Raw genomic sequence first — 1,153,433 nt, forward strand, 5'->3', positions numbered from 1 at the left:
TTTGTGGAGTCAGGTTAAAAATATACCCTTTGAGTTTCTCTGCTATACCTTTATGTTCATTTTTTTACCCGAATCATTTCACATCTATCCTATGAAGTAAGGGTTATTATTCATCCATTTCACAGATTGTTATCAGGCCAGAAATCAGTAATATTTAGTTCTGCCCCTGGAATGCTATTTTGGCCTTGAGTTTTTTCACAGTTGCTCCATTGAAGAGCTTGTGTGTATGTATCTTTGTGCACATGTGTGTGCCAACTGTACATATGTACATACATGCAGAAAGAGCCTCACTACTAACTTTCTAACTTCATAATTCTGAGACATGCCATATAATAGGTTATTGTGTGTGTGTGTGTGTGTGTGTGTGTGTGTGCATTTTAGAGACAGGGAGAGAGCATGTGTGTGCACATGAGTGGGCGGGGGGCGGGGGGCGGGGAGCAGAAGGGCAGAGGGAAAGGGAGAGAAGATCCTAAGCAGGCTCCATACTGAGTGCAGAGCCCAGTGTGGGGCTCAATCTCACAACCCTGAGATCATCACCTGAGCTGAATCAAGAGTCCACCACCACCCAGGCACCCCAAATAGAGCCACTTCTGATAGTAGTCTTATTCTATGGAGTGATTTCATCAGGACCACCTTAAATTTTTTCTGAATACTATTTGTTTTGGGGCCTCCATTCCATTGAAATATATTTTACTTTTATGTCTTTCTCAATGTTCTATTTGCAGAGAGCCCAATGTGATTCACACCAATTAGAAATAGATGCTAGGTGCCCTATACCATGACATCCAGTGACTAGTTTTCTAGCAAACTAAAATTATTGACAAAATCATATTAATTATAATAATATCTTCCATGTATTGATTATTAATGATATGCCAGCACCTGATAATGTCTCATGGAATCTTCATAACAACTCAGTGTCAGCAGGTGCTATTATTAATCCCTTTATACTTATGAAGAATTTGAGGCCAGAAGACAAAGTACCTTGTACAAGTTTACACAGCTAGTTATTCTGTAGACAGAATCAGGATTTGAACTCAGGTCTGTGTGTATCCCCAATTCCAGGTCCTCCTGGTAAGCAAAACAATCCTATGGTCTGGCTCCTTATAAATAAACTCTCTTGCCCACATTTAAGGCCTTTACACTGGATAATGGAGAAAGGCACCCAGGGAAAGTTTATATTTTAATTCTTTCAGTGATAAGCCACTTGAATTGTCCCTGCATGCCCTGTTGATAATTGCTTATTTTCAAATGACTTCAGATGTTTTTTGGGATAAGCTCTAGTTCAATGCCTCTCAAACGTTAGTATGCAAACAAATCACTGAACATCTTTTTTTTTTTTTTTTAAAGATTTTAGGATCCCTGGGTGGCGCAGCGGTTTGGCGCCTGCCTTTGGCCCGGGGCGCAATCCTGGAGACCTGGGATTGAATCCCACGTCAGGCTCCAGGTGCATGGAGCCTGCTTCTCCCTCTGCCTATGTCTCTGCCTCTCTCTCTCTCTCTGTGACTATCATAAATAAATAAAATTAAAAAAATAAAGATTTTATTTATTTATTCATGAGAGACACACAGAGAGAGGCAGAGACTAGGCAGAAGCAGGCTCCCTTAGGAAGCATCAAGTCAAGATGTGGGGGACTTGATCCCAGGACCCCAGGATCATGACCTGAGCCAAAGGCAGATGCTCAACCACTGAGCCACCCAGGCATCCCAAATCACTGGACATCTATCCAAAAAGTCAAGGGAAAACAAAAATCAGATTCCAATTCAGTAGGCCCAAGGAAGAGTTTAAGCTTCTGCACTTTTAAATAGCTCCCAGGGGATGGTGGTTTGGAGCCCACATACCTGGAGTAGCAAGACCCTAACCCACTCCATCCTAGCCTCTCTTTACTAACTTTGTGATATCCTCACTATAATATAGAAGTTCTTCATATCATCCTTCTGGGTTCTAAGAGACATGTTTGCATCAGCCTATTTTTTTTTAAAGGATGGAGTTTATTTTTATTTTTTTATTATAGTCACAGAGAGAGAGAGAGAGAGAGAGAGAGAGAGAGAGAGAGAGAGAGGCAGAGACATAGGCAGAGGGAGAAGCAGGCTCCATGCACCGGGAGCCCGATGTGGGATTTGATCCCGAGTCTCCAGGATCGCGCCCTGGGCCAAAGGCAGACGCCAAACCGCTGCGCCACCCGGGGATCCCTGCATCAGCCTATTTTCTCAGATCCTAAAAAAAAATCTAGGGTGGGATTAATTGAAACCAGGTATCAAAGCTAAAGAACGGAGACAGGAACTCCCCACCCCACCCAAAACCTTCCTTCTTCTCAGACTCTACTATAAAAACCATCTGCCTTGTCTTTTCTGCTGCTTTTGTTTTAATTTTTCAGGAAGTGTGTGTGTGTGTGTGTGTGTGTGTGTGTGTGTACACACACATGCATTTATGGGTGCTGGTTCTGAGAATGACTGTACAAGGCCAGAGCCATAGTTACTGGAATCCACCAGTTTCCATTCTCAAAACTAACAGAGTGCAGCAGAGTATCGGTTTTCTAGATACCTTGCTGTTGGTGGTGTGAGCCAGATAAGTGTGGGAAGCTAAATCTTTGTCATGTTTAATTCTTCCCTCCACCTGAATATACTAGCTGTGGGCATATGCCATGTTTTCTTAGCTGACAAGATAGATATGTGTGTGTGTGTGTGTGTGTGTGTGTGTGTGTGTGTGTGTGTGTACTGGGAGCAGGTGGAGGGTGAGAAGGCGAGTCACAAGGATATGGCAGTAAACATGGTAAATATAAACATGGCAAGAAAGTAGAGGGTTGTGATCTTGGCAAACTTGGTTTTAGTTTTCCCTTGACTCTTTGGAGAGATCTCCAGGGAGCTTTAGGGAATTTATTGAGTACTCGCAGGCAGTCTTGGGTTCTGGTTTTGATTCTGTCACTAGCTAGTTGTATGATTTTGGCAAGTCATTTTTACTCCCTGGCCCTCAGTTTTTTTGTAGGTGAAATGAAGGCATTGGGCCTTGCCCTCATCCCTGCTTGTTTCCCACCATCAGCTCGTTCTTGCAAAAAGCTAGACTAATTGCACTGGCTACCAGCATCTAACTGCTAACCCCACAATGGGTGGTGGAGAATCCAGCCTAGGAAACTTGCAAAATTCCCTGGACCCAGTGAACTGTGATTTTTTTTTGCTTTGTCCCACCAGCTTTTATTTCTTTTTGAAATCATCTGTTGTTGCTTGATTGAGCACAATACACACATTTGTGTATGAGACCACAGCTGAATCATTCACAACTCATTCTTTGCAATCAGGATGGGTCATTTGGTCTCACTGCTCAAAGGACTTGAGAGATCCATCAACAGAAGGAAAGCCATGGGAGTTTTAGAAAGAATGACATTATGAAATCTTAGCTACCAAGCTCTGGACTTAGTGGCCAGCCTCGGCTTCGCCCTGATCTAAAACAGATTACTGCAAATTTCTGCCTAGAATGAGGCATCATTTCTGCCTGTAGGATGCAAACTTTGTCATACTCCTCCCTGAGAATCTGGAAAATGACCTGGGCAGGTTACGTTGGTCACACCTTAAGGTTGCAGGGTGCTTTGGGGAGAAAGGTCCTGCCCCTTAGATTCACGACCAGCTAACAGAAGGCTTCTGAGCAGCTTAGTGTACTTGCTAAAAACAAGCATCTTTGGCAGGAATAAAGCAGGCAGAGATGTTTTGGTACCTCTTCTTCAGTGATGGAGCCACGGCAAAAGACAAATTAGAATATTTGGAAGTAGGCTGGAAGGAAATAGCATGACACATTTGAAATATCCACTCGATAATTAAGCACCTGAATGGCTCATAGATTGAAATTTAATATGCAAAGGAATGAAAAGAGGTGGCAAAAGTGAAATTGTACTCCATTGCTCCCAATTCTCTGGTTCTAAGGAAGTCTATTGTTGTTTACTCAGTATTTACAAGGCAAATCATAAGCAATTTTAGTGTGCTTCACATAAGAATCAATTTTTTGGACTAATTCCATTCTCAGTTGAGCAAAAGAAATCAAACACCTGGATGGTTTTCTTTCCATGTGTTTCAAAACATCTCTGGGTTCTCTCCTGTCCCTCTTTTCTTCCTCCCTACCATATCTTTAATTTTCTGGCCCACCCTTCTCTAAGTGTGTATGGTTCTGTATGTCATTCTGTTTGTGAATTCTAGAAAGAGTGGAATCATAGGACTGTTGCTTGTATAGTTGGCAGAGATGAGAGATATTTGGTACAGGTTTCTATGTTGGATCATATACTGAAGCCAGAGGAACCTGGGGACTGCATTGGCTCTGTAACTCTGTACTACCCACCTCCTGTCCCCTGAGTAATTGTGGATCAAGACCCATTGTGGAACCAGATACATCACCAAGAACAGAGCAGTGACCTATACCTTTCTTAGGCTTCATCCCTGTGGATACTTTCAGTTCTTCCCCAATATGAAACTGCCAGTTTTTCCCCACCTGTCTGCAACCTGGTCTTTGCTATTTATGGGAAAGTATAATTTAACCTATCTAAGAAGATATTTGCTTAAGGTCACCTAAAAAAAGTAACAGAATGGGTACCTTTTCAGATCCTACTTGAGTAATCCTCATTCTGTTCTGTCTCTAGGCAGTAAGCACTAGAACAAATTGCCTGATACAACATAAACAGTTTCATTTAATGCAGAATCTGTTTCTCTCATTTGCTGAGTTGGAAGGAGGTAATTCATTGTATTCTGGTAACATGGTAATAAATAGAAAGTTTAACACAAGAGTCTGGGTGCTTTAGAAGCACAAATTTAAAATTCCCCTTTCTGCTACAGCAGCACAAAGCCCAGATTGTATGGAGTTGATCTGGGTCCTTGAAAAAATACACACACGATATTAATATATATAATACATATTATATATATAATACATATTAATATATAATGACTTTAAGAAAGCGTCACTCACATACACAGTATGCATATATACATATATATGCACTTATACTATATACATATATAGTAAACTCTATGAGTGCAACATCTCCAAGGGATCAGAACAGATTTCAAGTGGCATTCAGTTTTTCCCTCAACCTTGCAAACAGCAAGAGCAGCAGCTCTTGCCCCTGTGGGTTTCCTTTATTCCAGGTTGAATATTTACTTTGAAACCAACTGGCTACTGTGTGAATGTATTTTCATGCCTTTTGAGTTACAATAAGCAGATGTTAAAGAGTGAGTGAAAGGTACTATTTGACATCATTTATATCTCAGCTTTGTAAGAGTCTATCGGAAAGGAGACAGTATATAAATCATCTGTAAAACACCAAAAACCAAAAAAGAGAAAGAAAGAAAGAAAGAAAGAAAGAAAGAAAGAAAGAAAGAAAGAAAGAAAGAAAGATCCCAGCCTGAGACTGACAAAAGACAATTATGAATGCTGATATACAAACTTGTCATATTTGCTAAATACTATGAAGATAAATACATGGCAATAGATAAGTGGGTCTGGGTACTATGTCATGTAGTAATTATTTCTCATTTGAAGTGAGGGCTGCCTCACACAATCTCTAAAGGGAGCATTATTGATTCGTCTGTGTCTCTCCTACTCATATAATAAACTCGGGTAAAGTTCAGAGATTCTGTCTTCCATGCTGGTTTCTAGGCTTCAGGCTTTTCATGAGGGAGTGATAACCTTGTTAGCTGCTTGGCCATCACATCATAGCATACCTGACTGTAGTCAGAAGCCCAGGTTGGCAATGGAAAAGAAGCTCTCCCCCTAGTCACATTTTTAGAGACCGTGGAGAAACACCAGGATCTGCAAATACAGCTCAGTATCCGTGTGTGTGTGTGTGTGGGGGGTGATGGTGGTAGGATAATGTCCAAGTCAGTATATGTATTTGGAGGGAGGGGGGTGTCTACTCTAGAGCAGAGATCTGACTGATGTACCCCCATTTGCATTTCCTAGGTCCTTTAAGGAAGCCAGGAAAATGAATCTGGTCATTTCTTAAGTTAAAAAGAAACAAAACATAAAGAAGGGTAAATGGATTCTCATGAGTTCACCCCAGCTCTTTGCATCTTAAAGTGGCTTTTGGCAAAAGAGCTAGTGTCCTTATTCCCATGCCCCTCTAGCTTCCAGGTGGATTTTGAGGAAGCCTAGGAGCAGCTTCCCCAGGGAGCCTGATACCTAACCAGGGATGGAGCAGATCACTGTCGGGGCTAGGGCAAAGCACTGGTGTAGAACATCCAGAAAGAAACGCTTCTTTTGGTTCTTGCCAAGAGCCACCTTGTCCTAACACCCCTAGAGCTTTTCGCCCATTGTATCTGTCTCCCTGTGTCCAAAAACAATCTGTTGCTGGCTTTGCTCTGCTCCCCACTACCCCAGTCCACAGCCTGCCAACCAGCGCCTCCCAGCCCTCAGCATCCCAGCACCCTCATTTAACCCGCACCTCGCCACCTCTTAAGGCAGCGCTCTAGTAGCGAAGCACAGGGCACAGGGCCGCCTGTCGACTTACCCTGGGGGGGCCAAGTGGTTTGTGAGGGTCTGCGTCGTCTGGTGTCCGGGAGCCCGGGCGCGCGATGCGGCCGCCTCGCCGCCTCGCCAGACTGGGTCTCCGGAGGCTTGCTAACAGCAGCTGCCTGGGACAGCTCCGGGCCTGGAGGCTGCCCGCGGTGGGCAGCGGAGCACAGGGAGAGGGGCGGGGTTTGGTGAGAGGCGCGTGGGCTGGCTCCTACCTTGGTTTCGCCCTCCGCTCCTCAGTTATCCCCAAACTTCCTGTGGCTGGCCGGCCCTCTTCACCTTTTGCCTCCGTCAGCGCCCCGAAACTCTTCGCTCCACCTGCCCCCTGCCTTATTCTCTCTCGCTTCTCGGGGCTGTCTGACCCGACCTGGGCCGCTTTAAATGCACGCACTCCCTTCCCGCAGCCAGCCACACAATAAGAGGCAGGGAAGAAACTGACACCGGGAAACTGACAAGGGTGGCCGACACGGGAGTGTGACCGGAGAGAGAGAAAGAGAGAAGAGACAGGGAGATAGAGACAGGGAGAGAGAGCCACACAGAGAGAACCGCATTTATACTCTTCCATGCACAAACGCACACTCAAGCTCCCCAGCTGTCAGGTAGCGGCTGGTGGGAGACCGGGCCACCCCTCCAAATCTTTCTAGACTAGAGGTTTCCGTCCCCTTCTGCTGCCGCTTCTGAAAATGCTATACAACGAAGGGGAGAGAAAAGCAAACAGGGGTGGGGAGGGCAAAATCGAGGAGGTACGCTCCCTTTCTCCTCCCCACCCCTAGCTCCAAAAATGTCCAACCCTGAGCTCTTCCTTTTCCCTTCTATCTGCTCCTGGCTTCCCTCTGCTCCCGTTCTTTCTCCCTCCCTTTGGATGTCTGCGAACCCGGCGCGGTTGAGGTGTGTGTGTGTGTGTGTGTGTGTGTGTGTGTGTGTGTTAGGGAGAAAGCCGTGGATGGTAGAGGAAAGCACCTCTCACCTCCCCCAGCCCGGGCCGAAGCCACACACACCCCCAGCTCTCGGCAGGGGCGGGCGGGGCGGGGCGGGGGGGGGGGAAGCGGAGAAGGGGGAGGGAAAGAGGGAGGACGGGGCAGCCTGCAGGGGCAGCAGCTACTGCCTTCTCTGCATCTCGGTGGCCGGGGCTGGAAGGAAGCTGAAGCCGCAACCCCAAGTCAGCCCCCGCTGCCCCGTCCCACCGCCTCATCTCTCCCCCCTCGGTACGGAATTTTCTGTTTCATTCGTTTGCTCTCCCCGGGCCTCCCCCTCCCTTGGGTGGTGGCAGAGACTGGGGGGCTGAGCGCCGGTGCGGGTAGAGGGGACCGGAGCGCCTTGGGGCGGTTGGCTTGCAGAGTCTCTTTTGCCCTTTGGCTTGAGTACCCCCTGCTTTGAGTACCCCCAGGCCAGGCTCGGTGCTGGCGGTGGTGGGGCTGTGCTGGCAGCCACCGGTCATCCCGGGGTAAGGGGAGTTGAGCCAATGAGAGCGGGCTAGTGGCCGGTGGACAGCTGAACAGCCAGACAGCTGGACAGCGGGACCCTGAGTTGCCAGGGGCTGACCTGGGGTCATCTGGGCTGGTTTTAATCCCTGACCGGTTTAGTGTAACCCGGCGCAGGCAGCCTGGGAACTGGCCGGATTCTCCCATTTGTGTTCTTTTCACCCGTAGGGTTGGTCTCCCAAGACCAGCCTAGATTGGAGGATGGTGGGGAGTGGGGACGGATAGTGGTATTGAGGATGAGGGAGTAAGTTGCTTCGTGGTGGCAGTGGTGTCTATGGCGGGGGGGGGGGGGGGGGGGGGGGAGGGGAGGGCGGGAAAGCAGTGTCACTCGACACTTGCGCAACTCATTGATCTTTGCGCCTTTGTGTCATGTGAGCGCCCCCCCCCCAAACTCTTGCGCCCAGAGCGCAGACCCTCTTGAACCTTCCTGGGATCAATTAAATGGATCCACCCCCACTGCAAGCCTGAGAGTACTACCTGAAACCTGCAGACACTTAGGTCCACTAGCTGGCCCAACCTCACAGCCCCAAAGCTTGGCTTTGTCGTTTATCTCCCTCACCACATCTCACCAGAAAGGGGAATACAAGGCTCTGGTTTTCTGAACGCTGGGCTGATAACTGAAGCCCTTTCCCTTACCCATTTTCAGAGATATCCGGGTCTCAGAGAATGCTGCCTTGTTCTTCCAGCTGTCACCTAAACACACACACTACGAACCTGAGTGGAGCTCTAGAAGGAGCCAGAACTTTCTGCCCTGTCTAAATGGCCAAGTGTTCCATTGTCTTGTCATTGAAGCTGGCATAGTTATGTTTAGTGGGAGCCCTAGCAACTCTCCTAGGCTACTCTGGGAAAATCCCTTAGGGCACCAAGCAAGGCAAGTTTTTCTGTTGTCCTCAGTACCCTTCACCCTGAGGTGGCCCACTATTCTGGAGAGTATTAAGCTTTCTGTGGGAACAAGGCATCTGAGAAAAGTATTGCCTTGGAGGATGAAGAGTTTGTGTTTGTGTGTGTGAGGGGGGAGAGGGGTGAGGATGGAGCCTCCCCCTCCATACTGTTGAAACACTTGAGGAAGTGTATCTAAACACTGGGCAATGATATAGATGGGAAATAAATCACTTGATTCTGGAACCTCTTTGCCTTTCTCCAATTCAAAGGCCAACAACCTCAAGTGTACAGCCTCCCAAACAAAAGAGGTCAATGTTGTCATCAAGCTGGTTCCTCTTTTGGCGTGAGGGGTGAATAGGATATGTGGCTCTGGACAAGACCTTGGGGCATCTCCCTTTCTCTGACCAAAGTGCGGTCTAGATGAGGCTTCCAGGCAAGCCTAGGATGCAACCAGGAGCAGTGCCCAGGAAGAGAAGAACCCTATTCTTGGGAGCCATCTCCTGCAAAGGCCTTATATACAGTGCAATTGCCTTTAACATATGGGGATTATGGGTGTTGTTGAATTTTGATGCTTTCCCATTGGTTTGTGGATAAGATCCCAAATTTTCTTACCTTACCCTGCTAACCTCTTCAGGAGATCAAGGATATACAAAATAAAATCCCTCCCAAAGTTAAAAGCACCATGCAAATATCAGGCACTACTATAGGAATTCTAGGACAAACCTACTGGAGGATCTCCTAATGCAGTGAAGAAACTGACTTGGACAGGAGCCTACACTTGCCTTGGTTGCTTGTCAGCCTTGAGGCTGGAGGGCCCATCTTCTCTGTGGATATGGAAATATTCCAGTTTTCTACTTGGTGGCTGAGAGTGTATGTCTGTTTGAACTCTCCTAGGGCAGTTAGCAACCAAAGGCTACAACTACAGAAGGGGTTCAAAGTCAGAAGTGATAGTGACTATTAGTAATTGAAGCCAGATCTACCTGGCTTCTCCGTGAGGTTAATTCACATGGCCTGGCTTATTTACACACCATCCAGATATGACTTCATAATGCAATTGAGACTTAAACATTCAGAGACACTCTCTTTCCTCTTCTAGCCGTGACTATAGTGGTAAGTGGGACATGTAGACCACAGTTTGGTGTAATATCACAGGCAAAGTGAGATTGATGTGAGAGACCCAGAGATTAAAAGCATTTTCTTTCCCCTGTTAAGCAAGGTTTCTCAATCTGGTCAGTACTGACCTTAAGGGCCATATGGTTCCTTATGGTGAGGGGCTATGCTGGCATTGTAGGATGTTTAGCAGCATCTCTAGCCTCTGTCCACTAGATGCCAGTAACACCCCCCACCTTGTGACAGCCCAAAATGCCTCCAGACCTTGTCACATGTCCCCTAGGGGGCAGAATTGGCCTCCCCATTGAGAACCACTGCCATTTAAAGTAGTGTCATATTTCAAAGACCTTAATTTTCCCCACACAGCATGTCCCGATCTTGTATGGAACAGAATCTCAGAAAGTATGAATATTTTGTGAGGAAACAGCATAAAAAGGAGTTCTTACAAATCGAGAAATTTTGACAAATGATTAAATTCATTGTTATAATCATTGCCACCTCCCCATCGCTATGGAACTTTTGTTGAGCACTCACTGTAAGTAGGGTGTCGATTATAGCAATGATCTGGAAAGGCACAATTCCAGCCTTCAATATACTAAGGAACTATTGACCTTTATGTCCTAAGGGAAAGGGTTACGGATTTTCATGGATCACCAGTTTCTGGATTGAATCTAACCTGGCTTTCTCCCCCTTTTATTTCTCTTTTGTTCTCAGTGACTTATTCTTTAAGGTTCTGCCTTAGGGAGATTGCTCTTTGTCTTGCTAATCACCATAGCTCTATGTGGAATTTTTTTGTGACTTCTCTCTAAGTGACACATACGCCACCATAACAATGTATCCAGCATTGAAATGACCACAGCATCACAAAAGCTTTAACAAATTGAACAGTTTGAAGGGCAGGTTTTTATTTACAAAGGAAAGTGCTTCTAGTCACCTTTGCATTAGAGAAATACTCGACAGTGGCAAAGACAAAGGAAAGGAATGCAATGCAAGAAGAAAAGGTGATTCTTAAAATTCTGTGGAGTGTTGATTGTGGGTTTTAACTCAGCCATCTCGCTTCCCCAGGGAGTCAAACAATGCTAATATGAGTTGCAGGATCCTGTTCAGGATATCAGCAAAGGAAAACGCAGGAGTTAGTGGAGAATATGTGTTCAAAATCGGCTGAGTGAGCCCCTGCCTTAGAAAATGAGTTTCCCATGAGCTAGACCTACATCACTGTCACTTGCTTTGAATAAGTAAGTCCTAGGCCAATACCGTGCATATATAGACAGCAACATGTCCCTCATGAAAACCTACACAGGGACTACCAATCAGCACATTTAAACTTTGTGTTTTCATGAGTTAAGATTCTCTGGCCAAGGCTAATAATTTATTTGAGTAAAAGCTTTGTCTGAATTGGAACCATGAATGGCTGTAAGTAATTGAAAACATGTTTCACATTTCAGAAGTGTGTTCAAATTCTCATATCACAACAGGATTCCTGTAATCAAGGCATAAGTCCTTAAATAGTGATTAATCTTAATAAAAGAAGTATAAACGCAACCATACTTCATGGATTAGCTAAGGACTTTGCTGTGCCTACCATTAATGGAAATGCAGATGCAGCTAGCCCTGGGCAAATTTATAAAATGGAATTACAGCATCACAGAACATTTAGAGAACATTGGGCCTTGCCTAAGTCTCCATGATAGTGACAGAGACAAGACCCCAAATAAAACCTTGCTGCTTTGTAGCTGACTCTCTGTGTGGCCTTAGGAAGGGCAGGTTTAGTCTCTATTCTGCCTGCCCCCATCCCCTTGGCTTATTTAAAATCTGCCCTCATGGAATGATATGATCTACCCTAATCAAAATACCAGCATATTCTCTCTCTCACAAATAGCTGTCTAAAGCCTTTCTTTTTTTCCCCAATTGTCCAAAAATAAAGCCTCTATCTACTTTTAGTAAGGAAAGTGAAAGCATGAGGGTACAGGTATTCCTTTTACATAAAGACTTTCTGAGGCCCCTGAAAATCACCCCAGTTGCAGGTCAGGCTTTGTAAATCTCTGGAGGCCAGGGTAGGACTGAGAAAGGTGGCTTCTCCCGCCTTTTCAAGAATAGGCAATTTTTTTTCCTGGAGGGTGTGCTACAAAAATGAAAATTTTAATTCGAGTATTTTTCTCTGGAGCATTGGTGGGTATGAAGGAGTATCTGGTGAGCTATGCTTTATTCTTTTTTTTTTTTATGCTTTATTCTTTATCAATGACACAGATCATTATGGACAGAGTAATGAGGGGCTAGCTATGGAAGGCTCTTGGAGAGTGGGTTATATTAGAGAATGTAAGCTTTGGAGTCAACAGACTTTGGTTTTAATTCCAGCTCCATGTTTTCTTAGTTGTAAAAAAAAAAAGAAAAAAGTTATTATTTTGATAAGTTTGGTGTTTTCTCATGAACATTTTTTGCTTTTAGTTCTTATGTTTAGGTCTTTGATTCATCTTGAGTTGATTTTTGCTCATGATGTGAGATAGGGATCCACTTTCATTTTTTTTTTTTTTTTTTTTTTTGCATCTGGCTATCTGGTCCCAGCATCACTTGCTGAAAAAACTATTCATTCCCCTGTAGATGGTCTTGACACCTTATCCAAAATCATTTTGCCCATAGATGATATATGGGTTTATTTCTGGACCTGCAATTCTTTTTTTTAAAGATTTATTTCTTTATTTGAGAGAGAAAGAGAGCAAACGCACATGTGCAGAAGTGGGGGAGGGTTAGAGGAAGAAGGAGAGAAAGGAGAATCCTCAGGCAGACTCCTCCCTGAACACAGAACCTGACTTGAGGCTCCATCCCAGGACTCTGAGATCATGACGTGAGCTGAAATCAAGAGTTGGCTGCTTAACCGACTGAGCCACCCAGCTGCTCCTGGACCCTTGATTCTACCCCAATTGGTCTAATTTGTCTATCCGTGTTCCAGTACCACACTCTTTTGATTGCTGTAGCTTCGTATTGAGTTTTAAAATAAGGAAATGTGATTCTTCTAACATTGTTCTTTTGTCTCAAGATTGATCTGCATAGCCAGGGTCTCCCAACTCCATATAAATTTGAGGATCAGCCTTTTCATTTCACCAAAAAAGGCCATTAAGATTTTAGTTGTGTTTACACTGAATCTGTAGATCACTTTGAAGAGGATTTCCATCTTTTTTTAAAAAAGACATTTAAAACAATTTATTTCTTCATGAGAGACACACACAGAGAGAGAGAGGCAGAGACATAGGCAGAGGGAGAAGCAGACTCCCCATGGGGAGCCCAACGTGGGACTCGATCCTGGGACCCTGGGATCACACCCTGAGCTAAAGGCAGATGCTCATCCACTGAGTCACCTAGGCATCCCAAGAGTATTTCCATCTTAACAATATTGTCTTCCAAACTATGACACACGGTGTCTTCCCACTTATTTAGGTTTTCTTTAATTTCTTTCAGGAATGTTGTATAGTTTTATAGTTTTCAGTATGCAAGCCTATACATTTTTGGTTAAGTTTATTCCTAAGTATTTTTGATGATATTGAAAAATTAAATTGTTTCCCTAATTTTCTTTATGGATTGTTTATTCCTAATGTATAGATACAAGTGATTTATGCATGTTCATCTTGTATAAGCTGAGACTTTGTCTAGTTTGTCCATTAGCTATAATAGTTGTTTTGTTTATTCTTCAGGATGTTTTCTCTAGAGATAGTTTTACTTCTTCCATCCCAATTTGGTTGCCTTTTATTTCTTTTTCTTGCCTAGTTTCCTTGGCTAAAACTTTTGGTCCAATGTAGAATGGAAGTGAAAAAAAATGAACATTTTTCACTTATTTCTGATTTTAGAGGGAAAGCTTTCAATTTTTTTGATAATTGAGTATAAACTTATCTGTAGGTATTTTGTAAATGCCCTTTATCAGGTAGACAAAATTGCGTTCTATTCCTAATTTTTTAGTGTTTTTATCATGAAAAGATGTTGAGTTTTGTCACATGCTCCTTTTTTCATTAAAAAGTGGAGATGATCATGTAGTTTTTCCTTCATTCTATTAATGTGGTATATTACATTGATTTTCTTGGACCAACCTTACATTCTTGGGCTAACTCCTACTTAGTTATGGTATATAATCCTTTTTTTATGCTGCTAGATTCAGTTTATAGTATATTATTGAGGACGTTTTGCTCTGTATTCATAAAGGATATTGGTCTGTAGCTTTGTCTTCTTGTAATGTCTTGGTCTGGCTTTGGTATCAGAATAATGCTGGCCTCATAGCATGATTTAGTAAGTATTCTCTCCTATCTTTTGGAAGAGTTTAACGATGAATAGTTTTAATTATTCTTTGAATATTGATAGAATTCACCAGTGAAGCCATTTGGTACTGAGCTTTTCTTTGGAACATTTTTGATTATAGGATGTTTTTTGATAACTGATTCAATAATTTTGCTTTTTAAAGATTTGTTCACAATTTATATTTATTCTTCTGTTTTGATAGTTTTAATTTCTAGAAATGTTTCCATTTTATTTTCAGTTCTCTAATTGCTTTGTATACAACTTTTTACTTTTTTCTTTTCTTATTCATTCTTTGTATACAACTACCCATTTTATTTTTGTAAGATTGATAGTAAAATGTCCCTTCTTTAATTTCTTATTTTGGTAATTTGAGTCTTCCCTTTATTCTTAATCAATCTATAATATTGTTAATTTTTGATGTTTTTAAAGAAATAATCTTTACTTTGTTGATTTCCTCTATTTTTTTTCTATTCTCTGGTTTATCTCTTCTCTAATTTTTATTATTTCCTTCCTTCTGCTAACTTTGGTTTTAATTTGTTCCTTTTATTTTAGTTGCTTAAAGTGTAAAGTTACATTGTTGATTAGAGTTCTTTTTTTAACATAGGTGTTTGCAATATAAATGTCCCTTGGAGCACTGCCTTCATTATATCACATAAGATTTGATGTGTTGGGAGCACCTGGGTGGCTCAGTCAGTTAAGTGTCTGCCTTCAGTTCAGGTCATGATCCCAGGGTCCTGGGATTGAGCCCTGCATCAGGCTCCCTGCTCAGTGGAGAGCCTGCTTGTCCCTCTCTCTCTCTGCCTTTCACCACTGTTCATGCTCTCTCTCCCTTTCTCTCTCCCTTTGCCCTCTCTCAAACAAACTCTTTTAAAAAAAGGATTTGGTGTGTTGTATTTTCATTTTTATTCTTACATTTTCTCTTGTGATTTCTTCTTTGATACTTTTGTTGTTTGAGAGTTTGCTGTTTAAATTCTATGTTTGTGAGATTTCCTGTTTTCCTTGTGTTATTGATTTCTATTTCTAGCTTCATTCTATTGTGGTTGGTAAATATACTTTATGTGATTTCAATATTTTAAAATTTACTGAGATCTATTTTGTAGGTTAAAAATTTATTGGGTAGAGTATTCTGCTTATATCTTTTGTATCTAGTTGGTTTATAGTATTATTCAATCTTCTATTTCCTTTTCATTTTTTTGTCCCATTGTTCTATCCATTATTGAAAGTGGAGTATTTAAGTCTCCAACTATTATTTTAAAACTATTTCTCCCTTAAATCTTGAATCATGCATTTTGGGTTTCTGTTGTTTGGTGTATATATGTTTATATCGTTAGATCTTCTTGATGAGTTGACCCTTTATCAGTATATAGTATTTTTCTTTGGCCCTTCTAATAATTTTTGACTTAAAGCCTATTTTGTCTGCTATTAGTATAGTCACCTCAGCTTTCTTTTGGTAGCCATTTGCATAGGATATCGTTTCATTCTTTCACTTTCCACCTATTTGTATTTTTGGCTCTAAAGTGAGTCTTTTAAAGACAGGATATACTTGGATTATATATATTTTTGGATTATATTTTTTTGTTAAATCCATTCTGCTAATTTCTGTCTTTTAATTAGAGACTTTAATCCATTCACATTTAAAGTAATTACTGATAAGGAAGAACTTACTATTGCCATGTTGCTATTCTTTTTCCATGTATCTCTTTTGTTTTCTAATTCCTCCATTTATAACTTATTTTGTGTTTGGTTTCCCCTTCTGCTTTGGGATTCTGTGTGGTAAAGGACCAGTATGGGAAAGCTAATGATCTATTCTTCATACATTTATGCAATAAGTATGAAATAGAAAACCTTCACTTCCCTCCATACTTACTTCCTCATCTTCTCTCATAGGCATTGCAAATCAGCTTCTCTGGTCTTTACCTATTACAGCCATACCTATCCACTTAAATATTCAACCATCGGTTTAAACTCAGTTGTTCTGAAATGGACTACTTTCTCCAGAAAACCTATTTTATTTGGTAAGTAAAATATAATCAGGAATTTTATTATTTCAGTCCTCCAGACATAAGTTTATCTTGGATTCTTCCCTCTCCCTTAGGCCTCCACATTCATAAAGTCATTAATATCTATTGGCAATTCCTTCTTGTCACTTGGATTTGAGGGAAAATTTCCAGACAAAGATAGTAGTATGTGAGGATTCCTGGGAAAAAAACATGATATGTTCTAGGAAGTGAAAGAAAGTAAAAGCAGCTGTTATATAGAGTCCAAGAAAAAAAGTGGCTGGAATAGTCATGGGCTGGATTATGCAATTATGTAACATCATGTGAGGATTTGCCATGCTAGAGACTTTAAAGTTTATTCTAAGAAAAATGAAAAGTCCATGAAGAAGGAGAGTTACATGACCAGCGATCCATGTTAAAAGGATCTCTCTGCTTAAAAAGAATGGGTTAGAGAAGAACACTAGAGGCAGGAGGATTAGCTAAGAGGGTGCTGAAATAATATAGGAAAGAAGTAATGGTGGCCTAGAATAAGGCAGTCACAGGTTGTAGAGAAGAGGACAGAATAATGAGATAGTTAAGAAATATAATCAATAAGACTTAGTGATGAATTGACTGTGGTGAATAAGGAAGAGGAATGTGACAAAGACAATTTCCAAGTTTCTGGCTTGAGCAAGTAGGTGAATAGTGATACCATTTTACTGAAATGGGGAAACTGACAGCTATGCATATTTGAGAGGAAGAATATGGGTTCAGGTAGGATAGGAAGAGATTATGATGCCTGTGAGACATCCAAGGAGAGATATTAGGTAATATAAAGAGTTGGTCTGGAGTTCCAAAGAGATAATCAAGGTTGGTGACAAGATTCGGAAGTTGTCAGCATATGGATAGTATCTAAAGTCATGTGATTCAATATACCTAGGGAGAGAGTATAAATAGAAGAGGGCAGAGGGCTAAACTGTGTAGTCCTCCAACGTTTACAGATTATGCAGTGAAGTAAAGGCCACAAAAGAGACTGATCATACTAGAGATATAGGAGAAAAATCAGAATAGTTTGATATTCCAACAACAGTTGAGGATGGTGGCCAAGGGACAAATATTTCAAGAGGGAATTCAAGAGAATTGGCAGAGAAAAGGAAATGAAAGGAGGGACTAGTCGGTGGGGCATATGGAGTCAAGTGAAGTTGGGTTTCTTTATTTTTAAGGTGGAAGAGCCTTTGAGATGTTTAAAACATGACAGAAGAAACCAATTAAACAGGAGGGAAGGAGAAAGGAGATAATATAGTGGAGTCCCCAAATGGTACAGAATTAGCCTTAGAGAGGAGAGGAACATCTTTTCTACTGTAACATAAATGAAGGAGAAAAGAACCAGTGTGCCTTAAGATAAGTTTGTAGTTTTCATAATACAAAGGTGGGGCAGTTTTCTTCTGCCTTTTTATATTTTCTGTGGATTACTAGGAAATGAGACCATTTACTGAGAAGGAGGGCTCAACGTTTAAGGGTTTGGAGGTTTAAGGAGAGTATAGAAAATAATTTTGAGAATGGGAGACCCAGTTAAATGAGTAAACTAGAACCACCACGCAGTATTGAGAGCAGTTTGGTGGTTCTTCTAACACTGCTCAGCAGACTGAGTGCAGATGCAGAAAAAGGAGATGGTTAACTTATCCAGGATTTTGCTAGGTGGGTGTGATAGTACAGTGGATCCAAAGAGCTGGAGGTGTGATGGATCATTGAATCCAAGCTCAATATAGAGAGAAGTGAGGCAAGTGGAGGCTATGGATAGGGTTAAAATAGAGGGCTCAATGAACAGGTGGCCCTAGTAAGGTTCGAGAACTTCATTGTCTTGAAAACAATAGAGTACACACAGCAGAAGAATAGAGAGATTTGTGGTAAGAGAATGAGGTCAGAAATTACTTTTAGAGAAGGATCAGGTTCTGGTCTGACAAAGTTGAGGGTGTGGCTCTGAAAGTAGATGGCTGAGGTACACTGAAGGAGGAGAAGATAATTGGAAATAGAACTGAAGGATCAGGGTGTCGGTAGGATCATCTATACAGCCATGGATGTCACTAAAGGTGATGGTAGGAGTTAGTGTTTAGATGAAGTTGAGAGCCTAAAATTGGGGTGCCTGGGTGGCTCAGTAAGTTAAGCATCTATCTTTGGGTCAGGTCATGATCTCAGGGTCCTGGGTTCAATCCTCACATTGGGCTCCCTGCTCAATAGAGTGCACACAGCAGAATAATAGAGAGATTTGGAGTGTGGAGCCTGCTTCTCCCTCTCCCTCTGCTATCATCCCCTCTTGTGCTGACTCTGTCTCAAATAAATAAATAAAATCCTTTAAAAAAGAGAGAGAACAAAATTTTCAGTGAATGGCAGAGGATGGGGGTGGTGGTGATAAAGTGACTGGGAAGTTGGTTTATAACAAGAATGTTAGAAGGCTATTTAGCTGAATGGTATGAGCTTTAAAGTAGCAGGGTTTATATGGAATCTGGAGCCAGACTGGCTGAGCTTAAATTCTGATCCTATCACAGAGAAGTGATGATTGTGAAGTTACTTAATCTCTGTGCCTCAGTTTTTTTATCTGTAAGGTGTGTATGATGATGTTACCGACCTCATAGGTTTGTTAAGAGATCAAATAAGGTAATTGCTGATGAATATTTAGAACATCATCTGGCCCATAGTTATATTCTTATGTAATATCCTTTATATAAGGTTGGGTACCCATCTCTGATTATTTTCAGATATAAGCTCTCAACCAACCATAGACATACCATTTGTTAGCTTGAGTTGTTTTATTCCTGTCACCTGCAACCCAAGCCTATGCTGAGTATATCAGCAGTGAGGTCCTCAGACTCAGCCAGGTCATCAGCAGAGAGGCCATGTTTTCTGAAGTTCACTTTGTTTAGCAAGAGTCTGATGGGGAATATATCAGATGTATCCTCAAAGTTGTTTTGGTAATGATGGTCATTAGACTTATAAGCAGAGTGACCTGAGAGGAGCTTCATCAGTGCCTTTGAAGCCACATTAAACAGTGTGGTGTAACCATTACAAATAAAATTTTCCTATTTGGTAACTACAAACCAACCAGCCATCCCCATAGTAGAAGAGCCTCACACTGCATAGAAAAACAGTATGCAGAATGGGGAGATAAGAGGGTAAAGCCATTCCCAGGAAGATCCTCTATTAGAGGCAGTTAATATCCTTATAAATCCATAGTAGTCTTAGAGGGTACAATTGGAGGATGTCATCATGATTTGACATTTTAATGTATGTACAGAGGAAGTATTTTTTCTCTAGTTCTGCCCATTCTACCCAGGTATGCCAATATTAGATGATTCTAATGGAATCACAAACTCAGGTGTGGAAGAGGCCTTAGAATCGAGGTATGCCTTAATGGTAAAGGTTATATAACAGACTCAGTGGGTTATGACTTCTTTAATAGTTAGAGGAGGGTAGGAACTCTAAATCCAAATAATACAGCCATCCTTTCCCCTAGTCTCATATACACTCATTCATTCATTTCAAATAATTATTAATTGGGATATATCAGTAAACAAAACAAAGATCCTTGGCCCTATGGAATTTCCAGGAGAGGAAAGAGAGAAGGGAATACGTAACAGTGTATTCAACCAAAAGAATCATGATTGTTTATTTTTAAAGCGTTAGTTACTTCATTTTCATCTACCAAGATGACACAGGAAAGAAAAAGTTTCTGCCAACAAAGTATGTTATCTGTTTTCTTCCATTTCCCCAATAAGTATCTGGTGCTGAAAATACACTTTTTATACCCCTCTAAATGTATTCTTTGGAAAAGGTCTGGTAAAATGACTATGAGTACTTCTGGCCCATCCTAGAGACATATTTTCACAGTAGCGAGTGTCTTAAGTCAGAGGTGGAAAGGTAGAATTTTAGGTATTAAGTCAGGGGTGGAATTGTAAAATTTTAGGCAGTAGTGAGCTGGGAAGGTGTAGGTGTTGTGAGGACCAGGAATCTTCTTCATTCTGGCCCTGGCTATGGGTTCCTTTTTTAAGTCAGACATTGTGCTAGATCCTAGATTTGAATAAGATAGTTCCTGGTTTCAAAAAGCTTTAGATCTGTGGAAGGGATATAATAGACACTGCAAAAGATAATCAGAACATGATTAGTACTATATCAGTGGTGTGGTCAACATGGTGGGATACATATGGAGGAGAAAGAATGACGAGTTACTAACTCTGTGGGAGTCTGGGAAAGCTTCACAGAGTAGGTGATATTTTAACTGGGGATTGAAAGGTTAATGAGAGTGTACTGAAGAAAGAATAGAGGCAAGATATTCTATGCAGAGAGAACAACATGTACAAAAATATGAAGCCATAAAAGCATAGGCTAAAAGTAAATTTTCTAGTCATGTGAGAACTCTACTATTGTTGGAGCATAGGAAGTGTGTGGGGAAGGTGTGGTAGGAGATGAAGTGGAAGAGGGAGTGTGTCAGATTGCCAAGGAATTTGTACATCATACTAAGGAGTCTGGCAGCGGAAAATCAACAGAGTTGTTTTCAAAGCAAGGTGGATATGTAATAAAATATTTTTGGTTTTATTTTTCAAAGAATGGGATTAGTAGCTTTATGGAGGATGAAGGAGAGACTAGAGGTGAATGGGGCCCTGGAACTGTTGCAATAGTCCAAGAAAGGGACAATGCACATCTAAATGAAAGCAATAGCTATGATAGAAAGCATGGAAATGCTATGAATACTAGTGACTAGAAAATTTTGAGTAAGATTGACAAGATTTGGTAACTAATTGGAAATACACAGGAAGGCCCAAAGAAGAGTGAAGGATCATGCTAAGGTTGGGTGTGTAGATATTAACCAGAATGAGGTATACTGAAGGAAACAGGCTTAAATGGGAATAAGATGAATTCAGTTTTGAGATAGTTGTGGAAGATTAAGCCAGGTAGTCAGAAATCTGGCTCTGGGTTTCAGAAAGAAAACCAAAAACAAAGCAAACTAAACAAAACATAGTATCTTAAAAAACAAGTATGAAATGTTCTAGAAAGATAAAGTATAGTGAAGATTGATAACAGAAAAAGGGAATTCAGCAATAAAGGGACCTTAGCAAGAGCAATTTCAGTGCAGTGGTGGGAACAGAAACAAGATTACATCAGTTTGAAGTTTATTTATTTATTTTTTAAATATTTTTTAATTTTTATTTATTTATGATAGTTACAGAGAGAGAGAGAGGCAGAGACACAGGCAGAGGGAGAAGCAGGCTCCATGCACCGGGAGCCCGATGTGGGATTCGATCCCGGGTCTCCAGGATCGCGCCCTGGGCCAAAGGCAGGCGCCAAACCGCTGCGCCACCCAGGGATCCCCAGTTTGAAGTTTAAATGGGAAAAGTTAGAAATGGATATTGTCAAAAAATAAAAAAATAAAATTAATATCAAATGAATTTAAAAAGCAAGGCATAAAGTATTAGTTGGGAAAAAAGAGCATTTTTTATTGACAAAAGCTAAAGTCTACATTAAACGTGAGTCATGAACTTCTATGCACCAATTAGTGTAGCATGACAGTTTATAAAACAAAGACTATTACAAGGAATAATTGACAAAATTGTGATCTTAGTGGAAGACACTAACCTACTTGTATTAATTAGAATTACTTTTGACTGCATGTAAGGAAAAACTTAAAATAGCAAGGGCTTAAGCTGGGTAAAGGCTTATTTCTCCCTCATGGAAAGAATTCTGGTTATAGATATTCCAGGGCCTTATGTCTTGCTGTTCTTCCATCATTCGTGTATTGCCTTATAGTCCAAAATGGTTGCTTGAACAGCTATCATTCCATGTAGGAGAAAGGAAGAAGAGGAGCTGCCCCTGTCACACATATATCACTTACATCACAGTAGACAGAAATGAGTCAGGTGGGAGCAGCAGGGGAGGCTGGGAAATGTGGCCTTTTATTTAGGTGACAATATGCTCAATGCAATGCAATGATGAAGAAATAAAAGAATGATTGTTGGGTTGACAAGTAGCAGCACCTGAATTATAAATGTCTTAGATCAAATAGAAAAAGGAGAACTAGCAAATTCAATAACATAATAAGTTTGACTTTATACCTATGTCTATATCTACAACTTTGTGTACCACACAGAACACATACTTTTACTCAATGTTCATGAAACTTCTACAATAATGTTTTCATATTAAAAAGACCACAGAAGAAACTTTAATATGTTACAAAAAGCAGAGCTGATTTAGGTCATAATCTCACATTCTCTAATCACAAGTCAATGTGCCTAATTATTAAAACCCACAAGAAATTAATAAACAAAATCAAAGCAGGCAGAACATTTAGGAAACTTCCTATAATAGGTTTTGGAGGGGTGCCCGGGTAGCTCAGTTGGTTAAGCATCTGCCTTCAGCTCAGATCATGATCCCAGGGTCCTGGGAACAAGCCCTACATCCGGCTCCTTGGTCAGTGGGGTGTCTGCTTCTCCCTCTGCCTCCCCCACCTAGCTTGTGCTTGTGCTCTCTCTCTTTCAAATAAAATCTTTAAAAATCTTTTTATTTGTATTTCCCTGATGGCAAGTGATGCAGAGCATTTTCTCATATGCATGTTGGCCATGTCGTGTGGGAAATATCAGAAAGGGAGACAGAACGTAAAGACTGCTAACTCTGGGAAACGAACTAGGGGTGGTAGAAGGGGAGGAGGGCGGGGGGTGGGAGTGAATGGGTGACGGGCACTGGGTGTTATTCTGTATGTTAGTAAATTGAACACCAATAAAAAAAAAATAAAAATCTTTTTAAAAATATAAATAAATAAATAAATAAACTAATTAATTAATTAATTAATTTGGGGTCAAAGATGAAAACTTCAGTTGCATATTATTAATATAATAATGATGAATACAACATATTAACAAATTAGAGAACACTCCCAATGCTTTATTCCAAGAAAAATTCACATATTTTTTTTTTGTCAAAGGGAGAAAAATAAATCACAAAGCTAGAAAAGGCAAAAGAAAATTAGGAAGGCATGTGTAATTATGAAAGAAGAAATGAGAAAATAGAAACCCAGAAAAACTGATAAGTGAGTATAAGAGTCAGACTGTGAAATGACATGTAAGTTGAAAAATCCCTGGGGAGGGATGCCTGGGTGGCTCAGCAGTTAAGTGTCTGCCTTCAGCCCAGGGCGTGATCCTGGAGTCCCGGGATCGAGTCCCACATCAGGTTCCCTGCATGGAGCCTGCTTCTCCCTCTGCCTGTGTCTCTGCCTCTCTCTCTCTCATTCTCTCTCTGTGTCTCATGAATAAGTAAATAAAATCTTAAAAAACAAAAACAACCTCCCGGCGAAAGTAATCAAGAATACAAGAGGAATAAGGAAAAAGGAAGCACAACATTAGAAATGTAATGTAGTGGTTGAATTCATGTTCATTTAGAATGTCAGAGTGTGACCTTACTGAAAATAGGGTCTTTGCCGATGTAATTAAAGTGAAGTCATACTGGATAAGCATAAGCCCTAAATCCAATGATTGGTGAGCACACCAAAAGCGGGGGCAGACAGAATGATACACACAGTGTTTGGTGGACAGACAGAAAAACAGAGACACAGGGAAAAAGGCCATGTGAAGATGGAGGCAGAGATTTGAGTTACACTGACACAAGCCAAGGAATGTCAGGAGCCCCCAGGAGCTGGAAGAAGCAAGGAAGGATTCTACCCCTAGAAACTTTGGAGAGAGAAGCACCGTATAGAAAATTGATTTCAGACTCTGGCTTCCAAAGCTTTGAGAGAATAAATTTCAGTTGTTTCAAGCCATCCAGTTTGTGGTACTCTGTAATGGCAGCCCCAGGAAATGAATATAATGTCTTGGCTTAAAAATTGAGGACTAAATATATTATAGGGACTATTCTAAGCGTTCTACACTTGTGCATATATTTATTAATTGCATCCATACAACACGTGGTGAAGATGTTGAAGCAGGTGCTGTTTTACAAATGAAAATATTGAGGGTATAAGTAATTTGCCCAAGTGAAAGTATTCAAACCTAGATAGATTGATTTCAGAGTCTGGGGTCTATATCATACACTTAACATCCTCTCAGACATAGTGTAGATATAGTAGAGAGAGAGAATGTCACACATTTAAAATCCTGAGGAAAATTACACAAATTGACCCAAGAAAGGTAGAAAGTAACTATGACAAATATTGTCAAATAATATAATACTTTTTTAAACCACAAACCAAACAAAATAAAAACAAACAAATAATACCACATAGAGTTTTATAGGTGAGTTCTTTCAAACATTGAAAAAAGTACTGGTGGGAGGCAATTTGACCATGTATTTTGAAAGGTTAAACACAAATTTATTTTTTATTGGTGTTCAATTTGCCAACATATAGAATAACACCCAGTGCTCATCCCATCAAGTGCCCCCCTCAGTGCCCGTCACCCAGTCACCCCCACCCCCCGCCCACTCCCTTTCTACCACCCCTAGTTCGTTTCCCAGAGTTAGGACATTTATTGACTTTAAATGAGCAGTTCTACTTTCAATAATTTATTCCAAGGAAATAATGCTATAAATCTACAATATTTAATATATATATACATCAATTATACTCATAATATTGTTTGTAATCTGGAAGCAACCTAAGTGTGAAATAGTAGGGGATCAACTGGGCAAATTATGGTTTATATTTAAAATAAAATATAACACAAACAATAATATAATAATATAGAACTCATAGTTATAGACCCAGAAATATGCTTTTTAATATTTCCCAGCTTTACTAAGGTATGATTGACAAATAAAAATTATATATATTTAGGTTGTGCAACATGAATTTTTAAGTTGTACAACGTGATGATTTTGATTTCATATATATTATTATAATTGAGTGAATTAACACATCCATCACTTCATATAGTTACCATTTTTTGTGTGGGAGGAAGAACATTTAAAATCTACTCTCAAGAAATTTTAAGTATACAATAAAATAATAATAATCACCATGGTATATATTAGACACCTAGAACTTATTCATCTTATAACTGAGAGTTTGTGTGCTTTGACCATTATCTCTCCCTCCCTCACCATCCCCCCACAACCTCTGGCAACCAGTGTTCTACTCTCTGGTTTTATGAGATTTACTTTTTTAGATTCTACATATAACTAAGATCATGCAGTATTTGTCTTTTTGTTTCTGGCTTATTTTACTTAGCATAATAGCTCCAAGTTCATTCAGGTTTTTGCAAATGGCAGGGCTTTCTTCTTTTTATGGCTGAGTAAAATTGCATTGTGTATATGCATGTCACATTTTCTTTATCCATTCATCCATTGACACTTAAGTGGTTTCCATATCTTAGCTATTGTGAATAATGCAACAATGAGCATGGGAGGGTGGCTTTATCTTTGAGATATTGACTTCATATCTTTTGGATACACATCCAGAAGTGAGATTGTTTTTAAATTTTAAAGGAACATCCATACTGTTTTCCATGACTGTACCAATTTACATTCCCACCAATGACAAAATCATTGTTAAGACCAATGTTAAGGAGCTTTTCCCTTATGTTTTCTTGTAGGAGTTTTATGGTTTTGGGTCTTAGAGTTCTGTCTTTAATCCATGTCAAGTTAGTCTTTGTGTATAGTGTAAGGTAAGAGTAAAATTTCATTCTTTTCTTTGTGGATATCCAGTTTTCCTAGCACCATTTATTAAAGAGACTGTCCTTTCCCCCACTATGTATTCTTATCAAAGATTAGCTGATCATATATATCTGGGTTTATTTCTGGGCTCTCTATTCTGTCCCATTGGTCTGTGTCTGTTTTTGTGTTAGTACAATACTGTTTTTATTACTATACCTTTGTAATATAACTTGAAACAAGGAAATGTGAAGATTCTTCCAGCTTTCTTCTTTCTCAAGATTGCATCGGCTATTTGGGATCTTTTGTGATTCCATACAAATTTTAGAGTTTTTTTTTTTTCTGTGAAAAAATGCCATTGAAATTTTGATGGGGATTGCATTGAATCTGGTTATAGCTTTAAGCAGTATGGACATTTTCACAGTATTAATTCTTCCAATCCAAGAACATGGGATAGCTTTCCTTTTATTTGTGTCTTCAATTTTTTTTCATTAATGTCTTATAACTTTTGGTGTATAGATCTTTTACTTCCTTGGTTAAATTTTTTCCTAAGTGTTTTTTTGATGCCATTGTAAATGGGATTGTTTTCTTATTTTTTTTGATAGTTCCTTGTTAGTATATGGAAATGTAATTACATTTTGTACACTAATTTTGTATCCTGGGTTATTACTGACTTTACTTATTAGTTTTAACAGTTTTTTTAATGGAATCCTTAGGTTTTTCTATATATGAGATTATGTCATTTGAAAATAGCCAAATAGAGACAATTTAACTGTTCTCTCTAATTTAGATGCCTTTTATTTCTATTTCTTGTCTACTTGTTCTAGCTAGGACTTCCAAAACTATGTTGAATAGGAGTGGTGAGCCTGAGCATTCTTGTCTTGTTCCTGATCTTAGATAATAAGCTTTCAGCTTTTCACCATTGAATATGATGTTAGCTGTGGGATTATCATGTATAGAATTATATTCTTCATTGTTTTATTTTGTTTTTATATCTTCGTTAAGTTTTTAATTTTAATTCCAGTGTTAACATACAGTGTTATATTAGTTTCAGGTATAGAATACAGTGATTCAGCAATTCTATACATTACTCAGTATTCATCATGATAGTATATGTGCTGCCAAAGTGAGCACAATACTCATCATGATAACTGTACACTTTAATCATCATCACCTATTTCACCCCTCACCCCTCCCCTTTGGTAACCATCAGTTTGCTCTCTATAGTTAAGAGTATGTTTCTTTATCTCTCTCTCTATTTCCCTTTGTTCGTTTGTTTTGTTTTTTAAACTTTACATTAGTGAGGTCATATGGTATTTGTCTTTCTCTGACTGTGGCTTATTTCACTTAACATTATTCTCTCTAGCTCCATCCATGTTTTTGCAAATGGCAAGATTTCATTATTTTTTTACAGCTGAGTAATATTCCATCGTGTATATATATCTTCCTTATCCATTCATCTACTGATGGACACTTGGGTTGCTTCCATAATTTGGTTATTGTAAATAAGGCTGCTATAAGCATAGGGATGTTTATATCATTTTAAAAAAAGATTTTATTTATTTATTTCAGAGAGAGAGAGAGAGAGAGCATGCATGAGTGGGCAGGAGGGTGAGAGAGAGAAGCAAACTCCCCACTGAGCAGGGAGCCTGACATGGGGCTCCATCCTAGGACCCTGGAACCATGACCTGAGCCGAAGGGAGTTGCTTAACTGACTGAGCCACCCAGCAACCTTGCATATATCTTTTTGAATTAGTGTTTTTGTATTCTTTGGTTAAATACCCAGTAGTATGATTACTGGACCATAGGGTAGTTCTATTTTTTATTTTTTGAGGATCCTTCATACTAATTTCCAGAGTGGCTGCATCAGTTTGCTTCCACCAAAAGTGCAAGTGTTCCTTTTTCTCCACATCCTCACTAACACTTGTTCTTTCTTATGATTTTGACAGGTGTGAGGTGATACCTCATTTTGTTTTGATTTGCATTTCCCTGATGATGAGTGATGCTGACCATCTTTTCATGTGTCTGTTGGCCATCTGGATGTCTTCCTTGGAGAAATGTCTATTCATGTCTTCTTCCCATTTTTAAACTGGATTATTTGGTTTTTGGGTGTTGAGTTCTATCAGTTCTTCGTATATTTTGGATACTAACTCTTTATCAGATATGTCAATTAAAAATATCTTCTCCTATTCAGTAGGTTGTCTTTCAGTTTTGTTGATTGCTTGCTTTGCTGTGCAGAAGTTTTTTTCACTTTGATGTAGTCTCAATACTTTATTTTGCTCTTTTCCTTTGTCTCAGGAGACATATCTAGAAAAATGTTGATATGAGTGATGTCAGAAATTATTACCTGTGCTGTCTTTTAGGATTTTTATGGTTTCAGATCTCATATTTAGGTCCTTAATTCATTTTGAGTTTATTTTTGTGTATGGTTTAAGAAAGTAGTCCATTTTCATTCTTGTGCATGTAGTTGACAAGTTTCCCAACACAATTTGTTGAAGAGACTGTCTTTTTTCCCACTGCATTTTCTTGCCTCTTTTGTAAAAGGTTAATTGACCATATAATTGTGAGTTTGTTTCTGGACTATACACCCTGTTCCATTGATATGTGTGTTTATTTTTGTGCCAGTACCATATCGTTTTGATTGCTACAATTTTGTAGTATAATGTGAAATCTGGAATTGTGATACCTTTAGCTTTGATTGTCCCCCCCCTCCAAGATTGTTTTGGCTATTCAGTGACTTTTGTGGTTCCATCCAACTTTTAGGATCATTTGTTCTTGTTCTGTAAAAAATTCTGTTGGTATTTTGATAGGGATTGCATTAAATCTATAGATAGTTTTGGGTAGTATGGAAATTGTAACAGTATTTTTTCTCCTAGTTCATGAGCATGGAATATCTTCCCAATCTTCCCATTTGTGTTGTCTTCAATTTCTTTCATCAGTGTTTTGTAGTTTTCAGACTAGAAGTCTTTTATCTCCTTGGTTAAGTTTATTCTGAGGTATTTTTATTTTTTGGTGCATTTGTAAATGGGATTGCTTTCTTAATTTTCTTTCTGTTGCTTCATTATTAGTGTATAGAAATGCAACAGATTTCTGTACATGGAAATATATTCTTGAAAGAAGCTGGTTCCTGAACACTATGGTAATAATTATCTATTGCTGCATAGCAAATTATACTAAAACTTAACAGCTTCAAACAACAAATATTTATTATATCATATAGTTTTTGAGGGTCAAGAATATAGGATTGGCCTACCTGAGTGGCTCTCATTCAGAGTCCCTCACATATTTGCTGACAAGTTGTTGGCTAGGGTTATGGTCATATCAAGGTTTGATTGAGTTAGAGAATCCACTTCCAAATTCACTCACATGGTTGTTGACCTCTCAGTTCCTCCACAGCTATTGGCCAGAGGCTTCTTTTCCTTATCGTATGGACAAAAAATAGCTGCCAGAGTGTTTCTATGACATGGCAGCTGGCTTCTCCTAGAGTGAGTGACAGAGCAAGAGACAGAGTGAGTGAAAGAGCAAGAGACAGAGACAAACAAAAAAAATCACACTCTTCTTTATCTTTATCTCAGAAATGTCATACTATTACTTCTGTCATCTGATATTTGACCTACAAACAAACCCTGTTGCAATGTGGGAGAGAACTATACAAGGGTGTGAATACCAGGAGGGAAATCACTGGGGACCATCTTGGAGGCTGGCTACCATAAAAAATATGCATATATTTTTATGTATGGAAATGGAGAGGAAAAGGATAGATATCAAGATATTAAGAATACCTATTTCTGGGTGGTGAGATTATGGGTATCTTTAAATATATATATATATTTTTTTCTGTTTTCCATTTTTTTAGTATACAGAATTATTGATGTTCAATGAAATTAGCAACCAATTGATCCATTTTATTAAAGAAAATAATGGGAGACAGGGCATACAGGAGAGACAAGGGACCATTGATGGAGTTCTGGCGAATATGGAAAGAAGTGCATTCTAATATAGAGATAGAGGCCATTGTCATAATTACAGGAGCAATAATGAAAGTGTAGATATGTGAAAGACCTGGCATTGAATGTGAAAATGTGTAAGTCTTGGAAAGGATGTGTTAGCTTTGGCCAAGACAGCCTTGAATTTATGTGGGGAGACATTGACCTCTGAAATATGAAAGGAGGAAAAAATTGTTGCTATTATTAGAACTATTAGAGTATTAAGGCAGGAGATCTGATGGATTTCACACTTAGTGGTACTTCCCCCCCCCTCCCCCAATAAAGTCAGCAAGACATTCTGTTGAATCTGATTATGATGGGGTAAAAGGCCTGGAGAAGTTTGTGCAAACTTAAAACATCAGTTGTTTGGAATGGGAAAGTTTGCCAAACAGAGAAAGGATTGTAGAGAAATCTTGAGAGCCCGGATGATAAAATCTGTGGTCTCTTATGCCAGCTTTAAGCTCAAAGAACTATGTTATTCAGTCTAATGTGTAATAATGTTCATATGTTGGTTATTTACAATACTTGCTACCTTTCATGTTAAAGGAAAACTGTTTATCTACTCACAACACTTCTGATACCAAATATATGGCTTTTTTTCCCTCACACCAACCAATTTTCCAACTCTGAACACTAAGTTGGTGTTTCCTATGACCCTTAAAATTCCAAGGGATTTAGGAGATCTGTGTTAGTTGCTCCTATCACCTCCATCATCCAGGAAATTATAAGAGTTAAGGAATTCTGTGTCAGGAACCATGGTGAAAGACCAAATATTAGAGATAACAGTGCTCCTGGCATGCTTGTCACTCAGGAAATTATGAGAGTTTTAGGAGCTCTGTTTCAGAAAGAGAGGGCATTGACCAAATATATATTTCTTATTATGTTGCAATTGTTATTGGTCAGCCTCTGATGTAGTTTATATCTCTTTAAAGATGATGATGTGTTAAGGCACCTGGGTGGGTCAGCGGTTGAGCGTCTGCCTTCAGCTCAGGTCATGATCCTGGGATCCTGGGATCGAGTCCCACATTGGGCTCCCTGCATGGAGCCTGCCTCTCCCCCTGCCTGTGTCTCTGCCTTCTCTCTCTGTGTGTGTCTCTCATGAATAAATAAATAAAATCTTTTTAAAAAATGACGAGTTAACATGTTTTCACAGCATTTCTCCTTACTGCTAATTAAGTCAGCTTTCTTGGATTATGTATATAGAAAGCCCATGATATAGTTAACTTCAGTTTTAGGGTTACTGTTATTAGACCCCATTTGGGGCCAAACCAAAAGCAAAATTTTGGATTTCTTTTCAAAATGGTCATGACATATTTTTAACTGGATGTTTTTTTTTGGTGTTGAGTTGTATAAGTCCTTTATACACTTTGGATATTAACACTTTATTAGATACATCGTTTGCAAATGTCTTCTTCCACTTAGTGCGTTGTCTTTCTGTTTTGTTGATGGTTTCCTTCACTAAAAAATCTTTTTGTTTTAGTATAAAAAATCTTTTTATTTTAGTATAGTATAGTACTAATAGTTTAATTTAGCTTTGATTTTCCTTGCCAAAGAAAACAAAAACACTAATTTAAAAAGATATGTGCACCTCTTATGTTTATTGCAGCATTATTTACTATAGCTTAGATATGGAAGCAACCTAAGTGTTCATCTGTAGATAAATGAATAGATCTCTCTCTCTCTCTCTCTCTTTCACACACACACACACACACACACACACACAAATATGGAATATTATTCAGCCATAAAAATGAAATCTTGCCATTTGCAACAACATAGATGTATCTAGAGGCAACAATGCTAAATGAAATAAATCAGTGAGAGAAAGACAAGTACCATATGATTTTACTCATATGTGAACTTTAAGAAAGAAAACAAATAAAGAAAGAAAAAAGAGACAAACAAAAAAAGACTCTTAAATACAGAGAACAAACTGGTGGTTGCCAGAAGGGAGGTAGATGGGGGATGGGTGAAATAGGCAAAGAGTGTTAAGAGTACACAAATTGTGATGAGCACTGAGTAATGTATAGAATTGTAGAATTACTATACTCTACACATGAAACTAATATAACATTATATGTTAATTATACTGGAATAAGAAAATACAAAATACAATTTTTAACGGCATGGCCATAAAAATAGAAGGTTATTTCATGTAGGTGCATGAATTATTTTTTTATTAGAAAAATCTTCATTACATAGGTCAAGAATTTGCACATGGGTATATAAAACCTAGGGTTTTTTAGAATTTGGAAACTCATTAATATATAAGATAAGCCTTCAAATGTACCAGTTTCTCTTTTTCTGAAAAAAACAAAAACCTGCCAAAAATACTATATTACTGGAGAACATGAAAAACACTGCACACCTGATCATAGGGGTTGAAAGTGTATTTGGTAGCAATACTTGTGGTTGAATATAGCATAATATATAACTTGTTGAATCTCTATTACACACTTGAAACTAATATAACATTGTCAACTATACTCAAATTTTTAAAATGCTTTCAGTAAATTGAAACATAGCTCTTTTCATCCTGCATACAGAAAATTTGATATACGCTAAAAATTTTATCTCTACATTCCAATCCCTCTGTAAAACCTATTGACTAATGCCCAGGAGCTACTAAATGCTTGCAGCTGATAAACTCCTCTCTGTTAAGTCAGAATAGTCTTACTGCCACCAACTGATTGTTATAAGAGACAAGATGGGGTTATATTTGTTTCCAAACCTGTTTAAACCAATTGAACTTGTTATTGTAATTCCATAATTTAATTTTAATATTATGACAATCAATGGAACATGACTACAAAAGTAAAATTGTTATTTCTGTGAAAACCAAGTTGAATGAACAATATTAGGAATAAAATAAGGGACTTATAGCAGATATTAATAAGAATATTGTAAAGCACTTCATGCTAATACTGTTAAAAATTAGATGAAATGGACTTCTAGAAAAATATAAACTATTGAAGGTGACTCAATAGTTAAACATATAATTACCAAACAACCCAGATATTCCAACCCTTAGTTATATACCCAAGATAATTAAACACTGATATTTAAACAAATATTGTACCTGGATGTTCATAGCAGCACTATTTACAATAGCCAAAAGATAGAAACAATCCAAATACTGAATAATGAATAAGTAGGTGAGCAAATTATGGTACATCCACACAATTGAATATTATTCACTCATAAAAATTAATACTGTACATTTTGAAACATGGATGAAGCTTGGAGACATGCTAAGTGAAAGATCCCAGACACCAAAGACAACTTATTATATGATTCTATTAATGTGAAATGTCCAGGATAAATAAATCCATTAATACTGAAAACAGATTAGTTGGGTTGACAGAAATATTTAAGAACTAGGTAAATATGGTGATAATATAATATTGTGAATGTACTGAATATCACTGAATTGTTCACTTCAAGATGATTACTCTTATGTGAATTTTACCTCAATTAAAAAGTAAAAAGAATGTCCCAAAATAATTTTCCAAGAATAATGAGTAGCCCACTATCAAAATTACTATGCATAAAATGTTTCAAGGCACCATGAATGAGCACCAGCAGAAACAACAACAACAAAAAAATCAGTAGTATCCCCAAAGGGCTTCAGATGTTGGATTTATGAGACACAAATTATTCCTTTAAATTGTTTATAAAATATGTCTTCTATGTTTTAAAAAACAAGAGATAAAATTAAAATATTTCTAGAGAACAAGAAAGTATAAAAATAAACCAGCAGATTTGAATTGTAATGAAATAGAGTTTCTAGAAATAAAAAGAACTACTGTAACTAAACTTTAAAATTCAGTGGATGAAAACTGACTGCAGAAGACATAGAAAATCTAAATTCTTTTACATCAATTTTTAAAATTGAATTTAAAATTAAAAACCTCTGCACAATGGAAACACCAATCCCAGATGGCTTGACTGGTAAATTCTACCAAATATTTAAGAAAAATATCAACTGTACACAAAATCATTTAGAAAATAAAGGAAGGGAAAACATTTCACGGCACATTTTATGAGGCCAGAATTTCCCCCATATGAAGATCAAAAAAATAAAAGACAAGGAAACTATAGGCCAATATCCTTCATGAACAAAAATCCCTAACAAAATATTAGCAAATAGAATCTAGCAATATACAAAAAGGATACTAACTCATGGTTTAATTTTATCCCTGTACTGAAAGGTTGATTTCCTATTTGAATATCAAGCAATATAGTTCACAACATTAATAGACCTTAGGAGGGAAATCATAGATTCTTCTCAAATAGACAGTGCAAAAGCATTTGACAAAATTCAATACTCAGAGAGTTCTGCTCGGAACCAAGATAGAATAATAGGAACTTGATTTGCCCTTCTGCCTAAAACAGCTAAAAAAAACCCTGGACAAATCATGTTAAACAATAATTTTCAAGACATTGGGTATTGTTGAAGAAAGGGTGATAGTACCTGAGAAACAGGAAAAAAATAAGGTGAGCCTTAGATTACTGTCTAAAGAGTGTATTCAGCCCATGGCACAGAGGAGGAAATCCAGGCAGAGCCCACTAAAATCTGTAATTAGAGGAGTCAAAGCTGAGAGTCTGGGGAGGCAAAAAGTACTTAGAGTTCACAAGGCAGAGTATGGTATCCTTTTTTTTTTAATTGAGAAGCTGACTCTCAAAGATGAGTATAATTAACAGATGAAAACAGAAAAACCATTATGATCACCATAATAGACACAGATAAAGCATTTGACAAAAACTCACAATTCATTTTTGATAAAAATTCATAGCAAACCAGGAATAGAAAGAAATCTTAACTTGATAAAGTGTGCCAGCCAGAAAACTACAGCTAACATTATGAGTAAAGGTGAAGACTATGTTTGTGTTCCGATATCATGAAACAATGGAAGGAAGTCATCTTTTACCACTTGTATTCAACAGTAGGCAGGCAATTCTGTCCATTGCTATAAGGCAAGAAAGAGAAATCTGAATAGGAAAGGAAGAACTAAAACTAAAACTGTCATGATTTTAAGACTTTATGATCTTCTATATAGAAAATCTGATGGAATCTACCAAAAATCTACTAAAACTAAGTGAATTTAGCAGAGATTCAGGATAGAAGATCAACATACAAAAATGAGATGATTTGGTATATTTTGGTGTTGAGTTGTATAGAAGTTCTTTATTTTTTTTAATATTAATCTCTTATCAGATATATTGTTTGCAAATACTTTCTCCTATTCAGTAGGCTGCCTTTTAAGTTTGTTGATGGTTTCCTTCTCTGTACAAAAACTTTTTATTTTGACATAGTCTCAATTATTTTTGTTTCCCTTTTGTTTCTTTTGCCTGAAGAAACATATCTAGAAAAATGTTGCTAAGGCTAATGTCTAAGAGATTATGGCCTATGTTTTCTTTAAGAGGTTTTGTGGTTTTGGGTCTCACATTTAAACCTATAATCCATTTTGAGTTTATTTTTGTGTATAGTGTAAGAAAGTAGTTCATTTTTATTCTTTTGCATGCAGCTGTCCAGTTTTCCCAGCACTGTTTATTGAAGAGACTGTCTTCTCCATTGTATATTCTTGCCTCTTTTGTCATAGATTAATTGACAGTATAAGTATGAGTTTGTTTCTGGCTCTCAGTCCTGTTGCATTTATCTATGTGTCTATTTTTGTGCCATTTCCACATTGTTTTAATTACTATGGTTGTGTAGTATATCTTTAAATCTGGGATTATGAAACCTCCAGCTTTGTTCTGCTTTCTCAAGAGTGCATTGGGGTCTTTTGTAATTCTACACAAATTTTAGAATTATTTGCTCTAGTTCTGTGAAAGATACTATTGGCTTTTTGATGGGGATTGTACTGGATCTGTTGATTAGTTTAGGTGATATGAACATTTTAACAGTATTAATTATTTCAATCCATGAGCATGATATATATTTCCATTTTTATGTCATCTTCAATTTCTTTCATCAATGTTCTACAGTTTTCAGAGTACAGGTCTGTCTTTCACTTCCTTGGTTAAGTTTATTCCTAGGTATTCTATTCTTTTTGGTGAAATTGTAAATGAGATTATTTTCTTAATTTCTCTTTCTGCAACTTCATTATTAGAGTATAAAAAACAGAGCAGATTTCTGTATATTAATTTTTTATTCTGCACTTTACTGAATTTATGTATTAGTTCTAGTAGTTTATTGCTAGAGCCTATAGAATTTTCAGTGTATAGTATCATGTCATTTACAACAGTGACAATTTTACTTCTTTCTTACCAATTTGAGGGCCTTTTATTTCTTTTTCTTTTCTTATTGCTGTGGCTAGTACTTCTAGTACGGTGTTGAATAAAAGTGGTGAGAGTGACCATCTTTGACTTGTTCCTGATCGTAGAAGAAGTTTTCAACTTTTCACCAATGAGTATGTTACTAGCTGTGTGTTTGCCATATATGCCCTTCATTATGTTGAGGTATGTTTCATCTAAACCCACTTTGTTGAGAGTTTTTATCATGAATAAATGTTACATTTTGTCAATTGGTTTGTATACATCTATTGAGATAATCATTGTTTTATCCTTTTGTTAATGTGATATATCACATTGATTCGTGGATACTGAAATATCCTCATATCCTTGGAATAAATCCCACTTGATTAGACTGCAATAGACATTTTTTTTATTGGAAAACACACAGATGGCCAACAGACTCATGAAAATATGTTCATCACTAATCATCAGGAAAATGCAAATCAAAACCACAATGATATATTATTACCTTACACCTTTTAGAAAGGCTAGAATCAAAAAGACAAGAAATAACAAGTGTTGGTGTGGAGAAAAAGTAATCCTCATGCACTGTTGGTGGGAATGTAAATTGGTTGCAACAACTGTGAGAACAATATAGAATATAGAATCCCTGAAAAAGTTAAAAGTAGAAATACCATGTGATCCAATAATTCCACTACTGAGTTTTTATCCAAAGAAAATAAAAACACTAACTTGAAAAGATGTACACCTCCATATGTTTATTGCAGCATTATTTACAGTAGCCAAGTTATGGAAACAACCTAAACATCCATGGATAGATAAATGGATGATATCTGAATATTAATCAGCCTAAAAAAAGATGAGATCTTGGATTTGCAAACAACGTGGATGGCCCTAGAGAGTATTATGCTAAGTGAAATAAGTCTGACAGAGAATGACAAAAACCTTATGATTGCACTTATATGTAGAATCTAAGAAATAAAACAATCAGAAACAGATACATAAATACAGAAAACTAACTGACAGTTGCCAGAGGAGAGGATGGCGGTGGATAGGCAAAAGGGGTGAAGGAGAGTGGGAAGTGCAGGCTTCCAATTATGAAATGAATTAGTCATAAGAATGAAAGTTATAGCATAGGAATATAGTCAATGATATTGTAATAGTGTTGCATGGTGACAGATGGTAGCTACACTTGTGGTAAACATAGCATATAGAATTGTTAAATCATTATGTTGTACACCTGAAACTATTGTAACATTGCATGTCAACTATACATCAATGAAACATTTGTTGTATTTTTATATATTAGCAAAAATTAAAAATTTCCATGGAAAAAATGCTATTAACAGTAGCTTCAGCATATGTTAAATACTTATGGATTAATCTGAGAAAAGATGTGTAAGACTGAGAAAAATCAGAGGAGACCTTAGTAAGTAGTGAGATATATTGTTTCCATGAATCAGAAGGAAGACTTGATATTATTAAAATGTTAATTATTCACAATTTATCTACAGATTAACTCAATCTCAATTAAAATGTTGGTATGCTTTTTTTAAAAAATTGACTAAAAAAGATGGTTCTCAAATTTACATGGAAATATAAAGAACCTAAATTAGCCAAAACAAATTCAAAAAAGAACAAATTTGGAGGACTTGACTAGCTGATTTTCAAGTCTTAATATAATGCTACGGTAATCATGACTATGATATTGGCATAAAGATAAACAATTAGATTGATTTTTGCCAGCATCCATGAAACTGTGGCAGGCCAACTTGTCAGCTTGCAAGTAGGATAAAATCTCAGACCCTTCACAGTTCTTGACACAAGAGCCTTCAAAGTTATTTGTGATAATATATTTCTTAAATTGGGTTGTGAGTACGTGGATCTTCATTTAATGTTTATTCTCTATATTTTACATACACATTATAAGTTATTTTTATATGATACATTTAATAATAAAAACAAAAGAATACTAAACTTATTTGGAAAAATTCAGTAAATCCATGTCACTAAAAATGGTGCTGTCAAGCCAAATGGGATTATGACCTCTATAAATAATTGAGAATAATATCACACAACATAGTACACTTGATCTTAGCCAAGAGGCTGAGAAGCGATGAGATCACACAACGTAGGATTCCTTACTCAGTATGCTTTACAAGTTTTGACTCCATGCAGAAAGAACCAAAACTAGAAATCATTGATGACACTTATGGGTGAATTTTATACAAGAAAAATTACAATATATTGGGAAAGGAATGTACATTTATGTTTTAAGTTAAAACATAAGTTAAAAAAATATATATCCTTCCTTTTTGTTTTCTGCTTTAAAGGAGTTTTTTAAAAAATTAGTCAACCCTCTCCTTGTCTCTGTGGCATTGGTATGTGGGCTTGCATCATATTTTAATTAATTAATGTAGCAAACGGGTTTTTAGGTAAATGTTGCTTGGATAATTGGCTTTTCATTTAAGTAAAAGCTCAAGAGCTTAGGGAGAACTTCAAATCTCCATGGCACCCAGGGGCTTATTTTCAGCTCTGAGTACAACAGGAAACCTGACATTGATTTTGGCTGAGATAGAGCCATTCAAGGAGACATGGTAAGTCTAGAAGTAATTGCATATTTATAGATGAGATTTCAGGTGAAGATGCAGGACTTCAATAATGAGACCTGATATCCTTGAAATTTGGATTTTATTTTCCCTTGACTATTCGTGTCTTGAGTCTTTCAAGTTGCTTCATGTTTCCCTCTTTCCTGACAGGTGAATATCAGGGAAGGCAGATATATGGTGAGAGAAGGAGAGAGATTAAAGAGAGGAAGGTAGAAAGATACTGGAAAAGAAAGAGGGGAAGCAAGGAAGATAGAAGAAAGGGGCCAATCAGGAAAATAAATAGATTTAGCAGAACAGAGAGAAATAAGTAGAAGGAATTAAAAAAAAAAAACAGGAGTAGAAAGACTGTGTCTATGGTGATAATAGTAAATTCTAATAAAAAAAATTCTACTATTTATTATGCCTTTTCTATTTACCAGGCTCTTTACCTAATCTCACTTAATGTGTATAACATTAAGAAGTAGTTCCTATAATTCCCATTTTATAAATTAGAAAACAGAGGCCCAAAGAAGTTAAGTAATTGTCCCAAAATGGTGGAGTCTGGATTTGAATCCAGATCTGTTTGTCTCTAAAGCTAATACTTTCCCCACTGTATCAGACTACCTCTGCATGACACTGAAACAATAGGTTGAAAGGCAAAAGTTTATACTAAATAGGTTACCTGGCATCATATAAACAGAACACACAGAAATAATCTAGCTTTTGTTTCTCTTAATTTTCTCCCCTCATGCTACCCATAAAGGAGATTAAACTGACAGGCAGGGAGAAATATAAAATCTCAGCTTCAGTTTTTACTATTGCTGGGGCTTATAGGTCAAGCAACTTACTTCCCTCTGATCTCACAAAGGGCTTAATACACAGTTCACTCATAAAAACTCAGTCCAAACTAGCATTTTCTAATCTTTTAGGGGGTATGAACTCCTTTAAGATTCTAAAGAAAACTAAATATATGCACATTTACATGCAAAATTTTGTGCAACAATTCAGGAGTTTCATAGGCCATCTCAAAGTTCTGAGATTTACATCTGAGATAGAGGTCTTAGTGTTTGGAACTGCAAAAAATGACCCTGAAATCTGAGATAGAGGATGAGCACCAAACCTAGCACCTTGGCTCTGACAGAACTTGGATGAGTCATTTTCAGATGCAAGGTTGGATGTCGTTATCTTCTCTTCAGTTTTCATGGATAGCCCTATGAAAAGCTTGATGTCTGAAGCTTAAGTTTAAATTCCTACCTAGACTCCTACCTGATAAGCACTAAGAAAGTTCCATTAGAGCATTGTATTATTTGTGCACTTCAGTGCCCACTTGTGGTCAAGCGAAAGTATTTTACCTTGAGTATTGGATGTTAGAGATGGCTATCATGTCCTGGAGGAGTACAGCTCACTTTGAATTTCAGAATAGGGTCTTCTCTTTAGACATTACTTACTTTCATATCACTTTTATTTTTCAAAACTCATATATTCCACTAAAATTTTGATGGGACCTTGTTGTGGTTCATAGTGAAATAATAGCATATAAGAAAGAATGCTGGACAGAGTCAAGACCTGCCACTAACTTGCTGTTATTGTTACTGAAGGTAGAGCACATTCCCTTTGTGTCCTCTGTATTTTCATTTGTAACATGAAGGGATTGTATTATTATCAGTACTTTTCAAACCTCTTTACATTTTTTTTAGTAGTGAAAACTTGTAACCAGTGGAAATCTTATATAAACAAACTGAAGTAGCGCTGTTGTGATTAAAAAGTGATCATAGTGATGGGAAAGAGTCAGAGTCAGATTCCCTTCCCCATTCTCATTCTTTCTCCATACCACCAACAAATCTATAAGCCAATTCCATATAGTTTGAAAATAGTTGATCTACAGAGCAACAGCATGTAATGGTCAAGAACATTGGAGTCAAGCATATACAGGTTCTGTTCCTAGCTTCATCACTTAATAGTTCTATGCTTTTCAGCAAACCACTTAATCCCTCTATGCCCCAATTTCCATATCTTACAAGTGAGGATGATAAATAGCTCTTATTCCATAAGGTGGTTGTGAAGACTTAGTGACTTAATGTATGTAAAGTGATTACCCAGTGCCTGGTATATGGTAAGTGCTCAATGAATGTTTGCTGTTATTAGTATTGATTTATATTATTTTAAACAAAGATTTGGCTCATGAAAAATTAGGTCATCTAGGTTTCCCATTGTGCTTTCTTGCTCAATAACTTCTTCCTTCTTATGCTATGCTATAGTTAGAGTAACTAGCATAGTAAGCAGGACCTCTCAATCTCTTTAACATTTTAACTACACTACAATAAGTACAATAAATGGATGTAGTAAATAGTCACATAGCACACTTTTTGAGATATACTTGTGATTTTCCATTTTTATCTTTTTAGTCATGGGGTGCTTTGTTTTTTTAAAATACAATATTACTCAGGGCACCTGGGTGGCTCAGTTGGTTAACCATCTGACTCTTGATCAGGTCAGGTCATGATCTCAGGGTTGTGAAATGGAGCCCCACATCAGGCTCCATGCTGAGTGTGGAGCCTACTTAAGATTCTCTCTCTTGGTCTCCCTCTATCCATCCTCCCCTCTCAAAAATAAAGAAAAATGGGGAAAAAAAGATTACTATGGAATTCAGTACGTAAAGCAGACAAGAGTAGAGCTACTCTAATTGAGTCAGAATGGAAAAGGAAGAATTACCTCCTATATCTTTTCCACCCCTGCAACACCAACCCCCTCATACATTCTGGAGAACAGAGAAATATTCCATTGCTCTATGGAGAAATGTTTGAAAACCACTGGACCACTAAGATCCTTCTATATCTTAGGTTCTATGAAACTAATTCATTAAGACAATTTAAGGTTTTCCATACTCCCATTATTTTAAGGAAAATACAGACCTAGAAAAGGATACTTTACCCTAGAGATCATTCTTAGATCCATTGGATGAGAAACTTAGCCTACGTGTCCTACTACTGTGATCCATTTGAGTCTATCTGCTCAGAACTCCCATAGTATGTTAAAAAACCAAAACAGCTTTATGGAGGTATAACTGGCATAAATAAACTGTATATATTTAAAGTGCATAATTTAATCTTTTCACATATGTCTACATCCATGAAACCATTATTACTATAAAGTTAGTGAACATACCCATTGTCTCCCAAAGTTTCATCAGGACCTTTTGGAATCTCCTCTCAGCCCCAGAAAACTCTTTTGGTCACAGTATAATAGTATATGTTTCTCAGATTTTTATATAAATGGAATCACAGTATATCCTTTTATTTGTCTAGCTTCTCTAACTCAATCATATTATTTTGAGATATATCTAAATGTTGCATATCAACAATTTGTTCCTTTGTATTTATGAGCAGTATTCCATTGTATGGATATACCACAGTTTGTTTAATCCATTCACATATGGATAGACAGTTGAGTCATTTCCAGTGTTTAGACCATTCACATTTAATATAATTATTAATATGGCTAGGTTTAATCCCCTCCTCTTGCTATTTAATTTTCATTTGTCATATGTGTTCTTTGTTCCCTTTCCTGTGTTTTTTTTTTGTTTTTTTTTCTTTATTTTGGCTCAATTGAAAATTTTTTTATCACATTTAATCTCATTTATAAATTAATCTCTTATTAACTTTAAGTCTTTGTTTTGTAATTTTATTAGTATTTGGGAAGGGAGTTATAATATACGTCTTAAATCACAATCTGTTTTCAAGTGTTATTATACAACTTACCATATAGTATAGGAGTCATACAACAGTATGCTTCCATTTCTCTCCTTTAAGCCTTAGTGCTACAGTTGTCATGCATTTGGCTTTTATTCATCCAACAGTTGGGTCTGCTGGTGATGAATTTTGTCAGTTTTGGTGTGTCTGAAAACATCTTTAATTCCCTTTCATTTTTATATTTTTTTATTGTAGTAAAATACACATAACATAAAATTTACCATTTTAACCATTTTAAATTATTCAGTTCAGTGGCATTGAGTACATTCACATTGTTGTACAATCATCACTACCATCCATATCCAGAACTTTTGCATCTTTCTCAACCAGAACCCTATACCCATCAAACACTAACTCTCCACTCCCCTGCTATTAGCCCCTGCCAACCACTTTTCTTTCTGTCTCTATGAATTTGACTACTTTAGGTACCTTATATAAATGAAATCACACAATATTTGTCTTTTGGTGAGTGGTTTATTTTACTTAGTATAAAGTCCTCAGTGTTCAGCCATGTTGTAGTATGTGTCAGAATTACCTTCCTTTTTAAGACTGAATAATATTCTACTTCATGTGTATATCACATTTTGTTTATCATCTGTTGATGAACATTTGTGTTCCCATCTTTTAACTATGGTAAATAATGTTGCTTTGAATATGGGTGTACAAATACTTGTTAAAGTTCTTGCTTTCACTTCTTTTGGGTATATACTCAAAAGTATGTGGGTATGTCTCCTTTATTTTTATTTATTTATTTTTGTCCCTTTTATTTTTAGAAGATACTTTATCTTGACAGCTTTTTTTCTTTTGGTATTTTGAAGATAATACTGCACTGTCTTCCTACTTACATTGTTTCCAATGAAAATAATCTGTTATTCCTTTCTTTGTTTCTCTACATTAGGTGTCTTTTTTCCTCTACTTTTAAGATTTTCTCTTTATCACTGGCTTCCCTGAAGTTTGATTATGATGTAAATTCGTGTGGTGGTCTTCTTCTTTCCTCCTCCTCTTCCTTTTCCTCTTCCTCTTCCTCTTCCTCTTCCTCTTCCTCTTCCTCTTCCTCTTCCTCTTCCTCTTCCTCTTCCTCTTCCTCTTCTTCTTCTTCTTCTTCTTCTTCTTCTTCTTCTTCTTCTTCTTCTTCTTCTCCTCCTCCTCCTCCTCCTCCTCCTCCTCCTCCTCCTTCTCCTTCTCCTTCTTTGGTTCGAGTTTTCTTGATCTTCTTGGATATGTGTTTTTATATTTTCATCAAATGTGGAAATTTATTGTCCATCATCTTCAAATATTTTTTCTTTCCTACTCTTCTTTCTCCCCTTTACTCTTTGTGTTTTGTTTCATATACTATCTTTGTGGATTTAGGTGTATTGACATTTTAAAATTCAATATCTAGTCTGTTATTAATTATATCTAGTAGCATTTTCCATCTCACACATTGTAGTTTTCATCTCTACAACTTTTATTTAGGTTCTTCTTATATCTTCCATATCTTTATTTAACTTTTTAATACAGTAGAATACAGTAGAATAAATTTTAAGTGTCCTTTTCTGCTTATAGTAATGTATACTCCAGTAGTGGGCCAGTCTTGGTGGGTTATTTTCACATTATGGGTCATTTTTTCCTGCCACTTTGCATGCACGGTAACCTTTTATTTGATGCCAGATATTGTGAGTCTTACTTTGTTGGGGTTGTATATATATTTTTTGTATTCCTATAAATATTCTTGCGTTTTGTTCTGGGACATAGTGATACCACTTGGAAAGAGAATGATAAGTTTAGTTCTTACTTTTAGGTTTATTAGGCAGAACTAGATTTATGTTCAGCCTGGAACTAGTTACTTCCTATTATTGAAGATAAACCCTTCTATCTGTCAAAGATCAAGACCTGAACAATCGCCTGGATTGGCCATACCCAAAGCAGCATCCTAAGGAGACTAAACAATGGCTTTGGTCTATGACAATGAATGAGTTGTCCTTGTTCTATTAAGTTCAACGAGACCTTGAGGTGAGAGAGTAAAAAGCTAGGTGGAGTTTGAAAGTCCTGTGATATGATTGTGTTTCTGTATGTGTATGTATGTAATTGGTACATGCACAGAATATATTGTTTTAAGCTGAATAGCAGACTACTTCATCTTCCATTTATGGCTTATGTTAGCATACATCAGGCATAGGCTGGAAATAGAGGGGAATGTTTCAGATGCCATTACCATCATTGAATATTTATGGATTATGACTAGAGATGTATGGTGTTAGGCTGGTGTAGTATAAGTCAGTCAGAAAGGTGACCTCTTCATTACTTTACATGCCAAGATAGGTATTCTAAGATACCCTAAAATTACTCTGAGATGAACTCAGGAAATTTATTCATAGAGTTTAAATAAGTAGGTCCCAAACAAGAATTAAATTGACAATAGAAAATAAGCTGCAGTGAGCTTCCACATGTCCACTTTATTTTTGGCATTATTGTTGTTAGTTTCTAATTCTGGCATGTGGATTCAGCACTCAAGAGGCCATTAAATCCTGTCAGTTATTTTGTTCCCAGTTAGCATATAGCCACCAGAATGATGTCAGTAAGTATCTTTATTTGCAAGGTCATATGACTAAATTTATAAGGAACATACACATTTCATCTACCATCTAGACCACTGACATTAAGATTCAATCAGAATTCTTTTTGATCAACCCATTGATAAAATTAAGTTCATATAGAGTACATTTCTTAAAGTTTGGTAAGAAGACCACCTACAATAGAATCACCTAAAAAGCTTACTGAAACTGTAAATTTATAGGTCTCATTCCAGACCTACTAAATCAGAATCTCTGGGGATGCCTGGGTGGCTCAGTCCGTTGAATGTCCAACTCTTGATTTTGGCTCAGGTCATGATCTCAGGCTCCAGGGATCAGCCCCGTGTAGGGCTCCCCACTCAACAGGGATTCTGCTTGTCTCCCTCTCTCTCTGCCTGCTCTCTCTCTCTCAAATAAAATAAATCTTTAAAAAATAAAATCAGAATATCTGGGTATGGGGCCCAGGAATCTATATTTTTAACAAGTTACCCACAGGTTTCTGTAGCACACTAATTTTTTAAAAGCACTGCTATAGGACTAATATTTTTTAAAAGGAAAAAGTCTTCTAAGTATGAACCAGTACCTTTGTTGTTAATTGTTAAATATTTCCAGATATCTTCTAAACTTGGATTTAATCTTATATTTACATTTTTGTTCAGTGCTCATTCGTAACTCACTAACATCTCTTCAAGTGAGAATTGCACAAAAACCGAGACCCAGCTTCAGTTCAGTTTGTAGTCAACGTACCTCTAGTTGTTCCTTGCATCTCTATTTACATCTATTACAGTTGGGGGGGGGAATATATTCACTTTAATTTGTTACTGCTGGTTAAAGCAGTGGTTCTTGCACTTAGGTGTGCATTATCACCTGGAGGGCTTGTTAAACCACAGATCACTGGGCCCTGTCCCCAGAGTTTCTGATTCAGTAGATCTGTGATGAGACCCCATGATTTGCATTTCTAACATATTCCTGAGTGATACTGTTGCTGCAGGTCTGGGGACCAACTTTGAGAACCAGAGTTAAAGAAACAGGCTGCCTTCTGAAGGTTTGGATTAGCTAAAAACTGGTTCTCAAATGGGACTACACCTTGGAATCACGTGAGAATCTTAAACAGTATACTAGTGCCTGGGACTTGCTCCAGATTAATTAAATCAGAATCACTGGGAGTGAATCCTGGGCGTGAGTGGCTTTTAATATTTAAACGTGATTCTAGCATGAATTCAGTGTTGCAACCTACTGTGCTATAAACTTCAGGCCAAATTCCCTTCTATTCCCTTCTTCTTTTTTCCCATGTAGCTGAACAATGACTAAAGATGTTGAAAAACCCTTGCACTTTTTACTTCATCCATTGGACAGCTTCCCTAATTGTATATTGTGCATTGTTGCTTTGGGACAATCTTGCTTTTTAATTCCAACTTTGACCTGTTTTCAAGGATCTTGATGCTGACTTGGAGTGACCCTGCACAGTGTGATCTTTTCCTCCTTCCCTGTGTCTATAGTTTTACAAGTCCATTTCTTTCTGAAGCAATAAGCTATTCATCATCAGAGCTATTATCCAGAAGGGTTCTGTGCAGGAGCTCTTCTCCTATACAATGTTTGCAACAGGTGATGTTTTTAATCTCTTTATTTATAGCATCCTCCATAATTGGAATGTGCCAAACAAGTGACAATAGTTGGAAGATCTTAATTATTGAACATTCATCATGTGCATAGTTAGGAATAGTACTTTTGATCATGATGGATCCTTTCTCATTAAAATCCTTTGTAGACTAGAGAAATCAGTTTTGCCACAAAAAGAATACTCTCTGAGAGCTATATTGATGCTTAATTCACCTGTCAGGATTAAGATGAGGTGGAAAGAAGTTTCTTCCCAAACTCCCTATGGTCTTACTTAGAATGTGGACTACATTTGGGAATGGGGCTTCACAGAGACAGGGAACATTGTGACCCAGTAAAATCAAGTCTCTATTGAGGTTTCTATTTTCATTCATGTGCTCAAAAAAATATTTGCTAAAGGTCTACTGTACCAGGCACTGTTCTAAGTGTTTGGGATAGAGCAATGGGGAAGATAAAGTTCCTTCCTCAAGGCAATGCCATTCCATTGGCCAGTGCGTGTGGGTGTGGGTGTCTGTGTAAGACGTCTAAAAATGTAAGCAAGTAAAAAAATATATATATACAGGTATAAAAAATTTCAAATGTGGTAAGTACTAGGAAGGAAAGAAGCAGGAGAGAAAGAGTGCATTGGGAGTGAGAGCAGGGCTATGCTGCTTTGCCTAAGGATGTCCAATGAGAAGTCAGTGCAGAAGCACATTATCTGGATAAGGATTTTATTTTTTTAATTAATTTATTTTTGTATATATATTTTTAATTTATTTTTTTATTGGAGTTCAATTTGCCAACATATAGCATAACGCCCAGTGCTCATCCCACCAAGTGCCCCCCTCAGTGCCATCACTCAGTCACCCCAACCCCCCGCCCACCTCCCCTACCACTACCCCTTATTCATTTCCCAGAGTTAGGTGTCTCTCATGTTTTGTCACCCTCACGGATATTTTCACTCATTTTCTCTCCTTTCCCTTTCACTAATTTTTATATTCCCCAAATGAATGAGACCATATAATGTTTGTCCTTCTCCGATTGACTTATTTCACTCAGCATAACACCCTCCAGGTCCATCCACATCGAAGCAAAAGGTGGGTATTTGTCGTTTCTAATGGCTGAGTAATATTCCATTGTATACATATACCACATCTTCTTTATCCATTCATCTTTCAATGGACACCGAGGCTCCTTCCACAGGTTGGCTATAGGGGACATTGCTGCTATAAACATTGGGGTGCAGATGTCCTGGAATTTCACTGCATCTGTATCTTTGGGGTAAATCCCAGCAGTGCAATTGCTGGGTCGTAGGGAAGATCTATTTTTAACTCTTTGAGGAACCTCCACAGAGTTTTCCAGAGTGGCTGCACCAGTTCACATTCCCACCAACAGTGCAAGAGGGTTCCCCTTTCTCCACATCCTCTCCAACATTTGTTGTTTCCCTCCTTGTTAATTTTCCCCATTCTCACTGGTGTGAGGTGGTATCTCATTGTGGTTTTGATTTGTATTTCCCTGATGGCAAGTGATGCGGAGCATTTTCTCATGTTCTTGTTGGCTATGTCTATGTCTTCCTCTGTGACATTTTTGTTCAGGTCTTTTGCCCATTTCATGATTGGATTGTTTGTTTCTTTGCTGTTAAGTTTAATAAGTTCTTTATAGATCTTGGATGCTAGCCCTTTATCTGATAGATCATTTGCAAATATCTTTTCCCATTCTGTAGGTTGTCTTTTAGTTTTGTGGACTATTTCTTTTGCTGTGCAAAAGCTTCTTATCTTGATGAGGTCCCAATAATTCAGTTTTGCTTTTGTTTTTTTTGCCTTCGTGGATATATCTTGCAAGAAGTTGCTGTGGCCAAGTTCAAAAAGGGTGTTGCCTGTGTTCTCCTCTAGGATTTTGATGGAATCTTGTCTCACATTTAGATCTTTCATCCATTTTGATTTTATCTTTGTGTATGGTGTAAGAGAATGGTCTAGTTTCATTCTTCTACATGTGGATCTCCAATTTCCCCAGCACCATTTATTGAAGAGACTGTCTTTTTTCCAGTGGATAGTCTTTCCTGCTTTTTCGAATATTAGTTGACCATAAAGTTGAGGGTCCACTTCTGGATTCTCCATTCTGTTCCATTGATCTATGTGTCTGTTTTTGTGCCAATACCACACTGTCTTGATGACCACAGCTTTGTAGTACAACCTGAAATCTGGCATTGTGATGCCCCCAGCTATGGTTTTCTTTTTTAATATTCTTCTGGCTATTCAGGGTCTTTTCTGATTCCACAGAAATCTAAGATGATTTGTTTCAACTCTCTGAAGAAAGTCCATGGTATTTTGATAGGGATTGCATTAAACGTGTAAATTGCCCTGGGTAACATTGACATTTTCACAATATTAATTCTTCCAATCCATGAGCGTGGAATATTTTTCCATCTCTTTGTGTCTTCCTCAATTTCTTTCAGAGGTTTTCTGTAGTTTTTAGGGTATATATCCTTTACCTCTTTGGTTAGGTTTATTCCTAGGTATCTTATGCTTTTGGGTTGTTAAAGTCTCCCAGTATTAGTGTAGAATTATCTACATATGTCTTTACTTTGGTTATTAATTGATTGATATACTTGGCAGCTCCCACATTAGGGGCATAAATATTCATAATTGTTAGGTCCTTTGTTGGATAGATCCTTGAAGTATGATACAGTGTCCCTCTTCATCTCTTACTACAGTCTTTGAGATAAACTTTAATTTATCTGATAGGATTGCTATCCCTGCTTTTTTTGAGGACCATTGGAGTGGTAAATGGTTCTTTACCTTTCATTTTCAGGCTGTAGGTGTCCTTAGGTCTGAAATGAGTCTCTTGTAGACAGCAAATAGATGGGTCTTGCTTTTTTGGGGGGAGGAGGTTTCGCTTTTTTATCCAGTCTGAAACCCTGCATCTTTTGATGGTATCACTAAGCCCATTCAGGTTCTGTTACTATTGAAAGATAGATTTAGTGTCATCATAATACCTATTCAGTCCCTGTTTTTGTTGGTTATTTCCATCGGCGTCCTCTTTCTTTTACAGAGTCCCCCTTAATATTTCTTGCAGAGCTGGTTTGGTGGTGTCATATTCTTTCAGTTTCTGCCTATCTTGGAAGCTCTTTATCTCTCCTTCTATTCTGAATGAGAGCCTTGCTGGATAATGTATTCTTGGCTGCATGTTCTTCTCATTTAGTACCGTGTATATATCATGCCAGCCCTTTCTGGCCTGCCAAGTCTCTGTGGAGAGGTCTGCTGTTAAAATAATATTTCTCCCCATATAAGTTAGGGACCTCTTGTCTCTTGCTGCTTTAAGGATTTTTCTCTTTAACTTTGGAATTTGCAAGTTTCACTATTAAATGTTGAGGTGTTGAACGGTTTTTATGGATTTTAAGGGGGGGAAACCTCTCTATCTCCTGGATCTGAGTGCCTGTTTCCCTCCCCAAATTAGGGAAGTTCTCAGCTATGATTTGTTCAAATAAAGTTTCTGGCCCTCTATCCCTTCAGCGCCCTCTGGAACCCCAATTAAATGTAGATTTTTCCTTTTGAGGCTGTCATTTATTTCCCTTAACCTTTCCTCATGGTCTTTCAATTGTTTTTCTCTTTTTTCCTCAGCTTCCTTCTTTGGTATCAACTTGTGTTCTTTTTTATTCTTTAAGATTTTAATTATTTATGGGGGATCCCTGGGTGGCGCAGCGGTTTGGCGCCTGCCTTTGGCCCAGGGCGCAATCCTGGAGACCCGGGATCGAATCCCACATCGGGCTCCCGGTGCATGGAGCCTGCTTCTCCCTCTGCCTGTGTCTCTGCCTCTCTCTCTCTCTCACTGTGTGCCTATCATAAAAAATAAAAAAAAAAAGATTTTAATTATTTATGAAAGACACAAAGAGAGAGAGGCAGAGATACAGACAAGGGAGAAGCAGGCTCCATGCAGAGAGCCTGATGTGGGATTCGATCCTGGGACTCCAGGATCATGCCCTGAGCCAAAGGCAGATGCTCAACCACTGAGCCACCCAGGCATCCCATCAACTTGTCTTCTATGTCACTCACTCTGTCTTCTACCTCCTTTTTTTTTTTTAAATATTTTATTTATTTATTCATAGAGATGCAGAGAGAGAGAGAGAGAGAGAGGCAGAGACACAGGCAGAGGGAGAAGCAGGCTCCATGCAGGGAGCCTGACGTGGGACTCGATCCCGGGACTCCAGGATCATGCCCTGGGCTGCAGGCAGCGCTAAACCGCTGCGCCACCGGGGCTGCCCCTGTCTTCTACCTCCTTAACCCTCGTTATTAGGGCCTGCAGTTTGGATTGCATCTCATTTAATTGTTTTTTAATTTCGGCTTGATTAGATCTTAATTCTGCAGTCATGAAGTCTCTTGAATCCTTTATGCTTTTTTTCCAGAGCCACCAGTAGCTTTATAATTGTGCTGCTAAATTGGCTGACATTGAATTGTAATCCAAATTCTGTAACTGTGGCAGAGAGTAATGTTTCTGATTTTTTCTTTTGTGGTAAGTTCTTTCTAGTCATTTTGCTCAGTGCAGAGTGGCTAAAAACAATTTGTACTTGTTAAAAGCACAAACTCCTCTCTGTAGCATTCCAGCTGTTTTCTCTTTAAATCTCAGGTCGAATTCATAAGCACATAAGTTTTCAGGATGATTTGAAAGTTATCTATGTAAGTTGGTGGGGACATGAGTTGGGGACCCTACTCCTCTGCCATCTTGCCCCCCCTCCCTGATAATGATTTTAAAATGATTACTCTGGCTGCTACAGAGTATGGTCTATAAGATGGCAAGAGTGAGTACATAGTGATTAGATTGGAGGTGACTTAGCCTAAGATTTTAGCAATGCAGGAATGAGAAATGGGTAAATAAGTGAATATCATGAATATCATGAATTTTATAGGCATAGCCAACAGGACTTGCTGATGGACTGGCTATGGAATGGGAGGAAAAGAGAAAAGGTGTCTGGATTTTTGGTTTGAACAACTGGGATGATGTTGGGGGTATTTACTAAAATGGGGAACAGCGGGAGGAAGAGCAAATTTAGGAGAAAAGAATTCTATTTTGGTCATGCTTACTTTGAGATGTCTATATTGAAATAGAGATTCTTGTTTGGTATCATGACTCTGGAATTCAGAGAGAGATGTCTGAGCTGGAGATAAACATTTTTGATTCTCCAACATATAGAGGGAATTTAAAGCCATGGGCCTGAATAAGATGCCCTAGGGAATGAGTGTAGAAGAGAGGAGAGACCTGAAGCCTGAGCCCTGAGGCTAATGGTCAGGGAAATGAGGAGGATATAGAGGAGATTAAGAAGGAACAACCAATGAGGTAGGAGGACAAACTCAGTGAGTGCCTTTCCCAGAAACCCAAATGTAAGAAGTAAATCCGGAAGAAGGGGTGATCAACTGTGTCAACTCATGCTGACCAATGCTGCTGAGAGGCATGTCCTGAGCCAATGTAATATACAGAATAGAATGCTGGTTTGCAAAGCTGGAAACTTGAGTTTTAAATAAGTAACTGGAACTAATTGCATCATCATCATCATCATCATCATCATCATCATCCTGGTAGTAATCAATTTTTCCCCATATCTCTTATGTTTCAGGCACTGGCCTAAGTGTTTGAATGCATTAGCTCAATGAATCCTCCAAAACACAATAAGAGGAATATGCTATTATAATTTCCATTTCACAGATGGGGGAACTGAAGCTCATAGAAGTAAAATCATACGCTCAATGTCACAGCATTGTCTGGGGCAAATTTCCTTTGAGCCTCAGTTTCCCATACCTGTAAAATTAGTGAGTGGATTGGTTTATTTTTCTCTTCAAATTTTTATTTAAATTCCAGTTATTTTACTAAACTTTTTTCAGCAATTAGACCTTCATCTAAAACAAAAGCAGGGGCAGTCTGGGTGGCTCAGTTGTTTAGGGCTGCCTTTGGCCCAGGGTGTGATCCTGGAGACCCGGGATCGAGTCCCACGACAGGCTCCCTGCATGGAGCCTGCTTCTCCCTCTGCCTGTGTCTCTCCCCCTCTCTCTCTGTCACTCATGAATAAATAAATATAATCTTTAAGAAAAAAAGCAGAAGCAGAAACTCAATATAAAAAAATCACAGAATTGCGCTATTATAAACTTTCATATAAGGTCGGTAGTCCCATATTCTGGGCTTCTACCCATTCCCCCACTCTCTGCCCTGTGTTTCCCAAACCACTCAACTGAATGGATTCTGTGTCCTTTGGCCTTTGAAAGCTAATTTAGGTTTTCATCTGCCCTCCTTGTGATCAAGGGCTAGTATTACAGTGTTATTGGTCAGTGTTAAGAAATTCTTCTCTGGCTCTGGGCCACATACCAGAGCCATCAGTATGTGTGGGGTGAAGTCAGGACTACTTGCACTTCAGTGAACTGGCCATAATGTAAGCTCCTCACTGTCCTCATTTAAAGTAAACATCTAGATGAATATGGCCCAACATCATAACTTGAAAAATATTGGGTGTTCAATAAATGGCTAATTTAAAAAGAATTATTTGAGTGGTTCTTTGACATTTCTTTTGGAAAATTTTCTCTACATCCTCTAGAAAAAGTCAAACTTTTTCCTCTGTATGTACTCCCTGGATCTTCTTTCTTTTTTTCTTTTTTATTTTTTTAAAGATTTTACTTATTTATTCATGAAAGACACAGAAAGAGAGAGGCAGAGACACAAGCAGAGAGTGAAGCAGGCTCCATGCAGGGAGCCTGATGTGAGACTCCATCCTGGGACTGCGAGATCATGCCTTGGGCCAAAGGCAGGCACTCAATCGCTGAGCCACCCAGGCATCCCTGGATCCTTTTTCTACCCCCACTATAGTCTTTGCCACACTAGGAAGTCATTTATCATCGGATTATGTCTGTCTCCTCTAGTAGATGGAATCACATTCACCCTGGCCCCTAGCACAGGGCCTGACCATGCTCATCCAACATACATTGAATGAATAACAGACTTTCCTTTTGGGGAGAGAGAGTGGCTATAAGAAGGGGAGGAAAAAAAAAAGAAGGGGAGGAATATCGTTTGCCAAACCTCAAGAAAGCCTAGTGCCTTCCACTCATTTGGTGTTCATTGGAACATTTTGTTTCTGGGAATTTTCTCTGTACCATCATATAGGCTTGGAATTCCTTAGTGCATATTAGCATATCATAAACAAGGAGTACATGTGTTTCACTTCTCCCAACTGCTATGTGACAGAGTGCAAAATTTTGGTTTTGGTCTTCCCGCTCCAGCTCTGCTAATGGAAATGAAATATAGTGAGGGACATACAGGCAAATACAGTCAACAGCCTGCAAGATTGACATTTATTGTGATGTGCTACAGGGCCGGGCCAGGGCAGCAAATAATTTGTGCAAAGGCATTCCATAGCTAAGAATGGAAAATACTCACTGCAGTTCCTAAGTAATGCCAAGTCTGAAGATTTTGACCTATTGTTCAGCATGAAAATCTTGATAAGAGTATACATCCTCCCTTCAACTACAGTAGTATGGTAAAGCAGAAAGAACAGAGTCTCGGTGTGCTACTGACCTGGGTTTGAAACCCAGGTCTGTATATTTCTAGTCATGTTATTTTCAGCAAGTCACCCAATTTCTCTTAGTTTTTATTCTATAAGGATAATGAAGTGCCTGTGTGGTTCGGTCAGTTACATGTTTAGCTCTTGGCTTCGGTTCAGGTCATGACCTTAGGGTCATGAGACTGAGCCCCTCATAGGGCTCCACACTCACTTCAGAGTCTGCTTGAGATTCCCTCCCTCTCCCTTTGCTCCTCCTCCCACTTTCTCTCATACATAAATAAATAAACAAAATCTTAAAAAAGTAAAAATAATTATGTGTACTTTGATAAGTTTGTGTGAGCAGTTCAGATGGTTATATAAAGGGTCTGGCACACAATAAATTCCCATGTTAGGATAGATTAGAAAATCAAAGTAGTTTTACCTGTGCCAGAAGTAGTCCTTGCATCTTACCCAATTAATGTGTCTTATCTGTTAAGCATCCCAGGTAAGGAGTGGGTGATGATGGCATCTCTGAGGACAGATAGGGAAGGCATTCTCCCTGCCCTTATGTATCTCAGTATATCGTTCATTTATCTGCAAATGAAGGCATATGTATTTTCATTGTTTAAGACATTCAGTCATTCTTTTTTCCTGAAAAGAAAACAGCGTCAGTGGTTTATCCCAGAGAATTAATCCTGTACACTTGTTCACTCAATTATTAATTCATTTAGCAGATATTTAATAAGTGCCTGCTATGAATGAGGCCCTTTTAGAGGTACTAGGGATACAAGACAGACAAAAATCCTCACTTTAGAGCTTACAATATTTTTTGAGGGAGACAGACAATATAAAGGTAAGTAAAATATGTCACTGTATGTTAGACAGTGATACTAAGTACCAGGGAGAAAAATAAAGCAGGAAAAGGTGATAGTATTGAAAGTATCCTGAATGAGAGTTTCAGTTTGAGATGGAGAAACCAGGGAAGGGATCACTTAGAAGATGACATTTAATTAAAGGGCTGAAGAAATGCAAATAATATGGAGAAGAGCATTCTATTCAGAGGGCACAGGACAAGTTCAAAGATCCTCAAGCAGGGGGAATGGCTAATACATATATAGAGTAGCAAAGGAGCCAGTATGGCAAGAGTTGAGTGAACAAGAACAGCAGTAAAAAAATGAAGCCAGAGAGGAACCCCTGGGTGGCTCAGTCAGTTGATTGTCCAACTTTTTGGTTTCAGCTCAGGTCATGATCTCAGGGTTGTAAGATTGAACCCCATGTTGGGCTCCACCCTCAGTGGAGGAATCTGCTTGGGATTCTCTCTCTCCCTCCCCCTCTTCCTTTCCCTCTGCTCATGCTCATGCATACTCTCTCTCTATCTCAAATAAAGAAAGAAAGAAAGTTAAAAGTGAGACCAGAGAGGTAACTGGGGAATGTGAGGGTAGATGGTGAGAACTTTGTAGGTAATAGTAAGTACTTTGCCTTTTACTCAGTATGAGATAGGGAGGTATGGAAAAATTAGAAGGATCTCTCTGGTTACTGTGTGAAGATTAGACTTTGGTGGGGGCAAAAAGGAAGGGCAGAACATCACTCTGAGAGGTTATTGCCAATTTTACCCACAATCATCATCCAAGAAGGTGGTAGAAAGTAAAAGGTTGTCTTGAGAGGCTGCTAGCCTGTCAGTCAGTCTGAAATAATCACCAGTTGAGGATGTAGCTGGGGATCATAAAGGATGGTAGCAATGTATCAAAGCACCAACTGATTTAACAATTTTGCTGCTATCTGTGTTTTCCTGGTAGTAGGTGTGTGTGGGGGGAAGCTTCTCACCAACCTCAAGACGTTGTCTCAGCTCAGCTGTCATGGTCACTGTGACAACAGCCTCATCCTGGGTCTCATTCTGACTTTGGAAAAAGGCCCAAACGTATGGTGAAATGCTAAACTGCAAATGCCTCTTCCCTTCTGTGTCTCTTTAGCATCAGTTTTTTCCCCCTCAGATTTAATCTCAGGCTTTTGCCATTCACTCATTACCAAGTTCTTTAGCAAAAACAACTGGGTGTTTGAGAGATCTAGGAGGTTTATGACATGCCATTTCTTCTTTGGATGAGGTTACAAGCTCTCCAAGGTGCAAGCATTTAGCATTGTTAGTTTTCTTAAATTACATTTACTTTGAATATCTAGAAATACTAGCGTGGGGCTATTTTTGTTTTGTGTCATACAAGAAGTGGTCCAGGTACTAATGGCAGGATTGGACATCCTGCCTATTGCAAATTGTACCCAGAGGCAGGGAACATATTTGGCAAATTCAGTAAATAGGTAAATTGGCTCCAAGAAGGATGAAAGAGTGCTATGTTCTCAGCTATCAGGTGGCCATAATGAGGGCAAAGCTAAGGTTATGTCTGTGCAGGCAGAATAATATGATTGTGGCAGAGCTAATCTGTTGATTTCCACTGCCTTAATGATCCACTGCGTGCCTTCCAGGGCAGTCCTGAGTACAAAAATGGCCGACACGAACCAAGCTGTTTCACAAACACGCTACCGGTGATACTAGGCTCATCATCTACCTCCTGTATTTCTAATACAACATTGCTAATATACGTAGCCCTTTTTAGATTATTTTCACACGTATCTTATTTCATCATTATGGGATGAGCAGGACAGGGATTATTATGTCTATTTTCAGATGAGGAAAGTGAGATCCAGAAGAAGGGAAAGGTATTGCTCATAAACGAAGAGTAGACCCATACCTTGAATCTAGTCTTCATTGCACTTTCCTAAACATGAATCATGGTGCCTATCACAGAATTATTAAATAGACTTTATCAAGTGCCTGTTTAGGTATGAAACAAAAAGTACATATACTTATTTTCTCTAAATCTTTGTTTTCTATATGCAAAGGATAAACATATGACAAATAGGAGCACAGGGATAAAACAAACATCAAATCTGGTGACATCACAGTTGTGTTTTAGTTATGGGCACTGTACAGTAGAAAGAGGGTGAACTTATACATACAATCTGAATGACAACTAGGGTGATGAACCATCCTGGTTTACCTGGGACTGGGAGGCTTGTTGGAAAACAGGACTTTCAGTGCTAAAACTAGGAAAGGCCTACGCACTCTAGACAACAAAGCTTCCCCATGCGGAAAATATGGAAATAGATAACATAGAAGGAGCACTGAACTTAGAGCTAAAAATCTAGATTAAAATCCTGACTTTAGGGTACCTGGGTAGCTCAGTCAGTTAAGTGACTGCCTTTCTCTCAGGTCATGGGTCCTGAAATAGAGCCCCCAGTCAGGCTCCCTGCTCAGCAGGGAGTCTGCATCTCCCTCTTTCTCTGACCCTCCCCTACCTCAAGTTGTCTCTTATGCTTTCTATCAAGCTCTCCCTCATGCTGGTTCTCTCATTAAAATCCTGATCTGTCATCCACCAGCCACATAACCTGAGGAATGTCTTTGCTCCTTCCTAGGTTATAGCTGATTCATGTGGAAAATGGTGATATCATTATACCCATCACACAGGATAGTAAGTATTAAATTAATTAATTCATATAGGTAAAAATGATCAATTATGGATAGCTATGCAAATGTAGTTTTATTTTATGGTGGCTCCAAAGAAAACAATAAGAACAAGTTTTATGCATGTTCTCATGCATCTACTCTATCTGTGAAAATAGTTTTGTGAAAATAGTTTCAATGAGCTTTGAATGATCTGAAGTCAAGACAGTCAGCAAAATTGTCTAATTTAAAACAAGTTTGTGACTGTACTACATGTCATCTTCTCTCATAGATCTGGAGAATGAAACAATAGCAATTGTAGGTGTTTCTTATGTTTTCTTTACCAAACCAATTCTGAGAAAGCATCCTTTTCCACTTCCTCCTATTTGACTATTTTTTGCAAAATGTGTAGCCAGACTCCACATAAAGAGCAATCATACCAGGTCAAAAGTGGGAATTAAAATATTCATGTTAATTAGAGGCTTACTTTCCTATATGTCCCTACTTCAACTTGAAATCTTTAAAAAATGGTTTTGAGGGAGTTATCCATTTTTTTAAAGCTGCATCCCCTTCATTGTCATTGGAACAGTGTAGCTAAGAAAAAAGAATATTTAACTTCCAGAAAGTTGTTTTTATCTGTTCATTTACTCATTCAACTCATATTTTTTTAAGAGTATCCAGGGCCCCATCCATCACTTGGGCACTAGTGATACAAGTGAACAAGGCAGACAAGGTCCCAGACTCCTCATCAGATTTCATTCTAATGAGAATCATATGCTAAACATTTTTTAAAAATAAAAATAAATAAATAAATGATAATTACACATGTTGAATAGTGCTATGAGATAAAAGGACAAGAAAATTTGACAAAGATTAATGGGAGTTTTATTTTAAATTGGAGTGTGTAGGAGAGGGTGGGGCAAGATGGCAGAGGAGGAGGGGACCTGGCCCCACCAACTTACTAGATAACTTTCAAGTAATCCTGAAGACCTATGAATTTGACCTGAGATTTAAAGAGAGAACAGCCAGAACACTACAGAGAGAAGGGTTTTTGCTACTAACAAGGTAGGGAGGTGGGAAAAAATACAATAAAAAAGAATCAAGAGGGGGAGGGGCACTACAAGGAGCCAGGCAAAAGCCAGGCACTGACAGCCTCCGGGACAGGAAAGCCCAGCCCTGGAGAAGCAGGAACTTAAAAATCCGCACCTGATTCTTCCTGGAGGGAAAAGGGCTCAGCAGGGAAACCGGGCAGAATCACAGGAGGGGCAGTGGAGCCTCCAGTCTCTCGGGGTCACTAATAGAGGAAGTGCGCCCCAGGGAGAGCACAACACACACTGCGGGCTGATCTTGGTAAAGGGCTGGAGCGCGCGCCCAGCGGGGCCTCGGGGAACAGCTCAGGCAGCCACTCCACGCGGAGGGGGCTGCGCCCTGCTGCCTTCAGGAGCTGCCACCCTGGGAGCTCGATTCCAGCAGCACAGGCCCCGGATCCCAGGACGCCGGGTGGACACAGCCCAGGAACCTGCGCTCCCCCCGGGACAGGTGGAGGCGGGTAGGGCACAGGACTGCGAGGACTCTCCTGCCACCGGGTGCCCCCGAGCTGTGCAGGTCAGAGCCCCACGCCCCCGGAGCATCCAGGCCAATGCAGACAGGGAGCTGTAGTAGTTACTGTGGGAGCTGACTCCAGGGCTGGAGAGGGGCCACTGCCAGTGTGGTTGTTTCTCCTTGTGTCACCCTGTGCCTGGGAGGGTGGGACCACCAGGGAACAGAGGCCTCATGGGGTAAACATCTTCCACCAAGCCCTGCACCCAGCAGAGGGCAGCTCCCCCAGGTGCACACATCTGAGAATCAACACAGCAGCCCCTCCCCCAGGAGACCAGCTGGAAGGACAGGGGAAGAGCAAGTTCTTGACCAAGCAGCGATGAAAATTTCCAGGGAAGTCGAGGGATTTACAGTATATAGAACCAGAGGGTACCCCTCCCTTCTCCCCCCTTTTTTTCCGGAACAACCTGTTTTAATATCAGATTAAAAATTTCCAATATTTTTTTCTTTTCCCACCTTAAGTACAATATTTTGCCACCTCTTCATTTTTAAGTTGCTTCCTTTTTGACTTTCATGTTTCTACAATTAAATGTCTTAGATACATTTACCACTTCTAGATTCCCTTCAACGTATTCAATTCAAATTTGGGAGATATACGAGATTTGTTTTTTGTTTTTTGTTTTCTCTGCCTCATTTTTTTCTACAGTGGTGGAAGTTCGTACCTTCTAAAACATGACCAGCATGCACCCAGAGCCAAGTGGTATACTGTGCTGGTTCATTGTGAGCTAATATTCTCTCTTCATTCCCATTCTGCTCCCTGTTTTATCTCATTTATATTTTGGTGGTCAGTGTTGGGGCTTTCTACAGGTATTTCTGGTTTATATAAATTTGGGACTGAGCATCTTCTAACATACAGAACTTAATACACTCAGAACCAAGAGGATCACGTTCCAGGACCCCTCAGGTAGACTACATTCTCCCTCCACTACAACTTCTTCACCACCATCATCTCCCAGTCCCCTCACTTTTTTCCCTCTTCCCTTTTTTTTTCTCTTTACATTTGCTTTTTCTCTTCTTTTTTTCTTCATCGTTAGGATTCTTGGCCTTTTATTTTTTACTACTCTGTTTTAAAATTTGTTTTTCACTTTAGTGGTCCTTGTGTTTTATTTTGTTCTGATCTTTGCTCCCATTTTCTGGTCTCTGACCTTGTCAGAATAATCTAGGGTGAAATTTACTTAGGTTGGGGTTGATATTCTTCACTCAGCCCACTCATACAGCCAGTCTGCACTGAGTAAAATGACTAGAAGGAAGAACTCACTACAAAAGAAAGAATCAGAAACAGTACTCTCTGCCACAGAGTTACAGAATAGGTATTTCAATTTGATATCAGAAAACCAATTCAGAAACACAATTACATAGCTACTGGTGGCTCTATAAAAAAGCATAAAGGATTTAAGAGACTTCATGACTGCAGAATTTAGATCAAATCAGGCCAAAATTAAAAAACAATTAAATGAGCTGCAATCCAAACTACAAGTCCTAAAGATGAGGGCCACAGAGGTGGAAGAAAGAGTGAGTGACATAGAAGACAAGTTGATGGCAAGGAAGGAAGCTGAGGAAAAAGAGAAAAACAATTAAAAGTCCATGAGGAAAGGTTAAGGGAAATAAATGATAACCTCAGAAAGAAGAATCTACATATAATTGAGGTTTCAGAGGGCACTTAAAAGGATAGAAGGCCAGAAAGCATATTTGAACAAATCAAAGCTGAGAGCTTCCCTAATTTGGGGAGGGAAACAGGCATTGAGATCCAGGAGATAGAGAATCCCCACAAAAAAAAATCCATAAAAACCATTCAACATCTTCACATTTAATAGTGAAACTTGCAAATTCCAAAGATAAAGAGAAAATCCTTAATGCAGCAAGAGACAAGAGATCCCTAACTTATACGGGGAGAAATATTAGATTAACAGCAGACCTCTCCACAGAGACCTGGCAGGCCAGAAAGGGCTGGCAGGATATATTCAGGGTCCTAAATGAGAAAAACATGCAGCCATGACTACTTTATCCAGCAAGGCACTCATTCAGAGTAGAAGAAGAGATAAAGAGATGCCAAGATAGGCAGGAACTGAAAGAATATGTGACCACCAAACCAGCTCTGCAAGAAGGGGGACCCTATAAAAGAAAGAGGAAGCCCAAAGAAATAAGCCACAAAAACAGGGACTGAATAGGTATTACAATGACACTAAATTCATATTTTTCAATAGTTACTCTGAACATAAATGGGCTAAATGATCCCATCAAGAGATGCAGGGTTTTGGACTAGATAAAAAAGTAAGACCCATCTATTTGCTGTTTACAAGTTACTCATTTTAGATCTTAGGAATCCTCCAGCCTGAAAATGAAAGGTTAGAGAACCACTTACCATTCCAATGGTCCTCAAAAGAAAGCTTGGGGTGGCAATCCTCATATCAGATAAATTAATGTTTATCTCACATACTGTAGTAAGTGATGAAGAGGAGCACAGTATCATACTTAAAGGATCTATCCAACAAGAAGACCTAACAATCATGAATATTTATGCCCCTTTTGTGAGAGCTGCCAAGTATATCAATTAATAGCCAAAGTAAGGACATACTTAGATAATAATACACTAATAGTAGGAGACTTCAACACGGAGCTTTCTGCAAATGACAGATCTTCTAAGCACAACATCGCCAAAGAAACAAGGTTCTTTAAATGATACATTGGACCAGATGGATTTCACAGATATTTACAGAACTTTCCATCTGAACGTAACTGAATACACATTCTTCTCAAATGCACATGGAACTTTCTTCAGAATAGACTACATACTGGGTCACAAATCAGGTCTCAACTGATACCAAAAGATTGGGATTGTCCCCTGCATGTTTTCAGACCACAATGCTTTGAAACTAGAACTCAATCGCAAGAAGAAATTTGGAAGAAACTCAAATACGTGGTGGTTAAAGAGCATCCTACTAATAGATGAAAGGGTCAACCAGGAAATTAAAGAAGAATTTAAAAGATTCATGGAAACTAATGAAAATGAAGATACAACCATTCAAAATCTTTGGGATATAGCAAAAGCAGTCCTAAGAGGGAAATACATTGCAATACAAGCCTCCCTCAAAAAACTGGAAAAAACTCAAATACATAAACTAACATTGCACCTAAAGGAACTGTAGAAAGAACAAGTAACACCTACACGAAGCAGAAGAAGAGAGATAATAAAGATTCGAGCAGAACTCAATGAAATGGAGACCAGGAGTATTGTAGAACACATCAACAAAACCAGTAGTTGGTTCTTTGAAAGAATTAATAAGATAGATAAACCATTAGCCAGCCTTATTAAAAAGAAAAAAGGCAACTCAATAAAATCATGAATGAAAGAGGAGAGATCACAACCAATATCAAGGAAATAAAAACAATTTAAAGATGTATTGTGAGCAGCTATACACGAATAATTTAGGCAATCTAGAAAAAATGGATGCATTTCTGGAAAACCAGAAATTAGCAAACTGGAACAGGAAGAAATAGAAAAACTGAATAGGTCAATATCCAGGGAGAAAATTGAAGCAGTCATCAAAAACCTCCCAAGACACAAAAGTCCAGGGCCAGATGGCTTCCCAGGGGAATTCTATCAAACCTTTAAAGGAGAAAAAAATACCTATTCTACTAAAGCTGTTCTGAATGATAGAAAGGGATGTATTACTTCCAAACTCATTCTATGAGGCCAGCATCACCTTAATTCCAAAACCAGACAAAGATCCCACCAAAAAGGAGAATTATAGGTCAATATCCCTGATGAACACAGATGCAAAATTTCTCAACAGGATACTAGCCAATAGGATCCAACAGTACATTAAGAAGATTATTCACCATGACAAAGTGGGATTTATCCCCAGGATGCAAAGTTGGTTTAACACTCGTATGCCGTCAATGTGATAGATTATATCAACAAGCGAAAATACAAGAACCGCGTGATCCTCTCAATAGATGCAGAGAAAGCATTTGACAAAATACATCATCCATCCCTGATCAAAACTCTTCAGAGTGTAGGCATAGAGAAAACATTCCTCAGCATCTTAAAAGCCATCTATGAAAAGCTCACAGCAAATATCATTCTCAATGGGGAAACACTGGGAGCCTTTCCTCTAAGATCAGGAACAAGACAGGGATGTCCACTCTCACCACTGCTATTCAACATAGTACTGGAAGTCCTAGCCTCAGCAATCAGACAACAAAAAGACATTAAAGGCATTCAAATTGGCAAAGAAGAGGTCAAACTCTCCCTCTTTGCAGATGATATGATACTGTACATAGAAAACCCAAAAGCCTCCACCCCAAGATTGCTAGAACTCATACAGCAATTCGGTAGTGTGGCAGAATAGAAAATAAATGACCAGAAATCAGCGGCATTTCTATACACTAACAATGAGACTGAAGAAAGAGACATTAAGGAGTCAATCGCATTTACAATGGCACCCAAAATTATAAGATACCTAGGAATAAATTAACCAAAGAGGTAAAGGATCTATACCCTAAAAACTACTGAACACTTCTGAAAGAAATTGAGGATTACAGAAAGAGATGGAAAATATTCCATGCTCATGGATTGGAAGAGTTAATATTGTGAAAATGTCTATGCTACCCAGGGCAATTTACATGTTCAATGCAATCCCTATCAAAACTCAATGGACTTTCTTCAGAGAGTTGGAACAAATCTGAAGATTTTTGTGGGATCAGAAAAGAGCTTGAATAGCCAGGGGAATATTGCAAAAGAAAGCCTGAGTTGGGGGCATCAGAATGCCAGTTTTCAAGTTGTACTACAAAGCTGTGATCATCAAGATAGTGTGATACTGGCAGAAAAACAGACACCTAGATCCATGGAACAGAATAGAGAACCCAGAAATGGGCCCTCAACAATATGGTCAACTAATCTTTGACAAAGCAGGAAGTAATATCCACTGGAAAAAGGACAGTCTCTTCAATAAATGGTGCTGGGAAAATTGGACAGCCACATGCAGAAGAATGAAACTAGACCATTCTCTTACACCATACACAGAGATAAATAAAATGCATGAAAAATCTAAATGTGAGATAAGAATCCATCAAAATCTTAGGCACAGGCAACACCGTTTTTGAACTTGGCCACAGCAACTTCTTGCAAGATATGTCTATGAAGGGAAGGGAAACAAAAGCAAAAGTGAATTATTGCGACTTAATTAAGATAAAAGTCTTTTGCACAGCCAAAGAAAGTGTCAACAAAACTAAAAGAGAATCTACAGAATGCGAGAAGATATTTGCAAATGACATATCAGATAAAAGGCTAGTGTCCAAGATCTATAAAGAACTTATTAAATTCAACAGCAAAGAAACAAACAATCCAATCATGAAATGGACAAAAGACGTGAACAGAAATTTCACCAAATTAGAGGCATTTTAGCTTTCACTTTGAATGAAATAGGTAGCCATTGTACTATTAGGGGCAACCAGTGACTTTCTAATTCATCTCTCACATCTCCCCAACTCCTAATTTATTATGCTACAGGTTCCTTGCTCTCCCCAACATAGCAGGTATGCTGCCAGTGTGGGGTTTTATACTTGCTGTTTCCTTTATCCAGAATGCTTTTCTTCCATATATGTACATGGCTCTCTCCTTCACTTTTTTCATGTCTCTGTTCAGATGTCACACTGTCAGTGGAACCCTCTCTGACTATCCTGTATAATGAATCTTTGCCTGAAACCACCTGAAACTCCTCACCTCTATTTCCCTTCTTTGATTTCTCTTTTGTTTGTATGACAACATGACATACTACATACTGACTTATTCTTTCTAATTTCTCTTCCCTTCCCACCCTACCCCCAATGGCAGGAACTTGTTTTACTTTATTTATTGAGTATGGTCCAGACATTCAATTTTTTTTTTGTTGTTGGAAGAATGGGTATACACTAGATGACCTGCTCAGTGATTTATATACATTCTCTCTCCCCTCTCTCTGAGTCATTGAGAAATGTTATTTCCTAATTCAAACACACATTGATATATGTTGTGATAACAAATTTTATTATCAAAGGTGATGTCGGGCAGCCCTGGTGGCTCAGTGGGTTTGGCGCCACCTTCAGTCCAGGGTGTGATCCCGGAGACCCGGGATGGAGTCCCACATCGGGCTCCCTGCATGGAGCCTGCTTCTCCCTCTGCCTGTGTCTCTGCATCTCTCTCTCTCTCTGTGTCTCTATGAATAAATAAATAAAATGTTTTTTAAAAAGGTGATGTCAAGTTTAATATTTAAGAACTGAAAATTAAAGATCATCTTTGACTCTGAGGGTCCAAAAAATCCCTTTGACCCTTTGCCTGTTTGTTTTTACCATAAAACTTCTGCAATGATGGTTATTTTAGTACTGTACATACATATGTTACCATATCAATTAAAAAGAAACTCAACATCCTAAACAAACAAACAAAAAAATTGCACCAAAGAAGACGTACACATGGCCAATAAGAACATGAGAAAATGCTCCACATCACTGGCCATCAGGGAAATACAAATCAAAACCACAATGAAATACCACCTCACACCAGTGAGAATGATGAAAATTAACAAGACAGGAAACAACAAATGTGGCGATGTGGAGAAACCCTCTTGCACTGTTGGTGGGAATGTGAACTGGTGCAGCCACTCTGGAAAACTGTGTGGAGGTTCCTCAAAGAGTTTAAAGTAGAGCTACCCTATGATCCAGCACATCATGCACTACTGGGGATTTACCCAAAGGATACAGATGTAGAGAAACGCTGGGACACCTGCACCCTAATGTTCATAGCAGCAAGGTCCACAATAGCCAAACTGTGGAAGGAGCCACCATGTCCTTCAACAGATGAATGGATAAAGAAGATGTGGTCTATACATACAATGGAATATTCACTCAGCCATTAGACATGACGAATGCCCACCATTTGCTTTGATGTAGATAGAACTGGAGGATATTATGCTGAGTAAAGTAAGTCAATCAGAGAAGAAGAACCATCATATGGTTTCACTCATATGGGGAGTATAAAAAATAGTGAAAGAGATTATAGGTGGAAGGAGAGAAAATGAGTGAGAAAAATCAGAGAGGGTGACAAAACATGAGAGACTCCTAACTCTGGGAAATGAACAAGGGGTAGAGGAAGGGGAAGTGAATTGGGGGATGGGGTGACTGGGTGATGGGCACTGAGGGGGGCACTTGATGGGATGAGCACTTGGTGTTATACTATATGTTGGCAGGTTGAACTCCAATAAAAATATATACAAAAAAATTGGTGTGTGTATCAATGAAGCTTATACTTCAAAGTATCATCTGACATTGGAATAGAAATGAAGTGCAGGATTAATACAGATACTTTTTCTTTTTCCCTAAATTGCCAATGAGAAACTCAGTTTTAGAGCTTTGATACTGAGCTTTGTGTTCATTGTTCATTCAACAAATATGATTATCTATTTTATGCTAGGCATTGCTTTAGGTGCTGGGAGAAAGTGTGGAAAACATGGTAGATAGCGTTCCTGCCTCTATGGAGCTTATAACCTAGTGGGACGAGAAGATAAATATATGTTAGACAGTGAAACATGCTAAAAAAGAAAAATAAAAGGAGGTGAATGAGAAGGAGAAACCTGGGGTGGGAGTTACTATTTGAAATAAGGTGGTTAGGAAAGGTCTTTCTGATCAGGTGATATTTGAGTAGAGACCTGAAGCAAGCATGGGAGCCAGCTATGTGGCTTTCTGGTAATAAATCCTTTCTAGATAGAGGGAATGACCAGTACACAAGATATGAGGCTAGAGTGTTCTTGTGCGTTCAAGGCATAGTGAGGATACCAATATGCCTAGAACAACATGAGAGAGGAAAAGAATATGGCATGAGATGAGGTCAGAAAAGTAGTAAGAGTAGCTGGGGCAGGGGAGGCCTTCAACTTTGTAGCCCATTGCAAGGAGTGTTTTTTTTTTTTTTTTCATTTGAAAGAAATGCTGGTGATCCTTGGGAAGAAAATGCTATCTCTAAAACTTGGCAGGACAATTCTACCATCTCAATGAAGTGAAGGATATGTGCACTGCCCAGGAAGCTAGAATGATGCTAGGCCAGCACTAATTAAGTTATCCATGTTTTAGAAGTTGTCAGGATATAGCTTGGTAGCTTTTCTTAGAAACAGAAATTTCAATTTGGTACATGAAAATGAATATAAAGACCATGAGATGGGAAGAATTCCAAGTGTGGACAGTATCTTGGTGTATTTGTAAAGGAATCTTGGGGCCAGGTTCTTAGAACAGATGATGTTCTTAAAATAGATTTATTAGCCAGGTAGTGTTTTTCAAGTCAGAGTTTGATGGTTGGTCACTTCTGGAAGGGGCAAATAAAATGGAGAAGGCAGGTAATCTTGACGAGCTTAAAGAACATGGCAGAAACCTAGGCAGTAGAGATGCTTTTTTGATTCTAACAGATTGCTCCTGACTGAAACAAATTGTCCCCCATCACCTACCCAAACATAGCCATTTTTCCTTTATCTCTCTATCCCCTGCTTTAATATGCTGAAATTTAAGAGGGAAGACATAGAAATGTTCAGTAGTGGCAGCACCCCCAACAGTGGTGTTTAACCGTTTTAGAGTAAAAGACTCCATTGAGAATCCGACAAAAAGGTATGAAATATTTTTTCAAGTTGTATAAACATATTACCATGCATTTTTGCCTATTTCCATAAGTTCGTGGACCCCCTTATGTCCATATGTGGATGCTTTAGAGGAAGCTGGAATGCAGGTTAAATAACTATACTAAGAAATCAACCAGTTCTTTTGCTTTAATAAAGACAAATGTGGTACATGGAAGACTATGAGAAGAAACAATTGAAAATCATTACTCTGATAGCATTAATTGAGGTTATTTTCCCACCTACCCATTTTCTCTGCACTCTGAAAAAGCACTCCTTGTCTTCTACTCTTCTTATTGCTGACCATCTGGTTTATACAAGGGATTCAGAGAGACATCAGGCAGGGACTTCTTAGGACCCCCCACACACACACTTTCTCACCCTCCCATGGGAAAGGGATCTGGCCACATTGTCTGAAACAAAGTCAAGAAAAAGAGGAGTACGCAGGATACATTAAGGAATCTAAATCTTTCATTTTTAATTCTTCCAAAAAGAAGGATGTTTTTTTCAACCAGGTTCAGGCATACAAGATGGCTCCTGGCTGGCTGTGAATGCTGATATCAGTGCATGGTCTCACAGAGATTTGTCCTATTGGGGATGTTTTTCTTTGTCGGGAAGCTTCCTTTTTTGTGCATGGTTTTTCAGCCTCTCTCAGCACATATTCAATGGAAAAAGCTCAGGGTTGAGCCAAATGCAATTATGAAGCACTCATAGATTTGGAGACTGAGAAATGGTAACTATTTGGAAGATACTTATTCTTCTTGTCTTTTCACCACTTTCTTCAGCCCCGCCTCACAACCTGGTATGGACTGACTGTTCAGTTTATCATGGCTCATTACCAAGGTTTGCCTTTATCACTTCGGCATTATGTAAAGAAATATCAGTAATGAAGCCATTTATGCTACTTCTCCAGCACTGAAGTTAGTGAGAAGTATGATGATTTCATGTCAATGCTGAATGTCTTTTCACTATTTCTTTTCATTAGCCACTGGGGAAGAAAGAAACAGATTTTGATGGTGTTCAGTGTGGTCTATATGTTCTCCTGGAAGCAAAATGAGTTTAATTTATTTCTACAATTTCACCTTTTGTCCGCCTCAGCAAGGCAGTTGTTCATTCTGCTTTAATCCATTCAAAGCAATGACTAATCAAACTATTTTGCAGCAATTCTGTTTTGAGCCCTGACCTCATAACTCCTCTGATCACAAAATTTCCATGTTAACATTCATTCAGGTTCACAAGTGGAATGCTAGAGGGAAACAGAAGGAGAGAGCAACTCTAGGTCAACACAGATTTTAATGTGCTTATTGAACATTTGACTAAATCCATTAAACAAAACACCATTTGGGAGGAGGTAGTTCTTTCTACAGATTTCTAGGCTTTTAAGGACCAATCAAACAAGGGGATATGGTTATAGTATCTTGCCCAAGGTACTTTCTTCTTTTTTAACAAGACTTATTTATTCATTTATGAGGGAGAGAGAGAGAGAGAGAGAGTAAGAGAGCATGTGTGGGGAGGGGGCAGAGGGAGAGAATCTCAAGGAGACTCCCTACAGAGTGCAGAGCCCAGTGTGGGGCTCAGTCTCATGACACTAAGATCATGACTTGAGCTGAAATCAAGAGTCGGTCACTTAACTGATTGAGCTACCCAGGTGCCCCCATTTTCTTCTTTAGGTGAATCAATGTGCTCACTTCGGCAGCACATATACTAAAAATAGGTGAATCAAGAGTGCTATTTTCGGACTTAGCCTAAGAGGAACAAACATAATCTAAATGGCCATAGTTGCCCCGAATAGCTTTGTAGGATATAGTACTATGGTCTAGAGGGCTATAAATGGGGTGGGGGTAGGAGTGGGTATTTTGATTTTTTTTTCTCAGTACTCTGTAATTTGGAAAATGGTGGGGAAAAAAATCACTTCATTCTTGGCTCCAAGTTTCAGTGGTTGATGCCTAACATTAATTTAGAATGTACTTCGAAAGGCATTTAGTAAACCCTTAATGGAAGTTTTTATCATTGGAAACTTGGAGAATAATTATTCTTCCCTAACCTGTGACTTCCATAAGAATGGAACCTGTGTCTGTTAATGTTCATTGTAGTATCTCTTGGGCCTAGTAACAGTGCCTGGTTCGTGGTAGCTTTCTATTACATATTTGTTGAGTAAATGAATGACTTACCACTCTGGTAGCAACTTGACCTTGTCTTCTCACTTGCCTAGCCACACAGGCCTTTAGGAAGAAAGCTATTACTCTGCAGATCAACCCAGCTATGTAGCATTCCTGTTAAAGAAGGTTGGAAGAAGTGGTCTCTGTCCCCTTCCATGTCTAGTAAAGTTTCTAAAGTTTTCTCCTCAACAGATTTATACTAATCTTATCTCCGCTAGAGAGTTAGACTAAAGAAAAATAAGACTTTGGGTCTTTATTGACTTTTTCTTCATAAAGTTCACAGTCCTTTCACACTGTTCAAGCAGATTTTTCTGTTACAGCAGTCTTTCTGGCTTTAAGTAAGGTGTCTTAGAAAGTTGGATGAACTTATTCATGTCCCTTGAGGACATTAAAGAGCCTATGCAAAAGCCTACTAAACATTTCCCCAGTCATCAAAAAGTGTTCAATAGCTTTCAAAGTACTTAATTTATAGTCAGGTAAAACAATTGTTTATATATCTGAAATCCAGACCATAGAAAGGTCAAATAAGCAGATTTCTTTGGCATTTTCTACCCACTGCTTTGATGAGAAAGAATAAGCAAATGACATAAGGAATTGATTTTTATTTTTTTTTAAATTTTTATTTATTTATGATAGTCACACAGAGAGAGAGAGGCAGAGACACAGGCAGAGGGAGAAGCAGGATCCATGCACCGGGAGCCCGACGTGGGACTCGATCCCGGGTCTCCAGGATCGCGCCCTGGGCCAAAGGCAGGCGCCAAACCGCTGCGCCACCCAGGGATCCCAAGGAATTGATTTTTAAAAACACAACATCCAAGGACTGGTTAGGACTTGGTACATATTCAACTCAAGTTTCTAAAACCAGTTATATCTCTAGTATTGGATAAGGAGTAACCATATTCTCCATGGGAACATTAAAGCTGTAAACAAGGTTCAATCATTGGAGAAAAAATGGTCATTCTCTGTAAAGTAGATTTTCTGTTTTTCATGTTATTATCTTGATTATCTGAAAAATGGCAATTTATGTAGGAAGTAAAAAGAGCTGATAACTTTTAGTTGCCCAGAGTGATCAATTAAGAAATAAGCCACTTTCCAATCAAACTGACGAAATGAAAGTTGATTATTAAGATATTTCTGTAATGGTTTTTTATAGTTTGATTTATTTAATAATCAAGGTTTTTTCCTCTGAAATAATTTGCCTGTAAGCTTTTTAATTATGGGTCCAAGATTCAAACAATCAGCCTTTCTGTAAGCTAATATAACAGAGAAATAAGTTTAATTTTCCATGTAAGTATTCATTTCTATAAAAATGTAATTCTAATGCTTGTTTTTGGCTATTTGAATATGAGATGACATAAATAGTCTTAAAGCATACATTTTATTATTTTATTTTATTTTATTTTAATTACTTTAAGTGTTTTATTTGAGTCTGGTTGACACACATTACATTAGTTTCAAGTGTACAATATAGTGATCGAACTTTTCTGTATGTTATGGTTGCCCCAAGTGTAGCTACCATATGTCACCAGATAGCACAGTTTAACATAAAAATATAGAAATAACTAGGCTCAAAACTTTCAAGATTTTTTTCTTTGACTTTCAAACAATTTGATTATAATGTGTTGTCAAAATTCCAGGTAAAGTAAAATAAAAATCACCAAATCAAGAGTATTTAGTAAGAATTTTTTGTGCATGTAAGAACAGTTCATAAACTGAGAGCTTTCAAATCAAAGACTGATATGAAGTTAGGGACATGATGTTAACAGAATGTCTTATAAAGGGAAAAATAAGGAAGTTGCTTAATGTTTATTATGATTGGTTATTACAATGGAGGGTTCCAGATTAAAAGCAATTACCTTATACCATTTTTAGGAAGATGACTTAAGTTTCTTTTATGATTATCAGGGGCATTTTCAAGAAGCAGCCCAAGATACGTTTTGTTTGTTTAGCATAACAAGCTAAATTAAATTTCACTTATATGACTTAAATGGTTTTGTTTGCTCAGGGAATTTTCAAGTCTGATCTCCATTTTGTGTTTTAACAGTATTTAGGTGTGAATTTTCTTGAGTTATTCTACCTAGAATTAGTTGAGTTTCTTGTAGATTAAGGTTTCTCATCAAATTAGCAAAGTTTCAGCCATTGTTTCTTCAAATAATTCCTTCTGCCCTCCTTTCTTCTAAAACTCCCATGAGGTGTATTTTAGTATTCTTAATGGTGTCTACAGGTCTCTTAGGCTGTGTTCATTTTTCTTTATTTTCTATTTCTGTTCTCATACTGGATAATTTCAGTTGACTTTTTTTTATAAGTTTACTGACTTTTTCTGCCTTCTCAGATTGATGGTGAGCCTCTCTCTTGAAAATCTCAATTATTATTGTACTTTGAAATTCCAGGTTTCCTATTTCGTTATTTTATAATTCCTATTCCTTTACTGATGTTCTGTATTTGACAAAGCATCATTCCCATACTTTCCTTTAGTTCTCTAGACACAGTTTTTAAAAAAAGATATTTTAAAAAGCTGATTTAAATATTTATCTAATAAATCCAACATCTGAGCTTTCTCAGGGATAATTTCTACTGAGTACTTCTTTTTCTATCTCTAAGCCAAAATTCTTTATTTCTTTGCATGTATGGTAAATTTTTGTTGAAAACTGGGAAATATCAGAAAGGGAGACAGAACATAAAGACTCCTAATTCTGGGAAACGAACTAGGGGTGGTGAAAGGGGAGGAGAGCAGGGGGTGGGGGTGAATGGGTGACGGGCATTGAGGGGGGCACTTGATGGGATGAGCACTGGGTGTTATTCTGTATGTTGGCAAATTGAACACCAATAAAAAATAAATTTATTATTTAAAAAAAGAAAACTGGATGTGTTCAATAAATAAATAAGAATAAATAAGAATCAAACATCAAACATCAAACTGGATGTGTTCAATAACGTAATGTGTCAAGGTAGGAAATTGGATTCCCACTCCCTCAGGGTTTATTGTTGACATTGGTTATTATTATTGGCATGCTGGTTTTGTTTATTTAGTGATTTTCCTGTACTAATTCTGTATAGTCTGTGTTGTTTGCATGCATGGTCACTGAAGTCTCTGATTAGTTATCTTAGTGGTCAGTTAATGATTGGATGGAGATTTCCTTAAATTATTTGAACCAAAATATCTTCTAATCATTGCAGAGGGTCTCTGTGTGATTGTTGGGGCATGTTGTTACCCCTCCAGCTTATAAGGTATATAAGGCAGAATTGCTATATGAGTTCTAGCAATCTTGGGGTGGAGGCTTTTGGGTTTTCTACGTACAGTATGCTATCATCTGCAAAGAGGGAGAGTTTGACTTCTTCTTTACCAATTTGAATGCCTTTAATGTCTTTTTGTTGTCTGATTGCTGAGGCTAGGACTTCCAGTACTATGTTGAATAGCAGTGGTGAGAGTGGACATCCCTGTCTTGTTCCTGATCTTATGGGAAAGGCTCCCAGTGTTTCCCCATTGAGAATTATATTTGCTGTGGGCTTTTCATAGATGGCTTTTAAGATGCCGAGGAATGTTCCCTCTATGCCTACACTCCAAAGAGTTTTGATCAGAAATGGATGCTGCATTTTGTCAAATGCTTTCTCTGCATCTATTGAGAGGATCATATGGTTCTTGTTTTTTCTCTTGATGATATGATCTATCACGTTGATTCCTTTCACGTTGAAGGCTGTTGAGCCAGCGTTGCATCTCGGGGATAAATCCCACTTGGTCATGGTGAATAATCTTCTTAATGTACTGTTGGATCCTATTGGCTAGTATCTTGTTGAGAATTTTTTGCATCTGTGTTCATCAGGGATATTGGTCTATAATTCTCCTTTTTGGTGGGGTCTTTGGTTTTGGAATTAAGGTGATGCTGGCCTCATAGAATGAGTTTGGAAGTATTCCATCCCTTTCTATCATTCAGAACAGCTTTAGTAGAAAAGGTATTGTTTCTTCTTTAAAGGTTTGATAGAATTCCCCTGGGAAGCCCTCTGGCCCTGGACTTTTGTGTCTTGGGAGGTTTTTGATGACTGCTTCAATTTTCTCCCTGGTTATCGGCCTGTTTAGGTTTTCTATTTCTTCTTGTTCCAGTTTTGGTAGTTTGTGGTTTTCCAGAAACGCGTCCTATACTTCTAGATTGCCTAATTTATTGGCATATATCTGCTCATGTTTTAAAAATCATTTGTATTTCCTTCGTATTGGTTGGAATCTCTCCTTTTTCATTTGTGATTTTATTAATTTGAGTCTTTTCGCTTTTGTTTTGACTAAGGCTGGCTAATGTTTTATCTATGTTATTAATTCTTTCAAAGAACCAACTCCTGTTTTTGTTGATCTGTTCTGCAATCCTTCTGGTCTCTATTTCATTGAGTTCTGCTCAAATCTTTATTAACTCTCATATTCTGCTGGGTGTAGGTTTTATTTGCTGTTTTTTCTCCAGTTCCTTTAGGTGTAAAGTTAGCTTGTGTATTTGATTTTTTTCCAGTTTTTTGAGGGAGGCTTGTATTGCGATGTATTTCCCTCTTAGGACTGCCTTTGCTGTATCCCAAAGATTTTGAATGGTTATATCTTCATTCTCATTAGTTTCCATGAATCTTTTTAATTCTATTCTCATTTCCTGGTTGACCCTTTCATCTTTTATCAGAATGCTCTTTAACCTCCACATGTTTGAGTTTCTTTCAAATTTCTTCTTGTGATTGAGTTCTAGTTTCAAAGCATTGTATGGTCTGAAAACATGCAGAGGACAATCCCAATCTGTTGGTATCATTGAAACCTGATTTGTGACCCAGTATGTGGTCTATTCTGGAGAAAGTTCCATGTGCACTTGAGAAGAATGTGTATTCAGTTGCGTTCAGAAGGAAAGTTCTGTAAATATCTGTGAAATCCATCTGGTCCAGTGTATCATTTAAAGCTCTTGTTTCTTTGGTGATGTTGTGCTTAGAAAATCTGTCATTTGCAGAAAGTGCCATGTTGAAGTCTCCTACTATTAGGGTATTATTATCTAAGTATGTCTATACTTTGGTTATTAATTGATTGATATACTTGGCAGCTCCCACATTAGGGGCATAAATATTCATGATTGTTAGGTCCTTTGTTGGATAGATCCTTGTAGTATGTTACAGTGTCCCTCTTCATCTCTTACTACAGTCTTTGAGATAAACTTTAATTTATGTGATACGAGGATTGCTACCCCTGCTTTCTTTTGAGGACCATTGGAATGGTAAATGGTTTTCCAACCTTTCATTTTCAGACTGGAAGTGTCCTTAAGTCTAAAATTGGTCTCTTGTAGACAGCAAATAGATGAGTCTTGCTTTTTTTTTATCCAGTCTGAAACCCTGCGTCTTTTGATGGGATCATTTAGCCCATTCACGTTCAGAGTTACTATTGAAAGATAAATTTAGTGTCATCATAGTATCTATTCAGTCCCTGTTTTTGTGGGTTATTTCTTTGGGCGTCCTCTTTCTTTTACAGAGTCCCCATTAATATTTCTTGCAGAGGTAGTTTGGTGGTGACATATCCTTTCAGTTTCTTTTTTTTAATAAGATATAATTTATTTATTCATGCGAGACACAGATATATGAGAGAGAGACAGAGACAGAGACACAGGCAGAGCGACAAGCAGGTTCCATGCAGGGAGCCCAACCTGGGACTCGATCCCAGGACTCCAGGATCACGCTCTGAGCCAAAGACAGGTGCTAAACCACTGAGCCAACCAGGTGTCCCTCCTTTCAGTTTCTGCCTATCTTGGAAGCTCTTTATCTCTCCTTCTACTCTGAATGAGTGCCTTGCTGGATAAAGTTTTCTTGGCTGCATGTTCTTCTCATTTAGGACCCTGAATATATCCTGCCAGCCCTTTTTGGCCTGCCAGGTCTCTGTGGGAGGTCTGCTGTTAAAATAATATTTCTCCCCATATAAGTTAGGGATCTCTTGTCTCTTTCTGCTTTAAGGATTTTCTCTTTATCTTTGGAATTTGCAAGTTTCACTATTAAATGTGAAGATGTTGAATGGTTTTTGTGGATTTTTTGTGGGGATTCTCTATCTCCTGGATCTGAATGCCTGTTTCCCTCCCCAAATTAGGGACGTTCTCAGCTATGATTTGCCAAATACACTTTCTGGACCTCTGTCCCTTTTGGCGCCCTCTGTAACCCCAATTAAATGTAGAGTGTTCCTTCTGAGGCTGTCAGTTATATCCCTTAACCTTTCCTCATGGTCATTTAATTGCTTTTCTCTCTTTTCCTCACCTTCCTTCCTTGACATCAACTTGTCTTCTGTGAGTCACTCTTTCTTCTACCTCATTAACCCTTGTCGTTAGGACCTCCAGTTTGGATTACATCTCATTTAATTGATTTTTAATTTCGGCCTGATTAGATCTATATTCTGCAGACATGAAGTCTCTTGAATCCTGTATACTTTTTTCCAGAGCCACCAGTAGCTTCATAATTGTGCTTCTGAATTGGCTTTCTGACATCAAATTGTAATCCAAATTCTGTAACTTTGTGGGAGAGAGTACTGTTTCCAATTCTTTCTTTCATGGGGATTTCTTCTTTCTAGTCATTTTTGTCAGTGCAGCGTGGCTAGAAACGAGTTGTACTGGAAAAAGGAAGAAAAAAGGAAAGAAAAATATGATGGAGGGGTATCCTCTGGTTTTATATATTGTAAATCCATCGACTTCCCCTGGAGCTTTCCAGCGCTGCTCAGTCAAGAACTTGCTCTATCCCTGTACTTCCAGCTGGTCTTCTGTGGGAGGGGCCTGCTCTGTTGATTTTCAGGTGTGCACACCTGGAGGAGCTGCCCCTCCCCCTTGCAGGTACACAGCTCAGTGGGAGCTGTTTACCCTGTGAGGCCTCTGTTCCCTGGCAGCCCCAATCCTCCCAGGCACAGGGTGACACAAGGAGGAACAGCAATAGGGCAGTGGCCAGGTCTCCAGCTCTGGAGTCAGCTCCCGCAGTAACTACTGCAGTCTCCCAGTCCACACTGGCCTCGATGCTCTGGGGCCGGGGGCGCTGATCTGCACAGATTGGGGGCGCCTGGCAGCAGGAGTGTCCTTGCTGTCCTATGCACTCCTTCACCTCGGCCTGTTTCGGGGGGAGAGCAGGATCCTGGGCTGTGTCCCCCAGGACCCTGGGCTCCCGGGCCACGCAGACCCTCCACGCGGAGCCGCTGCCTGAGCTTCTCCTGAGGCTCTGCTGGGCACGTGCTCCAGCGCTTTACCAGGCTCGCCCTTGGTGTGTGGCGCGCTCTCCCCCGGGGCACATCTCCTCTGTTAGTGACCCCGGGAGCCTGGGGCTCCACTGCCCCTCCTGGGATCCTTCCTGAGTTCCCTGTGACTGCCTTTCCCTCCGCGACGAATCTGGTGTGGATTTTTAAAAGTTCCTGCTTCTCCGGGATTGGGCTTTCCTGTCCTGGAGGCTTTTGCTGCCTGGACTTAGCCCAGCTCCTTGGTGGGAGAGGACCCTCCCCCACTTGATTCTTATTTATTTATTTATTTATTTATTTATTTATTTATTTATTGTCTTCTTACCTTGTTAGAAGTGCAAATTCTTCTCTCTGTAGTGTTCCTGCTGTTCTCTCTTTAAATCTCAGGCCGAATTCATAGGTTTTAAGGATGATTTGAAAGTTATCTAGGTAAGTTGGTCGGGAGAGGTGACTTCGGGACCCTACTCTTCTGCCATCTTGCCCTGCCCCTCTATATTGGCACTTTTTAAACTCCACTATGTACATCTCATTTTTTTTCCAGCACTGACTATATTTGAAAGAACTAACTACATTTGAGCAGCTACCATGCACAGCCATGGTGCATCAGAGAACCCCAGAATGGAGTACTAAAAATAAACACCCCTCCCCAAAATAGCACACAGTTGACATGTGCATACACATGCATCCTCTCAGTCTATCAGTGCACTGTAACTGTAAATTGAGCTTCAGGGTTTAGCAACAAAGCTCAGATGCTGAAAGTCAATCTTTTGCAAATAATAACCAGAATTTTCCAATTCCTCTTTCCTTCCAGAGAGAAGGGGCTACAAGATGGGAGTGGAGCTGAGAAGACCCAGGGCTACAGGGCCACCACACTGCCCAATTCTAGAGGCCCCAGTTCCACTAAATAATGTATCCAATGGCCTGTTGAGTTGTGAAGTGTTCAGCTATAAGCAGCAGCCCTAAGAGGAGTGGACAGCAGAGAGGGGAAGAGCGGAAGGAGAGGGAGAAAGAGAATCTCAAACAGATTCTGTGCTGATCACAGAGCTTGATCTCACAACTCTGAGATCATGATCTGAGGTGAAATCAAGTGTCAGATGCTTAACTGACTGAGCTACCCAGGGCTCCCAATTATTTTGAGTTTTTAAGCCACCTTCTTAGTTCCCCAAGTTTTATTGCTGTCTTACGCAGATACAATATTAAATTATTGACACATACCGTTTTCAAAACTCCAAGGCTGTTTTCAAAACAGCCAAAAGGCTGTTTACATTGAGCAGTGTCTGAGTTAGGTCAGATAAAGACAAGCTCAATGACATGAGGTTTAATGGAACTGCAAGACAGGCCAAATAATGACAATTCTGATAATAGTAGTTTGACAAAGCTATGAAACCATTTTTCCCTATCCAGTAGCTACTAGGTTGTTTGGTCTCACTGTGATTGTGGGCATGTTGGTATTCAACGTTACTATGGAGCCGTGGGGTGGAGGTTGTGAGCAGAGCATGTAAAATATGACAAGACTTACAACTCTTACCAGATTCAACCATTTTTCTTGAACAAACATTGATTGGATTGTTGCCTGTGGTTAATTTCCATAGTTCTGAAAAAGTTGATTTTGCCATTTATTTAGGCCAGTGTTCTCATTGCTTCTATGGAGAAGTAGCTTTTATGAAGGTTTTGCTCTGTATTCTCACTGCCATCATTTCCCTAGGGACCATAATTAGTAATCCTGTTATTAGTATTTGGTTAATATAGCTATAGTTTAAAGTTGAGACTTCACCAAATTCCATCTTTTGGCTTAGTCTGGATGGCTATGGGAGTTTTAGGCCATGCTTTCAGCAGTTCAGCACCACATTGTGCTTACAAAATTAAGTGGCTATTGGGTTGCTCATTAGATTTCAGTGCAAAAAAATTATTCTTTTTGTTTTCCTCCTTTACAGCCTATTCTGAAATAATTCCTCAGTGGTTTCAGCTACCTTGTTTGAGACTTTCTTTTCAATCTCTTTAATGTTTCCTGATGAGAGTAACAGCAATGTCCTCTTCTCTGATAAAAACTCTAGAAGGACATTTTTATTTCCTATATCACCTGTGACTTACAGGTCAAATTATTTAAAAGCTAAATTATTTAAAAGCTAAATTATTTAAAAGCTAAGTAACATAAATAAAAGCAAATGAAAAACACTTCAAGAGTCATTTGTTTAAAATGGCATGGTTAGTTCTGCTTGGAGAATTCTTCCTTTCCTAACACACAGCCATGATGGATAAAGTATAGACAGGAGATGTAGAAAACACAACTGTTCTCAAAATAAGGTAAAAGTCTCATGGATGAGAAACTACACAGAAATACAAGAAAAAAAACACCCCTGAAAGTAAGGTTAATATCACAGGTATATTTTATTCCTAGTCTAGGTGTAAGCAGAGGTAGATGGATGTTCAACTATTTTGGAAAAGAAGAACTAAAAGTGCTTAATAGGAGGATTAAGAATTAAAACTAGACTTGCTACTCAGAATTAGGAGCTGATATTAGTCTTTTATGCATTGAGGCTGAGGGTCAAACTTTTCTACATTGAAAGAAGGTTGAAAACAGGCTCCCTATTGCTTTCATTCATAGGCATTATGACTTGTGTAAAGCTATATACCCAGGGAGTGGGAAGAAGCAAACATATCCTAGTATCTAGAACTTAAGCTAAATCTCTGACTAGCACAACAATTATATCTATATCACCAATATCCTATCAAATAGAGGACCTAAGACACCTGGTCCTGAACTACAGAGGAGAGCAGGGGCGGTTGTCAGTAGAGGCAACTAAAAATGTACTAGATAGTATTGATGAAAAAGAAAGATTGATCTTGCTCAAGTTGAGCCTGAAAGTTAACATTCCAAAATTGAGAAAAAAAAATAAGTCTAAGGAAGGTAACCAATAAAATCAATAATCAGGAAATAAATTGAGTGCAGGTGGAAATAACATAATCAGAAGATGATATTGAAATATGCTAGTTTAAAATACTCAAATATATATAAAGACATTCATTAAAAAACTAAGCCAGACATAAATTTTTTTAAAGATTTTATTCATTTATTCATGAGTGACAGAGGAGAGAGAGAGAGGCAGGGACACAGGCAGAGGGAGAAGCAGGCTCCATGCAGGGAGCCTGACATGGGACTCAATCCCGGGTCTCCAGGATCAGGCCCTGGGCTAAAGGTGGCACTAAACTGCTGAGCCACCCAGGGATCCCCAAGCCAGGCATAAATTAAATAAAAAATACACATAATTAGAAATCTTGGAAATATAAAAATACAGAAATTTACATTTAAGATAAAGCTAAATAAATTCTAGACTGTAGGTATGTAGTAGAAGGCATATTTTCATTCAGAGTTCTGAAAAAAGTATCAATTTAGAGTACTAGGGGATCCCTGGGTGGCGCAGCGGTTTGGCGCCTGCCTTTGGCCCAGGGCGCGATCCTGGAGACCCAGGATCGAATCCCACATCAGGCTCCCGGTGCATGGAGCCTGCTTCTCCCTCTGCCTGTGTCTCTGCCTCTCTCTCTCTCTCTGTGACTATCATAAATAAAAAAAATTAAAAAAAAAAAAAATAAAAAACAATTTAGAGTACTATAGATAAATTACCATTCATAAGTGAGGGATAAATAAAGGCATTTTGAGATATAAGAAGACTAAAAGAGTTTATCACTTGTAAGACCTTTAAAAAGAACTACTTAATCAGAAACTATGCAAGTATGAGAGTAGAATGAAATATTTTAATAGTGGAGGAAAATAAACCTAGCAACCTATGATTCTGTATTCTGTGAAATTACCCTTAAAAGGTGTAAAAGAAACATGTTTTTCTGACAATTGAGAGGTTTTTGTAGCCAGTATATCTTCTTTGCAAGACATGTTAAAAGAAGTTCTTATGAGAGACTCCTAACTCTGGGAAATGAACAAGGGGTAGTGGAAGAGGAGGTGGGCGGGGGGATGGAGTGACTGGGTGACGGGCACTGAGGGGGGCACTTGACAGGATGAGCACTGGGTGTTATACTATATGCTGGCAAATTGAACTCCAACAAAAATATATACAAAAAAAGTTCTTTAGAGAAAAGAATAATAGGGATCCCTGGGTGGCGCAGCGGTTTGGCGCCTGCCTTTGGCCCGGGGCGCGATCCTGGAGATCCAGGATCGAGTCCCATGTCGGGCTCCCTGCGTGGAGCCTGCTTCTCCCTCTGCCTGTCTCTGCCTGTCTCTCTGTCTCTGTGACTATCATTAAAAAAAAAAAGAAAAAAAGAAAAGAAAGTCAGAAACTCAGATAGATATACATTAAAAATCTATAATATTAAAGAAGGAATAAATGAAGGTGAAAAATTTTTCTATTCTTAATTGATCTAACAAATTTATTCAAAAATAATAGCAACAAATTATTTCTTTATGCTTATGAATATATTTGGTGTATATGTATGTGTATACATGCTAATTTATGATTATATATAAATGAAATGATTGAATGCAATGATACAGGGAAGAAAGGAAGAAATTAGGATTATTTTGTTATTATAAAGTGTTCACACTACCAGTGAAGCAATACAGAATTATCTGAAAGTGACTTGCATTAGTTATAAATATATATTGCAAAAGCTATGTAGATACTAAAAATAAAATAAATATAACAGATATGTTAAGAGAGGTGATAGAATAGAATCATATAAAATGTTCAATTAAGATCACAAAAGACAGAGTAAAAGACAAAAATAAGAACAAAGGCAACAAATTGAAAACAATAATATAAATATGATAGATATAAATTGATCTATATCAATAATCATTTTGAATGCCAGTAGTCTAAATGCACCAATCAGAAGGCAGATTGTCAGAGTGGATTAAAAAAAAAACACCCAGCTATATGTTGTCTACAAAAAAAAAACACTTTAAATATAAAGACATATAGATTGAAAGTAAGTGGCTGACTTATTTCACTTGGCACAATACCTTCTAGTTCCATCTATGTTGTTGCAAATGGCAAAATTTCATTCTTTTTGATGGCTGAGTAATATTTCATTATATATACATAAATATATACCACATCTTCTTTATCCAGTCATCTTCTGATTGACATCTAGGCTCTTTCCATGTTTTGGCTATTGTAGACAACACTGCTATAAACATTGGGGTGCATGCGCCCCTTCAAATCAATATACTTGTATTCTTTCGATAAATACCTAGTAGTGCAATGGGTGGGTCATAGAATAGCTCTGTTTTTAACATTTTGAGGAACCTCCCTCCATACTGTTTTCCAGAAAGGCTGCACCAGTTTGCATTCCCACCAAGAGTGTAAGAGAGTTCCACTTTTTCCCCATCCTCACCAATATCTGTTGTTTCCTGAATTGTGCATTTTAGCCATTGTGACAGGTGTGAGGTGGGATCTCACTGTGGTTTTGATTTGTATTTCCTGAATGCCAAGTGATGTTGAACATTTTTTCATGTGTCTGTTGGCCATTTGTATGAACTAGAGGGTATTATACTAAGCGAAATAAGTCAGTCAGAGAAAGACAAATATCATATGATTTCATTCATATGTGGAATTTAAGAAACAAAACAGATGAACATAGAGGAATGGACAGAAAAACAAAATAAGACAGAAATAGAAAGGGAAACAAACCATAAGAGACACTGAACTCCATTAAACAAGCTGAGGGTTGCTAGAAGGGTGTTGGGATGGGGAGAAAGGATAACTGGGTGATGGGCATTAAGATGTACACCTGATGTAATGAGTACTGGGTGTTATATGCAACTGACGAATCACTAAACTCTACCCCTGAAACTAATAATACAGTATATGTTAACTAAATTGACTTTAAATGAATAATTTTAAAAATAAATAAATAAAATTTTTATAGTTTTATATCTTATGTTTTAAAAAAGTAAATGGAGAGAGATATACTACACTAATACTAAAGTGAGTAGTTATATTAATTTCAGCACAAACATCAAAGCAAGGAAAACTATTGGAGAAAAAGAGGGATATTACATAGTAATAAAGGGCTCAATTCTCCCAAAACACATAATAATCCTTAATATTATGTATCTAGTAACAGAATATCAAAGTATGGTAGTCAAAAACAGGACTGGATGGCAGGGCAAGATGGCAGTAGAGTAGGGGTCCTCAACTCACCTGGTCCCACCAAATTACCTAGATAACTTTCAAATCATCATGAATATCTATGAATTCGACCTGAGATTTAAAGAGAGAACAGCCAGAATGCTACAGAGAGAAGGGTTTTCACTTCTAGCAAGATATATTTTCCACTTCTGGATTCCAACATATTCAATTTTATTTTGGGAGATATACGAGATATGGTTTTTTGTTATCTCTGCCTCATATTGTTCTACAATGGCGGAGTTAATACCTTCTAAAACATGAACAGCATGCACCCAGAACCAAGTGGTATACTATGCTAGTTCATTCTGTGAGATTCTCTCATCATTCCCATTCTGCGCCCTCTTTTATCTCGTTTATGTTTTGGTGGTCAATGTTAGGGCTCTTTACAAGTATTGCTGGTTTATATAAATTTGGGACTGAGCATCTTCTAACATACAGAACTTAATATACTCAGAACCAAGAGAATCACCCTCTAGGACCCCTAAGGTAGATTACATTCTACCTCCGCTACAACTTTTTCACAACTACCATCTCCCAGTACTGCCCATTTTTTTCTTCAATTTTAACTTTTTTATTTTTTCTTTTCACTTTTGCTTTTTTCTCTACTTTTAACCTTTTTTCTTTTTTTCCTTTTTCTTTGGATTCTTGGACTTTTATTTTTTACTACTATGTTTTATTTTTTCTTTTTATATATATATAAATTTATTTTTTATTGGTGTTCAATTTGCCACCATATAGAATAACACCCAGTGCTCATCCCGTCAAGTGCCCCCCTCAGTGCCCGACACCCAGTCACTCCCAGCCCCCACACCTCCCTTTCCATGCCTCCTAGTTCATCTCCCAGAGTTAGGAGTCCCTCATGTTCTGTCTCCCTTTCTGATATTCCCACTCATTTTTTTTCTCCTTTCCCCTTTATTCCCTTTCACAATGTTTTATACTCCCCAAATGAATGAGACCATGTATGTTTGTCCTTCTCCGATTGACTTATTTCACTCAGCATAATAACCTCCAGTTCCATCCACAATGAAGCAAATGATGGGTATTTGTCGTTTCTAATGGGTGAGTAATATTCCATTGTATACATAAACCACATCTTCTTTATCCATTCATCTTTCGATGGACACTGAGGCTCCTTCCACAGGTTGGCTATTGTGGACATTGCTGCTATAAACATTGGGATACAGGTATCCCGGTGTTTCATTGTATCTTTGGGGTAAATCCCCAGCAGAGCAATAGCTGGGTCGTAGGGCAGATCTATTTTTAACTCTTTGAAGATCCTCCACATAGTTTTCCAGAGTGGCTGAACCAGTTCACATTCCCATCAACAGTGCAGGAGGGTTCCCCTTTCTCCACATCCTCTCCAACATTTATTGTTTCCTGCCTTGTTAATTTTCCCCATTCTCACTGGTGTGAGGTGGTATCTCATTGTGGTTTTGATTTGTATTTCCCTGATGGCCAGTGATGTGGAGCATTTTCTCATGTGCTTCTTGGCCATGTCTATGTCTTCCTCTGTGAGATTTCTCTTCATGTCTTTTGCCCATTTCATGATTGGATTGTTTGTTTCTTTGCTGTTGAGTTTAATAGGTTCTTTATAGATCTTGGGTACTAGCCCTTTATCTGATACGTCATTGGCAAATATCTTCTCCCATTCTGTAGGTTGTCTTTTAGTTTTGTTGATTGTATCTTTTGCTGTGCAAAAGCTTCTTATCTTGATGAAGTCCCAATAGTTCATTTTTGCTTTTGTTTCTCTTGCCTTCATGGATGTATCTTGCAAGAAGTTGCTGTGGCCAAGTTCAAAAAGGGTGTTTTCCTGTGTTCTCCTCTAGGATTTTGATGCAATCTTGTCTCACATTTAGATCTTTCATCCATTTTGAGTTTATCTTTGTGTATGGTACAAGAGAGTGGTCTAGTTTCATTCTTCTGCATGTGGATGTCCACTTTTCCCAGCACCATTTATTGAAGAGACTGTCTTTTTTCCAGTGGATAGTCTTTCCTGCTTTGTCAAATATTAGTTGACCATATTGTTGAGGGCCCATTTCTGGGTTCTCTCTTCTGTTCCATTGATCTATGTGTCTGTTTTTGTGCCAGTACCACACTGTCTTGATGACCACAGTGTTGTAGTACAACCTGAAATCTGGCATTGTGATGCCCCCAGCTATGGTTTTCTTTTTTAAAATTCCCCTGGCTATTTGGGGTCTTTTCTGATTCCACACAAATCTTAAAATAATTTGTCCCAACTCTCTGAAAAAAGTCCATGGTATTTTGATAGGGATTGCAATAAACGTGTAAATTGCCCTGGGTAACATTAACATTTTCACAATATTAATTCTTCCAATCCATGAGCATGGAATATTTTTCCATCTCTTTGTGTCTTCCTCAATTTCTTTCAGAAATGTTCTGTAGTTTTTAGGGTATAGATCCTTTACCTCTTTGCTTAGGTTTATTCCTAGGTATCTTATGCTTTTGGGTGCCATTGTAAATGGGATTGACTCTTTAATTTCTCTTTCTTCAGCCTCATTGTTAGTGTATAGGAATGCCACTGACTTCTGGCATTGATTTTGTATCCTGCCACACTGCCAAATTGCCGTATGAGTTCTAGAAATCTTGGGGTGGAGTCTTTTGGGTTTTCCATGTAGAGTATCATGTCATCTGCGAAGAGGGAGAGTTTGACTTCTTCTTTGACAATTTGAATGACTTTTATTTCTTTTTGTTGTCTGATTGCTGAGGCTAGGACTTGCAGTACTATGTTGAACAGCAGTGGTGAGAGTGGACATCCCTGTCTTGTTCTTGATCTTAGGGGAAGGCTCCCAGTGCTTCCCCATTGAGAATTATAATTACTGTGGGCTTTTCGTAGATGGCTTTTAAGATGTTGAGGAATGTTCCCTCTATCCCTACACTCTGAAGAGTTTTGATCAGGAATGGATGCTGTATTTTGTCAATTGCTTTCTCTGCATCTATTGAGAGAATCATATTGTTCTTGTTTTTTCTCTTGATGATGTGATGAAACACATTGATTGTTTTACGAGTGTTGAACCAGTGTTGCGTCCTGGGGATAAATCCTACTTGGTCATGGTGAATGATCTTCTTAACGTATTGTTATATCCTATTGGCTAGTATCTTACTGAGAATTTTTGCATCTGTGCTCATCAGGGATATTGGTCTATAATTCTCCTTTTTGGTTGGTTCTTTGTCTGGTTTTGCAACTAAGGTGATGCTGGCCTCATAGAATGAATTTGGAAGTACTCCATCTCTTTCTATCTTTCTGAACAGCTTTACTAGAATAGGTATGGTTTCTTCTTTAAACGTTTGATAGAATTCCCCAGGGAAGCCATCTGGCCCTGGACTTTTGTGTCTTGGGAGGTTTTTGATGACTGCTTCAATTTCCTCCCTGGTTATTGGCCTGTTCAGGTTTTCTATTTCTTCCTGTTCCAGTTTTGGTAGTTTGTGGCTTTCCAGGAATGAGTCCATTTCTTCTAGATTGCCTAATTTATTGGCATATAGCTGTTCATAATGTTTTTAAAATCGTTCGTATTTCCTTGGTGTTGGTAGTGATCTCTCCTTTCTCATTCATGGTTTTATTAATTTGAGTCTTCTCTCTCTTCTTTTTAATACGGCTGGCTAATGGTTTATCTATCTTATTAATTCTTTCAAAGAACCAACTCCTGGTTTTGTTGTTCTGTTCCACAGTTCTTCTGGTCTCTATTTCATTGAGTTCTGCTCGAATCTTTATTAACTATCTTCTTCTGCTGCTTGTAGGATCTATTTGCTGTTTTTTCTCTACCTCCTTTAGGTGTAAGGTTAGCTTTTGTATTTGTGTTTCTCCAGTTTTTGGATGGCTGCTTGTATTGCGATGTATTTCCCCCTCAGGACTGCTTAGGCTGCATCCCAATGATTTTGAATGGTTGTATCTTCATTCTCATTAGTTTGCATGAAACTTTTTAATTCTTCATTAATTTCCTTGTTGACCCTTTCATCTTTGAACAGGATGGTCCTTAACCTCCACGTGTTTGAAATCCTTCCAAACTTCTTCTTGTGATTTATTTCTAATTTCAAAGCATTATGGTCTGAGAATATGCAGGGGTCGATCCCAATCCTTTGGTATCGGTTAAGACCTGATTTGTGACTCAGTATGTGGTCTATTCTGGAGAAAGTTCCATGTGCACTTGAGAAGAATGTGTATTCAGTTGAGTTTGGATGTAAAGTTCTGTAGATATCTGTGACATCCATCTGGTCTAGAGTATCATTTAAAGGTCTAGCTTCTTTGGGGATGTTGTGCTTAGAATACTGATCAATTGTAGAAAGCGCTGTATTGAAGTCACCAAGTATAAATGTATTATTATCTAAGTATGTCTTAACTTTGGTTTTTAATTGATTTAAATATTTGGCAGCTCCCACATTCGGGGCATATATATTGAGGATTGTTAAGTCCTCTTGTTGGATAGATCCTTTAAGCATGATATAGTGTCCCTCTTCATCTCTTACTAACGTCTTCCGGATAAACTTTAGTTTATCTGATATAAGGATGGCTACCCCTGCTTTCTTTTGAGGACCATGTGAATGGTAAATGGTTCTCCAACCTTTTATTTTCAGGCTGTAGGTGTCCTTCTGTGTAAAGTGAGTCTCTTGTAGGCAGCAAATAGATGGGTCCTGCTTTTTTATCCAGTCTGAAACCCTGCGCCTTTTGATGGGGTCATTAAGCCCATTCACGTTCAGAGTTACTATTGAAAGATATGAGTTTAGTGTCATCATGATACCTATTCAGTCTCTGTTTTTGTGGATTGTTCCATTGGACTTCCTCTTAAAGAGGAATTTTAAGAAACCGGATTAAAATTTCTTGCAGAGCTGGTTTGGTGGTCACATATTCTTTCAGTGTCTGCCTATCTTGGAAGCTCTTTATCTCTCCTATTCTGAATGAGACCTTGCTGGATATAGTATTCTTGGCTGCATGTACTTCTCATTTAGGACCCTGAATATATCCTGCCAGCCCTTTCTGGCCTGCCAGGTCTCTGTGGAGAGGCCTGCTGTTAATCTAATATTTCTCTCCATAAAACTTAGTGATTTCTTTTCTCTTGCTGCTTTAAGGATCTTCTCTTTATCTTTGGAATTTGCAAGCTTCACTATTAAATATCGACTTGTTGAGTGGTTTTTATTGATTTTAGGGGGGATCTCTCTATTTACTGGATCTGAATGCCTGTTTCCCTTCCCAGATTAGGAAAGTTTTCAGCTATGATTTGTTCAAATACATATTCTGGACCTCTGTCCCTTTCAGCACCCTCGGGTACCCCAATTAAACAGATTTTTCTTCCTCAGGCTGTCATTTATTTCCCTTAATCTATCCTCATGATCTTTTCATTGTTTCTCTCTTTTTTTCTTCAGTTTCCCTCTTTGCCATCAACTTGTCTTCTATGTCACTCACTCATTCTTCTACCTTGTTAACCCTCGTCGTTAGGACCTCTAGTTTGGATTGCATCACATTTAATTGATTTTTAATTTCTGCCTCATTAGATCTAAATTCTGCAGTCATGAAGTCTCTTGAGTCCTTTATGATTTTTTCTAGAGCCACCAGTAGCTGTATAATAGTGCTTCTGAATTGGCTTTCTGACATTGAGTTGTAATCCAAATTTTGTAACTCTGTGGGAGAGAGGACTGTTTCTGATTCTTTCTTTTGAGGTAAGGTTTTCCTTCTAGTCATTTTGCTCAGTGCAGAGTGGCCAAAAACAAGTTGTATTGGGAAAAGGAGAAAAAGAGAGACGAGAAAGAAGAAAAGAAAAAGAAAAAGAAAAAAGAAAAAAAGAAGAAGGAAAAAAAAGAGAAGAGAAGAAAAAAGGTGGGGAAGCGAACAGAAATCAAAAAACCGAAAACAAAAAACAAGGGGGAGTATCCTCTGAATCTGTATACTGTAAATCCCACGACTTCCCCTGGAACTTTCCAGTGCTGCTTGGTCAATAATTTGCTTTTCCCCTGTAAGTCTAGCTGGTCTTCTGGGGGAGGGCCTGCTGTGCTGATTTTCAGGTGTTAGCACTTGGGGGAGCTGCTTAGCCCCACCCTGGTGCAGGGCTCAGTGAGAGTTGTTTAACCTGTTTATCCTGCAAGGCCACTGTGAGGCTCAGTGTGGGTTGTTTATACTGTGAGGCCCCAGGGGGAACAACAACACTAGCAGCTGGAGTCTGCTTCTGTAGTAACTACAGAGGTCTCAGTCCACAGGGGCCTGGATGCTCCAGGGGTGGGGGCCGCTGATCTGCTCAGCTCAGGGCCGATGGTAGGCTGGAGTGTCCTTGCTGTCCTGTGGCCCTCCCGGCCTCTGCCTGTCCCAGGGGGAGGCCGGATCCTGGGCTGTGTCCCCGGCTCCCTGTGCTCCCGGGCCTGCACTGTTGGAATCCTGCTCTTGGCCTTGCAGCCCCCTCCCCGTGGAGCTGCCACGTGAGCCGCCTCCGAGCTGCTCCCGGGTACAGCCGGGCACGTACTGCAGCCCTTTAGGGAGCTCGGCCGCAGGGTGTGGCGTGCTCTCCCCAGGGCACAGGTGCTCTGTTAGTGTCCCAGAGAGCCTGAGGGCATCCCCGCCCCTCCTGGGATCCTGCTTCAACACCCTGCGAGCGCCTTTCCACCTGGGAAGATTGGTGAAGCCCCTGCTTCTCCTGGACGGGCTTTCCTGGGGCTCTCCTGTCCTGGGGGCACTCCACATTGCCTTAGCCCGGCTCCTCGCGGGTCGCCTCCCCCTTGGATGCCTTTTGTTTCTTTATTTCTCCCCTCCCCCGGCAGAAGCGTGATAGAAGCGTGAATTCTTCTCACTGTAGTATTCCAGCTGTCCTCTCTTTAAATCTCAAGCCGAATTCGTACGTTTTCAGGATGATTTGAAGGTTATCTAGGTAATTTGGTGGGGACAGGTGACTTGAGGACCATTCTCTTCCACCATCTTGCTCTGCCTCCCTACTACTATGTTTTAAAATTTGTTTTTCACTTTAGTGGCTTTGTTTTATTTCGCTCTGATTTTCGTTTTTATTTTCTGGTCTTCGACCTCGTCAGAATAATCTAGGGTGAAATTTACTTAGATCGTGGTTGATATTCATCACTCAGGTAACCAATACAGCCACTCTGCACTGAGCAACATGACTAGAAGGAAGAACTCACTACAAAAGAAAGAATCAGAAACAGTACTCTCTGCCACAGAGTTACACAATCTGGATTACAATTCGATATCAGAAAGCCAATTCAGAAGCACAATTATAAAACTCCTGGTGGCTCTGGAAAAAAAACATAAAGGATTTAAGAGACTTCATGACTGCAGAATTTAGATCTAATCAGGCCTAAATTAAAAATCAATTAAATGATACACAATCCAAACTGGAGGTCCTAATGACGAGGGTTAATGAAGTGGAAGAAAGAGTGAGTGACATAGAATACAAGTTGATGGCAAGGAAGGAAGCTGAGGAAAGAGAAAAACAATTGAAAGACCATGCGAAAAGGTTAAGGAAATAAACAATTGCCTCAGAAGGAAGAATCTAGGTATAATTGAGGATCCAGAGGGTGCCGAGATGGCCGGCGCACCAGAAAGCATATTTGAACAAATCATAACTGAGAACTTCCCTAATTTGGGGGGGGAGGGGGAACAGGCATTCAGATCCAGGAGATAGAGAGGTTCTCTCCTTCAAATCAGTAAAAGCCATTCAACACCTTGACATTTAATAGTGAAAATTACAAATCAAAGATAAGGAGAAAATACTTAAAGCAGCAAGAGACAAGAGATCCCTAACTTATATGGGGAGAAATATGAGATTAACAGCAGACCTCTCCACAGACACCTGGCAGGCCAGAAAGGGCTGGCAGGATATATTCAGGGTCCTAAATGAGAAGAACATGCAGGCAAGAATACTTTATCCAGCAAGGCTCTCATTCAGAATAGAAGGAGAGATAAAAAACTTCCAAGATAGGCAGACACTGAAAGAATATGTCACCATTAAAACAACTCTGCAAGAAATATTAAGGGGGACTCTGTAAAAGAAGAGGACGCTCAAAGAAATAACCCACAAAAACAGAGACTGAATAGGTATTAAGATGACACTAAATTCATATCTTTCAATAGTTACTCTGAACATAAACAGGCTAAATGATCCCATCAAGAGATGCAGGGTTTTGGACTAGATAAAAAAGCAAGACCCACCTATTTGCTGTCTACAAGAGACTTATTTTAGATCTAAGGACACCTCCAGCCTGAAAATGAAAGGTTAGAGAACCACTTACCATTCCAATGGTCCTCAAAAGAAAGCTTGGGGTAGCAATCCTCATATCAGATAAATTAAAGTTTATCTCAAAGACTGTAGTAAATGATGAAGAGGAGCACTGTCTCATACTTAAAGGGTCTATCCAACAAGAAGACCTAACAATCATGAGTATTTATGCCCCTATTGTGGGAGCTGCCAAATATATCAATCAATTAATAGCCAAAGTATAGACATACTTAGATAATAATAAACTAATAGTAGGAGACTTCAACATGGAGCTTTATGCAAATGACAGATCTTCTAAACACAATATCACCAAAGAAACAAGGGCTTTAATTGACAAAGTGGACCAGATGGGTTTCACAGATATTTACAGAACTTTCCATCCGAACGCAACTGAATACACATTCTTCTCAAGTGCACTTTCTCCAGAATAGATCACATACTGGGTCACAAATCAGGTCTCAACTGATACCAAAAGATTGGGATTGTCTCCTGCATGTTTTCAGACCACAGTGCTTTGAAACTAGACACAATCAGAAGAAGAAATTTGGAAGTAACTCAAACATGTGTAGGTTAAAGATCATCCTACAAAAAGATGAATGGGTCAACCAGGAAATTAGAGAAAAATTAAAAAGATTCATAGAAACTAATGGTAATGAAGATACAACTGTTGAAAATCTTTGGGGGTTTTGAGCGGCTGAAGCAAGATGGGTCAAAGTCAGAGTGGTGGTCATGTCCCTGGAGGTGGCAAGAAGGATGACAAGGACAAGCAAAAGAAATATGAACCTCCCATACCAACCAGAGTGGGGACAAAGAAGAAAACAAAGGGACCAGATGCTGTGAGCAAGCTTCCACTGGTGACACCTCACACTCAATGCTGGTTATAATTATTGAAGTTAGAGAGAATTAAATACTATCTTCTCGGAGGAAGAATTAATTAGAAATAAGGAACAAATGAAGCCTTTAGAAGAAAAGCAAGAGGAGGAAAGATCTAAGGTGGATGATCTGAGGGGGACCCCAATGTCAGTAGGAGCCTTGGAAGAAATCATTGATGACAATCATGCCATCGTGTCTACATCTGTGGGTTCAGAACACTATGTCAGCATTCTTTCCTTTGTAGAGAAGGATCTGCTGGAACCAGGCTGCTCCGTCCTGCTCAACCACAAGGTGCATGCTGTCATAGAGGTACTCATGTATGACACGGATCCCTTGGTCTCAGTAATGAAGGTAGAAAAGGCCCCCCACGAAGCCTATGCTGATATCGGGATGTTGGACAACCAACTCCAGGAAACTAAGGAATCCGTGGAGCTTCCTCTCACTCATCCTGAACATTATGACCCCAAAGGAGGTCATTCTCTATGGTCCGCCCGTCACAGGTAAAACCTTATTAGCCAAAGCAGTAGCAAACCAAACCTCAGCCACTTTCTTGAGAGTGGTTGGCTCTGAACTTATTCAAAAGTACCTAGGCAACAGGCCCAAACTCGTTCGGGAATTGTTTCGAGTTGCAGAAGAACATGCACCATCCATCGTGTTTATTGATGAAATTGATGCCATTGGAACAAAAAGATACAACTCAAATTCTGGTGGGGAGAGGGAAATTCAATGAACAATGTTGGAACTGTTGAACCAGTTGGATGGATTTGATTCAAGGGGTGATGTGAAGGTCATCATGGCCACAAACCAGATAGAAACCTTGGATCTAGCACTTATCAGACCAGGCCGCATTGACAGGAAGATTGAGTTCCCCCTGCCTGATGAAAAGATTAAGAAGCGCATCTTTCAGATCCACACAAGCAGGATGGCACTGGCCGATGATCATGGCTAAGGATGACCTCTCTGGTGCTGACATCAAGGCCATCTGCACAGAGGCAGGTCTGATGGCCTTGAGAGAACGTCGGATGAAAGTAACAAATGAAGATTTCAAGAAATCTAAAGAAAATGTTCTTTATAAAAAAAACAAGAGGGCATCCCCGAGGGACTGTATCTCTAGCGGACCAGAGCTACCTTCAAGGAGATGGTTGGGCATGTCCTGACCCCTCCGAGGGAGGAGGTGGGGGATGCCCCCGGAGGAAACCATGTTCCAGTTGATCTTTCTTAGCAAAACCTCCCGTGTACCTTTTTGCGCCTGATGCGTAGGACACCCCCTAGCCTGCCTTTCTCTATGGGTCATGTGCAGTGGTCTGTCCCCAATAAAGCGGGCTCCCCCTCAAAAAAAAAAGAAAAAAGAAAAAAGAAAATCTTTAGGATACAGCAAAAGCCGTCCTGAGAGGGAAATACATCACAATACAAGCCTCCCTCAAAAAATTGGAAAAAAAACTCAAATACACAAGCTAACCTTGCACCTAAAGGAATTGGAGAAAGAAGAAGTAAAACCTACACCAAGCAGAAGAAGAGAGATAATAAAAATTCGAGCAGAACTCAATGAAATGGAGACTAGAAGAACTGTAGAACAGATCAAGAAAACCAGGAGTTGGTTCTTTGAAAGAATTAATAAGATAGATAAACCATTACCCAGCCTTAGTTAAAAGAAAAAAGGCAACTCAATAAAATCATGAATGAAAGAGGAGAGATCACAACCAATACCAAGGAAATACAAACGATTTTAAAAATGTATATGAGCAGCTATATGCCAATAAGTTAGGCAACCAGAAGAAATGGATGCATTTCTGGAAAACCAGAAATTAGCAAACTGGAACAGGAAGAAATAGAAAACTTGAACAGGCCAGTAACCAGGGAGGAAATTGAAGCAGTCATCAAAAACCTCCCAAGACACAAAAGTCCAGGGCCAGATGGCTTCCCAGGAGAATTCTATCAAAATTTAAAGAAGAAACAATTCCTATTCTACCAAAGCTATTCCGAAGGATAGAAAGGGATGGAATACTTCCAAACTCGTTTTTTGAGGCCAGCATCACCTTAATTCCAAGACCAGACAAAAACCCCACCAAAAAGGAGAATTATAGACCAATATCCCTGATGAACACAGATGCAAAAAATTCTCAACAAGATACTAGCCAATAGGATCCAACAATACATTAAGAAGATTATTCACCATGACCATGTGGGATTTATCCCCGGGTTGCAACGCTGGTTCAACACTCGTAAAACAACGTGATAGATCATATCAATCAGAGAAAAAACAAGAATCATATGATCCTCTCAATAGATGCAGAGAAAGCAATTGACAAAATACAGCATCCATTCTTGATCAAAACTCTTCAGAGGGTAGGGACAGAGGGAACATTCCCCAGCATCTTAAAAGCCATCTATGAAAAGCCCACAGCAAATATCATTCTCAATGAGGAAACACTGAGAGCCTTTGTCCTAAGATCAGGAGCACAACATGGATTCCACTCTCACCACTGCTATTCAACATAATAGTAGAAGTCCTAGCCTCAGCAATCAGACAACAAAAAGACATTAAAGGCATTCAAATTGGCAAAGAAGAAATCAAACTCTTCCTCTTCACAGATGACATGATACTATATATAGAAAACTCAAAATTCTCCACGCCATGATTGCTAGAACTCATAGCAATTCAGCAGTGTGGCAGGATACAAAATCAATGCCCAGAAGTCAGTGGCATTTCTATACACTAACAATGAGATTGAAGAATGAGAAATTAAGGAGTCAGTCCCATTTACAATGGCATCCAAAAGCATAAGATACCTAGGAATAAACCTAACCAAAGAGGTAAAGGATCTATACCCTAAACACTACAGAAAACTTCTGAAAGAAATTGAGTAAGACACAGAGATGGAAAAATATTCCATGCTCATGGATTGGAAGAGTTAATAATGTGAAAATGTCTATCCTACCCAGGGCAATTTACATGTTCAATGCAATCCCTATCAAAACTACATGGACTTTCTTCAGAGAGTTGGAACAAATAATCTCAATTGTTGTGTGGGATTTGAAAAGACCCCGAATAGCCAGGGGAATATTGAAAAAGAAAACCAGAGCCAGGGGCATCACAATGCCAGTTTTCAGGTTGTACTACAAAGCTGTGATCATCAAGACAGTGTGGTACTGGCACAAAAACAGACACCTAGATCCATGGAACTGAATAGCTAACCCGGAAATGGGCCCTCAACTCTATGCTCAACCAATCTTTGACAAAGCAGGAAAGAATATCCACTGGTTAAAGGACAGTCTCTTTAATAAATGGTACTCGGAATATTGGACAGCCATATGCACAAAGATGATGAAACTGGACCATTCTCTTATACCATATGGAAAGATAAGCTCAAAATAGACAAAAGATCTAACTGAGAGACAAGAATCTATCCACAGCCTAGAGGAGAACACAGGCAACACCCTTTTTGAACTTGGCCACAGCAACTTCTTGCAAGATACACCAATGATGGCAAGGGAAACAAAAGCAAAATTGAACTGTTGCAACTTAATCAAGATAAAAAAGCTTCTGCACAGCACAAGAAACAGTCAACAAAACTAAAAGACAACCTATACAATGGGAGAAGGTATTTGCAAATGACATATCACATAAAGGGCTAGTATCCAAGATCTATAAAGAACTTATTTAACTCAACAGCAAAGAAACAAACAGTCCAATCATGAAATGGGTGAAAGAGATGAAAAGAAATTTCACCAAAGAGGACATACACATGACCAACAAGCCCATTGGAAAATGCTCTGCATCACTGGCCATCAGGGAGATCAAAACCACAATGAGATACCACCTCACACCAGTGAGAATGGTGAAAATTAACAAGACAGGAAACAACAAATGTTGGAGAGGATGTGGAGAAAGGGGAACCCTCTTGCACTGTTGGTGGGAATGTGAACTGGTATAGCCACTCTGGGACACTGTGTGGAGGTTCTTCAAAGAGTTAAAAATAGATCTGCCCTACGACCCAGCAATTGCACCTCTGGGGATTTACCCCAAAGATACAGATGCAGTGAACCGCTGAGTCACCTGCACCCCAATGTTTATAGCAGCAATGTCCACAATAGCCAAATTGTGGATGGAGCCTCAGTGTCCATCAAAAGATGAATGGATAAAGAAGATGTGATATATGCATACAATGGAATATTCCTCAGCCATTTGAAACAATGAATACCCGCCATTTGCTTTGATGTGGATTGAACAGTGGGTATTATGCTGAGTGAAGTACATCAATTGAAGAAGGACAATCATTATATGGTTTCACTCATATGGAGAATAAAAAACTGGTGAAAGGGATGATACGGGAAAGGAGAGAAAATGAGTGGAAAAAATCATAGAGTGTGATAAAACATGAGAGACTCCTAACTCTCAGAAACAAACACGGGGTAGTGAAAGGGGAGGTGGGTGGAGGGATGGCGTGATTGGGTGATGGGCACTGAGGGCAGCACTTGATGGGATGAGCACTGTGTTTTATACTATATGTTGGCAAATCGAATTCCAGTAGAAAAAAATGTACAAAAAAGAAACTGTTAGGACTGCAAGAAGAAATAGATGAATACACTATTACAGTTGGAGACTTCAATATTACTCTACCGGAAATGGACAAAACCCTGCTAGCAGAAAATCATTAAGGATGTAGTTGAGCCCAACCACATGATCAATTAGTGGACATTTATAAATGTGTATAGATTACTTCATCCAACAGCAGCAGAATACACCTTCTGAAGCTCACATTGGAGCATTCAGCAAGGTAGAACACATTCTGGGCCATAAACACACCTGAACAAGTATAAAAGAATAAAAATTATTCAATGTTTTCAGACCACAATGGAATTAAATAAGAAATCAATAAAACAAGCCAATTGGAAAACCCCCAAATATGTGCAGATTAAGCAAAACACTTGTAATAATACATGGATCAAAGAAAAATCTCAAAGAAGTTAGGATATAATTTTAAATAAATGGAATTGAAAACACAACTTTTCAAAATTTGTGTGATGCAATGAAAGCAATTCCATCAAGGAAATTTATAGCATTGAATGCATATATTAGAAAAGAGGAAAGAGCTAAAATCAACAACTAAGCTTCCACCTTAAGAAACCAGAAAAAGAAAAGAAAATTAAATCTAAAGTAGGCAGAAGAAAAGAAATCATAATAACCTGCACAGAAATCAATGAAATTTAAAAAATATAGGAAGTCAATGAAACCTAAAACTGCTTATTTGAAAATATTGATATAATAAAAAAGCCTCGGCATTCTAAGGAAAAAAGAGAGGTGACAAAAATTATTGGTATCAAATGAGAGAGGAGACATCACTAGAGATCCCATGGACCACTAAAATGATAATAAATAAATACCATGAATGTTTTTGCTCATAACTTTTGATGACATAACATGGACGAATTCCTTGAAAAATATGGTCTTTCAAACCTCACACAGGAAGAAATAGACCATTTACATAGTTCTATATCTAAAATAGGAATTGAATAAAAAATTATCATCTTCTGAAACAGAAAGCACCAGGTCCAAATGGGCTCACTGGTAAAATTATACCAATTCTTTACACCCCATTCAGAAGAAGAAGCAGAGGGAATATTTCTTACCTCATTCTATGAGACCAGCATTATTCTAATGTCAATACAAGACAAATATATTACAATAAAAGAAAACTACAGACCAACACGTCTCATGAACATACATACAAATATCTTCAACAAAATATTAGCAAATTCAATCCAAGAATGTATAAAAAGAATTATATCCCACAACCAAGCGGGGTTTATCCAAGGTATACAAGTTTGATTCAACATTGAAAAATCAATGTAATTTATCACATCAATAGGCTAAAAAAGAAAAATTACATGATAATATCAACAGATACAGAAAATTGATTCTAAGGTTTATAATGAGAGATAAAAGAATGAGAATGAAGGACTCAATATTGAAGAAGGACAATTGAAGAACTGATACCACCTCACTTCAAGACTTATTATGGCACTTGAATCATCAAAGCAATGCATTATTGGAAAAAATAAACAAGTAAATTAATAGAACAAAATAGAGAACCCAGAAATAAGCCCACATAAATATACTCAACTGATCTTTCACAAAGGATTAACAGAAATAGAATGAAGCAAAGATTTTCTTTTCCAAAAATGGTACTGTAACAATTGGACATTGATATGCAAAAAAATGAATCTAGACATGGACCACATCCTCTTCACACAAAAAAAATAATAACTCAAAATTGATCACAGACCTAAATGTAAATTTCAAAACCATAAAATTCCTGGAAATAACATAGCTGAAAACCTGGATGATCTTGGGTTTGGTGATGCCTTTTTGTATACAACACCAATGCAAATTGAATCCAACAATGAGAAAATTCAGTTTGTCCAAAGGAACCACCTGAAGAACTATGAAATAACTAATTGATAAACCGGACCTCATTAAAACAAAAAATTTCTGCTCTGCAAAATACACTATCAAGAGAATAAAAAGACAAGGCATGGATTAGAATACAATATTTACAAAAGACATGTCTGAAAAAGGACTATTATCCAAAATACATAAAGAACTCTTAACGCTCAACAATTTAAAAAATAATGTACCCAAGATCTTAACAAAGACCTCATCAAAGAAGATATATAGATGGTAAAGATCATATGAAAAGATGTGACACATCATATATCATCAGGGAAATGAAAATTAAAACAATGGAATATAAGAAAAAAAACCCAATGGGATATCACCACATACACATTAGAATGGCAAAATTCAAGAATGCTGACAATACCAAATACTGCTGAGGATGTTGAACAACAGGAACTTTCATTCATTATTTGTGGGATTGCAAAATGGTACAGCCACTTTAGAAGATGTTTTGGTTGTTTCTTGCAAAACTATGCATGCTTTTAACATGATCCAGCCATCACACTCCGTATTTATCCAAATGATTGGAAACTTAACTGCACACATAAACCTGAACACAATTGTTTATAGAAGCTTTATTCATGATTGCTAGAACTTGGAAGCAACCACGACATCCTTTAGTAGGTGAGTGGATAAATAAACCATAGTACATCCATACAATGGAATATTATTTAGAACTAAAAATAGATGAGTTATCAAGATATGAAAGACATGGAAAATTCCTAATGCATATTACTATGTGAAAGAAGCCAATCTGAAAAAGTTATACTCCATATAATTCCATGTATATGACAATATGGAAAAGGCAAAACTATAAAGACAGTAAAAAGATCATTGGTTTTGCTAGGAGTTAGTGGGGAGGGAGAGATGAAGAAGAAAAACAGATTTTTAGGGCAGTGAAAATAGTCTGTGTGATACTATAGTCACAGGTATATCTCATTATACTTTTGTCCAAATCCATAGAATGAACAGCACCATAAATGAACCCTAATGTAAACTATGGACTTTGAGTGATAAGGATGTGTCTATGTAGGTTCATTAATTTTAACAAATGTCCCACATTGGAGAAGGATGTTGGTAATGAGGGAGGTTGCATGTGTGGGGTCAGAGGCCATATGGGAAGTCTGTGTACCTTCCTCTCAATTTTTCTGTGAACCAAAAACTGATCTAAAAAAAATAAAATCTTAGAATACAAAAAGAATTACTTTATTTGCATTTAAAAGAAATTTTAATTAAAGTGTAGTGGACATACAATATTACTTAAGATTTTTTTTTGTCAAATAGGAAGTCAACCCAGAAGGAAGGCATAGGGTACAAGCAGCAATGATGAAGACAAAACACTAAAATATGATGGTTATTTAATTAACTATAAACTATAAAATAACACTTGTGCATTTATAATAGAAGATCTAACTAAAACTCTAGAACCCAATCAGAGGAAATATGTGGATGTTCAGTATTGTTTGAAAGGAGGATGAAGATGCTGTATACAGAAGTCTCTAGTTCACGTTTGTTAAAAATGTAAAGATACTCACTAAAAAATATATGTTATAATTTCCAACCAACAGAGGGAAAATGAAATAAAGAAACTCAACAAAAAGTAGGAATCGACAAACAGAAAAGCCAAATTACAAAGTTTAATAAAATGAAAAATGTCAAAAGCAGGGAAAAAATCATTAATTGCAACCAATATAAATTAAACAAAACTTTCATAAGACAGGACCTATTGGACTAAATTAAAAATAACAAAAAGCCCCCGATGTTCATAGCAGCAATGTCAAAAATACCCAAACTGTTGAAGGAACCAAGATGTCCTTCAACAGATGAAAGTATAAAGAAGATGTGGTATATATACAATGAAATATTATCCAGGCATCAGAAAGGACGAATACCCACAGTTGACGAATACCCACATTTGCTTCGATGTAGATGGAACTGGAGGGTATTATGCTGAGTGAAATGAGTCAATCGGAGACGGAAAACCATCATATGGTTTCACTCATATGTGAAATATAAGAAATAGTGAAAGGGCTTATAAGGGAAAGGAGGAAAACAGAGTGGGGAAAAATTAGAGAGGAAGACAAACCATGAAAGACTCCTAGCTCTGGGAAACAAAGGATTGTTGAAGGAGGTGGGGTGACTGGGTGACAGGCACTAAGGAAGGCACTTGATGGGATGAGCACTGAGTGTTATATGTTGGCAAATTGACTTAAAAAAATTAAGAAGGAGTGCAAAACAAAATAAAAATAACAAAAAGCACCTATATACACATTATAAGAGACAAGCTTAAGAGAAATAAACAGAATGAAAATAAAGGAAAGAAGAATACAAATGAGGCAAATACTAGGCAGAAGCAAAGCTAGTATGGCAAAATTAGTATCATACAAAAATAGAACTTAAGCCAAATAACATTAACAGTGTTAAAAGAGGACACTGTCTAGTAATAAAAGGAACAATATATTGTACAGGTAAGCTATTATTACCAATAAGAGAGTTCAATAAGTGATCTAGATACAAGATAAATATTTTTAAAAAATCAAGGGAGGGGTGCCTGGGTGGCTCAGTTGGTTGAGTGTCTGACTCTTGATTCCATCTTAGGTCATTATCTCAGGGTCATGAGATGGAGCTCAACTCCCTCTTCCCCCTGGGGCCGTCATGGAGCCTTGAGATTCTCTCTCTCCTTCCCTCTGCCCTTCCCTGCTCCCTCTCTTAAAAAACAAAAACCAAAACAAAAAATCAAGGAATATTTATACGCTAGTAATTAAATTTAGAAAAATGTGATGGAAAGAAATACATTCACAAAAGTAACAGACACTGTAAGATTATAAAGCATTTAATTAAAGAATTAAAAGTAGTCCTGAAGAAAAAGACAAGGATATTGCATTTTAGTAACCAGAAGACTTGACCTCACAAAGGCTTAAACAGAAAAAGCAAAACTTTACAACTTTGGTGTAGTCAAATATATAACCTCAGAGCTGGGAAAGATTTCATAAACAACATACGAAGGACAAACCATAAAGGAAAGTATTGATGAATACGTTGAAGTCAAGTCTTCTGTGTATCAAGACACTTCCCAGAATGTATGATGTTTGCAGAGCATTTAGCTGACAAATGATCCAGAATATTTTAGGAACATATACACATATATAAGAAAAAGGCTATTAGATTAGAAAAACCTGATTAGAAAAATTAAAATTTAAAATGTATAAGTGCACAATTCACAGAAGAGAAAATCTGAATGGCTAAGAATCACCATTAAATTGTACCCCTGATACCAATATTACACTGTATCTTAATTAATTAATTTATTTATCTATTTTGAGAGAGAGAGAGAGAGAGAGAGGGAGGAGGGGGAAGACGCAGCGGGAGAGAGAGAATCTTAAGCTCCATGCCCAGCATGGAACCTGAAAGTGGGTGGGGGGTGGGCATGATTTCATGACCCTGAGATCATGACCTGAGCTGAAATCAAGAGTTAGTTACTTAACTGATTGAGCCATCCAGGCTTTTTATTATTATTATTATTATTTTTAACAAACTAGGATTTAAATAAAAACAAAACAAGACAAAAGAATCATGCCTATCTTCACTAGTTAGGAGGGAAATGCACATGAAAACAATCAGTCACCACTTTCTACCTATCACATTGGCAAACTTTTAAAAGTCTGATGATTCCAAATGTGAATGTGAAGAAAATGGAGTGCAAATTGGCACAGAATTTTTAATGAACTATTTGCCAGTGTCTAGTCAAACTGAAGATGTTTAGATCGTATGATCTTGCTGTTAGTGAGGGCATGCTTCCTCCTCATTTTGGATATCTCATTTCACACTGAGGGAGTCCCATTAGTGTTGCACTTTTGGCTTCTCTCTGCTCCTTCACTCACTCTTCTCCAGGGGGAGAATAAGTGATTAATTTTATTGGTGAGTTTGGAAGCCAGACTGAATTGGTGAAGTCCAGCCCTTTTCCTTCTTCCTCTTGGGAGGCTAGGATGAGGTCAAGCACCTGTCTTCCTGTACTTCTCTGGGATGTATGTTTTACTTTCCAGTGTTGCTTATGACTTGAAGGGGGGTAAATTTGGTTTTAAAAAGAGAAAATATACTTGGCTACAGATATAAACACATTCTTTAGTGTCAACTTTATTTCTTAATAATATCTTTCTTAATATTTTCCTTATTTTCAAAATGAAAAAAACCAAAAATCTTGTTATTGGTAACCTAAGTGAGGAAAGGAAATGCTACTGAATTGGAAGCTCCTCAAGACCTAACACCTGTCATTCTACTTCTATGTAGATGCACTAGGGAAACAATCACACCATGCCAGGAGGGCTGCTTAAACCTAGCATAGAAAGCCTCAACACTCATGCCCTCATCTACTGCTGCTGTCCCTGGTTTTTTCCAACAATTTCTCCTCTTCAGTTATTCTTTTTTGCCTGATTTGAAGCCTTTGCTCTGGGCCTCCCCTTAAATGCAGACTTTGCTCCCACCATTATGCTTCAGCACTGTTTGGTGCTGTAAAAACTGATCTTTGCCAGGCTCCCCTGCTAAGATCTTGCCTTTCGCCCATTCCTTCTGGATCCATGGCACCTCTTGACTGCCCTGAACTCGACCCTAGCTTCCCTGTGACCCCATGGCTCTTGTGACTTCTCTTGGTTTTACCACACTAGCCTAGGCCTACCTGCCATGATGCACTGCTTCTGAGGTGGCTGCCTTGAAAGGCAACTTGAATAGCATTTGGCCCTGGCATCCAATGCTGAAAGGAAACTGCCTGCCTTTGGTAAAACAAGAAGTCCTCATAATCTCAGCCTATACCAAAAATGCTTCTAAATGAGCTCATGTCTTTTTTAAAAAAAAACAAGCCATTTTAAAAAAAAGATTTTATTTATTTATGAGAGAGAGAGAGAGAAGGAGGGAGAGAGAGAGAGACACTCAGGCAGAGGGAGAAGCAGGCTCTATGTAGGGAGCCTGACATGGGACTTGTTCCTGGGTCTCTAGGATCAGGCCCTGGGCTCAAGGTGGTGCTAAACCACTGAGCCACCTGGGCTGCCAAAACAAGCCTTTTTTTTTTTAGACTCTTTTTTTTTAAGATTTTTTTTTTAATTTAGTTATGAGAGACACAATGAGGAGCAAGAGGCAGAGACACAGGCAGAGGGAGAAGCAGGCTCCATGTGGGGAGCCCGATGTGGGACTCGATCCCGGGTCTCCAGGATCACGCCTTGGGCTGCAGGCAGCACCAAACCGCTGAGCCACCGGGGCTGCCCAAAAACAAGCCATTTTTAAAGAAACATTTATTAGATACCTAATGTGATTTTTTAAAATAGTCCTTTAGAAATACAAGTAATATTTATTATGTAAAATGTAGAATACAGACAAGCAAAAAGAAGGTAATAAGGACTTGCAGTCTCACCACTGAGAAATGACTACTAACATGTTGGCATGTACCATTTTTGGTCTTCTCTTTTTCTTCACATACTATGAAAATCATTATGTATACCCCCACACACATATATGCACACACACATGCACATACATATGTACATCCACACACAGGTAGAATTTTTTTTAACCAAATATAACTAGATTCTATATGATGTTTTCCCACTTAATGATATATGATGGCCATCTTACCATGTCATTATATATTTCCTCTATGGCATTTTCAATGGCTGCATAGTATCTACTGTGGACAGACTAAGATATCATTTAACAACTCTTCAATTGTTGGACATATACATTGTTTGTATTTATTTTTATTGTTAGAAATAATAACGTAATTAATCTGTCTGTAGCTAAATTTTTTTGTCATTCTCAGATAATTTCCTGAGAGTCAATTCCTAGGAATGAAAACACTGGGTCAAAGAGTATGCATTTTGAAGGTCTTTGAAATGTATAGCCAGACAGACTTTCAAAACATTTGCACAATTGTAACACTAACCAGCATGCTTCACTCCTGTCACAAAGATTTGTCCATATTACAAATCTTTAACAATCTGTTAGAAAAAATATGGTACTTCATTCTTGCTTTAATTTACATTCTTTGATTACCATTGAAATTTTTACTTTACTAAAGGCTTATTGGTCACCTGTATTTCTTTTCTGTGTGTTGCCTTTTTGTGTCCTCTGCCCATTTTTCTATTGCTGTCTTTGTCTTTGTCACATTGATTTGTAGCGTCTTCTTTAAAAAAAAAAAGATTTTATTTATGAGAGACACAAAGAGAGAGGCAGAGACAAGAGACATAGGCAGGGGGAGAAGCAGGCTCCCCAGAGGGAGCCTGATGCAGGACTCTACCCCAGGACCCCAGGATCACAACCTGAGCCAAAGGCAGGTAGGTGCTCAACCACTGAGCCACCAGGCATCCCGATTTGTAGCATCTTCTAATGAGGTTTTTTTAAGGCAGAAATATGAAGTAGCTTCACTGTAGCCATCATAAGCAATTTTAGTTATAAGCAAGAGTAGAACCTTTTGCTCATTTATTATTTCAGCATCAGTGTGTAAGTCTCCATTGGAGCCAGATGCAGGATAGACATATTTGAGAGCCTGAAAGAAAGTCACAGAAAAGTTTAGTGGCTTACTGAGTACCACTCTGAACTTGTGTGGCTGATCTAAGATGTGACATCCATCTTCCCAAATATTGCCATGTTAAATTACTAATCTTATATTCTAATGAGATCCAAGGGGAAATTATGAAAATATCTCTCTTCATGCCAATGTACTTATATTCAAATAAATCCAGAAGCTCAGTTTTTTATAGGCTATTTAACAATGGACTAGACAAGGTAAGACAAACATTTTGTCACTTTCTTTACTTTGTCACTTTATTCCTTGTCGAACAAACCTCTGGGGGCTCTCCATTGTCCCCAGGCATGTTCAGTCCCCCAGCTTGTCATTCAAGACCTGTGGTAATCTGCTTCTGCATAGCTACCTGCCATTCTCTCCCCATTGCACCAAATATACTTCATCCAGATTAGTCTCATCAGTGATCCAGAGTGTGTCCCTCTTTGTGGGGCAATCCCTGTGACACTATTGTTCTCCACATCTGTAATACTCTTCTTCCTCCCCTTTCTTGTGACTATATAAATACATCCTGTCCTCTAGCATCCAGAGAGACACTTCCATGGAGCCTCAGTATCCCAGCTCATACAGATCCTTACCTTCTCACATATCTTAAAGTCTGACTACACACTCTGTTACTTTACTATAGTCTTTTGTGTGCTGTCCTATCTCTGAGTGTGGTTTCATCTTAAGGGTTGGGACAGAACCTGAATACATCTTGTCTGTTGGTATGAGATAACCTGAAGCAGAGACTTGTGAATTGGTAGGTGTTTGTCGGTATTTGTGGAGCCTACCATTTCAGTAAAATATGTATTAAGCACTTACTGTGTGCCTTTATTTCGCTAAGTACTGAAAAGTTTGTGCCTTTAAGAAGTCATAGTCCCCTGGGGGAGGTAGACCTAGGCTCTAAACCTGCCCGTCAAAGACTTAATAGTTTACTTTGGGAGTTTCATTCACTCCACAAGGCTTTATGTATCAGGCAATGTGCTTGGCCTGAGGGATATAGAGATGCATGGTATCAGCTCTACCATCCAAAAGCATATATGTGCTCGGCTCCTTATAGCACAATGTGATCAGTGCAATAGTAAAAACATGTGCAAAGTGCTATGGGAAAGTCACACCTAAGTGTGAGTCACACACTAAGGAAAAGTCACACCTAAGTGCTTATCAGACAGCAAGTACTATCTATGTAAATGATTTCAGCTTGAATAAGGGTGGGACATGAGGAATTTAAGGGAGAATTTTGAGGAAGGTGGACATTTAAACTGGATATGTTGGTTATAGAAGGTAGAGGGAAAGAGAAAGCATGACACTTCCGAACATCTTACAAGAGCTGGGGGTGGGTGTCTATGTTTGTCTTGTGTGTTTATTTATTTATTTATTTATTTATTTATTTATTTATTTATGTGTATATTTTGGAGTGGGAGAACTCTGAATGATAGGTAAGAAATGGATTACAAAGGGCTTTGAATACCATGCTAAGGAATATGAGGAAAGAGAGAAAGGTTTGCAATGTAAACTGTGTGGAATGAGAAAAGAAAAGATAAGCAGAAGTGAATAAAAAAGTTTCTTCTCTTTAAGAAATTTAAATGCAAGTGAAACTGCTTATTATAAGTGCTTGTGTGGTGTGTTTATGTAAAGCAGCTTGGTAAACTGAAAAGTCGTGCAGTAACAATGTCCTTGTTGTTGCCTCGGTGAAAAATAAATAGTACCTATCCCCAGCTGAAAAATTTCTCCCCAATTTTTAAATATGTCCATTCTTAACATGTTAGCAAGAAGTATTCATTCCTTTGTGAAAAAACACTCCCTTCCCTCCATCATCTTTTTTTCAAAATAGGAATAACAAACATATTAAGCCCCTTACTCTTCAATGTGGATGAAAATTTGAGTTCTGTTTTTTCTTGAGTGGTGGCAAAGAACAACATGAGGGGAGAAAGCCCTGGAGGACAGAGAATATAGAGATTTCCCTGCCATAGGAGTAAATATGGACAGGCAGCAGCTCAAAAACACAAACTGAGACAACAGCAACTAATTTGTTGAAGCACCTACTAGGTGCCAGGAAGTCTGCTAAGCATATATAATTGACCTTATATTTTAAAAACTACAAATACGCACCTGCACACAGTGCCAAGTGGGTATGAACATCATTCTCATTTTAAAGATGAAGAAACTTGGGCATGCAGAAAGGTTGTGTCACTTGCTCAGGGCAAGTGAGGGGCCTTGGCTACTAAGGGGGGCCGGTCCAGGGTTAGAATCCAGAACTCTCTGATTCCAAAGCTTGTGTTTTTAAAAACAACAGCAACATTATATTCCCCAAAGAATGTTCCCTGAAGGGGATGTCAAATTGAAATGGCACTCATTTATTCCAGAGACCTTCATCAGTAAGTACTTACTGAGCTTCTACTATATCCCCAAACATTGCTAGGACCTATAGAAGCTAATAGTCTAATGAAAGAGATTAGGCCAATCCACATGAAATAGTAGAAAGAATCTGGGGTAGGAATGTTTTACATATGGTTTGTGTGTCTCCGCTCTACTCTCTTATACCTATCACTAGATGCGGGTAGTCTATCACTTGATTTATTCCCATTAGGCCTGTACTCAGATTAAGAGTCCTTCTCAACATACATCTGCAATCAATCACAGCTAGTTAGAGTTGGTGTGCAAGATGAAACCTACTTTACTTTCCTTTTCTAGGAGGAGAGAGGGAAAAGTGTTCATGGGGGACTGGCACCGTAAGAAGTAAAAGAAAGTATGGAAAAGAAGAGACTACCTTTGGGGAGATTATTGTGAGTGGAGGCATGGAAATGAGGGCATCGGGTGTATTCAAGCACTGTAGAACTCCTCACAAGTTAGAATGGCAGGTACCTGTATGTACAGTGGTAAGACAACATGGTTGCGAAAATAGAGAGGAGCCATATTATGAAATCTATTGAAGATTATGCAACTATCAACAAAATTAAAAGGCAATCTACTGAATGGGAGAAAATATTTGCAAATCAAATATCCCATAAGGGGCTAATATCCACAGTATATAAAGAACTCATACAAATAAATAGCAAAAAAGAAAACCACAGAAATAGTCTGGTTAAAAAATATAGGATCTGAATACATATAGTTTCAAAGAAGACATACAGGTGTCCAACAGGCACTCAAGGTGCTCAACATCACTTATCATCAGGGAAATGCAAATCAAAACAATAATGAGTTATCACATCACACCTGTTAGAATGGCTATTATCAAAAAGACAAGAAATAACAAGTGCTGGGAAGGTCATAGAGAAAAGGGAATCTTCACACACTGTGGTAGGAAGGTAAATTGGTGTAGCTATTATGGAAAACCTATGGATGTTTCTCAAAAATGAAAAATAGAACCCCCATATGATCTTACAATTCTACTTATAAGTATTTATCTGAAGAAAATTAACTTGAAAGATATATACACCTCCATGATCATTGAAGCATTATTTATAATAGCTGAGCTATGGAAGCAACCTAAGTGCTCATTGATGGATGAATGGCTAAAGAAAGTATGGTGTGTATATTTAACAGAACATCATTTAGCCATAAAGAGGATGAAATCTTGTCATTTGCAACAACATGGGTGGACATTGAAAGCATCATGCTAAGTATAAACTTCTAGTTATAAAATTGATGTCATGGGGGTGTAATATACAGCCTGGAGATTATGGTTAAACACTGTATTGAATATTTGAAGATTGCTAAGAGAGTAAATCTTAAAAGTTCTCATTACAAGAAAAAATTGTGTAACTATGTATAGTGATGGATGTTAACTATATTTACTGTGGTGATCATTTTGCAATATGTACATGTATTGAATCATTTTGCTATATACCTGGGACAAATATAATGGTGTATATCAATTATGCCTCAGTAAAAAAGAGGGGAAAGAAAACTATACACAGACATTTAGACTTGGTATTTCTGGCAGTAAATGTGTTAGACTTTGACGACTTCAGCAGAGAAATAACATGCTGAAAAGGCGCTTTAAGGAATGTCAGGCTGGTATAATGAATTAAGGTTGAATTAGTCTGGAGTCAGAGAGCATTGGTTTGATAAATGTGGAAGGAAAAAGTGACATGATTTACTAACTGGAAAAGGATAAGGAAGAGTCATGTGTGAAAAGTGTGACCCTAGGCTCTGGTTTAAACCAGTTATCTTGGCATCATTTTCAATAGCTCCCCCTTTTGCTCTCAAGTGTCCTGATTTGGATGATAAATTTTATGTTCACCTTGGTTTTGATCCTAGAGGATTCAAAGAATGGAGTATCAATGACAAATATAGATACCTAATGGAAGGTGATTTTTGTGTGGTGGAGGAATGTTATAATGACTCGATATGTTGAACTGCAGGTAACAGTGAGATATGCCCAGTAGATTGTATCTAAGAATCAAATATTACCGTCCAGTCTCTGACTCTCTTTATGTAAGCCCCAACGGAAAGTAAAATTGACATTCTTGCTTTATTTGCCAAGCCTTATTCTTGCTTGGTCTCTTGACTCTTAACTGCAAATTCATGGTTTTCTCTTATGTCAATTTGATAATTTCCATGGAGAGACAGCAGCTTCTAAAGGGAAACCAAGCAGCCAAGCAGCGAATCTAAGACTCTTCTCTACTACATCCAATCACTTACTAGTTATGTAATTCATACCTACCATGAGCCCAACATCATGAGAGTCACTATTGGGGTAAACAAAATAAGCAGAAGACAAGCTTCTCACTTTCAATCATTTTAAATCTTGTTAATTGCTTTTAATGTAATCTTTCAATCAGTTTAATTGATCTTTACATTGTAGATTTAGAGACTAAATACAAATTGTGAATGCGACATTTCTGTTTTCACCTAAAGCTTGAAAATATGTGTATTAAAAACGTTATCTGTCCCTCTAAAGGTTATACTATCCCTCTAGTATCCCTGCACTTCTGATACTCTGACATTAGGTAGTTAGTATATATCTTGATTCATTGGCCTAGGGAATTTGAACAGTAGGCATGTGTTCTGTGAAGTCCAGTTATAGCTATTATTTGTTATAAATTTCCTTTACAATATCTGTGTCTATGTCTTATCTGTAGTTATAGATCTTAAAATAACTAAACATAGCACAGATGAATAGGTTAATTCTTCAGAGCAAACTTTGAAAGTACTAAACGTGGAGATACAATATGGTACCTTTTTAATTAATCCTTAACAATTATGAGTTATAGCTTAATCTACCCTGAATTTTGCCTCATATATCAGTGAGATTTAGAATCTATGCTGAATCCTATCTTCAAGTTAATTCACATGAAAGATTGTTGTAACTTCAGTGCTGGAATTTTATTACAGTGCAGTTTCAAAAACCAACTAGAGTATTTCTGCCTAAAGAATAATTACCCAGCTTGTTGTCAAATGCATGCATTGTACATTTCACCTTTAATTTCCCTCCTTTATATGGGACAAAGAAGGCAGAATGAGGGACAGCCTGGTTGATGTGGCTCAGAACACCATGAGGCCCTGTGCTTGCCAGGATTACTCTGCCAGGTTGCTGTTCTCTCTTTTCTTTCTTTTTTTTTTTTATTTTGAGGGAAAATCCATTTAAATGCCCCCCTTGCCTTTCTGATTAACACCTTTTCTTCCACATGCAAACTGTGACTTGCTAGGGTCATGCCTGTATACCCAGCAACTTTTATAACTAGCTTCAACAGTATAGATTTTTAGAAATAACTTGTATTTCTTCTAATTAAATATAATTACATTTGCTGTTTAGAAAAAACAGTTTGGGAAAGAAATTTTAGACAATTATATCACAGGTATATGATCTGCAGTTAACCAAATCAATCTGGTTTAACAATAATAATAACAAAACAGCAATAATATTACACTATGTTTTAATTAACTGGAATTCCAATAAAAACAACAACAATTAAAACTGTGTGAAAAAATGGTTTCAGTTTGAATCAATCCTAATTGAAGAAAGTCATCCTGGGGCAACAAACCACTGTCCAAGGAGGCAGGTTTTCTGCTTGTAACATCAAGGAAAATTCTGCTTTCCTTTTTTTTTTTTTTGCAATCTTCTCATTGGTGAGTTGGTTTGGGGGATGGATATTATACAGACAGTGCTTGCGTGATTGATTCTAAAACTGATAAAAAACTGTCAAACAGCCGTTTTCCAGTTGAGAAAACATTAGCCTGACAACATTTTCCCATTGATGAGAGGAGAAATGATTTGCCTGACATCATTAGTGATAGAATTTGGTTTAGAACCTCCTGCCCAAAGTACTTTCTACTACACTACTTCCTAGTGGGCCTGACCTGCCTTGGTTAAACTGAAATAGTTCTTTAGATAAAATTGTATAAGAGACAGGGCACCTGAGGAGTGCAGTTAATTGAGCCTCTGACGCTTGGTTTCTACTTGGGTTGTGATCTCAGGATTGTGAGATGGTGCCCCATGTTGAGCTCCATGCGCAGCATGGAGTCTGCTTGAGATTCTCTCCCTCTTCCTTGCCCCTACACCTCATGCTCTTTCTGTCTCTTAAACGTAGAAATAAATCTTAAAAATTTTTAGTGGGAGGGCAGCCCGTGTGGCTCAGCGGTTTAGCGCCGCCTTCAGCCCAGGGCATGATCCTGGAGACCCGGGATCGAGTCCCACGTCGGGCTCCCTGTGTGGAACCTGCTTCTCCCTCTGCCTGTGTCTCTGCCTCTCTCTCTCTCTCTCTCTCTCTCTCTCTCCGTCTCTCTTTCTCTCTCATAAATAAATAAAATATTTTTAAAAATTTAGGGAGAGGGTAAACCTCAGGGCAAAAAGTGACTTTAGCACTAAGCTACTTAGGAGACCTTTATTGTGGTTAATTGTCATTGATTTCATCTCAGTAATTCATGGATTCATTTCATGTCCTTTGCCATCTGAAGTAGACAAGCCTCCCCTGAATGTCATTTATTGAGGAATTTCTGCCGCCGATTTTGCTTCAATTTTGCTCAGTATTTTCTGCTTCAGGAGCCTAAGGAGACAGAGTTTCATCTTGAAAAGTCAGTAGAATTTATTACTATTATTGTCATACCAGGGAAAGGAGATGAATTTATTTAGCAGCGTCTGAAAATAGAATTGCCTCAACGTTGACACCCGCTGCTGATGCTAAATGATGAATACTAAGCACCTGGCACACACTTTACACTTCTCTTCATTTATCTGTTCTTTATATTCCAGTGCTTTAAGATGCATGGAGCACATTTGCACTGCATTCTACTCTTGGTCAGGAGCCAGGCAGTAGATGTCATTGATTATTTGTTGAGCATCCATAGCACATGGGGAACTGTACAAATCACAGCATGAAATTGTAGAAAGAACACAAGTGTGTAGAATTCAGCCAGAAATCCTGCATTTGAACATTGGCTCTGTCAAATTCCTGGCTTTGTGACCTTGGGCAAATCATTTAAGATTCCTGAGATTCACCATCCTTAACTCTGAAATGGGGGTAATAATAGTCCTGTATAGTCTTATACCTTAGAGAGTAGTTCTCTATACCTTAGAGGGTTGGCATGAGGATCCAGTGTGTTATTCCTTGGGCCAGAGTTTTGAAAATGTGTGTTTTTGCATGCTGCAGCAAGGGGTAGAGTGGGCATCATCTTCCTCACTTCACAAAGTACCTCCCAACATTCTATTGAGGAACTTTTGAGGCCTCCATTTCTTTTCCTTGAGGATAAAGCCTTTTACAGTACAACCAGAAACTGCTACCAGTGATGAGGACATTTGGAATGGAAAGTGTGTGCATGAACTCTGGAGTCAGACCCATTCAAATACTAACTGTGTGATGTTAGAAAAGACACATAAGCTCCCTGAGCCTCAATTTCTTCAACTGTAGATTGGAGATGAGTAATAGTACCGACATTTAAAGACTTCTTTTTTTTTTAAAGAGAGAGAGAAGTGGGGGGAAGAGCAGAGAGAGGAAGGGACAAGCAGACTCCATGCTGAACAGGGAGCTCAAGGTGGAGCTCAATCCCATGACTCTAAATTCAAGACCTGAGCTGAGATCAAGAGTCAGATGCTTAACTGACTAAGCCACCCAGGTACCTGAATAGTATCTACTTTAATAGGACTATTGGGAAGTTTAAATGAGATGAAGTATGAAAACTACCTAGTGGAGAGTAGGCTTTCACTAAATTGTTAGTTCCTTTTGAAAGCAGAGGGGTAGTGTGGATGTCTCTAATGCGCACCCACTCTTAAGTGTTATTCTATTAATTCAAGACTGTCAGGAATTGCATGAGCCTTTGGGAATGGGGCAACTAGTTTGCTCTGTCTGCAGTCATGGGAGATAGTTTGGTGAAGGATATAAAAGTAGCATGCATTCTTTTGAAACCTCAATCATCTCACTGGTAAAATTAGGCTAAGTTTTATAATTAAGGAAACTCATGTCTGGGGGTTGGAGGTGGAGTGATTTGTCCATGGGAAGCCAGTTAAGTGGTGCAGCTAGTATGAATCCAGGCAGTCTAACCCAAAGCCTGTGTGATTTCCATGGATTCCAAGTAGCCTCCTGAAACTAGAGTTTCATGATCCTTCATGAGGCAGCTGATGGGAAGAGGGGTGCGTGGAGACCCTCCCTGCAGGCATCCCAGCCACTGACCTCAAGTTATGCCCTCAACTTATGGTCCTTCCTGGAATAGTGGTTTCATCTTAGCTGCCCTTATCTCCATAACTATCCTGCTGAAGTTCTCAATGCCTGCTGGGCTTTTTGGCTGAGGAAAAAACACTCTTTTCTGGAAGAAAGTATTAGGTAAGTCTAATCTCTCTGCTCCAGTTAGTTGCTAAGATAATAGAATAATGGTATAGGTAAGTCCTGTTTTTCTCTATCTTCCCCTCATACTTGCCAGCCTTTGACTGCTCACAGGTGACCCAGCAGAGCATGGAGAGGACATGTCACTCTGGTAGTGCTGTTGACTATGCTGGTTGCCTAGAGAGGACTGAGTCTCACTATCTTTAGATTCAAAAATCTATATATAATCTGCTTCCAGCCTGCCCTTTCCTGTTGGAATAGTCCCCCTCAATCTGACTTTGGCCTGGTTCCTGGCTTCCTGTCTGTTTCCTTAAAACTGCCTATCAAAGGCTCACCTTCCTGACTCACCTCAGGGTGCCTTCCTCAATTTGCTCATTTCCTGACCATGACAATTTCGTTATAGAATACCTTCTACTGTAAGTCTCCTAAAAAGTGCAAGGCCCACCTGTTTTTCCTGCCTGATCTCCTGTTAGTCTTGTAAAACAACTTCAGTTACAGCCAGACTTCCCTACCTATTGCCAGGCCACATTTCTTCCTGTCTCTGGCATTTTTCAGGCTGTGTGTCTGTCCCTTATCATTATCCGCAACAGCAATGCCTTCTTCTCTCTGCCTCATTCTACTGTCCTCATTTTCAGGTACCTGACCAGATACTTCCACATATATGGTAACTATCCCCATACTGGGATCATAGAGATTGTTCCCATTTTCAAAGAATCAGAGCCTGCACACCATATTCTGTCATTCTAAGATGCACAATTGCTTTTAAAAAGTTTTTCAGAAAATAAAACATTATATGAAATATACATAGCAACTGTAAGACAGCCTTTATTTTCAGAATCATTAAAATTCCCAAAGAAATACACAGGTCTTAGTCTTGAGAAAATACAGTAGCTTGCACCATCTTATCCAACTCTTGTTTATAGATTGGCATGAACTCTCCTTTGTCTACTTGTCAGTGTGTCTTCTATCTGCAACTCAGTGGTCCATTCATTGAAGGAAAGGATTTTTTTCATGATTTTTCTTTTATAATCCTTGCCTCAGATCCCACCTCCACTACTCCCTCCACCCTGGCTCTGAGAGCAAAGCCAGGCACATAGGTGGGCCCCAGAAAGTCCTTGGGGAATTGGATTGATTGAATCTATTCAACTTGAATCATTTGTCTCCTGCTGGGCCAACCCCAGTAGGAAATCTCATTTCCTACTGACAAAGCACACTGACTTAAATCTGCTCTCTTTTATTTTTAATATGGTTGGCTCTAGTTTATTTGCTGTAGTTTTCATTACTTTGGCTTTGTACCCCTATCACATTCCTATTACTTTGGCTTTCTATTCCTTCTGCACAGTCAGGTAACCACCAAGGAAGGCCTTTTGGAAAACACCAAATGAGCTGTCACTGTAACAATTTCCTTTCTCTGTCTTTAGGTGCTCTTCCAGCCCCCAGATGGTTGAATCCTGCAGGTATATTATTGGAGACTTCCTAAGGTTTTTTTCCTGTCAAGGAGTGCAAGCATTATAGCACTCTGCCTTCCACTCCAATGCCATTAATGGAGAACATATTCATTAGACATGGAACATATGTTCATTAAAATCAATTCATATAGAAAATGCAGCACTCTTCAGGAGGAAGGAGATTAAGGAGATTTGCAACCTGAGGAATAATTGACTTGTTGAAACCTCCTCCATCCAAAGAATCAGGCCTTTCTTAAAAGCTCTAAAGAATAATTAATATAATGTTCTTGACAAAAGTGCTGATTAGTAAGAACTTACTGATCCATATTATTCAGCAATGTCTTTCAGGGATTCTACCCAATGAGAACACTCCAAGTGCTAGCACAGTCTTTGGGGCTACTAACAGGCAAGGTAGAGATGGGGTACAGTACATTATTTGGGTATTCAATTATTTCAGTTCTCTTTTTCATTTTCTATAAAATACCATATTCTTGAATGGCCTGAATTGGCAGGAGGAACAAAAGTAGTACATGTGCAGGAGACAGAACATTTTTTATGTGTATTGGCAAACTACCAATGGCGTAAGATTCAGTGAGCACAGATGAATGAGAAGGCAGGGAAGATGTAAGGGGTAAGTTTTCAGGACCTTCTGGAGATAATGTCCTGCTGAGGTTTTTTTTGGAGCTCCCAAGTGTAAGTGTGGGTAAAGATGATTGCAGGTTAGAAGAAGTGAGTAAGTAGGGATAAAGATGGACATTTAAAAAGAAAAATGGCCTGTATAAACTCAGAAGGAACACTTCTTAGGGGTTTCTCTTATTCTTTTTCTTTTTATTGGAGTAGAGTTGACATACATCAGTTTCAGATATACAATATAATAATTGCTATGCCTAACACAGGTGTAGCTACCATCTTTCACCATGCAACACTATTATGATACTATTGACTATATTCCCTATGCTGTGCCTTTTATTCCCATGACTCTTTTACTCAGATTAACTGCAGTGTGTGCTTGAAAGTGCTTTGTGTCCTAGAGAGGTGAAATAGTGCTGTATTTTACAAACAGAAACCTGGCAGTCAGGCTGTCTGGTTCTACCACTAATTAGCTGGATTACCTGAGTGAGGCTGTGCCTCAATTTCATTATCCTTACAATGGGATAGTAAAAGTACCTACCCCATGACGTGAAGATTTAAATGAGTTGATGTATGTGAAGTATGAACAGGGCTTGATACACAGTAATTGCTTCATAAGTAATGTTGATTATGTTTTTTATTTTATTTTTTGTTTTTTATTGAAGTTTGATTTGCCAACATATACTATAACACCCAGTGCTCATTCCATCAAGTGCCCTCCTCTGTGCCCATCACCCAGTTACCCCATCCCCCATGCCCACCTCCCCTTCTGCAACCGTTTGTTCATTTCCCAGAGTTAGGAGTCTCTTATGGTTTGTCTCCCTCTCTAATTTTTCCCACTCAGTTCTCCTCCTTTCCCTTATAATCTCTTTCACTATTTCTTATATTCCCCATATGAGTGAAACCATACGATGATTGTCCTTCTCCAATTGACTTACTTCACACAGCATAATACCCTCCAGTTCTAGCCACATCGAAGCAAATGGTGGATATTCATCCTTTCTGATGGCTGAGTAATATTTCATTGTATATATTTATCCATTTTGATTATTTTTAAATTATTTTTGATTATTTTATGATGATATTCTGAGTCCATTCCCCTTCTGCTGCAGTTGCTCATCTTCTGCTTCTGGCTTGACAGGCATTCCCTACTCTGTTCTCTTATTTGATTTCTTCTGTTTAAAGGTAGACACATGGAAAGCCTCTATCTTTGTGTACCTGATGGGAAATAATGAGATAAGACAATCTTCCTTAGAGCAAAAAATATACCACAGACCAAGAATTTGCAGGGGCAACAGATTAGATTTGTTTGAGCTAAATCCTGTGTGTACTTAGAGAGTCTCAGATCATTATGGTCAGCACCAAAAAGGGCGGATGCCCATCTGTGTGTTAAATATACATATAACAAGGTGGATCTTCCAGTGACATACTTGGGGACTCCGTTAGGTTTATTCAGTAAGTGTTCCACATCACCAGGAAAAGGAAAAAGTAGTTAAAGCAACATGGCAGTGAATAGTGGCAGAGAAAAGTGTTTTAATAGAATTCAGGTAAGTTTCTTCTTTCAGAATAAGGTTCCTCATTCTACCTACATTGCTTCATCTATTGTTTTTTCCTGACCTCTAGAGCACAAAAACTAAGCAGTCTGACTGAATTCAAGGACTTCCATTGTCTTTAATTTTTTGAAGAAACAATCTTGTATTTATATCACTGACGCTTTTCTTTCATAGAGGGCTTGTTTGTTTGCTTAAAGAAATGTGCAGGTTTTTTTAGTTCCTGCTATGTGACTGCTACTATTTCATTTGATCTTTCCAACGATATGTAGGGTACTGGTATTAATTATCCTTGTTTTATAGAAAAACTGAGTTTAAGTGAGGTTTGGATGTATCCAAGGTCATGCAGTATTTTATTTGTTGTGGTGGCATTTTCTAAAATAAAGATAGCTTTAGTGCTATTATATTATAGGAAAATGCATACTCAATTTTAAAATAAATGAGAAAATATGGAAAGACTTGAAGAAATTTTATTTTTTTTAAGATTTTATTTATTCATGAGAAACAGAGAGAGAGAGAGAGAGAGAAAGATAGGCAGAGACACAGGCAGAGGGAGAAGCAGGGTCCTGAAGGCAGCGCTTAACTTCTGAGCCACCTGGGCTGCCCCAGAAATTTTATTTTTTTTTAATTAAAAAAAAGATTTATTTATTTATTTATTTGAGACAGAGTGCACGTCTGCAACAGTGCACATGGAGGAAAGGACAGGGGGAGAGAATCTCAAGGAGACTCCCTGTTGAGCATGGTTCCCAATGCAGGGCTCCATCTTACGACCCTGAGATCATGACCTGAACTGAAATCATAGTCAGATGCTTAACTGACTGAGCCACCCACCCAGGCATCCTGACCTGAAGAAATTTTAAAACCACAATGACGGCACTGTTGACATTTTGGTATATAGCCTTCTAAGACTCCTCTGTGTGTGTGTGTGTGTGTGTGTGTGTGTGTGTGATATACACATATATTTCTTTATCACTTCAATTGTATTCTGGTAATCTCCAAGCTAGATCTCAGCCCATATTTGATCAGGGCTGACACAACTATTTTGGAAATGTTCACCTTTGTCAATAAGCCCATTTTTGCTTGTGCATCTCTCTTGCATACTGAGCAAAAGATTTATCAAGAGAGCTGAAATGGTTCTAAAAAGCCAGACATCAGTTCACCTTGAGTGCCATCACTACACCTTACTGTGGTCGACCCTGCTTGTCTTCCACACCATCTTCAAGGTCAGTGCTTTCCAAACACTTGAATTGCAACTATGGCATAAGTAGAAAATATTTCTATGGAATCCTAGTGTAAAAAGATGTGAGCTGTAGCACCCAGAGGCAATCAGCATTGGGACTTTGAGGCTGAGGGATCCATATCTCATCAACTATGTTTGCAAACCTATAGCTCGTTTGCAGCACGCTGAAGTGCTGGGGCAGACTAGGGAGCACTGCTAGTTAACGACATTGTCCCAGTCTCTCCTCATATAGCTCTCCCTGTTATATATCTTTCGACCTCTCCTGGTTCCAACTTCCACATGGCTTCTGGCAGATATTCTATCAGACAAAAATTGGCCTCCAGACTTAATTAGATTGCTTGTGACAAAATTTGGTTCCAAGAAAGAAGAGTGGGCGGGTAACAGGTGCTGCTAGAACATAAAGTGAGCCTGTGTAATTCCTGCTGCCCCTACAGAAACATCAGGAAGTTGGATCAGGTACTTTTCTAGAGTTTTTTAAAGTCTATTTTTCTGATGTTTCACGTTTAGCCACAAATGATGATAGAGGATTACAGAAGATTTGAAAGGCTGTCTAGTGTGGTCCAAGAGTGTAATGCTCTAATCATTCCTAGCTGAGTTCCAATGCCTCTCACTGGCTGTGTGACATTGGGAAAGTTACTTGGCCTCTCTGAGTCTCAGTTTTCTCATCTCTAAAATGAAGATAATAAAGGCAATTATGGTTACATGATGTCTGAGACATAGGGAAATGAGCAGCTTACTCTTGAGAGAGCTTGAGGAGAAAAAGGAGGCTTATGGCAGAGCCAGATTTCAGCTAAGCAAAGGAATGTTATGTTAAGTTGAGCATGTCAGAGAGTTTACTTACCTTGAAATGGTTTCAGAGAGCCCAACAGAAAAGGTTGGAAAGGTGATATAGAGAAAGATAGTACAGAGCAGTCCTAGGAGTGAGAGGGAATTGGGATTAAATGGAGGCATTTAGATATTTTGATGTTTTCTCTATTGTACTTTTATTACAGCTGGTTGGGTGCATGCGTTTTCTTCTTCACTAAAATCATAATGGTTTAATGCCTATTTGTAATCCCATAGGGCCCTATACTAAGTATTCAATGAAGGCTTGAATGATAAAAAAATATTATCTGATGGTAATCTAATATTTTCAAGTCATCCTGAAGATGCAATTCTGTCAAAAGAAAGCATGAAAATATTTAAACAGATTATACCTATGGGTTTCCTTTATTTCTGTTTTTTGATATTACCATACTCATGCAGAGATCTCTCAGAGCACAGGTCAGGAGTTACTTCCCCCTTCCAACAAGCATGCCTTTTCAGGCTTTCTGTGGTTCAGTGATCTACTCTTATTAGAGATTCCAGAACCAGGTCCTGAGGTAGAAGCCAGGCTCAACAGTCTGATTTTACCAGAGTCTCCAGGAAAGCTTCACTTTCTACTGGGTATACCACTGTCCAAGCACCAGACCTCTGACACAGGATGAACATTTTGACTGACAGTTGCACAGCTTCTACTTGTTAGAGACCATCCAGGCTCCTTATTTCTCTACCTATTGACTAAATCTCAATCACTTTTCCTATAAAGGGCCAGATAGTAAATATTTTAGGCTTTATGGGCCAAAGGGTCTCTGTTGCAACTCATCAGCTGTCTTTGTAGTGCAAAAGCAGCCATAGACCATATGTAAGAGAATGGAAATGGTTAAGTATTCCAATAAAACTTTATTTACAAGAACAGGCAGCAGGCAAGATTTGGCCTGTGGGACTGTAGTTTGCACACTCCTGGTCTAGAACGTTCTGTGTGTTTGTCACACTTTAGTAACTCCAACATGGCTACATGATAATGCAGATTTGTCATGCCTGATAGAGTCACAGGCAGGGAATTCATTCAGTGTGTCAGCCTGACCATAATGCTTTTTCATGCCTGAACATGCCCCTGTCATTGTGTTTATTATAAAGTCCTACTGAATTCTTGGTGATTTCTTCTCCTTGATGCATTTTCAGAAACTCTGATTAGTAACTTTGGAGGCTTTGGGAAAACGGCCATAAAATCCTTTTTTGTCCACCTAATGTCTACTTGACACCTGATGTTGTTATCTTTCTTTTCTCTCATGCTTTTACATTATCTGAAAGATGTCATTCCCCTTGCAATGTCCTTTTTGATTTTGCTGTTTAGCCAAACTCCTCTTGGCTGCACCACACAGTACAGACTAACCAGGATTTGTAATCAGAAAAAGAATCCCGAGTGAGCAGCTTTCCCTAATGAGATCAGCCATGGCTTGGCCTCCTGATTAGATCTCGTATTCTACCAAAAAGCTCTGTTAAATGCAATGTTAGATCCTAGACTGGACCCTGAAACAGTAAGAGGGAATTAGTGAAAAAACTAGTGAAATCAAATAATTTAGTTAATAGGAATGTGCTAATGTTAATTTCTTTCGACAAATGTACCATGGTTAAATAAGATGTTACCATTAGCGGAAACTGAGTAAAGGGTATGTGGGAACTCTCTGTACTACCTGTGCAACTTTTCTGTGAATGTAAAATTATTCCAAAATACAAAGTTTATTTAAAAAAAAAAACCTGCCTACTTAACTGATCTCCCAATATCACCCCTCCCACTTCATTGTTAGGTACCATGGCAATCTCATTTATGATAATATGTGCAAAGTACAAGCCCTCCTAGCCCAACCCGTTTCCACATTAATTTCCTGGGATGACAAAATATATACCAAGGATTCTTCTGAAGTAGATAGGTACACAATTCTCACTGTATTTCTCTCCTCTGACTACATATTTAGAAAATAGGTCCTTAACACATACTGGGAGCAAAGAGAGTGTGAAGAGTCTCTTGAATTGTTAGTAGAAAAAAGAGTCCTCTTGGGTTCTTGGCCTAGTGGGCATAAATTAAAAGAGTTAGTTGATAAATAAAAAAATGGTGGGTTAGATTGGCCCCTCCTTGAGGAACAGATTCCTAGTATTCAATATTTTCTAAGCATGGCCTACCAAATGGGCTGGTGGAAGAGGGGGCCAGTTAAACTGACTTGACAGGAGGTTAAAAGGGTCCCCAATTTCTGTTGCCCCCTAATTAATGTGGCCCCAGTTTTTCAATCCTTTTAGTCAGGCCTTGGGCTTTAAAGTATTCCTCTGTAAAATGCAAACATTGCCTAGGAGGGGGAATAAGTCAAGTAATGCTAACCAGAATCTGGTTAACTAGAACCTGAATGAAGAAGTATGATGACCTAGAGGGGGGCTGTGGTGGGTAGTTATGCTTGTGCTTCATGTGTTTAGATCAAAACCATTTTATATACTCACATATGCAGTAACATAGGAAATAGCTTTAAAGAAAAATGAATAAATGAATAGTTTTGTGGGATGACCATTTTATATGCAAAAAGTGTTTTGATTTAGCTATTTTCTTTCCTGGGTTATATATGGGTCCAGTTTATTAATCAGAATCTGGTTATCAGGTAGGGCAAGCAAAGGATTGATGCTCTAAGAATAGGAAGGTAAGGTTGATGCTATAGAGCTGAGACATAGAGATTAAGGCCTAAAAAGTCTGCCAAGTCAAAAAAGAATAGGCTGTTATCATTCATTTATTATATATATATTGGACACTATTCTAGGCACAGAGTGAACAAAACAAACAAAATTGTCTGTCTCCACAGTGCTTATCCAAATTGTAAATGGAAAAATATATATGTTAGGAGGCAGTAAGTGCTATGAAATAAAACAGCAGGACAAGGGAATGGATAGTGATGATAAGAGTTGGGGGTCCTGTCCCAGAACTAGATGAGCATGATTCAGAAGCTGAAAAATCCAATGTAGCAGCAAACCAGAATTTGTGAGCAAGGGATTCTAAAGACAATTATTAATGCTAGGGCAGAAGCATTTGCTCTGTACTTTGGTCTATCCTTTGCTGGATGTGGCAGACTTCTGTCTACAGGTACTGATCAGAATCCTGAAGGAGTCCAAAGAACAGAGGCAAATTTTGCTCTATATGGTCACTAAAATGTCTTGACATTTGTAGACATTCCTTTATATGCCCACTGTGGCTTGCATTTATGTTATCTTGCATGCCACACCCTTCTTCCCACTTTCCTGATAGCCTACAACCTGGAAAAAAGGGATAGGTTGAAGGAAAACCAGAAAGGGAGAAAATTCCAAAGAGAAGTGAAAAATCTTAAAATTGGCATTGAACTTTCAGCTCTGGAGGCTTAACATAAAAACATATTTCTTTAAAGCCAAAGAAATATGATAATATCTAGCATAGTACTTGACATAAAATCCATGCCTATTAGATATTTGAGTGAATGAGTGAACTGTACAAATGCCACAACAAAAGGAACAACTATAAGCCAAAAAAAAAAAGGAGATAAAAATGACTTCCTGTGATATCAGCTTATTTTTTCCAACATAAATTCCCCTTGGGGATTTTGCATCTTTTGAAATAGGGTCATTTACAAGCAGTTAATTAAACCTCTTTTCCCCCCCTTAAAAACCACTCCATTCTAATTAAATGAGGTCATTCATTTCTCTTACTTAAAGAACTAGTAGTTAGTGTACCTTATGGACTTGGAGGTCAAAGCAATGTGATCTCTTCCCGTCTGTATACCTTCAGGACCTTGGTCCTCATGGACCTAAGAATAATCTCTTTACCCCATGCTCCTTAAGATAAGAGGAAGACTCTGCTCCACACACCTAATGATTCAGTTATCTGATTCAGATGCTTCAGGATATGATGCTAAATCTGTAGCTGTTATCTTCCTTTCTTCAGTTAAGAGCTGGCTGCTTGAATTATAACCTTAGCTATGATACCTGAACTGCACACTTACTTAAAAACTCTTATCATTTTAAAATTTAATTAGAAGAATGTATTCAGTTCAATCTTCAGAACAATAAATATAATTGAACAGGACAAGTATTTTATTTTTCTTAACTCTCACTTATCAAGAAATACAAAGATGTGAATCCAGACTTTTCAAAATGGAATTTCTAATGCCCTCACTCCCACTCTCTCCCAAGAGAAGAGAGCAAATCAATTCTAGTTCATGTTTTTCTTCCTGACCAAGGCAGAAAGTATTCATCATTCTCTGGGCAGAAGGTCATGTGGTTACCTTGAATCATGCTTTGCATTCACATTCTGCTATTTGATAAAAGTTCCCCTGGAGACTTTTTGAATGAAGAGATCACCTCTCCAAAATGAATGTGTTCATATCTTTTATTATAACACAAGAACTCATTTGAGGTCTTGGTTAGAGAAATAGATTATAGGCTATAGCCAGTGACTGCACAACTGGTTTATGACCAGTTAAACTGGCCCACCCATCCCTTCTTTCTCTTTATGAGCTCCAGTAAAATTATCTAAATGTTAACAAGGGTATGAAAATAATCTCCAAGACGTCTCCAGATCATTACCCAAGTATTTTCTTAACTGAGCTGAAAGCCTGGACAGACTCTAATTTCATAGGCTATGGGTTATGGAATACTGGAACTAGAGTGAATCTTAGAGATCATGGAGTCCAACCATATAATCTTTGAAAGGGGAAACTGAGGCTCAGAGAAGGAAAGTCACTTGCACAGAGTTGCACAACTAATCAGTGATAAAGCCAAGATTATAAGGTGATTTTCTCGATTCCCAATCTAGTACACTTAGCACTATCCTCTCATCAATGTTCAGCACTGCAAACACCTTCTGCATGATTATGCACTTGCTATACTGGTCTCTTTGTTGTAGAGTATACAGCCATTATATCCCAACAGTGGTGTCAGGAGAGGGGAAATGCTCTTGATTTTTTCTTCACCTTTGACTCATTTTAATAAGGTTAGGCTTTTCCTCTTGCATCAGCTATTTTGTTAAAGACATATCTTTTTCTAAGCCTATAGATAGGATTGATAAGTAAACAGAGAGATAGATATATAATCTCATTCAAGCTTCTTTGTGATATGCTGTGCTGTTATAGAATTGTGTGCTTTTTCTCATCATACTTATTTACCTCTGCGTGCATAGTTTCAAACTGAGATTTAAGAGGCAGACCGTATTGTGGTTAATCACACACATACTCTTAAACAAAACTACTTGGGTTCAAAACTTGGCTCCCCCATTTATTATCTGCTTGACTCTGGACAAATGGCTTAATCTCTCTGTGCCTTAGTATCCACATATTTTAAAATGGGGATATAGTACCTATTTAAGTCTCAATTAAGTTCAATCAGAGAAGCAGAACTACTATATGTGATAGAGAAAAAAGATATTTTATTATAAGGATTAGACATTATGCTATTGTAGGAGCTAATTAAATACCTTCAGCAAGGTTCATTGCAGTATTTGATGTTGTTGTTCAGGGGAAGTGGGGGAGAGAGAGAAAACAGACTGGAACCTAAGAGGACAAACCGTATCCCACAAGGACAATCTGGAACCTATATCTATCTTTCACCACCTTCAGCTTTGATGATGTGGATAACCTCCCGGAAAAGCTGGTATCCTTCACCATGGAGCTGAACATGTATCTGGCCCAGAACTCAGAGAATCTAAAGGAGGACATCTAGAGGGAGCTAGAGGACCTGTAGGCAAGACTCCTGCTCCATGCCAGTGAGCTGAGTCCTTGGATTAGCAACCATGATCATGAACTGAAACCTGGCCCCATAAGGACCTTCAGTGTCACAGTCGTTGTTCCCTCACTTTCACCATTCAAAACTTGTGCAAATTTCTCTTTAGCCAACTGTAACTTGGAACCATACAGGGAAAGTAAATCTGAGAAGCATAGCTCCAGATTATAACTAATTTGGCATAATACAAAGCCACCACACTGTGCCTGGTATTTTATAAGCATTTACTAGACATTAGCTCTTGTATTTCCTAGTGTGGTTCTTTAATTAGTGATTTTCTCTTCTACTTGATTGCAATCAAGAGAGAGAAAATATGTATGTTTTTATGTACCTTTGTATCCCTCCACCTAGCACAGTAGCTGATATATGGTTGGAAACTCATGAAATATTTGTTGGAGTAGAAAGGCAGACAAGATATAAAGAAGACAGTTTGGAGAAATTGTAACTCTTGCAAAATAATCTGTCAGCAAGTATTATGGATGGTACAGGGGAATACAGACAGATACATAATATCTAGTCTCTGGCATAATTTGCAGCTGAGGAGTAGGAATTGGACATTGGGATGGCAGGCACATCAGTAGCACAAGGAAGTTTGGGCAGGGAAGGACTGGTAATAGCAGAACTGGTTCACCTATTAATGTAGTCTCCAACAGAAGTATTCACTTGTGCTGAGTGTTTTCCATTTGTTTTTTCTAGACTCAGTCCTTACCTTTCTGCATTCTAGTCTGTGCTCCAGGAGTCTGACCTTTATGGATATATAGACTAGGTAATTTTGCCTTTTCGGGTGGGTGAAGCCAGTGGAAGACAGCACCAGAAGACGGGAGAAGATGGAGGTCAAGATACTTATTCCCTCAGGTTCATGTTAGTTGTCAGTGGCTGAATCAAAGACCACAATTTGTTGAGGAAAGGGGTTCAATCTCCTAAAGTCTCAGCTATAGGCCTGTCTCTGTGTTCTGCTCCCCCTGACTTGTCCCTTTAGGCCTAAGGATGGTAAAGGCTCCTCTGGTATTGCTAGCTTTAGGGTGCTTCATCATCCTTTGTTGAATTCTCTTAATCTTTCCTACACCATTTAAATAGCCCCTTCATTAAACTCTCCTAAATTAACCACTTTAAGTATGACATGTTTCCTCCTATGACCCTGACTAAAATATCATCAGTCCAATCTACTACTCAAAGGAATGTACTGAGGTTTCTGAGGCATGAGAGCAAAAGGGTCTAGGTGACAGACAACACTCAAAGTCTGATATGGGTTGTCATCCTGGTTCTCAGTTATTAGTCTTATAATAAGAACTCTGACCATATCTGGAAATTCCATAACCCAGAACTCAACTTCCTGAGAAGGAACTTGTTAGATCTAGGCAGACAGACAAGATAGTCTTCATTTGCACCAAGAAACTGAGGCAGAAGTTCAATCATCTAGACTGAATCACCATGGGTTAAGGGACAGAAAGGCCACAGGGACATAAGTCCAGGGGTCACTCCAGGCTCACTGGACACCTTGCATGGGGAAGAATAACTAAGACCAAACCTATTAATTGGAAGAGATAAAGCTCCTAATACACTCCCAGCCATAGTTAAGATTTGTAAAGCTATTAAGCAGGCCTAGGATTGCAAGTAAATGGCTTCAAAGACTAATGACGTGGGAGAGGCTGCATGAGGCCAAATTGTGGAAGGCATTAAGTACCAAAAAAGGGAGTTTGGATCTGAAACCACAGAGCAGATAGGAGACATTGATGACTTTTTAACATTTAATGTCAATGACCTTTGATAAATCATTTGTTATGTAATGATTTAGAAATACCTTTACTGCCAGTGTGGAGAGAAATTGATGATGATGATGTTAGTAGTTACTATTTATTGAGCAACTACTAGGTGCCAGGTGCATGCCCCTCACTTTATGAACAATATCTTCTTTAATCTTTACAATATTACTGATATTGTCAATATTATTATTATCCTCATTTTACACGTGAAGTAACTGAGGCTCAATAAATGGTTAAACATTTTGCTCAAAGTGCTAGAATTAGATTTAAGCCTAAGATTGAATGGCTCCAAACCCTGTGCTTATAATCTCTATAATAGATCATCCCATTCCCATTCCATTGTCTTCTCTTCACCTCCAGTCTACCTATGGGCCTTTTCATCTTGAAGTTGGCATTGTCCCCTCAGCAATATTACAAAGGATACCAACTTACCAGTCTTATTTATGAGCACCAAGCACCACCTTTATTCTCAGGCAGATACTGGGCTCTTTGCCAAAGTAATGGCCCCGATATGTATCTTCTTTCAGTCTTCCTGCATTTGGACAGCAGATGATGAGAAAGGAGAGTCTGGAAACTTTAAAGCTGACTTTGGAGTTACCCTCTATAGTTGCCCTGAGGAGGTCTTAGAATGAGTCACCAACTTTCCAGACTGTGTTTATTGATCCTTGGAGAGAAAATGTTATCTATCCCTGGCATTGTATTTCTATGACCCTCAGCTTCCAGTGACCCCAAAGCTTTGGGAAGATACCTCATGCCCTTGAAATAGAAAAGAAATTCATCTTCAAAATAACTAAACCCTCATTAGCATAGGACGTTCAATTATTTTCCTCACACTTTTATATACACATTATTTTTAAGTAAATGTCTGGGTTAAAAAAGCCCTTAAGAATCTAATTCAACCTCTTTAGCTTACAAGTAGGAAAACTGAAATCCATTGAGTAGAAAGGACCTGTCTGTGGTCTCATACTAAGTAAATATTAGAGCCAAGACTAGAGCCCAGATTTTCTGGCCTCCTGGTCCATTGCCCTTTCCTGTTTCTTTTTATTATGTACTTATGGTTTATTTTTCACTACTAGTGTGTAAGCTCTTGAAGACAGTGACCTGTTATATATATTTTTTGTGTGCCTATAAAATTACTTTTTAAGATTTTTTTTATTTATTTGTCAGAAAGAGAGAGATAGAGAGCATAACCATGGGGAGTGGCAAGCAGAGGGAGAAGCAGGCTTCCCTCTGAGCAAGGAGCCCAATGTGGGACTTGATCCCAGGACCCTGAGCTGAAGGCAGATGCTTAACTGACTGGGCCACCCAGGCATCTTGCCTATGAATTTTTTTTTTTTTTTTTGCCTATGAAATTCTTAAAGGTGCTTGGAATACAGTGGGTTTCTGTGAATGTTTGTTGATTAAACTATTTTTTTTCCAGTTGACCATAGTTAGAGCAGAATAGATCTATTTCAGGTTTTCGGTATTGGCTTAGTTTGGAACCATCTTTCCCATTTTAATTTCATATTGGTCCAGTGGAAAAGCCAGTTGAATCTATTTTACTTAGTGCAAAGCCTATCAAAGAAGCCCAGCTCCCTAAGGGATTTTGTCTAATCCTAATTCTTAGAAAAACTCCTCAGGAAACAAAGTTTCTGACAAAGTCTGATTCCATTTCTTTCTTTGAGAACTAAGAGTTGGTGAAGTCTTATTGGGAACTCATTCTCATAGATTATATGCTATAGGAGCCTCGCCTGATTTTTCCCTTCATGTGAGAAATTTATGAATGTCATTAACTTTACAATTCAATTTCTCCGTCTTTTCTCCTTAAGATTCATAATTACGTATGATATCAGTTTGTTTTTCCTCTTCCTGGGCCTAGCAAGTTTGAGAGTGGTTTAGAAACACTTCCAGAGACATTGAAAATGAAATAGCTATATCTCATGGGATGACCTGATTTCCCCTTTTTTAATAATTTCCCTTTTTGAGGTCAACATTCTGCATGTGGTTAATGCTTAATATGGTAATTTATGGGTAATTTAGTGCTGTGGCTAGTGTCCATATATTGCCTTCAGGCCAGACTTCTAAGCTAGAGGTTCACAGCTCACCTTCTATCAATAGGGAAATCCCTTTCTCTATACTCTCTAAGAATACACCTGGAGCATGCTAAACAAAATACCATACCAGGGCATTGGGTAGGGGAGTGTCATGGAAGGTAGGGATGATGATGAACCAGTGGGTAAAAAAAGCAAAAATAATAGTAAAGTGTGGCCTTCATGCTGTACTGGTTGCCATTTCTTCCTTTTCCAAGTGCCTCATCTTGGCTTGTTCTCTTGAAAGACTGCATGTGTCCTTTACTTAATACTTCCTTCCCATCGAAATAATCTTGATCTCTGATATAGTCCCATTAGAAAGCATGTATATGTATATGCCATGGAAAGAGCAATAGACTTGTATTCAGCCTATCTAAATTCTTCATTAACTTTAAATACTGATAAATTATATGACTACTGGGAATCCATTTCTTGCCTTCCTCCTTACCATTCCTGACATCATCAGTGTCATAGAGAAAAGCCTAGACTAGTTTTGCTTGAAAAGAAATTTAGAAACATTGTCGATTTTATGCCTACTGTCACCATGGGATTAGATATTAAGGTATCTCAGGACTAAATCAAAGTGGAACTCTTTGGTTGCATTTTGTAATGCAAACTCCCCCCATGATATTTTTAGGATCTCCTTCCAATGCAACTCCCTTCTCTTGTTATCAGAGAACAATGACATAGGCATTTTTAAAGACCAATGGGAAGGGTAAACTCGCAAATGTGACCCTGACCCCCCAATTCAGACTTGTTACCTTCAGTGATCTCATCGAGTGATTTTTGAACAATGTTTGGCATCCTGTGTCATAGGCTCTCATTACACAGGAAAGTGTCAGATGAAATAAGATAAAAACAGAGAGGGAGGCAAACCATAAGAAACTCTTAACTCTAGGAAACAAACTGAGGGTGGGTGGGTGGGTGGTTGGAGGTAACAGGGTGATGGGCATTAAAGAAGGCACCTGATGTAATGAGCACTTGATGTTATACACAACTGATGAATCACTAAATTCTACCCCTGTAATGAATAATACATAGTATGTTAACCAAAATGAATTTAAATAAAAATATTTTTAAAAAGTGTAAGATAGGGTACTCCAAAGATTTTGGCACTAAGGATATTGTTTAGCTCTATGTGGGTTCTCCCAAATATTCAGCATAAATTGATAAGAAGAGGTCAAAGTGGCAGTAATCTTACAAATTAAATGGAGGAAGAAAAATAAGAAAGCAGTTTGTTAGTGGACAGTCACATCCATGGATATGAAAATACAGGGTGTTGGGAAATATCACAAAGGGAGACAGAACATAAAGACTCCTAACTCTGGGAAACGAACTAGGGGTGGTGGAAGGGGAGGAGGGCGGGGGGTGGGGGTGAATGGGTGACGGACACTGAGGGGGGCAACTTGACGGCACTGGGTGTTATTCTGTATGTTGGTAAATTGAACACCAATAAAAATGAATTTATTATATATAAAAAAGAAAACTATAAACATGCCCTTCAAGGAGAATAAATACTCATTAGGGTAGGTCAACTACAGATTGTAACACCTTAAACTTGGATATAACTTGGATATAACTTATACCCATTTGGCTAGCAAATAATAGTAATTATTTTTATGATAATAGTAATACACTGGATGATGACTATGAACCACACACTCTGCTAGAGGCATTATATCTATATTCTCATTTATTCTTAAAAACAACCCTATGAAGTAACTACTGTTACCATTACTCTTTTACACTTGAGGAAACAAGCTGGACACAGAAATTAAAATAAATTGGCAAAGATTATAAAGCCACTAAGTGAGTTAACATAATTTTTTCCTTTCTCTTTAAATTCACATAGGATTCACACAATAGAATTCACCATTTTAAAGTGTACGATTTGGTGCTTTTCAGTATACTGAAAATGTGCAACCATCACTATTATCTAATTCCAGACTATATTTATCATCCCCAAAAGAAATTCTGTACCTATTAAGCAGTCCCTCCCCTTTTTTCTCTGTCCCCCAGCCCTAACCAACCATAGTCTGCTTTCTATCTCAATGTATATATCTCTTCTGAATTTTTCATATAAGTGAAAGTGTGCAATATGTGGCTTTTTGTGTCTGGCTTCTTTCACTTAGCATGTTTTCAAGGTTTATCCATGTTGTGGCAAGTTGCAGTACTCCATTTACTTTTATGGCCAAATAATACTCCATCGTATTGATATACCACATTTTGTTTATTCATCATTTGATGGATATTTGAGTTGTTTTTATCTTTTGGCTATAGTGATCAGTCCTGTTATGAACGTTTGTATGAATGCATTTGTTTGAATACCTATATTTAATTATTTTCAGCACATACTTCAGAGTGGAGTTGTTGAGTCTTATGATAATTGTACGTTTAACTTTTTTAGAAACCACCAAATTGTTTTCCGTAGTGGTTGCAGCATTTTACATATGAGGGTTCCAACTTCTCCACATCCTCACCAAGACTTCTTATTTTCTGTTTATTATAGTGTACCTGGTGGCTGTTTAAGTAGAATCTCACTGTGGTTTGATTTGCATTTTCCTAATGATTTATGATGTTAAGCATTTTTTCATGTATGTGTTGTCCATATGTATATTTTATTAGAAGTGTCTATTCAAATCCCTTGTCCATTTTTTAAATTGGGTTTTCATTTTAATATTGAGTTGCAAGTATGCTTTATGTTCTGGAGACTAGTACTTAATATCTGATTTTTAACTTTCTTTATAGTGTTCTTTGAAGCACAAGCACTTTACATTTTTATGAAGTACAATTTATTTTTTCTTTGTGCTTTTGGTTTCATATCTAAGACATTGCAAATGCAAGGTCATGAAAATTTACACCAATGCTTCTTTCTACATATTTTATTGCTTTAGCTTTTATATTTAGGTTAAGTTAATTATGTAAATAGTGTGAGGTAGGAGTCAAACTTCATGTTTCTTTGCATGTAGATATCCAGTTCTCCCAGAAACATTTGTTGAAAAGACTTTCCATTCATTCCCAAATTTCTTAGCATCATTTACACTTAATGTAACTACTGATTTATGTCCGATATTTTGCTTTTGTTTGCTATGTGTTTTATGTCTTTTTTGTTCCTCACTTACTTCAGTACTGTCTTTTTTGGGGTTAAAGAGATATTTTCTGATGTACCAGTTTCATTCATTTGTTGTTTATATTGCTGAATACTTTTGTGTTATTTTGTTAGTGGTTGAACAGGGAATTTCCAATAACATCTTAATTGTAACAATTTATTTCAAATTAATACCTAATTGGGATGCCTAGGTGGCTCAGAGGTTGAGTGTCTGCCTTTGGCTCAGGGTGTGATCTCGGAATCTGAGATCGAGTCCTACATCTGGCTCCTTGCGATGAGACTGCTTCTCTCTCTGCCTATCTCTCTGCCTCTCTCTCTGTATCTCTCATAAATAAATAAAATAAAATCTTAAAAAAACAAAACAAATTAATACCTAATGAATTTCAATACTGTACAAGAATTTTGTATCTCTATAGCTCTGTTTTATACTCCATAAATGCTGTTATTGTCACAAATTATATCTTTAAGCACGGTGTGCTCATCAACATCAATTTATACTTATTGATTTATGTGCTTAATTGCCATCTGTATATCCTCTTCAGTGAAATGTCTCTTCACATCTTTTGTTCATGTTCTAATTGGCTTATTTATTTTTTACTATTGAGTTTGAAGATTTCTTTATATATTCTAGTTGCTAGTTTTTTGTCAGATATGTATATTTTAAATACTTCTCTCCATTTGCAGTTTTTTCATCCTCTTAACAACATCTTTTAAAAAATTCTAGTTAGTTAATATACAGTGCAATATTGGTTTCAGATAGTAGAATTCAGTGATTCATCACTTACATACAACACCCAGTGCTCATCATAACAAGTACCCTCCTTAATACCCATCACCCATCTAACCTATTTCCCCCCATCTCCCTCCATCAACCCTCAGTTTGTTCTCTATATTTAAGAGTCTCTAATGGTTTGTTTCCTTCTCTCTTTTCTCTCCCACCCCATATGTTCATCTGTTTTTTTTTCCCTTAAATTCCACATATGAGTGATACAATATAGTATTTGTCTTTCTTTGACTGACTTATTTTGCTTAGCATAATACATTCTAACTCCATTCATGTCATTACAAATGGCAAGATTTCATTCTTTTTGATGGCTGAGCCATAGTCCATTATATATATTATATATTATATATGATATATATATATATATATATATATATATATATATATATATATAATCCCATCTTCTTTATCCATTCATCAGTTGATGGACATTTGGGCTCTTTCCATAGTTTAGCTATTGTTGATAATGCTGCTATAAACATCAGGGTGCATGTACTCGCTTTGAATCAGTGTTTTTGTATTCTTTGGGTAAATACCTAGTAGTGCAATTTCTGGGTCATAGGGTAGTTCTATTTTCAACTTTTTGAGGTAACGTCATACATACAGTTTTCCAGAGTGGCTGCACCAGTTTGCATTCCCATAAATAGTGCGAGAAGGTTTCTCTTTCTTCTCATTCTTACCAGCACCTGTTGTGTTTTGTGTTCTTAATTTTATCCATTCTGACAGGAGTGAGGTGGTATCTCATCGTGCTCTTAACAGCATCTTTAACATAGTAGTTTTTAGTTTTTATGAATTCAAATTTCTTCCTTCCTTTCTTGGAGTTCCAATGTATTTTTTACTTTTAATTCCAGTATAGTTAATATACAGTTTTATATTAGTTTCAGGTGTATAATATAGTGATTCAACAAATCCATACATCACTGAGTGCTCATCACAACACTGTGCATTCTTTAATCCCTATCGCCTGTTTCACTCATCCTCCCACCCACCTCCCCTCTGATAACCATCAGTTTGTTCTCTATAGTCAAGCCTCTGTTTCTTGATTTTTCTGTATTTTTCCCTGTGATCATTCATTTTGTTTCATAAATGCCACCTATGAGTGAAATCATGTGGTACTTGTTCATCTCTGACTTATTTCTTTTTTTTTTAAATTTTTTATTGGTGTTCAATTTACTAACATACAGAATAACCCCCAGTGCCCGTCACCCATTCACTCCCACCCCCCGCCCTCCTCCCCTTCTACCACCCCTAGTTCGTTTCCCAGAGTTAGCAGTCTTTACGTTCTGTCTCCCTTTCTGATATTTCCCACACATTTCTTCTCCCTTCCCTTATATTCCCTTTCACTATTATTTATATTCCCCTAATGAATGAGAACATATAATGTTTGTCCTTCTCCGACTGACTTACTTCACTCAGCATAATGACTTATTTCATGTAGTATTATACTCTCTAACTCCATCCATGTTGTTGTAAATGGCAAGATTTCATTCTTTTTATGGCTAAATAATATATTGTTTATATATACTACATCTGCCTATCCATTCATCAATGATGGACACTTGGGCTGCTGTCATGGTTTGACTATTGTAAATAATGCTGCAATAAACATAGGGGTGCATGTATCCCTTAGAATTAGTGCTTTTGTATTTCTGGAAAATACCCAGTAGTGGAATTGCTAGATTATAAGGTAGTTCTATTTTTAACTTTTTGAGGAACTTCCATACTGTTTTCCAGTGGCTGTACCAGTTTGCATTCCCACCAACAGTGCATGACTCATTTTTTCACCACATCCTTGCCAACACTTATTGTTTCTTTTGTTATTGATTTTAGCCATTCTGACAGATGTGAAGTGATATCTCATTTCATTTTGATTTGCATTTCCCTGATGATGAGTGATGAACATCTTTTCATGTGTCTTCTGGAGGTCTTCTTTGGAGAAATGTCTGTTCATGTTTTCTGCCCATTTTTTAAAATTAGATTGTTTTTTGGGTGTTGAGTTGTATCAGTTCTTTATTTATACATTTTGGATACTAACCCTTTATCCAATGTGTCATTTGCAAATATCTTCTCCCATTTTGTAGGTTCCCCTTTAGTTTTGTTGATTGTTTCCTTCACTGTCCAGAAGCTTTTTATTTTGATGCAGTCCCAATAATTTATTTTTGCTTTTATTTCCCTTGACTCAGGAGACACATTTAGAAAAACGTTGCTATTGTTGATGTCAAAGAAGTTGCTGCTTGCATTCTCTTCTAGAATTTTTATGGTTTCAGGTCTCACATCAAGGTATTTAATACACTTTGAGTTGATTTTGTGTAGGGTGTAAGAAAGTGGTCCAATTTTATTCTTTTGCATATAGCTCTCCAGTTTTCCCAACACCATTTGTTGAAGAGACTGTTGGGACACCTGGGTGGCTCAGTGGTTGAGCATCTGCCTTTGGCTTAGGGCATGATCCCAGGATCCAGGATTGAGTCCCACGTTGGGGTCCTTGCAGAGAGCCTACTTCTCCTTCTGTCTATGTCTCTGCCTCTCTCTGTGTGTCTCTCATGAATAAATAAGAAACTTAAAAAAAAAAGGCAGATGGTCATTTTCCCATTAGATATTCTTTCCTGTTTTGATGAAGACTAATTGACTATATAACTATAGATTTATTTCTGGGTTTTCTATTCTATTGATCTATGTGTCTATGTTTGTGCCAGTACCATGCTATTTTGATTACTACAGCTTTGTTGTAAAAATTAAAGTCTGGAATCGTGATACCTCCAGATTTGCTTTTCTTTTTCAAGATTGCTTCGGCTATTTGGGGACTTTTGTGGTTCCACACAAATTTTGGGGTCATTTGTTTTAGTTCTGTGAAAAATGCTGTTGTTATTTTCATAGAGATTGAATTAAATATATAGATTGCTTTGGGTAGTATAGACATTTTAACATATTTGATCTTCTAATTCATGAACATGGAATGTCTTTCCATTTCTTTGTGTCATCTTCGATTTCTTTAATCAGTGTTTTCTAGTTTTCAGAGTGTAGGAATTTCATTTCTTTGGTTAGGTTTATTCCTAGGTGTAATTTAAATTGGATTTTTTTTTTCTTAATTTCTCTTTCTACTGCTTCATTATTAGGGTATAGAAGTACAACAGATTTTTTTTACCTTCATTTTATATCCTGCAACTTTATTGAATTCATTTATCAGTTCTAGCAATTTTTATGGCAGAGTCTTTCAGATATTTTACATTATAGTATCATGTCATCTGCAAATAGTGAATTTTACTTCTCTCTTAACCAATTTCAATGACTTTTATGACTTTTATTTCTTTTTGTTGTCTAATTGCTGTGGCTAGAATTTTTAGTACTATGTTAAATAAAAGTATAAGAATGGAGTCCTTGCCTTGTTCCTGAGCTTAGGGGGAAAGTTCTCAGATTTTTCCCTTTGAGTACCATGTTCACTGTGGGATTTTCATATATAGCCTTTATTATGTTGAAGTATGTTCCCTCTAAACAATTTGTTGAGGTTCCTGGGTGGCTCAGTTGGTTAAGCATCCAACTCTTGGTTTCAACTCAGGTCATGATTTCATGGGAGGTAAGATTGAGTACCTGTGTTGGGCTCTGTGCTCAGTGGGGAGTCTGCTTGAAGATTCTCTCCCTCTGCCCTTCCCTCCACTCACTCATATGCTCTGTCTCTCACTAAAACAAATAAATAAATCTTAAAAAATACTTTCTTGAGAGCTTTTATCATGAATGGATGTTGTACTTTGTCAAATGCTTTTTATGCATATATTAAAATGATCATATAGTTTTTATTCTTTCTTTTATTGATGTGATGTATCACATTGATTTGTGAATATTGAACCACCCTTGAATCCTGGGAACAAATTCCACTTGATTGTGCTGAATAATTTTTTTAATGTATTATTGGATTCATCTTGGCACTATTTTGCTGAGAATTTTTGCACCTATGTTCATTAGAAACATTGGCATGTAGTCCTCTTTTTTTGTGGTGTCTTTATCTGGATCAAGGTGATATTGGCCTTATAGAATGGATTTGGAACTTTTCCTTGCTCTCCTATTTTTTGGGACAGTTTAAGAAGAATAGGTGTTAACTCTTTTTTAAATGTTTCATAGAATTCTCCTGTGAAGCCGTCTGGGCCTGGACTTTTGTTTGTTGGGAATTATTGATTATTAATTCAGTCTCCTTGCTGGTAATTGGTCAGTTTAAATTTTCCTTTTTTTTTCTGCTTTAGTTTTGATAGGCTATATGTTTCTAGAAATTTATCCAGTTTTTTCTAAGTTGTCTAATGAGTTGGAATATAGTTTTTCATAATATGCTCTTATAATTGTTTGTATTTCTGTGGTGTTGGTTGTTATTTCTCCTCCCTCATTTGTAATTTTATTTATTTGAGTCATTGTCTTTTTTTACTTGATAAGTCTGGCTAGAGTTTTATCAATTTTATTTTTTTTTTCAAAGAATCAGTTCCTGGTTTCCTTGGTTTGATCTGTTCTATTGTTTTTTTTAGTATCTACATTGTTTATTTTTATTCTAATATTTATTATTTCCTTCCTTCTGCTGGTTTTAGGTTGCATTTCTTGTTCTTTTTCTAGCTCCTTTAGGTGTAAGGTTAGATGGTTTATTTGTGACTCTTCCTACTTCCTAAGGTAGGCCTGTATTGCAATAAACTATCCTCTTAGAACTGCTTTTGCTACATCCCAGAGGTTTTGAACTGTTGTGTTTTAATTTTCCTTTGTTTTCATGTACTTTTAATTTTTTTCTTTTATACCTGATTGACCCATTCATTGTGTAGTAGCATGTTTTTCAACATCCATGTATTTGTGATCTTTCCAGGTTTTTTTCTTGTGGTTGACTTCTCATTTCACAGCATTATGATCAGAAAAGATGCATAGTATGACTTCAATCTTCTGGAATTTGTTGAGACTTGTTTTAAGTCCTAATATGTAATCTGTTCCGGAGAATGTTCAAGTGCACTTGAAAAGAATGTGTATTTTTCTTTATTTTTATTTTTTAAATTGTTTTAACAACTCTTCACAAGGTAAATCAACATTTCAAAGACCGCTTAACTGTGACACATTTGGATAATTTAGTAATATATGCTCATTTAAATTAGCTCAAGGTATATAAACTGACATAAAAAAAGAAAAGAAAAAAAAAGAAAAGAATGTGTATTCTGCTGTTTTAGGATAGAATGTTCTGAATATATTTGTTAAATCCATCTGATTCAGTGTATCTTTCAAAGCCACTGTTTCCTTGTCGATTTTCTGTTTGGGTATCTGTCCATTGATGTGAGGGGAATGTTAATGTTCCTCTACTATTATTGTATTTTTAAATTTTATTTATTTATTTGAGAGAGATAGAGAGAAGGGAGAGAGAAATTACTTATTTTTTGATCATTTTTGAACCTTTTCTTTGATCCTTTCTCCTCTATCTTTCATTGTTTTTTGGTTTTCTTAATGATATACTTGAATTCCTTTCTCTTTATTTTTTACATATCTATTACTGTTCTTGATTTGTGGTTACCACTTGTTTTATATGTAATATCTTCTGCATATAACAGTCTATATTAAGCTGATGGTCACTTAATTTAGAACTCATTCTCTCCCCTCCATGGTTCAGAAATTTGGCATCATATTTTACATCATTTTCTTTTGTGCTTCTCTTGACTGATTTTTACTGGTATATTTAATTGTCTACTTTTGTCCTTTCTATTTAATTGTCCTTTTGTCCTTCTCTTGACTGATTTTTACTGGTATATTTAATTGTCTACTTTTGTCCTTTCTATTTCTTTCTTCCTCTTACTTTTAGTTTTTGTTTTCTGCTCACAGAGTCCCCCATAACATTTCTGGTAGAGCAGGTTTAGTTCTCATGAGTTCTTTTAACTTTTGTTTATCTGGAAACTATCTCCCCTTCTATACTGAATGATAGCTTTCCTTGATTGGGTATTCTTAACTGTAGCTTTTTCCCTTTCAGCATTTTGAATATAATATGCCACTCCCTTCTGGCCTGCAGTATTTTTTAAAGAAATATTTTATTTATTTATTCATGAGAGACACAGAGGGAGAGAGAGAGAGGCAGAGACATAGGCAGAGGGAGAAGTTGGCCTGCAGTGTTTTTGCTGAAAAATCAGCTGATAGCCTTTGGGGTTTCTTTTGTATGTAGCTGTCTTCTTTTCTCTCATAACCTTTAAAATTCTTCATCACTACTTTTTTTTGCCATTTTCATTACTATGTCTTGGTGTGTATATTCTTGGATTGAGTTTGTTGTGGTATATCTGTGCCTCCTGAATCTGGGTCTCTGTTTCCTTTTCTAGTTTCAGTAAGTTTTCAGCTATTATTTAGTCAAGTACATTTTCTGCCCCCTTTTTTCCATGTTCTCCTTCTGTGATCATTGTAACAAAAATGTTATTTTGCTTGATGGTGTCACTGAGTTCTCTAAGTCTATTCTCATTGTGCAGTATTTGTTTGTCTCTCATATGTTCAGGTTGATCGCTTTTCATGACTCTATGCTCCAGGTCACTGATATGTATATTCCCCTGCTTCCTGTCTGCTATTTATTCCATCTATTGTGTTTTTAATTTCATTTATTGAACTCTTCATCTCTGGTTTGTTATTTTCTATCTCTTCTCCAGGGTCACACTGATGTCCTCCACCCTTTTCTGAAGTCCAGTGAGTATCCTTATGATCATTATTTTTTTTTATCATTACTTTTAATTCTCTATCAGGCAGGGGCACTGGCTGGCTCAGCCAATGGAGCATGTGACCCTTGATGTTGGAGTTGTGGGTTCAAACCCCCCGTTGAATGTGGAGATTATTTAAAAATAGTAAATTTTTAAACTTTATATCAGGCATATTACTTATTTCTGTTTCACTTAGATCTCCTGCTATGATTTTGTTTTGTTCTTTCACTTGGGATATATTCTTCTGTCTTATTTTGTCTACCTCTCTGTCTCTGGTTCTCTGTGTTAGGAAAGTCAGCTACAGCTTCTGCTCTTGAAAGTAGTAACTTTATGGAGAAGAGGGCCTATAGTACTCTGCAGCATGCTGTTCCCTGTTCACCAGAACCTGGCATTTCAGGGCATCTCCTCTGTGTGTTGCTTGCATCCTGCTGTTTTGTCTGAGTCACTTGTTCTTTCAGTCTGGATGTCTGCACTATCTTCCTGTTGTGGGCTGTGCTTGTTCTCTGTGGGGTTAATAAGACCCAAACAGGCAAGTTCTAAGGTGGCATGACTGCAGGATGGCTCAGAGGTGGGGCAGTGGTGTAAAGAAAATTTGGGCTGAGCTGCTAGTTCTAGGACAGATGCCCTGAAGCATGGTGGCCGCTGGGGCCTGGGGCATGAAGGTGGTGGCAGCAGCCAGGGGCACAGTGCACAGTGGAAGTGGTGGTTGCAGGAAGTGCCCAGCATCTGTGTGTGTGTGGTGGCTGTGCGGGGTGCACACCCACAGCATTAACCAAATTTGCCCTGAGGCCAGGGCTGAGGCCAGCAGGGAGTGGGCAAGTCCTCAGAAGAACATGTGAGCAGGGTACACTACTAGCAGATTAGGTAGCAAGTGTCTGTGTAGTGCTGCCTCCCACAGGTGGCTTTGTTTATGTCAGGGGATGGAGGAGAAAAATGGCACCTGCCAGATACTTTGTTCCCAGAGAAGTCCCTCCAACAGGCTGTGAAATCAGTATAAACAGATCTCCCTCCTGTTCTGCAAGCTGTTGCTTCTATGTTGCCTCTCCATGAGTTACTGTTTCTTTAAGGGTGGTGACCCAGCTATCACTCACCTTCCAGGCCCAGGGATGAGTCAGCTTTTAAAGTCCCCAGCTCCAAGTCCTGCTAATTATACAATCTCAGGGAATTCAGCTCCTCTGGTTTTCAAAGCCAGACTTTATGGGTATTTGTCTTACCTGTGTGGGATCCCTGGTGCTTTTCCTTCCACATGCTCACTCCCTTCTGTGGGTCCCTCCTGACCATGGTTTCTGCCCTTCCTAACTTCTCAGGTGTGACCTCTCCACATTTAGTTGTGGAGTTTGTTCTGCCTTTCTTTGAGTAGCTCTCCAGTTTATTTACGAGGACATATTGCAAACATGGGACAGAGTGAGCTTAAAGTCTTCCTTCTTTGCCATCTTCTCAAGCTCCCCTGAGTACAAATATATTAATATTTCCTTTTATGGATCATGTCTTTGGTGTCAAGTCTAAGAAATTTTTGCCTACTCCTAGATCCTGAAGTTTTTACCTTTTTTTGGTTCATCATTTTAGATTTTATATTTAAGTTAGTGACACACTTTGAAATTTGGGGGGACTGTAATTTGTGTGTTTGAGGTTCATGTCAAGGTTTTGTTTTTTTTTCCCTCATAAATGTCAAAGTGCTCACCACCATTTGTTGAAAAAGCTGTCTTTCCTCCACTGAATTGATCTTGCACCTTTGAAAAAATAATTTTGTACATATTTGTGTTGATCTATTTTTAGTTTCTATATTTTGTTCTCTTAATCTATGTGTATCTCTTTATTAATAACCACACTATCTTGATTATTACAGCTATGTGGTAATTCTTGGAATCAAGTAGATTGATTTTTATTACTTGTCTCTGATTCTTAGAACTTTGCTCCTCTTTTTAAAAATTGCATTATTCTAGTTCTTTTGCTCTTCCATAAAATTTTAGAATAAACCTGTCCATATCTACAAAACATCTTGCTGACAGTTTAATAGGAGTTTGTCAGGAATTAAACCCATCTATCAATCTGGGAAGAACTGTCATCATTACCATACTGAATTATTGTTCTTCCAATCCATGAACACGGTATGTCTCTCCATTTATTTAGATATGATTTGACTTCCTTCATCAATTATGTAGTTTTCAGCATACAAGTCTTGTACATGTTCTGTTAAATTTAAGTAGTTCATATTTTGAATAAATTGTATTTTTAATTTTAATGTGTACATTTTCTTTTTTTAAATTTTTTATTGGTGTTCAATTTACTAACATACATTTTCATCACTAGTATATAGAAATACAGCTGTGTTTCTATGTTTATCTTATATCTTGCAATCTTGCTGAATTCATTCATTAGTCCTAGGCAAACCTTTATAAATTCTTTGGGGGGACTGCATAGACAGCCATGCCATCTGTAAACAGGGATAGTTGTATTTTTTTCCTTTGTGATCTGTGTGACTTTTATTTACTTTTCTTGCCTTATACTGGCTAAAACTTCCATCACTGTGTTGAATAAAATTGGTGAATGCATACATTCTTGGCTTGTTCACAGTCTCAGGAATAGAACATTCAATCTTAGAGCATTACTTATTATGTTAGCTTTAGGTATTTTGTAGATTCTCTTTATTAAGTTGAAAAAATTTCCTTCTATTCCTATTTTTCTGAGAGCTTTTATCATGAACTGTTGAATTTTGTAAAAGGCTTTTTTTTTGCATCAATTGATATAATTATCTGATTTCTCTTATTTAACCTGCAAATGTAGTGGATTTTACTGAATGCTTTTGAATATCAAACTGGTCTCGAATCCTTGGAATAAACCCCACTAGTTCATCATTTATAATTCATTTCATATAGTGCTGAATTCTAATTGTTAATATGTTGTGAAGGATTATTGTGTCTATGTTCATGAGGAATATTAATCTGAAATTTTCTTTCTTTGTACTTTCTTTGTCTGGTTTTGGTATCAGGATAATGCTAGCTTCATAAAATCAACTGAGGAGCACGCCCTCTTCTCTTTTCTGGAAGAGATTGTGTAGAATTGGTACTAATACTTTTAAGTGTCTGAGTAGAATTCTCTATGAAACCATCTGGGCTTATAGATAATTTTTGGGCCGTTTTAAAGTTACAACTTTAATTTCCTTAACAGTGATAGACCTGTTCATGTTATTTATTTTATATTGGATAAATTGTGGTAGATTTTTATTTTTATTTTATTTATTTATTTTATTTATTTATTTTTATTTATGATAGTCACAGAGAGAGAGAGAGGCAGAGACACAGGCAGAGGGAGAAGCAGGCTCCAGGCACCGGGATCCCGACGCGGGATTCGATCCCGGGTCTCCAGGATCGCGCCCTGGGCCAAAGGCAGGCGCCAAACCGCTGCGCCACCCAGGGATCCCTGTGGTAGATTTTTAAAGAAGATTTTACTTATTTATTCATGAGAGACACAGAGAGAGAGGCACAGACACAGGCAGAGGGAGAAATAGCCTCCTTGCAGAGAGCCTGATGTGGGACTTGATCCCCGGACTCCAAAACCATGCCCTGAGTGGAAGGCATATGCTCACCCACCGAGCCACTCAGGCATCCCTAAATTTTGTTTTTTGAAGAATTGGCTCATTTCATCCAAGTTCTCAAATTTTTGTGTGTAGAGGTTTTTTTTTCTTCAAATAGTATTCCTTTAATATCCTTGTGATATCTGCAGGATTTGGAGTGATAAGTATTCTATGAGTTTCCTTGTGGTAATTTCTGACTTTTCTCTCTTTCTCTTCCCCAGTCTTTCTAGAGGGTTTTTTTAAAAAAATATTTTATTTATTTATTTATTCCTGAGAGACACACACAGAGAGAGGCAGAGACACAGGCAGAGAGAGAAGCAGGCTCCATGCAGGGAACCCAATGTGGGACTCCATCCTGGGACTCCAGGATCACACCCTGGGCCAAAGGTAGGCGCCAAACTGCTGAGCCACCCAGGGTTCCCTCTAGAGGGTTGTCAATTTTATCGATCTCTTCAAAGAATTAACTCTTTGTTTCATTGATTTTTTCCTATTGTTTTTGTTTTCAATTTCATTGATTTTCCTTGTCTTTTGTTTTCTTCCTTATGTTTGATTTGGATTTATTTTGCTCTTTTATTGGGTTCTTGAGGGAGTGCTTAGATTATTGTTTTGAGACTTTCCTCTTTTCTAATGTATTCATTTATTGTTATAAATTTCCTGGTTAGCATAGCTTTATCTATATCTTACAAATTTTGATGTTATATTTTCCTTTTCATTCATTTCCACATATTTAAAAACTTTCCTTTAAGAGTTCTTCTTTCAATCATATGTTATTTAGAAATGCATTCTTCAGGGGCACCAGGGTGGTTCAATTGATTAGGTGTCCAATTCTTGATTTTAACTTAGGTCATGATCTTGGGGTCATGAGACTGAGCCCTATGTGGGGCTCTGTGCTGAGCATGGAGCCTGCTTAAGATTCTCTCTCCCTTTCCCTCTGCTCATCCCCTGCTCATGCATGTGCTTTCTCTCCCTCTCTTTCTCAAAAAAAAAAGAAAGAAAGAAAAGAAAAAAAAGAAAAAAATGTATTTTTTAGTTACCAAGATTTTTAGATATTTTCCTTTTGTCTTTCTATTATTGGTTTCTAGTTTGATTTCTTTGTGGCCAGAGAATGCATTATGTGTAATTTTATTTCTTTTAAATATTTGGAGTTTTTTTTTATGGCTCAGGATATAATCTATCTTGCTATGTGTATACAGGTACTTGAAAAGAATGTGTATTCTGCAGTTAGATGGAGTGGGGACAGTAATGGAGCCCTGTTAATGCTGGGGATGGGTGGAAGTCTAATTTCCCCACCTGGCCTCCACTGACAATGTGGAGGGGGAAGCTCATTCTGGTCATACAGTGATCAAAGTGTCAACTTCTAGGGCAGCCCAGGTGGCTCAGTGGTTTAGCGCTACCTTTAGCCCAGGGTGTGATCCTGGAGACCGAGGATTGAGTCCCACGTCAGGCTCCCTGCAGGGAGCCTGCTTCTCCCTCTGCCTGTGTCTCTGCCTCTCTCTCTCTCTCTCTCAAATAAATAAATAAATAAATAAATAAATAAATAAATAAAATCTTTAAAAAAAAAAAGAAAGTGTCAGCTTCTTGCTTAGCCTTATCTGGCACCACCCTAGCATGGAAGTTAGACTGCCTTGTTGCAACCTTGTGAGTGTAGAAGTCTAAGCTGTCATTCATTATTCCTGTACTGGTTAGGAGGAGGCCACAAGTTTTTCTGTGGTGAATGGTTGGAATACAGTAGTATTGCAGTATTGCACTGCAGTATTGTTCAAAAGTTTTCTCTCTTGTTGGGCTTCTTTCCTAATTCTCTGGCTAGAAAGAACAGACTTTTGTTGGCAAATTTTTGGGCTGCACCCATTGGCATTACCAGGTTATTGATTTCTTCTGCTACATGTCTGAAATATACGAGCAAAACAAAAACCCAGGGACATAGCTCCATGTTGTTTCCTGGTCCTGAGGTCTCTAGCTTCTGTGCTTTCTCCTCTTTACCCTTCAGAATCTTCTTATGTTTTCTTTTTATGTAATTTTCAGGATTTTAGTTGTACTTAGTGGGAGAAATAGGGAAAAGTATGTCGACCACATATTTCTGGAAGCAGAAGTCCCAAATTAGTTTCTGTAGATGTCACTTTTATGACTGGCTTCTCTTCACAGCCTCATAAATAGCTAACCCCTGACTTCTTTTCCATGGTACAGAGAAGTAAAAGAAGAAAAGTTCAGAGCAGAATGCCTCATCAGATTGTTGGATACTGAGCACATGGTGAGGGATTAGGATTCAGGAAAAAAAAATGTGACTGGGCAGAAAATGTAATACTAAAGAGATCTGGGGTTGTTATAGTCCAGAGGGAGTGCAGCATGCCCTGAAGAGATATGTGTATGAGTGAATAAATGGGACAGAAGGAAAGAAACTTGGATATACTATTTTTATATTCTTTTTTAAAAATATTTTATTTATTTATTCATGAGAGACAGAAAGAGAGAGAGAGAGAGAGAGAGAAAGAGAGAGAGAGGCAGAGACACAGGCAGAGGGAGAAGCAGGCTCCATGCAGAGAGCCCGGGTCTCCAGGATCAGGCCCTGGGAGGAAGGCAGCACTAAACCGCTGAGCCACCCGGGCTGCCCTTTATATTCTTTTAAAAAAATATTTATTTGAAGGGGGGAAGGCAGAAGAAGAGAGAGTCTCAAGCAGACTCTGTGTTGAGCATGTAGTCTGACACACAGGGCTTGATCTCATGACCCTGAGATCAGAACCTGAGCTGAAACCAAGAGTTGGATGCTTAACTGACTGTGCCACCCAGGTGCCCCTTTTTTTTATTCTTAAGAAGAAATGAATTGAAAATGAGTTTGGCATATGGTCAAGGAACAGAGATAGATTTGTTACTTTCTAACACATAATTTTCTTACTAACCTGTTTATCATCTTCCTCTTCCCACTAGTAAAGAAGCTTCATGAGGGCAGGGATTTTTTTTATAGTTTAATCCAAATATATAGTTAATTTTTAATTTATTTTTTAAATTTAAATTCAATTTGCCAACATATAGCATAACAGCCAGTGCTCATCTCATTATATGCCCTCCTTAAAGCCCATAACCCAGTTACCCTATCTCCCCACCCACTTTCCCTTCTGCAACCCTTTGATTGTTTCCCAGAGTTAGGAATCTCTCATGGTTTGTCTCCCTCTCTGATTTTTCCCACTCAGCTCCCCTCTTTTCCCTTATCATCCCTTTCATTATTTCTTATATTCCACATATGAGTGAAACCATATGATGATTGTACTTCTCCGATTGACTCATTTCATTCAGCATCATACCCTCCAGTTCTATCTATGTCAAAGCAAATGGTGGGTATTCGTCTTTTCTGATGGCTGAGTAATATTCCAGTGTGTGGGTATATAACACACAATGTTATATGTTTTTTTTTCTTCTTTTTTTTTAATTTATTTTTTATTGGTGTTCAATTTACTAACATACAGAATAACACCCAGTGCCCGTCACCCATTCACTCCCACCCCCCGCCCTCCTCCCCTTCTACCACCCCTAGTTCGTTTCCCAGAGTTAGCAGTCTTTACGTTCTGTCTCCCTTTCTGATATTTCCCACACATTTCTTCTCCCTTCCCTTATATTCCCTTTCACTATTATTTATATTCCCCAAATGAATGAGAACATATAATGTTTGTCCTTCTCCGACTGACTTACTTCACTCAGCATAATACCCTCCAGTTCCATCCACGTTGAAGCAAATGGTGGGTATTTGTCATTTCTAATAGCTGAGTAATATTCCATTGTATACATAAACCACATCTTCTTTATCCATTCATCTTAAGATGGACACCGAGGCTCCTTCCACAGTTTGGCTATCGTGGCCATTGCTGCTATAAACATCGGGGTGCAGGTGTCCCGGCGTTTCATTGCATTTGTATCTTTGGGGTAAATCCCCAACAGTGCAATTGCTGGGTCGTAGGGCAGGTATATTTTTAACTGTTTGAGGAACCTCCACACAGTTTTCCAGAGTGGCTGCACCAGTTCACATTCCCACCAACAGTGTAAGAGGGTTCCCTTTTCTCCGCATCCTCTCCAACATTTGTTGTTTCCTGCCTTGTTAATTTTCCCCATTCTCACTGGTGTGAGGTGGTATCTCATTGTAGTTTTGATTTGTATTTACCTGATGGCAAGTGATGCAGAACATTTTCTCATATGCATGTTGGCCATGTCTATGTCTTCCTCTGTGAGATTTCTGTTCATGTCTTTTGCCCATTTCATGATTGGATTGTTTGTTTCTTTGGTGTTGAGTTTAATAAGTTCTTTATAGATCTTGGAAACTAGCCCTTTATCTGATATGTCATTTGCAAATATCTTCTCCCATTCTGTAGGTTGTCTTTGAGTTTTGTTGACTGTATCCTTTGCTGTGCAAAAGCTTCTTATCTTGATGAAGTCCCAATAGTTCATTTTTGCTTTTGTTTCTTTTGTCTTCGTGGATGTATCTTGCAAGAAGTTACTATGGCCGAGTTCAAAAAGGGTGTTGCCTGTGTTCTTCTCTAGGATTTTGATGGAATCTTGTCTCACATTTAGATCTTTCATCCATTTTGAGTTTATCTTTGAGTATGGTGAAAGAGAGTGGTCTAGTTTCATTCTTCTGCATGTGGATGTCCAATTTTCCCAGCACCATTTATTGAAGAGACTGTCTTTCTTCCAATGGATAGTCTTTCCTCCTTTATCGAATATTAGTTGCCCATAAAGTTCAGGGTCCACTTCTGGATTCTCTATTCTGTTCCACTGATCTATGTGTCTGTTTTTGTGCCAGTACCACACTGTCTTGATGACCACAGCTTTGTAGTACAACCTGAAATCTGGCATTGTGATGCCCCCAGATATGGTTTTCTTTTTCAAAATTCCCCTGGCTATTCGGGGTCTTTTCTGATTCCACACAAATCTTAAAATAATTTGTTCTAACTCTCTGAAGAAAGTCCATGGTATTTTGATAGGGATTGCATTAAACGTGTATATTGCCCTGGGTAACATTGACATTTTCACAATATTAATTCTGCCAATCCATGAGCATGGAATATTTTTCCATCTCTTTGTGTCTTCCTCAATTTCTTTCAGAAGTGTTCTATAGTTTTGAGGGTATAGATCCTTTACATCTTTGGTGAGGTTTATTCCTAGGTATCTTATGCTTTTGGGTGCAATTGTAAATGGGATTGACTCCTTAATTTCTCTTTCTTCAGTCTCATTGTTAGTGTATAGAAATGCCACTGACTTCTGGGCATTGATTTTGTATCCTGCCACGCTACCGAATTGCTGTATGAGTTCTAGCAATCTTGGGGTGGAGACTTTTGGGTTTTCTATGTAGAGTATCATGTCATCGGCGAAGAGGGAGAGTTTGACTTCTTCTTTGCCAATTTGAATGCCTTTAATGTCTTTTTGTTGTCTGATTGCTGAGGCTAGGACTTCCAGTACTATGTTGAACAGCAGTGGTGAGAGTGGACATCCCTGTCTTGTTCCTGATCTTAGGGGAAAGGCTCCTAGTGCTTCCCCATTGAGAATGATATTTGCTGTGGGCTTTTCGTAGATGGCTTTTAAGATGTCGAGGAATGTTCCCTCTATTCCTACACTCTGAAGAGTTTTGATCAGGAATGGATGCTCTATTTTGTCAAATGCTTTCTCTGCATCCAATGAGAGGATCATATGGTTCTTGGTTTTTCTCTTGCTGATATGATGAATCACATTGATTGTTTTACGGGTGTTGAACCAGCCTTGTGTCCCAGGGATAAATCCTACTTGGTCATGGTGAATAATTTTCTTAATGTACTGTTGGATCCTATTGGCCAGTATCTTGTTGAGAATTTTTGCATCCATGTTCATCAGGGATATTAGTCTGTAATTCTCCTTTTTGGTGGGGTCTTTGTCTGGTTTTGGAATTAAGGTGATGCTGGCTTCATAGAACGAATTTGGAAGTACTCCATCTCTTTCTATCTTTCCAAACAGCTTTAGGAGAATAGGTATGATTTCTTCTTTAAACGTTTGATAAAATTCCCCTGGGAAGTCATCTGGCCCTGGACTCTTGTGTCTTGGGAGGTTTTTGATGACTGCTTCAATTTCCTCCCTGGTTATTGGCCTGCTCAGGTTTTCTATTTCTTCCTGTTCCAGTTTTGGTAGTTTGTGGCTTTCCAGGAATGCGTCCATTTCTTCTAGATTGCCTAATTTATTGGCGTATAGCTGTTCATAATATGTTTTTAAAATCGTTTGTATTTCCTTGGTGTTGGTAGTGATCTCTCCTTTCTCATTCATGATTTTATTAATTTGAGTCTTCTCTCTCTTCTTTTTAATAAGGCTGGCTAATGGTTTATCTATCTTATTAATTCTTTCAAAGAACCAACTCCTGGTTCTGTTGATCTGTTCCACAGTTCTTCTGGTCTCGATTTCGTTGAGTTCTGCTCGAATCTTTATTAACTCCCTTCTTCTCTTGGGTGTAGGATCTATTTGCTGTTTTTTCTCTAGCTCCTTTATGTGTAAGGTTAGCTTTTGTATTTGAGTTCTTTCCAGTTTTTGAATGGATGCTTGTATTGCGATGTATTTCCCCCTTAGGACTGCTTTTGCTGCATCCCAAAGATTTTGAACGGTTGTATCTTCATTCTCATTAGTTTCCATGAATCTTTTTAATTCTTCCTTAATTTCCTGGTTGACCCTTTTATCTTTTAGCAGGATGGTCCTTAACCTCCACGTGTTTGAGGTCCTTCCAAACTTCTTGTTGTGATTTAGTTCTAATTTCAAGGCATTATGGTCCGAGAATATGCAGGGGACAATCCCAATCTTTTGGTATCGGTTCAGACCCGATTTGTGTCCCAATATGTGGTCTATTCTGGAGAAAGTTCCATGTGCGCTTGAGAAGAATGTGTATTCAGTTGAGTTTGGATGTAAAGTTCTGTAGATATCTGTGAAATCCATCTGGTCCAGTGTATCATTTAAAGCTCTCGTTTCTTTGGAGATGTTGTGCTTAGAAGACCTATCGAGTATAGAAAGAGCTAGATTGAAGTCACCAAGTATAAGTGTATTATTATCTAAGTATTTCTTCACTTTGGTTAATAATTGATTTATATATTTGGCAGCTCCCACATTCGGAGCATATATATTGAGGATTGTTAAGTCCTCTTGTTGAATAGATCCTTTAAGTATGATATAGTGTCCCTCTTCATCTCTCACTACAGTCTTTGGGGTAAATTTTAGTTTATCTGATATAAGGATGGCTACCCCTGCTTTCTTTTGAGGACCATTCGAATGGTAAATGGTTCTCCAACCTTTTATTTTCAGGCTGTAGGTGTCCTTCTGTCTAAAATGAGTCTCTTGTAGACAGCAAATAGATGGGTCCTGCTTTTTTATCCAGTCTGAAACCCTGCGCCTTTTGATGGGGTCATTAAGCCCGTTCACATTCAGAGTTACTATTGAGAGATATGAGTTTAGTGTCATCATGATATCTATTCAGTCTTTGTTTTTGTGGACTGTTCCACTGAACTTCTTCTTAAAGGGGAATTTTAAGAGTCCCCCTTAAAATTTCTTGCAGAGCTGGTTTGGAGGTCACATATTCTTTTAGTTGCTGCCTGTCTTGGAAGCTCTTTATCTCTCCTTCCATTTTGAATGAGAGCCTTGCTGGATAAAGTATTCTTGGTTGCATGTTCTTTTCATTTAGGACCCTGAATATATCCTGCCAGCCCTTTCTGGCCTGCCAGGTCTCTGTGGAGAGGTCTGCTGTTACCCTAATACTCCTCCCCATAAAAGTCAAGGATTTCTTGTCTCTTGCTGCTTTAAGGATCTTCTCCTTATCTTTGGAATTTGCAAGCTTCACAATTAAATGTCGAGGTGTTGAACGGTTTTTATTGATTTTAGGGGGGGATCTCTCTATTTCCTGGATCTGAATGCCTGTTTCCCTTCCCAGATTAGGAAAGTTTTCAGCTAGAATTTGTTCAAATACATATTCTGGCCCTCTGTCCCTTTCGGCGCCCTCGGGAACCCCAATTAAACGTAGGTTTTTCTTCCTCAGGCTGTCGTTTATTTCCCTTAATCTATCTTCATGGTCTTTTAATTGTTTGTCTCTTTTTTCCTCACTTTCCCTCTTTGCTATCAACTTGTCTTCTATGTCACTCACTCGTTCTTCCACCTCGTTAACCCTCGTCGTTAGGACTTCTAGTTTGGATTGCATCTCATTCAATTGATTTTTAATTTCTGCCTGATTAGCTCTAAATTCTGCAGTCATGAAGTCTCTTGAGTCCTTTATACTTTTTTCTAGAGCCACCAGTAGCTGTATAATAGTGCTTCTGAATTGGCTTTCTGACATTGAATTGTAATCCAGATTTTGTAACTCTGTGGGAGAGAGGACTGTTTCTGATTCTTTCTTTTGAGGTGAGGTTTTCCTTCTAGTCATTTTGCTCAGTGCAGAGTGGCCAAAAGCAAGTTGTATTGGGAAAAAGAGAAAAAGAGAGGAGAGAAAGAAGGAAAGAAAAGAGAAAGAAAAAAAGGGGAAGAGAAAAAAAACGAAAGAAAAAAAAGAAGAAAAAGAGAAAGAAAGAAAGGAGAAAAAAAAGGGGGGTGGGGGAAGGAAACAAATCAAAAAGCAAAACAAAACAAAACAAACAAAAACAAAACAAAACAAAACAAAAAAAAAAAAAAAAAAAAAAAGAACCACAGGGTAGTATCTTCTGATTCTGTGTTCTTTAAGTCCCTTGGCTTCTCCTGGAAGTTGTCAGTCTAGCTGGTGTTCTGGGGGAGGGGCCTGTTGTGCTGATTTTCAGGTGTCAGCAGTTGGGGGAGCTGCTGTGTCCCTGCCTGGCGCAGGGCTCAGTGGGGGTTGTTTACCCCGTGAGGCCCCAGGAGCAACAGCCCCAGTGGCGGGGCCAGCTCTGGAAACCTGGATTCAGCTCCGGCAGGAACTCCGCCTGCAGGGCCTGGAGGCTCCGGGGCGGGGCCGCTGATCTGCTCAGCTCGGGGCAGGAGCGTCCTTGCTGTCCTGGGCCCTCCCGGCCTCTGCCTGTCCCGGAGGAGGCCGGATCCTGGGCTGTGTCCCGGCGCCCTGTGCTCCGGGGCCTGCGCTGTTGGATTCGCGCTCCCGGGCCGCGCAGCCCCCTCCGCGGAGCCGCCGCCCGAGCCCCCCGAGCTGCTCCTGGAACCGCGCAGGCCCCTCTGCACGGAGCCTCTTCCTCTGCCCGAGCCCGGCCGAGCTGCTCCCGGGGCCGCGCAGCCCTCTCCACGCAGCCCCCTCCGCGGAGCCGCCGCCCGAGCCCCCCGAGCTGCTCCGGGTCCCGCCGTGCGCGCTGCAGCCCTTAGGGAGCTCGGTGCATCTCCCGGGGCGCAGGTGTCTGTTACTGTCCCAGGGAGCCCGAGGGCATCCCCGCCCTCCTGGGGTCCTGCTCTAACTCCCTGCGAGCCCCTTTCCGCCCGGGAAGGTCGGTGCAGCTCCTGCTCCTCCGGGACGGGGCTCTCCTGTCCTGGGGACACTCGCCCCGGCCTCAGCCCGGCTCCTCGCGGGGCCCCTCCCCCTTGGAGGCCTTTGTTTCTTTATTTCTTTTTCCCCGTCTTCCTACCTTGATAGAAGCGCGAACTCTTCTCACTGTTGCATTCCAGCTGGTCTCTCTTTAAATCTCAGGCCGAATTCATAGATTTTCAGGATAATTTGAAGGTTTTCTAGGTAGTTTGGTGGAGACAGGTGATTTGGAGACCCTACTCTTCCGCCATCTTCCACAATGTTATATGTATAAAACATCTTTATCCATTCATCTGTTGAAGGACATCTTGGCTTCTTCCACAGTTTGGCTACTGTGGACATTGCTGCTATGAGCATTGGGGTGCAGGTGTCCTGTCATTTCACTACATCTGTATCTTTGGTGTAAATACGCAGTAGTGCAATTGCTGGGTCATAGGGTAGCTCTATTTTTAAGTTCTTGAGTAACCTCAACACTGTTTTCCAAAGTGGCTGCACCAGCTTGCATTCCCACCAACAGTGCAAGAGGGTTGCGGACAGGGATTTTCATCTGAATTGTTTCCTAATATATCCATAGAGCCTAGAATGATCTCTGGCATGTAGTAGGCTCCCAATAAATATTCACTGGATAAATGTATAAGTGAATGAATAACTTGGATATTGGGAGACCTAGATTCTGTTCCTGACTTTGCCACTAACTAGAGGTCTTAACCAGGCCATGTTTCTCTTCCTGGGTTCAGTTTCTGAAGTTATGAGAGTTAAAAATTACACTATAAGGTAATTTAGGTCCTTTTGTCCTCTCTTATTCTTATAGTTTTGTGACTATGTATACTTTTTCTATAACCTATATATGATATCCATTCATGCACTTATTCATTCACTTAGCCAGCCACTCATTTATCCATCCATCCATCCATCCATCCATCCATCCATCCATCCTTTCTTGTTTGCTTTTTTCTTGATCCTCTTTATCTATTTTAACGTTTCCTCCATCTACCTCTCTTCTGAAAACCACCAGTTTGTTTTCTGGATTTAGGAGTTTGATTTTTTTTTTGTTTGTCTCTTTTTTTCTTTGTTCATTTGTTTTGTTTCTTAAATTCCACATATGAGTGCAATTGTATGGTATTTGTCTTTGTCTGACTGACTTATTTCACTTAGCATTACACCCTCCAGATCCATTCATAGATCTATTCATGTTGTTGCAAACAGCAAGAGCTTATTTTTTATGGCTGAGTAATATTCCACCACATATATCACATCATCCTTTTTTTATCACATCATCTTTATCCATTCATCCATTCATCTATCAATGGACAATTGGGTTGCTTCCATATCTTCACTATTGTAAATAATGCTGCAATAATCATAGGGTGCATATATCTTTTTGAATTAGTATTTTGTTTTCATTGGATAAATACCCAGTAGTGGAATTATTGGATCACATAATAATTCTAATTTTAATTTTTCAGAACCTCCATAATGTTTTCCACAGTGGCTGCACCAGTTTGCATTCCCACCAACAGTGCATGGGAGGGTTCCTTTTCCTCCACATACTTGACAACAATTGTAATTTCTTATATTTTTGGTTTTAGCCATTCTGACATGTTTGAGGTGATATCTCATTGTGGTTTTGATTTGTATTTCCCTGATGATGAATGATGTTGAGCATCTTTTCACGTGTCTGTTGACCATCTGTATATCTTGTTTGGAAAAATGTATATTCAAGTGCTCTGCTCATTTTTTAATTGGATTATTTGTGGGTTTTTTGGTGTTTGGTTATATCAATTCTTTATATATGTCGGATATTACCCCTTTATTAGATATAGCCTTTGCAAATATCTTCTCCCATTCTGTAGGTTGCTTTTTAGTTTTGTTGATTATTTCCTTTGCTGTGTAGAAGCTTTTTTTTAAAAAGATTTTATTTATTTATTCATGAGAGACACAGAAAGAGGGGCAGAGGCATAGGCTCCCTCCCCTGCAGGGAGCCTGATGTGGGACTCAATCCAGAACTCCGGGATCATGCCCTGAGCCAAAGGCAGATGCTCAACCGCTGAGCCACCCAGATGTCCTTGTGTAGAAGCTTTTTTTTTTTTTTTTTGGTAGAAGCTTTTTATTTTAGTTTAGTCCTGATGGTTTCTTTTTGCTTTTGTTTCCTTTGCATGAGGAAATATATCTAGAAAAATGTTTCTATGGCTGATATCAAAGAAATTACTGTCTTTGTTTTCTTCTAGGAGGGCTCACACTTAGGTCTGTAATCAATTTTGAGTTTATTTTTATGTATAGTGTAACTAAGTGGTCCTTTTTTTCCTTCTTTTGCATGTAAGTATCAGTTTTCCTAGCACCATTTGTTGAAGAGACTGTCTTTTCTCCCATTGTATACTCTTACCTCCTTTTTAATAAATTAACTGACCATATAAATATGGGCTTATTTTTAGGCTCTTTTTTTCTGTGCCTTTGACCTATGTGTCTATTTTTGTGCCAGTACCATACTGTTTTGATTACTACAGCTTTGTAGTGTATCTTGAAATCTGGGATTGTGACACTTTCAAGCTTTGTTCTTTCTCAGGATTGTTTTTGCTATTTGAGGTCTTTTGTGATTCTATACAACTTTTATTATTATTTTTTCTAGTTCTGTGAAAAAAGTTGTTGGTATTTTGATAACAATTGGGTATTTTGATAAAGATTGGATTAAATCTGTAGATTTTTTGGGTAGTATGGGCATTTTCACAATACTGGTTCTTCCAAATCATGACCATGAACTATCTTACCATTTGTGTCATCTTCAATTTCTTTTATCATTGTTTTATAGTTGTCAGAGTACAGATATTTCACCTCCTTGGTTAAGTTTATTCCTATTTTTTTAGAGAGAGAGAGAGAGAGAGAGAGCATGAACTGGGGGGCGGACGGCAAAAGGATAGGGAAAGAGAGAATCTTAATCAGGCTGTATGCCCAGTGCAAAGCCCAATGTGGCGCTTGATCTCACGACCCCGAGATCATGACCTCAGCTGAAATTAAGAGTCTGAGCCACCCAGGTGCCCCTATTCCCAAGTATTTTATTATTTTTGGTACAATTATAAATGGGATTGTTTTTTAATTTCTCTTTCTGCTACTTCATTATTGGAACATAGAAATGCAACAATTTCCTGTATATTAATTTTATATCTTGTGATTTAACTTAATTTATCGGTTCTAGTAGTTTTTTTGGTGGAGTCTTTAGGATTTTCTGTATATAAGTAACATGTTATGTGCAAATAGTGAAAGTTTTGCTTCTTTCTTGCCAATTTGTATGCCTTTTATTTCTTTTAGTTGTCTAATTACTATGACTAGGACTTCCAATACTATGTTGAATAAAAGTGGTGAGAGTGGATATCCTTGTCTTTTTCCTTATCTTAGAGGAAAGGCTTTCAATTTTTTATCATTGACTATGATGTTAGCTGTGGGTTTTTCATATATGGCTTTTATTATGTTAAGGTGTATTCCCTCTAAGCCTACTGTGTTGAGAGGCTTTATCATGAATGGATGTCGTACTTTGTCAAACGATTTTTCTGTATCTATTGAGATGATCACATGGTTTTTATCCTTTCTCTTGTTAATGTGATATATCATGCTGATTGATTTGTAAATATCAAATCACCCCTCCATCCCTGGAATAAATCCTACTTGATCATGGTGAATGATTTTTTAAAAATGTATTGTTGGATTTGGTTTGATAATATTTTATTGAGAATTTTTGCATCTATTTTTACCAGAAATAATGGCCTGTATTTTTCTTCTCTTTTGTAGTGTCTTCATCTGGTTTTGGTATTAAGACAGCTCTGGCCTCATAAAATGATCTTGGAAACTTTCTTTTCTGCTTTTTGGGACAATTTGAGAAAAATAAGTATTAACTCTTCTTTAAATATTTGATAGAATTTACTTTTGAATCCAACATCTCTTGAATACTGACTGTGTGACAAGAACTTTAAGATATGGGGATCCCTGGGTGGCTCAGTGGTTTAGCGCCTGCCTTCGGCCCAGGGCATGATCCTGGAGTCCCGGGATCGAGTCCCATGTCAGGCTCCCCGCATGGAGCCTGCTTCTCCCTCCGCCTGTGTCTCTGCCTCTCTCTCTCTCTCATGAATAGATAGATAAGATCTTTAAAAGAAAAAAATAAAAGTATATTCCAAATGACAATATATGAATAATTTAGTTCCTCTCACATATTCCCCAGCATTTGATGTGGTCACTATTTTTGTTTTAGCCATTTTAATAGGTGTATAGTAATGTCATTGTGGTTTTAATTTGCATCTCTCTGATGGTTCATGATGTTGAACATCTTTTCACATCTTATTTGCTAGCTGTATATTCTCTTCAATGAAATTTATCTTCATGTCTTTTGCTTATTTTATACTTGGATTGTTTATATTTTTACTGATGACCTTTGAGAGTTCTTTATGCATTCTTATACTGGCACTTTCTTAGATATATGGGTTGCAAATATTTTCTCTTCATCTGTAACTTGTCTTTTCATTTTCTTAACATGGTTTTTCATTGAGCAAAGGTTTTAAATTTTGATGAAGTCCAATTTATCAAATTTTCCTCCTTATAGCCTAAATAATTTCTCCATTTTTCTTAAAAATTGCAGTTTTAATATTAAAGTCCATGATCTATTTTGAGATATTTTATATAAAATATGAGGCTTAGGTCAAGGTTCATTTTTTTATGCCCATGACTGTCCAAGTGCTGCAGCACCATTTGTTGAAAAGACTACCCTTTCTTCATTGAATTGCTTTTGTGTCTTTGTCAAAAATCAGTTGGGCATATTCGTGTGGGTCTATTTCTGTCTTCTATGTTCTATAAACATATCTATGTTCCATTGATCTATGTATCTATGTCTCCATTAATACAATACTGCCTTGATTAATTTAACTGTATAGTAATCCTTAATATCAGAATGATTTCTCCCACTTTATTCTTCTTTGTAAAGGTTGTTCTAGCTATTCTAGGGCCTGTATCTTTCCATATAAATTTTTTAAGAAGCTTGTCCAATTTCTAAAATAATCTTACTAGGATTTTGATACAAATTACTTAAACTTAAGTTAAATCAATTTGGGGAAATTATTTACTATGTTGATTCTTCCAATTCATGAATATGGTATATATTTCCATTTATTTAGGTCTTCTTTGATTTTTTTTTGTCAAAAATTTTTAAAATTTTAGTATGCAGATCCTGTATATATATTCTATATATATAAGTGTACACCTTAACTTTACTGGGGCAGTTTTAAATGCATTGTGTTTTTAATTTTTGTTTCCATGTGTTCATTGTCAGTATATAGAAATGTGGTAAATTTTTCTGTGTTGATCTTGTATGCTACAACCTTGTTGATATTTACTTTCATTCCTCTCAAAGTTCTAACAGCTTTCTGAGCCTGGTTTCCAAGATGGCTGCTAATTAGGAGGGAGAGTGATTGCCTCAGGCATATGTGCACATACAGCAGTACAATATGGAAAGTTGACATGAGGAGTGGAGGGACACGATTAGGTGGATATATAAACTCCAAATACACAGGGCTATGGAGCCTTCTGGCAAAAAAGCATATAGATTATGCTACCCTAAAATGTCCTTGTATAATTGAAATTCTTGATGACCTAAGAGGTCATTAAGAGGTCATTTATGACTTAAGAGGTCATAAAATGACGTTCTTAATAGACTTAAGTCAAGGAACAGATGTTGGAATTATATGAAGATATTTTACCTTAAAAATGGAGCACATATAATTTATGAACTATGTTTATACAAAATAAGGTTTGAATCAAGTTATTGATCCTGTATTGGAGGTAAATACAATTGGGTTGATCATCCTGAGCAGCTAATTTCTCAAATGTACAGTGTGCCTAGATTCATAGATGCATATGTGCATACACAGATGCACACATATGCATGAACACTTCCTAACTGCAAAGGGTTAATTGATCTGCATTAATTTTAATATGAGAGACTTAGATCAACTGTTATAGAGATATCTTTTATTTGTGAACTAGCCAGTTGAGTGCCCAGTGGTAATTATGATTCTATTTCACCAGTCTAGATCAGAAGCCTTATCTCTGCCATGTGTCAAAATATATATACTGGGGGGAAAAAACAAGTCAATGGGGAAAGTGCTGGCTAGACATGGACCAACAAAGTACGCAGTGCATTAGAAGAGGGTTTGTTGATTACATGTTGCAATACTCATATGGGGCTAGGGCTTTTAGGATATCTTTTTTAGATATAGATTGTGGTTTTAAATTACCTACACATCTTCCTGCTGAGACTACTTACATGCTGTTTGCACAGGGTTAATATGGGAAGTTCCCTGTGTATACTTTGACTCTCTATTTATTAAATATTGTTCTTCTCCTAGGCGTGGTAGAAGAAGTACACTTTTCTCTAGGTACATCTGTGGTCATTTTATTGCTTTTAGTCCCTTGTAAATCAAAGACTTGATCTGTTAAAATTTTCTGGGCCAGATCTCACTCCCAGCAACAGTTTTAAGCAACAGTGTTTATTTGTAAAGCTTTCTCTTTATAGCTTTCTCTCTATTCTTTCATGAAGGTCTCTACTGACTATAATTATTATTATACATCTAAAGTAGGTGGCCAGCCGAGTGATAGGATCTCAGAAAATGTGGGAAGACTATAATGACTTCCCCTTTCCCTCCAGTCTTCCAACTCATTGGCAAATCCTGAAATCTCACCATCACTCTGTCTTTACCTTATTTTACCTCTCAGAAACTTTTGACAGAAGTGACCACACCCTCCTTTCTGAAACACTATCCTCTCCAAACTTTCATGACACCATATTGTCCTGGTTTTCCTCCTACCTGGTAGAATGCTTTTTCTCTGCTATTTTGTTGGAAACCCTTTTCTCTGGTTCCTCAGGGCTTAATTGTATTCTTCATTCTCTATCTATACTCATTGTAGGTGATCTCATTTAGTTTTATTGCCTTTATATCATCTCTATGCTGACTAATCCCAAATTTATATCTTCCTAGTATTTTGGACACCTATATCCAATTGGTTTCTTGGTATCTTCTGGATGTCTAATAGGTATTGTGGACATAATATGCTCAAAACATAATTCATTTGATTCTGTTCCCTACTTCCTTCCTCTGAAGTGGTTAAATCTATATATGTTCATTACACAGTATTTTTTAATCTCCCTTTGTGGTACTGAATCATTCATCCAAATGCTTAACACTTTTAAAACACAAGGATCATCCTTGATTTCTCTTTCTCTCTCTCACAACACACATTTAATTCCTCAACAAGTGCTCTCAAATTTACCTCTAAAAGTATATCACACATATAACTACTTTTCTCAGTCTCCCCTTTAACCATTGTAGTTAGTCACCATCTTTGCTCAACAGAACTATTATAATAGTCTCCTTAATGTTTTCTCAATTTCTCGCTTGTTCTCCTTCACAACAAGCCCCAGGACTAATATTTTGCAAATGTTAATCAATTCATGCTTAAACTTATTTGGTGGCTGCATAAATTATTATTCTCTGACCTCAACTTGAGTCACTGCATATATTGCACTGGTTCACTGAGTGCCAGCTGAATGTTTTGTTTTTCTCTCCATATCACTTTATCCCAAATGTCACCTCCTGAGGATCTTCCCTGACTCTCATACTATCTAACATAGTTCCATTGTCTACCACTCTGGTCATGCCATCCCATAATCCTGTTTTATTTTCTTCTTTGTATGTATGACTATTTGAAAGTACTTGATTGTGATTTAGGATGAAAACATTGCTTCAAAAATGGATGTGATAAATTAATGGGTGGCAAATTTAACCACATATTTTTAAACAGGGACTATTCCTGACACTCCAATATCATTACTTGGAGACCCCATCCATATTAATGGTCAATCATGTTTGGATTAATTGCAGTAGTGGCTTATAAAATTAATATATATATTTTAAAAGTGGTGTCATTGTTTCCAAATGAAATCTTCTGTAGAACCCCAGTAAATCAAACAGAAATGGAATTGCTCTAGTAAAGCAGAAGATAGGTTGGGATCCTGTGCTTGTCCAGTTAGTCTTGTGGCTTGAAGCTTCTCTAGAGGCCCCTAAAGCCCATTGAATTCTGGGTATCTAAAACATGGCTTGAAACACTGAATTCGGTATTTAGTAGAATTGAATGCAGGGTCACAACACTGGGCCCTACTCCTCTAGCTTATGCTTATTCTAAACATATTTAGCAGGAGTAATAGAAATTAGAGACTTTATACAAATTGACCCCATTGAATTCCATGGCCTGAAAATATATTCCATATAGACAGCTATTAGACCAGGGCACTGTTCAGTTTGCTAAGAACAGGAACTCATGATACTGAAGTTAAAGATTAAATCAGAGCATCTATTGCCATGGCAGGGGAAATTACCCTTGAGATTAACTGATGGTACTATGATTCGAAACTATTGTTAGTTGAAATGGAGTTCAACTAAAAAGGTCACTGAATGATTGTGTACATTCAGAGTTACTATTGAGAGATACGAGTTTAGTGTCATCATGATATCTATTCAGTCCTTGTTTTTGTGGAATGTTCCACTGAACTTCTTCTTAAAGGGGAATTTTAAGAGTCCCCCTTAAAATTTCTTGCAGAGCTGGTTTAGAGAAGATGCTCATGTTCCTCATTTATAAATCAATGGTGCTGATACAAATTATGACTTCTGAAGTATTGGGAAATAGGACCTCTGTGGTGTTGGGAAATAGTGGGAGTGACCAGTTCAGGAGACATATTTGATCTGACAGTCCTTACCATCATTAGTCAAACCCAGATATCGTTCTGCTTGAAGAATCATGTCCTTATAATAGTAGTTCTGAGGCCAAGAGGTGTCTTGGCAATGGTTTATCTGTATTCTTTCTGTAATCGATAAAAAAAATAAGATCCTTGAGTTGTTCACTAAAATTGTTTCCAGGAGCTAGGATGATGTCCAGTAATAGTAAAGGTCACTTGGAGAGACTGAAAAAGTCAATATAGCTCTTATGTACCTATGGCCTCAATTAAGCCGCTATTCTAATCAAAGGAGAAAGTCAGTTTCATTATCTGGCTTGCTAGATAAGGAAACCTTTTAAGCTGCTTAAAAAACAGGCTAAATTATCAGAAAGCCTGAGGGTGTATGTAAAGACACAACCATAGATATTCTATTCTGTTTTTAGGCCAGAAATTCACCTGAGGAACATAGTTCAACTGCAGTCTTTGGGAGAAAGGGCTATTTTTGATCCTCTTAAGAACCTTCCAGGTATGATATGTAGCAAAGCCCCAATGTGATATCACAGGCTGAAGGACTATATTGTGGTCTATCTAGACTTTAAATCCTTTTATGAGTTCACAGTGAACTCTTCTTGGGTTCCTAGTGATGATAACATTGACTTTCAGGTTGATGCATCAATTGGCTCTCTATAAACAGGATTGGGTTAGAAGCAGGATCAACCTGTTTACCAAAATGCACCAGTGAAAGAAGGTTCTATGTAACTATCCTTTCCCCACCCACTCCTACCACCATACACAAATGCCCAGGAGGCAATGTAGTGTGGGCAGGCAGTACTGCTATCTCCAAGGTGTTCTGGAAAGCTTGGGAATAGAGCTCCTAGTGTCTCAGGAGAAGTAGATCACAAATTATCTTGAAGTTCCAGCCCTTTTAGATCTTTATTTCTGAAGCAAGTTTCTACTATCATATACTTAAGCCTTCTGATTTCATTCTCACCTCTTTTTTTATAACAGCTTTGTTGAGATATACCATAAAAGTTGCTCTTCTAAAACATATAAGTCAATAATTTTTAGTATATTCACAGAGTTGTGCAATCATCACCACTAATTCCAGAACATTTTCATTATCCTATACTTGTTAACAGTAACTCCTCCCTGCCCCCAGCTACTTCTCTCTTTATAGATTGCCTATTCTGGAAATTATCCTCTTGCTAACTATGTTCTTTTTCCAAAGGTGTTTTCTTATATATTAGGATAATTTTCAGTTTTATTTCAAAACTGGCTTAGAATATTTAGATTCTAAGTAAAAACAGCCCAACTATGATCATTTCATGCTTTGTATACATTTTTCTTGCCTAGTCCTCTTAAACTTTTACTCCTTGTCTTATCTGAGAGTCATTATAAGAGAGAAGTTAAGAGTATGATGTTTGGAGTCAGACAGATCTGCATTATAATTTCAGCTTTGTTACTTATGAGCTCTGTGATCATGGGGCAAGTTATTTACTTCTATGTACTTCTGCTTCCCCATGTGAAAAATGAGAATAGTAATAGTACCTAAGTTATAAGGTTATGTTGTGAAAATTGAATAAATGTGTACATGGTACAGTGGCTGACAAATATTAAGTGCTTATTTGATGGTAGATTTCATTATGACCAAGCTACAAAATATGATATAACAGATTATATGATAACATGCAGTCATGCCATGTTCAGTTCTGTATGACTTAGTTCAATAATAACAAGAACATTCTAGATATTGGCACACAGAGCTAATCTTTTCATTTCTTGTACATTACTACATTTCTCATTATATCTTATCCAAAATTCATGTTTATTACTTTCCTGAAGATCAGAAATCCCTGTATCTTTTCATCCCAGTTTCAAACAGAGCTGTCTAGAGCCAATGGGGACTCCACAAAGAGAGCAATACAAACCATTGACAGAGTCAGTCTATTTGCATTCATTTAAGTTTCAACCGAAATTTTCAGATGGGCTTCAGGGCATCACATCCAAGGAGGAAAAGGCTCTTGGAGCAGGTCTTAGATTTTTCAGCTTCTTTGTGAACTTTAGAATAAAAGTTTACATTTTAGCTTGGATTTCACCAAGTCCTAGAGAAAATCATGTTTTCCCTGAAGGAGAGCTATTTTTCCTTGAGAACTGTCTCTACTATGTCATGGGATATGCATTTATTCCTCACTGTTAAAATCCAGTAATAGGAATGGCAAAGACATAAGGGAGCTATTCCTTCAAAAACAGTTGGTTTATGTGTTCTAAACTCTCTGTAAAAAAAGAATAATAAGGCATTAGAGATGAGACTTCACCCCCTTCAGAAAATGACACCACATGGAATGCTGAATACATCTTTCTCTGCATGAGATGATATTAGCGGCCTAGAAATAGAACTTAGTAAAATGAAGCTCACAGTCATAAATAGACAACTGAAGGTTTGCAAGTGCATGAAGGGGATTTAATCAGGAAAATGTTCTTTTAATTTTAACTTTTTTATAGCAAAGCCACTGAGAAGCTTAGAAAGAGGACTAATTAAAACAGAGGGACAGAAGGTGAAATAGATGCTTCTTGTACTGAGGCCACTGGAATGCAGGAAAAGTCCATTGGCATATTTGCTTCCCAAGGAAATTGTGGATCTGCTTGAGTGAGCCACACCTCAGACCAGCTCCGCGTGGTAGGATACTTTATTAGAATGTGTATTCCAGTAAGAACAGTGCTGCCTAGAATTGGACCATGGGGGTGGCACACAGAGTAAGACTGTCTTAGGAATTCTTCCTGCTGCTGATTTGGCTGCTTTGACACAGCACATGGATCTGGGTTTGTTGTGAACCTTGCAGATGACTGAATCAGTGTTGGCCAAAATTTCATGCTTGCAGCCTATAACAATTCAGCAGTGTAATTCAGTGGTTAAGAGCATAGGCTCTGACATTAGATTGACCTGGGTTTTAGTTTCTTCCTTATTCTTTGCTTCCTTCCATCCCATAAGTATGTATTGAGTGCTAAGTAATATATCAGCATTGTGCTAGGCAGTGGAGATAAAATGTGGAATAATATTAGATATAGATCTCGTATTAGTATTAATTAAACTCCAGACAGTATTCAGATTTAACTAGTTTTCTTAAAAAGTATTATATACATAAGAAAAAAATCTTTCCCCATTCTTCCTCCCCGCAGTCCCTGGCAACCACCATTCTGCTTTTTGTATCTATGAATTTGATTAGTTACCCCATGTAAATGGAATAATAAAATAATTGTCCTTTTGTATATAGCTTATTTCACTTAGCTTAATGTTTCCAAGTTCATCCGTGTTGTAGCATGTGCTAGAATTTCTTTCCTTTTTAAGGTTAATTGATATTCCACTGTATGGGTATACCACATTTTGTTTAGCCATTCAGCTGTTAATGAACACTTGGGTTGTTCCTACTTTTTGGTTACTGTGGATAATGCTACAATGAACTTAGGTGAACAAATATCTGTTTGAATCCCTGCTTTAAATTCTTTTGGGTATATACCCAGAGGTGAAATTGCTGGGTCATATGGTAATTCTATGCTAAATTGTTGAGGAGCTACCATATTGTCCAAAGTAGCTGTGCTATTTCACACTCTTACCAGTGATACATAAGGGCTACTGAGTATATTTAAAGGCTTTCAGATTAGTTTTCAACATATGAAGATCAGGACATTTCACATCTGTCAATATTGTTTTCCTTTATGTCAAGGGCTGGGGAAAGGCAATCTTTCTTAGATTCCAGAATGAAGCTAGGAAGCAGCACCAAATCCAAGTATGTATTCTAGGGAGTCAATCTGGATTCAATTTGAAACACATACATTAACTGAGCTGCTTTGGAAAAAAAGAAAAAGAGTTCCCAGTCAGCTTTTGAAGACCTATCTGTCAGGGACATTTCAGAGAAGATTGGTAAAGCAAGTGGAAGTTTGAAATACAATTCTTCTTTGAACTTTATCCAAATAAAATATTCTACCATATTAGGCACTAATGCTGCAATTAAGCAAAAAGAGTGATTTCAGTGAATGTTTTAGAACATCACGACTTTATAATCGCCATATATCTAACTATAGGATAAATATGAATATATTTTGATGGTTGCCATAGCCTTAAAACCCCATAAATGAATTTATCCCTAAAGAAAGAATTTTTGGGGATTAGTGTCTGGGCACTGGAGGGATATTTTGTCTATTCTAGCCCATTACTTATTTTGTCTATAAGTTCTGGTTATAGGAACTTATATGAAACTTATCTGAAAATTCTGGATTAAATTTGGTGTCTCTCTTCTCCCTTTCCCCTACTTTCTTTGCCTCCCCATGAAGAGCTTTCCTATGATGTTGGATGGCTCCTATTTTTGATGGACTTGTGAAGATGGAAAGTATGATTGGCTTAGAGAGCCTTGGAATGGAATTGTCTCCTTGAGTATGTTTATTTTATTTTATTTCCTATTTATTTATTTTTTATTTTATTTATTTTGAACATATGAGTGAGGGGAGGGGCAGAGAGAGAGAGAGAGAATCTTAAGCAGGCTTCACACCCAGCACAGAGCCCGACACAGGGCTGGATCTCACAATACTGAGATCATGACCTGAGCTGAAACCAAGAGTCCAATGCTTAACCCACTGAGCCAAAGGAGTTTGGCTTTTTACCTTTTCTAATACAAAGATATAAGAAGTCCTCTTTAGTATCTGTAGGGTGAAAAATTGTCTCATTGCCCCCAAGAACAGTGGAGCAGCCCATCAACATCTATCCATAAGTTGAGGATATCTTTTTGCTTATTCCAAAGTCTTTGGCCTCTGTACACTTAATGAGAACTTTAATCCAGCAGTTTTTCACTAAATATTTGAAGAGTTAATGATTCATTGTTGACAATTCTGATTAGATATTCTACCTGTGATTTAAGCAGCTACCACTCTGTAGACATTAGTGCTGCTGGGTTATCAGCTATGGTATAACAATCTGAGTTCCTGGAAGTAACCATAGTCATGGTAGACTATAGTTGACAGTGTCTGAAATTTATGTTGCTTCTACCAGCATTTATATTTTAATTTATTTATCAACACATAAGCAAAGAAAACAAGTTTGCCTTTTAAAAATTATTTTTAGGAGTCCCAAAGACTACAAGATGATTTTGGCTTTAAGAAGTAGGCAGAATCAGTAATTATCAGGGAAATACAAATCAAAACCACAATGAGCTATCACCTCATACCTGTCAGAATGGCTATTATCAAAAAAGACAAGATATAAGTGTTGGTGAAGATGTGGAGAAAGGGGAACTGCTGTGCATTGTTGGTCAGAATATAAGTTGGTGTAGTCACTATGGAAAGCAGTATGGAGGTTTTTCAGAAAATTAAAAATAAAACTTCCATATGACCCAGCAATTTCTTTTCTGATATTTATCCAAAGAACATGAAAACACTACTTTGAAAGGGCATAAGCACCCATATGTTTATTACAGCATTATTTACAATGGCCAAAATGTGGGAGTAACCCAAGTGTCCATCGATAGATGAATGGATAAAGAATCTAATGGGATATTACCCAGCCACAAAAATAATGCAATCTTGCCATTTGCAACAGCATGAATGGACCTATGGAGTGTTATGCTAAGTGAAATAAGTCAGACAGAGAAAGACAAATACCATATGATTTCACTCATATGTGGGATCTAAAAACAAATGAACAAATAAAACAAAACAGAAACATAAATATAGAGAACAAACTGGTCATTGTCAGAGGGGAAAGAGGTGGAGGATGGGCAAAATAGGTGAAGGAGATTAAGAAGTACAAATTTCTAGTTACAAAATAACTAAGTCACAAGGGTGTATATTACAGCCTGGGGAATATAGTCAGTTATATTCTTATTACTTTGTATGATGACAGATGGGAACTAGACTTATTGTGATCATTTTATAATGTATATAAATGTCAAATGTACACCAGATACTCATATAATGTTGTATGTCAACTATACTTCAATAAAAATAAAGTAGAAGAGTAGCTCCTAATATCACATTAGACTGATCTGCTTTATGATAAATAAAACGACTCAGGGCTTTTAGGAAGATGCATTTCTGTGGAGGGTTCTAGATTAGTGGACTCCAGAATGGTGTGCTTGAAGAAATTATTAGAAATCTAGTGATATATTAACTTTCATTATATGAAAGGATGTACTTATATTTAATACTTAAATTAACATTTGTACCTTTATCCATTATCTATGTTAAAGGGACTCATGCCACCTAAAATTTATAAAATATCCTGAAGGAAGGGTAAGAATTCCACAACTAGAAACTCACTGATTTGCTTTCAGAACATTGCACTCCATTGCAGTTTAGATATGTTTAGCTCAGTGAATTTACGAATCATATTATCTGATTTTAAGCTAACATAAAATGGATATGTGGCTTCATAAATATTTTTTCAAAGCAACTGTGGATTCAAGATCATACTCATGACATAAGCACAAATGAACAACAAGAAAATGGCAGAGCTGGCACCTCTCCTATTTGTGGCATGAGCTTTTCATCAGCTATTGATTTATCAGGTAAAAAAAGTGGTGATCTAATTAGTTTGGAAAACCAGTTTTCCAACAGAACAAAACAAAACAAAATTATTGAGAAGACTATTTGGAAAAAAACACCTCTATTTATATTCATTATCATTAATGATCATATCTCATCCTAAGTATATATTTTGCCTAGAGATATTAGTGACTCATGATGGATTATGTACATCATTTATAGGCAAATAATTTTACATGTATTTGGACATATTTTCCAAAATATTTTGTAATGTGGTACATGATCTCTGCCCTTATGCTGTATATAGCTCAGTTAGACTATTGGTGACTTTGTTCTAAGGATTGCTTAGGATAGAAAAATCATTCTTCCTCTATACATTCTCCCTGTGTTTGTCAGCCTTTACTCTACTTCTCCCTTCTCTGTTTCCCCCGTCCCTTAGATTCAAATCATTCTAGTATTTTTATCTCTGCCTCCACCTAAACTGTCAAATCAGTAGTTTCCTCTCTATATACTCAGTTATATTTACTCATTTTTTTTTTTTAATTTTTTTATTTATGATAGTCACAGAGAGAGAGAGAGAGGCAGAGACACAGGCAGAGGGAGAAGCAGGCTCCATGCACCGGGAGCCGATGTGGGATTCGATCCCGGGTCTCCAGGATCGCGCCCTGGGCCAAAGGCAGGCGCTAAACCGCTGCGCCACCCAGGGATCCCTATATTTACTCATTAAAAACTTCTCACAGCAGCTTTATAGCTGACTCTTGACACTAATGTTTTTCCTTAAATGGACTCTGCCCCTTTTCCTAGAACATAATTGTACTTTTTTAAACCTATGAAACAGTGACTTCTTTTTTTAAACAGGTAGAAACGTGGAACATTTTTAATAAGTGAAATAATAAATAAATATAATTTCCATGACTGCAGTAATGCAAAAACATTTACATAATGCCTATATATAATATATATAATATATATAATAAAGTTATGAGAAAATGGGGGAAAATAAATTCCTTAATCCTAAAAGAGGTTTAGTGTATGGTGAAATAGTGACTTCCTAAACTAAGAATAAGGTCAAGTTTTTTTTTATAACCTAGATCAATTGTATTTGTTGAATTGAAAAATATTTGATTTTTGTGGGTTCATAATATTTTTAAAAGAAATCTAGTCAAGTTGAAGCAATGGCACAATTGAGGCAATGGTGACACCATTACCAATATAGCCAGAAGTCATTCAATTAATTGGATTAAAAAGAACTCCAAAGTGCTCTTTAAATAAAAGATATAATATACATATAATTATTTGGTTGTATACGAATCAGTACTTTTTCAGTTCTATGTAAGAAATGAAAAACCCTCAAAGTGGTTTTGAATGAAAAATTGACTCATGTAACCAAATAGTCTAGTGGAGATATTTGGCACCAGGCATGGCTAGATCAAGGTATTCTGGCCAGGTCATAAGGAATCTATTTCTACTTTTTGGTTCTGCTTTTTTGTATGTTGTTGGTCTCAGCCACATTTTCCTAAATGCTGAGAAAGATGGGCATTAACAGCTCTAGGCTTATATCCTATTAGCTTGGCAATTCTAGCAGGAAAATCCTCTTTTCTGGTAATTTTAGTTAATATCTTGATGTTTACTCTTACTGGCCAGGACTGGGTCACCTGCTCTTCTGTGAAGTCAGGGAGAGGGGCTCAGCCTCATCTAGATAACATGAGGGGTTGTTTTCCTAAGGAAAGTCAGGGTATTAGCAAAGGAAGGAGCAATGGACTATCAAAAATAAAGATTTAATTCTTTATTATGGCATCTCTTGGTCTGAATGGAACTCCTTTGGGGTTTCTAGTTTGCTTTCATTGTTCAAGATGGTTGGGATCCCTGGGTGGCGCAGTGGTTTGGCGCCTGCCTTTGGCCCAGGGTGAGATCCTGGAGACCCCGGATTGAGTCCCACATCGGGCTCCCGGTGCATGGAGCCTGCTTCTCCCTCTGCCTGTGTCTCTGCCTCTCTATCTCTCTCTATCATAAATAAATAAATAAATAAATAAATAAATAAATAAATAAATAAATTAAGATGGTTTTGTTTCCTGTGAGGTTCTGTTCTAGACAACAGAAACAATGAGTGTGAAACAATTAAAAGATCTTGAGCTCATCTTGTATTCCTTCTGTACTTCTCATTTGTTCACTCGTTATAAAATAAATATTTTAAAAAGAGCTCATTTCTCAGAATCGAGAGTGAGTTCTAAGATAGCACTATGAGAACTGTATAGTATCCTAAGAAGTCAAGATCTTAAGTGGTTTTCTTGAATATATAGAGGCTCACTAGACACACAAGGTCTGTAGTCATGACCAGGAAAAAAAATTGATGGGAAGACAATACTCTCCCTATGTTGCCTCCAGAAATTCCACTCTCTTCTCCCCCCATCCATTATAATGCATCTTCTTATTTCTATTCTATTCTATTATAGTGCATCTTCTTATTTCTAGGGACAGGAAATACATTCTAAAGCCTGGAAGATCAACTAGAACTGCAGACTTCTAGAATCAGAAATAGGCCCAGCTTTCACAGCCACAGCCAGAGAAGTGCTCTTTTTGTATTGTTTTTAACAGTAAAGAGCTTTCAGTCATTCATTAGGATCCAGTCAAAGAAATGCTGAATGGGGCTGATGCCATGTAATTGGCAAGAAGGTCCCTTGGCCCTGGCATACTGCTGACAACTGTCTTGTACTTTCTTTCTAGTCACCGGTGAAAGAAGTGGGGGTCGAGGGAGGGAAATCATTACCAGTGTTTTCACCCTCATTTAGTCCAGATTGAACATATTATAATACAAGTGTTAATGTATTATGAAAAGAGAACTATTGACAATTCTCAGCAGTGACCAAAGTGTGCATGGGATGCTGAACACTGCTCCTTTGGCTGACATTTTGCAAGCAGCCTGAACTGGGTACGGGATAGAAGAAGAAGGGTCAGGAGATGAGATTATCATCACAAGGATTTTTTTTTTTTGCCTGTTCAAGCTGTCACTTGTTAATTGTATTCAGCTCTCATCACTGTCGGTATAGAAGGGTGACTGGAATTATGAATATGAAAACTTTCAGCTTTTTAACTCATTTGTAACCAATGGCTAATTGACTAGCACAACTGGGCTTGCATTTTAAATAGCTTTTTGGCATCTTTCCACCACCTAATACAATACAGATAATTCCCTGACAACATGCCAGAGATAATGCAATTATCATTGAGTTTCCTTAGACATGTTTTATATTATCTACTTAAAAGAATCCTATTTCCTTGCTGTAATCTAATCTAACTTGGACCTGACTATCGTAAATGAGACAAATAGTTTAAAGACAAAGGATAAGCTGGGGATGGGGTAAGGTGCTTACTACCTTTGCCTCCCCTGTGAGACAACATCTTCTGGGTAATGTGGGTCAATAAAAGAGGACACAGCCCCCAGTTGTGCATCTTCCTGTCCCTAGGGACATCTGTGCTACCTTCAGGCTATCACCATGAATGTTTCCAGTTATTAGACTCATAGGAAGAGATCTTGAGGGGACATTTAGTTTATTTCCCTCTCTCTACGAGGAGCTATGTTGGGAATATTCCAGCAGACCTTTTGCAAGTTCATAACTCCACTTGAATGAGGACCTGCAGCCCCTCTCTGCCCTATCCAACAATCCACAGCAGTGTCTATTCCCCTATTCTTTCAGGAAGTTCTTCTTTATATCCAACTTAAGTTACTGATGGAGTATCTCACTGCTCATTTTTCCTTAATGGAGATTTATAATACTATCTTCCTCCTCATGTAGTGATGCATTAGAATTCCTGGAAATCACAATCAACTTCCCTGGTAAAACTGCTATTTCCTTCATGTTTCCCTTTTAGGCCTCAGTTTTGAATATCTGTTGATTAGCTATCTTCTTTCTTTGGCCCTCACCTGGTTCTCCACATGTTCTGAATTGGTAGAGCCCAGGATTGTTCCCTACTCTTACAGCCAGAATAGGTATAGCCTGGGACTGCTTGAGCAGTAAGGGATAGTCAGTCTGAGGGAGACTCATGCCAGAAGAGATATGGCCCATAGAGTGAATAGTGCAACTCTGTATTTTGGGTAACACCAAGTGAGTTTGGAGAATTGCATTATTTGTATTATGAATAATACAAATAATTATGAGCCTTCCATATTCTTTCAGAAAAAGAGTCCAGCCACCCATAGCAGAGATGTTTGCACTCCTCATTCACTCATATGTCACTTTAATGGCAGGCAAGCTCTCACATTGGTCACATAAAATGATCATAGTGGTTTCCATTCCCAGGCAGGTGAGAGCTTACTGGACGGGATCCATATTGCATTCCCCACCAATTTGATTTTCATTAAAGCAGTTGTCAGATTCTAATTCAGCCATGAACAGAATGTCTAGCCCATAACCCTCAGGAATGTTTTCTTTTCTAACTGGCCATTTATTTATGTAACAAACACATACAGGGCTTCTTATGTGCCAGGCACTCTTCTAAGTACTTTACAAATATTAATTCATGTAATCTTCATGACAGTCACAGGAGACAGTTACTTATAGCAGCCTTATTTTACAGATAAGGAATGTGTGGCACAGAGTTAATAAATAACTTGTCTGAAGTCATACCACAAATGAGTGGCAGGACAAATATTTAAAGCTAGGCAGTTTGATTTCAAAAGCCGCCTGCTTACCTAAGGTACTTCTCTGCCCTTTCGATTTTCTTCTCCATCCCACTCTCCAAACTCATCTCTTTTCCAAGACTAGACTTTGGTCTATCTTAAACTTATTTTTCTAGTAATCTTCTCTAGTACATTATGCATGTATATAGTGTATGATTTGGGCAGAGAGATGGCTGGGAGAATCGCTATGCCTAAATGGTAAGCTTTCTTTTACTTTGGGCATTTTGTTCTTGTGCTTTTTTTTTTGCCACCTTCATTATGAGGAGAGATTTATTTCCAACCCCTTTATCAATTGCTTTCCCAATGGTGAAAACAGAAAACCTGGTGAGAAACTTGAGTGATTTTTTTTTAATTTCTCAGATGTCTGTGATTGGCATGAGCTAAGAGCCCTGCATTTTGCTCTGCTTGCATTGCCTGCAGTGCCTGTGTACTTGAGATGAGACTAAATACCCTAGATCGCCTCCAACAGAATCATCATGGTTGGGGGTCAGGAAGCAATCTTATAAAATACAGATTCCTGGGCTCCACTCCTGACCCACTTAATCAGAATTTTAGGAAAGATCCAGAAATAGCACATATTAGCACACATATTAGCAGGCTCCCCTCCAGTGATTCTTATGCATAACAGAGTATGAGATCCATTGCCCCTTTATGAATCGCCAGTGAAGCTTTGTGAATGGCCAGTCTGCAGAATTATGTGGAGGTTTTAAAAGAACACAGATGCTCTGGCTCTACCTCAAGAGAGTTTGCGTGGTGGTATCCTGGTACCTTTTCTTTTGTAAAAAAAAAAAAAATAAAGGTCTGATTTGTAGTATTTGCCAATTTTTGTGGTGTACATATTTCCACCATGATTTATTTCCAGCTACATATGTGAGGTCCTTGAACTCCAAGTTGGGAAGCCATGTGCACAGTTGATTCCTGCAAGCCAGTACAAACTGGCACTTGCACGCTTGAAAGGGTGAATGTGAGAGGGTGTGAGTAGGAAGCTGGCAGTCACATAGGAAGGGAAAGGACATCGAATGCATCGAGTAGTGTATAGAGATGGGATTTAAAGCCAGCACTCGGGATCCCTGGGTGGCGCAGCGGTTTGGCGCCTGCCTTTGGCCCAGGGCGCGATCCCGGAGACCCGGGATCGAATCCCACATCGGGTTCCCGGTGCATGGAGCCTGCTTCTCCCTCTGCCTGTGTCTCTGCCTCTCTCTCTCTCTCTGTGTGTGACTATCATAAATAAATAAAAATTAAGAAAAAAAAAAATAAAGCCAGCACTCTCTCACTCCCAAATCCATGCCTTTAATCCCACTTCAGTCTGTGACTATGTGCATACTATGCAGCTAGTTTCAGGAAGATTGTTTCCCTTCAGCTCTCTCTGTGAAAATTCTGCCCATCCCTCAAGGCTCTCCTCAGCTGCAGCCTCCTCCTTGAAGCCTTCCCTGTATCATTTCCCTATTCCCATTGCTATGGGATGGATTACAGAGAGGCATCATTATTGGACCTCTAAGCAGGTCCACTCTGCTTAAAACAGGGTAGCATGGGGCAGAAAAAGCAATGGGGGCACATTGGTAAGAGATGGGTTTTGGAGCCAGACATACATGAACTCAAACCCCATGTCCAATATTGATCAGCTGTATAGAGAGGTAGTCTCCTTTCTAAGCCTCAGTTTCCATAGATATAAAATGGGAGTAAGAGTGACCCTGCAGGATCATTATAAAGATTAATAGGAACTTATGGGAAGTGCCAGGCACTTATAAATGCTGCTTATTATTCATACATTTGCCCTATGCCAGCAAATGTCACCCATGGCTCTGTATCTTGAATTATTTGATAGCAAAGGCAGCAACATCTATAAGTGTAGTTTTCCTTTATCAACCTTGAATACCTTTCCCTGTCCCATCCATCAAAAAGAACAGCATTCATGTTTGTCTTTGGTGACTCTCAGCAACGCCCTGAGCCTTGGTCAGGACTGCCCACCCATGTGGGAGCTATAGCCTTACTTGCCCTTCACCTTGCTAAGTTGCAAATGGCTCACTTGCCTGATAGCCACTTGCCCCTCCTGCCTCATGTTTTTTATGGCTTTCAGGGCTCTGAGTAAGTCAGGAGAGAGAAAGTTAGGATTGAGATGTACTGCATGTCCATACTAAAGTTCTAGTGTATAAAAATTTACTTTCCATGCACTGTGGTCTGTTTGAATGGTAACCAGGCTCAGTGGGCTGATGGAGTTATGAAGAGGTTGTCAAAGAAATAGCCAATACCAGTCCACCAACTCAGCCTTTGGCCTACAGGTAGGAAAGAGCCATATGTGTCTGGAGTTTGCAAGCCTAGGCCTGGATCCCCTAGGATGATGGCTGCCAGGCTGGTGTGCTGGAGATTATCCAAATCTACATAACTCTGTGATACCTAAAGACATTCTGGAATGCTCTTCTTTCAACTCAGGCATTATTGAAGGCTGCTTCCAATGTACAATCATTGTGAGTGGGGAGCCACTAGCTGCTATTGACACCTATGTAGAAATGAGTGCAGCATCTTTTGTCAGGTGTTCTATAATGCTTAGTGAGATTAAGGCAAGTGAGATTTAACACTGGGCCAGAATGGGCTGACTGGGTATCAGAACAGAGCAGCGGTCAATATTGCATTTGAATAGTAGTATGTGAGAAGGAGGAGAATACTGGGGTATTTTTTTAATACTGGGGTATTTTAAAAGTAAACTTGGCCATTCAAAAATGGGAATTTTATGACTCAATAGACTAACTTTCCAGACTTTGCTATCTTGCCTCAGGCTGATTCTGGATCCCAGATTCAGAGCAGCTCCCTGAATTGCCAAGCGGCAAGCGACTTCACTTGCTGTTGGTCTGCACTGAGAAGTGGTAGATAATGGTGTGACAATATTTAGACATACTTGTATGCACTTGCTGACAGCCCAGGGACTGGAGGGTTGCAGAGCTGTATTTCAACAGCCTTTTTCAATGCTCACTCTTGTGGATGCAGAGATCTTGGAGGGTATCACTGAGCCAGAAGTAAGGATTTGAACGACATTGAGGGAAATCAGTGCAGACTACATTTCTTGCAAGTGCCTTAGTTGAGGAGGGTGGTAGATGGTGAGGGCACAGGCCCAGAATCATGACAGACTTTGCTTTGACTTCTCCCCTACCATATCCACAAGTTCAAAAAAACTATTCTTTTTTTTTTTTTTAAGTTTCATTTACTTATTTGAGAGAGAGAGAATGGGCAATTGCAGGATGGGGGGCAGAAAGAGAGGGAGGGAATCGCAAGCAGGCTGCACACCCAGCATGGAGCATGACTCAGGGCTCGATCTCATGACCCTGAGATCATGACCTGAGCTGAAAATAAGAGTGGACACTCAACCGACTGAGCCACTCAGGTGCCTCAAACTATTCTTATTTTAATTGTAATACAGTGAAATCTGTGAGAGTTTTTTTTTCCCTCCATGTAATTCTAATTTTGTCTCAACAAGTTCTGATTAGTTGGGAATATCTCAGAAAAAAAAATTTAAATCAATTTCCTAAAACCAAGCAACTGCACCCAGTCTTCCCTCACTGACTCCCTGATAACGACAAAACGCCAGATACTCAAACCATCTGTGAGATGAGTGAAACTTGACATTTATACAAAAAAAAGGTGTCCCCTCTATAGGAAAAAAAGTACTCCCACAAGGATTGGACATTGTTAATCCTCATTCATCCTACTAATTATCTTGTCTACTCCAATCCAGTCTTTCAAAGGATGATGTTTTGCTTATTTTGTCCCTCCTGTTGCAGGTGTTAGGCTGTTCACTTCCACTCCATAAATATTTACTGAGCATGTGTCAGGCACCATGCCAGGCATTCAGGCTAAAAATATAATTATTATAGTTACATATGTATTGCTTATCATGTACCAGATACTTTAGATGTATTTTCCTTTAAATCCTCCCAACAGCTCTATACAGATAAGTACTATTATCATCCCCATTTTGCAGATGAACAAACTGACGCATAGATACATTCAGCAACTTACTAATGGCCACAAGTTGTAATAACACTTTGAATCTAGTTTTCTCTAGTTCAAGAGTCAATGCTTTTGTTCAATCATCTATATTACTGTGATAAAGACTTTGCCTTCTGATATGTGATACAAAAACCCTATTTGGTAAATATTATTATCATTCCCATTTTGTAGATGAGGAGACTAAGAGAAGTTATATGACTTGCCTGAGGTCATATGAGGAATAAGTGGTAGGGCTAGGATGTAAGCCCTGGGAGTCAGACTCCAGAGCACATGTGCCTAACTGCTATGTTCCCTTGCTTCAGTGAAATTGATCTTTGGTTATTACATGGGGACAAAGGGGCCTAAAAAGCATATTACTGACAATAAGACAGAGTAAACTAGAACTAGAAGCCCAGGTAGGTGAACTTGGAATAGGCAGGTATTATAATTCAGGTGAGCCAGTGGAATGTCAGAAAAGTTAAAAGGAATAGAAAGCAGGTAATTTCAATTCAACTACAGGAAATAAAGCCCCAAAATGTCAGCTAAGGCCAATAGTAGCATAGATGCACTCAGTAAAGGGATCATATCTGGTATCTTCATAGAAGTCAGAAGATGTGGGTCCTACTGTGAGCCTCACCATCTCCTCCCTGGTAATAGTAGGCAAGTTAGCTCTCTTTGAACCTGTTTTTCCATCAGTATGATCCAAATTATAGTCTGTGCTCTGTCTATCTGACAGAGGAATTGTGAGGGTAAAAGAAAATAATAGATCTCTTCAAAGTGGCTGTTGAAATGCTTTTATTTCTATTAAATTCATTTTTGGAGTCATTAGATCCATTTTCTATATGTTTTTGTATGGCATAGGTACCGAGTGTACCTGACTTGGTGATTAAGTGATCCAAATGGACTGAACACTTGTCTTTAGAAATATCTAGAAACAAGAGTCAACCATTTGCTACTGAAAGAGTAGCAGTAAAAAGAATGTTGTTGGACTTACTAAATTGTTCCATTGTCACTCTAGAACTTTGGTTTTACTTACTGGAAGATTTTTCTCAACAGTCAATGATCTATTGATTGTGATTTTGAAGTCAGAACTCTTACTGGCTATGTCACCTTGGGCAATTCACCTAATCTTTCTGAGCTGTAGTGTTGTTTTTCTCCTGTCCCACAGGGTTAATAATGTACCCCTCACAGACATGCAGTCATGATTAAGTGAGATACCATAGGTAAAGCTGCTAGCATAGTGCCCTGCAACAGAGGACGTATACAACAAGCACCAATTCCCTAGCCCCTATTGTTTTGGCATTATTAGGCAATATGATATGGATATTGATTTGCCTTAAAAACAAAACCAAAAACTTTCTGCCACAAATAGTAAATGGTAGACTTGTTAACCAGTACATTCTGTTCTGGTACTTCAGGGCTGGAGTGTCACCTTATATACTCTTATCCCTTTGTTCCTCCTGTTGGGCCATCAGCCTTCACAAGTGGGACATAACCATAGAAAAACCAGCAGCTATAAAAACCTAACCTGGATTCATGCAAAATAATTGAATTTCCTGGGGCCCTCCACTGCAGTGGCACCATCATTAACACCATTTATTCTGGGGACTGGGAACCCCCAGGGTTTTTAGTTTAAATATAGGAATGCTATCTCCATAGTTATGGTCAGCTCTGGGACTAGTGGTCAACTTGCAAAGGTTTGTGATTTCCACAGGCTGCCCTTGGGTCAAGGGCTGTGAACCATGAGTAATCTTTGTCTTTTTTTTTTTTTATGATAGTCACAGAGAGAGAGAGAGGCAGAGACACAGGCAGAGGGAGAAGCAGGCTCCATGCACCGGGAGCCTGACGTGGGATTCGATCCCGGGTCTCCAGGATCGCGCCCTGGGCCAAAGGCAGGTTTGGGCCAAAGGCACCAAAAGGTGCAGGTTTACACTGCACCACCCAGGGATCCCCATGAGTAATCTTTGAATCTCACCTGCCCACCTGTCCTCCCTCCTCCTTTTCCTCTGTCTTTGCCAGAGAAATTAGTGGCTGGAGAGAAGCCAGGTTGATGGGCTCCTTTTTGTACTCTAGAAAATCTGATTTTTAATCTCTACCTCAGGCAAATGGGATCAACATCACGCCCCCTAGTAAAATGCAAACCTGGATGGCTTAATTTATAACTCTCAAACAATGTCATTATGATCACATTATACTTAATGGAGCAAAAGAGAGGGGGAGTGCACCATAGAGCTTTATGATTTTGGTCTGGTGACTGCTTATATTCACCCTGGCTTTGAGGTTTGGCTAGTATATATCAAGTGGGAGGGTAGGCTTGGCTTTTTAGATATGTTCCGGGATTCTGCTCTTGGAGCTTATGATTCAGACTTGCCTGTTTTCAGGATTCAGGCACCTTGCCTTCTTTTTTTTAAGTTCAAGCTGTTTCTGGCAGCAAAACTAAGAAATATTATTAAGGCCTGTTCATAGAATTATTTGCCACAGATGATATCAAACTTAAATGAATAGACATTTCAGTTTGGCTTCTTTATGACCTACCACTTACTCTCCATAGCCAACTTATATCAGTGGCTTCAGTCAAGGATAAATGACAAATGCTACCCTAGACTAGAATATAGTCTCCTTAACAGCAATTGACATGAACACATCCCAAATCTGAGTTAAGCCTGAGACTGAAGCCTGCTCAATTTAGGAGAGTGGACTTCAACATGTATGTTTCAAGTTCTAGAATGGCTCTGCTAAGTTCCCAGAATGACTTAATGCTTTATAATAGCTATATTCCTTTAGTTTAGGCCCAAAGTAACCCCCCATAATTGCCTTCACTGCCAAGGCTATTGTTTGCCTTAGAAGTGTACAGTACATCTGATTGTGTCTTCTGTGAAGGCAGGGTTTAACAATATGGCTTGTCATGGAATTAAGTCCCAGAGCTCTAAAATATTTCTGCCCAAGTTATTGAGCAATATCATTTTGGTTATTGTGACATAAGCAAAAGCATAAATATTAGTTGTATCCAATAGAAACACCAAGCTAATTTAGAACTCTATAAGCACTAGCCAAGGTCTCACTGAGAAGTTGGACCTGGCACCATTCCAAGAAGGTCCACGGACTGGCTTTATCGATGCATCAAGGAAGAAGCCATTCCTGTGTAGGGATTCTGACTTGCTCCCACTCTGTCCTTTGCTGTTTAAATCTGGGAAATATTACAACAAGCATATAGGGAAATCTCAGCTTCCAAGAGTCTACACATGAGTAAGGCTGAGGAAATTATCCATTTTAGTGCTATTAATGTTTGTGGAAATAGCTTCTTACAAGTACTCATATAGCATCATGCATCCCAGGCTGCACCACATGTTTTTGGAAATGGAGAAAGTTATTGCTGTGGAGGTAGAATGGGAAAAAAGATGAAAGGGAAGAGAAAATTGAAATACTTTATACTGCAGTGTTGGCCTTCATGTGAGAGAAGGGAAATGAGTGCTTGAATGAACCTAGCAGTTCACCTATCTGGTTATTTTTGCTTACTTTTGACGGATTGGTTACGGGAACCCACTGTCACACAGCATTTTCTTCACTATGGTTTGCCACTTCCTGTGTGATCTAAATAAATGATGTCTCAATGAGTCTCAATTTCCCCATTTACAAAATGGGAATAATAGTATCTACCTCACAAGTTCATTGTGAGGATTAAATGTCCTTTCCTTCCCCTCTCCATGGGACAGTGCCTGCTCTTCACTCTCTAGGTACACCCTTAAATATATTATCCTGTCAGAGTAACCAAAAGCTAGAGAAATCCACAGTGTCCAGACTCAAACCAGGGTCAATATCAAGAATTAGTAGAAACACTGGAGACAAATTTTGGATCAGGAGTCGAGACTATGAGGTGGATAAAAGAACAAAGTAGAATAATGCCTCACCCTAGCCAAAGATGTCCACATCCTGATCTCTGGAATCTGTGAATATGTTACCTTACATGGCAAAAAAGGCCTTGCATGTGTGATTAAATTAAGGATTGGATTTTGAGATGGGAAGATTATCCTGGGTTATCTGAGTGGGGACAATGTAATTGCAGGGGTCCTAGTACGAGAGAGCCAGAAGGTTAAAGGCAGAAGGCAGTGTGACAACAGAAGCAAAAGTTGAAGTGATGCCATTGCTGGCTTTGAAGTTGGGAGTGATAATCCAAGAGAAATGAGAAGCCACTAAAAGCTGGGAAAAAAGCAAGGAAAAGGGGACACCTGGGTGGTTTGGTGGTTGATTATCTACCTTTGTTGAGGTCATGATCCTGGGGTCCTGAGATTGAGTCCTGCATCAGGCTCCCCTCTGCCTCTGCCTCTCTCTTTGTGTCTCTCATGAATAAATAAATAAAATATTTTTTTAAAAAAGCAAGAAAAAGGGCTTTTTCTTAGAACTTTCAGAAAAACACACACACACACACACACAAAGAGCTCTAGAATTAAAGGGTCTTTAGTAAATAATCCTAGATTTCAGACAAGTTGCCTCTTCTTTTGATCAGGACTAACATTATGTAGTGATAGGTCAGCTGCCAAGATGGTTTTATTTTAGTAGCATCTTCAAGGGCTGCCTTGCTCATAAGAATTCACATTAGAATCATGGAGGGAAGGCTTGTGTGGTTCATTGAGGAAGTGGGACAATTAGATATCAGCCTATGGGAGTACAGTGGTTTGCCACATAGCTGTTTCACTCATACAATTCACAGAGTGCACAGGGGCTAGAGTTTTGCCCTGAAAATTCCCTGAGGATCAGGATAGTGACCTACAGCTTGATCTCCTTTAAAGCTGAGTAGCCTCTGAAGAGCAAGTTCATAAGGGAAGAATTGCAGCCAGCAGTGAGGCAGATGGCTACTATTCTCTAGAGATTGGCTTCTATATTTCTCTACTTGAAGTACAACCTAAGGGAGGGAAACAGATTTTTTTCCTCCCTTCAAGCTTTTACAGCTCAATTATTATACCATATCAAACTCTAAGGGGAAATTAGTCTGAATGTTGCCATAATGGAGGTATATGCTTTGTATACATTTCTATTATAGCTTTCATATGATATATTTTATTACTAAACATTGCCAGTGTCTTATTCACGAGTATATGCTCAGCACTTAGCATGGAGAGGGGGCACTTACTACATTTTTTGTGTATGAATGAGGAGCAGTTTTTACTGAGAGTCAAATGATGCTGAGTGGGTCTCAGTGAGGTTGGTACATGAAGAAGGCTAAAAGCCATGATCTACTGAAGGAACATGACATCCTTTTCTAGAGTTAAAAAGGTGGCTCACTAGAGACTGCAAAATGCTCACTTCTTTTTTTAAAGATTTTATTTATTTATTTATTTATTTATTTATTTATTTATTTATTTATTTATGAGAGACACAGAGAGAGGCAGAGACATAGGCAGAGGGACAAGCAGCTCCTCACAGGGAGCCCGATGTGGGACTCGATCCCTGGACCTCGGGATCATGCCCTGAGCCAAAGGCAGATGCTCAACTGCTTGAGCACCCAGGCATCCTTGACCACTTCTTAAGAGATTATTTCACTAACATGGCTCCTACTACAAAGTGAATGTGTCCTTTGACTTCCAGTGAGACAAAGTACAGAAAAGTACAAAGAATAATAGTACCCATATCCCCTCTCCAGTACTATAATTAACTTTTGACATTTTGTCTTATTTCCTTCTACTCTGTTTTAGGCACTATGACACTAAAAGTAAGCTAAAGTCTCTTTTAACCACTACTCCAGTCTCATTATTCTCCACATTAGAGACAAGCAGTACAATAAATTTTAGATTCTTATGTATATTACCATAAACAGTGGATATTGTTCTTTGCATATATAATTTTTATTTATATAATTGGCATCATATTTTACTTATTATTCCATATATTACTTTTTTTACTCACCTTTGTTTTCTAAGATGTGCCCATGGTGATATATACAGATCTAGCCCATGCCTTATAATTGCTGTGGTAGTTCACCTTAAAACTACACCAGATGTTTTCCTCTCTGATTTCTTCCCATTCAATTTTCCCTCCCTTCCCCTATGATACCATGAGAGACTCTTAACTATAGGAAACAAACTAAGAAATTGCTGGTGGAGAGGTAGGTGGGTTAACAAGGTGATGAGATTTAAGGAGGGCACGTGATGTGATGGGCACTGGGTGTTGTATGCAACTGATGATTAACTGAACTCTACATTTGAAACTAATGATGTACTATATGTTGGCTAGTTGAATTTATATTTTAAGAACTTCACCAGATATAATTATTCTATTATCCTCTTAATGGACAACTAGGATATTTTCAGTCTTATTGCTATTACAAAGAGCACTGGAATGTCCTTTTTGCAGACAAGATGGAGCAGCCTCATCCTTTCATAGTCTCTCTCTTACCAATAACCATAGACTTAGAACATGAAACAAACAAGAAATCACCTAAAGGAGAAAAGAAGGCAGACTGTCTTAGAGACTTCAGGACTTAAGGAACAACACAAAAGTAATTTTGCTGGGTTCCCTTTTTACCTCCCATAAATCCCAGATAGCATACTGAAGTAGCCTCTAACCTGGAACCAACACACACAGCCAAAAAATATCAGGAAAAGCCTGTTACTCCTAGCCAAAGCACTGGGGAAAGAATGATCTAAGAAACTTTTTTTGGCAATACCTGTCCTACTCCAACTAGCCACCTACAAAAAAAAAAAAAAAAAAAAAAAAAAAAAACTATACCTCACCCCTCCCATAGTTTTAGTGGGCCAAAGAGAAGCTACTTTCCACCCCATCCTCCTGTCTTGCAGAAACAGATAGCTATGCTCCAATTCTCCCATTGGGAAACAGATCTTCTGCTATATCCCCACCTGGAAAACAGATGAAAAACTGAGTTCCTCATCCATGTAGCATCAATGGGCAGAGTAGGGAGCTGATCTACTCTCTCACCCTTTCACCCCATTACCTCTTGCTCTGTGGAATTAGGTGATATTCAGATTCCCTCTCTGGGGTGGTGTTGGGAGGGCTATATAGGAAGGAGCTGATTTTCCATCCCCATACTGGCAGAAGCAGTGGGGCCCAGTGGGGAGGTGAGATTCTACCCCTGCTAAATATCAACAAAGTAGGGTAAGGAACAGCAAGATTATGTTAGCAGGGCCTAGTAGAGAGACCAATGGGGAGTTGAGTTGCTATTCACACAACGAGACTGAATTATGGTATAAAGGGCTGGGCAAATGAGCATTCTGTTTTTCCCCTTGTTGATGTCAGGCTCAGAAGGGTAGCTGATCTTTCTTTTTTTTTTTTTTTTTTTTTTTTTTTTTTTTTTTTTTTTATTGGTGTTCAATTTACTAACATACAGAATAACACCCAGTGCCCGTCACCCATTCACTCCCACCCCCCGCCCTCCTCCCCTTCCACCACCCCTAGTTCGTTTCCCAGAGTTAGCAGTCTTTATGTTCTGTCTCCCTTTCTGATATTTCCCACACATTTCTTCCCCCTTCCCTTATATTCCCTTTCACTATTATTTATATTCCCCAAATGAATGAGAACATATAATGTTTGTCCTTCTCCGACTGACTTACTTCACTCAGCATAATACCCTCCAGTTCCATCCACGTTGAAGCAAATGGTGGGTATTTGTCATTTCTAATAGCTGAGTAATATTCCATTGTATACATAAACCACATCTTCTTTATCCATTCATCTTTCGTTGGACACCGAGGCTCCTTCCACAGTTTGGCTATCGTGGCCATTGCTGCTAGAAACATCGGGGTGCAGGTGTCCCAGCGTTTCATTGCATTTGTATCTTTGGGGTAAATCCCCAACAGTGCAATTGCTGGGTCGTAGGGCAGGTATATTTTTAACTGTTTGAGGAACCTCCACACAGTTTTCCACAGTGGCTGCACCAGTTCACATTCCCACCAACAGTGTAAGAGGGTTCCCTTTTCTCCACATCCTCTCCAACATTTGTTGTTTCCTGCCTTGTTAATTTTTCCCATTCTCACTGGTGTGAGGTGGTATCTCATTGTGGTTTTGATTTGTATTTCCCTGATGGCAAGTGATGCAGAGCATTTTCTCATGTGCATGTTGGCCATGTCTATGTCTTCTTCTGTGAGATTTCTGTTCATGTCTTTTGCCCATTTCATGATTGGATTGTTTGTTTCTTTGGTGTTGAGTTTAATAAGTTCTTTATAGATCTTGGAAACTAGCCCTTTATCTGATATGTCATTTGCAAATATCTTCTCCCATTCTGTAGGTTGTCTTTGAGTTTTGTTGACTGTATCCTTTGCTGTGCAAAAGCTTCTTATCTTGATGAAGTCCCAATAGTTCATTTTTGCTTTTGTTTCTTTTGCCTTCGTGGATGTATCTTGCAAGAAGTTACTATGGCCGAGTTCAAAAAGGGTGTTGCCTGTGTTCTTCTCTAGGATTTTGATGGAATCTTGTCTCACATTTAGATCTTTCATCCATTTTGAGTTTATCTTTGTGTATGGTGAAAGAGAGTGGTCTAGTTTCATTCTTCTGCATGTGGATGTCCAATTTTCCCAGCACCATTTATTGAAGAGACTGTCTTTCTTCCAATGGATAGTCTTTCCTCCTTTATCGAATATTAGTTGCCCATAAAGTTCAGGGTCCACTTCTGGATTCTCTATTCTGTTCCACTGATCTATGTGTCTGTTTTTGTGCCAGTACCACACTGTCTTGATGACCACAGCTTTGTAGTACAACCTGAAATCTGGCATTGTGATGCCCCCAGATATGGTTTTCTTTTTTAAAATTCCCCTGGCTATTCGGGGTCTTTTCTGATTCCACACAAATCTTAAAATAATTTGTTCTAACTCTCTGAAGAAAGTCCATGGTATTTTGATAGGGATTGCATTAAATGTGTATATTGCCCTGGGTAACATTGACATTTTCACAATATTAATTCTGCCAATCCATGAGCATGGAATATTTTTCCATCTCTTTGTGTCTTCCTCAATTTCTTTCAGAAGTGTTCTATAGTTTTGAGGGTATAGATCCTTTACATCTTTGGTGAGGTTTATTCCTAGGTATCTTATGCTTTTGGGTGCAATTGTAAATGGGATTGACTCCTTAATTTCTCTTTCTTCAGTCTCATTGTTAGTGTATAGAAATGCCACTGACTTCTGGGCATTGATTTTGTATCCTGCCACGCTACCGAATTGCTGTATGAGTTCTAGCAATCTTGGGGTGGAGACTTTTGGGTTTTCTATGTAGAGTATCATGTCATCGGCGAAGAGGGAGAGTTTGACTTCTTCTTTGCCAATTTGAATGCCTTTAATGTCTTTTTGTTGTCTGATTGCTGAGGCTAGGACTTCCAGTACTATGTTGAATAGCAGTGGTGAGAGTGGACATCCCTGTCTTGTTCCTGATCTTAGGGGAAAGGCTCCCAGTGCTTCCCCATTGAGAATGATATTTGCTGTGGGCTTTTCATAGATGGCTTTTAAGATGTCGAGGAATGTTCCCTCTATCCCTACACTCTGAAGAGTTTTGATCAGGAATGGATGCTGTATTTTGTCAAATGCTTTCTCTGCATCCAATGAGAGGATCATATGGTTCTTGGTTTTTCTCTTGCTGATATGATGAATCACATTGATTGTTTTACGGGTGTTGAAGGTAGCTGATCTTTCACTCACACACGGCAGCAACAAGACAGAACATGGATGTGCAAAGTAGAGTTGGTCCTCTGTCTCCTCCTCTATCCATGGTGTTAGCATGGCTCAGAGGGGTGCTGAGGTTACACACCCTCTTGTTGTGAGTTTGTGCCCCATATTCACTGAAAGAGTATCAATGGGGTGAAGAGAGGAGCTGAACTTTCACTTAACCATTCAAGTGAGGTGGTTTGATTTAGCCTCAACTTTTGCTAAGGTAGTATTAACTGGCCCAGACAGAAGCTGAATACCCACTCCACCTATACCTGCATATGGTGCTTAAATATGGTGATTGCCTGCTATAAAGACATTTAAATAGGTTCAGAGTCTCACAACATAATACCTACATTTTCTAAGATATAATTGAAAATCTCTTGTTAAACCACGATTCAGGAAAACCAGAACTCGAATGAGAAAAGATAATTGATAATGAGGGAACTCACATTTTGGAATTATCTGACAAGGACTCTAAAGTAGCAATCATAAAAATGCTTCATTGGACAATAATAAACACTCTGGAAATAAATGAAAAATTGAATATCTCAGTAAAGAAATAAAAAATATAGAGAACCACGGGAATATTATAGAATTGAAAAATGTAATGACTGAACGTAAAAAATAAAAAAAAAACTTCCCAGACAGACTCAACAATAGATTGGAGATGACAGAGAAAAGAATCTGAGAACTTGAAGAAATGTCAATGGAAATTACCCAATCTAAACAACAGGAATAAAATAGGCTGAAAAAACAATGAGCAGAGCCTCAGTGACAGTGAGCAATAACAAAACATCTAACATTTGTGTTATCAAAGTCCTGGAAGGAGAAAAGAAATACTGTAGATTGAAAAAAATATTTAAAGAAATAGTGGCTAAAAACCACAAATTTGGCAAAAACCATAAACCTACTGATTTAAGAAGCTAAATACATCACAAAAAGGATAAATCCAAAGAAACCCATGTCAAGACCTTGTAATAAAATTCTGAAATCTAAAGACAAGAAAGAATCTTGAAAGAGGCTAAAGAGAAACAATAAATTACCTGTAGGGAGCCAGTGATTCAAATGTCAGTGAAATTCTCATCTAAAGCCATTGACGTCAGAGGAAGTGGCGCTGAAGGAACTGTCAACACCAAATTTCTATTCAATATTCAAGTGACCCAAAAGAAGGCTTGTAAAGGGAAACAGAGGAATAAAAAAGCCAAACAAAGAAATAGAAAATAGATAATAAAATAGCAGACTTAAGCCCTACATATGAGTACTTTAAGTGGTCTAAATATATCATTTAAATGACTGAGATTGTCATCACCTCAAAAAGAAACCTGTACCCATTAATAGTCATTTCCCATCACTCACTCCCCATTCCCAGCCCTAGGCAACTACTAATTGACTTTCTGTCTCTCTATATTTGCCTATTCTGGACATTTCACATAAATGGCATCATACAACATATCGTCTTTTGTGACTGGCTTCTTTTACTTATCATTATGTTTTCAAAGTTCCTCCATGTTGTAGCATGGCTTCTTATTTTTAAATTTCTCACTTATTGGGCACAAAACATGGTACCAGGAACTATAATGGGCTCATTGAGGTGCTTTATTTTGTTTGCTATTCAGAAAAATTCTTTGAAGTTAGTATATAAGATCATCTTGATTATAAATGAGTAAAATGAAACTCAAAGGTTAACTAATTTGCTTAATATCTTAGAGCTAGTAAGTGGCTGAGCCAAATATTAAGCCCAGGTCTAATGCCAAAGCTCATGCTTGTTCCCCTATGTCATGCCACTTCACCATTCAAGACAAGATGGACCTGTTCTGGAAGATAACTTGGAGATTCCAATCACTGGTTATGATTATTGTTTGGTCATAGTAACAATATTTGAAGATTCTATTGGTCTTGACTTAAATTGGTTCCCCTGAGAACAGAAAGGACTGGTTTTCTCCAACCATGAAAGCTGGTCTTGCAGAACTGGGCCTCCCACATCTTTCATTTGCCACCAGTTATGCTTGCATCTCATCAGATTTGGCTAATATTCTTCCCCATCTATGACAAAGGGGTTAAGCATCTTCAAATCTTTGAGGTCTTAGGTGAAAGGAATAGACATTTATTTTATACTATGGTTGGTGGTAATTTATGTAGGTTATCATGCTTAATTAATGTAAGTGGAAGGCATCATTTGTATAGGGATCTATAATTATTTCCAGGAGAAATTTGGTGTTTTATTTTGTAGATTCTTTCTATAGTATCTTGAAAAAATATCTGTTTTTCTTTACTGGTGAGAAGAGCGTTTTGAAATTTCCTCTCAGAGACTTGCAAGCAGAAAATTTGTTGAGCAAATAATGTGCAGTTGGGAAAAGCATCTTAGGTAGCCAGACTTTCAGTGGGTAATTTGATATTCTTAGATTGTCAGATACTGTAAGGCCTCCAGGTAATTTTGCTACTTTGAACCAAAACACAATTGCCTCCCCAATCCCCACAACTTAGTTTTGTTGTTTGAAATGTTGCCTAACAATGGCTTTCTCTCTTTAACTTACCATTCTGCACCATCTGTTGGAGCCAGGCTATTTGGAGAAAGAATCGTGGCATTGGGAAAATGAAGAGAAAGAAAAGGTAGAACCAGAGTCTTCAATATATTTCTAGGAAGTTTCTCTTCTATAGCAGGATAACTATCCCCTTGTGGTTCACCCTTTGAATATGGGGAGTGATACCAAGTTAAAAATGGGTTAAAGTGTAGTCAAAGCCAGATCCAATTTAAGTAGAGAGTTTAAGGGTCAAAAACCAATGAGTGCTCATTGAATGATTATTTTCTTTCCAAAACAATCCTTTGGGGGGGGGAATGTCAGGAGGATATATTTAGCTATGCAGAGTAAATATTGGAGGTAGAATCACAAATAAGAACCTAGGTTAGCTACAAGGTAGCAGTAGAATGGTCCTGAAAAGTGAGATAAAAGCAGTCCAGCTTTATTCTGAGTGATAGCCTATTGCTGGCACCAGCTCATTTTAAAAGTCCTAGGAGCATCCCTCTTAGGGTGAACTGCTCTTTGTCTTTAAGGTGTCAACCAGAGCCCAGTATTCTAAAGTGGCTGGGGAGAGAAACAAAGGTGGGATTATTCCATAGTTTTCAATGTGGCCAGAGTGAGGTTAGTGAGTGGGTTAAGGAAACAGTCGTATCTTCTCACCCTCCTAAACTCAATGAATCCCTTTTATGGACACTTGCTGGGGTAAACAGAAAGTGCTGATGGGTGATAAGCCTTGGGCAATACTGATGCCAATGAATAAAAATTTGGGGGGGATGTCGAATGAAGGCCAGTATGTGAGTATGTGAACAGCTTACTCATTTATCTGACCATTCCTCTTGATCAACCCTTAGATCCTGTGATGGTTAATTTTATGTGTCAACTTGACTGGGCTATGAGTGCCTAGATATTTGGTTAAACATTATTTCTGATTGTGTCTATTTCGGTGTTTGAGGTGAGATTAACACCTGAATTGGTAGACCAAGTAAAGTGGATTGCTCTTCCCAATGTGGGTAGGCTGAATGAGAAAGAATACTTTCTCTCTGCCTTTTTGCCTTCAAGCTGGACATTGGTCTTTTCCTGCCTTTGGATTCCTCGGTCTGGACTTCTCAGCATCCATAATCATGTGAGCCAATTTCTTGTAATCTGTCTCTCTCCTATACATGCACACACTCAATTTCTGTTTCTCTGGGGATCCCTAATGCAAAACCAAAACTCCCATTGCTTGCCCCTTGATGAATCCAGTTCTCCCATGGGTGACCTTCTTGGAATAATAGAGTAGGATGTTCTTGCACTGCTCCTGTAAGAGGAAGAAATAATTATCTCCTACTTAAATCCATAACTTCCTTCTTTCATATAATCACAAAGACCCATGTGTAGATTTAAGATTTTGAGAACTGAAGTGAAATTGTGTGGTTCTTGATTAATTCAGCCTTGTGCTTGCTTGATTGTCTATAGCTATAACTACATGGGACTAGAATCAGCTCTTCTGGCTGAATTGGCTGACCAACAGATGAGTGGAAATGTTATGTAGACCCAGACTCGGCATCACTTATGTTTGTGGGTGTTACTGCTTTAAATGTCCACAGAGCAGAGATTGCATTGTTGTCTAGGCTAATGCTGCATGCATATGGGGGCTTCAGTGGAGTTAAGTGGTAAGGCGATAATTGATAATTCACCTTCTGTATGCAGATGTTTCAGGAGAAAGAAGACTAATCAAAAGCATTGTTATGGCTACATGGCAAGCCATATTTAAAGCTGCAAAATAAAAAATGCAATTGGTCATCAGATGCTTGGCTGTTATCAGTAGTGGGGAACATTTAGCCCCCAGAGGGAAAAGATCACATTTGCAGTTTATTTTATATTTAGCCGACAGGTCATACTTTCAAAGATCATCCTATTTATGTGTGTAGTTGAGAGCACAAATATGCGTATTTTGTGGATTTATTTAAGAAACTGTAAGAGACAAATGGTTTCCCATTCAAGATCTTTATCTGGGAAAAATGTAACATGATGATAATGATAATGATGATGATAACTGTGATATTGACTATGATGGTGTAGTAAGAGTAGCACTATATATTGAATATTTACTACCTACTTGATGTGGGAAAGGCAAAAGAAAATTAAATTTCCATACTATTTACAGCCCATTGACAAGTCCTTGAAATAGGCAGTAACCTTCCCCTAGGACCTCAGCTGCCTCCATGTTAATGCAAGGGCAAAATGCAATCTTAGCTTAACATTATCCTGACCACTCAGGATCCTGTTAGTCTAATTTAACATGTAAAAATTCCTTTGGAAACTTCTTTCATCTCTATCACTCCCCCCTCCCCAAGATAAATATTAGCAATTGTCCTCTAAGCATATAGCCCACTGATATATATCTGAAGGGTCTCATGACTAAGGTTTTACTAGACAGTAGTAAATGGCCTTATCCTAACAACAGCTAGTCTCCTCAAGGTCCTGGAAACTTTGCTTCCAAGAGTCCTTAGAGACTATCCCCACTTGAGAGTATATAATCAATCACCCATCAAAACCTCAGTGCAGCTCTTTCTGCCCATTGGTCCTGTCCCCGTGCTTTAATAAAACCACCATTTTGCACTGAAGATGTCTCAAGAATTCCTTCTTGACCATTTGCTCTGAACCCCAGCATTTTTACTGACACTATTTGAGGCTCTTTACCATATAACAATTAAATTAATCCTCAAAAAGACTATTTTCAGCCACAGAGCTTCACTTATGGATGCTCCTTGAATGAGAAAAATGAAGTAATTTAGAAGTGCCTGCTGGGGGGATCCCTGGGTGGCTCAGCGGTTTGGCACCTGCTTTGGTCCAGGGCATGATCCTGGGGTTCTGGAATCAAATCCCGCATCAGGCTCCCGGCCTGGAGCCTGCTTCTCCCTCTGCCTGTGTCTCTGCCTCTCTCTCTCTCTCTCTCTCTCCCTCTGTGTGTGTGTGTGTGTGTGTGTGTCTATCATGAATGAATAAAGAAAATCTTAAAAAAAAAAAAAGAAGTGCCTGCTGGGGATCCCTGGGTAGCTCAGTGGTTTAGCGTCTGCCTTCGGCCCAGAGCTGATCCTGGAGTCCTGGTATGGAGCCCCCGGATTGAGTCCCACATCAGGCTCCCTGCATGGAGCCTGCTTCTCCCTCTCCCTCTCTCTCTTTCTCTGTCTCTCATGAATAAATAAATAAAACCTTAAAGAAAAAAGAAATGCCTGCTCTGCTACAGTTTAAATAGAAATTAAATTCTGTCCATTTTTACCGACTGTTGAAATACAAAGGATTGTATTATTTTCTTTAAAAAAAATCTGTGTGTTAGATCTTTGTTTCTTGGTGCTTTGACCAACATCAAGCTCTTTCTTCTTTTCTAACCTTGCCTCCTCTTCTCTGCTCATTCCTACCTTTTCTTTGTCCTGCTCTTCTTCTTTCCTTCAGTGGCCATGTGTAAAAAGATGAAAGACATTGTTTGTGGCATGGGCCCTATTTATATCCTGTCAAAGTACCGCACATCAGGTCATTTGAAAACTTCTGGCCTAATAAGGGAGTTTACCAATATTCACAATGTTTAAAGTAAACAAATTAAGTCTTGATCCAACCAAGTTTTATATAAGGTTAGTTTTACTATCTTTGACTATTTTTCACACTTACATAGATCATATATAATGCGTGTGTGGGTGTATGTGTTATAATCAAGGATAAGAGATTAGAAATTGCTCCATATTGACCTTGCAGGCTGGCACTCATTTCTGAAAGATTTATAGCCATAACTCCCAGTCTCTATCCCTCAAATACCTGGTGGTAATAAGCTAGGATGAAACAGCTTTTCATTTTAAAGCAGATATACAGCTTTATTTTAAAAAGTGCCCCAATGCCTAAGAGAAAAACAGGTACACTTCGATTTCAAAGGATTTAGTTGGTGAAGTTGTAAGCATTCTAATAAAAAATGTGTCTTTGAACCTTATGAAAATGAGATACGCTAAAACATGGAAAGTGAGCAGCAACCAAAGGACATCCGGAGAGACAGATCAATCTCTGAGTTCTCTGCTATCTCAGCTCTGGGAAATGATTTAAGTGGAACTTTTTCCATACTATCAGCTGCTTCCCTCTTTGTCATAAAAGATAAACAACATTGGTAGGTGCCATGAAATCTACCTAAAGTTAAAAGAGTTTAAAATAAACTGTTTCATACCATCTTACCTGGCTCAAATTATTCCAGCATTCCTACAAAGAGCTGTGTTATTAAATAAAAGAAAAAGGAATTAAAAAAAAAGCTTTCTCTTAAACTACAAGCTCATTTTTTTAATAAATGTATTTTTTATTGGTGTTCAATTTACCAACATACAGAATAACACCCAGTGCTCATCCCGTCAAGTGCCCCCCTCAGTGCCCGTCATCCATTCACCCCCACCCCCCGCCCTCCTCCTCTTCCACCACCCCTAGTTCGTTTCCCAGAGTTAGGAGTCTTTATTTTCTGTCTCCTTTTCTGATATTTCCCGCACATTTCTCCTCCCTTCCCTTCTATTCCCTTTCACTATTATTTATATCCCCCAAATGAATGAGAACATATAATGTTTGTCCTTCTCCGATTGACTTACTTCACTCAGCATAATACCCTCCAGTTCCATCCACGTTGAAGCAAATGGTGGGTATTTATCGTTTCTAATGGCTAATTTTCCATTGTATACATAAACCACATCTTCTTTATCCATTCATCTTTCTATGGACACTGAGGCTCCTTCCACAGTTTGGCTATTGTGGACATTGCTGCTATAAACATTGGGGTGCAGGTGTCCTGCCATTTCACTGCATCTGTATCTTTGGGGTAAATCCCCAACAGTGCAATTGCTGGGTCATAGGGCAGGTCTATTTTTAACTCTTTGAAGATCCTCCACATAGTTTTCCAGAGTGGCTGAACCAGTTCACATTCCCATCAACAGTGCAGGAGGGTTCCCCTTTCTCCACATCCTCTCCAACATTTATTGTTTCCTGCCTTGTTAATTTTCCCCATTCTCACTGGTGTGAGGTGGTATCTCATTGTGGTTTTGATTTGTATTTCCCTGATGGCCAGTGATGTGGAGCATTTTCTCATGTGCTTCTTGGCCATGTCTATGTCTTCCTCTGTGAGATTTCTCTTCATGTCTTTTGCCCATTTCATGATTGGATTGTTTGTTTCTTTGCTGTTGAGTTTAATAGGTTCTTTATAGATCTTGGGTACTAGACCTTTATCTGATTCGTCATTTGCAAATATCTTCTCCCATTCTGTAGGTTGTCTTTTAGTTTTGTTGACTGTATCTTTTGCTGTGCAAAAGCTTCTTATCTTGATGAAGTCCCAATAGTTCATTTTTGTTTTTGTTTCTTTTGCCTTTGTGGATGTATCTTGCAAGAAGTTACTGTGGCCGAGTTCAAAAAGGATGTTGCCTGTGTTCTCCTCTAGGATTTTGATGGAATCTTGTCTCACATTTAGATCTTTCATCCATTTTGAGTTTATCTTTGTGTATGGTGCAAGAGAGTGGTCTAGTTTCATTCTTCTGCATGTGGATGTCCAATTTTCCCAGCACCATTTATTGAAGAGACTGTCTTTCTTCCAATGGATAGTCTTTCCTCCTTTATTGAATATTAGTTGACCATAAAGTTCAGGGTCCACTTCTGGGTTCTCTATTCTGTTCCATTGATCTATGTGTCTGTTTTTGTGCCAGTACCACACTGTCTTGATGACCACAGTTTTGTAGTACACCCTGAAATCTGGCATTGTGATGCCCCCAGATATGGTTTTCTTTTTTAAAATTCCCCTGGCTATTCGGGGTCTTTTCTGATTCCACACATATCTTAAAATAATTTGTTCTAACTCTCTGAAAAAAGTCCATGGTATTTTGATAGGGATTGCATTAAACGTGTAAATTGCCAAACTACAAGCTCATTAATCTCTAAGTACAATCACATTGCAAGTACTGCTCTGATAATAGGAGCATGGGAAGTGTTTGTTTATAACCTCAAATGTCAGGTTGATTATTGAAAGAAAAGGTAGTGTCTATTGTAAACTATTATATTTGGAGAGACAGAGACTGTGTGTGTGAGAGAGGGAGAGAGAGAGGGAGAGAGAGAGAGAGAGAGAGAGAGAGAGAGACTGTGTGTATGCATGGATCTGTGTGTGAACATGGAGGGTGGATGGAGCCTGTGCATTGCAAAATTATGTGATAAGTAAAGTTTGTAATTAATAATACTAAGCTCCAACTGTGGGTGCCCAAGTCCTGGCTATGGTGCCCTGCCAGACTTGGCTCCACAGTATCCCCACTATGTACATTTCTTTCTCCCTGTCCTCTATCACAACTTGCCTATTCTGAACTCTCTTAATTAGGTAGCTCTTTCTAGCAGATAATAAGTGCCCTCCTGGGCTAAAGAAACATAGAAGCATAGAAAATCAGAACTGGATGAGATTTGGCCTAAACCCCTAATTTATTTTTTAATATTTTATTTAAATTTAATTTGCCAACATATAGTATAACACCCAGTGCTGATCTCATCATGTACCCTCCTTAATGCCCATCATCCAGTTACCACATATCCCCACCCACGTCCTCTTCTGCAACCCTTTGTTTGTTCCCCAGAGTTAGGTGTCTCTTGTGGTTTGTCTTCCTCTCTAATTTTTCCCCACTCACTTTCCCTCCTTTCCCTATAATCCCTTTCGCATTTCTTATATTCTACATATGAGTGAAGCCATACGATAATTGTCTTTCTCTGATTGACTTATTTCACTCAGCATAATACCCTCCAGTTCCATCCACATCGAAGTAAATGGTAGGTATTCATTGTTTCTAATGGCTGAGAAATATTCCATTGTGTCCATGACAAATATTCCATGTGTCCATATAACAGATCTTCTTTATCCATTCATCTGTCAAAGGACATCTTGTTTCCTTCTACTGTTTGACTATTATGGACATTGCTGCTATGAACATTGGGGTGCAGGTATCCTGTTGTTTCACTACATCTGTATCTTTGGGGTAAGTACCCAGTAGTGCAATTGCTGGGTCATAGGGTAGCTCTATTTTTAACTTCTTGAGGAACCTCCACACTGTTTTCCAGAGTGGCTGCACCAGCTAAAGCCCTCATTTTTTACCTTAGTGATCATGGAGCCCAGAGATGGAAATTACCTCAACCAAAGTCATACAGCCGGTTATTAACGGCTAATAGGTTATCCTTCCCATGTCCTATTTTATGTAAGCTTCTGGAATTAAGTGCTTCAGCCCAATGGAGTGATGCTAATTGTGGAATTACTCCATGCTTGATGTGTTATAATAGATATGAAAAGCTTTGGAGCCATGTTAAGGCTTTTAGTGGGATGTCATTCCTTCTTCTATGCTACTGATTTGGCTTCTCTTGAGGTACAAAGCATGGGTCCCTGTGGTAGGTAAGCATATCATCCTAGCTGGCTGCACCTATGTGGTGTACCATAGAAACTACCTCTGGTACCTTCTCTGATGGATGTTAAAGAAGTGGCTCCTGGGCAAGAGGTGAGTCTATGGCAAAGTGTTTTCACCTTTTCATTGAACTCATTTCCATTCTGTCTCTTTTGCAAGCTACTGATATGACTTGCTCACATAAATAGAAGCAGCTCCACTTAAAAATTGCACTGGGCTGTTCCCTAAGAATTCCGCAGTGGGAAGCCATCCTGGAACACTTCAGAAATGTGACTGTGAAGTTGACTATGAAGTCATCTTTATGCTTTACTTGCTAGGTTCTGCTCAGAACTTAATAGACCAAAAAACAAAAGGCCACATGGGCTCTTGTCAGAGTCCTGTGGGAAACTCACAGAGGTGGAACTCCTTTTGCTCTAGGCTTGCTTTCTTTTGAAGTGTCCACAGACATAGCATATAGGTTTGGGCTCTAATATATTACATACATAGTCATGCTTCTCTAAGTCCTCTTCTTGACTAGGCCCCTGCCCTGTCTTTGGCCTGCTCAGCTTAGTTTTAGCCAAGAATCCTGATAAGTAAGTAATCCTCCCACTCTTGATATCTAATTACTCTTGATATCTGATCAACTTCCTCATCCCTCACTCTTGTTGTTTATGCCTTTGTCCTGCCTTTAGCAAGAATCCCGTTAGGCTAATTTAGTAAGAATCCCCCCCTTGATATTTCCTATAAATACTTTTCTATCTATTGATCCCCTCACCTTGCCCATTGGCTATAAATACCCAGCTCTCTTTGTTGTGGCCAGAATTCAGCTCAATCTTCCTACCCTCTTGCAGTAACTCGATTGCAATACTATGTTGTTGTTTTAAAATTTTTATTTATTCATTTGAAAAAGAAAGAGAGTATGAACAGGGAAAAGGGGCAGAAAGAGAGGGACAAGCAGACTCCTCACTGAGTAGGAAGCCAACATGGGCTCAATCCTAAGACCCTGAGATCGAGACCTGCGCCAAAGGCAGATGCTTAAATGAGCCACCCAGGCACCCCTATTGCAATACTCTTTGAATAAATCTTCCTTACTGTTTTCACAAGTGTCACAATATTTTTTTACTTAACATTCTCAATGCCAGAATTCCACCATACTGCATCCAGGCTCAATTTGAATGCTTCTGGTGACGGGGAGTTCATTACTTTGAGGTAGACCATTTAGATGATGTGCAAGATGTGAAAGGCATGAACCTAACTGGAAAAAAGCAACAACTTTGGTTTGAGATCTGGATTGGTGGCTGGTTTCTTTCTTCTAACTTTCCTGTTGCTTCCATTCAACAGATATTTTATTAACGCTTTGCCAACAACAGGAGAAAATGGGATAAGGAAGCTGTTCTAGATAGAGGGAACAGACTATGGGAAGGCCATGAGGAAAGAAATACGTAAGAAAGGAGGGACACCTGGGTGGCTCAGTGGTCGAGCGTCTGCCTTCAGCTTGGGGTGTGATCCTGGAGTCCCGGGATCAAGTCTTGCATGGGGCTCCCCATAGAGACCCTGCTTCTCCATCTGCCTATGTCTCTGCCTCTCTCTCTCTCTCTCTCTGTGTGTGTGTGTGTGTGTGTCTCTCATGAAAAAATAAATAAAATCTTTTTTAAAAAAAAAGAGAGATAAGAAAGGAGAGAGCATGGCACATGTTAAAAAATAATTTCAGGAAAAGGTAAAATCATGGTGCTTATACATGTATAAAAATGCATGTGTATTAAAAATGCTCATTACTAAATGATATGAGCAAACCAGGAAGATCTTGTAACTGGTGTCAAAACAGGACAGATTTATATGGTATAAAGGAATATTGAGAAAAAAACGCAAAAAAGACAAAATTGGTATTAACATGGGGTAGAGGGGAGTCAACTAAATCACTGCTAGATAGGACATAACTTACAGATCTCTCAGTTATACACAACCTACAGTGACTTACAAAATGGCTCAAAGACAAAGAACAGGGATAGAATCTGATAACCCAGAAAAGTGTGCTATAAAGGATGCATAGTTTTCCATTAAAATACTATTTTTTCAATATGTATTTGAGTAATTCAAAGATACTCTGTGTGGCTACAGTAGAGTTCCAAGTAGCAACTGGTTAGAGAGTGGTAAGCAAGGGCCCGATCATGAAGGGCTTCTTAAGTGAAGCCAAGAAATTTCACCAGGGAAGTAACACGATCAGATTTATGTTTCAAAGAGAGCATTCTGGCTACTTGTTATTGGAGGGACAGGATGAGATGTATGGACCAAGTTAGTAGCATGTTGAGAGCTAGTTTAAATCCTTACCCTGCTGCTAGTAGCAGTAGAGTCTGAGATGAAGTTACTCAACATTTCTTTTTTATTTTTTTAAGTGAACAGAAAGTTCATTAAATGAAGGTGAGAACAGAAAGGAAAGAAAAAGAGCTCTATAGAGAGTGAGAAGGGTCTCAAATGGGTTGCCCCTGAAGGCTTTTACAGTCAGTCTTCAACATTTCTGAGACTCCATTTTCTCTTCCAGAAAATAGATAATAATACCTTCCTTGCAAGATTGCTGTGAAGATTAGTATTATGCATACATGTTGTAGACAGCAAATATTAATTTTCTTCCACTCTGCTTCCACTTTGCAACCAAATTGTTAGAACATTTTCATACTGAGCCAAAACTTGCTTCCCTTAACTCATGATTGTGCAGGTCCTAGTAGTGCTATTTGAATGTATATGGGTGTATATAAAATAAGACTAACCGTTCTTGCCTTCACATATTTAAAGATAGATCTTTTATTTCCCTTAAGTCTTCTTTCTTGAAACTTCCTTCTTGAAACTAATCTTTCTCAGCACTTTCATAGTTCCTTCTCTCCCTCCTGGAAATTCTCCCCTAGATGAAGGGAATATCTCTCCTAATTTATGACACGCAAAGATGAAATGAGCATAATACTCTAGGTATGGTTGAGACAGTATATAGTAAAGTAGAACAATCAGTTCTCTTGATCTGGATAATAAAACTATTTTATTGCCTAAAATCACATTAGCCTTTTTGGCAACCATGCCATATGATTGGCTCATCTGTAGCCTATAGTTAACGAAGGTGCTGGAGTATTTTTCAGATGAGCTGTTTAAGTGACTTTTCCTTCATTCAGAACATATACAATGGCATTTTCAGCTTATAGACAGGATTTCATTTTGCCCACTAAATTTCACTTTTGGTTTCTTCAAGCTAGGTTTTGAGTGTGTGTGTGTGTGTGTGTGTGTGTGTGTGCATGTGTGTGTGTAGTGCATATTCAACTAAACATCACATTTCATAACAATGACCAGTAAATTACCCTATGTTGATATAGTCTTCCAATCCTTACCCTGAAGCATTCACTGTTGCTATTTCCTTGTGAATCCCTTCAAAAATGTTCTATTTCCATACAAGTAAATGTACAACTAAAAATACAAATGATAGCCTACTACATACACTTCTCTGCACTTTGTCCTTTACATATAATAATTCTAGTAAGCTCTGGGAACGCAGGAGTTTTTGTTTGTTTTTCTGCACCTAGAAAAATGTCTGACATATACTGGAGGATCTAGAAATATCTGTGAATGCTGAACAATGTTTTTGAAGGTTTTCCATATCAGTATGTTCCAGGGATCAGCAGACTTTCTATAAAGGACCAGATAGTAAATGTTTTAAGTTTGCAGGCCATATAGCCTGTGTCACAAATATCCAATCCTGCTGCTGTAGCATGGAAGCAGCTGTAGACAGATAATACAAAAACAAATAGGCTTGACTGTGTGCCAATTAAATTTTATATACCAGCAAGAAGCCAGATGTGTTCTGTGGGCTGTACTTTGCCAACCTCTGGCACATACAAATCAAGATGGCTTTTTTTTTTCATAGTTGCGTACTATTTTATCACATGGGTGAACTATAAATTCTGTAATCAGACCCTTGTTTTATGTTCATCTAGGTTAGCAATCTTTTGCTATTATAATCAATGCTGCAACAATATTTCGATGAGCAATGTTTTTCTTTGTGTGCTGGTCTGGAAATATATTTCTAAATTGTACTGGCCAAGTAAAAGAAAGCAGGTATTCTTAATTAAACAGTATTGTATAATTGCCATCTCAAGAGGTTGCATTAATCTGTGTGCCCACCTCCAATGTATGACATTGCCTGCTTCTTCACACCCTCTCAATGCTGTGCATTATTAAATTTTCATTTCTGCTAATCTAGAAGATGAACACTTAGGTGATCATTTTCATTTTTATTTACAAAAAATTCAAGCACACAAAAAGCACAGGAAATAGTATTATAGACATAGCAACAATTAAGTAGATGCTATTATTTCACCTTATTTGCTGCACATCTCTCCCTCTTCTTTATTTTTAAAGAAGACATAAAATGTTATAGAAATAACTAGAATCCCATTTCATCCTTTTCCTCTCCCTTCATCCTCAGAGATAACTACCTTGATGTTGATATATATCATTAGCCATATATATTATAATATGTATATTATATAGCAATATATTAATATGTATTACAAATATATATAAGGTAATGACCTGTAATAATATTTATAACAAATATATAATGTGTATCATTCTATATATGTATGTATATGCATATATATGATATATACACCCACATTAATATGTAGTATCTCTGTTTTTAAGCTTTATATAGTGATATCATATTGTGTTTGCAACTTGCTTTTTAGATTAAATTTATTTTTGAGATTTATGCAACTTGCTCTTATTTATTCACAATTATATCTGAGGTTTACATGGATATATGTACATCTAGTTCACTTATTTTAGCTATTATGTAGTATTCCATTGTACAAAGAAAACATAGTTTATTTATCCATGTTCCTCCTGTGGAACAGTTAGATGTTGTCAAAGATTAACAAATATGGACACTAATTAAAGTTGTAGGGATAGATTATAATCAATAATATACTATTGCACAGGAAAAAGAGACTAATGTGAACTCAGGTTCGATTTATACAGAAATGACAGAGTTTTAAAGGGAGAATGAGGGAGGGGTTCAAGGACTCAGCAGAGTCAGGGAAGTGAAAGATTAAAAAGTAGGAGGGGGTTTTGTCCATATGAAATCCAACTGGATTTGCTAACTGGCCCTTACTAAAGTTAGGCTCCTATATTCCCACAGAGACTGGGAGACAGGGGCCCTATCTTCAGATGTTGGCTGGAGCAATAAATTTTTTGGGCAGACTTGAGTTTTCACAGGAAGGAACTTTAAAAGGGGACTAGGTCATCATGGGCATGTGGCTTTGAGCTGTTAGAAACCATGTTAAAGTTTTTATTCCAGCCCTTATAAGCTAAGGTTGAGGCTTAGGCAAGAAGGGGCCCAGGGGAGCCTGGGTAGTTTGACCAAGGAGAGATAAATATTGCAACAATAGCAATTATATTACAATATATAAATATACCAAAGTAACACATTTTACACTTCAAATTTATACATCGAAGGAAACAAATAACAATCAACATAACAGGTTTTGATTTGCATTTCCCTGATGATGATGTTAGAATGCCCACTTTTAATTGGATTATTTGTTTTTCAGGTGTTGAGCTGTACCCTAGAAACCAGTAAATATACTACTGGGTATTTATCCCCAAAGTACAAAAACACTAATTTGAAGGGATACACATGCACTCCTATGTTTATTGCAGGATTATTTACAATCGCTAAATTATGGAAGCAACCCAAGTGTCCATTGATAGATGAATGGTTAGGAAGAGGTATATATATTTACAATGGAATATTATTCAGCCATAAAAAATACTGAAATTTTGCCTTTTGCAATGATATGGATGGGGCTAGAGAGTAAAATGCTAAGCAGAATAAGTCAGTCAGAGAAAGACAAATACTTTATGATTTCACTCATGTGTGGAATTTAAGAAATTAAAAAATGAGCAAAGAAAAAAGAGAGACAAATGAAGAAGTAGACTCTTAACTACAGAGAACACTAATGGTTATCAGAGAGGAAATGGGTGAGGAATGGAGGAAATATGTGATGGAGATTAGAGAGGGCACTCGTGATGAGCACTGGTGATGTCTGGAATTGTTGAGTCACTATATTGTACACCTGAAACTAATATATCACTATATATTAACTATACTGGAATATAAAACAAAATAAATAAATAAATAAATAAATAAATAAATAAATAAATAAGTTTATATGACATTATATCAAATTTATTCAATAAAAAATTTAAAATAGGGGCATCTGGGTGGCTCAGTGAGGTAAGTGTCTAACTCCTAATTTTGCTCAGGTCATGACCTCATGGGTTGTGAGATTGGGCCCCAAATCTGCTTTGTGGTGATAAATAGATAAATCTTTTCAAAAAAGTTAAAATAATGATAGTTTTTTTAAGTTCTGGTTTTGTTGAAGGTAAACCCCCCATTTATTATTATTATTATTATTATTATTATTATTATATTTGGTGTTATCCTGGCTAGTCTTGGCCTTTTATTCTTTAGCATAAATTTTACAATTCATTTTTGAAGAAAAATTTTGTTGGAATTGTATCGCTTTATGAAATAACTTCGAAGAAATTATAATCTTTGTGATACTGATTTTCCTATCCATGAATATGGCACATGAACATTGATGTTTCTTTATATATTTATATCTTCTCTTATGCTTTTAATAATATTTTACAATTTTCTTCATAAGTCTTATATTTCTGTTAGATTTATTCTTTAATACTTGTATTTTTCTATTGTAATATATATACTTATTATTTTACTTTTAAATTGTTTGGTGCTGATGTATAAGAACATAATCTTTTTTAAAATTTTTATTTATTTATGATAGTCACAGAGAGAGAGAGAGAGAGAGAGAGGCAGAAACACAGGCAGAGGGAGAGGCAGGCTCCATGCACCGGGACCCCGATGTGGGACTCGATCCCAGGTCTCCAGGATCGCACCCCGGGCCAAAGGCAGGCGCCAAACCGCTGCGCCACCCAGGGATCCCGAATATAATCTTTATACATTAACTGTATCCAACAATATTTTAGTTTTAAAAGCTCATAGTTTTTCTTGGGTTTTCTGTGTAGACAAACATTATGTTCAAACAATGTCAATTTTATTTTTTCTTTCCCATATTGAAATATTTGATTTCTTTTCTTGTTCAGCTGATTTGGCCAGGTTTCCCAGTATAATATTCACTAAAATCAGTGGCAGTAGGCATTCTTCATGTATTCTTGACTTTAAAGCAAATATTTCAAAGGTATCACCAGTTATACATTTTCCAGTAGGTAGCCTTTATTAAGTTAAGGACATCAACTTTTTAAAAAGAGTATTTTTTTTTAATTTTTTTATTTATTTATGATAGTCACAGAGGGAGAGAGAGAGAGAGAGAGAGAGAGAGAGAGAGAGAGAGAGGCAGAGAGAGAAGCAGGCTCCATGCACTGGGAGCCTGATGTGGGATTTGATCCCGGGTCTCCAGGATCACACCCTGGGCCAAAGGCAGGCGCCAAACCACTGCGCCACCCAGGGATCCCTAAAAAGAGTATTTTTTTAGAGTAGTCTTAAGTTTACAACAAAATTGAGAGGGAAATACAGAGATTTCTTATATACCCCCTATATCCACACTTGCACAACCTCCTCCATTATCAACATTCCTCACCAGAATGGTACAGTTTTTACAATGGATGGACCTATACGGACACATCACAGTCACTCAAAGTCCATAGTATACCTAAGGATTCACTCTTGGTGTTGTACATCCTATGGGTGTGTGGACACATGCATAGTGAGTGACATATATCCATCATTTTAATATCATAGAGTATTTTGACTGTCCCCCCAATTCTCTGTGCTCTGCCTATTCATTTCATCGCAGCACCACTGGCAATCACTAATTATTTTTCACTATCTCCATAGTTATTCCTTTTTGAAAATTAACTTTTTAAAAATTAATTTATTTATTTGAGAGAGAGAGCATGAGCAAGGAGAGGGGTAGAGAGAGGGGGATAAATCAGAAGCAGATTCCACACTGAGTGTGGAGCCTGATGTGGGATATCATCCCACAACTGTGAGATTATGACCTGAGCCAAAATCAAGGGCTGGATGCTTAATTGACTGATCCACCCAGGTGCCCCTAGAAGTTTAACTTTTGTTCTCTGTTTTCTGAGAGTTCTTATCCAGAAAAGGTGTTAATATATATCAAAAACTTTTCCTGCATTTTATCAAATTATTTTTCTGTTTGATCTTATAATGTTAACAAACATATATTTTTTATAGGATGTTAAATCATCATTGTAGTCTTCAGATATACCTAACATGGCCATGATGTGATATATATAGATGGATTGGTTTTTTGATATTTTATTTAGTGGTTTGTGTTTATGTTTATAATTGAGCTTAGCTTAATTGTTCATTTTTGTTTTGTCCTTTTCTCTTTTGATGTCAAAACTAAACCAGGCTCATTAAAGAATTGAATTTTTTTCTGGAACATTCATGTAAATTAGATATTATATGTTCTTTGAACGTTTGCTCTTTGAAATTTGGTTGAGGGAGATTTTTAACTACTTATTCAATTTTTCAACTATAATTGTAGGGCTTTTCAGGTTTTCTGTTTCTTTATGGGTTGGTTTGGAGACAATTTTCCCTAAGTTTAGTTAGCATAAAGCTCTTTGTAGTCTTCTCTTTTGATGGTTAAAAATATTCTCGCTAAAAGATTCATTTAATTACAATGGTGGGTATATGTCATTATACATCTGTATAATGCAAAGGCATATTGTATAATGAAAAGGCAAAACTATAGAGGTAAAAAAGATCAGTGGTTACCAGGAGTTGAGGGGCGGGGAGGCAGGATGAATAGATTGAGCACAGAGGATTTTTACGGCAGTGAAAATACTCTCTATGGTGACATAATGATGGATACATGTCATTATACATTTGTTCAAACCCAGAGGTTGTACAAACGAAGAGTGAACCTTAATGTAAACTCTGAACTTTGAATGATGATATGTCCTTGTAGTTTCATTGATTGCAACAAATGTACCACGCTGGTGGGGGATATTAATAGTGGGGGAGGTCATACATGTGTGGGGACAAGGGCCATATAGGAAATTTCTGTACATTTCACTCAATTTTGTTATGATCCTAAAACTTCACTAGAAAATGAATCTATTAATTAAAAATATACATTTAATTGTGGGTGAAGTTAACTATAAATTTAAAAGCCTTTAAAAATTGTTCTGTGAACTGTGTGTCCTTATTGTTTATCCATTTTCATTTAGTTGTATTTATTATAGGTTTTTAAGAAACTTTTATATATAAATGACATTATGTCTTTATCCTATGCTGTAAATATTGTTTCCTTTTTCTTTGAATGTTTAGAATAGATTTTGCTGTTAGAAATTAAAATATTTTCCGTATTGAAATTTATGTCTTTTCCTGTCTGACTCCTAGGTTTTGTGTGTTGCTTAGAAAGGCCTTCCTCAATATTAGATTAATTTATAAATATCTTGCCATATTTTCATTTAGCAGTTTTACCATTTTATTTTTTAAGTCTTTTACTATCTGGGATGTATTTCTGGTTAGAGAATTAGCCTATTTAATAACAATCAATAACATCAGTTTTCAATCAATCATCAATTCAATAACATGAGTTATTGAATACTTCATTTCCTGACAGATTTTAAATAACATCTACACAGTGCAAAACTCCTATCTGTATAAGTGCTCTTTCAGAACACTTCTCTCTTCAGAGAAAAGTGATTAGTTGTTTGATCAGTTTGTTTTCTTATTGACCAGAGAATGTTATAATTACCATAGCTTTATAGTCTATTTTCCAGCACTTTTCTGGCTATTCTTACATGTTTATTTTTCCTCATGAACTTAATACCTACATGTCTAAATCCAAAAAGTCCTGTTGGTATTTTCATTTGCATAACAAATAAATAGACTAAATTTTAGACTAATATGTGAATAGTTATTTTACAATATCGATTTTTCATTTTCAAGAGCAGTGTGTCTTTCTATATGTGCAGCTGTTTTTTTATACCTCTCACTGATACTTTGAAGTTTAAAGTCCTCTTCATAGAAATCTTATGTACTTTTGTTTGGTTCTGTTCTCAATAGAATCTTTACTTCCATCAGGGTTTCTAATAATATGAAAGTTAACGGTTTCCTCATTTGTAAACTGATGATGATAATCATAACTACTAGTTCCCAGAGCTTTTTCAGGGATTGAAGGAAATAATGTAGGCTTGGCACAGTGCCTGGCACCTAGTAACCATTTCATAATTATTGGAGAACTTATTTTTGGACATTATGTAATGAACCTACCAGGGGTATGCAGTACAGTACCACCCAGATGGCTTCTTTGCCATACGTCTAGACTCTATGCCTTGAAATTTTCATTGGAACAATGGACAAGCAATTCCAATCTCCATTTCAAGAAAAAGTGGTAGTCATGATGAGAATGACTCATTTTCTAACCATCAGCAATGAAAGTAATTCCCAGGAACTCTATCCTCTGTCTTTCTGTTCTTAGTACTTAACCAAATCATAGTTCTATTTTCTATAATATTTCTAAAATATTTCATATTTTCTCCATAACCACCCAGGACTTTCTTGAGGACTGAGAAGATAGTAACATGGAATCTCTAGCTATGATTGGGAAATGTTTTCTAAGGTGTTTAGCACTAGATTATTATAAAAAGAATTTTGGTTGGCTAGACAGATGCTTTTCTTCTTCTTGGAAAACCTGTTTCAGTTATTTCTCGTGATATTAACTTTTGATCTCAATAAGGCCAATTATTTGAAGCTTGAGATAGATAGAATTCTGTCTTCTGACTCCCCTGGATGGAAAGCTCTGTTTTTTGTGTGTTTTTTTGTTTGTTTGTTTTTTTGTTTTTTTTTGAATGGTAGGGTACAGAATCTTAGCTGGCTGGAAAGAAGAAAAATTTATCTAGGGCTGTTGGCTGCAGTATCTAATTTATCTATGCTTATTGTACCAGCTCATGGAACCCCCTGAAGGAAATGGATCTGAGTCTTGGAAGCAAGTACAACTTTTAAGACTGTCCATCTGCTTTGATATTTGGAGTTCCAAGGAGGTCCCACTGCCCATTAGAGTTCTTCTCTTTCAGCTCATGGAGGCCTTTGACTCTGCAATTGAGAAATAAGCACCTAGTAAAAAGATTGCAGTAAGTGCAATTAATTCAGAAGGAAAGGTTTGTGTTATCTGGCTGAATTTTCAAAGAGGAAGGCCTTGAATGTCTGGAGGTAGGGATATTATATTGGGGAATTGTTATAGCAGAGAGTCGATAATGGGTCTCAAAGGGAGGGTTTGGTCTTCTAAAGGCAAATTTCTTTAACATCAAACTTGAATACACAAATAGCCAAATTAATACAATGACCATCCTTCTTATATCCTGTCATCAGTGTTACTGTCTTTACATATCCAGGCAAATGTCTCTGCAAGGCTGATGGAAATGAGCATATAGACATCAGGCCTCTCATTTTCCATTCATTTAAGCCCCATCTTTCTTGCTTCAATCCAGCTAGACCTATACATCACCTTCCTTATACTGAGTCTAAACACGATAGCAGAGAGCTTTTGCAGATTTGGGCCTCAGGATCATAAAGCACTCCATGAATATCTACTTTTAAGTAAGCAACTTTGCCTTGAGGCATAAGCAGGCTAAGGGGTTTATCTAGCCTCATTCAGAACATTGAATGGTTACCTGATATCAAGTATAAATTGTAAACCTGGCAATTGATCCAGGGAGACTCACAATTTGGTAAAGCCTAACTAAGGCCAAATCTTAGCTTTAAGTCATTTACAAAACAAATTGATGTAATGTACATAACATAATAGACACTGTGCAGAGCACTGAGAATATAAGAATGAACAAGGTATGGACTCTGATCTCAAGGAGAGTGTAGACAAATAGAAAGACAATTATGAAACAGGAGACTAAGTGCAGTGGTTGAGAGAAGTATATGGTTCTAAGGCCTCAGGTTCAGAGCTGATCATGAAGGGAGGGCTGAGGTGGAATTCTTGGAGCACAATACTTGAAGATTGTGCAGGGCAAGAGAATCTGGAATAGAAGACAAAGGATGAATGGCCAGCAAGGGAGTGAGATAGAAGACAATGAGAGAATGGTTTCAAAGAAATCAGAAGATGAGAGAGACATTTAAGGGAATAGGCAATAATGTCAAATGCAGCAGAGATCAATTAAGAAGATGACAGATGAGAATCAATAGAATTTGGAATTATGAAGATCACTGGTGACTTCAGGGAGAGTGGTGTTAGTGGCATTGTGAGGGATGAAGACAATTTGCAATAAGTTGAGGTATTAATGAAAAATCAGAGCATTAAAATGGTGAGGGTGGACTATCATTTCAAAGAGCTGCTGGGAAAGGAAGGAAAGCAAGAGGATGCCAGCTAGAAGGGGTTGCAGTTTAAGGAGGGTTTTCGGTTTTGTTTAATGTAAAAGAGCCTTGAGCATGTTACTGTGCTGTGGAAAAAGAATCAGCAAGAGGGAATGAGGTTGAGGATGAGAGGGATGGGATACCTTAAACAGCAGTGTCCCTGAGAACACAGGGGGCAAAAGAAGCCAAGTGGATGAGTTGGCCTTGGAGAGGAGGAGTGATAGCTTATTCTTTGGGACTGGAGAAAAGGAGTCAACAATGGGAGTGGTTGCTGAATCGAAAAGTCTCCCTTGATGACCTTGATTTTCTCAGCAAAGCAAGAGGCTTGAGCAGCTATAGTGAGTGAAGGGAGGTGGCAGAGTATGATTTAGGATAGTCAGGTGTGTCTGGCTAAAACCATAGTGTCCAGGAGAAAATTTAGGGGGGAAAAGATGACAGCAATGATTACGATGACGATGACTACTAGTACTAGTATTACCCAAATATTTGGAAATTCAACAACCCTAACAGTGGTATTTCTAGGCTAGTGTGTAGAGAGATGCACCATGGCCAAGCAAACCTCAGCAGTTTCTTTAGCTCCAGGTCCCTATTCCATTGAGGTCAATCAAATTCATGTTTGGAACCTTCCCACCTTCCTCTGTAAATAGCTCCACACACACTGCAGGCCTCCAAACTTTGAGATATATCTGCTAATAATAAAGATGGGGAAGAAGAATAGTTAACATTTATTTAGTGTTTTCTAAGTACCAGAGACTGTTTTGAGCCCTTTCCATGTATTGGAGTTAGCTAAGTGTTAATCTATGGAAACTGTGTGTGTGAACATATGTATTACAAACATCATACCAATATACATATAACCTATGTACTCTACACTGTGCCTGACGCTTAGCAGGGACTCTGGTTTTTCCTTTCTTTCCCCATCTTCCCATCCTTCATCATTAGCCCTCACTACCCATCACCCCCACCCCCAGGGCTGGGGTAGTATAAAGGTGAATACAGAAGTTGTCATTTCTTTGAGGACTGGGGCCATGCTGTACCTTGTTTGAGGTACCCCATAAGCACTAGCATGGTAGTAGAAACATGGGAGGCTCTAAATTAGCTCTTAAGCTGAGGCAAGTGTTGGAGGTGTGACTGGCAGGTTCTCATGAGCACATAGAGAACAGCCACCCAGTAGAAGCCCTTTGTCAGTGCCCTGCTGGGGATGGGGCACAAGGCCTGGAAGCTGAGGACCTGCATTCCAGATGCAGCTCTGCCACCAACCATCTGAGTGACTCTGCATATCTATGCTTGCCTGGACCTCAGGGTCCTCAACTGTGAAGTGAAGGTTATAATCCTTTATCTGCTCACTTCACAGAGATTCTGTAAGGATCCAGTTTGGCTGACAGTCATGAAAGCTCTTTGCAAAGTAAAAAGTGTACAGATGTGAAGGGATGTTAACTCCCAGGGACAGGGCTTGATTCAGAAAGAGAGGAAGGGAGAGTCCCTGTGTAACCTGGACATATGGGGGTTTTAATTTGTTTTCCTCTTTTTTAACTAGCATCCATGATTCAAGCTGGTACAGCATTGGAACATTCTGTCCTTTGAGATCCTTAGGGACAGGAAAATTTGTAAAGCAGTGAGGCAGCAACCAGCTCATGGCATAGTGAAAAATAGATGGAAAATGGTAGGGTTCATACTTTTGCTTTTTCAAACATTCCCTAACAGCGATCAGGTGAAAGTTAGGTAGCATGTCCCCTGTTTGTTTCTCTATAAAATCTTCCTCCCGTTACCCCTACCTGCTTTTTCAGTGTAGTCAGACTCCACAGCTCTTTACTGAACCTTCTTCCCTTCCTTTATCTCCTTCCTCCCCTGCATAACACCATCCATTCTCTTAGCCATGAGAACCAATTCCAAAATCTGTGCCTACAGCCCAGAGCTCTGACTCAAGCCTTAGATCTGAAATCACTTGGATGTCCTACAGGTGTCCCAGATTTACCTTCTCCAAAATCTAACAAGGTACTTCAAACTGGCTGCTTCTCCTTCAGCTTGAGCTATGCAGAAGCTATGTAGAAGAGATCATCTCAAAGGCAAAAAGGAGATGGCTTGGAGTTGACAACATGGTCCAGGCCCACTTTATTGTATAATTGAACAGAAAGGAGTAGGGGTGAAGGCTAGGGAGCTGGAGGGAATATAGATGAAGCCCTGTGTTAACAGATTTCTCTTTATTTTCATGACAATCTCAGCTAGACCCTTGGTGCTGATTGCCACTCCCTTTCCTTGGTCCATTCAACCATTCTCTCTGTATACTTTACCCTCTTCCTCAAACCCCCAACACTTCTTCCCTCACATCCCTTTACAACTGCTGACCTTATGAAACAGTCAGAATAGAAGTCCCACAGACTCCCACATCTACCCACCCACTGAAAATGTACCCATATTCTTTCTCATCTATCTTGTTACAATGAAAGAATGATCTCAGCTCCTATTTAAGGCCAACTCCTCCCTGTGTTAGTAACCTAACACCTCTAGGTTACTCAAGGATATCACTTTAGCAATTCTTCCCTTGATCTCCTGCATTGGTGATTTTCACTCTCTAGTGGTTCATTCTTACTGCTATATAGATAAACTGTTACTGATAACATCCTAAAAAAAACCCCCAAAAAACAGCAACTTGTCTTAACTCCACCTGCTATATATTTGTGGCCTTGGTTCTCAGCTCACTTTCTTAGCAAAACTCCCCAGAAAAATTTGTCTCTACTTGCAGGTGCCTGGGTGGCTCAGTCAGGTAAGTATTTGACTCTTGATTTTGGCTCAGGTCATGATCTCAGGGTCAAGGAGTCAAGCCCTGTGTTGTGCTCCAGGGTCACTGGGAAGTCTGCTTGAGATTCTCTCTCTCCCTCTCCCTCTGCCCCTACCCCTGCTTTCGCGCGTGCTCTCTCTCTCTTTCTTTATCTAAGACAAATAAATGAACCTTTTAAAAAATGCTCTACTTGCTGTCCTCAGTTCTCTTGTGTGCTCACTGTAATCAGGTTTTTTCCTCTATCACTCCACCAAAATTTTTCTTTGTAAAAGTCACTAATGACATCTACTTCACTAGTTAAGTGATCAGTTCTTATTCCTTATCTTGCTAGACCTATCAGCAGCAATTAACACAATTAATAGACTTCCTAAAATACTTTTTTCATCTGGTTTCTAGGACTTGGCCCACTTCTGGTTCTCCTTCTCAATCTCCTTTGCTGATTCCTCTTCCTTTCTGTGTCCTCTGATCTCTGTGATCCCCAGGTTTCCATCTTACAACCCCCTTTTTTTTGTTATCCATACTCATTCTGTCAGTGATATCCAGAATCATGGCTTAAATTCCTTTGGGGGGGAGAGTGTTAGTCAGGGGCAGGAGGAAGAGGCAGAAGGAGAGAGAGAGAAAATCTTAAGCAGACTCCCTGCTGAGCAAGAAGTTCCACATGAGGCTACATGCTGGGCTTGATCTCATGACCCTGAAATTATGACCTGAGCCAAAACAGAGAGTCAGATGCTTAACCTACTGAGCCATCCAGGCACCCCTCAAGGCTTTGAATACTAACTGTACAATGATGACCCCCAATTTTATATCCCCAGTCTGGACATCTTCTCTAACTTGTAGACTCCTACTTCCAAAATGGAATTCCTGATCTTTACCTCAAAACCTGCTTCTCCCATAGTCTTTCGCATCTCAGGAAATGGCAAGTCTATCCTTGAATTCCCCCCCCTTATAGAAAACCTATGAAAAGATTGGAGAAGAGCACCTCCTCTTCATGTTGCAGATATGGATAGGAGTAAATCACAGACTTTCCTGGAGTATTGATATCAGAATTGGTAGCTCCATTCCTATTTTATAAAAAGCCAGTAAGGCAGACCCAACTTTTGTGAATTTTTTTAAAATAATAAATTTATTTTTTTATTGGATATCAGAATTGGTAGCTCCATTCCAATTTTATAAAAAGCCAGTAAGGCAGACCCAACTTTTTGTGAATTTTTATTTCCTTGTCTGTAAAAAGGAGGTAATTCAACATGATGAACTCCCAGCTTCCTCTTGCTCTGACAACCCAAGTTTCTAAGCCTTTTGCTCAAACACAGATTTCCCATTAGGGAAAAAGAAGAAACGGGAAGTAGCACTTATTAAGTACCTCCCATGTACCAAACCATATATGCATTATGCAACTTAATTAAATTCAGGACAACTCTGTGAGAAGGGGATGCCTGTTTTTCACTTGAAGAAGCTGAGGTTCGACCAAGTTAAATAAAAAATGTAGGGTCACATGCTTAATAGGACTTGGCTTGGGCAGCCCCGGTGGCCCAGCGGTTTGGCGCCGCTTTTGGCCCGGGGTGTGATCCTGGAGACCCGGGATCCAGTCCTGTGTCAAACTCCCTGCATGGAGCCTGCTTCTCTCCCTCTCCCTCTGCCTGTGTCTCTGCCTCTCTCTCTCTCTGTCTGTCATGAATAGATAAATAAAATCTTTAAAAAAAAAAGAAAAAAATAGGACTGGGCTCGATCCACGTCCCTTTTTCTTGAAAGCCTATCTCCCAGATCAAGATGTAGACTTGCCCCTGTCATTTTTCACCTAGGTGGCTTTTTTTAGTCCCTAGGTACAATATAATTCATTTTCAAAAGAAGGGCACTGAACCAATTATCTAAGCATTATTTGTAATCTTTGAACACTAGAACTCACTTTTCTCCTCCTCTTATTGTCCAATTCACTTCTAGCCACATATTACAGTAATGCTGAAGCATGGTGTTCCCTCTGGAGAAAAACATAATTGTGCATAGCTTTGTGGCTTGAGAGGATTAATTATGAAGAAGGATAATCAGAATGCTAAGTAGGACCATTTATAATATCAGTCAAGTCAAAGTATTGGCAGCATCCTTCAAGAGGACCCATTCCCTTCCCTCTTCTACTACAATCAATTGCCTTTTCTCTGACCCCTGGAAAAACTCTGTTGGGAAAGCCCACCTTTAGATGAGAAAGTTTAATCATATTCATTAGGGGTCACATCTACCAGTTGGAAGGTGAAAGAATCAGCCTGTTTACTAGGTACTTGGAATCTCCTCAGGTACCTCAACTGGTTTGGATGATTTTTTTTAAATTACCAATGATGAACTAAAGCTCTTTATATAATACTGCAGAACCATGAAACATTAACTAGCCTAGAAATGTAGTCACGGGGGATCCCTCGGTGGTTCAGCGGTTTAGCGCCTGCCTTCGGCCCAGGGCGTGATCCTGGGGTCCCAGGATCTAGTCCCACATCAGGCTCCCTGCATGGAGCCTGCTTCTCCTTCTGCCTGTGTCTCTGCCTCTCTCTCTCTATGTCTCTCATGAATAAATAAATAAAATTTTTTTAAAAAAGAAAAAGAAATGTAGTCACATTACTTGTAGTTCTGGTTTTTCAGAACCAGATAACAAATGACTGTTTTGATTGACATAGGAGTAGAATGCTTTAAGACGCTAGCTGTTATTAGTGCCTCTGCTCAGACCAGTTTTTATGACAGTGGCATTATTCAGCAAAATTCCTAGGGAGAAAGACATAGGACAGGTCAACCTGCTTGGAAGAGGAGAGGTTATGGAGTTTGGGCATGGGTTCAAATTGCTATAACTGAATCAGCCTATTATTTCATTTCTTTTTCTGTCTTTCTAGGACTAGGTCCTTCTTTTCTAGATAGTTAGCAGGTAGGCCTGTACCATTCACTGAAGGAGAAATGGGTTGGCCATTGGGAGGTGGCATGATGATGTTTGGTGCTTGGAAGTGCCTTCTGCTTGGAGGAAAAGAAGATACACACCTGAAGAGAATGGAGGTCTCTCAAGTCTTAACCCAGAGAACTGAGTAAAGTGAAATGCTGCTTCTTTACTGAATCACCGACTGTAAAGAAGTATTTGCAGGCTAGTGGGCTTTTTTTAAAGGTCCTTCAGGAACACAGAGGTAACTGATGTATAGGCCAGCTATGCCTATTAGGGATCATAGCCCCTCAGGGGCAAAAAGCACAGTCAGTAATCAATGAGGCACCCACTCTAAGCTGTGGGAGTGCTGTGAAAGATTTGGTCCTAAAGAGAGCAAAAAAACGGAAGGAAACAACAGTAGTCCACATCAGTTAGGGTTTGCAGGAAAGAGATAAGAACAACACAATGAGAACTAAGTTGATACTCTCTGATGGGATTAAGGAGAACAAGCAGGGCTTTCAGAGACAAAAGGATAAAGCGGGAGAATCTAATGATTCATATATAAAGACAGAGTGTGAGATTAGCAATGACTCAGAAATGGCAGAAAGCCTGAGCTGTTTTGAGATCAATCTTTTGAAAGAAGCAAGATTTAAAAAAATATATATCCTTGACAGTTTGAACATGTTGAAAGGTTGGCAGGAATTGGGATAGACAAAATTTCCCCCAGCCAACTGCTTAATTTATTCTCTTTGTTCTGTGACATTCTCATCCATATAATTAATTGCTGTTGTCTGTGCTTTTTAGATGTTTGCATATAGCATTACTCTGTTTCATTCATTTTATTTAATACAAACCCTTATGTACCTAGAACTGAGGTAGAAGTTAGGAACACTTAAAAAAAAAAAGAAGGATTGAAGACCTACATGTTTCTTGCCATTGAGCAGTTTATGATATTGGTTTGGAGGCAAGATTTTTCAATCGTTATACAATTTAAAAATCATGGTGACACAGATATTTTCTTGAAATAATTTGAGAAACCCAAAAATTCATGAGTCAAATCATCATTTTCGTATGTTGGCCCTGAATTATCATGTCTCACATTATTTTCTGTAGGGAAAAGAGATGAGTTATAAATTTAGAAGCAAAGGGATTATTGGGAGTTGAAATTCATCTGGAAGATGGATCCTCAGCTAGGACTGCATGGATGGGCATGGAGGAGGGGGAAAGCAATAGTCACAGATGCAGAGAGGCAGGAATTGCAAAAGGTGTACTTGGTAGCAGTGAATACAAAGGTTTGACTAGAATATAGGTTTCATGTTAGGGAAATAAGTGGAGGCTCTCTTATGTCAACCTGAACTTACTGATTTTAATTCTATAGGGCTTTTGAGTAAAAGAATGGCATGATCACTTTTATTGATCACTTCATACTATAGCACATCCATTTCACACACCACTGGGCCTTTGAAAAGACTATATTTTAGATTGAAACAATTAAATAAGAGTAAGGTGTTCAGGGCTGTTTTCCAGACTTTTATCTTTCAGGGTCCATGTGGCCATTTAGAACCTAAAATTAATATTCACAGTTGATGGCATTAAGTGTGACACTCTCCCTGACCTAAGTGTGGTACATTAATATTCTTATACCCAACTGAAATCTCATGACAAAAGAATCTTCCATTTAATGAAGTGATTGGCAATGTCTATGGACAATCCTCATCTGGTTAAGCAACTTCACGGTGACCTTAAAAACAGGAGGATTCTTTTCCCCCCATGATATGAGAAAAGAACTTTCAGGAAGGTGAATAGTAGTGCCTAGAAACATGGATTTTTAAAGTCATACAGATCTGGGATTGGAATCCAACTCTGTCACTTCCTACCTGGGCCAGTTAAATAAGAGTCTTTGCCTCTCTGCGCTTCAGTTTCTTTATCTATAGAATGGAGAGAAGCATTCATACCTCATAGGGTTTAGGATTAATTAACATTCCTGTATGCAAAGCTTTCAGCATGATCTCTGGCACATAGTATTTGGCATTCAGTAGGTACCATCATTTGTTGAAAATGGTAAGAATTTTGAGTGCATATTGCATGGAAGGTGAAAGAGTGGGGTAGTTAAAATAAGAGCATGAGTTCTGGAGCTAACCTGCCTTGACTTGAACACTAGTTCCACTTTGTGGCTTTGAGCAAATAACTTGACCTTTCTGTGCCTGAATCTTCTCATCTGCAAAATAAGGATAATAGTGGTAATCATGGCATTGAATTATGAGGGTTACATGAGTAAATACACGTAAAAAGTGCTAGAACACTGCCAGCACAGCAAATCTGAGTAGGTGTTGACTACTATTATGTGCTAGGCACTTAGGCTGATGGTTTACATGCTTTTTCTCATCTTATCCTCAGATACCCTATGAGGGGGTAAATATTGTTATCCTAGTTTCACAGAAAAGGAAATAGAAGCTCAGATAAATTCTAGTTAGTAATGTGTCTAAGGTCATACCAGTAGCAAATAACTCAAGTCCAGGTCTGTCTGACTCTGAAGCCTCTGAGCCACTCACTGTTCCATAGTAGGATTTCCTTGTTGGAGGTGGGGCATTCAGGTGTGATATGCCAGGGGCTAATGGGAAGGAAGGTGCCAATCTGGATGGAAAGGCAAATCTGATGTGAGATACATTGAAATTGTGGGGCTGGAGGGGCCTTTCAGAGGAAAGTCTTCTATTCTCCGTGGAAAGATGTGTTTCTTTTAGAAGTCAGCAGTCTGTTCTGAGTCCTTGCTGTAAACACTTCAGGGGATTTGCAGAGCTTAATTAGAAAACTTCAGCAGTATTTTAAAACAGTAATAACACAAACTTCTTTAAAGGGCAAAAAGCTAATGAGAAGTTGTAAAAGGAAGAGCAAACCTCCTGACTGAGAAAGGTCAGTCATCCCAAACAAATACAATGTTAAGAATCCTATAGGAAGCAATATGAAATTCTACTTTTTGAGATTCATTTCTTTAGCTCCAGAAAGCTTCCCATAAACAAATAGTTATAGTCCTACTAGTGGGATAATAACCATAACTAGGATAGAGTACATATCTTGAGCCAGACCCTGCTCTATTTGCTTTACATATATGAACTCATTTAATCCTCACAACAGCCTTATCAGAAAGATCTTATTATCTCCATTTTATAGATGAGAAAACCGAGGCACAGAAAAATTAAGGAATTTATGAAAAATCATACGGCTGATAAATGGCGAGCCAAGATTCAAACCCCAATAATTTGGCATCAACATCTGCATGTTACACATAACATTATACTGCTTTATTGGGTCTTTATCTTCTATTAACACATTAGTTAGGTCTAGTTTTTTTTTTTTCTTTTCTCCAGTATGAAAGCTGTCCAAAAGCTGGGTAAAAAAAATCTTGAAGTTACCAAATTTACATAGGGTACCAGGCATAGAGCTAAATAAAGTTCCAGGCCTCCCTCCAGGGGAGGATGTGTTGATGTGTTGGTGTGGTTAAAGGTGGGAATGTGCCATTTAGACTAGCCCTGGACTACTCTCATAGTTAACTGTGGTTCTTTTGCTGAAATTGTCGTGATAGACTCTTTTAACAGCTAATCCAATGAGAGAATGTTTTCAAAAGATTTATTTATCTGTTTTAGAGAGATAGAGAGAGGATGTGTAGGGGGGAAGGTCAGAGGGAGAGGGAGAGAGAATCTCCAGCAGACTCTGCTGAGTGCGGAGCCCAACATAGGACTCAATCTCATGACCCTCATAATGAGCCAAAACTAAGAGTCAGACTCAACTGACTGAGCCACCCAGGCACCCCTCAATGAGAGAATTTAACATGATATTTATGAACAGCACCTCTAGAGGCATCCAAACTGGGGTTCAAATGCAGGCTCTGAAATTTGCTGACCATGTGACCTTGTGTAAATTGCTTGTTTCCTGTGCATCAGTAACACTGGTAAAATTCTGAGAAAACTGGGGCCAATCTCACAGAATGGTTGGAAGGGAAAAAATGAAATAATCAATATTTGAAAAAAAATAGTGCAGAGTTAGCACTAATTTCATTTGGCTGTTATTCTCTCTGGGGAGCTTTTGGGAGCCTCAGTAGTTATTTTCTCAGCCTGATTCACCAGCCATTCTTTCCTTTACCTGTCATCTTTTAGAAGGTCTCCAAGGTCTTCATTCATCAGTCTCTATGGATTTTCTTTCCACTACATTTGGCTTTCAATTTAAAGTGGACATTTATTCAAACCAGTCAACCTTTTGACAGCTTCAACCATATTCTTTGCTAAAATGTGTCAGTAAATCCAATCATTTTGCTCAGGGGCAGAAGTGAAAGGAAACATGAACAAGAGATTGATGCTGAAAAGGCACCAAGATGGCAGTACCTATTTTCTTAATGAGACCTTTCCTTAAGTATGGTCTGTAGAACATTAGCCTCATGAGATTCTCTTGAGGAAAAAAAGGTTTATATTGTCAAAAAGTTTGAGAAATAGAGCATACTATAACTCCTTCTTAGAAAGCCATACTCCACACTAGTCTATTGCAAGCTCTAAATAATTTTTCAGTAGGAAAATCAGTGTAACTCTGTACTATCCAACACTTAAAATTAATTTTGACCTCAGAAACTTGGTGTGATAAATTACCTTCATGCAATGGTCATCTCAAAGTATGGTACCAGAAGACTATCCTATAGGTCACAGAGCAGAAAGGCTCACAGACAAAATTAAGATGCTTGAACCATACGATTTATTGAATTAATTTTAAATGTATAGCAAAAGGCAAAGGAAACAGATGGTCACACTAACAAATGGATACGGGTCCACTGATACAGTTCATCACTTCATTAAAATTTACCTATTACATCTGTCATTTGTTTTCAAATAATAATAACAAATAATTAACACCTACTGAGTTCTAGGCACTGTTATACACTTTTCAAGTACACTTAACATAGCCCTAGTTGTGCATTTTTTGTTTTGGGGAAATGAATAAAATGTTCAGTTCACAAAATACACATTTGGTTTTGTCCTAAGTTAATGACTTGAGTAGCTAAATTTCTTATTTATAATTATCCCTGTGGATTTTAATAAAAAAGGAAAAAATACTCAGACTTCAGGAGTTAACATGCTGGTGTATTGAACACATGGATCTAATTTCCCTCCATGAGTTTTCCTCATTTCTTGGGTCCAGTGAAAACTTCTAGTGTAACCCAGAAAAAGGTAAGAGTGCTGTATTTAAAGCTGGTGAAGTATGTGAATCTATGCATACTGAAATCAGGAAGCTCCTGTTTTCTTCCCCTACTCAACTCTTAGAATGTTGGCAGCCAGAACTATACTCTGCAGGTAGGTTGGAATCATATTTGCTGGGAAATCTTACCAGTTTTGGAAGAAAGATCCAAAGATATTGACATTGGAGAGTTCATCAAACCTCCTGAAATGCCTTCTAAACTGTAGCAAAATGATTCTGTTTTAAAGGCATAAAGCCCACAAATGGAAATGGAGAAAAGACAACAATATTTTGGGAGATAGAAAGCAAATGGATCAAGATTAACAGAATTAGCAAATCTAAGAAACATGAATTTTAGCCTGGCAGTGGGGAAAGCTGAGAACAAACATGGTTTACTCTGCAGTATCATCAAAAGGATCACAGCTGAAGGCACCATGTGCCGCTTGAACTGGGCATAAAGGGGAAGCTATTAAAGGAGGATTGATAGTAAGATGTTTAAGAAATAGGTCCCTAGATGTGCTCCCTCAACTCCACACTAGAGGTTACTACCGCTCCTTTACCTCAGGATTAAATTAAAGATGTATTCTCTAGAGATGGTAAGACATTTAGGGTCTCTGGCCACGGGATACCGTGACCAGCTGATAGCTTGATTATCATAAGGAACATGGGATTGTGTGAAATGAATCTGAATGCTGAAGCCCCAGGCTTTTCCTCTATCTAGGTCTATGTGGATTTTTTTTGCATATTTTTTATTGGAGTTCGATTTGCCAACATATAGTATAACACCCAGTGCTCAACGCATCAAGTGCCCCCCTCAGTGCCTGTCACCCAGTCACCCCATCCCTCTGCCCACCTCCCCTTCCACTAACCCTTGTTCATTTACCAGAGTTAGGAGTCTCTCATGTTCTATCACCCTCTCTGATATTTCCCTCTCATTTTCCTTCCTTTCCCCCATAATGCCTTTCACTATTTTTTATATTCCCCATATGAATGAAACCATATAATGTTTGTCCTTCTTTGATTGACTTAAATCACTTAGCATAATACCCTCCAGTTCCATCCATGTTGAAGCAAATGGTGGGTATTTGTCGTTTCTAATGGCTGAGTAATATTCCACTGTATATATAGACCACATCTTATTTATCCATTCATCCTTCGATGGACACCGAGGCTCCTTCCACAGTTTGGCTATTGTAAACATTAGGGTGCAGGTGTCTCGGCTTTGCACTGCATCTGTATCTTTGGGGTAAATCTCCAGCAGTGATATTACTGGGTCATAGGGTAGCTCTATTTTTAACCCTTGAGGAAACTCCACACAGTTTTCCAGAGTGTCTGTACCACTTCACATTCCCACCAACAGTGCAAGAGGGTTCCCTTTTGTCCGCATCCTTTCCAACATTTGCTGTTTCCTGTCTTGTTAATTTTCTCCATTCTCACTGGTGTGAGGTGGTATCTCATTGTGGTTTTAATTTGTATTTCCCTGATGGCAAGTGATGTGGAGCATTTTCTCATGTGCTTCTTGGCCATGTGTATGTCCTCTTTGGTGAAATTTCTGCTCATGTCTTTTGCCATTTCATGATTGGATTGTTTGTTTCTTTGCTGTTAAGTTTAATAAGTTCTTTATTGATCTTGGATACTAGCCCTTTATCTGATATGTCATTTGCAAATATCTTCTCCCATTCTGTAGGTTGTCTTTTAGTTTTGTTGATTGTTTCTTTGGCTGTGTAGAAGCTTTTTATCTTAAGTCCCAATAATTCAATTTTGCTTTGGTTCCCTTGCCTTCATAGATGTATCTTGCAAGAAATTGCTGTGGCCAAGTTCCAAAACGGTGTTGCCTGTATTCTCCTCTAGGACTTTGATGGAATCTTGTCTCACATTTAGATCTTTCCTCCATTTTGAGTTTATCTTTGTGTATGGTGTAAGAGAATGGTCTAGTTTCATTCTTCTGCACATGGCTGTCCAATTTTCTCAGCACCATTTATTGAAGAGACTATCCTTTATCCAGTGGATAGTCTTTCCTGCTTTGTTGAATATTAGTTGGCCATAGAGTTGAGGGCTCATTTCTGGGTTCTTTATTTGGTTCCATTGATCTAGGTGTCTGTTTTCATACCAGTACTACACTGTCTTGATGATCACAGCTTTGTAGTACAACCTGAAATCTGGTATTGTGATGCCCCCAGCTTTGGTTTTCTTTTTCAATATTCCCCTGGCTATTCAGGATCTTTTCTGATCCTACACAAATCTTTTTTTTTTATTTTTATTTATTTATGATAGAGAGAGAGAGAGAGGCAGAGACACAGGCAGAGGGAGAAGCAGGCTCCATGCACGGGAGCCCGACGTGGGATTCGATCCCGGGACTCCAGGATCGCGCCCTGGGCCAAAGGCAGGCGCCAAACCGCTGCACCACCCAGGGATCCCTTGATCCTACACAAATCTTAAGATAATTTGACCCAACTCTCTGAAGAAAGTCCATGGTATTTAGATAGGGAATGCATTGAACATGAAAATTGCCCTGGGTAGCATAGACATTTTCACAATATTAATTCTCCCAATCCATGAGCATGGAATATTTTTCCATCTCTTTGTGTCTTCTTCAATTTTTCAGAAGTCTTCTGTGGTTTTTAGGGTATGGATCCTTTACCTCTCTGGTTAGGTTTATTACTAGGTATCTTATGCTTTTGGGTGCAACTGTCAATGGGATGGACTCCTTAATTTTTCTTTCTTCAGTCTCATTGTTAGTGTATAGAAATGCCACTGATTTCTGGGCATTGATTTTGTATGCTGCTAAATTGCCAAATTGCTGTGTGAGTTCTAGTAATCTTGGGGTGGAGTCTTTTGGGTTTTCTACATAGAGTATCATGTCATCTGCAAAGAGGGAGAGTTTGACTTCTTCTTTGCCAATGTGAATGCTCTTTATTTCTTTTTGTTGCCTGATTGCTGAGGCTAGGACTTCTAGTATTATGTTGAATAGCAGTGATGAGAGTGGGCATCCCTGTCTTATTCCTGATCTTAGGGGAAAGGCTCCCAGTGCTTCCCCATTGAGAATGATATTTGCTGTGGGCTTTTCGTAGATGGCTTTTAAGATGCTGAGGAATGTTCCCTCTATCCCTACACTCTGAAGAGTTTTGATCAGGAATGGATGCTGTATTTTGTCAAATGCTTTCTCTGCATCTAATGAGAGGATCATATGGTTCTTGGTTTTTCTCTTGCTGATATGATGAATCACATTGATTGTTTACGAGTGTTGAACCAGCCTTGTGTCCCGGGGATAAATCCTACTTGGTCATGGTGAATAATTTTCTTAATGTACTATTGGATCCTATTGGCTAGTATCTTGTTGAGAATTTTTGCATCTGTGTTCATCAGGGATATTGGTCTATAATACTTCTTTTTGGTGGGGTCTTTGATTGGTTTTGGAATTAAGGTGATACTGGCCTCTTAAAATGAGTTTGGAAGTATTCCATCCCTTTCTATCTTTTCGAACAGCTTTAGTAGAATAGGTATTGTTTCCTCTTTAAAAATTTGATAGAACTCCCCCTGGGAAGCCATCTGGCCCTGGACTTTTGTGTCTTGGGAGGTTTTTGATGACTGCTTCAATTTCCTCCAAGGATATTGGCCTGTTCAGGTTTTCTATTTTTTCCTGTTCCAGTTTTTGTAGTTTGTGGTTTTCCAGAAATGCATCCATTTCTTCTAGATTGCCTAATTAATTAGCATATAGCTGCTCATACTACATTTTTAAAATCGTTTGTATTTCCTTGGTATTGGGGTGGTCTCTCCTGTTTCATTCATTATTTTATTAAATTGAGTATTTTCTCTTTTCTTTTTAATAAGGCTAATAGTTTATCTATGTTATTAATTCTTTCAAGGAACCAACTCCTGGTTTTGTTGATATGTTCTACAGTTATTCTGGTCTCTATTTCATTGAGTTCTGCTCAGATCTTTAATATCTCTCTTCTTCTGCTGGGTGTAGGTTTTATATGCTGTTCTTTCTCCAGTTGCCTTAGGTGCGAGGTAATCCTGTGTATTTAAGGTTTTTCCAATTTTTTGAGGTCTGCTTCTATTGCAATGTATTTGCTTTAGGACTGCTTTTGCTCTATCCCAAAGATTTTAAACGGTTGTATCTTTATTTTCATTAGTGTCCATGAATCTTTTTAATTCTTCTCTAATTTCCTGGTTGACCCTTTCATCTTTTAGCAGGATGCTGAACCTCCACGTGTTTGAGTTTCTTCCAAATTTCTTCTTGTGGTTGAGTTCTAGTTTCAAAGCATTCTGGTCTGAAAATATGCAGGGGACAATACCAATTTTCTGGTATCAGTTGAGACCTGATTTGTGACACAGTATGTGGTCTATTATGGAGAAAGTTCCATGTCCACTTGAGAAGAATGTGTATTCAGTTGTGTTTGAATGCAAATTTCTGTATATATCTGTGAAATCCACCTTGTCCAGTGTATCATTTAAAGCCCTTTTCTCTTTGGTGATGATGTACTTAGAATATATGTCATTTGCAGAAAGTGCTGTGTTGAAGTCTCCTACTATGAGTGTATTATTTTCTACGTATGTCTTTACTTTGGCTATTAATTGATATACTTGGCAGCTCCCTTATTAGGGGCATAAATATTCATGATTGTTAGGTCCTCTTGTTGGATAGACCCTTTAAGTATGATATAGTGTCCGTCTTCATCTTCTACTACAGTCTTTGGGATAAACTTTAATTTATCTGATATGAGGATTGCTACCCCAGCTTTCTTTTGAGGACCATTGGAATAGTAAATGGTTCTCCAACCTTTCATTTTCAGGCTAGAGGTGTCCTTAGGTCTAAAATGAATCTCTTATAGACAGCAAATGGATGCATCTTGCTTTTTTATTCAGTCCAAACCCTGCGTCTTTTGATGGGATCATTTAGCCCATTCCCGATCAGAATAACTATTGAAAGATATGAATTTTGTGTCACCATAATACCTATTTAGTCCCTGTTTTTGTGGATTATTTCTTTGGGTTTCTCCTTTCTTTTACAGGGCCCCCCTTAATATTACTTGCAGAGCTGGTTTGGTGGTCACATATTCTTTCAGTGTCTGCCTATCTTGGAAGCTCTTTATCTCTCCTATTCTGAATGAGACCTTGCTGGATATAGTATTCTTGGCTGCATGTACTTCTCATTTAGGACCCTGAATATATCCTGCCAGCCCTTACTGGCCTGCCAGGTGTCTGTGGAGAGGTCTGCTGTTAATCTCATATTTCTCCCCATATAAGTTAGGGATCTCTTGTCTCTTGCTGGTTTAAGGATTTTCTCTTTATCTTTAGAATTTGCAAGTTTCACTATAAAATGTTGAGATGTTGAGCAGTTTTCATTGATTCTTTTGGGGGGAGCCTCTCTATCTCCTGGATCTGAATGCTGATTCCCTCCCCAAATTAGGGAGGTTTTCAGCTATGATTTCTTCAGATATGCTTTCTGGCCCTCTTTCCCTCTTGGCGTTTTCTGGAACCCCAATTATATGTAGATTCTTCCTTCTTGAGGCTATTATTTATTTCCCTTAACCTTTCCTCATGGTCTTTTAATTTCTTTTCTCTTTTTACCTCAGCTTCCTTCCTTGCCATCAACTTGCCTTCTATGTCGTTCACTCTTCCTTCTCATTAACCCTCGTTGTTAGGACCTCCAGTTTGGATTGCATCTCTTAATTGATTTTTAATATCGGCCTGGTTAGATCTAGATTGTACAGTCATGAAGTGTCTTGAATCCTTTGTGCTTTTTTCCAGAGCCACTAGTAGCTTTATAATTGTGCTCCTGAATTGACTTTCTGACATCGAATTGTAATCCAAATTCTGTAATTCTGTGGCAGAGAGTACCGTTTCTGATTTTTTCTTATGTGGTGAGTTCTTCCTTCTAGTTATTTTGCTCAGTGCAGAGTGCCTGTATGAGTGGGTTGAGTCAAGAGTATCAATCACAACCTACATAAATTTCTCCCTAGATGATTTTGACGATGTCAGAGACCAGAAATTGAAAAGAAGATCAGAATGAAATATAAGAAAAGGGGCAGCCTGGGTGGCTCAGCGGGTTTAGCGCTGCCTTCAGCCCAGGGCATGATCCTGGAGATCCAGGATCGAGTCCAACATCGGGCTCCCTGCCTGGAGCCTGCTTCTCTCTCTGCCTGTGTCTCTGTCTCTCTCTCGGTGTATTTCAAATGAATAAATAACGAAAATCTTTTTTAAAAAAAAAAGAAAAAAGAAAAGAACCACTAAAGTGAAAAACAAATTTTAAAACAAAGTAGTAAGAAATAAAAGGCCAAGAAACCCAAAGAAGAAGAAGAAAAATAAAAGAGGGGGAAAAAAAGAGAAAAAAAGGAGAAAAAAGCAAAAGTAAAGAGGAAAACAGAAGAGAAAAAAATGGGACTGGGACATGGTGGTTGTGATGAAGTTGTAGTGGAGGGTGAATGTGGTGTACCTGAGAGGTCCTAGAGGGTGATCCTCTTGATTCTAAGTATATTAAGTTCTGTATGTTAGAAGATGCTCAGTCCCAAATTTATGTAAACCAGAAATACTTGTACAGAGTCTCAATATTGACCACCAAAACATAAATGAGATAAAAGAGGGGGGCAGAATGGGAGTGACGAGAAAGTATAATCTCACAGAATGAACCAGCATGGTATACCACTTGATTCTGGGTGCATGCTGGTCATGTTTTAGAAGGTATTAACCTCCACCATTTTAGAACAAAGTGAGGTAGAGAAAACAAAAAACACAAAACAAAAAACTTGTATATCTTCCAAAAACAAGTTGAGTATGTTGAAAGGAATCTAGAAGTGGAAAATATATCTAAGACCTGTAATTGTAGAAGTGTGAAAGTCAAAATGGAAGAAACTTAAAAATGAAGAGGTGGTAAAATATTGTAGTTAAGGTGGGAAAAGAGAAAAAAATATTGGAAATTTATAATCTGATATAAAAAATGAGTTGTACTGGAAAAAGGGGAAAAAATAGGAGGGGTACCCTCTGGTTCTATATACTATAAATCCCTTGAATTCCCCTGGAGCTTTCCATTGCTGCTTGGTCAAGAACTTGCTTGCTCTTTCCCTGTCCTTCTAGCTGGTCCTCTGGGGGAAGGGCTGCTGTGCTGATTTTCAGGTGTGTGCACCTGGGTGAGATGCCCCGCCCCTTCCAGGCACAAGGTGTCACAAGGAGGAGCAACAACAATGGCAGCAGCCAGGTCTCCAGCCCTGGAGTCAGCTCCCCACTAGTAACTAACACAGTCCCCCAGTCTGCACTGGCCTATATGCTCCCAGGGCGGCGGGGGGCATTGATCTGCACAGCTTGGGGGTGCCCGGTGGCAGGAGAGTCCTCGCTGTCCTGTGCCCTCCCTGCCTCTGCTTGTTTGAAGCAAAAACCCTTCTCTCTGTAGTGTTCTGGCTGTTCTCTCTTTAAATCTTAGGTCAAATTCATAGGTGTTCAGGATGATGTGAAAGTTATCTAGGTAAGTTGGTGGGGCCGGGTGAGCTGAGGACCCTACTCCTCTGCCATCTTGCCCTGCCTCCCTCTTTGGAAAAATTATCCAAAGGTTGGAAGTAAGGTTAAAAGACTGCAGCAGGTCATTTTAATGTGATATGGAGCATTTTTTAAGAAGCCCATCCAATGATGGTACTTTTCTAGGGAAATAAATCTTTATTTGACTTTAGTTTTTATATTAAAGACCCAGACTCTAGGAAGTTATAGTTAACTTGCAGGTTTTACCCAGTAGAGGTGTAAATAATTTTTGCATAGTAGAAAATGTAACTTCAAAGTCTATTGTTTGTATTGCCCTGTTGGGCATTAACCAGTATATCTAATCAATCAATCTTATTTTAAAATTGCTCCTTAAGTGATTATAAGTCATGTCCAGTTCCACAAAATATTCTTTGAATCTGCCCAACCCTCAATTTGTGTGAACATCTTGTTTTAATTTTTTTAAACGTTTTATTTTGGCAGTTCCTCAAATATTGGCAGTCAGATTTTTACCTCCAGGTAAGAAGATGGAAGAGTATTTCTTGAGATATTTGACCAGCCAAAGAGGAAAAACCTAAAAATCTACTGACATTCAATTTTCCAACAAATGGCCCAGACAGATCACCCTGTATTTACAATGACCAATTATTTTATCATATAAAGTAGGACATTTTTGAGAGTAAAAGGAGGCTTCATTAATAATTATGCTGGGGCAGCAGGCATAAACCGGGAGTGTCCTGGTAATACCAGGACATATGTCTATATTACTTATAGTGAAGTTCTTCGTCAACAATCTCAACCATGATCTCAGAATTTCCAATCAGCTCTTTTGTCTGTCAATATATGAGCAGAGAGCCAAGCATTTCAATGATTTTATTAAAGCCTCTAACTTTGAAAGATAAAAATCAAAACAAAGACGTAGTTAAAGGCAACAGAGAGGAAACAGAGACCATACTGTGGGAATAAAATCCCTTGCTCACAGAAAGCACTACCATAAATATCATCAGAGAGCTAATATTTGTATTAAATTTATGAAATGAGAAGAGGATTATGTAAAAAGAAAAGAAAGAACATTCAGAGGAATCACACACACACACACCTCTTGGAAATTTAAAACATAATAGTAAAAAAAAACAAAAATAAGTGGAAAGGGTGGATGATAAAGTATGAAAATCTCACAAAAAGTAGAGTAAAAAGGCAAGAGGTAGAAAATAGATAAGAGAAGGTAAGAAAATTTAAGGACCAATCAAGGACGCCCAATATCTAAATAATAGGAAATGCAGAAAGACAGATGTGACAACAGAGAAAATGGAAAACAAGAAATGATCTGCAAAATAATATAAGAAAATTTCCCATAGTGAAGAAAATGAATTTCCATATTCAAAGGGCCCAATTAGTGCCCAGCACAATGAATAAACATGAGCTCACGACATAGCACATTATTATGAAATTTCAGACTACTGGGGAGAAAAGAAGATTCCACAAGATTTTTGGGATTGGGTAGAGGAAAGTCACAAACAAAACATCAAGAATGACTTTGGACTTTTTAACAGCAAAACAGGAAGACAGAAGATAATGGAGCCACGCTTTTAAAAATCAGAAGAAAAAATATTTCTAACTTAGAAACCCTAGACAATTATTAATTCCAGGAAAAAAAAAAGAAGTTGTGCAGCAAAATGGAAATAGCCAAAGGTTATTATAGTGTTGTAATGTAAATGCTGTTCTAAAATAAATATGATTACATTGGGAGTTCAGAGAGATGGGAGATGTGTGTGGTAGGCAGAGAAAAAAGTAGCAAATTTTTATCTTCCAATTTCTCATCTTGTCATGTCAACCTCACTCTGACTTCTCTTCCATCACCCCTGCACTTAAGGTATTTCATAACCTGCTCCTCTGACCATATATTTTCCAGAACCTGACCTTCATCTCTACTCTTAATTCTCTGCCAATCTAGTACATACCTGAAAAGTATGAGTAGATCCTCAAAGGAAACAATTCCATATTTTTAAAAATTACGCTTTTTATATTTTTGAAAATCCTAGAATTTCATAGCAATGCTTCAGGATCCAAAGAGTAGCTGTGTCAGGAAGTGGGAGACAGAATTAAGGTTTAGTTCATAGCACTCCAGGCTTCCTTCTCTTTCAACCAGATCAGCTCCACTTTTATTATAATATTTAAATACAAATACATATGGATTTTAGGCAATAAAAGTTCATCTTCAAAAATTTTAATCAAATTTAAAAGAGCAAATGACTGGGTGACAGGCACTGAGGAGGGCACTTGACAGGATGAGTACTAGGTGTTATACTATATGTTGGCAAATTGAACTTCAATAAAAAATATGTATATATATATAATAAAAAAGAGCAAATATCTGACTTAGTATATGAAAAAATATTGCTTGGATTCAAATCCCATATTTTTCTCTTAATGATTGTGATTATATGATTATGGGTAAGTCACTTAGCACTCTCTCAGCCTCATTTTCACCAACTGTAACATACAGCATATATTATGAAAAAGCAGAATCCAAAGGTAAGGGAAAATTATTTTTGCATTCTCCTTGAACCTTCTCACTCTAGAATCTCAAGTGGTTGTAGCCTTCCACAAACCTTCTGTCTTCTGCCCATGCCAAATTTAGGGATAAGCAGGCAACGTTCTCTAAATTTTGAGAGACCAAAGTACCTTAGGTGGTTGTGTGTGGCCTAAAGGAATTTTTGCCTGGGTCAGGCTGTAATAATTATTTAATGGCAAGGTGCCACCCTTCCTCTTATCCTTTAGAGTATGATTTACAAGCACCTGGTATCCAGCCTTGTATGACTCCTCTGCTCACACTGTTTAATTCCTGAAAGCTTATTGTGCCTCTGACACAAAAGAGAAATGTCCCAGGCGTCATTAATTTAGCATATTTCAGTTGCCCACTCTGATCACAGAATCACTCCAGAGCCTTCATTCTTAACTGCTGAAAATTAATCTGACACTTTGTGCACTCTTAGATGGATAAAAATGGACCCTGAATAATTTAAAGGACATTTTCTTAAAGCATCCAACAAAGTTGAAGTCCCTGGTTTTTCATTTCTTCTACAACCTAAGCCCAATGACAAATATCGATGCTTTCATTTCTCTAAAAACAAAGGCTCAGTCAGTGTGCATGCCCAATGATCACAATGTATTTGCTTATCAAAGTTGAAAATCCCATTTTTGGGAGCTTATATCTATGGACCTGTCTCCTTTTGGGTTCCAGACACTGAAGAATGAGAATTGGTTCAGCTTCTCCTAAACGGTTTCAAATGTGCTGCAGTTAAAAAGAAGGAGAGACAGGGATCCCTGGGTGACGCAGCGGTTTAGCGCCTGCCTTTAGCCCAGGGCGCGATCCTGGAGACCCGGGATCGAATCCCATGTCGGGCTCCCGGTGCATGGAGCCTGCTTCTCCCTCTGCCTGTGTCTCTGCCTCTCTCTCTCTCTCTCTCTCTGTGTGTGACTATCATAAATAAATAAAAAAATTAAAAAAAAGAAGGAGGGACAAGCACAGAAAGTAGATTAAATGAAGGCCAAGGATGATCTAGTAGTTACAAGGACATATGCCCAGTTTTAATATTAATGGAATTCCTAATAACAGTATCTTCATAGATTTAAGTAATTCTAAATCACAAACCATAATAAACATTGTTCAAGCATATTTTCAATGGATAGATCCTTCCTAAATATGGCTCATCCTTTAGAAGATCCAGAAAAATGTTACTCTCTGAGGGTGGGTTTTATTTTGTGTATGTAGGAGTAGTTGCCTCTTTTTAACCCAGTGTTCTGCCAAATTAGGACAAACCTTCTGGAAATAGACATTTAAGAGCCAAGGAAGAATTGGGAGAGGCTGAAGGAAAAAGATTAAGGAAGAATGGTATCCATTTTACTGCTTTTAATATTGTTGATTGTCATGACCCAGTCCTGGGTCCTCTCCTTTTTTCACTATACAGTCCTTTCTAGTTTACCTCATCCTCACCCAATCTCATGACTTAAAATATCATCTCTATGCTGATGGCTTTCAAATTTCAATCTCCAACTTGATCTGAGCTCCAGACTCTACTATGCAACTGCCTACTAGATATCCCAGCTTGGATGTCCCCAAATCATTTCCAAATCAACACATCCCAAACAAAACTCATTGTCTTCTCCCACCACTGTTCCTACATATTAGGTATCAAACACAATATTTGGTATCAGAAATACAATAAACAGGTTTCTGACTTCTGAGGCTTACATTTTATTGGTAGGGAATGAGTTAAAAAAAAACAAATAAGTCTAATGGCTTTTTGATGTATATAATGTGCACCCCGATGTTTATAGCAGCAATGTCCACAATAGCCAAACTGTGGAAGGAGCCTCGGTGTCCATCGAAAGATGAATGGATAAAGAAGATGTGGTTTATGTATACAATGGAATATTACTCAGCCATTAGAAATACAAATACCCACCATTTGCTTCGACGTGGTTGGAACTGGAGGGTATTATGCTGAGTGAAATAAGTCAATTGGAGAAGGACAAACATTGTATGTTCTCATTCATTTGGGGAATATAAATAATAGTGAAAGGGAATAGAAGGGAAGGGAGAGGTAATGGGTGGGAAATGTCAGAAAGGGAGACAGAACATAAAGACTCCTAACTCTGGGAAAGAAACTAGGGGTGGTGGAAGAGGAGGAGGGCGGGGGGTGGGGGTGAATGGGTGACGGGCACTGAGGCGGGCACTTGAAGGGATGAGCACTGGGTGTTATTCTGTATGTTGGCAAATTGAACACCAAAAAAATTAAATTTATTATTAAAAAATATATATATTGAAGCGGGGCAGCCCAGGTGGCTCAGTGGTTTAGTGCTGCCTTCAGCCCAGGGCCTGACCCTGGAGACCCAGGATCAAGTCCCACTTCAGGCTCCCTGCATGGAGCCTGTTTCTCCCTCTGCCTGTGTCTCTGCCTCTGTGTGTGTGTGTGTGTGTGTGTGTGTGTGTGTGTGTCTCATGAATAAATAAAGAAAATCTTTAAATAAATAAATAAATAAATAAATAAATAAATAAATAAATTGAAGCAAAGTGGACTAAAGAGCTATAGAGTGATGGGGAGTATACTGTACTTGATAGGATGATCAAGGAAGGTCTCTTGAAGAAGATATTAATTAAGGAAAACCTGAACAAAAAGGAATAAGCCATGCAGATATCTGGGAGAATATTTCACATGAAGCAGCAAGTGCAAATGCCCTGAATGGGGATATACTTGGTATGTTTGAGAAAAAGCATAATGGGGATGTCTGGGTAGCTCAGCGGTTGAGTGTCTGCCTTCGGCTCAGGGCATGATTCTCAGATCCAAGATCAAGTCCTGCATTAGGCTCCCTGTGGGAAGACTGCTTCTCCCTCTGCCTATGTCTCTGCCTCTCTCTCTCTGTATCAATCATGAATAAATAAGTAAACAAATCTTTTTTTTTAAAGCATAATGGCTGGATTAAGAAGTCAAAAGAAAAGTTATAAGAAATGAGGTCAGAGAGGTGGCCAGGAGCCAGATCATACAGGGACTTGTAGGCTATGATAAAAATAATTTGATTTTCATTCCAAGAATGATAAAAAGTCATTGTAGGGTTTTGAGGTTAGGAATGACATTAGATTTGGAAGGATTCCTGGCCCACTGTGAGAATAGACTGGAAGGGGCCAGAATGGAAGCAGGCAGACCAGTCAGGATGCTATTGTGAAAGTCCAAGGGAGAGATGATGATGACTTGGACTAAAGCCATAGCACTGGATATAGTAAGAAGTGGTTAAATACAGTAGGTATTTTGTAAGTAGACCAATGGACTTGCCTATCCACCTTCATCCTTCTAGTCTGCAAGCCAGTAACCTAGGGTACATTCTTGAGTCTTTTCTTTTACTTTACCCCTACATATAATCTATTGCTAGATTCTGTTGATTCTACTCAGGTAAAGACTAGAAAGAAGAGTATTCCTGGCAGAAAGAGAAGCATGTAAAATGAAATAAAATGTGTAGCAGGATCAATTAAACCACAGACTATTTCTCCAGGAAACTAATTGAAAAATAGCGTCTAAGATTAAATATCACAACATGGAATGACCTTGTCTAACTCCTTCTTCAACCTCAATTATGTTAATCCCATTTCATGCTCCTATAATATACCTTGTCATTTTCCTTCACAAAGCTTACCAGAAATTGTAGGTACATATCTAGTCATTGGATTATTTATTTAATGTTTGTTTATCTCACTAAGCTAAAAGCTTGGGTGGAATGCAGGACTATCTTATCTTGTATCTCTAGTGCCTATCACAGAACTGGGCCCGTAGAATACACTCTGTTTGATAAAAGAATATATGAGTGAGTAAATATAAACATAAAAAGGTTATTATAAAGAGAATGCTGACAATCTTCTATAAGCAATTTAAAGTACCATCAAAGAATGAGATTAGATATAAGAAAATATATCTTGACAAAAATACTTTTTTTTCCAAATTTTTTCATTTATCTATTCATGAGATACACACAGAGAGAGGCAGAGACACAGGCAGAGGAAGAAGCAGGCCCCTTGCGGGGAGCCTGATGTGGGACTTGATCCCAGAACCAGGATCACACCCTGAGTGGAAGGCAGACACTCAACCACTGAGCCACCCAGGAGACCTGACCAAAATATTCTTGAATCCTAGAATGAGTCAAAGAGTAGTAGCATCAGATTTCTTATAGTCAGCAAACGAGATTTCCAGGTGTTAGTACAAAATAGGTTTGTTCCTACATGGACTAAATGGTCTCTAAACTCCCTTCTAGGAGTGAAGGATTCTGAGAAGTATAATTTACAAGCCACTAAACTAGGGAGCATACACTGACTTGTTGATTTGACAAAAATATATTAAGTACCCACTCTGTACTAAGCACTGGGCTAGGCTTTGTGGACTCAACATTGATTCACATTCCCTACTCTCAACGGGCTTGCATACCAGTGAAGACATTCCTTTGAAAGATATGCATGGTATAAGTGGGCATGATTTCTTTCTTCCAGGTCTAGATCCCAGGTATGACATCTTAAGGACTGGCAACAAATTGGCCCATATATTTGTCAAGGTTCTCTGAGAAACAGATACCAGGATGAGACTTGATGTCCAAGGATTTTATTAGGAGAAACGCTTATGAGAGAAAATGGGGAGAGGGTTACTAAAGGCTGGGAGAGCTGTTAGACCACATGTTAAGTCTGGCCCTGAGTAAAGTGGACAAGGAAGGAAAGTCCAGGGAAATGTCCTGGACTTCTGAGTAGTATAAAGAAGGGTTGGTGAGGCTTTGGAGCATCAGCTATCAGAGGATTCCCATGTCTCCCAGGGATGGTCCTACCTTAATTTTTCTGCCATACCTAGTTGAGAGTAACCTGTAGGAAGTGTGACTTGGGACAAATACTCTGATAGATTTTGGAGGGCAGCAGCTAGGGCCCTTGTTCAGTTATGCTCATTGTAGATTCATTCTCATGGTTGCCACACCCCAGTATGGAGTTATGATGACTTAGGTAGAGCACAGATATTTACTTGGAAAATGTACAGTGAATAGATTCCCAGGGAGAATGTTAGAAGTTTTCTTTTATGGAAAACAACCAAAAGAAATAGTACGACATAAAAAATTGATTACCAAGTTGTTAGTGAAGGAAGCACACAAGCTTAGCTCCCCTGGATCTATGCAAATATATGTATACAGTTTTCTCATACTGGTGTCTGTGTTTACTGACATTCTATAAGGAAGGAGCTACCTACTTTGTTGAGGGTACTAGTGTAGCTATGATTGATATTTAACATTGTTTCTCCTCAAGTGTGCTCATATTCAGCCTTCCAAACCCCATTAGTCAATTAGGCAGCTATTAGTAAATCCATAGCAGCAGATGCAAAGGGGAGTGGGATGCTGTTTTCTTTATATTCCTCCTCTAATTCTATCAATCAGGATGTGCTAGATTATGCTGCTATAAGAAATAACCTGAAAAATTACAATGGCTTGAATTGGCAGAAGTTTATTTTTCATACTTCTTGTGAATTGCCTGGGGCTCTCCTCTATGCCATCCTTATTCTAAGACCCAGGATAATGGAATAGTCATCATCTATAACATTGCTGCTCATTGCTATAGAGGGAAAAATAACAGGTAGCCAAGCATACAGTAAGTCTTAAAGCTTCTGCCCAGAAATGACATGTGTTTCATTACACTGACCCAAATAAGTCAAATGCCCACACCCTGACCTTAAGAGAGAGGGAAGTATTATCCTTCTGTAGGGAGGTGATCCTCACATCAGTGAACACTAATATAGAGTCTGGAGTTTCAATCTGGACAGTCTTGTCTTTCCCTAGCACCTAGAAAGTTACTTGGCACATAATGATGCACATAATTGGCATACATAATTGAATGAATGAATAGAACTTAAATCTGAACATGCACAAGACCCTTTGAGTCACAAGCATCTCCTCATTTCATCTCGTGAAATAGGGGTTATCTAGTCTGACAAGTACAAAGGGAAAAAGGTATAAGAAACTAGCTGGATTGGTAGTGAATGATCAGGGAGCCTGATAAGTCTTAGACAGGAAACCCTTTTCATGAGTTCAGCAATAAGAGAAGTAATGCCCATGTGCCTGGAGGATTATAGTTTCCAGGCTTGATGTAAAAAGTGCTTTTCAAGTCAGTGAATGTATACTGGAAGCCAACTTTGTGGTAAATAGAAACTGAGGATTACAGCAGAGATAGCATGGGATCTAAAAGTATTACAAAATATCGATTTTGCCCTTGGAAGTTTATAGTCCTATGGGGAAGACAAAGCATATATAGTGAAAAAAAAAACAATTTGAATAAACAGTGTGTAATGGAAAGAACATTGACTAGAAGCCAGATCAATCTGGGTTTGAAAATTGGATTTATTACTTTGTTTTGTATGATTAGGACTAACGTTTTAACACTTCTAAATTTTATTTTACTCATCTGTAAAATGGCAGGTAATAACAGAACCTATGTCACAGGGTTGTTGTGCATATGAAATGGCATAATGTATGTAACAAGCCTAGTGGATAGTTAGCAGGCAAGAAATAATAGTTAATATTTACTGAACACTTATTATGTGATTGTACAATTCTAAATGCTGTATGTATATATATGTATACACATGCATACTTCCAATGTTCATTCCAAGATTATAATATATATACCTAATATGTATACTCCTTTAACCTTTACCACAAGCCTGTGAGGTAGGTGAGATAGGTACTGTTATTATCCCCATTTAAAAGTGAGAATGCTGAGGCACAGAGAGATTAAGGTATACAGCTAGTAAGTGGGAGCTCACTTTTGAACTCAAGTAGTCTACTCCTGATATTAGGGGCTGTACTCTTAATCACAATGCTATACTGTGTTTGCCATGCAGGTAAACATGGAACATGCAGACAGCATTAACTAGTTAAGACTGTACATGGCGTAAGTGTATATGTCAGAGAGCAGTAGGCTATAGAGCTGGAAGTTAGGTCAGGAAATATTGTGGAGTATTGAAAGTACTAGATTATTAAAGTTATTGTCTTAGAATACTGTGGAGACTTAAAAAATGCAGGCTATTAATTGTAATGAATAACTAGAGAACAATTTGAGAGTAGTTATAAACAACTGCCATATTTCTTGGTAGAGATGAGGTTTGTAGGTCTTCAAAAAAGGAGGCTGTCAATACAGAATGAAATCATGGGTGAATTCTTTGTGAAATAGGTGGAAACTGAAGATTTAACTTTTTCACATAGAAAAATGCATGAGGCACCTGGGTGACTCAGTTGGTTCAGCATCTGACTCTTGACTTTGGCTCGAGTCGTGATCTCAGGATCATGAAATGAGCCCTCTGTTGGGCTCCATGCTCATGTGTTCTCTTGCTCTCTCTCTAAAATACATAAATTGTTAAAAAAAAAGAAAAATGAGCCAAGGCATGATATGTGGAGAGGTAATGACAATGACAGATAGTCCTGACTGAAGAGGAAGGATTGCCTTAAGAAGTCATGTTACAAACTGATAACCCGAAAATAAAATAAGGACAATGGCATTAATACTTTTTATGAGTATTGCACAATCCTATTTGTTTTTTTCAATTTATTTTTTATTGTTGTTCAATTTACTAACATACAGAATAACCCCCAGTGCCCGTCACCCATTCACTCCCACCCCCCGCCCTTCTCCCCTTCCACCACCCCTAGTTCGTTTCCCAGAGTTAGCAGTCTTTATGTTCTGTCTCCCTTTCTGATATTTCCCACACATTTCTTCTCCCTTCCCTTATATTCCCTTTCACTATTATTTATATTCCCCAAATGAATGAGAACATATAATGTTTGTCCTTCTCCGACTGACTTACTTCACTCAGCATAATACCCTCCAGTTCCATCCACGTTGAAGCAAATGGTGGGTATTTGTCATTTCTAATAGCTGAGTAATATTCCATTGTATACATAAACCACATCTTCTTCATCCATTCAACTTTCGTTGGACACCGAGGCTCCTTCCACAGTTTGGCTATCGTGGCCATTGCTGCCATAAACATCGGGGTGCAGGGGACCCGGCGTTTCATTGCATCTGTATCTTTGGGGTAAATCCCCAGTAGTGCAATTGCTGGGTCGTAGGGCAGGTCTATTTTTAACTCTTTGAGGAACCTCCACACAGTTTTCCAGAGTGGCTGCACCAGTTCACATTCCCACCAACAGTGTAAGAGGGTTCCCTTTTCTCCGCATCCTCTCCAACATTTGTGGTTTCCTGCCTTGTTAATTTTCCCCATTCTCACTGGTGTGAGGTGGTATCTCATTGTGGTTTTGATTTGTATTTCCCTGATGGCAAGTGATGCAGAGCATTTTCTCATATGCATGTTGGCCATGTCTAGGTCTTCCTCTGTGAGATTTCTGTTCATGTCTTTTGCCCATTTCATGATTGGATTGTTTGTTTCTTTGGTGTTGAGTTTAAGAAGTTCTTTATAGATCTTGGAAACTAGCCCTTTATCTGATAGGTCATTTGCAAATATCTTCTCCCATTCTGTAGGTTGTCTTTGAGTTTTGTTGACTGTATCCTTTGCTGTGCAAAAGCTTCTTATCTTGATGAAGTCCCAATAGTTCATTTTTGCTTTTGTTTCTTTTGTCTTCGTGGATGTATCTTGCAAGAAGTTACTATGGCCGAGTTCAAAAAGGGTGTTGCCTGTGTTCTCCTCTAGGATTGTGATGGAATCTTGTCTCACATTTAGATCTTTCATCCATTTTGAGTTTATCTTTGTGTATGGTGAAAGAGAGTGGTCTAGTTTCATTCTTCTGCATGTGGATGTCCCATTTTCCCAGCACCACTTATTGAAGAGACTGTCTTTCTTCCAAGGGATAGTCTTTCCTCCTTTATCGAATATTAGTTGACCATAAAGTTCAGGGTCCACTTCTGGATTCTCTATTCTGTTCCACTGATCTATGCGTCTGTTTTTGTGCCAGTACCACACTGTCTTGATGACCACAGCTTTGTAGTACAACCTGAAATCTGGCATTGTGATGCCCCCAGATATGGTTTTCTTTTTTAAAATTCCCCTGGCTTTTCGGGGTCTTTTCTGATTCCACACAAATCTTAAAATAATTTGTTCTAACTCTCTGAAGGAAGTCCATGGTATTTTGATAGGGATTGCATTAAACGTGTATATTGCTCTGGGTAACATTGACATTTTCACAATATTAATTCTGCCAATCCATGAGCATGGAATATTTTTCCATCTCTTTGTGTCTTCCTCAATTTCTTTCAGAAATGTTCTATAGTTTTGAGGGTATAGATCCTTTACATCTTTGGTTAGGTTTATTCCTAGGTATCTTATGCTTTTGGGTGCCATTGTAAATGGGATTGACTCCTTAATTTCTCTTTCTTCAGTCTCATTGTTAGTGTATAGAAATGCCACTGATTTCTGGGCATTGATTTTGTATCCTGCCACGCTACCGAATTGCTGTATGAATTCTAGCAATGTTGGGGTGGAGACTTTTGGGTTTTCTATGTAGAGTATCATGTCATCGGCGAAGAGGGAGAGTTTGACTTCTTCTTTGCCAATTTGAATGCCTTTAATGTCTTTTTGTTGTCTGATTGCTGAGGCTAGGACTTCCAGTACTATGTTGAACAGCAGTGGTGAGAGTGGACATCCCTGTCTTGTTCCTGATCTTAGGGGAAAGGCTCGCAGTGCTTCCCCATTGAGAATGATATTTGCTGTGGGCTTTTCGTAGATGGCTTTTAAGATGTCGAGGAAAGTTCCCTATATCCCTACACTCTGAAGAGTTTTGATCAGGAATGGATGCTGTATTTTGTCAAATGCTTTCTCTGCATCTAATGAGAGGATCATATGGTTCTTGGTTTTTCTCTTGCTGATATGATGAATCACATTGATTGTTTTACGGGTGTTGAACCAGCCTTGTATCCCAGGGATAAATCCTACTTGGTCATGGTGAATAATTTTCTTAATGTATTGTTGGATCCTATTGGCTAGTATCTTGTTGAGAATTTTTGCATCCATGTTCATCAGGGATATTGGTCTGTAATTCTCCTTTTTGGTGGGGTCTTTGTCTGGTTTTGGAATTAAGGTGATGCTGGCCTCATAGAACGAATTTGGAAGTACTCCATCTCTTTCTATCTTTCCAAACAGCTTTAGGAGAACAGGTATGGTTTCTTCTTTAAACGTTTGATAAAATTCCCAGGGAAGCCATCTGGCCCTGGACTCTTGTGTCTTGGGAGGTTTTTGATGACTGCTTCAATTTCCTCCCTGGTTATTGGCCTGTTCAGGTTTTCTATTTCTTCCTGTTCCAGTTTTGGTAGTTTGTGGCTTTTTAGGAATGCGTCCATTTCTTCTAGATTGCCTAATTTATTGGCGTATAGCTGTTCATAATATGTTTTTAAAATCGTTTGTATTTCCTTGGTGTTGGTAGTGATCTCTCCTTTCTCATTCATGATTTTATTAATTTAAGTCTTCTCTCTCTTCTTTTTAATAAGGCTGGCTAATGGTTTATCTATGTTATTAATTCTTTCAAAGAACCAACTCCTGGTTCTGTTAATCTGTTCCATAGTTCTTCTGGTCTCGATTTCGTTGAGTTCTGCTCAAATCTTTATTAACTCCCTTCTTCTCTTGGGTGTAGGATCTATTTGCTGTTTTTTCTCTAGCTCCTTTATGTGTAAGGTTAGCTTTTGTATTTGAGTTCTTTCCAGTTTTTGAATGGATGCTTGTATTGTGATGTATTTCCCCCTTAGGACTGCTTTTGCTGCATCCCAAAGATTTTGGATGGTTGTATCTTCATTCTCATTAGTTTCCATGAATCTTTTTAATTCTTCCTTAATTTCCTGGTTGACCCTTTCATCTTTTAGCAGGATGGTCCTTAACCTCCACGTGTTTGAGGTCCTTCCAAACTTCTTGTTGTGATTTAGTTCTAATTTCAAGGCATTATGGTCTGAGAATATGCAGGGGACGATCCCAATCTTTTGGTATCGGTTCAGACCCGATTTGTGGCCCAGTATGTGGTCTATTTTGGAGAAAGTTCCATGTGCACTTGAGAAGAATGTGTATTCAGTTGAGTTTGGATGTAAAGTTCTGTAGATATCTGTGAAATCCATCTGGTCCAGTGTATCATTTAAAGCTCTCGTTTCTTTGGAGATGTTGTGCTCAGAAGACCTATCGAGTATAGAAAGAGCTGATTGAAGTCACCAAGTATAAGTGTATTATTATCTAAGTATTTCTTCACTTTGGCTATTAATTGATTGATATATTTGGCAGCTCCCACATTTGGGGCATGTATATTGAGGATTGTTAAGTCCTCTTGTTGGATAGATCCTTTAAGTATGATATAGTGTCCCTCTTCATCTCTCACTACAGTCTTTGGGGTAAATTTTAGTTTATCTGATATAAGAATGGCTACTCCTGCTTTCTTTTGAGGACCATTTGAATGGTAAATGGTTCTCCAACCTTTTATTTTCAGGCTGTAGGTGTCCTTCTGTCTAAAATGAGTCTCTTGTAGACAGCAAATAGATGGGGCCTGCTTTTTTATCCAGTCTGAAACCCTGCACCTTTTGATGGGGTCATTAAGCCCGTTCACATTCAGAGTTACTATTGAGAGATATGAATTTAATGTCATCATGATAACTATTCAGTCCTTGTTTTTGTGGAATGTTCCACTGAACTTCTTCTTAAAGGGGAATTTTAAGAGTCCCCCTTAAAATTTCTTGCAGAGCTGGTTCGGAGGTCACATATTCTTTCAGTTCCTGCCTGTCTTGGAAGCTCTTTATCTCTCCTTCCATTTTGAATGAGAGCCTTGCTGGATAAAGTCTTCTTGGTTGCATGTTCTTCTCATTTAGGACCCTGAATATATCCTGCCAGCCCTTTCTGGCCTGCCAGGTCTCTGTGGAGAGGTCTGCTGTTACCCTAATACTCCTCCCCATAAAAGTCAGGGATTTCTTGTCTCTTGCTGCTTTAAGGATCTTCTCTTTATCTTTGGAATTTGCAAGCTTCACTATTAAATGTCGAGGTGTTGAACGGTTTTTATTGATTTTATGGGGGGATCTCTCTATTTCCTGGATCTGAATGCCTGTTTCCCTTCCCAGATTAGGAAAGTTTTCAGCTAGAATTTGTTCAAATACATATTCTGGCCCTCTGTCCCTTTCGGCGCCCTCGGGAACACCAATTAAACGTAGGTTTTTCTTCCTCAGGCTGTCGTTTATTTCCCTTATTCTATCTTCATGGTCTTTTAATTGTTTGTCTCTTTTTTCCTCAGTTTCCCTCTTTGCTATCAACTTGTCTTCTATGTCACTCACTCGTTCTTCCACCTCGTTAACCCTCGTCATTAGGACTTCTAGTTTGGATTGCATCTCATTCAATTGATTTTTAATTTCTGCCGGATTAGCTCTAAATTCTGCAGTCATGAAGTCTCTTGAGTCCTTTATGCTTTTTTCTAGAGCCACCAGTAGCTGTATAATAGTGCTTCTGAATTGGCTTTCTGACATTGAATTGCAATCCAAATTTTGTAACTCTGTGGGAGATACGACTGTTTCTGATTCTTTCTTTTGAGGTGAGGTTTTCCTTCTAGTCATTTTGCTCAGTGCAGAGTGGCCAAAATCAAGTTGTACTGGGAAAAGGAGAAAAAGAGGAGAGAAAGAAGGAAAGAAAAGAGAAAGAGAAAAAAAAGGAAGAAAAAAACGAAAAAAAAAAAGAAAAAGAAAAGAAAGAAAAAGAAAGAAAGGAGAAAAAAGGGGGGTGGGGGAAGGAAACAAATCAAAAAGCAAAAAAAAAAAAAAAAAAAAAAAAAAAAGAACCACGGGGGAGTATCTTCTGATTGTGTGTACTTTAAGTCCCTTGACTTCCCCTGGAACTTGTCCGTCTAGCTGGTCTTCTGGGGGAGGGGCCTGCTGTGCTGATTTTCAGGTGTTAGCACTTGGGGGAGCTGCTGTGCCCCTGCCTGGTGCAGGGCTCAGTGGGGGTTGTTTACCCCGTGAGGCCCCAGGAGCAACAGCCCTAGTGGCGGGGCCAGCTCTGGAAACCTGGATTCAGCTCCGGCAGGAACTCCGGAGCTCTCCGTCTGCAGGGCCTGGAGGCCCCGGGGCGGGGCCGCTGATCTGCTCAGCTCGGGGCAGGAGCGTCCTTGCTGTCCTGGGCCCTCCCGGCCTCTGCCTGTCCCGGGGGAGGCGGGATCCTGGGCTGTGTCCCGGCGCCCTGTGCTCCGGAGCCTGCGCTGTTGGATTCGCGCTCCCGGGCCGCGCAACCCCCTCCGTGGAGCCGCTGCCCAAGCCCCCCGGAGCTGCTCCTGGAACCGCGCAGCCCCCTCCGCAGTGAGCCTCTTCCTCTGCCCGAGCCCCTCCGAGCTGCTCCCGGGGCCCCGCAACCCCCTCTGCGGAGCCGCCCCCGAGCCTCTCCGAGCTGCTCCGGGTCCGCCGTGCTCGCTGCAGCCCTTAGGGAGCTCGGCCACTCTCCTGGGCGCGCAGTTGCTGCTACTGTCCCGGGGAGCCCGAGGGCATCCCCTCCCTTCTGGGTCCTGCTCCAACTCCCTGTGAGCCCCTTTCCCCCGGGAAGGTTGGTTCAGCTCTTGCTCCTCCGGGACGGGGCTCTCCTGTCCTGGGGACACTCGCCCCGGCCTCAGCCCGGCTCCTCGCGGGGCCCCTCCCCCTTGGAGGCCTTTGTGTCTTTATTTCTTTGTTCCCGTCTTCCTACCTTGATAGAAGCGCGAACTCTTCTCACTGTAGCATTCCAGGTGGTCTCTCTTTAATTCTCAGGCTGAATCATAGATTTTCAGGATAATTTGAAGGTTTTCTAGGTAATTTGGTGGAGACAGGTGATTTGGGGACCCTACTCTTCCGCCATCTTGCCCCTCCTCCTCGCACATTCCTATTTGTACCATTCAGTAGTCTGTGGTAGAAGGAGCACTGGACTGAGAGTCTGTGAACCTATGTCCATACACCTCTGCTATCACATACTACCCAGGTAACCTTGGGCACATAGCTGACCTATGAAATTGGCAGAACAAGTTTCATTTTTTTAAGCATTTTTCTCAGAGAAAGAAACTAGAGTTTAGAGAAGTTAAGTGATTTTTCCCCCAAACTACATGGCCATTAAGTGGTATAGGGTCATTCTGACTTCTAGTCTAAAATACCTTTCTTAGTCATTACATTTTCAGTAAAGCAGCTGGGTGACAGCACTATTTTGTGGGAAGAAGATGCAAGATAGGAACATTTTACATGGGAAAAGGGAGGCAGGACCAATTCTAAGTAGGTCCTTGCATGGGAGATGAGTATTGGAAAAGGGTCCTAAGTAGTCCGGAGGCAACATGAAAGTCCCGGAAGTGGGAAGGTACCCAAGTAGGTAGCAGGATATAGAAAATGTGGAGAGCACCACTGAGTAAGATTTCTTTCCTTTTAGTTTGACCAGGATGAGAGTTGGCCCACTTTTTAGAGTGTGCATTTTGCAAAGAGGGTTTGAGCCAAGTTCATGAATATAGATGTGTGTATATGTGCTCACACAACCACACACACACACACACACACACACACACACACACAACACATTGGGGTCGTGGGGGGGAAGGGAAAGAGTGATGTTTGGGCATGTTTTCAGCAGAAACACTGTCATGTAAAAAAGGAGTCCATAGATCATTACAAAACATCATAAGGCAAAAGCCAGAATAAACACCATTCACCAGAAACTACTTGACCTAATTAGACACCTGCTAGTTTCACCAACCACCTCTCCTTATCTTTCCCTCCTGCTTTTCCTCCTTAGGAGCTGGACTGCCTCCTCCCCCTACTTCTCCTACACTCACCAGTTGCAGCAGGGTGATTTCTGAAGAAATTGAATTCATTAGGATTTTTATGGATAATTATAGTTGCAATATGCTTGGAGTCATCCTATTAAGGCACTTATGAGGTAATTAATCTTGTCAATAACCTCTGGAGTGAATGTGCATTTTCCGTATTCTCCACGCTTTTTGCCTCTGTTCAAGTCTCTGAAAATATCCAAATGTGTTTGCCACTTCTGATGCTTCCACCCCCTCCAGAGCTGAAAGCCAGCCAGGAACCCAGACTATAATAATTTTCTTGGCCAAGAAAGGATATATAAAACAGAAGACCTTTAGTTGTTCTTTGTTTTTTTCCTATTGCTTTTTGAGAAGGAAAAACTACCTGTGGTCTGGCATCTCTCTATACCCCCTTCTCCCCAAATTAGGAGAACTGACAGTGCTGCTGGATAATGATTAGCAATGCAAGGGCCTCTGGAGCCTGTTCCCCACATTGAATACCCATGTGTCTCCGTTTCCAAAAGCACCTGATAAGCAAAAATTTGAATACACAGTACTATGAAATGTGGTGCTTAGCATCACAATTATTAAAAGATGATTCCTTGCCTAGAGGTTTCCTTTAAATAGGCACTTAATATAGGATCTAGTTTATAAAACAAACTCTATTAAAATTACATAAAATGAAAATTTTAGAAAATGTTAAGTTTGTTAAACTCACAATCTAAGTACATCTCAGTATTTCTTTTTGTTGGACTGTGAGCTGACCTAAAGATTTCACCCCTTAATGTATGGATCAAAATACCTCAAATCCAAAATATATATGTTCTATTCAATAAGGAAAAAATCTGAATATATGCTATATAATTTAGAAATATGTGTGTATATATATATATATATAATTTTTTAATAAAGACCTTACTAGAAAACCAAACATTCTTTTAACAGAACCAACTGTTTTGTTATTCACTGACTTTCAGTTCTCAAGTTCCATCTGAGTTTCCAAGAACACATCTACTGTGTAAAGAGGGAAACTTTGCTCTTTCTACTGTGCTTGTGAAAGCTTCTGTCCTAAGAATTGCTAATGGCAACACAGGCAGCCTGCAGAGAATCAAAGGACAAGCCAATCTGGACCTCCAGCAGCTCTTTGATTTTTCTTCTTTTTGTAACTCTTGTTTTCTGTAACTCAAAGGAAATGTCAGGTATGGTCATTATTGTCTATGAGGGCAAGATGTCTAAAGAGATAGATATGACAAGCTGTTCTCTCTGTTAGGAGTACTTTTCATCTTCCTTCTGTAGCTAGCTGAGTCACAGAGAGTCTCCATTAATGGCCCCCAACTACAATCATATACCCAATTCTGAAAGCATGCATTCCACTAACAGATATGTTCTTTATCTTCCCCAACTTTTGCTTTATTCTTGCCCTTTAGTTGCCAACTCTACAGAACAGGGCATCCATTATCTGTTCAGTTTGTTAAAATGAATCATACACTTCCAGTGAGATTTCAGGGATGTTATGGTTACCTGCCACTATTACCTGTATACTGTCTGCTCATGACTTTTGTGATCTTAATCAATAAAAATGAAGTGACAGGCTCATGCAGTCACCTGAACAGCAGAGTGTCTGGTGGAATTATACCTCCCTTGGGATGGAACAAAGGGAATTAAAATGGTTCTTGGCTAAAATTAATTTTCTTTCTGGCACCAAAGGCAATCATATTAACTAAAAGTACACTAGTTTCTAATCTATAATATTTCCTGGTCATAAAACTGTTTCTAAGGTTACATTGTTTGAGAAACAGCCTCCCAGGTTTTGGACATGGAAATCATACCTGCAGGGGCTTGGTGGTTGTTCAGAATACTAGACACAGTCTAAATGGTGACTTGGCCAAATTCCCTAAGTCTATTACTTTTGAGCAGAAACTCCAAAGTCAGTTTCCACAGGTGCTGCCCCATTGGCTAGATGTCTAGAACTGATCAATAGGTATAAAATAGCAAGTCCTACACTCAAGAAACCTTACTGGGATGGTTATTCCTAAATAAAAAAAGTCTAGAAGTGGTTCTTTATTTGGGGGGTGGAGGGTCTTTGACCACTTTGGGAATGACATGAAAGCTACCAATTCTCTCCAGAGACATACCTATAGACCCATATTTTGTAGATAATTGTTAGAGGTACACAGATTTTGAGTGCAGATTTATATAATCTTATACTAATTGCATAAGCCCAAGCAGGCTTAGAACCCACAACATAGGCAAGGTTTTGGGAAATGAGGGCAGTGGATCAAATATTTTCAGGGTGTTCTAGGATTTTTCGAAAATAACAACTATTTGTCCCTCAGAACGTTTGTGTATCTGTTACATAGTGTGACATCTCACACTACTTTTAACCCTGATACTTTAACTCAGACTTAGTCTTCTGGGAATATATAGCATGTTCATTGTAGCTACCCTGGTATCTTTTACATAGCTAACATCCTAGGAAGTTCATTTCATTAGTAATTAGCAAGCTCAATACCTGGTCTGATTGCTGAATACTAAATGAATCTCTTTTAATGAGAACTCATGTATGTTCTAGTAGACCCAGCAGTGTACCAATCTTTGAACAGGACATGGTTTGTCCACTATTGTTAGATATTGCTACAAATACTTTTTTTTAAATAACTCAACTTTATAACATACTTTTTTTTGTCTCCAAGGGCTGCCCCCCAAAAATAAGGGCATTTAATTTTTAGTATGACCATGAGTTTCAGTATGCCTATGTTTCACTATAGAAGATTTTATGGAGGCAACACAAGAGCAATTTGCTCCTTGAAAATTACTTCATTATTTTTAAGTGCATCCAAAATTATTTGGGGAGCTCACAGAAACCTTGAAGTAAGCCTCTCAAGGCAGGAACTGATGTGTTCTTTCATCTCACTTCTATAGTCTCCCACCACTGAAACCATCATAATTGGATATTGTTGCCTTCTTCATCCTCCTAACATCCCCTCTTCTCCTTGGCTTCGGAGGCTTTATGCTTCTTGGTATTTTCCATCAGGTTCCTTTCTTCAGGCCCACTTGAAGTGTAGACACTTAGCTTCTCTTCTCTTTACTTGTTGCTCTTAAGTGATTTCAATAATCCCTAATCCTTAAAAGACCAAACCAAACATATCACTGGCCCTTACTATAGGAGCCTGCCTGCTAGAGACAGGACACAGGAACATCAGGGGCCACAGGGACAGCCTACCCATGCCGCTGAAACACACCAGAGCCATAACCCTCTCCTTCTGTCCTTCTGCAACTCCAAGCCTCAGAGCCAAATTCAGGACCTTGAACTTCTGAGGTTTTATGGCCAATCATTTTCAGCTGTGGCTGATGGGCAGCATCCCAGAAAAAGTGAGTTTAATGGGTTTATTTCCATTCCTGCCTTCATCGTCTCTAATGCCAACTTCATCAAGCAATCTGAGTACAGGTCATTAAGTTTGCATTCTTTTATTTTTCCCATTGGAATCGCTATGCAATTTGTATAGAGTGTTTTATATTGAAGTACACAAAGATTGTACCCAAATGCTCCAATTCCAAAATCAGATGAGTGACAACAATCAGTTGTATTTTACACTGCTAAAATATATTATCAAAAAATGTTGCTGAAATATATTCTTTTATACTGGGATGAACTATGTGGCTATTTATTTCCTTGCTTGTCCTTTGCCACACTGCAGGGGGGTGGAGGATGGAAAGTGATTTTCCTTCAGAGATGCCAAGGCCCTATGGAGGCAGCTGCCAAGGCTGGCCTTATAGTATAATACCCTTCCTCTAATCCTTGGACTTTCCTCTCTATCCAGCCTCATTTTCCATCTCTTCCCCATGCACCCTAAAACTGGCCACACCAAAGGACCTTGAAGTTCACCAATTCTCTGAATTGCCTTAGTGCCTTAATTCATGCTGTTGGCCCATTTCCCCTTTATCTGGCTAATACTTATGCATATTTTAAGACATCTTGCATTTTGGTCCCACTCTAGAATTCCTGGGCACATCTTAGGAGTTATGGCAGAATTAAGTAAGTCCCTTTTAGCTTTACTCCATTCTATATTTAACTACCCCCCAAACCTGTAGAGATACTGTGACTTTCTCCTATACCCCTGCCCTACCAGCTCTCAGTATGACCTCAGAGTATCCTTCCCTACTCTCTTGTTTTCTTTTCCTTTCTGAGTTTTCACCCCTTGAGAATCCCTTTTCTTGCCCTTGTCTTCCTCAGCCTTTTTTCTCCCTAACTTATTCTTAGGTCAAAAAGACAGGAGTTGAGGAAATGGGAAGACAGATTTTGTCCATCTTTTTTCCTTTTCCAGTGCTGGCTGCCTTTTCTTACATTCCAGTGAACTCTGTCTCACCTACCATAGGAATTCTAGAAGAGAAGATAATATCTTTCATGTTACTCATTTTCTATCTTTCCTCAGCCCCAGATAGAATTAATGTTTTCCTCTTGTGTGTGCCTACAGCACAGTACAGAAGCCATACTACTGTTACTGGTTTCTGGGTCTGTATCGCACCAGACAGAAGGTATCAAGCTTCTGTATATGCCCTGAGTGAATTACAGGTGTGCTGAGCTATTCATCCTTCCAGATGCCCTGGTAGATACTGAGGCAGCCAGAGTCCCATCAGCAGACTTTGCCTTTGGCCATAAGCAATATAGCCATTTTTGCTTTTCATTCTACTTTGATGCAGTATACAAACTGTATCATTTTTCACCTGTGCCATGGCCTGGAAAAATCAGGAAATATTGTGTTTAGAGCATTAGTGATCAAATGTTTTCTAACTATGGAGCCACAATGTATGAATAAGTTTAAAGGTAAATCCGCTTTATTAATACCACTGAACTGCATGCTTAAAAATGTTTAAGATGGTAAATTTTATGTTATGTGCATTTTACCACAATTTAAAATTCTTTAAAAGATTAATCTACTTTGGGCAAAATGGCAGCCAGGCAATTTGGCATCTCTTTCAGCACCCTCTGAAGGCTTCAGAGAACACACTGAGAAAGCACTGCTTTAGAGCAAGAATTGGAAGCCTCACTCTCCCCTTGGGCTCTGATGTCTGCAATTGTGGGTTGATCTGGGAAGCCTGCCTTCAGCAACTCTGCAATGGAGCAGAGTGCCTCCTGGGCCTTCCCAGGGGACATGTTTACTCTTCCTGACAGTATGTTCTCTATCAACGTCCTTGGCAACTCAGTGACAATATAACTTGTCCCTGCCTTTTCCTTCCCAACATGTTGAAAAATCTCATATCATAAGTATGTACAAATATTTAGTGACAAGGTTTTGCATCACCATACTGTATATATGTATACATATTGCACAAGATAAAATATTCAATCCTTTTGAAAGGTATAGAATTAAGGGGGAAAAAAGCCTCTTCCTGCCCCATTCTTGTCCCATGCCTTCCCAGGTAAAACCACTAATTACCATGTTGTGTTTTTTATATCTATATGTGTTTCCAGAAAAAAAATCTCTGCAATAAAACCATCTACCCAAAATACAGGCCATGTTACACACATGATCCTCCAGTTTTTTTCTTTTTACTTAATAATATATCTTGGTAATCATTCCATATCATCACTTAGGCATTCTACATTAAGCTTTGTAACAGGCATAATACTCCACTGAATGGTCGTACCATTTTTATTTAATCACTCCTCTAGCAATAACATTTAGGTTCCTTCAAGTTTGTCTGAATAGCGAAGAATTTGAAATAATCTAGATGTTCAATATTTAAGAAATACATTAAATCAACTCTATTGTATGCTATATGCTATATTATATATTCTTTTAAAAATGATGTAAAAGCACATTCAGTGCCATAGCAAAATATTCACTATGTCTTTTTACTGGAACAGCAAGTTACAAGTTAGTTTAAATAGCTTGAGCTCTGATGGGTAAAATCTATGAGCATGCATGCATAAAACACGTACAAAAAATGTGCACAAAACTGTTAAGCTGTTAACAAGGGTTCTTTCTAGGTGGTTAGATGAAAGAGTATTTTTTCCATTTTTCTTATATATATTTTCTAAGTTCTTAACAGTAGATGTATATTGCTTCAGTAACAACAACAACAAAAAGATTCACCTATACCCTGTGACACTGCAGCCATACTCTCCTGTCCCTACTGTGCTCATGGCACTGTACTTATGGTGAAGAAATACATAACCAGAACCAGTGGTAGGGGAGGAAAAATAATTTTCCCTCTACCCTTCCAGATTCTTGCCAGAGACCCTCCTATAATATAAGACAGATTAATGAGAGAAAAACAAGCAGAAGTTTAATGGCATGTATACCTCCTGCATACATGAGAGAGCCAGGAAAACTGAATATCTCCCCTAAATGACTCAAGCCACCACTTTAAATGCTATCTGTAGCTAAAAACAAAAGAATAGGTCACGGGCACTGAGGGGGGCACTTGACGGGATGAGCACTGAGTGTTATTCTGTATGTTGGCAAATTGAACACCAATAAAAAATAAATTTATTATTAAAAAAATAAAAATAAAAAAATAAAAACAAAAGAAAGATGTTGAGGGAGGGAATGAGGAACTGGTTATGGGATGTTACCAGGAAAAGCACAGTAAACAAAGGTAAAGTTATTATGTATGTTTAACTCATTGACTTGCCCACTGATAAGAGTTTCTAGAGATTTGGTCATCTTCCTCCTTCTGGTACAGAAAGAGAGATACCCTTACAAGTGGAGATTTTTAAAATAAATGTACGTATCCCTTACAAAAGAGCAACTTCTTTCTCAGTTTTCAGAGCTTTTCCTGTGTTTGCTGTTTCTTAAAAATGATTCACTCAATATCATCTTTACACCAAAGAGGCATATCTAGTGGTGGCATATTCTGCTCCCCTTCACAATGAACCTGGGTTTTGTACTATGTGAGCTTCCAGTCCAACCAGTGAGAGCACAGAAGACATCTACACCAGAGATGCTGGATGCCAGTGCAGGGGAAGTAGGAACTGACAACTCTCTGAGGCTCACACATGCAGTGATGGAGGGTACCTAGCAGAGAAAGCAATCACTGAGGTTTCAAACAAAAGTCAGGGAAGGCTTCTTGGATGAAGTGGAAATTGGTTTGAGTATGGAAAAACAGTAGGATTTATAAAAGCCAACAGAAGGAGGGTGGGACTTCTTCAAGGCCTGACAACAGTTGATAAGGCAGCAGCAGTAAGGTCTGCTGTTTTGTCATATGGGCTGGTTTATCAGCTAGTCATCAGTGGTATGATAAGTGACCGAAATCATGTGCTCTGTAATCTGACACATTGAGTTCAAATTTCAGCTCTATCATTTACTGGATATTTGCCTAAGTAAGTTAGTTAACCTTTCCATGTCTCAGTTTCCTTGTCTATAAAATGGGAATTATAACAGTATGTCATCAGGCTACTTTGAAGGTTAACTGAAATGATGGATATTGATAAAAAAAAACAAAGTGTGGGGCACCTGGGTGGCTTGGTCAGTTGAGCATTCAACTCTTGATTTTGGCTCAAGTCATGATCTCAGGGTTCTGGGATGGAACCCTGTGTTCAGTTCTGTGCTCAGCAGAGAGTCTGCTGGAGATTCTTGCCTTCTCCTTCTGCCCTTCCCCCTGTTCATGCATGCATGCTCTCTGTCTCTCAAATAAATAAATACATATTTTTAAAAAAAAACCACAATTAAACCAAGTAAATTTGAAGATTTGATTGCCTTTGTTAATCAGCTCATGAATCAGGCAGCATCCATCTAGCAAGTAGAGGGGAGCTCCAAGTTGTCCAAAATGGAAGTTTTTTTATAGGAAGGAGGGTGGGGTAAGAAGTTATTAGCAAAAGAAAAGGTTTGTCCCAGGCAAGGTCACTTCCTAAAAGGAAGAACAGGAGGTCTTATCATGCAGATTACCTCATATTCCTTAGGAGAATGGAGAGGGCCCACATGGCAGATTATTTCATTGGCTCTGATCAAAAAATTCCTGGCTAACTGATTAATACTGTAATTCTGGGGGAGGTTGAAACTACAATTAAATTAGGTTTTGATGATTTGGCCTACGTGACACCATTTTGGGCCTGTGGTTTTCCTATAAACAATACTACATAGTCCAGTGCCTGATTGGCACACAATGAAGGCTCAACATTTGGTAGTTATAATTATTATTGATGCTAACAAAAGAAAAAAAACAAAGTATGTCATAGCATTTAAAGGCTTGGCTTAACAGTATTAGTGAAATCATGTGTAGGACATTCATAATTCTCAGAAGCAGATTTTTTTTCCCCAAGGTTTCTGACATGAGGTATCAGAAACCACTCTAGCTTATGGAAGGAACCCAAACAGGTATCTGAAGTTTTATTTTATTTTATTTTTTATCTGAAGTTTTAAATGAGAGAAGAGAATCACGTATAGATAGGATAATAGTTGAAAACATTGGTTTTGGACTCAGGAAGGCAGAGGTTCAAGTCCCTTGCCCTGACACATAAATGTAATGTTGGCCAAGTTCCTCTTCAATTCTAGGCTTCAGTTTCCTTATCTGAAAAATGGGAATAATGCCAAAACCTACCTCATAAAGTTGTTAATATTAAGATTCAATGAGATAACACAGGTAAATTGCTTAGTGCCTGCTACTTAGTTTATGCTCAATTCATTCATTGAACAAATATTTGTTGAGCATTTGCAATGTGCTGAGCGTTGTGCTTAGACCCTAGGAATACATTGTTAAATGAGCCAAACAGGGATCTTGCTCGTAAGTGAAGTTTTCAGTAAATGAGAATCTACCACTACTACTATATAGATATCCCTTGCTATCTGAACTCTCACTATCTGGACAATCATTATAACAAGTTACAAAAACGTCTACCCCAAATTCACTATTCAAATTGAAAGCATACAAATGAAACATTCAAGTCATGTGGAAGTCCCATCCAAAGAATATAGAGCATACTCCTCTCTGGATAAGATGGCATCTTGGGTCTCAACTGATATAAAGCATCACTATTAAAAACTAGTAAAAAACATCACTATCATCTCCCCCACATTTCTTTCCTAAGACTTTATCTGTCCATGAGTTTCTTTTTTTTAAAGATTTTTATTTATTTATTCATGAGAGACACAGAGAGAGAAAGAGGCAGAGACACAGGCAGAGGGAGAAGCAGGCTCCATGCAAGGAGCCAGACATGGGACTCGATCCTGGGTCTCCAGGATCATGCCCCGGGCTGAAGGCGACACTAAATTGCTGGGCCACCGGGGCTGCCCGTCTATGAATTTCAGTGTTTGCTTATTTAAAGTGCTTGAGGAAAAAATAAAATAAAATAAAATAAAATAAAATAAAATAAAATAAAATAAAGTGCCTGAGGATACTATCAACCAGGGTCCATGGGGACAGAGTCTTGAGAATCTCAAACATATCATTTCATTGTTCATTTGAATTACAGTGTATGTTCATTGCAGTTCAAAAAGGAAATATAATTTGTTTCTGAAATTGTAAATTGTTGTATACCAAACATAAAAGTACCTACTGATGAGTTTATAAAGTGTTAAATAATTAGACATTGATGTTTTAAATGCTTTATACTATTAATAAATACTTTATGAATTGACATATAGTTATTTAAGAGTGTTTAAGCAATAATTAGGAATGTTTTAGAAATATTTAATATTTGTTGGGACTTTGGATGAATTGGGAATGTACTGTTATTTTCCCATTCAAAACAATGAAATATAAGATTGTGTTTTATAAAAAAAAAAAGATTGCGTTTTATGTAAATCCACTATATAACATGTTCTGAATAACGTTTTACATTTCAATATGTAGAGGTGCCTATACTACAACCATTACTACAACATTACTGCCACCCACTAACTAGTGCTGACAAAGTAATAATTGTTACCTACTATCTTCCACTGCTACTGACCCCAGTGTTACATTTATGATCTTTACAGAGGCTAATGTTGTTTTCTTCCTCTTTTTGATTTGAGTATGGTCATGAAATTGGGTGTGGACCCTAGTCCTCAAAGTGAGGGATCTGGACCTTGTTGTGGCTGATGTCCAAGGAAGGCTGCCTAAGGATAAAGTTCACAACTCCAGTTGTGTCTTTTTGTGGCGCTGAGGCCATGCTAGGAAGACAGCAATGATTAGAGCCAATAGTGTTAGCAATGGGGAAGGAAACTTCACATGAGACGGTGGCCAAGATGCCCTTCTTCAAGGTACCAGCCTGTTCTGTGTATTTGTGTGTGTATATATAAGTATGTTATCTCCTAGGGTACTGTAAAGGTATGCAGTTGTTTTGGCAGACGTAAATAAACACCTGAATGGGTAGATGTAGGCTGCAATTCTAGTTTTACTACTGATTAAAAATGTTTTGGAGGGACCTATTCTTGATGAAAGGACTGAAAGCATGTTCCCCAAAGAAATATGGGGGAGCATTGTATGCAGTATCTTATGGGGATGTGGTCAACATATAAAAGACACCAAGTAGTCCTGCAGTAAAGAAAACTGATTACTCTTTGCTTACCAGAATTTTCTTTCCCAAAATTATTTTGACTCAAAAATATTACCTGTGTGGCAGCCCACTGAACACTATTCCACAACACATGATTTGAGAAACTCTCATATATTGTTCTAGAATGAGATATAATAACTCTTAATAAACTTTTTGAGCTCCCCATTATTGTCTTATTTCCTTCCACCCACTCTTTCCTCATGCTTCACTTCCCCCACCCTACTCTTCCATATCTCCTTCCTTATCTCTCCTTGCTTCTCTTCCACAAACACTGACACATTACTAAGATTTGACTGTCACCAAAAGCTTTTTAAGAATCCCTTTCACATCAGGAACAATGCCAAGGGCTGTCAAAAGGTGAAAAAAAAATACTCCACACCCCTCAAGAGCTGTTAGTAGCTCCTATATCTGGGCTGGGTGGATATGCAGATTCTTCATAACATAAATAATCTATATGCAAGCAAATGACTGAACACATGGCATGTTCATAGAGGGGATGAGAAGTAGTCATAGTGAATTACAGCTACACCTTTTTCAGTACCAACAACTTGCCAAATACAGCTCAGCAGAGAGAGAAGAAACACAATTGTTATTCCCTGTATAATATATGCCATTGTACAGCCAGTGCTGTACTCTCGGAGGGACATTGTGCAATGTTCAGATTTTGTCACGTGCTGCCTCCTTTGGAAAGCTGCACAAGAATTAGGGAGTTTGGTTTCCACTGCCAGCTCAGCCATGAATTTGCTGTGGGAACTTGAAAAAGCCACTTGGCCTCTCTGGACCTCAGAGAAGGTTTCACTAGATGACCTGGAATGGCCTTTCCCTTCCTGGTCTGAAATTCTGTGATTGGTCTGACGAGATTTCTGCTCCCTTGTTGGTAACTTGGGGTGAGGTAAGGTAGAGGATGCAGAGGAAATGCTTCCCTTCAAAACCTATTGCTGGTTTTCAAAAGCCCCTGGCCAAATGTCATTGGGAGGGGAGAGAATGACAGATTTGTGAGAGCTGATTGTGGGTGGGTGTTTCGGTGTCCATCTTGATACCTCCCCCCCCAAAAAAAAAAACCCCTCCAGCATTGTTATGCTCAATGAATATTTGATTTTGAAGTACATTTGTTCAGATCTCATTTCCAGTCTGGGACTGAATTATGGTGTGCTAGTCAAAAGAACAATGTGTAACAATCAAATAACCATAGCAATCACTTATCTAGAATTTAGACACAGGCAGGGATCCAAGAGAAGAACCTAACATGTATTATATCACTCAAGTCTCACAACAATCCTGTAAAGAAGGTCAATTCTAATTATTCTTATCTTACAAGTGAGGAAACCAACCTTTGGAGGGATTCCGTGACTTGTCCAAGGTCACACAAGTTACTAGAGGAGTAGCTTTCAAACATAGTAAGCTGACCCCAGAGCTCTTAACTAACATATTTTATCTTTTAACTGGATAAAAAAGGTGTCCTTGGAAGTAATCACTTATGAAGAGGGGAGGGATGGAAGGAGGGAAGCAGAACCATTTGCCCAGGTTGGGTGAGCCCTATGTTTGGCAAACATTTTCTGTTTTATACTGGCTTTGTGTCGAGACATTGGATGCAGTGGAGACCAGTCTCCCCACAACATTTAGCGCTCCCTGCCACCTCTGTTGGAAACTGTTCTCCCTGGGAGGCTGGTGGGAGCAAAGTGGAAGAGCTTCTACAGTGGTCCTAGTGTTGTCTGTACACATGACTAAGAGCTAAAATCTGAAAGATGAGGAACTTGTCCTAGGCACTTTTCTGTGCTCTTTTCAGGGTCCCTGTCCCTCTCTTCTCAGCATCTATTAGAAACCTTGTATGAATATGACACCTCTGGGATCACAGGTCCCTTAATGCTGGCATTACCATCCTCAACCTGCCATATTCAACATTTTTCTATGTGTGTGGCTCTGCACCAACCATTTACATTCAGTATCTCATTTAATTCATACAAGCCTGTAGGCAGGCACTTATATTGTGTTCACTTGACAGTGGGGGATGCTGAAGTTCAGAGTTTAACATGTTCAAGGTCACCCAATTAGGTAAGTCCCTGAGAAAAACCCACACCCAGCCTTTTCTAATACAAAAACCCATGCTCATGTCCACTAATCCGAATTACCTCAGAAATAGCATGTCAATACTCTGGATCCCCAGGCTGGTTGGATGTTGCTTTCCTATCTGAGGAAGTAACTTCATGGCAAATTTTTATCTTTACAGGGTTATTTCACTGCAAATGATCTCTTAATATCTTTGGGCTATTGTACAGGACTTATAGGATACACATGATAAGATTCCTCAGGGTATTTTTAAAGGTATCTTTCATTTTTTTTTCTTGGTGATTTTCAACTGTTTTTATTATTATCCAGTTTTAACACACACATGCATCCATTCAGTGAATTTCATTCATAAAGTTTTTTTATAAATTTATTTTTTATTGGTGTTCAACTTGTCAACATATAGAATAGCACCCAGTGCTCATCCCGTCAAGTGCCCACCTCAGTGCCCATAAACCAGTCACCCCCACCCCCCGCCCACCTCCCCTTCCACCACCCCTAGTTCTTTTCCCAGAGTTAGGAGTCTTTCGTCTTCTGTCTCCCTTTCTGATATTTCCCACTTATTTTTTCTCCTTTCCCCTTTATTCCCTTTCACTATTTTTTATATTCCCCAAATGAATGAGACCATATAATGTTTGTCCTTCTCCGATTGACTTATTTCACTCAGCATAATACCCTCCAGTTCCATCCACATCGAAGCAAATGGTGGGTATTTGTCATTTCTAATGGCTGAGTAATATTCCATTGTATACATAAACCACATCTTCTTTATCCATTCAAATATCTTTCATTTTCCCTCCCTTTCACCCATCAATTCATCTCACCCCAATTCAGCATATTTTTCTGGTTGCCTCCTGGGTTCACATTCATGCGTAATCCTTACTATGCCTTAGCTTGGTTATTTTGAATTTGGAGAACTGTTAAAGTCTCTTAATCTTGCCCTGATCATCTTTCTGTTGCTCTTTCATCTTTGTTCTCTCAACAAGAACTGCCTGGTATCTCCCCCTCATAATTCTCTCACTGGCTTTCTCCTTTTCCTCATTGCCATGCACAGGTGGACTCATATGTTGCATACTTATCTTGTGATCACAGTCTGCTCCAATTGGAAGGTCTTCTCTAGTACTATTAGCTACAAGCAAAAGTAGGTATGGGGAGTACCTGAGATCTGTGGGGGCTTCTAAAATAAACCTTTGACTTAAAATCATACCATTTACTTGGTGTTTTTGCTAAAGCACTAGGATTAGAATGGAGTAATCTGGTTTAGAGGTCCCTAAGAGGTCTCAAATCTGCTATTCAAGTGGGAGAAGATAAATTTAATACTTTGAGCATTGTTCAAATATAGCAAACTAAATCACCTGCTACTCTGAGACAAAGCTTGGATAAGACTTGGCAGCTTTTTTTAAATGATCTTTTTATTCCTGAGTTGGATCTTCCCAATTCCATAATGAAAGCAAATATTGAAAGCAAACACATAGCTAACAGTATATACAAATTGGTGCTGTGAAAAATGAGCTATTGTGGGTAAGGCCCCACTTTTTCTCAGTACTTAGCTTCACACTATTTATAAGTAGCAATTCTAGTTCTCTGATTGGATAAAGGGCTAATAAGTAGGAAATTTGAGGACAGGTTGAGCATAGGGGTAAAAGGGCATCTTTCCCTTTCTCCTGGATACCAGTCACCCCTTCCTTGTCTGATTTCCCCATTTCAGGTTGTGTTTAAATTCTCTCTGTATGTTCAATATCTGGCCTTTTTTTTTTTTTAATTTTTATTTACTTATGATAGTCACAGAGAGAGAGAGAGAGAGAGAGAGAGAGGCAGAGACACAGGCAGAGGGAGAAGCAGGCTCCATGCACCGGGAGCCCGACATGGGATTCGATCCCGGGTCTCCAGGATCGCGCTCTGGGCCAAAGGCAGGCGCCAAACCGCTGCACCACCCAGGGATCCCCAATATCTGGCCTTTTGCTTAGCACATAGTAGAGGTTTGGTAAATAGTGGTTGTCTACGTGAATGAGTGGATTGGGGCAGCAGTTGTATGTTGATTTCTTGTTCTGGATTAATCATTCAATGTGCTAGCCTTTCCTGTTCTTATCAGGGACTCACAAGGGCCAGTATACCCAAACCCTCGATGGAGTAAATCACTTCACTGATATGGAAATGCAGGAGGTTTAGGATGCAGGAGGTTTAGGATGATTCTAATAAACCAAAACCAAAATTTCCTCCTACCTTGGTACCCTTCAAACCCATCTCCAAATACCACCACATTGGGGGTTAGGACTTCAACATATGAATTGCATGGGGGGTACAATTCAGTCTATAGCAATATCTAGTAGAATAGACTGAAATTTATATAACTTTCTTTTGTTTTACAATAAAACGAGAGATAGCAAAAATAATTCCAGTCTTGCAACAAATCCCTTTGGGCTATTTGGCTCTGACATTGCCCTGGGAAATCTTTTTTCCTTCTTCTCTGCCCATGGGTACTTGAAGTGAGGTTTAATCAACACTGTCAAAGCTGTATAAGCTGCTCCAGTATTAATGGCACCACTGGAAGCTGTGCCCTGAAGAAGCCTTAAGGTCTGGGAAGTTGTTTGGAGTAGGTTATATGTGCTTGTGAATGAAAGAAATGGAAATGTGTGTGAGAAGGCTGAGGATAGGAGAGCACTGAAGGAGAAGAAGAGGCAGAAATGAGAACTGAGAAGCTGAGGCCCTAGATGATTTTCTTCCTCGGTTTTAGTTTGTTAAGGGAGGGCTGACCTTCCTGTGACCTTTTTCCCATCTGACTTCCTGATGGAAACATGGACTGTTAGCTGTACTTTTAAGATGGTCCTCAGATAAGTTCTAGGGAAACAAGTTAATCACTGGATCCCAACATGTTTCATTTCTGACAGTGGGAATGGAGACCATTGGACAAGAATTCTGATTCAATAAACTTGTTTAAACTTTCTAGAAGGCACATGTGGTCAACATCACTGAGACATTTTTTCTTCCCCTCCTCCATATTTAGGAAAGCTCACATATTAGTAATGAGCTCACATTTCTTCCTTACACCATGTAAGCCACAATTAAGTACAACTTAAAAGGCATTCTCTACCTGCTAGTGTATCTAGGATTTCCAGAGTTTTGCTTTAAAATCTTCCTTGTAGGTGCTCTGGCCTGTTTCCTAACTCACCCTATTTCCTTGATTTGTCCAGTTTTCACATTCATTTCCTTTCGGTCCTTTTACTCCCTTTCTGTACTTTCATAGGCACCTTCCCCTTTAGTACCCCTATGCATTTAAGAGAAGTCTTAAAGTGTTTGCTCTGACCTTCTCAACCCAAACCCATTCCTTGTAAATTTCATTCACTACATGAGACCCCTAACTCTGGGAAATGAACAAGGGGTAGTGGAAGGGGAGGTGGGGGGTTTGGGGTGACTGGGTGATGGGCACTGAGGGGGGCACTTGGTGGGATGAGCACTGGGTGTTATGCTAAATGTTGGCAAATTGAACTCCAATAAAAAATAAAATTAAAAAAATTAAAAATAAATAAAAATAAAAAAGATATGACCTTAAAAATAATTAATACTAGACATAGTGCCTTGTCCACAGCTAATGTTACCTTAGTTCACTTGAACGAACTGCTTCCTTTATAAATATCCATTAAAAAATAAAAATCCCTTCATTCTCTTGGCAACAACAGCCACTATTCTTTGAGCACCTCTGGTATTATATTTCTTTTCACAATCAATCGTGCAAAAAACCTTGTATGGCAGGTATTAGTATTCTCATTTTAGAGTTGAAGAAATCAAGGCTCAGGAAGAAGAGATTTGCTCACGGTTTCGGGAAGAAATAGTCCCCCACTCAAAAACATCTCTGTTGCTAACTTCGTACAGAGTCATTCCTTGGGTATATAATTAAAATGTTTATATTTGTGAGATAAGTAACCCATTAGTCTCTTTCCAGGCAGCAAAGTATAGTAAATTGAAAGCACAAGTCATGGCATTGGACAGATTTGGGTTTGAATTATGGCTCTGCTGGGTGACCTTGGAAAAGTCACTTCAACTCTTGATCTGTTTCTTTATCTATAAAATAGGGACAATAACACTATTGTGTTATTATAAGAACTAAATAAGATGGTATCTATAAAGTACTAACAGAGTAAGTGTTCAATAAATGACAGCTTGTCATTAAAAATCTAAGGTTTGGGTTGTAAATGATACAGATCCTGCCAAATAAAGAGCAGAGCTTGACTCCCAGCTGTAGACGAAGTTAATGCATTTTGGAGAAAATACCTCAGGACTCCTGGAAGAACTTTGGAAACATTTCGCAGTTAAAGACTGTGTTCTTGGGATCCCTGGGTGGCGCAGTGGTTTGGCGCCTGCCTTTGGCCCAGGGCGCGATCCTGGAGACCCGGGATCGAATCCCACGTCGGGCTCCCGGTGCATGGAGCCTGCTTCTCCCTCTGCCTGCGTCTCTGCCTCTCTCTCTCTCTCTCTCTGTGACTATCATAAATAAATAAAAAATTAAAAAAAAAAAGACTGTGTTCTTTTCCTTATGGAATGAGTCAGTATGTTTAGAAAACAGTTTGACTTGGTTTAAGAGATTTTGCTGTTTAATTTGAATAAAGCCCAGTTGCATCATGGCCCCATTTCTCACTGTTATAAGCAAAGGAAAACAAGTCCCACATCAAACAAATCAAAGAACAGTTGATATCTTCACAGCAAGCTCTTTCTGAAATTAAAGTGTCAAGAACAGAGTACATTCATAAGGAACAGAGAGAGCTCTTCAAAACTCCCTCGGCCATTTCCTGAACTCTCATATTTTCCACACACCACAGGTCCCATTTCTCCCCAGCTCTGTCTCCCTAGATCTTTCTCCCAAATGAAGCTCATGGAGACTTTCTGTTCTCCCCTACCCCTCTTCCCTAGCTCAGTTCTTTATTGTGTATTTTCTTTTACCTATTATTTCTGCATCAAAAAAGAGAGCTGAGAACATGTTCTCCATAGCCCAACCATAGTTAGGGATTGTGAGCCTGGGGGAAGGGCGGGGGTGGGGGGCGTTGAGAGGGGAGCATAGTTTGGGAGGTATATTGCAAACACTTATCATTTAATAATTTCTAGATGTGGAGCAATTGAAGTCAATTGAAATTTAACGCTTACTCAAGATATGGCTCCTCAGAATAAAAAGTGTTTTTTCCTCTCTTTTGGATAAGAATTTAGCAATTCACAGATGTAATACTGACCTTTGGAACTGTTCTGATTGGCAACTATTTATGTTTTTTAGAAAAGCATAGTTACCTTATATATTTCAGTACAAAAAATCCCCTCAAAACCAAGGTTCCAGAGTTGTGGTGGTTGGGGAAGATAATAAGATGGGCTTTATAAGATAATAAGAAGATAATAAGATTCAGCTTTATAAGAAGATAATAAGATGGTAAAAAAGTTTGAAAATTTCTGATGTACTTCCCACCTTACATATGATCTCATCCAGTCCTCATGATGCCCTGTAAGGTGGGTGTAATTATCTACATTCTGAAATTGAGGAAACTAAGACTTATAGAGATGAAGACTGTTGCTTAATGTCACCCAGCTTAAAAGTGATGAAGTTGGGGCTTGGTCCCAGAGCTATAGGATTCCAGAGTGACAAGAGGAATAAAGCAAAGTTGGCTACATAGTTTTTCTCCCTCTCTTTCCACCTCATCCTTTCCCTTTCCCTCCCATTTCCCTACTCCTTTCCTTTCTCTTTTTCTTCCTTTCCCCTTCCTTTCTCTCCTTTCTCCTTACCCACATGCCTTTTTTTCTCTCCTCCTCTCCCTTTAGAAAATACATGTCTAATCTTAGAGAAGTAGACTGAAAATAGGTATGGTAATATGAGGGCCAAACAGTTATAGATCTTGCAGATAACATTGCTCTGGAAAGAATGGAGGAAAAAGAGGGTGATTAAGGGACATAGGAACCAGCAAAATTTGTTCAAATGACAAACTCATAAAGATGTATGCTACCATAACAACCATTTATGTACTTTCAACCTAGTATAATGACGGGCACTGGGGGTTATTCTGTATGTTAGTAAATTGAACACCAATAAAAAATAAATTAAAAAAAAAAGAAATGAGACATTAACAATACATTTGAAGCCCCCGTGTAACCCAACTGCCATCTCAGGAACAAACACTGTACTGAATTCGTCTTTTTCATAATTTCTCCTTGCAAAAAAAAAAAAAAAAAAGATGTATACCAATGGGAAATTAAAGGATACCAAAGAGAATGGGCAGAAAGGCAGAATAGGTGAGTATTTTCAGCATGGAATTTAGAGGGGAGAGAAATACCAAAAGGAAAGTGGTCCATGTTTGAATGCCTCCATACATCAAAAAAAAAAAAAAAAATATATATATATATATAGCTTAGACTACACTAATAACTTATTCACATATTGCTTATCTCACTGTCCTATTTAAAAAGCTCATCATTATTTTACAGATTTGCATTCAATTCTTCAGACATACAAATGCTATTTACGTGCCAAGCACTTGCTAGTGTGAAGCTACTGAGATTCAGAGAGATTAGATTCCTTGGTACTTCATGGAAGAACCAAGCCTTGAGCGCTGCACGGCTCTGGGAGCAGCTCGGAGGGGCTTAGGCGCCGGCTCTGTGGAGGGGGCTGCGCGGCCGGGACCGCGACTCCAACAGCCCAGGCCCGGGAGCACTGGGCGCCGGGACACAGCCCAGGATCCGGCCTCCCCCCAGGACAGGCAGAGGCCGGGAGGGCCCAGGACAGCAAGGACGCTCCTGCCCCGAGCTGAGCAGATCAGCGGCCCCGCCCCCAGAGCATCCAAGCCCTGCAAACGGAGAGCTCTGGAGTTACTGCGGGGGCTGAATCCAGGGCTCCAAAGCTGCCACCCCCACTGGGGTTGTTCCTCCTGGGGCCTCACGGGGTAAACAACCCCCACTGAGCCCTGCACCAGGCAGGGGGCAGAGCAGCTCCCCCAACTGCTAACACCTGAAAATCAGCACAACAGGCCCCTCCCCCAGAAGACCAGCTAGACGGACAAGTTCCAGGGAAGTCAAGGGACTTAAAGTACAAAGAATCAGAAGATACTCTCCCGTGTTTTGTTTTGTTTTGTTTGCTTTTTGATTTCTGTTTGCTTCCCCCACCCTTTTTTTCCCCATTCTTTCTTTTTCTTTCTCTTTTTCTTCTCTTTTTTCTTTTTTTCTTCTTTTTTCTTTTTCTCTTTTCTTTCCCTCTTTCTCCCCTCTCTTTTTCTCCTTTTCCTAATACAACTTGTTTTTGGCCACTCTGCAATGAGCAAAATGACTAGAAGGAAAACCTCACCTCAAAAGAAAGAATCAGAAACAGTCCTCTCTCCCACAGAGTTACAAAATCTGGATTACAATTCAATGTCAGAAAGCCAATTCAGAAGCACTATTATACAGCTACTGGTGGCTCTAGAAAAAAGCATAAAGGACTCAAGAGACTTCATGACTGCAGAATTTAGAGCTAATCAGGCAGAAATTAAAAATCAATTGAATGAGATGCAATCCAAACTAGAAGTCCTAACGACGAGGTGGAAGAACAAGTGACATAGAAGACAAGTTGATGACAAAGAGGGAAACTGAGGAAAAAAGAGACAAACAATTAAAAGACCATGAAGATAGATTAAGGGAAATAAACGACAGCCTGAAGAAGAAAAACCTACGTTTAATTGGGGTTCCCGAGGGCGCCGAAAAGGACAGAGGGCCAGAATAAGTATTTGAACAAATCATAGCTGAAAACTTTCCTAATCTGGAAAGGGAAACAGGCATTCAGATACAGGAAACAGAGAGACGCCCCCTAAAATCAATAAAAACCGCTCAACAAGTCGATATTTAATAGTGAAGCTTGCAAATTCCAAAGATAAAGAGAAGATCCTTAAAGCAGCAAGAGGCAAGAAATCCCTGACTTTTATGGGGAGGAGTATTAGGGTAGCAGCAGACCTCTCCACAGAGACCTGGCAGGCCAGAAAGGGCTGGCAGGATATATTCGGGGTCCTAAATGAGAAGAACATGCAACCAAGAATCCTTTATCCAGCAAGGCTCTCATTCAAAATGGAAGGAGAGATAAAGAGCTTCCAAGACAGGCAGGAACTGAAAGAATATGTGACCTCCGAACCAGCTCTGCAAGAAATTTTAAGGGGGACTCTTAAAATTCCTCTTTAAGAAGAAGTTCAGTGGAACAATCCACAAAAACAAGGACTGAATAGATATCATGATGACACTAAACTCATATCTGTCAATAGTAACTCTGAACGTGAACGGGCTTAATAACCCCATCAAAAGGTGCAGGGTTTCAGACTGGATAAAAAAGCAGGACCTATCTATTTGCTGTCTACAAGAGACTCATTTTAGACAGAAGGACACCTACAGCCTGAAAATAAAAGGTTGGAGAACCATTTACCATTCAAATGGTCCTCAAAAGAAAGCAGGGGTAGCCATCCTTATATCAGAGAAACTAAAATTTACCCCGAAGACATTGTGAGAGATGAAGAGGGACACTATCTCATACTTAAAGGATCTATCCAACAAGAGGACTTAACAATCCTCAATATATATGCCCCGAATGTGGGAGCTGCCAAATATATCAATCAATTAATAACCAAAGTGAAGAAATGCTTAGATAATAATACACTTATACTTGGTGACTTCAATCTAGCTGTTTCTACACTCGATAGGTCTTCTAAGCACAACACCTCCAAAGAAACGAGAGCTTTAAATGATACACTGGATCAGATGGATTTCACAGGTATCTACAGAACTTTACATCCAAACGCAACTGAATACACATTCTTCTCAAGTGCACATGGAACTTTCTCCAGAATAGACCACATGCTGGGTCACAAATCTGGTCTGAACTGATACCAAAAGATTGGGATCATCCCCTGCATATTCTCAGACCATAATGCCTTGAAATTAGAACTAAATCACAACAAGAAGTTTGGAAGGACCTCAGACACATGGAGGTTAAGGACCATCCTGCTAAAAGATGAAAGTGTCAACCAGGAAATTAAAGAAGAATTAAAAAGAGTCATGGAAACTAATGAGAATGAAGATACAACTGTTCAAAATCTTTGGGATGCAGGAAAAGCAGTCCTGAGGGGGAAATACATCGCAATACAAGCATCCATTCAAAAACTGGAAAGAACTCAAATACAAAATCTAACCTTACACCTAAAGGAGCTAGAGAAAAAACAGCAAATAGATCCTACACCCAGCAGAAGAGAGTTAATAAAGATTCAAGCAGAACTCAACGAAATCGAGACCAGAAGAGCTGTGGAAGAGAGCAACAAAATGAGGAGTTGGTTCTTTGAAAGAATTAATAAGATAGATAAACCATTAGCCAGCCATATTAAAAAGAAGAGAAAGAAGACTCAAATTAATAAAATCATGAATGAGAAAGGAGAGATCACTACCCACACCAAGGAAATACAGACGATTTTAAAAACATATTATGAACAGCTATACGCCAATAAATTAGGCAATCTAGAAGAAATAGACGCATTCCTGGAAAGCCACAAACTACCAAAACTGGAACAGGAAGAAAAATAAACCTGAAGAGGCCAATAACCAGGGAGGAAATTGAAGCAGTCATCAAAAACCTCCCAAGACACAAGAGTCCAGGGCCAGATGGCTTCCCAGGGGAATTCTATCAAACGTTTAAAGAAGAAAACATACCTATTCTACTAAAGCTGTTTGAAAAGATAGAAAGAGATGGAGTACTTCCAAATTCGTTCTATGAGGCCAGCATCACCTTAATTCCAAAACCAAAGACCCCACCAAAAGAATTACAGACCAATATCCCTGGTGAACATGGATGCAAAAATTCTCAACAAGATACTAGCCAGTAGGATCCAACAGTACATTAAGAAAATTATTCACCACGACCAAGTAGGATTTATCCCTGGGACACAAGGCTGGTTCAACACCCATAAAACAATCAATGTGATTCATCATATCAGCAAGAGAAAAACCAAGAACCATAAGATCCTCTCATTAGATGCAGAGAAAGCATTTGACAAAATACAGCATCCATTCCTGATCAAAACTCTTCAGAGTGTAGGGATAGAGGGAACATTCCTCAACATCTTAAAAGCCATCTACAAAAAGCCCACAGCAAATATCATTCTCAATGGGGAAGCACTGGGAGCCTTTCCCCTAAGATCAGGAACAAGACAGGGATGTCCACTCTCACCACTGCTGTTCAACATAGTACTGGAAGTCCTAGCCTCAGCAATCAGACAACAAAAAGACATTAAAGGCATTCAAATTGGCAAAGAAGAAGTCAAACTCTCCCTCTTCGCCGATGACATGATACTCTACATAGAAAACCCAAAAGCCTCCACCCCAAGATTGCTAGAACTCATACAGCAATTCGGTAGCGTGGAGGATACAAAATCAATGCCCAGAAATCAATGGCATTTCTATACACTAACAATGAGACTGAAGAAAGAGAAATTAAGGAGTCAATCCCATTTATAATTGCACCGAAAAGCATAAGATACCTAGGAATAAATCTAACTAAAGAGGTAAAGGATCTATACCCTAACAACTATAGAACACTTCTGAAAGAAATTGAGGAAGACACAAAGAGATGGAAAAATATTCCATGCTCATGGATTGGCAGAATTAATATTGTGAAAATGTCAATGTTACCCAGGGCAATTTACACGTTTAATGCAATCCCTATCAAAGTACCATGGACTTTCTTCAGAGAGTTAGAACAAATTATTTTAAGATTTGTGTGGAATCAGAAAAGACCCCGAATAGCCAGGGGAATTTTAAAAAAGAAAACCATATCTGGGGGCATCACAATGCCAGATTTCAGGTTGTACTGCAAAGCTGTGGTCAAAGCTGTGTGGTACTGGCACAAAAACAGACACATAGATCAATGGAACAGAATAGAGAACCCAGAAGTGGACCCTGAACTTTATGGTCAACTAATATTCTTTAAAGGAGGAAAGACTATCCATTGGAAGAAAGACAGTCTCTTCAATAAATGGTGCTGGGAAAATTGGACATCCACATGCAGAAGAATGAAACTAGACCACTCTCTTGCACCATACACAAAGATAAACTCAAAATGGATGAAAGATCTAAATGTGAGACAAGATTCCATCAAAATCCTAGAGGAGAACACAGGCAACACCCTTTTTGAACTCAGACACAGTAACTTCTTGCAAGATACATCCACGAAGGCAAAAGAAACAAAAGCAAACATGAACTATTGGGACTTCATCAAGGTAAGAAGCTTTTTCACAGCCAAGGATACAGTCAACAGAACTAAAAGACAACCTACAGAATGGGAGAAGATATTTGCAAATGACATATCAGATAAAGGGCTAGTTTCCAAGATCTATAAAGAACTTATTAAACTCAACAGCAAAGAAACAAACAATCCAATCATGAAATGGGCAAAAGACATGAATAGAAATCTCACAGAGGAAGACATAGACATGGCCAACAAGCACATGAGAAAATGCTCTGCATCACTTGCCATCAGGGAAATACAAATCAAAACCACAATGAGATACCACCTCACACCAGTGAGAATGGGGAAAATTAACAAGGCAGGAAGCCACAAATGTTGGAGAGGATGCAGAGAAAAGGGAACCCTCTTACACAGTTGGTGGGAATGTGAACTGGTGCAGCCACTCTGGAAAACTGTGTGGAGGTTCCTCAAAGAGTTAAAAATAGACCTGCCCTACGACCCAGCAATTGCACTCTTGGGGATTTACCCCAAAGATACAGATGCAATGAAACACCGGGACACCTGCACCCCGATGTTTATAGCAGCAATGTCCACAATAGCCAAATTGTGGAAGGAGCCTCGGTGTCCATCGAAAGATGAATGGATAAAGAAGATATGGTTTATGTATACAGTGGAATATTACTCAGCCATTAGAAATGACAAATACCCACCATTTGCTTCAATGTGGATGGAACTGGAGGGTATTATGCTGATTGAAGTAAGTCAATCGGAGAAGGACAAACATTGTATGTTCTCCTTCATTTGGGGAATATAAATAATAATGAAAGGGAATATAAGGGAAGGGAGAAGAAATGTGTGGGGAAATATCAGAAAGGGAGACAGAACATGAAGACTCCTAACTCTGGGAAACGAACTAGGGGTGGTGGAAGGGGAGGAGGGCAGGGGGTGGGGGTGAATGGATGACGGGCACTGGGGGGGCACTTGACAGGATGAGCACTGGGTGTTATTCTGTATGTTGGTAAATTGAACACCAATAAAAAATAAATTTAGTATATTAAAAAAAAAGAACCAAGCCTTGAACTCAAGTCTAACTGGTTCTAGATCCCACTTTTCAGTATCTACTGAAGGTTTAAAAGTTGAGAGTATAGGATAAAACTCTTTAAGCAATTCCTGGTGCTAGTTTTCCTGGAGTCACATACCACTTCCTAATACCACGTGTAATCCTAGTATGGGAACTTTGGCCCCGGTTGACAAGAGCTCATCTCCCTTTACCATTTTGTTGGAGGTTAGGATAAATACTACAGAACAACAGGGAGATAGATACCTAATAAAATGAACAAAAGAGCCAAGTAAGTAGATGATTCAGTAGTGATGAGGAAGGTGATCCAGATTAAGGGTATAGAAAGGATTTTTGTAAAAATGGTAGGTGATGTCTGTTGGAAATTTTGTGAGCTTGGCAACTAAACAGACTGTAAATATGACAATACTTAAGTGTTACAATTGGCTTCAAACTTTACACTATTCCCACATCTGCTCTTTCATTGGAGCCTCACAAATTATTCTATCAATTTCCTCATCAATGTGCTATTAATAAATATAGGATATTATTGCTGATGAACCTGTCCCACCGGCCCAGCTCTTCTACAGGTTTTTAGGACTTCTCAATATCTCCCTTTCCATACATACTCCATGTCTGACCAGGCTCCTTTGGATGATCTTGAAGTAGAGAAGCCCCTATTTCTTTTGCCTTCTTCGTGCAGCTTCAGACTCTTAATTCCATCCCCCCAAATTCTGGGCTCAGCAGAAATCTTCCTTTTTATTGGAAAAGTGGGAAGTTGTAAAATAATTGTGGACCATCATTAGCTGTAATTAATATTTTCCTGTTGCCTGGGAAGTGATTACAGAATGGCAGTTCTTACAGCAAATACTCCTGGGAGAACCCAATAGGAAGCAGAATAAACCTTTGTTCTGCTGAGGAGGGAAAGCTCCAGAAGTTGGAACAAGAGTAGGGACAGAGGTGATCAGGGCAGAGAGCTCTCCTTTCAGGAACCAAATGACCAAGAATTGAAAACGAAAATAATACAAAGTAGGTCCAGCAACTCCTTTGGCCTAGACATCTACTCAGGGAGTGCTGAATGGAAGGTTGTTAGTGAAGGGGCCAAGGTAGAGCAGTTTGATCCATAAGTGAAGCCCATGGTTACCATGAATAGTTCAGGGCCTCTCAAATTCTTGTACCACAGTAGCCTTAAGGGCAGAACCAATAACGTTCCCCATGCCACCCCCACGATTATGCTCCACAAGATTGGAGACAAAGTCCAAAGTGAATCTCAAGTCAAACACGTATTTGAAATCTACTGTTTTCTCTTAAAATTTGTGAATCTGGCATTCTATCTCTTGTTTATTTCATTTTAAATTTATTCCCCTTTAGCCTCCTACCTCCCCTCCCCATTTTCTTCCCCCAACATATGTAACCATGCCCATGTGTTTTTGGGTATCTCTTTATTTGAATGTTTGTTCAAATTCCAAATGTATTGTTTTACATGCATGCATTTTAATTTATGTAAATGATATTTATTATGTATTTTCTTTTCATTATTATAGTTTTTTTCCTCTCAACATTATGTATTTAAGAGTCATCCATGCTCTTTGTATGCCTCTAACCTGATGCTACTCACTAGGACATTACACTCCAGAATGTACATTCGTCACATTTTTACCTCTCCACTTTCCCAGGAATGAATACTCAGCTAGCTGCCAATTCCCTCCCTCCCTGGGCATAGACGCAGGGAACATCTTTGTACATGTCCCCATATGGACCCATGTGAAAATTCATGTGGAGTATATACCAGGAAGAGAATTGCTGGGCTATAAAATATGTGTTTTTATCATTAGATTAAGTTGTGCCAGATTGCTCTCCAGAATGACAGCACCAGCTTTGACTCCCACCAGCAGTGAAGGAGAGTTCGTTCCTTTTTACCCTCATCCCTTCCAATCCTTAGCAATATCCAAATTTCTGTTTTTTTTTTTTTTGTCAGCCTGAGAGGTGTGAAGCAATAGTCCAGTGAATAGTTTAATTTGCATATCTCTGATTATGAATGACTCATATTTCTATTAGATGACCAATCCATAGGAAATATGATGCACCAAGAATCAAGAAAGGTCAAGTCAGTCTTGTTGTTTCTGGTTCCCCTCACACACCTAGACCTGCTCCCTGGGTTAGGCATATATCATATGGGGGAGTACAGTTACCAGCCGTGTGATCTTGGGAAAGTTGCTTCCTTCACTTGGCCTCCATTTCCTCCACTAGATTTGACTAGATAACCTCACAGATCTTTTCAAGGTCCAATATTTTGTGATTCATTGATGTCATCTTGAACCATCAAACATGGTGCTAACTAACCCCTTCTGTATGAAACACTCCCACAACCAAAAAAATCCATTCAGTTCATTTTTCTATATAGTAGCAATTTACTCTCAGCTAACAGTCCATATCTTTCCCTCCCACTTCTCCCAACCAGGGAAGTAAACTGCCTCTTTACACTCTCTCTCTAGCATGTGAACAGAATGGCACCAATTTGTTCCTGCTGTTCTTTAGTCTCCCTCACAGCATTTGTTCAAATTACAGACCTATCAGACTTGGCTGCCCCCAGTCAGAACAAGAGGAAGATAAAAGACAAGCTTGAGTTCAGCCACATGCTGCTGTAAATATGAAATGCACAAAGGGCTAATAATATGACATTATCATCTGACAGTCACATGGTACTCATCATTCTTGGCACCAAATAAACATCATTTATGCCCTTATTTTGCAGGGGAACAGAGAAGAACAAGTAATTTCTAAGTCTCCCCCCAGTCAGGCCTTAAGGAAAGAAAATAAACAAGCAAAAAAACTTTTTAAAGTCCCTTAAAAATCAGTCATGATGTTTTAGGTTGAACAATGTGAAATTGCAATTTTTGTAGGCAAAAACTGGTCAAATATCAGAAAGTGCATATGGTTCAACCTAGTAGATGTGGCATAATTTAAACATCTCTTAAAAATCCCCAAGGAATTGGGGTTCCTGGGTGGCTCAGTCAGTTAAGCACCCACCTTTGGCTCAGGTCATGATCCCAGCATCCTGGGATGGATCCCCAGGTCTGGCTCCCACTCAGCAGGGAATCTGTTTCTCCCTCTGTTGCTCCACCTGCTTGTGCTTGCTCTCTCTCTCTCTCTCTCTGTCAAGCAAATAAATAAAATCTTTTTTAAAAAATCCCCAAGGAGTCATTATCAGTGATTTCATAAATATACCCTCAACCTTTTCCAAATAGGACTGATGTATACTCTTTGCCCAGTAGACAGGACTTAAACAGAACAAACCATCCTTCCCTGGGCTCACTTGACAATGGACTGTCCCTTCCCTTGAATATTTTTGAGTGTTTTGAGTCCATATTGCTCACTGTAGCACTGCTCCCCCACCCTTCCAGGGCTGTTGTGTAAATCAAATGTGGTGATGCCAGGTAAATTTGTTTATTTTTAAAGCACCAGTTATGTGTAAGGGACAGGGAGGAGTTACTATTTAAGTATGTGTCAGACATGGTGCTTGGGATTTCACATGTCCCATCCATTATAATATTTGCAAATGTGTGAGAAAGTCACTTTTATGTTAATGTTATAAATGAGGAGGTTGGGGCAGATGTTAAATAACTTGTTCACAGTTGCACAGCATGGAAGGACCTGATGGAGTTGGGACTCAAACTCAGATCTATCTGACTCTAAAGTTTATGTTCTTTCTAATGCTGTGTTCCGCCTCCGATCACAGTCATGAATAATTTCTAACAACTTTATTTGTGGATATTGTTTCAACAATATGTAGGAAGTTGCTAAAGGGTGAGAGCTCTTGTACCAAAATCAGCTCTTATACCTGAAATTGGTGCCCATTGTAATTACACATAGCCCTTATTTTACAGACATTTCTTAAACATCTATGTATGTCAAGCAACACACCACCAGCAAAACTTGTACAAGCAACTCTAACTTACAAATTCCTTTCTGACTTGGGTTTCACTTTGCCCCTGTCCCCCAGGTGGCTTTCTGCTGTGTATACCAGAACCTGTCACAATCTTACTCAATTCTGTATCTCATGGACTAGGAACTTTCTCTTCCAGTCTCTGAAACATTCTTCCCTTTAGGCCAAATGTTACCTCATCAGAGAGGCCTTCCTTAACCACCCAATCCAATATAGAAGTCTCTGTCCTGCCCTATCTTCTGCCATTCTTTATTTTTCTCCATTGCAATTGACACCATCAGGTTTATACAATGTCTATTTTGATCAACATGTCTTCTGAGCCACCTAGAACAATCCCTGACACATAAAAGATGTTAATGTTTGTTGAATGAATAAGCAAATAATTTTCAGTTTGAAAATTTGTTTGAATATTTGTTTGAAAATAGCTAATAAACATTAACTATAAGCTTTAGTTTATGGCATCAAGTTCACATTTACACAATTGTCTTAAATTCCAGTTACTACTTCCTAATAGCATCAACAAAAAGTCAAATCTCACATATGCCTGTTTAACTGTTTCTCCTTCAATTTTACAGTTGAAGGAGATTACATGAGCCATCATCATTCTGATGAGTGAAACAAAATATGTGTGATCAGGTTGTTATATAATATTAGTAATAATGTCAGATAGTTTTTGTTAAGAGCTATTTTTTCCTTACTGAAATATCGACACTTCAGCTTCTTCTTAATATTTATATGACTTCTCTTTTACCAGCTTCTTAAGACACTTGAATTACATGGTGTACTCATTATAGATGATGTGATATCATCATCACTCCCCCCAATTCAGACACTGTGCCTTAATTACTCTTTATAAAAAGCACACCTTTTAATATCTACAAAAGATACTTTTCTTTCTGAAAGTTTCAAACCCTGGGTTATTGATTACTGACAGCCAGATTTCATAACAATCTATAAATAGGGAACTGAATGAACTTAATATGCCTATAATCATCCCAAGAGTAAAAACTAAGAGGAGAGAGAGACGGAGAGAACATTCTAAAATCTTCTTTGTTCTTCTAAATGTCAGGAATATAGACCAACACTGAGATCTCCTACATGGGAACTCAAATAAAGAGTTACTGCAGTCTTGAATGGAGCTAGGCTTGCATGGGACCTATGTGTGGGGCTTTTTTTGTGAAGGCGAGGATCCAAAAGTCAACTGTTGCAGCCAAATCCAATCTTTGCCAACTAACAGTTTATTATAAAGATACCTAATCTTTGTATGTGTCTTCAGGCTCCATGAAGAGTGGGAAATTGTGAAAGTCTTAGAATTTGTAAAGTCTAGTTCTCCATATGTAATGCAGGTACCCGCTATTTAGTCAGATAATAGATTCCCTTTGTCCTTCCCTACCTTTATTCCTTTTCCTTTACTTATCTTCTTCATTTGAAGGACCATTCAAACTTTCAACAGTATAAACATACTGAAGACAAGGTTGATGGACATACTGAAGTAGCTGTTCTATGCCCTTTATGTATAGAATATTATCCATGGTGATAAAGGTCAGGCAATAAAACCTTAGGGAAACCATTGATTTGCTTTGTGAGTAATAAAATGATATCTTAGACAAAGCAGATGTGATTAATGATAGAGGCAGAGAAAAAGAAAGAGTGGGGTGATTAGAGGAGTAGAAACTACTCAAAGCTGTTAGTTGGGATGTATCTGGAGTTCAAAGTAATATCTTCTTGACTCTACCTATAGCTAATAAACATTAACTATAAGCTTTAGTTTATGGCATCAAGTTCACATTTACACAATTGTCTTAAATTCCAGTTACTATTTCCTAATAGCATCAACAAAAAGTGAAATTTCACATATGCCTGTTTAACTTGTCTTTAAACATCTCTAAATATTTGTGTAAAAAGCGTTTAGCTTTGTTTTGAAAAGAAGGTGGGAAGTAGTAGCATGAGTGCCACACAGGGAAGATAATGGTTATTACAGAGTCATTAAATAGAGGAAAACTGAGGTTTCTATCAAAGCAACATCTGCCTCAATGTCCAAGTCCAATGTCTTGGGTTTGTAAGACAGACTATTAAGGAGCTCTTTGCTTTGCTTCCCTCTGTGTATCATAGTGACCATTTGCTGGATAGTATTTTCTGGGGATATGGACTCACAAATTGAAGAGGGAAGCTTCCCTATATATTGAAAAAAATTTAAAATGACCAGTGTGCTTTTCCACTCATCTGACTCTTCTGAACATCATGCCTCCATTATAACATGTTTATTAAAATACCAAATAAAATGAACACTTACTGAATGCCTACAAAGACAAAGGTATCTCATGGACAGAGAGATTAGTAACTTGCTCAAAGTCAAACATCTGGGTAATATCAGAATTGAGAATGAACCCAGGCATTTTGAGTCTAAATGCCACACATTATCTTTCCTATACACTCTCCTGCTAAGCAATGTGTCTCAATAAATTGAACATTTAAAATATTATTTAAATGAATAAAAACTCCCAGCCATAATCAGAAAGTGCATCATTATATTATTAATGACTATTTAATCCAACCATGGTGTTTTTTTCAGGCTAACCTATAATACTTCTTCCAACCCTTAGTTTTATAGATATATGCAGAATTCTTAGGGACTGCCAAGTACCTTGAAATCAAAATCTTGGAAATTGTAGCTTTTCAGACCTAATAGCTTTGGGGCATTTGGGGCATTTGGGGCATTTGCAGTGACTTAAATAAGTATAAATTTGCTAGGTAAGTTCTATATGACCTTCTTATTGTATCTATAATTCCACCTAATCAAAATAATTCTTCCCCAACCAATTCCAGTATCATAAAACATCAAAGTAAAATAAGGACATAACATTTTTTACTAATGACTTGCTTGAAGTTAAGCTGTTTTCAGTTTTTTTGTTGTAGGAGGTTTCTTAGAATGATTACATATGTCTCCTCATTTTGTACTACTAGAGTCTTACAGTCTTATATAATAATGATTAAAAAAAAACTGTTGTGATCTTTTCAGTCACAAAGAAAAGTACATTTACATTAACTTTCTTACTTGACCGTTAAGACCACTATAGTAAATAGGTGATTTGTCCAAGGTAATAGCCAAGTCTCCTATCAGTCTTGGTATAGTTCTCCTATCACATATCAAAATGAAGTCCCTACAGATAATGATAACTAATGCTTATTGAGAACTCACTATATGCACTTTTTCCTAGCAATTCATGTGTGATATCTGGTTTAATCCTCAAAACAATTTTATAAGGTAGGTATTGTCATCTTTCTTATTTTATAGGTGGAAACTAAGGCACAGAGAGAATAGCTAAGTTAATTATGATCACAGCAAATAAATGGCAATGCTTGGATTTGAAACCAGGAAGACAGATTCTAGCACCCAAACATGTTGAATGCTTAGTAAGGCAAGAAAATATATTTAAACATTTTAGTAAGACTTTCATTGACAAATACTTAAAACAAAAATATATAGATGCATATATAATTTTATACAGATGTGATCATAATCTGCAAGTTTGCTTTTTTTCCTTTTCTTTTTGCTTCAGTCTCCTCTTTTTTTTTCTTTCCATCAAGTAACCCATATTACTCTTAGGATATATTCTTCCATACATGCTCATTCATGTACACACATATATAGGATTTGTCATTATTTAGTGGGATTATATTATACATACATTTTTGCATATTGTTTTTCTAAATCAGGGATACTTTGTGGAAACTTCTCCTAGTCATCTGAGGTAGCATTACTATATTAGTTTTAATTGTTGTATAACATTCTGTGGAGTAGATAAATAACTTATTCAGTCTTCTCTATAGTACAGGGTATTCTCTAATTTGTTTTTGCTTTTGTAAGTTTGTTAGTACAAGCAATGTGGCAATAAACATCCTTGTACATATGCCTTTATTACAATGGAAGAAACTATAAGGAATGGGATTGCTGAGTTAAGGAGCAAATAAAAGTTTTATTTTAATAGATGTTTCAAGATTGCTTTCCAAAATAGATATAATATGTCACATTTCCACCAGTAATATGTGGGTGTTATTGGTCTTTAAACTTTGCCAGATAATGGGTTTAAAGTATTACCTCATTTTTATTTTACTTTGCATTTCTCTGGCTGCTAGTGAATCTTTTTGTCTTTACTCTTCTATGAATTGATTATATTCATTACTTTTACCCATTTTTCTGTTAAGTGGTTTGTCATTTTCCTCCCAGTTTAAAAGAAGTCTTTGTTTATGGATAGTAATATTCTTTCATAAGCATTATGAATTTTTGTTTATGATATTTTTGTGTATATTTGACCATATAGAAGTTTTTAATTTTGAATGATCAAATATATTTTGATACTTGATTAACATCTTTTGATCTAAAGATTCTACCCTTCCTAGATTTCTCATACACTCTCTAGATTGTAGCATGTAGTACCCTAACTTTCACAGATTTTCATTGTATTATTATTACACTACCGTGTTGAGATATAATTCACATACCACAAAATTCACTCCTTTAGACTGTACATACATGTTTTCAAAGTTCATCCATATTGTAGCATGTATCAGTACTTCACTCGTCATTTATGGCTGAATTAATATGTAACAATATTACATTTTGAATTAATTAAAATGACATTAATATGACTGAATTATTATTACAGTGCATGGATTTGTTAATCCATTCATCAGTTGATGGATATTTGTGTTATTTCTACTTTTTGGATATTACAAACAGTGTTCCTATGAATATATGTATATAAGTTTTTCTGTGAACATATGTACTCATCCTTTTGAGTATCTACATAAAAGTGAAATTGCTGGGTCATATGGTAACTTTATGGTTAACAGTTTGAAGAACTGCAAAACTTCTCCAAAGCAGCTGGACCTTTGTACATTACCACATATCAGTAGTGTATGAGGGTACTTTTTTCCAATTTTTCCACATCCTTGTCAACATTTGTTATTTTCTGTCTTTTTAACAAGCAGAGTTAGTGGATGTAAGGTGGTATCTCACTGTGATTTTTATTTGTGTTTCCTTGATGACAAAATATATTGAGCATCTTTATATGTGTTTATCAGCCATTTTTTTATTTTATTTTTTATTTATTTTTTATTGGTGTTCAATTTACTAACATACAGAATAACCCCCCGTGCCCGTCACCCATTCACTCCCACCCCCCGCCCTTCTCCCCTTCCACCACCCCTAGTTCGTTTCCCAGAGTTAGCAGTCTTTACGTTCTGTCTCCCTTTCCGATATTTCCTGGAGGGTATTATGCTGAGTGAAGTAAGTCAGTCGGAGAAGGACAAACATTATGTGTTTATCAGCCATTTTTTGATAAATGTTTATGGAAATTCTTTGATTATTTTTAAACTCTGTTGTCTTTTTTATGGTCATATCTCTCTGCATTTTTTAAATAATAAATTTATTTTTTATAGGTGTTCAATTTGCCAACATACAGAATAACACCCACTGCTCATCCCGTCAAGTGCCCCCCTCAGTGCCCGTCATCCATTCACCCCCACCCCCTGCCCTCCTCCCCTTCCACCACCCCTAGTTCGTTTCCCAGAGTTAGGAGTCTTCATGTTCTGTCTCCCTTTCTGATATTTCCCACACATTTCTTCTCCCTTCCCTTCTATTCCCTTTCACTATTATTTATATTCCCCAAATGAATGAGACCATATAATGTTTGTCCTTCTCCAATTGACTTATTTCACTCAGCATAATACCCTCCAGTTCCATCCACGTTGAAGCAAATGGTGGGTATTTGTCATTTCTAATGGCTGAGTAATATTCCATTGTATACATAGACCACATCTTCTTTATCCATTCATCTTTCGATGGACACCGAGGCTCCTTCCACAATTTGGCTATTGTGGACATTGCTGCTATAAACATCGGGGTGCAGGTGTCCCGGTGTTTCATTGCATCTGAATCTTTGGGGTAAATCCCCAACAGTGCAATTGCTGGGTCGTAGCGCAGGTCTATTTTTAACTCTTTGAGGAACCTCCATACAGTTTTCCAGAGTGGCTGCACCATTTCGCATTCCCACCAAGAATGGGGAAAATTAACAAGGCAGGAAACCACAAATGTTGGAGAGGATGCAGAGAAAAGGGAACCCTCTGTTGTCTTTTTATTATTTAGTTGTTTTCCCTGATACTCCGTAGCTTTTGGCAACTACTTTTATAATCCATATCTATGAAGTTGAATTTTTTTTTTTAGATTCTACATACAATTGAAACCAGCAGTATTTTTCTTTCTCTATCTGGCTTACTTCACTTACATAATGCCTTCAAAGTCTATCCATGTTGTTGCAAATGGCAAGATTATCTTCTTTCTCATGGCCGAATAGCATACCACATATTCTTTATCCATTCATCTGTTGATGGGCACTTAGGGTATTGTGAATAAGGCTGCAATGAACATGGGAGTTCAGATATCTCCTTGATATCCTGTTTTCATTTTTCAAGAAATATACTGAGAAGTGGAATTGCTGAATCATATGGTAGTTCTATTTTCAATTTCTTGAGAAACTTCCATATTGTTTTCCATAGTGGCAGTTCCAATTTATAGTCCTTACCAACAGTGTAAAAAGGTTCTTTTTTTCACATCTTCACCCGCACTTGTTGACTTTTGTCTTTTTTATGATAGCCCTTCTATCAGGTGTGAGGTGATATCTCATTGTGGTTTTGCTTTGGATTTTCCTGATGATTAGTGATATCGAGCACCTTTTCATGTACCTGTTGGCCACTTTTATGTCCTCTTTTTACTATTGAGTTTTAAGGTTCTTTTTATATTCTGGATACTAGAATCTTATTGGATATTGGATTTGCAAACATCTTTTATTCTGTAGGTTTTCTGTTCACTATCTTGACAACATTCTTTGAAATTCAGAAATTTTAATTTTGATAAAGCCCAATTTTTCTATTATTTCCTTTGTTGCATGCGTTAGATGTCAAGAAACCATTGCCAAATCCAAAGTCACAAAGGTATATGCCTATGTTTTTTCCTCTAAGAGTTTTACCATTTTAGCACTTGCAGTCAAGTCTTTAAACCATTTTCAGTTAGTTTTAGTAAATGGTGCATAGTAGTTTAACTTTATTCTGTTATATGTGGATAGCTAGTTGTTTCAGCACCATTTGTTGAAAAGACTACTCTTTCTCCCATTGAGTAATGTTTTCACTCATGCCAAACATCAATGGATAATAAATGGTAAGGCTTATTTCTGGACTTTTAAATATATTGTATTCACTTATATGTCTATCCTGTGTCAAACCATGTGGTTGTAATCATTGTAGCTTTGTAGTAAGATTGAAATGCAGAAATAGTTTTGTAGTGAGTCCCACAATTTTTTCCTTTTTATTTTTATTTTTTTTTTAATTTTTTTTAAATTTTTTCCTTTTTAAAGATTATTGTGGCTAATTTGGGTTCCATGAGTTTTAGGATCAGTTGTCAGTTTCTGCAAAACAAACAGAAAGGCTTTGAAAGAGATTGAGTTAAATCTGTAGGTAAATTTGTTACAACAGTATTGCCATCTTATTAATAGTAAGTCTTCCAATCCATTAACATGGGAGATTTTTCCATTTATTAATATATTTTTAAATATCTTTCAATAATGTTTTGTAATTTTCAGTGTACAGATCTTGTACTTTAGTTAAATTTATTACTAAATATTTTATTACATTTGATACTATTGCAAATTAAATTATTTTTCTTAATTTTATTTCCAGGTTGTCTATTTCTAGTGTATAAAAAGACATTTGATTTTTGTATGTTGGTCTTGTATCCTAAAATTTTGCTGAACTCATTATTATCTTTGATATTATTTTTTGTGGATTCTTTGGAATTTTCTATATACAAGATAATGTCATCTATAAATATGAATAATTTCACTTCTTTCCAACCTAAATATTTTATTTTTTTCACTTGCCTGATAATATCCTGACTAGGACCTCTAGTACAATGTAGAATAGAAGTGGTTAAAGTGGGCATCCTTGTCCTAGTCCTGATCTTAGGGGCAAAGTTTTCAGTTTTCCACATTAAGCATAATGTTAGCTATACCTGAGATAACTCTTACTTGGTCATGGTGTTCTGGAGCAATGCTGGCTTCATAGAATAAATCAGAATGTGTTATTTTTTGCCTTCTATTTTCAAAAAGAGCTTAAGTCTTTAAACTTTTGGTAAAATTTAAAAGTAAAGCCATCCAGTCCTGAGTTTGTGGGAAACTTATTGATTACTATTTCTACCTCTTTACTTATTATTGGTGTATTCAGATATTTCATTTTTCCTTAGACAATTTTAGTGGTTTGTCTCTTTCTAGGTATTTGTTAATTTCATCTAGGTTATCTAAGCTTTTGTCATACAATTGTTCTTAGATTTTCCTCATAATTCTTTTATTTCTGCAAGGTGGGTGGTAATATCTTCTATTTAATTCCTGATTTTAGTAACTGAGTCTTCTCTATTTTTGTCTTGGTCAATATAGCTAAAAGTTTTTCAATTTTTCACCTTTTTAAGGAACCAACTGTTGGTTTTGTTGGCTTTCTCTATTGTTTTTCTATTTTCTATTTCTTTTCTAATGATTTGTTTATTGTCTTTTATTTACAACTTTCTGCTTGCCTTGGGTTTAATTTGCTCTTATTTTCCTAGTTTTCTAAGATGGGGGATTAGGTTATTGATTTGTAATCTTATTTTTTTTCTTTTCTTTTTTTTAAGATTTTATTTATTTATTCATGACAGAGAGAGAGGCAGAGACACAGGCAGAGGAAGAAGCAGGCTCCGTGCAGGGAGCCCGATGTGGGGCTCGATCCCGGGTCTCCAGGATCATACCCTGGGCTGAAGACAGGCGCTTAAACTGCTGAGCCACCCAGGCTGCCCTATTTTTTTCAAATATAGGCATCAGTAGCTGTAAATTTCCCTCTGAAATTTCAGTTCCATCCCAAAAGTTTTGGTATGTTGTGTTTTCATTTTTATTACTATCAAATTAGTTTCTAATTTTCTTAGTAGTTTCTCCTATTGTGGTCAGAAAATAAACTTATATAATTTCTTTATTAAAAGATTTTATTTATTTATTTATTTATTTATTTATTTATTTATTTAATAGAGAGAGTGCACTTAGGGGGAGGAACGGAGGGAGAGGAAACTTCAAGCAGACTCCTCACTGAATGGGGAGCCTGACATGTGGCTTAATCCCGCAACTCTGAGATCTCAACCTGAGCTGAAACCAAGAGGTGGATGCTCAACTGACTGTGCCAGCCAGGCACCCCTATACTTTGTATAATTTCAATTCTTTTAAATTATTAAGGTTTGTTTCATTGTCTAACATTTGGTCTATCTAGGAGAATGTTCCATGTGTACTTGAGAGCGCTGAATCCTAACCAATAGACTACCAGGGAACTTTGTACTTGAGAAGATGAATTCTTCTGTTGTTAAGTAGAGTGTTCTAGGTATCAGTTACTTCTAATTAGTTTATTGCATTGTTCAATAATTTATTTTCTTGTTGATCTTCCATTTAGTCATTCTATCCATTATTGAAAGTGAGGTATTGAAGAATCCTACTGTTATTGCTCAATTGTTTATTTTTTCCTTCAAGACTGTCAGCTTTTGCTTCATTCATTTTGGTGCTCTGTTAGATGCATATGTGCTTAAACTTGTGATGTTTTTTAGATGGATTAATCCTGTCATCATTATAACATGTCCTTCTTTGTAGTAACAAATTTTGCCTTGAGGTCTATTTGATATTAGTATAGCTACTTTCCCTTTCTTTTGGTTACTATTTCAATGGTATATCCTTTTTTCCATCCTTTCACTTGCAAATTATTTGTGCCTTAGAATTTAAAGTGCCTCTTGTGATAGCATGTAGTTAGATCATATATTTATTCTCCCAATTTCTGCCTCCAGTTGGAGTGTTTAACCATTAACATTTGATGCAATTGCTGATAAAGCAGGATTTACATTTGCCATTTTATTATTTATTTTCTTTTAAAAATATTTAATTTAATTTATTTTATTTTTTTAAAGATTTTATTTATTTATTCATGAGAGATACACAGAGAGAGAAGCAGAGACAAGGAAAGAGGGAGAAGCAGGCTCCATACAGGGAGCCTGATTTGGACTCGATCCCAAGACCCCAGGATCACAACCAGAGCTGAAGGCAGACGCTTAACCTCCGAGCCACCCAATTTGTTTTATTTTAGATAGTGAATGTGTCTGTTGGGGAGGGCAGAGGGAGAGGGAGAGAATCGCTCAGCATGGGGCCCAAGGCAGGCCTTGATTTTACTACCCTGAGATCATGACTTGAGCTGAAACCAAGAGTCAGAGTCTCAACCAACTGAGCCATTCAGGAGCCCCTTGTGATTTGTTTTCTATATGACTTATGTCTTTTTGTTCCTACATTCCTCCATGAAATGCCTCTTCTGTGTTTAATAGATATTTTCAAATATGTCATTTTAATTCCCTTGTCATTTATTTTAGTCTATTTTTTTAGTTATTTTCTTAGACCCCAGTTAACATTGTAATTCATAACAATCTTGTTTGGATTAATGTCAGTTTAGGTTCAATTTATGCAAAGTCTTTTCAAATATTATTTTTATCAAATTTAAAATGGAAATTTTTCTCACATTATAAAAATGTATCAGAGAGCCTTCCATTGTTTTCTATGGCCTGGAATTATTTATATATCATAGTAACATTTAATCTTTAAAGGTCATATAAAACTTGGCACTACTCCTGTCCCACATAAAGCCTTTTTCAATGGTAACACATTTACTTTTTCAATTTTCCTCTGATATTTGGTCTAGTCAAGTTTTTCACTTCTTTTTGGGTCAATTTTGGAAAGATTTTCAATGTTGTTGTTATCGAGTTTCATTATTTCTCTTTTCATGATTATGTTTGTTTCTTATTCCTATGCATCGATTTTGGCACTCTGACTGTCATTATGAAACAGGAACTTTAAAAGTTTATTTTCCTAAAAAAAAAATCAGCTTTGGATTTATTTGCCTTTTATTTTTTTTTAGATTTCATTAACTTTTAGCTTCTATCTCTATTTTTTAAACTTTATTTTGTTATTTTTCTTATTTTGAAGATGAGTAAATTTCTTTACTTTCATTCTTCATCTATGATGAAGACATTTAAGGCTATATATTCTCATCTGACTACAGTTTTCAGTGTCTTATAGATTTTAGTATAAAGCATTCTCTTTTCCATGCCATCTTGGTACTTTATAATTTCCTTTTATATCCTCTTTGATCCAAGGGTTATCAAGAAATATTTCTTAATTCAGTTTCCAAGTCATTAAAATTTTTATGTCCAACTTTTCATTTTTAATATTGTTAATGATCAAAGACTTCAATCAGTAAAATGTTTTTTCATTGTTTTATGGTTTTCCTTGTCAAATATCTGACCAATTTTGTTAGTGTTCCATGTTCATACCAAAGAATGTATGTTCTTTGAGGGATATAAGTTCCTATATATAGTTAGCCAATCAAATTTGTTGATTGTTTTCTTCAATTTCTTTATATTATTTTTTTTACTACAGCAATCTGATCTCATAATGGTATATATGATTTCACACTATCATTTTATTTTATGACATTTTTCTTTTATTTATAAAAGCTATTGTTTCTATGTAGTTTTTAATGCAGTTTTGTATACAGACATGTGTGATTTTTACCATTACTTTAATATTCCTCTGATTCTGTTTTGTGCATTAAACCTTAAATTTACTTTGTCTGATATCATGATTGCCAGTTCTGCTTTTTTATTTTCTCATGACCACCAGTACCACCATAATGCCTAGATTTTGCTTAAATTATTTACTACTTTTGTTCTAAACTTGTATTGCCCAATACATAGCCACTAGCCACAAACTACAAATGACTATTTATATTTGCCATAATTAACAATAAGTAAAAATAAACATTTAATAATTCATTGGTTCTTGTCACGTATCAAGTGCTCAATAGCCATATGTAGCTAATGGCTACTGCTTTGGATAGCACATTTATGGAACATTTCTATCATCACAGAAAGTTCTATTGACAGCACTTCTCTAAAGCAGGGATTGATTGAATTTCTGTAAAGCACGAGATAGTAAACATGTTATATTTGCAGACCTTATTTCTTTTATTGCAGCTACCCATTTTTATTTTGTGCATAAATCAGAGATAATACATAAGTATAGCTGTGTTTTAATAAAACTTCATTTATGTATACTGAAACTTTAATATCCTATAATTTGCACATGTCATGAAGTATTCTTTTTAAAAATATTTTCAACAATTTAAGAATGTAACAGGCATTCTTAGTTCACAGGCCATACAAAAATAGGTGGCAAATCAGATCTAACTTGTAGGCTGTATTTTGTGATACTGCTCTAAACTGTTACAGAGTTTCTCTTAAAGTATGTCCCTTATTGATTAAGTCCTTATCAAGCATAAACAGATTCCCAGTCCACCTATCCTAATGTATGTATACCAATTCACGTCTTCATAGTGACAATCTTCTGTTTCAACTTATTTACAGAATAAGATAGATGAAAATTATTTTTTTTATTCCAGAAAAAAATGTTTTCCTTACTTGAACCCCAGTGCTCTTACTTTTTTTTATTTAAGTTTTCATCTGCTTCTTCCAGTAGCTCTTCTTCCAGTAGCTCTACTTCACTGGGCATGTGTTCAGTTTGTGTTGCTTCTCTTTAGTTGCCGGCATTTCAAAAGACATAAATGGTTTAAAGGAAAAGGCAACATAAAAGATGAGCTGGGTGTGTTCTATACAAAGAAAAGATGATTTATACATGGAACAAGAAAGAAGATTAGAAAGGGCCCTGAATGCTAGGCTAAGGAGCTTGATTTTATACCATGCAAATAAAAATCATTTAAGCAAAGATGATTTTCAAAATACATAATCAGCATGGCAGGGGCACTAACAATGAGAAGAATAAGGCTATGACAGTGTATACCAGCTGAATATCATTTGTGCCCTTGAGACTTTTGTGCAGGAGAGTGACAGGATGAAATTGGTGTTTTAGAAAAATGAAGAAAGATGTGCAGGATCAATGAGGAAGAGACAAGAGCAAGGGCCAGAAAATGTTTTTGGTATGGTCACATAGTTTATATTTTAGACTATATTGTCTCTGTTATAACATTCAACTCCACCATTATAGTATAAAATCAGGCTGAGTTAATAAATAAAGAGTGTCACTCTAACTTCATTTACAAAAAGAAAGCAGCATGGATCTGGCCCTGTGGGCCAGAGTTTGCCAACCCCTAAATTACAGGTAGAGAGACTGGTTAAATGACAATTACAATACTCAGTTTCCACTGGAAACCTAAAACTGTCTACTAAGAAGTTGGAAGTCAAAACCCCAACCAGTGGTTTAGTCAGTGGCCAGGTGATGGATTGAGAAGATACCAATGAAATTGACAACATGGTACCAGAACTTCAGTTCAGTTTGGTTAGGTCTCTCAAATAACTGGTTCCCAGTAGGGCTGGGGAGTCAAATCACTTTTTTGTTTTTGCTTTTGCTGAAATTCATTAGGATGATTTTATTAAATTGGCTGACCAATTGTCAATCAATTTGGTAATTAGGTAATTTGTTGGCCTATATAGGCACAACCTGCATTACTTGCTATTCTGACTATATTGTTTAGAGGAAAAAACTCAAAGAAATTGTTAACATCAAAAAATCCCTCTCTTATCCCAGTTCTTTATAGAATACCAAATATGCTATCACCAACAGGGACAAAATAGATAAAAATGACTCACAGTTAGTTCACAGGCAGCAAATGTAGAGGGGTCAGATGAGTAATCTTAAAACTGAAAAGGGAGGGCAATGGAGGAGTACAGAAAAGGAATACAGTAAACTTTTGATGAAATTCTTAGAATAATCTCTGAGTAAGTAATATTTTTCCCTATGGACCCTCCCTACTCCTTCCTGGCCTTGTTAGGTAACAGTCTGATCCATTAAACAACATGGTGTCAGTGACTTTAATGCACTCTGTCTCCAGAGAGTATTTGCATTTTAAGAGGGGACTCTGGAGGGCTAACATAAAAGAATATATCTCTAATAGGGAGAATTTCTAGCATGGTGGTTAGCCCAAAGAGAATCTAGGGACTCAAGAGGGGTAAATCTACCCAGTTCCCTCTCAAATCATCCCATGTTGGCGGACACATACTCTGCTGGAATATAAATCTGGCATGAAATAATGAAATCACAGGATCTATCATACTAGGATTAGCACTTTTAATGAAGAATTAAAAATATTTAAGCCAGCTATTCTCAACTCTGGATGCATATTAGAATCATTTTGGGGCCTTTTAACAATAAGATGCCTAGGAACCACCTTTCAGATTGTGATTTTGTTCATCTGGAGGGAAAGCTAGGCATTAGCATTTTCAAAAAGCTATGAGATTTTAACGTGCAAAGAGATTTGAGAATCATCAACCTAATTCTAAACTCAGGGTCGGAAGTCATAAAGACTAACCTCTACCTCCTGACAATCTTGATAAGTGATTAAAACCTTCTGCTTACATGTCTCCAGGGAAAGGATGCCTCTAGGAAGCCTTCCATCTTGGAACGTGATTTCCTCATCAGCTATAGCCAAGATATAGCTAAGCCAAACTCTCCTGGGAAGCAAGAAAAACTATGGGAATGTCTCTATTTCCTAAAGCCAATGACATACCCCAATTCTCAGTAACTAGGAGGACTGAAACAAGTTTTTATAAAGAGCCTAGTGGGCAGCCCGGGGGGCTCAGCGGTTTGGCGTCTGCCTTTGGCCCAGGGCCTGATCCTGGAGACCCAGGATTGAGTCCCACGTGGGGCTCCCTGCATGGGGCATGCTTCTCCCTCTGCTTCTCTCTCTCTCTGTGTCTGTCATGAATAAATAAATAAAATCTTTTTAAAAAAATCTTAGAAAAAATAAAAAGAGCCTAGTGGGAAGCCCAGGTGACTAAGCGGTTTAGCACTGCCTTTGGCTCAGGGCTGATCCTGGAGATTCAGGATCGAGTAGTCCCACATTGGGCTCCCTGCATGGAGCCTGCTTCTCTCTCTCTCTCTCATGAATAAATAATAAAATAAATAAATAAAATCTTTTTAAAAATTAAAAAGAGCCTAGTTATCAGATAGGAGAGATAGATGAGAAAAAGAGACAGAGACAGAGAGAGAACTTTTGCAAGAGGAGGTCCAAAAAAATAAAAAAGGTGTTTTCATGTGTGCTTACTCTCATCCTGAAGCTGAAATGGTTATATGTTTATCAAACCTAACAAACTCAAATACCATATGCATCTTAGCCCAAGCTAAGGAAATTAGAAATGGGTATTGGTTTAGAACTCTATTTTCCAACTATGACTCTGTAAATAAATAAGCCAACTTTTTAGGTACATTTCTTCTCCCTCACCCTCTTTAGTGACAGCAGTTGGTACTTAACTCCTGAGACCCTTACTCTGTTTTCTCTGTTTGTTATCCCTCATTTCGGAAGATTTTGATAGAAAATTTAAATTGTTTACTTTTCTGTAGTGGTGTCTTCTACAGTGTGTTCTGTAGCACACTAGCAGCATGGAATGTTCGTAGGCATTTATTCAAACAAAAATTCACATAATCAAATTATTTTCAGAAATACTGGATAGACATTAGAACTGATTTCTTTATTTATTGCAGGACTTTTCAGAGTGTTTATTGTGCTAATATGCATTGTGAATCTCCAAAAGGAAATTGCAGCGTTTACCAACTTCAACTTATGGAAATCTTTGAAAATGAAGCATTTCAGGAATAGTGTATTGCAGAACATTCTTTAGGATGGATGAACTGGTCATCATCATAATCTATCTTGAGGAACACTAGTTTGGAAAGCATGGTCAGAATTGGTAAGGCACTTGGTGATGAGAGATAGCTTGTCCCTTTGCTTATCCAAACCTTTCCTATTTCTAATTTTTCCCTCCACCTGGAAACCTTCTTCAGCCTTTCTCCCAATACTGATCTCCAGCTTCCCTTCTTTGAACTCCTACATGCTCACTGGTTATGGTGCTCTAGTTCTACATGCTAAGAAAATGAGTATCTTTTTCTCTTTAATTGTTTTGTTTCTCTTCAAAAAGGAATAAGTTCTTTTAGAGCCCAGTGACACATTCTTCTTTCCTATCTCCCACTGTGACTACCCTGGTGCTGCCTTGAGCAATGTTTTATTAATTAATGTTTACTGAACAACTACTATACACAGGGCTTGAAGTTAGCTTTTTTTTTTTTTTTTTTTTTTTTTGGTGCAGTAAAACTACATGTCTTTGTAGTTCACATGACCAAATTCCTTAATTAATCCATATTCCAGCACTCCACCAACCCCACTTCCTCTCAACCTGACACTCACCTCTTTTGCCAAGGATTTATATGATTTGAACTGTGAAAAACCATTATTTGACAGTTTTTGAGCCAAATATTAGCAATTTCCATTTTCATATAGTTTTTAAAAAGTTATCCTGCAAAGGTGTTCTGTATTGTCAGCCCAACCTTCTACCCTTCTCTTATGTCTATTGCTGGCTAGTGATTGCTGACAGTTCCAGCAATGACTTGAATCCTCTTGCCTTTAGTCAACAAGTAGAGTTTCTATAGTTGTTGCTGTTCCAACTATAATGGCACTCTGGACTGCAGTTCCATAAGTACAACCCTAGGGCTATGTAGAGTTCTTACTGTACTCTTATTTGCCTTCACCAAGACTGCTAATATCCAGACATCCCCTCTTTAAGGACTTGTTATCACACTATTGTGTTGATCTGCTTTGGACTCAGATCCTATGTTCCTGTACTTGGTACCTCTGTATTCCCCAACTCTTTGTTTATCTCTGTCTTGAATACCTAATCCACACCTATGTACACTCAGACTCTATGCTGCCCTCCTGCTTACATTTAGCCTTCTCAGCATTGATCCCTGACCTCTGATTCTGCCTATGCTAGGCCTCCAACTAATCTGGACCTCTCTGAGTATTACTCTCAGCATGCATACTGTAATTTGAAACTTTGCTTATGCTCTTTCTGTCTCTTCTGGTTCCCTGGATACTGTTCCCAGCTTCATCCTATGACTCACTTTGGTTTATGAACCAAGCCCCAATGGGACTCTAGCTTGACTATTAGCCACAGGCTCACTGGACCAACTTGGCCCCTACTTCTGGTCCTTCTTTACTTGTCTTGAAAAATAAGACAAGTATCCTTAATGCAGATATGACGGCCATTAGATTTTTTTTTAAAAAAGCAAAATAAGAACCTCATCTAACCACTTTAAAATTTTTTTTTAATTTTTATTTATTTATGATAGTCACACAGAGAGAAAGAGAGAGAGGCAGAGACACAGGCAGAGGGAGAAGCAGGCTCCATGCACCGGGAGCCCGATGTGGGATTCGATCCCGGGTCTCCAGGATCACGCCCTGGGCCAAAGGCAGGCGCCAAACCGCTGCGCCACCCAGGGATCCCCTAACCACTTTATAAACTTTTCCAACATCATATTTTGTACAAGGGTATTTAATAATATAGGAAAAAATGTTCATCATTTATTATTGATATGATAAAAATCAAGACCCAAAGTCGTGTGTACAGTATTGTTCCATTTAAAAAAATGTGTAACACACATACTTGCGTAGAAAAAAAGATGGAAAGACTACATATAAAAATGTTGACAGTGGTTTTGTTTAAATGATGGGGTACCCAAGGAATTTTTTTGTTTGCCTTTTTCCTCTATTTTCCAAGTAATCTATGATGAGCATTTTATATTTTTGTACTTGAAAAAATACATTATTTTTACATTAAAAATATATTATTTTTCTTTTGTAAAAAATAAATTTTCTAATAAAAGGCTTAAAATTTGGTTATCATCTTAATGTTTGATCACTGTGGCCAAAGGCACACTCCTCCTATTAGTAATCTCACAAAGTACTCCTTCTGTGACCCAGGGTGCATCAGGCCTCCAATATCTTCAACTTCTTCTGTAAGCACATTTCTCCCTGAGAGGCAGTAGCAAGGAGCTAGTGATGAAAAAAAAGACATCCAGAAAGGGAAGGAAAATCTTAGCAGTGAACTCAAATGCCATTCTTCCTGTGGAGACAGAAAGATCAAACCATTGTGATGCCCCTTCCCTATTTTAATGGACTGAGCAGGACACAGAAATGCTTGAAATTCAAGCCACCCTTTGTCACTTCTGTGGAATGGCTCAGGAGGCAAAAATACCCCCTCTAGTGTGAAACATACAATGATATCTTCTCTGAAGCAGCAGAGACCATCACAAAGAGTAGGCTAGACTGAAAACTCTGAATGTGTACAAAATACTGAGGTATGCAGTGAGCAGGCCATGCAGAGAGAAACCGTGTCTCTTATGCTCTAGTCAGGAGACACAAAACATAAAGTCATATAAAGAGGAATAAATAGAAATAGCCAGCAAGAAATAATGGGTATCAAGGAGCTCTGTGAGCATGAAAACCTATATAAACCCAAGGGAGCTGCTACCAATAGGGTTTCTAGTGTAGTGGTTCTCACAAACTTCAATGAATAGCCAAACCTCCAAGGGGCTAGAGAACATTCAGGTTCCCAAACTTCATTCTCAAAAATTGTCCTTCAGAAATTTTAAGACAAAACGAAACAAACTATGTTTGGGTGACTTTGATGCCTGTTGTTTATGGCCTGCACCCTAAAAAAAAAAATGTGATACAGTGATTAAGAGCCTGGAAGATGGAGACAGAAAAAAACCCAATTTGAATTCTTGCCCTGCCATTTAGTATCTATGTGACATTGGCCAAGTTACCCAAACACTCTAAGCCTTGTTGCTTCATCTTCAAAGAGATGACAAGAACCTACCTCAGAGGGTGGTGATGAAGAGTGAGATAATTCATAAAAAACTTCTAGTATAGGGGATCCCTGGGTGGCGCAGCGGTTTAGCGCCTGCCTTTGGCCTGGGCGTGATCCTGGAGACCTGGGATCGAATCCCACGTCGGGCTCCAGGTGCATGGAGCCTGCTTCTCCCTCTGCCTGTGTCTCTGCCTCTCTCTCTCTCTCTGTGTGACTATCATAAATAAATTTAAAAAATTAAAAAAAAAACTTCTAGTATAAAGACACATTTAACAAATTTTAGCTACCACAACCACCATCACTATCACCATAATCATTAAGACATATGGTAACTGTTAAAAGGGTGACAAGTATATTATATGCTATAGGAGTCAGAAGCGGTGAGAGATTACTTCTCCTTCCAGAATGGTCAAAAAAAGAAAAACTCTTCACCAGGAAGGTGCAACTTGAACTGAACCTTGAAAGGTAAGGTTTGGCCAGGTAGGAAAAAGAGAAGATACACAAAGACAGTGTAGAAGTCAAACTTCATCTACTCCCTAATTGTTTCAAGGTCCAGGTCTGGAGAAAAGCAGACCACATCAGTCCTGATAGAACTAGATACAGTCAAGGAAAACCCCTGGGCAAATCTGTAGCTGAGGTGAGATGGGGAATAGGAACCTGAGACCTTCTATTCCTTTGGCTGGAAATTATCTCTAGGACCAATTAGATTATTTAGGCAGGACTTAAAGTAAAATTCTATGCCATATAACTAAGTGGCTCATTACCCACCAAATAAAAAGCTATAGAATCTTCTCTCCATTGAGTGGTTTCCAGCCTAATGAAGGGGTAGGTAACAGGGTTGATCTCTTACTTTTGCTGCTGACCAGCTGTGGAACTATTGGACAGCCCCTTAACCAATCTTCAAATTATTTCCTCAAGTACAAACTGTGGCTATAATATCTGTCATAACTTTATACTTCTGAGTTTATAGGTTTGGCATCCAAGACTTCTTTTTGCCTAATAATTTCCCTATCGCTAGAATAATTTTGCAGTATGTCCATTGATTCATATAATTTCATGAACTGAATTCTAAGCCATATATTTTATATAACATACAGATAAAAACCAGGAAATGTTTTGAGAGCTTTGCTTTTTCACCAAGATATGACTTTACTGCATTCTAAATATAATCTTACAGAGCAGGTGTAAACAATCAACACTTAGGGACACTTTGGTATATATCACACTAGTTGAATTTATTAAGCAGTATTTTTAAGTCCTGGTCTTATGTTTTTATTAAAATGCTCCATTTATGATTGGACATGGTCCCAGAATTACTTCAGGTGCTAGGATTTTGTTAGGTTGGCTCCTGATCAGTTCCTTTATAAGCAGTTAGGGCCTTTCTTCCTCTCTCCTTGATGAGTAATATAATGTCTGTATTTTGATTGTTAAAATTGATTGAAAGGATAACTTTAGCTTGTGCTTTTAGTGTTCCAGATTAGTTAGGGGGTCCTTACTGTTCTTTTAGTTTCTTTCTCTCTTTTTTTATGCAAGATAAAAAGCAAAACTCAACAAACAAATAAGCAGATAACCAAAAAAGACACAGAGAAAACAGACCACATAGCTGTATCTCTCCTGATAGTAACATAAACCTAACATGGCTGGATTGTTGCCATCAGAAAGTGGCACATGTCTACTTTTCAGACAGACCCAGCATTTGAATGTACAGTACTGTGTTCCTAGAGACTGTGTCTTAAAGTAGGTCCCATATGGCAAATTCCTGTCTGCGCATGTGCCAAAACCTGACTGTATGTGCTGTTGTCTTTTTTCTGTTTGATCATGGACAGAAACCAAGGAACAAGTGGTTAAAGATGACTAGAATTGAAATGAAGTCAGTGGCCTGAGTAAATAGTATGGTGGAGAATTTGGGGATACAGGGAGAGATAAGAACTCCCTGTATTAATGGAATATTACTCAGCTATTAGAAATGACAAATACCCACCATTTGCTTCAACGTGGATGGAACTGGAGGGTATTATGCTGAGTGAAGTAAGTCAGTCGGAGAAGGACAAACATTATATGTTCTCATTCATTTGGGGAATATAAATAATAGTGAAAGGGAAAATAAGGGAAGGGAGAAGAAATGTGTGGGAAATATCAGAAAGGGAGACAGAACATAAAGACTGCTAACTCTGGGAAACGAACTAGGGGTGGTGGAAGGGGAGGAGGGCGGGGGGTGGGAGTGAATGGGTGACGGGCACTGGGTGTTATTCTGTATGTTAGTAAATTGAACACCAATAAAAAAAATAAATAAATAAAAAAAAAAAAAAGAACTCCCTGTATTATCTGATCTATATAATGCTTACTGGACCCTTTATAATACCTTTAAATATTTTTGCTCGTCTCACCCTCACAACACTTCTATTAGTAAATACTGTTATTATCTCCATTTTAGAAATGAGGAGACGGGGGCATAAAGTAGTGACTTGCCCAAGGTAACAGCTGAGCAACACACAGGTAGCAAGACTGAGATTAATTAAAGAAATTAGGTTTGAACACAAGAAGTCTGGATCCAGAGTATAAATACTATACTATTTTTAAGAAAAGGAATTGCATTCAGTTTAAACATTTATATACAATGAACTATAAAGGATGCATAATGGGTCCTGATATCAACTTGTCATTTTCTCTCTCTAGAGGAGTGTGACTCCATCTGTTCTGTGTGCCTGACATTATCCTTGCCTCCCTCTGACTCCACAGGGATGCCCTCTTTCTGCTTCAGAATTTGTTACCAAGTGGTCTAACCAGTTAAAGATGAAGGCTATGGCCTTGAGAAAAAAAGAACTCTACCCCACCATCTCTTTTATTCAAGCCAAGAAAGTAATTGACTAATGAAAGAGATGTTTGGTGTATTATGGAGTGAATGTCCAGGAAAGGAAAAGCAAATGATTTTTTTGATTCATCAGTTAAAGAAATAGAAGCTAGTGCCTTAGAGTTGGAGCTAGAATTGTTTCCATGGTTCTGACTACTACCTTTACAGTACCCACATGCAACTGTACAATTATTCCATGCCTCCCTTTGGCCAGCAGTTTTATCTTCTAGATAGAGCAGTGGACAAAGCAAATGCGTAATTTTGCTGCCAGAAGCTTTCTATCCAGAAGTCTGAAGATGCTGAGAAGGTGAAACTGAGAGGGGAATTACTTGGGAAAGCATCAGTCCATAGCCTCTCAAGGGGGTGTAGTTGCAGAGGGAGGCAGTGCAGCATTATTGTATGGAGCACAGACTGGAGTCAGGCTGCTTAGGTCTGAAACCAGGCTCTGCTACATACTGGCTGCATGATGGTAGGCTATAGGCATAGCTCTTCTTTGCCTGGAGTTTCTCAAAAGTAAAATGGTGATGGACACATAATTGTGCCTAACTTACCTCTATGACTTGTTATGAAGATAATTAGAGTAATATTTGTAAAACTTCTATATGCCTGTCTGTTAGCATCATGAGTATTTATTTTTTTAGCATCATGAGTATTTATTAAAATATAAATAGAGCCCCATAAAGTGGTTTATTACCCCATTTTTGTTCAGTACTTAGAGTTGTGGTTATGCACTGATAAAACTGAAAATATTTGCATGTCTTCAACATTGCAAATGAAGCTATTTAGTGCTTCTATGAAGAGGCAACCTCCCCCCCCCCCCCCCGCCTTTCTCAGCATTTTCTTCCTGCAACAGTAATGACTTGAATACAGTAGGCTTTTACTATTTTTACTTTTAACTGTTCTAGCTAGAAAACTGACTTAAAATCTTCCAGTTATAAATCCAAACTTTAATCAGAACAGAAATGAGGTCTTAAAAGTGAAAGTGCTTTAATGCTAAGAGATCCTGAAATTCTGGTGCTAAAGCCTCTTTGAGGTTGACTCTGAGGCGGCCAGTTTTTAAGGGTATCTTGAACAACAAATATGAATATTTAAGATTAATGATAAAATAGTAATAACAATAACACTAATATGAATAATTACCACTTACCAAGTCCTCACAGTGTACCAGGAACTGTGCTAATGCTTCACATGCATCCTATATACATGAAACCCTCTCATTATTTCTAACCAATCTCTCACTGTCCCCATGAGCCACTTCAGAAAAGAATTTAAGAGGGATAGTGGCAAGATGGGGCCAGGACCACATTATGTTTTGTTTTCCTGCCCTGGCATGGCATCATCCTAAGAATTGATTGGCCGTCTGGAAGATGATCTTGAGTTAGTTGGGGGAACCTGAATTCCATAAAAAGTGTTTGCTGCTTTGGCCATGTGATCCCATCCTGCCAGGCATCACTGGATCTTTTTTTTTTTTATCCCCAGGAACATTTTAGCCTTCTTTTTCTGTATAGCTATAGAACAGACCAGAAGAGAATAATACCACATTTTAAAGCACTCATTTTCAGACTGTTTTAATTTACCTCATGTAGGACAATGAGAATCATCTGTTCTCCCTTAAATCTCAGACATAATCCCATAAACCATACTAGCTGGGAAGGTGCCCATCAAATGCGAACTGGATCTAGATGTTGATGTTACCACAGTAGCCTTCTGAATACACACAGAGTTCATTTATTGATAGGCACAGTGCTTATGGATGTGTACACAAAGAGTAATTGAGATGATAATTTAAACATTGTTATAAACACTTGTGGGGGAGATCTTTCCTAGCTTCCATTCACAAGGAAGCCAGTCCACAGATTGTTAGGCTTCAAATTGAGTCAAGGAATTGAGGCTTAACAGGTGGTCTTTATGTTCAAAATTCATGCTACAGACATCTCACAGTCTTCTGCTTTTAGCTCTATTTCCTCTAGTCCAGGTAGGTTTGTAATGAATTTTCCTCATCCTTTGGCATAATGCTGGTATCTGTGGGTGAAAGAGGAAGCCAGTTGTAAAGAATAGAAGTCCACTCAGGCTAGTTTAAATTACAAAGGAAAGTTGCATCAGAAGGACCAAGGTAGGGCATGGCTCCCGGAAGGAATGAAGGGAAAAAAACACAGTGTTTTGTATAGAAAATCATTAGGCAGCTGTATCTTTCTTTTTTCTTGGTGCTACATGGTTTCTTTGTTTCTATGTGCTTCATTCAACTGTTCTCTCCTTACAGATTAGCTTTCTATATTGATTCATGGTTTCTCTGTTTTCCCATAACTATGGTTTGTAAGTGACTCTGTCTTGCCATGGCACCAACTCTAGCCCAACTAGAGATGACCTTATAGCTAATTCATTTAGTCACTCACTATGTCCAAATAATGACCTCAACATAATTTATGGATTGGTAACTTCTGGGTCAGGTGTTCACCTCAATCCAAAATATGACTACTAGCCTTTCATCAGAGTCTAAAACTAGGTGGACAATTTCAAATAAGGAGGCTTTGGCTAGGTGACAACTCATATCTACTATGTGTGCCATCTGTAGATTTTAGAGAAATCGAAGTCTACCTTAGGGCTCTTTTGGTGACAGAAAGCACAGTTCAAACTAGTTTAATAAATAAAAGGGACTATACCACTATACCAGGTCATATATCTGAAAGTTCCAGGAGTAAGGCTGACTAGAGCGGGGAATTCAAATGATATGTTTAAGAATCTCTATCACCTTTAGGTTCTGCTTTCTTTTGTGCTGGAAGATATCCCCAACAAGGTGATGAAGAAGGCAGTATCTCTAAACTTAACATTTTACCAGTGTAACAACATTGGCAAAAAAAACAAACCAAACCAAATAAAAAAAAACCCCACATGTTCCTCATCTCTAATAATTTCTACTAGTGTCCAAATTTTCTCTAATTGAACTGGTTTGGATATCTGCTCACTTTTTTTTTTTTTTCTGCTCACTTTCAAACCAGGATGATATTGTCCTTTTATTGGCCAATCCTGGGTTATTTGCCAATTTCTAGATCTGGAAGGAGTGATTAAGCCAAAAAGAAGTGGTGGGCTTTTTAACTAGAAAAGAGGATACTGGACAAGTAAAAATAATTGGTGTCAACCTCACTGGCACATAGAAGATTAAGACAATGCCCTTAATCTCATCTGCAGTCTTCTCAAATCAATAGCCACCTAGCTTCAAGGGAAGCATAAAGATTAAAATATCAAGCATGCTGCATTGATGGCTTCTTAGGATACCATCTGTATATGCAGGGAGTTTATATGTGTCTATACAAATAACATTGAGGTTGTATGTCCAAATACAAACAACACTGATATAATCAAGGTGTGTTTGGCTAATAATTCTGTGAACTGATGATCATCCTCCCTCTGAACCTCAGCTTACCCATGTACAAATTAAAGTAGTTATACTAGACAAGCTTAACGAGGACCTTTCAAACACTGACATACAACTTAACTTCAGGTGCTCAGACACCTGTCTGGAAGACAAGCATTTAAGCATGATCTGATCCTCATGTCCAGAGCCCCAAAATAATAGATAGTAATAGGATTTTTGGTTATACTATCAATACTATTCATATGCCGTAAGCATGTGCCTTGTTCTTTAAATTTTTCTTTGTAGTCATAGGAATGAGTTTCCACTGAATGATCCAAACTCACTTTTTTTTTTCAAACTCACTTTCAACCAATTCTAGGATGCATATGTGAAACAGCTGATCACACTTACGTGGCAGATAAAACATGGTCAAAGCCAACTGGCCCATTTTGTAGAAAGAAACCAAGATAAAACTAATTTATCTGTCAGAATTCTTTATGTTTTAAGTGACTAAAAACCAACTCAAAGTAATTTATATAATAAAGGGGATGTGTAGAGGAAACTCATATAACTTAAAATCCTGGAGTTAAATAAAGCTTGATCCAACAACTCAAACAATGTCACTGACAATCCAGCCTCTCTACAACTTTATGACTTCTGCAGTCCTGACTACATCCTCATGGTAGATATTTGGCAGTTCTAACTTTTCCCACCTCATGATAACAAAATGAGTGCTACCAATGGCTGCAATTCTGGACTTCTCATTTTCTCTATATTATCTAGGGGAAGACAAAATTTCTTGTAGTAGTTTCTGCACTAGCCCTATTCATTCTCCATAATTAGCATAATTTAAGTCTACTATTCATCCTTGAACTAATCACTTTGGCCAAGAGGATGAAATTTGCTGATTTGTAATCAATGCCCATCTCTGGACTTAGGGGATGGAATCAAGCCGTCCAAACCATAATGACTAAAAGTCAAGGAAGAATGAATTCTTCAAAGGACAATCAGTGTATCATTGCTGGAAGAGAAGTATGGCTGCTAGAGAGGCAAACAACAGGTGTCAATGTTTAGCTAATAAAGATATTAGGTCTACAGTGTGTCAAACCAAAGAACTCTATTCTTTAGTTAAATATCAGAAATGCCTTATCTTTCTATGAAGATAAATATTTTTTAAATTTTTTTTAAGATTTTATTTACTTATTCATGAGAGACAGAGAAAGAGAGAGAGAGAGAAAGGGAGAGACACAGGCAGAGGGAGAAGCAGGTTCCATGCAGAAGCCCGACGTGGCATTCGATCCCGGGTCTCCAGGATCACGTCCTGGACCGAAGGCAGGGGCTAAACCGCTGAGCTACCCAGGGATCCCCGAAGATAAGTATTTAGATACTATAACCAGCTAATTAATAAACAATAACTGGAACTTGAAGAGGTATGAGCAGGAAATAGCTTTGTTTGTTCACCCCATATTGTCTTAAATCATGCTATGGAGTCTCCTTTTCCTGTTCCATAATGACTCCTGGGAATAGTATATAGCTTTTCCATACTTTCAGCTATAAGTATAAGTATAAAACAAACGCTTTACCTTGAACCTTAAGACTTTTTTAGTTAATGAAAAATCTAGTCAGTGTAAAGTAAAACTTTAGTCTCCTGTGCTCTCCCTTTCTCTAGCTGAAGGATTTACAGTTAAGAATCGGGGTGATCTTTCCTCCTCTATTTCGAATGGCTCTTACACTCCTGTGCTTTCATCCCCATGTTAGCTGGGACAAAAGAAAAACTTAAGCAAGAATCTGTTTTTACTTAATTGGTGCTTCTGACAGTTCTCTCTTAGCTAGCACTGACGGCCACTGTGACTGGCATTGAAGTCCAGGCTCTTTAATGAAGCATGTTTTGGAGCTGTCCGAAGCTGCTTCCCTAGATGCCACAACATTGTACAGTTTCCTGAGGCAATATAAGTTCTCCCTAACCAGAACTAGTACACATTTTGAAAGCTACAAGTTTTCAAATGGAGGCAGCAATTTACTAGATCAGAGTGAAGTTCTTACAGGAACATGGAAAAGCCAGAGGTTCTTATGCATTTAACACAAAATAACCATAATAATAGCAATTGCAAGAAAAAAATATTTGTTCTGTAAGCATCCTGTCTTAGCCTTTTTTTCACAAGAGTTGTATGCATTAAGCCTATTCTGTCTGAGCCTCACTGTCTGAATGTCATTTTGTTTTCTTCTTTCATATTCCCCATCCTTTACTCACTGCTTATTTTTTGGCAGATACAGTTCTTAAACTGATCTTCTTTATCCTTTGGCCTCTTCTAATACTGACTCCACCCCTCCCTATTCAGGTTCTTTTTAAATCAAGATGTAGATTGTTTTTTAAAGTGTAAGATAATAGAATATAGAGAAAAAACTTTAGAAATCCCACAACTATGCAAACTCTAATCAACCATTGTTTTTGTTGCTTACCAAAAGACCTAGATCAGAATAGTGCTAAGAGGAACTCTTTTGGGGCACAAAACATCCAGTTTAAATGACTCTTGTTTGTATTAATTTGACAGATCTTTGAACTTTTAGATCCCCTTCCTCCATCCTCATACTATGTTACTATATATGTCTGCCTTCTGTTCTTTGGTTCCCTTTCCTAAACTCATTTCAACATTTGTCTTCGGCCTTTTGTTTACAAGAATATTATGGTAAGTGAGTTTCTTCATTCCATTCCTCTCTTGGTAATTTTGTGTCATTTTCCCTACTCTATGCTTATTTAAAAATGGAGAAGAAGCATTTCATTAAACCTGATAGGCACAATGAGTCATTTAAGATTGTTATGAAACCCAATTCATAATAGTATGACTTATTCCAATGTCCCTGGAGTTATTTATTGCCTAGGAAGGCAGATTGCTCTTTGTATTCCAGAAGAGAAACAGAAGAAAAAGAAAGGATGAAAACCTTTAGTTGTTCTAAATAAAATTAATTTTGAATTAGCACATAAGGAATAAAATATTTATGTCACTTAAATACATACAGTTGACCCTTGAACAACATGGGTTTGAACTGCATGAGTCCACTTATTCATGTTTATTTTTAATAAAAACAGTGGAGTACTATAAATGCATTTTCTCTTATGATTTTCTTAACAGCATTTTCTTTTCTCTAGCTTTCCTTATTGTAAAAATATAGTATGTAATACGTATAGCATAGAAAATATGTATCAATTGACTGTGTTATTGGTAAGCCTTCCAGTCAACAGTAGGCTATTAGTAGTTAAGTTTGAGAAGCGTCGAAAGTTGTATGTTTCTGTCTGCATAGTGTGTGGGAGGGGTTGATGCCCCTAATCCTCACATTTTTCAAATTGTACACACATAATTTCACACACGAAAACACTCCAATGTTTGCCTGGGAGTTTATTTTCCCTATTGCAGTGCTATCTTCCTTTAGGGAAGAAATTTTTCCCCCGATAGGTTGCTATTCCAACTGGGAAAAAAAAAGGACATGCATTTGCTCATACACACACACACACACACACACGCGCGCGCGCACAGAAATTAGCAACTGTTTTAGTGTATAGCTTTAGAAGATCAACTAAAAATCTCTGTGCTCCTACTCTCATCCATAGGGTCTCTGTTTTTAGCCATTTCCTCATTCTTTCTCACTGCTCCTCCCACTGCCTTATGGGAATAGGTAACTTTTACAGGTTATTTATTTATTAATTTTTTAGAGAGAGAGAGACAGGGAGGAGTAGAGGGGCTGAGGAAGAAGGAGAGAGAATCTCAGGCAGGCTCCATGCTCAGTGCAAAGCCCAATGCAGGGGCTGATCTCAAGACCCTGAGGTCATGACCTGAGCTGAAGTCAAGAGTTGGATACTTAACCAGCTGAGCCACCTAGGTGCCCCTATAGTTTACTTATGACTTCGATCTCCAAAAAGTTCAAAATATAACTTTATAATTTTCTTTTTATTATTTTTTTTCAAGACTGAGTGTTCTAGGCTGCATTATTTGTGATTTTGATCAGATAGCTCCCTCTTCAGAGAAAACTCCAAAAGTTTTCATTAAGCAACCTCCTTACTCTATCCTGTAATCCAATCTTAAATCTTTTTTTTTATGATAGTCACATACACAGAGAGAGAGAGAGAGAGAGAGATTGGCAGAGACACAGGCAGAGGGAGAAGCAGGCTCCATGCACCGGGAGCCCGACGTGGGATTCGATCCCGGGTCTCCAGGATCGCCCCTGGGCCAAAGGCAGGCGCCAAACCGCTGCACCACCCAGGGATCCCATAATCCAATCTTTATGCTCTACCTTCTTCATACAGAGTAGAGGTTCCTCTCTCTGTCTGGACAGTCTTACTGAGTATCTTTCATGAGAACTGTTTTGGCCTCATAAATGTGCTTAATATTCCTGTTAAGTCCCTTCTCTTACTGTCCCTTCCCACCCCTCCCTACCCTTCCCCCCATACCATCTTGCCCCCCTTCTTTCTCTCTCCCTCTCTTTAATTATATTTTCACTTCGGTTAATTGAAAATTTTGAGGCTTAATTGAAAATCAAGAGACTCTATCCTTAATTCTGATGAATTTACACTCTTTCATGGCAACAAGAGTCCATATCTGGCCCATTTGTAGGGCCAGATTTTTTGCTGAGTCGTTGACCCCAAGGAGGCTAAATTCTCTTTCTCCATTTCCCAACTTTGACAGCCACCTTCTACCAAGAATGTGTGCCACTCCCAAGTAACTATAGATTCCTTTTTTACCCTCATTTTCTACAAAGATCCAGAGAATATTTGCAAGACCCATACACATTCAGATCCTTTTTGTATAAATGTCCCTCTAAGAAGTTACTCAGATATGATCATGAAACTAAAGCTGTCTCTTAGCTAGTACTTCTAAAACATTCCCACCAATGATGTACATCTTGCAGTTCATGAGCACATGCATTTGTTTATTGAGCAAACAGAATGAACCCTTGCTACTCTTCTGGCTGCAGGTGGTAGAGTAGTGAACAGAAAGGGCATGGTTCTTGCCATCATGGAGTTTTAATTTAGGTCACTAAATTAAAAACTAAATTTAATTTAGGTCACTAAATTTCCATTTCATTGAAAGACACGTAATAAACAAGTGAACAGATTGATAAAATCATCTGTGATAGTTCTAAGCAGTATGATGGAAGAAAGAGGATAATATGCAAGAGACTAGGCAAAGAGAGGGGGCCATTTTATAGTGAATAGTTAGGGAAGGTCTCCTTGAAGATGTGAAGTTTGAGTCAGGACTTGAAAGATGAGAAGGAAAAGGCCAAGTAAAGATCTAGAGAAAGAATGTTTTCAGGCACAGAGAACAGCCACAGTATGGACTCAGTTTGGAGTGTTTGAAAAGCAGAGAAAAATCAGTGCAGAGGGATCAGAATGAGCAAAGGGCAGCATGGTAAGAAATGAGATCATAGAAATGGACAGGGGAAGCTTCTGATAAAGAAAGTTTTGGAAAAGCTTCACTATAATACCATGGCTTAGAGGTCTACACAGAAGTTTTACTTTTACAGTGCCTTCTCCCAACAGACTCTCTGAGCCTCTTACCAACATCTAGTAACCAACCATCCTGGATTTCCTAGGACTGTCCTGATTCTAGCATTGTAACTCCAAGTCGTAGGAAACCCTTTAGGCCCAGGCAAACCAGGATAGTTATTCTATCACATCTCAGATTCCCTGTCTCTAACATGTACAAATACCATTTTACGGTCTGAGCTATATCTCTCCCAAGATTGCATGGCAAAAGCACAAACTGTACTCTACAACCAACTTTACCTCCCTTCTTTTACCACAAACCTCAGTTTCCTTTATTCCCTTCTCAAGGAGGCAAACGAATCTGTTCAGGGGAGGGGAGAAGTAGGAGAGCAGTGAGTTTGAGACTTAAGGAGAGATCAGCTCTGAATCAGACTTTGTGATGGGAACACTTGGAAGTCAGTGAAAACAGTAAAAGGTTTGCAGGTTGGCAGCAAAGGCCCACTCGATGCCAGAGAGCATGACTTGGAAATACATCAGCTCTGCAAGGCTCTATGGCCCTTTTTATCTGCAGGGAAACCAAGAAATGCATCATTATTTCTCCTTGTTAAATGCTTGGAGGGTCTCCAGGGCAAGGTGCTATCTGCATTGAAATCAGTACCAAGAGGACAACTGCTTTTAAGTCAAGGGCAAGAAGGAAATGCATTGGGAAATGATGGGGTCATCTGTGAGATAAAACCCCTGCTTATTGTTGGTGTCATCTCCAGGAGTCCACAGCAGCTTGCCAACTGCCCATAGATTGGGAGCCCTACACACACACTTACACCAGAGTGGGACCAATCAGTACTAAGCTTCTGATATGTGCATCTTAAGTGTAACTGTAACCATGCGGTAGATAAACAAGAGACAGAAGTTGACTCACATTTTCACTGCAAAAATAGACACCAGCTCCTGTTCAATTGCACTTTGTGAAATGCCCTTTGATTTAACATGCTCCTATTTTTGCTGTTGTATTTTTTAAAATAAAAGCTCATTATCTGAAACACCATTAACCTTCAGCACCATTGACATAAATATGACTCACTCTCCATATTAAACACAAATTGTTCAGCAGTTTGAGGACTGACCCATAAGCAGGACATACAGGAGGTAAACACAGTGGAACACACAGCTAGTTAGGGAGCCAGAGGCACTAATGGAGGATATTTTGGGGGAAGATGGGTGAGGAGGGAGGGGGAAATCATTTCTGATTATTAAGGGGCTTTGCTTTAGCTAATCATTATTGGCATTATTGACACTAGTGTCAACTCCTTCAGTTCCATGCACACCATAGGCAGGCACTCAGTAGAATTTGTTGGATTAAATGGGAACAGGAAGAACACGAGTAATAACAATCTATGTTATCTAATAGTTGCAAAGTTAATTTTTACAAAGTTTCCGATAACTTTCCAAGAAAGTAAATGTGATTGACTTGGGTTTTCTCTTCCATGGTTTCCCTGACACAAGATTGCAATCACAGTGAGATCAGGTAGGCTATTGCTTAGGCCATTGTGTGGTCTGGAGAGCACTCCCTCCCTAACATGCCACCGCTCCCCACTAGGACATACATATTCACAAATATGAAGCCCAACTGAAATTCCAATATGACAGTTTTATTTCTCTGGCTTTAAAGCACTGGGGCTTCAGAAATGGGCTCTTGATAAATAATAATTTTGGAAGTCCTAAGATTCCTAAAACAATTGTTGAGTTGGGCATCAGCATCTTGGCATGACTTTATAATTTAGAACTGCATTCAAGCATAATATCTCACTGAGATCTGGGGAAAGCTGGATCGTTTTTGATGGGGGTTTGCTGGTGGGAGTACAAGGAGTAAAGAAGAGTCCCAGAGCATGGATCATAGCTGGGGAGGAAAAAATAACAAGGGCATCTCTGAGCTGCTATGGCACCAGAGGGTGGGAAGCAATACAGAGCAGAATGTGACATAAAAAAAAAGAGGTAAGAGAAAGAAGAAATATAATTAAATGGCCAGCAGATGGGGAAAAGAGAATGAAGTAGGTTAAATAAAGTCTAGATTATTTACTGGTATGGACTAGTATCATACTGCTATGAATGGTTTCTGAAATGATGCATTTTCTGAGGTCAAATTATTACTAATATTAATTCAATTAAAAAATATTTACTGCATATTACTGTATGCCACACACTGTTCTAGGTGTGGGTATACAGCAGTGACAGAGTCCCTTATGGAGTTTACATTCTGGTAGAGATTACCTGTAATTGCAATTCATGTATAGGATATAAGAAGGTGAGTAGGTCATTGTGTAAACAAGCATAAAGGAGGTGCCTAATCCAGTTTTCGGTAGGGTTGGGGAAGGCTTCTTAGAGGAAAATACCTTTAAATTATTATAAACAACTTAAAATACTGTTAAGCTATCATACCAGGGTTAGATAATTCCAACTTATTTCTGCTAGTTGTCATTCCTCTGGCTAGGAGACACTCTGCTATGTAAGGGTTTACTCTTCATAGATTAAGACCTTCAAATCACCAATAAGTAGTTTTTGGTGCCAGTTCAACTTACTTCATAAGAAGTTTGTAGACTTCCTGGGAAGTTCACCTGACTCAAGGTAGAAAGAATTACTCAGGGAATTCAATGTTGATGTTAGAGATTTGTCTGAACCACTAATAGGACTAATTGACCTCTAAATGTCCTTCTGACTTGAATTCCCATGATTTTTGGCCTATATAGTTTGCCTTTCACTCCTATTCTCTTTCTATAACCTCATGCTACCTAAGTGTAAGGATATTAGGAACAAATTGCAACAATGTAGGCCATAGGCCCAGGTTTATCCAACTTAGAAAAGGGTCTTCCTCTGCCTTCTCAGTTATGGCTGCCTCTGAACCCAAGTTAAGTTCCTCCTTCCCCGATTATTCAAGCTAGATGTCTTCCAGTCCAAGCCTGCCATCCTGGCTAAGCTCCTCTGGTTATTCAGGAAGTGTCTAGCTCCTCTAGTGCAGAGCACCTACTAAATTAAAGACCTTCTTTTCTTTCCTTCACCTCTGATGGCCTCCTGGAAACTCAGATTCTGTTTGAGCTGTGGCTTGCAGTAACCCACAGGCATTTTCAACTTTTTCCCCAAGGAGAGAGAGAGGCTTCTTTTGTTCAGCCATTAGACAACACCAATACGTGATGACAATGGAGGTAATTAGATAGAAAGTACATGAGCATCAGCAGACCTGAGTTTTAGTTTAGCTCTGCTCTGCCCTAGCTGTGGGATCTTGAGTAAGTCATTTATTTTTTGCTGTCCCTTGGTTTCCTCTTGAAAAAGAGATGATAATGGTATGTGACAGAGCTCTGAAAAGTAGAAAATTCAAAAAAGGCAAGGTAATAATTATTAGTATAACCAACATCACCACCATTGTCATCGTATACGCAGACCTGACATATGCTACACAGATGACACACTCAGGTGCATGCATTGGCAAGTGACTTCTCACAAAGTCTAAACATAACACACACCCCTCCCTGCCCAGCAGCTGCTTCTAGGGAAAGATGAGATATGATTTTGGAGTTTATGGCAGGATATGTGATCATGCAATTAAGCCTCTCCATCCAGATAACTGTTCTGCTCTCCAGAGTTAAGTATCTGTTTATTCAGGGGCTTATTTCACCAATATGCTAGGCTGCCTTCTCAGGCTGTTTGACATGCATTCTTCATGCACCCATGCCTGCCAAATTCTTCTTTTGAAAGCAGCCCCCTTTTTAAATTCACAATCCATGGGATCCCTGGGTGGCGCAGCGGTTTGGCGCCTGCCTTTGGCCCAGGGCGCGATCCTGGAGACCCGGGATCGAGTCCCGCGTCAGGCTCCCGGTGCATGGAGCCTGCTTCTCCCTCTGCCTGTGTCTCTGCCTCTCTCTCTCTCTCTCTGTGACTATCATAAATAAATAAAAATTAAAAAAAAAAAATTTAAATTCACAATCCATAAACTTTTGTGCAAACTTCAAATGTATTCGCATTTGTAGTATTCACAAGTAATACCTATAATTTTTTTTCTGTGTGTACTTGATAGGGACAGAATAAAAATGACAATTTTTTCTTCCTTAGTTGAGTACCCAAAGTGTCAAATGGTAAGGCTGGAGATCTGGTCTGAGGCAGCTTTGACCAACCCTGAAATAGAATCCTGAGAGGCCCACTCTGACTCCAATAAATAGGGTGTGGGCCTATTTACCAGCTATGGGGGTAATGGAGATGATTAGGTGGTTGTCTTTCAGGCAAGTTGTCCTGCCTGGAGCACAGTTGAGAAGCAAGGAAGCTGTACAAAGGACTACTAATAGTCAAAATAGCTATTACATGTCCTAACATTCATATCTTTTATACAGCAAGAAAACCCTTTCATCCTCACCCTATATTAATAGAGTTTTATTTTGTATACAGCTCTCGTATAATCAGCCATTTCCTTTCCCTGTCTATAGTAGATTGGAAACAACAAAATAGAAAGGAAACAAAGCATAGAATGCCCCCATTCCTATTGCTAGGTTATTAGTGTCAAATATACTGATAACTTCAAGAAATGACACAGGAGTGGAAACTGATAACTAAAAAGACCCAAGAATGGGAACTTTCAGCTGTTTGGGAATTTTGAGTGCCACGGCAAATAATAACTTAACCTAGAAGTACCTAAAGGCATCATTACATGAAAGCACCACACAATGCTTGAGGACTCATTAGGAAGAAAAAAACCTAAATTATATTAGATACCTTCTCTTTAAGTAAGCAGAGCCCTCTGTGTGTAATTTTAAAGAATGTTGAAATGAAAAAAAAACTGAAACTCAACAATTTAATCTCTTCCATTGATTCTTTCACTTGTAAAATATGAATTGAGCACTCGGCCATGTGTCAAACACTGGGGATAGAATGGTTGACAATACATAGCCCATGCCACCTTGGAGATCACATTCTAGTGGGAGAAACTGACAAGGGAACAAATGTTTAAAATGCAGCGTTAGAAGGGGATTAGCAGGGTGCTGAGACTGCACAGGAGAGACACTGGATATTAGCATATAGGGAAGGCTTCCTGGAGGATATGATGTCTGTGTTAATAAGTTAGCCAGACAAAAATAAGTGAGGATGAATAGTTCTATGTAGAAGAAACATCATATATGTTAGACTGAAAATGAAAAATAATATGGCATATTTGTGGAAATACAAGTGGTTCAGTGGGGAGGGAAAGATGTGTGAGTGCCAGATAACAGGTATAGATGTTTGACATTTTTCATGAAGACAATGGGAAACCACTAAAAATTTTTTTTTAAGTTTTAAGTTACTGAGTAACATGAATCAATTTTAAAATTTTTAAATGTTTACTTTAGCTACAGTGTGGATAGGAAGCAAGACTGTAGACAGGGAGTAGAGTTGGGTGGCTGTTTTAGTGATCTAAATGAAAGAAAATGAAAGCCTAGTCTAAGACAGTGGCCTTATCAATGAAGAGAAGATGGCTTTGATAGAGATTTAGAAATGGCATTGATAGAACATTGTGAATGTATGATCAGAGAGAAACACAGAGAGAGGAATCAAGGATAATACCCAATTTCCTATCATGTGCAACAGGGCAGATGGTGACTGTGCCATTTCATATACTAGTCCTACTTGGTCACATACTAACTTTTAAATCAAATTCAGTTTCCTCATTTGTAAAGTGAAGATTTTGGACTAGATCACTGGTTCTCAATAGGGGAGATTTTTTCCCTCACCCAGGGTACATTTGGCAATGTCTGGACATATTTCAAATATTTTTTTTAAATTTTATTTATTTATGATAGTCACATAGAGAGAGAGAGAGAGAGAGAGAGAGGCAGAGACACAGACAGAGGGAGAAGCAGGCTCCATGCACCGGGAGCCCGATGTGGGATTCGATCCCGGGTCTCCAGGATCACACCCTGGGCCAAAGGCAGGCGCCAAACCGCTGCGCCACCCAGGGATCCCTGTCTGGACATATTTCAATATGTCATCCCGGGGAAGGGGTGTTACTGGCATTTAGTGGGTAGAGGCTAGAGATACTGCTAAAGATCCTACAATGAACAGGAGAGCCCTTTCCCCTCAACAAAGAGTTATTTGGTTCAAAAAGTCAATAATGCCAAAGTTGTGAAACCCTGGGCTAGACAATATAAAGGACTTGGATTAAACTCAGAGGTCTCTTCAAAGCTTATGAGTTTACAAGCTAGACCGGTTATGCACATTTTGACACTTTAAGGTATCAACTGTAGTGACCTGGAAGATTCTCTTGCAGACCAGCTGGATAAATGAGGCATCACTGGAATTATTAGGACTGTTAATAACCAGACATTGGTATTGTGGTCTTAATAATCTAAGCCAATTTTAAAGAGTTTTGGGGTGAATCATGTGCTGCAGGTATTTAGAATATATGTGCACATGGTGCTTAGAGTGTACCTGCAAACTTATTCTAACCTTTTAGAGACCAAAAGTGTCTCTTGCCCATGTTCTTTTTGTTGAACATGTAGTGTACCCACTTGTACTTTAGGGCAAAGGAACAGGAAAGAAATGATGGGGCTGTGGCAGCTCCTGCCTAAGCTGTGTATCTCCTAGAATTTTCGTTTGCACCAGAAGACCTGTTAGTGCAGCTTTAGGTCCCATGTATGGGACCACTGGCAGAGCCCCCACGGAGTATCTACTCCATTCCAAGATTTTTTATAAGCCTTTGGCTTTAGGGTATATCTTAAATTGTGATAGCAAGTACTGCTCTCCCATTCTGTGTTAAAAGACATCCTTCCTGAAGGTGTATCTCGCACTGTCAGGCCTGGACTACTCAGGAGCTTCCTAATAGGAAGGTAATAAAACTCAGTGCATCTGTGTAAGGCTATCGAACTCCCATTCAGAGTCTTCCACAGCCAGGTAGACAATGGAGTACTTACATCAGCCCTTCACAGCACATAGTAGGCATTTGCCTGTTGAATGAATAAATGATTTCTTTATATTTTGGGCAACAAAGAGGAACTTCTGAGTTCCTTGGAAGGGAAAAAGGAGAAAGACAAATCTACTTTTTTATCAGTAAATATTTATTAAGTGTCCACTATGTGGCAACACTATCCAAAGTACTTAGGGATCTTCAAATCTGATATCCATAGACTGACTTTTGTGTTCCCAACCCTCACAAAAATTCATATGTAGAAACCTAATCCCCAATTTGATGGTATTAGGAAGTGGGGTCTTTGAGGAATGCTTCTGTCATGAGAATGGGACCCTGATGAATGAGATTAGTGTCCTTATTAAAGAAGCCCCAGATAGCTCCTTAACCCCTTCTACCATGGTAGGATACAGCAAAAAGTCAAATGTCTATGGACCAGGAAGTAGGTTTTCACCAGACACTGAATCTGCTAGACACTTTATCTTGGACTTCTAAGGCTCCAGAACTGTGAGAAATAAATTTCTGTTTCTAGTCTATGGTATTTCTATCATAACAGCCCAAATAGACTAAGACACTGACTTATGCTTTAATATAATCCCTCTGGCTAGAGGCTGGAAGATCACCTAGAAATATATTGCAATGATCAGAAGTAAGTGAAAATGGTGGCAAAAACCAGCACAAGAGCAGTGAATATGGTAAGAAAGGTGGATTCTGGATATATTTTGAATGTAGAGCCAACAAGATTTCCTAATGAATTGGATGTGGCTGTCAGAGAAGAGTGGGCCCCAGGATGACTCCAAAGTTTTGAATATGAGCAATCTGAATTGTGGAGTTGCCAATTGTGATGAGGAACTCTGTATATGTTTTGAGATTCAGTTTTGGACCTAGTAAGTTTGGGATGCAAATTAAAAAGACAAGTAAAGATGTCAAGAAGACAACTGGTTTTTATAATCAAGTTTGGAGAAGGATGTGGGATGAGGCTATAAAACCCATGACACTGGATGAGATAATCAAGAAGGAAGGGTGTAGAGATAGAGAAAAAAAATGCAAGATCTGGATCCAGTATTAACAGACCTTTATAGTTTGACTAGAGACTAATTCTAACTGCCTGCTTTTCGTGGAGTGAGCATTGCAGCATCTAACCTGCCCCCAGTAGCCTTGAGAATGGAGTTTGGGCTTTAGAATCTTAACTCTCTGCCCATGTCCCATTGTGCATTCTTCTCATGGCAACAATAGCTATATTTTTCATGTGATATTTAAGCCTCAAGAGATTATTTGGTTATAAATATTTATCATTTTCTCCAGGCTAATATAATTATTATTAATCCCAGCTGAATAAGAATCCATTCTTACTAGGGTAAAGAGATTTTTTTTTCTAGGTATAATTCATATGCAAATATTTTGAAAAGCAGTTTGAAATGCAAACTGCCACCTGTCGGTTTGCTTTATGCAAGGGAAAGGAAGGCACCATTGTCTGGAATTCTGAGAAGGGCAAGCATTTGCCTTGCTCCACTTATCTTCAGCTTGTTTGCAGACTGAAAGTCTCATATAGTAGGTGTTACTTTAGGCAGAGTCACTCCCAGTACTGTTGTGCAGTATTTATCATCATTTAAAAAGACATTTCTCTTGCTTTTGAGGGCATCTTGCTCCTCTTAACTCCATGCGCAGACTCAAAGATGGGAGCATTGATTTCTAAAGGAGGAACAAGGAAAAAGAGAATTAGCAAATACTTGGCTGAAGCCTTGCTCCAAGGTCTTGATTTCTAAGTTTTATGACTCTGGTACAATGATAATTCACAAAGTAAGGCTCTTGGTGCAGAAGCACACATGCTAAGATAACAGTCTTATAACAAGGTGTATGTACCTTGCAGGTGCATGAAGACTTTCTAGAGGACACCCAGACACAGTTTTAAGAAAATCAATTACCAGATTCTCAATTTCTATGTTTATTTTAAAAGATAGATATGTTGGAGTTCTTGAGTGACTCAGTTGGTTGTGTTCAACTCTTGGTTTTGGCTCAGGTTGTGATCTCAGGGTCATGAGATGGAGCCCCATGTTGGCACTCAGCACAAAGTCTGCTTAAGATTCTCTCTCTGCCTCTCCTTCTGCTCCTCCTCCCCTACTTGCTCTTTCTTTACAATAAATAAGTTTTTTTAAAAAATAGATCTGTAATTGGAGTGTTAGTTCTCCTTTACTCCTTTTCTTTCAGTCCTTTTCCTGCTCTACGAAAAAAGGCATACCTCTCACCCATCCTGAATTACTATGATGTAATCCATCCTCTGTTGTTAAAGAATGCATTATTCTGGACAGAGGGTCTAGTGACAGTAATATAAAGAGAGTAACTTGGTATGAAATGCCTTTCATAAGTTCTGTATTTACTATTAGCTAAATACCATACCTTCTTCTTGCTGTTAATTTCCATAAAGTACATTAAACTGAAATCTTAAAAGCATAACATCTACTTATATATAGGAGTAGGACAAATGTTCCCCAAATGTACAATCTAGTATGTAATAACTTGAACCTTAGAATATCATCGTCATTTCATTAGGGTTAATTTCTCCCTCTGAGATATGTGCTATTTCTGTCAAATCGTTTTCAACCATGAAATGAAATTATTGACTTATCTATGTATAATAATTCTCAAATGTCCAACTGTCTATTCATCTGTCACACCATTTAAAGGCACTTTGAAACCATCTATGTTAGAAATCGAATTTAGCATAAAATATTTAGATCCTATTTCATAGCCTATGGGAAAAAAGCATTATATACAGACTTTTAAATTTTATGAGTTTTTTCTTTTCCAATTTTGTCTAATTTCAGGTCCATAGATGAGGTGCCTCTAAGTGAAAGAGTTACACATATAACCAATATGTTTATAATTTTTATAAATAAATTGCTTTTGTTGATGCATGAAATACAAAAAGTATGCAAACAATAAATGTACACCTTTTTTTTAAAGATTTTATTTATTTATTCACGAGAGACACAGAGAAAGAGAGAGGCAGAGACACAGGCAGAAGGAGGAGCAGGCTCCATGCAGGGAGCCTGATGGACTCAATCCTGGTACTCCAGGATCACACCCTGGGTCAAAGGCAGATGCTCAACCACTGAGCCACCCAGGCATCCCCATAAATGTACACCTTATAAATTTTTGTAAATAGACTCATGTAAGCAGTCAAAAACTAAAAACATTTCCAGCACTACAGAAGGCTCCTTGAACTTTCTAATCACTATGTCATTCTTCTTCTCTATAGGTAAATACTCTCTTGACTTCTAATAGCATAGATTTGTCTGTTTTTTAACTTCATTTAACTTGAATTTTATAGCATATATTCTAGTTTGCCTAGTTTCTTTTGTTCAATGTTATTTTTGAGAGATTCATCTATGTTGTTTAGTGTGGCAGTATCCATTTATTTCTATTGCTATATAATACTCTATTTCATGAACATAATGCAATTTATTCATCAATTCTATTGTTGATGGACATTAGTGTTTCCAATTTGGAGCTATTACAATACTACTACAATTATGTATTGAGGGCAAGAGGGTTTTCTACCCCTCCCCCAGTGACAGATGAAGATTTCTTCTACTCCTACCCCAGAAGCAATGGAATTTTGCCTGGGCCTTAAGGAAAAAAGGTTTTGTTGCTCCACAAATAACAAGTTAACCATCACTTCATAAAAAAGAAGGACGTTGTGAAGCAACTGAGACTCTTAACTATCTGTCAAGTAGCAGCTAATCCAAGGCACCACCAAGGCATGGAAGTTCTTTCAATCTCCTGGCCTGCCTCCAGTCTTCTCTATAAGCACCTGGAAATTTCTGTTAATCTGTTTGTCATCTTTATGTCAATACCACACTGCCTTCATTAATATAGTTGCATAGTAAATTTTGAAATCAGATTAGTAAGTGATCCAATTTTGTTCTTCTCTAAGATTTTTTTGGTTGTTCTTGATTCCTTGTATTTCTATATACAATTGACATTCAATTGAATTTTCATTGATTTATAGATTAATTTGGGAAGGACTGACATTTTTATAGAATGAACCTTCCAATCCACAAACATGGTATATGGTATATATGGTATATATATATTCATTTATTTAAGTTGTAGGTTTTATCTCCAAATTTTTTATTATATTCATATATTCATATATTTCATTATATTCATTTAATGAAATACATGTATATATTCATTTATTTAAGTTGTAGGTTTTATCTCCAAATTTTTCTGAAGTTCTCTGTATAGACACATTTTCTGCAAGATTCACTCCTAGGTGAAGAGGAAACTGTGGTATGCTAACCATATCTTCTCCTTCAGGACTAAGAAATGTTCCAGTCAACTGCTTCTGGGAGTCTTCAGGACTGAGGTCTTCCCAAGGATTTCCCTCAGCTGAAAAGAAATCCCTAGCCATAACTCTCACCCTCCTCTGAGTGACTGGTTGATAAAGGAAAGTTAAAAGGCCTTGTTCTCTTGCCACAACAGTAGGATTGCCAGTTAAAATACCAGACATCCAGTTAAATTTGAATTTCAGATAAACAAGCATTCTTGTATTAATGTTTAAACATATTTATACTAAAAATTATCCCCTCTTTACCCAAAATTCAAATTGAGCTTAGCAGCTTTTCATTTTGTTTTGTTTTGTTTTTATTCTATCAATGATACTCAAAGGTAGACAATTATGAAGTGCCATTCCAACCTCAGAGAGTCCTTTGGCTTTGAATGAGGCTGTGTTACTATTTCATTGAACTTCAGCTCCTTCCTTTGCATAATTCTACTTCTTCCATTCCTCCACAAGTGTTGATCCTAAAGGTACTCTCCAATAATCTTACAGTACACAAATCTTTGTTTCATAGTTTATTATCTAAGCCAGTTGGTACCAGGGGTGGTCAGAGGATGTGGACTAAAAATAGAAATTTGGATCCGAATCACCCACTGGGCATCTGGCAGTTAGAGCCCCATCACTACTAGCAGGTAGAGCTCCTTGCCATGCACTAGTGGTGAAATGGTTAAATTTTTCATATGTGGTTAACAAGGATGAGATTCTAGTTGAAGAGAATGCATTGGTTACTGGTGGGTATAATATCAAGCTTTCCAGGGTTTTGAGAGAAATACTAATTATAAAGAAAATGGAATCAGATGGTTCTTTCTGAATGCCATCAATGCATTGAAGAAAGACAATGAATGGCTGAGGATGACTAACCACCAATTGAAGATAAAGTGTGAAAGTTGAAGGGTATATTTGGCTGCATACAAAAACACACTTACCTCCTGCAGAGGAAAGGAAAAACTAAGGATCAGACTCAGGACTTACCCATATGAGTAGCTCATATGGGTGCTCCAGAGAAGGTTGATTTCTCAGCCACAGAAAATCTTCTATGTCAAATTTGTATCCCTAATTATGTAGAAGCCCTCTGATTTGCAATGGAGACAACAGGGTAATATAACTAAAAGTCCTCAGAACCCCAGTTTCCCTTGAACCCTTTAGGCCTGTGGAAGTGATCTACTTCTCCCTGTTAAAGACTAGCATTCCTCCTTTACTTGAAGATGATGCAGAGGACTCTGCCTTACAAAGCAACATGTGATTCCTCCAGAGTCTACCCCTATCTCCCATCCTGGCACAAGACCAGAAACTAGTGCCAAGTCACAACATAAACTGAAGCTGCTAAGGAGGAAAAGTAACTATATCCCCAAACAGGTACAGGACCTGGCAAAGAGGAGCCAGGAAAGTTATGTGTGGGGCTGACTCATGAAGGTGTTGGATCAAGGTGGAGAGGAAGGGGAAATAGAAGATTGAATAAAAGACAGTATATTGGTATGGAAACATTCTCTATTGATCCAGGCTTTACCACCCTGAAAAGCATCTTGAGAACCAGTGCTAGGAAGCTGTTAGGATGACTCTTGCAAACTTAGAGAAAGTGATGGGTTTTACTAAGTTGACATACCAGGACTGTCATAGGAGACAGTGAAAGAAGAGATCATAAGGCTCAGAGAAGTGAATATGTTTGAGTGGTATACTACATAAGGCTGGGAAACTCACTGATTATGTTCTGTGAGAGGACTCAGAGGCACTCAAAGCAGTAAGAAATGTGCTGGTGAGGAGGTGGAGTGGTATTGTTGAAAAGCTTAGAAGGGGGGCACCTGGGTGGCTCAGTGGTTGAGTGTCTGCCTTTGGCTCAGGTTGTGGTCCTGAAGTTCTAGGATGGAGTCCCACATCAGGATTTCTGCAGGGAGCCTGCTTCTCCCTCTGCCTATATCTCTGCCTCTCTCTTTCATGAATAAATACAAAAAAAGAAAAGAAAAGCTTAGAAGGGGCTGTGTTTAGGTTGAGGATGATGGCTGAAAATGCTATTACAAAATTAAGGTCACTGATTGCCATAGGGAGGAGATAATCCTGAAATAATGGAAGTCAGCTGATGGTGCTTTACTATCAGAGACAAATAATGGCAAATAGCACATTGCATCCCTCAAGGCAAGACAAATTGGTGGCCAAAAAAAGAAAAAAGGTAATCCCCAATCTATACAATAAGTCAGTAAACTACAACCCATGGACTAATAGTCTATTTTTTATAAATAACATTTTTATTGGTTTACTGCCATGCCTGTTTATTTTTATATTGTTTATGGTTACTTTCACACTACAGTAACAGAACTGGGTAGTAGTGACAGGGATCAAATGACTTGAAAGTTTAAAATACTTGAAAAAAATTGCTAACCTCAGACTTATATAATCAAGAGAAATTAAATATGGACAATCAAGAGGCTAAGGACAGCCACACACAGTAACAATCCCTTGCCCAATTTCCAGACCGTACATGAATCAGTTTTTAGGCCTCAAATACTTGCAACACCACAGCAAATATATATAGTATGTTTCCTCAGTCTTTTCCTATAACATTGACTCAACTAGGAGTAATTTTTGCCCTCCAAGATATATTTGGCAATGCTTGGAGATATTTTTGATTGTTGTGTTTGGGAGAATACTACTGTCATGTATTGAGTAGAAGCCAAGAATTCTGCCAAACATCTTATGATGCACAGGACATGATGCACAACAAAGAATTATCCAGCCCCAAATCTCATAGTATAAGGTTGAGAAACCCTGCCCTAAAGTTACCTATGGTCATTTACTCAGATAACTATACATTGGAGAAAAGGGAATACCCAAATATTTCTAGAACTGTTGAATCTGAATTGACATTAATATTCAAGGACTGGAGTCATCATCACTGACTGCCCCTTCTGAATGGGGAAGTATGGGATAAATGGAGTCCTAACCCCAAATCAATTGACAGGGAATCCATAGTCCAAATGCATAGTTATTTACTAAGTCTTCAAATGTCTAATTGGAATGTATAGCTGTCAGAATCCTGCTCTAGTTATTACGCCTACAGGATAAGAGCTATCTTAATAGGGGAAGGCCCAGTGGAAGCCTCTCAAACTTTCATCCACCAAGCCCTAGGCTAAAATTGTAAATAAAAAAGTAATATTACAACCCAAGTAACATGGCATTGATTAGTGCCCTCCTTAAAAATCTTAAAGCTAGTGGTCCCCATTATATCTCCATTTAATTCACCAGTCTGCTCTTAGAAACACTACACATTTAGTGCAGGATAACAGTGGATTCAAGCAAATAAGACTCAATAGCAACTGCTGCAACAGAATTTTTATCTTTGCTAGAGCTGACTAACAAGGCCCCACATACTTGGTATATGGTCATTGATCTGGTAGATGAGTTCTTTGCCATCCCTATTAATAATGAGGATCAGAAGCAGTTTGCATTTACTTGGAGCACATAACACACTACTTATATATTCTTGCCACCAGCACTATTAATTCAACTATTCTCATTAAATAGCTCCAAGAATTCTTAATTTCCTAAACATTCTACATAGCATCACACTGGTGCATTATATCAGTGATGTTATGTGAGCCAGACAAGATGAAAAATATGTAATTGAAGGCATTAGTAAGAAATATGAGCATCAGGGGGATCCCTGGGTGGCGCAGCAGTTTGGCGCCTGCCTTTGGCCCAGGGCACGATCCTGGAGACCCGGGATCGAGTCCCACGTCGGGCTCCCAGTGCATGGAGCCTGCTTCTCCCTCTGCCTGTGTCTCTGCCTCTCTCTCTCTCTCTCTCTCTGTGACTATCATAAATAAATAAATAAAAATTAAAAAAAAAAGAAATATGAGCATCAGAAGTTAGGAGATATAGCTTATAAAGATTCAGAAGCTCATGACATTATTAAAATTTTTAGGATGATCTGAAGTATTCCAGAATACCCCTTCAAAGCAAAGGATAACTAATCATACTTCTCATCACTAAAAGAGAGAGTAATATTTGATAGAGATGCTGGAGGTAGCATATTCCACATTTTTGAATACTATTTCAATACATTACCTGATGACATGAAAGTCTGCCAGCTGTGGGTAGGCGCCAAATCAGGAAAAAGTTCTATAGCAGGTCCAGGCTGCCATGTAAGTAGCCCTGTTTCTTGGGTCATATGACCCAGCAAACCCTATGGTATTCAAGGTATTGGGATAGAAAAAGATGCCATGTGGAATTTATCACAAATTTCAATAGGAGAATCACAGTATAGACCGATATGTTCTGAAGCAAAGCCAAACCACTTTCAATGGAAAGTTACATACCATTTGAAAACCAGTCCCTAACATGCTATTAAACCATAGTAGAGTTGAAACTTCCATCTTACCATGGAACATGAAGTGGCTATGTGGCCAGAACTATCCATCATGAGTTGGGCTGTAAGAGATTGTAGACTGAGTTATAAGATTTTTTTTTAAATTTTTTATTTATTTATGATAGTCACACACACACAGAGAGAGAGAGAGAGAGAGAGAGAGAGAGAGAGAGGCAGAGACACAGGCAGAGGGAGAAGCAGGCTCCATGCACTGGGAGCCCGACGTGGGATTCGATCCCGCATCTCCAGGATCGTGCCCTGGGCCAAAGGCAGGCGCTAAACCGCTGCGCCACCCAGGGATCCCTGAGTTATAAGATTTAATGGAGCTAGCAGCAGTTCACTGAAAGATGGAAGTGGTATATTTGGGATCGGTCATGAGCAAGGCCAAATGGCACAAGAAGGTTGCATGAGTAGATGGACCAGATTTTCATGTCATCCATCACTATTGTATTTGTATCTTTCGCTTAGCTCACACTTATGCCATACATGTGATAGTGGTGGTACAGGGGTATCTCTTATGACTGGCTTATTGATGGGAAAAAAGACCAAGCCTAGTTTTCAATCATGTCAGTTCACTATGTAGGTGCAAAACCAAAAGTGGACTTCTGCAGTACAACCCTACTCAGAAAGACACTGAGCCTAAACACGTGGAGTCATACATTCTGTATGAAAGAGAGATTGGAGAGGAGATTCTCCCAATGGACAGATTTTTAGGTGGCAAACTTGGTCATTTAATTTGTGTGGAAAAATAAGTGGCCTAAATCAAGAATATTTAAGAACTTATGACAGTAAAAGATTGAAAGATCAGGGACAAGAAAGTCTGGGAAAGAGGCATGTGATAGACTTGGGGAGTGGGGATAGACCTATAGGATGAGACACCTAAGTATGAAGATCTTTAAATCACATGTTAAAGCCCATCAGAATCATCTGACATGGAAGAGGCACTAACAACCAAGTCAACAGAATTATTTGGCCAGTTTACATTGCCTAACCTCTATCATCGACAACTCCAGTGCTAGCACATGAGAACGTAAGTAGAATATCCAAGGTGGCAGAGATGGAGGCGTGTGCCAAAATAGAATGAAGGCCCTCTCACGAATGCTGTTCAGGGAAACTGATCTAAGATATTATGTAAAAATAGTTTTTTTATTTTACAGATGTTGGTTACTGGTATAAATAAGTGCATTTCACTTTTGTATATTGACTTTGTATCTATCAGCCTTGCCAAATTCACTTATTAATTTTAGTAGTTTCTCTAGAGCTGTTTTTTCTATTTTCTACATACATAGTCATATAGTTCATGATTAATGACATTTTTATGTGTTCCTTTTCAATTCTGCTTTTTATATCTTATCCTTCCTAATTGCACTGCATAGGACATCCAAATACAATGTTTAATAGAGGTAACAATAGCAAGCATCTTTGTCTTATTTTGAATCTCAGAAGGAAAGCTATAACATGTAACCATTCAGTATAATGCTTGCTGTACATGTTTTGCATATATTTTGATCAAGTTTGCATATATTTAAATCAGAATAAGAACATTTCATTTTACTTACAGTTTTCTAACAATTCTTTTTGTTTCTGAGATGTTGACTTTTATCACTTTTAATGCACTTATTGATATGATCATAAGATCTTTTTCCTTTATATACAACGTTAATGCGACTGATTTTTTTTAGTAGAGAGATGTTTATTTCTATTCTAGCTTTTAATTTACATACAGTAAATTTTATTCTTTTGGAATACATTCTATCATTTATGACAAAAGCATGCTGTCCAGTAACCATCATCAGTCAAAATATAGAACAATTCTATCACCTGAAAAAAATTTCTTCATGCTCATCTTTGTACTAAACTCCTCAGCGAATCTCAACCTCTGGAAATCATTGATCTATTCTTGGTTCCTGTATGCTCGCTCTTTTTAGAATGTCATATAAACTGAATCATATAGTATGTAGTCATTTGAGCCTTACTTCTTTCACGAAGTACAGTGGATTCAAGATTCATACATAGTTTTTGCTTCTTATCCCAGACTAGTATTTCATTGTAAGGATAAACCACAGTTTGTTTATCCAGGTGGTCACTGAAAGAAGTTTGGATTATGAGTTTTGGGTGATTATTAGTAAAAGCACTATAAATATTCTTTTTTTTTTTTTATGATAGTCACACAGAGAGAGAGAGGCGCAGAGACACAGGCAGAGGGAGAAGCAGGCTCCATGCACCGGGAGCCCGATGTGGGATTTGATCCCGGGTCTCCAGGAACGCGCCCTGGGCCAAAGACAGGCGCCAAACCGCTGCGCCACCCAGGGATCCCTAAATATTCTTATATAGACATAAGTTTTTATGTCACTTGCATGAATACTTTGAAGTGAGATTGCTGGGTCATGCAGTAGGATATGATAAACTTTTAAGAAACATCCAAACTATTTCATTGTGGCTGAAACAGTTTCCATCCCCACCATCAGTGTATGAGAGTTCTAGTTGCTCTGCATCTTTGTCAGCACTTGGTATTGTCAGTATTTTTTATTTTATCTATTCTAATATACATAGTATCTCATTACAGGCTTAATTTGCATTTCCTTAATGATGAATGATGTTATTACCTTTTCATGTGCTTATTTACCATTCATATATCTCCTTTGGTAAGTAGCCTTTCAAATCTTTTGTCTCCCCTCCCTTTTTTTTCCCCTCCCTTTTTTTTTTTTTTTTTTAAATTTTTAATTTTTATTTATTTATGATAGTCACAGAGAGAGAGAGAGGCAGAGACATAGGCAGAGGGAGAAGCAGGCTCCATGCACCGGGAGCCTGATGTGGGACTCGATCCCGGGTCTCCAGGATCGCGCCCTGGGCCAAAGGCAGGCGCCAAACCGCTGCGCCACCCAGGGATCCCTCCCCTCCCTTTTTTAACTGGATTATTTGTTTTCTTATTATTGAGTTTTGACAGTTTTTATTTATTCTGGGAACAAGTCTTCTTTGTCATATATGCAGGAATGTGTTTTGCAAATATTTTTTTTCCCAGTCTGTAACATTTCATTTTTTAAAGCGTCTTTCACAGTACAGACATTTTCAAGTTTGATGAAGTATAATTTATCTATTTTTTTTAAATAATGCACTTGGTATATAACTAAGAAATCTTTGTCTAATACATGATCCCCAGGATTTGATCCTGTTTTCTTCTAGAAGTTTTTATAGTTTTAGATTTTACATTTAGGTCTCTGATCCACTTAAATTAGCCATTATATAAGGTTCCAGTTATGATAAAAGGTTTTTTGTTTGTTTTACAATCATATTTTGTATGACTTGAATTCAATAGTTTCAGCAACATTTGTTGAGAAGACCATTAGTTTTCCATTAGTTTGCCTTTGGATTTTTGTCCAAACTGATTGACCATATGTATGTAGACCTGTTTCTAGATGCTCTGTTGTATCTATGTGATCTATGTGTCTATTCCTCTATAAATACCCCATAGTCCTGATTATTGTAGCTAGATAGTAAGTCCTGCAATTAGATAGACTGATTCCTTATACTTTATTCTTTTCCAAAATTGTTTTGGCTATTGTAGTTCCTATAGCCTTCCATGTAACATGATTTTTGCAATGGAGTAATTTAACTGTCTAATTCTAATTTGGCTATTCACACAAGCTACCACATATGGTTAGTCATGGTGGAGAGGTGGGGATGGGAGGGGTATAAAAATAAAGTTTGATCCAAACCAACTTGAATTTATAGATCAATTAGGGAAGAATTGACGTCTTAAAAGTATTGAGTCTTCCAATCCATGAAAACACTAGTATATGTCTCCATTTATTGAAATCTTCATCGAAATTTTTGGTTAGTATTTTATAGTTTTCAGCCTACAGATCTTGCATATATTTGGGGAAGTTTATACTTTTTTCCATGAATTTTGTATTATTGACCATATATCCTATAACTTCACTAAATTCAGCTATTTAGAGTAGGTTTTTATAGATTCCTTAGGATTATTTTACATGAGAAATAATATTTTTATTTATTTATTTATTTATTTATTTATTTATTTATTTATTTCTTTATTTATTTATGAGATACACACACACACACACACACACACACACAGAGGCAGCGACACAGGCAGAGGGAGAAGCAGGCTCCGTGCAGGGAACCTGAGGTGGGACTCGATCCGGGGTCTCCAGGATCACACCCTGGGCTGAAGGTGACAATAAACCGCTGAGCCACTGGGGCTGCCCCATATTTTCTGCTAATAGGAACCGATTTCTTTCTTTCTTTCTAATCCAGGTAACTTATTCATTCCTCACTGCCCCCCATTGCACACTAGGTATTCCCATATGATGCTGAATAGGAGTGGTGAGAGTGGACATCCTTCCCTTGTTAGGGTACTCTTAGGGGATAAATCATTTAGTCTTTTGCCAAAGTATGATGTTAGCTATAGTTTCTATGTAAATGCTCATTTTTAGGTTGAGGACATTTCCTTCAATTCCTAGTTTGCTTAGAACTTTTTATTAGAAGTGGATGTTGGATTTTATCAAATACTTCTTCTATATCTTTTGAGATGGTCATGTAGTTTAACTCTTTTTAATTTGATAAGATGATGAATTGTATTGTTTACTTTTGGAATATTATACCAATCTTTTATTCCTGAGACAAACCCCTTTAGCAACATTGTATTGTCCCTTTTATATATGGTTGTATCAGATTAGCTAAAATTTTAGGAATCTTTTGCATCTGTGTTCGTGAGAGTGTTGTCTGTTTTGTTCTTTTTGCAATGCCTTTGTTTTTAATTAGAGAATAATTCTTAAAATTTCTAGAGAAGTTTTTGTAAAATAAGTATTATTTCTTCTTTAAATATTTGGCAGAATTCCCCACTGAAACCATATGGACCAGGAGATTGCTTTGAGGGAAGATTTTATAATGTATTTAACAATGTAGGGCTATTCAGATTTTCTTTTTTTTTAAATTTTTTTTAATTATTTATGATAGTCACAGAGAGAGAAGAGAGAGAGGCAGAGACATAGGCAGAGGGAGAAGCAGGCTCCATGCACCGGGAGCCTGACGTGGGATTTGATCCCGGGTCTCCAGGATCGCACCCTGGGCCAAAGGCAGGCGCCAAACTGGCTGCACCACTCAGGGATCCCACTATTCAGATTTTCTGTCTTCTTGATTGAACCTTAGCAGTTCCTTTCCTTCAAGGAATTTGCCCATTTCATCTAAATTGTTGAATTTCTTGGCTTAAATTGTTCATTATATTCCCTTATTATTTTTAAATATTTATAGAATCTTTAGTGATGTCACCTTTCATTCCCGGTATTATGTGTTCTCTCCCTCCTTCCCTTCCTTTTTCTCTCCCTTCCTCATTTTATCTAAAATTCTCAAGAGTCTGGCTAAAGGTTTGTTATTTTATTTACATTTACAATGAGCCAGCTTTGGGCTTTACAAATATTGTCTTTCCTGTTTTCTATTTAATTGATTTCTGTTCTGGTCTCTATTATTTCTTTTCTTCATGTCTCAGGGTTCCATTTGCTCTTTTACTAGTGCTTATGTATATATGTATGTCTTATTTTAGTAAAGCTGACACACAATGTTACACTAGTTTCAGGTGTATAACATAGTGATTCAAGAACTCTATATGTTATACGATGCTCACCACAATTGTAGTGAGCATCTGTCTCCATTCAATGCTATTATAATATCATTGACTATATTCCCTATTCTGTACCTTTTATTCCCCTGACTTCCATAACAGGAAACCTGTGTCTTCCACTCCCCGTCACCCATTTTCCCTTCTCCTACATCCCTCACTTCTGGCAACCATTAGTTTTTTCTCTGTATTTATAGGTTTGATTCTACTTTTTATTTGTTTATTCATTTCTTTTATGTTTTAGATTCTACATAAAAGTGAAATCACATGGTATAAGCTGAGGTTATTGATTTGACTCCTTTCTTTTTTTTAATATAAACATTTTAATGCTATAAATTTTTTCTAGGTACTACTTTAGCTATATCCCTGAATTTTAATACAGTGCATCTTCATTTTCATTCAGCTCAAAATACTTTCTATTTTCATTTTTTCTTTGACTCATGATTTTTTTTAGAGTTTTTAAATTTAGTTTTTAAATTTAGGTGCATCTAGGTGACTCAGCTGGTTAAGTGTCTGACTCTTGGTTTTGGCTCAAGTCATGATCTTGGGATTGTGAGATCAAGCCCCACATTTGGCTCTGTGCTCAGTAGGGAGTGTGCTGGAGATTCTCTCCCTCTGCCCCTCTCCCTGCTCATGTGCTCTTTCTCTCTCCCTCAAATTTATTATTTTATTATTTTATTATTATTTTTAAAAGAGATCTAGAGAGAGCACAAGCAGGGGGACGGGGATAGGGAGAAGCAGGCTCTCTACTGAGCAGGGAGCCTGATGCAGGCCTCGATCCTAAAACCCCAGGATCACAACCTGAGCCAAAGGTAGACGCTTAACCCACTGAACCACCAGGCACCCCATAAATATTTTTTTAAACAAGAAGAATTTTTAAATTTAGTTTCCAAATATTTGCAGATTCCCAGAGATCTTTCTGTTATTGGTGTTTAGTTTAGTTCCACTATGGTCATACTGCATACTTTGTATGGCTTCAATCCTTTAAAATGTTTGAAGCTCATTTTATGGTTCAGAATACAGGATATTTTGGTAAATATTCCATGAACACTCAGAAAGGATGTGTATCCTACTGCTTTTGGGTCTTTCATAAATGCTAATTTAGCAAAGTTGGTTAATAGTATAATTCAAGTCTTCTGTATCCTTACTGATTTTCTGTTTAATTCTTCTATCAGTTATTTATGAAAAGGTTTTTAAACCTCTGGCTCTAACTGTGGATTTGTTTTGTTCTACCTGTAGAGCTATCAGTTTTTCTTTTTGTATTGTGAAGCTCTGTTACTGGAAGCATAAACATTTAGGATTCTTACGTCCTATTGATGCATTGACCCCTTATCATGATTAAGTTAGACTCTTTATTGCAGATTATATTCTTTGTACTGAAATATACTGTCTGATATAGTCACCCCAGCTTTCTTTTGATTAGTGTTGCATATTCTATCTATTCCCATACTTTTATTTTTTACTTTTATTTTATGTATTTATACTTAAAGTGGGTTTATTGTAGGCAACACATAGTTGAATTTTGCCTTTTAAAATCAAATCTGATAATCTGTGCTTTTTAGTCTGGGTGTTTAGACCTTACATTTAATATGATTATTTTTATGTTTGAGTTTTAATCTATTATCTATTTATTTTCTATTTTCTCAATCTATTTTCCACTTTTTCTACCTTCTTTTGAATTGGATAATTTTCATGATTCTGTTTCATATCCTTTTTATCTTATTAACTATAGCCCTTTGTTGTGTGGTTTACAGTTTATAATATATATCTTAACTTATCAGTCCCTCTTTAAGTGCTATATACCACTTCACACATAGTATAGGAATTTTACAACAGTATCCTTTTATTTTTTCCTCCTCAATCTTTGTGCTATTTTTGTCATACATCTTACTTCTTCTACATATGTTATAAACTCCAAAAAACATGTTTTTATTTTTACTTCAAACAGTTGCTTGTGCTTAAACGTGCTTTAAATTATAAGGAAAAGTCTTTGTATTTATTCATGTTGTTACTATTCCTGAAGCTCTTCATTAATTTGTGTAAATTTATATTTTTGTATAGTATCATTTTCTCCTGCACAAAGACTAACTTGCATTTCTTGTGATATGGGTCTGTTGGATATTAATTATTTCAGCTTTTGCATATTTGAAAGTCTCAGTTTCTCCTTTGTTTTTAAAGGATATTTTCCTTTGGTAAAGTAGTTTAGTTTGACAGTATTTTTTCCTAATACTAGAAATATTTTACTCCACTGTGTTCTTCTTTTGTTGTTCTTTTGATTTGATATCTTCTCTCCTTCTCATCTTTGTTCTTCTATAGGTGATGTGTTCCTTACTTTTCCACTTGTAAGGTTTTATCTTTATGATTTTTTAAGCAGGTTAATTCTGACATGCCTTGCTATAGTTGTATTCATATTATTCTTTTTAGGGGTTTTGATCTTCTTAGAATTGTGAATTTATTGTTTTCATCAAATTTGGAAAAATTTGGCCAATATTTTTTCAAATATATTTTCTGTTCATCCCCTTTCTCTTCTCCTTCAAGGACCAATTACACTTATATCAAAATATTTGAAGTTATCCCACAACTATCTCTGACATTCTATTTTTTTCCAGCATATTTTTTTGAAGATTTTATTTATTTATTCATGAGAGACACAGAGAGAGAGAGAGAGGCAAAGACACAGACAGAGGGAGAAGCAGGCTCCATGCAGGGAGCTCCATGCAGGACAGATGGGGGGCTCGATCCTGGGACTCCAAGATCACACCCTAAGCCAAAGGCAGATGCTCAACTGATGAGCCACCCAGTCGTCCCTCCAGTATTTTTTCTATTTATGTTTCATCTTTTATTATTTCTATTATATTGTATTCAAGTTCGTTAATCTTTTTCTTTGTAATGTCTACTCTGCCATTAATCTTATCCAGTGTTTTTTTTTCCTTAGACATTGTACTTTTCACATCTAGAACTTCATTTTATTCTTTCTTATTTTTATGTCTTCTTTTTTTTTTAATTTTTTTTATTTATTTATGATAGTCACAGAGAGAGAGAGAGAGAGAGGCAGAGACACAGGCAGAGGGAGAAGCAGGCTCCATGCACAGGAAGCCTGACGTGGGATTTGATCCCGGATCTCCAGGATCGCGCCCTGGGCCAAAGGCAGGCGCTAAACCGCTGTGCCACCCAGGGATCCCTATTTTTATGTCTTCTTAATGTGTTTCATTTTTCATTTCTTAAACATACGGAATAAAATTATGTAACTTTAAATGTCCTTGTCTGCTAATTTTGTTATTTGTATTCTTTCTGTGGTAATCTTGATTAATTGATTTCCCCTCTCCTCATCAAGGGTTATATTTAACTGCTTCTTTGCATGACTGGTAATTTTTGTTTGGAAGACGGATATTATAAATTTTACTTTGATGGGTGCTGGATATTTTTGTATTCTTATAAATATTCTTGAGCTTTTTTTCTGGGACATGTACTTCATAACATAATAATCCCTTTGGGTTTGCTTTGAAGATTTGATAGGTGGGATTGTGGTGGTGCTTAGTCTAGGACTAATTATTTTTATTTTTGAGGTGAAACTCTTCAGTGTACTCTATCCAGTGATCTGTGAATACTGAGTTTTTACAGTCTGACTAGTGGGAACAGGCACTATTCCCAGCCTGCGTGAGCATTGAGGGCTCATGTCTAATCACTTCAGGTGGTATAGCACATACATATGTTGATTAGCACTCAGCTAAATATTTGAGGAGACCCTCTACAAATCAGCATGATTCTCTTTTCATGTAGATCTCTCCTTTTTGGTATTCTGTCCTGAAAACTGAAGCTGCCTTGGTGTCCCCAGATCCACAGCTCTGTCTCTTCAAATCAAGGAGGTGACCAAGTTTTCCTGGGTTCCTGCATTTTGTACCATGGCTTAGAAACACTCCAGAGAGGGGAGCTGGGTGACTCAGTGGTTGAGCATCTGCCTTTGGCTCCAGGTGGTGATCCCAGGGTTCTAGGATCGAGTCCCACATCAGGCTCCTTGCAGGGAGCCTGCTTCTCCCTCTGCTTATGTCTCTGCCTCTCTCTATGTGTCTCTCATAAATAAATAAATAAATAAATAAATAAATAAATAAATAAATAAATAAAATCTTAAAAAAGAAACACTCTAGAGACATTAATCTGGGGGCAATCATAGAGCTCCCTTTGTTATCTGTCTCTCAGGTGTTGCTGCATTTCATTACCTAATATCTAATATTTGAGAACTGTTGTTACATATACTTTGTCCAATTGTTTTAGTTGTTTCAGTTAAGAGAGTAAATCCAATTCCTGCTATTCCATCCTTTATTTTGAAAGCCTTCTTTCTCTTGGTTACTGTGATATGACTTCCACCTGATCATCCCCAAGTTGTTTTTGTAACCATTCTTCTTTCATTCACCCTTTAATCTTGATATCTTTGTTCTTGTCTCAGAGCTCATCTGTGGGTCCAGGTATCATTCCTTCTGATAACTTCTTAAGTATTCATTCACTTGAATGTCTGTACTATATCTCCTGCTCCCTACAAGGAATCCAACATGGATTTCATTTCATATTTCACAGCTTAGTGTTTTATAAAACACTAAGGTGTTGAAAGTCCTTGATTTTAGTCCCTGATTTGTCACTAATTACTTGACTAGGTAACCTTAGAAAATGTTTAATAGTTTTTTTAAAGATTTTATTTATCTATTTATTCATGACAGACACACACAGAGAGAGAGAGGCAGAGACACAGGCAGAGGGAGAAGCAGGCTCCAAGCAGGGAGCCCGATGTGGGACTCAATTCCAGGTCTCCAGGATCACACCTCGGGCTGAAGGCATCGCTAAACCGCTGAGCCACCCAGGCTGCCCTGTTTAATAATTTTAACCAGTTACATAGAGTAAAAAATATTAAAATTAAAATATTAAATTTAATTTTTAATATTAAAATTAACTAAATTTGAAAAATATTAAAAATAAAAAAGATAAAGCTAGAAAAAATTTAAAAATCATCTAATCAAGCTTCTTCACTTTATACAGGAGGAAATTGAAGCAATTCAGTCTAGGTAACTCTGGTTAAAACTATTAAACTTTTGGGGGGCCTGGGTGGCTCAGTTGGTTAAGCCTCTGCCTTTGGCTCAGGTCGTGATCCCAGGGTCCTGGGATCAAGCACCGCATAAGGTCCTAGGATTGAGCCCCAAGTCAGGGGCTCAAGGCATGTCAGATCCCTGCGGATCAGGGAGCCTGTTTTTCCCTCTGCCCCTCCCCCCAATTGTGTGGTCTCTCTCTCTCTCTCAAATAAATAAATAAATAATCTTTAAAAATTATTAAACATTATCATGCCTGCCCTTCTTCTGAAAGCTAGTTGCCTTCACCTCATATCTGCATTCATGCCATAGTCTCCTAACAAGCTTCCTTTCTTCCATCTAACCCTGTTGTACATTACATCTAGATCAACTCATATCCCTGTGTAAGAACATGGAATAGCTCTGTTTCCTGACACATTAAATACCAGTTCTTCTGCTTGACTTTTATTTTTTTATATATTTATTTTTATATAAATTTATTTTTATTGGTGTTCAATTTGCCAACATATAGAATAACACCCAGTGCTCATCCCATCAAGTGCCCCCCTCAGTGCCTGTCACCCAGTCACCCCCACCCCCCGCCCACCTCCCCTTCCACCTCCCCTAGTTCATTTCCCAGAGTTAAGAGTCTCTCATGTTCTGTCTCCCTTTCTGATATTTCCCACTCATTTTTTTCTCCTTTCCCCTTTATTCCCTTTCACTATTTTGACTTTTAAAATACTTATCCCATCTTATGTCCCCACTACTCACCAATATTAATTCTCAGTCTTATTCTGGATGATCTATATTATCCATCTTCGTAGTCCTGTTCACATGCCTAAAGTTCTTCTAACTTGGTATACTCTCTTTTCCATCGATCCAAGTCCTAATTAACCCTCAAAACCCAGCTCTAGTCCCCCTTACTCCACGAAGCCTTTTGACTATTGCTTCAGAACACAATGATCTCTGTACTTTGCATGCTCCTTATTATACTTCTTCAGTAAACCTCAAAGTCTAACTGCCAAATATCTGAGTAGTTCATGCTTGGTAATTTTTTGTCTCCCCATATGGAACTTAAGGTCCTTGGAGACAAACCATATTTTTTTCCTTTTCTTGGTATCTTCTAAGCATGTGATATTTATTTTTTAAACATTTTCTTTATTTATTCATGAGAAACACATAGAGAGAGGCAGAGACACAGGCAGAGGGAGAAGCAGGCTCCCTGCGGGGAGCCCAATATGGGACTTGATCCTGGGATCCTGGGATCACGACCTGAGCCAAAGGCAGACACTCAACCACTGAGCCACCCCGGGGTCCCTAAGCATGTGGTATTTACGAAGAAATCCTCACTGGCTGATTAAAAGCTATTCAGCTCCGGTTTAGCTCACCCCTTTCCTGAGTTATTGCGTGTATGTATGTGTGTGCATGTGTAAAAGTTCTGGTTCCCAAGGCAGTTTGAGCTGATGTGTATCCATGTTATATTAACATTTCCACGTACCTTCTGACCGCTGTCTATATCTAAGTTTTCAGAAGCAAGTCCTTGATTAGTGACTCTGCTGGGACTTTTGAATGCAGATCTGTCTGGATGGCAGAAGCTGTGTTTGCATCATATCATCCTTTCCTTAGTGAATTTGGCAGCTCTTTCTTGGGAAATCTGTGAGTGAATCATTGTGACAAAGAGAGTGAGAAAAGCTCAAAGCTCTAGACCTTGATGGCTTAAGAAAAACATCCAATATTAGGGGGATAAAAGGAGACGACACAATTATGTCATGGTACATCCAGGATAAGCAATCAGATAATGGCAAGGACTTAAAGAACCAGAGAGCTTTAAGCTTTAAGCTTCCACCTTTTAAGGGTGGAAAAAAAGAGTTTCTCAGCAGACTTTCTTGGAAATGAAAGTGTGCTAAATAAGGGAAAGGAAGCAGGGAGCTGTGAAATAATTTCACAGAAGCAAACATCTTGAATTTGTTTTGAGTAACTTAGTATGCGGCATGAACATTATTTTAAGGCTTCTGAAATCACACTTTGCCCTGTTCAACTCAGAACTCATTCCTAGGCTTCTAAAGTACTGAAGTGGAAGCAACTCAGCTTCTTGGTTTCCTATAGATGTGTTGGAATAAATGCATACCACCTCCTTGCAATCCCTACGCCTTTCTCTGCCAAAATTAAATGTTCAGAGTTTTGCTCTTATTGACTTTCTTTTTTGTTTACTTGACCCACCAAGTTGGCTGTAGTAACAGACTACAATCCATGTAGCTGTCTGTTGTACACAGGAACCACAAAGTTTTGGTCACAATCAGATGTTTCATAGCTGTCTATAAGGAGGAAAATAAAGGCATGTCAGTTGAATTGCTGGGAAACATTTATCATTTTTTTCCAAGACTGCTTTGTTAACAAGTTCACTGACTTGACCCCCTAGAGAAAACATGGTCTGGTAGAAAGAGTACTGGACAAAGAATCATGAGACCAAGGTACTAACTGGCTGTTTGATTTTGAGCAACCCTCTTAACCTCTGTGTTTTATCTGTCTCGGCTATTAAATTAAGGTGTTAAACTATACAAACTCTGAGGTACAATTCAAGGTTGATGTTTGACATATTTGTGACTATTCTGCAGCATGAGTGCTTCTGATATATGTCTTTTCCTTGATGCTCTGTCCCTTCTTGGATTCTGAGGAATATCTTCTCTTATTTCCTAGACTAATACTTGGTTTTCTTTCCTGGACCTTTTGTTTTTGTTTGTTCCATCCCTTTTGATGGGTGAAAGTTAGAAATATATTAACTGTAACTAGATTTAGAGGCCTCACATAGTTAGTCAAGGGCCAATCCAGCTTATAATTCTGTCTGCCAGCACAGTGTTTAATTTATTTATTTTCTTTTTCTGAACGTGGTTTTTAAAAAATTGAATTAATTATCAGCATTTAAAAAAACCATAAGATCTCACATAAATATCCAGATTTCTATCTTCTCTAAAAAAATCATAAAGGGGCCCCTGGCTGGCTTAGTCAGTTAAATGTCTGACTCTTGGCTTCAGCTTAGGTCATGATCTCATAGGTTATAAGGTCAAGCCCTGCATCAGACTCCATGCTGAGTGGGGAATCTTCTTGAAGATTCTCTTCCTCTGCCTCTCCCCTTGCTCATTCATGAGCTCTCTCTCTCTCCTATATAAATCAATCAATCAATCAATCAATCAATCTTTTAAAAATCATATCAGGAAACAAGAGGTTCTCATTTCCTCAAGGGATCAACCAGCTGGCATGAAAAAGTGATACCCCCTTTTAACCTGGGCTCTCCAGTTTATCACCCGCTTATTCCTTCTTCCCTTTGTCTCCCTGGCACTGAGGCCAAGAGTAGTTGCCATTTGTTATCATGCTTGTGTTGCTTACTCTTTATATGTGGCATTGACTCTCCAGTTTACTGCAGTCCCCATCACTTCCTATAATACTGAAGGTGAATGTCAGTTACAATTTATCATCACATTTGCACTGCTTTTGTTCTTATACCATATTTAAAAGGGAAATTTTTGTACCTATATCTCCATCAAAAGTAAGAAAACATATCAAAACAAGAGCTCCAAGTGTTTTATTTGCTCCATCCAATTTACTGACCTTCCAGACATCTGTTGGTCTTTGTGTTTGTAAGCCCTGTTCTAGCTGAATATATTGTCAACACATTGAACACCTCATTCATAAAAGGTATTCATCTAAGAAGCCTCTACATTTCTTCTGACTTCTTAGGCCCCTATGTTCTGCATAGAGGAGTTGGTGGAGTTTATTGGGCACTTGCAACAGAAAAAGTAAGGTAGCAGTTTTAAACTTCCATAGTAAAACAGGGAAGTACTATATTGGTATTCTTTGAGGGCAAAATGTTCATTTGAATTCACCTAAATCTGCCACAAAAGACCATGAATAGACAAATCAATCTTGAGGAAAAAGAACAAAGCTAGATGCATCATACTTTCTGATTTCAAACCACATCACAAAGCCTTAGTAATAAAAACAGATTGTTTTTTAGCCATACTGGCCTAAAAACGGATGTATAGATCAATGGAACAGAATACAGAGCTCACAAGTAAATCTATGCATGTTTGGTCATCTGGTTTTAGACAAGAGTTCCAAGAATAAGCAATGAGGAAAAGATAGTTTCTTCAACTAATGGTGTTAGGAAAACTGGATATCCATAAGCAAAAAAAATGAAAGTGGACATCTATCTTACATCATACCTTAAAATCAACTCAAAAGGATGAAAGATTTAAATGTAATACCTAGAACTGTAAAACTTCTAGAAAAAAACATAGGAAAATATATTCATGATCTTGGTAATGATTTTATACATATGACACCAAAAACACAGGCAACAAAAAAATAAAAGCATCGTGACTACCTCAAGGTAAAAATCATCTGCAAAGGAAAGCAAATCAAATAAAAAGAAAGGAAAACAATCAGTGCAGCAAAGGAAATAATCAACAGCATAAAAAAGTACCCTACAAATGGGAGAAAATATTTCAAAACTATATATCTAATGAGGGATTAATCTCCAAAATGTTTAAGAAACTCATATAACTCAATAGCAGGAAAATTAATAGACTGAATTTAAAATAAGGACTGAGGGGGGCACTTGACAGGATGAGCACTGGGTGTTATTCTGTATGTTGGTAAATTGAACACCAATAAAAAATAAATTTATTAATAAAAAAATAAAAGAAAAAAGAAAAGGACTTGAATAGATATTTCTCAATGATGATATATAAGTGGCAAAAATAGGGAAAAAAGTTTAATGTCACTCATCATTGGGGACATTCAACTCAAAACCACAATGAGATGTCACCTCATACCTATCATGATGGGCATAATCAGAAGAAGAAGAAGAAGAAGAAGAAGAAGAAGAAGAAGAAGAAGAAGAAAGAGGAAGAAGAAGAAGAAGAAGAAGAAGAAGAAGAAGAAGAAGAAGAAGAAGAAGAAGAAGAAGAAGAAGGAGAAAGAAGAAGAAGAAAGAAGAGAAAAGACAAGTGCTGGCGACAATGTGGAGAGATTGGAACCTTACACAGTGTTGTGGGAAGGCAAAATGGTGCAGTCACTATGGAAAACAGTATGGAGGTTCCTCAAAAAGTTAAAAATAGAACTACCCTGGGGTGTCTGTGTGGCTTAGCCAGTTAAACATCAGACTCTTGATTTTGGCTCAGGTCATGATCTCAGGGTGTCCTCTCAGGGAGCCCCGTGTCAGGCCCCAACATGGGCATGAAACATTCTCTTTCTCCTTCTCTCTCTCCTCCCCCAATTCTCTATCTCTCTTTAAAAAAATAGACTACTCTATGATCCAGCAGTTGCACTATTTTGTATTTATTCAAAGGATACAAAAATACTGTTTTGAAGGGATACATGCATTTTCAACAATAGCCAAATTATGGAAAGAGCTCAAATGTCCATCAGTCGAGGAATGGATAAAGAATTTGCAATATATATACATAATGGAATATTACTCAGCCACCAAAAAGAATGAAATCTTGCCATTTGCAATGATGTGGATGGAGATAGAGTATATTATGTTAAGTGAAGTAAATCAGAGAAAGAAAAATACCATATAATTTCACTCATATCTGCAATTTAAGAAATTAAACAGATGAACATATGGTGAATAAAAGAGAGGCTAACCATAAAACAGACTCTTAATTATAGAGAACGAACTGAGGGTTGTTGGAGGGGAAGTGAGTAGTGAAGGGGGTGGTAAGTTAAATGGGTGATGAGTATTAAGGAGGGCACTTGTTCAGATGAGCGCTGGATGTTATTTGTAAGTAACGAATCACTAAATTCTACTCCTGAAACTAATATTTTAACTAACTGGAATTTAAATAAAAACTTGAAACAACACACACACACACACACATATATTATATATATGTATAACACTATACATATATACAATTTTTTAAAAAAAATATAGAACTACCTTATGATCCAGCATTTTCACTTTGGGTATTTATGCAAAAGAAACCAGGGTCTCAAACACTCCCATGTTCATTGCAGCACTATTCAGAATAAGCAAGATGTGAAAATAACCTAAATGTCCATGAACAGAGAAATGAATAAAGAGAATGTATTATATACACAAAATGGAATAGTCTTTAGCCTTAAAAAAGATGGAAATTATATAATGTGCAACAACCAGGATGAACCCTGACGACTTTATGAGAAGTGAAGTTATCCAGTCTGAAAGACAAATACTGCATGATTCCACTTATATTAGGTCTCTAAACAACCAAATTCATAGAATCAAAGAGTGGAATTGTGGTTGCCAGGGATTGGGAGGAGGGAGGGGGAAGTGGGGAATTGCTAATCATTGGACATAAAGCTTAAGTTAAGCTAGATAGAATAGGTAGATAGGCTAGATAGAATAAACCCTAGAAATCTGCTGTAAAATATTGTACATACAATCAAAGGTAATATATTATGGACATACATTTTTGTTAAAGGTTAGGGTTGCCAGATAAAATACAACCAGTTATATTTGAATTTCAGAAAACAACATAACTTTAATATAAATATATCCCAAAAAGTTGCATGGGCCTACATACACTAAAACATTATTCATTGTTCATCTGAAATCCAAATTTAACTAGGAATTCTGTATTTTTATTTGCTAAATGTGACACCCCTCTCCTGGGAACAAATTAATTGGTTTTGTCATTTTAAAAAAGATCACTTTGGTTGCAAGTAGAGAAGGCTTTTAGAAGGCTGGATTGCACTGATTCAGTTGACAGATAATTGGTAAATTGGGCTAAGGTTGTAGCAGTGGAGATAGAACAAAGGGGAGAATTAAACATGTCTTTGTGAAAAGTGAGGATGAAGGGAGAAGGCGTTGTAGACGATGATCTATAGTGATGTATACTTTTGATTTCTGATTTGGAGGATTTGCAGGATGGCCATAATTTATCATCCAGAGCCAAATGATTTTTAGAATGAAAGGGTATGTAAACCAGGATATATAGCCACCCTAGTAATTTGTGGATTCCCTCTTTTCCCTTGTTCAGTGTTACCAATGCATGTCACTAAGTTTCAGCTTTGTTTGTCCTTCTAATTATACATTTTTAATTTGCTTAATCTCTGCTCTTATTTTTTATTATTTTCTTCTCTTTTCTTTGGCTTAATTAACTATTCGGTCTATACCTTCTTGACAAGAATAATTAGGTCACTGATTCTCAACCTTTCCACCTTTCCTCTTTTTAAAGATGCTTTCTATGACTACAGATTTTTCCTAAAAGAATAAATTTACATATATCCCAGAAGTTATGGGATGTAGAACTTTCAATATTGTTTAATTCAAAGTATTTTCTCATTTTCACTGCTATGTTCTCTTTGGTCCATGGGTTATTTAGAAGTGTATTTTTAACTTTTCAACCAATGGAGGACATTCTAGTTATCTGTTTGTTACTCATTACTTATTTCTAGTGTGATCAGAACCTATCCTGTATGATTTTATTTTTATTTTATTTTTTTTTCCAGTACTCCGTCCATTACATTTATTCAAGTTTATGTGTGTGTTCATCACTTAAAAAATATAATGATATAAGGGTACCAGGGTGGCACAGTATGATTTTAGTCTTTGAAATGTTTGATACTTGATTTTTGGTCCAACACATGGTCAATTTTGGTAGATGGTCCACATGGACTTGAAAATAATATGTATTCTGCAGTTGTTGGGTAATCATCTATAAATGTCAGATTAATTTGGTTAATGGCATTGTTCAAATATTCCACACTCTTGCTGATTTTTAAAATATATTCCATGTCGGGATCCCTGGGTGGCGCAGCGGTTTGGCGCCTGCCTTTGGCCCAGGGCGCGATCCTGGAGACCCGGGATCGAATCCCACGTCGGGCTCCCGGTGCATGGAGCCTGCTTCTCCCTCTGCCTGTGTCTCTGCCTCTCTCTCTCTGTGTGTGTGACTATCATAATAATAATAAATATATATATATATATATTCCATGTCTTCGCTGATATTTTGCTTCTATCATTTTATAAGAGAACATATTTAAACTCACTCTAATTGTTTTTTTTAATTTTTTTTTATTTATTTATGATAGTCACACACACACACAGAGAGAGAGAGAGAGACGCAGAGACATAGGCAGAGGGAGAAGCAGGCTCCATGCAGGGAGCCCGACGTGGGATTCGATCCCGGGTCTCCAGGATTGCGCCCTGGGCCAAAGGCAGGCACCAAACCGCTGCGCCACCCAGGGATCCCCACTCTAATTGTTAAATGGGTTTTTATTAATCCTTTATAATTTTGAAATGTAGCTATATCTTTAATAATTTTTATTTCCTTAAAGTTTATTTTTGTAACATTAATATAGCTAACCAACTTTTGTTTGGTTAATTTTGCAAGCTATAACTTTTCTATCATTTAACTTTTACACTTTCTGTATCACTATTATTTTGATGGGTTTCTTGTAAGAAAGTTATACTTGTTTTGTTTTCCTTCAAATCCATTTTGACAATTCTGTTTTAGTGAAGCACTTGGTCCATTTATATTTGGTATGATTTGTAAATTATTTGGTTATAAATATAGATCTCAGTTTTTCTTCCTTATGTTCAATCTGTTTCAAGGTGCTTTTTTTTGGTAGTTGTTGTATGGTAGTTGTTGTTTTGTCTTCTTTTTCCCCCTCTAGCTCTGTTGTTATATTTTTTTTTAGTGGTTCACCTAGAAATTATATTTTTCTTGACTTATCAAAGTCTAATATAAATTAGCTCTTATCTTTTTTAGCAGACAATGCAAGGATCTTAGAATATTTTAAAAAGTTACACAGAATATCCTTGGATATTTTTATCTCCATTTAAAGATGAAAATACTCATGTTCAGAAGAGTTAAGTGATTTGCTTATGCTCTCAGAGCCAAAAAGTGGCAGAGGGATTTCGATTTGAACTATGATAGCCACAGGTTGTACTCTCTGGAGTCCTTCTTGGCCTTTTGCTGACACATATTTTTATAGTGCTTATGAGTCCATGGACTGTTTTCTTCAAAACAACCTAGAGACATGACAATATCACCATCTACCTTCCACACACACTTTTATTTTTAATTTGTATAGCAGTCCATTCTTTGCAGCATATCCTCATATCTATTATTTAATACTCTCAATAATTTTATTAAGTAGGTAGGACAAAGATTATTACCACTTTTGGAAAAATATAAACTGGGCTCACAGAGCTTAAGTAAGTTGCTAGGACACAGGAACTAACTAGTGCTGTGCTAAAACCAAGTTCTCCTGATGTCTGCTCCATGCTGTTTCCATTGTAGATGTACTAAACCCTGTTCTTGTCAATATTTTTATGAAATCTCCTTGATGGCATAGAATTTTTGGCAAATGTAGAAATGACAAAGGAGGACTAGCTAGTATGTTAATATAACAGTTGAAAGTGTTTGCTCAAAACTAACAAAATGACACTTAACGATAAATGTAAAGTTGAACATTTATGTTTAAAAATAATGTATTGAAGTAAAGAATGGGGGAGAATTAGCTTGCCAACAGTTTAGTTGAAGAAAGTTCTGAATTTCTTTAATTGTTGTTTATTAGTTTCCTACAAACTTAATACAAGCTAATTAATACATGGCTGGGTTAAAAACCCATCACTGGCTGTAATGGTTATGCATAAATTAATGATATGGAGCATGGACTTGGAGCCAAATTGAGTTTACATCCCAGGTGTATGATTTTAGGTAATTCACTTTTCTTCTGTGCCACAGTTCCTTCATTTTTAAAGTCAGATACTAATAGCACCTGCCCCATAGAAATGCTAGAAGATTAAATCAAATGCATTTACAGGGCTTAGCACTATATCAGACACATAATAATACTCAAAAATATCAGCTATTGGTAATTTGATTCCATCTGGAATACAATAACTACTTCTACATACCAAATCATAAGAGGAACACTTACAAATGTGAACATAGCCAGGATTAGAAAAGCTCTAAAAACCATTTCATATGAGGAATGACTGAAGAAATATAATCTTTTGTTTGGTGGAGATAAAACAAGAAAGATATGGCACAATTTTTTGAAGACATTTTTTTTCCTTGAAGAAGAGGAATTATGCTTATTCTGTGTGGTTCTAGGCAAAACAACTAGGACCAATTGTCAGAGGGTAAAGAGGTTACAGGAGGCATATTTTGGCTCAATGTATGCAAGAAAAATCCTATGAGAAGAGTAGTATGAAATACCTAATGAAGTATTGCATCCCTCATCACAAGAGATAATAAAAGACCTCTGTCCCGGCTGATGACAAAGTGATTTCTCCAACAGGGAAGAAGCTGACTTAATAAATTCTAAGATCTCTTTGACAATGAGAAGATAGTCCACTTTGGAGGCAAGAGTCTCTTGATCCCACTAGACCAAAGTAACATAAGTGATCTCATCTTTCCAAAGAGCCTACTGTTGTACCTTCATGGTATCTCTGCCTATGCTAAATTTCTCTTGCTAGTATGAAATCATTGCAGATAAAGTCATCAGTTGAAAACAAGGGAACAGAATCTCAGTAATATTCTATATAATATGTGTTTCTAAGCTGTAAAATGGTTATTACAAACTCCATCATTCCTTTCGTTTTTCTTCTTTGTTGACTCTTGTCCTCTGGTAATTACATCCGTACCTATGGGAAAATAGTAGCTTTGTGTGTGTGTGGTGGGGAGACCATTATTTTCAGTATGATAAAATAATGGCTATTTCTCTTTATCTCAAACTCAAGAAATAACTCCAGGAGCTACACCAATCTTTAGGTCTGTCTGACTTTGCACCCAGTAATCTAGGACAAGACATAGTAAGAGGAGGTATGTCAGGGAGGGGAAACAAGATGGATGGGCAGTGGACTAGCTGTCTCAGCTGACACTTCTTAAGACTTGTAGTCATGATTATGGATATGCTCTTGGGAAAATGTGCACCCCTATAATAAAGTGCCATAGCAGAAATGAATTCTCAGTACAAAAAAAGAGAAATACACAAAAGAATAACACAGCTAATTGCCTGTGGTAAACTATGGTCCACAGGCAAAACCAGCCTGCTGCTTATTTTTGTAAATAGCTTTATTTCAGCAGTCATGCCCATTTGTTTACATATTATCCATGGCTGCTTTTGCACTACAGTGGCAGACTTAAGTATTTGTGATATGACTATATAGCATATAAAGTCAAAGATATTTACTATATGGCTTTTTACAGAAAAACTTTGCTGACTGTCACCTACAACATTATTTTCCAAAGTAGTGGGCAACCCAAGGAGTACACAAGACAATGATTTGGGATATGGAAAGAAAGTCTCAAACTTCTATTGTTAATTTTATTTAATTGCATCCTTTTTTACTTCTTGTTTGTATGTAGTTTGTAAAATATATATTAGTGTTATCAGTACTAAATTTGTTTACAGATAAGTGTGCACCATTCATGAAATTCAGAGATCACTGGTCTACAGTTGTGGTCCTACATCAGAATCACTTAGAGAATCTTAAAATGCAGATTCTTGGCAGAATGATGTACCCCCCCAAAGATGTTCACATCCAAACCCCATATCCTGTGAATATGTTACCTTGTGTGACAAAAGGGGGATTTGCAAATATGATTAAAGATTTGAGATAAGGATTATGTAGGTGGGTACAATGTAATCACAGGGGCCTTTCTAAGTAAAAGAAGGAGGCAAGAGACAGAATCAGAGAAGATGGAATCAGAGATCAGTTTGATGCAATTTCTGGCTTCAAAGATGGGTGAAGAGACCATGAACCAAGAAATTCAGGTAGCCTCTCTAAGCTGAAATAGGCAAGAAAATGGATTCTCCCCTAGAGGCTCCAGAAGGAAAATAGCCCTTCCTGACACCTTGATTGAGACTCACTTCACATTCTGACCTTCAGAACTGTAAGATAATAAATTTGTGTTGGTTTAAGTCACTGAGTTTGTGGTAACTTGTTATAGAAGTAATAGCAAAGTAGTACAAAACTCCTAGAGATTTTGATTTAATGTGGCTAGATTTAGGAGTCCAGATTCCTGAATTTTAGATCTGCGGCTGCTACCAGTACAATGTGTTCCCTTTGGCAATTTACTAAACCTTATTTTAAAAAAAAGAAAGTGATCCTTCCAAAGGTTAATGCCTAATTATCTTATCAGGTTGTTTTGTGGATGAAATGAGAGAATGGATGAGAAAAACCTTTGAAAAAATAAAAGCACCATCCCTATGTGTTAGCACAACTGTTTCATTTAATATCACTTTAGTTTTATTTTCAAGATATAGCCAGTGTGATTTTTTCCTCTAAAATATCTGAGATCCTAAAGGCTTATATGCAAACATTTTAGAGGCTTTGTCATTTATTACAACAATACACTTCATATTTGGCTGTATGGTTTACACAACACTTTAATCTTTATTATATCACTTGACCTGAAAAGCAACCCTCTAGTCCACTCAGGTGTTAATATTAATAGCAGTATAGGTGCTTGTGTGTGTGTGTGTGTGGGGGGGCTGGGTCATATGTTTGTAGATGCTTACAGAAGTGGATAATCCATAATTTCATACATACTGGCTTTTGATTGGGTTGTGACTGGAGGCAGATCTGCCAGATGTACCAGGAATTCACCACAAGACAAACTGTGACTTAGAGATAGAATGTGGTCTGGCAGTCACATTTTCAAAGAATTCCCCTCAAATAACTCTTCCTGGTTCCATATCTCTAGAATAAAAATGCATCTCATCACTTTTTGGCTACAGGCAGAGTGCTGGTATTAGCTTGCTTACCTCTCAGGAATCTTTGTGGATTGGTGAGAATAATTTCCTCCACTTTAGGGATGATATGAGCCTTAAACTTATTCAATTCTGCCTTTCAACCTTTGCTCATGCCATTCACAATGCTTTATTTCCCCTCTCTCTTCAAATCCCATTTCTCCTTGAAAGTAGCCTCCTTTATAAGGCTTCAAATGGCCTCTCTTACCTGTCTTCCCTGAAGTCCTATCAAGCATTCAGTTCATACTGTGTAGGACTGCTTTGTTTTAGAGTGTTTATCCTGCCATCTTACCTGGTCAATATATTATTCTTTTCTTCTGTTTCTTGTAGGTTCAATCACTGGACTGGGAAAGATCCTGATGTTGAAAAATAGTATTTGGTTTGAAAGGGCCTCCTCCTAAAAACATAGTCTATATGTTTTTTCCCCAGCTTTATTTAGATATAATTGACATGTAATATTTTGTTAAGTTTAAGGTGTACAGTGTGATAATTTGATACATGTATATATCGCAAAATGCTGATGAGAAAAGATTAGTTAACACATCCTTTACCTTTATAATTACCATTTTATTACTTTTGTTGTTATGGTGAGAACATTAAAGCTCTACTCTCACAGAAACTTTCAAGTATAAAATATAGTATTAATAACTATTTCAACATACTGTAAATTAGATCCCTAGAATTTATTCATCCTATAACTGAACATTTGTACCCTATGAGTAACATCTCCCCATTTCCCCCACCACTCAGCCCCCGGCAACCATTTTATTCTCTTTCTGAGTTTGATGTTTTTAGATTTTACATATAAGTGAGATCATGTACCGTATTTGCCTTTCTCTGTCTGACTTACTTCACTTAGCATAATGCCCTCAAGGTCCATCCATGCTATTGCAAATGGCAGAGACTTTCTTCTATTTTGTGGCTGAATAATATTCCTGTCTGTGTGTGTGTGTGTCTGTGTGTGTGTGTGTGTGTATGTATTGCATTTTCTGCATCTATTCATCCATCAATGGACACTTAGGTTATTTCCATGTCTTAGCTATCACGAATAATACTGTAATGAACACATAAGTACAGATAGTGATTGCATCTTTTTTGACTATATACTCAGAAGTGGGATTTCTTCTAAGCATATGGTACTTCTATTTTTAATTTTTTGAGGAAACTCCATATTGTTTTCCATAGTGGCTGTATTAATTTATACTCCCACTAACACTGCATTAGAGTTCCCTTTCTCCATATTCTTGATGACACCCATTAACTCTTGTCTTTTGGGGACTAGCCATTCTAACAGACGTGAGGTGATAGCTCATTTTGGTTTTGATTTGCATTTCTCTGATTATTAGTGATGTGGAGCACCTTTTCACGTACCTGTTGGCCATTTGAATATCTTCTTTGGAAAAATGTTTATTCAGATCCTTTGCCCATATTTAATTGGATTATTTATTATTTTACTATTCAGTTGTATGAGTTCCTTATATATTTTGGATATTAGTCACTTATCAGATATGTTGTTTGCAAATATTTTCTTCCTTTCCATAGGTTGCCTTTTCATTGTATTGATTCTTTTGCACTGCAGAAGCTTTTTAGTTTAATGTAATCCCACTTACTGATTTTTTTTTGCTTTTGTTATGACCTTGGTGTCCTATCCAAAAATTGGTTGCCAAGACAAAGATAAAGAACTTTTTCCATGCTATGTTTTTTTTCTTTTTAAAAAAGATTTTATTTATTTATTTTACAGGGAGAGTGGGGAGGAGTAGAGGGAGAGGGATAAGCATGGAGCCTGATGTGGGGCTTGATCTCACAATCCTGACAAATGACCTGAGCTGAAACCAAGAATCAGGTGCTTAACCAACTGAACCACCCAGGTACCCCTGCACTCTATATTTTCTTCTAGGAGTTTTATAGTTTCGGGTCTTATGTTTAAGTCCTTAATCCATTTTGAGTAAGTTTTCATGAGTGGTGTAAAATAGGGATCATTCTTTTTTTATGTGGCTATCCATTTATTGAAGACACTATCTTTCCTCATTGAGTATATTTGGCTTCCTGGTCGAATATTAGTTAGCTTTATATAGATGGACTTATATCTGAGTTATTGATTCTATTCCATTGGTCTGTTTTATGTCATTACCACACTATTTCGATTACCATAGCTTTGTAATATAGTTCCAAATAAGAAAGTGTGATACCTCCAGCTTTGTTCTTTTGTAAGACTGCTTCAGCTATTCAGAGTCTTTGTAGTTTCATACAAATTTTAGGATTGTTTTCTATTTCTATAAAAAACACCTTTGGAATTTTGATAGGAATTGTAGTGAATCTATAGGTGACTTTGGGTTGTATACACATTTTAGCAATATTAACTCTTCTGATCCATAAACACAGGATATCTTTCCATTTATTTATGTCCCCTTCAATTTACTTTTTCAATGTCTTACAGTTTTTGGTCTATATATCTTCCATTTTTTAGTTAAATTTATTCCTAATTATTTTATCATTTTTGATGCTATTGTAAATGGGATTACTTTATTTCTTTTTCAGATAGTTCATTGTTAGCATATAGAAATGCAACTGATTTTTGTAAGTTGATTTGTATCCTTAAACTTTACTGAATTCATTTATTAGGTCTAACAGTTTTTGGGTGAAGTCTGAAATTTTTTATTTTTTATTTTTTATTTTTATTTTTTGAAATTTTTAAACATTTTTTTTTTAATTTATTTATGATAGTCATACAGAGAGAGAGAGAGAGGCAGAGACATAGGCAGAGGGAGAAGCAGGCTTCATGCACCGGGAGCCTGACGTGGGATTCGATCCCGGGCCTCCAGGATCGCGCCCTGGGCCAAAGGCAGGCACCAAACCGCTGCGCCACCCGGGGATCCCTATTTTTTGAAATTTTTAAAATACAAGATTATGCCACCAGCAAACAGAAAATTTTACAACCACTTTTTATTTTATTTGGATAACCCACTCTTTCTTTCTTTCTTTCTTTCTTTCTTTCTTTCTTTCTTTCTTTCTTTCTTTCTTCTTTCTTTCTTTCCTTTCTTTCTCTCTCTCTCCTCTTTCTTTCTTTCTTTCTTTCTTTCTTTCTTTCTTTCTTTCTTTCTTTCTTTCTTTCTTTCTTTCTTTCTTTCTTTCTTTCTTTCTCTCCTTCTTTCCTTCTCTTTTTCTTTTATTTTTTCCTAATTTATCTGGCTAGGACTTCCAGTACAATGTTGAATGGGTTTGGTGAGATTGGCACCCTTTTCTTGTCCCTGATTTTACAGGGAGTGCTTCCAACCTTTTACTATTGAGTATGATAGCTATGGGTTTGTCATGTATACTTTTTATTATTTTCCTTACCAAACTTGTTGAGTTTTTATCATGTAAGGATGTTGAATTTTGTCACATACTCTTTCCACATCTATGGAGATAATCATGTGATTTTTGTCTTCTATTCTATTGTGGTATATCACATTTATTGATCTACATATGTTGAAACATTCTTGCATGCCAGGAATAAATTCTTCTTAAGGGGGATCCCTGGGTGGCTCAGCGGTTTAGCGCCTGCATTTGGCCAGGGCGTGATCCTGGAGACCCGGGATCAAGTCCCACGTCGGGCTTCCTGCATGGAGCCTGCTTCTCCCTCTGCCTGTGTCTCTGCGCCCCCCACCCCATGTCTATCATGAATAAATAAATAAATAAATCTTAAAAAAAATAAATTCCTCTTGACCATGCTGCATGATCCTTTTAATGTGCCATTTAATTTGATTTGCTGAGAATTTTTGCATCTATATTCATCAGGGTATTGACTTATAGTTTTATTTTCTTTTGTACTATCCTTATTTTTGGTATCAGGGTAATCCTTGTATCATAACATGTGTTTGGGGGTATTCCCTCCTCTTCAGTATTTTTGGACAATCAATTCTTTATTTTTTTAAGATTTTTATTTATTTATTCATGAGAGACATAGAGGCAGAGACACAGGCAGAGGGAGAAGCAGACTCCATGCAGGGAGCCCAACGTGGGACTTGATCCTGGGTCTCCAGGATCCTGCCGTGGTTTGCAGGCGGCGCTAAACCACTGAGCCACCAGGGCTGCCCACAATCAGTTCTTTAAATGTTAGAAGGTTTGGCATCAATTCTTTAAATGTTAGAATTCACCCATGAAGCCATCTGATCCTCAGCTTTTCCTTTGATGGGAGGATTTTGATTACTGATTCAATCTCCTTCCTTGTTATTGGTCTGTCCAAATTTTATTTCTTCATGACTCACACTTGGTAGGTTCTATGTTTCTAGGAGTTTACTCATTTCTTTCAGGTTGTCCAGTTTGTTTGCTTACAATTGCTCATAGTAGTCCCTTATGATCCTTTGTGTTTCTGTGATATCAGTTGTAATGTTCTTTTCATTTATTATTTGAGTCCTCTTTTTTTTCTTTATTGGGAGTCTAGCTAAAGGTTTTCCAATTTTTTTTTATCTTCTCAAAAACCCCAACTCTTAGTTTTGCTGATCTTTCATAATGTTTTTCTATTTTCATTTCATTTATTTCTGCTCTGGTGTTTGTTACACCTTTCCTTCTGCTAACTGTGGACTTAGTTTGTTCTTGTTTTGCTAGTTCTTTGAGGTGTAAAGTTAGGTTATTTATTTGAGAGATTTCTTTTTCTCTTTTTTAATGTAGCCATTTATTGCTGTTAGCTTCCTTCTTGGAACTGTTTTTGCTACAACCCATGAGCTTTGATATGTTGTATTTCCATTTCTGTTTGTTGCAATACATTTTTTAAAATTTCTTGTTTGATTTCTTTTTTGACCTGTCGTTTGTTCAGGAGTATGTTGTTTAGTATCCACATAATTATGAATTTTCCAGTTGTCCTCCTGTTATTGATTTTTAGGTTTATAACATTATGATTGGAAAAGATACTTTTTTTTTCAAGACCCCATTTATTTATTCATGAGAGACAGAGAGAGAGAGAGAGGGAGAGAGAGAGAAGCACAGACACAGGCAGAGGGACAAGCAGGCTCCATGCAGGGAGCCTGACATGGGACTCGATCCTGGGTCTCCAGGATCACACCCTGGGCTGAAAGCAGCACCAAACTGCTGAGCCACCCGGGCTGCCCAGAAAAGATAATTGATGTAATTTCAATTATCTTAAGTTTGCTGAGATTTGTTATGTAACTACATTTGATCTATCCTGGAGAAAGTTCCACATGCATTTGAGAAGAATGTGGATTCTGCTACTCTTGGATGGAATGTTCTCTATAGCTCTGTTAAGTACATTTTGTCTGAATATAGTTCAAGTCCAAATGTTTCTTATTAAACTTCTGTCAAATAATCTATCCATTGTTGAAAGTGGGATATTGAAGTCCCCTAATATTATATTGTTGTCTATTACTCCTGGAAGATCTGTTATTATTTGCTGAATATACTTAGGTTCTGCAATGTTGCATGCATATATATTTATAATTATCATGTCTTCTTGATGAATTGACCATTTTATCATTATATAAATGATCTCCTTTATCTTTTTAGAATTTTTTACTTAAATTCTATTTTGTCTGATATAAGTGCTTTCTTTTGGTTTCCATGTGCATGGAATATCTTCCTCCATCCCTTCGCTTTGAAGTTATGTGTGTATTGGAAGCTGAAATGTCCCTTAGGCAGCATACAGTTTGCTATTTTTTATTCAATCAGCCACTCTTTTAGGCTATGTGATTTAGAATAAAGAACACAGGCTCTGAAGCCATGTAGATAATCCTGTTCAAACTCTATTTCACTTACTAGCTGAATAATCTTAGACATGTTATATACTTCTCCCCACCACCACCAGTATCAATTAACTCATCTTTAAAAAGGAATAGCAAAAATTGTGAAGCTATGTCATGGGGTTGTTATGGGCATTAAATGCAGTAATTCACATAAAGTATTTAGTACTATTCCAAGAACCTAGTAAGTTCCCATTAAATGGTAGCTATTATTTATTTTTCTTAAGATTAAGAACACAAAATCATATACTAGTTATGATCAGGTCTTTATAAACAAACAGATCTGGGTTGTAAGTTAATTATGTTACTTAACTTTGAGTAAGTTACCTAGTTTCTCTTAGGCTTGGATCCCTCTTCTATGTGTGAAGGTTAGAATAATGTCTACCTCCTAGGGTTGTCACTATGAAATAGGAATTATAAATTGCAGCATTTGACATATAATAGGAACTCAGTAAATAGTAGTTGTTATAATTGTTGAGAGAAAATAAAGAAATAGAGGGTTATGTCAACAACAAAACTGTATCACCTATGCATCTACAGTCTAGTAGCAAATAAGAAAGTGTGGGCTTTCTCCTATAGTTTTTGAGCAAAAGACAGAAAAATGCACTTTGCTGAGTCTCTGTCTTCCCAGTTTACCCAGTGGGTTCATAAAAGAGATGTTTGTTATGGTGCTTAGAATAAAATCTGATTAATATTATGCCCTAATAAATATTAGTTGAATCTGAATCTGCACATATTCATTTAGCTCATATAGAACAATATTTCATGTAATTATTTTTGCTTTTGGCATTATTTTTAAAATTTTTCACTTTTTAAATTCAAGTATAATTATAATAGTGTTATATTAGTTTCATGTGTACAATACAGTGTTTCAACAATTCTATATATTACTCAGTGCTCTTCAAAATAAGTGTACTCTTAATCTCCTTCACCTATTTCACCCATCCACCCATCCACCCACCTCCCCTCTGGCAATCTTTATATTTGACAGTTGGCATTATTTTGAATTGAAAAAATAATATATCTATGCACATGGTAAAAATATTCAAATAGTACAAGGGTATATACAATCAAGTATAAATTAAAACTCCAGCACTGTTATTTACCAATTGTATGGTCTTTGGCAGGTCACTTAACCTCTTTGTGTCTGTTTTTCTTTAGCTATGAAAATCACATAAGTACCTACTTTTTGGGTTGCTGAGAGAAACAAATGTGTAGATCCCTTAGAACAGTACTTGGACTATTATAAGTACTAAAAAACTTTAATTGTTTTCATGTGCCATTTGTGTTTTTCTGTGAATTTCTCATTAATTTCCTTTCCTCATTATTTTTCATTGAGTTGTGGAATTTGGGGTTTTGGGTTTTTTCTTCTTTTTTTTTTTGATTTGTGAAAGCTCTATATCAAGGAAATTTGTTCTTTACCATATTTTGAAGCCTTTTTCCAGCTTTCAACTTTTCTATGAATTTTTCTCATCATATTAATTTTCCCGTGAAGAATTTTTAAATGTTTCATAGTCTTATTTATATGTCTTTTGCCTTTAGGGCTTCAAGGGTTTGAGTTTCTTTCAGAATAACCTTCCACCTTCCAAAATTGTTTCTTTAAAAAGTCTCCCGTGTTCTCTTCTGCCGCTTTTGCAGTTACCCTCTTTGGTCCATCTGGGATTTATTCTGGTGTGAGAAATAAAATGGTGATCTACTTTTATTTCCCTTCCCAATGGCTAGACAATTATTTCAGCACTATATATTGAATATTATATGTTAGTTCAAAGACTTGCTATCTCTCAAATAACTGGATGTTTAATGGCTCTTCAAGTTAAAATTGTGTGGTCTAATCCTAAATTATTCCTCTTTCATTATCTTCTGATTTTGATATGAATACAAGTTGACTTGGGCAAACACATGTCTTAGGCAAGTTTCTTTCCCTCATAAATGAAAACAAACAAAACAAAACAGAGGTACAAAGTAAGAGATTACATCTATCTTTAAGATCCCTTTAGGGGTGGGGTTAAGAGAGCGGAAGAGTAAGGGTCTTCACCTCACCTGGCCCCAACAATTTACCTGGATTAACTTTCAAATCATCCTGAACACCTACGAATTCGACCTGAGATTTAAAGAGAAAACAGCTGGAACGCTACAGAGAGAAGGGTTTGCGCTTCTAGGAAGGTAGGAAGGTGGGGAAAAAAATAAAATAAAAAAGAATCAAGTTGGGGAGGGGCACCAAGAGGAGCCGGCTAAGGGCTAAAGCTAGGCTGTGAAAGCCTCTTGGACGGGAAAGCTCAGCCCCGGAGAAGCAGGAACTTTAAAAATCTGTACCAGATTCTTCCAAGATGGAAAAGTGCTCAGCAGGGAAATCAGGCAGAATCACAGGAGGGGCAGTGAAGGAAATTGCACCCGGGGAAAATTACACGGCAAACTGTGGGCTGATCTCGGTAAAGGGCTGGAGCGCACACTCAGTGGGGCCTCAGGGAGAAGCCGCTCAGGCAGGTGGAGGCTCTGGCTGAGGGGTCTGCACCCTGTTGCCTTCTGGAGCCGTGAGCCTGGGAGCGCGATTCCAGCAGCAAAGGCCCTGGATCTCAGGGTGCCAACCAGACACAGCCCACAATCCTGCGCTCCCCACCCCCCCCAGACAGGCAGAGGTGGGGAGGGCACAGGACAGCGAGGATGCTCCTACCACTGGGGGCTCCCAAGTGTACAGGTCAGTGCCCCCCGCACCCTGCCTCGGGAGCATCCAGGCCAGTGTGGACTGGCAGACTGTGGTAGTTACTATGAAGAGCTGACTCCAGGGCTGGAGACCTGGCCACCACCAGTGTTGTTGTTCCTCTTATTTCACCCTGTGCCTGGGAGGGGCAGGACTGCCAGGGAACAGAGGCCTCATGGGGTAAACAGCTCCCACTGAGTCTGGCACGGGTGGGGGGGCAGGGCAGCTCCCCAGGTGCAAACACCTGAGAATCAGCACACCAGCCCCTCCCCCAGAAGACTAGCTGGAAGGACAGGGGAAGAGCAAGTTCTTGACCAAGCAGCACTGGAAAGCTCCAGGGGAAGTTGAGGGATTTATAGTATATAGAACTAGAGGGTAGCCCTCGCTTTTTTCCCCCTTCTTCCAGTACAACTCGTTTTTATATCAGATTAAAAATTTCCAATATTTTTTTCTCCTTTCCCACCTTCACTACAATATTTTACCACCTACTCATTTTTAAGTTTCTGCCTTTTTGACTTTCATATTTCTACAATTACATGTCTTAGATATATTTTCCACTTCTAGATTACCTTCAACATAATTCAATTTTGGGAGATATACGAGACGTGTTTTTTTTTGTTTTGTTTTGTGTTTTTTGTTTTCTCTGCCTCATTTGTTCTAAAAAGGCAGAGGTTAATACCTTCTAAAACATGACCATCATGCACCCAGAACCAAGTGGTATACCGTGCTGCTTCATTCTGTGAGATTATATTCTATCTTCATCCCCATTCTGCCCCCCTCTTTTATCTCATTTATGTTTTGGTGGTCAGTGTTGGGGCTTTCTACAAGTATTGCTGGTTTATATAAATTTGGGGCTGAGCATCTTCTAATATACAGAACTTAATAAATGCAGAACCAAGAGATCACCCTCTAGGACCCCTCAGGTAGACTACATTCTCCTTCCACTACAACTTCTTCACCACCACCGTCTCCCAGTCCCCCCCTTTTTTCTTCTTTTCTTTCTTCTCCTTTTTTTTTCTTTTTTTTCCTCTTTCCTTTTGTTTTTTCTTTTCTTTTCATCTTTGAGGTGCTTGGCCTTTTAGTTTTTTACTACTTTGTTTTAAAATTTGTTTTTTACTTTAGTGATCCTTTTATTTTGTTCTGATCTTTGTATTCATTTTCTAGTCTCTGACCTCATCAGAATCATCTAGGGTGAAATTTACTTAGGTCGTGGTTGATATTCTTCACTCAGCCCACTCATACAGCCACTCTGCACTGAGCAAAATGTCTAGAAAGAAGAACTCACCACAAAAGAAAGTATCAGAAACAGTACTCTCTGCCACAGAGCTACAGAATATGGGTTACAATTCGATGTCAGAAAGCCAATTCAGAAGCATAATTATAAAGCTACTAGTGGCTCTGGAAAAAAGCATAGAGGATTCAAGACACTTCATGATTGAATAATTTAGATCTAATCAGGCTGAAATTAAAAATCAATTAAATGAGATGCAATCCAAACTGGAGGTCCTAATGATGAGGGTTAATGAGGTGGAGGAAGAGGGAATGACATAGAAGATAAGTTGATGGCAAGGAAGGAAGCTGAGGAAAAAGAGAAAAACAAAAGACCATGAGGAAAGGTTAAGGGAAATAAATGATAGCCTCAGAAGGAAGAATCTAGGTAAAATTGGGGTTTCAGAAAACGCCAAGAGGGCCAGAGGGCCAGAAAGCATATTTGAACAAATCCTAGCTGATAACTTCCCTAATTTGGGGAGGGAAACAGACATCCAGATCCAGGAGATAGAGAGATCCCCCCAAAATCAATAAAAACCATTCAACACCTCGACATTTAATAGTGAAACTTGCAAATTTCAAAGATGAAGAGAAAATCCTTAAAGCAGCAAGGGACAAGAGATCCCTAATATATGGGTAGAAATATTAGATTAACAGCAGACCTCTCCACAAAGACCTGGCAGGCCAGAAAGAGCTGGCAGGATATATTCAGGGTCCTAAATGAGAAGAACATGCAGCCAAGAATCCTTTATCCAACAAGGCTCTCATTCAGAGTAGAGGGAGAGATAAAGAGCTTCCAAGATAGGCAGGAACTGAAAGAATATGTGACCATCAAACCATCTCTGCAAGAAATATTAGGGGGACCCTGTAAAAGAAAGAGGAAACCCAAAGAAATAAGCCACAAAACAGGAACGGAATAGGTATTACAATGACGCTAAATTCGTATCTTTCAATACTTACTCTCAATGTGATTGGTCTAAATGATTCTATCAAAAGATGCAGGATTTTGGACTACATGAAAAAGCAAACCCTTCTATTTGCTTTATACAAGAGGCTCATTTTAGACTTGAGGACACCCACAGCCTGAAAATTAAAAGTTGGAGAACCATTTACCATTCAAATGGACTTCAAAAGAAATCTAGGGTAGCAATCCTCATATCAGATAAATTAAAGCTTACCCCAAAGACTGTAGGGATGAAGAGGGACACTATAGCATACTTAAAGGGTCTACCCAACAAGAGGACCTAACAATCATGAATATTTATGCCCCTAATGTGGGAGCTGCCAAGTATTTCAATCAAAAACCAAAGTAAAGACATACTTAGATAATAATACACTAATATTGGGAGACTTAGACACGGCACTTTCTGGAAATGACAGATCTTCTCAGAACAGCATTACCAAGGAAACAAGGGCTTTAAATGATACACTGGACCAGATGGATTTCACAGATATTTACAGAACTTTTCATCCTAACGCGACTGGATACACATTCTTCTCAAGTGCACATGGAACTTTCTCCAGAATAGACCACATACTGGATCACAAATCAGGTCTCAACTCATACCAAAATATTGGAACTGTCCCCGCATATTTTCACTCCACACTGCTTTGAAACTAGAACTCAAGCACAAGAAGAAATTTGGAAGAAACTCAAACACATGGAAGTTCAAGAGCATCCTACTAAAAGATGAAAGGGTCAACCAGGAAATTAGAGAAGAATTTAAAAGATTCATGGAAACTAATGAAAATAAAGATACAACCATTCAAAATCTTTGGGATACAGCAAAAGCAGTCTTCAGAGGGAAATACATCACAATACAAACATCCCTCAAAACAATGGAGAAAACTCAAATACACAAGCTTACCTCGCACCTAAAGGAACTGGAGAAAGAACAGCAAATAAACCCACACCAAGGAGAAGAAGTGAGATAATGAAGATTCAAGCAGAACTCAATGACATAGAGACCAGAAGTGTAGAACAGATCAACAAAACCAGGAGTTAGTTCTTTGAAAGAATTAATAAGATAGATAAACCATTAGCCAGCCTTATTAAAAAGAAAAGAGAAAATACTCAAATTAATAAAATCATGAATGAAAAAGGAGAGATCACAACCAATACCAAGGAAATACATTAAGAAAATTATTCACCGTGACCAAGTGGGATTTATCCTCAGGATGCAAGGCTGGTTCAACACTTGTAAAACAATCAACGTGACAGATCACATCAACAAGAGAAGAAACAAGAACCATATAATCCTCTCAATAGATGCAGAGAAAGCTTTGACAAAGTACAGCATCCATTCCTGATCAAAACTCTTCAGAGTGTAGGGATAGAGGTCCTCATTCCTCAGCATCTTAAAAGCCATTTATGAAAAGTCCTCAGCAAATATCATTATCAATGAGGAAACACTGGGAACCTTTCCCCTAAGATCAGAAACACGACAGGGATGTCCACTCTCACCACTGCTATTCAACATAGTACTAGAAGTCCTAGCCTCAGCAATCAGACAACAAAAAGAAATAATAAGCATTCAAATTGGCAAAGAAGCAGTTAAACTCTCCCTCTTCGCAAATGACATGATGGTGTACATAGATAACCCAAAAGACTCCACTCCAAAATTGCTAAAACTCTTACAGCAATTTGGCAATGTGGAAGGATTCAAAATCAATGCCCAGGAATCAGTGGCATTTCTATACACTAACAATGAGATTGAAGAAAGAGAAATTAAGGAGTCAATCCCATTTACAATGGCACCCAAAAGCATAAGATACCTAGGAATAAACCTAGCCAAAGACATAAAGTATACCCTAAGAACTACAGAACACTTCTGAAAGAAATTGAGGAAGACACAAAGAGATGGAAAAATATTCCATGCTCATGGATTGGAAGAATTTATATTGTGAAAATATCAATGCTACCCAGGGCAATTTACACATTTAATGCAATCCCTATCAAGATACTGTGGACTTTCTTCAGAGAGTTGGAACAAATCATCTAAGATCTGTGTGGAATCAGAAAAGACCCCGAATAGCCAGGAGACTATTGAAAAAGAAAAACAGAGCCGGGAGCATCACAATGCCAGATTTCTGGTTGTACTACAAATCTGTGATTATCAAGACAGTGTGGCACTGGCACAAAAACAGACACATAGATCCATGGGACAGAATAGAGAACCCAGAAATGGGCTCTCATCTCTGTGGTCAACTAATATTCGACAAAGCAGGAAAGACTCTCCACTAGAAAAAGGATAGTCTTTTCAATAAATGGCACTCGGAAATTGGACAGCCATGTGCAGAAGAATGAAACTGGACCATTCTCTTACACCATACACAAAGATAAACTCAAAATGGATGAAAGATCTAATTGTGAGACAAGAACCCATCAAAATTCTGGAGGGGAACACAGGCAACACCGGTTTTGAACTTGGCCACAGCAACCTCTTGCAAGAGACATCTATGAAGGCAAGGGAAACAAAAGCAAAAGTGAACTATTTCACTTCATCAGGATCAAAAGCTTCTGCCCAGCAAAAGAAACAGTCAACAAAACTAAAAGACCACCCACAGAATGGGAGAAGATATTTGCAAATTGACATATCAGATAAAGGGCTAGTATCCAAGATCTATAAAGAACTTACTAAACTCAACACCCAAGAAACAAACCATCCAATTATGAAATGGGCAAAAGACATGAGTAGAAATTTCACCAAAGAGGACATACACATGGCCAACAAGCACATGAGAAAGTGCTCTGCATTACTTTCCATCAGGAAAATACAAATCAAAATCACAATGAGATACACCACCTCACCCCAGAGAGAATGGTGAAAATTAACAAGAGAGGAAGCAAAAAATGTTGGAGAGGTTGTGGAGAAAGGGGAATGGGAACCCTCTTGCACTGTTGGTGGGAATGTGAACTGGTACAGCCACTCTGGAAAACTGTGTGGAGTTTCCTCAAAGAGTTAAAAATAGAACTGCCCTACGACCCAGAAATTGCACTGCTGGGGATTTATCACAAAGATACAGATGCAGTGAGACACTGGGACACTTGCACCCCAATGTTTATAGCAGCAATGTCCACAATAGCCAAGACGTGGAAGGAGCCTCAGTATCCATTGACAGATGAATAGATAAAGAAGATGTGGTCTATATATATACAATGGAATATTACTCAGCCATTAGAAACGACGAATACCCATCATTTGCTTCGACGTGGATGGAACTGGAGGGTATTATGCTGAGTGAAGTAAGTCAGTCGGAGTAGGACAATCATTTTTGGTTTCACTCATATGAGGAATATAAAAAATAGAAGGATTATAGGAAAAAAGAGTAAAAATGAGTGGAAAAAATCAGATAGGGTGACAAAGCATGAGAGACTCCTAACTCTGGGAAATGAACAAAGGATTGCAGAAGGGGAGGTGGGCAGGGCATGGGGTGACTGGGTGATGAGCACTGAGGGGGGCATTTGATGGGATGAACACTGGGTGTTAAACTATATGTTGGCAAATCGAATTCCAATAAAAAAATATACCAAACAGAAAAGATCCCTTTAACTAACCATATATTAGAGTTGTTTAAAAAAATAAGAACTCCTTATTTGAAGGACTGGATATAAAAAACCCTTTCTCACATAATATTATATTATATGAGTATATCATAAATAATTAAACCATGTCTCTCCTGTTGTATATTTGCATAAATTTATTTGTAGCATCTATTACATATATTACTGTGCTGTCTATTCTCAGACATATATTTGGTTTTCTCTTAGGGCGTCTTTTCAATGTGGAATTACTAGGTCAAGTGGTATGAAGTTTTTAACATTTTTATTAAAACATACTGTGCATACAGGAAAATGCATATATCATAAGTGTACAGCTTGAAAAATTTTCACAAAGCGAACAAACCCATATAAGCAACTCATATCTAGAAACAGGACCAGTACCTCAGAAGCCTTCCTCATGCCTCATAAATCACAACCCCTAAAGGTAAGCACTATCAGAACTTCCAATAGCATATATTAGTTTTGCCAGATTTTTAAATTTTGTATATGTTTGGAATCATAGAGTATATAGTTATTTTGTTTTTGACATCTCTCATTTAACACATTTACAATATTGTAATTATGCGGCATTCATTTTTTAAAAAAACAAATGTTTATTTATTGAGTGTAGAGAGAGAGCATGAGTAAGAGGAGAGACAGAGGGAGAAGAAGAAGCAGACTCCCTGCTGAGCAGGGAGCCCCATGCAGGGCTTGAGGATTCCAGGATCATGACCTCAGCTGAAGACAGATGCTTAACTGAGTGAGCCATCCAGGAGCCCTATATAGGGCATTCATTTTAATAGTTATATAGTAGTTCATCGGGTGAATATACCACAATTTATTCACTTTACTCTTTTTTTAAAAAGATTTCATTTATTTATTCACGAGAGACACAGAGAGAGAGGCAGAGACATAGAGGCAGAAGCAGGCTCCTCCCAGGGATCTGGATGTGGAACTTGATCCCCAACCCGGGATCACACTCTGACCTGAAGGCAGATGCTCAACCACTGAGCCACCCAGGCATCCCTATTCACTTACTCTTAATTGGCATGTGACTTTTTTCCTATCATGAATGCTGCTACTATGAACACTATAGTAGATGCATTTCAGTCATCTATACAGTTAGCAGTTGGTTAGAAATTTAGAAATTAGGGATCCCTGGGTGGCACAGCGGTTTAGCGCCTGCCTTTGGCCCAGGGCATGATCCTGGAGACCCGGGATCGAATCCCACGTCGGGCTCCCGGTGCATGGGGCCTGCTTCTCCCTCTGCCTGTGTCTCTGCCTCTCTCTCTGTGTGTGTGACTATCATAAATAAATAAAAATTAAAAAAAATTATATTAAAAAAAGAAATTTAGAAATTACTAAATTACATTTAGAAATTATTGTTATATATTTACCTTAGAAATGAGTGGATCATGCACATTTGAAACTTTTATGTATATTTGTACCAAACTGCTTTGCAGAAACGTATTTATGATGATGGAAAATAATCACTGTTGTTAAGTGATAGATGCTTTCAACTTCAAATATTATATTTAATGTTCATAATAACCCAAGTTATAGTTGGTGTTATTCTTTTCTATTGATGAGTACACAGAACTCTTTACAGAGATGTTAAATAATCTGTCCAAGGCCACAGTTAGAAAATGGCAGAGCCAGGATTGGTTTGAACCATGAACTCAGGTTTGTCTGACTTCCAAGGGCATGTTCCTTTTGCTATATGTCCTCTATTAGTTTCCCAGTGCTGTCATAACAAGCCATCACAACTTCATGACTTAAAACAACATAAATTTATTCTCTTACAGGTCTGGAGGTTAGAAGTCCAAAAATCAAGGCATTGGCAGGGCCAGACTCTGTCTCTTGGCTTCTGGTTGTTAGTGGTAGTCCTTGGCATTCCTTGGCTTGCAGTTGCATAACACCAGTATCTGCCTATGCAGTCACATGGAAGTCTTCTCTGTGTGCGTCTGTCTGTGTCTTTTCTCCTTTTCTTACAAGGACACCATTCATATTGGATTAAGAGCCCACCCTACTCCAGTACGCCCTCATTTTATCTTGATTACATTTGCAAAAACCCTATTTCAAACTAAGGTTGCGTTCACAGATACCAGGGGTTACTTCAATATATCTTTGATGGGGGGGGGGGACACAATATATAACCCACAACACCTTTCTACCTGTCTTCTTTCAAGCCATTCAGCACTGAACATAGTGGATTAAAAGGTATAATGTCATTGTTTAAAATTACAGTTTTTATTACTGCAAAGCTGATGCTTGTGATGTGTGAACCTAAAGGAACAACACTTGTATATGACTTGCCAAGAGAATGAATGCAGTGGCTGGGCTATGTTCAGTGTCAGGCTAATGTTCCTTTTACCTGGTGGGCTTAGTAACTCAAACAAACATTCATAGCACCAGCTAGTATTCTAACTGGAGCCATGTATTCTTATGTGCAATAGGAAAAAAGGATATAGGGGCAAGGTGAGGCCCAGGTTGAGGAAAGGATATGCCTATGAACTTATTTTTGCAGATGAACTCCAACATCTAAAAAAACCTTGCACTTCTATTGTTGGCAAGGTGGGCTGGCCAAGAGCTGCTATTTTTCCCCCTCTTCCCAGAAATTCCCAGCAGAATCATAATCAGTACTTGTGTTTTTTTTTAATAAGCATCTGCCAAGGTCCACACACTATCCCAGGGATTTAGTACACATTATTTCTAATTCTTAACACAACCTGTAAGTAGGTATTCATACAAGTGCAACCCTTAGAATTAGCCCTAATGGTGAAAGGCAAGCAGTAGCACCTGATAGACAGTGTGATCCAAAGGAGGAGGACATATGTCAGTGCTGGATGATCCGTAGCAAACCAAATTGTCCTGATGTTAGGGATATAATCAGAGGATTAGAGAGCCAGAAGCACTTCAATTCAGAATGACTCCTGGGGACATCTTGAGTCTGGGCATCAGGTTTGGATCCCCAGTAGGGTAAATTTGTTAGTATCTCTTGACTGTCACAAGGAATATTCCATTCAGGTCTCTTTTCAGAGATATGAGCACAGATCTAAGATAGATCAATACGAAGGAAGGGTTATTATTGTGGTATCCCAAGAAGCTCTCTAGTACCATATCTTGTTAGGGCAAAAGCATACCCAAATCAAAGCCTTAAGTCCAGAGAACTCTAATTCCAGTTTGGTAGATGGGCAAGTGATAGGGAAAGATAGTGTCAAGAAAACTGAAACTTATGGGATCCCTGGGTGGCGCAGCGGTTTGGCGCCTGCCTTTGGCCCAGGGCACGATCCTGGAGACCCAGGATCGAATCCCACGTCGGGCACCCGGTGCATGGAGCCTGCTTCTCCCTCTGCCTGTGTCTCTGCCTCTCTCTCTCTCTCTCTCTCTCTCTCTCTCTGTGACTATCATAAATAATAAATAAAAATTAAAAAAAAGAAAACTGAAACTTAGGAGAGTTTCCTTGTTTCTAGATTGCAGAGATCATATAATAGTAACTCAGTATTTGAATGCAGCCCACAGATATTCTTTGTTTTGCCCACATGGCGTTATTTTTTTATTTCAGTTGCTATCATGCAAAAACAAATTGTAGAACTTTATATAAAATTCCATAGTTCTGGTTTATTTCTGAGAAGTAATTGAGTCCACATTTCAAAATGACTCAATTGCAGCTGCTCCCTTTTACAAGGCAGACTCCTCCTGATCTACCATGGTCCTCTCCATATTGATGCAGAACCACTCTTTGATGTTATCTTCTTGCTTCCCTATAACTTTCAGGTTTGTGACCATAGTTCTAGATCTTTGGCCAGAATAGATTTAGAATAAAGCCACATTCAATTCTCTACTAAATTAAGGTAAAATAAGACAAAGTGCCACCAAAATTGAGAGATTAGTTCTCTTGGAGGTGATGGAAATCATCTAAAATTTGTGGTGATAGTTGCAAAACTTTGTGAATATCCTTTTTAAAAAACATTGAATTGTACTTCGTAAATGGTTCAATTATATGGTATGACTTATGGCTCAATAAAGCTGTTAAAATATGAATCAGACAAGAATTAGGGAGAAAAACATATGATAATTTTTTAAAAAGATTTTATTTACTTATGAGAGAGAGAGAGAGAGAGAGAGAGAGAGAGAGAGAGAGAGGGAGAGAGGCAAAGACATAGGCAGAAGCAGGCTCTATGCAAGTCCTGATGCAGGACTTGATCCCGGGGCTCCAGGATCACACCCTGGGCTGAAGGCAGACGCTTAACTGCTGAGCCATCCAGGCATCCCAACACATGATAAATTAACTTCGTAATTCTAGTCTTTACCATCAGACTTTTAGAAGGTCCCTAATACTGCAATATTAGGATGGCAGCAGACTTGAGTGTTTTTAAGAGCATGAAAAATGAGGATTAAAAATAGCACATACTTCATAAGATTGTTAGGAGGAGTAAATGAGGTAAACCCTTCAAAGCATATATTACTGTGCTTAGTACATGACAAACAATAAATAAATATTAGGCATTATTGGCTACTATGGCACAGAAGAGACTTATCAACACTTAACCTAACAACACTGCAACTGTACACCTACCCAGTATGCTGGACCTTGGAGCAGCTCTTCCTGGAGTCTCTCCAAATATCTAGTTGGTTCTAGGTAGCTAGAGATCCTCAGCCAGAACTCTAGGAGCCTCAGAGACTCTTAAGTGATAAAGGAAAAAATAACATATAAATACTGAAGTGCCTAGGCAAATGGGGTCAACCTATTCATGCCTTATTCAAGCAATGTGATGTAAGTAGGGTCTTCACAATCCTGAGAGTATGGAGACCTGAATTCTAATTTTACTTCCACTCCAAATTGAATTCCCTTTAAAGAATACTAAATTTTTCTAGGCTTTAGTTTCCTCATATACTGAAGAACGGTGGTATTTACTCTGCTTACTTTACCACATAAGACCACATTTTAAAAAGCATGAAGCTACTTGGAAGGATACAAAATTATATGAACTGTAAGGCACGTTTATTTATGTAAATCAGTGACCCTAATCAGGTGACAAGCTTACTCCCACAGAAAGGCTAAAGGGACTGAAATTCTTGTTGTAATAAGAGAGGGCCATGGGGATGCTTTTATAGGTTTAGACCCATTGTCTTTGCAAAGATTCCCCAGAGGATGGTTAAACTCTTGGCAATCATAACAGATGCAGCACGGGCCGCCATATGCCATAAAAGAAAAAGAGCTTCTGGCAAAGGAAAATCATCAAACCAATGTCTTCACCCTATTACAGAATCGAAAATGTCAACTTCCCTAGATTACAGGGTATGGCTCCAAAGCAGAGAAAATTACATTCACACCCAGAAATGGGAAATTTCTTCTCTGAGAAGAGCTAAGCTGTCATTAGGAAAGTAGGTAGGTGGCTGTGATTTTTTTTTCTTCTGAAGTTCTTTATGTATCTCCATAAAATTCTAAGAAAGATTTAGAAATTGATTAACCCTGTTATATCTCCCCCCCTCCACACACATACACAGAGCTGTCCAGATAACTTCAGATAATTCATCCAGTGGACATGGGATAGGCAGGGGTATTTTGCCAATGAAACAGTTGGTGAGGGATCCCTGGGTGGCGCAGCGGTTTGGCGCCTGCCTTTGGCCCAGGGCGCGATCCTGGAGACCCGGGATCGAATCCCATGTCGGGCTCCCGGTGCATGGAGCCTGCTTCTCCCTCTGCCTGTGTCTCTGCCTCTCTCTCTCTCTCTCTCTCTGTGACTATCATAAATAAATTAAAAAATTAAAAAAAAAAAAAAAAGAAACAGTTGGTGGGTCATCCTGATGAACCAAAGGCAAGATCCCTACCCAGGCTTGAAGGACTGGCTGACCTCTAAAGTGCCCCAAAATATTCTGGTAGTTGGAACTGGTAGACTAAAAAAATAGCCTCCAGCAGCCCATTCTAACTCAATTTGTTGTCAGAGAAATATTTTAATATGAAAGAGTCAAAGTAGGGAGCTAAGAGAGGGGGAATAAAGTGGAAGTATTCATGGGACTTGACAGGAAGGGAAGAGTATCCTTCCAACAGCGAAATAAGTATGTCAGGCAGTGTTGCAGAGTGGTGAAGAGCATGGGCTATGGCATGAGAAACACCTGATTTATATCCTGGATCTGCCACTTATATTCTCAACTAAATATATAATGGGATGAAACAATACTGGTCATGTGCAAGTGTTTTGAGGAGAAAATGAGTTTGCATACTTAAAGCATGTAGCACATTACCTGGCACATAGGAAATGCTAAAATTGGAAGTAGTTATTTTTATGTACTCTTCAGCATGGCATTCAAAGCCTTTCCTAATTTAATCCATCTATATTTCTAGCTTCATTTCCCATCACTCTCTGCCACATACCCTAATGTGTGGCCCCACAGGATCACAAGTGTATTCAGCAGTCCCAGATTTCATCATACATGTCCACATTTTCCATTCTTGGCTTATGCTAAATTTTTTGTCCATATAGTATGTCCTTTCTCTCTTTTCTACACAGTTAAAAATCTTACTTTCCGATCAGGGCCCAGTGTTCCACCACTTTTATTAGGCTTTCTCCTTCCTTTAATCTAGGCAGGGTTAAAGCTAGCTTTTTTGTATTCCCATTACATTTTTTATTTCCATAGGTTAAGTGCCATGCTAGGATTTTCAAAAACTGTACATTTTAAAAATATTTTTACACGAAGAGCATAGTTACTGGCACATAGTACATAGTCATTAAAGTTCATTGACTAGAACTGGGTTTGTCAAGGGGCTTATGAATACCTATTCCATCTATTTTGTAATAGGTTACCATGAGGCAAAAGTGTACAAAAATACATGAAAGCATCAAAAATGTAAAGTTTTATACAAATGGGAGGAATTGGGATCCCTGGGTGGTGCAGCGATTTGGCGCCTGCCTTTGGCCCAGGGCGCGATCCTGGAGACCCGGGATCGAATCCCACGATGGGTTCCCGATGCATGGAGCCTGCTTCTCCCTCTGCCTGTGTCTCTGCCTCTCTCTCTCTCTGTGACTATCATAAATAAATAAAAATTAAGAAAAAGCAAGTGGGAGGAATTGATTACCCAGAATTCAACCTGGAGAGTTTAAATAAAGAGAATTCTTCTTTAGTCCTGTCAAATGATAATTAGTCTACCTATTAGTGGCCCCAATGCATCTGCAGCTCATGAAGTGCCTCCTGAATTATCATTAACTTTTGTAAAAGATGTGTTCTGATTCTTTAGTGATTGAGAATTCATGGACAACATAATTGTAGTTCTCTTATGTAACTGGGAAGATAGTTTTATTAGACCAAGATACCGCAATCCCCAACCACTCTGAAGAAATGGATCCTTGATGTACAAAAGAAAGAATGGGAAAATTAACGGCCTAACGACCATCAGCATCCACAGTAAAAGCTGATGTGATGCTTTGAATGACACAAATGTGATCCTTCTAGATTACATGCTGTAATTCCTGTCTGTAAGATACATATTTGATGACATTCTTCAGTTGGGGATTCATTTCCATATACTCTTTCATTCTTCATTCATGAGTCTTTGCCTTTGATTCCATAAGCTTTCTGAGTTCAGGGACTTGGTCTTTTAATTATATGTTATCCACAACAATGCTTAGCATAGTTGCTGGAAGCATTGAGAATTCTTGTAAGTCGTGGTTGAACTTAACTAAATGTAAGGAAATATGTAAAAAAGCTAGTACATAGAACACATAAATTTAAAGATAGTTTTAGACCAAACAAAAACATTAAATATGTAGATGGATCAATCTCAGAACCGGTTTTATCAAAGATAGTAATAATATAAAAATTTTATTACTGGGAGTATTTTTATAATGTTTTGTCATTTATGAAGTGCTCTCACATACTGTTTTTCTCAAAATAGCAAATCTAAATAAATATAGATACTCTGGTGTTTAGCCGTCAAATAAATAATTGGAGTGAAAAATATTATTCCTAGGAGATGAGATAGCAAAAAATAACACTTATAGTGCAACTACTATAAGATAAGCATAATTCTAAGTGGTTTCCATGTGTTCTCTTATTTAATCCTCTCAACAACCCTGTGGAAGGAGTATGGACATTATTTTCATTTTACAGGTGAAAAAACTGAGGCTTAGATGAATTAATTTTCCCAAAATCACATAGCTAGTAGTTGATGGAAGATGAGTCTTCATTAAAAAGACTGAGTTAATGAACCTGCAAGAAAGTTCTACCATCAGAGGAACTAGAGAGAGCTGTTTGGGAAGACTCTTTATAGCCTCGTATCTAGAAAACATTTTGTGAAGAGAAAAACACTAGTAACTCATAGTGGAATAAATAGAATAATAAATAATGCCTTGGCTAGCAAAAACTAATCCAAAGTTTAAATGGCACATCGGATCCAAAGCAACAGCCTCATACCCTGAAAACATTTTTTCTATATTAGCATGATAGGCAGAGAGAGGATGGGTCTTTATATGGAACTTAAGAAAACATTGTAGAAAAATGTGGGTCCAAAAAAAAAAAAAAAAAAAAAGAAAAATGTGGGTCCCCTGAAACAAGAATTTTTTAAATGACCAAAACAAGAGGTCAACAAAACACTATATGTAAAGTAACTAATTTTTCAGTATGGGATTGATAAAACACAAATTTGTTTGCTTGTTGCAGTGAGAGTTTCACTTAGAGGTAAAGGGGCCATTTTAAGGTGATGGTCCTGAACTCTTAAAGAATCCCTTTTTTCAGTTCAGCCTGACAGTTTGGGTTGGCTCTTCTGTAAAACTGCCTTATTATGTGATCTTTTTGCATCATGCTCTTGCAAAACTTGCAAATGTTCATGCTCTTACAAAACTTGCAAATGCTTGGCACAGATGCTGCCCCCCCCTCAGTCCTATGCTCATGGCAGATATTATAAATAAATCACAGCACTTTTTCTCATCTGCAATCAACCTCAGAATCATTCCTAATACAACATTGCAGATGGTCACTATCGATCAATTGGATTTGCCATGTGAAATGAAACCTATTTGTCATCTCTGCCCTGGAGTATACAGATCATTTGCAAGCTGAGAGATAGCTGGTATATACAGCAAATGCTAATAATGAGTATCTGTTTAGTAACCCAGGGCTACTAAACAATGAAGTCTTTCTTCCCTGGTTTTATCTTCTACTACTGCTCTACTCATCCCTGACTCACAAGCAACTAGTTTGTTTGTTTGTTTGTTTGTTTGTTTGTTTTTGATAACAGAAATAAATTTGCTAGGTATGAGATACTTTCAGGAGGAGCTTAATGATCAAGACCAGTCCTGCCTACTTGTCTATCCCAACTCTCAAAAGCTTTAGGAATATGATGTCAAGTATTGACTCCTAAGAGTTTACATTCTGCTTGTAAAATGTTCATTTAGTTTTTAGTTCTTTTCCATATACAACGAGCTGAGATGTAGTTAATAGCATTGGAGTAGAAATAAGATGACCTGGCTTCTAGTCCTGCCCTGCATCCTTAGTCATGGTTTTCCTCCCTGAGACCATTTCCCCATCTGTAAAATGGAAATAGTAATACCTGCCTTATCTACCAAATGGCTAATTGTAAAAGTGTTAAACCATTCATTTCCTCTTTTTGATTCTTTCATTTTATGTCATTATTCCCCAAGTGTTTTGCCTCACATTGTTGGGTAGGATTGGATTTGACTCAAACAGGTACTTAGGGGCAGCCTGCATGGCTCAACGGTTTAGCGCCGCCTTCAGCCCAGGGCCTCATCCTAGAGACCCGGGATAAAGTCCCACGTCGGGCTCCCTGCATGGAGCCTGCTTCTGTCTCTGCCTCTCTCTCTCTCTCTCTTTCTGTGTCTTTCATGAATAAATAAATAAAATATTAAAAAAAAAGAGTACTTAGAAAAAAATACTTATACTGAGTGGTAATTTTACAAACATTTTTGTCTTGTTTCATTTGTTACATGTGAGTTGGGGAGGTTGTTTCTCTTACTTGTTCACTAAAAACCTCCATTTTCATAAGTGACGGGAGAATGGATTGACTTGCTCCTCAGGCTTGGTTAGAATTTGGTCAGTGAGTGTACAAATCACGGACTTGTAAAAATAAAGCAGCTTACTGACTGACCCAAGTCCTTAAACTCAAACGTGTTCAATCTTTCATAGAAAAGGAAGCAGAGATTCTTAAAATTTACTGGTCAACAATACCTCCCACAAGTGCCTTGGTTATCTAGCCCAGTGCTTTTCAGACTGTAGTTTTCAGTTTCCTAGTCTGCTACCTCAGATGTTTCTTTATATGCTAAAAAAACTATCTTGTGGGGTGCCTGAGTGGCTCAGTCAGTTAAGCATCTGACTTCAGCTCAGGTCATGATCTCAGGATCCTGGGATGGAGCCCCACATTGGGCTACATGCTCAGCAGGGAGTCTGCTTCTCCCTCTCCTTCTGCAAACTCCCACTCCCACTCATGATTTCTCTGTCTTCCTCTCTTTCTTTCAAATAAATAAAATCTTTTTTTTAAAACTATCTTGCTACGAATGAATGAATACAAAATTGGAAAATACAGTACATGACAATCTTCTCTGGTTTTTGATCCCTATTTGATTCAGACTAATAGAATCATTAGACATTCTGCCCAGGCTCTGGGAGTGTGCTTATCTAATATTCCCCTTATCTAATATCTTAAATCCCAGAACTAGGACTTGACTTACTTGGCTTTGACTTTCCCATCTTTCCTCTCTTTGCCCAGTTTCCTTTATAAAATCTGGATGCTCCATACCCATTGCTGAAACCTGTCTTTAGCTTTTGCAAAGTCCACTCATGGATTGATGAGAATCGGCCATGTAAATCCAAAAAGAGAGTGCTTTCCAGTTGGGACTTGATAATTCAAGATTTAATGTAAACAAAAATACTCAAACTAGCTCAAGTACAGTTATAACAACACTAAGACATGCTATGAAGTGTGTTGAAAAATATTTAATAAATATACTATTTACAAGGCAGCAGATACATAGGCTTGGTTAATATCCTTGGAGAGTCTATCTTTGACAGAATTATTTCCATTTAGAAATTCTCTTTGGTCTAGCAACACTCTATCTGATTTATCTTCTAGACTTTGAGTTATAGAAAAGTTCACAGGCATTGAAAAACACTCATTGAAAACATAAAGGTTGATTACCATTGTGTGAGGAGGTTGAAAATAAATCTTTTGGCAACTGCTACATCTGGGCTTTCAGTTAATGACCTTTTTGGATCAGTGCCCAAGACACAGATCTTCCATGTGCACAACTCTGCTAAAGTTGCAACCAGTCGAAAGCAAACAAGGTAGCAATGGCCCAATGTGAGAAATAGTTTAAAAGCATTAATGTCATCATGTCTACCTGGGATAGAACTTCTTGTCAGCCTTGGTATTTTTTCCCTTATGTATGGGGCAGATAGGGAAAAAATAAAGCTGGTAATTTAAAAAAATTACTTCTTTTTAATTAATAAACTTTATTTTTAGGGCAGCTTTAGGTTCACGGCAAAATTGAATGGGATATACAGAGATTTTCCATATACTCCTTGTCCCTACACACACACACACACACATACACACACACACATACACATGCACAGCATCTTCTACTACCAAATATCAGGTTAGTATATTTGTTATAATATGAATCTACATTGATATATTATTGTCACCCAAATTCCATAGTTTATATCAGGTGTTACTCTTGGTATTATATATTCTGTGGGTTGTGACAAATGTATAATGACATTTATCCATCATTAGAATATCATAAAGAATAGTTTCACACTCCTAAAAATAACTGTCCTCTGCCTATTCATCTCTCTTGCCCTCCTAACCTCTGGAAATCACTAATCTTTTAACTGTCTCTACAGTTTTGTCTTTCCATGTGGCTAGAATCATATAATATGCTGCTTTTTCAGATTGGCTTTTTTTTAAGAAACAGAGAACACATGCAGGTGCAAATGCAGAAGTCAGATGGAGAAGAAATAAAGAATCTTAAGCAGGCTCCATGCTCAGTGTGGAGCCTGAGGCAGGGTTCGGTCTCGCAACCCTGTGACCATAACCTGAGCCAAAATCAAGAGGCAGAAGTTTAACTGACTGAGTCAACCAGACATCCCTCAGATTGGCTTTTTTCACTTAGTAATATGCATTTAAGCTTCTTCCATGTCTTTTCATGGCTTGATAGCTCATTTACTTTAGATGCTGAATAATATTCCATTGTCTGATTTGCCACAGTTTATTTATCCATTCACCTACTGAAGAATATCTTGGTTGCTTCTAAGTTTGGGCAAATATGTATAAAGCTGCTATAAACATCCATGTATAGTTTTTTATGGACATACATTTTCAGTTCATTTGAGTAAATACCAAGCAGCATGTTTGTTGAATTGCATGGTAAGAGTATGTTTAGTTTTGTAAGAACTTGTCAAACTCTTCCAAAGTGTCTGTATCATTTTGTATTCCCACCAGTAATGAATGAAAGTTCCTGTTGCTCCACATCCTTGCAGCATTTGGTGGTGTCAGTGTTTTGGATTTGGGGCCATTCTGATAGGTGTGTGAGTGGTATCAAATTTTTGTTTTTCTGGGAAATGAACAAGGGGTAGTGGAAGGGGAGGTGGGCAGGGGGATGGGGTGACTGGGTGATAGGCACTGAGGGGGGCACTTGAGGGGATGAGCACTGGGTGTTATACTATATGTTGGCAAATCGAACTCCAATTAAATATATAAAAAATTTGTTTTAATTCACAATTCCCTAATGATATATGATGTTGAACAACTTTTCATGCTTACTTTCCACCTGTATATTTTCATTGGTGAGATATCTGTTCAGGTTTTTAGGCCATTTATTTAAAATGACATTGTTTGTGTTCTCACTATTGAGTTTAAGGGTTCTATGTATATTTTGGTTGAGTCTTTTATCAGATGTATGTTTTGCAAATATCTTTTCCCAGTCTGAGGTTCATCTTCTCATTCTCTTGACATTGTCTTTCATAGAGCAGAAATTTTTAGTTTTAATGAAGTCCAGCTTATCAGTTATTTCCTTAACGGATCATGCCTTTAGTGTTCTATCTTAAAAATCATCACTGTTGGGATCCCTGGGTGGCGCAGCGGTTTGGCGCCTGCCTTTGGCCCAGGGCGTGATCCTGGAGACCTGGGATCGAATCCCACGTCGGGCTCCCGGTGCATGGAGCCCGCTTCTCCCTCTGCCTGTGTCTCTGCCTCTCTCTCTCTCTGTGTGTGTGACTATCATAAATAAAAAAAAAAATTAAAAAAAATCATCACTGTACCCAAAGTCAATTAGGTTTTCCTAGTATGATATCTTCTAGATATCAGTTTTGTGTTTTATATTCAGGTCTATGATCCACTTTGAGTTAAATTTGTTGAGGGGTAAAAGGTCTGTATTTATATTAATTTGTTTTGGATGTTGATGTCGTTATTATTCCAGTGCTATTTGTTGAAGAGACTGACTTTTCCATTGTATTGTCTTTGCTTGTTGTCAAAGATCAGTTGACTATATTTATGTGTGTCTATCTTTGGGCTTTCTATTCTGTTCCATTGATCTGTTTGTCTGTTATTTCACTGATGCCACTCTATCTTGATTACTGCAGCTTTATAGCAAGTGTTATAGTTGAGTAGTGCCAGTCCTTCAACTTTTTTCTACTCCTCAATACCAAGCTGGTTATTCTAGAACTTTCACCTCTTCATATAAACTTTAGAATCAGTTTGTCCATATATTCAAAAATATACACCTGAAGGTTTATTCATGTTGCGCAAATGGCAGAGATTTCCTTTTATTTTATGGCTAAATAATCATCTGTTTTATATATCACATCTTCTTTATCCATTCATCTGTCAGGGGACACTTAGATTGTTTCTATGTCTTGGCTATTGTGAATAATGCTGCAATGAACTTTGAAGTACAGATATCTCTTTGAGCTAATAATTTCATCTTCTTTGGATGTATACCCAAAAGTGGAGTAGCTGGATCTATTTTTAATATTTTGAGGAAACTCCATACTGTTTTCCATAATGATTATACCAATTTATGTTTCCACCAACAGTACACCAATGTTCCTATTTTTCCACAACCTCCTCAGCATTTCTCTATATATTTTTTATAATAGCCATTGTGACAGGAAATAAGGTGATATTGCATTGTGATTTTGATCTATACTTCATTGATGATTAATTATGTGGAACACCTTTTCACATACCTGTTGGCTATTTGAATATCTTCTTTGGAAAAATGTCTATTCAGATCCTTTGTTCATTTTTTATTTGGATTATTTGTTTTTTGGCTTTTGTGTTGTATGAATGCCTTATATATTGGATATTAACTACTCATCAGACATGTGGTTTGCAAATATTTCTCCTATTCCATAGGTTGCCTTTTCATTTTGTTGATCACGTCTTTTGCTATGCAGAAGCTTTAAAAAAATTTTTTTTGTTTAAATTCAATTTAATTAACATATACTGCATTACTAATTTCAGATGTAGAATTCAGTGATTCATCAGTTGCATACAGCACCCAGTGCTCATTACTTCAAATGCACTCCTTAATACTCATCTCACAGCTACCCCAACCCCACACCCACCTCCCCTCCAGCAACTCTCAGTTTGTTCCCTATAGTTAAGAGTCTCTTATGGTTTGCCTCCTTCTCTGGTTTACCTCTTATTTTATTTTTCTTCCCTTCCCCTATGTTCATGGCTTTTTTTCTTAAATTCCACATATGAGTGAAATCATATGGTATTTGTCTTTCTCTGAGTGACTTATTTCATTTAACATAATACCCTCTAGTTCTATCCACTTCATTGCAAATGACAAAACTTCATTCTCCTTGATGGCTGAGTAATATTCCTGCCTGTGTGTGTATACATCTATGTATATGTGTATATACATATATACATACACACATATCTTCTTTATCCATTTGTCTGTCAATGGACCTCTGGGCTCTTTCTATATTTTGGCAATTATGGGCATTGCTGCTATAAACATTGGGATGTGTGAAGCTTTTTAACTTTATGTAGTCCCATTTGTTGATTTTTGCTTTTGTTGCTTGTGCATTTAGTATCTTATCCAAAATATTGCTGAGACCTATGTCAATAAGATTTTTCCATAAATATTGTTTTAGAAGTTTTATGGTTTAAGGTCTTACATTTAATTTTTAAATACATTTTAAGTACATTTTTGTTAGTGATGTAGGATATGGATCCTACTTCATTCTTTTACATGTACATACCAATTTTCCCAGCATCACTTGTTGAATAGACTATCCTCTCCCCATTCTTGGCTCCCTTGTCAAATATTAGTTTGACCCTCTTTGCATGGATTTATTTCTGGGCACTTGATTCTGTTCCATTGGTATATGTGTCTGTTTTTATGCCAGTATCATACTATTTGATTACTGTAGCTTTGTAATAGAGTTTGAAATCAGAAAATGTGACGCTTCCAGTTTTGTTTTCTTTTTCAGGATTGATTTGGCTTTTCAGGATCTTTTTGTGATTCTAAACCAATTTTAGGATTGTTCTTTTGTGTTGTTTTCTGTAAAAAATGCCATTGGATTCTTGATGGAGATTTCATTGAATCTATGGTTGGCTTTGGCATTATGGACATTATGATTATTTCATTCATCCAGTCCATGAACACAAGATATATTTCCATTTATTTGTCTTCTTCAATTTTTTCATTAATATTGTACAGTTTTTAGTATACAGATCTTTAACTTCCTTGGTTAGATTTATTCCTAAGTATTTTAATGTTTTTGATGCTATTGTAAGTGATTTGGGATTGGCTGTTTAAAAATTTTATTTTAAGATAATTCATTGTTAATGTATCAAAATGTAACTGATTTTTGTATGTTTGTTTTACATCCTGAAGTATAACTGAATTTTTAAATTAGATGTAACAGTTTTTAGGTGGAGTCTTTAGGATTTTTCACAACTAAAATCATGTTACCTGCAAACAATTTTACATCTTTATGTTCTGATCAGATGAATTTTATTTCCTTTTTCTGCCTAATTTCTCTGGTAGGACTTCCAGTACTGTGTTGAATAGGAGTGGTGTGAGGGGGCACCCTTGTCTTGTTTCTGATCGTAGAGGAAAAGCTTTTAATCTTTTACTATGAAGGTTAGCTTTGAGCTTGTCACATGTGACCTTTATTCTGATCAGGTTTGTTTCTTCTATACCCAATTTGCTGATAGTTTTTCCTATGAAAGGATGTTGAATTTTGTCAAATTCTTTCTCTGCACCCATTGAGATGATGATATGATTTTTATCTTTAATTCTATTAATGGGATGTATTGTGTTTTTTGATTTGCATATTTTGAATCATCCTTGCATATCAGTGTTGAATCCCATTTGATTGTGGTGTATGATCTTTTTAATGTGAATTAAGTTTGCCAGTATTTTGTTAAGAATCTTTGCATCTATACTCATCAGTGATATTGGTCTGTAGTTTTCTTTTCTTGTGGTGCCCTCGTCTGCCTTTAGTATCTGGGTAATGCTGGCTTTATAAAATGAATTCTTGAAAATTTTAAAAGAATTTGAGTAGGATAGGCATTAATTATCCTTTAAATGTTTGGTAAAATTTGAGTGAAACCATCTGGTCTTGAGCTTTTCTTTGTTAGGAGGTTTTTGATTTCCAATTCAATCTCCTTACTCATAATTGGTCTCTTAAGATTTTCTATTTCTTCATGATTAAGTCTTGGTAGGTGATATGTTTCTAGGAATTTATTCTGTTTTCTAGGTTGTCCAATTTGTTGATGTATTGTAGTCTCTTATGATTCATTGTATTGCTGCATTATCAGTTGTAATGTCTCTTCTTTCATTTATAATGTTATTTATTTGGGTCCTCTTGTTTTTTTGGTTAGTTTAGCTAAAGATTTATCAACTTTATTTATTCAAAAAATTTTTCATTTTAGTAATCTTTTCTATTGTTGTGTTCTCTGTTTCGTTCATTTTTGCTCTATTATCTATTATTTCATTCTTTCTACTAACTTTGGCTCTAGTTTCTTCTTTTCTTTTTCTAGTTCCTTAAGTTTTAAGATTAGGTTATTTATTTGAGATCTTTTTATTTTCTTGACATAAGCATTTATTGCTATAAGATTTCTTCTTAGGACTGCTTTTGCTGTATCCTATACATTTTGATATTAATTATATTTCCGTTTTTATTTGTGTCTAGGTATTTTTTAAATTTCCCTTTGTTTTCTTTGATTCTTTGGTGATTCAGGAGTGTGTTGCTTAACTGCTATGTGAATTTTCCTTCTGTTATTAATTTCTAATTTTATATCATTGTGGTCAGAAAAGATAATTGGTATGATTTCAACCTTCTATAATTTGCTAACACTTGTTTTGTGGGCCAATGTGCTCTATCCTGGAAAATGTTCCATGTCTACTTGAATATAATGTGTACTTGGCTTCTATTGAATGGAATGTTCTGTATATATGTTAGGTCCATTTGGTCTATGGTGTTATTCAAATTCACTGTTTCCTTATTGATTTTCTGTCTGGATAACCTATCCACTACTCAAGAGGGTGTTAAAGTATCCAACTATCATTTTATCACTGTTTATTTCTTCTATTTCTGTTAGTATTTGCTCTCTTTTTTCCTTGTTAGCCTACTCAAAGGTTATTGATTTTACTAATCTTGTAAAAGAAACCCAACTTTTTGTTCTGTTGTCTTTTTTGTATTAATTTCCTGTTTTTAATTTTGTTGAGTTCTGTTTTAATTCTTATCATTTGTTTGTTTCTGCTCACTATGGATTTAATTTGCTCCACTTTTTCTATTTGTCTAAACTAGAAACTTAGATAATTGATCTTAGATGTTTATTTTCTGATATATACATTCAATGCTGTAAGTTTCCCTCTAAGCATTGCTTTTGCTGCATCCCCCAAATTGTGTTTTCATCTTCACTCAATTAAAAATATTTGTAGGGGCACCTGGGTGGTGCAGTCCGTTAAGTGTCAAACTCTTCGTTTCAGCACAGATCCTGAGATTGAGTCCTGCATCCGGCTCCATGCTCAGCATGGTTGTCTGCTAAAGTTTCTCTCTCCCTCTCCCTGTGCGTCTCCTCCCCATGCACTCTCTCTATGTATCTCTCCCTTTCTCAAATAAATATTCTTTTTAAAAAACGTATGTCAACTTCACTTTAGATTTTTATATTTAATCTATGTATGTTAGAAGTGTGTTGCTTATTTTTCAAGTACTTGGGGATTTTCTAGCTATCTTTTTATTTTTGATTTCAAGTTTAATTTTATTGTGGCCTGATAGAATACATTGTTTGAGTTCTATTCTTTTAGATTTGTTAGTGTTTTATGTCCCAGAATGTGGTCTATCTTGGTGAATGTTTCACGTGCATTTGAGAAGAGTGTGTACTAGGCTGTTGTTAAATCAAGTAATCTATAGATGTCCATTATATCTAGTTGCTTGATAGTATGATTGAGTTCTCCTATGTCTTCTCTATTTTCTGTTTGTTGGATCTGTCCAACAGAGGAATATTGAACTCTTCAATGTTTATACTGGATCCATCTACTTTAACATACATTTCTATCAGTTTTGCCTCACATTTTTTATGGCTTACTTTTTAGATGCATACATGTTAATGATTGCTATGTCTTCTTGGAGAATTAACCTCTTTATCATTATATATATAATGTCCCTCTTTATCCTTGATAAATTTTTACTTTGTTTGAAATTAATATTGCTACTCCTACTTTCTTTTTATTAGGGTTAGCATGTATACCTTTCTCCAGCCATTTGCTTTTAATCTGTGAGTCCTTATATTTAAATTGGGTTTCTTATAAACAACATATAGTTGGGTCTTGTGTTTTTACTCCGCCACAACTGTCTCTGTCTTTTAATTGGTACATTTAAACCATTGGTATTTAAAGTGATGTTTGATACCGTTGGATTAATATTAATATTAATATCTACCATACTTTTTGCTGCTTTCTATTTGTTACTCTTGTTCTTTGTTCCTACTATTATCTTCCATATATATATATATATATAAATTTCTAATTTTATATCATTGTGGTCAGAAAAGATAATTGGTATGATTTCAACCTTCTATATATATAATACTACATTTACTATATATAATACTATATATATACTATTTATAAATAATACTCAAAACATGACACTATTTTCTCTCTTAGTATATCAATTGCAGTTTCTTTTTACTTTATTTAGTGGTTGTCCTAAAGTTTACAATATATGTTTACAATAAATCCAAGTCCACTTTCAAATAAAACTGTATCACTTCATTGGTAATGTAAGTACCTTAAAATAACAAAATATTCCTAATTCCTTCCTCCCATCTCTTGTATCATTGCTGTCACTCATTTCACTTATACATACATATACATAAGCAATTATATGTATGTAAGCACATAAAATTGAATACATTGTTGCTACTATTTTGAACAAGCTTCTATTTTTATAAGTCAAGAATAATAAAAATTAAAATTTTCATTTTGCCTTCATTTATTCATTCTCTGATATTCTTTCTTTATGTAGATCTGAGTTTCTGACCTATATCATTCTCTTTATCTTTAAAGAACTTCTTTTGGGCAGCCCAGGTGGCTCAGCGGTTTAGCGCTGCCTTCGGCCCAGGGCGTGATCCTGGAGACCCTGGATGGAGTCCCATGTCAGGCTCCCTGGATGGAGCCTGCTTCTCTCTCTGCCTGTGTCTCTGCCTCTCTCTCTGTGTGTCTCTCATTAATAAGTAAATAAAGTCTTTTAAAAAATAAAGAAAGAAAGAACTTTCTTTTAAGGCAGTTCTACTGGTAATAAATTCCCTCAATTTTTCTTTGAGAAAGTCTATTTCTCCTTCACTTTTGAAGGATAATTTCATAGGATACAAAACTCTAAGTTGTTTTTTATTCCTCTCAACACTTAAATATTTTATTCTCTTCTCTTCTTGTTTGCATGGTTTCTGAGAAGTCAGATGTAATTCGTATCCTTGTTCCTTTATAGGTAAAGTGTTTTTTCCTTTGAATTCTTTCAAAATTTGTTGTCTCTGACATCCTAAGTTTGAAAATGGTATGTCTAGGCGTAGCCTTTTGGAGAAGGCATTGCACTTATCTCAATTAGTGTTTGCTGAGCTTTCTGGATCTTTAGTTTGGTGTCTCACATTAATTTGAGGGAAATTCTGGCATTAATTTGAGGGAAATTCTAAGTCTTTATTGCTACAAATATTGCTTCTTTTCTTTTCTCTCTTCTCTTGATATTCCCATTAATGTATATATTACACTTCTTGTAATTCTCACACAGTTCTTGGACATTCTGTTCTGGGTTTTCTCCAGGTTTGTTGGAAGTTTGAAAGCCTCTATTGTCACCGATCTCAGTCTCAGAGATTCTTCTAAAGCCCTGTTTAGTCTACTAATGAGGCCATCAAAAGCATTCTTTATTTCTGTTACAGTGTTTTTGATCTCTAACATTTCTATTTTATTCTTTCTTAGAATTTTTATCTCTCTGCCTACATTACCAATTTTTTGCATGTTATCTACATTTTTCATTAAAGTCCTTAGCATATTAATTATAGTTTTAAAAAATATTCTTGTTCTGATAATTCTAACATTACTGCCATATCTGACTTTAGTTCTGGTGCTTGTTCAGTGTCTTCAAATTATGTTTTTTAACCTTTTATTATGCTTCATGATTTTTTGTTTAAAGGTAAACAAGATGTATTAAGTAAAAGAAACTACAGTAAATAGGATTATAATAGTGTAGTAGTAAACTCTCAGGAGAAGGGAAGCATTCTATAGTCCTATGATTAGGTTTCAGTATTTTGAAGAGCCTATGCCTCTGAACTGTGAAATTCACCAGTGCTTCCCAGTTTTTTTTCTTCCCCTAGGTGGGACAGGATGGCTAAGGGGGGAGGGGGGCTGGAGTTGTGTATTTCCCTTCCCTTGTGTGGAAAATTAGAAGGGCTGACATTGGTTATTTCACTTTCCCCAAGTAGGTTAGACTTTGATAAAACTCCAGGAGGTTAGGATCTGGTAAAATATTTCTTCTGACAACAGGACTTGTTAAGAAGACTAGAACACTCTAGCATGGGCAGCCTGGGTGGCTCAGCGGTTTAGCGCCACCTTTAGCCCAGGGCCTGATCCCAGACACACGGGATCAAATCCCACATTGGGCTCCTATGTGGAGCCTGCTTCTCCCTCTGCCTGTGTCTCTGCCTCTCTCTTTGTCTCTCATGAATAATTAAGTAAAATCCTTTAAAAAAAAAAGAATGCTCTAGCATATTTCATAGTCATTTCTTTTCCTCTCCAGCTAGAACCACAAAGGAATTTTCCTCCTTTATCTTCTGTGAGAGTCACATTGAACTCCTGGAGGCAAAACTCATAAAAATGTGGGCTCTACTATGATTGATTCCCCTGGGATTTTTAACTCTTAGAGTTGTCTACACTGAGCTTCCAGCAATTTGTCAATTATAGTCCAGATTGTTTTTTACCCAGTACTGATTCTCATGGAAGTTTCTACTCCAGTAAATTGTGACTCTGCATCTTCCGTGTATCTCTCCATCTTTGGGCAGTGGTTTGCCCTGTGACCTCACTTCTTTGCCAGACCTAAGAAAAGTTATTGATATTTATTTAGTTTGTTAAGCTTTTTATTTGTTGTTAAAATAGAGTGGCAACTTCTAAACACCTCAAATGACTGGAAAATTAAAGCAAAGCTGAAATTTTATTTTATTTTATTTTTATTTTTTTTAATTTTTATTTATTTATGATAGTCACACAGAGAGAGAGAGAGAGGCAGAGACACAGGCAGAGGGAGAAGCAGGCCCCATGCACCGGGAGCCCGACGTGGGATTCAATCCCGGGTCTCCAGGATCGCGCCCTGGGCCAAAGGCAGGCGCCAAACCGCTGCGCCACTCAGGGATCCCAAAAGCTGAAATTTTAGATACAAAATTATTGTTGTCTTTTGGGCCACCCAGGCCCACCACCGATCTCCTGTATTAGCTGAGTCCATAGGTAAAGCCACACCAATACTCACCCCCTACCAACACTACCAAGCATCCAAAATACTCATAGTCCCTTGCACATGTTTGAATTCTTATTCAGAACATACTCAGATTGAATAACAGCTATGCATCCATTTGCTTTTTTCTGAAGGAGACAGTCCCATGTGCTTGGCACCTCTGTGATTGTTTATAATTTTTGGTACAACTTTTATGCAGTTACTATTCTGATCTCCTTGAGAGTTTTATGAAATAGCATTACAGTCTTTTGGGAGAATTTTTTTTCATTTTTGGAAATTATAGTTTGTAAAGGAAACAATTTTGAAAGAAGTGATTGCTAACAAACCCTCCATGCACTCATGACACATCTCCAGTAATTGGCTTCCTTTGAATTTGAGCTCATTTTTGGTAGGAGAGATGGAGGTGGAAGGAAAGCAGAAGGTTTAGGAGGTGCCAGAAAGGAGGCTGAAGAAAACCCAATGTGAGGAGGAAGCTAGGAAGAATCCAAAATGAGCCAAGCAATGTTGTCTTGAGAACTATTGACAAAGCATAAAGAAAGACTTTTAAAATTTCTTTTTTAAGCCCTTATTTCTTTTTCTTCCAAGTTTTTATTTAAATTCCAGTGAGTTAACATACAGTGCAATATTAGTTTCATGTGTAGAATTTAGTGATTCATCACTTACATACAACACCAGGTGCTCATCACAAGTTTCCTCCTTGATACCCATCAGCTGTTTAACCCATTCCTTCCCCCAACCCTTTATTTCTTAAGGATATGATAATCCATTAGATTATTAAATACAAAGACACGCATCTTATTTCTCTCTCTCTTTTTTTTAAAAGACGTTATTTATTCATGAGAGAAAGAGGCAGAGACACAGGCAGAGGGAGAAGCAGGCTCCATGCAGGGAGCCCGACGTGGGACTCGATCCCTGACAGGGGCACTAAACCGCTGCGCCACCCGGGCTGCCCCTTATTTCTCTCTTTTATCCCTTTAGGAAGGATATTTATCAGATTGGTTAAGTTTAAATTTTCCATGCTAGCTCATACAAATTTTGAAAATATTAATGTGATTTCAAAAACTTATTTGCTTTGAATTATAATATAAATTTAATATCTGTGAAAAATCTTCTCATAGTTTTTATATTATTTTTTTATTTATTATTTATGATAGTCACACACACAGAGAGAGAGAGAGAGGCAGAGACACAGGCAGAGGGAGCCTGATGTGGGACTCGATCCCAGGTCTCCAGGATCGCGCCCTGGGCCAAAGGCAGGCGCCAAACCGCTGCGCCACCCAGGGATCCCCTATTTTATTATAAATACCGTACTAGAGTTTTCTTCTTCTAAATTAACTTTGATTCATTTCCTCTTTATCAAAAATGATTTGTTATGGATATTTAATGAGGAAATGTGAAGGTTGGATGGAGAAGTCATAGATATTTGAAAAAACCTTAGCCTCTGCCACACAATGGAAATAATCTTCATAATTGAAAGTGCCAACCCCTCATCTCCTCAGCTGTGAGCATGGAAATTCAAGACTAAATCATATTATTTTAGGAAAAATCAATAGGTCTCATAAAATTATCAGTCTCCTCATGAACATAGAGTAGTGTTTCTGAAGGCAAATATGATTTGTTTCCCAGTTCTATATGTATATTTATAAAGATTGATGAGAGATATGGAATACCCAGAGAATTCCTTTGCAGCCCCTGATAAATCACTTTTCCTCCAATTTGTGAAAGGAGGAATGCTTTGTTTTTTTTCATTATAGAACTTCAAGAGTAAATTTCCACTGGCTTCTCTAGCACTCCAGATGTGAGAAGTACAACTCAAGCTCTGCTGTTCAGTATAACGTTCAGTCTGTCCCTTTGCACTAGACACAAAACACTAATTCTACTGCATGGATCATTTCCTCATCACTCAACAGGAAGCCCTAAAACAGTCACAGGATAGCCTATTAAATAAGAAACATTAGACTAGTGTTGAGGGCATTTGAGTCCCATAGTGGACACTTTATCCTCTGGGTTAACCATCTGTAAAACAGGAATAATCAGTGTCTTTCAAATCATTAGTTATAGTACATGGAAATTATGAAAAAATTCCACAGAAATTACTCCAAATTTATGTTGGCCATTGGCTCCTGCCTGCTTTCCTATCTCAGCTATCCTAAATTTCCGTATGTTTTCCCTGGGGAAAGAACTAGGGAACAGTGGAATGGCAGATAATGAATGGAGGGATGCAGAGGGAACAAACTCAAGGGCTTACACCAGTTAAAAAATTGATTCTTCCCTCAAGACCAGCATATTAGTTACCAGATCATCTCTACCAAGCAGTCCAGCATAATCCGTTAAAAATATTGGCTTTTGTGTCAGATAGATTTGAATCTTGGCTTTTCCACTTACTCACTGTGGAGTCAGGCAAACCACTTAATCTTTCAGGTTCAATTTCTTTAAATGAGGCTAAGAATGCCTTCATTAGTTTATTTTCATGATTAAATGAAATTACTAATGTAGAGGGAATACTCTGTAAGTGGTGGTTGTGGACTTTATTTGTTTCCCTCCTTGGAACCCATACCCATCAGGTGTTTAGTTTCTTTTAATGTTGTTGGGGGTGGGCCCAGTGCCCATTGTGTAAGCTGGTACAAAAGGCTATATACCTGCAGTAACTGAACTCCTGTTTTCATTATTTTTCAAATATGGTTTTTGTCTTTGTAAAATTCCTACTCATCTTTATGAACACAAGTTGATTTGGATCCTATAGATTTCCCAGAGGTTCAATAAATAGATTTACTTTAAAGCATGGTTATCTGGTTGTCACACTAACTACCCAGAACTTTGAGCAAAGATTCCTTCTTAACTAACCTGCTGATAAAGCCAGAGAAGCCATTCAATTAAACTGAACTGAGTTTGTGCTTCATGTTGTTCATCTTTCACTAAATAGTGAAACCTGTGACATGAAGTGTGGGTTCTGAACCCAGCAAAGTTCAGTCACTTGGGAGATCATGGAAGCTACCAAGCTTTAATTGAATAATAACTACAGAAGTCAATATCTATATAGAACCCAGAATCAGGGAAGTAACCTATTAACTTTCTCCAGTTTTTCATAGCTCTATCTTCCCAGATGCTTCACCAGCAGGCCTCAACTCAAGCTGGTTCTTGAGCCAATACTGGTAGGGTCATGAGGGCTTTCAGCAGACTAATCCCTCACCTACATAACAAAATCAAAGGTAGGCATATGGAGAGCTGGAGTACAATCTTGTGTCCAAAACACTCTATTGTGAAGGTAATGCCAAATTTTCAGCATTCCTTTATCCTGTATAATGATAGCCAAAGTTGACTGAGTTGCCAAAACCATGGTTTCCACCACTGTTGATACTTAGACTTTCAGTCCTCTCTCTGGGGCCTGGGGTTGGATATAATAAAAAGTTAACAGTTCCATTTCTTTCCCCCAGAATCACTGAGACTCAATCATATTCCTTCTCTGTGTCTCAATTATGTTCCTAGAATGACCTAGATGAGGGAACTTCATATTTCAAGATGATGCTACCCATAGATACTTCTCTCAGGATTTTGAAAAATAATCTGCCAATACTTTACAAATGGTATTTGCACATGAGAACAATTAAAAGCCATCTGGGCAGAAAAAAAAAGGATGGAAGGAAGAGAAACACAAAATATCCTTTATGCAGCTATGACAAATACACTTGAGGCCTCCTAGCCCAGTGCTCTGCCTCCACTATAGGTTAACTAAAATCTGTTTACTAGCTGGTTCTTTAGCCATCCCTGAGTATACTTATTCCATTTTTTGTTTACTCATGTATACAACTTTGACCTCAGATCCAAATAAATATTTTCTTAGTGCAATTCCATAATATTTCTTTCTTGGTTCATTTTTTATGAAGAAGGGGAGGGTTCATGTGGCTTGGAGACATTTTACTTTGACACAGTTCTTCAGGGTCTCCCTGCAGACTGAATCCCTGAGGTCTTGTGACAAGTCACAACCAGTTTCCTTTACGGTGATACATCCTTACAGAAGATAGGACGACTTGACAGTCTGACAGACACTTAAAGTGTGAATATGAATAAAAAATACATCACTCCTGATGGGTATATATAAAAAAAAGCTGTCGGTCGATGTAAGCACTATTCTAAAAACATACAGTATCATATCAGTGCTAGAGGGTGTTGGATATAAAAAACGAGTTGGCAGATGGACAATTTTTGATAGGTCTATGCGGATGTGAAAACCAAGCTGAGAAGGAGTTTGTTAGTCCTCATCCATTGCCCTGCTTTGAAAATCATACTTGGAAGCTTTGCTTCCTTTCTCTTTGACTTCTGTTAAGTCCTGCATTATTTATTAGCCAGTAGGTAGACTAGATAATGATCTAGGGATGCTATGTCTAATGTGAGTGGTGACAGGTGGGAGATTCTAGCCAAAATATATTACTCACTGGTTGTTACTTTGCCTGAAATTCTACCATTATAACTTCTTATTTGGGGAATGTGCTACAACTCCGATGCTGAAAAGGGAAACCTTCAGCTTACTCTAGTAAGGATTGATTTCCAGACATTTATGGCATCAGGGCATAAAGGATTGTGGGTCATCCAGAAGTCCAGGTGAAAAGGCAGAGAGCAGAGAATTTGAAGTCACAAAATTTCAATATTGTACACTTCGCACTCTCATAGAAACATTTGAGGACGTTCATCCAACTTTTATCTGTTTCAGAACATCCCAGGCAGCCCCGGTGGCGCAGTGGTTTAGCGTCGCCTGCAGCCCAGGGCATGATCCTGGAGATCTGGGATCGAGTCCCACGTCGGGCTCCCTGTATGGAGCCTGCTTCTCCCTCTGCCTGTGTCTCTGCCTCTCTCTCTTGCTCTGTATCTCTCATGAGTAAATAAAATAAAATCTTAAAAAAAGAGAACATCCCTGAAGGATTCATCCAATTACTACTTGAAGTACCTCCAATGACAACTATTTTCTTAGTGAAGTTTGCTTTATTGTCAGGCAGTTCTAAACTTCAGGAAGTTCTATGCTATAAGGAATCCCAAATCTGCCTCTTTGAAGCTTCTATTATATTAGTGTTTGTTATTCACAGAATTAGATTGCTTCCTTGTCCCCATGAAGACTCTTTGGATAAGTAAAGGCAGCTTTCCCAATGCCCTACCCCTAATGCAGTTTCTCCTCCCATTTCTTACAATAGTCTTTAAACAACATAGGGATGATAATGAGCAGCCAATAGGAGAAAGACCAAATGGCTCATGGCCCTTCAGGATCTTCTATAAAAACTCACACAAATAAAATGTATAAGCCTGACAATGCCAAGTATTGACAAGAGTGTATGACTAGAATACGCATACGCTGCTGGTAAGAATACAAAATGGTATAGCTACTTTAGGAAATAGTTTTCAGTATCTTGTAAAGTTAAAAAGTCTTACTATATGACTTACTCCTAGGTATTTAACCCCTCAAAAAATGAAAGTATATATTTGCATACAGACTTGTACACTAATGTTCATAGCAGCTTTATTTGTAATGTCCCCAGTCTGGAAACAACCCAAATGTTCATCAACAAAGTGAAACGGGGGAGGGGGGTCAGGGCAAGATTGCAGAGGAGTAGGGTCCCCAGGTCACCTGTCGAAGGTGTGAGAAAAGGTCTATGTTCATTAGGCTGTCATTACCTTGTTAAAAAGTCTAATTTTGAGTTTTTAGGGGTGATTGTTGATGTGTTTAGGAGAATTGACAACTTAAGGACTGTCAGTAAAAGGAGACAATATTATCTCCCAAACTAAAAGCATGAATATTATTAGGATGTATGTGATTTGCCTCCTCTTGGGATTTTGGCTCTATTTAGAGTATAATTTCTTGGTATTATGCAAAATGTAATGATGAAAACAGAAGAGTGGGATTTCTTCAATAATCTGCTGATGCATGTTTGGGTTCTTAATGTTGGAATCAGAAGAGTTCCAGATGAGATGTATTGTATGGAGGGCAAAAGGACAGGTTTAGTAGGCCTATGATACTAGTTAAAACTGGACCTTTGTAAAGACAGAGATCCTGGTTGAACCCACTCCTCTCATTAATTTGGTGATGAAGGGGGTGGGGCAAGATGGTGGAGGAGTAGGGTCCCCATGTCACCTGTCCCCACCAACTTACCTAGATAAATTTCAAACCATCCTGAACACCTATGAATTCGACCTGAGATTTAAAGAGAGAACAGCCAGAACGCTACAGGGAGGAAGGTTTTCACTTCTAGCAAGGTAGGAAGGCGGAAAATAAAAATAAAATAGAATCCAGTGGGGGAGGGGCCCCGTGAGGAGCCGGTCTAAGGTCCTGTGGCGAGAGCCTCCAGGACAGGAAAGCCCAGCCCCGGAGAGGCGGGAACTTTAAAAATCCACACCAATTCTTCCCAGATGGAAAGGCGCTTAGCAGGGAAATCGAGCATAATCGTAGGAGGGGCGGTGGAGCCTCCAGTCTCCCAGAGACACTAATAGAGGAAATGCACATGGGGGAGAGCGCCCCACACCCCAAGGCCCGAGCTCAGTAAAGGGCTGGAGTGCCACCCGGTGGGGCCCCGGGAGCAGCTCAGGCAGTGGCTCCTTGTGGAGGGGGCTGTGCCCTGTTGCCTTCGGGAGCGGTGGCCCCGGGAGCGTGATTCCAGCAGCTCAGGCCCCGGATCTCAGGGCTCTAAGGGACACAACCCAGGATCCTGTGCTCCCCCCGGGACAGGGCGAGGTGGGGAGGGCACAGGACAACGAGGACTCTCCTAGCCCGCAAGCTGTGCAGATTAGCACCCCCGCCCCGGAGCATCCAGGCCCCTGCAGACTAGGAGCTGCGGGAGTTACTGCAGGAGCTGACTTTAGGGCTGGAGAGCTGGCCGCCGCCAGTGTGGTTGTTCCTCCTTGTATTACCCTGTGCCTGGGAGAGGCAGGGCCGCCAGGGAACAGAGGCCTCACAGGATAAGCAGCTCCCACTGAGCCCGGCACCTGGCAGGGGAGGGGCCAGCTACCCCAGGTGCACACATCTGAGAATCAGCACAGCAGCCCCTCCCCCAGAAGATCAGCTGGAAGGACAGGGGAAAAACAAGTTTTTGTCTGAGCAGCGCTAGAAAGCTCCAGGGGAAGTCGAGGGATTTACAGTATATAGAACCAAAGGATATCCCCCCCCCCGTTTTTTTTCTTTCTTCCTTTTCCAGGTACAACTTGTTTTTATATCACACTGTAAATTTCTAATTATTTTTCTCTTTTCCCACCTTAACTACAATATTTTACCGCCTCTTCATTTGTAGGATTCTTCCTTTCTGACTTTCATATTTCTACAATTACAGGTCCTAGATATATTTTCCACTTCTCGATTCCCTTCAACATACTCAACTCATTTTTGGGAGATATACAAGATATTTGTTTTGTTTTCTTTTGTGTTTTTTACTCTGCCTCATTTTGTTCTACAATGATATGGAAGTTAATACCTTCTAAAGCATGACCAGCACGCACCAGAGCAAGTGGTAACTATGCTGGTTCATTCTGTGAGATTCCTCATTCCTATTCTGCCCCCCTCTTTTATCTCATTTATGTTTTGGTGGTCAGTGTTGGGGCTTTCTACAAATATTGTTGGTTTATATAAATTTGGGACTGAGCATCTTCTAATATACAGAACTTAATATACTCAGAAACAAGAGGATCACCCTATAGAACCCCTCAGATAGACTACATTCTCCCTCCACTACAACTTCTTCACCACCACCATCTCCCAGTCTCCTCTTTTTTTTCTTCTTTCTTTTGTTTTTTCTTTTTCTTCTTTTTCCTCTTTTCTTCTTTAGGATCTCTGGCCTTGTATTTTTTACTACTTTGTTTTAAAATTTGTTTTTCACTTTAGCGATCCTTTTATTTTATTTTGTTTGGATTTTGTTTTCAATTTTTGGTCTCTGACCTCGTCAGAATCATCTAGGGTGAACTTTACTTAGGTCATGGTTGATATTCTTGACTCAGCCTGCTCATACAGCCACTCTGAACTGAGCAAAATGACTGGAAAGATGAACTCACTACAAAAGAAAGAATCAGAAACTGTACTCCCTGCCACAGAGTTACAGAATTTGAATTACAATTCAACGTCAGAAAGCCAATTCAGAGGCAAAATTATAAAACTACTGGTGCTCTGGAAAAAAATCATAGAGGATTCAAGATATTTCATGACTGCAGAATTTAGATCTAATAAGGCCAAAATTACATATCAATTAAATGAGATGCAATCCAAACTGGAGGTCCTAATGACAAGGGGTAAAAGTAGAAGAAAGAGTGAATGACACAGAAGACAAGTTGATGGCAAGGAAGGAAGCTGAGGAAAAAAGAGAAAAACAATAAAAAGACCACGAGCAAAGGTTAAGGAAAATAAATGATAGCCTCCAACATATAATTGCGGGGCCAGAGGATGCCAAAAGGGACAGAGGACCAGAAAGCATATTTGAACAAATCAAGGGGAGAACAGGCATTCAGATCCAGGAGATAGAGAGGTCCCACCTTAAAATCAATAAAAACCATTCAACACCTTGACATTTAATAGTGAAACTTGCAAATTCCAAAGATAAAGAGAACATCCTTAAAACAGCAAGAGACAAGAGATCCCTAACTTATATAGGGAGGAATATTAGATTAACAGCAGACCTCTACACAGAGAGCTGGTAGGCCAGAAAGGGCTGGCAGGACATATTCAGGGTCCTAAATGAGAAGAACCTGCAGCCAAGAATACTTTATCCAGCAAGGCACTCATTCAAAATAGAACAAGAGATAAAGAGCTTCCAAGACAAGCAGAAACTGAAAGAATATGTGACCATCTTCAAACCAGCTCTGCAAGAAATATTAAGTGGGACTCTGTAAAAGAAAGAGGACACCCAGAGAAATAAGTCACAAAAACATGGACTGAATAGTTATTGTGAAGACACTAAATTCATATCTTTCAATAGTAACTCTGAACGTGAACGGGCTTAATGATCCCATCAAAAGATGCAGGGTTTGGACTACATAAAAAAGCAAAACCCATCTATTTGCTATCTACAAAAGACTCATATTAGATGTAAGGACACCTACAGCCTGAAAATGAAAGGTTGAAGAACCATTTGCCATTCCAATGGTCCTCAAAAGAAAGCAAGGGTAGCAATCCTCATATCAGATAAATTAAAGTTTATCCCAAAGACTGTAGTAAGAGATGAAGAGGGACACTATAGCATACTTAAAGGATCTATCCAACAAGAGGACCTAACAATCATGAATATTTATGCCCCTAAAGTGAGAGCTGCCAAGTATATCAATCAATAACCAAAGTAAAGACATACTTAGGTAATAATACACTAATACTGGGAGACTTCAACACGGCACTTTCTGCAAATGACAGATTTTCTAAGCACAACATCTCCAAAGAAACAAGAGCTTTAAATGATACACTGGACCAGATGGATTTCACAGATGTTTACAGAACTTTCCATCCGAACTGAACTGAATACACATTCTTCTCAAGTGCACATGGAACTTTCTCCAGAATAGACCACATACTGGGTCACAAATCAGATCTCAACTGATACCAAAAGATTGGAATTGTCCCCTGCATATTTTCAGACCGCAATGCTTTGAAACTTGAATTAAATCAAAAGAGGAAATTTGGAAGAAACTCAAACATGTGGAAGTTCAAGAGCATCCTGCTAAAAGATGAAAGGGTCAACCAGGAAATTAGAGAAGAATTAAAAAGATTCAAGGAAACTAATGAAAATGAAGATACAACCATTCAAAATCTTTGGGATACAGCAAAAGCAGTCCTAAGAGGGAAATACATCACAATACAAGCCTCCCTCAAAAAAACTGGAAAAAAACAAATACACAAACTAATCTCGCACCTAAAGGAACTGGAGAAAGAACAGCAAATAAAACCTACACCAAGCAGAAGAAGAGAGTTAATAAAGATTCGAGCAGAATTCAATGACATAGAGACCAGAAGAACTGTAGAACAGATCCACAAACCAGGAGTTTAATAAACCAGGAGATAGATAAACCATTAGCCAGCCTTATAAAAAACAAAAGAGAAAATCAAATTAATAAAATCACGAATGAAAAAGGAGAGGCCACAACCAATATCAAGGAAATACAAACGATTTTAAAAATGTATTATGAGCAGCCAATAAATTAGGCAATCTAGAAGAAATGGACGCATTCCTGGAAAGCCACAAGCTACCAAAACTGAAACAGGAAGAAATAGAAAACCTGAACAGGCCAATAACCAGGGAGGAAATGGAAGCAGTCATCAAAAACCTCCCAAGACACAAGAGTCCAGGGCCAGATGGCTTCCCAGGGGAATTCTATCAAACGTTTAAAGAAGAAACCATACCTATTCTACTAAAGTTGTTTGGAAAGATAGAAAGAGATGGAGTCCTTCCAAATTTGTTCTATGAGGCCAGCATCACCTTAATTCCAAAACCAGACAAAGACCCCACCAAAAAGGAGAATGATAGACCAATATCCCTGATGAACACAGATGCAAAAACTCTCAACAAGATACGAGCCAATATGATCCAATAGTACATTAAGAGGATTATTCACCATGACCAAGTGGGATTTATCCCTGGGATGCAAGGCTGGTTCAACACTCATAAAGCAATCAATATGATAAATCATATCAATAAAAGAAAAAACAAGAATCATATGATCATCTCAATAGATGCAGAGAAAGCATTTGACAAAATAGAGCATCCATTCCTGATCAAAACTCTTCAAAGTGTAGGGACAGAGAGGACATTCCCCAGCATCTTAAAAGCCATCTATAAAAAACTCACAGCAATTATCATTCTCAATGGGGAAACACTGGGAGACTTTCCCCTAAGATCAGTAACACGACCTGGATGTCCACTCTCACCACTGCTATTCAACATTGTACAAGAAGTCCTAGCCTCAGCAATCAGGCAACAAAAAGAAATAAAAGTCATTCCAATTGGCAGAGAAGAAGTCAAACTCTCCCTCTTTGCAGATGACATGATACTGTCCGTAGAGAACCCAAAAGACTCCACCCCAAGATTGCTAGAACTCATACAGCAATTCTGTAGTGTGGCAGGATACAAAATCAACGCCCAGAAATCAATGGCATTTCTATACACTAACAATGAGACTGAAAAAAGAGAAATTAAGAAGTCAATCCCATTTACAATGGCACCGAAAAGCATAAGATACCTTGGAATAAACCTAACCAAAGATGTAAAGGATCTATACCTCAACAACTACAGAACACTTCTGAAAGAAATTGAGGAAGACACAAAGAGATGGAAAAATATTCCATGCTCGTGGATTGGAAGAATTTATATTGTGAAAATGTCAATGCTACCCAGGGCAATTTAAACAGTCAATGCAATCCTCATCAAAATACCGTGGACTTTCTTCAGAGAGTTGGAACAGATCATCTTAAGATTTGTGTGGGATCAGAAAAGACCCCGAATATCCAGGGCAATTTTGAAAAAGAAAACCGGAGCCAGGAGCATCACAATGCTGTATTTCCGGTTGTACTACAAAGCTGTGATCATCAAGACAGTGTGGTACTGGCACAAAAGCAGACACCTAGATCAGTGGAACAGAATAGAGAACCCAGAAATGGGCCCTCAATTCTATGGTCAACTAATCTTCGACAAAGCGGGAAGATTATTCACTGGAAAAAGAACAGTCTCTTCAATAAATGGTGCTGGGAAAATTGGACAGCCAAATGCAGAAGCATGAAGCTAGACCATTCTTTTACACCATACACAAAGATAAACTCAAAATGCACGAGAGATCTAAATGTGAGACAAGAATCCATCAAAATCCTAGAGAATACAGGCAACACCAGTTTTGAACTTGGCCACAGCAACTTCTTGTAAGATACATCTATAAAGTCAAGGGCAACAAAGGCAAAAATGAATTATTGGGACTTAATCAAGGCAAAAAGCCTCTGCACAGCAAAAGAAACAGTCAAACAAAACTAAAAGACAACCTACAGAATGGGAGAATATATTTGCAAATGACATATCAGACAAAGAGGTAGTATCCAAGATCTATAAAGAACTTATTAAACTCAACAGCAAAGAAACAAACAATCCAATCATGAAATGGGCAAAACACTTGAAGAGAAATCTCACAGAGGAAGACATAGACATGGCCAAAAAGCACATGAGAAAATGCTCTGCATCACTTGCCATCAGGGGAATACAAATCAAAACCACAATGAGATACCACCTCACACCAGTGAAAATGGGGAAAATTAACAAGACAGGAAGCAAAAAATGTTGGAGAGGATGTGGAGAAAGGGGTATGGGAACAGTCTTGTACTGTTAGTGGGAATGTGAACTGGTATCAACAAGATACCACTCTGGAAACCTTTGTGGAGGTTCCTCAAAGAGTTAAAAATAGAACTGCCCTATCACCCAGCGATTGCATTGCTGGGGATTTACCCTGATGATACAGATGCAGTGAAAGCCCAAGACACCTGCTCCCAAATGTTTATAGCAGCAATGTCCACAATAGCCAAACTGTGGAATAAGCCTCGGTGTCCATCGAAAGATGAATGGATAAAGACGTGGTCTATATATACAATGGAATGTTACTCAGCCATTAGAAACAACAAAAACCCACCATTTGCTTCAACGTGGATGGAAGTGGAGGGTATTATGCTGAGTGAAGTAAGTCAATCAGAGAAAAAACAAACATTATATGGTCTCATTCATTTTGGGAGTATAAAAAAATAGTGCAAGGGATTAAAGGGGAAAGGAGAGAAAATGAGTGGGAAATATCAGTGAGGGTGACAGAACATGAGAGACTCTCAACTCTGGGAAACGAACAAGGGGTAGTGGAAGAGGAGGTGGGCGGGGCTTGGGGTGACGGGGTGATGGGCACTGAGCCGGGCACTTGACCAGATGAGCCCTGGGTGTTTTTCTATATGTTGGCAAACTGAACTCCAGTATAAAATTTTTTTTTAATTTAAAAAACCAAAGTGAAACAAGATATAGTGTATCAATATAATAAAATATTTTTGGCAATAAAAATAAATTAAGAAAAGGAGGGGCAAGATGGCAGAAGAGTAGGGTCTCCAAATCACCTGTCTCCACCAAATTACCTAAAAAAATCTTCAAATTATCCTGAAAATCTATGAATTCGGCCTGAGAATTAAAGAGAGAACACGTGGAATGCTACAGTGAGAAGAGTTCACGCTTCTATCAAGGTAGGAAGACGGGGAAAAGAGAAATAAAGACACAAAGGCCTCCAAGGGGGAGGGGCCCCGCGAGGAGCCGGGCTGAGGCCGGGGCGAGTGTCCCCAGGACAGGAGAGCCCCGTCCCGGAGAAGCAGGAGCTGCACCGACCTTCCCGGGCGGAAAGGGGCCCGCAGGGAGTTGGAGCAGGACCCCAGGAGGGCGGGGATGCCCTCGGGTTCCCTGGGACAGTAACAGAGCAACTGCGCGCCCAGGAGAGTACGCCGAGCTCCCTAAGGGCTGCAGCGCGCACGGCGGGACCCGGAGCAGCTCGGAGTGGCTCCGGGGCGGCTCCGCGGAGGGGGCTCCGGGGCGGGAGCAGCTGGGGGGGGCGGGGCTCGGGCGGCGGCTCCGCGGAGGGGGCTGCGCGGCCCCGGGAGCAGCTCAGAGGGGCTCGGGCAGAGGAAGAGGCTCCGTGCGGAGGGGGCTGCGCGGTTCCAAGAGCAGCTCGGAGGGGCTCGGGCGGCGGCTCCGCGGAGGGGGCTACGCGGCCGGGAGCGTGAATCCAACAGCGCAGGCCCCGGAGCACAGGGCGCCGGGACACAGCCCAGGATCCGGCCTCCCCCCCGGACAGGCAGAGGCCGGGAGGGCCCAGGACAGCAAGGACGCTCCGGCCCCGAGCTGAGCAGATCAGCAGCCCCGCCCCGGAGCCTCCAGGCCCTGCAGACGGAGAGCTCCGGAGTTACTGCCGGAGCTGAATCCAGGTTTCCAGAGCTGGCTCCGCCACTAGGGCTGTTGCTCCTGGGGCCTCACGGGGTAAACAACCCCCACTGAGCCCTGCACCAGGCAGGGGCACAGCAGCTCCCCCAAGTGCTAACACCTGAAAATCAGCACAACAGGCCCCTCCCCCAGAAGACCAGCTAGACGGACAAGTTCCAAGTCAAGGGACTTAAAGTACACACAATCAGAAGATACTCCCCTGTGGTTCTTTTTTTTTTTCTTTTGTTTTGTTTTGTTTTGCTTTTTGATTTATTTCCTTCCCCCACCCCCCTTTTTTCTTTCTCTTTCTCTTTTTCTTCTTTTTTTGTTTTTTTCTTCCGTTTGTTTCACTTTCTCTTTTCTTTCCTTCTTTCTCAACTCTCTTTTTCTCCTTTTTCCAATACAACTTGCTTTTGGCCACTCTACACTGAGCAAAATGACTAGAAGGAAAACCTCACCTCAAAAGAAAGAATCAGAAACAGTCCTCTCTCCCACAGAGTTACAAAATCTGGATTACAATTCAATGTCAGAAAGCCAATTCAGAAGCACTATTATACAGCTACTGGTGGCTCTAGAAAAAAGCATAAAGGACTCAAGAGACTTCATGACTGCAGAATTTAGAGCTAATCAGGCAGAAATTAAAAATCAATTGAATGAGATGCAATCCAAACTAGAAGTCCTAAAGACGAGGGTTAACGAGGTGGAAGAACGAGTGAGTGACATAGAAGACAAGTTGATAGCAAAGAGGGAAACTGAGGGAAAAAGAGACAAACAATTAAAAGACCATGAAGATAGATTAAGGGAAATAAACGACAGCCTGAGGAAGAAAAACCTACGTTTAATTGGTGTTCCCGAGGGCGCCGAAAGGGACAGAGGGCCAGAATATGTATTTGAACAAATTCTAGCTGAAAACTTTCCTAATCTGGGAAGGGAAACAGGCATTCAGATCCAGGAAATAGAGAGATCCCCCCCTAAAATCAATAAAAACCGTTCAACACCTCGACATTTAATAGTGAAGCTTGCAAATTCCAAAGATAAAGAGAAAATACTTAAAGCGGCAAGAGACAAGAAATCCCTGACTTTTATGGGGAGGAGTATTAGGGTAACAGCAGACCTCTCCACAGAGACCTGACAGGCCAGAAAAGGCTGGCAGGATATATTCAGGGTCCTAAATGAGAAGAACATGCAACCAAGAATCCTTTATCCAGCAAGGCTCTCATTCAAAATGGAAGGAAAATTAAAGAGCTTCCAAGACAGGCAGCAACTGAAAGAATATGTGACCTCCAAACCAGCTCTGCAAGAAATTTTAAGGGGGACTCTTAAAATTCCCCTTTAAGAAGAAGTTCAGTGGAACATTCCACAAAAACAAGGACTGAATAGGTATCATGATGATACTAAACTCATATCTCTCAATAGCAACTCTGAATGTGAACGGGCTTAATGTCCCCATCAAAAGGCGCAGGGTTTCAGACTGGATAAAAAAGCAGGACCCATCTATTTGCTGTCTACAAGAGACTCATTTTAGACAGAAGGACACCTACAGCCTGAAAATAAAAGGTTGGAGAACCATTTACCATTCAAATGGTCCTCAAAAGAAAGCAGGGGTAGCCATCCTTATATCAGATAAACTAAAATTTACCCCAAAGACTGTAGTGAGAGATGAAGAGGGACACTATATCATACTTAAAGGATCTATTCAACAAGAGGACTTAACAATCCTCAATATATATGCCCCGAATGTGGGAGCTGCCAAATATATCAATCAATTATTAACCAAAGTGAAGAAATACTTAGATAATAATACACTTATACTTGGTGACTTCAATCAGCTCTTTCTATACTCGATAGGTCTTCTGAGCACAACATCTCCAAAGAAACGAGAGCTTTAAATGATACACTGGACCAGATGGATTTCACAGATATCTACAGAACTTTACATCCAAACTCAACTGAATACACATTCTTCTCAAGTGCACATGGAACTTTCTCCAGAATAGACCACATATTGGGTCACAAATCGGGTCTGAACCGATACCAAAAGATTGGGATCGTCCCCTGCATATTCTCAGACCATAATGCCTTGAAATTAGAACTAAATCACAACAAGAAGTTTGGAAGGACCTCAAACACGTGGAGGTTAAGGACCATCCTGCTAAAAGATGAAAGGGTCAACCAGGAAATTAAGGAAGAATTAAAAGGATTCATGGAAACTAATGACAATGAAGATACAACCGTTCAAAATCTTTGGGATGCAGCAAAAGCAGTCCTAAGGGGGAAATACATCGCAATACAAGCATCCATTCAAAAACAGGAAAGTATTCAAATACAAAAGCTAACCTTACACATAAAGGAGCTAGAGAAAAACAGCAAATAGATCCTACAGCCAGCAGAAGAAGAGAGTTAATAAAGATTCGAGCAGAACTGAACGAAATCGAGACCAGAAGAACTATGGAACAGATCAACAAAACCAGGAGTTGATTCTCTGAAAGAATTAATAAGATAGATAAACCATTAGCCAGCCTTATTAAAAAGAAGAGAGAGAAGACTCAAATTAATAAAATCATGAATGAGAAAGGAGAGATCACTACCAACACCAAGGAAATACAAAAGATTTTAAAAACATATTATGAACAGCTATACGCCAATAAATTAGGCAATCTAGAAGAAATGGACGCATTCCTGGAAAGCCACAAACTACCAAAACTGGAACAGAAAGAAATAGAAAACCTGAACAGGCCAATAACCAGGGAGGAAATGGAAGCAGTCATCAAAAACCTCCCAAGACACAAAAGTCCAGGGCCAGATGGCTTCCCAGGGGAATTCTATCAAACGTTTAAAGAAGAAACCATACCTATTCTCCTAAAGCTGTTTGGAAAGATAGAAAGAGATGGAGTACTTCCAAATTCGTTCTATGAGGCCAGCATCACCTTAATTCCAAAACCAGACAAAGACCCCACCAAAAAGGAGAATTACAGACCAATATCCCTGATGAACATGGATGCAAAAATTCTCAACAAGATACTGGCCAATAGGATCCAACAATACATTAAGAAAATTATTCACCATGACCAAGTAGGATTTATCCCTGGGATACAAGGCTGGTTCAACACCCGTAAAACAATCAATGTGATTCATCATATCAGCAAGAGAAAAACCAAGAACCATATGATCCTCTCATTAGATGCAGAGAAAGCATTTGTCAAAATACAGCATCCATTTCTGATCAAAACTCTTCAGAGTGTAGGGATAGAGGGAACATTCCTGAACATCTTAAAAGCCATCTACGAAAAGCCCACAGCAAATATCATTCTCAATGGGGAAGCACTAGGAGCCTTTCCCCTAAGACCAGGAAAAGACAGGGATGCCCACTCTCACCACTGCTATTCAACATAGTACTGGAAGTCCTAGCCTCAGCAATCAGACAACAAAAAGACATTAAAGGCATTCAAATTGGCAAAGAAGAAGTCAAACTCTCCCTCTTCACCGATGACATGATACTCTACATAGAAAACCCAAAAGTCTCCACCCCAAGATTGCTAGAACTCATACAGCAATTTGGTAGCGTGGCAGGATACAAAATCAATGCCCAGAAATCAGTGGCATTTCTATACACTAACAATGAGATTGAAGAAAGAGAAATTAAAGAGTCAATCCCATTTACAATGGCACCCAAAAGCATAAGATACCTAGGAATAAACCTAACCAAAGATGTAAAGGATCTATACCCTCAAAACTATAGAACACTTCTGAACGAAATTGAGGAAGACACAAAGAGATGGGAAAATATTCCATGCTAATGGATTGGAAGAATTAATATTGTGAAAATGTCAATGTTACCCAGGGCAATATACACGTTTAATGCAATCCCTATCAAAATACCATGGACTTTCTTCAGAGAGTTAGAACAAATTATTTTATGATTTGTGTGGGATCAGAAAAGACCCCGAATAGCCAGGGGAATTTTAAAAAAGAAAACCATATCTGGGGGCATCACAATGCCAGATTTCAGGTTGTACTACAAAGCTGTGGTCATCAAGACAGTGTGGTACTGGCACAAAAATAGACACATAGATCAATGTAACAGAATAGAGAACCCAGAAGTGGACCCTGAACTTTATGGTCAACTAATATTCGATAAAGGAGGAAAGACTATCCATTGGAAGAAAGACAGTCTCTTCAATAAATGGTGCTGGGAAAATTGGACATCCATATGCAGAAGAATGAAACTAGACCACTCTCTTTCACCATACACAAATATAAACTCAAAATGGATGAAAGATCTAAATGTGAGACAAGATTCCATCCAAATTCTGGAGAAGAATACAGGCAACACCCTTTTTGAACTCAGCCACAGTAACTTCTTGCAAGATACATCCACGAAGGCAAAAGAAACAAAAGCAAAAATGAACTATTGGGACTTCATCAAGATAAGAAGCTTTTGCACAGCAAAGGATACAGTCAACAAAACTCAAAGACAACCTACAGAATGGGAGAAGATATTTGCAAATGACCTATCAGATAAAGGGCTAGTTTCCAAGATCTATAAAGAACTTATTAAACTCAACAGCAAAGAAACAAACAATCCAATCATGAAATGGGGAAAAGTCATGAAGAGAAATCTCACAGAAGAAGACATAGACATGGCCAACATGCACATGAGAAAATGCTCTGCATCACTTGCCATCAGGGAAATACAAATCAAAACCACAATGAGATACCACCTCACACCAGTGAGAATGGGGAAAATTAACAAGGCAGGAAACCACAAATGTTGGAGAGGATGTGGAGAAAAGGGAACCCTCTTACACTGTTGTTGGGAATGTGAACTGGTGCAGCCACTCTGGAAAACTGTGTGGAGGTTCCTCAAAGAGTTAAAAATAGACCTGCCCTACGACCCAGCAATTGCACTGTTGGGGATTTACCCCAAAAATACAGATGCAATGAAACTCAGGGACACCTGCACCCCGATGTTTATAGCAGCAATGGCCACAAAGCCAAGCTGTGGAAGGAGCCTCAGTGTCCATTGAAAGATGAGTGGATAAAGAAGATGTGGTTTATGTATACAATGGAATATTACTGAGCTATTAGAAATTACAAATACTCACCATTTGCTTCAATGTGGATGGAACTGGAGGGTATTATGCTGAGTGAAGTAAGTCAGTCAGAGAAGGACAAACATTATATGTTCTCATTCATTTGGGGAATATAAATAATAGTGAAATGGAATATAAGGGAAGGGAGAAGAAATGTGTGGGAAATATCAGAAAGGGAGACAGAACGTAAAGACTGCTAACTCTGGGAAACGAACTAGGGGTGGTAGAAGGGGAGGAGGGCGGGGGGTGGGAGTGAATGGGTGACGGGCACTGGGGGTTATTCTGTATTTTAGTAAATTGAACACCAATAAAAAATAAATTTAAAAAAAAGCTAGGCAGAGGCTATCTTTCAGTAAAGTCACATTACTGCTCATCTTTTTGTGTCCCCAGTTATTCTTTGGTCACTCCAAAGATGTAGGCACCATCCTAGATACAGAGGTCATCAAGAACACAAAAACACAAGTAGGTGGAAATGACTAAACATTATTGGAAATATGATCTATGAACAAGATGAGAGAAGAAGACATGGCTTTGCTGATATCTGGGGCTCAAGACAGAAGGGGTTTGCAAAGTAGGTATTTGAAGTGCATTATAAGCCAAGGCCACACATACAATGACAGCATTTTCTCACCTGTAATGGATGTGAAGAAGGAAACTATTTGTGTGTCATCTATAAACTATTTCTCTGCCATAGCTCTACTTAGAATATCATCAGAGTTATCAGCCCTTCTAACAATAGTTCTCCTTTCACTTTTCTTCTTGCTTTAGACAAATTTCAAGCAGCTCAAGAGACACACTCCTTGAAAGGCTTTTTATTTTTTATCCAACTAGACTTGTGTTAGTCCTGAGTCATTAAACTTTAGAGGGAAGAATACTTACTGAAAGTTTCACATTCATGCTTATTTGATCTTCCCAAGCTTAATATACAGTTGTGATCATTATTAGTTATTTTACAGGTGAGAAAATTGTGGTATGTTAGGTTAAAAAAACTTGCCCAAGTTTTCATGACTAACATGTGGACCTAATATTCTGAATTATAACTACAACCCAGGCCTGGGCTCTTAATCCCTTGCCAATCCCTTCTATCTCAGACTATTAAAATGATAGTTATCTCTGATTACATGGTTATTATGACCCATGTACTGTGACAAGCAATTTGCATACATTAGTAATTCTGGAACGCCCATGATCTATGGTGGGCTTATTATTATTTTCCATTTCCCTACACAGTGCATATAATAGACATGCAGTCAATTTTTATTATATGAATGAATAGATATGGCACATCTTATGATAAAGAATATGAAGCTCAAAAAAAAGGAAAGAAAATGAAGCTCAAAGAGATTAATTTGCCTTAAGTCACACAACTCTCAATTCTCAGAGCCCAGAGCTCTACCACTCTGTGTCTGTCCCAGTGCCAAAGGGGTGGAGAATGTCAGCCGGTGAAAACAGAGCACTCTAGCAGGAAGAGCACAGAATTAGGGTTACTGCTGCTGCTTGGGATGCTAAAGAATCCCACCTCTTCTCACTTTGTCTTTTCAAATCTTCCAGAAACTATCCCACTGTGACCTGATACTGCTTGGGACACAACATGTAAGAGGTAAGTAATTCTCCTATCTTCACTTGAGAGTAATTGAAAATATCTTATCTTTAAACAACTCTTGTCTGGATGATTTTGTATTTGTTTTATTTCCAAATTTGCTAAATAATTGTCTTGACCTAGGGCCTGAGCTAATCTGAAACTCTTCTAAGAAACTAAACAACCCATTCCTCTAGGCAAAGTACATTCTCAAGGGTCTCTGAGGTTTTTCACTGCTCTAAGGTCATTGAAGTGTAGGACTGACGTATTGCCTTCCTGAGCATTAGTCCCACTGACATAAGTCTTTGTCTATATTTCTACCTGGTTAACTCAGGCATCTATAATATTAAAATATACTGAGATACATTGGAGCAGGGATGGGTATTTTGCTCACAGCAGAGAAAAGTAATAGAAGAGACATATAGGGAGTGGGGAACAGTAAGACCACCTTGGCTAATATCTAGTTTTAACTATGGCTGTCATGGACAGATACTATAATTCTGGCAAAGAATTACTGAGCACTTCTATGTTTAAGGAAATATGCTAGGACTTGGGGACACAGAAATGAAATTGGTTGATTCCTCTCCTGTTTAACTCAGTCTAGTAGGGAAAACTGGCATATAATAATTAATTATAAGTGATATGAGCATTGCAAAGGAAAAACACTAATGCAGGTTATATGCTAAGGGAGTTAGCTTAAGCTTAAGACACTTGTTCCACACCAAGAGACTTGGGTAGAATCACCTTCTCCAGAATCCCATGATACTGGAGCTGGTAAGAATGATATTTGATACTCAACCTTCCAGTGTTTGTAGAAAATATGAACTCAGTGGCTTCTACCTCTGATGTCTGCTGGATGCAAGGAACTTTACACATAGTGTCTCAACTCATCATAGCTACTTTGCAATATAGATTTTATAAAAGTGAAAACTGGGGCTCAAAGTGATAACATGCCCAAGGTCTCACAGCTTTGGCTTTGAATTCAGATTGGGATTTTAATGTAAATTGTGTCTAACTCCAGAGTGCATGATTTTTCTACTGCTTTGGACTATTTCCAGGGTATACTGTTATGAGAAAGAGTTGAGGATTCTAGTCCAAGGTCTAATACTAAACAATTGTGTGTCTTTCTTGACCTGTTGGAGAGAATGTTGAATACACCCTTGCCTATTTCATAGTTTATCAAGATGATGATGAGACAGGAGGAGAACACCTAGATCACATAAAATGTTCTGCATATGTGTGGGATGTTACCAATTATTGAATGATATTAAAAGGTTGCTTCTGCACTATACTCTACAATCCCTATATTGCTCATTTACTCATAGTCAAGGCTGGGAGGGGAGAGAAAGTCTGACTAGAAAGGGTATGGAATTGAAACTTAACAAAGAGAGTCATAAATATGACCAAAATCATTTTCCATTTCTTGAGCATCAAATTCTTCATCTGTAAAGTTGAAACTTTTCTCTAACCTGTGACTATTAGAAGGCTTCTTGTAATTGAAAAACATGATATATACTAAGTTGCTTATATTAAGTTTTCTCCATCTTGAACAGGGCCACAGGTTGCATACATACCACAGGGACTTGAAAATGCAAAAAAAGTTTAAATCTAAGTGGGCTAAACTCTGTCAGCTCATCAGTTGTAAGTGGTATTCAGCACTAAGTGAATTGCACTTAATGAATTAAAGATGAAAGAGACAGCAGGGAGCATGAATGTGGGAGAAGACCTTTAAATTTAAAGGGCTAATTTTATGACTATTTGAGATCTGGAGATCAGAATTTTTTCCATTCTTACCCTAATAGTTTGTTCAAAACAGCATATACTGTTTGAAATGATGGGGGCATTGGGGATGGACAGAGAAGCCACGCTAAGCCCTCAAACTGACAAACAGTTTGGCTGTGAATCTGAGGATCAGATTCTAGATTGTATATAACTCTCAGTCAGTGTCATCACCCATATTTCAGCTGTGTCCTCAAGCAAGTTATAGAAATTATAGAATTTATAGCTTTGAAAGGACTAGATCATCCTTATGATGCCTTCTTCTTATCTGATTCTTGGAATCCCCACTCTAACTCCTTGCCCAGTGTATTCCTAACTCTGCTTACATTCTTCCAATGATGTGGAACTCATAACTTACTTTATGAAAATGCTCATCTTATCTCCACCCCTACCCTCCCAAATTCATCTTCAGTTAGTTCTTTCCTTGCCCCTGAGAACAAGTATTCTACATGAGAGTCCCTCAGAGAAAGTTATACATGTATCACCCTTCTTCTTTGCCCCTTGATTTGACTTAATATCTCAGTGCTTTGGTTTTATGGCCTGGAAAATGGCAAAACTGTGGTCAACATTGAATGAAGTAATGAATATTAAAGTGGTTTTTAAGATATTTGAATCTTTATACACATAGTGAAGCTCAATGGGGATGGGAAACTAATCGTCCTTTTTTGTTGCTCTTGTAATATCTTCACATATTGATTAGATGGTGCTTAGGTGGGTATGGTAATAGCTCAACCCAGCTTTACTGAGATGGTCTCAATTAAAAATATTTTATCACATTGTTCTTGTAAAACGTGGCGAATTGCAAATTCACTTTTGTATAACATCCCCTCAGCCTGCTTTCTTTTTTCTTAACTTTTAAGTCATATATATATATATATGAATTTCAGTTTCAGAACTCCAATGGCAACTTCATTCCTGAATTATGTGACAGCTGTGAAATTTACTAATCCAAACCACTCTGAACACTTGTCCATTTTTTAGATTTAGTTACAGTATAGCTAACATAAAATGTTATATTAGTTCCAGCTGTACCATATAGCAGTTCAACAGTTCTATATACATCACCCAGTACTCATCACAACAAGTGTGCTACTTAATCTCCATCACCTATTTCACCTCAGACTGCTTTCCTGAACCTAGAAGTAATACAGAAGTCTTTATCAGACGCCATAATTTGTTTTTGATTGAAAATAAAATCACTGAATATATGAAGCTTAAGGAAGAAGGGAAAACAGGAGAATGAAAAGCTAAGAACTGGTAATACCAATGCCTGCAGGTCCTTCTCAAGTCCAAGCCACGTCTACTGAGACTCTATGCCCCCAGTTGCTTACTCAGCTTCCTCCTGTTTTGACAAGATTTTCATGACTAGATTCCAAGTCTTCTTTTTCTTCTCATAACTTTAACATCAGACTACCAGTTGAGATTCTTTTATCTATCAACACAGATTTGTATAAAGCTTATGGGACCAGCCCTGTGCAAAATATTATGGGGATTCAAAGGAAAGAGGCTTCCTCCTGGAGAGCTCATACAATCACATGTCCTTCCATAGCTCAGGGAATGAGATATTAATAAGGGCTGAGTAGTCAGAGGAGGCTGCATCAAGGAGACTGAATGTGAGCTGGGCATAGGGAGAAAGAAAGAGGCAGTCAGATGAAGGGAGAGAGATTAGAAGCAGAGGTGGGCATGATTGCATGTCTGGAAGTGGAGGTAGGGGCTTGATTTCCCTATTGTGGAAGATGCAAATCATTATACCTACTTCATAAGACTGCTATGAGGATTATGTGTTCTGGTAGAGATGTGGCAAATGGATGTTGAACACATTGCATTTGTTCTTCCACAGTCTGTGGCAGACACTGACAGTTCTTCACTTCATTCTACTAGTGAGGCCAGCCACAAGTCCAGAATACTTTTAAATAAGGCTCCAGACAGCTAGTACCAGGGTATATAAAGTGGCATAAATTAGGCACTCAAGAAATCATAAGTGTTATTACCTCAAAGACCCATACAGTGTCTTTGAGGATAAAAGCAACTTGTCTCTTCCATTCTTAGCAAATACAGATACAAACCTCTTCATTTCCAGTGTGTCAGAGGCCCACCATGTCCTCAACACTTGTAGGATTGAAATGAGACTTAGACTCAATCCTGCTACAGAGCTTGTCTGCCATGTGTTGTAACATCTTCTGTGAGTTGTAAGTACGAGCACACTTGATCTTCAGGAGTTTGCAAACTTCCAGGACACAGCTACTTCCACTGAAATCATGATTTGGTGAAATATAGACCCATATAATGTTGGTACCCCTCAGGGGCAGAACCAAGTAGGCAAATATAGTAAAGAGGCAAAATGGAGTCTGTTTTGGAGTTTTTTTCTTGGACTCTGTGTAATGCTCTTTTATATGTTGATAATATTTTATTCACAATGCTCTGTTACTGTCTTAGGATGCCTGTCCAGTGGATAATCTTGCCCTCGGCCCGGCCTCCTTATTTTTGCCTTTGTATAAAAACTCACCCATTCCTTGTAGGTGTTCTCTGCTGGATTGAGAGAAAATAATGATGCAAATGGGTCATTATTGCTGGGATGATGTTACCAGCCAAGGTTCTAGCTGGTGACTGAGCAGGATCATTCAGCCATGTGACATGGCTGCCAGCAGAGACAGTAAGCAAAAGGGAGAAGGCAGGAAAAGGAGGAGACAGGGAAATATGACCTTAGGAGGAATGTTAAATAGGTGCAAAGAGGAGGAAGGCTGGTATAGCAAGTGTGGCTCCTTAATGGAGTTATGCACAGTAGAAAGGACAACTGGAAAACTGCCAGGGAATACTTGTAGAGAGTATTCATGACATGTTTAACTTCATAAGCAGCTTGTCCATGGGGCCAGCTGAGCCAGAAGAAAGGTTGAAGGTTAAAGGAAGGTATGAAGTCTGAGACATAACAGTGGCCAGGTTGACCCCAGCTGGGCTGCTGTTCTATCTCGAATATGAAGATATTTGGATGGCTTTTCTGCCTCACTCATAGGCAGAGCAGAACAGTGCAAATCTCCCAACAGGAACCATAGAACCTGAGAGCAGGGTCAGCTTATTTGTGACCCTCTCTCTTGTCCCCAAGCTAGCTACTTTTCATATTTCTGAGGCAGGCCTGCACTAGCCCACTGTTTAGATATGACCATATAGCCTCAGGAAGAGCCTTGGAAGGAAGCAACCCACATATCACACACTTCAGGTGCCACTTTTGGAACCAAATAGTTTCTACTTTCAAAAATTGTAGATAGTGCTGAAGCAGAAAGTATCTTTTGAGCATATTCAACCAAGAGTTTCTCAAGCATTATCAGAGAAACTTGTGCATCAACATCATCTGCAGGGCTTGATTAAAATGCAGGTTATCTGGTCTCATCCCTGACCCACTGAATTATACTGTCTAGGGTTAAAGCCCAAGAATCTGCATGTTAAAATCCCAAGAGATTCTTATGTACCCTGAAACTTGAGAATCTCTGACAAATGTCAGAGCTCTGTCTGGACAGTCACCCAATATTCCCAAGGTAAAATCTGAAGATCTCTTGCCACAGTCACTTGGAGTGCCTATAAAAAATATAGATTTCTGGGTCTCCTTCTAGCTCTCTTGAATCAGAATGTTTTATATGTGATAAAATTTGAGAAACCCAATCTCTTCATTGTATAGCTACAGAAACTGACCTAGAGAGAGGAAGTGACTTTCCCAAGGTTGTCTGTCTAAATGATGGTAGAGCTAGCTAGGGTCATACCCAAATCTCTAGACAAATTTAAACAGTATACACTTATGCTACTTCTTGAGTGCTGTTTATGTCTCAGTTTAGTTCTCATGGCCAAAGCTACCTTTAGATCATCTGGAGTTCAGGAGTAAAAATGCAAGTGCTCTGGGTAGTTGGAAGGCAATAGTTGAAAGCTTCTCCAAAGGATTGTGTAGAACACCTTGAAAATTAAGTAGTGAAAGGACAAACATCTCTCTTATAAGCAGCAAGGTACTTCAGGCTCTTCACCAAATGGAGTTTCAGAGGACTCCAGCATGGAGTAGTTTCATGCAGGGAAACAGTCAACCATGACCTGGAGTCAAACTGAACACAAATGCCCAAATGGCCTTTTTAGTGTTTACTAAACCTATTTTTGTCTTGCTGTTTTTGAAGTTGAAACACATGGCAGTCAACTAGAAACTTAAACGTATGCAGTTTTTGTCAGGCCTGGCTCAAGCTCACTAGTCTGATTCCCCAAACCTGTGCGTTTGAGGTTTCAGCTCAGTCTCTGCTTTATCTCCCCAAGATTGAGGTCTGGCGCTCCTCCGGACTGGCATGCTTGACCCCAGGATCTACTGGAACAATCTGATAGAAGGCCATTGACCTCTAAAAGGAGAGCTATTTCCAAAATGATAAGACAAGATAGATTTTCTTTGAGAGATTAAACAATTGCCTTCGACAACAGTGCCATTGTATGATTAGCATCTGGGCAAATGCTTATAATTTTGGCAAGTTTTTCACCAATGCTACATAATTAGAAAAATTATATGCTCTGCCACCTTGAATACATAATTCTATTAAGAAACAGGAGATTACTACAGATGTTCTGGAATTGCTAAGGGTGGAGGGGAAAGGGCAGAAGGCAGGAACAAAGAAGGAAAAGTTAAAATCGCACTTTTCCAACCCAAAGAGGATTTTGGTAGAAAGGTCCATACCCTTTATTTTCATTTTTAAAATCTAAAAGCTCTGTAAAATGGAAGCTATTTTTCATTAATTTAGTACCAAATATGACCTAAACTGATATTAACTTAGTCTTAGTCTCTTTTAATATGAATATCAGACATTTTTCCTGCAGAAATGTTAATGGCTTAATTTGGGGATATTTTTCCAGATACCACTGGGAGTGTTATATAATAAACAGTACATACTCTGTGTTACCTTTCAAAAATTTTTAAAAATTAAATTCTAAAACATAGTCAGATAACAGGCCATGGACCTAGCAAAATGATAGCTAAATTTATGAAGCACCTGTCATCTGCATGAAGCTGCCTAATCTCTTTTCATTTCATTTAGTCCTCACAACACTATGAGGAAGGTATTAAAATCACATCCATTTTTAAGTTTGGAAGCTGATTCTTGGAGAGATTAAGCAACTTTCCAAAGTCCCACAACTTTTGGCCAAGCCAAGATTTGGACCCATGTCAGTCTGACTCTAGAATTTACATGCTAAACTCTTGCACTCCACTGTCTGTGAGAGAAGTACAGTTGTGAAGAACAGTGTGGGCTCTTTGTGGACTTTATGCAGAAGTAGAATGGGCTGCAACCTATTATTCTATGTCATTTGAAGGCCTCCTGCTTACAAATATGTACCCTCCCCATTCTTACTTCTCTGTGATGCTATAATATGACTATTCCTTGAGGTTCATCTGGGTGGCTTTTTCACAAGGACTAGAACCGTCAGAAATCTTTGGGGCAGCTTGTTAAATGTACAGATTCCTGGCATCCACCCCACCTATTGAATCAAAATTGTTGGGGATTGGAACCAAGTTGTTTCTTATGCACATTAAATTTTGAGGAAATAGTGAATGACTTGAGAAAGGCCAATTACTAACCTTCATTAATTAATTAACATCTTACATTTCAATGACACCTAACTGGACTGACAGGAATAGACTCATTGATGGGGCCCTGGAAAATGGAAAGGTAGACTAACCAGAATGGTGAGCTATGGAAAGGAAGGAAGAAAGAATATGACAGTATCTCCCTATCTTGGCCATATATGACAAAGAGCCTCACCAATGGTATTGTTAGCTGCATTGGTACAATCTTGGGAGTATTTCTCTCTCTCTGTCACTCAGAGAACCATCTACTATCTCACTGATACCACAACCCTCTGAAGTAGACAAGATAGTCATCCTCATTAGATGAAAGAGGAAATTGAGACCCAAATTAGTTCTTTAATGTCATGCAACTAATTAATGCCAAGTTTCTGGCCTCCAATCTTATACAATTTCAGTCTTCCAGTAATCTATTCCACAGGTCCACAGAGGAAGACCCATCAACTAAAACCTAGAGAAAAAAAATATTACACTCAATGATGCACATTTTTGCCCACTAGTGGCCAATGTAAATACAATTAAATGGTATGCTACACAAGGAAAGGGCAATTAGGGGAATTACACTACAAAATAGTTCAACTTATATGCCGTATATTTTAGGTTTGTTTTTAACTCTAACAGGTTGCTTTATTCTTATTATCAGTGCAGGGATGACTACTAAACATTCTGATCTTTATACTTTGAAGAATATTCTGTTCTTGTTTACTAAATTCCCAACTTCACCTCTACATCTTGCCTATGGCATCTTAAGCTTCTTCATGACAACCAAATGTGACTTTAGATAAGGACTAGGAATCTAGAAAAATATGGATTAACTACCCCTACAGCCATCAGATCACTATAGCAATGCATGCTGGGATTGGAGCATTGAGGTTCAAGTCCAACCAGTCATTATTTCAAGTAGGTCAACATGCTCTCTAGAGCAGCTTTTCTCAAATATCAGTGCATATTTGAATCACCTGGCAAATCTGTTTAAGTGGAATACTAATTCAGGAAGTCTGGGGTGGGACCTGAGAGTCTGCATTTCTGACAGTCTCCCTGGTAATGCTGATGGTGCTGGCTCCCGGATTATATTTTAAGTAGTAAGGGGGCATGAACCATCATCATGCTCAAGTAACATGTACAAATGAGCACATCTGTGGTCCTGAAAGAAGTGCTGTTTTCAACAGCAGTACTGATGAGTGTGCCAGCTCTGATATTAAGTAGTTGTGTGACCTTGGGCAAACATCTTTACCTTCCTGGGTCTCTGTTTTCTCATTCATGAAATTATGAATTTGGCCTGGATAATCTCTAAGATCACTTTGGGTTATAAATTTCTTTGATTTTCTGATAAAAAAAGAGGTACTTTAGAATCAAAGTCTTAGTTTGAGGGCAAATTTCCCCTATATTACAAGGAAAGGGAGTGGAGAGAAAAATCTATTGTGACTTTTGTATTTGCCTTCTTAATTCCAAATCCTCTATGTGTCCTAAGGTAATTTATCACTTCTGAATGTGCAGAACATTGGCATTCTCCATGAGAAGAGGTAACAGTGAATAGTGGACAACAATTTTGCATCTCTCGAATTCAGCTCTCAGCATCCCTTTGCAACTGTTTTGTAGGTAGCAGTTTTGGCTACTTACTCATGACACTATCTCTCTGATGATAGAGGAAACCCTACTGTCCACACATTGGTTTCTAGTACTGGCACTTTATTCTACCTAGTCTCACTTGATTCCAGAAGACCCAATGGAGAAGTACACAGAATCACCATCTACCTTGCAAGTAGAGCATTCCTCCCTTCAAGTAGAGAATCTGATTCTGCCACCACAAATACAGCATCTGACTGAAGAGAACCTTGATCTAAGGGGCCAAGTCATGCCAACCCTGACCACCCCAGTGATGTCTGTAACATGTTTACTTGAACATCTTTCTCAGTTCCACAGTGACCCTGCCAGTATCTCAGGATTTCCTGCACGGTTGACAACTCTCAAGTTCCCCAATCCTGCAGATGATGTCCAAATCAAGTTCTTTTTTGACTACCTTTCTCAGCAGATGGAAGGTTGTGGAGTCATATCCGGGTCTGACCAGAACACTCTGCTAAAACAGTATGAGAAGTTTGTTCTTGAATTCCAGCAATCATTTGGTGAGCCTATAAAACAGGAAATAGACCCTCTGAACAAAGAGGATAACTCCTCTTCTCAGCAGGATGCTTCTACTTTCCAGCTCCTTGCTCAAAATTTGATCTGTAATGAAGCCAATCAGAGTGATCACTTACAAGAAGGACTAGCTGATTCCATCCACAATGAAGTGAGTGGCACAGATATGATGAACAACCTTCCAGACCTGATCACTCAGTGTATTCAGTTGGACAAGAAACGTAATGACAGGCCAGAGCTTCTTCAGTCAGAGACCCAGTTCCCAATGTTGGCTTCCCTGATCCACCACCAAGCCTTTTCCAGCCCCACAAATCTGCCACCCAAGGAAGAACCTATACAGTTGCGTGGAAGCCAGCCACCTCTCACCTCAGCCAAACGAGCCCGCCAGCAAGAAGCTCAGTTGTGCCTCTACTGCAGCCAGGCTGGTCACTTTACAAGAGATTGCCTCGCCAAACGTTCTCGAGCCCCAGCAAGGATAAATAACTCAACTCACCAGTAAGAGAGCAGGTCATTTTGCAAAGTTATATCCCTCTTACTTCCAGCCTTAAAGATTTATATTCTGCGCTAGCATTTAAAATACAGGTGGGGAACTATGATACAACTTAATAGACAGTCATGAACTCATGTACTTCTGGGAATTTAAATAACTAGGTCTTGTTCATTTGCTCACCCATCACCAAACCAAACCCAACTCAACAATAAGAAAACAATTCACTGGCACTTCTGCAGGTGGTACCAAATTCCCAAGAGGATTGAAAGTCTGTAGGCAAAACTCTGGCCAGTCTGAGCCAATGAAAACAACCCTGGACGTGCCCTGGCAACCCCATTCCCTCCAATGGGTGAGATCTGGGTTGAGTTTGTTGGCCTAAGTCTTCTGTGCCTAAGATTAGGCCCAAGACTTTCACCCTCACCCTCATTGGTCTGCATTCTAGTTCCCTGTTCATTTAGGAATCCTTGGTTGAATTCTTCATTGCATTCCATATCCTACCAACATTTTTCTACTGGAGGCTGGAACCTGCTCCACCTATTGACTAGAGTCCAGCTTCAACACAAACCAACCTTCATGGAAATACAACTCTACTACCATTCCATACAGTTATGTATTTTGTTGCCATTTAAAAGACTTCTGCTTGCTCAAAAAACCTGGATCTCTTAGCTATTGACAAACCAGATAGCATGGCCATTTGGAGACTCTGATTGGACCTGTCGGTCCACTTCCTTGAGAACTAGCCTTTCAGGCATGTACATATTTTTAGCCAAGCCCTACTAATTCCATCTTACTCCCCACTTCCTCAACAACCTACTTTATGCTATAGCATGGCTAATGGCCAAGTCAAAATGGCCAGGTCTAGGATAATGACCTCTGATAAATATGAATGAAAGTTGGGGAAGGAGTCTCATCATAATTATGTCTACAGCCTGTCCTTGTTGCCTTACCTGGCAGGTAAGGGAATCTGGTTAAATAAATCTCTACTGAAGACCCTATAGTAGTTTCTGACTCTAGAGGCTTCAGTGTGGTCACTATTTGGGATCATTGCCATTGATGTTAAGTTGTATATCCTTATGGACCACCTCTGGAGACCCTTATCTAGTTGAGAATTGTGAAAAGTAAATAATGGCAGACAACTGTCTGAACAATCCCTTCTGACAAGTCCTGGGACATGGACATCAACACCATTGTTACATAAATCTTAATTTGATTGAGGGGTTTGATTGCTTGTGTTGTGCTCTTGGCACATATCAGCTCTATGTATGGATTCTTAATGCTTCTGAATGAAAGTAGTGCCATGCTTGAGACACAAAACTCTCTATAATGTTAAGGATAACTAGTGACAATTGATGTTTGCTAGTAATAGTCAGTCCTCTGTTCCTTGCTTCTTGGTGTGGATGTATGTCCCCATAATTGATTTTAGATTAAAAGAAAGATTAGTAATTCCTTATTCCCTAGCAGCCATCAAGACCTCTCAGAACATGAAGTGTCATTGTACTTTGGCCTTGTTTCTGGGGAATTATGCTAACTTTGACAATATTTAAACCCACTTAGGCCCTTACCTCTTTCATCCAGTAGCACTAACAAATAGATCATTTTTCCCATCAGTGCCTCACTAACCGCTGTGCCAACCCTTATTTGCATTTACAAGGGGTCTCCTTTATCAATAGCTTGCTATACTTTCCACTTTACTCCACATGTTCTCATAACAAGGAAACCTGGATGCACATATTCCAGTTGTGCCAAGAAATTCTCACTGTGGTACTGGGATTGTATGAAAGCCTCTAACAAGCAGATCTATTTAAACTTTAAGTGTCTCTGGGATTACTTGGAGGTATCCTGATCTAGCACCCCCAATTCTGTAACAAAATAGTAACCCAGTAGCCTCCATTCACTTTCCTTACTGACCCCAGTATGGTCTCAGAATGCTGATGGGAATCATTCAGTTGGCTTCATCACCAATCTTTCTTATCTTAAGGACATAATTTATCATTATGTGCTCTCTCACAAAGATGCATTACCTTATTTCCTGTTTGGACCTTCCCTCTGCAGCAGCATCACCTTCTTCTCCAAGAAATCTTCAGATTTCACAGCCTCTCAGAACAGATAATTCATTTTGGGCTATAAATCCCCCCATTTCAGGAAACCCCTTGTTGATGAGTTCCCAGTCAAGGAATTCTTGTGCTCTATGTGATACAATTCAACAATCAGAATGAGCATAGAAATAGGATACTGGGATAATGCTTAACTGTCTACTAGCTAGCAACCATTTTGTTTACCTCTTCCAAATTTCATCATAAAAACACCATCCACTTCAATAGAATAAACTCATTATTTAATATAAAGTTACACAGATGTTTTTCTAAGAACTTATACCAAGTTAACTTATCTGAGAGTGAAACTGATTAAAATCTACTGAGAACAGATGAGAGGTAACCTACTTGAAGATGTAGTCTGCAAAAGGCTTGAGGAGTCCCCAAGTCCAACCAAGATTATAGTTTAAGGAAGGCAGATCTGCTACTTGATTGATGCCATCCAGCAAGATAAAATCTAATCATTTTATGATAAGTCTGAAGAAGGAATTTTTAGTGATAGAATGGTCTTCAGAGAATCTAGAAAAGGGGGCAATTAAAGAGTCATAGGGCATTGGTAATCTCTAAACTCAAAGAGGGGATGTTGATTATATATGATTTACCAGGTCCACATAAAGTGAGATGGCCATTAAGATTGCCACCTAACACCCTTGCTGTGACCCCATGTAGAAGTAATCTGATTGTAATTATGTTCCCATATAAACTTTGTTATGGGGAGAGAACTCACTAACCAGCTGACATGGAGTATTCTAGCCTATTTTGCAGTTAATTATCATTATAAGTAAATAAATAAATAAATATAAATTTGCTTTTGAATCTTTTTTTTTTTTTTTTAGTCCTCCAGATTCTAATCTACCACTGAGTGCACTGGAAAAAAAATAATATTCTTACTATAGAAAGTCATCACCACAGTGTGAACCATTGTGAATTCACTGAAGATTGGCCTCCCTGGGAGCTTTACATCAACAGTCATCCTCCTTTTATTCTTTCTCATTTGTCTACAGCTGTAATAAAATTCCAAAATGTTTATGGTTTTTAATTCCTGCAGTTACCTCTGCTCACACCCAGAACCATGATACCTGCCATAAGTAATTGCTTCTTATAATACTACACAGTTCACCCTAACCATTAGAATATATCATCATGGGTAATGACATAACACATGACTATGAGCCCCTGACAAGCACATTTAAAGAGGGAGGAATGTATAATTGTCCTTTCACCACCTCTAATCTGTCCAGATGGCAGCACACAGGACCCATGCTGTCACTGCCTTTACCTCTATCCAGGATGGTAAAACAGATATTACCCTTTTCTTGACTTGGGAAGATCTTTTCCATCCAGCATCATCTAGCCTATGACCACAATAGTCATCCCTGAAACAAAATAGAGCATATAGGGTATACTAGCCTCTTGGCAAATCTAATACCACATGCTCTTGAGAGAGCTCTGGGAACTTAAGTCATATTTGTAAAGCCTTCTACATTGGTGGGTATGTTTCATTGCCTCCCTATGAAGCTTCAGGTCTCACTTGGCCAAGAAAATGGAAAATCCTTCAAGGGAATATAGTGTCATGGATCTTCAATATCATCTTCATGCAAGATTCACTACCCACATTTAAAAAAAGAAGTCCCAGAAGTGAGTTACACTATTTAGCAGAGTCAGTAGAAAGATCTCGGTACACAGACCATGCTGTCCAGCCATTGTTTGCTGCTATAAGTTTGAGCATTTATGCACTAAATTGTCTGTATTACTTCCTGGTATTGGCTTTGGTTCTTGAGTTTACTTGAACCTGCTTCTTGCACGCTAATTTCTAGTATATATCTAACATTGCACTGGTTCTCTTATTGGTCCAGTTCAGTGAAAAGCCTAGTTGTGACTGTATTCCACCAACCCCATTTGCTTCATAGTAACTCAGTGGAGAACCATGTAGAATTTCAGTTTTCCCTGTGAATGGAAGACTTGTCCCTTTGGGCATAAAGTCTAGCTTTGTGTGCATCTAAAGAAAGGGAACTAGTAGTTGGTGGATGCCTACTTTGTGCCAGGCCTTGTGCTGAGTAATTTAATTTGTTAATGATGCTCATTTAAGTTCACATTACTAAAAAATGGAATATCCATTTCGGCATTTAATGCTCAACATACTTTTATAAAGTCAGTGTGATAAATTTGAAGATAGAGGGCCCTCATACATTCACCCATATAAACCATTAATCTCTCCAGATGCCCTTTCCAAATCTTCTCCAGCTCTGCTCTGTATTTAGTGAAGTACAATCATTACAAATGCATGCAGAATTCCAGGTGTGGAGACAAAATAATTTTTTATAAATTTATTTTTTATTGGTGTTCAATTTGCCAACATATAGAATAACACCCAGTGCTCATCCCATCAAGTGCCCCCCCTCAGTACCCATCACCCAGTCACCCCCACCCCCTGCCCACCTTCCCTTCCACCATCCCTAGTTCGTCTCCCAGAGTTAGGAGTCTCTCATGTTCTGTCTCCCTTTCTGATATTTCCCACTCATTTTTTCTCCTTTCCCCTTTATTCCCTTTCACTATTTTTTATATTTCCCAAATGAATGAGACCATATAATATTGAGACAAAATAAATTTGAACAAAATAATTTTTAAAAACTTACTGATGGTTTTTAAAAGGCATCCAGTAATTCTGGGGAATTTTTGGGTTTCATCAGTATCTTGAGAGAAGACTAATTGTGGACTCTTCTCTGAAAGCTGCAATTCTCTTTCCTAAGTTGTAATTGATGACACAAATCCCACTACTCTAAAAATATAGTTGGAATGTTTTAATAAATATGTATCCTTAAAACAACACTACTGTGTTTCTTCCCTCTCACAAGATTTTCCTATAGTTTCTTCCTACTGACATTCATCATCATCATCATCATCATCATCATAATAATAGCTACAATTTACTGACTACTTACATACATACATGCCAGGCATTATACTCTGATTTATGTGCATTTTCTCTTTTAAATTTCACAATTACTCTCTTAGATATCTTTTATTATTATTTCTAGTATGCAAATGAGGAAATTGAGGTGTAGGGTAATTAAGGAAATTATCCATGGACACAGAGCTAGTGAGTAAGAGGCAAGACTCAAATCCAGATACATTCTAAAAATAGAGCTCATATTCCCACATAGTACATTACTTATCCCTCTATAACAGGATTTGACAATCTACCGCCTGTGTGCCAAATCCAGCCTACTGCCTCTTCTAAAAATAAAGTTTTTTATTGGCACCCAGCCAAACACATTTATTTACCTATTTTCCATGGATGTTTTCATGCTAGGATATGTATGGCCCATTAAACATATGGGCCTTGCTTCCCTTTTTTAAAAAAAGTTTCCTGCTAACTATCTTGCCTTTTAAAAAAAAAAGTTTCCTGACCTCTGATCCACAACATTTTGAAGTAGTAAATCAGGCCAGCCTTTGGGGCATCTCACTGTTTATATTTCTCCTTTCAGATGTCCTATTTATTCTTATTTTTTGTTTCTCATTTCTAAATTAACCCCATATTCATGATAAAACCATGGGATTTGGGGGCACCTGGGTGGCTCAGTCACTTGGGTGTCCAATTTAATTTCAGCTTGGGTCATGATCTTGGCGTTGTAGGACTGTGTAGGGCTCTGCACTCAGCACGGAGTCTGCTTTTCTTTCTCTCTCTGTTTCTTCCTCTTCCTCTCTCTCTATGTATATCTATGTTGCTCTATCTCTGAAATAGATAAAATCTTTAAAAAAAAAACTTAAACAAAACAGTGGGATTTTGTAGAGGCTTGTAAAGGATGCTTTTGGTAGCCTAAATAAATAAATTTTATTGGCACCCTTTTATCAACATGCCTACTTTCTGCATCAAACAACTCTAAGAGATTGTCTAGGTGTGGTTGTGGGGGGCATTTGCTGTTTACCTCCCCAGCAAGCATTTTACCTTTCCAATAGACCCTAATTTTCATATAGACTCAATTTCTTTCCCACTTCAATCCACCTTCCTAGCTGGAATTCCACCTCCAGCCCTGAGACCCAGGCCTAAATCAATGGTCACACAGCATTTGCCTGACTATAGTGACTACTCCAGGTGTGGACTTGTATCCTAAACGTACAAGTCAGAGTGAATTTTATGGCTTTTCTTGGAAATGTTGTACAAGTGCTCTCATTTTTTTTCTACTGGAATGGGATATGGAAAGATATAGTCTGGAATACTGCTGACAGCCATCTTTAAGTAAAAGGAGAGTCCATTCACGAACCCAGACATCCTGGGGGCACCTGGGTGGTTCAGTCAGTTAAATGTACAACTCTGATTTCAGTTCAGGTCATGATCTCAGGGTCATGAGATCAAGCCCTGCATTGGCTCCACACTAGGCATGGACCCTGCTTAAGATTCTCTCCCTCCCTCTCCCTCTGCCCCTCCCTTGCTCTCTTTCTCACTCTGTCTCTCTCTCTCTCTCTCTCTCTCTCTAAAACAACAACAACCACAATACAGACATTTAAAGAAAGCAGAACTTAGGGGTAGGGAGAAACTAAATCCTGATGATGGTTTTTGTTTTTTGTTTTTTGTTTTTTTTAACATTCCCTTTTATTTATTATAGTCACAGAGAGAGAGAGGCGCAGAGACACAGACAGAGGGAGAAGCAGGCTCCATGCACCGGGAGCCCGACGTGGGATTCGATCCCAGGTCTCCAGGATCGCGCCCTGGGCCAAAGGCAGGCGCCAAACCGCTGCGCCACCCAGGGATCCCCTGATGATGGTTTTTGAATCACAAAATCTAGCTATGCCTGATGATGTTTAGCCATGTAAGTGAATAAAATCCTTTTATAGAGGCATAGTAAGTAGAACTTTCTGTGTTTTGAAACCCAGAGTCATGATAAAATGATTTTCCCTATGGAAACTATACTACTTTTAGCCTAATATATCAATTCACGTAATCAATGCCTAGTAATGGGGTGGGAGGAGTCTTACATTGCAGTGATGGTATTGGGAAATCTTATGCACTCTTTCCTGCTTTTAACACTCTAATACAGAATCTTCCAGCTTAATTCCTGAAGGATATTTTTCCTGGATGTGGGACTTAGAGTTGATAGCTCTTTTCTTTCAGCACTTTAACAATCTTGTGCCACTTTCTTCTGGCCTCCATAGTTTCTGATGATAAATCTGCTGTAAGTTGAACTGTTATACCCCTCCCCCCCCATATCCCACTCTCAGCCAGGTGTTATTTCTCCCTTACAGAATATTTTCTTCTGTCTTTAGTTTATAGAACTTTGACTAAGAAGTGTCTTGGCATGAATTTCTTCAGATTTACCTACTACTAGCATGTCGATCTTTTATTTTGAACCCAGTAACTTCTAAATAAATGTGACTCTCCCTGGGAAGAGTCTGCATTAAGCTTTGTCATTAATTTAAGACCAAGTATAAAGACATGTATCACCCACTGTGGGATTCATGTGGTAGCCAGGCAAAGGTCACAGAAAGAAGAAACCTGAGCTAAGGAAAGTAAACTTCCCCCTCTGAGGGTTTCGCTATTGGCTTTAAGTACTTGGAGACCTGACCTTTAATCTCATGTTGATTGCTATTGAACTGACAAGAATTTTGAGCTGCCCCACAGTGATCTCTCACTGACTGAGGTATCTACCCTGTTTATTCTCCTGAGGACAATCTTAAGTAAATCAATGGAAGTGGCCATGTCCAGACATGCTGGCCTGGGAGCCTCTATACAGTAGCATTTTATTAATACAATTACATTTCCAAAACACAGCACATTATTCCTAGGCTAACATAGTAGTCCCTGAGCCCAATTCAATGTTGAAGCAGGAGAAATGGTTGCGAGCCTTAGAATATGTTTTCTATATCTTTTTTTCCTGTCAAAGACTGGGAGGCTGGCTTTTATATGTCCTCTAGATTTGAATCTAAGCACTATCTTAGTAATTTAGACTTGTTGTGACAAATGTTTTAGGAATATAACTTCAGTGGCAGCTCCTTTCCCTAGGAAAAATTAATGTGCTATGTATCTGTCACAGGTGGGAATTTTAATAAAGTTACTGTTCATTTGGAGAATGTAGACAAATTAATTTTTGACAGCCCCAAGGCTGGTAAAATTACCACATATGTCAGTGCCTATTTTTGATATATGGCCTTGATTAACACCCAGATGCCTAAGGATCCAAGCATTAAAAAGTGAGAGGTGAGGTGGAGCCTGACATCTGTATCCCTGCCATGGCTTTATTTGGGGTTGACAGGTTATATATTTCAAGCAGTTAATGCACACTGAGAGCCCACTATGTGCCAGGCATGGCAGGGAGGCAGAAATGGCTAAGATAAGGCCCTTGCTTACAACATGGCAGGGTGGATGAGACCTTTGATGACGATGATAGGTATAATGAAGAAAGTCAGAGCAACCTTTAACTGAGTGTTTACTGTTTGTCCAGTACTCAGTGTTTTACAGGCATTATCTCATTTACTCCAAGAACCCTATGAAGTATGCATTTCTATGCCCATTTTGCAGATTCAGAAACACATTTAGAGCCAGCAAGCAGCAAGTCCAGCATCATACAACCAAGATTCACATCTGGGTTTGCCTGACTCCACAGCATCAAATTTTAACCACTGTGATATAAATAACTAAACCACAAGACCGCCCATAAGACAAATCTGGAAGAGATCTCCAAAAAGCAATCAATTCAAGTGTTTTTCAAACTGGAAGGACTTGGGAGTGATGGAAGCCAATTAGAGATCCTAAAACTAAAGAATGCTGTATGGCAGTGGAGAGGCCAGCACTGTTCTCTGAGAATTGATTTAAGGAGCAAGGCAAGGTAGCTTTCCTTTCTGTTTCCAGTGCTCTTTCAAGGTCATCTTCTCCCAACCAACAAGGAGACTGGAATTCACATACTTCAAAATCCTGGCTGATGTCAGCACTCCTGGAAAAATCAACTTCAGATTTGAATTTGGCAGACAGGACCTTTTACCTCATTTCTATCCATTCTTTGGACAATCACTTATTAAGCAGCTATGGACAAAGCACTGTGTTAGCCATATTTAGAAAAAAATGAGATGAATAAGACATGGTCCCCATACTCAAATTATTTTCTAAGGTAGGGGTCAACAAATTTTTTCTGTAATGATTCAGAGAGTGAATCATTTAGACTTTGAGGGCCCATTAATATTTGTTACAACTCTCAACTGTGCCATTATAGTGTAAAATTGGTCATAGAAAATACATAAACAAATGGACCAACAGAATTTTATTTGCAAAAATAGGCAGTGAGTGGGAGTTGGCTTGTAGGCCACGATTTGCCGACTTCTTTTCCAAGGCATGGTTCTTAACCTTGGTTATACATTAGAATCATCTGTAAAAGTTATAATAAATGCTGTTGTCTGGGTCTCACTCCTAGAGATTCTCATTTAATTGGTCTGGCATAGGGCTTAGACCAGGACTCTTAAAGATCTCAGATGATTTTAATGTACTGATATTATTAAGAACTACTGCTTTAAAGGACAACAGACTTGTTATTAGCACTAGTATGAAACATGGGCCAGAATGAAGGTGTGAATAGGTACCATGGGAATGTAGAGAAAGCAAACAACTGGTTTCAACTAAGGAAATTAGGTTAGTCTTTCTGGAGATAGCACATGAGTTAACAAATGGAAAAAAGGGGCAGTTTAGGCTACATCAGCACATTACTGTTATTATTACCCGTAGTCATCTGCAAAGCTCTTGTCTAGGTGCTTTATATGCATTAAGACACTGAATTGTCACAACCACCCTCTGAGGCAGATATTATTATCATTTTTTATTAGAGGAAACTAAGACTCAAAAACAGTGAGAAATCTGACTTTGGTCACATGGTTAGGTAAATGACTGAGTGGCCAAAGTACCATTGTATACATACAAATGTGATCAAATGGGAAATAAATCACAGGAACCATAAACTCTGAACACAAGATAGTTGTTACCTCTGGTAGCAACAAAGGGAACAAAGGGATAAGATAGACTAGGAGCACATAAACAGATATAAATTTCTTGGTGATGTCTTAGTTGTTTTTTTCCTTTTTCTTTTTCTTTTTTTTTAAGATTTTATTTATTTATTCATGAGAGACACACGGGGGTGAGGGGCAGAGACACAGGCAGAGGGAGAAGCAGGTTCCATGCAGGGAGCCTGACGTGGGACTCGATCCTGGGTCTCCAGGATCAGGCCCTGGGCCGAAGGTGGCACTAAACCGCTGAGCCACCCGGGCTGCCCTGTTGTTTGTTTTTCTGTTGGGCAGTAGGTTCACAAATATTCATCATATAGGCTTTTTTTTTTAAAGATTTTATCTATTTATTCATGAGAAACAGAGAGAGAGGCACAGGCAGAAGCAGGATCCCTGCAGGTAGCCCGATGTGGGACTCAATCCCAGCACCCCAGGATCAGGACCTAAGCTGAAGGCAGTTGCTCAACCACTGAGACACCCAGACATCCCATCATCATATTGGCCTTATAAATCAATCAATCAATCAATCAATCAATCAATCCATGTGTGAGCTAATGATGACTATATCATGGTATATAACAATATACGATATATATTATGATATAACATAGTTATATACCACTATATATTTATATCATAAATATATAAATAATCCATCTGTGTGTATCAGATGTAAAAAAAGAGAAAGGAGAAAGAAAGGGGGAGAAGGATAGGGAGAAAGACAGAAGTAAGGTTGGAGAATTGGGAGCATTTAGGAGTAGGAGGTATTTAACTTACAAAACTTCCCACTCACCTTTGGCCTCCAACAACTCTTCATTAACCCTACCCACCTAATGGTCACCCTGAGAGTAGGATTACCGAGCTCAGCTAGGCTTCATGTCTCTGTGAGGCCCTTGTGCCCTGAGGGATTGGCATTAAGTCTGGGAGGCTAAGGAAGGAGTGGGTCTGTCAGACCTGTCAAATTGGCATATACTTCCTCTTCTCTGCCATCATCATCAAGAAGAGGTGTAGGAGGAATAGCTAACAACATGGCTTCCCATAGTATCCCAGCTCTACCTTTCCTGTTCCCTTCATGCTCTTACTTTCCCCTAAATGATTACAGTTATCTGAATCCCTTGGAGAAACAAGGGAGACTGTGGCGAATGGCAATTTGACCCAGTACCCTTTACCTACCTGTCAGATTTCCTTATAGTTCCTTTCTTTCCTTCACCATTGTTCTGAGAGCAGAGCCCAAATCTAGGGTCCTGAACCAAAAACTGAAAGAGCAGTGGCCAGTGACAGTTATCTTTCTTATTTCCCTACTTGATTCAGTGTTCATAACAGACACATGATGAGATAAAGCTTCAGCAACTTTGTGATGAGTTCTTTAAGATATCAGAGAACACTCTGGAGATGGTCCCAGGTGAGTCAGCAGAGCCTTACAGAAGGCTCACGATCTAGCGGGCTTACCCTAAGGCTTGCCACAGCAGGTTTAGCCTTTCTCCTTTGGCATTATCTGAGCTGTTTGAAGCACAAGCCCTGCCACCACTCCCCCTTCCTCCTTTCAATGGTTCCAGGGTTGTCATTCCCCTACTGCTACTTCTCAGTCTAAGTGTTTCCTTCTCTCATCTCTATTTATGTCTTTCCTTCATTTTGTGTCCTGAAGTTTTTTCTATTCTCATTTTTCTTCCTTTCTTTTCTTTTTTTTAAATTTCTATCCCTATTCCCTGTGGCATCCCCCACTCCTTTCTATTTCAGATTTCCTATCCCCTGGCATCTCTCTGTCTCTTCTTTTTCCTTCTCCTTCCCTCCTCTTCCTTTTCCTCCTCCTCCTTTTCTCCTTCTCTCTCTCTCAGCATTATTTTTAGCAGCAAAGCATCTTCATCCTCCATATCTCCATTCTTCTTCCAATTTCTCTTATTCAAAATTAAAATGGATGGGAGCCCAATTCCCTAGACTACTAATATGAAGTGGGAGAGTTGGAACAGTCAGCCTAGGAGCTACCTCTACTAGAATCCTCAGAGGGTTATATTTTAGCAGCAGGCACAGTAAGAATGCATGTAGGTATGTGTGTTGGGGCCATGTTGTGGGTGGAGAGTGCTGGACTGGTAGAGCTCCCTATGTTTGCTTCATCACCAGCCCCAAAATGCTGGATCTGGAGCCCATTCCAAGGCCAAAACTGGCCATTGAACAGATGTCCCTGAGATATAGTCAGCCAGTAATCCAAAGCAAAGGGCAAGTTAATTCCCCCCAAGGAATCATGGCACAGTAGACCATCTTTATGGAGAGGTTGGGGCAGGTCAGCCAGCTCAGCACAGGAAAGCATCTGGTGGAGAGGGAGTACATGCAAACTCCCTTTGCTTAGCAAGTAAGGGCCAGGCCTGAAAATGGCTTGGGTTTCTAAATGAAGTTTTTTGTGGGGCTTATAGCCATAACCCTTCCATTTAAGGGATCCATGGGCATATATGTCCTAGCACACACAGATATCAGGGGATGACCAGAAGAACAAGAAGACAAGCAGTTATGGATGCAGAGAGTCATTGAAAAACCTTTAGGTACCTCACTTGCCTGATCATCCTCCCAGCCCTGCTATACAGAACTGCAGGAAATGCCTTTGGTTAGAAATGAATTTTATACCTAAATTTGTGTATTTCAGTTGAGGCTGCTACAATTTTAATATAATTGAATATTGAGCATGAAAAATTAGCAAATCATTATATTAGTTTTAAAGGTTACTTGCTATGACAACCAACTCAACATCTTAGGGACTTAATATAGTAAAAGGTTTATTTCTCACTCACTCCATGGTCCAGTAAGTTGTTTGGCAGGCAGCCTCCCAGGGGTATTTCTGGATTCCAGTCTCCTCCCATCTTCTTCTAAGCCCTTGATGTTCTCTACTAGAGCCTCCACATCCAACCAGCATACAAGGGGAGCAGAACAGGAAGACAAGTCCAATCTTACTGGATGCCAAAGGAGAGAACACAGATGGCAGTTGGTAGTAAAAATATCACCTGTCTCTGTCACACAGTTGTATCACAGGATGTTGCTCCTATACATACATGTGAATGTATGTGTGTGTATACCATAAACAACAAGCTCACAATGGCACAGGATGCATGTATATTTAATCATTGACAGAGCTGGGATTTAAACTCAGTTCCACATGACCCTAAATAATGCTACTATCACTACTAGCTAATACTTGCTGAGCACTTACCATGTTCCAGGAATTATTCTAAGTACCTCACATATGCATTAAGTCATTATCTTCACAAAACCCCAATGCAGATAGATGCTATTATTATCTTCAATTTATGGATGAAGAAACCAAAACCCAGACAAGCTAAGCAAAAAATTTGTCCAAGGTCATGAAACCGTTAAGTGATAAAACCAGGACTAGAACTCAAGTTCTTACCAATATTTTGTGCAGACACTAGTCTACAGTCTACATGCATCTGAGGACATTTGAGAGAGAAGATAGTTCTTGCCCTAGAAGGAATTAACTGGCTTCTAGTTTGAGAAGCTAGGCATCAACATATATATTTAAATAAAAATATGATACATTATGCTTAGAGATAAGAATGCACAGAGTTATGTTAGTACTATAAGAGGAAGATCCATGGTATTGGTAGACTAGAGTAGTATTTAGAATGTAATAGGTAGTGGGCACCTGGGTGGCTTAGTCAGTTAAACATCTGCCTTAGGCTTAGGTTGTGATCTCAGTGTCCTAAGATCGAGGGTCCTGGGATTGAGCCCCATGTGGGGCTCCAGCTCAGCAGGGAGTCTGCTTCTCCCTCTCCCCCTATGCTTTCTCTCTCTCTCTCTCTCCTCTCTCTCAAATAAATGAATAAAATATTTAAAAAAGTAATAAAAATAAAAATAGGATCTAAATGAATCTTGAGGATGTTATGCTAAGTGAAATAAGCCAGTCAAAAAAAAAGATAAAAACCTTATGATTCTATTTATCTGAAGTATTTAAACTAATCCAATTAATATAAATAAAAAGTAGAATGTTGTTTACCAGGGGCTAGGGGAGGGGGAAATGGGAAGTTGTTGTTTAGTGGATATAGAATTTCAGTTTTGCGAGATTAAAAATTCTAGAGATCTCTTGCCCAACAATGTGAATATACTTAACACCACTGAACTGTACACTTAAAATGGCTTAGATGGTAAATTTCATGTCATGTATTTTTTACCACAATTAAAATATTTTAGAAAACTTTAAAATTAAAAATAGGAGGAAAAATATATAAATAGGATCATGAATGGAATCTTAGGGATTCTGGATCTACTAGAGTTTCTTATAAAAAAGACATTTATAGAAAACTTTGTGGCCTAGTCTCTTAGAAGAATTGTCTCACCCCAAATTGTTGATATTCTCTGGGACCAGGCAGTACCCAGAACTTTCTAGATCTATGTTTACATTTTCCTGTAACTAATGGAAAGCCATAGATGAATTCATATGTTAACTGCCTACTAGAGCTTTAATGGTTGGAAGGCCTCATTTATTTCCCTTCTCTGTTTTCTATGTGTTGACTGATTTGTTCAGATGTTCTTCAACAAAGAAAATCAATGAGCAAAAACTGGTCATGATTGTTCCCTATGGGGTATCCCGGTAAGGAATATAACTTCGAGGACTGGAGAGTGACACTATTACCTCACAAAATGTTTGGATTTTAATAATAGAAGCAGGTGGAATCATAAAGGATTGTGTATATCCTGTACAAGAAAACTCACCAGAGAGCTACTAGCCTGCCTGCTGGTCACACTAGTTTCTTGAGGTCTGTCACATATTGTAAAGAACAGAAAGATTGGTACATTGCCCAAGATGAAGTGTCTGGTAAAGCATGTGTGCTTTGGAGTCAAGCAGCCCTGAGCTCAGCCACTTACAATCTGTGTGAACTTGGACTTGTCACTTAATCTACACAGGCCTCAAATTTCCCATCTGTTAGGGATTGTACTTTGTGGAGTTGTTTTGAAGATGATATAATACATGTAAAGGGCTAAGCCATATTCTGGCACACAGAAAGTAGGCAGTAAATGCCAGTTCTTTTCTGTGTGAGAAGCTAGCCTTTACCTGCAGGGAGAGTAATTTAGAGGCAATAATTCAACAGATCAGTTGAATCCAGAGAGCCACATCAGTTTCCTTCTACTATAAAATATTGAACATCCATATTTACCTTCCACCCTGAGTAGAAAAGCTTTCTTAACTATTTCTCACTTTCCATGTGCCTTTTCTCTTACATAAAAACAAGTTCTTTCTTATCCAGTGAATTCAGAGCTATATGTATTCTCCCCTCAATACTCTCATACTCAGGCTTTCCATTTCTTCTTTCAAGCCTTCTCTCAATATTGCTAATATCAAGATTTTCTCTCACACCTTTATGTGCCATGTTTATGCCATCCTTTCTTGTTCTTGAAGAAAGGTCCTGCAATTGACTTTCATACATTCGAAAGTTAGTGCAAAATCTCTGTGAGTACTATCTTTCCCAACAGGTAAACCCCCTTCTTAGTCATTCTCCCCAAGGCTTCAATTTATGCAGAATGTTCCTTCTTTGTTTCAATGGATTTAGCCTTGCTTGTGTGTGCTTCATCCACATTTTTTCCTCTGTGCAAGCAGTTATGCTATCCACAAACAACATTACCATTTGTCTAGATGGGCAGGAATTGTGATTGATGGTTTATCTTTTCAACAGGTGAAATAGACTCTGGTATACACAGAGAACCACTCATGGAAAAACATCTCTGAGAGGCAGGCAGGGAGTGCACAGGTATTTTCAGTGTACACGTGGATCAGACAAAGGCCAATTAATGCTCAGCAGACTAAATCTTAAATCCTCATGCTTTTCACTGCCATCACTTTGCAGGCAAAACGTAGTCCTACCAACAATGATTGGGGAGGGTGAGGCAAAATGTCCCTGTGCTGGTGTCCTCTCCTTAGGTTTAATTCAGATGCAATTAGGTAACAATCTCAACCAATGGTCAAGACAGGAGAAGGAATTTCTCTACCCTGGCTAAAGCAGTTCGGTGGCATTGGGCAAGTTCCTTTGTCTTTTAGCGTCCTCCTCTGTATAATGGGGATAATAATAATAGTATGTACTTGACAAGATTTATTGTGAGAGTCAATGACATGTAAATCAATTAGTACAGGACCTGGCACATATTACCTACTCACCAAGGGTTAATGGTGCTGCTGCTGCTGATGATGATGATACTAAGATGACTTGCTTTAAAGAAGGTCTGTCTCAGTCTTTTATTTTTTTTAAAGATTTTATTGATTTATTCATGAGAAACACAGAGAGAGAAAGAGAGGCAGAGACACAGGCAGAGGGAGAAGCAGGCTCCATGCAGGGAGCCTAATATGGGACTCGATCCTGGGACTCCAGGACCACACCCTGGGCTGAAGGTGGTACTAAACCACTGAGCCACCCGGGCTGCCCTGTCTCAGTCTTTTTTTTTTTTTTTTTATTGTTCTTTTTTTTTTTTTATTGGTGTTCAATTTACTAACATACAGAATAACACCCAGTGCCCGTCACCCATTCACTCCCACCCCCCGCCTTCCTCCCCTTCTACCACCCCTAGTTCGTTTCCCAGAGTTAGCAGTCTTTACGTTCTGTCTCCCTTTCTGATATTTCCCACCCATTTCTTCTCCCTTCCCTTATTTTCCCTTTCACTATTATTTATATTCCCCAAATGAATGAGAACATATAATGTTTGTCCTTCTCCGACTGACTTACTTCACTCAGCATAATACCCTCCAGTTCCATCCACGTTGAAGCAAATGGTGGGTATTTGTCATTTCTAATAGCTGAGTAATATTCCATTGTATACATAAACCACATCTTCTTTATCCATTCATCTTTCGTTGGACACCGAGGCTCCTTCCACAGTTTGGCTATCGTGGCCATTGCTGCTAGAAACATCGGGGTGCAGGTGTCCCGGCGTTTCATTGCATCTGAATCTTTGGGGTAAATCCCCAACAGTGCAACTGCTGGGTCGTAGGGCAGGTATATTTTTAACTGTTTGAGGAACCTCCACACAGTTTTCCAGAGTGGCTGCACCAGTTCACATTCCCACCAACAGTGTAAGAGGGTTCCCTTTTCTCCGCATCCTCTCCAACATTTGTGGTTTCCTGCCTTGTTAATTTTCCCCATTCTGACTGGTGTGAGGTGGTATCTCATTGTAGTTTTGATTTGTATTTCCCTGATGGCAAGTGATGCAGAGCATTTTCTCATATGCATGTTGGCCATGTCTATGTCTTCCTCTGTGAGATTTCTGTTCATGTCTTTTGCCCATTTCATGATTGGATTGTTTGTTTCTTTGGTGTTGAGTTTAATAAGTTCTTTATAGATCTTGGAAACTAGCCCTTTATCTGATATGTCATTTGCAAATATCTTCTCCCATTCTGTAGGTTGTCTTTGAGTTTTGTTGACTGTATCCTTTGCTGTGCAAAAGCTTCTTATCTTGATGAAGTCCCAATAGTTCATTTTTGCTCTTGTTTCTTTTGCCTTCGTGGATGTATCTTGCAAGAAGTTACTATGGCCGAGTTCAAAAAGGGTGTTGCCTGTGTTCTTCTCTAAGATTTTGATGGAATCTTGTCTCACATTTAGATCTTTCATCCATTTTGAGTTTATATTTGTGTATGGTGAAAGAGAGTGGTCTAGTTTCATTCTTCTGCATGTGGATGTCCAATTTTCCCAGCACCATTTATTGAAGAGACTGTCTTTCTTCCAATGGATAGTCTTTCCTCCTTTATCGAATATTAGTTGCCCATAAAGTTCAGGGTCCACTTCTGGATTCTCTATTCTGTTCCACTGATCTATGTGTCTGTTTTTGTGCCAGTACCACACTGTCTTGATGACCACAGCTTTGTAGTACAACCTGAAATCTGGCATTGTGATGCCCCCAGATATGGTTTTCTTTTTTAAAATTCCCCTGGCTATTCGGGGTCTTTTCTGATTCCACACAAATCTTAAAATAATTTGTTCTAACTCTCTGAAGAAAGTCCATGGTATTTTGATAGGGATTGCATTAAACGTGTATATTGCCCTGGGTAACATTGACATTTTCACAATATTAATTCTGCCAATCCATGAGCATGGAATATTTTTCCATCTCTTTGTGTCTTCCTCAATTTCTTTCAGAAGTGTTCTATAGTTTTGAGGGTATAGATCCTTTACTTCTTTGGTGAGGTTTATTCCTAGGTATCTTATGCTTTTGGGTGCAATTGTAAATGGGATTGACTCCTTAATTTCTCTTTCTTCAGTCTCATTGTTAGTGTATAGAAATGCCACTGACTTCTGGGCATTGATTTTGTATCCTGCCACGCTACCGAATTGCTGTATGAGTTCTAGCAATCTTGGGGTGGAGACTTTTGGGTTTTCTATGTAGAGTATCATGTCATCGGCGAAGAGGGAGAGTTTGACTTCTTCTTTGCCAATTTGAATGCCTTTAATGTCTTTTTGTTGTCTGATTGCTGAGGCTAGGACTTCCAGTACTATGTTGAATAGCAGTGGTGAGAGTGGACATCCCTGTCTTGTTCCTGATCTTAGGGGAAAGGCTCCCAGTGCTTCCCCATTGAGAATGATATTTGCTGTGGGCTTTTCATAGATGGCTTTTAAGATGTCGAGGAATGTTCCCTCTATGCCTACACTCTGAAGAGTTTTGATCAGGAATGGATGCTGTATTTTGTCAAATGCTTTCTCTGCATCCAATGAGAGGATCATATGGTTCTTGGTTTTTCTCTTGCTGATATGATGAATCACATTGATTGTTTTACGAGTGTTGAACCAGCCTTGTGTCCCAGGGATAAATCCTACTTGGTCATGGTGAATAATTTTCTTAATGTACTGTTGGATCCTATTGGCCAGTATCTTGTTGAGAATTTTTGCATCCATGTTCATCAGGGATATTGGTCTGTAATTCTCCTTTTTGGCGGGGTCTTTGTCTGGCTTTGGAATTAAGGTGATGCTGGCTTCATAGAACGAATTTGGAAGTACTCCATCTCTTTCTATCTTTCCAAACAGCTTTAGGAGAATAGGTATGATTTCTTCTTTAAACGTTTGATAAAATTCTCCTGGGAAGCCATCTGGCCCTGGACTCTTGTGTCTTGGGAGGTTTTTGATGACTGCTTCCATTTCCTCCCTGGTTATTGGCCTGTTCAGGTTTTCTATTTCTTCCTGTTCCAGTTTTGGTAGTTTGTGGCTTTCCAGGAATGCGTCCATTTCTTCTAGATTGCCTAATTTATTGGCGTATAGCTGTTCATAATATGTTTTTAAAATCGTTTGTATTTCCTTGGTGTTGGTAGTGATCTCTCCTTTCTCATTCATGATTTTATTAATTTGAGTCTTCTCTCTCTTCTTTTTAATAAGGCTGGCTAATGGTTTATCTATCTTATTAATTCTTTCAAAGAACCAACTCCTGGTTCTGTTGATCTGTTCCACAGTTCTTCTGGTCTCGATTTCGTTGAGTTCTGCTCGAATCTTTATTAACTCCCTTCTTCTCTTGGGTGTAGGATCTATTTGCTGTTTTTTCTCTAGCTCCTTTAGGTGTAAGGTTAGCTTTTGTATTTGAGTTCTTTCCAGTTTTTGAATGGATGCTTGTATTGCGATGTATTTCCCCCTTAGGACTGCTTTTGCTGCATCCCAAAGATTTTGAACGGTTGTATCTTCATTCTTATTAGTTTCCATGAATCTTTTTAATTCTTCCTTAATTTCCTGGTTGACCCTTTTATCTTTTAGCAGGATGGTCCTTAACCTCCACGTGTTTGAGGTCCTTCCAAACTTCTTGTTGTGATTTAGTTCTAATTTCAAGGCATTATGGTCCGAGAATATGCCGGGGACAATCCCAATCTTTTGGTATCGGTTCAGACCCGATTTGTGACCCAATACGTGGTCTATTCTGGAGAAAGTTCCATGTGCGCTTGAGAAGAATGTGTATTCAGTTGAGTTTGGATGTAAAGTTCTGTAGATATCTGTGAAATCCATCTGGTCCAGTGTATCATTTAAAGCTCTCGTTTCTTTGGAGATGTTTTGCTTAGAAGACCTATCGAGTATAGAAAGAGCTAGATTGAAGTCACCAAGTATAAGTGTATTATTATCTAAGTATTTCTTCACTTTGGTTAATAATTGATTTATATATTTGGCAGCTCCCACATTCGGAGCATATATATTGAGGATTGTTAAGTCCTCTTGTTGAATAGATCCTTTAAGTATGATATAGTGTCCCTCTTCATCTCTCACTACAGTCTTTGGGGTAAATTTTAGTTTATCTGATATAAGGATGGCTACCCCTGCTTTCTTTTGAGGACCATTCGAATGGTAAATGGTTCTCCAACCTTTTATTTTCAGGCTGTAGGTGTCCTTCTGTCTAAAATGAGTCTCTTGTAGACAGCAAATAGATGGGTCCTGCTTTTTTATCCAGTCTGAAACCCTGTGCCTTTTGATGGGGTCATTAAGCCCGTTCACATTCAGAGTTACTATTGAGAGATATGAGTTTAGTGTCATCATGATATCTATTCAGTCTTTGTTTTTGTGGACTGTTCCACTGAACTTCTTCTTAAAGGGGAATTTTAAGAGGCCCCCTTAAAATTTCTTGCAGAGCTGGTTTGGAGGTCACATATTCTTTTAGTTGCTGCCTGTCTTGGAAGCTCTTTATCTCTCCTTCCATTTTGAATGAGAGCCTTGCTGGATAAAGTATTCTTGGTTGCATGTTCTTCTCATTTAGGACCCTGAATATATCCTGCCAGTCCTTTCTCGCTTGTCAGGTCTCTGTGGAGAGGTCTGCTGTTACCCTAATACTCCTCCCCATAAAAGTCAGGGATTTCTTGTCTCTTGCTGCTTTAAGGATCTTCTCTTTATCTTTGGAATTTGCAAGCTTCACAATTAAATGTCGAGGTGTTGAACGGTTTTTATTGATTTTAGGGGGGAATCTCTCTATTTCCTGGATCTGAATGCCTGTTTCCCTTCCCAGATTAGGAAAGTTTTCAGCTAGAATTTGTTCAAATACATATTCTGGCCCTCTGTCCCTTTCGGCGCCCTCGGGAACCCCAATTAAACGTAGGTTTTTCTTCCTCAGGCTGTCGTTTATTTCCCTTAATCTATCTTCATGGTCTTTTAATTGTTTGTCTCTTTTTTCCTCAGTTTCCCTCTTTGCTATCAACTTGTCTTCTAGGTCACTCACTCGTTCTTCCACCTCGTTAACCCTCGTCGTTAGGACTTCTAGTTTGGATTGCATCTCATTCAATTGATTTTTAATTTCTGCCTGATTAGCTCTAAATTCTGCAGTCATGAAGTCTCTTGAGTCCTTTATACTTTTTTCTAGAGCCACCAGTAGCTGTATAATAGTGCTTCTGAATTGGCTTTCTGACATTGAATTGTAATCCAGATTTTGTAACTCTGTGGGAGAGAGGACTGTTTCTGATTCTTTCTTTTGAGGTGAGGTTTTCCTTCTAGTCATTTTGCTCAGTGCAGAGTGGCCAAAAGCAAGTTGTATTGGGAAAAAGAGAAAAGAGAGGAGAGAAAGAAGGAAAGAAAAGAGAAAGAGAAAAAAAAGGGAAGAAAAAGAAAAAAAAAACGAAAAAAAAAAAGAAGAAAAAGAGAAAGAAAAAGAAAGGAGAAAAAAAGGGGGTGGGGGAAGGAAACAAATCAAAAAGCAAAACAAAACAAAAACAAAAACAAAAACAAAAACAAACAAACAAAAAAAGAACCACCGGGGAGTATCTTCTGATTCTGTGTACTTTAAGTCCCTTGGCTTCTCCTGGAAGTTGTCCGTCTAGCTGGTGTTCTGCGGGAGGGGCCTGTTGTGCTGATTTTCAGGTGTTAGCAGTTGGGGGAGCTGCTGTGCCCCTGCCTGGTGCAGGGCTCGGTGGGGGTTGTTTACCCCGTGAGGCCGCAGGAGGAACAGCCCCAGTGGCGGGGCAGCTCTGGAAACCTGGATTCAGCCCCGGCAGGAACTCCGTCTGCAGGGCCTGGAGGCTCCGGGCGGGGCCGCTGATCTGCTCACCTGGGTCAGGAGCGTCCTCGCTGTCCTGGGCCCTCCCGGCCTCTGCCTGTCCCGGGGGAGGCGGGATCCTGGGCTGTGTCCGGGCGCCCTGTGCTCCGGGGCCTGCGCTGTTGGATTCGCGCTCCCGGGCCGCGCAGCCCCCTCCGCGGAGCTGCCGCCCGAGCCCCTCCGAGCTGCTCCTGGAACCGCGCAGCCCCCTCCGCACGGAGCCTCTTCCTCTGCCCGAGCCCCTCCGAGCTGCTCCCGGGGCCGCGCAGCCCCCTCCGTGGAGCCGCCGCCCGAGCCCCTTCAGCTGCTCCGGGTCCCGCAGGGTCCCGCCGTGCGCGCTGCAGCCCTTAGGGAGCTCGGCGCACTCTCCCGGGGCGCAGGTGTCTGTTAGTGTCCCGGGGAGCCCGAGGGCATCCTCGCTCTCCTGGGTCCTGCTCCAACTCCCTGCGAGCCCCTTTCCGCCCGGGAAGGTCGGTGCAGGTCCTGCGTCTCCGGGACGGGGCTCTCCTGTCCTGGGGACACTCGCCCCGGCCTCAGCCCGGCTCCTCGCGGGCCCCTCCCCCTTGGAGGCCTTTGTTTCTTTATTTCTTTTTCCCCGTCTCCCTACCTTGATAGAAGCGCGAACTCTTCTCACTGTAGCATTCCAGCTGGTCTCTCTTTAAATCTCAGGCCGAATTCATAGATTTTCAGGATAATTTGAAGGTTTTCTAGGTAGTTTGGTGGAGACAGGTGATTTGGAGACCCTACTCTTCCGCCATCTTGCTCCTCCCCCCCGTCTCAGTCTTTTATACTGAAAATTACCAACCCAGTTAATCATTTCAACCAGACTACCATTCTGCCATGCAGAATGAGCACATATTAATCCTGGACTAACTTTTGGAGTGCATGTATAGTATAAGCTATCTCCCAGTGTCCCTTCTGAGGGATTATATTCAAGAGACATTGTTAAATGTATATCTGATGGGATGATCGAAAAGAATAGCTTTAGTAGTTCCCAGATACCCCAGCTGCTAGCTGTGGTACATAGTGTCACCTTTCCAGTCTCTGAGTAAGATTCAGAGAACTAAGCATAACTCAAACTCTCTTGCTATTTCAGGTAAGATTGAGATTCCAATAATATACTTTAACAGAGCACCTTCATGAAGCATGGTCTTGGTCCTTGAGAACTTCTTAGAGGGAAAATGTCCTGTTACCTTGGTTTTCTCTTTACATCTTTCACTCTCTCCACTGTTCATTACTATTTTTATATAACAGATACTTTTTAATTATATAGATAGGCAAAAGCAAAAAGCCAAAAATTAAAATCCATAAGGCAACCACCCTAACACAGACATTACCACTATTTTGCTATGTGTCCTCCCCGCAGCTTGCTTTCGCTATGCAGTGGATTGTTTGCATGTTGTAGTCATACTAAAACAGTGTGATGTAATAGGTCAATGGGCTGTGGGGTCAGATAACCTGGGTTTATGTCTTGTTTACTCACGAGCTGTATCAGTTTTGGCCTACTTTCTTAATCTCTCTCAGCTTCTATCCTTATCCACACAATGAAAGTGAGTAATATCTACTTCATAGGGCCTTTGTAAAGTTTATGGGTGATAATATATATAAAGATGCTCAGCACATAAAAGGAACTTTTTCTATGTTAAAAAGAAAATTGCGGGCAGCCCCCGTGGCGCAGGGGTTTAGCGCCGCCTGCGGCCCAGGGTGTGATCCTGGAGACGCTGAATAGAGTCCCATGTCAGGCTCTCTGCATGGAGCCTGCTTCTCCCTCTGTCTGTGTCTCTGCTACTCTCTCTCTCTCTGCATTTCTATGAATAAATAAATAAAATATTTAAAAAAAGAAAATTGCAAGCCCCATATGGTGTTATTTAGGTTAAGGCCTGATGTCAGTAAACTAATACTTAATACCTAATCTAACTGCTGTTTCAGCCTCCCAGAATGTAACCTTTAGTCTGTTACCATGGAATTTCTTGGTCAGCACTACGAATTTTACTGATATATCATTCTTCCATTCCCCTTGGGATGGCAACTTTGTTTAAGACAATCGATTATTTGCTAATAATTTCCTTTTTTCTACTCCCTCTCCACTTTAAAATTTTTCCCTTTTCTGTAGCCCTTTGGAGCTCCTCTTGCTAGATGGAATGTTGCCTGATACATCAATCAATTCGGAAAGCCAGTTAGATCTTTAAAAGTTACTTGGTGGGGCACCTGAGTGGGTCAGTGGCTGAGCATCTGCCTTTGGCTCAGGTCATGATCCTGGGGTCCTGTGATCGAGTTCCACATCCGCTCTGCCTATGTCTCTGTCTCTCTCTGTGTTTCTCATGAATGAATATCTTTTTTTTAATTTACTTGGTTGAATTTTTGTTATTTAATACTCCAATGTGCACCTTTATCGTGTATATACTAATTTTTATAAAAGGACCTATTTGAGTGCTTTGTATTTTTGTTGTTATTGATTTGCTTATCCCTTCACATTGCCTGTTTATGTTTCTATATTAACAATTAACTAATAAAGTCATTCAATAATCTAAGTAAATATTTAGGTTAATAGTTAAACATTTAGTAAGCCTAAGTAAATATAGAGTTCTTTAGTGGGGGATGGACAAGGGAGAGGGAGAGAGAGAATCCTTTTTTTTAAAGATTTTATTTATTTATTCATGAGAGACACAGAGAGAGTGGCAGAGACATAGGCAGAGGGAGAAGAAGGCTCCGTATGGGGAGTCTGATGTGGGACTCCATCCCAGGACCCTGGGATCACAACCTGAGCCAAAGGTAGATGCTCAACCACTGAGCCACTCAGGTACCTGGAAGAGAGAGAATCTTAAGCAGGCTCCACAACCAGAATGGAGACCTACGTGGGGTTCGATCTCAGGACCCCAGATCATAACCTGAGCTGAAGTCAAGAGTCAGATATTTAACTGATTGAGTCACCCAGGAACCCTTCTTTTTGTTTCTCTTTTAATTTGTGTGAAATTGCAGTCAAATGGCAAAGCATTTGGGTCAGTTAAGAATCTTTTTCAATGCTCTGCACATTTAAACTGAATCTTAACTCTCGTCATTTAGCTAAAATCATGGCCTAGACTGGTAGTGGCTGAGTAGGAATATCAGACAGTGATAGAACATAATCACAAACTAAGACTGGAATACCTATGCTACTACTTACTAATAATTTGATTTTGGACAGTTTTCTCATCTGTACAATCAAGATAGTAATTCCTAGCTCATGAGCTGCCATGAGGGTTAAATGAGATAATTCAGGTAAAGCTCATGGCACCTACCAAATATGCAATAAAAAGAGAACTGATTAAAGCCAATGTGCTTTTGTATTTAACTAGGACAGGTTAAGTAACTAAACCATAGTTGTACACCTAATAAGGATAGAACCAGAAACCAAACCTAGATTTGTCTGACTCTAAAGCCCATGTTCTTCTTATTGTATATCACATTGTCTCAGTATGACATGCAAATAATCCATTGCATTGCAAAAGAAAGTTGCCTAGTAGGGGCTCAATAAAAAGATAGCAAGTTATAACCAATGTGATTCTACTATTTTTTAAACTGCAATATACTCCCTGATCCTCCAAACCTACACCATCCTTCAAGCCTTGTTATAGTGTAGACTTCAGAGCTGGAAGACAATCCCACACCATTTATGAAGGCTACTCCAACTAATTCACTGAAATGGAGGCAGACTAGAGCTCCAGGCAATAGTTGCCCCGCGCTGTCTAAGTCTAAATTCAAGTGCTGCCACTCACCATCTGTGAGACCTTGGGCAAGTTCCTTGACTGCTCTGTACCTCAATTTCCTCATCTTTAAAAGTGGGGCAAAACTGGTACCACACTCAATAGAGTCGTTGAGAGGATTAAAGAAGTTAATACTTTCAAGTACTTAGGAAATACCTGCCACATATTCAGTGCTCAATAAACACTGTCTTTTTTAAATAATAAATTTATTTTTTAATTGGTGTTCAATTTGCCAACATACAGAATAACACCCACTGCTCATCCCGTCAAGTGCCCCCCTCAGTGCCCGTCAACCATTCACCCCCACCCCCCGCCCTCCTCCCCTTCCACCACCCCTAGTTCGTTTCCCAGAGTTAGGAGTCTTTATGTTCTGTCTCCCTTTCTGATATTTCCTACCCATTTCTTCTCCCGTCCCTTATATTCCATTTCACTATTATTTATATTCCCCAAATGAATGAGAACATATAATGTTTGTCCTTCTCCGATTGACTTATTTCACTCAGCATAATACCCTCCAGTTCCATCCACATCGAAGCAAATGGTGGGTATTTGTAATTTCTAATGGCTGAATAATATTCCATTGTATACATAAACCACATCTTCTTTATCCATTCATCTTTCGATGGACACCGAGGCTCCTTCCACAGTTTGGCTATTGTGGACATTGCTGCTATAAACATCGGGGTGCAGGTGTCCCAGCATTTCATTGCATCTGTATCTTTGGGGTAAATCCCCAACAGCGCAATTGCTGGGTCGTAGGGCAGGTCTATTTTTAACTCTTTGAGGAACCTCCACACAGTTTTCCAGAGTGGCTGTACCAGTTCACATTCCCACCAACAGTGTAAGAGGGTTCCCTTTTCTCCACATCCTCTACAACATTTGTGGTTTCCTGCCTTGTTAATTTTCCCCATTCTCACTGGTGTGAGGTGGTATCTCATTGTGGTTTTGATTTGTACTTCCCTGATGGCAAGTGATGCAGAGCATTTTCTCATGTGCGTAAACACTAAGTCTTATTATTATTACTATTGCTATGATTATTTCTGTTTGTTTTGACTTTCCATAGCACATTTTTTACCGGTATGAGGTTACATGTAGTTTTTTTGCATAATTATGAAGTGTTTTCTACTGATCTGTTAGGTGTATATCATGTCTTCTCAACTAGATTAAAGACCCCTAGCAACAGAAAACATTTCTTGAGCTTTGGATCTCTCATAACAACTAGCTTAGTGCTGGGCACAGGGTACTTGATGAAAATATTCTTGTGTATAGAAATTGCACATAAGCCTCAGTGGAAAGGACAGTCAGAAATAATCTTTGTTGTCTTTTAAAATAACTTAGTGTCCTCACCACCTCCCATTGCTCTACAGTGAGCCACATAAAAGCTTTCAGCCCTGACAACTAATGACCAAATCCCCGAGAGTTCTGTGGCTTGCTTCATGGCCTGTGCTTCATGATTCTCCAGGATGCAGGGCACAGAAGCAGAGAGAATGTAATTGACAATTCAGTCTTCTGCACACAAAACCTGCAGGGATAGACTCCAATGGTCCTCAGCTGGATGTACCTGGTACTGGTTCTCTGCAATGTAATTTCAGGAGAGGTCTAAAAAATGATGGAAACACCTCAGGATTTAGGTATAGAAAGTGGGGAGGAATGGGGCTGGTGGATAATAGAGAATGGTTTATTTTGGGAAAATAACCTGCAAGTTTCTTTTTTTCCTTAAGTTTGAGTGGAGGTTTGCAAAATGGAGGAGGCTGACAACCCACACAGTGTCACCAATCCTAGCAAGCAGAAATTGTGCCATCATCTAAATTGAGGCTCTGGAACTAGGCAGCCTGCATGTGAATCCTGGCTCTGCCACTTGATAGTTATGTGACCTTTCTCTTTGGAAAGATGAAGCAAAAAAATCAGAAAGCAGATGCTGAGGTTAGGAATCTAGAGGGCTTTGGCTCAATAGTCCCTAATGCTTTGGCCCATGGTATTCTGAGATGTGGCAATGTCACCTGCTGTTCTCACTGTAAGCTATTGCTGCTAGGGAGCCAAGACCTTGAGAAAGCCAAAACAAGTGTTTTCCCCCTTACCTTTATAGCATTGTCTAATTAAGATTACCTATAGCTATCAGCATAACAGCAAACCCCGCAGTCTTAGTCAAAGGTAATTTTATCCCTTATGTCCATCCATGGTCTATACATTTCAGATCAAGCCTCACTTCTCCAGAATCATCATTCATCTCCACTGCTCTTCAGTCTTCTGCTTTCTCATTTACCTTTTGAAGTTGCACTATAAAGATATAATAATGCTTTTTAAAAATTTGGGGTGGGGGTACACACAAAGGATGGATGGGTTATACACACACACACGCACACAAACACAGCCTCACAGTGGACATTTTTGTGAGCCATTTAAATTGATCATCCACATAAGTCCAAGGAAGCAGACCATCACTTATCCATCTTACTTTGTACTTGTGAGACATGTTCCAATATTCGAGGTAGGGAAGAAAAAGGAATTGTTTTAGAACATCATATTTTTATAAAAGTAATTCCTTTGGCTCTAGTGCCAATAAAAACTCCCTGTGGCTTCCTCATTATCTATTCCCCTGGTTTTCAGAGTCACCCATGAAGGGAGTTATTAATCCAGAACACGTACCCACATGTTGGTTTATCCATTAACTGAGACAAACCTTCAAAACCATTTGAGCCACAAGTAGACTTCAAACCTTCTTTCAGATGGACTCTTCCAGATCATGGCACTTCTGACAGCTCCACGGGCCTCTTGGTCTAAAACTGAGAGATAAAGCAATTCGAAATTATGGGCCCTGTCCATCAGCCTGGACCATACCCCAAGGAAGTCATGGCATCTGGCTTGGCCCTTTTTATTTCTTTATTTTTTATTTTTTATTTTTTTATTTCTCCTCCAAGTTAAACAGAGTTCATGAAAGTCTTTCCTTTATGGCAATAACTATATATATATATATATATATATATATATATATATATATATATAACACTTCAAAGTTTATTAAGTGCTCTCAAATGCTTTATAGGACTAGTATTTGTACCATTTCCTAAGAATATTTGTGTCCTGTATAATGACTCACCAAAAGGTCATTACTTTGGAGAAATCTGTCAATGGTCAAGTGTACAAAATGTCTCTGTTATGGATGTCAGTCGGCCTCTCTTCCCAGTTCTTCCAGTGCTTGCTCAATGAATTTACACATAAAGTGCCCTTGGGGGTAGAGACAGAGGTTATGCATAGCATCAACTGCATGGACTCCCCATTATCAAGGCTGAGTTGGCTACAGTCTCTTTGAGTTCCCACATGCCAATAACAGAGGCCCATTCTGAGCCACTAATAGGGCCCCATTCTCCAAAGTGACCAGGTAGCAGGCTGATTACATTGGATGCCCTCCACTGTGGAAGAGGAACCCATCTTTCCTCACTGAGAATGATATTTACTCTGATATAGATTTGCTTTTCCAGCCTGCAATGATTCTGCCAATACCACCATCCATAGACTTAATGAATATCCTTTCCACTGCCTTGTATCCTTTACAAGAAACTTATTTTATAGAGAAAGAAAGAAGGTGATAGAAAATACAAGACTCACTGATCTTACCACACACATCATTAACCAGATATCTTGGAGTTATCTAGTTAACCAGTTATCTAACAGTTATCCTGGCAGAGCAGTGCGATTACCTATTAAACACTCATCCATGGAATTTCCAGAAATCAAGATCTGAAAATTGCTATCTTATAGGACATGGCATATACTTTGAACTAGTGGCCAATAGTGCTGTTTCTGTTATAACCAGTATTCCAGTAACCAAGGGGTAGAAATTGGAGTGTATCATTTTCAATATTATATCTAATAGCCCACTCAAAAAATGGTATGATTCTGCAGGTTTAGAAATTTCAGTACTCAAAGGAGATACACTTCTGGACAGAGATACGACAATATATCCACTATCTAGAAAAGAAGACAGCTATCTGGCTATTTTGGGCTGTTCATGCCACCAGAACAACAGCCCAAATGGGAAATTCTTGTGTAAATGATTTATTAAGGAAATGTTCTCAGGAGAAATCTGTGAGGAAAATAGGGAAGGGGAAGAAGCTAAGCAAGGATGTGTTTTCAGATGAAATTTGCCTTAACCTGATCCTACAGGCAGCTCTTGGCATATATAAATGGATCTTTCAATGAGTCTATCCTATCTTGACATAGAAAGATGAAGACTTTGTACTGTTGCTCTAATCAGTCATTGGCTGTGGTCAGCCTTGGGAATAGGGATCCCCAGGTTATCTGGGAGCTACAACTAGCCTGCTCTTTTGAACACCCTTTCGATGTCTTAAGAATTCCTCATCTTAGAAGTCCCAGGCTCCTCAATGCTCTCTAGCCAAAGACCACCAGGAAAACACCTTGCAAATGAATAAGTTGAGTTTATCACTCACTGCTACAGGGAAAATGCAAAGCGCAGGGAGAATATTAGAGAGGACTTATTAGAGAATTTGGGCTTATGATAGGTAATTTATTTATTTATTTTTTAAAGATTCTTATTTATTTATTCATGAGAGACACACAGAGAGAAAGAGGCAGAGACACAGGCAGAGGGAGAAGCAGGCTCCATGCAGGGAGCCTGACGTGGGACTCGATCCCGGGTCTGCAGGATCAGGCCCTGGGCTGGAGGCGGCACTAAACCGCTGAGCCACCTGGGCTGCCCAGTTTTGATTCTTTATAACTAAAAACTTTAATCAACATGCATAGGCTCCACCCTTATAACCCAGCCCCAGGACCATATAGATTGCCACTCCCCATTTGCTCATAAATGAAACAGGAGTGACTAAGGAATTCCTTAATCTTTTGGAAGAGTGAATTGTCTTCATAACTCTTTTAATATTGATGCACTGTCATATTTGAGGATCAGAATGGGACTAACATCTGCAGGGAATCTGATAGAGCCAGATATTAAGGCATCTGGATTTCTATAGGAAAGAATCAGACTCACTTTTTATTCTATTAGCTAAAGACCTTCTTGGCCATCCCTACCACCACCAAGGTAAGAATAGATGTAAAGATGGCTAAGAAATGAGACCCTGCATAACCAAGTGCAAGACTACAGATGTAGATTACAAGAGGAGATTTTATTATCGGCAGTTGTTGGAAAAGGCTTTATGGATGGTAGGAACAGAAGGGAGACCTTGAGGCACAAGTAGACTTTGACCCAGAAGCAATGAGAGAGGACACTCAAATGGCAATACTTAGCTCTGCTTTCTACTTTTGACCTTTGGCTGCTAGTGACCCTAGGCTCGCTGCTTGTAATGACCTCAATAGGTCAATATGACATGGTCTTGATCCACGTTACTGACTCCAAATCACAGAATTCTGCACCGGATCTTTCCTTCCTAGAACATAAACTTCATAAAAGCTGGAACTTTTTTCCTTTTCCTGTTTTGTATAACTAGCTCCTTAAATAGTGGTTGACACATAGTAGACCCACATTAAATGTTGAAGGAATGGCTGAATGAGTGAATGGCTGAATAAATAAATGAATCATTCCCAATACTCTCTCTTCATGGAAAGAGACAAAACAAAACAAAACAAAACAAAAAACAACAACAACAACAAAAACTAAACTAAACCTGCCTAGCTAGCTTCACCAATTTATTTATTCTGTTGCTTTTTCTCTTCCAAAAACATTCTACTGCTCCCCAGCCCTTCATGAATAGCTTCATTTCTTAGGATCTCTGCTTGCTGCTGACAAGTTCTTCTGTAGCTTTGGTTGAACTCTTATTGTGCAGCCAGCCCAAGAGACACTGAACACAGCTCTGTATTCTAGGCCAATTATACTCAGCTGGACTGAGGTATTAATTAGGGCACAGACAGGAAATATTCTATCCAATGTTCTGCAGCTTAAGGAGCAGGTTTCCTCTGAGTCAGGAACTATTTCCAGGGACCAGAGAGGAGATACATATAGCTCAGTTTAATAGAATAAGGCTTGATTCTATAGTCAATAGAATAGTCAAATCTTACCTCCAATTTTTTGAGGGGGACAAACTTCATGTTTACTCTAGCTATAAGAACTGTCAGGTGTATTTTACTCTGACAGTAATAACTGATTATCAGTTTTCCTTAAAGCTGTCCACATTTACCTAGAGGTTTTACATGGGTACTTTCACTTGGATACCTCTCGCCCAGTCCAGAACACAGACATTTAGACATACAGACACATCTCCCTGTCCCTGTAACTCTCCAGATCTCTTGCACGGTCTTGTTACAATAGTTTTGAAAACAAAAAGGGCCTTAATAGTCTCTGTGCCCTGGGGTTTTTAGTGAGGTTTAGGGAATCCAGAGAGCTGAGCTAAGTTGCAGGACATGGGAAGGAAATTAGAAAATACAGGAAAATGATTAGGGGCTGGAAAGAAGGTGGCCAGAAGGTAGGTGCAGGAAAAAAAAAAACAAAAAAAACCTCTCACTCTACAATTTTATTTAGGGACATTACTGGATGCTGCCATCCAAGGATTTGTTTTAAATTGACTGCAAATAGATCAAAGTGCCTGGCTTTGCCATGTACTTCCTGTGTGACCTTGGGCATGTCATTTAAAAATCTCTGTACTTCAGTTTCTTCATCTTAAAACGAGGATAATAACGGTACCTACATTATTGGATTGTTGCTAGGATTAAAGGAGTTAACATATGTAAAGCACTTAGAACAGTGTTTGGCACATACTAAGTACTATATAAGTGACAGATATTGTTGTTTTTATTTTTATAATTACCATTATCAATTGAGAGTACTTTGAATCATTCACACAATTCCTCTCTACTCCCTAGAGCTATGAGCTTTGAGAAGTATTTTTATACCAATTTGCTTCCTTGCATAGACACACAAGTGCTAGGCATTTGGGCATTTGGAATTGGAACAGAGGCCAGGTACAGGACTAAGGTTCCAGGGTACCTAGAAGTACCAGGGAACAGCAGCTGCGAATAGGTATATAATATTAGGTGAGGGTTTGTTTCATAAAGTGTATTTTTTAGCTAAATACCTGCCTCAATGTACCTGTTAGAAATTCCCCAACACAGAATTCAAATAAGAATTCTGGGAGTAAGACCCAGAAATCTACATTTTTAACAAAGTTCCCAGACTGGGTTGCCAGATTAAAAAAAAAAAAAAAGAATCCAGTTAATTTTGAAGTTCAGATGAATAGTGAATTACTTTTATTACAATTATGTCTCAAATATTGCATTCATCATAGATATACTAAAAACTATTTGTTGTTTATCTGAAATTCAGATTTAATGAGGCAGCCTGTATTTACCGGCAGAATACACATCATTCCAGTGTACTCTCAGATTAAAGAACCACTTCTTTAGAAGAATGTGGGTTCTGGGGAAGCTATCTTTTTAGGAGCTTATGTCAGGGGCTGCAGAAAGGCTTAGTTATTGAAACAGGGGTATAGAGTGGAGGATTACTCAAAGAGAAATAACAAAGTGCTTGGTTCACTAGAACTGGGGCAGAATCAGGGTAAATCATCAGGCAGAATCAAATTGACTTCATTTAGTTTGGCCTCAAGGTCTGCGTTTTTCCTAGAGCAATAGCTCTCAATGAGTTGAAAGTCAGGGGTGAGCAACTTTTTCAAAAAGCATGTCAAGTATTTCCAATACCACTTCCCTGCCCCTGTAGGGAAGGAAAAATATTTCACTCCATTCTTTTAGGTTCTGTACCTGGAGCCTGCAAATTGTGAAGAAGTGACAGAGAGTACAAAGGAGAGGGGTTGGGCTTATAGGTGCGGTAAATTATGGGAAAGTACATGGAAGAAACTAATGGAAGTTAAGGGTTATTTTGGTAATGTCTTTTGTGCAGACCCATCTTGTACCAACTTTCTATGTTTAGTTATAAGGGTTGTTCTCATAGTATGGAAGAGGGGATGAGAAACATTTCACAATGGGAAATTTATGTCTTTCTTTTAGGCAGATGGGGGAGAGCAAAGAGCTCTTCCTGTGTTTGCTGCTTCTTAATTGCCTTTGGCTCAGGATAATCCTTAGGCCAAAGTGGCATACTTTGGAATGGCCTATTCTGTTCCCCTTCATCCACATATTGAGGACCACTATCACAGAGCTTCAACCAGCAAATAGAATAGAAGGATAGGTCATTAGAAATGTGCCTATTGGGACGCCTGGGTGGCTCAGTGGTTGGGAGTTGGCCTTCGGCTTGGGGCGTGATCCCGGAATCCGGGATCGAGTCCCACATCGGGCTCCTTGAAGGGAGCCTTCTTCTCCTTCTGCCTGTGTCTCTCATGAATAAATAAATAAAATATTTTTTTAAAAAAAGAGAGAAATGTACCTATGGTCTCTTATTGTGTCCACACTGACACAGCAGATAGTACATTTTTTTTTCACTATAACCCATCCAGCCCTTTTCCACCGCACTCCCACATATTCTTCTATTTGTACAAATAATAAGCAACTATTACCTTAGCATCTCTGTGGCCATCTCTTTCATCATGGCTATTGCTAAGGTCTTAGTAGGCACTAGTGTGCAGTATTGCTTATTACTTTGAAGAGACTGGGTAGAGAGTTGGGTCAGTTTTCCTGAGGCAGATATATTCTGAAAATTTCCCTATTGCCATCATGTCAAGTGTGGGCTGCATTTACAGGTCTTACATTCCAAAGCCACACACCATCCATTGCACAAGACTGTTATCAGGCCAGTACAGCCAGATGCTACCTCCTGCCTGCTATCTTATCAAATTTTCATTATGACCCAAAAGTCAGCATAGAAGAGCCTCCTTTCTGATAGATTAGGAAACTGCTTATTTTGATGAGGCTTATTCTCCTCAGTTCTGCAAGGATAAAAGGAACACCATTTCATAGAAAGGCCTGACTCAACACTGGCGCCAGTGACTCAGTTTATTTGCTATTTCTTCCCACCAATCCCAGGTGTTATGTCAAAGGGATGTTTCCTGGCCAAGAAGAACAGCTTTGTCTTAGCTTCTTCCCTCTCCTCCCACAGCACCACCAGAAACTGTTCCGTCGAAGGATAATAGACCAGAGTGCATAACTTCAGCTCATTATAAAATGACATTTCAGCCATTCAAGAGATCAAACGGCTACTTATAAAACAGAATGGAGACCATATAGTAGCCAGCCAGGGAAAACACACACATGCATATATACACATACTTTTTAATTGCAAAACGTGGCATAATTGAGGTCTATAAAATGCATAGATGAAAACAAATATTATATGCCCAACTGAGAAAGTCAGAACTCACATTCCTCTTAGGAACATGCTTTAGCATTTCCAATGGCACTAGCCAGTTTGTCTTGATTGAGAGTTATTGGTGTCATCTTATCTGTCCCCATGCTCCACTGGACTATGAACTCCTTGAGGGTAGAAGCATGTTTTATTCATCTTTGTTATTCATGTCCAGCCCTGATCACAAGTCTTGGTTTAGAGGAAGCACCTTATAAATGCATATAAAAATAAGAGTGCTGGCAGAAAAATAAGGAACAGAAGAGGAAGTGCAAGTGCAGGGCAACTTTCAAATCTGTACTGAGTATCAGTAGTTGAGCCTGAAGCAGACGAAAGTAGTGATAAACTGGAGGAAATAGAAACAAAAGAGCATATGGATGGGCAGATGACAGCTTTGGACAGCATATAAGTTAAAAGTGGCCTTGCCCTACCAGTAAAAATCACAAGAAAACTCAAGCCCATGGTCTAACCCACTATTGAGAAGTTATTTGTTTGGAGTTTTTTTTTTTTTTTTTTTTGGAGTTTTTTAATGGGAAGTCATTCATGAAGATAAAAACAATGAAAAGGAAAATATTATTTTATACCTTGCTTGGTTCTGCATCTGCATTCATGCTTATTCTCTCCTTCTTGCCTCTGCCAATGAAATCTTCTCCATACTCTAAAGCACATCTTCACATGTCTCCATGAGATTGTTGGAATTCATGTCATGTGTCTCGTTTAATCCAAAGGAGACCTTCTTTGGGAGAACCACAAATTATCCAGTTTTTTATGGCAAACATCAAGTCTTATTTTCTCTTCTGGATACTTTAAGAATCTAAAATAGTTCTGGGTCTATTACAGGGACTTAATAAATATTAGTTGATTATCTAATTTATGGTGGATATAAAACCAATCCTGCAGAATGTTGGAAATGGTTGCTCTCCTGTGGAAACAGATTTAATTTGGCTTCATTAAATACAAAGGTAGGCCCATCTCATGCCAAATGGGCATGTTACCCTTTGGAGATTGTTTTTCACTGCCTGGTAGAACAGTGATTCTGTTATGATTAAAGAATAGAAAACGTATCTACCTCTACCTCTAGTGCAGGAAATTTGAATAAATGACACAAAATTCCTCTGTGAGATGGCTGATGGTTTATATTTTCTCTTTAATCAAGAAAAAGGGATTAGAAGCTATGAAGAAAACTTTAGATCCCATGTCCCTTGAATGTTAAACAACAATAACAGGAATCTGGCTTATTTCAAAGAACAGTCAGAGGCCATACAATGATGAAGTACTAAAGGCGGGAAAGAAGAAAAAAAATGGAATAAGGACATTCTCAGAGAGCAGCTAATCAAAAGTAGGAATAAAGACTCCTGTAAGGGAAGTAGAGTCCAGAAAGTAAAAGCTGTGGAGAGATGAATAAGAAATTCTGCCAGATTTAAGAGCCAGAGACATCTGAGGATTTAATTAAGTTTTTACATTATTGACCTAAGGAGTAAATTCCTGGTTGAAAGAGGAATTCTTAGGAGACAATGAGGAGAAACTACCCTGAGATTAGGATATTCTAGGAAGAGGAGCCCAAATCCCAGAATTCTCAGCATACCCAATGTAGGACAGGTGTGGTAGACAGCGTTCTGATATTTCCAACATATCTCATTTTGTACCTTTACTATGCATATTATCTTATTAAAGGCTCTGAGAAGTGCTGCAGTTATAAAACATGTTCGTCTTTATTACACCCATCATACCCCAGTCATATAAGCAGAAAGGTTTTCCTAGAGGAATATTTTATGATATACTGTGGATCACCATTGGGAAAGTGCTCTCAAAGACTGAGAAATATTAGTGAAGGGGCCTCTGGAAGTCATCCAATGCAATGCAAAACCTGCATTTAGGGTTTATTTGGATTATGTACTAGTATCCATTTCTGCTATTCTTTAGGTCAGAAAGGAAAAGCAAAAAGCAAACCTTTCATTATTGAAAGGGCCAGTATAACTATATAGTAATGAACACTGACATTCTATAGCCCTTTATTTTGACAGTAAATGTACAGAATGAGATTTGAAATATGCAGCCTTACTGGATTTATTTTATAATGGAATTCATCTTTCTCAGTGTCTTGAGGGACTACAGTATATCAGAATATAGTTTGGGAAATGTTGGTCAATGAACTATATAAAATGTGCTTTATAAATTTATTACATTAACACATATGTCTTCAGTCTTGAAGACCATGGAGGGAAGAGATTGCATCAAACACACATACAACTCTTCTAGGCTGTGTTTTGCTGGGACTGGTGAAAGGAATTTCCCATTGGAACTGTGTTGGAAACACATGCTTTATTTCCAATAGCAAGGAAAGGACCTTCTCCCTTCACTACTGATGAAATGAAGTGAAGTTTGAGAAAGTGAGCCAAATATTTAAACTCTCCACTGAGCTGGCACCTATATACTCCAGCATGCTTTCCAAGCCCTGTGTGCAGCCCCTAAACAGCTATAGGTTATGCTCCATTATTCAACCAAATAGCCCAGAAAACTTCTCTGCACAGCTAAGGTTCTGGCCATGATGTGTTTTGAAAGATGTAACCATGAAAAAGACACCAGTGTTAGGCCAAAGAATGTAGGCTTAAAATCCTAGAATTTTCCAGTTGATTTTGTCACATTGAAGAGATTGGCACAGGTAGAAGCTGTCTTCATAGACTTCTGAGGAGTCTCTTCAGAACCGGGACTCTTGACTCATCTGAGATTTGAAACAAGCACAATCATAGTGTTTTCCAACACATCTGGCTTTATTCTTGCTATTCCCATCTTTTTTAGAAGAGGGTTTCATTCCTAAGAGCAAGTGCCCCAATTGTTTAACTCCACAAGAAGAGATGCTCTGGCTTAAAAGTGAAATCTCCAAGAATATTAGAGCTGAAGACCTTGCACAAACGTCTAGCCTTGTTACAGCTCAATTTAATCTCAGGAAGAACTGTATAAGAGTGTTGGCTTTGCAGGGGAAAAAAACCAACGAACTTCTTCCTTCCAACTGTGGAAATAAAATATGATACTCAAGTGCCCACTCATTAGCCAAAAACACTAATTAAATGACTGTGTCACAATCACCAGAGGGTCTTGTTTAAAAATATACATTCCTGGTTTCCCCTGCCAGATGTATTGAATCAGAATCTCTAGAAGTGGAGTGAAGAATCTAAAGTTTTAAGAAGGTCTTCAAGAGATTCTGATGCATAGCCAGGGTTGAAAACCATTAGATTAGATGATTTACAAGATCTCTTCTAGACTTAATTTTTACAGATTCCTTTATTTTAAAAAGATAGACATAGATCCTCCACCTACCATGTGTCAGGAATCCTCCCAGACTTGGGAGCCTTTCAACCAAGATTCCTTATCCAAACCACAGAAAAAGATTTTCGTGACTTTTTTCAATCCTCCCAAAGATGATGCATAAAGAATATTGTTATAGGTGCATAGAAGAGAAGTTAATGCATTACATACAATGGCTGCCTTAGGGTATTAGGGCTTAGCTCTTTCATGGTTGCTAGAGAAAACTAGTAGAGAGACAGTTTGTGAGGGATAAAGTGTCTAAAATATAATGTATTTACACTGTAGGTAGTTCAGCTACATAATAGGGCCACCAGCTGCCAGACCTTCCAAATGCCTGTGTGGTATGAAGTAGGCTTCCCTTACTTCTCCCCCACCTATATCAGAAACATATAATGATCAATAGATAAATTACCATTGAGATTCTGGGGTTAACTTGTTACCATGGTACAGCGGTGTATCCAGAGTAAAGCAGTAACCTTAAGAAATTTGGACTTTATTCAAACATAAAACCATTGAAGAGTTTCTGACAGGATGAGTAAGGGGATCAACTATACATTTTTCTAATATCACTCTGACTACAGGGTCAAGACTGGAACGGAGAAGGGCAAGACTCAATGTTGACAGATCAACTTGTTAATGAAATCATTATTGAATTAATGTGTTCGGAGCTGCAAAGATAAATGAAATAATTATGGCTTGTGTTAAATACTATGAAGAAAAGAGCCAGGGTACTATGAAAGAGAAAAAAAGGAGGGGCTATCCATTTTATAGGAAAGCATGTTGATAGAAATATAATGTGAGCAATATATACAACTTTTTAAAAAGCATTCTGGTTGTTGTGGGAAGACTGAAAAGGCCATCATGGGACAAGACTGATCACTGAGTCTTTCAGGGTTGGGGAATCCAGGCATTCAGACCAGGAGAAGAGAATGACTCAAGTACCAGGAACACCCTGAACTCCACATTTTAGAGAGTTGAGTCAAAGCCTTGAGCCAGAGATGAGCCCTTAATCAGTGGAAATGGTCCACAGAACCCTGTACAAACATACCCAGGGGGAAATGAAAGCAGCTTATAAACTTGACCTGACCTGGGTGTACACAACTGTCAAAACTATGGAGCTGAAAATCTAAGAGTTGTTCATTTTATTGTGCAATACATGATGCCTTGATAAGTTAAAACACTTATTCAAATGATTTGCCTTAGCCAACAGTACTTTTTGGTGAAGAACAAGATGTGAACACAACCATGTTCTACTGAAATTCTAATGCAAAAAATTTGACTTGGGTAAGGCCCAAAATTACTAAAGAGAAACCAACTATTTAGAGAGAGAGAGAATGGAAATGCACGAAGTGATTATATCATATCTGATTGTTTACGTGTTCACTAAAGGTTTTGCAGCTAAAACCTGTGTAACCCAATCTTTGCATGATTGAAATGATTTTCCCCAGATATCCAGATGGTTCCCACTTTCCACCCACCCCTGTCCCTCTTCCACCATAATAGTTTTCTCTTCCCATTCTCTCACCTTTGAGACTTCCAGAAGAAAATAATTTTTATAGCAGAGAAAAGACTTACCATTGGAAAGCTTCTCAGGATTGACCTTTGGGTTCAACCAGTCTCCCCATGATATTCACACACACTGGGAATCAAAGTCAATTGTGGGAAATCTATGAGGTAGGACTGACATATTGGGGTGTAGACTGAATCACAAACTGCCGCTGAGCAGTGGTTGCTGAATTCCAATTTGTGCACAGAATCACTGGCTCCCACTAGCTACTAACCTATCTCATTCCAAGTGAAAGAACATTTTGTAAGGAATATTGACTACGGAGATTTTCTTAGTGTCTTCCACTGCTTTTCCCTTTCCTTTTTCTCAACACTTATATTTTGCTATTTCCTCAGGTTTTCTTCTCATGCTACATAATCTCCTTGGGTGATCTCATCCACTCCTACAGCTTTAACTATGACAAGTAGGCTAGGGGTTCCTAAATCTTTATCACAAGTACAGATGTTTTTCTTAAGCATCAGACTCAAATATCTAAAAGCTTAAAAAGCTTATTGGGCAATTGCACCAAGATATCCTACAAAAACATCAAATTCAAAAACTCAGTAATTGAACGCTTAATATTCTTTCCTAACTCTTGCCCTAAATCTATTTTTTTCTTTTGAATTTTCTCTCTATATTAATGACAGTTCCCAGCTACCCCAGCTAGAAACCTAGGATTCATTCAACCTCAATTTTTATTTTTCCTTCTCATCATCCCCTACAACCGCTCCAGTAATTTTCTATATTTCATCAACCCTGTATTATAAATATCTTTTTTCTTTCCCTCATACTCATTCTTGCTATTACTGCCTCAGTTTACACCATTAGCATCTTTCATCTGTTGCAATCACATCTGGAGGTATTACTTCAGTCCATTGTCTACAATACTGCTTCAATGATCCGTCTAAATATTTATTCATTTGTTTTTCTTTCTCAATATATCATGAGTTATTTAAGGGAAAAGGCCATATTTTATTTGACTTTATATCAACAGTACCTTGCAGAGTGTTTGTCACAGAGTAAGCCAGATGGTTGGATGAATGCATGAATGGATGAATTAGAGGAGTCCAACATCATTCCTGAAAAATGTTAGAGATGCAATGGCAAATAAAACAGAACTGAACTCTTTTCTTTCCTCATGGAGCCAAATCACTATCATACTTGATCAGTTCATTTTTTAATGCCCTTGTCTTTTTGTCTTTTCCTCACTCTTTATTTTTTATTTTTTTAATAAATTTATTTTTTATTGGTGTACAATCTACCAACATACAGAATAACACCCAATGCTCATCCTGTCAAGTGCTCCCCCCAGTGCCCGTCACCCATTCACCCCCATCCCCTGCCCTCCTCCCCTTCCACCACCCCTAGTTCATTTCCCAGAGTTAGGCGTCTTCATGTTCTGTCTCCCTTTCTGATATTTCCTACCCATTTCTTCTCCCTTCCCTTCTATTCCCTTTCACTATTATTTATATTCCTCAAAAGAATGAGAACATATAATGTTTGTCCTTCTCCGATTGACTTATTTCAATCAGCATAATACCCTCCAGTTCCATCGACGTTGATGTCTTTTTGTTGTCTGATTGCTGAGGCTAGGACTTCCAGTACTATGTTGAATAGCAGTGATGAGAGTGGACATCCCTGTCTTATTCCTGATCTTAGGGGAAAGGCTCCAGTGCTTCCCCATTGAGAACGATATTTGCTGTGGGCTTTTTGTAGATGGCTTTTAAGATGTTGAGGAATGTTCCCTCTATCCCTACACTCTGAAGAGTTTTGATCAGGAATGGATGCTGTATTTTGTCAAATGCTTTCTATGCATCTAATGAGAGGATCATATGGTTCTTGGTTTTTCTCTTGCTGATATGATGAATCACATTGATGGTTTTATGGGTGTTGAACCAGACCTGTGTCCCGGGAATATCCTACTTGGTCATGGTGAATAATTTTCTTAATGTACTGTTGGATCCTATTGGCTAGTATCTTGTTGAGAATTTTTGCATCCATGTTCATCACGGATATTGGTCTGTAATTCTCCTTTTTGGTGGGGTCTTTGTCTGGTTTTGGAATTAAGGTGATGCTGGCCTCATAGAACGAATTTGGAGTACTCCATCTCTTTCTATCTTTCCAAACAGCTTTAGCAGAATGGGTATGGTTTCTTTTTTTCTTTTTTCTTTAAAGGATTTTATTTATTTATTTATGATAGTCACACACACACACACACACACAGAGAGAGAGAGAGAGAGAGAGGCAGAGAAACAGGCAGAGGGAGAAGCAGACTCCATGCACCGGGAGCCCGACATGGGACTCGATCCCGGGTCTCCAGGATCGTGCGCTGGGCCAAAGGCGGGTGCTAAACTGCTGTGCCACCCAGGGATCCCGGTATGGTTTCTTCTTTAAACGTTTGATAGAATTCCCCTGGGAAGCCATCTGGCCCTGGACTTTTGTGTCTTGGGAGGTTTTTGATAACTGCTTCAATTTCCTCCCTGGTTATTGGCCTGTTCAGGTTTTCTATTTCTTCCTGTTCCAGTTTTGGTAGTTTGTGGCTTTCCAGAAATGTGTCCATTTATTCTAGATTGCCTAATTTATTGGCGTATAGCTGTTCATATGTTTTTAAAATCGTTTGTAGTGATCTCTCCTTTCTCATTCATGATTTTATTAATTTGAGTCTTCTCTCTCTTCTTTTTAATAAGGCTGGCTAATGGTTTATCTATCTTATTAATTCTTTCAAAGAACCAACTCCTGGTTCTGTTGATCTGTTCCACAGTTCTTCTGGTCTCGATTTCGTTGAGTTCTGCTCAAATCTTTATTAACTCTCTTCTTCTGCTGGCTGTAGGATCTATTTGCTGTTCTTTCTCCAGCTCCTTTACGCATAGGTTAGCTTGTGTATTTCAGTTTCCAGTTTTTGAATGGATGCTTGTATTGCAATGTATTTCCCCCTCAGGATTGCTTTTGCTGCATCCCAAAGATTTTGAATAGTTGTATCTTCATTCTCATTAGTTTCCATGAATCTTTTTAATTCTTCCTTAATTTCCTGGTTGACCCTTTCATCTTTTAGCAGGATGGTCCTTAACCTCCACGTGTTTGAAGTCCTTCCAAACTTCTTGTTGTGATTTAGTTCTAATTTCAAGGCATTATGGTCTGAGAATATGCAGGGGACGATCCCAATCTTTTGGTATCGGTTCAGACCCAATTTGTGACCCAGTATGTGGTCTATTCTGGAGAAAGTTCCATGTGCACTTGAGAAGAATGTGTATTCAGTTGAGTTTGGATGTAAAGTTCTGTAGATATCTGTGAAATCCATCTGGTCCAGTGTATCATTTAAAGCTCTCGTTTCTTTGGAGATGTTGTGTTTAGAAGACCTATCGAGTATAGAAAGCGCTAGATAAAGTCACCAAGTATAAGTGTATTATTATCTAAGTATGTCTTAATTTTGGTTATTAATTGATTTATATATTTGGCAGCTCCCACATTCGGGGCATATATATTGAGGATTGTTAAGTCCTCTTGTTGGATAGATCCTTTAAGTATGATATAGTGTCCCTCTTCATCTCTCACTACAGTCTTTGGGGTAAATTTTAGTTTATCTGATATAAGGATGGCTACCCCTGCTTTCTTTTGAGGACCATTCGAATGGTAAATGGTTCTCCAACCTTTTATTTTCAGGCTGTAGGTGTCCTTCTGTCTAAAATGAGTCTCTTGTAGACAGCAAATAGATGGGTCCTGCTTTTTTATCCAGTCTGAAACCCTGCGCCTTTTGATGGGGTCATTAAGCCCATTCACGTTCAGAGTTACTATTGAGAGATATGAGTTTAGTGTCATCATGATATCTATTCAGTCCTTGTTTTTGTGGATTGTTCCACTGAACTTCTTCTTAAAGGGGAATTTTAAGAGTCCCCCTTTAAATTTCTTGCAGAGCTGGTTTGGTGGTCACATATTCTTTCCGTTCCTGCCTGTCTTGGAAGCTCTTTATCTTTCCTTCCATTCTGAATGAGAGCCTTGCTGGATAAAGGATTCTTGGTTGCATGTTCTTCTCATTTAGGACCCTGAATATATCCTGCCAGCCCTTTCTGGCCTGCCAGGTCTCTGTGGAGAGGTCTGCTGCTACCCTAATACTCCTCCCCATAAAAGTCAGGGATTTCTTGTCACTTGCTGCTTTAAGGATCTTCTCTTTATCTTTGGAATTTGCAAGCTTCACTATTAAATGTTGAGGTGTTGAACGGTTTTTATTGATTTTAGGGGGGGATCTCTCTATTTCTTGGATCTGAATGCCTGTTTCCCTTCCCAGATTAGGAAAGTTTTCAGCTAGGATTTGTTCAAATACATATCCTGGCCCTCTGTCCCTTTCGACGCCCTCGGGAACCCCAATTAAACGTAGGTTTTTCTTCCTGAGGCTGTCATTTATTTCCCTTAATCTATCCTCATGGTCTTTTAATTGTTTGTCTCTTTTTTCCTCAGTTTCCCTCTTTGCCATCAACTTGTCTTCTTTGTCACTCGCTCGTTCTTCCACCTCGTTAACCCTCGTCGTTAGGACTTCTAGTTTGGATTGCATCTCATTCAATTGATTTTTAATTTCTGCCTGATTGGATCTAAATTCTGCAGTCATGAAGTCTCTTGAGTCCTTTATGCTTTTTTCTAGAGCCACCAGTAGCTGTATAATAGTGCTTCTGAATTGGCTTTCTGACATTGAATTGTAATCCAGATTTTGTAACTCTGTGGGAGAGAGGACTGTTTCTGATTCTTTCTTTTGAGGTGATGTTTTCCTTCTAGTCATTTTGCTCAGTGCAGAGTGGCCAAAAGCAAGTTGTATTGGGAAAAGGAGAAAAAGAGAGGAGAGAAAGAAGGAAAGAAAAGAGAAAAAGAAAAAAGAAAAAAAGAAAAAAGAGAAGAAAAGGAGAAAGAAAGGAAAGAAAAAGGGTGGGGGAAGGAAACAAATCAAAAAGCAAAAAAAGAAAAAAGAAAAAGAAAAAGCACGGGGGAGTATCTTCTGTTTCTGTATACTTTAAGTCCCTTGACTTCCCCTGGAACTTGTCCGTCTAGCTGGTCTTCTGGGGGAGGGGCCTGTTGTGCTGATTTTCAGGTGTTAGCACTTGGGGGAGCTGCTCTGCCCCCTGCCTGGTGCAGGGCTCAGTGGGGGTTGTTTACCCGGTGAGGCCTCAGGAGGAACAACCGCAGTGGGGGGGGGGGGCAGCTCTGCAGCCCTGAATTCAGCCCCCACAGTAACTCCGGGGTTCTCGGTCTGCAGGGCCTGGATGTTCCGGGGCGGGGCCGCTGATCTGCTCAGCTCGGGGCAGGAGTGTCCTTGTAGTCCTGGGCCCTCCCGGCCTCTGCTTGTCCCGGGGGAGGCCGGATCCTGGGCTGTTTCCCGGCGCCCTGTGCTCCGGAGCCTGCGCTGTTGGATTCGCGCTCCCGGCCGCGCAGCCGCCTCCGTGGAGCCGCCCCCGAGCCTCTCCGAGCTGCTCCCGACCCACAGCCCCCTCCGCAGAGCTGCTGCCCGAGCCCCTCTGAGCTGCTCCCGGGGCCGCGCAGCCCCCTCTGCGGAGCCGCCGCCCGAGCCCCTTCGAGCTGCTCCGGGTCCCACCGTGCGCGCTGCAGCCCTTAGGGAGCTCGGCACACTCTCCCCGGGGCGCAGGTGTCTGTTAGTGTCCCCGGGAGCCTGAGGGCATCCCCGCCCTCCTGGGGTCCTGCTCCAACTCCCTGCGGGTGCCTTTCTGCCCAGGAAAGTTGGTGCAGCTCCCGCTTCTCCGGGACGGGGCTCTCCTGTCCTGGGGACACTCGCCCAGGCCTCAGCCCGGCTCCTCGCGGGGCCCCTCCCCCTTGGAGGCCTTTGTTTCTTTATTTCTTTTTCCCCGTCTTCCTACCTTGATAGAAGCGCGAACTCTTCTCACTGTTGCATTCCAGCTGGTCTCTCTTTAAATCTCAGGCCAAATTCGTAGACTTTCAGGATGATTTGAAGGTTATCTAGGTAATGTGGTGGGGACAAGTGACTTGGGAACCCTACTCTTCCGCCATCTTGCCCCCTCCTCTCCTGTTTGTTTTCTTCAAAAGAACTTATTACAACTGATATTGTTTCATTTATTTATTTATTATTATTTATTGTCTTCTCCACCAGAATATAAATACTGTGAGAGTAGGCACTTAATCTTGTTCACCATAGAGTCCCCATCAATTAGCACTCTGCCTGGTAGATAGTAGTTGCTCAAAAATATGTGTTGAATGAATGAATGAATGAATGAATGAGATGATAAGGCATGTGTGCAAATAACCACTGTACAATGCAGTGTGGAATGAATGCATTGGGACAATATTGTGGACATTTGCCTCTCCAGGGTCCATTCTCCTTCTGGTAATGGACTTGAACACTCCTTCCAAACCTTAGACCACATTTAACCTTAGAGGGTGAAACATGTGACCCAAGCCTAAGCCAAGCAGTGTATGACATTGCCCTGACCACAGTTATTAATTTGGTGGTTAGCATAATCGGAGCAAATCTCAGGATTTTACTTGGAATCCTGACATGAAGACTTTACTCCTTTGTTCTTTTGACAGGGTTAGTGATACTGGAGCTAAAGAAGCCATGTTATAATCATGAGGGCAAGACAGCAGTATGGAAGCTCAAAACAGGGAGAGGTCATTGTAAGCCACAAGCTGTGGGTTAAGATAGTACTTGAACTAGACCTTGAAAATAGGTCTGATTATTTTTGTTAACCAATGATTTTTTCTTTCTTCCTTTCCTTTCCTTTCTTTTCTTTTTTCTTTTCTTATCTTATCTTTTCTTTTCTTTTCTTTCTTTCTTTTCTTCCTTTCTTTCTTTTTTCTTTCTTTCTATCTTTCTTTCTTTCTTTCTTTTTAGTTTTCAAATTGGAAAGAACCTTAGAGATCTAGGTAGTTGAAACTCAGAGCAATGAATTGGCTTGCTTACATTCTTCACATGGCAAATTAATGGCAGAGCCACAACCAATATCCAGACCTACTGACCCAGGATTCTTTCCACTTTATAGGTAGGATATTGCACGTGCAGTTTTGCATTCTAAGTGAAGGTACAGATATACCATCGAAACTTTGGCATAAAAATTTAAAAATGCCCATAAGATAGTAATCTATGTAGCTAGAGGAAAGAGTTTCAGTAAGAGGACAGCAAGAGATGGGGCAGGAAACATCAGTTTGAGTCAAATTTTAGAAGTCAAAGGGAAGCCATTCACAATCTTTGAATAACAGAGCATGATGATTTAGGGTACCATTGAGAGACCAACTAGGTGGTTGCTACACTAGCCTAGTTTTGCCATAATATGGTACTAAACCAAAGTGGTTTGGGTGGGTTTTTTTTTTTTTAAAGAAAAATAAAAGGCAGATGTCCATAAGTAAGAGAAATACTTATATTATTGTCTAAAATAAATTCTAATTATGATAATTTGCATTAATAGCTTAATATGTATATATATTGATGGAAAAACGGCATATCTGCCTTTTCTATTACATAATATTTTATTTTATTTTTTTTTATTTTTTTATTACATAATATTTACTCATTACTATTAAATATGTGTCAGATTAATTATGCTATAAATTTCATCTCACTTTAGCCAATGAGTTTTATTCATGTATGCTCACTCAGCCTTCTGAATTTGAAGGCTCATTATGAGATGAGAAAGGAATACTGGAGAAACTAGGCCAGCCACTTGGTCTTTGGCTTTATCATTTCTCATCTATTTCCATTTGAGAGTAGCCCTTTCCATTCTCAAAAGGGAGGTGAGTTCCTTCCTTTGTCCTAGGTGGAAATTTGGGAGAAAACCCCATCAGAAAAGGACAAGGCTACTTCCTAAGCCAAAATCCTGAACAAAGCTGGCCACCTGCTTATTCTGTTGCAAGAACCGAAGTCAGCCACTTCTCAGTTTCTCTACTGGTTACCTACACAAGATGTGCCCCAGGCTATTATGTCTGGCTGCTCAGCTGGGGAGGCTATCCAGACCAGACCTGGTAGATCTGCCTTACACTATACTTAGTAACATGTCAGAAGCAAAAAGACTATAATATTAGAGGGGAGGAAACAAAAAGAGCCCAGGGAAAAACTGGAGCCCATTTGAATAATGAATCATTAGTCAAAGCTGAGCCTTGAAGCTATTTATTTGGAAATATTTAGGTTGTAATAGCAACCTTATTCATGGCCCAACTTTTTTCTAGGTCAGGTATTTCAAAGAATACACATATTCTCATACACATGCATTTTCTTGCTCTTCCTGAACAGGATACTTGGGCCAGAAGATGAAGCAGTGTTTTAGAGTAAAGGGGTGTGAAAGGAGCCATGCAAATAGGTGGCAGATTTGACAGAATGAAATAAAAGTCAATGTAAGGGTGACCATATCCTGGATTTGCCTAGGATAGTCCCATTTTATGCCCATTGTAGATTAACAACTGTTAATTATTTCACTTCCAAATTTGTCCTGATTTAGAAGGTACATTGTTTGTTCATTCTATTGAGCCCATTACTTTAAAGATAACCACTTTACATATTTATAGCTCATTATAATCTTCAGTAGGCTTTGTTATCCTTTTTTCTGTTAACACTTAAAATAATTTTATAAGGTGAGTACAGCAGGTGCTACTAACAGATGAGAAAACTGAGGCCAAAAGAGGTTATTTTTTTCCAAGGCCACTAAGAGGTAGAACTGAGATTCTTATTTTCAGGTCTTGTGCTTTTCCCAATTGTACTGTTTTGCTACCCTTATTATTGTTTAAGACACATGGCCAACTCTATTGTATCCAATGATCAGCATAAAGTTAGCAGGGCCAACTAGGTACAATGTTTAGCTCATCGATTTCTGAGCTAGACACAAAATACATACAAACCTGGGAAGAGTGAAAAAGTCATCCATCTGTAGGTTAAAATGATGAGAAAGTGTAGGGGTAGTGGAGCCATGCCTTATATCATGGTAGCTCCAACCAGGAGCAGTCAAACTTCGGATGACAAAGCTGGCATGCTGGTTTATTGACAGAGTCCAAGTAGATTCTTGGTAAAATGTGAAGTAAAAGAAGCTTGAATTCAGGACCAATAACTTTCATGCTAACCTCTGCTAAATCCATACTGCCTCTGGACCCTTACTCTGCTCATGTTGCCAATTGTCTTCTGCCTGCCCATCTACCTCTGCGGCAAGTGACAGATTCACAATGTCCTCTTCTTACTCAAGCAAAAATCTCAAATGAGAGCAAGTTAAAGTCAGGTAGCAGGTGAAAGGGTTCTGATTATCTAAGTGAAGTTACTGACTGTAAATGGAAAAATGGAGATTTGAGCCTTCACCCTCCCAGTGGTATATGCATTTGAAGAGAAGGCATGGGGCCTTCCCAGTGTCCCTTTCACATTCCAGCTACAATCCAGCTACTCTGACTGCTTGCTAAGGAGGAAACAGCAGCCTAGCATATTCCTCTACAGACCTGGCAATCAAACCTGCCAAAGAGGCAGAAAAGGGAAAAATGATATTGTCTAATGTAGTTGCTACAGCTTATCATTCTGGCTAAGTCCTAAAGCACACAAAATATCTCATCTTCATACAGGGAGCTTATGGCTTTCTAACTGTAAGTTCTATTTTCTGGTTCTATTATACTAAATTTATGTTGCCATGGCAAGGTCTTATACCTGCTTTGTATTAATTTATTCATTCAACAGATATTAAGTGCCTACTAGGTGTCAGGTCATGTGGAAGGTGACAGTGATAGAACAATGAAAGAGACATGGTTTCTGTTGTTGATGAGTTCACAGTCTAACAAAGAAAGCAAACAAATAAATGAATAATGACAATGTAGCGTAATTAGTGTTATTTATTCATTTGTTAATTTATGTGTTCAAAATTTACTGAGCACCTATTATAGGTCAAACCTTGCGCTAGGTACTGGGAATACAATAGTAAGCAAGAGGGGATACCTGGGTGGCTCCGCGGTTTAGCGCCTGCCTTTGGCCCAGGGCGCGATCCTGGAGTTCCGGGATGGAGTCCCGCATCGGGCTCTCCGAGATGGAACCTGCTTCTCCCTCTGCCTGTGTCTCTGCCTCTCTCTCTCTCTCTCTCTGTCCATCATGAACAAATAAATAAATAAATATTTTTAAAATGGTAAATAAATATTTTAAAAAATGGTAAACAAAGGTAAGAGGCATCTCCCATATCTGTGTGCCTCAAGTAATTATCATCCAACACAGTAGTGGTACGAAGATAGCTCTTAGCAAACAAATGACACAGTTTAATCTGAAAGCTACACACACACTATTTTTTTTTCTAAATAGTGGAATCCTTTCTTCAAGGAAAATCTGTCATGTAAGGCTAAAATGTCAAATAAATGAAAGGGGATGGGGAAAAAGGTAAAAGGTACTACGTAAAAAACAAAATTAAGAGGAATTTTATGATTTAACTTGAAGTTTGAGTCCAAGAACTCTGTTCTATTAACAACATCCTCCCCTCCAAAAACCTCTTCTACCTCTAAGCCATCCATGAGGCATCTCAGCAGTAGGCGGAAACCAATGGATCAATTTGTTTCTCACATTATGTTTTTCAATCCAACATATCACTTTCACCTGAAGAGCTTGTTAAATAGGCTGATTTCTGTGACTCATCCCAGATATACTGTGTCAAACTCTTTGGGATGGAGCCCAAGAATATCATCTTCCAGGTGATTCTGATGCATACTTGAGATTAAGAAATATTACCTACTAGGCTTTGTTCATAAAAATGCAAATTCATTTTTCATTGCTGCATAACAAATTACCACAAACTGAGAAGCTTAAAACAACACCCATTTATTAGCTCACATTTCTGTAGATAAGTCTAGGCATTGCGTGATTGGGTTCTCTGCTCAAGGTTTCCCAAGACCAAAACCAAGGTGGGCAGCTTTCTCATCTGGTGCTCAAGGTCCTCGTCCAAATTTGTGTAATTGTGCCAGAATTCAATTCAGGACTGAAGTTCCCATTTCCTTGCAGGCTGTCAGCTGGAGGCTGCTTTGAACTAGTACAGGTCACCCACATTCCTTGCCATATGGCCCTTTTCAGCAACAGAGAATCTCCCTCATATTCAATCCTTCTTGCACTTGAAATTAATGGCTTTTGCGAGGAAAAGCCCAGTCCCTTTAAAAGTCTCACTGATGAGGTCAGGCTCACAGAGAATAATCTCTTTCTTAAAGATAACTGATACAGAATTTTAATTACATCAGCAAAATCACAGCAGTATCTAGACTCAAAATTCTTTTTGATTGAATAATTGGGAGAAGGTATGTATAAACCAGGGGATAGGTGTCTTCAGGGCTTGTATTACTTTGTTAGGGTGCCATAACAAAATACTATGGATTGGGTGTCTTAAACAACAGATACTTAGGGATCCCTGGGTGGCGCAGCGGTTTAGCTCCTGCCTTTGGCCCGGGGCGCGATCCTGGAGACCCGGGATGGAATCCCACATCAGGCTCCCGGTGCATGGAGCCTGCTTCTCCCTCTGCCTGTGTCTCTGCCTCTCTCTCTCTCTCTCTCTCTGTGACTATCATAAATAAAAAAAAAAAAACAGATACTTATTTTCTCACAGTTGTGATTCTGGAAGTCCAAGGATCAAGGTGTCAGTAGGCTTGGTTTCCTCTGAGACCTCTCTCCTTGCCTTGCAGATAGTGCCCCTGTTGGTGCCTCTTCATATAGATTTTTCTCCTGTGCACCCATACCTGGTATCCCTTCCTCTTCTTACTAACATTACTGTTAGATTAGGGACCCACTCTAACACCCTAATTTTAATTACCTCTTTAAAGATATTATCTCCAAATACTATTACACTCTGTGGAACTAGAGGTTGGGACTTCAACATATGAATTGTAGGGGAACACAATCCAGCCCATTATGGGGACCACCTTAGAATTCTGCCTACCATATTAAACATATGTATTACCCTTTTAAAAAGCAGATACTCTCAGTTTTGCACTGAGGTTTTACACTACAGTAGTGAGCCAAAAACAATGTAACCTACAGGGAGCCTCTGGGGGCATCATATTTGTCAGAGTGCTGAATTCTAATCACATTGCACCTACTTCTAGGGAGTAGTATGGTGGTCATGCCACGACAGAGGGTTTGGAAGAAAATGTATAAAAACAGAATGCTGAGTTACTGTTTTTACAGGCATGAACTTAGTATTAGCTGTGAATAGCAACCAGCATTTCTGCACTGTGGGTTTGACATTGAGGAAACAAAAGTTTGGGAACCCCTTCTCTACAGCCATGATTTTCAACCATGTCCCTGTTCAGCAATGCTTATAGCCTTACTTCAAACCTATTGAATCAGAGCTTCAGGGCCAAGGTCAGAATATTTTTTCCCATTTTCACTGGTGAATTTAATTAAGTGCACCAATGACCCAGATACTAATGTGCTTGGCACATCATAGTTGCTCAATTAATATTTTTACTGGAATAGATTAGAGAGGGAAAAAAAACCTTGAGAGAGTCTTAACTCTAGGAAACAAACTGAGGGTTGCTAGAGGGGAGGTAGGTAGGGTGATGGGGTAATTTGGTAATGGACATTAGGAGGGCACATGATGTGATGAACCCCTAGTGTTATATGCAACTAATAATTATTGAACACTATATCTGAAACTAAGTAGGTACTATATGTTGGCTAATTGAATTTAAATTTTTAAAAAAGAAAACTCTAGATATTTTTTAGTGGTTTACTAAGTTCATATTATAGCCATCTAGAATTTGGGGTGCTGTATGTAGACACAGAGTCTGATACACCTACAAGTGATGTTTATCCCCAGGATCTACCTGAAAGCCAGACGCAGCAATCTTTGGGTTTTGTTCCCAATTTAGGCCCCTGAAAGAACTTGCGATGCTGTTGCTTGTGTCTTGAAAAGCAGCACTATAACATGAACTAATAAGATAGCAATCATTGATCCTACTGTGCTCATGGTCCTGCAGATGGTTGGAAACTGTGACCCACAGCTGGCCTCTTGCTTCACTTTTTTGAGTCAGCTTTATTTTTTCACATGAGGAAACACCTTCTTCCCCAGCCAAGCAACATCACTTCTTTGGCTGATCGATATGCCTTGTGACGTGAAGCCCCTATGATCTTCATTTAGTTTCCCTCTCCACAGTTTAAAAGATTATTTTTAAGTGAGGTCTAAGAACCACATGAATGAAAGAATAGGCAACTATTTGAGTTAGCATATGCCTTTTGGATGGGGTCATCTAACAGGTAAATATTGATATATGTGTGAAGGGCAAGAGCAAAGACAAATGAGAGGCATGGGAGCCATGAGTACAACTCACATCATATGAAAGGAAAGCATAGAGGGCCCTGTTGAGTGAGAAGGGTAAAGGCATGAGACAGGTGAGGGCCAGGAAAAGATCTAGGAAGAAGAAACAGAGCTGTTAGAGTCACAAAAACCATTCTCTTAATCTCTATAATGCTTAAAGGGTGGTCTGAAGACCTGCTACATCAGAAGGTCCTGGGGCTTGCTAAAATGAAGATTTCTAACTTGATTAGGCTAACTGTTGCATAACTCTACAAATTTACTAAAAATCTTTAAGCTGTATACTCAAAACAGGTGAATTTTATATGTAGATTATATCTTGATCAAGTTGTTCAAAATATAGATTTCTAGGTACCACCTCATATCTATTGAACAAGAATCTCTTTTTTTTGGTATATTTTTTATGGGAGTTTGATTTGCCAACATATAGCATAACACCCAGTGCTCATCCCGTCAAGTGCTCCCCTTAGTGCGTGTCACCCAGTCACCCCATACCCCCGCCCACCTCCTTTTCCACTACCCCTTGTTTGTTTCCCAGAGCTAGGAGTCTCTCCTGTTCTATCACCCTCACTGATATTTCCCACTCATTTTCTCTCCTTTCCCCTTTATCCCCTTTCACTATTTTTTATATTCCCCAATTGAATGAGACCATATAATGTTTGTCCTTCTCCGATTGATGTACTTCACTCAGCATAATACCCTCCAGTTCCATCTACGTTGAAGTAAATGGTGGGTATTCGTCGTTTCTAATGGCTGAGTAATATTCCATTGTATATATAGACCACAGTTTCTTTATCTATTCATCTTTCGATGGACACCGAGGCTCCTTCCGCAGTCTGGCTATTGTGGACATTGATGCTATAAATATTGGGGTGCAGGTGTTCCAGTTTTTCACTACATCTGTATTTTTGGGGTAAATCCCCAGCAGTGCAATTGCTGGGTCGTAGGGCAGGTCTATTTTTAACTCTTTGAGGAACCTCCACACAGTTTTCCAGAGTGGCTGCACCAGTTCACATTCCCACCAACAATACAAGAGGTGAGCAAGAATCTCTTGGAGTGAAACTGAGAAATTGATATTTTTACAGCTTCCCCTGATTATTTTAAAGCCTGCTGAAGTTAGAGATGCACCTGGCAACATAGATGAATCATGAAATATTAGAGTTAAGTGGGAAAAGCAGCAGTGAGGTTTAGAACAACATTTATGTAAATTAAAAACGTATACAGATTTTGCAAGAACACAGACAAGCAAAAAGTTATGCATTGGTGACCTTGGAATGGTTGGCTGCAGTAAGGATGAGACAGAGACAGTGTGCTTTAGCGGGAAGGCTTTTGACCAAGTTGTTCTAGGAAACATTAAGATGTTACTCTTAAACCCATCAAGGAGAGGAAAAGATCCTTTTGTCACTTTCCCAGCACGCCCCTTCTAGTTTTAGAACCTGCCTGATCTTTTTGTTTTACACTGGTCTCTTCTGAAACCATGTAAGCCCAGCACTTCCCGATCATGGCAAATTCCTAAGCTTTAGTAAAAAACAAAAAACACAAGGCAGAGTATGTTTGGCTGCCTACTTGGAGTGACTCCCCAGGGAAAAAATAAAGACCTTAGATCTCAGGTTCAATTGAGTCAATTTTCCACTAATTGTATATATGTCTCAAAAAACACCCTATAATTAAATACTTCCAATTCTTGAACTATTTGCAGAAAAAAATTCAGAATAATTAGTAATAGGAGGCATCTGTTAAGAACAAGCAATTAAAATTCTTATGGATTAAAATTCTTATGTGTAACCCTTATAAGTATAAATCACTAATAGTCTCCAATGAGTTATCCCTCTTCACCAGAGGTTAAAAATTTCACCATGGATTCTCAGAGTCCAGAAACCACACTCTGAGATCAGTGGGAAGTGGACCACCAGTGCAAAGTAGACCAAAGCAGCATCAGCATGGCCTAGGAACTTGTTAGAGGTGCAAATTATTTGGGCTCCCCACCCCCAGACCTACTGAATGGAAACTCTGGGATAAGGCTCCACTACTTTGGATATGATATGCCCTCCATGTGCCTCCAGTGCACTGAACTACTGAACCTCTTATCTAAACTTAAGAAGCTAGCCAGCATAGTCACTGCTACTGCTTCACGCACCCAACTTCTTTGTTAGCTGGGGAAGTGAGCTACTTTCAAATGGGTCAAGAAAGGGATGAAACTCTTTGAGGGTTGGTCCCAAGAGTAAAATCCAGGCACTTTACTACACTCACTCCTTCCCTGCCAGAAGCATCCACAGTCTCCCTATGTTACAAGAAAACCTTGTTCAAAATTCTGTGTCATGATACCAATGCCAAAGAAAAATAATTAATTAGAAAAGGACCTCTTGCAACTTGTTGAAGTTTCTAAAGATAATTCTTTTATTTGTTGTATGTAAAGTTGTATAGAAGGACATTTATAACTTCAAGGTACCAAGGAGCCCAGTAAGTAAAGTAGTCCATCTGAGGACTTTATTCTCTCTCTCTGTCTCTCTTTCTCTCTCTTATTCCCTTTATTCTCCTCCACCATCCATTCATGTACATCATTAATAAATGCTAGTCTTTAAAAATTATATTTTATGTTATCTTTTCTCCACAGTACTTTACATCAAGTTACAAACTCAATTACCTATAGGAACATGATGAATAACATAAATGAGTAATGTGGGACTGGCATGATAAAACTTCACACTCAGCCCTGTCATAGAGCAATGGGAAGTGTTGAAGACTGTGACAAGCTGGAGAACACATCACCAGGCCCAATTGAGGGGTGCCTGGCTATTACTCAGCTCCAGCTGATTGTAGATAAATGTGAATGATTTTTATGTGAACTTCCTGAATCTTTCAATTTTGGCTTCAATTAAAGCTAGTACACTGGGAAAGCCAACCAAAATATATGAGCTCATGGACCAACTAGCCTGGATTTCTGCTGTACATTGAACCAGCTGTTACCAAGAAGATTTGAGTGTCTGCATGTTGTCTTCCTGCTCTCCAAGCTGGTACAAACAATCTTCAGCTAAGCTATGTAATTAATTTACATGTAGAAGCCACCCCACTGTCCAAACCCCAGTGAGAGGTTTGGATTTAGAAAACTCAGATTGTCTTATGCCCTATATGGATTCAAGAATTTTGACCCAATTCTAGCTCTTAATGACTAGTGGTTATATATACCATGATAGAGTCTATTAAACACGGGGATAAACTTCCTGGCCTCCTTCCTCTGTATCTATATTTCCAGTTGTCCAAGTCTCTCACAGCCTGATTTTCCTTGCAAGGGGAAAATGCCACTAACATCAAAGTGAGATGACTCCACAAGAGAAACCAGAAATGTAAAGTCAAAAGATAAGCGAAAGTAAATTAAAACCACAATGAGATACCACTACCCACCTGCCAAATGGCTAAAATCAAAAGGACTGATTAAACCAAGTGATGAGGAGAATGTGAAATAAATGAAATTCTCATATGTTGCTGTTGGGAGTATAAATTAACTCAAGCACTTTGGAAAACAATTTGGTTTTATCTGCTAAAGCTTAACATATGCTTATCCTGTGGTCCAGCAGTCTGGTCCTCAGTATTTATCCCAGATAAATGAGCACATGTATCTATCCAAAGACTTGTAGCAAATGTTAATAGTCATTATACTAATAGGAGCCAAAAATTGTAAACAACCCAAATATGCATGAATAATAGAAAAGATAATGAAATTATAATCTATTCATAAGGTGAAATACAACTCAGTATTTTTTTAAGAACACACTACTGATACAAAACATTGATGAATTCAAAAACATGTTAAGTAAAAGAAGTCACACAAGGGGAACCTGGATGGCTCATTCAGTTAAGCATCTGCCTTCAGCTCAGGTCATGATCTCAGGGTCCTGGGATTGAGCCCTCCATAGGGTTCCCTGCTCAGCAGGGAATCTGCTTCTCTCTCTCCCTCTGCCCCTGCCCTTCGCTCATGCTGTCTCTCTCTCCTTCTCTCTTAAATCCATCAATCTTTTTTTAAAAGAAGCCACACAAAGAGTGCACACTGAATGACTCCATTTATAAGAAATTCAAGGACATGTTAAAATCAATCCAGAGAGCCACCTTGGGGCAGTGTTGTCTGGGAAAAGGAATTTGCCCAAGGGAAAATCCTAGGGTGCTGGAAGTATTCTATATTTTGATTGAGGTTGTGGCTAGAGGTGTACACACTTGTCAAAACTCATCCTAGGATTTTTCCACTTTATATAAATTATGTCTCAATAAAAACAATAGGGTGTGGAAAATATCAACTGAGAAAAAAATGTTCAATATATATAGGATATAAAAGGCTTATATATGGGACATATAAAAACATCTTGCAAAAAAAATATAAAATATCCAATGAAAAACTGGGCAAAAGGTAGAAATAGACCAGCGACCCAAGTTGAATTGTATATAACTGGAAGCTCATTTAAAAAATTACTAGTAATCAGAGAAATGCCAAATAAAACACAAGAATTCACAACTGATATTGACATTCAGTGTCAAACTGGTTAACTGTGTGGAGAGGATAATGGAAGTGTGATGATAGATAAATAGATATCTGTTTTGTTTGACTTATTATATAATGAGCACAAATTAGCTTTAATTAAAAATAATAAAGTAAAAGTGAATCTTCTCTTTTTGTTCTATTCAGGCCTTCAAATGATTGGTGGAGAGCAACCATATTAGGGAGAGCAATCTGCTTTTCTCAGTCTAAGAATTTAAATATTAATTTCAACCAAAAATACCCTCACAGATATACCCAGAATAATGTTTGACCAAGTATCTGGACACTTCATAGCCCAGTCAAGCTGATATACAAAAGCAACTGTCACAGAGCACTTGGCCACATTAAAAAACAAAACAGTTATTCAGTTTTCTGGACTCTGTCTAGGAGAGATAGCATGAGTAAGATAAATAACATCTATTTTACTAATGTTAATAATGACTGTGTAAAAATTTGGGGGAAGATTATTTAAAATTTCTAGGCCTCAGTTTTCCTCTTCAGTAAAATGAAGATAATAAAGGCTCCTACATCACAGGACTGTGGTAAGCTTTAGAGTTCATGTGTGTAAAACACTTAAAACAGGATCTGGTACATAGATGCTGCAATGGTCTGAATGTTTGCATCTCCTCCCAAAATTCGAATGTTAAAATCCTAACCCCTAAGGGTGACGGTATTAATAAATAGGGCCTTTGGGAAGTGTTTATGTCATGAGGGTATAACCCTCATGAGTGGGATTAATACTTTATAAATGTGGTTCCAGAGAGTTCCCTAGCCTCTTCTACCATGTGAGGATATAACAAAAATTCTGAGACCCAGGAGATGGCCTTCATATGACCATGCTGGCACCCTGGTACCCATCTCAGACTTCCAGCCCCCAAAACTGTGAGAAATGATTTCTAGGTTTGTAGTATTTTGTAATAGTACAATAGGACAATACTAGGGTCATAGTATTTTGTAATAGCAGCCCAAATGCACTAATACAGATACCATAAACGTATTAGCTATGTTTGTCAAAGTGAATATAAACTTCAGGAAAGCAGGGACCTTGGCTTGCTTTTCCTCTGTTATATCCCAAGTGCCTAGAGTTTAACCACCACATAGCAGACACTCAAAATATTTGTGGAACAAATGGTTTTATATAAGTGTTTATACTTTCCAGAGGATATCCATATCTCATCTGAGAAACATACTTACTTTCAATCCCAGATCCCTTTCTGGACAGTTATCTGTGCAGCCTTGCTGGTGATAGCTAGGCACAGTTGGCAAAGGATGGCCATTGCATGTTTGACTGATCAGGGTAACATACAGACTGACTACAGAGGAAAGAAATCTTGCAAAATGTATCCACTCAGTCCATTCCCCCCAAATACCAGGCCTATCAGTAGAAGGTAAAAGCAGAGGTGCTGGGAGACCGAGGGGTCAGCTTTTTGCTAGTATGCTTTTTGTAAAGGCTTTACTACCTATTCTTGCTAAGGTCAACCATTGCTTTCCTAGGGGGCAGAGCCATGTCCTTTCTCTATCTTAGTGTGTTAGGCAAGCGTGATGACCACTAAACTACGGAAACTTCTTTTCTTTATCTTAAATGAGCTTCCCCTGACAAGGACCACTCATAGGCTTTAATACACTAGCCAAAACAAAAAACAAACAAACAAGCAACCACAAAAACACAGCTCCTTTTCCATGAGCAGCTTTTAGCTAAAGGGAGTTGAGAGAAGGTAGTGAGACGGGAAGGGTCCTAGGAAAAGGATGATATCCTACAAAGCTACCCATACCTTATTTTGTAATGCCATTTCATGAGGTTCTGCTGAATGAAAAGCATGGCCCCTGGGCACCTGCCCAAGAAAAAGCAGTTACAGTAGCTCCCAGGACTACTTCACAATTCAGGTCTGCCCAAAGCATGTTTGTGAAATCAGGTTGAGTTATAGATCATTAGCAATTTTGATCACTTTGTTAAAACTTTGACAAACTTTTGCCAATCATTTGTACCAGTTTTTTTTTTCTTTCCTTTTTTTTCTTATGTAACTCTCAAAAGACTTTTGAAAAACAATGTACTCCCTGGTACAAGTTTAGACTAACATCTAACTTGCATCATAAATTTTGCAGTTGGAAAGGCTATCTTCTCTAGCATATTGTAGATACTGACTTGTTTTAAAAAAAAACTACCATGTTATCCCTATAAAAATATCCAATGTAATCAAAATACCACAGAGATTTGATACCCAACATTGTCTATTTAAAAATATGTGAACACATTTTCTCCTTGAACTTGTGCCTCTTTTCTACTCACCCTACAGAATATTATGGTAATATACTTAAAAGCATTTTATTGATCACCCTCACATATTTCTGTAGACTAATTTTTTTAAATTTCTTGTTATCATAGTGGGTAATAGCTTTTTTTCTTTTGGAGTAATTATGAGTAATTATTATGAGTAGTACATAATTGATAAAGTTATATAAATATATTACAAATTTTTAAAAATTGCTAAATATGAAAAGGGATAATGTTATTGAAAGTGTAGATTTAGGTGATTTAATACTGATTCAATTTTTTCTTCTAATTTTTATAGAATAAATATTAAGAAATCTTGACCACCTAAATAAGTATATGGAGATGGAAGTTGTTTTTTTTTAAGATTTTATTTATTTAGGGATCCCTGGGTGGCGCAGCGGTTTGGCGCCTGCCTTTGGCCCAGGGCGCGATCCTGGAGACCCGGGATCGAATCTCACGTCGGGCTCCCGGTGCATGGAGCCTGCTTCTCTCTCTGCCTGTGTCCCTGCCTCTCTCTCTCTCTCTCTCTCTGTGACTATCATAAAAAAAAAGATTTTATTTATTTATTCACGAGAGACACACAGAGAGAGAGATAGAGGCAGAGACACAGGCAGAGGGAGAAGCAGGTTCCATGCAGGGAGCCTGATACGGAACTTGATCCGGGGTCACCAGGATCACGCCCTGGGCCGAAGGCAAGCGCTAAACCACTGAGCCACCCAGGGATCCCTGGAGATGGAAGCATTACTATTACAATGTAATTGGTCACTTAATTTTTTGAACATCTTTGTGTTACATATAAAAAATTATAGGGTTTGCTCATTGATATTGTTTTTAATGATCAATCAGCTGATAGTCCCTTCATTTCGTTGAAAGTCAATTAATTTAAACTATCTGACTTGCAACAGGATTTCTTTCTCAATTATTAAAGATACCAATGGTCAAAGTTGGAACAATTTGAGAAAATAAATAACAACAGTACAGTATATAGCCCATCAAGACACAAGAAATAGGGACGCCTGGGTGGCTCAGTGGTTGAGTGTCTGCCTTTGGCTCAGAACGTGATCCTGGAGTTCTGGGATCGAGCGCCATATCGGGCTTCCTGCACGGAGCCTGCTTCTCCCTCTGCATATGTCTCTGCCTTTCTCTCTCTCTCTGTGTCTCATGAAGAAATAAATAAAAATCTTTTTAAAAAAGACACAAGAAATATCCATGAGTCCATACTGATAAAATATACAATTTAATGAATGAATGAATGGATGAATGAATGAATGGAGGAGGGATAGCTATTCCTTAATAATACCAATAACAAATGTAGAAAAAATGAGGGAAATAGAATACCACAGTGTTAGAACACCCCATAGCAATTGTAGCAGACAAGTTCCATCAACAGATGCTCAAAATAGCAGGCAAAATTTATAGATAACCAGGACATTCACATAGTCTCAAAGTATCTCCCCCAAGATTTATATTAATCACAAGGGCAAAATCCAAAATTGTTTCAAAATAAGAAGTCACAAACTAAAAAATTGGAAATTGTGCATTTTAGAGTTTGCTTCATGGGCTACAAACACATAAACATATATGTATACACCTATATACATATTTTATATGCTATATTTCAGTTTTCTAATCTAAATTTTCTGTAAGTGACTAAAACTCAGGGTACATAGAGAGGAAGACATTTTGAGAATTATTATATATAGATAGATTCGTAATTTAATTTTATTGCTGAAAATTATTCATTTTATTGCTTCTAATTATTCATTTGACAGAATTAGTAAAGCATATCAGCTAAGGAGAAAGATTTTTTTTCCTAATTAAATGAGACTGGCTTTCTAAAGTTCTGGGCATCACATTCTAAATAGCATTTTAGGAACATTTTGTCCTACATTTACACATAAGTACATGTTCTGGTCTTATGAGGGCATTTTTAATCTATGTGTGGAAATTAACAGCACATTAAAGAGAAGCTACAGGACCATTAGGACGTGAGAAGTTCACATAAGTTATTTCTTACCAGTGCAATCTTTGCTTTGCTCTTTTAGGACTTCCATATTCCTGAAGATTGGATCCATTATACTAAGAGTAGGGTTCTGCTTCTCATTTGTGTAGGGAGAGAAGGAAGATTGTAAAAGAATAGATGGGAAAGAGAAAACTTGGTGCGACACCTTGACTGCAGGCATGTTCTCCATCAGATCAATTTTATGAATCATACATACGCAAGTTGAGACGACCTTGGAAATTTATTCCCTTAACTCTTTGCTTGTGAACCCCTTGAGACTTTTGTGTTCCTCCAGAAAAAGGCATCCTACTGATTTATGGTGATTCTGGAGTTTCAAAAATACCTGTCAATTTTTGCTTCAGTCCTTCAATAGCTTCAATGTGAGCATTAATTATGATGGTTATAATTGGTATGAATACTGCTAACATTACATAAGTAATATCAATAGCTTATATTACATAGCACTTTTGGGTTTTCAATTTCTCTCATTTATGTTATTTCATGTCATTCTATCTTGGCCTTAGTTATCCTAAAAGCAGAGCCCAAGGGAGAGGCTTGGGTGCAGTTAATAGATTTGGAAAGCAATTCCAGGGAGAAAGATGGGGAAGTGGGCAGCCCGGGTGGCTCAGTGGTTTAGCGCCGCCTTCAGCCCAGGGCTTGATCCTGGAGACCCGGGATCAAGTCCCATGTCGGGATCACTACATGGAGTCTGCTTCTCCCTCTGCCTGTGTCTCTGCCTCTCTCTCTCAATCTCTCTCTGTTTCTCATAAATAAAGAAATAAAATCTTTAAAAAAAAAGAAAGATGGGGAAGTGAAACAGGGAAGGGTGGAAAAGACAATACAAGACGTTCTTGAGTTGGGTATCTTTGTGAGTGTTTGGAAGCTGATGTATCTAAAAGATTATATCTCAGAACTACCAGACTAGAGGGAAACTGTGGAAAGCATTTATCCACCTACTCAAGCTCCCATTGGTCAAGACTGGCCCAAGGACATCCAAACCTTAGATGTCCTCAAAACCAGAGGGTAGGGAGCAAAAGATAACAGTAATGGGTCTAAGATGAAGCAATGTCAGGTTGGAGGTCTTCAGGGAAATAAACAGTGCTCTATTTTTGGTTTCAAGCAAAGGAAGAAATGCTCCCTCTAATTTCTCTCCAGCCCATTATAACCTGCTATCTTGGGGCAGCTTTTGATGTATGACATGCCACCCTTCCCAACTTGGTCTCCTCCAACACTGCTGTCTTCGTGTGGAGCCCTTCCCACAATCCCCACTCTGGTCATTTGTGCCTTTCTCTTGTCATCTCTGTACACTACTTATACTCACTGTGGGTTGGGGGGAGCTAATTTTAAGCATGTTCAGTGGCAGCTCCCTGCCAGTTTCAGTGTCACTGTTAAAGTTTATCCAAAAGCAACTTCACTGGGGGTTTTCTTAAGGGGTAAAGGTCTTTTACCGAAGCTAACCCTTCCCCACATGTGGTAGAATGTGCTGTTCTATATCTACTCCTCAATAAAGCATGTTCTCTGCTCAAAAAAAAAAAAGAAATAAACAGTGCAGTAGTGGCTGAAGTAGGAGGTGAGGTTAAAATAGTTTGAAGTCACACAAGAGGCATCTTATCCATGCCCTTATAGCAAGCAGGAGTATGAGATACGGCAGGCATTCTTATTAATTTCATTTTTAAAAGACAAATGTATCAATAGCCTATTGTTAGTAAATGTCTGAGCTACTCTGTACCTCAGTTTCCATAGCTAGAAAAAAAGCAGAGAATAAAAACTCTTATTCCTTCCAATATGAAAATAGCTAAGAGAACAGCTGCAAAAATGCTGTGAGCTCCCAGAAGAACACAGCTATGTAAATAAATTATTGTTATCGTGCTTTATAGTCTATTTGAAAACAAGATGAGTCTTTTGTCATTTTGAAATATTGAATTCTACATCAGGCAAAATTGAAAAATACATAGGGGCCAATTTTATCTCTCATCCTTCACACATATCTCCCACTGATTTTAAAGGGAGTTTGGCTCTCTTTGTCTATATATAATTATCCAAAGTAATCATAAAATGCCATATTTTAGTACTTGTATAATGAGCTTCAAAAGTCAATAATGAACTACAAATATTCATAGAAAATATTCTTTTCTAATATTAGGATTGATAATTCACTGCTGCTTCTATTTGTGCATCAAGAACAACTATTGGTATGATTACTTCTCAGAATTTATGCCCTCATTCTGGAGCTAAGTGGCTTCTTTTGACAATACTGCATTTATGGTATTCTTTGAAGGAAGCCATATTTAAGCTTCTCCTGGCTCCATGGCCATCTGTGACTCTGCTACACCAATACATCTCCACCTTAAATTATGAGGAGGATTTAGTGTCAAGTGACCCACATGGATATTGGTGGCATAGAACTGCTAGGCTAGTAAGCCATCGCTGACCTATGGTCTGAGCCCTGGGACATATAATTATCCTGAATAATTCTATTTTTCTTGATGAATTGACTGGGTTTTGGTATGGTCATGGAGCTATGACTACAGCCAAGCCATCACAGGCACCTTCTTGAGAACCCAAACCAAGACAATGATAGAGACAGAATCCAAGGACTTTGTAAACTTGTGAGAGCTCATTTTTTCTTTTTTTTTCTCCTCCTCATTCTTGTTCTTCTTGTTCATCATTTGTATTATGTGCTAGTTTCTGTCCTACATTTTATCCTTATTAGTTCTTGCAATATAACCCTATGCAGTAGATGTATTATTGTAACCACTTTACTGATGAGAAAACTGATGCTTAGATAGGCTAAATAAATTACCCAGTCACTCAGTGTTAAGCTAGTGTTGAAACCAAGGTCTGTCTAATGCAAAAAAGCATTTATTTCTTCTTGTTAGGTAGTACTCTGTTTCTAATGAATGAAAAGTTCTATGTTCCCTGGACATTGGTTAACAGGGCCAACTTCATACTAGACCAGAATTTATTATTTCAATATTTCTCTTTGACCTATTACAGATGAAACTACTGCTCTGGCTTCCATACCATGTACTCTGGGTCTAACCTTATTCTGAAAGTTTGTACCTAACCTGAATAGTCCTTGGTGTCAAGGTCTGGGGCCTAGAAAACCTAAGTTTTAAGTCTCTTCAGACCTTCATGATGCCTATATTTCAGAATCTTTATCCCCTCATTTGTTCATTTAAAACACTTTTTACTGAGTTGGACATGGACATTAGATGGTTATTGCCCCTGCATTCCTGGATCTCGCATCCTAATGGGAGAGACATAAACACAGACACACACACACACACACACGTGAAGTAATTCCAAGTTTCAGTAAGTATGATGAAAAAAAAATAGGCTGCCATGCTAGAAAAATATAGAGTCAGGTCTATTTTAGATAGTCAGGGAAGGCTACTCTGAAGTTATCTGGAAACATAGGAAGGAGCAGGCCATGTGAAGATCCAGAGAAAGATCGCAACAGGCAGAGAGAAGATAAATGGCAAAGGGCTGGCAGAGGGCAGGCTGAGAAAGGGCTTGGGCTGCTGGTTCAACCAACAGGGAGGAGACCAGTGTGTTCTGGGCTTAGTGAGAAGAAGAGAGAGAAAGGCTGATAGGAGATAAGATTGTAGAAATAATCTTGACCAGATCTTGACCAGACTTTGTGGGCAGCCTTGAAAAAGTGTTACCATTTAATTCTAAGTGTCATGGGAAATCATTAGTTTTTAAGTGAAAGGGTGATATGATCTAATTCATAGTATGTAAGATCATTTTGACTATTCTATGGAAAATGGATTAGATGGTAAAAAAAAAAATTGGAGGCAGGGATACCAATTAGGAGTTTCTTACAATTGTTTGGGTGAGAGATAACAGCTCAGATTGGGGTGATAGCCTTGGAAGTAGTGAAGATGATTAGATCCAGAAGGTATTTTTGATGGTGGAATTGACAAGATTTATTGAAAGATTGAAGGCAGGAGGGTGAGGAAAAGAGAGGACCCAAGGATGACTTTTAGGTCTTCATTTGAGTAACTGGATGAGGCCATTTATCAAGATGGGATATGGTGTAGAAGGAACAGATTTTGGGAAAAAAATATCAAGAATTCTCTCTTGGTCATATTCAACTTGAGGGGCCCACAACCTAAGTGGAGATATTAAACTGGCAATTGAATAAATGAGTCTGGAGTCCCAGGGAGATGTGTCCCCTGCTAGATATGTAAATTTATGAGTTAGACTATAGATGGTAAATAGACCCACAGAACTGGACGAGATCATTCAAGGAAAGAATCTGTTTCTTTTGTTTCTTGCCAGTCTCCTGCCCCACTCTGGAATATAAACCTGTAAGGGCAGGTATATCAATTCACTTGTGGTTCTTTAGTTCCTATGATAGTTTAGTTATTTAAAAAATATATTGAATACGTAGAATTGACTATTTTGTTTCTTCTTAAATACTTCTCATTGGATGGCCCTCACAGTGATATATGGCACCACCCTAGCCTCCTATCCTTGGTTTCTTGATCCTTTCTTATTTTTCTCATAAAGAGTCAAATTCACTCATGATGATGACAGTCATGATATCCCCAAGGTACAGAGAATATTCTTAGCTGGTCATATTTACCTATCCTGATGTGTTCTTCTCTGTTCTCTTTGAACTTCCTTTGCCTAGGCCTTGTGATCCCTTGATTGCTACCACCCCCACTTCTTTGCTCTAATACCTTAACCTAGAGAGGACACCTAAAATTGGACCCCACGTGAAGGTATTTGAATCATGGTCAGGCTGTGAATTGGCAACATTGGAAAAGCATGCCTGTATACTCAGGTCTAAGAAGGAATACATGCACTAACTTCAGATTTGATCACATTTCTTGTGGCACTGCTTGTGTAGACTGGGCTGCTTAAATTTATTGTTTAGAGCTTATAACTCTAGCAAATGTTCCCAGGATCCTTACAATCCAATTGTACTGTATAATTTTCTTCAGATACTTTAAAACAAATCCTCACTGTATATCCTATCTGAGTGCCACCAAACATGATGCCACACTAAGCCAATACCTCAAGGCAGGTCTGTACTGGCTCAAGCCAGTACTCAGTTAGAAGTTGCCTTCCCTGGGCTGTTTGTCTTTATTGGAAATGCACTGGAGGGGATCCCTGGGTGGCGCAGCGGTTTAGCGCCTGCCTTTGGCCCAGGGTGCGATCCTGGAGACCAGGGATCGAATCCCACGTCGGGCTCCCGGTGCATGGAGCCTGCTTCTCCCTCTGCCTATGTCTCTGCCTCTCTCTCTCTCTCTCTGTGTGACTATCATAAATAAATAAAAATTAAAAAAAAAAGGAAATGCACTGGACTTCCTAGAATAGTCAGATGGCTGGTGTTGCTATTGACTAAGGATGAAACTTGCTTCAAAAATGGAATGCAGTGGAGTAGGCCATACAGCCTACAAGAAAGTACAAATAGTAATTTTCCAGATTGGTTTGGCCCAGTCCAAATCAATAAGGACTGAGTCACAGTAGTAATTTTTTCTTTTATTTTTTTACTGACATAATCCATTTGTTTTAATATAACAACATTAGAAGGCACATCACAGCATCCTAATACACCAGGAAAAGCATCCTTTCTTCTCACAAGAACAGTATTACTAGATAAACATCAAGAATTACTTAATAATCTAATAGGAAATCTGAGATTTAATAAATCACAGTCTAAAGAGATACAGAGAAGTTTTATTATTCAAAATTCATATAATTATTTCCTCAAGTAGAGGGAAAAAGTTAACAAACTGTCTAGAGAGGGAACATGTTATTACTTGGTTTATTTTGAAAATCATGATTGGGAGGCCTGGGTGGCTCAGTGGTTCAGCGCCACCTTCAGCCTGGGGCTTGATCCTGGAGACCTGGGATTGAGTCCCACATCAGGCTCCCTGCATGGAGCCTGCTTCTCCCTCTGCCTGTGTCTCTGCCTATGTATCTCTCATTAATAAATAAATACATAATCTTTAAAAAAAAGAAAATCATGATTGCTTCCCTAAGAAAGAGAATTTAAGTTGAATGAAAAGTATTATGGACCTGGAAAAGGATTTCTTTCTCTCAGTGAAGGTAAAATCACCCTATGAGAAGTCTGAAATTTCCATACCCCATCCTGCCAATAAAGGAGAAGAGCAGAGGTAATTCATGTATATGATTCTGGAACTGGTATCCTCTGAGTCCTTTCCACGCTCCTCAGTTTCTTCCCTTCCTTGACCTGGATTAATGCAGTAACTTCTTACACTGACTTGTGGACTTTCATCCTTTCCATGCATGTGTTCCTTATGTCACAGCATATCAGCTCCTAAATTCTTCTGGCAGATTTTCAAGATCACCATCATCTGACTCCCACTTGATCCTTTGTAAATCTCACTCCTCTCAACATGCATGCACGTGTGCACACACACATGTGGGCACACACACCTTCCTCTATTTATACAGTCAGGCTGCTCCACAACCACTCCCCTTCCTCCATGTTTGTGCCAACTGCTATGCTCATTTCCTCTCCTCTGCTTTTGCTTACACTGTAGCCTCAATCTGGAGCACTTTCCACTCTTTGTGTAAACTGAAAGGTTTCATTTATTTTAAGACCTAGCTTAAAGCCAACCTTCCCTGTGGAATCCAGCCCATTGTGATATTTTCTTTCCTCGTGGTTCCCTGGTTCTCTCATATATATTTAACATATACATTTTATTGTCCATCTTAAGCTTTGTCCTCTCCATGATAAATCTTTCTTCCTTTGAAACACTTCAGAATGCTTATGGGGAGGGGCAAACCATAGACACTTAATGAATCCTTGGTGAAGGAATCTCAGCATTCTTGACTCTTTCCCATAGAATATAGTGAAGGGAGTGCTGAAAGACATAGTTCTGCTACCCCCATCCCCCTCAACACCAGTATAATCAGAGAAGGGGTTTTGATGATTTTTTTTAAGTATGAAAGCTACCAATATAGACCATTTATCCAACACTTAATGAATACTTACAATGTGGCCAGCACTGTGCTAAACATGCCTATGGAAGTTAGGAAAGGGTTAACGTTATTTAAAAAACTCTTCACAACAAGGATTTAAAAGTGTAGAGACAATGGAAAAGGGCTTACTGGAAACCAGCGTAACTCATCCTCTAGTGTGTGACCCACTGAAGGTGCAGGTGTTGGCTTTCCTTTGCAGTTCTCTTAGATGGAGGGCCACAAAGAGTAAGGCATATCTTCCCTAGTACATTTTATCAGCCCCTCTCCCTCTGCCCAGTTCCTTGCCATTCTTACCCCATCAGAATTATGGAGGCCTTAGTTTATCAGACTTCTAAATCAGACCAGACATATAATGGTATGAGTTTGTTTGTTTTTTTGTTTTAAATACCAGGCTTCCCTGTGGGCACTGGCATTTCTGCACCTGCTTATATAGCAGGCTGCCTACATGAAATATTCCTCTTGACCCTCCAGGTCTACTGGGAGACTAAGCTGCCATCAGGAAACTGCTTTTCCCATAATTCATTTCTGCAATATTGAATGCTAAGCACCTGAAGCAAAGTGTCCTGCTGCCACCACCGCCAGGCAAAACTGAATCATGTGCAGACACCAACGCCCCAGGCTGCTGGCTAAGAATAAGATAAGCTCAAAATAACCTGCACTGTCCCCAGTGGACCTTGTTGCCTGCCAGCCCTCTCTTTACCATTGCCTATGATTGGCTGAAGAATCAGGTAGACAAGACTTCCTAAGCCCTAAAATAACATTGACAACAGAAATAAATCTCTTGCCTGGGTTAGAGGTTCATCAAAGCCAAAGGAAGAGATGCTCAATCATTCTGCCACTTACTCAGATGTACTCAGAATTTCTAGTATGGGCTTCAAGGGGTTCTTGGCCTCTCCAGTTCAGGTGGGTGATGTGTGCATTTGCATAGTAGAAGTCAAAAATAGATTGGGAGAAGTAACTAGGTTTAGCGGCAGGGGAGAACCAGGAAGTCTGTGTCCATGAGCTCAAAATCCCATTCTTATACCCAGGCTCCCAATCTCTATGAACAGATCTGTATTCAGGCTGTATGAATTGACAATTATAACTAATATATGCCTAGTTAATAAAAAGCAGAGGGAGCTAAGATGGGGGAATCCTCTCTGACAATGAGAAATCACAGTACTCCACACACCTCCTCCAAAGCCGGGGGCACCTTTTCTTTTTTTTTCTTTCTTTTTTTTCAGGGGCACCTTTTCTAAGAGTGAACACAAGAAGGCATTAGTAGGTCCTAAATTGAGACTCACCTATTGAGCAATCTGATAGCTGAGAGAACCAAGAGCCCTTATTCACCACTCTCCTGGTTCATTACTCATTCTCAACTTTGACCTCAGAAGAGGCATTTTCTTCTCACCTAGCACCTAATGGTGGTACCATGGGATGGATTATGTTCTTGACTTTACCCATCCAAAAGGCAGAATGTGCTGATTCCTTGTGAACTAGAAGTCTTATCAAGAGCAAGAAGTAGAGATATATGGGTTCACAAGACTGCAGATCTTACTGACTTGAAATGGCGTGTAATATCAAAACTGGGAACCCTCAATAGGAACAGGAAGCAAAGCAGTGGAACATTAGTGTTTTGAAAAATATGCCAAGGTTATTGTGATCCTCACCTTGAACTTTATATCCATGCATTAGCAAGTTATTCTTATTGATTTCCTAATTCATCAAAGAGACAAAAATGCCCCTACAAAAAAAGGTCATCCAGCTGAAAGTGGTGCCAGAACTTGCATGTATCCTTCAGTGCTGATGCACCCACCACTCTTAGCACGTGTAAACCTTTCACCATGAAAGTAAATGAATTTAGGATGACCTTCATCGAACATTGAGAACCAGGGCTTGAAGCTTAAGAACAACCTTCCTTCACATGTGAGTTAATCTAGGTTACCTAGATGCTAGGGTTACCATCACAAAATGCCACAAACTAGGTGGCTTAAACAATATAAATTTATTTTCTTATACATCTGGAGGCTATAAGTCCAAGATCAAGGTGTCAGCAGAATTGGCTTCTCCTGATGCTTCTCTCCTTAGCCGCCATCTTTCTGAGTCCTTACATGTCCTTTCCTCTGTGTACACACCATTCGTGTCTCTTCTTGTTATTATAAGGGTACTAGTCCTTTTGGGTTAGCTTCCCACCCTTATGACCTCATTTATCCTTAATCACCTCTCTAAAGGTCCTTCTCCAAATATAGTTACATTGGGAGTCAAGGCCTTAACAGATGAATATTAGGGGGACACAATTCACTTCAGAACAATATGAAAACTCTGTGACAACTGGGCACAAGACTGTTCATCCTTACCTCATCCTGCATCCATAAAATTATATTTCCATCATCCTTCCTAACCACATGCTGCAAAGAACCTTTCTCCGTACCTCGAAAACCATGACTGTTGCTTTTATTAAGTCACATTCCTTCCACTCCTCTCCTCCATTCCCACAACACCCTGTCCCCTCACTTCTTCTGCATGATCCTAGGACTCCTTGTCTTTTTGATAAATGGATTATTTGCTCCTTGGCAACATTATTAGTTCTTAAAGGCAGGAACCAAATCTTATGTTTCCTTTAGAGACCTAGAACAGACAGCAAATGTCCGGGCACATAGTGGACACTTGTACTGAAACCGCATTGTACCCTATTTAGTGACATAACATGAAATGACAGTAAATGTCATTGCACTCCAGAAATGTTGACTGAGTAACTACCAAGGAACAGGAACAGGGTCACCTCATCCTCCTTTCTGCCCCCTATTTTAGTCTTTTCCAAACACCATGGAAAAGGTCTTGCTCTCTGCTTCTGTTAGACTGTTCTATTTTCTATCCTTACACTCTAGACAGTGAGAAACTCAAATAAGAATAAAGGGCATAAAAAAAAGAATAAAGGGCATTTATCTCACTCTGAGAGGCTGAGGTTTTTTCTGCAGCTGCTCTGGGGCTCTCACTCTCGCAACCAAACAGCTCAATAGGAAGAAAATGAAATCAGAAATTGGGGGCAGGGGAAGAGAAGAAAGGAAGAAGAAAAGGAAGAGATGGAGGCAGAAGGGAAAGCAAGCCAACATTGCAGTGGCCACTACTGCCCTCCCCGCTGAGAACAGGAAGGAAGCTACATTTTGCAAAGCACCTGTAAATATAGTCTCTCCCTGGACAAAGACTCTAATGAGAACTGAAGGAGGAGTGAGCCCTTTTCCATTCTCATGATCATGTTAAAAGTGCAACTTCATCATCTAGCTCATCAGCCCAAGAACGAGGGCAGCAAGTGCCTAGTGGTTTATTTTTATCCTTGATATCATCTCCCTGGTCCCGGAGGGAGCCCAGCCTTGCTTATTTAAGACCACACAGTGTTGCTGTTAAACTCGTGTGTGCCTGAGGGACCCTTGCTATCTGTTGTACAGGAAGAGAGAACCTAAGCTGAACCCCTTGGCTCTCTTGCCCTTGTTTTCCAGCCAGCAGCTTAATAGTAGCAGTGAACCAAAGAAGCAGCTCAATGACACTCCAAGTGCAATGAGCACATTGAGCAATTGCACCTGGCCCAGTGAGCTTATTTGTCACCAGCTAACAATTCTGGAGTATGCACTGGACAGAAGACTACGTTAGGAATAGTGTGCCTTTTCCATAGACATGACATGATCCATGCCTTCAGGTGCTCCACAGTCCTGAGGCAAGATTAATTCAGTAATGTATTAGTTTTTACTGCTGCCTAACAAATTACCATGAACTTTGCGGCTTAAAATAAGTCATAGTTACTAGTTCATAGTTCTATAGGCCAAAAGTATAGCATAATGTGACTGGAATTTCTCTTTAAGGACTTCTAAGCCTGAAAATAAGTTGTCAGCTGAAAATAAGTTCCAGTTGCACTCTCATCTGGAAACCTAGGACTCTCTTCCAAGCTCCTATGGTTGTGGCAGAATTCAGTTCCTTACAGTTATAGGACTAAAGTCTGGGGACCTCTTGCTGGCTATAGCCAGGCACGTGCTCTGCTCCCAGTGGCTGCTTGTATTTTTTTCTCACATGGTCCCCTCCATATTTTAATCTGCAATAGCACTTCACATCCTTCTCATGCTTTGAATATGACTTTCCCTTCTGCATTTTCTTCCTGCCACCAGCCAGAAAGTATTTCCTGTCTTTAAGGGCTCGTGTGGTTAGATTAGGCCCTCTGGGATAATCTTACTCTCTAAAGGTCAACTGTGTCCTATAACATAATGTAATCATAGCAGTAATCATCATATTAGGGAATGCAACCTGGTCAGGAAGGGGGGATGTATTTTTAGAATTCTTCCTATCACAGTAATAAAAGGACACTTGTTTATGTGTGTGCACCCACATATACTCTTTACCCCTCCTTCTTCCCCATGCACAAGTTTGCAGAGCTGTGAGCCCATAAATCAATACACATCCAAGAGCTAGCAATACTCAGACTCTTCCCAAACCTCTCCTTTTCTTGTCATGGTTCTGGAAATAAAACAGAACCTACTAATCCCATCATTTCAGATACCAGTGTAATCATTGGGTTTCTACCACAAAGAGTGACTGAATTTATAGTTGTGGCAGAATATCATTTTGTGAAATAATTCTTCCTCATGGTTGACCAAAAAATGGTTTCCATTTTTACAAAAATGGCTCAATAGTGTATAGCGGTGGAGGATAGCCATTTATATTTCATAGTGGAACCCTAATTGTCTTTGAGTTGCTGATTTTTAAAATATTTCAATTTATCTGAATGTTCATGTTTGTTTTATCATTTAGAAATCAAATGGGTTTCTGACTGCTGTCACATCTGATAGTCTAAATTACAAATTGATAGTGCATGAGTGAAGAGATGAAAGCAGGATACATTTCAGTTAGTGATGCAGCTGGGAATCAGATTGAGTAGAGGGTTAATGTTCATGCATTGCTATGATTTACAGAAGGAAAGAGATGTGCATTGTTCTTCAGAACCAAATAGGTATGAAAAATAAATATATTTGAATAGCAGTATTTCAGCCATACAAATAATAAAAGTTCTTGAAACTTAAGATGTATGAAGATTCTAGCCTTTTTCCTTCTAGAGCAACCAGGAAAAGATAAATTATAGAGGATGGTCTTCATATATACCTCCACCCTGTATCTGAGTTTGCTCTATACCTATCATATAGATATATGCCATGTATATTTACATGGATTCCTTTGAGCTGTAACTGAATGGCTATGCAAAAAAAAAGGGGGGGGGAAGAAAAACCACTCCCTCTCCCAATTTGCTAATTGAAAAACCTTAGTCTGGCAACAGTTTAGAGTAAGAAAAGACAATTTTGTTGTTAATGAGTTAATGTCCTACATTACCGCTGACTCAGATCTAAAGTATGGTGTGGAGATGTGCTAGTCCTGGCTTCTAGAGCAGAAGTGTGAAAGAGCTTAGAGATCTGTGTGGAAATGTAGTGTCAGAGAGAGGGAAAGCTTGCATAACAATGAGAAAGGTCATTTTTTTCCTAGGTTGTATGCCAAAGAGTTTGGAGTTTAGTTCTAGATCCTGGAATGCTACTGAGTCAGGATTTTGTATAAATAATGAGGGCACGTCTGACCTAGAAAAGAGAGATGAAATGTATAAAGTTCGGTCAAAAAAACACTGCATTTTGGGGGAGTGAGGGAGCTGGGACTGAGATGTGGCAATATACGGGGAGTATAGAAATATAAGGACATTTAATGAAACAACAAAAACTATAAAAACACAATTTATATTTCAATCTATAATAATTGGAGACACCTAACTCTGGGAAATGAACAAGGGGTGCTGGAAAGGGAGGTGGGCGGGGGGGTGGGGTGAATGTGTGACGGGCACTGAGGGAGGCACTTGATGGGATGGGCCCTGGGTGTTATGCTACATGTTGGCAAATTGAACTCCAATAAAAAAAATATATAAAAAAATTGAAGAGAAACACCACAAAAATTGAGGGAGAGATTGGGACCCCAGGAGTAAGGCTCTCAGAGAAGGAAAAAGCCCTAGAATGCAAGTAGGGAAAATTAGCTAGCTACAGCAACCACAAGGCTGCTTTTTGGAGGTCACCCTGACCACTCATTTATCATTGGCAGATCTTATAATTTTTTTTTCAGATAAGGAAGACAACTCAGAGAGGTTAAGAAGCTCATCCAAAGTCATATAGTTAATTGCAGCAGGAGCCAGGACTGGATCCCATGTCTCCTGGCCTTTTTGGCAGCTTTCGTTTCTAGGCTCTTGACCTTGAGTACATCATTTTACAATGTTATTAAATATGACAAGGATTGAGGAAAAGGAAATTAGAAGACAGGGAAAGACACCCCTTGGTGACATTTACCATAAACACCAAATAAGGATAATCAGTGACCAAAATCATTGGTGATTTATTGAGCTGGTTAAGTAATCGATGAAATCTAAAGATTCTTTTTTTTTTCAATCTAAAGATTCTTAAATACACTCAAACTCACACATACACACACACACACAACGGTAATAATGTGAAGTGATGGATGTGTTAATTAACTTGATAATGGTAATAATTTCATAATGTATATGTGTATTAAATCATCACATTATACACCTTAAAATGTTGTAGTATCTAAATTTATACAAAATGTATTTGTCAATCAAATCTCAATAAAACTAGAAATGATTAAAGATTCATAAAAACAGGGATCCCTGGGTGGCGCAGCGGTTTAGCGCCTGCCTTTGGCCCAGGGCGTGATCTTGGAGACCCAGGATCGAATCCCATGTCGGGCTTCCGGTGCATGGAGCCTGCTTCTCCCTCTGCCTATGTCTCTGCCTCTCTCTCTCTCTCTCTCTGTGTGTGTGTAACTATCATAAATAAATAAAAATTAAAAAAAAGATTCATAAAAACATGGATATTTATTGGTACAGATATATGAACTTTACAAAGAATCTCAACAAATTGATAAAGTAAAACAGTTTGTTGTACAGAACTGACGATTTTAGAGGAGGTTTTTGCAGGCTGAAGACCAGTATGTTCACTTATGTCACCGCTTGGTGAACATAATATTACAATCTAGCTGGAAGTACACATTTTAAATGACCAAGAGTGAATCTAATTTCTAAAAGCAAAAAATGTGGAATCAGAAGATTGTGAAATATTAGTCATTCTGAGGACTTGAAGAAGGGGCAGAAGGAGGAGAAAAAAAGCACTGAAGCTTGATCACATAATTAATCTAAGTGTTAACCTATTTTCCTAAACTTCCTTGCAGTCAGGTTGGGGCCATGTAGCTAACGCTGACCAATGGACTCTAAACAGAAGTCATATGTACTATTTCTAGGTACAAGGGACTAAGAGTTAGTGTTTCTTTTTCATATTTCTTTTCTCTTCCTATGATCTTGGAAGCTATGTGTTCAGGTGTTGATGTCACAAAATGGGTGGAACATGAATTCCTGAGTCACTGCTTGGAGGAAAATCCCCACCAACTTGAATTAGACCTGGTGAAATAAATTTTGCTGTGTTGAGATACTGGAATTTTTATTTGTCTTTTGTAGCAATTAGTGGTTACTAGTCCTATGCAATCCTGGCCTCAAAAGAATATCCAAATCAGTCTTCTGCATGATTTCCATATTTTTCCCACACATGTTACTAAATACACTTTACTTGTATGAGTAGTATAAAAGCTTATGGTCATTCAGAATTATATTAATTCTACGGAAACTTGTTTTGTACCACTTTGTTGGAAGGTACCTATTCCATACAGCTATATAGATAAAGTTTAGGTGTTCTCTAGGATTCCCATCAAGAATACTAAGTGAAGGGCACCTGGGTGGCTCAGTGTTAAAGCATCTGCCTTTGGCTCAGGTCATGATCCTGTGGTCCTGGGATCATTGCTTCTCAGCCTTTTGACTAAGATCAAGTGTAGTATCCAAGGTCCTGGGATCAAGTCCAGTATTGGGCTCCCTGCAGGGCTTCTCTCTCTGCCTATGTCTCTGTCACTCTCTCTATGTCTCTCATGAATAAATAAATAAAATCTTTTAAAAAATGAAAAATAAGTTATGGTACAAGGAATACATTCAAAAGTCAACCATACATGTTCTAAAACTGGATTGTGGTGATGGTTGCAGAACTCTATAAATGTACTAAGGATAGATGAATTGTATACTTAAAATAGGTGAATCTTGTAATGTTTATACTTTAATAAGATTGTTTTTTAAAAGAGGTCAACCAAGTATAGGTATTTGCACAAACCTTTACACATATTTGTACACCAATTATAATTTTTTTCCCTTTCTCCGGTGTTCTTTTTTTTATAATAAATTTATTTTTTAGGGGGATCCCTGGGTGGCGCAGCGGTTTAGCGCCTGCCTTTGGCCCAGGGCGCGATCCTGGAGACCCGGGATCGAGTCCCACGTCGGGCTCCCGGTGCATGGAGCCTGCTTCTCCCTCTGCCTATGTCTCTGCCTCTCTCTCTCTCTCTGTGACTATCATAAATAAATAAAGATTTAAAAAATTTAAAAAAAAAAAAAAAAAAAAAAAAAAAAAATTTATTTTTTATTGGTGTTCAATTTCCCAACATACAGAATAACACCCAGTGTTCATCCTGTCAAGTGCGCCCCTCAGTGCCCATCACCCATTCACCCCCACCCCCCACCCTCCTCCCCTTCCACCACCCCTAGTTCGTTTCCCAGAGTTAGGAGTCTTTATGTTATGTTTCCCTTTCTGATATTTCCTACCCATTTCTTCTCCCTTCCCTTCTATTCCCTTTCACTATTATTTATATTCCCCAAATGAATGAGAACATATAATGTTTGTCCTTCTCCGACTGACTCACCAATTATAATTATTCCAGAATTCACTTCAAAGAGTCCTAGCACATGTCCATGAAATAAGATATGAGCAAAATAATGTAGCCTTATAATCAGAAGAACTAAGGATAATATTCACAAGCCCAGGAAGAAGTCAGCCTGATAGCACCTATGTAGTGAGTTTGGGTTGGTTTCTCATGGTAGATCTACAACATTTAAAAAGATGTTGGGACATAAAACAGCTAGCAATAGTCTCCAGACATGGAACACTTGGAAACCCTAACAGAAGAAGATGTCTCACAGGTTTCCCATCTCTCACCCACATTGTAAGTAACAGATGCTAGAGAATTGCTTCCTGCTGAAAAAGAGAATGATGACTAGAAACAATTTTGAACAGGACCATCCTTAAAAAGGAAGGCAAGTAAGCCAAGGTTGCTTTTGGAATGTGTCCCTTCACTTCTCTTCCCAAGCTTGTACTCAGGCCCTCATGTTCCCCATCTTCCCAGGAATGGAGGAAAACAAGATATTACACAAAACTAATGATGCAAAACTGTTGACAATATATTTCCAATGAAGTTTATAAGAGGCAACTGGAATGGACCAGACATAAACCAAAAGAATAATGGTGAAATTTAATATATAAGTGTCTGGCTGGTGTAGAAGATATTATTTTAGTAAAAAAACAAACAAACAAACAAAAAAACACCACAACCTTCCAAATATTCTTGAACTTATACCACACAAACAACTGCCTATTTTGTAGTAGAGGTGGTGGTGGTGGTGGTGGTAGTAGTAGTAGTAGTAGTAGTAGTAGTAGTAGTAGTAAAACAGTAAATATTTATTGAACATTTATTATGTGTCATGTCCTGTGCTAAGTGCTTAATGTCTTTATATCATTTAATACTCTCAACCAACCTATGAGGTGGGTATTACTGTCCCTAGTCTATAGATCAGGAAACTAAGACATGGAGTGGTTAAAAACTTAAGATTGTACAGCTAAGAAGAAGTGAAACCAAACCTTGAGTGGTCCATACATTATTGAGATAGTTTGACAGAGAAACTGTAAATCCAGAATAGAACAAAAAAGGAGACTGATGTAACTGAGTACCTAGATGATAAGCTCAACACTATGCATGTTCACAGACCTATGCTACTTTAACCCTCAGTATAACCCTGGCCAACAGTATTATCCCTGCTTATGGATGTGTAAACCACTCTATTTTATTCAACAAGTGTTTATTGAGTTCCTGTTGTGTACTAGGCAATGTACTGGATGCTTGGATCACAGCAGTCAACAAGTAAGAAAAGTTGGTTGCTTTTATGGAATTTACATTTTAGTGGGAGGGAGAGGAAAACAATAAACAAACACATGCTATGAGGGAAAATGAAGCAGAATATAAGAAAATAAGACTTCCTTATTCTTATCCTGAGAAATAACCACTCTCTTAAATTTAGTGCTTATTATTCCTGTTTTTATTACACATATACACATATTACATATATATAAAACTTGGTGATATGTATATGCATATAGATATATATGCATATGTATTTATATAATGTGTGTGTCATGTTATATTTATACATGAACAACACTGTACCTTTCAGTTTTGCTGTGTATCAAGTCTACAACAACAAGCTTGCTTCTCTTGCTCCCCTGGTTTGTATACCAGCTGGGGAAGCTTTTCTCCATGAATTTTCACTCTGAAGATGATACTGAGGGGTAGTCTCAGGGAACATGATGTGCTCTCACATGATGGAGAGAGAGAAAGGGAGAGCAAACTCTCTGGTATCTTTCCTTGTAAGGGCACTTATAAGAGTCCTATCCTCATGACCTCATCAAAACCTAATTACCTCCCAAAGGTCCATCTCCAAATACTATCACACTGTCAGAGCTTCAACATATGAATTTGGAGGGACACAATTCAGTCTATAGCAATCCTATATTCTGTTGCATCAGTCTATTTGTTGATCCCTGTGTCAATTTTACCCTTATCAATCATTATAGCTTTGCATGAAGTCTTGATATATGAATCCAAATGTGAAAATCAGCAAGTAAAGTTACACTAAGAAAAAAAATAACAGATGGAATATTTATTGGAACCGCATGGAATTTACGGATTCATTTAGAGAGAAGTGACACATTGAAGTATCAAGTTTTTTTAATTCATGAAATGCATTTATCTCTCCTTTTAGTCTTTTCCCATGCCCTTTAGCAATGTTTTGTAACTTCCTCTACATCTTTCGTTTTAGTCTTAAGTACCTTATATTTTTGGTTGTTGTTGTGGACTGAAATATTTTTCAATGACTTTTTCCTTAAATAAGAATATTTCTAGAATTCACCATTTAGTATGATATTTGTTGAAGGCTTGATATCTGTTATCAGGTTAGGATATCCCCTTTTTAGTGCCAAGTTGCTAATACTTTCAGTAATGTCTTAGGATGGTACCAGTAAAGATAAGAGAAATAAACAGATAAGGAATGTATTTTGTACATACAATTGATAGAACCTGCACATGTATTGGAAGTAGGGACCAAGGGAAGAAAAGGAATCAGAGATTAACTTTCAAATTTTTGGCAGGAGTAATGGTTAGAGAGGGGAAAAAGGAAACTAGTAATTTTCTTTGCATAGGTTAGACTTGAGCAACCTAATCATGTTTAAATCATCATCATATATATAAGATCAGCTGGGGAGATTCTGCATCTTGAGAGGAGGCAGAAGAGCCAGAAAAGAATGAGAAGGGCCATCAAAAGAGGTAGGGGAATAACCAAATAAGTATGGTGCCATTTACTTACTAAGATTGGGATAATTATAGAAAGCAGGTTTAGGGAGGAAGGTTTGGCTCTTGGTTGTGGATATGTATGATTTGTAAAGCCTATTAGACATAAAAGTAGATATGTGGAGTATGTAGTTGGACTTATGAGCTTGGAATTCATGGGAGAAGTTTGACCCAGAAGATACTAATTTGGGAGCTATCAATATTTAAGTCAGTGTTTTTAATCATGGTTGCACATTAAAATCACATAGTGACTTACAAAATCTATACATGTACAGGCCCCATCTTGGACCACTTAAATAAGATTCTCTGAAAGTTGGCCTTGGCAATAGCAGAGTTTTAACTCTCCACCTAATTTCAGTTTGCAATCAGAGCCAAGAATCACTGGTATAGATCATTGCTTTTCAAACTTTAATGCACCTGGGAATCTAGCTAAAATGCAGATTATGATTCAGTGGGTCTGGGGTGGAGCCCAAGATCCTAAATTTCTAATGCAATCCTATGTTTTTGAACTATAGCTCACATTTTGAGTAGCAAAAGTAGGGATATTTAAAGCCATGAGAGTAGATGAACTCATCGAGGGAGTGGGTGTCAACAGAGAAAAGGTGCAAGAACAGTTATTGTTTTCCTCTCTCAATGGTTGGGAAATTGGTACAAGCACAGACCGTGTATATTATTAAATTTAAATGTATTAAGGCTTTGTGGGACAAATATATGACAAGAGCAAAAGAGTGGAACATTTATTCAAGAGATGATTACATTGATGAACTATGGACCCTAGATTGAGTAAGTAGGATGGGATCAAAGAGTTGATAGAATGGAGATATTAAGAACATGAACTGAAAAGTTAAGAGGTGTTGGTCAGGAATGGGAGGCTTAGAATCAAGATTTAGGTGATGGTGTGTTTCTTGCTAATTTCAAGAGTGTGAGCACCAGAGATTAGTTGGAAGAAAATATAATTGGAGGTAAGGAAGCCAAAGAACTTGGAGGCCAAGAAGTTGACACAGAAGTTCACATGAATGTTGAAATTTCCAAAAGGATGGCTGACAAGAAGTAGGCCACGTGCTGAAGTACTCAATGAATGAAAGATGAGTAGGAGGCCAGGAGATGATATCAATAATGAAAATGGGATGGGACGGTCTAGTGGCCCCCAGAGATTCTGACTCAGTTAAACTGGGGTGGGACCTAGGCATCAAACTTTTATCAAAGCTTCTCAGAGGACTCTAATGTGAACCAGAATTCCAAATCACTGTTAGAATAATCAGTTTGAAGTGAAAGGTATGGAGCTGCTGAATGGTAAATGCCTACCATAGCTCCTGGGGAATGTGAAGGCCAACAGCGAATAGGAGATGCTGTCTTAGAAAGCTTAGTAAACAAAGAGAAGTTAAGTAACTTTCGCAGGGAGACACAGCTTGGAAATGTTTAGGCTGAGAGTCAAACCCCATCTGCCTGAACTCCAAAGCCTTGACAGTCTTCACTCTACCATGTTACCTAGGGGTCAGTATTTTAGCTCAGAAGATACAAAGAGATATCATGGAAAGAAGCCCAAAATTCCCCAAATGAGATTCTAATAGGTCACAGTGGGAAGAGGCAACATATCTCTGGAATGATTCCAATATTTACCTCTTTACCCCTCTTTTATTCCCCTTGACCTTTCTAGCAGCTTTGTTTCCTTTCTGTAGTTGCCACCATCTCTCCAGGAAGTAGACGCACTACATGAAAAAGAGACAACATTGTGGGCTGTCCTCATGGATGCCAGCTGGCCTCAATGCCCCCCTTTCCCAAGTACTGTTCTTTGGGGCCTCCTTTCTAGAGAGGGCGGAAGGAACAGGATACAGTGCTGCAGTCAAAACCAAGCATTTTGTCTCCCCCTACTGCTACCTCTTAACATATCAGCAGCTCTGTATAATGAAAATCTAAATCGTTTGTGTGCACACATAGCAACTGTTTATTTTGCTGTTAGCTTTGAGAACTCAGTGGGGGTTTGATGCATTCAGAGAAGAGATCAACACTGGGAGAGCCTAAACTCATAAGTAGACAAAATGAAAATTGAAAATGAAAATACTTATCTCTACATCTGAAAGAGAGGCCAGTAATAAATATCTGAAGCTCAGGAAATGCTTTTAAACCAAGGACATGGAGTGGAGATGACTCCTTGAAAGGGCCATGCTTCCTGTCTGCTGAGAAAGCTTTACTGGGCCTGGTAAGAGATTGATTGTGTGTTCTAGAAACAGCACACCTTTCCCCTTAAACCACCAGGTGCAATGCCTTCCGTCTTTTACAAAATGCATTCCCTATTTTCTTGAAACTTCTTTTTCTTTTTCCCCCACCAACAGGCTGCCTTGGGACCAAATACCATCCTGCAGTTTCTCCACATTAGTACTTCTACCAAAAGTGAAAGCCAGACTGAAGAAAGTCTTTATCACATTTTGAAGGGGCCAGGCCATCCCTCTTAGTGCACTGTGTTTGACGGTTTATAAAGCCTGTGCTTCTCCGCAGCTTCCTTATCCCCTCATCTACCCAGGGTTTCCTCTCATCCAACAAAAAACTTATATTGCCACCAATTCTTACAGAAGCCAAAACCCCTTTTCCAGAGGTCAGAGCCTTTCCATCTTTGTTTCCTTTGTTTCCTTTCCATCTTGGCAAAGTAGGATCCCAGTGCCTGGAATCCCCAGTCGCTACAAGTGAATGGAGGGAGCTACTCCCCTGGGAGCAGGGATAATGAGGGACTTTAGGGAGAAGACATTGACTAAGACATACCTGAGTGACTAAACACTTGCAGTATACCAAGATGTAGAAACTATAACCATACAGACATCAAAGTATGTTAATTGAGCAATTACTGCCACTATGGCATTCTTTCCTAAAAGAATGTCCCGCTGCTGAATGGGCTCTTGTGAAATAATCAGTGGATTGTGAGCTTGTCCAGATGAATAGCATCCTACCTGTCACCACCTCCTGCCAAAAGATATAAGTGTTTCCAGTAAAGAACCTGTGGTACATCACTCCATCTGTGTACACAGGTGGGAAGCATGGCAGCCAGCAAGGCATGGGACAAATCACAGTCTCTAAGGTCCTCATTTGATTCATTTGGACCTCCACCTGACCCATGATCTCTCCTTCCTCTCTGTTCAACAGTAGCCAGAGGAGGTAGGCTTAGCTTTCAAGAGTCTACTCCAGGCCACAGGGGGCAAAAACAGGCTAGTCAGACATATGCAAAAATAAGGCTTGTCAGCAAAGAAAACAGACACAGGCAGAAAGGAATTTAAATTCAAATTGAACAAGGGGTTGAATCCCTCTTTCACTATAAGCCACTAAAGGTCTGGTTTCCTCAAAGGAAAAAAAAATCCCTTTTAAATACTATCCCCTTCCCCTAGAAAAGGAGAGGAAGCATTCCAACTAGCTAGTACTTTATACAAGGTGACAGTCATTTAAAATGGTTCTTTGGGGATCCCTGGGTGGCACAGCGGTTTGGCGCCTGCCTTTGGCCCGGGGCGTGATCCTGGAGACCCGGGATCGAATCCCACGTCGGGCTCCCGGTGCATGGAGCCTGCTTCTCCCTCTGCCTGTGTCTCTGCCTCTCTGTCTCTCTCTGTGTGACTATCATGAATAAATAAATAAAATCTTTAAAAAAAAAAAATAAATAAAAAATAAAATGGTTCTTTGGAATTAATTCCTTCCTGCTCAGTCTCCTCTTTAGGGTGTAACTACTTCCCAGTGTGTTCGAGTGTCTGGACCATGTAGGCTTCCTGAACTCTAAAAAGCACAGGGTTCCTGAAGAGCAATGTATAAGGGAATGATAGTGTCAAGGGCCAAGTACACTCACTGAGCTGTTATTTTCCATTTGCTCCTCCCACCCCCAAAGTCCATTCTGTGCTCTTATTATTTGCCATGTTCTGTACCAAAGTTGACCTCAACAGATTGTAGCAACAGGGTTCTTTGCTAGCTGGCATCTGGCTAGGTCTCACTAATGGTGGGCACTGGCAGGAGATCAGAGTGTCAAGAGAGTGAGATTTTATGCCCCTCTCCCCTCGTCCCACCAGCTATGTTGCATTTAAGCAGAGTCCACATTATGCTACCTCAAGTCGCAGCTCTTATCAGGCAGCTCCCCTCTTGCACCAGAATAGCTCTTGCTGGGTTCCAACAGTTTCTTCCCCTTGTCCTTTAAGTCCTAGGGGTAATAACAGCTCCTCACTGTTCATAGTATCTCTATGTCTCACTAGCACCAGCAGGTCCTTTAATCCTACATATTCCACCATAAATGGCCCCCCATCAGGATGGCTGGGTGGCTCAGCGGTTGAGCATCTGCCTTCAGCTCAGGGCGTGATCCCATGGTCCTGGGATCGAGTCCCACATCTGGCTCCCTGTATGGAGCCTGCTTCTCCCTCTGCCTATGTCTATGCCTGCCTCTCTCTCTGTGTCTCTCATGAATAAATAAATAAAATCTTTTTAAAAAATAAAATAAAATAAATGGTCCCCCCTGCATTAAGCTCATCTTGGCTAAGTAGACCTTACTGAGTATGCCATCTATTTTCTGCCAAGACCCTGGCTTAAAGATATATACCACTTCCACAAATTCCATCCCACAGAATTCCAGAAGGTTCCCTATCTTGAGAAGAGAGATCACCTGATCTGTCTTTTCTAAGGAGAGTGGTCTGCCTTTTCTCAAATGCTTGACATATTCTCCATATCATGGAGTTTCCTAAGTTCAAGTTGCATTATTTTATCTACCTAATAAAAATGAGGTTGAGCTGATTCCATTTTGTTTTACCTGTTCTTAGTCATCTTCTTAGTCATCTTTCTTATAATTGCAAACCAAATTACACTGCTTCCTTTCCAATGAGGCATGTGCAACTCCCTTACCTTAAATACTTAATCCAGTTCCATGAGGAAGATAATTCTTGACACCAATTCAATCATCAGTTATTCCTCTAGTATTCCCCCCTGGGTGATAGGAACCACCATATCCCAAAGTGGTCATCTGCAAACTTTCACTTGCCCTCACCTACATGTATCCATTAGACTAAGTGCTGTGGGTCCTAATTCCTAAATATCTTTTTTCACATTCATCCATTTGCTCAAGCCCCACAGTTACCACCTTAATCAGGACTGGTTCCTTTTACACCTGGATTACCAAAACATCTCTAGTTTCTCCCTATTCTCTTTCATTCTCTTTACTTTTGTCAAACTGATCTTTGAGAAAACATAAATATGTTCATGTCACTTCCCTTCCAATGGTGCTCCTTTAGGATAAAATCCAAACTCCCTGTCCTGGGGTAGAAAGCCTCGTGGAATCTGAGCAGTATCTCCCTTTTCAGCTTCATTTTTGGCCAACTCACTTTGTATAACCTTATTCATTGCTTTCATAATGGTTCCATATTCTTTCATGTCTCCATGCTCCTGGTTTTCCTGCTCCTTTGTCTAGTACCCTCTTGCTTTTGCTGACTAACTGTCCCTACTCAGCTCTCAGACTTATCTTAGGCATCATCCTTCCTATGAAGTTTTCTCATGAACCCCCTCGCCTCAAGTTGATTTAATAGCCTCTCTACATGATCCCTTAGCCCCCTCTACTTCACTTACTAGCACTTAGACTCCATGCAACACACAGGCAATCATTTATCTACATGTCTGTCGATGCCCACCACTATCTCTTTTAGGGTGAGAAACTGTTTCTTCCTTTTATCCATAGCACTTAGCACAAAGTATGGCATACAGTAGGATACTCAAGAGATATGTTCTGAATGAGTGACTAGATGAATGAATGAGCTCATGAATGAAGTATATACTTGAATTCACTTACCTACATAAGGTCAATATCAGGACCCTGACCCTTGAAATGGCATGTAACTAATAAGGCCAATTTTTGCTAGTTCTCCCCTTCCAGGTAGGGCTGCACCTAAACCACTTTGGAGTGATTAAGAATAGAAACAGATGAGCTGGCCTTTTGAGTCACAGGCTCTCCCTAATCCCTAAAGCAATTGTTAAAGAACAATAGAGCTGGCCTGAATTAATAGGGGAGGGGGAGACAAATTCTGTCCCTGGGAGACACCAAGTTCTTCTACATTGTCTGTCAGCTTTGAGCACCGATGGGATGGAGGCCAGCCCTAAAAATATATCAGCCCTAGTTGAAATCAGAGCTGTGCTCTTTCATGTCTAATTCACTCCTAGTATGATGGAGGGAAAGGCATTTGATGAGCAATCTTAGAAACAGAAAGAGAAACTTATATCATGCAAGGAATGACTATAGGGACAAAAGGCTACTGTGAATTTCCTAGTCAATAAAAATGAACTCTAATAGAAATTTTAATAAGGTGCCAGCAGAAACATCTTTGTCATCATCATTGTGAATTCATGTTTATTGAGTGTACAGCAAATGCTAGTCTCTGCTCAGAACACTGGATGAACGCCATTTCTGTATCTATAAGGGATTAGGGAATACTTGCCACTATTTTGATGCCAGTCACCCAGTCAGAACACAAAATGAACTCTTATGAATATTCTAAAGCATAATGAGGAAGGGGTTTTAGATTCTATGCAACTATCCTTGATTAGTGTTTTCCCCATTGTGAGTCACCTGCTCCATAGGCTTCCCCACAACTGGAAAGGAAAAGAAGCAAGAGAAAATAGGAAGAGTTAAGGTATAGTCCTGAGAAGGTTGCAAAAATTTGAACAGTAGCATTCCATAGACGTTTGGATATGGCAATAAATACCAGGGGGAGGGCCATATACATGGAGTGTAGGAACCAGCCCTGTTCATCTCCTGGTCCTTCCCTGCACATGTGTTCCTACACAGCCTTTAAGTGATAGACAGGAGCTGTAGAACTCTGAAGATCTGCCTGATTGTGAAGTTACCTTTCAGGTGAGGATCTTCTCCTTATTTTGCATAAAGGAGCACTCTGGGACTTGAGGGCTAGTGGGTACTCACCAGCTAGGTAAACATTTAAGAGAATCATTGTTCTTGATGAATTTTGTAAATAGCCACTGACCTACTGGCTTATGGGAAGGTGGAAATGAATGGTGAGTTAAAAAGCATGCAAACAGGAGGCCACATTACTGGCCTCTTTTCAAGGCTCTCTTCCTTTCTCTTTCCCACCCTCTCCAATCTTCTGCCAAAACTCAAGGTTTGAGGCAGTGGTCAAGCTCCATGGCATAAGAATTGGTGTTCCTCATGATACTCTCTGCCAACATGACAGGCTTGGGGTTTCTTCCAGCAAAGCAAGAAAGCCAGGTACAGATCAACATGGCTGCAGCTGCTCCACCTCCAGCACAGTAATAGGCCCAGCCAAGCCGACAGGTACCTGTAGAAATAGGGACAGAGACATGAGGATTGGGTTGTCTTCTCAGACATTCTCCTTGGGGTGTTAGGATTAATGTGAAACTATGAAACTGAGTGCAACTGGGCTTCTTGTTTCTTCTTTTCCTTTTTTGCTAATGGCTGGTATTTGCTTTAGTAAGAAGTTATAAAATGTTATTTTGTTGCAGTAGGAACCTGAGGGTGGTGTGGGTGGTAGTGGTGGTGGTACTGCTAATGAAGTTGATGATAAGAACAACTTGATCAAGTGTCAAGAACTATGCAAAACTCCTTAGACATACATCCCATTGATCATTACAGTAACTATATGAAATAGGCACTCTTTATTATCTCTGTTTTATGTAGGATGAGGTAACCTGAGGCACAGGTTAAGGCAATTGTGAAAGATCACACAGCAGTAGAGTCAGGATATAAACCCTGGCAAATCTCTACTCTAAAGCTCTATATTTTTCACCACACAGATGTAATGCAGTACAGGGTCTATTTCCAAAGAACCATTTTTTTTCTGCATCATCAGGAGATTTGACAGGCACAAAAATAAAAATCCCTTGCCCCTTGTTACATGCCTTTATCTTAACCTACCCCTTTCAGCATCTCCAGGGAAAAAATACGCATTGGAATCAAGGCAGAGCTTGTAAGGTGGTAGTTTCATTTTGAAGGGTAATAGGAAAGGTCACCTGCTCAAAAATATCCACTCCACCACCTGCCTTTCTATCATAGGTAGATTCTGTCCTTTGAAATATTTGTGTTTTCTCAGAGAATATTCCATCCAAAAATGTCAATGCCCAAAGAAAGAAGGAGAGCCATTAATTTATAAGGGAACAGAGTAACAATGAATTGTTAAAATCAAGTGCTTAAGCAAACAAGACTCCAGAAATTGGAGTAGATGCCAGTAATGGAAAATTGCAGAGGGGCCCCAAGAAAAGAGGTAGGCAGTGACCACCTACTTCACAGTCTTGCAGAAAGCTACTCCTGACTACAGTCAGTTGGAGATGTCAAGACTGATGTTGACAATTTACTTCCTAATAACCAATTGTTTCTGTTCACATGGTGTTCAGGAACCTTAATTTTCCTTCCTTTAATTGACTAGTTGGCATGTCATATAAAGAGTATAAGATGGCCCCAAGTTAGACTCCTTTGTTCCTCCGTTCAGGCCAGCCTAATTTATCCTCAATTTCTTATCTCAGAAATAGTGTTCCTACCACCACCAAATTATTATTCATACTCTCTTTCCTGCCAGAAACAGCTTCTTTCCTCTTATTCACCAATTCATATCTTTCTCAGAACACTATCCAGTACTTTCAGGAAGCTTTCCCACATTGACGCCAGTGGGCTCAAGTCACCTCAACCAGGTAACCCTCCAAGAGTTTGTTCATGCATCCCTTACGTGGGTGTACTGTTTGACAAATTAAGAGGAAAATTTACATATCATATATTTTTCATCTGCCTTTTACCCTCTTCCAGATTGTTGGCTCAACAGTGCAGATGTATTTGTATCTTTCTTGATAATGCCTCCCATGCTCTGTTAACAGTGGGTGATCATTATATATATTTTAGCCTAACAATACTCCAAAGATGGATACACTTGAATTTTTAATCCTCAACATCCAAACCTATGGCTTAAATTTTTTATTAAACTTATAAAACCAGCTATAGTACTATTCTATTTGTTCCTGGAATGTGCTACAGTCCTTACTACCATAAGGCCTATGCATATTCCATTGCCTACAATGCTTACTGCATGTGCACATAAAAACAAATACTTCCCACCACTCTCTGCCTAGTCAATGTTCAGTCATTCGTCAAAGCTTAGCCCAATCATAAATCCTTAGCAAAGCCTTCCCTGACTTCCCTAAGTCAAATTCCTTCATCAGAGGTCTTCATTAGCATTGTGTATACTTCCTTCTATACTTGAATGAATGAGTGAATCCCTTATCCCTTGCCATGGCCAATGTGACAATTTTAGTTCCTTAGCAGAGATAGTACTCTACCAATAGATGGTGGCAGTCATATAACTTCTTGAAGTCCGATGGCCCTGTACAAAAAATACTAGTGAGAGCCAGACTATAGTAGATATGGAAACAATGCAATCCTTAGACAGAGAACCCTTCTTAGAAAAAATAATCCAACTATCTACAAAGTGGCCTCAATATGAACAATAAAGCTGGGACTCTGAGAAGAGTCCACTGATGAATATCATATTGAGGAAGCAGCCAATAAATTTGTACCCTCCCCCTACCTTGTCACACCTCCCCTTAGAATACACACATACTCACTAAAAGTAGGAGGTTTTACACAATGCTTTGAGTTTCACAAGGTGAAAATTCTAGATGGGCAAACCTTCAACTTCAGCCATCCTTAGGGAAGGCTGCAGGTTTTATTGTGCCCATTTCACAGACAGGAATGTAAGGCTTAGTTGACAGGCCTGGGAACTCTCTCAGAAGCAGGGAGGTAGAAGCAGGGATCCAGACCAAAGTCTCTACTATCAATCTGGTACTCTGCCGTCTACTGGTTTCCTCATCCCCCGAAAGCCATTTTTCTCTTCCAGGACCCTTGACCTGTAAGCCCTAAAGAGGAGGAATCTAAATTAATTTGTAATAGGTTCACCTGAGCTTCTCTCATAATCCCTCTAACCAAAATCTCCTGTGCTTACATGGTAGAGTAGACAGGAGCCAGCTCTGGGGTGGACCCAACTTCCTCTTCTCTGGCATGCTCCCAATGTAGTCTAGACAAGGCATCAGAAGTCTCATTCTTTCTTGAGTTGCTTGTCAGGTCATCCCTCCATGAGAGTAGCAGGGATATTTTTATTATATACATGCACCCTGGGATCAGGAAAAGAGTTGTTTCTGTAAATGAAAGGAATAAATGCATAGCATGCGATTCCCCCAAAGCCCTAGGCAGGAAGAAACCTGACAGAGTGGGCAGCTCCAGAGTGAAGAGCTAGCTAACAGGACTTGATTAACCTTATTACAGTCAGGTCAGAGCCAGGTATCACAGGAGCCAGCACCAAAGTGCTCCCCTTGCCACAACAAATGCACTCAGACTTGCCTTTCACAGAGACTCCTGTTAGGCCACTGAACAGCACCTTAACTCTAAGCTGCTCCATGTAGGTTGCCCAGGAGAAATAGAGTAAGTAGATCTTCTATCCAACCTTCTCCCAACAACCCTACCTGTTATCTGCCTGAGGAAATAGAGAGGTTATATCAGTAGCATTGCAAAAGGAGGGGGGAAAAGCAAACCTTTCAAGAACTATATATTCAAGTTGAGAGCTGCTGTCAATATTCACCTACTTCACAGAAAGTTTGGACATTGGTCCAATAGCCTATAAAGGAATTTGTGTTTTCTATGGAAGGGTGCAAAATAAGGAGCAGTGACAATGAACTATCACCCTTCACCTCCAATCACTCTTTAGTGAAGTCCATGGACCATCACCAATTCCTAAATCCTACTCTCTGAAGCATCATTGATTATTCATCTAACGAACATTTGTTAAGAACATATTATGTGCCAGACACTTTGGATACACCATCCTATTTGATTCTCATGACAGCCACAATTATTATCATTAACAGATGAGAAGACAGAGTCTCAGAGAGACAAGTTACTCTGTCAACTTACAAGTGTCAGAGTTCAGATGTGAATGCCAACACTGAAAGTCCATGGTCATCTATTTTAACCATGCCAGGAGAGTGGAGCCAAGGATACAAGTTACTGTGGTCTAAGATTTATGGGAAAGTATGCCTTCAACTAATCACTTCAGCTTTCTGTGTCTCAATTTCCTTTGCTTTAAGTGAAGCAAATTCTGCCAGACAGATTTTTAAAAGCCCCTTCCAACCTAAAATTTCCATTTTGCTATGAACATGATAAATGCTTTAAGAGACATATGATGGAAATACTATAGGAACATCTAAGAAAAGAAGAATTATTTGTGTCTGGGAGAATTCAGGCTCAGATAATGGTTTTGCAGGGAAGATAGCATTTCAACTTGACTTTAGCAGTGGGAAGTGGGCATTCTAGGCAGTGGGAGTGGTTGGTGTGAGCAAAGTTATATAAGTGAGAAAGTTGACCACATGTTTCAGAAACAGTACTCCATTCAGAGTTGCTTCAGAAAAAGAGCTGTAGTTGGCAAATAATAAGCTGACTCTAGACCAGGAGGAGCCATGAAATCTGGCATCTTTCTCATGAGCAATGGGGAATCATGGAAATTTTCTGATCAGAGGATGACATGATAAAACACGGTTTCTCAACCTTGGCACTATAGATATTTTGGCCCCCCAAAAAACCTTTGTTGTATTGGAGTGAGGTGAGGTGAGGTGTGGTGGGGTGGGGAGGGTTGTGTTGTGTATTGTAGCACCCTGGCCTCTACCTACTAGATGCCTGCCCCTTATCCCTCCCCTCTGAGTTATGGAAACCAAAAATATCAGCAGACATTGTCAAGTATTCCTGGAAGCAGGGGTGGAGTGAATTGCTTTCCATTAAGAATAACTGAGTTAGAAGTATAGTTTGGGAAGATTAACCTACAATCTCTGTATAAAAGGGATTGGAGGCAGTTGTATACTCTAGGAAGAGACCACTGAACCAGAGGACAGGGATGCTGGTACACATCCAACAATACATAAAATAGCTTCCCACAACAAAAAATGATCTGGCAAAAAATGTCAGTATTTTTGAGGTCAAGCAACCCTCATCTAGGTAAACATCAAATATTTACACTTTGAATTACCTCCAAAATGAATCTTGATGACTGAAAATTAGGCTAGCAGAATGGAATCTTCTTCCTTAAAAACAGCTGTGCATGGTTTCCTACTGACCTGGGAAGCTGACTGGAACTGGAGCATGGTTAGCTTTGAGAATTCTAGTATGCTAGCCCAGGGAAGCTGGGGAAGGTTAAGGAGAGAGATCTCACAAGGTATTCAGGAGGAAGCACTGATTCCCTGGGAATCAGGAGACAGGAGTCTGAAGAAATCTCTTAACCCCATAGGATTTCAGCTCTCTCACTCTTAAAATTGGAGAAAGTAGTTAAGTGCCTGCCTGAAGACAGAGCAATAAAGACTAGATGAGTTCTTGAGGTCCCTTTCAGAAATAGCCAGGCTCACTGCTGCCTCACCTTTCAGATTGACTCTACCAATTCTAAGCCTCCATGCTAGAATTGTTCTTCATGTCCTCAGAAAATAATACAGTGAGCTGACACCACAGCTGGGGATTGTCTCTACATACATACATAGGTATCTGTGAAGAGAAAGATTGGGTGGTAGGATAGGGAGAGAAAAGAGGTCCTAACTGCAAATTAGCTTTATGCAAAGTTTCTAGAGGATCCCTGAGAGAAGCTTGTTCCTTTTTTGCTCTTCTGTATAATTTCTAACACTCTATCTGTGAGTCATTCTATTCCAGTGTTGAATTTGCTGTGACAAGATCCCTCATAAAAGTTATTAAATCATCACTCAGCAGTGGGCCTGACATTTAAATCAAGACACATTGCTTTTATTCCAAGTTGCAAATCAAATTGGTTTGGAGTTTGACTTTATTTTCTTTGATTCAGCATTAAGTTATATTATTACATCTCTGCTGTTTAGAGAACAAATTGTCACTGGCTGCTACTTAAAGTGACCCCCCTCTCCATAGAGCCCCAGTCCTATGTCCTTAGGGACATGGTATCTGGCCAACTGTAAATCGATCATTATGAACTACTGGGAGGAGTTAGCCACTGGCTGATGCTTTTGGTGGGGTCTAGTATTGGCATGGGTATCAGAATTGGGAATCAGAGTAGGAAAGAGTCTAACAGAGAGGCTCTCTTTGCAGAGGCCATGCTCAGAGTGCCAGCTTAAAACCCAACAAGCTGGAGAACTAATCTAAAGAAAGGAGTCCTGCTTGGAGAAAGAGGGAAAAGGCATAGGAGAATAAACCCACTTTGGAAGACAGTTTGACAAATTCTTATAAAACTAAAGATACTTATACCATATGATCTAGAAATCATGTTCTTTAGTATATATCCAAAGCAGTTGAAAACTTATGTCCACACAAAAACCTGCACTAGAATGTTTATAGCAATTTTATTCATAATTGCCAAAACTCAGAGGCAACCAGGATATCCTTCAATAGGTGAATGGATAAATTTACACTGGTACATCCAGACAATGGAATATTATTTTTTTTAAATACATTTTTATTTATTTATGATAGTCACAGAGAGAGAGAGAGAGAGAGAGAGGCAGAGACACAGGCAGAGGGAGAAGCAGGCTCCATGCCGGGAGCCCAACGTGGGATTCGATCCCGGGTCTCCAGGATCACGCCCTGGGCCAAAGGCAGGCGCCAAACCGCTGCGCCACCCAGGGATCCCGACAATGGAATATTATTGAACACTAAAAAGAAGTGAGCTATCGAGATGCCTAGGCAGCTCAGCGGTTGAGCATCTGCCTTCTGCTCAGGGCTTGATCCCAGGGTCCTAGGATTGAGTCCCACACTGGGCTCCCCACAGGGAGCCTGCTTCTCCCTCTGCCAATGTCTCTGCCTCTCTGTGTGTGTCTCTCATGAATAAAAAAATAAAATCTTTAAAATAAAAAAAAGAAGTGAGCTATCAAGCCATCAAAAACGTGGAGGAAACTTAAATATATATTATTAAGTGAAAAGCCAAACTGAAAAAGCTACATACTGTAGGATTCAAACTATATAACATCTGAAAAAGGAAAAAACTATGGAGATGGTAAAAGGATCAATGGTTGCCATGAGTTGGTAGGTCTGGGGAAAGATGAAAAGGCAGGGCATGGATAGTTGATAGGGGAGTGCAAATACTCCGTATGATAGTATAATGGTGGATACATGTCAATATATATTTGTGCAAATGTATAGAATGTACAACACCAAGAGTGAACCATAAAGTTATGGTCTTTGGGTGACTATGGTGTGTCAATGTATGCTGATCAGTTGTGAGAAGTATACCACTCTGGTGGAGGATGTTGATAAAGGGAGAGGCTATGCATGTGTAGGGGCAGGGGGCATATGGGAAATCTCTGCACCTTCCCCTCAAGTTTGCTATGAATCTGAAATTGCTTTATTAAAGTCCTCATTTAAAAAAATGAAGTACAAAAATAAAATAAAAATAAAATAAATGAAGTAAGTCTGTCTTTTGGGTTTTTCAAGTATTCCTTTTTAGAAAATCATCTGATAGAAGTCTAGGCCCCTGAAAGTTTGGAGGAAGAGACAGAGAAGCAAGGATGTAGCAAGTACATAATGACCACTAACACTTCCAACACTGACTAGCCTAGATTAAATGGAATTTTCGGATAATATGACGTTTTGATTTGATGAAAGTGTTACCAAAAGTCTAATTCTAGGAGCTAATACTCTAGGAAAAGGCATGCTGTGACCCAGGATCAGAGGTCAGGAGCCCTGGATATGTAGTAAGAAAGAGGCTGGTGGAGGGGATGAGGACTGTGAAGTAGCTTGGAGCTTTGGGGTAGGGCAAGAAGGATAAAGCTGTTTAACAATGTAAACAGCTTTGGGGTGTGGACTGTAGACTATATTCCCATACAAAGATGACATCCAAATTCTAGGAACTCATGTCGTCAGGATTTGGGGAGGTAGTTCAGGTAGAATGCAAAAAGAACAATACTAATATTGTTTTATCATCTTATATACTCCAATAATCAGGGCACTTGAGAGACATTGCTCTGGCCTCAGAGGCAAAATAAAGGAAGAAGTGACCCCAAGGATGGAGGAGGATCTGCAGTGGGAACCAGAATATTGCCCTCAACTTCACCTTCCAGAGTAGATGGAACAGATATGCAGAGATGTCTGTCTAGGAGCCACCTGAGGGGCCTTCACAGCCTTCATCATTTCAAACCAGGCTGCCTGCACTGGCCCTGAGAGCAGTTACCTCAGCTACAGAGAGATACCTCAGATTCCTTTGGAATTCTATGGAGGGAAAGAAGAAGAACTAGAGAGAGATCTACAGAAGAAAGAATCTAAGGGAGAGTCAATGGAGTAGGTGGAAGAAGAAGAAAAGAAAGGCAGGGAGAGTTTGCTTAGAAAACCTTAGTATAAGATTAGAACACTAGAGAATCTGGTACCTAGGGACAGAGTGGAGAGGTTGAGCTCTTCAACAGACCTCTTCTTAATAAAGATGGAGTTTTTTTCCAGAGCAGACCCAGCTCAGGAAAATCAGCTGCTCCTCTCATCACTGTAGCACCATCTGAGCTTATGAAACCAGGGCTGCAACCCACCTCCCAAATTGTTGTTTGGTGTGTATGGTGGGGGGGGGGAGGATAGGGTTGCTATTTGCTTATTCAACATATTTTTGCCATGGGGACTTGCATTTTGTATTAAGCAGGCAGCAAGGGTTTGGAAGAAGCTGGTGGTCCCATCTGTTCAGAGGGTCCCATCTGTTCTATAGGGTCTCCATAGGTAGCAGCATAAAAATATTTTCAATGCAGCCAAGCTAAATGAAGAGAGAACTTTCTCTGCTAGGTTCAGGATGGATGAATAATTGTAAAAAATAAAGCAAAGCCAATGAATTCAAGGACAATTGCCAAACACCCTTTCCCCACCCCCACCCCACTGTAGCCCCCAGTGAAAAGATAGCCAAAACCATGAGGATAGCTCTCTTCTCACTCTCCAGGCTAAGCATGAGTATCAACAGAAGACCAGACTGGAGGCCCAGAACCCACTGAAGATTCCAGAAGCCTGTTAGGCTCCCTTGCCAGAGAAAAAGGCAAAACAAAAAAAAATCCTTTGAAAAACTTCAGTAATTCAGGTAACCATGTTTTTGTTAGTAGCCACTGTTTCTAGCTACTTGCTAGAAAGTCAGGGTAGCACTCAATAAAGAGCCAAATCCTCATGGTGACAGAGATGCCTTGATATGGTTGATTGTTTTCTCTTACACTTTGCCAAAAAAATTGAACCCTGCCATTGAAACCTTCCCCAGCACTAGTAAGCATTTGCTTCTGACTCATCCTTGTATGTTGTCAACCAGTCTTTCCTATTTATGTTATTTCTTACATAGCTATCCTGAGGTTTAGTTACTCCAATCATCTTTTCTCTTCAATGGGGGATAAAGGCAAGGAAGCATGTCTCAGGTCAACTTAAATTGTGCTTCTGGGTCTTTCGAGATTGTCCCCCACTCGCCCCTGAATAAACCTTCATGTCACTCTATGTTGTTCTTTTTATAGCTCATCAAACTACACTTGCAACAGCATTTCAGAAGAGATTTGGAAATTGCTATAGACTGAATGTTTGCATCTCCCCAAAACTCATGTGTTAAACCCTAATGCCCAATGTGAATGTATGTGGAAGTGGAGCCTTTGGGACACCTCATGACACTTAGGTCATGAGGGTGAAGGCTTAATAAATAGTATTAGTGCCCTTATAAAAGAGACCCCAGTGAACTCCCTTCCCCCTTCTGCCATGTGAAGACACAGCAAGAAACTGCCACATATGAATCAGGAAGAAAGAATTCACCAGACACTAAATCTGCTGGCACCCTGACCTTGGACTTCTTAGCCTCCAGAACTATGAGAAAAATATTTGTTGTTTATACATCATTCAGTCTTTGGCATCTCTTACAGCAGTCCAAACAGACTAAGACAAGTACTTTCCTCAAAGAGACTAGTAAAAAACCAAGTTCTGGACCTGCTTGACTCAGCATGTACTCTGTAAGATACTTGGCCTCTTAGAAATTGGCCCCTCTCCTCTAGCATCTGCTCAATAGATTTCTGATTGCATCCACTTGAACTTTTTCAGTTAATAAAGTCACCGTGGTAAGCTCTTTAAATACATTGTTCTCACATAGGTAAGATCAACAAACTAGATTGAGTAAAAGGGAGCCAGAGACAGAAGTGGAGCAAGTAAACAGACTTAGTGTGATAAGTGCTGTGACATAGAGCAATACAATGACACAGATGAGGGGCATCAAGTTCAGTTCTAAGGGGGCAAGGAGTTATCAAGAAAAAGTAGGAAGTTAGCTCACTGAGGAAGAGAAGAGTATTCCTAACAATGGAAGAACACATGCAAAGTTGCAAAGGTTTGAAAGAATGTGGTATTTTCAGGGCGATGGGGCAAGAGGAGGAGCTTGAGTGTTAGTGGAAGTGATGGCCAAGGTCCCTATAGACCATGCTTCCCGAATCCTTTTCCTGTAGGCAATGGGGAACCATTGCTAAAGAATAACACCAGATTTGCATTTTTGAAAGATCACTTTGGCCACAGAATGTGAGATGGACCAAGAAAGTGGTGTGGAGTATCTTCAGGAATATGGAGAAAGTCAGAGTTTTTTTCCTATAAAATAGATGAAAAAGATTGATAAGAGAAAGAAAATGGATTCTAGAGTTCTCAAGTGCTTTAGCAGTATTTAATACTTCTGATGATTGATATCATTATGGTTTGGGATTAAAATTATTATAGTTGTATTTAATAAATGTCTATATATGTATATATATATTTATATATATTTATATATATAAAATGTCTCCTCAAAGCTTCTTGAAGACTATGTTTTTCAATTCTTAAAATGCTATAATGCTATGCAGTGTGTATATATATGTATAATATATGTTAAATATGTAAATTATATAAAATATATATTTAATAAATATTAAATATGTATAGATATATTAAAATAAATATTTATATATATATAAAATGTCTCCTCAAAGCTTCTTGAAGACTATGTGTTTCAATTCTTAAAATAATGTACAGTGTCTCATTCAGTATCTTATATATGGTAAGTGTCCATAATATGCTTACTGAGTGACTGTTATATACTTTTTTTTCTGACTGGACTAGGTCGCTTTATTGGGGAAAGCCAGGATTATAATGGACTTAAGAGTTGGCATGGAGGCCCTTTTTCTTGCCAAAGGTGGGTACAACATTGACAAAGTGCCAGTTGCACTGCAGCCTCCGCTTGGCTCAGCTTGTCTTCTTCTGTTTCCCCTATTTGGCCACCTTGGGAGTTTGCCTTCTTACTTTCCCAACATGGGCCAGGGAACCATGGACTTCACCTCCAAGTATGCGGCCTGCTACTTCCAGGGTGATCAGAGCCTCCACTCCACACTGACCCAGGATAGCCTCATCCTCTAGGGGATATGCCTGTCAGGATCAAGACTTGATCTTCTGGACTGATGTCCTCCAGCAAGACTGAACAGCAGCCGCTGCATCCTCTACTGCAAAGATGGAGTCCAAAAAGAGGAAGGAGCAAGGGCACACATGTCCTCACCTCCTGCAGCATGCCACATCACTGCTCTACTTTTATATATTTCTGCCAGAATCTTCAAATTCTTATTAATGCTAGAATATCAGACCAGGCAAGCCGATACACCTCAAGATTCAGGAGCAGGTGCACCCTCATTCTAGCCATTGACTTAGCCCCATATCTGCAAGACCAGGTTTGAACATCAGCTATTTATATCCATGTTCCATTGGCCAATAGATATAGACCCTAAATGCTCTCCTTGGGCCCAATATGTCTGGGTAACAATCAATGCCACAAATAATACCACCCGATATGTGTATAGCATTTTACAATTTACAAGGCACCTATTCTATCCATTATTTCATTTAATCCTTTTTTATTTGTTTTATTCATTCATCCTTTGGCAGGAATGTCATTATAGAGAAAGTCATTGAGCAGACAGATAAGTATATGATAAAGATTGCCACTTAGCCAGAGAGTTGAGACTGGGCCAGGTCCATGTGTGCCCAGGAAGTCATATGGCACATGAACATGAGGATGGCAGAGAATGGTATTTGCAACCATGACCTGTTATTTACAAACTGAAACTATGGACAAGTCATTTAACATTTCTGAGTTTTAGCAGTCCTATGGACACAATGGAAGTGACACCACAGAGCAGCTGTGAAGGTCAAATGATATGATATAAAGCACTCAGCACAGCACCCAGAATAAGCAATACTTCTGGGTCCCCTTTCCTCTCAGCTAAACATTTTTCAGTTAGTCCACTAGTTCCCACAAATGTCTGGAGACAGCTTTAACATGCAGATTTCTAGGCCCTGCTCCAGATCTATAGAATTATTCTCTCTGGGGAGAGGCCCCTGTGATTGCAAAGCACAGTCCAGTGGGGAACCACCTGAATGAGACCTTATCATTAGTTCAAACTGATCCAACTTTTAGATGAAAAGTCAAACTTTAATTAAGAACCTATGGTGTGGGGGTGCCTGGGTGGCTCAATTGGTTAAGTGATCAGCCGTTGGTTTCAGTTCAGGTCGTGATCTCAGGGTCCTGAGATCCAGCCTGCATTGGGCTCTGCACTCGGCGCAGAGTCGGCTTAGGACCCTCTGTCCCTAAGCTCCTGCCTTCTATTATTTCTCTCTGTCTCAAATAAATGAATAAATCTTTAAAAACAGAAAAAAGGACCTACAGTGTGCTTGATGAAGTGCTTACAGGCTTTCTTTTGAAAGATACATGTGTATGCAATTTCTCCCAATTCATCTGGGTGGGACTTGGTGAAAATTGTTTGAGAAAGTCATGCAACACAGTGGACAGACATATATTTCCACCCCTGTAACTCTAATTTTGCCAAAGAACTGCCCTGGGGATATGCAAGAACTGTTCCCAGTTTTCCCTCTGATCCCTGCCTTTGAAAGCTCTTTCACTTATTAGATAACCTGGGTCAGTCTAACCTGTAAGAGTAACAACAATAATCATGGCAGTTCTTGTTGACGTTTATTGAGTTCAGGCCCTGTACTAAGTTTTAGGTGCCTCACTTCATTTTGTCCTCACAAGAGCCCCGTGAAATGGGCGCTACTGTACCGACACCCCTATTTAAAACTGGTTTCTGTTTATGTATATATATTTTTAATTTTTTGGAGAAGGGTTAGGATACTGTGTTGTTCCAGAGCAGCCCGGGAAAGACACTCACTAAAAGTGAGGGGAACAAAGAAGACTTACTGAGGTTTATAGAAGTAAGTTTGAGCAGAGGAAATGGAAGAAAGGAGATGAAGCTTGAACCCTATTTGACCTGAGGGCCGGAGGCGGGATGGAGAAAGCGCAGAGAACACGATGAATTCACCTGCCTTTACCGCCATCTCGTGGTGGTCTGTTGGACAGACAACTAGTTCACAATTTTGCATTTACTGTTTCAATAGGGGAGCCTGCTAGACCCTCTGCAAGGCACTACGTGGGGAAACAAGGCCAAGTAAAACAGAGAACCTGCCCTTTGAGGACCTTTTAGAGTCTGCCACCCTCTGGAGTCATCAGGCTGGAAGTCATCTTAGGGATCGACTATGCCAGGTGTAAGCACCCTTTTCTCATGCAGGCTCTTTTCAGGAAAGGCAGAAATGTTTATAAGCACCACCATTTTTTTTTCTGTTCAAAATGAAGAATAGCTTAGCATCCCATGGGGTGTATAGAGTCTCATTACTTGAAATTCTTCACTATTTTTAATAGAAGATGGTCAGTGAGAAAATTGGCACTGAAGTTTAGTCACTAAAATGATAGGGAGGAGGAATCTAACAGTAGGAAAGTTTTCTCATCTTTTATGCCTTACAGCTCTAGGGCATTGTTTTCATAGAGCACATTTATGTGCACTTTGTCATTTCATGGCCAAAACAATCCCTCAAGAGATAAAATCATCTTCATCGTAGTCACTGGGAACTAGGTTTACAGAAGTGAAATGTATATGAGGAATCTAAAAAAGCCAAAGTGGTCCAAAACAGAGAGTAAAATGATGGTTACCAGGTGCTGGAAAGGGGCAGGGAGATAGGACAGACGTTGCTTTTAAGCAAACTTGCAACAAGTAATCAATAAGCCCTAGACCTCTAATGCACAGTATAGTGAATATAGACAATAATATTGTATCATAATCATCAAACTTGCTAAGAGACTAGAACTTAATTATTCCAACCACTACAAAAAATAATTATGTCATATGATAGAGGTGCTAATTATCACTACAATGTCAATGGTATTGCGATATAGAAATGTATCATATTAACATGTACACCTTAAATTTACATAATGTTATAGGTCAAATATATTTCAATAAAAAGCACAAAAATATACGAAGCTGAAATGACTTGGTTCTGGTCACACAGGAAAATGGCAATGGAGCCACCTTGCAATTTGTTCCATTCACTCAGGGCAACATTTAGAGAGCACCCAAGCGTGTGCCAGGCACCAGGGATATATGGTTAAATTAAGTTGCTCCCTGACTCACTGATTGCCTCCTGCCTGTTCCAGCTTCACCCAACTTCTCCAGATGGAAACACCTCTTTGTGTGAGCTGGGAGGACAACTGAAAAACCTTAAGCAACACCTGAGCTACGAGTTTTCCAGAAGGACAGGCTCCTCAGGGCATTCTAGCTGATGCTGCCTGATGAATGAGTTGCTTTTTCCCAATTCACTGAGCCAATGCCTGGACCTCACTCCCATGGGTAAGTGATACTAAAAGTCTCCTCAACTCTAGGAAGGCTGCCTTACATAGACTGGTTTACCCTTCTGGGTTTTTTTTTAAAGATTTTATTTATTTATTTGAGAGAGAGAGCACACAAGTAAGACAGGGAGGGGCAGAGGGAGAAGGAGAAGCTAACTCCCCACTGAACAAGGAGCCCCATGTGAAGGCTCAATCCCAGGACCCTGAGATCCTGACCAGAGCTGAAGGCAGACGTTTAACTGACTGAGCCACCCAGGAGCCCCTATTCTTCTGCTTTTTTTTTTTTTTTAAGAATACAATAGATAGATATGAAATTTGATCAAAGGTCTCATCACAAAGGTAGGTCATACCAAGGACCTAGGAAGGTGTCTGGGCCTTCCAATTGCTCATCAGTATAGGTCAATGCTCTCTCTCTCTCTCTCTCTCTCTCTCTCTCTCTCTCTCAAAACAGGGAAACCAAGGTTCAAGTTGATGAAGTGACATGCCCACGCATATTTTGAAAAATTAAAACACAGCTGTCCTGATACCCAGTCCAGGACTGTTTTTACCATGCTCTGCTGCCCCTCTGTGGACATGAGAATGTATTTAGCCACCTCATTGTGCTCTGGCGAGGGAGCACAAGAAAACAGAATGTCCACGAAAAAGGAAACTGATAGAAAGGAAAGGTAACAGGAAATGTCTGGAAACTGAACCCATAAAGTCCAAACTTCGAGTCACCGTAAAAGGCTTTGAACTGGCAAGAATGAGAGGAAATGATGAGAGAGCAAAGGAAATGGGCCTCTGAGAGAGGAAACAGGGAGCACACACAAAGCCTTGGGGTAGCCTCTGTTGCAGGCCTTTGTCAAATGGAGTGGGTCTCTCCCTCCCTCCCAGAAGCCAAGCCTGGGGCATCCTCCCTTACAAGGCTCTTAAGACCTGGACCCACTACCTACTAACACAAGTTACATTTAGTGCATGCTGTTATGCTAAATGCTTTGTACGTATGTATCACTTCACTTAATCTTCTCAATAACCTTATGGGGAAAACTCTTTTTATCAATCCCCAGTAATGGAGACACAGTGAGGTTAAATAGCAGGCCCCAAAATGCACAACCACTAAGGGGCAGGGCTTGATTTCAATGCAGGTCTTTCTACTATTATCCTGTGTTTTTAAGCCATCGTGGGATAAGTAATGTCTCCTTGCTGTAATGAGAACGTTTCCATCTCAACAATTGGTATTATAATGATGATGGTGATACCAGACAATGACTGTTGACTGGTATCTGTATACCAAACACTGTACTAGGTGTTTTGCATTTGTGATCTCATTTAATCTTTACAATGACCTCAGGAGGTAGCAATAAACTCCTGCATGCTGAAAAACTAGCCCAAGGTCACAGAGCTCAGATGCAGCTGTGCTAAAGTCCATTCTACCACTAGACAATCTTTCCTTGAGTTTCTTCCCTGACTCCCACTGTTGTTGATGCCAATTAGAGACTTGATGAAGGGGATCCCTGGGTGGCGCAGCGGTTTGGCGCCTGCCTTTGGCCTAGGGCGCGATCCTGGAGACCCAGGATCCGAATCCCACATCGGGCTCCCGGTGCACGGAGCCTGCTTCTCCCTCTGCCTGTGTCTCTGCCTCTCTCTCTCTCTCTCTCTCTCTCTCTCTCTCTCTCTGTGACTATCATAAATAAAATAAAAAAAAAATAAAAAAAAATAGAGACTTGATGAAGGAAAACTGAGAGGTGGAGTGAAATGCATTAATTTAATGTTGGACTTAGAACTTATTTGTGTGGGATCAAGTTGTTGAAATCTCTATTTGATGGCCAGAGTTTAATTAACAATCATCAAAACACCTTTCTCAGCTTAAATCTTTCATTTACTTAATCAAATTAAGGTGTGGGAAAGTTTGCACTTAACAGAGCTGTTGTTGAAAGCCTTTGTCTGACTTTCCCCTTCTTACTGAGTGATTCATTCATCAAACAGGGATGGGATTGCCACTGAGCAGCACCTACATCATGCCTGAGAATCAGGAAGCTCATGCCAAGTCCCTTGCTGTGGGCCTTGAAAAAGTCACCTGCCCCTATTGGGTCTAACTAACTGTAAATAAGCCCACTGATTAATCTTCAAGGTCCCTTTCATTGTAGGTTTCAGTGCAATTTCCTGATTAGTATTTGGGTTTTTTCCCCTGTTTTAAATATTTGAGTTAATTTCTTATTTATTTTTTATTGAGATATAATTGACATATAACATTATATTCATTTCAGGTGTACAACATAATGATTCAATATTTGTATATATTGTGAAATAATCATCACAGTAAGTCTAGTTAACATCCTCTACCATACATAATTACAATATTTTTCTTGTAACTTTTAAAATCTACTCTTAGCAACTTTCAAATATACAATAGAGTATTATTAACTGTAGTCACCATGCTGTACATTATATCCCCAAGACTTACTAATTTTATAATTAGAAATTTTAATCTTTTGACCTTCTTCACCCATTTCACCCACCCCCCACCCCTGCCTCTGGCAATAACCAATCAGTTCTCTGTATCCATGACTGGTTGGTTTGGTTGGCTTTATAGGTTATAGAGTATTTGTCTTTATCTGACTTATTTCACAGAGCAGAATGCCCTCAAGTCCCATCCATATTGTTGCACATGTCAAGATTTCCTTCTTTTTTATGCTTGAATAATATTCCATTCTATACATATTCCACATTTTCTTTATCCATTCATCTATTAATGGATACATAGTTTGTTTCTATATCTTGGTTATTGTAAATAATGCTGCAATGAACAGAGGATTGAATGTATTTCTTGAGATAGTGTTTTCATTGTCTTCAAATAAATACCAAGAAATGAAATTCCTGGATTATATGGTAATGCTAGTTTTTAAGTTTTTGACAAATTTCTACACTATTTTCCACATTGGCTGCACCAATTTACACTCCCACCAACAATGCACAAGAGTTCTCTTTTTTCCACATCCTCACCAACACTTGTTATTTTCTGTCTTCGTGATAGTAGCCATTCTAACAAGTGTGAGGTGATATCTCATTGTGATTTTGATTTGCATTTCCCTGGTGATTAGTGGCGTTGAGTACTTTTCATGTACTTGTTGGCCATCTGTATGTCTTCTTTGAAAAAATGACCATTTAGATCCTCTGCTCATTTTCTAAATTGGATTGTCTGGTTGAGGGGGGGTTGCTATTGAGTTGTATATGTTCTTTATACACTTTGAAGATTAACCCCTTATCAAGATATATGATTTGCAGATACTGACTCCCATTTGGTAGGTTGCCTTTGCATTGTGTTGATGGTTTCCTTTGTTGTGCAGAAGCTTTTTTGGTTTTACATAGACCCACTTGTTTATTTTTGCTTGTGTTGTCTGTGCTTTCCAGTCAAATCCAAAAAGTGATTGGCAAGACCTAATTAAAGGAGCTTATTTCCTAACTTCCTGTTTTCTTCTAGGAGTTTTTGTTTTCAGGTCTTATGTTTAAGTCTTTAATCCATTTTGAGTAAATTTTTGTGTATAAGATAGTTGTCCAGCTTCATTCTTTTATATGTGGTTGTTCAGTTTTCCCAACACCATTTATTTATTTTTATTTTTTTAAAGATTTTATTTATTTATTCATGACAGACACAGAGAGAGAGAGAGGCAGAGACACAGGCAGAGGGATAAGCAGGCTCCATGCAGGGAGTCCGACACGGAACTCGATTCTGGGTCTCCAGGATCATACCCTGGGCTGAAGGCGGCGCCAAACTGCCGGGCCATCAGGGCTGCCCCCAACACCATTTATTGAAGAAAATTTCCATTTTCCATTGTATATTCTTGGTTCCTTTGTCATAAATTAATTGACATATTTGCGTTGGTTTGTTTCTGAGCTCTCTAGTCTGTTCCATTAATGTATATATCTGCTTTTATGTCAATATCATACTGTTTTGCCTACTATAGACTTGTATTATAGTTTGAAATCAGGAAACATGATGCCTCCAGCTTTTTTCTTCTTTCCTAAATCTGTTTTGGCTATTCAGGGGTCTCTTATGGTTTCATACAAGTTAATTTCTTCTTTAATGGAGAAAAAGAAGAAAGGGAATCAATTCCCTAAACTGCTCAACTGATGACTCTGGTGGGTGAGAGCCAGGTAAGGTATGTTTCCAGGGTGTTAGCAGGCACTGACCAAGGACTGGGACAGCAGGGGACCTGGAGGATAGACTGGGAGACATGAGGGAAGATCCTAGAAACAGGAGAGGCAGTGGGAGGAAGGTGGTCATATAACCGAACCAACATGAGTTTGCTCCTTGGTGAGTCAGAAACTGCACCAGGTTTGAGCTGTTGCACAAAGTAAATTTTATTTGCAATATATAAAGAGATCACAGGGAATAGCTTTCCAAAGCTGTGAGTTCCCAAGCAAGAGTGGATGGGTTCTCTTTATTTAGGGTGAGGAAGAACATTTAGATAGGGGAGCCTTGTCATTGTATGTAGAGGCTGGCATAAGGTCACAAATGCACCTTAAGGAAAGGTGCCTATACATACATTGTATGTTATATAAATGAGGCTGAGGTTCCTCCTTGGGTGGAGATTTTAGTATTATAATAAAAGTAGTCAGCAGTCATTCTAAAGGCCACTCATGATCCATCTGTACAGGTGCGAGTCAGAGGTTAAGTTAAAAGTGGATGGCTAGTCTGGGCAGGCTGGAGGTCTTGTCGGGGCAGTCACTATGGCCCTAAGGGGCAGTTTCACTTTCTATTTGCCTGAGTTAAGAGAGAAGCTGGAAAGAGCTTACGGAAAAATGTGTGACAAAGGTCGGTGAGTCCAAGCAGGCAGGCAGTAAAGGCAAGGTCTTGGGGTCTAGCTGGTGATAGGCAAACTTTTGGAGTGCCAGAGTTTGGGGATTCCTTATGCAACTGTGTTTTTGTCTGGAGAGCCCTGTCTTCTCCAACCCCCCTCTGATCTTATATTTTCCATTTCCTGCCCCACCCAATCCCTTTCTTTCAAGAAGAGAGACAAAGATAAGTCGTATTGTAAGGAGTAGATATGCTAAAAGACCAGAGAGTGACCCTAGGTAGAGTGTATATGATCTTGAAGCATATGAAACAAAAACCTTTGTATATCTTTCCCCTACGATCAAGGTTAGCGAGACAATTTAGGTGTCTTTATTAATGCAAGACAAATCTAGAGGCACTTTAAAAACTCCCCACACATGTCCATTCCACTTATGACCTCTTCCAGAATCCCATCAGGTTTAGCTGCTGCCTTCTATATTTGTGTACCCTGATTATACTAAAAGATCAACAGGGGGCTTAGGCTGAAGGCAGAAGTGAAGGAGACAAGATGCAATACTAGGTACTTTCCACAATGTTTCAGATATGTGTTTCTGAAAACAATAGAGCTAAAGCACATCTTAAGGAGAAATTCATAGATGACTCAACACATACCCTCAATCAATGGAGAAGGGGAAAAATCATTGTAGTCACAAACAAGACAGTGAATTATGAGATAAGCTCCATTCACAGTTTTGCCTTTCACTTGCTATATGACCTTACACAAATCACTTTACCAATTCCTACCTCAGGGTTTCCTCATCATAAAATGGGTACATTACTATCTGCTGTCCATGCACTTTTGAAAATCTGTTAGATAATATTCATGAGAACATGTTGCAAATGTGATCCATTGATAGAAGGTACAGACCTTACCTTAGAATTAACTACTATTGATAATACAGTAGTTTTATAAGCTAGCTTGAAATCAGCTATGTCCTATTGAAGTATTTAGCTTTGATCCTCAGTGGGGCTTTTTTTGGGTGATGGGCCCATCAGTATGAAAGAATTTCCTAGAAGTTTTGTGGATCTAAGAGGATTTTGAAAAGGCTAGAATGTTCATTCTCCTCCAGCAGCTCAGTTTCTCTGCTCTCCCTCATAGCAAAACTTTTTGAAAGAATTGTTTACATATGCTGCTTTCATTTTCCTCATCTTACAATTACTCCAGTATCTATAACTGCCAAACTGCCCCTCTAGGTTACTTTTGTCTGGCTGACTCCAATGGTTACTTCTCTATCCTCAGCAACTTGAATCAGTGTTAAACACAAGTGACTACACCCTCTTCTTAGACGTACTCTCTTTCTCTTGTCTGTTGCGACCCTGCACTTATTTTTCTTTATATGTCCCCCTGGATCTTCCTTCTAAGCCTCTTTAGTAGACTCTTTGTTCTCTGTAGAGGAGCATAGCAGTTAGGAGTACAGACTCTCAAGCCCTGCTCTCCAATATGGCAGCCACTGGTCACATTGGAGCTATTATTTAAATTAGTAAAATTAAATAAATTAAATTAATAAAATTAAACATCTATTAAATTAAATTCAACATTTAGTCCCACCAGACTAACATTTCAGTTGTTCAACAATAATATCTGGCTAAAGGCGAACACAGTGGAACATAAGACACAGAACATTTCCATCATTTCAGGAACTCCTATTGGAACCAGACTTCTGGAATTCAAATCCCAGATCTGCTGATTTATCAGCTGAGTAACCTTAGGCAAGTTACTTGATCTCACAGAAAAAAATCTCTACCTTCATAGAGTTTACGCTATCCTTACAATGGGAAAATATGACATGCCTAAAATGTAGAGAGAAGATCTATAAACATTGATGGCTCTCCAAGAGATACTGGTAAGTGAAAAATGCAAGGTGCAGAATGGTATAGTTAGCTACATAGCTAAATAGATACATAATATGTTCTTGGTAGGACAAAATAAAAATACACTCATATTGTTATATTTATTAAAAATTCTGGAGAGATGAAAAAAAATTTAATGGCTCCTTTTGGGAATGGAGTCGGCATTAGGAAAAAGACTTCGGGGGAATCCCTGGGTGGCTCAGTGGTTTAGCACCTGCCTTTGGCCCAGGGTGTGATCCTGGAGTTCCCCGGATCGAGTCCCACGTTGGGCTCCCTGCATGGAGCCTGCTTCTCCCTCTGCCTCCCTCTCTCTCTCTGTCTCTCATGAATAAATAAATCTTTTAAAAAAAAAAAAAGGAAAAAGACTTCGACTTTACATTTTATACATTTATGTACTGTTTTATCACATACATAAATTACTTTCGATTAAAAACAATCTTAAATTTATATGTATATAACTTGGCATTTTTCTGGTTCGTTTGTTGTACAATCATTGTTGTATAGAACATAGTAGCTTAAAACAACATCCATTTTATTATATCTCAAGAATCTATTGGTCACAATTTGATCAGGGCCCAGCTGAGCAATATTTCCCACTGCAATTGGCTTTAACCAAAGTCATTCAGTGGTATTCAGATGGCTTAAATGGAGGGTCCAGGACTGCTTTACTTATATGTCTGGTGCCTTGGAAGGAATGGCTGGAAGTTTGGATCTAGCTGGGCCTCTCTTTATTTCCAAGCATCTCCAGGGCTTTCCATTTCGTCCCTCCAGTAGAGTAGTCAAATTTTTCATATGATGGCTCAGATGTCCAAGAACCAATATGGAAACTACAAGTGCTTTAAAGGCTAGGCCTAGAATGAGCTTTTTGTCACTTATGCCATACTCTATTGATTAAAGCAGTTATAGGCCAGCCCAGATTTAGGGGATAAGCAGTAGAGATAGATCCAGGCTATCGGAAGAGCATCAAAGAATTTGTGGCTATCTTTAGTCCAATACAGACAACCAAAATTGCTGTCTTAATACGAGTTATATCTTGGATAATTCAGGTTAGGACTAAAAATCCTAACTGTGGATGTTTCAGGATAACTTAAATGGCAAGTCAGGGAAAGAGGAGCTAAAGACAGGAATGTGACCCCTTCTACTGGAAAACAAAGGAGGCCATTCAGAGTCTCAGAGTAGAATTCTGTTTTACCTACTCTCAGAATCACCTTGGCAGGCTAACAATGTCTGCTTCCATTGTTCTACACATTCCTTTCATCTCTCTCAAGCAAGTCAGAGTAAGAAGTTTTGTTCCTTGGGTAGGGTTCATGTCTTTCTTAACTCTAAAACTTCCTTTCCAAAATACAGAGTGCATAGTAGAGTATAGAGCCTACAGCAGAATAAAAATAATACCACCGGGGATCCCTGGGTGGCGCAGCGGTTTAGCGCCTGCCTTTGGCCCAGGGCGCGATCCTGGAGACCCGGGATCAAGTCCCACGTCGGGCTCCCGGTGCATGGAGCCTGCTTCTCCCTCTGCCTGTGTCTCTGCCTCTGTCTCCCTCTCTGTGTGACTATCATAAATAAATAAAAATTAAAAAAAATAATAATACCACCAATTGATAGTCTATTCTCTAGCACATTCTGCTCTACTATCTTTTAAGGCCACCATCTACTTTAAGTCAAATGCCGTGCTAGGTTCTTTAATATATATTTTATTATTTCATTGTAACAACACTGGGACAGGTATTTTTTAATGGGAAAGATTTATGTTTTATTATTATAATCATTAAATTTTGTTCATCAAAATGCACAAGCAAGAGAGTAGAAAAACCTACCACTGGATAAAATGTGAAAATTGTTTTTGGAGAAGATTTTTGGGAACAGGTATTATTATTACTCTCCATTTCACAGAGAAGGAAGGTGAGACACAGACATTAAACGACTTTACCCCCATAACCACTATATAGGTGGCAATGCCTAGATAGCCACTAAGATCTTTGGCTCCAGAGCCTATGATCTTTCAGTCTACAATACTGCCTCTCAAGGAAAAAGAAACAAAAGTATGCATACTGGATACTTTTCTTCTATTTCATTCATCCATCCACAAAATATCCAAGGTGTTCCGAGGGTGCTTTCAACACTACCAGAATCTCTAGAGTGTCAAAGAAAGATCTAAGGAGAAAGGCTATATTTTTCACATTGGTATTTCCAAACTTTGGTATTAATAGCTTGGTATTCACAACATATCACCAAATATAGTTTTTAATTCTACTTCATGTTTTGCTGCTGCTCCTGGACCCTCTATATTATGAGGGAACAGCTGCTAATACAGTTGGCACTATCATGTATGTTTGGGCAGCTGACCAGAAAAGGGTCAAGGATAGCACAGGTTGTTTCTTCTTTTCAGCATTAACCAGGAAAGGGCTAATACAGAGGCCTGTAATTAAAGAATATGGTCAGGAAATGTGGCTCATGGGTGAGAGACACTTAGGCAGTGGGAAGACTTTGAAAGAGTGATTCAAAAAAAGGAAACTGGAGGGCTTAACTCAAGCAGGATTCAGCAATCCTTTCAACCCTAAAGATTCACAGAACAACAGTATTCAGTGCACTGAGTAGAGGGGAGCTAGAGCCCTTGGGAAGGCATATGGTGGAGACAAGGGTAAATAAAAGAGGATAATGCAATGGAGAGAGAAACAATTTAAAAAATTGAGTAAAAAGAGAAAAATAACTATCCTGTGGTAAACGTGACTGATGGCTATCAACTGGAAACAAAGGCAGCCACACACAAAATTGCCCATTTGTGAACTAGCCCCTTGGGGGTGGTGATTAGTGCAGAAAACTGCCAAATGACTACATACAAATCATGTCTGCAATTTTTTACTTCGGCATTTTACATTAATCAAAGTAGCAACTCATTTTATGAGGCCAATGTTACCTTCATACCCAAATCCAACAAACACATCACAGGAAAGAAATCTATAGACTAATATTCCTAATGAATACAGATGCAAAAATCCTCAATAAAGTGCCAACAACCCAAACAGCAACATATAAAATGGATTATACACAATGACCAACTGTGATTTATCCCTGAAATGCAAGATTGGTTTAACATATGAAGAGCAATCAATAAAATGCATGTGATCATCTCAGTAGGTGAAGAAAAAGTATTTGACAAAATACTTCCATGATGAATGCACATAACACACTAGGAATAGATAAAAGGGGACTTTCTCAAACTAGTAAAAGCCACATACTAAAAAAACATAGTTAACATCAACACTTAATGGTAAAAAACTGGATGCTTTACTCCTAAGATCAGGGATAAGATAAGGATGTTTGCTCTCACCCGTTCTATTCAACATTGTTGTGGATGTTCTAGCCAGGGCAATGAGATAATGAAAAGAAATGAAAGACATCTAGATTGGAATGGGAGAAGTAAAACTATCGCTATTCTCAGATGACATGACCTTGTATATAGAAATCTTAAGAAATCTGCCCCCAAAACATCATTAGAATTTTTTTTTTTTTAATTTTTATTTATTTATGATAGTCACAGAGAGAGAGAGAGAGGCAGAGACACAGGCAGAGGGAGAAGCAGGCTCCATGCACCGGGAGCCCGACGTGGGATTCGATCCTGGGTCTCCAGGATCGCGCCCTGGGCCAAAGGCAGGCGCCAAACCGCTGCGCCACCCAGGGATCCCCATCATTAGAATTGAAGGAGTTCAGTAACCTTGAGGAATACAGGAGGCGGGGCAAGATGGCGGAAGAGTAGGGTCCCCAAGTCACCTGTCCCCACCAAATTACCTAGATAACCTTCAAATCATCCTGAAAATCTATGAATTCAGCCTGAGATTTAAAGAGAGAAGAGCTGGAATGCAACAGTGAGAAGAGTTCGCGCTTCTATCAAGGTAGGAAGACGGGGAAAAAGAAATAAAGAAACAAAGGCCTCCAAGGGGGAGGAGCCCCGCGAGGAGCCGGGCTGAGGCCGGGGCGAGTGTCCCCAGGACAGGAGAGCCCCGTCCCGGAGAAGCAGGAGCTGCACCAACCTTCCCGGGTGGAAAGGGGCTCGCAGGGTGCTGGAACAGGATCCAGGAGGGGCGGGGATGCCCTCGGGCTCCCTGGGACAGTAACAGAGCAACTGCGCGCCCAGGAGAGTGCGCCGAGCTCCCCAAGGGCTGCAGCACGCACGGCGGGACCCGGTGGGACCGGAGCAGCCAGGAGGGGCTCGGGCGGCGGCTCCGCGGAGGGGGCTGCGGGGACGGGAGCAGTTCGGAGGGGCTCGGGCGGCGGCTCCGCAGAGGGGGCTGCGCGGCCCCGGGAGCAGCTCGGAGGGGCTCGGGCAGAGGAAGAGGCTCCGTGTGGAGGGGGCTGCGCGGCGGGAGCGCGAATCCAACAGCGCAGGCCCCGGAGCACAGGGCGACGGGACACAGCCCAGGATCCGGCCTCCCCCGGGACAGGCAGAGGCCGGGAGGGTACAGGACAGCGAGGACGCTCCTGCCGCTGGGCAGCTCCTGAACTGTGCAGATCGGCGCTCCCGCCCCCAGAGCATCCAGGCCCCTGTGGACTGGGAGCTGTGGTAGTTACTGCGGGAGCTGACGCCAGGGCTGGAGAGCCACCACTGTTGTTGTTCCTCCTGGGGCCTCACAGGATAAACAACCCCCACTGAGCCTCACAGTGGCCTAACAGGATAAACAGGATAAACAACTCCCACTGAGCCGGGCACCAGGCAGGGGGCTGAGCAGCTCCCCTAGGTGCTCACACCTGAGAATCACCACAGCAGGCCCCACCCCCAGAAGACCAGCTAGACGGACAGGGGAAAAGCAAGTTATTGACCCTGCAGCACTGGAAAGTTCCAGGGGAAGTCGAGGGATTTACAGTATATAGAATCAGAGGATACTCCCCCTTGCTTTTTGTTTTCTGTTTGCTTCCCCCGTTTTTTTTTCTTCTTTTTTTTTTTCTTTTCTTTTTTCTCTTCTCTCTTTTTCTCCTTTTCCCAGTACAACTTGTTTTTGGACACTCTGCACTGAGCAAAATGACTAGAAGGAAAACCTCACCTCAAAAGAAAGAATCAGAAACAGCCCTCTCTCCCACAGAGTTACAGAAGTTGGATTACAATTCAATGTCAGAAAGCCAATTCAGAAGCACTATTATACAGCTACTGGTGGCTCTAGAAAAAAGCATAAAGGACTCAAGAGACTTCATGACTGCAGAATTTAGATGCAGTCAGGCAGAAATTAAAAATCAATTGAATGAGATGCAATCCAAACTAGAAGTCCTAACGACGAGAGTTAAGAGGTAGAAGAATGAGTGAGTGACGTAGAAGACAAGTTGATAGCAAGGAGGGAAACTGAGGAAAAAAGAGAAAAGCAATTAAAAGATCATGAGGATAGGTTAAGAGAAATAAATGATAGCCTCAGAAAGAAAAATCTACATTTAATTGGTGTTTCCAAGGGTGCCGAAAGGGACAGAGGTCCAGAATATGTATTTGAATAAATCATAGCTGAGAACATCCCTAATTTGGGGAGGGAAACAGGCATTCATATCCAGGAAATAGAGAGGTTCCCCCCCTAAAATCAATAAAAACCGCTCAACACCTCACATTTAATAGTGAAATTTGCAAATTCCAAAGATAAAGAGAAGATCCTTAAAGCATCAAGACACAAGAAATACCTAACTTTTATGGGGAGAAGTATTAGGGTAACAGCAGACCTCTCCACAGAGACCTGGCAGGCCAGAAAGGGCTGGCAGGATATATTCAGGGTCCTAAATGAGAAAAACATGCAACCAAGAATACTTTTTCCAGCAAGGCTTTCATTCAGAATAGAAGGAGAGATAAAGAGCTTCCAAGATAGGCAGAAACTGAAACAATATGTGACCACCAAACCAGTTCTCCAAGAAATATTAAAGGGGACTCTGTAATAGAAAGAGGAAGTCCAAGGGAACAATCCACAAAAAACAGGGACTGAAGAGGTATCATGATGACACTAAACTCATATCTTTCAATAGTAACTCTGAACGTGAATGGGCTGAATGACCCCATCAAAGGCGCAGGGTGTCAGACTGCATAAAAAAGCAAGACCCAGCTATCGCTGTCTACAAGAGACTCATTTTAGACAGAAGGACACCTACAGCCTGAAAATAAAAGGTTGGAGAACCATGTACCATACAAATGGTCCTCAAAAGAAAGCAGGGTAGCCATCCTTATATCAGATAAACTAAAGTTTATCCTGAAGGCTTTAGGAAGAGATGAAAAGGGACACTATATCATGCTTAAAGGATCTATCCAACAAAAGGACCTAACAATCATCAATATTTATGCCCCTAATGTGGGAGCTGCCAAGTATATCAATCAATTAATAACCAAAGTTAAGGCATACTTAGATAACAATACACTTATACTTGGTGACTTGAATGTAGCACTTTCTACAATCAACAGGTCTTCTAAGCACAACACGTCCAAAGAAACAAGAGCTTTAAATGATACACTGGACCAGATGGATTTCACAGACATTTACAGAACTTTACATCCAAACGCAACTGAATACACATTCTTCTCAAGTGCACATGGAACTTTCTCCAAAATAGACCACATACTGGGTCACAAACCAGGTCTTAACCAATACCAAAAAATTGGGATCATCCCCTGTGTATTTTCAGACCATAATGCTTTGAAATTAGAACTAAATCACAAGAAGAAGCTTGGAAGGATTTCAAACACGTGGAGGTTAAGGACCATCCTGCTAAAAGATGAAAGGATCAACCAGCAATTAAGAGAAGAACTAAAAAGATTCATGGAAACTAATGAGAATGAAGATACAACCGTTCAAAATCTTTGGGATACAGCAAAAGCAGTCCTGAGGGGGAAATACATCGCAATACAAGCATCCATCCAAAAACTGGAAAGAGCTCAAGTACAAAAGCTAACCTTGCACCTAAAGGAGCTGTAGATAGAACAGCAAATAGATTCTACACCCAGCAGAAGAAGAGAGTTAATAAAGATTCGAAAACAGCTCAATGAAATAGAGACCAGAAGAACTGTGGAACAGATTAACAAAACCAGGAGTTGGTTCTTTGAAAGAATTAATAAGATAGATAAACCATTAGCCAGCCTTATCAAAAACAAAAGAGAAAAGACTCAAATTAATAAAATCATGAATTGAGAAAGAAGAGATCACCACCAACACCAAGGAATTACAAACGATTTTAAAAACATATTATTAGCAGCTATATGCCAATAAATTAGGCAATCTAGAAGAAATGGACGCATTTCTGGAAAACCACAAAATACCAAAACTGGAACAGGAAGAAATAGAAAACCTGAACAGGCCAATAACCAGGGAAGAAATTGAAGCAGTCATCAAAAAACTCCCAAAACACAAAAGTCCAGGGCCAGGTGGCTTCCCAGGGGAATTCTATCAAACGTCTAAAGAAGAAACCATACCTATTCTACTAAAGCTGTTCAGAAAGATAGAAAGAGATGGAATACTTCCAAACTCGTTCTATGAGGCCAGCATCACCTTAATTCCAAAACCAGACAAAGACCCCACCAAAAAGGAAAATTATAGACCAATATGCCTAATGAACACAGATGCAAAAATTCTCAACAGGATACTAGCCAATAGGATCCAGCAATACATTAAGAAGATTATTCACCATGACTAAGTGGGATTTACCCAGGGATGCAAGGCTGGTTCAACACTCGTAAAACAATCAATGTCATTGATCATATCAACAAGAGAAAATACAAGAACCATATGATCCTCTCATTAGATGCAGAGAAAGCATTTGACAAAATACAGCATCCATTCCTGATCAAAACTCCTGAGTGTAGGGATAGAGGGAACTTCCTCAGCATCTTCAAAGCCATCTACGAAAAGCCCACAGAAAATATCATTCTCAATGGGGAAACACTGGGTGCCTTTCCCCTAAGATCAGGAACAAGACAGGGATGTCCACTCTCACCGCTGCTATTCAACATAGTACTAGAAGTCCGATCCTCAGCAATCAGGCAACAAAAAGAAACAAAAGGCATTCAAATTGGCAAAGCAGAAGTCAAACTCTCCCTCTTCACCAATGACATGATACTGTACATAGAAAACCCAAAAGACTCCACCCCAAGATTGCTAGAACTCATACAGCAATTTAGCAGTGGCAGGATACAAAATCAATGTTCAAAAATCATTGACATTTCTATACACTAACAATGAGACTGAAGAAAGAGAAATTAAGGAGTCAATCCCATTGACAATTGCACCCAAAAGCATGAAATACGTAGGAATAAACCTAAGCAAAGAAGTAAAGGATCTATACTCTAAAAACTACAGAAAACTTCTGAAAGAAATTGAGTAAGACACAGAGATGGAAAAATATTCCATGCTCATGGATTGGAAGAGTTTATGTTGTGAAAATGTCAATGCTACCTAGGGCAATTTACCCATTTAATGCAATCCCTATCAAAATACCATGGACTTTCTTCAGAGAGTTGGAACAAATTATTTTACGATTTGTGTGGAATCAGAAAAGACCCCACATAGCCAGGGGAATATTAAAAAAGAAAACCATAGCTGGGGGCATCACAATGCCAGATTTCAAGTTGTACTACAAAGCTGTGGTCATCAAGACAGTGTGGTACTGGTACAAAAACAGACACATAGATCAATGGAAGAAAATAGAGATTCCAGAAGTGGACCCTCAACTTTATGGTCAACTAATATTCGACAAAGGAGGAAAGACTATCCATTGGAAAAAGGACAGTCTCTTTAATAAATGGTGCTGGGAAAATTGGACATCCACATGCAGAAGAATGAAACTAGACCACTCTCTCTCACCATACACAAAGATAAACTCAAAATGGATGAAAGATCTAAATGTGAGACAAGATTCCATCAAAATCCTAGAGGAGATCACAGACAACACCCTTTTTGAACTTGGCCACAGTAACTTCTCGCAAGATACATCCATGAAGGCATGGGAAACAAAAGCAAAAATGAACTATTGGGACTTCATCAAGATAAGAAGCTTTTGCACAGCAAAAGGAACAGTCAACAATACTAAAAGACAACCTACAGAATGGGAGAAGATATTTGCAAATAGCGTGTCAGATAAAGGACTAGTATCCAAGATCTATAAAGAACTTATTAAACTCAACAGTAAGGAAACAATCCAATCATGAAATAGGCAAAAGACATGAACAGAAATCTCACAGAGGAAGATATAGACATGGCCAGCAAGCACATGAGAAAATGCTCCGCATCACTTGCCATCAGGGAAATACAAATCAAAACCACTTGAGATACCACCTCACACCAGTGAGAATGGGGAAAATTAACAAGGCAGGAAACCACAAATGTTGGAGAGGATGTGGAGAAAGGGGAACCCTCCTGCACTATTGGTGGGAATGTGAACTGGTGCAGCCACCCTGGAAAAATGTAGGATGTTCCTCAAAGAGTTAAAAATATACCTGCCCTATGACCCAGCAATTGCACTGCTGGGGATTTACCCTAAAGAGACAGATGCAGTGAAACGCCGGGACACCTGCACCCCGATGTTTCTAGCAGCAATGTCCACAATAGCCAAACTGTGGAAGGAGCCTCGGTGTCCATCGAAAGATGAATGGATAAAGAAGATGTAGTTTATGTATACAATGGAATATTACTCAGCCATTAGAAACGACAAATGCCCACCATTTGCTTCGACGTGGATGGAACTGGAGGGCATTATGCTGAGTGAAATAAGTCAATCGGAGAAGGACAAACATTATATGGTCTCATTCATTTGGGGAATATAAAAAATAGTGACAGGGAATAAAGGGGAAAGGAGAAAAAGTGAGTGGGAAATATCAGAAAGGGAGACAGAACATGAGAGACTCCTAACTCTGGGAAACGAATAAGGGTGGTGGAAAGGGAGGTGGGCAGGGGTTGGGCGTGACTGGATGATAGGCACTGAGGGGGACACTTGATGGGATGAGCACTGGGTGTTATGCTATATGTTGGCAAATTTAACCCCATTTAAAAAGAAGCTTAAGGAATACAAGGTCAATATAGAAAAATCACTTGTATTTCTATATATTAACAATGAAAAATTCAAATACAAAATTAAGAAGCCAATTTCATTTATAATATTATTAAAAATTATACAGGGACCTGGGTGGCTGAGTCAGTTAAGCATCTGACTCTTGGTTTTGGCTCAGGTCATGATCTCATGGGTTGTGAGACTGAGCCTTACATTGGGCTCCATGCTTAGTGGGGAGTCTGCTTAAAGTTTTTCTCCCTCTACCCCTCCCCTACTTTCTCTCTTTCTCTCTCTCAAGTAAATATATAAATCTTTTTTAAAAGATTTTATTTATTTATTCATGAGAGACACAGAGAGAGAGGCAGAGACATAGGCAGAGGGAGAAGCAGGCTCCATGCAGGGAGCTGGATGTGGGACTCAATCCCAGGACTCTGGGATCACACCCTGAGCTGATGGCAGACACTCAACCATTGAGCCACCCAGATGTCCCAGTAAATATATAAATCTTAAAAATAATGATACTTAGGAATATATTTCATTAAAGTAGTGTGAGACTTATATACTAAAAATTATAAAATATCATTGAAAGAAATTAAAGATGATCTAACTGAAAAAAAAAAGATGGTCTAACTCAGTGGAATGCCATCTTGTGTTCTTGGATTAGAAAACTTAATATTGTGAAAGTAGCAATACTTTCCAAACATATACAGATTCAATGCAAACTCTATCAAAATCCCAGCTGGCTTTCATTCAGAAATGGACAAGTTGAACCTAAAATTTACATGGAAATGCAAGATATCCAGAATAGCCAAAATAGTCTTCATAACCTTGGGTTTGGCAATATATTTTTAGATATGACACCACAAGAAACAAAAGGAAAATAGACAAATTGGATTTCATCAAAATGAAATAACTTTGTACTTCAAAGCATATCATCAGAAAGTAAAAAATGACCCACAGAATGGGAAGAAATACTTGCAAATCACCTATCTGAAAAGGATTTAGTGTCCAGAATACATAAAGAACCCTAAAACTCAACAATAACAATAAAGGGCAAATAACCCAGCTAAAAATAGATAAAGAATTTGAATAAATATTTCTCTAAGGAAGATATAGGAAGGATATGTTCAAAAAGTAAATGAGAAGAAGCTCAACATCATTGGTTATCAGAGAAATGCAAATTGAAATCACATTGAGGGGCATCTGGGTGGCTCAGTGGTTGAGCATCTGCCTTTGGCTCAGGTCATGATCTTGGGGTCCTGGGATCAAATCTCGCATCGGGCTCCCCGCAGAGAGCTGCTTCTCCCTCTGCCTATGTCTCTGCCTCTCTCTGTGTGTCTCTCATGAATAAATAAATACAATCTTTTAAAAAATAAAATCACTTTGAATACCACTTCATACTCACTAGGATGGGTATAATTTTTACAAATGAAAAATAAGTATTGGCGGGGATGTTGGGGAATGGGAACCCTTACACACTGCTGGTGGAAATCTAAAATGATGCAGCCACTTTGGAAAACAGCCTGAAAGTTCCTCAAAGGCTTAAACATAGACTCACACTTGACCTAGTAGCCCTGCTCCTAGAAATATACCCAAGAGAAATGAAAATATATGTCCATACAAAAATGTGTACACAAATGTTCATAGAAGTATTATTCATAATAGCCTGAAGGTGGAAAAACCCAAGTATCCATCAACTGATGAATAGATCAATAAAATGTGTTATAGCCATACAATGGAATATTATTTAGCCGTGAAAAGCAAGAGTACTGACCCATGCTGCAAATAGATCAACTTTAAAAACAATATGCTAAGTAACAGAAGTAGACATAAAAACCACATATTATGTGGTTCCATTTACGTGAAATTTCTAGAATAGGCAAATCTATATTGACAGTGGTTGCTGGGGTCCGGATGCAGGGGAGAATGGAGAGTGACTGCTTATGGGTAAGGGGTTTCTTTTGGGGGCTATAGAAATATTCTGGAATTGCACAATGAGGATGATTGCACAACTTTGTGAATGTATTGAAAACTACTAATTGTGCACTTTAAAGGGCAGATTTTATGGTATGTAAATTTTATATCAATAAAGCTGTTATTATAAAAAAGGAGAATCGTGTCTAACAACCAAGTAGGAGAAATGTGCTGAATCATCAGTTTTCTCCATCCCAGCTGATTGGACCAGTGGCATGCTACCTTTTTCTTCAGAACCTGCCCCCAAACATTTACTCCTTTCACCTATGGCAGAAAGTGCTAGTCAGCTTTGGCCTGAGCCAGTAACACTGGACAGTCTCAGGTCCACGTTTGTCACATCTTCTATAATAGCCCTTCCCTCATGTTATATTTTTATAGTGAACAACTCCTTTCTCCAAAATCGAGCCAAGTGAGACTCAAAAACCGCTCTGAGGTAACAGAGAGAAAGGGAAGTATAGGAGCATAAGCTGTAGGTAATAGGTGGCCTCACTATTCCAAAATCCTCTCCTACAATGGAGAATACTCAAGGAAACCTAGACATTTCCCCTTCTACTCCCTTCCATCTTGGTAGGTTGGGAAAATATTTTGAAGTCTTTCTGTTGGAGACTGATCTATTCCTAATTCACGTTAGTGAACTTAAGCCATTCTCAGAGAGGATTGGCAACCACAGAAGATTCCAGAGCTACTTCTGTCACCCATACTAATATTTAACAGTTCTTGCCATTACCATAACAGTAATACCGTAACAATGCCAGTAACAATTTCCCATATTTAGTCTAGGTTCGGAATGCTTGGCGGAAACCAAATAACCTCTTGTTGGTGGAGAGTGAGAAGAGATACTGTTGCCTTATAGTTGGAAAAGAGTGCCTCCGAAAGAAATAGTAATAGCAACTAGGAGTTTTTCAGAGAATGCCAGATCATCAATCTCTAAGCATTTGAAATCCCCCTGTAGGTAGGGTTTCCCAAAACTGGTTACAGGACTCTGTGTAAAAGTGCATAAAAGATGTGGAGAGACATAATTTAAAAAGAGGAGTTTAAGTCCTTTGTGAGTTAGCAAGGCCAAATGAATCTGGCCAAGCCACCACTTCCCACAAGCTAACAAAATGACAGACTCAGACAAGCACCACCAGCAAGCAGAGTCCCCTCCAAGAGGTATAGCACTTTGAAAACCAGATTCCCATTGAACCATCACTGCCATCCTGCCCAGGTCACCTTACCTAATCGAAATTGATTGGAGACGTTCCCACATGTTTGCATTATCTCTGGGCTATTCCATCCTAAGGGGTATAATGCACAGCCTGAGCTTATCAGCAGCCCTGGAAAGAAAAGCATACACACAGGTAGAAAAAATATATAACAGGTCTTCTGTCACCCAAAATTTCTCTCTGGATTAACGTGGCTCAACTTCTGCCTCTTCCTTTCAGGGTTTATGTTTCCCCTATAACCCTAAATGTCTATGACACTACAAACTCCCCAGGATTTTTTTTTTTTTTGCCATGCCATAGGTGGTAAGTTGCAGGTGATAGGAGAGGGAAAAATTCATAAAGAAAAGGCAATATTAGGAATTGAGACAGGCCAGTGTGCTTTTTACAACCCAAAGGTTTTTGACAATGACTTATAAAGCTAGGTTGGCCTCCCCATTCAGACTCCTCTTCTATCTTGGTCTGGTTTTCAAAGAAGAGCAAGGTAGAGACTGCTACTCTTTCCTAAAATTCAGCCTTTTCTAAGATTAGTCAGATAGGTCTCTACTAGTTGAAGGTCGGTTATGAATTCTATCACTTGGACTCAGCTGCCAGACTGAGATCTTTAGGAGGCATACATGTTGGGTAGGCTTCTCCTGGTGAGGAGGGCACTGCAATCCCTCTTCCAGAAACACTTTCTTATTCTGAGAAATGATTCCAGCTTTATGCTAAGCATTTCTCCATTATTTGGCTTCCAATACCTTCCACCATGCCCCCTTGTCTTCACGTCTATTTTGTTTAGGTTATTTGGTCACTCCAGAGAAGCTGTGGGATCTCAGTAATAACCTTACTCTTCCAACCAGAGGTACCAATCTGGGTCTGCTTGCTGACACTGCCTTCTAAGGGCAATGGCCTCATTCTAAGCTCTTGCTTACTGCCTAGGTTTACCTTTTATAGCCTATGACACCAGCCCCTCTTTGCCCCGTGCCTTTGGTGACAGTGGGTTAGATTAAGCATTGACATCTGACACAAAAGCAACCAAATTCATTGGTTTTCCAGTGATGGGTGACATCATAACCTGGCATGAAGAGATGAACTGGGCCAGATTCTTTCTTCTGGAAATTTTAATCAGGAAACAGAGATGCTGAGCTAGTTAGCAGATAGAACAGAAGTTAGGAGGAAAAAACACCAAGATGTAGAATCAAGTCTGTGTCAAGCTGAATCCAGGTTCAATACAAAGTTATGAATAGACATCAATTCTGAGGAAGCTGAGCGAACTGATTGCTGGAGGAAGAGGATCCAGTGGCATGAAGCAGACACATCATGGCAAAACAAAACAAAACAAAACAAAATAAAACAAAAAACTCCATATTTCCCCTGAAAGAGCTAGAGAAAATCCAGTCCTTCCCAATGTCTTTCCAGTTCCATTTTCCTTGTGTTAGAATAAACTCCCTTTCAGTGAGAGAGCTCAAGTGAGTCTCTGCTACTTGCAACAAATAGAGCCTAATAACAAGGACACTATACTCAGGTACCACACCAAAGGTTATGGGAAGTCATGTGCCACGAATATAAATGCAGAAACTAGCACATAACACAGAACCTCCACAGGTCAGGTGTTTGATCCATGATGAATGAATGGCATATTTATAGGTTCTAGAGCTCTAGGCTCAGCCAGACAGTGAAAGGCCAGGCTACTCTAGAGACTGTTGGACACCCCACCTTCACCTCTCTTTCCCCACCAAGGAAAACTCCATATACACTCTGAGAAGCTAATAAGCCCCATTTGCCTTAACATGAATCTTTCTAAGAAGATCACAAAGTACTCTAAGCTTGTCCACAACAAGGCAACTGGCTTTTCTCAATATTCAATGAGTCCAGAGAAAAAGATGAAGGCCTTAAGAAATAGCAAGAAAGGTTTAAGTAGGAAAACAGCAGTAACTTTCTGACAGTGAGAGTGGGTTTAGAAACTAAAAGAATGACCAATTAAGGCTAAAAATTCTCTTTAGTGGAATGCTTAAAATTAGAAGGCATTCTTAACTGTCTCAGAGTCTTGAAGGAAATGAAATCGGTCACTCAAAGACTTATCTAGGCTCTGAAATTTATCCAATGGCAATGGAACAACACTCCCATTTGTTTAGGTCTTCCTTTGTTTTGTTTGTTTGTATCACAGATAAACTGAAGTCCTACAAGATGAGAAGGTGAGCCAGAATATGGAGCCCAGAGTATGCACAATGGATTAAGGACAAAATTGGAAATGAAATCTAAGCCTTTTCCTGCTTCTAGTATATATCCTTTGAGGGAAGTTACTAAAAAGTGAGCTTTTCCCCACAAATCGGGAAGAAAAGAACATAAGTTCATAAAAGAGCAGCAGTTCTGCTTTCCACCCTCCATGTTCAGATCCCTGAGAATAAGCATGAACTCTGATTTCGCAAGCAGGTATTAATTAGTGCTGACCTAGTGTCTGTCTCAACATGGCAGGGGAACATTCTACTTTTCTCAGTCCCCTCTTGTTCCTCAGACCTGACCATGTTGAGGAGCAGGAATTACCTCCTCCGGGAAGCCTTCCTCACGATCCTGCCCCCAGGCTAAGTTACATATTCCTTCTCTCTGTTCCCATAGCACCCTGTGTTTACTCCTGTGATTAAAATATCCTGTGATATATATGCTTCACAACTGATTGTGGTCTGAGGGAACTCGCTAAAGTATGTGTACCTTCGGTACCTGGTACATAATAAGCGCCCAATAAATGCATCTGTTTCAGAGTATGCTCTGGGTACCTGACAGCTTCCTTTGCCCATGCTACCCAAGGGGGAAGTCTTCTGAAGGGATCTTCATAGCAGGGATGAGAGAACATCCTAGACACCTGCTACAGCTATAGAATCTTAGAGAGGGAAAGGCCTCTGGAAATTACCTACTCCTATCCGTCCCCATACGGATGTGGATATTGAGACTCAGAAAGAGAAAGCAACTTACCTGTGGCCACATAGCCAGTTACTGGCAACACTGTTTCTCACTAATCAGAGAGCTCATCAACCCTTAGAAGCTCTGCCGTTCTGGAGACAGGTGTCCAGAAATGATCACCTTTTGACAAAAATATCTCTAGCAAGCACTAGGAATCTTAAGGGCATTAGATCCATAGAGACAGCACAACACAGTGGCTTAAAAAATAATACTGTATTATATATTTGAAAGTTATTAAAAAGGTAAATTTTAAATGTTCTCACCACTCACACAAAATGTAAAGAGGTGAGGTGGTGGATGTGTTATCTAACCTTATTGTGGTAATCATTTCACAACATGGGGGCACCTGGGTGGCTTAGTGGTTGAGTGTCTGCCTTTGGCTCAGGTTGTGATCCCCAGGTCAGGGTCCTCGGATCGAGTTCTTCATCCGGCTCCCCTTAGGGAGCCTGCTTCTCCCTCTGCCTATGTCTCTGCCTCTGTCTCTGTATCTCTCATGAATAAATAAACAAAATCTTTTAAAACATTGCTTCACAATATGTATGTGTATCCAATCATCACGTTGTACATCTTAAACTTACACGGTGTTATATGTCAATTGTATTTTAATAAGATGAAAAAAAAGAATGAGCTCTGCAATCAGTCAAGATCTAAGTTCAAATTCCAACTCTGCCATCTAGAGTATGTGTGACTTTAAGCAAGTCACTTAATCTCTCTGTGCTTTGGTTATCTTGCTTTTAAGATGAGTATAATAGTACTCCATCCTATTGGGCTGTTTCAAGAAACAATACTTATAAAGTGCCTAATTTATAGAAAGTGCTCGACAAAAACATATTATTCTTAAACAGAAGCCTCTCCTTATGACTCCTCTCTCACTTTCCACTTATATTCTCCATGCTAATTTCTTCCTCACCTCTTTGTCCTCATTAAAAAAAACAAAAAACAAAAAACAAAAAACAAAAAAACACAGCTGAAAAGTCAAATGCTCAACAGGGCTGGATTAGAAAGCTGCCTGGTTGGAGTTGTTATCTTGTAATTTTTTGCAGGCACCAAGCCAGAGACTAGAGATCTTGGCCAGGCATGTGTTTTGCCCCAGTGCATGTGGCCCCATGCTCTACCCAACTGGCCCTCCTACTCCTCCCATCCCCTATTCTCCCTCCTGCCTTTTAGACAGATGAGTGCAGTAGGTTGTACACATGCTTCCTGGAGATGTTTGTAACTGACAGCTGATTCCATCATGTTTGCTCATAGCTAGAGAGAGTTGTGTCCTGGGACACATAGTTTAAAAATGAAGTCACAGGGCAATTTATCCTGTTATATTTGTTTCCAACAGTTCTCATCAATTTGGGATTTTGAAGATGAGCTTCAAATAGAAATGCTGAAATCATTTGCCAGTGCCAAGCCTTGCCACCTTCTGGAAGAGTGGGGCTTATTAAAAGTGTAGATTCTTGGGCCTCAGTCACAGATATTTGATTCAGTAACTGTAACCTAGGAATAGTCATTTCAAAAGCATCCTAGTGATGCTGATGTATCTGGTCCTGGTACCAATACTTAAGAAAGACACCACTAAAAATATGAAGAAGAGCAGCTCTGATGGCAGGGAAAACTAGTTTAAATCCCAGCCCTGACACATATGAGCTGTAGCCCTGGCTTCCACTTCTCTATGTGCTATTGCTAACTCCTGGTTTTATTACCCCTCCAACCACACATGTCCCTTGGTTCAGCTGGGTACTTTCTTATTCTCACCTGCCTCTAGAAAGGGGAAGAAAAAGCTCTTTAGAGCTTTTTTGGAGCTGCCATCTTGTTTCCCTTCCTCAATTGTTCTTTCCACAAGAATTCCATCTCAAAATGTACCAAATGTCCTCCACAAACAGGTTACTATGGTTTGAATTTACTTCTCTGACCAAGCAGAGGCCTGTAGTTCAACACTTTACTCAGTTGCAGCCCTTGTGACAGGCAACCTTGATGCCCATACATACTCTCAGACTTACCTTCTGGGACAGAACTTAGAACCCTCCTTGTAGCTACTTTCCAGATACACCCAAGCTTCCACTGATGCCAGAATTACTACTTCCTCATATCCTAACAGTTGCATAACCTCCTCCTAACTCCACATTTTCCATGAGGCATAGGCCAAATCTTTGTCTCTGGGAAGAGAAAGCCCCCTCCCGGGGTGTTACAAAACACCTTCTCTCCCCACGCCCAGCCATTCACAAGTACAAATACTGAGTGTGCAACCATTTTGTTACACTCTCCATTTCATCCCCAAATATCTGTCCAAATATGGATATTAGGTAGATTGAATTTACTACCTGAGCAGAAATCTAGTGTTAGTTTAATACTAGACTTAGTATTAAGCCTAGTAATTGTCGTTAATTTGTTAATTAATAATTAATGTTATGAATTTACTATATTATTGATTTGTTACTTTGTTATTAATTTGCTTAATTTATTGCTCTTATAGCAGCTTCAACTCAAACTCAGTAGAAAACTTATAAGTCCTCCCTCCAGCTATAATCTCAGCTTTCCCTTCCCAGGGAGCTCCTCACTCAACTATCCCATTCATTTGACCCCATATTCTCTCTCGTTATACAACAATTTACTTCTGTGAGAGAGATTTAAAGTAAATCAGGGGAGGCTTCACACAGAGACTGCATTTGACACAGACTTTGAGAAACAGGCAGATGTTTACAGACAGATATGGAAGAAGAGGGAATTCTAGAAAAAAGCAACAGTATTAGTGAAACTGAGCAGAGGTTCTCAAATTTTAGCATGTACTGGAATCATAATGGAGAATAATAAAAAACAAATCAAAGACAGTAGTTACCTTTGCTGTAGGAACAAGGGACTATGATCAGGATATGAAGGAGACTATAACTGTATCGGTAATATTCTATTTCTTAAGCTGAGTGGTGCATACATCTGAACTATTTTATACTGTATTGTAAAAAATAAATCTGTTGAGAGGCTGTGTAAAATACAGAGTGGAAGGCCTCAGTTCTGACTCAGTAGGCTTAGAATGGCACTAACAAGCACCCCAGGTAATTCTTTTACAAGCGGTTCACGGACCACTCTGAAAAACATTGTGATAGCATTTCATCTTCAAGGTGAAAAGGAAAAATCAGTAGTAGCAGTGCATAAAGCCCAGGGCTGAGAGTCAGGAACCCTGACCCATATTCTCTGCTCTGCCCCAATTTGCTACCTAAGTATTTGCTAGTTGGTTAACTTCTTTAAATACTATTTTCCCAAACAGAAAGCCACTTTTATCCTTGTTCAGCATGGAAGAATAAATTAAATTATGCCAGTGAAACTTTGAAGGATTTTCCAAGAAATGCATGGTTTCCAGAGAAGATAATGGTTTTTAGAAAAACAGCCCCCTTTTCTTGATTCAAGTTCTCAGTGATCTGTCTCCAATGGCAATTTTCATTGAGCTTGAAGCATGTGGCATTAGGACCTTACGTGGAAAGAAAAGAAAAAACAAACACTGGTGCCTGTCTGAGTATGTTGAATTATAGCTCCTTAATAATAAAGAATGTCCAGGGTGGTGGTTCTCACTTGAGTTGGGGAAAGGGAACACAGCATACACATCAGAGTCATTGGGGAGATTTTTCAAAACACCAGACTTCCACCTGTTGCTATGTATATCAGAATGGGAAAGAGGATGGGAGAGATGGGGAGTTCACATTTTTAAAGCACTCCAGGTGATCCTGATGCATTCCCTGCTCTAGAAAGATTCTTGGCCTCCCTCTAGTAATCCGATCCAAGATCTTACACTTTTTCCTGCCAAGTTCCTTATATTTACTTCTCAACTCTTTCTTCTTTGTTTAGCTCTCACTGAAGTAGAGAACAATTCACAAGCATCTTGCATATGTATACACAGGGGAATGTGAATAATGACCTTGTTCTCAGGGACTGGGGGCCAGCTGGTTGGAAATCTCTGGATCCCCAGGGTTGAAATAATCTCCTGGCCAGATGTTTCCTTCACCGGTTGGAGCAGGGCATGAAGGTCCCAGTGGAAGGCTCTCTGGACCCTAGGCTTGTCCAGCTGGATCAGCTGCAGGTGGAGCAAATGGGACCCAAGGGCCCCATCAGGTCACCTTGCTAAGTCTGACTCAGGCCAGCAGCTCTTTATTTCTTCCTGTCTCTCCCACTTCCCACCGTTCATCTTTGTGGGCAGCTGCCAAACTGGGGAACAAGAGTCAGGCGGGGGAGGGGGTAGTTCTTAATGTATACTCCATCTCTTCAGTGGTTTGGGGTCTGGCAGAGATAAACCAGACCTAAAACAAATTGGCTCCACCCCCTGATGTATTTCAGTTAATGCACTAGCTGCCGAGAAGCCGCCAGGCCCAGAGCAACAAAATCAATTCCCCTCAGCTGAATAATAAGCTTTAACTTAACCCCTACAGCTCTTTCTCTTGTGTCTTTCATCCACTGTGCTAAACATGCTGTTCAGGTTTGGCTTCCTGACACTGGCAAAGCATATCTCTAAGAGGTCAGATCCAAGGTCTCTGAAGACCCTTGGGTAATGGTCATTTGCCAACAGGCTCCTAGAAAATATGATACATCCAAGTAGTCTTCGCATCTGATGTAACCATGAGAGGCACAAGTTTCTAAAAAGGAGGTAGGAATGATCCTTATTTGGCTGGAGTTATGGATGGGAAGCTGTGGAAATTTAGCAACCTGTCCAATATCATTCACGTGTCCAGGGATAAATCTTGCCTTGGGTCTTGAAGACTCCTTCCATGACCACTGTCAAGTGGCAATTTATTATTGAACTTTACCTCATCTAAGAATAAATATTGTGACCATGGTTTTATGAGCAAGGGTCAATGGAGAATCATTCTATTATGGGGAATCATATGAGATGAAAATGGTACTGATGTTTCGACTTCCTCCATATGACACCTGCCACTCAGCCAATGTTCTTCCCCATTCAATCTATGCGTGTCTAAAGCTCCATGACCTACCCATATATCTCCTCAAGAATTTCTTTTGAGTTTTTCAACCTGGGAAGTGGGCTTAACTAAAATGTGTCATATGGATAACCACAAGGGTTTTGTAAAAGTCTCAGTCAAGCCTAAGTAAGCTGGGAACAGGAGCCACGCTTAATGGTTGGAGTCTGATGGAAGCTATTGCTATTGGCCTTCTGATTCCCACCAATTAGCCCCTCCTAACTCCCTGCTGGCAACTCTTAGAAATCCAGGTGAAGCTAAGTTGTCACTCTCAAATCAGAAGAGAAAAGGACTCAGGATGCTAACCCTCCTGAATGGAAGCCTGGAAAAAAAGGAAAGGTGTGACTGAACCCAGCTCTCACATGTCCAACTTATCCCAACATATGCTAGGCATTGCCTTAGCTGTGCATTCATCCTATTACAGTTACTGAACACCTCCTCTGTGCCAGGCACTTAACTGGGCCCTGAGACTATAAATATGAGTTGCAAAGTCCACCCCTTTCTTCTGTCAGCTAAGTGTCATTTCCTAAAATGATGTGTCCATAAAAGTGCTGAGCTATCTATAGCATGCCCAAGAACGCAGGTGAAAAGTGAGCCCATTAAAGGTTCATTTGTGATATTCATTTGTAATAGAGCCCCCAAAGGGAGACAAAGTCATTGGCTTAGATCAGCCTTAGTTAACTGGTTCTGTATTACGGTTTTCAAGGGGGAATATAGAAACTAATCTAATGATGTTCCAATTTGGCCAGGAAAACATTAATAGCTAAAGAGTGGAAAAATGCAGATATAAGGGAGATTAGAATGTTCATTCATATTTAAAACTTGTACAGTAAGTCTGAGAAAAGAGGAAACCAGGAAATACCACCTTAACGGTCTAACCAAAAGAATCTGGTGCTTTTTTATAAGTGGGTCAGCAAGCTATGATATCTTAGTTCTGGGTTTCTCAGCCTTGGCACCATTGGTATTTTGTGCTGGTTACTTATTTGTCATTGGAAGTGGGAAGCTGTCTTGTTCTTGTTCCTTTACCTTTATCCACTGGATGCCAATTGCACACTTCCCAAGTTGTGATAACCAAAAATGACTCAAAGAGATTACCAAATGTCTGGGGTGGGGCAGGAATCAGCCCCTGCTGAGAACCACTGTCTTTGTTGACCACTATCACCTGACTCTATGGCCACCCGAATACAGTCATTAGAGAGAAGAAAGAAAATTGGGATCTGCACTATCTTGCCAATGAACAAATTCAAGGATGGAAGGGAGAGGAAAACAAGAGAGGTCATTGTCATTTGCCCATGGCCACAGGGCAACTTAGGGCAAGAGCCAGAAGTGGCTCCAGGTTTCCTGGCTCCTGCACTGTGCCATTAATGAAGATGACAATGATAATGAATTGAGTAATGATTCTAAAACTTCAAGGGCAACAACCACACATCAGCAACAGGTTCTACCAGCACTTCTTCCCAGTGCCTCATCCAGGTATAAAATAAAATTCACATATTCACATGCAGATTTGCCTGTCTGTCTAAACTTTTTCTTCTCATGAAGTTCAAATTAAGCTGCCGTTGTTGCCTTCCTGCAGTCTGCCATTTTTGCATTTGGCCCTTTCCTAGCCCAACTATGCACCACCAACATCTCAGGTCTTCGCATGGAATTTAGATGGAGACTGAATGAGGGAAAAATAAAGAGGGTGTGTCAGGGCCCTAAGAAATTGGGATAGGACACCTGGGTAGCTCAGCAGTTGAGCATCTGCCTTCGGCTCAGGTCTTGATCCCAGGGTCCTGGGATCGAGTTCTGCCTCAGGCTCCCTGCAAGAAGCCTGCTTCTCCCTCTGCCTATGTCTCTGCCTTTCTCTGTGTGTCTCTCGTGAATAAATTTTAAAAAATTAAAATCTTAAAAAAAAAAGAAATTGGGATAGACTGTCAATGGCTACCATACAGGTCTGGCCTTAGGTACAGGTCAAGTAAGCAGTCACCTACAGTTTGTTTGGTACCTAGCATTTCACTAGTAAAGCTGTATTTCTTTGGTAAGGACTATACATCAAACTTGTTAGTAATTAGCACTTGTGTATATATGTTTATCAGATCACTGTCCTCTGAGATAACTGCTAGTGATTGAGGCACTTAGTGATCAAGTGTATTTAGAGTATACCTTGCTGCCTCTGGAAAGCAGACCTGGATAGTATCCTTAAATGGGCACTGTTAAGGCAGCAGGTGATGAAAACAGAGGGCTAAAACAACAGAAAGCAACCCTGCTGCTAGCCAATTTTGTTGCAAATAAAGCGTTGATGTAGATGGCACTTTGGGGCATCCTAGGCTGGGTGTTTCAAAGGAGTGCCCATTCATAGCCTTTGGGTTGGGTAAAGGGGAGGGGCTGAGAGTGGATTTCTCCATAAGGCACTTCCCACCCCCACCCTCACCACCAAGCCCCACGACCTACCCAATCCCAGCAACACAGTCTTACCTCCCACGAACTGTGCTGCTCCCATGCAACGTCCCATCATTCTGGAGATGAGCTCCTCCATGCAGCAGCCCAGGACAGCAGCCAGTGCCACGAGGAGCAGCAGAGCACAGCCGGCACCTGTCACCACCGTGCACATCTGCCAGGCCAGGCTTGGGATGGCACTGAAGCTGGCATAGCGCCCACACTCTTCCACCATGATCAGACTGTGCCCCTCTCCCCGCACAGGGTAGTTGCACCTCCGGAATGTGCTGAATGACACTGGCTTCCCCAGCTGGGATCCAAAGAGCCAATAAGGCAGGAAGTAACTGGTAGAACTGGCCACAGCAGTAACAAGGGACAGGAAGGCCCAGAGGGTTCCCACCAGTGTCAGGCTGCTCCTCATGGTCTCAGGTTTCTCTGCAGGGATGGGGAGATGAGTTGGGTCATGGCACCAAATGCAAAAAGTTAGCATGTAGGCTCCATTGGCCTATTTTTCATCTGGCTGGCCAGTCCTAGGGCTCATTTATGTACCACTTGGCTCTTCCCTTTGGATAAGATTATTCTCTCGAGGCCCAGTTAGGTCCTTCTGGGATTCTGTTTTCCAGCATTTTTCCCATCTTCCCTTCCTCCCACCTGATTCAGAGTTCTAGGGTCTCTAGGCTACAACAAATAGAAGAACCATAGAACTGAATTAGTGACTTTTCTGCCAACTCAAATGCAGTCTAATCAGACAGCTTTCAACTCTTGACATCTAGCATGAAACAAGTGGCAAGGGGGAAGCTGGAAGGAAACCAAAGCCTCCCAGAGAATCCTCAGCTGCTAGTGGAATGGTCTTGCTGGTCCGGGCTCAGCTGCCTGGAAGGAGTTGATATCTCAAGAGGGTCAGGAATCAAGTTGTATTCAGAGAGTGAAGGAAGAAGGAAGACAACTCACAGGGCTGCCCCTCCTACAAGGGAGAAGAGGGAAGGAGAGCTCACGATGGAGTTATAGGATATGCCCATCTGACCTATGTAGGATGTCCAGTAGTGTATCAGTATGAGCTGTTCACAGGGATGAAATGTGTAAAATTAAACAAGGGGTGCCTGTCTCATACCTCATGCTTATCATGGAGTAAGCATTGTTCAGTCACTTTTTCCCAAAAACAATATGGGGAGGCAAGTTTCCAACCAGTGAGGGTTGTTTAACTCTAGATGAGCTACTAAGAAAACCTGCCTCTTCCTTTGCTCAGCATAGTCTGAAAAGCTTCTCCTCTCTCTGAAATGGATCGCGTACCCCTGCCTGGCAGCAGGAACATACATATATAGCTGTAAGGACCTCTCAGGGTGCTTTCTGGAACAAGTAATCTCAGATTCAAGACACTCAGAGTCTTTTCAGATCTAATCTCCTCAGTCCAGCTCACAAATGGCTTTCACAGACCCCTCAGTCGAAAACCAACCATTTCCCTCCCAACTCCATTAATCTGCCATTGCTTTCTGGCCTCAATTAGGGCAGAGACCACACTGCAGCTTGATGACAGCACTGTGAATGTCTCCAGCAGGCAGATGGTGGGGTATATTTCAGAAACTTTGCCAGGATTCATCACCCTTGCTTAAAGCTACAGGTGATGGGAGAGGAGCTCAGCTGTGGGAGACCCAAGGTAAGGGGATTGAAGTTATTGGCCACCATACCACAAATTTGGGACCTTGTCAGGAGCAAGCAGCAGTTGTAGTCGGGGTCTTGGGGACCATGCCCATCTATGAGCCCTTTCATGAACACCACTAAACAGTGTCTGGCACAGACTAGACATTCCAATTCATGTTTGTCTAATGAAACCCATTTCATAGAAGCAGCCAATTTCCAGGCTGGTATAGACCTTAATGAATCACCTAATTCAACCTTTTTGTTTTGCATATGGGGGAGTGTGGCCCAGTAAGGGGGGAAATCATTTCCCTCAAGCCATAGAAGAAGTTAGCAAACAGCAATACTGGAATAAGAAACCCGATCTGCAGATTCCTGGGCCAGCACTTTTCTACCACAGAGTACTAACAGCCCTCCCCCCATCACTCTGCAGATGGGAATCCGAAGAGGAAGTGATTTCCCCAAGAGTAAAGGGTTAGTGAGGTACACTGGCCAGAACAGAGCCCAGTTATTTGATTCTTAGCATAATGCTCTGTTGTCAGTCCACCACAATTCCCCTCCTGAAACATATGTATTGTGTGCTATGTGTTTTGTGCAGGAAGGGAGAAGAGATCATAAATTGCAGGTGCTTACTTTGGAATGTTAGGGCTTGGGAAGAAAGTGCCCTGAGCTGGGCCCCTGGGAATGAGGCTTTGTGCCTGAGGAGGGGGGGTGCGGAGTGAGAAGATGTGATGAGGGATTGAAAGCCAATGGGAGGAGAAGTGGAACTAGTTTTAAGTAACTGCTGTTAGAAAACAGGTACCTTGGCCACAATGAGGTAATGCCTCTGCTTCTTATATTAGAGTCTGTAAGATTATGAAAAGTGCAAGCAGCCCTTCTGTTATGGTCTCACTTCCTGGTGAAGAAGCCCAGGCAGGAGGATGAGAGGAAACCAGCTGACAAACACTTAGGGCTGCATCATCGTATTCCTTTCCAAAGCCAGTATTTCATGAACTCTGCCCAACAACCTTCTCTGTTGGGTAAGAAAGGTGTCACCCCCAATTTACAAATGAGCACAGTGAGGATCAGAAATCTAAGTGACTTGTCCAGGGTTGCACAGTAATTTCATGGCACAGCCATGACTTCCCATTTCCCATTCACCCACCACCTTCCCCCATGTTCTCCTTTATCACCCCAATGGTATTACAATTAAAAGCCTCCCTGGTTTCCCAGCCAGGATTTCAAAAAATGTTTAATAATGAGGAAAGAACTAGAGGGGCATACTGGAAAGGTCGGAGGAAGGCCACTTTCTCTAAGCAGTGTGTAAACCAGCGAAACAAGAGCATTAGCTGTTTCAAGCTCAGCAACTGTGGTCAGAACCAACCCCATATGTTGCCCATAGTTATCATCACCTTGAGATCAAAAGTCCTGGTATGACAACTAGTAGAAGGGCAGAGAATTTAAGGTAGAGAAGGAAACTGTGTCACGGAATGGTACCAAACTATACAAAAATAAGAGATGGGGTTCTGACATAGTACCATTATCTCAGAGTACCTAGGTAGCTCAGTTGCTTAAGAGTCAGACTCGATTTTTGGCTCAGGTCATGATCTTGAGGTTGTGAGTTGGGAGCCCCACATCCAGCTCTGTACTCAATGCACAGTCTGCTGGAGATTCTCTCTGTCTCTCTCCCTCTGTCCCTCCCTTGCTCATGGTGTGTGTGTGAGTGTGTTCTTTCTCTCTCTCTCTCTCTCTCTTAAATAATCTCAAATAAATAAATAAAAACTTTATTTTGAAAGAGAGAGAGCACAAGCACGAGGGATGGTGAGGGGCGGAGGAAGAGAGAGAGACTCTCAAGCAGGCTCCATGCTGACTGTGGAGCCACATGCAGGGCTTGATCTGATGATCCCGAGATCATGACTTGAGCTGAAACCAAGAAGCAGATGTTTAACTGACTGAGCCACCCAGGTGCCCCAATACACAAAATATTTTATTTATTTTTTTAAATCCATAAAAAATATTATCATCATCTGTGACACATCAGGCTGTTTAAAAAAACAATACTACCAACCACTGCCACCATAATTTTACTTGTAAAATGGAATTTTGAAGCCAAGATGTAAGGCAAAACCATAAAATCCAGTTTAAGTTACATATGCTTAGCTTTAGCGAAACTCATCGGCTTTAAGAATATAAATACTTTTAATTTGGGATGCCTGGGTGGCTCAGTGGTTTAAAGCCTGCCTTTGGCCCAGGGCATGATCCTGGAGTCCCAGGATCTAGTCCCACATCAGGCTCCCTGGATGGAGCCTACTGCTCCCTCTGCCTATGTCTCTGCCTGCCTCTCTTTCTCTCTCTCTCTCTCTCTCTCTCTCTCTCATGAATAAATAAATAAAACCTTTTATTTATTTTTTTTTTTAAATTTTTTTTATTTATTTATGATAGTCACAGAGAGAGAGAGAGGCAGAGACACAGGCAGAGGGAGAAGCAGGCTCCATGCACCGGGAGCCCGACGTGGGATTCGATCCCGGGTCTCCAGGATCATGCCCTGGGCCAAAGGCAGGCGCCAAACCGCTGCGCCACCCAGGGATCCCTAAATAAAACCTTTTAAATAAACTTTTAACTTTAGGAAAAACTCGTTGTCCTTATTTCACTGAGGACTAGGATGACCAATCATGCTAGTTCTCCTGGGACTGAGGGGTTTCCTGGAATGTGGGACTTACAGTGACAAAACTAGGAAAATTAGTCACCCTATTTAGGACTAGAGGTGTGGTGCACCAGCACTGTCTGTGGAAGGCAAGCTGAGAATCTCTAATGTTCCCTCTCCAAGACTCAAACAATATTAAGTTAAAAGTGACCATGGCATTAAACAATGGAGAGACGAAGCCTATGTGTTTTGAATGTAAACTTTATTGGAGTCATAGATGTGACCTCATGAAGTCAAGAAAGAGAGCTCAGAAATCCAATTCTCAATGTTTTCAGAGCATATAATAAGCCTCAATGCTGCTTCTCCTGTAGCTGGACAGGGAGGCATTGGGCCATGTGGAGTCTGCAGGCACACTACTACATGTTCTCCCAGACGTGGAAGTGCATTCAAACAAATGCCTTTAGTTCCTGTATGGCCTGCAGTGGATGTCCCTTCATGACAGTCCTCCAAGTTCATTCCCAGGAACTAGCCAAGTCTCTTTGCACTCACATAAATAAAAATCATACACAGTGCTATACTTCAGTCTATCTTTATTCTTCCTGTATATGTCATACATGCAATGGCTCTGTTTCCCTGTCCTGGAATTCTAGCCATATAGCCACACTAGATTTCAGAAACCAAGAACTCACCCTGGTGCTTCTGCTAATTGGTCCAGTAATCAGGCATTGACAGGATTACTGACCCTCTCTCTTTAGGTGTCACATGGTCCCTCATCCCTTAGTTCCTCCATCACCTAAAAGGGTCACATACCTGTTTCTGAGACTAGTTGTATAAGATGCAGTGAGTGTGGCCCAGAAGTTGTAACAACCAGAGTGGAAGTGCAAAGTGTGTCCTGCATTTACTGTCCTTACTGAAGGCTAGTGTTCACTAACCTTTAGAGATATGGTCGTCAGTGTAATGCAGACTCATGAGTAGGAATCACTTCAATCTTTTGAAGCAGGAAACCCACCTAAGCTGTACAGGTAAAATGGCTATCTACATCGCTTTTATTTATTTATTTATTTATTTATTTATTTATTTGTTTGTTTATTTATTTATTTATTTATTTATTTATTTTAAGAACTCTAGAGAAGAGGACTTTCCGATTTTTCTCAGTAGCTTAACAACTCTCATTGTCAATAAATCATTCATTACATATCATTTGGAATCTTTTCTGCTGTAACTGAAGGCCAATTCCTTTGGTCACATCCTCAGAGGAGAATAGCTTGGCTGGTCTTCCAGATGAGAGCCCTTAATCAACTCAGAATGCTGGGATCTTACCTTTAGCTCTTTCCCTCCCAAAATGAGCACTCTACTCTCTCTGTGGTGTCTCATTGCCATGTTTTTAATCATTTGTTATCACCTTTTCACACTCATGTGTAGGTACTCATACATAGGCACTTAATATCAGTGAAACTGGAAAAACTGCTCTTATTTTTTCTGAGTGGAGGAAAAGGAATCAAATCCTTCTTTTATCTCATTTTCTCCCCAGCCCCCATACACAAAAATTCAAATACTTTTGTTTCCACTCGAGCTTTGTCATACAACTTCTGAGTTAAGGAAAGCACTACTTTACCGAAGGTAACAGGGACCAGGCAAAGCAACTAGTGAGTTAATGACCAGAATACTAGTTGGTTAGAAATGTCATGTCTGACTTCTAGCTGCTAAGGAAATTGTGGCTGCAAGACTACTGGTTTCAGACTGGTCTGTGAGGAGCAGCTTTGTTGGCACTGGTGTTGGCAAAGGAATATGAACAGGCCTTTCTCCTCATGCCCCCCCCCAGATGGTGTGCATTGCCTACCTGCCAACCCTGTTACAATTGCATCATACTCAGTGTTGAGACTTTTGTAGGAAATGAGCAAGATACACAGGCATATGTTTCCAGTGGTAAATAGAGCCACATTCCAGAGAAATGTCTTTACCCAATGTGATCCTTTGCATCAATTTGGGTATATAAGCAGCCTGAACCTGAACATTCTAGATCTTTCTGCTTCAGACACAGGCTCAAAAAGAATCTACTACCCCTTCTTAAGTATTTCTTTCCTCATTTAATGCCACCTGAGTCCTTCAGGAGTTATTCCTCCTCTATTTATCTCTGCAATGGTTGTTACTCCAAGTTCTCCTATGCCTGAAATCATCTCATGATGTAGCTACTCCAAGGGCTTTATTTCCCATTTGTATCTTGGTGACTCAAAGAAGATCTCACTGTTTTAAAATTCATTGATGTGTAATCAGGATACAAAAAATTGCACACATTTAGTGCACACATCTTAATGAGTTTTGATGTATGCTTATATTTGTACCACCATCACCACAATCAAGGTACTAAAACATTCATAACCTTCAAAAAGTTCCTTGTATTGGTTTGGTGTATGTATGTGTGCATGTGTTAAGATACAATGTGAGATCTATCCTGTTAATTAATTTTAAAGTGCACAACACTGTACTGTTAACTTTAGGCATAAAGTTATACGGAAGGTTTCTAGAATTTACTCATCTAGCATGACTAAAACTTTATATTCATTGAGCAACAAGTCCCCATTTCCCCCTCCCCACCAATCTACTCTCTGCTTAATATTTCACTTTTCACCTAAGCCTTGTCTTTCAAATTCCTCAGCTGTCATACTTGCTGATCCTCTTTCTGTGCTTTCACTCTTCTTCCCTCCTCTTTTATTCTTGAATAGAAAGATTAGCAAAACTAGCTGTGTTGGCTTTGTTTATTTATTTATTTGCATCTGAGATGTTGACAGTCAGGTAAGGCAGTTGAAGGCAGGAAGTTAGGGAGTAAGTGGAGTCAGAAGATCAACTGAGTCACTGACAACCTGGAAGGCCATTTATAAATAATCAAGTTGGCCATGCAGACAGAGAGAGCCCTTACAAAGAAGCTCTATGTCAGGTCCTGGGCTACTCTCTTTCTCCAGAATTTGTGGTTGGAAAAGTGGAAATTGGAATGATTTCCCTAAATTTCATATGAACTTCTCCCTTCCCTGCAAAAAAAAAAAAAAATGGTGCTCACGGAGTTCCCCATTTGTCTTCTGCCTTGGAAACTGAGGTGCCAATTAGATCTCTTCATCCCAGTTCTTATTCTGACTGGATAGATGCCACCACTTTCAGTTAGCAGTTGGTCAGTTAGGAGTCCCCTCCACTAGTTAGAAATCACTCCTACCAGCTTGCTATGGCAAGACACAGTTAAGCTCTATCAACAGTGAGCTAACTGGTACTGCATCTCCCCACACCCTTGGGTTCATGGTCCAGCCCTACTAGTGTTGCCCAGTAGACCCTCTACCTGTAACCTCAACTGGGAATAGCATGCCACCACAGCTGACCACCTCTATTTAGTGAACCTGGCCAGTATACGAAGAAGGTAAGCCGAATGCATCTCCAACCACTTTGGCAGACATGAGAGGCAGTGTGGTGTATTGAAAGCATTTCTCAAAATGGTGGACCCAACCCTTCTGCATTAGAATCACCCTCAGTGCTTTAAAATGCAGATGAAGACAGTCCTTCTCAGAGTCACTGAATTACAATTTATGAGATTTGCATTTTTAAAAGATTCTCCATTGATTCTGATGAGAACTAATGATTGAGAAAAATCATTTTAGTGGAAAAGGGTCCAGATTTTGGAATCAGATCTGAGATAGGGTCCAGAGGTCTTCCCCTTATATGAACTTAAGAGGATCACTGAAAATCTCTCAGTTTCAGTTTTTATCTTTAAAATGGAGATGATTAAGCATAATTAAAGTGATAAAAATCTGGTGTACACCTAACACCAGTATAAGTGCCCATTATTCTTCCCTCTACTGGAAAAGATACCATTCCCCCGTAAGTAATAGAGAAGATTTGAAGTCTCCCAAGAAGTAGAACACCCCTCCCCTCTCCTCTCCTTTTCCTCCAGCCATTCTTCCAGTGACTTCTTAGCCCTCGGCTTCTTTCTGTATTTAGTTTCCCACCACAAAATGCAACCACTCAGCCCAGTGTTCTTTTTGAGAATGGATTTACAGTCAAACTATTTCAGGTTTTTCTCTAAATCATCATGCTTGGCACATAGTAGGAACTCATAAATATTTACAGAGTGAATACAATCTTTTGTTTCTAGCCTGACTGACTTTAACATCTGCATTTCACTTTAACCCCATCACCCCTTTTTGGTCCCCAAATCCCAATTTAGGCAGGTCTAAGAGATCAGCCCAGCACACCAGCAAACCAGATCCACTCTTCCTTCTATAGACAGGTCAGAGCAAAGTCCCTCCCTCCACTCCCAGAGATATGCACTTCCTCTCCTCAAGTTACTAACTCTCTTGAGGAAACCAGCTGGCAGTTAACCCTTAGGTCCTCAAACCACGTCAATATGAAATAGAAATCCAGCCCAGATTCCTCTTACCCTCTGTGCAAACAACAGGGTCTGAAGGAGTAAAAAATGCACCAGGACCTCTTTGGGAAGAAAACAGCTTCTCTGAGCTGTGAGATGAAAGTACAGGAAGCCTGAGAAAGGAAAGGGAGGAGAAGGGCTGAGCACAGAGAGAGCAAAAGCATTCTCTAAGCCAGCTGTTTCCATTGCATTTGGCCCAAGTTGCAAATTTACCTTCTGACCACGGAAGCTGATTGACTTGTCCCCTCTCTTCAAACTCAGATCTGAGAAACAACTTCTTCTCACAGCTTGTCAGAAGGGGATGGGAATCCCAGCTGCTCTTTGCAGTGATGCCTGAAAACCTTGCTTTACCTTTGGGAGAGAGGGGCGGAGTCCAATCTAATGGGAATTAACTCCAAACACGCTGGAGGCTTCAAATCCAGCCTCAGACTTGCAGGCACTTGAAGTAGCTTAGCTGGCACAGAGTCCCCCACTTCCATCCTCACAGCTGCCAAGTCGGTGTGTGTGTGTGTGTGTGTGTATGTGTGTGTACATGTGTGCGCGCACTCGGGCGCTGCAAATACATATCTGTCTCATATTCCTCAGCCACAAGTCTGCCGAGGAATAGAGGTTCTCCCTAACTTTCCTCAAAAGCCCTAAATAATCTCTACCATATATATTAGGTGGCAGACCTAAGTTGCTGGAAACGACGGAACACACATGTCTGAACAAAGTAAGACAGAAAATAACCTCTCCCGCCGACCCCCTTACTGACTTCCATTGTCCAATACTCCAACAGCGGAATCTATGGCCCCAAGATGTAACAACTTTACATTTAGGAAACTTAAAATCACACATTGAAAAAGCTAAATAATGCCTTTTTAACAAAGACAGCACTACCAAAAGCCAGTGTCTAACTGATCCCAAAGCACCAATGACTGCTTTTGTGCTTGGGAAGATAACCAGAGTTTGATAGAGTTCTGCTGCCTAGTGCTTTGCTCCAACCTGATGTCATCTCTCCCACCTGTGAATGTCCCTGGCACTCCATATTTATTTTGGGAAACTTATCACCTCCTACCTTGTGTTAGTTTTTGGCATATGTGTCTCATTTCCACTCCCAGCTGCCTTGTGAATAGGGAACTTTGCTAAACAAAATGAGTTGGAAGGAGGAATGGTAACCAGTTTAACTTAATAGAGCAGACTAGACTAATCCAAAGTATCTTTACTTCTCTAACATCCTACTTGCCTTCCTAGAACGTTATGAAGGTTATCAGGAGTGTTTTCTAGCATTCTGTGGCAATAATTCAAAAGAGAAGAATAAATGAATTAGCAGTTTGACAGATTTATTGCACCCCAACTATTTAATAAAGTTAAAAATTTTCCTGCCTACTATGGATACAAATGGGCATCCTGTCTTTTATCAGTGATACAATCTTATATTCATGCATGCATTTGTCTATCTTGCTGCTTTCCATCAGCAGTTTTTAATCATTTTTTCCCTGCCCCAACGTACTGATAAACCACATTCCCATCTGTAATAATGGCTTACTAGGGCAGTTTCTGAGAGAGGGACAGATAACCTCGTAGGTGGAATGTCAGATTTTTGGCAGTGTGAGCTCCCAAGTTAAGTTTTATAATCTCCCATTGGTGTCCCTTTAAGACTCACTGCTTCAGATATAGGGCTGTATAAGGGGAAATGCTAGACCTTCTGTCATTAAAAATAACTCAATATTAACATACACATAATAACTATGTATGAGATAAGGCTGAAAATTTCAACATAAGAGGAATAGTTGATTCCACTCTCTGCACCTATAAAAACTGCCCTTTGCCTAATGACTACATCTACCATTTGGAGAACTGATCATCATTTGCAACTCCAAGTGGAAATCATTTTTAATTAGCTCTTTTTATCCTTTTTTTCCCCTATGTTCCCAGTTCCCTTAAGTGGAATAATATGAAAACTTAAATGTATACTAAAGAATGATTTAATTTATTGGGTAAAATTTGGTTTCCTGTTTTTAGTTTAAGATGATAATTCTTTCAGGAAAAAAGAAACTTGTTTGCACCTTGTGGCTCTAGGTAATTTTTCATTTAAAAATGTGCTCCTCAGGGGCACCTGAGTGGCTCAGTCAGTTAAGCATCTGCCTTAGGCTTAGGTCATGATCCTAGGGTCCTGGGACAGAGCCCTGCATCTGGGCTGCTCAGCGGGAAGCCTGCTTTTCCCTCTCCCTCTGCCCCTCCCCCTTGCTGTGCATTTGCGCGCTCTCTCTCTCTCTCTCTCAAATGAATAAATAAAAAATCTTTAAATAAGATAAAATAAAATGTGCTCCTCAGCCTTACTTTCATAAGTTCATGGGGGAAGCGCTGAAAAGGAAAACACTTCTTGTAATTTATTTAGAGGATAGGATGGTATGTAATATTTTAATAATAGGAAAATGAGTATTGGTCAGGAACCCAGGGAATACTTTTTTCCTTTGATCAGTGTGGAATAAGAGATCTTGCAAAGACATGACATGGTGACAGATGATTCCGATATATATCCCACCCCCAAATCTAGTTTGCAAAACATTGCTCTATGTAATAGAATTTCTCAAGCAAAATCAACATCGCCACAACATTTGCAGTCTAGACAAGGCGTCAGCAAACCAGAGACTGTGTTATGCACCAAATCCTATAGGCTGCCTGTTTTTGTAGTTTTATTGGCACACAGCCACAACTTATGCATTTATGTATCATCTGTGGCAATTTTCATGCTACAATTGCAGATTTGATCTCATGGTCCACAAAGCCTAGAATATTTACTATCTGGCTCTTTACAGAAAAAAAATATGAAAAAATAATGCTGACCCCTGGTTTAAGCCCACACTGATAGAGACATTATGTCAATTGTTAGGAGAAAGAAGCTGAAAAGGAAGGGGAGTGGAGTGAAATTTTTAAAAATGCTACTTGCTTTCATCTTTGTTGAGGTGCCAGTCAATTCTCACCAGATTTTTAGAATCTGTGAAGTTAACAACACACTAGAGATCAGTATAAGCTGCATATTCAGTAAACTCGTGAAAATGTATTTCTGTTAACTATCCTTTGAATCTGTGTTTATGTTGTTTGCCAATATACTTTAACTTTTCTTTTTTACTGACTTCATTGAGACGTAAGTCACATACCATAAGATTCACCTTTTAAAGTGTGGAATTCAGGGGTGCCTGGCTGGCACAGTGATTGAGCGTTTGCCTTTGGCTCAGGGCATGATCCTGAGGTCCTGGGAGCCAGCTGCATCAGGCTCCTTGCAGGGATCCTGCTTCTCCCTTTGCCTATGTCTCTGCCTGTCTCTGTGTGTCTCTCATGAATAAATAAATAAATAATCTAAAAAAATTGATAAAGTGTGGAATTCAGTTTTTTTAGTATATTCCTAAAGTTGTGTGTGCAACCCCTCACCACAATTTAATTCTAGAACATTTTAATTAACCCCAAAACAAACCTCATAGCATATACTTTAAGATATTTTTTGCTCTTTTGTCAAAGCTGCTTATTTGGTGTATACTTTGGAGTTTTTTTAAACAGAGTTTCTTTTTACTATGGGGTTCGTATTTTTTTCTAGTCTATAAGAAAGGGCCATTTATTTCTAGAGGCATTTCTAGAGCACCATTATCCTTGAGCTTTGGAGAGTTTGCATATAAGTGCTTGCCAATTTAAAACCACAAAGGCCCCATGACCTGTCACCCATGCAGGTTGAAAATGGAAGGTACACCTTGCCTAAGCTATGATTACAGTTTTAGACTGAAAATCTAGAGATGAAACTTATTTTTGTTTTTCTATGAAAATCAGAACTGACAACTATTTTGTTGAATTTTCTGATTGTCTTCAGAGGGTGAACTGATAGTGTGAATTAATGATGTAGTGTGTTCATAAATATTTAATAACTGGACTTGGGTGGCAGGGGAGCAAGAGAGCCCTGATTGGTGGCATTTGCTTATTCCCGTGGTGTAAATACTCTCACCATGGCCAATTGTAAACTACCAACTTGAAGTCAGTAAAAGTGGAGTTAGGAAGATAATATACACAATCTACTCTCATGAGCTGGTACAAGCCAGTTCCAGCACACCCCTAGAACTCAGATTTAAGGAATTATTTCAGTCCTCATTTGTATAGACTTTAAAGTAACATACAATATGAACCAAAATAGGGTGGTTTCCATAGTTGTTTCATGTGTTACACATAGATGTCTACCCACTATACACACTAAACATATTATTGCTATGCTAAATATTTTTGCTATGCTAACTTTCAAGTTTTTTAGAGTATAATTTGTGTATTACATAGAAGTAAATCAAAGGTAAATTTTTCGTGAAGGTAGAATAACTAGAATTTCACTCCTAGGACAGTGTCCTAAAAGATTCATTGCTTCCTGCTTTAACAACTTTTAAGAGAGGCTCTTTATTATATTTATAACAGATGAAAAATAAACCAGGTTGCACGTCCCCTCTTTTTTTTAAAGATTTTATTTATTTATTCATCACACACGCACACACACACACACACACACACAGAGAGAGAGAGAGAGAGAGAGAGAGAGAGAGAGAGGCAGAGACACAGGCAGAGGGAGAAGCAGGCTCCATGCAGGGAGCCCAACGTGGAACTCAATCCGGGGTCTGCAGGATCACACCCTGGGCTGAAGGTGGCGCTAAACTGCTGAGCCACCGGGGCTGCCCACGTCCCCTCTTTTTATACTTAAATTATATACATATTTTCAGTCCACATTGTATAATGTAAGTTAAGCTAAATTGTATTATATTAACAACTACCAATGTTTTTCTGTGAGCATTTTTATAGTGAATATGAACAATCTTTTAAAAAGAAAAAATAGAAAAAGTTTTCATCAAGATGTTAAATGAAATTCCTAAAAAGTCCTATGTACCAGATGAGGAGGATTCATCACCCATGCTGATTGTTGCCCTCTTGGAGAAAGGCAGCCACCTGCCAACAATTACAAATCACCAACATGCACCTGACACTGTGTTAAGTAATGGAAGCACAAAGGGTTAAGAAGATAGACAGGGTCTATATTCTGGTCCAGCCGAAGTCAGAGCAATGGGAAGCCACTGCCTGCTTTAAGGCATTAGTTGATTCATATTTGAAAACTGTCTCCTTGTAAAATACAGAAATTTGTAACTGGTATTTCCAGGTCCCAGGTTATTCTCAAAGCTTTCTTATTCTGTCAGTAATCGTCTTGCATTTACAATTTCCAAACCTCACTTTTCATTTACTTTTTGGCCTCTGCATTCAAAGTATCCTAGTACTGAACTAATTATGAGGTTGATTTGCCTAGGAACAGAAGATCTACTCTCTTATACTCCAGTTAATCAAGGTTTGACTAGAATTCTATTCCTAGGGCAGTGTACTAAATGATGGTCCAGACAGCTGAAAGAACAAATGATCTCCTCCCAAGTCTCTCAACAGTATCTCTTCTATCATTCTTCCCCATTCCACCTCTCCCACCACAAAGCCATCAGTGTCTTTTGAAGCCTTTCTAGCACTAACGTCCTTGTCTTCACAGCCCACCAAACAATTTTGAGGAGTAACCACTCATGGCCTAACTGATTTTCTAAACCACCCTGATTGATTTCCCACAGGGTAATCAAACTGGGTTAGAAAAGTTTCCATGAAACAAGAGAAGCAGCATTCTAGAACCAAAAAATCCTTATAATCCTTGCTTCTGCTTCCTGAAGCAAGTCACGGAGCTTTGTCAATTTGGGGACCTCATTCAGAAAGACTGGTTCCTAGGCATCCAGTCGGTTATCACAGCATTACTACACTTTACTGGCTTTGCTGAATGGTGAAGCCCATCCAGCTGCTTCAAAAGATCTGGGCAACAACACTACAGAAGGACATTAAAAGAGCTGAAAGGATGAATGTGTCTCCTGCCATCTTGGTATAGCTAAGAGGCTGAAGGAAAAGTGAGGGTTACAGGATAATTAAAATATGCTCAGGAAATGAGATGTAGGGCTCAGGAAATATAGAACAGCATTTTCCACAGGAGCAATCTGATAGGGTCAGTGGCTGGCCAGTGGAGACAGTACTATCAGCCAGACTACTTGCCCACAAAATCCCATGAAGAAACAGCTGCAGGAAGCAAGGATCACACAATAGGAAAGGCCCTGTTCTATGAACCTCAGCTTTGTTCCCTGGGTATTTGGGTGCTGGGCTAAGATCACCCCAGGGCACATTTGGTCATTTGCCTAATGACATACAGCATGCACCATGTTTTCTTGACAGCTGTGAGTAAAATACAATTGGCAGCCAAAGAACTTTGTTCTCTCTCTTTGTGGGATGCAATTCTACTTTCTGGAGACATTGTAGGCCCAGCAGCGATTCTAAAATACCTTCTATCTACAAGACCTTCCCAGGAGTCTCTCAACATGGATATTTGCTGGGAATTATGAGCAAATATAGCCTAATTTTTGCCAGCAGGACTAGCTTTTTACCAAGAAACTGTCACTTATATTTGAACAGTAAATTTGATCCTCACAACAGCCTTATGAAGTAATAAGCATTACCTCCATTTTCAGGGCAGAAACTAAGACTTAGAAAAGTTATGTGACCAAGCCACAGAGCTCTTAGGTCTAGTAAGAGATGGATTCAGAAAAGGACTTGAGAATAGAAGACAGGCTGGATGGGAACAGAGATGAGAGACCAAAAAAGGTTTGAGGGAAATGGATAGATGTGGTATGACTCCTACATTTCTGCTTTGAGAACCTGGGTGCATGGAAATATCCTTCATTAAGACAAGAATAAAGGCAGATTGCAGTATGATCTCCCCACACCCCTTTTCTTTAATGATGGACAGTGAAGAGCTGTAAATAATTGTGTTTAGCTTGGCTATTAGGTGAGAAGCATCTCTGTATCATTCTGGTGTATTGTACATGTGTAGTTATGTGGGTCTGGAACTCAGAGGAAAACTCTGGGATGAAAGTTCAAGTATGGAATACATAAGCCCGAGTAGATGACATGACCAAGATGCTAATCTAATGTTTGGGCAAAGACAGAAAAAAACCTGATAAACATCCACATTTAAAGGATAGGTAAAGAGACAAAGATCTATGAAGGAGACAAAGATTGCTCAGTCCTCTTCTTGCCATCCTGTTACCCACACACCACAGCCTCTCAAGAATAAAACCTGGCTCAGAAAGAACTGGCTCAGGAAGGATGCGGTAACATGGAGGTTGAAGGAGGCAAAGTGGTTAAAAATCCTTCAGCGTTAAGTGCTTTATCGACCAACCATTGTCCGGAGGTAACCAAGGATGAGCTGTGAGAAACCAGTCTCAGTCAGAAATACAATTGTACCTCCAGCTTGTTTAACAAGTCTCTTTCATTTTTAATGCATTTTAGGGGCCACTCAGTAGCTGACATTTGGCATGCTTGGCAAAGTACCATCAACACTAGTACTACCTGATTTTCTTTCTTGAATTTAAAGAAATTTCGAGGAATGGCAGGGAGGCTGAAAGCAGGTTCAAGGACCTTAGAATGGCCTTGAACAGTCTCCTGTGTCTTTCTCCTTTACTCTTGTGGGATGCCACAAGCTAAATTAATGCTGTGGAAATCACTCTACAAGTGAAAGACTCTCTGTTTGACCTTGGAGAGTCACTTTTACCCTTCTGAGAACTTAATTTGCCTATCTAGGGAAAAATTTTAGAAAATTTAAAACTATTCTCAAATAATGTGGGGACATATCATACATTAAGTTGAAAAATGACTTGGAGGACATTGTTGTCATACTACTGATGGAACCACTGTTCATTCTACAATGTTCATTGACTGCCTTTTGTGCGTCAGGTATTGGGGATACAGTGATAAATGTAAAGTGCACTTATGATTCAGGGGTGCCTAGATGGATCAGTTGGTTAAGTATCCGGTCTTGATTGCAACTCAGGTCATGATCTCAGGGTTCTGAGATCAAGCCTCATGTCAAACTCCATGCTCAGCAGACAGTTTGCTTGAAATTCTCTCTTCCTCTCCCTCTGCCCCTCAACTCCATGCTCTCTCTTTCATTCTCTCTCTCTTTAAAATAAATAAATAAATATTTTAAAGAAAAAGAACGTTTACAGCTCAAAATAAAAAAGACAAACAATGCATTTTTAAAGTGAGCAGAGGACTTGAGTAGATATTTCTCCAAAGAAGATATATAAATGACCAATAAGCACATGAAAGATGCTCAACATCATTAGTAATTAGGAAAATGTAAATCAAAACCATAATGCAATACCACTTTACATTCAGTAAGATGACTGTAATATTAGCAATGATAATAATAAGCATGGAAAATATCAAGTGTTGGAGAGGAAGTGGAAAATGCGGAACTCTTGTACTTTGCTGGTGGGAATGTAAAGTCTCACAACTGCCATTAAAAAACAGCTTGGCTATTCCTGGAAATTTTTAAACATAGTTACCACATGATCCAACAATTCTACTCCTAGATATATATCAAAAATAACCCCCTGAAAACAGGTATATAAACAAAAACTTTTGCATGAATATCCATAGCAGCACATTTCCCAATTGCCAAAAAGTTGAAACAACTCAAATGTCCATCGATTGATGAATAAAGAAATTGTGGTATATCCATGCAATGGAATATTAATCATCCATAAAAGAAGGAAAATCTTTTTTAACTTAACTATATATTTTTAATCCAATTAATTAATATACAGTGTTAAATTAGTTTAAGTGTACAATATGCATTTTAGGGGCCACTGATTCAACAGTTCTATACATTACTCAGTGCTAATCAAGATAAGTGTACTCTTATTAAAAGGATTATTTACCATGACCAAGTGGAATTTATTCCTGGGATGCAAGGGTGGTTCAACAATTATAAATCAATCGACATGATAGATCATATTAATAAAGAAAAGACAAGAACCATATGATCCTCTCCAATTGATGCAGAAAAAGCATTTGACAAACTACAGCATCTTTTCTTGATTAAAACTCTTCAGAGTGTAAGGATAGAGGGAACATATCTCAGTATAATAAAGCCATCTCTGAAAAGCCCACAGTGAATATTCTCAGTGGGGGAAAACAGAGCTTTTCCCCTAAGGTCAAGAACAGTACAGGATGCCCACTCTCACCATTGTTGTTCAACATACCTCAGCAATCAGACACAACTACAACAACAACCAAAAAAGGCATTAAAATTGTCAAAGAAGTCAAACTCTCACTTCTTGCAGATGACATGATACTGTATATGGAGAACCCAAAAGACTCCACCCCAAAATTATTAGAATTCATGAAGCAGTTCAGCAACTTGGCAGGATACCAAATCAATGCACAGATGTCAGTGGCATTTCTATATGCTAAAAATGAGACTGAAGAAAGATAAATTTAAGGAATTGATCCCATTTACAATGGCACCCAAAATCATAGGATACCTTGGAATAAACCTAACCAAAGAGGTAAAGGATCTGTACTCTAAAAACTACAGAACACTGAAAAGTTGAGGAAGACACAAAGAGATGGAAAAATATTCCATGCTCATGGATTGGAAGAATAAATATTTTGAAAATGTCTATGCTACCCAGAGCAATTTACATATGCAATGCAATCCCTATCAAAATACAAGGGTCTTTTTTCAGAGTTGGAACAAAAAATTCTAAGATTTGTCTGGAACTAAAAAAGACAACAAATAGCCAGAGGAATGTTGAAAAAGAAAACCAAAGCTGGGGCATCACAATGCCCAGACTTCAAGCTATATTACAAAGCTGTGATCATCAAGATAGCATGGTAATGGCACAGAAAAAGACACATAGATCAATGGAACAGATAGAGAACCAAGAAATGGACCCTCAACTCAATGGTTGACTCATCTCTGACAAAGCAGGCAAGAATATCCAATGGAAAAAAGACAATCACTTCATTAAATGGTGATGGGAAAATTGGACAACCACATGTAGAAGAATGAAACTAGATCATTCTTTTACACCATATACAGATATAAACTCAAAATGGATGAAAGATCTAAATGTGAGACAGAAATCCATCAAAATCTTAGAGAAGGACACAGGCAGCAACCTTTTTGAAATCAGCCACAACTTCTTCAAGATACACCTATGAAGGCAAGGGAAACAAAAGCAAAAATTAACTATTGAGACTTAATCAAGATAAAAGGTTTATGCACAGCAAAGAGTCAACAAAACTAAAAGACAACCTACAGAATTAGAAGATATTTGCAAATGACATATTAGATAAAGGGCTAGTATCCAAGATCTATAAAGAACTTATCAAACTCAACACCCAAAAAATAATCTAGTTAAGAAATGGGCAGAAGACATGAACAGACATTTCTCCAAAGAAAACCTACACAGGGCAGCCCGGGTGGCTCAGCGCCTCCTTCAGCCCAGGATGTGATACTGGAGACCCAGGATTGAGTCCCGCGACAGGCTCCCTATATGGAGCCTGCTTCTCTCTCTGCCTGTGTCTCTGCCCCTCTCTCTCTGTCTGTGTCTCTCATGAATAAATAAATAGAATCTTAAAAAAAAAAACCTACACATGGCCAACAAGCACATGAAAAAATGCTCCGCATCACTTCTCATCAGGGAAATACAAATCAAAACCACAATAAGATACCACTTTACACTGACAAGAATGGCTAAAATTAACAAGACAGGAAACAACAAATGTTGACAAGGATGTGGAGAAAGGGGAACCCTCTTGTACTGTTGTTGGGAATGCAAGCTGGTGCCGCCACTCTGGAAAACAGTATGCAGGTTCCTCAAAATGTTAAAAATAGAGCTACCCTATGACCCAGCAATTGCACTACTGGGGATTTACCCCAAAGATACAGATGTAGTGAAATGGCAGGACAGCTGTTTCCCAATGTGCCTAGCAGCACTGTCCACAATAACCAAACTGTGGAAGGAGTCAAGCTGTCCTTTGACGGATGGATAAAGAAGATGTGGTATAAATATACCAGGGAATATTACTCAGCCATCAGAAAGGATTAATGACTACCATTTACATTGATGTAGATGGAACTGGAGGGTATTACACTGAGTGAAGTAAGTTAATTGGAGAACAACAATTATGATATGGTTTCAAGGGAAGAAGATGAAACTGAATGGGGAAAAATTAGAGAGGAAGACAAACCATGAGAGACTCTAGACTCTGGGAAACAAAGAGGGTTGCTGAAGGGGAGGTGGATGGGGGGATGGGGTAACTGGGTAATGGGTATTAAGGGAGGCATGTGATGTGATGAGCACTGTGTTTCATTCTGTAAGTTGGCAAATTGAATTTAAGAATAAGTAGGTAATTAAATAAGTTAGTAAATAAATAAATAAATAAATAAATAAATAAATAAATAAATAAATAAAATAAGTGTACTTTTAAATTCCTTCACCTATTTCACCAATCCCCTCACCGACTTCACCTCTGGTAACCATCTGATAGTTCTCAATAGTTAAGACTCTGTTTTTTGGTTTGTCTCTTGTTTTCCCCTTTGTTTCTTTTGTTTCTTAAATTTTACATATGAGTGAAATCATATACTATTTGTCTTTCTCTGACTGACTTCTTTCACTTAGCATTATACTTTCTAGGTCTGTCCATGTTGTTGCAAATTCCAAAATTTCATTCTTTTTATGGTTGAATAATATTCCACTGTGGTTTTGATGTGCATTTTCCTGATGATGAGTGAGGTTCAGCATCTTTTCATGTGTCTGTTGGCCATCTGGATGTCTTTTTTGGAGAAATGTCTTTTCATGTCTTCTGCCCATTTTTTAATTGGGTTATTTGATTTTTGAGTGTTGAGTTAAGTAATTCTTTGTATTTTTTGGATACTAACCCTTTATTGGGTATGTCATTTGCAAATATCTTCTCCCATTCTGTAGGCTATCTTTTAGTTTTATTGGCTGTTTCCTTTGCTGTGCAGAACTTTTTATTTTGATGTAGTCCCAATAGCTTATTTTTTTAAATTTTCCTTGCCTCAGGAGACATGCTTAGAAACATGTAGTTATGGCCAATGTCAGAAAAATTACTGGCTATACTCTCTTCTAGGATTTTTATGGTTTAGGGCCTTACATTTAGGTCCTTAATCCATTTTGATTTTATTTCTTTGTATGGTGTAAAAAAGTGAGCCAGTGTCAGTGTCATTCATTTGCATGTAGCTGTCCAATTTTCCCAACACCACTTTTTGAAGAAACTATCTTTTTTCCATTGCATATTCTTGCCTCCTTTGTCAAAGATTAATTGACTATAATTATGGATTTATTTCAGATTTTCTATCTTGTTCTATTGTTCTATGTATCTATTTTTGTGCCAGTACCATACTGTTTTGATTGCTACAGCTTTGTAGTATAAATTAAGATCTGGAATTGTCATACCTCCAGCTCTGTTTTTCTTTTTCAAGATGGCTCTGACTATTCAGGGTCTTTTTTGCTTCCATACAAATTTTAGAATTATTTGTTCTAGTTCTGTGAAAAATGCTATTGGTATTTTGATAGGGATTGCATTAAATCTATGGATGGCTTCAAGTGCTTTGGACATTTTAACAATACTTGTTCTTCTAATTCATGAGGATGGAATATCCTTCCATCTGTTTGTGTCACCTGCAGTTTCTTTCACCAATGTGTTATAATTCTCAGAGTACAGTTCTGGGTAGCTCAGTCAGTTAAGTGTCCAACTCTTGATTTTGGCTCAGAACACTATCTCAGGGTCATGGGATAGAGCCCTGTATCAGGTTCTGCACTCAGTGGAGAGTCTACTTGAGGTTCTCTCCCCCTTACTCTGCCCCTCCCCCTGCTCACTGCTCTCTCTGTCTCTCTTAAATAAATAAATAAATAAATAAATAAATAAACAAATAAACAAACAAATAAATAAATCTTTTAAAAACAAAGTAAAGAAATGAAATGGATTTCTGTACATTGATTCTGTATCCTGCAGCCTTACTGAATCCATTTGTCAGTTCTAGTAGTTTTCTGGTGGTTTTTCAATCTTTTTATATATAGTATCACATCATCTGCAAATAGTGAAAACTTTACTACCGCCTTAACAATTTGGGTGCCTTTTATTTCTCTTTCTTGCCTGATTGATATGAATAAGATTTCCAGGACTATGTCAAATAAAAGTGATGAGAGTGGACATCCTTGTCTTGTTCTTAACCTTAGGGGAAAGATCTCAGTTTTTTATCACTGAATGAGATATTAGGTGTGGGTTTTTCATAAATGGCCTTTATTATGTTAAGATATGTTTCACCTGAATCTACTTTACTAAGGGCCTTTATCCTGAATGCATGGTGTACATTTTCAAATGCTTTTGCTGCAACTGCTGAAATTATCATATGATCATATCCTTTCTTTTTTAATGTGGTGTATCACATTGACTTATTTGTGAATTTTTTATTTTTTTATTTTATTTTCTTTGTTTATTTGTGAATGTTGAATCATCTTTGCAACCCAGGAATAAATCCCACCTGATTGTGGTGAATGATTTTTTTAATGTATTGTTGGATTCAGTTTACTAATGTTATGTTGAGAATTTTTGCATCTATATTCATCAGAGATATTGGCCTGTAATTATTCTTTTTTTGTTGTACTGTCTTTATTTGGTTTTGGTATAAGGGTTATGCTGACCTCATGGAAGGAATTTAGATGTTTTCCTTTCTCTTCTATTTTTTGGAATAGTTTAAGAACAGGTATTAACTACTTCAAATGTTTGGTAGAATTCATCTGTGAAGCCATCTGATCCTGGACTTTTGTTTGTTGGCAGTTTTTTGGTTACTGATTCAGTTTCGTTCCTGGTTATCACCCTGTTCAAATTTTCTATTCCCTCCTGTTTCAGCTTTGGTAATTTATATGCTTCTAAGAATTTACCCATTTCTTCTAGGTTGTGCAATTTGTTGTCATATAGTTTCTCATTACATTCTCTTATAATTGTATTTCTGTGGTGTTGGCTGTTATTTCTCCTCTATCATTTGTAGTTTTGTTTATTTGAGTCCTTTATCTTTTTTCTTGATGAGTCTGGTTAAAGATTTAGCAATTTTATTGATTTTCTTCCAAAGAACCAGCCCGTTGTTTCATTGATCTATTCTATTTTTTTATTTCTATTTTATTTATTTATTTATTATTTCCTTCCTTTTACTGATTCTGGGTTTTGTTTGTTCTTTTTTTTCCAGCTCCTTTAGGTGAAGGTTAGGTTGTTTATTTGAGATTTTTCTTGATTCTTGTGGCATGCTGGTATTGCTATAAACTTCCCTCTTAGAACCACTTTTGCTGCAGCCAAAATATTTTAGCCTGCTGTGTTTTCATTTTCATTTGTCTTCAAGTATTTTTTATTTCCTCTTCAATCTCTTGGTTGATCCTTTCATTGTTAATAGCATGTTACTTAACCTCCATATATGTGTGCTATTTCCAGATTTTTACTTGTGGTTGATTTTTATGTTCATAGTGTGGTGGTCAGAAACAATGCATGCTATGACTTCGATCTTTTTGAATTTGTGGAGACTTGGTTTGTGGCCTAATATGTGATCTATTCTGTAGAATGTTCCATCAGTGTTTGAAAAGAATGTGTATTGTGCTCTTTTATTTTTTAAGAATTATTTATTTATTAAGAATTATTTATTTTTGTTAGAGAGGATGCACGGTGGGGGGAGGGTTAAAAGGAGAGAGAGAGAATCTCAAGCAGACTCCTCACTGAGCAGGGAGCCTGACATGGGGCTTGATCCCAGGATCCTGAGATCATGACCTAAGCTGAAATCAAGAGTCATATGCTTAACCAACTGAGCCACTCAGGCACCACTATTACACTGTTTTAGAATGAGATGTTCTAAATATATCTGGTAAATCCACCTGTCCAATATGTCATGCAAAGCCACTGTTTCCTTATTTTTTGTTTGGCTAATCTGTCTATTGATTTATATATATATATATATACTATATATATATGTATATATATATATGATGCTAATGCCTTCTAATATTATTTTATTACTCTCAATAAGCTCCTTTATGTTTGTAATTAACTGCTTTATGTATTTGGGTGCTCCCATGTTGGGTGCATAAATATTTACCATTTTTATGTCTTCTTATTGGATGGCTCTGTTTATGATTATGTAGTGTCCTTTGTCTCTTATTTCAATCTTTGTTTTAAAGTGTATTTTGTCTGATATAAGTATTGCTACCTCAGATTTCTTTTAAAACCCATTTGCATGATAAATGCTTATCCATTTTTTCACTTTCAATCTGAATGTGTCTTTTAGGTCTGAAATGAGTCTCTTATAAGTTGCATATAGTATAGATGGGTCTTGTTTTTTAGTTGTTGTGTTTTGTTTTGTTTTGTTTTGAGAGAGAGAAAAAGAAAGAATGGGGGGGGGGTGAATCCTAAGCAGGCTCCATGCCCAGCACAGATTCTGATGTGGATCTTGATGTCATGACCCTGAGATCATGATCTGAGCCAAAATCTAGAGTGGGATGCTTAACTGACTGAGCCATCCAGGCATACTGGGTCTGGTTTTGTTTTTGTTTGTTTTTGTTTTTTTTAATCCCTTTTATAACCCTATATCTTTTGATTGGAGCATTTAGTCCACTTACAATCAAAGTAAGTATTGTTAAGTAAATGTTTATTGCCACTTTCTTACTTGTTTTATGGTGGTTTTTGTAGTTCTTCTCTATTCCTTTCATCCCTTGCTCTGTTTTCTCATGAAAAAAAAAAAAAGCAGAAGGCTTTCTTTAGTGATATACTTAGATTCCTTTCTCTTTACATTTTGTGTGTCTATTACTAGTTTTCAATTTATGGCTACCATCTGGTTTGTATATAACGTCTTCTGCATAGAGCAGTCTATATTAAGTTGATAGTAGCTTAATTTTGAACCCATTCTCTTTTTTTATGTTTTTTTAAAGATTTTACTTATTTATTCATCACACACGCACACACACACACACACACACACAGAGAGAGAGAGAGAGAGAGAGAGAGAGAGAGGCAGAGACACAGGCAGAGGGAGAAGTAGGCTCCATGCAGGGAGCCCAATGTGGGACTCCATCCCGGTACACCACGATCACACCCTGAGCCAGAAGGCAGACGCTTAACCGCTGAGCCATACAGGCGTCTCTTTTGTTAAAGTTTTTAATTTATCTTTTGAGAGAGAGTGAGAAAGAGAGAAAGAGAGATAGTAAGAGATCATGAGCAGGGGGCAGGGGCAGAGGGAGAGGGAGAAGCAGGCTCCCTGCTGAACAGGGAGCCCAATGTGGGACTTGATTCCAGGATCCCCGGATCAGGGCCTGAGCCAAAGGCAGATGCTTAACTGACTGAGCCATCCAGGCACCCCTAATTTTGAAATCATTCTTTAGTCCTCTGCCATCTCACATTTTAAGTACATGGTGTTATACCTCTCACTCTTTAACTTTGTGCATCCCTTGACTGCTTTTATAGATATACTTATTTTTTACTGCCTTTGTGCTTTCTACTTTTCTTACTCTTACATACTATTTTTCTTATTCACTCAAAAAGTCCCCTTTAACATTTTTTTGTAAGGCTAGCTTAGTGATCATGAATTTCTTTAACTTTTATATGTCTGAGAAACTCTTTATATCCCCTTCTATTCTGAATGACAGTTTTTGTAGACAGCATATATTTGCCTGAAGATTTTTTTCCTTTCAGCACTTTCAATGTATTATGCTACTCTCTTCTGGCCTGCAAATTTTTTACTGAAAAATCACCTGATAGTCATATACGATTTCCCTTATATGTAACTGCTTTCTTTTACTGATTTTTAAGAAGAGATTTTATTTATTTATTCCAGAGAGAGAGAGAGAGAGAGAGAGAGAGTGAAGGGGGAGGAGCAGACAGACAGGGACAAGCAGACTCAGCAATGAGCACAGAGCTCAATGCAGGGCTCAATCCCAGGACCCCAAGATCATGATGTAAGCCTTAACCAAGAGTCAGATGCTCAACTAACAGAGCCACCCAGTTCTCTCTCTCTCTTGATGTTTTTAAAATTCTCTATCCCTGCATTTTCCCATTTTAATTACTATGTGTCTTGGTGTAGACTTCATTGTGTTGATTTTGTTGGGGGATAGTGTGCCTCCTGGATCTGGATTTCTGTTTCCCTTCCCAGATTCAGTAATTTTTCGGCTATCATTTCTTGAAATAAATTTTCTGCCCCATTTCTCTCTCTTCTCCTTCTGTAACCTGTATAATGTAAATGTTATGACACTTGATGGAGTTGTTGAGTTCCCTAAGTCTATTCTCATTTCATATAATTTTTTTCTCTTATCTGCTCAGCTTGATTACTTTCCATTACTCTGTTCTCCAGGTCACTGATTCATTAATCTGATTCCTGTCTTCTTCTATTTGTTCCATCTAGTGTATTTTTAATTTTCTGTATTGTGTTCTTCATCTCTGATCACTTCTTTTTTTATCCCTTTCTTAAGGGTCTCACTAATGTCCTGCACTCTTTACTCAAGTCCAGTGAGTATCTTTATGATCATTATTTCAAATTCTTTATTAGGTATTTTCTTATCTCTATATCACTTAGGTCTCTTGCTATAATTTTGTCCTGTTCTTTCATTTGGGATATATTTTTCTGTCTCCTCATTCTGTCTAACTTTCCGTGTCTGTTTCTGTATGTTAGAAAAGTCAGTCGCATCTCCTACTCTTGAAAGTAGTGGCCTTATGAAGAAGAAGTCCTGTAATGTCCTGCGGTACAATGTCTCCTGTTCACTAGGATATGGCATTTTGTGGGTGTCCCCTAGTGTGTTGAGTGTACCATGCTGTTGTGGCTGAGCCACTTTTTCCTTCAGCCCAGTTATCTGCAGTGTCTTTCTTTGTCTCTTTGTGTCAGTGTTTCTTCCCTGTGGTATTAGTGAGCCAATCTGGGGCCACCTTGGGCTCCATCTAAGTCTCATAAGGCTAAACATATATATGCAGAGCAGCTTCCTTGGCCTCTTAGTGCTAAACCAATGGCTTTTTCTTTTCTTTTAAAAATTAAGTCTAAAATCTAAGACTGGAGAACCCTAGGAGAGAAAGAGAATATTTGTCTCTGTATCTAGAGCAGAGATAGTCCAATTACTCTCCCTACTTCGATTCAAGGTGGGAGCTTTCTCTCTATACCCACTAAACATCCCAGCGATATCAAATGAATCAAAGGAGCAATGGAGAGAGGATATAGTAAGCTTGCTCCAAGGACATAAAGATTTAATGGCTCCCTGCATAACATCAAAAGCTCTACTGTCCAAAACTATGGCCCAAGGATCACCTTGGTTAATATTAACAGCTACATTTAATTAAATGACTGCTCTGTGCCAGGCATTATGCTGGGTGAGATTGCATTTGTTATCTAATTTGATCCATTCAACAATCCAGTGAGGATTTTTCACATTTGTATTCCCAATTCTACGACTGAGGAAACTGAAGTACATCTGTGTCAAAAACTTGTCTAAGGGTCACCTGCATGGCTCAGTTGGTTAAGTGTCTGACTCTTCAGCTCAGGTCATGATCTCAGAGTCATGAGATTGAGCCCCACATTGGGCTCATGCTCAGCACAAAATCACTTGAAATTCTCTCTCTCCTCCCTCTGCCTTAACTCTGCTCATTCTCTCTCTCAAAAATAAATAAAATATTTAGGGAAAAAAAAGAAACCTTGTATAAGAATTCACGGATAATAAGGAGGCATATCCAAGTTCTGTCAATCTAAACTTTCTTTACAGCTCCACATCACACTATTCTGTCCCTTTGACCCTCATGAGTGCTCCTCTTCTATGGAGTTAAGAGAGGAAGCTCTGAAAACATTGTAGAAATTAGGGTTATACTTCTAACCCTTTATTCTTTCTCTTTCTCTGGTGAATTTAGTGGGCTGAATAGACAAAACTTTAGTCTTGGGATGTAGCTGGCTAATTTATGGGAAATAGTCAGGGCATCAGAAATGTCATGAAATACCTTCATGATGCTGCTTCTCTGACCCATCTGAGGTCTATGAGAAAAGAGAGGAAAAATATGTTGGTCATCAGAATTCAAGTTTTGTTCCCCTCATCATATAAAAACCTCTACTTTAGAATTATAGCCTAAGGGTGTCCTAGCTAGCAGCAATCACTGCTAACAAATACTAAGTACTTCCTGAGTAGTAAGCACTGTGGTAAGTGCTTTTACATAGATTGTCTCATTTGATCCTGACAACAACTCTGTGTAATAAATGCTATGTTATACGATTTTAATAATTGGAAGAACTGAAACATAACTGTTACAAACTTGTCCTAGACCTCTTAGTTCATAAAAGTATTGAAGGCAATGGTCAATTTCAGACAGTCAGATCTCAGATCCCTTGTTTATCTAAAAACCGTTGTTTTTTTTTTATTGTGGTTTAAAAAACACATAATATTTACTACCTTTACGATCTGTGTCTTTTTTCCTTACTGGCTTATTTCACATTACATCATGTCTTCAAGATTCATCCATGCTTTAGCATGTGACAAGATTTCCTTATTTTATATGGCTGAATAATATTCCACTTGGATGTATGTCTTAGTCTGTTTATATATTTATTTATTTTTATTAGAGTTCAGTTTGCCAACATATAGCATAACATCCAGTGCTCATCCCGCCAAGTGCCCCCCTTCAGTGCCCGTCACCCAGTCACTCCAACCCCCCACCCACCTCCCTTTCCACTACCCCTAGTTTGTTTCCCAGAGTTAGGTGTCTCTCATGTTTTGTCACCCTCACTGATATTTCCCAATCATTTTCTCTACTTTCCCCTTTATTCCCTTTCATTATATTTTATATTCCCCAAATGAAGAAGACAATATAATTTTTGTCCTTCTCCTATTAACTTACTTCATTCAGCATAATACCCTCCAATTCCATCCATGTCAAAGCAAATGGTGGGTATTCGTCATTTGTAATGGCTGAGGAATATTCCATTGTATACATAGACCACATCTTCTTTATCCATTCATCTTAAGATGGACAACGAGGCTCCATCCACAGTCTGGCTATTGTGGACATTTCTGCTATAAACATTGGGGTGGAGATGTCCTGCGGTTTCACTGCATCTGTATCTTTGGGGTAAATCCCGAGCAGTGCAATTGCTGGGGTGTAAGGCAGTTCTATTTTTAAACCTTTGAAGAACCTCGACACAGTTTTCCAGAGTGGCTGTACCAGTTCACATTCCCATCAACAGTGCAAAAGGGTTCCCCTTTCTCCACATCCTCTTCAACATTTGTGGTTTCCTGTCTTGTTAATTTTCCCCATTCTCACTGGTGTGAGGTGGTATCTCATTGTGCTTTTGATTTGTATTTCCCTGATGGCAAGGGATGCGGAGCATTTTCTCATGTGCTTGTTGGCCATGTCTATGTCTTCCTCTATGAAATTTCTGTTCATTTCTTCTGCTCATTTCATGATCAGATTGTTTGTTTCTTTGCTATTGAGTTTAATAAGTTCTTTATTGATCTTGGATACTAGCCCTTTATCTGATACGTCATTTGCAAATATCTTCTCCCATTCTGTAGGTTGTCTTTTAATTTTGTTGGCTGTTTCCCTTTTGCTGTGCAGATGTTTATCTTGATGAAGTCCCAATGATTCATATTTGCTTTTGTTTCCCTTGCCTTCATAGATGTATCTTGCAAGAAGTTGCCGTGGCCAAGTTCAAAAAGAGTATTGCCTGTGTTCTTCTCTAGGATATTGATGTATTCCTGTCTCACATTTAGATTGTTCATCCATTTTGGGTTTATCTTTGTGTATGGTGTAAGAGAATGGTATAGGTTCATTCTTCTGTTATGTGGCTGTCCAATTTTCCCAGCACCATTTATTGAAGAGACTGTCCTTTTTCCAGTGGATAGTCTTTCCTGCTTTGTCAAATATTAGTTGACCATAAAGTTGAGGGTCCACTTCTGGATTCTCTCTTCTGTTCCATTGATCTATGTGTCTGTTTTTGTGCCAGTACCACACTGTCTTGATGACCACAGCTTTGTAGTACAACCTGAAATCTGGCATTGTGATGTCCCCGGCTCTGGTTTTCTTTTTTAATATTCCCTGGCTATTCGGGGTCTTTTCTGTTTCCACACAAATCTTAAGATGATTTGTTCCAACTCTCTGAAGAAAGTCCATGGTATTTTGATAGGGATTGCATTAAATGTGTAAATTGTCTTGGGTCACATTGACATTTTCACAATATTAATTCTGCCAATCTATGAGCATGGAATATTTTTCCATCTCTTTGTGTCTTCCTCAATTTCTTTCAGAAGTATTCTGTAGTTTTTAGGGTATAGATCCTTTACCTCTTTGTTTGGGTTTATTCCTAGATATCTTATGCTTTTCGGTGCAATTGTCAATGGGATTGACTCCTTAAATTCTCTTTCTTCAGTCTCATTGTTAGTGTATACAAATGCCACTGACTTCTGAGCATTAATTTTGTATCCTGCCATGCTGCCAAATTGCTGTATGAGTTCTAGCAATCTTTGGGGGGAGTCTTTTGGGTTTTTTATGTACAGTATCATGTCATCTGTGAAGAGGGAGAGTTTGACTTCTTCTTTGCCAATTTGAATGCCTTTTTTTTCTTTTTGTTGCCTGATTCCTGAGGCTAGGGCTTCTAGTGCTATGTTGAATAAAAGTGGTGAGAGACATTCCTGTCGTGTTTCTGATCTTAGGGGAAAGTCTCCCAGTGTTTCCCCATTGAGAATGATATTTGCTGTGGGCTTTTCATAGATGGCTTAAGATGCTGAGGAATGTTCCCTCTATCCCTACACTCTGAAGAGTTTTGATCAGGAATGGATGCTGTATTTTGTCAAATTATTTCTCTGCATCTATTGAGAGGATCATATGGTTCTTGTGTTTTCTCTTGTTGATATGATCTATCACATTGATTGCTTTACGAGTGTTGAACCAGCCTTGCATCCCGGGGATAAATCCCACTTGGTCATGGTGAATAATCTTCTTAATGTATTGTTGGATCCTATTGGATAGTATCTTGTTGAGAATTTTTGCATCTGTATTCATCAGGGATATTGGTCTATTATTCTCCTTTTTGGTGGGGTCTTTGTCTGCTTTAGGAATTAAGGTGATATTGGCCTCATAGAATGAGTTTGGAAGTATTCCATCTCTTTCGCTCTTTCTGAACTGCTTTAATAGAATAAGTATTGTTTCTTCTTTAAATGCTTGATAGAATTCCCCTGGGAAGCCATCTGGCCCTGGACTTTTGTGTCTTGGGAGGTTTTTGATGACTGCTTCAATTTCCTCCCTGGTTATTGGCCTGTTCAGGTTTTCTATTTCTTCCTGTTCCAGTTTTGGTAGTTTGTGGCTTTCCAGAAATGCATCCATTTCTTCTAGATTGCCTAATTTATTGGCGTATAGCTGCTCATAATCTGTTTTTAAAATCATTTGTATTTCCTTTGTATTGGTAGTGATCTCTCCTTTTTCATTTGTGATTTTATTAATTTGAGTCTTTTCTCTTTTGTTTTTAATAAGGCTGGCTAATGGTTTATCTATCTTTTTTTAAAATAATTATTCCTTTTTTAAAAAAATTTTATTTATTTATGATAGTCACAGAGAGAGAGAGACAGAGGCAGAGACGCAGGCAGAGAGAGAAGCAGGCTCCATGCACCGGGAGCCCGATGTGGGATTCGATCCCGGGTCTCCAGGATCGCGCCCTGGGCCAAAGGCAGGCACCAAACTGCTGCGCCACCCAGGGATCCTGGTTTATCTATCTTATTAATTCTTTCAAAGAACCAACTCCTGGTTTTGTTGATCTGTTCCACAGTTCTTCTGGTCTCTATTTCATTGAGTTCTTCTCAAATCTTTATTAACTCTCTTCTGCTGGGTGTAGGATCTATTTGCTATTCTATCTCCAGCTCCTTTAGGTGCAAGGTTAGCTTTTGTATTTCAGTTTCCAGTTTTTGAATGAATGCTTATATTGCGATGTATTTCCCCTTCAGGACTGCTTTTGTTTTATCCCAAAGATTTTGAACAGTTGTATCTTCATTCTCATTAGTTTCCATGAATCTTTTTAATTTTTTTCTAATTTCCTGGTTGATCCTTTCATCTTTTAGCAGGATGGTCTTTAACTTCCACGTGTTTGAAATCCTTCCAAACTTCTTCTTGTGGTTTAGTTCTAGTTTCAATGCATTCTGGTCTGCAAATATGCAGGGGACAATCCCAATTTTCTGGTATCAGTTGAGACCTGATTTGCGACCCAGTATGTGTCTATTCTGGAGAAAGTTCCATGTGCACTTGAGAGGAATGTGTATTCAGTTGTCTTTGGATGCAAATTTCTGTATATATCTGTGAAATACAGCTTGTCTAGTGTATTATTTAGAGTCCTTTTTTCTTTGGTGTTGTTGTGCTTAGAATGTCTGTCATTTGCAGAAAATGTCCTATGAGTGTATTATTTTCTACGTATTTCTTTACTTTGGTTATTAATTGGTTGATATACTTGGCAGGTCCCACATTCGAGGCATAAATATTCATGATTGTTAGGTCCTCTTGTTGGATAGATCCTTTAAGTATGATATAGTGTCCCCTCTTCATCTCTTGGTATAGTCTTTGGGATAAACTTTAACTTATCTGATATGAGGATGGCTACCCATGTTTTCTTTTGAGGACCATTGGAATGGTAAATGGTTCTCCAACATTTCATTTTCAGGCTGTAGGTGTCCTTATGTCTAAAATGAGTCTCTTGTAGACAGCAATAGATGGGTCTTGCTTTTTTATCCAGTCTGAAACCCTGCGTCTTTTGATGGGATCATTAAGCCCATTCACGTTCAGATTACTCTTGAAAGATATGAATTTAATGTCATCATGATACCTATTCAGTCCCTGTTTTTGTGGATTGTTCCCTTGGACTTCCACTTTCTATTACAGAGTCCCCTTAATATTTCCTGCATAGTTGGTTTGGTAGTCACATATTCTTTCAGTTTCTGCCTATCTTGGAAGCTCTTTATCTCCCCTTCTATTCTGCATGAGAGCCTTGCTGGATAAAGTATTTTTGGCTTCAAGTTCTCATTTAGGACCCTTAATATATCCTGCCAGCCCTTTCTGGCCTGGCAGGTCTCTGTGGAGAGGTCTGCTGTTAACCTAATACTTTTCCCCATAAAGGTTAGGGATTTCTTGTCTCTTATTGCTTTAAGGATCTCCTCTTTATCTTTGGAACTTGCAAGTTTCACTATTAAATGTTGGGGTGTTGAATGGTTTTTATTGATTTTAGAGGGGGATCTCTCTATCTCCTGGATCTGAATGACTGTTTCCCTCCCCAAGTTAGGGAAGTTCTCAGCTATGATTTGTTCAAATACACTTTCTGGTCCTCTGTCCCTTTCGGTGCCCTCTGGAACCCCAATTAAACATAGATTTTTCCTTCTGAGGCTATCATTTAATTCCCTTAACCTTTCCTCATGATATTTTAATTGTTTTTCTCTTTTTTCCTCGGCTTCCCTCCTTGCCATCAACTTGTCTTCTATGTCATTCACTCTTCTTCTCCCACTGTTAACCCTCATCATTAGGACCTCCAGTTTGGATTGCATCCCCTTTAATTAATTTTTAATTTCGTCCTGATTAGATCTAAATTCTGCAGTCATGAAGTCTCTTGAATCCTTTATGCTTTTTTTCCAGACCCACCAATAACTTTACAATTGTGCTTCTGAATTGGCTTTCTGACAGCGAATTGTAATCCAAATTCTGTAACTCTGTGGTAGAGACTACTGTTTCTGATTCATTCTTTTGTGGTGGGTTCTTCCTACTAGTCATTTTGCTCAGTGCAGAGTGGCTAAAAAGAAGTTGTACTTTTAAAAGGAAGGAAAAAGAGAAGAAAAAGGCAAAAACAAAAAACAAGGAGGGGTATCCTCTGATTATATACTGTAAGTCCCTAGACTTTCCCTGGAACTTTCCAGCACTGCTTGGTCAAGTACTTGCCCTTCTCTTGTCCTTCCAGCTGGTCTTCTGGGGAAGGGGCTGCTGTGCTGATTCTCAGGTGTGTGCACCTGTCGGAGCTCCCCCACCCCCTGCCAGGTGCATGGCTCAATGTGAACTGTTTATCCTGTGAGGCTGCTGCTCCCTGGTGTCCCTGCTCAGTCTCAGGCACAAGGTGACACCAGGAGGAACAAATACACTGGCGGCGGCCAGCTCTCCAGCCTTGGAGTCAGCTCCTGCAGTAACTACCACAGTCTCCCAGTCTGCAGAGCCCTGAATGCTCCAGGGGCGGGGGTGGGGGAGTGGGTGGCGTTGATCTGCAAGCTCAGGGCCATCTGGCTGCAGGAGCGTCCTAGCTGTGCTGTGTCCTTCCGGCCTCCACCTGTCCTGGGAAGAGTGCCCGATCTTGGGCTCTGTCCCCCGGCGCCTTGGGCTCTGTCCCCCAGTGCCCTGGGCTCCGGGGCCTGTGCTGTTGGAATCACGCACCCAGGGACACGCAGCCTCCTCCGCGCAGAGCCGCCACCTGAGCTGCCGCCTGAGGTGCTACCGGGGCCCCCTCGGGCGTGTGCTCTAGCCCTTTAGGGAGCTCGGCCCTCGGGGTGTGGTGCGCTCTCCCCCTGAGCGCACTTCCTCTGTTAGTGACCCCGGAAATCTGGGGTCTCCACTGCCCCTCCTGGGATCCTGCCCGAGTTCCCTGCGAGAGCCTTTCCATCTGGGAAGATGGGTATAGTTCCTGCTTCTCAGGGGATGGGCTTTCTTGTCCTGGAGGCTCTCACCCTCCAGCCTTAGCCCGGCTCCTCCTGGGGACCCTCCCCTTGGAGGCTTGCTTATTTATTTATTTATTTATTTATTTATTTATTTATTTATTTTTCCGTCATCCTACCTTGATAGAAGTATGAACTCTTCTCACTGTAGCATTCCAACTGTTCTCTCTTTTTTTTAATTTTTTTTTTAAATTTATGATAGTCACAGAGAGAGAGAGGCAGAGACACAGGCAGAGGGAGAAGCAGGCTCCATGCACCGGGAGCCTGACGTGGGATTCGATCCCGGGTCTCCAGGATCGCGCCCTGGGCCAAAGGCAGGCGCCAAACCGCTGCGCCACCCAGGGATCCCAACTGTTCTCTCTTTAAATCTCAGGCCGAATTCATAGGTTTTCAGGATGATTTGAAAGTTATCTAGGTAAGTTGGTGGGGACAGGTGACTTGGGGATCCTACTCTTCTGCCATCTTGCCCCGCCTCCTACCTGTCTTAGTCTGTTCAGGCTGCAACAACAACATACCATAGACTAGGTGGCTGAAACAACAGAAATTTATTTCTCATAGTTCTGGAGGCTCAGAATTCCAAAATCAAGGTGGTACCAGACTCAGTCTCTGGTTAGGACCATCCTCTTGATGCACAAATGGCATTTTCTTGCTGTGTCCTCACACAGCATAAAGGGCAAAGAAGTTCTTTAAGATCTCTTTCATAAGGGCACTAATCCCATTCATTATGGTTCCACTCTCACGACTAATCACTTCTCAAAGTCTCCACTTCCAAATGCTACCACAGTGAGAGTTAGTATTTAACATATGAATTTTTAACAGATTATTTATTTATTTTAGAGAGAAAGAGCAAGGACAGGGGGAGTGGGAGAGGGAGAGAAAGAGAAAATCTCCAGCAAACTCCCACTGAGGGTGAAGCCTGACATGGGGCTTGATCTCAAGACCCTGAGATCATAGCCTAAGCCAAAATCAAGGGTCAGATGCTTAACCAAGTGAGGCACCCCCAGGTGCCCCAACACATGAATTTTTATTCAAGTTCCTGATTTCAATTATTTTCAATATATACTCAAAAATGGGAATATTAAATCATATGGTAGTTCTATTTTTAATTTTTTGGAAATTCTGCAATGTTTTCTTAGTGGATTAAACCATTTTACAGTCCCAACAGTGAACAAGGGTTTATATTTCTCCATATCTTACCAGCACTTGTTATTTTGTATTTGTTTTTATTTTTATGGTAGCTATCCTATTAAGTGTGAGTTAACAGCTCATTGTGGTTTAATTTTCATTTCTGTGAAAATTGGAGATGTTGAGCATCTTTTTTATATGCTTGTTGGTCATTTGTATATCATCATTGGAGGAATATCTATTTAGGTCCTTTGCCCATTTTTAATTGAGTTATTTGATTTTTTTGTTGTTAAGTTGTAGGAGTTCATTATGTATTACAAATATGTTAATTGTGGGATCCCTGGGTGGCGCAGCGGTTTAGCGCCTGCCTTTGGCCCGGGGCGTGATCCTGGAGACCCGGGATCGAATCCCACGTCGGGCTCCCGGTGCATGGAGCCTGCTTCTCCCTCTGCCTATGTCTCTGCTTCTCTCTCTCTCTCTGTGTGACTATCATAAATAAAAAAAAAAAAATAAAAATTAAAAAAAAAAAAAAAAAAAAAAAAAAAAAAAAAAAAAAAAAAAAAAACAAATATGTTAATTGTGTCTTTTGATGTACAAAAGTTTAGTTTGATATAGTACCAATTGTCTATTTTTGTTTTTGTTGTCTATGCTCTTAATGCCATATCCAAAATATCACTGTCATGTCCAATGTCATGAAAACTACCCCTGTGTTTTATTCTAGGAGTTTATAGTTTAGGGTCTTGTGTTTAGGTCTTTATTTCATTTTGGATTAATTTTTGTATATAGTGTAAGGTAAGGGTCCAACTTCATTCTTTTGCATGTGGATATCCAGTTTTCCAAATAGAATTTGTTGAAGAGTCTGTCCTTTCCTCATTGAGTAGTCTTGGCACCCTTTTCAAAGGCTATTTCACCATACACATGATGGTTTATTTCTAGGCTCTCTATTCTATTCCATTTGTCTATATGCCTACCTTTATGCCAGTAACACACTGTACTGATAGCTGTAACTTTGTAATATATTTCGAAATCAGAAAGTAAGGCCTCCAACTTGTTCTTCTTTTTCAAAATTGTTTTGGTGGGCAGCCCTGGTGGCTCAGCGGTTTGGCGTCACCTTTGGCCCAGGGTGTGGTCCTGGGGACTTGGGATCAAGTCCCATATCGGACTCCCTGCGTGGAGCCTGTTTCTCCCTCTGCCTGTGTCTCTGCCTCTATCTCTCTCTCTGTGACTCTCATGAATAAATAAATAAAATCTTTAAAAAAATAAAACAAAAAAATTGTTTTGGCTATTTGGGATCCTCTGAAATCCCATATGAATTCAGGATAAATTTTAAGGCAAAAATAAAAAATTCATAAACATCAAAATTAACAACTTTTGTATATCAAAGGGCACATCAACAGAGTGAAAAGGTAACCTATAGAATAGGAGAAAATATTTGCAAGTCATATATCTAAGGGTTAATATCCATAATATACAATGAATTCCTTTCTGCAAAAAAAAAATGCTGTTGGGATTTTGAACCAGATTGCATTGAATCTATAGGTTGCTATGAGTAGTATGAACATCCTAACAAGTTTACCAATCCATGAACACTGATATTTTTCCACCTATTTTTGCCATTTTAAACTTCTTTCAGCAATATTTTGTGGTTTTCAGCATATAGGTCTTTCACCTCTACAGTTAGGTTTATTCCTAAGCATTTTATTCATTCTGATGCTAATGCAAATGGAATTTTTCTTTACATTTCCTGTTCAGATTGTTAGCATCTAGAAATGCAACATATTTTTGCCTCTTGATTTTGTATCCTGAAACTTTGCTGGATTTATTAGCTTTGACAGTTTTTATGTAATCTTTAGGGTTTTCTACATATAACATAATTTCATCTTAAAAACAGGGATAATTTTACTCCTCTTCTGATTTAGATGTTTTTACCTTTTATTGCTTAATTGCAGTAGCTAGGATTTTCAGTACTATGGCAGATACAAGTGGTGGGAGTGGCCATCCTTGTCTCTTTCCTGATCTTGGAAAGATTTCAAGTTTTCACCAATGAGTATAACATTAGCTGTAAGCTTTTTGCATTTGACCTTTATTATGGTGAGGTAGTTTACTTCTATTCCTAGATTGTTGAATGTTTTTATTATAAAAGGGTGTTGATTTTTGTCAAATGCTTTTTCTGCATCATTTGAAATGATCATGTGAGTTGTCCTTCATATGCTAATTTGTTATATTGCATTAATTGATTTGTCTATGTTGAACCATCCTTATATTCCAGGAATATATTTCACTTGACTATGGTGTATAATCCTTTTAACGTGCTGTTGAATTCAATTTGCCATTTTGTTGAGAATTCTTGCATCAGTATTCGTCAGGGCTCTTTTCTTTTCTTGTAGTATCTTTGGCTTTTGTATCAGGGTATGCTGGCCTCATAGAATGAGCTTAGAAGTGTTCCCTCCTCTTCAATATTTTTGGAAGAGTTTCAGGAAGATCGATGTTAATTGTTTCTTTAAATGTTTGGTAGAGCTCTGCAGTGAAGCCATCTGGTCCTAGGCTTTCCTTTGTTAGGAAATTTTTCATTACTGATTCCACAACCATATTGGTATGTTAAAATTTTCTATTTCTTCATGATTCAGTCTTGATAGGTTGTCTGTTTCTAGGAATTTATCCATTTCTTCTAGGTTCGCCGATTTTGGGAGTACATAATAGTTCACATTATTCTTTTATAAGCCTTATTATTTCCTTGGCATCACTTATAATGCTCTCTCTCTCATTTCTGAATTTAGTTTTTGAATCTGCTCTGTTTCTTAGTTAATCTAGCTGAGGGTTTGCCAATTTTGTTGATATTTTCAAAAAATAATCTTCATGTTGTTGAATTTTTCTGTTATTTTTTTATTTTCTATTTCATTTACCTCTGTTCTAATCTTTACTATTTTCTTCTTTTTACTAGTTTTCAGTTCAGTTGGGGCTTTTTTCCTAATTTCTTGATGTGTAAAATTATTTTGTTGATTTCAGATCCTTTTTCTTTTTCTTCACATACACAAATCTCTAAACTTCCCTGCTTTCATTGCATCATATAAGCTTTGGTTTTTGTATTTCCATTTCATTTGTCTCAAGATATTTTCTAATATCCATGTGACTTCTTTTTGACCCATTAGTTGTTTAAAAATGTGCTGTTTAATTTCCACATATTTGTGGTGTTTCTAGTTTTCCTTTTGCTTTGATTTCTAGTTTCATCCTATTGTTATCAGAAGAGATACTTTGTATAATTTCAAGCTTCTTGGTTGTTATGACCTACTTGTTGACCTGCCATATGATCTGTCTTGGAGAATGTTTCATGTGTACTTGAGAAGTATGTGTATTCTGGTATTGTTGGGTGAAGTATTCTGTATACGTCTATTAGACCCAAATAGTCTATGATGTTTCAACATCATCTATTTCCTTATTCATCTTTTGTCTGATTTTTCTATACATTTTTATAAGTGGAGTATTGAAATCTCCTACTACTATGTTGCTGCCTATTTCTACCCTGAAGGCTGTCAAAGTTTGCTTCATTTATTTAGGAGCTCTGAGGTTTCATGCATAAATATTTATAACTACTATATCTTCTTGGTGAACTGACCTTTTTATCACTATGCAATGCCCTTCCTTGTCTCTTGTAACAGTTTTTGACTTAGAGTTTACTTTTTCTGATATTAGTATAGCTATCCCTGCTTTCTTTTACTTACTGTTCTCATCACAGTCCTTACTTTTAGCTTCTATCTCCTTTGAAGACCTTCAGTGCATCCCTCCTGTGGAGTGAGAGAGGGTATTTTGAATTCATTCTAGAAGTTAGGTGTATGCTACTAAGATATTTTATTATTTTTTCTTGTAAATCCAGTGGCTTAATGAGCAAGTTCTATGGTCATCCAGGGATGTAGCTGGTCCCCTCAATGAAGAAAGTCTGTAGAATATCAGACAGTCTTGCCTGCACATTCATGAGGCCACTTCTTTAAAACCTCCCATTGCTCCTGTGTAACCAACTCTGACCAATGAGATGATGATTCAACAACTCAAGTCCCTTCCTAAGGGCCTCTGATATTGCTTCCCACTGAAATGGAATGGAGCTTAAGGACTCTCAAACTTTTAAGCTTTCTTCATCTTGTCTTTTGCCAAGAGTGCTCTGTGACCTTAAAATCCTGAGTTGGTGAGACACTTGGGTGGCTCAGTGGTTTGGCACCTGCCTTCAGCCCAGGGTGTGATCCTGGAGTCCTGATATCGAGTCCTGTGTCAGGCTCCCTACATGGAGCCTGCTTCTCCCTCTGCCTGTTTCTCTGCCCCCCTGACCCCCATAAATAAATAAAATCTTTAAAAAAAAATCCTGAGTTGGCTGTGGTCAAGGCTGATGGAGGTCTTTGAAATCTTTTCTGTGAAGTCAGAAAAGGGAAAGAATAAAATGAGTATTCATGCTACATCTGTAATCAACATCTTTGCAAGTCAGGTCCTCTGAACTAACATAACACTGCTTTCAGAGTGAACCTTGTTGTCCATATCTGAGTGCTTGGGTTCCAAGGCTGCTCTTGGACCCTTCTATTGAGTGGGACCTTTCAAAGTCATCTCTGAGAGCACCACCTGTAGGGAAGGCCACTCTCTAGCTGCTGCAGCTATGACTTTACCAGTGACACACACTCCCACTATTATCTCCTCATACCACAGCTAGCTTCAATTCTCACTTTGCAGAACAACATCTTCCTGTAAATGCAAATATTCAGGTTGTCCAAAGCTGGCTTTGTGCCTATGGCTCTTTGATAGAAATAAGGCTAATAATAGAGTTTTGTGTGAAAATAGAGAGCTGAATCACATCAAATAATCATGAGGCATTCTGGTGATTAATGGGCCAATTGTCCTGAAGGTCATCTGGTCTGAGCTTGGCTAGAAATCATTAAAATATGAGTTGTTACTCAAAGCAACAGCTGCCCCTTCTGAGCTTCCATTTTGGCGCAGAATAAGAAATGACAATCAAATTTTTGACTCAAAAATGGACTGTACCTTTAACTGAGGTTGCATCAGCTTATCTCCATGTTTCCCAAAAGGACAGCAAATCCTTGATGCATATGACCTGATTTTCCCCTTTGTGAGATTCCCAAATGCCCAGTATCCAGGTGCTTTTTCTTACTCCAATTTCTATAAAAATTGGCTTTAAAAATATACATCAAAGTATACAAAATGTAGAGCTTATACAATGTGTAGGGTTTATTGAACCACTGTGTATAAGCCCTTGGCTTATCCCCTAGCTTTGCTTACTGTCATTTATTTTGTTTTCTTCCTTTGGGCAAGAGTAGGAAAAATGCTTTCCAGTGTTTAGCCTGTGGAATAAAGGAAGCCCTTAATAAAAACATTCTATCACTGAAAATAAATTATTGGTATGCTTGCCACAAGGGACAAACAAGCAAAAGACATCATCAGGAAATGAAAACATCTTAGTAGGTTTCAATGTGGTAGCTTTCACACAAAGGACTGGAGGCCTGCATGAGTGTTCCCTGGAATAAATGCTTTTTGTTTCTTTCTTTTTTAAATTTTTTTAAACTAATTTATTTTTTTTAGTTTGGAAAACATTCATTTTTTTCTTTAATTAAAAAAAATAACCCCTTTGTTTCATCAGCCAAGGCTAACTCCTGTGGGTCCTAAAAACTTAAAGACATTCTTACCAGTGTCTATCTGTTCTCTAGTCTTTAAGTAATAGCACACTCTACCCCCTAGGCCAGGCCAAAGGACTCTCCTTGGGGCAGACTTGGCACTCTTGGGTTTTGTAATTTAAAGTATGAACAACTGGGAAAGCTCAATGTGATAGACCTCCCTTTTCTCATTTTTTTTCCCTTTTTGGCAAAGGAATGGATTTCTTATCTTTAAAACAGAGAATAAGACCATGTAGTTAACTAGAGTAAACGTGCAGCATGCATTATAAAGATTTCCTCATGAAGGCCTAGAGATTTCCTCAGGATGACTGCATATTCTGGAGCCCTAAATGTTTTAATCTGAGCATTCTTCTCCCTCTTGAACCCTAAGTTCCGGTGTACCAGTGGACCCTCAAAACTAGGCGTTTACCTTTCCAGGAGGTTCTCTGCATTTTGGCTTTTTTTTTTTTTTTTGTATTGACTGGAAGCCAGATCTTTGGCAGCCCTCTTGCCTTGTACCACCTCAAAAATCAGTATTCTCACTCCATTATCCACTTAAGCTTCAAAGTCTTATTATAAATGTCCTGACACCACACAAAGGAATGGTGGCCTTCAGGTGTTATTCCACAAAGGGATACTACTAATAGTAACTCTATGTTTCAAGTTATATAGTTCTTTTAACTTATGTTTTAACCGAAGGATTTCATTCATGTGGTTGGTCAAGGTGAAACCCTGTTGGTCCTAAAAGTTTCTCCCTTGTCAATGTCTACCTGTTCTGTTACCTTTAAATAACAGTGGATTGTTAACCCCTGTCTCCAGCCTTCTGACTGCTTCTAAACATTGCTTCCATCTGGGGACACATGTGGCTAGACATGCAAGTCCTTGATAGTGTATAAGGAGCCTCAAGGAACCATGGTCACAGCTTATCAGTTGAGATGCTGAAAAGAAGCATACCTGAGGCCCAGACTGCTTTGGAAGGCCAAGGTCAGTTTAATGTGCCAGAGTGGAGGTAGTTATATACTTTGGTGGCAATTTGTACTAGCTTTCTCTCTACACCAACCCAGGATCTCAAAGGAAGTCTCTTAGCCTCTATCAGAAGATAGAAAATGAGATCCCTCTCCTGGAGCACAGACTGAGAGGAACCTGAGAGGGAGCTCTGGAGGTTGCTAGGGCAACACTGATTGGTGAGGAAATCTCCACATCTTTGGCAGCAAAGTGACTAGTTTCCAAGCTACTGGAAAAATGTGGCATGAGTGTGGCCAATCAGGAGAACCAATTTGGTACAGAAGATAGGAAAAGACAATGAGGCTAGTGACTTTTTCATATTGAGAAAAAAAGAGAATGAGCCATAAAAGACATCCTATGGACTTATTGAAGGAAGCACCCCACCCCCACCCCTTACCATTGGCTCCCTTTGCCCCTCTGATTGAGGAGAACCGATACATAGAAATCTTGATTTTTACTAATACAAATCAGGCCTAATATGACAGAGTCTAACGTGGAATTGTGAGGAAGAATGATAGCTGAAAAATATAGGAGAAAACAATCATCAGAGGAATGGAGACCAGAAGGCAATGAGAAGGGGAAGAATAATTATACATTATGCTAGGAGATGCCATGTGCTCCCCATCTACTTGGTGTGGGAAATTTGGTGATGTTGACTGACACCCTGTTCCAAGGCCTCCTAAATCACTTGAGCCATAAATGCATACTCTGGCACGTCACCACACCCAAGGCTAGTGCACTTCATGTGTTATCCTTATCAATGACAACTACTATTTTGTACAGTCTTTAAAAAATTTTTAGAGTATAGTTTAGATGCTTTCATCTTTCTGTCTTTTGTATTTATTTAATATATGTTTCTGTCGCTTATTTTCCTCTTTGCTATTTAGGTGGATGTCCTTTAGGTGCTGTGGTTGGTCACTATGGTTCACTGTGTAAGGGGACCTTATTCTGGGCAGCCTTCTCCCTTTTGGGTTTGCTTATTGCCAGTACCTTACCCTGAGCTTTGCCCCTTTTGAACAAAAACTAAAAATCAATTTAGCCTCCAGAAAGTGTAAAAGTCAATGAAAGAATTGATGACTTATAGGGCTGGGTGTGGTAGTCTCCTGTTTTTCTTGATTTTCATTTTAGTCTTATTTTCTTTCTTGGTGAATGGGAAATAATTTTTATCTTTTAATGGAGGACAACACCTGGTAGTTAGCTAAAAAACAAAAACAAACAAACAAACAAAAACATGGGTATCTATTCTGCCCCTTTTTAAATCAGAACCCACTGTTCCCTTGACTTTGAGTCTAGTCAATGGGCCCCCTGAGTAGGGAGTTGCTTTCCCAAAAGGCCCTTTGCATTCATTTTGGTGACTCACTAGAACCAGTTTTTTGGCTGACCTTTCTTACACTCTCACCAACCGCCACAGAAATAGTATCCCTGATGAACCCACAAGGCCTCCTTCCCTGAGCTACTTAAACTAAAATGTCTTCTGGGTTTTTGGGGGGGTTTTGTTTGTTTTATTTTTATTTTTTATTGGAGTTCGATATATAGTATAACACCCAGTGCTCACCCCGTCAAGGGATCCCCTCAGTGCCCATCACCCAGTCACCCCATCCCCCCACCCACCTCCCCTTCCAACCCTTTGTTTCCCAAGTTAGGAGTCTCCACATGCAGAAGAATGAAACTAGACCATTCTCTTACAACATACACAAAGATAAACTCATAATGGATGAAAGATCTAAATGTGAGACAAGAATCCATCAAAATCCTAGAGGAGAACACAGGCAACACCCTTTTTGAACTTGTTTTTTTTGTATATTTTTTTATTGGAGTTTGATGTGGTATATGTATACAATGGAATATTACTCAGCCATTAGAAACGACAAATACCCACCATTTGCTTCAACATGGATGGAACTGGAGGGTATTATGCTGAGTGAAGTAAGTCAATCAGAGAAGGACAAACATTATATGGTCTTCTGCTAAGTCCTGGCATCAAAGGAAAGTGTGGTGGTTCCCAAGCATTATCCAGTAAAGAGATACTTCATGGTTGTCTTCACTTTTGGAAATTTGTGTTTGTTTTCTCTTATTTAGACAAAATCCCTAAGTTTGTAGTCCACCAAAGCAAAAAAAAAATAGTGGTCATCACATCAACTTGGAGACTCCCTGTCCAACGTCTTGAGGTTCTATAATTAATTAACAATGATTGGTTGTACTCAGAGTGTCCTCAGAGTGATACTTTAGCCATAGCCTTCCCTTACTCTTCCTTCCTATTTCTCTTGCTGTCTGCTTGGATCCTACTTGCAGCTTTATGCCAAAGAAGCACTCACATGCACACACACACACGCACACACATACACACACACACAATGTGTCTTCAAGAAATCTATACGTCTTTCACATGCATGTATATAAGAGCTTCATATGAGAGCCCTTTAGGGTGATTCCTCCTCCGTGTGGAATGTGTATTTGTTAGGGGGAGGTTAGTTGCTTTTTTCATTGTAAATTCATTTTATTCTTTGTTGCTATCTTAGAAATGTCCTCACTGGTATCTCCATTTTCTGTAATCTTAAAACAGTAGCACATGCTGTCATCTTCAGTCTAGCAAACCTGACATTCTTCTACCTCAGGACCTTCTTACTCTTTCTCTTCTCAATGTCAGGCTTTTATTTCAAGTTTTCCCCCAAAACATAAAAAGAAAGTATCTTCAAAAAACAAATATTTGATTTCATTGAGTTCTGTGCGAATCTTTATTAACTCTCTTCTTCTGCTGGGTGTAGGATCTATTTGCTGTTTTTTCTCTAGCTCCTTTAGGTGTAAGGTGAGCTTTTGTATTTGAGTTCTTTCCAGTTTTTGGATGGATGCTTGTATTGTGATGTATTTCCCCCTCAGGACTGCTTTTGCTGTATCCCAAAGATTTTGAACGGTTGTATCTTCATTCTCATTAGTTTCCATGAATCTTTTTAATTCTTCCTTAATTTCCTGGTTGACCCTTTCATCTTTTAGCAGGATGGTCCTTAACCTCCACGTGTTTGAAATCCTTCCAAACTTCTTGTTGTGATTTAGTTCTAATTTCAAGGCATTATGGTCTGAGAATACGCAGGGGATGATCCCAATCTTTTGGTATCGGTTCAGACCTGATTTGTGACCCAGTATGTGGTCTATTCTGGAGAAAGTTCCATGTGTACTTGAGAAGAATGTGTATTCAGTTGAGTTTGGATGTAAAGTTCTGTAGATAACTGTGAAAGATAAGAAGCTTTGCACAGCAAAAGATAGTCAATAAAACTAAAAGACAACCTACAGAATGGGAGAAGATATTTGCAAATGACGTATCAGATAAAGGGCTAGTTTCCAAGATCTATAAAGAACTTATTAAACTCAACAGCAAAGAAACAAAAAACAAATATTCATTAGAATGCTGGTATAAATGAATGGCAAGTTTGTCACAAATCCCAAACATTTTCACCGTTGTTATGTTTGTTTTCTTTTAAAATGAAAGATTGAGGTTATTTTTCCTAACTTATTTATTTAGAGATATCCTCAAAGAGAAGAGTATGTTTGCCCTCTGGGTCAAGCAGTGGGTCAAGGTATACCTCCTTAAGAGTTATAAATGACTGGGATGATGTCCTATGACAACCCTCTAATGGTAAAAGGAAGGAATTCTCATCTTGTAAAATATATATATTATATATATGTGTGTGTGTGTATAATATGTATATATAACTTTTCAGCTAACTAGAAAAATAGGAATCACTCATTTTTCATATGGCCTCAAATATTGTATCCTTCAATGTTTTAATCTGAGAAAACTGCTTCCTCAAACTGTGAGTCAAACCAATAGATCCTCTTAACTGGAAACCTATCTTTGCAGAAAGCTGTTAGTATTTCACTTTTCTATTCACAAAAAGTGAGCTTTTTGCCTTACCCCTTTCTTTGTCATCCCCACCTGCCTCTAACTTCCCAAAGCATACTATGAATGATTGTAGTATGTTAAAGTATTTTTAAAAATTAATATACTAGATTTGCTTTCCTTGGTAGACTTTCCTTTTCTCAAGTATCATCTGACTTCATGTGTTCACCCAGAGTGGAGACTCTTTTTTTTTAATTTTTATTTATTTATGATAGTCACACAGAGACAGAGAGAGAGGCAGAGACATAGGCAGAGGGAGAAGCAGGCTCCATGCACCGGGAGCCCGACGTGGGATTCGATCCCGGGTCTCCAGGATCGCGCCCTGGGCCAAAGGCAGGCGCTAAACCGCTGCACCACCCAGGGATCCCGAGAGTGGAGACTCTTTAACCAATGTCTATCTGTGCTGAAATATTTTAATAACAGTGTACTTCAGCTTTTGGGTTCAGCTGACTGACTTTCCTCTGGACAGCCTCCTCAGTTTTTGGAGGAAGACTGAGAGAGCAAAATCCCAGAGCCTCAAGAGGAGGCCCTTTGGGTGCCATTTGACCAAGAAGACCCACACCAAGACTTTCTTCAGGTGCCACACAAGTACTTATGTTCAAGGCCACGCCCTCACCTACCTCTGAACTGAAACAGAACCTGGAGCCTTTCTGACGCTTTAACATGGCACAGATGCTTTTGCTTGCATTCCCCAAATGTATAATAATTCCTCATTAGGGATGAGTATATCAGTCCCTTCCTGTGACTAGATCTGAGATGAAAGCCTACACAGGAGGGAGTTATCCCTCAGAAGGCAGCAGGACTTTCATACCTGTGTTAAAGAAGCCCCATCTTGCTTGGAGAGCAATGTAGAATGCGAGTGGCCACTGACCTCTAGGACACACATTCCCAAGAGTGTAGCAGAATCTGATACACACATAGATGTGTCAAAAGAACCAATTGCCACAGGAAGGGCAGCCAGAGGCTGTGTTGCTCAGATGTGTCTCTCAGGGATCTTGGAGCCCCACCTCTGACTAAGGAGGCCTACCTGTCCCACAGACCCAGTAGAGACAGGTGAGGGAATGTGAAGGGAACCGATCCCTAACAGGTGTAGAGAACAATGGTCCTTGGGGAAAGATGCACCTGGGCCATTAGAAGGACAGAATAATCACACCTCATGTTAAGAGATCCCATCTGCTCCATGTCTGTGTGGGGGATACAGTGATGCTATATGTGAAGGAAAACAAAGGCAGTATGCGGACAGGTTGTCTGGGACCAAGGTATGTTCTCACCCGGCCAGTGACCTTCATTCCTCCATTTAAAGGCTTGTTTCCCTTGCTCAAATTCTCACTCTCTGGTGCTGGGTCTGAATGAACTCAGCCCTCTTGTTGGGTTTCTTTCAATGACAACAGTCTCCTTTTACTGCACAATTATACACTGTTCACCATCATACACTGTCTGCTATGCACTGGAGTCAGACTTTGTCCAGTTCCCAGGCAGAAAGTATGTAGGCCACCAATTCTATACAGAGGGGAGAAAACAGTGAAATAAATATGCCCCCATGAATCTCTTGGTATGTCCAAGGTAGAAGATGCATCCTTCATACTTTGGGCTTCCTGATTTTAAATACCCTGCTTCCAGAGAAAAATATAATCATTATCTCAGAAGACTAAATAAAATGTTCATCACATGAAGGTATAAAAAAGAGGAAGCTTTTCTATGGTAGCTTTCCCATTTTTCCTTCCTTTTACAGTGACAGGAAGGAATTTCTATCTTTAATGAAGAATAATGTCTTGCAGGTAGTCAAAGCACACTTCTGTATGCATTGTCATTTTAGAGATTCCCTCCTACTGGCTGAATATTCTGCACTTTAATTTGTATAATGACTAATGGTGTGAGCCTGGGAAGTCACTGTCTCACCTGGTTTCCTATTCTGTGAAGTAGAGATCCTTGATTGGAGAAGTGACTTCTAAATTTTGCTGAGTATGACCTACATAAGAAATAGATTTTACAAGGTGACCAGATTTTTTGTGTGTGTGTTGAGAACTAAACACCACTACTTGTGGGTAAAGGATTCTGATAGTTTTTGTTCTATTGCTGTTTTTTATAAAGATTTTATTTATTTATGAGAGAGAGAGAGAGAGAGAGAGAGAAAGGAAGAGAGGCAGAGACACAGGCAGAAGGAGAAGCAGGCTGCATGCAGGGAGCCTGATGCGGAACTCGATCCCGGGACTCCAGGATCACGCCCTGGGCCGAAGCCAGGCGCTAAACAGCTGAGCCACCCAGGGATCCCCAGTTCTATTGCTGTTTTAAAAAAATGTTTGCTGTGACTCATGAAACTGACTTTACAGTCCAATAAGGATGGTGACTAGTGGTTTAAAGATCATGGAACAGGAGGGTCTTTAAGAATTTTTTTCTGGGGAACCCTGGGTGGCGCAGCGGTTTGGCGCCTGCCTTTGGCCCAGGGTGCGATCCTGGAGACCCGGGATCGAATCCCACATCGGGCTCCCGGTGCATGGAGCCTGCTTCTCCCTCTGCCTCTCTCTCTCTCTCTCTCTCTCTGTGACTATCATAAAATAAATTAAAAAAAAAGAATTTTTTTCTGTTCTAATGTTCTAAATAAAAATCAAAGATGTGTATTGGGAATGTGACAAACCAAAATAACATTTATCCCTGCACTTTGCCACTGTCCCTACCATCCATATTTGATTTGTGAGAATAACAAAGGATGCATACACAGAAGAAACTTTAAGGACATGCTCAGTATTACGAATTAGAACTTGGGTTCTCACCTCCTCCTATAGGGACAAGGGTATATATTTGCCTGGGCTTATTATACCCAAGTAGCCTACAACACAGCTTTGATCCCATAAACTCCACTTATGAAGCAAGGGAAAGCCCTGGGTCACCTTGCTTCACTACTCATAAATTAGATGATCGAAGATATTTAAAGAGAACTGAATAAAAGCATTTTAACCTTTTCAACCTTTTTTTTCTATATATTGGCATCTACCCCATCATTGGGTATTTTATCCTTAAGTATTCCATTATTTTTCCCTTAGTTTTTCTTCATTAAGGGGGAAGCTATAGGAAAATGTTTAAGCCCTGAGACTCTCCTTTTCTTCCAGGGGTTAGAGAATATAACTGACATTTGTCCTAAGCATCTTGTTTTCTTTCTTGATATTTTAGGGCTCAGTAAGCAATCCAATGTTCAGACAATGGTGTTGCTGTTCCTAACAAGAATCAGTGGATTATCAAAATTTTATATGTACTTTGAAGCTGCATTTATGGCCTTTGCTGTTGCTATATGTATCTTCATAGAACCTGGAATATAAATCTCACAAGAACAGAAATGTTTGTCTTTTATTCACAGATGGATCTCAAGAGGCCTGGCCCATAGTATGTGCTCAATAAATGTGTTGAAAGGATCGCCTGGAAAATAAATAAACTCTGGATTCAACTCAATTAGACTTTATTTGAATGCAAATGTTTCTATTATTTTATTGCCCCTAGAAGCCACAGGAAATAATTTACCTCAAGTCTAAAATATATGCTAGAAGTCATCCTTTAATTCTATTTCCTATTTTAAATTACACATAGCTGTGTTGTCCAGACTTATCAGAGTGCTATGTTTAACATGTGCAAGAAACACACACGTTATCAGTGATGTGCTACTTCAAAATTTAGCTTCTCTATAAAATGTAGGATTACAAAGTCTATCCCTTTGCCAACTCAATCTTTTTTTTAATTTTGTTTTAACAAAATTAATCTCCCCAAAGATGAATCAACTTATAATCAAAATGCACAACTAAACTAATTGACTAAGTAAATAAATAAAGCAAAGTGAATACCTTCTAAAAAAAATGTGTAAGAAGTGTCATCCTCTCCCATTTTCTACTCATTCCATTGTCCCAGAGGGATGATGGATAGTAACATGTTGCAGTCTAGGGTAAACTCATGAGCCTTTTGAACCACCTCTGATGTTGAATTACTGCCACGCCAAATCTCTCACAATTCCATTTCAAAAGCTACAGGTAAACATTAGGAGACAGAAATGTTCTTCTATGCCTATACCCACAAAAGACAGAAAACATAATCATGACCAATGTGACCACAGCAATAGCTTAATTTAGATACCTACTCTCCCACAGAAAGCATTTCCCAGGCAAAGGCAATGTGCCCCATATCCAATACATAGTTTATAATCTAAGTTTCCATTACCAACATAGACCATAGAAAATTTTCAAGTGTGATCTGGAGTGAAAGAGAAAATGGTCAGATAGGAACACAAGAGAGGAACAAAGAACAAAGGAGAGGAATACTTTTCTTATAGAGGAAAAGGGGGAGTTGGGAAGAGGTTGTTGTAAAGAAAAAATCCTTTGGGTAAACTGGGAACTGGAAGTATAGTGGCTTCTCATTGGCTGAGCTGTGACTGTCTCTCATTGGCTGGACTGTTACTGAAGGAGGAAGAAATCCTCCCTCCTCTTGTTTGGATAGTAAAGCAGTATCCAGTTACAAGGTAAGTCTTTTCCTGTTGGGTCTGCTATTGACTATGAGTGGTATGGTGTGGGAGATTCTTCTTTCTGCCAACCTCCTGACTCCATTCTAGTGAGGTTTCTTTTTATTAATTCATAATAAAATTAAAATAAAAATCACACAATTCATCTAGACTTTACTGAATATATTGTGAAATCACAGAGAAAAAAGGACAGTTGATCCAGCTTTTAGTACTGTCAGGACCTCTGTGGTTAAATGATTCCAACTGAAGTTATCTCATTTGCCTTCTTTACTAAATTTGGACTTCCACAGGATGACAGCCCATCAATTTCCTTTGTTCAGAGTCCAGCATCTGGGAATAAGTACAATTGAAAAATTCTACCATCTGGACTTTGGCCTTGCCCCGAGGGCTATGACTATTATCACATGTGTGGCATCTGGAGGTATGTGGCTTCCCAACTGAATGATACCCTGAGACCCTGGGTCTTGCTTCCTCTAGCCTTGCACCAAAACTGAGGAGGCTGTCCAATGGAGAATCAATAAGTTGGGCCCAAGACCCACAGGGTACTTTTCATTAAAATGCTGTAGCATAAGTAGACATTGGTTAGGGAAACTCTAACCTGTGACTACACAACTTCAGATGGTGCTAGGAAAGAGAAAAGTTTATCAAAAAAAATAAAGAGTTATGATGGTCACCATACACTGGAAAAAATAACATCTCTGCAAACTCTCTCCTCTCTGAGTGGTGTTTCAGACACTCCTGTCTTCTTGCAAAATTTAAAAAATATGCAATATGCCACATAAACACACACTAGTCACTGAAACTTGCCCATAAAGTCTGTCCCATACATTTCAATTCTTTTAATTTCTGCATTTCCTATGAACTTTGTGCTTCCAAGCATCTGAGAATTGAACTGAGGACTATCTCTAGTAACATGGCCCTCCAGTGAGCAAGGTAATCTGCTACTCTCAAAGTAGTCTATTGCCTGTGCTCTTCACGGTGCCAGTTTTCCAGCCCTTCTTCACCTATCTGTACCAAGATATTAAGATGTTTTTATCCCTGGGCCACAGGAGCTTGCTTTCTCCCCAAGAATTCTATACTAACAACTGGCTTATTTACACTAACTGATGACTACATTCATAAAAGAAACTTAAGCATGTAGCCTTGGTTTGTCCTGTTATATGATAACTAAAACACCACCTTATTTTATTTTCCTCAGTACCTCTGCCCAGCACTCCCTTTGGAATAGTCCCACAGTGCTATCCATTCTGGATTGCATTAAGCAATCAGGGTATTTCAGGATTCTAGAAAAGGTCCCCTCCAGCCTCGGAAGAGTAATGTTCCTAAAACAACAGGTAGGAGTTAAGAAGGTACATGCACTTCTGCTATGCTTTAGGGGGAATATTGACATTTATTGATGAAGATTTACAGATTTTAAAGTGGGACCTTTTTGTCATAGTTTCAGTTAAAAATCCCAAAGCTGAAAAAAAATCCCAAATCTGAAGATTGTAAGAGTGGACTACCTCTCCACACAACCACATTCTAAAAAAAAAAAAAAAAAAAGAGCAAGCATCAGGCATCTGCTAGATACCCACTCTAAGGCTGTCTAGCATATTTACACAGCTCCTGTGAACTTCACCCCACCCCCACCCCAGCTGAGCTATATGGTAGAAGGATGTTGAATTAAATTAATTTGTATGGGTAGCGAATGGTGGGGAGACTTTTTTTCCCCCCACAGTCTGGATATTGCTCTGGGTAAGAGACAGTAGAAATTGAAAGAAAGAAGTATGCAGATAACAAAAACAAAGGCCTGTATCCTGATTCTTGGCAGTGTGGAGGTGATGTGTCATGACCCCAGAAAGGAAATGTCTATGGGATGTGTGTCTATGATAGGACAAAAAGAAATCTCATGAAATATACTCATGTCCCAAATGTGGAACAGAAGCAATAGGAAAATCACTTTGTCCCGAGAAGGCACTGAACAGCAGCTCTCTGCTGGGCCCCATGAGTCATCAGACAGGGACAGCAGCAACAAGGCAGTGGCAACTTGTGTAAATGAATAGACAAGAACCAGATGACTCCACCTTTCCCTCTTCCCAATGACTTGATATTGTATAAGATTTCACCTGAAGTAGTACCTGTTACTTAGGCTGATTATTTTATGGGATAGACTCTTAATTAAACAACAAACTTTTTACTGAGGGTAATGGGGCAGGGAAGGATATAGCAGTGCATATTCTTATTCTTCTTATCAGGATATTTGGTGGAGCTAGGAAGGATATTATACTAGGATCTAAGGTTCTTCTGGGAAAGAATCATATGGGAAGAACCAAGATGAACAAATTTGATTCAACAGAAGTAGACTAGTGTTTGAAGACAGAGGGAATGTAGACTTTAAGTATAGCATGGTATAGATCAGAATGTATTTTAGGCCAGGCCTCAACTAAGTTTGAATCCCTTAGCAAGAAGGCTACAGTAAACACAGTAAATCTCCATAGGACATTGAAAGACAAAGAATCAGCAATATTGGTGCCAAGAGCTTTGGCAGTAATAGGATGCAATATCTTTGAGGAAGTATTAGTACTCTAAATGTAGGCATCTGCAGAACTGTTACAAGGAGGGATTCAGTATCAGTAATGTTGCCTTGGTCCAACAAAGAGTTTAGGCATTAGTGTTCCTAGCGAAGTATCCATCCTGAAGTCATCTGTGGAGAGTAGCAGCAAGAGACATTTTAATAGATAGGGATAGAAATTGGCTGAGATCCTTTAGAGGGATATTATTGCAAGAGCTGCAAGCTGGATAAATTAGTCAAGAAGCTCATGTTCAGATCTTATTTGGCTAATCCCAGTGCATTCCAACATCATTTCACCATCCTAGTCAAGGTTGCTGACTGGACAATGTTAAGGAAGGGGGCCAAGAAAAAATGGATTTTGTAGTAACAGAAAGAAGGAGTCACTGGCTAGAAGAATAAAACTCCTATGAGATTCTCCAAGTTGACTACAGAATTTCTTGAGATTAATGGATGAGATTTGATGTTTATCTAGCTTCTGCCTCCCTCCCCTTCCACTCAAGACAAGACCATGTGGACACAAATATTTTTTTCTGGGCTAACATCAGTATCTTGGCTCCTTACATTGCCTCTGCTTAATTGGAACCTAGGAGAAAGTGGTAAAGAAAACCAACCAGTCAATAAGCATCAATGGTGTCTGATGTGACAAGAGGAAATTTAAAGTAGAGTAAAAAGGATTTGACAAACAGGGACATTTACTACTTGAATGAGAAAAAGAGCAATAAAACTTCATACTTTTTAATACTACAATTTTGTCTAGTATTACCTTAAGCTTAGTGCAAACATAGAAAATACCCAAAAACTAAAGGATTCTGCCTTAAATTTAGCAGAAATAACTCTCAGGATGTTTTGACATTATTACTGCATAATAGAAATCCATGTGAAACTGTTTTTATGAATCTGTATGATGACATACAGGTATAGAATATATTTTTTCAAATCAAAAGTTGGGGCAAAAGGTTTATCAAGATTTTATTTTCTGATTTGCTAATGTATTAAAATATTCCTACAAATGAAGAATTAAATCACATTTAGTTATGCATTTACATCTTCTTCATTTAAAATAAAATAGCAAAAAATTGAAACTGTTCCAAAAATACCTCCATGCATTTTTTACTTACTTGTACAATAAATATGTTGATAACTATTTCAGCTATATTCAGCAAGCATTCTAGAATCCCTCAATCCCCTGTCTTTCCCTGCTCTCTACCCTGCCACCATACCCAAACATCTGTTTTGTTTTGTCTCTGCTGAATTCTGCAATAGAAAGTTGGCTTCACTACAAATGTATGACATTTAATCTCAGTTCAGCGTTAATTACTGATTGACAATTCTGTATTCATCCCTGTGTTGATGCCCCTCAGGCAGCTGTTCAAAATGATTTCACTTTTCATAGGCTCTCAATCCTCAAAGAAGAAAATCAAAGGAAGGGAACAATAATTTTGAAAAAGTGTAATTCATGAAAATGTTCCTGAAATAGGATTTAAAGCTACATATCAAAAAAGGAAATTGGCCTAGCCAAAGCAACTAACACAAAGATATATTCTAGTAAAATCATTAGACTTTACGGGGAAAAAATCAGTAAAAGGATCAAAATCACTCATAAAAGAGAGAAAACTAGATTATCGTCAGACTATTACAATAAATCATCATGCCATCAGAAAATGGAATAGTATATTTAAAATACTCAAAGGAAAGAACATGTGAACCAAAAACTTTATACCCAGGCTGATTTTCACATAAGAAGCCACAAACAATTTTATCAACATGTGAGAATTCAGGGAATATTGTTCCTAGAAGTCTCTCATTTTAGAGAATGAGCTTCTAACAACCAGAACACCTGGATAAATTTCATCAACCTGAAGACTGGTGGCATTGATCATTAATAGTAGAAAAAAAAAGGCAACCAAACATTACATACCTCCAAATAGAACACACTACCACCTATGAAGCCAAAGAAAAAAATAAACTCAAATTTGATCCAGCTTGTAGAACCAACTACCCATCTATAGGAAATTCAGGACAGAGCAACCTATTAAACTACAACAGATGATACCATCAAGCAAAATCAAGACTACGGGAAACCCTAGAGGACAAGACGCCATTTCTTCAACAAATACATTACAAAGACAAGCAGGATAGTCTAAATTAAAAGAGACTTATGGGGAAGGGGAAAGCATAACTAAACTAGTGCTTAGGAAGAAACGTTTGAGTGATAAATTTATAAAGAAAATTTAAAAGTCACTACTATAAAGGTCAGGACAGTTATTACTTTTGAGGAGAGGGAAAGCCTTGTGATTAGGATAGGTGGATTGCAAAATTCTATTTTTTAATCTACATTGTGGTTATAAAGCTATTTGCCTCATAAAAACTGATTAACCCGCACATTCATTTTAAGGAGTTTCTTACATCTGTTAGATTTTACAATAAAAATTATTTTTAGAAAACACTATATGTTCTTTTGTATAAATTATCCTTCTATTTTATAGCAGTGAGGCATTAAGATCCAGCTCAAAATACACATAATTTTATATAGCAGGCCAAGTTTAGATTGGTCTAGTGGCTTAAGGAATAAAGAACAACTCAGGATTTATTCAGATTCATGCAGAGAAGAAGGAGGAGGAAGAGGAGAAGAAGAAGAAAAAGAAGAGGAGGAAGAGGAAAAAGAAGGGGGAGAAATAGAAGAAGGAGGAGGAGGAGGGGAGGAGGAAAGGAAGGGAGGGAGACGGTGGGAGGGAGAAAGAAGGAGGGAGGGAAAGGAGATAGACATCATAAAATAAGTCCCTCTGCTTTTGTCCATGAGAAGTATCATTACTTCTATTATTTCTATTATAAGTAGTGTTTCCTCATGCTTTCAACAAAGTAAGCAACAGAGAATTAAGAGAAAGGCTATGCACAAAGACTGATCCAATACTGGCAATTGATGCCATTGTCTACAGAAGACCAAGGCCAACAAAAGTCATACCTAGAAAACTTGTAATATTCTGCTAAAGCTGAAATTTCCCACTTTATAGTCATACTTATAGTGCCAGTCAACATCAATGTTTATGGAAGCTCAAAGCCAACAAAATCAACAACTCTGTCTGGAGATTTTGTAATATCTTACCTAAGCTTTTAAGTTTGCACTGTAAGGACTGTATTTTAAAGTTCAATCCATCCATATGAATAATGGAAGGAGAATTTACCTGGAAGCAAGATTTGCGCTAGCCCCAGCTATGTTCTAGATGAAATCATTTAAAACATTGAACCTGTCTCCTCACAGGATGAGTGATACCAAAATTTTCTTGAACCTCTCTATCTCAAAGTGTTTAATAAATTGATTTTGAGTAGTGCTATCTTTCTATGGAGTTAGAAAATAAAGCTTAAAAGCTCTTCCCAACGAATTAACTCTAGTTGAAAAATGCTGTAAGAAAAATTAAGTTAGGCTATATTAGCACTTTAAGAAATACTTTAAATATAAGTTTCAGCTAAATATACAATCACTGGTGTTCTGAAGAGCTGCTATTCCTGAGACTTTTTTCTAGCATAATTTTGGAAATACAAAGAGATATCTTTCTCTAAAGAGCTGGAAAAGCATTGCCTGGCTATATAATGCAATATTCAACTAAGAATTGTATGGAAATAAAAAAGAAGAAGAAGCACTTTAAACCAGGATTCTGTTCAGATAAATTTCAGAGCCAAATTTTTACCCTGATCTTAACCTCTGGATATGATCCTGTTACACTCAAAATATGGTTAGCATTGTCATTTCTAGAAAAATATTGAATGTGAAAAATTCTTCTTGATAGGAAAAGTAATCTCTGGATTGAAAATGCTTGTTAACCATTATTTGGTATTATTACTGTTCCAAATCCATCCTCCGACCACCATAAGAAAAGCCAAGAGTATGGCATGATTGAGCACATTCTGAATGCTGTCCTTTCACACATTGCAACTACCATGTCATAAGACCATGCTGCTCAGAACAATGAGACACATCTCCTAATCCCCTCCAAATATTCACTAAAATCATTATAATAAACTCAATTTACTTTTTGATATCTTACCCATGTAGAGTGAGGTCTTGCCTTTCGATTCCAATTCTGATCCTTCTGTGACTGCTCTCAACTGGGAGCAGGGGTGGAGGGTTCAACACCTCATGGCACTTCTCTCAAAAGTCCAGAAGTTCAGTCTCCAAGATCTCTGCTTCTATGTTGCTGACCCTGCAGATCATGGTTGGCTGGCCACTATCCGCACACATCTCTATCCACTCGAAGACCTGATCAATGATTCCTGACTTACCTTGGAATCTCTGTCCTCCCCTCGTTGCCCATAGTCCTTTCCACTGTAAAATTTCTGGCTGTTCATCCACAATCAGGATTTCATAGCTGTGCAGTTGCCCACTTTTCTTTCCACTATGAAAGCAGATTTGCTTTCTATTGTAGTTGGAATTTCCTATCCATTGACTGATTTCTCATCTGCTGCCACCATAGCTGGAGTTTCCTGCCCATAGTAGCTGTCCACTTTCTTTTCTACCATGACCCAGGACAACTTTGCTACTATTCTAGAGTTCCCTGCCCACTGTGAGACGAGACTTCCATCACTTCTATCAAAACTTGCCTCTCCCATGTCCTGTGCTTTCCTCTTATTAGGAGACTTTCTCATGTGCCTACCTATTTTTCTTCACCAAAATTGCATTTTGGGATAAAAACCAATGCCAGTCACATCCATGCAGGTCTTTTTTAAGGGTTTATTTATTCATGAGAGACACAGGGAGAGAGGCAGAGACATAGGCAGAGGGAGAAGCAGGCTCCCTGCGGGGATCCCGATGTGGAACTCGATCCCAGGACCTCGGGGATCATGACCAGAGCCAAAGGCAGACGCTAAACCATTGAGCCACCCAGGTGCCTCTGGAGTCTTTTCAGTAAACAAGTGGTATATATTTCAGAGTATCTGGCCATGTAGTTGGTGGTGACTTTTGCCTCTCTCTTTCTTCAGGTAAGATTTACTTATATGCATCGGGCAAAGCTAATAACTAGTCCAGAAACAAACATCATTGTAATTAATTTGAGATGATAGTTTTTCTCCTCTTTCTTCAAATCAACATTTACTTATTTTGTTCAGGCCCCACGAACAACTTGCTCAGGATCCTACATCACTGGAGCTCATTTTAGTTTTAACATTTGTCTCCCTCCTCTTTCACCTAAGCATTTACTCATAATGATTAGACAATACACATAACTAATCTAGAAACAGGCATCACTTCTTGTAATTTGAGGAATGGCTTTTTTTCTTTCTCTCTCTTCAGAGAAGGGGTTACTTATAGGATTAGACCCCGTGACTAATTCATCCAGAATCCAATATCACTTGGATTGATTTTGTGACAGTTTTGCCCCTACTCCTCCAAATAAGCATTTACTTCTGTGGACAAGACAACATAGTAGAGAAACAAACATTGCTGGATGTTATTTTGGTGAAGACTTCTTAAGCCCCTCTTCCTTCTGATAAGCAATAAATATAATTTCCAGACCCCACAACTATCTAAGCCAGCCTCAAACATCAATGGAATTAATTTCAGTGTTCATCTAGAGCCTAAGATATATGCTGGAATTTTTTTAGCTTCTTTGTCCAGTCCCAACCTCAAGCCTTGCCCTTTTTCGAGTACCATTCCTATTCTTTTCACTGTACTTAGTGCTGTATATCTCTTTTCTTCCCCATAAGAGGAAACGGTTCTTCAACTTGGCATCTGTAAATTACTTGACTGGATTAAGGAGTTTCTGAGGCTGATACACTCAAGCCCCAAAATTGGATATCCGGAGTCCATTTTTAAAGGTATAAAGAGGAAGAAAGGAGGAGCAGAAGGAGATCAAGATAATACAAAGAAGCTGGTCCTGTAATGTAACTTATAATCAGAAGGAGCTGAAAAGTGCTAACTTTGATAAAGGAAAGAAAATCCACATAATTAAAGCAGTTGGTCCACTGTCTACTTAGAATCTTTAGAGTCATGATCATATATGATCATCAGTCTCCCTATCCAAAAACAGCTTCTGCTATGCTCTGCCTTCTATCACATAGCTCTTTTCCAGAAAGCTCTGTCCTCATTCTTCCACCTTTAGAGAAACACCCAATGGAGGGTGCTTAGTGCAACTGTTCTTCCATCAAACACATCCCACCATTTGCTTCTTCCAGAATGTTCCGTCTTCAGGTATCTGCCCTTGCAGAAATTCCTGAAGAGAGGAAGCCTACTCAGCTATCCTTCAATCAATCACATTCTGAGCCTGCCCATATTTTTCTCAGCTAGCACTCACAAGGATTCTTAGTCAGTCTTTTCCTTGTCCCATAGTGCAACTTCTTTGGCCTCTCCTTCAGAGCCTTGGGGCCAGACAAGGTCCTGAAGGAAATTCTCTCAGAGGCTATAGCAATGGCAACAGAGGTCTGGTTTGGAGCAAGGGGCCTCATGGGTACTGTCTGCCCTGCATCCAACACACAGCCGGCCCTCCTCTTAGAACACACATGTGGCTAGACACAAAGGTCCTGGGGAGTGGGCCATGGAGGCAACTCCTCAGGGGGAGCTACTAAGAAGTATGCCTGAAGCCTCAGCTCTAGTGACTTTCTTCAGCTTTTCCTTACTTCCCCATCAGTCCAGCTCAAGAGCTCTGCCCACTCATCCAGACCATACAATAGCTCCCTAAAATACTACCCTGACAAAATTTATAAATAATGATGAATTGTTTTAATCTCGTCCAGCAAAACAGTCCCATTCCCAGTGTGTACAGTGATGGTATTTTCATGAAACAAAAAGTAGGGCACATTTTATAGCAAAAGGACTAGTGCCAGTCAGAGATTTGGGAATTGAGGCTGCCTTGGGGTGATCCAGAGCTTCTGGTTCCTGGAGAGCAGGTAGAGACTAGTTTTTTGAAGGAGTCTGAATCACAGTTCACTGAAATGAACATCACTCAGTCAGCTGGACTTTATGAGATGGTTATGTGGTCAATGCTGTGCACTATCAGATCAGACCTTTTACCATTTCTTTCCTCAAGAGAATGAAGCTAGAGATTGCTCTAGCTTCAAATTATTATAAGGGGCACAAAGTTCTTCTTAAACGTGAACATGTAAAAATAAATAAATAAATAAATAAATAAATAAATAAATAATAAAATAAAATAAAATAAAAAAAACGTGAACATGTGTAATAGCTGGATCTGCAGGGATTCTGATGACTGAACAGTGTGAACGCCAAGTAAACATGCTCAAAATGATTATATATAGGTTGTATGTTTGTTCATATACCACTGACTAACAATCAGTACATATTAAAATATTTCCAAATAATGCCTTTTTCAGATACATTGATGGGTGACAAGAGCTATGAACCAGTCATCAGAACCCCAGGCATTGCCATTCACTAGGTTGGCTCCTTAAGCCCATATAAGTTGCTTGAAGCAAGTTACCTAGAAATCTTTTCCAACAATGGATCAGAGTCTTGACCTTTTCAGTTTTCAGGACCCAACAAAAAGGAGAATAGCAGCAATTTGGATCAATAAATTCTTGGCTTTGTAGGCTCACTTCAAGTCTAGGTGTACCTGGAAATTAGCAAAAGCATAATAACTTCTCTCTTTCTCCAGACTAAGAAAGATGCTGTGGTCTACACTGCTATATTTACTCAAATACAAATGACCACTTTACTCAATAGACTCCAAAACAAGTTTCAAGCATTCTCTTTCATCCAGAACCAGACATGTGCTGATAAATGTGTAACAACTGGCTCTCTAGGGGGGAAATAGGTCTTGATTTGTAGCATCTACATATTTCTTTGGTATAAAAATCTCTAATTATGGCCTATATCAAGCCACCAAGGTGATATCACTGAATCATTGAATCAGTGAAGGAAGAGACACACAGAATTAGCTCCAATAAGATGATGTAAGCCAGCTCCAGTTCTGTGACCAAAAATATAATACATCCAGAAGAGAAGACCAAGTTAAAAAGATAAAGTGCAGAAGCTTCCAGGGGTGAAGGGCTATTATTTTTTTAAATGTCGTTTATTCATTCTTTATTTCAATGATGCACAAAACAAGTCAGTCTATTGCAGTAAGATGAGCAATTGATATAAAACACAGAAATTGAGCCAGTTTGGATCCAAATCCCGGTTCTGTCATTACCAACTTGGTCAGTTTATCTTATCATACTTGAATAACTCAATATGGTAGTGGATGCAGAGTTCTAATAATAATGTATGGCACACTCAACAAAATATTAGCTCTTATCAACATCATCATCATCACCATTTTCTGCAGAGTTGGTATAATAACCAGCCTGCTTTCCTCAAAAAAGGTATTACAAAGGCGCTTGAGTGGCTCAGTTGTTTTTTTTTTTTTTTTTTTTTTTTTTTTTTTTTTTTTTGAGTGGCTCAGTTGTTTAAGCGTCTGACTCTTGATTTCACTTCAAGTCATGATCTCAGCGTCAGGAGATTGAGCCTCAGGTCAGGCTCCACCTGCTTAAGATTCTCCTCCTCCCTCTCTAAAAAGAAAGGCATTACAAACTGAAATATTGCATATGAAAAAAATTTGTAATCTACAAACACTATTCCAATCATTTCTGTGCTGATTCGCTGACCTGAGAGTAAACTAAAGATCTTCCTAAGTGAAACGCCTAAGTTCTCCAGAAAACTCTAAAAATAAGAGTCTCATTGTCTCTGAAGGATTCTGTCATAGTCACAGTCACAGGCAAGTTCGATAGACTTTGGGGGTCATCTGATCCAATACCCTGGTTGCATAGATGTGAAGTTTAGGAAATTTAATGAAGAGTTAGCATCAGATTTAGGACTAGCATACAGGGCATTTAACTCCATATTCTTGCCATCAAAGTCACATTTATATTGGACCCTACAATCACTTGCAGATGCTGCTGTCTAGCCAGCTAAAGAGGGATAATAAATTTTAAAAAAAAATTAACCAACATCCTGATATCAGAAATTAGTGGAAGTTTTGATACAAGTTATACGTTTAATTCAGTATCAGGTTTGGGATTTACTCTCATGCTATTTTCACACAAGGTGGAAAAACTGAAGGATTCAAGTTAATCTATGTTTTATTTCCAGTTATAGCAGCTTTCTGGGGTCATTTTTTGCCTGTTCTTTTCAGGGGCAAGAAAAAAAAAAAACCTGGCCCACTGAGACCCAAAGTGTGATTTTGTCCCAAAAGTGCCATCAATTCCCTGAGCTTCAACATCTTCACCTGGTTTGATTAGATAATTCAGTTTTCAGCCTGGAAAACATTTATTGAGAACCTATTATGTGCCAAATGTGGTGCTAGTCTCTGGAGATACCAGGAGAAGCAGACAAGCCCTATTGACTTTAAGAGTCTAATGGAGGAAACAAAGTATGCTACAAGTGTAATTATACTACAATTTGTGTAATAATAGCAATAATATGTACACAGTGCCATGGAAGAGAAAATTACTCCTGGTAATAAGGAAGGCTTCAAACAGCACGTGATATTTAAGCTAGCTCCTAAAGGATGAGGAGGAGTTTAATAGGTGAAGAACTTAAGGTAGAACACTCCAAATGGGAGAAACAGCCTTCACAAAGGTAGAGAAGCATCAAAGTGTCTGGTCAGTTTTTGATAATATTAAGAAGTTTGGAATGACCAGAAGTGAGTGTCTAATAATGGTAGCATCTAACATGTATTGAACACATCATAGGGACCAGGAGTTGTTCTGGAATCAATATAAAAATACTGATGAGATACTTTGCTTTCTTTTAAACGTGATATGCACTTTATGTCTGCTTACACCTCAGTTCAAACCAGCCACATCTCAGGTACTCAGGAGCCACTGTGACTAGTGACTGCTGTATTAGACAGCTCAGCTCTAAGGGGCTCTCTTTGTTGTGCCATATGGTGTAGAGGGGTTTGGTTTTGTTGCTTGGTTTTTTCTTCTCTTTCAACAATATCACAATTTATATAGTCATCCAAGGTGATCCCTTGTGGATCCTGAAAACCCAGAGGCTCCCTTAACCAACCTGTTCTGTAGCCTTCAAATTGATTCCTGCTTGGTTCAAGCCAATTCATCTTCCTCTAGGCAGATTTGGTATTCTTGGGCTTGTCCAGGAGCTAAGTGAATGTGCATACCTGTACCTCGGCATAGACTAGACATATAGCAGGAGATATGCATGGTGACTTATTCATCAGCACATAGTGGGAGTTGAAACTGAGAATGAGTGAGGTCAGCCAAGGAAAGTGTGTATAAATTATATATGACAGAATGAGAAGACAAGATGGTTGAGGTGCTCAAGAAAGCACCTACACTCAAGTGGAGAGCAAAGATAGATAAATGGTCTAAAAGTTATGAGCAGAGCCAGGGATAGAGTGGCGTCTCAGCAACAAAGGAAAGAGAATCTTTCTAGAAAGGAGTAGGCAACCGTATCAACCACTGAAGAGAGGTCACCATGATTGAGGAGCCTATCGGCTCTACCATTATATGATTCCATGATCAGTTAATTAGTGTGTTTTCAAAGATAACAAAGTTCATTTTTAATAAAAAGAAAATAAAGATGGTAGAGCCTACATCCAATTGCCTTTATTTTCATTTTAGCTAAAAGCTCCCTCTTGTGTCTAGAATGGGGATTTCGTTGACAGCTCACAAAAAGATTTTAAGAACAGCATCTATTGGTTTGTATTTTCCTAATATTCTTCCATAATATTCACTTTTTGTCAATCAATGTGTATGAATGCTATAATCAAACAGAAACATTATAATAAAAAGAAAAAAAAGACTTTTTCCTCTCGATTTAAAGCAGCATTGGAAGGACAGTCATCATGCAAACACAATAAAGACCATTGAGTACGATACCTTTTTCAAAAGGATAGAGGGCTCATTGAGATTCAATAACAGCTGTTTAACACTCAGCTCCGGTGAACCAGATCACTTTGGAGTTTGAAAACTATGTCTCTGGGCCCCCAAACTATCATGTCTCCAATAAAAGGAGAAAAGAGAAAAAAAAAAAACCCTCCCTCTTAAGAACCCAGGAGATCTGCAAGGCTCAAGAGTCCAGACACAGGGAATAGAGTAGCAGTAGAAGGTGCCAGAAGCAGAAGTCCTAGCCTGGTTTGTTCCACTGGTGTAGGTGCTGGGGAATTGAGGAAAAAACACTGTCCTAGAAAGCTGGAGGCCTAGGGACTAACATTGTAACACTGCCTCTAAATGGCTGTGTGTGTGTGTGTGTGTGTGTGTGTGTGTGTGTGTGTGTGTGATTTTTGGACTGGCCTTTCCTTTCCTTGACCAGATTTCAAATTTCCTCTGATGGGACCTTTCCATTCCATGATCTAAGAGTCACAGCCCAAGGGAGGCAAGATTGTAAAGCAGGTCATGTTTACCATCTTCGTCTCTTACCTGTTTTCAGGGCCATTATCCCCATGAGAGTCCAAGGCCCAAGGACCATCTACTTCAGTGCCTGTGCAAACCAGGAGCAACTTGGACTGACTTCCTCTCCATGGTACAGTTTACCTAGCAGACAAGTTAACAGAGGTTCGGCAGTGGTTCCATTTACAAGATGAACTGAGGGTTGCTGTGCAAGGAGTAGAGCTTTTGTTGTATACCTTTTGTTAGGCTTGGATTGTTTGCCATGTACACACTGTGTGGGTACATGTGTGTCTTCCCGTGTATTAAGTCACAGCCTACTTTGCCTGTCAATTGGAATCTGGTTTCCTCATAGCCAGACAGGTATGAGAAGAGTGGATTCTCAGTGAAATATTGCTGGCCCTACACAATGATAGAAAAAAAAAACTATACAGCCCAGGAGTGTTGGAATTGGTGCAGGGATACTCCTATAGAAACCTCTGAAGAAAGGGGGTTGATTTGAGTCAGACACTATGCTAGGTCCTGGAGTGAGAACCCAGGGTGACCTGATTCCAGTGCCTCTCCTCCCTTCATCATATCATATGCTTTGCTTGACCCCACAGTAGGGACTGGAAAAGCTGTAGCTCAAAGAAATATTCTTTGTTTATTTTTTTAATATTCTTTGTTTAATGAAGTCCTGAGCAGAGCAGAAGGGACAGCCACATGAGCTAGGTGTGAAGCCTGGGGACAGTTGTTTCAGTGCTTTGTTCTTTTTCCTTTCTTTGCTTTTCACTCCATTTGCCTTTCCTGTTCTTTCCTTGCTTTTCCTTTGTCTTGCCTTTTCTTTTTGTGCCAAAGGCTGCAAAAACACTTCCCTTCCTCTCATCTCTCGGAGACAGAGAACAATAGAGTGGCAGCAGTGACAGGGACTTGGATGGTGAAGGCTGATGTGTCAAGGATGGTAGCTTTAGCCTGGCAAGGGATTAACAAGCTCACTTCGACTGATCAATGAAAGTCTTGCCTTGGATGAGAGCACGGGTGGCCCGTGGAGCAGCCAAAGAACAGCCGTTGTATAGGGGAGGCAGGGAGAAGCAGGCTATTGGAATATTGACCAGAGTTATTTTTTCTTTTTTAAAATCCAAAACTGTACTTTAAAAAAAAGGCATGTAAGAAACAAAGGATTCTATCCTCTTCTCATGAAAAAAATCAAGGGTCACATTTGGATTGGATTGTTACTACTAGTCATTGGGAAGGAAATAGCTCTGTGGGATTTAGGACACACCTGGGTATTAACCATTACAAGTACAAATCACACATAGAAAAGTAGTGTGTAATGCATCTGCTCTCCCCTCCCTTCCCTTCTCCTCCTTTTCTTTTTCTTTTTGTCTTTCTCTGTGTCTCTGTCTCTCTGTCTCTCCCCCTGCATCCCTCCCCATTTTCTCTCTTCCTTCTCCCCCTCCTCCTCCTTCTTCTTTCTCCCCCTTTCTCTCTCACTTTCTGTCTCTCTCTCTTTCTAATATAATCCAACCAGAGAGTATCTTCAGAGATTTATTACAATTATGTTGAGAAAAAGCAGAGTAGTTTGGTTCTGTCCTATAAAACCCTTGGCGCAGATGGCAACCTAGTACTCACCAGGGAACTCTCTCACTTCCCTACTCCCTTAGGAGAGAGAGGATGTAAGCAGCTAGTCAGGCCCGCCTGCTGAATGGAGGCCAAGTGTGGTGGAAATGACTGAGTGCTACTCCTGGGCTGTCGAACGGAGTTTGCCTTGAGAGCCAAACCCACTAAAATGGGGTCTGGAAGCTATCAGAGAAGAAATCTGATACATGTATGTTTTTACCCACAGTCGTCCATCACCAAGGATTTTTGCATTTGAGGCATGTTGCATAGACTTCGGCAAGCTGCTGTATATCAACTGCGATCAATTTTTAACATGCTGTAATAATCTAAAGGGAAACAGCCCTTGGAATCTACATGCTGGTTTTTTGTTGTTGTTCTTTTACTAATTTGCCCCTCAGTGCCAAAAATAATTAAAACAAAAATCTGAAAGGCAAGATTTTAAGATTTTATTTATTTATTTTAGAGAGAGATACAGACAGGGAGAGGATGGGTGGGGGAGGGGCAGAGGGAGAGTGAGAATCTCAACAGACTCCATGCTAAGCGCAGAGCCGGATGGTGTGGGGCTCAGTCCCAGGACCCTGAGATCCTGACCTGAGCCAAAACCAAGAGTCAGACTCTTAACCGACTGAGCCACCCAGGTGCCCCTGAAAGGCAAGATCTAAATTGAGCCATCACTATTTCAGAGAGACCTAACTTACTTACATGTTTAGTAGTTACAGGATAGAGTGTGCATGTTTAGGTAAACAGTGAATGCAGGTAATGCCATTTGAGTTGTGTTGGCCACCTACCATGTTCCTCAGCACTGTGTTTAGTGCAGAGTCCTTTGTATAGGTTAAAGCTAAGAGGAAGAAACTCTAACTGGAACAAAAGGGATGTGACACTTCAGAGCATTTTAGGTCAATGAAACAAAGAAATACATCCAATTTTCTGCTTAGGGGCTTTCAGGTAAGGAGCTCAGAAAACTTGATTGTAAACGTTGCAGCAAAGCAATTTGCAACAATATTCAGGAAAAAGTACTATATTAGAAGTTGAAAATACGCAGTCCTAAACTTTGTTAATATGCTCAATTTTATAGGCTACAAAACTTTTACAGAGTTCCAAGAAGGAAAGATTGAGGTTAATATGTTGGGGTTTCTTACTCAATCCCACAGTCCCTAAAACACAAAATTCAGACAAGCACTAACCTTTCCTGGACCCTCTCCTCTGTGTTCCCCTCTAATAGTAAGAGTCTTCCAATTTTTTACCTTTGGCCCTTCTCGGTTCTCACTGTACATCTTCCCTCTAGGTGATCTCATCCTCTCTGGTGATTTTTACCATCATCCATCTGCTGAAGCTTTTCAAATCTAAATCTTCCACCTTGACATCTCCCTGGAGCTCTAGACTCATATACTGAAAAATGTCCTGTGAACATCTACTTTGGAGATGCCTCCAAAGCATCTGAAACTCAAGATGACCAAAACTAAACTCATTATTTTCTGCTTTCTATTCTCTATTCTTTAGCTTGGTTGGTGAAACCCAAGTTCACTCATCATTTAGGCCATAAACCTGGGAATCCTCCTCAACTCATTACCCTTCAACCTGACTATCAAACCAGCCATCAGGTCCTGCCACCTTTATTCCCCCCACCCCAAGTCATCCCCTCCTCTCTGTCACCACTGTCTCAAGGCCCTCATCATCTCAAATGTGGACTGTAGTTTCCCACTAGGTTTTCCTGCTTCAATTCTTGCATCTTCTAATCCCACTCCCTCTTATCCCACCTTCCACTGCGAGTCTAATGGGTGCATCGGTACATCTGGTAAGCCCCTGGTTAAATGATTTCAATGACTCCCCTTCATCTACTAAATGAGTTTAAGTTCTGTGGCATGGCATAGAAAGTCCTTTAAACTTGGCCTTTGCCTTTCTGCCTCACCCCATCTCCAACCACTCTCCTGCTCCTTACCCTCAATGCACTTTCTGCTCCATCAATACTGACATACTTGTGGTCCGTCCCACAGTCCATGCTGTTGTGTACCTCTGCATCTTTGAGTTATTCCTACAACTAGAATGACAACCCTATTCTGACCTTTTCTTGCTTGGATAAATCTTCTCACCCCTCAAGACTTCATTCCGGAGGGCCTTCTTGCGAGAAACCTTTCCTGAATCCCCTACCCCCAGAGCAATGTTCTATCTCTGTGATTTTTCAACACCTTTGTGCGTGTGTGTCTCACTAAATGTACCACATTGTATTGTAACTGTTGGTTTTCCTTCTATTTGCGGTCTTCTGCACTGTATTGTCAGCTTCTTGACATCAGAGTTGAGGCTGCATTGCAGTCAGACTTATCTCGCCATTGCCATGGCTGCTATGTTAGTGCAGACCCTCAATAGTGCTAGCTTGAATGCTCTCTGTATGCAGGCTTTCCATGTCCTTGATGGTCCTTGAGTGGGTAAAATCCAAAATCCTTAGTGTGGCATACACAAATAGGTCTCGGCCAACCTTCAAGTCTATTTCCTGGCAATACATACCCTGCTCACATCTGTACTCCCCAGCTATGCTCAACTACCATGAATTTGCCTTTGTGTACTTTCACCCCTCTTAATGGACCTCCTTAGATGTGCCACTCTCTGTGATGCCTCCCCAGGCAGGGTGTGACATGTCCATCTTTGCACTCCTATTGCACCCATCTGTTATAGCACCTTCTACACTCAGTTATAATCATCATTTTAACTTCTCTAAGCCTCAGTTTCCTCATCTGGAAAATGAAAGATTATGATAGCTTCTACTTCATAGAGTGATTGTAATAAGTAAAGGAGACAGTGTGTGTAAAGCACATAGCACAGACTCTGGCATGTCATAGGTGCTGAATACATAGTAGCTGACAATGGCTGAGCTCTCAGCCTGTACCAGATTATACCTGCATGAACTCATTTAATCGTCCTCACGAGGCACATATAATTATTGCCTCCCCATTCCAAATGAGATTACAGTGACTCAGGGAGAAATGACTTGCCCAAGGTCACATGGCTGGTTAGTGGAAACTCTAGCTGAATTCACATGGCCTGGCACTAGGGCCGTGCTCTTAACCATTATACATCTGAGTACATTTTTCTCATTTTGACTCCTCAGAGGAGAGGAACCCCTCTAGGAGAGGAACTACCTTTGCCTCCATCCAAAAGTCAGACTTACAGTTTCTAGTTCTTTCAGGTGTGCTCCCAAGAGGAGATATGGATGCTGGTTTCCAGCCTTAGACTCAACTTAGACAACTAGCACTTTGCCTCTGCTCCCTCACTTGCCCCCTGCAATTCAGCCCCATTGCCCTAAAATATTTCTAAGCGTTTTACATCTCTAAACCTGTTTCCAGCTGCTGCTTCCTCCTTCACACAACCTCAATGACTTTAATGCATTCCAGACCTACCTGAGGAGCCCAAGTGCAATTCTGGTGAATAGAATAGGGTTCTATACTGCATATGGGTTTCAATCAATATTCATTAACTGTTTTATTGAGTATAGTTTTATAGCTATTCCAAACAGAACTGCAAATTCACCCCACAGGCTGCTAGTCTGATCGATACATCCAGGTCACAATCTGGGATCTATATACACCAGCTAAATTCAGCAAAACTTTGCCATCCATTTCAAAGATGTTAAATGTTGGTATCGCTCAGCAGTCTTGAAAAAGACAGTAGCCTGTAAAGTGAATGGCCAGTGGTAGCTCCAGAATTTATAAATGGGCATCTGCCCCCTCGCCACTCCCATATGTCTTCTACTGTTTGTGTTCACATTCTGTATTTATGTGAGAAAAGGTTTAGTGAGGCTGGTGAAGAGTAAGGGGTTTGCCTTGAAGGTGTATCTATAGAGCAAGCAACCACACTTTTTGGATACTTATTTGGGGTAACCTGAAGATGATTCATGCCCTCTTCCCCAACCCAAATGGCACTGTCACTGAGAATGGCTCATAGTCACCTCGTGAGTCTTGGGTAAAAGAAATTTTCACTTCTTGGCTCCAATTGCTGGGTTCCTGAAAACATAGTTCCACCATCCTTTCCAGACACTTACTAATTTGGGAGAAGATGGAAACCCTTTGCTGGTGAGAAATTCCAATTAGAAAGATAAGAGAGTCAAGCCAGGAAAGGAGGGAGTAGGGGAAGAGTGGAATAGGAGCCAGGAAGGAGGAAATCACACCCATACCAGAGTCAAGGCAAGGTTTGGAGTTCCCACTAAGAAACCAAGAAAGTTCAAAACAGGAAGAAAGAGGGGAGGTGCAATCCAAAAAGCAATCAGCTCACTGACATTTTATTTATTTTTACCTGGGGTAAAGGGGGGTGGGGAGGAGGTTGGGGCCCCCAACCTGACCCAACAGCTGCAACTGCCATAAAGGAAGAGGCTGTTGGAGGAGGAGGAGAGGGGACCAGAGCAGGGGAGGTGGCGGGGGGGGCAGCCTGTTCCTTGCTCCCAACAGAGACCCAGAGAATCTGAAGGAAAGAACCTGAGACTGTGTGAAGCCCGAGAGACTGAGCTATTTCCAAGCCCTGCAGAAAAGGAAGCCGCTCTCCAAGGACACGGAATTTATCCCAGGCCAGACCTGGAGACACAGAGGAGACCTCCCATGCCCACTGCCTTTAGAATGCACTGTTCTGTTCGCCTGGGCCATTTCAAGTACAGGTGAAGCCAATGGAGGTGCAGAGGGGATGAAGAGAAACTATGCCAATAAAATATACAAAATTAACTGAAAACAAGACTTTCCTGGGATTTTTTTCCCTGGGTCTTATAGCATCTGGTTTCATTTCTCTTCCCTGAAGAAAATAAAAAAAGAAAAAAAAAGAAAAAGAAAATAAAGAAAGAAAACGGTGGGGGTTGGTGACCATAGCACATGTGTTTTCAATGGAGTCCCTTTAAACCATACGCAGGCAGCTGGGAGCTGGAGACCCTGAGGTGGAACTCGTGTTGTTGCCAGAGCCAACACCACCCTGCCAGGTGGGGGATGCAGGACCCTGAGTGGTCTTGGGTAAGTCATTTCCATCTCTGTCCCAGTTCTACCTCACAGACGGGCGAGTGAGACTTTCAAAAGAAGTAACAGAAGAAAACAAGGCAAAAAGCATAACAATGGCACTAACATTTTCAAGAAGATTTCTTGTGCTTTACCTGTGTTTTCTCCTTTAATTCCCACAAAACTCAACGTGATTATTATTCTTATTGTCCTCTTTTAAAGGTAAGAAAACTGGATTATACTGAGGTCGACTTGTTAAGGCCAAAAAGCCAATAATTACAGGGATCTGAACCCAGCTCTGACAGACCTTAGAGCTTTTAACTCCTAGATTATATGAGGTCAGATCTGGGGTGTTGTCACTAAATTGTATACTTCATCATTTCCATATTTTGTTTGGAAGAAATGTACAATCTGAATAGGATTTTCTATTCTCTTCCAACTCTGAGAGATGAGGACTAGGATACTTCTGTCTGGAGAATGGGGAGTGAGAGCAGGGCATCTAATGCCACGACCCAAATTCCGAAGTTATAACTGGAATGCTATCCCCCATCTGTCATCCTGGACTCAGTAATGTCAGCCTGAGCTGGTCAAGGAATACTTCTGCTAAGTACTGAAGTCCCTGAGTTCTCTGTAGTTGTTTTCTCATCTATAAAATGGGGCAATAATAGTACTTATCACATCAGGTTCTGTGAGAATGAAATGAAATAAAAATGCATGCATGTAAAGCACAGGAAAGCTTCTAGAAAATGTTTGGGCTATTTATTGTATGTCTCCTGTCACTCAAGAGCACCATCCAGAAGCTACTTCCAACCGCACCCTCCTAAAATCCAGATCACACGGGGAAAGAAGCATATCCACTGGGTATGAAACAGTGGAAAGAAAGTTTTCTGGAGCTAAGGATGAGATACCTAGGTGCAACCTCTAGCTTTGCTTCTCTCTCTCTTGCTTGTCAGTATATGGGGTTAATCATACTTGTCCAGCCTGCTTCCCAGAGCTGTAGCCCAAAAGAGTGTGAGTTGTACAAATATAGAGTTCTATAGTTGGTTCCACAGGCTATGTAATACCTATGCCTTGTAATATCAAATATTGAAAAGGGCATTCCAAGAAGGTGAAAGCAACCTTTTCGCAAAGTGGTGCTATTATGTTTTATTGGCACATCACACCATTTTTTTAGTGAAGAGAAGAGATTTCATCTTTGTCCACACTGAACAGGAACAGCCAGCCCCTCCCCACCGCCCTGCCTTCACTTCCTAAATCTTAAACATTTACATGGGTGGCTGGGAGAGGATATGATGATCAGAGACAGTCAGTATAGGAGAATGTGACCAGCCAGGAAATGACCCTAGAGAGGAGAAAATACAACTCTCTTTTCTGGCTATGGCTTAGCAAGTAAAAATGAAAAGGGAGTCAGAGAAGTGGGAGACAAAATCCGATAAAGGAACAGAGAGGCAGGAGACAGAGCCGAGAGGCAGAGGGGAGGAAGGCAAGGTAAAGGACAGAGAATTGAAGAAATCCAGATGGGAGTCTTGGGCTTTAACACATCCAGCAGATGCTTGACCCTGGAGCAGACATGGAAGGGTATACTGATTTTAATTTCCTCTGTGAAAAAAAAAATACAAAAGTCTTTGGCTCACATGAAGATAGCTTGTGATATCTTTAGTCACCAATGCTTGCCTGAGCACAGACACCAAGAGGTGTTTCTGCTGTGAACTGGCTATACAGTTTCTCCAACTCTTTCCCATTTCCTGAGCTCTGGGCCTCTCAGAAAGTACTGGAAGCACCAGGGATAGGAGCAAAGGAGGAGAGAAGGACCCAGAAACCAAGGTCAGCTGGATGAGGAGGGGCTTCCGGGACCCTATGATGGTTTGCTCAGTGACCAATGATGCCAGTGTAGTTTAGTCATTAGGGGTATGGTCACCAAAGTTAGCCAGACCCAGGCTTGAATCCTGATTATGCCGCTTCCCAGATGTGTGTCTTTGAACTAGTTGCTTCCATGCCCTGTGCCTCTGTTTTCTCACAGTAGTGTAAATATAATACTAACCGCTGTCATTCATGTAACCATGAAGACTAAATGAGGTGGGACAAGTAAAAGGTCTGGCCCAGGATCCAAAACATATTTATAGGTTCTCAACAAGTGTTTGACATTACTACAATAATTTGGTACCAAAACAGGTGCCACCTGAGCTGTATTTTGCAGCAATGTCTTATTTCATTCAGCGTAATTACCAGAACCCATCTAGCCCACACCCTCCATGGTTTTTCAAATGCTTTCTCAAAATCCTGAAAAGGGTTTTCTTTTATCAGTCCCTCTCCCGCCTTAGTGCTCTCTTCGGCTCTCTCACGCTCCCTTGTGCTCTCTGCCTCTCTCCCCACGCCCCTTCTTCCCCCACCATCACCAAAGAAGCCCCCAAAGCCCCAAACAGATATAAAGATGTGGCGGTACACAGGCGTTGCTTCATTTGAAGCTGGGTAGACTTGTCCAAAAGGGATGACAATATTGCTTTTGTTTCTCCGATCCTAAAATCTCCCACAAAATCCTCAAGTGGACATTCCAGCGCCTCTTCAATCCACTCCTAGCTACTTCAGCCCAGGCTCTCAGGAAACCAACAGTGCCACCTTTAAGGCTTCACTCACAATTCTGACACCTGCATCCTGGCTCCTATAGAAACTCTTTCCCTCTTCTCAATGTATGTGATGTTGAGAAAACTGCAGGATGAATGGGGACGGCATAATCATAATGTTAATGGGACTTTAGACATGCAAATGTATGTTCTGAGCATGGGTGAGCTGAACAAAGTCGATGTGAGAGGCAGGAATGGACAAGTGCCAGCAGAGCCCCAGATGTGCGACGCTGGGAAGAGAGGACTGAGAAATGATGAAAGGAAACACAGGGGTTATTTAGAAAAATGGGACATTTGAAGGACTCAATGAGAGGTGTGTAAATGGACGGACAGCATGAGAAAGTAGGAGAAAGAAGTCTGAGCGTCTGCAATTGCACAGATCAGAGAAATTCTTGAAAGCAGGAGAGCAGGAGAGGAGGCATCTGGGTGGGAAACTGCCCCGGAGGGGCGGGGGTGGGGGCTTTGTGTTCAGAGAGCTCCAGGACGTGAGGCTGTGGGAGCCTGTGTGATCAGGCTGCCAGGTAGATTCAGAGCTGTTTCCACCTGAGATCACAGGACCCACCTAGAAATGAGGCCAAAAACTCGTGCTTTCCACTGATGAGTTAGGCTAGACTGTGAATCTGGACTTTTTTTTTTAACCTCACTAGCCTTTGCACCTTGCGTTTCTTCCCACTGTAATAATGCATTTCAAATGGCAACCTGAAATTCCTGGCCAAGATCACCAGACAGGGCCGAAAGGACACAGGGAGGGCCAGCTCTGGAGTCTAGCCCACAGCAATATCCATGCCCCGGTAAACTGCTCTCCTCTTAGAGAATGCTGTGTCCTATGAAAAACAGACAAGCAAAGAAAACAGAGCATTCTGTCACTAAAAGTGAGTCACTGAAACAGGTTTAAAAGCGCCGGAATCAAGGATTGGGATCAAAATCTTTATCCTGCATGGCGATTCTCTCCCTTTTGTTTTTTGCTCTGCTCCAGTTCATTCTCCACACAGTGGGCAAGAATGATCTTTCTCACATGGTTTACATGTCAACCAGATCATGTTATTTCCCAGTTTTAACCTCTTTCCTCCCTTCTCATCAGCCTCAGACTAAAACACAGACTCCTGACCACGGCCCACCAGCCCCATGTGAGCTGGCTCCTTCCTGCCTCTCCAACCTCATCTTGCCATATTGTCCTCCTTGGTTGCTGTGTCTTGGCTACATGGCTTTTTTGGTTCCTCAAATATGACCAGCTGGAGTCCATCTCCCTGTACTTGTTCATGCTGTTCCCTCTGTTTGGTGTATCCTTTCTGTGTGTGGTAGGCAGAATTGGGGCACCATCTAACCATCACCCCCTGGTGTCACATTTGTTGTTATGGAGCATGACGCAGCCAAAGTAAGAAAGAATTATTCAAATGGAATTATCACTGGCAAGCTCCCTTTAATATTGAAGGGTTATCCTGGATAATCCAGGTAGGCCCTGTGTGATCGCCTGAGTGATCTTAGAAGCAGAGAGATGCAGAAAAAAGGAAGTCAGAGAGATCAGAAGCATGAGGAGGACTCAAGTGACCCTTGCTGGTTTGAAGATGGAGGGGGCCATGTGGAAAACACGAAAAGGAAAAGAGCTCAAAAGTCTATTGTTTCCCAGAGTCTAAGGAATGCAGTTCGGCCTACCTCTTGATTTTGGCCTTGGGAGACCCTGAGCAGAAAACCTAGCCGAGCCACACTGTGCCTGGACCACTGACCCATGGAAACTGTGAGACAATAAATCAATGTTTCTTTTGTTGACGAAGTTTGTAATAGTTTCTTCTAAGGGCAATAAAGTCCTAATACATCATCCTCCCCTCCTCATAGTCATCTCCTCCCCATCTTTTGGATCTTAGCTTCAGTGTGACCACGCCCAAGGGTCGTAGGCTGACCATCCTACTCAAAATGAGTCTCCTCTCTCCATTTGCATTTTGCTCCTTCTCAGCCCCCATTGTTTGCTTCCTTCATGGAACTTATCATCTTTTTTGGCACTTTTACTTTTTTTTTTTTTTTTTTACTTTTTTAACATAAGCCGCATGAGAGCAAGGACTTGTGTTCAGTGCTATAGTTCTGGAACACAGGAGAATGCAGGGCACAGAGGGAGCATTCACTAAATATCTGCTGAATGAATAAATGAATATTTAGTAAGCATCTACTCTGTGCTGGGCACCATGTTCTGCTCTTGATCTACCTTATTTCATTGCAACCTCACAATACCAACTCAAGTTAGGTGCTATTATTTTCTCTTTTTAATAGACAGATGATGCTCAGAGTAATTACCTACATTGTTCAAGATCACAGAGCTATTCAGTGGTGTAGCCAGAATTCAAAGCCAGGTCTTTCTGGCTCCAAAGCCCATTCCTTTCACTGTACCACACCGACTCCCAAGTATTAACACAAAGGACTACACTCCAGCCTAATAAGAGCTTCACAATGGGTAAAATTTTTTAAAATGCACGCATGCACAGGCACATGAAACTCTGCATACACTTGCAGGGAATTCAGAAAACCCACAAGCCTCAGGTTAGTTTATATACTACCCACATCAAAGAGTGATTCATACTTTATTTTTCTTAAGATTTTATTTACTTATTTGAGAGAGTATGAGTGGGGTGAGAGGCAGAGGGAAAAGGAGACTCCCCAACTGAGTAGGGAGCCCAATGTGGGGCTCAGCCCCAGGACCCCAAGATCATGACCTGAGCCAGGCAGATGCTTAAGTGACTGAGCCACCCAGGCACCCGGAGTATTTACACTTTAATAGAGATTAGCTGGGCTGGATCAGATGCATCTCAGATGCCCTTCTAGTTTTTAGATGGGCATTCCTGAAGATGGGGGATAAAACTTCAAGCCTTGAAAACTTTAAATGCCAACAGTAAGATGACAGGTATGGTGGCGGTCAATATTTTAGGGATAAAATTCTAATACTCCCTATGATTAAAAAACCACGTGAGTACCTACTGGTAGGACCCACAGGACTGTAGCAGTTCCTCTGGTGGAACCTAATATTCCAAGTGTTTGGGACATCATCAGAGATTTGAGAATAGCCCAAAGCAAAGCAAGTAATAAAAGCTTTACCCAGAGTTGTGCACTTTGAGGTAGGTCAGAATTCCTAACCACCCAGCTCCTGTGGTTCAAGGTCTGGGAGCTGTAACAGTTTCCCTTTCTTCAAAAGCTCCCACCCAGCCCTGGCTCTGAGAAGCTTTCCAATCCCCCTCTGAGCACTATTTCATCGAGACCAAGTATTTACGTTCCCTCTCAGCTTTGTGTAACACTTGAAATTCTTTCCAGATAAACAACAGGACTGTGGCCAAGGAGGAGCCAAGAAAGAAGTGAGAGATAAGACCTTGAGGCTTGATTTATGAAGCTGAGTTTCTGAAAGCTGCTCACATCCCACAGTGGCCAGGCAGCAGCTGGCAGACTTCTCGCTTCCAGCTTCACGGGTTGCCACGGCCTGGTGCTTGCTGAGGCTCTTCTGGTGCCCACAGCCTTGGAACACTCTTTCCCTTTCCCCATTTCTGCCATCCCCTTCCTCAGAGTGAGTCATTTGGACAACCACAGGCTTCCAGGCCGGGTTCCCCTGGAATGCAACTGAAACTACTCCGGGAGAGTCAGGGAGGAGAGCATGGGTATACCCGGTTCGCAGGCAGGGCTTGCTCAGTCTGTGGGGGCCACCCCAAAACCCATGTGCTCCTAAGAGTCTGGACACTTTCCAGCTAAATCCCCTTCGCTTTTCTAGATAGCCTCCTAGCTCCCCAGAGGCTTCCCTGGAGTTTCAGCTTCTAATTTGCAAGGGCATAACGTAGTGGTTAAGAGTGCAGGCTCTGGAGCCACACTGTCTAGGTTCGTATCCAGCTCCGCTACTGCTTGCTAGCTGAATTGTGTGGCCTGCAGCCCAATGTCTCTGGGCCTCGTTCCTCACCAGTAGACTGGAGATAGGAACGACAGCCCCAAATGCTTGGTTTTATAAGGATTTAACGAGTTAGTGCAAGTAAAACATTTAGGACTTTGCCTGGCTCATAGGGCTCAGTGGATTTCTTTTTCTTTTTTTTTTTAATTTATTTTTTATTGGTGTTCAATTTACTAACATACAGAATAACCCCCAGTGCCCGTCACCCATTCACTCCCACCCCCCGCCCTCCTCCCCTTCTACCACCCCTAGTTCGTTTCCCAGAGTTAGCAGTCTTTACGTTCTGTCTCCCTTTCTGATATTTCCCACACATTTCTTCTCCCTTCCCTTATATTCCCTTTCACTATTATTTATATTCCCCAAATGAATGAGAACAGATTTCTTTTTCTTTTACCTATTCTGGGAGGTGAGGGACTCTCTTGTGTATGCATAGCACAAGTGAGAACCTTACCTGCTGCTTTCTTTTTTTTAAAGATTTTATTTATTTATTCATAAGAGACACACAGAGAGGCAGAGACATAGGCAGAGGGAGAAGCAGGTAGGGAGCCTGATTCAGGACTGGATTCCAGGACCCTGGGATCATGACCTGAGCTAAAGGCGGATTCCAGGACCCTGGGATCATGACCTGAGCTAAAGGCAGACGCTCAACCTCTGAGCCACCCAGGCGTCCCTTACCTGCTGCTTTCAATGCCATTCCTATATACCACCTAAAGCAATGCATGTTGGTCTTAACTAGGGACCATGCAAAGCCCTGCTATGATAAAAATAACAGATATGACTTATTGAGCACTCATTATGTTTTGGGACCTGCCCTGCTAAACACTTCTAAAGTGCATTTTTTTAATTGAATACTCACAGGAAACCTAATGTCATTTTCTTCATCTAGCCCGTCAAGACACAGAGAGATTAAATAACTACGTAACAAAAAATTAAAGTAAGCTTTGCAGAAGCTTAATTATCACTTAATCATCATGGGCTGGGGCAATAAAGAAATGCTCTAGGGAGGAGATAGAACACTACCACTCACCACTTACCCCGCAGCAAACTTTTGCTCTCCTGCCCTACTCCATCCACTTTAGATCATCATGCTTTCCAGGCCATCCAGCTGGGCTCCCCGCAAAATGGTCACGTGGTATACTCTCAGTTTCCAAGGCCACAATCCCTCCTTCTTAGCACCCCACTGAGATTTGGCAAGGTGCTTGGGCTGGGTCAGGAGACTGAAGCTCCCGATGTCTGAGCTAAAGTTGATCCATTCCCTACCTTAGGATCTCAAAGCAATTCCAATCCAAGCCAGAACCTAGCGGTGCCCCCAAGACCTGTCCTCATTTAAATTTCTTGTTTCACTGTTGACCCCGTCCATTGGATTTTGCTCCAGGTGGTGAGAGCCCTTTAAGATAAAAAACGTTCAGTTTTGCTACAAAAGCTTGTGAATCTCTCAGCCACATCATATCATTGGTGGAATTCTGTAGCAGCATATGAAATCAGGAGAGAAGCGTGAAGGAGAGCTGGATTTCCAAGGAAGGACATAGAGCTAGAACAATTTTTTCCAGGCTAGAAAGGGTTAATGGCAACACAGTGTTTTATATTGCAAACAAAGTACCAATGAAAAAAAAAAGCCCTTCCTCCCTCCCTCCCTTTCTTTCTTTCTTCCACCCTCCTTCCTTTTCTGCCTCCCTCCCACCCTTCCTTCACCTTCAAATATGAGGACATTGCAAACAGGAAGAAAAGAATATCCACCTTCCCATCACCCTCTTCCTGCACCCCCTGCCACTTGACAGTTGGAGGTCCAGGCTCTTTGAGTGATGAATCCCATCTTGACAGGAATGAGAGGCCAGGCAGTATGTGAGAATTCTATCTTCTCCCTGGAGCCTGAAATGCATGCCCAGATGTTGCCATGGTAACTCACTAGTAATCAGGCTCCAATCCACACAAGCATGAAGCTTCTCTAGTGACCACCCAGTTCCATAGCTTTTATGTTTGTTTCCTCTTTTCTGGACATCAATAACATGCTGGAGTCTTAGCAGATCATAGACTAGTCTGGGGAAACAATTGTACCACCAGTAAGTACAAAAGGAAGAAGAGGAGGCTGAAACTGGTCTGTAAGGTGGAAGATGGTTTTACTTGCAGCTCTGCATCAGAGCTAAGCAAGTTAGCAAGATGCTTCACTCTTGATCTCATATTCCCTTTCTAGTTTATAAGACGGGTGGACTTGCTGATTTCCAAAGGCTCTTCTCTCCCCCAAATGATTCTGTGCGTATCTTTAACATGCACAGAAATGCCAGTGGTAACTGTTTCTTGAGCATCAACTGGGATCCTGAGAATTTAAAAAAGAGGCTATTTAATGAAAAGCCACAAAGGGAGTGAGGAAAAGGGAACAAATGGGGGTTGGGGGTAGCTGAGAGTAGGAGACAAGCTTTAACTTCACAGCCTCCAGTTTCGTGGAAGAACACTCAGAGGCAAATAGAATCCTTCACTCTTCTTGCACCATCTGGGTAGGTGGTATCCCTCACTTCACTCCGTCTCCCAAGTTCCCAGATTACAGGAGCTCATTCTCACTTTCTGGCCTCTATGTGGACCCCTTTCCCAATCTGAACTCCCTAACAGCTCTACCAACCAAATCCAAAGTATGTGTCTAGTTGGAAGTCCCAGCACCCCCATGCAAGCTTTCCATAGCTCCCTTGGGCAACAGGGATCACTCATGCTTCTGAATATGTGTGGCTTTGGGGATGTACACCTCCTAATTCTTATCAGACCGCTCTCCCATTTTTATTACTGTAATTGCATTTCTTTTCAAAATTTAGTTACTTTCACCTTAATTTTTCATGTGGAGAGATACAAAAAAGGAAACAAAAATGAGCCATAATCTTGCCCTTCCTGACTCTGTTGGAGTTTTTGATACATAAAGTGATAACACACTAAAGGTTAGAAAATTCCAGATGACTGGATGGCTAAGTGGTTGAGTGTCTGCCTTCAGCTCAGGGCATGATCCCAGGGTCCTGGGATTGAGTTCTGCATCAGGCTCCCCGCAGAGAGCCTGCTTCTCCCTCCGCCTATGTCTCTGCCTCTCTCTCTGTGTCTTTCATGAATAAATAAATAAAATCTTAAAAAAATAAAGGTGAGAAAATTCAACCTATGGGATGGTACCAAATGAAAAGCAAAAGCCTTTCCCTGCCATCCCTAATCCCTCTCACAAAGATCGCTATAAAATATTTCATGTGGTATCATCCAGAAAAGAAAAGAAAGTAACATATACTGAAATATATATGTGTATCTGTATTATAGAACATAATTGCTTATCCTAAACCTTTGAGGGCAGAAATATATTGGAATTCAACGATTGTAAGATTTTAACATGGTGATAGAGTGCCTTTGACATTTAGTATGTCTCTCTCTCAGCAGGGTTTGGGACAGCAAAAACATAAATTAGACACGTTCAGTGTTAATCAATCACATTAACATTTATGGAACAAAGTGAAAATTCACACTACTTGGGATAAACAAAGACTGAAAATATCCATACATCAGTTAATATCAGGTTTTCCCCAAAATGAATCTAGGCCAAATTTAGGAGGGAAAAATGTTCTATTTTCAGAGCTTCGGGGATTAAGGAAAAGTAGATAAGGTATTATCTTTATATTAATGTTCTCTTTCTGTCTCTCACACACATGCACACATGCATGCACACACAAAGAGGGTATTATACCCATGGTCCTACCCTTGCTTACCTTTCCCCTGAAAAACATATATTAGGGATCTTTTTTGTACCAATTTTCAAGGCTATCGCCCAACATTCCAATGTATGGCTGTTCCAATATTTACCTGTTAAATTATTTCTTTCTCAAGTGCCCTACTGGCAAACATTTGGGTAATTTCCAGGTTTTTCATTGTGTTTTTTGTTAGCTGGTGTGTTTGGTTTGACTTGTTTTACTATTACAAAAGTTTCACTGAATATTTCTTCATATTTCCTAGGTGAACTTTAACAAGTCAACCTGTAAGGGAAATTCTTACTGGTAGAATTTGGTAACTTTTTATGTGTTTGGGCCTTGTCTTTTGGATAGACGGCAAGCTCCAAAGAACAGTTTGTATCTTTAAATTCTCTGTATCCACCTGAATTTTGACAAACAATAAGTGCTGGTAAATGTTTTTTAAATGATTCAAAATAATGAAGATTATGAAAAATGTGAAGGTAATGAAAACCTTCATAAAGGTCTTCATATAGAGCTTAAAATATGTAGCATAAGTTTTATCTATTCTCTAGACAAAAATATGTAGCAAAAGCTTAAAAATATCATACCATTTGACCCTGTAGTTCCACTTCCAGCTTTATTTTTCCTAGAGAAATAATTTTAATTGTAGAGATTTATGAAGAAAAATATCAGTAGGAACAGTGTTCCTAATAGCAAAACCTTTGAGAATGCCTAAATGCTCAACACTGCTGGGGTATAGCATCCATGTTTGCAAAACATTTTTATGATATGGAGAAACATTAAGATCAAGTGAGGGGGGAAAGCGAGCTAAAAATAATATATACAATTCTCAACTATATAGAGATGTTTTAAAGGCGCTAGAAGACAAGTGGACCAAATCATGAACAGTGGCTGCATCTAGTGGAAGAGTAATAAGGAATGCTTTTATCTGCCGTTTTACTATGCTTATTACATTTCCACACTAGCTTATATTGTTTTGATAATTGGGACCAAGATTTTTTTTTAAGTTAGTTAGAAGGCAAGTGTCATAGTCTATGTGAGCCACTATCACAAAATATCATCGACTGGAAAAAAAAATATCATCGACTGGGTGGCTTATAAACAGCAGAAATCTATTTCTCACAGTTCTGGAGTCTGGGAAATCCAAGATCAAGGCACCAGTAGATGTCAGTGTCTGGTGAGGGCCAACTTTCCAGATCATAGACAGTGCCTTCTCTCTGTGTCCTCACATGGTGGAAAGAATGAGGGATCTCTCTGGGGCCTCTGTTATAAGTCACTAATTTTATTCACAAAGGCTCCAACCTCATAACCTAATCACCTCACAAAAAATTTTTAATATTGGTATTATCTCCATAAGAGTTGGCTGGTTTCTCTTTCAGACACTTGCCTACATGCAGTCTCCTAAGACCTGGAGAATAGCCATACCATTTATCAGAAGGACAAAATCCAAATGCCATCACCTTGGAGGTTAGGATTTCAACATATGAATTTGGGGGAAGGGATACAAACATTAAATCTATGGCAGAAAAGATTACTTCCATCTCCACATACAGGTGAGGGGACATCTTTTGATACCTTCGCCCACCTGGTACCTTTGCGGATTCTTTTTTTTTTAAGATTTTATTTATTTATTCACAAGAGACACACAGAGAGAGGCAGAGACATAGGCAGAGGGAGAAGCAGGCTCCCTGCAGGGAGCCCCATGCAGGACTCAATCCAAGACCCCGGGATCATGACCTGAGCCAAAGGCAGATGCTCAACACTAAGTCACCCAGGTGCCCCACCTTTGTGGACTCTGACAAGGTCCCCAGGATGCCTTGCTGGCCCTAAGGTGTGTTCTGTCATGTTCCCATTTTATCAACTCCAGCCCAGGTTGAACTACGCCTTCCTCAGAAAGCCTTTTTCTCCTAGTCCCCAGCTCCACACACAGCTACCCTTTGGACCCATTCTAATTCAGATCAGTCAGGTTGGCTACTTGATCAATCTAACAGCTTTTTCATTCTTGGTATTATCTCCATAAGAGTTGGCTGGTTTCTCTTTCAGACACTTGCCTACATGAAGTTCCCTAAGACCTGGGGAATAGTCATATCATTTATCAGAAGGACAAAATCCAAAGAGGTTAACAAGAGAGTCTACCTGATATGGGTCACTATTTGGCACCCGCTCTCTTCTGCCTGATAGGTTTCAAGTGGGTATCTTTTTCTGCGTTCTTTATTCTTGCCTTGTCTTTGGGACTTGCATGTATGGTAGAGGCTGTTTATAAAGCCAGATCCATGTAACATCCTACCTGTAGTCAACCAAAATTGTGTCTGTAAACCGGTCTCATCTTTATCATAGTTATAGCCACATTTTCCCGACTTATTGCCTCATCATATGTCCTAACTGGGGGGAAGGAAGCCTCTGATCTAAATGCTCCCAGCCATGTTAAACATACGGATTCTTTAGGCTAAGAGTTGGCCAACTACAGCCTAGCATTGAAATCTGCTCAAGCACCCTATTTTGTGTGGCCTATGAGCTAAGAATGTTTTTAGGTTTTACATTTTTTAATGTCTAAAAAAATGAAAAGAATAATAGTTCATGACCGTGAAAATCATATGAAATTCCAATTTTAGAATCCATATATGAGGGGATCCCTGGGTGGCTCAGCAGTTTAGCACCTGCCTTCGGCCCAGGGCATGATGCTGGAGTCCCGGGATCAAGTCCCACGTGGGGCTCCCTGCATGGAGCCTGCTTCTCCCTCTTCCTGTGTCTCTGCCTCTCTCTCTTTCTTTCTCTCTCTCTCATGAATAAATAAATACAATCTTTAAAAGAATCCATATATGAAATTTTATGCCAAGCCCATTAGTTATAAAGATGTCTGTGTCTGCTTTTGCACTACAATGCCAGAGTAGAGTAGTTGATACAGAGACTGCATGGTCCATAAAGCCTATACTATTTCCTATCTGTTTGTTTGTTTGTTTATTTATTTATTTATTTATTTATAAGATTTTATTTATGTATTCATGAGAGACAGAGAGAGAGAGAGAGACATAGGCAGAGGGAGAAGCAGGCTCCATGCTGGGAGCCCAACGTGGAGCTCGATCCCGGGTCCCCAGGATCACACCCTGGGCCTAAGGTGACGCTAAACCACTGAGCCACCCGGGCTGCCCTAATCTGTCCCTGTACAGAAAAAATTTGCCAACCCCTGTTCTCTCAAAGTCCTGTACTTGGAAAGTGCTAAGCAATTGCCATAAATGAGTGAAGCAACCTGGATACAAAGCAATAGGGATAGATGTGGCAAACTAAAGATTACATGTCTATTTAAAGATGAGAGCCATGACTTTTGACCATTCATGGTACAGGCTCAGCTCTGCCATATTTTCCTGTATTTCAACAGGACAGAAATCGAGATTTTTATGTGAACTTTCCTGATTTTTTTTTATGTTGGCAAACACTGCTCATGCCAAATAAATCATGTCTGCCAACCACCGGTTTACAACTCCCTTCTCTATGGCATTTAACATGCCAGGAGCAAGTTCAGGTTGTAATTCATCACCCCACATTGCACCATCTTTGCCAACCAAGGTTGCAAGCAAAGGACAATTAAACTTATAATGATGGTCGGTTCTACAACAGGTGCCACAGTGCTTGGGGATAAGGACTGGAAATGAAGATGAGGCAAGAAGTCCATCAATTTCCTCCGCTGCCTTATATAGGTGACTTCTCTGGCAGCTTTTCACACTAGTGACCATGCTTTTGAAACTCTCTACACTCTGGGATTTCCTCTTCCCTCTCTAGCTTGTTTTTGTTTCTCTGGCTCCTCTTCTGCTCTCATCTATTTTCTGTCTTTAATTAAACTGGGGTTCTCTCTCCTATTGCCACTCTTTCAGTCACCTGAGTGTATAAGGGGTCACGGAAATTTGCTCTTGGCTCTGTTGTTCTTGCAGCTTCCTCCAGATCTACCCAGAAAGTGATAGGCTTGAGGAGGAGATGGAAGCCCTACTTAGGCCTGCGAGTTAAGCTATGTACACAAACCCAGCTTTCCTAGAGAGCCACACATTGAGTTTTCAGCTTTTCTATTAAGTGTACTTTGTCCCCCATTTGGCTACTGTTCTTTGCAAGTCTTTCCCTGGGAATCTCATGAGGGCAAAGACCTGATTGGCAGTGATGGATTTGACCATGCCCAAATACTATGGACAAAAGCTGTCTAAGTACTCACAAAATTTCACCCCAAATCCCAACAGAAACCTTTCATATTCATTCTCTTCTTTCCTTTCTGGCTGTTCCATCCCAGGCTCCATTACTAACCCCTATTCTTGTGTCCACCTCTTAAATGCTGCTGTAAGCCAGGGTTCTTTCCCTGATTCTTTCCTTTTATTCTGTAGAGTATTCCTACCCAGTCTCAGCTGGGCTTAAATACAATATACAGGTCGATGATTCTAACATCTTTATCTTCAGTCTACATCTCTCTCCTGAGCTTCAAACCCATATACTCATCTGCCAACTGGTCATCTCATCATGGAAGTCCCAAAGGTACCTCAAACTCAGCATGTCCCAAACTAAATCAACTATCTGTACCTCTGCCCCTCAACCCTTACTCTCTTCACGGGTATGCTTAGGGCATTGCCTCACTATTCTCCCAAGACATCCATGCCAGAGACCTGGGAGTCATCTTAAACTCCTCTCTCAACCTTCCCATACCACATTCAATCACTCACTACATCCTGTAAATGCTACCTCCTAATTATCTCTGACATCTATCCCTCCTTCCCATTCTCATTGCTTCTTGTTGTCTTAGTTCAGGCATTAATTGTTACTTATTGGAAAAGGGAGGGAAAAAACGATGGGAACAATGTGCCTCAAGTCTGTCCCCATTCAATCTATCCAACCAGGGTGCTGCCGGAGTGATGTTCTTCCGAATGCAAAGCTGGTCACATCCATTTCCTGCTTAAATCCTTCATTAACTCTGCAAAGGGCCAAGTCTACATCTTTGTGCCTGGCATGTAAGACTCATATTATGTGACTTCTGCTTTGGATACTCTTCTTCAAATATGCCCTGCCCCAGTTGTCTTGAGAACCTTGCAGTCCTCAATTCCAAACACACCATGCTATTTTTTTACCTTCATGCCTTTGCCTGGAATAACCTTCTCCATACTACCTCCACCCCTTTCAAATCCGATAGCACAGTTTATCAGAGCTTTTCTGGCTGACAAGCTAGCTAACATCTGATAAACACTCTACTGAAATGGCTGGTGGCTACTTCTTGTCAGAAAATAATGCAAGTAACAGCCAGTACTTACATAGTGCTTATCAGGTGACAGGCGTTCTTCCAAGTATTTTCTTATATTAATCCATCTAATCCTCATCACAACTCTATGAGACAGGTACCACTACCATCCTCATTTCATAAATGAAAAGAATGATTCAGGGTCACAACAGCTTGAAAGTTGTAAAGCAAATTTAAAACCAGGCATTCTGGCTCCAGGGGGAATGCTCTTAACTCTAAGTCTCTTGTCGTGTTACTGTAATCGTGTCACCATTTTGTGGAAGGCAGTATACTATAGCAGTTAAAAATGTGGGCTCTAAAAAAAAGAGTGTGGGATCTTCAGACCGAACTTGTTTCAAATCAAAGTTTTGCCACTAGCTCACTGTGTGACTTTGAACAATGAACTAACCTCTTTGATTCTCAGGTTCTTTCTGAAATGAAGATAGTTGCTGTAAAGTTTAAGTGATAAAGTTATATAGACCAAATGCTTATTACAATACCTGATATAGGGATCCCTGGGTGGTGCAGCGGTTTGGCACCTGCCTTTGGCCCAGGGCGTGATCCTGGAGACCCGGGATCGAATCCCACGTCGGGCTCCCGGTGCATGGAGCCTGCTTCTCCCTCTGCCTGTGTCTCTGCGCCTCTCTCTCTCTCTCTCTCTCTCTCTCTCACTGCGTGCCTATCATAAATTAAAAAAAAAATAAAAAATAAAAAAAATAAAAAAAACAATACCTGATATATAGTAAGATTTTAATAAACATTACCATTGTGGCTGTTACAGTGAATGAAAACAATAACTCTAGTGGTGGAGATTTCAGGTATCAAGGAATATTCCTTTCCCAAGGAATATAGAACAGTGGTTAAGCAAAGACCTTTGACCCTTAGCTCTGCTTCTTCACAACTCAGTGACCTTAATCAAGTTACTTAATCTCTCTGTGTCTCAGTTTCTTCATCTATAAAATAGAATAATAATACTTATTTCTTCAGTTTATTTCAATGATGAAATGAATCAATAGGTGTAAAACATTTAGAACGGTGCCTGGTACTTAGCAAGTACTACCTAACTGTTGAGTTATGACAACACATACATTTCTTTGAGGCTCTTGCCCCTTCTGCCCATGTGTATGGTCCACCCTATGTGCAACTTTGTTTTGGTGACATTTGTGCCAGACAGCTACTGCTTCTTTTTTTAATCATTAGTGTCCTTAAAGGTGTGAATCAAAACATGAATAAATACATGAAAGAATGAAAAATGTGGTTGAAGTTCTGGAGCTGTTATAACGTCAGTAGGTAGGACCAATTTTTCTGACCAAACAGTATCATGGAAAATTCCTTCCTGCCCACTTTGGGGATTTATTATGAACATGAATATTTACTAAATGACACTGAAGTAGCAAAATGCACATGGCATATTCTCATTCCATTTAGCTCAATGTGCTACTTCAGAGTTCTTCATTTGAAAGTAAGCATAACAGATCATTCCTTTGCCTTATATATCAAGCATCAGCATGAAATAACTGCCTTTCTTCAAACCATGGCTGCCTAAGCATCTGGAACTGACCTAGGTAAGGAAAGCTGAGGTTGGCTCTTCTCTGGTTATGTCTACCTCTTGATTTTGGAGACCCTCTAAGGGCAAGGGTTTTCAATCCTGACTATGCATCAGAATAACCTGGGAGTTTATTAAATAGGTGGATACCCAGGTCTCATGGCTTACCTACTAAATCATATCCTTGGGGTACATATTCCAGGACCCTGTATTTCAAGAAATCTGCCTCAATGACTCTAAAGTGGTGCCTTACAGATAGTCAAGATTGGCCAGTAGATGTCACTGAATCCTTCCAAGCCTACATCACCTACCTGTCCTGTTGTCCTAAACATTACAAACTTACTGAGAAAACCCTCTATAGCAAGTAGCTGTAACCATAGCCCAGAGGCATCCATAGCTCAGGTCACACAGACCATGAGAAAGAACAAGGGCCCTGTCATACATAGCATCTGGAAACCAAATGTTTTCCTGGGCATCTTGGTGAAGTAAGCTTGGTGCAGTCTGTATAGGAAGCAGTCCTCAAGCCTGTGGTTTTTGGTTCCATCTTGATGCATTGACTGCTAAGGTGTCAGTATAGTCTGAAGGAGCCACTGTTGGCTTTGGATGCCTAGAAATAAATAGATCTGTTAAATGGAGCACAGAGTCAGAAGCAGCAATAGCAACACTTAAAAAAAAAACAAAAGGAAAAGAAAAATAGTTTAATTTCTAAATGGACTTCAATTTTTAATTTACTTCTGGTTCTAAAGAAACAGGAAAAAAACACAGCAGAAGAAGGTACAGAAATAATCCCATCTGCTACAGAATGTCTCTACAGAACTTGACCACTAAAAAAAGAAACAGACTGTTCCTTACTTCAACAACTCAGCTTCTCCTGGTTCAATCAAGACAGCCTTACTACGGAAGGTTTCAGCAATTTGCTCAGAAACATGGCTTTTGTTTAAAACACAAATGACCTCCTGCTGGAAAACAGTTGTTGATTCCATAAACCTAACAACACTGACTTTCAGTGATCCTTGTCTGGGAATATAGGCACCATTCATTCACACACCACACACCACCGCTCCTTGTGTTCAGGAGCCTGAAATCAGGGTGGAGTTTCTGTTTCTCTTGGTTTGCAGCCTTTTCTTCCACTGCTTCTGTGTGCAAGTCTGCATGTGCCCAAAGTGTGATGAGAAGTATCTTAGTCATCTCAGGCTGCCATGACAAATACTGTCAACTTGGCTGGCTTAAATGACAGATATTTATTTTCTCACATTCTGGAGACTGGGAAATCCAAGATCAAGGTCTAGTGGGGTTTGGCTTCTGGTGAGAGCTCTCATCCTGATTTACAGACAGCCACCTTCTCTCTGTATGTTCACATGGCCTATCCTCCTTTCTTGCTCATAGAGAGACATCTCTCTTCATTGTCTTAAAAAACCACAAATTCCATCAGATTAGGACTCCACCCTTATGACTTCATTCTACCACAATCACTTCCTTTTAGCCCCATCTCCAAAGACTGGCACATTGGAAAGAGGGCTTTACCATATGAATTCTGGGGAGTCACAAATTAGTCAATTACAAGAAGGCAATGTAGAAAGACTGGAAACAGACACTTAGCCCAGCTGGAAAGTAGCTTCTGTAAAGACCAACCCAGGAAAGAAGAGCACACCACAGACAAAGAGTCAGATGCCAAAAGGACAGTCTGCAGTCCCTAACTCCCATCCTCAACTCCCACACCAACCCTGTTGCCATCTCCAATGGTTGGATGTATATATGCTCTGCCAAGGAGTGTCTGCCTTAACCCACATTTCAACAGGTACCCCAGTACTATGTTGAATACCAGTGGTGAGAGTGGATCCCTGTCGTGGTCCTGATCTTAGAGGAAAGGCTCCCAGTGTTTCCCCATTGAGAATTATATTTGCTGTGGGCTTTTTGTAGATGGCTTTTAAGATGCTGAGGAATGTTCCCTCTATCCCTACACTCTGAAGAGTTTTTATCAGGAATGGATGCTGTATTTTGTCAAATGCTTTCTCTGCATCTATTGAGAGGATCATATGGTTCTTGTTTTTTCTCTTGTTGATATGATCTATCACGTTGATTGTTTTATGAGTATCGAACCAGCCTTGCATCCTGGGGATAAATCCCACTTGGTCATGGTGAATAATTTTCTTAATGTACTGTTGGATCCTATTGGCCAGTATCTTGTTGAGAATTTGTGCATCTGTGTTCATCAGGGATATTGGTCTATAATTCTCTTTTTTGGTGGGGTCTTTGTCTGCTTTTGGAATTAGGTGATGCTGGCCTCATAAAAAAGAGTTTAGTAGTATTCCATCGCTTTCTATCTTTCAGAACAGCATTAGTAGAATAGGTATTGTTTCTTCTTTAAACATTTGATAGAATTCCCCTGGGAAGCCATCTGGACTTGGACTTTTGTGTCTTGGGAGGTTTTTGATGACTACTTCAATTTCCTCCCTGGTCATTGGCCTGTTCAGATTTTCTATTTCTTCCTGTTCCAGTTTTGGTAGTTTGTGGGTGCTATACTATATGTTGGCAAATCTAATTCCAATAAAAAATATACAAAAAAAAATCAACTGGTACCCCAAGCAGTAGATTTATGCTCTCTCCAAGGAGGAGTACTGAAGTAGGATAAATTGGGTGTCAATGATCAGCATGATGAGTAATAAAAATGAATACTAGGTATGTAGCACAAGAGCAAAGAAGTGAAATGCTTGTACAATGATGATTGCATCTGTAGAGCATGGCTTACTTTAAGTAAGTACATTTTAGTCCATTACCCCATTACTTACCTCAGAGTAAACCAGGAATTATTGTTCCCAATTGACAGATGAAGATAGAGATACAAATGAGCTATGACAGTGCCCAAGATCACAAACAAGTTACTTGTAGAGTTAATCCTGAAGTCTTAAGGAATGTCAGCAGTCATCAATAATGTAACAGAAACACGCTGGCTCCCTGAGCACTAGAGGTGCTGATAAGTAGATAGCAGCACACGTTTAGTACTGAAGTCCTCTCCTATTATTTCTTTCTTTTAAAAGACTTTATGTATTTGAGAGAGAGAGAATGCTAGAGAGAGCTAGAGAGAAAGAGTGGCAGGGGGAGAGGCAGAGGGAGAAACAGACTCCCTGCTGAGCAGGGATCCCAATGCAGGGCTCAATCCCAGAACTCTGAGATCATGCCCTGAGCTGAAGGCAGATTCTTTTTTTTTTAAATTTTTATTTATTTATGATAGTCACACAGAGAGAGAGAGGGGCAGAGACACAGGCAGAGGGAGAAGCAGGCTCCATGCACCGGGAGCCCGACGTGGGATTCAATCCCGGGTCCCCAGGATCGCGCCCTGGGCCAAAGGCAGGCGCTAAACCGCTGCGCCACTCAGGGATCCCTGAAGGCAGATTCTTAATCGACTGAGCCACCCAGGCACCCTCCGATTATCTCATATACATTTATTCAGTCTCCTTAGATTGTGAGCTTCTCAAAAATCAGGGACCTAGGCTTTTGTATAATCGAATTGCCCATAAGGTCTAGCATAGAGCTGAGCCAAAAAGATGAACTCACTAAAAATACTTAAGTGTTGGTATAGTACTTCACAGCTTGCATAGTGCTTTCACATATATTATTTTATTCCATTTTTATGGCAACTACAAGAATATCATTTTAGGAAAGGTCATTTTGTCTCCTCATCCTCATGATGCTATTTTCATTCTATTACAATGCACTCATTTTACAAAACATTGGGAACTTGCCATTATTTTTATCATTAATAACTAACACTGATTGAGCATCTACTATGTAGCAGACATCAAACCAGGCACTGTGCCAAATACTGAGAATACAAACATAAATCCAATGTGCTCCTGTCCTGAAGAAATCTTGTGAATAGTTACACGGTTTGACAAATGCCTGTTAAATGATCATTTGGCCTCTGGACTGTATTGTTCCAATGATGAGGATCTAATCATCCTCTAAGCAGCTCATTTCATTTTCAGATAGTTCTGATAGAAAGCTCTTCCTCAGCCTGCATAAATCTTCCTCACTTTTGCTGCCACCTCTGGCTCCTAGACCTAGCCTTGGGGGCACAGAATATAAATCTTCCTTTTCACTTGGCAACCCTTCAAATAATCAAAGGCAAGTATCCTCAGCAGCTACCCCCTCTTCAGCTTCCCTGTCTCTGCCTCTGCCTGTCCCAGCTCCCCACAGCTTGGTCTGCTAATCTACCCCAAGGACTGGGCCCATCCCGTTTCAGAGCAAGTGACACTTGGGGTAGGAAGTCCTCAAGTGGCCACCTTCAACCTCCTTCATTCCAAATTCCAATCACTGTCCACCTTCTCCCCCCCACATTGGGACACTCTCCTTGTTCTCTCATTTTCTGAATCCCTGCTTCTTCCCCATCTGTGCCCTAGTTTGTAAAACAAGAGCTATCTGCAATTTAAGTGTCTTAATTAGATAGAGAGGACACACAGGGGAGGAGAGGGGAGGTTGCAGATAAGAGAAAGAGGGGACTTTACATGTAGATCAAAGTACATGAAATTAGGGTGAAGTCCATACCAAAGGTGGTGTTGATGGTGTTGATCTTGATCTGGAAGAAGCATGCCTTATCCCCAGAGACTGACGGGGGCAGAAAAAAGATGAGTAGAGCCATAGGTAAGTTTGCTATTGGAGAGGGCTGGGAATTGAGGGTGGTCATAGGGCTGATTTAGAGCTGGTTAACACCAGCATGGCAACAGCAGCTGATTGCAACTGAAGCGTATTCTGAGTGGTCAATGGCATGTTCTATTACTATATATTTTTAATATGAACCTCATATTTCCACCTGAAAACTGCTTTCACATTGGGGTGGGAGTTGAGGCGAACCATGAGTGAGGGAGGTGGGTATTTGGAGGACAAGTGAGAAGAATGCTTTGTCTGGAATACTTTCTCTTTTTAATTTAAATTAATTAATTAACATATAATGTATTATTAGTTTCAGAGGTAGAGTCCAGTGATTCATCAGTTGCATAGAACACCAAGTGCTCATTACATCAAGTGCCCTCCTTAATGCCCATCACCTAGTTACCCTTTGTCCTGACCCACCTCCCCTCTGGCAACCCTCAGTTTGTTTCCTAGAGTTCAGCATCTCTTATGATTTGCCTCCCTCTCAATTTTCATCTTATTTTATTTTTCTTTCCCTTCCCCTATGTTCATTTGTTTTGTTTCTTAATTTCTACATGAGTGAAATCATATCATATTTGTCTTTCTCTGCTTGACTTATTTTGCTTAGCATTATACCCTCTAGTTCCATCCACATCGCTGCAAATGTAAGATTTCATCCTTTTTGATGGCTAAGTAATATGTGTATACATACCACATCTTCTTTATCCATTCATCTGTTGGTAGATATCTAGGCTCTTTCCATATTTTGCCTATTGTAGACATTACTGATATAAACATTGGTGTGTAGTTGCCCCTTCGGATCACTACGTTTGTATCCTTTGGGGTAAATACCCAGTAGTACAATTGTTGGGTCATAGAGTAGCTGTATTTTTAACTTCTTGGGGAGCCTCCATACTGTTTTCCAGAGTGGCTGCAACAGCTTGCATTCCCACCAACAGTGTAAGAGAGTCTTCCTTTCACCAACATCTGTTGTTTCTTATGTCGTTAATTTTAGCCATTCTGAATGGCGTGAGGTGGTATCTCATTATGGTTTTGATTTGTGTTTCCCTGATGTCAAGTGATGTTGAGCATTTGTCATGTGTCTATTGGCCATGTGTAAGTCATCTTTGGAGAAATGTCTGTTCATGTCTTCTTCCACTTCCTTACTGGATTTTTTTGGGGGGTGTTGAGTTTGATAAGTTCTTTATAGATTTTGGATAAGACATTTGCAAATATCTTCTCCCATTTAGTAGGTTGTCTTGGTTTTGTCAACTATTTACTTTGTTGTGCAAAAGCTTTTTATCTTGATGAAGTTCCAATACTTCATTTTTGCTTTTGTTTTCCTTGCCTTTGGAGATGTGTTTAGCAAGAAGTTGCTGCAACAGAAGTCAAAGAGGTTGCTGCTTATGTTCTCCTCTAGGATTTTGATGGATTTCTATCTCACATGTAGGTTTTTCATCTATTTTGAGTTTATTTTTGTGTATGGTCCAGTTTCATTCTTCTCCATGTGGCTGTCCAATTTTTCCAACACCATTTGTTTAAGAGACTGTCTTTTTTTCCCTTGGATATTATTTCCTGCTTTGTTGAAGATCAGTTGACCATAGAGTTGACAGTCTATTTCTGGGTTCTCTATTCTGTTCCATTGATCTGTGTGTCTGTTTTTGTGCCAGTACCACACTGTCTTGATAATTACAGTTTTGTAATATAGATTGAAGTCTGGCATTGTGATGTCACCAGCTTTGGTGTTCTTTTTTCAACATTCCGTTGGCTATTTGGGGTCTTTTCTGGTTCCATATAAATTTTAGGATTATTTGTTCCAGCTCTGTGAAAAATGTTGATGGTATTTTGATAGGAATTGCACTGAATGTGTAGATTGCTCTGGGTAAGATGATACTCTATGTTGAGAACCCAAAATACTCCACCAAAAAATGGCTAGAACTCACATAGGAATTCAGCAAAGTGTGAGGATATAAAATCAATGCACAGAAATCAGTTGCATTTCTATACACTATCAATAAGGCTGAAGAAAGAGAAATTAAGAAATTGACCTCATTTATAATTGCACCAAAAGCCATAAGATACCTAGGAATAAACCTAACCAAAGAGGTAAAGGATCTGTACTCTGACAACTACAGAACATTTATGAAAGAAATTGGAGAAGACACAAAGAACTGGAAAAACATTCCATGCTCATGGATTGGAAGAACAAATATTATTAAAATGTGTGAGATACTTTCTGAGGGAACAAGAACCTGGCCAAGAGCAAATATAGAAGTTCTCAGCTGAAATTGGAGCCTCTGAATGTGTAGTTGCACCAATTTATTCATCTTTCTCCAGAAACCACAATAGCCTAGATACAGAAATGGAGAATATAGTTTGCTGGATTGAAAAAAAAAAAGTTAGTGAGCACTTACTTTTTTTTTTAAAGTAGGTCTCACACCCAATGGAGTTATGGGGCTCAAACTGATGACCCTGAGTTCAACAGTCAAATGCTCAACTAACTAAGCCACCCAGGCGCTCCAGTGAGCACCTATTTTTAATCAGGCACCATTCTAGTTTCTAAGGATATAATAATGAGCAAAAATAGGGTGATTGACAATATTAAACAGTGCATGTAAGCATTTTTCCTTCCATTCCCTGGGAAATCACACAAAAGCAACAAGGAGAATAAAAGAAACCCTACAATCTTCATCTATCCACTAAGACAGATATATACAGACTCAAAAATGAACTTGCAGCTTCCAAAAGTATCTGAGATAAGAGAGGAATGGGAAGAAAGGATGGGAAGTGAAGAACTGAGAGCATAGCAAGAGCCTAGCAGATCTCAGGAAGCTTCAACAAAAATATACTTCCTGAAACTGACTGGTACATCCTTACTTGTAAAAGCTATGTCTCTAGCTTGCAATAACAGGTCTAGGCACTGGGATGAGTAGATCAGGGGTCTTCCCGAACTAGATTTGGCTCAGATGACTGATGAGGTGGGACTAGCCAAGGAACCACAGAGAAGCCACATTTTCAGGAAGTTATCTGCCTCTCTGCCTCCAGAGAATTGAGCTTTTGGATAGTGAAACATGGAAGGCTACTCTGGCCCATTTTCCATACTGAGAATCTTCTGCAAATAACTGAGACCAGATAATCCAAATCAAGGGTGGGTAATAAAAAAGGAACTGACACAGTATTGACAAAAGTATACTCTTTTAAGAAGTGGAAAAGAGCAACAAAAACAAAACACCATTAAAAAAGTATACTGCTGAGTAGATGGAAATTGTATGCAAATATTCCTCCATAAAATTAAAAAAAATAGTGAAGTAACTAATCTGCTGACAAATACAAAGCAGCCATGAAGAAATTGGAAGAGACAGTGATACAACAGAAGTTTAAACTAGCAGAACTCAGTGGAATGATCATATTCTGAGTATATTTTGAAGGTGGAATTGATGAGATTTGCTGATGGATTGGATGTGGGATGTGAGTTGCATGGGCCCGTTCCAGTGCTGTTGGAGGGAGGGTCTCTGCTGTGATCACTAACTCCAGGTGCCAACTTCACTAGGCCATGGTGCCCAGTTGTTTGGTCAAATACCACTGGAGGTGTTGCTATGAAGATATTTTTTTAGATTAGAATTAACATTTAAATCGGTAGACTTTGTATAAAGCACATTACCCTTCATAATATGGGTAGGCCCCATCCAATTAGTTGAATGCCTTAACAGCAAAGACTGTTTCCCAGAGTAAATGCAATTCTGTCTCAGTATTTTGGACTTGCCAGTTTCTCTCATACATATACATATACATATACATATACATATACATATACATATACTGTTGTTGTTTCTCTGGAGAACCCCATTATAACTGCTGTCTCTTTCCACTCTGATTTACTTCCATTACATTCTCTCTCATCTTCCAGATCTAACAAAGGGGAAGTTCAGTTGGAGATCAATTTAGTTTGTGATCAGTGACATATATTTATGTGGTTTTTAGTCAGTCCTGTGTATAGATAAATTATTGCTAAACCATCCTAGTAAAAGAATAGATTCCAGAAATATCCCAGCTGCTCACTCTGCTGACCTATCCAGCATGGTAATACAAAGGTGCAAAGCCAGAGGTCTTAGCACTATATGAACATGTCTTATGGTCCTTGACACTGAAAACACGTAAGGTTTGAAATGTATGGATCCAGAAGCCGAGCCGTGGAAAATGCCTTCAGCCACCTGATTTGCAAAATAGTATGTAGAATATTCGGTTCTCACTAATGTATAAAGACAGAGGATGTTTTATTTCATTAAGAATATACTCAATAATGTAGTGTATACAACTATGCATAGCACTTTTACTCATTTTGTGATGGGAATTACATAAAATACAATTTATCAGAATTCTTTTTTTTTTTTTTTTTTTTTTTTAATTTTTTTATTTATTTATGATAGTCACACAGAGAGAGAGAGAGAGGCAGAGACACAGGCAGAGGGAGAAGCAGGCTCCATGCCCCGGGAGCCTGATGTGGGATTCGATCCCGGGTCCCCAGGATCGCGCCCTGGGCCAAAGGCAGGCGCCAAACCGCTGCGCCACCCAGGGATCCCTATCAGAATTCTTATATTTGTAAAGGACAAACCTGGATCAGTTCGACGACCATCAGTTCTACTTCAAGTATGTAAAGTTGCATGTGTCAGCTTTTCAACTATCAATAATAATAGTACATTTTCATCAACCATGCTAGCAAAGCCTAAATTATCTTCCCATTCTCTCTATAGAAAAGGATATTATAAAACCATTATCATATGAAGAAGAAAACAAAAATATGAGGGAAAGTATAGGAAAATAGTACTATGGAGGTGTGTTGGGCAGTTAATAAAAATAATGTGTTGATATCACCTCACATCTGTCAGAATGGCTAAAATCAACAACACAAGAAATAACAGGTGTTGGCGAGGATGTGGAGAAAGGGGAACCCTCTTGCACTGTTGGTGGGAGTGCAAACTGGCACAGCGACTCTGGAAAACAGTATGGAGTTTCCTCAAAAAGTTAAAAGTAGAACTACCCTATGATCCAGCTACTGCACTACTATGTATATACCCAAAGGATACAAAAATACCTCAATTCAAAGGGATACATGCATCCTGATGTTTATAACAGCATTATCTACAAGAGCCAAATTATGGAAACAGACCATGTATCCATCGACTGATGAATGGATAACAATGTAGTATATACAATGGAATATTACCAGCCATAAAAAAGAATGAAATTTTGCCACATGCAATGACATGGATGGAGCTAGAGGGTATTATGCTAAGCAAAATAAGTTAGTCAGAGAATGACAAATATCATATTATTTCACTTATATGTGGAATTTTTTTTATATATGTGGAATTTAAGAAACAAAACAAACAGGTGATGGGGATCAAGGAGGGCACTTGTTGTGATGACCATTGAGTATTGTACGGAAGTGTTAAATCACTAAATTCTACACCTGAAACTAATATTACACTCTGTTAACTAACTGGAATTTAAATAAAAACTTTAAAAAGTAATATTTTGTTTTTATTTATTATCATGTTTGTGATATTTGTCAGCTTTTAAAAATTATAATTAGTTGTGATTTCTCATTCTAAGTAAATAGTATCTAGTGTATGCGTAACTTTTTAAGGTCCTTTTTAATTAAGAGGATCTTCCAAATGGTCTAAACTTCAAGAATCACAAGATGTGGACCTCCCCCGGGCATGGGAGAAGAGAAAGAAGAGTTTTAAGAAATACATGCTTTTTATTTTTTGGATCCTTTAACTTTGACTGTTGGGAAGAATACAAATTCTATGTGTTTGTTGTGCAACTAGTTTCTAACACTTAACAGGTTACAAAAAAGTCATTTCTCTTTCCCCTTTCCATAGCTCCACTTAGTCCCAAGGTGTAATGGTGGCTCAGTAAGTGTCTTCCTTTTCTTGGCCATCTACTGCAGTGTGACACATGCCTTGATTATTTCCCTTCTACTCTCCTTTGTTGGTGCCACTCAGTCCCCTACAATTGGATAAATGCAAATTACCATTGACTCATGGCTTAAAAGAAATGTAAACTATCCTGCTTTCCTCCTGTTCTGATCTCAGATTTTCCTGGGAAATTTATTCTTGTGGACATGTCTTCTTTGGAAGATGACAGGCCTAGTAAGAGATCAGATTGGGTCTAGCCAAGACCGAATAAAATGTCAAGCATGGGCACAACTAGTGGGGGAAGAAATTGAAGCTTGATGAATAGCTCTTAGGCCTATAGAATATTTTCAGTATATTCAGATTTTAAAATGTCTTTTATCTATGCCACATGGCCAATTTTGGGTGCAAGTGAAAGAATCTATGACTTCAGAGGTAGTATTTAGTCTCATAGAGTCAAGGAATGTAAGAGCCAGAAGGAACACTAGAGACCATAATCCTGTGACTTCATATTACAGAACGGTCACTGGGGCTAAATGAGCTGGCCAAGATCATAAATATGGTTGTGGTTGTTTCAAAGGCTATAAACCATGTAAACCAATAATAAAAGTAACCAACAACATGTCTTGTTTGATCAGAGCAGTAAATCCATCCACTTAAAAGTCATATCTGGGGAGAAGAGACAGCCATTTTGCCATCAATGCTAAGGGTGAATGAAGAAAATAAGATGGCTGCCTATTGAAGTAGAGGTATGTGTGAGAGCTAATGTCCAAACTGGGCATATTCATTTAACTTTGTGCAGTTAGGTGTCAATTATGTAGCAGGGAGACTGAAGAGAGTAAGGGAAGTAAGATAAATAAATGCCAGGAAATTCTCAGCCAATGTTTGTCCAAGTATGTAGTCTCAGGATGAGCTACATCAAAATCTCCCAGGAAGTTTGTTACAATGAGAATTCCTGGGGCTTACTTACCCTGGAACACTACAGGGTAAACTGCTCTGGGGGCAAGACCAGGGGGTGGGCAGTGAATAAACACTTGAGGTGATTCCAATACAGATGGTTTGGAGAGGCCTTTAAGAAGTACTGTTCTAGGTTAACATCAGAGAAAATAATGACACCATAGCAGTGGTGTCCTGTAAGCATGAGAACAGAAGATACTCAGAACAAAGCATGATGATGACCCTGCTGGAATAAGAGTTCAAGATATCTGGGTTTTAGTTTTAAATCCATCAACCGTAGAACTTCCGGTTAGTTGTTTTACATTTTGTGATGCATTTTATTCACTTTGCAATGGGAAACTCGAAAGATTTTAAGCAGAGGAATGACATGATATGGATTATAGTTGCTGCTGCATAAATATAAACACAAATGCTAGAATAAATATATTGTTGCTGAATAAATATAATTAAATAGTAGTACAAGAGTAGACATGGCACAAAAGTTAATATGCTGTCAAAATAGTCTAGGTGAGGGCAGCCCGGTTGGTTCAGCAGCCTTCAGCCCAGGGCATGATCCTGGAGACCCGGGATCGAGTCCCATATCGGGCTCCCTGCATGGAGCCTGCTTCTCCCTCTGCCTGTGTCTCTGCCTCTCTCTCTCTCTTTCTCAGGAATAAATAAATAAAATCTTTTTTAAAAAGAAAAGAAAACAAAACAAAACAAAAAACAAAATAGTCTATGTGAAAGATAGTGGTAGCCTAAAATAGGTTGTTGCCTATAGTTGGAAAGTAGTGAATGGATTTTGTTCATTTTGTTAGGATTAATGATGGATTGGGTAACAGCGATGAGGAAGAGGGAGGCATCAAGGATGACTCATGAGGTTCTGGCTTGCAATGAGTGGTTGAGATTTTAAGGGGTATGTGTGATTTGAGGGTTCAGATGATTGAGCATGAAGTCCAGATTAAGTCAGGGCTAAAAGCCTAGGAGGAAATGGCACATCAAAGGATTTCAGATCTCTTGGAAGTCAAAGAGCAGACAGAGTCAGAGTACGAGACCTGGGAGGATGGAAGCCTGTGACCAGAGAGTGGGGGCACTGGTGTATGTAATTTTCATGATGGATCAGTTCTACATGATGACCAGGTCTGGGTTAACCATAAGCACAGCAGGCTGAAGTGAAGTGGATGTGGAGGTCAGTCAGTGGAGTTGGACAGGACAGTGAGCTAACAGGACCAGGATGCTGATTGGGTCATTTGAGCCTGGAGAGGACAATTGTGACTTCTGGGCCAAAATCATCAGTGATCCTAGGATAGTGAACTAATCAGTAGATGATGATAAATAAGGAACAGGTAGATGACAGGGACTTTAAAGGAGCTGGAGCTTTTTTATGAGTGGAGGAGAAATAGCTTAGAACCTGCACTTGGGAGCCTTTAAAGAAAATATATTTCCTTTTTTAGGATGCTGGGTGGTTCAGCGGTTGGGCATCTGCCTTTGGCTCAGGTCATGATCCCATGGTCCTGGGATGGAGTCCCACATCTGGCTCCCCACAGGGAGCCTTCTTCTCCCTCTGCCTATATTTCTGCTTCTCTCTCTGTGTCTCTCATGAATAAATAAATATTTTTTAAAAAGAAAACGTATTTCCCTTTGATATTTGGTTGTAGAATGTACCCCTTCAATTTTGAGAAAGTAGGTTTGGTTTAAGGCAGGAGTCGTGAGATCAAACAAAAGCTTTGTAAGTGGCAAAGCACAGACATGCTATTGTCTTGTTTGGTTATATGCTTTGGTTCCAGGAGTAACACTTTACACTTTTCATTGTTAAAAATTTCATTTTCATGCATACTGAAATATTTATGGATGCAATGGTATGATGTCTGGGATGTGCTTCAAAGTAATACAGGGAAGATGGGCAGGGGTTATAAATGAAGGAGTCCCCATGTACTGATAATGCTGAAGCCCACTAACAGACACACAGAGGTGCCTTGTACTATTCTGTTTTGTGTATGTTTGAGTTTTTCTTTAATAGAAAGTTACAGAAACCTCATCCTTATAGATTCGGCCCATTGTTTTTGACTGGCACGTTTTATGTTCTCATTTTGTGAAGCTCTCTTATCCCCTCTTCACGAGGTCCACAAGGACAGATTCTTACCCCATTTTACTAATAAACCTCTCTGATCCTGTGAAGTGACTTATCCAAAGGCAAACATCTGTTTAGCTGCAGACTTAGGACTAGAACTCCCATGTTATATTGACTACTGGATCAGTACCTTCTACTGCCTCATAGAGTGAGCTTGTAAGTTTCCATTAAGAGGTGTTGAAATTTGGAGTAGTTCTCTCGGGCCTTTGATCTTGGAAACAGTGGTCTTCGTTTGATTGCAGGTCCAACAAAGTGACATTGCCTCTGCACATGCTATTCCTGCTGTTAGGGTTAACGCCAACACATCCTTCAAAGCTCAACTTAATCCTCCCACCCCCTCTCACACACACATACTCTGCACTGTCCCAACAATCATACTGTCCTTTGCACTAGTTCTGAATCTTGTTCAAACTTTTTTCATTTTGTGTGCCACAGTGAATTATAAATGTATGTATGTGCATGTCTATGTGTCGTTTTCTCTAGTAAATCAGAACCATGAACTCTTTTTTTTAAAATTTCGGGGCCTTTTATGTAATGGCAACATCTTATATGTCATTATTCAACAAGTCAAACATGCCTGAAGCCATTGTTAGGGGCACTCAACAAAAACAAAAACAAACAAAAAAACAAAACAAAACATGGGAGCCTAAATAAAGACCCTGGATTTGGCTGGCTTGTGCACCTGACAGGCAAGTACTGGTATGAAATTTTAGTATTGCTTTCTTTCTGGAAACTGAGTCCTGTCCCCCAGGAGTCTTCACTCAAGTATCAAGGTGACTGCCAAGCACAAAAGAAAGTATTTTAAAACTAAATCACACTATTTTTTTCCCATAAAAACCTTCCTGCAAGAGAAGATGGACTGGGAGAAGGTGGGAAGCAGGAAGTATTTTTTTCTACAACTGTGTAACTCAGATAGACTGTGAATAGCTCATCACAGTAGGGGAGGTCCAGGGGAAGGGGAGATGAAGTACCCACCCAGATGATCACATCAGTTATAATACCAGCTAATATTTACAAAGCTCCTACAATGCAATCTCAGTCACTTTTGGAGGAACACTGAATTTTCTCCCTGCAAATGACCGTTCATTAAGAACTGGGCACAATAGACTTCTGAAAGAAATGCTTCACAAAGCTTTGTAAGAAGGTGTGGTTGACTTGATGCCATCTTCTTCGTCCTGAAAAAGCATAATGGGCTTTCACACATAGTTTCCAACACACTCATCATAAATATGAAGGGGATGCAGCCCAACGTCATAACAAATCAAATTTAGAGTCTCATGAATTCTATATCCTCTTCCCACCCATTTTGCAACACCCATCAAACCAATTTCACTGTAAAAAGTATCACTGAAAAGCCCAGCCCATGGGGCATCTCATCGTCCTCAGCAGGGTGGGACCTAGCGGTAAACAGGAGGTGCAGGGAGAGCAGTGTGAAGGCAGCTTTAACATTTTCAGTGAAAAAAGCCAACTTGTTTGCAGTTTTGATTTGCTTTTAATAACAAGCTCTCTCAACCAAAACTGATGAATTGGCATAAGAACAAGGGTACAAAAGAAACATCAAGGGGGCCTTCCAAATTGCTAACTAAAGGATGAATTCTCTGCTTTGTGTGGCCATCATTTTATCCCTTGGTAACAGGAGATAAAAAGACGCAAAGCTTTTAATATATGCTGCCTGAATACAGAAAGGAACTGGTTAGAGCATGTGGCCTGTGGTGTTATCTTAATACTTTATAATCACATTCCATACTTTAAGCAAATGTAAATTCTGTCGCATGCTGCCCTTGAAAGACAATTTCAGTGCATACTAAATTGGAGGTAATCACCGATACCTCATAAATAAAGCCTCTGGTGGATAAACACCGAAGCATTTACCAAGCAGCACTGCACTTTAAAATAGCTAACTTTATTGTCAGTGAAAAGATAGGCACAACATGGATTCAAACCTGCTTAACTTTATTGGAACTAGCTCAATTACAGAACAGGGTTTCAATCATTATGGGGCCACATACATTTTCAACCAAAGGTGCTTCTTCTCTAGCCATCTGCCAACCCCAGCTATCCATTTTATAAACACATGCCATTAATCACAAGGGAGGCCAGAAGGAGGTTTGATGACTCCATGTCACCCATCGTTGCTATTGGGAAAAAATAAACAAACTTCTGACACTTGTCCTACTGATGATGAATGTCACTTGGGAGATTCTCTTTCCAAGGATCATGGCGGACTGAAATCGATGGCAATTAGCCCATAGTGGATGCCTTCCTTTGAAAACATGTTTAGGAAAAATGCACACATTTGAAGTAACACATTTCATATGTGAATAAGCAATTGAGATAACAGGAGATTGTATGGCTAACAGACATGAGAATATCATTTATAAAAGTTAGTCCATATGTATACACCTTAAGCTGCCGCATTATGAGTGTTTAGGCTCTTCATAAAAAGTAGTTTGCACAGTTTGTTCATTTTCCAATTCTTGTACCCACCCAATTGTGTAACAAAAGAACACTTGGTGTTTCCTATGGCAGATGATGGCAGATATTTCCATTTCTGCTATCCTATCATCCTGAAGCTCAAAAGCAGCATGGAAAATAAATCCTTCATTGAAACAACAATTCAGATACATGATTTTAAAAGAATGTTCAAGCTACTTTTATTTAATAAAAAATTGTTAATAGGAGTTTTATATCAAGTAAAGTTCATTCTAATGAAGTTTTTCTGTACATGGGACATTGGGGTACAACTGACTTAAAAGGTCCCCAGAGACCACCAGGCAGTACAAGTTAAGACAAGGTCACCCTTCTGTCCTGAGGTTCCAGTAAAATGCATAGATAAGTGGGAGTCCAGAAAGAGCCCCCAAATGTTACATATCCACACAATTGTGAAAAGGTGACTAACATGACATTTCTCCCATAAACCAGAATTTTTCAAAGGACACCTATTAGAGATTTTCTGAAAAGGCTGAATCTACCTTCTTTGTAAACAGAATACACTGACATGGACTTCTTCCATCTCTTAGATGTACGATATCACTTTAGCAAATTACCTGGGAGTAAAAACTGAGCCCAAAAGGATTGCCTCTGGTATGAGGGGGCAGAGATGCTGTGGCAAGTTCAAGGTAGCCCTCAGCCAAGAACTTCCTCCTTTCCCAAAAATACATGAGTCTAAAGAGATGGCTGCCACATAGTGTGGAATGTAGGACATTTGTCACCTTAAAGAATGTGATTAAAATCAGGGCTCCTAGAGCTAGCAAAAATTCTGGCAATGTGTTATAACCACAAAAGGAGTAGATGAGAGGTTTAATTTTATTTGGATTAATTTATTTGGCTAGAAAGTAGCAGTCCTGAAGTTTGCTACTTGTGGCTTCTACTATTTGAGGACTTTCTCCCTTATGGCCAAAGGGTAGTATGAATGAGAAGTGAATTAGAAGTAACACAACTACGCTTTTAATTTCTATTTGGGATTCACTTGACGACTGAGGACTAATGTGTAGGATGGTCACTTCATTATTCAAATGTCAATACTGGCTGAAAATCATATCACTCTCCCTCTACCCCACAAAATAATTCCTCTGGAAGAGAATTAGGAATGGCAGAAAAATAATTTTAAATATCCCATTCCTGTGGTCACCGAGGAACCCTCTAAGATGACCTGAGACAGCCAATCCCACAGCAAGAGAAAAAGTGAGGTCAATTTCTTCGGGGGGAGTTTCATGTGACTCTGCTGAAATGAGGACCAGGGGGAGACCTTGAGAAAGGCACTGCAGGAGAGGCAAGGTAGGAATTTAGAACCTCGGACAGACTACTCAAGCCAGGGACATCTTACAAAATACGTATGCCCTGGTCCATGAAGATGCTTTTTCTTAAAACGAGGCTTGTTGTGGATAAGGGTTTCCCAAAAGAAGCATGGTAATTGGCAGGATGGAAAGCTGTGTTGTGTGAACTTGAAAAAAGTCACGTGACCTCTCTGGGTCTCAGACACGCCTCATCACTAAACTGAGGGGGTAGGGCTCTACTGCTACAGTTCCTTCTGGCCACTATGCCCCACAACATAATATATCAGGCCTACTCTTCTAACTAACACATCCCCAAAGTTCTACCCCCCACCCTTTACCTAGTACCCCCCCGCTCCCCTCACCCTCCCCTACCCCTGAAAACTGATCTTAATGACATTGTCTGCAGATGTGTCACCTTAATGAAGGGCAGAAAGGTGACACAGAGCAGGGACCGGGGGGGCAATCAGCAGCCATTTTGCATCCCTGGAGGCAGCTCTATGACAAAGCTTGGAGCCATGGCCTCCTTGGTCCCTATCCACATGCGCATTTCCTGCTGCTCTCCAAAGGTATTCTGAGATGGAGTCACTGGCAGTAAGAAGGCATAGCTAAGGATACATCTACAGCCCATCTCTTCCCCGGCTGCAGCACAGTACTTTGGGCTTCTGATGCTATTCCTTTGGAGGTGATAGTCAACTATGCCTTTTAAGACATATGCTAAGAATTGGGGAAAACAAGAGGAGTTCTTTCAAGGTAGTCACCAGAGATTCAAAGCATTCGGCCCATCACCAGAAATGCTTCCTCGTTTTGCCAATGACTGGAAATTTGAGACTGGTGACACAGCCAGTGAGTCTGTGCTGGAGAAGAAATAAACACTAAGCAGATTGGTCTCAGGAAAGGCAAGCGAGCTGTGCTGGTGGCCACACACAGCACCTCATGCAACTCTCCATCAAGGCCTCTGATGGTCTAACTCCCTACGAAAGAGGAAGTTATACATCATCACACAGCTAATTTACTCTCCTAGCATCTGAAAGCAATATATTAATTATCCAAATGCATAAATTACTCCAGAGTATATATATGAAATGTATGAACTTCCACAAGGGAACCAAAAGAATCCACTTCCAAAGCACCACTGAAATGAAGATAAACAAACTCCTGGCACAGGGCAGCTGGGAAATCGGGAGGGAAAATTAGCTCCAGCACCCTTCCACACCCCAATATCCCCTGCCTTTTCTCCAGCTTACATAGCTCCCGAAACTATTCTCTTCCATGAGCCCAAGATGAGAGCTCTCTCTCTCTGGATGCTGCCTAGATGGTAAGTGTACAAAACAGCACATGTGCAAATTCTCTCCAGCTTCCCACTTCTGAACTACATGTTACACACTGCCTTCCAAACGTACTGTGCTCTTCAATAAAAATGATCTGGAATATGGCAAGGCTAAATAAAATGACACACGTTGAAAACATTCATGTACATCCAGCTATTAACAGTCCTAGCATTTGTATAAATCCCAACAATAAACTTTAGAGCACATTCTGATTAATCGGTCTTTAGAGGTAACGCTCTAAGTGTGTACCAGACTAGGCTGGAGTTTGTATGGTGTTACTTAAGTACTACATCGTCTCAATAGAAAGCCCCTTTAAAGAACATCCCCCCCAACCCTAGTCCTCACCCTCAAAATAAGAACAAACAAAAGGGAAAAATGATTAAAAGCACTCTTGCTGAGCAACCGCAGTTCTCGGATGTGCCGTTTAGATGAGATATTCTACCATCTCTGCATCAGGCTCTTGTCCCAGGAGCTGAATGGGAGCTTTCCTTTCCAGAGTATTGGAGTGGAAAACAGGGCCATCTAAACAGAGACAGGGGATTAGAAAGCAGTTAGGGATAAGGTGACGATTCCTAGAAACAGACACCTTCCGAGCCACGAAGCCAATGGCAAAGTGAGACTTGCCTGACACCCCCTCCCCGTGTCCACCTGAACATTTGCTTCTACTAGGAGAAGGGCCTTGGCTCACCCCAGTTCCCATCCTGGTGTCCCAAGAAGCCATTTACAGATGCTGCCCTTGTGCCTTGTGATCCATTCCCTTTAGCACATGAACGACTGTGGCCAAGTGACCAGCGGGTCAACAAACCACCTGTAATTGAGGGCAGAACCCAAAGCTTCCCCAGTATGGACAATCATTACCTGTCTTATCGGGACTGCAGGTCACGCTTGGTATAGACAAACGACGGGACCCAGAACTGGCAGCTGGACTTGAAGAAGCCTCAGCCGGAGCCAGGGCCGGAGCTGGAGCTGGAGCTGGAGCTGGAGGAGAAGCCGCAGCCGGAGCTGGAGTTGGTGCCTGAGTCGGAGCCGAAGCAGAAGCCTGAGACGCTTGCGGAGCCAAAACTGGAGCGGTAGCCGAAGCTGGAAGCGGAGCCGGAGCAGCTGAGGCAACCTGAACAGCAGCAGTGGGAGCAACAGCAGCAGCAGCAGCAGCAGCAGCAGCAGCAGCAGCAGAGGCAGCAGCGAGAATCGGAGTGGCAGGAGCTGAAGAAACAGCAGTAGCAGCGAGGGCAGTGGCAGCGGCCGGAGATGGGGCAGAGGCAGTGGCAGCTGGAGCGGCAGCAGCAGCAACGGCAACTGGAGCGGCGGCTACCATGGTGGTGGTGGTGGTGGCAGCGGTGGCAGTGTTGGTGGCAGCGTTGGCAGTGATGGTGGCAGCAGCAGCGGCAGAAGCGGCTGGCATGGGAACAGAGATGGGAGCGACAGCGGCGGTCTTGTTCGGTTCCGTTCCCCGTTCCGTCTGGGTGCTGCAGTCACGGCTGCCCGTCTTGGAGTGAGCAGACAGCAGGGGCGTGGACGGTGGCACCGGCGATGGGGTGGAAGGGACGGACTCGACGCGGTAGTCTCCACCCAGGAGAATACCTATAAGGGGAGAAAGAGACAGGGGTTAGGCAGGTATGGGCTCCTGGGACCCAGATGCACACGTCTACTGGCCCTCTTCTTCCATGTAGAAGGTTCAGGAGGAACTTTCCTTGTGCCTCCAGAGAACCCAGAAGGCGGGTGTGGCAGGCTCATCCCACCTGGTCCTCACTCTCCACCCCAGCACCGTGGATGACACTTTTAGGTGTCCTGTGAATCAGTTTTGATTTTTTTCCAACAGCCACTGATTTCCAGCGAGCTTTCAGAATGCTTCTAGTCAGTTCCACTTATCACCCACATCATCCACTACCAGACAGCTGGGAAGGATTGGGGAAATAAGTTTGTAGTCATGGATGAATGTGAAAATAATTTTGTAAATGAAGGTTCTAATCAAGACCGTGGTCTCTGGAATGCGTCCTCTAGCCAAGGGACACTGCAAGTGTCCGACAACTAAAAGGGATATCAGAAACAACAAAAAGACCTAAAATTAAAATACAAAGCTGGTTTTCTCAGAATCTAAAAATGTACCTCATGGTGTCCATGATATTTCTGGGATTTTGATTAGAGGGGAAGGCCTAGGGATCCCTGGGTGGCACAGCGGTTTGGCGCCTGCCTTTGGCCTAGGGCACGATCCTGAAGACCCAGGATCGATTCCCACATCGGGCTCCTGGTGCATGGAGCCTGCTTCTCTCTGCCTGTGTCTCTGCCTCTCTTTCTCTCTCTGTGACTATCATAAATAAATAAAAATTAAAAAAAATATTAGAGGGGAAGGCATGGACAGGAATGGAATGAAAAAGTACATTCAGTTCTCATCTCAGAACATTCTGATAACAAAAACCTGCCACCCAGCATCATTTAGCTTAACTAGAACTCTGAGTCCTTCTATTATATAGGAGGAAAGAACAGAGAAGATCTGGAATTCTGAAATCTTGACTGACATGAAGCTCACGTGGGCTTTGGACAAAGACTAAAGATCTCAAGTGGCAAGGTCAGATCTGAGAATTTTTAAAAGGAAACTGAAGTTATCTTCCTTCCCACCCAAGGAGAACTCAGAACTCTTATCTTTGAAGGCCTTGGATTCAATCAGTGTTCTCTCAGTGAGATATCAGAATGTGGAGGAGCTCCTTTCAGGAGGATAGAAACCCAACCTGGTATATATCATCCTCGCTAGAATGTGGACCATCGCTCCTTTTCCTTGCTGAATGGGCACATATCTAAGTCAGGGCTCTCTTTATTTTATTTTTTTAAGATTTTACTTATTTATTCAAGAGAGACACAGAAAGAGAGGTAGAGACATAGGCAGAGGGAGAAGCAGGCTCCCCACAGGGAGCTTGATGGGGGACTTGATCCCAGAACCCCAAGATCACAACCTGAGCCAAAGGCAGATGCTCAACCACTAAGCCACCCAGGCATCCCCAGGGCTCTCTTTAAATGGGTCACATTAATTGTCTTTACTGTCATTACCTAGGCTCCCCTTCCAGCTCTTGTCATCTCGCTTTTCCTCCATGATGGGGGTGCCAGTCAGGGTGGAAGAATGTGAGAGCAAGCCTGATCCAGCATTGGAAATGGACATTAGAGACTTTGCTGGTCGCATGGATGACAGCTGCTCTGTCTTACTTGGCTCCTTCCGGGAACGCTGCTGGAGTACTTTGATCATGGCATCCTTCTCAATAATTTGGGCATGAAGCGTCTTAATCCTAGGAGTCAAAGATAGAGAACATATAAAGATGTTGTTGCTACCTCCATGTTCTGGTCTCATGGCCTGCATGGACTTAAGCTTCCAGTGTCTTTTCAACTAAGGGGTGCTTTAGTTATTTCTGGGTTGTAAAGCAAGGGAGAGTGTGCCATGCTTTTTAAAATGCCTTTCTCCACACCCAAATGAACATAGTAGAGCATGTGAGAGTTGTTGCTTAAACCTCACGAGGCCAAAGGAAGGTACTGGTTGTGGGAGAAGCTGCATGTGAGCAGGTAAATCAATGTAGTGGGTACTATAGTGACGAACTGGAGTCAGGGGAACAACGTATTTAGTGAGAAAATAAGAACTTCTATGAATGGGCCGCAATTTCAGTTAATAAGTAAATGATCATGAGTTTATAAGAGGTATCAGGTGCCCTACCTCCAAGTTGGAATGGATGTTTTTTTACTGTGCACTCTGCTGTAACACAGGGCTGAAGTCCGATGCTAGAAAGAATACCCCAGAGTGCAAATACCAGCGATACAGTTCTGGCAGAGGGAAGATGGAAAGCAATTACCAAGGCCAATGGGGAAAGCAAGGTAAAGGTCACTGCATTTCAAATCCCAAGTAACAGGCTGGCAGGGTTGTGGGGGTCAGGGGAAGCTGTGTTGTCAGGTTTTTCAGCTGTGAATGAAGACGTCTGCCCTTCCCTTCTGATCTATCTGGTCTTGATACCTTCTTCTCAGATCTACCAGGGTCCGGATGGATTTTCTACCTGCCCTCCATGTCAAGGCAACGCTTGTTGGCCATCAAGATTTCTTCCTCCTCTTTCTGAATGCGAGCTTCCAGAGCCGTGTCGTAGCTAGTGTTAGGAGAGTGGCTGATGACTGTTGTGTCCCTGGGAAGGAAGATGACAGTGATGAGGAAGACAAGGCAGCAAAACCAATGAATCCTATCATTTCCCTCCCAAGTCAAAGTATTGCTGGAAAGCCATAAGCTACAGCGAGACTTGTTAGGAATGGCTGGTTTCTGGATGACTTACTGAAAAGAACCTCCAAGATGGGAAGGTTCAGCACTCAGAGCTAGAAGCGGTTTTCAGCCTGAGAACAGTTACAAAAGTCAGTGAAGGATTCCACAAGAGACGCACAGGCTTGCCTTCAAAACTAGACAGATAGGCTCCCAAAGCCTTCTGGCTGAGAGTCCCTTCAAGGTTTTCGATCATAGCCAGGTAATGGGAAGATATTTCTATTTCCACTTTATCTTATTATTTATATTACACTTAAGATATAGATTTCCACTTTATTCTCATGACAGTTATGAAGGGGAAACGGCTAGACTTTGCTGAAAAACAAAGAATGTACTAGACAGCCATTGCTACAGATGTATAACAACTATACCCGAATGCTAGAAACAAACTATGAACACGTCAACAGTGAAGGTCAGGTAGGGCATGCAAGACAAGTTAGAAACAGGGCCTTTGAGTCAGTGCCACTTAATTCCTATCTGACCTACATCAGAAACATTCCAGTGCCAACTCAACAAGTCTCACCCCCATGACTGTTCTCTTGCCAGGGTCCCAACTGCACAAGGGACCATCCTGTTTCATTTGAAAGTCTCTAAGGCCATTAACTCAAAGACTCATTAATAAGGAGTAAAGTGTGTGTGTGTGTGTGTGTGTGTGTGTGTGTGTGTGTGTAAGAGAGAGAGAGAGAGAGAGAGAGAGAGGGAGAGAGAAAGAGAGAGAAGGAGGAGAAGGAGAAGGAAAAAAAGGAGGAGGAAGAGGAAGAAGGGAAGGCAGTGTTGGTGGGGAGAGGGTCTAGCCCGTGGGTGAGGCTGATGTCTACACAGCACAAGTCAAAGACATATGGAAATCCTATATCGTCTTGATAAATGAGGTCATACATCTTTCTTTAGTTCATTTAGAACTAGTGGTAGAAAAAAAAGTGAAGGGAATGAAGAAAACTGGATCTCCTTTGAATCACTCGCAGGGAAAGAAAAAGGGATTAGGAAGAATATTGATGTAATTATATTGGTCTTCAAGGAAAGCTGACAATAGACCAAGAAAACAATGAATTGGCACTGTTTCATTATACTTCTTATGAGAACGAGGATCTGTGGGAGAATTTTCTGTTGGCAGCTAGCTGTGTTCTCTTAGCTTAGAGATTGTGACCAGTGCAGATGGGAAGGAAAGGGCAGGGGATAAAGAGGCAGCAAGCTGGTATTAAAGTTAGGGAATTTGGGTGAGTTTACATAAAACCACTGTTTCCCCAAATGCTTGTACTTTATATGCAGAGCTAAAACAATGTATCTGAATGGTGAAATAATTGTAGTGCAAGTGGCTCCCATCAATTGCTAAGTTTGAAATATTTTAGCGTCTCAGAATTTTCCACTTGCTCTGGTGAGTTCACGTGCTTATAGTCCTACCGGGAATGGCACTTATGTTCCAAAGTAGCCAAGGGGATATGGCATTGTGCAATGTGGAGAGCACAGGTTCTGACTAGAGACTACACCAGGGTCAAATCCCACTTTCCCAAGTACTCTGCCACTAACAAATTCTATGAGCCCGGTAAGCTCATAGAATTTAACTCCTCTAATGCTCAGTGTTCTCATATGCAAGATAGAAATCATCATTATACCTACATCTCATGGCATTTTGGGGGGGAAGAAGTCAAAGTATGCCTGTAAAAGATATGGTGGCAGGCACAGTAAAAACACTGAATACAGTCATCTATTAGTTATGAGAGAAAAGTCTATAGGTAGAAGAAGAGTAGCAGACAAGAGAGTGTGACTTTAAAGAATTTCAGCTCCAAGATCATATCCTGGAGGCAATTCCTGCAGGGCATAGTTCCAATGGGATGGCTGCTTCAGAGCCAGGCCGCTCTAAAGAGTTCATGGTGTCTATGGACACTGGGACATGAGTGCATGGTTTGTCACTGGGGGAGCCAGTGCTGGCTCAATGCCACTTTCACTGCATAAAAGACCATTTTGGGGACTCAGAGCCCTGCCAGCTAATTGATATGGACATTGTGAACTCCTCAGGAATGGAGCCTGAAAATGTGGGGCACTTAGTGAATTCCTACAGAGCTGCCAGGACGGCCTTCAACATCAATCTTCCTTCTAGAAGACTGGCGCTACTAAGCCAATGGCTCAGGCAAAAGCAAGCAAGCACAGCTTTGGAAGGAGCAACTTGACCTGCTTAACTTCCAATACTCTGAGACCATCCTTACGCACATCTGGAGTGAACTGATGGCTTGAAAACACCACCTGCATATTCCAAAATGTAGATCCCTGAGCTTAATATCCTCCATCTGAATTCTTAATAAATGAGTTTCTGGCAACTATCCTTCCAATCATCTCTCTCCTTCCTTTGTCCAATGAAATTCTCATCACATTGCTTACATTGCTTTCTAGAATGTCACCCATGATTTCCTAACTAAAACATCTAGTGTTTTAAACTTTTAAACTTCAAATCCATCCTTCCTGAATGGGTATCATCATTTTGTTGATTTAATATGTGAACTCGACTATGAGTACGACACTGTGTTTGAAGTTACTGCGATGCTAAAAAGTGGCTACACATGCATAAGACTAGTCCCTGACTGCAGGAGACTTGCAAGACGAGGCAAAAAAATAAATAAACAGGCAAGGGGCACCTGGGATGGCTTAGTCAGTTAAGCATCTTTCAGCTCAGGTCATGGTTCCCAGGGTCCCAGGTTCAAGCCCCAGGGTCCTGGGTTCAAGCCCCAAGCTCCCTACTTGGGGAGCCTGCCTCTCCCTCTCCTCCCCGCTCCTGCTCTCTCTCACTATCTCTGTTGCTATCTCGGTTTCTCTTTGTCTCAAATAAACAGATAAAATCTTTAAAAGAAAGTAAACAGGCAAACAATTTAATTAAGACAGAAGGGAATTTGAACTTTGTTACAATTGGCACTGAAGATTATTAGAGCTTTTTGAGGGGATTGATGTGATCCAAGCTCTGCTTTAGAAAGATAGCATTATCTCTGGGTGAAATACGATAGGGGGTAGGGGAGGAATACACTGGACTTGGGCAAACCAGTCAGAAGGGTTATTGTAATAATCCCAGCAAGAGATACTGAAATGACGAAGTGATGCAATAGTAGGGGAAATGGAACAGGCATAGGAGGCAGAATTGCTACAACTTGAAGACTGCTTAAATGTAGTTGTTAGACAGAGGGAAGAATGAATGAGAATTGTGTTGTTTCTAATTCAAATGACTAGAAAAAAATGGCATACCACTCACTTTCCATGATAGGAAAGTATGGAGAAATCTTTGGGAAAGCATTTATAATGAGTTTTGATTTTAGTTACATCGGAGTTAACATGTCTTATGAATAGCCATATGACAATATCCAACAAGTTGCTGACAATTCTAGCTTTAATCTAAGGGATGTCAGACTTACTATGTGAAGCTGTAGTAGAGAACAAGATAACTAAGACAAAAGGTAGAACGAGGAGAGAGTCATGGACAGAAACTGAGAAAAACCTCCAAGGAAGGAACAGATAGGCATGTATAATATGTGTGACCAGCTTCTACCTCTTACTTTCCTCTTCCTTCCTTCTTTCCCAGATTTACATCGCCCAAAATAAACACAAAACATTGCACGTTCGGAGAAGGTTAACAACCTAATTCAGAAAATGCAAACTCGTCAATTACATGGCCCATTGGGTTTGTTATCTTTTTTAAAAAAATATTTTATTTATTTATTCATTAGAGACACAGTGAGAGAGGCAGAGACATAGGCAGAGGGACAAAAGCAGGCTCCATGCAGGGAGCCTGACGTAGGACTCAATCCCATGTCTCCAGGATCATGCCCTGTGACAAAGGTGGCACTAAACCACTGAGCCACCTGGGCTGCCCACGGGTTTACTATCTTTTTATCCCTTTGCTGCTATTCAGAAATAAAGTCACCGCTTGTGAACTTCAATCTGCATTGCCGAATCCATCCCTCTAGGATGAATTACTCCGTAGGATTGCCCTCATCTAATATTAAGCATCTGGATAATCTCTAGGAGCACCACAATACAGAGTTATACTGTGGGTCATATTATTGTGATTATTTATAATATTTTTAAGTGACTAAGTAATAAACCTCAAATGGTCACTCTTGAATGGTTCATAATCCCTATTTCACTACCTTGAAATCATCGTTTCTGGGAGGCAGCAGAGGACAGTGGTGAAGGTGTCAAAATGTCATTTGCAATCCCGATTCCTCTTCTTAGTAACTGTGTGTGATCTTGGACAAAGTATTTACCCTGTCTGTGCTTCAGTTTCCTCGTCTGTGGAACAGGTAATAGTATTTATCTCAAAGAATTATTGTGAGGATAAGCAATAATTGTAAAGTACTTAGCAGAGTACCTTATGTAGAAAATACTACATGTGATTTCTTGCATTGACTATTTTCCCTTTGAGAAGTGGTGCTTCATAGAATGCAAGTGCTAAGAGGGGTATGAAAAGATCACCTAATAGGTCTTCTACCTGAGAAAAGACAGTTGTCTGTTACTATATTCAAATCTCTATTTTCATGATTTGCAATGGCCAAAGACCAGAAACAATCCAAATATCCATTTTTGAGTGAATGGATAAGCAACTGTGGTATAACCCAAACTATGGAACACTGCTCAGCAATGAAAAGGAATAAACTACCAATACGTGCATCAACTTGTGTGAATCTCAAAATAATTATGCCAGGTGAAAGAAATCAAACACAAAGAGTATATACTATATGAATCGTTTTATACAGTCTAGAAAAAGAAAAATTATAATGCCCAAAAAATTCAGATTGATTGTTGTCCTGGGGTCAGATGGGGGAGGAAGGGATCAAGTTGAAGGGGCACAAGAGAACTTTAGAATGTGTCCTCTCTCTTGATTGTGGCAGTGGCTCCATTATTGTATACACCTGCCAATGTTTATCAAAGCATACACTTGAACTAGGTGTTTACTTAATTTGTAAGTAATACCTTAATTGGAAAAATTCTACAACTAGCACTGATACTGCCCAAGCAACAGTTCCTAAATGTGCAGCCTGTTATCTACCTATGAGCTATTACACTGGGAATATACTGAGATACTAGCAGAATACACAGGAACCAAGCAGGCCATTAAAATGTGGCACTAGATTTACAGATTTAAGTTACAGAGTTACATATCATTTCCTTCTCTTTCACTTCTTTTCTCCTTCCTTCCTTTTTGCTTCTTTCTCTCCTTCCTTACTCAAATACATGTTGAGCACTTTCCATCTGCAGCCAATATCCTAGGCACTTAAAAATTATTTGGAAAGAAAACAGAACATAAACCTTTTACATTGAAAGGGGCAAAGAGCAGAACTGTGGTCAAATTTTTAGGGTTGAGAGGAGGCAGAATGAAACCACTGGGCAGAAAAGCAATGGCAAGAGATGTTGGAAGGGAAGGTGGAAGAGCTCACAGGCTCTGAAATGAAGGTTTCTGAATGCTACCTTCCAAATTTGAAGTCTTATTAGGAAAGGAAGAAAAGGGGGGAGTCCTGGGTGACTCAGTGGTTGAGCGTCTGCCTCCAGCTTCGGGTGGGGTCCCAGAGTCCCACAATCAAGTCCTGTATCAGGGTCAAGGAGCCTGCTTCTCCCTCTGCCTGTGTCTCTGCCTCTCTCTCTCTCTCTCTCTCTCTCTCTCTCTCTCTCTGTGTGTGTGTGTGTCTCTCATGAATAAATAAATAAAATCTTAAAAAAAAGAAAGGAAGAAAAGGGAATCTCTGTGGCCAAGCATAAAAGGCATTATCTTTGAAAAAAATTAGCATAATCCTGGAAGAGAAGGGTCTGGAGAAATTACCTAGTCTGATACTCTCATTTTGCAGGAATTTGAACACAATCTCTCAATTCCCCCTGTGGACTGGATTAAAAGGCATGCAAAAAGTATACAGTCCAGATACAGGATGTTTGTCTGAGGAACTAACATCAGGTATTTCTACTAGGTGGATACTGGCTGCTTTTTATCATATGAAATAATAAACACACACATTTTACTGAAAACAGTGATTCCATGAAAACTTTCTATGGACTGATTTCAACAAATTTGATTTAAATTAAATCTACCATATGGAAGGCAACAGATTCTAGAAAGAAATCTGTCTGACAGGGGGTTTCCTCCAATACTCAAAACTTTCCAGGGAGGAAGGAAGGGGGAGGGTTCATTTCTTTATACAAGGATCCCAGGGACAACCTCTTAGCTTCACTGCCTTTCCTAATCTGAAGTCTATGTTGGAGTCAGTTTTAGCAGTGAATCTCCCAGCACCAAAAACCCTGGCCACTCAACATTTTTTCATGTTGCACACCTTTATGAGCAGAATCTGTCTCAGCTTCTGCGCAAAGATGGCAGAAATTGTCCTGTATCTCCTTTTCGGTGTTAGGGTTGCCAAGTAACCTTTGGATAAGCACAGGGTACAGGAGTTTATTTGGAAGGTAGCAGCTAGAATTCCACTTAACTGTGTTTCTAATCTGCCTCCAAACTTCCCGAGCATCTTTGAGCACAATTGGGCTTCTGTGCCCTCTGTTACTGCCCTGGCATGTACCAAGCACACTGTTTGCAGAAAACAAAGACAGGTAAGCTTAAGCTCATGAGGACCTCAAAATTAGGGCAGAGGTGATTCCCATCCCTTTAAAGTTTTTAGAGGATGCCTGGAGACGGGAAGAGTGTGGTAGAGATGTCTTCCTGGAGAACTAGGAGTAGGTTTGCAAACCACCAGCCCAGCTCTCCAGCGCTGCCCTCCCTCTGATTTGGCATGAGAAGGAATCACAGATAAATGTGTCCTCCACCCCCTCCGCACAGGATGTACATCCCAGCCTAGACTCTAGCAAGTGTTTCCACATTTCTCCAGCTCACCATGTTTAGGAGAACGTTAAAAACAGCACTGGGGTTTTTAATAACTTTCTGGGTAGAGACTCTATGGGTGTAGTGTGCTCTGGCAGCCCCTCAGATACTCAACTGTAGCTGAAGGCTCTTGTCCATCTCTCCAACAAACAGGCCACCTCATGATTCAAATTTAGTTTTTGTTGCTGTTTCTTTCTCTCTTACCCAATTCATGATTACAAACAGCCATGAGACAGATAAACGGGGTAAGAACACTGTTTCCTCCCAAGATCAAGATTTAATGTTTTCACATGAAAGGGGGAAATCTCAGAGGCAAAATAAATAAATAAAATAAAACAAAATCCTCCAGCCACTTTCTATCCCTTACCAAATGGAATATGACCATCTCCATGTCATGCACTCATGAACACAGAGAATGTGGCCTTCAAATATAGACCTGCTCAAAGGGCAGGATGGAGCCATGGTGAGTATAGCCCTTGGCATAGCTTGGGTGAGTCAGAGCTACCAAATGGCGGCAGCCACTCCTGAGTGACATTTCATTTCTGAGTGGCATTTCTCTGAAGAGGCCTCCACTCCAGTCCTGGGGCTAAACAAAGAAAACTGCAAGAAGCTGTGGCTCTGGTGAAGGAGGTGTGCAAACGTTCACTTGATCCCACCTGCAATTGTTCTGGTTCCCAAGGAGAGCCAAGCTATGACTCTAGTGAGTTCATAAGTTAAGGTCAATTTTCAAATTCCTGACCTTCTGCCCTCACAATCTGTTTCACCAGATGAAAGAAAACACATTTAAGCAGAGACTGGGGGTAAGGGGAGGGAAAGAACATTACAGAAAATAACAAGAGAAATGGAAAAATCCATTTTATCAGTCACCTTTGTGTTCTGCCCCCACCCACCCACCCAGGCCCTTCAAGCAGTGACTCTGGCAGCCAGCTACTTACCTCTGAGCAGCAACGGTTGCAGCAGCATCTAGAGCAAAATGTCTCATCACATTCTCCTCCAAATACTTCTGTTCCCATTTAGTCATATCGGCTTCCAGGGCCAGGATCCTCTCCTCCTTCTCCCGAAGGAGCTCCATCAATGCCGTGGCATTGTATTCGGAAACGTTGGTGGGCTGAGAGTTGCCCTGGCGCTGGTTGGGGAGATACAGAGACCCCTCAGGTCAGTGAGAGAATCGTGGTGGTTGAGTCCCATTCGAAGAGCCCCCTATCTTGGAGAGGATTACTGCCCAAGCCACTTCAGTTTGGATTCTGATTCAGAAGCAAGGGGCATCCAAATTTCCTCTTAAGGCAATGGGACTTTCTATCTTGGGCTTCAATATGAGACTCCCTTGGTCAGGAAAGAAGTAATCACTATTCTTGCCTGCCAGCATGGTACACAACAGAAATGGACATTAAACACCTAGGACTGGGGCCCTACTTTGCCCCTAACTTGTTGTGTGGCCTTAAGTGAATCATGCAACCTTTTCTGAGCCTTGATTTTCTTTCATCTAAAAATGAGGAGGGCTATGGCCAGATGACTCTAAAGGCCATATCCAATTCTAAACTGTCTAGGAGTCTATTTGCACAGCATCTTACTTCTTACAGGGTTTATGGTTCATCTGAAAATAAAAGGTGCAAAGATAATAGGCATTAAGGATTTTTCCAGGATAGGAAGCAAAGGAAGCCAACTTCATCTTTATAATTGGAAAGCAGTCTGGAAATAAGATCAAGTAGGGGAAAAAAAACAAACCTAAAGATGAGCACAGGTGTGGTTTTTGTCACCATGTCAGACACTAAATGAAAAATAACCAACCAGGAATGATCTCATTTTCTTTCAGGTCTCCATACCTGCTGAATTCTCAGGGATTCCAGTTCCCTCTCCAGCCGCGTCCTAAGACGATGCTCCAACTGCTCACGTTTTTCGCATGCCGCCTGGAGCTGTACGAGGGCTTGCTGCATCTTCTCCACCTTATCTACATACACCTGCTTCTTTTTCAGCTGGAATTCCAGGTTGGGAGGGTTGCAAGATGGAACAAAAGAGAACAGGATCAATCATGCATCCCCCAAATCCAGCTTTGTGTTTAGATCTCTTTCAGTCCTGCTCCAAAACAAAACAAAAATAAAAAAAAAATTTAAAAAAAGAATGAATGGTAAGAAGGTCCTTCATGATGAGTAGAATGCTGCCTTGTACTTATACAGGGAATGTGATGAGGAAGAGGACTTAGGAGCTCTCTTTCATTTTTTCTTCTCCCTCCGCCCCGCTTTGTTTTCCCCAGACCTATTTCCAACAGTAGAGTCTGTCTTAGATGGCAAGCTTTTAAAATTATTAAAATAATAATCCTTACGGCAAGGTCCTCACCTCTGCTCTTCTTCACTCTAAACTGGAATAGTCCAGGGGCAGTGATGTCTTATTTTGGTCATTACAATAGAGAAATTCTAAAAGATAAAAGGGGGGTTCTCCAGGGAGAAAACCTTAATTTGGTGTGGAAAGGAAACCACTCCCTCTTCCCCCTTATATAAGTGTCTTCTCTCCAAGTGACAAAGAATGGGTGCTGAAGGTCCAAAGAAGTCAGAATCATCTTTTTGAAGTCTGTGGTCCTTGTAATTATCCATTATAGTCATCACTGTCCTTTTGGACAATTTCTGCTTCTCAAAAGTGAAGCTACCACACAATGGTTTTTAAGGGTCTTTAATCTCCTCATTGACTAGCACTGCCCCACTAGATATTTATTAAAAGAACACAGGTCACAAAAAAAATAAAAAAAATAAAAAAAGAACACAGGTCACTTGCAGTTTCTGCCTCAGTCATGAGCCTGAGTTGATAACATTGGACCATAATTTCTCACCCTTATTCTGGGACCTTTAAAGATATCTAAAGACTCGAACTAATGAATTGAATCTAAGACTAAATGAATCAAACATGATTCTTCCTCTTTCCAAGCCTATGAACCATAACCAAAAGCAAAGGTGGAAGCAGGTTAGGACAACGAAATTAAGTTCTTTGTACCCTTGTAATTCATAAGCTAAATCCTGGCTCTATGGGAATGGTGAGATGAGGAGGATCCCAGGGCTCTTTACAGAAGGCATATACCTCCTCAACACTTAGGAAGAGAGGAGTTAGTGCAGCCTTCTCAGCTTGTTAGTCAATGAGGTTATACTTTTTATTATTATTTTTATTCATGAGAGACACACACAGAGAGAGAGGCAGAGACAGGCAGAGGGAGAAGCAGGCTCCTGGTGGGGAGCCTGATGTGGCACTTGATTCCAGGACCCTAGAATCACGACCTAAGCCAAAGGCAGATGCTCAACCACTGAGCCACCCAGGCACCCCGAGGAGGTTATGTTTTTCATCATTATTTGTGGGGTGCCTCTCTTGATAATAAAATCAACCTATGGGGACACCTGAGTGGCTCAGTGGTTGAGCATCTGCCTTTGACTCAGGGCATGATCGTGGGATCTGGGATCGAGTCCCACATCAGGCTCCTGCAGAGAGCCTGCTCCTCCCTCTGCCCATGTCTCTGCCTCTCTCTCTCTGTGTCTCTCATGAATAAATAAATAAAACATTTTTTAAAAAATCAACCTATGGACTCTTTCTAAAGCAGAAATCCCTCTGAGCTAGTCATATCTGTCATTATCATTTTCATGGAAGCTGAGGTTAGGGATACTTTCACTACTAAGATCTAAATCAAAATATTATCAATAACCTTGTCAAGAGGAAATTGAAGGATTCAGCTCAACTCTAACTTGTCAACAAATTCCCAAGCCCTTTGAACTACCTAGGCAGATAGTTGCAATGTTAGAACTTACCTACCCTTCCAGTATTGCCCACCCCCATTTAACTGGGCCAAGACAGCAGGACCAGCCAGACTCCCCCCATCGAGGAAACCAGGCAACTTCTTAGTGGTAATGAGTTCAAATCATTGCTGTCTAGAATGGCCAGTCAGACAGCAAGAGCATGTGCTGGACTGTCCTTGTCTTATAATTGCCTTCTCCCCAAATCAGAATTGCTTAACTTTATCTAGGTTGCAGAAAACCTGTCTCATATTTTCCTACTAGATCTGTGGTATGCTTTGCCTAGGTGACCAAGAAAACTTTTAAAAAATTTTTCCTATAATTTTTTGACATTTCCTTTAATTCTGGGACCTACTTCAATGTAGCCTTATAAACCAGCTGAGGTGAGTTGGAAGTCTACATGTTTTTTTATCAACTAGACGTTTCCCTAGGAAATAAAACAAAACAATACTCATCATTCTCTTTCTCTCAGTAAGCTTACACTTCTCCTTCCTGGGATGGGTCACCATTTGTAACAACACTGAGTACGGCAATGAAGACTGTTAGGCCACACATGTCTCTGCTTTCCTATTTGCTAAGCTTTGAATAATTGGAGAGCAAGGAATATTCTCTATCTTCACCTTCTGGGTTCTATAATCCTCATGAGCTATTTAAAGTTGAATGCATTTATTTGTGAATCACTCTGAAAATCCCAAGGGAGCAGTACAATGCTAATGCACAGGATGTTAACTATAATTAGTTAGGCTTATAGCAGTTATACTTAAAGGCAATTAAAGTGAGCATGCAGTTCTTGCCTTGATGGTAAAGTACTCTGGTGTAAGCTCAGAGAACTGAAAAATAAGCAGTCCAAGGCCAGGTGGTTATTTCCATGTCCTGCTTTTCTGGAAAAAGGAAACATTAATATCTTAGCAAAAGCATCTCCAGCAGTAGGAGTTACTCAGCCAACCTTCTGGAAGGGAAAATGGCTGAAGACAGGCATGCAGGTCAGACAACATCCACAAAGCAGGCCAAAAAAATCCAATTATGTTTTGCCACTGGGATGGTTATATATAAGGTACCGAGACTATTGCTGCTGGCATTATTCTCCTCCTACCTTTTTTATAAGAAAAACAGGTATAGCTCACCCATAAAGACCACAGTCACCTAGTAAATACTTAATCCCTGGACAAATTATGACAGAAGAGGACAATTCTAGGATTCTACCAATGCAAGACCCTATAGATGAAATCAACAAGTCAGCTATATTCTAAGTTACGTGCTCTATGTTTCCTAGATCTTATATTTATTTATTTATTTATTTGTTTGTTTATTTATTTATTTATTTTAGAGAGGGAGGCGGAGGTGCAAAGGGAAGGGGAGGGAGAATCTTGAGCAAGCTCCACACCCATCGCAGAGCCTAACACAGAACTCCATCTCACGACCCTGAGATCATGACCTGAGCCAAAATCAAGAATCGGACGCTCAACTGACTGAACCATCCAGGTGCCCCTTAGACCTCACCCATATTTAGAAAAAAACAAAGGTAGGTCTGTATGGCTCATTAACTCCTCTACAATCGTTATTTGCTTCATTTTTACCTTCATCATGAAAAACCTCCTTTTGTTTTCTGCCTTGTCTCCTGTGCTAAGCTCCTCAAATGTTAAACTGGTAATTAGGACATTCTGGGTTCCCAACTTCATCTTTCAAGGTCATCAGAAATGTCAGTGGCTCCTTCTTAGGTAAAGAGAGAGGCCACACAGTAAATGGTTATGGTTATGAGCTTTGGCCTCAGACTGTCTGTGTTCAAATCCTGGCTCTCCCACACACTAGGTTTACAACCTTAGGTAAGATCCTTAATCTCTCTGAGCTTCCATTTATTTATTCATCAACATGGAGATGATGAAGATGTGATATACCTCTAAAAGGATCAAATGAGAGAACACATGAAGTGCTTAGTAGACTGCCCAGTACAAAAAGTACTTAACATTGTTCCTTTTTTGAAGAGAAAGTTAATGCCAAATCACACATGCTCTAATCCTTTCAACTTTGAACATTCATGCCAGAAAGCCTAGATATGGTTTTCATTTCAGTGACTCTCATTATCATATCAGTGTCTAATTAAGACATACCAAAGAGACAAATAACAATAAAGAGAGAAACAGATTAATAAATATAGAGAACATACTGGTGGTTGCCAAATGGGAGAGCAGTGGGGGGGATGGGCAAAATGGGTGAAGGGGATTAAGAGGTACAAACTTCCAGTTATAAAATATGTAAGTCATGGGTATGAAAAGCACAGCATAAAGAATGTAGCCAATAATATGGTAATACACTTATCATGGTAAGCATTTTATCATGTACATACTTGTTGAATCACAATGCTGTACACCTACAACTAATATTGTAGGTCAACTACACTTAAAGATTTTAAAAAAAGACATTAAAAATCTAGCCATTTTCCCCTAGGAAGATATATAAAACTAAGCCTCAAGGTGCCTGGGTGGCTCAGTCAGTTAAGCATTGATTTCAGCTCAGGTCATGATCTCAGGGTCATGAGATCGAGGCCCATACCAGGTTCTGCACTGGGAATGGAGACTGATTAAGACTCTCTCGCCTTCTGCCCACCCCCCCGCCAAACAAAAAGAAAAAAAAACTAAGCCTCAAACACTTCATATGACAGAGCTTCAGATATCTTTATGGGACAAGGCCATTCACTGGCAATACAATTAGAAGCAAGGACTAGTTAGCTGCAAGGACACCATATTTTCTCCAAAATACCTGACTTGGGGGCACCTCCACTTTGTGAGAAATAAATATTTACAGTCAAAAGTACCATTGAAAGAGCCTTAGGCAGAGCTCATTCCCCACCACATACACACACACACACATGCACGCACGCACAAGAATCAGCTATTTCTATTTGACAGCAAAATGAAAGGTAAAAGAACATAGTGGCAATCAGGAGACTTGAATTCTAGTTCTAGCTCCACTATTGATGGTACTTTGCTTCCCTACTTTTGGCTTCAGGGTCCTTGTTTGTAAAAAAATGAGGAGGGTTATAGGAGTCAGCAAAGCAAAATGGTCAGCAGCAGGCCAAATCCATCCATCCCCATTTCTTTACACACTGACTACCAATGCCTTCTGGCTAGAAAGGCAGAGTTGAGCAGGTGCACTTGCAAAAGAAACTGTATGGTCTACAAAACTGAAACTATTTACTCTCTGGTCCTTTGTAAATAAAGTGCAAGACAATGGAGTGATTTTCAAACTGGTCTGTGGAGTGATTCAGAGGCCACTATGGAAGGTAAGTTGTATCAGATACCTTCTCTTGTATGTGTTTTATATTTTAGGGTTCCACATAAAACTTAAGATCCAAACAAAGATTACAACATTTTTGAAAATATGTAGGAATATATATTGCATGTTGTCTGTCTAGGATTCCTAGAGACTGGGCCTCCCATCTTACCTTATTCTATTATCTTTTCGTACTTGACTCTTCAGCATGGTTAAATAATTTAAGGTTCCTGAGGACCCCATGGCTCATTGCCCTTGGATATGGCATTCTTAGTCTTAGGAGAGAGCACTGACCAGTAAGTTTTAAAAAATTAAAAAAGAAACCCACACTAGGCTACATAGATGGTCTCAGATGGGCTCTGATAGTCTTCCAGTTTACAAATATTTCATGGATCTGCTCTTCCCCTTTTTACCTTCAACACTGACCAATAATTAAGAAAGGAGGCAAAATGAAATCCTAGAATTCTGTATGAGCACATTCTTTTTTTTTTTTTTTGAGCACATTCTTGGAGGTAAAAACAAAACAGAAGTTCTGCCTTAGTTTGTATGTATGTACATGAAAAAGACAGAACATATAATGTGTGTACTCTCCATAGAATCCTAGATGATCCTATGGTTTTTCTATGTCTTCAGTATTAAGAAAGTGAAAAGTTTACTTGAAACATTTCCGAAGTCAAGGTAGTGGCTCAGGTCTAAAGATGAGTACCCACAGGCCTCTAGAAGAAGCCAAGTAAATCCATCATTTAAACCAAATTCCCTCTGGATATTCAGTGAATAGGGGAAATCATTCTATCCATTCAAGTTTTCTTACCAAACACCAATTTTCAAAAACTTGTCAAAGCTCCCTTTCCTTTGCTTTCTTTGATTCTATGTTCTCCTATTGTGGTTCCTTAAATCAATCTTACTTTCTGTCTTGATATTTTAGACTCACCTTCCCTTCCAATCCCATCTCTGCCTCTTGTTATACCACAAAGGTTTAATCTATGATAGTTTATTCTTTTGCTTCTATACTGATGGTTCTTAACTGGGAGCTATGTCTCCCCCAGGGATCACACAGCAACGTGTGGAGACATTTCTGGCTGTCATAGCTAGGGGTAGGCTTCTACTGGCTTTTTGTGGGTAGAAATCAGGTATACTGCTAAACATCCCACAGTCCGTAAGATAGCCTCCTCTACGACTACCAGTGAAGAATTATCTGGCCCCAAATGCCAATAGCCTTGAGGTGGAGAATCCTTGATCTGCATTTACGCACTACTGGAGATCTCATTTATCCCCACTTTCAACAACTGCTTATATTCACATGTTAATGTTATCATACTCTCTAGTCACAGACCTCTAGCCAAGTGCAAGATTTCTCACTGACACCTTAATGTGTCCCAGACTGCTTTTATATTTCCTTAAAAGGCTATCCTTTTGATAGTTCAGTCATTATCATCACTTACTCTATTTTTCTAGTCTCAAAATCTTGAAATTATTGTTTTTCTTCTTTCCTCTGTCCACCATACCCAATCTCTGTCTATTACTATGTATTAATTCTAACATATCTCATATTCTTGTTTCCGTATATTTTCATGGCCTACGTAGTTCTTTTCTTTAAAGATTTATTTATTTACTTGAGAGAGAGAACACAAGCATGAGGGGCAGAGGGAAAGGGAGAGAAAATCTCAAGCAGGCTCTGTGCTGAGTGTGGAGCCCAACATGGGGCTTTATCCTACAACCCTGAGACCATGACCCATGCCGAAACAGAGAGCTGGATGCTCAACCAACTGCACCACCTGGGTGCTCCTTTAGCCTACATAGTTTTAAATTCTAATTTCACAACTAAGTTATTAGAACAACCTAACAGATCTCCATACTTTCAGTTGCCCTCTCCCATCTGCACATAAGCACATGTACACACAGACACACAGTCCATCCTATATACAGTTGCTATAACAGACTTCCTCAAGTAGTACATTATGGCACTGCTTTATTTAAGAACAGAGCAATCTACTGCTAGCATATCCATTCAAGTAGTATTGATTAGGTACCTACTATATCCTAGGCACCTTCATACCTTCTCTCTCACTTCTTTTCTCTTTAAGATTTTATTTATTTATTCATGAGAGACACACAGAGAGGCAGAGACATAGGCAGAGGGATAAGCAGACTCCCTTCAGGGAGCCCGATGCAGGACTTGATCTCAGGACCCCAGGATCACAACCTGAGCCAAAGGCAGACACTCAACCACTGAACCACCCAGGTGCCCCTCTATCTCATTTATTTAGGCCAGATTTCTTCTCTCTCATCCATATCTCATGCTACTTGGTACTTTTCATTTCCCCCAATCTGCTAGCACACTCCCCTGTCCAGTCTAGATATGGCTCTTAAAAATGTTTTTATCAAAACGTTCCAGCCTCCTACTGCCTTAAAATTCAACCAGGCCTATCTTGCAAATAATCAACCTCTGTATTAATCTAATCATTTCTTTCTTTCTTTTTTTGGTTTTTAGTCTGATCATTTTTTCATCCCTCCTCACCATATCACTAAACTCTACAGGAGTTTTTCCTTGACTAATCTTACTGGACCCTGATTGCTGCTTTTCTCAAAAGCCTCTCATAATGTGTATTCTATTAGTAGTCACTGTATAAGATTTTATTCATGTGTGGATTCCTTCATTCTCTCAATAGATATTTCCTGAATACTTTTCATATGTCAGGCCCTATTCTACATCTGAGAGCAGTAGTGATGCAATGGGAAGCAACACAAAGTCCCTGCCCCACTGGAGAGCAGTACCCCAAAAGCCCCATAAGGGCAGGGACCTTCTATTCCTGTGCATCTCTCTGAGATTCTAGTTCTACTTCATTGTTCACTACCCTCTTGGTGACCAGTTAATATTATTTAGCTCTCAAATAGAAGAGTAAAAATGTGCATAGCATAGCTTAGCTATAACACTACAAATATATGAACAATAAACACATTCATCAGTGTATTTACTTTGTCTGGCAAGTCAAGTTAAGGGTTTCAAGTCATTCTGATTCAGAGATAAATTTTTAAAAGGGAATCATAAAGTGGGAAGAACAGCAGAAAGGCAATCCAATGAAGAATAGGGCAAATACCCTCGAGCTCAATCAATCATATTTTTCCATTGCACTTCTGTAATAATTTGAACCCATTCCCAAGCATTTGGCAGATCTCTTAACCCCCTTCTGACTCAGTAAAATCTGATCCCTGCAAATGAATACCACATGATGGCATCCCTTCACTCCCTCCAACAACTGTGGATGTCTTTCAAATTTATTTTTTAAATGATGGCTATATACAAAATTACTTCTAGGGCTCCAGAGTACCCATTTATCTCAGCCATTTGCAAGGAAGTAATTTAATCATTGACCATTTCCATTTATATGCTGATGGACAAAGCATAGTGTAGGATATTTTAGAATTAAGAGATCTGGGTTTTGTCCTAGATTTATCACTGTCTGCACTTTAATTTCCTAATCTGTTAAAAGAAGACAAAACTTGCAAGGCTCGTGGTGGAAGATACAATAATATATTTGAAAATGTTTTCAAAAAAGTTAAAAAAATACATAGGTGGTAGAGATGAATAAGCAGAATACAGAATTCTTAGGGAGTGAAAATACTCTGTATGATACCATGATGGTAGATATAGTCACTATACATTTATCCAAACTCATAGAAGGTACAACACCAAGAGTTAACCCTAATATAAACTATGGACTTTGGATCACTGATGTGTGAACACAGGTTCATCAATTGTAACAGATTTTACCTCTCTGGTGGATGGTGTTGATAATGGTGGAGGCTATGCAGGTATGGGAGCAGGGAGTAGATGGAAAATCTCTGTACCTTCCCTTCTGTTTTCCTGGGAACCTAAAACTGCTATTAAAAAAGGTAAAGTCTTAAAAAATAATGAAAATATATATACAGATGGATAGGTAGAGGGGGAAGGCTATTATTACTGGCTGGATGAACATCATCACATGCATACAACTCATTAGCTATAAGACATTAAAAGTAGTTATGCAGAGCTAAGTCCGGTGCCATAGAGGACATCCTTCATTATGTTTGATTTTCATCTTCCCTTCCATTGCCACAACCCCACTCACCGTGTCACAGATGTCACAGTGAAAGTGTATCTTCTCTGCCCCTCTCCTTCATACAACTAGTTTATATGTTGCCCCATGACCCTTCCGTGATTTCTGTGTGATCTTGAATTAGCCTTAATGAGGAACCCCTGGCTCCAAGTAAGAGTTCCCTCTGAAGCAATTTAGTAACACTACCCTGGTATTAGTGAGCTATCTCCATCTATTGCCAAGAGGCTGTGGTCTACTGGTGGATATTAAAAGAAGTGAAGAGTAGAAAGCACCTCTAGAAACTTGCTACCAAGAGAACCGAGTTCATTCTGTTGAGAAGACTAAAGAAATTACACAAGGCTTCCAATTTGGGAATGTAAAAAGTTAAAATCATAGGAAAAACTGAGAAAAACAAGTTCTGAGAGGTCACTCCATCTCTATTTGGGGTGGGGACATAATTTCTTAACATATTGGGTGGAGCAGCACCTACTTCAAAAAAAAAAAAAATAGGGATCCCTGGGTGGCGCAGCGGTTTGGCGCCTGCCTTTGGCTCAGGGCGCAATCCTGGAGACCCGGGATCGAATCCCACGTCGGGCTCCCAGTGCATGGAGCCTGCTTCTCCCTCTGCCTGTGTCTCTGCCTCTCTCTCTCTCTGTGTGACTATCATAAATAAAAATATATATATACTGCCGGGGGTGCCTGGGCAGCTTAGTCAGTTGAGCCTCGGACTCCTGATTTCAGCTCAGGTCATGATCTCAGGGTCATAAGATAGAGCCCTCCTTCAGGCTCCATGCAGGGTGTGAAGCATGCTTAAGATTCTCTCTCTCTCCCTCCCCTCTTCTCCACACTCTCTCTCTAAAAAAATGCTGCCATAAATATGGGAAATGTCATCCTTGGATGAAGTACCCTTCAAATAAGCCAATAATCCATCAGCAGAACACCCTGGAAGATTCCTGGGTACAAAATGTACATTATCTGAATTCTTATCAATGCCCTAAATGCACACATAATTAGCACCCTCAGATCTTTCAACCACATTTATAATCCATTATAACTATTGTGTGAGTTCACACAATATGCTATTGTTTGAAGATTATTTTGGATGAGACATAAGCTTCTCTGCCTAGCACATCTTCCTCTAACACTGAGAAAGGGGACTAGTTATGGTACTGTGTGGATAAGTGTGACAGCATAAAACTGTCCATCTCCAAAACCCAAATGACAAATCAATTAAATGGCAAGGGAATTAGAAATAAGAAAGATAGATCAGCCATGAAAGAGTGGTGGAAATGGAAGGGAAACAATATGAATTTTGTTGTGAAGAATTGAGTGGAGTGGCAAAAGGACACCAGAACATGCACAGCCATCAAGAGTTATCACTGCGATGTCTAAATCATCCCGAGTCACTGCAGTTCAGAAAAATTTAACACTTGGGCCCCTTTTCCTTGAATCTCTGTGGCTGTCATTCTAGCCTAAAGCTGAAGAACAAGGCTCACTGGTTTGGGTTGTTGTTGTTGTTGTTGTTGTTGTTGTTGTTTCCAGCCCTCCCACATTCCCTCTGTCCCTTCTAGTGCACTCCGCTTAGTAAGCAGCCCACCCACAGCATCTTCCATCTTTGATCTTGCCAGGGCCTTTTTCCCACCATTCCTGAAACAATTACCCAAGCAGTGGTTCAGCTCTGGATCATCATAAGACAGTAGTCAGCCAGAAGCCTGGGCTGCCTTGAGCCTTGTGAGTGGGATATGCCAGGCATCTGTCAAAACTCTCCAGTGAGATCAAATTAGTGGTAGTTGAGGGGGGAGAAGTTGGGGGAGGTCCCTTCGCGTGCAAGAACACCATGGTTACCGTGGGACTCATAGTTCTTTAGACTTGGAGTTTACTGAGCCTCCACTTCAGTACAACCTTCATACATATCCCAAAAGATAAAGGCAAGGATGGAAAAGGCACCATTTACCTTGGCTGGGGTTTACTGCATAGGCTGCAGATTTGTGGCAAGACCTGGATCACAATGAATCACCAAAAAACCAGGTCTCTCCTTTAGTAAAAGTGCTAGCACCTTCCCAGCAAGATACCTCCTCTGATGTCAACAGAACAGGGTCCATCAGAGAATCTCTGCTGAGTTTGGAAGAGGAAGAAGTTGTGATTGCAGGAGAAGGTTCTCTGTAAGCCTGAGGCATATTTCTGTTAGAGCTTAGAGTACAGTGAAGAGTATCACGAGCAAGAGACTTAATGGGATTAGAAAAATGAAATGAATTTCAGGAAGAGCATCTAAATGAGGACTTTGTACAGAGAAAGACATAAATGTATGCAAGGGTTCTTGGACCACTAAAACTAGTCATAATTTTTCCCTGACCATCTTTTTTTTTATTGAGATATATTTTACATATAACATTGTATTAGCTTCAGGTGTACAACATAATAATTTGGTATGTGTATTGACCTGACCTTGCACTTAGTTGGCTAAGAAAAGATCCCTAGACCAACGACTTAATTTGGGAAAGTTTCCTTCATTCTCATGTGCTAAGTAGACTACAGAGGTTTCCCTTAGAAGAACTTCTAAGGAAAACTCATGGTGCCATGTGTAAGCCATAACTAAATTCTCTGTTTATATGAGACATAGGCAAAGGTCTGACATATCCGTCTGCCTTCAAAAATGACTTTACATAAGTTATCTCCAACACATAGAGGGATACATTTTCTATTCATGAATACCCTTCTTGATTTAGAGATATTCACTAATTTTGTGAACAATGAAGACTCCTTACTAGACTACCTCCAGAGCTACCTTCCCTAATGTTCCCATACATTAAAATTGTACCCCAGATAGAACAAGCCCTAATGGGGCTTGAGTCACAGTGGAAGAGCAAAAATCCAATGATTAATTTATGTATTTGAGAGTAAGAAAAAGGGATATTTTCCTTTGAATATCAAAACGGAGATAACACAACCACCACCCAGGAGCAAACCCAGTTCTGACAGGCTGCTAAAACAGGAAAGAAAATAAAAATCAGTGGATTTTTTCCTGAGACATGTTTCAAGCCCATACATGTGCTAGAGGTGACCAACTTTGAGAGTCTGGAAGACATTACATGGCCTCTGCCTTTGCAATTCCATTGAGTAGAAGGCTCCCAGCCTGCTCTCTCCATCAAATGTTCCACCTCCTTTAGCAACAATTCAGAATTTCCCAACAACTAGACTCTGCGCAAAAGTACAAGCTGGATGAAAGCTAAAAAATTAGCAATAATTGAGGAGTTCATTTGAGAGATATAGCTACTAGATGTCATGATTGAATCCTCGTCCAATTTTTAGAACTTCTTTCTTAAATTGTAGATCTATGGGTTTTGGGGGCAGGGCCCTGGAAAGCAACTAAAAATCTCTGGAACGAATGCCCAGAAAAGCCTCAGAAGTCTGAAGCCAGAAATATATACCAGGCAACTCTTTCAGTGAGGGCTGCCCAGTGGGAACTACAAATTAACATCCTCTTCTTAGATGTATATTGTATATTATTTTCATGATTAACAACCAGTTGCCACTGAGCCCTAGGACACAGCAAACCAATATAGTTGCAGGGTCTTTGTCCCCATTTATCTCCTACTAGAAGGGTACTCTTCCTGGAGGGGCAGTAGGGCTGTGTATACACCCTAATCTCAAATCAGTCTGGACAAGCTTCTCATAGTCTTGTTGAGAAAGGGGGGCCCAATGGGCGACACATTTTTTTTTTAATGAAAAGATGCAGAGGTTACTAGATCTGAACAAGTGCCCACATTTTCTCTTTGGGAATGGAACCAAAGGATGATTCAGCCAGGGAGACAAGCAGCAAGGTCTAGGGAATGAAGAGTCATGAGATTCCAGTTTTATTACTGGCTCTACCCAAGACTTGCCATGTGACCACCAGCAAACTACTTCTCAGCCAGTCTCTCAGTGTTCCCTTCTCCAAAAGAATACAGTCTTATCCTTGTTCTGTAATTTACTCTGTGGTTTCCTCAAAAAGAAAGGAAGAAAAAGAATATATGAGGTGTAGCAAAAGGCTAAAGGGTGTGCTCCTAGGTCTGGATACCAGACATATACAAGTATTCCTTATGTTCAATAAAGCAACTTTTCAGAATTTCTGATGTAGACAGCTGATGAAGCAAGACATTAGCCTGATTTTATACAACCTGCAGTTTAATGATTAAGCAATTCAGGTCAAAGACATCATTGGTTAGCTGACCTTACCTACTGGAAATGTATGAACCCACAACCCAGCTCCAACAAGCATTTTTTTAAAAAGTTTTATTTATTTGAGAGTGAGAGTGTGAACAAGCAGGAGGAGGGGCAGAGAGAGAGAATCTCAAGATGACTCCCTGCTGAGCACAAACCCCATGCAGGGCTTGATCTCACAACCCTTCAGGATCATGATCTGAGTGGAAATCAGGAGATGGACGCTTAACCAACTAAGCCATTCAGGCGCCCCTCCAATAAGCATTTTAATCTCCACCCCCAAAGCAAAGGATATCTATAAGTCAGACTCTAGGAACTAGAACCATTCCTCTACTGAGAGAGAAGCAGCAGGCAATCAATGAAAGGTGGAAAAACAGCTCAAATACAAGAGGCAAAATGCTGAGGGTCACTAAACACTTTTTTTGGTCTCAAGTTTATAAAGCTTCCAATTTGTCACAATGGAGGTGATTTTTTCCTCTTAAAACAATTCAAATTTTAGAATAGTGAGTGAGATGTGAAATTTTCTTCACCAAGTTACACTTTGGCATCAATTTTTGCTGGAACACACCCATTCCCTGAAGTACAAAACATCGAAGAGTTAGTAGTACTTCAATACAATGACAACGGACATCCAAGATTAATTAATGACAGACCAGCAGCACATTCCCTCTATTTCACATGAATACAGTTCTGTGTTGCAATCTAATAACATCTACATTAAGACTAATCAGATACATATTTATCATATGCTTCGTAGTTTGGGGGTCCCTGTATTTGTCAAAGAAAAACTCCATCCTTGCACACAAATAACCAACAGTTTCACCTCACCATGTACCTACATTGCACAATCTAGCCAGGAAGACCCAGGGCACAGCTCCTGGCCTGCCATAAACTGTAAATTGTCCCTGAGTCCCAACCTGTTCCAGACCCCTTCAAGATTGCTTCTACTTCAAAACCAATCTGCAAAATAAATCCTAGGACAAGGGGCATAGCCATTAAGATTATTTATTTATTTTTATGTAAGGAGACCAACTTCCCACCGAGTATGGGGAGACCAGGACTATTTTGATTTAAGATCCTTGGAGTACTTTAAAATATCTTGAATCATTTTATAGTTCTCCTAAGATAAAGCTTTCAAGCCCTAAAAGAGGAGGAATTAAAAAGTATATATTTGTCATAGGCTTAAGGCAGAGCTAGGTCCATAGTAAGAACTAGGAGGTGGTGGTTAGCTTATTATGTGAAGGAGCAAATGGAAATTGCTCCTTGACCTTGGTGATTTTCTATTCTGGAGCCAAAGGAAGGTACTTGCAGAGAGGAGAAAAGAAATCAAAGTCCACTCACATCAGCACAGCTCTAACTAGGAGTAGCAGATGGTAGGGTACCTGGGAAGCTCAGTCAGTTAAGTGTCTGGCTTGTGACTTTGGCTTGGGTTGTGAGATTGAACCCCAGAGCCTGGAGTCAGGCTGCACTCTCAGTGGGGAGCCTGCTTGGGAGTCTCTCTCTCCCCTTCTGCCCCTCCCCCAGCTTGTCTTTTCTCTCATGCACTCTCTCTTCAATCAATCAATCAATCAATCAATCAATCAATCTTTTTTTTCTTTTTTTTAAAAAGCAGATGGTACCTTCCTGTTGGGGGACTGTGTAGCTGCCAGTACACCAAAATGGAGAGTACCCCAGTGCCCTTGATTCCCCAGTTCTTTCCCACCTCGGGCTCATATGCTACCTAAGAAAACTACACATACCTCTTCTTCCAGCTTGACCACCTTGGCCTGGGCATTGCTCAGGGCCTGGTCTCGAATTTCAATGTGTCTCCGTTGGTCCTCATTGGTAGAACGGGCAGTAGCTAGCTCAGCTTCCAGCTTCTCCTTCTCCTTCTGGCTTTCCTTATCTATCAAGACATGAATTATCATTACTGCCATTCCAGAGCTGGCTCAAAAACTTACCCGAGCACACTGACAATCATACCCATTACTAAACATTCTCTAACACACAGCTAAAAGAACCAGCAGACCCAAGATCTGCACTCTCTTGCTGGCTTTACCGCTAACTTGCTATGTAAATTCAGAAAAGTCATTTAACAATGGTTGTGCAGAAGCAATGTGAAAGTAGATGCAAAGTGTTATGAAAGGTGTTATGCAAAGAATACACAAACACACACACCAGAGGAACAGGTAGGCTTGTCTCTTCAATTTTATTTCTTCAAGTGGTCTTGTATTGGCAAAGGAGCAACTAAGCCCCTCAAATTTTCCCATTATCTCATAATATATTAAATCAAAATGAAAATGGTATTTCACAGAATATATAAAACTCCAAACCCTACTCTTTACTAACATTAATTTCCAATTGAAATAAATCCAGGATTGTGTTGTAGGTACAGAAGCCCATGACACACGTAGTTCATCCCCTCCGAATTTCTAGGTCCCTCCTCTTTTAACTAGGACAGACCTCATACCAGAGACTCAAAGGAGCAATTTGGATTCTCATTTGGAGGTAGTGTGCCCTTCCTCTGAAGACCACGATACTTAAGTTTATAAGAGAAACTAAGAGGGCAGCCTCACCTTCCTTCCCACTCTGACTTTATATATCTATTCAGCTGTACCTCGGAAAGAAATGAGCATTTGTTGAATACTTATTGCACATCAAGTAACTTACTCCTCAGAAAACCCTGCAAGGAAAGTGTTACTCTCTTTTCCCTGTTTTGTATATGACAAAGCAGAGACCCAGAGGCTTTGAGGAACTGGTATGAGGTCTTACAATTAGTGAGTAAGTACATAGTGGAGCCCACACTTAAGGCCAGGCTGTTCTAAACTCTTTCTAACCAGACTGCCTTCTCCTTGGGTTGAGTCGGTTTGGCCTCTCAAGGGTAAGTGGAGCACATTCCCCAGGGGAGGCTTTTCAAGACGGCTTTCTTGCCTCTCGCCACAGTTCCAACCACGCAGCCCCCTGTTGATGTCCAAAGGCAAAAAGAACTGAGGCCACAAGCCATGCCCTCTTCCTTGCTTGCTATATAAGTGGAGTCTAGTTTTCCCTTCTAGAACCATGTGGCAGTATTTCCCCCTGCTGCAAATACAGTTTTTATCTACTAGGTTCCCACATTTTATAAACCACCAGCAGAGCTCCCAGGACACCTGAGATACCATCGCCACACAAGGAGGAAGGGTATGAACCAGCAGATCCAAGGACCAGAATCCATACGTTTTCTCTTTTGTTCTTTTTTGTCCTGGGAGGCCATTACCTTCTCCACCGGGGAACTAGCTTCCAGGGTAACGGTGAGTGACACCACTATAGCAACTTCACAACAATTTATACTAGGTACTGATGACACCAGAAAAACTACATTCTTCCCTCTATACATACTGACAAAGAAACAGGAAGCTCAGGGAAATGAGGAAGAAAAAAAAAGCCCCACTTCTGAGGCCAGCACACAACAGAGCAACCCCAGGAAGGGAGGGGGATATTGTAAGTAAAGATCAAACAAACTTGTAAAAGCGGACTGGAAGCTGCATGGAGTGACTTGAAAGGGTCATGTGGAGGTCCTGCAAAGATGGGGCCTGACAAGTCCCTACTGTGCACTACTCCAGCTGGGAGCCACGGTGACGGAGACTGGGGGTAGGGAACACCAATTACGGGCATTTGCAGAAGTTGAGGGTAGTTCATCTGTTTCCCCCTATGGGCTCAATCCACTGCAGAGTTTTTATTGCTGGTTTTATTGTGGCAATTGAAAAGAATGAGGCATTGTCTAGCTGGGTGGAGTCTATTAGGGACCGATAAAGAGGAGGATTAGTTCATTGTCATGGTCCTCGGAGTATTTCCAGACAAAGGAAATGCTATTATGAGGAAGACATAGTTCTGCCCTCCCCACATCCTCCAAGTCCATGGCCAGAGGCAGTAGCTCAGGCCATAGCCGAGGTCCTCCTCTAGCTCCCCTTGCACTGTGCCAGTATGCAATGACATGATATAATACAGGGTGTTTAACTAAGGGAGGCACAGGTGCAGATTCAGTACTCCAAAGGCTAATCATCAATCCTGCATGTTAATTCCATCTCTACCTGAGCCAGCACATGGAGCCTTCAACGATAAATCCCTCCAACATTAAGAGACCCCATGTTCACTAAGGTCCTTTTCAGCTAGCTGTGACAAAAGCAGTGATATCAAAGGGCTTCTCTGGTTTAATACAGAAGAAGCCACATTGATGTGACTAAATACAGCAAGCAGCCTTCTTGGCCTAGAAAGAAAAAACAAAAACAAAAAAACAAGAATCCCAACTTTACGCTTGAACAGGAAAAAGAATCCCTAGATGGCATTTGCTCTGCCCTGGCTATTCTAGAAGGATTAAGCAGAACTGTGTAACCTTTTTACATATCTGACTCCCAACCACACATTAGTACCTGCTGCTAGAGCTGTCAGACTTACTTTTTGCAAAGAGCTGAGAGATGGTTTTTCTAGTATCTTCTGATCCCTCATATTCCTTCTCTGCAAGCTGCTTGTTGGCAGTCTCTAGACGCTCTGTGGAATTCAGAGACAATCAACAGGGCCTCATATACAAACTCCCAAGCACGTGGTGTTTACCGTCTAAGTACTGATCTTAGGCAGAATGAGCCTGCTTCTTCATGTTACTAAGGCATAGGTGACACAGACATACACTTAAAATATGGAGCTGCAAACAAAAATAAACTATGTTTGGGAAGGAGGAGTTGAGTGCTTAACACTTTTTTTCACCCCACCCTGACAAAAACCTAAGTGCAGAATTCTAAATTCCAATGAAGGAATCTATCCCTGAATATGTGACATCTTTCATTCACCAGGTGAAAGAGCATCAAAGTTATTATGAGGTCTTTAAAATCATGGAACATCAAAGCTAGGAGGGGACCATGAGCAGTACCAAGTTCAGTTGTCTCATTTTATCAATAAGACAGTCTAAATCTAGAGACATAAAAAATATCTCCAAAGTCATCAGTTTTAAAGGTGTTGAAGTGGTCATTTGTCACCATCTTCAGTATTATCATGTTAAGGTAAAAATAAAAGGAAGGAGTCCCAGAAACAATGGAGGATATTGCTATTTCAAGCTTGCACAGCCAAAGACAGGCCTCCTCTGCAAAATCTGTAAGGGAAGAGAGGCAGTACAGATTGTGGGGGCAGGCCAGGTGGGTCCAGGAGTCCCAGGGTTGGGGGACAGTTACTGTCTGATTAACACATCAGCTCACCTCACTTCAATTAAGCAAGCTTGGGACCAAGTTCTGTTGCAGTCCCCCAAACCTAGCCTAGTCTATGCTCTGCAGTTTACTGGCCATACTAGTGGGCTGGACAAGTACTGAGAGCCTCAATGTATCCTCCCTCAGCCCTTCCCTTCACCATCTTGGCCAATGCTTCAGAAGTGAGAACCCCACCTCTCAGATCTCTGTTGAAGTCATGCATCCTTCGAATTTCACCCTCAAGCTTGTTTCTCATGGCTTTCTCCAGGGCCTCTCTTTTGGAGGATGATTTTACAAGGTTCTCATATGCCTCTGAGACACGCTGGATTTCTGTCTCCACCTGAAAAAAAAAAAGGAAAGATAGTGGGGGTGGTAGGAGCTTAATGGGAAAGATGGTCTGAAAACATATATACAAATCCTTAATGATGGCTAGGAGGCCAGCATAACACAGTCATATGAGAAAAGTTTCCCAGGAGGATTTCTTTCTTTCTTTCTTTCTTTCTTTCTTTCTTTCTTTCTTTCTTTCTTTCTTTCTTTCTTTCTTTCTTCTTTTTCTTTCTTTCTTTCTTTCTTTTTTTAAAGAGATTTATTTATTTATTTGAGATAGAGTGTGTGCACACACTTGAGTACTGGGTGGGGGAGGTGCAGAGGGAGGGAGAAGGAGAAAGAATCTCAAGCAGACTCTCTGCTAAGCGTGGAGCCCAACACAAGGCTCAATCACAGAACCCTGAGATCACAACCTGAGCTAAAACCAAGAATCAGACGCTTAACTGACTGAGCCATACAGGCACCTCTCAAGAAGGATTTCTAAAGTCAACCTTCAGCTGAGCAACTAACTCACAGAGTCATCAGACTCCCTCAGGTTAAAAACAAATACAGTTTCTGTCTTCAGAGAAGGTAGTAGGAGAGAATAAATTTCCTAAGTACAGTTATAAACAATTTTCATTTCTGCGTAAGAATTTTCTTAATTTTCAAAATACTATTAATAATGTATATAGTATGTAGATAACATTATTCCAGAGTGTCCATAGCGCTTTCCCATGTTTATTTCTATTGGCCCTGCTATCAGCCTTCACAAGAACACCTCTTCCCATTTTAGCAAAAAGAAAAGTGAAAGTGATCTTTCTGAAATCAAGTTAGTGGCCAAGGTGAACCCTAAAAACTCCAAACCTCAGCCTTATGCAGTAATTCAGTTCACTCTAACAAACCTTTGCCAATGGCCAAATATTTACTCTTTAACTCTTTAAAATACCCATGGGGTCTGTAAGAATGAGGACACGATCATTTCCCTTCAAGGAGCTTTCAATCTAATGAAGTAAAAGAATACAGAGAAGTATGCCTTATTCAGAACAGCAGAAGTGGGTGCTACGAAGGTGCCAGGGAGGAAAAGGTTATTCCTGGTTGGGATGAGGGGAGAGGAGACCAATTTCAGGCAGAAGGTGGTATTTTGAGTCAGATCCTAAAACCTAGGTCAGATTTCAATGAGCAGAGGTGAGGGGAAGGGTATTCTATTTTGAGTGAGCAAATGCATTCCCAGGATGACCAGCAGTCTCATTTGGCTGGACACTGTGGGGTACACAAGGAGAAGTTGGTGAGATCTGGCTGTAAAGATAGACTGGAGTCAGATCATAAAAGGGCTTCAATGCCAGGTATTTGGACTTTATCCCTTAGTCAGTGGGAAACCAGTACAGATTTTTGAACAGAAATTCATGTTCAGAGTTGTGTGTTATGACACCACTGCAAATCTTGTAAAATGGGGGGGGTGGAAAACCATACACACAAAACATCAAAAAGAAAGGGTCTTGGGATCCCTGGGTGGCGCAGCGGTTTGGCGCCTGCCTTTGGCCCAGGGCGCGATCCTGGAGACCCGGGATCGAATCCCACATCGGGCTCCCTGCATGGAGCCTGCTTCTCCCTCTGCCTATGTCTCTGCCTCTCTCTCTCTCTCTGTGTGACTATCATGAATAAATAAATAAAATCTTTAAAAAACAAAAACAAACAAACAAAAAAAAACAAAAAGAAAGGGTCTTGCCCCAAATCAGCCCGAATCAGGAAGAAAATAAGAAATTAGACTCCAGTCTTTCTGTAACCAGTACGGCTTCACTGCACATGAAATAGCCACAGAGATATTTGCATATAATTTGTATAAGATAAATAAACCCCGTGGCCTATTAAGCAATTTGCAAATTAAATTTGACTCCTGCAACCATTCTGCATTCCTTCTCAGTTTCCCACTATCCTTAACAAAGCTCAGGGTATTTTATGGGGAGAAATATCAGGCCCCCAGTGGGAGACTGGGGAAAAGGTGGGGTTACCAAACAACTCAGATTCCACCTGCCCAGCTCCAAAATTATGCCCGAGGCAGGGCTGCCTGCAAACAAATGAGGCTTACACCACAGAAAAGAGCAGACTCCCAGAGTGTTTTTCTCCTTGCAGATGGCACCAAGATAGCAGCACAGAAGGTGAAAACTGGTGGTGAATGGCATTTAGAGACAAGATCTGCAAGTCCTGGGCCTGATAAAGCTTTTGCATGAAATTCAAGTGCTGGGTACAGAAAATAAACATTTCCATTTGAAAGAGCAGGATTGGTATTAGTCTGCACTAGGCAGCCTGTAGAGGGCAAGGCTTCTCAGTTCCCCACAGAATGCCGCACCTGGAGGGCAGGCCCTTGACTCACGCTGTTCAGAGTGCTATTTCCAGATCTGGTACCGAGATCTTTCTCTACTCCCCTCCCACCCACCCCCGCCTTGTAGATACTGTACCCTCCAAATGGGCAAGTTTTGCATCCATCGACAGGACTTCCCAGGAAAAGAAGTCACAAAAGGGCAGATCCACTGGTTTGGTCCGGGATGGTGGGGGCAAGGAAGAGGGAGGTGGTGGTGGGTTTCTGTCTCGTTATTCCACTCATGAGCCTCGGGCCTTTATTTTTTTTCTAGCATCAGCTGATACCACCATTCCCCTTCCACTTTCTTTGTCCTCTTCCACCCCACTTAGGCCTCTAACCCACTGCAGCACTGGGTCAGCCTTCACTCCCCCCAGCCTTCAAGCTGTGCCAATTATACTTGGTCGAGGCATCCTACCCTTCCCTGGAGAACAAGCAACAACAAACGCCACAAATCCTACTCTGCGCCTCTTCCCTGTCACTTACCTTCCCGATTACTACATCAAAGGTGGGGCTGGGGCCACCCTGAATAGAGAGTTTGGGGAGGGGTGTCAACAGTGAAACCCAATCAGCCAAATCGGCCAGTCTGCTTTCAGCATGTGAGTATGATTAATTTGTTGTACCGATGTGATGGGAGGGGTGGGTATAGTTCAATGAGAGGAGGCAGAAAATGTAAAGCTGGGGGCAAAGCCAGGGAGCAACAGTTATCCCCGAACCCCAACAAAACCCCATCCAGATTTTGGAACACTGTGTGTGTGTTGGGGGGGGGGGTTGCAGCTACATAAAAACTCTCAGTTGACAGTAAGCCCTCCTCTCCTGTAAGACCCAGATCTGGTGTTTACGAATTCTCAGTTTCATTCGGGCCCCTGAAATTTCCACTCCTGGGTGTCTCCTAAGGACAAAGTTGCTGAACAAAACCGGGCAAAGTCCCCTCCCTCCCACACCTTCACCCTCACCTCCCCGGAACAGTTCACATTGTCGGGAGATCAAACCACATGAGCTCCACAATGACAAAAGCTGCCAAGAGGCTGCCAAAGGTATAACCCTATTTACCGACAGCCAAGAGCTAAGGTTCCTAGCTTAGGGCACTCAAGAGCTAAAGTCCCAGCTGGAGGAGACAGGAGGGGCCCAGGGAAGAATGTGAACTCTATGGGATGCACACTCCTTTTCCTACTTCCTCAGCCTAGGGCTGTCACCTGTCACCCAGCTGTGGTGGTAAGCCCCTCATGCCCCACACACACACCAGAGAAAGACAGCAGATGTTGAATGTGAGCTGCAGGGAAAAACCAAAGCAAAAAGGAGGCAAAGGAAGAGGTGCTGAAAAAGAGTCACTATGAGAACTCCCACTTGGAAAAGTGTTCTAAGCCCTTTCCAGAACAAGGCAGGGCAGGATCTAATGTCAGTGGGGAGATTTTTGTAGGAATTATGGCTTTACATTTAAGTCCCAAATTCAGTTATTTGGGAAAATATAATCAAGACAAAAGGCCTTTAGGCTGGCAGGACCTTCCCCTATACAGGCATCATCAAGTGTTCTTGACCTTATGAAGAAGTTTCTCAGCCTCCTGGAATTCAAAAACCATCAATTAGGTTTTCATCAGGGCTATGGTGTCTGGGAAAACTGTACAAATAAGTTCTTTTCTCACCCCATAAATGTAAAATGTGACTCTTCCTAGAAAGACAGGCAGAAGGCTTTTTCCAAAGTCGGGATCCACCCCTAACCTTCGGACACGGGAATCCAGAAGACCCATGCGGAAGTCGTGAAGGCACCGAGTGGAGACTTGTGTCGATATGAAACACATGAGACTGAAAGAAGACCCCGATATTCCAAAACGGAGGCCTCACCTTCTGCAGTCTCGCCACCTTCTCGTAGCATCCTTCCAATTCTTGCCGCAGGTTCCGGTTCTCATCGGACAGGATCTCCACCATCTGCTGGGCTCTGGAAACGATAGCGAAAGGGTCGGCTGGCATTGGCTGATAGGAGGCGGAGGACTGCTGAGCCCGAGGCATAGCTGAATAGGCTTCTCCCGGCTGCTGCTGGTGATGGTGGTGGTGGTGCTGTTGCGGAGGGGGCTGACTCAGGCCGGGCTGAGGGAGCCGATAATGATCACTCTGGTGAGCCGGGGTCGGAAGGAAATGCTGCTGGGGCCTAGGCAGGTGAGCTGAGTGGTCTCCTTGGTTGGGGGCCAAGGGGTGTTGGGCAGGAGACAATCTCGTGGCTGGCGGAGACTGGAGCAAGGACAAGGAGCCCCCAGACGTGAGGGAAGAAGTAGGACTGTGAGGCCTTGAGCTCCGGGCCGACAGCGGCAACGAGATGTCCTGCGCCGGCCTGTAAAACACGGAGGGCGGAGGGCGTGCTCGGGTTAAGCTCTCTCCAGCGGCGCTGGGCGGCGACACTGGAAGCCTGCTCACCTCCCTTCCGGTGCCACTGCCCCCTCCCCCCGCCCCAGGACACCTGCAAAAACGAGGAGCAGGCAGGGTTAGACTCGGCAATCTCTGCAAAGTCCTCCACAGCCCTTTCCAGGCTTGAGCTGCGAGTGCCCGGCAGAGGTGTGATCCCCGGGAGGGCTGAACCAGGTGACCTCTCGGGTCGTTTGGCGAAAATCTAAGTGATGTGCGCCTGTGCTCTCATTGCTCAAGTGTAAGCACTTTAAATGAGTCTTCCAGAAGGTAATTTTCACGTCATTATCTTAAGCACAACCTTTTCTGACATTCTATATGCAGTCAGCATATGCAAAGAGTCCAATTCAGAAAGTGTGTTCCACTTGCCCACCAGGAAATGGCAAACTGCAGTCACATCACAACCAGTCCTCTTCTCGATACTGGCAACTCTCTTTCATAATGCATACATTCACAAAAAAATGACTTGAGGATATGTAGATCCTTATTACATTAGAGACGCCAAATAATTATTGTTGAGTGCAGTTAATAATGGAATGAGGCCTATTAGGAGCAATGATACCAAGATCTGAAGGGGATTGCAGGCAACACTGTCATACTATTTTTGGTGAATTGAATCACAAAATGTAAAGACTGGAGAAGCCTTCAAGAAATAATTTAATCCATTCTCTCACTGGATAGACTGGGCAACTGAAGTCCAAGAGAGAGGAAACAATTTGTCAGATATTACCGAGTGAGTAATTGGCAGTGCCAGGGTAGAACCCTTATGTCCACATTCACTTCTTCTGCCTCTTCCACTACCATAATACATTGACTTCCACACAACGTATGTTCAAATTCCCAATCTATTTCTTTTTTTCCCCAATCTATTTCTTATAGAAAGTTCCATAAAGAGAACTTCAGTACATTGTTTAATGTGTCTCTCCCATTTTCACACCCAATACTGTACTTGTTAGCCATTAAGGGAAACAAAGAGTATGTGAATGGATCGCTTCCACCATCACTGCTACCAGCAGGAATATCTGTAGGTATACAATGGAGACGAAAAGTTTGTTCATCCCCCAGCCCGTGCCCAACTAACCTCATATACTCCCACATCCTGTGGATGCTTGTCCTACAGTTGATATTTCTCAATCCAAGGAAGACAGATGGCTAAGAGCATGGGATTTGGATCCCAACAGAATTTGGAGACCTTTTCTACTGCCTACTGGCTGTGTAACCTTGCTCATGTTACTTAATCTGCATGAGCCTGTTTTGTTCCTAAGGTCACAGATGAATTACAAAAATACTGAGCTCCTCTCATTTTTGAGCTCGACAGGAATTACAAAGAGTCTCTTATCTACCTCCCAGTGAGATAGGTTGACCCTGTTAGGGATTTTACTTATGGGATATCCATTTAATCTTTGCACTAAATTGCATAAAATTCATGGTGGAACTGGGAGAAATCACTAGGAGCAATTAACTTTTAACTGGCATTCCAGATGCTAAAGCACATCCCTCCCACATACATTTCAGTTATACATTTCAGTTATTGTTCACGCATCTATCTCTACTAGAGATCTTCACTGTGAGGGCTTTTTACATCTGCAAAATCATTCCAAACACTTGATAATTGATACCCAGTAATAACCCAGATGCTTGCCAGAGCCCTCAAACCTGCTCGGGCCCTGGGTTCTGTATCTCAGCCCCATCGATGCCTCTGGTATGCTGATGTTCTTCCAATTTCATACATATGGCACTATCAAATAATTGCTGGATATTAAAGAAAGCACTTGACCTACTTACAGACAGAAGAATTTACAGGATTCCCATTATTACACCTGGAAAGTCACTACTGTATGTTACCTTTCTTGGAAAATGCTCAAAACAGGCGTCAAATCAAAAGCCTGGGAACCATTTATAAATTTATTTGGGATAAGAGTCTTCTCCCATTTTCTGTACCAGGAATCTTCAGTTTCCTTAGGGGTAAAATAGACTCTGTGTGCTCCTTCCTCTTTGAGTAAGAGCTATTATAATTTTTATATATCCCTAGGGTTAAAATATAATGTACTGGGATGTTAGGGCTTTTGGATCTCCTGGGCAGAAGAGAGGGGCTTACATTTCATGTTCTCCAATCCAGCTCTCAAAATGTCACAGAAAAACAACCAAATTAACCTTTATCCTTGTGGCCAGGATTTGGAAACCCTGGGCCTGGGAGGTGTTCTCTTTTCAAGACTGAATGCCCAGTTCTGAAATGGGCTTCGCCCCCCTGCCCACCAGCTCCTCTAGGCCCCACCAGCAGTCCAGGCCTCTCCTTCAAACAGACTGGCCACTGAGACATCCCTCCTGCCTGGAGGCTGAAGGGCTCCTCCATGCCCTGGACAGATGGTACAAGGCCCCTCAGGGACCTCGGGAAGGAGGAGACCACAAGGTCTCCGGAAAGAGATCTCTCTTGAGACGGATAAGCCACAGCAATGGCTCTGGCCGTGACTCTGAGCTCTACTCAGAGATAATGGAGACAAGGTAGTTGCCCTTCCGACTCCCCTAGGCTGGAAAAGGAAGCAGATTTCAGCGCACCATGATGTTGGGAAAATCAAGGCATTCCGTCCCTGGCAGGTTTGCAAACAAGAAGCAAGGCTTGGGCAGTCACAAAAGGAGAGAGAGCCCTCCAGCCAACCAACTCCATCTGGGCTCCAGCATCCACCCACCACAGGAAAAAAAAAAAAAAAAGCAGGACTGTATTAACAATCCTGTGAAGTTCCCAGTACATACACACATCCCCTACCCAGAGAAGGGCTGAGGCATGACAGGGATGGGGAAGAGCCAGGGGTGGGGGAGGGATGTCAGAGGAAGCACCACTACACTCAAGATTAAATAATAAGAGTAATAGTAATGATGGTAATAATACAGGTGGCAGTTGGGTGGAAGGCACACTCCCCAAGTGCTTCCACTGCACAGCAGCAGGAATCGCTTCCCTGCTGGCATATTAACCAGAAACAACAAGTCATCTGCAGACAATAGAATCACATGATCCTGTGGAAGCCCTGACCTGCCTCCCTGCCCCTTCCCTCCCTTCATCCTGCTCCTTCCCGGGACAACCTGCTCCCCTCCCCCGCCCCATGCTCTGTGGCAAAGGGGACATGGCATACATGCAGGGCAGAGACCAATGACCAAAATCACAGTCCTTCCCCCAAAGCCAGGGGAACTCCCTCCCGAGGATAGCTTGGGAGGACACAAAAGGAAAGCAAAAGCCTATCCATCAAGAGCTGACACAGCACCTTCTACCCTGCCACCTCACTGGGAGTCCCCACCCTCCTCAGTCTCTCTCTCTCTCTCTCTCTCTCTCTCTCTCTCTCTCTCACACACACACACACACACACACACACACACACCGCCTCCCCCCCACACCCACACACTACACACTCCAGGCCCACACGTGTGCAAACCCACATGCGCACACTCTCACCAGAGTAGGTGCCACCAACTGCCTGGAACCCAATTTATTTTGCCCACAAAAACTGCCTTTCCCAGGCTCTGTGACGGTGAATCTGTGAATCCTGGAGAGGGCTGCAAATTCTTGATTGTTTCTCTTGCACAACCAGCTCGGCTCTGAACTGCAGAGTTAGGTCACCCTTAGATTCCACTAAACAAGGATTTCAAGAAACCTCAGATCTGGGCATGATTTCAACAATTGAAAGGAGGTGGCTGCTTTACAAACAGAAAGGTTTTAATTTTTAAAAGCAGATGATAACTGTGTAAACCCCAGATGCAGAGAAGGCTCAGCACTCAGAAAGACAAAGATTCAGAAATTCTTTAATTCTTCAGATGGCTTGGCCTTGTTTCCCATCTGGAGTTCTGGGCATTCGGGATATTTCTTTTTCAAGTGGGGAGGAGGGCATAGGGAAGACGAAGTAATAAGAAGATTGTTTATAACATTTTGTTAATTCTAACAGCAAATCTCTAGCATTTCACCATACCTTGAAAACCAAAGGTTTTGTGAACAGCAATTTGTTCAAAGAGTTTGCTGTGAATCTTGATCTGTAATTTATGGATTAAGAACTAAGAATGTTGTCCTCTAATTGGTGCTAGCAGCAGTTACTTGGAAAGGTACTCACCAAGTGTCTCCCAAGTTGGCTCAAAGAAATGAAGGAGGAAAAATGTGTCACCACCTAAAAGCAGTACATTTCTGGAAAGCAGTTCAACTACCTCCCCTTGCCAATAATTTGTCAATAGGTGCCACTCCCTCCCGCCAGTCCCTGAAGAAAGTTTATTGCCAGAATTTGTCTGATGCAGACCCAAACTTGACACAGAGCATCTTCCGATCAGGACTGTTTTAGGTTGGATTATTTCTGAGCATATCAAGTACCCTGTTCCTCTCCCATAAAAGGGGGAAAAAACTATAGAGCTAACCTGTGTATTAAAATTCTACTCAAGAGAGAAGAATCAGCATGGGCTCTACTGTTCTGGGGGATAGGGAGAGAGCTCCACAGATAATATAGGAGGGAGGAGAAACTATAAGTATCTTCCTGTAAATTATATGCAGCTAAATTTCTCTGGTGGTTTAATCAGTATGGCAAGAAAAAAAATCCCTCTGTGGGCTCCTTATTATTTATTTAGGCAGATCAAAGGGCTTTTCCATCTAGCTTCAAACACTGTGGGAGTCATTTCAGATCACAGACAATACTGGTGAATGAGTTCTGAAAATAGCTTTCCTGGGAAGGCGGGCCTTGTGCTAAGCAGGGCTTCAGATTCTGCTCCACACCCCAGCCAACATACTCCCCTCCCACAAGGCAACAGACGTCAGCCCATCCACATAAAGGACAGAGTCCCACTGACTCTTACATGCTGATGGGAAGAGTAAAACAAAAATCCTCAGCTTCATTGACATTTTGCTGGCTTGAATGGGTTTCCACTAAGCTAAGCAGTCCAAATGACCAACCCCTCCCTCGGTCTTCCGCTTCATTGGGCAGATGGGAATCAGGTTCTCGCTCTCATTTAAACCGGAAGTGCCCTGTCCATTGCCCCATTTCCTGTTCTAAGCCACTTATCAGAACTTAGGCTCCTGCCCTTTAAAGCTGCACACAAGAGGTTGAAAAAGGTTAGGAAATCAACCTTGGTTAAGAGGGAAAAAAAAATCCTAAACTGGACAAGTTATGGGTGGAGCCCAAAGTGAATTGCTTCTGGCTGTAAAACAGGACAGGGGTGGGGAGGGTGGGGAGGTGGGGGGTGATGAAATACCAGGAAATTCCAAGGTGCATTCCCTTATTCCCTTACCTTCACCTTACTCCCACCCCCTGACTGCCTTCTCTCCTGAGTCACTCAATGAATTTCAAGCCAAGCGGTTCTTTCCCAAATAAGTGAAGAGACAGGAGGCAAAGAGTTAGATGTCAGAGAGATCACAGGCCTGATCTGGAAAAAGCACCCCCACCCACCCAGGTCCAGGGACTTCAAACCTCAGTTATCCATAATTACCCAAGGTAACAGGACAGGAATACCACATAAAACTGTCACCGTTGTTGGCCACAGTGGAATCCTTTCCTCTGCCCCATATGCTGAATGACTACCGATCAGAGACATGGCCCCAACAGTAACAACAGGAACAACAAACAGAATCATGGAATCGTAAGGTCTGGTCGATACAGCACTGGGACAATGGGCCTCCAAATCCTGCAGAAGTACATTTAGGAATAAGTGAATAACATGAAATTGTCCTCCTGAACCAATGACAAGTAGCAAAGAAGTCATGGGGATATTATTCTCTCTGCATCTTAGAATCTGACCCAAAGTTCTATGTAACATGATGGGAGTTTAATTTAGTTGTCCAAAAACGTGGCAGGCAACTAACAAATGCTCTATGGAGGAAAGACGGAGCAGCCCAGAGTTCATGAACTGCAAGGATGTCCAAGGCAAGTGACATTCTGAACCTGCACATATCCGGCTCCCCCCACAGTAATATCTAGGTGTTGGTTTAGTGTCCGAAAGAATCATAGTAATTCTGCAGAATGATTCGTTCCTAAAAAGAAGTGATGAGCATTCTGTGGAGGGGAATAACTGACAGGGATACGATATTCCAGATTAACGTTCAAGATAATTTGCTTCTGCTCCTCAAGGTAGGGCTTAACAACTCACAAGAAGAGGAACACGGACCCTTTCTTCACAATCCCAGGAGATAGGACAGCATATAGCTGTAGAAACCAAGACTTGCGTTCCTGTTCATCCACTAGGCAATTGGGGCCATGCTCAACCTACAAAGTCAGGGGAATGTTACTACAGCACTAATTATGGCTGAAGGGGCTAGAAATTCAGATTCGCAGGAAATTTACTAAGCCAGGGGCCAGCCATGCACTGCAGAGTTTCTTATACCAAACACCTGCCCATTTCTTCCCTTAAGATTCCCAACACACAGCAGAAGCTGGTTGGGGATGAGGCCAGGAAATGACAGAAAGGGAACTCTCTTACCTGGCTGCTCCATACTCAGGGGGATGCTGATACCTCATCAGTTGCCCCTCTGTTCTCCCTGGCTGGTTCAGACGATGCTCACTATAGAAGTGCCCTGCCTCTTGGGGCTTGCACACTACAGACTGGGGTGGCATGCCCTTGAAGGGATACTCTGGTGGGGGGCCTCGATGTTCCATGCCCTTCAGGCTATGCTGGCTGGGAGGTGGCCCCTGGGCCTTGTAGAATTCACTGGAACTTGTGGGAGTCTTGTAGAGGTCACTGGGTTGTGGTGGGGAGAGGGGAGCGCTGGTAACAGGTGGATGGGCCTTAACTCCACTGGTGGCCAATGACATCTGCATTAGTCGTTCACTCAAGGAGCGGACATGTCCTTGCTTAAGATCTCTGAGTCCTTCATCCTGGTGCATCTTCCCAGGATTGAGCCGCTGAACTGATGGGCGTCCCTCAGTCCTCATCTTCTGGTTGGTCACTCCGGTGACATAGAAGGCAGCTCCAACACTGGCATGCTGTTGGCCCCGAAAGTATTGGGACTGGACCTTGGCTTCTTCATAGGTTGGGAGTTCTTCATTATTCTGCATTCTAGGGGAAAGCTGCTTCTCCATGATGATGTTTTCTGCCTGGATTTCCTGCCCCTGAGGTTCTTGTCGAGCAGCATGAGCCACAAGCTGTTGGTGGTGGTCTTGGGGACTCAACACATCATTCTGAGGGCCTGGGTTCCCACTGCTACTGGGAAAAGGAGGGCCATTCCCTGTGGCTTGCTGGTGTATGGCAAGCAGGTTGCGATTCTCATTGGGATTGCCATAGCGAAGCTGCTCTTGTAGCAGACGCTGCAACACTGTGGTTCCTCCACTTGGCTGTTCTTCAGAATTTCTCATCTCTATTGCTGGTGGTGCCTTGTGAAGAGAGAGAGAAATTGGGCACCTGGGCTGCCCTTGACCTGGGAAGGGGAAACAGGAAGCTTAACACCCAGTTGATGGATAAATCATTCCTCTAAAGGGGAAGAAAATGGGTATTTGGGGGTGAGGATTCCACTCCAGAGACAAAGTAGAGAATTGAATCTAGAATTAATGGATTAATTGTTGGTGACTCCTGGCTCTACCATTGATATGATGAGGAACTCAGGGGCATAAGAGCTCATTGTTTCCTCTTTTTGCTTTTAGCATGAGTTAAATATCCAATCTTGACTTAACTTCTACGAGAACTGGGGAGACCTGGAGCAGTCGGGGAGGGTGACCAGAGAGGGCAATTTTCCTAGGTCCTTACTCAGAAAGTTCATCTCTCTGTATTCTATTTAAATAAAAGGTCCAACTCTTATGGGCCGTGGGACTTGGGGCAGGCCAGTAGGGAGAATGTATAGGCAGGATCTGTAAAGCAGGTCATCATGTGGAGGGAGCTACAAAATGCCAAATAATAACTAAAATAAATACAAGGTGACGAGAGCTTCGCTTGCACCATATAGAAATGATCCCAGCTTGATGCAACTCGTTTTCTCTGATCTCATAAAACTCTGAAACATAGCTTTAAAAAAAATCCTTTCTGTATTGTCCATTTTGGATTCGCCTTGGCTTAATAAGAGAAGGGCTTGAGATAATTACTATTGACAAAGTTTCTCTTTCAGCCATCCAGGAATAGTCATTGAGGTTTTTTGGTTTTTGGTTTTTGCTGTTGTTGTTTGGCTAGGAGGAGCTTAAATGGGAAGCCCTCTTTCATGTGAAGTGTGCCTCTGACAGCATTTAGAAATTGAACACTAAAAAAGTCATCCTTCTAGAAAGGGTCCAATTATCATATCCCTCCCCCTCTACCACCACCACCACCACTAATTCTTCTTAAGGAAGAAATATGGATTGAGTGAAACAGGTATTGGCAGTAAGACAACTCAAGATTCAAGTTCTAATCATGATAATGGATTTACAGGTAAACCTAAGCAATGGATTCCTCTTTTCTTGTCTTCTATTTTGCCACCTGAGAAACTAGTAGTAGGTGACCTCTCTTTCTCTCTCTCTCTCTCTCCCTCTCTCTCTGCATGGTACGGTACGTAGAAATTCATCAGAGGCTCATAAAATCTTTGGACAAAATCTGTCATGTGAAGTACTGCAATTCAATACGCATGTTCAGTGATGAAAGTTGTACTCTAAGGATCTTAAGTAGTGTTGGAGAATGGGCATGATGTCACAGAAAAAGTCACAGTAAAGGTCAACCTAACCAGCCTCGGGTTCTTAGATGAGAACTCTGGAATCCTGGCTCCCAGGCTCTGATTTCTATGATATTAAACAGCCTCCAATCTCTCTGGAAACATGATCCCTTTCCTTTAGTCTTGCAGGGAATGGCCAGAAGATGTGTATGGTAGATAGAAAAAAAGGTCATCCTCTCTTCTTTTTTTTTTTTTTTTTTTTTTTTTTTTTTTGCACTTCTTGCATCATTACTGCTACCTGGTATACAATTGTTCTAAAGAGCAGTTTGAACCCAGTTAACCTTCCAAAGACCCTTTTAAAATCCCATTCATCATATTCTCTGGGGAAGGGTGCACCAAAGGCCTGAACAGCCTGCCCTTTCCCTCCCTCCCAGTGACCATCTGGGACTCCTGTGTTTATTTTTTTTAAAGATTTATTTATTTATTCATGATAGACACAGAGATTGAGAGAGAGGCAGAGACACAGGAGGAGGGAGAAGCGGGCTCCATGCCCGGAGCCCGACGCAGGACTTGATCCCGGGACTCCAGGATCGTGCCCTGGGCCGAAAGCAGGCACCAAACCGCTGAGCCACCCAGGGATCCCCAGGGACTCCTGTGTTTAAACTGTCAGACTGTATGCATGTTGTCAGACTGCATGGATTTTCTGATAGGCTGACAAGCATAACATATACATCTCTCTTGGTACCTTTAAACTGGAAAGATGACTACCAAGCTACCTTTCCTCTCTCAAAAAATGGAAACAAGAACATGTATGGTTAAAACAAAATCACTTGCAAACTCATCCTACAAGGCAGGGAAATCCAGACATTGAGCGGCCCCAGACCCTGAGAGTCCACCACCCCCTCCCATTCCACGCCCGTCCCACCCTGCACGCACACAGGCTCATGCGCACGCACAGGGGCACGCACAGGTGTGCACGCAGGCACGCACACATACACACACACACACACAGATGGTCCATACCTATTTCTGCTTTCTTTTAGGCTTAAAGCCTTGATCAGGATAGGGAATTCTTGCTTATGAGCAGCTCCAGAAACCGCAACGGCAGATTCCCTCTCCCCTAACACTCAGGTTCAGGGTAAGCGCCGCCAAGAGTCCAACCACTGGTCACTCTGAAATGTTCAGGAGGGGGAGGGAGGGAGAAATAAAAACGTCGTTTCTATTTTGCCACCAATGGCCAGCACAGTTAACCAAACCAGTCCTTCCAAAGGAATGACTTCTCCCGTGTGTTTGCTTCTTATATGAGTGACAGAATCCCTTTCCGTTAGGACAAAAAAGAAATCTCACTACCAATCTCCAGAGGATGGAAATGTTCAGGTCTGAGACTGGAAAGGACTGCTCTGTTCTCGCCTCACAGCGCCCAAAGGCTGCTGCTTCTGTTCTGAGTTGGAATGGTGGATGATGACAAAAGACATAATCAATGTTGCCTGAAGGGTGTGACTTTTAAACTGCTATCAGTATCAGGGCAGATGAGTCTCACTGCCCCACACCCCAGAAGGGAAGGCAGTCATCAGAAGGCAGGGGTTTTTGTTTTTTTTTTTTTAAGTATACTCAGTGAAGCACCTGATTTAACTGCTGCAGCCTCAGACGGACAGAGGAAAATCCAAACTGCTTTTCCACCAAGTCATTGAGTATTTATTGCATACTGGCTATTCCAGACATTTGCCAGCCTCGAGCTAGACACAAGGAAGGATACAGAAGACACACCACGTATGTGCCTGCCCTCACGGAGCTTACAATCGGATTGATGGCCCATCTGTTCTCACTGGAGCAGCAGAGGTGATTGCTCTTCTCAACACACAGCAGCAACTCTTCTCCAAGGATAAGATGTCTCCACTCACTTTCTCAGCACTTCCACTGCTCCAGTATCTCCCCAAAAGTAAACTACTGGACTCACGTTGTAAAGGCTAGATGCAAACATCCACAAGATATGGATCCACAATAGTCCTCATTTCTGATTACTGTGCTGACCCTCTGACAAGGCCTGCAGGCCCAACCAAAATGGTTATGAAACTGAGGAGTTCGTGTTTATGTGAGATGCATATGATCCACATTCCTGTTTTCTGTCCCAGCCTAGTCATGACTCACTCATGTCACTTAAAAGAAAGGGTTTAATCCACATCAGAGATGCCATTTGAAGAGCAAGGCAATGCAAAGGAAGTGCACAAGCATCCCTGTATTTTGGGAGCCTGTCCAAAACATCCAAGTTTTAAAAAAATCCACAAAACCACACAGTGATTAATTTAACATTATTTCCTTGCAACGTTGCCAAAAATCAAGTGAAGAGATACAGAGTGAGCAAACACGGAAATTTGTCTTTCAATTTTGTTTTGGCTCAACATATAATCACAATCAAAAGCAAAATCATCTCCAATCTGCAAGGTAATTATTTTAGGGTGTCTTTTCCTAGTTTCAAAGTAGAGGAACAACTTCTAATTGGAATCAAAGCTGGACTATTAACAGAGTGTGGTAAATAACCACCGTGTTTCTATTGTGTGATTCTGAACAAAACAGTTGTCTTTTTTTTTTTCCAACCGAAACATGCAGAAAACAGCCTGGGGCCTTTAAACTTGAGCCCCTGGCAAGACAGCACCATACAATTATTTTCCAGGATGATTTAGATTCTTCATGCTGATTTTGACTGGCTTGCTCCTCTTACCTAGCTTCTCACAAAGAAAACTTCACTTGTCCAAAATCTAACTCTCTTCCCTTAATTCTGTCCCCTCTTGTCCATATCCTTTGCAAAACCCAAATCACTTTATGTCAACCGGACACAGATTGTCTCTCCCCACCATCCCACCCCCTGGCCTTTTTTGTTTCTGTCTAAAAAAGGAAAAGAAATCAGCCTAAGAAAAAACCTTTGCTGATTCCTCTCCCGTTTAGATTTTTTTTTCTTCAAGAACTTATATTTGCCTACATGTTAAGAGTCACATACAAAGGAAAACACTACTCCATTTATTTATTAGAGAAAAGAAGGGAAAGGATTCCTTGTCTCATGCGCAAGAACTAAAATAGTATGAACTCTGCAACCTTCAATCTGCCTGCAGCTTTAATCACGCCACTGCCAGGGTTCTGACATCATCTTCAATCAATAAAATAACCTTGTTTCTCCTGGACAAACAGACTGTCCCTGAGGATATTTGATACTGGAAAAAAGGATTTCCAATGGTCCTCTCTTTAAAAATACAAGTTGAATCTATATATTCAACTCTTCTGTAACAACAACAGGGCAGCAAGGCCAATCTAAATTCTTACTAAATTTGCTGTCATTGGCCTCTCCCAGGATACCTCCATCAAGCCCAGTTTAGGTTGAACCAAAACACGTTAGTGAGAGCCCAGATGTTTCTCAAGCCGTGTCCCAGAAAAATCAACATTACAAGGTGGCCAGGACAGACGACGTTCCTAGCCTTCAGATAAATTTTGAAATATCCCTATAAGATCTTCTTTTTATCCCTTCTACCTCCTCTCCCTGTTCTTCCTCCCACCCTCACTCTGCCAACCAAGATGAAGAACCTAAGTCTAAGACACCCGTTTCTCTGCTAAATTTCCCTGTTCCATATAATTTTACTTCCAGCTAAATGGAAAGGAACCAGTTCAAAGTCTCCCCTATGTCTACATATCTATGTGCATACATTCGTGAATACACACACACACACACACACACACTCACACACTCACACACAAAGAGAAAGGCAAAACAGCCCTCTGAATTCTCTCATGTCCTCTCAGGTCAGTCCATGTTTCAGCCTAAAGTGTCCTAGAGAACACCCTGCCCAACAGTCTTGCAACCCAGGATACTAATTTACTTCCTTTGGGAAGTGAGAAATAGTAATTCCTTTGCAGGTTATCTCTAACCTTTCTATGCGTGACAGGCAGACAGTATAAACACCATGGTTAAGAGCCTGGGCCTAGATTCACACTGCTTAAGTTCAAATCCTGGATCTATGGCTTTTTAGCTGACCTCATACATTTCTTTTCACCTCCCCAAATTGCACTTCATCATCTTCAGGATAGAGATAATGGTGCTCATACCTCATAGTGTTGTTATAAAGACTGCGGGGGGGGGGTAATCCATGTAAAGTGCTAAGCACAGAGCCTGGAACATAGTGAAGGCTCAATAAAGTCTATTAATATTATAATAATTTCAAAGTGGCCTTTTTTTTCTAGAAGACCACAGCAATTTTATGAATTAAGGTTTTCTTTAAAACCTTCACTCGCAACTCAGTCTTTGTGCAGAGGTTCTTAGGTCAGCGAAAGCTAGAACTAGAAAGACTCTAAGAAGACCATCTAGTGGTCTGTATATGAAGGTGCCAGAGTTTAACAGGGGTCAGAGCCAGGGCCAGGTTTTATGACTCCCAGGGCAACAGTCCTTCCACTACAAGATATGATCTAGCATATTAGCTTGTACATAGAAGATGCTTAATCAACATTTATGAGATTGAATTGACTCTGGTTTTGAGAGACTATAAACCTGGCTCAATGCTACCACCAATTTTCCAATTTCATCAGAAGTCAAATGTTAACGGCAGGGGGAAAAATTTAAGGAAGTGAGACAGAGAGATGTGTGTAGCTACAAGTATGGCAGAAGGACCTTGCAAAATCTTTCCTTTTTAGGCCAAGATTTGCAGGTGAGTCGGAGAGTAACATGAACCTCCACAGATCAATGTGTCCATGGCCATGTTCTGGGTCTTGCCAACATCATACTAACTTGGAATTTGACCTTATGTAAGTCCAGCACTGGCTTAAGAAAAGGCTTTGAGGCGGCCCCACCTCTTTGCTTCTAGCTCTACTTATATCTAGATTATGTTGGAAGATTATTTTGAACCACAGCAATGCCTTGGCATTTCCAAATCTCATGACAATCAGTGTCAGGTATCTGTTTCTGAGATGGTTAACTCAAAGGTGTGGCCAACTGGGTCCCAGTTTTACTTTTCTTTACTCTAAAGCAATTAACTTGAACATGTTAATAGGCAACAAAGGTGATTAACCCTGAAGTGTTCAAGAGCAGTGACATATTGAGTAACAAGAAGAATCCTGTTGCCCCTACCACATCACCTCCCTCCACACAACCCATTCTAAGGGAGGAACAGGGCATGTCATCCCATCCTATTTCTCCTTGCCTCAGGAAAAGGATACACATTCCATGCAATCAGACTGAGCATAAACTGAGAAAAGTTTAAAAATATACCTAGAAGCCACCTGCTTTACCAATTTTTCCTACCTTCAATGCTATACTACTCACTTTTGTTTTATTTCTATTTTTACAAGTAATATAAACACAACATGCAAATATTCATAATGGAGAGGGGAAAAATCACCATTTCAGTACCTCAACCTAAGCATTGTTAGCAAAACAGAATAGCTTGCCTTCAGGTTTTTCTGTGTGCATTTGTGTTTTTACAAAGCCATGACATATTAATGTACATATAATTTTGGATCCTACATTTCACTTTCCCCATGGTATAGACTGTGGTGTAGACTTCATAATAAGCACTGCAATGATTCTGTAATAATCCATGACAGGAGTGTATCAAGATTCACTTACCCATTCTCCAATTATTAGGACATTTAAATTGCTTTCAATTTTGTCCTAGTCTAAACAATGTTACAAAAACGTCTTTAAGATTTAGCCTTTCTCAATATTCTGGAGTGTTAACATCTAATGATAGAATTCCACAAGTGAAATTAATGGGTCAAGGTGCATGAATGCTTTTAGACAGCCCACTAAAAAAAATAAGAATAGCAAGATACCAAAGCCCCATGAAACCTCTCCTTCATTTAAGGAAGAGTTCTCCTCTCCCATTTTTTCACCATGGCAGACCAGGACTCCTGGGAAGGAAAGAAGCCAAGAGAAGCAGTGTAGTATCCCAGCGACTTGCGAAATGGCAGAGTGGAATGTGGGCTCCCCTGTGAATCCAGCTTGCATGCACTTGCCCCAAATTGCCACCCAGCCAAGAAGCTAATTAGTAAAAGCATCAGGTGGGTGAGAACAGGTTCATGGCCTGTAATGGCTTATATCATGTTTCATTTTTGCCCTTGGAAAGATCTGACAGTCAGTTTGAAGACATTCAGTTCTAGTGACCCAGCCTGCTACATTCGGAGAATTACATTTGTTAGTTTTCAGATGCCAATCTTCAATATATTTTCAAGGGTATCTTTCTGTATAGAACTAAGCATACATGACCAACGAGCCTGTATGTGTACCTCTATTTTCAGCCACAGTTAGGGTGTCACAGTTAAGGTCAGCCCTGTTTAATATTATATGACTATGTGGCACCTGTCTGAAATGGTCAATGTGTTATAGACAGAGGTTTATTTGCAGACCCAACCATAAAAGTCATCCAGTCCTAAGTGGAGACGGCAACAGTCCAGAGATGCCCTGTCTTAGCAAGAGCAGACACAACAGACATTTCTTTCCTGGGCTGCTTAGTCAGAGCTCTCAGAAGAGGCCAGGTACACTTTCCACCTTCTCCATGAAGGTTTTTCTCTAATCCTTCTCCATCTTCCCTCCACCCCCAACTCTGCTCAATCTGGAAAATTAATTCTCTCTCCCTCAGTGGTATTGCCACTGGACTTTGGACCCATCTCAAATGCAGTACAATAACACACACAATGTCATTTCCACAAATATTTATTGATCATTTGCTGTAGCCAGGCATTGTCTAGGCCCTAGGGTGGATAAAAAGGAGAAATAAACCAGAGTCCAGTCCTCAAGAAGCTCCCCCGTCAAGCAGAGGGGGCACAATCCAACGGGAAGCATGCTGGCAACACAGAGGACCCTGCCAAAAACTCTGCTCTGCCTGAGCAAAGCTTCCCAGAGGAAAAGATGAACAAGCTGAATAGGAGACATCTGATAATGGACTTGATGTTGGGGAAGTTGGAAAGGGAGGGGCCAAAGATAGGTTGAGATAGATCTTCGGGAGTCGTTAGCATATGGATAACAGGTAAGGTCAAAGAGTGGGCTAGGACCTGTAGGGCAGGAGCGGAACAGAACCAAGAATGAAGCTAAGGATGGACCCCCTGAAAGAAATGATCATTCAAGGGTCAGATACTTTGCAAATGCGGTAATGAGAGAGGAATTTCTTTATTTACCCCATTGCTTTGCCACCTGCCCCCCCCATACCTTCAATCTAGACATTCAATACATGCCCCAGGGACAGAAGTCCCTGGTTGCAATGCAGAGAGAGTAAAAGAGACAGAGACAGAGACAGAGACAGAGGAAAAAGAAGTTAATTTTGTCTTCTAAGCTTCTAAATACCCAGGCCGAAATCACTCTATCAGATTGAGCTAGAAAGATCTTAGAGGTCACTGGCTGGGTGCATAACTTTCTTCTGTATCTTTTTCAACACCTAAAACGATAACTGGTACATGAAATATCCAAGAAGATCTGCATATTGCATATTGAGTAAATCACAACTTCCCAAAGACTTTGCTGGAGGCAACAGAAAGAGAAGACAAGTAATGAAAGACCTACAAGAGCAAGAACAATAATTCTGTTACCTTTAGTTTCTCAGCTTTTCTTCTAAGGAGAGAAAACCACTTTCACTTCTGTTATGGTATTTGTCCTTCTCAGCCGCTCTGCGAGGAAATAAAGGCAGATGTGATTGATTCCATTTTACAACTGGAGAAGCTTTAAGCCCAGATCAGGTAGCTAATGATAACTAATTTGACCAAGGTTTCACTGCGGCCTACTGGGCCTACTGGTGGGGCCAGGATCACAACCCAGGTCTGGTGACTTCCTGCCCTGGGCTGGGTTACTAGACACAAACCTCTATGGACCTGACTCTCCAGTCTTTGAGAGATCAGTTCACAAGAGAAACTCGTTAGGAAAGCGAATTTCTCTGGGGACTCTTGAGCAAGCCAGTGCGCTGCACCTATAAGAACATACCTAAGACACTTTCCCTTATCCACACTGGAAAGTTAAATATAATTGGCAGGAGTGCTGCACTAATGTAATTGGGAGTTCCCTGTTCTGCTGTACCCCTTTTGAAGGGAGCCCCATCTGCCTTCAGCCTGGTTTTTGTGTCGGAGTGGGGCTCAGGTGCTGACTGCAGGTGTGGCATCCAGCAGGTGCATGGACGGGAGCCAGAGTTTCATATCTTCATACCAATGGGCCTGAGTCACTCCCCAAAGGCAGCCCCTCCTCCTCACCCTGACTTGCAAGCCCCGGGAACCTGTCTTGACTGAGTTGCCATTGAAAAACTAAATCTAGACTCTGCCTTCCCGGGAAAGCCTAGGGTAAAGTCAGTTAAAGTACAAATCATATAACCCAGCCAACTTTCCCACTCTCTGAAACTAGTGTAGGCATATGCTGCAGGCAGAGCATCAGGGAATATACGTACAGAATGACTGTTCTCTACTAGTTCTGGAGAAAAGGACCACACCAGGCCCGTATTACGCATTTAGCTACAGAGTACTTCTTATTTTATTACAAATGGCCCTGAAATCTCATGCACCAAGTATTCATTCCCCTAAAAAAGACAGAGTACAGTAGAACGAACGCACTAGGAATCCTGCACTCCGGCTCCCAACATGACCAGTCTCCTCCAGGCTGCCAACAGATAACTGCTTAGCCTGGTCACAAAAAGTACCAGGTTAGAAAAGTCATCACAGTGCCCTCATGAAAGCCTAATGGAGAGCCTGGGGCAGACAGAATGCTCTTTAGGGATAGAGAGGGTCATCCAAATTTTCTTAGCTGAAAAAATTGTTTGCTTTTAAAAAAACAATTCGCCCCCCCCCAAAGACACACACACACACACACACACACACACACACACACACACTGAGCAAAGAGAAACTAATTGCAGAAAAAAAAGCAAATGTTACCTTAATAAAATGGCTTATTGTCGTTCATTGTATTTCTCCAATTCAAACGGAAAACTCAAATTAATAACCTTTGGTTTACAGCCCATGATCCAAAAAGTGAAACTGGTTACTAAACTAAAATGTGACCACTGCATACAGAGTGAAACAAAAATCTGAACCAAAAACCTAAATGTAATAAAGAGGAAATTAGACTTCTTCAAAATAGACTATCTAAATAATTTTCCCCATCTGTGATTTTTATCTTAGTTTGCTGTCATATGGAAAGAAATGCCATTAATTCAATGCAAATCCTGCCCCTTGAAAACAACCAAAATGAGTAAGTGATGTACTAATTAGCTTCCTAATGGGGAAGGTTTTGATTGAACTATTCTATAACAACCTTCATCAAAGTTTCCAGGGCAACTTCATAAAAGGATGTCAAACCTGGCCCATTTTTTTATCCCCTTAAAAATAATTCTCAATGCACAGAAACATAGAAAGCTTATTTCTCTTCAATGCTGTTAACACTCAGGCCACTACATTTTCTGATGTCAGCAATCCCCTTCCCACAAATATTCCAAGTATGCACCACCGTCATTCTCCTTTCAATTATGTGGTTTCTCTGCTCCTTTACTGATTGAGTCCAGGCCTCTCGGATAATGAGAAGCATGTGCAGGGAAAATATGCTCTTAAAAAACACATACATCAGTTTCATCTGCATTATGAAGGGGGGGGGAGATCATTTGTCCATATCAAAAGGATCAAAATGTGAAGTTTGCTATGAGTTATATAAAGGAAAAAAATCAGCACCAATGCCTAAAGTTGGGGGGTCAAATTATGGTAATCTGAAGCAACACCAGTAAGAATAAGGGAGACCCCCCAAAATCCATTCTTTCTAGCTTGGCCACATGTATATTTAATGTTATCTTAATGTTGCTTTGGGGGGTATTTGAGTTCTGACATACAAATGGAAATGAGCCACGAATTGTACAGCAAGCATAAATATTCCATCATTAATAAAAACCAGCTGTGTATAAAACACTACAATGGCTGGGTTTCAGTTACTGGCTATCATCAGTATGTGTCACAAGCAAATATTACTAAAACTTTCTCCCTTAAAACACACACACACACGCAGAAATTTGTACTCTTTTTAATCTTTTGGAAGGGCTTTGAAGAACTCACTGATCTCTATGGCACATTTCAACTAATGTCTCTTTTTGAATGTATTTTTCATCATCCTGGAGGATGCTGGAGTCCTCTTATTAGAACTTCAACTTACCGCATAGAATGAAAATGTTTAATTGTTTTTTAGGAGCCAGGAGTGTCAGCAATACCAATGTTGGATGATCAGTTATAGTCAGTAAGGCAATAGGGCACTGAAGGGCACTGTATACTATAAGAGAGAAAAACTCATTAAAAGTGAACACCTGCTCAGGACCTTATAATAAACCTGTTCTGCCATCATGCAAACACCTTTCATCCAATGACCTCGAAGCATGTGTCTAATATGAAGCATGCCTAAACACCTCTGTGAAGTATTAATATCCCTGCTTCCCAGAAGGGTAACTGAAGCTCAGAGCAGCTAATTCATTTACCCTTGGTCACATGGCAAGTCAGAGAGGGCTGGGCACAGAAACTCAGATCCTGGCGTCAAGTCACACAGTCTAACGATATTTCATGGAGTTGGGGCAATAATGAAAGTGCCTTTACAAATGTCAAGGACAGCCTATAGAGTTAAAAAAAAAGCAGATTTGCAAAAGCTATGAGATATTAGCAAATATATCCACCTGCATTTTCCCCATGAATACATATCATAAAATATGTACTTTTTATTTTTTTAAGATTTTATTTTATTTATTCATGAGAGGCACAGAGAGAGAGAGAGAGAAAGAGAGAGAGAGCGGCAGAGACACAGGCAGAGGGAGAAGCAGGCTTCACTCAGTGAGCCCGACGCGGGACTCGATCTCGAGTCTCCAGGATCACATTCCTGGCCGAAGGCGGCGCTAAACTGCTGGGCCACCGGGGCTGCCCATGGACTTTATTTTTTAAAGATTAACGAATTACTTAATATTTTGGAACTTTCTTTTTTTAAGATTCATTCATTCATTCATTCATGAGAGACACAGAGAGAGGCAGAGACATAGGCAGAGGGAGAAGCTGGCTTCCTGCAGGGAGGCCCATAAGAAACTCGATCCCAGGACCCCAGGATCATGACCTAAGCCAAAGGCAGATAGATGTTCAACCACTGAGCCACCCCAGTGCCCTTGCTGGAACTTTCTAAGGACTAAAAACCCATACTTCACTTTTCTATTCTGGTTAAAGAAATTTAATCTAATTTACAATGAGCCACTGGTTTCCAGGAATGAATTCATCCAAAATGGAGAACTTAGGTATACCATACTTTATCAAAGGAAAATTAAAGGACTGTGTAACTGAGCTTCCACAATAGAGTGAGAGCCTCAAATGAAGAACCCATTATGTGTGGGTCATCCTGCCACACCTACAGGTCTTTATTTGTCTCAAATCCTGAGTTTCCTTACTATTTTTTAGTCTAATTTAAACATATTATTTCCAAAGCCATGAAACCATAACATTTGTGCCTTCCCGCTTTTCCTTTCTCGTTGGGGAAATTTTATAGTCTACCCAAATGTGTACTCTCTTGATGGGATATCATGCTACAGTGATTTAAGAATCCATTGCTAATGGTTTAGACAAAGTAAACAGTGGACCCTAGTTTCCTTTTTGCTTGAAAAGAATGGGGGAGGGGTAACAGGCGGTCCAAGGAATGGAGTGAACAGCCTTGCTAGATATATGAACCCCCCGGAATCACAGAAAGGGTTAGGGATTACTTATTAAGTCTCTTAGTCTCTCCTGGCACTCAAGGAACAGACATACATGATTCTTCATGCGTACTCAGGTTCTCACTTCATTCTTCCACACAGGTTTACAAAGCTAAGTGTTAGGTGAGGTCGTATTTAAAAGAAACTTTGTAAATTTCTATGTGCCCCCCCACACACATATTTTACCTATGTAAAATTCATGTTAAGTACAGAAACAAGGATTTGAACCAGGAAAAACAAAAGTGGGTGATCTGTTAGGATGATGAGATCCTTGATGAAATTTTGGGCAGGATCGTAGCTCTTTAATTTGATATGTTGTTAAAATACAAAACACAATGCATTTATACTGATATATAGTTTTAGGCTTTTTTTAACATCCAGATGACTATATGATTGTATCTCTAACAATCGTTGTACCTCATTCTAGGAGGAATCATTCACATTCACATCACAAGTAGAAGTGTAGGAAGGGCACCATAAACTTTTGAGAACTGGTTCTCAAAATCACCCTGTCCAACTTCTCACAATTTACAAGAGGACTTGCCAAGGGTGGTAAACTAAGTTAGAGGTCAGCCTAGAGCCCAGGTCCCATTCACCAATAGGCTCACTAGGAAAATTTATTGTATAGTCTTCGATTAAAAAAGGCATCAATTGCTGTTATTTACCAGAAGCAATTTTCTGGGTCCTGAGGTTATTCAAATACAATACATATTTTTTTTTTACCTATATGGAGTAGGCAGTCCCATCCTTAGACTAATCAAAATCTGTTAAGTCTGATTTATTTGGGGTCCCTGGGTGGCGCAGCAGTTTAGCACCTGCCTTTGGCCCAGGGCGCGATCCTGGAGACCTGGGATCAAATCCCACGTCAGGCTCCCGGTGCATGGAGCCTGCTTCTCCCTCTGCCTATGTCTCTGCCTCTCTCTCTCTCTCTCTCTCTCTGTGTGTGACTATCATAAATAAATAAAAAATTTTTAAAAAGTCATTTATTTTCAGAAAGTCATACTAGCTCCCTTCTACAAGTGGCTGTAGGCTGGAGCTAAACATGGTCAGCATTATTACAAGCCAAAATTATTTAGACAATTTACTCCATCCCATATAACAAAAAGATTTCAAAGGCCAAATAATGGCCTCACTTAGTTCAAGCTATAATCATTACAACAAAATTCTAATGTCTTCCTTTATGCAATAAAGATGTTTCTGAGAAGACCCAGTCATAGTGAATTTTTATATTATCAAGTCATAGCTCAAAGGCACTAACTAGGAAAGCTAGTTCTTTCAATGAAACTTGCAGTGGGTTCTCTTATAAAGCAGATGACCTCTTATTTTCCTTTTCCTTTTTTTTTTTTAGTTCAGATTTTGTGTGCTGTGTGTGGAAAGGGCAACTTCCCTCCTTTCTCTGGGTTAAAAGGGGTCAGAAGCCCACCGTGGAGGAGAGCAGTGCAGGATGTACAGCCTGTTTCATACCCTCCTAGTTCCTGGGACCAAGTTCTAACCTTTGACTTGGGGGTGGGACCCTAGATTTTGGACCGAAGTCCACAAAAGGCAGCAAGGAACGAAAAAGTAAGAAAGACTAAAGACAACTCATCATAGAAAACCACCAACAAAAATTCCTGGGGACAGGAAATCAATAGAGCACAATTCTGAACAAATTGGTTTAGTCCCAAGCTAATTAACCTGTCAAGCAGATCTCCAAACCCACTGAATCCATGGAGGAAAGAGGTGATGTAATAGGAGATTTGGGAACATTTACCCACTTACCATCCTAAAAGGCTGGGCCACGACCACACACACCTCTCTCCACCCCTTTCAGTGGGTTTTAGCTGCACTTAATGGGTGCAAAGGACAATTTCTTCCAGATAGTCCCTAAGAATAGACTGTTCTCATGCATTCCAAATGCTCAGTCTCCATGGAGGAGGCTACCTGGCCACAAGCATTTCCCAAGAAGGAATATATCCTCTACCTCTCCTCACTGGTAACATTCCCTCCACCCCAACAAAACAAAACAACTTCTAACCAGCCCAAGAACTTCGGGGGACTCTTTGGGGGAAAAAAGGAAAAGAAACCTTAAGAGGGGACTAGGAGAGTGTGAGAAACTCCTCTTGTCTCCAAATGGAAAAAAGGCCTTAAAAAGCTGGATCAAAGGAAGAAAGGGGGATGGGGGAGACAGGCTGCTTAATTACAAAGACACCCTTTTAAAGAAGGCACAGGCCCTGGGAGAGAGCTCTTAGGAGAGGCACAGAAGCAGATGTACCCACTTAGAATTCTGGCACTCAATGGGACCTCAAGGTCATAGCATCCATCCCTCTGCGCTCTGAATAGACTGTTCTTAAGGGCATTCTAGAAACAGTGTAATTCACTCTTTATAAAGCCTCAGAAAAAGCAACTCCACAAAGTGCCTTGGGTTTGCATCTGTCTAATAATTCCTATCTCACAAACCAGAAATGACCTTCCAATCTCCAAATCCAAAATAGCATTGAACGCGAATTTTAAAATTTCCTTCTAGAATCTGTTACGTAGGTAAACAGATCCACCACTTTCACCCTAAAAGTGACTCTACAACAAGCATGGTCAGAGATTTACTGCCTATCTAGACTATGAAGTTAGGAAAAGCACTTTCAATTTTACAGAGCCACAGAGTTTTCCAAAGAAAGAAGGATCTTAAAATGAAGTATGATGTAGTGCCAGAAAGTGTCTGTAAATGACACCGGATAAACCCATACAGAATAACTGGAACCTGAGTTATCATCTGTAAATAGATGCAACTACTCTACAACCACCTGGCTATTAAAATGTCCCAGGCCAGTTATAAAATGTAGTTTGGTCAGGCCAACTTTTCCCTCCCAGCTGATCTGAAAGACGATAGCCTTTAAAATTGTCGCCCTGTAACATTCTTTCTCTCCCTTCCTGCTTTGCTTTCCCCCCGTTAAAATCAACCAACACAACTATTTAAAAATAAAGTGAATGATTTGTTCCCAAACAAGCAATGGGTTGGTGACATCTTGGTAACAGGTCTCTAAATACCACCACCCTTCTAAGTTTGCCACGCTTGCCTGACTGGAGAGAGGTGGGGGGAGATGGGTGAAAATTTATCCTGCATCCAAAATGCTATTTCAAAGTATTGTTAGCTCCTAAATGAAGGTGCTGAAAGGTCTAACCAAGAAAGCTTCACAAAGGCTGGCCCACGAAAGGACTTTTCACAAAACCTAGTTCAAGGAGACTTAAATAACCTTAGCCCTCCATTATTGGAGACTATGGTGACTAATTATCTTCCTCTCTGAATGGAAAAAGGTTATATTCAAAAAAGTTTTTTTTTTTAATTTTTTAATTTATTTATGATAGTCACACACACAGAGAGAGAAAGAGGGGCAGAGACACAGGCAGAGGGAGAAGCAGGCTCCATGCACCGGGAGCCCAACATGGGACTCGATCCTGGGTCTCCAGGATCGCGCCCTGGGCCAAAGGCGGGCGCTAAACCACTGCGCCACCCAGGGATCCCAAAAAAAGTTTTAAACGCCTCCCAACTTCTACTCTTAACGTAAGGGTGGCAAACGGAAGGAGGAAGGAGAGCTACATTAGACATAACTACGATTCTTTCTAAAACACATGCTAGAGATTGCTAATGCTGTTTCTCACAAACGCCCCCTTTCCTCTCTCATTTAATTGTATCTAGTCCCTTGCTGCAGATGATTATTAAACTACTATTAGTGGCAATTTACCAGACTACAAAGACTGTCACTTTCCCTCTCATTTTTCTTTGTTTTCATATATTGATCGATCCATCCTGCTGCTAACGCACCAATGTACAGTGACCTGGGCTTGGGACCCTCAAGACACCTGCATGATCCTGCAGAAGTCCTTACTAACATCTCTAAAGCAGATACTGGGCAATCCAGTCCTCACCACCATACACGTACACACACACACACACACAGACTAAAAGGAGTGTAGCATGGTAGATTACTCCCAGACTTTAGGACTTCAAGAATTCACAGCCCCCGGCGGAGGGCAGTGTGGGCCCCCACCCCAACTCTAAGCATTTAGGGAGGAACGCATCTTGCAATCTGAGATAAGCGCACACATTCCTCCTTAGTAAATGTAGACCTGAAGTTCCCTCATTCCTTTTTGTGCTTAATCACCTAGGGACCTACAAGGGTCCCAGGAGCAAGGAAGTAAAAGTACCATCAAGTAGTGGTACCCACTAGCATCTCCGTAGGACGGGAGAGGAGCGCACACTCTTTAACCGATTTAAGTTGCTGCTCATCCTGGAAAACTCAACGGCCAGCTGCAAAGAAAGTAGAACACACGGGCATCACCACACACATCTAGATCAACTCACTCACGCCGAGGGCACGATCAAGTTCATGCCACCATGGATTCCTGCCCCAGTTCCCCGCGTAAAGTAACCATGCTTCTCCTACCCCTGAAGGCACCGAAGACAAGGTGACGACTCTCTGCTCGCTCAAGTGGCTTCGGTCCCGGGCCGGAGGCCAGGGATGGGCAGGGGGAAGCCCCAACTCCGGCTGCTCCGCTCCTCACTGCTCCGTCCGGGCTCTCCTTGGTGGCAGTGGACAGGCAGGATACCGGGCCAGAGGGTGGAGCAGCAGATGGTCGGACGCAAGACAGGCTGGAGGTGGGGGCTGGAGGGGGCGGTGAGAACTAAGAGAGGATAAGGCAGAACAGAGAGGAGATGGAGGAATAATAAATCAGGGGGTCTACCAGCTTGGGCAGCCAGAAAGCTCCTCGGAAGGAAGGGGCGTGACTGCGATGAAGGCAGCTCCTGGGCAAAGGATGGGAGGTAGGGGAGGAGGACGAATGGGTGGCTTTTCTTCTTGCGGTGCGCGGCTAGGACCGCCCAGGAGCGGGGGGGAGGAGTGGGAGGGGGGTGGACTGGAGAGTGGGGCGGAGTAGAGGGCGGGGAATGAAGGAAGGGAGCCGTCCAGGACCCTGGAGGGGCGGGGGGCGGAAGAGAGGCGGGGCCAGGGGGCGGGGAAGTTTCAAACAATTGAACGGCGGGGTCGAGCCACTCCAGCGAATGCGAAGGGTCCTAGTTCTCGTCCACCCGCTAACGTGGCTCAACGCGCTGACTGGGTCCTGAGAGGCTACGGAAGCGCTGGCTGGGGGGAAAGAAAGGGTTCTGCAAAGACTCCAACAATAATCTACGACACCAGCGGAGGGGAGGTGCGTGGGAGAGCCCGTGCAGCCCCCCGCCCCACAGCGGGAGGAAGAAACACAAATAGAAATGCTGAAAAGCAGCTTCTCGCAAAGCTTGCTCAAAATAATGCAGGAAGGAGCAGCGCTCCTCTGTTTTCCTTCCCTTCTTGCTTCCTATGACCAGCAGGCCCCCACCCAGGTCGCAGCTTTGCGCGACACCCTTCTTTCTTCCTCTGCTCCCGGTAGCCTCCCCGTTCCCACCCCACCCCCGCATGCCCGCCCCCCTTCCCTTAGGCGGGCCGCGTTGGCAGCGGGGACGGTGTGGGCGGGGCTCCGCGGAGTCTCCGCCTCCGGGGCGGTCTGGGAGGGCCGGCCTGGGAGGGGCGGGCGGTGAAGAGTTAAGTCTCACCCGGCGTTCTTTCGCTGCTCCGGATTGGCGAATCCCCGTCCAGGATTCGGTCGGGATTGGTCACTTGCGTCGTCGGTCCGATCTTTTTGTCCCACCCTCTCTCAAAATTAATAAAACTGAACAAGAGACTATTGTCTCGCTCTCCATCTCCCCCCCCCCCCCCCCCCCCGGCTACTGCTGAGCAGAGAAAGAAGAGACGCTAGGTTTCTCGGTCTCCCGAGAGAGTGCGACAGTGTGTCGTCGGCTGGCTCCCGTACACCTTTGTGGCAAGGTCTGGCCCGCTATTCCCAAATAGGTAGCTTTTCTTTCCCCTTAATTCATGAGGCCCGGAGGGGCAAGAAGTACGTCAAGTATCACTGTGGTGTTCACGTTTCCCGGCTGCGAAAAACTGATCCTGCCTGAGAGCACAGACAGTTAAGAACAGCATCCTGGGACACTGAAAATCTACCATTTTTACATCTGGGAAACAAAAGCCCAAAGGAACACTGTAGGGGTAGCAGAATGACACGGAACTTGGAAGGGAGGAACTCACTTTGGACTGTAGCACTTAACAGCCAGTTGTGCAACTTTTTTGAGTCGCTTGACTTTCCCGAGCCTTAATCTTTCTATCTGTAAATAAAAGCTGTAGGACATACCCTATTAACAACATTGGCATATGAAAATAAAATGAAATGTGTGTGAAAACTGCAAACCACAGAGCACTCCACACATGTATGTCTTCCTCCTTGTATATGTCCCATGGTGAACAGTCTTGAATGTGTCCAGGAAAATCAAATGTTCTGCTCATCTGTTTTAAGCATCTACATCCAAGGTGTGTAGGCTTTGTGACTTTATTTTTAAAAGTGAATTCTTTTCCTACACTTTTGAGGGTGGATATGAAGTCAGATCCCCACAATTAAAATAATAAATTATCCCTTTCCTAACCAGGGTGGGTGAGATTTCTCTTTTAAACAGTTCTGCAGTGGCGCCAGGACCTAAATCTATTGTCGTGCTGGTACTGAAAGAGGAAATCATGCTGTGTATCTCCGAAGTGAGCTTGTGAAAACAAACATGAGGGAACACTTACCATGAAAATCACCATTCTCTGCAGATCCATATTTCCTAGAAAACGTTACAAGATGAAAATGAGTCTAGTTGTAAAGGTCTTGACAATGCAGAGCTATTATGATGAACTCATGCCTGTGAAAAAAACGACTTCCAATTCAAGCCTGCCCAAAGGGAGCCTCCTGAGAGGCCATGGATCACGGCACATAAGAGGAAATGTGCACAAAGGAAACACTACCTGACTGTGAACGGGGTCCTAGAATATAACGGGGTCCAGGAAGAGTAATAGGCTCCTGGCATGCGGTGGGGTAGCCTGGATGTGCAGGGTGCTCAAAGATTCAGAAGCAGGAACATGGGCAAGATGGATTCTTGGTATAATTCAGGAGATGGGTGAGGTGAAGTTATTTGGGTGATTTTTATTTTTTTTTTATTTGGGTGATTTTTAATGGGGAAAGTAAGATTTTGAGTGTTAAAGACATGGAGGCACCTGGCTTGTGAGGCAAGGGAAGATTATTCCAGCCTTATTTGGAAGAGTGGATGGCAGAGACAGGGCGGGGGTATATGCTGCAGACTCCTACTGATCATAGTGGCAGCAGGAGGATACTTGTTAAAATAAACAATGCTGGAAAAATGGAAAAAGTTCTATATGCACATGATAAAATCAATCCTGTACCTTAAGGGGTAAAGAGTTCTTCTCGACCACTCTGTTCTTATAGTCCCTTTCTCCCCTTCTCTCTGCCGGTGTGTAATCTTCAAAATATATTATTGACATAGAGATGTTCCATTTTTGCTCCTTATAAGTGGGATCATCAGTCACAGCACCCCTTGGATTTCTTTACTCAACATTTCTTAATATCCTTCCATCTCAGTATAACTTCCTTTACTTAGTTCTTTTTCATGAGAGCTCAATGTTCCATTGCACAAATGTGCCAAGATTCTTTTATGTGTCCCCCTATTGAGAGGACACTGAGGCTAGTTCCCATCTTTTGCCATTACGGAAAAGGCTGGGAAGCAAATCCTAGTGGCAAAGGCGTGGTAGCTCTTTGTCGAATGTCTGTCCCCGGCTTTGAAGTTGCCCTCAAAAGACCGTTCCAGCCTGTCTTCCCTACAGCTACTAGGGCCTTCCTGCAATGGAAACCCCTAAAATACTTAAATCCTTTAATACCCCCCTCAGATCCTGCCTGGGGCATTACTGTTCTTCTCCAAATGTGAATTTTGATGGAGTAGAGTGAACAGAGCTCTGAATTTAATGGTAGATTCAGGCTATGCATGAGTCACTTCTTAGGCCTGTGGCAAACAACAGGTTTTTTGGTACCTGGGCTTGGCCCAGTTCTTCAAGAGTCTTAGGTGTTCCTTCTCTCCTGCCACGCAAGACTTCCTTTTGTTTTTACCCTGAAAACCCTGCAGTTTGTTTAAACTGGGTTTGAATTTAAAGTTATGCTTTGCCAGCTCTACTTAAAAGGAAGGGGGAGGGGAAGGCCAACATCAACAAACATTGATCAAGCTGCTATTATGGACAGGACTGAGAAAACAAAGGGAGATGAGACTTGGCTCCTGCCTTCAAGGGTATGTACAGAAAAAGACAACTAACAAGCGTGTGCTAAGTGTTAAATGAATGGGATTGACAGTAAAAGCTGTGGAAGTTGAGAGCAGGGAGTGAAAACTAGTTCCAGAGAGTGAGTTTATACAGCAAAGTATGCCACACACATTTAACTAATCCCTGGAGCATCCCTGTGTCTTCATATCCTGACTATAAAATCTGTTGAGGCGTCTGGGGGATACCAGGAGAATTAGCCACTAACTAAAACACCTGCGTAAAGACACTAGGTTGCCCAAGTACATCAAGACCTTCCATGTATTAATAATGGATATAATGATCATTTTAAGCTTGTAAATAAAGAGCCTCTACACCAAACCACCTGACCCATTTGGCCTCCTCCCCCCACTAAAATGCAACTGCTCCTTTAATGTGCAATAAAAACCAGTGTCTATGCTCTTAAAAAAAAAGAAGGCAACTTAAAAAATCAGTTTCTCCCTTAAAAACATTACGCTAAGTTAAAGAAGCCACACACAAAAGGACAAATGTACAATTCCACTTGTATGAGGTGCCTAGAATAGGCAAATTCATAGAGGCAGAGGGTAGCCTAGTGCTGATCAGGGCCTGAGGAGAGGGAAGAATGCAGAGTTACTGTTTAATGACCACAGTTGCTATTTGGGATAATGAAAAAGTTCTGGAAATAGATTGTGGTGATGGTTATACAACATTTGGAATGTATTTAGTGCCACTGAATTGTATGCTTAAAAAATTGTTAAACTGATAAATTTTATTTTACGTGTATTTGACTGTAATAAAAAAATTTTTTAGAGGTGACAACCCTCAGGCTAGGTGTCAGGAGGCAAGGGTAATGATCAAGGCTGCCTTCTTCTGGGCAGCAAAGCAGGCATGCAAAGGGAGCAGCTTGGTCGACACCATGGGAAATGCAGGCTCCATGTGTCCAGGACTTGTGATTTGTCAAGAGAAACCAGAAGTGAAATGTTTCATTGTAAAATTTCCTGGTTTTTAATTTAGACAATTAAGAAATGTTTTAATTTTTGAAAATCTGCCCTTTGCATGCAGTCTTTGGCCCAGTGTACCGGAAAAGTAGGAAGGAGAACGTGGCTTGTAATCTATTCCTCCATCCCTGGCTAGGTTCTTCTAGAGGGAAAGACCACAAAACCATAGTGCTTTGTGTTGAGTGGCATTCTCCTCCACCCACCAAGTCAACTGGGAGTGTGAAATGAGCACATCTTCCTCTAATTGCCTGGTGAACAACTAAATCATTTAAATGCATCTAGAAACAAAAGCAGAGGCAAGCACGTACACCAGGGAAAATAAATCCTAAGGATTTAAGACCCCACATAACTCTCCCTCCCCTGCCCCCAAAACACACCCTACAAAATATATTAGCCAAACACTGAGAAGTAGCCTTCTTCAGGACAACTCCTAAACTCACTCCTATTTATGCACGAGGATACTAGCCCTGCACATGCAGAAGCCAGCTGATCAGAATATAGCAGCTTTATCTGAACAGGAAGGGAACAAAGGGACGCATATGAAACATCATAAACTCTTCCTTTTGGATCCCTCTTCCCCACTTTCCACCCTTTGCAAGTATATAAACACAAACTCACACACACACACACACACACACACACACACACACACAAACGGTCCAGACACAGGAAGTATGAAGCCTGATCCATGTGTGGAAAACAGCAATGTGGGAATTCAGGAAACAACACCAGAACTGTGCTCCAAGGCCAAGACCCGCTCCAGCATCTGGGAGCCAAGTTAATCCTGGGGTACTCATGGGCCCCAGCATTTTGGAAGTAAATCGGCTGTAGAAAAATAAAGCTGCCTGCAAGACTATTCCCCAAGCACCTCCTAGGGTCCTGTTTGAGTAACCCAGGTTGGCCTCTTTATGATTTATGCAGGGCTTCACTTCAGCTTAACTAAATACCATATCTCCTTCAGCAGCTTGAGATTTTGGAAAGGCCCAGGCTGTCCATACTTCTCAGTAGGGTTTGTTTGCAAAGTCCTAGGTTAGCCAGAGCAAGAGAGAGGTGGGAAGACCTAAGAACACACATCCAAGTCTGCGTTGCAAAAGGTAGGTGGTGGGATGAGAGAAAGAATATGATCTGATCAATGATAAAAAACAAACCACTGAAAGCAAGTCAGGGGGAAATCAAATTCCTGAGCCAGTAACCTTTTTAACTGTACAGAGTTAGCAGGATTTAAAGGAAGTCCGTCCTCTGACATTACCCTTTGCAAATAAACTCTTGATTGATTCCTCTCTCTCTCTCAATCTCTCTCTCTCTCCGTTTCTATGGTTGCCAGAATGTCTGAGAGTTGTTATCCCAGTTGAAGGAGAAGAAGCCTGGGACAGGAGTGGAGATTTATCTTCCCTGGCACATGGCCCCACTTCAGGAACTACAGGAAGAAGGTAGGTCAATGCCATTCCGGTGTGATTTAAGGCAGGCCCACCCTGCCGTCCCCACTCAGCCTTGCTTCCCAGTCTGCCATGGTCCTGTGAGATTCACACAAGAAATACCCCTGTTAAAGTGCAAATATATAACCGGGGAAGGGTTAAATATTAAGCCATCTTTGATGTACTCTGATGGAAAGGGTACAGACTTTGGGAATCGCTAAAGCCTGGATTCTGGTCACAGCTCCAGGACTCACCAAAGAGGTAAATAGCCTAACCACTCTGGGCCATGATTCCCACATGTATAAATAGGGGATAATAATTTTTCCACCATGAGGAGTTGCTCTTAAGATTAAATGAAATAACACATTTAGGGTTACCTATCACAAGGCCCGGCATTTGGTAGCTAGTTGACACAGTTTATTTCTTCATGACCCTCCATCCAATCTTAGGGAATCCCAGGGGTTAGAACAACAGGTTTCCTTAGTGGCCTGCAGGGTTTAAGGTCCTCATAATTTCTCTTCCCTACAAACCCTGCTCAGAAGGGCAGCATGGTATTAAGTATATGGGTTTTAGCACCAGAGGGACCTGGTGTCATAGTCTTTGTTCTGTTGCTCACTAGCTATGTGACTCTGGGTACATTTGGAGCCTGTTTCCTCATTCATAAAATAAAAGTAATAATAGCATCAGTTTCTTTTTAAGATTTATTTATTTATTTGACAGAGAGAGCACAAGTAGGCAGAGTGACAGAGAGAGAGGGAGAATCAGGCTCTGAGCAGAGAGCCTGATGTGGGGCTCAATCTCAGGGCTCCGGGATCATGACCTGAGCCATGATCAACTGACTGAGCCTCCCAGGCACCCATAAGAGCACCTATTTCAAAAAGTGATGGTGAAGATCAAATATATAAATATTAGCTGATATTGTTACTTGCAATGGTGTGTACAATGCGCTGACTAGTTTACTTTTTTAAGATTTTATTTATTTTTTCATGATAGAGAGACAGAGAGAGGCAGAGACACAGGCAGAGGGAGAGCAGGTTCCATGCTGGGAGCCCGATGCAGGACTCAATCCCAGGACTCCAGGATCGCCCCCTGGGCCAAAGGCAGGCGCCAAACCGCTGAGCCACCCAGAGATCCCCCTGACTAGTTTACTTTTATACCAAGCAGTTTCTAATCTAAATGAGTGGATGGTTTTAGCAAATGTGTTAAAAATCCTTAAGCAATGATAACTATGTGTTCCTGGCTTCCTGGTCTTAGCTAAGGAATTTGGGGGTGATGCTGGAGCAGCTGTGAACATCTCAGTTCCAGGCTGTTGGACCTCCTCCCCCATGATTTTCAGCGTTTTGGCAGGATGTGAGCAAAAAGGACTCCTAGGAGGGGCTGCAAGAGATCTTGGGATAATAGAACATTCTCACTGTGGAGTGTGGGCCTAGGGCACTCAGGCCTCCACCTCTTTAAATCCTGCATTTTTCCCCATCCTAGAACTCTTACACATGTTATTCTCCCTGCCAAGGACACAACACATACCTCCCTTTGTTCCATTCTCTTCCTTCTCTTCCCCTTGCTAACTGAATCTTACTCATCAGGCCACAATTCAAATATCACTTCTTCAAGGAAATACTCCCTGAGCAGTAACCTGTACCCCAGTCTCCTGTTTATCTTTAAACATTAGTCTGAGTTGGGTATTCTATGTGATAAACTATATCAGAAGTGGTTTAAATATAAAAGTGATATTTATTCAGTAGGTGAATTATTTAACTTTGTCTTCCAATCTAGAAAATTATTGGTCCAGGAAGAAGCTTCAGGCTTATCCTGTAATTTTGCATACATCCTGGCACTCTCTTGCCTACCCCCTTAGTGATACCCATGGACTGGCCTGAATTAGTAATTTTTTAGAATTACTCCAGCACTAGTTGAGGCATTGAGCTAGATGATGGTTGGGGTTCTTGCAACTCTCTACTGCTGACATTTGTCAGAGTGCTGACAAGTTTTCTGAATGCCAGAGTAGGGAGCTGTATCAGAAGTGTCATCCACATCCTTCTTTTGCCCAGTGCCTTGATCTTGGTGTATAAATGGAGAGTTTTGAAGAGTGGTGTGGAAATGTGGGTGTGAACTGTCTCTGCAGAAGGTGGTATGTTTATTTGGTGCCTAGCAAATGAATGCTTTGAGATTAGAAGAAAGGTAGTTCAGGCATGAGTGCCGGAGAATAGTTGAATTAGGAAGACACCAGTAACTTTGATGGCAAGAAGATGGTTCCAGATGACTTTATGGATGGTGTCACTTCGTATGCCTCCATCACAACCGTAAACCAGGAACGCATTTACCAAAAGGCAGCCTAGTGTTGTGGAAGAAACAAAGAGATTGTCATTAAGATAGAACTGGGTTAAGATCCCCATATTCAATTGATTATGTGACTTTGGATAAATCACTTAACCTCTCAAGGCTCAATTTTATAATCTATTGGCTATGTATTGAGGATCCACTATGTTTTCAACGCTTTTCTAAGCACTTGGGATGCACTGGTAAACAAAACAGGCTAAATGCCTGCACTTAGGAAGATTATATGTTGCAGGGGTGTAGGAATGGCCGGTAGACTTTTAAATCTGTGAGGTTTCATGATGTTGTCCACACAGGCCTGGAACATGGTGGGTACTCAATAAATAGTAGCTATTATTATTTTTATTTAATAAAGTAATCACCGTCTGTGAAACCAGGTGATTTCTAAACAAGCTTAAATTTCTATACCAAGGATCGACAAAAAGAAACAAAGAAACTTTGGTGAAGCCAAGTAATTTCTATGTAAAAGACAATAGATGGCTTGAACTTGAGATTCTTGCAATAAGGTAATAGCAGGAAACTTGTATGAGTTTTTCCATCCTAAGTGACAATATTTTTTCTACTATGGTTTCCTCAACAGCAGTTCCATTTGTGACAAAATTAAGCCAGTAGGTTGAAGCTCCATTTGGATAAATTTTCCTCCTTCATTATCTCCAGGAGATCAAAGAGCATAAATCTGGGAACATAACATTACCCTATAAGCACTCCAGTCATGCTCCTACCCAGGTGATGTTAACCAACCAGACTTTTAACTCAAGTTTGGTGTTCCACCCTTCCAGTGCCATAGCCTCCTTTCTAGAAGCATAGTGTCAGAAGGTAGAAAAGAAGGGAATACTGCTCATAGATTTTCAGTTTATAGTGTCTAGCTTGATAAAAAAAAATTGCAGTTTACATCTTGTAATAGAACAATAGAGCCATGACTTAACGTTTTACAATGTATGTAGTTCATTTCACGAGGGGTCACGTTTCATGTACTATCACATTTCCAGCATTACTGCTCCCCTCTTGTACTGGAGTGGAATAGGCATTGGGTCAGTGTGTTAGGGAAGCATGGTGGTGTGCTGTGGGACTTCCTGCCCCTCTTTCTCCGGGCTTCAGTTCTCATCCTAGTTCCCCTCTCTATCAGATTAATTATCACATTGTTTTGTAGCTATTTATCTTGGGATTCCCAACTAGACTTGAGGTTCCCCTGAGGTCATAGACAGTGTCCTAATTGCTGCTGTATCCCCCACACCTAGCACAGGAGTCATTTATAACCCTTTTCAATTCCCCCATCCTACTTTGCATTTAAATCCAAAATCAAAGCTATTTTTCTCAGCATCTGTAACAAACTGAGCAGGTTAAGTCATGGCTTAGTGTATCCTTCTGCTTCAGGTGAAAACCCTGGGTATGAAGGGGTTGGGATGAAAAACTATCCCAACTCCATCTTTGTGGCTTTCTTAGGTTAGCCTCAACATTTTCTTGAGAATGCAGACTCTGGCTTTGGAACTGTTTCCATTTAAAAGCCCTTTCAGTGGGGCCTGGGTGGCTCAGTCAGTGGAGCATCAGACTCTTGGTTTCACCTCAGGTCATGATCTCAGGGTGCTGAGATTGAGCCCAGAGTCAGGTTCCACACTCAGTGCAGAGTCTGCTTGCGATTCTCTCTCCCTCTCCCACTGCCTCCCCCAACACCCGCTCTCGAGTGTTCTCTCTTTCAAATAAATAAATAAATAAATAAATAAATAAATAAATAAATAAATCTTTAAGAGCCTTTTAAATTCTCAATGAGCATTGCACTTGGAATATTGAGAGATTTGAGTGTGCTGCTGTTATTTGAAAGCTGTGTGAACTTGGGCACCAAGCTCAACCCTTCAGAGCCTCAGTTTCATTGTCTTGTAAAACTTGGGAAAATAATCTCTGTCCTATCTTAGGATCACACTGGCTTGTGAGCTTCAAATCAAACAGTGGTTGTGGAAACACTGTGGAAACTGAAATATAGGGTTATTTTCAGCACACCTGTGGTAAGTGTGGTTACCACCCACACTAACCCTTCCTCCTCCCAATTAGGCACTGAGCATTTATTCAGTTCTGAGCACTCTAGCCCTGGGCTATAGCTGGGTGAGGGAGGCATTGTTCTTCCTATCTTCCTGACAAGTTGATCTCAGTTTAAGACTTGTTGCCCTCAGGTCTTTTCAGTCAGCATTTGAGGGGGGAGCTCCTCCCTTGGTTTCTCATAAGCATATTTGTCAGGTGTGCTTTAGAAAGTCTGTAGTTTCTACCTTCTGGCCTGCTTTGTGCTCCCTAGTGAAAAGTGGTTCCTGTGGGGGAAGGGGAAAGGCAACCTTTCTAACCTCTTCCTCTCTTGCACCAGAACTCCCAGTGTCCCCAGACTCCAATTTTTCAGGCATAATTTCTTTCCATCCATCAGGGTGTACCCCTTATGGTATTTTAGACTGATCCTAGGCAGGTAAGTTACATTTTGCAGAAATTTCACTTATTCCCAAAGTGCAGTCTCAGTTGCTTGGTAATTACAAAGCCCAGGACTTCCCCCAGCCTTTGTGGTCAAAAAACACCCTCAAAATTTGCCTCTCTTTGACCCCGGCTTCCAGACTGTGTTTGGGTCTGTTCTGAAGGCTCCTGAGGGAGTTCCCCAGCTTTAATTTGGCCAGATGCTCACTGTCCTGCTCAAATCACAGTCCTATTTTCCCCCCACTTTGAACAGCTTTTGCACAGACTTAGGTTCACTCAAACCTGCTCCCCTCCTCCAGCTAGCCACTCAGGGCTGAGAGTACTTGCTTTCTTTGCTGGCTGAGGATCCCTAGTTAGTCAGTCTTAGGTTTTAGTCTTTCCCTCATTCAAAATCATCTTCATATTTACCCTAGAGGGTTTCCACTGCCCATTCTGCAGTTAATCTTAACCACAAGAAGAGAATTTTTCAAGTTGAAATCTAACTGAAATTTACACATATAGCATCTTTTAGAGTAAAGGTGGACAAACTGCTGCTACAATTAAAAAACAAAACAAAACAAAAAAGTGTTTTTAGGGGTACCTGGGTGGCTCAGCGGTTAAACATCTGCTTTAGACTCAGGTCATGGTCCTAGGGTCCTGGAATCGAGCCCCCGCATCAGGCTCCCTGCTCAGTGGAGAGCCTGCTACTTCTCCCTCTCCTCCCTCTGCTGTTCCCCCTGTTTGTGCTCAATCGCATTCTCTCTCTGTCAAATAGATAAATAAAATATTTTTTTAAAAAACATGTTTTTAAAGGATCATTAAAAAAAAAAAGGAGACTGTACCACCAAGACTATAGGTTTGTAGCTTGTAAAACCTAAAACATTTACTATCTGGCCCTTTATAGAAAAACGTTTGCTGACTTCCTAGAGCTTCTCTTGATATCCAAAAACAGTGTGAAGCAGTTTGACACTATCACCTTCTCTCCCAAGGTTACAGGAAATTTCTGACTTATTTATTGCCATGTTTTACCATCTCATCTACCTCTTCCATTCAATTTCTAGTCTAGCCGTGAGGAGTTTAAATGGTTTTCGTTCTACCTCTTGAACTCAACTCACATTTCATTTCTTTCCCAGGGAATAAACTAACTTCCTTTGGTGAGACCAGCTTCTTGGTCCACTTCCCCACCTACCTCTAGTTAATGTCCCTTTGGCTTGGCTGGACACTTTCGAAAAGTGAGAGCTCCTTGCTCATATTCACAGCGTCTTAGAAAAATGCTGAGGTAATTTGAAGAAGGAGCAGATGTTAAATATGGGGAGATTTTTGTGGCAGACAAAAGCCATAGAGACACTTAAAACCCCCCCTGCAAATGAAGACTAACTGTTTCACCACCCACAAGGTGATTTCTTTCCATAGCTCTTCAGAAGAAGGCAGGATCACCTTACTAGGGCTCAGCTTACTCAGCAGAAGGGCTCATCTCCTCTGTTACAATGTATTTTCTGCGGAATTTAGTCTACTCTCATTAATTTTCCTTGTGCACTGCCTTCTTAGTTAGAGGATGGGCCACACCTAAATAATGTTGCCAAACTCCATCAAAGAGCATCAGCCGCTAGTCCTAACACAAACACTGAAAAAACTAGTGCATATCTACCATGTGATTGGTGCCTTGAGGGGTACTTCAGCCTCCAATACCTCCAGTGAAGCTGGACAGACAACATGGTAAACTAATGAGGCAAGGAGTTCTCCCATACAATTCAGAGGAGTGAATAGCCTCCATTTTAAGTAGTGTCTCCTTGATTGTCCCATAGCACAGATACATTTGCCAAATTGTCATCTGATCCTGACTATATGGTCGCTGTAACCATGCTCACTGTAATAGGGAAGAGAAGGTCGGGAGCAGAATGAACTTTGATTGCCATAGGAGGTATATAGTATGTGTTCAATGAAGTCAATATAGGTAGAGAAGTTAGTAGAGGGTATTCCAAGGTTGTGGGATAATAACATTACAAGAGTTTACAGTCTGAAAAACTCTGGTTTGTTTTCAGACCGAGTAGACAGTTTGTGTAGAGGCCAGGAAATGTTTGTTTATTCATTTGTTTAGGCTAGGTAAGGTTTAGTTCAGCTTTGTAAGGTAGGGCTAGAATTTTGAGGAACTTTGAATATGGACTAAAACAAATAGAAATTGTTCTTTTGGAGGTTTGGGGGAACTGATGAAAATGGTGTTTTATGAAGAGCAACCTGATGGTGTACAGAATGGTTTGGAGGGTGTACCAACTGGAAGCCAGGAAGATTTGACAAAGCATTAAGAACGAGTATAGCGAAAGCCAAGAGTGTACAACCTCTTACTCAATCTGTCCATTTCTCCTTGATTCATAAATGCTACTTGGTGGGGGCAAGAAGGCTGACATTGGACTTTCTAGGGTCTCTTGCCACTCTCCGGAGAATACCTTAACCACTGCCTACATCGCACTTCACAATCAGAGTCCGCATACCTCTCCTGGGTCAAGAGCAGTTAGATTGAAGTGGGAGAGCTAAAGCCAGCTAGTGGCCAAGACCGTGAAAGTGTTTCAAGGATACCTGCAAATGTCTATCCCTTTAAAAATGTCTCATCCACCTGCTGTTGAATGTTCTCTCATAAGCCAGAGACTTATGACGACCTCACAGAAGAATGAGGAGACTTGTTGACTGATGATTCCAAAATCAGTACCACCTGCCACATCTCTTATACGATCCATGTATCAAACTGCCTGCTGCAATCCCCTGAATGCTACATGGGCATCTTATTTTTTTTTAAAGATTTTATTTATTTATTCATAGAGACACAGCTAGAGAGAGAGAGGCAGAGACACAGGCAGAGGGAGAAGCAGGCACCATGCAGGGAGCCTGATGTGGGACTTGATCCCAGGTCTCCAGGATCACACCCTGGGCTGCAGGCAGCGCTAAACCGCTGCACCACCGGGGCTGCCCCCTACATGGGCATCTTAAAATGAATGTGTATGAAACCAAACATATCATCTGCCTCCATCCCTACCCATAATTCTCACCTGCCTCTTCCTGTATCCCTCATGTCCATGCGTGACACCACTATCTACCTCATTGCCTAATTACTCAAACCAGAATCACAGGAGATGTACAAAAATTTTCACAAATATGACAGAGTACAGGACTCCTGCCCCAAACAATCGACCCATTGCATGCCAGTCCATCCTTAGAGCTATATTCCTTTTGGTTTTGATGGCTTTTTCATCTCTAAGGTAGTCCCCTTTAAAAAGAAAATATTTCTGTTGCGGGGGGTCACACCTCTAGCTGACCCCTTGCTATGAGTTATTACCTTAGCAGGCAGAATAACCACAGCCAAAGCAAGAATGTGGAAGGACACAAGTCAGGGCACCTTACTGGGTGTAGGCAGCGGGGAGAAGGTGGGACCATTACGGAAAATGGGGTCTCTAACCATTGATGTAGGAGTAAAATAAAGACAAATACTGCCTACTTCATCCATTTGCCAAGGGCTTGCCCCAAGGGTATCAAGGTTCAAGAGGTATGACCTGGGCTCCATTACTGAGATTGACACTTAATGGGCCTTAGATATGCACTCTCCCCTTCCCACGCCATAAACCCTGAGATGAAGACCTCATTTTGTCACACAAAATGAACTGTGTATTTTATTAAATTTTAGGAATGAAACAGTGCCACATTGTGGTCCCTGCATAGTGTTTCATAAAATGTGTGAAGAGCTCATTTTAGAGCAGGAAAAATATCATTGGGAATATGGATACATCAGGAAAGATACGGGCAGGAAACAACATGAAAGGTGTCCTAGAACCTTCCCCACTCTTCTCTCATGGCCACCCCAGGGAGAGTGAGCTTGTGAAGAACTGTGTCCTTGGATAAATGGTATAGTCCGAAATGCCAAGAGAAACCTGGTCTTTAGAGTACCTAAATACGCTACATACACGGGCAAATAAGACAAAGAACATGTGTTTGCCAGGTTATAGGTTAGGGAAAGGCATCTCTGGGACCCTGAAAATAATAGTCCAATCCATCATAGAAAACTGAAGTCAGCTTTTAAAGGGAGAATAGGTCCCATCTTTTTTTTTTTTTTAAGATTCTATTTATTTATTCATGAGAGACACACACACACAGAGGCAGAGACACAGGCAGGGAGAGAAGCAGGCCCCATGCAGGGAGCCCAATGTGGGACTCGATACCGGGACTCTGGGATCACGCCCTTGGCCCAAGGCAGATGCTCAACTGCTGAGCCACCCAAGCGTCCTGAATAGGTCCCATCTTATCTTTGTATTTCCTTGGTGCCTAGCATAGCGCCTGGCATGTGGTAGTTATTCAGTAAATGTCTCATCAATGCCCGAATAAGGGTGTGTATTAGTTTTCTAGTGCTGCTATAACAAAGTGCCACAAATTGAATGGCTTTTAAGAATAGAAATTTATTCTCTCACAGTTCTGGAGTCCAGAAGTCCAAAAACAAGATGTTAACAGGGCTTCACTCCCTCTAAAGGTGTGAGGGGAACCCCAGGGGTCACTTGGCTTCTGGCATCATAATACTCCAATCTCTACCTCCGTCTTCACATGACCATCTTTCTTCTATGTGTCTCTATATTTCCACGTAATGCTTTTCTCTATATGTGTCTGTCTTTTTTTCTATTAAAAGAATACCAGTCTTGGGGTGCCTGGGTGGCTCAGTCAGTTAAGTGTCTGACTCTTGATTTCAATTTAGGTCATGACCTCAGGGTCGTGAGATTGACCACTGCATTGGGCTCTGAGCTCAGTGCAGAGTCTGCTTCTCCCGCTCACTCTGCTCCTCCCCCTACTTGCTCTCTCTCTCAAATAAATAAATAAATAAATAAATAAATAAATAAATAAATAAAATCTTTAAGAACATCAGTCATATTGGATTAGCGTGTACCCTAATGACCTTATCTTAAAGTTATTATATCTGTAAAGACCCTATTTCTTTCTTTTTTTCTTTTTAAACAAATTTAATTTTTTTTAATTTATTTAAGTAATCTTTACACCCAATGTGGGGCTGGAACTCACAACCTCAAGATCAAGATTTCTATGGTCTTTGGACTGAGCCAGCCAGGCACCCCTTAAAAAACCCTATTCACAAGCTCTGTGGGCTGGGCCTTCAACATGTCTTTTGTGGATCATGGTTCAACCCACAATAGGACCCAAATGAGCCCAGGTTCCTAATAGCATTCCTTGGCTATTAAGTTTGGAGGACATAATCTTTCTGCAAACCTAGCTTTCGGCTTGATCTCCACCATGGTCAAGTTCTCACTCTCTCTCTCTGGAACATTCTTTTTCAGAGAAAAAAAATGTCTAAAATCTTTTTTGCATGGCCATGCTTTTAATATCTTAATCTACTTGGACAAATGGTATGCCCATCCTCATCATGATTGGTTTGCTTCCTTTCTTTTTTAAAGGGCTCTTTGTTCAAAGTCTTTCAGTGTGACAATATGTTTATTTTCTCTAGTTTGCAAATATTAGAGGTGGGGAAAGGAGGATTCTTGAGGAAGCAGGAAGGACTGAGATACTGAGAAAACAAATGGAAAATGTTTCAGTCCTACCCCATGCTATAGAGGACCTTATTGGGCCAATTGGCAAAGCTTGGATAAAATATTGTACCAATGTTAATATCATAGAAGTTGTTAAGTGGGCTGTGGTACATAATAGAATAAATATCCTTACACCTAGGAAATATACACCGAAGTACTAGGGGCAAAAGGTCACGATGCATTCAACTTACCCTCAAATGATTCAGGAATATAGATAGATTGGATAGATAAAAGAAGATGATTAAAAATGTTAATTACAAGTGAATCTGGGTAAAGGGTATGTGGGTGTTCTTTAAGCCATTTTATTCTTGCAACTTTTTAAGTTAGAATTTTTTTAAAGACTGTATTTATTTATTTGAGAGAGAATGAGTGAAAGAGAGCGCACGTGTATGCACAAATGGGGGGAGGGGCAGGGAGAGAGGGAGAAGCAGGCTTCTTGCTGGTGGCAAGACTAGATCCTGGGACCCTGGGATCAAGACCTGAGCCAAAGGCAGACGCTTAACCAATGGAGCCACTCCAGCGCCCCTATTAGAAATTATTACCAAATAAAAAGCAATTTAAAAATGTATGGAATGTTAATTGAAGAACTGGATGTCTCCCCTTTGTTAAAATATTTGCATTTTAGGCTAAATAAGCAAATAACATATTTTAGCATTATTATTCAAATATACTAACATTTATTGAGGTCCTACTGCGTGCTAGGGATACTTACACATATTGTCTTATTTATTAGTCCTCCAAACACTATACCATTTATTACTAATCCTCTTTCATCGATAAAGAAATTGAGGTTCATAGAGGCTCAGTATTTTACTTAAAAATCACAGGACAATTACATGACAGATCTGGGATATGAACCCATCCCCTCTGGCCCCAGGTCTAGTGCCACTTATACTACACCACAATCACAAATGGCCCATTTCAACAATTCTGAACATAGAAATCTTTAACTATTTTCAGCCTGACTTTCTAAGCCAGTGGTCAGGAGGTCAGTGGGAGGGTTTTCTCCCTTCTCTGGCTCCATAGGGATTATAGCCTTGGACCTGGAGGAGCCAAAAAGGGAGGACCAGCCTAAAGAAACAATGTTTCTGTCCTTGTTTGATAAATGGAATTAGCATTCCCACACGAACAGGAAATGTTGAATTGTTAATAGCCTCCCTTGGGTTTATTATATATGGTATATCTACATGCCTTAGCTATACCCAGGAGGTATTCAAGATAAGCAGTCCCATCTGAAAGTGACGTTGTCCTGTTTTTTGTCAGTTTGTCTAGTGACAAGAGGAGAGATTAAGCATACTGCTTAATTTTATATTACAACACAGCGCAAACATATAAAGTTAGTTACATGTTGATTGTAACATTTTTTTTATATTGTAACATTTTTTTGATAGGTTGGACATAAACCAACCACATATTTATGGAATGTCTATAATGTACAAAGCACTGGACTAAGTACAGTGGGGGATCTAAAGCAGATAGAGACTTATGTCCCCAGGACTTAGAAACTAATTACGAAAATGAAACATAAAAGCAGAGAATGTTAACCCATATAAGGTGATATAGGCAAATGTGCTAGAGTTGCCCAGAGGGTAGATAATTACTGTGGGTCTGGATTCCTTAGGGAAGGTTTCTTCTTGGATGACCTGGACTTTGGAGGATGAGTGAGATTTGGATAAGCAGAGAAGATGTGTTCAGCAGATGGTCGTGGAGGTGGAGCAGTACAGGTTTCATGAGACTGAATTGAGTCAGATTGTAAGGAGCCTTGATGCTGGGCAGTGGAAGCTTATTAAAGGTTTTGAGCCAGTAAGTTACATAAAAGGAAAGCAGTGTTTGTAGAAGTCCTGGCAGTAGTGCATAGAATGAAATAAGCATTGACTCACACACAACCTTGGATGCACAACTGGAGGGCTTTACAAAAATAATGATACCACAGTCTGAACCCAAGAGATTCTGATTTAATGGTGTGAGCCAGGGCCTTTAGTTTTTTTTTTTAAGATTTTATTTATTTATTCATGAGAGGTGCAGAGACACAGGCAGAGGGAGAAGCAGGCTCCCTACAAGAAGCCCAATGTGGGAGTCAATCCCAAGACCCGGGATCACACCCTGAGCCGAAGGCAGACACTCAACGACTGAGCCACCCACATGTCCCTGGGCCTTAGATTTTTAAAAAGATCCCCAAGTTTCACTAATAGGCAGCAATGTTTGAGAACCTCTGAAATGGAGGAAGGAGAGATACTAGCATGGAAACCAGCTAGATGGTAATTCCAAGGCAAGCTTAAAACCATGAGTCCTGGGACTGCTGGAGTGGGTGGCAAAGGGAATAGAGAGGAAGGTTTGGACATGGGTGACATTTCACAAGAAGAACTGACCAAGCCTCTGGATAGGCTGAAGGCAGAGAATGAGATGGAACATTTAAAGATGCTGGCATGATTTCTGGGCTCAATATCTTGTTCATGGTAGGCACCCAATAAATAATTGTTGAAATAAGCTGAACTTACTGAACTTATCCCATGCTCCATTAGCAGGGATCTGTATATCAGGGAAGAAAAGTCAGTTTGCGAGGAAGAGGGGGATTTTGTTCCCAAGCCAAGTATGAGAAGACAGCAAGTTATCCAGATCGTCAGTCCCTTTGGAGAGGTAGCACTGGAATTCTGAGGCAAAATCAGAGTTGGGGACCACCAGTAAGAAACCATCTGTGTAACAAACAAACAAACACCCCATCTGTGTGATGGATAGTGGAAATCCTGAGACTGAATGATATCACCTAGGGAAAAGACTCTAGTAAGAAAGAAGCAGATTGAAGAGAAAACCTTACAGAAGGCAGATTTATGTTTTTGTTGTTTTTAATAATCAGAGGGCCCTTTGCATGTAGGTAAGCAAAGAAGATCAAGGTAAAATATTTATCAGGAGGGGTGCCTGTATGGCTCAGTCTGTTAAGTGTCTGCCCTCGGCTCAGGCCATGATCCTGGAGTCCCAGGATCTAGCACCCCCATCAGGCCCCCTTCTCAGTGGGAGGTCTGCTTCTACCTCTGACCCTCCCCAATCTGTGCTCTCTCTCTCTCTCTCTCTCAAATAAGTAAGTAAAATATTGTAAAAAAAATATATATATATATTCACATATCCACCAGGGAATACCTGGTGGCTCAATGGCTGAGTGTCTGCCTTTGGCTCAGGGCAATCCCGGAGTCCCGGGATAGAGTACTGCATCGGGATCCCCACAGGGAGCCTACTTCTCCTTCTGCCTATGTCTCTACTCCTCTCTCTGTGTCTCCTGTAAATAAATAAATAAAATCTTAAAAAAATATATATCTACCAGGAGCAAGAAGGGAAGAGATGTCCAGCATTGCATAGTTATCCTAAGAAACAGAAGTCAAGGTCCCTCTCTTTAGATACATTACAATCCAGTTGTGTAGCCACGTACTGGATGCATTAGTCAGTAGAGCTGTCCATACTGGGCAGCAGCGGTTTATCGCCGCCTGCAGCCCGGGGTGTGATCCTGGAGACCCGGGATCGAGTCCCACGTCGGGCTCCCTGCATGGAGCCTGCTTCTCCCTCTGCCTGTGTCTCTGCCCCCCCCCCCGTTCCTCTATGAATAATAAAAAAAAAAAAGAGCTGTCCATACTAAATGGGACACTAAAAATGTTCATAGGAAAGGCAGGGAAGTTGAGCTTGGATAATGATTGGGTACCCAATTTGTGTTGAGGTTAGAGGGAAGGATGAAAAGATGAATTCAGAGATCGTGAAAAGCAGAGGTAGAGAGGACAAGTTTGCCCCTCTGAGAAGCCCTATCTTTTCTGTCACCTGCCCTGAACACTTCAGCTCATTGCCTACTCCTTTTTTTTTTAATTTTTATTTATTTATTTATGATAGTCACAGAGAGAGAGAGAGGCAGAGACATAGGCAGAGGGAGAAGCAGGCTCCATGCACCAGGAGCCTGATGTGGGATTTGATCCCGGGTCTCCAGGATCGCGCCCTGGGCCAAAGGCAGGCGCCAAACCGCTGCGCCACCCAGGGATCCCTCATTGCCTACTCCTACCCTCCATAGAACCCACCCTTAATATATGGCTTTTTTTTTTCTTTTCTTTTTTTTTTTTTTGTTAAATTTATTTATGATAGTCACAGAGAGAGAGAGAGAGGCAGAGACACAGGCAGAGGGAGAAGCAGGCTCCATGCACCGGGAGCCTGATGTGGGATTCGATCCCGGGTCTCTAGGATCGCGCCCTGGGCCAAAGGCAGGCGCCAAACCGCTGCGCCACCCAGGGATCCCAATATATGGCTTTTTTTGAACCCAGTCTTGCCCTAAGTCAGCAGACAAGCAGATCAATCCCCTTAATTTGCCTTAGCCTAAGATGTCCCTGGCGGAACATTTTTTTAAATATTGCACGCCTGAGTAGATGGTTCCTTTAAATGAGTATGAATCAGATGGATAAAAGAGGACAAAATCAGGTGACTTTAGTACACCTCATACAGATCTGAGAGTCTTTCCTTAAAGTCCATTCATTTAAGTATTTAATGAATGAATGTGTTCTACATGTTCAGAACTGTGTATCAAGATGAGATGTCAGAGGGTGGCCCAGACAATTCCTCAACTTCACAGAACAGGCTTGACTGTGCCTCTCAGAAGAATTTCAAGTTGCCAACCTCTGGTGTAGGCCCAACCTGAGATACTCCACAGGTTACTGAATCAGCTCATTATTTGTTTAGTGCCCTACCATTTGTTTGACATTATGTAGACACAAGGCTCTATTGAATGAGGAGAGTGTGTTCCCTGGTAGGGTCATAACTGGGGCCTTGGGATTGCAATCCAAACAACCTGTCATGCATTTCAGTCACACATAGCAGCAATATAATTCTGTTGCTTTGGAAATAGTTAAAAGCTAGTTTTACAATAAGAAGACAAGCTCTTGAAAACATGGAGGGGTGCGGTTGGGGTGTGATTGACAGACCTGTCATTAGTATTTGACAGATATCCATGATTGTTTTTTCTAACAGGAAAATGGTGATTCTTAAAAGCAGTTTTACATTCCTGCTTCTATTTTTTTTAAGAAAGCCTCTTTCTTCAACTTTTCTGTGTAGTGTCAGTAAATGAACTGTTTCCTCTCAAATCATGCATATTGCCTTGCAGCCTTCAACTGCATAGTAATATATCACAAACATTTGGATGTGGGAAGGAGAAAGGCCAGAAATAACCATTTAGGTCATGTGGGCTTGCAAATGCATCTGTTTACACACAGAGGGTCCCTACAGAAGACTGTTTTATTTCAGGGAATATTTTACCCTGATGACAAACTGTAAGCCAGTGAGTCATTTTCATGGCCTGACATTTTGCTGTAAAAGTGCTTGAAAGAGGGTGTGTCCCTTTTGCTGGCTGCTTGTGTCCTAAAGCAAAGTTGCAGGCATCTTGTATGACACTCATAGGTTGTACTGAACAGTAGACTTTTGTGAGATGGGGTCAAAACGGAAACTTCCATTCTTTCAACTTTATTTCGATTACCTTGGTATAGAATACCAAGTGGCAATAATGTGTAATTCAAGAACTGCAGGTCAGAGTTGGTATAATCTAGTCAGAATACCTGTAATGTGACCGTTAACTATAGCCATCATCATATATTAAAACATTTCATTTTCATGTATCTCTAGATTTCCATTGATATGCTCACGGTACTTTCTAAAAGAATTCCGGAAGTCACCAAGTTACGTTCCAAAGGTTTGTTTTTTTGAACTCAGAAACAATTTTCCCATATAAACAATGTTATAAATTATAGGCATACTCCCAAACCAGCTCACCCAAGGCTACTTAACCCATAATATGCTTGAAGTATAATAGTGTGTGCGTCATATATAATAGCATTTCTATGAAAAACAGAGTTCAGCTCCAATGTGGGAAAACCAGAAAAAATTTCCTTTTCCTTCAGGGAGTCCCCTCTGGTGCTGCTAATCCTTTATTAGTTAGACAGTGTGAAAGGGAAACATTCTTGGTTCCAAGCCTGGTGTGGTTTCTTTAGGGGCAGAAAAGAAGGCAGACACATTTAGGCATTTGAGGTTGGCCACTCTTTCTTTTCTGTCACCAGGTATGGATCAACCTGCTGCCCAGACAACACAAAATGTCTTTAAGGAATTTGTTTTGGAATTTCTATCGATAGTAGTGGTGGAAACCGGGATAAAAATGAACAGATCAGTGGTTCCACTTCTCTATATTTATTCACTCACTCAACAATGCATTAATCAATTCCTATGTAGCAATATATGAGCTCTAAACCCTGGGAATACAAACATGAATGAGCCTTTGAGGTCCTCCCAATCTAGTGACAGGCATGGACATATAAACAAACCATTGCAATGCAGCGTGCTACCTGCGGTGATAGAGTGCCATATTAGGGAGAGTGGTGGCACAAAAGAGGCAGTGTTCTGCCTGGCCTGAGGGGGTGAGGGTGTCAAAGAAGGCCCCACCAAACCTTGCCTTGAAGGATGAGGTGTTTGTCAGGCAGATAAGGGAGTCTGAGAAAGCATTTTAGGCAAAGACAAGAAGTCGTGAAATACCACATTTGGAAAAATAAGAGCAATTTTGTGTGGTTTGACTAGAGATACAAAGCAGGGCAGTGTTAGGAGATGAGGCTAGGTAGGGGCTTTAAGGGAAAAGCCTTGCATGTCAGGGTGAATACTGCATTTTATCTCATAGTGGTTAATACGGAGGATTGTGGCCAGACTCACCATTCTAGTGGCAGTATGGAAAGCTAGTTGAATAGGAGACTAAAGGGAGGCAGAGGTTTTTTTAAGGAGAAGAGGAAGAGAGAGAAACATTTTAGTTTAGTTATATTTTTAATTTTAATTAAGAACATTAAATTGTGGTAAAATAAACCCAAAACAAAATTTACTATCTTAGCCATTTTTGTTTTTTTTTAATTTTTTAATTTTTTTTATTTATGATAGGCACACAGTGAGAGAGAGAGAGGCAGAGACACAGGCAGAGGGAGAAGCAGGCTCCATGCACCGGGAGCCCGAAGTGGGATTCGATCCTGGGTCTCCAGGATCGCGCCCTGGGCCAAAGGCAGGCGCTAAACTGCTGCGCCACCCAGGGATCCCTCTTAGCCATTTTTGAAGTATGCAATTCAGTGACACTAAGTACATTTACATTGTTGTACAACTGTCAACACCATCGACCTCCAGAAATTTTTCATCTTCCCAAACTGAAACTCCCTACCCATTAGTAACTTCTCATCCACTCTCCCCTGCGGCTTCTGGCCACCACCATTCTACTTTCTCTCTCCATGAATTTTACTACTCTACTCCACTTCATATAAATGGAATAATATAGTACTTGTCTTTTTGTGATAGGTTTCTGTAGCTATTTTAATTTTTTAAATGAAGTTGATTCATGTTTGTGCTTTAAAAAAAATTCCAAATATTTTCAAGATGTGCACAAATGAAAAGTAAAAGCATTGAATGGATGCTACAGGTTTTAAGGAGATTTGCAAGATCCATTTGGGAACTAACATTTGCTGAGTGAATGTCATATGGCACTGTTTTGAGTGCTTTACATATATAATTTAATTTACCTCCTAAGACATATGTGATTTTATTTACTCATCACAGTCAATCATTTAATCATGTATCATCACCAGGGAGAGGGGTATGACAAGAACGAGGCAAATAGTCAGGGTTAATGCCATTATGACTGGGATGTAGAGAGGAGCTTCCATGCCAGTGACAAAACTGCAGTATACACCAATAAACTCCAACCTTCAACACTAAGCAGAGCAGAGCAAGGCAGGGGGAGGGTGTATAGCCCAGGTGCACCTCAAAGGCGCAGCTCAAAGGACCTGTGTCAGACATTGGCTTCTGAGTTCGAAAGACTTGTCAGACATGCTGCCTGGTGGGGATAGCGTTCTTCTTGATCTTTCTCTGCATTGACTTGAGAACTTTTAGATGAGCTGCCAGAAACTTCTGACACCACCTTGATCACCTAGTATAAATACAGTGGATATACATCATACTTATTATTGCTACACTAGCCTAGACTGGCATTCCTTAAGCTGTATTTCATGGAAACATACTAGTTTTCTATAAGATGGTAGTATGTAGTCATCAAGAAGAAACAAACCCTGGTCAAATACATTTGGAAAACTTCATATTAGTTGCTTCTCCTAAAGATTCTTAGCATATACGAGCTTATAAAAACCTCTAAGATGTCCCATAATGGATGATAAACCTGTTGAAAATTTAACCACTATTCCCCAAACATTTTGACCTCATATTTTAATTTTATTTTGTTTTTATTTGATTTGATTTAATTTGATTTTTACTTTCCTCCCTAGAAACATCAATATATATGTGATAGGACCCTAATGTTCCATGGATCTCAGAAGCATAGTGAGTAGGTAGCAACCATCCAGGAAATGACAAAGGCTGCCCTGAGGAAGCATCCCAGATATGTAGGATTCATAACTGGGCTTAATAAGCAAGATGCCAAAGGTGGTACCTTCAACTTTGAGGGTGATTAGACTATCCCCCAAATGCCTGGGGTGATGATTTCTGCCAAAAGGTTTAACTAAGTTATAAATCCATAAGTTCAAAGGTTTTAAGAACTTCTTACAAAGAGCTAGCCCCAACCACGTTGCATTTCCCACTTGAGCTTTTTTTTAATTTAAGATTTTATTAATTTATTCATGAGAGACAAAGAGAGGGAGAGAGCACGTGAGAGGCAGAGACACAGGCAGAGGGAGAAGCAAGCTCCGTGCAGGGAGCCCAACGCGGGACTCAATCCCGGGCCTTCAGGATCAGGCCCTGAGCTGAAGGCAGGGCTAAACCGCTGAGCCATCTGGGCTGCCCCCCACTCGAGTTTTTAAACTATTATTAAGGCTTCGGTGCTTTCACTGTCCAGGGTTGAGGCCTGAAGCCTCTTATCCATGCATGACTCTTAGGCTACATTTTCTTTTGCCTACGTTTCTGGAAGACATACAAATTGATATAGATTTGAAAGGAAGATGAGAAATCCACTTTCCAAGGAATGTAGATAACGTGAATATCACATCATGTTCCCCTGTGTAACAAACCTGAAGTCTCCCAGAGACTTATGAACAACACTGTAACTCGTTATGCACTAGAATACCCTGGGATTTCAGTCTACCTGAGCAATAATGTGATGTACAGCTATAATATGATGTACTCTAATATCCTTGCTTGAGTGAGTAGAACACCTCATTCTGCACAGCTCTAGTGGCATCATTAATTCTATGAAAAACTCCAGAAATGTCAAGTCAACCTTCTAAACAACAGATTTCTCATCCTATAAGGGATAAAAATGCCAACTACCAGAGTCTACACCGTGCTCTAAACATCAAATATAGACTGTAAATTGCCTGGTCATTCATAGGATATCACCAGCATTCCATGAGATGTAGCATACTGGTAAGAATACACATCTTGGAGTCATACAGATCAGATTTAAACTCCAGCTCTGCAGGGCACCTGGGTGGATCAGTTGGTTAAGCATCTGCCTTCGGTTCAGGTCATGATCCTAGGGCCCTGGGTTTGAGCCCCGCATCTCTCACTTTGCCCATTCCCCTGCTCACGCTTGCTGTCTCTTTCTCTCTCTCTCTCCAATAAATAAATAAATAAATAAATAAATAAATAAATAAATAAAGTTAAAAAAATAAATTCCAACTCCACAAATGAACATTTCTGTTATCTTTGCAAATTGTTTCAAATGGGATGCCTGGGTGGCTCAGCGGTTTGGCACCTGCCTTCGGCCCAGGGTGTGAGACTGGAGACCAGGGTTGGAGTCCCACGTCAGGCTCCCTGCATGGAGCCTGCTTCTCTCACTCTGCCTCTCTCTCTGCCTGTGTCTCTGCCTCTCTCTGTGTGTCTCTCATTAATAAATAAATAAAATCTTAAAAAAATAAAAATAAAAAATGGAGTAGCAGTGCTCGCTTTGGCAGCACATATACTAAAATTGGAATGATACAGAGAAGATTAGCATGGCCCCTGCGCAAAGATGACATGCAAATTCATGAAGCATTCCATATTTTTATCATAGTAGTTCCTACCTTCTCCCCTATTGTGTTTCTTTTTGTTTTTATTGTTTCACTCCATTAAAAAAATAAAATGGAGGAGCAATACCTATTAAATAAAATTGTCACAGATTGTATATATTGTATGGGCATAGTGCCATGTGCATAGTAATAGTAGTATTAATAATAGAACCATTGACTGAATACTTAATATGTGCTCATTGTAAAAAATACTTTATATGCATTATATAATTTAGTATATCCAAACACTATTTTATGCATGGACCTTCATAATTTGGTCATAGGTGTGTCACAACTTTGGAGTTATGATGCTATCCATTGTTTTTAAACTGTATTCTCTCAAAAATATGCACAAATATATGCATCTTTGGGCAAAAATCCTGCGCCCTATCTTTCCTTGGCCATTACATCTCCAATTATGGCCCGATTCATCTCCTGGATCTGGAGGGTTCATCTTTGACACCTTAGTCAGTACATTACACTTCTCTTCAGTACATCATCCCTGGATTTTTGATCAATGACTCCATTTTTGTACCCATTGTAGTAAAATATACAGGTTGCCTCACTGGACTTATTATAAGATTACACATCTTCTAGATTACATATCTCTTGAGAGTCCTCCATTCTACACCAAATGTGGCTTCACCTTTGTGTCTTTCAATTCCAACCATGCCTCCTGCTATCTTAATTAGATGTGACTGCCTAATAAAGACTCTAACAGCACAAATCCTTCAGCTAGCAACATCCTAGAGCAAATTTAGTTCCAATCTGTGTCAAATTCCTGGATAATATCTTAATAGAGGTCCAGGTTTGCACTTTTCTCAGAAAATTAAATTATAGGTTCTCGGACCTGGTGCTGGTTGTATTTGGTTTTACTGTCTAGCATCCCCACTTCCTTTGGGGGAATGCTTCTCCTGTCCAATCGAGTGATTCTGGTGAGGCAGCTGCTAATCATAGTGCCCTGTCTCACTGGTCACAGGGGTGGGCTTCTGACTCAGGCCCCTCCAAACATAAAACTTCATTCCTCTAACCACATTGATTGTTCTGGGTTAAGCATATAATCAAGCTTAGCCAATTTGAGTCCTTCCTTGAGGTTTTCAATTTTGAGCTAGAGAAAAATGGACTTGCTTTCTGTGTCAGAAATCTAGGAGAAAGAGGGCTGTAAGCAGTCATCATCCCTGCCATAACGAAAAACCTGCCATGAGGAAAAACCTAACTTATTAGAAAAGAATGAGGCCAACAAATAAAGAAAAGCAAAGGCAAAAGATGGACAGAGATATTCCTGATGGTATCACTTGAGTGTCTGGTCTAGATATTTCAGATGTACCTTGATTCCCAGTTATATGAGCCAATAATTTTATTTTTCTTTTCAAGTGACTTCGATCTGGGATTCTGCCATTTGCAAATGTACTTTCCCATAACTTCCATTGTCTATCTAGTTGCTTGGCTCTCTCTGTATTTCAGATATATTCCATGTTCTAGCAGCTCCTTCTCCTTTTGCATAAACAGGACCTTACTCCATACCTGGCTTTTTGTGGCCCACTACCACTAAGCACGATCCAGCAGTATTGGGCTCTAACCTGTAATGGAGCATACATTTTGAAGTAGCCATTGAGTCAAGGAATTGTTCTTCAACATCAGGGTAGTATGAAGTAGGAGCAGATAGGATTTACAATGAAACAGTGAGGCACCCTAATAGGGGACATATTACAATAATGAGGAAATCCAGAGCTAGACAATACTCAGAGCATGAAATAAGAAGTTAAAGTTGAGAAGAATGCGATTTTCAGTTTTTGGTGTCCTCTAGTTATTCTAGTTCTCTCTAGTTAACTATTTACATTGTTACAACCAGCAATGTCTAGTAACCCATTGTTATTCAAGTAAGAAATGGGACATTAGTATGGAGTGGAATGTGCATTTCTGATTCTCTTGGCTTATTCCAATTGTTGTAGTTGTCTGTCGTATGTAGCTGTTAGTTATCTTGCTACTAGGTAACTAGTTATAGATTTTTTCTCTTTTTTCTCTAGTTTTATGTAGTTCTGAGTTGCTATTCTATTTAACAAAAAAATAAAAAGTTAGATTTGGAAAGATTGAGTTTTTAGCTTTTTTGTTTACTCTGCTTATTGCAGTTATTTTCCCTGAAGTGGTTGTGTAGTCAACACTAGTTACATCTAGTTATCAACAGTCAAGCAAGAAATGAGAACTTATAGTTGAAATTATCATTCTAAGCCTCTTGGCTTACTCAAGTTATTCATTATCTAGTTCTTAGTTAGCTAGTTACTAGTTAACTTTCTCCTCCATTTTCTCCAGTTTTCTATGGTTCTTACTTATTCTAACAAGATATATAAGATTAGATTTGAGATAATTTTTTTTTAACTTTCTTGGCTTCCTCTACTTGCCAGTAGTTATATCAACTTATCAATAGTTGTTGACCAAGCCTGTTTCCTTCTCTTAGGGACACAGCTGAACTACCTTTCCTAGTTCTCCTTTGTAAGTGGGGCCATCTGATCGGTTCTCCCCTGTGCAATGTGAGCAGAATTGATGTGGCGCTTCTGGGCAGAGCCAGGTAAGGGTGTTGTGTTTTCTCCCAAGCTCTCCTTCTTTCCACAACAATCTTAGAAACCATGTCTTGAAGGTGGTGTTATTATTATAAGATTGAAGGAGTCTGGGTCCCTAAATGACTGGAATAGAGGCCCCTCTGCCTCCTTCTGCTTACATTGGACTTTGACTTGAATGAACAAAAAACCTTTACAGAGTTAAGCCACCGATATCTTGAGATTTGTTATAGGATTTAGCCTATTCTGACAAATATATCCTATCATAGTACTTATCATACTCTGTTGTAAATTGCTTGTTTTATTTCTCCATCTCCTCCATTAGACTGTGAGTTCCTTAAGGGCAGGGCCAGTGTCTATTTATGCATTATTATATCCCTAGTATTTAGTGCAGTATTTGACACACAGTAATTACAGTAATGAATATTATCGTAAGAATACAGTAAAAAATGTGTATGCACTGACAGGACCCCCCCTTATTGTCTCACTAATAAGGACCATCCTTCATTAAAGAGGAGATGCTAATGCTTTACTAGTGGACACTCAGCACCTCTTCCTTAAGTTTTGATTGTAGGTAGGTAAAAGAGCTTTGTAATGATTTTGAGTTAAGTGGTAAGATTCAAAGATTAGCCAGTGGCTTACTCATAGTAGATTTAGAGATTCTTCATCTTACATAGTTGAGTTACATTTTAAGTTGCTTATAAGCAGCCAAGAGAATTTTTCTAAAAAGCTGAATTTCTCTTACGGAGTCCATAGATGTCAGTATAACATAAAACAAATGTACTGAAAACTGGCTTCATGGAATATACATAGCAAGGATATTTTGAAATTCATATATATATGGGGATCTATGAAATGGCAATTAGATTATTCATTCTGGATAAAAATCTAACCAAACAAACAAACACAATCAGCTAAACTAGTATTTGGCAATACACAACAAAAAAGAAATCTGTTTTTTTGAGTTTTTTACTTTCCCAGGTTGAGCAATCACATATAGAAATGAGCCTAGTGTTTTTTAAATGAGTGTTTATAATCATCAAGCAAATTTAACTAAAATCTCATCAATCTCTAGCACATGTTTTGAAATGTGAGAGGAATTTTCTAAGCTCGTAGGAAAAAGAAATGTGCAGTGTTAGGCGGAAACATTTTTCGAGGCTTAGAAAAGGTCAGTGAAAAGATTTCTAAGAAAATTCTAGAACAGTCAGGCCATGCTACTTCCTGAATTGCTTTGTCCAGTTGAAAAGGAAACTGAATCTAATTTTAAAAACAAAACAAAACAAAAAACAAAAAAACCTGGGGGTTATCTCAAGGTCTACTTCATGCCAAATAACCATTTTGCTTTTATTTTCAACTCTCCTTTTGGCTTTGTTCAATGCAACCTGAGTATGAGTGGTATTCCAGAGTGCTACAGGGCACTGATGGACTGCTATAATTCAATACACTGGGTATATTGTTTTTACTGCTCTACACATATCCTTATAACAGATCCTCTAAGGAGAGTGCAGAGTGACAGGGAGCTATTGTGGAACTACTAAAAGACAATGAAGATAAGGTTGCAATTTCCAAATGAAAGTTTTTATTATAATTGCATCTGTGGCACATTTCTTAACCCACTTACATAGAAGACATTGCCAATTACTTCTGAGAGTCAGAAAGAGACAATTAGGTCCATATTTGTACGCTAATAAGCATTGCATTATTTAAACCTGTTTTTCTTTTTCAACTATGAAAATGAGAATTGAGCAGTGGCAATGGAAACATATAAAAGTAGTAATTACCTTCTTCAAAGTGCAGCTTTCCACATAAACACATTTCCGCTAGCAGGCTTAGTAGCTATTTTTCAACAATAAAATTCCGTGAATAAATTTCATTTTCCCCTGTAGAAGTGGCCTGTAGAATACAGAATATCAAATTACCTTAAAAACATCTCTCAGGAAAGCAAAGTTTGCTACCAATGTTGCGAATTTCCTATTTTTTTTTTATATTTGAAAGCCTACCTTCATAGAATATGCTAGCACTTCCATTTAATTTTTTTCCCCTTTTGGAAAAAAATTTCAGCAGGAAGGGGAGAAGAAGGTTTTGCCATGTTCTTGTTAATTGGTATTTGTTGTTAAACTCCAGAGAGACTGGGGAACACGGCTATTGAAGGACTTGGAATTTAATCCCAACAGATCTTGTGGAATATCTCAGTCTTAAGATGTGTCTGTCTCTGTGAATGTTCAACAAGTTCATGTTTGGCCTTTGTCAGGTGGGCTGGCTGATGGTTAGTAAAAAATAAGCCATAAGGAAATTCCTCCCTTGCTTCCTAGAGGGGTAGATTTTCATTTACCAAGATTATCAGGAAATAAACAATCATGAAATCCAAACGAATCCACACCTTAATCGGGGTTTTGTGGTGCTTAGGTTACAGTGCACATTGATTATTTGGCACATAATGTCGAGCATTAGCTCGTTATCGAATATTAGCTATAGCATCTGCATCATGCCAGTTTCACTGAGCAGCCTGCATGTCTGCTGCTTCTGCATGTTTCACACACTGAAAACACTAGTGGAAATAAAGATGAGCATGCCACACACTGCCAAATGAAAGTTTTAGTTATATTCCTCTCCATCAGGAGGACTCTTAGGGGACAGAATTGTGAGTTCTTCAGATACCTCCATTCCTCATTTTTCTAGCACAAAAGGCAACTGATTCTTATGCTTTCCAACTCACAGTGCAACCTTTGGTAAGTCACTTAACCTTTTTGTGCCTGAATTTCTTCATCTGTCAAGTGCCTGTGTTGATGAACATCTGCCCCACGGGGCTGGTGTGAGTATCAAATGATATCATGGTTGTCGAAAGGCTTGGTAAATTGTAAAGTGCTGTACAAGTGCAGTGTTATCATAATAATAATAATAATAATAATAATAATGTATTAAGAAATGGATGTGGCTTTTGTTTCTGCTGCTGCCTTTTCGCCTTAGAGAAGCTAGGCATTTGCCCTCTTGCCCTTAAAAAAATCAGAAATTCTGAATCAATCTCTGTCTATTCTGTGTTTATGTGGTTCTAGGGCCAATTGCCGGTTAGCAAATTGTACAAGCTGCAACTCTGGTTCAGACCAGACATAAGCTGGAAGATATGTTTCTGCGGGATTTGAAGTCTGGTAAAAGTTATTTCTACACAGGACAGGATAAAATGATCAGAGCAGAACTACACATGCAGATTCTTCGTGATAGTGCCTTAGAAGCAGGACAACCAAACAAAGAAACAATTCCATTTTTTTTTTATTGGTGTTCAATTTACTAACATACAGAATAATACCCAGTGCCCGTCACCCATTCACTCCCACCCCCCGCCCTCCTCCCCTTCTACCACCCCTAGTTCGTTTCCCAGAGTTAGCAGTCTTTACGTTCTGTCTCCCTTTCTGATATTTCCCACACATTTCTTCTCCCTTCCCTTATTTTCCCTTTCACTATTATTTATATTCCCCAAATGAATGAGAACATATAATGTTTGTCCTTCTCCGACTGACTTACTTCACTCAGCATAATACCCTCCAGTTCCATCCACGTTGAAGCAAATGGTGGGTATTTGTCATTTCTAATAGCTGAGTAATATTCCATTGTATACATAAACCACAATTTGAACCTAATTAGTGTGAATGAATGAAAAGGGGTTATTTGCCATTTTTGCTTGAAATAATCCTGGATACTTATCAATTCCATAGAGGAATCCAGACTTTGTGTGGAAATTCTTTTAATCAATGAGAGAATGAAAAATATATAATATGTTATATGAAAAGACAGAAAGGGCTCTGTAAGCCATGAAATCTCAACATGCAATATATTGTTTGGTCTGCGTGGAAATATGGTCTGCGTGGGTACAGGTCCATCTCACTGCTGATGCAAATGCTGTGATTTCCCAGATGCCAAGCGAGCCTGCTGCCTTCAGAAATCTGTCTGTCCACTGGCTGCCTGCTCCTGAGAGTCCCCTTGTAGTAGCAGCTTCATTCCAGTACCTTAAGAATTTTATTCTTCTAATTTTTCCTCTCAAGGTATTGCAAGAGCTTTTATATATTCCTTGAACATTTTAGAAAATGGGATCTGTTGTTCACAACCGGAAGTAGAACAAAACTAGACAACCTCTTGACAGACTATGAGAAGTGATCCTGTAGGGTAGTCCTCAGGGACTAGGAGAAGGGTCCTCAAACCTTTTGTGAGAGCAGGGGTGGATCAGGAGAAAGCACTTGGGAAAGAGCCTGAGGTTATTTGGTGCCCCCCCATGAAAGGGGGGGCACTGAATAGATGGTGACTGAAGGGGCCTCAGCTAGTTCAGCATTTTTCCCTTATGGACACAGTCAAGAGAGACATTTTATGACTGGTAGTGACCTTGGAAAGAGAGGATTGCACAATCTCACACACCTGTTACAGAGGCAGTCTTTAGAAGTTGGCCTCTATCAGGCATCTGGCCAGCTTAAAAAGAATTTTAATCAAGAAGAGATTTATGAGGTAACATCGCTGGGTCTCTCTCTTCTCTGAAGCCCCTTTGATACCAAAGCAAAAGGTTGCCCAGTCAATTGGTTGCTTATCGGGCCTATCTTAATTATAAGTTGGAAATCAGGTTGTGAGTTAAATGGTCATTAGGCTGTTACTCTTCTGTCTGAGAACTTGTGCACTGGGTGGATTTCTGAAAGGAGATTTTCTTCATCTTGAGAGTCACCGCTGAGCTAAACTGAACCATAAAGCCAGCCAGGAAACCTCCTGCTGGTGCACAGTTTTTTCCCCCAAGCTTGCAGCATCATTATGCAAATCCATCTTTGACATTAGAGAAAGGCCACCGACAATGTCAAGGCAAATGTTAGCCAATTTTCACTTAGCCCCATTTTAGGTCTTCCCAGAGCTGATGTTCAAGTGCTAAAATATGAACATCGTTTAAATGTCTCGGGGGGGTGCAGTTTGGTTCCTGCCACTGGAGTGGTTCAGTGAAAGGAAGAAACTCATCTGCAGAGGGGCCTCTGCACTTCTGTCTCCTCCATCAGCTACCACGGTGCTTTCGGTTTACTGCTTTACTGGTGGTTCTTTTTTTTTTTTTAATAAATTTATTTTTTATTGGTGTTCAACTGCCAACATATAGAATAACACCCAGTGCTCATCCCGTCAAGTGCCCACCCCAGTGCTCATCACCCAGTCACCCCCACCCCCCCCCCTCATCCCCTTCCACCACCCCTAGTTCATTTCCCAGAGTTAGGAGTCTTTCATGTTCTGTCTCCCTTTCTGATATTTCCCACTCATTTTTTCTCCTTTCCCCTTTATTCGCTTTCACTATTTTTTATATTTCCCAAATGAATGAGACCATATAATGTTTGTCCTTCTCCGATTGACTTATTTCACTCAGCATAATACCCTCCAGTTCCATCCACGTGGAAGGAAATGGTGGGTATTCGTCGTTTCTAATGGCTGAGTAATAGTCCATTGTATACATAGACCACATCTTCTTTATCCATTTGTCTTTCGATGGACACCGAGGCTCCTTCCACAGTTTGGCTATTGTGGACATTGCTGCTATAAACATTGGGGTGCACGTGTCCCGGCATTTCATTGCATCTATATCTTTGGGGTAAATCCCCAGCAGTGCAATTGCTGGATCGTAGGGCAGATCTATTTTTAACTCTTTGAGGAACCTCCACACAGTTTTCCAGAGTGGCTGCACCAGTTCACATTCCCACCAACAGTGCAAGAGGGTTCCCTTTTCTGCGCATCCTCTCCAACATTTGTGGTTTCCTGCCTTGTTAATTTTCCCCATTCTCACTGGTGTGAGGTGGTATCTCATCGTGGTTTTGATTTGTATTTCCCTGATGGCAAGTGATGCAGAGCATTTCCTCATGTACTTGTTGGCCATGTCTATGTCTTCCTCTGTGAGATTTCTGTTTACTGGTGGTTCTTGTAACACTCTCAGGCGGCGGTTTCCAGGACACTGATCACTGTGAGCTCTGCTCTGCTGGAATTTTGTTGTGTCTGAATGTGAAACAGAAGCACCTACAGCCCACATTTTATCTTGACCCTTCTGTTTTGTTTGGCTTTGTTTGTTTGTTTTTACGTACGTAGCTCTACCCAGCGCAGCCACAGTGGTCTAGGAACCATAAACATGTGGCTTCCCAAACAGAATAAAATGGCTACAAAAATCTCTCTTATTGGTTACAGAGGCTGCAGAAACAGATTTGTGGACATCGTGAGCTGAAAATGGAGTAAGACTTAGAATGGTCTCTACATTCTGTGTGTGAGTTACCAGAAGCCTGCCCCCAAAGAACTTGCCCATAGTCTCGAAGTAAATCAGTGGCATAAGAGGAGAACCCAGACTTTCTTATATCCAGTCTAGTATTCATTCTACTGCAATACATTGTTGCTGGGGAGTGTTTGAGGGCTAGGGTCCAGTCTTCCACTGAGGCAATATGGACATCTTTTTTGTTGTTTGTTTGTTTGTTTCTTTTAGCATTTATCTAGAGCCTGTTATGTAACAGGCTGTGTTTAACCCTTAAAGTTATAATTCTTTTTTTAATTAATTTTTAAATTTAAATTCAATTTGCCAACATATAGTATAACACCCAGTGCTCATCCCATCAAGTGAATATGGGCATCTTCTTATGCCATGGAATTTGGGAGGTTTCCCAAACCTCTGGAGAGGACCAGAATCCAAAGCCTTACATCTACCAAAGTAGGAAGCTTAGATCTTTGCCCAACAATGATGATGACCACGATGTGCAAATGACCCAGAGGATGATGTTTTTAAGGACTTCACTGAAGTAGATATCTTTGATTGGACTAGCTGGATTCCATGTCAACTATGTCAGCCTTGGTATCCAGGAAGTCTGGAAAATATGCACAGTCCATCAAGAAATGTGTGATGGGTTTTCAGGCTCTATCAAAGAGTGACTTGGGAGATTACCAGTGTAGATTACCAGGGTTTTAAAGGGTACAGGCCAGAGGACAAAAAGGGTGAAGCAAGAAGAATGGAAGGGGAAAATAAGACCAGTACAGATGAGAGGATAACTGAACTGAAAAAAAGATGTAAGAGCAGGAATTCAAAGAAAGAAGTCAGGTATCTTAGTATCTATCGTGGGCTTACAAACCAGTTGAGCTCTTACTGTTGAAGTTTCTACTTCAAAGCCAGATTGGCGGCTTCTGTGAATAGACAGGGTGCCAAAGAGTGGATATAGTCTAAAAGTAGAATGCTGATGAACCAAACCCTGATCCCTGAGTTCAGAAACTATCTCTAAGTCTAATAAGGGCAAACAAAAACTGGAGTTGGGAGGGACAAATCTGATATGATGAGCCAATAAGATGGGGCCAGGACATTTACATCTTGTGCAACTTACAGTGTTTCTTGTTGGTGGTGGAGCAAGCCTCTGTTTCTACAGTTTAATTCCTAACATCTAGCTTAGTGCCTGGGACATAGTAGGAGTTCAAGAAATCTTTCTTGAATGAATGGATTAGTGAAGTATGTTCTTTCTGAAAGACCCACTCTTCTGAGTTGGAAGATTGGTGATAGGGACAAAAGAAAAGTCCAGAAGATATGTAGAATGAGATGAACATGACAGAAAGGTGTGTGGGTAGACTTGAGGTTATAACATGGGGGGCCTGGACAGGTGCCTAAAAGATAGACTTAGTACAGTTTATTATTCTGCTGAAAGCAAAGTTTCTGTTCTCTTTTATATAAATTGATATGATGTCTCTTTGTGAGCATATTTTGAAGTTTGGAGTGTTTGAGTAAATATGAATTATCATCATTGTGCACCTTAGCTGAGTCAAGATATGTTTGTTTTCCCTGGTCTGTTTCTTTGGGGCCTCTATAGTATAGAATAGGTTTGAGGTATACATAGGTTGGATAAATCTCAATGTATTTCTTCTCTTCACCATTTAAGAAGGACTAATGTGAAGACATTTCTTGTTAGGCTCATATGTCACAACTTGTATTGACATTAAAAGGGAGTCTTAGGGATCCCTGGGTGGCGCGGCGGTTTGGCGCCTGCCTTTGGCCCAGGGCGCGATCCTGGAGACCCAGGATCGAATCCCACGTCGGGCTCCCGGTGCATGGAGCCTGCTTCTCCCTCTACCTATGTCTCTGCCTCTCTCTCTCTCTCTCTCTCTCTGTGACTATCATAAATAAATAAAAATTAAAAAAAATTCCAGGGCAGCCCTAGTGGCTCAGCGGTTTAGCGCCGCCTGCAGACCAGGGCGTGATCCTGGAGACCCTGGATCGAGTCCCACATCGGGCTCTCTGTATGATGCCTGCTTCTTCCTCTGCCTGTGTCTCTCCCTCTCTCTGTCTCTATGAATAAATAAATAAAATCTTAAAAAAAAATAAAAGGGAGTCTTATTCTGTATGTTGGTAAATTGAACACCAATAAAAGATTGATAGCTAAAAAAAAAAGGGAGTCTTTAATGCCCTTATGATCAAAGAGTACAAGGAGAATCACTGAGTTACCATGCCAAAGTGTTTATGGTCATGAAAATTCAGAAGCACCATGTTCATAAGAGTCTTCTCAATTATTTCTTGCTCTGTATTTTCGTGACATGTTGCAGATTGACCTTGAATTCTAGTACAATTTAGGCTCATCGGAGCTACTTTCACCAATGTGTAGTAAACGAATGAATCAGTGGACTCAGAAGCATTATTCATATTGTACAGTGAGGGAGATATTCAAATGTCTCACTGGTACTCATTAAAGAAAGAAAATAGTATTGGAATATTCTTTTCTCCAATTTCTTACAACCCTGGCTGCTAGGTCATGATGTCCTTGACATTCAGCAAAATGGACTGGGTGAAAATGAATCATTGCAGAGTTAGTTCCTGCTGCTTGGATTTTTGCTTACCAGTCCTTAGGAGTTTAGTGTAGTGTGTTTGGGTTTGAAGTTTGCCTTCCTTCCTTCCTTGCTATTAATTTTGTGCAAGTTATTTAATTTTTGGAGTGTCAGTTTCTTTTTCCATTAAATTATGATAATGACAATGTCTGTTCTGTAAAGTTATTATGAGATTTGTGTGATGCTAAATATATATCACTATATAACAGTGCTTGGCACTTAGTGCTCAGTGTTTTCTGTTATCATTATTTTTTCATTATTAATATTTTAAAAGATTTTTATTGGCACGTAAATGGAAGTCTGGAAGAACAACTGCTGGTTTCTTTTTGGTAGACTGAGTTTAATGTGCTGGTCAAGCAATATGTAGTGCTATCCAACAATTTGGCTGAAATGTACAATTGTACAATGGCGTTTTAGGAGAGTAATTGGATTGTAATGGAAGTGACATAGATGAAAGCTGAAGTCAGAAGAGGAAAGAGAGTACCTTGGGAAAGAGTACAGAATGTGAAAAGGACTTCAAGCCTGAATCTTGGAGCAAACCCACCAACTGGAGTTAGAGAAGGACTTAGCAAAGCCAATAGAGGAGGGTTCAAGAAGTAGAACTAGAATATCTACACAAAAGACAAGTGATGGTCAACAGTTTCCAATACATCTACAGAGGAAACAGGGATGATTAGTTTGAGTAGTCTATTCATTTTTTGTTTCATTGCTTCCCGATAACAAGAATTGAGTTTTTCACTATATACATTCATTTTCCTAGCATGGTGCCTGACTTATGGTAAGTGGTCAATGTATACCTGTTAAGTGAGTGAATGAAAAGGACATTGGAAAGGGGAGTTTTCACGATGGCAGTTCAGATTGCAAAAGGTGGGATGCCTGGGTGGCTCAGTGGTTGAATGCCTGCCTTTGGCTCAGGGCGTGATCCCAGAGTCCGAGATCAAGTCCCACATCAGACTCCCTGTGAGGAGCCTGCTTCTCCCTCTGCCTATGTCTCTGCCTCTCTCTCTGTCCGTCTCTCATGAATAAATAAGTAAAACTTAAAAAAAAAAGATTGCTAAAGGTAAAAAACAATTGTATGATGAGAAGAAGGGAGGTGCCAGTTGAGGAAATGCTTATATCACAGGTGGGAGAATTAGGATAGTAACTGAAAGAACTCACAAACTCACAGGGTTTTTTTCCCTTAAAAAAAAAAAAAAAAACAACTTGGAGGGGTGGGTGACCTGGGCATGTTTTTAATGTAGAGAGAAGAGAGCAATAGAGAAGAAGAGATTGAAGATGCTCCCCGAAGAAGGGTGGACTGATGGAATAAGAACTAGGATCGGGGGCATCTGAGTGGCTCAGTGGGTTCAGCGTCTGCCTTTGGCTCAGGTCATGATCAGGGTCCTGGGATGGAGTCCCACATCGGGTTCTGTGCTCATTGGGGAGTCAGCTTCTCCCTCTACCTCTGCTGCTCCCCCTGCTCATACTCTCTTTCTCTCTCTCTCACTCACTCATTCACTTGTGCGTGCTCTCTCTCAAATAAATAAATACAATTTTTTAAAGAAAGAAATAGGTTGGGAAGAAAAGAGTACAAGTGGAGCACCTAATACTCTGTGATTTAGGAAAGGAAAGTATGGCCAAGGTGAGGTTTGGGGATAGAAGGGAGGGGCGATGAGAGACCTTGTGTCAGGTGGTCTAAGTATCCTTGGTGTTGGAGAGGATAGGTGGGGCTAAGGATTTGAACCAGAAAGACCGGGATCAACTACAGAATACTTTACCTCTGTTCTATAGGCTAGATGAGTGGGCCCATTGGCCTTTGCCTTTGGCTAAGGGTTTCACATATTCCTTGGGTTCTGAAATTATTTCTGAAGAATATTTTGTATATTTGTAATTTCAGTCGTTAATACTAAAGCTCTAATAATAGAGACAAATATTTTAAGAACTAAGAGACGCTTTTATAAAATGGTGTAAAATCATGCTAGATTCTAAGAATGTTCGTTATTGTCAATAGTCATGTTGGCAAAACTATCTTTCCCTTACAATAAACCTCCCTTATCATCCCTGCCCACCCACCCCACCCCCGCCCCCATGCTTGGAGATACATTCCAAGGCCCCTGGTAGATGCCTGAAATCATGGAATAGTACTGAACCCTATACACACTATGTGTTTTTTCCTGTACATACCTACCTATGATAAAGTTTAATTTACAAATTATAGTAAGAGATTAACAACAGTAATAAAATATAGCAATTAAAAAAATAGTCATGTTGGCAGAGCATAATTAATTTTATTTCATTTATTCTCTCAATGCTAAGGCAATACCATTTCCAAGTCTGGGAGAAGAGAGGCTTCAGTGTTTTCGTGATAGTAATTCACAAGTGTAAATTACTGGTTTATGGACACACACACCTTGCAAATGTCACTATTACATTTGTAGCCCTGTGGGGTCCAGTGTTGGAATTTAATCAGCCTCTGTTAAACATTTTTTAGTGAGTTTTTTTGAGTGTGCTTTAATTTTTTTTGCCTCATCATGTTTTTAGTTTTTTGTTTTTTTCAAGAGAAAAGAATTCACTCTATGTCTGCATGGGAGCAACTGGACTGAATCTGAGCCAAAAGTTTCAAGTTGATTTGGTTCATATTCTGTAGAGTTTTGGGATTCTTGTAACAGAAAGAAGCTGAATGATAGAATTGGCTAGAGCTAAGAACTGCACAAGCATGTAGTCCCCATCTCCTCTAGCATACAAATAAATGACACTAGGCTTCTTAAATGCACAACACTCATCCAGCCCCGACAGCACCATTTTATAATCAGCAAGTGGTGTGTGTGTGTGTGTGTGTGTATGTGTGAGGGGGAGATCTTCAGTATGAAGATGTTTCTGTTATAAGAGTGCTTAGAATTTCTAGGTGTTTTTACTTCCACAGCTTTTAACCCCTAGATTTCTTTTTTTTAAAGATTTTATTTATTTATTAGTGAGAGACACAGAGAGAGAGGCAGAGACATAGGAAGAGTGAGAAGCAGGCTCCCTGCGGGGAGCCTGATGTGAGACTCGATCCCAGGACCCTGGGACCATGACCTGAGCCAAAGGCAGACGCTCAACCACTGAGCCATCCAGGTGCCCCGAACATCTAGATTTCATCCTCAAGATCTTCTTCTGCTTGCTTCACTGGAGTAATTTTTGTGAGCTCTTGCCATTTTAAATCTGGATCATTTAATACTTGGTGCTTCCCTCAATTCTGGGATGGCCTGTAGCTTTTATATTGGCCAGTTTACAACAAAAGCCGATTTTTTTTCCTTTGCAGTTCTTTATGGTTTTTCCCTTTCGTTCTGCTCTTTGGCAGCAAAAGAACTCATTAAAAACTTCAATGTGTGGTTTGAAATCTGAATTTTGATTTCTGAGGGTTTCAAGTCTTTTTACTTTTCTGTTTTTATAAAGCAAGATGTTTTGATTTTTGAGAACTCATTCAACTATCAAGCTTATTTTTCATGGATTTTAAAATTACCGTTTAACATCTCTGTCCTTTGTGTTTAGTGCATTTGGGATGAACAGTATTATTATAACCATTTGGATATGAGTTCCTGAGACTCAGATGCTACCACATTTTGTTCAATTGTAAAGATATAATTTTAACTCTCAAGCATATAGATGCAAAGGTTGCATTCAGATAGTTATTTTCCTGCCCACATTAAATTTTATAACTGATAAGTTTCCTTCTTCACTTGGGCTGATCACTTAAAAACAAATCTGAAGCCCACTTTCAATAGCTCCATAGGACCATAAGTGTCTATTTCTGGTGGCCTGTCCCCTCCCCCACCCAATTTTTACTACTTTCCATTTGCCCTGTTTCTTTAAACTATTTGATTTTTCTTCTTTTATCTATGCTTATGACTTTAAGAACTTGGCAGAAGGAGGTGGGTGATAAGTACATATAAATGGTGTCTATAGCATGGACTTCCTATAACCTCCCAGTTTTCTGGAAGACACTTTAGGAAATTTTGTTATCACCTTCTAAAACCGCACTTCCAAGGATGTTTATCTAGTTACTTCCTAATAGGTTTCTGTTCCACCCTCTAACTGTAACAAGTGCAAGCATCTCTGTGGAGGAGCCACACTACATATATCTGGGGAAGCTTCCAGCCACATCGACTGTCATTATTTTATTTCTGAAGGCCAATAACCTTGGAGAATGGGCCTTTGAAACAAAGTTGTGGAAAGTGCCTTAACAGGTTAGGGCCATGCCTCTATACCATGGCCACTGTTTAGTACTGCTGCAAGTATTGTAATATTCAGAAATGTCTTGCTGTCAACTCTCTGAATATGCTACAACTTCTGTCTTTTGTTACCTTGAAGCATAAATGCTTACTTGAAGTAAGGTAATGTGAGATTATGTGATACTGATAGGACATTTAAAAATGGATTTTGAAAGGCAAAGTCCAAGAATGGCCCTTCCTTTTTGAGAATCTGCATTCTATAACTTTGAGTCAGCAAATACAACTTTAATATAATCCTCCAGAGCAGAACAGAGGTTGGTATATTTGAAATGACCTGTAGAGTTTGCTATCTGTGCTCTGTTGACTCAGTTGGTCAGAACTCTTCATATTTTGAGCAGGATTAATATTGTTAACTACCCTTTTGATTTAGGAAACATTTAGCAATACTATTTCACCATCTAGAAGCTTTTTCTGGGCCATTAAAAATGTCAAATTGAATCCAGTCAGGAGTTTTACCATGTTCTCCATATAGAAGGTGATTCTGCAGAATATTATTGAAGAAATCATCAAGCAATATTGAGTCTGATGGTGTTTCTCAGGGCTGTAAGCACTGGGAGCTGTTGATTAGGATTTCGACATTTACATTAATGAATGAAGGGTAGAAATGTACTTCTTTAGTACTTTGACAATTTTATACAGTAGGTTGATCTCCAATGACTTTAGTAAGATGAGAGATATTAAAATGGCATACATTTGTAACCTGGGAATGGCCAAGAACACTTTATGAGTCTGCATAGTATTTAAAAAGTCTATTTCAGGGCACCTGGGTGGCTCTGAGCATCTGCCTTTGGTTCAGGTTGTGATCCCAGGGTCCTGGGATTGAGTCCCACATCGGGCTCCCTGCAGGGAGCCTGTTTCTCCCTCTGCCTATGTCTCTGCCTGTCCCTCTGTCTCTCATGAATAAATAAAATCTTTCAAAAAATAAAATAAAAAGTCTATTTCAAGGTAAAATGGAATATCTTGGCACATTTGCCTTTACAACACTAACCTAGTCCTGGAGTACCACTCCTTCACCACGACACATGCATTGTATAAAAACATTGCCTTGCTTCCTGGAAGAGGAAAATTCAGTAGTTCTTAAAGGGAATAAACTGAAAGTTTCTATTTAGCTGACAGTCAATATTTGAGATGTTATTTAGGCCTTAGTAGGGGAATAGGCTGATGGGGAAACACGTGGTTAACCTGACCAAGGCTGATAAAGAGTGGGTGCTGAATGTCAGCAGAGCTGAACTCTCTGCTGGAGACAGGGTGGGCCTCTTGTGATCAGTCTTGTTATTGCCTGTGCTTCTGAACTCCCTTGTTCCTTTTTAAAAATTGACTAAATTTTGCATATGACATTGGGTAAATTGAAGGTTTTACAAGCTATTACTTTGATAAATTTATATATTGTAATGTGTTGTAATTATAGTGATATTTATCACATTACATAATTAGAGTACAATATTGTTGTCCATAACTATTACACTGTATATTAGAGCTCTATGGCTTATTTAGGACTCATTGCAAGTTCATACCCTCAGATAGCATCAGTATCCATCTGTGCTCCCTCTTCCCTGGTAACCACCATTTTACTCTCTGTTTTTTTTTTCAGATTTACTTTTTTTTAGATTCCACATAGAAGTGTTATTATACAATACTTGTCTTTCTCTGTCTTACTTATATCACTTAGCATAATGTGCTTCAAATCCATCCATGTCGTTACAAATAGCAGGATATTCTCCTTTCTGATGACTGAAGAATATTCCATCATATTTACAACTTTTTAAAAATCATTCATCCATTGATGGGGTTGTAACAATTTGATGAAAGATGGTCAGAAGAGCTAAACAAATATTTTTCCATAAAGGACATCAAAATTGCTAACAAGTACATGAAAAAATGATCAGTATAGCTAATCATCAAGGAAATGCAAATCAAATTCACAGTGAGATATCACCTCACACCTGTTAAAGTCATTAAGAAGACAGGAGACAACAGGTGCTGGAGAGGATGTGGTGAAAAGGGAACCCTTATACACTGTTGATGGGAATATAAATTGGTCAACAACTATGGAAAGTAATACAAATGTTCCTCAAAAAATTTAAAATAGAAATGCCATACACATACAATCCAGAAATTCCACTTGTAGGTATATACCCAAAGGAAATGAAAACAGGATTTTGAAAAGATATATCACCTCCTTGTTCTTAACATATAAATAGCAATCTAACTCTGACTTCCTGTGTCCCTGGCACTTTCACCCCTGGAAAACCATATCTTGACATCCTAGTCTCCATCTTTAAAACCAGGCATGATACAATGATTTCATCCCCAACCCCCATGCCGGCCCCTATTCCTGATAGTTTCACTTCTCTACTTGTTCCTTGACCATTTCTAAACTCAGATAAACCCAGTCACTGTTATTCAGAAGAAAGGGCCTGAATCCTAAATAGTTTATGAAGACATGTTTAAAGCAAAAAAAAAAAATCTGTATATCTATATAGATATAGATATATTTCTCTTGTGGTATGACATCATGTTGCTAAAAGAAGCATTAAAAATATTTAACAATCAGGGGGATCCCTGGGTGACTCAGCGATTCAGTGCCTGACCTTGGCCCAGGGCATGATCCTGGAGTCCCGGGATTGAGAGTCCCATGTTGGGCTCCCGGCATGGAGCCGGCTTGTCCCTCTGCTTGTGTCTCTGCCTCTCTCTCATTCTCTCTCTCTCTCTCTCTCTCTCTGTATGTCTCTCTCATGAATAAATAAATAAAATCTTTAAAAAAATTTAACAATCAGAACACAATGAATACCGATAGTCAAGGTGACTCTGCAAGTCCTGAAAACTTTTAAGGCTGTAATTGTGCATATTAGCTGAATATCAGCCTTGGCCATAAAATTTCCACCAGATGATTCCTAAAGCATTTTGCGAGCATAAAGCCAGTCTTTAATTAATTAATCAATCATTCAGTAAATCAATTAAATGTTTATTGAAAACCTACAATGTGCCACACACTGTGTAACGTACTGATTTGGGGATCCCTGGATGGCTCAGCGGTTTGGTGCCTGCTTTCAGCCCAGGGCATGATCCTGGAGACCCAGGATCGAATTCCACATCAGGCTCCCTGCATGGAGCCTGCTTCTCCCTCTGCCTGTGTCTCTGCCTCTCTCTCTCTCTCTCTCTGTGTGTCTCATGAATAAATAAAATCTTTTTTAAAAAAAGTACTGATTGTAATAAGACCTATAAGCTAAAGGAATTTTATAAGCTATTCCTATAATTATATGAGGATTGGAAATTTAACATAGGCAACTATGTTAACCTATGTTAAACTTCCTCTGAAATCTCGAAAAGTAAATACTCTGGGTTGTTGGGAAACTCTGATCCTAATGGTTTGTTTAATCTAACAGTGATAAACATTGGGTTTTCCTTTTTATAAGATCAGTAGGAAAAGGATTTAGAATGTCTTTTCTTTATTCTAGGGCTCCAAAGAACTGTACAGGAAGAGTTGAGTTAATTAAACCCTTCTAAGCAATGCCTAGGAAGGAGAGAGAATATCATCTGCATCACCACAAGGAAAAGAAAGTTTCATATCACTTCTGGATTTTCATCTTTTTCTTAATGAGAGCTCATTTCATTCAGCATCATTTTGAATTTCTTCAGATGCTTTGATAGTTGGTGAGCAGCTGAAACTACAGATTGTAGACAAGTCAGAAGGGAGAAAAGACATTCAAGGTGAGCACTGAGGAGAGTTTGTATGCTTAATGATCAAGAATTATCCAGAAATCCTGTGTGTGTGTGTCTCCCACCAGGCTGGGGCCAATTATCCAGATGTTGTGGCTGGACTGAATGATGTGGGAGGGTTTGCTCTGCAGGAAATGAACTTGATGAATGTTTCTTTACTTCAACATGTGGCACACTGAGCACTTATATTCCTCTCAGGATTATATTTTTATAGCAACGCCAAAAAGAGGTCTGAGTCCAATGCTTCTTCTTTTTTTTTTTCAAATTAACATTTACTTTGGATGTCCTCTGAGTAAGTGAAACATGAGCTAAAATATCAGACATTAGGAAACTCCTGTGAAATAAATAACTCTAAGAACTTTCTGGATGCCATAAGAGTTTTGAAGATCTTAGAGAGCCTGAAGTTTTCTGGACACTAATTGATCTTTAAACCATCTCAAAATCCAAGTTTAAAATGGCAGGTAAATAGTAAGATGCTCAATAAATGATGCTGGCTGCATGATGGATCACAGGGAATGCAGAAGGACGTGGGAGTGGGTAGGGATGGTACAACTTTGTCTTTGCTTGAAGAAGCATTTGGCTTTGTCTTGCTTGTTTTTTCTTGAATAATGAGAACATTTGAGAATTGCTACTTTTAATAGAAATTTCTGGTGTAGCCAGCAATATCCTGGAAATTTCCATACATTTAATGAAGGGAGTCATCAATTGTTGGTTGAAGGCAGATGCAATTTTGATCCTTACTTCCTTTTCTTGTAAAATGCTCTTTCCTCATAATTTCTCTTCCCCAGTGATGAAGAAGAATAAATGAATTATTTTATCTGATTTCCCTCCTGGGCAGGCACCGTGTTTACTAGGAGTAACCCCACTAAAGGCTTGCTTGGTCAGAACAGTTGAGAAGGTATAAACAATTCTGCTGAATGTAAAAGGAAGATAACTTAATAATTGTTTAGGCCTCTTTCGTTGCCTTGATTATGCCTTTAAAAACATATCCATGGAGGAAATTACACTTCTAGGAATAGCAGTGATTTTGGGATTCATCTTCATAGAGTCCTTTAGTATGAATAAAATGCCTCCTCAAAGGGGGGCATTTTTAAAAATATTTTATTTATTTATTTGAGAGAGAGAGAGAGAGAGAGAGCAAGAGAGAGCTCATGGATAGGAGGAGGGCCAGAGGAAGTGGGAGAGAGACAATCTCAAGCAGACTCCTTGTTGGTTGCAGAGCTTGATGCAGGGCTCGATCTCATGACCCTGAGACCATGACCTGAGCTGAAACCAAGAGTCAAACACTTAACCAACTGAGCCATTCAGGCACCCCCCAAAGGGGGAAATTTTTAAGTAAATATGGTAATCATGAATCTCTGTGCCAAGTGTCAATAAAAAGTCCTTTCAGACATTTCACTAAGAATAGTAAAATAAATTTAAACATATTTCATTTTATTGCTTGGTCTTTTTAAAAATTGAACTATAGTTGACATAGTGTTATATCAGTTTCAGGTGTACTGCATTAGAACCCAACAATTCTATACATTTTCCAGTGCTCATCAAATAAACATTTTAAATAAAAATACATTAATACATTTGTTGTACATTATGAATGATACTAAATAGTTTACTTTAGTGATAGTACATCTAAATAGCATGTATTTGTTAAAAAAAGGACTCTCTTGAAAAGAAATAAAGAAGTTATAACCCTTTGGTTCTTTCCAATTCAGATCATGTCTACATAATGTTAATCTTAGTTAACAAATTACATGCTTTGGTCCTTGATGAAACTATCTGAGGAACTAAAGAGTATCCTCATCTATATATTCAAATTGTCATATTGCCCAAGGGTCACTGATTCCATCCTTATAGGTGTCAGCATCTACAAAGTTCTTAAAATGACTGCATCTTGAGAGAGAGCCTAGTTGTTCTTTGTTGAACAAGTATATAGTTGTTAAGTGTCTTGGGACTGGTTTTTCAAGCTTCAGAAATCAAAGTAGCCAAACATTCTTGCTTGTGAATCTTCAAGGAAGGGGTTCAAATTAATTGAATCAATTTTAAAGCACCAACCTAATTGTCAGGACTCTGCCATCCACTGCACTTGGAAAGGGAGATAAATGAAGTAGAATACTACCCTGTTTATTTAGAGCTCAGATATTTGGCACCTGCAGATGTCTAGAATATTTGCAAACTGAAGTAAACAAAGAAGCCTCCAAGTACAACCATTGTTTTTCAAAATAGCTGAGAAGATGCAATGTGCTTGGCTAATTTTCCAGGCAGAGTAAAGGACTTTCTGCTGGACTAGTGATGACAGCTATAGGAGTCAAAATCTGATCATGACAAAGTGTTCACATTTTCATAATGTGAAGACAAAAAGATGAAAATCAAGTCTGTTCTCACCAAAATTTACCAGAACTGGGGAAAAACCTGTAGTTCCGCACAATTTTTGGAACAAAATGCTTAAAAGACTGAAATAATCAAGGACTTTGATTTTCCCAGGCCTTCTCTTAAACGTTTGATATTCAAATTATTTTCTTTGATATGTCTTTCTTGGTATTACCCTTGTTAGTTTCCCCTTTTTATTCTTCTTTTGTTAACTGGACTTGCTCTAGCAGATCTTCAGCTGTCAATGGTGTTGCATATGATCAGAGGAGTTCTTCAGCATCACTTTTATCAACTGCATGAAATCCTAAATGTTTTGCAAGATTTGCATTTTCACTTTGAAATTGATTTGCTTTGTATTGTCTGACAATATCAGAACATCTGGTGGATGATGATTGATGTAGGTTCATACTAGACAGGAAGAGATGCTTGAGTAGATACTAATTTTATAGGTGGCCAGTTCATCTATCAATAATTTGTATTACAATGACTCTTGCTTCTCCTCATATCCTCTTTTAAAAAAAGATTATTTATTTGAGAGAGGGAAAGCACAATGGGAGAAGCAAACTCCCTACTGAGCAGAAAGCCCGACACTAGGCCCAATCCCATGACCCTGAGATCATAACCTGAGCTGAAGGCAGATGCTTAACCAACTGAGCCACCCAGGTGCCCTCTCCTCATATCCTCTTAATTCCGGGGACCTGGATAATAGATACTCAGATAATGAAGGCCACCTGTGCTTGTGTTTCCTACAAGCCAAAGCAAATTCAGAGCTTTTGAATGAGAATATTTAATGCAAAACTTTTCTGTACTATTTCATTATCAAAAATGAATGTACTTGTCTTTTAAATGGAAGCCTTGAGCATATACTCTTGTTGTTCTAAGTGTTAGATATGAATGCGTTCTGTCTTCTCTAAATGATTGTGAACTTTCCAAGGGCAGGACGTCTGGTAGTGAAACACCGAATATATCTAACATGATGTAAGAATACTTTTGAGGTAGCACTCAGCCTAGAAGTTGTTCTTTTTCTCGTTAAAATCCAGGTACCTTAAAATAGTATCTCCCAAAGTATGTCTTTTGGTATTCTTATTTTCTATGAGAAGTTAACAGTTTCCAAGAGAAAACACTTCCTTTTTTTTCAAATTTTATTTTTAATTTTAATTTTTTTGAGCAAACACTTCCATGTTCAAAATTAATTTGGGAAAGGAATGTAAAAAGGTGTAGCTACAATGGAACATAGTATGGAGGTTCCATTAAAAAATAGAACTACTGTATAATCCAGCAATACCACTATTGGGTATTTATCCAAAATCAGGCTCTCAAAGAGGTACGTGCACTCCTATGTTCATAACAGAACTATTTATAGTAGTCAAGATGCAGAAACAATTGAAATGTACATCAATGGATGAATGGATGAAAATATGGTATATACATAAAATAAAATATTCAGACTTTAAAAAAGAAGGAAATCGGGATGCCTGGGTGGCTCAGCGGTTGAGCGTCTGCCTTTGGCTCAGGGCATGATCCCGGGTCCTGAATTGAGCCCTGCATCAGGCTCCCTGCAAGGAGCCTGCTTCTCCATCTATCTGTGTCTCTGACTCTCTGTCTCTCTCATGAATAAATAAATAAAATCTTTTTAAAAAATAAAAAAATAAAAAAGAAGGAAATATTGTCATATGCTATAACATGGACAAAACTTGAGGGCAGTATGCTAAGTGAAATGAGCCAGTTATGAAAAGACAAAGACTGCTTGATTCTGCTTAGCTGAGGTATCTAAAGTAGACAATTTCTTTTTTAAAGGAGATTTTATTTTTAAGTAATCTCTAAACTCATTGTGGGGCTCAGACTCACAACCAGAAATCAAGAGTTGCATGCTCTCCCGATTAAGCCAGCAGGAGCCCTAAAGTAATCAGTTTCTTACAAACAGAAAATAGAGTGGTAGTTGCCAGGGACTGAGGGGAAGAGGGGAAGGGGTATTGTTGCTCACTGGGTGTAGAGTTTTAGTTTTGCAAGATGACAAAGAGATCCATTGCACACTAATGTACATATAGTTAACACAACTGTACTCTACACTTAAAAATAGCTTGATGGCAAACTTTATGATGTCTTTTTTGCCACAATCAAAAAAAAATAATGTGGAAAATATCAGACACTGAATCTTCCTTTAGTCATTTGCCTTGAATATTAACATATTATTAGTGTTGAGCATCACTCCAATAGAGAAACTTGTTGACTTTTTTTTTTTTGACTTTTTTTTTTAACCCACTTATTTCCCCAGCTCATTTGACAGCAGGACGTTTTCTCATTGTTAGCAAGGGATATTTATTAACATTCTGGATGACGTTAGTAATGTGTGGACTGGCAATTTGGGAAAATGCTGCTCTGCAGAGATCCTAGCCCACCACTGTACAGAGAGAAGAAAGTATTTCCAGGCAGCTGTAATAGATTCAGTTTTAGAGATAAAATATTTAACAGAGCACGTGCTGGAAAAGCCTCATCACTTTTAGTTCTTTGAACATTTATAAAAGTCATTGCAGTAGTAAATAAAAAGCACTAGCTATAGAAATATATTTTATGAAATCTGTGCTTAGTCCCATGATTCCCAAACCTGGCTGCATCTGCTGGTTACTTTAAAAAAACACAATTTAGGATTCTCTACCCAGAAATTCTGACTTAATAGATTTGAAAATCAGCCAGGTTTGGGAATCATGGCTTTAGAAGTTTCAATTTTGAATAATTGCATACAGGGAGATTGAGAATCATTTGAGATTTGCATATTTGCCCTGATATAAGGAAATGAGGGCACAGATCATGGATGAAGAGAAGATAACAAAAGATAAAGATGACTTGGACTAGAACCAGAGCACAGAACCTTTTGGCTGAGGTTTTCATGAATTCCTAAGAAAGGACAGGAAGGAAGGCAATACCCAAATCCTTTTTAGTGAGGCTTGAAATTATTTGTATATTGGTTTATACATATTCATGCTAAAGTTAACTGCTTAATAAATTACACACATAGTTCATTACATAGGGTAGGTTTTTCAACCTGTAGGTCATGATTTAAGCATTTTGTCTGTTACTATTGATATTAAAACTGTCATTCTCCTTTGATAATTGTAATCTGGATTTTTTTGTCAATAGAGTGGGCAGACCAGCTAAAAGTTCTTCTTGTCCACTGGTACTATACCAAGACCTATTTCTTTCTGGGTTATATTCTCTACACGTTAGACAAACACTGGGAAAGAGAGTCAAGGAATCCAGTTGTTAGAAAAAGAACTTCAAGAAGAATTAAAATAAACATGAAAATTGAGGGTATAGCATACAAATAACCTTGGGCTGCAAACTTTCTTGTTAAATCAGCATGAACTCAAACCCTATCAACCTATCAGCAATTTGATAGGTTGTAGGAGCATATGGATCATAGCAACACAAATCAAATTAATAGAATTGATGTCAGGAACCACACACGATCTTTAAAAAAAAAAACACCTCAAAACTGAAATGATGGGACACCTGGCTGGCTCTGTCAGTAGAGCATATGACCCTTCATCTCAGAGTTGGGAGTTCAAGCTCCACATTGGGCATGGAACCTACTTAAATTTTTTTTTTAATTTTAAAAACTGAGATGGTGACCTCAGTCTGGAGATTTTAAGCTAATTCATACTCAACATGGACCAATAGGTGCTAGAACATGAACAAGCAATAATACCTGCCCCCATTCCTCAGGGATCCTAGAATCCTTTATTTCTCTATTCTAATGTTTTATCTCTGACCTTAAAAAAAGGGGAAAAAAAGGTGAGATGGGGGTAGCCAATAGGTGTGTCAGCTGGAATGCCTGGGTTCAAATATAAGTCCCAACACTTCCTGAATGATGCCAGGTAAGTTGCTTTGCCTTTCTCAGCCTCTCACCTCAACTATAACATGTAGAATTATAAGCACACCTGTCTTGTGGGGTCGTGAGTTTTATTTATTTTTTAAAAGATGTATTTATTATTTTTAGAGAGAGAAAGAAAGAGAATGAGGGGTGGGAATGACAGAGAGAAACCTGAGCAGACTCCACTCTGAGCATGGAGCCCAACGTGGAGCTCGAGCTCACAACCCTGAGATCAGAGCCTGAACCAAAACCAAGAGTCTGACAAAACCAACTGTACCACCCAGGTGCTCATAGAGTTGTGAGTTTTAAATAACATATTGTAGGTAAAGCACTAAGAATAGCACCTGGCCCGTGGAAAGCACTCAATAAATGGTAGCCGTTATCATTGTTGGTCATTGGTTTTTCACCATGGGCAAGTTTCAAACTCTTTCCTGAGCCAGCATTCTAGAGAGAGTAGACAGTGCAAGGCGGAGAGTAGAGTCAGGGGCTAGAAAATGACAGAGGACAAAATTTACTTGCTAAGGATTAGCTCTATCTCATGGCATTCCAATTCAATCTTAACTTTTTTCCTCACAGTTTGGATAAATCTCATTCTATATGATGTTTATTGTACTACACCTATAAGTCATTTTACATTGTAAAATTAGCTTTCTTGACTGCATCAGGAAAGAAAATATCCCTGATATGCTAATTCTAATTTTTATGCCAGTAATGACTGCTGGCAAATTATTTTGTCTCTTAGACCAGAGCACTTAATATGGTAACTGCAAGAGTACTGTTAAGAGTGTCAGAGCTCATTTTCCAGGAAATTGCTGTCAGAAGAGAAGCCATCACTTAGCCGAAAGAAAGCCTTTCTCAAGATTGGCATATTTCTTATCTCCAGGAAAAGTTTTTGAGTGGGAGCTTGGGGATTAGTGTCTAGGCTGACAGGCAGAATTAGGTACTTTCCAGGTGCTGAACTCTTTATTTTAATGTTGTCGGTGATACTTGGATTTCTCAGGCCACCCAGAAATGCTTCTGACCCATGGCTTTTGTTTGTTTTGTCACTCAATATATACTTGATATACTGTAAGTCACCATGTCAAATCCCTGTTAGATTTTGTTATGATTGTACAATCGGAGAGGTAAGGAATGGTCAAGGGAAGAGGCAAATCTCCCAAGCCACAGCCTAAACTCTTCATCCTCTGCCTGCCATCTGCATTAGCTCCCACCAATCACCATCCCATATATTTTTTCTTGTCCATTATCTGTCCAAAATGCTCCATGCTTTTTTGTCCCTGATTCTTTTCTCATTAATTCATTTCATAAACATATATTGAGCACCTGTGTGCGATGAACTGCCCTCAAAATTGGAGTTATGACAGTGAATAGGACAAATGTGTTTCTGGGTTGAAATGCCCTTTTTCTTCCTATCTTTAAATATATCCACTATCCCTCAAGACCCAACTCCAAGTCATCCTATTGTATGTACCTGTCTCTGATTAACTCAACCTACAGGACTTCTACTTGCTCTCAGCTAGCACTTAATTGGTATACCATTCACTTGACTCTCATCATATACTCTATTTTATAGTAGTTGCTAAAAATGCTTCTGGCCCGAGGACACCTGGTTGGCTCAGTCCATTAAGTGTCCCATTCTTGATTTTGGCTCAGGTCGTGATCTCGGTCAGGGTCATGAGATTGAGCCCTATGCCCAGTTTCACATTCAGTGGGAAGTCCGCTTGGAATTCTCTCTCTCCTTCTTCCTCTGCCTCTCCCCCCACTCACATGTGCTTGCTCTCTCTCTCTCTCTCTCTCAAATAAGTAAATAAATCTTTAAAAAATGCCTCTGGCTGCAAATATTAGAGTGCCTAATTAATAGCAGCTGATCCATAGGACTGTCAAAAAGGAAAATTGATCTGGAGTCTTAAAAATGTCATTAAGAAGCCAAGCTGCTTTGATGCTTCCAGTGCCTTCCTCAGTGAGCCAGTGATGTCTTCCCCTATAGTCTGAAAATGGCTGTTGAAGCTCCTAGTACCACCTCATGACATTACAGTGTCCAAAGCAGGATACAACAGCGGCACCAAAAGAGCCTCCTTCTTCCATGACTTTTTCAGAAGCCACAGGCAATTTAGTCACTGGCAAAGGGATACAGAGTTGCCATTCCTGGCTTAAATCATTATGATTCACCTTGTAGATCTGGACATATTGCTGCCAGAACAATATTAGGGAGGGAAAGAGTGAGAAATGACTGTTGGCTAGGAAACCAACCACGTATGCCACTGTGTTTATGATTTTGATTTGTACATTTATTAGTTATGTTACCTTGGACAGATTGGCTACCCTTTCTAATTCTCAGTTAATACATCTACAAAATTAGGCATAATAATACCTTTCTCACAGGGCATCAAATGAAATACTGCTTCTGAAAATGCCTCACAAGTAGTAGATACTCAGATGTTTCCTAAAGAAATAGCTTAGGCATGGCTCTAGAATAACAGACCTCCAACCATGCTCCTAGATTCTCATCTATCTTTGTCTCAGCTTATATAAATAATTATATGAAGCTTTGCAATGTTAGTTCGGTGTATATGCTAAATAAGTGATTGCCTATGATTGTAATACGTGGAGTATTAAAAGAGACTCTCAAATCTAAAAATGTCTTCTTAGCAATTCCTGTGGCTCCTGCCTCCTGTTATAATTTGATGATCCTTAGAAGATAACACAGAGACATATTTGTCAGGCAGTAATGTGTTAGTATGAATTTTTTAATCAGATCTTTTTCAGTGATAGCTTAGAGTAAGTTGAAGGATGAGGGATATGTTTAGAAACCACATACAGTATGATTAGCTCATTTTTTCCATTCACATTCCAGAGCTCAAGATATAAGAAATAAGTTCATTCTAATATCCAACTTCAATCTAATGTGTTAAATAGCCTAGTTATGAGTAGACTTTCACATCTGGATCAAACTCTGGAATCACACAGATCTGAGTTTGAATTCCATCTCTGACTCAGAGCGTGATTGTGAGCAACTCATCTAGCCTCTCTCTGAGCTGTGTTATCTACCTTTAAACTAGTTGAAAATAGTGGCAATAACCTTATAGAGTTCAAACCATTAAATAAAACTATATAAATGGGCTAGTGTGTATCTGGTACACATTAATTGTGCCCAAGTGTTCACTACTAGTATTGTTATTTATTAATATCAATCTTATCATCAAAATCATCTTAGAGTATAGAAATAGCAGGGAAGTTGATTCTTACCTTGCCTTTGAAGAAATGGACACATAAAGTTCAACTCGTTTTCCTTACACCTTATAGGAAGGCAATGATAGAGCTGGGACTAGAATCTAGGCCTTTAGCATAGAGCCAGAGGTTCTTCTCCCTAGATTAAAGAGTTTCTCAAAGACCTCTGTGCTCTTCCTGACCAAAACTGATTTTTAATGACACAGCTAATTTTTGGCAGCTAATTTTATAAAAGAATAGTAGAATAGATTTTTATTTAATTGGGTTTTTTTTTACAGTTTTTAAAAGGTTATTTATTTATTTATTTATTTATTTATTTATTTTAAAGATTTTATTTATTTATCCATGAGAGACACACAGAGAGAGGCAGAGAGACAGGCAGAGGGAGAAGCAGGCTCCATGCAGGAAGCCCGACGTGGGACTCGATCCCAGGACTCGAGGATCACGCCCTGGGCCAAAGGCAGACGCTCAACCACTGAGCCACCCAGCGTCCCTATTTATTTATTTTAAAGAGAGGGGGCATGTTTATGGGCTGGGGGAGAAGCAGAGGGGGAGGGGCAAGCAGATTTATGTGCTGAGTGTGGAGCCCATGATCCCAGGACGCCGAAATCATGAACTGAGCTGTTATCAAGAGTTAGACACTCAACCACAGAGCTACCCAGATGCCTTGGATACTAGTTTTTTTTTTCTTTTTAATAAACAATGTATTCCACACTCATGTCTTTTATATACCACTTCATCCTTACTCAGGCTCAGGATGATTCAAGCTCACACATGGAGACTTGGAGTCAGAAGTGAGGCAAAGATGGTCTGTGGCAGGACAGAATAACCTTGTTGGTCTTGTTCACTATTATATGCCCAGCACTTAGCACAGAGCGTATCACATGGTAGGTGCTCAATAAATGTAAAATAAATGAATTATTTGGTGTTTTTTAAGAGCTGAAAATGTAATGGTTAGAGGGTTTTTTTTTTCAGTTTGTATAAAAGTATTATGAATCTGCCTGATTTTTACAATACGGTCATTTGAACAACATGTATTTTCTAAAGACTCTTAGAACATAGGAATGAACCAGACAGGCTGGGATTTTTAATTTTTCCAGATCTGGAATTTGGACAAGTTTGCATTTCATACAGGATTTGCCTTTAACATTGGTCTTCTCTCAAACTGCTCACAAATCACTTCCTGCAGTGAAAGCTAATTTTCTAAAGGAGCAGCAAAGCTCAATCCTTGGGGGCAAACTCAGCAAGGTCTTTCTGGCTTTTTGAGGAATGAAATATTTAGACAGTGGTTTAACTTTTTTCTTAGAATAGTCAGCAAAGATGTAGTGCCTTGAAAAGCTAATGGATGAAGTAACTCTGAATTTGGAAAAGATGACAGTCTCTTTAACAATGGCATTCTGTAGTCAAAACTGTCATTATTCTTGGGACTCCTGGGTGGCTCAGTCAGTTGAGCATCCAACTCTTGGTTTTGAGTCAGGACATAATCTCATGGGGCATGAAATCGAGCCTCAAGTGGGCTCCGTGCTCAGCTGGAGTCCACTTACGATTCTCTCCCTCTGCCCCTTACCCCACTTGTGCTCTCTGTCAAATAAATAAATAAAATCTTAAAAAAAGTAAAGACTGTCAATTATTCTCTCCTGCCACCTCTATCAGGTTCCTGATAGTGTTTCTGTTTTCTCCTCTATCCCTAATCCCAGAAAAGGGCTGCTTCTCAGTCCTCTTAGATATCACTGTATGTATGTGTGTATATATATATATATATATATATATATATATATATATATATGAAATATTTAGACAGTAGTTTAACTTTTTATGTATATATATATGTATGTATGTATATAAAATTGCTCATTAACTAATTCACTCCCTTGTCATTTTTTTAAGTGTCATTTGTTTACTGAGTGTTTGCTTTCTGCCAGGCCCTGGTAGAAATCCTGAGGAGTCCGAGAGGAATGAGGCATAGTCCGTGCCCTCAAGTAATTCACAACCTCATGGAGGTAGACAAGCAAACAGATAAATTATAAAGCAGCAGAATTAAGTGCTATTACTGAGATATGAGCCAAATGCTATAGGAACCTAAACGCTCTGTCTCCCAAGTGTATTTGATTTATCATCTTTATCTAATTCTGAAAGAGAATGCAAAGTTCTCATTAAATGACTTCAAGCCCCATAGAACAGGCTGGAGAGATATTTTTGGCAAAGGGCACCTTCCTGTTGTCCCTGAAATAACACGAAGTGGCTGCATACCCCATCTTGCTAACAATAGTATGTCTTCCAGAAAATTAGTAATACAGCATCTGGCTCAAAAGGAAGTGCTCCCATCAGTTAGCTGGAAGAAAGACATGTCTTCTGCAAGGTATCTGAAGCAGTTCTGGGGATGAAGGTAGCATGACTAGCAGGGTTACCTACTTTGGGGGACTGCCTCTAAAGCAATTATCTCACCTGCATGGCAAGTTTAATGGAAACTAGGCAACTGAAATAATGGAAAGTAAAAGAGTTTCTATGAGCACAAAGATATGAAAAGTTGTTGGGTCTTTTACCAGCCCAAAGGGTTCCATTCAGCAGTACTCTTTTTCCTTTTCCAAAGGGATCCTGCCATCCCACAGCTCAACAGTGGAGAAGTGCCCCTGAGATCAGGCCCTGGGTCTGAGAGGTTTTACATATGACCTGCCTAACAGTGGAAAGTGTTTAGCAATATTGCCTCTTAACAAAATAACAAGCAAACAAAAACCATAAAAGTAAACAAAAAAATCTCTCTTCTTCAAGGCATGTGTGTGTTGGGGAACCTACAAATGAGGAGTACTGAGTTTGTTGTGGACTTGTAAGATACTTTACCTTTAAGTGATGTATCATTTTGTCTTTCCTTAATGTTAAAATTAGTGATGATATTGTTTTCTTATGGATGTTGATGTGTGTGGACACAATCTTTGCCAAACCATTAATCTCTTAGTAATAGTGTGAGAAAACAGTAGCATGCTCTCCTCTCTAGGTTGGAATATCATTTATTTTTTAAAAAGATTTATTTATTTATTTATTTATTTATTTATTTATTTATTTATTTATGAGAGACACAGAGAGAGGCAGAGACACAGGTAGAGGGAGAAGCAGGCTCCATGCAGGGAGCCTGATGTGGGACTTGACCCTGGGTCTCCAGGATCACGTCCTGGGCTGAAGGCAGGCGCTAAACTGCTGAGCCACCCAGGGATCCCTCATTTATTTTAAGGTGTATTCACAAGTGCAATGAAAAATTCAGGACATCTGGTGCTATAGACTGAATGCTTGTGTCTCCTCAAAATTCAAATGTTGAAACCAAATTCCTATGGCAGGTAAAGGTAGGGACTTTGGGAGGTGATTAGGTCATGATGGAGGAGACCTCATGAATGGGATTAGTATTTTTACCAAATACACTCTAGAGAGCTCCCTTGCCCCTTCCACCATGTGGGACACAGCAAAAAGATGGCCATCAATGAATCAGAAAGAAGGCTTTCATCAGACATAGAACCTGTGGACACCCTGATCTTGGACTTCCTATATTCTCAAACTGTGAAAAACAAATGTTTAAACCACTCAGCCTGTGGTGTTTTTGTTATAGCAGCTCAAGAGTACTAAGACATGTGGTTTCCAGTCCAGCATGTAAGGAGGTTGGAAGTTGCCACTGCATCCTAACAAGTAAAATGTCAAACAAACTGAAAAATTAACGACTCTTCTTAGATCTGTCAGAGAAGTAAGGTCAAAGGCAAACTGCTATCCCCCAAATTGGAGAGACAGACAGATGAATATGAATAATCACAACTTACCAGAGCAGAAATCTGCAAGTAGAAGCCTCTGCAAGAACCAGTGATGGGGGTCACCTGGGTGGCTCAGTGGTTGAGCATCTGCCTTCAGCTCAGGTGGTGATCCCAGAGTCCTAGGATCGAGTCCCGCATTGGGTTCCCTACAGAGAGCCTGCTTCTCCCTCTGCCTATGTTTCTGCCTCTCTGTGTCTTTCATGAATAAATAAATAAAATCTTAAAAAAAGAACCAGTGATGGAGTAGGAAATCCTGAATGATAATTGACAAATTCTGGGATGATTAATATAGATAAATGGGAGAGTTAAAAACTCCAGGAGGACCCAGGCATAAGGAGGTATCCACAATTTTGTGAATGTTATCTCAAAGCACTTGACCTGGTTTTAATAGTGAATATCAGAGAAAAATTCCCTCATGCTTTTTATGGCAGGAGTGGGGGTGGAGGGAGAAGTAACCATTTTGAAATAGCCAGAACATTGAGCTATCCTCTTGAGCTGCTATAACAAAAATGCTATTCTACTAAATAAGGCCTACCCTCAGGATAAATTATTTCACCAGAGCTAAACTATTGGGTTTTTGGTTTTTGTTTTTCATTTTTCAGAGACTAACTTCCCTCAACCAGAGGGAAGGGAAATAATGCAACTCCTCTCTGGCTTTCCACATGCTAAAAAGGAAGGACCCAATTCTAGCCCTCTCTATCCATTCTGTGCCACCTAAGGGGGTGAAAATAAAAGCAACACTTGGGAAGTTTGCAATCTAGAGGCATAGGCTCACTAAAAAACAGACATCTAATCATAGGGCTGTGGAACACTTGCACTCCTCCTCCCTGGCAACTTACCACCACATTACTGAAGGCCTTTTTGGAGTATTGACTTTTACACAGTACATCATCTCCTACTATCAAGGAAAATGCCAAGGTAGCACAACAGGACTCCGATATGGCCGGGACACTGGACTTGTTAGACTGAGAATTTAAAACAACTGTGATTAACATGCTAAAGACTCTAATGGGTAAAGTAGATAGCCTGTAAGAACAGGTGGTAATGTAAACAGAGAGATGAAATTGTAAGACAGAATAGAAAATAAATAAATGCTAGAGATAAAAAACACAGCAACAGAAAAGAAGAAGAATGCCTTTGATAGGCTCAGTAGTAGACTGGACATGGCTGAAGGATGAATCACTGAGCTTGAACATTACCTCAATAGAAACTCCAAAAATGGAAAAGTTAGAAAAAATACCAAAAAAAAATCCAAGATATCTAAGAATCATGAGACAACTGCAAAAGATATAATGTATGTGTAAAGTGAATACCAGAAAGAGAAGAAAGAAAGGAACCAAACAAATATCCAGGAAGCTGAAAGAACACCAAGCGAGATAAATAATATCGACAACAACAACCTAAAATTACACTTAGGGATATTATACTCAGACTGCAGAAAAATCAAAGATAAACACAAAAATCTTGAAAGAAGCCAGAGGGGGAAATACCTTATCTATAGAGGAGCAAAGATAAGAATTTACATCTGACTTCTCAAAAGCAATGCAAGAAAGTAGAGATTGGAGTGAAATATTTGAAGTGTTGAGAAAAAACAAAAACCCACCACAGGGCACCTGGGTTGCTCAGTCAGTTAAGCATCCAACTCGATTTCAGCTCAGGTCATGATCTCAGGGTCATAGGATTGAGTCCATGTCGGGTTTCACACTTAGTGGAGAGTCTGCTGGAGATTCTCTCTTTTCTTTTCCCTCCGCCCCTACCCTCCGCTCCCGCTTGCACATGTGCTCTCTCTCTCTCAAATAATAAATGCATAAATCTTAAAAAAAACCCACCAACTTAGAATTATGTACTCTGCAAAATTATTCTTCGAAAGTGGTGGAAGACTCAATATTGTCAAGATGTGAATTCTTCCAAACTTGATCTGTATATTCAATGCAATCCCAATCAAAATCCCATTGGGTTATTTTGTGGATATTGACAAACTGATTTTAAAGTTTACATAGAGAAACAAAAATTCCAAAATAGCCATCACAGTATTTTAGGACAAGAACAAAGTTGGAAGACTGATACTATCTGATTTCAAGGGTTAGTATAAAGTTAATCAAGAAAACACAGTATTGGCAAAAGAATAAACAAAAACAGGAAACGAGGTACAGAGCCCAGAAATAGACTCACATAAATATAATCAACTGATCTTTGACAAATGGGCAAAGGCAATAAAAAGCAGGAAAGATAATCTTTTTAACAAATGGTGCTAGACCAACTGGGTATCTACATATGACGATACAAATCTAAGCATAGACTCTCCACTCATTACAAAAATTAGCACAAAATAAGTCTTAGAGCTACATGCAAAATGTAAAACTATGAAACTCTAAGAAGATAACATAGGGCAAAACCTAGATGACCTTGGGTTTGGTGATAGCTTGTTATACACAACATCAAAGCTAACTGAATCCAACAATGAGATTATTCAATTTGTCCAAAGGCACTAACTATGGGACCAAAGGTATGATCCGTGAAAGAAATAATTGATACGCTGGAATTTCTTAAAATGAAGAACTTTTGCTCTATCAAAAGCACTATCATGGGAATGAGAAGACAAGTCACAGTCTAGGAGAATATATTTGAAAAGACCTATTTGTTAAAGGACTGCTATCCAAAAAATATATGTCCTAAAGCTCAACAATAAGGAAGAAAACAACCTGATTTAAAAAAAGGCTAAAGACCTTAACAAATACCTCATCAAAGAAGATATACAGATGGCAAAGAACCATAGGAAAAGATGCTCCACATCTTTCTCAAAAGAAATAAAATCTTTAATATAAACTTTAAAGTTTTAGATTTACAGAAAAATTGTGATGATAACACAGAGTTCCTATCTGCCCCACAGCCAGTTTCCCCTATTATGACTGTCTTACAACAGTATGGTATATTTGTCACAATTAATGAAGCAATGTTGGTACATTATAATTAACTAAATCCAGATTTTAGTCAGATTACCTTAGTTTTTAACTGAATGTTCTTTTTTTGTTCCAGTATCTCACGTAGGATACTAAATCATAATTCATTGCCATTTCCTGAGCTCCTCTTGGCTGTGACAAGTTTTTTCCTTTTGTTTTTGATGATTTTACAAGTGTTAAAGAGTACTGGCTAGGCATTTTGTAGAATGTGCCTCTATTCTGATTTGTCTGATGTTCTTTTCATGATTATGCCTGGGTTATGGGCTTTAGGGAAGAAGATCACAGAGGTAAAATGCCCTTCTCTTCAGGTTATGTCAATGGTATCTAACATCAACATGATTTATCACTTTTTAAAAAAAATTTCTATTTATTTATTTGAGAGAGAGTGAGAGAGAATGAGAGAGCACAAGCAGGGGGAACAGCAGAGGGAGAGGGAGAAACAGGCTGTCCACCCAGCTGGGAGCTCATCTCGGGGCTCGATTCCATGACCCCAGCAGAAGGCAGGTGCTTAACTGATGGAACTATCCAAGCGCCCCTGATTGATCACTGTTGATGTTGATCTTGATCACCTGGTTGAGATGACTCGGGATCCCCCCCACCCAATCCCCGTTTTCATACTGAAGTTTTTGGAAGGAAGTCACTGTGCATCGTGTGTACCACCCTTAAAGAATGGGTAGTGCTACTCCATTTCCTTGAAAGTGGAATATTTACGTGAAGTATTTGTAATTCTTATGCATGTGAGATTTGTCTCCTCTCCCACATTCATTTATTTAATCATTCATTTATATCAGTATGGATTCATGAATTTGTATTTAATTCTTGGGTTATAATCCAACATAATTTTTTTATTCTGTTGCTCAAATTGTTCCAGCTTTGTTCACTGGGAGCTCTTTCAGTAGCTTCCTATATCCCTTTGGCATACCTGATCAGACTCTGTGTGTGTGTGTGTGTGTGTGTGTGTGTGTGTGTGTGTGTGTATGAGTACCTACTTTCTGGCACAAGATGCTTTAGGCTCACTTCTATATATTTTCTGCTCCAGGCCTAAGATCAGTCTTTTTTCTTTTTCAGGATCACTAATTTTGATATTAGAACCCAAGATCTGAGGATTGAGTGTATTCCCTGGGTCTTATTTTATGACTCATTTTTCTCTTCCTTCCCTTAAAAAGATTTCTTTTTAAAAAAAGATTTATTTATTTATTTATTTGAAAGAGAAAGAAAGCAGTGGGGAGGGGCAGAATGGGAGGGAGAGAGTCCCAAGTTGACTCCACACAAAGACCCATATGGGGCTTGATCTCATGGCCCTGAGATCATGACTTGAGCCAAAATCAAGAGTCAGTCACTTAACTGACTGAGCCACCCGGGCACCCTTAAAAAAGGTTTCTTAAACTTTGCACTATTAACATTTTTAGCCCCAAATACTTTTTTGTGGAGAATTATCTTAGGTATTGTAGGATATTTAGCTGTATTCCTAGCCCCTACCCAGTAGATGCCAGTAGCATTGCCTCAGTTGTGACAATCAGAAATGTCTCCAGACATTTCAGATATTTTTGAGAGGCAAAGTATCTCCATTTGAAAACCACTGCTCTACATGTACTTGTTTTTCAGGACCTCATATTCTTGGCTCTCTTCTCATTACTTATGCTATTCTTGAGAAAACTCAGCCATTCTCTTTGTTTTCACTGCCACCCATAAACCGATGTCTTTCAAATATATATATCTTTATCTCTCATTTCTTTCTGAAGGGCAGGAATGTGTATCTCCACTTGGATGTCTTATACTTCTATAGGTACGTCAAAGAAAACATGTTCAAAGTGTGCCCCATTGTTAAGAAAGAATCCTAATCTCATAGAGAATACAAAGAAATAACAAAATGCCAAAGGGAATGATTGAGCAAGCAAACATATCCGTTTGCCATAGTGTCATATGTGTCAAGAGAAGACAATTTGAGTCAATTTTTCAGAGATGCTACCAAGCAATTGCATGGTAGTGACATGGTTGTCAGGCCTTGACCTACTTCATCATTTATATAACCAGCTACAGAGAAGGCTTAGGGACAGAGAATGGTTAGCACTTGCAGTTTGACCTACTGAGCAATGTCTGCATGGTTGGTTGGGCCCATGGCAGACCGTCTCCAACTCCTGTCATTTTGCCTCTATTGCAACTCCTCATAGCCCTTTGCTTCTTTCTTGTTTCTGTTAATGGTATTACCATCCTCTTCCTTGCATGTAGTAGAAAAACAAAGAGCTACCTTTGATTCTTTGATCTTTGTGATAACTAATCAATTCCCAAGTCTGTTATCTCTAAAATCTTTCGTATTAATCTCATAGTACCCTCCATTGCCATCACTTTAGTCAAAGGCACCACCATCAGTCACCATGATTATTGTAGTAGTCTCTCTGATAGTTTCCCATGTTCATCTTTTTTTTCCTCAAGATTTGATTTATTTGAGAGAGAGAGAGAAAGAGAGGGCGCACAACAAGCAGGGGCAGAGGGAGAGGGGGAAGAAGAAGCTGACTTCCCGCTGAGCAGGAAGTCCAATGCAGGGCTCTATCCTGGAATCCTGGGATCATGATCCAACCTGTAGTTTGTTCTCTAGATGGCTGTCACACGGATCATTCAACAAGCACATTTGATCATATAACACTGAAACTAAATGAATTTTAATGGCCCAGTCTTGGTTATGCTTGTATTGAAAGAAAGAGATCTAGCCAGGAACCCCATTCTCTATTCCAATTATTTACTCTGAAGTAGCAGTATTAGTATTAACATTTATTTCTTGAACACTTATTATTTGCCAGCTGCTATGCTGAGTAATTTACACGTATATTGTCTCATCGAACCCTTACAGGTAGGTGTTATTATTATATACATTTTATAGATGAGAAAACTGAAGGTAGGGAGTTCTGATGACCCAGGCCAGAAGTACGAAGCTGAGACTGGAGCAGAGCTCTTTCCACCTTCATTATACTCCCTCAGGAGAATGTTGGACAATAGGGTAGAAGAGGAGCTTGGGTTAGTGTTGAGAATGAAAAGAAGCTTCCTTTGAAATACTACATTTCTTACCAGGATCTTCTACTTAAGTCTGAACAAAATATGCTGTTAACCATTCGATGCTCTCATTGTTCATCCCAGGATTACAATAGGTTTCACAGAAGTGATGCCTCTCAGTGGCATATGTTCAGTTTAATTGGGGAACCTAGCTAAGCTGGAGGTAAGAAGATCTGAAAGAGAGAGCGAGAGCGAGAGAGAGAGCACTGTATTTTCAACAGTGAATAGAAATGAGGTCTTCAGCATCTCTTACTGCAATTAGGTTTTAGGAGCTGGAGAGTAAGGAGTACTTTATATGGAAATTCTTATTTGGGTCAACTTTTTTGACTTTTGGTGAATTCTCTTCCATGAAGTTTGTTTGTCTAAGTCAAGTACGTTGGGAAATGGATGCCCTCTGTAGGGGTTGAACTTTGTTTTGTTTTTGAGGTAGTGGTTCTCAAATGTGATCCTGGGACAGCATCATCTGGGAACTTTTTAGAAATGCAAATTCTTGGGCCTCAGCCTAAAATTCAGAAACTCTAGGTGCAGAGCCCATGTTTTATCAGGTCCTTCAATGATTTTTGGTGCCTATTACAGTTTGAGAACCACTAGTCTGAGCAATCTTTGGTATAAGAGCTATGTGTTCTTTCCTTGATCTGCTTATGAGGAAAACTGTATTGTATTAGTGACTTGTTAATAGGTAATTTGTTGCATAATTTGGAGCTATAGCAGTCCTCAGAAGAGAGTCCATTGTCTCAATTTCATAGCCCTGCTCTCAAGAAATGTATAAATCATCCTCCTGGGACTGAGAGAGGAGACATTTATGTGGTACAACACTGATGCATGCTAAAATTAAAAAAATCACTACCTAAAGCCTTCAGCTAACAATTCCAGTAGCTGCCCCCAAGTGGATGGTGTCAAATTAGACTCACAGGTTCGGTACAATAGTGAATTTACCCAGACAAGGATCCCTTAAAACATACAAAAAATAAGAATTTAGGCTCCTCCACTTTTTCTACAGAAATATGACTGGTTCTAAAATTACTATCTAGATATGGAAATGTATCAGTTACATGGTGAGGGAGGGGAAGTAAATTGCAGAAAATCTGTAGAGTGCGTTCACCTTAAAAACAAGCAAACAAACCTAGGTTTATGTGTTTGCATATGTAAAAGAAAAGTCTTTTTTTTTCTTAAAGATTTTATTTATTCATGAGAGACACAGAGAGAAGCATCGACATAGGCAGAGAGAGAACCAGGTTTCCTGCAGGGACCTCAGTGAGGGACTGACCCCAGGACCCCGGATCACGACCTGAGTCTAAGGCAGATGCTCAACCACTGAGCCTCCCAGGGGCCCCTAAAGGAAAACTTAAAGAATACACATTTATCGGTGGCTACCTAGAGTAGTGGGGCAGAATGAACTACTTTCAAATTTCACTTTACGCACTTTCCTAGTTTTGAATTTGTCGCCATGAGTATATATTATGAGTAAAATATTTTTAAAGAGGCCAGTTTTTTAATTTTTTAATTTATTTATTTGTGATAGTCACACACACACACACAGAGAGAGAGAGAGGCAGGCTCCATGCACCGGGAGCCCGACGTGGGATTCGATCCCGGGTCTCCGGGATCTCGCCCTGGGCCAAAGGCAGGCGCCAAACCGCTGCGCCACCCAGGGATCCCCGAGTCCAGTTTTTTAAATTGAAAAAGTAATACTCACATGATAATTCAAATACATTCAAAGTACATTCAAAATAGGGGTGCTTGGGTGGCTCAGTCTGTTCAGAGTCTGCCTATGGCTCAGGTCATGATCTCGGCCTCCTGGGACTGAGCCCCACATGGGAATCGCTGCTCAGCGAGGAGCCTGCTTCTCCCTCTCCCTCCGCCCCTCGCCTCTGCTCATGTTCTTTCGCGCTCTGTCAAATAAATAAATAAAATATAAAACAAAACAAAACAAAGTACATTCAAAGTACAAAAGAGTAGGCCATGGTAATAAATGTTCTTAAACTTTTGAACTTAAATATTTTTTAAAAATGCCTATTTCACTTATAAGCAACAGTAGTTCGTACATATAGAGAATGCTCCTAAATACCAAAAAGTGCTGTGGAAATATATCTCAAGTTAGAATGGATAAGATCTTGTATACAAGAGGGAGAAAAAAAGCATTGCAAACGTGTAACACTCATTATATCAAACCTAGGTACAGAATATGGATGAAATAAAAAGAAATACTACCACTACTTAGACTGGTCTTTCCCACTAAGTTCAACTGTTATTAATCACCTGAAATAAAGCTTGGTGTTTCTTTCCCTGTTCAAGAAAACGTTTACCGTTCTCAGCTACAATGCTTCCAAGCATTGAAAAGGTCTGGCACTCTGTATTTTCACAGCATCCTGCCAAGGGCTGGCAGTTTTCTTAAGCTACTACTCTAACTAACAATCCTTAAGCTAACAATGGTCCAATATCTAAGTTCTGCCTCCCTATGCTACAGGTTTCAAAAGCTGTTAACTGTCTTTTCTATCCTCTCTGGAAACAACTTACTTAGTGCTGCTAATTAGATTTGGAGAGCTGTGGCAGTTCTTTGCCTTCTTTTCTTTGATATTCACAGCAAAGAAGGCTTTCGGGTTCTCCCCCCTTTGTGTTTATTTTCCCCCTAAATGCCTTGCCTCTAATCAGAGAAAAGCTCCTGTGGAAACCAAGTTACCAACTCATTCAATTGACTTCCCCTTCTTCTAGATGAATGGCTCATATCCATAGAAATAGGGTTCATTATCATAACGCTTTGGGTTTAATATTTTCCCCAATCTGCTACAGACCTTAACTGGGCCTACTTTTAATTCAGACTGGACTGCCTTTAAAAAACCCTTTGACCTTTACTCGCCAAGTGTTTAAAAAGATTTAAATATAACAGGCAGTTTTATTTAAAGACTAATGATCATAGGGGAAGAGAGGAAAAAATAAAACAAGACGAAATCATAGAGGGAGACTAACCATAAGAGACTCTTAACCATAGAGAACAAACTGAGGGTGGCTGGAGAGGAGAGGGATGGGGAGACGGAGTAACTGGTTGATGGGTTTTAAGGAGGGCATGTGATGTAATGAACACTGAGTATTATATGAGAGTGATGAATCACTGACCTCTATCTCTGAAACCAATAAAACATTATATGTTGATTAATTGAATTTAAATAAAATTAAGGGAAAAAATAAAGGGACTTTGTTAAGATGCTAAAAAGAAAGAAAGAAAGAGACTAAGGCAGTCCTCCCTTACACTGCACCTGTGCTAAATTTGGAACAACGAGAAGATTAGAAGAGGAAGAATGGCATGTCAGTTCAGAAGGAATATTACATATTTTCCTTACTGGCATAATAAATATCCATCCTGAATTAAACAGCTAATGTCATGTGCAATGGCAAAACACCTTCATGTATTCCTATTAAAATCAGAAATGAGAAGAACGGCTGTCACGATTACAATGTATTTATTTTCTTATTTCCTAACCAGTGCAATAAAACAGGAAACAAATGAGACATCATTCTAGAAATCAGGAGACACGATTTATATCTGCAAACAAGATGATTCCCTCACCCAAGAGAATCTAAAGGAAATGCATTTAGAATAGGTGTTTGAGTTTACCAGTTTCCCTTAACATTTCAGTAATCACTCATAAAACACACTGTAGAGTCTATTTCCCATGACACTTAAACAGAAAAGATCTAGGCATAATTTCAAACAACAAATGTGCAGGACCTATATGGAGAAAACCACAAAACTTTAAAAATATACTTGAAAAGGATGAGAATACAAAAATGTTGTAGTTGTTAATTCCTCTCAAATTGATGCATGGTTTTAATAAAATTTACAGTAAAAATCCCAGAGATTGTTTTTGTACCAGCATGAATCCATGCTAACGAATTGATAGCCAAGAACATCAAGTATATTCTACAAATGAAAGCTAATGAGGCAGATTTATCCTCACAAGTCATAGAAACGGGTTCAAGAACGACAATAACTAAAACAGTATGGTACTTTGTACATGGAGTTTTAAAAAGCCAGCAAGTAAATGTGACAGACCATTGAGCCCCTTGATCGTGAAACAGAGTTTAGTACGTTTCACCCCAAGTTCAGGTATGTGCCATCTTGGACCTGTGTTAGCACAGTGATAAAAGAATTTGTGTTGTGGCAGCTGTTGCTTTCCTGCTGGGCTCCTGGATTATTTTGAAGGGAACACTGCCAGAAAGTCAGAGTCCTTGACAGTCTGTAAACTCCTTGGGAAAGCTAGTGGGCATAGTTTTCATAAACAGGGATTTCTTCTAATGCTTCCTTCTCCTTAAGTGAATATATATGCAACAAAGGTTGGATTGCTTATTTTGGCAGATTGCCTTAAATATTTAGGAGGTTAGCATTACCTCTGGATTTTCCTTTTGTAGGTTTGAGGTTAAAACAGAAGTATCCCACCATTCCTACTCTCTGATCTAAAGAATCTCATTCATTTGGGGAATATAAATAATAGTGAAAGGGAATATAAGGGAAGGGAGAAGAAATGTGTGGGAAGGGAGAAGAAATATCAGAAAGGAAGAATCTTTTAAAAAGTATTTTATTCAAGATTTTATTCCCTTGGGGTAGTTATCCACATTAGCACATCTGTTAATGCAGCATCATAGCCATCTTTTGGCAGGCTTCATTTTAAGAGCAAAGGACATAAGTGGATTCCAATTTCAGATCCTTTGCTTTAATCTAACTATAATGTATATAGGGCCAAATAAATACCTTTAAAAATAATTTACAGTACACAAAATTATGTCTGTATAAGAAAAGGCAGTTATTCTCAACCAATAAGCACCAAATTGAAGAGAAAGCATTTTTAAAAGCCTTGCTTTATATTTTCTTTTATTTCATCAAGTAATACTTGATGTAAAAAAAAGAAATACTTGATGTTGATGCTATCTACAATTATATTTGCTTCTTTCTAAAACATTCTATGGTTGCACTCAAGTTTATAACTATGGTTGAAATCAGGTCCTTATTTTATGCTGGCTAATTTAGTCTTATTTTCCATATATAAAGAAAACTATAAATTTTGGCAACAAATTATCTGCTTATCATTTATTTAAATATTTATTAATTATGTACCAGTTGTCAGGTTCTATATTAGATAATACATTGTTAGAGGCACCCGCCTAGCTTAGTTGGTAAAGCATGCAACTCTTGCCTTTGGGATCGTTGAGTTCAAGCCCTGTTGGGTGTAGAGATTACTTTAATAAATAAGTAAAAACTTTAAAAAAGACATAATACATTGTTACAATAAAATAGATATTCTCTGCCCTCATGAATCAGTCTGAGGGAGACAGACAACAGACATTTAAGTGGCCAAATAGATATATAATTTTGCAAATGTTGATAAATTCTATGAAAGAAACAGAGTACACAAAGAGAGAAAGTTGCTGGAGTTACATACTTTAATTTGGCTTTTAGCTTAAGTGTAAGGGAAGCTCTTTCTGTGGAAGCAGTATTTAAGCTGAGATTTCAAGAATGGGGAGCCAGCCATGGAGAGGGTGGGTGGACTAGTGTTCTGTGAGGAAGGAAAATCTCTATGAAAGTGTAAGACATGCTGTGGTAATTGAAAAGGTCAGTGTGGCTGGAGCTTTGAAGAGATAGTTGGACAGTAGCATGAGATGAAATGGGAATAGTAGGCAGGGACAAGATTAAGTAGGTCTGTTGTAAAGTATTTGCAGTTTATTTTAAATGCAAAGGAAAGCGGTTATAGGGTCTTAACCTGAGAAGTCATTTGATCAGATTTACATTTTTTCTTTAGAGAGAGAGCTAGAGAGAGACTGTGTGCTTGCAAGTGGGAAGGCAGGGGAGGGGGAGAGGTAAAGAGAAGGGGAAAGAATCTTAAGCAGGCTCCACCCCAAAGTGGGGCTTGATCTCACAACCCTGAGATTATGACCTGAGCCAAAATCAACAGTCTGATACTTAACCGACTGAGCTAATCAGGTACCCCCAAATTTACATTTTTTAAATTAGCAATTTGACGTTAGTATGGACAATGGATGCCTGTACGAAAGAATGGGTATTGGGAGAAGTTGACTAATGATTTCTGGCTGATGAGAGGTGTGCCCAAATAACCAAATTAGCCCTTAAATGAACAAAACAATTTGATCTCAAACTACCATGTTTTGTTGAACCCACACTACACTTATTGTGGTTCTCTTTAAGGAATTATGTATATGCTTTGATAGGATTACAAAAGCTAATAAACTGACAATATGCTTCTTTATCTTTGTTTATGAAATATGTTAAGCATACTACTCTACCAAAAGGTGCATTTCTTACCTAGCTTCCATTGTGAAAGCTAAGTTCATATATTATTTATATTTAGGTTATGCATATTCATGATTAAGTAAATGAAGGATACCATTACTTTTTGACCGAATCACCCTGGATTCAATTTTATAGAGTGTATCCAAGGAAAGGATGTTTAGAAGAAATTTCTATGATACTCAACAACACTAACCAACTCTCTGGATGGATTTTCTCCAGTAACTTCTTTTAGCAATCTAGCTATTTATGTGTTAACAAAACCATTTGCATGAACAAATACCTAGGGATGTCTTATAAGTTCAGTAGAGTGACAAATGTGGTTAGGAATAAACATTAGTTTCATTAGAAATTGCTATATTTAATGAGAATATAAAGAGTTTTTGGCATCATAAAATTGTGATCATGGTTTCTGGTTGATTGCTCCCTGGAGACACAGAGAAACCCAGTAACCTGGGATGTCCTAACCATCTGTTGGGCCAAGGACATGCTAGTGAGTTCTACTCTGCAAACGAAGAGAGGACAAATGGAACTTAGTATTTCCAAAAAGCAAAGAGGTCTATCCAAAAGAAAGAGGTAAATAGTCCCTGATCATTTGAAGGAGCTACCATGACTAGAAACGTTACAAGGAGAGTTTGGGCAACTGCCACATGGAAGTCTAGCATAAGCAAGGGGCAGAGAGGATAAGATGGAGGGACTACTGTCCATGCAAAACAAGTTCTAAAAGAAACTAAGGATCCCGCCCGTCTGAAAGTGGTGTCCACTCAAATCAATTCCAGATTAAAAGTTAATAGGTTACTCTAGGATACTCTTCTTTTTTTCCTAGGAAGAATGAGGCAAAAGAAATAAACAGATTTTTTTTTTTTGAAATTACACTAGCTATACTGAGCTAAAATGGACTTTCAGTTAGAATAACAAGCTTGGGGCATCTGGGTGGCTCAGTGATTGAGTGTCTGCCTTTGACTCAGGCCATGGTCTCACAGTCCAAGATCAAGTCCTACATCGGGCTCCCGGCAGGAGCCTGCTTCTCCCTCTGCCTGTGTCTCTTCCTCTCTCTGTGTGTGTCTCTCATAAATAAATAAATAAAATCTTAACAAAAAAAGAATAACATGCTTGCTCTGAGATACTATCTCTTGCTGTATTTCTGTTTTTGCTTTATTTTCCTTTAGTTTTCTTTATAAATGTTCTGGTTACAACGAGTAACCTTATCTTGACTGAATCCAAAGTAAAGGGACTTTACAGACATCCAGCAGGCTAGATGAGAAGTAAGCACCCAGCAAGGCCTGTAGAAGTACCAGAAAGCATCCAGAATGGAGTAGTGGAGCTGGGATATAGGGAGGTCATAGAGCTGACAAAAATCCTCAGCTAACAGTGCATGTGAACTGCCCCCTTCCTGGGTCATTTTGTCACCTCGTTTCAAAAACCAAACAGACCTAAAGCAGGAATTCAAGGCTGCCTCAAAAAATGAAAGAAAAAAAAACCCAGCACAGGAGAATCACAAACTTCTCTCAGGCTGCCTAAAAATAAATCCCCAACAAAGAAGTGCAGCTTTGAGTGAAAAGTAATTCCTGTGGCTGTGAAACTCCTGACCACAGGCCAACGGAGGGTCATTCAGAAGGAACACAGGAGAGTAGAGGCAAAGGCGAAATCAGTCAAATTGATTCTGTGTCTTAAGAGACCATTGTTACAAGATCATGGCGAGGGGAAAAAATCTGGCTTTGATCTATCACTACCTTTTATGAACACAGTCTGAAATGAGATGATGACATTGTTTTGGTCATCTAGATGCCCTAAGGTAAACCTATTCAATTTTTTTCTTTTGTCTTGAAAGAAAGGTACTTAAATGCAAGACCCTGGGGTTTGCTATAAACAAAGACTATAAACTTTACAGCAAGTCACATATTTTTACATAGTTCACAGCTTAGCATGACCAAATGTGCAACAAATATTGTGGTAATATGTTTTCTACAAATACAATTAAGTTCCTATGTTATGTCTACCTAAAAAAGGCAGTGTTTCAGTTTGCACATTATGGAGCCTTTCTGAAAATGCCATAAAATGCCACAGAATGTTAATCAGAAAAAAAGCAAACATATTTTATTTTATGAATGCTTATGTTGGATCAGGTAACCAATTTTGCTAGGATATAAAAACGAACTGTAGTAAATGTCTTAAGACTGACAGTAGTTGGTTTCTAACATTGTGAACACTTCTTTGAAATAAATATCACCTACATTTATGTATAATATATATTCCTAAATATTTCTTTACAGTAAAGGTTTTCTGATTTGCTGAAGCTGCTCGGTGAATTAAAGATACCAATGGGATCCCTGGGTGGCGCAGCGGTTTGGCGCCTGCCTTTGGCCCAGGGCGCGATCCTGGAGACCCGGGATCGAATCCCACGTCGGGCTCCCGGTGCATGGAGCCTGCTTCTCCCTCTGCCTGTGTCTCTGCACCCCTCTCTCTCTCTCTGTGACTATCATAAATAAATAAAAATTAAAAAAAAATAAATAAATAAAGATACCAATGTGAAGTGCTTATTTGAGGAAATTAAGGAGGGCCACATGACATGAGGCTAGCAACGTATTGATGCACAGGCTTAGGAGAAAATCTAGATTGACCACGGGAGACCTTGGACAAGATAATATTGTGCTTGGAGATGTCATTATCCAAGGGTAATGCTTTAGAGATGTGAGTGGTGGTTATAGGAAAGGAGAAGGGAGTTCTAGATAGCCCTCTTAACCAAAATGGGTCTCTTTGATTTACTTAAAAGTACTGAAAGTCTGCATAGGATTCAATTTGAAGCTAGGCTACCATGGCAAAAAAAAAAAAAAAAAAAATCACCTGATGAAGTGTCCCGCCCATCAAGATCCCTTCAGGATTTATTTACCATCTTTTGACATTCTAATTCAACTGGATTTCATGCCTTTCTTTTGGATTGCAATCATTTGAATATTGAGACTATTTGTTTCCCTTGAGGCAATTGGAATATTTCTCCCTTAGCCCTTTGAGTCTGGGGTAGTTCAGGTACCTCTTGCTTGTTTGACATGTAGTGATTTAACTCCTGCCATCTTCTTTACCACAATCATCTTTCCTGGTCTCCTTTCCTGTCACTGTGAGTGACACGCCAGCTGACAGTGTTATGAATAGGAAGGTTTGGGCAGAGTGACTGTCAGAAATATTTTTACCGTGTGAAAGGACATTTGTGGAATGTTATGGCATCGTTGCCTCCTGCTTGTCCGAGAATGTAGCTTTGAGTATTGGGCTCTTGCCACTATACCCAGCATACCAAAGTGAGTTCCTGGCCTCATCGTACATTGCAAAGCATTTAAGTAATATCTTCACCTCATACATCCAAATGTATTGATTTTCATGTTATTCCTTATGCTTTAATGTAGATTTCATACTTTGACTTAGATTGAAGTCCTCAGAACACTTCAGTAAATGTTGTTACCAGAATTAGAACATGCCCCCTGAGTTGCAGTGAGATTTGTGCTAAAGTTCACAATGTGAATTTGATAGCTCTAAACATGAGATATGCACTTGCTGCGTTTACTGAAATCCCTCGGTCCCCTATCACTTTCCTTCGATTTCAAAGTTATGGAAATGTCCAGTATGTTTGCTCAGAATGACCTGATATGACTTCAGTGTTATTCGGGGCATGATTCTGTTGCCAATTACCTTGGTCTACATGTTTTAAGGTGATTGGGATTACCACTATAAATGAGTTGATGGCATTTAATATATTTGTTTCTCCTATTATAATAACATTACATTTCTTTTCAGACACTTGACTGTATCAGATAACTGTATAACATCTTGATACAAGGCAGTTTTAAGTGAATGTGATCATCTCTCAAGGCTTTAATTCTAAACATACAGGATTTTAAATCTGGGGCATGTTTTAATGGCACATTCACTAACCTCTAACGTTTCTTGGATCATGTTTATAATTGTTTCAAGGCCTCCCTCACTCCAAGCCAGAACAACCATGTGATAATCTGAAAAATATTTTTACTTTTTGGTGCTATTCATTATTTGCGGAGGGGAGTGATTTATGGCTCACCATGATCATGCTAGGAACCAGGTCCCAGAAAATGTATTGTTTCAGGCACAGATTTCCAGCTACTTTTGCCCATTGGTGAATTAGGTGTCTGTGTATGTTGTAAGACTTGAGGATTCTTAACTTTCAAAAATGTTTCTAGCTCATCTGAAATTAAAGATCTCTGTGAATAGTCTCTGAATAGTCTGTTGAAATGCAAATAACTCCGGATGGATAGTATATGAATCTGTCATCTGTCATTAACATCTTAGCACAGATTTATTGAGCAGACCTCTGATAATTAGCTGGAAGGGACTGCCAAGATCAAAATTAGATATTGCTTAAGGTGGATGGCAGGTCTGCAGGAATTGATATTGGTTTAGGTCGGGGAGACATCTGCTTATGGTAATGGTAAGTTTTGGAAAGGCAAGGGAAGCATGATGGCATAAGGCATCTGAGTGCCAGCAGAGAAAAGAGAAATAGCAGAACTATCACAGCTTTAAGTGATTGTTCCATTTTCCTGAAAGTCAGCCATTACGGGAGATTTCTAGATGAGATTAGACTGCCTAGTTGTGTTTCTGCCATCCATTCACCAGAGTAACTTTCAAGACTGCCTTGAATGGGATATTCTCCACGCAAGTGGCAAGAATGCAATCCTATGCAATCTTGCTCCATCCACAACTTTCTTGGGTGTCTTCTTGTCATTGTTGGAAAAGCTTTCCTTGAAAAACTTCTTGCCTAGCATTCTTAGTGCTTTAATCCTTTAAACAAGACAACCTTGTTCAACTTTTTGTTTTTCTACCAATTGTTCTCATTAAAGTAGTTTATACCTGGTTTCAGCACTGGTGGGAGGGAGCCTTGTACAGGTTCCAAAGCTTCTTAGGGAAAGCCCTGAAAACCTTTCTCAATACTATTTTCTACACGTTCTTCCTCTTTTATGGTTTACTCCTTTACTTTGATTGAACACAACCTCCAAGAGCTTCCTGTGCAAGGCTATTTTTTGGTGTATTTTTTTATTGGAGTTTGATTTGCCAACATACGCTAACACACAGTGCTCATCTCGTCAAGTGCCCCCCTCAGTGCCTGTCACCCAGTCACCCCAACCCCCCTGCCCACCTCCCCTTCCAGTACCCCTTGTTCATTTCCCAGAGTTAGGAGTCTCTCATGTTCTGTCACCCTCTCTGATATTTCCCACTCATTTTCTCTCCTTTCCCCTTTAATCCCTTTCACTATTTTTTATATTCCCCAAATGGACGAGACCATATAATGTTTGTCTTTCTCCAATTGACTTATGTTACTCAGCATTATACCCTCCAGTTCTATCCACTTTGAAGCAAATGGTGGGTATTCCTTGTTTCTAATGGCTGAGTAATACTCCATTGTATACATAGACCACATGTTCTGTATTCATTCATCTTTCGATGGACACCAAGGCTCCTTTCACAGTTTGGCTATTGTCGACATTGCTGCTAGAAACATTGGGATGCAGATGTCCTGCCATTTCACTGCATCTATATCTTTGGGGTAAATCCCCAGCAGTGCAATTGCTGGGTCAAAGGGTAGCTCTATTTTTAACCCTTTGGGGAACTTTAAAATGTAGTTTTCCAGACTGGCTGCAGCAGTTTGCGTTCCTACCAACAGTGCAAGAGGGCTCCTTTCTCCACATCCTCTCCAACATTTGTGGTTTCCTGGCTTGTTAATTTTCACCATTCTCACTGGTATGAGGTGGTATCTCATTGTGGTTTTTATTTGTATTTCCCTGGTGGCAAGTGACGCAGAGCATTTTCTCATGTACCTGTTGGCCATGTCTATGTCTTCTTTGGTGAAATTTCTGTTCATGTCTTTTGCACATTTCATGATTGGATTGTTTGTTTCTTTGCTGTTGGGTTTAATAATTTCTTTATAGATCTTGGATACTAGCCCTTTATCTGATGTGTCATTTGCAAATATCTTCTCCCATTCTGTAGGTTGTCTTTAGTTTTCTTGACTGTTTCTTTTGCTGTGCAGAAGCTTTTTACCTTAAGTCCCAATAATTCATTTTTGCTTTTGTTGCCCTTGCCTTCATAGATGTATTTTGCAAGAAGTTGCTGTGGCCAAGTCAAAAAGGACGTTGCTTGTGCTTTCCTCTAGGATTTGGATGGATTCTTGTCTCACATTTAAGTCTTTCATCCATTTTGAATTTATCTTTGTGTATGGTGAAAGAGAGTGGTCTAGTTTCATTCTTCTGCATGTGGCTGTCCAATTTTTCCAGCACCATTTATTGAAGAGACTATCCTTTTTCCAGTGGATAATCTTTCCCGCTTTGTCGAATATTAGTTGACCCTATATAGAGTTGAGCACCCATTTCTGGGTTCTGTATTCTGTTCTATTGATATATGAGTCTTTTTTTGTGCCAATGCCACACTGTCTTGATGATCACAGCTTTGTAGTACAACTTGAAATCTGGCATTGTGATGCCCTCAGCACTAGTTTTCTTTTTCAATTTTCCCCGGGCTATTCAAGGTCTTTTCTGCTTCCACACAAATCTTAAGATTATTTCTTCTCTGAAGAAAGTCCATGGTACTTTGATAGGAATTGCACTGAATGTGTAAATTGCCCTGGGTAGCATACACATTTTCACAATATTAATTCTTCCAATCCATGAGCATGGAATATTTTTCCATCTCTTTGTGTCTTCCTCAATTTCTTTCAGAAGTGTTCTGTAGTTTTTAGGATACAGATCCTTTACTTCTTTGGTTAGGTTTATTCCTAGGCATCTTCTGCTTTTGGGTGCAATTGTAAATGGGATTGACTCCTTAATTTCTCTTGCTTCAGTCTCATTATTAGTGTATGGAAATGCCACTGATTTCTGGGCATTGATTTTGTATCCTGCCACACTGACAAATTGCTCTATGAGTTCTAGCAATCTTGGGGTGGATTTTTTTTTTTGGTTTTCTACATACAGTATCATGTCATTTGCAAAGAGGGAGAGTTTGACTTATTCTTTGCCAATTTGAATGCCTTTTATTTCTTTTTGTTGCCTTATTGCTGAGGCTAGGACTTCTAGTACTATGTTGAATAGCAGTGGTGAGGCTGGACATCCCTGACATGGTCCTGATCGTAGGGGAAAGTCTCCTATGTTTCCCCATTGAGAATGATATTTGCTGTGAGCTTTTCATAGATGGCTTTTAAGATGCTGAGGAATGTTCCCTCTATCCCTACACTCTGAAGAGTTTTGATCAGGAATGGATGCTGTATTTTGTCAAATGCTTTCTCTGCGTCTAATGAGAGGATCATATGGTTCTTGTGTTTTCTCTTGTTGATATGATCTATCACGTTGATTGTTTTATGAGTGTCGAACCAGCCTTGCATCCCAGGGATAAATCCCACTTGGTCATGGTGAATAATCTTCTTAATGTACTGTTGGATCCTATTGGCTAGTATCTTGTTGAAAATTTGTGCATCTGTGTTCATCAGGGATATTGGTCTATAATTCTCCTTTTTGGTGGGGTTTTTGTCTGCTTTTGGAATTAAGGTGATGCTGGCCTCATAGAACGAGTTTGGAAGTATTCTGTCCCTTTCTATATTTCAGAACAGCTTTAGTAGAATAGGTATTGTTTCTTCTTTAAACATTTGATAGGGATCCCAGGGTGGCGCAGTGGTTTGGCACCTGCCTTTGGCCCAGGGCGTGATCCTGGAGACCCGGGATTGAATCCCACGTTGGGCTCCCGGTGCATGGAGCCTGCTTCTCCCTCTGCCTGTGTCTCTGCCTCTCTCTCTCTCTCTCTCTCTGTGTGTGACTATCATAAATAAATAAAAATTAAAAGAAAGTTAGGATAGTATCATGAATCATTAAAAAAAAAACGTTTGATAGAATTCTTCTGGGAAGCCATCTGGTCCTGGACTTTTGTGTCTTGGGAGGTTTTTGATGACTGCTTCAATTTCTTCCCCGGTTATTGGCCTGTTCAGGTTTTCTATTTCTTCCTGTTCCAGTTCTGATAATTTGTAGTTTTCCAGAAATGTGTCCATTTCTTCTAGATTGCCTGATTCATTGGCGTATAGCTGTTCATAATACGTTTTTAAAATCGTTTGTATTTCCTTAGTATTTCCTTAGTATTGGTTGTGATCTCTCCTTTTTCATTCGTGATTTTATTAATTAGAGTATTTTCTCTTTTGTGTTTAATAAGGCTGGCTAATGGCTTATCTAATTAATTCTTTCAAAGAAACAACTCCCGGTTTTGTTGATCTGTTCTACAGTTCTTCTGGTCTCTATTTCATTGAGTTCTGCTCGAATCTTTGTTAACTCTCTTCTTCTGATTGGTGTAGGTTTTATTTGCTGTTCTTTCTCAAGTTCCTTTAGGTTCGAGGTTAGCTTGTGTATTTGGAAACAAACTGACAGTGGTTGGAGGGGAGGTGGATGGGGCGATGGGATAATTGGGTGATGGGTATTAAGGATGTAATGAGCATTGAGTGTTATATGCAACTAATGACACTAAATTCTACCTTTGAAGCTAATTTTAAAAATACACAGAAAGGAATAGGAAATAGAATAACTTAATAGAATAATAAATAGAAAAGAATAAAACAATTTTGGAAATAAAATGAGGTGAAACGAATCAGTTTACCCAATTTCAAGACTTATATAATTAAGATTAAAGCTGTGTAGCATTAGTGGAAGCATAAACACATAGATCAATGGAATAGAATAGAGAATCCAGAAACAGATCCACACCAACACTCCCAAATGATGTTTGACAAAGATGCAAAAACAATTAGAGAAAAGGGAGCCATTTAAACACATGGTGTTGGAGGAACTTGACATCCATAGGCAAAACAACCCCAAAAAACAAAACAAAAAGCCCCCAAAACCCAAAACCTAAACAAATGAAAAACCTTGACCTAAGTCTACCACTTTATCAAAAATCAACTCAAAATTGACCGTGGACCTACATGTAAAATGTAAACTTTAAAACTTTTTAAAAAAGTAACAGAGAAAAATCTTTGGTATCTAGGGATAGATAGAGATCTTAGATTTGTCACCAAAAGCACAGTTCATACACAGGAGTATTGATAATGATAAGTTGGACATGATCAAAGTTTAGAACTTTGGTTTTACGAATTGCCCTGTTAAGAGTATGAAAACCAAAGCTAGGGATGCCTGGGTGGCTCAGCGGTTGAACGTCTGCCTTTGGCTCAGTGCATGATCCTAGAGTCCCGGGGTCGAGTTCTGCATCAGACTTCTTGCATGGAGCCTGCTTCTCCCTTTGCCAGTGTCTCTGCCTCTCTCTCTCTCTCTCTCTCTCTCTCTCTCTCTGTGTGTGTCTCTCATGAATAAATAAATAAAATCTTAAAAAAAGAAAACCAAAGCTGTATTCTGTGAAGAAATATTGGCAAACCATATATTTGCAAAGGGCTAGTACCTACTATATATATATACATATATATAATACCTACAACTCTCAAAATTCAACAGTAAAAACAACAACTGGAAAATGGGCAAAAGATATGAAGAGACGTTTTGCCAAAGAGGATATATGGATGGCAAATAAACACATGAAAAAATGTTCAACATCATTAGCCATTAGGGGAATGGAAGTAAAACCACAAACGAGGTATCACGACACACCTATCAGAATGTATAAAAATAGGCGACAACACCAAATGCTAGTAAGACATGGAGAAACTGGATCACACATACATTGATAATGGGAATGTAGAATGGTACAGCTATTCTGCAAAATTGCTTAGCAGTGTGAAAAGCAAGCAAACATGCAGCTACAACATGACTCAGCAGTTGCCTTTCTGGCACTTATCCCAGAGAAATGAAAATTTCTTTTCATACAAAAACATGTACACGAATGGTTACAGTAGCTTTATGTATAAAGAGCAATCCTTAAATAGACAAATGGTTGAACAAACTATGGTATATTGGTACCATGGAATACTGCTCATTAGTAAAACAGAACTACTGGTACATGGAAAAACCTGCATGAGTTTCCAGAAGGTTACTGAAGACACTAATTCCAAAAGGTGATATACCATGTGATTCCATTTGCATAATTTTGAAATGACAAAATTGTGGAAATGGAGAAGAGAGTAATGGTTACCAGTATTTAAGGAGAGAATTGGAGAAGGAAGTGGGTTTGTCTAGAAAGTGGCAACATGGGGGCACCTGAGTGGCTCAGTGTTTGAGCATCTGCCTTTGGTTCAGGTTATGATCCCGGGGTCCTGGGGTAGAGTTCTGCATCGGGTTCCCGTCATGAATTCTGCTTCTCCCTCTGCCTATGTTTTGCCTCTCTCTCTCTGTGTCTCATGAATAAATAAATCTTGGAAGGAAGGAAGGAAGGAAGGAAGGAAGGAAGGAAAAAAGGAGAAAAGAAAGAAAGAAAGAAAGGAAGAAAAGGAAGAAAGGAAGAAAAGGAAGAAAGAAAGAAAGAAAGAAGAAAGAAAGAAGAAAGAAAGAAAGAAAGAAAGAAAGAAAGAAAGAAAGAAAGAAAAGAAATATATAGAGAAATTGACAACATAGGGGGCACCTGGGTGGCTTAGTGGGTTAAGCATCTGCTTTCAGCTAAGGTCATGATCTCAGGGTCCTGGGATTGAGCCCCAAGTTGGGCTTCTCACTCAGCGAGGAGTCTGCTTCTCCTTCTCCCTCTGCCCCTCCCCTTCTCTCGTGCTCTCTCTGTCCCTCAAATACTTAAGTTAAATCTTCAAAATGAGATAAAATAAAATAAAATGGCTACATGGAGGATCCTTGTGGTGATGGAACTGTTCTGTGTCTTGTCTGTATCAATGATAATATCCTGGTTGTAATACTCTACATTATAGTTTTGCCAGGCGCTACCATTGGAAGAAACTGGTTAAAGGGTACCTGGGATCTCTCTGTACTATATCTTGCAACTATATGTGAATCTACAATTACCTCAGAATAAAAAGTTTAATTAAAAAAATTCTTCCCCCAAAGTAGATTTTGTCTGTAATAGGTAAGCAATCTAAACTAATGCCTTTTTGTTTACTCAACTTCAAAAGAACAGTAAAATTGACAGGATTCAACAGTACCAACTACTCCAAGTGAAGTTCCCTTTTCTACATAAATATACACAGGCATGTTTAGAGTACCATAATTTAAAAATATGAAACACTGGAAAAATCCTCCTCCAAAAAGAAAGATTTGGTAAATAAACTAGGGTATATTATCTGATGAATAATTTACAACCATAAAAAATCATATTTTCAAAGAATATTTTATGCAATGTGGATAGCAGCAATGATATCTTGTTAACAAAAATTAAGTAATAATATTATATAATAAAGCACGCTTGCAATTTTGTAAAACCAAAATGTGAATATAATTACTTAGGTGTCATTGAAAAAATATTTTAAAAAGCACTAAAATTCTGTCTTTTCCAAATGTTATGCAATAGTAACATGTGACTTTTATAAATGATTAAAAAAATACCTATTTAAACCTAAAAAAAACTGTTTTTAAAAAGAGCCCTTCCAATTTAGGTTAAAAGTGCTGAAGCTTTCTATACAACTAAAGCCTCCAATAAATCAATTATGTAAAATATACTTTTCATGGTTAATGGAAAATAAACTGAATTCCTCAGCTTTGTTGTTGAAGAAGTAGAAAAAAGACAGAATTAATTTATAGTTATAACCTGTTATGTCTTAGATGAACAGCGTTCTAACAGTTGCATATTTTGAATATATCAATTTCTGTGAAATACAAACAGAAATAAAATCAGGCTTACTTTTCTCAATTACATGGCAGTATATTTATTCTAAAAGAAGAACAGGCATGGGCTTTGGAACAAGAAGCCATGGCTTCCAGACCCTAGGCCACCACCTATTAGCAGTGTGCCTTGGGTCAGTTATTTTTTCTGGCCTCTCGTTTTCTCATCTATAAAATAGAGAAATTAGTATCTTCTTCTTTAGGGTTTCTCGTGTGGATAAAATTAAATAATGCACGTGAAAGTGCTATGCAAACTGTTAAATGGTATATACACTGCTCTTTATGATTCTTGTTTCAGAGGAGACAAACAGCACCTTGTGTGTTGCCTAGTGAATCCCTGGATACACATTACTGACTAGAAATCTGCAATCAGACCATACTCGTTTTATAGACTATTATTTATGCTTCAAATGCATAAACATTTTATAGTGGCTTCTGCTTTCTTCCCACTAAAAAAATGCCCCTCTACAATAATTAATTGGAAAGCTACTTGTGTGATGACATTGGTTTATGCAGACACCACAACCTTCTCTCCTTTTTTACTAGGATCATTTCCAGTTTTACAAGTGGAATTGTATTTTTTGAGAGTTTCCCAATTTAGGTATGGTGTTCATTTCCTGTCAGTTAATTTCCAACTTAGAACCTTGCTCAAACCTGTTTGATGGCCTCTCCAGTGGCCTTCCAAGTCTGAGGAAGGAAAGGAGTTAAAACAGCCATTATTATGTTTGGCGTGTGTGTGTGTGTGTGTGTGTGTGTGTTTTACAGACCTATTGAATTGATTTGTGTTAAAATGCTCAGAAAGGACCTCAACTCAGTCTAGCAAAGAGTACAATATTCATGGGTTTGGATAGGTAACTGTGAAACTCTCGCCAATATAAAAACTAGAAAGAAAGCAGAGGGTTTTTATAAAATTGTTCCAAAAATCAGCTGTTTCACATAATAAATAGGTAATGGTGCCCAGCTTTCTTTGGCAATGCGGTATTTATGGTTTTTTGTTTCATTTTCTATTTGGGCTAAAATGGCCTGGTCGTCCCCTCAATGTAATGAGAGATAAGGCATTTTATTCTCCGTGTACCCCAGAGCATGCTCTGAATAGGGAGCATACGCTGTGAAATGCGTTTGTGATAGAGTCACTAACACAAACGGTGAGATTACCTTCTTTCCGTGGTTCTGAGGACCGATTCATGTTGTCATCCTGTATACCAGTGCCCTCTTGTGAAAGCTACTGTTATGGTTGCATACGTTTAGCTATTTTTGCCTATTCTCAGAAAACAAAAGAAAATGTATATCGAGCAGTATTGAAAACATCTTTGGTCCAGCCCTTTGTCTTTCCTGCTATTCCTTAAAAAAAAATTATCTATTTTTGAGAGAGAGAGAGCAGGAGGAAGGGACAAAGGGAGACAGAGAAAGAATCCAAAGCAGGCTTGGCGCTGAGCACAGAGCCTGATGCAGGGGCTCGATCCCATGACCCTGAGATCATGACCTGAGTCGAAATCAAGAGTCAGACACTTAACTACCTGAGCTACCCAGGCACCCCCTGCTTTTCCTTTTTTGTTTTTATTTGGTCTTCCTTCCCATTTCTCCTCTCTCCTCCTTTGTGTTATGAAATATAAAGAAGCATGAAGTTGGTCAGGAAGGATTTGAAAAAAGATTGTTTATAGTGGAAATCTTGCTGAAATATACTGTCTTTCCCACCTGCCACCAAGAATACAGAGCTATTGGAAATTAGAGAACCATTTGAGTCTTTAGATCTTTTCCAGATTTTTCTCTGTGGCATGAAGTTATTGTGAACTGAGAAGAAGCAGCATTATCTGGGGACTAAAATAAAGTTACTATCTGTGTTTAACCTCAAGGCTTATTAGAAGCTACTGAGCCAGAAGTGAAGCTGTCAAACTGTTTCCCACCATGATATTTTTCTTAACTGCCTGAGCCTTAGTCTCCTTGTCTGTAGAATGGGCAGCGATCATACTAACACAAAATGAGTATTAATTATAGGAGAAGAGTTCCAAGTGGTGGGAGGACCTTAATGGCCTTCAGTTTCAGGACAAGAAATGTGGACTTACACAACAGGCAGTCATTTGACTTTTTAAAAGCAGGTTCTTTTTAAGAAAATTGGTGTGATGGCAGCAGGTAGCAGAGATTGGTGTCCGGAGGACCTCAAGGCAGGCGGATTATTTGGCATGCCCAAATTATGTGTAATGATAATAATAATCGCTAACATTACTATATGCTGGGCACTGTGCTAATCCTTTTTTTTTTTTCTCCCTCTGGCTGTATCTCATTTGATTTCTTCAGCCATTCTATGAAGTATGTAGCATTTGTCATCCACACTTAACATATGAAGAAATTGAGGCACAGAGCAATTAAGAAATCTACCTGGGGCAGCCGGGGTGGTTCGGCGGTTTAGCACCGCCTTCAGCCCAGGGCCTGATCCTGGTGCCCCAGGATCGAGTCCCACGTCGGACTCCCTGCATGGAGCCTGCTTCTCCCTTTGCCTGTGTCTCTGCTTCTGTGTGTGTGTGTGTCTCATGAATAAATAAATAAAATAAAATAAATCTACCTAAACTCTTACTTAGTATGAGGTCGCCATAGAAGAGCAGAGTAAGGTCACCAAAGAAGAGCCAGTTATTTGTCCCCAGACTCTCTGGCTCCAGAACCCTCATGTTTAAACACTGTGGTGCAACATCTCTAATGAGTGAGTTACTAACTCTGCCAAGTATCATCCATACTCACCCGTTAGCAACACTTTGAAGAATATTTGACAGTTTGGGAATATTCTAGGTAGAATAATTAGTTAGTCAGTTAGACCTACATGATCTTCGCATTAAGTATCTTGGATTTCTGATTTTCTTTTTTTCTGAGAACTGGAGTTCTATCCCTAAAGCATTTTTTTAAAGATTTATTTATTTACTTATGATAGACAGAGAGAGGGAGAGAGAGAGAGAGAGACAGAGAGGCAGAGACACAGGCAGGAGCAGGCTCCCTGCAGGGAGCCCGATGCGGGACTCGATCCCGGGACTCCAGGATCGCGCCCTGGGCCAAAGGCAGGCGCCAAACCGCTGAGCCACCCAGGGATCCCCCTCCCTAAAGCATTTTTTAAAAAAAGATTGTTTATAGTGGAAATCTTGCTAAAATATACTGTCAACATCACTGCTTTTGTAAAGAGATTTTTCAAATATGATCGATTCAGGGTGTTTGTAAATCAGTTCTTTTAAAAAAAATCTTCAAGTTTTTTTTTTAAAGATTTTATTGATTTACTAATGAGAGAGAGAGAGGCAGAGACACAGGCAGAGGGAGAAGCAGGCTCCATGCAGGGAGCCTGACGTGGGACTCGATCCCGGGTCTCCAGAATCAAGCCCTGGGCTGAAGGTGCCACTAAACCGCTGAGCCACCTGGGCTGCCCCTTCTTCAAGTTTTTATTTCAATTCCAGTTAGTTATCATACAGTGTAATATTAGCTTCATGAGTAGAATTTAGTGATTCTTCACTTACATACAACACGCAGCGCTCATCGCAAGCACCCTCCTCGACACCCATCACCCATATAACCCATCCCCCTGCCCACTTCCGCTCCTCTGAAAACTATAGAACCCTTATGAAAAAAATGTCAATTCTTCTACTTTGGAAACAAAATCTTTGAAAACTATGAAGGTTTGGAGTACGGTGTGAACCTACAGTGAGTGACTATCTTCAGATTTCTTGCCTCTCTTGCTTTCTTGCTTTCTTCTTTCTCTGACTATCCAATTCAGTGATTTTCTCATTTGTTAATGGGGGCTTAGTTTTTCCTTTGGCTATAAGCCCCCAAACAACTAGTAGATGCTTCTTTTCTCCTTTTTTTGTGATCTGCTGCCTCTGATCCCAGAATGTCAGTGGATCTGCTGCTTGCTACTCTTTAGTTTTTGCAACATAGATCTTTTTTTCCCACTGCTTTTCTCTCCTTCCATTGTCTTTCTCTGATATCTCTCTCTTTCCCTTCCTACCCTTCTCAGTTTTGCTCTAATGGAACTGGATATTGCTATCCAGGCTAATCCATCAGCTATTTCTTTTCTCTGGGCAAGAGGTGAGGGGAGGTTGTGTGAAATTTTACTGCTTTTCTCTGGCTAGCGAAATAATCATTAACAACAAGACCTATAAACTATGCATTTTTGCTTGTTAGTTATTTGCATGATTTCATTTGGAGGATTCTCATTTGCTTTTGTAGCTAAGATTATGAGCCATCTGAATCTGGAAAATCTCAGCTCTATTTTATTTCTAGAGTAGAATGCTTAAATTAGGCATTAACTTTGGAGAATCTAAATTTGTATTACCTTTAGATTTAATTATTTCAATAGACGTATAATAGTGATGTAGCAGATGTATTCCAAATACCTAGTGTTTCAAGTATTTTCTATTTTAAAAATCTCTAAGTTCTGAAAACTTATGTCCACACAAAAACCTGCACATGGTTGTTTATAGAAGCATTATTCATAATTGCCAAAACTTGACAGCAACCAATATGTCCTTCAGTAGGTGAACAGATAAATAAACTGGTACATCCAGACAATGGAATATTATTCAGTGCTAGAAACAAATTAGCTATAATGCTATGAAAAGACAGGGAGAACTTTAGATGGATATTACTGAGGGCAAGTAGCCAATCTGAAAAGGCTACATAGTATATGACTCCCACTATATAACATTCTGGAACAGGAAAAATTATGGACACTGTGAAAAGATCACTGGTTGCCAGGGGTTTGGGGTAGGGAGGAGGGATGAATAGATGAAACACAAGAGATTTATAGGATAGTGAAAATACTCAGTATACCATTATGATGGATACATGTCATTATACATTTGTCCAAACCCATAGATTGTACAACACCAAGAGGGAACCCTAATGTAAAATATGGGCTTCAAGTGATTATAACATGTCAATATGTCAGTGTAGGTTCATTAGTTATAACAAATACATCACTCTGGTTGAGCAGGTTGTTGATAATGAGGGAGGCTATGCGTGAAGGGAGTATATGTGGAATTTTTGTATCTTCCCCTTGGTTTTGCTATGAACCTGAAGCTGCTGTAAAACAAAAAGTCTTTTGAAAAAATTGACACATAATTGATATGTTGAAATGTAGTTGATATGTAACATTGTGTAAATTTAAGGTATACAGTGTGTTGATTTGACACATTTATATATTACTATATGATTATCACCACAGTGTTACCTAATACTTCCATCATGTCACCTAGTTATTATTTCATTTGTGTTGAGGCTACTGAAGATCTAGTTTCTTAGCAACTTTGAAGGTGATAATACAGTATTGCTGACTATAATTACAAGGTCGTATATTAGATCTCCAGAACTTACTCATCATCTAACTGCAGCTTTTGGCCCTTTGACCAATTTCCCCAATTCCTTCACTCTAGTCTTTGGTAATTACCATTCTATGCTCTGTTTCTATGAGTTTGGATTTTTTTAGATTCCACAAAGAAGTGGGATCATTTTTCCTTGCCTTTCTCTTTATCACTTATCTCATTTAGCATAATGCCCAGAAGGTCCATCCATGTTATCACAAATGGCAGGAATTCCTTCTCTCTCGTGACTGAATCATATACCATTGTAGAATCATATCACATCTATTTATCCATTCCTACATCTATGGACATTTAGATTGTTTGCATGTCGTGGCTCTTGTGAATCAGGCTGTAATAAACATGGGACTGCAGATACCTTTTTGGTGCCCTGTTTTCATTTTTCATTTCCTTTGGATTTATACCCAGAAGTGGGATTGCTGGATCACAGGGTTGGACTATTATAAACTTTTTAAGGGATATTCATACTGTTTTCCAGAGTAGGTGCACCAATTTACATTTATATCAACAGTGTTTAAGGATTTCCTTTTCTCCACCTCCTTGCCAACACTTGTATTCTCTATTTGTATTTTGGATATTAACAACTTATCATAGGATATCATAGGATGAACTCTATATGGTTTCCAAATCGTTTCTCCCATTCTGTAGGCTATTTTTTCATTTTGTTGACTGTATCTTTTGCTCTGCAGAAATTTTTCAGTCTGATGTTGTACCACTTGTCTATTTTTGTTTTTGTTGTTTGTACTTTTAGTGTCATATAGAAAAAACAGTTGCCAAGACCAATGTCAAGAAGTTTTTCCCTTATGTTTTTTTTCTAAGAGTTTTATGGTTTCAGGTCATATGTTAAAATCTTAAATTGATTTTGAGTTAATTTTTAAGGGGTGTAAGATACAGGTCCAATTTAGTTTCCTACATGTGAATATCCAGTTGTCATAACACTATTATTGAAGAGATTACCCTTTCTGTATTGAGTAGTCTTAGTCCTTTGTCCAATATTGACTGCATCTATAGATTCAATGTGGTTCCTATCGAAATTCCAATGGCATTTTTTCACAGAAAGAAAAAAACAAACCTAAAATGTGTATGGAACCACAAAAGACCCAGAATAACCAAAACAGTCCTGAGAAAGAAGAACAAAGCTCACATTTTCCTTCCTGGTTTCAGACTGAATACAAAGCCCTAGTAATCAAAATGGAATGGTTCTGGCATAAAAATACATATCGACCAATAAACAACATAGAGAGCCCTAAAATAAACTCCTTCATAAAGTCTTAATAAAAAGTATGTAAGCTCCTGATTATCAGGTGACATTATTTTTAAATTGTTAGTTGCTTTAGACATTTAAAAAAAAGTACATCTAAAAGCTCTGAACAGTTCTAGTGTAATTGAGCATGCTCCACTGAATGTTCACTAAACTTGTTTAGAAAATATTTGAATCATGCTCAAGACATTCTTGAATTAAATCTGTAAAGACCATTAACTTTTGAAGAGAATTCTGGAGCCCTCAAGAGGTATTTGAGAAGCAGTGGGACTTTGTTTAATAGCAAAACAACAAAATGAAACAGCAACTCTGATTCTTTGAAACAGAAATTTCTGCTCCATAAATTAAAACTGCTTCCATTTGTAGATGCAAACACTTCCTAATAAAATCACCTCCTTTTAAAACTGGCTTTCAGGGGCACCTGGGCGGCTCAGTGGTTGAGTGTCTGCCTTCAGCTCAGGGCATGATCCGGGGGTCCTGAGATCGAATCCCGCATCACCCACATTGAACTTTTTGTGGGGAGCCTGCTTCTCCCTCTGCCTATGTCTCTGCCTCTCTCTGTCTCTCATGAAAAAATAAATAAAATCATCAAAAAAAGCTAGCTTTCAAATCTTAAAATTTATAATCCTTTTTCCAGATTAAAAAAATGATGTGGCATCTTCTGAGGATTTACTTTTGGTTTAGTTTCAAATTGACAAATGTCATCAAGGTTCATCTAAATTAAAGAGAGGAAAAATAGATGCTTCCTGTGCCTTAAACTTATTAGAAAACATAAGGCAGCCTTATCACTAATGGATTTTCTTCAGCCCAATCATGCAAAAGGGCCCTATCACTGCTCTACTTAACAAGCTGTTTTCATTTGTTTGAGAATCTTCAAATGAGAAAGGGGGTATATTCTAGTCTGTTTACATTGCTTGTAAATCAGGCAAGGAGACCAGAAACAAATCTTCTCCAAAAGAGTTCAACTTGATCAAAGGAAATCTTCTAAAGTGAGGCGAACCTTCTGATTTATGCATTCAATTGGACAGGTGCCATTGCAACCAGCTTCTGCCACTATTTTGCCTGAAGAGTTATTAAGAAGGTAATAACTTTTTAAGAATGATTTCCTCAGGAAATTGGATCACTCTAGAAAAACGGAAAATATTATGAATGGCTTGTGGGACGGTCCTGCAGAATTAAATTAAAATCTAAGGCTTTCTCCATTGCTGGGTCAGCAGGGCAGTGGTGCTGGCTGTGCGTTACATTACATTAAGGTCGCTGTTACGGGTCGTGAGGGGTTAACCGCAAAATGCAAGACAGAAGCATGGTTGGGTAGACTCTGTCAATAACTGTGAATCTGTGTAGCCAGCTTCCGTGAGTCAGATGATTTTGTCCTTAATCCCGGCCCATGCCCTCCTTGGTAGCATCTGGGGACTGAGGCTGTAAGGTCAAGACAGAAAGAGTTCCCTGAGGCTTCATGAAGTCTGGGGCTATCGTTTCTCAAACAATAGCAATACAGATGGAAAATATACTTACATCTCATGTGACAACATTCACTGGTCGAGTATTTATGAGCTTTGTGTCGAGAAGGATCCCCAGGCTCAGCTGGAAGGAATGTTGAGATTAGATCGCAATGTGTGCTGTAAACCTGGAAGTGGGTGCAGATTTGCCAGGTGATTGCCATTCCTGGACTGAGAGTCGCTGTTACCTCTCGGGCTCAGTTCCTGTCAGCTCATTCTGATCTTGTCTGGCCAGCTCCTTATTGATGTTCTACCAGGTTCTGTCACCTTTGTAAGCTATAACCAGTGTACATTTTCCCATCAAATTTAGGGAGGCTTGTAGGGGAATCTGACCAGTATGCCTACATTTCTGCTTGCTGATTGGATCACCCCTTGTAAGTTAGATGGGAATGTGGTCATATCGTTTTTTTCCTCTGAGGCTCCTGGAACTGTGTGACTGGTTTCTGACACCATGCTGCCACAGCCTTGGTGGATAGTCAGTCTCTACCTTTTTAATTATTTTTACTTTTTTGTAATAAGTAGGCTCCATACCCAGTGTGGAGTCCAACATGGAGCCTGAACCCACAAACCCGAGATCAAGACCAGAGCTGAGACCATGGGTCTGACACCCAACCAGGTGCCCCAGTCAGTCTCTATCTTTAATAGTACATTACTTTTAACTCCCCAGACTAACAGATGACTTCACTCATCTACTTGCCAGTGCATGCTCTGGAAAGATTCTTTTTCTAGCTGCAAGTATCTGCTTAGATTAGAATCAACAGCTCTTGGACAGTCAAAAACTCCTACCTGTTCTCCTGTCTGCTTCATCCTATGTTTTTGATTCTGCACAATCTGTTAGGCCAGAACCACTGGCCCAGAGCTTTACCAGTTATCCTGTCATTTGGAATTTGACCACATCTGGTTCTTGTCTACCTGCTCGAACTCTGACGTTCAATTTTCTTTCCTTAGCATCTTTATATATGCTTTCGAGGTTTCTAGTTCCATGTCTACCTAGTTTCTGGCCCATTGCTTTCTACTGGTAACTATAAATCCTTCATTTATGACTCATTGCCTCCTGCGACCTTTAACCTATTAGTTCTTTTAGACTGTGAATTTCTTGTCTTAGGCAAACCCTTAGTTCCAGTTTCCCACCCTCTCTCCATAATGTGATTTACCAATGTTGACAGAAAACTCAGTCAGGTGAGTTAGGAAGTGGGAATGAGGTCAGGTGAATGACAGATGTGGCCTGTCCCATAGGATCAACACAGTGGCATATACACAGGAAATTAGGGTCTTCAGAAGCTAATCTGGGGCCTTTAGAACAGAGTGGCAAGGCTGCAGTCTCCAGCAATGTCCTTTTGGCAGGCCGAGAATATCATAGTTGAATTTGAATCACATGTTTCAAATATGCATTAGACCAGGAAAAAAGAACAGAGGTATGGGACAGTGGAAATAGGCTTATAGGTTTGTACCTAATGTGAGTCAATCATTCTTTAAAGTATAGGGTTCTGTACTTGTGGTGAAACCACTTTGCATCCATGCTTGCATGTTCAAGACATAATTGAAGAGCAAAAAAGGACCTTAAGGATCATATAGCCCAATCTCCTAATTTTACAGATGAAGAAACCAAAGCCTAGAGAGGTTAAGTGGCTTGTCCAAGGTCACATAGTTGGCCAGTGGTACAGCTACGACTAGAAAGAACCCAGGTCATCTTACATGCATTCCTCTCCAGGCACTACTCTCTCTCCACAGTTGCATTGTTTTCAAATTATGAGTGACTCAGCTCACTTCAAAGGGCAAAGAACTAATTTCCTTCTGATTGAAATGAGGCAGTCACAGGGTTTCACACAAGAAAATTGAAAAATGATATATGTGGTTTATTTCTTTGTTCCTTTCTGTTTTTATCTCTGGATCAAGAGGCAAGGGAAACTGGGGAATAGTTGGAAGCAAGACAAGATGATCCAAATGCTGCATGGAGCAGAGGGCACATACATTAGGGAAACCAAACATCTGCTCATTGGTGGAGTGTAAACGGGCAATTGCATCTGTCTCTTTCAGTAAAGATGGACTAGTCTGTAGCTTCAGGAACTCTGCTTCTAAATTGCTCAGAGCCTAGAAGATGGGGATGCTGACACTAAAGGGAGTAGACCACTCTGTATTAAGTGCTCCAGTTTTGGTACTAAAGGAGAAAGGCGACTTGGAAGAGATCCAAGTCCAGTCGGAGGCTATGGCTCTTCTTTTAACAAAGGGAAAATGAAGACTCCTGGTTTCGTGCAACATTCCTTGATTTATCGTGCAATTGTGCACCTGAAAGGTTTTCCTTAGGATCACATGCAATCGATCTGCCCATTACTAAACTGGACCTGCCTTCCTCATTTGTTCATTCTGTTGTTTTTGTTGCTATTTGTTCATTCATTCATTCATTCATTCATTCTTTGAACATTTATAAATTACTAAATTCTAGGCACTAGCCTAGATGTTAGAGATAGAATGTGAAGACAAGTCAAAATTCATGCTTTGGGGAGGCTTCAGTCTAGAGTGGTGGAGAGGATAAGTAAAAAAATACAGTCTGATAGAGGATGTGGTCTAAGGTGTCCTCAAGGTACTGTGGAATAGCAGGGGGTAAGACAGTTACCAACTGAGATAAACAAGAAAGGCTTTCTGGAGGGCAGCCTGAGTGGTTCAGCTGTTTGGTGCCTGCCTTCGGCCTAAGGCGTGATCCTGGAGACCCAGGATTGAATCCCATGTCAGGCTCCCTGCATGGAGCCTGCTTCTCCCTCTGCCTGTGTCTCTGCCCACGCCCCACCCCCATCTCTCTCATGAATAATTAAATTTAAGAAATCTTAAAATAAAAGAAAGGCTTTCTGGAAAAGTCAGGCTTGAAGGAAAAGTAAGAGCTGGGAAGTAGACAAAGGAAAAGACCACAGAGAACAGAATGCACAAAGGCAAGGAGGCTGAGATAGCATGGCACATCCTGAAAATCCGGAAGGTGTTCAGTCTCACTGGCTTGTAGAGTTTGAAGAGGTGGGGTAATGAAAGAAAAGTCTGGAGGAGTAAACAGGAGCCAGGGCTTGGTGTGCTAGAGATGGCTGAAAGTCAGTGAAGGATACTAAATGTTATGCATTGAAATATTATTTATTTTAAAAGATTTTATTTATTCATTCATAAGAGACACAGAAAGAGAGGCAGAGACATAGGCAGAGGGAGAAGAAGACTCCGTGTGAGGAGCCCAATGTGGGACTTGATCCCAGGACCCAGGGATCACACCCTAAACTGAAGGCAGATGCTAACCACTGAGCTACCCAGGCGCTCCGCCATTGAAATATTCTTTTTTTTAAATTTTTAAAAAATTTTTATTTATTTATGATAGTCACACAGAGAGAGAGAGAGAGAGAGAGAGAAAGAGAGAGGCAGAGACATAGGCAGAGGGAGAAGCAGGCTCCATGCACCGGGAGCCTGACGTGGGATTTGATCCCAGGTCTCCAGGATCGCACCCTGGGCCAAAGGCAGGCGCTAAACCACTGCGCCACCCAGGGATCCCTGAAATATTAAACTCAACATTGTGTAGGGGCAATGTGCTGTAGTGAAAAGACGGTCATCCTTGGAGTCAGATCCATGTTCAATCATTTCTTTACTGTGGACATTGGGCAGGTTACTTAACCACTTTAAGTAGGCTACTTTACCACTAAAAGTGAAGATGATTGTTTCTGCTCCATGTTTGTGGGAAAGAGTTAAAAGTATACATGAAGTCACCAAACATAGAACTAGTAAATACTCGGCGTATATTCATCTGAGACTCTTCCTCCATTTCTTTCTTGCTTTGCTCCATTTGCATTCTAACCTTTTTCCCCCATCTTTCCTTCTGGAGATTCACAGGGTTTGCAGAAACTATGGGTGTCTTATGTGGCTTGATGTCCTTGTTTATTTAGAGGTTGACATTTAGAAAATATTTTGTGCAAGTTCTGTCCTCATGATAGTAAATGTACCAGAGCACAGCAATGTCCACAATTGATTGGATCTGTTTGTTGTTGTTGTTGGGTGACAAATTCAAATGATCTTCACAGATATGAAACATGAAACATTTGTGCAATTTGTTTGTTTGTTTTATTCATGAAAGATACGCAGAGAGAGGCCAAGGGGAGACATGGGCGGAGGGAGAAGCAGGCTCTCCGCAGGGAGCCAGATGTGGGACCGACCCCAGAACCCCAGGATCATGACCCAAGCCGAAGGCAGATGCTCAACCACTGAACCACCCAGGTGTCTCATTTTTGCAATTTGTAATCAGAACTTTACCTAACAAAAATTATTGCAGCTGTGGTAGGATTGAATGTACTCTTTTGCTCCCCCTCTCCCCAAATCTATCAAACTGTCAGCAGCCTGCCTTTTGGAAAAAAAAAACACTAGACATTGTTTTGCTGTATTCTTTTTTCAGTGTGACTATATGCAATTTTTCTGTTCTGTGAAGATATCTGAACATTTTTTTTGAGGTGCGATTGACATCCAACATTATGTTAGTTTCAGGTGTACAACGTAATGGTTCAACACTTGTATACAGTGTGAAATGATCACCACATTAAGTCTCGTCACCATCCATCACCATAAAAAGTCACAGAAATTCTTTTTTCTTGTGGTGAGAACTTTCAAGTTCCACTTTCCTACCAACTGTGGAATATGTACACAGCATTCTAGGTATGTGCACGTATATGGACATATTCAGAGGCACTTGACAAGGATGGTAAAGAAACTTGAAATCAGTTCTTAAAGGGAATCACTGACTGAAATGGAAATGTTATACCATTGACTACAGTCAGCTTGCTGCATACTGCATTTCTATGAGAACATTTGTTATATATTAATAAGAAAAGGTCATTTCCAGTATATTGTGTTTGGGTAAAAAACACTCAAAAAGCTAAAGAGTTTAATAGCCTTGAGGTGAATGAATTTCCATAATATTCTAAACTAGAGTGACTATCAGATACTCACTGCTCCTGAGAAGTTAGGTGTGGGGTTCACATAGATGACTTTGGAGCATTTGTCTTCATAGTCACTTAATTTATTTGGTTCCTGAGGTAGGAAAGAAGTAGAACAGTCATCTAGTTTCTAACTTTCTGGCTTTAAAAAAATCTGTTTTATTTATTTATTCATGAGAGACACAGAGAGAGAGAGGCAGAAACGTAAGCAGAGGGAGAAGCAGACTCTCCACTAAGCAGGGAGCCTGATGTGGGACTCTATCCTAGGACCCCGGGATTACTAATTAAGCCAAAGGCAGACATTCGACCACTGAGCCATCCAGGTCCCCCTAACTTCCTGTCTTATGCTTGAGTCCCCTCTATGGCACTGCTGCTAATTATGGAGCTTCTGCTTTACCAGATTCAGGGATGTGATGGACATTCTCTATCACTTAAAGTTGAACATACGATATTTGGGCTGCTTTTAATATTTAGGAGGTGCTTCCTGATATGAAACTAAAGTGTCCTTTTGTAATCTTTGGTCCTAGATCTATGCCTTGCACACATAAGGAATCAGTTTAATAACTTTTTTCATCTTAAGGCCTCTCCAATATTTGGAGCCAAACTAAAGTTGGACAAGGTCTCTCCTTCACTACTCTTTCAGTGTAACATTTCCATTTCAGTCAGTGATTCCCTTTAAGAACTGATTTCAAGTTTCTTTACCATCCTTGTCAAGTGCCTCTGAATATGTCCATATACATGCACATACCTAGAATGTTGTGTGCATTCGAAGTATGCTGCAGTCATGGCAGATGGCAGATCATCCTTCTCTTTCTTCATCTAAAATTTTGATAAAATTGTTGAACATGAAAGAACCAGGTCCCCAGAAAGAACCAGCTCTGCTGATATCATGATTTCAGACTTGTATACTCCTGAACTGTGGTGGAATAAATTTCTGTGAGGGAATAAATGTCAGAAAGAAAGACGAAAGAAAGAAAGAAAGAAAGAAAGAAAGAAAGAAAGAAAGAAAGAAAGAAAAAGAAAGAAGGAAAGAAGAAAGAAAGAAAGAAGAAAGAAAGAAAGAAAGAAAGAAAGAGAAAGAAAGAAAGAAAAGAAAGAACGTTTTTATTGGAAATATTCTAGTATAGAAGTTTTATTTTATTTTATTTTATTTTATTTTATTTTAGAGAGAAAGGGAGTGGGGGCAGGGGCAGAGGAAGAGGGAGAGAATCTAAAGCAGACTCTGAGTTGAGTGTGGAGTCCAACTTGGGGCTTGATCTCATGACCCTGAAATAATGACCTGAGCTGAAACCAAGAGTCAAACATTCAACCAACTGATCCATGCAGGTGCCCCTGGAAGTTTTTAAACTGGGATTTATGAACCAATAAAAGCTTAATGAATTTTATGCAAATGTGTACATATACATTTTTTTCTGGGACAAAACTCCATAGCTTTTATCATATTCTTAAAGGTGTGCATGGTCCAAAGAAATTAGGAAGTCATATTCCAGAATGACATAGAAATACTCTGGCTACACATTAATCCAATCACTTAAAAATATATTTTAATGGTTTCTAGCTAATGGTCCATCCATCTCCACGGATGTCATGAAGGACCTTGTTAAATGCTTTCATGTATGTGTACTTTGCACTCCATGTATCTCTGGTTTCCAAGGCTGTTGGCCATGTCAGAGAATGAAATGAAGTTAGTTTAAGCTAATCATCACTTACATTTTCAGTTGCTCATAAACAATTCTTTTAATGATCTATTCTAGAATCTTTCCCATGACTCAAGTGGTCAATTATTTATTCGGTAAATAGTTATTTAGTTTTGGCTCTGTGTTAGGAAATATTCTAAACACTGATGCTAAAACAGCAAGAAAGACAAGGTTTTTGCTTACGTGGAGCTTATGTACTAGTGAAGGAGTCAGACAATGAACAGACACAGAAGCGAGATCATTTTAGGTAGTGGTGAATGCTCTGACAAAAATAAAATAAAGACACTGGATAAGAAGTTACTGAAATGGGGGCTGAGCAGTAACTAGATGGGCCAGGAAAGTCCTATATTAGAGAATGACAAGGATTTTGTTCATAAATAATTAGGGGAAGAATAGTCCAGGCAAAGATAACAACAATGCAAAGGCCCTGGGGCAGGAAACATCTTGAAGTGTTCAAGGAACAGAAAGATGATCAATGTGACTGAAATATAGTGGACAATGGGGCAATAATAAGTGACATAATTTAAAAAGGAGGCAACATAGTCATGGCCATGATCGAAAGTGTAGACTTCGTTCTAACTACAGTGAGGGTTGTCAGATGGCAATGATAAAGACTGTATACTTTGTTCTAAGTGCAGGGAAGGTTGTAGGAAGCAGCAGGGTTTCATGGTCTGATTTATGCGATTCAAAGAGTCTAATTTATGTGTGTGGAGAATTAATTGTAAAGAAGCAAGAGTAGAATGGAGAAGGTTTGCCTGCATTTAATTGTGAAGTCTGCCTTCTTTCTATCTTTTTTTTTTTAGAGAGAGAGAGAGGGAGAGAGAGAGGAGAGAGGAATGTGGAGGAGGGCAAGGTATAGGGAGAGAGAGAATCTTAAGCAGGCTCCATGCCCAGCATGGAGTGTGATGTGGGGCTTGAGCTCACGACCCTGAGATCATGACCTGAGCCGAAATTGAGTCCAATGCTTAACCAACTGAGCCATCCAGAAGCTCCTGCCTTCTTTCTCATTTTAGGAAAGAGAGAGAGAGAAGAGAAGAAGAGAAGAGAAGAGAAGAGAAGAGAAGAGAAGAGAAGAGAAGAGAAGAGAAGAGAAGAGAAAAGAGAAAGAAGAGAAGAGAAGAGAAAGAAGAGAAGAGAAAAGAGAAAGAAGAGAAGAGAAGAGAAGAGAAAGAAGAGAAGAGAAGAGAGAGAAGAGAAAGGAATGCCTCTTAAGCAATCTTCTGCATTATTGCTCAAAGGTAATTAATATAGGTTCACCAATTGTATACATTCTTGGATTTAAAAAAAAGATTTTATTTATTTATTTATGAGAGACACACAGAGAGAGGCAGAGACATAGGCATAGGGAGAAGCAAGCTCTATGCAGGGAGCCCGATGTGGGACTCAGTCCTGGAACTCCGGGATCACGTCCTGAGCCAAAGGCAGATGCTCAACCGCTGAGCCACCCAGGCATCCCACGTTCTTGAATTTAATTCATACATTGCAGGAGACTAAAAAGCAGATTTAAACCATTTGTTCCATGTGAGGAGACAGAAAGTAGTCATTGAGTAACCCATGAAGAGCCAGTGGATGGTCTGCTGCACCAAATATAGAGGGATTATAGGACAGAAATGGAAACCAGGTTGCTCAATGTTAGGCCCTCCTGAATTAGGCTGACAGCCTTTCCACAATAGCAATGAAGAATTTCAACTGGATGCAGACCTGGTATCCTGAGTGTAGGCCATACCGGAGGGCCAACAATAGCAGTGAGAGTCTCTGGGATGGAATTTTCCCAAAGAACTTGAGTCCTTTGAAGAAGTAACGGGCCACCCAGGCATTGGTGTTGAGGTTGAAAGAGGTGATCTTGAGCCTACTATTCATATTGCCATATGTTCATAAAGCAATGGCGCCAAGGAAAGGAAGTTGAAAATGGAATTATCTGGGGCACTTGGGTGGCTCAGTTGGTGAAGCATGAGACTTGATTTTGGCTCATGCCATGATCTCCAGGTTGTGAGACAGACCCCCACATTGGCCTGCTTAGGATTCTCTCTCTCCCTTTCCCTCTCCCTAGCCCTACCCCTAGCCCACTCACTCACTCACTCTCTCTCTCTCTCTCTGTCTCTCTGTCTCTGTCTCTTTAAAAAAAATAATAAAGAAAGAAAAAAGAAAACGGAATAATCTATTTCCCTGATGGCTTAGAACAGGGGTGGTGCAGGAAAAACTGGTCTCTTTCCACAGCACTCCTTTGCCTCAGAGCACAGAGAACATAGAAGCCAGTGAGTGGGAAGATGATACTCCTAGCCTCTACTGCCAGTCAAGTCTTCATCTGGAACCAAAGGGGAACTCTTGTGGGAGGAGTAGAGGGCCCATGTCTCCCCTCTGGGCTCCCCCATACATGTTGCCTTCTGTCTGTCCCTCAAGCCAGAAATCTGTTTTTGTTTTTCTTCTGCCAATGTACTGATTGTATATGTGCCTCTACCACTACCCGCCACAGGGGGAGGGGAGGGGTACAAGGCTCTCCCTGCTCCACTTTTTCTACCTTGGAATGTCACCAGATAAAATCACTTCTCTTTGCTCAGTTTTTCAAAAAAAAAAAAAAAAAAAGGAAAAGAAAAAGTAAGGCCTTTAAAACCCTAGAACACTAGGTTTTTGCGCATTTGCATGCGTGTGTGTGTGTGTGTGTGTGTGTTACAATCTTTTCAACCATCTCAGGCTTAAGTTTTTTCTTAGCAATGGTTGTTTTTTACACTTTTCAACCTGAAAGTAATTCTCTTTGACAGGGAAGACAGAAACAAAATAGGATTTAAAAGAGTCTACTTTCCTCATGTCATCCATCACCCTGGACAGCTCTCTGGTTTATTTAGGTATTCACTTCTATTTTTTTTCTGCTACATCAGTATAATTTACAGTGGTATCATTAGTATTGTCTTTTTGAGAGTTTCCTTGAAGCATATCTTTAATTCCAGTATCCCATACTAGCTCTGCCATTTACTACCTTGAACAAAGTATTTAACCTCTCTGTGTCTGTTCACACAACTGTATAATGGAGACAATAATATCTATGCCATAGAGTTGTGAGTATTTAATGAATTAAACATGTAAAATGCTTTTAACAATGCCTGGCACATAGAAAATGCTCAATAAATGTTAGCTGCTATTATTATTGTTGCTGCCATTATATTTGGGGTGTGAGCTTCAGGTTCCATACCTCTTTCATATTACTTCAGTTTACCACAAGCTTTGCAATGTCTGTTCTTGGATTCAGTGTTAAACTTTCTTGATTTCTTTTTTTAAAAATTTTATTTATTTATTTGAGAGAGAGAGGAGAGGAGGAGCGAGGGGGAGGAGTAGAGGGGGAGGGAAAGGAACAAGCAGACTCTGTGCTGAGTGCAGAACCCAACATGGGGGTCGATCCCAGGACCCTGAGATCGTGACCTGAGCTGAAACCAAGAGTCAGACGTTTCAGTGACTGAGCCACCCAGGCACCCATCTTGACTTCTTTTTTTATTGTTCAAGTCTTCAGCATCAATTCCTGTGGCAGCATTTGGAGGGAAGTTATGCAGACCTGGGTTTAAGACCTGGCTCTGACATTGGCCAGCTCTGTAACATTGGAATAATAGGGATTACTCTCTTCAGCTTTCTCCTAGTAAACAGGAATAATATTCTCTTTCATCATTGGGAAAGGTTGTTGGAATATATGTAAAGTTAGTAAAGAGTATGTCATATGATAAAAGCTCAATAATTTCAAATCTGCTTCACTTTTCAGGGTTTTTAATGCTTCCCAACCTTGTTGTACTATCTGTAGGGAAAATGAGAACTCTTCTTGGAGTACGAACTCAAAACAGGATCTCTTGTCCAGCCTGGCTTTTTGGCCAGCTAGGCTGCCCCTCTCAAGTTGCCCCTCACAACGTTATACCCATTCCTTGGCATTTCTTGGCACTCTGCTGCCCTTGAGTAGGCACTAGTTATTTTGAATTACCTGGTACTGGGGAATATCCCATGGTAGTGCCATCTTGAACTGAATTCGACTTATAATTAACATCACAATCAATGTAGTTTTCAGGGAACAAATACATATGCAGTGCAAACTTCTCCTACCTATGTGATTCAATAGTAATGAATCCAATACTGTCAGCCTGATCTATTTTTCCCCTTACTTTAGTTCATCCTACATTAGCTTCAGTTTCTCTCTTGGTAAAATGAGGGTGATTACCATACTTAAATCACAGGGTATTGGTGAAATTAAATAAGATATTCAGTTACAGTGCTTCACATACTGTCTGACTCACAGCAAGCACTCAATAAATGGCAGATACGTAGACAGAAGATATATAGGAGTATATAATAATGGATGTCTGAATCATATCAACATGGACCCGTGTTCAACTCCCAATGCTGCTACTGATAGCAGGGATTCCCCATTTCTTCTGATTATCGCTGAAAATCTATGGTTCTTATATTCTTTCCATTCAACCCTTTGCTTCCCTGTTATATAAATGTCTTCATAACTACATGTACTCAAATAGAGACCTAGCTATTTCCTTCTGCCCTGTGGTGGAGGGTAAGTCCCCTTAACTCTACGAGTAGGAAAATGTATTATCCCCTTTTTACAGATGAAGAAAATTGAAACTCAGAGGCATATCTGATGTCATTGGCATACATGCTGAATTGCAACCTCTCCTGATCAGTGGAGCTGAGCTTCTGTTTCAAGGCACCCAATTCCTATAGTCCTGTATCTTGGCTCCACATCCAAATTATATTATCATGAGGCTTTAATGCTCTGCTGGGCTGTGGCCAGTTCTTGCTAGTCTCTTCCCACAAAGCACCGGATCCTGTCCCTTAGACCCACCATTTTGTGGTTCAAGAGGTCTGTTTTGAACGAATCACTAACCCTAGACTATGTTTCTACCTTCCTGGCTTTGAGAATCCCAAGCTCGGAACTTCCTGTTGCCACTATGCTGCATGGGGGAAATTTATGCTCCTGGCTAACGAGGCCAGTTAGAACCAAGTGTGACATAGCACTCTGCCTTGGTGTTTTATTCCTCACACTCTGTTCTGGCCCATGCTGTTATGATCCCAGCAGGCCTTATACCTAAACCCACAGGGAATGAGAAAAGATTACTTTCAGACTGTCTGCATGAATCTTCTTTAGATACGGCCCTTCCAGAAGAAATGTGTGGGAAATATCAGAAAGTGAGACAGAACATAAAGACTCCTAACTCTCGAAAACGAACTAGGGGTGGTGGAAGGGGAGGAGGGCGGGGGGTGGGGGTGAATGGGTGACGGGCACTGAGGCGGGCACTTGATGGGATGAGCACTGGGTGTTATTCTGTATGTTGGCAAATTGAACACCAATAAAAAATAAATTTATTATAAAAAAAGATACGGCTCTTCCTTGGGCCTTTTAAAATTCCCTAAACATTTCTCTACTTACTAAGCCAATTATGCAACCTGGAAAAGAACTATATAACTTTCTTTAATTATTTGCCAATGTGGAGAAATAAATGTATTCAAATGAATAACAATTTTACAATGTCATGATCCTCATCCTGTGCATGATGCTCTTACCTGCAACATTCGTCAATTAGTAAATCGATATATTAAAACTAGAGCCATTCCCTCTTAGACTTGAACCCATCTGGGTTGGAGGTGGAGACTTAAAAAACAAATTTTATGGCTTTTTAAAGAATTAATCATATACCTTTTTATTTTTATAAAGGTCTTCTTGTAAGAACAGATGTTATTGTTCTGTCCTATAATTATGGACTTTGTGATGAAAATGAGCTTACCTAATGTGAAAGATACCATCAGAAGTTGACATTTGGGGCAGTCTCACTTTAGATATGAGCATTTAGAAACAAAAAAGAGTGCTAGTTTTGGGGGGGAAAATAAGACAGAAGATCAATAGTGAAGAAGGAGTGAAGCCATCTTTCAGTTTTTGTATATGATGGAATTGAAGTAACTTTTAACTCTAAGGATTTCTGCGATGTCTTTTGCTATGGCAACTAACACCGTAGAATTTATATAGTTGATGAAAGAAGAGAATAAACTTTTATGTTATGATCTATTACATTGATCTAGATTTTGTAGATATATATATCAAGGGATCAGGATAGTGAGGTTCTCAGCTTCTTGATGGGCTTTATTTATGGTTTGAAGTTTATTTTGAAACTGAAAAGAGCTTAAATTCAAAGAATGTTATTTTTTTAAAGTCTCTAAATCTTAACGGAGATAAATTGCCTTAGTTTTGTGAAACTCTACTCTTTGGGAGTCGGTAATTTATTGTGAAATGTTGGAACGAAGGTAATTAAAGGTATAGAAGTTAGTGATCAATCACTTAGCAAGTGATTAAGTGCCTTTAACGTGCCCAGCAGTGTGCTTGCAATTGTGCTAAATACATTTTGCAGTTTACTCCGGTAAGACAAGATTGAGGGAGATGCCCCTTTATATCTCCTGTTATGTATTCTTGGATAGGCGTCTTCAAACTTTCTGCTCTAAGTTGAACCTAAAGTGAGTGGACAAAGTCAAGTGTGAAAGTGAGATAGAAGTTCGCTTAATGTGGAAAAGCATAATGTTTAGTGTCATGACTTAAAAATTGCCAAGAAAGCCAGCGATAGGAAAAGTAATCAAGCCAGGGCTCAGACATCCTCCTACATGTGTTTCCACCCCAGTGTTAGTTTCTGTTCTTTGTCTTCTCAATCAGAGGAATGAAGTATCATGCGAGAAGAGAGGGTAGAGAGAGTGATGGGACTCAGTACAGTGGCATGCCTTCCTTCCTTTCTCAGAAGCCTTCTTTTTCCTGATATCTGAAAGCCCCTCACATTTAAGATTGGGCCCACTCCCATTTCTCTTAAACTCTTGGTGGCATTAACACCACTCACTTAGAAACAGTTAACAGTCCTGGGCTGCTGTTTATGTTGCTTTGTTTCCCTCATGGTGCTTTGCACATGGTAGACACTGAAATATTTTCTGTTGGATGGAAGGGCTCATTTAATGGTTGTGGTGGAGAAAGTATCAAAGACTGGAGATAAACTGCCCTGATTGTTACATATACTCCCCTCTGTGAAAAAATCTCTATTGTATCTGTTGTGTTTTATATTGCAGGTAGTTCACTGTCAACAACCCAAACAGCACAGAAAATACAAAGAAGGAAGTATAAATCACCTAAAATCCAGATATTTATGAGGCCCACGGTCTCTCTGCATTTGTCAAAAGGGGATAATAATAGTACTCATATCATGTGGTCAGTGCGGGGATAATATAAGGCAGGGCGGAGCACAGAGAAAGTGTTTAATGTTAGTTATAATCCTCATTACTATCATCACCATCATCATCAAAATTAATAGTCAAAAGAGGATGGAAAGGACTAAAATTTAGTATTAGAAATGTTTTAGCAGTAGGAAAAAGTGAAGTGGTGACTGTCCCTTTGAGATTTCTAGGAAGGGAGAAAGAAGAACTATAGAAATAAACATGATACGTGAAGAATCAATCAGGGAAAACATTTTAGGGGGATTTCACTTTAAGGAAATAGATCATTTCCTGACAGCAAGAATGTAGGGAGTAGTAAGGAGAATTGGGGTTTCGATGAGGGGAACAGGTCTAGTCCCTAAGGTACCATTCAGCAATAAATTGTGTGAATCTGTGCCTTGTTGCTGTGGGGAATGAAAGAAGAAAGTATATTTTCCCTTTCTCCAGCTTTTTTAACTATCTAGAACACTGAAGATAAATTAAGAGAGCCTTGAGTGAAAATTTAAACTTCCAAAAGAAAGAAAATGGTGTGTGGGGCAAACAGTGCAGACAAACAAGTGAATGTCTGAGCTATGGCTTGATTTAAAATTCTCATGTGATGGCTTTTTGCTGCAGCAATTAGAACAAAAAGAGAGCAGGTTGTTTCAGATAAGCAAAAGCTGAGTGATGATGGGGCTCTGAAAGAAATAGAAGCTACTGATAAATATTGAAATTTAGCCAGCACTCCATGGATAAGGGGGAGTCAGTGGAGTCAAAGTGGTAGGCTGTTACCGGGCCTCTCATAAAAGCCTATTGCCAGGCAAGAGAAATTGCATATGGGCACAGTTTCCATGGGTGGAAAGAAGGACATGTTATTTTTGGTATTTCTGTTTCTCTTGCTGAAGAAAGAAAAAACTAGTGGCTGGCAAAAACAAATTTGAGAAGCTAATAAATTGGGCATTGATTCTCATGTTTGGAGATGGGGCTGGATCAACAGGCAGCTATAAAAGGGCTTTGATTAATTGTAGCTTGGTGATGGGGAAATCAATATGTCTTCTGTGGGCATTTTACAGAGACCTTAGGCTTGTACCTCAGTTGGCTGGCTTGGTTGGAGATAAGGGCATTTTGGTTAGCTGGACTTGGTATTTTTTTGTATATTTTTTTATTGGAGTTTGATTTGCCAACATATAACACCCAGTGCTCATCTCGTCAACTGCCCCCCTCAGTGCCCGTCACCCAGTCACCCCGTCTCCCTGCCCACCTCCCTTCCACTACCCCTTGTTCATTTCCCAGAGTTAAGATGGACTTGGTATTATTTTAATTGAGCGTTATTAACTCATTTGTGCAGCAAAGCTTTACTGACATGTGAGGACCCCTGCAAGCATAATACTTCTCCAGTTTTGTTCATGTGTGTGCCATGGTATTTGTGCGAGTCGAGATTGTGTATTGTCAAGAAATAGTAGCAGTAAAGTGTTCCTTTTTAAATAGTGAATGATATGGCACTCTCCTACACTGTCTAAGCTGGACTTGTTGGTCTCCTTTCAGTTCCTTGAATGTATCATGGTCTTTTATGCCTCAGGGCCTTCACACATGCCGACCCTTCTGCTTGGACAACTCTGCCTCCTCCCCCTTCCCTTTGCTAACCTAAGCTCCTACTTAACCTGGTGCCAGTCAAATAGCACTACATCAGGAAGTCTTCCCTGATATATAGGGCCTTGGAGCACTCCCAACTTGTCTTTTGTAGCACTGAATATGAGTGTAGTTAATAATTTTTTAGTTACTAGTTTGATTCCATCTTTCCTACTGGACTGGGTTGCAGGGATAATCATCATTCACTGCCTCCCTTCTGGGTTCTAACAAACTGAATACACAAAGGCTGGAAAATAGCGGTCAATAACCCAAAGGGACAGGGAAAATTGTTAGAGGACATAGATTGGGCCCAAGGCTAAAATGGGCCTTCCTGTTCTCTCACCTCCTGGGCCCTGGGGCTAATCTGACCCATCTAACCCATCTGGGTGAGGGGCAGCTAAAGAGCAGTCTCTTGACACAGTGGAATCCAAAAGTGGTGAGGGTGCTGCCTTTCTTACTCATAGGTGAGGCAGACAGCAGAAGGGACAAAGTAGAGCCTCTTTCCTGCTTTGGGAGGTAAAGGGATTTTAGTCACTGGAATAACGTGGCTCAGTCAGTGATTGAATGCAACCAATCACATTCGTCCTTCCTCCTCCTGTGGGACAACTGAATGTCTTAGTAAAGAGAGAGGTTAGTGAAAATGAGAACTAGGGGTGGGTTGGAGGAGGGAAGAAATTTATCTGCGCCTCCATCAGACTGTAGGCTAGGGACCTTGTCTGCCTTATTTACCCAGCACATCACCTGTGCATTAAAGAGCAGTTGCAAAGTTTAAAAAAAAAATACATGCTCTTAGCACCGTTCCTGGCACATTGTGAACATTCAATATATATTTGTTGAATCATGAATCAGCCTTTATTGAATTACTGACTCATGGCTAAATGGCCAACCAGCCTTTGAAAAAGACCCTATTATTTAGTGGAAAATGAGAGGCAGAAAATCTGGTTTGCTACTTGCCATTTGACCTTGATAAAGACACTTAGCTTCCCCCCTGAATCTCAGTTTTTCTTGTATGAAAGATAAGGTAGTCGAACAAGCTTAATTCCCTGATTTTAAAATGGAAAGTTCAAATGTCCTTTGCTTTAACTAAGCAGAAAAAAACCTTACAACAAAAAGTAAATTACTCTTCTTAAGAGTAATATATAACCTGGGCACCTGGGTGGCTCAGTGATTGAACATCTGCCTTTGGCTCAGATCTTGGTCCTGGGGTCCTGGGATTGAGTCTCCCATCGGGTTCCCCGTGGGAAACCTGCTTCTCCCTCTGCCTATGTCTCTGCCTCTCTCTCTCTATGCCTCTCATGAGTAAATAAGTAAAATATTTTTTTAAAAAAAGAGTCATATATAACTGAATTTTTTTCTTTTTTTTTTTTAGATTTATTCATTTATTTGAGACAGAGAGACAGACTTGGGGAGAAGGGCAGAGAAGGAGACGAAGAGAGAGAATCCCACTGAGCTTGGAGCCCAACTTGGGGCTTGATCCTAGGACCCTGAGAACCTTAGCTGAAATTAAGAGCCAGTTGCTCAACCGATGGACCCATCTTGGTGCCCCATAACGGAAAAGTTTCTAAAGTTAGTTATGAATGTCAAGTTTTGAAGAACAAAGTCTAATTAGAAATGTAAGGTGATTCTGTAAAGAACCCAAAACAAAAGCAAAACAGTTTAAGTAGGCTCCATGCTCACTGTGGAGCCCAACACAAGACCTATACTCACAACCCTGAGATCAAGACCTGAGCTAGATCAAGAGTTGGACACTTAACCAACTGAGCCACCCAGGCACCCCACAAAAGCAATTTGTTAAAAAAGGGCAATAAAAAAGTGTTTTTAAATGTAATTAGCGCAACAATTTAAATCTCGGGTTTTTGCTTTGCACAATTTAGTAACCAAGTATAAATCTCTGTCATTTTCTCCCCTTTAGTTAAACCACAGAGGTTAAAAGCAGTAAACTCTAAACTTCTTAGAGGGTTATAGGGAAAGCTATTGGTTATATGGTTTCTCTTTACTCAACCTGCAACCCAGGTTTACATTTAATGTATGTGACTCATCGATTTCTGAATTAAGGTCCTTAATTAACAGCTGACATTTTCCCTTTTATCTGAATGCTTTACGCGCAATTACAGAGATTGTCTATACTTAAAGTCTTTCCTTTACTTTTAATAACCAACAGTGACTTTCCATTTTACAATTTTAGAGGTTTCTATTAACTGAGATGTTAGTAGTCAGGCAGAATTTTCCTGAAGTTCTGAATTTATGATTACTCAACGAATAATATTTTGTTTTTAATATTTTTTATTATTAAACAAGGTCTTTTGTAAGTCCAAATTAATGCTTTTAACAAAACATTTTATAGATACTACTATATTTTAGGAATAATGATAGGCATAGGAGATACAAAAATGAATAAGAATATCTTTGGTTTTAAGGAGCTGGCAGTCTAATGGAGGAATGAGTCATGTAAAAACATAATTCCACTAGAAATGAAAACATTAAGTTCTTGAAGTTGACACATATATGAGGTGTTATGGGAGTACAGAGAAAGGATTAAATAATTCTTTCCCAAGGAGTCAGGTAAGCCTTCATGGGCAAATTCCATTTGAATAGGTATTAAATAATGCATAGGGAGTGAGTATATTCCTAACAGAGAGAACAACACATACAGAGGAAAGGAGTTAGTAAAAGGAATAATTTATTCAGGAAATATGAGAAGAATAGTTTCTTCAGTATGGAAATATTTATGACAAAATGGCAGAGGATTGGCATCCTTCATATAATTTTATAATGCAATGAGAAAAGATGAACATCTTATTAGAAAAATGGACAAGGGATCCCTGGGTGGTGCAGCGGTTTGGCGCCTGCCTTTGGCCCAGGGCGTGATCCTGGAGACCTGGGATCGAATCCCATATCGGGCTCCCGGTGCATGGAGCCTGCTTCTCCCTCTGCTTGTGTCTCTGCCTCTCTCTCTTTCTCTCTGTGTGACTATCATAAATAAATAAAAAAATTAAAAAAAAATAAAAAAAGAAAAATGGACAAACATTAATATAAAATACTTACTGGACGCATAGTACTATATTTACAAAATAGCAACTACAGATGCAATGAAAAACCGAGACACTTGCACCTCAATTTTTATAGCAGCAATGTTCACAATAGCCAAACTGTGGAAGGAGCTTCAGTGTCCATAGACAGAAAAATGGATAAAGATGTGGTCTATGTATACAATGGAATATTCCTCAGCCATTAGAACAACGAATACCCACCATTTGCTTCAATGTGGATGGAACTGGAGGGTATTATGCTGAATGAAGGAAGTCAATCGGAGAAGGACAAACATTAGATGGTCTCACTCATACGGAGAATATAAAAAATAGTGAAAGGGATTAAAGGGGAAAGGAGAGAAAATGAGTGGGAAATATCAGAAAGGGTGACAGAACATGAGAGACTCCTAACTCTGGGAAACGAACAAGGGGTAGTGGAAGGGGAAGTGGGCGGGGGGACGAGGTGACTGGGTGATGGGCACTGAGGGGGGCACTTGACAGGATGAGCACTGGGTGTTATACTATGTGTTGGCAAATCGAACTCCAATTAAAAATATACAAAAAAATTAAAAAACAACAAAATAGCAACAACAACATACTCCCTGACATCATGGAGCTTGCAATCTAGTGGGAGATGCAGATAAGTAAATAGAACAATTATAATTTAGTGTGATGAAATTATAATCAGAACACAGGAGAGGCAACTAATTCATAGTTGGGGAGCCAGAGAAAGCTTCCTGAAGAAGTAAAATTTTTAAGTTTTAAAGGTAAAAAATGGGTAGAATGTAGACAGACACAGATATAAGTGGGCTGGGGGTCAAGGGATAGATGAGTAGTCTAGTCATAGCGAACAACATATGTGAAGATCTGGAACTGAGAGACAGCATGGTATATTTGGGGAAAATGAAGACATTTAGTTAGGTATGGCTGAAGCACGTGTTACAAGGAGAGAAATCAGATGATGCAAGTTTTGAAAACTATGTTAAGGAGTTTGGGTTTTCTTTTTTTAAGATTTATTTATTTATTTGAGAGATAGAGTGAGAGCACGCATGCATGAGTTGGGAGAGAGTAAGAGGGCGAGAATCTCTAGCAGACTCCGCGTTGAGCACTGGGCTTGACATGGGGCTCTATCTCATGACCCAAGAGATCATAACCTGAGCCAAAACCAAGAGTCTGATGCTCAACTGACTGAGCCACCCAGGAAGTACCCCAGAAGTTTGGGTTTTCTTAAAGAAGCTGCTGAAGTGTTCTCAGGAGGGAAGCAATACTATGATTAGATTTTGACTTTACCAGTCCGACTGAATGTAGTGTGGAAAATGGATTGGAGTGGGCAACATGTCCATGGGTCACAAGGATTTTCTGTTACCCAGCAGAAAGATAATGGTGGAGTGATAAGGAGGGCATCAGTGGTAATAGAGAAAAGAGGATGGATTTGAAATTTATTTAGAGGGTAGAATTGGCAGAACTTGGTGATTGATATGATATAGCAGGAGTGGTGATAAAAAAAAGTAGGAACAGCTTTGGAAAGTAAGATGATGAATAATGTTCTGAACATGTGATTTGTAGATGTCTAAAGGAATTGGAAATTTCTGGAAGATAGTTATATGCGTCTGGAACCCAGGTAGGAGGACTTGTGGAGATAGAGGTATGGGAATCATCCATTCTGAGTTCATCCAGAGGCAGTTGAATACTGTAAGAAGAGGGAACCTGGGTGGCTCAGTAGTTGAGCTTCTGCCTGTGGCTCAGATCGTGATCCTGGGGTCCTGGGATTGAGTCCTGCATCGGGCTCCCCACAGGGAGCCTGCTTCTCTCTCTGCCTATGTCTCTGCCTCAATCTCTCTGTGTCTCTCATAAGTAAGTAAACAAAACATAAAAAGATACTGTAAGAAGATAAGAGGGTTAAAGACATAACCCTGAGATAGAATTATGCAATGTGCAAAGGAAGAAAAATCCTCAAGATGAAAAGGAATGGTTGGGAGGGTAGATAAGAGGAAAGCCAAGGTAATGTGCCATGGAAACTAACCATGAGAGACTCCTAACTCTGGGAAACAAATGAAGGGTTGCAGAAGGGGAGGTGGGTGGGGGATGGGGTAACTGGGTGACAGGCACTGAGGAGGGCACTGGATGGGAATGAGCACTGGATGTTATACTGTATGTTGGTAAATTAAATTTAAATAAATTTTTAAAAATAAATAAAGAAAGAAACTAAGGGTGGTGAGTGTTCAAGAGAAAGGAAATGGTTAACTGTATAAAATGTCGCTAAAATTTTTAAAAAAAAAATGTTGCTGAGATAGGAACCTGGGTGTCTCAGTCAATTAGGCATCGAACTCTTGATGTTGGCTCAGGTCATGATCTCAGGTTCATGAGATGAAGCCCCATGCCAGGCTCTGTTCAGTGCAGGTTCTGCTTGGCCCTTCCCTTCTCCCTGCTTGTTCTGTCTCTCCCTCTCTCTCAAATAAATAGATAAAATCTTTTAAAAAATATTGCTGAGAGGTTGTATAAAATAGCAGCATTGAAGAGTGTCCTTTAGATTTAGTAACCAGGAAGTCGACAGTCATCTTGTGGAAAACAGTTTCAATGGAGCATTGGGAGAGGCATCTAAGGTGTCTGCCAGTGGGTGGAAAGTGAAATGATAACAGGAATCAGACAAAATAACATTAACACAGCATTCACATAACAAGAAATACAAAGGGTCAAGAAATATGAAGGAATTCTATCTCATTAGTACTAAAAAAATACAAAATAAAATGAGATACCTAGTTTTAGCCAGTCAAGTTGGTGAAGATAGAAAATAATATACTGCCATTCACCACTTGGTGGAAGGTCACTGATACAATTTTTGAAGGTCGTTTGGCAGCATCATAATTTTTAAAATTTGAATACCCTTTCAGGTCACAATTCTGTTTCCTACTTGGCAGAGAGAGGAAAACATGCTCCACATCATGGCTTTTTCTTCCTGTGTTCTCTATTATCACCACATAGTAGCTGTTTGGAGTTGAGAATGGCAAGAAGAGTTCCAAAGGGGGAACTTTTTCTGGTTTTGCATTTCTCTTGTTACTGCTGTTATTTTGTATTTTCATAGTGGAGTGAGGGGTTTATTTGGGGAGTGCTGAGATGTCAGATCAGGTTATTAGGAGTCTTGTCTGCTGGAGGACATGCCACTGCAGGTTTTTTAAAATATAGTGTAAGAGGGGCGCCTGGCTGGCTCAATTGGTAGAGCATGTGACTCTTGATCGTAGGGTCATGAGTTCAAGCCCCTTGTTGGGCATGGAGCCTACTTAATTAAAAGTATAAGAGGGTCACCTTGGTGGCATATTTGGTTAAGCACCAGACTCTTGGCTTTAGCTTAGGTCATGATCTCAGGGTTATAAGGTTGAGCCCCATGTCAGGCACCACGCTTAGCACAGAGTCTGCTTAAGATTCTCTCTCCCTCTCCCCCTGCTCTCTCTCTCTAATATATAAATATAAATCTTTTAAAAAGTAAAAATAAAAAATACAGAGTAATAATAGAGGAAGAAGGATGAACATGATGCAAAGAGCCAGGCCATGGGAATAATTTTCTGCCACAATTTCTAAAGGACTTGGGATGTATTGCCCAGCAGCTGGAGCCATAAAGGAGAAAGGAGAGGAATTTTTTTCTTTCAGTCACCCAAATCTCACATAAGCAAAGAGGTAAACTAGTTAGCAAGAGGTGTTTGTTGAAGTTAGCCTTACAAAATCAAAATCAAGCCAAAGATAAGTTCCACCAGGGCAAGGATGTGTTTCAGGACTTCACTGTTACCACCTAGAGGAAAGCCTTGAACATAGTAGATACTCAGTTAATAGTGGTTGAAAGCAGAAAAAACATTGAATGGTAAATTTGATCACCTACAAAGGAGAGGAGTTGACAGTTTGTGGAAGTTTATCTTTTCACTGTTGCTTTTATTTAACAACAAACAAAATCTGGAGGCATCTGCTAGCATTTGTTTCTTTGTGTTCTTTTTTTCTGCTTTCAGAATGAGATAGCCTAACCAGAAATCAAAATGGCTTTGCAGATAGATGGTGACTTTAATTTCGTCATCTGTTATGTGGAGAGAGATGAAGGGAGAACATTATCCAGTCACGAAGCTTGTGTTAACATTAATTGGTGATTATTGTAATGTGCGCAACTGCTTTTACTTTTTCAAAGATGCAACCATCTGATTAGTTGGCTCCATTTTGAAGAGAGGCAATCACAATTACAGAAATAGGAGAAGTGAAAATGTTTTCAACAAGTTGTATAAGAATCCAGCTTCTCAAGGGTTGTTTTTTTCTTTTCATAGCAAAATTGGTTATAGGAACACTTCAAGGGTATATGGAGGAAATTGCAGTACTTTATGATTATTTCTTGGCTCTCACCTTTTTCTCCTATAACTCAGAATTCTCTTTAAATAATAACAGAGCGAAAAAGGAGTTCCCGTACTAAAACTTGTACTGTGGTAAAGTCAACAAGATGGGGACTTGATGCAACGTTTAGAAATGAGCTTGTATGATGAACAGCAAAAAGAAAAGGCTATGCTGGTGATTTGGACTCTGATTGCCAGCATTCTGTAGTTTAAACTGTCAACTTCATGAAATGATTGATTGTTTTAATTTTCTTGATGCAAGACTCTCCTCAGATTCCACCTCCATCTTGGCTTCTTTCTTTCTCTCTTGTGTACAGGTTCATCTTATACTACCTAGCCAGTTTTAGAACCTTTTCTGTTCTTCCTTTGCACTCTTTCTTTCAGAGACATCATCAATGTCCATGTCCAACACTTGATTTACCACCTCACCCCAATTACTTAAAATTTTGTCTCTAGCATAGGTTCTTCCTCTCAGCCCAGGCTCTTGGAGCTACCTACATGATGTATCTTCTTACCCTATAGGCAGGCAAACCCACCATGTTCAAAAATAAAGTTAAAATTTACCTCTACAAAAAATGGTCTCTACCAAACATACCACCCTCTGTTATAGTATGCAAGCCAAAGTCATCTCTGATACTTCTTCCTTCTCCTTTCCTGGCCACATCCAATCCATCACTAACTCTCTCCATTTCTTCTCCTTCTACCTCTTGATTCTCTTTCTCTTTGACTCCACCACCAGTAGCCTATGCAGTTTACTCTCGCTCACTTTCAAAACCTTCTAAGTTGTCTTCCTGCATCCACCTTTGCCCCATTTCGATCCATTTTCTGCAGTGAAGCCATTTCAACATAGAGATATGAACATTTAATTCTCCTTGCCCCTGATCTGGAGGAAAGTTTAGAAGTTTTAGCCAGATCTACAGAGCTTGAAATGACCTGAATCATTCTCACCCTATTCAGTGTCATTTCACCTTGCCCTTGCTTTAGCTATCTGTTCTCTAATTGCACTGGCCTGCCTTCAACGCCTATTCTCCTTGTGCCATTTCCTGCCACAGGACCTTTGAACATGCTTTTGTATTGGCTAGGAATGTGCTTGCTTCATTTTCTTTGGTCAACTCCCACTCATCATTCAGATCTCAACTCATTTTTCTTTAAGAAAGATATTTATGACTTCCATGACTTGATCAGCTGTCCCTGGCTTACATTCTCCTATTCCACTGTGCATCTCTTTATTATGCTTATCACACGGTGTGTGGCTGGGTAGGGTAGGAGCTCCCAGTTGGCCAGAGAGGTGGCAGGGTGGAAGGTGCTGTTATCTGGATGGGCTGACAGGTTTTGGTTTTCCTTTGTGTCTTCACAGGTTGTCACCGGGAGTGAGTGGCCCCAGGTTGGGGAAGAACCTAGCTGCTGCCTTTACTTACAATTCCGCCTTATTTTGTACTTGCTATTCCTTGATTGTGTTCTATGCTTTTCTAATTAAATGCCCACTCTGCAGGGTAGAGCCACCTCTTTCCCTTTCCATCTGTAGAGATGCTACTTTCTCCATAAAAATTAGAAAAAGCATAATGTTTTCTGAATTGCTTACCATGTGCAAGGTGACCTCTATTTTGCCACTCAATTCTCACAACAGTCCTGTTTCACACATTCTATTATTAGCTCCATTTTATGGATGAGGTAAGTGAGGCTCCAAGAGGCTAAGCAACAGCATGGGCCCCAAAGCATGGGACTGTCAGAGCTAGAGTTTGTGCTGAGAAACCTGACAAACCTGGGTGCTGATGATATGTTCCAATTTGTGAAAAGACACTTTCATCTTGAAACCTTTTTGATGCACTCAACAAGATGTAATTTCTCTTTGCAACTTTCTCTGCATTGTGTGTGTGCTCCTATTATGGCAATTATCATATTCTGTGCTTTATTATGAATGTGTGTGTTCTCTTGGAGCAGATTATAAGGTCTTTGAAGGCAAAGACTATATCACTCACCATGTTTTCCCCTTGCATGACTTTGGGATAAATGGTCACTTCACTTCCAAGTTAGTCAACCTCTATTATGTAAGAATGTTGGATCAATAAGTAGGTGCAAATTGAAATGAGTATAGGGTCAAGCATGTAACAAATGATTGAGATGGCCCCTTTGGTTGTGATATACTGAGGAGCACAGCCCTATTTGAAGGGAGCAGCAACTATTTGGTTCCTATGGATTGTGATCACCCTGGAATGTATGCCTTGTGTTGCCAGTTCTTTTGATTTTCCAAGAAAGAAGCCAGAAATCTGGATATGTTTTTATTTTCCATTTTTAAAAAAGATATTATTTTTAAGTAATCTCTACACTCAACCTAGGACTTGAACTCACAACCCCAGGATCAAGAGCCACATGTTCCACCAAATGAGCCAGCCAGGCACCCCAGAATTCTGTATTTGTAGAAGAGTGATATCTCTTGCTTTTTTAAGTGTTGGAACAATTAAAACATAGACTAGACCTATATGGGCTAGATATGGGCCAATGACTCGTAGATATTGTTTCTGTTCTTCCTTTGAACTCTTATTTTATAGAATAATGATTCCATGTAAATGAGTATGCTAATATTATCAAATTTGTTCTAGAAATCACTGCAATTGTGAATAGTGTCTCCCATAATGTTTGAGAATGGGAAGAAAGAAGGAGAAGAAATATCAAACCCCCAAGGTTTTGGTAGTATTTTGGAAGAACGAACATATATTTAAAAAGACAGTAATCTGAGTGCTCATTCTATAATTATTTGTGTGTATAGATGTATATGCAATTTGCATATGTATCATTGAATATGAATATATTTATTTTATATACAGAATCTACAGATTTACATTACATTTTACATTTATGTAAATTTACACTTGAATTTACCAAATATGTAGATTCATGTCAGAGATTTTTGAAAAATTAGAAAAGGCTCAGATTCAATTCTAGCTGAAAAGGGTTGAAAACTGGACAATGATCTCATTGCTTTGATAATCCAATTCCCTAAACTAGCCAGACCTTGGAAAATGAGAAGCTTAAACGTGTTTCTGGATGTGCTAGAATTTGAAATGACTGTTTAATCTGTTTTAATCTATAGTGTATACTAAGAATATTTTTGAGAAGCTACATGTTGACGTGAATGAAAATGAACTTGAGCAATCACCAGTACAAACTATAAACTCTTTTCAAGTTAGGTTCTATTGCGAGAGCTGAGTTTCTCAGGTCACCAGAGCCTTATGATGAAAATTAGTTTTGAGCAATCTAAAAATAGGTGTAAAGAGCCCATTGTGGATGTGGCACAACATGAAGTACTATGGGGATTATTGAAGACAGGTAACATTTTTAAGGAGTCAAAGTTTAGTCAGTCTTGAGCAAGAATGTAAATATTTGGCACTATTTTGTTAGATTTTAGGAATTTCTTTCCTGGATTGGCTTTAGGAATAGGCTAGACATTAATCTAAGAGATGCTAATTTTCTTTCCAATTCGTTGATGCTCTATGTTCCAATTTCTTTGCGGTAAGAGTATTGTCTTAAAAGCAAATAGCTTCAAACTTCCTTCTTTTGGAGTTTCTTCTAGGTTGCAGGTTGCATTTTTAGCACAAACGTAAATAGAGATGGTTATATATTAGCCAGAAGAATGACTACAGGAAGAGAACATAATACAATCTCATTGACATTCTGTAGATTAGAGAATGTTGGAGCTGGAAGGGACTTTAGCAGTTCCTTAGCAGTTGTCCTACCCTCTTAGAGAGTTAGATTAGTTATCTCCAAGACCCTTCATAGCTCATTTGTCAAATGGGGCAGCTGAGAGACCCAGGGTCAAAGTTTATATTTACTGTGGATCAATCTTTCAGAGGAAAGGGAGTTGACTATTAAAATACCAAAATGAGTTCATCTGAACTCATGAAAAATTTGCAATAATTTATATGAGATTTCAAATACATGGGGAAGAATTGGTCTAGTACTTGAGATCCTAGTAATATAATTTTCTAGCATATCTCTTTCTTTAATCATAAACAAGCTTTTAACATATCTTATTCATCTCTGTGAAAAGAAGCAGACCAATTAAACTAAAGCAGCTATAGCTCAGCGCATGGCTCATTGCAAGCATTCAACCTATATGTGTTCAGTGGCCATAGGCAGTGATGTTCACCACAGATTTCTGTTTCTCTTTTTATGTTTCAAATCTAGGTGTCCCATTACTGGCCATGGAAGTAACTTTGTGATATTAAGAGTAAATTTTCCTTGACTTGAGCCTGTAACTGTTCTTTGAAGTGGAAACTAATTGAACGATTCATTTTGGTATTTTTTTTGAATCATGAAAATGCTGCAAAAGGGATATTTGACTGCTATATAATTTTGCTAGAAATATAAAGAGAAAAAGTATTTGCTTGGATTGTATGTCCTATTAAAATTAAGTAAATGCAGAAAATACATAAATACATCCTCATTGGGGTGGAATGTCAGGGAAGAGAATGAAATGTGTGTATATTATTCTCATTGTTCAGCACAGCTGAGAATAGGGCACTGGTGCTATTAAGTTTTAATATTTCTCCTTTCACATCAGAACACTCATATATATGATTTTTTAAAGATTCAGTGGGGAAACTGTATGTACTTTAATATTAATTGCTACTAAATTTATAGTATTTCATATGAACCATTTAAAAATTAGGAACTTTGCTTTTGTGTTTATCCTTCACATAACTGTTGGGAGGCTCTCTTACCAGTAGCATTTTCGTTATATTCTTCTCTTGCTCAAAAACCTGCAGAGAGAATGCCTATAGCTTTAGGGTTATAAGTGGGAGCTGTAGAGACAGAAGTTCTGGGTCTGAGTCTCTACTTTTTGCTAGCTGTGTGGCTTTGGGAATGCCATTTATTTCCTCTGAGGCACAGTTTCTTTATAAACAAAGTGGGGAAATATATTAAAACCGATAATATTGTTGTGAGGGATATATGAGACAATGTTTAAAGCTCTTCGCACAGCACCTGGCCTGAGGTAAGCCCTAGTATGTACCAGGTATTTAAGGACTATTGATTTAATTAATTGATAGATATCTAATACTTAGAAGGTAACATGCAGATCCTTCAGCCTCCCATTCAAGAACTGGCTCCCCGGGACACCTGGGTGTCTCAGTGGTTGAGCATCTGCCTTTGGCTCAGGTAGTGATCCCGGGGTCTTGGGATCGAGTCCCTCATCAGGCTCCTCGCAGGGAGCCTACTTCTCCCTCTGCCTATGTCTCTGCCTCTCTCTGTGTCTCTCCTGAATGAATAAATAAATAAAATTAAAAAAAAATCTGGCTCCTGTATTTATCCTACGCACCGACACTCTTAGTTTGTTATGGCCCAGTTAGGGTAGGTCCCTTTGTTTTGGCTGGACTGATTTCCTTTCTGTCCTTATACTCTACTCAGCTTCTCAGTTCTGGGCTTGCACTATTTTCGTTACCCCAGAGCAAGTGCCCTTCACTCTTGAGTGCCACGAGATTTCAATTACTGTTATAATCTTGCACAAAACTCACCTTTTCCAGGAAATTGCTTAATTAACCCTATTTGACTTAGGTCTCACCATTATTCTGATTCATCTCAGCACTCACGTAATCAGTCTGCATAATCCTCTGCACCTGCAGGCACACAGTTTGGCCTCATTCTCCAGTCATTTTATGTGGATTTCGCCCCTTCCTCCAGCTAGTTTCAAAGCTCTTTGGTGACAGCGAGGAATGTAGTTCCTGCTTTGTTTGCAACAACACCCTTTCCCCTACTACCCTTGGCCTCCAGTCTCAAGAACATGGTTGCAAATTTGGCCGAATAAATGAATCAATGGTATTTAATGAAATCGCATTTTGCAGCTATGAAAAGCAAAACATCTAGTGGATGCAATTTCATGCTTATGATCTAAAGCAGCCAACTGGGCCTTCTGACAATGAACAGATATTTGGGATTATTTTTATATTTTCTACAATGAGGATGAAAGAGGACACACCACTATGTGACTGCAGGGACAGTGGTTAGCCTAGCATATTACATCACAAAAAGTTCTACTGGCACAGAATGAGTGTACAATTTAAAACAATGATATAGCCGTGTGACCTTGAGCATGTCAGTTAACCTCTCGGGTGCTTCATTTCCCCACCTGTAAAATATACGAGGGGTTGGATTATATCATCTCTGCCTGATCTCAGTTCTATCATTTCAGGTTTTTTGATCACATGTTTCAGGCTGCGTTGGTATTGTGGCAGTGTGTATATGATGTGAATACTTTCTAGGTGATATCTCAGCAGTCATCAACTGATGCCCTTTGAGAATGCCCAAGTGTATCTTAAATATATGTAGCTTTTGTCTTGGGCGGATGACATTTGTGATCTATTGACTTAGAGACTAGATGGTTCCAGGGCTAGGAAAAACAAGATTAAGTATTTTCTAGCAGGCTAAGAATGATGAGGGAAAGAGAACTAGAAGAGGTTTTAGTTCAAGAATAGATTGAAGCTTAGGGAAAACAGGGTCAGCATTTTTTACCAACAAGCAGATGTAAGGATCTTTCCCCATTCTCTCTCTCCTCTTCATTCACTATACCCCAGAGAACCACCATCCCCAAAGAAAAATTTATCATGCAGTAGAATTCGTGATTCAAAGTCATCATAAAAATTGCTATTTTTAAGGACAGAGATTTTTTAAAAGATTTTATTTATATATTCATGAGAGACACAGAGGCAGAGAAACAGGCAGACGGAGAAGCAGGCTCCCTGCAGGGAGCCTGTTGCAGGACTCAATCCCAGGACTCTGGGATCACCACCTGAGCTGAAGGCAGATGCTCAACCACTGAGCCACTCAGGCATCCTGAAATTTTTTTTTTAAAAGCATTTAAAAATTTTATTAACATACAAAAAGAAGAAAGATATGTGTTTATCCCAACTAATATGAATCACTTGCGAACCTGCCAGCGCCCTAGGTTAATGAGATTAAAGAACTGAAAGAGACATATGAGAAATTTATTCCCAACACCAACCCAGAATTAAAAGATAGGCAATATCGATCTGTCCAGTTTCATAAACACATTTGTTTCTAATGACTGAGAATTACTTATTCGAAAACATTATCTTTCTACCATGCCTTTTTTTTAGAAAGCAAGAGATCTATGCAATTACAAGATTATGCTCTTCATGAAAATAGATATCATTTCAATGAATAATGAATATATGGAGAAAATATAGAGTATAAGAGAAAATCTTCCATAATGAGAACCAGTTTTTGAGGAAATAGAGTTTTGTCAGGTAACAATAACCTAACATGGCCTTTCAGAGCTTGGCCCTTTATGTAGCACACTCAGCATATAGTTCTTCAAGCAAAGATATGAACTATCTGAAATGGATTACACTTATGTATCCTTCACACATAAAAAACTACAGAGACATGTTGTGCCCACATGACTTGACAAATGGAACCCAAAGGAAACCGAGAAGCAACCTGAGGAATTTGTCCAAGGGTGTTTTGTGACATAAAAGGGGCTGCATAAGCCTTCTACCAAAAGACTGAGAGAAAATGAACAAGTCACTATGAGGTCAAGAGTATGTATAGTGAGAGTGAAGCTGGAAGGTAAAAGGCTGCTGGAAACTTGAGGGATAGAAGTCAGAGAATACGGTACTGGAGGTAAGGATTCCTGAGGTAGAGCAGTTCTGGTGATGGCAAGGTCAAGAGGGACTTTCGTGGCTGTGAGTGGGTGGAGTGAAATGAAGATGAATGTCACAAGTGTTGAAATTAAGGCCTATAAATGCAGGATATTGAGTGAACTGATTGTCCATAGGGATCTTTACTGACTGGATGAATAATGAGTAGCTATTCTGTGGAATGTATTGTGGAGATATAGCCATAAATGAGGAAAGCACAGTTCCTGACCTCATAGAACTTCTATTCTAGTAGAGAAGATAGTTCATTTTTTAAAATATTTTTAAAATTTATTCATGAGAGACACAGAGACAGAGGCAGAGACATAGGGAAGAGAGAGAGAGAAGTGGGCTCCCTGCGGGGAGCCCAATGCGGCACACAATCCCAGGACCCCGGGATCAGACCCTGAGCCAAAGACAGATGCTCAACCACTGAGCCACTGAGGTGCCCTGATAAGATAGACAGTTTAAACAAATAATTACAATAAAGTATAATGAGTGATACTTTTCAGAAGTGGAAAAAATACATTTAGGCCAGGGGAGTCTGTCCTCTCTGGTTGCTAATGATAATGGAATTATCTTTAGGAAGCCTTCTATTTCTCTTTTTCTATCATTTTTTGAGAAAAAAAAACCTTCAGTTTAAAGGTGAAAATAAAATAGACTCAAAGAAGTCAGTTGATTTGTCCAATGTCATACAGCTAGTGAGCGATAGAGCTAGGATTCAAAACCAGATCTGCCATTGCTGTAGTTCTGCATTGGCTATGTGAGGTGACTACAGCCTGTCCTTCTGTCTGATTACAACAGAAAAATATGGAAAAATACAAAAACTGCTATTTGATGACTCTAAAAAGTTAACAGAAGCAGTAAGGTAATGGAAAGGAGTCAAAATGTGGAGGCATGACCTGCGTGGGGGTGAGTTTCTACTTCCCCACCATGTATTGCTTTGTGTGTAGAATGAGTGCCAGTCACATAGTGGTGTGGTGGTGTTGGAAACTAAAACTCTGATAGAGGGATCCCTGGGTGGCGCAGCGGTTTAGCGCCTGCCTTTGGCCCAGGGCGCGATCCTGGAGACCCAGGATCGAATCCCACGTCGGGCTTCCGGTGCATGGAGCCTGCTTCTCCCTCTGCCTGTGTCTCTGTCTCTCTCTCTCTCTCTCTCTCTGTGTGACTATCATAAAAATAAAATAAAATAAAATAAAAATAAAATAAAAAAACTCTGATAGAAAGCTTATGAACTTTGTGGCCCAAAAAGCAAAGGATAAGAGTATCATGAGGCTGGCTAGTGTGGGAGGAATAACAGTGGTGGGGAAAGCTGGAGAAGGGGTCCCTTAACTCTGAATAAGTCTCAGCCAGACTCCTGAGCTATGCATGGATAGGGTGGACCCTAATGAGTGGGGCCAAGGCTTTGAGTATTGGAGTGAGATTAGAATCATCCATACAAGTCTCACATCAACCCTGAACAATACCTGCATGGAGACAAGTCCAAATAAGCAGAGCAAATTCCTAAAGAAATAAAATAAGATTTAATATGTGACTTTATTGAGGTATACTTTACGTACGTACAATTAATCTGTTTTAAGTTTATAATTCAATGATTTTTAAAGGAAATTAAGGACCATTTCCATCACCCCAGCAAGATTTCTTGTTTCTGTTTATAGTTCATCTCTGTTCTCAACTCCAGCCCCTGGAAACCACTAATCTGTTTTTTGTCTCTGTAGATTTGTATTTTCAAGACATTTCATATAAATGGAATCATATAATATGTGGTATTTTGCATCTGGCTTTTCTCACTTAGCATAAGGTTTTTGATGTCCATCAATATTATAGCATATATAAGTATTTTGTTCTTTTTTTAAGGATGAAAAATATTCATTGTATGGCTATTCCACATTCCAAACTAAGATTTGACCTGCCACCCATGTAAGGCAAGACAGAATTTATAATCCAAACCTAACAGGATGACTACCTGATAAAATAAAAAAATTCAGCCTTCTCCAAAAACTCCAGAAGTTTCAGAACCTTGAGTCTAAACAACCTAATAGTCAAAATATCTGAGAGACTATGTATACCAGACATATTAAGAGCCTGGAAAATATGACCAATCCTCAAAGGAAAAGACAATCAGCAGATGTGTACCTTGAGAAAACCCAGATGTTGGAATTATCAGACAAAGTATTTAAAACATCCATTTTACCTATGATCCATGAAGTTGAGGAAAAAACACTTGAAATGAATGGATAGATATTCTCAGCAGAGAAATAAAAAGTATATTAAAAAGAACCATATGGAAAATTTAGAACTAAAAACTACATTTGAAATGAAAAAATTACCATCTGGAGTCAAGAGTAGACTAGAGATGACAGAGGATTGATCCAGTAACTAGAAAATAGGTCAATAAAAGAAATACTGTATGATTTTATTTATTATTTTAAAGATTTTATTTATTCCAGAGAGAGAGAGAGAGAGAGCGAGAGTGAGTAGGGGGAAGAGCAGAGGGAGAGGGACAAGCCAACTGTGCACAGAGCACAGAGCCTGAAGCAGCCCAAGGCAGGGCCTGATCCCAAGATCCCAAGATCACCAGCTGAGCCAAAACCAAGAGATGGATGCTTAACTGACTGAGCGACCCAGGTGCCCATGTTTTCATTTATATGTCAAATCTAAAAAAGCCACATTCAGAACCAGAGAGTAGAATAGTGGTTACTAGGCACTGAAGGATGGGGAAGATGGGGAAAGGTTGATCAGAGGGCACAAATTTTCCATCATAAGATGAATAAGTTCTGGGGATCAATTCTATACTATGGAGACTGTAGTTTTTTTTTTTTAATTTTTTTTTATTTTTTTATTTTATTTTATTTTTTTTGAGACTGTAGTTAATAAGACTATATTGTATACTTGAAATTTGCTAAGAGAGTAGATCTTAAGTGTTTCTGCCACTAAAAAAAAAAAGAAGATAACCATGTGAACTGATGGATGTGTTAGTCTGACTATAGTTATCAATGTGTGTAACATCATCATATTACGTGCCTTGAATATTTAAGCTTTTTGTTTGCCAGTTATACCTTAGTAACACTGGAAAGAAAATAAGTCAATAAATGTTATCCAATCTGAAGAATACCAAAACAGAGATTTGAAAATTGAACAAAATGAACAGGATTTCAGGGGCTTGAGACAATATCAAAAAGCCTGACATTGATATCATTAGAATTCCAAAAAGAGAGGAGAAATGGGTGCAGAAAAAATATATTTTAAGGAATATTAGATGAAAACTTCTTACATTTGGTGAAACACAAATGTACAGATTCAAGAAGCTTAGTTAACCCAAACAGAATAACTCAGAGAAAAACATGCTTGGCTATACCATAATCAAACTAATGAAAATCAAAGATAATTTTTCCTTTTATTTAAATTCAGTTTGCCAACATATAGTATAGCACTCAGTGCTCATCACATCAATGATAAATTTTTAAAAATCTTTAAAGCAGCCAAGAAAAACGTCATGCATTTGTATACATGGGAACAATGATTCGAACATTTCTGGATTTGTCATCAGAAACCATGGAGGCCAGAAGACAGTGGGACATCTTTAAAGTGCTGAAAACAAAGACATTCTCAGAAAAAGGAAAACTAAGAGACTCTGTCAACAGCAGACATATTCTACAAGAAATGTTAAACTGAGTTCTTCAGGATGAAGGAAATGTGCACGAGGGAAAATCTTCATTTCAAGAATGAAGGAAGAGCATCAAAGATGGTGAATAGATGGATAAATATAAAAGATAATTCTCCTCTTAAGTTCTTTAAAATATGTACTGCTATTGAAATCAAAGGTGTAACATTGGCTGGTGGAATTTCCAATGTAAATAGATATCATACATATGAAAAATATAAAGCAGTAAAGGGACCAATATGGCTACGTGGTTTCTGTATTTGGTTTAAAGTGGTAAAATACTAACTCTAAATAGATTGTGAAAGTTAAGTGTATATATTATAATTGCTACTGAAATTACTAAAAATATAATTCAAAGAACAACTGCAAAAATAGCCAATATAGTAATTAAAAGTGAATAGTCAAAAAATATCCAGCTAATCCAAAAGAAATCAGGAAGAGGGTTAGAGAAGAAAAAAAAAGTGGGCAAGCAATAACAAATAATGTCATAGCTAAATCAAATCATACCAACAATTACACCGAATGTTAAAAATCCAAGCACACACCGATTAAAAGGCTGAAACCGAAGTTAGATAATAAAAAAAAAAACAAGATCTAATTACATACTGTCTGTAAGAAATACACTTTAAATATAAAGGCATATATAGGTTAAAAGTAAAATGAGGGTGCCATCTCGCTGTGAGACAGCAGCAGCTGGAGCCACATGGTCTTGTGCTGGGGACCCAGCCAAGACTTGGCGATAGAGCCTCACAGCTGTTCTTCTGGCCCTGCACTTTCAATGGAGGTCCTGTATTGGTAATTGCTGGAGGAGATTTTTTTTTTAAAGATTTTATTTATTTATTCATGATAGACACAGAGAGAGAGAGGCAGAGACACAGGCAGAGGGAGAAGCAGGCTCCATGCACCGGGAGCCTGACGTGGGATTCGATCCTGTGTCTCCAGGATCGTGCCCCGGGCCAAAGGCAGGCGCCAAACCGCTGCGCCACCCAGGGATCCCTGGAGGAGATTTTTCAGTTGTTGCTTCTGACTCTTGATTGAGTGAAGGGTTTTAATTCACACTGGGGACAGCCCCAAGTGATACAAACTCACAGGCCAAACAGTCACTGGATACTGGATACAGTGTTTTTCATGGAGACTGTCTTACCCTGACAAAGATTATTGAAGCAAGACTAAAGATGTATAAGCATTCTAATAACCAGACCATGACTATGGGGGCGATTGCTGCAATGCTGTCTACAATCCTCTATTCAAGGCACTTTTTTTTCCATACTATGTTTACATCACTGGGGGAATGGATGAAGAAGGGAAAGGAGGTATGGACAACTTTGACCCGGTTGGGTCCTACCGGAGAGATTCTTTCAAGGCTGGAGGCTCACCTAGTGCCATGCTACAGCCCCAGCTTGATCACCAAGTTGGTTTTAAGAACATGCAGAATATGGATCACATCCTGCTGTCCTTGGACAGGGTCATGCATCTTGTGAAAGATGCCTTCATTTCTGTGGTGGAGAGGGACAGTTTCACTGGAGCTGCACTCAGATTTTCATCATGACTCAGGAGGGCACCAGGGAGGAGACAGTTCCCTTGAGGAAGGATCGATTTGTGTGTTGTTGTCATTAATCACTTCAAAACTGGTTAATTTTGTATCTTGAACTATTGGACTCATTTCTTTTATTCAAAAGTAAAGCCTGAAGTAATAAAGAAAGTAAAGTGATGGAAAAAAAGATACAATGCAAATGATAATTGAGAGAATGCTGTGGTGGCTGTATTAATGTCAGAAAAAGTAAACTGCAGAGCAATAAATATTACCAGGAATAAAGAAGGAATTAGGCATGAAAGAATCAGTTCATCAAGAAGATGTAACAATCCTAGATACATATGCAGCTAACAACAGATCTTGAAAATATACCTGATAGAAAGTAATACAAATGAAACGGGAAGTAGACAAATCCACAAATGTATATGATGACTTCAATACAGGTATTTCAGTAATTGATAGAAATGTTAGAAAGGAAAGGAATATGAATATATAAAGCCTAAACAACACTGTCACCAACTTGAATTGATGTTCTTATCAAGTGCACATGGGACATATTCTGAATCATAAACAAACCTTAAAATTGTTAAAGAATTAAAGAATAGAAGACATACAGGTATGTTTGCTGACCATATGATATTAAACTAGATAGTGATAACAAAGACATAAAATATCTGGAAACTCCTCAAATACTTGGAAAACTTTACATAATAACCAATGAATTAAAGGGAAAGACCCAACAGAAATTAGAACATATTTTGACCTAAATTAATTTTTTAAAAGATTTTATTTATTTATTTATGAGAGACACACAGGGAGAGGCAGAGACACAGGCAGAGGGAGAAGAAAGCAGGACTATAGGAGCCCTATAGGGAGCCTGATGCAGGACTTAATCCCAGGACTCTGGGATCATGCCCTGACCCAAAGGCAGATGCTCAACCTCTGAGCCACTCAGGTGTCCCAGCCTAAATTAAATTTAAATTGTAACATTTGTGCAATTCATCTAATGTAGTTGTTCAAGGGAAGTATGCAGCACTAAATGCATCTTTTAGAAAAGAAAAAAAAAGGTTTCCCAGTAAGGATCTAGGCATCCACCTTTCAGAAATTGGTAAAGCAAATTAAATTCAAAGAAAACAGAAAGAAGGAAATGGTAAAGATAAGAGGAGAAATCAATGAAAGTGAAAACAAAAACGATAGAGAAAATCAATGAAACTAAAAGCTGTATCTTTGAAAATTTCAGTAACTGATGAATCTGTAGCAACACTAACAAAAAATCGAGTGAAGACAGATTGCCAACATCAAGAATGAAAGAGAGGATATTGCTATAGAACATACAGGCATAAAAGGATATTAACGGAATAGTAAAGACAATTATAAATTATAAATTTATAAATTATAAATCTAAAACTTTAATTGAACCAACTCTTAAAAGACACAAACTACTAATGTTCACTCAAGAGAAAATAAGTAACTAGATAGTCCTATATCTATTAAAGAATTTGAATTCATAGTTAAACTTGCAAAAATAAGACTCTAGGTCCAGATGGCTCCACTGGAGGATCCTATCAATCATTTAAGAAAGGACTGGTGCTAAATCTATAAAATCTCTTACAGGAAAAACATGTCAATGTCACCCTGATATCGAATCAGAAAAAAAAATTTAAAAATTAGAAGTCCAGGGTCCATCACATAGTTGCAAAACCCTAAACAAAATATTAGCAAATAAAAATCAACAATATATGAAAATGATAATACATCAGATGCAAATAAAATTTATCTCAGGATTATAGGGATGATTTGTCACTGAAAATCAATAAATTTAATTCACCATAATAACAGATTAAAGAAGAAAAAATATACAATCATATCAAAAAAGGTAGGAAGAAGAATTTGACAAAATTCAACATCAATTCATGATTTTAATAATTATCCACAAACAAGGAATCAGAGGGAAATTTACTCAACCTAATAAGGAGACTTTATTTACAAAACAAAACAAAACAAAACACCTAGAAACAAAACAAGGAAACCATTTCTCAAGTAATCACATACTCAATGGCGTGAAACTGAATATTTTTTACTTAAGATGTGGAATCAGGGAATAGTGTCCACTTGAAAATCTTATTTAACTTTATACTTGATGTTCTTTTGAGTGAAAGGAGGCAAGAAAAAGAAATAAAATATATACAAATATATACAAATAAAATATATACAAATATACAAATAAAATATATACAAAATATAAAATATATACAAATATATACAAATTGGAAAGGAAGAATGAAAATCTGCCTTTATCCATGGATGCCATGATTTTCTAAATAGAAAATACACCAAGAAATCTACAAACAAGGTCAATATACAAAAGTAAGTTATATTTCCAAATGCTGATAGTGAACAATGGGAAGACAAAATTTAAGAGTCAATGCCATTTCTAACAGTACACACAGAATAAAATATACATAAATTTAACAAAATATGCTTATCTATTTGCTGAAAATTCCTGAACATGGATGAAAAGATTCAATATTGTTACATTTCAGTTCTCTCCAAACTGATCTATAGATTCAGTTCAATCACAGTAAAATCATAGCAGGATATTTGTAGATATAGAAAAGCTGTTTCAAAAATACTCTGTAGAAATGCAGAGGACCTTAAATAGAAAAAACAACTTTGAAAAAGCAGGAAAAGTTGGAGGACTCATGAGAGCTGATTTCAAGACTTATTCTAAAGCTGCAGTAATTAAGACATGATGGTATTGGTGAAAGGATAAACACACAGATTATTGGCACAGAATCTAAAGTACAGAAATAGACCTACAAAGATATGGAAGGCTGATTTTTTTGGTTATGTCTACTTTATTTCTTTGTTATTTCATACGTTTTAAATACTATTTTCATTGTGGTAAAAATGCATAATGTAAAATTTACCATCTTAACCATGTCTAAGTATATAGTTCAGTAGAGTTAGGTATATTCATATTGTTGTGCCGCTAATCACCATTACTTTTTCACCTTGCCAAACTAAAACTCTACACCCATTAAATAACTGCTGATTTTCTTCTCACTCCAGCCCCTGGAAACCACTCTTTTACTTCCTGTTTATATGAATCTGGCTACTCTAGAGACCTCATATAAGTGAAATCCTACAGTACATGTCTTTTTGTGACTGCCTGCCTTATTCTGTGTAGCATAATGTCCTCACGATTCATCCATGTTGCATGTGTCAGGATTTCCTTCCTTTTGGCAAATTGAATTTTGACCAAGTTCCAAAGGCAATTAAATGGAAAAAAATAGTATTTTCAAAAGCTGTGGCTGAAAATTTGAACAGGCTGCAAAAAGAAAAAAAATGAGTATACCTGGTCCTCACATCTTGGTTACTAATATCATTCTCCAATGAAAGGAACCCCAGGCCCTTGGAAAAAATATCTAACTGTAGGGCCAGGGAATAAATACACAATATAAGCTTGGAATATTTTGTACTGCCACAAAGCAAGGAAACGAGTAAGCAACATCGAGAAAAACCTGTTGATGATTGGGATATGTCAAAGAGACACAGGACCTAACTGAAAGAGTTCCCAGTGGCCAAAGCTGGAAAATTTAAACAAGATAAAGGCAATAGTGTCCAATTATAGCTCAAAGAATAAACATCCATGAGTCCATGCTGTCATAAATGATCACCAATAAAGAGCAATGACCTCTACTGAGTTTTGAAATTTTTGAGTACCGAAGCTCAAAACAACACTAGTGTATTCAAAATAATTGTGATGAGTCAAATAAATAAGCCAGACAGCAAAGAGTACATACTTTATGATTCCATTTACATGAAATTCTAAAAAATGCAACCCAATCTATAATGACAGAAAATAGGTCAGTAGTTGATTGGGAATGGAGGTGGAAAGGATGGAACGCTGCACAAATCATCTTTTTAGGGGGTACTTGGATGGCTCAGTCAGTGCTTTTGACTCAGGTCATGATCTCAGGGTCCTGGGATTGAGCCCTGTAGAACCATGTCAGTCTCCGGGCTCATCAGAGTGTGGTGGGGTCTGCTTCCCCCTCTTCCTCTGCTGGGGGCCCCTCCGCTCATATGCTCTCTCCCTCTCTCTCAGTCTCTCAAATAAAATTTTTTAAATAAAAAATTATCTTTTTAGGATGATTGAAGTGTTTCTTATCTTAATTGTGCTGTGCTTTCATAGCTATATTCATATGTCAAAACTAATCAAATTTTACACTTCTGCTATGTGCATTTTATTTTATTTCAGGTAGGTCTCAATAAAGTTTTAAAAATTGTCTGCTTAACCCTCAGTCTAGAGCTCTTTTCATTACAGCACAGTTGCTTTGGGGATGGAACCTCTGAGGATGATGGACAGAGAGAAAGAATCAGTATTTATGAAGTGATCTATTAGATTAGAGTCTCCCAGATCTTGAAACATAGTATTAGGTCAGACTTCAAATAATAGATCAGACTACATGAAATTGCTCTTTTTATAGGCCGGAAGTGGTTGAATATCAGAATTTCATATGGTTTAATCTATAGTAATTTGTATTTTTCCAGGGAGGGGTGTACATGGAAAGTGCATAATATATGCATTGCATTTAGACTTAGATGCAAATTCATAGAGTGGTAAAATGTGACATCTGTGAGTCGATTCAAGGAAGGATATTGGCTTCTCACTTTCAGTACAAGTGATGAAGGCTCAATAGAGTATATGAATTTTTTTTCTTAAAATGGAAATAGCTTCAGACAATGTAGCAAATTTAAAGAAATGAAAATCACCCAAAGAAAATCACCGTTAATTTGGTGTGAACTCTTTAGGATTTTTTTCTGTACACATGTAAACTCACATAGATTATAGATTATTTTTTAAAGTGGTATTGTGCTATATAGATACTGATTTGATATAAATGTAACACATGATTTTTATTTTGTTTTTTATCTTAGACAATCTTTCAAGGAAATGTGTAAAAGAACATTATTTTCATTTTTAGCTTTCATATTGTTTTGTCATCATATGGAGGAATTCTAATTATTGTTTTTTTTTAATTCTGTGTTGTTAACATTTTGGCAGTTTATAGTTACTCTACTCTAAAGAAGGGTCTAATGAATATTCTCATAACTACATCCTTGTACATGTACATGAATATTTCTACAGGATAAATTGCTAGGGGATGGTCAATGGGTAAAACATTCTTGAGGCTTTGGATGTATAGTTGGCAATTTGGTAAATCCTTCTTGCAACACTCTTTCCTTGGCTTTGGGGATGCCATTATTCTCTTGGTTTTCCTTTTAACTCGTTGGCTTTTCTTTTTAACCCATTTCCTTTTAATCATTGATTAATCCACTAACTCTCCTATCTCCTTTGCTGGATCCTCCTACTCTTGCTAATATTCAAATGATCAGCCCTTGTAACTCTTCTTTTTTAAAAAAATTATTTATTTGAGAGAGAGAGAGAGAGAGAGAGAGAGAGAGAGAGAGAGAGAGAGAAACAAGCAGGAGGAGAGGCAGACTGAGGGAGAGGGAGAAGCAGGCTCCCCGCAGAGCAGGATGCCCATCACAGGGCTCCATCCTGGACCCTGGGATCACAACCTGAGCTGAAGGCAGACACTTAAGGGACTGAGCAACCCACGCACCGTGGAACTCTTCTTTATTTACAACGACTTTCTACATAATTCAGCTGGTCCCATGACTTCCAAATTTGTATCTCCAACTCTGACCTTTCCCTGAATTCCAGACTATCCACTTGGATAGCTGATAGGCATTTGGAACTTAAATATTGTCTCAAATCAATGTTTTCATTCCTACTCCACCTCTTAGTCGGCTCTTCATTTATTATCTTACCCACCCTCAGTGGCTTAAGCCAAACAATGAAGAATACTCTTGAATCATTAAGTCTTCTCTTTCTCCCTTCATCCAAATCTAATCCATCAGCAAATTCCTTCAGATTTACCTTCAAAATATATTCCAGGGAGGAGGGGCAAGATGGCGGAAGAGTAGGGTCCACAAATCAACTGTCCCCACCAAATTACCTAGAAAACCTTCAAATCATCCTGAAAGTCTACGAATTCGGCCTGAGATTTAAAGAGAGACCAGCTGGAATGCTACAGTGAGAAGAGTTCACGCTTCTATCAAGGTAGGAAGACGGGGAAAAAGAAATAAAGACACAAAGGCCTCCAAGGGGGAGGGGCCCCGCGAGGAGCCGGGCTGAGGCCGGGGCGAGTGTCCCCAGGACAGGAGAGCCCCGTCCCGGAGAAGCAGGAGCTGCACCGACCTTCCCGGGCGGAAAGGGGCTCGCAGGGAGTTGGAGCAGGACCCAGGAGGGCGGGGATGCCCTCGGGCTCCCTGGGACACTAACAGAGCAGCTGTGCCCCGGGAGAGTGCGCCGAGCTCCCTAAGGGTTGCAGCGCCACGGCGGGACCCGGAGCAGCTCGGAGGGGCTCGGGCGGCAGCTCCGCGGAGGGGGCTCCGGGGCGGGAGCGCGAATCCAACAGCGCAGGCCCGGGAGCACAGGGCGCCGGGACACAGCCCAGGATCCGGCCTCCCCCCGGGACAGGCAGAGGCCGGGAGGGCCCAGGACAGCAAGGACGCTCCTGCCCCGAGCTGAGCAGATCAGCGGCCCCGCCCCGGAGCCTCCAGGCCCTGCAGACTGAGAGCTCCGGAGTTACTGCGGGGGCTGAATTCAGGGCTGCAGAGCTGCCCCCCCCCACTGCGGTTGTTCCTCCTGGGGCTTCACGGGGTAAACAACCCCCACTGAGCCCCGCACCAGGCAGGGGGCAGAGCAGCTCCCCCAAGTGCTAACACCTGAAAATCAGCACAACAGGCCCCTCCCCCAGAAGACCAGCTAGACGGACAACTTCCAGGGGAAGCCAAGGGACTTAAAAGTATACAGAATGAGATGATACTCCCCCGTGCTTTTTCTTTTTCTTTTTTTGCTTTTTGATTTGTTTCCTTCCCCCACCCTTTTTCTTTCCTTTCTTTCTTTTTCTTTCTCCTTTTCTTCTCTTTTTTCTTTTTCTCTTTTCTTTCCTTCTTTCTCTCCTCTCTTTTTCTCCTTTTCCCAATACAACTTGCTTTTGGCCACTCTGCACTGAGCAAAATGACTAGAAGGAAAACCTCACCTCAAAAGAAAGAATCAGAAACAGTCCTCTCTCCCACAGAGTTACAAAATCTGGATTACAATTCAATGTCAGAAAGCCAATTCAGAAGCACTATTATACAGCTACTGGTGGCTCTAGAAAAAAGCATAAAGGACTCAAGAGACTTCATGACTGCAGAATTTAGAGCTAATCAGGCAGAAATTAAAAATCAATTGAATGAGATGCAATCCAAACTAGAAGTCCTAACGACGAGGTGGAAGAACAAGTGACATAGAAGACAAGTTGATGACAAAGAGGGAAACTGAGGAAAAAAGAGACAAACAATTAAAAGACCATGAGGATAGATTAAGGGAAATAAACGACAGCCTGAGGAAGAAAAACCTACGTTTAATTGGGGTTCCCGAGGGTGTCGAAAGGGACAGAGGGCCAGAATATGTATTTGAACAAATCCTAGCTGATTTCCTTTCCTAATCTGGGAAGGGAAACAGGCATTCAGATCCAGGAAATAGAGAGATCCCCCCCCCCTAAAATCAATAAAAACCGTTCAACACCTCAACATTTAATACTGAAGCTTGCCAATTCCAAAGATAAAGAGAAGATCCTTAAAGCAGCAAGAGACGAGAAATCCCTGACTTTTATGGGGAGGAGGTAAAAGTAGACCTCTCCACAGAGACCTGGCAGGCCAGAAAGGGCTGGCAGGATATATTCAGGGTCATAAATGAGAAGAACATGCAACCAAGAATACTTTATCAAGCAAGGCTCTCATTCAAAATGGAAGGAGAGAGAAAGAGCTTCCAAGACAGGCAGGAACTGAAAGAATATGTGACCACCAAACCAGCTCTGCAAGAAATTTAAAGGGGGACTCTTAAAATTCCCCTTTAAGAAGAAGTTCAGTGGAACAGTCCACAAAAACAAGGACTGAATAGATATAATGGTGACACAAGTCATATCTTTCAATAGTAACTCTGAACGTGAATGGGCTTAATGACCCCATCAAAAGGCGCAGGGTTTCAGATTGGATAATAAAGCAGGCCCCATCTATTTGCTGTCTACAAGAGACTCATTTTAGACAGAAGGACACCTACAACCTGAAAATAAAAGGTTGGAGAACCATTTACCATTCGAATGGTTCTCAAAAGAAAGCAGGGGTAGCCATCCTTATATCAGATAAACTAAAATTTACCCCAAAGACTGTAGTGAGAGATGAAGAGGGACACTATCTCATACTTAAAGGATCTATCCAACAAGAGGACTTAACAATCCTCAATATATATGCCCCGAATGTGGGAGCTGCCAAATATATCAATCAATTAATAACCAAAGTGAAGAAATACTTAGATAATAATACACTTATACTTGGTGACTTCAATCTAGCTCTTTCTACACTCGATAGATCTTCTAAACACAACATCTCCAAAGAAACGAGAGCTTTAAATGATACACTGGACCAGATGGATTTCACAGATATCTACAGAACTTTACATCCAAACTCAACTGAATACACATTCTTCTCATGTGCACATGGAACTTTCTCCAGAATAGACCACATACTGGGTCACAAATCGGGTCTGAACTGATACCAAAAGATTGGGATCGTCCCCTGCATAGTCTCAGACTATAATGCCTTGAAATTAGAACTAAATCACAACAAGAATTTTGGAAGGACCTCAAACACGTGGAGGTTAAGGACCATCCTGCTCAAAGATGAAAGGGTCAACCAGCAAATTAAGAAAGAATTAAAAAGATTCATGGAAACTAATGAGAATGAAGATACAACCGTTCAAAATCTTTGGGATACAGCAAAAGCAGTCCTGAGGGGGAAATACATCGCAATACAAGCATCCATCCAAAAACTGGAAAGAACTCAAATACAAAAGCTAAACTTACACATAAAGGAGCTAGAGAAAAAAACAGCAAATAGATCCTACACCCAGGAGAAGAAGAGAGTTAATAAAGATTCGAGCAGAACTCAACGAAATCGAGACCAGAAGAACTGTGGAACAGATCAACAGAACCAGGAGTTGGTTCTTTGAAAGAATTAATAAGATAGATAAACCATTAGCCAGCCTTATTAAAAAGAAGAGAGAGAAGACTCAAATTAATAAAATCAAGAATGAGTAAGGAGCGATCACTACCAACACCAAGGAAATACAAACTATTTTAAAAACATATTATGAACAGCTATACGCCAATAAATTAGGCAATCTAGGAAAAATGGACGCATCCTGGAAAGCCACAAACTACCAAAACTGGAACAGGAAGAAATAGAAAACCTAAACAGGCCAATAACCAAGGAGGAAATTGAAGCAGTCATCAAAAACCTCCCAAGACAAAAAATCCAGGGCCAGATGGCTTCCCAGGGGAATTCTATCAAACGTCTAAAGAAGAAACCATACCCATTCTACTAAAGCTGTTTGGAAAGATAGAAAGAGATGGAGTACTTCCAAATTTGTTCTATGAGGCCAGCATCACCTTAATTCCAAAACCAGACAAAGACCCCACCAAAAAGGAGAATTACAGACTAATATCCCTGATGAACATGGATGCAAAAATTCTCAACAAGATACTAGCCAATAGGATCCAATAGTACATTAAGAAAAGTATTCACCATGACCAAGTAGGATTTATCCCCGGGACACAAGGCTGGTTCAACACTCGTAAAACAATCAATGCGATTCATCATATCAGCAAGAGAAAAACCAAGAACCATATGATCCTCTCATTAGATGCAGAGAAAGCATTTGACAAAATACAGCATCCATTCCTGATCAAAACTCTTCAGAGTGTAGGGATAGAGGGAACATTCCTCAACATCTTAAAAGCCATCTACGGAAAGCCCACAGCAAATATCATTCTCAATGGGGAAGCACTGGGAGCCTTTCCCCTAAGATCAGGAACAAGACAGGGATGTCCACTCTCACCACTGCTATTCAACATAGTACTGGAAGTCCTGGCCTCAGCAATCAGACTACAAAAAGACATTAAAGGCATTCAAATTGGCAAAGAAGAAGTCAAACTCTCCCTCTTAGCCGATGACATGATATTCTACATAGAAAACCCAAAGGTCTCCACCCCAAGATTGCTAGAACTCATACAGCAATTTGGTAGCGTGGCAGGATACAAAATCAATGCCCAGAAATCAATGGCATTTCTATACACTAACAATGAGACTGAAGAAAGAGAAATTAAGGAGTCAATCCCATTTACAATGGCACCCAAAAGCATAAGATACCTAGGAATAAACCTAACCAAAGAGGTAAAGGATCTATACCCTAAAAACTATAGAATACTTCTGAAAGAATTTGAGGAAGACACAAAGAGATGGAAAAATATTCCATGCTCACGGATTGGCAGAATTAATATTGTGAAAATGTCAATGTTACAGAGGGCAATTTACACGTTTAATGCAATCCCTATCAAAATACCATGGACTTTCTTCAGAGAGTTAGAACAAATTATTTTAAGATTTGTGTGGAATCAGAAAAGACCCCAAATAGCCAGGGGAATTTTAACAAAGAAAACCATAGCTGGGGGCATCACAATGCCAGATTTCAGGTTGTACTACAAAGCTGTGGTCATCAAGACAGTGTGGTACTGGCAAAAAAAAAAAAAAAAAAAAAAAAAAAAAAAGAGACACATAGATCAATGGAACATAATAGAGAACCCAGAAGTGGACCCTGAACTTTATGGCCAAATAATATTCGATAAAGGAGGAAAGACTATCCATTGGAAGAAAGACAGTCTCTTCAATAAATGGTGCTGGGAAATTGGACATCCACTTGCAGAAGAATGAAACTAGACCACTATCTTCCACCATACACAAAGATAAACTCAAAATGGATGAAAGATCTAAATGTGAGACAAGATTCCATCAAAATCCTAGAGGAGAACACAGGCAACACCCTTTTTGAACTCGGCCACAGTAACCTCTTGCAAGATACATCCATGAAGGCAAAAGAAACAAAAGCAAAAATGAACTATTGGGACTTCATCAAGATAAGAAGCTTTTGCACAGCAAAGGATACAGTCAACAAAACTAAAAGACAACCTACAGAATGGGAGAAGATATTTGCAAATGATGTATCAGATAAAGGGCTAGTTTCCAAGATCTATAAAGAACTTATTAAACTCAACAGCAAAGAAACAAACAATCCAATCATGAAATGGGCAAAAGACATGAACAGAAATCTCCCAGAGGAAGACATAGACATGGCGGCCAACATGCATATGAGAAAATGCTCTGCATCACTTGCCATCAGGGAAATACAAATCAAAACCACAATGAGATACCACCTCACACCCGTGAGAATGGGGAAAATTAACAAGGCAGGAAACAACAAATGTTGGAGAGGATGCGGAGAAAAGGGAACCCTCTTACACTGTTGGTGGGAATGTGAACTGGTGCAGCCACTCTGGAAAACTGTGTGGAGGTTCCTCAAAGAGTTAAAAATAGACCTGCCCTACAACCCAGCAATTGCCCTGCTGGGGATTTCCCCCAAAGATTCAGATGCAATGAAATGCCGAGACACCTGCACCCCGATGTTTCTAGCAGCAATGTCCACAATAGCCAAACTGTGGAAGGAGCCTCGCTGTCCATCGAAAGATGAATGGATAAAGAAGATGTGGTTTATGTATACAATGGAATATTACTCAGCCATTAGAAATGACAAATACCCACCATTTGCTTCAATGTGGATGGAACTGGAGGGTATTATGCTGAGTGAAGTAAGTCAATGGGAGAAGGACAAAATTATATGGTCTCATTCATTTGGGGAATATAAATAATAGTGAAAGGGAATATAAGGGAAGGGAGAAGAAATGTGTGGGAAATATCAGAAAGGGAGACAAAACATAAAGACTCCTAACTCTGGGAAACAAACTAGGGGTGGTGGAAGGGGAGGAGGGCGTGGGGTTGGGCGTCAATGGGTGACGGGCACTGAGGGGAGCACTTGACGGGATGAGCACTGGGTGTTATTCTGTATGTTGGTAAATTATAAAAATATATATATATATTCCAAATCTGAGAATCTCTTACCATCTCTGCCTAAACCATTATAGTCCAAGACATCATCCTATGTCAGCTGAACTGGCTCCTAAGTCCTATCTCCTTTGCCCCTCTATGACCTACTGTATGCACCATATAACGAGTGATCCTTTAAAAATGCAAACAAGGGGATCCCTGGGTGGCGCAGTGGTTTGGCGCCTGCCTTTGGCCCAGGGCGCGATCCTGGAGACCCGGGATCGAATCCCACATCGGGCTCCCGGTGCGTGGAGCCTGCTTCTCCCTCGGCCTCTCTCTCTCTCTCTCTATCATAAATAAATAAAAATTTAAAAAAAATTAAAAAAAAATAAAAAAATAAAAATGCAAACAAGACTCTGCCGGAGACCTTTTCAAAATCCTCCAATGGCTTCCCAAATACATCTATGAAATTCAAGTTTTCTGTTTCATACACATTGGGCTCCTTGCCATCCCTTGAATGACACATTTGCTCCTATGGTCACCTCTGTTTTCTTATTTAATTTTTTTCCACTTATTCAGGAAAGACCTCTCTATGACTACCCTATCTAAGGTAGCACCTCCTGCTACTCTTTTCCCCCTTATCCTGCTCAATCTTTTTGTCATAACATTTATCAGTACCTGAAACAATATATATTAAGTTATTAGTTTATTTTGTCTTATAAGAATGTAAGCTCTACTGGGGTACTGGGGGCAGGGCTTTTTAAAATTTTTGTTATATACATAACTGACATTCACTGAATAAAGGAATTAATGAGGCAAATTTTCAGTAAGTGTGTAATAATTTCCATTTCTACCAGCAGTATCTGAGAGTCTGTTTTCCATTGCCAACAATGGATATTCTGGGTGTTTTTCATCTTTTGCTAATCTGTAGATTACAAAACAATATATCATGGTGAGAAACTATAAAAAGATGGTCAGAATGGAGCTTTGTTTTTCTTTCCTCCTGGTATATAAAATAATATGCATCTTACAGTTGATGACATCTAAGACTTGAGGAAGAATGGCATTTGCACTGCCTGTCAATTTGCCTTGCATTGTACGTACAGAATAATTAGAGAACATGGTTCCTGCCTTTGAAAAGCTGAGAAGCTAAGTGGTAAGTAAAATGTGCATAAATATTTTGAATAATGTGGAACCAAATCAGGTGGTAGTCATTTTATAATCATTAGGTTGATTAGTAGTTTTCTGGTTGTTTGGTGGGCCGGCCCCTGGGGTCCTCAGACCAGGGATGAGGGATAGCCAGCTGAGCTCATATTCTAGATTAAATGAGAAGCTCTTCTCTGACCTGTATTACATTTTGGATTTCCTTGGTCTTCCCTTTATTTCACTTGAATAAAGAGTGTCATTGATAGAAATAAACACAAATATTTGAAAGCTATTGTTTTAAATGTTTAGGAAAGGGCCAAAAGGGTATGTGCTAGAATTGTGGGAGAAGGCTTGAATGGAATGGGTAGAGGGAAAGTAAAGAATATTTCTTTCTATTTTTACAGCTTCACACTCTTCCAAATGCATTTACATATATTATCTCATTTAAGCTTTATCATACACCATGAGTTATTCAAGTCAGCTAGCACTACCCCATTTTACACGTGAAAAACATAAGTTTGTGAGTTGTTTGAGATTATATAGCAGTTAATCTAATCTATGGCAGGGCCAAAATTCACAACTCAGTAATTCAGTATTCTTATTCTAACAGGATAGCATTAGTAAAATGTAGATGCTTTTATAAGGAAGAAAACCTAATTTCTTTCTCAGACTTTGATTCTCTTTTAACATTTTTTAAAAATTTTTATTTATCTACGATAGTCACACAGAGAGAGAGAGAGAGAGAGAGGCAGAGACACAGGCAGAAGGAGAAGCAGGCTCCATGCACCGGGAGCCCGACGTGGGATTCATCCCGGGTCTCCAGGATTGCGCCCCGGGCCAAAGCCAAGCGCCAAACCACTGAGCCACCCAGGGATCCCTCTTTTAACATTTTTATTTAAAAGTTTTCCTCTAAACCATATTTATCTAAAGTTCAAATCTAATCCTCATATTACATTTTTTTTCTCCACATAGGATTTCTAGCTCAGTTTTGTCCTCTCTAGTGCCCTGGAAAAAGGGTAATGCAGTCTCATTGTAATATATGTAAGTGATTGGGTTGATTTTTTTTCAAAATGTAATCTTTAGTAGATGCTTCTCTGAAATTGAAAAAAAATGGCTTGTAATGTTCTTGTATTTCAAAATCATAGTGTAACTGATGAGGAGACCAGATATAGTTGACTGAATCTGGCAGCTTAACAATAATTGGTGTGCCAGACATGATTACTCTGTGCCAGACACATTACCCAAATCATTTCATTTAATTCCTCACAACCTTATTTAATGAGGGGATTGATAGATCATGAGTTGATTCCTGTCAGCACCACCATCCTCTTCCTCGCTAAAGACATTCCACAGGAGATCAGTCTTTAAGAAAAATCGTGTGTGTGTGTGTTTATAACTGGCATTCAATTTTTTGGAGACATTTGTATTCTTTAATATTACACTTTAGCTTTTGACAATTATTTAACCTTTAAAATTAGACTTGATTTAGAGAGCCTTCATCCAACAAGTAAGATACTTCAAGAAATGATAAATTTATCTGTAGCGTACAGTTTTTGATGGGATGAAATAAAGATTAATCTACTCCAAAAGGCAAGTTCTTAGGGACAAAGACCTCGGACTTGTAGCTCAATATTACTGGTGCAAGAGTGGACTCATGTAGAATAGGTGTGAACAGTCTCAGACTTTTTAGGCTTCTCAGGAGTCTGCTTCCCTGGGACAACATGGAGGTAGACAGATTTCACACAGGATACGCTCAGAGTTCTTCTTCTTCGTTCACCAATCCCCAGAGCTTAGACTGCTTTAACTTAAGCTGAGACCAGGCACACCTAGCTGGCTCCATCCATATAGCATGTGACTCTTGGTCTCAGGCTTATGAATGCAAGCCCCACATTGGATGTGGAGCCTACTTCAAAAATTTTGAGGGGCACCTGAATGGCTCAGTCAGTTGAGCAACCGACTCCTGATTTTGGCTCAGGTCATGATCTTAGAGGTCTTGGGATCAGCCCCACATCTGGCTTCCTGCTCAGCGAGGAATCTGCTTATCTCCCTCTCCCACTGTCCCTCCCTCTGCTAGTGCTCTCTCTCTCCCTCAAATAAATAAATATTTTAAAAAATTCTGAGACCAATTCTGCTTTTATACTAGAGAAATGGAAGGAAAACAATGACATCTACTGAGGTCTTCCTTTGTGCCAGACACATTATCTGAATCATTTCATTCAATTCTTCACACTGACACTAATTATTGCTAAATCACAGCAGCTAAGACAATAAACTCAATAAATACTTGTTGACTGAACAAACAGGCAACATAGTTCTTTATATTCCCATTTTATAATTGAAGAAATGGATACTCAGATAGGCTAAATATATAGCCCAAGTTTACACAGGCAGTAAATTTCTTCTTCCCTTCCTCCTTCCCTTCCCCTTTTTCTTTTCTCAGTTTTCAAATGTATCCAAGTCATACATATTTGGCATTAAAAACCTAAACATTATGGAAGTATAAAGAGTTAAAGTGAAAGCCCTTTTCTTCACCTCCTCCCTGCTTTACTCACCAGAGATACTACTCCCTTTAAGTAATTTGGTGTATCTATGTCCTTTTCATTGTATCAGGCGAGTTCTTATAATTGCTTCCATGACTCTGGTTTGAACTTTGCAATTCCTAGATTCATATGACGGGGCTTTATCATGGTCTTTGGTTGCATGCTCTCATCTTATATCCCCGATTTTGCGACTGAGTGATTTTTTTTATGATTTTTATCCTCATGCTTTTGTTTGTGTCATGGTCAGCAAGAGTATATTGGCATTGTTTATGTTGTTTATAATAAAGGTATTACTGTAGCTGAGTTTACCAAAATTAAGGATTTTCTATTTAGGTTGCCAGTATACACTTGGGGGATGTGACAGTTGAAATGTACTCTATAGCAACTGTTTTATGACTGTGGTAGGAATTGAAAGAGTAAGCATGGCAGCAGTATGCACTAAAACTGATAAATGGATTCTAAAGAAAAGCAGTACACAAAGAACTGGTAACTGCTTGTCTCTGCTCTCTGATTTGATGTGCTGCTGGTGATAGAGACTCAGTCTTTCTGGAGGCAATCTGTGTTGTTGCAGAAAAAGGTAAAACTATCTTAATAGATCTTTAGTTTATCATCACATTTCTTCTTTCATTGTGTCTTGCAGTTGTTTATCTTTAGTAAGGGATCTTTAGCAATTCCATTTCCAGCAAATTGATCCCCAACACATTCTTTATTTCACTCATCTTACTGTTTCTTCAGTAAGTCAAGTCTAAGAATCAGCTATCATTACTCTCTGACCACAATAATATTTCCTTCTTTATCCTTATTCCTTTATACTTACTGACATTTCTTCTTTTGCTCCCACCCCACAAATAACTTGCAGTTTCTTTAGGTTTTTTGATGAATTTTTCAATTAGGTTTTTTTTTTTTTTAATTTGCCTTCCTACTCATCCTGGGACCCATGATCAGCTACTTTAACCTATCTCCTCATTAACTCAAATAATCCCCTATTTCTTTGATTTTTTGTTAAGTCTACAAAACCCATTCTCAACCCAGCTAAGAAACTTCTTGTTATTCTGTTCCTCTGATTTTACTCCTAGGCTGTAATATCTGACTAAAGTCACAAAATCATGATGACAAAGTTCAAAATAAATTTGGGCTCCTGAACTTCAGCTGGATTTTGCACTTTAGTTGCTAGCTCTCTTACCACTGCTTGACATTTTCTTATCATTCCCTATGGTATTGCCTAAATTTTATACAGGCACTAAATATGGTTCTCAGCTCTAAATATGGTTACTACTTAATTCCTTGGATAAGATTGACTTAATTCCTTGGATAAGATTGAGGCCATTTGATATGGCTCCCTGACATTTCTTCATCTCCTTCTAAGTAGATTTTTATTGCCAAACTGTCCTCTTCACTAATATCTAATCATCTAACATCCTGTCTTTGCTCTATAAGAGATATCCTTTTAAAAAAGATTTTATTTATTTTAGAAAGAAAGTGTACAAGTAGGGGTAGGGGCAGAGGGAGAGAGAGACTTTCAAGCAATCTCCAGCTGAGCACAGAGCCCAATGTGGGCCTCAATCCCATGACTTCGAGATCATGACCTGAGCCAAAACCAAGAGTCAGATGAGCTCAAGCAGTGGGGCCACTGAGGAACTCCAAGAGAGACTTTTTCAAGGCAGGCACCTCTTGTTCTCATTCTTTCCACATTCCTCTGGCACCTTGCTGCATCAATAATCCCCTCTCTACAGTGTCAATCTCTCTTCTCTTTCCATGAATAAGATCGGCTTCCCCCCAAATCCTCCACAGTCTTCTTTGAAATTGGATTATCGTTTAAAACTGCCATTTCATTTCCCTCCCACACCTTTTACTGCCAATACTTTTCAAAGAAGAGGCTGTACTTGCCATTTTCTTCCTTACTGCTTCTTTGTATTCCTTGAAATCTGATTTCTATTCTCACAACTGTACAGAAATTCTTTCCCCAAAGTTCTGATGTTCTGATAATAGTTTCATACAATGACTTTTCTGATTGTCATCCTTTTAGTTTTACTCTCAGACATAGGACTTTCTAAGGCATGTGTCCTTAAGATATAAGTACATATATTGGCTACCATAACTTTCTTAAAATTCTTTTCTCTTTATATGGAGGTATTGTCTCTGTCATGATTTCCTCCTACCTGTAGGTGTCCTCCCCATTAATTTCTGTTATATTTTGTAAATATTTGCATGGAAAATCAAAAGCATTTAGCCATACAAAGACCCATGCTTAATTGCTTATGGGGATTTATTCACAATTGTCAAAACCTAGATTCAACCCAATAGATGAATAGATGAATAATGATGAATTGTGGTACATTCATAAAATGGAAAACTACTACAGGAATAAAAAGAAATATGTTACTGATACACTTGACATGGGTAATTCTCAAAAATATTTTGCTAAGGGAAAGAAGCCAGACACTAAAGACTGCATACTGTAAAGTTCAATTCTTATGACACTCAAGAAAAGGCAAAACTACAGTGGCAGAAAGTAGATTAGTGGTTGCCAGCTTGGTCAGAGTTTAAGGGAAGACACTGAGTACCAAGAGCCAAAAGGGAACACTCTGGAGTGATGGAAATGTTGTATATAATGATTGCAGTGATGGTGGTTATATAACTGGATACATTTGTTATTGATATTGTAGAATTTTATTGCATATAAATTACACCTCAATAAAGTTGACACAAAGTTAAAATATAAAACTCTAAAACTAGTGCAATGATTTTCACATTCTCATATGTTCCCCAAAGAAATCAATTGTTCTTTTCTTTAATGATCATTCTGTTTTTCAAAATATTTTATTATTTGCTTCAATAGATTATAAACTTATTTTTGGATCTACCACTGAATCCAATATTGTTAGTTACATAGAATGTACTCTCCAAGTACTTGATTTGTTGGTGCAGTTATTTTGTGGAGAAATTCAGACTTGTGAAGCAATGCAGTATAATATTTAAAGCATTTGTTATTAGAGAAATGAAGAGTTCAAATCATTGCTTTGCAACTTGGCTGTGTGGGTTTGGGCTAATTTCTTGTTCTATGTATGCTTATGTTTTTTTCTTCTGTAAAAGAGGGAAAAGACTAGTAATTATTTCATAAGCTTATTGTAAGAATTAAAAGTGATAATGCTTGTAAATAATTGACATAGAGAAAACAGTGAAGGCAAAAAGCACTGGACAGAATAAAATTTATGCTTTCAAGAGAGCTTATTCAGTGTCTAATTTTTGCATGTATAGTGAATTTATTCCTCAATAAAAATATAATCACCATCCCCAAACAGAACTGCATAATTATCTAGACAACCTTTGATGCTGGAAAAAATTACTGATATATTTTCTTTCTATTATATCCTAACTTATTACCTATTTTTCTTCCTTTAATCTCTTTACTTCTTTGCACTTATCCTCTGTGATATTTATTATTAGTTCTTAGATCTGGGATTTTAAGACAAGTCCTCAAGAAGCCATTTATTTTATTTCTATTACTTTGTTTACAATTGAAGTGAATTGGTTGCTGACTTGTTTAATGGATAGATCACTTTCCAGGTGATTATTCTTTAAAGATGATAAGTAATTCATAAAAATAACTAAGTAGACCATTAAATACTGACAAGCATTATTAATAAATTTTAGAGTGATAACAGACTAAAATTTAAATAAATCAGAATTTTCTCACTATAAGGCATATAAGTAGTCATTCACTACAAGTTTCTCATTACTTGTTAATGAAGCAGAGGCCCAAAGAGATGGAATGACTTGCCTAAGACCATACAGAACTCCCAATTAAATCCATTTTAATCCAGTGGCTTTCTATCAAAACCAGTTGGTATCTATATAAACATGATTACTTACTTTAGGAAATATTTACTGCAAGAAAATTTTATTGAACATAGCATTTATTTTGACTCAGAATTAGTAGAATACACTTATCAACTTAGATTGAATCTCATAAAGAGTCAGATATGATATAATTTCCCTAATAGTGCCATGATTCCTCTGCTCTCACCTTTCTCATTGATCAATATCAAAATATCCCTGCCTCTTCTTACATCAGGCTGCTTTATTCTTTATCTGACAAGACAACTGAGAATATTTGAGTTTATATCTGATTGAAGACTCATTTCTGTTATTTGACCTATCTTGCAGTCTCTTTCTAAAGCAATCTTTAGAGCTCTCAGTTCCTTTGATTAGTTTGGTTCAGTGGTCAACAAACCATGGCCTGTAGGTCAAATCCAGCTCACCACTTACTTTTGTAAATGAAGTCTCATTGGAACACAGCCATGCCCATTTATTTATGAATTGTTCATGGTTGTTTTCACATTACAATGGAAGAGTTGTATATTTGTGATAGAGACCATAAGACCCACAAAACGTAAGATATTTACTCTCTGGTCCTTTAGAGAAAAATTTTGTAGAGTTCCCTGGTCTAGATTAGTATCAACTTTTGGAGATGAACTTGAGCTTTGGAAAAGAACATGTGTTCTTTTCTTAGGATATTTTATTAGATATACACCTAATAATTCAAATGCATAAAATATATTTTCAAATTTTCTCCAGTATTATGTGTTTCTTTCTGCTTTCCTCTATCAAGGATTGAGTGATATGATACATCAGTCTCTCACTGCAATTACGTTTTCTAAATTTCTCCTTGAATTTATAACAGATTTTGCTTATATGTATATGTAGTGGTAAAGATATATGTTATTTTGTAATGGTTTGTTAGTATTGAATCTTCTTTATAAATTATACATTTTAATAAAAATAAATTATCTTCTGTATCAATGTTCCTTTTCTTTGACTTCTACTTCGGTATTAGTATTGATTCTCCTAATCTGTTTTATTTTTGCCTATATAATTGTTCATTCTTTTATCCAATGTTTTTGTATCGCTGAGAAGGAGACATATGAGCTAGTAATCCACTAGATATAATATGTGTAATGCCCCTATATTTATCTTTTCCACAACCAAAAGGGATGGCCTGGGATTTGTAGCATTGGACAAGACAGAGGAAGCCCACTGTAGCCAATTTCCCCTGTTAATGACAACTAAAACTTGTGAACAAAACACAAAATGGTACTAATCGATGTCTCTGAAAAGTATAATAGCAAGTAGATTGGGGAAAGAAGTAAAAACTTAAACTTGAAGAATGACCAGTAAACCTGAGTTTACTATTTGTTTTTTGTTTGTTTGTTTGTTTGTTTGTTTGTTTTTGGTGTTGCTTTGTTTGCTTTTAACTTAAGGGCAGTGAATGATTTCCAGAATTTTGCAGAGTGTGGACAGCAAAAAACTGAATAACCCTCTTTCTAGGCAGAGGACTAAGAAAATGGTTTGGAGAATGTAAGGAAAATCCTTATTTTTCTTTTTCTCTCTCCAGGCCTTGCCTGAGATCATTACTAGTCACAAAGTTGCAGTGCTGTAATAATGGTAGTCACTTAAAACCCTAAGGCAGAAATAATCCTAATGTTTCTTTCTAGAAGAATCAAGGAAAGGGGCCTTAGTGGACCAGAGTGTGCGTTGGGAATCCTGATTATTTTTCTCTCTCTCCTTTTCTTATTTTACCCTAATTTTGGCATCAGTTGCATGGAACTCCACAACAGACCTAAAATTCTAAGAGGAGCCCCTGTATTCAGACAGGGGAACTGGGAAAAAAAGTGTCTTGGACCTGGAGAGTGTGGGAAGTCCTAGATAATAAATGATAGAAGAAGGGCGTTCTCTAATTCTGGGTTTAAACTGACACAAGTTCTGGGCTTCCATCAACACTGTGCATGCAGGGCACAAACACAAAGAAACATAGAAAAGTCTTTGTTTGAAAACTGAAATATATTACCAACTACTGGCCAAAACCCAGAGTAAATCTTCAGTTGTGCACATGTAGGGTACACCCAAACAGCACAACAATGATGTGCTAACTGTGCTAACAACAATGTGCTAAACTTATGTTAGAATTGTTGTTCATCTAACTGAATTGATTGCCTGCTAAATCAACCAATCAACCAACCAACCAAACTCATCATTCACCAGAGAACAAGATATGAAGTAAAAATATAGTATTCAGAATGTCTAGAATAAATTGTTTCTTAAGAGACAATAAACATGAGGTAATATCTATGAAATGCTAAGAAATGCTAACCCTGAGATAATCCAGATATTGGAATTATCAGACAAAGACATTAAAGCAGCTATTTTATCCATTCTTCATGCAGGAAGGCTGAACCCTCTTGAAATGGATGGAAAGGTAAAAGTTTTCAGTCAAGAAATACAAGCTATAAAAAAGAACTAACTTGGAATGTAGTACAGAAAAATATATTAATTAAAATACAAAAATTCAGGGGCACCTGAGTAGTTCAGTCAGTTAAGTGTCTGCCTTTGCCTCAGGTCCTGATCTAGGGGTCTTGGGATAGAGCCCAACTCACATTGTGCTCCCTGCTCAGTGGGGAGTCTGCTTCTCCCTCTCTCTCTGCCCCTTCCCCTGGCTTGTGCACGCTCTCTCTCAAATAAATAAATAAAATCTTTTAAAATATAAATAAAATAAAAAAATAAAGAAAATCATTAGAGGGGCTCAATAGCAGAATAGAGATGGCAGAAAGAGGGGAAGATATTGGCTGAAATCTTCCCAAATTTGGTGAAAGATATAAATGTATAAGATTCAAGAAGCTCAGCAAATTCCAAACAGAATGAACAAATTATGGTCGTATACATCATAATCAAGATACTTAAAACCAAAGAAAAGAAAAACCTTTAAAAAGGAGAGAAAGAATATATTACATCTGGGGAAAACAGTTATTTGAATGATTGTGTATTTGTCATCACAAACCATGGAAGACAGAAGATAGTGGAATGATATGTTTAATGTGCTGAAAGAAAATAAATGTCAACCAAGAAAGTCTATGCATTTTTGGGGTGCTGAAACTGATATCTTGATTGTGGTGGTGTTTGTCAGAATTTATAAATATGTGCATCAAAACTGAATTTTATTATATGTACATTACAAATAAATTTCAAAAGAAATAAAAAAAAATTTCAAAAGAAATGATCTACAAATTTTAAATACTTATGGGGACACCTGGGTGGCTCAGTGGTTGAGCATCTGCTCAGGGAGTGATCCTGGGATCCTGGGATTGAGTCCCACATCGGACTTACCACAGGGAGCCTGCTTCTCCCTCTGCCTGTGTCTCTGCCTCTCTCTCTGTGTCTCTCATGAATAAATAAATAAAATCCTTTAAAAAATTAAAATACTTTTGATAAATTGTGAATACATACAGAAAAGGGAGTATCTTTTCTTTCTCTAAATAAGGGATAATTCTATCCCTTCTGAACTGTAGATGCACCCTTTGAAATAAGTACACGATTTTTTTCATTTTTGACATAAATATCTTCTTAGCTGCCACTTGCAAATTTAAAATAAAATCACTTTATAGGGATCCCTGGGTGGCGCAGCGGTTTAGCGCCTGCCTTTGGCCCAGGGTGCGATCTTGGAGACCCGGGATCGAATCCCACGTCGGGCTTCCGGTGCATGGAGCCTGCTTCTCCCTCTGCCTGTGTCTCTGCCTCTCTCTCTCTCTCTCTCTCTGTGTGTGACTATCATAAATAAATAAAAATAAATAAATAAAATAAAATTACTTTTTATATAAGAATGTAAGGTTAATAAATATCTTAGTGTTAGAAAAAAATAGCTTGCATTATAATATTACTTAAAAATTTTAGGCATAATTATGATTTTTTTCATAACTATGATTTTATTTATTTATTTATTTTTTATTTATTTTTTTTTCATAACTATGATTTTAAAAACAGATTAAAGGACATGTTTTCTACGTATAGCTATTATCTTGTGGAAGCATAGAAAAATGTCTTGAAACATATGTACTGATCTCTGAACTGTAGTTAACTATGAGTTTAAGACTTCTAGTGTTGGAAATGAGGGTGAAGAGACGTTTCTCTACCCACTTTTCATAATTTCTGTAATTTGTTTAAACGTTATAATAGCTTTTTAAAAATAATGGTGCTGCCTTCTGTATTTTAAAATAAAAATTCTGCAATATTCTTAAAAAGTGAAACTATAGAGGAAAAACCTACATTTAACTTTTTTTTAGTTCCTCTTCAGTTGTCCCTGTTGGCATGTATCAAGCATCTGCCCGCTCACCCTCAGAGTGAGAAAAGTTCCTGAGTCATTGACTCAGTAGAGGACCCTGGCTTTGTTTCGCAACTTTAAGACTGTAGTACTCCTGTTGTTTACATATACAGTCTTCATTTTTGTGATTAGTTTCTTTGCTGCTATCAGTAACCCTAACCATTTTCATGGCAGTGCTTTGGAATGCAGTGGCAAAAGTCCATGAGCTTTGGATGCGGACTGCCCCAGGAAAGAATTCCAATTCTTGGCCCTACTGGCTATAAATTTCTCTATTGTACTAAGTGGTAAAAATACATCATCTTGGGGCACCTGCATGGCTCAGTTGGTTAAGTGTCTGACTCTTGATTTTGGCTCAGGTCATGATCTTGGGGTCCTGAGATTGAGCCATGCATCAGACTCCATGCTCAGCACAGAATCAGAGCCTGCTTGAGATTCTTCCCCTCTCCTTCTGCCCCTCCTCCTGCTTGTGTGCTCTCTTTCTCTAAAATAAATAAATTTTAAAAAATAGCAGTACCTTCCTTACATATAATTTCATATATTACATGAGATAATCCAGAGTTTGGACCTAGGTATGTCTGTTCTCAGAGTTCAAATTCCCTATTACCCCATTATGCTGCCTCTCATGAAGTGCCAAATGCATTTTCCAGTGGAAGCAGTGTTGAAAAAAATGATGAAATTCCTTGATTTCCTGATGAAGGTAATCTGATCAATTCCCTTCAAAACTCTAGCAAAGAAAATCCTTGGCCAAAATTTCTGAAGTTTGGAGATTAGGATGTTATACTCCTATAAAAAATGTGATACATGATAAAGTACTTACCTTGAAACAATTTTCAGGCTTTGCTTGTTAATGCCCAAGAGCTTTGATCCATATAGAAATCATATTCAGAGCTTTAATCCATATAGAAATAATATTCAGAGCTTTGATCCATATAGAAATCATATTCAGAGCCCAGGTTCATGGGCCTATGATCAAATACTCAAAACCAGAAGACTCCCTGGAACCCCAAATTTCAAAATTGTGCTATGCATTGTTACATACATAGAAAGACTAGGTTTATAACTATCACAGATTGCCTTAGCTATTTTAGTCCTGAGCAGTCCTAGATCATTTCACAAGTAGGCAGACAATACGAAGACTATCTGATTGACAAACTACAGGGTGGAGAGATGGGAGTCATGCCCATTTTCTTGAGGGCACACTCTTTGAGATGATAGCGAGCCACAAGCAGTTATTGATTTAAAATGAGTATGACAGTTTGTGTGTGTGTGTTTTAGCAACTTTCTTGATATTCCTAATGCCCGTCTTCACAATCTGGGATCCCAGTATTCTACTGACTGATGTTTAATGGGTGGTCCATTAAAAAAAGATTTCTGTGGTAAGATATGTTTGAAAAATATCATATCTGACAATGTAAGCAATTTAAAACAGATTGCTGTGGGATATTTTAGAACCGTTTGATGTATAAGTAAATATTCATTTGAAATCTTTAAGCTGGTGATAGAGTCAGCAGTGCTTCCCCAACTTATTTGATTATGTGGCCCATTTTTTATGGTCCACCTATTAACATCTCTCAGAACTACTAATCTGTAAGACACCTTGGGAAATGTCGTCCAAATGTTCACGAGTCCATGAATACAGTATATACCTGATTTTCAAGCTTTGAAATGGAGTGTGGAGGGGTAGGGTCCAGTACCAGGCTAGGAAAGTTAATTGGGCAGAGGGATTAATTGTGTGGGTAAAAGTAAGTAGAAGCTTGGTAGGCAGATCCTATACCATGTCATCAGCAAAATATTTACAAACCTTCTCTGTGTTCAAGTTAGTAGGACAGTTTCCAAGGTTGCCAACTCTGGTCTGTTGCTTTTTCATTGTATCATAACTCCAGATGTTCTTTCCATAACCCAGCTCCTCTGGTATTGGTGATCACATCCTTTCTGATTAAATTCTTCAGGTAGGTTTTACTTAGCATCTATTGCATATATTTTGCCAAAAGAGGTATTAAAAAAGTCTGAAAAAATGTTATAAACATGTTTCTTGTTCTTGAGGAGCAAATGATTCCCCACGTGTGAGACCAAACCTATTACTCATGCAGCCTTCTCGCTCACTGTGGAAGACATAACTATTACAGCCATGTCAGGTTCGTCATTCTTCTCCCCATTCGAATACGTTCCAGGTCAAATTTGTTCTCAAGCTCTTTTGCTTGTGCTTTCTCGTGCTTTAACCCAACTTAATCCTTTCTTTCCTGTCAATAACTGGCCTTCTTGTAAGGTTTAGTAGACATTCCCACCTTCACCCTGCAGCCTTTCCTTATTGCTCTCTTCTGATCTCCCTGTTATCCTTTCTTTTATACTGAGGTTTATTGTTTATGTGCATTTAGCTGGCATTTTCAAATAGATTTCAAGTTCTTTTTTCTTTTTCTTTTTTTTTAAATTTATGATAGTCACACACACACACAGAGAGAGAGAGAGAGAGAGAGAGAGAGAGAGGCAGAGACACAGGCAGAGGGAGAAGCAGGCTCCATGCACCGGGAGCCCGACGTGGGATTCGATCCCGGGTCTCCAGGATCACGCCCTGGGCCAAAGGCAGGCGCTAAACCGCTGCGCCACCCAGGGATCCCTCTTTTTTCTTTTTTTTTAAATAAATTTATTTTTTATTGGTGTTCAATTTGCCAACATACAGAATAACACCCAGTGCTCATCCCACCAACCAGTCACCCCCACCCCCCGCCCTCCTCCCCTTCCACCACCCCTAGTTCATTTCCCAGAGTTAGGAGTCTTCCATGTTCTGTCTCCCTTTCTGATATTTCCTACCCATTTCTTCTCCCTTCCCCTCTATTCCCTTTCACTATTATTTATATTCCCCAAATGAATGAGACCATATAATGTTTGTCCTTCTCTGATTGACTTATTTCACTCAGCATAATACCCTCCAGTTCTATCCACGTTGAAGCAAATGGTGGGTATTTGTCATTTCTAATGGCTGAGTAATATTCCATTATATACATAAACCACATCTTCTTTATCCATTAGCATAAGATTTCAAGTTCTTTAACTGCAAAATGTTTTACTGGTGTATTGTTCACAGTACCTTGCACGATCCTGGACCCAGAGTAGGTTGATAATAAATATTTACCTATTGATGTACAAAATATGCTTCTGTATTTTCATAGTACCTCATAGATGGGGTTGGGGTATGGGCTGGAAGAGAGAACACAGTTTAAGCAGAACTATAGATGGTTAAAAATTACTAAACTGTAGCGACATGACCTTAATTTTTGAATGTTTTAATTTGGTGACTAATTAGACTTCCAGACAAACACATCAGAAACGATATTTTGGCATAGTTCAAATGGCTACAGTTAAAACCTCAAAAAGGATGTATTTACCATCTTCCTCCACATTCAAAAATACTCCTCGAACATATACTGTAAGCAATTAGTGTATATCCTCCATCTGATGCCTGCCAAAATGTTTCATGTCATCACAAAGGACCACTTTTTTCTCAGAGCTCTCACAGAAATTAAAACTAAACTTTTGGGCAAGATTTAAAAGATCACCTTGTCACCTTTTTGCTCATTATGCTAGTCTGCCACTTGAAATCAGCGCCCTTTGTGATATATAAAAAGGCATACTAATATGAGATGAAGCAAAATGAAAAAAACCTGATGTACATGCAAAATATAGTTCATGGAAGCCAATTTGAAGCAGTAAGTAAAATGAGCTGCATTGTCTACTGTCCTGGAAGGATGTAGGATACGTTATTTTCATTACCAGCTGCTCTTGTAAACAACACGGTTTAGTTCAATTAGGGTGACTCATTCAAACAGGTCATTAAATCAATATTACAGGCCAACTGAACTGATTAATCAAAAAATTTTCTCATGCCTGAAAGTCACCACATTATGTAAATTCTGTTAGAGTGAAACCTTGATTGACCTGAATCTAACTAACCCGAACCTTCAATTAACAGGATTTTTAAAAGTCTGCACTTGAATTTTAAAAGAACAAGATAAACGACAATTTCATATCAAGTAGAGTTGTTAATGCAGTTGATAATCACAGGTTGTTCTAATGAGTAGACCTATTCCTCATGTTTTGAGGAACACTGGGAAGGATTCTAGTCCCAGGACGACCATCCTCTTGATAATGCCTAAACTTCTACCTTCATTATTCATCTATGATTGTAAAATATGACTGTACTTGCTGAGAGAATGGTATCATCTAATTAGTGAGTTAAACCTTTCAATAGAGTTTCTTAGACATTTCCCAACAGGAAAGTTCACTGAGAGGCCCATACCAGGTCAGTTCAGATGGGGTAAGGGTATGTGAAGAGCAGGGACAGGACAGTATCCAAGAAGGCACACCTCCAAGGCTATCACATGAGGGACCCTGGTTATCTAGCAGAGAAATGTGGGAAGAAGTATTCTTTGGGATAGGCAGTTAAGGGGAGGCTGGAAGATACCAAATCAAACCTTACAGTTTTTCTGAGATCAGCCTTACATTCTCTCCCAGTATTTCAAAATGGTCCCACTACAGTGCTTTCTGTAATTTCTTTAAAATTTTATTTTGCTAAATATAAATTGCTGCATCTCACTGTAAGAATCCATAGTGAAGGGCATCTGTGAAGTAAATTTTAAACTGACATTTTCTTTTCCTAGTGAGCTCTCATGCACAATAACCATCAGGAACTTCTCCCAAGAGAAAGCATGAGTTCTTGGAGAGAACATAGCCATACAGCCAAGCTGCCTCTTAGCTATCGATTCTAAAGGCTTCCTCAGACATCAGCCTCCCTTCAAAGAGAATAAAATACCAAACATCAGTCATAATGAAGTCAGAGAGGCCATCCATTCCAGCCAGCTCCACTTAATTTAGAAACAATTTCTCCATCTATGAAACTGTTATCTTGGACTTTAATTTTCATTACAACAGTCTGAATACTGGCGGTACCATGTAGAGACTCCCTTGGGCATGGGGTGGGGCCTGTAACTAAGTAAAATGTTGTCAGACTGGAGATGCTAACTCTACTTTAAACACACCAGTACCTTCGATTCAAGGTAAAAGTTTTATTAGAATCCAAGTATTCTTTTTCTTTTTCGTTTTAATGAGGTATGAGTTCAAATGGAAAAAGTAAAAGAAGATGTATTTATAGAATAAGTTGTAATTATAATCAGAAAAAGGAAACATTCAGGGGAAAGATGAGTTATACAGAACCTGCTTTGAATGACTGTTAATTAAATAATTAACTAATTAATCAAATAGTTCCTGAGCATCCATGATGGATGAGCAACTATGCTAAATTGGTGATTCATCTACAATCTTTTTGTGTACGTTGTTAGAGATTCCCAGAGTAAAAGGCCTTAGGTTCTACAGTATTTAAAGTTTAATCTGGGGGCAATGTGGTTTTGGCCTGGGAATGGCATCACGAGATGCACACATTAATGCAGGAAAAGAACTGTTTTAAGGTAGTTGAAATGATAGCATGTGGGAGCTGATTGGGTATGGGGGGAGGACGAGAGGAAAGAGAGGGTAATCGGGGATGATGTCCACGTTTCTGGTTTGGAAGATGAGGTTCAGTTTGATAATATGGGTCCTCATGCTGCCCTTTCAAGTGTCCATTGTGTGTCAGGCATGCTGCTAGGCAATGCTGTGGTCTAGGGAGGATTCTGTGTTTCAGCGGTAAACGAGGCCTTGTTTGAAGCAGACCTTCAGGGTTATCTCATCCTGCCTGGATGGCAGCTATTTTGCAACTCTGTAGATTGGGGATAAGTGTTGTGAATGTAAAATAATCCTTGTTTATCGGCATTAATCCTTGTCTATATACAAGCAAATCTATTTCTCTTCGGTGGAGCAACATCTCCCCTGTGGGAAAACTAGTTTTGCCTCCCTTTTGTATGTTCTGAAATGTCAGCATTCTTGATCTATAAATGGGTCTGTTCTTTGGATCTGCTTTTAACTGGTTGTAACCCTTTACCAGTTTCCTCATTACCAAGTGAAATAAAATCTTTAACACGTATTTATTTTGGTATGTGTGTGAATGTCGTGATTTTGGCATTTTTCAGAGCATTTGAACGGTACTGAATTTAACAGGCCCACCTTTATCCTCATGGAACTTAAATCCTAGTGGGGCAAACAGATAACAAAACAAATAAGTACATGTGTACAGTGAAGTAGGCATCAATAAGTGCTAGGGAGGAAAATGTCTCAGGAAGTGTTACAGGAAGGGGGCGGTGAGTGGGATGAGGGAAGGTTACAATTAAATTAAGAGGATCGGAGGAAGGCTTTCATGACAAAGTCCTCTATGACCAACTTAAAACAACATATCTGATTTTGGACTTTATCAGGGGCATGTAAAGTTAGGTGCCTGTATCTACCACATTAATAATCCTCTAAGTTTTCCTGGTCACATGATCTTGTCTCTTCAAGGAGGGAAGGAAGGGTTGATTGCCACACCTGCCTTTTTTGTTTTCCTCTTCCCTTTTATCTTGTGTGTATTTCTTTTTTTTTGGGGGGGGGAACCTGCTCTAACCTTAGCGTCTCCTTTCAGTATCTTATCTTCATCTAATGGAAACTGGTGGTTAACACTCAATGAACCTCTTTGTAGGCAGGGCACAGTTAGTTCTGAGACAACTTTCTGAAACAGAGCTTGTTAGGAAAATTGCAGTTTATACCAGAAAGTTTTCCAAAAGGTTGGGATCTCTCCCAGAACAACCAACCAATGGGAAAATATTTGTTGAATTTCTTCTATGTGAATGACCGTATACTTGGCACCATAAGGCTTACACAAAGAGAAAAGTACTTTGGAAATAAATATTGAACCTAGATTTGACGGAAATTCAAATAATTTGAAAACAGACCATTTGAATGATTTTACCACCATTTCCAGATTTAAGAGGACGTATGCAGCTGTTTCTTCTATGCCTGTATTTGGAAAGATAAAGAAAAACATAATAGACAGTTCTTTTTAAGTTTCCCTTTCCCCCATACTCACCAATCTCTTTGGCCCATGGTTGAGAACGACTGGTATAAGTAGTGCTTTTAAAAGTCTTTTTTTTTTTTTTTTTTGAAAATTCAGTTACTAAATCCTGGTTTCAGAGGCTTCAACTTCAAGAAATTGTTTTGTGTAACTGCTAAACCTACCATCTGGAGATTAGACACACAATCAATTAAAAAGCCATCAATTCTATCTCCAATGTGTTCCCAGGAAAATGATAGAAGGCAGTTTTGAGGAGGTATTTTTCAAACAGTGATTTATCCATGTGTTCCCTGAAGCCTGTACCCTCACCACTGGAGTAATCCAGTCCACACTGAGATTGATGAAAGGACATGCAGTGGTTGTGGGCAAGTTTTCACAGTGTACTTGTGACGTTGTCACTGCTTCATTTCCCCTCCACCCTTTAGTTACTGCACCATAGACTCTGAGGATACCACCCTTGGGTCTTTCCCTCAGCCCTCTAGCCTTCCTACCTCTGCTAGCTAATGTTGAACCACTGGAGTCAGCTGAGTTTTCAGATAATTGAATCCAGGAAGGCCATGATATTTGGTAATGTTGCTTGACTTTTCATAGGTGTTAATTTTGTCTCCCCAGCTACATTCTAAGCTTCTGCAAGTTAGGGAGTGCCAGGCTAATAGGCATCGCTCCATTAATGTTTACAAACAGATGCCACATCTCTTATGCCCATTAGTCCTTTATCTCGTGGAGTTAGAATATTCTTCCTGCTGTCAGAGAGGTTGTAAAAATACCATCGTGGAATTTATGGGTTCACAAGTGGAAGAAGGGGAAGAAATAAATAGCTTAGGAGGAAAGATAGGTCTAAGGGTTTAAAAGCCCCATCACAATGTGACTGTGTGATCTGGTAGGGGCAATGCTTTATGTCATTAGGAGCCATCAAGATCTTTGCTATGTAAATTGACCAAATGAGTTCAATTAGAGCTCCTAAATGACAAGTCCCAGGAAGGAGCAAGTTTTTAACTTGGGTAGGGAGGATGCTATGGAACATAAAATAGGTTAAGGAGGTGGCAGAGAGGAGACAGCCCCACACTAGGAGGCTTGGACATGCACTAAAAAAATATTAGCTCTGGGACTAATTGGGGCAGAGGAGTAGAATAAGGGGAGGAGAGGTGAGGGCAGAGGGAGAGAAAGAGAAAACAGACAATCCCCTTCACGATTTTGTCAAAGGCTAACCCTTTGGACATCCAAAGGTTATTTTTTTCCTGCAAACATCTTATCTCCTCTTTGTTAGTTTGTTTTAGGCTATACTGGAAATTCCCTTATCTGCTTGTTCCTTATCTGTTCTTGATTCCTTTGCTTGTTCATTGACAGCAGGGCTGAGGGCAGCTTCTGAGATCCCTGGCTTCCTGGAAACTTTTCTTCTTTGTGGTCCCAGAAAACATTTGCTTTCCCCTGGATGCTGCTTGGCTGGGCTCTAGGGATTTACATGAAGAGATATTCGAAGCAAAAACAGAGGCGCTCTCATGTTTTGGCGTGCTGTGTACAGCCCGAGTTTGATGAGGGGGTTAACTTCTTTTCCTGCCAAGGTCATCAGGAAGATAGCTGTCCCCTGAGACATTCTAACATTAACCTGAGAAGTGGGATTACGGATGCAGAGGAACGTTTGAGCTCTAGGGCTTTCACCATCAAACTGCACTAAATCAGAAAAATTTAAAGAGCTAGGCTACTTGAAGGGAAAAGCTCAAATTATACATTCTTTCAGAAGACACTAATCTTTGTTCCTTGAGGTCTAGTACCAATGCTCATATACCTTGTCTGATAGTAACAAGCCAGTGTTTTGAAGGTTAGCACAGTATCACAAAGGCCACGCACAGACTTCAGGGCTGAAAGACTTGTGTTTGAAACCTAGGAGCGCCGCTTCAGAGCCATGTGGCCTCAATCAAAGATACATAGCTGCCATTGACTCAATTTTTTTTAATCTTTAAAATAAAGATACCAATGTCTGTCTCCCAGGGTTTTAAGAATGAGAAAATACATAGGAAAAATCTTTGCACAGTGGTCTCATAAACTAGGGGCCCAGCCAATGATAGGCAATATTAATGCAATATTACTGATAAGGAGGGGCACCAGGGTGGCTCAGTGGTTGAGCATCTGCCTTCAGCTCAGGTTGTGATTCTGGGGTCCTGGGATGGAGTCCCTCATCTGGCTCCCTGCAGGAAGCCTGCTTCCCCCTCTGCCTATGTATCTGCCTCTTTCTCTGTGTCTCTCATGAATGAATGAATGAATGAATGAATAAATAAATAAATCTTAAAAAAATATTACTGATGGGGAGAGATAATCCAGGTTCTTTCCTCTGCCTGGGAAATGGGCTAGTGAGTTTAGGATTGAGGGAAGAATGTTTCCCAGCTCCACAATGGTTAGACAGTTTTCAGAGAGGTAGGACATACTCCATCATGTCAGAGAAACCATAAAACAAAAATGTTTCAGATCAATGAGAAAAGCACACAGGATAAACAGAGTTATAGTACATAGTGAGATACCCTAAATACTCCTATTTATAGGAAATTCAACACTGGGGGCAATCAGTTATAATCAGTAACATTCATTGCTATGTAGACCATAAATATGCTAAAGAACTTATAAATTGCTGTTCTCTTAAACTGATGAACTCTGTCTCTTATTTACATTGAGGAGAAGAAATTTGTTTGATAGACACTTAAATGTCAACATTGGCCTAGCCTGGGTTGAATTAGCACAAGTTCTGAACTAATGGGTTTGTGATACAGCCAGGTAAAGTTCTGTTTGTTTTTCCTTTATTTGAAATTTCCTGCTTGATGGCATATTGTCCTTTATTTTTTTTTAATTTTTTATTTATTTATGATAGTCACAGAGAGAGAGAGAGAGAGAGGCAGAGACATAGGCAGAGGGAGAAGCAGGCTCCATGCACCAGGAGCCCGATGTGGGATTCGATCCCGGGTCTCCAGGATCGCGCCCTGGGCCAAGGGCAGGCGCTAAACCGCTGCGCCACCCAGGGATCCCCATATTGTCCTTTAAATTGAGATAATTTTTATTTAGGCTCTTGTTACGAGCAAGTGGCCTGTGGGTATTTTTTCCCCTGCTACTCAGATGCATTTTGTTTCTAAAACATACACTGAGGAATCTCTGCTAGATCCTTAGGAAAACATAATCACGTGTTAATTTCCAGTCACACTGAGCCATATTTGAAAGCTTTTTCAAGGTCAACTTTGGCATAAGTGAACATTATGCCATTTACCCAAGAATTATTTTAGTCTTTGATTAAAGGGCATATGTTTGCTATGTAATATAATTCTGTGAATGCTAAATAAAATTGTAACTTAATTAGGTTGATTTAATGGTTTGGGAGAAAGCTTTAAAATATTTTGCACCTTTTTTGTTGCCAATTTTTTCAAAATTTTAAGTCCAGTATAGTTAACATACAGTTAACTATATTAGACTATGTTATATTATAAACTATGTTATATTAGTTTCAGGTATACATTATAGTAATTCAACAATTCTATACATTATTCAGTGCTCATCATGGTATGTGTACTCTTAATCCCCATCACCTATTTCACCCATCCCCGCCCCCACCCACCCTCTGGTGACCATTGTTTTGTTCTCTGGAGTTAAGTCTGTTTCTTGGTTTGTCTCTTTTTTTCTTTGTTTGCTTTGTTTCTTAAACTCCACATATGAGTGACATCATATGGTATTTTTTATTCTCTGACTTATTTCACTTAGCATTATACTTTCTAGCTCTGTCCATGTCCTTGCAAATGGCAAGATTTCATTTTTTATGGCTGAATAATATATATTTTATATATATTATTATATTTATATATAAAATATATATTATTTTTATTTTATTTTTATATATTATATATAAATATAATTATATTTTAAAATAAAATTATATAAAAGTATATTAAAATTAATTTATATATAAAAATTATATATAAATTATATATATAATTATATTAAAAATTAATTTTTATATATATATAAAACTTCTTCCTTATCAATTCGTCTGTTGATGAACACTTGGGCTGCTTTCATTGTTCGGCGATTATATATAAAGTGCTGCAATAGATACAGGGGTACATGTATCCCTTTGAATTAGCGCTTTTGTATTTTTTGGGTAAATATCCAGTAGTGCAATTACTGCATCATAGAATAGTTCAATCTTGGGATCCCTGGGTGGCGCAGCGGTTTGGCGCCTGCCTTTGGCCCAGGGCGCGATCCTGGAGACCCGGGATCGAATCCCACATCGGGCTCCCGGCATGGAGCCTGCTTCTCCCTCTGCCTGTGTCTCTGCCTCTCTCTCTCTCTCTGTGTGACTATCATAAATAAATAAAAATAAAAAAAAAAAGAATAGTTCAATCTTTAACTTTTTGAGGAACCTCCAAACTTTCTTCCACAGTGGCTGCACCAGTCTGCACTCCTATCAAAAGTGCACAAGAGTTCCTTTTTCTCCACATCCTCGCTGATACTTGTTTCTTGTGTTTTCAATTTTAGTCATTCTGACAGGTTTGAGGTGATATCTCATTGTAGCTTGATTTCAATTTCCCTGATGTTGAGTGATGTTGAGCATCTTTTCATGTGTCTGTTGGCCATCTGGGTGTCTTTGGAAAAACATTGATTCGGATTCTCTGAACATGTGTGTACAAATACCTCTTTGAGTCCCTGCTTTCATTTTTCTCGGGTATATACCTAGGAATGGAATTGCCGAGTCATATGGTAATTCTATGTTTAGCTTTTTGAGGAAAAACTAAACTATTTTCTGCAATGGTCGTACTCCTTTACATTCCCACCAGCGATGCATGAGAGTTCCAATTTCTCCACATTCTTGCCAAGGCTTATTTTCCATATTATTTTTTATTAGAGCCATTCTAATGGATGTGAAGTGGTATCTCATTGTGGGTTTAATTTGCATTTCTCTAATGGCTAATGATGTTGATTATTGGCCATTTGTGTATTCTCTGTAGAGAAATATCTATTCAAGTCCTTTGCCTATATTTGAATTCGGTTGTTTGGGTACGTTTTTAATTGCTATTTTGGCTAAGCTCCCATCCACTCCAGCAATGCAGCACAGTAAATTCTTCTCAATAAGAAAAATAAAACTAATTTAGAAAACCAGGGACAAATGTGAAGGGAAACCTACTACTAATTGTGGATGGTGAATCATGTTCCCTAAGTGAAGAGGAAGAAAGGCAGAGCAAATAGAACCAGAAAGCTGCAGGAAGATGGAGAGATCACAAGAAACACTGTTCCTTGTATTAGCTCGGATATCCAGGCAGGGTGGCTCTATCATGCTTGGCTAGGTCAAGGGGAGGGTGCAAAACAAGATCCTGAAGATAAAAAAAATGAAGAAAAGTAGTTCACTGCAAGTGATAATGGATATGAAAATTAGCATTCTAATCAAACACTGGTACACAGTTGGGGTTTGGGGTAAGGTAGGTTGTCTGATAACTTTTGAGAAATGGTGAATAAAATTGCATTCTGGAATTCAGTTGTTTGACATTTGCTCTAAAGAATTGTTTAGGATTTAGTTACTATTTAAGTTTATAATATGCTTTTGATATGAACAAGGTGCAAAAGAATGTTTGTCTTTTGGGTCAAACAGAGTCTCAGTTTATACCTTATAGCTCAAACCTTGGGGGGCTGTGGCATGCAACTGCCATCTGGTGTTGGCATGTCCTCATAGCAGGGTTATGTATTTCGTACATTTAAAAAAAAAGGAAAAACTACTTGGGGACAGATTTTGCAAACTGAAATTGATGAAGTGATAGTAAGTTCCCCAGTGGTCTAAATTAATAAGGTGTTATTGTTTTCAAAAAAGAGGTTAGGAAACAACCTTTGAGAATACTTCCTTATGGAATCCAGAGTGATGCAAAAACTGTTCCTATTTATTACTGGCGAAGGGGAATTTTTTTTTACGTGGATGTGTACAGTCTATGAATTGTGAATGAACTCATTGTCTCGGTGATCTGGTTTACACATGAATATGCTGTAAATGTACACAGCTGAGAAAGTGATAAAATAAAAAAGAAGTGCATTTAAGAGGAGACATTTTGTAAGCTCTAAATCTCTTTTTTTTTTAAATCTCTTATTTTAAAGGTAACAGTCTCTTAAAAAAATCAAGTATTCTTTTTCTCTATTGTTGTGTAGTTCAATCTTTTTCTGCGTCATGTAAAAGTGCTTAATGCTTCCAGAATTCATTTTACTCAAATAAATCAGTTAGATTCATCAGGCCCTGTGATTCTTTCAGGATTAAAAGAATTTTCCTTTGAAAGTAAGTATCCTGGTAGCACAGATGTAGAGAATTTACTCCAGTCACCTATAGTCAGGAAGGTTGGCAGGAACAGAACACCCAGTCCCCTGTTGTCTTATCTTAGGAATCTAGATGAAGAAAGCTTGTCTTTTTTGAGCTGCCTTTCAATTAGTGGATCAGGAGAAACAGAGATGGAAGTAGCCCGAGGGAAACCTCCAAGCTATCCAGTTGAACATTACAAGACTGGCCCTATCATCTAAGAAAAGCTGGAGTCTTGCTCAATTTTAAAGTGAAAAAATAACACTGGGGATGACTGGAGTTAGGAAGGAATGAGAATCTTAAATGCATTCCTTACCGCTGTGGTCTGGATAGTTTGCTGAAGAAATTGTAACTTTATGAAGAATGCCACTTCCCCGAGGGAAACAGCCTATTTTGTTGAGTAACAGTGAAAGTTGTAAATGACTTTTAGATTTTCTTGTAGGTTCCTTTGTGAGCAATTAACTGCCCTTCTTTGGTTCACAGCTGGGGGTTACAGGCGAGGAAGCTGAGAGTGGCAAGAGAAAAATATACTCGGTCATCTGCCAGAAACTGCGTTGGGCATCTTCCTGATGATCCTTTACTCCACCTCCAGCAGTCAGGTCTCATTAAAGCTCAGTTGGCACTTTATACATTTATCCAGTTCTGCATAAAGCTTCTGACATCTTTCCTCTTAGCGCTGAGTAATGTGGGTAAATAGGCAACAGTCTTTAAAACCTGAGACTGATGTCTCCTTTTGGCCTCCACATTTGTTTCCATCTCCTTTTCTGTTTCTACCCACCTGAGGTGAGTAGTTTGAAGACCGTGCTTCCTGATAATTAGTAGTCAGGAGTCAAATGGACACCTTGCTATTTCTAACTTTAGGGCTCTTCAGAGGAGTGTCTGGATGTCCTTTGTTTTCTGTTTCTTTTATTTTTTTTAAGATTTATTTATTTGAGAGAGAGAGAGAATATCTCCAGCAGATTTCCTGCTGAGCATGGAGCCCGATGTGGGGCTCAATTGCACAACCCTGATATCATGACCTGAGCCGGAATCAAGAGTTGGACACTTAACTGAGCCACTCAAGCACCCCTATTATCTGTTTCTATAGCCACTGTATAAATGTAGGACTTCTTGCAAAAATTGCAACAACTAAGTGGTTTTTCTACCTTCTATTTCTGTCCCATAAGAATCAGTTTTCTCAAATGTTATTTTCTCTCGCTCAAGTGCTTGGAATGTTTACAAGCTTCACTAGGAAGCATACAGTGTCTGATTATCTCTCTTGAATATATTAACTTAGGATATATGCCTTTATCATTTGATATATGATTCTATTTATTGGAGTTCAGCTTCATTTTTCTATCATAAGTTACGAGAGAGAGAGAGAGAGAGAGAGCATAAGCGAGGTGAGGGGCAGAGGGAGAGCTGACTCCCCGCTGAGTGGGACTTGATCCGGGAACACTGAGCGAAGGCAGTCACGTAATTGACTGAGCCACCCAGGCACCCCTACATCCATTATTGTACTAATACTTTTCAGTTTCAGGTTCCCTAAAGTGAAATAAGTACTTAAAGACTCTTGAAGTTAGCTGAGCATAGAGTTCTAGATGTTTTTCCTTCTGTTATCTTATAATTCTCTATTCTATGACTAATTACACAGCAAATAAATATTAACTTGTCTTTATTAATTTTTAATAAGCCATTTTACTTAATTTGCATAAGCTTTTCCCATCCATATTTTATCTGTTGATAAATTAAACTAAGTTATGAAATTATAATGTAAGTAAACTGGAATACACAAGTTTGGGACCAAACACAACTGGCTTTTTTATAAGTTAAACTGGGGGGGTGAAAAAATGTGTAGTTACTCATGAATTTCAGTATGTCTTGGGTATTAATAGATACGTTTTGCAATGGGAATACAGAGTTAATTAGGCAAGTTAGTTGAATTATAGTCTATTAACAGACCTTCTAGCATACTGCTGTCCAATAGAACTTTCTATGATGGGGATGTTTTTATGTCTGTATTGTCCATATTGTAGACACTAGCTATATGTGGCTATTGAGTGCTTGAAATGTGTCCACCATAATTGAGATGAAACTAGAGAACTACACTTTTAATTTAACTAATGATTTAACTTAAATTTAATAACCTTGGACAATTTACTTCTAGGATGAAAAATCTGCACCAGAGAATAATTGGCTCCAAAGTTGAACTCTAGAAACTGCACTCTTTTTTTAAAAAAAAAAAAAGATTTTATTTATTTATTCATGAGAGACACACAGAGAGAGGCAGAGACGTAGGAAGAGGGAGAAGCGGGCTCCCTGCAGGGACCCTGATGTGAAACTAGATCCTCAGACCCCAAGATCACTGCCTGAGCTGAAGGCAGATGCTCATCCACTGAGCCACCCAGGTGCCCTAGAGCTTGTGCTTTTAACAATAACACTATACAGTTTTGTGGCTTGGTATTCTTCAGGACTTTTTTTTTCAATGCACAAATGCACATTCACATTTCTTTTTTTATTTTTTATTTTATTTATTTATTCATGAGAAACACAGAGAGGAGAGAGAGAGAGAGAGAGGCAGAGACACAGGCAGAGGGAGGAGCAGGCTCCATGCAGGGACCCTGACGTGGGACTCGATCCTGAGTCTCTAGGATCACGCCCTGGGCTGAAGGCGGTGCTAAACCGCTGAGCCAACTGGGCTGCCCTCTTTTTTTTAAAAATAGCAAATGACAAAGACCCAGTTTACCAGCTTTACTTTTTTAAGCCTAAGCTTAACTTTATATATTTAAACAATTGTCAAAACTTACTAAGTTGCCAGCATTCATACATAATTAGGAAGCATCCTCGATTTATATTAAAACAGAAGTATATCACCATTAATGCATTACTATCTTTCACTACTAACTACTGAAAAAAATGAAATTATTTTTGTGGAAGACTCATCCTGGCAATGTTAACTACACAGCAGGTTGACACTACTTGCCTCACATTGCAAACACTTTGGGAAAACAGGTCTATGCTGGTATTAATGCATGAAGAGTCATGGCCACATTGGATTACATTTAATAATAATGAAAAAACAGGCAAAATGCGTACAAAGATTTATGACAATTTTCAAGACAAAAAATAGTTCTATGAGGTCCCAACAATAAACTCAAAAGTCTGACAAACGGAGGCTACCGTGAATTGTGGTTATGAGTACTTGAGATTTGGTATAGTTAGACTGAATGTCAAGTCCATTTGAAATCTTAAAAAAAAAAAATTCCTGCTAATCCTCAAACGGTGCTTGTCATAGTTAACTTTTATATTCATTGTTGGCATTGAGTTACTTGTTATCCAAGCATAGCAGCTGCTTCTTACCATTTATGGAAGAGGACTCTATTTTTAAAAAACATTTTTATTTGGGGGAAGAGAAAGAGAGCATGGGTGCACCCATGAGTAGGGGGCAGATGCAGAGGGGAGGTAAAAGTAGATTCGCAGGGATCCCGACATGGGACTGGAGCCCAGGATCAAGACCTGAGCAGCTGCTTAACCAACTGAGCCACTCAGGTGCCCCTATTGTTGAGGAGGACTTTAACTGGCTATCTTCAACTTCTACTCTTTCTTGACCATTCTCAATAATTCCCTTTGTAGTGATTTTTTTCTGTCACTAACAATTTTAGTAAAAGTTGATATAGATTTGAGGCAGTCATCCCAACTATCCTCAAATGATATGGAAGTGAATGAAGTGAGGTTCCCATGACCCAGTAAACCTGAGGATGTAAATCCTATATCAGAAGGAGAAAATTACTTCAAAATATGGAAATCTGGGACACCTGGATGGCTCAGTGGTTGAGCATCTGCTTTCAGCTCAGGTCATGATCCTGGGGTTCTGGGATCGAGTCTCTCATCGGGCTCCCCACGGGAAGCCTGCTTCTCCCTCTGCCTATGTCTCTGCCTCCCTCTTTGTCTCTCATGAATAAATACATAAAATCTTTAAAAAATATGGAAATCTACTGGAGGCAGTGAAAAACGACTCTCTGCCTCAGCTTCTGTGGGGGGACTCCTGTGAGTCCTCAGAAAAGTCCTCAAAGGGGTCTTCAAAGAAGTTGAATAAAAACCACTCTCTTCCACCAAAAAAAAAATCTGTGAAGGCAATAACGGAAGGTGAAGCCAAACTCAAATGGACTGTCCAAATGACTTCCACCTCCACCATTTAATTCTTCTTTGCCATGTTCGTCAGAGGGGTCTCATTTTGTTTTTTAAGATTTTATTCATTCACTCATGAGACACACAGAGAGATGAGAGACATAGGCAAAGGGAGAAGCAGGGTCCCTGCAGAGACCCCAATCCCAATGCAGGACTCGATCCCAGGACCCCGGGGATCACAACCTGAGCCGAAGGCAGACACTCAAACACGAGCCACCCAGGCATCCTGAGAGGTCTCATTTTTTAGCATCTGATGACACCTCATATACCTCAGCTACCTGTTTGATTTTTCTCTCTGCTGCTTGTTTATTCTCATGATTTTTATCAGTATGCCCCTTCTGTGCCAGTTTCTGATAATGCCTTTTTAATATTTTTGGCTAAGGCATGTCTCTGCATGTCTAGAACTTCAGAGTAGTCCACGTGTTTTTAAAAAAAATTTTTTAAAATTTTTATTTACTTATGATAGTTACAGAGAGAGAGAGGCAGAGACACAGAGAAGCAGGCTCCATGCACCAGGAGCCCGATGTGGGACTCGATCCCGGGTCTCCGGGATCACGCCCTGGGCCAAAGGCAGGCGCCAAACTGCTGCGCCACCCTGGGATCCCTAGTCCACGTGTTTTAACAGGCTTTGGGAACAAGTCCTCAGTTCTGGTTTTAAGGTCATGTGTGTTGGATCCAGGACTCGGGAGCCAGCAGCTAAGTGCAGCCAGCGTCTCCTCTGTTCCCTTTTGCATGCTGTGCTGGTAACAGTGGCATCCTGATGTTTCTCAGGATTTATTCTTATATCTGCACCATTGCCTTTGTGCATGATATTCCTTCTAGCAGAAAACTATCCTCAGAATATCCAAACCTCTTAGCCTGGTGTGGTGACCAGTCTCCATGATAGTCTTGAATAAGCCACGCCTCCCTGGTATTTACACACTTAAGGTGTTCCCTCCCACACTGACTCATGTGTAACCAATAAATTATGTTGGCAGTGATACTGCCTGCCTTCTAAGGCTGTTATAAGGAGCCTTGTAGCCTCCACCTTGATCTTTAGGGCAGTAGCTCTTGAAGCCCTGAGCCACCTCATAGGCATCCACCCACCCTGCCAGAGAGATCTTTCAGAGAAGCCCTGAGAGTTCATGGAAAGGAGGAAGGTTCTAGCAGAGACTAGTCTTTAAAGCCATCTCCTTCAAGGTACCAGCGCCGGGCATGTGAGGGAAACCATCTTGCATCCTACCAACCAGCCCAGCTGCTAAGTAAGTACCTGAATTCTGAGATGTGATATTTGTTATTTTAAGTGTTAAAGATAGATTGTTACATTGCAATGAAGAGCTGGAACACCTGGCTCACTTTTACTCTTCCTTCAGGGTTAGTTTAGGAATCAGCTCTAAGAAGTGTCTGATTTCCCTTTTTAAATCTCTCTTTCCAGTTTGAGTTAGCTATAGATCTTTGCCCCCATGCCATATTATACATTCTACATTTCGGGGTTTGTGCTATTTGCCCTCTAGACTGTAGTCTTCTTGAATGTATGACTTACTCTCCTTTGTGAGAGGACCTGATCCCAGTCCTGGGCGCACAGTGGCTCTCCAAAATAAATGACTAAATCGCAGAATCTCGGGATTGGGGGAACTTTAGATGCCATTGAAAACAACCCAGTTTGATCTACACAGCGTTTGTCCACCCAGCCTGCATGGGAAGCTCCTCACCAGATGAGCATTTACTACTTGCTGAGGCACCTGACCCCATCTTCAAGGAGCCCAGACTGTTAGCATGTGTTTGTCAGCTTTACTTTTGCTTTTGATCACATTTTCATTTCAGTGCCTTTCAGGAGTCCTGTGCTTGCTAATATGTTCATTTGTGGTCACCTATGCACCGTCAACATTTTTTTTAGCCTTTTTAATATTTGTGTCACATGTACCTAACTGTATTATATGCTTGGAAATAAAACTGCTCTTAGATGTATTTTATAGTCCCTCAGTGGATGTGTTGCCTCCAGAGGTAACTCAATTTATGCTCATAGCTGACAGACCAGTAAAATGTACTCGTTAAGAGTGTGGGCTCTGGTGTCAGAAGCCTTGGGTTCAAATTCTAACACTACCATATATTAGTGATTATGTGAAATTTGACAAGTCACTTGATCTAAATAAGTGTTTTCCTATCTGGAGAACGATAACTTCCTTGTACATTTTTTGTGGAAATTGAATGACATAGTGCACATAAGTAGGGATTAAACAGAACCTTACATATCAGATGCTTAGTTAAATAGTAGTGACTCATAACTATTATAGAAACACAGTGCCGGTTGAACATATTAAGCATTCTTTCCTCCTATTGAGCATTAGATAACCACCTAGTTTTATTTTGTCTACCTTATCTGTTTGTCTCACTTTTGCCTGACCACTTTCTCTATAAAACTTCACAATAGTGGCATTCAATTTTTTTAAGCCTTACCTGCTTTTTAAAGAAGATTTAAATTCATAAATAACCACATCTATACACAAGATAATACTTCTATCAAAACCTTAGTCAAAAGACCATTTGGAATCAAAGCCTGTGTCTCACTTGCAAGAGAAAAGAAATGTAGGTATAGACAAGTCCATGATCTAATTTCATTGGTAACATTGTCCAAATTCATACCATAAACAATTGAGATCTATTCTCTTGATCTCAGCCTAGCCATATGACTCTTCTAGAACTCAGCTGCCCCTTATATAAAAAAGGCAAGCCATTTTGATTTAATTTTCAGTGTTTCTGTGAATATCAATGAGGTGAGGTCTTTGAGGGCAGGTGTTGGGATAGGGGAGTGCTTCCTCTCTCCTCCTGATATTTCCTTCAAGATGGAGGGACATCCATTAGTGTAACACACCTGGTCTCTCTTCCTTGCTCATTCTTTACTGGGGATGGGAGAGGAGTAATGATTTTTGTATGCAGAAATTAGGTAACCATAGTGAAGCCCTTTCCTCTGCCCCAACTCCTTGGGAGCAGCTGCCTACGGGGAGCATATAGCCTGCCGTGTTCTCCAGGGACTGTTTTTCCAGGTCTTAACCTGCTAAGTGGTTAAGTTTATAATTCTGGGATTCAGATTATGAAATCTTCTTGGCTTTAGAAGCATCATATTCTTGAATATCTGTTTTATGAGAAATGAAGTTAATATTTTGGTATCTACCTAACTTATTGGTATGTCCTACATAGGACAGTATAGTTGGCTCACAATTGGAGCAGGCAGGAGGTATTTTATTTATGGGGTTGCCTCAAATACCCCAAAAGCAAAGGACTAGGTTTTAGTCCTTTTTTAGTCATTTTTGTGGTTCTGGCACTTAGCACAGTGCCTGGCACATAGCAGGTACATAATACTGTATGTTTGATCCCTTTAGAATAATATCAAGCACTGTGCATATAAATAATAATATTTATTAAGAAAAATAGCTGTGCTATCAGATTTGTATATTTCAAATTTCCAGGAGAAGCTATTACATGACTATAACTATAGCTATAGTTAATGCCCCAGGAAATTTATATAAGCATTATCTTAGCCATTCTGGGCTATTCGAACAAAATAACATAGACTGAACCACTTTTAGACAACATAATTTCTCACAATTCTGGAAGCTGGAAGTCCCGAGATCCAAAAGCCAGCATAATTGGGTGAGGGACTTCTGGGTTGCAGACTTCTTGTATCTTCATGTGGTAGAAGGGGTGAGCTAGCTTTCTGAGGCCTTTTGTTTTTTTTAAGATTTTATTTATGAGAGAGTGAGGGAGCGAAGAGAGCAGGAGCTCCCACACAAGCTGGGGGAGGGAGAGGGAGAAGCAGACCCCCCACTGAGCAGGGAACCCAACAAAGGGCTCTATCCCAGGACTCCAGGATCATGACCTTAGCTGAAGGCAGATACTTAACCAACTGAGCCACCCAGGTGCCTCCTGGGGCCTCTTTTATAAGGGAATTAATCCCATTCATGGAGGCTTGGCCCTCATGATTTAATTACTTCCCAAAGATCTCTCATCCTAATAAGACCATCACTTTGGGCATTAAGTTTACAACATATGAAGTTTTGGGAATGGGGGCACAAATATGCAGACCACAGGAATCATGCAGTATGTCCCCCAAATTTCTGTGAAGCAGAACAAACAGCCTAGTCTTTCTACACACATTACAGATCAGAAAATTTAGGTACAAAGCAGTAATACAATTTACTTATGCTTTTACAGCAAGTTTATGGTCATATTTGGAATAGAATAACAACTTTAGACCTTTATTAGCTAATCTGGGTTCTTATTTTGAGATTTTATAGAATACACTGAGACTATATCTGTAAGCTTCCAAATAACTAAATGTAGATGCTGGACTTGTTTACAAGTCCATTTGTGAGATTTGAAATTGTTGGAAATGTTCTGGAATCTCTGGATCACAAAGTCATTGAGGCAGTTTGGATGGAGGAAGTAAGAGACTATCACAATAAAAAAGAGGTGTGAAGTTTTTGATTGTTATCAGAAGAGTAATTACCAGCAAATTGCCACATTTATAGAGATAGCAACAGATGTGTGACAGCTGGGTTAATTGAATGTCTGGTGGGCCTTTTTCTATATAAGATAATTCCATGTACATGTTATAGGAAAGAAAGCAGGTGTGACCAGTCAGTTGTCAAACGAAGAGGATAAATATCACCTGGAGAATGTACTGGTCTACTAAACTTAATGGTTTGTATTTTTTAGCTTGCGATATAATCTAGCAATCGATTTTCGATGGTGTGGTGATAAATTTTATACCCAGAGAGCACATATTAATATGAAAGTATATGGCAGAGAATTTCTTATTTCTAGCTCTTATGTGAAGGCTTTGCAAAATGTACATGGATGTGCATTTCTGAAGCTATACCCCATCTCAGCACTACTATGTATATGACGCTGAAGTCAGCAAGTTTGGTGCTTCACAGACGTGCACTGCCAGAATATTCCCTAATTCTTGACATATGTAAGAAAGCACAGTACTGACAGGAAAGAAATCTAGTCACTGGCTGAGTCACTCCATAGTTTAGGGACTTGAAACAAATTAGTCATTGATTTCTCTGGGCTTTAGTCAATTCCATGTCTCAGAATGAAATGATGGAATTCAATGATCTCCAAGTCCCTTCTGTGGTTCTACCACCTTACAGGAAAAAGAAAAAAACAGTGTTTTAGCAATTTTTTTCTTTGTCAGAGATTTAAGACAAATTATCAATGCCATTATCCTGTAATAGCAAATAGATCAGAAGACTTCAGTAAGCATTTGTTGATGGGCGGACTGATTAGCTTATGTAAACTGTTGAGGATCAGAAGTATGAGAAAGTGCATAATTCCAGTCACGAGAGTCCTTTTCGTGCTTCCAAATATGTATCCTCTGTTCTGATGTAGGACATTAGTTTGTGTAATTTCTAATAGTAATTTCTGCTGAATGGAAGGTGGCTACCGGGATTTGCTCAAGTGTAGATAATCACCACATGTGCATTTCCAGTGGAGTGGACCTGGTAGTTCTTAAACTTCACCACATTCGTCTTGAGAGTTTGCAAGAGATACAAATTCTTATTGGCAAGACAGGTACTACACTTAGTGAAAACTGCCATAGATTTTTGAAGTTCCTGGATCTGGAGTTAGAACTCTGTTCTAAGTGTTAGCTCCACACTTAGCCCCCTCAGACGTTGTTGCCCGCTAGGTGATCTAACTTCTCCATATTCCTTGTCCCTCATCATGGGCTCCAGACCCATCAAACAAGGTGGTTGTCTATTTTGTTCTCCCCGTGGATAAAGAAAGTCCCCTCTGTGAGTGTTACTATCCAATTCCCTTACTGCACAGTTGAAGTTATCCACTGTGTAGCCATTCTGTCTCCTCCTCTCCTGTAGTCCCATTTTCCTGCCCAGGAAGGTCTACCATACCTCTGCCCCAAATATGGTTTACTTTGACCAAAAATATTCAGGGTTAAGTACTGTTTGAATTTGCTCTCTTTACAACTCTTATAGATTCCCATTCATGAGAATGAAGTCAGATGTATAACTTCTGTGTGCAAAACTCTGAGCCAATCCTATAGTTCTAGTCCAACTGTCCCAGCTTCCCCATCCCAAAACACACAGCATTTCTCTATATTCCATCTATTGTGTGTGGTAGTCATGAAATCAAGGAAGACTGCTGGGAGGAAGCTGTATTTGGCTGGACTTTGAAGAAAGGGACAGGATATTTGCAGAAATAGAGCACCCAGGAAAAAGCAATAATGTAATCAAATGTATAAGAGCAGAGCATTGGTTCTCAAATTGTAGTGTGCGTAAGAAGCACATGGGGTGGCTGGTGGCTCAGTTAGTCGAGTGTCAAACTCTTAGGCTCAGGTCATGATCTCAGGGTCATGAGGTTGAGACCCTTGTCAGGCTCAATGCTCAGCATGGAATCTGCTTGTCCTACTCCCTCTGTTCCTCACCCCACTTGCATTCTCTCTTTTTCTCTCTCAAATACACAAACAACCATCTGTAAAAAAAAAATGCACATGGGGATTTTGCTTAAAATGCAGATTCCTGGACCATACCAAAAGAGATCTTGATTAGATTGGGCTGGAATGGAACCCAAGAATCTGAATTTTTAATGATAAATTCAGGTGATTTTAAAAAATTTTTAATTTAATTTTTATTTATTTATTTATTTTTAATTTAATTTTTAAATTTAAATTCAATTAGCCTGTAACCTATGATACATCATTAGTTTCAGATGTAGTGTTCAATACTTTATCAGTTGTGTAATTTTTTTATATAGTGATTCATGAACAAAACCTAGAAAAAACTAATAGAAATATAGTCTATCCTTATACATATTGGGATGTATCATGGGTTCCTATACTCTAAGATGTACCATTTCACTTAATTCAATTGATTATTTATCAAACATCTATTATGAATTGTTACTTTATATATAATAGTGATTCTCAAAGTGATTTCTGTGCCAGCAGCATCACCTGACAATCTGTCAGAGATGAAAATTATGGGGCACCAATGCAGATGTACTGAATCAGAAAGTCTGGAGTTGGGGCCCAGGAATGCCTGAGGAGTTTGAGAACCCTTGCTCTACACTAATATTGGGTTTGTGTAATGTAGTCGACCTTCACATTTGCTGTTAGTTCTTCTCTGTTCAAACCAGTATTTTAAGAATGAATGGATAGAGACTTACTTCATAATTTAATTTAGCAAAATAAAGATATAAGAGCTGATATGTTATAGAGATGATTATTTCTTTATCTACACTGGTAAAAATAATAAAGAATTTTGAAATTGTTTCCATAGCAGATATTGCCTCATTTAGTTATTTAATGAACTTTTTTCAAATTTTTTTTAAATTTATTTATTTATGATAGGCACACAGTGAGAGAGAGAGAGAGAGGCAGAGACACAGGCAGAGGGAGAAGCAGGCTCCATACACCGGGAGCCCGACGTGGGATTCGATCCCGGGTCTCCAGGATCGCGCCCTGGGCCAAAGGCAGGTGCTAAACCGCTGCGCCACCCAGGGATCCCAGTTATTTAATGAACTTTTTAAAAAAGATTTTATTTACTTATTCATGAGAGACACACAGAGAGAGGCAGACACAGGCAGAGGGAGAAGCAGGCCCCATGCAGGGAGCCCAATGTGGGACTCGATCTCGGGACTCCAGGATCACACCCTGAGCCAAAGGCAGGCACTCAACCGCTGAGCCACCCAGGCATCCCTCATTTAGTTATTTAAATCAATGGATATGATGGCATGATTTTTATTTTCCTGTGAATATGTAAATTACATATTTTTTGTTACTTGTCTCTCAATTGTAATTAATCTGTGAAAATGCAGTTTTATTTTAGCTTAGAGCAGTGGTTTTCACCTTTTGTTGCACATTAGAACCATCTGGGAAGCTTTAGATGCCTAGATGTACCTCCTCTCCCCATTCTGATTTAATTGGTCTATATTAGGGCATAGCATTGGATATCTTTTAAGCGCTCCTCAGAGAATGTGCAGCCAGGTTTGAGAATCACTTGCCTAGAGTTTTCTACATGGCTCTTATTTTGCTTCAATTTCTAACCTCAGTTTAACAACAGACGTTCCTTAAAAAAAAAAAAAGTAACAATAAAAGAGTTCAGACAAAAATTCTACAAAAGCAGCAATGGTTATTAGGTTAAGAAATTATAATTCAGACCTCTTCCACTGGACAATGACTGGATTATTTAATATCTTTGGTGGTAGAAATCTGGGCAGTAAAGTCCTTGAAATCAGGGAGTGTGCCTTGTCACTTTTACGTCCTCACTGCCAGGCACAGAGTAGAGACAAAAGTATTTGTTGAATAAATGGAGGGGAAGTAAGGGAGGAGTGAGCCAATTAACCAGTATCTGTGTTCTTATCTACAGTTTTAAATATTAATATAGGATTGTGTTCTTATCTACTATTTTCACATATTGGTCTAGGATTGTGAGCAAAGAAATAACAAATATAGTTCTTTACTCTGATAATTTGCAATTTTGAAATAAGACTTGTATGTATTAAAAAATGCAAGGTAGGTTTTACTTTGCATCAAAAATATAAAACTTAAGAGATTGGATTTTGTAAGAGGAAGAGTTTATAATGGGTTGGAGTAATCAGGATGGACTTCACAGAGAACTTGATGAAATAAGGAGAATAATCCAATAAGGAAGGACTTTGTAAGTAAAGATGCAGAAGAATTTTGGGAGCTAAAATTGAATAGATAGGGGATTTGGGCTAGAGTTTGGAGAGTCTTGGGCACAAATTGAAATGTGAACATATATATGTATAGCTTAATATGTGCCAGGCAATGCAATAGACATTGAGAATACATCCAGGGGTCATATATACGATTTTTAAACCATTCCTACAGCATGGGCATCCGTGGCTTCCACCAGTCCAAACTCATGAAGTCCAGTAGGTTGTACCAGTATTTACTGACTGAATATCAATCAGTCCAGACTACGCAGTGAAGAAAACAGTCTGTGCCTTTATGGAATTTAACATATGTAAAAAAGAGTTTGGTGCCAGAGTATTTCCCACTGAGGGAAAAGGCAGCCCACATAAAGTTGTGACTCTACAAATGGTCCCCTGGACAACCAATATGTAGAATTAGAGTTAACCTTTGAATAACATGGGTATTAGGAGTACCAACCCCCCATGTAACAGAAAATTCACATATAATTTTTGACTCCCTCCAAACTTTACTAATAGCCTACTGTTTATCACAAGCCTTACCAATGTCAGTTAAGACATTTTGCATGTTTATATGTATTATATATTGTCTTATTTTTAAAAAGATTTAATCACTTGAGAGAGAGAGAGAGAGAGAGCAAGAGAGCGAGAGAGAGCACCTGAGCAGGGGGAGGGGCAGAAGAAGAGGGAATTCTCAAGCAGACTCCCTGCTGAGCATGGAGCCTGATGCAGGGCTCCATCCCAGGACACTGAGAGCATGACTGGAACTGAAATTAAGAGTCAGCCACTTAACAGACTGAGCCACCTAGGCCCCCCACATATATTGTATTATTTTTTTTTGTTTTTTGTTTTCATATATTGTATTATTAAAGTAAGTTAGAGAAAAGAAAACATTAACAAAATCATAAGAGAAATACATTTATAGTACTGTATTTATCAAAAATGATTTGCATATAAGTGGGCCTACACATTTCAAACCCAGGTTTTCTCAGGGTCAGCTGCAGTTGAACCAGTCCTTGATTATATTGAGCTTCCTTTTTCCTTTCATTTTGCATTACACTACCATTTTGACACCTCCTCTATGGCTTCTGTGGCTTTTTGTAAATTCCATTCACATAGTTTGGACCTGTTTACATATTGCTACTTTGTTATGAGCTTTTCACACTCCAGTTGTAAACATTCCCAAATCTAAGTTGTGCCACAATGTGATGGATCCATTATGGTTTAGTAATATTTGAGGCCATGTCATGGCAATCATAGCAAGATATTGAGCTTGGAGGGGAGAGAGAGGAGGGGAGAGAGAGAGAGAGAAGGAAAGGTACACAAAGTTGGTCCAAGTATACTGTTTGCTAGAGAAGAGAGTTTTTTAGGTCCAGTTGTTTTTTTCAGACCTCTTAATGATTGCACTTTTGCATAATCAATGGGATCACCTTTGTAGTAAATCCTTTATGCTTGTTAAAATGTCTGAAAACACCAGACTGACCATTTTTCAGACTGTTTCTTAATCACCTTTAATCAGGTGTAATTTTTCAAATCATTCATTAAAAGTATTATCTTTTACACAAAGGACATTCTTAATCATTAAACACTGGCAAAATGAAGTGTGTTATTGAAACACTAGGGAAGGTCAATTTTTCAGAGTACCAATGATTAAGACCATTTTATTGTCTAAGGCTTCTGTTTATTTTTATTTTTTTAAAAAAGATTTTATTTATTTATTCATGAGAGACACACAGAGAGAGAGATGCAGAGACACAGGCAGAGGGAGAAGCAGGCCCCATGCAGGGAGCCTGACATGGGACTGGATCCCAGGTCTCCAGGATCACACCTTGGGCTGCAGGCGGCGCTAAACCACTGAGCCACCGGGGCTGCCCAGGCTTCCATTTAAAAACAGAGAAAAACAGCTTAACAATAACCCACAACCCTCGGACTGGATGACGGGCACTGAGGTGGGCACTTGACGGGATGAGCACTGGATGTTATTCTATATGTTGACAAATTGAACACCAATAAAAAATAAATTTATTAAGAAAAAAATAAAAACAGAAAAATAACTTTTTTATCCTATAAAAATAAGAGTTCACTGTAAAAGGTACTTTGAAGATGCAGAAAATTCAAAGTTAACTAAAAGTGCTCATATTTATACAAAAAAGGTACAACAAAATGTTCATTATTTCGTCTCAATACTTTTTTCTAGCATAGAATGATCCTTTGTCTATAATTTTCCCAATATAATTATGTATAATATATCCCAATATTTTATTTAATATTATACTTAAAGCATTTTCATATGTTCCAAAATATTTTTCTAAAATATAGTTGTAATTGCTAGATAATGTTATAATCTATGGATATATCATTTTTTTTTACTATTTTTGTACTACAGAATATTTAGATTGTTTTTATATATGATATATTGTAAACCATATCACCATAAACAAAACTCACTTTCCTGCATTTTTGATCCTATCACTAGGTTATAAACCTATATTTGCAATTATTATGACCAAATACATGAATATTTATAAGGCTCATCATACATCTTATTATCTGGGAAGATTATACCAAAATAATATAGGTGAATATCTGTTTTACTGTATTCTTACCAGAATTGAGTATTACCACATGGAAAAAAATGGCAATTTTGTTTCTGTAAACTGGCAGACTAGGTGCCCAGACTGATTCTCTCATAGAAAACCAATAAAAACACTTTACAAATCTTAAGTACACCCATAATGTAGGTGAAAAGAAAATAAATTATCAGCTAGTGACCAAATGAAGGGAGAGATGTAAAAGAGCTAAGCAGCTCTCCAAAGCCAACTTTTACATTAAGAGCATTTGCTGAACTGAATGAACTTGTTTTCACAGCCTTCTGTAGGTCAAGGGTTAGGAGACAAAGCCTATGGTCCACCTAAGATGGAGAATCTGACAGGAGATCCTTACACAGAGTTTGGGCCCCAAAGGACCATACCCACAGTTTAAAAGTTGACTAGAGATAAATCTGTTCCTCATTCAGGAGACTGCAAGGAAAACTATACTACCTGCTTTGAATATTGGCAGGAATGTGAAGTAATCCTCTTGAGATTTTTGTAACAGCAAAGTAGCCCTTACATAGGTTTGCAGCCCAAATAGACAACACATGTGTGGCCTGGAAAACCTAAAGCTGAGTATTTACCTTAAAGCCAATCCAGACTCATGCTTCCTCCAAGGGCCTGACAGATCCAAACTCAAATCCTTTCTTGAGGGAACTTATTTTTATTGCAAGCCCAGGGTAATTTCCACAAATAGAGGTTGAAGGAAAATAAGGGGAAAAATAATTGAATTTATGAGGAAAAAGTCACCAAGAATAAGAGCCAGGAGAAACCAGAGAAAACAGAAATAAGATGTATAAAACTTCATCTGTGTAACTGTCAAACTCAGCAGAAAATAATTGTTTTCCCTATTTTAAGAAATTAGAGAATTAAAAATATAAGGAGCAGGTGGATATGAAAATAAACCATACAGAACCCATAGAAATGGGACATATTGGGGCACCTGGATGGCTCCATTGAGCATCCAACACTTGGTTTCGGCTCAGGTCATGATCTCAGAGTCATGAGATTGAGCCCTACCTTGGATGTTTTGCTTAGTGGAGAGTCTGCTTGAGATTCTCCCTCTCCCCCTGCCCCTCTTCTGACTCTCTCGCTTTTTCTCTCTAAAAATAAATAACCTTTAATAAATGAAATATATTACAATGAAAATTGAAAATTTAGTGAATGGCTCTAACAATGGGTTACACAAAATTGAATAGAGATTTAGTGAACTATACCAAATAACTGAAGAAAATACATAGCCCAAAAAGAAGAAGAGATGAGAAATGAGAGAGGGGCTAATAGACTTGTAGAATAGACTGAGAGGATCTAATATACATTTAATTAGAGATCCAAAAGGAGAAGGAAAAATAAAACAGAAAATATTTGAAGATATAGTCATTGAAGTTTTTGTAAAACTATTAAAACATCAATACATAGGTTCAAGAAGCTTAACTAATCCCAAGCAAGATTTTAAAAAGAGATCATCTGGGCAGCCTGGGTGGCTCAGCGGTTTAGTGCCGAGACCTGGAGACCCAGGATCGAGTCCCATGTTGGGTTCCCTGCATGGAGCCTGCTCTCCCTCTGCCTGTGTCTCTCATGAATAAATAAATAAAATCTTTTAAAAAAAAAAGATCATCTAGAAACATCATGTTGAAATTCTAGAGTACCAAAGAAATTTGAAAAAAAAAAAAAAAAAACAAACGGCAAACTAGACCTCTCTACCCAACAAAAATATCTTTCAGGCAGAACAAATATAATACAAGATGGAAGGTTTGAAAAGCAAGAAGGAATAATGAAGAAAGAAAATAATTACATAGGTAAACATAAACATATGCAGAATATTTAAACAGGAATAATGATCCCTTGTGAAAAAGAGAAAACTAAATAGTAGATGATAATAGCATATAAGTCAAGAGAAGGTTTGATCAAATTCGATCAGGCTTAGAGTATTATAAGGTTCTTATATAAGTTGGAGAGTAACTATACTAATTAATTTTAGAATCTCAAATGATATTGTATAGACAATAGTCTGATCACAGTGTGAGTACGCTAAAATTCAATAGGTAACCAAGGTGCTTGGTTGGCACAGTCGGTTAAGCAACCAACTCTTGGTCTCTGCTTGGGTCACAATTTAATAAGAGTCCTGAGATTGAGCCCCAAGATAAGCTCCATGCTCAGGGCAGAGTCTGCTTAAGATTCTCTCTCCCTCTGCCCCTCTTCCTCTGTTTCTCTCTCAAATAACTGAGTCTTAAAAAAATCAATACGTAACCATAAAAAACCCATATACCTGGAAAGGAAGATATACTCTTTTTTTAAAGATTATTTTTCCTTTTAAGTGATTACTATGCCCAGCATAGGGCTTGAACTCATGACCCAGAGATCATGAATTGAATGCCAACCAGGCACCCTGAAGATATACCTTTCTTTTTTACGATTTTTTTTTTTTGTGGTAAGAAGATCAAAAGATCAAAGCAGAAATAAATTGAAATTAAGTAAGAATCAAAGGAGAAATAATCGAATTGAGATTCTGAAATACATGAAAATTAAAATAATAAAACTCCAATATAACAAAACTTAGATCTAGCTAAGGCAATAAATAGAAATTACAATCATCCTAAATGCTTATTTTAAAAGAGAGAATGGCAATTAATGACAATTATACATCTTAAGAATTTAGAAAAAATAGAAAAATAAATACAAAGAAATAAATAAAAGAACAAAAAGTAGAGATTAGTGAAATTAAAAAAAAACACCTATATATAATAGAGAGGACCAACACAGCCAAGAGTGTTATTTAGGGAAAAAATAAAGTTGACAAATCACTGGTAAAAGTGAGAAAAGAATAAAGTAAAATCTATGGTACAGATGTACGATATTAGGGATGCAAAGCACATATAATAAAAAATGTAGTTGCTATTAAAAAGATATATAATGAACAATTTTATGGCAGCACATTGGATACCTTACATAATATGGAAAAATCCCTAGAAAATGATACGAAATGTCTCAAGAAGAAATATAAAATCTGAATAATACTATAACTACTAGAGATAGTAATTAATTTAAATCTTTCTGCAGATAATTCTATGTCCATACAATTTTTTAATAGTGAATTCTACCAAATATCTAAGGAATAAATTATTTTCATCCTCTATGTACTATTCCAAAGTATATAAAAAGGGGATATTTCCTATTTCATTTTATGAAGCTGTCATAACTTTGATACTAAGTCTTGACAAAAATATCTGAGAGGAAAATTATAGAATAATGCCACTCTGAATACAGATGGAATTCCCAAACAAAATATTAATCAGTAGGATCCAGCAATGGTTAAAAAGGGTAATGTGGTATCTGTATCACACTGAGTTATTCCAGAAATTCCAGGCTGGAATAACTTTAGAAAAGGAATTAATATAATTCACAAAATTAATTTCAATGCAAATCAATGTAAATAGGAAAATTGATAAAACTTTTTATGATAGACTTTAACAGTAGAACTAACAGTAGAGGGGAATTCCTCTAATAATGAATACCAAAATTAAAACTTATGGTGTGTATTATTTGATATTAAGATTTAGAATAAGACAACTGTTCTTATAATTACAGGCAATGGTCATCTTTTATAAACATGATTGCAGAAAATTCAAATAATTTAGATGTACATATTGGGAATTTTAGAGTACAGTGTTTCTGAATTCAAAATAAAATACTAAAATATTCATATACTCTACTAAAAGCACATAAAATGAAATAAAAAGTGAAATATAGCTTTTGATGCTATTTAAAAATATAATGCCAAAGACCAATTTTAACAAAATCATGTAACCTTTATAGAAAAAAAATAAAAATATGTTAAATGTATTAAGACTTTAAATGGCATCAAATGGTAACTTGAATTCAATTCATATAAAGAAATTAAGAGAATCAGAAATTGTCAATAAGATTAATATAACAAATTTTATAAATATATATTTTTGTCTCCATTCAGTTTTTTAAATGACATATCTTGGGATCCCTGGGTGGCGCAGCGGTTTAGCGCCTGCTTTTGGCCCAGGGCGCGATCCTGGAGACCCGGGATCGAATCCCACATCGGGCTCCCGGTGCATGGAGCCTGCGTCTCCCTCTGCCTGTGTTGTGTCTCTGCCCCCCACCCCTCTGCGTGACTATCATAAAAAAAATAAAAAATAAATAAATAAAATGACATATCTTATAAAATAATTACTTTTGAACTTGCACACTTAGATGAAATATGTACAATAGCACATAAAAGGAAATAAGAGGGGATATGTGTAATGGATTTCCCTCAGAAAATAAGACAGGATAAATATGAAATGGATTCTGATAAGTTATAATGTATATTTTAAGCATAGAATAAACACTAGAAGAAAATAATATGTTTACAAAATATTTAAGGGAATGAATATATCATACTAGGAAATATTCAATTAAAAAAAACCATGAAATCACAAAAAAATAAATAAAATTAAAAAAAAAGAAAAAAAGCAGTAAAGCAGTAAAGGAGGACAGAGAAACAAAACAGCCATGAAACCTATAGAAAACAAATAAAATGGCACATGTGAATTGGACATATCAATAATAACTTTAAATGTGAATAGGTTAAACAGTCCAATAGATGAATGGATAAAGAAGATGTAGTATTATATAACGGAATATTAGTCATAAAAAGGAATGAAATCTTGCCATTTGCAACAACATGGATGGAGCTAGAGAACATAATGCTAAGTGAAATAAGCCAGTTAGAGAAAGGCAAATACTACATGATTTCATTCATATGTGGAAGTTAAGAAACAAAACAAATGAAGGAAAAAAAATAGACCCACCAAAAAATAGACTCTTAACTACACAGAACAAACAGATGGTTACCAGAGGGGAGGCAGGCAGAGGGATGGGTGAAATAGATGAAAGGGTTTAAGAGTATGCTTATCTTGATGAGCACCAAGTAATATATGGCATTGTTGGATCACTATATTGTACACCTGAAATTAACATAATACCCTATGTTAACTATACTAAAATTAAATATATATATATATTCAAAAGGTAGGGATTACTAGCCTAAATTAAAAAACAAAAGTATCCAACTATATGTAGTTCACAGGAGGCACACTTTAGATTTAAAGATCTAAGCATATGAATAACAAAACGATGAAAAAGGTATCATGCAACCATAAAGAAGTTGGAGTGGCTATACTAATAAACAAAATGGAGCTTAAAGCAAAATATGTTGCTAGAAAGACATTTTATAATGACAAAAGACAATAGGAACGAATAATTTAAATATGTTATTATGTACTGAATTGTCTCCCCTCCAGATTCATATGTTAAAGCCTTAACCCCCATTATGACTGCATGTGGCGATCTGGCCTTTAAAGAAATAATTAATTTCACTGAGTTATAAGGATGAGGCCCTAATCCAATGTGACTCTAATCCAATATGACTAGAAGTGGAATTGATACCAGGGATGTTCAAGAAGAGAGAAAGGGCCATGTGAAGACACAGGAAGACGGTGGCCATCTACAAGCCAAGGAGAGAGGCCTCTGGAGAAATCAATCTTGACAGTATCTCAATCTGGGACTTGCAGTCTCTAGAAGTGTGAAATAAAGTTCTATTGTTTTAGCCACCCAGTCTGATATTTTGTAGTAGCTCTAGTTTACTGAAACTTTGGTACTATGAAGTGAGGTGCTGTTGTAACAAGTACCTAAAAATGTGGACATGACTTTAGAAGTGGGTAATGGGTAGAGGCCAGAAGCATTTTGAGGTGCATGCTAGGAAAAGGCTAGATTGCCTTGAAGAGGCTATTGGTAGAAATATGGACATTAATGGTGATTCAGGTGAAATCTCCAATGGAAATGAGGCACATGTTATTGGAAACTAAAAGAAAGGCAATTCATGTTATAAAGTGACAAAGAACTTGGCCAAATTGTGCTCTAGTGTTTGTGGAGGCAAAACCCAATAGAATAGCAAGGACAAATAAATTAATCCACTATTGTAGTTGGAGACTTCAGTACCTGTCTACCAGTACTTGACAGATTCAGCCAGCAGAAAACCAGTAAGGACATAGTTGAATTGAACAACATCCTCAGTCAACTGGATATAATTGATGTTTATGGAATATTTCATCTAACTGCAGCAGAATAAATGTTCTATTGAAGCTCACAGAGCATCCACCAAGATAAACCGCAGTTTGGGCCATAAAACACAACAAATTTAAACGCTTATGAATTATAAAAGATATGTTCTCTGACCACAAAGAAATTAAATCAATAATATAAAGATAATTGGAAAACATCAGATCTGGAGGTTAAACAGAACACTTCTAAATAACCTATGGGTCAAGGAAATCTCAAGAGAAATTTAAAAATAGTTTGAGTTAAATGAAAATTCAACTTATCAGATTTGAGGGATGCAGTACAAACAATGCTTCGAGGGAAATTTGTAGCATTGAATGCATGTATTAGAAAAGAGGAAATATCTAAATAAGATTCTACTTTAGGAAACTGTAAAAAGAGCAAATTAAATCTAGGCAGAAAAAACTTATTGGAGAAAAATATCAACTAGAAGGTAACAGATGGAATATTCCTGATTCATTCTATGAGATATTTCTCATAGTAATACCAAAATCAGACAAAGTCATTACAGGAAAGGAAAATTGGACACCAATATATTTTATGAACATAAATACAAAAATATTAAGAAATGAAATCGAACAACATGTTAAAAATTTCACACCATGAGTAAGTGAAATTTATTCTAAACATGCAACCTGGTTTGACATTTGAAAATCAACTGCTGAACTCCATCACATTAACAGACTAAAGAAGCCAAATCATATGATACCAATAGATAATAGAAAAAGCACTGACAATATTCCACAACTATTCATGATAAAAACTCAGAAATAGAATCTTCCCGAACTTGATAAAGAACATCTACAAAAAGCTTTCAGCTAATATCACATTTCACAATGAGAAGCTAGATGCTTTCCTGCTAATATTAGGAGCAAGACAACGTTGTCAGTTCTCATCACTGTCTGTCAACATTGTCCTGGAAATCCTTGCTAATGCAATAAAACAAGAAAAGGAAATAGAAGGCGTATTTATAGATTGTGAAGGAAGAAATAAAACTGTTTTTGTGGGGTGCCTGGGTGGCTCAGTGGTTGAGCATCTGCCTTTGGTTCAGGTCATGATTATGGAGTCCTGGGATGGAGTCCTGCATCGCACTCCCAAAGGTAGCCTGCTTCTCCCTCTGCCTATGTCTCTGCTTCTCTCTCTGTGTCTCTCATGAATAAATAAAATCTTAAAAAAAAACTGTTATTGTTTGGAGATGAAATGATTGTCTATGTAGAATATCCAAAAGATTAACAAAACTCCTGGAACTAATAAACAGTTATAGCAAGATTGTAGTACAAAAGGTTATTAAACCATAAAAAATTGCTTTCCTATATTGAGCAATGAAAATTAGAATTTGGAATTAAAAACTCAACACAATATGTGTATTTCCGGATTTGCTTTCTTCATATTTTGTTGAGGACTTTTGTGTCTATATGTATGAGATATTGGTCAGTTAATTTTCTTGTCATTTTGTCTAGTTTTGGTATTAGAGTCTTATAGGATGATGCAGGAAATGTTCTAGTTTTGGAAGATCTTGTGAAGGATTGGTATTAATTTTTAAAATATTCAGAGCAGCCATTGAACCTGGACTTTGTCTGGTTTTTTTATTTAATAATTTCATGCCTTTATTATAGGTATATTCAGATTGTCTATGCCTTACTAAGTCAGTTTCAGAAGTTTGTGGGGTTTTTAAAATATTAATATGCTTTATATTTTAGAACAGTTTAAGGTTTACAGAAAAATACAAATCAAAACCACAATGAGATACCACCTCACACCAGTGAGAATGGGGAAAATTAACAAGGCAGGAAACCACAAATGTTGGAGAGGATGCGGAGAAAGGGGAACCCTCCTGCACTGTTGGTGGGAATGTGAACTGGTGCAGCCACTCTGGAAAACTGTGTGGAGGTTCCTCAAAGAGTTAAAAATAGATCTGCCCTATGACCCAGCAATTGCACTGCTGGGGATTTACCCCCAAAATACAGATGCAATGAAATGCCAGGACACCTGCACCCCGATGTTTATAGCAGCAATGTCCACAATAGCCAAACTGTGGAAGGAGCCTCGGTGTCCATTGAAAGATGAATGGATAAAGAAGATGTGGTCTATGTATACAATGGAATATTACTCAGCCATTAGAAACGACAAATACCCACCATTTGCTTCAATGTGGATGGAACTAGAGGGTATTATGCTGAGTGAAATAAGTCAATGGGAGAAGGACAAACATTATATGGTCTCATTCATTTGGGGGATATAAAAAATAGTGAAAGGGAATAAAAGGGAAAGGAGAAAAATGAGTGGGAAATATCAGAAAGGGAGACAGAACATGAGAGACTCCTCTAACTCTGGGAAACGAACTAGGGGTGGTGGAAGGGGAGGTGGGTGGGGGGTGGGGGTGACTGGGTGATGGGCACTGAGGTGGACACTTGACGGGATGAGCACTGGGTATTCTATATGTTGGCAAATTGAACACCAATAAAAAATAAATTTAAATAAAAAAAATTGTATAGTACCGAGTTTCCACAAACTCCCATACTCTTCCTCCTTCACAGTTTCTCCTATTATTAATATCTTGCATTAATATGGTATGTTTGTTACAATGATGAGCCAATATTTACATTATAATTAATTGAAGACCACAGTTTACATTAGGGTTCACTGTTGGTGTTGTACATTCTATGAGTTTTGACAAATGTATAGTGATATGTATCTATGATTATAGTATCATACAGAATATTTTCACTGCCCTAAAAATCCTCTGGGATCCACCTATTTCTCTCTCCCACCCTCTTATCCCTGGTAATACCACTGATCTTTTTCCTATCTCCATCGATTTGCCTTCTTTCAGAATGTCTTTTAGTTGGAAGCATACAGTATGTGGCCCTTTTATATTGGCTTCTTTAACTTAGGAATATACATTTAAAATTCCTCCATGTCTTTTTATGGATTGATAGCTAATTTCTTTTTATCACTGAATATTATTCTTTTGAATGGATGTATAACAGTTTATCCATTCACCTACTGAAGAACATCTCAGTTATCTCCAGGTTTTGGCAATTATGAAAAATTTAAAGCTGCTTTAAACATTCATGTGCAAGTTTTATGTGGACATGTTTTCAATTCATTTGAGTAAATGTAAAGGAACTGGATCATATGATAAGCCTATGTTTAGATTTGCAAGAAACTACCAAACTGTTTTCCAAAGTGACTATAACATTTTTGCATTCCCACTGGTAATCAGAGTCCCTGTTGTTCCACATCATCACCAGTGTTTGGTGTTGTCAGTTTTTTGGCTCTTAGCCATTCCAATAGGTGTGTAGTAACATTTAACTTTTTTTTAAATACATCTTTGGTAATTGTTTACATTTGTTGTTAGACAAATCATTTAAACAGAACCTAAGATTTCATAGGAGACTCACATAAATCTAGATGCTTTCCTTAAGAAAACCTCCTTAAAGTTTCATTTTGCTTACAAAAACAGATGAATATGGCAGAGTATTTTTTTTTCTGAACAGAATTATGCTTGAGTGAAAAATATGATCTGTACAGAAAATTTTCAATTAAGGGAAACTCATTTCACCAGCAAAAAATAGCAGTCAAATTTTCAGAAAATGATGGGCATTTATTTAAACAACTTTTATTTGAGTAATTCTGGTATTTTGTCTTTTAGCAAGAAGACATACAACTATAAACACATTCTGTGACTTTAAGACCTCAGGTTTCTTTCATTCTTTGTATATGAATAAAGGAATCTGGTCTATGTCTAACCCTAACTATGTTATATTGTCCCCAAACAATAGATTTTACTAGCAGTCAGTCACATATAACAGAGATTCTTGACTTTCTATTTTTTTAAAGATTTTATTTATTCATGACAGACACACACACACACACACACACACAGAGAGAGAGAGAGAGAGAGAGAGGCAGAGACACAGGCAGAGGGAGAAGCAGGCTCCCTGTAGGGAGCCCGATGTGGGACTCAATCCCCAGTCTCCAGGATCACGCCCTGGGGCTGAAGGCGGTGCTAAACCGCTAGGCCACCAGGGCTGCCTGATTTTTTACCTTCATTATAAAATTTTATTTATTTTGTTATCATCCCTGGACCAAAAAATTGCAATATATTTACTATAGGTAGGAGTCAAAATAGTCCACTCTACATCTGACATCTCATTATGAGCAATTACCAGGAATATATTCCTCAGTATTTTCATTAATTCTCTTCTTTCTCTGCACACCACTCCCAATCTTTCATTTTCTTCTAACACTGAACCTCCCCTTTTTTTGTTAAATGTGGAGTAAGCCTCATGAACTTTTCCATGAACAAAGAGATCTATAAAGGTGAACTACAGTCTTAATTAGCACCTCTGTAAAAACCACTGGTTTGCATAAAAGATAGAAGTTTCTGAAAGCTGAAAATGATCTGTCGACCATCTAGCCTACACCTCCCTGCAGGATTACCTTTGAATAATTCTCCCACCAGCAGCCCTAAATCATTATCTATCATGTTTTATAGATTTCTAGAGAAGGCTTTTGAGACAACCTTGCAGTGCTAATGTTTAACGTTCCATAAACTATTGTCAGGATAAAATCCTCTTTTCTAATCTGCAGTTTTATCTTATTTCCATTTAAATTCTCTCTGAAGGTGGCTACTGTTCATCAAGTTCATTTACATTCTGACAACTGTTATTAATAAAGGGCATAAGACTTCTGTTTTTAACCCCAATGTCAATTTTCAGCTGTCATTTACCTGACCTCTCAGCAGTATTGGCACAGATGATCACTCCTTCCAAGTTGATATTGTTTATTCACTTGGCTTCCAGTAAGCTACATTACTCTGTCTTTTTTTATTTTTGTTGCCTCGAGCTGTTCCATCTGTCTTATTTTCTGGACTCTCCTCTACTCCCACATTTTAAAATGTTGGAGTACTCCAGGACTCAATCCTTAGTCCTCTTTTCTTCTCTAGCTACGTTGTTCCATTGGTGATGTCATTCCTTGGCATTAAGTATCATCTACATGATAATGGCTCCCAAATTTATATCTTCATCATAGACCCATTCCATGAGCTACAGAATGATATATCCCACTGATTACTTGGCAGCTTAAACCTAACATGCTCAAAATTGAGCTCTTCATTCTACCCTCTTCCACCCAAACTCTTTTCCCAGTGTTTCTCACTAGAGTAAATGGAACCACCATTCCCCTATTGTCCAGGCCAGAATCTTTGGAGTCATTCTTTATTATTTTCTCTCCATAACCCATGTACAGATTATTACCAAGTCCTGTGAGCTCTATCTTCATAATGTGTCTAAAATGTCACCACCTTTCACTACTAACAACACTTCTACCCAGGTCCAAGCCACCATCCTCTCTCACTTTCATTACTGCAAAGATTTCTGGTTAGTTTTCTTGTTTCTGCTCTTGTGCCTTGATAGTCTATTTTCCATGCAACATTCAGGCTGAACTTTCAGTTATTAACTGAATTATGTCCCCCTAAAATTCATGTTGAAGTCCTAGCTTCCAATGTGAGGGTATTTGGAGATAAGTAATTTGAGAGATAATTAGGTTTAGAAGAAATCATGAAGGTGAGGCCCATACAATGGGATTAGTGCCTTTATAAGAAGAGACACAAGAGATCTTGCTTCTTCTTGCCGTCTCCTCATGTACAGAGGAAAGACCATGTGAGGACACAGCAAAAAAGGTGCCTGTCTGAAATCTAAGGACTGTGCTCTCATAGACATCCAGCCTGTTGGCTCCTTGATCTTGGATTTTCAGTCTACAGAAATGTGAAAAATAAATTTTTGTTGTTTAAGCCACCCAATCTTTGGTACTTTGTTATGGCAGCCTGAGGTGACTAAGATATCTTCTAAAGATACATAAATTATACCATATAATTTTCCACTTAAAACTTTTAAATGACTTCCTATCATTCCTAGGACAAAGTTCAAAGACCTTACAAAGACTTACAAGATTCTGTATGATCTAGATCCCTGCTACATTTCTGACCTCATCTCTTAACCAGAATCTTCCTGGCTCATGGTATTTCAGCCACTCTGATTTCTTAGCTGTTGCTACGTTACCTCAAGTTTTTCCTCTATCCTGGATTTTGCACTTGTTGACTGTGTCCCTCTTTCTCCTGATAGTGGCATTACTCACTCTCTACCTTAAGATTTTGTTTTCAAATATCTCAAAAATGCCTGTCTAAAAATAGCCAAGTCTTTATCCATTACTTTTTATCCTCCTAGCCTGATGATTTTTTCTGTATAAACATATCATTAAATGATATTATCTATCTCTATTATCTTTTTTCCCCACTAGATGGTAAGTTTCAGGAGAGCAGGGAGGGATTATGTCTGTTTTGTTCACTGTTTTAGATTTTGTGCATGGGAGACATTTGATAAATATTTAACAAATGAATGAGTTTGATCTCACAATCACTGCTCTCCATCTGGTTCTTTTAACTCTTGAAGTTAAGGTAAAAAAAGGATGGCCTAGTGGGACTTTAAAAGCCAAATATGAGAAATATATTTAGGAACTGATTGTCAGTATAGCAGAATACCAATTTTATTTTGTTTCCATACATGGCTAACTGCTCTGTTCTTTTACCCTAATAAAATACATGTTTGTGGTTAGGTAGTCATCATGGTTTAAGACGAAAGAACCATATAATACCTGTATAAGTGAATTCAGACCCTGTAAAATTTTTCATTTAGGCTAATCCTGTGATTTATTCATTCAGCAAATATTGAATATTTTGGGGGAAAACAGGCTGAGAAATAAAAATGAACGAAGTCTAGGGGCACCAGTGTTGCTCAGTCAGTTAAGCATTTGACTTTGACTCAGGTCATGATCCTAGGATCCTTGGATTAAGCCCTGAGGCAGGCTCCTCTGCCCCTCCCCCTGCTTATGCTCTCTTACTCTTTCTCTCTCTCTCTCTCAAATAAATAAAAATAAATAAATACATAAATAAAATCTTAAAAAAAATGAATGAAGTCTTGTCCATGCTATTGAAGAACTCAGTCTTATGGGGACAGGCACACAATAAGATAATTTTGCTAATGACATATTAGGGTGGAGTTCAAGATACAGTGTGGGAACCTAGGGGAAAAGAGTACTCACAGCTGTCTGGAAAAGGCAGAGTGCTTCATAGAAGTGGTAGTATTTGAACTCATAGATTAAGGATGGATGAGGCATGTTGCCAGGTGAAATATGCAGAGATTGTTTCTTGCAGGATGTGGTGCATGAGCTAGCTGTGACAAAAAGGTATGATGATGGTATAAGAGGGAATTGATCGAGGAGTAAATAGGACGGACAAAGGCATAGAGTCACATGATTAAAACAATTCATAGATTGAATATTGCAAATGATGTATTCTTGAGAGATGTGGAAGATAAGACTAATATAGCCAATTCAAGCTGATTCTGAGATTTCCAGAGTGGCTAATTAGGAGAACATACTATTGCAAATTCCGTTCTCTCAATGCACAGGTAGTTATCAGTTAAGAGGGAAATTTGATAAACTAGTCTAAACTATAGTATAATGACTCATTTGTTATTGTTCTCAGGGACACTTACATTTTATAGGAGGATACTCAGAAAGGACAATGCATTATCTAGTAGAATTTTGGCATGGACAAGTAGATCAGACTTAAGCTGAGGAGTTTCCAGTAAGTTTTCCTGCCCTTAAAAATCATTCCATCATGATCTCTGTCTGCCATGTCAACTTACTGCCCTAAAATTTTTACATTTTCCTGTGGCACTCTGTCTAAAGGGGATGAGAAAATGAATGGATTTAGTTTTAAGACTGTCAAAGAATTATTCCCTCTGACTAGAATTCCAAATACCCAGAAGAGACAAAAAAGAAAGTGTGTGACTTAGAAAATCCTTGGATTAAAAAAAAGGAACTAAAGCAGCTGTGCTTTACCTAAGTAAAGAATAATACATAAAAGGGGGAAAAATCCATCTGTTTTGAGTCATGAAATCATCCTCCAGGCTCTGAGGAAAGCTTATATCCAAGTGGGAGAGAAAGTGATTCTTCCTGTGAAACCCAATTCTAAAGAACAGCATCTTTTCCATGAGGCCTCCTGGTGGGACAGATCTTCCTCTTTCATCAGTCTAAGTTACTGAACTACAGATATATGTAAAGGTTAAATTGTGATACCTTGGTTGGAGCATTTAAGACCTGATGGTTGTTCATGCCTTCAGTGGTATACTAAAAACCAGAGGTCTAAAAATAGAACATAAAGAACATGCTCTTTTAAAAAAGAAAGTAAAAGGAGAATGAGCAAGTAAATGGATCTGGGCATTTAAAAATGCCATATAACTATGTAGAGGAAAGAAAGTTCTGACAAGTGAACAGTTTCATGTCAAGTGAATCCTACATTGACTTAAAAAACAGCCTTCTATTAAATGATTATTAATCTGAAGATACATATGTATCTTGGGTACTGTGTCAAGTGATATTGATGATGACAAAAAGATCCTTCGTTGTTTGCTTAGAATCTAATTGTGGAAACTAGCCATATAGTGAGGACATTAAGGTACATGGAAGTATTTGGTATAGATATACACATTCATGCGGTAGGCATTTCAAGTAAGGAAATGGTCACCGAAGGATGGGGTCAGACAGGGCAGCTCTTATGGAAAAGGTGAACTTAGAGCTTTGAAAGAAGGAAATGTGGGGTTTTGAATGGTGGAGAAAGAGGAAAGAAAGCAGTTTAGATATAAGGAAATAGAATGAATGAAGGTATGGAGGCAAGAATGTGGTATGTGATTTTAAGGGGGGCCAGTTTGACAGAATTGGGGCCAGCGATCATGTTGGGAATTAATGGGGGTTAGGATGAATAGATAGGGTGAAGTCCATTGATGGAAGACCTGGAATGCCAGGTTGATTAGCTTTGACTTTATCCTATGGGCAAATGGATGTCCTTGTAGGGGAGTGACATGCTGAAAGCAGTGCCTCTTAACATTAATCTAGCAGTGGTTTTCAGAAGAATTTGCTTGTCTGTGTGTGGTAAGTGATTGATAGGTGTGGGGTCAGTGAATGAGTTAACTCTTAGTTATGGCATGAAGGCTTATCAGAAGCAAATCTTTAAATTCCTCTCTAAGTGATTGGAATAGGGAACAAAGCCATGTTTTTTTTTTCTTCCAATTCGTTTGTTGATGTTATTATATTTGCTTTAACTCTTCCTTTTTCTAATTTAGCGTACTGCTCAGGGAAGTTGGAAAGGAGGCAATGTTCAGGTGTGTGAACCTCTCCTCCTACCTTCTTGCCACCCCCCACCCTGATGCATGCTCAGTGGTCAGGAGAGGTCTTTTAAAACAGCTTTGTGATTCATTCTTCCATTTCCTAGGAAAGGTATGAGTCATTCAGCTTGTAATTGTCAAAAGCCCCTAAGTCTGGGCTTGGTGCCTTGCTTCAGTCCTCAGCCTGAATATAAACTGGGTTGCTTTCCATTTTCTTCAAAATCACCTCTTTCCAGTGTGACTTCATTATTTGAAATTATGCAAAGTCCTAATAACCCAGACAGATCCCTATTGAAATGGAAATACAAACACCCATCAAAATGCCAAATATGGATGAGCTGGAGATTATCGATGTTATTGTCCCCTCCCCCCAATTCAATTCAGGTTATCTCAATGGTTATTTCTCAAACACACTCATCAGGGATTTATGGACTACACAGGGACAAAGTCTTATCCATATTACATAGACATATAAGAACAAAAAATGAACAAACCACATTGAATAGTTAAATAGCAACATACAACACATATGTTTAGTGTGCAGACAAATGCATGGACTGACTGCAATAATTATTTGGCATTAAAAAAGAGCACTTGAAGCCCTATGGTAGTATGCATGTTACAGACGTTAAATCAATTTTATGTATCTTCTCTCTGAGATTCTCAAATCTGGTATGGGCAGAAATGAGAATTGACCGTTAATTGACTCAATATCAAAACATCATTTCCAGATGGGCGTTTTCTTCTTGTTTTTGAGTTTTGCCTTTACAACATTCTTTCCAACTAGCTGAGTTATCTTATCATTGAGTACCCTTTTCTCCCTTATAATTAAGGGGATTAGTTTCTCACTGAAAAGTATCTGAGTGCGTCTATGAAAGATCTTCCTTTGGTTTGAAGAGTAGACTGTAGGGTTATGCAGGAAGTTAATATGTTCACTCCATCTGTAGATTGATGAGGCAGAACTGGAATCTCTCAGTGGTGCTGCAGTCATATTTGGAGATGAAGTTTGCTTTTTTGTGCCAATAAATATGTGCCTCTGCTCATAGAAATGTTTTGGGGATGGTGAGTTTTTGTTGGCAGGTTTGAGAAGGGGTGGGATTAATTAGAGTCACTCTCTAAAGGAAAATTGTACTTTGGAATTATTCTAACAAGGAAGGGATGCACCAGGATAAAAGAGCTGTTTCTTGAATACTGCTAACATGCATTGGGTTGCTAAGCCTATCAACCCACAAATACTCCTTAAGATCGGCTCTGTGAATTCTGTGTATGCTGCCTGATTGAGAGCAAGTGCCTGAGAGAAAAAGATCTAGGGGATGATGGGACTTGGGGGAGGGAGGGAAGCAAAGAAGAGAAAAAGAGAGATGGAGGAAGGGGGGAGAAGAGAGAGAGAGAGAGAAAGAAAAAATGGGGAGGGAAGGACAATATTAATAAATGAGAAATAGAATAGGAGGAAAGTTGCACATATTTGAGTTTGGACCATTGACAAGGTGATAGAACAACATATTCCTAGCACTTCAGGAGAACGATTGTTCAAAATGCAGAGAGTCTATGAGTAGAGGACATAGATAACAAAAAATGGCTCATTTAGACGTCTTAAATATTGCCTGGTTCTCCAAAGACCTTTACTTCTTTCCATGTCTAGAATATATAGCACAATGAAATCACATGAAGGGAGACTGTTCCAGGGCTGGGGTTACTCTTCGTATTGCAAGGTTGAGGTATTTAGAGCTACTAAAGGTATCAAAACAATGTAACTAAAAGACAATTACTTTTGAAAATTTATTGCTCAGTAACTGTATTATATATGATGTAGGAAATCCCTATACTTTAAAGGTAATTAGGCAAGATACTTTTATTTTTTTTTTATTTTTTATTTTTAGGCAAGATACTTTTAAAGGTAATTAGGCAATTATGCATAATGTGTATAGATATTCATTTATATATAGCCTAGTTATCAAGTAATAATACTTTGAGAGTATTCTATTTTTAAATTATCATGAATCCTCTTCCTTGAAACTCTCATATTATATTCCAAAGCAGCGCCCCTAATAAGCTCTTTTGCTTCTTCCAACCACACGTTGTATACCAAGCCGACATGGAGATATGGGAGATGAAGGTGGAAGCAGTGAGGAAGATGGGGCAATAAAACCCAGTATGATAATTTGCAGCCTTGGCTCCTAGGGAGGGTCTTACTGAACAGATCCTGATTACTTTGTATAGATTTCTAGAAACTCAAATAAGAGCTAAGATATAAGAATATTTTCGTATTTATTTGGCATAAAAAACTAATTATTTTACTGTCACACTGACCCAAACTAGTGCTAAAATATGACTATGAGTCAATTTCTTCTTTTTAAAAAATTTTTATTTAAATTCAGTTAATTACCATATAATGTATTATTGGTTTCAGAGGTACGGATCAGTGATTCATCAGTCTTAATACCCAGTGCTCATTACATCACATGCCCTCCTTAAAGTCCATCACCCAGTTACCCCATCACCCCAACCCCCTGCCATCCAGCAACCTTCAGTTTGTTTCCTATCATTAAGAGTCTTATGAGTCAGGATCCCTGGGTGGCGCAGCGGTCTGGCGCTTGCCTTTGGCCCAGGGCGCGATCCTGGAGACCCGGGATCGAATCCCACATCGGGCTCCCGGTGCATGGAGCCTGCTTCTCCCTCTGCCTGTGTCTCTGCCTCATTCTCTCTCTCTCTCTCTGTGACTATCACAAATAAATAAAAATTAAAAAAAATTAAAAAAAAAAAAAGAAAGAGTCTTATGAGTCAACTTCTAAAAGCCAGCTCCATATCATTAGACTGGCCATCTTGGTCTACCTGACAGCATTTCTAGCTATGGCATCATCCCAGAGTGGTTATTTGAAATTTCTAAATTAAAAACCCTTAGACTGGGATCCCTGGGTGGCGCAGCGGTTTGGCGCCTGCCTTTGGCCCAGGGCGCGATCCTAGAGACCCCGGATCGAATCCCACATCGGGCTCCCGGTGCATGGAGCCTGCTTCTCCCTCTGCCTATGTCTCTGCCTCTCTCTCTCTCTCTCTCTCTGTGACTATCATAAATAAATAAAAATTAAAAAAAAACCCTTAGACTCACATCAACAGAAAAGATCATGCAAGGCATGATCTCAGGGTCTTAAGATCAATCCCTTCATCCAGCTCTGCACTCAGCAGGGAGTCTATTCTCCTTCTCAATCTCCCTCTACCCCACCTCCCTGCATCTGCATACTTTCTCTCTACAAATAAATATAAATATAAATAAATATAAATATAAATATATAAATAAATAAATAGGTTTTCACATGGATGAATCTGGTAAATCTAAGTAATTTTCTCTTTTTTTTTTTACACAGAAAAATAGATTTTTATTGGAAGTGGACAAAATGATCTAAAATTTAGAAAAACAAATGGATGAGAATATCCAAGACAACATTAAAAAATAAGAATGACAACAGGGACTTGCATTGCTACATATTAAAATGTCTTAAAACTGTACTTACTAAGGCAGTACAGTTAAGATCAAAATAAACAGACCAATAGAACAAAGCAGAAAGCACAGTAACAAAAACTTTTGCAATAACAAAATGATTAAAGATACATTTAAAACTGATGGGTAATGAATTAGTAATTATTACATGAACAACTGGTTAACCATGTGACAAAAATTAGAGGGGAGGTTTACTTCATATCATACTAAATAAACGCTTAAATCCATATGGAATGATGTAACAATGAGACCGTAAACAAAACTGGAAGCCAACAGAAATATTTTCATAGTCTCAGGATGAGAACCTTTCTGAGTATGACAACAAAATAGTACAAAAGCATAAAAGGAAAAAAAAGATGGATTTAACTGGTAACAATTGTAAAATATTGGTTAATCAAAAAATAATCTTAAAAATAGTTTAAAAAGAGAGACAAAAAAAACCTCATAAAATAAGGGAATTTAGAACATTCCTGAGTAATAATTCAAAAATTATGTGGATGAATCTTCAAAACAAGTATGACCCTAACATAGAAATTTTTTTCTTTTTTTTAATAAATTTATTTTTTATTGGTGTTCAATTTACCAACATACAGAATAACACCCAGTGCTCATCCCATCAAGTGCCCCCCTCAGTGCCCATCACCCATTCACCCCCACACCTCGCCCCCCTCCCCTTCAACCACCCCTAGTTCATTTCCCAGAGTTAGTAGTCTTTATGTTCTGTCTCCCTTTCTGATATTTTCCACACATTTCTTCTCCCTTACCTTCTATTCCCTTTCACTATTATTTATATTCCCCAAATGAATGAGACCATATAATGTTTGTCCTTCTCCCATTGACTTAATTCACTCAGCATAATACCCTCCAGTTCCATCCACGTGGAAGCAAATGGTGGGTATTTGTCATTTCTAATCGCTCAGTAATATTTCATTGGATACATAAACCACATCTTCTTTATCCATTCATCTTTTGATGGACACCGAGGCTCCTTCCACAGTTTGGCTATTGTGGACATTGCTGCTAGAAACATCGCGGTGCAGGTGTCCTGGCGTTTCATTGCATTTGAATCTTTGGGGTAAATCCCCAACAGTGCAATTGCTGGGTTGTAGGGCAGGTCTATTTCTAACTCTTTGAGGAACCTCCACACAGTTTTCCAGAGTGGCTGCACCAGTTCACATTCCCACCAACAGGGCAAGAGGGTTCCCTTTTCTGCGTATCCTCTCCAACATTTGTGGTTTCCTGCCTTGTTAATTTTCCCCATTCTCACTGGTGTGAGGTGGTATCTTATTGTGGTCTTGATTTGTATTTCCCTGAGGCAAGTGATGCAGAGCATTTTCTCATGTGCGTGTTGGCCATGTCTATGTCTTCCTCTGTGAGATTTCTCTTCAAGTCTCTTGCCCATTTCATGATTGGATTGTTTGTTTCTTTGGTGTTGAGTTTAAAAAGTTCTTTATAGATCTTGGAAACAAGCCCTTTATCTGATACATCATTTGCAAATATCTTCTTCCATTCTGTAGGTTGTCTTTTAGTTTTGTAGACTGTATCCTTTGCTGTGCAAAAGCTTCTTATCTTGATGAAGTCCCAATAGTTCATTTTTGCTTTTGTTCCTTTTGCCTTCGTGGATGTACCTTGCAAGAAGTTACTGTGGCCGAGTTCAAAAAGGGTGTTGCCTGTGTTCTCCTCTAGGATTTTGATGGAATCTTGTCTCACATTTAGATCTTTCATCCATTTTGAGTTGATCTTTGTGTATGGTGAAAGAGAGTGGTCTAGTTTCATTCTTCTGCATGTGGATGTCAATTTTCCCAGCACCATTTATTGAAGAGACTGTCTTTTTTCCAATGGATAGTCTTTCCTCCTTTATCGAATATTAGTTGACCATAAAGTTCAGGGTCCACTTCTGGGTTCTCTATTCTGTTCCATTGATCTATGTGTCTGTTTTTGTGCCAGTACCACACTGTCTTGATGACCACAGCTTTGTAGTACAACCTGAAATCTGGCATTGTGATGCCCCCAGCTAAGGTTTTCTTTTTTAAAATTCCCCTGGCTATTCGGGGTCTTTTCTGATTCCACACAAATCTTAAAATAATGTGTTCTAACTCTCTGAAGAAAGTCCATGGTATTTTGATAGGGATTGCATTAAACGTGTCAATTGCCCTGGGTAACATTGACATTTTCACAATATTAATTCTGCCAATCCATGAGCATGGAATATTTTTCCATCTCTTTGTGTCTTCCTCAATTTCTTTCAGAAGTGTTCTATAATTTTTAGGGTATAGATCCTTTAGCTCTTTGGTTAGGTTTATTCCTAGGTATCTTATACTTTTGGGTGCAATTGTAAATTGGATTACCTCCTTAATTTCTCTTTCTTCAGTCTCATTGTTACTGTATAGAAATGCCACTGATTTCTGGGCATTGATTTTGTATCCTGCCACGCTACCGAATTGCTGTATGAGTTCTAGCAATCTTGGAGTGGAGGCTTTTGGGTTTTCTATGTAGAGTATCATGTCATCAGCAAAGAGGGAGAATTTGACTTCTTCTTTGCCAATTTGAATGCCTTTAATGTCTTTTTGTTGTCTGATTGCTGAGGCTAGGACTTCCAGTACTATGTTGAATAGCAGTGGTGAGAGTGGACATCCCTGTCTTGTTCCTGATCTTAGGGGAAAGGCTCCCAGTGCTTCCCCATTGAGAATGATATTTGCCGTGGGCTTTTCATAGATGGCTTTCAAGATGTTGAGGAATGTTCCCTCTATCCCTACACTCTGAAGAGTTTTGTTCAGGAATGGATGCTGTATTTTGTCAAATGCTTTCTCTGCATCTAATGAGAGGATCCTATGGTTCTTGGTTTTTCTCTTGCTGAGATGATGAATCACATTGATTGTTTTATGAGTGTTGAACCAGCCTTGTGTCCAGGGAATAAATCCTACTTGGTCATGGTGAATACTTTTCTTAATGTATTGTTGGATCCTATTGGCTAGTATCATGTTGAGATTTTTTGCATCCAAGTTCATCAGGGATATTGGTCTGTAATTCTCCTTTTTGGTGGGGTCTTTGTCTGGTTTTGGAATTAAGGTGATGCTGGCCTCATAGAACGAATTTGGAAGTACTCCATCTCTTTCTATCTTTCCAAACAGCTTTAGTAGAATGGGTATGGTTTCTTCTTTAAACGTTTGATAGAATTCCCCTGGGAAGCCATCTGGCCCTGGACTTTTGTGTCTTGGGAGGTTTTTGATGACTGCTTCAATTTCCTCCCTGGTTATTGGCCTGTTCAGGTTTTCTATTTCTTCCTGTTCCAGTTTTTGTAGTTTGTGGCTTTCTAGGAATGCATCCATTTCTTCTAGATTGCCTAATTTATTGGCGTATAGCTGTTCATAACATGTTTTTAAAATCGTTTGTATTTCCCTGGTGTTGGTGGTGATCTCTCCTTTCTCATTCATGATTTTATTAATTTGAGTCTTCTCTCTCTTCTTTTTAATAAGGTTGGCTAATGGTTTATCTATCTTATTAATTCTTTCAAAGAACCAACTCCTGGTTCTGTTGATCTGTTCCACAGTTCTTCTGGTCTCGATTTCGTTGAGTTCTGCTCGAATCTTTATTAACTCTCTTCTTCTGCTGGGTGTAGGATCTATTTGCTGTTTTTTCTCTAGCTCCTTTATGTGTAAGGTTAGCTTTTGTATTTGAGTTCTTTCCAGTTTTTGGATGGATGCTTGTATTGCAATGTATTTCCCCCTCAGGACTGCTTTTGCTGTATCCCCAAGATTTTGAACGGTTGTATCTTCATTCTCATTAGTTTCCATGAATCTTTTTAATTCTTTCTTAATTTGCTGGTTGACCCTTTCATCTTTGAGCAGCATGGTCCTTAACCTCCACATGTTTGAGGTCCTTCCAAACTTCTTGTTGTGATTTAGTTTTAATTTCAAGGCATTATGGTCTGAGACTATGCGGGGACGATCCAATCTTTTGGTATCAGTTCAGACCCGATTTGTGACCCAGTATGTGGTCTATTCTGGAGAAAGTTCCATGTGCACTTGAGAAGAATGTGTATTCAGTTGAGTTTGGATGTAAAGTTCTGTAGATATCTGTGAAATCCATCTGGTCCAGTGTATCATTTAAAGCTCTCGTTTCCTTGGAGATGTTGTGCTTAGAAGACCTATTGAGTATAGAAAGAGCTAGATTGAAGTCACCAAGTATAAGTGTATTATTATCTAAGTATTTCTTCACTTTGGTTATTAATTGATTGATATATTTGGCAGCTCCCACATTCGGGGCATATATATTGAGGATTGTTAAGTCCTCTTGTTGGATAGATCCTTTAAGTATGATATAGTGTCCCTCTTCCTCTCTCACTACAGTCTTTGGGGTAAATTTTAGTTTATCTGATATAAGGATGGCTACCCCTGCTTTCTTTTGAGGACCATTCGAATGGTAAATGGTTCTCCATCCTTTTATTTTCAGGCTGTAGGTGTCCTTCTGTCTAAAATGAGTCTCTTGTAGACAGCAAATAGATGGGTCCTGCTTTTTTATCCAGTCTGAAACCCTGCGCCTTTTGATGGGGTCATTAAGCCCATTCACGTTCAGAGTTACTATTGAGAGATATGAGTTTAGTGTCACCATTATATCTATTCAGTCCTTGTTTTTGTGGATTATTCCACTGAACTTCTTCTTAAAGGGGAATTTTAAGAGTCCCCCTTAAAATTTCTTGCAGAGCTGGTTTGGAGGTCACATATTCTTTCAGTTCCTGCCTGTCTTGGAAGCTCTTTATCTCTCCTTCCATTTTGAATGAGAGCCTTGCTGGATAAAGTATTCTTGGTTGCATGTTCTTTTCTCATTTAGGACCCTGAATATATCCTGCCAGCATTTTCTGGCCTGCCAGGTCTCTGTGGAGAGGCCTGCTGTTACCCTAATACTCCTCCCCATAGAAGTCAGGGATTTCTTGTCTCTTGCTGCTTTAAGGATCTTCTCTTTATCTTTGGAATTGGCAAGCTTCACTATTAAATGTTGAGGTGTTGAACGGTTTTTATTGATTTTAGGGGGGGATCTCTCTATTTCCTGGATCTGAATGCCTGTTTCCCTTCCCAGATTAGGAAAGTTTTCAGCTAGGATTTGTTCAAATACATATTCTGGCCCTCTGTCCCTTTCGGCACCCTCGGGAACCCCAATTAAACGTAGGTTTTTCTTCCTTCCGTTTATTTCCCTTAATCTATCCTCATGGTCTTTTAATTGTCTGTCTCTTTTTTCCTCAGTTTCCCTCTTTGCCATCAACTTGTCTTCTTTGTCACTCGCTCGTTCTTCCACCTCGTTAACCCTCGTCGTTAGGACTTCTAGTTTGGATTGCATCTCATTCAATTTATTTTTAATTTCTGCCTTATTGGATCTAAGTTCTGCAGTCATGAAGTCTCTTGAGTCCTTTATGCTTTTTTTTCTAGAGCCACCAGTAGCTGTATAATAGTGCTTCTGACACTTGGCTTTCTGACATTGAATTGTAATCCAGATTTTGTAACTCTGTGGGAGAGAGGACTGTTTCTGATTCTTTCTTTTAGGTGAGGTTTTCCTTCTAGTCATTTTGCTCAGTGCAGAGTGGCCAAAAACAAGTTGTATTGGGAAAAGGAGAAAAAGAGAGGAGAGAAAGAAGGAAAGAAAAGAAAAAAAAGAAAAATAGAAAAAAGAAAAAAGAGAAGAAAAAGAGAAAGAAAAAGAAAGAAAGGAAAGAAAAAGGGTGGGGGAAACAAACAGAAATCAAAAATCAAAAAAAGAAAAAAAAAAGAAAAAGCACGGGGGAGTATCATCTCATTCTGTATACTTTATGTCCCTTGACTTCACCTGGAACTTGTCCATCTAGCTGGTCTTCTGGGGGAGGGGCCTGTTGTGCTGATTTTCAGGTGTTAGCACTTGGGGGAGCTTCTCTGCCCCCTGCCTGGTGCAGGGCTCAGTGGGGTTGTTTACCCCGTGAGGCCCCTGGAGGAACAACCCCAGTGGCAGCGGCAGCTCTGGAGCCCTGGATTCAGACCCCGCAGTAACTCCGGAGCTCTGGGTCTGCAGGGCCTGGAGGCTCCGGGGCGGGGCCGCTGATCTGCTCAGCTCCGGGCAGGAGCGTCCTTGCTTTCCTGGGCCCTCCCGGCCTCTGCCTGTCCCGGGGGAGGCCGGATCCTGGGCTGTGTCCCGGCGCCCTGTGCTCCGGAGCTTGCGCTGTTGGATTCCCGCTCCCGGCCGCGCAGCCCCCTCTGCGGAGCCGCCGCCCGAGCACCTCCGAGCTGCTCCCGGGTCCAGCCGTGCGGGCGCTGCAGCCCTTTAGGAAGCTTGGTGCCCTCTCCCTGGGTAGCAGTTCCTCTGTTACTGTCCCAGGGAGCCTGAGGGCATCCCCGCCCTCCTGGGGTCCTGGTCCAACTTCCTGGGAGGCCTTTCTGCCCAGGAAGATTGGTGAAGCTCCTGCTTCTCCCGGACGGAGCTCTCCTGTCCTGGGGGTACTCGCCCCGGCCTTAGCCCCCTAAGTAATTTTCTAAGTTAGCATTAACAATGCTTGTTTCTCAGTTTAAACACTGGGCAGGAGCTTTCTACATCTTCTTGCTTTTTTTTTTTTTTTGTTAATAATTGTAGTAGGATTCGGCACCTGCGTGGTACCACTGATTAAGTGCTCTGACTCTTGGTTTCAGCTCAGGTGTTGAGCTCTAGGTCTTGAGATTGAGCCCCATCTTGGACTCCACACTCATTACGGAGTGTGCTTGAGTTTCTCTCCCTCCCTTTGCCCTCTGACCCTGTGCTTGCTGCTCTCTTTCTCTCTCAAATAAATAAGTCACACTTCTGAAAGAAATTGAGGAAGACACAAAGAGATGGAAAAACATTCCATGCTCATGGATTGGAAGAATTAATATTGTGAAAATGTCTGCTACGCAGGGCAATTTACATCCTTATCAAAATACCATGGACGTTCTTCAGAGAGTTGGAACAAATAATCTTAAGATTTGTGTGGACGCAGAAAAGAGCCTGAATAGTCAGGGGAATATTGAAAAAGAAAACCATTGCTGGGGACATCACAATGCTGGATTTCAAGCTGTATTACAAAGATGTGATCAAGACAGTGTGGTACTGGCACAAAAACAGACACATAGCTCAATGGAACAGAATACAGAACCCAGAAATGTGGAATACAGAACTCTCAGAATACAGAACTCTCAACTCTATGGTCAACTAATATTAAACAAAGCAGGAAAGGCTATCCCCTGGAAAAAGGACAGTCTATTCAATAAATGGTGCTGGGAAAATTGGACATCCACATGCAGAAGAATGAAACTAGACCATTCTCTTACACCATACACAAAGATAAACTCAAAATGGATGAAAGATCTAAATGGGAGACAAGAATCCATCAAAATCCTAGAGGATAACACAGGCAACACCCTTTTTGAACTTGGCCACAGTAACTTCTTGCAGGATACATCCATGAAGGCAAGAGAAACAAAAGCAAAAATAAATTATTGGGACTTCATCAAGATAAAAAGCTTCTGTACAGAAAAAGAAACAGTCAACAAAACTCAAAGACAACCTACAGAATGGGAGAAGATATTTGCAAATGACCTATTAGATAAAGAGCTCATATCCAAGATCTATAAAGAACTTATTTAAACTCAACACCCAAGAAACAAAAAATTTAATCATGAAATGGGCAGAAGACATGAGCAGAAATTTCACCAAAGAAGACATAATTATAGCCAACAAGCACATGAGAAAATGCATCTCTTGCCGTCAGGGAAATATGAATCAAAACCACAATGAGATATGACCTCACATCAGCGAGAATGGCAAAAATTAATAAGACAGAAAACAAATTTTAAAAAGGATGTGGAGAAGGGGAAACCCTCTTACACTGTTGGTGGGAATGCAAACTGCTGCAGCCACTCTGGAAAACAGTGTGGAGGTTCCTCAAAGAGTTAAAAATAGAACTACCCTACGATCTAGCAATTGTACTACTGGGTATTTAACCCAAAGATACAGATGTAGTGAAATGGCAGGACACCTGCATCCCAATGTTTATAGCGACAGTGTCCATAATAGCCAAACTGTGGAAGGAACCATGATGTCCTTGACAGGTGAATGGATAAAGAAGATGTGGTATACATATACAATGGAATATTACTCAGCCATCAGAAAGGATGAATACCCACCATTTGCTCTGACGTGGATGGAACTGGAGGATATTATGCTGAGTGAAGTAAGGCAATCGGAGAAGGACAATCATCATATGGCCTCACTCATAGGGGAAATATAAGAAATAGTGAAAGAGATTATAAGGGAAAGGAGAGGAGCTGAGTGGGGAAAATTAAAGAGGGAGACAAACCATGAGAGACTCCTAAGTCTGGGAAATGAACAGAGTGTTGCGAAAGGGGAGGTAGGTGGTGGTTTGGCATAACTGGGTGATGGGCACTGAGGGGGGCACTTGATGGGATGAGCACTGGTGTTATATATTGGCAAATCAGACTTCAATAAAAACAAATAAAAAATCAATCAATCTTTAAACAAATAATTATAGTAGATTACCAGGATTCACATAGAACTCTGGAGCATCCAGGAACTCTAGAGGCAACCTGGCTATGTAATCTCTGCTTTCATAAGAAATCTTCTACACAGAGCTGAATGGAATAATTTTTATTACTTCTAAGATGATTTTTTTCTGAGGGTTTAATGACACACATGGGAGAAATAACTTTTTTCAGAGTAGCAGAGGTAAGGAGCTATTCCTATATGTCTCAACAAGACTCAAAATCAAAGAAAAGTTCTGATTTAACCCCAGTAGTAGAAATAACTCTCACCTCTTGTTGATCAGAGTTCATCAACTGTAATTTTACCTTCTTTACTTTTCACAGCCAAAGAAGTGTTTGTTAAGAAAGTGTAGTAGGTGTTTCTTTTGTGACCACTGAGCAAATGTAAACCTCTGTTACGAAGAGAGCTCCATTGTTCCTAGAATTTCAATGGAATAAGTTCATCTCAGGAGCTCCAGGAAAGGTTTCATTCATTTACTATGGAAACTCTATAGTAAAGGTTATAAAAATGTATAAAAGTACTACTATGTGTAACACTCTACCTACCATAATGAATAATCTCTTAAAATGCTCACTTAGTGGAATAATCTTGAACTAGATTTACTATTAATAAGAATATTCTTTGAAGAATTAAAAAAAACTTAGAAGAATATAAAACCTCTTTATTATCCACAGTCTCTCCTAGAACTCAGTAGGAAATTGATTTAACTCCTTCTTTTCAAGATACCAGGGTATGCTGGTATGATATTCTACTGAATAATGGCTCGGTGACCTGAAGTGTCCAGTCATTTCCCTTCAATCACATAGGGGAGGCTGAAAAGCTCATCTTTGGAGTTCCATTGCCTTCTCTTCCAGTGCTTTTGTCTCCATTGTGATACATTTTTGTTTAAAGTGTGACTAATATGTATGCAATACTTTTACAGTCAATTTTAAGTGCACATTTTGATGAATTTTGGTAGTTGCATACAGTTGTATAAACACCACCATAATCTTCCTGTCCCATTAACTTGATTCCCTCTCCTCATCTCTGACCCCACGCAATCATTTATCTGTTTTATGTCACTGTAGTTCCATCTTGTCAAGAATTTTATATAAATGAAATCATACACAATGTAATATACTGTGTTTGATGTTTTTCACTTAGTGTAAGGTTTCACAACTTTGACACTATTGAAATTTGGGCTGTGTAGTTCTTTGTTGTAGGGATCTGTCCTCTACTTTTTAGGATGTTGAGCAGCATTGCTAACCTCTACCTACAAGATGCCAGTAGCACTCCCCAGTTGTGATAATCAAAAACGTCTCCATATATTGCCAATTATTCCCAGAGAGCCAAAATAATTCCTGGTTGAGAATATGGATTTACGTTAATGTTTTTGAGATGCATCCATGCTGCATGTGTGAATAGTTCACTCTTTTCTTGATGAATAGTATTCCAATTTATGGACATAACAGTTATTGTTTTAGTCACATGTGGATGGACATTGGGTTATTTCCAGTTTGGGAATATTACAAATAAAGCTACTGTGAACTTCCACATAGCTATTTTTGTGTGGATATATGTTTCCCTTTCTCTTGGGTAAATACCGATGAGAATTGCTAGGTTATGTGGTAACTCTGTGTTTAGCCTTTTGAGGAAATGCCAGACTGTTTTCTAAAGTAGATGCACACTTTACATTCCTACCATGCTCCAAATCTTCAACAACACTTGTTATCATTCATCACTTTGAATATAACCATCTTCAAGGCTGCATAGTGGTATCTCATTGCAGTTATTATTTGCATTTCCCTCATGACTAATAATGCTGAGCATTTTTCATGTACTTATGGGCCATCTGTATATTCTTTGGAGAAATGATTATTAAAATCCTTTGCTTACCTTTAAATTGGGCTGTCTTTTTGTGGTTGAGTTGCAAGAGTTCTTTATTATTGATGCAAGAGCCCTTTGTCAGATAGATGCTTTGTAAATACAACCAGGCTGTGGCTAATTTTTTGTTCCTATTTTTTTTAAAGATTTAATTATTTATTTATGAGAGACACAGAGAGAGAAGCTGAGACATAGGTAGAGGGAGAAGCAGGCTCCTTGTGGGGGGCCTGATAGGGGGACTTGATCCCAGGACCCTGGGATCATGACCTGAGCCGAAGGCAGATGCTCAACCACTGAACCACCCAGGTGCCCCTATGTTTTTTTTCTTAATTATGCTTTTCTTTCTTTCTTTTTTTTAAAGATTTATTTATTTATTCATTCAGAGAGAGCGAGAGAGAGGCAGAGACACAGGCAGAGGGAGAAGCAGGCTCCACGCAGGAAGCCCGATGTGGGACTCAATTCCGGGTCTCCAGGATCACACCCTGGGCTGCAGAAGGCGCTAAACCGCTGTGCTACCAGGGCTGCCCGTTAATTATGCTTTTCTTTTTTTTTATTATTATTTTTTTTTAATTATGCTTTTCAAACAGAAAGCTTTCTTAATCTTGGGGGAGTCCATTTAATCAATTTTTTTTATACTTTGCGTTTTTAGTGCCTGTTTAAGAAAGTTTAATTAACCTAATGTCACAAAACTTTTCTTCTAGAAGTTTAATAGTTTTAACCCTTACATATAGATAATATGATCCATTTTGAGTCCATCTTTGTATTTGGTATGTAATAAAAGTCAAGATTCATTTTTTTCATACAGCTATGTTGAAAAGACCACCTTTTGTTGAAAAGACCATCTTTTCCTTATGAAATTACCTTGACACATTTGTCATATATCAATTGACTATATAAATATAGAAGGGTACTATGTATTCTTGAAAAAAAAGTATATTCTTCCATTTTTGTGTGTGTTCTATAAATATGAAGTAAATTGAAGTGACTGATAGTTTTTTTTTTCAGATCTAAGTCTTTGCTGATTTTTTGTCTGGCTGTTCTATAAATTTTTAAAAAGATTTTTATTCATTTATTTGAAAGAGAGAGAGAGAGAGAGAGAGAGAGAGAGAGAAAGGAACAAACAGGGGGAGTGGCAAGCAGAGGGAGAGGGAGAAGCAGGCTCCCTGCTGAGGACCATGGGATCATGACCTGAGCTAAAGGTAGACACTTAACCAACTGAGCACCCCTATTCTATCAATGTCTAAGAGAGGGTTGTTAATATCCCCAATTATGATTGAGGAATTGTCTGTTTTTCCCTTTAATTTTGTGATTTTTGTTTCATGTATTTTGAAGCTTTTTATTGGGTAAATGGTCTTATAATCATTATGTCCTATTGAATTGACCTTTTTATTATAATAGTAATATAATCATTTCTGTTGATACATTTTGTTTTACAATATATTTGATTGTATATTATTATAAGTACTCTAGTCATCTTATGCTCTCTGTTGGCATAGATGTCACTTCTTAAGCTTTAATCACAGGGCTGTTGGCTGAGGCTTTGGTTCATCATCACATAGTCCTCTCTATAAGGCTGTTCATGACATGCCAGCTGGCTTCCCCAATAGTAAGTGATCCAAGAAAGAAAGTATGAATGACCAAAATAAGTTTTTAAAACCTAATCTCAGAAGTGACATAAGCATAATTTCTGCTATGCTCCATTTTTAAAAAATTTTCTTTTGTTGTCAAAGTTTATTTGACATAACAATGTCATATTTGTTTCAGGTGTACTCCACAGTGATTTAACAATTCTGTACATTGCAATAAGCATTCACCATGGTAAGTGTAGTCACCATCTGTCATCATACGCATGAGAATAATACTATTGAGTATATTCCCTATGCTGTATTTTTCATCTCTGTGATTCATTTGTCTTATGACAGGAAGTTTGTACTTTTTAATCTCCTTCATCGATTTAGCTCCTCCCTCCACCTCCCCTCTGCCAAGCACCAGTTTGCTCCCTATATTTAAGTCTGTTTCTGGTATAGTATGTTGGTCCCCCAGATGAACCCTGCTAGAATTTGAGACTATACAAGAGTATGCAGTGCTAGGAGGTGGGTGTCACTGGGGCTGGCTTGGAGGCTGCATCCTACAATAGTTTTAGAACAGCCACCTAAAAAATGAAGTTTCTACTCAGATGTCTTGAATTCTAGAATACTTTTTTTCTGTGTTCCTCAGGAGCCCAGAGTTGTCACACTCCGTATCTTCTCAGAAGATATTTAATGAACATGCCTTTAAATCAATAGACACTTCTGACACTCTCAGCATTGTGCTAGATCCTATGATTGGAGGAGAAGAGTGTAAGAACTGTAACATTTAACATAGTGTTAGCTTTCAAATAAGTCACCATTCAGTTGAGATGATATCGCCATGTCTGTCATTACTGTTAATCTGGGGCAGGCCCTCATCTTCTTTCCCATTGCGGTAACATCTCAGTTGATATCCTTGGTTCTAGACTCTGGAATCCAATCTTTAGTTTACTGTCTGATGTATCTTTCTATAGGTCTGATTATGTAACTACGTTTTTATAAAATACTTAATATTTCTCTATTGCCTATAGAAAAAACCCCAAATCTAATATAGTTAGAGAATTATTTGATACTTCAAAATTTGACCCCACCTCTGTTTCTAGCTACATCATTCACCACGTTTACTTCTTTCACAATGCAAATTATGTCATAGTCTAATTTTTTCCAGATAATTTTCTATAAAACCTTAATTCCATCAGCTCTGGGAAAAAAGGTTTCATGATCATATAAGTTTGGGCAGCGCTCTATACTATATTCCCTTCTTAGACATGCATGCAATATTGTATGTTAAAAGCTCTGAAAAGGGGATCCCTGGGTGACCCAGCGGTTTGGTGCCTGTCTTTTGCCCAGGGTGCGATCCTGGAGTCCCAGGATCGAGTCCCGTGTCAGGCTCCCGACATGGAGCCTGCTTCTCCCTCCTCCTGTGTCTCTGCCTCTCTCTCTCTCTGTGTCTCTCATGAAAAAAAAATCTTTAAAAAAAAAAAAAGCTCTGAAAAATACTGTAATGAAGAGATCTATTTAAAAATAATCAGTTGTTTTCCAATTAGTTGACTGTGGAACCAATTTTTGAAGACCACTTCTTAACACCCTCTCATAAAATGTGTTTTGGGAAATTCTGCTCTGTCAGGGACTATTTGCAATTTCCAAAACAACTGTATTTTACTGTGTTTTTTGTTTTGTTTTGTTTTTGCATAAGGTGAGGAGGATTCCTCTGGTAGTTTGTTCCTGAAAGTGCCCTTTCCCCCTTACCAACCTGGAAAACTTACTTATCCTTCAAAGCACATCTCATGTTTAATCTCTTATAAAACCCTTTCTGTCACACCATATACTTTTTCCTAAAGCAAGTTTAATTGACTGTCTGTTATCATAGAACTTTGCTTAAAACCCTTTAATATTATGTCTCACATTTTGTGTGCTGGCTTCCTCCCCTGGTAAGCTGTGAGCTTGAGGGAAGGGTCCACATCTTATTCATTTTCCTATCTTCAGTGCCTAGCACAGTACCAGGTATTTGAGAGGCACATTCAGTTAATAATGTTCATTGTGTGAATACACATAAAATCATTATTCCAATACAGCTCATACTAATTAAAGACTGAGTTATATACTGTTTACAAAATGCTATAAGAATTCAAAAAATGGAATCAGTGAAGACTGGTATAATTAAGGAGTTTTATAGGGAAAGTGGGTCTTGAACTAGAATTTGAAAGATGAATAGAATTTGTGTAAACACTCTAAACAAAGACAGCCAGGCATCATCTGGCATGTTAATGGAATAGTCAGAGAAAATAATGGATGCTGAGGGGTAGAAAAAATTAAAGTTGGGTAGTGAAAATGATATCAGATTGTAAAAAGCTTTGAATGCCAAGTATAATAGTTTAAAAGCTGTTCTTTAAAGCATTAAATCAGGATGAAAACAGGATTTAGCAGAGATTAGACAAAAACACCCCAAACACATATTGATTTAAATTAAAGTCTCTATTATTAGAGTGACCAATTCTGTCATGTTTAAGTGGCTTGTGCCATTCACATACACAGAGTATTAAGGCTCATGTTCGAATTGCTTTGGCTTTATAATTCCTAACATAAATTTAATAATTTACACATAAAGTATTATCATAAAAGCAGAGTCTTCTGTCTTCCCTCGATATATTTTTTCTGATAAAATGTTTCTTCATAAAACTATAAGCATGGTCCCCATAAATTAAAGCACTAGAGGTGAATCCTTCTCCTGGGCATGAATCCAAATTCTAGAATTCTAATATTTTGAAATATACATGTAGTTTTCTGAATTCAATCAAGGAAAGGTAATCATTAACAGAGAAGCAAAATTTAAATTGGCATTCATCTATCTTTCTTTAGCTCTAACTCATTAAAATAAAGTTTGTAGGCCATCATATTTGAGTTTTCAATGTACCTATTATCAAAAAATGTTTTTTTCTTTTAATGAGATGGTTAGCTCCAGGAGAATATTGCAAATCTAATAATTGGATTTTGGATAGGCTTATTCTAGGAATATAGTTCCTAAATTTTTCCAAGTGCTGTTGAGTAAAGTTTCTTAAACTTTTTCAGTCTAAGTTTTACTGTGTTGGGATTGAATCCAAATGTGCTTGCTTATTTCTAAATCAAATCTCTACTTTTGATATGATCTTTTTAAAAAGATTTTATTTATTTATTTTGAGAGAGGAGAGAGAGAGAGAGAGAATCTCAAGCAGACTGCAGAGGGTGGAGCCCCACGCAGTGCTCAATCCCACAATGGTGAGATCATGACCTGAGCAGAAATCAAGAGTTGGACGCTTAACTGACTGAGCCACCCAGGCCCCTTTATGTAATATCTTTATATCTTTAAGGACTGTTATTAAGAAATAAATATTATTTTGTTTTATTTTTGAGATATAATTGACATATAACAATAGTATCAAGTGTACAACATAGTCATTTGATATTGGTATAGTTGTGAAATGATCACCATATTAAGTTTGATTAACATCCATCACCACACAAAGTTGCAATTTTTTTTCTTGTGATGAGAACTTTTAAGATCTACTCTCTTATTAGTAACTTTCAAATACATAATACAGTATTGCTTATTGTCATCACCATGCTGTTCATTACCCAATTAACTTATTTTTAATGGTACCTAACTAATCCTCCCTTTTTTCTTTACTCTGGCTTATTTTTCTTCGCATTACTTATTACAACCTGGCATATTTTATATTTACTTGTTTATTTTCTGTCTCTATTTACTAAATTGTAACATCTGTGACAATAGGGACTTTGTTGTGGTTATTGCCACATTCAGCCTTCCTAAAATATTGTCCAGAATATAATAGATCCTTAATAAATATTAGCTGAATGAATGAATGGATGAATACATTAAATGCTCTTAAGCCTAAATTGAGTTATTTAAAGGCAGAATTTTTTTCTTTCAATGAGCAAATACTTAATGAGCTGTTTCTAAGGGTAAGATATTTTATTAGGCACCTGAGTCATATAAAATAAATCCTATAGAGCCATGTCTGCCCTCAAGGAGCCTGTTAGTGGGGAAGATAGTGCATGCATATAAATAAATTTAATACAAGGTAAAAATGAAATATTCAGGAAGAAAGGGCACAGATGAAGTGCTATCAAATTTAAAAGTAGGAAAAACTATTTTTGGCTTATGCAATCAGGGTGAACATCATTAGGCAGGAGAGCCTTTGACACGTACATGGTGAGTAAACATTTGGACATGGTTTGGAAGTAAATATATTTCAGACAGTGGAAGAAGAATAAATAAAATGCAGGAGTATGAAAGTACAGGATATAAGCCCATTGCTATTTTATTTCAATATTCATATAGCTGACATGTTACAGAGTGATGGTTGAGTAATTATCAGTGATATAATAATGAGTTTGATAACACACAAAGCTCAAAAAAGCTAGTTACCTCTTTTCCATCACTTTGACAGAAGCCAAATCATCTCATTTTCTGGTGTTATGGGTGGACAGGAGGTGACTAACCAAATATTCTGAACTATGACACAAGATCATATAAGTATGAAATATGGCTTCATTTTTTTCTCCCCTTTGATCACACACAAAACATTTGTGATGGTCATACTGAAAATTCAAGCAGGGCTTTTGGCAACCTGGCAAATGAAAAGGAGAGATGGGCTTCCAGCTTAAATTGTGTTGTTTTAAAAAAGGCTGGAATGCATTGGCCATAAAGTCAAAGTATAACTTATTAATGTAGATATTTACAAAATGCAAAAGGGGAAAATGTTTATTCCTGCAGAATGAAATGTGCTTCCTAGATACTTCAATGAATAATTATTGAGGACCTACTATGTATAAAGCACTGAGCTAGACAGTGTGGGACAAGACATGATTAATATGTATTATTCATCAAAAATTATAAAAGCTAGTAGGAAAAATGAGGCATCTCTTCAAAATGTCATAATAGTTAATTAAAAGGTATAAGTGCTATAAGAGATGTTGAAACATATGCATGGACCTTCAGAGGAAGAGGAATGCATAGTCATTGGCGGGAGAAATTGAGATGACTGCACTTAACTTGGAACTTGAAGGAAGAGTGGGATTCAGTCTGCAAAAATGAGAGGGGGAATTTCATGGAGATGACACACCATAAGCACAGATATAGAAATGAGGAGGTGAAAGCATTTTCTATTTCATCTTTTTTTGAGCAGGCTATAATGGTATGTGGATCCAGTAATTAGATGACAAATACTTGACATGAATATGGCCCATAGTCTGTCAATATTTTTTTTTAATTTTTTTTTAATGATAGTCACACAGAGAGAGAGAGAGAGAGAGAGAGAGAGAGGCAGAGACAGGCAGAGGGAGAAGCAGGCTCCATGCACCGGCAGCCCGACGTGGGATTCGATCCCATGTCTCCAGGATCGCGCCCTGGGCCAAAGGCAGGTGCTAAACCGCTGCACCACCCAGGGATCCCCCTAGTCTGTCAATATTAAATGAGATTATTTTTCTTTCACTAATGAGGCCCAATAAAATCTCCTCAAGTTATTTACTTAAATTTACATACTACACTAATAATGCATAATACTGGAGCATTCCAGTATTTGTAAATGAAGGCTGTGAATGGAGAAAAATGAAATGGCTTATTTCAGAATGTGTCTGATAGTCTATATGATGAGAAATAATGGGCTTGATCAAATTTTTATTCTTCAGTTGATGGTTATTTGTTGTGTATGTAGATGTGAGCAAAGATTAAAGGTACGTTTGGATTGCATCTTTTGGGCTTTCATGCTGATTCCACAACCATGTTGTCATGACTTAGGCATAAAATACAGCAGATGTTCCTTTAAATGAATACCTACGTAAGCTCTCTGCATATAGCATGTACTATCCATTAAATCTAAAGAAGTAGCAGAAATAACTGAATTTGTATTTAAGTTAAATTCTGTGCTGGTGGTCATGAGGGGTTTTTAGAGCACTTAGAATATGGGGGCAGGTAGTCCCTGTGTAATGACTCAAAATGATTATCAAAAGACAAGAGAGCCAAATGAAGGTATATGGAAAGGCCTTAAAGATTTAGTTTTATTTAGAAGTTTGCCTCAAACTAGCATGGTGACCACTGAACCAAAGGTTTCTGTGGATTTTGTCAAAGATATTTTCCCCTCAGATTTCTGGTATACTGGGTACATCAGAGAGAGAAAAATAAATTTAAGGGGCTCCTGGGTGGCTGAGTCAATTAAGCTTCTGACTTAGCTTAGGTCATCCCAGGACCCTGAGATCATGCCCTGAGTGGGGCTCCCCACTCAGCAGGGAGTCTGCTTGTCCTTCTCCTTTTTCTGCCCCTCTCCCCCTGCTTGCGCTCTGTTTGTGTCTCTCTCAAATAAATAAATAGAATCTTTCTTAAAAATCATAAAAATAACAAATTTAATAAGAAATTTCAAAAATAGAAAATAACTTTAAAAATAAATAAAATTGGAGACTAAGGAATATTTGTCCTGATTCTGCCTTTTTACTCAAATGTCAGAAGAGGGACAGACATTCAGTGGTCTTATGGGACCCTCTGCTTCAATACCCCCACCCCCCGCCTCACTCCCCGCCCATTGGCTGTGTGTGTGGGTGGCGGGGCGGGGCACAGACTTCCAGACTTCCAGAGCCCCCTCCAGCCCTTATCTCGCAGAGTCCGTGGGCCCTGCGTGCTCCCCGGCAGTGGGCATTTTACCTCACCTCTTGGCGATGTGTTTTGGGCCGCCCTCCTGGGAGAGACCGGTACCGAGTGCATCAACGTTGCCCTGGCTGGTACCAGCTGCCCGAACGTGCGAGCGTGTTGTCTCTGGCCTTGCGTAGGGTGACAGATATCTGGTTTCCATTCCAGCAACCCGTTTTGGGTCACCACAGTGCCAAGAGGGTCCAAGGAGTGCGTTTTAGTTGTTAAGAAGGTATATCTGTCGCCTTCCTGGGCGGGTTCTTCATTCTCCCACTGCACTTGCGCAGATCACAGTCCCAGCACCGCCAACCCCGCCCCCTACGCCCTGGCTCCTCTGAACGCCTTTGCTGGCCGATGGGACAGCTCTTGGTGAGAACGTCTTCTCTAGCGATCAGAGAGGGTGCCTTGCGGTACTGGCCCCGCCGGCACCCCACTCGCTGCCAACTACTGTCCTTGACTGCACGGGAAGGTGGCCACTGATAACAACACTGTTAGTTGTGAACAGAGCTGCGCTCCTTTGTGAGAGGGCTCCACCGCAAGGTGATGGAGCTAAGTGCCAAAATCATAAATAAACAAAACGTGTTCTGGTCAGGCTTTTTAGGAAAGTATCCCACTCATAAGAATTTAACACACTTAATCTATATATAACATTACACCTTTGCTAGACGATAAGTACATTAGATAGTTAAAAATTGAGCTGAGGGTAAAGAGACAGGTTGAAATAACCCTTTGTGGTAGCTGAGTGCCAGGCCAGTTGGCAGAAATAATGGAAATAATGATCATGTGTCATGAGGTTGTTAGATTTGATGAGAAAGGATGTAAAACACTTAGCATGTTGTAAATGATCGAAGTTTATTGTTGTTTTATATTGCTATTATTGAAAAGGCTCTAAATAAATAAATAAATAAATAAGCTCTTACCTGGGGTGCCTGGGTGGCTCAACTGGTTAAGCGTCTGCCTTCAGCTCAGGTCATGTTTCCTGGAGTCCTGGGATAGAGCCCTGCATTGAGCTTCCTGCTCAGTGAGGAGTCTGCTTCTCCGCTCCTCACCACCAGCTTGTGATCTCTCTCTCTCAAATAAATAAATAAAAATCTTAAAAAAAAGCTCTTCCCTATCTCCTAATAATGTTGTTATCAGTGGCCACCACCCTGTACAGAGATAGGATTTGATTATACTTTTCTCGTAGTATGTTTACATTTTAATCTTTAATTCAGTGATTCTCAAATCTTTTTTTTTTTTTTAATCTCAGGACTTCTTTACCCTCTTAAGAATTATTCAGGAACTCTAAAAGCTTTTGTTATGTAGGTTATATATAGCCTTTTGTTATGTAGGATATATATATATATATATACACACACATATATCAATGTAGGTTATATATAGGTTATTAGGTTATATATAACCTTTTGTTATGTAGGATATATATATATATATAGAGAGAGAGAGAGAGGTTAAAACTGAGAAATTTAAAATATATTTATCTATTGAGAAATAATATTAAATCTATTACATACTAATATACACATTTTAAAATGAAAATAACTGTCTTTTTCAAGACAAAAATAAATTTAGTGAACAGACTATTGTTATTTTAAACCTTTGCAAATCTATAAAGTATCTAGCTTCATAAAAGCTAGATACTTCATAAAAGCTTCATACCTACACATTAAGTAGCCTCTGAGATACTCTATAATATATACATAAGAGAATAAGAGTAAAAATGACAAATTATTACATATACAAGTGTTTTTATAAAAATTGTTTATAAAAATTTATAAAAATTGTTTTTAATCTTGTGAACTCTCTGCAATGTTCTCAATGATCTCCAGTGGTCCTCAGGCCACACATTGAGAAATGTTGCTTTAATCCAATTGGTATATGATGTAAGATGTATTTTTTTCTAAATAACCAAATCCACATATTGATATTCTTTTTTTTCCCCACATGAGATTTGAAATGCCATCAGTATTTGTTCACTATAAAAAAAAATACACACATACACACATATATACTTGGGTTTGTTCCTAAGCTTTCAATACTTTTTCTTGTTATGTTTTAGCAGTGGCACCAGTCTTCTAATTATTTAGATTTATACTATATTATTTTAATATCAGCAATATAAATTTCACTTCCTATTCCCATTTCATGTCATTTTAGTAGGATTTTTATCTCCAGAACTCTACTGAAACAGCTCTTATTAAGGACACCAAAGACCTACATATTGCTAAAGGTAACAGCTAATTCTCTGCCATTATTTTCACCTTTCAAATGTGTTTGCCACGATTGTCCACTTCCTCCTTTTTGAAGTGTTTTCTTTTCTTGGCTTCCATAACACTATATTTACATGTTTTTTTCTTATTTCATTAGCTACATATTCTAAGCTTGATTACCCTCTCTTATTTGACTCCTTTTTTTTTTTAATTTGAGAGGGTGGGGAGGGGCAGAAGGAGAAGGACAGAGGGAATATTAAGCAGGCATCATACCCAGCACAGAGCCCAATCTCACAACCCTGAGATCATGACCTAAGTTGAAATCAAGAGTTGGACGCTTAAAGAACTGAGCCACCCGGGTGCCCCTCTCTTATATGACTTGACTTGTACCTGTTAAAGTGGTTATGTCCTGGGCCACTTTATCGTCTCTATCTATATTCTCTCCTTGTGCATTCCAGGTAATCACAGAACCTAAAATACCATTTAAAAGCCAATGACTCAAATTTACATCTCAAAGGAATAACCATATAGTCATAATTTGAAAAGATTAAAGCTAGAGAATTACACTACTGTGTATTGAGACCTATTATAAAATTGTAGTGATTAAAACAGGTGTAAAAATAGACAAACTGTTTAATGGAACAGAATATAGTAAAAAAATAAAACTACATATACACAATCACCTGTTACATGTTTCATGACATATTGACACCATAGTACATTAGTGAATTGATACTTTTTAAAATAAATGGTGCTGGCTCAATCAGATATCCAAGTGGGGAAAATTGTATCTTGACCCTTACATCATACACAAAGATCAATTTTTGATGTACTGTATATGAAAGGTAAATTGATAAAAGCTTTTAGAGGAAAACATGGAAAATAGATTTATTACCTTGGAGAAGGCAAAGAGTTTTTAAAAGACCTAACCATAAAAGAAAAAAAATGGCAGGTTATACCATATTGTGAATTAATTTGGATTTAAAACTCGTTTTCATCAAAGATTCCATTAAGAGACTTAAGAGGTAACTTATAAAGTGGGACATGATATTTGTGAGACACATAACTAACAAATGACTAGCATTGAGAATAAAGAACTCTCACAGATTAATAAAATGATTGGTTACAAAAAAGAAAATAGGCAAACAATTTAAACAAACATTTCATAAAAGAGCACTATCCAATGGCCAAAAAAGCAGAAAAGTTGCTCAACTTCATTAGTCATTAGGGAATGCAAATTAAAACCATAGTAGAATACTATACACCTATCACATTGTCTAAGACAAACAAAAATAAAAAGCAAACAAAAAAGAGAATGGTTGGTGAAGATATAGACTGCTGGTATTTTCAAACTGCTAGCATGAGGGTTAATTGGTTTAAACACCTTGAAAACTATTAGAGAATATCTAATAAACTACAAATTCATACCCTATGACTCAGCAATTTCACTGCTAGTAAATATCCAAAAGAAATTCATATAAGTTAAAAAGAAAACATGTACTAAAATATTCATAGCAGACTAAAATAGTGAATGAATGCAAATGACTCATATTCCCATGACCAGTAGAGTGAATAAATGTGGAAAATTCACTAATGTAGTACTGTATGGCAATAAAAAGGCTTGACAATATATATAGATCTCACAAACATGTTGGATGTGGGACTCAATCTCATGACCCATGAGATCATGACCTAAGCTGAAACCAAGAGTCATTTGCTTGACCAACTGAGCAACCCAGGTGCCCCTAAAAGATTTTTTAAAATGTACATCTCTGACACCTAACCTGAAATTTAATTTTTTAAAAGATTTATTTATTGAGAGAGCAAGAATGAGTGTGGGAGTTAGGGGAGGGACAGAGAGAGAGAGAGAGAATCTCAAGCAGACTCCCTGCTGAGCACAGAGACCAACGTGGGGCTTGATCTTACGACCTGGAGATCAAGACCTGACCCGAAATCAAGAATTGGAAACCTTAATGACTGAGCCACCCAGGTGCCCCTGACCTGAACTTTAGGTATTATTGCTCACTCATGATCTCCACTTAGGTATCTAATGGACATAACTGGATATGATCAAACAGAACTACTGAATTCTCTCTACCCTCTTTCAAATCCATGCTCTACAAACTTTTCTCATTTTAGTCAATGACACCCTCTTGCTTAAGCCAAAAACCTAGGAGATCTTGATTTTTTTTCTTTCCTTCACAGTCCACATCCAGTCCTTCAAAAAGTCCTCTTGGATTTACTTCCAAAACATATCCTATTTATGACCACTTCTCCCTATTTCCAATGTTAAGATATTACTCTATGACATCACTATCTCTTGAACCTTGCTACAGCTCTCTAGCTATTTTTTCTGTCTTATACCTACCCTTCTCCATTCCACGGTGCATCTTTTGAAAGACTAAATCACATCATATGACTTAAAACCTTTTACTGACTGTATTTTAGGGTACTAAAATAGCTGTAGATGAGTGAGATTTTTCCTTTTCTAGTTAAGAACCCCACCTAATAAATAGGGAAAGAATGAAGGATTAGAAAATCAATATTGTATATCACTTAATGAGAAAATTGATTTAGGCAATGATCTTTAAAGGATGAAAGCATTGTGTGAAGGATTTATGAGGGACTTTACAATAGAGGGATCAAGCTGCCATCACATGAATCTTCTGATCAATCACTAAAAATTACACCTGGAAATTGAGTATTTTCTCAGGATGAAAAACACAGCACAACAATATATATATATATATTTTTAAAAGTTGAACTTGAGTCTAATTAAGAACTAACTTCCATTTAAAGGAATATGACATGTGAGCTAGATAAACAAGTTAAACAGCATCACAAGGAAGTGAATCCACTATATCAGGACATTCTCCAGTAAAATGGACTTCTATTCTTTTACAACTCAATGACATGAGGAAAAGGATGGAGTTTTTGCTTTAGCATGAAAAATGAATAACAACAAACATAATGTACAAAACTTGTGTGGATCCTGCTTTGAATAAACCAATAGTGAAAAGATGTATGTGACATAATCAGATAAATTTGATTGTAGACTAGTTATTATATGACACCAAAGACTTAATTGTTACCAGTGTTAGGTGTGATAATGGCATTGTAGCTATGTAAGAAAATATCCATACTCTTCAGAGATGCATACTGAATTATGTATATAGAGATGAAATGACATGAAATCTGAGAGGTTTGCTTAAAATATGTAAACAAAAAACACAGATGAAGCAAATATGATAAAGTGTTGATAATTAATGATTTTGGGTGATGGTTGTATGAGGTTTATTATACAATTCTCCTTATTGTATATATCCTTAGTTTTTTAAAATAAAAAGCAAACAAATCTCGGATGGCTATCCAAACCACTTATGATAAAATCCAAACCCCCCTAGAAATATTATAAGATTTACACGATTTGTTTACTTCCCTGACTTATATCTCTCTATCCCCCCCCACCATATGCTATCTTCCAGCCATTCTGCTAACCTTTTTGGGTTTTTAAGTTTTTTTAAGATTTATTTATTATTTTATAGAGACAAAGTCTGCATGAGCAGGAGGAGGGGCAGAGACAGAGGGAGAGGGAGAGAGGGAGAATCTCAAGCAGACTCCCTGCCAAGCATGGAGCCATATGTGGGGCTGATCTTAGGACCCTGAGATTATGACCTGAGCTGAAACCAAGAGTCAGATATTTTAGTGACTATGCTTACCCAGCTGCCCCTAAACTTTTTGTTTTGGTACACATGAACATAGCTCCTTTCTGTCTTAGAGTACTTGAATTTGTTAGCTTTTTTTTCTGTTTGAAGTGCTCTTCCTTCAAATAATTCCATGGCTACTCCTTTTCTCAACACTGGGGATCCAACTAAAATATTACCTCCTTGGAGAACTTGTCCTCAACCATCCTAGCCAAAGAAGCCTCCATACTCATACTTTACTACAATGCCCTGTATAGAAGATCAGATGATTGTTCAGCAAATATTTACTACCTACTCCTCTTCCACTGGAGGAGTACATTTTCTTTCTCCAGTGTTGTTGGGTTTGGCCAGGCAAATTGTTATAACCAGTTTGGCCAATTGGATATGAGCAGATATAAGCAAGCAGATTTGAAATGTGTTTGCAGTTAGGCACCCTTGTCCTTTGTGATAGAGCCATGGAAAGAGCTTTCTCAGGATGGCTGCTGCCCCTTCTTTATTGATCTTATTAGTAATAGCTCTAACGTACTATACAGATATTTATTGTGATTATCAAAAAATATCAGTGACTGGCAAATAATAGGTGTTCAGTAACACTTTTTTGAGTAAATAAACGAGAATCAGGCCACAAAGATTTGGAGAGAGCTTGATTTAGATCCTTTGAGCACCACTTAGGGCCTCTGATTATGGTACAGAATCCTATGTATTGGGAAGCAGGATAAAAAAAACTTATCAACCAAAGCAAAAGGTCAGATTTCATGTACTATCATAGTTTGCATGTGAACTTTATTTACCGTCTAGAAACCTTCCCAAAGCCTTGCTGTGGAGGCAATTCATAAGGCAATTTCTGTCCCTGTTAGAAAATGGTTGAAAGAGAAAATATAATTTAGATATAATAAGGGTAAGTCTTTCTATGAGATGTCTTCTGATTTGTATTTTCTATCTTAATGTACAATTTTACAGCAGTCACAGAACAAATAGTACCATGTCCCTTATTTTATAGTTTGTGAAGTTTTCATATATTTTTGACCTAATTTTTTCTTCTGTGATGTTGAGATATTATATTGGGAAGTCATAGGCCCCACGTGTCCTGATGCCACTGTTACTTTTGACCTTTAGGAAAGTTGTATCCATGAGTCAGATAGGTAGTCCTCCATATGAATGAATGATGAGAAATTTCCTATACTTTCCATGAATCTCTGTTCACCCTAGAAGGATCTCTTAGGAGGAGAGAGGGGTAGATAATGAGGTTTGATTGCTCTTACTGAGCTTCTTATTAAACCTCACACATCATGGGTGAGTATGAAGGCAAAGTTTATACCTTGTATGTGCTAAAATCATAATATGAGCTAATGTGTCATACATTTACAGTTGTGATTATTTTTAAACATTATCCTTAGGGATCATGTTTTACTTTGAAGTTCAGATTACTATATCCTCTGATTGTGTACCATGGCCTATTTCAGTTACTAATAATTGTTGTTATGCTTTCCTAGCATTCTAAATCTAGTTTATTAGTTGATTCTAAATGCCATCCCAGAGAAATCTTCGATTCTCTTTATTTAATCTGATAACTGGTCTGTTTATCTGTGTGCTTTTCTTACCACTTGACCTTCATCCCCTATTCCCTACAAACTGCTTCCTACTAGAGTCATTATAATTCTGAAATCTAGTGCATATTCCAATACAAAATTTCTTTATACATTGCTTACTACTCCCTACAAACTGCTGCCTACTAGAGTCATTATAATTCTGAAATCTAGTGCATATTCCAATACAAAATTCCTTTACACATTGCTTACTAGAGTATTCATTCTAAAAAATATTTATTGAGCACTTGTTACAGAGCACTGCTAGATACTTGATTTTGAAAAAAAAAAAAGCATGAGTTCTGATTTTCCATTACTGGGGCTTTTTCAGTATGGCTTTTAGGTTAATACTTTAATGATTTCCTGGCCCTATCACCTATGCTAATCTTCTTTCAATTACCAGAAGTTCCATGCTGGGATTTCTTCCTTAATATTTATATGATATATCCCCCAAATTAATCCATGATCATGTGGGTCAGGAAAAAGAGTTGTGGAGTGTAAGCAGTGTGTAAATGCAGTCCTGAGTTGGGGGCTACAATGGGAAGGAATTACAGCATATTTTAGAATAACCTATAGGTTCAGGTGAATATGTAGGTATTTCCTATGGACCCTACTACAGGGCTTGGCTGTGGACCTATCCAAGAACAATTCCATGATGTCATGGTACTGGTAGAAGACACCCTTAGGTTGATATCAAGGTTTTCAGAATTTTGAAAAGTGTACCTCCACTCCACATGCCTAGAACTATGGTAGTGGTTCCTAGGCTGCCAACGCTTTAACTCTTTTCAACTTAACTTTTTTGAAAACTAACTCTAGATTCACTCCTATCAGGAGATATGAATTCCATTTCTGACTCTGTCAATAGCTAGTTCATTTTTCCCTTTGGCTACTTTTTATTTCCTGTAAAATGTGGGATGGTCTCCAATATGTATTCCAGCAATGATATTCCCTGATTCTATGACTATATAATAAGCCCTGGGGAATCCCTGGGTGGCGCAGCGGTTTGGCGCCTGCCTTTGGCCCAGGGCGCGATCCTGGAGACCCGGGATCGAATCCCACGTCGGGCTCCCGGTGCATGGAGCCTGCTTCTCCCTCTGCCTGTGTCTCTGCCTCTCTCTCTCTCTCTCTCTCTCTGTGACTATCATAAATAAAGAAAAAAAATTAATTAAAAAAATAATAAGCCCTGGAAAGATACTAGTTATTGTATATATTTGTGTGACATTTACAATCAGAGCTAAAAAAGACACTGAATATGGAAACCCATGGCTGAAGTAGTTGGATATCATAAGAAGTCAGAAATTTGTCATTGTCCTTTGTAGTCATTTTAATAAATGATATGTATCTTCAGTGCATGCATATCTCGTTAGTTATACAACTGCTCAACAATCAAGCATAAATGCCTTGTGGTAGTTAGGGAGCATACCTCCTACTGCATAATCATAAAATATGAGAATTGGGATGGCTAATTATTGCTAAAGTAATTGAAGAATGAAATACCCTGATCAGCTTTTGCATACTGTATCTCATTTTCCTAAGAAAACAATGAATAAGAGCTTTTATTGCAGACAGAAGAGAATGTATATTGGATTTTCAAACCCTTCTAAAGGCTTTCATTAAAGGAAATATATAACCTTAGAAATCTCAGAAAGGACTTGGTCATAGGAAAATGGAGAATCTGAATGATCTAATTACTTAAAATATCCAGCCACAATGAAGCAGCATTGATCTAAAATCTGAATGACCAAGCAAAGTAGAAGCTAGGTTTTCTCCCCCAACAAAACATCAGCAAGGCTTCTATGCTGATAGCTGAGACCTTGCCCTCTTCTCCCCTTTCCCCATTGAAGTATCTGAGGGCTGGAAATACATTAGTGTTCTCTAGATGTCTTGCTTTGATCTTCAGTTTACATAAGAAAAATATACTTTTCTATGCAATTTTTGTGCTATCAAAAAGGCTTATAGCATAGAAAAGCTTATCCAACCTTTTCTTTAAGGCTCAATTCAAGTCCCATCCATCTTCTCTCTTGTAAAGCATTTTCTGATGAATTTTCCCCGCTTTACTCCTTTTATTGGCCTTTATTGTGTGTACCACACAAATAGGATCTTGTTTAGTTTTGATATCACAGGCTTCAACATTTTAATATATACTTTCAAAGTCTGGTGTGTCTTGTCTCTCAGCTAGTTTTCACGTGCCTCAATAATAGGATTCCCTTTCTCTACTATGATTCCTGACAACATCTATCTAGCATGATTCTGGGCACATAGAAGGTACTTGATTAAATGATTGATTAATCAATGTGGTTTGATGAAAAATAATTCAAAGTGACATGGACTGTGTGCAAATTTGAGAAGACAAATGTGGCACTTGGATGCTTTGAAGGATATGCCATTTTGATGCTTGATTAACGGATAAACTTTATTTAATTCATCATCTTCTCATCATTGACCAACAGACATACAGCATCAATATTAGTGTAGTAGAGAATTTTATTTTAGAAACGTAGCAGTGTCACTAATAATATAAAGTAAAATGTGACCAAAAACAATAAAAAATAAAATGTGACCAAACCTGGTCACAGTGAATTTTTTCACTTGCTAGGATATTCATATTTATTTTAATAAAATTTTAAATATCTAAATATTCTTAGTTTCAATGTAAGTTCATTTGGTCCACTTTTTTTTAAAGATTTATTTATTTATTTATGATAGACAGAGAGAGAGAGAGGCAGAGACACAGGAAGAGGGAGAAGGCGGCTCCATGCCGGGAGCCCAACGTGGGACTCGATCCCGGGACTCCAGGATCGCACCCTGGGCCAAAGGCAGGCGCTAAACCGCTGAGCCACCCAGGGATCCCCCTCATTTGGTCCAGTTTAATAATAATTTCTCTGCAAATATAACAGAGCTATTACCTCATGGTTATTATCTGGGCTGTGATGGTTAATTTTTGTGTCAACCCAGACTTAACATAACGTCTCAGATGTACTTGGTCTTGTAAAGAAGAACTACTCATGTCTGACCCCCACCTTGCTTTAGGCTGGCTTAGCACTATGTCATATCAGAAGTTGGTAACCCAATTAGAGCCTAATTTGACCTAAATTTCTTATACCAGTTCTCATATTCCAGCTCTTCTTTGCTTTCCTGAAGCTGACTCTCTACAAATGCCTGTTTTTAATTTTTTTATATTTTTAAGTTATCTACACACAACATGAGGCTTGAACTCACAGCCCTGAGATCAAGAGTCACATACTCTATGGACCAAACCAGCGCCAACTAATGTCTGTTTAGATGTAAAGCTTGTTATTTGCATTCAAACACCAGGATGAGGCGGAAAAGGGAATCTGGCACAGGATTCTATATTGCCTAGAGGAAGAGGAGCCTTTTAATTATTTGCAGAAAGACACTCTATGGGCCTGGCCTATTAAGCCTATGGCTTAATTTTCACCTTTGGTTTAGTTTTAGCTGTGATCACTATGTACAACTTAAAACTTCCTGTCCTCTTTCAAACTAGCATCTCTGTACTCTCTGCTTAGTTCACTTACTGTGCCCATTCAGACAGTTCCTCCTTATTGCACTTACCCCATGGTATGCTATAAGAGCCTAGTCTTATTGCACAGTATAGTAAGTACCAGCATAGTGTGTTCTCCCTGCCAAGTGGAGAAATTATCCTGGTCGTTGGCCTCTTGACTGTGTGTCACCATCATACTCACCTAATTAGGTCAGACCAGTCAGAATAATCTTTTTTTTTAGACTAACTCAAAGTCAACTGATTACAGTTGACCCTTGAACATGCAGGAGTTTGGGGCACTGAACCCCCATGAAGTTGAAAATCCACATATAACCTTTGACACCTCCAAAACATAACTACCAATAGGCTACTGTTGACCAAAAGCCTTACCAATAACAGAGTTAATTAACACATATTTTGAATATGTATTAAACATTATATTCTTATAGTAAAGTAAGCTAGAGATAATATTAAAATAATAGGGATGATTGCAGTACTTTACTACATTTATATAAAAAAAATCACAGATAAGTGTACCTGGATTGTTCAAACCTGTGTTGTTCAAGGGTCAAGTGTAATAACATAATCACAAGATTAATTCCCATTATATTTGCAGGTCATGCCCACACTCAAGAGAAAGTTATAGAAGGCATGTACACCAAGGAGTGGGAATCTTGGTTATCTTAGAATTCTACCTATAGCATAATCTTAGCCTTTTGTATAAGTTTATATTAGGGTAGAGTCACTGAAGTAGATAGCTAGTCTAAAAGATATGTTAGAAATTTTTATTCACACATAACTTTTAAAATATTGTATTTCTTTATACTCTGACCAAAGTCTAACAGTTTATTCTAACCCTAATCTTACATTTTAGATTGTAAGAAGTACAAGGACAGGTATTTTTATTTTTTCATGTAGATATCCTTAATACCTAGAACAGTTATTGGCAGGTAGTGGGTACTCTTGGTTAAGAACGTTCATAATAGTCTTTTACTGCCTTAGGGAAATTTCATTGTCCTATAAAGCATCAATATCTATTTTTCTTCTCTAAAAGTTGCTCCTCCATTTACCTTTCAGAAAAAGACTGAGTATCTCTACATTTCAGGAATTTAATAATTTGTTTTGCTGTCCAACTAATCCTTGTCCCTGTCATTGGAGAAAGGTAGAGGTACTTCTGCATCCTCCTAGACTTTTTTAGCTGCTGCTTTGGGTAGTTTCATCTGCATCCAGAGATGTGCATCCTTACCCCAGTTAGCTTATTTCATTGATAACCGCTAACACCTACCTTTAAAATACTAATTATTTTCAGGACTACAAAGAGACCACATCCCTGACAACAAAACTTGAAAAAGTTAAACAGAAATGTTATGCCTTTCAATTTAAACAAGGTAAGAGGGTTAACAGAACTAAGTTGAAAGTACCTAAGTTGTGATAAATGAAGTGAAGCACATATTGAGTAGGGGAGACTCTAAATCATGTGTTGGGGAATTAGAAGCAGGGTATTTGGCAGAGCGGTAAATATAATCCAGGGTAATTTTAAAAACATAAAAATCAAATTGTGTTTTAATTATCTTCCATTTTGACAATAAAAAAGTATTGTTCCAGCATTATTGAAGTGTAATTGACATACAATATTAAGTTTAAGGTTTACAATGTGACGATATGATAAACATATATTGTGAAATGATTACCAGAGATTATTTAAAACATCTCCATTACCTCACATAGTTACTTTTGTGTGTGTGAGAGAGAGAACATTTAAGATATATCCTCTTAGCAACTTACGAGTATACAATACATATTTTTTTACAAGCTGCAAATAGTATTTTTTTATAAATTTATTTTTTATTGGTGTTCAATTTGCCAACATATAGAATAACACCCAGTGCTCATCCTGTCAAGTGCCCCCCTCAGTGCCCATCACCCAGTCACCCCCACCCCCCGCCCACCTCCCCTTCCACCACCCCTAGTTGGTTTCCCAGAGTTAGGAGTCTCTCATGTTCTGTCTCCCTTTCTGATATTTCCCACTCATTTTTCTCCTTTCCCCTTTATTCCCTTTCACTATTTTTTATATTCCCCAAATTAATGAGACCATATAATGTTTGTCCTTCTCCGATTGACTTACTTCACTCAGCATAATACCCTCTAGTTCCATCCACATCGAAGCAAATGGTGGGTATTTGTCGTTTCTAATGGCTGAGTAATATTCCATCGTATACATAAACCACATCTTCTTTATCCATTCATCTTTCGATGGACACCGAGGCTCCTTCCACAGTTTGGCTATTGTGGACATTGCTGCTACAAACATCGGGGTGCAGGTGTCCCGGCAAATAGTATTTTATTTATCAGAACTTTCATGTATAAAATATGCTTTTCCTATGGATAACTTTGTAGTTTCTTATCTAACAAAGGTCATTTCCAATGATTTTTTAAAAAAATTTAATTTAAATTCAATTACTATATGTTGGCAGATTGAATTTAAATACAATACATGTTCTTAACTGTAGTCACCATGCAGTACATTAGATTTGCAGAATTTATTATAACTGGAAGTTTGTAGTGTTTGCCCAAATTCTCCCCATTTCCCCTACCCTCAGCCCCTGGTAACCACTAGTCTACTCTGTTTCTATGAGTTGGGCTTCTTTAGATTCCACATATAAGTGATAGATACCATATTTGACTTGATGCCAAATATCAGTATTTGTCTTTTTTTTTTAACAGACTTAGTTTACTGAGCTTAAAGCCCTTAAAGTTCATCTGTCGTGTCACAAATGGCAGGATTTCTTTCTTTTTAGAAGCTGAATGGTATTCTATTGTGTATATATACCACATTTTCTTTTGCCATTCATCTGTAAAGACATATTTAGTTTGTTTCCATAACTTAGCTATTGCAAATAATGCTTCAATAAACATGGGAGTACAGATATCTCTCCAAGATAGTGATTTCATTTCCTTCAGATATATACCCACAAGTGAGAGTGCTGGATGAAGTGAATTTTTAGTGGAAATTAATTAGATTGGGGAACAGAGTGGGAGGGTAATGTTGCATTTGATAGAAGATGTTAGAATCCTTGATTAATAATTTATAGGATTAAAATCATATTTTAAATGGCAAAAGTAATATATTTTCATCATTTAAAAATCTGAAAATACAAATATGAGAAAGAAGTTTGAAATAGACTGCATGGAGAGAAAAAGATTAAAATCTTGATTTTATTTTTTCCAGCCCTTTTTCTTAATGTATCATACATTTACCTTATACTTTTATAAAAAAAGGAATAATAGTAAAAATATTATTTGATAATTTTCTTAAAATCTTAAAATATTGTAACTTTTACTGTCTTTCAACACACACCTATGGTATAATTTTTCATGACTCTCAAATATTATATTCTAATAATGAAACTTATTTTATATAACCAATTCCTTCAACTAAATAACCATTTAATTGTTTTTAAATATATATATTTTTTATTTTCAAAACTATTATAAAGCAAAACTGACTTTTTCCATTTGGATTTTAATAGATACATAGATTTATGCAATCACCTCCATAATCAGGATACAGAATCTCAAAAATCTCATACTTCTATACTATCTCTTTATAGTCATTCTCCCCCCATCCATATCCCCTGGCAACCAATGATCTGTTTTCCATCACTATAGTATATTGTTTGTTTAAAAGTGTCAAATATATGGGATCATAGAGTATGTAACCTTTTTCTCTCTCCCTTTTTAAAATGTTTTGTTTATTCATGAGAGACATAGAGAAAGAGGCAGAGACATAAGCAGAAGGAGAGGCAGGCTCTCTGCAGGGAGCCCAATGCGGAACTCAATCCCAGGTTCTGGGATCATGCCCTGAGCCAAAGGCAGATGCTCAGCTGCTGAGCCACCCAGGCGTCCCAGTATGTGACCCTTTGACACTGTTTTGTCTCACTCAGCATAATGCCTTTGAAGTTCATTCAAGTTGCTGTTTGTAACTTTTTTCATTCCCAAGTAGTATTCCACAGTATGGAATACCCCCACACTGCTCTACCGTGGCCCTGTTCAAGCTGGCCAGCACATGTGGCTCAAAAAGCAGATACCTCTCAGCTCCTGGGTCTGGTGACCAAGGGGGATTATGTTTCTGGGTCCTATGAGTTGAAAGCAATTAGAGACATAGTTTATGGCAGGCTACCACCCCCAGGGCACTATATAGACAGCAGACTGAAACACGACCCCAGTCTTTCCTATGGGTGGGAAAAAAACCCTATCTACTTGACATGGAGCCTCAGCTTGAGGGTCCAAGCTTTAGGTTTATCACACATCTGGAAGCTATGGAGGGGTTCTCAGGGAATGTATGCTGGGGGATACCATCTATGAATTCTCACTCAGCCTCATGTTCGAAGAGGCAGGCACTAAACTGCTGAGCCACCCAGGTGTCCCTGTGGATATTTTTTTGTTTCTCTTGGGGATATACCTAAGAGTAGAATTGCTGGCTCATATGACCACTATGGTTCACCATTTAGGGAACTTCCAGACCATTTTCCATAGCAGTTGCCTTATTTTGTTTTTCTACCAGCAGCGTATGAAGGTTCCAATTTCTTCACATCCTTGTCAACGTTTATTACTGTTCACCTTTTTTTTTTATATAGTCATTCGACTAGGTGTGAAGTGGTATCTCATTATGGTCCTGATTTGTATTTTCCTAGTGACTAGTGATGGTGAACATCTTTTCATGTGCTTACTAGCCATTTGTGTATCTTTGGAGAAATGTATATTATTTCCTTTGCCCATTTATTTTTTTATTTTTTTAAATTTTTTTCCTTTGCCCATTTTTAATTTGTGTTCTGTATTATTTTATTACTGACTTGTAATAGCTCTTTATTTATATATTCTGGATACTAACCCTTATCAGATATATAATTTTTCAATATTATCATTGTTACTAATATCTGAAAGTATAAACGTTATACTTGGCATTGAGGATAAAGGGACAGAAGAAACATGGTCCCTAGGAGTTGAAAGTACAAGAACAGTAAAACTTGAGGACATCTTTTCTAAGGAAAGGGAAGGAGAGAAAATTAACATTTATAAGCCTGAGGAAATGGGAAGCTAATTGTCCATCTAACAGTGATTGGCAAATAGGGAAAAGAAGATTTGGGGAAGAAAAATTGTAAGCATTTTTCACTTCATTTGATTTAATAATTGTCCTCCAAGGCCATTTATTAATGTAATAATGTCTTTTTGGAAATTTGTAACAAATATACCATGCAAAGATCAAGCTTAAGTCAAACTATATTTATTGTAATTTTTTTGATACCAGTACTTCCCAAACTGTGTATGTGGATAAGTGGCTCGTTGGATACATTATGATCATCTGGTTCTTAAAAGTACACTCACCCGGTTCCATACTAGATTTTCTCTAATAGACACTTTGAGAGCAATGCCTGAGAATATGCATTTTAAATCTGCTTCCTCAGTGATACAAAAGTATGGCTAGAATTACAATGACTAGGACTGATGAACCAATGCCATCAAGGTGGATTTGTTCTGCAAAGGGGCCTACCCAGAGAAGAGGGGAAGGCTGTTCCCCTCATATATTTATCAGTTCTGATAAAGAATTCAAGGGCTATTTAGGAATCTATCAATTTACTGGTTGAGTGAATAACAAACATGGTGGGGAAGATCCAACTGAAGATCTACAGTTTGAATAGACTCAAGTGTCCCTCCCGTGTAACTGATGTCCACAATATGCAGAATTGTATTGCTATGGCCTTTTAGCATACTTGCATTAATAAGAACAGCCACATAGGCAGGCAAAGTAGGCCACTGCTTTTGTCATATGATCTAGGTGTTGAGAGTAGGAGTCCTAGGTTGTCTCCCCTAAACACTTCTGTCCTCTCACCATTTGCTAACTGAGATTCAGCAATAGAGCTGAAGGCTTTGATTCCTTTAAAAATATAAATTACGGTCCTCCCAAATTTTCTAATAATTTGGGTTTCCAAAAACTGGTAAAGCTGATCCCACCCAGCAGCTGCTTTTTCCTTTAGCATTCTTGGTTCCTGATCCCACTGTAATCAGTATGGAAAGTGTGTGCCAGTATTGGTTTTTTAATGTAACCATTAATAAAAGTCTGACACATTGGATGATTTTACTTAATTTTTTTCTTGGCACATTCAAGCTTTATGTAACCACTCTCTATCACTCACCTTATTAGTTAGAGTAAATTTAAAGCTGCTATAACAAAGGGACTCCCCCAGCTAAGTGGCTTGCAGGAGAAAAAGTTTCTCATATGAAAACGAACCCAGATACCAGTGGTCCAGACTGACTGGTGGATATTCAGGGACCCTGAGGTCTCTTTTTTTCTTGTTGTTCTACCATCCACTAGGACAGGGATCAGCAAATCATAGCCAGTGGATCAAATCTGTTCCACTAACCACCTGGTTTTGATAAATACGTTTTTATTGGAACACAGGTATGCTCATTTGTGTACATATTGTCTATGACTGCTTTTGTGCTACAGTAGAGTTAAGTAGTTGCAACAAAGATCCTGTGTGGCCAGCAAAACCTAAAATATTTACTGTTTGGCCCTTTACAGAAAAAGTTTGCCCACTGCTATCCAGGAGAATTGCCTTTATCAGTATGGTAACAACTGAGTCTCGGACATTTCATGTTAGAATTTAGGGGTAAGTGAAGATTTAAGGTTGTCATTTAGAATATTGGAGATCATATAGAAGTGATACGTATTGCACTAATTCACACCCTGTTGTCCAAAAGTAGCCATGTGGCCCAAGATAACTGCAAGAGAGGTTTGGAAATGTAATGTCTAGTTGTTCTTGTTCCTATTCCTCTGGGGAAATAGGCTAACAGCTTTTGTTGGACAGTTAACAGACTCTGCCCTGCTTGTATTTCTGTATACTTTCTTAAGAAAGAAAGGGGTAAATTAAAAGATCCTGAATCACAATGTCAATGGGAGTGTGTGCCATTGTGAACTTGATCATTTGAGTGATTTTCAATGGAAAATAAAAGAGTTGAAGTTTGTGTACAATATCCATTGCTTCATTGTTATCTGCAGTCACACTGGCTCTTATGTGGTGTTGCATTGAATCTGTACACTTGTACGGGGTGGGCAGGGGAGAAAAGCCAAAGAATAAGCAAAGCTTAGAAGAGGTACAGGGCTAGTTTTGGCGAATATGAGGATAAAGAGTAGAGGATTAGAAAAAGATCCAAGAATCAAAAAGACCTCAACTTGAATCTGGCATTATTAGTGGCTATCTGTGACAAGCTCTGAGTTTCAGTTTCTTCATCTGTAAAACGAGGATGATAACACCTAATACCTAGTTTTTATGGTTGTTTTGATGATTCAATTAGGTAATACATAGGTAAATATGTTAAGCAGGGTGGCTGGCAAGAAGTTAGTATTTAAAAGTGTGAGTGAATATTATTAGGCAGTGAAGTACAAAGCTACAAAAAAGGGGAAATTTACAATTATTAAAAATCTACATTGTGTCAGGAGTTGTGATAGTCACTTTACTTGTATTATCTCAACGAATCCACTATCCTTTGGAGATACATATGTGTTTAACACTTTTAAATTTTTTTCAGTCATTTTTTGCCTAAGTATCCGTGTCAGAATATATTTTAATGGGACAGAGCACAGAGTAATAAAGTGAGCATGAGTGAAGGGGAGGAGAGAGATCAGATTGGGAGAGGGGAGAGTCAATTACATTATTTTGCCAAAGGCCAGAAGTTATCTACTACTTTAAAAATATGAATGGACACAGGAACAAATTTGAAATATACAATGATTAATGTTGAAGACAATATTTATATTAAAAGTCAAATTTAAAAAATACGTAAAAGCAGGTGGCGCAGTCTGTTGAACGACCAACTCTTGATTTCAGTTCAGGCCATAATCACAGGAGTTCAAGCTCTGCATCTGACTCCACGCTCAGCCACAGTCCGCTTGGGACTTCTTCTCCTTTCTGTCTCCACCCCTACCCCACGCATGATTGTGCACTCTGTCTTTCTCTCAAATAAATAAATCTTTAAATTGTTTTAAAAAATAACTACAAGGATTTTCTTAAATTAGATGACACACTGGAAATTAGTGTTTTTTTTTGTTTGCTTTATAATGAAGGAGTATTGACCTTCTAGCTTCATTTTGATTATTTATCCTCATTAACATTACCTGAGTAACATATCTGTATTATAATTAAAATCATCTTTTGCAATTATTGTAATGTATTATCATAGTTTGTCAAATATTTGGCGTTAAGAGTATTGACATTTCACATCCTACTTTCATCATCTTTGAAAAGGTTTATGGTAATAAAAAAAATCCTTATTGATTTTGACTTTCAAAGTCTTCAACCTATATGACTATCTGATTATATGGCCGAAAAAGGAAGCCTGCCTCCAAACATTTATTTTTAGAATGTAATAAAGTGTAGCTAGAGGAAGTAATTTTTCTATAGAAAGAACCAAATAGGGATCCCTGGGTGGCGCAGCGGTTTGGCGCCTGCCTTTGGCCCAGGGCGTGATCCTGGAGACCCGGGATCGAATCCCACGTTGGGCTCCCGGCATGGAGCCTGCTTCTCCCTCTGCCTGTGTCTCTGCCTCTCTCACTCTCTCTCTGTGACTATCATAAATAAATAAAAATTAAAAAAAAAAAGAAAGAACCAAATATTATGTAGTGGAAAACATAGAGGTATATTTAAAATATCTTTACTACAGTTCAATTTTTTTGAAAGAAAGATAATACTAAGACTATGCAAAAATTGCTTGTTGCTAAATATGATTTATTAAGTAACCTGGTGTCATGCATCATTAACAAAATCGATGACTCCTCAAATTTATATTAATGCTAACTCAGGCAGTGAGCGATAATTACTTATGCTTGGAGGAATATCACATTTGCATGAAAAATTTACCTGAAGAGGATGGACATTTGAGAAATATTGTGATAGCCAGCCTCACAAATGGCCCCCAGTGATGATCCATGCTTCCTGGTATCTAGACACTTGTGTAGTCTCCTCTCTCATTGTACCAGGGTTAGACTTTGGGGCCAATAGTATATGGTGAAAGTGATGTTATGTCACTTCAGATTTTAAGCTATACAAGACTGTGGCTTCTAGCTTTAGTGTTCCTTCTGTCTGTCTATCTCAGCTCACATACTCTAGAAAAAGCCAAGTCATGAGCAGGCCTATGGCCTATGGAGAAGCCCACCTGGCAAGGACCTGAGACTTCCCACCCATTACTCACCTAACTGTGATTGTAAGTGAGTACTTTAGTCCCTTTAGAAAGTGCATCCCTTGGGACACCTGGGTGGCTTAGTGGTTGAGTGTCTGCCTTTGGATCATGGTGTGGTTTCAGGTCCAAGGATGAAGTCCTGTATCGTGCTCCGCGCAAGGAGTCTGCTTCTCCCTCTGCCTATGTCTCTGCCTCTCTCTCTGTGTCTCTCATGAATAGATAAAATCTTATTAAAGAAAGAAAAAAAAGAAAAGTAAAGAAAAGAAAAAAAAAGGAGGAAAGAACATCCCTAGTCATACTTTGACTGCCAACTATTTTTTTAATAAATTTATTTTTTATTGGTGTTCAATTTGCCAACATACAGAAAAACGCCCAGTACTCAGCCCGTCAAGTGCCCCCCTAGTGCCCGTCACCCATTGACCCCCAAGCCCCACCCTCCTCCCCTTCCACCACCCCTAGTTCATTTCCCAGAGTTAGGAGTCATTATGTTCTGTCTCCCTTTCTGATATTTCCCACACATTTCTACTCCCTTCCCTTATATTCCCTTTCACTATTATTTATATTCCCCAAATGAATGAGAACATATAATGTTTGTCCTTCTCCGATTGACTTACTTCACTCAGCATAATACCCTCCAGTTCCATCCATGTTGAAGCAAATGGTGGGTATTTGTCATTTCTAATGGCTGAGTAACATTCCATTGTATACATAAACCACATCTTCTTTATCCATTCATCTTTCGATGGACACCGAGGCTCCTTCCACAGTATGGCTATAGTGGACATTGCTGCTATAAACATCGGGGTGCAGGTGTCCCAGCATTTCATTGCATCTGTATCTTTGGGGTAAATCCCCAACAGTGCAATTGCTGGGTCGTAGGGCAGGTCTATTTTTAACTCTTTGAGGAAACTCCACACATTTTTCCAGAGTGGCTACACCAGTTCACATTCCCACCAACAGTGCAAGAGGGTTCCCTTTTCTGCGCATCCTCTCCAACATTTGTGGTTTCCTGCCTTGTTAATTTTCCCCATTCTCACTGGTGTGAGGTGGTATCTCATTGTGGTTTTGATTTGTATTTCCCTGATGGCAAGTGATGCGGAGCATTTTCTCATGTGCATGTTGGCCATGTCTATGTCATCCTCTGTGAGATTTCTCTTCATGTCTTTTGCCCATTTCATGATTGGATCGTTTCTTTGGTTTTGAGTTTAATAAGTTCTTTATAGATCTTGGAAACTAGCCCTTTATCTGATATGTCATTTGCAAATATCTTCTCCCATTCTGTAGGTTGTCTTTTAGTTTTATTGACTGTATCTTTTGCTGTGCAAAAGCTTCTTATGTTGATGAAGTCCCAATAGTTCATTTTTGCTTTTGTTTCTTTTACCTTCATGGATGTATCTTGCAAGAAGTTACTGTGGCCGAGTTCAAAAAGGGTGTTGCCTGTGTTCTCCTCTAGGATTTTGATGGAATCTTGTCTCACATTTAGATCTTTCATCCATTTTGAGTTTATCCTTGTGTATGGTGAAAGAGAGTGGTCTAGTTTCATTCTTCTGCAAGTGGATGTCCAATTTCCCAGCACCATTTATTGAAGAGACTGTCTTTCTTCCAATGGATAGTCTTTCCTCCTTTGTCGAATATTAGTTGACCATAAAGTTCAGGGTCCACTTCTGAGTTCTCTATTCTGTTCCTTTGATCTATGTGTCTGTTTTTGTGCCAAGTACCACACTGTCTTGATGACCACAGCTTTGTAGTACAACCTGAAATCTGGCATTGTGATGCCCCTAGCTGTGGTTTTCTTTTTTAAAATTCCCCTGGCTATTCGGGGTCTTTTCTGATTCCACACAAATCTTAAAATAATTTGTTTTAACTCTCTGAAGAAAGCCCATGGTATTTTGATAGGGATGGCATTAAACGTGTCAATTGCCCTGGGTAACATTGACATTTTCACAATATTAATTCTGCCAATCCATGAGCATGGAATATTTTTCCATCTCTTTGTGTCTTCCTCAATTTCTTTCAGAAGTATTCTATAGTTTTTAAGGGAATAGACCCTTTACCTCTTTGGTTAGGTTTATTTCTAGGTATCTTATGCTTTTGGGTGCAATTGTAAATGGGATTACCTCCTTAATTTCTCTTTCTTCAGTCTCATTGTTAGTGTATAGAAATGCCATTGATTTCTGGGCATTGATTTTGTATCCTGCCATGCTACCAAATTGCTGTATGAGTTCTAGCAATCTTGGGGTGGAGACCTTTGGGTTTTCTATGTAGAGTATCATGTCATCGGCTAAAGGGAGAGTTTGACTTCTTCTTTGCCAATTTGAATGCCTTTAATGTCTTTTTGTAGTCTGATTGCTGAGGCCAGGACTTCCAGTACTATGTTGAATAGCAGTGGTGAGAGTGGACATCCCTGTCTTGTTCCTGATCTTAGGGGAAAGGCTCCAGTGCTTCCCCATTGAGAATGATATTTGCTGTGGGCTTTCCGTAGATGGCTTTTAAGATGTTGAGGAATGTTCCCTCTATCCCTACACTCTGAAGAGTTTTGATCAGGAATGGATGCTGTATTTTGTCAAATGCTTTCTCTGCATCTAATGAGAGGATCATATGGTTCTTGGTTTTTCTCTTGCTGATATGATGAATCACATTGATTGTTTTATGAGTGTTGAACCAGCCTTGTGTCCAGGGGATAAATCCTACTTGGTCATGGTGAATACTTTTCTTAATCTACTCTTGGATCCTATTGGCTAGTATCTTGTTTAAAATTTTTGCATCCATGTCATCAGGGATATTGGTCTGTAATTCTCCTTTTTGGTGGGGTCTTTGTCTGGTTTTGGAATTAAGGTGATGCTGGCCTCATAGAACAAATTTGGAAGGACTCCATCTCTTTCTATCTTTCCAAACAGCTTTAGTAGAATAGGTATGGTTTCTTCTTTAAACGTTTGATAGAATTCCCCTGGGAAGCCATCTGGCCCTGGACTCTTGTGTCTTGGGAGGTTTTTGATGACTGCTTCAATTTCCTCCCTCGTTATTGGCCTGTTTAGGTATTCTATTTCTTCCTGTTCCTGTTTTGGTAGTTTGTGGCTTTCCAGGAATGCGTCCATTTCTCCTAGATTGCCTAATTTATTGGCGTATAGCTGTTCATAACATGTTTTTAAAATCGTTTGTATTTCCTTGGTGTTGGTAGTGATCTCTCCTTTTTCATTCTTGATTTTATTAATTTGAGTCTTCTCTCTCTTCTTTTTAATAAGGTTAGCTAATGGTTTATCTATCTTATTAATTCTTTCAAAGAACCAACTCCTGGTTCTGTTGATCTGTTCCACAGTTCTTCTGGTCTCGATTTCGTTGAGTTCTGCTCGAATCTTTATTAACTCTCTTCTTCTGCTGAGTGTAGGATCTATTTGCTGTTTTTTCTCTAGCTCCTTTATGTGTAAGGTTAGCTTTTGTATTTGAGTTCTTTCCAGTTTTTGGATGGATGCTTGTATTGCGATGTATTTCCCCCTCAAGACTGCTTTTGCTGTATCCCAAAGATTTTGAACGGTTGTATCTTCATTCTCATTAGTTTCCATGAATCTTTTTAATTCTTTCTTAATTTCCTGGTTGACCCTTTCATCTTTGAGCAGGATGGTCCTTAACCTCCACGTGTTTGAGGTCCTTCCAAAATTCTTGTTGTGATTTCGTTCTAATTTCAAGGCATTATGGTCTGAGAATATGCAGGGGACAATCCCAATCTTTTGGTATCGGTTCAGACCCGATTTGTGACCCAGTATGTGGTCTATTCTGGAGAAAGTTCCATGTGCACATGAGAAGAATGTGTATTCAGTTGAGTTTGGATGTAAAGTTCTGTAGATATCTGTGAAATCCATCTGGTCCAGTGTATCATTTAAAGCTCTCGTTTCCTTGGAGATGTTGTGCTTAGAAGACCTATCGAGTATAGAAAGAGCTAGATTGAAGTCACCAAGTATAAGTGTATTATTATCAAAGTATTTCTTCACTTTGGTTATTAATTGGTTGATATATTTGGCAGCTCCCACATTCGGGGCATATATATTGAGGACTGTTAAGTCCTCTTGTTGGATAGATCCTTTAAGTATGAGATAATGTCCCTCTTCATCTCTCACTACAGTCTTTGGGGTAAATTTTAGTTTATCTGATATAAGGATGGCTACCCCTGCTTTCTTTTGAGGACCATTCGAATGGTAAATGGTTCTCCATCCTTTTATTTTCAGGCTGTAGGTGTCCTTCTGTCTAAAATGAGTCTCTTGTAGACAGCAAATAGATGGGTCCTGCTTTTTTATCCAGTCTGAAACCCTGTGTCTTTTGATGGGGTCATTAAGCCCGTTCACGTTCAGAGTTACTATTGAGAGATATGAGTTTAGTGTCACCATTATATCTATTCAGTCCTTGTTTTTGTGTATTGTTCCACTGAACTTCTTCTTAAAGGGGAATTTTAAGAGTCCCCCTTAAAATTTCTTGCAGAGCTGGTTTGGAGGTCACATATTCTTTCAGTTCCTGCCTGTCTTGGAAGCTCTTTATCTCTCCTTCCATTTTGAATGAGAGCCTTGCTGGATAAAGGATTCTTGGTTGCATGTTCTTCTCATTTAGGACCCTGAATATATCCTGCCAGCCCTTTCTTGCCTGCCAGGTCTCTGTGGAGAGGTCTGCTGTTACCCTAATACTCCTCCCCATAAAAGTCAGGGATTTCTTGTCTCTTGCTGCTTTAAGGATCTTCTCTTTATCTTTGGAATTGGCAAGCTTCACTATTAAATGTTGAGGTGTTGAACGGTTTTTATTGATTTTAGGGGGGGATCTCTCTATTTCCTGGATCTGAATGCCTGTTTCCCTTCCCAGAGTAGGAAAGTTTTCAGCTAGGATTTGTTCAAATACATATTCTGGCCCTCTGTCCCTTTCGGCACCCTCGGGAACCCCAATTAAACGTAGGTTTTTCTTCCTCAGGCTGTCGTTTATTTCCCTTAATCTATCCTCATGGTCTTTTAATTGTCTGTCTCTTTTTTCCTCAGTTTCCCTCTTTGCCATCAACTTGTCTTCTATGTCACTCGCTCGTTCTTCCACCTCGTTAACCCTCGTCGTTAGGACTTCTAGTTTGGATTGCATCTCATTCAATTGATTTTTAATTTCTGCCTGATTAGATCTAAATTCTGCAGTCATGAAGTCTCTTGAGTCCTTTATGCTTTTTTCTAGAGCCACCAGTAGCTGTATAATAGTGCTTCTGAATTGGCTTTCTGACATTGAATTGTAATCCAGATTTTGTAACTCTGTGGGAGAGAGGACTGTTTCTGATTCTTTCTTTTGAGGTGAGGTTTTCCTTCTAGTCAGTTTGCTCAGTGCAGAGTGGCCAAAAGCAAGTTGTATTGGGAAAAGGAGAAAAAAGAGAGAGAAAGAAAGAAAAGAGAAAAAGAAAAAAGGAAGAAAAAAGGAAAAAGGAGAAGAAAAAGAAAGGAAAAGAAAAAAAGGGGGAAAAAAGGGTGGGGGAAGCAATCAGAAATCAATCGGAAAAAAACAAACAAACAAAAACACGGGGGAGCATCTTCTGATTCTGTATACTTTAAGTCCCTTGACTTCCCCTGGAACTTGTCAGTCTAGCTGGTCTTCTGTGGGGAGGGGCCTGTTGTGCTAATTTTCCCGTGTTAGCACTTGGGGGAGCTGCTCTGCCCCCTGCCTGGTGCAGGGCTCAGTGGGGGTTGTTTACCCCGTGAGGCCCCAGGAGGAACAACCCCAGTAGTGGGGTCAGCTCTGGAGCCCTGGATTCAGCCCCCACAGTAACTACAGAGCTCTCCGTCTGCAGGGTGGAGGCTCCGGGGGCTGGGCCGGTGATCTGCTCAGCTGGGGCAGGAGTGTCCTTGCTGTCCTGGGCCCTCCCGGTCTCTGCCTGTCCCGGGGGAGGCCGGATCCTGGGCTGTGTCCCGGCGCCCAGTGCTCCCGGACCTGCACTGTTGGATTCGCGCTCCTAGTGGCGCAGCTCCCTCCGCGGAGCCGCCACCTGAGCCCCTCTGAGCTGCTCCTGGGTCCAGCTGTGCGCGCTGCAGCCCTTCAGGGAGTTCGGTGCACTCTCCCACTCTCCGGGGGATGCAGTTCCTCTGTTAGTGTCCCAGGGAGTCCGAGGGCACCCCCGCCCTCCTGGGTCCTGCTCCAACTCCCTGCGAGCCCCTTTCCTCCCGGGAAGGTTGGTGCAGCCCCTGCTTCTCCAGGACGGGGCTCTCCTGTCCTGGGGACACTTGCCCCGGCCTTAGCCTGGCTCCTCGCGGGGCTCCTCCCCCTTGGATGTCTTTGTTTCTTTATTTCTTTTTCCCCGTCTTCCTACCTTGATGGATGCGCGAACTCTTCTCACTGTATCATTCCAGCTGTTCCCTCTTTAAATCTCAGGCCGAATTCGTAGATTTTCAGGATAATTTGAAGGTTATCTAGGTAATTTGGTGGGGACAGGTGATTTGGAGACCCTACTCTTCCGCCATCTTGCCCCTCCTCTCCTGACTGCCACCTTATGGGGGACTCTGAGTCAGAAACACCCAGCTATGCTGATCCCAGATTCCTGATTTTCAGAAACTGTGGGATATAATAAGTGTTTTAAGCTGCTAAATTTTAGGGTAATTTGTTACAGAGCAGAAAATGATTAATATAAATATGATGGCTTTGGACCTTTAAAAGGATTTTTCTAGAAAAGGAAGAATACATTTGATGCATATTTAGGCACATAACACTTGTATCTGATATTTTGATGGTCTATTGGACAAACCTTATATGTTGGTGATTATTGTTTACTATGTCACTTTTTGCTTACTGTGTGGCAAATGTATACTAAGCATTTTACAGACATTATCTCATTTAATTACCATGAAAATCTTATGATGCATTACTATCTTCAATTTATAGATAAGGAAACTGAGGCTCAAAGAGTTGGAGCAATTTGCCTGTGATCACATACTTGAGTGGTTCAGCTATAACTCTAACCCTGTTCTCTCTGTATCCAAATTCAGCTCCTAACAAATATGTGAAAGATCACTGTGTTGGGTGGCTACAGCATGACTGGGAAAGATCCTTCTGCATCCCAGATCGTCACCTAACCATCTACTCCAGTGTTTTCCAAACTTGTTTTTATTAAGACTCCCAGTAAAATATAGTTTATATAGTGTCTGGTATGTGCTTGCTCATGCACATGCCCCCCCCCACACACACACACCCTGAGATAAACACTTGACAAAATAATACCCTTACGTGCTGATATTTTCTATTCTAGTCTATTTTAATCAGTTTTTTAAAAGATGTTTATTTATTCACAAGAGATACAGAGGGAGAGGCAGAGACATAGAAGGAGAAGCAGGCTCCCTGCAGGGGTCTTGATTCAGGACTCAATCCCAAGACCCCAGGATCATGACCTGAGCCAAAGGCAGACGCTCAACCACTGAGCCACCCAGGTGTCCCTATTATAATCAGTTTGATTATGACATTGGTGGCCACAATTTCTTAAATATTAAACCTTCATTTAAAAAATTTCATTTCTGCCTGATGTTTGGACACTTTTCTTCAAGGATGAATTCTTTTTTGTTTTAAGATTTTATTTATTTATTCATGAGAGACACAGAGAGAGAGAGAGAGGAAGAGACACAGGCAGAGGGAGAAGCAGGCTCCATGCAGGGAGCCCGACGTGGGACTCAATCCCGGGTCTCCAGGATCACGCCCTAGGCTGACGGCCACGCTAAACCGCTGAGCCACCTGGGCTGCCCCAAGGATGAATTCTTATGTTTAAAGAATGCTACTTTGTTAAAGTATGGATGACATAAGGCTACATATGAATGCTCGACTTATATTACAAATTAAATTCATTCATTTGAAAAGTAAGTACATATGCTGGTATAATACTAAAAACTTTTTTTATCGTAAATACCTTTAGGTGAGGCCTGTTTTCTCCAGTTTATCACAAGCCCCACCAACCCTATTGCTTAACATCCATACATTTCTCTAATTTCTATGATCTTTTGGATACCCGAAGGCACTTAATCTTGCAGCCTTTATCTTCTTCTGGAGCAGTGGTTATCCAGGTAGGCAGTCTCACTCCTGGGGATGTTTTAGAAATGGAGGCAATGGCATTTTCTTTTGGTTGTCACAGTGCTTGGGGATGGTACAGGCATTTGATGGGTGGGGACCAGGCATTCATGGTATTACCCTGCAATGCATAGGACAAGCCTACACAATGAAGATCCTCTCTGTATATCATATGACTTTTAAACGGCTCACAGATATTCATGTAAGGAAAACCCTAAAATTATGTGGGCCTAGAATATAACTCCATGTTTCTATGAATGCAAAGCATATTTTATACAGTTTTAATATATGCTGCAATTTCCAGAAATGCAACTACTGTATAAATCAAGGGAAGGTCTTACTTTGTTTTATTTAGAACTTCACTTAGGGTTGTTTACCATTTCCAAAAATTGTGTAATTAATCAGTGCCAGTGCCCACTGGTGGCATTTGAGTTGTCAGTACAATATCTCTACATTAATTTGCATGTATAGTTGGCACAGATGTGGAAATTTTGTCACATGCATGGTAATTCTATGGATATATTTCTATAGCCCTTACTTTGAAATGTCAAATATAAAGAAAAGGTAGTGAAAATACTGAGTTCAATATTGTCTTACTTATGTGAAAGCCAAACTTCATTTTAAGTAGATACAAACATCTGACTGCTTCATTATGTCCTGCAAGATCCTCATGCCCAAATATTTACATATTGAAATATATGAAATATAATACATATTTCATATTATGAAGACTTCTGGTATTTCTCTTTTATGCTTTAGTTATGGCATTATATTTTTAAATTTTGTGTGTAGATGACTTATTTATGGTTTTCATGAAGAGGGCATTACAAAATATTTAAGACAAGGAGGCACTGGTCTGCTAGAGGTGAAAAACTTCTAATCTATACCTATATAACAGAGTTATTATTTAAATGTATAGGTTTATAGGCCACAACTGAGGTCTACAGAATTAGAATTGGGTCGCCTGGGTGTCTCAGTGGTTGAGCAGCTGCCTTTGGCTTAGGTCGTGATCGTGCAGTCCAGGGATAGAGTCCTGCATCAGGTTCCCCACAGGGAGCCTGCTTCTTCCTCTGCCTATGTCTCTGCCTCTCTCTCTGTGTTTCTCATGAATAAATAAATAAAATCTTTAAAAAAATTAGAACCTGTGAGGGCTGAGCCCAGGAACTGACCTTTCTAGTAAACTCCCAGGTTGATTCTGACACTGTCTTTGTGAAATCAGTTCATGAACTGGCATTTGGAAAGCATTCATCTTGATGTCATCATCTTCTGCCTTTATATTCTTGTGATATTAATCCTACCCTCATCTCTTCTTAGGAAAGGAAGTAAATGGTTTCTTCTGACTTTTTTTTAACTATTTTTTTTAAGATTTTACTTATTTGTTTATTAGAGACAGAGAGACACACACACAGAGAGAGAGAGAGAGAGAGAGGCAGAAACACAGGCAGAGGGAGAAGCAGGCTCCAAGCAGGGAGCCCGATGTGGGACTCGATCCTGGGTCTCCAGGATCACATCCCGGGCTGAAGGCAGGCGCTAAACCACTGAGCCACCAGGGCTGCCCTCTTCTGACTTTTATTTCAAATATCCCTCTCCACTGGTTCCTTTATCTCCGTCTACAAATGTGCTTAAAGAGTGAGTGGCTTAAAGAAATCCTTATTTGACCCCATTTTCTTCCTAAATCCACACCTTATCATTCACATTTAACTTCTGGAATGAATGTCTTGAAAGAGTTGTGTGTCATCTCTTATCTCCACTAATATTTCTCTGTTCTCAATGACTTGTAATACGTCTTCTGCCCTCACTGCTTTAATGAAACCATCTTTCACACTATTCTGACAACAATACAATTACATCTTAGTTCTGATGTTGCACAATTTCTTCACAGCATTATACACTTTTGAAAACTTTCTCATGGAAAATTTTCTTGGTTTCTGGAATGCTGGGCTCCCCTTGTTCTCTGACTTCTGTGATAAACACCGATGAAGTTTCCCTTTCTGACTCATCTTGTGTCCATTCATTATAGACTCTTGCAAAGGTTCAGTCTCCAGATCAGTTTTCTATACATGTAAGTCCCCAGAATGTGTCATTGGCCATTTGTTTTTAGGATCCATGCCTATATTTTTACTCTCCTTCTGGGAACTTATTTATACCTAGTATCCTCTAGACATCCCAAATTTATGCATTTAAGACTGAAGTCCTCTTTCCCCATAAAGCAGCCATAGTTCCTTTCTCTTAGGTTAGCTGACATCACCACTAAATTACTCAGCCTTGAAACTTCAGTCAACTTAAACAACTCTTTCTCATCCTTCATATATAACATGTTAACAAATTCTATTGATTCTTCTTCTACCTATCCTATAAATCTTTTAAATTCCTACTGCATTTATCATCATTTTAAGCATTTGTTAACCGTTCCACTTTGGCTCTGGCCTCCTAACTGGTTTCCCTTATTCAGAGCACCCCTTTTCCCATCTACAGCTCAGCATTAAACTATTTGGCACCCAGAGCCAGACTTAGTATTTGACTTCATCACTTACTGCACAACTTTGAACAAGTTACTTAGTCTCTCTTTGTGCTTTAATTAACTTTATCTATACAATAAAGCCAACGAGAATATCTACTACATACAATTGTTTTGATATGTACATATATATTGCTTCAAAAAGTTCCTGAAACAGGCCAAGCACTTAATAACTGTCAGCTGTTAATAATTCTTTGACTTACTACCATTTTTACTCAGGTTTATATTTTCCATTCATAGTCTTCAGTGTAGTTTTAGAAATCTTTGCAATTGTAAGTAGCCTCAATTATTTAGGCTCTTTTGATTTGATGTTTTGCATACATTAAGCATGAGGAAATAGATTGCTTTTCACCTTGCTCCCTTTGCAGTATTTTGATAAACTATATCATGATGTAAATGGCTCTCCATTCAAGTCAGAACATATTAATTATTCCTATCTTATAATATTATTTGCATTTATTGGATCACTTATAGTTCATCTGTGAAAAGTGACTAATTGATGTGGTCTCACATTTCTGGGTGAGGAACAAAGTGCTTCATGAAGTCGATAACCATTTCCTTGATGTATACTCAGTTATGCCTTGTATGAATGCCTTTTGCTATCAGCTAATGAAGTTGCTTCTTGGGAGGAAAAGGAAAAAAATCTAACAACAATCCAGAACTATGGTGCTGGCTTTGAGAATGATATTCCCTGAAATAGTCCTATATCTGTAGACTGGGGAAATCTTTTTTGGGGGGAAGTGAATATTTACATCAGCTTTTTATAGTGTACTTCTCTTCTACATTTATTTCTTTAACCATTTTATCTATATTCCATATAGTACATGTTGAGTTTTTTCAGGATAAGTCAATCTCCTTTCTCTGATTAGGTTTGATTTTTATATGCAAGGTGGATGGATTCCCACTTCTATCCTCACCACCTATATCGGTTTTGAGTGAATGGAAGTCAGATGTGAGTTCACAGAGTTCATGCCCAGTATAGTTCATCCCAAGATCCATTTAGTGTTCAAACTTGGCTATATAGGCAAAAGGCAAAATACAATATGTTTGCCTTGTTGTCCTTCACAGTGTTAAGAATAAGACAATAGGCCCCAAATGGAGTCACTTATGCTAAACCCCATGTCACTAAACCTAGACTTAACTACAGTTTCAGCTCTTCTAGAGCAGAATCTCAAACCAGTCAATCAGAAATCTGATCAGCGCTAGTTTATTAATCTGCTTGATATCCCTGCCATCCTCTAAAGGAAAGTAATCTTGCAATAACCAACTGACTTTTTTTTTTGCCTAGTAGAACTTCCTTGTTCCTGCTCCCTTTTGCCTACAAACGTCTTTCATTTTGTACAGTTCCTCAGAGCTTCTTTGTATCTGCTAGATTGGATGCTGACTGATTCGTGAATCATTGAATAAATCTAAGTAGACCTTTAAAATTGACTCAGGTGAATTTTGTTTTGCTAATGACAGTTTTAAGAGTGTTTTCACAAACAAGTCAGCAGAATGGTAGAAAAAAAATGGGGAGTTGAGGAGAGGGAAGGAAAAAAGCTGGAGAGAGATCAGGAGATGGAGAAGGGGGCAACAACACCCCTGTGTATTGCAGAAGAAACTTCTCAGCCTCCTCATCTGGCTCTTGGATTATCTATTGTTTTACCTGTCTCCATACAAGAGGATGTGATCAGGTGCTAGGTGTAGGACCCCTTCAACCATTGAGGGCAGCTTTGAAAAACAATTTCTTAATGAAGTACAAGAGAGCTTTAAAATCCCTATATTCTTGACTTTCCCTGGAATCTTTTTTTAAAAGATTTTATTTATTTATGAGAGAGTGAGCAAGCACGCACATGAGCAGGGGGAGGGGCAGAAGGAGAGGGAGAGGGAGAGAGAGAGAGAGACAGAGAGAATGAATCTCAAGTAGATTCCATGCTGATCCTGGAGCCCCACACAGAGCTTAATCTCACGACCCCAAGATCAGGACCTGAGCTGAAACCAAGAGTTGGATGCTTAAATGACTGAGCTACCATGGTGCCCCAACTTTGCCAGGCATATTTTCCCCCAGATTACATATTCCTTACACCTTACCCTAATTCTTTCCTTTTGTTACTCCTCTGACCTGCTGCTCAAGTAGCTGTGATCCCTGCTCATGAGTAGCTGTTAAGGCAACAGGCAGTGAGCAAAGCAGCAGGGTGAGGGCCTATTTATATGGTGCACAGAGATCAAAATATGAATTTCAGAGAAAAAATATGATAGACTAGTAAATGAGCATGAAGTATTGTCCTTTATTTAATTAGAACTATAGTTAAAAAAAAGACCTCCTTCGACTTCCTCACACATCATTTTCCTTCCACAACTTGTTTGACTCAGTTCTCATTCACTGTTCACCAGCAATCCCTCACTAAGCTGGTGGGCTGTGTATCCTTTCTTGCCCTTTTCAGTCTGCCTGGACCTTCTTCTGTGTCGTCACAGCTGGGAAGTGTACTTTTACATCATTGAAGGTGGTGAAAAAGCAGAACTATTTTTATTTTATTTTTTTGATTGATGAGGCTGTTGTGTGAGTTCAGTCAAATCTGCAAGTAGACAAAATGCTGAAGCATTGGTTTAGGAAGAGATATGTAAAACATTGGGTGTTATGGAGTACCACATTCATTCACTGTATTATGTTTCACAGAAACTCCTCCAAAAACTGAAGATGTGGCCTATGCCTCTACAAGTTGATCATCTAGTTAGTGCAATTGAACATACACAATGGGTTTTTTTTAAAAAACAAAATATTAAAAAAAATCCCAAAACACAATATCAACAGCTGTTAGTTGATTTTGTAATAATTGCGCTCCCTCATCAAGGTGGACCACTCTGTTGGGCATCAGTAAAGGAAGAGATCTGATGGGAGCCAGTAAGACTTTGAAGAGGTAGTACATGGAGGTAGATGAATTTAGAGGCAAAACAACAGAGAACATAGGATTGAGCCATGGTGAACTCAATAGGTAAATTTAGATTTTGATTCAATACCACTTAGTGATTAGTCACTATGTGCTAGGGTTGGTATTTTTACATATGTGATTTCGTGTGATTCTCATAACAGTTTTGTGATAATATTGATGCTCAGAGGATCATGTAACTCAACCAAAGTCACACAGTTGGAAATTCTTACTTTGGATTCTAATGTTTGATATTTTATTATCAACTGAGTTATTTTTCAATTATATTCCATGATAAAGAAAGGAAGCCTGGGGGGAAAAAGAGAAGTTAAATCTTGAAAGGTAGACAAGACAATGTAGCTGAGAAGTAAACAATCTGAGAAGTGACCATCGAATTTAGTTAAGTCACATTTTTGTTTTCTTAAGTAAAGAGTCCACATGGAAACAAACCAACAGTTACTTTGCTCACTCTCACACAGGGAGAGGACTTTGTTGAAACGTCAGGAACATTTTTTAATTATTTGCATTAAGAAGGATTAAGTCTGAATGCTCCAGGCTACAGTGTTTTCTTTGGTAGGTTATGATTAATGTCTTTCTCCAATAAACATGTGTGTAAATTGAATTCACAGTAATGTGATTTCTTTTTGCAATGTACACTGCCATTGTATTCTGACAACTTGAGATCTGTCAGGAAGAAAGAAAATAATTAGTGATTAGCAGTGGGAGTTTAATATTTTAATTCTCCAGCTGATGTGAAAAATGTCTTTGTGCATGTAGATTCAATTAGTCATAAAGTAGGGAATCAGAATAATGTAGCTACATTATGCAGCTTTTGAACATGCGCTGTAGGTAGAAATTGGTAGGTTACTTAATTTACTGCTACTATTTAGGGGGAACAGAGACAGCAGAAATCTTTCAAACAAAGGAGTCTTAACATTGACAAGGGAACATTAAGAAAACTTCACGGCCACAGTAGAACTATAGAATATATTGAAATTATAGGATATAGATTGAGATAATAATTACAAAGAAAAAATTATAATTTGACTATTTACAATTTAAAAATAAACATATACAGATTGAAACATTGTTCACCTAAATGAATCATAAAATTTAATAACAAATGACAATCTGGGGTAAGATTTTTGCAAATATATGGCAGATAAAGGGCCAATGCATTTAACATGTAAAGAAATTTCACAGAACAGTGATAATTAAAAAATACACACATAATAACATCCCATAAAAAATGGGCAAAGTCTACAAGCCAAAAGTTTACAAATGAAGAAATATGAATACAAATAAATGGAGGGCGGGGCAAGATGGCCGAGGAGTAGGGTCCCCAAGTCACCTGTCGCCACCAAATTACCTAGATAACCTTCAAATCATCCTGAAAACCTAAGAATTCGGCCTGAGATTTAAAGAGAGAACAGCTGGAATGCTACAGAGAGAAGAGTTCGCGCTTCTATCAAGGGAGGAAGACGAAAAAAATTAAAAAGCACCCAGTGGGGGAGGGGCCCCGCGAGGAGCCTGGCTAAGGCGGGGAGTGCCTTCAGGACAGGAGAGCCCAGCCGCGGAGAGGCAGGAACATTACCAATCTTCACAGACGGAAAGGCGCGTGCAGGGAACTCGAGCAGGATCCCAGGAGGAGCAGTGGAGCCCCCAGGTTCCCCGGGTCACTAACAGAAGAAGTGCACCCTGGGGGAGAGCCCGCCACACACCACAGACCGAGCACGGTAAAGGGCTGCAGCCCATGCCCAGCGGGGTCCGGGAGCAGCTCAGGCGGCGGCTCCGCGCAGAGGGGGCTGCGCAGCCCAAGGAGCCGGGAGTGCCATTCCAGCAGCGCAGGGCCCAGGGCACCGGGGGACACAGCCCAGGATCCTATTCCCTCCCCCCCCCCCCAGGACAGGTGGAGGCTGGGAGGGCACAGGACAGTGAGGACGCTCCTCCTGTCCAGCGGCCCCAAGCTGTACAGATCAGCGCCCCCCACCCCTGGAGCTTCCAGGCCAGTGCAGACTGGGAGCTGCAGGAGTCACTGCGGGAGCTGACTCCAGGGCTGAAGAGCTGGCCGTCACCAGTGTGGTTGTCCCTCGGAGTGTCACCCTGTGCCTGGGAGAGGCAGGGTCGCCAGGGAACAGAGGCCTCACAGCATAAACAGCTCCCAATGAGCCCTGCACCTGGCGGGGGGGGGGTGCAGCTCCCCAGGTGCACACACCTGAGAATCATCACAGCAGCCCCTCCCCCAGAAGACCTGCTGAAAGGAAAGGGGAAGAGCAAGTCCTGCCCAAGCAGAGCTGGAAAGCTCCAAGGGAAGTCGAGAGATTTACAGTATATAGAACCAGAGGATACCACTCCTTTTTTTTTTTTTTGATTGTTATTGATTTTTGTTCTTTCTGGGTTTTTTTGTTGTCCCCCCCCCTGTTTTTCTCTTTTTTTTCCCTTCCTTTTTCCAGTACAACTTGTTTTTAGCCACTCTGTGCTGAGCAAGATGACTAGAAAGAAGAACTCACCACAAAAGAAAGAATCAGAAATAGTAATCTCTCCCACAAAGTTACAAACTTTGGATTACAATTAGATGTTAGAAAGAAAGCCAATTCAGAAGCACAATTATAAAGTTACTGGTAGCTCTGGAAAAAAGCATAAAGGATTCAAGAGACTTCATGACTGCATAATTTAGATCTAATCAGGTTGAATTTAAAAATCAATTAAATGAGATGCGATCCAAACTGGAGGTCCTAACAACGAGGGTTAATGAGGTAGAAGAACGAGTGAGTGACATAAAAGACAAGTTGATAGCAAGGAGGGAAACTGAGGAAAAAGAGAAAAACAATTAAAAGATCATGAAGAAAGGTTAAGGGAAATAAATGACAGTCTCAGAAGGAAAAAAAATCTATGTTTAATTGGGGTTCAAGAGGGCGCCAAAACGGACAGAGGACCAGAAAGTGTATTTGAACAAATCATACCTGAGAACTTCCCTAACTCTGGAAGGGAAACAGGCATTCAGATCTAGGAGATAGAGAGATTCCTCCCCTAACATCAATAAAAACCGTTCAACACCCCGACACTTAATACTGAAACTTGCAAATTCCAAAGATAAAGAAAAGATCCTTAAGGCAGCAAGGGACAAGAGATCCCTAACCAATATGGGGAGAAGTATTAGGTTAACAGCAGACCTCTCCACAGAGACCTGGCAGGCCAGAAAGGGCTGGCAAGATATATTCAGGGTCCTAAATGAGAAGAACATGCAACCAAGAATACTTTATCCAGCAAGGCTCTCATTCAAAATGGAAGGAGAGATAAAGAGCTTCCAAGACAGGCAGGAACTGAAAGAATATGTGACCACCAAACCAGCTCTGCGAGAAATATTAAGGGGGACTCTGTAAAAGAAAGAGGAAGTCCAAGGAAACAATCCACAAAAACAGGGACTGAATAGGTATTATGATGACACTAAATTCATATCTTTCAATAGTAACTCTGAACGTAAATGGGCTTAGAGATGCCACCAAAAGACGCAGGGTTCCAGACTGGATTAAAAAGCAAGACCCATCTCTTTGCTGTCTACAGGAGACTCATTTTAGGCGTAAGGACACCTCCAGGCTGAAAATAAAAGGTTGGAAAACCATTTACCATTCCGTAAATCGTCCTCAAAAGAAAGCAGGGGTAGCCATCCTCATATTAGATAAATGAAAGTTTATCCCAAAGACAGTAGTAAGAGATGAAGAGGGACACTATATCATATTTAAAGGATCTATCCAATAAGAGGACCTAACAATCATGAATACTTATGCCCCGAATGTGGGAGCTGCCAAGTGTATTAATCAATTAATAAGTAAAGTTAAGACATACTGAGATAATAATATACTTGGAGACTTCAACACGGCACTATGTGTAAATGACAGATATTCTAAGCACATCTCCAAAGAAACAAGAGCTTTAAATGATACACTGAACCACATGGATTTCACAGCACTTTACATCCAAACACAACTGAATACAAATTCTTCTCAGATACACATGGAACTTTCTCCAGAATAGACCATATACTGGGTTGAGACAAATCAGGTCTCAACCAATACCAAAAGATTGGGATTGTCCCCTGCATATTTGCAGACCATAACGCTTTGAAACTAGAATTAAATCACAAGAAGAAATTTGGAAGAAATTCAAACACGTGGAGATTAAAGACCATCCTGCTAAAAGATGAAAGGGTCAACCAGGAAATTAGAGAAGAATTAAAAAGATTCATGGAAACTAATGAGAATGAAGATACAACAGTTCAAAATCTTTGGGATACAGCAAAAGCAGTCCTGAGGGGGAAATACATCACAATACAAGCATCCATTCAAAAACTGGAAAGAACTCAAATACACAAGCTAACCGTGCACCTAAAGGAACTGGAGAAAGAGCAGCAAATAAAACCTACACCCAGCAAAAGAAGAGAGTTACTAAAGTTCAAACAGAACTCAATGAAATAGAGACCAGAAGAACTGTAGAACAGATAAACAAAACCAGGAGTTGGTTCTTTGAAAGAATTAATAAGATAGATAAAGCATTAGCCAGCCTTATTAAAAACAAAGGGGAAAAGACTCAAATTAATAAAATCATGAATGAAAAAGGAGAGATCACTACCAATATCAGGGAAATACAAACGATTTTTAAAACTAATTATGAGCAGCTATACGCCAACAAATTAGGCAATCTAGAAGAAATGGACACATTTCTGGAAAACCAGAAACTACCAAAACTGGAACAGGAAGAAATAGAAAATCTGAACAGCCAATAACCAGGGGAGAAATTGAAGCAGTCATCAAAAACCTCTCAAGACACAAAAATGCAGGGCCTGATGTCATCCCAGGGTAATTCTATCAAGCATTTAAAGAAGAAATAATAACCTATTCTACTACAGCTGTTCAGAAAGATAGATGGAATACTTCCAAATTCATACTATGAGGCCAGCATCACCTTAATTCCAAAAGCAGACAAAGACCCCACCAAAAAGGAGAATGATAGACCAATATCCCTTATGAACACAGATGCAAAAATTCTCAACAAGATACTAACCAAAGGGATCTAATAGTACATTAAGAAGTTTGTTCACTATGACCAAGTGGAATTTATTCCCGGACGCAAGGCTGGTTCAACACTTGTAAAGCAATCAATGATCATATCAGCTAAGAAAACACAAGAACCATATGATCCTCTCAATAGATGCAGAGAAAGCATTTGACAAAATACAGCATCCATTCCTGATCAAAACTCTTCAGAGTGTAGGGATAGAGGGAACATTCCTCAACATCTTAAAAGCCATCTACAGAAAGCTCACAGCAAATATCATTCTCAATGGGGAAGCACTGGGAACCTTTCCCCTAAGATCAGGAACAAGAGAGGGATGTCCACTCTCACCACTGCTATTCAATATAGTACTAGATGTCCTAGCCTCAGCAATCAGTCAACAAAAAGAAAGAAAATGCATTCAAATTGGCAAAGAAGAAGTCAAACTCTCCCTCTTCACAGATGATATGATACTGTATTTAGAAAACCCAAAAGCCTCCACCCCAAGATCGCTAGAACTCATATAGCAATTTGGCAGTGTGGCAGGATACAAAATCAATGCCCAGAAATCAGTGGTATTTCTATACACTAACAGTGAAGCTGAAGAAAGAGAAATTAAGGAGTCAATTCCATTGACAATTGTACCTAAAAGCATATGATACCTAGGAATAAACCTAACGTAAGAGGTAAAAGATCTACCCTAAAAACTACAGAACACTTCTGAAAGAAATTGAGGAAGACACAAAGAGACGGAAGAATATTCCATGCTCGTGGATTGGAAGGATTAATATTATGAAAATATCAATGCTACCCAGGGCAATTTACACATTTAATGCAGTCCCCATCAAAATACCATGGACTTTCTTCAGAGAATTGGAACAAATCATCTTAAGGTTTTTGTGGAAGCATAAAAGACCCCAAATAGCCATGGGAATATTAAAAGAAAACCAGAGCTGGGGTATCACAATGCCAGATTTCAAGTTGTACTACAAAGCTGTGATCATCAAGACAGTGTGGTACTGGCACAGAAACAGACAAGACAGTGTGGTACTGGCACAGAAACAGGTCAATGGAACAGAATAGAGAATCCAGAAATGGGTCCTCAACTCTATGCTCAACTAATATTCGACAAAGCAGGAAAGACTATCCACTGGAATAAGGAAAGTCTCTTCAATAAATGGTACTGGGAAAATTGGACAGCCATGCACAGAAGAATGAGACTAGACCATTCTCTTACACCATACACAAAGAGAAAGTCAAAATGCATGAAATATCTAAATGTGAAATTAGAATCCATCAAAATCCTAGAGGAGAACACAGGCAACCCCCTTTTTGAACTCGGCCACAGCAACTTCTTGCAAGATTCATCTACGAAGGCAAGGGAAACAAAAGCAAAAATGAACTATTGGGACTTCATCAAGATAAGAAGCTTTTGCACAGCAAAGGATACAGTCAACAAAACTCAAAGACAACCTACAGAATGGGAGAAGATATTTGCTAATGACATATCAGATAAAGGGCTAGTTTCCAAGATCTATAAAGAACTTATTAAACTCAACACCAAAGAAACAAACAATTCAGTCATGAAATGGGCAAAAGACATGAACAGAAATCTCACAGAGGAAGACATAGACATGGCCAACATGCATATGAGAAAATGCTCTGCATCACTTGCCATCAGGGAAATACAAATCCGAACCACATTGAGATACCACTTCACACCAGTGAGAATGGGGAAAATTAACAAGGCAGGAAACCACAAATGTTGGAGAGGATGCGGAGAAAAGGGAACCCTCCTGCACTGTTGGTGGGAATGTGAACTGGTGCAGCCACTCTGGAAAACTGTGTGGAGGTTCCTCAAAGAGTTAAAAGTAGATCTGCCCTACGACCCAGCAATTGCACTGTTGGGGATTTACCCCAAAGATACAGATGCAATGAAATGCCAGGACACCTGCACCCCGATGTTTCTAGCAGCAATGTCCGCAATAGCCAAACTGTGGAAGGAACCTCGGTGTCCATCGAAAGATGAATGGATAAAGAAGATGTGGTTTATGTATACAATGGAATATTACTCAGCCATTAGAAACCACAAATACCCACCATTTGCTTCAACTTGTATGGAACTGGAGGGTATTATGCTGAGTGAAATAAGTCAATCAGAGAAGGACAAACATTATATGGTCTCATTCATTTGGGGAATATAAATAATAGTGAAAGGGAATAGAAGGGAAGGGAGAAGAAATGGGTAGGAAATATCAGAAATGGAGACAGAACATGAAGACTCCTAACTCTGGGAAATGAACTAGGGGTGGTGGAAGGGGAGGAGGGCAGGGGGTGGGGGTGAATGGGTGACGGGCACTGAGGGGGGCAGTTGACGGGATGAGCACTGGGTGTTATTCTGTATGTTGGCAAATTGAACACCAATAAAAAATAAATTTATTATTAAAAAAACTGACATGGATATCTGAGAGCATAGAATTAAAAATTCACTTATATATTTAAAGTAAAGGAAAACTGTATAGAAATTTCAAAAAAGAAAGAGTTAAATGTACACCTATCATGATCTAGTCATTCTGCTCATTAGTAGTTACACAAGAGAAATAAAAGCATATATTTACTTGTACATTCATTTTTGATACATTCAACAACATGAATGAATCTCTATACTGAATGAATAAAGTAAAAAAAGTTCATACTGTATGATTCTATTTACATAAAATTTGAAAAAAGAATGAAAAAATGAAGCACAGTTCACTAGTTGCTTGGTGGGAAGTGCTAAGAGGGACAGAAGAGAGATTACAAAGAGTCATAAGGAAAAAATTGTGGGAGATAAATGTGTTCATTGGCTTGATTGGATCAATGGTTTCATGCTTTGAGTCAATGTGTCAAAATTTATTGAATTGTCAAAATTTATTGAATTGTACACTTTATTTTTTAAAAAGATTTTATTTATTTATTTATTCATGAAAAACAGAGAGTGAGGCAGAGACATAGAGGGAGAAGCAGGCCCCTTGCAGGAAGACTGATGTAGGACTCGATCCCTGGACTAGGATCATGCCCTGAGCCAAAGGCAGACGCTCAATGCTGAGCCACCCAGGGATCCCATATCAAATTGTACACTTTAAACATGAGATTTATTATATGTCAATTATTCTTCAGTATAGCTGTTTTTTTTTAAAGTATAGAAAAGTGTTGACCCCTTTGGGTACCAGGACCTCACACCATGCAGAACCTAGAAATAGGAAGATGGAAAGCACAAAGTCCTCCTCCTTCGAAGATGGTAACAGGACCAGTCCTGCTTCAACCCCCTGTTTTCTGGACTTTGTTAGCCTTCCTCCTGGGGACACAATGCCTTTTAGAGGTCTCTAACTTGATACATTTACTGCTTCTTAGAAGATGGCACTCCTTCTTTACAGAGCATTGCACCTGAGATTTTGCTTTAGCTGTGCCCTTAAAAGACTATTCCAGTGCTCTGTAAAGCCATTTGCCTCTGGATGGTGCAGTGTGCAGTATGAATTGTGGATCATGGAGCCATTTCTGCACCTTCTTTGTTTTGAACTATTGTACATTGGCGCTATGATGGATGCCCTATTGTGTAGGATTCTGTGCCTGTGGCTGAGGTTTTTCAGACAGTAAAGGCAAACTCATATCTGGAAGAAAGACGTATCCCTGTGAGAACAAACCACTGACCTTTCTCAAATAGATGGGTATGATGTAGATGACTTGCCTCTAAGTGGCTTGTTGGTCTGCTTGGGACATGGAACCATAATAGGAGTTCAGCATTGGTGTCTGAAAGGATACAGATTTGGAGGCATCACTAGCTAAACTAGTTTTGGGAAGTGGAAGCATATGCAGGGGGCAGCCCCGGTGGTGCAGCGGTTTAGCACCGCCTGCAGCCCGGCGTATGATCCTGGGGACCTGGGATCAGGTCCCGCATCGGGCTCCCTGCATGGAGCCTGCTTCTCCCTCTGTCTGTGTCTCTGCCTCTCTCTGTGTCTCTGTGTGTCTCTCATGAATAAATAAATAAATAAAAAATTTAAAAAAAAGAAGCATGTGCTGGGGTGCCTATATATAATCTTCACCTTTACTGATCTGTACATGTGCCTATTGTATCATTTCCAGGGTGGTTGATGACAATGGCTGGCTAATGACAACTAGCTAGATTATTTTGTCTGCTTGTTTTTTTTTTTTTTTTCAGTGTGTCTTCCATGGTGGATGCATTCTTCTGGGACTTAATGCATAATACACAAAATCTTTATATTTAGTGCCCACTCCCATATGTTCACATGCCTCTCTTCCAGACCTTTCTGTCTGATTTGTCAGTCCTTTTCCTTCCAGGCTCCTGACAAGATGGCCACAAATTCATCATTTCCTTTTTAAATTTTTTTTCTTGCTCCTTCTAATCATTTGGATGTAAATACACTTTTAGTGGATGCTATTAAAAATTTAAGATGAATACTGAATGGAGTCTAAAGTTAGCTACTCTTTTTAGGCTTCTCTTGAACAATCTAAGGATTTAGAATGTTTTGACTCTCATCATTTTATTTCCATCTTACATGTTACTAGGGTCCTGTATTTCAGTTTTGCCTTATTTTTCTTTTTACTCACTTGATAAGATACTGTTATTTTTTTATTCAATTGATATTTGCTTATATTTATACAAATCCTTATTCTTTGCTCATCATTCCTTTTTGTGTCTTGGTCCTTCCTTCTGGAATGTTTCCTTTTCTTCATTCCCAAAGTACAGCCTTTAAAATTCCCTTTTCATGGGGGCAGCTGCCTGGCTCAGTCAGTGGAGCATGCAGCTCTTTTTTTAAAATTTTTATTTATTTATTGATGATAGTCACACACACACACACACACCGAAAGAGAGGCAGAGACATAGGCATTGGGAGAAGCAGGCTCCATGCACCGGGAGCGCGACGTGGGATTCGATCCTGGGTCTCCAGGATTGCGCCCTGGGCCAAAGGCAGGCGCTAAACCGCTGCGCCACCCAGGGATCCCCAAGCAGGCAGCTCTTAATCTCTGGGTTGTGAGTTCACACTCCACAGTGGACATGGAGCCTACTTAAAAAGAATAAGTATTTTTTTAAAAATTCCCTTTTCATAGTCTATTTTATGCAAATTCTCTCCATTTTTGTTTTTCAGAAAGGTGAGTTCTCAATGAGAGCTAATCTGGATGTCAGATCTTAAATTAAGAACTCTATTCTGTCAGCCTTTTGAAGTTACTGTTATCCTGTCATGTTTCATGCTACTACTCTGGCAAAGTCTACTGTCAGTTTAATAGTCATTGATTTAAGGTATTTTGTTTTTACTCTCTGGCTGTTTATAACATCTTTTTGGCTGGGTGTTGTGTAGTTGCACTATGACATGTCAGATGTGGACTTTTAAAAATCTATCCTGCTTGTGATTTATTGTGTTTCCTAAACCCAAATGCATCAGTCATGATTTTTCACTCTTGTCTCTATCCATTCTCAGAATTCTCTTTTCCCGGGACTCCTATCATATAGCCATTGGACTTTCTCATTCTATTTCCATGTTTCTTTTTTTTTGAGACTTTATTTATTTATTCATGAATGACACACACACACACACACACACACACACACACACAGAGGCAGAGACATAGGCAGAGGGAGAAGCAGGCTTCCTACGGGGAGCCTGATGAGAGACTCAATCCCAGGACCCCTGGATCACATCCAGAGCTGAAGGCAGATGCTCAACCACTGAGCCACCCAGGCATCTCTATTTACATGTTTCACTTTTAATATTTTCCATCTCTTTGTCTTTCTGAATTGCATTTTTTTGATAATTCTTTTCAGATATAATAGATCCGAGATCTGCCCTTTATTAGTGTCTATCCTGTTGCTTAGTCAATTTATTGAGATTTACTACTTTAGTTCACTTTTTTTTTCATTTCTAGATGTTTTATTTGGTTTTGAAATATAGCTGGCCTTTAAAAATGTCATTTTCCCTAAGTTTTGATTGTTATTATTTTATTTCTCAACATGCATTTTCTGTATTATCTATTCAGTATCCATTAATTTCAGTATTTCATATCCTCGAGGATCTAATTTTATTGTTTATCTGCTAAGTTGCTGTGGTGGCTAACTGGATTGACTGCCTTGCAGTTTGGGATTGTGTGGTCATGCACTTGGGGCTTTTATCTGCAGAAATCGATGAAGGTGCAGATCCATGATTCATTCTTTTTTTTTTTAAGATTTATTTATTCATGAGAGAGAGAGGTAGAGACATAGGCAGAGGGAGAGGCAGGTTCCCTTTGGGGAGCCCGATGTGGAATTCGATCCCAGGATCCTGGAATCATGACCTGAGCCAAAGGCAGTTGCTCAACCACTGAGTATCCAGGTGCCCCTCATGATTCGTTCTTTCACAGAAATTGGCACTTGCTTCTGCTAGTCACATCAAGGCACTACCAATTTAGTGCCACATTAGATTAATTTCCTAGTTTGGGACTGTAAGGATCAGGCAAAAAGGGTGTATTTGGCCACAAACCTGTGTTAATAGGCCTGTGGTTTTGAATTATCAGAGGAGATATTTTACCATCAAAAGGCTAAGTTGGGGGCAGCCCAGGTGGCTCAGTGGCTTAGTGCTGCCTTCACCCCAGGGTGTGATCCTGGAGACCCTGGATCAAGTCCCACGTCAAGCTCCCTGCATGGAGCCTACTTCTCCCTCTGTGTCTCTGTCTCTCTCTTTTTCTCTCTGTGTCTCTCATAAATAAATAAAATCTTTAAAAAAAGGCTAAGATGGAACAGACAAGAATCTTTTTCAGCTCTCTGTCTTTGCTAGTGAGACTTTTTCCTGTCATTTCACTGAGGTGTGGAACTTTGAGATTCCTACATTTATGTGGTGTCTCAATTCCCATTATCCACAGCATACAAACTTCTTTCTCTATTGGCTATTAAGCCAAATAGTTTTTTTTATATTAGTAAATCTCTTTTGAGCAGCTACAATTTCATAATTGGCTTCTCTCTCTGATTTCTACATGCATGTATATGTGTGTGTGTATATCTGTCTCTCTCTCCTTCTCCCAGTCCCTTTCACTCCCTTCCTCCCTGGCTCTAAAATTTGCTCTCATTCTTGGGATCATATACATGAGTATTTTCCACTTTATAGTTTGATTAGCTGTGAATTTAATAGCAGGCTTATTATATTTTACCCAGAATTTCTTGGAGGTTTTAATGTTTTTTTTTTCAAGTTGTCCATTCTGCTATATTTCTAGGAACAGAAGTTGACTTGCATGACCTTTTAAAATAAAAAAGTAATAAAATTAATTAACAGAATATATACTAACCCAATGTTATGAGTTAAGCAATTTTTTTCTCACTTCAATCTATATAGTAATATCATCAGGCAGCAGTAGAGGCAGCCTAAAACTTTTTCAAAGCATTTTCATATTTTATCTAATTTGACTCTCTCAAAACATTTGTGAGGCTGAATATCTGAACTAGAAAGGTGAAGATATTTGCCAAGGTTAGATAGCAAGTCAGCAGTAACTCAGAAGACCAACACACTCTTAGCTATTAATTGTTCACAAAGTATGATGTTTGTTTCTGCACTGAAAGCACCTCCTTTGATGTCAGAAATCCAAAGAGCTACAATGTGAATCTTTTGAACTCCAAAGTTTGTGCTTTAGGATTGGAATATAAAAACTCTGCTAGAGGACCCGGTTTTAGTTTTCTCTCGCTTATGGAGGCAGAACAATTTGTTTATACTTTTCTTTGGTATGCATCATGTTGTATCCTATATTATCATTATTTATCTAAACAAATAAAACTTGGAAGTGTTAAGAAGCAGCTGTCCTTCTGTCCCTCATAACTTTAATCAACAAAATTACCAGGGTTTAGCCTCATGTCCCCTGCTTTTCAATATTCAAAGGTATCTTTAGGCCACCCTTTCAGACACAGTGGCATTCTGCAGGACCTGACATGCAGATGGGTATTTCTTTGAATAAAATCCAGGAGGAATGATGTTTCCTTTTTATCTGAAAATTTAACATCCTTGGAAGTTAAGCTGATTCAAACATAGCTGGGCAAGACCAAAGATATATTCTGTAGGTAAATAGTATGAGTTGGTTGCAAACTAAACAAATCCATGTGGGTGGCCCCCATAAGTTTATTTGCTCGGGACTTGTCAGCTTATCTTGTCAGTGCTTGCAGGAGATATGGAGGAACAGAATCCTCCCTTTAAAAATGGATGAAGTGATTGGAAGATTTTCCTGAAGGTGAGTGGGAGGTGAAGGCCTGAGAGTTGTAGGGAAGGAGGAAACAAATAGTAAGCTATGATGTTTTTATTTTCCTTTAGTTCACTGGAATGGAGATAGAGATAAAAATTTTACAAAGTGAGTTTATATCCCTTTAACGGAGAAGCCACTGAGTAGGTAAAAATGACAAATGTTGCCTGCATTACTCTATGGTTTAGACAGTATATTCTCTAGATCTTAAATACTGAATTTTGAAACAAGACTGGTGATATATATTGAGTAATAATAATGTAACAACAACTAAGATTTATCGAACACTTACTATGTGCCAGGCACTGTTCTACATCCTTTACATATGCTAACTAAGTTAATTTTCAGAACCATTAGTAGATAATACTGGCGTCCATGTTGGTATCTGTTTTTTCCCTGGTGAAGAAGTCGAGCCCCAGGTTAAGTGACTTGTCGAGGTTACAAATCTAGACGATGAAGCTAGAATTTGAACTCAGACACCTGGTTTCTGTACTCTGTCATCTCCTATGCCTTCAAAATTCATATCATCATCTTCGCTGGCTGGTTCAGTTGGTAGAGCCACTGTTAATCTCAGGGTTATGAGTTCAAGCCCTACATTGGGTGTGAAGCCTGCTTTAAAAAAATAAGGTAACTTAACTTTCTCCTTACTCTTACTCCTTACCTCTTCTGCTTTTGTGGGTAGAGGTGTTACAGGGCCCATTTAATGGGAATTCATATTAAAACTATATTTAGAAAGCTATTGGGAAGTGCCATTAAACAAAAAGGAACTTCTAGATCCTGAGTGAGTTTCAGCTGTTCATCAAGAAATCTGTCGGAAATAGTTAAGAATTACAGCGGGCAGTTGGACAGTAAGAGTCTAATGTAAGTTACCTCATGTCCAATTGCATGTTATCAGCATTTGCCTTAGAGAAGAGGACATAGCAGTCATGGACACTTTTCCAGTGCAAGGCTCTGAGTTTAGGGAGTTCTTTCATTATTTAGACCTTTCTTTTGGTCCTTAATTCAGAACATATCTGTTCAGTACCTGCTATTTGCCACACACTGTGCTAGGCACCTAGGGCATTTATGAGAGAATATGACAGACAAGCTAATAACCCCACAAACAAATAAATGTGTAATTACAAACTGAGATTTGAGTCATGAAGGAAAGGCATTTGTGACTAGAGTGGAGATACTATCATGGGGAGACTATGGCCTTCTTTGGAGGATTAGGAGACACTTTTCTAAGGAAATGGCATCCTGGTTAGAGGAAGCAGCATGCAAAGGCCCTGTGCCCCTTGTTCTTAGCATCTTGTATGGGAAATAGATTATTTATTCATAGAATGACTCTGCTTATAACTAAGTACCATTCATAATTTTCAAGGAGTTAGACAGAAGTTCTAGCTTCTTGTTGGCCAAACAAAGAACTTTCTTTGGGTAATTGGTAAGGTCACTCTTTGGTTTTGATAAGATCCTCAGATTGAGGAACCTTTCTCATTTATCCATCAGGTTATCTTCTCAAGTGCTATCTTTGCTCCCTCCCTCCCTTTCACCCTTACACAAAGATTTATTGGATGTCTATAGTATAGCAGTACTAGTATTCTTCTCTTTACCACCAAACTTCTTGTTAGAGTAGTCTGCACTTCTGCCCCCACTTTCTTACATTCTTAACCCTTTGCATTCTGTTTTCTTTCCTCATCACTGTCCCTGTAACTGCCAAATCCAGAATTTGGTTTCTTAGCTCCTTATTGTACCTGGTTTCTCTGTAGCCTGGTAGCCCTGGTGTTCATTCACAAAACCTCTTCTCTTTGGCCTTCTGGGACACAATTCTCTCTTTCTTCTTCTACCTCTCTCAGTAGTTATTTGTCATTTTTGCTGGCTCCACTTTCTTTACCAAACACTTGAATCTTGTTGCTTTCCAACTCATCATCCTCATGATTTATTTATTTTTTTAAATTATGTATTAGAGAGAAAGAGAGTGGAGGGAGGGACAGAGGGAGAGAAACTTCCAAGCAGACTCTGCACTGAATGTGCAGCCTGATGTGGGGCTCGATTTCATGACCTGAGCCAAACCCAAGAGTCAGATGTTTAACCTACTGAGCCAGCAGGCGCCCCATAATTCATTGTTTATTTCGCATGTAAGAATGCATCTTCTCTCTGGGTAATCCTATCTACTTCTGTGGAATCCATAGGAATCTGCAGATTTCTTCAGGAGACTTCTCTGTCCTGAGTTCTAAATCCTTATACCCAGCTATGTACTATCTGTCCCTGATTTCTTGCAGATACTACATATTTAACATATTTGAAAGTGAAACCATTCTGTTCTTCCTCCGTTCAATTAAATCTCTATCCTAAATCCACAGTGATCTTTGTAATATACAAATATGATGGTTATCATGCCTCTTCTTGAAAGACTTCTGTGATTTCACATTGCTATCCTACATAGTTTCATCTCCACCCCTTCCCCATGCCAAACTACTCTCCAACCCCAAAACATAACTGGAGGCTTTACATATGTTGATTTCTCTACCTGGAATGCCCCTTCCCCATTTTTCTTTTTTCTTGCTCTTTTTTTTAAAGGATTTATTTATTTTAGAGAACAAGTGAGTGGGGGCAGGAGAAGAGGTAGAGGAACAAGCTGACTCCCTGCTGAGCATGGAGTCAGATGAGGGGCTCGATCCCAGGACATGGGATCATGTCATGACCTGAGCCAAAACCAAGAGTCAACAGCTTAACCACCTGAGGCACCCAGGTGCACACCCATTTTTCTTTTTCTGCTTAAATTTCATATTTTCAGTTAACTTCTGTCTGGCTACTCTAGAGAGAAATAGTTGGTTTATTCCTCATATGTTTGTGCTTCCATGGCACATGATACATATGTATGTTGTGGCACGTGGACATAAACATATATAAATTCAAAATGAGATCTTTCAGTTGATTATGTGCTCAAATTCAGGAATAAAATCTTATAGGTGATGTGCAAAATAAAACAATCTTTAATATATATGTGATGTTTTATATTTGGCCTTTCTTGGGTCCCCAGATTTATTTGTACATCACATATATATTAAAGATTGTTTTATTTTATTTTATTATTTTGTTTTATTATTTTTATTAACAGATGTTTTATATTTGGCCTTTCCTGAGTCCCCAGATTTATTTGTACATTTGTTAATTGCCACGGGCTGAAAATTGAAAATTTTGCTTTAGTACATTACCTACTTAGACATTTAACTCATTTTGATGATGAGCAAGAATGAACCATAATTACATGAAGTATGTTTCCATCTTCAAGTCACGGATTATCCATTGTCCCTGATTAATGACTCTTACTATCTGTAATTAATAAAAATAGCCCATCATTCACAGTGATTTCTTGAGTCACATTTTTTTTTCTTTTGTCTGAAGTCTAACGAGACGTAATCTACAGTATAGTGGTCTTGATTTTCTCAGAGAGACTTTGCCAGTTTATTAAGGAGTTAAAGCCTATAAGGCAAGTAGGTTCTTTGGGGCTTATAGTAGAGTTTTCCTCAGGAAATGAAAACCTATATTTTAAATGTAATTATTAATTGACATGTTTTTGAATATTTCTATAAAAAGGAATGAAATGCCAAGTATTTTAAATAAATTTATTTCAAAAGGCACTTAAGTGTATATATTATGAGGTGATCAGACACAGAAAATATAGGAACATAAATCTACATTTGTCTTAAATTCATCTAAATGTAATATATTTGAAAATTGCATTCAAAAGGCTCAAACTCCACAGTAAAAATAAAAACAAATGTTGATATATATTGAAATTAGCCTGTTGTATACTGTAGGTGTTGGGGAATAAAACCAACACCTATTTTAATGCTACCTTTGTTTGAAAGGGCTTTTATTTTTCTATTTTGAAAGAGGGGCTATAATCTTCAATATATCTTAAACTACATTTGGTAAAAACTATGCTTTCTGACAATGATTTAAAAATTTTTGGCCAGCATGTTGGTAGTGCTTAATCTACATATAGAGTTTTCTGCCAAAATGAATCTAAATAGGGACTACATTGGATGGGTGTAGTTTTCCCATTTTTTTTTCCCCCTCTGTTATTTTGGGAGGGAATAGAGGCGGTTTTTGTCTGATATGGCTTTTATAAGCACTGGTGACTTTGGCAATGGAAAAATAAAGGCAAGACAACCTGATGAGGGGTTCTTAAATATTGTTGCATATGAGAAATACCAAGAGAACTTGTTAACAATGGGAACCCTAAAGTTCTCCTAAGATTGTGCTTCTGGAATAGGGCATAGGAATAAGAATTTTTCACAAGCCTTCAGGAGATTCACATGCTCCAATTTCAGAAACATTTTCTTATTATGTCTTCCATTAAATTTCTTCTCATTTTTTTAAATTTATGATAGTCACACACACAGAGAGAGAGAGAGAGAGAGAGAGAGAGAGGCAGAGACACAGACACAGGCAGAGGGAGAAGCAGGCTCCATGCACCAGGAGCCCGACGCTCATTTTTTTTCAAATGATCTTCACCTTCTACAGTGCCGTGGCTTTGCAAAATTATTCATTCATTCATTAGACCTCCAAGGCCTTCTATCTCACATTACTACCTGGTAGAATAGAATTCCTATTAATCTCTCAAGGCCCCATTCATATCTGACTCTCTTCAGAGCCTTTACTCAGTGCTTTGTACATATTTCTGTTTTTATATTAATAAAATATATTGCATTTATATATAACCAATACAGAGGGGGAGGAGCAAGATGGCGGAGGAGTAGGGTCTCCAAATCACCTGTCTCCACCAAACTACCTAGAAAACCTTCAAATTATCCTGAAAATCTATGAATTCGGCCTGAGATTTAAAGAGAGACCAGCTGGAATGCTACAGTGAGAAGAGTTCGCGCTTCTATCAAGGTAGGAAAACGGGGGGGAGGGGGGGGAAGAAGTAAAGAAACAAAGGCCTCCAAGGGGGAGGGGCCCCGCGAGGAGCCAGGCTGAGGCCGGGGCGAGTGTCCCCAGGACAGGAGAGCCCCGTCCCGGAGACGCAGGAGCTGCACCGACCTTCCCGGGGGAAAGGGGCTCGCAGGGAATTGGAACAGGACCCAGGAGGGAGGGGATGCCCTCGGGCTCCCCGGGACAGTAACAGCAACTGCGCGCCCAGGAGAGTGCGCCGAGCTCCCTAACGGCTGCAGTGCGCACGGCGGACCCGGAGCAGCTCGGGGGCTCGGGCGGCGGCTCCGCGGAGGGGGCTGCGCGGAGGGGGCTGTGCGGCCCCGGGAGCAGCTCGGCCGGGCTCGGGCAGAGGAAGAGGCTCCGTGCGGAGGGGGCTGCGCGATTCCAGGAGCAGCTCGGAGGGGCTCGGGCGGCGGCTCCGCGGAGGGGGTTGCGCGGCCCGGGAGCGCGAATCAACAGCGCAGGCTCCGGAGCACAGGGCGCCGGGACACAGCCCAGGATCCCGCCTCCCCCGGGACAGGCAGAGGCCGGGAGGGCCCAGGACAGCAAGGACGCTCCTGCCCCGAGCTGAGCAGATCAGCGGCCCCGCCCCGGAGCCTCCAGGCCCTGCAGACGGAGTTCCTGCCGGAGCTGAATCCAGGTTTCCAGAGCTGCCCCGCCACTGGGGCTGTTCCTCCTGCGGCCTCACGGGGTAAACAACCCCCACTGAGCCCTGCACCAGGCAGGGGCACAGCAGCTCCCCCAACTGCTAACACCTGAAAATCAGCACAACAGGCCCCTCCCCCAAAACACCAGCTAGACTGACAACTTCCAGGAGAAGCCAAGGGACTTAAAGAACACAGAATCAGAAGATACTCCCCTGTGGTTCTTTTTTTTTTTTTTTTTTTTTTTGGTGTTTTTTTTGTTTTTTGTTTTTTGTTTTGTTTTGCTTTTTGATTTGTTTCCTTCCCCCACCCCCCCCTTTTTTTTCTCCTTTCTTTTTCTTTCTCTTTTTCTTCTTTTTTTTTCTTTCGTTTTTTTTTCTCTTCCCTTTTTTTTCTCTTTCTCTTTTCTTTCCTTCTTTCTCTCCTCTCTTTTTCTCTTTTTCCCAATACAACTTGCTTTTGGCCACTCTGCACTGAGCAAAATGACTAGAAGGAAAACCTCACCTCAAAAGAAAGAATCAGAAACAGTCCTCTCTCCCACAGAGTTACAAAATCTGGATTACAATTCAATGTCAGAAAGCCAATTCAGAAGCACTATTATACAGCTACTGGTGGCTCTAGAAAAAAGTATAAAGGACTCAAGAGACTTCATGACTGCAGAATTTAGAGCTATCAGGCAGAAATTAAAAATCAATTGAATGAGATGCAATCCAAACTAGAAGTCCTAACGACGAGGGTTAACGAGGTGGAAGAACGAGTGAGTGACATAGAAGACAAGTTGATAGCAAAGAGGGAAACTGAGGAAAAAAGAGACAAACAATTAAAAGACCATGAAGATAGATTAAGGGAGATAAACGACAGCCTGAGGAAGAAAAACCTACGTTTAATTGGGGTTCCCGAGGGCGCCGAAAGGGACAGAGGGCCAGAATATGTATTTGAGCAAATTCTAGCTGAAAACTTTCCTAATCTGGGAACGGAAACAGGCATTCAGATCCAGGAAATAGAGAGATCCCCCCCTAAAATCAATAAAAACCGTTCAACACCTCAACATTTAATTGTGAAGCTTGCAAATTCCAAAGATAAGGAGAAGATCCTTAAAGCAGCAAGAGACAAGAAATCCCTGACTTTTATGGGGAGGAGTATTAGGGTAACAGCAGACCTTTCCACAGAGACCTGGCAGGCCAGAAAGGGCTGGCAGGATATATTCAGGGTCCTAAATGAGAAGAACATGCAACCAAGAATACTTTATCCAGCAAGGCTCTCATTCAAAATGGAAGGAGAGATAAAGAGCTTCCAAGACAGGCAGGAACTGAAAGAATATGTGACCTCCAAACCAGCTCTGCAAGAAATTTTAAGGGGGACTCTTAAAATTCCCCTTTAAGAAGAAGTTCAGTGGAACAGTCCACAAAAACAAAGACTGAATAGATATCATGATGACACTAAACTCATATCTCTCAATAGTAACTCTGAATGTGAACGGGCTTAATGACCCCATCAAAAAGCGCAGGGTTTCAGACTGGATAAAAAAGCAGGACCCATCTATTTGCTGTCTACAAGAGACTCATTTTAGAAAGAAGGACACCTACAGCCTGAAAATAAAAGGTTGGAGAACCATTTACCATTCGAATGGTCCTCAAAAGAAAGCAGGGGTAGCCATCCTTATATCAGATAAACTAAAATTTACCCCAAAGACTGTAGTGAGAGATGAAGAGGGACACTATATCATACTTAAAGGATCTATTCAACAAGAGGACTTAACAATCCTCAATATATATGCTCCGAATGTGGGAGCTGCCAAATATATAAATCAATTAATAACCAAAGTGAAGAAATACTTAGATAATAATACACTTATACTTGGTGACTTCAATCTAGCTCTTTCTATACTCGATAGGTCTTCTAAGCACAACATCTCCAAAGAAACGAGAGCTTTAAATGATACACTGGACCAGATGGATTTCACAGATATCTACAGAACTTTACATCCAAACTCAACTGAATACACATTCTTCTCAAGCGCACATGGAACTTTCTCCAGAATAGACCACATATTGGGACACAAATCGGGTCTGAACCGATACCAAAGGATTGGGATTGTCCCCTGCATATTCTCGGACCATAATGCCTTGAAATTAGAACTAAATCACAACAAGAAGTTTGGAAGGACCTCAAACACGTGGAGGTTAAGGACCATCCTGCTAAAAGATAAAAGGGTCAACCAGGAAATTAAGGAAGAATTAAAAAGATTCATGGAAACTAATGAGAATGAAGATACAACCGTTCAAAATCTTTGGGATGCAGCAAAAGCAGTCCTAAGGGGGAAATACATCGCAATACAAGCATCCATTCAAAAACTGGAAAGAACTCAAATACAAAAGCTAACCTTACACATAAAGGAGCTAGAGAAAAAACAGCAAATAGATCCTACACCCAAGAGAAGAAGGGAGTTAATAAAGATTCGAGCAGAACTCAATGAAATCGAGACCAGAAGAACTGTGGAACAGATCAACAGAACCAGGAGTTGGTTCTTTGAAAGAATTAATAAGATAGATAAACCATTAGCCAGCCTTATTAAAAAGAAGAGAGAGAAGACTCAAATTAATAAAATCATGAATGAGAAAGGAGAGATCACTAACAACACCAAGGAAATACAAACGATTTTAAAAACATATTATGAACAGCTATACGCCAATAAATTAGGCAATCTAGAAGAAATGGACGCATTCCTGGAAAGCCACAAACTACCAAAACTGGAACAGGAAGAAATAGAAAACCTGAACAGGCCAATAACCAGGGAGGAAATTGAAGCAGTCATCAAAAACCTCCCAAGACACAAGAGTCCAGGGCCAGATGGCTTCCCAGGGGAATTTTATCAAACGTTTAAAGAAGAAATCATACCTATTCTCCTAAAGCTGTTTGGAAAGATAGAAAGAGATGGAGTACTTCCAAATTCATTCTATGAGGCCAGCATCACCTTAATTCCAAAGCCAGACAAAGACCCCACCAAAAAGGAGAATTACAGACCAATATCCCTGATGAACATGGATGCAAAAATTCTCAACAAGATACTGGCCAATAGGATCCAACAGTACATTAAGAAAATTATTCACCATGACCAAGTAGGATTTATCCCTGGGACACAAGGCTGGTTCAACACCCGTAAAACAATCAATGTGATTCATCATATCAGCAAGAGAAAAACCAAGAACCATATGATCCTCTCATTGGATGCAGAGAAAGCATTTGACAAAATACAGCATCCATTCCTGATCAAAACTCTTCAGAGTGTAGGGATAGAGGGAACATTCCTCGACATCTTAAAAGCCATCTATGAAAAGCCCACAGCAAATATCATTCTCAATGGGGAAGCACTAGGAGCCTTTCCCCTAAGATCAGGAACAAGACAGGGATGTCCACTCTCACCACTGCTGTTCAACATAGTACTGGAAGTCCTAGCCTCAGCAATCAGACAACAAAAAGACATTAAAGGCATTCAAATTGGCAAAGAAGAAGTCAAACTCTCCCTCTTCGCCGATGACATGATACTCTACGTAGAAAACCCAAAAGTCTCCACCCCAAGATTGCTAGAACTCATACAGCAATTTGGTAGCGTGGCAGGATACAAAATCAATGCCCAGAAGTCAGTGGCATTTCTATACACTAACAATGAGACTGAAGAAAGAGAAATTAAGGAGTCAATCCCATTTACAATTGCACCCAAAAGCATAAGATACCTAGGAATAAACCTAACCAAAGATGTAAAGGATCTATACCCTCAAAACTATAGAACACTTCTGAAAGAAATTGAGGAGGACACAAAGAGATGGAAAAATATTCCATGCTCATGGATTGGCAGAATTAATATTGTGAAAATGTCAATGTTACCCAGGGCAATATACACGTTTAATGCAATCCCTATCAAAATACCATGGACTTTCTTCAGAGAGTTAGAACAAATTATTTTAAGATTTGTGTGGAATCAGAAAAGACCCCGAATAGCCAGGGGAATTTTAAAAAAGAAAACCATATCTGGGGGCATCACAATGCCAGATTTCAGGTTGTACTACAAAGGTGTGGTCATCAAGACAGTGTGGTACTGGCACAAAAACAGACACATAGATCAGTGGAACAGAATAGAGAATCCAGAAGTGGACCCTGAACTTTATGGGCAACTAATATTCGATAAAGGAGGAAAGACTATCCATTGGAAGAAAGACAGTCTCTTCAATAAATGGTGCTGGGAAAATTGGACATCCACATGCAGAAGAATGAAACTAGACCACTCTCTTTCACCATACTCAAAGATAAACTCAAAATGGATGAAAGATCTAAATGTGAGACAAGATTCCATCAAAATCCTAGAGAAGAACACAGGCAACACCCTTTTTGAACTCGGCCATAGTAACTTCTTGCAAGATACATCCACGAAGGCAAAAGAAACAAAAGCAAAAATGAACTATTGGGACTTCATCAAGATAAGAAGCTTTTGCACAGCAAAGGATACAGTCAACAAAACTCAAAGACAACCTACAGAATGGGAGAAGATATTTGCAAATGACATATCAGATAAAGGGCTAGTTTCCAAGATCTATAAAGAACTTATTAAACTCAACACCAAAGAAACAAACAATCCAATCATGAAATGGGCAAAAGACATGAACAGAAATCTCACAGAGGAAGACATAGACATGGCCAACATGCATATGAGAAAATGTTCTGCATCACTTGCCATCAGGGAAATACAAATCAAAACTACAATGAGATACCACCTCACACCAGTGAGAATGGGGAAAATTAACAAGGCAGGAAACCACAAATGTTGGAGAGGATGCGGAGAAAAGGGAACCCTCTTACACTGTTGGTGGGAATGTGAACTGGTGCAGCCACTCTGGAAAACTGTGTGGAGGTTCCTCAAATAGTTAAAAATAGACCTGCCCTACGACCCAGCAATTGCACTGTTGGGGATTTACCCCAAAGATACAAATACAATGAAACGCCGGGACACCTGCACCCCGATGTTTATAGCAGCAATGGCCACGATAGCCAAACTGTGGAAGGAGCCTCGGTGTCCAACGAAAGATGAATGGATAAAGAAGATGTGGTTTATGTATACAATGGAATATTACTCAGCTATTAGAAATGACAAATACCCACCATTTGCTTCAACGTGGATGGAACTGGAGGGTATTATGCTGAGTGAAGTAAGTCAGTCGGAGAAGGACAAACATTATATGTTCTCATTCATTTGGGGAATATAAATAATAGTGAAAGGGAATGTAAGGGAAGGGAGAAGAAATGTGTGGGAAATATCAGAAAGGGAGACAGAACGTAAAGACTGCTAACTCTGGGAAACGAACTAGGGGTGGTAGAAGGGGAGGAGGGCGGGGGGTGGGAGTGAATGGGTGACGGGCACTGGGGGTTATTCTGTATGTTAGTAAATTGAACACCAATAAAAAATAAATTAAAAAAAATATATATATATAACCAATACATTGATTATATAATCATAATATATTTATACATGCAAATAATACATACATACATACATATATATTAACTATACATGGAATATATTGCATTTATATATAACCAATACATTGATTATATAATCATAATATATTTATACATGCAAATAATACATACATACATACATATATATTAACAATACATGGAATTTCTTTTAAGGAGGGAGGCTATGTCTTAGTTTTTATGCATTAAAAATAAGAGCTAGGGACAGAGTCTAGTACAAAACAGGTGGTACTCAGACATTAGCATGTAAAATAATTACCTGGGGAGTTTGTTTAAAATGGAGTTACCTGGCATGCCCACCATGCCCCATGGCCAATTCCCAGATTCTCATTCAGTAGATCTGAAGATGGTCCTAGGAATTCACATTTTTAAAAAGCTTTCCAAACATTTCATATCTTGATAACTTCTGAATACCAAGGGGACATCAACTAACCTTTGAGTAACCGATTATATGACCAAAGGGCTACTTGTATTTATCATGTTTACTCTCTAATATGATAAATTTTTCTCATGCATTATAATATATTTTAGACACTCTAGTGACAATATCCAGGTCTATCTTAATAGTGGCCAGAGACAACGTAGGCAAATTTATGTAGGATCAAAGAGGGGTTTACAAATGACAGGCTCATGAGGCAACTTTGAAGGATTTTAATGAGGATTTTATCTATGGAGAGGGCATATCAAGAGTTAAAGTCAGTACACATGAAAGGATGTTCAGCATCACTCATCATCAGGGAAATACAAGTCAAAATCACAATGAGATATCACCTCACAGGAGTCAGAATGTCTAAAATAAAAAACTCAATGAAAAAACAAGTGTTGGTGAGATGTGGAGAAAAAGAAACCCTCCTACACTGTTGGTGGGAATGCAAACTGGTGCCGCCACTGTAGAAAAGAGTAAGTATAGAGTTTCCTTAAAAAAATTAAAAATAGAACTACCCTATGATCCAGTAATTTTACTACTGGGTATTTACCCAAAGAATACAAAAACACCTATTCAAAGTGATATATGTGCCCCTATGTTTATCGCATCGTTATTTACAATAGTCAAATTATAGAAGCAGCACAAGTGTCCACTGATAGATGAATGGATAAAGAAGATATGGTATGGGCAGCCCGGGTGGCTCAGCGGTTTAGCACTGCCTTCAGCCCAGGGCCTGATCCTGGAGGCCCGGGATCGAGTCCCACGTTGGGCTCACTGCATGGAGCCTGCTTCTCCCTCTGCCTGTGTCTCTCCCTCTCTCCCTCACTGTCTCTCATGAATAAATAAATAAATAAAATCTTAAAAAAAAAGAAGATGCAGTATGTATATACAATGGAATATTATTTTGTCACAAAAAAATAATGAAATCTTGTCATTTGCAACAACATGGATGGAACTAGAGGGTATAATGCTAAGTGAAATATGTAAGAGAAAGAAAAACACCATATGATTTCACTCATGTGGAATTTAAGAAATGAAACAAATTAACAAAGCTAAAAAAACAGACAGATAAACCCCCAAACAGACTCTTAACTATAGAGAACAAATGGATGGTTACCAGAGGGATGGTGGGTGGGGAGATGGGTGAAATAGGTGAAGGAGATTAAGAGGACACTTATTTTGATAAGCCCTGAGTAATATATGAAGCTATTGAATCATTATACTGTACACCTGAAGCAAATATAACATTGTATGTGAACTACAGTGGAATGAAAATTTTAAAAAGTAAAAAATAAATTAAAAAAAGAATAAAAGTCAGTAATTAGTTTTAAAAAATGAAAACAGGGCATCCTGGGTGGCTCAGCGGTTTAGTGCCACCTTCGGTCCAGGGCGTGATCCCGGAGATCCGGGATGGAGTCCCACCTCGGGCTCCCTGCATGGAGCCTGCTTCTCCCTCTGCCTGTGTCTCTGCCTCTCTCTCTCTGTGTCTCTATGAATAAATAAATAAAATCTTAAAAAAATGAAAACAATTCTCATTTTCATTTTTAAGTTTCAAGTAAATATACTTCTATATGAGGATTTTAAATTTTTAAAGATTTATTTGTTTTAGAGAGAGCAAGGGGGAGGGGCAGAGAGAGAGAGTCCTCAAGCAGATTCCCTATTGAGCATGGAGCCAGATGTGGAGCTTGATCTCAGGACCCTTAGATCATGACCTGAGCTGAAATCAAGAGCCCACCACTTAACTGACTGAGCCACCCAAGTGCCCCAAGGGTTAGAGCTTTGGGTTCTAATTAAGTTGGAGTAACAAATACCAGGTATTTATCCTCCAGTGTGTAGCAACTAAAAGCAAACACAAAATAAGAGAAACAGCAGTTTTTGAGATAATGGACATAAAGTAATGAATGGCAGTAACCACAGAAGGTTAGAAACAAATAGGGTCAGCCCTGTGATTGCCTTGAGAATACTGCAGTAGAGAGGATTGAGGTAGAGCAAAGCAATTCATTGAAGAAAGGATCGTCTTTCTTTTTTCTTTTTCTTTTTCTTTTTCTTTTTTTTTTTTTTTTAGGATCATCTTTTCAAGAGATAGTGCTGAGATAATTGGATATCCATATGCCAAAAATAAAAAGAACTTCAACCCATATCTCACATAATATACAAAAATTAATTCAAAATAGATCATAATCCTAAATATCTAACCTAAAATTATAAAAACTCTAGAAGAGGCATGCCTGAGTGTCTCAGTCAGTTAAGCATCTGCCTGGGGCTCAGCTCATGATCCCAGGGTCCTGGAATCAGGTCCCATGTCCGGCTTCCTGCTCAGCAGAGAGGCTGTTCCTCCTTCTCCTTCGGCCCCTACTTCCTGCTTGTGTGCTTGCACACACACACACACACACACACACACACACACACACTCTTTCTCAAATAAATAAATAAAATATCTTTAAAAATCTAGAAGAAAACATAGGAAAAACTATTTTTATCTTGGGTTAGACAAAGAATTTTTAGATGTGAAATCAAGAGCATGATCTGTACAAAAATAAAATTAATAAAATGTACTCCTTCAGAATGTAATATCTTCAACATAAACTGTTAAGAGATGAAAAAGAGAGCCACAAAAGGGAGAAATCTTTGCCTAGAATACATTTATTAAAGGACTTTCATTCAGACTTTATAAACAACTCAGAAAACTTAGTAAGAAAAGACACAACTCAATAAAAAGTGGGCAAAATATTTGAACAGATACTTAGTAAGGAATATACACAGTAGGCTAATAAACACATAAACATATGCTCAACGTCATCAGTCAAAATCACAATGTGATACCATTGTACATCTATTTTAGTGGCTAAAATTAAAAAGTCTGAGCATATCAAATATTGATGAGGCTGTAAATCACCTGGCACTTTCACATACTGCTGGTAGAAATGTAAGACAGCACAACCACTTTGGAAAACAATTTGGCAGTTTCTTAAAAAGTTAAGCATACATCTGTCATGACTGAGCCATTCCACTGCTAAGCATTTACCCTAAGAGGAAAGGATATGTCTACATATAGACTTGCACACAAATGTTAACAGAAGTTTTATAATAGCTATTATAAAATAGCTTCAAACTGGTAACAACCCAAATGTCCCTCAAAAGTTGAATGAATAAATACATTATGGTATAATCATAAGAAGAAATAGTTCTCATTAATAAAATAAACTGATACTATTATATACATAATATATGTACATATATATCCATATCATAATATTAATCTCAAAATAATTTTGAGACATGCAAGAAGCCAGAAAACTAAAAGTACATGCTTTATGATTCCATTTATACAAAATTTTAAAGAATACAAACTAATCCATAGTGACAGAAGAAAAGCCAGTGCTTGCTTGAGAGGAATGGGGGAGAAGGCTTATTACTGCTGTACGTAGATTGTTAGGAGTTGTGGGTATGCTCACTATTTTGCTTGTTACTGGTTTCATGAGTGTATAGATAACAGGACTTATCAAGTTGTGCACTTCAATATGTGCAGTTTATATCTTGTCATTTATACCTCAATCAACGTTTAAAAATACATTAGACCTTTTTTTCTTCAAATAAACTCTTATTTGGAAGCCCAATAAATAAAACGAAAAACAAGGGAAAGGCCTCTTACCATCTTATTTCTGAAGAAATCCATGGAACTCTAATTTACCTATCTCTGATATACAACACCTGACTTTCAGAAATGTATTTGGATATATAAATAGATACAGTATTTTACTTTAATTCAAGGTCTCTTGTCTAGAAGTCTGGGGTTGCCCATAGTCTGAGATACATTGCAATAAAATCTGAACCATTTAGAAATTCTCTGAAAATGAGCTATTTGGATACCTGAATTTACCTTGTATTTGGCCACATTCCTTTAGAATTTAAAAAACATTTAAAAATGTTTTAATAATACATGACTCATTTTTCCATCACCTTAAAGAGAGTAGACATACTCTTCTTTTTAGTCTGCCTTTGATTAATGATTCAGAACCATCATTATCATCAAGCTTACGTTACACTAGAATGTAGTGATACCCTCTGGACTTCATTGGACTTGCATCCATATTTGCTCCAGTGGCGTAAGACAACAGCAATCTTTTCTTTTTATGGAGAAAAATGGTAGTTTCATCTCCCACTTCATCTCCCATTTCTATATTTCTATATGTTCCTGTACTATCATCTGTTACTTTTGCAGAGTGTGACTTCCTGGATCAACATGCCTTCCTTCATAATATATGAACTTAAATTGGTAAAGCACACAACCAAGGTTGTTAGCATTGTATAGATACGGACCATTAATAGAGTACTGGAGAGCATCCCTTTGAGTAAAATACACGATTTTTAGCACATTGACTATTTTCACTGAGTGAAGTTATTCATTTTTTATCCTCTGGCTCTAAGCTCTGAAATGGATAATTTGGTTTGCTGCCAAACTCCGTTCAAACAGGTGAGATATTATTGTATTACATTTTCAGAGACCTGCAATAGAAAAGCCATAAAATAGCACTTTCATCACCAAAGTTCTCTCTGAAAATATTTATTACTTCAATTGTCAGTAGAAGTCAGGACCTTTTGGGGGATCTGACAATTTGAAAGTACTACTCAGAAAATGTGTTTGATGAATTTCTTGTTCTTGCTAGTTGTCAAGCTAGCAGGTTGCTCTTTTGGTCAGTAATTTTTTTTCTGTCTCTCCTCTAATATAAAGTATCAGCTGTTAGCAAAAAGAGATGAGCTAAATATGGAGGATTCCTAAAGTTTGGGAATAGGTTAATTTCCTCTTCCTCAAATTTTCTTTTTCAAAATAAATCTGACTTTTTTTTAAATATTTTATTTATTTATGACAGATACAGAGAGAGAGAGAGGCAGAGACACAGGCAGAGGGAGAAGCAGGCTCCATGCACTGGGAGCCCGATGTGGGATTCGATCCCGGGTCTCCAGGATCACGCCCTGGGGCAAAGGCAGGCGCCAAACCGCTGCGCCACCCAGGGATCCCAAATCTGACTTTTTTTTAAGTCATCCTTTCTGTTCCTCAGTTCTAAAGGAAACTTCAGAAAACACAGACAATAGAATCAGTAGCTGAATTCAGCAATTCATTTGGCAAAATGCCATTTTTTATATTGAGGAATCAGAGAAGCTTATTTTTGAGAATAACTAGAAAATATTCTAGGCCAGTGGGAGGATTATACATAAGGATTATACTGATCAATTTAGATTATCTAACTTCCTTTCACAGTATACTAACAGAAGTGTGGTTGAGTGCTGAAAGGCCTCACAACTTAGTATTTGCCCTGATAAATTCACTGTGGTCTGAGGTTTGGCTACCAGAAATTTGATTGTCTCTGCACATCAAGAGTAGTTGTTTCCTTTTTAAGGGAGGGAGAGGAGGGTGGGGAGGAAGCTTGGAGTAACATTAACCAAGTTAGCAAAATGGATATATAAAACATCTATTTATTCTGAGAAATAGAACCATCAAGACTGCTGGAATGCTTGTTTCCCCAGATCTAGGTAGTCTTTCCCTTTAGTAAAGGACAAATTGTCAGAGTGAATTTTTTTTGGAATGAGTATGGAATCAGGGCAAGAGGAGTGCCACAGAAAACTCTCTTCCCTGGATAATATTGGGTAGGTACTACCCACATCCAGCTCTCTGGGCTTCACCAATTCTGTAGTTTCAGCTGACTTTTCTGTTCACCCAGTCTCTCTTTAAATAGAGCACTGAACAGTTCATTAAGTTCCCAAACAAGTTAAAACTCAGTTAATTATGTTTCCATTTAAGTTAATTAAAATTGCATTCCTTGCCTCTTTGGGTCATCTTGATTGGAGTTTTTGGTGTCTCTAAACTTTTCTGAATCACCCATTAACACATAATCCATTATTTGTTTTCCAAGGTGGTTATTTGGACAATATTAGTGGATTTTACTGAATTATGTTTCAAAAGACTATCTTATTTTCCTATTTTCCTTTTTTCTAGTTCTAGTGGGTCACCTCATAGTCATCACTAATACTAAAAATGAAAAGTATATGGTGTTACCTAAATCTAAAATATCTGTACATCTCATATGTCAAATTTTAAGAGTTTTTCTTATTTTTATGAACTGGATGATACCTTCAACATCAATTCATATTGAAAACCTACCTGAATATATTATTAGTTGGTCACCATCGATTGACAACACACTGTGGACAATGCATGCTATTAATTTTTGAAAGTTATGAAGTAACATTCATATAATGTAATAAGATATAAGGAAAATCTCAATATATCATTATTTGCTATGGAAAAGGTTTTTGCATAGGATATATCTCTCTTTGATTCTATTTAATAAAATATAGTTACTTAAATATCTAAGTGACTTACTTTCAAGTGACTCATTCTATGGAAGTGTTCCTTATATGAATAATTTCCAGCATGTACTCCAAGGACAGAATATCAAGGTACCTCAGTGTATTATATAAGGATTATTTTATGATTATCAACTATCAATGATCAACATCCATGATCAATTTTTATACAAATTAGTTTCTTTCGAGCAGCCCCGGTGGCACAGCAGTTTAGCCCACCTGCAGCCTAGGGCGTGATCCTGGAGACCCTGAATCGAGTCCCACGTCAGGCTCTCTGCATGGTGCCTGCTTCTCCCTCTGCCTGTGTCTCTGCCTCTCTGTCTCTGTCTCTCTCTCTCTCTGTCTCTATGAATAAATAAAAAATCTTTAAAAAAGACAAATTAGTTTCTTTCAATTCAATCTAGTATACCACTGAAAAGCCTCTTTTCTTTGTTAATTGGTGTGTGTTTCAGCAAAGGTAAGCTAGTTTTAGTATTACCCTAAGGAAATAGATTCTCAGAATGTCTGTTTGAAGGGGACTTGAAGTATTTGAGTCCTTGATGATTACTCTGTACAGTATGAACAAATCACCTTTACATCACAATCTATTCAGTAGTCAGTCTTTGCCTAAACACATTCATAAAGTAACCTCTTCTACATGTTTGTTAAAAGTTTGACTTTTGTTTGGATAAAAATATACCTCTTTTGGGATCCCTGGGTGGTGCAGCGGTTTAGCGCCTGCCTTTGGCCCAGGGTGCGATCCTGGAGACCCGGGATCGAATCTCACGTCAGGCTCCTGGTGCATGGAGCCTGCTTCTCCCTCTGCCTATGTCTCTGCCTCTCTCTCTCTCTCTCTCTGTGACTATCATAAATAAATAAAAATTTTTAAAAATATATACCTCTTTTAAATTTCATCTGGGAGCACCTGGGTGGCTCAGAGGTTGGATGTCTGCCTTTGGCTCAGGTCATGATCCTGGGATCCTGGGATAGAGGCCTTCATCAGGCTCCCCACAGGGAGTCTGCTTCTCCCTTTGCCTATGTCTCTGCCTTTCTCAAAAATAAATGAAATCTTAAAAAATTTTTCATCTATTTGTTCTAATTCTGTAGTCTACAGCAATATAGAAATAACATCTAGTGAAATGTTTATATCCTAGAAATTAAGCATGCAAAATTTTGAGAAAATTAATACATAAATTTCAAAATCCTATAAATAATATTTGCAACTTGATATTTTGGATAATTGGAACCATTAATGTTTTCAAAAAACTAAAGCATGTAAATATATACAAAAAAGCAGTAATAGAAATGTCTGTGTTAGCAATCATACTGAGAAATACACATACATGGTACATTATCTACATAGGAAGAGGGATGGACATGGGGCTCCATCAGGGTAGTTGGAGAAACTGAAACCAGGTAAGACTATCATATAAATATAATATTCAAGAGTTATTAGAAATATTAGATATCACTAATACCTAATTAATTTTATGGGTTCACCCATAAAATTTGTTCTGCTCTGGAACGAAGAAACACAGTTGCATATCTAGTGAGTCTTGGCATATGACAGAATTTGAACTACAATTCAGGGCTGGAAAGCTTCATATAGAAGGGATTTTAGGTTAAATGTACATGATTTATCAAAGAGGTTATGCATAAAAGTACAGAGAACAATAATTAACTAAGGAAGAGAGCATAGTTAGTATAGGTTAGAGCAACAATTGAGAGTGTTAGATAAAGAGTGTTGGGGTCAATGTCCTTGATACCCCCAAACAAAATTTATATTTGTTGTTAAAGATATTAGGAAGTACTATAAAGATTACTAGGAGCTTTGTGTGCAAGAGAAATTGTTAACACCTTAAAATATGCTACTATAAGATATTTTATGTAAGACTCTTGATAACCACAAGAAAATACTTCTAGAAATAACACAAAAGAAAAAGAGAAAGGTATCAAAATCTATCATTTAAAAACAAAATAAACACAAAGGAAGACAGCAAGCATGAAAAAGAGGAACAAAGATTTACAAGGCAAACAGAAAACAGTAAAAAAACAACAACCCAGCAATAGTAAGTTCTTCCCTATTAATAATTTAAATGTAGATAAAATGAGCTCCCCAATTAAAAGATAAAATGGCTGAGTGAATAAACAACAAGACCCAACTGTATGCTGTCTACAAGAAACTCATAGTTTTAAGGACACACACAAGATGAAAGTAAGGGAATGGAAGAAGATATTCCACGCAAATGGTAACCAAATGAAAGCAGGAGTGGTTATATTTATATGAGAGTAGACTTTAATTCAAAAACTTTCTCTAGAGATAAAGAAGGTCATTATATAATGATGAAAGGCTCAATTCAATGGAATATTTAATAATTGTAAATATACATGCACCCAACATTACAGTATATAAAGTAAATATTGACAGATATGGAAGGAGAACTTGACAGTAATACAATAATAGTAGGAGATTCCAGTACTCCACTTTCAATAATACATAGTTCATTCAGACAGAAAATCAATAAAAAAGAGTAGTCTTGAACAACACTATAGGCCACATGAATCTGATAGACATACACAGAATGTTCTACCAAATAATAACAACAAAAAACCACATTATTTTTAAGTGCACACAGAACATTCTCTGGGATAGATCACATGTTAGGTAGCAAAACAAAGTCTTTTTTTTATTGGAATTCAATTTGCCAACATATAGCATATCACCCAGTGCTCAGCCCGTCAAATGTCCCCTCAATGCCCATCACCCAGTCACAAAACAAAGTCTTAACAAATTTAAGAAGATCAAAATCATATTAAATATTTTTCCATCCACAATGGAATGAAGCTAGCAATCAATAACAGCAGGAAAATAGAAATATTGACACAAGTGTAGGAACTAAAAAGCACACTATTGAACAACTATTGGGCCAAAGAGAAAAATCAAGATAATTTAAAAAAAATATCTCAAGACAAATGAAAATGAAAACACAACTTACCAAAACTTTTGGGATGCAGCAAAAACCATTATTAGGAGGATATTTTAGAGTCATAAATGCCTTCATTAAAAAAGAAGAAAGGGATCCCTGGGTGGCGCAGCGGTTTAGCGCCTGCCTTTGGCCCAGGGTAGGATCCTGGAGACCCGGGATCGAATCCCACGTCGGGCTCCCGGTGCATAGAGCCTGCTTCTCCCTCTGCCTATGTCTCTGCCTCTCTCTCTCTCTCTGTGACTATCATAAATAAATAAAAGTTAAAAAAAATAAAATGGGAGGGTAAAAAAGAAGAAAAATCACAATTTAACTTTCTACTTAAGGAATTACAAAAAGAAGAACAAAGTAAGTTTAAAGTTAGCAGAAGAAAGGAAACAATAGAGATCAGAGGAGAAATCAAATAAAGAACAGAAAAGCAGTGGAAAAAGTAATCAAAATTGAGAGTTAGTTTTTTTAAAAGATAAAATTGACAAACTCTTAGCTAGGGTAAGAAAAAAAAAAGAGAAGACTTAAATAAAATAAGAATGAAAGAGGACACATTACAAAGATTGCCTCCAAAATAAAAAAGATTGTGAGAGGCCATTATGAACAATTGTATGCCAACAAATTGGATAACCTTAAAGAACTTGAGTAATAGGCAGTCATTTCCTATAAATATACAACCTACCAAGACTGAATAAAAAAAAAAAGAAAGAAAGCCTGAGCAGACCTATAACAAATAAGGAGATTGAAGCAGTAATTAAAAACCTCTCAACCAAGAAAAAGTCTGAGACCAGATGTCTTCATGGCTAAATTCTACCTAAAGAATTGATAACAATTAATAACAAAGAGGAATTAGTAACAGTACTTCTTAAACTCTTCCCAAAAATATAACTAGAGGGAATACTTCCAAACTCACTTGATAAGACCAGCATCACTCTGATACCAAAGCCAGGCAAAGCCATGACAAGAAACTATATATCAATATTTTTGATGAACATCAGTGCAAAAATCTTCAATAAAATATTAGCAAACTGAATTCAGCAGCACATGAAAAATATTATATACTATCACCAAGTGGGATTTATCCCTGGAATGAAAAGTTGGTTTAACATATGCAAATCAATCAATGTGATGCACAATATTAACAAAATAAAAGATTAAAATTACATGATCATCTCAATAGACGCATAAAAAGTATTTAACCAAGTTCAATACCCACTCACGATATAAATGTTCATCAAAATAGGTATAGAAGGAACTTAACCTCAATACAACAAAGACGATTTATGAAAAGTCCATGGGTAATGTCATATTCAATGGGGAAAAACTGAAATTTCCTCCTCTAATATACAGTCAAAGGCAAATATACCCACTCTTGCCATTTTTACTCAACAAAATACTGGAAATACTAGCAAGAGCAATCAGCCAGAAGAAGAAGAAAGAAGAAGAAGAAGAAAGAAGAAGAAGAAGGAGGAGGAGGAGGAGGAGGAGGAGGAGGAGGAGGAGGGGAGGAGGAGGAGGAGGAGGAGGACAAGACACCCAAATCAGAAAGAAAGATTATGTTTGCAGATAGCGAACATGATTCTATATATAGAAAACCCTATCAGCCAGAAGAAAAGAAAGAAAGAAAGAAAGAAAGAAAGAAAGAAAGAAAGAAAGAAAGAAGAAAGAAAGAAAGAGAGAAGAAAAGAAGAAGAAGGAGAAGAAAAGACACCCAAATCAGAAAGAGAGATTATGTTTGCAGATAACGAACATGATTCTTTTTTTTTTTTTCGAACATGATTCTATATATGGAAACCCCCCCCAAAAAAGAAAACCCTAAAGACTACACACACACACACACACGCACACACACACACACACAAAACTTAGAATAAATGAATTCAATAAAGTTGCAGGATACAAAGGCAACATACCAAAAATCAGTTATGTTTCTTTACACCAATAATGATTTATGTGAAAAAGAAATTGATAAAACGATCCCATTTATGGCAATGTCAAAAAGAATAAAATACTTGTCAATAAATTTAAACAAGGTGAAACATCTGTCCACTGAAAATAATGATGACAACATTGAAGAACACACAAAGAAATGGGAAGGTATCCCGTGTTCATAGATTGAAATAATCAATATTGTTAAAATGTACATATGACCCAAGCTATATACAGATTCAACACAATATCAAAATTCCAATGGAATTTTTTCACATAAATAGAAAAATCAATTCTAAAATTTGTATGGAATCACATGACGCTGTGAATAATCAAAGAAATCTTAGGAAAGAAAAAGTTGTAGGCACTTCATTTCCTTATTTGAAATTGTTATACAAAGCTATAGTAATCAAAATAATGGTACTGGCATAAAAATGGATCTATAGACCAATGCAACAAAATAGCCCAGAAATAAACCCATACATATACAGTCAACTAATTTCGGGCAAATACATCAAGAATACACATTGAGGAAAGGAGAGTCTTTTCAATAAATGGTGCTGGGAAAACTAGATATCCAACTGCAAAAGAATGAAATTAGGCCCTTATCTTATACTATATACAAAAATCAACTCACAATGGATTAAAGACTTATACGTAAAGACCTACAACTGTAAAACTCCTGAAAGAAAACATAGAGAAAATACTCCTTGCCATTGGCCTTGTCAATGATTCTTTGGATATGACACCAAAAGCTATGGCAACAAAAACAGAAAAAAAAAGTGGGACTACATCAAATTTACAAGCTTTTACACAACAAAGGAAACAAGCAAAAAAGCAACCTATGAATGGGAGAAAATGTTTGCAAACCTTATATCTAATAATGGGTTGATACTCCAAATATATGAATAATTCATACAATTTAATAGCAAAAAAATAACCTGATCAAAAAATAAGCACAGGATCTGAATAAACATTTTTCCAAAGAAGACACACAAATGGCCGACAGATATATGAAAATGTGTTCAACATCACTAACCCTCATGGAACTGCAAATCAAAATAACAGTGGTGTTTGCCAGGTTATGGAGAAATTGCAACCTTTGTATACTGTTGGTGTGGATGTAAATTGGTGTAGCTATTATGAAAAAAAGTATGCAGGTTCCTCAAAAAATTCAAAATACAACATGATCCAAACATACATTTTTTGGTATACATTGAAAGAAAATGAAATCACAGTGTTGAGATATCTGCACTCCCATGTTCATTGCAGCATTATTCACAGTAACAAGATATAGAAACAGCCTAGTGTCTGTTAACAGATGAGTGGACAAAGAAAATGTGGTGTATACATACAATGATATATTATTCAGTCCTTAAAACAGAAGGAACTGGAGAACAGTATGCTATGTGAAATAAGCCAAATACAGAAAGAAAAATACTATATGATTTCACTTATATGTGGAATCTAAAAAAAGTCTAATTTATATAGGTAGGGAATAGAATGTTGGTTACCAGGGCTGGGGAATGGGGAAAGATGTAAGTGTTGTTCAAAGAGTTCAAAGTTGCAGTTACATAAGATGAATATGTTCTAAAGATCTAATGTGCAGCATGCCAAGTACAGTTTCTTAAACAGATTTATTTATTCATTTTAGAGAGAGAGAGAGAGAGCGTGCGCGAGAGAGCGAGTTTGAAGAGGAAGAGGAGCAAAGAAAGAAGGAATCTCAAGCAGACTCCCTGCTGAGCATGGAACCCAATGTGGGGCTTGATCTCACAAACCTGAGACCATGATCTGAGCCAAAAATCAAGAATTGGACACATGACTGACTGAGCCACCCAGGTGCTCGATGAATTTTTAATAATACTGCAGTGTATAGTGAAAATTTGCTAAGAGCAAATTACAGGTGCTCTCACCACACAAATAAAAAATTGATAACTACATGAGGAGATGGATATGGTAATTATCTTGATTGTAGTTATCATTTCCAAATGTATGTGTATATCAAATCATCATGTTATTCATCTTAAATATGCACAATTTTTATTTTAAAAAGAGGATTAGTTGAACTCTCCAGAGTCTCTACTCCTCTGTCTGGGCTATAATCCCCATTATTTGCGGAGCTTTGCCCTCTACTGTTCCTATCAGGATTTAACTACTCACACCAAAAGGGCTGCTTAGAACTGGAGCAAAGGACAGATAGCCAATTCTATTTAAAGGAACAGAAATCCTCTTAACCCTTTTTATGTTAAAAATGGAATTGCAAGTACATGACCTACAGAGGCCAGACAGAGAAAATAAAGCTGGCTTCTGCATTGCACTGGGAAGTGTGGTGTGTAGCTCTAGTCAGTTGTGGCTATGCGTGAAAGTATATTCAGTGTTGCCAGGTATTCCAGCTTTTCCGGAAGGATAGGAATCTTAAATTCTATGTGACTTGTCCAGGTGATTTAAAGTTGACAAATCATTTTGAAAACTAAAACCAAAAATATCAAACACTGTATAAAGCCAAACAAAATATGTTTGTGGGCTGGATTTAGCATGTGAGTAGCAAGTTTGTGACCCATGATATAAACGACACAAGGAGGCAATTTCCTAGCTACACAAGAACAGGAAACCAAAATACAGTTTTGCCACATGGAGATTGAAACTGAAAAGTTACAAACTTAGGATATTCTTTTTGTTTTTTATGGAGTCAAATGATTTGTTATTTGCATATCGGCTCTGTTCCCCAGTATTGCATTGCAAATGTGATATTTTTCTGTTTACTGAGAGTTTCTTCGATCTCATGTGATTTTGGTTTGTCATTATGCCTATTTTGGCCTTAAGTAGCCAGTCCATGAGCATGGGATGTGTTTCCATTTATGTAAGTCTTCTTCAGTTTCTTTCAGCAATGTTTTATAGTTTTCAGTTTGCAAGTCTTGCACATCCTTACTTAAACTTATTCCTAAGTATTTTATTCTTTTATTATTTAAATGGAATTGTTTTCTTTTTTTCTTTCTTTTTTTAATTTATTTTTTATTGGTGTTCAATTTACTAACATACAGAATAACCCCCAGTGCCCGTCACCCATTCACTCCCACCCCCCGCCCTTCTCCCCTTCCACCACCCCTAGTTCATTTCCCAGAGTTAGCAGTCTTTACGTTCTGTCTCCCTTTCTGATATTTCCCACACATTTCTTCTCCCTTCCCTTATATTCCCTTTCACTATTATTTATATTCCCCAAATGAATGAGAACATATAATGTTTGTCCTTCACCGACTGACTTACTTCACTCAGCATAATACCCTCCAGTTCCATCCACGTTGAAGCAAATGGTGGGTATTTGTCATTTCTAATAGCTGAGTAATATTCCATTGTATACATAAACCACATCTTCTTTATCCATTCATCTTTCGTTGGACACCGAGGCTCCTTCCACAGTTTGGCTATCGTGGCCATTGCTGCTATAAACATCGGGGTGCAGGTGTCCCGGCGTTTCATTGCATCTGTATCTTTGGGGTAAATCCCCAGCAGTGCAATTGCTGGGTCGTAGGGCAGGTCTATTTTTAACTGTTTAAGGAACCTCCACACAGTTTTCCAGAGTGGCTGCACCAGTTCACATTCCCACCAACAGTGTAAGAGGGTTCCCTCTTCTCCGCATCCTCTCCAACATTTGTTGTGTCCTGCCTTGTTAATTTTCCCCATTCTCACTGGTGTGAGGTGGTATCTCATTGTGGTTTTGATTTGTATTTCCCTGATGGCAAGGGATGCAGAGCATTTTCTCATATGCATGTTGGCCATGTCTATGTCTTCCTCTGTGAGATTTCTCTTCATGTCTTTTGCCCATTTCATGATTGGATTGTTTGTTTCTTTGGTGTTGAGTTTAATAAGTTCTTTATAGATCTTGGAAACTAGCCCTTTATCTGATATGTCATTAGCAAATATCTTCTCCCATTCTGTAGGTTGTCTTTGAGTTTTGTGGACTGTATCCTTTGCTGTGCAAAAGCTTCTTATCTTGATGAAGTCCCAATAGTTCATTTTTGCTTTTGTTTCTTTTGCCTTCGTGGATGTATCTTGCAAGAAGTTACTATGGCCGAGTTCAAAAAGGGTGTTGCCTGTGTTCTTCTCTAGGATTTTGATGGAATCTTGTCTCACATTTAGATCTTTCATCCATTTTGAGTTTATCTTTGTGTATGGTGAAAGAGAGTGGTCTAGTTTCATTCTTCCGCATGTGGATGTCCAATTTTCCCAGCACCATTTATTGAAGAGACTGTCTTTCTTCCAGTAGATAGTCTTTCCTCCTTTATCGAATATTAGTTGACCATAAAGTTCAGGGTCCACTTCTGGATTCTTTATTCTGTTCCACTGATCTATGCGTCTGTTTTTGTGCCAGTACCACACTGTCTTGATGACCACAGCTTTGTAGTACAACCTGAAATCTGGCATTGTGATGCCCCCAGATATGGTTTTATTTTTCAAAATTCCCCTGGCTATTCGGGGTCTTTTCTGATTCCACACAAATCTTAAAATAATTTGTTCTAACTCTCTGAAGAAAGTCCATGGTATTTTGATAGGGATTGCATTAAACATGTACATTGCCCTGGGTAACATTGACATTTTCACAATATTAATTCCACCAATCCATGAGCATGGAATATTTTTCCATCTCTTTGTGTCTTCCTCAATTTCTTTCAGAAGTGTTCTATAGTTTTGAGGGTATAGATCCTTTACCTCTTTGGTTAGGCTTATTCCTAGGTATCTTATGCTTTTGGGTGCAATTGTAAATGGGATTACCTCCTTAATTTCTCTTTCTTCAGTCTCATTGTTAGTGTATAGAAATGCCATTGATTTCTGGGCATTGATTTTGTATCCTGCCACACTACCGAATTGCTGTATGAGTTCTAGCAATCTTGGGGTGGAGACTTTTGGGTTTTCTACGTAGAGTATCATGTCATCGGCGAAGAGGGAGAGTTTGACTTCTTCTTTGCCAATTTGAATGCCTTTAATGTCTTTTTGTTGTCTGATTGCTGAGGCTAGGACTTCCAGTACTATGTTGAACAGCAGTGGTGAGAGTGGACATCCCTGTCTTGTTCCTGATCTTAGGGGAAAGGCTCCCAGTGCTTCCCCATTGAGAATGATATTTGCTGTGGGCTTTTCATAGATGGCTTTTAAGATGTCGAGGAATGTTCCCTCTATCCCTACACTCTGAAGAGTTTTGATCAGGAATGGATGCTGTATTTTGTCAAATGCTTTCTCTGCATCCAATGAGAGGATCATATGGTTCTTGGTTTTTCTCTTGCTGATATGATGAATCACATTGATTGTTTTACGGGTGTTGAACCAGCCTTGTGTCCCAGGGATAAATCCTACTTGGTCATGGTGAATAATTTTCTTAATGTACTCTTGGATCCTATTGGCCAGTATCTTGTTGAGAATTTTTGCATCCATGTTCATCAGGGATATTGGTCTGTAATTCTCCTTTTTGGTGGGGTCTTTGTCTGGTTTTGGAATTAAGGTGATGCTGGCCTCATAGAACGAATTTGGAAGTACTCCATCTCTTTCTGTCTTTCCAAACAGCTTTAGGAGAATAGGTATGGTTTCTTCTTTAAACGTTTGATAAAATTCCCCAGGGAAGCCATCTGGCCCTGGACTCTTGTGTCTTGGGAGGTTTTTGATGACTGCTTCAATTTCCTCCTTGGTTATTGGCCTGTTAAGGTTTTCTATTTCTTCCTGTTCCAGTTTTGGTAGTTTGTGGCTTTCCAGGAATGCGTCCATTTCTCCTAGATTGCCTAATTTATTGGCATATAGCTGTTCATAATATGTTTTTAAAATAGTTTGTATTTCCTTGGTGTTGGTAGTGATCTCTCCTTTCTTATTCATGATTTTATTAATTTGAGTCTTCTCTCTCTTCTTTTTAATAAGGCTGGCTAATGGTTTATCTATCTTATTAATTCTTTCAAAGAACCAACTCCTGGTTCTGTTGATCTGTTCCACAGTTCTTCTGGTCTCGATTTCGTTGAGTTCTGCTCGAATCTTTATTAACTCCCTTCTTCTCTTGGGTGTAGGATCTATTTGCTGTTTTTTCTCTAGCTCCTTTATGTGTAAGGTTAGCTTTTGTATTTGAGTTCTTTCCAGTTTTTGAATGGATGCTTGTATTGCGATGTATTTCCCCCTTAGGACTGCTTTTGGTGGATTCTCTTTTTAAAAAGATTTTATTTATTTACTCATGAGAGATACACAGACAGAGAGAGAGGCAGAGACACAGGCAGAGGGAGAAGCAGGCTCCATGCAGGAAGTCCGACGTGAGACTCAATCCCGGTTCTCCAGGATCAGGCCCTGGGCTGAAGGCAGTGCTAAACCACTGAGCCACCTGGGCTGCCCGATTTTTGGTGGATTCTGTAGAATTTTCTATATATGAGATCATGTTATATGTGAATAGAGATCATTCAACTTCTTCCATTCCAATTTGCCTTTTATTTCTTTTTCATGCCTAATTGCTCTGGCTAGAAATTCCAGTGCCATGTTGAATAGATGTAGTGAAAATGGGCATTCTTGTCTTGTTCCTGATCTTAGTGGGGAATGCTTTCAGTCTTGCACTATTGAATGATACTATATGTAGAGTTTTCATAAATGCCATCTATCAGGTTGAGGAAATTATCTTCTATTCCTACTATTCCTAGTTTGTTGAGTGTTTTATAATGAAAGCATGTTGTATTGCTCAAAGGGGTGATTTGCAAGAGAAAGGTTTGTCTTATAGATGGTTTGCTCTGACAGTCAATGATGTGGGTACCACTTTTCCCCTCTCCTTCAGTGTTTATAACTTACAGGGCCTGAAGTAAAGCACCTCCCCCTGCCCTAATTCTACCAAGGGACAAACAAGATGTACCATAGGGGGAAGTATGGAGAAATAATGAAACCAGTGAATTATGGGGGAGGAGGAAAAAAAGAGAGTGTACAGACAAGAGGTCTCCCTTCCCTTATGACCATCAGAAGTGAAGTGGATGTAGCATGATAGACAGCTGTATTGGAAATATAAGTAGTATTTTGCAACATATTCTGGACTCTTTTTTTAAAAGCTCAATCATCTAAAGAGCAAAGATTTCTACATGGTAATAAACTGTTTTTCAACAGCCCTTCCATGAGTTAGTTACAGGACTCGGAGTTTAAAATTGGTTCTGGAGGGATGCCTGAGTGGCTCAGTGGTTGAGCGTCTGCCTTCAGCTAAGGGCGTGATCCAGGATCAAGTCTCACATCAGGCTCCTCACAAGGAGCCTGCTTCTCCCTCTGACTATGTCTCTGTTTCTATCTTTGTGTCTCTCATGAATAAATAAATAAAATTTTTAAAAAATTGGTTCTGGAGAGGTCGGGAAAAAGTGGTAGTCACATGGTACATAGTGCTACCATTTGACCTCCTACCTGATTTTTTGATGACTTAGCCTGCCCAATATTAAGTTGCAGAAGCCTACTGGAAATCCAAATATAAGCAACTAACATTCACAAAAGATACTAAGGCTGAGAATATAAAATTGAGAGTCATCAGTACATGGATAGCTGTTACTTTGCAACCTCAGAAATTTACTGGGTATAATCTGAAACTGGTCCTGTATTTGGGAGGCAGAAAAAAATCAAAGAAAGAGGAAGACCCCTCCAGATTGGTAGGTGTTGTAGGCTTAATAAGTGAGGAAACTTACATATGAGGTTTGTATTAGGCAGCTGCAAGATGAGTAGTTCTTTGCACCTGCCTGCTAGAATATTAAAGTTCAGATAGAGGCCTTAACTGGGTTTAGTCATGTATACCATCCAGATGGTCTCAAAAATCACGTTATTGTCTCAATGGTATGTCCTTAGGCAGCTTCTATCATGGGGAAGGCAAACAGAGCACACATTCCAAGGTCAGGAAGAGGATGAGGAACCTCTGATCTCCTGGGCCTGGCTCATAGGTAAACCAGCAGTCATGTCCTCTCAATGACCTCCTCTGACAATAGCATAAATTCATAAGACTGCATGATATCACCGAGAAGGTGAGTGAAAGAGAAGAAAGAAATCTAAGCATTAAGTCCTGGAACACTCCAATATTAAGGAGGAACCAGAAAAGAAAACAGAAAAGGGGTGACAAGTGAGTTGGGATAAAAACCAATGTGGTGGTCTGGAAACCAAGGGAAGAACCTGTTCTAAGGAGGATTGAGTGATTAACTTTCTCCTATGCTGCTGATAGTTTAAGATGACAAATAAGAATTGATTTTAGGATTTAGCAACACAGAAACTTTGATAATTTTGACAAAAACAGTTTCACTAAAATGGTATGGGTGAAAGCCCAGTCTGAATGGTGGTGTATTAATTTCCTAGGGATGACATAAGAAACTGGGTGGCTTAAAACAACAGAAATGCATCCTCTTACAGTTCTGGAGGCTAGAAGTTTGAAATCCAAGTGTTGGCAAAGTTCAATCCTCCTGGAGTTTCTGAAAGAGAATCTGTTCTCTGTGTTTCTCCCTGCTCTCAGTGATTACAGGCAGTCCTTGGTGTTCCTTGGCTTGTAGGCATACCACTCCAATCTCTGTCTCTGTCTTCATATGGTGTTGGCCCTGTGTTTTCTGTCATCTCTCCATTGTGCATCTGTCTCTATGTTTCTTCTCTCATCCCTATGAGGATACAGTTGATACTGGATTAGGGCCCACCCTAAGCACCTCATCTAAACTTCATTAAATCTGTGAAAATCCTATTTCTAAGTAGGATCACTGTCACAGGAACCAAGGGTTAAGACTTCAGTGTATCTTTTGGGGGAAATTCAATTGAACTCATAATAAACGAATTCAAGAAATAGGAAGATGAGAATCCGAAACATTAATTGGCCAAGACTTTCACAAGTAAGAATAGAGAGGCAAATGGGACCAGGAGAGTCTTTGTTGTTACTATGCACTTGCTTTTGTTTGTTTTGTTTTCAGGATGGTAAAAATAACATTTAAATGTTGATGGAAAGGATCTAATAAAGAGAAAAACCAGTGATACAGAAGAGAGAGGGAGAGGAAAAGGAAGAGGGAAAAGAGGGAGAGAATTGCTAGATCACTATCTTCTAGTAAGTGAGAGAGGATGGGGTCTAGTGAATAAGTAAAGACAGTGATCTTAATTGGCATGTGGACAATTCATCCATAGTAATGACAGGGAAGGCTGAGTATAATAGCATTATTGCTGGTAGGTGGGTACATTTGATATTAGAAACTTGTGAACGGTCTCCTACCTTCTCACTTTTCAGTGATATTCTCTGAAATGCATCATTGTGAATTTACTAACAATTTTAATATTTCCCTAGAGTTAGATTTTTTTGTATTAGTTATCTTTTGCTGTATAACATGTTTTTCACAATTTCTGTGGGTTAAGTTTCTCACAAGGCTTAAATCAAGCTGTTGGACCACACTTGCCTGGGAGAAGATGTACATTGTAATATTTGGCAGAATTCCATCTTTGGCAGATTATTGGACTGAGAGCCTCAATTTCTTACAGGCTGCTGGAGCCTGCCTTCAGTTCCTTGCCATTTGTCGCATCAAAACCCATAAGCCAAGAAGACAATAGTGAGAGTCCGCAGGCAAGACAAAAGTCACAATCTCTTTTAACTCACCCATGGAAAAGATAGCTCGTCACCTTTGCTCTATTCAATTGATTGGAAGCACCCCAAGGACACACATACCTGGGGGCCATCTTAAAAGTCTACCTACCATTGTTCCTTTTCTTTCTTAATCTTCCCCCTCATCTTTGTCTTCCCTTTCTGCCTTATTTCTGGGCAATGGCCCAGTTTGTCTACAAGCTCTAAGTTGTGTTGATTATCATATAGAGTAGTAATCGTGTTTCTTTATTCAGTTGGTGGATAGATAGGGCAAAGTGGAAAATGTGCTTGGAAACAACCTGATCAACTTAGAAATGTACTATTTAGATTTGTTGAAGTGCTACCAAAGTCTTCAAGTTAGCCACATGGGGAGATTTCCTTATGTGGTCTCTTCTCCATTAATTATTTCTCAAATCCCACCAATTTTATGGAATTTCTACACAAAAGTGAAGAATTTTTTTTTTAATTTTTATTTTATTTATGATAGTCACACAGAGAGAGAGGCAGAGACATAGGCAGAGGGAGAAGCAGGCTCCATGCACCAGGAGCCCGACGTGGGATTCGATCCCGGGTCTCCAGGATCATGCCCTGGGCCAAAGGCAGACGCTAAACCGCTGCGCCACCCAGGGATCCCAGAAATGTTTTAAAAATGGGATTTTCTTCCACAGGCTGACCTTGTACCTTTTAACAAGCTAAGTTAAATAGATAAGAGGGTTAATTTTCCTTTTGCAGATAAGGAGTTTGTCACAGCAGTTTCCAGGAAAAATAATGTGATTTGACTACAGAAAAACTCATTCTAATCAGTCAAACGGTATCTTTGAACACATCAGGGCTGAGCTTCAATGAGTTCCTAAGAATTCTGTTTCCTGCAACTGCTTTTTGTCCTCCAGAGAAGATTTTGCTTATCAATCATTTTAATTTTCCATTATCTAATTAATTAATTAATTAATCTGTTTTTGCTTTCTTTTCCTCGTGCTGATAATTCAAATAGAAAGTTACTTATTGCATGTGTGGAGAAAATATGAATAAAATGTCAGGAAGCTTGTATCTTTTACAAATACTACCCTGTAAGGGAAATCTTGTCCTTAAACCTCAATTGTTCATTGATTCCAAAAGTACTCTCTAGTTTCCTTCAGGTTAAGCATATTGAAAGTGATCTCTCTCTCTCTCTCTCTTTTTGGCTTGAATGTGCTCAATGGAATTCATCTTTTCTCTCATCTCCTCTTGAATTGTATCTTCACAATAGAAACTTACACAGAAATGTGAATGTTATGGCCTGGTGGGTGTATCTATCTATCTATCTATCTATCTATCTATCTATCTATCTATCATCTATCTATCTATCATCTATCTATCTATCTATCTATCTATCTATCTATCTATCTATCATCTTCTATGTTTGACTTTTAGACTTTCTATTAATTTGATACCCCTTTAGCTACATTTTCTAGCTTTCTATAGTCAGAACTGTTGACCTTGTAACTATTTAAAAGCTCTGTAAAGAACAATGAAGATGTAGTAAATCTGAGGATACTGTCATAGAAAGTAAAATAAAGGCAATTTCTATCGAATATACCAGTCCAGATAGTCACCAGGCTCTAGCACTTACTGTGGGATCATGTTCAAGGAAAATGAGGGATGTTAAAGGTGACAATTAATGACACTATTAGTTTTTTGCTCTTTCCATGTTTATGACATATATCAGAAGTCTAACTTACAGGGATCCCTGGGTGGCGCAGCGGTTTGGCGCCTGCCTTTGGCCCAGGGCGCGATCCTGGAGACCTGGGATCGAATCCCACGTCAGGCTCCCGGTGCATGGAGCCTGCTTCTCCCTCTGCCTGTGTCTCTGCCTCTCTCTCTCTCTCTCTCTCTCTGTGACTATCCTAAATAAAAAAAAAATATATATATATATATATAAAAAAAAAATAAAAAAAAAAAAAGAAGTCTAACTTACAGAGGCCATGAATACTATCTCTTAAGACAAAGGTAGTTCAGTAACTGTGTATTAACTATATTTGCCTTTCTTCAAAAATTATCTAGAAGTACCAACTAAACTAAGAGGACCCTGGATGTTTTTTAAAAAATATTTTAGAGATTTTATTTATTTATTTATGAGAGACATAGAGAGAGGGGCAGAGACATAGGCAGAGGGAGAAGCAGGCTCCCTGCAGGGAGCCCAATGTGGGACTCAATCCCAGGACCCTGGGATCATGACCTGAGCCAAAGGCAGATGCTCAAACCACTGAGCCACCCAGGAGCCCCTTAATTTTTATTTTATTTATTTTTGCCTTTACTCTCAGCTCTACCACTTATAATTTCTATAAGAAAAGTTCTTAATTGCTTTGAGCATTGTTTTCATTGTTTGATGATGGATGGTAGGTTCTGATAAGATGAGAAGGAGCTCTGGAGTTGTCAACCAGTGTGTACTTAGGTATGGGACTGACAGTGAGATAATGGTAGTGAACAATGATGTAGTTGCTCAACATGCACCTGCTCTGTAGCCGGTAAGTCAATTTCCTTAGGAGAAAGCAAATCACATGGAGGCAAATTTGGCCTAGAATCAGAATTGAATGGACCAGACCCAAGTTAAGAAACTATGCCATGGTGAACTTGGGAAATACATCTGTGATCCCCAAAATATAGAGAGCTTATTGAAAAATGTGTATCACATAAGACATGGCAATTGGTTTAAATTAGGTGAGAGATCTAGGTGTGGTGGCAAGCTTTGAGATGAAGCCCAGAGATCTGTTGCCTATGCTTTGGTTTTTGTTGTTTTTAGCCTATTACAAGTTTCTGTTTTTATAGCTTGACTTAAAAAAATTCAATATAACATATCTCTGTAATAACTAAAACAATATTTTAATTTGTTTCCTGAAGCCCTCCTCTCAATTTCAAATGTAACCTCCTTTAAATGTTTGTAGTATATTCTCCAGCCTATTCTTTATTATTTTTTATCTTTGGCTTTTAAAAGCCTTCTTGTTATCTGTGGTATACATTGCTAATTGTCTATTCATTATCTGTTTTCTTTTTTCATTCTCATTATCCACAGAACTCCTACTTAATTCAGGATAGGAAAATCTCTAGCTCAAAACAAGTTATCTTCTCAGGTCCCCTTGAATTGATTGGCTATGTGACCCAATTCTGCCTAAGAAGATGTATGTGGACCTTTTATTGGTTTGAGCTTCCAGTAAAAGTATAGTTTTCCTAATGAAAAGGGCCAAGACTCAATTGGCATGTGCTTTTGCCACTCTTTCTTTTCTTTCCCTCTTTTTGCAGCTATCCAGTGAACACAAAGATGGAAGTCTGGATCCCTGATGATATTGTAAAGCTCTTACAACAGTTCTTGATAGCTACATCTAGAATTCTTGTTACACAAGAAAAAGAAAATTATGGGGCAGCCCGGGTGGCTCAGTGGTTTAGCGCCACTTTCAGCCCAGGGTGTGATTCTGGAGACCTGGGATCGAGTCCCACGTTGGGCTCCCTGCATGGAGCCTGCTTCTCCCTCTGCCTGTGTCTCTGCCTCTCTCTCTGTGTCTCTTTTGAATAAATCGGTAAAATTTAAAAAAGAGAAAAAGAAAATTATGCACTTAAGCATGTTATTTGAATCTTCTGGTACATAAAGCTTAGCACTGTTGATTTCCCTCTGTGTGGTTTGCAAAGTTCTGGAAACTCCTCAAATGGAAACTACATGTGTCTAAACTGTGATGGCCTAGCTTTGATCCTTATGGGAAAGATTTTGTAACACCTGAACTATCTGTGCAAAGACAAATCTATATGGCAAGATAGGAGGGAGCTGATTGGGAGATTTGCCACTTAGGGATCTATATGAACTGATGGGAGAGTCTTGAAGTTATATGGCCATATATCTGGTCATAGGTAAGCCTGTGGAAGAAAGGAAGGCTGTCTTTGATTGATGCCTCACTCACTCCACGTCAGAGCTAGTTCTTAGGCTCCAGTACCAAGATAAAGAAATATGATGAATAAATTAATTGCAGAATTTTACTGATGGCTAAGCTTTTCTTTCCCTTTCTGAGAAAGGATTTCTAGGATAGATGTGACCTAATCCATTGATAGGAGTTTCTCTTGGTAGAAGTGTAGGGTTTCTGTGACACCAGGTGAACAGGCTTCTCTGGATCAGAGGGCCTTTCTGTGATGACTACATTCTCAAAGCAGTGGTGATGTTTTAGTTTGCCTACACCTGGTGCTGAATTTAACAATGTGGAAGGAGAAGAGAGTTTTAACTTCATTTCTTCTTGATCTGGTGGTCACTCTATGAATTTTTAAGAACTAAGACATACTCACTAACAAAAGTCTTACTTTTGGCCTTCCCCCTCCTAGCTTTTGCAGCCTTCATTTTCAGATAAAATAACTTAAATTCTGCAGATTGATGGCTTCCAACCTCTGCTAGATTCTCAGCATTGCTTGTCAATCATTGTACTCAGCCCTGGTTAACCTAATGATAGCTTATGTGGCTATTCCAAGCTTTAATGACTATCTTCTATGACCCTATATCATGTCTTCTTCCTTGTCTCATAATTTTTCATTTCAAAAAATATTATAAAAGCTAAGTAATTGAAACAATATGGTACTAAAGTAAAAATAGGCATAAAATCCAATGGGATGGAGAGCCCAGAAATAAATCAACACATTTACAATCAACTTATTTTTGACAAGGGTGCCAAAAACACACTATGGGAATAGGATGGATGGTCTTTTCAACAAATGATGTTGGGAAAACTAAATATCTTCATGTGGAGAATAAAGTACAACCCTTATCTTCTACTGTATACAAAAAAGCAAGTCAAAATGAATTCAAGTTTAAAAAATAAGACCTGAAACTATTAAAAATATAGTCAAAACACTTTTCAACACTTTTCTGGGAAGTTTTGTTTTAATATGTGACCCCAAAAGCACGTTCAGCAAAAGAAAAAACAGACAGGTAGGATTGTATCAAACTAAGAAGCTCTGTACAGCAAAAGAAACAGCAGAGTGAAAAGACCAACTACAGAATGGGAGAAAATATTTGCAATCCTAACATCTGAAAAGTGGTAAATAACTAAAATACATAAGGAATTTAACTCAACAGCAAAAAAACAAATAACCCTGTTAAAAATTTTAAAAGGCTTTAGCAGCAGAGTGACATGGTTATATTTATGATTTAAATAGAACACATAGTGTGGGTGGTAGAGAAACAAGAGTAGGGGAAAGGGGAAACCAGTAGAGAGGCTAGTGTTGTAGTCCAGATCAGAAACAATGGTGACTTGAAATGGGGTAGAAGTATTGAGGTTGTTGAGAAGTGTTTGGATGCAGCATAGACTGCAGAGACACAAAATGGATTGTTTGCTGGTGGTCTGTTTATGATATATGAGAGAAGGACAAGTATGCTGCCATGGTTTTTGGTATGAGCAACCAGGTGAATGGTGGTCTCACATAGTAAGAAGAAAACCACTGTAGGAGTTACACATTCTACAGGGAGGAGTTAAAAGTTCTGTTTTGTACATATTATATTTCAGATTTCTAATAGATACCCAAGTATATACATACCCAAGTATACACATACCCAAGTGTATATTTATATATATTTGTATATATATATTTCAGATTTCTAATAGATACCCAAGTATATACATACCCAAGTATATACATTTCTAATAGATACCTAAGTATATACATCAGATTTCTAATAGATACCCAAGTATATAATAGGGTATTACATGTATAGGATATATGAGTCTGGATTTCAGAGGTGGGATTACAGCTGAGGATACATATTTGGGAGATACATGCAAAGCGACCCATCAGCTCCGTTTCCTTCCATCTTTCCTTAAGTTATTCATTACGCTGAGATTGGTGTGTATTCTTCTTCTGAATTTTGTTTATTTGTTTTGCATTTTCCTAGATAGCCATATCAATATGTGCTATTATTTTGTATGTATTCAAAATTAAAAGACATGTTTTACATATATATATATTTACAATCTTGTTTAACTCAATTTTGTTTCTAGATTTACTCATTGATGCAAGCATCTATGTTTATCTATTCTCTAGTAATTTAGTATATGACTAAATAAGATTTTTTTAAATAAGATTTTAATTATCATTTCTTCTCTTGAAAGAGCTTCTGATATTTTTCTTAATGCAATTAGTGTGGCAATGAACATCCTTATACACATTTTCTTCATGTACCCACTTGCAAAGTTACTCTTGGGAGCATAAATATAAATGAAATTGCTAGGTAAGAAATATTCACATATTCAGCTTTATGGGATATTTTCAAACTTATCTCCAAAGCAGCGCATTAATTTACATATCCTGGGTCAGGACTCTAGAGTTCCTTTTTCTCACAATATCTGAAATTAGAATAACTATGCTTAAGTGTTATGTTTACATTACATTTTGTTAGATACATTTCACTCGGTTAAGAAAGTCTCCATAGATTTCTAATTTGCATACACATTTTATCAAGAATTGACAGAATTTTATCATCCACATTTTCTGCATCTATTGAAATGGTCATTATTCTGTTCTTTTAATCTGTTAAAATGGCCATTTGCATTAGTAGATTTTTCTGGTGTTTCTCATATTTGCATTTTGGGGTAAATTCTACTTGATATCTATCTACTTATCTCTATTTGTCCAACAAATCCACCCATCCATTCGTGTAACTTATTTATTTAACTATTTTCAGGTAGATATCAAGGTTATTGCATCACATAGATTTCCCTCCTAGTTTCTTATCTGGAGCACAGTGATTAATATGAAGATCATTCACTCGGATTTACCTGAACAACTACATGGGCCTGATACTTTGGGTGGAAGTTGTTACAAATTTTTAACTATATTTTCTATTATGTTCATCTTTTCATTTTAGTGACCTATTTATTTTTGCCTTCTTTCTTTCATTCTTGATGAGTTTTGCCAGAGGTTTGTCTAAGTTAATAGTTTATTCCAAAGAATCCACTTTTGGCTTGCTAATCCTCTCTCTGATTTATTTGCTTTTCTATGTCATTAATTTCAACTTTATTTGTTATTATTTACATGTCTCTTTCTTTGTGGTTTTTGATTTTTTGAAAAATTAAGTTGAATGATTAGCTCCTCAATATTATGTTTTTGTAATATTTGATATACTCAAACATATATTTTATAAAGTTTGTATCATATTTATAAAAGTATTTGAAACGTTTTTATTCTTTATAATTCAGTAAGGTCTCGATTAGGAAATATTTCAAACATTTAGACAAAGATATAGATTTATATATTCTTTTCCCCCGAGATTAACTGAGATATGACATATTATGTAAGTTTAAGGTATACAATGTGATGATTTGATACAAGTTTATATTGTGAAATGTTTATTAAAAAGGTTACTTAACATGTCCTTCCCTTTATATAATTACCACTTTTTATTTTTTTATTTTTGAAATTACCATTTTTAAAAAAAGATCTTATTTATTTTATTTATTTATTCATGAGAGATACAGAGAGATAGAGAGGCAGAAACACAGGCAGAGGGAGAAGCAGGCTCCATGCAGGGATCCTGATGTGGGACTCCATCCCAGGACTCCAGCATCACACCCTGAGCTGAAAGCAGATGCTTAACTGCTAAGCCACCCAGGCGTCCCTAATTACCACTTTTATTATTGTTGATATGGTGAGAACATCAAAATGTTACTCTCATAGCAACTTTCAAATACACAATACAGCATTATTAACCTGTATAAATATATTATAGAGCCCCATGCTATTCCTTAAAAATTCCCATAACTTACTCATCATATAACTGAACGTTTGCCACCTTTCACCAACCACCCCATTCTCCCTACTTCTCAGTCCCTAGCAACCACCATTCTATCATTTTTTTCTATGAGTTTAATGTTTATAGATTCCATATGTAAGTGAGGTCAGACAGTATTTGTCTTTGTCTGTCTGACTTACTTTACTCAGCAATGCTTTCATTGTCCATCCATATTGTTATGAGTGGCAGGATTTCCTCTTTTATGAATGAGTAATATTCCTGTGTGTGTATGTGTGTGTGTGTTTGTATACAAATCATATATTTTTGATCCATTCATCCATGAATGGACACTTAAGATGTTTTCATGTCTTGGCTATTGTGAATAGTGCTGCAATGACCATGGGAATACAGATATCTCTTTGAGATAGTGACTTCCTTTGGTTATATAACTAGAAGTGGGGTTGCTGAATTATATGGTAGTTTTATTTTTAATTTTTGAGGAATGTTCATACTGTTTTCCATAGTGGCTATACCAAATTGCATTCCCACCAGAATGTACCATATTCCCTTTTCTTCACATCTCAACCAACATTAGCTATCTTTGTTCTTTTGGTAATAACCATTGTAACAAGTGTGAGGAGATAACTCATTATGGTTTTGATTTGCATTTTCCTACTAGTAGTGATGTCGTGCACCATTTCATGCACTACCTGCCCATTTGTGTATCTTCTTGAAAGAAATGTCAATTCAAGACCTCTGCCAACTTTTTAAATTAGATTGGGCATTTTTTTTTCCTTTGATGTTGGATTGTAAGAGTTCCTTATATGTTTTGTATAGTAGCCCTTTATTGGGTATATGAATTGCAAAAATCTCTTTTTCCCATTCTGTAGGTTGCTGTTTCATTTTCTTGATTGCTTCTTTTCTGTGCAGAAGCTTTTTAGTTCCGTGTACTCCTACTTGTTGATTTTTTCTTTTAATTGTGCTTTTAGTGTAATTGCCAAAAATATTGCAGATATTGATTTAAAGAATTTTCCCATTTTCTTCTAGGAATTTTATGGTTTCAGGTCATATGTTTAGGTTTTCAATCCATTTATAGTTAATTTTGTGGGTGCTGTAAGATAGGGATACAATTTCTTTCCTATGTAGATATCCAGTTTTCTCAACGTTTTTATTGACAAGATTATTCATTCTTTATTGATCACTCTTGGCCCCCTTGATCATATATGACCATATATGCATGGGTTTATTTCTGGGCTGTTGATTCTGTTCCTTTGGTTTATGTGACTGTTTTTATGCCAGTACCATACTGTTGGATTGCTACAACTTTGTAATATAGTTTGAAATCAGGAAGTGTGATGTTTCCAACTTTGTTCTTTCTCATGATTTCTTTGAGGTCTTTTGTACTTCCATATGAATTTTAGTATAGTTTTCTTCTATTTCTGTGAAAAATGCCATTGGAATTTTTATAAGAGATTGCATGGAATCTATGGATGGCTTTGGGTAGTAGGGATATTTTAACAATATTAACTCTTCTAGTCTATGAATATGTAATATCATTCAATTTATTTTCATCTTCCTAAATTTCTTTCATCAGTGTCTTATAGTTTTTGGTGTATAGATCTTTCATTTCCTTGGATAAATTTGTTTCTAAGTATCTTACTGGTTTTGATGCTATTGTAAGTGAGATTATTTTCTTTATTTCATCTTCAGATGGTTGATTATTAGTATATAGAAAAAAACTGATTTTTGTATATTTATTTCATATCCTGATACTTTATTGAATTTATTTGTTAGTTCTAATAGTGTTTTTTGGTGGAGACTAGGATTTTCTGTATAGAAGATCATGTCATCAGCCAACAAAGACAATTTTTCTTCTTCCTTCTGAATGAGATACCTTCTGTTTCTTTTCTCTTTTCTTTTCTTTTCTTTTTTCTTTTCTTTTCTTTTTTCTTTTCTTTTCTTTTCCTTCTTTTTGCCTAATTTCTCTGGCATGGATTTCTAGTACTATGTTGAATAGTATTGGTGAGAGTAGGCACCCTTGGTCCTATTCCTGAAATTAGAGGGAAAGCTTTTAACCATTAAACATTGAATATATTAGATGTAGATTTGTCACATATGGCCTTTATTATGTTGAGGTAGGTTCCTTCTATACCAAATTTGTTGAGAATATTTATCATGACATTTTTATTGATTTCTATCAAATGAGTTTTCTCCATATTGAGATGATCATATGATTTTGTTTTTAATTCTATTAATGTGGTATATCCCATTTATTGATAGGTGTATACTGAACTATCTTTGAATCCCAGGGATAGATTCCAGTTGATCACAGACTATGATCCTTTTAAATGCTGTTGAATTCAATTTGCTAGTATTTTGTTGAGGACTTTTGTACCTATGATCATACAGAGATATCCCTGTAGTTTTTCTTTTTTTTTTTTTGTAGTATCTTTATAGAGCAATATTTTGTATTGCTGTGGAATAAGTTTCATTGTCTCCTTTATTTATAATTTATAGTTCTCTGTTGAATTTTTCAGTCATTGTATTCTTTAGCAACAAAATTTCTGTTTGGTGCTTTATCATGTTTTCTGTCTCTTTGCTGGACTTCCCGTTTTTATGTTGCTGGACTTCTCATTTTGTTTTTATGTTGTAGTCCTGATTTTGTGTTTTTTTTTTAAATTTTTTTTTTAAATTTTTATTTATTTATGATAGTTACAGAGAGAGAGAGAGAGAGAGGCAGAGACACAGGCAGAGGGAGAAGCAGGCTCCATGCACCGGGAGCCCGATGTGGGATTCGATCTCGGGTCTCCAGGATCACGCCCTGGGCCAAAGGCAGGCGCCAAACCGCTGCGCCACCAGGGATCCCCTTTTAAAATTTTTTTTTTTTAATTTTTATAGTCCTGATTTTGTTAAATTGTTTATCTGTGTTCTCATAGATCTCTGAGTATACTTAGAACAATTACTTTGAATTCTTCCTTGGGAGATTCATGTATCTCCATTTGTGGGGGGTTAGTTACTGGAAGTTGATTATTTCCTTTGGTAGCATCATATTTTTCTGATTCTTTGTGATTTCTGTAGCCTTGCATAGTTATCTGAATACTTGAAGGAGTGACTTCTTCAAGACTTTATGGACTGACTTCAGTAAGAAAAGACCTTCACCTGCAGGTAGGGGCACACTAGAGTGTGGTTTGACCCCAGGTTTACTAGTGCAGGATGTCAAGTTCACAGGTATGTGGCGGTTGGCTCTGGTTCAGGGGGTGTGATGTCTCATTGTCTCAGGCTCCTAAAATCCACAGCATTGACTATTGCATGGTCTTTGGCAAGCACTGCAGGTATTCTACAATGGCTGCAACATCTGTTGGGGTCCTCAGCAGTGCTTCCGGGTCCAGCGGCTAGGGACCAGGGCAAGTGACAGTGGTGGGCAGAGCCAGTCATATGCACACACTTGGCTAACGAGCCAGCTCCAGGTGTCTGTGCAGTGGCAGGGGCTATTTACATACACACACAGAGTAGCAAGGGCCAGGGCCAACTTGGCAATACTTTTAGCTCTGGGGCCTTGGCTATTGGTAGAAACTCCTGTGACTTTGGCTTTGCCTTGGGTACATGCAAGCAATGGAGTCTAGTGACAGGAATTGGGTTGGCAGGGTGCAGGTGCATGGCTAGAGGGGCTAATTTCCAGGAAGTCCAGTAGCACAGGCCAGTGACAGGAGTCAGAGCCATTGCTAGGCCCACAAGCACCTCTCAGGCTCTGGCTGTCAGCATGTATTCCTGTGGCCGCAATCTGCAAACAGACAAACACACTGCTGTGGAGGCTGGTGAGAGAGGTCAGACCAGGGGTGTGAAGCTACACAGCCATGTGGTTAGCTGCAGGTGAGCCTAGTGGTATAGACTAGAGACTGAATAGGATATAGGGATGAATCTATGCTCAGGACTACCTGTGGGGGCCTTGGCCATCAGTATGCACTTCTATAGCTGTAGGATCTTTTTTTAAAAAAATTATTTATTTATTTGAGAGAGAGAGACAACAGGAAGGGATGGAGAGAGAGAGGGACACACAGAGAGATAGAACAAGCAGGGAGAGGGGATAGGGATAGGGATAGGGATAGGGATAGGGAGGCTCCTGGCTGAGCAGGGAACACAAATGGGGCTCAATCCCAGGACCCTGGGATTATGACCCGAGCCAAAGACAGATGCTTAACTGAATGAGCCACCCAGATGCCACTCTATAGCTGCAGGATGTCACCTCTGGCATGCACACAGCAGTAGAGACTAGTGACAGGTATTAGGTCAGTGGCATGCAGGTACACAGCAGAAGGGATTAGCCTCAAGCACAGGCATAGTTGTGGGAGTCAGCTGTGGGGATCTAAGCTGGCATCTGACACCCACACAGCTGCAAAGGCTTTGGCTAGATTCTGAGCTATGGGAAGAACAGGGCAGGAAGACACAGGGAGAGACTTAGGTAGCTGGCATCTGGGACTGTGAATACCTGTGGGGTGAAAAGGGGTGACAGCCATAGGTGGTTCTTGACAACTGTGATGGCCATTGGTTTCTTTAGTGGAAGAAGTTGCTGGTGCCTTCTGCAGAGCAGCTCACTGGGAACTATACTTGTTCTTGCTGCCTGGTGATATTGGTAGCCCCTTCTCATCTTTCTTGCTCCTAGATGTTTCTGTAGTGTCAGCATTGTCAGTGTCTGAGTGGGGACAAACCAAAGCAGAGCCTTTTGTGCAGTGCCCCAAAAGACTGGGGAAGCTGGTCATTCACCCTGTTCTTCTTTTTTTGGGAAGGGAAACTCTTTCTACCCAGGAGGTTCCCCCTTGGTGGTGAGCAGTATTGGTTTAGAAGATGGGGTGACACTATTCCTCATTCCCATTTTGTGTGGCTATGTTCAGGTTTTTTGTTCCATTGTTTTGCTTAAGTGTTCTGAGTCCTCCCAGAGCTGTTCTTATTTGTGGATAGCTCTCTAACTGCTGATATTTGTGAGAAAAGAGAGGCTAGAGTCTATTACTTCAACATCTTGGTGACATCACTTCCTCTAACCTGTTTAAAATGTACCCAAGTTTCATTCAGGTGTAGTGAGGGCAACAGATTAGATGATTCCAATGAAAAATAGAGTTTATTCCTCATAGCTCCCAAGAAGAGGGCAGCATGTCATGCTACACAGGGTCACAAGAGAGAACACCAGAGTCATTCATAGGCAGTGAAGAGAATTGTGGGAAAGCCTTTATTGTGTTTTTCTTGGGAAGGAATGGGTAAAGCACTATAAGTGGGCAGACTAGATTTTGGATTGGATGATTGGAATAAGTTCAATGTGTTGAGGGATGTAGGAGCTATCCCTAGGTGTCCCATATCTAACCTAGGATTGATTAGGGGAGGACGTTAGTGTCTCACAAGTGCTAGTACATGATAAAGCAGGCAGGGTCCGGGTTTGGTATGGACCCTAGATTGGTTAGCTTGTTTATGAAAGCCATGCTAACTGGGTAGTTGCTTGCTATCTGTAGGAATTTGCTCACTCTGGGAAAGGTAGTTCCTCTTTAGTCATCAAGACCCTATGATGACAAAATATCAAATACAGAAACTAAAAAACATGGTTAGTACACATACCTACCATATTCTGATTTTTGTTTTTATTATGACTTTACCGTTACGATATATAATCTAAGATATGATTTAAATAACAGTCAAAACAATAAAACTAATAGATAATTGAGGTTCATATACAGATGTAACAAAATTTTAAAATTCCATTAAGCATATAATCTTTTAAATTTTTTCCTGATACATAACATTAAAGCTATGAACTTCATTCCACCTGGAGCCATAGGGGTGCCTCAGTTGGTTAAGCATCTGCCTTTGGCTCAGGAAATGATCTCAGGTTGCTGGGATCAAGCTCCACTTCAGGTTCCTGCTCAGCAAGGAATTTGCTTCTCCCTCTGCCTGCTACTCCCCCTGTTATTGCTCTCTCTCTCTCTCTCTCTTTCTCTCTGTCAAATAAATAAATAAAATATTTAAAAAATTGTAGCCATAGCTGCACCTCCATATATTTCCCACTTTGTTTTTCATGAAATTCAGATATGATGAACATTTTAAATATTTTTACAGTTTCTATTTTCACACATGAGTTATTAAGAATTTTTCTTTGGATAGGGCGGGGCAAGATGGCAGAAGAGTAGGGTCCCCAAGTCACCTGTCCCCACCAACTTACCTAGATAACTTTCAAACAATCCTGAAAACCTACAAATTCAGCCTGAGAATTAAAGAGAGAACAGCTGCAATGCTACAGAGAGAAGAGTTCATGCTTCTATCAAGGTAGGAAGACAGAAAAGAAATAAAAAAGCATCCAAGGGGGAGGGGCCCCATGAGGAGGTGGGCTAAGGCTGGGGCAGTGAGAGCCCCCAGGACAGGAAAGCCCAGCCCCAGAGAAGCAGGAACTTTACCAATCTTCCCAGATGGAAAGGCACTCGCAGGAAACTCAGGCAGGATCTCAGGAGGGACAGTGGAGCCCCCAGGTTCCCGGGGTCACTAACAGAGGAAGTGTGCCCCAGGGGAGAGCATGCCACACCCCGCAGGCCGAGGTCCTTAAAGGGCTAAAGTGCACGCCCGGCGGCCCTGGGAACAACTCAGGTGGTGGCTCAGCACAGAGAAGGCTGCACGGCCCTGGGAGCACGATTCCAGCAGCACAGACCCTGGAGCACAGGGCGCCGGGGGACACAGCCCAGGATCCTGCTCTCCCCCTGGGACAGGGGGAGGCCGAGAGGACATAGGACAGCGAGGATGCTCCTACCACAGGTCGCCTCCAAGTTGTGCAGGTCAGCGCCCCTCGCCCCAAGAGCATCCAGGCCCCTGCGGACTGGGAGCTATGGGAGTTACTGCTGGAGCTGACTCCAGAGCTAGAGAACTGGCACCGCCAGTGTGGTTGCTCCTCCTTGTGTCACCTTGTGCCTGGGACAGAGCAGGGCCACCAGGGAACAGGGGCCTCACGGGGTAAACAGCTCTCACTGAGCCTGACACCTGGCAGGGGGCGGGGCACCTCCCCAAGGTACACACACCTGAGAATCAGGACAGCAGCCCCTCTCACAGAAGACCTGCTGGAAGGACAGGGGAAGAGCAAGTCCTCACCAAGCAGTGCTGGAAAGATCCAGGGGAAGTCGAGGGATTACATTATATAGAATCAGAGGATACCCCTCCTTGTTTCTTTTGTTTTGTTTTGTTTTGTTTTGTTTGTTATGTTTCACTTTTTGTTTTGTTTATGTTTTTTGTTCGTTTTCCCCATTTTTCACTTTTTTTCTTCCTTTTTCCAGTACAACATGTTTTTAGCCATTCTGCATTGACCAAAATGACTAGAAAGAAGAAATCACCACAAAAGAAACAGAAACAGTACTCTCTCCCACAGAGTCACAGAATTTGGATTACAATTCAATGTCAGAAAGCCAATTCAGAAGCAAAATTATAAAGCTACTGGTGGCTCTGGAAAAAGGCATAAAGGATTCAAGAGACTTCATGACTGCAGAATTTAGACCTAATCAGGCGGAAATTAAAAATCAATTAAATGAGATGCAATCCAAACTTGAGGTCCTAAAGACCAGGGTTAATGAGGTAGAAGAACGAGTGAGTGACAGGGAAGACAAGTTGATGACAAGGAGGGAAACTGAGGAAAAAGAGAAAACAATTAAAAAATCATGAGGAAAGGTTAAGGGAAATAAATGACAGCCTCAGAAGAAAAAATCTACATTCGATTGGGGTTCCAGAGGGCGCCGAAAGGGACAAAGGACCAGAAAGTGTATTTGAACAAATCAGGGATGAGAAGTTCCCTAGCTTGGGGAGGGAAACAGGCTTCAGATCCAGAAGATAGAGACACCCTCCCCTAAAATCAATAAAAACTGTTCAACACCCTGACATTTAATAGTGAAACTTGCAAATTTCAAAGATAAAGATAAGATCCTTAAAGCAGCAAGAGACAAGAGATCCCTAACCTTTATGGGGAGAAGTATTAGGTTAACAGCAGACCTCTCCACAGAGACAGGGAAGGCCAGAAAGGGCTGACAGGATATATTCAGGGTCCTAAATGAGAAGAGCCTGCAGCCAAGAATACTCTACACAGCAAGGCTCTCATTCAGAATAGAAGAGAGATAAAGAGCTTCCAAGACAGGCAGAAACTGAAAGAATATGTGACCACCAAACTGGCTATCCAAGAAATATTAAGGGGGATTCTGTAAAAGAAAGAGGAAGTCGAAGGAAACAATCCACAAAAACAGGGACTGAATAGGTATCATGATGACACTAAATTCATATCTTTCAATAGTAACTCTGAACGTGAATGGGCTGAATGACCCCATCAAAAGGCTCAGGGTTGCAGACTGGATAAAAAAGCAGGACCCATCTATTTGCTGTCTACAAGAGACTCATTTTAGAGAGAAGGACACCTACAGCTTGAAAATAAAAGGTTGGAGAACCATTTACCATTCAAATGGTCCTAAAAGACAGTAGTAGCAATCCTCATATAAGATATATTAAGGCTAATCCCAATGACTGTAGATGAAGAGGGACACTATATTATACGTAAAACATCTATCCAACAAGAGGACCTAACAATCATGAATATTTATCCCCCAAATGTGGGAGCTGCCAAGTATATCGATCAATTAATAACCAAAGTTAAGACATACTTAGATAATAATACACTAATACTGGGAGACTTCAACACCGTGCTATCTGCAAATGATAGATTTTCTAGCACAACATCTCCAAAGAAACAAGAGTTTTAAATGATACACTGGAGCAGAAAGATTTCACAGATATTTACATAATTTTACATCCAAACACAACTGAATACACATTCTTCTCAGATACACATCAAACTTTCTTCAGAATAGACCACATACTGGGTCACAAATCAGGTCTCAACCGATACCAAAAGATTGGGATTGTCCCCTGCATATTTTCAGACCATAATGTTTTGAAACTACAACTAAATCAAAAGAAGAAATTCAGAAGAAATTGAAACACGTGGAGATTAAAGACCATCCTGCTAAAAGATGAAAGGGTCAATCAGGAACTTCGAGAAGAATTAAAAAGATTCATGAAAACTAGTGAGAATGAAGATACAACAGTTCAAAATCTTTGGGACACAGCAAGACCAGTCCTGAGGGGAAAATACATCGCAATACAAGCATCCATCAAAAACTGGAAAAAACTCAAATACAAAAGTTAACCTTGTACCTAAAGGTGCTGGAGAAAAAATAGCAACTAGATCCTACACCCAGCAGAAGAAGAGAGTTAATAAAGATTCGAGCAGAACTCAATGAAATAGAGACCAGAAGAACTGTGGAACACATCAACAAAGTTTTTCTCCTTTACCTTTATTCCCTTTCACTAACTTTTATATTCCCCAAATGAATGAGACCATATAACGTTTGTCCTTCTCTGATTGACTTATTTCACTCAGCACAATACCCTCCAGGTCCCACCACGTCGAAGAAAATGGTGGCTATTTGTCGTTTCTAGTGGCTGAGTATTATTCCATTGTACACATAGAACACATCTTCTTTATCCATTCATCTATGGGTGGACACCAAGGCTCCATCCACAGTTTGGCTATTGTGGACATTGCTGCTATAAACATTGGGGTGCAGGTGTCCTGCCATGTCAGTGTATCCATATCTTTGGGGTAAATCCCCAGCAGTGCAATTGCTGGGTCGTAGGGCAGATCTATTTTTAACTCTTTGAGGAACCTCCCCACAGTTTTCTAGAGTGGCTGCACCAGTTCACATTCCCACCAACAGTGCAAGAGGGTTCCCCTTTCTCCACATCCTCTCCAACATGTGTTGTTTACTGTCTTGTTTAATTTTCACCATTCTCACTGGCATGAGATGGTTTCTCATTGTGGTTTTGGTTTGTATTTCCCTGATGGCCAGTGATGCGGAGCATTTTCTCATGTGCTTGTTGGCTATGTCTGTGTCTTCCTCTGTAAAATTTATGTTCATGTCTTTTACCTATTTCATGATTGGATTGTTTGTTTGTTTGCTGTTGATGTTAATAAGTTCTTTATAGATCTTGAATACTAGCCCTTTATCTGATACGTCATTTGCAAATATCTTCTCCCATTATGTAGGTTGTCTTTTAGTTTTGTGGACTGTTTCTTTTGCTGTGCAAAAGCTTCTTATCTTGAAGAAGTCCCAATAATTCATTTTTGCTTTTGTTTCTCTTGCCTTCATGGATGTATCTTGCAAGAAGTTGCTGTGGCCAAGTTCAAAATGGATGTTGTCTGTGTTCTCCTCTAGGATTTTGATGGAATCTTGTCCCACATTTAGATCTTTCATCCATTTTGAGTTTATCTTTGTGTATGGTCTAAGAAAATGGTCTAGTTTCATTCTTCTGCATGTGGATGTCCAATTTTCCCAGTACCATTTATTGAAGAGACTGTCTTTTTTTTCCAGTGGATAGTCTTTCTTGCTTTGTCAAACATTAGTTGACCATAGAGGTGAAGGCCCATTTCTGGGTTCTCTATTCTGTTCCATTGATCTATGTGTCTGTTTTTGTGCCAGTACCACACTGTCTTGATGACCACACCTTGTAGTACAACCTGAAATATGGCATTGTGATGCCCCCAGCAATGGTTTTCTTTTTTTATTTTTCTTTATTTTTATTTTATTTTTATTTTTATTTTTATTTTTTTTTTGGTTTTCTTTTTTAAATTCCCCTGGATATTCAGGGTCTTTTCTGATTTCACACAAATCTTAAGATTATTTGTTCCAACTATCTGAAGAAAGTCCAAGGTATTTTGATAGGGATTGCATTAAATGTGTAAATTGCCCTGGGTAACATTGACATTTTCACAATATTAATTCCGCCAATCCATGAGCATAGAATATTTTTCCATCTCTTTGTGTCTTCCTCAGTTTCTTTCAGAAGTGTTCTGTAGTTTTAAGGGTATAGATCTTTTACCTCTCTGGTTAGGTTTATTCCTAGGTATCTTATGCTTTTGGGTACAATTGTCAATGCAATTGACTCCTTAATTTCTCTTTCTTCAGTCTCATTGTTAGTGTATAGAAATGCCACTGATTTCTGGGCATTGATTTTGTATCCTGCCACACTGCCAAATTGCTGTATGAGTTCTAGCAATCTTGGGGTGGAGGCTTTTGGGTTTTCTATGTACAGAATCCTATCATCTGCAAAGAGGGAGAGTATGACTTCCTCTTTGCCCATGTGAATGCCTTTTATTTCTTTTTGTTGTCTGATTGCTGAGGCTAGGACTTCTAGTATTATGTTGAATAGCAGTGAGGAGAGTGGACATCCCTGTCATGTTTCTGATCTTAGGGGAAAGGTTCCCAGTGCTTCCCCATTGAGAATTATATTTGCTGTGGGCTTTTCATAGATGGCTTTTAAGATGTTGAGGAATGTTCCCTCTATCCCTACACTCTGAAGAGTTTTGATCAGGAATGGATGCTGTATTTTGTCAAATGCTTTCTCTGCATCTATTGAGAGGATCATATGGTTCTTGTTTTTTCTCTTGTTGATATGATCTATCACATTGATCGCTTTACAAGTGTTGAACCAGCCTTGCATCCCAGGGATAAATCCCACTTGGTCAGGTTGAATAATCTTCTTAACGTATTGTTGGATCCTATTGGCTAGTATCTTGTTGAGAATTTTTGCATCCATGTTCATCAGTGATATTGGTCTATAATTCTCCTTTGTGGTGGGGTCTTTGTCTGGTTTTGGAATTAAGGTGATGCTGGCCTCATAGAACAAGTTTGGAAGTATTCCATCTCTTTCTATCTTTCTGAATAGCTTTAGTAGAATAGATATTGTTTCTTTTTAAAACGTTTGATAGAATTCCCCTGGGAAGCCATCTGGCCCTGGACTTTTGTGTCTTGGGAGGTTTTCGAGGACTGCTTCAATTTCCTCCCTGGTTTTAGGCCTGTTCAGGTTTTCTATTTCTTCCTGTTCCAGTTTTGGTAGTTTGTGATTTTCCAGAAATGCATCCATTTCTTCTAGATTGCCTAATTTATTGGCATATAGCTGTTCATAATATGTTTTTAAAATCATTTTTTATTTCCTTGGTATTGGTGGTGATCTTTCCTTTTTCATTTGTGATTTTATTAATTTGAGTCTTTTCTCTTTTGTTTTTAAGAAAGCTGGCTAATGGTTTATCTATCTTATTAATTCTTTCAAAGAACCAAGTCCTGGTTTTGTTGATCTGTTCCACAGCTCTTCTGGTCTCAATTTATTGAGTTCTGCTTGAATCTTTATTAACTCTCTTCTTCTGCTGGGTATAAGATCTAGTTGCTATTTTTTCTCCAGCGCCTTTAGGTGCAAGGTTAACTTTTGTATTTGAGTTACTTCCGGTTTTTGGATGGATGCTTGTATTGCGATGTGTTTCCCCCTCAGGACTGCTTTTGCTGTATCCCAAAGATTTTGAACTGTTGTATCTTCATTCTCATTAGTTTCCATGAATCTTTTTAATTCTTCCCTAATTTCCTGGTTGACCCTTTCATCTTTGAGCAGGATGGTCCTTAACCTCCACATGTTTTAAATCCTTCCAAACTTCTTCTTGTGATTTAGTTTTAATTTCAAAGCATTATGGTCTGAGAATACGCAGGGGAGGATCCCAATCTTTTGGTATCGGGTAAGACCTGATTTGTGACCCAGTATGTGGTCTATTCTGGAGAAAGTTCCATGTGCACTTGAGAAGAATGTGTATTCAGTTGCGTTTGGATTAAAGTTATGTAAATATCTGTGAAATCCATCTGGTCCAGTGTATCATTTAAAGCTCTTGTTTCTTTGGAGATGGTGTGCTAGAAATTCTGTTGATTGTAGAAAGTGCTATATTGAAGTCACCACGTATAAGTGTATTATTATCTAAGTATGTCTTAACTGGTGGTTAATTGATTGATATACTTGGCAGCTCCTGCATTCGGGGCATAAATATTCATGATTGTTAGGTACTCTTGTTGCATAGATCCTTTAAGTATGATATAGTGTCCCTCTTCATCTCTTACTATAGTATTTTGGATAAACTTTATCTGATGTAAGGATGGCTACCCCTGCTTTCTTTTGAGGACCATTTGAACGGTAAATGGTTCTCCAACCTTTTATTTTCAGGCTGTAGGTGTCCTTATGCCTACAATGAGTTTCCTGTAGACAGCAAATAGATGGGTCTTGCCTTTTTATCCAGTCTGAAACCCTGCGCCTTTTGATGGGATCATTCAGCCCATTCACATTCAGAGTTACTATTGAAAGATATTAATTTAGTGTCATCATGATACCTATTCAGTCCCTGTTTTTGTGGATTGTTTCCTTCGACTTCCCCTTCTTTTACAGAGTCCCCCTTAATATTTCTTGGATAGCCGGTTTGGTGGTCACATATTCTTTCAGTTTCTGCCTATCTTGGAAGCTCTTTATCTCTCTTCCATTCTGAATGAGAGCCTTGCTGTATAGAGTATTCTTAGCTGCAGGTTATTCTCATTTAGGACCCTGAATATATCCTGCCAGCTCTTTCTCCACTGCCAGGTCTCTGTGGACCGGTCTGCTGTTATCCTAATGCTTATCTCCATAAAAGTTAGGGATTTCTTGTCTCTTTGCTGCTTAAGGATCTCTATATCTTTTTAATTTGCAATTTTCAGTATTAAATGTTGAGGTGTTGAGTGGTTGTTAATAATTTTAGGGGGAGAATCTATCTATCTCTTGGATCTGAATGCCTGTTTCCCTTCCCAAGTTAGGGAAGTTCTCAGCTATGATTTGTTCAAATAGATATTCTGGAACTCTGTCCCTTTCAGCGCCCTCTGGAACCCCAATTAAACGTAGATTTTTCCTTCTGAGGCTGTCATTTATTTCCCTTAACCTTTCCTCATGATCTTTTAATTGTTTTTCTCTTTTTTTTTCAGTTTCCCTTCTTGTCATCTACTTGTCTCCTATGTCACTCACTTGTTCTTTTACCTCATTAACCCTCGTCGTTAGGACCTTAAGTTTGGGTTGCATCTAATTTACTTGATTTTTAATTTGGCCTGATTAGATCTAAATTCTGCAGTCATGCAGTCTCTTGAATCCTTTATGCTTTCTTCCAGAGCCACCAGTAGCTTTACAATTGTGCTTTTGAATTGACTTTCTGACATTGAATTGTAATCCAAATTTTGTAACTCTTTGGGAGAGAGGACTGTTTCTGATTCTTTCTTTTGAGGTGAGGTTTCCTTCTAGTCATTTTGCTCAGTTCAGAGTGGCCAAAAGCAAGTTGTAGTGGAAAAAGGATAAAAAGAGAGAAAAAAAAGGGGGGGCGGACAAAAAGAAGACACAAAACAAGGGCTAGTAACCCCTGATTCTATATACTGTAAATCCCTCAACTTCCCCTGGAACTTTCCAGTGCTGCTTGGTCAATAACTTGCTTTTTCCCTGTCCTTCTAGCTGTCTTCTGGGGGAGGGGCCTGCTGTGCTGATTCTCAGGTGTGTGCACCTGGGGGAACTTCCCAGCCCCCTGGTAGGTGCACGGCTCAGTGGGAGCTGTTTATCCTGTGAGGCCCCAGCTCAGTCCCAGGTACAAGGTGACACCAGGAGGAACAACAACACTGGCGGCGGCCAGCTCTCCAGCTCTGGAGTCAGCTCCTGCAGTAACTACCGCAACTCTCAGTCTGCAGGGGCCTGGATGGTCAGGGCGCAGGCGGGTGCCAATCTGCTCAGCCTGTTGCCGCCCACTGGCAGGAGCGTCCTTGCTGTCCTGGACCCTCCCGTCCTCTGCCTGTCCTGGGGGGAGCACAGGATCCTGGGCTGTGTCCCCCAGTGCTCTGGGCTCCTGGGCCTGTGCCGCTGGAATCGTGCTCCCGGGGTTGAGCAGCAACCTCAGCGCGGAGCTGCCAGCCCGAGCCACCACCGGAGCTGCTCCCTGGCGGTGCAGGGCACAGGCTGCAGCCCTTTAAGGAGCTGGGCCGCGTGTGTGGTGCACTCTCCCTGGGGCGCAGGTCCTCTCTTAGTGTCCCTGGGAGTCTGAGGGCATCCCTGCCCCTCTTGGGATCCTGCCCGAGCTCCCTGTGAGCACCTTTCAGTGGGGAAAGTTTGTAAAGCTTCTGCTTCTCCGGGACAGAGCTCTCCTGTCCTGGGGGCACTCACCACCCGGCCTTTGCCCAGCTCCTCCTGTGGGCTCCCTCCCTCTGGGATGTTTTTTATTTCTTTATTATTATTTTTTCCATCTTCCTACCTTGATAGAAGCATGAACTCTTCTCACTGTAGCATTCCAGCTGTTGTCTCTTTAAACCTCAGGCCGAATTCGTAGGTTTTCAGGATGATTTGAAAGTTATCTAGGTAAGCTGGTGGGTACAGGTGACTTGGGGACCCTACTCTTATGCCATCTTGCCCCGCCTCCCTATGTTTTCATTTTGTATTTGATATGTTTTACCTTCTCTTTCAAATTGTTTTTATCTTTCCACTTCTCAGTGCTATATTTAGGTAGGTTGTTTTTCAAATTATTTGCCAATTTTTAAAAGATTTTATTGATTCATGAGAAACACAGAGAGGTAGGCAGAGACACAGGTAGAGGGAGAAGCAGGGTCCCCTCAGGAAGCCTGATGTGAGACTCAACCCTAAGACCCTGAGATCATGACCTGAGCCAAAGGCTCAACCACTGAGCCACCCATGTGCCCCATTATTTTCCTATTTCTAAATTTCTCTTTAGCTTTGTCTAATTTGTTACTTACCAGTATATTGGCTTTTTAATTATGATCACAATATATTTTCAAATATTTATTTATCCATTTGAGAGAGAAAGAGAGAGCAAGTGAGAGGTGGAGAGGGGTAGAGGGAGAGGGACAGAATCCCAAGCAAACTCTGTGCCGAGCTCGGAGCCCAACAAGGACCTTGATCCTACCACCCTGAGATCATGACCAGAGCTGAAACCAAGAGTCAGACACTGAAGCGATTGCACCTCCCAGGTGCCCCCAATGACAATATTTTTTAATTTCCAAATTTTCTTTTAGATGTTACAAATCTATCTGTTCTTGTTTTTTCTTTTTCTTATTGTATTCATTTCTTTTTCATAGTTTGTCTCCCTCTCTTGTGTCTTTTAATTATATTTATTTCATAATTTGTCTGTATTCTACTTCCTCAATATATTCAGAATCAATTCTGTTTTCTGAATCATTCAGAGTGGCCTATTCTTTTCATGTGTTTCTATTTTTATTGTGAGCTATTGCAAATTTTTTTTTGGTCGTTGGCATCCATGTGCTCTGAAATTTAGAAAAGTCCTTAGAAAGAAGACTTATATTAATATTTTATTGATGTCTCTAGAATTTTACTGATTTTGCAACAAAATTTATATTAATTTCCCTGCTTTGTATTTTCTATGCAGAATACTTATTTTAAATTCGGGTTATCCATCTTTCACACCTGGTATTTTGATTTCTCACAGATATTTTTTTAATCCAAAGTCTCCTATATTAATAGATTGTTATGTCCATGTACAAATAAGTAGAGTTTCCCTTTTCCCTGTACCAGCTTTATTCAGCAGTTTTGCTTAAAGCTCTTTATCTTAAGAGGCCCATGTGTAGACAATAAAACCTTACTTCCTAACTATTAAGGTGGGTATCTGTGTCTTGAGACTCTCTATACTAATAAGACAATAGCTTATTATCCTACAAATTAGCCTCTGCTACTTGGGAATTTCTCTTTCTTTTTTGAGCTCCACTAGTATAGAAACTTACTCTGTGATCATTCATACAGCATGTCTAGATCTGTAAAGAGGAGTTCTCATTAGTACAGTGTGCAGTTTACCCCCTACTCATTCTTTGACCTATTGTAACTAGATGTCCACTACCACCACTCCACTGAAATGATTTCCCAATTCTTAATTTTGGTGACTTCATTACTATCATCCCTGTGATTTGACATTATTGACCCTTGGATCTCAATTTTTGAAAGATTTTATTTATTTATTCATAAGAGACACTGAGAGGCAGAGACATAGGCAGAGGGAGAAACAGGTCCTTGCAGGCATCCCGATGCAGGACTCCATTTCAAGACCCTGGGATCATGCTGTGAGCTGAAGGCAGACATTGAACCACTGAGCTACCTAGGTGCCCCTGAATTTTTTTTTTTTATTCTGTAAAAGCTCTCTTGTATTTCTCTGACTGCCTTTTGGATTCTGTCAGTCTTTTTTACTGGCTCCTTTTCCTTTTTCAAAAAGAAATTTTCAAAAAAAAATATTTAACATTATTTAGAAAACATATAAAAAATAATACAATGAACTCCAGGGTATTTAATATAGAGTTTAGGCCATAAAACATTACCAAAACATTTGAAACACCTTGTGCTCCCTCTTTGGTGGCCTCTCCCTCATTTTCTCTCAAAGGGAGCTATATTACAAATTGGATGTTTATCGTTCCCATTTATTTCTTTATTTTTTATTACATATATATGCATCCATGAATAATATACTGTACTTTCTGTTCTTTTAAGCTATATATAAATTATTATATGTATATATGCTGCAAAATGTTTTGCTAAATGTTGTATTTTTGAGTTTCATCTGTTATCTGTGATTCTATTAATTTTCACTGCTATATAGTGTTTTTTGTACATCGCTATTTATTTATTTATTACATTTGTTTTTATTGAAGTTCTATTTGCCAACATATAGTATAAAACCTGGTGCTCATCCCATCAAAGGCCTCCTCAGTGCCCATCACCCAGTTACCCCAACCATACGCCCACCTCCACTTCCGCAACCCTCTGTTCATTTCACATTTAGAAGTCTCTTATGGTTTGTCTCCGTCTCTAATTTTTCCCACTCAGTTCCCTTCCTTTCCCTTGGTGAATACATTACTATCATTTCTGTGATTTGATATTATTGACTCTTGGAACTCAATTTTTTAAAGATTTTATTTATTTACTGACTATGTCTTATATTTCCCATAAGAGTGAAACCATATGATAATTGTCCTCTGATTGACTTACTTAACTCAGCATAATATCCTCTAGTTACATCCACATCGAAGCAAATGGTAGGTATTCGTCCTTTCTGATGACTGAGTAATATTCCATTGTATACCACATCTTCTTTATCCATCCATCTGCCAAAGGACACTGTGGCTCCTTCAACAGTTTTGCTATTGTGGGCATTGCTACTATGAACATTGGGGTGCAGGTGTCCTGGCATTTCACTACATCTGTATCTTTGGGATAAATATCCAGTAGTGTATTTGCTGGGTCGTAGGTTAGCTCTATTTTTAACTTCTTGAGAAGTCTCCACACTGTTTTCCGGAGTGACTGTACCAGTTAACATTCACACCAACTGTGCAAGAGGGTTCCCCTTTCTCCTCATCCTCTCCAACATTTGTTGCTTCCTATCTTGTTAATTTTTGACATTCTCATTGGTGTGAAGTGGTATCTCATTATGGTTTTGATTTGTATTTCCCTGATGGAACTTGATGCAGAGCATTTTCTCATGGGCTTCTGGGACATGTGCTTAGTGTATTATTATCTAAGTATCTTTTTACTTTGGTTATTAATTGATTGACATACTTGGCAGCTCCCACATTAGAGGCATAAATATTCATGACTGTTAGGTCTTCTTGCTGGATAGACCCTTTAGGTATGATATAGTGTCCCTCTTCATGTCTTACTACAATCTTGGTATAGACTTTTATCTGATATGAGGATTGCTGCCCCAGCTTTCTTTTTTTAAAAAATACTTTATTCATGAGAGAAGCAGAGAGAAAGAGAGAGGCAGAGACACAGGCAGAGGAAGAAGCAGGCTCCATGCAGGGAGCCTGATGTGGGACTTGATCCTGGGACTCCAGGATCACGCCCACCGCACTGGCAGATGCTAAACTGCTGAGCCACTCAGGGATCCCCTACCCCAGCTTTCTTTTGAGGACCAATGTAATGGTAAATGTTTCTCCACTCCTTCATTTTCAAGCTGGAGGTGCCTTTGGTCTAAAATGAGTCTCTTGTAGACAGCATGTAGATGGATCCTGCTTTTTTTATCCAGTCTGATACCCTGCATCTTTTTTTTAAATTTATTTATGATAGTCACAGAGAGAGAGAGAGAGACAGAGAGAGAGACAGAGAGAGAGAGAGAGGCAGAGACATAGGCAGAGGGAGAAGCAGGCTCCATGCACCAGGAGCCCAACGTGGGATTCGATCTCGGGTCTCCAGGATCGCGCCCTGGGCCAAAGGCAGGCGCCAAACCACTGCGCCACAAAGGGATCCCACCCTGCATCTTTTGATGGGATCATTCAGCCCATTCACATTCAGAGTAACTATTGAAGGATTGAATTTAGTGTCATCGTATTACCTATTCAATCCTTGTTTTATGGATTGTTTTTTTGGGCTCCCTCTTTCTTTTACAGGGTCCTCCTTAATATTTCTTGCAGGGCCGGTTTGGTGGTCATGTATTCTTTCAGTTTCTGCCTATCTGGGAAGCTCTTTATCTCTCCTTCTACTCTGAATGACAGCCTTGCTGGATAAAGTGTTCTTGGCTGCAGGTTCTTCTCATTTAGGACCCTGAATATATCCTGCTAGCCCTTTCTGGCCTGCCAGGTCTTTGTGGAGAGGTCTGCTGTGAATCTTTCTCCCCATATAAGTTAAGAATCTCTTGTCTCATGCTGCTTTAAGAATTTTCTCTTTATCTTTGAAATTTGCAAGTTTCACTATTAAATGTTGAGGTGTTGAATGGTTTTTATTGATTTTTCGGGGGGGGGATCCTCTCTATTTCTTGGATCTGAATGCCTGTTTCTTCCCCAGATTTGGGAAGTTGTCAGCTAAGATTTGTTCAAATATACTTTGTGGTCCTCTCTCTGTCTCAAGGAATCTCTACTCTGGAATCCCAATTAGATGTAAATTCTTCCTTATCAAGCTATCATTTATTTCCCTAAGCCTTTCCTCATGGGCTCTTAATTGTTTTTCTCTTTTTTTTCTCGGCCTCCTTCCTCACCATCAACTTGTCTTCTATGTCACTCACTCTCTCTTCCATCTCATTAACCCTAGCAGTTAGGACATCCAGATTGGATTGCATTTCATTCGATCTATTTTTAATTTTGGCCAGAATAGATCTCCATTCTGCAGTAATGAAGTCTCTAGAGTCCTTTTTGCTTTTGTCCAGAGCCACCAGTAGCTTTATCATTGTACTTCTGAATTGACATTCTGACATCATATTCTGTATGAATTTCTGTCAGATATCCAAATTCTGTAACTCTGTGGCAGAGAGTACTGCTTCTGGTTCTTTCTTTAGTGGTGAATTATTCCTTCTAGTCATTTTGTCCAGTGCAGAGTGGCTGTTTGAGTGGGCTGAGTCAAAAATATCAACCACGACCTAAGTAAAATACACCCTAGATGATTCCAAAGAGGCCAGAGACCAGAAAATGAAAGAAAAGTAGAACAGAACAAAATAAAGGAAAAGGACCACTAAAGTGAAAAACAATTTTAAAACAAAGTAGTAAAAATAAAAAGCCCAAAAACAAAAACAAAGAAGAAGAAAAAGAAAAGAAAGAAAAGAGGAAAAAGGAAAAAAAATGTGGGGGGTGGTGGTGGTGATGAGGAAGTGGTAGTGGAGAGAGAATGTAGTCTACCTGAGGGGTCCTATATGGTGATCCTCTTGGTTCTGAGTGTGTTTTGTTCTGTATGTTATAAGATGCTCAGTCCCAAATTTATATAAACCAGCACTACTTATAGAAAGGCCCACCATTGACCACCAAAACATAAACAAGTTAAAAGAGGGGGGCAGAATGGGAAGGAAGAGAGAATATAATCTCACAGAATGAACCAGCACAGTATACCACTTGGTTCTGGGTGCATGCTGGTCATGTTTTAGAAGGTATTAGCTTCTACCATTGTAGAACAAAATGAGGCAGAAAAACAAACAAATAAAAAAAACCCCACAAAACTAAAACCCATGTCTCCTATATCTACCAAAATTAAATCAAATACTTTGAAGGGAATCCAGAAGTGGAAAATATATCTAAGACATGTAATGGTTTAACTATGAAAATCAAAAGGGAAAAAACTTAAAAATGAAGAGCTGGTAAAATACTATAGTCAAGGTGGGAAAAGAGAAAAAATATTGGAAATTTTTAGTCTGATATAAAAAATGAGTCATAATGTAAAAAGAAAAAAAGAAGGCCCCTCTCATTCTATACAGTATTTTCCCCTCAGTCCTGGAGCTTTCCAGTGCTGCTTGGTCAGAACTTGCTCTTCTGCTCTTGGAGCTGGTCTTCTGGGGGAGGGGCTGCTGTGCTGATTCTCAGGTGTGTGCACATGGGGGAGCTGCCCCGACCCCTGTCGGGAGGCAGGCTCAGTGGGAACTGTTTATCTTGTGATGCCTCTGTTCCCTGGTGGCCTCCCCCTACCCCAGGCACAGGGTGACACCAGGAAGGACAACCCCACTGGTGACGACCAGCTCTCCAGCCCTGAAGTCAGCTCCCGCAGTTACTCCTGCAGCTCCCAGTCCACATTGGCCTGGATGCTCCGGGGGTGCAGGGGGGGGGGTGCTGAGCTGCATAGCTCTGGGGTGCCCTGAGGCATGAGTGTCCTCACTGTCCTGTGCCCTCCCTGCCTCCACCTGTCCTGGGGGGAGCTCAGGATCCTGGGCTGTGTCCCCGGGCACCCTGGGATCTGGGGCCGGTGCTTCTGGAATCGCACTTCTGGTCCGTGCAGCCCCCTCCACCCGAGCTGCCGCCTGAGCTGCTCCCGAGGCCCCACTGGGCATGGGCTGAAGCCCTTTAGGGAGCTGGGCCCGTGGGGTGCTGGGCGCTCTCCCCCGGGGCGCAGTTTCTCCATTAGTGACTCTGGGACACTGGAGGCTCCACCGCCCCTCCCGTGATTCTGCTCGATTTCCCTGCTGAGCACTTTCTGCAGGAAGAATCCGGTGCAGATTTTTAAAGTTCCCCCCCTCTCCGGGGCTGGGCTTTCCCTTCCTGAAGACTCTTGTGACAGGACCTTAGCCCGGTTCCTCGCGGGGCCCCTCTCCCATTGGATCCTTTTTTATTTTTATTTTCCACCTCCCTACCTTGCTAGAAGTGCAAACCCTTCTCTCTGTAGCGTTCTGGCTGTTCTCTCTTTAAAATCTCAGGTCGAACTCGTAGGTGTTCAGGATGGTTTGAAAGTTATCTAGGTAAGTTGTTGGGGCCAGGCGAGCTGAGGACCCTACTCCTCCGCCATCTTGCCCTGCCCTATCCCAATTTATTTAGAATGGACTGTAGTGCCCTTCGTCCTTTGTTTCTTTTAACATATCATGATGTGTTTCTGTTTACATGTGCCTAGGTAAGTGAATTTATTGGTAATATAGTCTAGTTTTAAATATATTCAATGTTACAAAAAGGAAAATCATCTAACATTCTTATAAAAATATTTGATTTTAAGACAATGCTAATAATGTAAATTGAAATGAAGAAGCAGAAATGGCAGAGCTTACAATATTAGTCATAGTGCAAACTATTTGTCAGTCATACAAAGCAATAAAAATATGTAATCATATATAAACAATATTAATCACATAAAAAGAATGACAATGTAACCAAATGTGAAGTCAGCTAAAAGAAGTTCCATATTATCAAGAAAAATATTTTAAATATAGTTTCCATCTACTGTTATAAAAAATGAACTTGGCTTACGTGTTTGTTTTGCCTTGAGATAGTAATATACTAGTATAAAGTCATAATGATTAACAAGACATTTAATAACTAAACATTGAGAACATGTAAAAATGGTAATAATAATTGCATCCATCATAAAAATTATAATCCATATCATTAAATTATTTCACTTCTTAAAATTTCTATTCTCATCAAATTTTAATATACATAATGTTTAGTAGAACCGAACTCCGATAATTTAGAAATAAATAAACAACATGTTTATTGAGGATACATGCCTAAATTTTTTTGTGGTAAGAGCAGTAGTAAAAAATTATGTAGATCGTTGTTCTAGAGGATAAATATAACTTGTTAGTACTATTTGTTAGTACTAAGATATTCGAAACTAAACATACTCTAATTTGTCATCCCTGACCTTATATCTTCATAGGGAATAACTCCCTAACTTCTGCTCTCTTCCCTCCACCCTTGTCCCTGAATGTTTTAGATTGGCCTTAATGATAGCTATTCTTTAAATATATTCTACTCCTTTATGGATTTCTTTTAAATCCAACTTTTCATCTTCTCCAGGTAAACATTTCTTTTAAGACTCCTTTCAAATACTACTTTTTTTCCCCAAAGGCTTTGACCTAGCTTTAAGTGCTATATTAGTTAATATTGTTTTCACATTGTAAGCGCTTAATGGAGGGCATTTAATGTCTTTGTTCCCTTTTGGCTCCTACTACTGGCTTGGAATTTATATATATATATATTTTATTTCTTTTTACTCACTACCATTAAGTGTTTTACATGGGACGCTTGGGTGGCTCAGTGGTTGAGCATCTGCCTTCGGCTCAGGGCGTGATCCCGGGATCCAGGATGGAGTCCCACATCAGGCTCCCTGTATGGAGCCTACTTCTCCCTCTGCCTGTGTCTCTGCCTCTCTCTCTGTGTCTCTCAGAAATAAATAAAATCTTCAAAAAATGCTTTACATGCATATTTCACTTGACATGATGTAATATTATTCAGTACTTCTACTCTCTTGAACAATACATGTCCTTAGGATGATTTAACTTAGGCCACTTATTTCTTTCATGTTATGTCTAATATTTTAGTTTCACATTGTATTTATTTATTTATTTACTTTAAAGATTTATTTATTTATTTATTAATGAGAGAGAGAGAGAGAGAGAGAGAGAGAGGCAGAGACACAGGCAGAGGGAGAAGCAGGCTCCATGCCGGGAGCCCAACGCGGAACTTGATCCAGGGACTCCAGGATCATGCCCTGGGCCAAAGGCAGACGCTAAACCGCTGAGTCACCCAGGGATCCCCTTCACATTGTTTTTACATCTTCTCATCTGTCATTAGATTTTTGCTCTTGTTTTAGGCAAATATTGTTTCTTCAGATTTATCTACATTTACTGATGTTTTTTAAACGTTGTTTTGAATATGTCTCTTTGTCTGAATATATCGTTTTTGGCCTCATTTTTAGATACTGGTTTATCTTGACATAAAATTATATATTAGTATTTATTTTCCTTAGCACATAAAGTTATTGTCCCTCTGTGTTCTGGATTCCATCCTTGCTGTCCAAGTCGCCTATCAGCCCAGTAAGCAATCATTTGAAATAATATGCCTTTTCTTATTAGTTGCTTTTAAGATCTTTATCTTTGAGTTTCTTTAGCTTTGCTATGATTCTTCCTGCCTTAATTCTAATCTCTGATCAAAACGTCACATTTATCTTCAATCTAAAGATCAACTTCTGGGCAGCCCCAATGGCCCAGCAGTTTGGCGCGACCTTCAGCCCAGGGTGTGATTCTGGAGACCCAGGATTGAGTTCCACATCAGGCTCCCTGCATAGAGCCTGCTACTCCTTCTGCCTGCATCTCTGCCTTTCTCTCTCTCTCTCTCTGTCTCTCATTAATAAATAAATAAAATCTTAAAAAAATAACTTTAAAAAATAAAATAAAGATAAACTTCTTAGCAAATTCTGGAAAGTTCTACTTTATCCACCACTTCCAGTTGTTTTTAGAAAGAGATTTAAAGTTGTATAATCTGCTTTATTACCATAAACTGAACTGCTCTATATAACTTACATTTCAAAAAAATTTTAAACATTTCTTTTCTGCTGGACTATGAGTTAAGTGGGGGAGAGATGTTTATACCTTTTTGTATTCTTAGCATCTGTCATACTACCATGGGCATAGTAAAGTTCAATTATGTTAATTTAAATACTGTTTATTGGGGGCACTTAAAGCAAAACAATGCTTTTTCTGTATTACCCAAATGTTTATAACAAAGCAGGCTTGCTTTTGTTGTCTATTACTTGTGCCATTTCACTGATCATACATTTTATTTTGGCCATAAAGACTTTGATTGAATTTCTTTTCTCCCCTATTTTCATTTGTATGTAACAAAGTTATTACATGGTTATAAGTAGAATTGATAGTTCCATCTCTACTTAATGATATATTTTAGCCTCACAGAGCAACTGAAACTTGTTACAAAACTTTATTGGCAAAATAACATCTTCATTTATTTTAGAGAGCAAAAAGAACACAAAACTTATCTCTAAAATAAACAAAAGAAGATAGATTTTAGAAGCATTTTCTCATACTGTTTGGAAGTTATTATCATACTCTAGTCTGTCTTTTAAAGCTGTGTTATTCTATGCATATACACAGGTATTGATAACTAGAAAAAAACTCTTATTAGTATTTATTTGAAACAATAGTTCTTCATGCCAATGTGTTCAGAAGTCTATTACATCAAATGTCATTTGTTGAACTAATGTCTAATGACCTCTCTTTATGATTCCATTAGTTATTACTCAATGGAAATTATTCATTGAAATGAAAATAAGGAAATAAAATTCATACATGGCAGCTGTTGATTCAGTACTGCATCAGAGCTTTAGCACATTTACAAAATCAATAAAGTTGTTCTAAATGGCTATATTTTCCAGAGCTCTAATAGCACATTAAATGATACACATCTCTCTTTCCTCATGCAAGCTAAGGATATGTTATTTTCCAGGTGCTTTTCTCTGTTTTCATCAGAATATGATATTCAATTTAAACTTCTATACGGGTGAACAATTAAGAAATTGGCACTTCAGTAAGTTTTTTTTTCCACAGAGTTTCTCAATTTTCTTCAGAGAAGAGCAAAATAATATATGTGTGAGAACAGACTTCATTTGTGAATTAACAAAATACAACTGGGTATCTACCCTGGACAGCAGAACCAACATAGAGGAAACTTTACAACTGTAACTTTGGTCAAAATAATCCTCTACAATCTGATTACAGAAAGGCAAGAATGGCAGTGGTATAGTTATAGAAAATTTATATGATGGCAGTAGAATCCTAGGTCAAAACAGTGGGTACTTACTAAATTCTTTCTAAATGTCCAACATACTGTTTGCAGCAGAGGAGGACATGAGGTGTTTTTTTTTTCTCTCAAAAAGATTAAGAGAAAAAAATGTTAAAGCATGCTGTGTATGTATCAACTTAAAAATATATATGTGTCAATTGGAGAAGGACAAACATATGGTCTCATTCATTTAGGGAATATAGAAAATAGTGAAAGGGATTATACGGGAAAGGAGAGAAAATGAGTGGGAAATATCAGAGAGGGTGACAGAACATCAGAAACATCTAACTCTGGGAAACGAACAAGGGGTAGTGGAAAGGGAGGTGGGCGGGGGGTTGGGGTGACTGGGTGATGGGCACTGAGGGGGGCACTTGACGGGATGAGCCCTGGGTGATATGCTATATGTTGGCAAATTGAACTCCAATAAAAAAATAAAAAAAGAATATATATGTGTGATATTACCTAGACAGTTCGGTGGATGACCATATCAAAGTGAGGTGGTAGTTGAGAAGTGGTAGTTGAGAAAAGGTATTTGAGAAAAGCTTCTTAGAGGAGGTAGTAATGCTAGGATAGAGTGAGATATTAGTAAAAGGAAAGAACTTAGTGCATTGAGTATACAATGTATGGAGCAGTTTGGCTGAAGCAGAAACATATGAATTGGAGAAATAGGATTCCTACTTAAGGGTCAGTTGGAGCAGATTATAAATGACTTTAAGCAGCAAAATTAAGAGTCAGAATATGGTTAGATAGTCAGTAGTAAGCCATTGAAGGTTTCTTTGAGGTTTACTATGTTAATGCAGAATTCTTTTTTTAAAGATTTTTTTTTAATTTTTTTAAATTTATTTATGATAGTCATACAGAGAGAGAGAGAGAGAGGCAGAGACAGAGGCAGAGGGAGAAGCAGGCTCCATGCACAGGGAGCCCGACGTGGGATTCGATCCCGGGTCTCCAGGATCCCGCCCTGGGCCAAAGGCAGGCGCCAAACCGCTGCGCCACCCAGGGATCCCCTAAAGATGTTTTTTATTCATGAGACACACACACACACACACACACACACACACACACACAGAGACAGAGACCGAGACAGAGACATAGGCAGAGAGGGAGAAGCAGTCTCCTTGCAGGGAGCCAGATGTAGGACTCCATCCCAGATCCCAGGATCATGCCCTGAGCCAAAGGCAGATGCTCAACCACTGAGCCACCCAGGTGTCCAAAACCATGAGGCCTGCTTTTAGCTGAACCTTACCTTATTTTATTTATTATTTTTTAAAGTAGGCTCCATACCCAACCCAATGCTTGAACTCAGGACCCTGAGATCATGACCTGAGTTGAAGTCAGGAGTCAGATGCTTAACTGACTGAGCTACCCAGGTGACCCTTGTCAGGATTCTTTTTTTAAGAACTGGTCTCATCTTGAATATGTGTATGCTCATGCACACACACAATTTTTCCTTCTCAATCCTTCCTCCTTCACTCACCACCTCAGAACATTGAACATGGAATGTTTGATTAGAATGATGTGGCATAGGAAAGAACGAAGTTGGAGCCAGAGCACTGGTAAGAGGGAGCAGGTCCAGATAAGGCAGACTAGACCAGTTAAGATCTTGGGGAACTAGTAAGTTGCATGAAGAGAAGAATATTATATCACCTACTGCCCAACCAGGAAAGAGGATTTAAAATTTTTAGTATGGGCAGCCCGGGTGGCTCAGCAGTTTAGCACCACCTTCAGCCCAGGGCATGATCTTGGAGACCTGGGATTAAGTCCCACATTGGGCTCCCTGCACGGAGCCTGCTTCTCCCTCTGCCTGTGTCGCTGCCTCTCTTTCTCTCTGTGTCTCTCATGAATAAATAAATAAATAAATAAATAAATAAATAAATAAATAAATAATTTTAGTATGAATCCAGAGAATTGGACTTCTTTCTTTATCTCAAAGAAAAGATCATCTATCCTATGGAACTTTGCCTTTCAGCTCCTTTATAGGTAATTTACTTGAGTTACTCTCTACTTTATGGTGGTAAGAACATTTAACATGAGATCTGTCCCTTCATATATTTTTAAGTGTACAATATAGTATTGTTAACTATAGTCACTAAATTGTACAGATCTCTAGAACTTGTTCATCTTGTGCAACTGAAATATTATGGTCATTGAATAACAATTCTCCATTGACTCCTTCCTCCAGCTCCTGGCAACCACCATTCTGTTTTCTGCTTCTGTGAATTTGACTATTTTAGATACCTCATGTAAGTGGAATCATACAGTGTTTGTCCTGTGAGTGGGTCATTTCATTTAGCATAATGCCTTCCAGATTCATCCTTGTTGTTGCATGTGGCAGAATTTCCTTCTTTTTTAAGGCTGAATAATATTCCATTATATGTATACACCATATTCTCTTTATTCATTCATCTGTTATGGACATTTCAGTTGTCTCCATGTCTTTACTATTATAAATTATGTTGCCGTGAACATGGAGGCACAGATACCTCTTCCAGATACTGACTTCATTTTCTTCAGATATATACCCAGAAGTAGGAGTATACCTAGATTGTATGGTAATTCTACTTTTGATATCTTGAGGATCCTTCATACTATTTCCCATAATGCCTGTACTAATTTACATTTTCATCAATAGTGTATAAGGTTTCCCCCCCTTTTTTTTACACCCTCTCCAGCACTTGTTTTTATTGATGATAACCATCTTAACAGATGCAAGGTGATATCCCATTGTGGTCGTGATTCGCATTTCCCTGATGATGAGTGATGCTGAGCACCTTTTTGTATACCTACTGGCCATTTGTATTTTCTCTTTGGAGAAATGTCTATTCAAGACATTCCCTTTTTGGGTATTTGTTTGTTTTTGCTATTGAGTAGGAATTCCTTATGTATTTTGGATATTTGGACCCCTTATCAAATATAAGGTTTGTAAATATTTTTTCCCAAACCGTAGGTTGCATTTTAATTTTGTTGATTGTTTCCTATGCTGGGTAATATGATAAAACTTCACATAAAATTTGTTTCTCTCACATCCTGGGAAACACTAAGCACAACCTCTCACATTAGCATAATGTTAGGAGGCTTTAGCCACTTTACCTTTACTTTATGGAAAGTTAATGAAAATTTAGGATGCAGATAGGTGATGCATCAATTCTTATCTATCAGGGAGGTAAATTATGAAATTGATGATCAAATGGTTCAGATATATATCTCTTCAGAATTTGGCATCATATGTTACAGTATATTGTTGTAGGATAACTTTGGGAATAGGTAACTGGTATAATACATTTTACTAACAATAATCTCTGCATAATCACTAACTGTATGATTTTCCATGAGGGATAGGGTGGGCTATAAGATTGATTCCCATAGCCTAGTGTGAAAATTTTAGGAAAGGGAATTAAGGATAGCTAGCAGAGACAATATAAAGGCAAGGGCTTTTGGGGTTTTTGTTCTTTGTTTTTGCAAATTTTACTGTCAAACAAATAACCAGAAAAGCAATCTAGTATCAGAGTAGGAAGTACACCATAACACTTGTCACTTCAGAGTGTGATCTGAAAAAAAGCTTCTGATTATTTCCCCCTTCCCTTGTTTTACCTCCTCTTCTTAGTCTTTTTAGCTTTCTTCCTTCCTTCTTTTACTCCCCACTCTCTTTATTCTCTCTTACTGCTTGCTATTTACTCTGGTAGTAATTTGGACATTTATATTAACCCTTATGAAGACAAAGTTGGAAGGCATAATTAAAATGAAACACAGGGGGATCTCTGGGTGGCTCAGCGGTTTAGCACCTGCCTTTGGCCCAGGGCGTGATCCTGGAGTCCCGGGATCGAGTCCCACATCGGGCTCCCTGCATGAAGCCTGCTTCTCCCTCTGTCTCTGCCTCTTCTCTCTCTCTCTCTCTCTCTCTCTCACACACACACCCACACACACACACAAATAAATAAAATCTTTTTTTAAAAAAAAGATTAAATTTAAAAAATAAAATGAAATACTGGAGTCAAAGCATTATTTTTTAAGCAAAACCAAAACCAAAATCAAACCAAAAAAAAAACAAAAACAAAAACAAAAAAAAAACAAAACAAAACTGCAGTAGTGACTTCCTTATGGATTGCGTGCTTACATCTAATCTACATAGTCCTGGGATAGAAATAAAACTTAAAACTCAGGGTACAATCAGATTGCTCAAACTTGGCTTTAATTTGCTTTTTTCAAATGACTAAAACATTCACTAGTTCCTCTCTTACCTCTGTCTCTTCACAAAATCTTATTCCCTCTATGTTTTGACCAGGTAAGGCACAGACACTAAGGCACTGACTTACTTCTATTCTTCCAGGTTCTAAGAGTACTTTGACTTCATAAAACACTTCAAAAGGCTAAAAATTATGTTAGCTGAAGTCTGTCCATAACAATGTTGTTTGGTATTGTCTTTGGCTATATTATTCACCTTTCGTTGAATAGAATATAGCTAATATATTAAACAGTCTTTTAGTGCCTGCAAAATAGTATCAGAAGGCATGCTCTTGGAAAATATACTTTTATGAGGAAAGGAATAAAGGAGGTGGCAAATTTTCTGGATATGGTCACCAACAGTAAAATGTTTGCAGCCATATTTATGGAAATCTAGAAGTCAGTAGATAAATACTGCAGCTGTAATAAAAATTCATTATTGCACAGAAAAAGAATGGCAATGACAGTAATATTTTCCCCAAAAGCACTTTATGATACAATCTTTATCTGTACCAAAACCCAGTGAGGGAGATTGTTATAAATGCTTAAAATGCTTTTTCAAGTGGAAAGCAGAAAAGGCCCTTCTTACATCCTAAAACCTGAATGGGAAAATTCTTGGGGGTTTTTGCCGGCTATATAAAACAGAGTTAATGTGAATGGGAAGTGAGCAATGTTTTTTCTCACATATCAGTTAGAAATCTTGAGTTTGCATATCTAAATAGAAGCTCCAGAAAAACATTCCTATTTTTCAGATTAAAAAAGAAGTGGGCTGGGACGCCTGGGTGGCTCAGTGGTTAAGCATCTGCCTTCGGCTCAGGGCATGATCCTGGAGTCCCAGGATCGAGTCCCACATTGGGCTTCCTGCATGGAGCCTGCTTCTCCCTCAGCTTCTCATGTGATTCTCATGAATAAATATAAACTCTTTAAAAAAATTGAAAAGTAGTGGGCTATTGAGCCCTTTTCTACCATGGATGTTTCAAGGAAATATTTAGTCCCATGTGGGGAACTAAAGGTGGCAACTTGCAGGGGCTGCTTTTCTTTCTCTGACCTTAGCTTGGTTCATTGCCATTAGAGACCCATCAGAAATTAGCCATTAAGGTGCCTACTGAAGTTTTGGAGAGTTTACCTGAAGTGATTATTTTACATGCCATGTGTGGTGCTTTAGGGGAATTTAGATGTTAAATGGGTTTGTTTGATTTTCTTTTTTAAAAAAGATTTTATTGGGGATCCCTGGGTGGCGCAGCGGTTTGGCGCCTGCCTTTGGCCCAGGGCGCGATCCTGGAGACCTGGGATCAAATCCCACGTTGGGCTCTCGGTGCATGGAGCCTGCTTCTCCCTCTGCCTGTGTCTCTGCCTCTCTCTCTCTCTCTCTCTATCATAAATAAAAAAAAAAAGATTTTATTTATTTATTCATGAGAGACAGAGAGAGAGAGATTGAGAGAGAGAGAGAGAGAGAGAGAGAGAGAGAGAGAGGCAGAGACACAGGTAGAGGGAGTGGCAGGCTCCATGCAGGGATCTCGGGTCTCCAGGATCACACCCTGAGCTGAAGGTAGTGCTAAACTGCTGAGCCACCAGGGCTGCCCCTGGTTTGATTTTCAATTTGTGAACTTTTCTCCTGAGCTCTTATCTTTGGGTTCCAAGGCACTGAACAAACTGCTTAGGGGAAACAAACACCTATGCTATTGCTAATCATATCTAACAATGTTGCCTAATAAAAAACCTCTCTGAGCTATCAACTAGTTATTAGGTATGCAAAGTTATTATTCATCAGAAATTCTTTTTGAGTACATGAACAGTAATGCTGACATAGGACTGTTTTGAAGGCTTATATAACTCTATCATTCATTTATTTGTTTACTTAACACCTACCTTGTGCCAGGCATGGTGTTAGAAATGGAGTATAAATCAGTGAATCAGACATTTTTAGTGTCTGACCTCATGGTGCTTGTAGTTTACTGGCAGAGACAGGCAATAAATATGTGATTACAATAATGTTTGATAGTGTAACACTACAGAAATGACACAGTACCCTGGGAGCACATAGCCAGGGAGCTTAAGCTAGTATAGAGTACAAAATATATCCCTAAGGAAGGAATCTTTAAAAGAAACCTAAAGCATAAAAAGGTGCTAGCTATATAAAGAAGGAACAGGGATAGTATTTCAGGTAGCAACAAGAATATATGTAAAAATCTCGAGGCGAGAGAGCGCAACCTGTTCTAGTGACTTGTGATGTAAAAAATGGCAAGAGGTAGTTAGAGACTAGATTATGCAGGAAATTGCCAGCCACATAGAGAAGTTTTGACGTTTTCCTAATACTGGCTGCTTTTGTGGTTGTCATCTCTCTGACAGTGGTATATATGCTTAATGACTTTGGAGCCACTTTTTTTACAAGGGCTGTACAAGGGCTGTCAGAGGATGATCTACTCTAATTATCTTGCATAATACTGGGCTAACTGCATTTTTTAAAAGAATTAACTGTTTTTTAAATTTATTTTTTAGATTTTATTTATCTGAGAGCGAAAGAGAGAGAAAGCACATGTGCAGGGGGGGAGGAGCAGAGTGAGAGGGGAGAGAATCTCAAGCCGACTTTGAGCTGAGCGCAGAGCCTGACTTAGGGCGCAATCTCAGAACCCTGAGATTATGACTTGAGCAAATATCAAGAGACAGACCCTCAACTGACTGAGCCACCCAGGTGCCCCTGGGCTGGAAACGTTTTGAGGTGGTGGTTAGAAAACGCCTAGATGGCTTCAAGGTTTTTGGTAGAAATATGGACATTGAAATAGATTCTGGTGAGAGCTCAGAAAGAAAGGAGAACAGTGGAGAAAGTGTTTTTCATCTGAGAGAATCTCTATTTCATTCATTATCATGATCATAATCATGAACAGAATGTTGCTAAAAGTAGGATTGTTAGAGGTGCTTCTGGTGAGGTCTTAGAAGGAAATGAGAAACATATTTTTGGACACTGGAAGAAAGGCAATCCTTATTGTGAAGTGAGAGAATTCTTGTCTGAACTGTGTTTTGTTGGAAGGAGGGTATCCCTTGTAAGCAGTACACTTGGATATTTAGTGGAGGAAATTGATTTCTAAGCCAAGTGGTAAAGGTGCAACCTAGGTTCTCCTAGCTGCTTACAGTAAAATTTGAGAAAATATAGGTAAATTGAAGAGAGGATTGTTAAGCAAAAAGGAAACAGAACTTGAGGAGTTGCAAAATTCTTGGCCTATCCACATCACAAAAAATGAGAAAGCATGCTTTCCAGAGAACTCCAGTTCAGAGGCCAGTGTGGCTGCCCATGCCACCAAAGGCCGAGAGTGCACAGCTGGGGGCTAGGACCTTCTCTGCCTCAATTCTAGATGGCAAGGCCACCTTCTTGGTATGGTGTGCCCAGAGGACAGAGCCTCAACCCAACAAGGAGTATTTTTGATCCTTAAAATCTAATGGAATTGCCTCGCTAATTTTCAGACGTGTTTGAGACCCATTACTCCTTTCTTCTTTCTGATTTGTCCATTTTGGAATGAGAATGTCTGGCCTGTCCCACCACTGTATTTTGGAAGTATATAACTTCTCTGCTTTCACAGGTTGGTAGATGGAGAAGTATTTTGCCCCAGGATGAATCATATTTCAAGTATCACCCATACGTTATTTAGATAATACTAAATTTAGAGTGGACAATGGAATGGGTTATCTTTAGGGGATGTTGTGATTAGGTAAATGTATTTTGAATGTGAGAAGGAAATGAAATTTGGAGGGTCCAGAGGGCAGACTGTTGTAGGTTGAATTATGTACCCCAAATATATATGTTGAAGTCCTAACACCTGTGCCTAAAGACTGGTTTTATTTAGAAATGGGGTCATTGCAGACATAATTAAGATTAGGTTATACTGGAGTAAGGTGGGCCCCTAACCCAATTCACAGGTGTCTTGACAAAAAATAATGCCAGATGAAGAGACAGATGATGTTAAAACATAGAAGAAAAATATAAAGACCAAAAGATGCCTGAGGCTACCAAAGGCCAGGAGAGAGGCATGGAACAGATTCTCCCTCATAGCCCTGAGAAGGAACCAACTCTGCCAACACTTTGAATGTGGACTTCTAGCTCCTAGAACTTTGAGACAATAAATTTGTTATTTTAAGCTACTCTGTTTGTGGTACAGTTATATACCTCTAGGAAATTAACACAGGTGGTATTTGGCCACAAATCTCAAGAATGTTTGATTCTTTTCCAATTGCATCTTTTCTAACCTCCCATCCCTATAAGGTTCCTGCATAAGAGCTATGTACACACAGTAGTACTACTTTAAAGGTATACCAGGACCTTGTACCCCAATTTTGAGATTTCTGCTGAAGATGAACCAAAGTGTTTAACTTAGCAAAAGTTAAGCAGAATTTTCACATATCCCTAAAGGCAGAATCCACTTTGTTGCATCTTGCCATCTTTTGGCTAGCTACATGGGTAAAGGGGTTAAAACAGCGACAGGACCTGATAAGGATAGGCTTCATTTCCATTTATTGTGAAGTCAAAGAAGAGGAGACATGAAAGATTGTGAGCTAAGAATAGAGTCCTTGCCTTTAAACATATTGGGATCAGTGCTAGAAAATCTAAGTCTCAGCAAGACCCTCAATCTCAGGAGCGGAGAAAGTTGGCAGGGAGGTATGTAGAGAAATACATCATATGGATAAAGTGGTGTTGCTGACAGTTCCTTTTTTTTCTATATTCCATTAATATTTTTTTCTCTTCATCTGTTGGGATTTGTAATCAATTTTATGGGAAAACAAAGATTTGACTCTTCCTCTCAGAGAATGAGGCCAGCAGATAATTTCTTCAGTTCTAGGCTGGCTTAGTTCTGGGCTGGCTCCCAGAGGACTCTAAATGGAACAAAGCAGGACTTAAGTTTAAGGCCATGCCTTAAAAACCAAAACCCATCACCAATTCTATTCCCCTACTAAAATTTTGCCAAACCATTATTGTCCAGTTTATTTCACCATAGATTTTACAATGATCACCACATGATAATGTAGCCCTATTCACGCACTCACAGCATTATAAAGAGGCCCACAATGTGAATGTGTACATTTTGAATATGAACCACCTTGATCTATTAAAAGGCTACAGAAATTACGGTGACAAATATAATTTTTTTTCCCCAGAGAGAAATTGATATGCCAATGAAATTAGAAGAAAATTCTCTCATCACAATTTATGATTCTGCTCAGATTCAGCCAGGAGAGTCTTTTCATAGATATTTGAGTGGAGTCTAGATTTTCCTTTTCAGCAGTCACAACTTTTATTGAGATGGATAGCCCCGTTAGTACCTCCAAAGCTGAATTTGTTCAACTCTAAGTTTCTCATTGTGTTCTACTCTTCCATAATTCCAAAAAGATGTTGGTACAAAGTAACATCACAGCCAGGATGTGTGAAACCTCCAAATGGATTCTTCTTTTCATGACTGTTCAGTGTCATGAGTTTTTTGTTTTTGTTTTTTTTCTTTTCAGGGTCCCTTGAGTTTCCATGTGAGTTTTAAGTTCAGCCTGTTAATTGCTGAAAAAAAAAAGCAGCTAGGATTTTGATAGGGATTGTGTTGAATCTGTAGATAAATTGGGGTCTATTGAAATCTTAACCATAAGTAACTTTTCCAGTTCGTGAACACAGGATGTATTTCCATTGATGTAGTTCTTCAATTTCTATCAGTGATCTTTTATAGTTTTTATTATTTTTATTTATTTTATGTTTTTTTATTTTTAAAGATTTTATTTATTTACTCATGAGAGACAGAGAGAGAGAGGCAAAGACACAGGCAGAGGGAGAAGCAGGCTCCATGCAGGGAGTCTGACGGGGGATTCGATTCCGGGTCTCCAGGATCACGTCCTGGGCTGAAGGCAGGCGCTAAACTGCTGAGCCACCCAGGCTGCCCTCTTTTATAGTTTTTAGTATACAAGACTAGCACTTATTTTGTTAAATTTACTTTTATGTATTTCATTCTTTTTGATGCTATTTTAAATAGAATTGCTTTATTTTTTTAGTCTAAAATGATTTTTTTAATTTAAATTCAATTAGCCAACATGAAGTACGTATTTAGTTTCAGATGTAGTGTTCAATGTTTTGTCAGTTGCATATAACACCAAGTGCTTTCTTACTTTCTTTTTCAGATTGTATATTTCTGGTTTATAAAAATATCAATAGATTTTTAAAAATTGATATGATATTTTGCAATCTTGCTGGGCTCATTTATTAGCTCTAAGTAGTTTTGCGTGTATGTGTATGTGGAATTCCCTAAGATTTTCTATGTACAAGATCATGTCATCCACAAATAAAGATAGCATTATTTCTTCCTTTTAAATCTGGATGCCAAAAAAAAAAAATCTGGATGCCAAAAAAAATTTTTAAAAAATCTGGGTGCCTTTTATTTCTTTTTCTTATGCCCTGACTAGAACCTCCAGTGCTGAATAAGTAATGAGAGCAGACATCCTTGTCCTGATTCTGATCTTAGGTGGAAAATGTCTAGTCTTTCACCAGTAATTATATTACCAGTGACTTTTTCATAGGTGCTTTTTATCAGGTTAAAGTTCACTCTATTCTTCATTTTTTTACTGTTTTTATCATGAAAGGTGTCAAAATTTGTCAAATGCCATTTCTGTATCTCTTGAGGTATTCTTGTGTTTTAAAATGAGAGAGAATTCACATAAATAAAACTCACCATTTTAACTAATTTAAAGTGCACAATTCAGTAGCTTTTAGTATAATCACAATGTTTTGCAACCATCACCACTATCTAATTCTAGAACATTTCCAACACTTCAAAAAGAAATCTTGGGATCCCTGGGTGGCGCAGCGGTTTGGTGCCTGCCTTTGGCCCAGGGCGCGATCCTGGAGACCCGGGATCGAATCCCACGTCGGGCTCTCGGTGCATGGAGCCTGCTTCTCCCTCTGCCTGTGTCTCTGCCTCTCTCTCTCTCTCTCTCTCCTCTCTCTCTCTCTCTGTGACTATCATAAATAAATAAAAAATTTAAAAAAAAAAACAAAAAACAAAAAGAAATCTTGTACTTGCCAACTACCTCTTTTCATCAATCCTTGAAAACCAATAAACTACATTCTTCTTCTAATGGATTTACCTAATGTGGGACATTTCATATAAATGGAATCACAAAATAGGTGACCTTTTGTGTCTGGCTTCTTTCACCTGGCATATTTTCAAGGTTCATTTATGTCTTAGCATGCATTAGTACTTCATTCTTTTTTGTGACTGAGTAATATTCAGTTGTATAGACACACTATATTTGTTTTTCCTTTCATCTATTCATGGACATTTGGGTCATTCCACACTGTTATGAATAAATAATGTTATTAGAAACATTTATATGCAGGTTTTTGTGTGAATGTGTTTCCAGTTCTCTTGGGTATATACATAAGAGTAAAATTGCCATGTTGTATGGAAAACCTACTCTAAATTTTTGAGGAACTGCCAAACTGTTTTCCACAGTTGCTTCACCTTTTTGCATTCCCACAGCAATTTATAGGGTATCAATTTCATTACACCTTTGCCAACATTGACTATTTTCCATTTAAAAAAATTATAGCCATTCTGGTGGGTGTGAAATCTTGTGTAACTTTGAATTACATTTCCATAATGACTAATGATAATCATCTTTTTGTGTGGTCTGGGACATTTGTATATTTTCTTTGGAGAATTATCTATTTGAGCCATTCCTTGCTCATTTTAAAAATTGAGTCACTTATATTTCATCATTGGGTTGTAAGAATTCTTACTAAGCCCTCACCACATATTTGCCAGAGTTTTCTCAATTCTGTGGATTGTTGTTATTTACTTTCTTGTCAGTGTCTCCTGACATGCAAAAACTTAATTTTTTAAAAAGATTTTATTTATTCATGAGAGACAGACACAGAGAGTCAGAGACACAGGCAGAGGGAGAAGCAGGCTCCATGCAGGAAGCCCCCGGCATGGGACTCGATCCCGGGGTCTCCAGGATCAGGCCCTGGGCTAAAGGCAGTGCTAAACCGCCGAGCCACCTGGGCTGCCCCCAAAACTTAATTTTTAAGAAAACATTTATTATGTATGTATTTTAATTGGTTTCTTTTTCATGTTTTTATTTAAATTCTAATTAGCACACAGTGTAACATTAGTTTTGTGTGTAGAATCCAGTGATTCATCATTTACATACAACACCCATACGCATCACAAATGACTCTCCTCTTAATACCCATTACTCATTTAACCCGTCCCCCTGTCCACCTCCCCTCCATTAACCCTCAGTTTATAGTTAAGAGTCTATTTTCTGGTTTTCATCTCTTCTTTTTTCCCTATGTTCATCTGTTTTGTTTCTTAAATTCCATATATGAGTGAAATCATGGTGTTTGTCTTTCTCTGACTTATTACTCTCTAGCTCCATTCATGTCTTTGCAGATGGCAAGATTTCATTCTTTTTTATGGCTGAGTAATATTCATCATATACTACCTCTTTATCTGTTCATCAATTGATGGACATTTGGGCTCTTTCCATAATTTGGCAATTATTGATAATGCTTCTGTAAGCATCACGGTGCATGTTTCCCTTTGAATCAGTAGTTTTATATCCTTTGGGTAAATACCTAGAAGTGCAATTGCTGGATATAGGTTCTATTTTTAACTTTTTGAGGGACCTCCATTTTGTTTTCCAGAGTGTTTGCACCAGTTTGCATTCCCGCCAACATTGTAAGAGGGTTCCCCTTTCTCTGCCTCCTCACCAGCACCTGTTGTTTCTTGTGTTAATTTCAGCCATTCTGACTGATATGAGGTGATATCTCATGGTAGTGCAAAACTTAATTTTGACTAAATTAACTTATCTATATTTTCTTTTGTTGCTTCTACTTTTGGTGTTCTATTTTAAAAATCATTGACTATCCAAGGTCGTGGATATTTATAACTGTTTACTTCTAAGAACTTTATGAATCTAATTGTTCTCGCATTAAATCCTTGATCCAATTTGAATTACTGTTTGTAAAGAGAGTAAGGTAGGGGTCCAAATTAATTATTTTACCTGTGGATTTTTGTTTTTTTTAAAGACCATTTATTAAAAAGACCGTTTTTTTTCCATTAAATATCTTGACACTCTTGTTGAAAATCAATTGACCATTAATATGAGGATTTAGTTCTTAATTCTATTCCACATATGTATCAGCATCTTATATATGTCCTATATAAATATATGTATATTTATAATACATATGGCATATATAAGATGATGTATATAATGTATCTAGGTCTAGATGTAGATGTGTATCCTTTGCCTGATCCATATTATTTTGATTATATTGTCTTTATAATAGGTTTTGAAATTGGGGAGTGCGAGTCTTCCAACTTTCTTTTTCTTTTTCATGATTATTTTGGCTATTTGGGTCCCATGTGAATTTTATTATCAGCTTTTCCATTTCTACAAAAAAGGCAGCTAGACTTCAGTAGAGATTGTATTGAATGCGTAGATCAATTTGGGAGAATTGGTATCATAACATTATTAACTATTTCACTCTCTCTATATATGGGATATCTTTGCATTTATTTAGTTCATCATTAATTTATTCCATAAACTTTGTAATATTCAGTGTAGAAATCTTGGTTATATTTATTCTAAAATATTTTATCTTTGTTCATTCTAATGTACATAGAATTGTTTTCTTAATTCATTTTTAGATCGTTCATTTCTAGTATATAGAAATAAAACTAAATTTTGAGTGGTGATCATATATCCTGCAACCATAGTGAACTTGTTCTTTATTTCTTTATTTGTAGAATGTATAGAGCTTTTTATAGAGATCACAAAATCAGCAAATAGAAGTAGTTTTCCTTCATCCTTTCGAATCTGGATACCTTTTATTTCTTTTTCTTATTTCATTTCTCTGGCAAGAACTTCCAATACAATTTTGAATAAAAATGGTTATAGAAGACATCTTGTATTGTTCCTGGTCTCATGGGGAATGCTTTCAGTCTTTCACTATTATGATATTAACTATGGGATTTTGATAGATGTCCTTTATTAAGGTGAGGAAATTCCCATTTATTTCTAGCTTGTTTAGTGTTTTTATCATGAAAATGTGTTGAATTATATGTAAAAAATTTTTTCTACATGTATTAAAATGATAGTGAGTTTTTTCATTATTTTATTAACATAGTGTATTATATTGATTGGTTCTTATATGTTGATCTGTTTTTGCATTCCTGGGACAAATTCTAATTAGTCATGGTATATAACACTTTAAATTTGCTACTGGATTCAATGTGCTGGTATTTTGTTAATGATTTTGGCATTTATGTTGGTAAATAATTTTCATCCATATTTTTCTTTAAGTAATATCTAGTTTGGGAATCAGGGAAATACTGGTCTCATAAGTTAGGAAGTGTTTGTTTTCCATTTTTGGAAGAATTTGAGAAGTATTGGCATTAGTTCTCTTTAAATTTTTGGTAGAATTCATCAGTGAAGCCCTCTGCTCCTATGCTTTTCTTTGTTGGAATTTTTTAATTACTGACTGATAATTACTTTAATTACTGACTTTAATTACTTTACTTGTTATAAGTCTGTTTGGTTATTAATATACTCTTGAATCAGTTTTGGTAGTTTTGTTATTTCTTGGAATTTATTTTATCTAGGCTACTGATTTATTATCAAACAGATTCCATTTTATTCTTATTATCCTTATTATTTTTATAAGGTAGGTAGTAAGTAAGGTTCCTGCTTTCATTCTCAATTTTAGTAATTTGTTTTTTCCTCTCTTTTTCTAATTGTCAGTCTAGTTAATTTTGTAAATTTTGTTGATCTTGCAAATAATCAAATTTTTGTTTTGTTGATTATTCGCTTTGTTTTTGTATTTTCCCATTTCATTTTTCTCTGTTCTAATTTTTACTATTTATTTCCTTCTTGTTTGCAGTTTACTGTGTTCTTTTCTAGTTTCTTAAGTTAGAGGTTAGGTTATATATAGACTTGAAATATTTCTTGTGTTTTAATGTAGACGTTTATAGCTTTTAAATTACTTCTTAGAACTCATTTCAACCATTATTTCTCAAAATATTCCTTCTGTCCTGTTCTATCTCTCTTCTGTTCCTGGGACTCTCACTATGTGTATATTGTTAGATCTGATGGTGTTCCACTAGTTTCTGATGCTCTGTTCATTTTTCTTATACTTTATAATCTCAATTTAGTATCTTCAGACTCATGGATTCTTTTTCTGCTAACTCAAATCTTCTGTTGAATCGTATTATGAACTGACTTATTATCCCCTCCAAAATTCATATATCGAATCCCTATTACTTTAAAATGTGATTATATTTGGAGATAGAGTCTTTAGAGAGGTAATTATGATTAAATGAGATCATAAGGCAGTACTCTGATCCAATATATCTGTTATTTTTATAAGACAAAGAGAGCATGTAAGAATATAGTGAAAAGACCAACTTTGCTTACACTCGATCTTTGGCTTCTAGCCTCTAGAATTGTAAAAAAATAAATTTCTGTTGTTTAACCCATCCAATCTGTGGTATTTTGTTATGGCAACCCTAGCAAAGTAATATAAACCCCACTAGTAGATTTTTCAATTGCTGTAATTGTATTTTTGATTCCAGAATTCCTATGTCTCTTAAAAAAGTAATTTGTGTCCTCGTTGATATTTTCTATTTGGTGAGACGTTATTTTCATACATTCCCTTAATTATTTAGGCATAATTTTCTTTAGTTCTTTGAATATATATACTTCATTTAAAATTTCTGTCTAGGGGTTCCTGGGTGGCTTAGTCACTTGAGTATCTGACTCTTGATTTTGGCTTCGGTCATGATCTCAGGGTTGTGAGATTGAGCCCTGTGTTGGGCTCCACCCTGGGCATGCAGTCTGCTTAATATTCTCTCTCTCATGATCCTAATTTTATTTAAAAAAGAAAAAGTAGTAGGAGCGCCTGGATTGCACAGTGGGTTAAGTGTCTGCCTTTGGCTCAGGTCTTGATCCCAGGGTCCTGGGATGGAGCCCCACATTGGGACTCTGCCTATTGCTTCCCCTGCATGTTCTCTCTCTCTCTCTCTCTCTCTCTCTCTCTCAAATAAATAAAATGTTTTTTTAAAGGATTCTCTCTCTCTCACTGCCGTGTCCCTTGCTCTTTTTCTCTAAAAAAATAAATAAAATATTTGTCTAGTAAGTCCAACTTTTGGGTTTGCTCAGATATAGTTTCTGTTGGCTGCTTTTTCACCTATGTATGGACATACTTCCTGTCTGTCTGCATATTACAGAATCATTTTTCATTGTTAAAAACTGTACATTTTAAATAGTAAAATATGGCAACTCTAGATCTAGATCTTCTCTGTGTTTGTTGTCATTGGTGTTTGTTGTTATTGTGGCTGCTCTTTTATTGCTGTTGTTTAGTAATTTTTATTAGCTAATTCAATAAGGTCTGTATTCTTTTTCAAGTGTGGCTACTGAAATCCCTGCTTGGTGAGTTTAATGGTCAGTAATGATTGGAAAGATATTTCCTTAAGTCTTTGCAATCAGTAATTCTCCAAGTCTTCACCAAGAGGCTTTGTGTGTGGGTTGAGACAAACTTTCAATGCTAAGGCAGACAGGTTACAATCACACCTTTGTCCTTCACTTTCTAATTGTACATTACCTCAAGGTCAGCCAAATCTGAGAGGTTAGGGCCTCCTCAGGTCATTCCTGAGCATACACACAGACTTGCATATGTGCATGGATTACTTCATCCACAAGAATTTGCCTAAGCTTTTTCTTTTCTTTTTTTTTTTAAGATTTTATTTATTTATTTGGGAGAGATTGAGAAAGAGAGAGAATGAGAGAGAAAGCACAAGTGAGGGGAGGGGCAGAGGAAGAAACAGACTCCCTGCTGAGCAGGGAACACAATGTGAAGCTCTGACTCCAGGACCCTGAGATCATGACCTGAGCCAAATGCAGACGCTTAGCCAACTGAGCCACTCAGGTGCTGCTGCTTCAGCTTTTGCAACATCTCATTCCCCATGATTTCTTAAGATTTTCAGTTAGGTTAGTGTTTACTCCAACTGTTATCACCACCTCAGGCAGTGCTGTAGTTAAACAATCATCACTGCTTGTCTCTCTTTGATAGACACTCTCAGGAAAAGGCTGTTTCCACTAGGTGACCTGTGGGTCAGATCAAATAAAGAAAAGTTTTGTGAGTGAGATTTGTCAGGGAACTGCCAGACAGGTCCAATCATGTCAAATAACTGGAAATCAACCTTTGGAGGGGGTCGAACCCCATTTGGCCCCCTCGAGTGGCTACTAGACTGGTCATTTTATACTGTGATTGTAGAGTATTGGTTTTTAAGGCTACCTCATAGCCAAAAGAGGGAAATAGGACTTGGACAGTGGAAAACACCACAGGGCTTGCTTTTCTTACTGAGATTCAGCTGCTTCTCTTGAATAACCACTCCCTGGGTTTTTGCAAGCCTTTCGTTTATTTCTCTAACTTTAAAAATGTTCATTTGGTATATTTTGGGGGGCCAATGTCCTTGTTATTTTTATAAGGAGAGAGTTTTTGCATATGTGCATGGTGCATAGGTGTTCTTTGCCACTCCTGCTGACATCACTCCTATTGATTTCTAATTTAATATATTTGTGGACATAGAATTTATTCTTTATCCTTTCAATCATTCTACAATTCCTGAGAACTAGTTTATGGCTTCTTATATGATCTATATTACTGAATATACTGTGGATAGTTGAAAAGAATTTGGAATTTTGCAATCAGTTCTAATGCTCTTTTATGCCAAATTGATTGTTAACATTGCTACTAAAATATTCAATATTGTTACTAATTTTATCTAATTATATCAGTTCATGAAAAAGGAATGTTAAAATTCTTATAATTTTAAATCCATTTGATTTTCCCTTTAGTTTCATATATTTTTTGCCTCACATATTTTAAAACACTGTTATTAGGTGCATACATTTGTATGTATTCTTGATCATTTGATTCTTCTATCATTGTAAGATGTTCCTCTTTATCTCTAGCAATGCTATTTCTCTTGAAGTGCATTTTTTCTGATAATGACATAGCACACTAGCTTTTTTTTGCTTAGTGTTGCTGTGCTATAAATATTTCTACCCTTTTACTTTCAGCCTATGTGTGTCTTTATATTCAAGCATGTTTCTGTAAGCCCCATATAGTGTTTACTCTCTTAGTGAATCTCACTATCTCTTTTTTTTTAAAAGATTTTATTTATTTATTCATGAGAGACACAGAGAGAGAGAGACAGACAGACAGAGATGCAGGCAGAGAAGCAGACTCCCTGTGGGAAACTTGATGCAGGACTCGATCCCAGAACTCTGGGATCATGACCTGAGCCAAAGGAAGACATTCAACTGCTGAGCCACCCAGGCATCCCTCACTATCTCTTTTTTAATTACAGTGTTTAATTCATTCACACTTAATGTAATCCTCTGCTTGTGTTTCAGGCTACTACCTTGATATTTATTTTATTTAAGCCACCTGTTTTTGTTTCTCTGTCCTTATCTTCCTTCTTTAGCATTTCTCAAATGTTTAAATAATGTTTTCTTTTATCTCCTCTATTGACTTTATTTTGTATTGGTTTAGTGGTTGCTAGAGATTACAGTATCTAACTTATTACAAGATACTTCAAATAATTTTATGCCATTTCATGAAAAATGTAAGTACATTACAACAGGATAATGCGATTTAGATTTTTCTTCATGTCCTCAAAGTTTTACTAGTTTATATTATATATTTGTTATTTTATAAACCTTCAATGCTTAGTAGCTTTTTCATCTGAATGAGTTAATCATCTTTTAAAGAAATGTCATACACACATATAAAACACAACAATAAACAACTAAAAAGATCTTTTGTAATTATCCACATTTACTCTTTCTGTTCTTTTTCATTCCTTCCTGCAGATTTGGATTTCCATCAGGTTTCATTTCCACTTAGCCTAAAAACCTTCTTTTAGTATTTCTTTTATTGTATGTCTAGAAAAGATGAATTATATTAGCTTTTATCTATCTAAAAGTGTATTTACATAGCTGTCATATGTGAAGGACATTTTTGCTGAATATAGAATTCATAGTTGACAGCTTTTTCCCCTTAGGACTTTATATTTTGCTTCATTTTATTCTATGCTTGGTCATTTGTATCAAGAAGTCAGCCAACATTCTTGACATTGTATCCCTTTATACAATGTGTCTTTTTCTCCTATTCCGATGGGTAAGAACTTCTTTTTATCTTTAGTTTTAAGCAGTTGGCTATGAAGTACTTATGCATGAGTTTCTTTGTATTTATCCTTCATGAGTTTAGCTAAGATTCTTAGTTCTGTGGTTTGATGCCATTTATCATTTTTAAAATATGTTTTAGGTGCTTTATCTTCATGTATGCCTTTTGCCTCATTCTACTACCCTCTGCAACTATAATTACACAAATGTTATGTCATATAATATTTTCCCACATATCTCATTTGCTTGGTTTGCTTTTGTTTCACCTTTATGCAGATTCAATGATATTTTCCTCTGCTGTATCCACTCTGCTGTTAGGCCCATCAGATTTACTCTTCTTTCTGATATTGTAATTTTCACTGTTAGTATCCTCATTTGTTTTTTATTATTTTGTGTTATTTTATGCTTACAGTTTCCATTTATCCAGTTCAATTCCCTCTCTGTTGTCTACCTTTTCCACTAGATTCTTTCACATCATATTTATTTTAGAGGCATTTTTTGGTGGGTTGGACATGTTGGCCATCTTTTTTTTTTTAATTTTTATTTATTTATGATAGTCACACACAGAGAGAGAGAGAGAGAGAGAGAGAGAGAGAGAGAGAGGCAGAGACACAGGCAGAGGGAGAAGCAGGCTCCATGCACCGGGAGCCCGACGTGGGATTCGATCCCGGGTCTCCAGGATCACGCCCTGGGCCAAAGGCAGGCGCCAAACCGCTGCACCACCCAGGGATCCCTGTTGGCCATCTTTTGATCCATTTCTCTGAACTATTTTGGCGTTGTTTCAGTCTTGTTTAGATTTAGTTTACAATTAGATTTCATTGTTTTTAGGATGGGGTGATGTTTTTCTCCTCAGAATTGCTGGAAATATGAGCAGTGGTATGACTCTAGAGTTCTCTTAATGCTTCACAGCTTTGCTTACAGTGTTTTGGGTCTGTGCAAAGTTCCTTTTGCTTTGTAGGACCCTCCCTCCCTTACCTGTGCACCTTGCATTCACCATGATAGAGAATCTCAAGATGGCCCATTTGCTGCCAGTCTTCAGAGTCACCACACTTCACCACCACTGAAGGCGAGTGCATCAGAAGGCTTGATCTCAGCTCTCACCTTGCCTCTGCTTTTAGCATATTTCCTTTGTGTGATCAGCGAAGGTCCATAGAAAAGAATTGGTGGATGACTAGGGCATGATTACAAGTTTACTCAGTGTTTGTTGCTTTTTGTAAGACATGCTGATCTATCATGTGTGCCTATGCTTTGTCACCACAGTTTTTTATAAGTCTTGCTGGCTTCTCGTTACCAGTCTATGTTTGATTATGTCTGCCTCCTCTGGCCTACTAAGGATAAATGTAGTTCTAGGTTTTTTTTTTTTTAAGATTTTATTTATTTGTTCATGAGAGAGGCAGAGATATAGGCAGAGGGAGAAGCAGGCTCCTCCCAGGGGGCCAATGTGGGACTCCATCCCAGACCAGTATCATGCTCTGAGCTGAAGGCAGATGCTCAACTACTGCCACCCAGGCATCCCATAGCTCTAGGTTTCTTCTCTGCTTGCGAGTACTTGGCACTTCCTGGAGATTATTTAATTTAGCTCTATTTTTGTTCTTAGATATTCAGTGAATTTTAAGTATTATGATTTTATGGCTTACTTGTATTGTTTACCTTGTTAGGGTAGAATAACAGCTTTCTGCGATTTTCTATATTGTAAGTGTAAACCCATTATATTATATTTTAATAAAGGATTTGCTAAGCTTAAATTTACTTCAATTTATAAATATATTAAATTTATTATTTATTGCTTCTCTAACTTGTGAAATCTGTGGTATCTATAAGACCACAAATGGTATAAACCCAGGGATCATACTAAGTAGACCTACTCCTCAGCTCAACCCTGTATATTGTAATTTATTTCCTAGATTGTGAATAAAATATACTGTGTTAAGTGAATTATTCATAATGTTTTCATAACTGCAAAATTATGGTGAAGTGCAATGAAAAGTTTATGTTAGACTTCCAACTTTCTGATTTGATGTCAAAGCTTTACTGTTACAATGAATTTTGAATGAGATTCAGCTCATAATTACTCTCAAGAATTAAGTCACAAATTAGAGCTTGAATAATATCAAGACTTGAATCAGACACCCTTTAAAGGAGGAAAACAATAAATAAAATTACATTTTTCTCTTTGCCTCAAAGGCCCTTATAGCTATTAGAAGTGGGTCTATGAAACAAATCTGTTATTCTTTTCCTTTTAATTTAACATTTGTAAATGAGTACACACCTAATTTTCATTTAAGTTCCATTTGATTGTTTGCAAAATTTAAGAAATCCCTAGCTCAGAGACAGTAATGTCCACTGAACATATAGTATTCACTTCTGCCTCTCTGCTTATCTAGAACTTACCTTTCCCTCAAGATTCAGTGGACTGTAGCCCACATGAATTTCTTTATCACTAGTGTACTACTCAATTACAAATTTCACTCTTTCTTACATGGGCATGTTTCCAAACTCCAAAAATATTTCTTTGTTGAAAGTAGAGATCTTCCCATTTTCTTGATTTGGGCCAGATACCCCTCTTTGTACGCATGTGCACACACATACACACCACAAATGCTTGCTTACCTTACATGCCAGAGTCACATATTTAGGGTATAAGAATTTATGGGATTCCATGAACTTATAATGCATTCATTATAGTTATAATAATATGAAATTTTAAAAATCTATCATTCACATTATCTAGGCATATCTGTAATAATAAAATATCAAGCTAATATTAGAAATTTCATGTTTTCCTTACGAATTTCTTTAAACTATGACCGTTATAGTTTAAATACCATCACATAGATTCTCAGTATAAATATTTAAAATTGGTTTGTCTTTTATTTTTTTTTTTTTTTTTTTTTTTTTTTTTTTTTTTTTCTTTTTTTTTTTTTTTTTTTTTTTTTTTTATGTTTAATTTTTTTTTTTATTGGTGTTCAATTTACTAACATACAGAATAACACCCAGTGCCCGTCACCCATTCACTCCCACCCCCCGCCCTCCTCCCCTTCTACCACCCCTAGTTCGTTTCCCAGAGTTAGCAGTCTTTACGTTCTGTCTCCCTTTCTGATATTTCCCACACATTTCTTCTCCCTTCCCTTTCACTATTATTTATATTCCCCAAATGAATGAGAACATATAATGTTTGTCCTTCTCCAACTGACTTACTTCACTCAGCATAATACCCTCCAGTTCCATCCACGTTGAAGCAAATGGTGGGTATTTGTCATTTCTAATAGCTGAGTAATATTCCATTGTATACATAAACCACATCTTCTTTATCCATTCATCTTTCGTTGGACACCGAGGTTTGTCTTTTATTAACTTTAACACTGAATTGGGTTTCTGAGTTGCATATTTAAAATTTTAAACAAACAGATGTAGATGAATAAAATGATGAAATATGGTTATAGTCTTCTTTTAATCATTTTCAGAATTAATATTTGCTTTCCCAAGTCCTTTATACATCTTTCCTTCTTATCTTGACATTATGATCTAGCATGGTTTGTGTTTTGCTTGGTTGCTATAGAAATAGAGTGTATTCAAAATCCGCTATTATTTTTGCATTCAGTTTGATTGAAAAGGGCAGAAAGCAGGTCTTTCTGGATGCGTTAGGACAAGATGTTAGGTTTGTTCATCACTTTAACATGCTCACCCCCAGACATTGGTTGTGCTTCTATAAATGAAAAGTGTTCCTGGTGGCTGCTGCTAATAATTGGACTCTGGCTGCTCTGGGCAGAGAAAAATGGGTTGGTAGTTGATTAACAACTCAGACTGATATCAAGAGACCTTTCTTTTCCCTGAAGAGCAAGAACTCATTTACAGAAACTAGTTTTTTTTTAATTTATTTTTTATTGGTGTTCAATATACTAACATACAGAATAACCCCCAGTGCCCGTCACCCATTCACTCCCACCCCCCGCCCTCCTCCCCTTCTACCACCCCTACTTCGTTTCCCAGAGTTAGCAGTCTTTACGTTCTGTCTCCCTTTCTGATATTTCCCACACATTTCTTCTCCCTTCCCTTATATTCCCTTTCACTATTATTCATATGCAGAAACTAGTTTGGAGGGTAAAGGAAAGGCGAATTGTGTCAAACTGGCCAATATGGCAGTAGGTCTTTGAATTGATTCTGGTACTCAGTTAGTAGTGGGTTGTTTTCAAAATGGCCAGTTGTTTGGATAGAATTTATCTAGTTTTAAATGAGCTCAGTCTCAAGATACATTTGACTCCTGATGTCCAAGACGTTTTTCCAGGGATGCTTTAGGTCAATATTGGCAGATTGAGTCCATTCTTTCTTTTTTTTTAAAGACATAATTTATTTATTTGAGAAAGAAAGAAAGCATGAGTGGTGGGAGGGAACGGCAGTGGGAGAGAGAGAAGCAAACTCCCCACTGAGCAGGGAGCCCAATGTGGGGCTCGACCTCAGGACCCTGGGATCATGACCTGAGCCAAACCAGATGCTTAACTGGCTGAGCCACCCAGGCAGCCTGTGTTCACTACTTCTTGAGGGACTCTGGGTTTTCTAAGAGGAGTCACCACGAAAAGTAGCTTTACGTTTTGTAAGGAGAGGTAATTTGACAAGGCTGACCACCTCTATCACAAAGATAATGAGAATTAATTAGAAAAGACACCAATCTTATCTAAATTCTCTTTTTTTTATAGGAGAGCAAATTTGCTACTAACAATACTGAGAGAAGCCTTTTGAAACCTTCTCTTGATGTAAAGTAGATCAATTAAATTAGTGTTTAAGATTCTTTATTTTAGTACTCCACTGGTCTTACTTTCATATAGTCTTATAAAGAGGTATTAAACAATCTAGCGATTTTATAGAATTAACACATAGAATGATTACATTGTGGGGCAGTTCCTAGTTTTGATTTCTACTCGATTTTTTTTGGCTTATGTAATCAGGTGAGTGATAACTTGGCTGAATGTTAAATTATCAATATTAGTAAATGTGACTTTGAGGATATTTACTTTCTCCTACAGGATCCTAAAATTAAGTCACTTTGCTGACCTTATTGATTTCTGGAACTGAAACTTGTAAGTTCTTAAAGTGTCCAGAAGCAGTGATTTTAGGTGCAGAGGCTCCAGCCTTCCTACAATGGCTGCCTAAGGAAATAGAACCATGAGAAATGATTGTGAAGAACTCTGAAGATTACAAGCAATTGCTATGGCTGCTGAAAATGACCAAGACAGGCCAGAAAATGTAACATCTATATGAAAGATATTTGCCATGGGAATGAAAAAAAATCATGTATTTTATTTAAAAAATAGTGGCTTGAGCTCCCACAGAATTAAGACATAGCCCACTTCTTTTTTTAAAGATTTCATTTATTTATTTGAGAGAGAGAGAGCAAGCACAAGTGAGGGGGGAGGCAGAGGGTGAGGGAGAAGCAAACGGGTGAATGGGGGGAGAGGCAGAGGGAGAAGCAGACTCCCTGCTGAATAGGGAGCCTGCCAGGGGGCTCAATCCCAGGATACTGACCAGGACCTGAGCTAAAGGCAGGCACTTAACCAACTGAGCCACTAGGCACCCCATACCACACCTTAATTCTTGTATCTGACTTGGTGGGCTTTGGACCTGACAAGCCTGAACCAATTTGGTGAAGGTACTGTCACACTAGTACCATCATAAAATAAGAATACGTAAAATAAAAGCCAGGGAAGATGGAATTTCCCTGAGGAAAAAGCGCCCAGTGGATCTCAGTGAGTGTGCTACACATTTGGAAGGGCAGTCATAGTTTAAACAAGAAAGAAAAGTTATTTGTTAAAGCAACTTTTCTTTCTGGATCTCACATGTAGCCTATAATGTACTAACAACATTGTTTCATTTTTCTTTTGGTAGAGGATCAGGCCAACGATTTTCATTTCTTATTTAAAATAATAAAAAGAAGATAAAAGCAAAGTTTTATTCTAAAGGCGGAAATGAAATTTACAAGAGGCAAAATAAATAAAAGAATATTTTTTTCCAGTGGCTTAAAAATATCCCTAAAGACCCTTTAGCAAAGGCTTGCTAGCAAATTAAAACAATTAAGAGAGCTTGCTAACCAGATGCCAAGCACATGTCTTGTTCTTTAATCAAGAAGAAACCTCTCAAAGGTCTGGTTTATGGGTTGAGGAAATCCCACAGAGATCCATAGGCAGAGAGATTTTGTTCCTTAAACCAGGGATTGAGCGCCTTTATCTGTGAAAGTCCAGGAAGTAAATATTTTAGACTTTGCAGGACACTATAGTCTGTATCCTGTGTGACCCTCCCATTGTGGTAAGAAAGCAGCCATAGACCATACATAAACAAATGGATGCAGCTGTGTTCCAATAAAACTTTATTTACAAAACCAGGCTGTGGTGAGGTTTGGCCCGCTGTAGCTAAGTGACTTCTACCTTAAACCAAAGGCCTGGGGATAATTTGCTGTAAACAGGCAGGAATATGTTCAGCATATAAACCAGTCATACCTTCTCCCATGAGCAAATAAGCCTTTCCTTACCTTTCTCTTCTCTGTAGCCCCATCCTTGATTCATAGCCTAGAGGCAATTTTAGAAAGCTCCATGGACAGTGCTGAACTGTAATCAGGACTCTGCAGCACTTAAAAAAGAAGGTGCCACTTTTGAGTTTTCAAAACTTGGGTGTGTCAAATTACATAAGGCTAAAGAACCCACTAATTATCTTTGTGTGAAAAGCAAACCCATTCCTTCATAAGTGACTCACAGTAGCATTACATTCAACACCAGTTTGAGCTTCAGTGGCTTTCCTGAGCTTCTACAAAAAAACAAAAAATGAAAAAACTGGGTTCATAAAGGCTTCTGCCTGCATGCCTTTGATCTATCTTCATCTTCTTGTGTTTGGCCCAGCTGACCTTGAATTGTGATGCAATGAGGGTAGCATGAGCTCAGATTTCAGCTTTAAACTAAGTGACTTGGTTACTTAGGCTTTAACCAATCTATATCCAAGTTGCCTCATCTGTGAAAGGGGAGAATAGTCATGGCCATTTCACAGGATTACTATGATGGACAAATAATACAAAATAGGTGAAACATGAAAAGACCTGTGTGTGTGTGTGTGTGTGTGTGTGTGTGTGTGATATTATATATATATATAATAACATTTTATATATATAATAACATTAAATAAGAGGCCTATTTTATTCAGTTCTTGCTTATCTTTGTAACCATGGCAATAACTGAAAAATAAACTACTAGAATATTTACAAAGTTACTATGTAACACTATTTGTACTCATGAAGCAGTGGGTCAAGATGAACCAGTAGTCAGCATTTTTAAGTTAAATATGAAGGTTCATGATGTGTACCTGGTTTGGGGTCCACATCATGGCTGGCCATATAACAGTTGTGTGCCTACATGAACAGCTCTCTCTTAAAAAAAAAAAAAGATTTGGGCAGCCCTGGTGGCTCAGTGGTTTAGCGCTGCCTTCGGCCCAGGGCGGGATCCTGGAGACCCGGAATCGAGTCCCACGTTGGTCTCCCTGCAGGGGATTTAAATATTTTAATTTATTTACTCATGAGAGACATAGAGAGAGAGGCAGAGACATAAGCAGAAGGAGAAGCAGACTCCCTGCAGGGGACTTAACTGATGTGGGACTCCATCCCAGGACCCCATGATCATGGGTCATCATGATCTGAGCCAAAGGCAGATGCTTAGCCACTGAGCCAGCCAGGCACCCAAGGAGAGGGGCCAGCTGCTGTCACGATAAGGTGACTTTTCTTTTTTTAAAAAAAGATTTTATTTATTTATTCATGAGAGACACAGAGAAAGAGGCAGAGACATAGGCTGAGGGAAAAGCAGGCTCCCTATGGGGAGCCTGATGTGGGATTGGGATCACAACCTGAGCCAAGGGCAGATGCTCAACCACTGAGCCACCCAGACATCCCTGAACATCTCTCTTTAAGAACTGTGAACTCTAAGACTCAAGTGAACTTCCTTGGGTAAAGATATTCTCTTACATGTCCCTGAACATCACAGTTGGAGAGAAAAAAAACCCTGTAATCCTCAGAAAGGGAAAACAAGAAACTTATTTTTTACCTCTCTATCCTTTAGATATCTTTTGTCTGCTGTTGTTGTACTGTACCCTTTCCTCTAAAAAATCTTAGCCATGAGGGGCACCTGGGTGGCTCAGTCAGTTGAGCATTCAACTTTTGGTTTTGGCTCAGGTCATGATTTCAGGGTAGTGAGATCTAGCCCCTGGGTGGGCTCTGTGCTCAGTGGGGAGTCTGCTTGAGATTCACTCTCTCCTTCTCCCTCTGCCCTTCCCCCTGCTCATGGTATCCCTTTCTATCATAAATAAATAAATAGATAAATAGATAAATAAAAAAATAAATAAAAATAAAAAATAAATAAATAAATAAAATCTTAAAAAAATATTAGCCATGAGTATAACTGTATTTGAGTCATTTGAGAATAAGTGGGTGATTGTGGAAACCCTGAGATTTGAGACCTGATCTAATATTATCCATCTACCTACATACCTATCTACTTACACATACATATACATTTTTCTCTTTTATACCCTGAAAACCCAGAATGTGATGATGTGGTAAACAGTTTGTTTATAGAACATCAATAGATTGAAAATCCAAGGGAAAGGGACTTTCAACAATTATAAATCTGCTTTGCCAAGTGTATTATAATGATAATAGTAATGGATTCTAGTACTGTGTAAGTGATAGAAACTGGGGTTAAAGGGGCCTAAATAAAAAACAAAAGAGATATAGGTCATATTTAGATACTGCCTCTCTATCAAAGCAATATTCAGAAAGTTTAGAAAAAAGGTAAGTATGATCTCATGGTCAGAGACTGTGAAAACAAAAAGATGGCTCAAATGGGATATTATATTCTGGAAATTATAAATTTTGTGAAGGAAAGAGAAAGAAGAGGAAACCAGAATTTTTAGCCTAGATTTAAAGGGCATAAACGGAACAGATGAAGTGAAATGGATGGTAGTAACACATAATCAAGGATGTGTTCAATGACGGTGTGGATTTTTCATGGGAGTTAAGGTTCAGAATCGGTTCAAGATCATATAAAGTGCCAAAGACAAAATAAAAAACAGTGATTTCACCTATGTTTATGGATACAAGATGGAAAGGGCCAGGTCTTCTGCTTGGGGCAGATGATATGATGTTAGCAGATAACAGAGAAGGAATCTCTTATGGTCAGCTCTCTTATTCTTATCTGCATTAAGGCAAATGTTTTTCCAAGTGTAAAAATATATGAATGACATCAGAGAAAGGAAGTGATTAATAAGTGAGAAAAAACTAATATAAGAGAATTTAGAGTTAAAATTGATGGCAACTTTAGCTGTGCCAGAGAATATATATTAAGTAAATGTTGAAAACAGATTTATATTGCTGTACAGAAAGCAATTGACAAATTGTCCCACTTGCCTTTGGAAGATGACCTTGGCTCATCTTCAAATGATAATTGTATCAGTCTCCTATCTCCAGACTTATCTGTACTCTTCCTAACTTCTGTTTCTTCTGTCTCAGCTGGTATATTTTTGTTCCCATTCTACTGATGATATGTTCTCAGTTTTCTCAACTAACTTGTTTTATTAACTTATTCATCCATTCACTGATTCATTCAATAGATATTTATATTTGCCAGGCACTGTTCTAGGAGCTGAGAAAACATCAGCCAACACGACAGGCAAGGATCTGTCTCTTTCAGAATTTACATCTAATAGAGGGAGAAAGACAGTAAATAAGAAAGCAAAAAAATATACAGTATGATTTCAGATTGTGGTAAGATTCATAAAGGAAATAAAAAAAGGAGATATACAAGAAAGTGATTTGAGTTTGGTGGACTATTTTAGATATGCTGATCCAGAAAGGCCTGTCTGAGAAAATGACATTTGAGCTGATACACAAGTAGCTAAATATGTGAAGAGCTGAGGGAAATCACAAATGTATAAGTCAGGGGTTAAAATGAGCTTAACAGTAATTGAACAGAAAGAAGACCAAACCCTTGGGAGAATGGTAGAAGATGAGATTGAAGAGGTAAGTCGCAATCCTATCAGATGGATCTCTGCAGACCACGAAATATGAGTTCTATTACAGTGCTTTAGAAAGACATCAGAGTTACAATATTTTACAAAGAGAATTTTAATCCCTATGTGGAGAATGCATTATAAGAGAGTGAAAAGGGAAAAGAGGTAGCCCCATCAGGAGGGTATTGACATCAGGAGGTGTAAGATGTGGGTAACGTGGACACAAGTGAGTAGCTACATGGAGTGGTTGGATTTGGATTTTACTTTAAATGTTGGAATGTTACAGTTGGAGTTGATAGGACTTTCTAATGGATTGTATGTCTTTCTAGATTTTTGACTTGAGCAACTGGAGCAATGGAACTCTGTGAGATGGGAAAGATGGCATGAAAGTGGTGTGGGGAAAGAGGAACAGTATAGAAGAATAAAATAAGTGTAAAGTCTTAGACATTCTCAATTTCTGTCTCTCTTTTGTACTTTTAGCTTTTCTAATGATTTCTCCATCATTAGCCTAGGAGCATGCTAAGTCTTTCCCACCCTAGCTCCCCTAATCTTCCCTTAACACTTTTGGCTCTTGGAGTATTGTGCTCCTCTTCTTCTTTTCATCAATACATCTCCTAAAATAATAACATTTATTATCACCAATTCCTCTCACATCATTTCTTCATATCCCATTTGTAATCTGAAGTGTGATACAAAAGTATAAAGAATTGACTCTCTTCTCCTACTGCTTTACTGACATAAAGATTACCATGGATCTATACTGTATAGGCAAAAGATCAAGATGCTGATAAGGTCAAGCTCATAGCTATGTTCCACTGAGTCAGCTTTGTCCTATGTTGCTGCTGTTGTTGCTGCTTCAGGTGACACTCCAGACTCTAGAAAGAGTGGTCTCAGAGACATCTGTGACTGTCCCAAAGGAGGCTGAGTGTGAGTGTACTGCCGGGCCATCACAGATAAACTGTAGAAGAGGCATACACATGCTCAAAATATTAATAAAGGACCATCAGCAGGATTTGTTGACCATTTGAGTCCTTATCAACTCTTAGTGGTTCAGTTCTGTTAAACATTTTGGATTGATTTGCACTGTCTTTGCTCAAGAATACTCCCTCTTTTTCTCTTTTTTAAGTGACAGTTCCCCCTTCTGCCTAGGTAACAAGGTAATTCTCAAGACTGACATTACAATTGCATGCTGTTTGCAAACAGCCAGAATGTGTGTTTCATAAAATGTAAGGATAGGTTAAGTAGAGATGTTCATCAATGGTGCAAGAAATTTCGTCAAGAAGAACGAGGAAAGTCGAGTTTTTGAAAAGAAACTACGTGGTTAATCTGGGTCACTCAGACCACAGAAAAGTTGTGAATGTAATATATTGCTGTATTAACATGTCCACTCTCAAATTTTTCTAATTCAAGTCGTTTTTACATCAACTTTTTCTCTTACATCAAATTTTAACGCATCTTTTCTCAGTGGCAATATCACAGCTCATGAAGTTTATCTGAGGCACAATTATTGCTGATTGAAACTTTGAGAGTAATGATTTTCCCCATATAATGTTAATTATTTCCATAATATAATTATGCATTCTGCTTTAGGAATTGTAATGAATGTTCGAAGGAGAGATGTGACTTGGAAGTTTATTAGCTATCTAGCTTTTCAAGACCTGTTCAGAGGAAGCAGAGACTGAACTTGTAGTTGAAAGAACATAGTGCTATGAGACCGAGCCTGTGGACCCTACCAACTAGGGTCTCTTTTCCCTAGGCTTCCTCTCCTCCATCTTCCTAGGCTTACATTTTTCTCAACTGAAAAATGGAGAAAACAATGCCCATCTTTTATTCCTCATGAAGTTGGATTTTCAGAGACAGTTACAATTTCAAATATTCTAACTTCTTGACAGGATATTTGTCTTACTTTCTGGCTCACAAAGCGCAGTTATATCCGATATATGTTGTATAACTAAGGTCGTAGGGAACTAGAAGCTACAATTCAGCCTGGATTTTATGGCTCTCATTTTATGTGCAATTATTGTTCTCTTTTGTCTTTATGGCTTTTAGGCTCAAGATAAAAGTTCCAAAGCATGAGAGGTGAAAAAGCAGCCATTCACATCTCCTAGTAACCTTTAGTTTGTCATTCTTTTTGCAGTGTTCCAGAGAAATATGACAGTTGCCAACTCTCGCAACGACAGAGAGTATGGTTGAGGGAATCACAGACTTACGGATTTTATGGTTGGAAAGACCACCTTGCCTTCAGGTGAGTGAAAGTAGTCCTGACACAATTCATTCACGGCTGCCCTTCCTATGTCCTTTGTAAAGGAATAACAATTGGTAGAAGAAAATGACAGAGGGGATTCTTGTCAGAAATTGACAAAGGATAAGAAAAGCTGGCCAGTGTTAGGGTTTGTGCAGGCACATTACATAGAAAAACAGAAAAGTTGCTTCTCAGAGTGCCTGGGTGGCTCAGTCGGTGGGGCATCTACCTCCAACTCAGGTCATGATCTCTGGGTCCTGGGATCGAGCCCCTGATCAGACTCCCTAAGCAGGGAGTTTGCCTCTCTCTCTCTCTCTCTCTCCCTCTGCCCCTCCGTACTGCTTGCTCTCCCTCTCTCTCTTGAATAAATAAATAACATCTTTTTAAAAAAAAAGGAAAAGAAAAGTTGTGTCTCCTATGGATCCACAGAATCTGGAAGCAGGAACCAAACACGGGAGCCTGGTATTCACGTGGAGAAATAAGCAGAACAACGAAAAGGCCTATTTGGAAAAACAATGATGTAACTACTTCCTATTAATTTAAGGAAAAAAAAATCCCTTTGAACTATCACACAACAGACTTATATCTCTAGAAATGCAGTTCTGAAAAATAGCCTGACATCAAGGTATGGCTTAGTCCAACAAAATTTCATAAGTTTCAGTGGCTGCAAAACTTAATAGGCTTTTCTAGCAGGATTACAATGGCCATGTTAGAATGAGGTGAAGAGGGACAAGCAAAAGTAGGAGACCAGTGGACTCAAGTAGGGGCCAAATTAATATATTAAGGGTCACTCAGGACTGATCTTAGAAAACTGATTTTAATTGTGAATGCAGGGAGACTGAATTGGTGATATACAGAGATAAGTAGAAGTTTCTCATCTGAACAAAGATATTTTTATGACTAGGAAAAGTTTTTGGTGGTTGTAACATTATCAAATGATGTTTTGATATCCCTCCAGGATGCCCAGGGTGATGAAGATATGGTGGTCATTGATAGCTTGATTACAGTTTTATTTTTTACCAGTGGATGATCATTTATTTGTTCAACAAACATATTATATTTATTGAGTTTATGTCTGATATAATATAAAAATAGAGCTGAATATAACACAGTCACTTGTCCTTGAACTTTTGAGTCATAAGCACGTGTAAAATTGTAATTCATTTGCAAGAGTTTTTTTTTCTGTGAAAATAGACCCAAATTACCCCAAGATGACTAAGTTAAAAATCATCAGGAAGCTATCTTTTGATACTTTTGCCAGATAGTTATCTTGGGAACTCTGTTTTTTAAAACATCAAATTATTTTCCTATCTATGCAGAAGATAGAAACAGGGCTTCATATGATTTTCCATAAAAATCCAAAGTTTACTATGGCTATATTTTGTTGCATGAATCTCTTGGGTGCAAGGACTTTGTTCTTTGTAATAATGGTTGTTTACTTAGCTATAAGCAGAAGATCTGCTTGAATGTTTTTCCATTGATTTTGTTTTCTATACACTTTCTATTTGTGATGAGAAATGAATTATAATGCGTATGCTGTACCAAAATGGACAGCAATGGCAATCTGATTTATATACACCAGACTATTTCCACTGACAAAACAAATAGGACAATAGAACAAAAGCGCTAGAAGGAAATTTGTAGTGTTATCAATTCACTCTTGCCACAGTCCATAGCTATTCAAAAGATAGATGAATCACTAACCATCTTAAGGATGTTCAATGAAAAATTTCTTACAATTTCCTTTTGTTATCTGTGCCTAACATTTGTTGCCAACTTCATTAATTATATAGCTAAGGTAAATGTGCAAACTCAAATGTTTTTCTTTCATATTACAACTGTATGTGTTTAAGTAAATGGAATAAAGTGTGAACAGGCAGCAATTCCTTATTGTTGAATATGATTTTAGAATATGCAACCCTAAAGAGAGTCAACCCTCTCCCTGAACAAGCTGAGATGAATGTACTTTTTACTTAATAACCATCAGTTAGCATCAAGAGATCATGCTGGTAGTGTTGTATGGTGACAGTAGCTAGTTGTGGTAAGCATAGCATACCGTATAGAGTTGTGGAATCATTATGTGGTAAGCTTGACACAAATGTAACATTGTGTGTCAATTCTACTTTAATAAAGAAGTTTTAAGAATTTAAAAAATGGATTTTGCTGAAACAACAGCTAATCAGAGTAAGAGTCTTCTGCCAAACCAATATGGCAGAGTTATCATGATCACAATATCTAGTCCAGGGTAAAGAACATCAATATTAAACCACAGAGCAAAAATATAATCAGGCCAAAATACCAGATTATTGAGAAGAGAAATTAGAAATCAAGGTAGAGTAAGCAGAATAGAAATGTATTAGAGACACATTCCCAAGTTGAAGTTAAGACAGTTAGAAATCCTAAACTGGAAAGAGAGAATGAGAAAAAGCAAATTGTCAATGTAGAAAATAAGGTCTATAAAGCTAACTGTAGTAGTGGTTTGATGGAGGCAGTGGTAAGTTATTTTCTTTGTCTTGATCTTGCATTTCAGATCAACCTCAACATACTCAAGTATACTTACCTAGCCATCTTCCCTGCAGAGTTCAGGCAGCACCCAAAGCAGTAAAACCTATGACTTTTGATCCATCAGAGAATTAGAAAGCATACCCATGTGACACATCTACATTTGCTATTAGTTAACATAGTGAAACATAAAGTCTAGTATGATTTGACACTGGTCTCTAGACATAACCAAGGGTTTTTTCCTATGCTATGTCAAACAGAAGAATAATAATTATTTTAAATGGATTAATCTCTGGGAGTTTTTCCAACTATTCAGATTTTTGGTATTCCATAATCTTGATAGCTGACCTGTATCCTGAGGTCTACAGTCTGGTAAATCAAATACAAGTTAGTGTATGATGGTAGTGGCAATTGAAAATGTTTCTATCAGCAATCAGAAATGTGATACTTAGTCCATGTTTTCAGAATGTAAAAGGGAAAATTCATTTAATCAGTGGATTAAAGACTGACCCAAAGGATACATGTTGGCACTTGGACCTTAAAAACACAAAATCTTTTTACTCAATATTGACTTTTGCCTTTAAAAAGCAAATTTAGTAGTTTAACTTCCAAAGCAAGATTAAGATACTCATGTACTTAATATTTCTAAAGATTTCAGATAAATGTGTTTTTATAATTTTTGTCACAAGAATGCCAGTATCTACAGAAATAACTGTGATATATTTTCTTTCAATCAAGGGTTAAACTAATATTTTATTAATGTAAGTATAGGGCTAATAGATACATATGAACCTTGTTTTGTAAAAGTTGTAGAAAAGGTCGATTAATTTTGACCGGCTTGATGTAATCTTAGTCATTTTTAGACTCTTAATCTTACTTAATCATCTGCAAAATGTTTTGTCTAGTGAGCCAGTTTAGTATATAATAAAAATAAAACCCAATTTAGATGGTCTGTATTCTGTCCCCACTTACTATCATTGTGACTCTGGATAAGTCAACTAATTATTCATGTCTTCAGTTTACTCATTTTTAAAATGGGAATAATAATAACAAAATGTGTGGCAATTTGCATGTCAAATGAAGAGGATGCTGATGATGTTGATAAGGATAATAATTGAAAGCTTTTTCAAATTTTAAGTGTTAATATTGTTGCTCTTTTATTCCTAGGTGTTCAACGTGAAGATTTCTCTTCTTTCACTAATGTGTTGATAATATACCAATTGTTGATTGAGAGAGGGAAATTAATTACTAGAGACTAGTATAAGATATAATGTTAGTTTCTATGCAATCCACATGATTCCATAGACAAATACACGAATGTAATATTTCAAAGTACTGCCTGAACTACCTGAATAGCCTTTGGGATAGGAAGAAGATATTGGGACTAAATGAAAATACAAGTTAAGTGGGTCTATAACCAGTTGAATGACCCTAAAGAAAGATAATTAAAGAGTTAATATTAACCTAGAGAGAGAGGTTTCCTTTAAGATGATCCTGTGCACTTTTCCTTAATGATTGTTATGGGGACATTCACGACATGATAATTACATATGTGGAGGGGTAGCTTGGAATAAGAATCTCAAGACCCTAAGCATCTGGATTTAGGGGCTGAAACTATCAAAATGAAATTTGGTAAGGAAAAACATAAATATCTTCAATTAGTTTCTTATCCTAACTGTTCAAGTACAGAATGAATATGACAGAGCTAAAGAGTAGCGGGCATGAAAAACGTCTGAGTGTTTGAATTGACTATAAATACTGATTATAGATACTGAGGTAGCTGGAGAAAGCTAATATAAAGAACCCAAGAACATCAGAGTTGCTTGAAGCCCAGGAACTCTTGGGGGAATGGTATAGTAGGGTTACCTTTCTGCTGCATAGTAAGACTATGTAGAGTAACTCTGCTTCTTTCTGTTCTCCTTCCATTCTCCCATATTTCCACATTGAGGTTGAAAGAGAAACTGGCAGAAGACTCAAGAGAACTCTGGGGGGAGCCTAAGTGGCTTAGTTGGTTAAGCATCTGACGTTTGATTTTGGCTCAGGTCATGATCTCAGGGTCTTGGGGTCTTGATTGTTTGATATCAACATTAAAATCTCATCAGATTATGTGATTTCATTATGGAAGCAACTGATGTCCATTAAAAAACAACAACAAATGTCAGGCTCATGCAGTTCTGAGAAAAAGTTTCTATTGCATCCAACTTCTAAAATAGAACTCACTGGTGATTTTACCTTTCCTTCTGTATTAGTTAAGGTTCTCCAGAGAGAAATTATTTTAAGGGATCAGCTCACATGATTGTGGAGATAAGTCCAAAATCTGCAGTGTAGGATGGTAGGCTGAGGACTCAGGGAAGAGCTGCAATCTGAATGCAAAGGCAGTCTATTGGTAGAATTCCTTCTTTCTCAAGAAGTCAGTCTTTGTTCTACAAAGGCCTTTAACTAATTAGATGAGGGCCCACTCACAGTGCGGAAGATAATCTGCTTTATCGAAATCTACAAATTTAAATGTTCATCTCATCCAAAAAACACCTTCTCAGAAACATCCAGAATAATATTTGACCAAATATCTGGGCACTGTCGTGCAGCCAAGCTGACACATCAAATTAACCAGCATGACTTATTTGTTTCAAAGTCCTAAAGCTCTTATGCTTAAATCCTTGAATTTGCTATCTAAATAAGATGCACAAAATCACTTGATGGATATGACTATAATTGAAGGCATGGCATGGAAGCAAAATTAATGAAAGCCCCCTTAGGACACACTATAAAACCTCAAATTTAGGCAGCAGTTTGTTAGTTCATTCAATAAAATATTTTCGAGTGCCTAAAATGTTCTGGTCTAGGATTGAGCTCTACACTGAAGATACAATGGATAGCAAAACAGGTGTGGCTCCTGCCCTAATGGAGTTATAGTCTGGTAAACTAAGGCAACCAGGTGTTGACTGAAGGATACCTGTTATTAAAAGTAACTAGGTATTGACTGAAGGATAAATATTGAAATATTTGAATGAAATATTTGGATGAAACCTCAGTCTGAGTGGTTTGGAAATGACATTTGCACTGAGATATGATGGATGATTATAAGTTAACTAAGCACAAGGAGAACCAATATGTGGTAACACTTATTTGTGAGGAGGGGTCATAGTGAATATGAGAGTCTGAGAGTTCAGTGTGGTTAGGAAAGAACAAATAAAAGAGAGCATGATTCAAAAGAGAATGTAGGTATACTTAGGGATGAGGTCATAGGAAGTCTTGATTAGCATCTTAAGGAATTTTGCCTTTATCTCAAGTGTTCCAGCAAGGCACTGAAGATTCTTTAGCAAAGGGAAGACACAATCAGATTTTCTTTCAAACACCTCATTCTAAGTGTGAAGAACCATCTGGAGGGAGAGAAGAATGGATGAAGATTAGACCAATTAATAACGTAGTGATTTTTAGGGCAGGAGAAGATGAAAGCATAGAACTCAGGGGTAGTGGTAGACAGAAAGTAGTAGATGGGGGCAGCCCAGGTGGTTCAGCGGTTTAGCGCCGCCTTCAGCCCAGGGCCTGATCCTGGAGACCTGGGATTGAGTCCCACGTCGGGCTCCCTGCATGGATCCTGCTTCTCCCTCCGCCTCTCTCTCTCTTTGTGCCTCTCATGAATAAACAAATAAAACCTTAAAAAAGGTAGTAGATAAATTGTAGAGATATTTAAGTGGACTTGGTGATGGATTGGGTATATGGGGTAAGGGAGAGAGAGTACTGAACTGAATAGATGGTGATATCACTTGGAAGTTTAAGTGGCAACATAAGTAGGACTAGGTTGGGGAGGCAAAAAAGAGTATCCAGTATTTATTTATATTTTCCAGGTGCCATTGAGACATCTAAAAAAAAGTATAAACTAGACAGTTGGATATACTGCCTTGGAGCACAGACATGAGATTTGTTCTAGAGACAAAATTTTGAGTAAATTTCCTACAGGTGGAAAATATTTCAGCAGTTTTACTCTCTTCATTTTCTTTATCAGAAAAATCAAGATAGTTTTACTGTCTTCATTTTCTTAATTAGAATAATCAAGAAATAGGTGGATTGACTTGTCCAAAGTTACACAGCTTAAACAGCCTTCACTAAGATTCTGTGTCTTTTGAATCCATACATGGTAAATACATATACATATCATGTTTTTTTTTTTAAATTTAGGAATCTAGTTCATACTTCAGGTATGGATAAAGTCTAAGGAGGGCACTTGTGATGAGCACTGAGTGTTATAAGTAAGTGATGAATCGTTAAATTCTACTTCTGAAACCAATATTTTACTATTTATTAACTAACTAGAATTTAAATTAAAACTTCAAAAACTTAAATAAATAAAATAATCTTTTCACCAGAAATGAAGTATAAATTAAGTAGTGGAATGTCTCTTTTATAGTTTTCAGAATACAAATCCTTTACCTCTTTGGTTAGGTTTATTCCTAGGTATCTTACAGTTCTTGGTGCATTTGTAAATAGGACTGATTCCCTAATTTCTCTTTATTCTATCTCATTGTTAGTATATAGATATGCAACTAATTTCTGTGTATTGATTTTTATATCCTGCCACTTTGCTGAATTCCTGTATGAGATCTAACAATTTTTTTGATGAATGGATAAAGAAGATGTGATATATATATGTATATATAATGGAATATTATATGATATATATTTTATATAATATATTTTAATACATAAATTTAATGTAATATTTATATATAATATATAAACATTACATTTATAATATAAATATAATATAATAAATAATATATTTATAATAAATAATATATGATATTTATATTATAATTAATATATTTATAATAAATGTATTATACTTATATATAATATATCACAATTATTCATATTATAATTTATATAATAGAATTTATTAAGCCATCAAATATACAGTCTTACCATTTGCAATGTGTAGATGGAACTAGAGGGTTTATGCTAAGCAAAATAAGTCAATAAGAAAAATAATTACCATATGATTTCACTCATGTGGAATTTAAGAAACAAAACAGAGGGTCATAGGGGAAGGGAGGGAAAATAAAATATGATGAAATCAGAAGGGAGACAAACCATAAGAGACTCTCAACTATAGGAAACAAACTGAGGGCTGCTGGATGGGAGACGGAGGGGGGTATTGGGTAACTAGGTGATGGGCATTAAAGAGGGCACTTGATGTAATGAGCACCGGGTGTTAAATGCAACTGATGAATCGCTGAATTCTATCTCTGAAACTAATAGTACACTATATGTTAATTGAATTTAAATAAACTAATAAAAATTTTAAAATACCTCTTTATATAATGTAACATACTGATTCTATACTAAGCTATATAATAGATAAGAATCTTTTACTATGAAAACTATAAGGTCTTTATGTCACGAAAATAATCATGTCATTAGCTTTGGTATTAGGCTGTCTAAATGAAAACACAAATTATTTCACACGATCTGACATAAACCTCAGGGGAAATCTCTTCAAATGGAATTTTTCAGTTTTCTTTGAACTGACTCTTCTAATTTCCCAGGGGAGAAAAAATGAATAGTGAAATCTACCTATAGAAGAATGATTTAATTATACACCCATCTGTTCAATATTTTGACTTATGCAATTTGTTTTGAGATGAGAATGCTTGTTTTTCTCCTTAGCCTGAAAATATAATCACATTATAAATTCCATCCTTTTAATATCAATAAATGCATTACGCATTACCTATTTACTGAGTACCCAACATTGTGTTAGCTATCATGAATAATTACAAAATCCAATAAAAACCAAACAAAAACCTATGACATGGCTTGTACTTAATGCCTATTCAAATTATTAGTTATATGAGGTGAAACTTTGATTAAAAATTAGGAATATTTTTCCATCTCTTTGTGTCTTCCTCAATTTCTTTCAGAAGTGTTCTATAGTTTTGAGGGTATAGATCCTTTACATCTTTGGTGAGGTTTATTCCTAGGTATCTTATGCTTTTGGGTGCAATTGTAAATGGGATTGACTCCTTAATTTCTCTTTCTTCAGTCTCATTGTTAGTGTATAGAAATGCCACTGACTTCTGGGCATTGATTTTGTATCCTGCCACGCTACCGAATTGCTGTATGAGTTCTAGCAATCTTGGGGTGGAGACTTTTGGGTTTTCTATGTAGAGTATCATGTCATCGGCGAAGAGAGAGAGTTTGACTTCTTCTTTGCCAATTTGAATGCCTTTAATGTCTTTTTGTTGTCTGATTGCTGAGGCTAGGACTTCCAGTACTATGTTGAATAGCAGTGGTGAGAGTGGACATCCCTGTCTTGTTCCTGATCTTAGGGGAAAGGCTCCCAGTGCTTCCCCATTGAGAATGATAAAGAGATGGAAAAATATTCCATGCTCATGGATTGGCAGAATTAATATTGTGAAAATGTCAATGTTACCCAGGGCAATATACACGTTTAATGCAATCCCTATCAAAATACCATGGACTTTCTTCAGAGAGTTAGAACAAATTATTTTAAGATTTGTGTGGAATCAGAAAAGACCCCGAATAGCCAGGGGAATTTTAAAAAAGAAAACCATATCTGGGGGCATCACAATGCCAGATTTCAGGTTGTACTACAAAGCTGTGGTCATCAAGACAGTGTGGTACTGGCACAAAAACAGACACATAGATCAGTGGAACAGAATAGAGAATCCAGAAGTGGACCCTGAACTTTATGGGCAACTAATATTCGATAAAGGAGGAAAGACTATCCATTGGAAGAAAGACAGTCTCTTCAATAAATGGTGCTGGGAAAATTGGACATCCATATGCAGAAGAATGAAACTAGACCACTCTCTTTCACCATACACAAAGATAAACTCAAAATGGATGAAAGATCTAAATGTGAGACAAGATTCCATCAAAATCCTAGAGAAGAACACAGGCAACACCCTTTTTGAACTCGGCCATAGTAACTTCTTGCAAGATACATCCACAAAGGCAAAAGAAACAAAAGCAAAAATGAACTATTGGGACTTCATCAAGATAAGAAGCTTTTGCACAGCAAAGGATACAGTCAACAAAACTCAAAGACAACCTACAGAATGGGAGAAGATATTTGCAAATGACATATCAGATAAAGGGCTAGTTTCCAAGATCTATAAAGAACTTATTAAACTCAACACCAAAGAAACAAACAATCCAATCATGAAATGGGCAAAAGACATGAACAGAAATCTCACAGAGGAAGACATAGACATGGCCAACATGCATATGAGAAAATGTTCTGCATCACTTGCCATCAGGGAAATACAAATCAAAACTACAATGAGATACCACCTCACACCAGTGAGAATGGGGAAAATTAACAAGGCAGGAAACAACAAATGTTGGAGAGGATGCGGAGAAAAGGGAACCCTCCTACACTGTTGGTGGGAATGTGAACTGGTGCAGCCACTCTGGAAAACTGTGTGGAGGTTCCTCAAACAGTTAAAAATATACCTGCCCTACGACCCAGCAATTGCACTGTTGGGGATTTACCCCAAAGATACAAATGCAATGAAACGCCGGGACACCTGCACCCCGATGTTTCTAGCAGCAATGGCCACTATAGCCAAACTGTGGAAGGAGCCTCGGTGTCCAACGAAAGATGAATGGATAAAGAAGATGTGGTTTATGTATACAATGGAATATTACTCAGCTATTAGAAATGACAAATACCCACCATTTGCTTCAACGTGGATGGAACTGGAGGGTATTATGCTGAGTGAAGTAAGTCAGTCGGAGAAGGACAAACATTATATGTTCTCATTCATTTGGGGAATATAAATAATAGTGAAAGGGAAAATAAGGGAAGGGAGAAGAAATGTGTGGGAAATATCAGAAAGGGAGACAGAACGTAAAGACTGCTAACTCTGGGAAACGAACTAGGGGTGGTAGAAGGGGAGGAGGGCGGGGGGGTGGGAGTGAATGGGTGACGGGCACTGGGTGTTATTCTGTATGTTAGTAAATTGAACACCAATAAAAAAAAATTGATTTGAAAAAAAAAAAAAAAAAAAAAAAAAATTAGGAATAATCTGTAAATATATATTCTAAAACATAATAAGTGATATTGACTACCCATTGTATTGTAATTTCCAGAAGGGAGATTACCTTCTCATCTCTAGTTGTAGATGGCTTCACAGAGGAAGAGGGACTAGAGCTAGATAGTAAAGGAAGGAGAGTTGGCAGTTTTAATCTCATGGCTTGCCCTTATATCCTGTGAGGGAAACTTGCCCATCCATATTTTGTTCTATGTATCCCCTCTGTCTGTCACTTTAGCTTGCCACTTGGCTATCTGATCCATGATGAATCCATAAACTGTTAAGTGACTTGTTTTATTGTGGGTTGATGCAAAAAGATCATTTGGGTCAGCCAGATTCCTGGATTCTGAGTTTTCACTTAAGAAATATTGAGAAATTGATATGAATAGTAGTAGAAGTCTTGATCTATAGGGCAGTAAAGGAGGCCATAATGGCCATTTCCAAGGCAAACTTACAAGGAGCAGAAAATGTCAGGGGGGGGCAGAAATTTTGAGGAAGCAGAAAAAGCTATTTGATAGAAAAAAGAAAAAAGTAAATGCAAATCTCAAATGATGTTGAGAGTAGATGAGAAGTAGAAAGATCATTATAACCCATGAGAGATAAATGGAGAAAATTGCCAATTTCTAGAGCTTCCTCAGTTGTTAGAGGCTTTCCAGTTACAATGTTAATTTTAGTGTACATATTTCCTTACAATAAATTCCACAATGCTTTATTTATATTAATTGGATAAGCTACATAAAGAATCTAATTAGAATAGGAAGTTTGGATTAAGGTGAATAGAGAGGAGGGGCATTTCAAGTGGGAAGGACTGGTACATGACATAGGAGGGAATAGTGAATATAGTATGTTACAGAGCATGATGATCATGCTGGCAAGTGTTCAAAATACTAGCTGGAGGAATGATGATATAAGATTAGATATATAGGATGGGCTCAAATTCTGGTGGCATCACAGAATCAGTTGAATAATTTGATTGAGAGCTTATAGGCTGTCTAATAGCCAACCCAGTGTTAAAAGATGGCTAATTTAGAAGATGAATTGGTTGGAGCAATGGTACCAGCTCAGAAACTATTGCAGCAATTCATGCACAAGATAAAATATGGTCCACAGCAGCAAATATGTAGCAGGCATTCCTCTGTTTCCCATTCCCAGGTTATGATACCTTGTTAACTGGTTGTGGCATTCTTCATCTAGTGAGCATGGATGGTACCTTAGCATCATTTTCTGAATGGGACTCCAAGCAATGAATGGCCTTTGATTGTAGTTACCAAGCAAAATCAAATTTACTTGCTGCCACTGGACTGTCACATCCTACTATTTTGGACAAGAGAGTTTTGATAGGTTTTAACATTCATAATGTAAACCTAAGCCTACAGAATATCTATATATATCCTGGTAACTTTGTTTCCCTGCATATGGAGCTCAAATCTCACTATATCAAGCAATAAAGAATGGTTCAATGGTTTGTACTGGAGTGTACTTGCTTGAAATACTATTCTAGTAAGTAGAACATTAGTGGAGTGTGGGAAGTTTTGGTTGTTAGGTTAATTGTATTGACCAACATCATTTAAAATGAGCAATCCCTACTGTTTTCTACTTCTTGGGACAACTTTTACTATAAACATTCATAAACTCATAATAGTAATTGTGCTTTTGGTATACGTTAATTGAAAAAATACATAAAGATAAATAACTATAGTGACCTTAGTGAGCCTTTTATAGAAATTTATATTTTATTCATTACAAAAGCATATATTTTTCAACTTAGAGTTAATGCACAGAAATGACTTACATGTTTATTCAGCTTACTAACACTACTTGGTGCATGCGATCTTAGAGCCACAGCAGAGAAACATTGAATAAAAGTATGTTCCCCAGAGAGCTTAGAGGTCAAATCTGAGTCATGAACAAATGGGAAGGCAGTGTCACATGAACTCTGGATTGTGGAAAACAGGCCAACAGAAAGACCATAGGTGAAGTTTCTCTTGAAAGATTATAACATATCTGCCTTTAAGTGGTATCCTCTTTCCCCTGCTTGTCCTGGAAAATCTTGTCACACATCCTCTATTTCTGGCTAATTAAAATATATGGGCATGATTATAGTATAATAGACAGCTTAATACTCTAGATCCTTTCACTTAATAAATCTCAATTTTTCATGAATTAGCAGGAGTGGGTTTGGGAGAAGTCCTGGCAGATATGAGATGGGAGACAGAATGAGGAAACCAGCCATGTCATGTCATGTATTCTATTTATAGGCAATGCTTGGTCTTACACATTTGCAAGCTCTGTTTAAAACTGTACACTCTTTCCATCGCCTTTATCCACTCCACTGCTGCCAATGAGTCTACAATTCATATTCAGAACCATTGACCTAAATTGTCTTAAAAATATCTGGGGCTTTTTTCTTTCCTGATTATTCTATGTAAATATTTGAATTAAGTAAAAATTACTGACAATTTAAAGGCAGCAAAATTTACTACCACATGGTATAGTGGATGTTCTATTTTTAAAAAAACAACTCATTTTCTGGAGTGCCATAGCTAGGTAGGTCAAGGATCAGAGGTCTAATTCAGCAAAGGCCTGAGCACAACCAGACAAATAAAAGCAAATTGTGACTTAAGCATCTTAGGAAAGAAAACAACATGTAACTAGAAAAAAAAAAGACAAAGTGGGAATAGGTTCAGCTGAAAAAGAAACTGGAATAGTATAAATATGAATTCAAATTATTACCTTGTGTAAAAGTCAGATATTCACATAAGCCTGGGATTAGGACAGAATGTTTTAGCATAAACTGAGTCAAAAAACAAACAAACAAAATCATATATTTTGGTTGAAGGTATTTATTACTTTGGAGACCAAAGAAATGTAAAGCTCTGATACATAAGACTGCATATGAAAACAGAATGGAATTCAGGATGACAGACACTTTGGATAGCTAGTTTGACCTGGACCTCAGATAGATACAAATGATATATAATTAAAATCCATTTGTTTACAGAGGCCGAGCTGGACCTCGTCAGCCGCCTTGCCAAAGAACATGGGGCTTTTGATGCTGTGAAATGCACTCACTGGGCAGAAGGAGGTATGGGCGCTTTAGCCCTAGCTCAGGCTGTCCAGAGAGCAGCTCAAGCACCCAGCAGCTTCCAGCTCCTTTATGACCTCAAACTCCCAGTTGAGGATAAAATCAGGATCATTGCATAGAAAATCTATGGGGCTGACGACATAGAATTGCTTCCTGAAGCTCAACACAAAGCTGAAGTCTACACGAAACAGGGCTTTGGGAACCTGCCTATCTGCATGGCCAAAACACACTTGTCCTTGTCTCATAACCCAGGGCAAAAGGGTGTGCCCACAGGCTTTGTCTTGCCCATTCATGACATCCATGCCAGCGTCAGGGCCAGTTTTCTGTACCCCTTGGTAGGGACAATGAGCACAATGCCTGGACTCCCCACTCAGCCCTGTTTCTATGATATTGATTTGGACCCTGAAACTGAACAGGTGAATGGGTTGTTCTAAACAGATTGCCTCTCTTCAAGATGCTGCTCCAAATGTTTGGCCAATGTCCATTCAGGCCGACTGTTGGTTAGGAAGTGTGGGGAAGTCGAGAAAAGTCAGCCCCTGCCCTGAAGATCTTAGGAAATAAAGAGCAGGAATTCCCCCAGAAGCCTTTCTTCGGTCTTAATCCCCACCATCATATATAAATTAAGACAAATCATGCACAAGTCTACTTACTTTATTGAAGTGCCACAGAATAAAAGGAAATGATTTTGCAGAAAAAAAATCCATTTGTTCATTGATCAGGCAAAAATAAGCATGTGTCAAACACTCTGGGGGTTCTCAGACAATAGACATCATCCTTGGGTTCAAGGAGTCTAGAAAGACAAATGAACATGTTAGGAAAATAATTATGTCTCAGTTTCCTCATTGAAGAAATATTTATTGAAAACCTACTATATGCCAGGCACTCTATTATTCCACAGAGATATAAGGTTTAGTGATGAGCAAAACAGGCATGATTCTCATTCTTTTAGAGCTTGGAATATATCGTGCTATCATAGAAAACTCTTGTGTATTGAAAAAGTTTCTAGAATTAAGGAGACACACATAAAACTTAACTACTAAGCAGCAAATGGGTTGCCGATTCAATTCTTAATTTTGTGTAACTTCTTCCTTACCACCAAAAATAAAAATCCTTTTACATATGCAACCATCCTTTCCTTCTTTCTCTTATAATAGAATATCTCTAAAAGTACCCTGCCATGTACCCTGGCCTATCTTTTGGAGAAAAAATAGACTCTTGTCATCAGTGCCGTATTGCCAAGGAGTAGAAAAAGGAGTGAGAAAAGGTCTATGTTCATTAGGCTGTCATTACCTTCTTAAAAAGTCTAATCTTGAGTTTTTAGGGGTGATTGTTGATGTGTTTAGGAGAACTGACAACTTAAGGACTGTCAGTAAAAGAATACAATATTATCTCCCAAACTAAAAGCATGAATATTATTAGGATGTATGTGATTTGCCTCCTCTTGGGATTTTGGCTCTATTTAGAGTATAATTTCTTGGTAGAATGCAAAACGTAATGATGAAAACAGAAGAGTGGGATTTCTTCAACGATCTTCTGATGCACGTTTGGGTTCTTAATTTTGGAATCAGAAGAGTTCCAGTTGAGATGTATTGTATGGAAGGCAAAAGGACAGGTTTAGTAGGCCTATGATACTAGTTAAAACTGGACCTTTGTAGAGACAGAGATCCTGGTTGAACCCGCCCCTCTCATTAATTTGGTGATGAGGGGGTGGGGCAAGATGGCGGAGGAGTAGGGTCCTCAGCTCACCTGGTCCCAACAACTTACCTAGATAACTTAAAAACCATCCTGAACACCTACAAGTTCGACCTGAGATTTTAAAGAGAGAACAGCCAGAACGCTACAGAGAGAAGGGTTTGCACTTCTAGCAAGGTAGGGAGGCAGAAAATAAAAATAAAAAAGAATCCAGTGGGGGAGGGGCCTCCGCGAGGAACCGGGCTAAGGTCCTGTGCAAGAGCCTCCAGGACAGGAGAGCCCAGCCCCGGAGAGGCAGGAACTTTAAAAATCCGCACCGGATTCTTCCCAGATGAAAAGGCGCTTAGCAGGGAACTTGGGCAGGATCTCAGGAGGGACAGTGGAGCCCCCAGGTTCCCCGGGTCACTAACAGAGGAAGTGCACCCCAGGGGAGAGCCCGCCACACTCGGCGGCCGAGCTCCCGAACGGGCTGCAGCCCATGCCCGGCGGGGCCCCGGGAGCAGCTCAGGCGGAGGCTCCCCGCGGAGGGGGCTCTGTGGCCTCGGGAGCGCGATTCCAGCGGTGCAGGCCCCGGAGCCCAGGGCACCCCAGGGACACAGCCCAAGATCCGGCGCTCCCCCTGGGACAGGGGGAGGCCGGGAGGACACAAGACAGTGAGGACGCTCTTGCCGCAGGGCACCCCTGAACTGGGCAGATCAGTGCCCCCGCCCCTGGAGCATCCAGGCCAGTGAGGACTGGGAGCTTCGGGTGTTACTGTGGGAGCTGACTTTAGGGCTTGAAGCTGGCCGCCGCCAGTGTGGTTGTCCCTCCTGGTGTCACCTTGTACCTGGGACAGAGCGGGGCCACCAGGGAGCAGGAGCCTCACAGGATAAACATCTCCCACTGAGCCCGGCACCTGGTGAGGGCGGGGCAGCTCCCCCAGGTGCACACACCTGAGAACAGCACAGCAGCCCCTCCCCCAGAAGACCTGCTGGAAGGACAGGGGAAGAGCAAGTTTTGACCAAGCAGCACTGGAAAGCTCCAGGACTGAGGGGAAAATACTGTATAGAATGAGAGGGTGCTTTTTTCTTTTTCCATTATGACTCATTTTTTATATCAGACTAAAAATTTCCAATATTTTTTCTCTTTTACCACCTTGACTACAGTATTTTACCAGCTCTTCATTTTTAAGTTTTTTCCCTTTTGATTTTCATAGTTCTACCATTACGTCTTAGATATATTTTCCACTTCTGGATTCCCTTCAAAGTATTTGATTTAATTTTGGTAGATACACGAGACATGGGTTTTTGTTTTGTGTTTTTTGGTTTTCTACCTCATTTTGTTCTACAATGGTAAAAGCTAATACCTTCTAAAACATAAAAAAAAAAAACATAAAAAAAATACCTTCTAAAACATGACCAGCATGCACCCAGAACCAAGTGGTATACTGTGCTGGTTCATTCTGTGAGATTATATTCTCTCTTCCTTCCCATTCTGCCCCCCTCTTTTAACTTGTTTATGTTTTGGTGGTCAATGGTGGGCCTTTCTATAAGTAGTGCTGGTTTATATAAATTTGGGACTGAGCATCTTATAACATACAGAACAAAACACACTCAGAACCAAGAGGATCACCATATAGGACCCCTCAGGTAGACTACATTCTCTCTCCACTACCACTTCCTCATCACCACCACCACCCCCCACATTTTTTTCCTTTTTCCTCTTTTCTTTCTTTTCTTTTTCTTCTTCTTTGTTTTTGTTTTTGGGCTTTTTATTTTTACTACTTTGTTTTAAAATTGTTTTTCACTTTAGTGGTCCTTTTCCTTTATTTTGTTCTGTTCTACTTTTCTTTCATTTTCTGGTCTCTGGCCTCTTTGGAATCATCTAGGGTGTATTTTACTTAGGTCGTGGTTGATATTTTTGACTCAGCCCACTCAAACAGCCACTCTGCACTGGACAAAATGACTAGAAGGAATAATTCACCACTAAAGAAAGAACCAGAAGCAGTACTCTCTGCCACAGAGTTACAGAATTTGGATATCTGACAGAAATTCATACAGAATATGATGTCAGAATGTCAATTCAGAAGTACAATGATAAAGCTACTGGTGGCTCTGGACAAAAGCAAAAAGGACTCTAGAGACTTCATTACTGCAGAATGGAGATCTATTCTGGCCAAAATTAAAAATAGATCGAATGAAATGCAATCCAATCTGGATGTCCTAACTGCTAGGGTTAATGAGATGGAAGAGAGAGTGAGTGACATAGAAGACAAGTTGATGGTGAGGAAGGAGGCCTAGAAAAAAAGAGAAAAACAATTAAGAGCCCATGAGGAAAAGCTTAGGGAAATAAATGACAGCTTGAGAAGGAAGAATTTACGTCTAATTGGGATTCCAGAGTAGAGATTCCTTGAGACAGAGAGAGGACCACAAAGTATATTTGAACAAATCTTAGCTGACAACTTCCCAAATCTGGAGAAGGAATAGGCATTCAGATCCAAGAGATAGAGAGGTCCCCACCCCCGAAAAATCAGTAAAAACCATTCAACACTTCAGCATTTAATAGTGAAACTTACACATTTCAAAGATAAAGAGAAAATTCTTAAAGCAGCATGAGACAAGAGATTCTTAACTTATATGGGATGAAATATTAATAGCAGACCTCTCCACAGAGACTTGGCAGGCCAAAAAGGGCTGGCAGGATATATTCAGGGTACTAAATGAGAAGAACAGGCAGCCAAGAACACTTTATCCAGCAAGGCTGTCATTCAGAGTAGAAGGAGAGATAAAGAGCTTCCCAGATAGGCAGAAACTGAAAGAATACGTGACCACCAAACTGGCCCTGCAAGAAATATTAAGGAGGACCCTGTAAAAGAAAGAGGGAGCCCAAAGAAACAATCCACGAAACAAGGACTGAATAAGTAATACCATGACACTAAACTCATATCCTTCAATAGTTACTCTGAATGTCAATGGGCTGAATGATCCCATCAAATGATGCAGAGTATCAGACTGGGTAAAAAAGAAAGATCCATCTACATGCTGTCTACAGGAGACTCATTTTAGACCAAAGGCATCTACAGCTTGAAAATGAAGGAGTGGAAAAACATTTACCATTCAGATGGTCTTCAAAAGAAAGCTGGTGTTGCAATCCTCATATAACATAAAAGTTTATACCAAAGACTGTAGTAAGACATGAAGAAAGACACTATATCATACTTAAAGGGTCTATCCAGCAATAAGACCAAATAACCATGAATATTTATGCACTTAACGTGGGAGATGCCAAGTATATCAATCAATAACCAAAGTAAAAAATACTTAGATAATAATACATTCATAGTAAGAGACTTCAACAAGGCACTTTCAGGAAATGACAGTTTCTAAGCACAACATCACCAAAGAAACAAGGGCTTTAAATGATACACTGTACCACTTGGATTTTAGATATATACAGAACCTTCCTTCTGAACCCAACTGGATACACATTCTTCTTAAGTGCACATGGAACTTTCTCCAGAATAGACCACATACTGGGTCACAAATCAGGTCTCAACTGATACCAAAATATTGGGATTGTCCCTTGCATATTTTCAGGTGACAATGCTTTGCAACTAGAACTCAATCACAAGAAGAAATTTGGAAGAAACCAAACATGTGGAGGTTCAAGATCATCCTACTAAAGGATGAATGGGTCAACCAGGAAATTAGAGAATTAAAAAGCTTCATGGAGAGTAATGAAAATGAAGATACAACCATTAAAAATCTTTGGGATACAGCAAAAGCAGTCCTAAAAGGGAAATACATCAAAATACAAGCATCCCTCAAAAAGTTGGAAAACCTCAAAAACACAAGCTAACCTTGCCCCTAAAGGAATTGGAGAAAACACAGCAAGTAAAACCTACACCAAGCAGAAGAGAGATAATAAAGATTTGAGCAGAACTCAATGAAATAGAGATCAGAAGAACTGTAGAACAGATCAACAAAATCAGAAGTTGGTTCTTTGAAAGAATAAGATAGATAAACCATTAGCCAACCTTACTAAAGAGAAAAGACTAAAATCAATAAAATCATGAATGAAAGACGAGAGATCAGAACCAATATCAAGGAAACACAAAGTTTTTATTTTTATTTATTTTTTTACATTTTTTACATAAATACAAAGTTTTAAAAAACATTATGATCAGCTATATGCCAACAAATTAGGCAATCTAGAAGAAATAGATACATTTCTGAAAAACTACAAATTACCAAAACCAGAACAGGAGGAAATAGAATGCCTGAACAGGCCAATAACCAGTGAGGAAATTGAAACAGTCATCAAAAACCTCCCAAAACACAAAAGTCCTGGGCCACATGGCTTCCCTGGGGAATTGTATCAAACGTTTAAAGAAGAAATAATATCTATCCTACTAAAGCTGTTTTGAAGGCTAGAAAGGGATGGAATACTTCCAAACTCGTTTTATGAGGTCAGCATCACCTTAATTCCAAAAGCAGACAAAGACCCCACCAAAAAGGAGAATTATAGACCAATTTACCTAATGAAACAGAAGCAAAAATTCTCAACAAGATATTAGCCAATACAATCCAACAGTACATTAAGATTATTCACCATGACCAAGTGAGATTTTTCCCCGGAGTTCAAGGCTGGTTCAACACTTGTAAAGCAATCAATGTGATAGTTCATATCAACAAGAGAAAAAAACAAGAACCATATGATCCTCTCAATAGATGCAGAGAAAGCATTTGACAAAATACAGCATCCATTCCTGATTAAAACTCGTCAAGGTGTAGGGATAGAGGGAACATTCTTCAATTCTAAAAGCCATGTATGAAAAGTCCACAGTGAATTTCATTCTCAGTGGGGAAAAGCTAAGAGCCTTTTCCCTAAGATCAGGAACACAACAGGGATGTCCACTCTCCTCACTGCTATTCAACATAGTACTAGAAGTCCTAGCCTCAGCAATCAGACAACAAAAAGAGACAAAAGGCATTCACATTGGCAAAGAAGAAATCAAACTCTCTCTCTTCACAGATGACATGATACTATACGTAGAAAAACCAAAAAACTCCATCCCAAGATTGCTAGAACTCATACAGCAATTTGGCAGTGTGGCAGGATACAAAATCAATGCCCAGAAATCAGTGGCATTTCTATATACTAACAATTAGACTGAAGAAAGAGAAATTAAGGAATCAATCCCATTTACAATGGCACCCAAAACCATAAGTACCTAGGAATAACCTAACCAAAGAGGTAAAGGATCTATATCCTAAGAACTCCATTACACCATTTAAACAAATTGAGGAACACACAAAGAGATGGAGAAACATTTCATGCTCATAGATTGGAAGAATAAATATTGTGAAAATGTGTATGCTACCTAGGGCAATTTACACGTTCAATGCAATCCCTATCAAAATACCAAGGGCTTTCTTCACAGAGCTGGAACAAATAATCTTAAGATTTGTATGGAATCAGAAAAGACCCTGAATAGCCAAAGGGATATTAAAACAAGAAACCCAAATGCCAGGGGTATCACCATGCTGGATTTCAAGCTGTATTACAAAGTTATGATCATCAAGACAGTGTGGTACTGGCACAGAAACAGACACATAGATCAATGGAACAGACTAGAGAACTCAGAAATGGGCCCTCAACTCTATGGTCAACCAATGTTCGACAAAGCAGGAAAGAATATCCACTGGAAAAAGGTCAGTGTCTTCAATATATGGTGCTGGGAAAATTGGACAGCCATGTGCAGAAGAATGAAACTAGACCATTCTCTTACACCATACACAAAGATCAATTCAAAATGGATGAAAGATCTAAATGTGAGACAAGATTCCATCAAAATCCTAGAGGAGAACTTGGTCACAGCAACTTCTTGCAAGATACATCTATGAAGGCAAGAGAAAGAAAAGCAAAAATGAACTATTGGGACTTCATCAAGTTAAAAAGCTCCTGCATAGCAAAAGAAGCAATCAACAAAACTAAAAGACAGCCTACAGAATGGGAGAGGATATTTGCAAATGACATATGAGATACAGGGCTAGTATCCAAGATCTATAAAGAACTTATTAAACTCAACACCGGGCAGCCCAGGTGGCTCAGCGGTTTAGTGCCGCCTTCAGTACAGGGCCTGATCCTGGATACTCGGGATCGAGTCCCACATCAGGCTCCCTGCATGGAGCCTGCTTCTCCCTCTGCCTGTGTCTCTGCCTCTCTCTCTCTCTCTCTCTCTGTGTGTGTGTGTGTGTCTCATGAATAATTAAAAAAAAATAAATTAACTCAATACCCAAGAAACAAAAAATTCAATCATGAAATGGGCCAAAGACATGTACAGAAATTTCACCAAAGAAGACATACACACAGCCAACAAGCCCGTGAGAAAATGCTCTGCATCACTTGCCATCAGGGAGATACAAATCAAAACCACAATGACATACCACCTCACACCAGTGAGAATAACGAAAATCAACAAGCCAGGAAACAACAAATGTTGGAGAGGATGTGGAGAAAGGGGAACCCTCTTGTACTGTTGGTGGGAATGTGAATTGGTACAGCCACTCTGGAAAACTGTGTGGAGGTTCCTCAAAGAGTTAAAAATAGAGCTACCCTATGCCCCAGCAATTGCACCGCTGGGTATTTACCCCAAAGATACAGATGCAATGACATGCCAGGACACCTGCACCCCAATGTTCATAGCAGCAATGTCCACAATAGCCAAACTTTGGAAAGAGCCACGATGTCCTTTGACAGAAGAATGGATAAAGAAGATGTGGTCTATATATACAATGGAATATTACTCAGCCATCAGAAACTATGAATACCTACCATTTGTTTTGATGTGGATGGAACTGGAGGGTATTATGCTGAGTGAAGTAAGTCAATCAGAGAAGGGGAACCATCATATGGTTTCACTTGTGGGGAATATAAAAATAGTGACAGGGATTATAAGGGAAAGGAGGGGAACTGATTGGGAAAATTTAGAGAGGGAGACAAACCATGAGAGACTCCTAACTCTGGGAAACGAACAAGGGGTAGTGGAACTGGAGGTTAGAGGGTGTTGGGGTACTGGGTGACAGTCACTGGGGAGGGCACTTGATAGGATGAGCACTGGATATTATACTATATGTTGGCGAACAGAGCTTCAATAAAAACAAATAAAAAATAATAAATTAAAAAAAATTGGTTATGCTACAGATGTATTTGCCGAACAGCGAAAGCCAGAGATTTGAAGCTGTGACAGCTCAAAACTAAGGAGACTTAAATGGACAGATGCTATGAATCATTCCTCGATTTTAATTATCAAGGCTATTCATAGCAGCAGACCTCTCTGATATGATACAAATTCCCTTCACCACCAGAAGGCCGCTCATATACTTTTGACATCCCCAAATCCTGAATGGGCACCTTTTATTTTTATTTTTTAAGATATTATTTATTTATGAGAGACGGGGGCGGGGGTGGGCAGAGACACAGGCAGAGAGAAGCAGGCTCCATGCAGGGAGCCCGATGTGGGACTCGATCCCGGGACTCCAGGATCAGGCCCCGGGCCAAAGGCAGACACTCAAACGCTGAGCCACCCAGGGATCCCCGAATGGACACCTTTTAAAATGGACTAACATAATGGGAAGTTTATTAGATGGGCTCAAATCGTAGGAACATGGGGATTTAAAAGGGATGGGATGGAGGAATGAGAAGGAATTTTTGAGTGGGAATCATCGTCAAGGAGGATAAAGCAGTTCACAGGGCTATAGTGGGGGGATCTTTGAACAGCATTGTCAAATTGTAGATCGGGATGACCAAAAGTCTTCATGGAACGAAGTGAGAACTGAGAAGGATGGTAGCTAGCAACTAGGGTAAAACTGCAGAAATTATTGCATAAAGATAAACTTCTGTGGTTTTGCAGGAGGTACATGATTCAAAATTTATTTTTCTTTCTGTGCTTGCAGAATAATATCCCTGCCAAATGATATCAAAGATATGTAATTTTGCCAAATGTATGTACATAGCATTTTCTCTTTCCTGACCTTAGGATATCAGACAACAAATTGTTTATAATTACTGTTTATTAGGGTAGAGGGGAAATATATATCTTGCTGAACACCTCTTGAAAGGATTTTTCAAGGACATCTTTAGGCAGCCCCACAAGTGGCCTATTCTCCCTGGACTTTGGGGCAGAAGTGAGACAATCAAATATTTTATTCTCAATGTTGTTTGGGCCTCAAGCCTTTGTCTTGTAAGAATAAAGGGACATTGAAAATTTTCACCATTTGAAACAATGGAATACACAAGAGTTTATTCCTATAATACCTCTATTTCATTGCTTTGGCTGTTAAATATTCTACTTAGATGTAACGGCATTCATTTGCATATCAGTTATCTGGAATATGTAGTACATTTTTAAAGAGTGCCTGGATTGAAAATTCACCCATTGATAAGAGAGAGTGAGCAGGATATTATAAGGTGCAACAATTGTATAATGTACTCATTGTAATGAATGTAATAAAGAAAGACTTTATAGAACTATTGCTATATAATTATGTTTCATCAGAGCCTACAAAGTGTCTACACTGCTCTGGCACTTATCTAGAAAAGCCAGCTAAACAATAACAAGTGCCAAGAAAATTAAAGCCTTCTGTCTTAGGAATACACACGTGGAGCCCATATGTTAGAAAAGTGGTCTGAGTTTTGTTTACCATAATCAATTACTTTGCAACACTTAAACATGAGACTTAGGATTCCAAAGCAACTAAAACAAGCATTTTTCGTAGAACTGATTAGTTAATATCTTTATGGAATCTTTAAGAAAATAACACCACATTTTACTTGAGAGTTTACAAGGCTAATGTTGATGGCAGTGTTTCTTTCTGTCTTTGTTTTGTGGGTATCAAAAAGTTTTTATTTTCTTTCCATCATTATTGAAACTATTTACCCTCTTAATTTTTAAGTGTACATTCCAGTATTGCTAAATATATGCATATTGTAAAGTATATGCATAGAAGATCTTTAGAACTTTTTTTTCTTGCATAACTGAGTCCCATTGAACAACAGCTTTCCATTCCCCCTTCCCACAGCCCCTGGCAAACACCAACCTACTTTCTGTTTCTATGCATTTGATTATTAGATATCTCATATAAGTGGAATCATGCAGAATTTGTTTTTTGTGTTTAGCTTTTTTTACTTTGCAATACAATCTTCAAGTTTTATCTGTGTTGTAGTATATGACAGGATTTCCTTTTTTTAAAGCTGAGTAACATTTTTTTATTGATTCATCCATTGGTAGACATTTAGATTTTTCCCACATCGTGGCTATTATGAATAATGTTGCTACAAATGATAATGGCCATACAAAAAAAATACTGTTCAAGATCTTGATTTTAATCCCTTTGGATACATACCTAGAAGTGGGTCATATGGTAGTTCTATTTTTAATTTTTTGAGGAAACTCCATACTGTTTTCCATACAGGCTGTTTAGAAGACATATTTTGCAATCCAACTAACAGTGAGCAAGTTTCCAATTACTAAGTGTCCTCTCCAACACTTATTATTTCCTGCTTTTTTTTTAAAAAAAATTGGTCATCCTATGGGAAAAACACTAAGCTTTTCTCTTAAGGACAGGAAGAAGACACAGATATCCACTCTCAGCACTTTTATTCAACATAGTGCTAGAAGTCCTAGCGACAGAGGTCAGACAAAAAAAAAAAAAAAAAGAAAGAAAGAAAGAAAAGAAAAGAAATTAAAAGCATCCAAATCTTCAAGAAATAAGTCAAACTTTTATTATCTGCAGATGACATGAAATTCTGTAGAAAACCCGAAAGACTCCACCAAAAAAATTGCTAGAACTGATAACATAAGTCAGTGAAGTCACAGGATACAAAACCAATGTACAGAAATCTGTTGCATTTCTATACACCAATAATGAAGCAGCAGAAAGAGAAATTAAAAAAAAAAACAATCCCACTTATATTTGCACCACAATAATAAAATACCTAGGAATAAACCTAACCAAAGAGGTGAAAAATCTGTACTCTGGAATCTATAAAACACTGATGAAAGTAACTGAAGAGGATACAAAGAAATGAAAAGACATTCTATGCTTATGGATCAGAAGAACAAATGTTGTTAAAATGTCTGTACTACACAAAGCAATCTATACATTTAATGCAACTCCCATCAAAATATCAATAGCATGTTTCAGTCCTAGAACAAACAATCCAAAAATTTGTATGGAACCACAAAAGACAGCCAAAGCAATCTTGAAAAAGAAAAGTTGGAAGCATTACAATCTAGTTTTGTTGACTGTATCTTTTGCTGTGCAGAAGCTTTTTAACTTGATGAAGTCCCAATAATTCATTTTTGCTTTTGTTTCTCTTGCCTTCATAGATGTATCTTGCAAGAAGTTGCTGTGACCAAGTTCAAAAAGGGTGTTGCCTGTGTTCTCCTCTAGGATTTTGATGGAATCTTGTCTCACATTTAGATCTTTCATCCATTTTGAGTTGATCTTTGTGTATGGTGTAAGAGAATGGTCTAATTTCATTCTTCTGCATGTGGCTGTCTAATTTTCCCAGCACCATTTATTGAAGAGACTGTTCTTTTTCCAGTGGATATTCTTTCCTGCTTTATCTAATATTAGTTGACCATTCCTCTTTCATTTCTTTTTTTATTTATTGAGTCATCTCTGTCTCTTTTTTTAGTCTAGCTAAGGGTTTGTCAATTTTATCTTTCCAAAAAGCCAACTCTTAGTTTTATTGACCTTTTTCTGTTGTTTTTCTATTCTAACATGTCATCTATCTTGGAGAATGTTTTCACATGCCCATGAGAAAAATCTATGTTCTGCTGATGTTAGGTGCAATGATCAATATATGTAGGTCCAATTGGCCTATAGTGTTTTTCAAGTTCCTTCTTTCTTTATTAATCTTTTCAGTTGTTCTATCCATTATAGAATGTTCTATACATTATAATGTATCTTGATGTAGGTCTCCCCATTATTGAAAGTGAGGTATTGACATCTCCTACTATCAATCACTGTGTTTCAATTTATTTCTTCCTTCAATTCTGTCAATGTTTGCTCCATATATTTTGGTGCTCTGCTGTTAGATGCATATATATTTATAATTATTATGTCTTCCTGGCAAATTGATCCTTTATCATTATATGATGTCTTTTTTTGTCTCTTGTGACAATTTCTGACTTAACATCTATTTTGTCTTATATAAGTATGGGCACCTCTGTTCTTTTGTTTGCTGTTTGCATGGAATATCTTTTTGCATAATTTCACTTTCAGCCTATGTGTATCTTCACATCTTAAGTGAATTTCTTGTAGACAGAATATAGTTGCATCTTTTCTTTAAATACATTCAGCCATTCTCCCTCACTAGATTGGGGAGTTTAATCCATTTATATTTAAAGTGATTCCTGATAATGAAGGGGCTACTATTGCATTTTTTATTGTTTTCTGTTTGTCTTATATCAATTCTGTCCTCTTTTCTTTTGTTACTGCTTTCCTTTGTATTTTTTTTACATTTTTTATATTGACATGCTTTGATTCCTTTCTTATTTTATTTTATGTATCTTTGATAGGTATTTTCATTGTAGCTACCATAGGAATTTCATTAAACTACATAGAGTTATAATAGTCTATTTTAAGCTGATAATAAATTAACTTCAATTATATAAAAAGACTATTCTTTTTATATCATGATTCTCCTTTGTTATCAATATCATAATTATATTTTCACATATTCTGTATCCATTAACACCATTATATTTTTATGCTTTTTAAAAAAGATTTTATTTATTTATTCATGAGCGATAAAGAGGCAGAGGCAGCAACATAGGCAGAGGGAGAAGCAGGCTCCCTATGGGGAGCCCGATGTGGGACTTGATCCTGGGACTCCAGGATCACTCCCTGAGCCAAAAGCAGACACTCAACCACTGAGCCACCCTGACGTCCCAATGCTTTGTTTTATGTTTTATTTTATGCTTTTAATGTCTATACCTCAATTTAAAGTGCTTTATGCTCCACCATTATAGTTTTCTATACTTGTATATGTATTTACCTTTACCATTGAGCTTTATATTTTCATAGGCTTTCATGTGACTGTAAAGTAGTTTTTCATTTCAGTTTGTAAGACTCCCTTTAGCATTTATTATAAAGCAAGTCTAGTGGTATTGAACAGATTCATCTTTATCTGGGAAAGTCTTTATTTTCCCTTTTGAAGGACAGTTTTGCGATATAATATACTTGGTTAGGTTTTTTCATTCAACACTTTGAATATATCATCCCATTCCCTTTTGGCCTACAAGATTTCTGATGATAAGTTCACTGATAATCTAATGGGAGCTCCCTTGAATGTTATGAGTTGCTTTTTTCTCTTGCTGTTTTCAAGATTTTCTCTTTTTCTTTGACTTTTGCAGTTTGATTATAATGTATCTTGATGTAGGTCTCCCTGAATACATTCTGGTTGGAATCCTTTGAGCTTCTTGTATTGGGAAGTTAATTTCCTTCCTCAGATTTGGAAAATTTGCAATAATTATTTCTCAAATAAACTCACTCATGTTCTCACTTTCATTCTTCTTCTAGAACTTTGAAAATGTGTATATTTTCCCACTTGACAGTTTCCTGTAAGTGTCTTGGTTTTATTTACTTTTCTTTATTCTTTTTTTTCTTTTGTTTCTCTACCTTAATAATTTCAAATGATCTGTCTTCACATTCAGTGATTCTTCTAGTCAATCAATTCTTCTGCTCTTAAATCTCCCTAGTAAGTTTTTCAATTTAATTATTGTATTCTTTGGCCTCAGAGCTTTTTTTTTTTTTCAAATTAAGTTTTTCTCTTTGTTGAAATTCTTTGTGTTCATGCATTATTTTCCTGGTTTTGTTGAGTTGTCTATATGTATTCTCTTATAGGTCATTACGCTTTTTTAAGACAAATAAATCATTTCCCAGATAATTCATAGATCTTTTTTTCTTTAAAGTTGGTGTTGGGGGTTTGTTTTGTTCTTTTTACTGGGCCGTATTTCCCTGTTCCTTCATGTGCCTTATGTTTTGTTTGTTTTTGTTTTGCTGAATTTTATGTATTTGAAAAAAACAGTTATTTCTCCCAGTCTATACATACTGTCTTCATAGAGAGGAAGACTTTTACCCCTAATGAGTCTTGCTAGAGATTCTGGAGCCCCTTGAAGCTTTTTGCAGCAATGCAGCTTTTCTAGGTTTAAGTGTGTAATTTCACAATTGGAAAGGTTTGCTGTTCTGTTTGTTTTGTTTTTTCAGGAGCTCATAATCCCTTGCTCTCTCTTGTTTGTCTGTGGTACTGAAGGCTTTTTAGTATACAGCAGCAAGCTGCCTGGCTCTCCTTTGGTTTTCATGGCCCCCAGGAATCCAAAGTATGCTGACTTCCCACTAATTCCCTAAATCAGGATAGATAACACTTTTTGGTTGCTCCCTGAAAAGCTGGAGTGCTGGACTCAAGCTCCACTTTTATTTCTCCCTCCTAAAGAAGAAGCCATGAGCTGAGTATATTCTCTTGATTGTGGCAAATTATTCCAGCCTCTGTCTGTGGTACTGCAGGCTCTCTGACTTTTCAGCAAACTGATTCCCCCCTACTTTGGTTTCAGAGGTCCTGTGGCATTGAAACTGTGCTGACCCTGTCAGCACCCCGAGCCAAGCAAGAATGAAATCAGTGTCTTAGGCAGCCCTCCAAAAAGCTGGAACAATGGATACAGATGCCACTCTTCTCTTTCTCCCACCCTCTAAAGTTGAAGCTATATGTCAAGATCAGCCATGCCAGCTTGGAGGTAGGGCTATCACAGATCAAGTTAAAGCAGTTCTTTCCTGCTTCGATGTGGCTCTTTTCAGTTTTGTACTTACTGTAGGTACTGCAACTTTAACTGTTTTCTGGAGTTGTCATTAAGATATTTTATTCTGCATATTGTTAATTCAGTGTCTCTAAACAAGAATGAGAGCTGAGGCTTCCTCCTCTACCATCGTACTCTATTGACACTGCTTTGGAATTTTTTTCAAAAGAAATATCTCTGAGAAAGGTTTATTATGAAATCTTTAATTCAGATTAAAGCTGTTTCTTCATTTTGCCAAAGCCATTGTGTGAAAAGTAAACATCTCAGACCATCAACCAGCTGGTTTCTCAGGTTACCAAAATTCTTCTGTTAGGTTCTGTCAAATTTACATATTGGAACAAGTAACTGGGCCTTTCCTCTCTGCTATTTACTCCACAATTCTTCTCATTCCAATTGCCACAAAATTTTTTTCTCCACATCGCTCTTTGTCCTTTATATGATTATATAAACCACCAACACACACAAATATATCCTTATGCTTTCTCATTCCATATATCTCACGTAATCCCAGTGCTATTTAAGATAAGCTCAAGAAAAGAAGATAGCCAAGTTAGTCTATTTAGTCAGGCCTGTCAACACTCAATGTATTGCCTCTCTCTTCACCACACATATCCAGTGCCTAATTCTGCTGCTCACTCAATATTTGCTTCTAGCCTAATAGTGTGTCATAGTGTTCAGAATGAGCAAAGACATTGAAAACACTTGCCCTCTGAAAAATAGGTTCATTTTATTCAGTCTTCTGAATACTTCCAAATTTCTCTTTATGTTGTACTTGGAAAATGTATGAAAGGCTTATAATTATGGAATGTTTATTATGTGCCAGGTTCTCTCTTCAATATTGCATATGTATCGTGTTATTTAACTATGTAAGTTAGCTGCTTTCAGTATTCTTATTTTACTGATTAGAAACCTGAAATTAAAAGAGGTTGTGTCTTGCCTGAGGATACATAACCAGTATGGGGCACAGTCAGATTTAGAAAAAAAGAGGTTCATCCATGAACCAATAAAACAAGAATTTATTAACCATGAAACATGCATTATTATTATTCTGAGTCTGTGCATCTAAAGGTAAAAAAAAAGCCTAGGCTAAGCCATTTCTCCAGGGAGATCTAGTTTATTTGTTTAAAGAATAGAGTTAGAAACACATATCTGAGCAATGATGTATTCATTGCTACCAGAGTGTCAATGCTTTTAGACAACTTTGGCTGACAGGAAATGTACACGTGTAAACTAATCCATGTATATACACATATTTACAAACATTTTTATGTGTAACCATCTGTATCTATATTAAGCAAAACGTGAGTTCATAGTGATATCTTTTACTGTAATCTATTGCCATAGTTAATCATTCTAACCTCCTCTCTTTGCTTATCTATAAACTCTCATACCAACAGCAGGAAATATATCTCTAACTGACTGCCATCCCTTGATTTAATTTTTTATTTAATTTTTCAACTCAAGTCCACAAGTATACCAGTATCAGAATTGCAAACCTATGCCCTCATGTGGAAAAAAAAAACCTTATTGACTATAGTTGAGTGTTTATGGACAGTTTCTTTGCCATTAGTCTTACAAGCTCCACTCATTTTCAAAGTTACTTTAGTCAGTAACTTTCCCCCCAGCATCCTCTAATGAGATTATTTCATGCATTTATAATCCAGTCAAATTGATGTGTCACATTCTGAATTTGATCCTAGAATCCTCTGGTCTCCTAGATAATGTTTTAAATTTTGCATATATTAAGTTTTATTCTTTGTGCTATAAATGTTTATGGATTTTGACAAATGCATTGTGTCATGAATCCATCATTACACTTTCATAGAGAAGACTTTCACTGCCTTAAAAAAAGTTCCCTGTGCTTCGCCTATCCAATACTTGCCTTCTCCCCCTGAGCCTCCAACAACTATTGATATTTTTACCATTTCTATAGTTTTGCTTATTTCAGAATGACATATCATTGGGATCATAAATATGTAGCTTTTTTAGACTGTCTTCTTTCACTTAGCAATAGGCATTTAAGTTTCATCCATACCATTTCATGGTTTGATATCTCATTTCTTTTACTACTGAATGATATTCCATTACAGGGATGTGCAACTGTTTATCTATTCACCTATTGAAGAACATCTTGGCTACTTTCATTTTTTTCAATTAAGAATAATGTTGCTATGGCAGCCCGGGTGGCTCAGTGGTTTAGCACTGCCTTTGGCCCAGGGCCTGATCCTGGAGACCCCGGATGGAGTTCCTGCATGGAGCCTGCTAGCCTGCTTCTGTCTCTGACACTCTCTCACACGCTCTTAATCTCTCTCCCCTCCCCTCTGTCTCTGTCATTAACAAATAAATAAAATCTTAAAAAAAAAAAGAATGTTGCTATAAAGCTTGCATACAGATATTGTGTGGATATAGCCTCAACTAAGCCTTCATAGGACTGAAGCAGGAAATATACAAGATGGGCCAGAAGTATATCATAATACCAGAAAATAAGGACTTGCTCAAAAAAACCAAACCCTACAATGATGGGGATGTGTTAGAGGGACACAGGAGCCATTTTGAAAGGGCTCCCAGTGACCAAGGCTAGAACAATTTGAGTAAGAAAATAAATAAAATAGTAGTAGATTATAATACAAGGTAAAAAAAATTCATGAGCCAATGTTGACAGAAAAAGTTTATTGAACATAGAAAAGATAAATCTTCTATCTAGAAAAATTTCAAATACTTTATGTAGATATTCCTCCATCAAGGAGGTGGAGCATAATTCACCACTCCATAAGTGGGACCTGCACATAATGAATGCCTTTCAAAGAGTACATTGTGGAAGGAGAGAGTCATTTCACAGTGCAGAAGCCAGACAAACACTACCTCAGCCAAGTGATCAAGTCATCATCAATAGTGGTAAATCATGTTGATACTATGTACCTTTGGTATGATGTGACATAAATAGCACTTCTGTGTTCATTATTCTTCCTATTCTTATAATCATAGACTAATCAGAAAATTCTCGTATATGACCTAACTAAAGGACATCCTTACAAAATACCTGACTGATAATCTTCAAATCTTTTAAAGTCATCAAAACAAGGAAAGTGTAAGAAATAGTTTGTTTCTGTTACAGCCAGAAGGAGCATAAGAAAACAGGATGACTAAATATAATGCTTTAATCTGAATGGGATCCTGAAATAGAAAAACGACATTGGGCAAAAGCGGAGGAAATGTGAAGAAAGTGTAGACTGTAATTAATAAAATTTGTCAATATTTGGTTAATTAATTGTAACAAATGTACCACACTAGCATATTAACAATAAGGGAGCTGGATGTAGGTTATAAAGGAATTATTTATACTGCTGCCATGATTTTTCTGTAAATCTAAAACTGTTCTAAAATTTTAAAAAGTTAGTTTTTTAAGAAATGCCTCAGCTTGGAGACACCATTTGCTGATCATTGAAACACATGGGTTAGGTCTCTTTGAAAAAGAGAAGAAGGTGACTTGGTAGCTGACCAGGTAGTGATGTTATTGGGAGGCACTGACCATCTATAATCTTTGATCTTGGGCTCCTTTTATGCCTTTTTCCTTCTCTCTCCTCACAGTATTTATTTTAGCCTGACTTCCCCCAACAAAGGAGCTACCTGTGACTAGGATATAGATGAGATTCTTTATCTCCTGCTTGGATTATAGATTTAATTGTGTGACAGAACTATGTTCTAATTTCATTATCAATATACTCCAAAGCTTAATTCCAATTTAGGGAGAGGTCTAGTCTTCATGTGGTTTGAGTAGTGGAATATAGCTTCCAATTTTTTCTGCCATTGCTAAGAATTGGACTTAATTTTTAAGTTGTTTTTAGCCACCTTCAATTGCTGTTCTCTTAGTAAAAAAAAAAGTACCAAATATTAGCAATTACATTTTCTCATCCTAACATAACATCAAGAGTAAAAGAGATCATTTAATCCTCATAACGATCCTATAAGATGAGTAATATTAGTATCTCATCCATATGAGGTAAATAAGTCTTAAGATGGTTGTCCTATGTCATATATATTGAAAGAAATATGATTCAGATCCACTTCTGATGCCCAAACTGATTTTCTGTTGACTATAGCATGATGCAGGATGAAGACCATCTATATTTGTTTTATGTACATATACTTCTCAAGGTCTGTTAAACTGAGGTGCTGCCTGTTGGCAATAGGTACACTAGGCTTTTTTAATGTAATGGCCAGCTCAGGATTAGCCTACCCAAGTATAGAAGAGTATTAATTTTGAAGGCTATACCTGCTTTTCATTGGCATGCTCTTGAGAGTGACTTGAACTATAATGTAAAAGGATTTCATGGTGATACATGGGGTATCTCATTACCCCTCTGGTACATGGACTAGTATAATGAGTGTTAGGCTAACCATATTTTGTCACCTTTTATCTGGTCCATTGGCTTGAGAGTACACAGGGAGGATAGGTACACTTATCTTTAAGGGTATAGAAAAGGTTGAATGCCAGGTCCCTATGTGCAGCTCCTTGCTTGACATCTTCATTAGGATGTTGAATAAGCACCTTAAACTTGACAAATCCAAAAATATTTCCATCTCCTCTCTGCTTCTCCTACCGCCTCCCACATTACCATCTTCTCCTCAGTCTTCCTCATCTAACTTAATGAAAATAGAATTTCCTCAAGTTCTCAAATCTCCTATTTAAGAATCTTGATCTATCTTTTTTACCTCATTCACTATATCTAATCTATCAGCAATTTTTATCAACTCTGTGTTGAAAATACTTTCCAAATCCAACTACAGTTTACCAACACTACTCCAGGCCACCATCACCTCTCATCTGTATGATTGTCTTCCACCTGATTCCCCTGCTTACACAGTTGCCCACTTCATCTAGCCTTCACATGAAATCCAGGAGAATTTTAACTTTTTAATGTGAATGAAATCATAACTTCCTTTTTTTTGAAATCATAACTTCCTGTTTAAAGTCCTCTTATGGTTTCCCATCACAGTATAAAATCCAAATTCCTTCTCATGGTTTACAAGACCCAGGATAATATATCTTTGTCCCTTATCACTCTCTTCTATATTCAATTACTAGCCAAACTGACTCAATATTGCTAGTTCTCAAAAGCAGTAAGACTGATTTTCCTCAGGAGATCTACCTTTGCTTTCTGCTATATCTTCCTTAAGCTGACCCCTTTTGATGGTTTGTTTTAGTTCAAATGTTACTGCCTCAGAGAGGTTGTCTTTATGTGATGTCCCTCATCTCCATCCTGCAGTCACTATTATAGTATTTGGTTTCATTTTCTTCACTGAACTTTTTAAATTATAATGTATATTTATAACACCTCTAATGAGATTAGGAGTTGTCAACAGCTAGTACCAAACATCTTTGAACTTCCACAGAGGGAAAATGACATAATGGAAAGATCAAGGTATTTAGAATGAGATAGGCAATTTTAAATATGTTTTGTCACCATCCGTCTTTCTTTTTTTAAAGATTTTATTTTTTTAAAGTAATCTCTATGCCCAATGTGGGGCTCGAACTCACAACCCTGAGATCAAGAGTCACATGTTCCACCAACTCAGCCAGCCAGGCGCCTCATCACCATCTGTCTTTCTGACTTTGGACCTGTTACTTATTTTGCTGGCTTTCTGTTTTCTCATCTGCAAAATGGAAATTAAAATTATACTTACTTCAAAATGTCATTTTGAGGATTAAATAAGATAAGGCTAGAGTCTTAGTATAGTACTGATCCATAGTAGATGCTCAGTTTTCCTCTCCTCGAGGTTCTGCTACCTTTCATCTTTACACATCTGCTCTTTGCTCTCATGTGATGGCCTAATCTCATTTCCTTATGCTAGATTTAAGGCCACTGGAAAGTTTTCTAGTGGTGGTGATGTCCATTGAAATGCCCTCTACTTTCCTTTTTAAATATTCAACTTTTATACTGTGTTTGAAATAGAACTGAAACTACAAATAAAGCACAGACTCTCTTGTGAACTAGTTTTTTCAGTGAAGCTTTTTTCATGATTTCTATAAAAATAATTTTGATAGCCACAAGAGATGGCTTAAAAGACCCACAAGGTTTCTTAAATTCTTGACTACTACTAAATGTGGTATGGATCCCAGGCTGTTGGTTAAATTTACTCACCAGCTATGAGATTTGCTCCCACATACCTGCCTCCCAGTGAATCATACTTTATGACATTACTATTTAATATTCACAACCATATTAGAAGTTTTTGTGATCTTCATTACAAAATAATACATGCCATGATCCTACCTGCCTGCCTGTAAAGAGACAAAAATGCAAATGTTAAACCGATGCATATGAAGGGTCTACTGTGCTTTAAGTTGGCACCTGTCAGCCCCTGCTTTGTTAGTTCTCTCAGCAAAGTTTTTTCTATTATAGGTGTTATTTTTTGTTAGTGCAGATGAACTAGATGTCAGCCCCTTATCTCCTGTACCCCTAGCTACTGAATGGGATTCTGTTTCAAATCATATAAAGCATCTAAGAATTAAAACTTACTGAATGCTTCCTTTGAACATTTTAAACTTTGAGTATCTTCATATCCTGGAGATTCCTACTTTTATGTCTCCGTTAGATATTTGTATATTTGGAAGCAAAATAAATTATGGTGAAGAGAGTCAGCTCAGTCAACCACTTATGTTCAAATACTATTTCCACCTAGTATTAGGGCTGTGACCTTGGGAAACTTATTTAAATCACTGGATCCTCAGTTTCATCACTGTACAGTGAGGATAACAGTAGTCCTTACCATTGATTCAAGGATTAAGTGAGGTAATTCATATAGAGATCATAAAACAGTACCTGGTATATAGGAAGTACTCAGTAATTTGTGCTTCTATTTACCATTAAACATATTCCTTTTGAGAATGGGGCTAGAAAGAAAACTATGGTTTTCTATATCTCATCGTGGTTTCTTCAAAGGGATTCATGTGGTAATTCTCATTCAGTGCATGAGATTCTTCTGGGGGACCTTGGTAAAAATACAGACCCTATGGCCTTACCCTTAGATTAATTCTGTAAGTCTAGGATGTGGCTTATTTATCAACCCCTTGAGTTGATTCTAATGTTTATAGTCTGTAAATCACATTTTGGAAAAGCAATAAAAATGGACATACCTTATTTTGATTATCCTTAAGAATTTAAAAGAATTTGTTTTGTCACCAATAAAAAATGAGAGGTATTTTAAATCTTTCTGATGCTCCAAAAAGGTCGTAGAGTCTTGGTTTATTTTCTGTTTTATGAATTTGAAAGAGTCAGTGCTACTACTATTATGTATCATGAGTGAAGAAAAAGCCATAATATAGAATTGAAAAGCCAAAAGGGACATGTGAAAATGGTAGTTGTCATAAATTTTCCAAAATCACACTGGGGGGTGTATATGAAAGAATTTCAACAATATGAGTGATGACATGGTTTGCCTATGTGTACTTATATCTGATGTCTCCCTGGCAAATAAAGAGCAACAGTGACTCTTAATGCATCACATTTATTTTTAGTTTAATAATTGCTTTTGAGGTGCCTCTTTATAAGCAAAAACATCCCAACATTTGGAAATAAAAGGAGACTGGTTGAAAGGTGAAACAATTAGTAAAATTTGTAGGAAGACAATTGTGTTCTAAATTGCCATTATGATTTCTGTGGCTTTAAAATTGATCCATTTCACATTCTTCCTCCTCAAACAGACTTGGTAGGTGAAAACATCAATTTCATCTTTACTGCACTTTTTCCCACCACAGGCTCCCAGGCATACTATCTGACTGGCTCCTTGGTGGTCTCCATTATTGACACAGATTCTCTATTTGGAAGCTGCCTTCCATGGTTTCTTAACCTGAATTTCACTTCTGCTTTTGTTGGGGCAGTTCATGTTACGGTAGGCAAAAGTAATCACAATCTTTCTCTTTCTCTAGAACAATTTTATCCTCTGGCAGCTTCCATTACTGAGAATGTATTAAATGGACAAAGTGTGTGTGCGTGTGTGTGTGTGTGTGTGTGTAGCTTCCCAGTTGCAAACAAATTATGGAGTATTTTGATAACCTTGTAGCCATTCCTTAGGATAGAAAGCAAATAGAGGAAGGAAGGGGATTAACTAACATCCCCTCAATGCATATTATAGTATCTATAGTGTTTAAGATCATGGATTTTGTCAACCTCTTGTAGACCCAGATTCAAATCTTGGCTCCAAATTCTTCGTGACCTTGGGCAATTATGAATATTACTTAAAGTCCATTTTTTCTTGATCTGTTAAAAGTGGTAATAAGAGAACCTTTCTTATATACTTGGAGTGTACAATAAATGGGATTATGCATATATGTAATCATATTATAAGCATGCATATACATAAACATATTTAAACCCCAATAAATGTGAACTATCATTACCTTATATAAATCTGTGTACTAAGGTATTGTTATTCCTGTTTTTACGTGAGAAACCTAAGGCTCGGACAACAGTAACAGCAAGATGGCCAAACCACGAGGCTCCAGGCCCTTGCTTCCCCAGAGACATTAAGTCAGCAATTGCAGACTAAGACAGCTTTATGGGAGCACTGAAAACCAGACAATGATCTGCACCAAGCAAATACCCAATTAAGAAAAAGCTACGTGTAAAATAGTGGTAAAACTTGTGGGATTTTTCTTGTTTTTGTCCTGCTCCTTTTGTACATGCCGTGGTCAGGAGGAAATGGTTCAATTTCTGGTTTTCTTTCTCAGAATAGAAGGAAAAGAGCAAAACTTGTTTGCAACAGTCTGGCCTATCTGCAGATTGCTAAGGCACTGGTTTCTGAATCATCTAATGGAGGGTTCAGACAGGAATGGTGGTGGCATAGTTTGGATTCTCAAGTTGGAAGCTGCAGAAGGCAATGATATGAGCTGTGCCACATAAAGATTGCAGGGAGACTGGAGACCTGTGGATACCTGGGGGTAAGAGATTAAGAACAGAGGAATATAGTATAACATCTTAGATCCCAAGAAGAAACAGGTGAGAAGTGTAGAGAAATTAAATCATTTAGAAACAACCTTGTACATGAGACAAACAAGGAAAAAACCACATACATACCCAGGACCAGAGAAGACTATATGGCCATAAATGACCTAAGACTTTAAGCCTTCAATGCTAGGCCAATTAGCAAAGTTCTTCCACCAACACAGCCAGTCCACAAAGACTGGGGGAAAAGACTTTTTTCTTTTTTTTTTTTTTTTTCTTTTTATTTTTTATTTTTTATTTTATTTTTTTTTTTTATTGGTGTTCAATTTACTAACATACAGAATAACACCCAGTGCCCATCACCCATTCACTCCCACCCCCCGCCCTCCTCCCCTTCTACCACCCCTAGTTCGTTTCCCAGAGTTAGCAGTCTTTACGTTCTGTCTCCCTTTCTGATATTTCCCACACATTTCTTCTCCCTTCCCTTATTTTCCCTTTCACTATTATTTATATTCCCCAAATGAATGAGAACATATAATGTTTGTCCTTCTCCGACTGACTTACTTCACTCAGCATAATACCCTCCAGTTCCATCCACGTTGAAGCAAATGGTGGGTATTTGTCATTTCTAATAGCTGAGTAATATTCCATTGTATACATAAACCACATCTTCTTTATCCATTCATCTTTCGTTGGACACCGAGGCTCCTTCCACAGTTTGGCTATAGTGGCCATTGCTGCTAGAAACATCGGGGTGCAGGTGTCCCGGCGTTTCATTGCATTTGTATCTTTGGGGTAAATCCCCAACAGTGCAATTGCTATGAGAAAATGCTCTGCATCACTTGCCATCAGGGAAATACAAATCAAAACTACAATGAGATACCACCTCACACCAGTGAGAATGGGGAAAATTAACAAGGCAGGAAACAACAAATGTTGGAGAGGATGCGGAGAAAAGGGAACCCTCTTACACTGTTGGTGGGAATGTGAACTGGTGCAGCCACTCTGGAAAACTGTGTGGAGGTTCCTCAAACAGTTAAAAATATACCTGCCCTACGACCCAGCAATTGCACTGTTGGGGATTTACCCCAAGGAAAAGACTTTTTTCAAATGCCCAACTTTTAACCAAAGATTACAATGCATAGAAAGAAATAGGGAAGTGTGAAAATCAGGAAAATTATATTTGAAAAAATGATAATGTAAACAAAGGGATAGAAATTATGAAAAGGAATCAAACAAAAACTTTGGAGCTGAAAAATACAGTAATTGAATTGAAAAATTTCATTGGAGGGGTCTGAAAGGATTCAAACAGCAGAGGAAAGAATCAACAAACTTGATGATAGTTCATTTGAAATTATCAAGTTTGGAGGGCAAAAAGAAAAAAGAATGAAGCAAGATGAACAGAGGCTCAAGAGGTTTGTGAGACATTATCAAATGGACCATTATCTACATTATGGAAATCTCAGAAGGAGAAAAGGAAAAGGGGACCATGAGATTATTTGAAGTAATTATGGACAAACATGTTCCAAAATTAAGGAAAGAGATATGCAAATTTAAGATGTTCAGCAGATTCTAATTCAATAAATATAAAAAGACCCAGAGTTAGACATTGTTTTTTTAAGATTTATTTTTAACTAATTAATACACCAAATGTGGGGCTTGAACTTACAACCCCAAGATCAAGAGTCACATGCTCTACCAACTGAGCCAGGTAAGACACACTGTAATAAAACTGTCTAAAGCAGAAACACAAAGAATCATGAAAGCAATAAGAGAAGAATTGTCATATACAAGGGATTCTCAGTAAGATTATGAGCTAATTTCTCAGCAGAAAATTTGAGGAATGGAAGGCAGCCAAATGATATATTTAAAATGTTGAAAGAAAGAAAAATGTCAGTGGAGAGGTTTATATCCTGCAAAGCCGTCCTTTCAAAATGAGGGAGAAATTAAGACATTCTAAATTAAGCAAAAAGGGAAGGAGTTTATTACCACTAGATCTGCCCTACATAATATGTTAAAGGGAGTCCTCCAAGTTGAAATGAACGAATGACATACAGAAATACATACAGTAACTTGAAGCAATATGAAAAATTCTTTAGTAAAGTATATACATGGGTAAACAAAAAAACTTTATTGTAATTTTGGTTTATAACCCTACTTTTTATTCCTGTATAGACATTAAAGTATAAAAACTTAAAAATAAGTATAAATATATGTTAATGAATCCACAAGATACAAAGTTGTAATTGGTGACATCAATAACAAAAGGGGGTATTGTGAAGGACTAGAGATGTTTTATGCAATGGAAATTAAGTTGGCATCAGTTTAAAATAAATTTTTATAACTTTCAGATGTTATATATAATCCCCATGATAACCACGAAGAAACCACAATGGGTTAAAAAAATCACAAGAGAAATTAGAAAACTTGAGGATGAATGAAAATGAAAATAAAATATCTCAACATATATGGGATGTAGATAAATCAATGTTTATTTTATTTTTTGAAGATTTTATTTATTTATTCGTGAGAGACACAAAGAGAGAGGCAGAGATATAGGCAGAGGGAGAAGCAGGCTCCTCGAAGGAAGCCCGATGTGAGACTCGATCCTGGACCCCGGGATCACTCCCTGAGCTGAAGGCAGACACTCAACTTCTGAGCCACACAGGCATCCCTAAAGCAATATTTAGAGGGAAATTTACAGCTGCAAATACCTACATTAATAAAGGAAAAGGCACTCAAATCAACAACCTACCTTTAAATTCTAAGGGACTAGAAAAAGAGGATAAACTAAACCCAAAGCAAGCAAAATGAAAGAAATAATAGAGTGGACAAAAACTAGAGAATAGATAAACAGTAGAAAGAATCAATAAAACCAAAAACCAATTATTTGAAAAGTTCAAAAAATTAACAAATCTTTAGCTAGACCAACCAAGAAAAATGAGAGAAGATTCAAATTATTAAATTGAGAATTCAGAAGAGATCATGATTATTGATCTTACAGAAATAAATATTATAAAGGACTACTATGAATAATTGTATAGAAATAAATTAGATAACATAGATGAAATGCTCAAAAAGAGACACAAGCTGTCATAAGTGACACAAGAAGAAATAAAAATCTGAACATACCTATGAAAGTAAAGAAATTGAGTTAGTATTTTAAAACTTCTCACAAAGAGAGGCATAGGAAAAGATGGCTTTGCTAGTACACTCTATTAAATGTTTAAAGGATAATTAATACCAATCTTTCACTAAATGGATACATGAATGAATGAATGAATGAAGAGAATACTTTCAAACTTTATTGCCCTGGTTCCCAAACCAGACAAAGACATAAGAAAACAAAAGATCAATATTCCTTATGGATGCACATGAAAAAGTTCAAAACAAAATATTAGCAATCTGAATTTAAAACATATAACAATAATTAAATAACATGATGAAGTGGCATTTATTCAACAAATGTGAGGTTGGTTTACCCTATGAAGTTAATAAATGTAATATAACATATTAATAGAATAAAGGAATATACCCAACTAACCATTTGAATAGACACACAACAAACAGCTGGCAAAATCCAACAAACTCTCATGATACACTCAGTAAACTGAGATTAGAAGATAACTTCCATTAAACTGATATAGACCATTTATGGTAAACCCACAATGAACATCATACTTAAGGTTGAGAGAGTTAGTGGTTTTATTTTATCTTATTTATTTGAGATGAGGGAGGAGAGAGAGAGAGAGCACATGCACAAGCAGGGAAGTGGCAGAGGGAGAGAAAGAAGCAGGCTCCCCACTGAGCAGGGTCTTGATGTGCAGGGCAGGCTCGATCCAAGCTCCATCCCAGGACCCTGGGATCACAACCTGAGCTGAAATCAGATGCTCAATCATCTGAGCCACCCAGGTGCCCCAAGTGAGTTCGTATTTTCTCCATAATATCAGGAAAGCAGAAGCAAGACAAGGCTGTCCACTGTGACCATTTATATTGAACATTGTACTGTAGGTTAGGTAATAAACAGTAATAAAAGGTACTCAGATTGCAAAATAAGGAATAAAACTATCTATACTTACAAATGACCTGATCTTGTAAATAGAAAATCATAAGGAATGCACCATAAATCTACTAGAACTAATAAATTAGTTCAACAAGGTTATAGGGAACAAGATCATTATACAAAAATAAATTGGAATTCTGTTCGCTAGCCATACAAAAATCCAAAAATTAAACCAAGAAATACTTCATTTAAAATAGTATCAAAAATAACAAAATACCTAAATGTAAACTTAATAAAATGAGTGCAACATTTGTACTTTGAAAAGTACAAACATTGTTGAAAGAATTTAAAGATCTAAATAAGTAGAAAGATATCCCATGTTCACAGATCAAAAGAATTAATATTTTTAAGATGGTAGTACTTTCCAAATCTACAGATTCAATGCAATTTATTTTCAAATTCCAACTTTCATTTTCTGGAAATTGACAGCTTGTTCATAAATTTTTTTATGGAAATGTCAGAGATTCAGTATAGACAAAACAATCAAAAAACAACAAAGTTGGAGGACTAACACTTCTTGATTTTGAAACATACTTCAAAGTTACATAATAAAAACAGTGGGAGTGGCACAAGGATAGATCAATGGAATAGAGAGTCCAGAAATAAACCCAAGTCTTTATGAACAATTGATTTTTGACAAGTGTCTCAAGACAATTCAATGCAGGAAAAGACCATCTTTTTCTAAAAATGGTGCTGGATATCCATATGTGAAAGAGTTAAAGTTGGGCTCCTTTCTTAAACCACACACTAAAATTAACTATAAATGGATCATAGACCTAAATATATGAGCTAAAATTATAAAACCCTTAGAATAAAATACGATGGTAAATCTTTGTGACCTTTTATTATATATGTAATATATAAAAATTTATAATATATAATAAATTTATATATAATTATAAAATTATACATTTATAAAGAAAATATATTAATTATATATTTATTTATTTACTTATAGGAAACTTTCTTCACTGTACCCTTTGTAAAAGACAATGTCCTGAATGGGAGAAAATATTTGCCAATCATGTAACAGAAAAGGAACTTTTATCCAGAATATATAAAGAACTCTTACAACCCAACAATAAAAAGACACATGACCTAATTAATAAAAAAGATAAAGGATTTCAAGAGACATTTCTCCAAATAGATGTACAGATTGCCAGGAAACACATGAAAAGATGCTCAAAATTTCTAGTCATTAGGGAAATGCAAACCAAAACCATAATGAAATATCCTTTTATACTCACTAGGGTAGCTATAATAAAAGACATAGATAAAACAAAATGTTGGCAAGAATCTGGACACACTGGAACTCCGTACACTGCTGCTGGGAATATGTATAAAATGGTGTGGTACTCTGGAAAAAAGTCTGGCAGTTCATCAAAAGGCCCAATATATAGTTACATTGTGTCTCATAAATTTCAGATAGATAGATGTAACTCACTAGATAATGTAACTCACAAATTTCACTCCTAGGTAAATACCAAAAGAATAGAAAACATTTATCCACAGAAATACTCATATACAGATGTTCATAGCAGCATTATCACTAACAGCCAAAATGTGGAAACAACCTAACCTTTTATAAACTAATGAATGGCTAAATAAAATGTGATATATTCACAGGATGAAATATTATTGTCATAAAAATAATGAAGTATTAGATTACATGTTAGAGCACAGATGAACCTTAAAAGCATTATGCTAAAGAAAAGGAGCCAGGGACAAATAGACACATATTTTATCATTTCAGTTTTATGAAATGTTCAGAACATCCAATGTTAGACAGAAATTAGATTAGCGGTTGCCTAGGTCTGGAGTTGGAGTGATGAAAATGTACTGAAATTGTGTTGATGGTTACATGACTCTGATATACTAAAAATATTAAATTATATACTTTATTTTTTTAATTATATACTTTAAATGGGTGATTGTATGGTATGTGAATTAGATCTCAACAAACTTTTTTTAAAAATTTTATTTACTTATGATAGTCACAGAGAGAGAGAGAGAGAGAGAGGCAGAGACACAGGCAGAGGGAGAAGCAGGCTCCATGCACCGGGAGCCCGACGTGGGATTCGATCTCGGGTCTCCAGGATCGCGCCCTGGGCCAAAGGCAGGCGCTAAACCGCTGCGCCACCCAGAGATCCCTCAATAAACTTTTAAAATTAGTGGCATATGAGCTTTGCTGGATGCACCATGACTCTAATGAAACTAAAACCTTGGACAAGAGTCAGTACTTTGTTTTTTCCTGTATCACAGGTAGAAGTACAACATCTAAGTAGGCAGCAAGAGAGAAGAAATTTAAAAATTAAAAAAATCTATTTGCATGAAGAAAAAGCAACTCCAAATACATAACACGATGATGGTTAGATCCATGCTTCCTTCATGTAAACAGAGTATTACACAAATTTTATTTGATAGTTCTAGGAACAATTACTGGGTGTAAACCACCAGAAAGTTGTTTTGCTAGCTTTTTGTTTCGCTTTATTTGTAACAATTCCATTTTTGTGCCAAAGAGATCTTCCAAAACTGAGCATCTCTATTAATGAAAATACAATTATGTGCTAAATAAAGACGATGAGAGAAGAAAAAGAAGACCAAGAAAACTTATCTTTCTCATCCAGGTTTACATTTGATTAGAATTTGAGCACATGCTTAAATATAAGGGTCATTATACATTTCTCTGCTATATCACTTACTGCAAAACATAAAGGGTGGGCAAAAGGGCTGAAGATGGAGATGAATTTTGACTTGGGAGATACTCTTTAATCAGGTTGATTTTTTTAAAGATTCTATTTATTCATTCATGAGAGACACACAGCGAGAGGCAGAGACATAGGCAGAGGGAGAAGCAGGCTCCCCGCGGGGAGTCTGATGTAGGACTCCATTCCAGGACCCTGGGATCATGACCTAAGCCAAAGGCAGATGCTCAACCGCTGAGCCACCCAAGTGCCCTTAATCAGGTTGATTTTGGGTAAGATATATAAAGTCTAGAAATGTGTGAGCGAAAAAAGATGGTAAAGCATTATGGATTAGAAGGGATACCTTGAGCAAAAGCAAATTTAGGAGAGCAAGTGGTTTGTTTGAATAATAGCCCCTTGGATTGAGTGGCTGAGATGGATAGGGAAGGTCAATATTAGATACAACTGGCAGTGTGTACTGGGATCATTTTATGAATCACCAAGAACTGTGAATTTTATAAGTGTTGAAGAGCATGGGTAAGCATTTCTGTGGCAAGGTGTGATATAAGCAGGCTTATATTTTGGAAATATAATTGTGACAACATGAAGGGAGGAAGTGGTGGCAGGGAGCCAGATGGGAGTCAAATGCAATATTCTAGATGTGAGATAACATGGGCTTGAACTTTAACTATGAGTGAATAAAGAACAGGCTAGGGAGATTTACATAGAAACTGTGTGTGGAGAAGGAGGATCCCTGTGGCTCCCTCAGGTGCAGGTACACTGAAATGTTGTGATCAGACCAATGGGAGTAAAACCAAGATGGGCAGCGAATCATGGGAAGACAAGGGAAGAGAGAGTCTCAAGAATGAAAATGGCTGGCAATGTCAACATTAAGGACCAAGGCAACACTATTAAATTTGTGGACTTGAGGGTCAACACTGATTTTTAACAGCTGTTTCAGTGAAGAGCTGGGGGCAAAGTAGAATTTTAATGATTATTTGCAAAAACAATTTTAAAACTCATTTATATACCCTACTAGTTGTGTTTATAGTGCCTTCAGACTGAGGAAGATTATTGTCACACTATTATGAGATAGATAATTGCAATGTAAATTACCTGCCTTTAAAAAGCATTTTAATTAGATATGATGAGACATTTATTGTGTTTTAATGAACTATTAGCTGATTTACAGGGAAGCATTGCTGAAGTGTCTTCAGCTGAGATGAGTTAAACATTGACTTTTAATTATGTCGAGGTTACTTAAGCAGTGAAGGCCAATGTGGACACAAAGCTCTGAGGAGGGTGTGGAGTACGGAAGAGCATGGCATCCACACTTTTAGTAACATCAACACTAGTTGGATGACTCCATGCATCTTATTCAGAGCAACTGAAAACTCAATGTGCTTAGCAGATAGGCTAAAATCTACAATGTCAAGTAAAAACTTTAATGGGCCCCAACTGTCTTCCATCCCAGTCCTACATGATTTCTATATAACCCTTGTGACATGGCGGGACAATACAGAAGCAGGCAGTACTCCCCCTAAGCACACTGACACTGCCTCAGTTTCTGTCTTGTTGTCATGGCTGAGCATTTAGCCGTAGCTCCCAAAATACTCTGAAAAAGAACTGCCAAGTACTTAGAGGATTGGATGTATTCTCAGGCTGATCCTAGGACTCCACATGTTCAGGGATATGGAGCACTCCAGAATGGCAATAAGACAAGAGGAATCTCAGGCTGTTGTTTAAGGACATGCTACCTGCTTAGTAATCAGTGTTACAGCCACTTTCCATAAAGAGTATTTGCGAGTAACTTTTCCTGGTCTGCAGGATAGAAATTAAAAGAACTATATATAGTTCTTCACCTGATCCTGTTATAGACCCTAGAATACATTTGTGAGCTCTTTGGAGAAATGAAGGCTAAGCTACAGCTGTGACCCAAGAAGAGAGTAGACATAACTGACCTTTACAAAGATTTTTAACTCACAACTATGCCATTATTAGAACCATTTGAGCTCCGACAGTAATTGACAAATTCATTTCAGAATGGTAGCAGGGCATGAAATGATTCTGTCTATGGTTTATCCTTGGTCTGTCAAGAAAGTCAATGCCGACTTCCAGTTAAACACGGCAGAGTGAACATGCATTAATTTCTGTTCCCTCCTAAACTTCATTAATAGGATAAAAAGATATAAATCCACGGGGGAAAAAGGGAGTAAAAGAGCAGATGAGATGTTAACACAAATTTGGGAGCTGGAAAGCAGAAAAATAAATGGTAAGTCATGGCAGAGGAGAGAAAACTAAAAATTGTGAAGGAAAAATGGATAATTATAGCACCATGCATGCCTAGACTTTTAATAGTAGTTATATAGTACTAATTAGTTATAAAATTTAAGCACTGAATACTGATTTAACCAAAATTAATTATATAAATCTATGGTGAGGATATTACAAAGAGGAGTATTGTGGATGAGTGATGAGTCCTGGTCCTCCACAGGAGGAAGATGATAGAGAGTGTTATAAAACTGAAAATCAAAGAAGTGATATAAGCATGTTATTTGCAACAGTGGGAGTAAATACCAAAGGAAACAGCTAGAATAAATAAACATTCATATGGGGAAAGGAATCTAGGATATGAAGGGAAGGAGCAGAGGACTACTGTTTTTTTTTATTATTATAAGCCTTATAGAACTATTGGAGTTTTAAATGATGTAAATATACTCATTTAATTAAGAACACAATATTTAAAAAGGTAAAAATACAGGAAAAAGTGAATGCCACATTTCTTTTGCTTCTCAGGTAGGTAGATAATTGATAGATACAGATTTATATTTTGCCCATTTTGCATTGTCCTTCCTTCTATACTGCATGAGATTTTCTTTGTGTGAAGGTGACTTTGAAATCAGTGGGAGACTTTTACTTTAAAGTTCTGCATAGGAGTGTTGCCTGACCTCCAGAATCTGACTCATGAATAGAAAGCAACAAGATGTCAGGCATGTGTGCTGTTTCTTCAGAAAGCAAACAGTCTTTTGAAGTTGTACCAAGTAATGGACAATTAGCCAGAAATTTCATTTATAGAACATCTTAATGTTCAACTGATCATATTGACAAATGTCTTTTGATCATGTTGATGGTACTATTATGTTTTTCATTATTGACATTAAGGACTCAACATAAACTTATTTTCTGACATAAAATAAGCATGCTCTCTTCAAGGAAAACTACCTTTTTCATTGTTTAGGAAAATTGAAGTTGTTTATAACTAAAGGCAAATCTATTCTTTAAGAAATTTATTTTTGGTGTATATATCCATCTCTAAAAACTTAAATAAATGTAGTTTTCAGTTTTTTGAAGAATTCCTTTTATAGATAAAATACAAGCTTTCTTCTTGGATCCTTTGAATTATTTATTTTATTCCCTGGCCCTTTAGTCAGTGTGTCAAATTATATTTAATTAACCTAAGGAAAGTCTTTGTTTTTCTCTCCACAAACAGTATTAGATATACTAAAACAACTATAAGTTAAATTAGAATTAGGATAGGTATTATGAAATACTGTTATAGCTATGCAATTTTCATAAATACAAAGACTATATAGATTTTAAAATTATTTTTTGTTTGGTTTTCATTTGGAACGGCAGATGTCAAAATCAGACTTGTAAAATTTTGTTGCATTACAAACACAGCACTAAATGGTGGAGACATAATGAAAAATGAGAGCTTTGTGGTTTCTTCTTCATTAACCTTACATTCAAGTCAAGGAGACTGAAAAGAAAAAACAATTGTATTGACTTGCATTGAATGCAATGAAGGAGAAAGACAAGGGGATAAGATGAAAAATAAGGAGCAGACTTCTTTTAGAGCAGATTAGAGCAGATCTCTTTGAAGAGGTGACACTTAAACTCAAAAATTAAGGAGCTGTCTATGTGAAGATTGGCATGGTATAAGGGGAAGGAGCATTCCTGACAGCAGAAACAGAGCCTATAAAGGACAAGAGGCAGGAAAGTGCTTGGTGCTTTACAGGAAGTAAAAGGAACATAAGAGAGCTGTGCCATATATTATAAGAGGAAGTTGATAGATAATATCTGAAAATGAATCATCAATGAATTGCAGCATAAGCATGTTTAGTAAGAAAGATGTGGGTAAAGACTAGAGAAATTGTCACAGAAGTGATGGGATAGAGTGAGCAAGGGGAAAGAGACAGCAGATAAGGTTGGAAAGTTTGTAGAGGCAACATGCTGCAGAGAATTCTAAGCCTCAGTAAAGAGATGGACTTTTATTCTAAGCCCACTGGGGAGCAGCTGAAGGATTTAAATCAAGGGACTGACATGAATTGATTTCTATTTTGAGATAATTTTTGTTTCCAAGAGTAGAATGGATATGGGGGAAAGTATAACTCAAAAAGAGGGAGACAGGGATGCTGTGAAAGAAATGATAGTGGTCTGGAGGAGAGCAGTGTCAGTGGAGGAGGGGAGAAATTGATGGTTCAAGAATGGTAGAACCACAGGTCATTAATAAATGGACTGGATGTAGAGGTAGGAGACATGGTGGAATTGGTGATAACTCTTAGATTTATAGCTTTTTGAGGGATGTGATGTGATTTACTTAGATGAAGAAAACCAGTATGAGATGGGGAACAATCAAGAAATCCATATAGATGATGTTAAATTTTTTTATATCTGTGAAACATCCAAGTGAAAATGTCAAGCAGGCATTTGATTTTAAAAGATTCAGGCTGTCATTGATGGTTTATTTTTGGGAATAATTAACACATTTGACTTTTTAAATTGAGCTCCCTACAAAGGTTAATAATGTACAAATACCATTTTTGGCCTTTTTAATTCTTATTTTATTTTTTGTATATTTTTTATTGGAGTTCAATTTGCCAAAATATAGTATAAAACCTAGTTCTCACCCCAGCAAGTGCCCCCCTCAGTGCCCATTACCCAGTCACCCCATCCCCCTGCCCGCCTCCCTTTCCACTCCCCTTGTTAATTTCCTAGAGTTAGATGTCACTCATGTTCTGTCACCCTCACTGATATTTCCCACTCATTTTCTCTCCTTTCCCCATTATTCCCTTTCACTATTTTTTATATTCCCCAAATGAATGAGACCATATAATGTTTGTCCTTCTCTTATTGACTTATTTCACTCAGCATAATACCCTCCAGTTCCATCCACGTCAAAGCAAATGGTGGGTATTTGTCGTTTCTAATGGCTGAGTAATATTCCATTGTATACATAGACCACATCTTCTTTATGCATTCATCTTTCAATGACACTGAGGCTCCTTCCACATTTTGGCTACTGTGGACATTGCTGCTATAAACATTGGGGTGCAGGTGTCCCAGTGTTTCACTGCATCTGTATCTTTGGGGTAAATCCCCAGCAGTGCAATTGCTGGGTCGTAGGGAAGATCTATTTTTAACTCTTTGAGGAACCTCCACACAGTTTTCCAGAGTGGCTGCACCACTTCACATTCCCACCAACAGTGCAAGGTTGCACTGTTGTCTTTTCGTTTTGTTGACTGTTTCTTTTGCTATGCAAAAGCTTCTTATCTTGATGAAGTCCCAATAATTCATTTTTGCTTTTGTTTCTCTTGCTTTCATGGATGCATCTTGCAAGAAGTTGCCGTGGCCAAGTTCAAAAAGGGTGTTGCTTGTGTTCTCCTCTAGGATTTGGATGGAATCTTGTCTCACATTTAGATCTTTCATCCATTTTGAGTTGATCTTTGTGTATGGTATAAGAGAATAGTCCAGTTTCATTCTTTTGCATGTGGCTGTCCAATTTTCCCAGCACCATTTATTGAAGACACTGTCTTTTTTCCAGTGGATAGTCTTTCCTGCTTTGTCAAATATTAGTTCACCATAAAGTTGAGGGTCCACTTCTGGATTCTCTATGCTGTTCCATTGATCTATGTGTCTGTTTTTGTACCAGTACCACACTGCTTTGATGACCACAGCTTTGTAGTACAACCTGAAATCTGGCATTATGATGCCCCCAGCTATGGTTTTCTTTTTTAATATTTCCCTGGCTATTCGGCGTATTTTCTGATTCCACACAAACCTTAAGATGATTTGTTCCAACTCTGTGAAGAAAGCCCATGGTATTTTGATAGGGATTGCATTAAATGTGTAAATTGCCCTGGGCAGCATTGACATCTTCACAATATTAACTGTTCCAATCTATGAGCATGGAATATTTTTCCATCTCTTTGTGTCTTCCTCAATTTCTTTCAGAAATGTTCTGTAGGTTTGGGGTACAGATCCTTTATCTCTTTGGTTAGGTTTATTCCTAGGTATCTTATGCTTTTGGGTGCCATTGTCAGTGGGATTGACCCCTTAATTTCCTTTCTTCAGTCTCATTGTTAGTGTATAGAAATGCCACTGATTTCTGGGCTTTGATTTTGTATCCTGCCACACTGCCGAATTCCTGTATGAGTTCTAGCAATCTTGGGGTGTAGTCTTTTGGGCTTTCTACATACACTATCATGTCATCCGCATAGAAGGAGAGTTTGACTTTTTCTTTGCGCATTTGAATGCCTTTTATTTCTTTTTGTTGTCTGATTGCTGAGGCTAGGACTTCCAGTACTATGTTGAATAGCAGTGGTGAGAGTGGACATCCCTGTCTTGTTCCTGATCTTAGGGGAAAGGCTCCCAGTGCTTCCCCACTGAGAATGATATTTGCTGTGGGCTTTTCATAGATGGCTTTTAAGATGCTGAGGAATGTCCCCTCTAGCCCTATACTCTGAAGAGTTTTGATCAGGAATGGATGCTTTATTTTGTCAAAGGCTTTCTCTGCATCTATTGAGAAGATCATATGGTTCTTGTATTTGTTGTATTAATTTGATCTATCACGTTGATTGTTTTACGAGTGTTGAACCAACCTTGCATCCCAGGGATAAATCCCACTTGGTCATGGTGAATAATCTTAATATACTGTTGGATCCTATTGGCTAGTATCTTGTTGAGAATTTTTGCATCTGTGTTCATCAGGGATATTGGTCTATAATTCTCCTTTTTGGTGGGGTCTTTGGTTTTTGAATTATGGTGATGCTGGCCTCAAAAAACGAATTTGGAAGTATTCCAGCCCTTTCTATCCTTCGGAACAGCTTTAGTAGAATAGGTATTATTTCTTCTTTAAACTTTTGATAGAATTCCCCTGAAAAGCCATCTAGCTCTGCACTTTGTGTCTTGGGAGGTTTTTGATGATTGCTTCAATTTCCTCGCTTGTTATTGGCCTGTTTAGGTTTTTTATTACTTCTGTTCCAGTTCTGATAATTTGTGGTTTTCCAGAAATGCATCCATTTCTTCTAGATTGCCTTATTTGTTGGCATATAGCTGCTCATAATACGTTTTTAAAATCATTTTTATTTCCGTGGTATTGGTTGTGATCTCTCCCCTTTCATTCATGATTTTATTGATTTGAGTCTTTTTTTCCTTTTTAATAAGGCTGGCTAATGGTTTATCTATCTTATTAATTCTTTCAAAGAACCAACTTCTGGTTTTGTTTATCTGTTCTACAGTTCTTCTGGTCTCTATTTCATTGAGGTTGCTCGAATCTGTATCATTTCTCTTGGTGTAGGTGTTACTTGCTGTTCTTTCTCCGGTTCCTATAGGTGCGTGGTTAGCTTGTGTATTTGAGTTTTTTCATATTTTTTGAGGGATGCTTATATTGCAATGTATTTCCCTATTAGGACTGCTTTTCCTGTATCCCAAAGATTTTGAATGGTTGTATCTTCATTTTCGTTAGATTCCATGAGTCTTTTTAATTCTTCTCTAATTTCCTGGTTGACCTATTCATTTTTTAGTAGGATGCTCTTGAACCTCCATGTGTTGTTTGAGGTTCTTACAAATTTCTTCCTGTGTTGGAGTTCTGGTTTCAAAGCACTATGGTCTGAAACCATGCAGGGGACAACCCCAATCTTTCGGTATCGATTGAGTCGATTTATGACCCAGTATGTGGTCTATTCTGGGGAAAGTTCCATGTGCACTTGAGAAGAATGTGTATCCAGTTGGGTTCAGATGGAAAGCTCGGTAAAGATCTGTGAAATCCATGTGGTCCAGTGTATCATTTAAAGCTCTTGTTTCTTTGGAGATGTGCTTCGAATATCTGTCATTTGCAGAAAGTGCCATGTTGAAGTCTCCTACTATGAGTGTATTATTATCTAAGTATGTCTTTACTTTGGTTATTAATTGATATACTTGGCAGCTCCCACATTAGGGGCATAAATATTCATGATTGTTAGGTCCTCTTGTTGTATAGACCCTTTAAGTATGATATAGTGTCCCTCTTCCCTTTTACTACAGTCTTTGGGATAAACATTAATTTATCTGATATGAGTATTGCGACACCAGCTTTCTTTTGAGGACCATTTGAACGGTAAATGGTTTTCCAACCTTTCATTTTCAGGCTGGAGGCGTCCTTAGTTCTAAAATGAGTCTCTTCAGAACATGAGAGACTCCTAACTCTGGGAAACAAACAAGGGGTGGTAGAAAGGGAGGTGGGCGGGGGGTGGGGGTGACTGGGTGACTGGTACTGAGGGGGGCACTTGATGGGATGAGCACTGAGTGTTATGCTATATGTTGGCAAGTTGAACTCCAATAAAAAAATAAAATGAGTCTCTTGTAGACAGTAAATAGATGGGCTTTTCTTTTTTATGTAGTCCTAAACCCTGCATCTTTTGATGGGATCATTTAGCCCATTCATATTCAGAGTTACTATTGAAAGATATGAATTTAGTGTCATCGTAATACCTATTCAGTCCCTGTTTTTGTGGCGTATTTCTTTGGGCATCGTCTTTCTTTTTAGGGTCCTACTTAATATATCTTGCAGAGTTTGTTTGGTGGTCACATATTCTTTCAGTTGCTGCCTATCTTGGAAGCTCTTTATGTCTCCTTCTATTCCGAGTTAGAGCCAAGTATTCTTGGCTGCATGTTCTTCTCATTTAGGACCCTGAGTATATCCTGCCAGCTCTTTCTGGCCTGCCAGGTCTTTGTGGAGAGGTCTGCTGTTAATCTAATATTTCTCCCCATATAAGTTATGAATCTTCATCTTTTGCTACTTTAAGGACTTTCCCTTTATCTTTGGAATTTGCAAGTTTCACTATTAAATGTCTAGCTGTTGAATGTTTTTATTGATTTTAGGGGGTACCTCTCTATCTCCTGGATCTGAATGCCTGTTTCCTTCCCCAAACTAGGGAAATTCTCAGCTATGATTTGTTCAAATATGCTTTCTGGCCCTCTGGCCCTCTTGGTGCTTTCTAGTACCCCAATTAAACAGATTCTTCCTTCTGAGACTATCATTTATTTCCTTTAACCTCTCCTCATGGTCTTTTAATTGTTTTTCTTTTTCCTCAGGTTCCTTCCTTACCATCAACTTGTCTTCTATGTCACTCACTCTTTCTTCCACCTCATTACCTCTATTGTTAGGACATCCAATTTGGATTGCATCTCATTTAATTGATTTTTAATTTCGGCCCGATTATATTTAAATTCTGCAGTCATGAAGTCTCTTGAATCTCTTTATGTTTTTTGCCAGAGCCACCAGTAGCTTTATAATTGTGCTTCTGAATTGGCTTTCTGATATCAAATTGTAATCCATGTTCTGTAGCTCTGTGGCAGAGAGTACTGCTTCTGATTCTTTCTTTTGTGGTGAGTTGTTCTTTCTAGTCATTTTGCTCAGTGTCGAGTGGCTGTATGAGTGGGCTGAGTCAAGAATATCAACCACAACCTACGTAAATTTCACCCTAGATGATTCTGACAAGGTCAGAGAACAGCAAATAAAAACAAAGAAACAAAGATCAAAGTGAAATAAAACATAAGGACCACTAAAGTGAAAAACAAATTTTAAAACAAAGTAGTAAAAAATAAAAGGCCAAGAATCTGAAAGAAAAAGGAAAAAAAAAGAAAAAAGAAGATAAAAAAAGAAAGAATAAAAAAGAGAAGAAAAAAAAGAGGGGGGCTGGGAGATGGCTGTGGTGTTGAAGCTGTACTGGAGGGAGAATGCAGTCTACCTGAGGGTTCCTAGAGGGTGATCCTCTTGGTTTTGAGTGTATTAAGTTATGTATGTTAGAAGATGCTCAGTCCCAAATTTATATAAACCAGCAATACTTGTAGAAAGCTGCAACACTGACCACCAAAACATAAACAAGAAAGATAAAAGAAGGACAGAATGGGAAAGAAGAGACAATGTAAACATAGAATGAACCAGCACAGTATACCACTTGGTTCTGGGTGCATGCTGGTCATGTTTTAGAAGGCATTAACTTCCCCCATTGTAGAACAGAATGAGGCAGAGAAAACAAAAAACACAAAAGAAACATATCTCCTATATATCCCAAAATTAAATTGAGTTTGTTGAAGGGAATCTAGAAGTGGAAATATATGTATGACATGTAATTGTAGAAATTTGAAGGTCAAAAAGGAATAAACTCAAAAATGAAGAGGTGGTAAAATATTGTAGATAACATGGGAAAAGAAAAAAAATACTGGAAGTTTTTGGTCTGATATAAAAATGAGTTGTACTGGAAAATGGGGGGAAAATGGAGGGGCACCCTGGAGTTCTATATACTGTAAACCCCTCGACTTGCCCTGGAGCTTTCCAGAACTGCTCAGTCAAGAACTTGCTCTTCCCCTGTCCTTATAGCAGGTCTTCTGGGGGCGGGGCCTGCTGTGCTGATTCTCAGGTGTGTGCACTGGGGGAGCTGCCCAGCCTCCTGCCAGGGGCACGGCTCAGGCGGAGCTGTTTACTCCGTGAGGCCTTTGTTCCCTGCCCCCTCCCCCCGCCAGGCACAGGGTTACGCAAGGAGGAACAACCCCACTGGCGGCGGCCAGGTCCCCAGGCCTGGAGTCAGCTCCCGCAGTTACTCCCGCAGCAACCAGTCCACACTGGCCTGGATGCTCTGGGGGCGGGGGCGCTGACTTGCACAGCTTGGGGGCACCCGGCGGCAGGAGCGTCCTCGCTGTCCTGTACCCTCCTGGCCTCCACCTGTCCAGGGGGGGAGTGCAGGATCCTGGGCTGTGTCCCTCCAAGCCCTCGGTTCTGGGGCCTGTGCTCCTGGAATCGCGCTCCCAGGGTCGTGGCTCCCGAAGGCAGCAGGGCGCAGCCCCCTCTGCGTGGAGTCACTGCCAGAGCTGGTCCCGAGGCCCAGAAGACCTCTATTAGTGACCCCGGGAGACTGGAGGCTTCACTGCCCCTTCTGTGATTCGGCCCGAGTGCCCTGCTGAGCACTTTTCCAACCGGGAAGAATCCAGTGGGGATTTTTTTTTAATAATTTTTTTAATTTTTATTTATTTATGATAGTCACACACAGAGAGAGAGAGAGAGAGAGAGAGAGAGAGAGGCAGAGACACAGGCAGAGGGAGAAGCAGGCTCCATGCACCGGGAGCCCGACGTGGGATTCGATCCCGGGTCTCCAGGATCGCGCCCTGGGCCAAAGGCAGGCGCTAAACCGCTGCGCCACCCAGGGATCCCTCCAGTGGGGATTTTTAAAGTTCCCGCCTCTCCGGGGCTGGGCTTTCCCTTCCCGGATGCTCTTGCCGCCCCACCTTAGCCCGGCTCTTCACGGGGCCCCTCCCCCACTGGATTCTTTTTTATTGTATTTTTTCCGCCTCCCTACCTTGCTGTTGGACTGACAGACTCGGGGATGCGGAGATCTTCACAAAATGGCTTCTGTCCTGCCTGCTGAACAACACGGGCGAGGGCCACCTGCAAGTCAATGATAATTAGGGACTTTCCACAATATCGGCTTACACACCCTTCGAGGTTGACCGATACCAGGAAACAGCAAAACTGAAAAACAACTCCCAGAAAAGAGCTAAAACCAGGCCTTCCTAGAAACCCCTAGGCCCTATTCCCTGCCCCTACACCCTTTACCTCCCAGATAAAAGCCCCACCATCCTATTACGGGGCACGACTTCTCTGGCCCACGACTTCCCCTGTCTCACTCCCTTGCAGGCTGTGGAACCTCGCCCGAGAACGCAGCCTTTAAAAGCCTGCCTCGACCAACTTTTGCCTGGCCTTTCTATTTCATTTCACTACCAACCGGATCAAACCGGACACTTGCTAGAAGCTAAAACCCTTCTCTTTGTAGCATTCTGGCTGTTCTCTCCTTAAATCTCAGATTGAATTCGTAGGTGTTCAAGATGGTTTGAAATTTATCTCGGTAAGTTGGTGGGGCCGGGTGAGCTGAGGACCCTACTCCTCCACCATCTTGCCCCGCCTTTTTTGCCTTTTTAAAAACTGATTATTCAACTATCTTCTCCCACATCTATGTTATAGATAAAAATTGTCTGCCTGTATGTCTCTGTATCTATGATTTATTATCTATCATCTATCTTATGTCTTTCTAACTATTTAGTTGTCTAATACTTATACCCACCTGCTACTTAAATTAATTTGAAGTAGCTCATGTTAAAAGACATATATACAAAAGGATTGCTAAACTGAATGATCAGGGTTCTGTGGAAGAGAGGGGAGAAGGTGACAGGGTAACAATTAAGTAGATACTTATAATTGTATTTTCTGAAATGAAAATCGTGACTTGACACAGAATCCAACAAAGGGATTTTTTCTTTTTAAATTTGTGAATGCATTTACATTAAAAGTTTTAAAAGGTAGAAAACAAATTGTTTATCTATGTATACAAAATATATCTCTGTATATATTATATATGAGAATATGTGTCTTTATAATATATGCATATATGATATTTATATGCATGGAAATATGTAATATATATATTTGCACATGAAAAAATTTATCTGAAGTCCTGACTGCCTTTTTAATGCAGCAGATGATTTGTATATTTATGTGGTCCTGACTTAAGAAATGTAACATGAATTTGGGAAAATGCCCAAAGAGAACAAGTAGGTGAGCCTGACAGATGGTAGTTACACTTGTAGTGAACATATAGTATAACGTATAGAGAAGTTGAATCACTATGTTGTACACCTGATATTAATAGAACATTGGGTATCAACTATACCATTTTTAAAAAATATAATACAGTAGAATTTCAGAGAAGGGAGATCCTGAGGCAGTTTGTGAAATTCTTAATTGCATCTTGGATATATTTAAGATTTGAAGGTGAGTAAAGCTTTTCCTTTAAAGTATACTTGAGTATCCACAGGGTACAGGGAATAGTATATCTGTTTCATACACAGAAAAAATAAAGTGGCATGATAAATACCTTAGGACAATTTTGATTCACAATTTTAATTCATACTGCTACCTGAAGCATATATAGTCCCCAGAACTGGCTGTCTAGCCCTAAAGTGTGATATTTATTGCCCAAACAGAAGCAAAGGAATGGTGTTTTCTCAGATGGATCTATCTAAATATTCATCTCTCTTATCTTCAGGATGATGAGTGCTATACCGAGACTTCCATCTGTCTGAGGGAGGACTTGGTGTCCTTTAGTTCATTCATTTATTGATTCCTTCGTACGTTTAGTCAACATTAAGTCGTCACTTATCATGTACCCAGTACTCGGCTAGGAAGTGGGAATTCAGAGATAAATTTATAGTTCTTGCCTTCTTTCAAGGACTTCATAGTCTAGTGAAGATATAATAAAATAAAATGGTTAACAGTTATTGAACTCGTAATTTGTACTAAGTACTTTCCATATATCATATTTCACCGACACAGCAACCCCATTAGGTAGTTACTAAGCTTTTTTTTTTAATACCAATAAACAAGGGCATAAAGACTGCCTTGTTCAAGGTCAGATAGTCAGTAAGGGAATTGGGCTTTTTATCCAAGCAATGGGGGCCCAAAGCCATGTTCTTCATTACTGTGCTCTTCTTCCTCTTGGATCACCATCCTAAGCTTGTGATATCTAGCTGCTCCAGAAAATGTCTGATAGGACCCAAGGGCTTGAAGAAAGAGAAAAGTAGTAATTATATTTTCCTGAGAGAAAATATTTTTTAAAAGATTTTTTGAGAGAATCTTTTTAAAAACTTTATTCATGAGAGACACACAGAGAGAGGCAGAAACATAGGCAGAGGGAGAAGCAGGCTCCCTGCGTGGAGTCTGGTGTGGGACTCAATCCTAGGACCCCAGGATCATGACCTGAGCCAAAGGCAGATGCTCAACCACTGAGCCACTAAGGCGTCCCTCAAGGAGTAGAATCTTATTGACAAAATTGGAGCTTAATAATCACTTGGGATCCAATTTGTATCTTTTATGCTGTGGTCAAAGACAAAACCCAGGCCCCTTTTATGTTGAAGTAATTTCAAATCCTGAAATCATTGAATTCCTATAACATAAGCAAATTATGACCACTAAAGATTAGAACAATCTTCTATAATTAAGTAGAGTGTGCTTTTGTGTAGATGTGATTACAAAGGTAGCAGGAAAGCCTCATATTTCACTCTAAATTGCATTTTACACCTTTTATTAATCTGCCTGAGATCACATTTTTAGGAGTCATCCCTTTGGAAAAAGGCATTGCCATTTCCAGACGTTAAACAGTTACTATTACAGCATCTGAAAGTATGTGAAATTATTAGATGACTCTTACCTGACAACAAGGCTCAGAGGCAGTATCCGTTGTCATGGGGGCAGGTAGGAAGGTGGTAGAGTAACTTTAGGGCTTGCACATTTTGCGTTTTCAGATGCTTCAACACATTGAAGAGTCATCAAACAATAGTCTTCATTTCTCTCATATAGATATGCATAGGGTTTCTTTATTCAGACATAATTCAATAACCCTTTGCAGCTTTATTTGTAGTAACAGCAGAAGATGGAAACAATCCATGTCCTTCAAAAAGGGACTGGTTATGGGGTGCCTGGATGACTCAGCTGGTTAAGCATCTGCCATTAGCTCAGGTCATGATCTCAGGATCCTGGAATTGAACTCTGCTTTGGGCTCTCTGTTCAGCAGGGAGTCTTCTCTCTCTCTCTCTCTCTCTCTCTCTCTCTGAAGTAAATAAATAAAATCTTCTTTTAAAAAAGGGAATGCTTACATAAGTACTGGGTACATACACAAAGCAGTTGTAGAAGAGGATGACAAAGCACTCTGTGTAGTAATACTGAAAGATCTTTAACATATAATGCAACAAAGACAAGGTCCAGTGCAGCATTTATTGTATTTCCTCTTTTTTGTAATGAAGTAAAATGAGGATATGTAATCATATTTTCTTATACTTGCACAAAGGAACACTGCACAGATAAATAAGCAATGGATATAAGCAGTGTGGGCGGCAGGGTGGGAGTGGGTGTGCGGGTGGGGAACTAATGAACTGGGCCAGGAATGGGAGGACAGACTACTCAAGTTTATTTTGAAGCTCATGAAAGAATCACTTATTCGAAATGCTAAAATGTCAAGATATTAATTGCTTCATGAAAATCCAGCTAAGAATAAAATTCCTTTAAACAAAGCAGTGTGATCTTGGGGAAAGTGTCCTCAACTTAGAATCAGAATGTCCATGAGGAACTAGAGTTACTAAGAGGTGCTATCATGGATCGATGTTGCTCATGGACTCTGAAGACTCACTACCTGGGATGAAATTCTAGCTCTCCCATTCTTAACCATTTGTATGTTAAAAATAAAACACCTGGCACAGCATAAATGCTCATTATAAAATGAAAATCTAAGATGCCCTTACATTTAAAAAAATGATGGGGATATTTTAGATCCAATGGTAGGATCAATCCGAACAATCATTTTGTAAAAGGTGAACTTACATTCATGCAATATAAATTGCAAAAAGTGATTCCCATACATGGGGCTAATGCTGGGGTCAGAAGCTATTTATAGTTGGCTCATATTCATTTGCTACCTGAGTTCTTCATTGAAATCCAGTTAAGCGTCTTTTCCTACAACCATACAGATTGCCAAATAGTTATCTATAATGTGTCAGGGAGAACCATTTCCATGTGATCGTGTTTGTCAACTAAGTATAATTCTACCTTGTTCCTGCCAGAATAAATCTGGTCTGGTGTTCCATGGTGACTGGGGTCTCTGTAGCACCTGTGCTGACAACAGGTAATGAGAGGAATATTGAGTTTTTGATGTTGAGTAAAAATATGAAGGGCATATAAGAACTCTCTGTACTATTTTTGTAAAATTTCTATAAATTTAAAATTATTTTGAAATAAAACTTCGAATGTTTGCAGCTTCACAAATTAGGGATATACAAATGCTACAGAAGCTATACAACATAAGAAAAGATACCCAAGCTCATTATGATCATGGTAATACAATTAAATTAAAATGAGATGCTATTTATTATTCATAAAGACAGTACCAAATGTTAGCAAGGATGTGGAAAAGTAGGAACTCATACAATGATGGTTGAGAATAAGTATGTTCGCTTAGGAAAAAATTGTTTGTCATTATTTAGAATAGTTGAAGTCATGCAGATGCTATGATTTAGCAACTATACCCTTAGGCATATACCCTAGAGAAACTTCATATACAGGAAGGTTTATAGCAGCATTGTTCATGATAGCCCCAAAGAAGAATCAACCCAAATCCATTCACAGTACAGTAAATAGGTTGATTTTATGGATGGCATTATAATGAAGATATTATTATCTACTGCAACCTACTGGACCTGTCCATATGGGTGAATATTACTTCCCATCATATTTCTATCAGGCTTGGCTATATGATTTGCCAAAGAAATGTTAATGGAAGTGACATATGCCACTCCCAAGCAAAAGCCTTGAGAGTTGTTGTGTAGACGTCCATCTTCCTCTTTTATTTTTCTGCGAGACCAGTAATGGTCTGCTTTTTAGGCATGGGTCCTATAATGAAGAAGACATAAAGAAGACAGACAACCAAACTGCAAAGGGTGTAATATGAGTGAAAAACAAAACTTTGTTTTTGAAAGGGCCTAAGGTTTGGGGTTCAATTATATTACTGGTACAGCCAATTAATTGAATAAATTTGACAAATATAACATTGAGGGAAATAAGCTCAGAAGAAAACATGAGAATATTCCAAGTATTGAAAGTTCAAAACCAAGCAAAAATGGGCGATACTATTTGGGAATGCATACATATAGTAAAAGTAGAAAGAAAGACTTGAATCCAGATGATTATCATAAAAATGATTATCATAAAAGTAGATATAATGGTTATCTCTAGGGGACAGGTAGAGGAGTATGATTGAGGAGAGAAACAAAAGGGGATTCTGGCCCACTGTCAATGTTCTGTTTCTTCATATGATTTACTCAGATGTTTGCTTTGTAATGATCTTTGAACTTTATTTTTTTTATCTTTGAACTTTACATATGTTTTATGCACTGTTATGTATGTGTATATCTTACAATTTAAAAAGTAATATATATATATATATATATATATATATATATATGCAGTTTATACACTCTATCATCTATCTATCATCTATCTATCTATGCACAATGTGACAGGTAGATTACAGCCCTCATTCTCCTTTTATTTAACATGCATAAAAGAAATTTTTTGGTATTTTTGTGGGGGATACAATAGATACAATATTTCTAACCAGCAAAATTGCACTGAGTCTTTGGTCTCACCCAAAGGAGAGAGGGGGATGTGATCAAATTAGCCTATTGGTCTCTTGCTTTTCAGACAATGAAGAAATTAAGGTCTCTCTCTCTCTCTCAATGATTTTTTCAATAAATATCTTCTTCACTAATAGTAGAATGACTTTTGTCTAAAAGTACATTTGCTAATTTGACACATTAAAAAATTAATTTTGCTTTATTTTCCAAAAACTCAGTAGCAGTGTAAATGAGATCAGTTAATCAGTGCTAAGATAATTACTGTAGTTCTCCAATGATGGTTTCCCTTTGCAAGTGAAGTTGAATTTCAGGTGTACCAGAAGTAATCTAAATACTGTCATTTACATTATTAGATATGGACAAAGCCATGATTTAAACAAATGCAAATCACTGGTATGGAAAAAACTCATTAAAATAAAATAATATCTACCAGCTGTATGAACCTTTCCACTTACTCCCAGAGTCTCTTTTAGAAAGTATTTTCAAGTTACCAGCAGTTAGAAGAACAAAATAAACTTGCATTTGGGAGTAATATTCCTGGGTTGAAGTTTTAACTTGAATATAAACCTTAAATAAAGAGTTTCACCTTCCTGGACCCCAGGATCTCATCATCTATCAAGAAACCTATTCTTTCTTTGGAGGGAAAAAAGTGTGGATAAGGGCCTGTGATGAGACTGGCCCACCACCTTGTAATGTCTGCTTGGTGTTAACGTCTTTTCACCCAAAAGACAGCCACCCAAAGCCTTCCCATAAATCTTTCCACAGTTTTCTAGTCATTTTGGACGTGCAGTTCTGGATGTCCTTAACTGACATCCCAGATACTTTGTGGGTGTTTGATTGATACATGGCCCTTATGACATACTGTGATTGATTAATACATTTTTCCTTTTTTGACAGCAGTTGCAATGCTAGTTAGGGTTCACATCCAACCAACTGACTGAAGACTCCTTAGAAATGTAGTCCCTCCCTAATTAATGCATAAATGCTTTCCTCCCATCAGCTTTCCTCTTCTCTGACTACCCTGTCACTTTCCAACCTCTGGCTGGTGAAGCCCTTATTCCTCTGGGAATCCTGGATAATATATTAATACATTTTGATTTTTTCTGTTTGATGTTGGTTGCTTAGCCACCTGATACATTTCTGAGGGTAGGGTTATAGGGCAAGGGAGTATTGGAGATGTCTCTCTAGGGTTTATCAAATCAGGGACTCTGTTCTTCCCCTCCTAAATTGAAGAGCACTCTTTTAGTCTAGAGAGGCAAAGACTTTATCATTTGCTAGCATTTTATTAAATTTCTTGTGCTTACTCCTCATCTGTAAAATAAGGATGCTGATATAGAGTTTTTGTGAAGGTTAAATAAGTTCGTACACGTTGCAGAATTTAGAACAAATCCTAGCATATAGCTAACACTGTTCAGGCATTCGTTATAATGGTCATTACCATTAACATCTATTTTACATTTATGGCTTCCATTTTAAGTAATGCTTAAGGAAATAATTTCTCTTTTAAAAGTCTTTGAAAACCTTTGGAGTAGGTGATGGGCATAGGCTTTTCTCGGACTAATATTCTGTGGACTTAGCTAAGTTTAGGCCACACTTCTCTTTCATGGTGAGCTGGTAATTATGTTAAGATAACGTGATTTGGTGTGAGCAGCTTTCAAGCACAAGAGTGTTAATATGAAAGGATGAGTACTAAAGGTTTGTTGCCTTTTAATTAAATTAAATAAACCAAATGACTACTGAATTGCTCTGATAGCACATTTTAAGTTACTTTCAATTGGAGAACATATCCTGCTCTAACTCTTCCTTCTCCTTTGACTGATTGCAGCCCAATCTAATAAAAGTTAGCCAAAGGATATCAGCAACCTCTCAAATTAGGTTTATATGATTCTTACTTAAATTTGTTACTCGGAAACACTTTCCATCATATTGAAAGCAAAGTGATATCAGGGCTAAAAAGTCAATGAAAAACCTAATTAACTTGGCTGAGTAGCTTTCTGTCCTCAATTCAGGGTAAAGGGCTTACAGACTATCAGATAATGGAAGTGTTGATTTGGACAGCAACAAACACTTAGCAAATGGAGCATTAAAAATGACATAAAATAGGTGCCCCCCAAATTCCCTCTAAAACTGATCTATGCAAGGCCCCTCTTTCCCAGCTCGCTAAATGTTACTGTTAAGAATAGTAACTGACCACAGGATACTTTCTATACTATGAATGATTGAGATGTGATTGTAAAGCATAGAGAAAATTCTATTTTTTTAAATAAAATGTTCCTGTGGATACAAATAGACCTGTGTATGTGCACACATTGTGTATGTGTGCGCATGCGTTTGCCTGAATGTCTAACATTTGAATTTAAATGAAGATTTAACTTAGAGGAAGTATTGGTCATAGAAAGAATAAACACAAAAAGCAGTTTATTAGATGATGCAATGTGACCAGGCAACCACAGCATTGAACTTTTTTTTTCTAGTATATAATTTTTTTGTATATTTTTTATTGGAGTTCGATTTGCCAACACATAGTATAACACCCAGTGCTCATCCCGTCAAGTGCCCCCCTCAGTGCCCATCACCCAGTCACCCCATCCTCCTGCCCACCTTCCCTTCAAACACCCCTTGTTCATTTCCAGAGTTAGGAGTCTTTCATGTTCTGTCACCCTCTCTGATATTTCCCACTCATTTTCTCTCCTTTCCCCTGTAATCCCTTTCACTGTTTTTTATATTCCCCATATGAGTGAAACCATAAAATGATTGTCTTTCTCCGATTGACTTACTTCACTTGGCATAATACCATCCAGTTCCATCCATGTCGAAGCAAATGGTGGATATTCGTCATTTCTTTTCTTTTTTTTTTTTAAGATTTATTTATTTATTCATGAGACACACACACACACAGAGGCAGAGACATAAGCAGAGGGAGAAGCAGGGTCTTCTCAGGAGCCCGATGTGGGACTTGATCCCGGACCCTGGGATCACGACCTGAGCCAAAGGCAGCAACCCAAACGCTGAGCCACCCAGGCGTCCTGTATTCGCCATTTCTTATGACCGAGTAATATTCCATTGTATATACATACCAAATCATCTTTATCCATTCATCTGTCGAAGGACATGGTGGCTCCTTCCAGTTTGGCTATTGTGGACATTGTGGCTATGAACATTGGTGTGCAGGTATCTCAGCATTTCACTACATCTGTATCCTTCGGGTTAATCCCCAGCAGTGCAATTGCGGGGTTGAAGGGTAGCTCTATTTTTAACTCTTGGAGGAACCTCCACACGATTTACCATGGTGGCTGTACCAGTTCACATTACCACCAACAGTGAAGAGGGTTTCTTGGCATCCTCTCCAACATTTATTGTTTCCAGTCTTGTTAATTTCCCCCATTCTCACTGGTGTGAGGTGGTATCACATAGTGCTTTTGATTTGTATTTCCCTGATGGTAAGTGATGCGGAGCATTTTCTCATGTGCCTGTTGGCCATGTCTATGTCTTCTTTGGTGAAATTTCTGTTCACGTCTTTTGCCCATTTCATGATTGGATTGTTTGTTTCTTTGCTGTTTGGCCCGCGCTGTGTGGTGCGCTCTCTCATGGGTGCACTTCTATTAGTGTTTCCGGGAGACTGAGGCTCCATTGTCCCTCCGGCGATTCTGCTCGATTTCCCTGCTGAGCCCTTTCCGTCCGGGAAGAATCTGGTGCGAATTTTTAAAGATTTATTTATTTATTTACTTACTTATTTATTTACTTATTTATGAATGATAGAGAGAGAGAGAGGCAGAGACACAGGAGGAGGGAGAAGCAGGCTCCATGCAGGGAGCCCGACACGGGACTCGATCCTGGGACCCGATCCCGGGACCCCGGGATCACGCCCTGGGCTGAAGGTAGCGCTAAACCGCTGAGCCACCCAGGAATCCCACCCCCCATCGCCCCATGCAAATTTTTAAAGTTCCCGCCTCTCCGGGGCTGGGCTTTCCTGTCCTGGAGGCTCTCCCGCAGGACCTTAGCCTGGGTCCTCACGGGGGGGCCCCCCTCCCCAACTAGATTCTCTTTTGTTGTATTTTTTTCCATCTCCCTACCTTGCTAGAAGTGCAAATCCTTCTCTCTGTAGCGTTCTGGCTGTTCTCTCTTTACATCTCAGGTCGAACTCATAGGTGTTCAGTATGGTTTGAAAGTTATCTAGGTAAGTTGTTGGGGCCAGGCGAGCTGAGGACCCTACTCCTCCACCATCTTGCCCTGCCCTCAGCATTGAACATTTTTAAGAGTCTCAGTGGGAATGACTCCCCCTGTTTTTGACTAGATTATTTACAAAGCTGAACAAACTAAAAGGGCAATAGCCACTTATGCTGATAGCTCATCCAGAAAGCCCTCACAGCAGTTTTTGGTGTTGTTTTTAGGTGGATGTGAAATGGTCATGGTCTATGTAGAAACTAAAATATTTGAGCACTATCCTCTAACTGATTTAATGAGAATGTGGTTTTTCCCTCATGTAATAATTTATCCGTGGGAAATCAATATGCATAATTGCACATATTCCTGAAACACAGTTATTACTGTGTGTTATGTGGTTACTTCTTACTTATTGAACCATTTAACAAATATTTATTGAATGTTCCTATGCCTCTGGCACCATGGTAGAGCTAAGTAATATAGCAGTGAGTAAAACAGTTATGATTCCAGCTCTTATAGAGATTACATTATAGTGTGAGAAGCTGGCAAGAAACAAGTCCATAAAACAATGTACAGGTGCTAATATGAAGAACCTTCTTTTTTTAAAGATTTATTTATTTATTTATTTATTTATTTATTTATTTATTTATGATAGAGAGAGAGAGAGAGGCAGAGACACAGGCGAGGGAGAAGCAGGCTCCATGCCGGGAGCCTGAGGCAGGACTCAATCCCGGGACTCCAGGATCGTGCCCTGGGCCAAAGGCAGGCACTAAACCACTGAGCCACCCAGGGATCCCCAAGAATCTTCTTTAGATTATAGGATCATAGTAGGTTGTTCTGAGGAAGTGACATTTAAACTGAAACTTGCTGAAGTGACAATGTTTCAGGTAGTGCCACAGTATGGGCAAAGGCCCTGAGGTGCCAAAGGGCTTGGCATGTCTGAGGATTGAAGATGACTTGGCTGGTAGGATGTAAGTGCTTGAAGAGATGCCCAAGGTGAGGACGAATTGTAGGCAAAGCCTAGACCTTACAGGAGCTTATAGAGCCACATTAAGAAATCTAGGTTTTATTCAACATGACTTAGAAGTCATTGATAAGTTTTAAAACAAGGTTATGTAATCCAATCTATATAGTGAGAGTAACGCTGGTTACTTGATGTAGAAAATTGAAGAGTCTAGAGAGGGAGTAGGGAGACCAATTTGGAGACTTTTCTGTAGTCCAGATGGTGACAGTGACAGTGAGAATGAAGGGAAAGCAGAAAAGAGATATACTTTAGAAGAGAAATAGACTGGATTTGGTAGGGGAATGAGTGTGGGATGGGCATGAGGAGGACAGAAGTGTCTCTGGCTTAAGCAATTGAGCAAATGGTCATGTTATTTACTGTCATGCAGAAGATATGCACCCGGAGTATGTTTAAGAGGAATGTTATAGAATTTGTTTAGGACATGTTAACTTGACGACGCCCATGTAGGGATGCCTGGGTGGTACAGTCCGTTAAGCATCTGATTCTTGATTTCAGCTCAGGTTATGATCTCAGGGTCGTGAGATTGGGCCCTGCATCAGGCTCCACAATCAACACAGAGTCTGCTTGGGATTCTCTGTCTCCCGCCCCCTCTGCTACTCCTCCTCCTCTCTCTCTCAAAGAAGTAAATGAAATCTTTAAAAGAAAAGATACTTATGAGACATCAAAACCACTTGAAATTCTGATTGATAATTTCAGCAATCACTCAGGCTATGCTATAGTTACAGTTATATAACAAAAATCACTTCTCCAGAGGATTTGTATTCACAGCCATCACAGCCAGTGCCCCTTTTATTAGTAATAACAAAACTACATTTATATCACATGCTTATTATAAAATATAAATGGATAAAAGTACCCCAATAGCATACTATGTACTGTTAGGCATCTGACACATTAGGTTATTTTAAAGATTTTATTTATTTACTTCAGAGAGAGAGAGAGGAAAAAAAAAAAAAAACACCAGCAGAGGGCAGGGCAGAGGGAGTCCGAGAAACAGACTCCCTACTGAGCAGGGAGCCTGACCCAAGGCTGGATCCCAGGACCCTGGGACCATGACCTGAGTAGAAGGCAGACACTTCACCAACTGAGCCACCCAGGCACCCTTGACACATTAGGTTGCAATTGAACTTCAAATCAACCCTGTGGGGGTGCAGGCAACATGATCTGTTTTCAATAGGTGATGAAAGTGAAGTTTAGAGAAGTGAAATGGTTTGGCTAAGTTTATACTTCTATTATATGACTGTGACCTGCCTGAAAGGGATACAGTATTAAAGTATTTTTATCCACAGTCTTTCTGCCTTACCTTTTTAAAGATTTTATTGTGGCACAATACACGTAATATTAAGTTTCTGATTTTAACCATTTTCAACTAGACAATCCAGTGGCATTAAGTACATTCACAATGTCATGCAACCATTACCACTACCCATTTTCAAACCTTTTTGATCATTCCAAAGAAAAACTCTACTGATTAAGCAATAATTCCTATTCTTTCTCCTCACTTGCCCCTCATTCCTGGTAAACTCTAATCTACCTTCTGTCTCTAAGAATCTATTTAGATATTTCACATAAGTGGAATCATACAATATTTGTTCTTTTGTGTCTGGCTTATTTCACTCTATTATAATGTCTTCAAAGTTTACCCATGTTATACCATGTATCAAAATTTCCTTTTTATGGCTGAATAGAATCTAGTATTCCATTGTGTGTATGTGTGTGTGTGTGTATCATATTTGAGTATAAATTCATCTGTTGATAGATACTTGGGTTGTTTCCACCTTTTTGTTATAAATAATTTTGCATGAAAATTGGTGTATACACCTATTCTATTTGATTCCCTTCATTTAGTTCTTTTGTTATATACCCAGGAGCAGAATTGTTGTATCATATAGTAATTCTGTAGTAAATTCTATAGTTAATTTTTTGAGGTACCACCAAACTGTTTACCACAGCAGCTGCACCATTTTACATTCTCACCTGCAATGCACAAGGATTCCAATTTCTTCACACCCTTGCCAACACATGTTAATTACCATTTTTTAAACATGACTTAGTTATACAAAACTTTTTTCTAGGTTTACTGAGATACAATTGACATATAACATTGTATTAATTTAAGGTTATACAACATCATGATTTTATATACGTATGGATTGCAAAATGATCACCACAAAATTAACATCCATCACTTCTTAAAAAATTAATAGCCATCTTCATGGGTACATAGTAGTATCTCATGGTATTTCAATCATGCCTAATGTTACTGAGCATATTGTCATATGATTTGGGGGCCTTTTCATATCTTTTTCAGCAAAATATCTGTTTTTCCCCTTTTCAAAGATTTTATTTCTTTATTCATGAGAGACACACAGAGAGAGGCACAGACATAGACAGAGGGAGAAGCAGGCTCCCTGAGGGGAGTCCCACCTCAATCCCAGGACCCCAGGATCATGACCTGAGCCAAAGGCAGACACTCAACCACTGAGCCACCCAGGCTTCTGGCAAAATGTCTGTTCTATATCTACAATTGTCATTGGAGAACTATCTACTTATTTTTGAATGGGTTATTTTTGTTGTTGTTGAGTTGTAGAAGTTCTTTATATATTCTGGATTTTAATGCTTTATTGTTGCATGATTTACAGATATTTTCTTCCATCCCTTACCTATATTTTTTGAGAAAGATAGAGAGTGCATGTGTGTGCAAAAGGAGGGTATGGGGTAGGAGGGGCAGAGAGAATCTTAAGTAGGCTCCATGCTCAGTGCAGAGCCCAATTCCAGGGCTCAATCTCAAGACCCTGAGATCATGGCTTGAGCCAAAATCAAGAATTAGACACTTAATCAACTGAGCCCACTGAGGTGCCCCAATCCCTTATCTAGTTTCAAAAGAGGAATCTTCTGTAATTTATAGGATTAGGCCTTTATGATATGGATCCAGGAAGTGGATGGAGAGGGGAATTGAGGAAACCAAAAAATTAATTGGTTTATTAAAAAGCAAAAGTATATAAGGAAGAAGATAAGAGATGCAGAGCATGGCAGATGAGGGCAGGAATAGAGCAAGGGAGAGTGAAGAGAGGGGCAGGTTATGAGAATAGTTTATGTGAGGAGAGAGAGAGAGAGGAGTGAGCATGAAGTTTGGGGAGATGTGTGTATAAAGCAGGTTTTTTTAAATATAATGTATTTATTGAAAAAACTGAAATGTATAAATTACAATCAGAAAGCAACTTTCGTCTTTCTCGTTGGAATCCTGAGAAAACTCCAGTTTTCCCCACCTGAGTTTGAAAGTCACTAAAAGAAATACAAATAAGAAAGAGAAACAGAAAACCCATCTCTATACCTAGTGAAGCTCATATCAGATAATGTGGCTTATATCTGTGGGCAAGAAGGCTTTCTTATACACACTGCAGATTTAGGCAGAAACATCCTTTCAGCCACAGGTAGTAGTGAAGTCTCAGGCCACCCCACATGGGGGATCTGGCTTTCATAAAATTTGCTGCATAGTGGAGGTTACCAGAATATGTACTCTTCACACACCATAGAATCCCAAGTGAAAAGAGAGAGGCAGATTCTGCATGATGCATCTAGTTCCTTATCCCTAATTTACCACTCACATAAGTCACAACAGTGATCTCCAGGAGTACAGTATGTGAAGAAGGTAGAGAGAATGCAGGGGTGATTTTTTAAAATCAGTGTCCCAATACATGGAAGAATATCAGATAGGGAAATAAGCATTTCTTTCCTATTATGCAGCCCTGCCTACAACCCAAGTACACTGAATAGTTCTTTCCCTCTTTTTGTATGGCTTTCCAGGAAGATTTCACAGGTTTTCTGATCATTCTTGAATAACAAACGTCCAGCTTATTTGATATAATACTCTTGTTTAGCTTAACATTTCCCCTGTGACATTGGATATTGGGGATCTAGGAAGTTACTTAGAATTGAAGAAACTGAATATACTGCACTATCTACATCATGTTTATGATGTGAAGCCAACACTAGCACAGACTGGATTTCTGATATCATCTGTGTAATGTCAGTAGAGGCTTCAAGTCACCTGTATTAGCCCATGTATTTCTACAAAGACTGATGAGGGAAGCAAGCACAAAATTATTAGGCATGGAGAGAAGGATAAGGGAAAGAGAGATAGAGAAATGCCCTCCACACAAGGAATCTACAAATCACACGTGGCGAAACTAATGCCAAGAATAGTAGCCCAAATAACCAGAGATAGAGGATTCAAATGGAAAGCATTTAGAAAAAGGTTTAAATTAGGTATAGTTAGGAGCCACAAAGAAATAAAGGAATAATATCCATAAAGGAAATTAAAAATAGATATTAAAAGGTATATATATTTTATGCTTATTTATTATATGTATAAGAACAAAATTAAGAGCCTCCAAATAAACCTGTGTATATATGGTCAACTGATATTTAATAAACGAGTCAAGAATACTCATTAGAGCAAAGACAGTCTTTTCAATAAATACTACTAAAAAATTGGATATTTGCATGCAAGAGAATGAAACTAGATTCCTATACTACCTCACTCACATAAATTAATTCAAAATGGATTAAAGACTTAAATGTAAGACCTGAAGCCACAAAATTCCTAGACGAAAATAGAGGGTAAAAGCATCTTGACCTGAGCATCGCCAGTGATTTTTTAGATATGACCCCTAAAGCAGAAGCAACAAAATAAAACATAAACAAGTGGGACTACATCAAACTAAAAAGCTTCTTCACAGCAGAAGTAATGACCAACAAAAAGAAAGGCAAACTAAGGAATGGGAGAAATATTTGTAAACTATAGATCTGATAAGGGGTTAATATCCAAAATATATAAGGAACTTCTATAACATAATAGCAAAAAAAACTTTAATAATCCAATTTAAAAATGTGTAAAGGCCTAAATAGACATTTGTCTGAAGAAGATACTCAAATGGCCAACAGTATATAAAGGTTCTCAACATCATTAGTTATTAGGGAAATGTAAATCAACACCACAATGAGATATCACTTACATCTGTTAGAATGGCTATCATCAAAAGAACAAGAGATAATAAATGCTGATGAAGATGCAGAGGAAAGAATCCTGTTGCAATGTTGGTGGAAATGTACATTGGTTCAGCTATTATGGGAAACAGTATGGAGGCTCCTCAAGAAATTGCAAGTAGAACTACCATATGATCCAGCAATTCCACCTCTGGGTGTACATACAAAGAGAACAAAATGTCCTGAAGAGATATGTGTACCCCTATGTTCATTGCAGCATTGTTTATAATAGCTAAGACATGGAAACAACCTAAGGGTCCATCAGTGGAAGAATAGATAGATAAAGAAAACTCACAGTAGAATATCAATCAGCCAGAAAAAATGAAGGAAATTCTGTCATTTGTAACACCAAGGATGGACCTTGATGGCATTATGCTAAATAAGTCACACAGAAAAAGATGAAGACTATATGATCCCACTTAATAGTCTTGGATTTCAAGCCTTGCATTGGGCTCCATGCTGGACATGGGGTTTGCTTAAGATTCTCTCTCTCCCTCTCCTTCTGTACCCCTCCCCTTAAAGAAAAGTTCCTAAGGACTAGATCTTAAAAGCTCTCACCACAAGGGGAAAAATTGTTACTACATAAGTATAGTATAACTATAGATATATACTATAAACTCATTGTGGTAATCATTTCATGACACATACTTATATCAAATTGTTATGCTGTGCACCTTAAGTTTATACAATATGTAAATTATATCTCAATAAACTTTGGGAGAAAGATTAAGATAAAAAGGATCCTAATAGACATCTTAGAAATGAAAAACATCATTATTGAGCTAGTGATTTGGTAGGCAAAATAAACTGAACATGTAAAAAAGGAATTTATGAAATTGATTATATGACCATGAAATTCACTCAGAATGCAGCACATAAATAAAGAGATCAAAATGATGAAAGATTAGTTAATAGAAATAATTCCAGTATCAATCTAATAGGACTTACAAAAAAAGAAGAGAGTGAATGACAGAGAACCATTTGAAGAGGTTTTGAAGATAGTTTCCAAAGTTGAAGAAAGACCTGAGTCTTCCACTCAAAACTAAATAGCATGATAAATAAAAATAAATTCACAGCTGGAAACAACTTAATAAAACTGCAGAATATTGTTGCCAAATATAAAGATACAGTGAAAATTAAAAGCTACTATACATAGAGTGCAGATGATATATAAAAAGAACAATAATTTAAAAACAGGATTTCTCTTCAGTATGAAAAGATGCCCAAAGTCCTTGGCAAAAGTTAAACTACCATCCAAAGAGCCAAAGAGAGAGAGATTTTTCAAAAATACAAAAATTAAGATGCATAGCCACACAAAGACTCTTGTTGAAAGACTCTAAAGGATGCCTTTTAGCAACAAGAAAAGAGATTGTAATAGAGTGGAATGTGAGCAACAGTGGCAAGGACAGATTTTGAAAATGCCCTGACAAGTTACATTCACTATTGAATAGAAAACAGCACTTTTACAATTAAAATTAAAGATGAAGCTAAAATATTATATGACAAAAAATAAAACAAAATAAAATATTATATGACTATGAATGAAAACAATGGGGATTCAGTTCCTGCTCTACAATATGTTCAGTGGTTGTTTAAAGCAAGCCAAACATGTGGGCCAGTAATCATGATGAGCACCAGGTGATGTATAGAGGTGTTGAATCACTATTTCGTCCCCCTGAACCTAATATTACACTGCATGTTAACTAAGTGGAATTGCAATAGAAACTTAAAGAAAAAAGAAAAGCAATCCAAGACTATTATATGTCTGTATGTGAGAGGAGGAGAAAGGATGTACTGAATAATGTTAGATACTATTAGAAATGTTTTTTTGGTAGGGATATGTGTAAAAATGTAAAGTCTAACTATTTATAAAATAGAAATGCAATTCTTGGACTTCAGGTTACCACAGGAAAGAAAAGCGTTTATGGAGAACTTTATGAATTAAAAAAGAATTGATAAAGGGTGGAAATAAGTTATTAAGGAGGGAAATAGGAAACACAAGCGAGAATGAATGAAATACACTCAAATACATCTTAATCAAAATTAAGTAAACAATAGTACCCACTTGGATTTGAGAAAAATCAACTATATTGTACATATAAAAGAGACCTAAAATAAAATTGATTGTAAAATTGGAAAATAGACATATTAGGAAAATTATTTTGACAAAACTGTCATTTTGTACTTGAGATAATTACTTATATAAAAAACTGAAACAGGGACACCTGGGTGGCTCAGCGGTTGAGCGTCTGTCTTTGACTCAGGGCGTGATCCCTGGGCCCGGGATCGAGTCCCACATCGGGCTCCCTGCGATGAGCCTACTTCTCCCTCTGCCTATGTCTCTGCCTCTCATGAATAAAAAAAAAAAAAAAAAAAAAACCCTGAAAGGGGCTCCTGGCTGGCTCATGTCATGATCTCAGGGTCCTGGGATCAAGCCCTGCAAGATGCTCCTTGCTCAGCTGGGAGTCAGCTTCCCCTCCCCCTCTGCCCCTCCTCCCTCTCCCCGCCCACCATGTTCTCTTTCTCTCTCTCTCTACCTAATAAATAAATAAAATCTTTAAAACATACTGAAAGAATCTACAGCATAAATTAATCTACAGAATTAGTAAAACAGATTGGCAAATTTGTTGGACACAGAAATCCATCAAGTACATTTATATTCACCAGAAACCAAGAGAATATAGAAGAGATACCATATTTAGTAGCCTGAAACATTTAAAAGTATTTCAATGTTACTAATGAATTTTAAATAGATATGTAAGAGCAAAGGCCAAGGAGGATCAAGATGCTGCTAAAGGAAAAGAACGAAGTATGGTGCCTTGCCTTACCATATATCAGTAATTATTATGAAAGTATACTGATTAAGATAATGTGATATTTGTACAGGAATAGATGACCAGAGAAAGAGAAATAGAACAGAAAAATATTTTCATATATGTTTAAGTAAACTGTATTATTATTCCCCCAAATTGCTCTTTTCTCTGTAAGAGGATTATATGTACCCACTGGTTGCCATATATATATATATATTTAATAAATTTATTTTTTATTGGTGTTCAATTTGCCAACATACAGAATAACACCCAGTGCTCATCCCGTCAAGTGCCCCCCTCAGTGCCCGTCACCCAGTCACCCCCACCCCCCGCCCTCCTCCCCTTCCACCACCCCTAGTTCGTTTCCCAGAGTTAGGAGTCTTCATGTTCTGTCTTCCTTTCTGATATTTCCCACACACTTCTTCTCCCTTTATATTCCCTTTCACTATTATTTATATTCCCCAAATGAATGAGAACATATAATGTTTGTCCTTCTCCGATTGACTGACTTCACTGGTTGCCATATAACTTCCAGCGTTTCTCCAAGAGAGGTGTGTCTCCTCCCTGTGATGTCAGGGTTGGCCATGTGACTTGCCTTAGCCAATAGAATGGGAGCATACCTATGCCACACGTGACAGAAGCTTGAACCATGGTAAATCTGTAACTGTGTAATGACGGAAATTTCTCTGCATGGTTTGACAGTTCTTTTACTTCTGCCAGAAAAATGTTACGTTCCAAATAGAGACTCCTTCAGTTGGAGTCCTGAAATAAAAAATAGAAATGTAGATGAGACCCAGCGCTGATACACTGTCAATAATGTCAGCAAGAAAGAAACTGCGTAAGCCACTGAGATTTGGAGGCTCTTTGTTATTGCAGAATTAATTTTACAAGAACCTAATGTACAACAGTATCAGCTTTCCATTTCAATGAGGAAAGAAGAGAATTTGCAGTAGAAAGATATGAAACTGTGCTCCCACATCACATTGGGCATAAAAATAGATTGCAGGTGCACAAATGACTTCTGGATAGTATTATAAAAGTTTTAGAAGACATTAGAAGGGGAAAAAAGTACATGCAATCAAAAAAGGTACATAAATTAGATTAATTTAGGTTTAAAAGTTTCTGTTTGACAAACAAGACACAGACTGAGAGGATATGTGCAACACATATTAGTCAGAAGGGACATAAGAAAAAGCAATCTACTTGAAAAATGAGTAAAAGACTTGAATAGTCACTGCACAGAATAGGAAGCCCAAGTGGCCAATAAACATATGAAATGATGTTCAGTCTCATTAAATTAAAAAGACAACAAGATACTATTTCACATCCCCCGTGTTGGCAAAAATATGTTTGACAGCTCTTTCATTCCTAGCTGTTTACTCTGCAGGCATTGGTAAACTATGGGCCATGGACTTGTGTGTCCTACAGCTCGTTTTGGGAAGGCCCTGTAAATGGTGAGTATTTTTCTTTACATTTTTTAAAAAGATTGTATTTATTTGAGAGAGAGAGAGAGAGAGAGAACAAGCCCGGGAAGAGGCAGAGGGAGAGGGAGAAGCAAGCTCCCTATTGAGCAGGGGCCCTGATGCGGGGCTCCATCCCAGGGCCCTGGGATCATGATCTGAGCTGAAGACACTTAAGTGACTGAGCCACCCAAGTTCGCCCTTTCTTACATTTTTGAAGAGTTGTAAGAAAAAGAATGAATATACGACTAAGACCCTACATAGTTCACAAAGCCTAAAATATTTACTATCTAGCCCTTTACACAGTTTGTCCATCCCTGAAAGAAACTCTAATGTATGCATACAAAGAGATGTTTATAAAAATGTTCCTAACTGCACTGTTTGTTTATGGCCATAGTCCAGAAACAACATAAATGTTTATCCATTGTGGAACAGATAAACTGTAATATATTCATACAATGGGCTATTGAACAGAAGTGCAAATGAATGAATTAAGCTAAGCAATAACACAAATGAATCTTAGTCATAATGTTCAGTGATAGAAGGAGCTTATAAAAGAATGTGATTTCATTTACTTAACATTAAAAATACACAAAACAGGGATCCCTGGGTGGCGCAGCGGTTTGGCGCCTGCCTTTGGCCCAGGGCGCGATCCTGGAGACCCGGGATCGAATCCCACGTCAGGCTCCCAGTGCATGGAGCCTGCTTCTCCCTCTGCCTGTGTCTGCCTCTCTCTCTCTCACTGTGTGCCTATCATGAATAAATAAATAAAAAAAACAGATATTTAAAAAAAAATACACAAAACAAAATAATGTATTATTTTATGATTCACACATAGTTAGATAAGCTAGAACAAAAAATTCAGGATGGAGGCTACATGTGTAAGCAGAGAGGATAGATTGGTAAAGCTTCTTTCAATACAATTTAAGGAATAAATGATTGACAGAGATAAGAAGAAATGTCACCTCATAACAGCTACCAAGCTGCTACCAAGCTGCCAAGATATAACTGGTTTGAGCTTTTATGCACTGAAAAAAATCCCATATCATCAAAAATAGAGTTTTAACTGACAGATTTACAATCAGAAATTGACAAAATGTATTACATTGGGATATTTGTACATGTATCTGTCTGAAACTGATAGATTAAGCAGACCAGAAACTATTAAGTATTGAGAAAACTCAAAGATGCAAATAACAAGTTTGATCGTATGAAATATATGTGGTTTTCAAGCTCACCTACAACATCTATAATAATATATTATGTGCTACATCCTGAAGGAAACCTAAACACATTTTAAAGAACCAGTATCATGCAGGAAAACTTTCTTGGAACACATAGCAGTTAAAGGATAGGTTAAAAAAATATATGTTCATTAAAAACCATATGTTTGGAAGTTAAAAATAGGAATTACTAAATAAGGAATAACTAGCAAATCACAAGGAAAATCAGAAAATCATGCATATTTAATAGTAAATGATAATGAAAGTAAGAATTCCAGAATGCGCACAGCAAAGTACCATTTATGTAAGCTAAAATGTAGAACACTAGCACATATTTTAGAGTTAAATACATATGTAACTAACACATGTAAACAAATCAAAATTATTCGTGTGGTTCTCAGTATTGGAGTGGGCATGCAGGAAAATGGAATTTGTAGATACACACAAGGCGCTGGGACTCAGTGATTTTTCAATATCCAAAAGAAATGGAAAATAGTTAAGATTTATTTAAGCTGGGGTGGTGATTATGCATTCTATTATTATCTCTACCTTTCTGTATGTTTGAGATATTTCGTGATAAAGAAAACTGCAAAAATAAAATAGGAGAGGGAAGATATATTGTACATTTAAAAATACATATATTTTTGTTTTCTGGTGGGCATAGGAGATAATAAATGTGATTTTCATTACTTTATTTCCTCTCTGAGAACAAGGGATTTACTGTGAAAACAGAAAGGGCTTTAAGTTGATACATGCTATAAGAAGCTGGCAAATGTGAGACATTTTATGCTTTCTTGTAGTGTTTGTCACTTTTTTCTGATGGTTTGTTCATAATTCCTTTCTCTGGTGAGCTACGTTGGGCAATTTAGGTGGATACAGCTGAATATGACAAAAAGAATGAAGGTACTTTCTTGGCTTAATTTGTTGATAGCTTTGGGTAAAATTCTAGCCAGTGTGGGCCACACTGGAAAGAAAGCAGGGAGCTGTGGCCATGGGAAGAAGACTTTTTTTTTTAAAGATTTTATTTATTTATTCATGATAGACATAGAAAGAGAAAGTGAGGCAGAGACACAGGCAGAGGGAGAAGCAGGCTCCATGCTGGGAGCCCGATGCAGGACTCAATCCCAGGACTCCAGGATCGCGCCCTGGGCAAAAAGCAGGTGCCAAACCGCCAAGCCACCCAGGGATCCCGGAAGAAGACTTTTTATGTGAGTTCTCTTTCTCATGCCTCACCTTCTCTTGTTATTGGCAGCCAATGGGGATGATACCAAGGGACAAGGCAGGCAAGATACCTCTACATCATTTCTGAGCCCCGGGCCAAAAAGGAAATCTTTCAGTTGTTGCTGAAATGAGTTAAGCCCAGCTCAGTGGGTAGGTAGATCATCAGGAGGTATTAGTTAAGAACATACCTATAATAAAGAGTGTGTATATTCCTGGGGTTTTCTTGGTACTGTGTGTGAGTGTGTAGCTTGTGAATATACTAGAGCAATGGACAGAAGGTTAAGGAATCAAGAAAGTGGGGTCTGAGCAAACATCTCTTTCATCCCCAAGTATGATGAAGAGAGACAACTATCCCTTTCTTCCTGGAACTCTCTCTTCTTGATTGTAGATCTTCTGCTCTTTCCAGGTTGTTCTGCAACCTACCAGCATCGTTCAGGTCCCTTGTTCTGATTCCAATTTCTCTAATTTTTTTTCCCCAAATATCTCTGTCCTTTAACGTTTTTCAATTCTCTTCTTGGATTTTTTTTTTCTTGTGGATGGTCTTGCCCTCCCACCCTTGACTCCTAAATGCTGTCTCTCTAGCCATATCTCCAGACCTGTACCTCAAGTTGGATGTCACACAAATTGTCCCAAAGTGATTTCATTGCCCCAGTAGACCTGACCCCTTAATTTTTTCTATCTACGCTCATTTTTGCTGGTTAAAAACACAGTGCTTTCTGCTAAGTAAATCAAACTAGTACTCTACATCTTACAGATGCTTTATTCTTTTCTTTTACTCCCAATATAAAATTATTTTCCAAGTGATACTTCTATTTTTTAAACTCTTTTGTGTTTTTTACTTTCCATACACACTTCTTCCCTAGTTCAGATTTGTAGCCTCTCCTACCAGCTTCCACACTGGTCTCTACATCTCTATTGTTTCCATCTCCAATACCTTCTCCATATTTCTGCCAGAGTAATCTTTCTAGAGCATATTTCTCAGGGGCACCCAGGTGGCTCAGTCAGTTAAGTGTCCAACTCTTGATTTTGGCTCAGGTCATGATTTCAGGGTTGTGGAATCGAGCCCTGTGTCAGGCTCCAGGGAGTCTGCTTGAGATTCTCTCTCCTACTGCCCCTCTCTCCACTCATGTGATCTCTTATTCTCTCTAAAATAGAGAAATAAATCTTTAAAAAAAAACCATAACTCTCAACATGTAATTCCCTTGACTAAACATCATAGGGCTTCCTTGTCCAAAATAGAAATAAATTTTGTGTTCCTTTGTTTCACATTAAAGACTGTCATAATTTGGTACCAGTCCACACTTTGTGTTCAATTTGCTCCTTCTTCCTTGTCATGTAACCTATGTAGTACACCAAGTCCTATTGTCTGAATCTTCAGTAAACCTGGATACCCCTTGGCATTTGCTCATGCCATTTCACCTGCTTGGAATTCCCTTCTGATTCCATCCACACACGATATTCCTTATGAAGACAACTCATCCTAGAAGACCCTGTCCTAGTGTTGTTTTTTCCTATGGCACTTACTTTCCCTGATCATAATTAATTGCTATATGGCTTTTGGAGCTGGACTTGTTTTCTTTTTAATATACCACTATGCTTAATCCAGCTCCAGTAACCCAATTTTTTTAGAGTAAAATATCAGTGTATTTTATTTCTAATCAAACTTCTCAGCTAGAAAAATGTATTTTCAGATTTTTTGAAATGCACTTTGAGCACTCAAGAAGACTTAAACAAGATGTTTTATAACATTATTCTCATTAAATGAAGAAGGCAATTAATTTGTGCTAAGTGAGTGTATGTAAGCAGACTCTGAAGCCTATTCTGAGAGTAGCTAAATGGCTCTCATTCTGTTAATTAAGAACACTGAATTCCGAAACGATATTTGAAACTTATCACTAAGATGTAGAAGTACATTAAGTATACAAAAAAATTAAAGTACGTTAAGAATACCAAAAAAATTAAAGTTTAATGTATACATTAAGTATACAAAAAAAATGAAGCTGGTAGGAGAGGCTACAAATCTGACTCTTCTGAACAAGAATCAGAAAACAGTGATCTTAATTAGGCTCCATCTAAAACTAAGTAAACCTTTTTTTTTCAGAGTTAGTCAATAAGAGTTGTAGACCCAACTTC

The 1,153,433-nt window shown here is 38.9% G+C and overlaps 3 protein-coding genes, 2 long non-coding RNA genes, 1 other non-coding gene and 4 pseudogenes across 15 annotated transcripts; 6 read left to right on the forward strand and 4 right to left on the reverse strand.

Annotated features, from left to right (window-relative positions):
- Positions 1-7,542: 7,542 nt before the first annotated feature.
- Positions 7,543-511,955, forward strand: RTL4 (retrotransposon Gag like 4). Of its 5 annotated transcripts, none has more exons than XR_007409501.1 (4): positions 7,543-7,697; positions 140,009-140,045; positions 244,634-244,777; positions 245,624-246,259. XR_007409501.1 is itself a non-coding variant. In XM_035712116.2 (3 exons), exon 3 carries the CDS (start codon positions 408,907-408,909, stop codon positions 409,813-409,815), a length of 909 nt encoding a protein of 302 aa, XP_035568009.1. In that variant the 5' UTR covers positions 7,556-7,697; positions 399,778-399,826; positions 408,652-408,906; the 3' UTR covers positions 409,816-412,884. The 5 variants fall into 5 exon arrangements, 1 of the variants encoding a protein (XP_035568009.1); XR_007409499.1 differs by lacking the exons at positions 140,009-140,045; positions 244,634-244,777; positions 245,624-246,259 and adding exons at positions 399,778-399,826; positions 508,357-508,429; positions 511,769-511,955 and having other exon boundaries at positions 7,556-7,697; XR_007409500.1 differs by lacking the exon at positions 140,009-140,045 and adding an exon at positions 16,134-16,261 and having other exon boundaries at positions 7,556-7,697; positions 245,624-246,256.
- On the reverse strand, positions 38,064-38,214 carry LOC112649590 (U2 spliceosomal RNA; annotated as a pseudogene).
- On the forward strand, positions 92,256-93,669 carry LOC112649236 (26S proteasome regulatory subunit 4-like; annotated as a pseudogene).
- On the reverse strand, positions 496,610-551,143 carry LHFPL1 (LHFPL tetraspan subfamily member 1). Of its 3 annotated transcripts, XM_025431395.3 has the most exons (5): positions 550,983-551,143; positions 542,143-542,538; positions 531,812-531,910; positions 500,237-500,405; positions 496,610-497,569 (listed from the first exon to the last, which is right to left on the reverse strand). In XM_025431395.3, the coding sequence occupies exons 2-5, from the start codon at positions 542,522-542,524 to the stop codon at positions 497,407-497,409; spliced, it is 813 nt and encodes a 270-aa protein (XP_025287180.1). In that variant the 5' UTR covers positions 542,525-542,538; positions 550,983-551,143; the 3' UTR covers positions 496,610-497,406. The 3 variants fall into 3 exon arrangements, with proteins under 3 accessions (XP_025287180.1, XP_035567572.1, XP_035567573.1); XM_035711679.2 differs by lacking the exon at positions 550,983-551,143 and having other exon boundaries at positions 542,143-542,743; XM_035711680.2 differs by lacking the exons at positions 500,237-500,405; positions 550,983-551,143 and having other exon boundaries at positions 542,143-542,743.
- A 94,433-nt stretch (positions 551,144-645,576) lies between these two features.
- Positions 645,577-710,550, reverse strand: AMOT (angiomotin). Of its 4 annotated transcripts, XM_025431386.3 has the most exons (14): positions 710,113-710,550; positions 701,547-701,624; positions 695,010-695,158; positions 691,859-692,792; positions 684,866-685,349; positions 680,557-680,701; positions 679,583-679,675; positions 676,912-677,057; positions 661,683-661,832; positions 660,795-660,985; positions 652,777-652,899; positions 651,791-652,023; positions 649,607-650,329; positions 645,577-649,270 (listed from the first exon to the last, which is right to left on the reverse strand). In XM_025431386.3, the coding sequence occupies exons 4-14, from the start codon at positions 692,728-692,730 to the stop codon at positions 649,173-649,175; spliced, it is 3,258 nt and encodes a 1,085-aa protein (XP_025287171.1). In that variant the 5' UTR covers positions 692,731-692,792; positions 695,010-695,158; positions 701,547-701,624; positions 710,113-710,550; the 3' UTR covers positions 645,577-649,172. The 4 variants fall into 4 exon arrangements, with proteins under 4 accessions (XP_025287171.1, XP_025287172.1, XP_048963767.1 ...); XM_025431387.3 differs by lacking the exon at positions 695,010-695,158 and having other exon boundaries at positions 710,113-710,534; XM_049107810.1 differs by lacking the exon at positions 691,859-692,792 and having other exon boundaries at positions 710,113-710,534.
- A 6,503-nt stretch (positions 710,551-717,053) lies between these two features.
- On the reverse strand, positions 717,054-741,365 carry LOC112649527 (uncharacterized). Its single transcript, XR_003129604.3, has 3 exons — positions 741,184-741,365; positions 740,965-741,076; positions 717,054-718,598 (listed from the first exon to the last, which is right to left on the reverse strand). It is a non-coding gene; the product is annotated as an uncharacterized LOC112649527 (long non-coding RNA).
- On the forward strand, positions 736,520-736,626 carry LOC112649566 (U6 spliceosomal RNA). The gene has a single exon (XR_003129627.1). It is a non-coding gene; the product is annotated as a U6 spliceosomal RNA (small nuclear RNA).
- On the forward strand, positions 738,941-829,512 carry LOC125754710 (uncharacterized). Its single transcript, XR_007409502.1, has 4 exons — positions 738,941-739,194; positions 755,733-755,985; positions 809,081-809,305; positions 825,653-829,512. It is a non-coding gene; the product is annotated as an uncharacterized LOC125754710 (long non-coding RNA).
- Positions 829,513-832,844: 3,332 nt separating this feature from the next.
- Positions 832,845-837,228, forward strand: LOC112649110 (proteasome subunit beta type-1-like; annotated as a pseudogene).
- A 232,447-nt stretch (positions 837,229-1,069,675) lies between these two features.
- Positions 1,069,676-1,086,325, forward strand: LOC112649108 (C-1-tetrahydrofolate synthase, cytoplasmic-like; annotated as a pseudogene).
- The last annotated feature ends 67,108 nt before the right edge of the window (positions 1,086,326-1,153,433 follow it).

Source organism: Canis lupus, chromosome X, assembly GCF_003254725.2.
Source record: "Canis lupus dingo isolate Sandy chromosome X, ASM325472v2, whole genome shotgun sequence".
NCBI classification, from domain to species: domain Eukaryota; kingdom Metazoa; phylum Chordata; class Mammalia; order Carnivora; family Canidae; genus Canis; species Canis lupus.

What these genes read in the sequence shown, in the direction of transcription:
- RTL4 (XM_035712116.2), top strand. Translation starts at nt 408,907, where the DNA reads ATGGAGAAGTACACAGAATCACCATCTACCTTGCAAGTAGAGCATTCC.
- LHFPL1 (XM_035711679.2), bottom strand. Translation starts at nt 542,593, where the DNA reads ATGCTAACTTTTTGCATTTGGTGCCATGACCCAACTCATCTCCCCATC. An exon ending in AGCAGCACAGTTCGTGGGAG is followed by an intron (nt 531,911 to 542,142) that starts GTAAGACTGTGT and finishes TTTTCTTTCCAG; the next exon opens with GGCTGCTGATAAGCTCAGGC. An exon ending in GCTCCTGTCTACTCTACCAT is followed by an intron (nt 497,570 to 500,236) that starts GTAAGCACAGGA and finishes CTATTTCTACAG; the next exon opens with GTACCTGTCGGCTTGGCTGG.
- AMOT (XM_025431386.3), bottom strand. Translation starts at nt 692,730, where the DNA reads ATGAGAAATTCTGAAGAACAGCCAAGTGGAGGAACCACAGTGTTGCAG. An exon ending in TGCCTTGACATGGAGGGCAG is followed by an intron (nt 652,024 to 652,776) that starts GTAGAAAATCCA and finishes TTTGACTCCTAG; the next exon opens with GATTAAGACGCTTCATGCCC. An exon ending in GAGCTGGAAGGGGAGCCTAG is followed by an intron (nt 650,330 to 651,790) that starts GTAATGACAGTA and finishes CTCCCCTTATAG; the next exon opens with GTATTCTCCTGGGTGGAGAC.